General features: G+C 47.1%; 16 protein-coding genes and 1 long non-coding RNA gene across 48 annotated transcripts; 10 read left to right on the top strand and 7 right to left on the bottom strand.

The window, feature by feature from the left end:
- The first annotated feature begins 43377 nt into the window (after positions 1 to 43377).
- mus201 (rad2 superfamily protein mus201) lies at positions 43378 to 93674 on the top strand. 3 transcript variants are annotated; one of them, XM_075679722.1, is made up of 12 exons: positions 43378 to 43798; positions 44005 to 44180; positions 45406 to 45575; positions 49395 to 49563; positions 50701 to 50926; positions 69740 to 70647; positions 72145 to 72246; positions 74154 to 74367; positions 84806 to 84953; positions 87173 to 87361; positions 89193 to 89283; positions 92587 to 93674. In XM_075679722.1, the coding sequence occupies exons 1-12, from the start codon at positions 43711 to 43713 to the stop codon at positions 92740 to 92742; spliced, it is 2637 nt and encodes an 878-aa protein (XP_075535837.1). In that variant the 5' UTR covers positions 43378 to 43710; the 3' UTR covers positions 92743 to 93674. The 3 variants fall into 3 exon arrangements, with proteins under 3 accessions (XP_075535837.1, XP_075535838.1, XP_075535839.1); XM_075679723.1 differs by lacking the exon at positions 44005 to 44180 and having other exon boundaries at positions 43378 to 43794; XM_075679724.1 differs by lacking the exons at positions 43378 to 43798; positions 44005 to 44180; positions 45406 to 45575 and adding an exon at positions 48306 to 48372.
- A 521-nt stretch (positions 93675 to 94195) lies between these two features.
- Positions 94196 to 98782, bottom strand: MED11 (mediator complex subunit 11). The gene is made up of 4 exons (XM_075679727.1): positions 98629 to 98782; positions 98422 to 98503; positions 98201 to 98341; positions 94196 to 95000 (listed from the first exon to the last, which is right to left on the bottom strand). The coding sequence occupies exons 1-4, from the start codon at positions 98629 to 98631 to the stop codon at positions 94810 to 94812; spliced, it is 417 nt and encodes a 138-aa protein (XP_075535842.1). The 5' UTR covers positions 98632 to 98782; the 3' UTR covers positions 94196 to 94809.
- A 228-nt stretch (positions 98783 to 99010) lies between these two features.
- Positions 99011 to 169515, top strand: Cul4 (cullin 4). 2 transcript variants are annotated; one of them, XM_075679725.1, is made up of 12 exons: positions 99012 to 99383; positions 114762 to 114982; positions 115447 to 115515; positions 115596 to 115669; positions 118572 to 118734; positions 120238 to 120410; positions 125714 to 125894; positions 140833 to 141025; positions 141404 to 141508; positions 148085 to 148530; positions 162194 to 162595; positions 169314 to 169515. In XM_075679725.1, exons 1-12 carry the CDS (start codon positions 99131 to 99133, stop codon positions 169407 to 169409), a joined length of 2376 nt encoding a protein of 791 aa, XP_075535840.1. In that variant the 5' UTR covers positions 99012 to 99130; the 3' UTR covers positions 169410 to 169515. The 2 variants fall into 2 exon arrangements, with proteins under 2 accessions (XP_075535841.1, XP_075535840.1); XM_075679726.1 differs by lacking the exon at positions 162194 to 162595 and having other exon boundaries at positions 99011 to 99383.
- LOC142571403 (uncharacterized) lies at positions 142742 to 156050 on the bottom strand. The gene is made up of 2 exons (XR_012825872.1): positions 155983 to 156050; positions 142742 to 143858 (listed from the first exon to the last, which is right to left on the bottom strand). It is a non-coding gene; the product is annotated as an uncharacterized LOC142571403 (long non-coding RNA).
- A 2698-nt stretch (positions 169516 to 172213) lies between the features above and the next one.
- On the top strand, positions 172214 to 204492 carry IntS6 (integrator complex subunit 6). 2 transcript variants are annotated; one of them, XM_075679718.1, is made up of 11 exons: positions 172214 to 172475; positions 172559 to 172636; positions 172724 to 172963; positions 173408 to 173585; positions 173796 to 174058; positions 182933 to 183397; positions 184737 to 185097; positions 188420 to 188556; positions 189645 to 189849; positions 196422 to 196559; positions 201555 to 204492. In XM_075679718.1, exons 1-11 carry the CDS (start codon positions 172359 to 172361, stop codon positions 201728 to 201730), a joined length of 2358 nt encoding a protein of 785 aa, XP_075535833.1. In that variant the 5' UTR covers positions 172214 to 172358; the 3' UTR covers positions 201731 to 204492. The 2 variants fall into 2 exon arrangements, with proteins under 2 accessions (XP_075535833.1, XP_075535832.1); XM_075679717.1 differs by having other exon boundaries at positions 196419 to 196559.
- LOC142571398 (transmembrane protein 256 homolog) lies at positions 201753 to 210630 on the bottom strand. The gene is made up of 3 exons (XM_075679721.1): positions 210283 to 210630; positions 209628 to 209749; positions 201753 to 201921 (listed from the first exon to the last, which is right to left on the bottom strand). Exons 1-3 carry the CDS (start codon positions 210503 to 210505, stop codon positions 201778 to 201780), a joined length of 489 nt encoding a protein of 162 aa, XP_075535836.1. The 5' UTR covers positions 210506 to 210630; the 3' UTR covers positions 201753 to 201777.
- Positions 210631 to 210867: 237 nt separating this feature from the next.
- LOC142571397 (leucine carboxyl methyltransferase 1-like) lies at positions 210868 to 227426 on the top strand. Of its 2 annotated transcripts, XM_075679719.1 has the most exons (7): positions 210868 to 211543; positions 212597 to 212780; positions 213358 to 213414; positions 213503 to 213747; positions 215736 to 215845; positions 226241 to 226324; positions 226801 to 227426. In XM_075679719.1, exons 1-7 carry the CDS (start codon positions 211346 to 211348, stop codon positions 226937 to 226939), a joined length of 1017 nt encoding a protein of 338 aa, XP_075535834.1. In that variant the 5' UTR covers positions 210868 to 211345; the 3' UTR covers positions 226940 to 227426. The 2 variants fall into 2 exon arrangements, with proteins under 2 accessions (XP_075535834.1, XP_075535835.1); XM_075679720.1 differs by lacking the exon at positions 213358 to 213414 and having other exon boundaries at positions 210874 to 211543.
- A 12566-nt stretch (positions 227427 to 239992) lies between these two features.
- Positions 239993 to 259264, top strand: LOC142571394 (BPTF-associated chromatin complex component 1). 5 transcript variants are annotated; one of them, XM_075679713.1, is made up of 6 exons: positions 239993 to 240260; positions 240456 to 240550; positions 241345 to 241446; positions 243832 to 243977; positions 256915 to 256988; positions 259067 to 259264. In XM_075679713.1, the coding sequence occupies exons 1-6, from the start codon at positions 240237 to 240239 to the stop codon at positions 259121 to 259123; spliced, it is 498 nt and encodes a 165-aa protein (XP_075535828.1). In that variant the 5' UTR covers positions 239993 to 240236; the 3' UTR covers positions 259124 to 259264. The 5 variants fall into 5 exon arrangements, with proteins under 5 accessions (XP_075535828.1, XP_075535827.1, XP_075535829.1 ...); XM_075679714.1 differs by having other exon boundaries at positions 240000 to 240260; positions 259160 to 259213; XM_075679715.1 differs by lacking the exon at positions 259067 to 259264 and adding an exon at positions 257190 to 257234 and having other exon boundaries at positions 240003 to 240260.
- Positions 251469 to 262122, bottom strand: LOC142571393 (succinyl-CoA:glutarate CoA-transferase). Of its 2 annotated transcripts, XM_075679710.1 has the most exons (11): positions 261901 to 262120; positions 261752 to 261812; positions 261562 to 261635; positions 261362 to 261447; positions 261229 to 261279; positions 261050 to 261170; positions 257897 to 258132; positions 254919 to 255184; positions 254502 to 254604; positions 254004 to 254061; positions 251469 to 251722 (listed from the first exon to the last, which is right to left on the bottom strand). In XM_075679710.1, exons 1-11 carry the CDS (start codon positions 262001 to 262003, stop codon positions 251580 to 251582), a joined length of 1302 nt encoding a protein of 433 aa, XP_075535825.1. In that variant the 5' UTR covers positions 262004 to 262120; the 3' UTR covers positions 251469 to 251579. The 2 variants fall into 2 exon arrangements, with proteins under 2 accessions (XP_075535825.1, XP_075535826.1); XM_075679711.1 differs by lacking the exons at positions 261050 to 261170; positions 261229 to 261279 and having other exon boundaries at positions 257938 to 258132; positions 261901 to 262122.
- Positions 262123 to 262759: 637 nt separating this feature from the next.
- LOC142571390 (integrin alpha-PS1-like) lies at positions 262760 to 427959 on the top strand. 4 transcript variants are annotated; one of them, XM_075679695.1, is made up of 26 exons: positions 262762 to 263112; positions 372551 to 372681; positions 372879 to 372958; positions 384117 to 384299; positions 384812 to 384962; positions 387102 to 387306; positions 387957 to 388041; positions 388193 to 388298; positions 388585 to 388676; positions 389285 to 389433; positions 390769 to 390873; positions 392741 to 392987; positions 394325 to 394474; positions 396646 to 396725; positions 397187 to 397337; positions 399662 to 399739; positions 400027 to 400106; positions 400201 to 400281; positions 400498 to 400600; positions 402080 to 402199; positions 402692 to 402751; positions 403066 to 403182; positions 410093 to 410212; positions 415024 to 415125; positions 421308 to 421436; positions 422926 to 427959. In XM_075679695.1, the coding sequence occupies exons 1-26, from the start codon at positions 262952 to 262954 to the stop codon at positions 423004 to 423006; spliced, it is 3147 nt and encodes a 1048-aa protein (XP_075535810.1). In that variant the 5' UTR covers positions 262762 to 262951; the 3' UTR covers positions 423007 to 427959. The 4 variants fall into 4 exon arrangements, with proteins under 4 accessions (XP_075535813.1, XP_075535810.1, XP_075535811.1 ...); XM_075679696.1 differs by lacking the exon at positions 262762 to 263112 and adding an exon at positions 354145 to 354274; XM_075679697.1 differs by lacking the exon at positions 262762 to 263112 and adding an exon at positions 367671 to 367780.
- A 1641-nt stretch (positions 427960 to 429600) lies between these two features.
- LOC142571392 (putative polypeptide N-acetylgalactosaminyltransferase 9) lies at positions 429601 to 735569 on the bottom strand. Of its 8 annotated transcripts, XM_075679701.1 has the most exons (14): positions 735283 to 735568; positions 667829 to 667972; positions 593900 to 594020; positions 453811 to 454093; positions 452864 to 453210; positions 452377 to 452543; positions 451440 to 451604; positions 450872 to 451085; positions 450009 to 450126; positions 447939 to 448124; positions 441277 to 441405; positions 439049 to 439159; positions 437657 to 437785; positions 429601 to 431385 (listed from the first exon to the last, which is right to left on the bottom strand). In XM_075679701.1, the coding sequence occupies exons 4-14, from the start codon at positions 454039 to 454041 to the stop codon at positions 431224 to 431226; spliced, it is 1959 nt and encodes a 652-aa protein (XP_075535816.1). In that variant the 5' UTR covers positions 454042 to 454093; positions 593900 to 594020; positions 667829 to 667972; positions 735283 to 735568; the 3' UTR covers positions 429601 to 431223. The 8 variants fall into 8 exon arrangements, with proteins under 8 accessions (XP_075535816.1, XP_075535814.1, XP_075535817.1 ...); XM_075679699.1 differs by lacking the exon at positions 667829 to 667972; XM_075679702.1 differs by lacking the exons at positions 667829 to 667972; positions 735283 to 735568 and adding an exon at positions 617359 to 617484.
- A 69775-nt stretch (positions 735570 to 805344) lies between these two features.
- Nmt (N-myristoyl transferase) lies at positions 805345 to 889206 on the top strand. Its single transcript, XM_075679686.1, has 13 exons — positions 805345 to 805690; positions 808003 to 808066; positions 809778 to 809925; positions 819314 to 819447; positions 828625 to 828716; positions 833258 to 833374; positions 834219 to 834389; positions 839134 to 839242; positions 839423 to 839494; positions 847085 to 847183; positions 864850 to 865017; positions 875809 to 875946; positions 887818 to 889206. Exons 1-13 carry the CDS (start codon positions 805524 to 805526, stop codon positions 887836 to 887838), a joined length of 1500 nt encoding a protein of 499 aa, XP_075535801.1. The 5' UTR covers positions 805345 to 805523; the 3' UTR covers positions 887839 to 889206.
- A 10417-nt stretch (positions 889207 to 899623) lies between these two features.
- On the top strand, positions 899624 to 997817 carry LOC142571381 (uncharacterized). Of its 11 annotated transcripts, none has more exons than XM_075679677.1 (21): positions 899624 to 899809; positions 900241 to 900443; positions 902994 to 903073; positions 903163 to 903201; positions 909858 to 910051; positions 910349 to 910467; positions 910609 to 910685; positions 937880 to 938002; positions 948899 to 948983; positions 949054 to 949148; positions 949836 to 949873; positions 949980 to 950126; positions 953231 to 953302; positions 957763 to 957780; positions 960438 to 960557; positions 962405 to 962527; positions 966100 to 966229; positions 968995 to 969134; positions 973447 to 973600; positions 977392 to 977600; positions 995930 to 997817. In XM_075679677.1, the coding sequence occupies exons 3-21, from the start codon at positions 903026 to 903028 to the stop codon at positions 997407 to 997409; spliced, it is 3411 nt and encodes a 1136-aa protein (XP_075535792.1). In that variant the 5' UTR covers positions 899624 to 899809; positions 900241 to 900443; positions 902994 to 903025; the 3' UTR covers positions 997410 to 997817. The 11 variants fall into 11 exon arrangements, with proteins under 11 accessions (XP_075535792.1, XP_075535789.1, XP_075535791.1 ...); XM_075679674.1 differs by having other exon boundaries at positions 909855 to 910051; XM_075679676.1 differs by lacking the exon at positions 900241 to 900443 and having other exon boundaries at positions 909855 to 910051.
- A 16369-nt stretch (positions 997818 to 1014186) lies between these two features.
- Positions 1014187 to 1029398, bottom strand: SCCRO (defective in cullin neddylation 1 domain containing SCCRO). Its single transcript, XM_075679692.1, has 7 exons — positions 1029197 to 1029398; positions 1028882 to 1029095; positions 1028325 to 1028493; positions 1028103 to 1028233; positions 1026564 to 1026646; positions 1021951 to 1022047; positions 1014187 to 1014751 (listed from the first exon to the last, which is right to left on the bottom strand). The coding sequence occupies exons 1-7, from the start codon at positions 1029197 to 1029199 to the stop codon at positions 1014660 to 1014662; spliced, it is 789 nt and encodes a 262-aa protein (XP_075535807.1). The 5' UTR covers positions 1029200 to 1029398; the 3' UTR covers positions 1014187 to 1014659.
- Positions 1029399 to 1029474: 76 nt separating this feature from the next.
- On the top strand, positions 1029475 to 1103054 carry Mcm7 (minichromosome maintenance 7). Its single transcript, XM_075679687.1, has 15 exons — positions 1029475 to 1029631; positions 1029743 to 1029822; positions 1029907 to 1030071; positions 1030431 to 1030555; positions 1031164 to 1031344; positions 1048374 to 1048511; positions 1049378 to 1049560; positions 1077387 to 1077468; positions 1083195 to 1083326; positions 1083458 to 1083541; positions 1084388 to 1084599; positions 1085768 to 1085949; positions 1095122 to 1095377; positions 1099167 to 1099276; positions 1102344 to 1103054. Exons 1-15 carry the CDS (start codon positions 1029601 to 1029603, stop codon positions 1102549 to 1102551), a joined length of 2169 nt encoding a protein of 722 aa, XP_075535802.1. The 5' UTR covers positions 1029475 to 1029600; the 3' UTR covers positions 1102552 to 1103054.
- Positions 1103055 to 1103105: 51 nt separating this feature from the next.
- On the bottom strand, positions 1103106 to 1111276 carry LOC142571386 (replication factor C subunit 4). Of its 2 annotated transcripts, XM_075679690.1 has the most exons (12): positions 1111127 to 1111276; positions 1110786 to 1110913; positions 1110612 to 1110690; positions 1109956 to 1110035; positions 1109644 to 1109760; positions 1109504 to 1109573; positions 1108282 to 1108355; positions 1108079 to 1108199; positions 1107354 to 1107479; positions 1104965 to 1105045; positions 1103513 to 1103629; positions 1103106 to 1103253 (listed from the first exon to the last, which is right to left on the bottom strand). In XM_075679690.1, exons 2-12 carry the CDS (start codon positions 1110896 to 1110898, stop codon positions 1103155 to 1103157), a joined length of 1077 nt encoding a protein of 358 aa, XP_075535805.1. In that variant the 5' UTR covers positions 1110899 to 1110913; positions 1111127 to 1111276; the 3' UTR covers positions 1103106 to 1103154. The 2 variants fall into 2 exon arrangements, with proteins under 2 accessions (XP_075535805.1, XP_075535806.1); XM_075679691.1 differs by lacking the exons at positions 1104965 to 1105045; positions 1111127 to 1111276 and having other exon boundaries at positions 1110786 to 1111120.
- Positions 1111277 to 1111372: 96 nt separating this feature from the next.
- TfIIFbeta (transcription factor TFIIFbeta) lies at positions 1111373 to 1153077 on the top strand. The gene is made up of 8 exons (XM_075679693.1): positions 1111373 to 1111607; positions 1111691 to 1111764; positions 1129241 to 1129395; positions 1129973 to 1130002; positions 1144362 to 1144443; positions 1145610 to 1145706; positions 1147945 to 1148088; positions 1152873 to 1153077. Exons 1-8 carry the CDS (start codon positions 1111545 to 1111547, stop codon positions 1152990 to 1152992), a joined length of 765 nt encoding a protein of 254 aa, XP_075535808.1. The 5' UTR covers positions 1111373 to 1111544; the 3' UTR covers positions 1152993 to 1153077.
- Positions 1153078 to 1153433: the final 356 nt, after the last annotated feature.

Below are 1153433 nucleotides of genomic sequence, written 5' to 3'. Positions count from 1 at the left end.
GCCAACAAGTCTTAGTGCGCAGGCTATGCACAACCAACTACATATGCCTTCTGTTCGGACATTGCTCATTGTAACTAACAAGGATGGAGTGGACAAAAAAGAACAGCAGCTCCATTAATTTGGTTTCACTGGTATCAACAGTGTTTTGTAAGTGTACATTGCTATACTCCCCAATGCCTTCTTGGGTGACATCAGCAAGGACCAGCTTGAGGCAAGGGGTAATAGACGTCCTTACAAGCCAAAAATGCATGCATGCATGGAAAGCACACTGTGTCCAAAAAGCAGGCACTTCACAGGGGCACTGGAGAAGGAACAGGTTATTAACAGTGGGCAAAGACAAGCTACTAAACACCCAACACTGTTGCCATGTAACGACCTCTGAAACAATCCCTCCTAATGAGGAAATCATCTTTGTGTATCCATAAAGAGGGCAGATAGGCAAAGCCCCTTCAGTAATGCTGCCAGCTTCAAAAGCCCATTTTGCACATCTTGAATGCTTCCTTCTTAAGACTTTGCTGGGTGCAAGCATTCTACTGTCCAAAAGCTCTCATTGAGAGCACTGTTGGTTTGGTGGCAATAAAGTTCAGAAGCAATTGCAACAAACCTCCCGTCCTAGTTGGCCTGGATGCACACCGTGCTTATGAAGCAGCACCATGAGGCAAGCAAGGTGAACTGATGCCTCCAAGCCCTTGTTCGTTTATCACACTGTTCTGTTAGTAACAACCACGAGACTTGAAACCAACAAGCTCAAGTTCTCCACTCGCATGGTTACTGTGGAGGATCCATAAAAAGCACAAAAACAGAAAACTCAAGGGAAAGGATAAAGCACCATTTAACACTTAGTATTGCTACAGCCCACCCACTTCTTTTATTTTGTCTGGTCGTGCTACATCTTTTTACTATAGATAGGCATGAACCTAGGTGATGTTCCCAATCAGTGCCCAATTTTTATATACACTATGTGCTGGTTCAAAGAGGTTTGAAACACTGCAATGGAAGCTTCAAGTAGAAAAGGTGCCAGGAAGAAAAAAAGAAAGCTGTGCTGCAACCATCTCGGCGACATCTTGTCCCTTTAATAAAAATTGTGCTTCCATATTAACTTGAGCACTCCAGTTTAGAGTAAAGTACCAGTGCACTTATGAACAATGAATCAATTCTCAAAGAGCATGTGCAGTCCAGCCAAAAGTAGGGGCAAGAATCCGCATTGTGCTCCTGCATTGAAGGTGAATAACACGTACCATAATGGCGAATGTGCTTTAGTAAGCTTCCCTGCAATATGAATTTGTAATGTACAAAGAATTGTCAATGAAGCTTACCACGAGCACAGATGCACTTGCAAATTATATCACAATTGAAGATAATGAGCAAACCTATGTGCCCTTTCCACTCTTAGTATGCTTTACTGCACGATGCTTATTTACACCCCTGTATTGCGGTGTAGCAAGCTACAAAAGAAACTTTGCATAATTAGGCTTTTTAGGATTCTTTCTCTCAATACACTAATATTTCGCGGTGAAGCCTAAGCAATGTACTGCGGTGAAGCATACTAAAAGTGAAAAGGGGCAAGAGTTCTTTAATCATACACTCGCGAACCATCCGCCTCTCAGGTCGCCTAAGTGGACATACTATGCTGGCTGATAGCGGCCCCCTCCCACTTTTAGTATGCTTCACCGCGTAACTAAAATGTACTGCGGCGAAGAAGCCGTACATTTGTATTGAGTGAATAGATAAATGGTTTTTACAACAGTACAGAAATAAACGCGCACCATGCATCATTCTACCACACGAAAGAGCGTCGCAACATACGGTAGCTGATTCACACAGGCCGTGTAGCCCACTTATCAGTCGTAAAGGGTATTATGGTTAATTCAAAATTTCAGACACACGTGTTCATGTTTACGTTCGCACTCCTTGTGTAATAAGACTCCCAGAACTTCCACAATAGAAAGTAATTTACAACACACAAATGCAAATAACACAGACATATGTCTCGTTTTCAACTCGGCCGTCATGCAAATGACATATAGTGCGGAAAAACGTGAACATGCTGTGTGTTAGCGTCGTAAACCTTATACAAGGCAAGGAGCTAGCACACCACAGTCCCGCGACAGCCGCTAATGAGACCAAGACGGAAGCACATGTCTGTGAACGCGCAAACGGAGCCCTTAAGCCACTCTGCTCCTCAGCCACCCCCACTGCACGGCTGCACCACTTGTTTCAAGCACAGCACACCAAACACACATTGGTAACACTGAACTTAGTGTCACACATTACTTCCCCCCTCTCCTTTGGCTTCTGGATTGGATTGGCGCGGCTCGCTACGTGCTTACGCGCGCTTTTCTGAGCGCAGATTGATGTGCGCCTGGTTTCTGCACTAGGCTTTTATACAGTCGCTTTTTCGAGCGCAGATTGGTGTGCGTCTGGTTTGTGCACTGCGCTTTTATACGATCGCTTGTCGCTGCTTTCCTTTTCTCTGGCTTGATTCGGTGCGGCTAGGTGCAGGCGCGCATATTTGGTGTGCGCCTGCTTTCTCGCGCTGGTCTTTGAACACATCGCTCGCTGCTCGCGCTTATATATAAGAAAACGCTGCGCCGCTGGCGTACCGTGTACGTAAGCGCGCAGCAATGCCGGGAAACATTCATACAAAAGCAAAGGGTCAGAACACTGCGCTTTGTTTTTCATTACTTTCTCATGTACCTTCACACTGGGTAGCGCCGAGCGATCGCTTCTAACAAACGCAGAAATGAGTCTTTGCAGCGCGCGTGGCCATTAATTGACTACCCAACACAGCCATGTGAGGTGCGACTCCAGGCGGAGAGGAGGTGGCGCTTCACTTTCTGCATGCCAATAATTTTCCATTTTTTGCGTGTGAACGCCCGTGATCGGGTCCACTTCATGCCCAATTTCATGCTGTCTGGTTTAGTTTCCCATTGCAGATTGAGGCTCACTCCGTTAGCATCCGCTAAGTTCGGGATGCCGTTGTATGCGGCCCATTCATCACTGTGGATGGTGGCCCCCGGTTCAACGTTGGCTGCAATAATGGGGCCTAGCGTCGCCGCGTCTCGTCTGTCGACCTTGAATAGTCGGAACTGCCCGGTGGTTACGCAGGTCATGCCGAATACCCATGGTCCAAGGTCTGCAATGCCGCCGTGATTCTGCCGGCTCGGCGGAACCTTGTCGCCCTTCATCAGGCGGCCTCGATTGTGTTTTCGCTTGCCGCGAAGGAGGCACATCAATTTGCACAATCCTTCGGGGCCACCGAGTGGGTGTCACGCCAGCAGCTCGTCCCGCACGACCTCAAGAGCTATCACGGGCGTTCACACGCAAAAACTAGCAAGTTAATAAACTGAAGCGCCACCTCCTCTCCGCCGGCTGCAGGGTAACGGCACCGCTGCTGGAGTCGTACCTCACATGGCTGTGGTGGGAGTCAATTAATGGCCACACGCGCTGCAAAGACTCATTTCTGCGTTTGTTAGAAGCGACCGCTCGGTGCTACCCAGTGGTAAGGTACATGACAAAGTAATTGAAAACAAGGCGCAGTTTTCTGGCGCGCTTACATACACGGTACGCCCGCGGCGCAGCACTTCCTTATATATAAGCGTTAGCAGCGAGCGATGTGTTCGAAGACCAGCGCAAAAAAAAAAGCAGGCGCACACCAAGTATGCGCGCCTGCACCAAGCCGCACCGAATCAAGCCAGAGAAAAGGAAAACAGCGACAAGCGATCGTATAAAAGCGCAGTGCACAAACCAGACGCACACCAATCTGCGCTCGAAAAAGCGACTGTATAAAAGCCTAGTGCAAAAATCAGGCGCACATCAATCTGCGCTCAGAAAAGCGCGCGTAAGCACGTAGTGAGCCGCGCCAATCCAATCCAGAAGCCAAAGGAGAGGGGGGAAGTAATGTGTGACACTAAGTTCAGTGTTACCCACACATTCAGCGCTGAACAGTGAGCTGTCGACGCAGTTGCATTTACATGACTTGCAGCGAGCAGCACATTCCTCGATGTCCGTTAAGCAAAGTCGGACACGGCGACGCCGCATCGTGGTTCGCTGAACTTCGCTGCCGAGGCGCTAGGCCACTTCGATATTTCAATCGTCACCACCGCCGGGTTCTCTAGAAAGCACGGGTCACACAACGCAGATTCTTTACTGCCAGTACTGCCAGAGTTCACCGAGGCCAAAGCCGCACTGCCGCACCACCACTACTCACGTCTTTCCGCCAAGTAACACAGAACCTACAACCAACACACAAGCAACGCACTACAATCACATGAGCAACGTTGAACAACGCGCGGTCCAGAGAACGATCAGGCCGAGGACGAACACGCCACGGCGTCGCTCGGCGCCAGCATCGCGCCTTCTCAAAAATCCCTAAACAATGCTGTCCCTAGGCATCTAGGATCAGGTCACGTGAGGGATTTTTGTACGACAATTAGACGCACGCGGTCCAACGAGGGCTCTGCGCTGAGGCATTTTTTATTGAAAATCCAGAGGGCGCCACCAACGCCTTCTTCTGGAGGCCACGCCCCCGGCGCGGCGGAGGCCGAGGCGGCGCCGGTCGGAGTAACGTTGGGTCGGAGAGTGTGCCCCCCCCCTCCCCCCCCAAAAAAAAGCACGGCCAGGCACGGCCGCGGTCGAGCGCCAGTTGCGTTCGAGGATGACCGTGCCTGGATTAGCCGGAGCCACGAAGTCAGATGGATCGCGTTTTCAGTCTGCTTTCCTCTTTAAACCTTATGTGCGTGTTTCACTGTGTCAAGAGATAACGAAATGCAGAGCTCATATTCCGAAGGAACGGGGATCATGTGCAGTGGATGAGGTACAGGAATTAAAATGAACTGTGTGGCATAATTAGGGGTGAAATAAAAATTGGTAAACCTTTGTTTTCTTCCTTCTTCAGGCCGATATATTGTAAGCTAACAAGATTTCCCCGATTCCCTAATAACGGCACCAATTTGACATTTAGGGAGAATGTGGGTCACGTACATTATTCGTTACGTGCAGCACTTCTTTTTTTTTTTTTTGCGTCTGTAGGTTGACTGTGTGTTTGGAAAATATTTACGCAATAGCCATTTTTTCCGTATTTCTATGCCACCTGCGCCCGAGACGCACTTGCTTTTCGAGGTCCCCTCGGTAAATAATGCAAAACACATTGTTTATACTAGATTGAAATATCAAATGCGGTAAAAATAGGGGAACATTATGGCGGGTACGCATATGAAATTAGATGTGTCTCGGTGACGTGCGGCCTTAGCTAAATATTGCATAATCAAGGGCTTCAAGGCGTGTTCGAGAAGGCCACGTTTCAAAGGGTCAATCATACGGGCGATGTTTCAATTAAACTATCTGGTTTAAATGCAGGCAACTGATATTACTAATGCAACAGCTTGAAAGTAGCCGCTCTGATGAAAGCTGGGCTGTTTTTATGCAAGGTCGAGTAAGTTTGCTATTCCTTTTTTATTTCTGATCTTGTAGAGTAAGTCTGTTTTTCTTTTTGCATTTTTTTTTCTCTTCTTATTACGCGTCCTGCAACGCGCTCATTCTCGCCAGCAATCGTGCCACGCGGTGAGCATGATTTTTTCGCCAGCTAATACGGTTAATTATATATACAATTATTATATCAAAATATGCAGTTATCACTATTATAATTATTGACATGATTTTGGTATAAGAGGTTCTATAATAAGCCATGCAATTCGACCATTTCCTGGAAACACGAAAACGTTCTCACAGATTCAGCAGAAAGAGACAATGACAAAAGCGCTGAAATCTAAGACGAGGTATGATACTTTATTTACAAGTTCTGCTATTTACAAGGATGCACTAAAAACAATATTAAACTCTTTGAAAATTTAAAGCCTTCAGATAGCTTCGAAATCGTCCTTTAAAAATGTGCCGGGCATAAAACAAACTATAAGGCGAGAGTAGATTGATCTATATACGATCCGTCTATCGTGAAACAATAAAATCTGAAAGAAAGAACATGAACAGACGAGCATATTCCTCATGAGGAAAATCATTTGTCGAGTGGCCACGTCTTCGCGAGACACTGTACTTACAGATGCTTTATACACTGACGCACTGGAACCAGACTAAACAAATCTAACAGAACGCATAGGCGCATGTGCGGAAGCATGAGCCTCTATTTAATCCTGCTTAGCTTTAGGTGCTTCGCCCTCTCTCTCCTTGATGTGTTTTCACTGTTGATTCCCTTAACTAAAAAGTGAAGGCGAGTGAGCACGTAGAAAGAAACAAGCTTAATGCTTACTTCTTCTTTGTGGTCTGGACAGCCGACAGCATTCGAGTTCAGAAAACTTGTTTTTACCAGAGAGAGGATATCGGAGATGCTCTCTGTGTGCAGCTCTGAAAGGCTGAAACATTAGTAAACAAGTTTTCAAGGGCGGCAATGAACTTGTAGAGCTCCCGAGAGGGGTATAGAAGTCCACCCCAGTCGCACTCTTCTGTAAATTGTGAGGGTAGCCGCTCAGCTGTGGCGACAGATTTCTCAAAGAGAAGTACATCTTTGCATTCCGAGCATGCTAGCTTTAAGACACACTTCCTCGCCACATACCCTGCAGTGTAATAAATTAGCCTCAAGTCGCTTTTCTCCACAATCACACCAGCGTGCTCCACAGGTTCAGCTGGCATTGCGGCAATCGAGCTTTCAACCTCATCTAGCTTACCCTGGGAAAGAAGTGCGTCGATCCTCTTGGTCATTGAATCAGAACCTTGTTTGTCATGGACGGTCACAAGAGCGCTTAATATGTCAGGATTTGCATTGCAACTATCGACACTGCGGGCCAAGTTATAGAAGGACAGACAATTGACCGTGATTAGGAACTCATCTGGAGAAGGGTGGACGTTGCAGCCACTTGACTGGCGAACGATGCCGAACAAGTGCTCTACTGGATCGGTGCTAAGCCGTGAAGTCATTAAATATTTGAACCCAAGGCTCTGTGTGAGGTACTTCAACAATGAAAGGGTACTGGCTATCGTGACCCTTAAACCTGTTGCAGTGGATTCACTTAGAAAGTGCCGCTTGTTGGGATCACATGCTTCCCACGTACTTGTCGAGGTAGTCCAGAAATTCAGTCAAAAATGCAGCATCAGAGGAAGCTGGCCTGAGTGCTTCGAGGCGATATCTTGATGTCATCACGGTGATCAGTCTGTTGATCTTCCTGGTTAAGAAATTGAAGGAATGCACGTCAGAACTGTGCTCATGTGTTTTTTTTTAATTGCGTTATGTAAATGAAGTATGAATGGTCACTCACGCGAAAAACTCTTGCGTTGCTTCAATTCTGCCGCATCTTTTCTCAATTTCTTCCTTGTAAAAGGCCAGGCCCCTCAGGATATGCGATCCGAAAAGTTGGAAGGCGTACGTAACTCGCATCTTCTCAAACGAGTTTGGATCCAGGTGTGTCTCAGTCAACTTGGGCATTACTTTAAGTGTCCGTATGCTGCAGTCCCGTAGATATGCTTCCCGAACTGGCCGCACGGATACCTAGAAATATAAAATACGAACAATGCAATTATTTCATGAGTACAACCTTTTCTTTCGTCTGTGTGAAACGGGAGTCACGAACGTACCATTCCCTTTGGTGTTGTAAAGCCATTCTTGAGTAACCCGTTTCGCAGGCATTTAAGCAGATGGGGAAAATCGGAGATGAAGTGCAGTTTCCTCTTTTCGTTGACAGGGTGCTGTATAGCACATTTTATTTCTTTAGAAGACGCGGAAACTCCAGCTAGTCTCCACATCTTCCGGTTCCAAGAGGCCCCGTCACACGTGATGTGATCAACGAACAAGTCTGCCTGTTCAACTAGGATCACTGCTTCAAGCAGAATTTTCAGCAGCATATCTCCTTTAACATTTCCCTTGGTAGCAAAAACGCCAACAATCTGGCTCCATTTTCCTGCGAATGGAACAAACATAATGATCATCCCGTGGTCACACTGCTGGTACCGGTCCTCGGGCCTTGCGAATTCTCCGAGGTTAACAAAACCTTGAATTTGTCCAGAGGCCATCACACTGAAGTGCTCTGATAACTTCATTTCGTCTACCAACAATCCACCATGTTTCTCGAGGTCTGTCATGCTGCTGGCTTTTTTCTTTAGGATGTCCAATGCTTTGACATTAAAACCGAATGTCGACCGATATGACTTCATGTACCTTTTCAGAGTAGTCTTGCTGGGCATTACGAGGATCTCGTTCTTTCTGATGTGCTGATAAAGTCGAGGGCTTTTCAGTTTAATCAGGATACATTCAAGTACCCATTCCTGATTGTAGCACATGCCCTTCCGACTGGCTCTTTTTGAAGCTTGGAAGCATGCGCGAACACTGGGCTGCTGCTTTTTCGGTAACGATGAAATTCTTTCCTCCAGTAGTTCCTCCGCCACACTCGCATTCTTAGCCCTCATTTCTTTGAGACGACCTGCAATATCAAGTAGCCTTGCCGCCATTCGTTTGTTTTTCTGACTTAGGGACCGCACTTTTGTGGAGGCTTTGTTTCTTTGTTCGTTGCGTTTTACATAGCTTCTTCTCGTCAGTATGACCTTTCTCAGGTACTTGCATGACATGCACGCAGAACCTGGAAGTTAAAGAAAGACATTTAGAATCGCTTAACATGGGTGCATGGGCGCGTATATAGGTACTCATGCTCACTGGTACACATGCTCATATGTACTCATACTCACTGTCTAGAGGCAAGCCATGTTCTTTGGAAAAAGTTTTTTCTGAGAGAGTTGGTGCATGGCTGTGTTAGGAAGAGCTGCGTGTATGAAAGGACGAACACAGGATATGAACACACACACACACACACACACACACACACACACACACACACACACACACACACACACACACACACACATATATATATATATATATATATATATATATATATATATATATATATATATATATATATATATATATATATATATATACCACTTCGAAACCAATAACACCAGTTGATAACTGCGCCCTTTCCATCTACCTCGTTCCTTCCCTGTGTTCGTCCTCTTACACGCGCAACTGTCCCGAACATAGCCATGTACTGTTCGTGAATAGTCGCATTGAGGGTCATACGAATTCGTTTTTTGGCTAGATCTTGGCGACGATTAGCTAATTTCAAGATGTACGTGCAAGCAACACCTCAAACAACTTTTGTATATATTCACCTTCTTGATTTACTGCTCCTGTGCACTTGGTACTGAAGACAAGGTCATCTGAATGGGAGATTTGCTGCTAGAGTGTCTTCGTAAGGGCTACCTTTGTGAAATCGTTCGGTTTCCCTGCACCTCTACAAGGATGGAGGGAGTCTGCGGCGTACAGGACCTTCTTTGCATCATCAACATTGTCGCATATTGTTTCGGACACTTGTTTCTTCCGAACATATGTCCGACAAATGACCACACTTGGATCAGGCCCGTAATTCATGAGCACGGTCTTTTCAATGCTGACCACTTCAGTATCACGGCTGAGGGAGGCCAAAACATAAGCAATTCCATCGTAATTACAAAACTTGTGGATTGCCCAGTGCTCGGTTGGCGGGAGGACATCCCCGAGCTCAAATGCCTTGTCTTCGAGCTCGCGCAGCTTTCCATTTTCATATGACGTATCCAATGTACGTGACCGTAGTGACGGTTCAGCTCTTGGCTGGGGCGTTCTCTTTGGTGGTAGGCCTTCATCTATTGTTTGTGAGGCCGGTCTCTTTCGCGTGGCCTGTTTGTGTGGGGGCTGCTCGTTGTGACACTCTGAAAGAGACGGCAAGATTGTGGGTACGGCATCAGACCGCAGTGCAGGCTTTCCACGCTGCACAGATACTTCTTGGCCGTCAATGATATGCACATAATGTCTCAGTATGTACTCTGCCTCAAAGTGCCGCTCACAAATTGCGTCGGTAGCTTCCAAGGGCTGATCGGTGCGGTGAAGATTGCGCTCCCACACTCGGCGCCTTTCTTCATCTTTCGGGACGCTGAAGAGCGAGAGCTTGGCCTCACCTTTCAACTTACTGTATGCGGATTCACAACCCGCAACGCAACAGTAGTTCTCTCGCCGGGATGCACTAGGTGTGGTCATCCTCTCCTATTTCAAACACTCTGCCGAGTTACCAGACAAACCATAGACTTGCGCGCGGGCCGTCTGTACCGTCTGCGCGCGTGTACATCGTGCAGACGGCATTGGTTGACAGAAGCGACGAACCTCCAGTCATGGCAAAGCAGTAATTTTATTGTATTCTCTCTTTTTTTAACATACTAAGTACAAAAATCAATTATAGAGAAAATGCCGAAATAAACACAAGCACGACGGCGTGTTCAAGAGACGGCGGCACGTCGAGCAGACGACAACTGGGCGCCGCCGTAACCACCGTCGGTAGGCGTGGTTCCGCCGGGCCGCCGAGGCACCGGATTGGCCGGAACGTCAGAAGAAGGCGACTGCAGCGCCGCCGCAAATTTCAATGTTTTTTGCAATGCAAGGAGGCATTGGTTTTTTGCTTCACTCGCGCCGCTTGTCGGGGCCTCCATTGCATAGAGTTTCCTACAAAATTCTATGCTCCATTGGACCCACTCCCCTATTCTAGACGAGCACATCGAAATTGGATTTCACCGCTCTTTCTGCGCACGCGCGAGGAGCAGTGGTTGCGAGAGAGAAATGTGGGGACTTCAGGTGCTCAAAATTTCTCGTCATTTAGGTACTACGGGGAAGAAAACCGTTTGCTCCGTTTGTCCCTAGCCGAGCTTGCTGCAGAGAATCGACAGGATGCGTGACCGGCAAGGCGAAAAAGCCGCGTCCGAGGTGAGTTTGTTGCTATTTTGTTGCGACGGTAGCATATTAAATTTTGTAGTCGCAAGGGGATACGTTTGGAAGTGAGGTGTCTTCTCGGATGACTTTAGTGGCAAAGCATTACGTCGTGCCGATGCATTGTTCATTAGCGTCGTTGATCAAGGTCAGCATACCACACACTGCAGGGGAATTGCGGGAACGGAAACAGTTTATGAATTAACTGCCGTGCCGATGCATTAGTTCTTAATGTAACTGAGCATACAACACACTTGGAGATTCGTGGGAATAAAAATTTTGTACTCTGTATGTGTATGTGTGTACTTGCGTCGCCATGCAATCTGAGCCGTAGATCGTTGAATAATCCCGGCTGTTACGATGTCTAGCTCATATACGGGGCGCTCTGTGTGGACGAAACAAGGGCTCAGATCGCTACAACCGCATGCGAAATACTCTGAATGCCTGCCAGTACACTTGTTCGGCGTCTCCGTGCTTGTACTGCGGCAGGAGACGTGACGGCAAGTGGGCACGTATATCATAGTGGCCGCTTTCACTCTTGGTATACTTTGCCGCAATACAATGCGCATGCTTCATTGCTGGCTTCGAAGCTGGCTTTAGGCAAACGGTATTATGCAACGCTCGAGCCATGTTGTCCGTCACTGCGGATAGAAAACGCATACACGTTCAACCTATTTGAGCTGCATCATTTTTTCGATGTTTAACCCTCTGTACTAAATGAAGAGCATAACGTACGCCTGTGTGGGTGATTTAAAAGATTGATAAAAAGCCTGGTAACATGTGCAGTCAGTCAAAAAACACTATTTATGCAGGCGTCCACGCTCCTGTAAAAAAAATGCAATTCAGTGATGACCCTCTGCAGGTGGATCCGCACCTATATAAACACAGCCGGCTCATCAATCACAAAGTAGGAGCTGAAAAGAAATTTTTAATGCTCATTACACAGCAATTCATTTGTGGTCAGCCAGTGACAAACGCATTGCACGAAACAGTGAGACTTTGTTTAATCCGCAATGCTTATGTGGCGAACAGGAGAGCAATAACATTTCTAGCAGAAAATGCTTGCTCCTTGGCATCCGATCTCCTTATTCATTTGCTACTTTCTTCAAATTTTTCTTTTTATGTGATGCTCTTGCCTTCACACACTGTCAGACTTCTCCTTCATGCGTTTCCTTAATACTCCTTCTATCCGCTTCTTGCTCGACATACCGTGCATGCCTTCAGTCATGTCCAATTGATCGATGCAGTCTTGTCCTTTTGTCTCTCTCCTCCAGAACCTGCAACTTTCGACAACCACTCCCCAGCATTATTTTGCTTCTTTTTGTGATGGTGCCTGGCTATCTGTTGCTGATGCCACACATTCATTTTGCAATGGTTTATTCCACAAAATTCATGCAGAAGTGGAAACACAGATTACACTTCATTCTTCACCACAGCTTACTATGTCTGCATCAAAACTTGATATTACCTACACGTCTGCACTGTCTTTGTGTCTTCCTTTGCAGCTGTATGTCACTGCATGAGCAGAAAAAGATTTTGTTGCTTAATGTTCATGTGCTTAAGCAGGCAATGTAGTGTACTTGATTTTCACAATGCTTAACTCAATTGGTGGTATGCCTGCACTATAACATGCACAAACTGAACAGCATATCCAAACAAGAAAATTGCTAGCCTATCACAGTTAGGTTGAGTCATTTGAATGAAAGTTGGGACAGTTTTTGTATGGGATGGCTGATGGCATTCAGGCTCATCATGTCATCCTCAAAGTGGGAGCAAAAACGCAGTACATGTATAAAAGATGAGCAGTTTTATTGGATTGTGGTGCTTTACATGCACCTCACTTCAAGCACAATGATGTCTTTGCGTGTCACCTGTGTCGATATGAAGCCACTGCAGCTGGTGAGCAATGTGCTTGCAGATGGCACTGGCTACATTCCTTTGGAAAGGCATCATGTTGCACAATGTAGTGAAGATGAAGGCTTTTAAATTAATGTGTACTTTACTTTTTATTTACCTCTCACCTACTGTTGCCAACACAAATGATGCCTCCTGGTAAGCCGAATGCCTGTGAACATTGCAAGGCAAAGTGTCAGGCAACCGTTTATAATCTTCAGCATAATACTGTAGAAGGCGGCCTTCTGGTTTGTATACATGAAAGCACCAGGAAAGCAAGCTAGATAGGCTAAAGACTAGCTGACTTGACAGCTCTGTACAGCCTGTACTGCTTACAGAAAGCAAGTCACACTGGTCATGGGAGCTATAGCAGCGGCATGCAAATAGAGGTTTGTATTACCTGTAGTACATATACATAGCCTTTCTTTCATGAAAAATATGTTTGGTCACTTTCCATTAACTTTACCTAGTCAGGACATGCATTATCACTTAAACTGCTTAGTCTTCAAATAAAACAAGCATTTTCTGCATAGTAACTTTTACTTACATGAAATATGTGGTCGTGTTGACCTGCAGAAGTGTACAGAATACATAAAATCTTGAAGCACTTAAGCAGAATTTATAAACAATGCTAAAATTAGGTGGACTGACAAACTGGACTCTACAACACAGATAATATAGACACAGTGCTCACTTACGACTCAAGGTTTTTGTGTGTGTGTGTGTGTGTGTGTGTGTGTGTGTACAGTAATATATACAAGGTGGGTTCAAAAAGAAACCGAACTTTTGAAATAGCGTGTCAATCAGCAGAGGGAGCGCGCTGCGGCTACTGAGCGCATGTAGCGGCAGGTTTAGACAACAAACTGCCATTCGCTGCGTTTCGCTCTGGCTGTTATTTGGCGAGCTACAGCCGCTGAAGTGAGCACATGAACAAGCTGCTCTTCGGATTGGTGCCAAAGTGACAATGAAGGAATTGGAAGAACAGTGTGTGTGTGTGAAGTTCTGCTATAAACTTGGGAAAACTTTCACAGAGACATTTCAGTTGCTTAGCCAAGCATACGGGGAGGACTATATGAGTCGCACGCAGTGCTATGATTGGTTCAAGCGTTTTGAAGAGGGAAGAATGTTGGTCGGTAACGATCCCAAGCCTGGACAACCTTCCACATCCACAGATGATGACCACATCGAGAGAGTTCGAATTATGATTCGTGGAAATCGTTGTTTGACTGTTTGAAAAGCCGCTGATGACGTGGGTATCAGCGTAGGATCATGTCATGAAATTTTGAGTGACAAACTTGGGATGCGTCGTGTCAGTGCAAAATTTGTGCCACGTTTGTTGTCTGGTGCACAGAAGCAGACCCGTGTTGAAATAAGCCAGGAAATGCTTGCCGCTGCCAATGACGATGAAAACTTTCTTAAGAACATCATAACAGGCGATGAGACATGGGTTTATGCCTACAATGTTGAAACGAAAGTGCAGTCGTCGCAGTGGGTGGCCAAAGGTTCTGTTCGTCCAAAAAAAAGCACGCATGAGTCGGTCAAAAATGAAAGTGATGTTGGTTGTGTTTTTTGACTGCAAAGGCATTGCCCATCAGGAATTTGTGCCACATGGTTAGATGGTAAACAAAGAAGTTTGCCAGGGAACCCTAACATGTTTGAGAGATTGTGTGTGCAGTAGGAGGCCTGAATTGTGGGAAAATCAGGCTTGAATGTTGCATCATGACAATGCCCTGGCTCACATGTGGCCCCTTGTCTGCAGCTACTTAGCGAAACGCCACACTCCTTTTGTGCCCCACCCACCATATTCTCCGGACCTAGACCCTTTCCAAATCCTAGAGGAGATCCAGGACAATGCGAGAAGAGACCTGCATGCCATTCCAGAAATTGCATTCCAGGAGGCTTTCCAAAAAATGGAAGAAAAGATGGGAAGAGTGCATTGCCAGTAGAGGGGACTACTTTGAAGGGGACAGCACTGAAGATGTACCATAAGCAGCAAAGCTGTTATAGCAAAAGTTCGGTTTCTTTTTCAACACACCTCATATGCATGGAAAGGGTGGGGTTCAAGGCAGGTGCAACAACAACACCCAATGTGAGGTCGAATGTAGAGTTTAATGTCCAAACCACAGCAGTAAGCTGGTAACTTTTAAATGGTAAGCAGAACAGTAATGCTACGGGAACTGTCATCCCCTTCATAATTGTAACAACCGTCGGAATATTGAAGTGTCTTTTCAATGTGCCATTAATTTCCACTATTCTCATTCTAAATGGGCAAATGCACCTCCATTCATTTACCATAAGACATATCAAGAGATCAACCCCAATAATGCTAGTTCTTTCTAGGTAGCTGAAGCAAAATAGCATTTCGTTCAGTCAGTATTGATGCAAGTTTTCAAACACTCCTATCATGAAATAGCTCAGTTGTCCATCTTGAGCAAGGCAGTTATTAGCTGGTATAATGTCAGAATTTGTTTATCATTTACTGGTAGACCTGCTGATGATAATGTAAGCAGAATGCTGCTGAGACCAATGAGAAAGTGTGAAAAAGAAAATAATTATAACATTGTTCCAGCCATCATTCCCTAAGGTGTCCACCCTGCCCCATCGTAAGCAATCACTTCACATCCCAGCATGCATATCTTGCGCATTTCTTTATTTCACTTTTTCTCTATTGTGTAGGACTGGCCATATTAGCTTAAAGCACTAGAAATCAATAACAATGACATCAGCATTGCCGCTGAGGAAAGACTGAAGTTAAAGAAAACAGAACAAAATCGTACAAGGAAAGTAAGGAACACACACGAGCACCTATTCACAACTGGAAGTTTATTGGTGAAAAAACAGGTACAACACAAATTGATAAGGAAAAAAAATGTTCACGGAAAAACTGTACATGTGTAACAGAACCTTGTGGGTGCATAAAGAAAAAAAGACTAAATGTTAACCTCATCACCCAAAGGGTCCCTGAAACTATTTTAGTTGTGTGTTACCTACACGTACACAGTATCTCTCCTCGAATGGTTACTCAAAAAAGCTTCATGTCACCATGCTATATAAAGAGCTGCAAGTGGTTAAAAATTACCCTCCTCTAAAGCCTTTCCTCTCCAATGTCACTTTTATTCTATGTGGCCTTGGCTATGTCCTGCCTCATTGGACACAACATCGTACAATGACAGTAGTGTTGGCTACTTGCAGTTTACTTGAACCTAGTGTGTTCCTGTGTCACTTAGAGATGCAGCTTTTTTTTGTTATTGTGGTGATGAAGGCCTCAAAACGAAGTTTACATAGAGCGCTTATGTTTTGTACAGTGTGCAGTCGCGGTAACTTACTCTCTGCACTCACCTGCAGTACAAGAATATAAGTGCAATAGATACAGTGCAAGTTTCTGCCACCACATGTACCCCTCTGCTGCTTTGCTTTGGTTGCTGTTGTCACTGTGCTATTGTTAAACATTATTGCATTCTTTTTCACTTTTTGCCTGCACATCTACAGCCTGGCACATCTATAGCAAAGCCCTGATTTTTTGGGGAAACTTTCTAATTCATACCTTCCCTACCACACACATACAAATGTACTATCGACCCAAAAAGTTAACGAATGGAGGGATCTCACAAAAAGCTGAATATCTCCGCAGCCTCAAAACGAAGCCTGGTATTCCCATTTCCAGCCTCTACTAGTATATGCGAACATTGTGATGTACGGTTTTACTGGCTACTTTTAAAGGCTGCTCGGATATTTAGCGTTTTCTGAGATCCCGTGGTCCGTAAACTTTCTTAGTCAATAGTATGTGTGTAGACAACAGTGGCAGACAATCTGCTATCTCAGGCAAGTCTACCATTGGACTCAAGAAACATCTACATGTCTTACATTAGTGTGTTTACTTTTACAGGTACATCAATTACTGTGCCTTCATATCCTACTAAAAATAAGCTTAATGAGGAGGCTTGCTTTGCGTATTCTTAATGATGTCATGTGGGAAGCCAATACACTTCACTTGTTCGTTCTACTAGAGGTGGCTCAAAACCTGGGAAGTGGTGCCGCTGTGACATCTAGCAATGGTGATGTTTAATACCTAATAATTACACAACTTATGCAGAATACCTAAATTTTATTTCATCATTCATCATTAGTACAGATGGAGGTCCCAGAGTTACAAAAACTGTCAGTGGGACCTATTAGTAGTTAATATAGTAATGAATACATTATGGCAACATAGCAGTGATACACATCAGAATACACGAAGTTAATGAAGCAAGTAATCAAATACAAGGAAGGTGCTTACAAATGCAAGCAAATGAAATAGATGATGTGTATGAATAAATAAAAATGTAGTAATTGGCACGTTATGGAAACATAGGGATGACACATATCAAAGAACACAGGGTTAATGTACGAGATAATTAGAAACAAAAATATGCTTACAATATGCAAAGTACAAGTGAAATATATATTGTGCGACAAAAAACTTAAAATTTCTAAAAATAAGGAAGGAAAAAATAAAGACAATGGGATATAGAGAATAAAAGCGATACATTAGGCAAGTACAGAAGCACTGAAAGTGGTAAAATAAATTTGTATATAATATATGTTCGTAGTAATGAGTCTGTAGCCAGTAGTGTCGATAGTAAATATTTCTTCATATCTCTCTTGAATATTAATGTTGTGCGGCAGGCTTTAATAGGGGGTGGTTTAATTTAGTGTTTAATCACCATAAAAGAGCAGTAAACATTGACAATTAGTGTTTATTTGAGGAAGGAAAGAATTGTTAGAGGAATGTCTCGTATTGTTAGTGTTGGTAAGAGCAGATATATTAAATGCTGAACCCTTGATGATCACCAGAAGGTACGCTACTGACGGTGCACTTGCACAAAACTCAAAATAATTTCAGAGCCCTGAAAACGAAGCTTTCTTTTCCCTACTCGTCAGGTGTTTCACAATCTGCACTGATGGTGTTCTTCTCGAGTATGGCTTGTGCTGTGCGAATGTTCAAAATGTCAAATGTAAATCAAATAGTTGTTGACCATTTGGACTTGTATTCTATTGGAGAACACGCAATTAGAAGTTATCAAATCTTCCTTTCTGTCAATAATTACACACACTAGAATCTTTAGGGAGAAAATCAGGTGCATGTGGTGACCATTCTCAAAGGGAACTGCAGTTCCTGAGTGGACATATAGAGCAGGTACTTTTTTGCTTTGCTTAGTAATTTCTAGTCGCGCAGTAGGGATGCCTCGCCTTTAGGCAGCCAACAGATTTGTTTTCTCAATTCAGGCTGTAAAAATTATCATTTGGACAATGTGAACATGTTCCTGATGTCCTCTTGGTGCGGCAGATACTATTACCTTTCAGTCACTCTCATTTACAAACTTATCAGTTGACCAGAAGCCTGGTTGTGACTGGCATTACATGTGTCAAACAATTTAAAAAACATCTCTTCTAAAGCTTTCCGCGGTTTCTTTTCCACCTCTCGAGTTTCAAAACCCGCCATAATGCCTTTGGCATTGTGTGCTGCTAATCCCAAGGGCGCGGAATCAAATTCCGACTGCAGCAGCTGCATTTCCACGGGGAAGAAATGCAAGAACACCTGTTTACCATGCATTGAGTGCACATTGAAGAATTCCAGGTGGTCAAAATTAATCCGGAGTCCCCCACTATTGTGTGTCTCATAATCATGTCGTGGTTTTTGCACATAAAACCCCAGACTCACCTCTTGTGTCCCCTGTAAGTAGCATTGATTACACGCATTTAAGGCCATACTGCTCCACTCAAGGCCCATGTGTAGTAGGGGTTTTCATATTCTGATATTTCTGGATAGAATTAAATATGGATATTTGACGAAACTGACCTTTTGAATATTGAATAACAAATATGTTCACATTTCAGAGAAGTGTGGAATATTTTTGAAAAAAAAAAAGAAACTTTACATTGCAAGGGTGGACTTTTAACATTGTTGGTACAACATTTTTTTAGTGCTTAGCGCAGAAACCATACACAAAACAGACGAGAGAAGAGACCACACACAAGTGGTACTTTCAACGATTTATTGGAAGTTGGATCACGGGTTTATACATGCAAGCATTTGCTAGCATTCTTGATAAACCTGGCCAGATTGATGCTATATTCCTGTATTGCAGACAGAAAAGCATTTGAGCTTGTTTGACACTCAAAACTAATTGAGAAGCTCGAAATCACAAATCTTCTGCCATACTTAATTGGCTGAATCTCTGCATACTTAACTAAGCACAAACAATTTGTCAGCATAAGCGATTGCCCTTCCCATGAAGTGCTAGTTACTTCCAGTGTTCCTCAAAGCAGCATGCTTGGCCTCTTGTCATTTTTAATATATATTAATGATATAGAAGTAGTCAGTCACCCCTTTTAAGTAAAGTTTTGTTGATTTTTTATTTAATGAAATATGTTTCTGTTAGCCCAAACTTCTGTTATTTCAATCTCAAAATTGGCCTTCGTCAGATAATTCGAACCTCACTGGTCAGATTCGCCCAAATACAGCTGTGTTAAGCGCTGAAGCATATGCAACTTACTGTGGTGAAGCATACCAAGAATGGAAAAGGGCCACTGTCACAGGACATAGCACGTGTTCCTTGATTATACAGGCATGCAGTCTCCTGTCACAGTAGGAGCACCTAGCCACCTAATAAGCATACTGGCAGCCATTCAGAGCTGTTTCTTGCGTTTCAGTGGTGATTTGAGTCCTTTTTTCACCTTCCATGCATGTCTCGTATATGAGACCATTAATGAGGCCTAGTATGTGTTCTTTAAGTAAATGTGCCGTGCACAGAGAAGTGGAAAACAATCATGTGTTTTGGGAAAGCTAGCAAAAAGGAAGGCAGTAAGTTGAAAAAACTGCGATAAGCCGAGGAGATGTTAAAAGCCAACAAAAGAGTGTGAATATATCAAACTCTGAAGGCCTGCCCATACACCTATTAGGCGTCTTGGTGCTCATACTGTGACTGGAGACTGCACATGTGCATGTACGTAAACTAGGGAACACGTGCTGTCTTGCAACAATGGCATTTTCCCTGCTTGGTATGGTTCTATGCATAACATGGCTGTATTGCAGTGAAGCTAAAATTAAGAAAAATAGTAAACTGGGCGAGTTGGTAGCTGTTGATGGTTGCAGGTGTAGCGCTAAACTGAAACGCGGCCAAAGTTAATTTTAAAGGCAAATACTGTAAAGTGAAGCAATGGCATGTTTCAATGTTCTTTTATGCCTTTTGTTCAATTCAACCAGTCTCAATGGTCCCGTCAGGATCAATTAACGGGCATGCCTCATAATCAGAACTGGTTTTGGCAAGTAAAACCCCAGAGAGGTGATCAAATTAATGGAAGTCGACTGTATATATGGCTCATGAGTAGAGCCACCACTGTCTAAAACCGGTACAACAAGAAAACACCAAGAAACCTAAATGATCCATTGCAAATGCAGTCAACTTTCATGGCATGCGCAAATAATCTAACTTTCTCACGGACAATGATAGTGATAGTTCGCTGATACATTGGTCAGCGGCCGAGAGGATTTGCCCAGTTTCTACTATTAATTTTACACACTTGTGCTTATCCCTGTATATAACAGCGGTATCATTTAGAAGAGGGCGACATGGACATGTATTGCAATGCAAAGCAAGAAAATCATCACCTGATACACTATATTTCTGTGCTCTCTTAAGTGCTCATTAATGCATCTTCCGGTTTGGCCTATGTAGCATCTACCGCATGACAGTGGAATATGATAGACCACTCCTACAGCGCATCCGACGAACTCATCTTTGCGATTCTACCGCAAACCGGCTTTTTTGTCCTTATTGGGTTAGTGGTTTTACACAAGGTGCTTAGCTTATTTGGAGCTGAAAAAACACCCGCACGTTACCTTGGCTTCCTATCTTTTTCAGGCTATGTGATATCTGGTGTATATACGGAATCACAGCGGTTTTCACCTGGTCACGGCTGCTAGCTCTTGCATTTGCACGGAGGCATCGTCTCGAACGTTCCTGTTTCAGCAGCCTTTCTGCCATTGACACCAACACATGGTTAGGGTAACCAGCCTCCTTAAGACTTGCAGCCTGTTGCTGGAAACTGGTTTTCATCAGGATGTTTTTGAAACACATGTTAGTTACGAAGGGTTTAAGATTGGGCTTGTTGATAAATTATGCTTCAAACTCAGGTTAACAGCGCAAAGCCACCAGAAGGGATAGAAGAGAGAACGGAGTGCTGAACTTCCAACTGTTTATTTTCTTTTCAGAAAGCATCGCTATTTATAGTCACACAATAGCCCACCAACCATACTTAGAACGCCACGACAAAGCCACACAAAATTCAACGTGGTGATAGCCCGAGGTGTCTGATCTCCTCGTCAGTGAGAGCAATAGAGGGGTGCTGATTCAACCATTCTTTAAACGTAGAATTTTTCCCGCTTTGATTATCTCACGTGTAACACGGTCTCTGTGTTTTGCAACGATAAAACATGTTTTGAATTTCGGCCTACATCCACATGCGCAGCAGTGGGCAGAAAGCCATCCCTATTAGTTAGTTATGCCCCTATTCACCAAATTCAAATGGGCTGAACGAAATTGGAGAAGGGGTTTCTTAGCTCATGGACTGTAAGCCCAGCAAGTCCTACTATCAGTAGAGATGAACTGAAAGTCAAGAAACTGAAACGTATTGCACTTCAAGAGGTCTCAAACACTCGCAAAAAATCTTAGACATCAGGACATTTTTCTAGAAAACTATTACTAGGGAAATCCAGATACACTAAAAAATTGTTGACAAATCTAAAAGCTCGCTGAAAAACTGTTAGTCCCGTGAGGTGGTCATATATGTGCCTATCTAATTGTGCTAAATATAGGTTGCTAAAGACGGGAGCCAGACACAACCCTATGCAAATGCCTTTCTTCTGCAGATGCAGCCTATTGTTCCACTGTGCAAATGTTGACGACATGTAAAAACACCATAATTCTAAATACCCTTCTACTGAAACAACCTGCTTCCTGTGAAAGCCTTACGGCACCATATTTGTCAATACAATCCTCGACACATTGAATAAGGTCATTGAGCAGGATAGAATAATATAATTCTCTGACCTTAGCTGAGAAGGCCTTGAAGCCCTTTTTGCCGTGAAACCTAACAAAATCAAGGATTTGTCAGAACCTTTTACAAGAAACTGGTCATCAATCTAACGTTCAGCTTTGAAACCAGGTACAGGGCAGCTTGCTTCTGCCAGGTACTCCTTTCGAAAATTATGACCTGAAAAGGAACATCCTCCTTGTGCACTTACTAAAAATTACATCTCTGAACTTTTCCTTAGTTTATCGAGATTAAACTTTCTGTAAATTTCACTTGGTTTCGCTGCTGCTTTCATAAGTGATACATGCTTGCGCTCATTCAACACTGCAGAAATTGCTTGACTGGCTTTTTCCAAGAAACATTTAAAGGAAAAAACTGCAAAACCACCCTCTTTGTCAGCTGGTATAACACACAATGAATTATTCTTCAGGTAAGACTACACATTTTACAGGTAACTTAGAAGGTTGGCGCTTACATCGTAACAGGGCATCTAAACCTTCCGAGTTCATCCTCACACCATCTTCTTGCGGGGCTCTTCTGGACACTTTACTTATGATGGACAGGGAAGTTCCGGTTTAGTCCAGCTGGTAGCTTGGGCAAATTTTGGACCGAGGCCAAGAACTTTGCACACACTGTTGGGAAGGATGAAACCTTCAGAAACGTAGACATCACTTGTTGCTTTCTGTCAATTCTTGTCCACGTGAGCCCGTAGTAGTCTTATTTGAGGTTGCCAAAGGAACTTGGTGGCCTGATCAGCTAAGTGCAGGTGCCTCCACAGAAGATTCCTTGCGACGCACGGCTCATACTGATCAAACATCTGCACGCTGAGGTAATCTCTGTGGAGACATGCCTGCTGAAGTCGTTTAGCACATACAATCTTCAAAATTCTTTTTCCGTGACCGACATTCGAATGGTGCGAAACCAGTAAACAACGATTTTATATCCTGTGGAAGCTGCTTGTTATGAATACGGAACCTTAGGACACACGTGCTGCTAGCAGCCGTGGCAATGAGGGCAACAGTATGCCCAAAATCCCGAGGAACATATTAAAAAAGCCTGTTGTACTAGAAATGAAATTGACAAGGGTGTCAATATGGGCTTGTTGGTCGGTCATCATGGAATGGTATCTGGGTAGTGCAGCAAAACACGCACACAATAAAAGAAAGCTAGAACTACCTGTGAGCACATATATATGCACAAGTGTATGGTTGAATAAACTCACAGGTGTTTAATTTTTTTTCTTCTGTTGCTACTTTTTCTTGCATTTTGATTGCTACATATATTGGTAATTCCCGCAAAAAGCATCAGCTGGTAGTCACCACTGTATTTTGCTATGCAATTTGTATTTTGTTATGCAATTTTAGCATCTCAGCGCGCGCCTGAAGGCGAAATTGTTGCCTAGGCAAACTATCGCCGAAGTGGAACGTTTCAGAATACGTCCCCAAGTATGTGCACGAATACTTCACTGAAAAACATTTCAGGCGTATCTTCGCTTTATTACTAAAATTTCGCAGCAACACAGCATTTCTTTACTCTAAGTTATTTAGGAATCACTAGGTGTCATTATCTACGTCGTTCATACGTACTTTAGGCAGTAAAAACGGCACACCCACCTGCGAGCTTCTCCGATACCGACGTGTCTGTTATAAGGCGATGATATATATATTATTCTGGACAAATCGGGCGAAGCCAACATGCTAAGCATATAATGTACGATGAGTACCAACTAATGGGATTTTGTTTTGAAATCGAACTAGAACTGAAGCAAATGAAAACGCAGGTTAAGATTACGGTAGATTACGGTAGAGATTACGGTTACGGTAGTACCCATGTAGTGGTTTCAATACCACTTTTCATCAGGCCTATAAGAAAGTGGCGGTCAGATGCAGCCGTATACCGATAAAGCATGTATTAAATTACAAATATTGCCCTTGCAACGAAGGTCGGCGCAAGCTGGCTGAGAGGGTTTGCTTACCTCCAGAGATGGCGCGTATACAAAGACACACACGTATCGATGCAGGACTTTCTAGAGGCTCCACAAATACTCACAGCATCTATTCAATGAGATTGCGTTATGCATAACGGCACACGAAAGCTTCGAGACTCAGCCACACTCAGCTGCGTTAGTTACGCCAACTTCGAAAAGTAAACAGGAAGCTGCCATGGCACTTTTTTCAGGAAGCAGGTGGCGCTTCATGCATCAGAAACCGAAACAGAAACTAGCAAAGCCAATCTTTCTTTTTTTTTTTTTTTTTTGTAAGCGTAATCTTGTTCTCAGTGCTCGGAAGTTATAAGTTATTCTATTGGTTTGTTGCAGGGCGTCCGTGTCATTGAAGGATTCAGTCCCAGTTTAAATGGTTTAAATTCTTCAAACAGCTAGTATTTTTTGCACCGCCAGTACACAGAATCGTTTTATAACGATCTTTATTGATAAATCGATATGTGGCCATTGTTTATTGCGTTTTGAAGAGCACTCGCTTCGTCTTTCCAACAGGACGCGTAGGTTCGGCGCTCCGATTTGCATTTAAGGCGAGCTTTTGATAGCCTTACTTTATCCATTTACGCGCTGTAGATGCGTTGTGACGCCTTTCAGTAGTTTGCGACGACGCAGAGTATAACAGCGGAGTCCCGCTGTTTACCTTTAACATGTTAAACGAAGCAAAACCTCGGTAGTGCATCGTAAATTTTTTCTAAACATAATGCAGGCACCACTCGCACCGTTAAAGCATGACTGTTAAGAAGCATTTGCAGCAGCTCATTTGTCACTACGTTGGTGCGAGAATATTGCTCATCTGCCGCTTTACCTTTACTGCTCCGTATTTTTGTGTATCCGGATATTTTAATTTTATGCAAACCACCCCTTCCGTGTGAAAAAGAAAAGAATTTAAGGAAAGGAAGATGCAACAGTTGCAAGGAAGGTGCAACAGTTGTGTGAAATAAATAGTGCTTTACCAACATCTGTAGTGACCTGGTGATCGTGCGCCTTGGACGAATTCATTTTGTGTAAAAATGTGTTCCGGCTACTTAAAAAGTAAGCGTGACGTTATGGCATCAACTGCTATCTCTCATGTTGAATGAATTTTTGACAATACGTCATGGTCATGGTGCCGAGGCAAAACACAACTGAAAGTCACCTTGCAACCAAAACGCTGCCTTTCAACATACGACAGGAACACGTAAACAAAACATTACGCTTCAGTATACCTTACTTTTACAGCTATTCTGAGCTATAAAGCTTAGGTAGTTGTGAAAATGAGAGGCAGCTGTGATGGATATAGAAGAGCATAGTATGCTTGCAATACCTAGAAATATTTTAAGGATGAAATTTCAGTACTTGAAAACAGTGCATAAAAGTAGAGCACTGCATGGACACTTTTCCCTGGCCTGACCCGAGCCAGTGCCATGCACTGGTCCACCCTTGTCTAGCTCAGCTAGGTTTGTCCTGTTAGCCCTTCAGCCTCAGTGTAGCATGATCCACCTCTCTGTTGTTATGAAGATGCCAACTGCATACGTATTTGCTAGATACAAATCTTGCTAAGCAGTTTTCCACTTGCATTGCTGCCGACAAGTGGCAAAAAAAAATAATTTTTTTAAAATTTTTGGCAGCAGTGAATAATTTGCCACCTTGCATTACTTTAGCTGTGGTCATAGTAATGCAAGCACAAAAAAAATTAGAAAATTTCTCAGAGCAATGAAATTAATTGACATGGAAGGAAATAAATTATAGATATGCATTCACCAATTATGTTGCACGTTAAGGTGTAGTCCAAACGACTAATGATTTCCATTTAATTTCTTTATTCATTGTTCAAGCAAGTTGAATGAAGTTGTGTAATTCATTGCATAATTACATCAGCATGATTGAATTCTTGATTGAAAGTTTTCTTCAATAAATACTTGAAGGGGGGATGCTGCGAAATTTCTCATTGGTGAAGGGGATTTGAAAAACAGAAAAGAATGTAATGTCTCACCACAATGTCGATGGGATTGGTGGATGAACAGGCGACCAGAGTGTGGTGGCTCCGGTTTGAAGAGGGAAGGCAGGCGGCGGCAGATGGTGATGGCGTTCTGGCCAGGCAGCTGGGCGTAGAACTCGGGCCCATAGCCCGACTGCTCTCGTTCTGCTCATGGGCGCAGAAACTCGCCGGTTTCGAGCAGCCGTTCACGATCGGGTAGAGTGGTGAAGCCCAGGAACGGGTTGGCAGGAGGTCCCAGTTGGGTGAAGTCCTGGTGGCTCGGGTCCGCAACCTGCCGGTCGGTCTTGAACTCCCAGTCCGGTAACCGACCTTCTCTTGGCGTCGCTTCCTAGAACTCTCCCTTCTGCCAGCGCACCTCGCTTTTCTGCTGCTCTCGTCGATTTTTCGTTTCCTGATTGGCCCCTGGAAGCTCTGTGTTTTATTCTGATTGGATGCATTTTCATTTTTTTTTTTCTTGTGCTGCGTGCTCACGCGCCGGACGCTCTTCAACGTTGTCTTCCATCCAGTACGGAATTCGCCTCTGCGCGCACATTCTTTCTCGTCTGCTTATTGTCTCTCTCCATCTGCTGCACAGTGTCACACACTACACACCACACTATGTAGTACAGACATTCATATTATTACGATCTCATCGAGAGATGCTCAAGAGATGAGCCGCCGCGAGGAAGAGATGAAGTGTGTCTGGGCTCATGGCGTGAGCGAGTGTCGGCCTGGCTGTCTGGCTCCAGTGTAAATAGCATGTAAATAGCCTCTTTCATCTGTGTATTTCGTCTGTGTCTGTGCAACATTCTGGTGGAGGTTAGCGATCCCCGTCCTCGTCACGGCACTCCAAAGTGGTCGGTACATCGAGCTTGTCACCGTACCTCCCATTGACGAGACCGCATCTGCAATGGCTTCAGCTTGTCCGACTGCTCTTATCGTCATGGTTGCCCAACATCGTGACCCTGGTCTCTTCTGTGGCCTGGAGGGACAGGACGTTGATGATTGGCTCAAGCTCTATGAATGCGCCAGTGCTAATAACAGGTGAAATCCAACAATTATGCTTGCTAATGTAATCTTTTATCTCGGTGGCACCCCACGCATGCGACTCTGAACGCATGACGAGATAATAAGCTGGGACAGTTTCAAAGTAAAGCTACGAGAACTGTTTAGCGACCCCTTTGGGTGCAAGGTTGCCGCGAGAAAGGCTCTTGCGCCTCGTGACCAGACATCTACAGAGCCATACGTTTGATACATCCTAGACGTCTTGGCTCTTTGCCACAAAGCCCACCATACTATGTCTGAAGCAGATAAGGTGGCTAAAAGGCATCGCCTACGACGCTTTCAATTTTCTTGTTTTCGGCAACGTCTTTCCTATCGGCGCCATGACAAATTAATACCGTCGCCTTGAACAAGCTAAGAGCCGCCGTATCACACACCACATCACGCAGCTACCCAACACTGCTGCTACGTCGACATGTGAGGGTCGACCACATCAGGCGACCACCTGTGATGACCGAACCCGTATTGTTCGCCGCCAGCTCGAGGCCACCTGTTGGCCAGCCTTCTCTGCAACACCTCCCGACCCGCCAGCAACCACAATTGCCAGGATTCAGGCCGTCGTCAGACAGGAATTTGAGAACATGGGTCTGAACTCCGTGTGTTGCACGTCTCAACCCAGCGTTCCCCCGTTCTCTAGCGGCCCTCCTCGTCCCCGGCACTCTTTTTCTGCCACATATCGCAACCCGTCCAAATGGCGTACCCCTGATGACAAGCCTATCTGCTTCCACTGCTGTCGCATCGACCACGTCGCTTGTCACTGCCGCAACCAATGGCCACCACCTCCTCGGACATACGCCTGCGCTTATTCCTGCACCTTTGGACCTACTGTTCCCTATGCCACCCGCCTAGAACCCACTGCCGCTGATGCCCCACCTCCGAACCTTCGCTACAGCCACTCGCCCTCATCTCAATGCCATTAGTCTCGTACACCCAAGGCCCGTCGCTTCTCCTCGCCGCCTATTGCCTCCTGGATGCAGCCAAAAAACTAGGCACCACAGCTTCTGGAGGTGAAGCTGTGTTGTCGACCCTGCCCTCAAATTCTCTGCTCATGTTACCTACGAACCAAAACTTTCTTGACGTTGACGGGTATCCTGTGTTACGTTCGACCAGCAGGTGCTGGCGATCTTCGAGGAAGGGACCGACGGAAAGGCGCCACCAGGTCTGCTGTGACGACTCGCTTTGAAAGGACGACCAGACATCAGTCCCCAGCCCATCGGCGCTACCATGGCTGTGGCGGCGACTGGTTTTGTAAGGAGGACAATGCGCCTCGTTTCCAACGGAAGGGTGCCGAGATGGCTAGACACAGTGGACGGAGCAAGTATTGTTAGTGTGTTCACCGTCAAGGTCTGCTTGGAGCAGGGGAGCTCCTGGAAGATATTTTGCGGTGCCGTCTCAGGCAGCTTAGAACCCGTCTCACGCATCAATCAATGGACAGATGCGGCGGCCACTGACTGCAGGGTCAACTCTGGAATAAAGAGGCGCCTGCTCGGGTCAAGCACAGTGTCTGCGAAAACCCTCTCACCTTGGTGTGGTCAGTGCAACCTGTGCAGAAGTGAGTGCATAAACCCTCCCCCTCAAAGGCGGGTTGGTTACGATGACTTTGGACGCTCCGAATTAGTCGGCGGTGAACTGCCGTTTTCCCTCACCTAGGGATTTCGGGAGGACAGTGTATTTAAGGAGCCGTTGGCGGCTCCTCAGGGTGCATTCCTTTTTCAGTCATGTTAGACTGATGAACTGTCACATTCTCATGCAGATACTGTAAATAAATCCCAGATTCCTCATTCTTGATGAGAACAAGTCTCTCCCTTCAACAACGTCCTCAGCGTGGATAAGTTCGATGACCGCATGGGCCAGCTACCATCCATTTCATGCCCGACTCCAACCATTACACCTGTCACTGCACTCATCGATGCAGGAGCACATTTTTCTATTATGAGTGCTGCCTTCCGACGACGACTGAAAAAGCACTTCACCCCAGTGTCTGCACACGTTGGTTGCGTTGCGGATGGCGGTACTGTGCCTATCATCAGCATATGTACGGCATGTGTGAGCATCGCCGGCCGCCACACTCCTGTCCTCTTCACCGTGATTGCTCATTGCCCCATGGCCTAATTCTCGGACTCGATTTTCTCTCTGCGCATTCTGCTCTTATTGACTGCTCTGCCAGTACCCTTTGCCTTGAGTTGCCGATTCTCGTAGAACCTTCTAACGCACCCCAGTGTCGCTTACGCCTCACCTGCTTTATTCGCCTGCCACCGAAGTCAATAGCCTATATTAAACTGTTGTGTTGCCCACCTGTTCTTGATGGCGAGTACCTCGTCACTCCTCTGCCCAACATTCCACCACAGTATGACATCACCGTGCCTCACAGCATTCTGGCTGTTACTGCTAACCATACTCGCATGCCTATCTTTAACTTTTGATTGGGAAAGCAAATCCTACTGCAAGGTATTTGCCTTGTCAACGTTGATTGTCTCGGCGACTATCACATAGCAGCTTTATCAACCGATGGTTCTTCTGAGCTTAGCAAGCCCGTTGCACCAGCCTCGGGCACTGATGCCAACATAAAGAAAATGGTTGCGGTGGACCTGTTCTCTGCGCAGGCTGACAACCTTTGCCACGTATTATCCTCCTACCGAGATATTTTTTACTTCAAACGATCACCCTTTAGGCCAGACGCTCGCGGTCCAGCATCGGATTTCTACTGGCGATGCTACGCCTATTCACCGATGACCATATCAAGTTTCTGCATCGGAACGCCGAGTAATTCTAAGTGAAGTGAACAAAATGCTAGATAAAAACATCGTTAAGCTTTCTTCAAGTCCCTGGGCGTCACCTGTGGTTTTGGTTAAGAAGGACGCCACGTGGCGCTTCTGTGTAGACTACCGTCATCTGAACAAAATTACTAAGAAGGAAGTCTACCTGCTGCCAAATATAGACGATGTCCTTCACTGCCTCCATGGTTCCAGCTATTTCTCTTCTATTGATCTTCGTTCTGGATATTGGCAGATTTCTGTTGGCGATATGGACAGAAAAAATACGCTCAATCAGCTTGGTAAGTTTAAAAAAGTAGGGTACGCTGTTCACTCCATAGAGAAATGTTTTGCGTTCCTGGTTCATTGGCCTTGAAACGAAATTGCCCTCGCTGTGCAGCACTATAACATGGTTGAACTTCAAAAGTTCCTCTCATAAGAATGCAAAGAAGCTCCCCAGAAGGACGGGTGCAGTTGTCTAATGTGGCTATCACTAATATTACCCACAGTCAAGATTCTATGGCACATATGTTTCTTTGATTAACAAGGCCAACGTAAAAGCAAGATGTGTGTTTTTACACCATAGATCAGCAGCACATAACCTCCACCTTAAATGTGATTGTTCACCTAAATCTGCCTGCATTTGGAAAGTTAGTGCAAACATTAAAATTAAATTAAATTGTGGGGTTTTACGTGCCAAAACCACTTTCTGATTATGAGGCATGCCGTAGTGGAGGACTTTGGAAATTTCGACCACCTGGGGTTCTTTAACGTGCACCTAAATCTAAGTACACGGGTGTTTTCGCATTTCGCCCCCATCGAAATGCGGCCGCCGTGGCCGGGATTCGATCCCGCTACCTCGTGCTCAGCAGCTTAACACCATAGCCACTGAGCAACCACGGCGGGTAGTGCAACCTTCTGTGCTGTTGGCACCCAATTTCAAAGTGTTTGCCCAGCCCTGTGCACTGTAACTTGATGGTTCCAAATTGCTGGTTTTTAGGCCCTTGCCCAACTGGTTTGTTGAAATAGATGTTAAAACGAATGACAGCTACAATTTCCTGGACACTTATCAATGAGATTCCGCTGTAATTTCAGCGGTGCTCACAGCAACAACAGATTTGGTGAAGTAAGGGACAGGCAGAGTGTTAAAGAGAACTGTGAAATCCATCAAACGGATATGTTGAGCTATGTGGACTGATTGTATAAAGCGAGCAAGCTGCTGAGAATTGCTAAGCTTGATGTGCAGACCTCATTTCTTAGGCAAATAAACTGTGCAATGTCTTGTTTTATTATTGATGACTGCTCTGCCAGTCTGCCTGAGTTGTCATTTTTTTGTATCTATCATAAAGCAGGCACTTTCATGTTTTTGTAATTGTGTGACACAGAGTCATTTGTTTCTTACAGCTGTCATCTTCTCAGAAGCAGGTACTCATGCTTGGAGACCTGGAGAGCACAAGCTGCAGCATGTATGCCGAAATAAACAGCCTATTTCAAATAGAACCAATGTTAGGCAAAGCCCCTTTTTTGCTGTACTGTGCTTGCAAATTGCAAAGCAATGATAAGACACAATGTAGAAAGAAACATTTTCTTTTATTTGGCGGACATTAGAGTGGCATCAAAAAAAAAAAAAAATATTGAGCAGCCCCAAATCAGTCACTACACTAAGCAGCTCCACTACAATTCACATGACCTAGGAATCCCAGCCATAAAACCGAATGATTATTCGTATAAGTGACGATCAAGATCATTCTTCACTTGAATGCCACGGAGCGCTGTTCAGTAACAGCAGTCAGTTTGTGTCCCTGCAAGCAGGAATATTAATTCGTGTTTTGGTTAATGGTGACATAACGAAATTTATAGTTTTCTGGCCCATCAGATGTTTGAATCGGAAATAACTTCGCCAAAGATGTACACCTTGTCAGCGGTACATGCAGGATGATTTGCGTTGGCCAGAGACTTTTGAGTGGGACTTCGGTATCAATGGAGGTATAATGTGTGTGTGCATGCTTCAGTACAAGGGAGATTGGAGGCAGCATCAAGGCAACCTATAGGCACTGCGTGAAAAATCTTGAAAGCTATGCTATTTGCTAATGCCCTTCTGCCCTCTGCACTTGATAGAATACTTTCCAGGTTTAATTTCAATCAGAAAAGAAATTTAGTATTTTCTGATGCTACCTTGACATGCAAACAAGTTTTTGTCATGTAGGAGGGGTTAGGTTAAACTACAACACAATTTATCTAAAAGTTTTTCAGCGTCCTATTTCATGTGTGGTACACTTTCTTTAATTTGGCTTGCTGACCTGGCAGTCGCTTAGTCTTGGGCCAGGGATGACTGGATGGGAGAAGACAATGAGGTGTACTGTTCATTGTTTAATAGGCGCTTGTGTACTATAACATGTAAAAATAAAAAAAACGAGTGATATTTTTATGCTTTAAGCATTTTGCAGAGTGAAGTAAAGTTATAACGATTTTTTTTTTTCTCTAAGAGATGAGAGAAGATGGTGTTGCTTGCTCATGATGTTGCTGGGATACCCTAGTACCTAGCTCATAACTCTTTAGTGAAGTGAAGATCACCAGGTAGAAACCACATCAATTTGTAAGAGTTATGAATCTTCAGCATGAAAGTAAAATAGTGCTTTATTTTATTGGATACGTTCCCCTTTTGGAAAGTTCTGTGAACAAAATGAAAATTTGCAAAAGGAACAAATAAGAATTTGGAACAAGCATGCTATCAACACAACTAATGCAAAAGCAGAATTTAGTCACACTACATACCAATAAGGACAGTGTAGGTGTGAGAACGTTGCTGATACTTTACTTTTCCACCTATGACAAAGGAAAAAGTATACTCCAGTAATTCAAATGAGAACACAATTCTTGTTACACCAGGTGTGGCAAGCCCGGGAGACAGCAAGAGCCGCAGGAGTCCTGGACTAAGGGCGCCTCCCACACAAGCAGAAAGACACCTGCTTTTCCTTTCTTTCTTTTAATAAATGTTTTTCCTTCTCCTCCTCTTCCTTATAATATTCTTTAATACAATGGTTTACCTGACTTGGAGGCAGTTTTATCTTGGGAGCTCCTATCTGAATACATGGGAACAGAGAAATAGTTTTTCTCTGAAGCCAGCAGCAGAATTCGATGAGGTTGGTTACATGTAAAAAAAAAAAAAAGCTGAAATGTAGAGACTGTTTTAGGGGGCAATTTTTTGTGGCAGGAAATTTTGAAAATTGTGAAATTAAAAAGACTTACGTATGAAGTTTACAACTTGATACAAAAGCTATGAAATTGTAAACTTTGTGCTTATATTTGTAAGCTTACTGACTCTCAGCAATTTTTCCTAAATATTCAAGGTCCTAAATCAAAATTATGCAGCCTAGAATGACTAAAATTTAACTTTTTCTCTCAAATGCAACAAATTTCATTGAAATTATTCCAGTAGTCTCAAAAGCATTTCTGCATTTTACATGTATTTGAGTGAAGAGATTAGAGTTGGCACTGAACTAGAGCATCCTCCTCAAGGTAAGCACATCATTTCTGGCCGTAAGGCCAGTTATCAGTCGACACTCTACACTATAAAAGAGAATTGCCTTTTTTTACACTTTTCCAGCAATTCCAACTTAGTAGCATGCTTAACTGAATGCAGCTAGGAAGAAGGAAATTTGACAATTTTTAGTTTATGTGCAGAATTAATGCATTTGTATGTCACTGAATTTTGGCCTTCATGAGCATTCATATCCTTGAATTTTCTTTCAATGTTGAATCGAACATTTTGTACAATACCTGAAGCAGCCATCAGGCCACCAAGCAACGTAAGGGCAAATAAGAGCTTCATGTGGAAGCACTTAAAAGGTCTGCTCAATTCACCTGCACAACTGTGAACCAGTTAACGGAGGTTCACGAGAAGTTCAGAAATTGTGCAGCTTGTTTCTGCGGTGCAGGCACAGCGCAACACTCGAAACAAATGCCAAGGTGCAGATGCGGTGCAGGCGTTATGTTATGCCCGATTAATGTGCACAGAGTGCGTACATTTGAAAGATTGTGAACTACAAGAATTATCAGCTTGTGGGCCTAACTACAAACCACACTTGTAGACACATCAGACGTGTGTAAGCGGGCTTTTAATGGTGCTTGCACCCATGTGCTGGATTGTCTGCTGCACTGCTGCGTCGCACCTGTACGCCTGCACCAAGTCGGCACCGACAGCGGAGTAGGTGCAGCAAAATCATGAACCAGCCCTGCACCTTTTGAAACGAACGGAGTGGTTCAGCGGGTGCCATTGCTGCACCACTGGAACGAATGGCAGGGTGCAACACCTTGTGAACTGGTTCAGGCGGTGCAGGCGAATTGAACGCACCTAAAGTAAAGCACATTCAGGGGTGCTATAACATAAAATGATTTCAAACTGTTTTGATTCCAATCTCCTGACATCAAATTTATGTAACCACCGGCGCAAGCATCGGGCAGTGACTTGCAGCGTGGTCTGAGCAACCCAACCAAACACTCTCCTCGTTTATAGGAGGTCACCTTTGTTCACTTCCAAAACCAATAACATTGCCTACACTCAGCGGTTTTTCTTATCTAATTAGCTGACAAGAGGCGAGGTGTACGGTCTAGTGGAGAGGGTTTCGATGGGGCCGAGCCAGCACAGTGAAAATAGATAACCGCATGAAGAGGGTGGTGCTGGCTTCTCCGAATGGTCCGCTTCACCTTATTTAGCTTGCGGTGGCTGGTCGAAAATCGCGGCGGCTTGCAACAGAAGGATAAGAATGCCGCTAAAACAAATCCTCAGCAAGGAAGAGTTGGCAGAGCGATGCTGTATACATGCCGCAAGGGCTCGATAACGTTTTACTGCCGTGCAAAAAGGTTTATAATGTGCAAATAAATACATGCTGACCGGCAGGTGTGAGTAGCGAGGGCCTGAGCAATCGGCGGGCAGCCATCTTCTATTCCTTTCAGAACGGGGCAGTCTCTGGCTATTCATAAAAATTTTCAGTTTTGTTCAGCATATTAATGCATTTTTTTTCCACGTACACGTCACTTTGATGCAGTCAGTTTTTGCGGTTTTGTGAGGTCGCGTGACAGACAGGCGAGGTGGGTGTTACCCAAAAACATTGAACCAATAGCAGAGGGCCAATGGTGAAAAGGCGTTGAATCAGGAATAATTATTTTTCTTTTGTGCAGTTTAATCATTCATACTCAGTGTGTACATGTATAGCAGATGGAGAGCCATCACGGTTTTCATGACAGACGGGTGAAGTTTGGAGTGGCCTGAAAAAGTTTTGACCAATCGTGGTGGGCTGATTGCAGAATTGGAATAGAAAAGTTTGGAATCATTTTATGTTATAGCATCCCAGGATTCTACAGGGGGCCATAGAATGTAGGCTTCCATGCAAAGATGGCCAACCTCACAAGGTTCACACGGCTGACGTAATGAAGTCAACCTAAGCTGATCTCAACCTCCCTAAGTGATGCGACATTGGTTGGCTGTTAAAATTTTTTAGCTATGGCAGTGGCAACCTCATGGACAAATTTGAGGTTGACTGAGGTCGAATGCTCGGTGAGGTTATATTTCACAGCAGCTGATGTGCACATTTCCACCTCATGAATAAATATGTGGAAAGTTTTATGATTTTACTGATATGAAGGGGTAAATATTTATGATAATAATACAATAGCCCCAGGCAGGAATCTGGAAGTGGGCCTCACCCCAAGTCACCTGAGGCTTTGTTTTCAATTTGTATAGACAGCTCTCGTCACATATGAACCATAGGTGTACATTTCTTTTGCTTTACTTCAGATGTGTGACACCACCGCAGTTGGATATCTTACATCGGCCTGTATCCTCTGACCTTACTTTTAAAAGACAGTGAGTCACATGCCAAACTTCTTCCTCGTCTGCTCTGAACTAACAAATGACAGTTGTTGCCTCTCATTCAGTGTTGGCCAAAGACACCTAGCCAGAAACTTGGTACTGAATAATGAAACTACGCAAGACAAACATTCTTTTTTCTGGTATGTTGCCTGTAGGCAACAATTGTCAATAAAGGGTTAATGAGAAATAAATTAAAAACTGAAATACAGTAGAACCTCATTGATACGATCTTCACAGGAACTGGAAAATAAAGTGTACCATAGGAAAATCATATCATCCAACATATTATCCAACCAAATCGGATTTTCAAGAAAAAAAAAAAAACTTAACATTTCGAAAAACGTATTAAGCAGAATCGTATCGAGGTTCCACTGTATAAAAAAACGACACTGAAATTGGCTGTAGAAAAGTCAGTACTACTAATTACTAACTGCGCTCTGAAGCTTGTCACAATTTTTTCTAGAGTTTAGAAGTCTAGGACCTTGATTTAACGCAAGAAATGAATAGTCAAAAATATCATGTAAGTACCCCTTTAAAGTTCAACATCTTGAGACGTATTTCTGCACATTGAGATGTAATATTTACCAAAGCCATAAGACTCTTAACAAAGCATGTTTCACAGTCTTGCAGGCAAACCGAACATTTACAGTGGTGCACCTTCAAATGGTGCAGTCAATTCTATGGACCTAATGCTTGCATCTTGCACACCTGCTCAAGCCAGAGGCAGGAAATTAGGAAAACCTCCAAAACACTTCAATTATCTCTTTCTGAAAGAGAGAAGTATGTTTTATCCAGCAATTCTTGACATGGCCAGACTAGTCAAAAGGTAAATTGACAACTATGTTCCTCACAATGGCCTGATTCACACAGGTGTTATCGGCCCCATCACGGTACATGCGTCTGTCAGGACAGAGCATTTCCTTGCCGATTTCTCTGCAGAAACAAGACGCTATCGACATTTGCTGATGCTATAAACATCATCAGTATCCTGTGTTAGAGGAGAAAATGGTGTGAAAACCCTCTATTTTCACAGATACAGGTTCCGTAACATTTGGTGCCGAGACATGACAGGATGGGTCAAATGTGTGAACCAGAATTAACTTACAATGGCACTTGAACATAAGATAAGTTAGAGAAACATTGCTGTAAACAGATGGCAACACAGGTGAAAAGTTTTAGATAATGATGCCAAAGGACAGACACCATTGCTTGTAATGCTTCAATAGAAGCACAAGGTGAGATTTTCAAGATCATAAGCTGGAATCTAAACCATGCAAGGCAAGCAAAGCCCACCTGCCAACTGTGTTCACAGCAGCCTACACATATTGTCAACCCACGTGACGTTTCTGTGGCCAACATACCATGGCGGTTGTGCCAGGATGACTGTGGATGCAGATGGCAACGTGGCCAAAGCATTCTCGCCTTGAGCTAGCATTGCAGATGCAGCCAAGGAGCACCTGCTGCATAAATCAGTCTTGCGTCTGGAAGCGTCCGCAACCTCCATGAAAGTGTTACAGAGGAAAAGAGATGCACCAAATATATTTACTGAATATTTACAAAAACTGTAGCAGCTGACAAGATAGTAGTTAGCACGCAAAATCCAAAAGTGTTCCCCTTTTCATCAGCCTTTTAAAATATGCTCTCTAGATCACTAGACTTTATCTAAAGTAGGAACAATAGATCGATCCTCTTCAAAAAAAGACAATACAGCACTGACATGGGTACTCGCATGAACGAGCCCACTTCATGTGTCGACCACTCGAATCTGTTTTAAACACAGGCCTATTTCCAAAGCTCCAACTGCAGTGCACTTGCTTTTATGAGATATGTAAATTAATTTGGGCTAGTTGATGGGTCTTAAACGAATGCACAAATATAGGTGGAAGTGACAATGTGGACAGAACTGTCTTCCAACTGTTTCTATTAGAGCATAACCTCCCTATAGCAAAGCAACATATAGGGAACTGACAGTTACAGTGAAAAAGTGCCAGTCCTGATTACACTCCGTTAGGCATTCACATATTTTTCAATGATATCCCATTCATACACTGCGTGCACAAGAGACTATTTAAATATGACAAGCCTTTGGTGTAACTTAGAATGATCAGGGGTTCCCTGCAGTGCGATTAGGTGACAAGTTTGGTTCAGTACATATTGATTGGTTTCATTGCATGGTATTTATATAATTGTTACTTTTACAAAATATTTCGCCTACTGCCTAATGCGAAATTTGAGTGCAGCTCTATACAGGTTTCCATTTCGCAATATATTGGCTAGCATGGACAATCTATCTCGTGTGGCACTTCGCAAACAAAGCAAGGTGTGGTGCAACTGCGTTGCTAATTGGAAGACCACGAGAGCAGCACATGGGTGATGCGTGGGCGCAATTCACAGCAGCTGCCGCAGACAGACCTCTGCTCATGCAGTGCTTTGTTTCCTTACAGATGATGCGCACTAGTGTGGTATAATGGCTTCCAAGATTTTCCTTCCTAGGAAACATCTAATGAAGCAATAGCTCCTAAGAAGGCCACTATCCAAGATAATCAAGAAAGGAATAGAGAAAAATGTCACAGAAAATCACATCAAACTAGGTCAGAGCATCAAAAATTGACTAACATTCTAGGCCTTGCCCTTGGAAAAAGTCTTGCAGCAAGGTTAATTGAGCACAAATTATATGCAGGTATTCTATGGAGTGATGTCAAAGCTCAAACACTGAGCTCTGCTCTTCTGCAGGACCTTGGTGATGCACATTTTAAATACCATTCTTCTGGCTACTATGGTTTCCAGGAAAATTGGTCATCCTTAAGAGGACAGGACACCACCATAGTACATTTTCAGGCATATTACTTGCGCTAGCAGGCAAAACAATTAAGGTATACTGACAATGAACATTTGCAGCAGGACGCAATAGCAATGACAGTATTTGGCAGGATGTTTAGACAACAGACTAAAAAGAGTGGACTGGAGGTGAAAGCAGTTCTTTTGGTGAAGTATTTAGCTCGGCTTTAAACAGTGCATTGCTTGCATATAGGGTAACATACTTGTCATGTGCAAGTTTGTAACAGTGTACTTATGATGGAAAATTCTGATCAAAACCACACAGTGGCATGGTGAGGCCAGTGGACAACACAGTGGTTTTAAAGCATTGTTTCATGCTGAGTACTAAGTAGCAAGTTCGGTATTCCCACACAGCAGCCAGGTTAATGAGATCAAAAATGAGAATAAAATGTCAAACCAAGTGACAAAGCATGAAGCAAGACCTATAAAGTTTCAAAGTTCTTTGACTCGTGTGTGCACCTTGTTGGCAAATGTGTGAACTTTCGACGCAGAAAAAATGTTGTCATAGGAAACAACTTGTCAAAGATAATCACTTGTTTATCAACAAAGCGAGATTTTATCACACAAGAGTTCAAAAATCGCTGCTTAAAAAATTAGAAACACCAGTAATTTTGACCTTCTCTTACATTGAACACCCTGTGATTAAACTGTCTATGGCATCTCTAGCATGTTGTGCGGACCAACACCTAGGCAAGAGACAATGCCAGCAACTGCTGCAGAATAGGCAAAAGCAGAGAAAACAGTAATGGCACGAAACAGGCTGTAGCATTACAAAAAGAAAATGCACAAGTTTGATGACAAATGATAAAAAAAATACAATTCAGAGCCCTTCCACTATGTGAAGATGGAAGACCAGCTGAAGCTGTACTTGTTGACAAGTATATTGAGTTATATATGGTTAATTGCTATATTGATTAAATAAAGAAACATACACACAACTTCGTTATCTTTGATCTTCTATTTACTTTGTCACCATGGTAACCATTGCTTTGTGGTCACTGTGATATACTGCAAATTGGTCGCCGATGCTTTCGTGCCCACTCCCGCTTCTGTTTGCAAAGGTGATCCTCACGGGCACGCTGTTCTTCATCGGTCACAGAGCAGCTAGCCGACATTACGGATCTGCAGACAAGGCGGGTCTGGCTATAGCAACTGCCCGTTGCCTTCACGCTGTTGCTCACACCGGTGCTCTTAACATGCACATTGTTGTTCTTCAGTACGAACTAGACGCGTCCTGGCCATAGCAGGACCAAAGTAAAACTGCTGATAACGTCGCTAGAGCGATGTCGACTTCACAAGAAAACGAGGCACAGACATTGGTGGGTACACAATGACGTTTTATTATTCTGCCATGCACTCCGGAGCCACTGAGCACTGCTGGCGCACAGCAGGCTACTGTGGATTCAATTTTGTCGACGCAACTTTTTTCTACACACCCTGTCGATGTATGCACTATTGGTCATGGTCAGAACCTAGCCATATACAGCTTCTCTGTAAAAATAGCAGGGGAAACAGAAGCAGACACGTTCAATGCATCACAAAGGAATGCAGCAGGCAAAAAGATGCGGTTTCTGCAGCACAAGCCATGACCTTGTACAGCTTGTGGCAAAAAAATGCAGCACAAGCAGATAGCTCAATCACTTCGCAGTTGTTCTAGCCTTGTGAACTGGAGCAACTGGCTTTCCTGTCCAGGAAGCATGGGCAACGACACTGCACACATGTTGGTAATATCAAGCTTTGATGCAGACATAGTAACGTGTGGTGAGGAATTAAGTAATCTTTGTTTCCACTTCTGCATGAATTTTGTGGAAGTGCTGGAGGGTCAAGGTTTTATACAGCTATTAATTTATGTATGTGGTCTAATAAACCATTGCAAAGTGAATGTGTGGCATCAGCAACAGATAGCCAGGCACTATCACAAAAAGAAGCAAAATAATGCCAGGTTGTTGAAAGTTGCAGGTTCTGGAGGAGAGATAGAAAAGGACAAGACTGAAGGCATGCACGGTATGTTGAGCAAGAAGCGGACAGAAAGAGTACAAGGAAACGCATGAAGGAGAACAGTCTGACAGTGTGTGAAGGCAGGAGCATCACATTAAAAAAAATTGGAAGAAAGTAGCAAATGAACGGGGGATCAGATGCCAAGGAGCAAGCATTTTCTGCTAGAAATGTTATTGCTGTTGTGCCTTAGCCCTGGTGCTGCAAATGGAAGGTGGAAGAAACAAGTACAGTACAAGTTGAGAAAGCGTTGTGGCAAGAGTGAGTGGCATTAGATCGGTGCCTCATCAAAATGATAGAATTTGCAGTGCTCATCTGCACTCAACAAAGTGTGGTAACCTGTGTTGCTGGAAGTGTGTAAACTATCTCGAGATGAAACGTACAATCAGCAAGCTCTTCCAGATTCAGAAAAGACTTAAGACCAGAGGAAAATTTCAAAAATTACAAGACGGCAACCTGATTTGATAAATCATATTTTGGATGTTTCCAGTAGAAGCACTTGCACCAACGGAAACTAAGCTGCATTAAAGGTTGGACTTCAGAAAGTGCATCAACACTACACCAACGATAAATGCAATTCCACTACATGGATGACTTGCCTTGTATGAAAACATTGTTTTCACCTTTTGCTCTCCTGTTCGCCACGTAAGCATTGCGGATTAAGACGAAGTCTCACTGTTTGGTGCAATGCATTTGTCACTGGCTGACCACAAATAATCGCTGTCAATGTAGTCTAATGAGCATTAAAAAGTTCTCTTCAGCTCCTACTTTGTGACTAATGAGCCGGCTGTGCTTACATAGGTACGGATCCACCTCCAGAGGGTCACCACTGAATTGCATCTTTTTTTTTCTTTACAGGAGCGTGGAGACCTGCATTAATAGTGTTTTTTCACTGACAGCACATATGTTGCCGGGCTTTTTATTAATCTTTTAAATCACCCACACTGGCGTACGTTATCCTCTTCATTTAGTATAGAGGGGTAAACATCGACAAAATGATGCAGCTCAAATAGGTTGAACGTGTATGCGTTTTCTATCCGCAGTGACGGACAAGATGGCTCGAGCGTTGCATAATGCCGTTTGCCTAAAGCCAGCTTCGCTGCACGGCACCAGTGTCGCGCAATGAAGCATGCGCATTGTATTGCGGCAAAGTATACCAAGAGTGGAAAGCGGCCACTGTGATATACGTGCCCACTTGCCGTCACGTCTCCTGCCGCAGTACAAGCACGGAGACGCCGAACAAGTGTACTGGCAGGCATTCAGAGTATTTCGCATGCGGTTGTAGCGATCTGAGCCCTTGTTTCGTCCACATAGAGCGCCCCTTATATGAGCTAGACATTGTAACAGCCGGGATTATGTACTAGCCAATATCAGTGTTACTGTACAGCTTTCACAAAGGTCTACTGCTATGAAGTTGCATGACGACCATTTTTCTTTAGCATACATTTCTTCCGTATTCATCCGCAGGGCGTAGTGTTTTGCCAGTGTGGCTGTACAGCTCTCACAACGATCTACGGCTCGATCGCATGGCGACGCAAGTACACACATACACATACAGAGTACAAAATTTCCATTCCCACGAATCTCCAAGTGTGTTGTATGCTCAGTTACATTAAGAACTACTGCATCGGCACGGCAGTTAATTCATAAACTGTTTCCGTTCCCGCGATTCCCCTGAAGTGCGTGGTATGCTGACCTTGATCAACGACACTAATGAACAATGCATCGGCACGACGTAATACTTTGCCACTAAAGTCATTCGAGAAGACACCTCACTTCCAAACGTATCCCCTGCGACTACAAAATTTAATATGCTGCCGTTGCAACAAAATAGCAACAAACTCGCCTCGGACGCGGCTTTCTGGTCTTGCCGCCCACGCATCCTGTCGATTCCGTGCTGCAAGCTCGGCTAGGGACAAACGGAGCTAACAGCTTTCTTCCCCGTAGTACCTAGACGAAGAGAAATTTTGAGCACCAAAAGTCCTCACATTTCTCTCTCGCAACTACTGCTCCTCGCGCGTGCGCAGAAAGAGCGGTGAAATCCAATTTCGATGTGCTCGTCCTATTCTAGTACACTCTAGCATGGTTTACTATGGTTTGTCAGCAGGACACTCCAGGGTATGCATATTTGTGCGATTCTGTTCCCAATTTAACGCCAAAAAATAATTATTTATTCATTTTTGCAACATCAAAACAACCGTGCATGTACTTATATAAAAATACTTATTAAGTATTTCTGGAAATAAAAATCTTGTATTGTGACAGAGCATTGCGACCTTGAGCGGAATGCGACAAGTGTCGTCTGCTACGACGCCTGCTCGCTGCAAACGCGAGACTTCTCGCAGACGACAGGCACTTGCGAACTCTCTCACTCTTTCGAAAGGCTGCGTCGGCTGTCACGATTGCTGAATGTCTTCAAGTACTTTTAAGCAAATCTGATGCAGTGATAGCTAGGAAGTGGCCTCCTACGAGTATTTCGTCATCATATTTTACATTGACGTACCGCTTCCGAAGCGTTATGGTGTAGCTTTGCACTTACCCATATTGCGACACTAGACTACAGCCAGGAAGCAGCAACCTTTCCTACCACAAGTACGTTTGTGTTCTCAAAGTCCTAAAACACGCATTTTGATGAGCACATAAACGAGCAATGCATAATGAAGCTCTCAATAAAATTTGATTGTCAAGCCACTAGAAGTACAACCGTATATGTCTTGTATCAGTAGTGCCTTCTTTGTCCTATTCTGAAGTTTCATAAAGCACGTAACGCTACAGTGCCAGCCTAACGTACTTAACAAACCAAGGTCCAAACGCTCAAAACATGTTCTTTCAACGTTTACGATGCCGTTGCTTTCTCGTCAGGGCTTCGACGCCACACCGCGACACAGGAATCGTCCCAGTCGCTGGCCCAGCGCGCTATCGTCACTCCGAGCAACATAACAAAGGCAGAGTGCTTTGCGTTGCACTGTCCCACTGCAGGTTATAGCAATTGCGCTTGGAGCGAAACCAAAACTGCCAAAAAAAATACTTGCAGATTAGTTCGCCAGTCAATAGAATGCCAATCCGAAGCCTATACTTCCCATCATTCCCATGATGGTTGAACGATCGCAGCGCCAGATTTGCCTCTAGGTATACTAATATGAAACTCTATGTTATGCTTTTTCCATAGAGTTTCTCAGTTTCTCACTATATTGGCTTTTTCATTGGCTTTTTATCCAATGATTATGGCGCCCGCTGAGGCTGGTATTGCCTGATATTGCGATGGCACGATTCGCATCGGAGCATTGTTTCACACATCACCACTTTGAGAGCTTGTGGCTGTGTCGGCGCGTAACATACATGCATTCCAGCTGAACGTCGCCAAAGAAAATGGAGCTTCTGTTCCCTGTGTTTCATCCTCAAGCTTCATCTTAAGTTGCCTGTGTTTCTGTCGTGGTGCCGGCTCCCGTTTGGCATCAGCGCGTGGCAATGGGTGTTCACGGCCTATGGCAGGTGCTAGAACCTGCGGGGAGGCCGATTGCCCTCGAAACGCTCGAGAACAAAGTTCTCGCCGTTGGTATCCTTTTGTTTTCCGGGTAGCGCTTGCTTTGATTTCCGCATGCTTACGCCGAAGCAGCTTCTCAAAGCGTCTCAATTAAAGCATCAAAGCATTTAGATCAAAGCTTTCTTTTTTTTTTCTTTTATTTTGCTTCAACCATGGAACAAAGTTAATCGAAGCGATTCAGCGTGAGTGTACCTTGACGGTGTACATTTTCACTGTAGACGTCAGCTTGTGGCTTCATCAGGCCGTCAAAGGCTTCCGCGATGCCCAAGGCAGCCCCTTGGCCAACGCTCACCTGTTGGGTTTACTTCAACGAGTCTGCAAGCTTCTTTTTTATGGAGTCAAGCCTGTCTTCGTCTTCGATGGAGGCGTGCCACAGCTCAAGAAACAGACTCTGGTCATTATCTTTTAACTTCAAAACGTTATACAACCGCACCCGCCCTGACCAGGAGCTGATTTCTGAGAACGGAACCAGAGCATTCGAAAGTGGAAACAAATTGGGCACTGCAGAAGTCTCAGGGATAGCAAGGCTCCCAAAACTATTTGCTGTTGAGATACAACCTCATGCGGTTTTGTGAAAGCTTCCCTAAACAAGTTCTAAGGCGAAGCTTTCTTTGCCTCTTCCTTTGACTTTCCCACTTCTGTTGTTGCAGTCTGGCACACCACGTTGGAGGGGTGGGGTGTTCAGAGCTTGTGTATACATGACAGGAGCGTGGCAGAGAGAAAAGGCGAGTGCACGAGAAACTCGTTTGGACCTTTGCACCGTGTCGAGTGTGGACAATGCATGTAGCAGCAGAGCCGCATTAAAGCCCATCGTAGGGTCTATGTGACACTACGGAAACATTATGGTCAGATGTCAAATTAACATTTCTGTGCACGCCGTGGTAGCTTTGTGGCTATGGCATTGCTCGAAGTCATGGGTTTGATCCCGATTGCGGCAGCCACATTTCGACCGAGGCGAAGTAAAAAATTCTTGTGCACTTGGATTTAGGGACACGTTGAAGAACACCACGGTGTGAAAATTAATCCGGAGTTCGCCACTACGGCATGCCTCATAATTCGATTGTAATTTTGGCATGTACAGCCCCATAATTAAAGTTTAATACTTCTGCCATGTGAGGCAGTGAATGTGCTCAACCCTCTCAGAGGTTATGAAGTATGGCGCAGAACCACGCCTGAAGCAAACAGCTCCCCCTGTGTGTTCTGTGCACTGTGCAGACAAGCAGTAGCGGTGCACGCAAGGTAACGTTTAACATGAACTTGCCACTCTCATGTTAGACTAAACGTTGGAAGAAATTAAACATTTGCACTCAACATCACAGCTAATTATCGTCAATCAGAGCAAACGGCACAGAAAGCTTCGCTTACCCCAATTCCCACAGTGTGTGGGTTCCGTATTTCTTTTTGTTCTCTAGGCAGTAGGGTTTCATGCACTGCTTATATTTTTAAAATTTTTAATGTGCAATACCTATGATGCAGTGTTAATAACATTATTAAGTAGTATGTTGTGTGTGTTCTTGTTAATTTTCTCCATTTTCGCTCTGGAAAATAAGAACAAAAAAAGTGAGAGAGCTCACAGAGCAATGTGGAAAGGAAGTGCAAATTCAAACTTAATCCTGCAGGCTGCTCGTCAAGAAAGGCGTACTTCTGCACAAGAAAGTGCCCAACGTAAGGCACGATTACTGCTTCTAAAGGCCCGGCATAGAGGCTCAAAACGACCAGCGCCCAAGGCACCTGTGGATGACTTGTATGTTCTGCCACCTCTGCCAGAACACTGGAACAAATTGTACAAGTATGTACATAATTCTCATAGTGCATGGAGCTTTGTGAGGTCATTAGTGAATTCATATCAATGCACAGCATCTTTTTTCTTACCTGTGTCCATTTACTGTTGTTTTCCAATTTTCATTTAGTTGGCAGCATACAATTTGACTTGGAAATTATGTATGTCACATAAATGTCTTGAGGTGATGCCTAATGGTGTACGATGCATGTCTATCAACTTTGCCGCATCTACTAATTTGTGCTTTTTGGTGCTTCATCTGCGTCGTCATTGTTGGCTTTTTGAGCAAAGTATAACTGAACCAGCAGTAATTTACAGACTAAGCACATCTTTTTCTGAGAATGATCCATGTAAGCACGTCTCACTAACTCCTTTATTGTAGTATTAGGTATTTTCTGCACGACAGTACTCACTATTTCTGGTGCATCACTTGTGTTTGTTGGTTTGAGGTTTCATTAACTGTAATTCTCGAGGATGGGGATCATTTCATTGAATTGCTTGCTTAGCTAAGTCTAAGCAAGATAAAGGGGTCACAGGAAAATGGTCAATTCAATTGATTAACAGCGGGCAGGCAAGGGAAGTCTGTATGAAGCCAAATGTTTGGAATGGGGGACATGTCTTTATTAAGGAATTGTGACTTGACGCTGATGGTTTCCTTTTACATACTGTTAATTCCATTGACAGCATTAACAGTATGTAGAAGTAAACCATCAGCGTCAAGTCACAATTCCCCAACGAAGGCAAGTCTCCCATTCCAAACATTTGGCTTTGGACAGAGACTTCCCTTGATCACCCGCTGTTGGAAACAGATGGAAACTGACCCTGGCAACCTTTAACAGCCAAACTCTGTCGAGTGAGGCTAGCTTAGCAGGACTCTTAGAGGAACTATCAGATATTGTTTGGGATATCATTGGCTTTAGCGAGATTAGACAAACTGGTGAGGCTTATACAGTGCTGACTAACGGCCATGTCCTCTGCTATAGAGGTCCCCCAGATAATAAGTAATACAGGGTAGGATTCCTAATCCATAAGGACATAGCGGGCAGCATTGACAAATTATACAGCATTAAGGAGAGGGTAGCAGTAGTAATCAAACTTGATAAGAGATGTAGATTAAAAATAGTACAAGCCTAGGCTACAACATCCAGTCACGATGATGTTAAAGTAGATCAGCTTTATGAAGATGTTGAATTAGTGATGAGAAAAGTGCAAACTCAGTCATCATCATCATCAGCCTGTCTTATGTCCACTGCAAGACGAAGGCCTCTCCCTGCGATTTCCAATTACCTCTGTCCTGCGCCAGCTGATTTCAACTAGCGCCCGTGAATTTCCTAATTTCATCGCTCCACCTAGTCTTCTGCTGTCCTCGACTGTGTTTCCCTTCTCTTGGTACCCATTCTGTAACCCTAATGGTCCAATGGTAATCTAACGGGCGCATTACATGACCTGCCCAGCTCCATTTTTTTATCTTGATGTCAATTAGAATATCGTCTATACCCGTTTGCGCTCTGATCCAAACCGCTGTCTTTCTGTCTCTTGACGTTATGACTAGCAATCTTCATTCCATTGCTCTTTGCGTGGTCCTTAACTAGTTCTCAAGCTTCTTTGTCAGTCTCCAAGTTTCTTCCCCATATGTCAGCACTGGTAAAATGCACTGATCGTACACCTTCCTTTTCAATGATAATGGTAAGCTTCCAGTCAGGAACTGACAATGTCTGCTGTATTGCTGTATGCAATCCAACCCATTTTTATTCTTCTATGGATTTCCTTTTCTTGATCAGGGTTCCCTGTGATTAATTGACCTAGGTTAACGTACTCCTTCACCGACTCTAGAGGCTAACTGGTGATCCTGAACTCTGGTTCCTTTGCCCGGCTATTCATCATTATCTTTGTCTTCTGCATATTAATCTTCAACCTCACTCTTACACTCTCCCTGTTAAAGTCCTCAATCATTTGTTGTAACTCCTGTGCATTGTTGCTGAATAGAACAATGTCATCGGCAAACCGAATGTTGCTGAGATATTCACCGTCGATCCTTACTCCTAAGCCTTCCCAGTTTAATAAATTGAATACTTCTTCCAAGCATGCAGCAAATAGCATTTAAGAGATTGTGTCTCCCTGTCTGACCCCTTTCTTTATAAATATCTTCCTGCTTTTCTTGTGTAGAATTAAGGTAGCTGTAAAACCTCTGTAGATATTTTACAAGGTATTTACATAAGCATTCTGTACTCCTTGGTTACGTAATGCCTCTATGACTGCTGGTATCTCTACTGAATCAAATGCCTACTGAATCAAATGCCTTTTTGTAATCTATAAAAGCCATATAGAGAGACTTATTGTACTCTGCGGATTTCTCGATTACCTGATTAATGACATGGGTATGATCCATTGCAGAGTATCCCTTCCTGAAGATGGCTTGTTCCCTTGGTTGACTTAAGTCCAGTGTAGCCCCTATTCTGTTGGAGATTATTTTGGTAAATATTTTATATAATACTGGGAGTAAGCTAATGGGCTGATAATTGTTCAATTATTTAACGTCTCCCTTTTTGTGGATTAGTATAATGTTGGCATTCTTCCAGTTTTCTGAGACCCTTGCAGTCAATAAACACTTCGTATAAAGAGCCGCCAGTTTTCCAAGCAGTATGTCTCCTCCATCTTTGATTAAATCAACTGTTATTCCATCCTCTCCTGCTACTCTTCCTCGTTTCATGTCTTGCAAGGCCCTCCTGACCTCATCGCTAGCTATAGGAGAAGTTTCTGTGGAGGTTCTAATGGAGGTATCCTGACTCCTCTGGCTATTGTACAGGTCAGTATAGAATTATTCCACTTCTTTTACTCTATCTTCGAGATGGCTGATATTACCCTGCTTATCTTTCAGTGCATACATCTTGGCTTGTCCTATGCCAAGTTTCTTTCTCACTGATTTCAGGCTGCGTCCATGTTTTACGGCTTCTTCAATCTTTCTCACATTATAGTTTCGAATGTCACTTGTCGCCTTGTTGATCAGTTTTGACAGTTCCGCGAATTCTGTCTTATCTCTTGGAGTTGGACACTTTCATTCTTTGTCGTTCCTTTATTAGGTCCGTTGTTACTTGGGAGAGCTTGCCTACTGGTTGCTTTGGTGCCTTGCCTCTAACTTCGATTGCTGCCTCTGAAGCCAGACTAGTTACTGTTTCATTCATTAGGCTCTATGTCATCATCATCTCTCTGTTCTGAGGCTACATATTTGTTTGCAAGTACCAGCCTGAATTTGTCTGCTTTTACCTTTACTACTTCTAGGTTGACCTGTATCTTCTTGACCAATTTTGCTTTTTCTCTCTTCAAATCGAGGTGAATCCTAGCCGTCACTAACCTATGATCACTGCATTTTACCCTACCTATCATTTCTACATCCTGCACTATGCTGGGATCAGCAGAAAGTATGAAGTCAGTATTTCAGATCATTGCGCGGCATGTAGCGGTGTAGTACTTTGCAGACACGATCATTATCACGCAATGTATGCTCTGTGCTTGTCAGCTCAGTATGGCCAGACCTGGTGAGGGGCCCTTTAACAGCAATCGGTGGCCTGCTGGAGTAACAAATTTGTGCGCCATAGGAAGGGAAACATAGTCTAGGATGGCAATGAAGTAGAAGGTGGTGTGCTGAAATTAGGAAATTTGCAGGCATGGGATGGAGTTGGTGCATGCAAGAGAGGGGTAATTGGAAGATTGATGGGCAGGTTTTCTTCCTGCAGTGGGCATAAATTCAGGTGATGTTGATTATGATAAATTGCTTTAACAAAATGTTCGTTCACACACACACACGATTCTTCCACCATCGCTATTCAGAGTGGAGAATGACGATGAAGGCTGGCACTCCGGACATGCTCTCTGGGAGTTGTCCTCACTTGACTGTGACTCAGAAGAATTTGCAGCCCTGCCAGCAGAGATGCGTCACCGTGCATTGATTGCCATGCAGCATCACCATCGTTGGGGCCGTCCCAGGAAGGCACCTGAGGTAGGTCTTGAGGTCCTTGCACTGTTTCAGGATTTGCAGGCTATGAGACTAGACTTGCCTATCAGATCGTTCTTTTGCTTATTATAAGCACACTTGCACTAAGCTCTGTGTGCATGATATCGGATGACATCATGTGGAGAATGAACACCAGAAAAGCTCTAGTGCATGTGATCAGACTGGTGGAAAACAAAGCATTTGTAGGGTCGTTGAGTGGAAATACGCACGGGAAGAAACAGAGTAGACAGGACACACGCTCATTGAGCGCCTGTCATCTCCACTCCGTTTTTGCCTGCCCATGTTTCCACTCAATGATACTACATGACGCACCAACTGGCCCAACAGTCTATGCTTCTGAAAGCATTTGTAAATTATTGAATTGCCACGGCAGATCTATCTCTTACTTTTTACAACTGCACCTCCTATCAATACCATTACCAGCAAAGATAATTGTGCACTGCTGGTCATTGTCAGCCTGAAGAAAGGACATCGGTTGATTGAACACCATTCTGGTCAATTGATGTGGCATTGTGTTCCGCCACACTAGCAGGGGCACGAGCTCTTACAAAAAAGGTTGATTTTCATGTGCACTCACTCATTAAGTATAGAGGGAACATTTTGAAAGTTAAACCCCCTAAAAATACACAATTATGTTTGCAAAACGCCATTTTGTGTGTCGTGTCATTACCACGGTACTCTTTCTTGGTTGAAGAAAGCACTGACTGGAAGCATTCTCTGTTCTCAGAGGTGTGCTGGATGTTTTGATGCTAAAACAGCCACTTGTGGTAGCTGAATAGTAGATGACTTTATGGCGACAATGCACAATTCAAAATTTGCAGAGTCAGCATGTATCTAGCTTTCAGTAATGTATTTCTTGTCAAAATATACTAGTATAGATATGATTTAAAAAAAGCTTCCAGCTGGAAGTGTTACTGGGGGATCTTTGTTTGCATGTTATCAGACCTCTGCGCTGGCATGCATTTGTCAAATTTCCAATATTCCCTAGAAGAATGCTTTAGAAGCTAGACAGTTCAGTTTAGCAATCTTTTTATTTATTTCACAGGAAAGGTGGCAGCTTTAGTCGGAAAACAAAAGTAGGAATTGTTTACCACAGCTAACCTCATGGTGTGTTGTTCCCAGAAATCGGAAGATTTCTCTGCCTACCAGCTGCAGGGCCTCTTACGCAAGCGCATTCTGCAGCAGCGTACTGAGGAGGCTCGTCGTGAGATGAGGCCCGAGCCGTTATTATGGGGCGAAGAGGCCCATGTGAGTCGGGTTGCCTCTCTGGCCAACACTCACCAGGTCATTCTGAACACCAGCCCCACCAAACATGTCCTGCAACCAGAAAGTGAGGAAGGTGATGCAAGTATGTGTTAACTTTGTGGCATATAATTTGCCCAGTTGGTTATAGTTCACTGCTTCTACAGTGCAAAATACAAATATGTAGAGAGATTCAAGAAGTGACAAGGCTGCATTTTGATGAGCAATCAAATTTTCTGGTTGTTCTTGCTGTCATCTGCACAACAAAAACAGGGAGGCATGTTTTGCTACTCATTGCTTTTCAGTATGGAAAAGTAGCATGCTTGTGGTTCTGCACTGATTTGAGAGCAGACATATGTTGGGTACTACTAAGAGCCCTTCGATACTTTTCTCCTGATCACGAGACTCCCACATAACACTGCGAAATTGTTTCATATAGCACCCACTATGGATGCACCACAGTGCTGGCACAGATAGAAGGGCATCAGAGCAAAAGCTGTACGGACACCATACACATTCTCTGTGTAAGGTGTATACACATTCTCTGACTACTGTGTAAGGGCTCACTGCCATTGTTGTTGCTACATGTAATTTGCCGCTTCATTTCTGTACATTTATTGCCTTGTAATGGCAATGATGCTTCATGTTAATCACAATGCCTAACATTGGTTGTATGCCTGCCTGACGATCGAGTTGCAAGGAAGCTGACGAAAAAGTATCCTTGTTTTGTCCCCCAACTGGCGCAGACCTAGGAGACAATTGGAAGTGAGCCATTTATCGGTAAGAGAAATCTCGGCTTCAGTTTTGGCTGGAAACTTGTTCACATGTGTGGAAAGAAATTTCATGCTGAAGACGTTCATGCATACAGTGAACAAAAATGTCTCGCGGCAACATAAGTGATGTAAGCTCAAAGCAAATTCCATTTCAAGGATTTTTGAAGGCCTGCAGACTTACTTGTCTGAGCTGAAAGAACAACCTTCTCCAGTGACACGGTATTGTCCACTGGCACAATAGCTGTTTGCAGTTACTGTCTAATAAGTACTTCATGATGACAATCACTTCGCACTTTCATTAAGCCAACAGACTGACCTGCAAAATGCATACCTATAGCACCAGTGGCGTAGCCAGAAATTTCGCTCGGGGGGGGGGGGGGGGGCTCACGTTGTAGCTCGGCATCCTCCTTAATAGGAAGCTTTAGCTCGGGTGCTCCTACCTAAATACATGTAGAAGAGGAATTCGTTTTTCTCGGCAACCACTGCACCAAATTTGACGATGTTTGTTACATTTAAGAAAAACTTGAACTCTAATGACTGCTGGTTTCGAATTTTTCATTTAGGTTGTCGATTTTTTATTAAATATTTGCCAAAATTTCAAATCTTCAGAAAACGAAACTATCATGTTTACAACTCTGTGACTCAGCAAGGAAAAATGATATCAGAATTATGTGAATTCTTTCTGATAGTACATCTAAAACGGACAAAATTGATATGTTACACATGAATCTAAAAAAATAGTATTATGGGAATACGGCTTTTGCAGAGCCCTTGTACACATCGTAACCAATTCACGTAAGATACAATTTGACACACCAAATTTGTCCGCTTTGACTATTATAATAGATGCCGTTGACAGAACCACAATATCTGTTTTTGATGCAGAGCTATCAGATCGTAAAACGTCGTGCTTCTATTCTTTTCGAACTTTCGAATCTTTAGAAATATTTTAAACAAAATTCAGGCCCTAAATCGAAATTCCACTTCTAACAGACACTAGAATTTAACTTTCTCTCTCAAATGCAACAAATTTCATTAAAAGCGATCTAGAGGTTATCTCAGAAAAGCGTTTCTCTGTTTTACATGTATTTGAATAGGCCGCGTCGGAGTTGGGCTCGAGTTAAACATTGCTCTTAAATAGTTTGTCGAGGAATCAAATACAGGAGTAATAATTGCATTGCCATTGCCAATGGTGTTCCAAACGAATTCTAGAACGCTACTCACTGTCAAAATAAGTAGACTATGTCATTGTTAATAAAAGAATATACTCGTATGTGCCAAAAATTGTGCCCAAAATAACGGATATCAATGCTTCAACTTCTTTTGCTATTTAATACGTAAAGAAAATATCACACGAACTTTAGAACTATTCCAGTTCGAAACCAGCAAAGCAGTGCATGCCGCTGATATGAATAATGTAGAGGCCATGAAATGAACAAGTTAAGGACAACTTTGTCATTCAAGAACCGTGTTTACATTCATGTACATATGCAACGGCCAGTGAAAAATCTCGATGACATTGGCATTCATTCCAATGTATTACGCAGGAGCAGTTGTCACCGGCTGTGTATCATGAGTAATTTCACCGAAATTATAGTCGCAACAGAGAGCACATATAAAAAGCAGCAGTTCTGCAGAATATACGAGGGCGAGTCAAATGAAAGTGAGCCAATGCGAATATATGACAAACGGGGTATGTTATTTAAATGTAGCCTCCATGAGAACTTAGACATTTGTCCCATTGACTAAGGAGTCGTGTGATTTCGGTCTCATAAAATTCCTTGGGTTGCTGCTTTAAAAAGTCTGCAACTGACTCTTTCACGTCATCGTCTGACACGAATCTGGTTCCTTGAGCTGTTTTTTTCGACTGCCCCGAAATGTGTAAGTCGCAAAGCGACAGGTCTGAGCTGTATGGCGAACGTTGCAGCGTTTCCCATTTGAACTTTGACACTTTTGTATTAAACAGATCAGCGATGTAGGGACGGGCATTCTCGTGGAACAGGATGACCCCATTCGTCAATTTTCCATGTCGTTTGTTCTTGATTGCAACCCGCAGCTGTTCCGGCGTTTCACAGTATCGGAAACAATTGATAGTCTCTTAAAATTTAGCAAATTCTCTCCGCAATGGCCCCTGACGATCGAAAAAGAAAGTCAACAACACCTTTCCAGCAGAAATGACGGCCTTTGCTTTCTTTGGGCGTCGTGAAATCGAATGTTTCCACTGTAAGCTTTGCCGTCGTGTTTCAGGCTCGTGATAGTGGCACCATGGTTCATACCCGATCACAATTGCAGACAAGATGTCGCCACCATCATTGTGATACCGGATCAGATGAGCCAAGGCAGCGCCGAACCTCTCCGTCTTCTGGTGGTGGTTCAAAATCTTGGGCATCCATTGCGCACACAAAAACCGATAACAGAGATGTTCATAAATTATGGCGTGAACCGAACCTTGACTGATGTTAGCACGCACTGCCAGTTCATCTATGCTTATCCTCCGTTCTGGTCTCATCAGCTCTTCAACCTTTGCAATTTTGTTAAGGGTGATTTCACGATGGAATTTAGCCCCGTTTTGGATCGTCTGTGCAATTTTTACATCCTTCTTTGAACCGTGTGCTCCAAAGCTTCACAGTGGCCAATGAAATGCGATGTTCAACGTACACGGCAGCCATACGGTGTCTAATTTCTTTTTGGGAAATATCTTCCGCAGTCAAAAACTTCACGGCACCACGCTGTTCAACTTAAGGAGTTTCCATTATGTCACACAACCATGTTCAACCCATGTGTATGAGAGCATTACAGAACCTTGATCCTCACACCTGCGTGTCATTTTTGTAAATGAGACATCCCTCTCTTCTATGCAGATGCCTCGCAGATAATGAACTGAACTATTATTGCGCGGGGTGGGTAGGCTCACTTTCCTTTGACTCGCCCTGGTACATTAAATATGCGAAGATACAATGGGATACACAAATGCGAAGATAGAGCTTGATAAATGGCAAGAAAGTGTCACTGGAAAAAAAGTTCACTGCACGTATACACGAAACTTCGCAACAAGATATGTAAATATACGTATAAGTCTTCAATAAATCTACGTATCTAAGAAAAAGTCACGATATATAATGTGTCAAACAAGGCAAATAAACATGTTGCGCAATCACAGATTCACAGAATCCAAGATACCACCCCCATTCCACCCACTCCCGCCGATGTATCGCGCGCGACGGAAGATGGCTAGCTTGCTCTCCACTTTTTTCCTTTGTGCACACAAGACAGTCACCAGCGTCGACTCACCCATGTTGTGCCATTACCACCAGCCCGGATCCCGAATCTACAAGATGCAGAATTTATCCTGCGAGCGCCCTTTGGACAAACCCAGGGCTGCGCCGAAAGGCACAGCGCCCTAATTCTCCCTTGACAAGTCAAGATGCTGAGCCGTCAGGCAGCGGCGTCCTGAGAAGAAGCATCGGCAAGCGACATGTCCAAACGTGCAACAAAGTGCTAGACAGCCCGGCGCCGTATCTCCTTTTGCCTGGAGGTCACCGCGTGCGGCAACATTGAACCGGGTGGCCAGCGCGGTCGGACGACCATCGAGTGCTGGCTTTGTATTGGGCCGTTTGAGTGACAATGGTTTCTCGGGGCTTTATAAGCCCCGACGACGCCGCCTGGAAAACCGGATCGACCGACCCATCGGGAGCCGAGTGCCGCTCTCGAGTGGAGTGAGATGTGTCACCCGTTGGAGTCTCAACGGACGTCACCGAGCGGGAACAGTCGCGTGTGCTGTTAGCTCTCGGCCCCCATGCCGATCCGATCTTGTCCTGTATAATGACCTGTATATAGTGTATAAAATCCCTTTCGTTATTCTCACCGACGCCTGACTCGGAGTCTTCGCTACCAACGCTCTGTCACGAAACGGGTGACGAGCGCTACGGCACCACCTCAAAGTCGTAACAGTGGTGGCAGCGGTGGGATTGACCGGCATCGGCTACCTCGGCGCGGTGAGTGCCAGAAGTTTACCTCAAACACCAGACTTTCTCTGACACAGGTTATAGTAGCTCAGGGAAGGATTTGGTGTTGAATTGTGTTAACCTTGTGTGTTTCAAGCCTAGTGAGAGTGTTTTGAAAACCAGGGGATGCTAAGGGGGTAAACAGGGCAGTGTGTGAAATACTTGCAGATGTCTTACTAGTAGCGTTATAGTAGCGCACAGCAGGTATATTCAAAAAGGGTAAACAGCAGGATGACTGTGTGAACGATGGAGAAGTACAAGGTCAAGGAACTTCTCCAAATTTGTGAGGAGTTGGGGATTGAGTGAGTTGGGCTCAACCAAAAGAAAGAATGCGATCCTTGAGGTCATGAGGACTGGGGACGTAACGGCTAAGGAAGCCGAAGAGGCCTGGGCGAATATCAATGAACGTTGGGAAAGGGAGGAAAGGAGAGAAAAGGAACGTCGCGAGGAGGAAAAGGAGGAAAGGAGAGAGAGTCGTGAGCACGAGCTTAAAATGAAAGAGTTGGAGACCCGAAATGGCGCGCCGGCGCCTAGTCTCACTTCTAACGTTCCAAGAATATGCGATCAACTTCCACCCTTTGTCGTCGGAGAGGATATGGCCAAATACCTCGTGAAATTTGAGCACGTGTGCGAACGGAATGGCCTTGAGCGATCCCTCTGGGCACAGAATCTGTTAGCCTTGCTTCCTGGGGAGGCATCAGACGTAATAGCTTGCTTATCGAAAGAGGCGTTTGAGAGCTACAGTGATGTGAAGGAAGTGCTACTGCGGAAGTACAAATTGTCGCCCGAAGCTTTCCGACAGAGGTTCCGGTATGCAATAAAGGGCAGGGAGTCGAATGTTGACTTCGCGTTTCGTCTAAAAGCCGACCTGGTGGAATGGCTGAAGCGCGAAGAGGTTTACGACAACTGCGACAAAATTGTCGAATGCATCGCGTTGGAGCAGTTCTACCGGTGCGTTGATGAGGATGTCAGGCTCCGGCTGCAAGATAGGCTAAAGAAGGTTAAGCTAAACAAGGCAGCAGAGTTAGCGGAAGAGTATTACACCTGCCGCAGCTTGCACAGCAAGGCAGTGCACATAGAAAAAGCAGATAGGAGAGATGGGTTTTCCGGGAAGCCCGAAAAACGGAAGCCATTAACTTGTTACAATTGCAAAAAGCCAGGGCACATCGCTGCGAACTGCCCAGAGAAACTTGCTTTTGCAAGAAAACGGCGAAACTATACGACGCGTTCTTTTGAAAAACGGAAACCGTTAAGCTGCTACAATTGCAAAGGGCAAGGGCACATCGCTGCGAACTGCGAAGAGAAAATTGCTTTTGCAACCATACAGGAAACTCACAAGAACATGCGACTGTTGGAGCCATATGTGCAGGAAATTAAGGTAAACGGTAAGAAGTGCCGTGCACTTCGGGACTCTGCAGCAACTATAGACGTTGTCCACCCGTCTTTCGTCTCCTCGAGCGATTTTACGGGAGAGTGCGCGAGGATACGGCAAGTGGCCGAGGAGGAGAGTGTCTGTTTACCGATCGCAACGGTTATCATTGAAGGAGAGTTTGGGAAACTTAACACAGAAGCCGCTGTGTCTGCCGCCCTCCCGGAGCACTTTCCCTACCTCTTCTGAAATAGCTCGGAGCAGCTGCTGAAGGATCACAGCAAATCATTCTTTGCCGACGTGGCGTACGTGGCCCTCACGCGATCCAAAGCGCGCCCGCTGTCGTGGGAACTTGACTTTGCGTCGGTGAGCGAACAGCGGTGCGGCACATGGACCGATCAAGGTAACTTGAGGGGCGAGCAGGCACGGGAGAGGCAGAGCTCGGAGGCTGGCCTGGTCGAGCGTGTCCTGGAAGTGACTGGGAGTGACGCGTGCAGTGCTAGCTGCGATATGGACACGACGCTGCAGTTAGGCGACGCAGGCTCCACACTCGCTCCGGTTTCCGCCAGCTGGCAGGAGCGGGCTGCAGTTGAAAGGGAAAGTCTGATTCGCGAGCAACAGGAAGACTGTTCAATAGCCGATCAGAGGAAGAGCGTCAAACGGGGAGTGAAAAAAAAGAGGGTTTCATTTTACGAGGAATCTGGCTTATTGTACCGCCGCTACATGGATAAGCAGGGTCGGAAATATAAGCAGCTTCTGATTCCTCGAAAATATCACCGGGAAAAATGAATGACCTCACTTGCTTCCTCAGTAGTATGTTTTCGGTCCAAGTGATTTCAGGGGGACCATTCTATTTGTCATTATTATTGCTGATTATTAGTTGTTCCTGATATTTTGGTGTGTTGTTAATTTGAAAAATGGTTGTTTGAGCCTTGTGTACCAGATCGGACACCTGCCTCTTGTTGCAGCGGGAGCAAAAAGGGGGATAGCAATTTAGTTAGGTTGATTTGGATTATGGCCTTGTCTGGTGTTTGACGGGAGACAGAGGGCACTTGTTCGTGTTGGGTGTTGCCTTTTGCCGGTCGGTTTTGCAAGCTGCAGAACGACCAACCGGGACCAGTGGCGAGAAGCAGGGGCTTAGGAATGACCTGAGCGGAGCTGGTCGAGGTGCCTTGGCGACAACGCGGTGAGCAGAGCTCCTGTCCTGACGAGTGGGACCTGGGCACGTGAAGTTACCTGGCGTCCGGACACTGGACGTGAACTTGGACGAGCCTGACGAACGTGCGCGCCTGGCATCCGAGCCACGTGGAGGCAGCTCATCTTCCCGGCGCCTTATCTGATGGCGGGGATGCTGTTGTGCCATTACCACCAGCCCGGATTCCGAATCTACAAGATGCAGAATTTATCCTGCGAGCGCCCTTTGGACAAACCCGGGGCTGCGCCGATAGGCACAGCGCCCTAATTCTCCCTTGACAAGTCAAGATGCTGAGCCGTCAGGCAGCGGCGTCCTGAGAAGAAGCATCGGCAAGCGACATGTCCAAACGTGCAACAAAGTGCTAGACAGCCCGGCGCCGTATCTCCTTTTGCCTGGAGGTCACCGCGCGCAGCAACTTTGAACCGGGTGGCCAGCGCGATCGCTGATTGGACCTTTCGGACGACCGTCGAGAGCTGGCTTTGTATTGGGCCGTTTGAGTGACAATGGTTTCTCGGGGCTTTATAAGTCCCGACGCCGCCGCCTGGAAAACCGGATCCACCGACCCACCGGGAGCCGAGTGCCACTCTCGAGTGGAGTGAGATGTGTCACCCGTTGGAGTCTCAACGGACGTCGCCAAACGGGAACAGTCGCGTTTGCTGTTAACTCTCGGCCCCTGTGCCGATCCGATCTTGTCCTGTATAATGACCTGTATATAGTGTATAAAATCCCTTTCATTATTCTCACCAACGCCTGACTCGGAGTCTTCGCTACCAACGCTCTGTCACGAAACGGGTGACGAGCGCTACGGGACCACCTCAAAGTCGTAACACCCATTCCAGCCGCGCCCCCTCCCCCCCTCCTCCCCTTGCGCTTTCACTCGCACATACAGCATGCGGCGCTCGGTAACATTGTTATCGCTCTTGGTCTTTCTACGAAATATAAGGATGACGATGACGGCAGGATAGTGCCTAGAGTATCCATATAATTGCTATCACAATATTATAATAAGAGTATCCGGCAACTGAAGCGTCCCATGACCCATTACTTTCCGCAAAGGAAGAAGTAACAAAATCGAACTTTCACCATGCGACAATTCGCTGCACCGCAACAATGTATCTTTTATTTTTTATTTTCCTTTTAAGGGGCAGGGGTACCGAAATGAAAATAAGCAAAGGAAAATATGTTGACCGCAATCGAATGCCTATATTGTGCACTTAACGTGGCTATCGAAGAAATATCGAAAAAAAAAATGTGAGACGCGTGAGGCAAGACTTTCTGGAGAGGTTGCGCTCAAGCGAACGCAGTGCAATTCGTTGGGTCCCCACAGTGATGGCGGCGAGTGACCATTGTTTCTTTTTCTCGTGTGCTAGCCAGAAAGCGTCCAAAACTCTGCCAGGCAGAAATACACTCGGCCAGGGCAAACCAAACGCGCACCGAAGTGCGCCGCGCGGTGGTCAAGGCAACACGAGAAAAACGTATGCGCTCTGGTTGCCTCTGGCAGCCCGCGGATAGGGTAGCGAGAACAAAAAAATTGAAGACGCTCAATGTGTTCTCACAAATAAAAGTCAAAGTATAAAAAATATATAAGAACGTAGTTACCTTGGCTGGCTTTAGTGTCTTGACATGGATGCTTTGGCGTAGGTGTAAAAAAAAATTTGATATTTTTTTATGTGACATGAAGGCACAAATGAACCACCACAGCGCTTCGTCCCATCGGACCTCGCTGCGTGCTTTGTCAACTTGTCTAATAGTGTGCTGATTTGGCTTATCTTGTTGTATGTTCCAATATAAGACTTTAGAATAGTCAATGCACCTTTGGCGTCAAATATTTATAACAACATCCAACCCACAAAGTTCCGAAATTGAAAATCTAAAGCACAACTTTGGAAATGTCAACGCACCTTTCACATCAAAAGTTTATGAGATTTATACCTGCAATATTTCAGAATTGATATCCATGCGTTCTGTGAGATTCTGCGGCCTCCGCGAGTTGCCGCGGCGAGCCCGTTTGTCATCAAAACGCCCTTGAAACTTTGTGCTCGTATGGGGCTAATTGGCGTTATGTGACTCCCGGTACATGGGCGTTGCCGTGAAATCCAGCCCGAGTTCGCAATGCTCGCGGTCAAATGTATTTTAGAGCATGAAAAAGACATTCTAGACAAAATCCAAAATGATTTCTGGCGCTGGAGGTTGCTTTGGCCGGCGGTGCATGGACAGCGCGAAAAAATTTCGGGGGGGGGGGGGGCTGAAGCCCCATAAGTCCCCCCCCCTGGCTACGCCCCTGCATAGCACAGAACAAAACTCCTCCTACCCAAGGAGGTCCTAGAATAAATTTAACTATTGCACCCAAGTTGCCATCTAAAGAAAATGAGTCGGTTAAGGTTCATTCCCTTCTTCTAGCTGTCAGCTTCATCTGGTTTACTGCTACTAAGTTCTTTATCTGCCATGTGGCCTCAGTGGCTACACCGTTCTGTTGATAAGCACAAGGTCGCAAGTTCTGAAGCCCTCCTGTAGCCCTCCGAAGCCCTTCTCTTATAGTCCTATTTTAGGATGTTAAACACCATCAATGAAAGCACATGCAAAATTAATTCTTCTGATATGAAAACGAGAATTTCGATATGTAGGCCATGCATGCTGCTTAGAATGAGCATGCAAACTTTGCAAAGGTGGCTCAATGTATACTTGGCTTTCACCTCTATGGGAGGTCAGTGATGTGCTGTAGTAATTTGACAGTTAGGAGGATAGGCACGGCAAATTGCTCTCGTGTAGCAGAGCTGACTGGAACCTTTTGTGCAAGCAATGAGACTTGGAGGGCCAGGCCCATCACATAATGCTGTGGTGTATAATTAGGCACAAACACATTTCAGGCTAAGTTATTTTGCTTAAAGTTTCCATTGCATGTTCAATCTACAAACATGCTGAAATACACTTGAGAGCTGCCTTTCCTGGTGAAAAATTTGCATGATTGCTCACCCTGGGCCATACCAGTGTGGCAGATTGGTGCCCTTATGCCAACACCTCTGGTGTTACCATCTGTCCCTGTATGAAACTTTAAAGGAAGTTTCCTGACCTGAACAAAAGTATTTAACAATCTTACATTATATCTTACATCACACATTAGTATGATGAAAGAGAAAGATTATTGAGATGCAACACACATGTTAAAATCTATGTAAGTGAAGCTTTCGTAAAGCGGTTAATGAAATGCTTTAAATTTTCCCGTTTGGTTCCTGCGTCTTTGGGGCGAAGGAAACTGGTACGCTAGTGCGCTTTCCCACACCCGTGGTATGCAGTGTGACAAAGGTTATATTGGTTTGCATTTCTCCATTTCTTCTTTATTTTAAATGCACCGGCCACTTCTTGACCAATCATCTGTTGTGGACATGCACCATCAACGTTTATAGATACTTTTTCAGTTTCTGAACACCTCGCTTCGCCTGTGCGTTGCAAGCGGCCCGCTGCCATTCCTGCCACCGCAGCGCTGCCGTTGACCTTGGTGCCAAGCGGGCAAGCATCGTCTGCTGTAGCCTGGCACGGTTATGGTGGTTTGTCGCAGCGCTCGGCATTTACATGGTGCTCACTAAATAAAGCAGCCATCTTGCTCCACAAATTTTTATTCTCTTAATAGGAAGAACCTAACTGGGAGGATAGGTACACGAGCTGTCTCTTGTTGGAGTCTGGATAAAAGCGGTGTGTCCTGTAAGCATCCTCGTTTTAAGTAAAGTGAAACCTGTTTCCGGGAGGGATCTTCGACGCGCTATGCATAAATTGTGTGATGTGGATAAACATCTCATCTTGCCATGACATAAGGTAGTTAAAATTGGGCGCATTCTATAGTCGCTTAGTTACACACGACTGTCATTAATTGCCACATAATCAGCTGTGCACCAGAAGCGTTACATCATTGCTATCCATGGGCGGAAGGGCTTCAGTCCAGGGAGGGAGGCATGAGCATTTTCTTTCTTTCTCTCTTTGTGGTGTTGTTTGAGCTGAAGTATAATGTTCTAGGCACCATAGCTGAAGGCATAGATCCGAAGGAAGGGGTGACACTTGCAGATACTTTCCGGACAGGCCACAACATGGTTCTGCTACTTGTTCATGCGCAAGTTCCCTTTGTCTTGATGACCTTTGACATTTTCGGTGGGAGCAAAAGCAGACTGGAACGTTTAGAAACAAGCAAGGAACTGTGCATTCCCATGCATTGCACTCACTGGCATACATGCGGAGTGTAACGTGTCATGATTATGCCACAATCCTGAAACTGTACATCTTGTACAGTTTCAAACTGTATAAACTGTAGAAATTGTACCTTGCATGATTTCCCCAAACTGTTCTCCGTGCAGGAAATGGCTCATTGCCAATTCTAAGGTAACAATGCGGATCTGACGGCGGAGGGAATTATGTGCCGTTTGTAAGAGCTTTCCTGTACCTGTTAATGGAAACAGACATGAAACTCGTCGGCATGGTGTCGTGAAGTTCCATAACATGATGTAAAATATGGCACCAGGAGTAAGGTTTCTCTCAGAAGACGAAAAAAAGTGGGCCTACAAACCAAAGTGTGCGAACAGCATCAACACTCGGTGACTTGCATGTCGCAGGTACTCGTGTTTCCGTGAGCGCAGAACTTGGACCGGTCACAAAAGGCCTCAACAGACGGCCACATGCACGAGGGTAGTGGCAAGGCACACACAGCGAGAAAATAAAATTGGCTACCAGCATAAGAAGCAGCGCAAACAATCGCAATCAGCTTGCACATGTCAGCAGAGCAGTGCCGCTCACTTGGTGCAAAGCTCGACCGCAGTGCCCTCACAACCCCCTAGGAACAAGTCGCGCCTGGCTCGAGAAGAGGAGTTGCGACACTGAAAAAGCATCTATGAACGTTTTGCACCATAGTATGTAATTATGATCATCAGCACACGGCGATCATCTCGGAGAGATAGTTGACAATCTCACAGTATGTACCACCTACTTCTTAGCCAATCCTTAATGATGGGTATGTGCCATTGTGTGGAAATTATCATCATTATCAACCCATGGCAATCATATCAAAGAACTAGCTGGTGGCATGATGCATGATAATCAACGTGCGAACATACTTCTTGGCCAGTCCCCTGTTGTGGTTATGTGCAATGGCATGGAAATTATAATCACCATCAAAACACAGTGATCATCTGAGGGAGCTTGTTGGTGGCAAGATATGTACCCTCTGCTTCTTGGCCACTCCCTATCCCCCCCCCCCCCCCCCCACCTGGTGTGGGTATGTACTCATACCATAGAACATCATAATCAACATGTGGCGACCATCTGAAAGAGCTAGTTGGTGTTGGCATGAGAGAAGTATACGTGTGTTTATGACTTAACTGAAAAAAAAATTTTTCATGGTAGTTATTTCAGGCACACATGACTCCTGCAAGATAGAAACAGATGAACGAGATGTAGTTGCACGGCAATGAAGACACGTGCACAGAGCACCATAGAGTTCCTTTTTATTCTTGAAACACTTTGCTTAGGTCGCAGTCAATCTTCACAGGGAACACTAAAATAATGCTAAAAATAAACACCTTATCGATACGGAATTTGAATTTAGACAAAATCCGCTTTGTTCATATAGATCTTTCAGTTGGACGATCATTTCAATAAAATGAGTGGCTAATGACATTATAGGTTTGGTATTTCGATCCAACATGTGTGTTTTCCAATGGGTAGGTAGGAACATATCAAAGGGTACATCGTCACAACTAGTTGGCACCAGATATCGCATGGAAAGAGGATATTAATCGAAGTCTTTGTGAAGAGTTCGTTGCGCGACTCTCACGCCTCCCCTGAGATCTAGTTTTCCCGCATGGCTCGTCCCCTGCAGGGCGGCTTCGCCCGCCGCGTGGCCTGGCGCCCGCGGCGGTCGGAGTGGTACAAGCGCGGTGCAAGAGATGGCGTGAGCGTCGCGCCGCTGCGGGGTTACTCGGGCGCCGAGAGACAAGGAGCTTCCTCTTTGGGTTCGGGAAGCAAGCGGGATGGACGTGCTGTCCCGCGTGCCGCCGACCCATGCTTCTGCGAGACCACCTCGCGTGGCCGCCTTGGAATGCACCACCATTCGCGTGACAGTATGTGCGAACGACCAGGCGTTGGGATCCAGCATGGGGCGAACATATTCGCTCGTTTTCCGGTCGCGGTGAGTCGGACTTCTAGATTTGTCGCGTGCCCATCGGCATGTTTTGTGTATAGCAACTCGGCTAGCAGGCATTGATCTATGAAAGGTGCAATAAATGCCCTTGTGATTGTTTGCACTACTGCGTTGTCGTTCCTTTGTCCCAAGAGCACGGGTGTGAGAGACTCTACAAGGTACATCACATAAGAGACAATTAATGGACATCACGAACATGTCTCTTGAACGTAGCCAAGTCCTGACAGGCAAGGTTTCAAAATGTAACTTAAAAAGGAAAGTTTTTGTAGGTGGAGGCACAGGCATTTTATGCGCACAAGCTAGTACATCCCGTCGTGGCAAGCCAAAGTACGAGGGTTGATCCAGAAATAAGGTTCCCAAAGAGCTCCAGCCACACGGGAAGGTGCGAGGTGAAATCCGGCAACACTGTTGTGCACAGCTGTTCCCCTACACTCGATTCCCTCTGGCCACGCTTTGCTGCGCCGCTCATTCTTGGCTCAGCAGCCGTACGATATGGAGGTTCCCATTGTTGATCCCGCCAAGTGTAAGATTCATTCCATAATTCGCTTTTTGAAACTCCAAAGGGACTCCACTCGTGGATATTCATCGTCAGTTGACAGAGATGTATGGCGACAAGTGTATGCCCATTCAACACGTCCAAAAGTGGTGCAGGGAGTTTAGTGCCAATCTGAAGGAAGTCCACGATGAATAACAGAGTGGAAGACCGTCAATTTAGGAGGCGGTTATCGAGACGGTCCAACGTGAAGTGCTTCAAAACAGGAGGATCACCGTCCATGAACTTGTTGCTCAGATTCCTGGGGGTTCTTACGGCACGGTGGAAAGAGCTTTGACTGAAAAATTGAGCCATCACAAGTGTTGTGCTCGGTGGGTACCGTGGCTATTGACATCAGACCACAAGGAGAAACGCCTTGACTGTGCTCACCAGTTTCTTCAAAAGTGTCGAGAAGATAAGGAAGGATTGTTGGACTCCATTGTTATGGGACATGAAATGTGGGTGTTTCATTTCACTCCCGAAACGAAACAAAAATCCAAACAAGGGCATTACCCAGAGGCACCATTCGCAAAGAAGTTCAAACAAACTCCTTCTGCTGGCAAAGTCATGGCCAGTGTTTTTTGGGATCGCAAGGGGATACTGCTGATCGATCTGATGGAACAACAATCAACTCAGACAGTTATTGTGCAACACTAAAGAAACTCAGGCGAGCTATCCAGAACTGCCGGCAAGGACGACTGGCAGCCAGTGTAACGCTGCTTCACAACAATGCCCGACCTCACGTCTCCCGTCAAACCCAGGAACTCTTGACAAACTTTGGGTGGACTGTCATGCCCCACCCACCGTACAGTCCACACCTCACACCTAGTGATTATCACTTGTTCCCCAAGTTGAATGTTCCCCAAGGAACATTTGACTGGCCAACGACTCTGGAGTGACGATGAAGTCAAAGAAGAGGTGAAATGCTTCCTCAATGGGCTGGCAGCAGAGTTGTACGACATTGGGATACAGAAATTGGAGCACCGTCTACTAAAATGTATAGAAAAAGATGGCAATTATGTAGAAAAATAGAGCAAAGTTTCATCTTTCCAGTGATGTAAATTTTTATGAGAATAAACAATGTTGTCTATTTCTAAAAATGATGGGAACCATATCTCTAGATCAACCCTCGTATTTTGCGCAGTAAAGTCATGGCAGGAACACCATAGATAATAAATCTCTATAAAGGTTTCTTGTGATACGCAGTGCAAAAATTGATTTGAAACCTCACTGTTAGAAATCGAACTGAGAAATGCATTTCATGCATAAATGCCGAAAGACATGGTCGCAAAGAGACATTTGATGAAACCACTGGGTTAAGTAAAGCATTCCTCAGGCTGACCGGCAAGAAAGCTTGACCTATAGGGTGAGAACTGTCACGAAAAAAGAAGTGGCGAGATACCAATTGCCACACCCACAAACAGACACAATAAAAGAAATAGAAAATTTGTTTATGGCCTAATGTTTAGAGCAGAGGGCTGGCAACTGGTGGTTAGAGCTGGCGGGCCGAGGTTCGAATCCCGCGACAGAACACACTCCTTTTTTTTTCTCCTTGAGAATGAGATTGAATCTACTCGGTGAAAACCTGATCAGTAAACGACTGACAGATGGACGGATAGACTCAGACAGAAACTTGAGATGGTAGGCAAAAGTACCTTTGTTTTAAAAAGGTCCTACAGTTCTATGCAAATCCACACTACTGTCACAGTAATAGCTGAGGCACCCCTATCAGATCCTTGTGTATCCATGTGCATCCTTTAGTAAACCTGTGGTTACCTTTGATTTACCTGTATGCACTTGTGCTCCCTACTTGAAGCGGGCAATGCAATCGTGAAGAGCATGGCCTGAGAGATGCTTGTGCACCTCAGGATACCTCCTTAAAGGAGTACTGACATGACATCCCAACTCTTCATTTGTTACGTCAAATGAAGGTCCAGGACTTTCAAAGCCTAGAAAAAATACTGGCATGCCTCAGAGTGTCTCAAATAATTTAATATGATATCTTTTCTACAGCCAGTTTCGGGTTTGTTTCTGCTGTGTCATGATGCAGAAGGTAGTCATGTGGGAGCACAAGATGCATGACGTTTGACACTGTCTGGCTCGCTACCATCAGCATTCACAATAAATAAGCGCAGAAGATGACCAAGTGAGCTGGAGTGAGTGCCAAAACATCGCAATGTTCTGCTCCCATGTGACCACATTCTGCGTAATAACATCACAACACAATAACCTCCTGGAAAATGAAACCAAAGCTGTTTGTAGAAAAGCTATTATAATAAATTATTTAAGGCAAGTCAGCATTTTTTGTAGGGTTCAGAGGTTTAAGGCCTTCATTTAATGGGAACAAATATTAACAGTCGAAAATGTCATATCAGCATTCCTTTAAGAGGAAGCTTTAGCGCGGGAATTGAAATACATGGCAACGAAAAAACATTTTTGGTGGGAACCAATTGACTGTTTTTGATAAGGTTTGTTGCATTTGAGAGAAAATGTTAAAATCGAATGACTCGCGGCAGCAAATTTTTTATTTAGGCTGCCAGTATTTTAAGAAAATTGCTGAAAATTGCAATATAAAAAGAAAACAAGAGTCATGTATCAAGTTTACTATTTGGTAACTCAGCAATGAAAAATTATGTGAGAATCTGTAAGGTGCACCTAATAATACACCTAAAGCTGAGAAAATTAATATATGCTACACCATTCTGAAGTATAGCACTAATTTGTGAGGATAACTTTTGCCATAGCCTTGCAAATGTAACAGTTTCACATAAGCTGTACATTCACATACCAAATTTGTCTGCTTGAGATGCTTTAACAGATGCACTTTACAGAACTGTGACATCTGTTTTGGGGGCTGAGTTACAAATTTGTAAACTTTGTGCTGCACTCTTTTTTGACGTTACCAATTTTGGGGAAACCTTAGAAAAATTTCCAAGGCTATATCAAAATTCTGCTTCCTAAAGTCACTAGAATTTCACTTTCTCTCTCAAATGCTAGAAATTTCATTGAAATTGGTCAAGCAGTTGCCTCATGAAAGCATTTCTGCATTTTACATGTGTTTCAGCAGGCGGAATCGGAGTTGGCCTTGAGCTAAAGCTTTCTCATACCATTTTTTGTGGGAAGTTTGAATTGCAGAATCTTGCAGCCCCTTCAGTTACAATTTCCTTCGCAATTAGGTTACTTCTTGGCGTAAGAAAAAACAAACAAAGTCAGTGTTGCACTTTTACCAAAGTTTTAAAAGTTTTCAGCTGACTATACTCACTTCTATATAACTTCTATGTTCAAGTACACACCGTCTATCTAATATAGTTTTTCAGCCACTAATCTAGGAAATGTGGGAAAGCTAGCAAACACATGACATTCAGATGGTTGGCCTAACAGCCTTGCTTCTGTATAAGTTAGCTGTATCATTAGAAACTAGCCAGGTGGAAAAATTAATAGTTATGCATTTTCAAGGATCTTTCATCGCAAAGTGAAATCAGCAAACAGCCCTAGGACTTGTCCATACAGTTGAAGGACCATGGTTTCATCTCCAACACGTGCTATGCAACATTTTCTTGTAATCACCTGTATTCTTTACGAATATGTATGTTATCCACCCTTTATGGAATAATACCTCGTACGGAGATCTTTAAGGTAATAAAATGAAGTGAAGTGACTTCTGTGCCTGTACTGAGTACAGCTATTCTATGATTTTGCTGCACCATACCGTCACAAAACACTGTCTGTCTGAAACACTTCCACTGTTGTTAAGGTCATAGCCTTGACTTTATTTTTCCTTTGAGACTTCAGTTGTAATTAATGTCAAAAGTTTGAAGTGGCTAAATGGGAACAATGTATTTCCACGAATATCACTTGTGAAACATGCTAGCAACAGGAAAGCATGCTATTCTCTCAAGCAGAATTAAAAAATGAACATAAATTCACTTCCATTTTACTGTTAAAGTGTTTCTCTTGCAATATTTCATAAATCACCACTTGACAGTTGATTTGTTCAAACCAATGTCAGTGCATGCTAATATAAGGATGCAGTTTTCACAGACATGTACATGTATTGAGTATAGAGAACGTCATTTGTTTTAAAAACTTATATACGTTAATGTTTTGTCTATTAATTACCCTATTGCTCCAAATGAGCATTAACAATAGTAATGGGCTAAAATACTAAATGCAGCAGTTAAACAGGTAATTATGAATTCTAAGAGGTGGAACAGACTTTAGGATTTGATTTCAGTTTTTATATTCTCCTGGATTCAGGAGGTACAGATCAGACCACTGTTTTCAAATGAATACCTGGAAGAAAAAAAAAAAAAGGAGTGTCCACATTGGGACTGTAAGAACAAATTCAGGCATTGCTTTCATTTCGTCTTAAATGAATGGTTATGCATAAATGTAAGTAATCCCACTTCAGGGCATTTTTGTAGAAAAATTAAGGCCATGAAGTAGTAAGGTGCAGCATAGAAATATGTGGAAGTACCCTGTAGACTCATGTAAGGGCTGCACTTTCACATTTTTGACGAGATGCTGCCCTTGCACGAGACCGAACCTTTTTGTCAAAATGGTGCCAGCACAGCTGGTGACATGCGCACACCCCGAATCCCTGGATGTACCATTGCATCAGAGCTCAACGCACAGCTCTCGCCATCTAGTAGTGGCATGCGAACGTATGCAGCGCACAATCATTCGACAATGTGCGTGTGTGGCACTGGGGCACCGAATGCGATTGCTTCTGCATTGGAATTTTTCCCCCCAATATTTGGGCTGCAAAGTTGGGGCTGTTGCCCTTACACGAATCTAGGCAGTAGTTCTCTTATGTTCATAGTTTTTCCTTTTGTTTAGCTCTTGTTTTATTATTATCTTTGCAGAAGAAAGTCCAATAAAGGATTGGAAGACAGCCAGCCCGCAAGTAGAAGAGCACAGTGCTGGTTCAAGCCAGGCTGTTAACAAAAGCCCATCTTTATCAGCTCAAGACCCCGCTGTTTTAAAGTGGCTGTCTGAAGAGTGCTCTCCAAACAAGGCTATGCAAGAGAGTTCTGCAACAGACAAAAATTTTACATGTACCCAGACTAGTGAAGCACACTCCAGAACTATCCGGTCTCATTTTAGGAGGGTGGTGGACTTGACAGATGAACCAGACGAGTCAGAAAACAGGGACAGTAGTCAAAAAGATCACCTTGCAACTTATGCAAAGCAGGCTAGTAATTGTGCTCAGCCAAATGCAGTGGACACTCCAGCGGCAGGCAATCGAACATGCAGGCTACCTGAAAGGAGCGAAGACGGCGCAAGCATTGGTTCAGCACTGCCATCATTGGCCCAAGATTCGCCAGCTCCCGCAATGTCTGCAGCTAAGGGTGAAGGCCCTGTGGTAGCATCTATGGAGCCAGCAGGAGTACCAGGTGACGAGGACAAAAGTGAGAGCAAGCGAGAACTCTCAGCTGAACAAGAAGATAATGGTTCTGCCTCAAATTGGTTGGAGAGCAAGCAAGAACTCTTAGCTGAACAAGAAGATAATGGTTCTGCCTCAAATTTGTCGGAAACACAGGATGAGAAAATGAGCTCTTCCAATATCGCAAGGAAGTCTAAGTCATTGGAAGAGGCTAGTGACATTGTGCTCTCGGAAGAGGACGAGGAAGAAAAAGATGAAGAACTTCTAGCAGCTATTCAAGCCTCCTTGTCCGAGCAGCAAGAAAAGCACACCGGTGAACAACCTACAGGTAGTGGTGGTGGCAGTAGCAGCAGCAGCTTCTGGAAGCCTCCTAGAACTGAAGAAGAGGTGAGGAGGGCAGCTTCCTATCTGCTTGCACAAGTATTGGTTGTGATAACACCATTGTAAGCTCAACATGCTACAACTTCCTTGTGGCCCTGCCTCGTGAAAAATATTTTTAACTTTTGTTTTCATTTAAGGCAGGAACGTTCGGACATGGAAATGAACTGGACCTTGTACTGCATTATACTGCATGTGCCAAACAGCCAATCCGTTTTTAAGCAGATTTTGGGACAGATATCTTGGCGTTAGTATATATAATCTTGGAACTTCTTAGTGGATATGACTTCATTGTTGCCCGACCTCATTTCTGCACTTCAAATGTCTGCTTTAGTGTCAATAACTGAGTTTTAATTGAGTGAAACTTCTTTAATTATCTACCCTGACATTGTGATTTATCATGATAGGAATGTCCTCTTCCAGCAATCCACCTGGAGGGGTGGAATAACGCTATCTATTGCAAGGCAGATAGTGTGACTATCTTTTGCTGGCGATTTTTAAGAAATTTGATCGTATACATATAGTGGAACTAAAGCGCTGCATGGGTAGAGATGCTGGGCCAGATTATGAGTAGCAAACAAGTAAATAAATGGTGGAGAGGGGAGGTTGTTGCCTCTACATCTTGTATTTATATTTAGTGGTACCTTTAAACTGAAATGATATGTTTTAGTGTTTTAGATCTTAAGAGGAAGCTTTAGCTCGGGGCAAACTCCGATGCTGCCTATTCAAGTTCATGTATAACGCAGAAATGCTTTTGTGAGAAAACCGCTCAATGATTTTAATGAAATTTAGCGCAGTTGTGAACGAAAGTTAAGTTCTTGCGAATGTAGGAAGCAGAATTTGGATTTAAGGCCTAGAATTATTTACAATTCCCAAAAATTAGTAAGCTTAAAAAGAAATGAAGCATGCAGTTTACAGATCTGTAACTCTGCATCAAAAGCAAATATTGCAGTCCTGTAAGCTGCATATGTTTGAGCTTCTAAAGCAGACAAATTTGATATTCAATTTACAGTATACATGAAATTGTCATAATGTTTATGAGGGTTTTTCAGAAGTCCTACTAGCAAATTTGTAATATATTTCACAGCAGTGTATAATATGTCAATTTTGTATGCTTTAGATGTATTATTAGGTTCAGTTGTAACAGAGTTGCAGAGTTGTAAACTTGATAGCTGAGTTTTATTTATTTTTTTACGACGTTAAAGAATTAAAAAGAGAAAGAAACTGGCAGCTTATATGAAGTGTTTGCTTTCTACAGTCACTAGATTTAAGTTTTTCTTTTAGATGCGACAAATCTCATCACAAGCGGTGCAGTAGTTGCTGATAAAAATGATACCTCCATTCCCATGTATCTAGATAGGAGCTCCCAAGCTAAAGCTCCCTGTTAACGGCTATGTTCAGCAACCTCTGATGCTTTAAAGCGCATGATATTTCAGGGCTATGAGCCTTCAAAAGGCAAGTAACTGAGAGTTGCTCTTTATGTGTGTGTGTCATGTTTCAATGCAGAAACGTGAGCTGCACATGAGGGAACAGGAGCTGGAACAGGAAGCTGCCCGTCAGCAACGCCATGCTGCCAGCCTCAATGACCTGCTTGTGAAGGAGTGTCAGGTGTGCGTCCCACATGCATGCTTGCCCTTGCTTCCATAACAGTCTTTCGTATCTGATGTGTGCCATAGGTACTAAGTACTAAGTCCAAGTCTCATCAATCTAATCTCTTTCAAGTATACTAAGTCTCTTCAAGTCTTGGCTATTATAAAGGACTGCTGGAGCGACATAGGCATTGATGTCCACTGTGAATGAGGTGCCTTAACCCTTTGAGTGTCAATGATGTAAATATACGCCGCCGCAAAAAAGTCCAAAATAGTCTATGCCACATATTTACGGTGCCGTCTGTACGTTTAAAACGCACACCAATTTTCTCCGCGCAACCTTTTCTTTTCTGGCATGTGCTGCCACTACATGGGAATAAAGGGAATTTTTTTCTCGCGCCTCCCTTTCTCGGTTTTCGTTACACGGTTTGTTTTAGAGCTAGTTTGCTCCGACACGTCTATATACTATCGCTCGCGTATTGACGCGCGCGCGGGCGTGCGGTGGTTTGCGTTTTGTTCCGCGGGCGGTTTCGGTTTCTTGCGCTCGCAAAACTGATGGCTATCTCGTTACTAATCACTCAAAGGGTAACCGCCTGTTTCTCGCTCGTTTAATGCTCACAAGGGTGCACATAGGAAGGTTACCGCCGTGCATGCATTTCCTTTTGTTTTCTTTTTTTTGGAGACTCGCGAAAACTAATTGCCTCTGGTTGGTGATAAGATGAAGATTAGCGGAAGTTTGCCACACATTTTGCTTTTTTGACGGGCACACAACCACACAGTTTTCTTGAGTCTGCTCACCTGCGCAGTTCGATTACGCTATGGACGTAAATATTAGTCTAAGAGCAGGAACATTTGACACTTGCGAAATATTCTCATGTGCACATTTTCTAAGCCTTGTGTGTATAAGAATGCACCAAATTTGTAATTCTTATAAGTTTATTTCCTTTTTCATTGATGTTATTCATGAACAAACAGTACATATATACCAACGCAAAATATTTTTTTCTCACTTTAAGGTCACCCTAGAAAAATTACGGTAAATTTTTTTCGAAATAGGTCCCTCAGAAGAATTGGAATCTGCAATAGAAAGAATCGACCCTCAAAGGGTTAATCGGAGATGTGGTTGGTCGGGATCTTGGAACTTGAGTCGGAACACCAGGTATTCACAACAGGAGCCAAGAGGTTGGATTCGGCACCCCATTAGACACTCTGAAAATGTGCACCAGCTTGGGACATAGAGCGGCAGGCTCCAGGAGCAAGCCCCAGGCAGAGGCAAACTGAGCCCTGACCCTTAGTCTAACAGGCAGTAATTTTTGTTGTCGGGCTAGTTGGTTCATGGCTAGAGATGGTTTTAGGAGCAAAATAAGACAAGGACAGCGGTCTCTCTGTGTCTCGTTTCTTGTTGGTGTCTTATTTTTCGCCTAAGGCCATTTCGAGTCTAACAGGCAGCTTCTTTTGCTGCTGTCACATCTCTTCACCGGCTTCTTCACCACAATGGTGCCATAGCTCCACTCCAGAGTTTAGAGCAAGAGTACTCAGTGGATTTTGTTCTTTTCCTTTACATCTGCTGTGTTGTTGCACGAGCATGCTCCTGTTTTCATCATCGCCATCTCTTTTTTGTTATGTGATTCGTGATGGCACTATGTGCACCTAATGACACCATGCCTTTCATGCTTGAAATTTATTTCAGTAAAGCCCAGTTTTTTTATGCACTAAAGATCAAATGCAATCCGTTCCACTTGTATGAGGATAAGTGGCAACATCACAGTACACTAAGAGCATGGCCTTCAAGATTATGAGATGTGGTGTCGTTTCAGCAGCAAAACTCCACAGTCTACCTATTTGAGCATGAACACTTCCTTGCCCTTTTACAGTTATTCACAGCTCCTGTTGATTGACATGGCTCCGCTGCCTGTTTTGCTGCAGGAGCTCCTTGCACTGCTGGGCCAGCCGTACGTGGTGAGCCCTGGGGAGGCAGAAGCCCAATGCGCGTGGCTGGAACAGCATGGGCTCAGCCATGGGGTCGTGACGGATGACAGTGACGCCTGGCTGTTTGGGGCCCAATGCGTTTACCGGCACCTGTTCCGCCCTGATCGGCGTCCCATGCGCTTTCAGATGAGAGATCTTTCCTCACAGTTTGGTGTGTGCAGTTCTCGTTGCGCCTGCTTTTATAGCTAAGAGTTGTATTCTTGACTGGCTATTTTCAGGAATGTTCCCATTTTTGGTTTGTTTTCTGTCAGCTAAATTTGCAGAAGTGCATGTACGCTAAGAAACTCATAGAAGAGTGTAGGGCAGTCTGCTGTTAGCCTAACACATGCGTACTGTTAGTACTTGACTTGTGCTTTGCAGCATGCTAGCTGAATGTGCTGGAAGAAGCAATCTCAACCCACCATTATGAAACATTGATCCAGCGCACAATTGAACACGAACGAAAAGAGAAAGACAACACGAATGCCGGACTTGAACTGAATTTTATTCATGGAAAACAGGGCTTTATGTACACAGGAGGAGGGAGGGGGGCTGCTAGAGCGCAGGACCACCCAAAAATATTTCCTTGGTCTAGGCAACAGTCATCAGAAGTGTCAAACCAAAATAAGACAGGAATAAAAGCAAAAAGTGAGAAAAAGGTGGAAAAACCCTTTCGCTCTCTTTTTTACATCACTCAGTACAATCTTGCTCATCTCCCGCCCTACCTAGCTGATTTGACACACTCGTTTGCCCTGAGATAATCAAGTTCTTTTTTTCCCGAGTACAACAGAAGGAGCACTGACACAGTAATCGTTTTCATTGGAGATACAAAATGCTTCAAAAATTTCCTGGTTTTTCTGATTGCTATATTTGTGCAACACACGTGTTTGTTCGAAAAACGCCTTGCATGCTGGCTTGTGCGAGCAACGGCAAATGTGGTCGGCTAAATGACGAGTGCCACTTAGTGAAGTAGCATTCCTGCGATGCTCTAGCAAGCGTTCATTCAGACAGCGCCCGGTTTGGCCAATATAGCATTTCCCACAGGCGAGGGGAATACTATACACAACACTGACGCCACATTCAACGAGGGCTTTGGTGTACTTTATTTTGCAGGCTGGCTTCTTCTGGGATTCGTTTACTAGGCGACATATTCGTCCCAGCTTTTCCGGTGCTGAAAACACAACACGCACCCCGCACCTGTCACCAACCTTCTTGAGGCGGTGAGAAACCTGGTGCCAATAGGGCACTACGACAGGGCGCTTTACCGGGCGTGCGTCTTTTTTCAGCCTGTGCCTCCCACCAACCTTTACCTCGCGAATCTGCTCTCTACCACCGAGGCCACGATTTCTCCGGGGAACCCAGCCTTCTCCAGATGCCTTAGCTGGGCGTCGCCGCTGTCACGAACTTGATGTTTGCATGCTTCTCTAGAACAGAGCGGATGCAGTTCTTTGTTTTTTGCTGGGTTCCACGGAGAAATCGTGGCCTCGGTGGTAGAGAGCCAGATTCGCAAGGTAGGAGTTGGTGGTAGGCGCAGGCAGAGAAAAGATGCACGTCCGCTAAAACGCCCTGACGTAGAGCCCTATAAGCACACCAAAGCCCTCGAATGTGGCGTCGGTGTTGTGTATAGTATTCCCCTCGCCTGTGGGAAATGCTATATTGGCCAAACCGGGCGCTGTCTGAATGAACGCTTGCTAGAGCATCGGTCGCGGGATCGAATCCCGGCCACGGCAGCCGCATTCCGATGGGGGCTGTTTGGATCCGGACTGCTGGTACGATCTGTGGGGAACTCGGCGCTGACGCCCGTGGTTGTACCTGGGTCGCAAGCCCCAAGGGTAGCGTTGGCCTGGCGGCCTGGGGTACAACTCGAAGCATCCGAAGGTCCCGGCAAAGCATGAGTCGACTGGTAACAACGAAACAACTTGTTTATTTTAACATCGCAAAGAGTTGGCGGTCAGGTTTGACCGTAGTAGAGAGACGGGAGAGCACTTCACTCAACTGAAGAAATCGGAGCCCTCCTTTTGGCGTCCGGGGGCAGCTGTTTTTATACTCTCGCAGTTGAGGGCAAGAAGGAACCCCTCAAAAGACGAGCACGTGAATGTACAATGGGCTAATGGTGACGCACACTGTCGTGGCGCTGCGCACGATCTCGTAGCACCCTGTCGTGGCGCTGCGCACGATCTCGTAGCACCCTGTCGTGGCGCTGCCGGTCGGACACAATGACTGTAACGAGAAGATGGTCCCTGCTTTGGCATCGCCTGTTTCGGGCACAATGACTGGAACGAGATCCCTGCTTTGGCATCGCCTGTTTCGGGCCCAATAACTGGAATGCGAGGAGGATCCCTAGGCGGTCGCATCGCCGCAGACGCGCCTGGAAACACCTGGCGATGAGTGTTGCGGCGACGACGATCGGGCCAAAATGTCTGCCGCCCCGCCGCAGTCGCGCCGGCAAAATCACGTGTCGCAGGCGAAACGCAACAGACCGCCCCGCCGGGGGAAGGAGATCCCGATGGACAGGGGACTGCATCCGCTGTCCGGAGGGATGTCGCTCGATGATGCTCATAACCGAAGTCGGGCGTCCCTTGACGTTTCTTGAGCGCAGCGCACAGAGAAGGCCTCGTTCTCTCGTTCAGGTTCGCACGGGACACTGCAAAGTGACTTCGGGAGAGTTCACATTTTTGTTCTCGTTCCCGGCAAGCGTTAGAACTACGCTGAAAACTCAACCGCTCAGTCAGCAAGCACGGCACAACCCTCACTAAGCCCTGCCAGGCTCTTTCCCCTTTTTATACCACTGCCTAGTTCCTTACAGTAGTCTAGCATCACTCAGAACGTGTCCACAAATTGAAAAATTGCACTAGAAAGCATATCATCACTTTGAAACACTAAACAAAAGCAATATGTTAAAAAAAATCCTGCCTCAGGAAGAAAAACATCAGTAACAAACAATTTTGAGGCTGATTCCTACGTTAGGGGCTTCGACTTAAGCCATCGGCGTTACCGTTGAGACTCCCCTTTTTGTAACGCACCTCAAAGGAATATTGTTGTAAAGCGAGGCTCCAGCGCAGGAGGCGGCCATTTTTGGGAGAGATGGTCTGCAGCCATTGGAGAGGGCAGTGATCCGTCTCAATGATAAACCTCGAGCCGGCTAGATAGCATGACAATTTCTGAACGGCCCACACGAGACACGCACACTCTTTCTCGGTGGCGCTATACGCCTGCTCACGACTGGACAGCTTACGACTAGCATACAGGACGGGGTGTTCTACTTTTCCATTTTCCCGTTGGCACAGTACAACGCCCATGCCTCGCTCACTAGCATCGCACTGAACAATGAACCCTTTTGTATAGTCTGGCGATCGTAGCACAGGCTGGCTTGTTAGGGCACTCTTTAGGGCGCTAAAAGCTCTTTCCTTGGACTCGTCCCAGACGACTGTTTGAGGCTCTGTCTTTCTTAGAGCATCCGTCAGGGGAGCCGCGATATCAGAGTACCTAGGGATGTACCTCTGATAGTAGCCGGCGACACCCAAGAACGACCGAATATCGGTCTTGGTGCGCGGTTGCGGAAAGTCTCGCACAGCGGCCACTTTTATTTCAGAGGGGCGGCGACGACCCTGACCAATCACGTGACCGAGGTAGACAACCTCGGCCTGTGCTAACTGGCACTTAGGAGCCTTGACTGTCAAGCCCGCTTCGCGCAGGCGGGTTAGCACTGCCCGCAAGTGTGTCATATGCTCAGACCAGGATGCGGAGAATATCGCTACGTCGTCTAGATACGGTAAAGCGAATTCTTGCTGTCCCCGCAACACTTTATCCATGAGACTTGAAAAACAGTATGGCGCGTTCTTCAAACCAAAACTCAACACTTTAGGACGGAATGTTCCCATTGGTGAAATGAACGCCGCATACCTACTAGCCTCTTCTGTAAGTGGAACCTGCCAATAACCCCTGACAAGATCTAGGGTGGAAATAAACTGAGCGCTACTAACTTTCTCAAGGCGCTCCTCGATGTTAGGGATCGGATAAATTTGATCCTTAGTGATGGAATTAAGCCTGCGGTAGTCGACGCAAGGACGAGGTTCCTTGCCCGGTACCTCAACTAAAATCAAAGGGGAGGTATAATCACTCTCACCTGCCTCAATAACACCGAGCTGTAGCATTTTCTTTACCTCAGCCTCCATAATATCGCTCTGGCGGGGTGACACCCGATACGCCTTGGATCGTACTGGCTCTGGGGAGGTAAGTTCAATATCATGAGTAAGTACAGAAGTCCTACCAGGCCTCTCAGAGAACAGACCTTGAAACTCTTGTAATAGCTGGTGTAGTTCGGTTTTCTGCTCGGGCGACAGCGGTGCTTTACTGATAAGGTCACTAATGACTTGACCGGTGTCTTCCCTGTTCGTCACTGAGCCTAGTCCTGGAAGCTCGACCGGAAGCTCTTCAGGAACGTTTACCATCATGCACACCACTGCTTCCCTTTGTCTATAAGGTTTGAGCAGATTACAGTGGTAAACTTGCTGTGCTTTCCGCTTTCCTGGCAGACTTACCACGTAGTTAACGTCCGACAGTTTCTGAACAATTCGTGCTGGGCCCTCCCACTGCACGTCTAGTTTGTTGTTTAGCGATGTGCGCAATATCATGACCTCATCGCCAACCTCAAAACGACGGGCCCTGGCTGTCCGATCATAATAAACCTTGGCCCTCTGCTGGGCCTTTGTCATTGCTTCACCTGACAACTCCTGTGCCCTTCTTAAGCGTTCGAGGAGCTTAAGCACGTACTCCACCACGACTGGGTCGTCGCCCCTACCTTCCCATGATTCTCGAAGCATGCGAAGCGGAGATCGAAGCGAGCGACCGTACACCAGTTCAGCTGGCGAAAACCCCGTAGCCGCATGCGGCGCGGTCCTTAAAGCAAACATCACCCCAGGCAGACACAGCTCCCAGTCAGTTCGATGTTCAAAACACAACGCTCTCAACACGCGCTTCATGACGGAGTGGAGCTTCTCAACGGAATTCGACTGTGGGTGGTACACTGAGCTGTGTAACAGCTTTACCCCACACCTTTCGAGAAAAGTTGTCGTCAAAGCGCTAGTAAACACTGTGCCCTGATCTGATTGGATTTCCGCAGGAAAACCAACTCGCGCAAATATGGACAGTAGTGCATTAACTATCTCAACTGAGCTGAGTTCTTTAAGCGGCACTGCTTCAGGGAACTTTGTCGCTGGGCAGATCACAGTCAAAATGTGTCTGTACCCCGTGGCTGTTACCGGCAGAGGTCCCACAGTATCAATAACGAGCCGTCTAAAAGGCTCCGTAATGATAGGTACCAATTTCAACGGCGCCCTCGATTTGTCCCCTGGTTTGCCCACCCGTTGACAAGTGTCACATGTCCTCACGAAATGGTCTGCGTCCCGAAAACACCCTGGCCAATAGTACTCTTGCAAGAGACGGTCCTTAGTTTTCTTAACTCCTAGGTGTCCGGACCACGAACCCCCGTGTGACAAGCGCAACAGATCCTGACGATAGCATTGAGGCACGACCAGCTGATCGAACTCCACTCCTCTGCGGTCTAGATACTTCCGGTACAGGACTCCCCCTCTTTCCACAAAACGCGCAGTTTTCCTGGCGATACCTTCTTTGACATTGCAGCGCACGTTTTCCAGGCTGCCATCCTTTTTTTGCTCGGCTATCAAAGCCGACCGGCTGACTTTTAGCAACCTATCAAGTCCGTCTGACGTAGGCGCGATGAGCAAATCAGTAGATAGCTCTTCTAACTTTCCCGCATCGGGATTTTCCTCTCCAGTATCTGGCGCCTTTAACGTTACAGACTCAAGTTTATTCAGTTCGGGCGTGCTCGGAATATCAGCTTGCTGCGCCTCTGACCCTTTTTCGTTGTTTGATAACGTCGGCCCCGCAACTACCGCCTTTGCAGCGAGCTCCCGAACCTTCGATCTGGTTAAGGCCTGAACACTAGCTTCACCAAACAAAAGTCCCTTCTCGCGCAGGAGGTGATCGGACCTGTTTGAAAATAGGTACGGGTACTGGGGTGGCAGCATAGATGACACTGCCGCCTCTGTCTCAAGCGCTCCGAAAGGTCCTTCAATAAGCACCTTTGCTACGGGCAGACACACGCTATGAGCTTCCACGGCTTGCTTGATCCACGCGCACTCGCCCGTGAACATATGGGGTTCTACGTAAGACGGGTGAACTACATCCATCGTAGCTGCGGAATCGCGAAGCACTCGGCACTCTTTCCCGTTCACGAGGAGGTCTCGCATGTAAGGCTCGAGAAGCTTCATGTTCTCGTCAGTGCTGCCTATTGAAAAAAATACAACTTTTGGTGTTGTTTCCGGACACTGCGCCGAAAAGTGACCCGGCTTCTGGCACGTATAACAAACGCCCGCTCGCCTCATCTCGAACCGCTTTCTGCGTTTGGCTGCCGCCGTCTCTTTACGTCTGGTCGGACTGCTTTCACTCGCATCCGCACTACGCGTGTCCCCCTTTAATCTCATGGGCGTGAACTTCGGCCTCTCAAACTTCGAGCCAAATTCACCCTTTTGACCGTCCTTAGCTCCGCGAGCTCGACGCGTCACAAACTCCTCGGCTAGCTCAGCGGCTCTAGCCACCGTACTCACGTCTGGCCTATCCAAGACCCAGTATCGCACGTTCTCCGGTAACCGACTATAAAACTGTTCTAGCCCGAAACACTGCAGAACTTTATCGTGGTCACCAAACGCTTTCTCTTCTTTGAGCCACTCCTGCATGTTCGACATAAGCCTATACGCAAACTCTGTATATGACTCACTTTTGCCTTTCTCATTTTCCCGAAACTTCCGACGGAACGCCTCCGCAGACAGCCGGTACTTTTTTAGCAGACTCGATTTTACTTTGTCGAAATCCTCTGCCTCCTCTCTATCCAAGCGAGCGACTACGTCGGCCGCCTCGCCGGGTAACAAAGTGAGCAAGCGCTGTGGCCACGTTTCCCGAGAGAACCCCTGCTTCTCGCACGTTCGCTCAAAGTTAACCAGGAACAAACCAATGTCCTCTCCAAGCTTAAACGGCCGCATCAGGTCAGTCATTTTGAACAATACTCGTTCTCCTGCACCGTGTGCCTGACTTCCATTACGAGCGCGTTCCATCTCTACCTCAAGACGCTTCATTTCCAAAGCGTGTTGACGGTCACGCTCTTGTTGCTCTCGCTCTTTCTGTTCTTTACGTTCACGCTCTTCTTTTTCTTTTGCAGTCTCCCTCTCTTCAATAGTCTCAAGGCATTCCGACAGCTCGTCATCCTCAGCCTCTAACTCAAGAATAGCCTTTAGCAGTTCTGGTTTTCTGAGTTTGTCCGAGACATCCAGACCCAACTCTCTTGCAAGCTCCAACAATTTCGGTTTGCGCAACGACTTCAAATCCATGGCTGCTCTGAATGCTGCTTTCTCTACTGCTTACTATTGTCTTGCCGCAAACTAACCCGGCAGCAACGACAACCACAATTACCAGCTCTGTTTCTGACACTAACAAAAGCCTGGCAAAGCTCAGAAGAAGAAAGTCCCGCACTCACCAAACCTCGCAGGCAGGAATTCCGCGCAGTCGTTCCGCTGCAGGCAACCAGTCGTCACACAGGGCTCGTTGCACTGCTCCCGGATCGTCGTTGAGCTGCTCAGCATACCGTCAACTGCATCTCTTCGCTGCTGGCCTCCGTTGTCGCGATCCCACCGCTGGCAGACAGTTGTTTGAAGTCGTAGGCGATCTCACCGCTGCCAACCAGATGTTTCGGATCCGGACTGCTGGTACGATCTGTGGGGAACTCGGCGCTGACGCCCGTGGTTGTACCTGGGTCGCAAGCCCCAAGGGTAGCGTTGGCCTGGCGGCCTGGGGTACAACTCGAAGCATCCGAAGGTCCCGGCAAAGCATGAGTCGACTGGTAACAACGAAACAACTTGTTTATTTTAACATCGCAAAGAGTTGGCGGTCAGGTTTGACCGTAGTAGAGAGACGGGAGAGCACTTCACTCAACTGAAGAAATCGGAGCCCTCCTTTTGGCGTCCGGGGGCAGCTGTTTTTATACTCTCGCAGTTGAGGGCAAGAAGGAACCCCTCAAAAGACGAGCACGTGAATGTACAATGGGCTAATGGTGACGCACACTGTCGTGGCGCTGCGCACGATCTCGTAGCACCCTGTCGTGGCGCTGCGCACGATCTCGTAGCACCCTGTCGTGGCGCTGCCGGTCGGACACAATGACTGTAACGAGAAGATGGTCCCTGCTTTGGCATCGCCTGTTTCGGGCACAATGACTGGAACGAGATCCCTGCTTTGGCATCGCCTGTTTCGGGCCCAATAACTGGAATGCGAGGAGGATCCCTAGGCGGTCGCATCGCCGCAGACGCGCCTGGAAACACCTGGCGATGAGTGTTGCGGCGACGACGATCGGGCCAAAATGTCTGCCGCCCCGCCGCAGTCGCGCCGGCAAAATCACGTGTCGCAGGCGAAACGCAACAGGGCGAAATGCGAAAACACCCGTGTGCTTAGATTTAGGTGCACGTTAAAGAACCCCAGGTGGTCAAAATTTCCGGAGTCCTCCACTACGGCGTGCCTCATAATCAGAAGGTGGTTTTGGCACTTAAAACCCCAAATATTATTATTATTGCTAGAGCATAGTAGGAATGCTACTTCACTAAGTGGCGCTGGTCATTTAGCCGACCACATTCGCCGTTGCTCGCACAATGAAAACGATTACTGTGTCAGTGCTCCTTCTGTTGTACTCGGGAAAAATGAACTCGATTATCTCAGGGCAAACGAGTGTGTCAAATCAACTAGGTAGGGCGGGAGATGAGCAAGATTGTACTGAGTGATGTAAAAAAGAGAGCGAAAGGGTTTTTCCACCTTTTTCTCACTTTTTGCTTTTATTCCTTTCTTCTTTTGGTTTGACACTTCTGATAACTGTTGCCTAGACCAAGGAAATATTTTTGGGTGGTCCTGCACACTAGCAGCCCCCCCACCCTCCCCCTGTGTACATAAAGCCGTTTTCCATGAATAAAATTCAGTTGAAGTCCGGCGTTCGTGTTGTCTTTCTCTTCTCGTCCGTGTTCAATTGTGCGCTGGAACAATGTTTCATAATGCTAATCACAACCAACTAGCCCAGCTGTCCATACTTACCAGCCCACCATGCAAGCATGAAGAACAGCACTAACGGCATCTGCAAGGCATTGTACTCTACAGGGCCAAGCATTTTATGAGCGATTTTTTTGGGAAGAGTAATGTATGCATTAGTGGTAGCTCGGCATATAATTTTCTGGTCTGGAGAAAATGAGAAAATCTGGAAACTGGGGCTTTTAGTCAGTGTCTGGAAACTGATTCCCAGTTCAGTTCAGATCAGCTCAGTGGCCTCTGAGTGAATGCCTTTGCTTGTGCAATGTATACGCATTGTCTCTGTTGACACATAAAGATGGCGTACTGCAGGTTGTGGGTTGTGTGCTTGCACAATCGCACCACTGTGCATGTTTTTCTTCAGTGCTAGTTTCATGTTCCGTCATTGTTTAGTGCATAGACAGGATAGGGAGAATACACAGCTGGAAGTGATTGGTCAAGAATGCAGTTCATGGTCATTATTAGAGGGACATTTCCATGAGTAACACTTCTTTAAAAACTGTAGTTACAGTGAAGATTGTACTCCTTGTAACATTTACAAAGGTTTCACGCCTCCATACAGGATATTGTGAGCTAAATTTTGGAAATCCCACAGATGCATTTAGGATCAAATGAATTTTATTTTTCCACAAGTAGGAACAGTAATGAATAAATAAATGCAAGTGCTTGACTAACTGCCTTCTAATTTTAGAAGAATAGTTGAAAGCACCATTGTCTAAACATATAAGTTAGTATTACTGGCCCAGTCTACCTCGTTAGCCATATATATTGCTTGGAAAATGGGTGCTTTTATTAAATTATTGCTCAAAATGGAAGTGACAATAATCCATTCTTTAATTATTTGGCAGGAGCTAGTTCAGTTATGGCTAATCTTTTTTTTTAAGTAATTTGTAATAACGGTTGTTACCCAGACGGACAGGCTAGTAACATTTTTTGTTGAAACATGTTCATAAGCACATACTATTACCGCACTGTCAGTTTTCTATAAAACAAAGGAGGAAAAAGAAAAAAAGGTCCACTCAAAAGTAGTACAATGCTACAACGGAAGCCCATGCAGGTCGTGGTAGCATAGTTGATTGCGAGTGGACAAGTATCATGGGAATTCCATGTGCTGAAATATTCTAGACCTGCTGCAAATGACTCAAATTTAAATTAAGTTCGGGTGCTTTATGTGCCAGAACCAAAATCTGATTGTGAGACATGCCATATGTTGAACTGTAGATTAATTTTGACCACCTACGGTGAATTAACGTGCACCTAATGCACGGTACATACCAAAGTGGAAATGACTCAACATGTTTACCCTGGTGAAAACTTAAAAACTGCACCTGCAACAAAACAGATGTTTTGAGTCTACATATTGCAGGCACCTTTAAGGGGTACATCGGCTGTCAGTGTTTTTCGTTGATGTCATACCAAGTGTTTTTGTTCACTTCTGGACTTCACTTCAATTTTGGCACTCTTCTTGCCAGGCCTTGACCGTCAGAAGCTGGTGGCCTTTGCTCTGCTGTGTGGCAGCGACTACACTACGGGTGTTAATGGTGTGGGCCCTGTAACGGCCATGGAGGTGCTCAGCGAGTTTAAGGGAGCCGATGCCATTTCACTCCTAGAGGAGTTTCGGTTAGTCTTCCTTTTTTTTTTTCCACTCTGAATACATGGGAACGGTAACGATGCTGGGTTATCGTATATTTATGTTTTTAATTTTTTTATTCTACTCTGGTTACATGGGAATCCTAACCATGCTGGTTTCTCAATTACTTTCTATTGTAAGTACGGGTTGCCACATGAAAAACCTAACCCGAGTTATTTTGTTAATCGAGTTAAAAAAACTTTACATTTTCTCTACTAGTAAGTGCAATTGCTGTGGGCAGTAACTTAGGCCCAGTGTAACTTCACTAATGTAACTATGGTTCATGTGCTTATGTAACTACTATATTACTCTACTACTGTATTTGTATGTGCTGTTTTTTTTTTCATGTATCAGTGTTCCAATCTTTCTGTGCTGTGTCACTCCTTGACTAGGAATTCTTTATCAGCTGTCCTCACTCATGTATGATGTCACACACGTTAGCACTTATCAGCCAGTCAGTGCCTGTCTTATCTGTTCAGCAGTAATGCTCTTGCCATGATATCTTATGTGCAGCAAGCTTTTGCTGCAGAGAAATGGCTTTTCTTTCATTTAATTTCATCTTTTCTTTGTTGCATCACATGCCGAGGCAATATCCAAGTGTCGTGTAAGTTAATGCTTACTTAGTCCAGAGACAGCCCAGCAAGATCTTTATGGAGAGGTTCATTTTCCTATTGACACATATATACAGCTGACTACACTTAAACGGAACTAGAAGGGAGAGAAAATAGAGTTCCGCTTTTGAGAAGTTTCGTTAATATATGAAGGATGCATAAATGATAAAATATTGTTTTATTTCAAAAGTGTCGAATGTTTTAATTTGTCTGTGGTGAAAAAAAGATGTTATTGTACCCTTTTTGGACTATCACAGCTTTTGCACAAGGTATTTGTTCATGAATTTTTGGTTTTTGATTGACACCATCATCATTCACAGAAGAATGCGAAAACTAGGCAACCTGAGTGCTGCAGAGCAGCCACTGATGCCACGTCAGTGCTAATGACTAATGCATTGAATTTTCTTGGCTATTTGGCATCACCATTTGAAATTCTTTTCGACCTAATCCTCATTCATATGAAGTATGATAGCCGATGAAGTAGGTGCAGTTTCGGTTCCAGTTCCATTTAACCAGCGTTCATGACAAGCATCATTCAGTTTAAAAGAAGTTTGTTAACGTTGTTCCTATGTGTGGCCAACCAAAGCTGGTATCCTCGTGCTGTTTATCCTGCATTTTCGTTTAGGTGAGTTTCATTTATCCGGAGTACACTGTATTAACGGGACATCATAGTCATGCCAGCTGAGTTATGCCATTTACCAACTGAGCTTCATAGTGCAAATTGTTTGCTTAGCAGAGGCATACACAAAACTTTCACTCTATAGGTTTTTGTACATTCTATGCTTTCAATATGCACCCTAGCTATCCAAAGCTGCTTAAAAGTAGAACTTCCTGCTGTTATTTAAGGAAGGTAAATTGTTTAACATTTAAGCACATGTTGCAGCAATGCTAAATGCTCCCTGATTTGGTGCAAAAAAAAAAAAAAAGAAAAGATTAGAACTGCAGGACTTATTGAAAAAGAGTGTTTCCTACTGTATACATATTTGTGCTCACTTTTCCTTAACCTCTTAGTGGTAATTTTTCTTCCTCATTTTCTTTTTGCCGGAGGAAAAGAAAACACTTGAATGCACCTAAAGGTACTTGTATGGGAAGTTACAATATAAAAAATTAGCTTAATTTAGTCTTGTATCTCAAGACAAAATTTCTGTGCTTGTTACAAAAACCTAAACTGAACATCTATTGCAAGAGAATGCCTTTACTGTATCCATTCACATTTTGTCACAGTACGTCCCATGATTCAGAAGGAAAATGTTATGTCTTATAACAGCCTGTAATACATTTAGCACATAGTTGCAGAGATGTCAATTTGCGCACCTGTATGGATGCAATTTCATGAGCTCCCTAGTGTGTTCAGCCTCATTCAAAACAATGTGAGCAATGGATTGTTCTCTAAATGATAGATGGCAACATGCCGCCTAGTTGCACAACTACACATGGCGTGTGAAGCAAGCTTCCTCTTGCTTAAGCATCCTGCTCCAATTTAGGAGTTCAGAACTGATAACTAAGAACCAATACATTACCGAATCCCGACAACCTGATAGAAAAGTGTAAAGCACATCACCACGCACTCCTTTGACTGTTTTGCACATGCCTCACAGCGCTTGGCTTAATAAGGCCAAGGAAGAAAAAGTCCAGCCAGGCAGCAAGACACGATCTCACCTGGTGCGCCTCTCTCTGGAGCCTGGCTTCCCCAGCAGTCGGGTGGCGCAAGCATACCTTGAGCCCACCGTAGATGACTCACGCGAGACCTTTTCCTGGGGCACGCCGGACCTGGATGCTTTGCGAACATATCCTTTCAAGCTTGCGCGACCATCGCCTTTGTGATATGACTATATATATAGTCATATCATAAGAAGCCAACAAACACTGGCATCTAGGACAACATACGGAAATTACTTGTGCTTAATAAATGAAATAAAGCAACGATAAATTAATGGAAATGAAAGTGGATGAAAAAACAACTTGCCTCAGGTGGGGAACGATCCCACAACCATGCGAAGGTTGTGGGATTGTTCCCCACCTGCGGCAAGTTGTTTTTTCATCCACTTTCATTTCCATTCTTCTGATTATTTCAGTCTCATGATCCGGATCCGCGGTCACTATCTGCCCTAAGTAGATGTATTCCCTTACCACTTCCAGTGCCTCGCTATATATCGCTGCTGTTCTCTTCCGAGGCTGTTAAACATTACTTTAGTTTTCTGCAGATTAATTTTTAGACCGACCCTTCGGCTTTGCCTCTCCAGGTCAATGAGCATGCATTGCAATTGGTCCCCTGAGTTACTAAGCAAGGCAATATCAGCGAATCGCAAGTTACTAAGGTATTCTCCATTAACTCTTATCCCCAATTCTTCCCAATCCAGGTCTCTGAATACCTCCTGTAAACATGCTGTGAATAGCATTGGAGAGATCGTATCTCTCTGCCTGACGCCTTTCTTTATTGGGATTTTGTTTATTTCTTTATGGAGGACTACGGTGGCTGTGGAGCCGCTGTAGATATCTTTCAGTACTTTTACGAACGGCTCGTCTACACCTTGGTTCCGTAATGCCTGCATGACTGCTGAGGTTTCGAATGAATCAAACACTTTCTTGTAATCAATGAAAGCTATATATAAGGGTTGGTTATACAGTATTCCGCACATTTCTCTATCACCTGGTTGATAGTTATAATATGGTCTATTGTTGAGTAGCCTTTACGAAATCCTGCCTGGTCCTTTGGTTAACAGAAGTCTAAGGTATTCCTGATTTTATTTGCAATTACCTTAGTAAATACATTGTAGGCAACAGAAAGTAAGCTGATTGGTCTATAATTTTTCAAGTCTTTGGCGTCCCCTTTCTTATGAATTAAGATTATGTTGGCGTTCTTCCAAGATTCCAGTATGCTCGAGGTGATGAGGCATTGCGTATACAGGGTGGCCAGTTTTTCTAGAACAATCTGCCCATTATCCTTCAACAAATCTGCCATTACCGCATCCTGCCCAGCTGCCTTTGCCCTTTGCATAGCTCCCAAGGCATAGCCAAGAATGTGGCACCTCAGATTAGCCACAAAGCATAATAGTGTCACGTGGTGGTGACGTTGAAGAACACAGTAGCAATACTGTGAAGGACAAAACTAACTTTTATTGGGCGAACCTGTGCCCACAAAAACAGGCTACACTTCTAGCGCAACGATAGCGGTGAACACGGTCGGCGATCGTCGAATGTTCCAGGCTAATCGTTCGGACCCCCGTGCCTTCCACAAAGTTCTACACAATTCGCGTCACGCGATGAAATCAGATAACACAAGGTTCGGCGACAACAGACAGCCGGGTCAAAGCATCGATAACTTTCCAGAAACTTCGGATACATGCAGGCGCGTCCTGCGCTGTGCGATTACTTTTGTTAGGCGGCGAAACGTGGTCACCCGATAAAGATAAGTACACGTGTCAATAGGTATCGATGTTAGTGATGCAACTAGGATCTTTTTCATGAAGCAGAGGTTTCCAGCACAACCCATAACCTAGACATACGCATGTCAGGTGAGCTGAGAATACCTATCTGTATGGGTTTGGACTACAAAACTTCTCTATTGTCTCCAAGTCACAGATTGGTAAGAAATATCTTTAACTGCACATGATGCACGTATGCAAACCAGAAACTTGGCTGGAGCCGGGAAAAGCTGGATGACCTCTTACTGCCAGTGCTGAAGCGGATGGGTGCAAAGCAAAAGCAGGCAAGTTTCTTTCTTCACTTATACGTAGGTGAATGCCAAATCTTCTGGAGCACGATCACACAAGCTGCTCGCTTTTCCGAGCGTTCAGTTGCCCTCTCGTGATTTGCAGGGCACTGTGCTTTTGTCGGCAGCCACCATTGCAGCGGGGCAGGACCAAAGTATGTGCAAACGTCGCGTTCCTGTCAGTCCTCAAACTGAATGCACTGTCTTCTAAGAGTAGAACGGGTGGCAAAGCCATTTGCTTCGCTGTTTGCTTTGGAATGAAGGGCCCTTAATTTCACTCACAGCAGACAACGCACTTGGCATCTGCTTGTAATGGTCTGCTGGTCAGCTTGTCGCTCGGCCAACCTTGGTGACTGGCGTCGCGGGCTGAATTTTTCTACAGTTAAATGTCGATATAACGAAGTAGGCAAAATTTTAATGAGAAAATAATACATTTTGATGAATTTGGGAGTCGAGTCGGTGACTAACTATACGGTTCCATGCCATGTCGTTGATATTGTCCCATCGGCATAACGAATTAAGCAAAGCCAGCCAGGTTTTTGTGTGCACCCCGCTCCGCGGCTGATGGCGTTGCCCGCACTGGGATGACGCTATCATGAAAAGCGCTGGCAGCGAATGCTTCGTCTGCCTCTCGCTCCAACGGGTCACCGAAACTCGAGATTACGCAACCTCCAGTACTAAACGCGAGAGAAGACAGCTTACACGATGCCACGCAGTCTTGGCACACCCACTCTTTGCATATGCAAGATGCAAAGTGCATGGCTGCGTCTGCACTCAGCCGTGCTTACAGCCATGTGCAGCTACGGCCGAGACGCGCGCCAACTCACTGTCCCCTCTTTTCCTTTGCTCGTGTGGGAAAGCGGCACTTATGAAGCCACTATCTTTCTTCTCTCACCCTCGCACACTTTCACTCGCACCTAAATCGCAAAGTGCGCAGGGCGCAATAGGATCTTATTGCACCTGGACTTTATGCGGATCATGATGGATCTTGATGTGGCTCCACTTTGGCGGTCGCTCATGTCGTGCCAGGAGTCATTTAAGAGGTGCGTTTGCAAACAGCCGCTTGTAATTCAATCATTTGATCATATGCATCTGTGGAATTTTCCATTTATTGTCTCGGCATTCCTTTGTGGCAGAAGCAAAATTTTGTTATATTGAAATCGCACACAAATGCACTTCATTAAGTTGAGGTTCTAAATACATGTTCTGTGAACTAAAAGTTATGAAAAATTAAATACTTTGTTATGTTGAAGTTCATTATATCGAGGTTTAACTGTATATGAACATGCATTCCACTGCCACTTTGGAACCGCTTGGGGGGTATTTTTGGCAGCCAGTGAGCCAGTGCCCTTGGGACAAAGAAGGAAGTCCTTTGTGCTCTCCCATTTTTCAGAACCGAAAGTGTTTGAACTCCTTTAGGCAACGCATCATAGTTTTACTTTTTGCTGGTTTGTTTTCACCTTGTTATCACTCTTATGTAGTTGTCACTTGATGCAAGCCATGCTTACAGTATCCAAAGTTTTTTTAACGTTGTCGCCGTTCTACAGTGCAGTGCGAGTTTCATTCCTGTTCGCTATGCGGCATCACACATCTGCTTTCGCACAACAGTGTGCTCATGCTATCAAGTAACCCATAGTTCTTGAACGTAGCAGTACCATAGTTTTTCTGAAAGGCGGGCCCATTGTGTATCAATTTGTAGGCGTGCTAGTAGATGATTGTTAAAGTACTATAGCGCCAAACAGACGACATAAGAAGAAGAGACACGGAAAGCGCTCGTCCGTGTCTCTTCTTCTTGTGTTGTCTGTTTGGCGCTATAGTACTTCAGTAATATGCACCAACTAGCCCAACAAAAAGTTCTGCTAGATGATTGTGTTACATTCTAGAATTAACCTTGTCGCCAGGAGCACACCTGGAAGATTCGATGATGCACGAATGCATAAGTGAGCAGACTCCAGTGCTTTTCGTTCAATTCGATGACATGTTAATGCTAGTTGCTGTCATTGTGATCGAAGTGTTGTACGTCTTTCTGGGAATAAGTTCCACCTCCAACACAACCTGACATTATCAATGTGAAGGTCATTGGTTAGCGATGCCATACACGAAGTGGCCAAGCTGATATAACAGTGGTAGGCCAGTTGCAGCATTTTCACAACCAACAGCAAGGCCAGCAATAAGACAGCTTTTTCATGCCACTGCTGTATTCTGCGCGTGTGCTTGCCCTAAGGACTGAGCCCAGCCAAGCTCCGCTTTCACCAGATGTGGCTGTTATTTCATAAAAGGGACAAGCAGGCTGGTGTTGAGATGCGCAGAGGCCCAAGTGATTGTCCTTATGCGACGACATGAAAGAGCGGACAAAGTGTAAACATACATTAGCAGACGACCAATGACGATGTGCACATGTGGTACCACCTAGTGGCTAAAGAAAAACGAGTCTATTAAATTGTTTTAACTTTCATGCATAACTTATTCTGCACAGAATATATGTTGCAAAAGCAAAAGAGAGATTTCGTTATACAATTTTTAGTTTTTTAAGCTCCGGAAACATTCTGTTAATGTATCGTTCCCGGTTGACATTCCAGTCCAACAGGGCTGCACTCGTTTGTTAGTGCTCTCCCTCCCGTTCTTGCAAATTTTACAGGCAGCCTACTTTGTGATGTTGGAGCCACACCAAACGTTGAAAGCGAGCTGTTTGCATGATTGCACCCCTCTATATTAAGCAGAGGGAATGGTAATAGCTCCACAGTATCTGGAACATTTGGTGGCTTTTTTCAGTGTTTGCCTGATTAAAAAAGTTTTTTTTTAAATGTATTCGGCCTAGCGCCTTGTTACTCAAAATGTAAAGGACAGTGAAAAGGGGGTACATAATTTGTCACTGACATTTGAAGAGATCACTTTTTTTGCGTGCCTTGCATGTTGATCACATTCATAACTTACACATCTGTCAACACACGCATTCCCTGGTTAACATGGTGTGCCTATTGTTGTGTGTACTGATTGTCATGTCGGTAACACTCCTTGGTGTTAATTGAGATAATTATAGCCACAGGAACCATAGAGAAATGCCAAGCTATAGTTGGGAATGGCACTTAAAAGCATCAAGAACTACCTTTTCCATTAAACATTTATTGTCATAGGACACTTGCATGCATGTTTTGCCATTGCGGCTTCTTCAAAGAAGTTTGAGTGTTCCTCCCTTTCATGCTCGAGGGAGTGCATAATAGCAGGTTCATTTCGAAAAAAAATTTTTTTGTTAATTTTAGTGCCATTAACACTGCCACATCCTTTCTTGCACTGCTGTAGACTCGTATGGACCAATACCTGGAGGCTTGCCAGGCACCACCCAAACCCAAGCTGTTCCCGAGCAAACGGCTTACTAAGGCCATGGGCAAGCTGGCGCCAGTGAAAAGGGCAAAGATCGAAGGGCCACAGCTTTCCGAGGATAGCGATTCAAGCTAACAGGAACAGAAAGGATACATTCTTGTTCAAGCAAGACAATGGTGCAACATTGACTGGTGCACAGGGAATTCAACATGCCTCCTACATTACTAAAACTGAAAGAACAGCTCAGTACATTTTCATCTGACGCTGTAGTCGCATACCATTTGCTTTGTGTGGGATAAGTATTTGAAGGCAGTGCAGTGGAAATAATGAACTTTTTGGCAGCACAATGTTCACAGGAGTATATACACCAGTAAATTGTTTCTCACTAGTTAACTTAATTTGTCAATTAATGCTTCATTACGTTAGGGCACACATTGCAGTTGCAGAATACAAGCCGATCAGCCCTCAAGGCATGTGTACAATTACTGGGAATCCTGAAACCAACACTGGTTTCAAGATATTTCTCTTAAAGCTAACAAAGAGATGCCATTGGCATTTCAGTTTGTATTTTGCCCAAATGGTATATCCATCACACATTGTGGGAAAAAGTAGAGCACTGGTGCATTTTGTGTAGAGTTTGGGGACAAGTTGATGTGTTCTCAGCAAACAGGCTTCAATTCTGCAAAACTGAAAGAAAGTTTGCAGTTGTTCATTACTAGATTGCGATCACAGTCAAGTTAACAAACCAGTGCTGACTCACAACTCAATTTGTCTTTGGAAAACATGGTAGTACATATACATGCCAGCTAACTACCATGTTTGATTCTGTAACTGCAGCATGCGCCCTAAGGTGAGCATATCATGTTTAATTACTGAATAGGTGAATACCTCATTTACTGAAAGTAAGCCATTGCAAAAATAATGATAAATTAGTTTCAGAATACATTATCTTTAATGTGCTATCTTTATTTTCATTTGAAGCAAGTGATAGTAAGCATGTTTCCAAAATGAAGTGGTGAAAATGCATGTCTACATCAAGTGTTCAGTAATAAACAAGCAGAAACAGAGCCTGCTGAACTGTGATAAGACACTGTCCCATCCATGGAGCTTTGAAACAGCAATAGTGTGTATTACTGCTGCTCTGCCCAGTTGCGTAATCAGTTAGCACACAAACACTTTTTCAAAGACCCTGCTTTCAGTTCGATTCAACAGCTGCACCACATGCATATCATGTGTTTTAAGTTACATGCATTAAAAAAAAGTGTTGCCCAAAGGCTGCTTTGCACATTGATATACCTCAATTTGTCATGCACATCATTTGTATAGAATGGTGCCTTAACTTTTGTTGGCTGATCAGAACCACAGCTTGTAAGGCTTGTAATGAAAATTCTTTGCTCGAACTTACAAATGCTTTTATGATGAACTGTGCCGATTAAGATTTTGCATGTTACATGTGCTTCAAAACACAACGAACTTTTTTGGTGTGGTACATCAAGTGCCTCAGCAAGGCTTTCAAAATGGAATAGTATTGAGCCTTTGATTATCAAGCCCAATGGGCACAGATCAGATTTCTCACAGCAGACATATGTAAAGACACTGAATGCTTTTATTTTGATCATCTTCAATACTTTGGCACAGCGGGTAATTAATGACAATAAAGGCAGTTCTACGCAAACTTTTGTACATCTTAGTGTGCTTTCATACTGTACAATGAAGAACTTCTTCCAATCTGTGTGCAGCAGAAACTTCCCTCAGTTAATTGCGTTTCTTTCACTTCTTTCAAATAGGCTGTGAAGTATAATGAAACAAGCTTTGGACAGCATCTTATTGTGTGTGCTAAATTAACATGGATATTCGTGTCACGCAACTTCTTGTATTGTTTGGTTAAATAAAAGCTTAAATAAATGAGGGCTGAAGAGCCCTCACCAAAACACATATTAAGCTTCAAAAAGGAGTATGATGAACTGAATGCTGTATATAAGTGAGGCTTAAATATCAACTAGGTGGCCTGCATATCACGAGTGTTCGTTTTTCCATATGTACAAATCCTAATTGTAGAATGCTACTTTTCGCACTACCCCCATGTGTACAACAACATAGGTCACTTCTGCTGAAGCTTCATGCACATAAACACAACCTCTTCACAATGAAGGAAAGCCAGCACCACCACAAGGCACATATGCACGCACTTCCGCCTAGTTTTCAGGAATCTTGCTCCTGTTGAGGCTGTTGCATTTGTTGTTGAATCGGAGGCTGCTGTTGTGGCTGGTCCTGCTGTTGCTGGTGGCGCAGGCGTTCTAGTTCGTTCATGCGTGAACGGGCATGCTCGAGTCGATGAAGAGCCATGTGAAATACTTTCTGTGCTGCATAGCTTGAGCCTTCATGTGGCTGCACTGTAAAGGAAGACAGATGCAATTCATTGCAGGGTAACGTTCATGACAGTAACTACTTCACTGACCTTTCAGGTTAATTGAAACAGGTTAAAGCAGCCAGCAACGCCTATTATATTAAACGCAACATTGTTTAGGCATGCTAGCGTGAACGCATTACAGCCGACTACATGAGGCTACAGTGCCATAGCCCAAAATAAATATTAATGCCTCCTTACCACAACACATGGAATACAAAAAAGTTGGCTACGGCTTAGCTCAGATAACCCTGGATATGCAAAGTGAAAGCTTGGTTTAGCCTAGTTAAGCCTTGATTTCACTTTGATAACCTTTGATTTCGCTGTAATTATACTTAGGTATACAATCATCGTTAAGCCAGGTATGATGACTGCGCCTGGGCCTGTGGCTATGCATGACTGTGATTAGGCTTGGGTAGACAAGCATCATTCGACGGTGCGACACCTGTTGTGCCACAGAGAAAGCACAAGTGCTAGACATGCCAAGAGACGCCGGGAACTTGCACAGTGTCGAAACACAAAGGGACAGGGCGCCAACGCAGTCACTACATTGATCTTGACGGTGCGACGCCTGTTGCATTCCGGACCCTCTCCAGTGAAGCAGCTTGCCGGGCGATATCCGCGGGATGGTCAGACACTGCTTGGCGACGATGGCTCAAAGCCTCCCGCACAACGCTCACAGAAGACGGCCTGGCCTCGCTCTCATCCATGGCCAAGCTCGCACTGACTAGACGAGCATGGTGCTCCTCTTAGCCAGGTGGCGACCCAGCTGCGGAAAGCGCATGCGCCAAGCCGGCGGCGGCGGCAGAGCTCGCCGTGACGAGTCATGTGATGCATTGCCAAGGCTACGGTGCAGCTGCGGTTAAATTGCTGGCGACGGCAAAATTAGGCTTGTCGCGGTTAGTAAAGGAAAGTGCACTCACAGAGAGAGTAAAAGGTAAACATGCAGCAGATATCTGCCTGGTTGGGGACAACTGTATTAAAGAGAAGTAAAACTCCAACCAAATTTAATTTTTAAATACCTGACGTTTCAGAGCCCGACTGGCTCCTTCCTCAGGGGTGAAATGGCATGAGGCGTAGCAGTGTTTATATGAGTTTTTGGTGCTTTGGCAGGCGCGCAGACTTGTTTCGTAGACCTTGAGCATAAACGGCAGGAAGTGTTCCTGACGGAAGACTGATGTTACCAGGAGTTTTCTGGGTGCGGCAGGACTCCAAAAGGAACTGCCACCAGTGGTTTTCTCTCCAAGATGACAGCACCGTTGGGGCTAATCCGGTTATCACAAAACTTGTAGTGTTCTATCATAGCACTGCATTTTCTGTTTAGGTGTTGAAGGTCATTCTTGTGTTGACGAATTCTTTCAGTGAAGTTTTTAGTCATGCCAATATGCTAATTGGCGGATTCGGTGCAGGTAATCTTGTACACAATGCCCTGCACCTTTCCAACAGGAATGTGGTCTTTTGGACGAATGAAGAAGCTACCAATAGTAGAGAAGCTTGTGAGCGACGTCAACGCCTGCCCCCCGCAGCATGCGGGCTAATGTCTCGCTGACGCGTTGAACATATATTATCGAGGCATGGCGCTGTTGCATGGGTGGTGCCGGCAGCCTGCAGTCTTCCTTTTTTTCTCATTTCGTCAGTGGAGGGCGCGGTGAATAAGTGCCTTTGTGTAACTGTTCATCCCAAGGTCACAGTTTGCTGTGTTTTTTTCTCTTCCTTCTGGAGGTGCGGAGACGAGCAAATTCTTTTGACTCTCTTGATGAGGCTTCAGACTACAGGAAACTTGTCGCAGGTGGGGTGATTAGAATTTGAGTGAAGATATCGTTCTGTATGAGTTGGCTTCCTGAATATGGAAAAGGAAAAGTTCGGCCACTCTTTTCACGAGCAAGGATGTCCTTTCTTAGATGTCCTTGTGAACAGAGAGCGACGAAACCTTTCCTTTTCCGTATTCGGAAAACCAACACATACAATACGATATTTTCACTCTAATCACCCCACCTGCCACGAGTTTTCTGTGGTCTGAAACCTCATCAAGAATTTGCTCATCTCTGCAACTCCAGAAGGAAGAAAAAGCACGGTGATCCATGACCTTCAGATGAAGGGGTGTGCAAAGGCATCTATTCACCGCGCCCTCCGGCGGAACGAGAATCAGAAGACGGCAGCTGCCACACCACCTGGGCAACGGCGCAGTGTCTCGGTACCATATGTTCGAGGCATCAGCGAGACATTAGCCCGTGTGCTGCGAGGGGCATGGGTTGACGTCACTCATAAGCCTCTCTACAATCGGTAGCCTCTTCCCTAGTCTAAATGACAGCTTTCCTGTCGAAAAGGTACAAGGCGTTGTGTACAAGATTACCTGCACCAAATGCCCCACTTCGTATATTGGCATGATTAAAAATTCCATTGAAAGAATTCGTCAACACAAGAATGACCTTCACCACCTAAACAGAGAATGCAGTGCTGTGGCAGAACACTGCGAGATTTTACACGCAAGCATAACTGGCCAGCTCTTCAAATTGGAAGTGTTTGTCTGGAGCCGTGAAGCATTCTATCTGGCACTAAAGTTGCTCATACTTGCATTTTTACACAGTTATTCTTCGGAATTTTGAGAATGACAGCCCACAAACAAATGTCATGAAACAAAACGACAGCACGTGCGTTTTATGTTAAATCTTCTCAGACTGAAATATTAAAAGTGCGAAGCAATAACAAAAGATCGGCCCACGGAAGAGGCCGCGTTTCTACCAGAAAGCTCGCCTTCGGGCATATATCATTTTGCTTAGACGCCGCGGTGCTCGCTGTGCATGTTCACGGCGTCTATACGCTTGCGCGTAATCCGCGTTACCGAAGTCAAACGTCACTAATTTTTTTATCACCGGATGAGCCCTGACGGCGTTGTCGTTTTGAGAGAGCAACCATTGGTGGCGGTTCCTTTTGGAAGCTTGGCACATCCAGAAGACGCCGGGCAACATCAATCGTTCGTCAGGAACACTTCCCGCCGTTAACGCACAAGGTCTACGAAAAGTCTCTGCGCGCCTATCAAAGCGCCAAAAACGCATACGAACACTGCTACGCCTCACGCCATCTCGCCCCTGACGAAGGAGCCGGTTGGGTTTTTAAAAAATAACCTTTGATTGGCCCTTCTCTTTAATAGAGGGATTTTGAAGAAACGGGTGTTGCACCACATACCAGTGGAAACTTGCGTAAGGTAAAGTATATGTTTTGTCAGAGCAGCTTCGACATTCTGCAACGTAGTCAGGAAGCTCGACGTATTCGATTCCACTTGCTTCATGCTCGGTTTTTCCCGACTAAGCTCCAAGCACGCCTGACCTGCAATGCGATCGAGTAGACTACCGGTCACTATTAACTCGGTCGTAACTCGCAATTACAAAATTTTCAGGGCTAGTTACCTGCGCTCTGCAAGGCCGTAGCAACCTCCTTCTCGATCTCTTCAAGTTCCTTGAGTTTCATCTTCAGAGTTGTCATTGAGTTCTGCAAAGCGACAAACGCCGAATGTTACTCAACTCCTAAAGCGGCTACTTGTAAGCGTAAGGTTTCTAGCCATTGCGCTGAAGAGTTGTGACCGTTTAAAACACAAGCATGAATACAGCACTTACCATCGTCGATTTTTAGTGGTAAGTTCTACAGATACAGACGCCGGTGTATTCACTTTTACCATGCAGCTAGGAAAAGCATTCACGCCGCTTTGACACGGCTTTGATCATATGCTTTGACGCTAGCTTTGATCTTGAACACGGACCTGTCTCGGCTTCGTATATCTCGTTCTAGATGTTAACAACCATCAAACGACAGTCTTGCTTTATAATAACCCAATCAATCGTCAAACATGTCTGTGCCAATGTCGTCATTCGTGCACTAGAAGTATTTTTGAAGTGGTCCAATTTTATTTCTTATTTGGAACAGTTTATTTCTTTTTAGCCAAAAGGTGAGCAGACGGCTACACGGCGCAAGAAGCGTTACGCAGATTAACCATGTGCTCCCGTCTTCGGTCGGCCATCTTTAAATCTTCTATTTTGATGTGTGCAGTGGAATTTCGCGTGTGCCCGGCCGCCTGCAATAAATAAATGCAGCGCTGAAAACACGGAGCTATGTGCGCATATGTCAGCCACAAGCACGTTTATCACCAGTGACGAACCGAGCACAGGCGACCAGTCGGTTTTCAGGCGGAGAAAATTGTCGGGGAACCAGTCCGTCTCGGAGCGTCCGTGCAAAAGGGCATCTTCGATGACGGACACGACAAAAAGAGTCATGTACTCGGCATTAGCAGGCTCCAATGGCGTCAAGAAGACTGCTTCGCCAATGTCAAACAACAAGCCCAACTCAGCCAAAAAGCTGGTCATCAAAAACTTCGGTAAGCCCGAAAGTTGTCTGTCCGACAGGCGCCTCTCGGTTCCTGCGCGTCTGATTTCGCATCGGTGACTCGCACTTCTCAGAGACTTCTGCGTAGTGAAGAGGGACATTGTTACGTATAAAATGCATTATTTTAGTCGCCCTAACTTTGGGTGGCTGTTGCATGATACTGTCACCTCAGTGGGCGACGACCACAGTCACTCGTCAGAGTGGTTGCAGCGGGCTTACGGACTATCGCCATACAGCAGAAGTCCCTTCATGAGCGTAATCAAGGCTACCTTTGGAACGCAACCGTTCGTTTTAAAAGTTTACTGCAATATAGTGCGCGCTAAATGTCAGCTGGGAATCGTGGTGCGACGCCTATGTTGCGTCTTTTCAGTTGCGATTCCCCTTGGTGTACACAAAGGCACGGGGAGAACAAACGTAGGCAGGCGTTGAAATTTATTAACAACATGCTAGCAAGAACGTGCGTCTAACGTGAGCTGCAGTTTCAGGTATACTTTGCATATATTTGTGGATGGATAAATAGTGTGGCAGGAAGTGAAACTTCGTCGTAGCCTTCGCGATAGAACCCCGTCAGTGAGCTACGTTTGCATGTTCTTGCGATTCAAGTGAGCTTTGATGGCGCGGTGACCTGTCGTTTTACTTGCCTTGTGGTGTTGAAGGTAAATAAAAACAACGTGTATGCTTATCGCTTGTGTTGCAGATGCCGCATTGACAACTCCCTTTAAATAGTAAAAGGATATCTTTCGTTTATCGCACCACGTTGTGCGCGCTAACCAGCGCGTCGTGATACCTGCATGACACTTGCTGGTTTGCTTTTGATGTTGAGTACTTGACTTCCTTGTATATGTAACGTAAATAATATTCTGAAGGTTTCGTGTTGTCTGTCCACACATGGCCTGCTCAGATGGCTTTTGCTGACGCAATTACCGCACATTTGATTCCTGAACTAGTTTGGTAACTAGTAGGCTTCTGTGATATAATTTCTGGTACTGTGCGTTGCACTGGTATAGCGAAGTATCAGTGTGAGTACCTAGTTATTGCTGTACTTGCCTATTCGAAAGCCTTTTTTTTTTAATTACATATATAGCACTCGGGGGGGGGGGAAGGAGCTCAGGAACGTTCATTGGGGCTTACTTTGAGAAATCCATGATTGAGTGCAGAGACATCATATCACTAATTGAAAACTAGCCTTGTAGCAGTAGTAAACATGAAGCCCGACATTATCATAGCTGTTGATATGAATAGCACCCAAGAGTGCGAAGGACACTGACTAAGCATTGTGTGCTGTTCGTCCCCTTTGGGGTTGTCTAAATCAGTGTGTTCAATCCCAAGTTCTAATACTGTTGTAGTTATTTTTAGAGCTATATGAATGCAGCACATACAACTGTGTCTGCCTATGCTCCTGATAACATGTAGTTGCCACAGAAAAGTCACTGAGTCTTATCGCTCTTGTAGTAACCTCATGCAGAGCACAATAAAAAGTATAATAAACGATTTTGATCGTTTGATGCACTGTGAGCAGTGTTGATAATATAATATTTAGGAGTTTGGCTAGATCTGGGAGAAAATATGCAGCTTTTTTTTAGATTTGTGACAGAAAAACAAACAGACCATACATAAGCTTGTTGCACTGATTGAAAACTGTTGAGAGGTTTTAGCCATGAAAAATGTTTTATTTATAGATGTGATATCTAGGATTTTTCATAACAGTGATGCTTAAAAAATATATCACACTTGCGACTATATATTCAATTATATTTTTTTTATCTGACAGACTTACGATTTGTTCAAGAAAAATAACTGAGTTTGGACCACACACATTTCTGCACCAGCATTATTTGATCATTCAAAAAAATATGTTTTGATGATCCAAGCACCTCACATACTTGCCAAAAATGGTATTTGCACAAATCTTTATAACATAATGCTGAAAGAAAATGTCACATGGTGTCACTTGGTATGGATCTGACGAAAAATGGAAGTGTCTCCATTTTATGCCAACATTTTTGATGGCTAAACTGGCAAATCCACTTTCATGCAGCTGTCAGTATGTGCAAATCATTTTTTCAGATTTGTGATATTAAAGAAATTCTATATCACTTTGCATAGGATTACTCTACATTAACATATCACTCATTTTTATGAAGTGTATAATGTAAGAAGGCAGTACAAAAATTTACTGTTAACTGAGTTAGAGGGACACTTCTATAAAATGTGACGGCTATAGAGTCCTGGAACATGATCATCTATTAGTTGTATTGCATGATCATTTATGGCTGCATCGCAGCCACATCCTGCTTTGCATTTCGTATGCAGTAGCTGCAGCAACAGGAAGGTGAAGTAGTGCATTCTCATCTCTCATGTTTTGGTATAAATATAGATGTAGTGATTAGTTTTGGGTGTTACAGAAGTACCACATAATGCCCGGTCACACGGGGCACTTTTAGATTGTGGTCGAGCCCGATTGGGATAAAATTTCTCCATTTCAATTGGCTTCCTTCCACAGCTTGTGCAAGAGAACAACTTGCTGTCGAGAAATTAGATTCCAGTTGGGCTTAAGCACAATCGAAAGTGCCCACGGGACACCCATATTACTTTGCCAGCAGAATTTAACATTTAAAAAGTGTGAAATTATGGCTGGAAGTTAGACAGGTGTGCAGCTATGTATAATAGAGGGCAGCTCCTAAAGCAGAGCATTAAATGTGTGCACGCCAGGTTGTGAAAATACAAAAAGAATTCTTTCTTAGCTGATGATCACTAGAATTTGTAAGGAACGGCAAATAAGGTACAGGAAAGTAAGTATCTGAAGGAATTAAAGTACCTTATGACCTCACATATCGCACAGGTTCACATTTGAATTTCGGTAAAACATACTTTTCATACTATGTTCAATTCCTTAGAACTGAAAATTCAGCAAGGTGGTGTAGATTGTGAATAAAGGATAGTATGACCAATGAAGACAGAGAACTGCATGTTTCTATGCAACAGTGTTGGGTCTAACTTTTTTTATTCCTTTGCAACCCCAAAAATGTCCCACATATTCATCCTCACAATGTATGCCTAACATGGTAGATTCTTTAGCTAAAATGCAGTGGCAAACCATAGCATTAACTGTGAAATGTACCTAAGCTATATACAGCACACATATTTAATGTAATAACCATACCTTTTATGTATATATTATTATTCTTTTGCCAACATTTGGGCCAGAAGTACGGGTGCAGCTATTCCATGTATAAAAAGGCTGTTTCTTTTTTTATTTATTATTTTTGTTACTTAAAGATTTTAGCATGGAAGTTCACTTTTTTTTTTTTTCTCACTCAGTGAAACTGCCATATAGCCTGATATAGGTTGTGGTGATAGTGCTGACAAATGCAAAGTACACAAGCCTACAACTACGAAAATGTATTGACAAGCTTAGGCAGGCCTTGCTGCTTCCCTCACAGATAATGCGACTGTTTTCACTAAGTTTAAGGGTAATGCTTAAGCATAGCTGAAACCTAAAAATACTTTGTTGAGAATCTTGCACTGTAAGTTAGATGTGCTGCTGTTACATAGTGACAACCGCATGAAGCCAGCCTGAAATTAAGCTGTGGAAGTCACAGGGAAACTATAAATGTGAAAATAATAACGAAAAGGGAAATCGATGTGGACGAAAAAACAACTTTGATGAAAGATAATAACAGAATACATAAATCTACATAGTTCATGATCATCTACTCTCTTGTACTCAGTCCCTATCAGTTTATAGCAAAAGACTGGTGCAGGATTAGGGTTCTAAAGCAGACTGGTGCACGTGTGTTAATCTGCGAGCCCAACAGGTGGCTTCGGCAGATGTCTTGAGCTGTCGCATAGCCACTCTAGCTAGGCAAGGCCGCCTCTCTTGAAGCACCACAGAGTGCAGAACACCCTGAGTATTTGGTAGGGGAAACGGTACATGAGACGAGGACAAAAAAACATGGACAACACATGCGCAGACTCATCATCATCATCATCATCAGCCTATTCATGTCCACTGCAGGACGAAGGCCTCTCCCCGCAATCTCCAATTACCCCTGTCCTGCGCCAACCGATTCCAACTAGCACCTGCAAATTTCCTAATTTCGTCGCACCATGTAGTCTTCTGCCATCCTCTACTGCGCTTCCCTTCTCTTGGTACCCATTCTGTCACACGAATGGTTCAACGGTTATCTAGTCTGCACATTACATAACCTGCCCAGTGCCATTTTTTTTCTCTTAATGTCTATTAGAACATTGTCTATGCCCATTTGCTCTCTGATCCAAACTGCTCTCTTTCTGTCTCTTAAAGTTATGCCTAGCATTCTTCGTTCCATTGCTTTTTGCACTGTCCTTAGCTTGTTCTCAAGCTTCTTTGTCAGCCTCCAAGTCTCTGCGCCGTATGTCAGTGCAGAGACTTGATAACCTGCGCAGACTAACAATATCTTTATTGCAATATATACATGCAATATATAGAACCAGGGCAGCCCCTGCACGCGTCGAGCATATTGATACAAGGCAGAAACATTTAAACAACGCGCGCAGGTTCGTGCGCCCCCTCAAGACAACAACGGCGTATTGGAAGAAAAGATGACGAAATAATGGCACGTGTTTTCGCCGCATGCACTCGCATCGCAGGTGGCCGTTGTCGGCATCTACAAGAAGAAGACGAAGTGAAGCGTCGCTCGAGAGAGAAGAAGGGCTTCCTGATCTTCCGTTTAGAACGCGGCAGTGCTTTTTATTTACCGCCAGGGCACAAGTTCGCCCACAATAAATAGTTTTATCTGAATTCCCTTAACTGTCCGTTACAATTCTGGTGGAGGAGCTGGGTAATGATTTCCAGCCCAATTCGAGTTGGAGAAAGCAGCCCACGCCATCTCAGAACCAACGAGCTTATGCCTGTTCACCAGCGGACGAGCCGTCGCCTACGTGGTGAGCCGCCCGAGTTTCTTCTTTTGCCGGAGCAGACTATAATAGCAGCAGCAGACAACACAGAAATGACATCCCAGACAGCCTCAACCCGCATCGTTGTTGATCAGCCGCGAACGCCCGAGCCTTTTCACGGTGACACCTTCGAAGACGCCGAGGACTGGTTGGAAGGCTTCGAGCGCGTCGCTGACTACAATGGATGGGACGAAAACCGGAAGCTCCGCAACGTTTACTTCGCGTTGCAAGACTGTGCGCGAACGTGGTTTGAAAACCACGAAGCTGTCCTCCGGTCGTGGGATGACTTCCGACGGGAGCTGCTGGCCACGTATCCAAGCACAGACTGCCGGGAAAGAGCTGAAGCTGCTTTGCAAGCAAGAAGCCAGCGAAACAACGAAAGCGTGGCAATGTATCTCGAAGATATGTCCCGCTTATTCCGCCGGGCCGACCCGAGCATGAGCGACGACAAGAAGCTTCGGCACCTTATGCGCGGTGTAAAGCAGGAGCTTTTTGCTGGTTTGGTTCGCAGCCCTCCACGCACCGTCGCCGAATTCCGCTCTGAGGCAACAACTATGGAAAGGACTCTTCAACAGTGTGCGAGACTCTACAACCGCGATATGAACGTCACCTCTATGGATGCAATGTCGGCAATGTTCGGGAACAGCGTCGAGGTCTTACGAGAACTCATAAGGTCTGTGGTTCGAGAAGAGCTCCAGAGGCAACAGCTGAACAACGACCCCGCAGCGGTCTCTTCGTTAGCGGAAGTGGTTCGCGAAGAAGTGAGACAAGCAGTCCGCGAACAGCACCCGCCAGCACAGCCGCAAGCGTCGTCACCGGTACGGCCGACGGTATCGTACGCCGAGGTACTCAGAGGATCTCCAGGACGTACTTTCGTCACGGCAACTGCGCATGTACCCGAACCTCGGTTCTTGCCGTCTCCGCTGGAGACGAGATTCCGGAACGCTGACATATGGCGCACTCCTGATAGAATCCCGCTGTGCTACCACTGCGGCGAAGCTGGTCATCTCTACAGGATGTGCGAATACCGCAGAGCGGGACTTCAGGGGTTCTCCGTAAACGCTCCTTGCCCAAGAAACAGTGAACACCCTTTCGAGATCCAGGAGTATTTGTCAACGCGCCAAAGCCCGCAGACTTCACAGCAACACCAACCTCGATCAACAGTGCCGCTGAGGTATCGATCACCAAGCCCGCGTCCATCCTCCAGCTCCCCAAGGCGACGCCCCCAAAGCCCACGTCGGGAAAACTAATACCGGCGACCTGTGGAGGTGAGGCCGCTGTCGACGCAAGAACGGAGCCTCCAGCGCTGATTCTGAAATATAACGACGGATGCGAGAACAGTTGCGAAAAGAGTGACGTGGCTTCCGATTTATGTGTGTTTATAGATGGCTGTGAAATTACTGCTTTAGTAGACACAGGCGCAGACTATTCCGTTATGAGCATAGTACTTGCCAGAAGACTGAAAAAAGTGCTGACTCCTTGGAGAGGACCGCAAATTCGAACCGCCGGTGGACACCTTATCAACCCAGTGGGCAGGTGCACTTCAAGAATCAGAATACGCAGCTTTACATACGTCGCCAGTTTCATTGTCCTATCAGAGTGCTCAAGAGATTTAATTATTGGAATGGACTTTTTGCAGGCGAACGGTGCAGTTATCAACTTGCAGGAATCCTGTGTGTCGTTCTCAACGAAGCACGCCATCGCGACATTTGAGTGTTAAGAACAATTCGATGCGCTTCAGATTATAGACGACGACGTCACGATACCCCCAAGATCCAGCATAGCTGTCGCCGTAAGAAGCAGCGTATTCAGTGACTATGAAGGAATAGCAGACAGTAACACTGGACTCTTACTCGAAAAAGGGATCTGTATGGCAAGGGGTCTTGTTCAGTTGCGTGACGGGTGTTCAAATGTCTTCCTGACTAATTTTGGAAATGAAGTCCAGCATGTTGCGAAGGGAACCGTCATTGCCCGCCTCAACGATTATGAAGAGATTACGGATTTGAGCTCTTCCGATGCTGCACTACTGGAGTCTGACAACGTAGACTCCATATTTGCATACGTCAACATCGAAGCAGCACTATCACCGAGCCAGAAGCAGCAAATAGAGAACCTTGTACGAGAATTCGCCTCGTGTTTCTCAACGACATCGAAAGTCCAGAGAACATCCATCGCCAAACACCGTATCATTGTCGACGAAGCTGTGAGACCTAGTTGCCAGCATCCCTACCGAGTGTCACTGAAGGAGAGAGAGATCATCAGCAAACAAGTTGAAGAAATGCTTAAAGACGACGTAATTCAACCATCGACCAGCCCGTGGGCTTCGCCTGTGGTGCTGGTAAAGAAAAAGGATCAGACCTTGCGCTTCTGCGTTGATTATCGGAAGCTAAACGTCGTCACAAAGCGGGATGTCTATCCACTTCCGAGGATCGATGACACCCTCAATAGACTGCGGGATGCGAAATTCTTTCCCTCTCTCGACCTCAAAAGCGGATAATGGCAAATAGAAGTGGACGAACGGGATCGTGAGAAGACAGCATTCGTGACACCAGACGGACTATACGAATTCAAGGTACTTCCGTTCGGCCTCTGTTCCGCACCTGCCACCTTTTAGCGGATGATGGACACTGTGCTCTCCGGGTTAAAGTGGCAGTCCTGTCTGGTTTATCTTGACGATGTCGTGATTTTTTCTACCACCTTTGCTCAGCATGTGGAACAACTAAGGACTGTGCTCAAAGCAATTAGTTCAGCAGGGCTGATGATAAAGCCACAAAAATGTCACCTCGGCTTCCATGAGCTCCTTTTCCTCGGCCATGTGATTAGCTCTGAAGGCATCCGTCCTGACCCTGAGAAGACCGCAGCAGTAGAAAAGTTTCCTAGACCAACTGACAAAAAGGCCATTAGGCGATAGAGTCATTGATGAAATGTTTTATGTAGAAGGGCAAATCATCGAATTTAGAAAAGTGTTTTTCCCTCAGGAACGTTCTGTGGTGCACTTTCTAAGAATGTGATTTCTTTTTTGCTGTGCTCAGACATGCATTGCCTTTGAGAATTGCGTGTGCTTTGGCTATAAACTGCACGTAAACTTTTCGGTATCTGCCGATAACCTTACATGCGCGAAAGTCTGGTATGCATGCACAGTTGCCACAATGTAGTGCCAAGTGGCATCCTTGCTTCTGCCGAAGGTTCTTTTTAGAGCGCAGCTCTTTGGCGTCCGTTCCTGGGTTTCGCGTCGTCGTCGGCGTTGTCGTCGGCCTCGTAACCAGCTCCGCCCCCCTTTCATCCCCCCAGCGCTAGCAGCGACCGACTGATACCGCTGGATGCCGCTGACGCCGCTAGAGAGTCAAGATAACGTGACTGCATAGAACACCGTCGCCGCCATGCAGAAAGAGGAGGAAAGGGTCCCCCCCCCCCTCCCCTGTTCTTGTGTGGCGGATAGGGTGCTCTTCAGTTGCCGACGCGCCGGTTATTTCACGTAGGCCCCGGCACGTCGACGAATACGTGACCACCTTCCCACGGCTAGACCTGGTTCTTAGCGCTGCGGAAGCGAGGGTATCATATTGTTTGTGTCGGCATCGGCGGCGTTGTCCCTGAAACCAACTCCGCAGCTGGGGTTGACTCACTATCGGCGTCAGCGGCATCAGTCAGTCGCTGCTATCTCTTCCCTCCTCCCTTTATCGTGTTGTCCGCTTGCTGCGCGCGCTTCTGCCCCCATCGTTTGCCGCTGGGTGTACACGCCGCCCCCCTCCCCCCTCTTCCTGCGAGTCTCCGGTTGTCAAAGCGCCGGCTCGAACTTAATTCCTTTCTTCGCTCCTCCTCCAATGCAACCCCTGTGCGGTGGCAATCAGAGAGCCAGATCGGTGGCGGCGGATCTGTATATGTGCACCGCCCGAGCCGAAATTGCCGCTGCCGTTCGCCCTGTGCGGTGGCAATCAGAGAGCCAGATCGGTGGCGGCGGATCTGTATATGTGCACCGCCCGAGCCGAAATTGCCGCTGCCGTTCGCCACTGCGAAATTATCTGCCAGTTCTTTCTGAGCCATGAGCGAGACGACCGATGGAAGTCCTCCGTCTGCTGCTGCTGCTGCTGCTGCTGCTAAACGAGCTGCCAGAGCAGAGGCCCAGCGCCGTCGCCGTCAGAATCTAGAGGTGCGTGCCGCCGAAGCAGAAGCTTACCTAGTGGAGTCTTTGTTAAAGGAATACGTGTGAAAAATAAAAAAAAAATTCTGTGATAGCGCATACATGTGTTGCTCGATTTCTTTGCCTCAATCTATCGAAAAGGTGAAACAGCTTATTTGCTGCGCTCAAATTTCGCATTAGGAAGTAACGTAATCGTCAGTAATTTTTTTTGTTCTCTAAGGCGAAAATTGAGGCACCATCTGGTTTGGCATATGTACATCTTCTTGCAGGACAGTGGAATCTCATACACGACTATGATGGTACTATTCACATGCTGTCTCGTATGCCTGATAGTGCACTCATCCTTTTCGGGTCCTTCGTGGTTCACACATCTGCAGAGACAGCCTAACTCGTCTGGGGCTGAACAAAAACAACAGGAACTCCTACTCGCTGAGTGACTTTTTTGATCCTGTGAGATACAATGTGTACGTAAGGAATTACACTTGTTCCTGACCAGTCGCATTCATTCCGCCCATGTTGCATACTTTTGCGGAAGGATTTCAGGATCATTTCCGCTAGGTCTTGTATTAGTGGGACAGGAAATCCCATGTCAGTTAAACTTCTTTCTTGAGTTCTGAAGCTCTAGTCAACCTTGTGGAAACACAAACTTGAAAGGGCGCTTTTAAGTGCTGCAATTTCTTTTGCTCGCTTGACAAGTTTCGAGTGGGCTGAGTTAAAGGAAAGCAGGCCTTTTTCTGGGCATGGTGCATATTGCCAGCACACATGGTCATTGAGAAGAGGTCAGTTTGTGTCCAGAAACCCTAGGCTCTCGATCCTTCGGAAACTCACTTGTGAGGGTAAAATTGAACAGCACTCGGGCAGAGATGGCAGATATGGTCTTAACCTGGAAAGCAAGGTCACAAGCTGTTTTGTTGAACACTATTAAAAACTCATCTACATACCGGAAAAAACATGCATGTTGGACCCAGAATGTTCAGCTTCAAGGCACCTGTCCAGATTTCCCACAAGGAGGTCACTAAGCACAGGCACTAGACAAGAACCGATGCGTAGACCCTTTTTTTTTTTCACAAGCACTTCATTTTTGAAAATGGTCACGGTGGACTGCAGGTAGCACACCAATAACTCAATAAAGTTCTCAATGCTGATCCCAAATGAATTCTAGAACTTCACACTTCTGGCCACGTCAATGGCTTCCCTTCTGACAAGGCCACAACTTTGCTTGTGGCAAGGAGTCATACAACTCTTTTATGTTGATGTAAAAACCTGAAAGACTTCCTGCATTGCCCTCCTTAAAGTGACTGGTCAAGTTGCTAGCGCTGTGGATCAAAAAAGGCTCCTCAATGCTGAGCGTTCGGAGAGCCTTCATAAGGAAAGTTCCGAGCTACAACTACCAAGTGCCGCATTCAGAAAACAATGTAGAACTGAGGTTGAACAGTGCAAATAAAACAAGGACATGAGGAACAAATACCACAGACAAGCGCTGACTGCTAACTGGAAGAGTATTTGAAATTTTCCACCCATTTTATACATTTTCCAGCATAGGCATACATACAGCAGTCGCAAATACATCTGTATATATCATAATCTTTCATTTAAAAAAGCTATTAGGAAGCGCTTACACATTTATCTCCTTCCTTTCTAATGTAATAAGCCTCTATTATTTCCCTTGCCTGCGGACCTTTTAACGCGACAGCGTTAAGAAGCCCGTGCTGCAGAAAATCAGATGTCGGCATCCCACGTCAGACATCATTTAGGCAAAGAGATTTTCAAACCATGTATACCCAGGCCTTCCATGTGATGCAAGGAATTGACTGAACTAATTGAATTTCTCAAGCTAAAATGCATCAAAAAATTGTAAACTACTACTTGCAGCTCTCGGATTGTAATTTGACTATACGAGAAAACATAATTCTGTTACAAAAAAACTCAGAGAAACCGCTTCACACACACAAACCAGTCACGGTGTTCATAGACCGGCTGTGGCGTCCACCATTTTGTGCGCGCCAGCGTGATAGGTGTCTTGGGGCCCACGCAGCTGTGCGCCTGGTTCCTTGCAATAGCTCCAGCTGGCGCACGCCTCCGCCGCATCATGCTACACGCAAGAGGCCGTGGTTCCACCACTAAGCTCGCCTTCGTGCATAGCATTTGCAGCAAGTGTATCCCGGTAACCATTACGGTTACTTAAGCTCCAGTTTGCCGGTAAACGTGAGAAGCAGTCGGGGACCTTTGAATGCTACTCTGTTCCACTCTTAAAGGCGAAGCTTAAGCGTCCTCCAAATGTTTCCTTTCCCTATGAATTTCATTTTTTCAAGTATGGGAGTGCGTGGACACTTGTTACGATGTCATGCTAAATGACTCCCATAGCCATTCTTTAGGTTACTGTCGTGCTGATGAGCTCTGTCATTGAAGCACTGTCCCATTTGCCCTGTGCAAGTTTTTCTACAGCTCATCGGTATCTGATAGATAATGTTGTGCCTGCAATCAGTGAAACTAGATTTATGATTTGTGGTGCACAGGGGCCTTTCGAGCATTTTCATACGATTGCATATCGAGAAAAGCTTGTAAGGGGCGCTGAAAAGCAGATTAACGTTTTGTCTATAGGAAACTTTCTTTAGATTGTGTGACAACTTGTGCAGGTGTGGCACCACCTGCACTGGTCTCTTGTCTTTATTCTTTTCTTTGTGTGCTGGTTCGGAACTTATTCTTTTTTTCTTTCTGCGAGATGGCTTCGCATACTGAAGTCATGACAAAACAGGCAAAACCTGCGTTGTTTAAGCTTGCTATCTGATTTTAAAAACTTTGCTCGGACTCGTGCTCACACGACTTAGTGCTGCCTTAATGCACGTGGTTGCTATGCCCCTCTTAATCAATTTAGAGTGTGCGCTGTCATAGTGCAACAAAGTTTTCTTAGATCTTGGATGATATGCCAACCATACGTGCTCAAAGAAAAATAGAGATTAATATTGAGAAACTGAATGCTGTTGTTAATTGGCAATTCGTACGTGAACTTAAGTCCTCCCGAGGAGTTGATGAACATGTTCAAAATTTATTCGACGACCATGTCATGAAAATGCATACAGATATCTTTCTTCATAACAGTTAAGTAGTCGTCAGTGTACTTAAACACTTGCGTTACAGGTGTGCTCACCAACTTAGCAGAAATTACATTGTCAACCAATGATAAAAAAAAATGTCACACAAAGGGGGCTATGGCTGACCCTATACAGATGTTGGTACGTTGGATGTAGAACTGGCTATTATAATTAATGGCAATTGAATAAAGATAAAAATCTAAAATTGTCGCTGTTCACACCTACAAAATTCTGAAAATTCCATTCTCCCAGATCTTCTATCCTTTCATGCACAGCGCACATCAAACCATCATGCGGCACAGAATAAGATTAGTCCTCTACATCTATTGAAAATGTGGCTAGTGCAGTCCCTTGGTCTTCATTTATCACCAAGATAACTTCGGAACTTCTTACCAGAAAAGGGTCATTTATCTCCAACTTCTTCGGATGGTCTTGTAGAGCTTTTCCTATATGGTACTACCATGATGTCTTCTCGGACACAATAACCCTAAAAGGGTATTCAGGCTTGTGGGTTTTGCAAGTGAAGAAAACTTCAAGAAACTCTGTCTCAGCTTTGTTCACAAGCTGCCATAACGAGTTCAGATGCAAGTGTTTGAGTAGCTTCAGGGCGGCCCTCTTTTGCTTTTTCGGTTCGAAAGAAACAGCTTAGAAATGCTTCATTATAGCTTGCTTGGATTTCTTATTCATTAGGTTTGTAGGCGGAACAACAACACCGCCTTCTTTATCTGTCTATAGTACTTCAAGCACATAATTTTTCAGGTTTGTTACACTTTTCTTTATGGGTGGTGTACCTGATTTTCCACATTGTGCATGCTTTAGAATGCAGTCCTCAGCTCTGTCTCCTATGCTTCTACCCATGGTTAGGAGCTGTGGAGCAGTAAGCTTTGGCTCAAAACTGTATTTTGGGCCTTTTTCCAGGGTTCTCCTAAGTTGATCTGGAATTGTAGCCTTTCCAAGCATGGTGACTATGTTGGTATTGGTGATCCTAGTGCACGGCTTCGGTAAAGAGATCCTGGTGCATTGCCACAGGAACTCTGTAGATTGCCTGGCAAGTCTCTTGTATTCGTGCAGTGTTCGGTCCTTTTTGCAGGGGTCTTTTCTTTGGTCAACAAGTTTTTTTTTTTTCAGACTTCAGTCATTTACACATCCTTTTTGCGTGTCCCCAAGAAGGTTCTAGGAGACCAAAAAGGGCTATGACTTCAGGTGGCGTGATGCGTCTCCTCAGGTAGTTGCCCAAGGAATGCTACTGGCAAGTAGGTATGGCGATGAGGTTGACACATACGTGTGCTGGGTCTTGCAAGGCTGGTGACGAGAGGAAGGAATCTTGTTTCACTGACTGCAGGTGCAACATTAGCTATCAGATACCACTGAGCTGTGGAAAAACTTATGTAGGGCAAAGGGGACAGTGTTTCAATGACAGAGCTCATTAGCACAGCAGTAACCTAAAGAATGGCTATGGGAAGTCATTTAGCAGGACATTGTAACAAGTGTCCCTACACTCCCATATTTGAAAGAACAAAATTCATAGGAAAAGGAAAATGTAAGAGGGAAAGGGAAATAATAGAGGTTTATTACATGAGAAAGAAAGGAGATAAATGTGTAAGCACTCCATCTCTTGCTGTCGGAAAAAGAAATAGCTTTTTTGAAGGAAAGATTATGATATATAATTTTGCAGATGGTATTTGTGACTGCTGTGTGCATGCCTGTGCTGGAAAATGTATAAAATTGCTGGAAAAATCCAAACTTGCAGTTCACAGTCAGCACTTGTCTGTGGTATTTATTTCCTCGCGGCCTTGTTTTATTCGCGCTGTTCAGCCTCAGTTCTAAATACGAACCAACTAGCCCTCATTAAAAATAATGGTTCTGAGCCGGCAACTGCCCTCGTGGGTTTTTGCACTAAAAAAATACCTCTAAGCAAAGGCCCACACTTAATGGACTTCTTTAGGGCGCTCAAGTTTATCTTCTCACATGTCTTCCGCAATTTTTTTGATCCAGGAAAGTCTGTGTTCACGTACGTGGCAAAAAATATTTTTGAGTTTTGGTTTTGTTGTTACCTGATGAAATAATAATGGACCTTTTGGGGTGAAACTTTTTACGAGACTGTTTCAGAACAGAAAGACCCTGCTATAGATCTTTAGCAATTCTGCCGACTCTTCTTACAAGCATTGCTTGCTTACTAAATGACTGTGCTGCAATAGCTCAGCTGAGGCCTCATTGAAACCGCTTACGTACATTTCATGCGTGATCAATGTCAGTCACATTTTCCTAGTACTCTTCAGTAGTAGCTGTGTTTTATTTCTTTATTCTTTATGCACTCAAATCCCACTGTTCCAGCAGGTTGGCATTATTGCAATTGGTATAAAGCAGAGTAAAATGTGTCAGCAGAGTTGCAGCTCACAGTTTCCACAGGTAATACTATTTATTCCATAAGAGTTTTTGAAAAGAATGAAAATCTAAATAGATTTGTCTTTGGGAAGTATTCCTGAATGTTGAAATCTGGGTATCTGTAGGCATATTTGTGATGAGGTGTGGCCTTAACTACGATGAATTGCAGTTTATTATAAATCTTATATAGGAACTTTAAGTGGTTATTATGGCATAAGCCACTGTAATATGCAAGTTCCTAAGCAGAGAGTTTCTAAATAATATACGCTAAAAGGAAATGTAGCACTAGTGTCGTAAGTTTCTGTATTGCTCAGTCACCTTGGGAGTGATGAGAAGCACATTGATTAGCCTAACTTTGCTCTTCTGGCATCAAAAATTCTTGTGGATTATTATATTTTTATTGTGGTATCATCATATGGCAACACATGGTTTCAGTTAACCTCCAATTTCTGGCAAGTCAATGCTTTCCAGTACAGTTGAGAGCAATTTGCCCGAAATAGTAAAAAAGTCATTATACATAGCAAGTGGTTCTTGCAACTGGTTCTCGATTTGGCAATGTATAAATCTATAAGTGCCCCAGTTTATGCATTGGAAATCTTGTAACAAAATAATAGCAAATAGAACACTTAGCTGCTGTAAGGAAATGCGAAATTTAAAAAAGAGCAATAATAAAGGTTGCAACATGCATTTAAAATTATGGGCATATCCATGTACCATGCATAATTCGGACAGTGGCTGAATGAGTATGCGGCAGATTTCATTCTGGTAATGTTAGTGCGAAACTGTGGTGCTGAGTGTTTGCATTGTATGTGCACAGAGCGGCCACAGTTGCCTGAACGGTATGCCGATGAGGCGTGGGCGCAGCTGCGCGGTGCTGTGGTGGCTATCCAGCAGTCGCAGCCCATCTCGACATCCCAGGAGGAGCTGTACCAGGCGGTGGAGAATCTCTGCTCACACAAGATGGCCCCACAGCTATATGACAACCTGCGCTCTCTCTGCGAGCAGCATGTCCGCTCCGCCCTCAGCACCTTCTCTAGATATCCTTGACAATATCTATTTCTTTTCTGGGGCCACAGTATCGGTTACAGTGATGCGTACTAACTTTCACTCGGCATTGCAACTAAGGTACTTGCTGTTGTGGCTAACTGGCTGTGACATTCTAGCGCCAACCTCAAGGTTGCAGTTTGATTCCCAGCCACAGCAACCACATTCTATTGGAGTCAGATTGCAAAGGCACTTGTGTACTTAGATTCTGGCACACATTAATATATATCAGACGGTGAAAATTATTCCAGAGCCCTTCACTACAGCATCGCTAATAGCCCTTGTAGTGCTAAAAAAACTTTGTTGGAAAAGATTTGTGAAGTCGGGATGTTTAATACTGGAGACATTCCATAGCTTCAATGAAATGGGTTGCAGTGCCCCTTTAGCGCAAATATGCACTCACCAATGTCTGTAAAAGTTTCAGTGTTGTGTATCAGCTTCCTTGACTTCTTAGCACAGATTCTCTTGATAGTAATTTGTTTTTGAAGCTTATGAACACGTGCTGGCAGTCTCATTGCCAGCAAATGGTGAGCTACTCTTTCTCTTGCTTGATTCACTTGCAAAGCTCTGTTCTGAATGTTCCTGTTTTTCATTGTTACATTTACAGATTATGATTCGAAGCATATTTCTGTTTCTGGATCGAACATATGTGCTCCAAAATGCTGCAGTAGCTTCTATTTGGTGAGTAATAAGGTGTCACAAATGATAGCAGAGCATGCAATGTAAAGTACAAGTCAGACTTCTGTGTCAATCTCTTGCACATCATCTTTATATTTTCCGTGCCATTATGCTGAAAGTGAGCTGAACACAGCATGAGTGAGAAGACTCACGGGAACAAGGGTATTGATGAGTACGATTATATGAAGCCAACAGGCAGGGAAGCCTAGGAAAGCATAGGGTAAATTAACACATTTTTATTGTACCATAGAATTAATTAGTGAGGCATGAGATCAGTTATCTATTTTCGTGCAACAAAAGTATGGGCCTTCTTGCCTACACATGCACACATGCATGCAGATGTTGAATACTTGTCACATTTGAAGATTCTGTTTGGCATCCATGCATTTTTTTCTTTATCCCGTTCACTCCTCCCACTTACTGAAGTTGTATTCTTCCTTTGTCTTTATTCTGTCCTCGTCTTCTGCTAATTTAACCCTTTGAGGGTCAATTTTTCTCGCCATATACGACCGCCCAGGGTCGATTTTTTTTATTGCAGATTCCAATTCTTCTTAGGGACCTATTTCGAAAAAAATTTACCGTAATTTTTCTAGGGTGGCCTTAAAGTGAGAAAAAAATATTTTGCGTTGGTATATATGTACTGTTAGTTCATAAATAACAACAATAACAAAAGGAATCAAACTTTAAATTTAAATGAATTAAAAACTTGGTGAGTTCTTATACCCATAAGACTTAGAAAATGCGCACATGAGAATATTTCACAAGTGTCAAATGTTCCTGCTCTTAGACTAATATTTATGTCCATAGCATAATCGAACTGCTTAGGTGCACGCACTCAAGAAAACTGTGTAGTTGTGTGCCCGTCAAAAAAGCACAACGTGTGACAAACTTCCGCTAATCTTCATCTTATCGCCAACCAGAGGCAATTAGTTTTCGCGAGTGTCAAAAAAAAAAAATGAAAGAAAGAAGCAACGGAAACGCATGCATGGCGGCATCCTTCCTATGCGCACCCCCTGTGAGCACTAAACGAGCGAGAAAGAGGCGGTCACCCTTTGAGCGATTAGTAATGAGATAGCCATCAGTTTTGCAAGCGCAAGAAGCCGAAACTGCCCGCGGAACAAAACCCAAACTGCCGCCCGCGCATCAATGCGCCAGCAGTAGTATATAGACGCGCAGGAGCAAACTAGCTCTAAAACAAACCCTGCAACAAAAACCGAGAAAGGGAGGCGCGAGAAAAGAATTCCCTGTATTCCCACATAGTGGCAGCACATGATAGAAAAGTAAAAGTTTGGAAATTGGCGCGCTTTTTAAACGTACAGACGGCACCGTAAATATACGGCATCAACCATTTTTGGACTTGTTCGCGGCACCGTAACTTTACGTCGTTGACCCTCAAAGGGTTAAGCTGTCATTTTAGTGTTGACAAAATTTGACAAACTGGAGTTAGCTGTGCACGTCTTCAAAAGACACTTTCTTCAGTTATCCAACATATTTCTTAGGCAAGAAAGTCTTCACATTCCTTGCACTTTTAGAAGAACTGTCTTTAAGCTCCCCTCACCAGGTTTGGTCATTTTAAGTACAAAAGTGCAGCGTATATACCTCACGCTGATGATCACGTCTGCAAAGCATTATGGCGCTGTGTGCCATGAAAACTGCTGAAATCTCAAACTGCCGTGCGCCCTCCCTCTCAAGAAAGCTCTGATCTTAGCTAAAGAGTCAAGGTTACATGCACAAATGCCTCTACATATAATCATTCACTGTGATAAGGGATTTTGGTAACTCATCCAATGCAGAATTGCCAATGCCACCACTGAAAGTGTGCCACGCAGCAAAAAAAAAAAAAAAAAAAAGGAATGAAGGGAAAATGAAGGCAGGGCTCATGAACGTGATGCGGTCCCTCGGCTCCAGTACGAGAGATAGCAGGGAGGGAACGCTGCTTGCAGGTACTAGTTGAGAAGTATGTCTCTTTGAGCAGTTGCACTCGCCTTCTGGGGATATGGTAACAGGGCATTCAGTTTTTTATATCTCCTCCAATAATAAACCGAATAAAAAATTTGTTTTGGCAAAATAATCTCCACACGGCATTTTACTACTTCGAATGTATAACCAAAATTTACATTGGGGCCTGGTGAGGGACCCTTTAGGTGTGTTGTTGCTCTGTGTGTATGTAGACTGTCACTTCCTGAGTGAAAAAAGGGATCTTTCGATCTTTCTTTCTTTCTTTCTTTCTTTCTTTCTTTCTTTCTTTCTTTGTTCTTCTTTAGCCCTGAAGACTTGACATTGCTGTACACCCTTAAGCAATATGAAAGGGAACACCCAAATTGCTTTCAAGAGACCCTAGCTGCTAAACATCCATGTCCCATAAATATGTGTTCAATGAAACTAAAAGTTCTATGGAAAGCTAATCATTGCATATTGATATGTAGGATGTGAATCCACATGCCACAAGTAATTGCTGCTTGAAAACAAATTCGTTGTTCTCTGTCATAATGCTCACGACTGTACATAAATAGCGCACATCAAAGTGCTACTGGTGCAATTGCAGTCTAGGTAATCTTTGACACCTAAGTCATGAGTATCGGTCATAGTGAAGGCACGATTCAGAGCTGCCATATTTGTGAGCAGGGCATACTATCTATGTGCAACCCTCTGTAGAAGTTCAGAGCACACAACCAGAGCCATATGGCACCCCTCACACACCTGGCCTTCCAATGTTTGGCAAGCTATAGGTCATGGCAGAGGTTTCTCGGTCACATGCTTTTTAGCCTACAGACTTTCTAAAAAGGTTTTATGTCTGCAGCGGCTGAAGGTGAACTTACCTTCAGGTGTTTGTCCTGCCTTGAAACAGCTGCAATTAATGTGTTCCCACTTTTTCTCACTCGTCTTTGACCAATGCTCTTTGCAGGGATGTGGGCTTGGAACTGTTTCGCACCCACATAGCCAGCAATCCCGGTGTGCAGAGCCGTACCGTAGATGGCCTTCTCGAATTGATTGAACGCGAGAGGGGTGGTGATGCCGTCGACCGGTCCCTCCTAAAATCCCTTATTAGAATGCTTTCAGACTTGCAGGTGAGTCCTGCACACAATGTGAACACCTTTCTGGTGTAGACTCAAAACAAGATTTTTGTACGAATAATGAATGACCAGCCTTAAATTAAGGCATAGTTAGGTGCTGTAAGTTGGCTGTCATATGCCACCATAATTTTCCCTGCCATGCCACGCAGTAAAATGATTTCATGGTGTTTCACAGTGCATGGTTTCTTGACAATGCTTACAATCCTTACTGCCTTGCTGCTACATTTAGATGCAAGCTGGCACTGAATAAAACATTAAGTCACATTGAATAAAGCATTAGGGCACACTGAGGGGTTCACCCGTAGATTTTTTCTAGTGTACTGCCCAGAAAACACTTTTATCTTATTTTACTGGCTGTTTATTTTTTGCTCTTGCAAATTGGAAATGAGGAAGAGTAACGCCAGGAAATCTTGTTTAGCAGGCCAAGTGATCTTAGCCACAAATACATTCAGTTCAGTATGAAATATGTACAGCTACTAACAGCTTCTACAACTGCATTTTCGTGCTGAGAGATTATAGATTTTGGAGATTAATCGACGCATTGCTGTGCCCTGACGTTTGCTGCCCTTATGAAGACAAGTCCCCTTGTCGAAATCGTGTCTTAAGCGACATTCCTTGTTTGATCACACTTGATCATTCCGATCCTCCATCTTCCTGTGAAGCTCTCTTGTTTTACATTGCTGTGCATATCAGAAATGTAATGTTATGACTAGAGTTTTTTTTTGTGTAATTATGTCAGAGGACATCAAGGCGCCTACATTTGTGGCCCCTTGACTCAATTTACCTGGTAGTTAACAAGTCAGGTAATTTGTTTTCTGCACTTTGAGTGTTGTGCAATTCTAAAATGGCAGCAGTAAGGCAACAAGGGCAGCAGAATACCTTTAGCTGACAAAAGCCCTACTAAAAAACTAGTAACAATATGTCTGACCTTTAGCATTGGAGTGAGGGCTTCACACGAGGGTGAACATTACATGAGTAATACAGGTACTATATTTGTGAAAGAAAGCAAAATTGTTGTACTTTTGCATTCACAACTCAATGAGTCGGCACCCTGCCCTGTATTCCATCTCGAAAGAGTGCAGATTGCAGTAGGTCAGCTGTAAGTTAGCTTGCAAGCTTCTACAGCCAGTCAGGGGCCCAAGTTGAGGCAGCATTTCACCTGAAAGCAACATGTTATTGACTTGTACCTGTGCCCCCAGACAGCAATTATAGCTGGTGACATTATCTTTAAGGCATTGGGCGATCTAAGTCGTGATATTTAATTGGTTCCTTGAGTAGCTGACATTTTTGTGGGTGAAGCTTAAGGTTATGCCTCCCCAACCTGCTACAGTATGGCAGCATGAGTAGCTGACACTGGCTCCACTTGTGTAATGTTTCGCATTTAGCTAACATGTTAGCCCAAAGGTAAACATGGCATTTAGGCCATGTTTACCTTTGGGCTCCCAGAAACACTTAGCCAAGTTTGCAACATGCATTTGACCGAAAAACTGTTCGCAGATGTACGGAGAAGTGTTTGAAGGCCGCTTCCTGGAGGCGACAGAACGGCTTTACGGGGAAGAAGGCCAGCGGCTCCTTCAGGAGGCAGAGGTTCCTGCCTACCTGCAGCACGTCGAGCGCCGCCTGAATGAGGAGCAGGAGCGCCTGCTCTACTACCTGGATCACTCCACAAAGTGAGTAGTCCTATTGTCATTGCCAAAGATTCCCCTGCCTTTGGTGCTTTTGTATAAACCTTTTCATTGGGTGAGAAGGAAAGGGTGCGCGGCGAGCCTTTTCTCCTCTCTGGCTTGTGCGATCCGGTGTGGCGTTGCTTGAAAGTATTGCTGTCACATGCTGCAGAACCATTTAGAAATGTTCTAGCTTGCACTTTGTGAAAATTGCGCAATATCCGTTCCTGCAAGGTCGTTGGGGAACCAGTGTGTAGCCTTTCGGTGCATCAGTAACTACAATATGCGTAAATATCTCTTGGGGGTGCAAACGTGACGCACATCATCAGCCATCGTGTGCGTACATGTTGTGAACTATTTTCGGTGTATCGGTTTTAATTGAGTGAAGAGAACTGGCGTCTGTGTAATGCCAGGAAATGGAAAATCTCCTCACTATCTGATCGCTCAGCGTAGAAACTAAAACATAAGAGTACATGCTCATGTACAGCCAACCTAAGGCAACCTTGAAGCATCTAAGCGCCAGGTGCTATCAAATATTTGTGACACACCGGCATCATTCTCATGCATTTCAAGTCTAGTAGACTTGAAATCACTATGATATGTCTATGCTGGCCTCCTTTATGAGGCGGCTGATGGCACTGCCCAACACAGCAATCACTGCGGTTGGTGAAACAGCATGATACATATATAGGCAATGTGCTTTGGCATTGCTTTTTTTGCACTGTAAACCCTTAATATCCTTGGATCGCAAAAAAGAATGCAACAGCTCTATGCGAGGGCAAAATTTCTGTAATATGGGTGAGTGCGTCGTAGAGAACAGGACAAACAAAACTGGAAGAAAAAAAAATGTGGTTGTCATTCTCTTTCTCGAAAAAGAGAGAGAACAGGCTAACGCTACAGTAAGGCTTTGCATAGTCATGCGGCACAACGTTTACAGATCTATAAACGTTGATGTCACGTGCTTGGACCATGCAGTATATAAAATGAAGATATCTGTAATCCGGCATCTACCACTGCTTCGTATGCTCGTGCAGTTTGTAAGCGGTCACATTGCTGGACAGGTGTAATTCACACTGTAAGGTATGCAGTTATTACTAACCAAAACTATTTTTATTCATGGGTGTAAACCACGTCCACTGACCCAAGTAGTCATGCAATGTAATCTACAGCTAAGAGTTTGAACGCTTCTCAAACTATAACAGATCAGTAGCAGATCAGTACCCATGCTGTGACGATCGTCGCATATGTTTCATTGCTACTAAACCGCAGCTTAGAACTAAAGGAGGATACTAATGTAAAGTCACATTAGTGAACGGGATTTTCAGAAATACACAATGGAACTCCGAGGATGATTGTAGACTCCAGAGTGCACACATCACGCTGCGTGCTCCGTCCACTTCAACGCCAGCAGAAAGTCTGGCCATGCCAACTTAAATCACTTCAGTACATCTCACAGGATTGCTTTTCACGTAGGAGATGCCCCGTCACGCTGAACATACTGTGCGAGTGCGAAAACAAACACCAAAAACCAGCACCGAGCGTGTATCTGACATACAAGATTGAGCTCTCCCCCAAGCCAGCATGCCAACTGCCCATAGATGGCGCCACTGCATATGCATTGTGGTGGCGCCCATGAAAAGACAGTCTATGCAGGTACTACTTGCTGTTAGTGTTGCAGCACAAACTATCTTTAGAGCCACTGGTGAGTGATATTTTAGACATTTAAACCTTGCCTGCTTGGTTAATAGGTTGCCTTTTTATAACTGTGCTAACTTTTGTTTCAAAACAACAGAGCAGCTGTTTTGATTTATGGATAGAATAACGCTTGTATGTTTCTAAATTCTTGCGCAACAACTGCATCTTTGCTATGATATCCCAATTTGCATGGCTTACTTTGTGTTCAAAGCACAATGCATTGGTGGGCTAGTTGGTGCGAATCCATAATTACTTTGTGTGTTGGCAGGAATCATCAATGAGGCAATTTTTTTTTTAAGGAAAAGTAAGTGAAATCTACTAACTGAATTTGTTGTGCTCAATCTCACATCTTTTGGTTTTCCAACAGGTGCTATACCAAGTGTTTTACTTTTACATTAACAGAATTTTTAATTATCACCTTTGGCACTTATCACAAGTCTACTTATTGAGCCAAAATACTCCAAGAGGTTTACTTAGACTGCAAATCAATGCACATACTTGAACAATTCACAAAAGTTTAATAATTGTTTTCAGTGAAATAATTTAGCAAGCATATTGCAGTACATTTATTTATTTATTTATTTATAGATACTGCGATCTTTTACAAGATCTTAGCAGGGTGGGAACATACAAGTACATTCATAAAAACATACAGTTCAAGCAATCATGCCAACGCTTGAATTCAATATGGCAAAAGGACAAAATGCATGAAGAAAGGAGAAAATAAAGTATGTGCGGTTGATTCATGAATGCAGGTGCGCCTGAAAAACGGGATAAAGAATCTTGTGTAACGACTTTATCAGGAAGTTTATTCCAGTCAACTATTGTTCTTGTAAAATAAGAGTATTTGAAGCAGTTGTTGTGTGGTGTTAACGGGGTTACTGCTAGGAAGTGTTTATGACGAGTAGCATAACCAGTTAAAGGTGTTAAGATGTGTGAGGCATCAATATGGTAGTGGCTATTCATTAGTTGAAAAAAGAATTTTAATCGGGAAACACGATCTTGTTCTGTAATCGAAGAGAAGCCACTACGTTTAAGGAGATCTGTTATAGCAGTTCGATCGTAAGAATTGTAGATGAATCGGACAGCGTTCTTTTGAATTCTTTCTAATTTCTCAATATTTGTTCTTGTGTAGGGGTCCCAAATGATTATTGCATATTCTAAAGTAGGACGAACTATTGTATTATATGCCAGGAGGCGGACAGTTGGTGTGGAGAATTTCAGCGACCGTCTGAGGGTGAACAATTTGCGAAGACATGAATTGAAGCCAGTGATTTCAGAGAGCACATTCATTTGGAACAAGTTTTGAAACTAGCACCAGTTTTGAGATAAGCACAATCAAACTTGCAGTAACAAGGCACAGTTGTTCCACTTACTTTTCTAACAATATGCCTCTTGATGCGTTGAAGCTGAAAAGTTACTGGAATACCAATTAATTTCGTTGCAAACATTGGGAACATATATCTTGAAACTGGTGTTATCCTCAGAATTAGTTCCAATGGAATTTGACTTTAAAAGTCACCACTTACAATTTGTCAATTATAATATGTGGCTTAATGTAAATAGTTTAAAAGTTAATTAGGAAAATCTTTTTATTAGTCAATATTCACCCATTTCTTGTGCATGTGTCTGCCTCTGAGAGTAATTTGGCTCAAGAAGTTAAATTGTGCTACATGTCATGAGTGATTTTTAAGAATTCTGTTAATGATGAAATAAAATGCCCCGTATATTGCCTCCAGGGGTTCTGAACAATGCACAACCAAAAGCCACTGACTGGCCACTGTCAGTGCAAAATGACTCATTGAGCTAGTTGGTTCATAATCATAGTGCATTGATGAAGAACAATGAACTCTTTATTATACTCATTTCTGCCATGTTCATTTTTTAAATTGACTCTTATTGATCTTAATCAATACATATACAGGAGCTGGTACAGAGATTTGACAATGCTACCACCACCTCATATCTCACTTATGCTACCTTAAAGGGACACTAAAGGCAAATGTTAAGTGAAGCTAAAGTAATAGATTAGTTCGAGAGAATCTCTAAAGCGTCAATATTATCGTGAACGGAGCCTTAGTAATTGACAAATTGAGGTAAATACAGGACACGATTAGAGACTCCCCTGGGCCATTCAAGTATTTCCTGATGACGAAGGCACTCCTAATTTCATTTCTGTTACTAGTAGTCAACCACTCATTATAAAAACATAATTGTATTGCATTATAGGATGAAAGAAAACGCTACTTGTCCAGTTTTATTTCATTTTTAGAAAAAAGACCTGATTGACATTACCCTTCACAAAGATGCGGGCGGCCGAAAAGTTTCGCTCATGTCATTAGTTTAATTATCACATAGTGCTACGCTGGGGTTGCTGGCTCGCGAAGCTTGCTTAAACTGCAAGCAGTAGAGAAGTCCACTTCCATGTGATGTCACGGGATGCCCGTACAGTTCACGCCACTTGACCAAAAGCAACTGCAGCGGCAAATCCACTGCTCTGTCGTGGCTTGGTTTCTCCCCGGCCGGGTGTTTGCGTTTTGTGCAAAAAACTGTACCGCCATCTGTCGGGCACTGTTTTACTCATCGATGGCAGCAAAGGGCAATGATTGATGGGATATCCAACATCACCGCTCCCCGGTTGGGCGGCAGGAGATTTTAATTGCGATAAAGGTACTCGGACCCTGCAGATGCAATTTTCTCGTAAACTAAGTCTTTCCTTGGCACGAAACAAGCATTGTGAGGTTTCTGGAATGGTATTTAAACAGTCTACGTCAAGTTAGCATTTCCCTTTAGTGTCCCTTTAAATTAATTTCTGAAGAATGCCATGTCTGCAGTATTACAAGAGTACAGTCAAACCATAATGTGATATGCGTTATATGTGTTATCGAATCTATCGCTCTCTGTTATAGCAACCAGATTTCTATTTATACACTAGAACTTCAAAGCACTGCTTGTAGGAATTGTACCCACATATAAGTATCATTTTTTAAAGCATTGTACTGATGCAGCTGACGATTCAACCCTGCTTGACTGAAAGAAGAAAAAAAATAAGAGAGAGCAAGTATGCGTAAATTCATAAAAGTGTAGAAAACTTCCACAGGAGCTTTCAGAACACTCAAGCACCTGAAGGTGGTTACTCCACAAGGACACTTTCAAAGCTATGCGAAAGGTGATAGATTCATTGTGGTGTAATGGGTGCCAAACAGAATGCATGAGAGAAGGAGATGGACAATGATGCTACTGACAGCTATAATACACTATTACAACTGAAATAAATAGATAAAGCAATCAAAAGGGACAGGGAAGAGGGTAGAAAACAAATAAGGGACACCAAAAATTGTTCTCTCATGCCATCAGGATGTCACCACATCCCTCACATTGTCATTTAGCTCAATGTCAGTTCAGCTAATGCCTTGGCCATCTCTCAGCAAAGCAAGAAGAGAGATGCTGCACCTCCCATCACAACTGCGCTGGCTCCACACTAGTCTTTTCGCCATTTAGTGTGTGTTAACGGTAAATTTAGTTTTGCCTGTTTGAAACACTTCATTTACAACTACGTCGCACTGTTAAAGCAAGAGCATGTTACCAGCATAATATTTCTAATGTAAATGCAGGAAAGCGCTCATCGGCTGCGTGGAGAGGCAGCTATTGGGACAACACCTGGGTCCCATTCTTCAGAAGGGTCTCGACCAGCTGCTGGACGACAACCGAGATCTAGGCCTCATGTACAGCCTGTTTGCACGTGTCAAGGATGGACTTCCAATGCTGTGCACGCACTTCAATCACTATGTCAAGGTGCCTGCTTATGCCACTGGCAACTATGCTCTCAATTTATCCTTTTAAGCATGTCATTTTGAACATGCGCCAACTGGCTAAACAAGGTTGTGACATCAGAAAGCAGGAGTGCACACTTCCTGTCAATGTCATTGGCAGTGTCTAAAACACACGGCGATCATTGTGTCATGGTAAACAGACACCAGTGTTTTGGAGCTGGCCCTTGATCGACCACGCCTTTGACACTCTAACTTCACTGTAGCAGAAAAAACTATACTTTTGGCATGCATTTAACCTTGTGTGCAGGCCGGCCTCTGTGATTGCAGTGTGCTGCTGTGTTGAAGGCCATGCAAGACTGACGCACACACAGATCGTTGGTGCAGTGTTGTAAAATTGTACAGCACATAGTAAAAAAATTGGTAGTTTTGCCTGAAGGTGAAGCAATAAAAGCGATAGCAAGGTTTAGCGTTGTGCTCAGACTCCTCTGACGATGCACGAGTGCAATCTGGCGTGACACAGCACCCGAGACAATTATTGCTGTGCAGCGGGTGCCAGGTGTGTCACAACACTAGTGCTGTGAGGAGTGCTGGCAACAATTTTACCATTGGCATAAACTTATGCCATCTTTGACTGGTCGTTTCTGAGCGCTATGGAGTGCTCTCGAGAGCGGTGTTGTCTTCGGCTGGTCGAAAGAGGGTGCGCGCCATGCATTCGGCTGGTTCATCTTGATTGCTCTCCTCCATCTTCGAGCGCTCTGAGGCACTCCGAGCCCTGTCGTCAGAGCAGTCGTCGAGATTGAAATGTCGTCACAGCGCTGGTCGCTGCTGTTGGTGACGGCCCACTGTAACCTAGGCAACCTATGCCACTGCGTGCTGATGTCTCGACGAACGCTTGTCCCACCAGCGCTTCCGTCAGTTTATAGACGAAACATCGGACGTTGGCAGTAGTCACGTGGTTTCGCATCTGCCATTTCCTCCTCCGAGAGCGAGTCGCAAGTTCGGCTCGCACACTTGTCCTCTACCTATGAGCTCGGGGAACGCTAGATCTGCTCGACTGTGCTTTGGGGGATGGAGGCGACCAGTCGAAGATACCATTAGTGGTGCACAAGTTGAGGTCGAGGGAAAACCTTTGGGGTTTGTCAATGCCTAAAGAAAAGATAAAGAGATTTACTTTGACATTTACTGTCCAATCTGCTCAAATCAGTGTATGCACCATGGTGTGGCATGCACGCAGCTGCTCAGCAGGAGTGCTAATACAGTAAAACTTCGTTAATTTGTATTTCACGGGACCAGAAAGAAATATCTGAATTAACGGAATGTCCAATTATCGAGGGTATCAAGAGAACAATAAACAAATGGTTACTACATGAACACGCATTTATTTACTGAAAGAATGTGCAGATTCTGTTTTTATTTTGCACGAAAGCAATGTGGAAACTGTAATTCTCATCATATTATAACTGATTAGCATTTGCAGCAGCAAGGGCCTCGCAACATTTCTCGCACTGCGGCCGCAGCATGAGACCAGCATCTTTATCAGAGACAGGATTTTCACTACTGCGTACATATCCCAATTATTTTTTCATCACTGAGCTGGTTGGCAACATCCATCTTGTCCATCTTGATGCCTCCGGTGGGTTGATTGCCAGCATGTGGGCCACAGTAGGATCACTCTTCTTCTTTCATAGTTTTTGTCATCTTTGTGACATTGCACGCGCATTGCACCTACTCAAAACAAAACTGCTTTACTCGTCACAACCCCTGCGGACAAAACCATGGTCGCTGTCGTTTTGGTCATAGACTGTGATTATGCAGTTCTGAAGGTTTCGTGGCCAGTGCTGGGTCACACATAGCAGTAAATGCAAGAATAAGGCTATAAAGGAACAAATAGGCACAAAGCATTCTCGCATTCCCATACAGTTCCTGCTGATCATTATGACGATGCAAACTCCTCTGCATCGTTTCAGTTGGACGCTAGTGCTGCTTTTGATCTTTAGAGTAGTGCATATTTTGCTCTTTTTGACCTTTGAGTCATACACTTGTGGTGTTCTGCAAAGTTGCTAAAGGGGTATTCACATGAAGGATGCTTTTAGGGGGTATGGCTGGAGTCGAGTGATGTAGGCCACCACGAAAAGTTCCCCATTAACAAGTGCGAGGAAACCAGGGAGGGAGATAAGTGTTAGCAGACTGCATTACCTCTGGAAATAACAGCTTGGAATGAACTTCCAAGACACATTGTTGAAATTGTTGAATTGTTGAATCCTTTAGAGAAACATTTAAAAAGAAAATTGCATAGTCATGGGCGTATATTGTTTCATTTGTCCCATGTGACTTGGTACACATATTGTGTCATTTGTCTCATGTGATTTCGCTGTCATGATCCTTGTTTCTTGCCTGCTATTTATATTGCTGCGGGATAGTATTTCCAATGACGAAGAGCCGAGCAGTAAGAAGACGACGACGACGACGATTGGAAGCTAGCACAGGCTCTTGCCTCTTAGCCAACTGCGGCGTATCGCCTTGTAAATATACTTGTAAATAGCTTTTCGTCGGTGTCTTCCTACGTAACATATCTGGTGGAGGTGGACGTTCCCTGTACCTCGTCACGGAGCCTCGCAGTGGACGGTACGTCGAGCCTTCCTTCATGGCTCCCGGCGACGACAACTCGACTCCGCCGACTCCGACACCTGCTGCCACTTCGATGACCTACATCACTCTCTCCGCTCCCCGTGATCCTGGCGTATTCTTGGCAAAAGATGGGGAAGACGTCGAGGACTGGATCAGCCTGTGCAAACACGTCAGCCGCAATAACCGGTGGGACCCTACTATTATGCTCGCCAACGTAGTCTTTTACCTCGGTGGCACACCTCGAGTATGGTATCGGACGCACGAAGACGAGCTCACCAGTTGGGATTCGCTTAAGCAAAAGCTCCGAGACTTGTTCGGCAACCCCTACGGTCACCAACTTGCCGCGCAGAAGGCGCTTTCCGCTCGTGTGCAGACGTCAACAGAGCCCTACGTCACGTACATTCAGGACGTCTTGGCTCTGTGCCGCAAAGTTGACGCACACATGACTGAATCCGACAAGGTCTCCCACATCCTCAAAGGCATTGCCGATGACGCCTTCAACTTGCTTGTATTTAACAATGTGGCGACGATGGATGCAGTTATAAAAGAGTGCCGCCGCCTGGAACTCGCTAAAAGCTGACGTATCGACCAACAGTTTGCCCGTCTGCCCAACACCCCAGCGACATCTTCCTGTGCCGACGCTCCTCATCCCAACAACACTGGCGATGTTACCAGGATTGTCCGGCGTGAGATCGAGGCCGCCTATCCGGCTGCCTTCGACTCCAGCCCCTCCAATGCTCCTGCAGTCACTGTTTCCCTTATCCAGGCAGTTGTCTGCCAGGAGTTCGCCAACATGGGTATTCACACCATCTGCTCGGCCCATCGCCCTGATACCCACCCGGCTTCTTCGATTCCACCCCGTCCCGCACCTTCTTACCCACCACGTTTCCGCAACCCCTCTGAATGGCGCACTCCAGACGACAAGCCAATTTGTTTTCACTGCCATCGAATTGGGCACATTTCTCTGCACTGTCGCAGTCGCTGGAGTTCCCCCGAACCAGTCTACATATACTGCCTACTCTTGCCCCCCCAGGTGGCCTTTCTCGTCCCTATGCTGCCCACTCAGATAATGCCGCCACCGATTCTCCTGCGCCGAACCGCCCCTATTCTCGTTCGCCTTCGCCCCAACGACGACAATCTCACTCCCCCCAGCCCCGTCACTCCTATTCGCCGACTCCCTTCGGACGCTGCTCCCAGCCGGAAAACTAGACGATGCAGCGCCTCGAGGTGACGCTGCATTGCTCCCTATGCCGCCAAATCCTCTCCTGACGTTGCCCACTCATCTGAACCTTCTTCACGTGCAAGTCGACGGTGTTCCTGTATCTGCTGTCATAGACACTGGGGCGCATTTTTCGGTAATGAGCGCTGACCTTCGTAACCGGCTGAGGAAAATAATCGCGCCCGCCACGACGCCTGTTGTCCATGTTGATGGCGGAACAGCCCCTGTAATTGGTATGTGTGCCGCCCGCGTCTCCTTCGCCGATCGCTCCACTACCGTGCTATTCACAGTCATCGCTCACTGTCCCCATGACATCATCCTCGGCTTAGACTTCCTCTCCGCACATTCTGCTCTCATCGATTGCTCCGCCAGTACTCTCCGCCTCGACCTGCCTGTTCTGGATCCCGCTGAACAACACCCTCCTCGCCTCAGTTCCGTCGACTTTGTTCGCTTGCCACCTTCGACACTGACTTACGTTGACTTCGTGTCATCCCCACCAGTTCCCGACGGTCACTATATCGCGGCTCCTATGCAAGACGTCCTCTTTACACACGGGATCACAGTACCTCATACAGTTTTATCAATTAGGGCGAATCGCGTCTGCCTGCCAGTGGTCAATTTTGGCTTGACGACACAAGTGCTGCCACGCGGGATGTCTCTGGCCCAACTTTGCTCATTCGAGGATCACTCTGTAGCATCGATTTCAGTTGACAATTCAGCCAATCCTCCTCTACCATCGCAGTCGGCAACTTGTACCATCGCCAACTTACAGAAAATGATTGCACCCGACATGCCATCCAAGCACGCTCGTGCGCTCTACCACGTTCTGATTTCCTACCAAGATATTTTTTACTTTAACGATCGTCCTTTGGCCCAAACAACAGCTGTTAAACATCGCATTAATACCGGCGATGCCCTTCCTATTCATCGCCACCCGTATCGAGTATCACCGACTGAGCGTCAAGTTATTCACACCGAAGTTCGCAAAATGCTTGCCAAGAACATTATTGAACCGTCATGTAGTCCATGGGCGGCACCTGTCATGCTGGTAAAAAAGAAGGATGGCTCATGGCGCTTTTGCGTGGATTATCAGCACCTTAATAGAGTTACCAAAAAGGATGTGTATCCCCTACCTCGGATTGATGACGCCCTTGACTGCCTCCACGGTGCTCGCTATTTCTCCTCTATTGACCTTCGCTCCGGCTATTGGCAGATTGCCGTGGATGATCTCGACCGCGAGAAGACTGCCTTTGTAACACCGGACGGTCTTTATCAATTCAAAGTGATGCCGTTCGGTCTATGTAACGCTCCTGCCACATTTGAACCCATGATGGACTCCCTTCTTCACGGTTTCAAATGGTCCACGTGTCTGTGCTACTTGGACAACGTTATAGTATTCTCCCCCACATTCGCTACGCACCTCGAGCGCCTCTCAGCAGTCCTGGACGTTTTTCGGCGAGCCGGTCTGCAACTCAGTGCATCAAAGTGCCAATTCGGCCGTCGCCAGATTACCGTCCTTGGACATCTCGTTGACACGAACGGAGTGCAACCGGACCCAGGCAAGATCCATGCTGTTACGCACTTCCCTGTTCCAAAGTGTGTCAAGGATGTGCGCAGCTTCATCGGCCTTTGCTCGTACTTCTGCCGTTTCGTGAAAAATCTCGCGGCCATAGCACGACCACTAACCGAGCTTTTGAAAAAAGATGCCCCTTTCCAGTGGGGCGATAACGAGGCCTCTGCATTCTCGCTTCTAATCGACCTTCTCACAACGCCTCCCATTCTGGCCCATTTCGATCCTTCTGCGCCTACCGAAGTCCGTACTGATGCCAGCGGTCACGGAATTGGCGCAGTACTGGCACGCCAGCGTGGCCACAACCGTGTTACCGCTTACGCCAGCAGGCTCCTCTCGCCCGCGGAGCGCAACTATTCCATCACTGAGCGTGAGTGTCTGGCCCTAGTTTGGGCGGTTGCGAAGTTCCGCCCATACTTATATGGCCGACCATTTTCCGTTGTCACAGAGCATCACGTGCTTTGCTAGTTATGCTCATTGAAAAGGCCCTACAGGAAGACTTGGTCACTGGGCCTTACGCCTCCAAGAATATTCGTTCTGTGCCACCTACAAATCTGGCCGACTACACAAAGACGCTGACTGCCTGTCTCGCTACCCGGTAGACGAGCCTGACGCCGCCGACAGTAGTACCGCCGACGACATTTTCTCTGTGTCTGCCTTCGCTAACATCGCCGATGAGCAGTACCGAGACCTATCGCTGCGAGTACTCATCGAGCGTCTGCGCTCTACACCTACCGACGCATCCGTTCCTCGATATGTCCTCCAAAGCGGCATTCTGTACCGAAGGAACTTCCTCCCTGATGGCCCTGATCTTCTTCTTGTCGTGCCAAAACATCTACAACAGACTGTGCTCTTTGAGATGAATGACGCACCCACTGCAGGACATCTTTGGGTAACCCGCACGTACGACCGCGTCCGCCGCCGCTTCTATTGGCATGGTCTCGCTCGCTCCGTCCGACGCTATGTTGCTGCCTGTGATCCCTGCCAGCGTCGGAAAACACCTCAGGTGCTACCTTCCGGTCATCTCCAGCCGATCACCATCCCTGTGGAACCGTTCTTTCGTGTTGGATTGGACCTCCTCGGTCCCTTTCCCACGTCATCCTCTGGGAACAAATGGGTAGCTGTCGCAACTGATTACGCCACCCGATATGCTATCACGCGGGCTCTCCCTACCAGTTGCGCCACTGGCGTCGCAGACTTTCTCTTGTGTGACATTATCTTAGTGCATGGCGCCCCGCGACAGCTGCTTACTGACCGTGGTCGTAACTTCCTTTCGAAAGTTATTGCCGACATTGTGCGTTCCTGCTCTATTCAACACAAGCTGACTACCTCATACCATCCTCAAACCAATGGCCCGACAGAGCGGTTCAACTGTACTCTTACCGACATGCTGTCCAAGTACGTTTCAAAGGACCACCACGACTGGGACGTTGCCCTTCCTTACGTCACATTTGCTTATAATTCTTCCCGGCACGACACCGCCGGATTTTCTCCATTTTATCTACTCTACGGTCGCGAACCGACCTTGCCCCTTGACACGGTACTTCCTCCTGCTGCGACCTCAACAACCGAGTATGCGCGCGATGCCATCGCCCTCGCCGACCATGCACGCCAGCTTGCCCGTGCTCGACTGACGGACTCTCAAACCATGCAGCAGCGTCAGTACAACGCCCGCCACCGTGACGTACACTTTTCACCTGGTGCACTCGTGTTCCTGTGGTCGGCCTCTCGTGACGTCAGACTTTCAGAAAAGCTCCTTTCGCGATACCCAGGGCCCTACCGCGTGCTGCGCCAGGTGACGCCTGTGACGTACGAAATTGCTCCTGTGGGCTCAACCTCATCATCTACTTTGGCATCTAGTGATGTCGTGCACGTCAGTAGGCTCAAGACCTACCACACTGCTTCAGAGTCCGGACTTTAGTGTCTCCGGGATGGCGCTTTTGCCGCGGGGGGTGGTGCTACGGGATAGTATTTCCAATGACGAAGAGCCGAGCAGTAAGAAGACGACGACGACGATTGGTAGCTAGCGCAGGCTCTTGCCTCTTAGCCAGCTGCGGCATATCGCCTTGTAAATATACTTGTAAATAGCTTTTCGTCGGTGTCTTGCTACGTAACAATATGTATACTGTAAAAGCTCATTAATTCGAATTCCGTGGGGGTGCTATGAAAATTCAAATTATACAAAATTCGAACTAATGAAAGTCAGCGAAAAAAAAAAGCCTCGGTTAAGGCGCGTATATAGCGTGACGTGCCGTGAGCACGCGCGCACACACTACGTCAAGTTGGCGTGAACAACGTCTATACTTCGATGCACTGGCGCAGCCAACTTAACCGGACGCGGCCAGCGCGGTCCCACGCGCCCGACGTCGAGATGGCTCTTGCTCCATCCGTGCATTCGTCGCGCTGACTGGGGCGGAGAAAAAAAAAATCGCAGTCTCGCGCTGAAAGCGACGCATCGATTGCAAAGGAAATTAGTAGATAGCTATATGAAGTAAGGATAATAGCTTTATCGGCCGTATAAACTTGTAAGCATGAACGCATCTCGCTCGATGACCGCGGAAACTCACTGAAAAACGCTGAAGTGAGGACACGCAGCAGTAGCAGTGAGCGAATTGACGTTCGTACAGCTCTCGCTTCAACGCGAATGAAACGTAGAAAGCGCATCGCATATGAAGCTACTGGCACTACGCGCATTCTGCAAACATCGCAGATCGCTTTGAAGATGAGGCCCACGCGGGCGCGCACTTTGGCCACGTCCCAGATCGCTTTCAAGATGCGGCGCCCGCATGGCCGCGCATAGAATAAAGAACCAACTTAGAGAAGGGAAACTGTACCTTTCGCAGTGGGTCGAAAATAAGCAGCGGCAGCGCATGGAACTTACTTAGGTGGACGCCAGATGACGTTGCTCAATCTGGAAGCGGAAGTACACTTCTTTTTTTAGAACAAAATCCAATATGGCCGTTTTTCGCCGGTCGCGTACGCTGGTACACGCTGTGCTTGTCCTGCCGGCTATGTGGCATGCCTCAATGCCTTCGCTGCCGCATAGCTAGTGCGTTCTAATTGCCAAGAGCCTCTACTGACGCCCATACAAACAAGCCACAAGTGAGTGAACAGAACGTGCGACTTTATTGGCAGCAGACAAGCAGTTCGTGCAATAGCAGAAATAAAATTTGCATGTCGAGATGCGCTGAAATCATTGACACGAGCTCGTAAACGGCTCACCATCGTCGTCGCACGTGGTGGTCAGGTTAACGAGCGACAACCAGCAGCAGAAACAGATTGGACAGAGTGTCCCACCTGTTTGCAGCGACAGTCGTTGTTAAAGATGAGCAACTTGCAGTGCGAAGCAATCGGGTGACACAGGCATCTGCTGCTGCAGCCTACACAGCAACATGGACTACCCATCATTTTAGCATTGACTCCTTTCCGACCTGCATGTTTCTTTTCTTTCGGAGGCCGCTAATGTGTGGCTCACACTTGGTGTCCCACATTGTCTCAATATGGACAAGTCGCTTTCGTGGGCGTCACCTTTATCAGCCACTTTTGAGGGCCTTTCCACCCAATTTCATGCACGTCCGACCATGTAAGCACGTATTCTGGTCTCCGTTCGTGCTTAATCGCAGCCGAGAAAGGCCAGAGGCACAATTTGCCCATGGCTGCAGCAGGAAAGGGTGAACGAGGAGCACAAATCACAGTGTGTGTAAATTGGGAGTCTATGTCGCTGTGCAGGCTGCAGGAGCAAATGCTTACTTCGAGAGACTGCTTCCCAGTGCAACCGACCAGGCCGCAATATTCAAAAAAGATAACACTGCAACCGTAACCAAGTGACACAACAGCAAAATTAAACAGCAATCAGTCACCGCATGAGGTTCAGACAATACATTATACATTAGCTACGAACCATCTTACAGGCATAATGCTTGCCTTTGTTACATGTGGTGGTCTGGTAACGTGCAACAACCAGTGGTACAAACAGATTGGACAGAGCCTCGCACCTGTTTGAACCAACAGTTGCCATTGAAGATGAGCAACTTCCATTGCGAAGCAATCAGGTGACGCAGGCATCTGCTGCCACAACCAACACAGCAGAATGGACTACCTGGCATTTTAGCGTTAACTCCTTTCCAACCTGCAAATTTTTTTTTTCAAGGGCCGCTAATGTGTGGCTCACGCTTTGTGTCCCACCTTGTCTCAATGTGGACAAGTCGCTTTTGTGGGCATCACCTTCGGCAGCCATTTTTGCGGGCCTTTCCACCCATACGGCTATCAACTTCATACACTTCGAACCATGTAAGCACATATGCTGGTCTCCGTTTTGAGCAAATCATGGCCAAGGTAGGCCACAAGCACAATTTGCCCATGGCTGCAGCAGGCAAGAACGAACGGGGAGCACCAGTTACGGCATGTGTATAGTGGGAGTCTATGTCGCTTTGCGAACTGCAGGAGCAAATGCTTACCTCGAGGGACTGCTTACCAATGCAACTGACCAGGCACCCACATCCGAGAAACGTAACACAGTTACCACAACCAAGTGGGGCAGCAAAACCAGATTCTGCAATCAATCACTTCAGTGTAGCTTGCGCAAAGACCCAGGCTTTGAGGAAGAAGAGCAATCATCAACGAGACTAGGAATATGGAAAATGAGAAAGCTTGCATTCAACAGAGAAACCACTCTGCTCTGCAGGCATTGAAGGCTAAAAACATAAAGAAAAGTAAAATGGTGCATAGCACATGGTGCATAGGTTAATGCAAGACACATGCCGATGCTGCATCAGCTATTTCAGGAGAGGAATTGTGCATGACAACGTACACTAGAAGATACTGCTACAGATATGTTAAACTACTAGACAGTGACTGGTATTAAGTATCAGCGAAGAATCGGTTGACCTTTATGTTTGGATGAGGATGAATGATCTCTAACAAAAATGGGCAGTGAAAAAGCTTGCATTTATAGAAGAAAAATGACACTTGGCACAAACGGAATTGACATGGCTAGGAAGCTGATTAAGGGCAAACTGACGGAATTCGATCTTTTTGCCAGCGTCGTCCGTGCTTGGTCGGATGTTGCAGGTGCATCTGAAGACGAATTTCTAGGAAGTCCTTTTTGAGTTACCTGGATGACTCAGCCAAATGTCCGTGCTTGTGGAATGGTGGCTGAAGCTCTTTTCAGTCTTAACACAGTCCTCTGCAGACTTGATATCTCATCCATATTCTTCTGCATGCGCTTCTTTGTTCGTTGTGTAAAAGCCTTGCAAATTTGGGTCCAGCCCCTTCCTGTTGGTGCAGATAGGAGCTCCTGTGATGACCAAGATGTGCTTGGCATAGACTCTGTTGGTGCAGAACGGTGACACATGAGATACAGCACAGATTAGCCAAACTCATGTGCATTTTCTTTTATGTTCGAACCAATTATACTGAACCATAAATATGAACAAACATTCATATCAGCTGCAAACAGCAAGCCAATACAGCATATATCAAACATATTTATTTCTGAACTACGTGTTGTTTACCTTGTAATAGTAGCCAACGTCCACACGACGACCTTGTTGTAGCAGGCGGCAGCTTCTGTTTAGTGCGTGGAGTGTGTTGCTTTATACTGGTGCCGTCCTCATTACTGCATGTCTGGAACAGAAATTTTGACTGAATCAGAAATTGAAAAAGCAAAATTTTGCAATATGAAATGCAAAAAGGTGTGACATATATATTGTAATGGTTTGCGACTACAGAACACATGCAAATGTACACTGTCTGTTCTAGGGTACTTAAGCAGCATGTTAAATAAATATTGCTATTGTCCATAAAATTGATGTCTGCCTAACTACAATGCATGTCAACAGCTTCAGTATTATTAAGATCACAAATGAGAACATTTGTGCATTCATTTATACACTAGAAGAGATCACACTGCTGGTTCCACAAGCAAATGCATGAAAGTCATGAAGCTATTAGAACTGATGCATTATTTTTCTGCACGAACGTGATGCACTGTTTCACTACTGCAAAAATAAATGTCCTACGGTAAACCAAACTGAACAGCAAGAACATTTGGAACCAACAAGTACGAAATATGGGTGAATTATCATGCTTGCAACTGTTTAATACATTAAATTCTGTACTTTCACTTCATTTTACCAAAGGATTATTCGGTTTTGTGGACGAAAAACGTTGCCGGCGGACTCGAAAAAAAGTTTAATATGTATATTGATAAGGCTACTCAGTCACCTACGACCACGGCTACAATAAGATGAAAAATGAGACACGCGTTCCGATATCGCTCTTTCTTTCCTGCTTGTGTATAACGACAGCATCGCAAGTAAAGGTTTATTTAAGAAACAGCAACTGGAGATCCTGACTGCCCATATGTAATGCAGGATCTAGTTCGTTAACTTGTGCCCGTCTGGAAGGTAATGAGACGGATGTTATATAACAATTCAAGCGCGGTGTTAAACAACTCACCGTTATTGCCGTTGTCAGCCGCAGCAAAATCCAGCTCCCGTTTCGATGCAGATGTGTTCCGAATGGCTCACGACCGGAACCCAACTTCCGGGCTTACATGTCCGCTTGCAAACACGTAACTTCACCCCAAGTTAAATAACGCGAGACATCGAAGCGCAAGAAACTAGTTTTAGAAACAAAGAAGCAGCCAGTCTGAGTGTACGAACGAATGAATCCGTGCCACCGTGCACTCGAAAATACCGGTAACAATTTTAAATCCAGGCCAGAGGTCACGTGAAAGATCGATGATGCTGAGCGCTATTTGCGTTTATAATGACGAAGAAACAATAAACTTACTAACAAAGGGTACAATATCTAATTAGCAATGATAATTTTGCCCCATTTTTTATGTAACGAAAATGCTTCGATAATTGTAAGAGAAAGTTTGTTACATAAAATTGCGCTTATTACGACGCCTCTACCGGGAAATTTTGGAACTAACGTAAGCATCCCAAAGTGATGCTACTACGCTGGCTTTGTTAGCAGCGGCGCGTGGTCGATTTTTCGCCCTCTGTGGCCATTTCTTGAACTTGAGAGTGTGCTACCCGTGGCCGCGCCGTAAGCAGCAGCCACCGAAGATCGTCCCCCGTCCCTCCCTCGCCTCACCCCCCTGCCTCGCGCGCGACAAGAGAGGGCGTGCTCTGCCCCACCTTCCCCTCTCGTGCATGCGAGATTGAGCCGCGTTCGCCGGCCCGCGTTCGCACGCTCATACACGAAGAACACGGCGCGCGGCGACGCCAGCGTGCTCCCGCACACTAGCACTCTCCCCATCCACGATGATGCGGAGTTCCAATTATCGGTGGCGGTGTGGATTTCAGTGTGAATTAGCGGGATGTGTTACATATTGCTTTCAATACATTGTTGGACGGACCGTGGCGACTACATCGAATTATCCGAAATTTCGAATTAACGAGTAGTGAATTAACGAGCTTTTACTGTACATACGTTTGCAATTCATTGCTGAAAGTTTCATTGAGCCATGCACGTTTCTTATCGTCCAGAGTTTTGTTGTTGTTCCTCATTGCTTGATGTTAAATGGCATCTCTTGTTTTTCAGTTGTTTGATTTGTTGTTGGTTGTGTTCTCCTGTTTTCGCTACATGTTGTTTTTCTTAGCCCTCTCACACAATACTCCAGTTAGAGCCTGGGAGGTATGTGCAAAATAAATAATCAAATAAAATACTTCGGCAGCTTCTGCTCTCGACACCGCTCTTCATTTCTTCAAATTCACCTTGTTGTACGCTTCAGATATAGTGTCCCAAAGGCATGGGAATTGTTCGACCAGCAATAAATAAATAAATAAACAAATAAAAATAAAGTGACATTGTCGCTTAATTTGGCCATCGCTGTGGCACACGTGCAATGTGCCATCACAAATGTGACAGGCCTGTCAACCACAACAATGAAGCGATTGCAATAGTACAGTTGCCACCCTCAAGAGCATTAATTTGGTCAAGGTTCCCAGACACCAGCGCGAAATTCTGCTGCCTCTTCCGCCAAGCAGGGATTGTTCCGTTCGAACAGAAGGTCCCCTCTCCCCGGGGATGTGCGGACACGGTGGCACACCATCTCGCAAAACCGTGCTACTGTTGTCACTGATGTGCACTTCCACGCCGACAGCCAGGATTTCTCCCTTGTGTGAATACCCCTTAAGAGTCGGTGGTTACAGTTCGTCAGCTCTTCGTTCGCATCAACTGTCTCTTGTTGAACTCTTGTTGATAACGGTCCGCAGTGGCATTCTGCCTTTCAAGCTTTGCACTTTTTCTGACGAAGTGACATAAAAAATATGGTTTCACAGCTCTCGGTGCACGGGTGGCCTATGCTGCCACCATAACAGCAGTACCCTTGTAAAATGCCAGCACGCCGCAGTAGTTTTCGCTTTCAGTGAACTAGAACACTTTGCTGTCATATGCAGAATGCATTCATGTCCCTTTGATAGTAAAATATATCACAAGCTCTCGAAGAAAAAATGGCAGCGGATGCACTCGTACTTTCAAATTGCAGGTGATTGGTATTGGCCGGGCGCTGTTTCAAAAGAGCTATGATGCCACATTTCGTTCTTTAGATGACGTTTTTAACAGAAACTAGCAGTTATATGCAGACAAGTGCCAGGAACAAAAATGAAGGTGCTGAAAATTTTATTTTTGCACCAAAGTGGTGTCGAATTCTAACTGCCGAGTCCACATATAATGAGCTACTGATACAACCACTCCTCATGAAACTATTGAGTTCATTATAAACCGGTTTGACTATATCTTATTCCATGAAATAATAACTGCCAAAGCATGTTTCATCACCCGCCGTGGTTGCTCAGTGGCTATGGTGTTAGGCTGCTGAGCACGAGGTCGCGGGATCGAATCCCGGCCACGGTGGCCGCATTTCGACGGGGGCGAAATGCGAAAACACCCGTGTACTTAGATTTAGGTGCACGTTAAAGAACCCCAGGTGGTCTAAATTTCCGTAGTCCTCCACTACGGCGTGCTTCATAATCAGAAAGTGGTTTTGGCACGTAAAACCCCATAATTATTATTATTATTATAAAGCATGTTTCATCGATGAGCATTCTCACTTCTAGTGTTTATTGTGCTGTGTTTTGAAGTTCAGCAATGTAACTGCAAAACTTGCAACACCAAGTATGAGATTTGACAAAAGCATCAAATATTGTTCTCATTAGTTATACAAGAGCACCTGCAAATGAAGTTCATAGTTTGATATTAAATCCCTACACCTTGTAGCATAGATGGCGAAGTACCCCTGCAGGATGAAGAAATTGTAAAGAAGTCCCTGCGTTCAGGAGCGGGGTAACACTGGATGTTTCCTGACTTCTGTCATTGGCACGTGCAGTGCAATTGATTCTTTCTGAGCTAAAGCTGGGGTTGATGCCACTACTAGACATAACTTTACACTTGCTGCTACATAAATACCAGAAAAGAGAGCAGTCTTTTTCACGTAGGTCTCGTGCCACCAAAGTAGGCATTAGAAATTGTGAAAAGCACTGATGTGTGTTGATCACTGTATGCACCACCTCTTTGCTCGTTCTATTACAGAGGCGTGGTCGCGTAATAGTGAGCAACCCAGAGCGAGATCGGTCCATGGTCCAGGAGCTGCTAGACTTTAAAGACCAGATGGATCAGGTGGTGAACCAGTGCTTCCATCGCAACGAGAAGTTTGTCAACTCGCTCAAGGAAGCCTTCGAGTACTTCATTAACCAGAGGCCAAACAAGCCAGCTGAGCTTATTGGTATGGCTGTTATATAGAAGTCTTGGATAAATGTCGCTTGGCATGTTAGGCTTTTCAGACATTTCAGGCATCTTAGACATTTTCAGACTTTCAGCCGGAATTCATTTTGGAAGTCTACAATATATCTTCTTCAAATAAAAAATTTTTCATCCTGTGTATTTATTAAGTTCTACCAAGATGCCAGATATGTTTCTACCAGCTTCTTAAAACAAATAAAAAGAAATGTCACTCAAGTTACGCAGCCATTATATTATAGGCCTAAGTGCACCCTTTAGGGACAAGGCAATAGCTCCATGATGTAATTTGAGCTTATGTTTAGTGTTATGTACAGATCAGCATTTCCTAATTTTCTTGACCATTCTTCTTTTCTTAATATAGCCAAATTTGTGGACTCAAAGCTGAGGGCAGGAAACAAAGAGGCAACAGAAGAAGAATTGGAAAGGCTGCTGGACAAAATTATGGTGCTTTTCCGCTTCATCCACGGTGAGTGTGAAAGAAAAGAAATTGTGATAGCCTTGTAAAACTGTCTCATGTAGCCGTGCACAGCATGTGTGCATGATAACTGTGCTGTTGTCTAGTTAGATGACTTGCATGAACTGTCTTTGTCAACCTCTAATGCTTTGACCTAGGAAGCTAAACCTTCTAACGCTGCATATGTACTCTATAACATTACTGATGCAATGAAGCCTCGTTACTACGAGCATCACATTAGTGAACTTTTCAGATGAACAAACTTTTCAGAAATCCCCTGCTTACTTATAGTTTCAATGTAACCATATTTCAGTATTACGACCTTCAGGATACCGAACTTTTTCATAATAACGATCATTATTCAGTTTCCTTGTGGTGTTAACAACGCCTCAGCACTATGAGCTGATATTACGAAATCTGGGGATTCTTAGATTTCCGTGTATGCTTCACGGCAGCTGAAACAGTAGGCTAGCAGTTGACAAGGTGTGGAGAACTGACTTCACGGCGCATGGGTTCGGAAAACCTGAGACGGCGCCCGAGGAAAAAATGGAAGGTGAGCGGAGGCGATGACGCATCAGGTTTTGCGAGGGCATGCTCCGCCCAGAAGTGTTGCCTAGCAGTGGAGGTGCGTCTCTTCCTTCTTTCACCCTTCTTCTCCCTGGGCACGCCCCTTTCTTTTGTGCTTCATTCTGCGGCTGTACGAACTATGTGCACGGTAAAATATAACCTCTGTACTCGTGAGCAGTGTTGCGGATTGGGCGCCCCCATTTCGTTCCAATTCGATTCCGGGGAATTAGAACTTGTCGCAATTCCATTCCTTTCAATTTCTCAGAATTAAAAAACTTAGCCCATTCCCACTCCAGGAATGGCCGAGCAGTTCAATTCCGTTCCTGTAATTAACGTAGGAAAGGCATCCTGGTAGTTTTATCAAGTTGCCAATGAACGCACCATAAAGCTGATGTCATCAGATGCTTTACAAACTGTAAAAATATGCAAAACACGTTACCAAGGTCGTGGAATAGTAGCTTGGTCACATATCTCGTGCAATACAACCACCCTACTAATTTTCATAGGGGCAGTTCTCCCTTTACCTATAGTGTTTGTATGGTCAGCATATTTTAACGGCTTGTGATGTTTTGATGTTGTTTAAGCTTAAATCTGTTAATACTAAAGTGACGACACAGTATATTTTTGCTTAAGTGTTCTCGTGATTTTTAAATGCTGCAATAAAAGTTGCAAGATGTGCAAGGTGCAAAAAGCTTTATTTTGGTTTTATTCATCGAAATTTTGCAACAAAATATCGTGAGCTAAATGGGCACTTCGCTATTTAGTTTTGAAAACATGAAGTGTAAGTGACGGCTGCTTCAACGGTTAGTTCTAAAAACAAAACAAAAAATGAGATAAAACAATTATTTTCTACCTAACTATATGTTGCGCTTCGCAAACATGAGCTGCTCAAAAGAGGCACTTGACAGCCAATTTCACTTCGCTGTCATTATCAGGGATGCCATAGAAAATAGGCATTCCATGTCAGCTGACATTGCATTCACAGTGAAAACTGCCCTTGCAAGGAGGGAAAGCGGCTAGCGTTCACTTTACAATAGGTCAGGGTCTTAGCCGTGTCTACGCAAGTTCCCTTTGCTAGGTAAAGAGAAATTTCCCCTGCGATGGATCCAGGCATATTGTCTTTGTGAGCATCTTCATTTTGCCTGATGTTTTTAAACATCAGTCTGCTTGGCCCTGCTTCAGAGTCTGCATTCGCGACGGTCTGGCGCTGTCTTGCTCTAACAAAAGAGGCTCAGCACAGCAGAACCCATCTGCTCAGAAGTTGCAGCCGAACACCAAGAAAACTTAAACCGTGGGTCTAGGAGGGCACCCATAAAAAAAAAAAAAAAGTCAGTCCACGTGCTTGCAAACCACTTCTCTAGGCTATGCTGTAGGCCTTTAGCCGCCTCTTTGCAAAGAAGTGTGCCTTTGCTTAATATTTCCGCAAGGGAAACTTAGATACTTTGCAATGTGGGAAGCACAAGCCTGGCTGTCTCGTGCCTTTTCTGCAGCAACTCTGTGTGGCTTCCTCTACAGGGGAGAGAAGCTCAATCAAGTCTATTGCCAGCCTCAGTTCATATTTAGACAGTTTAGCTGTCTTGCACGCATGCAGAGCTTCTGTCAGGCCTGGATGTCTCCAAAAAGTGGTCACGGGCTATCTCATCATTTGCAGCTGCGAGTTCCACCTCGTCACATTGTGAGATTCCAAGTGCAGACCGGCCACATTAAACACTTCTTCCTTGTCGACAATGCTCTTGTGTAGAGATGAAATGATGGTGCTGCATTTTCGTACGACTTCCTCATCAGCCTGTGGGTCCTAAAATAAAGCGAGAACGGCAATTAGTGAATATTGCCACTGAAAGTACAGGTAGTGCAAACGCAACCATGCAATGCAATAGTTTCAGAAAGTGAATGATGACATATGTAATCTTACAATACTCCACTCGACGACACACTGACACTCTTCAAGAATGACGAAATAAAGTGGGGACGGACACAGCCATTTTCTCCAGCCCTACGATAAATTGATTAAACATTAATACGTAGGCTGCACCTTCCTGTTTTTTAGGAATACCGTATTTACACAATTGTAATTCGACCTATCTTTTTAAATTTGAAAATCTGAAGTTGGGGGTCGACTTACAATCGAAACCAAAACATGGCACTGCCAAAAAATGTGAGACCAACGAGATATCAGGGTAGCCACAAAGTAGTTACAAATTTATGTTTGCTCTGTGGCCCTACCTGTAGCTTTTCACTATCCCGTGCGTTTGTTCGCTTTTTGGAAGGGCTCTTCAACATTTTTAGAGTTTTACAGTAAACACTACACTGGGGGGGGGGGGGTCGACACTTGATGGAAGCGCCGCTGTTCCATTTGCGGCGGCACTCTCAGAACGGCGGCGCTTGTGGGAAGTATAGATAGTTCATGGGAGAGCAGCCACCACTTACGTGTTTCTCTTTTCCTGTAACTCTTAGCTTGAAGCGTTCGACTTGACTGCCGGCTACGTGCTACTTCCATGCTTCCTTGGTCGTCATGAGTGCTCCAGGCCAACTAAACATTTGGCCCTCATTCATAGCAGCATTCAAGAGGGCTGCCATCCTTTACACTGAAGAAACAAATAACTGCGCAGTGGGCCGCAAGTTTGATGTTTCTTAATGGGTGATTCGAGAGTGGTGACGGCAAGCGAAGCGGTTTCCGCGGGCCGAAGTTGCGATGCTTTCCGGAGCTGAAGGCTAAGCTTGCGACGTACGTCGCTTAAATGCATGATCAGTCCCTGCCAGTGACATGCGACATGGTCATGAGGCAAGCCTAGATCTTTGCCTTTTAAGGACCTATAGTATGCCGCCGCTGTAGTTCTGCACGACGGATAGCAATGGCATAGAGCCGCGGTTACACTAAGAATCAAGACAAACTTTGGAGCAACTCAGTTTATAAGGACAGAATTATAGTAGGCGCATTGCTTATAAACGTACTGTGCTTGTAATCGGCCAAGCCATTTTAAAAATACTGCTTTATTGTTAAATTCAAGGCTCTGCCTTACTAATGTTTGAACGTGGGCTGGTTGGTTCTTTGGCATATTTTTTTGGTGGCTATGGTGTTAGGCTGCTGAGCACAAGGTCGCGGGATCGAATCCCGGCCACGGTGGCCGCATTTCGATGGGGGCGAAATGCGAAAACACCCGTGTACTTAGATTTAGGTGCACGCTAAAGAACCCCAGGTGGTCGAAATTTTCGGAGTCCTCCACGACGGCATGCCTCATAATCATAAAGTGGTTTTGGCACGTAAAACCCCACAATTTAATTTTAATTTTCTTTGGCATATTTTGACCAACAAAAAAAATTGCGTAGACGAAAAAGTGCTCTATTTTCACTAAAAGCCCCAATTTCATTCCCATTCCATTCTGGGCAAAATGGGCTTGATTTCATTCCCATTCCGTTCCTCCAAGTGTTGTTACCATTCCATTCCGGTGTCATAAAAATGTGGAATGATTCCAGAGTCGACCCGATTCCAGAGTGGCAACTCCGTAACACTGCTCACAGGGATGCCACTGATTGCACTTTGCACTTTCCAGACTGTGTCGTTTATGCACACTTGCACTTTGTCGGAGTTCAGGTGTGTGCCTCGAGCGAGACAGTTGCAGTGTCCCCAGCAAGAAATGGGAAAAACATACAAAAAGCAAGAAACATTGCGCTTTGGAGGCGACATGGAGCTACCTTTTTGCCGGTAGTTTTCTCGGTGTTGGCGTCTGTTTTGCGCGCGTCACTCTTACTATACGGTGCTTCAGTGGTGTGTGGCAGTGGAATCGATGGAAAATAGCAACAGCGCATGCCGAGAGCCAACAGCGACATTTTCGTGGATAGCTGATATGGTGACAACGTATGAACTGGTAGGTTGATGGACGGAATGGTTAATTTTGGAGCTTTCACTTTAACAATCTTTACAGCAGTCCCCTGAAGCTCGTTATATTGAGATTTCACTTTATCGCTTCTATTTAAAGAAAAAATTACATTGTACTGATATAAATGTGCTAAATCCTTGAAAACATTTCTGTCATTGCAAACATTTATTTTGATGCTTGTTTCAGATTGCTAGTGAGAGGTTTATGGGTGTTTCCTCGCAATCATAGTGATGTTTTATCCTCATGGTGCATTCATTATGTTGGCAGTAAACATTTTATTTGCAAGGCATTTTCGGGATACAGTGAACTTCCATTAATTCGACTCCGGTTAATTCGATCCCGACCAAAGGTCCCGGCTGGTGCCCATGCATCATTATGGGGCCACACTTTCATTATTTTGACCCTGAAATTAACCTTCGCCAGATAATTCGAACTTGGCTGGTCATCATGCATGCGCCCAACCCTAGTGGTGACAACCGTAGCTATGGCTCCAATAGCGGTAGCATCCCTCTTGACGGCGCTTGGTTACAGTGAATGCATCGGGACGCACATCGTATTCCATGCCATTTTTCGGCCTGCCCCAGAAAGGTGGTAGCTCACAATGTTAAGTTTTTACTCAACTCTAACATGCACCTTTTTTACAAGCAAGTTCGTTCAGAAATTGCTTGGGCAGTACGATTCAATATGAAACCGAAACTGTGTTGGCGGCGCCTACCGTCAGACCCAACCTAACCAGCATCATTGCCATCACAAATGACGACCATGGATGGCAGAAAAGCAAGTTCTCGGATAGCATGATGGCAACTACAATGTGCCGCTTTCAGTCTGATTACAAAAGCACGCTCAAACTATGTTATTTTACATATTGAGCCAGTGGCAACAAGTCACGTCGCATGTTCTTGGCCTTTCGAAGAATTTCACGCTTTGCAAGACAAACTAGCAAAGTGTTTAGCCTAGACGTGGCCCACCATCCCGTTCGTAATTGTTGTTCAGTTTGATAATTGCAGAATAACAAACATGCTATGGACTGTATGGAGAAGAACTTGTGGTTCTTCATAGACAGCTATAAAGTGCTGTCCAATAGTTATGACAATGGACTTTAATAGATTTCTAGTTATAGATTGCTACGTTTTTGTTGCTAGAAAATTGGTTGCACGTTCAATTTATTCATTGTTTAGAAACTCTAATGTCATTTTTATGTTAGTTTTCTACTTTGAACCTATGGAAAGTGGGCGCGTGTTCACTTATTGGGGGGGGGGGGGGATGTGTTACTGCCAAATAAATCAGGAATGTGTTTTGATGTGTTTTTCTGCCAGTTTAGTTCAACTAGCCGTGTAATTTGACCAATTTCGTCAGTCCTGTCAGGGCTGAATCAACGTACGTCTACTGTATATACTGCTTGGTTTTCAATGTGCATTATGTGAAGAGAGCTTTTACTCTTCTTTTAAAGTCAATTTGTAAGCTTACAATTAGAGGCACGCTTGAATCATTCAAATAGCCTCAGTCACAGGGGCCAGATTTTGGTTGCTTGAAGCACTAGCTGATGCTTTGAAAGTGCTGGTTGTGTCAGCCCCGTGCTATGTGAAGCAGGGCACTTGCCCACTACTGAGTGAAGTGGAGAAAGCTTCTAAGGCTGGTGAGATAGTGCTGGATTATTACTGCAAAGGGATAAAGTGGTGCCGGAACTGACTGCTTTCAAATTTCACTTATGTTTAACAAAGCTGTATTTAACCATTGCTTATATAAAAAATTCATCTCATGTTTTTATTGTGTGTGTCAATTTATATATTGAATTTATTCTTGCAACTGTATTGAACTAACTTCTGGTTTTTTTTAATTTCTCAATGTTTGTTATTAAAATGTTTTATTGCACATGTATCAATAAAACCTGGTTTCACATGTAGTGATGCAAAATTTTAAGGAAACACTTTCATCACTTTATTTTTCAGCTTTCAGATACGTAGCCACTATTGCAAAAGGTATGACTTGTACATGGTGTGGCCACATGTGATGCGAACTGACGTTTTCTAAAAATGTGGTCTGAAGGTACAGGGTCTCATGGTCAATGGCATCAGGGGATTTTCTTGCCTGGGGGGGTTTAGGAACACCTGCCTCAACCCAACAATATGTGATGTCATTGCAGGCAAAGACGTGTTTGAGGCCTTCTACAAGAAGGACTTGGCCAAACGCTTGTTGGTGGGCAAGAGTGCTTCTGTGGATGCAGAGAAGTCAATGCTGTGCAAGCTGAAGCAGGAATGTGGTGCGGCATTCACCTCCAAGCTTGAGGGCATGTTCCGTGACATGGAACTGAGCAAGGAGCTGAACCTGGCCTTCCGGCAGCAGCAGCGCCGTGAGCGGCTCGAGCTGACGGTCAGCGTGCTGACCATGGGCTACTGGCCCAGCTACCCACCCCAGGAAGTGGCACTGCCCGCAGCTATGGTGCGCCACCAAGACCTCTTTCGTCGCTTCTACCTGGCCAAGCACTCTGGCCGCAAGCTCCAGTGGCAGCCCAGCCTGGGGCACTGTGTACTTAGGGCCACATTTCCCGGTGCAGGTGGTCTCAAGGAACTGCAGGTCTCACTCTTTCAGGTGAGTGCTGCCTCAGATAGTCAGAGGTAGGACTCCTGCGCCAGTTGTGCCATTTTGATACAAATGCAAATTCCTGCGCCAAACTGTGCTAAACACAAAAAAATTGACTGAAATTGCACCACACTACACCAGAACGGCTTCGGCATGTGTACTCTGGCAGTGACCGCAAACAGTGTGCAGATTTGTTCTCCGAAAGTGAGTACAGTCGTTCGCATTCCACACACTGCACGACGGCGCCTCCCGCACAGTTTCTTGTAATTTTCACCCTTATAACGCTGAACTTCTCGGCGATTCTGGAACGTAGCCAACACACGCACGCCTGCTCCTTGTTGTTGCTGCTGTATGAACAGCCAGGGCAGCTGTATTTAGAGTGTACTAGAATTAGAGCACTGTATGGGCCCGCTTTATGAAGCCTGAGCAAGTAAAAAAAAATATTTTTTTTTTTTTACTTGCAGACTACACTGTATGCGCCAGCCTCACCTTCTCGGGGTCTATTCAGTTGCAGTGTAGTATAAGCAATAAAAGACCAAAACCTTTGTTTCTCTCATGGGAACATCGGTGATCTGGCCCATTACCTGTGCTGTTATGTTTTTGCTAGTGCGCATGCCTGGTACCTGGTGTGCATGCCATGATCATACCTTGATCGTACGATTTGGTCCTATGAGGTCATTTAGCATGTCATTTAGAAGTCATACAGCATAAAGTAAATGCTCAAGTAGAAAGAGACATGCCTTGTGGTAACACTAAAATAATATAATTCTATTGAGACTTATAACAGTGCAACTGTAAAAGCGATAACAGGGAAATGGTTTGAAGAGTGGCTTTCTGTATTATTTATTTTTTCTTACGCAAAAACAATGTTCATTTTCATGGAACAGAAAAAAAAATCGTAACTTCATCTGCTTTTTTATTTTTGTTGCTAAGTTATACTAATAGCCAGCTTTTTGCACATGTCACTTCAGCTTGGCACAGAATACTTTGGACAAAGCACGCAATGCATAATGGTCACATGAGGCCGAAGGCAAGACTTTTACCCTTTAATGGGCGGACCCAAGCCAGGCCCGGTCCCGTGCAGTGCTCTAGCTAGATTATGGCTGAGTGGCTCAAGTGGTGCGGCGCTTCCTAACTGAAGTGCAAAACAACAAAAAGTAGCCTGAAGGCACTGCGAGTGAACTGGATACAGTCTACGCTCGTTACAATGTAGCCACATGCAGCAGACTTTCTGATATAACGGACCATATTTCAACCTTAGTTTGCTCTACCTGCTTTACTAATGCAATCAAGTTCGCTTTTAACAGATCGCGCCACAACGGACTATCGGCTACAGTGGACGAGATTAGCGGCAATTTTTCTCAAAATCAGGCGTATAAAACAGACTTTCGCCGTGTCGACATGGGCTGACAACTGACTTGTAAGGGTCAGCTGACGATTGCGGCTCAATATCGCCCGCGCGAGGGAGGAAAGCTGTGCGGAAGTGCACAAAAGAAGACTGTGCGCGAGGCATGGGGGGTAGGCAAGGCAGAGGAGGGGTTCCTACTCCAGTGGCTGCTGCTTACGGCGCGGCTGCGTGCGTGGGCTCCACATCTTGAAAGCTATCTGCGATGTGGACAAAGTGCGCCCAGTGCCGGTAGCTTCGTATGCGCTGTGATTTCAACGTTTAGTTCGCGTCGAAGAGAGAGACAGCACCAAGGTCAGTTCACTCGTTGCTGCTACTGCACTTCTTCACTCCAACGTTTTGACAGCGACTTTCCGCGGTCATTGAGTGAGACATGTTCATGTTTACCTGCGAGCGCGTGACACTGTGCTTGTTAACTTAATTAGTAAGCGAATGTTTACACCTTCATACAGCTGATACAACTACTGTCGTTACTTTATATAGCTGTCTACTAATTTGCTATCGCAATTTTGTTTTTACTTTGAATGTTTGTCACTCGCTGTTGGCAATAACATTATTACACATCGCAACCAAAGTTTCGGAAATGAGGGGTTTCGGATATTACGAACTTTGGATAAAACAAACATTTTTTGTAGAATTATCAGGGTCCATTGTAACGAGAGCCAACTTATTACGAAGGTGTGCTCTGCAGTAGGTCTAGTAGGCGGGCATCTCTGTCCCCAGGGCTAGTATAACGTAAAACTATTCCAATCTGTTTTTGCGTCCACATGGGCGAGGCCTGAGCCATTTTGACCTATCACGAGAGGCTAGTGGCAGATTTGGAATAAAAAGTTGCAGTTAAAGCAAGAGGCGAAGCATCGATTGTGATAGCAAATTAGTAGACAGCTAAACGAAGTAAGAATAGTAATTTTATCGGCCGTATAAACTTGTAGACATTCGCTTACTAACTAAGCTAATAAGCATGGGGTCATGCACACACAAGCAAACATGAAAACATCTCATTTGATGATTGCGCACATTCGCTTTTAAAATGCTGGAGTGAGAAGGTGCAGCAGCAGCAGCAAGCAAATTGACCTCTGTGCTGCCTCTCACTTCAACACAAACTAAGCGGCGAGAACACACCTGAAACAAAGCTATCGGCACTCGGCACACTCTGTAGCCATCGCAGATCACTTTCAAGATAGATGCGTTGCCGTCAAGCCAACATTGCAACCCTCGTGTTCAAGATGAGGCTCGTGCTGCTGTGCCATATGCAGTCGCCGCTGGAGTAGAACTCCTCTCTCCCTCCCACCAGAAAATGTCGCGCTTCCTCCCACTTTCTTCCCTTGCGCGCACGAGATTGAGCCGCTATTGTCAGCTCACGCTCGCATGTTTACTCACTCATACAGCATACGGTGTGCGATGACGATGTTATTATATCGGTTATTAAATCAGGCATTTGTATTGGCTCAAAGGTTGCCCTCTATTCTTAGCGATATTTACCTGAGTATGGTTGACAGCTGCTTAGACAAAGCCTTAGGTGATTGCGTTATCAAGATATTTTGTTACGTCGATGATTACCTGATTTTCTGCAATAGGGAAGAATTTGATTCCGCTGCTACCTCAGTAAGTGAGCAATTTAAACTTTATGGAGGAGGATTAAAGTTTGCCAAGGAATTTCGTCAGCGACGTGTAATTCAGTTTCTAGACATTTCCTTGGTCTTCGAATAAAATCACGTTTGTTGGCAGTGCTCCCCAAGATCTTCAAAGCCGTTGTTAAACAATCAATCCAAGCATTCTAAAGTGGTAAAAAACAGAATTGCCATGTCGTGCCTTAAGTCTTCTCTCACCAGATCCTGCATGCACAAAATGAGCGCCAGTTTTAATGCGCAGGCCCGGCGCCTATTAGAAGCACGCTATCCCAGCGTAGCAGAGGCCATTTTGGCTGAACGCCTAAAGAAGTCGGTTTCGAGGGGGACGGACGTGATTACAGAAAGCAGTAATAGCAAAAAGAGAGTAGTGGCTATTCCGTACATTCATTCAGTGTCGCACAGGCTTTAAAAAGTTGCAAGTAGATATGATGTTAATGTTGCTTTCACTGCTCCCAATAAGCTAGGTGTAAGATATGTGCTGCCGTGCAGAGGACAAAAGGAGCAGGTAAAAGGCAAAAAAAAACAAAAAGACAGATATTTGTCCAGTGAAGCACAATAAAAACAACAGTTTTACTGACTGCCGTATGGGTGTGGTTTATAATGTTCCCTTTAGCTGTGGCCCTTTCTACGTAGGCCAAACGGGGCGGTGTATCACTCAGAGGCTAATGGAACATAGAAGGTCGTTAACTGGTGGATCGCCTTCTAATCTTTCCCTACATTGCCAAGATTGTAGCTGCACGTCAGAGTTAGATGAATGAGAGATATTGTACAGGCATAAGATTGAAGATACGCGTCTTATGGTAGAGGTATGGCGTATCTATAATTGTGGAGTGCATGCGTGAGTCAGCCTTCGATTACTTTACATAAGGAAGAGATTAAGCGCCTTGACAGTTATCTCTCACGTAGACCGGCACATGTACCCAACTGACACGTGGTGATAACATTCCAGAGCTTGTGCAGATGAGTTTTGTGTCTTCTTTCTTTTTTTCTACTCTTGTGTCCTGTCTGCATGCCTCACCTCTTTTTTGCATAATGAATCCTTACCAACTAGTTCAGCTTTCTGTCGTTTTTTCTGTCGAGACATTAAAGAAAAAATGTATTTATAAAACATGTCTTGGGCTACTTTTCTAACGTTTAGACTCGCTATTTAAGAATGCACATTTTTTGTGATTGTTATCACTAATTAAAAATATTGTCAATATTACCAAATTTGTATGCACTGATGGTTTTAGTATCAGGGTAATCGGCTTCGAAATTCAGCTTAATACATTGCTTAAGACAGAGGCACAGCGCTCATGTTGGTTTATTCTGTGCTGTGTTTTGGTGTCTAAGCGCGCTGCCGTATTTCATATTCCATTATTCTACCAAAATTCAAATTGGCCGGGTCCAAACTTCTTCAAAGTGAAATTTCATCTGCTCCAAATTGCTCCGAAATTAAAATTGGTCTGCTCCAAGCTGCTCTAAAATGCAATTTTGTCTGCTTCAAACTGCTCCAAAATGCAATTTTACTTGCTTCAAAAATTGCTACAAAATTACTCTGACCAGTCCCAACCTGACTTGTGCCAGCTCATACCCACAAGTCGCCTCATCTTACTGCTCCTCTATTCTATTGCACATGTCTTGATTAGCCTACTTCATTCCCCCTGTGTTGCCCGTGGAAATACTGCTTGCCACCTCTACCATGCTCAGTATTTTCTGTTCCTTCTTGCATTACGACGGATGCGAGTCGTGAAGTCTTCTGAGAAATTGGAAGGCTAGTTTCCAGTCACCACAGTTATTTTTCTGTGCACTGGTGTCATACCACTTGTGGGCAAGCTGAAACTGCTGTCCAACATTTATGCCAAAAGCTTGCAAACATTTTAAATGCCTTGTGGGACACTACAGGTTTAAAAAGTCATGGGACCACTTGTATCCTTGATCGAAGCCTACACAAGGGACACACTGGTTTTTCATTTTATAACACTTTAAACACGCTTTATTAAAAAGCATGGCAACATGCAACATTGATCGTAACTTCATAGGTGCAGTAGGTAGAGAAAATTTCTTTATCCCTCTTTCAGAGGAATTGGTCATAACAAGAAAGCAAACATTTATTCTAAGAAGCAGTGGCAGCTTTGTTGCACATTCACAAATACAAGTCTATAATGCACATTCTTATAGTAATTACACTTTCACTCGAAGGGCGAAGCAGTGACAGCGAGATAGCAAGCATGCGAGGTCTGTGCTACTGCTGCACAGTATAGACAGCACCCCGGACACTACCATCGCGTGGCGTCATAAGTACTATAGCATCCAACGTGACGGCGAGTACGTACATAGCGAAACTGCATCGCTATAGCTCCGGCGACATCACGTGCACGCACCCATACAAATGTTCAAAGGCAAGCAGACGCGTGAAAATGATGCGAGCCAGCATAACGCTACTAAAGCAGTGACAGTTAGTGGAAATCACATTTAGAAATTCGCCCATAGATGCCGACTGATTTAGACTACAAGAAACTTCCAAGCACTACCATCTTTACTGCCCTTATAGGTGCCCAGGCTGCCAGCCATGTTTTCTACGGAATTACTGATAAAACGAAGGATACCTAAATATCCTCATTGCAACAAATATATGTGGTCAAGAGCACATTACCTTTAATGAAGCTTTATGGCAACTTTTCTAACCAAACCCGCCGTGGTTGCTCAGTGGCTATGGTGTTGGGCTGCTGAGCACGAGGTCGCGGGATCGAATCCCGGCCACGGCGGCCGCATTTCGATGGGGGCGAAATGCGAAAACACCCGTGTGCTTAGATTTAGGTGCACGTTAAAGAACCCCAGGTGGTCGAAATTTCCGGAGTCCTCCACTACGGCGTGCCTCATAATCAGAAAGTGGTTTTGGCACGTAAAACCCCAAATATTATTATTATTATTTTCTAACCAATAAGTAAGCATAATGTGGCTAAGTATTGCCATCTCAGGGATTTGCGCGATGACGATTGTATGATTATGTGCATGGGATAAAATGTCGCTGCATCCCATCAGGAAACACTTTTGTGTTATAACTTTTAAGAAAAGTTTGTCATAACTCGTGAAAATTGCAGAAATTCAAGTGTGAAGTTTACAACTCTAATTCAGCAATAAAAAACATGTTTTATTCACTGCACCTAATAATACATATAAAGCAGGCAAAATTGATTCATTAATATCTATTGCTTTGAATTTAGCTGCTAATTTATAATTAGGACTTCTGCCTAACTTTTATAAACGTCCCCGCAGGGGCGTCTGCGTCAGCAGGTGTTTGGTGTGTTGCGACACCACGTACCCGAGCACACGAGGGTTGGGCCCTCCCGCGTGTAGCCGTGCACGGCTTAGCCGTGTCTGGGGAAAGGGGGATCCTTGAGGTTGAGCCGATGCTGGGTGTTTGGACCTTTAAGGCCCCCCGGCGGAGGCAACACACCTCTTTGGCCTCTGCTTCACATAGACGGCACCCCTGGACTGACCCACCCAGGGGAAATCGGTAGCTGCCTTTTCCTGTCTCTCTCTCCCTACAACCTTCGTCTTTTCCTTACTTTCCACCTTTCCTGTCTTCTTCTAGCTTCCTTTTATTCTAATTTTTCCAGGCAGCAAGGGTTAACCTTGTGTGAGTAGCCAACCTTGGTTATGTCATATTTGGTTATAGTGGCGATGTACAGCTGGCGTTTGCAGGCCTTGTTTTTCAGGCCCTGCAACGTCCCCTTGTTGGACTCCATGGTGGGTGGCTAGCGTTGCTGCCGAAAACTACACGTCTACACATGGCTACTTCCTTCCCTCCACTACCTGATCGCCCTCAGAAAAGAGGGCGCACCGAAGATGTTTTCCAATTTTTCGGACGCCAAGTCCACACCTTCCCCCGTTTTCATGTAGTACACTCTGAAAACCCAGGCAAGCTAGTTTGAACCGTCTCACCATTTCTTGTTTCGAAGTCGTTCACTGAAATTTTTGGTCCAGGATATAAGGCGTCGAAGATGGCAAGCGGTGATCTCCCCTTGGAGCTCCGCGATCAGAAGCAGTATGAGAAACTGCCAAAACTAGTGTCATTTGGGGAAACCCAAGTAATCGTAACCCCCACCGTACTATGAATACCACCTGTGGCGTAGTCTCAGATGATGATCTTTCGGAGTTAACTGAAGCGGAACTCTTGGAGGGCTTCAGTGAACAGAATGTGATCAATGTTAAAAGAATTAAGATGAGGCGAGATGACAAAGAAATCCAAACGAAGCACTTGATAATTACCTTCGGTTCAAGTATCCTGCCCGAGTCAATCGAGGCAGGGTATATTAAGTTCCGCGTTAGGCCATATGTGCCAAACCCCCTGAGATGTTTCAAATGCCAATGTTTCGGCCACAGCTCGCAGAGCTGCCGAGGCCGCCAAACCTGTGTGAAATGCAGTGCCCACGAACACACCTCTGAAGCTTGTGAGAACTCTCTCCACTGCGTGAACTGTGATGGGGAGCACGCCGCGTACTCGCGGTCCTGTCGATCATGGAAAAAAGAAAAAGAAATAGTCACAATCAAAGTTAAGGAAAACATATCGTTCAAAGAGGCACGCAGGCAGGTAGCATACCTGCCAAAGAAAAGCTTTGCCGAAGTGGCACGTCAAGGGGCAGCGTCACAACGGCCTCCGGCGGCTGTCCGACCCACAAACCGTGAGTCGGCAGTTAAGCCGTCTGCCCCCACGGTAGTTGCAGCTAGCGCTGCTCCGCCAACTGAGCAGAAGGGACCATCGATCCCGAATGTGGGCGCAGCTGAGGCTGCCCCAACCTGCCCGGCCCCTTCCAGCGCTGGCAACAGCCGGCGCAGCCAAATCCCTCAGGGAGCCCCATCGACCTCCAGGCTGGTGGGCGCAGGGGTCTTGCCCTCCAAGGCGAGACTCTCTCTGAAAACTTCTCGCTCGCAAGAGCACTTGTCCAGAGCTTCACTAGAGGCAATGGACACTACACCTGTCCTCAAGGCGCACCAAACGCCTAAGGAGAGGCGAGGCTCCCTCGAACGCTTCAGAAAGGGCAAAACCCCGGTTACAGGGCCTCGAAAGAGCTCTGTAATCTAAGGCATCACTTCCGTTTCCGTACACGCAGCACCAATTTACTTTTAAAATGGATACACAAATTATTCAATGGAATGTCAGAGGTCTTCTTAGGAACCTCGATGATGTGCAAGAACTCATCCACATACACAATCCAAAAGTGCTGTGTCTACAGGAAACACACCTAAAATCACAATACACGAACTTTCTCCGACAGTATGATACTTTTCGCAAAGATCGCGATGATGCAATCGCATCATCGGGCGGTGTTGCAATTATAATTCAAAAGAACATAGCGTGTCAACATTTACAGCTACAAACGGCCCTTGAAGCAGTAGCGGTTCGAGTTGTTTTGCTAACCACTATTTGCTCGCTTTATATACCCCCCCATTACAAACTTAGCAAACATGAATTTCAGTCCTTTATAGATGAATTGCCAGAACCTTATATTGTTCTTGGCGATGTCAATGCACACAACTACCTGTGGGGCGACCCTCGTATAGATGCGCGAGGACGACTTGTTGAACAATTCCTTTTCTCTTCTGGTACGTGCATTCTGAATAAGAAAGAACCCACATATTACTGTCTTGCCAACAAAACCTTTTCTTCAATCGATCTCAGCCAAGTTTCTCCTTCTATTCTGCCTGAACTCGAGTGGGAAGTTACAAACAATCCTTACGGAAGCGACCACTTCCCCATACTGCTACGAACACCTAAAGAAAACGAATATCCACCACAGGCTCCTAAGTGGAAGATTGATACAGCTGACTGGGAGAAATTCTGAACTCTCAGTAGTATTTCATGGGACGACATGTCCTCGTTAGGAATTGATGCTGCTGTGGAATATTTGACAGCCTTCATAATAGATGCCGCAACTAAATGTATATCACAAGTAAATGGCTTGGCATGCAAACGGCGTGTCCCATGGTGGAACGACGACTGTAGGATCACTCGTAAGAAACAGAATAAAGCGTGGGGGTTGCTACGCGCCTCTCCCACTGCGGAGAATCTGTTAAACTTTAAGAAAGTGAAATCGCAAGGCAGGCAAACACGCCGACAGGCTAGAAGAGAGAGTTGGCAGAAGTTTTTATCCGGTATCAACTCGTATACAGATGAGGCCAAAGTCTGGAACAGGGTTAATAGGATAAAAGGGTGACAAACATATTCACTTCCTTTGGTAAACACACAAGGTGAAACACTGAAAGATCAGGCAGACTCACTTGGGGAACACTTTGAGAGCGTGTCGAGTTCCAATCATTATTCGCAATGCTTTTTGAAATACAAACAAATAGAGGAATGTAAGCCAATAACACGAAAATCCAGACAGAATGAACCTTATAACCGGCCTTTCAGTATTGCTGAGTTGAAAGCTGCCTTGAACACATGCAAAAGCACTGCACCGGTACCTGATAGAGTCATGTATGACATGATCAGAAACTTACATACTGACACCAAACTTACCCTGCTCACACTTTTCAACGCTATTTGGGCTACGGGATACCTTCCATCCACATGGAAAGAAGCGATTGTGGTCCCTGTTCTTAAGCAGGGTAAAGACCCTTCCTTGGCGGCAAGTTACCGTCCGATAGCTCTTACAAATTGTCTTTGTAAGCTTTTTGAAAAAATGGTTAACCGCAGACTTGTACATTTCCTTGAACTCAACAACATGCTCGATCCCTTTCAGTGTGGCTTCAGAGAAGGCGTACGACACAACGTGGTTTTATGGAATCTTGAGACACTTGTCGGGAAGTGGCATCCGTGGCAATATGCTCGTCCTAATAGAAAGCTATTTGTCCAACCGTACATTCAGCGTGAAAGTCGGCAATGTATTGTCGCGACCTTTTATACAGGAAACGTGTACCTCAAGGAGGTGTACTTAGCTGCACACTCTTCATCGTGAAAATGAACACCCTTCGTGCTTCGTTACCGCCAGCCATTTTTTATTTAAGTAGACGACATACAGATAGGTTTCAAATCCTGCAACCTTGCAGTATGTGAGAGGCAAGTACAACAGGGCTTGAACAAAGTGTCCAAATGGGCAGAAGAAAACGGATTTAAAGTGAACCCCAACAAAAGTTCTTGCATGCTTTTCACGAGAAACAAAGGGCTCATTGCAGAACCCAGTATCGAAACGTATGGTCAGCAAATTCCTGTGAACAAAGAACACAAGTTCTTAGGCATCATACTTGATTCTAAATTAACTTTTACTCCACACATAAAATACCTCAAGGTCAAATGCTTAAAAGCAATGAATTTACTTAAAGTGTTATACCACACAACATGGGGCAGCGACAGGAAATGTTTAATGAATCTTTACGAGAGCCTCATTCAATCACGGTTGGACTACGGTGCCGTGATCTATCATTCTGCAGCCCCGAGCGCGCTAAAGATGCTAGATCCGGTCCACCATCTAGGAATCCGACTGGCCACTGGAGCTTTCAGAACAAGTCCCATTGAAAGTTTATATGCAGAATCAAATGAGTGGTCACTTCATCTGCAGAGAACATACATCAGCCAAACATATTTTCTGAAACTCCACTCTAATCCTCAACATTCGTGCTTTAATACCATTAACGATATGACATATGCTACACTCTTTCATAATCGTCCCTCCGTAAGACAGCCTTTCTCGCTGCATATGAGGGAGCTTAGTGATGAAATGCATGTCCCACTCCTCGAGCTCCACCTAATGCATCCAGCCAAGCTGCTACCTCCTTGGGAGTGGCAGCTGATACAATGTGATATATCTTTCGTGCAGGTCACAAAGCATGCTCCAGAGATTGAAATCCAAGTGCATTTCCGGGAACTCTAATACAAATACACGTGCACGCAGTTCTACACAGATGCATCGAAGTCACGCGACGGGGTGTCCTATGCAGCCGTCGGTCCATCCTTCTCGGAATCCGACGTACTGCATCCGGAAACTAGTTATCTTTACGGCTGAGGGTTACGCACTGTTGTCAGCTGTAAAACATATAAATAAATCAAAACTCCAGAAATCAGTTATATATACGGACTCCCTTAGTGTTGTGAAGGCCTTGATGTCATTCTGTAACCACAAAAATCCGGTAAATAATGAACTCTACTCTGTCCTGTGCAAAGCATATATATCTAACCAACATGTGATTATATGCTGGGTGCCTGGACATAGGGGCATCGAGGGTAACGTTCTAGCGGACCAGATGGCCGCATCAATTTCATTGCATGTAGGTAATCCTACTTCTTCGGTCCCTGTCACAGACCTGAAGCCTTTCTTAAGAAGGAAACTGCGAAACTACTGGCAACGCTTGTGGGACCTGGCAACAAATAATAAGCTGCGTGTAATAAAGCCACAATTAGGTTTCTGGCCTCCTGTAACAAAATCACGCCGGACAGATGTCCTATTCTGTCGTCTAAGTATAGGACACACATTTGTCACACATAATTTTTTACTTATAGGAAACGAGCCTCCAATCTGTGGTAGATGCAGTGAGAGGCTGACCATCCTCCACGTCCTCCTGGAGTGTCGGGCAGCCGAATCTGAGAGAAGGAAACATTTTTCTCTAGCATACCGGCACCACGTCCCCCTACATCCCGTAATGCTACTCGGCCCAGAACCTTTATTTGACACCAACGCAGTCCTAAGTTTTCTGAAAGATGTTGTCTTGCATGTTGTTAGCCCCACATGTTCGTAGCGGGTCCTTTCTTCAGAGGATGCCGCTGTGATAGCTTTTTCGTATAGCACATGCCTCTAGCCCTTGTGTTTCAAGGGCTCTGACGAGGCAGCAGTGCTCCAAGCAATTTTACCATCTTGTATATTTCCTATTTTGCATCATTCTTCTACGATGGATTTTAATGTTCATAGTATTCGTCATTAGTCATTGCCATAATTTTATAGCACGTAGATTTTACGCACTTTACAGCGACTATTTTTAGGCCCCTTTACAGCCAAGTCTCATCTTCTTCACAGAAATCATCATTCCACCGTGAAATCACTAACACTGTCTTGGCGCTCTTTGGCCATATCTGGCCCTTGCACCACTAAACCACACATATTCATTCATTCATTTATAAACCTAACAGGTTCATGTAAGATATGCATTCCTGTATCACATTTGTCGCTCGAGAGGCTCCAACAGATGCTGTTTACATAATGGTGATATCTGTTTTAGAGCACAGCTCTTAGGTGGCCGTTCCTGCGTAGATCATTCACGTTGTCTCTCACAATTGAGTAAATGAGCACAGTGAAGGATGAAAGTGAATGCGGAGCACAGTGGGAGATGAAAACCTGCGATGGTGAAGAGCGCGTGAGGAGGAAAGCGGAGGAGGAGGGTATGGCAAAAGCATGAGAAGAAAGGCACAGTGCCCCGCCAGACTTGCTTTGTGGTGACGATGACTACAACATGGCACCAGGGTAGTGCGCGTCGTCTGTATGGAAACAAAGCGCTGCATGAGCAGAGATCTGTCTGCGGCGGCGGCTGTAAATCGCGCCCATGCATCACACATGTGCCGCCTCTCGTGATGTCCTGATTAGCGAGACAGTCGCGCCACACATCGCTTCATTTGCAACATGCCGCATGAGATAGACTGTCCACGCCAGCCAATATATCACAAAATGAAAACGCATATGCAGCTGTGCTCAAACGTCACATTAGGGAGTATTGTAATCATTGGTGGAGTTTTTTTGGTGCAGAGTTATAAATTAGTAAACTTTTAGTACATTTTTTTAATACTAAACAATTCTTTGCAATGCAAAAAAAATATTTAATGTCTGAAATAAAAATTCTTTACAGTGCTAGAACTTGGCTTCAGCTCTCAAATGCAACAAACTTTATTCAAATTGGTTATCTAATGAACGCATTTCTTCATTTTACTTGCATTTTACGTACGCTGTAGCAGCAGACGGTGCGCTCAGCAGAAACTAAGACACGGCCTCAGCACTGCTACTTCACACAAGCACCGCTTGGGCCTTCCACATGGGAGCTGCGAAACTGAGTTTGGTTCCAGTAACGTTGAGTAATGCAGTATACCTCTCCTTTGCATCTGCTCCTTTTTCCACGCAGAAAGGCACATTTATGTAGGTGATGTGTAATGACTAAAACTCTGTCTTAATATAAATGTGTTTTTTCCTATTGTAGAATGTAGTAATAAATTGATCTGCCCTTCTCACTTGCGTTTCCTCTTTCCCTTCTTCATTCACCTACATGTGCCATATGCTTTAGTAGCTGCAGTAAGTATGTGCTTGCACTGATGAACTTGTCACAGTTGTGAGGTAGGCGGAGGGGTCAGCGCTATCAGTGGCACCCATGACCCAAGTTGACCTGCCTTGATGAATTAACGGGTAAAGATGGGGGAATGAATTTAGGCACCCTGTGTGATGGCAGAAATCCTGGTGCGGCCACTGGTCCAGAATATACATCTTTCTTTTTTTCTTCGCTACCTGAGGATCAGTGACGTACAATATATTGAGATACTCACCAGACTTTTCAAGGGCTTAGCTAATAGATTATTAACGCTGCTTGCAGGAATTAGCATTTTATGCTTAAAAGTGCAGCTTCCAGGGACCATAGGTTGCCCCGAACTCCAGGGTATAATGCTAGCATTGCCATGCAGGCCCTGGTACTGCTGTGCTTCAACAAAGTGGACGGCCCCATCGGGCTGGCAGAGCTGAGCGAACAGACTCGGATCGAGGACGGCGAGCTTAGGCGCACGTTGCAGTCACTGGCGTGTGGCAAGGCACGCGTGCTGCAGAAGGAGCCCCGGGGCCGTGAGGTGCAGGACGGTGACCAGTTTGTGTTCAATGCTGAGTTCCGCAACCGGCTTTTTCGCATCAAGATCAACCAAGTGCAGATGCGTGAGACACCTGAAGAGCAGAGCTCGACACAGGAGCGAGTCTTCCAGGACCGGCAGTACCAGATTGATGCTGCTGTGGTGCGCATCATGAAGATGCGCAAGAGCCTCACACACAACTTGCTCATCACTGAGCTCTACGACCAGCTCAAATTCCCCGTGAAGGTGGGCCAGAGCACTTTATCTTATGCTACCATCCTCCTCCTCCTGTACGTATTATTATTTCATGTCCGGTGCAAAACAAAGGTATCTTACTCCCTGCAGTTTTCTGTCTTTCATCAGCTGACTCAGTCCTATACCCTCAAATCTCCTACTCTCGTCACATCACCTAGTCCTTAGCTGTCAACAACTGTGTTTCCCGTCTCTTGGCATGCATTCTGTTACTCCTATAGGCCAGCACTTATTTGCTCTATGCATTACACGACTTGGCCAACTCCAATTATCTCTCAATCTGAACTGTATCAGCAGCGATGGAAGTGCTGTGCCAATTGTGCCAAACTGTGCCGCGAAGGAAATTCTGCTACATGCTGCGCCAAGTTGTCATTTGTCGCAGGTACTGCGCCAGGCCTTTGCCGACGCGCACCTGCTCCGAGTTGGAAATATTTTGCACGCATGAGAAGGCACCACGCATCAAGCAACCACCCTTTGCAACTCACCCTCGCACTTTCCATCACAGCTACGGCGTATGCAGTGTGCGGCCGCCATCTTATTGCATTTGGACATTATAAGGAACCTCACAGCGACGCTGGCACTGACGACAACCACAGACATTTGCCTGGAGTGTCCATGTAATTGCTGTCGCAATAGTAATGTTATGTAATATGGTGACGCACCATTGTGAGGGCACAGCTGCTCAACGTGCCTTTCTCACGATCGCTTAGTGGTATATCGAAAAGTGCATAAGGCACATTTTATTATGACTAGGAAGCCTCGACATGGCAACAAAATCCGAAAACTGTACAAGGAAGTAGTCACGTACACACAAATCACAACACAGACACTATTCAACCTATACGGTAGAACATTGTTGATATAATCCTGCTATGTACGATTTCCCGGTGCCAATGTTCACAATTGAGAACACAAAAAAATTACCAATTGGGTTACTCATATTTTTTACCGGTTCATGCATTCCCGGAAAACACGATCTTTCGGCACCAACATTCAGTACATTGCCAAACTGCGATCACATGACATGTTTTCTGGCTACTAGATCGCATGTAAAGAAAATGCATGGAGTGCGCGCGATCAAGAACAGTAGCTGCCCGCCGCACTGTCTTCACCGTAATACGTGCCGGCCCATCTTGCGTGAAAACGCTGGTGCACACTCAGCTTCTTGTTCTGGTACCAGAAAATCTCCTCCAGGGTTGTTGCATGGCGCATTCCCAGCTATCCCCACCAACTTTATTGCCATAAGTATGTCAACCTATGTCATAGTTGAATTCCTTTCTCTACGTCTATCTGTTTCACAGCATGTGGTGCCACCGGAAGCATACTGCACGCTTTTAATTGGTGATAACCTAAATGCACCGCCATTCCCTGCTCCGAACTTCTATCTTATGGCAAGCTTTCCGGCCGCTAGATCCCGCGTAAACAAGAAAAAGCAGGAGGCGCACGCGATTGAGAACAGCAGCCGCCCGCCCATCTGGCGTAAAAATGCCAGTGCATAGTCAGTTTGTAATTCCGGTACCAACAAATTTTCTCCTGGGTCATCGCACTCTGCATTCACAGCTATTACTGTCAACCCTGTTCTGATAAGCATTTTCAGCTAACTACTTTACAGCATGTTTAGCATAGTGCCGTTGGAAGCATACTGCACGCTTTGAGTAGGCGATAGCGCAAATGCGCTACCGTTCCTTGCTGTAGGCGGCGTGATGTGAGTGTCGCCTTTCGCTTCGGCGGCATCAGGCGCTAATGCCCTGATGCTGTTGCCCACCAGCTCAATTTCGTTTCGATTTTCCATCGCCATCATAAACACTACGTAATAGATAAACACTACGTAAAGAACAAAACACGTCTCTGGCCACGGGAGCCCCACCAGCTCGACACATGTCGGCGTCTTGTGCTGCAATTATTTGTGCAACGCCTCGCCTTACGTAGATGTCTGCTACAGTTGAGTCTGTCCAATGTTTTAGTTACTTTGAGTCGCACGTTTTCCCAGTTAGTACGTTCTTTCTCGCTTTTGTTTTTCCCAACACGTTTGAACAAGGTTCTACTTAGTCATGCTTCTGATCAACTACCAACTTGCTCAGCTAGTAATTTCAATTGTAAGGATATATAGTGTCGGTATAGTACAGCCACCCAATTCTTTCTTAAAGGGTCCCTGAAACAGTTCGGACAAGTTTTGTAGACACGTAGGGTACTGCTACAGTAAAGCATTCACGCCACAATTGAAGAGAAGCATCTCATATTAAGAAAGCTACGGACGATTACAAGTTACCCTCCTCCACAGCCATTCTTTTTCTTCTCAATTTGTTCACCGAGTCGGCTCTGCCTTCACTCCGCCTTCACTGGCTCAGCATCATGCTGTGACGTCGTGTTGTCTACTTCTGGTTGTTTTGAAGCCAGCATGTGAAGCCTCTCCAACCTCTTTGCCAGCAGCCTGGCTGTTGATCTGAAGCGAGAACTATTGCGCTGAGTATGTCTGGTATTCCGGTAAGCACAGCTGGGCATTTTGACGGATGGTCAGAGGTGTAAACTAATGCCCTTCCATACTACTACCGCTGTGACGAAAGAGCTTTAGCGTAGACATATGTGAGCGACCTGGTCGGTCTGCACGGTCCAGCCACCTGGTGGTGCAGAGCTTAGCCAGCCAAACACAGAGCTAATATTGCTGTAACCAAGTTCAAAACATTTTAAACATTTGGAAAAACTATGTTAACGATTACGCTCCTGCCAAAAGTTCACACCAGCAGCAAAGTAGAATACACTTGGGTACTGCTATATTACATCTGTGTTTGGTTGAGCTCTGTGCCAAAAGGTGGTTGCACCACGCAGGCCATTCACGTTTGCACCTCCGCTCAGCCATGTCCGCTTGTGCTTACGTTCACCCGAATACCAGAGATGCTAAACTCTATTGTGCTAATAATCCTTCGGTGTAAAGTGACGACTGCAAACACCTAAATGCTGGTGCCGATCAGATACCGACAACTAGCGCTGGAGTCACTGCGCTCGCATGTTGCCTTGCCAAGGGACACGATGCCCCAGCTTGACATGTTTCCGATCACTATGTTTGCAACTCACAATGTAAGGGCAAACCATGGTGCTCGTGAAAAGACAGATCGAGACGAACAGAGACCGCATAGCTTGCGTCAACACGAAGCATGTTGTAACACAAGCAGATAACACTTGCTGTGTGCCACAAGTGCTTCAGTGTAGTGAGAAATTGTCCTTGTGCGTACTCTTTCTGTTACTTTCTTTTTCATAGAAAAAAAATTAACATTCCAACTATTACAAACCGCATTTGTTCACTATAAAGTTGTAAAAATTATCGATGACGCCCCCTGGGCAGCCAGTAGGATAGCTCGCCTTACTGACGTCATATGGCCATAACGTGCCACTTGGCCTGGGGCAGCAGAAAGCTTGGGGGAGCGGTGCCACTAAGAGCGGTAGCTATGTAAATTTCTAAAACATTATAACCTATTACACACTTCATGCAGAGCGCTTAAACGTGTCAATTAATGATCAGAAGGACCAACCCTAACAATTCAGTATGTTTCTACAAATTTGCCAAAATCGTTTCAGGGTCCCTGAACAGATAACAGCACTGAACAGATAACACACCAGTGCGTTGCTTGGAGAAACCTAGAAGACCATAAGCTGCGACTAGCATGAGCTTATCCTTATGCATTATTATTAAGCTGCGAGGATACAGTGCTCACGTCATATTAATGAAGAATTGTGTGGCTGTGCTTATTCAACTTATTTAGCAGATTAAACACCGTAGCGGATAAAATGTTTAGCAGATGAAATGTATAACAAAGCCAAGGGCAGCTTGGGGGGGAAGGGTTAACTCTTTATTGAAATGTAAAATTAGCTGTGACTTAGAGTTAAGTTTGCACTTATCTTCATCTTCTTATATAATAACAATAAAATGGAACAGCTAGCTAAAAAAAAATGCTTGCATCTTAGTATAATACTTATTGAATGCAATACGATGAGGAAAACGAGACAAGGTAAAAGTCCGAGAGCCAGCGTTTCGACAAGTGGACTTGTCTTTTTCAAGGCGATATATAATTATTGAATGCAATGTTTCAGAAAATACTAACTTATACAGAGCTTCCTCTTTGCACCACAGTTGTAAGTTACTGCTCCAAAGCATTCTTTTCTTGCTCTGAACAGCAAGTTTTTCTGTTCCAAACTGCAATTTTTCCATCTGTATCAGCTACATCAATTTGGTATTTTACCCATATTCTTGTCTACCTCTCCCTTAAAGTTGCACTGATCATTTTTCGTTCCATCATGTACAGTGTGGCTCCTAGTTTTTTCTCAAGTATCTGTGTTATCCTCAAAGTTTCAGCCCCATGTGCTAGTACTGGTAGAATACTCTGACAGTACACTTTTTTTTTTCCGGGCGGTTATAAGCTGCCACACATGACTTGAGAATGTTTATGCTTTTATGTGATGCTTAAACTCCTTCTGGACAGTTATCCAAATTTTTCAGCATACGAATTCTGAATTCCTGAATCAGAATGGGACAATTGAAGACTAACACACATCTTCAATGTTGTGAAAATTCTATTGCATGCTTCTTGCATCTAAAAAATGATGCTTAGAAAGTATAGAAGGTTGGGAAATATTTATAGGATATTTTAATTTCATATTAAGGTTGGTCTTGCAACGATGGACCAGGTTTATAGGCATCATCATGACTTCATTACACAGTAAAATTAAATGTGTCGTGCAGCGAAAACAGTGCAGAAAAATTTATTCTATTGATCTGTGCACACGTGCAGTTTGTGTATTTAAATCTCAACAAGAAGTCTTAAAAATACATGCTAATATAGACATGCTAATACACTCTTCGAAATGAAGCAAATGCTTGTGATCACAACTTCAACTGTGGCAAAGCTAGTGACTTTTAATAGTATCACAAAAGAATTCACAAGTTTGAACACAAGCAGGTCTTGTTATAGTATGCGACAAAATTTTATGATACAGAATCCACGATGTTATTAACAGTGCCATAACTGTGAATGCTAGAATTAATACAAAAAGTGTGAGCATATCTAAGCAGAAATAACTTGTTGCATGATGTCCAGTGAGGCTACATGCCAAGTTTAAAAGGACGTAAAAATGGAATATCAAGTCAACCTTTGCTAGCCAATCATGCATTAAAATAACAAAGCAACCACTCAGGGGAAGCTTGGAAATCTAGAAAAAACAGAAATGAAAGGTAGGTGGCACTGTCACTCCAGAATACATGCACCAGCTTGCCATGACACTGATTTCCATGTCTACTCAGGTCTAATTGTTTATTCGTAAATGAAGACTACATTTTGTTCTACATGAGCCAGAGACTAACCCCCATATTGTAGGATGTTCTTGCACTCAACACTCCAGCTTGACAGAAGTGGTCACTGCACTTCATGAACACATCGTGGCAGTTCTTTGTGGTAGTAGTTCTTTTTAAGACATTTGTTCAAGACATCTACACCCTCTGTACATCTCTTGGTATATAAAACACTGATTCGCCCGGTTTTGGAATGTGCAATGGAGTCGTAGCTAGTGAGTGTCTGTGTCTGGTAGCACAGCCTGTCAAACAGGTGAAAAGTCTAGATGTACCAATATTTCAGCAGCAGTTTATTAGTTGATAAAGAAATTTAAACTGAATATTTGATTTCTATTAGTTACAGAAGGCAATACACTTTGAGAAATGAGGTTAGCCACAGAGGTACGCCCATAAATATTGTAGATAAACCTGTCTTTTCTTCTAAATTCTAATTTCCCTGTTCACTAAAAGATATATATGGAAATTAGAATACATACAAAGAAAACTAATAGAACTAATAGTAACTAATAGAAACTAATAATAAATAATATAATAATAATAATAATAATAATAATAATAAAGTAACTAATAGAAATCACATATGTTGTTTAAATTTCTTTATCAACTAATAAACTGCTGCTGAAATATTGGTACATCTAGACTTTTCACCTGTTTGACAGGCTATGCTACCAGACAGACACTCACTAGCTACGACTCCATTTGCTACGTTTGGGCTGTTTTAAAGATTCATATTTTCCCAGAACTGTAATTGAGCGGAATAAGCTGTTTTACAGCCCAGGATTCATTGTTGACTTTCAGAACATATCTTCAGTGACAAAACTTTGTTTTGGCTGAAGTTGTGTGTTTTTTAAATTATTTTCTTTCTTTATCATCATACCTTGTTTGTACTCAGAAGAAGCTATGTCACTTCAAACACATCTATGTGAGGACAGCTGGAGACAGCTGTATTCACTAATCTATAGCCTTATTCACAGTTCATGCCTCCAAAATCAGAGACTTGTCGAAATTTTTAAATATGTGGTTTAATGTTCCAAAACTGCACAGTGGGTTATGAGGGACTAGCAGAGAGCTCTCAATTAATTATGGCCTCTGGGTGTTCTTTAATGTGCACCTAAATCTAAACCAGCATTTTTGCATTTCGGCCCCATTGAAATGCAGTCACCACGGCTGGGAATTGAAGCCGCGACCTCAGGTTTAGCAGTGCAGTGCTATAGCCAGTAATCACTTTATGCCCATTGCTGTTTGGAATCCAGTGATAGCAAAGTATATTTTTTTGCCTTGTTTTTGTTTGGTGCAATGGCATTGCATTATGACATGTTTGTACCAGCTTCAACCAAGATTCATGAATGAAATTCACCTGTACCACTGCAGCCCACAGACCTGAAGAAGAGGATCGAAAGTCTGATAGACCGAGACTACCTGGAGAGGGACAAGGACAACCCAAACCAGTATCACTATGTGGCCTGAAGATTTGCCACCACACCCCCTGTAATATAGCCCGTTCTCTTTGTTTGATAAGTGTCACCTGTCTGGCACATCTGCAAACTTGTCAAATAAAAGCTGTACTAGCTCATTGTGCTACTTTGACTACTTGATCGCCAAAATTCAATAATCAGGGAGAGACATGAACTCCCATGTGTTAGGGCATACTGTAAAATTGGTTACATGAAGTTACAGTAATGTTGAGAAATGAACACTGCCTGAAGGAAAGGTTTTAACTACATAAATGCTTCTTCGGTGACACTGTATGCTAAGGTGGCTAGTAAAGGTTGTTGTAATTACACTGGTGTAAACGACTATTTTGGTGTTATGGTTTATTGATACTAGTACCCCAAAGGTTTATGAGGGTAACTTGAATGTAAATGTGCAAGGAGCACCGTATGTGCCACTTACTGGCAATGCTTTCAACCAAAAAATGAACAATAGCCATTCACATATAGATTGTGAACTGCACAAGTACAGGAAATATTACAAACTAAAAAGTATAATTGTGGAATATGCGCATTCCATACTGTGTTCAGAGGAGCTCAAACATACCCAGAGCATGCATGCCTGTTAAGAAACAAGGCAGCTTATTTTGCCTGCTCAGTTAAGATCTGATGAGGTCAACCTCGTCCATCGCACCTATCTCGGGTCAAGTGGGCCAGCAGCTGTTTGAAACAACACAAGTGCTTGTTAAAAATTTCAAACTTGACCTCAAGCAAGTTCTAAGAGAAGTAAAGGTGAAAGTGAAAGGCTTTTTGTTGCTTCCACCACTTGTGCCAGGTACAGTGCAACCTGCTATTGTTTTTAGCCATTTGCGAAAAGGTGGGCAGCATAGTTAAGTGCTGGTTTTCCAGACTGTGTAGTACTAGCAACCATGCCTCAGATAGTGAAGACATTGAAAAGTTTTGTGTGTCAGGTTCCGGTTTTGTTTCTAAGCGTACAAGAAATATGTTGCTCTGCCAACATATTAGCAAATGACAGCTTTGTTAAGGTGAAGTTAATCTCCACTTTCAGTAATAATTGGATAGCCTTTTCATTAATACACTGAGCAACGGTCATATTGCATATTGATGACATGTCGCATTTGTGTTCTTGCTTTCCCAGCAGCATATGCTTGACACAAAGCTAGGCTGTAAATTCCTTAAGCTTATGCTCAAGAAACGCAGCCTCTGTGTATACTAGACTGTCCTGCATTTTCTGCACTTATTTGGCAACATTTTTTTATCTGCCACACGATAAATTGGATGAAACGATTTTTACAGCGAGCCAGAATTATACCTGTAGCTTTGTCATCCTCAAGCCAGCAGAATTTAGCACTAGCAATTTTATGGTGCTTGATGAGCACGCAGTGCCTGCCAGGTAATAACAGTGGCAAACACTACACAGACAATGCTACTGACTAAACTGTTGTATAGATGCATCAAAAGCACAGATGGTGATTGGAGCCAGAGGAGGAAGCTAACTTGGCAGATTAGGAGATCACGGGACCAAAACCTGTTGTGCCAACATCAAGGGAGAGAATTATGATGTTGAACACATGCGCTCCTAAAATGAAATGCTTGCTGTTACCTTTATTTATCCTTAAATTTTTTTTCTATGCCAACTACACAGTTTTTTTTTATGTTTTCGTTTTCCTACCACCACCCAATTCTTGGTCTTTGTCCCCTCCGCTGGGTTCAGCTTATTTTTGGAAGGCATCGTGGTTTGTATCATCAAAGAAAATATAAGATGTTTAGTGGTAGTGAGAAAAGCAAAGACTGCTGAAGGAAACTGGAGGAGCAATATGTGAACAGCTGGAACTCCGTTGCACTGGTGTTGGTGTAATGAGGAAGCTTTAGCTCAGGGCCAACTCCGATTTTCCTGTTCAAATACATGTAAAACTAGTTCCACCAAATAACGTAGAACAAAGTACGGGCAAAACGTTTCTTTGTAGATAAAAGCCAGCAACGGCAGGTCAGGCGCTAATCCCGTTACATGTACATAAATATGAAATATCGCGGCTTCATTGTGTCTTAACATCCACAAATATTTCAATAGAGTAAATACGTTGGGAAGCATTTGCAAAACTGTCTTTTCATCAATACACTGTCGAGGGCTGTTGCGTGCATCACACTGAGTTTAGGTGAAGGCATGGTCAAGCTCCGCATCATCACCATAACTAGACACATGGCCGCGGATAAATTTCGGGTTTACACTTACAGCCTTCAAAATTACAAGCTTGTTGGTGTATTGTGGTTCAAAGTTAACTGAGCAGTTTAACTTATTAACAAGTTTGACATGCTACAACAGGTGAAATATTAGTAAAATGTTTTCAAACAAGCGCTTGACGAGCGCCTTTCACGTTTCCGCATGTTAACGGCTACCAGTCTTCGAACGCCCGCGCCGGCGCGCGGGTCTAATGTTTCAGCTTTTTAACGAAATATCCTGAAAGAACTGCGCTGCCACGAGAAAAACAAAAATACGGTTTCCTTCAACAGTTCATTCACACCCGACCAGCCACCTTAACACCCAGCCTCATCGGTTTAATTCGTGTACCAGGCAAAACAGTACGTATAGGATAGGTCAGGATAGGCGTTCCGTGGAGGCATGTGTGGAGTGGTGGCGTATGGCGGTGAAGCCAAGCGTTTTGTTGCCACCATTTCTTGGATCTAAAAGGAATATTAACTGAGAGGATGCGTATAATTTATGTTTTTTTAACGTATCAGGTACATTTGCAAGCAACAAGACTTGCGAATATGAGGACCCACTTTTTGAAGTAAATAAAAATGAGGTCACGTGGCCTAGTCCCTGGCGTTGGCCCGGCTGCCGCCGCCAGTAAAGTTTGTAACGCGGAGCGGGGCGGTCGCTTTGTCGGCGGCGTCTGCTAAGTGTGCTCCGCGTCTCTCTTCCGTCAGCGGAGTGCCCGAAGTAAAGCTCGGGGCGGCCAGCAGCATGACCATCATTGTATTCCTAGTGGACACGAGCGCTTCGATGAACCAGCGCACTTACCTGGGCGCCAGGCTGTCCGTGCTGGACGTTGCGAAGGACGCGGTCGAGCGCTTCATCAAGGTAAGGAAGACCGACCGCGCGCCGTCGCGATCGGACGCACGCTCACCGCCGCGCCCTGGATTTCTTTTTACGGGTGCCACTAGATCCGCCAGAGGGACTCGGCCAGTCGTGGTGATCGCTACATGCTGCTCACTTTCGAGGAACCACCGGCCAACATCAAGGTAAGTGAAATGACGCACGCTGACAGAGCTTTGAGCGTACGCCACTGTGTTGCCCGATGAATCCCAATACACGAACTGGCGCTGCAGGCTGGTTGGAAGGAGAACCACGCGACATTTATGGCCGAGCTGAAGAACCTCCAAGCTTCTGGACTGACGACGTTGGGTCCCGCGCTGAAGAACGCCTTCGATTTGCTCAACATAAACCGCATGCAGACGGGCATTGACACGTACGGCCAGGGCCGATGCCCCTTCTACCTTGAACCGTCCGTGCTGGTGGTCATCACGGACGGCAACCGACTCACGTCTTCTGCCGGTGTCCACGAAGAAGTGAGTTCACTTGCTGTCTTGCCATGTTCTTTCGGAAACCTGACTGCACCCTTCGAACCGAAGCATTAATTGTAGTGATACCAACAGTCATACTCGGGATGCCGAAATCTCCTTGCGCTTAATGCTGCGGCAGTGGCCAATGTGTGGCTGGTTAAACTCTGATTTTCTGATTCGTTCCGTTCTTTTTCGTTTCTTCGTACCCAAGACACAATTATAAAGACGTTTGAAAGGGATACTAACGCGGGCACGTACCAAATGTCGTCGGCCGATTTGTGCAATAAATAGATTTAACAGCCATGACAAGTTGCTAAAAATAGGCACGAGTTAACCATTTTGTGGTTGTCGTTTGTGATGCTAGGGAGGATAGCAGAAGTGTTCATCACAAAGGTATTAAGTATGTACACTGTGAAAGTACTGTTTAAGTTTGTACCTTGCACTTTGCAGCTGACACTACCGATGCACTCAGCTGTTCCTGGGTCTGAGCTTACGAAAGAGCCGTTTCGATGGGACCAGCGCATGTTTGCACTTGTACTAAGAATGGCTGGGACACAGGCACCCTCACAGGATGTGCCGCTGACATCTGATGCATCACCAATTGATGACATGTGTGAAGTAACAGGAGGTTAGTGCAGATCAGTTGACATTCTTTGGACTCACTGCATGCTTCACCTAGTGGTCCTTTTTCCTCAGTCAGATGAGCTCGAGGTACGGCTACAGTAGTTGCATGTGACATCAAAGCACTTTTGGTGTCAACACGTACCCAGAGTGCTTCGTTTCATTGTTATTACTTTTGCTCATGAATAACAATCTGCTCCTCTTGCTTTCCTCACAGGCCGTTCCTTCTGCGTGAGCTCACATCGTCTGTTAGTGCAGAGCTTGGAAGCCCTAGTGGCCAAGGTGCAAGGGGGTGTTGTCATCAACTTTGAACGTGCGGCTGAGGACGCCTGGGAGCCCAGTTGGCAGAGTTGTCGCCGACTCATCTATGTGCAACGCTCAGCCCAGAAGGGCTACTCAGTAGGCCACTGGCCTCTGCCAGAGGCCTTTTGGCCAGACTTGAACTCACCTTCACTCCCTCCACGCAGTGCGCACCCACAGGTGAGTTCGCCAGCAGCATAAATAGTTTTCCATATGACAAAGGTCAGGAAAAGCAGCACACAGTAATCAGCATTTTATTCCATAAACCTTGTTTTCAACAATTATCTCTGTGAAAACGCATCAAGGAATCAGGTAGTCATATTATGCTGCGGATATGATCACAGTCTGCTGAGTGCAATATTTGTGGGCAATGTGTATGTGTTGCTTATATCAAGGGGACATGACACATGACAATAAATTATTTGCAGAAAAGTATGAGTACGCATACAAAGCACACCTAATTTATTATTAACATCATCCTTACTGAGCACAGTATGCTGTTCCATTGAATGGTTCATTTAGTCCTGATCCTACAAGAAGAAAAATAAATAAATATTGAAGGGCAGGCCAGTGTAAACATGCTGCATTTCGAAATGGTCTGCGCGGAATTTCAAAATCTTGAACCTTTGATGTTTTGTTCTACATGGAAAAACATAGCGATTAATGCAATACCCAAGTGTGTCTGTACTGCTCCATTTCTTATTCGTGAATATGTAAATGGTTGTAATTGTAAATCTTACTGTCAAAAAATCAAGTACAAGTGGAAAGTATTTTATATGTTCATCAGTGATGCCTTTCTTTTTAAACATTGGTGAAGTTTGAAGTTATTAGTAGTGAAGTTACGTGTGTAACATGTCTGCCGGCTAGTATGTTCTGTTCCTGCGCTCCCATCATAAACATATTGATACATGCATGTTGTGTGTTTCTTGTGGCCGATGCACGCGGGTGCCCCGACAAAGACGACGAACACTCTCTGGCTTTCGAGCTGTCGGCTGAACTGGCCAGCACTGCAGTTACCCTTTGTAAATATAATTTGTAACTAGTCTCCAGCCTTAATCCTTCGTTCGCGTAACATTTTGGTGGAGGGTGCCGTTCCCCATCCTCACCACGGAGCTCCACAGCGGCAGCACCGTCCTGATTTCCGCCAGGACTCCCAGTGACGACACCTCGTCTCCTTCTACTCCTGCAACCCCCGCCAACAGCGTACGTTATGGTTACCAGTCCCCGCAATGCTGGCATATTCTCCGGCCAAGATAATGTCGACATTGAGGACTGGCTCAGCCTGCATGAGTGTGTTAGCCGAAACAACCGCTGGGACCCTACCATTATGCTAGAGAACGTTGCATTCTACTTGGGCGGAACTCCTCTTGTCTGGTTCCGGGCACATGAGGACGAGATCTCTAGCTGGGATGCTGTCAAGGAAAAGCTCAGCAACCTCTTTGGAAATCCCGCCGGTTGGCAGCTGGCTGCTAGAAAATAGTTTGCTCACCGAGTTCAGTCTTCTACTGAATCGTATGTTTCGTACATACAAGACGTGCTTGCTATTTGCCGGAAAGTCGACGAGAAAATGGCCGAGGTTTACAAAGTCGGCCACGTATCCTGTTCTCCAAGAACTTCATGATTTACCAACGGCAGGTCACCTTGGCGTCTCCCGCACATACGACCGGATTCACCGACGCTTCTTTCGGCCAGGCCTTGCCCGATTCGTCTGGAAATACATTGCAGCGTGTGAAAAATGCCAGTACCAAGAAATGCTATCGACACGCCCTGTCGGTTGCCTTCAGTCGCTCGGCATTCCTTCGAAGCCGTTCTTTCGTGTTGGCTTGGACTTACTTAGCCCTTTCCCTCTATCCACGTCTGGCAACAAGTGGGTCGCTGTGGCGACAGATTGCGTCACGGGTTACACCATCACCAGAGCGCTTCCAACAAGCTGTGCCACAGATGTCGCTGATCTTCTTTTACGCGACGTGATTCTACAGCATAGTGCTCCACGTCAACTGCTCACAGACCGTGGTCTGATATTTCTTTCTCAAGTCATCGCCGACATCCTGCAGTCCTGCTCTACCAAGCACAAGCTGACTATGTCTTACCATCCACAGACCAATAGTCCCACTGAGCATCTGAATCGAACCCTAACAGACATGCTTGCAAAGGATGTCTCGTCCGACCATACTGATTGGGACCTTGCCCTACCCTATGTCACTTTTGCCTATAATTCCTTGCATCACAACACTGCCGGTTATTCCCCGTTCTTTCTGCTGTTCAGCCGAGAACCCACATTGCCACTGGCCACTTCCCTTCCATCTGCCGCAGCAGAGTATGCACTTGACGCCATCACCAGGGCAGTCCAAGCACGCGAAATTGCCTGCGCTCGCCTCCTGACCTCTCAAGGGAAGCAACTGTGCTTGTACAATTGCCAACATAGAGACTTTCACTTTTTGCCTCGATCTCTGGTACTTCTGTGGTCCCCGACTCATCATGTTGGCATGTCAGGAAAACTCCTGTCTCAGTACACAGGCCTATATAGAGTGCTGCGGGCCGTGACTCCAGTTACCTATGAAATAGCCCCAGTCAGTACCAGTGCCTCATCTGCCCCAAATTCCTTTGACGTTGTGCATGTCGCACGCCTCAAGCCATATTACTCTCCTGTTATCACCAATATTTAGACACCCCAGGACGGTGCTTCTTCCGCTGGGGGCAAACATACATGCATATTGCGTGCTTCTTGTGGCCGATGCACGCGGGCGCCCCGACGAAGACGACGAACGCTCTCTGGCTCTCGAGCTGTCGGCTGAACTGGCCAGCGCTGAAGTTACCCCTTGTAAATATATTTTGTAAATAGTCTCCAGTCTTAATCCTTTGTTCGCATAACAATATTAATCGTATTAGAAATGTTTTACTGTACTTTTATTGCTCTTATTGACTCACGCTTCTGCGTGGCTTGGCTGTATTTGACACTGCATATTGGTGTTACAATTTTCCTCCACACATGAAATGGAGGCATATGGCTTGTTGCTTCCAGCAGCAAGGATTGTGTCGAGCATGCCCAGAAATTCTGTTTCCAGCTTTTGCATTTTAAGTTACACAACATTAGGAAGAAAGCTAGTGCTACTTGTAAAGCTTGGTGTGCATTGAAGTCAAATTGTTTTACATGCAGTGCCAACAGTTTCAAAAGGGTGTTCCACGTCCACCACCAATAGTGGCACTGGCTAACATTATGAAGCTTAGCTTATGTATGCATACATAAGAACAATAGTAGTGTGGAGGACAGCTGTCACTATAGCCCAATTGGAAGGCATCGCTTACAGCATACAAATTTGGTGTGCCATCTTGCCTTCTACTTTCTTTCACTTTGTTTCCAATCTTAAAATGGAAAAGTTTTTGAATGGAAATGTTTTTGATTAAAGGGGCCCTGAACTACTTTTTATTGAAGTCAAGAAGTGCATTTGAAGCTAAAATAGGCTATTTCATAGGTGCTCTATTGCAAAAAATACTTCAATGCATTCAGCAGAAGCAGAGTTATTGGCAATCAAACATCCCATTTACTTTGCTTCCGCTCCTTTTTCGATGCCTTGCACTGTGAAGGCTACGGCTGAGTAGGGCATGGCCACAATGCTCCGTCTGCTAAACTTCACTGTGGCAAGCAGTTCAAATTTGAATTTGGTTGTTTGCGTAGACCCACTATTTACGATTTGGTGTCTACGACATGCCAAATGCGTTTGTCCTCATTGAGCTACAGTGCGCTCAGCCAGCGCCTCTTCTATTTTTTTTCGATGCCAGCCTGATGCGGCCGATCTGACCGTTCACCACCTCTCTTGTCGTCCTTTCCTACTGTCCCCCATCGACTAGTGTTTGTGCCTGCTCTACTGTCGTGAGGGAGAGTACCATCTGGGTGGCACCTCACAGTGGAAGTCGGAAGAAGACTGACAGACGCATAATAACCTGACAGGCGCAGGGACTACCGCTACTCCAGCGGTACAGCAGCGCTGCAAGCTCAAGCGCACTTGTGACGCAAGCAGCCGTACCATCTGGGTAGCATGACATCGCAGCAACTCACTGAGCTAAGGCTCACCAACGGCTCCCATTGGGGAGCGAGTGATTGCACTAGCATTGAAAAAATAGAGGAGGCATTGGCTCAGCCAGTGGGCTCATCGTGGCACCTCGCGGCCACAGCGGTGGCTGCAGTATCCGCGCTACGTAGCAGACCACAGCGACATGAAAATGCAGCTTTTGCTTTCTGTTTGACAGGGCTAGAGTGCGCGCTTGCACTCATATGCTCCAGTCTGGCCGTGCTACGTGGTGCGGACCGACTTTGTCCTGCATCAGCTCGACCGATGCATAATAGCCACATCCAACTTGTGCATTGTGCTATTAATAACTCAACACGAAGCGAGTCCGCCAAGACGTCTAACCAGGAGCGGCCAGAAATGAGCACGCACTGGCAAGCGTGCGTGTAGTTTGACCTTAAGTTTCGAGTGGTTCGAGGCTAGTTTAGTGTTCAAAACTAGTCGAAGTTAGTGAGACTTAGCAGCTACTGCACCAATAAGCAGGTTGGCCAAGGTTTAATTCCATGGCTGAGCATGAGCAGACAATAGCCGGCTGATTCCATAAGTACATAATTACTATTGAAATTTGAAAACAAATTTATGCTTACTTCAGCTTGTTTATTAAACTGTGTCAATAAATATACACAGTAACAGCAGGAAGAAGAGAACTGATCCAAACATACTTCTTGATAGTGTGGGGTCCTTGCACCCGTGCTCTTGGGACAAAGGAACGACAACACAGTAGTGCAAACAATCACAAGGGCATTTATTGCACCTTCCACAGATCAATGCCTGCTAGCCGAGTTGCTATCCGCAAAACATGCCGATGGGCGCGCGACAAATCTAGAAGTCTGACTCACCGCGACCGGAAGCGAGCGAATATGTTCGCCCCATGCTGGATCCCAAGGCCTGGTCGTTCGCGTGTATGGTCACGCGAATCGTGGCGCGTTCGAGGGCGGCCACGCGAGGCGGTCTCGCAGAAGCATGGGTCGGCGCGCACGCGGGATACGTCCCCGCCGCGCGCCGACCCGCCGGGGAAGAGGGTCGCTGCACGTGCGGCACGACCGTCCCGCTTGGTGTCTCGAACCCAACAACCTGAGCGCCTTGTCTCCCGACGCCCGAGTAACCCCGCAGCGGCGCGACGCTCGCGCCATCTCTCGCACCGCGCTTGTACCACCCGACCGCCGCGGGCGCCAGGCCACGCGGGGGGCGAAGCCGCCCTGCAGGAGACGAGCCATGCGGGAAAACTAGATCTCAGGGGAGGCGTGAGAGTCACGCATCCCCACATCCCCCCAACCTTAAATCACTACATATTCCGGCGAGACATGTGACACGGTCTAACATCAAACTGTGCTTCGCAAACAAGGTAGAACATTAAACAGTGGTCGCGCCGAAGAAATGTCCGCACGCTGTCCATAACATGCGAGCCGACATTGTCCTTGGGTGCACCGCTGGCGTCCGCCGGTCACAGCGGCAGCTTTGCAGACTCGACGGCACGATGCCAGGCCAGGACTCCGGAGACGACGACGCAGTAGTCGGTACGAACAAGCGTCGCTCGCGCCGACGCGCCCTGCTGGGAAGAGCCGCCGTAGCTGTCGGTGACCGCCGGCTCTTTTGTCCGCCACCGAGGGTTGTGAGCTGGATGCAGGAGGCCGCCGAAGTCGCCGCGCCGAACTGGCCACAGCATCACCATCGCCCGGGGTGGCTCGATCGTAGTCCGGGGCAGCAGCAGACGATGTGCAGGTGACGGCAAACCAGGGGTGACTCCAATCACGCTGCGTAAACTCAACACACTCGGCAAACACTAAAGTAGTGCAAGGGAGAGGAATTATGCATGCGCATCGCCCACGTGGTACGATGTTCAACTCGGCTAGCAAAGATCGGGCAGCTACTCAGATGCTAAGTTCACGTGAACGAAGCTCGCTTTCTTGAGTCGAACGAGTAATTTCAGTTCGTGCGAGGCTAAATAGAATGAGGGAAGCGAATTGCAACACCTCAACGCCACGGTCCACCAGGTTGTGTCCCTCCACGTGCGACAGGCAGCTTCGTAAAGCCTTAGGCCTAAAGCGTCGCTACCCTGACAACAACCGGCATCCAAAAACAAAACCCAAAATGGGCGCAAAACAGGCAGCCGCGAGGAGACGTTAGCTCTGTGAGGTGGTCCTACTCCGCTCGGTGCACAAAGCATCCGAGTTGACGGCGCCCACCGTCCCAGACGGTGTCGGAGCGCCCGGTGCCAGGCCGCAATACCAGTCAGCCCGTAGTGGCACCCGTGGCCCGCGGCCACCCGGCTCCCAGAGCCGCGACTTCATCCGAGTCAAAGAGATAGAAGAAGCTATTTACATAAGAAATTCGGATCACCCACGAGGCTTCCGTACTCACTCGCTTCAGGCTTGCCACTGCTCTGCGGGCGCTCAGCCTCGCTCTCCCAGGATGCAGACCACGTGGCTCTCGTACCGACGAATGCCATTAAGAAAAAACACTTGCGAAAAGGCTTAGCATGTTGACATGTTCAAACACACTACCGCCACCATCACCTCGCTCAAGAAAGCACGCCGCCGACGCTAGCGATCAAAATTCACGCTAGGCCTACGCTTCGGTTCAAACAAAGGTCTCGAACGAAGCAAACTGTTAAAACTATCGTCCGATGCCCCAAGAGCCCCACATTGGGCGCCAGATGTGGGGTCCTTGCACCCGTGCTCTTGGGACAAAGGAACGACAACACAGTAGTGCAAACAATCACAAGGGCATTTATTGCACCTTCCACAGATCAATGCCTGCTAGCCGAGTTGCTATCCGCAAAACATGCCGATGGGCGCGCGACAAATCTAGAAGTCTGACTCACCGCGACCGGAAGCGAGCGAATATGTTCGCCCCATGCTGGATCCCAAGGCCTGGTCGTTCGCGTGTATGGTCACGCGAATCGTGGCGCGTCGCATCCCCACAATAGATGTCAGCTATTGGCCAATAGCAGCCCTGTATGGGAATCTGCTATATTACAAAATAAAGCATCCAGAAAAGAGTGGAGAGCATGCTTCCATTGAAAAGAGAGCTTTTGAGAAAAAGGTGACTTCGCTCTTCACTTACAAGCTCCACGCACCGCGCACAACAGCAAAACTTGGCTGACACACTCTCAGCAGTACCTGCAATCTACGGACTCTTTTACTCACCAAGCCCGAGGGGTTGTTTAGGACCCCTTTAAAACGTGTTTTATTGAAGTATTTACGGAAGGCAGAGAGAGATTGTTCATATACATATTTATCATTCGGCACATGGTGTTCTTTATGATGGGCATCACAATCAAGTGCAAGTTTCTTTTTTTTTTTCCTAAGGTGAATTGATGAAAACAAGAATTGTGATGGGGCATCATATAATATTGCATTGATATATATATATATATATGTTTATATCACATTGTAATGATATCCCTTCGCATTGGGGAAACATTGCTTGTTTGGTCTTAACTGAAAAAAAAAAATCTTGTGCACTGATGTGCACATACACACACACACACACAGACAAAAAAAAAGGGGCAACACAAAGAAGGCTTTCTGCACTGTTCAACATGTTGACATGTACTGTAGTGCATTGTTTACATGACCTCATGTCACCTGCACAATTATAATAGTGTTGTCCACAGAAATGGATGTAGCTCCGGGCTGTGCTTGCTATTGCCGTCTCATTTTTGTTTAATTAAATAGAGAACATCCTGCAGTATTATTGCAGAAGTAAATTAGCTACAGCTGAAAGCCATAACTAAGTAAGCTGGGAACACCAATTGTTAAATAAACACAAAACAAGGATATCTTCAGAAAATGTTCCACTATGCATTGGAGAAATCAACAGGTGCTACCTGTAGATGCATTACTGGCGACTTATTACCGCACCAAAATCATTTTCAGGATAAACGACTGCTTCGTATAGTCTGTGTTAGTCAGTTATATTCCGTTAAACTCATGCACAAAAACAGTGTCGCCTACTTCAGACGTGAGATGATACTTTGCGGTATTCAGGTGTTACAGTTAGCGTTAAGCTACTATAAATTGAGTAAACATAATAAAGGTTTGGAATTTAAAAGGCAGGCTGATTGGTGTGGATTCATTATTGAAATAAGCGAAAAGCTTAGCATCACTGTCAGTTAGTGCAAGTACTTTTGAAATGAGCAACGCTGTGTGGTCAGAATAAGAGAACAGCAACATGGGGATAACCCTTGCCACCAAACCTAGGGCAGCCTAGCATGCAGGCAGTCCCTTGTAAGCTTTCGTATCTGTAGGCGTGTTTCAAATGTCATCATAGACTTTGCCACCTTTTGCAGACAGCTGTTATTGCAGGTCATATTGCAATTCTGACAAACAGCAAATACAGTTTGAAGGAGGCAGCATTGAGCAGCCTAGCATGCAATGGTGCATGCTTCTTTGCTGCCTGTCAAGCAGATGGACGAGTGATACAACGGGAAATTTGGTAGTGAAGTTGAGTCAGCTCAGCATTGTTAAACAGGCTTACAACTATGTTGAAGCACTGGCGATGTGGCGAAAGTGTTAAGTGTAAGTGCTGTTTAGGCAAGAGTTGTCAGTCTTGGAGAAAATACAGGTTTCCCATAGCACTGTGTGCCAAGTGAAACTGCGGTGTGACTCAATTTAAGCAACCCTATTGCCTAAAGCAACATGTGAGAGAAATTTATTATTCATTACTTCTACAAGTTTTTCAAGGAAATTAGTTACAATTTGGTTTATCTTGGTGCCAAAAATTGCATGCCATGGGTGGGGGGGCTCAAGCAGTGTAAGCAGTGTCAAGGTGCATTAGTGTTTCAATACACTGAAAGAGGTGCTGTCTTCTCAAACATCAAGTTAAAAATTTTTTCTCTCTAGAATCATCTTATATTATGCTATCTTTCTGTTTCTTGTTTTCTTTTTTCCTTGTCATGTTGCGTTGCTTTTTTTGCTTGAGCCCGTGCTTCTGCCCCTTCACGTGTGTGTGTTCTAGCCAGATGAGAATTTCTCTTGTACAGGTGCGTGTGAGTGCTTCACCAAGTGAACCCCTCTTGCTGGACAACTTGCCATTTGACAAATATGAGCTGGAACCGTCGCCGCTGACCCAGGCCATCCTGGGGCGCAAGCAGCCTACGGTAGCCTTTGCCGTCTCGGTGGCCGGAGCAGCACCTCAGAGGGGTGGAAGTGCCTTTGGCTACCTGAAGGCCAGCTCGAGCCTGGCATGTGTGAACTTGTTTGTGCTTCCCTACAATTACCCTGTGCTACTGCCACTGCTGGACGAGCTTTTCCGTGTCCATCGGTGCAAGCCACCGCGCGAGTGGAAGGTGCAGTTTGATACTTACCTCAAGGGCATGCCACTGTACTATGCGGGACCCCTGAAGCGTGCTCTGCAGCGTATGGGTGCTCCCAACCTGGTGCCAGACTCTATGGAGAACTGCCTCAGCTACACCGTGCTTAACTACCTCAAGCGCCTCAAAAACCAGGTGAGCAGTTTTCAGGTGGAAATGGGGAAGGTGGCATGTGAAGCAAGAATCACGGTTTGCACTGGGACATGCTTAGGCAAATTTCACCATAAAGGCTGTGATAATGGGCAGTCTCAGTTAATGTAAAACAAGCCGTTTAATGTGATTATCATTCTTTGGGAACTTCACCCAGTTTGTGGTATCTATGTCCCGCCAACTTGGTCATGGTAGTCCGTGTGAACTGGGTTCAGAAGCAACCGTCGGAGCAACTTGGGTCACTGGGTGTGTAAAACTAGATATGTGCTGCTCTGCAATGAACCTCTTTGATGCCAACTTGAGTTACTGGGTATATATGTGCCACTGAATATGCACCACTCATCGGTGAACCTCTTTGGTGCCAACTTGGGTCACTGAGTATGTGTCACTCGCTTTGTGCCGCTTTTTATAACAATGATCATATTGTTACGGCGCAACCAAGAGTGGCACCAGTTGGAAGAAGACGATTTGACGTATAGAGGTGGAATCAGTTTTGATAGCCATCTCGTTTATGCATCATTGTTTCCCTTGTGAATATTGTAAATACATCTTTATATGTGACTTGTGCAATGTAGCAATATATGTTTATCAGTGAAGCATAGAATCACAGGATCCAGCACAGAAATATTTCAAGGAATAGAAGCATGTAGGAAAAATAACATGACTTTACTGATGTTTCTGCTGGGGTCCGGCCTTCATCAAGAGAGAATTCTTGATAAAGGCCGGACCCCGGCCAAAACGTCAGTATTGTCATGTTATTTTTCCTACGTGCTTCTATTCCTTGAACAATATATATATATATATATATATATATATATATATATTGTTATAAATATAGATTTATTGTTATAAATATAGATTTATTGTTACGTTGCAGAAGTCACGTATAAAGAAGATAGATACCAACAATTATGCACCACAGCACTGGTCCTGTGCTCTTGCTTGTCTTTGTGTGTTTTGGCACAGTTTAACATGAATGACCCATACCAACTAGCTCGCACCCAAACCCTTCTATGCACAAATCATAAGATAGATTGCGAATCGCATTGAAGTTGCAATCATCACTAAAGGATGAATGCACCGCCAATTTTTTTTTTTTTTTTTTCACATTGATTAAAGCAATAAGATATTCATCATTTTGTGACTATATTGACCTCAACATGGGCGTAGATAGCATCTTCACACAAAGCATGCACCTACATGTGATCTGGCTGTTTAATTATTTAACCTGTACAGCATAAGACCCCTCTTTTGTGTGTGCCTTCCTAAAGAGAAGATGTGCCAGGAATACTAATGTGCGCCTTTGGTCATCTCCATGATACAGGCAAAGGCTGAGTACGAGAAGGTGGTAAGTGCAGTCGGTGGGCCCAAGACAGGCCTGGGTGCCGAAGGCGTGCGGGTGAGCCCTGGAGTTCCACGGCCATCAACGGGTGAGGTGACAAAGCTTTCTGAGCTGGCACTCAGCTGGAATCCTGCCCTACGTGAGCGCCTGCAAGGCTTGCGCCAGGAGCTGAATGACTTCCCAGGCTTCGCACTGGCGCCAGCGCCACCACGGCCCCCTGACACGGCTGAGGCGCCCCCAAGAAACCCTTTTGATATCGGTCGTGCCTCTCTCCTCCATCAGGTGGCACGGATGCGGGCACGCTACCTACACCCGGGCACTATCACACGGTTGCAGGATGCTGGTAAGACATGTTGATCACTTACTCAAGACAAGTCAATTGTCTGTCTCGAGTAAGTCTTGACCGGTCAAGACTTGCCAAGACTTGCTCACTCATTCAGTCAATCAGAGAATGTATAGCTTTTTTGTAAATAATGCACAATAAGGCAAAGATAGGTGGCTGGAGTAAAGTGCTGTTACACACTTTCACTATGCTCCAGCCACCTTTTCAATAGTAGTAACGCAATGTACAGCCTCAGCAAAATCTAGGTCGTCACACTTCTTTCAAATTAAGAAAAATACAAGGATATATTCCCCGGTAATTGGAACCTGAGACTGACAAACTTCATCGAATTATCCTGCAGGTAGAAAGAGCGGCAGAAAAAATGACGAGACATATTGGTTTTTATTTGGCAGTATTCGCTAGAGACTAACATGGCCCTGAATCAAAAGCCTGCACATTTTTTTGGGGTTCGAACTAAAAAACTAACTGTAGATGACATTCGAGCTCCTAAACAACATAAAAATCTTGTTCAAACCTAATTTTTTAATGAAATAAATGTAGCATGCCTCTGATTCTGGCAATCAGAAAAGGATGAAACTAGCGAACCTTACCTTCACGGAATGGACATTTATTTACTTTTAATGTCCATTTTCATCACTGTTTGACAGCTCTTTATCAGTGTCTATGGACCATAACATGTCACCTTCCATATTGTCCATTGCATATTTGATATTGTGCATTTATCAAACGACTACACAGCAGTCACAAACGGGATGGTGGCTCATGCAATTCTGTGAGATGCCAAAAACACATGACACGGCTTATTGCCACTGGCTTAGCATGTGAGATACCTTATCCCTAGGGTTGTGCGAATATTCTAACAGTTCAAATATTATCGAATATTATATTTTAATATTGTATTCGATTCGAAAAATACATATTTGAAAATGTTCGAATATTTGCCTGGGCACGAATATTCAAATCAAATTGCATTTATTTCTGCCTATGCTGGAGTAAACATGGTTGTTTGCATTTGTTTCTATGTAATCTATTGGGGCGATATTGGGGCGATATTGTGCTGGACTATTGGGACTGGACTGGACTGGACTGGACTGGACTATTGGGGCGATATTGTGCTGAATTTTGCTGCTAACAGAATTTCACCTGTAAAGCAAGCTTAGCCAATAAACGCATAATCTTTGCGGTAAAGCCAGCCTCTCAGTAGCAAAGGGCATGAGTTTGCAACACTTTTTGTGAACTTAAACTGTGTTAGGGACAAGACTTTAGGGACCAAATAGCCTCCCAGCACACTCTCCACAAGTTTTTTTTCAGTGCCACCCCCAATTTCGAGCTTATTGCTTGACAGCAAGTGCGATGAGTGACAACTGGCACAAGGTCAAATGCCTTCGAGTTTACAGGGATTTGATGCGGTATAGTAAGGTACAGGCTGGCGAGGACACCTAGTGGGAATTACTAAATTATCCAAGTTATCAGGAGCCAAATACATAATGCTTTAGTATAGCGGTTTACTAGTACACATATTTAACATTGACATTGCAATTGCAATGTTCTAACATAACAGATTAACCCAACTTGCTAATAAGTGCATGTGCGTATCGTTATTCGATATTCGAAGTTAAGTATTCAGTTCATATTATAAAATTTTGATATTCACACACCCCTACTTAGCCTTTGAGAAAGCTTTCATAATCAAAGACTGAAAGTGACGCGTTGTCATAGGACATGGGAGCTTGTTCTGAAGCCATCTTGTGATGGTGGCCTGTTGCAAGCACTGTGAACTTGGTTTCGTATCCAGTTTCACCATGCAGGCAATTTTTAGAGTGCAGTGCTTAGGAACCCGTTCCTGCGTTGAGCGTCAGGGTAACCGGCAGAACGAGCAGAGGATGAAAGACTGATAGAGAAGAAAGTGCAAGAAGGAAAGAAGCGTGCCACACGAGATGTGTTCCACGGCGGTGACCCGCTACGAGATGGCGCCCCAAGTGTGTGCGCCATCACCCAGTCGCCAGTGATGTCATTACTAAGGCATGCAGTCCTCCAATACCACATATGGAAACAAAGCGCTGGCGTGGGCTTCGGACCCACTGCACATGCACTACTTCGTGTGGCATTCGAGATGCCTGAAGACCTGTGCTCAAATTTTGCATTAGGCAGTATTGTGATCATTGGTGAATTTTGGACCAGTTTTTCTTGAAAGAAATGTGTACATTAGAAAAGGGTAAATACCGTAGTCATTCGTTGTGAGCTGTTCTTCTTAGGGCAGGTTGAAAATCAGTGTTTTTAGCGGGAGATGACGCATGTTTGACGCATTCGCTGTGCCTTGTCAAGTCAGACACTGCAGCTATTGGAATCGCCAGTGAGGTCACCATTGAGGTGAGGTGCATTTGTGCTGACCAGTGAACTTCAATTAATTCAGTGAGGACCAGTTTCACGATAGAATTAACAAAAGTTTTGGCCCATAGAAATGTATTAGTGCCTGGCTGGACTTTGGTTGGGATAGAACTGACTAAAAAATCAGATTAGCCAAGTCAAATTGACAAAAGTCTACTGTACTATATGGGTAAGAACAATGCATGCATGTGTATTTATGCAAGTATACCTAAGATGCTAATATCAAGTTGGTCTTTCTTCCCAGTATGAGGCGAGGGTTTTTTGTTGCCGACGCGGAGTGCATGGCTCTGAAAGGGATACTAAAGATGAACACTAATACTCCCTTGAAAACCTCCCTGTTCTTGTTCAGTAGAAGAAAGTTAACCAGTAACAGAAAATAGCTGTTAAAGGTTGCAGTTTCAGGAAGTCTTCCAAGAAAAGCATCAGCTGAGTCCTTCTTTGCACTTATTGTTTTGTATTTCTCATAATTGGTTGTGCTTCATACTGGCCTGCACGTAGTAGCAAGAATTATGTATTCAGTCTAGCTTGACCCGTGCGTCATGCAACATTATGCACTTCTGATTCCACAAGATCTTTTAGGTGAAAGGTGTGTGACTTTCCGCTGCCTGTCACATTATTATGGCCTTGTAGTTGCATTGGTATTGAATAGTTCTTACGTCTGTTGATTTGTTTGCTTTATATATATACCACTTTTATGCCCTGATGGCAGTAGCTCAGTTATGGATACTTGTTGAAGGTTTGGAAAAAGTGTTGTATTAATGGTTATTGGTTCGAAAAGTGTAAGAAACTTGCATGAATTTCCCTTTTTCTTGTTTTGTACATATCTGTGTGTTTTGTAAGGGCCATTTTTTCCGTAGTCCCTTAGAGCTTCAGTGCTTGTGCCTAGGTACTAATGTGTCTTTATGCTCTGTGTGCTGCTGTGTCATTTATGCAGAACAATTGCACAACCTTCCTGTTAGTCAAATGGGTAACTACCAGGAATACCTTAAGCGGATGCCCACACCACTGCGAGAAATTGAATCTACACCTGTACGGCAGCACATGTTTGGAAACCCATTCAAGATTGAAAAGGTTAGTTTTTTGTGGTTTCATTCCAGAAATGTTGGTCACATCCATATTCTAGGCAGTTAATATGCATATCTAGAAACCAAGCATGAAAACAAGACAGGACAGATGCTCAGACAGGTGAGCAGCTGTCCAGTCATGTCTCTGTCCTGTGTTGTTTTCATGCTCAGTTTTTAGCTATGAACATTTATCAGCTAGCCCAGCAGTCCATATTATTTAGTTAGTTACATAATTGGGCTGTCTGGTAGATGAATGTGTTCAAAATATTACTGTAATAGAAATAATGTGAGCCTGTGCATACAAGCATCAAGAATGGCAGCTTTGATGTAAATTGTTGTCATACTGACACCACTGCGGAACAAGAGACTCTTTCAGAACTCCTGGAGATGTAGATAGCACGGTATCATGTTGCAGGAAAGTGTGTAGGCATGCAGGGTCTTATGTGGATGATAGAGTCTGTCTTTTGCTGCATCCAGAATGCTTGAAAGCTCCATGGAAGGAAGCAAATTCTCAACCTCGTCTTCAAAAATATTTAGCACAGGGATTTCCATGTGTGTGACATGATGCAGGCAGAGCTCACTGCTCACATTTCTATTGGCTTTGAAATTGCTTCTTTTGACAACGGCTGTGGACAGCAAATGTTGCTTCAATTTAAATATGTTGAGCATGCGGATCTTCTTATCCTTTATCTTGTGCCATCTTAGCTGAATGAACCTTGTAAAGTAGAGGAGAGCTTAATTGCTTCTTATACCGTACTTGCCAGTCATGTAACCCTCATGTTCATATTCATGCTCTGTGCCTTAAACCCTTTCATTCAGCAAGGCTGACCGTATGTACAAATAATCAATATGTGTTTGAGGAGAAGTGCCAACAGTCTGCCAAATTTCTTAACAATTCTGCTGTCACACATACAGCCACTTCACTTGTGTGTGCACCAAACAGCCTGTATGGGTCAGTATGGGTCATTTGGTGTGGTTAGAGCTACTATTTGCTACTGGCTATTCCCACTTGTATGAAACTTGTGCTGGCCTGGGATCTGTGAAAGCCATGAGATGTCCTTCTTTGTATGATGCACAAAACTCTGCTCATTGCAGCGCATGATGGTGGATGAAGCGGACTTGGACCCAGCAGCCAGCCAGGCACGGGGGCACAAGCGACCCGCAGCCGAGGCTCCTGGAGGACCCAGGGCCAAGCGGCGGCCAGGACCTCTGCCCCGAAACTTCACCCGCAGCCGGAGCCCAATACCAAGCCCTCCTTCTACTCCCGAGCCTCCTACTGCCAAGCGGAGTCCACCCAGGGGTGAGTTAATGACCTTAAAGAAAGCTGTGACAAGGAGACTGACCACCTTAATGGCAGTTAGATCACCTAGCAGTACCATGAACATTCCAACATTTAAAGCTAGCCATGTTCTCCCGTGTCAACCAACACCTCTTTTTGTTGTCATCAGCCAACCACCGAAAATTTTTTAAAGAGGGCTCCTTTACTTGAAAAGTTTGGCCGCATGTTACACTCCTGTAACGCAGGAAGGCGAAAGCCTGCTGCACACTTGTTAATGCATTAAGTTATACGATAAGAGGGTTTACACTTCTTGCAAGACATAACGAGCTGCAGTGTGAAGAACAAGTGTGACAAATTGTTTTCTGCGAGCTTCGGCCTCCTCTCTACGTTGCGGTATCACATTGCTGCTTTCGCAGTGCGGCTTCTTTGGCTCGTTTTTGACGCTTAGCTGTGGCTTTGCACGATCATGTAGCGGTGTCAGGCTCACGCCAACGACGTGTTTCTTCGACTTTGCATTGCTTCTCCTCAGCAGGGGAAAGCAGCATTTGCAGTCGAACTCCTTGCTTCCGCCGCGTCTCACGTTGCACCTTGTTTCTCATTTGGCGAGCGTCCTTAGCCGTAGCGTACTTCCGAGGGGGGGGGGTATGCAATGCTTGTTTTGAGCTTGCTCGTTATTGAATTGTATACCGTTGTGTGTGTTGTATGGGTGATTTCAATGAATGTATGAGCCATTGCATTTTTGCTTGCTCATGGGGTTATGAGCCATTGCTGATGATGATAATTTTTTTACCACTCGGCTAGACACTGCCTTAAGGGGGTATGAGCCATTGCAACGAACCACTTAAGGCTTTTGCCTTAATAAGAGGTTTGCCCTGCTGCCACACTATTATGTCATAAATATGTAATTGCTTCATGCATCGTTGTATACAGTTGCTGGTGAAAGTTGTGGAGATGGGTTTACACAAGGCTCACCCTACAAGCAACGGGTCAAGATGGGGCACGACGCTGCTCCCCTCCGCAACACACAGACATGCTACGGCAGGGTTAGTCTACTTTCCGACATGGCATAGAGAAGGCTCCGGAGTCAGATCGCCAACAGACACTGGTTTATTAACCCAAGATAAAGCATAGTGTGACAGTGGCGACACTTACAGGCAAAGGCTCACCACAAGACCAATCGAGTATGCGCACCTGCTACACCCAGACTAACTGGGTAGCAGTCCACCAAGTGAAAGATTGAGAAGCTGAAGAAGCAAAGGTACCACGTAACTAACTTGTTGCAGGCCTGTTAGCATCTGCCACAGCGATGAAGTGCTCAGCGGAAAAGAGCTTGGTTGGAGAGGGCGCCCGGGGGCCGCCACTTGAAAAGCCAACCGGGGCGTGTCCCAGTGACGTTTGCTTGCGCAGTGACTCAACCCCAGAAGAGAGAAGCGCAGTTTACGCGAGAAATTAGATCTGCCACGCTAGCCATGTTCACTAAGTTACCATTGTGGCGGCAGTTCCCTGATATCAAACTAAGCACAACGAGCCAGCTGGGGTATGTGGCACAGGAAGGCACCTTAATCTCCGCAAGGTAAATGTTTCATGAGTGGAAGGCCTAATGTGCTAAATAGATGTGAAACTGCAGAAGGAAAACCTTTATCTAGTAGAGAGCTGTGTGATGTCATGCACCACTAATCTGAGTGGGAATTTCAAGAATACTGAGTTGTTTTCATCAATAACTTGTCAGATAAAGCTTTCATACCGTGCTTCTTTGGTCAGCCTAGCTTCAGTCACAGCTGCCTTTCATGTAATGTCACATTTTTCCATGTTTAAAATTGATGGACACTGCAAAGTGCTTCTTAGTGCACACCACCTAGTCAATATGGTCTTGTTCATGCTATTGTCAAGGAAGCATGTCAGCACATATTTATATCAGGTGTAAAAAATATAGTGTAACTATTGGCACAGTCTATTGACAGAAGCAGATTAAAAGGTAAATGCTTACTAAGATATACTTTGTCAACTCAGTATCTTTATCAATTCTTGCAGAAATGTTCATATAAATCTAGCAAAGGAAGACATTGACAGTGCAGGTTTTGCAAGATGGCATTGTGAAGCTATGCAATGATATGCCCAACACCAACGAACTGCATGTGTGGTCATATGACCACCGCATGAAGTATCATTCACATGACTGCGTTGTAAGTGGAATGACCGCTAGCATGCATTCTTCAGAGAGAAGCAAGATATTGGGAGCTGTTAAGCTCAGCGTGGTGCCTGTGTTTTTCTTCAACTGTGAAGGTTTCTTTCTGAGAAAGCTGTAGGGATTTCCTTTATAGCTTTTTTCTACAGTGGGGTAGGTGACAATGTTTCCTTTTCATGGGTTCACTAAACATGGTCAATCACTTTGGGCATACTTTTACTGGTGTGTGTGTTTGTGTGTGTGTGTGTGTGTGTGAAAACATTTATTGTAATGAGGTCTGGAGGCTCGACTTCTTAAGCCAAGGCGGGCCGCTCCCATGTTGGCACTGTCAGGCCAAGCCTTTCAGCGACATCATGGGCCCTCTGGATGGCCCTTAGTTGGTCCTGAAACAATGGGCTTTGTATCCTTTTCTCCCACTGTGTCCATTCTTCAACGAGGTTGGGGAGAGTCATGGGACAACCCGCCAGCATATGTCTAATTCCAATGATTCCATTACAATCGTTGCAGTCCATCTTAATCTCCCTCTCTGGATATATTTTTTAAATGGTGTACGGTGTGGGATATGTACCTGTTTGCAATAAGCGCAGTGAGACTGCCTGAGCCCTGTTCAGTTTTGAATGTGGCAATGAGAATTGCCTGCGTCCTAAATAGTAGTGTTTGATAATGTCATTGTATGTTATCAAATGAGCTCTAGATTCCCTGGCTTCATGGTGAACGGCTCGGTTATGACTGTCACCGTTAGCAAGTCCTCGTGCCAAGTCATGAGCAACCTCATTGAGGCTTATCCGAGTCTCGTCCACTTTCCCCATATGCGCAGGAAACCATCGGATTTCAGTTCTCCTAATCCCAATGTTTTCAAACAGTTTAGCTGCAACACCAGCTACGTAGCACACTTTATAGCGGATTTCGAATCACTGTAAATGCAGGCCCTCTTATTACTCCTGATGGCTAGAGCAATTGCCACTTGTTCCACCACCATGGGGTATATGGTCGTATGCGTCTTTACCTTTCACCCAGGCTGCACCAACTATAGCTGCCAATTGGTTCTGATGTTCTATTTCCTGCAAGAGTGCTTTAGCTCTTGCCTTTCTCTTTTCGACATTATATTGTGGATACATATTTCTGGGGAGAGGGTTGGTTCTGATCTTGTTCCTAAGGTCAGTCCTTAATTCTACTTCAGCCTCTATTACGCTCCTTGATGTATTCAGTTCTGCACCTATTGCCTGTAATATGTTCCTGCCAGCTCATGATTTTGTCAATCTTTCGTGTTGCGCTAGCTGTTGGGCCTCCGCGATTTCTTCCATTGTGTTGTGCACCCCTAGACTCATGAGTTTGTCAGTTGCAGCGTTACTGGGTATCCCTAGGGCTACTTTAATGAGCTTCCTGAGCATCACATTAAGTTTGTTAAGTTCTGCCTGCTTCCATTTGAATAATCCAGCCACATAAGTGAAGTGACAGAGAGCAAAGGCGTGTATTAGCCTCAAAGCGCTGTCTTCTCCTAAGCATCTGTGTCTATTGGTAATTCTCCTTAGTAACCTAATGACTTCATCTGTTTTATTCGAGATATGTTGTATTGTTCTATAGTTAGCATTGTTTCCGTCTATGTAATACCCAAGAACCTTGATTGTTTCAACTAGCCTGACTGCGGATCCTTCATGAGTGTATAAGCACACTCTTGGCTCATCTTCCGGAATGTAACCTCTTGGTTTGCGACCTTTTCTCCGATGTTTAATGACCAAGAATTCTGATTTGGCTGCCGAGCATTTCAACCCCATGTCTTTCAGTGTGTTCTCTACAACATATAAACTTTCCTGTAATCTGGTCTCTGTCTGTCCTACATTACCCTTGGCACTCCATATGGTTATGTCGTCAGCATATACCACATAATGTATACCCTCAGTTTTCTCCAGATTTCTTGCAACCTTGGACATTGCTAAATTAAATAGCATGGGTGAGAGCACAGTCCCTTGTGGAGTGCCCCTATTTCCCAAATTCTTAGCTTCTGATTTAAGCTCACCCAGCATGAGTTGTGCAGTTCTATTTCTAAGAAAGTCCTTAATCATGTTAAAAAGTCTCTTACCTAACCCCATCTTCGAGAGGACGCCAGGTATTGCCTTATGCTTTATACGATCAAAAGCTTTTTCCACATCCAATCCCAAAAGAGCTTTTGTATGCGCTGGGCTGGCCTGTATAAGTTGGTGTTTGATCAGCACCATAGCATCCTGAGTTGACAGCCCGGGACGAAAGCCGATCAAGTTGTGTGGGAGGATGTCGTTCTGCGCAACGTATTTAGTGAGTCGATTTAGGAGACATGACGTTAAGGAAATAGGACGGAGGTTGTCCAGAGTGAGTTGTTTTCCTGGCTTTGGTATAAGGATAGTATTGGCCACCCTCCATTCCTCTGAGTATACCCCTTTTCTCCAACATTCATTGAAATGTTCAGTTAGATAAGAAATTGATTCGTCATCCAGATTTCTTAATATCTTGTTAGTTATTCCATCAGGCCCAGCCGCCGATCTACTATTAAGACTGTGAAGAGCCGCCCTCACTTCACTCTCAGTGAAGTCCCGGTCAAGTTCTTCACATATGCCTCCCGTATATTCGGGGCTCTCGTCTTCTTCGTTTGGTTGTTTAAGTGGGAGATATTTGGCTGCGAGACTATCCATGATATCCTTCTGTGTTTTATCTTGGCTTTCCTGATGAACCAACTTAGATATAGCTGTTCTCTTGCTTGTCCTTGTTTCATTCTCGTTGAGCATGTGCTTGAGGAGGTTCCAGCTACCTCCATGTTTGAGTCTACCATCAGCCGAATTACAGATCTCATCCCACTGTTGCTTCACGAGGGTCTTCGAGTGATCATCAATTTCTCTGTTTAATTGCGCTATTTTTTTCCTTATCCTTCTGTTAAGTCTCTGCGTTTTCCATCTCTGTAATATAGACTGTTTGGCCTCAATCAGATGCGCCAGCCTGCTGTCCATAGCCTCAATACTTTCCTCTGTCCTGATTACTTTAGTGGCCTCTTTGACGTCCTCTCTGAGCTGGATGACCCACGTCTGAAGGGGATCCTGCTCGGCATCTAGGGGCCCCACTTTCCTTCTGTTCACCCTGATTTTTCTGAACTGATCCCAACCAGTGAATTTGAAGATTCTAGTTTCCTGTCTCGGTATGCATATGGTTATGTGTATGATATAATGATCGCTCCCGAGATCCATGTTTGAATTGTCCCAATTGGCTCCTCTTGAGTTGTTTACAAAAGTAAGATCTGGTGTGGAGTCCCTGCTTGTGGACGTGCCACAACGGGTGCGATAGGCCGGATCAGTAATCAAACATAACCCCAGATCCATGGCAAGACTCCATAGCTCCTCTCCCTTCTTTGTGTTCCAAGTGTATCCCCATGTGTGATAGGGAGCATTAAAGTCCCCTCCAATAATGAGCGGGGAGTTTTTGGCAACCGAAAGCACCTTGTTGAAGAGTGCTCTAAACCTCTGTCTCATGTTGTTAGGACTGCTGTAAATATTTAAACAGAAAATGCTTTGCATCTTACCTCTGTTCCTTTTAAGTATTATCTCAACTAGAATAAATTCAAACCTGGAATGTCTAAGATGAATATCATGCTCAATATATGGCAACTTTTTGTCAATGAGGGTCGCCAACTCCCTCCCCGTTTTTTTGTCTCTACATATAACTTTGTACCCAGTAAGCATAATTTCGTCCGCTAAGGTTTCCTGCAGCATAATTACTTTTGGCCTGGCCTCAGATGACCTGATCACCTGTTGCAGTGCTGCTTTTTTGTGTTCGAACCCGCGACAATTCCATTGCCACACGTTAAATCCATGATTACTGTCCATTGTTATTAGGTGAGGCTGCCTTTCTATTACCCGCTACTTTCCTCATTGTGATGGCCCCCGACAATCCAGGAATGGACTTTATACTATCCGCCTCCGATGGCAGATACTCATCGTCGTCATTCCCTCACGTCTCAATTTTCCTAAATCTTTTCTCCGCCGTCAGCCTCCATTTCCACAATTTGTCCACTTTAAAGTTGGTCGTTTCCACTGTCTCTCTTATCGCTTTAATTGCATCTTTTATTTTACTGAGTGCTGAGAAGACTGACTCATCCTCGGAACTCACCGCCCTCTATTTTATTGGACATCCAGTCCAATACCTCAACGGAACAATGGGCAACTGGGCATTGTGTGTGCTCATTTGTCCGATGAATGCACATTATCAGTGATATTTCGGAAAGTGATCAACTCTTATTGCAAAGGAGGACGTGAAGTTTCAGTACGCGTTCAGTTGAACTTGGCAACTGTAAAATAGTTTTGTGCTTTTTGCAGTACTGCAGCAGCGTTTCACAGCAACAGGTCCCATAAATTGTTTTAACCATTGCATCTGTCTTGCACAGCAGAAGAGGAGGCAAGCAATGGCTGGGCACCTAACGAACCAGTCGCCTGGGAAGAGAGAAATGGTCAAGTGGCTCCACCATGGCGCGACAATGGTCTTATCAGGGGCTGCCTGCTCAAGGAAGTCAGGAAACCTGGCAGAAGTGAGTCTTGTGGTCTGGTGTGTGCCAGCTAGTTTTTATCAGTTCAGCTGTGGGCATGCATTGAGCACTGTGCCTGCATTGCTCCACTGTTCCCACAACAGTTCATTATATATTATAGTTTGAAGTACATCGGAACTATTTGGTGATCCCCTTCAAGGTTAGCTATAACCTGGATTGACTGCATAAAAAAAATATTGGTTTATCCTTTTTCAAAGAATTGGTCATAACACAAAACGGAAATGTGTATTCTAAAAACCAGTGGTGGCTTCGTTGCTCATTCACAGGTATAAATCCCATAAATGTGCAGTCTTATATCAATTACAGTTTCACTCAAGAGGCAAAGCAATAACAGTAATAGCAAGCATGCGAGGCCTGTGGTGCTGCCCAGCATAAACAGTACCTTGGAGGCTACCGTCATATGTATATCAGGCGCGATCAATCAGTCCGTAAGTGGCAAGAGTCGGCATTGTGCACTCACCCATACACTTGTTCAAAGTTCAGCCCTGCGCCACCAGTGGTGAAGGTTGTCACCTACCATAAAGGCTGACTGAATTTGTCAGCAAGACACTTCCAAGCACTGCCATCTTTACTACCCTACTAGGTGTCGACGGTGCTGGGCATGTTGTCCATGAAATTACACTCAGTGACAAAATAAATTATAGGTAAGTATCCTTATTGCAACAAATACATCTGTTGAAGAGAACAATACGTTTAATAAACCAATCCTTTCTAATCTTTCTATGCCTACTATCTTAACCATTAGATAGGCTCACAGATTTGCGTGATGTGCGTGCACTGGACAGTTTTTTGGTGGGGCCTGGTATAAAATACTTTTGTGTTACCGTATAGACTCACGTAAGGGCTGGTGCAGTCCTTACACAGGACCAAACCTATTGATCAAAATGGTGTCGGCGCAGCCGGTGGCTGCTGCACAACCTGGATATACCATTGCATCGGAAGTCGACATGCAGCTCTCGCCATCTAGTAGTGGCACGTGCAAGTATGCAGTGCGCAAAAATTCATCGATGCACTCACATAGTATCGGGGCACCGAACATGATTGCTTCTCCAATAGAATGATTTTCTTTGTTTCTTTCTCTTTTTTCTCAAAATTTTGGAATGCCAAGTTCGAGGTGTGGCCTTGACAGGTGTCTACACGGTATTATTGTGCATAAACCATTAACGATGATTTTCAATATTGTCAGTGTAAGTGGATGGCCTGTGTAAAGACAAAGGCCTTTGTACTAAAAGAGCATGCTCCATGGTAGAGCATGGACAAGGCCCTGAGACAAGAGAGACAGCAGATCTCCCAGGCATTTATTTAGAAGAAGCCTTGTCCGTCCCCTATGACAAAGCGTGCTCATGTAATAGGAAGACCTTCGCTTTTACAGCCTGAATGAATTAACAAGCAAGAACTTATAGACAACAGTCCCTCCCTCCTCCCACTAGCACCTCCCTGCAGCTCGGTTGCGTGCACAAGAGCTCACGCATAACAGTACAGTCAAACCCACTTATAACGATATTCAAGTGCCACAAAAATTCCATTGTTATAATCGATAATTGTTGTAAGCGGGCTTCATGAAAAATATCAAAATGGGGGAAGGCACAACTGTTATGCGAAAACTATAATGGCAGGGAGGCCAGTGCCTCTCCCCACCACCTTCCTCCATCCGGCTGCTGATTGCGTTGACTTGTTTAACTGGTTAACTCTGCTTTCTGCAAGCTCTGATCGCATGTAACAAGCCACAGCTGTTGACGTTCAACAATGGCACTGCTATTACTGCAAATCGGGGTCACAGGTGGCAAGCGACATGTGAGCTCCACCGAGGCATCACTTTGGTGGTCTCAAAAGGGGCCTTTTAAAACGAGAAAATTGCTGCGGCAGCCTCTCAGCTTGAGAAATCCGGGAGAAACGCTGGGGCAAGATCACTGGCTTGTACGAGTCAGCTTTGCTTGCTTTACGCGAAGCTTTCCGACATCCTTCTCCAAGGCACCCAGGTGCTCCACATAGTGCAGCGGAAGGTCCCTCGCGATAGTGAAGCCCTGGGGGTACTGAATTATCCGCAGGGTTTTCTGCGAGGACGACATTGAGGCAGCTTGCCCTACTGCTCATCGCTGCCGTCATCGCTGTCACTGTCGCTATCCTATGTAAGCACGTTTGCAACATCGCCTCATCGGTTAGAAGCACTTCGCTTCCAAAACTATAGCAGCACTTTCTTTTCACCAGCAACATTGTGCATTGCTGATGATCAGTGGGCGAATCAAACAAGGCTGAGAAACCATGTGGCCAGGAATGACTTTGATGCAACCAACAAAGATTAATCCGTTAGCGGAACTGCGCAGCACAAGGGGCCAGTGAGCAATATGGGAGCAATGCCCAGCTCTGTCAGCGAAGTTGGCGCGGTCCATTCGTGTTTCGGAGGGTGACGCAGCATAGAGCTATGGGCACAGCCCATTCATGCTCGGAGGGGTGGAACAGCGATTGAAGAGGAGCGCTTGAGGCTGGAAAACAGTGTGTGGTGGCATGCAACGGCTAGAATTCCCCCTTTTCTTTTTCATTTCATTTATTTTTCCCTTAAAGGCCCGAAGGCATTACATAAGGGGGGAGCAAAATCAAGGTCAAAGAGAAAGAATAACAAAAAAAAAAAGAGTATGTAACAGCTAAATGTTCTTGTCACACGTATACAATGCAAAGTAAAATTCACGGGATTGAAACACGAGAGAAAAAAAAATATAGATATATATATGAAACACTCATTTAATATGTACACGAGAAAAATACAGTGAAAAAGGCATCACACGGAAAACAAAAATAAAGAATAATCAGCAGTTCAGAGTGCCGAATTGAATATGACAGGAACCTTTTGCCCTCATGAAAAATGGTCATTTAGTTTATCCCGAAATGATTTGCGGTTAGTGCATGATGCGATGGTATTTGGCAGGCCATGCCATAGTGCTATCGTGTCCAGAAAAAATGATGACTTTAGAGCTAAGGTGCGACAGTTGATGTGTGCGATGCTATGGTCATGGCTTAGGCGGCTAGACATCCTGTGCGGGGGTTGCAGCTTTTCGTGTCTCGTGCATGGGTGATAGTAGAAATGATGAAGAAGACAGAGGCGAGATATAATGCGGCGTGACTCGAGTGATGGGAAGGAGTGTTTCAGCGCGGTGATACTGGTTTTTCTTGAATAGAATGATGATATAAATCGGACGGCACGATTCTGCACGGCTTCAAGGTCAGCGGCGAGGTACGCTTGTGATGGGTGCCAAATGGATGAGGCATATTCTAGTTTTGGGCGAATGAATGTTATATATGCTAGTTTTCACAAAGGATTTCACATTCCCTTACCTTTCGGAACAAACACCCTGTAGTCAGACTTCATGGTTATGACCTATAATGCGGCATTGTAGTAAGCGGGTTATTTCATCATAGAAAACATACAGAAGTTGATGGTGCAGCAGCTTCTCATTGTTATTACAGATATATTGTGGAAACTGGTTGTAAGTGGGTTCGACTGTACCCCCTTCTCCTAGCTTCTGCCCCTCAACTCGGTTGTGCCCTTTCCCTCTGTGCTGTTGTATTGCACAGCAAGTGCACATGAAGACTGACTGACATGAACTGGTTGTAAGTGGGTTCGACTGTACCCCCTTCTCCTAGCTCCTGCCCCTCAACTCGGTTGTGCCCTTTCCCTCTGTGCTGTTGTATCGCACAGCAAGTGCACATGAAGACCCCCAAGGTCGTCTTAGGATCTGAAAAAAAAGAATCAAAGCCCCTTTCTTAAAGAAAAATGGTTGAATGCCACGCTACCCAGACAAACTGTATATATCTGCATTGCATTATGTGTGTCGCGCAGTGCATTCCTGGCCGTCACCGTGGGTAGGCCGCAGGTGTAGCGCACAGCAGAAGAAGCTGCCATATGCGAACATAAGCGTGAGCGCGATCATGCCCGTAAGGCCGATCCCGCGTATTGGCAACAGCATGCAGAAGCCATGTGGGCGACGCTTCTGCAGTCGAGATGCCTACTGGCCTGTACATCAGACTGAACACATCTCGTGACACGGAAACGTCCCTGGCAGAAACACTGGAGACCTTAAAGCCACATAGTATGCTGATCCTCGTGTGCGGTGACTTTAACATCAATGTTGCGAAAGAGCACGGCAAATGTATCGAGAGTTTCATGCTAGATCGCTACTCGTTGAAACTGAAGAAGCTACAGAGACCCATGACATCACACCGTTGCTGCATTGATCTCACGTTTACAAGCAGGCTGTGTCACGTTATGATGGCAGAGCCTCTGACCGTCTACCTCAGCGGTCACAAGGCAATACTGGGCTACATGACCTAAAATAAAGGCTATGCAAATTGATAAAATTTGTCTTATTCAACTTCAACATTAAAAAAAATACAATCCTAAACAAGCAATCAAATCACAATGCATAGCATCGAGTCGCTCAAAATTTTTTGGGGTCGTTGCATGGTCATTGGCTTTGGACTTTGATTTGGTTGGCATTGGGGGAAAGCTTCGCATTCAACTATCTTTTTTTAAGATAGGGGTTATTTTTATCTTGCCATAAGTCTTGCAGTAAATTTAGGTACAGTCATCTCCACACTTCTGCCTATAGCATTGGAGCACTAGGAGATAAGAAAACTTAACATACTAACATAGCACCTGCTAGGTTCACAGCACTGTGTTGCATGGGCATCCTTGTGACTTCCGTTGGTCACAAACATTTGTCTCTCTAACTGGTGAGCAATGCACACATAAATTTCTCTATATTGCAGTACACCGTTTCAAATCTCTAGACACATGTGTGGAAGACTGTAAACAAGTGTGCAACAACATGCAGCCTCCATGGCAGGGAATCAAACCCACAATGTTGCTTTAGCAGCAGACTGTCACAGCCACTGCACTGGTTATGGTATTGAAATCATTTCTGTGCTAACAGAAGCACACCTATTGATGAGTGTGTGTGTGATTTGCTTTCCTCGTTGCAGACTTTGAGCGTCTCTTTGAGCTACTGGGCCTAGTGCAGGGGGGCCTGGAAACACAAGTGTGCATGGTGCGCCATGTCATCCACGAAGCAGGACGCTTCAAACGCCGCCTGCTCATGCAGATGCTCCAGGACTTTGAGCAGCGGCTGGTCGATGCCGCTGCCTTTCCATCAGCTTAGTAGAGTGTGTGTCACATAGTAGTCCGTTTCGTGCACTTTTATTTTGATCACAAGAGGATGCACAGCCAGGCCAGGATGAGCACAGTGCCACCGAAAGGGGCGCCATACTTGACGGAAGGATTGCCTGTCAGGGCATAAGCGTAACACGAGCCACAAAAAAGGCCCATGCCCAACAAGAGGAGGCTGCCCACCTGCAAATGAAAAGCAAGTTGGTGTGTTTGCTGACTGACAATGGGGTCGAGGCAGTTTGGGAAACCTATGCTTTCGTTATTCTTTCAAGGACCAGTTTCGTTATGCGTGCCGGTGTTCACTTTTACAAGCACTGCAAAACCAATCCTGAAATGGGGTCAATTCAGGATGTGACAGAAGGGACTCGTTGGCTCAGTTAGTACTTGAAGGACACAGCTGCAAACTTGCCAGTGTCATCACTAATGTTTTTCTGTCTATCTGTGTGTCTTTACAGTGGCAATTGTGCCCTTCAGTTGAAGCTTTTTAGTTTATTTTGAAACTTTGTCTGCCCAGCCCTTCCACAAGCTCCAATCCTTTTTGTGAAGGTGACAACACAATGCATGGTGGCTGGGCACAATATACCGACCACACAATAGGCTGAGCTTTCATATTTGCAACATTTATTCCTTCCATTCATGCTTACCTTGGTTTCTTTGTCTGTCACCTGTTCAGTGCCAGTAAAATTAGTCTTTTTTTTTTTTTTTTCATCATAATTTCTTTTCATGGCTCATCACTAAATAAACTCACTTCAGGGCCCACATTTGTCAGCAATAATAAACACAGAGTTTGCTTCACTCAGTACTAGACATCAGTTTGGTTCTGGTATGACAGATTTTATCAGCAATAGCTCTTGTAGAGCTACACTGAAAGTCGTTCCTCAGTGCATTTGTAGCACTTTATGTTAAAGACAGCAAACAATGCTTTCAAAGAGGAGAGGGTGACACTTCTGTCTTGTTGAGTTTAACTGTGGTGTCCCTCTGGCCTTAAGAACAATTTCGTTTAATGAAAGTGAAGACTACAATTATACTTTTGATCAGTTTATTTGGATCTGAAATATGCATATGCAGTTGACACAGAGTGGTGGAGATCTTACATTTGCCCTGAGCTGCAATGACAGGTTTAGGAAAATAGGAATGAAATATGAAAGCCTTAATACAAGAAAAAGGGTGTCTTTTAAAAAAAATATATTGCACTGTAACTTTTCTCTGGCAAGTTACTGCATGTCCCGAGTCTTTTGTGTCTCGTAAGACTCGTCACATTCACTCTTCCTTTCTTTAATAGTATGTCTGGTGTGCATGTTTTTTTGCTACTGTTTAAGAAGAACGTCCAGGTGAAGAAGCAATCTCAATCTGCCCATCTTTAAGTGCCGTGTTATGTGAACATTGTATATCTCCCAGCTCTTTTTCCATGTGCAGCCGCATTATCACTAGTATCCCATTTTTATGGGAAATGAAGGAAGTTGCACCTGTCCACTTGCTGGTTGAATGAACTTCAGCCAGGCATACATTGATGCTTTCTTTGCCACGTGTACAGCGCACATGCACTGCCTTTCATGGGGGCACTCTCATTGCCATCTGTACAGTACTTATTGGGCTGATGACCGGTTACCTTGTGTACATAGCAGCTTCATTGGGTTTGGGTTTACAACAGTCTCATGCATTTTTGTTTCACCACTCAATGTACCTGTACATAGGAGACTACTAACAATCATTGAGTCTTCAGCAGTGAAGACGAGAATGAAGCGTGTCATGTACAAAGTATGAACTGCAATGTGTGCCTATGTGTCATTTCATCAAAGATTTAAGTGTGAATAGGGACTTGTATACGCAAAGTTCTGTGTGCCCTGTCTTGTCTATAGTTCTTCACCATTCCTTTCATCCTGAGCTTTGTTCTATGGCTGCATGGAACAGTAAAAACTAATACCAAGGTAACACCACATTTTCTATTCAGTGCCATGGGTCTTTCAGATTACTGTGTTTAAAGCAGCCCAAGCCATATCTTCAGCGTCTTTTTTATTAAAAAGTACAATTAGGGAGTGTGGAGATTCGGCGACACTTAAACCATGCAAATTTGTCGTTGCTAACGTAAGCTCGCTTCAAGAGCTTGATCGAGACAAATTTAAGTGCACCCATGCTCACATCTTATCCTCGCGAATGTCTGCCTTTCATCTTGATCAGATTATCTCGAATTATCTTTCAGGCTTTGTTTCTTTTCTTTATAAATGTTGCAAGCAGCAGCATCCCTACAGGGCATATTACTTTTTACGTAGACATTTTGGTTGGAAAACAATAAATGTTTTGCTACAAAATGCTGTTAGGAGCACATGCCATCATTGGAGACATTTCTGAATAGAAACAGTGTCTTCCACCTAACATCCATAAATCAGCATTGTGCATATAGATTATACATGTTCAAAATGTGGAATGTGCTGCTTACTTCGACACCACACAACTGTCATGACTGCCAGAACAGTGGTGCAGCTGCATGGTGGTCATTATGCCATTTTGTAGAAAAATGCCTGAATATCTTGTGTATGTGCTAAGAATTTGGACCGAAAAATTTTACAGGCTGTACGTCTGCGCAGCCTCACAACACAGCCTTCCCTAGTTTATGTGAGCAACACTGTGATGTTTGGTTTTGCTGACTACTCTTACAGGCTGCTCAGAAATTGGAACATTTTCTGAGATCCCGTGGTCCGTAAACTTTTGTGGTTGACTGTATATAAAGATGTAAAATTTTTCTTGCGCACAGTGTGCTGGCTTATGGGCTTTTCTGTCTAAGTTTGAGAAGAAAAAAAATATGGCATTCAGTTTCTGCATTACTTTCTACTATAACATAAGACAACAACCAGGATATACTGACTGTAATCATGTTAAAGAAGCTTTTTATACTATTTTCACCGCCCTCCCATGGGTGCTGCCATGTTTGGTCATGTGGTGACGGCGGGCCTATTGTATGCCTCTGCTGTCTCTGCTTACAACAGCTGCGCACGACGCCGGTGGGGCACAGCAAGCCATTGTTGTGGAATTAGTTGCTGACAATGTTTATGAATGGCACAAAACTTTTGCCAAAGCTTCAGAAGACATGTAAATGTTGCATATCTGTGCTTTCGAGCTCATTACGCCTTGTCCAAATGGTGAAGGCGTTGCCATACAGTGGTCGGCTAGAAATTGTTTTCCATAGACATAGTGGTATGTATTTCCTTAAAAATAATTTATAGCCCTTTGAAGCCACAGGTTGCCATGTGTTTGGTTCAATATCACCTTCGGTGCAATTTCATCACCTTATTTACTTTCTACATCATCGCATGTGAATGTGCCAATTGTGCTAGATTTCGTCATGCCATGCTCCAAACTTAAAACATTTACGTTTTCAAATTTTCTAGTAGCTTACTGAAAATATGCAATATTATTCGTCACTTCTTTACGCTGTGGCTTGTGACAAAATGTTCAGCTTCTAACACTCCTGCCTAACATTTGTAACCCCCATTAATTTGTCGACATGATCTCTAACTAATGCACTTATATCTAATACTGTGAGTCTCATTCAGTTTCAGTGAATGGGGTCCGATGTTGCTGGAGACCAGAAAATAAATATTTACAAGCGCGAGCAAGTGTATACTAAATTTTCAGTGCTATCCGGCCATCGTATCTTTAAGGGAAATTTGCCTTTGATAAAAATAATTGCAAAATTGTTTAGCCACTGCAATATCATTTTGCCACACCAATACCTTGATTTGAGTGAGATGATAGATCGACATTTTATTCCGGTGTTGCGGTGCAAAGAAACGTCCAGGGAGGACAGTAGCTACAACAAAGCAGAGTTGACCAAACATCATCAACAAGTGGTACATCTTTTTTTGGTGCTTCTCTATGGTGAATATGAAACACTGCGAGCTGATTAGATTTTAGTACAAAGATCCATTTGAGAATGCCAGTTGTCAGTCCACTGATTATGAAGTAGTCTTACTCAAATGCGTATGCATGCAGCATATTTAACAGATCTTTAAAAATAATTGTGCTTTAGCATCCTCAAACTTCACAGTGGATTATGAGGGATGCAGTAGTGCTGGGGCTCCAGGTTTGTTTCGACCATCTGGTGTTCATTAACGTGCACCTAAAGCTAAGTACAGGAGCGTTTTTGTATTCCACCCCTCTCGAAACACGACTGGGAATCGAACTGTGGCAAAGGCTACATGGAACTTCTTGAGGCAGCGCATGGCAAGGTGCTGTGCAAGCGCCATCTGTTTATAGTGAGCGAACAAACCGATGGAAAGGGTCCGCAGGCTCCTAAATGAATCCCAATGCATTGCATCTCTGGAGAAAAAGGAATGTGAAGAGAAGATGGACTGAGGCTTAAAAATTATACAAGGATGTCTCAGACTGCTTTAATTAGTGACTGTGCAAACAGGTGTCCGTGGTCATTATAAGCGCTATGTGCAGCTGATACACCAAGCCTGTGTCACATGCTTCCTACAGTGTGCAGTGTTCCTTAAGACAATTTACACAAACTGTCCTATATGTCTAGTCTCTGCAACATTTCAGTACTATTTGAGCAGCTGTAAGCTTTTGTATAAGAATGCTGAATTTTTTAATATACATTACCATTTACTTAGCAGAATAAATCAGATTAAAGTCATTGTTCACACCCATCAGGCTGTGCCACAGTCACAGAAAAATTTTGAGCCAACTGTCACAGCTTTATGCCACTTACGTTGTTCGATATACTGTTTATACATTTTCAAATGATTACTGCTCTTATTATTGCTCAAAAGAAATTATGAAGTAGTGCTTCCACGCCAACTGCGCGCTGAACTCTTTGCAAGCTCGACTAGGACTGCCTGAAAGGGGCGAGCCATTTGCTGCCCAATGGCTTCACACTAAGAGGAAAAGCTGATTTGTTCACCTCACAACAGTAGTGCGGCACAGAAAGGAGCACCTTTAGTGATATGCCCAGTCTTGGATGCAACAAAATTTAGCATTCATATGCATGTCGTAGGGAATTGTCGATTATTTCTAGTAGTCGACGAGTAAAAACAACTGGTTTATGGGAATAACCAAATGGTGTTGCTTTCAGTATACTAGGAACATTTAAACCTAAATAGGGTCTCGGTCTGTGGTTTTATTAATAGATATCAATGTTTTCTACCTGTCACCGAGACACTTACCGCTGTGAGAAATCACTTGACCAGGCCACTAAACACAATGGGAGGACGAGCAGGGCTTCACTGTATTTGTGCAGGTAAGCACACACACAAGTACCACTCCAGAACTTGCTCTGATAACTACCAACCAGGGGCAAATGTTGGCATGTCTTTAATCACTGCCCTCGCTTGATTCTTAAAACTTTATGCTTGCATTTTACCATGACAAACAGAGGTGATAGCCGCTGCATATCAACCACACAAAGTCGTCTCACAAGGCTTATTATACCATGGCTAAGGTTCTGTGTTTTCTGAAGTTATTTGGGGGCAGAACAGGAGGGCGCTCTTCGGAGTTTATCCTTTAAATAATCAGAGTTTATTGTTGCCTGCTTTTACAGCGCAATGAAATGTGGAGTTTTTGCCCTTTGTAGCATTATCCACCTTTTCTTTGGCCCACACACAAAAAACAGCCTGCAGTGTTGCAGAAAAGAAGAAAAAAAAGGGGAGGGGGGGAGGGTCAGTATAGCCAGAAATATTTTTCTTACAGCCAATATTTACAAAAGCAGAAGGGTTTTGTTTTACTGAAAGGCAAGGGTGCAAACACCGACACAAGGAACGGAGTTGTAGAAATGTGGAAAGGTAGGCGTCTCCTCGTCTACATTATCAAGCATACAGTCCAGGTCCGTCCAAAGGTTTTTGCAGATGAGTCATTTCATCGACTTAGCAGCAGCTGCAGGTGCACAGTAGAAAATGGTACACACCATGCAAGAGAGTGCTCAGCTTCTAGTTCCTTAATTTAAGAGCAGTTCATTTCAATTATTCATCAGGAAATTTTTGATGGCCAGGTTGTTGTGCATTTATTGCCATGACAAATACCTTGACATTCTCACCTTTTTCTGTGAAAGTAGACCCACCATATTCACGTGATCATAACTGAGGATGCCTAAATTCCAACTTTTCATATAAATCTACTTTTACCGGAGGGTGTTTTTTAAAATTTTATTGGATTAATCAGAAAGCACAGAACCCTAACTATAACCTCATGCTAGGTTTCATAGCAGCACTGCTTTCGATGCTGCTGCACAGTCCATGTAGGTGGTGTCAAGCTCAAAGCTCACATTTTGCTGCAGTCTCTTCCAATTTGCACCCATGGCATGCACATCCCTTTTGTACTTTTTCATCGCAATTGCTGTACACTCTACTCTCAGTTGCCAAGTGCTCGGAGCAGTGCAAAAGCACTGCTCTGTGCCTCTCTCCTAACTGCTTTGCATTAACTTATTCCTCGGGGCAATGGATGCAGCAGCTGCTGAAAAGAAGTCGCCATATACAGAGATGTGCATATTTCACTTGCACTGTTCTAAAAAATATTTTGCTCTTGCTGCTGCACTGTTCTTGTTCAAATTTTGCAGAAAGAAAGATTGAATTTTGTAGTCTAAGTCGTTCTGTGCAACACTTGGCACAATTAATTGCCTGGTTTTTAAGAAAAATTATGCAAGGTTTCCTTTGTTATGTGAATGTAAGCCACTGCTGTGACGGTGTTAGCATAAACTTGTGTCGCTGCCTGCCAGTAGCTGCAGCTAGTAGCTGCTCAGGGTTGGTTGCCACATGTTGCCCCTCTGAACATGCAAGCCTGAAACGCCTTAGCAGGTTGGAAAATGGGTTTCGTCTTTGCTGTGCCAGTGAAACAAACTTTGCCAAGACCGACAATATGATTGCTCTGCTGCTCTTATCTGAACGGCAGACTGTATATCTCCGACTATCTCCCGCTTATCTTGTTTTCACATGGTGCTGACTTGAAGCAGTCACGCGGTCCACTAGAGAGTTGTACAATTGATTTGCGGATGACGAAACAAATGTGTGAAGTGCATTTTAATAGCCAGTTATTCTAGACACTAGCGTGACCAGAAATAATTTTTGACACACAAATTGCTGCACAGTCTCGGTGCTTACAATTTGCTTGTTTTTTGCCATTGCCAATTGAATGTATCATTTGTGACAAATTTCAGCAGTGAATGAGCTAAGCATGCACAAGGGACGGAAATGGCAATTTATGTTAACACAGTCTCACTTCTGGAACCACACTTCTCATGTGAGCAAAAAATACTTCAAGACTGACAAATTTGCCACATGCTTAAGGCAACAGCACTTCTTTACACTGTAACCCACATTAGGAAGGTTTGGCATTTACTGTCCAAGGAACTTGTGTGTTAATTTGTGTATTGACAGGCACCATTTCATGAACTTGTTCATTTCAGTGTGCAGTGTAGAATCCTGTTGTAGCACCATCTTGCAGTGAAAGTACAATTATCTGGCTCTTTCACTAAGAAATTCTAAAGACTCAATTTCAAGAAGCAAGCTCTAAACTTGGGCTCTTTGCAAATTTGTTTCCCAGTCAGCATAGGCCTTTCGTCACAAATAGCATGCGTAGAGAATTCCTGGAAACAGTGACATGTTTCCCATGTTAGCATATATTGTGTGCTTAATTTGCCCCTTTCTTAAATTGCCCCCCCCCCTTTTGTTTTTGAGTATCAATGACCCTAACATCTTGCAATTGTCACGACTGGTTATTGCGTTCAAAAGTACTGAAACTATAATTTAACAACTCGCCGTACTTTATCATGGCAGCAAGTTCACACATGCTACGTGATTGGACAAGACTGGAGCTGACAAAGGTCTACAGCACGTGTGCGTGACAATGACACTGTGCTCATTAATACTCTTGTTGTATGCAGCAACTGCACTAACCAGTGCTGGACGTCTTGTTAGCGGGACACCCAGCAGTGCCAGCGTGTGCAGGAAGTGGTAGTGGTTGGCACGGTCATATGCCTCCTTCAGCTCTTCTGGTACGTCGTCGCGCTTGAACAGGGCTGCACGACGGATGAATTGTGAATCAGATTGCTTTAGCGAGAAGCTGCCACGCTAATTTCGCGCGATTGTCCACACCCGTTGCGACTCGCAACGCCGAACATCGGCGGCTCGTTAGTTTTAAAAAATGCGCGTCCGTTCTATATATATATATATATATATATATATATATATATATATATACACACGTGTCTGTACTATTTTCTATTCTCGTTTGCTACGCAATGCGAAGGAAGCAAGCCTTGTACGATCTGTTCTTTCAGTTACTGAAGCAGAGCGACAGATGAATATGTATAATCACACGAAAGTAATTTGGTTTGAACAACCGCTGAACGGAAAAGGGGGGCATGGCTGCCCGAAGAGCACTACGACGGTAATTTTCAGTATGCATTCACTGCTCGGCAGCTGAGCCCGAAGTGCAACATTACGTCATATAAATTGCACGAGGTGCACTGCTCGGCTCCCCTCTCGTGGAGCTGCCGGTCGGGATCGAAGGTTATAACGTACCAAAGTGCGTCGTTCGCACGCTGCCTACCGTGTGCGCCGTATGCACCAAGGGCGACGGCTAGTGCGCCTGAAAGTCCCGCAAGCCGCACGAAGCCACCGCCACTCTTGACGAGCTGACACGCCCACGAGGGCGGCTTCGAGAGTTCGTGCGGAGAGCTTGCAGGGGACAGCGGTCCGTGCGCGTAGCCGCGCACATACCTCGTAACGAAGTTGTCTGTCACTGCGTCCGACACGTACTTTATGAAATTCATCGTGGGCGATGCGGTGATTTGCTTTAGTTATTCTGCACGTTCTGCACACCACCCGTACACTGTTCACACAAGCTCCTCACATTCAACTCGCACCAGCTGTTTCCGGACACTGTTCGGATTCACATTTCTCCCTTATCCCATGTAATCCGTTTGTGGTGATTGCGAATCCAATTATTTTGTTCCTAAAAATCACGATGTGTTTCATTTAAAGTTACTTTTCTTTTTTTTACATAAATGTTGAACAATTGGCAATTTTTACGTTGTTTGAACAAATTGGATAATGTGAGCTGACGTAGCGTGAATTGGTGGCTTCAAGGTTTTATCTCTGTACATCGATCCAGAAGCAAGGGAGCAGTTGCATAAAAGTTCTAAGCTCTATAGGTCGTCAATATTTGAAGAAAGCTATTGACGTTTGATGCCACAGTATTGTATTTACTGAAGCTAAGTAATCCCGCTACGTGTCCGCGAGCCCTATCAACGGCGGTACCTGGCGGCATAGAGTTTCCTACAAACTCTATGCCTGGCGGTACATAAGAACTCCATGCTTTTTGATTCAGGAAGTTGGCTAAATCATTTGTCCGCGAAATGATGTAGTGCAGATGATGATAGCGATGCTACTTGGTTGTTTTTGAGGATTCGATCTGTTTTCCACGCCTATGCGGGTTTGCGGCGCGGGTGGTGATCATTTAATCACTGCTGTGTAGCGTTAGCATTGCTGCATGGAGGTTACGGGTTATGGTTCTGCGACAATGCTGCGGCGCTCCCAGTAACTGCTGGTGAGACGAGCTCCTGAAGAAGCGGTGCCGCCGAAGCTGGAAACGAGGTTGACAGCAGTGCGCTATGAGTGAAGAGGACCCTGTGATACAAACCAACATTGATGCCACTTCGAGCAAAAGGGATGCGGTTACAAAGGGCTACTGGCACGATCCTTACATACAGTACTTTGTCAAGGCAACGGAACGCAAGACACCTGAGATCAGCCGCGGCTACTATGCCAGAGTTCAGGGTGTCAAAATGCTCTTGGACAAGTTCCTCAAGGTGAGCGCAGCAACCAACTTGATTTAAAGGGAGAGAAATGCGCAGATCCAATGCACATGTTGGAAGCTATGTTAAGTGAAGCTTTAGTAAAATGGTTTATTAACTGCTCTACAATTAACGGTGCGGCGTGCAATTTTGTTTACTTTTATCCCAAGCAGCATTTATTCTCATGGAAGTTCTTTTTATCCACCATAAAGATCACAGCTCTAGTGTCATGCAATCTTTTCATATTTATGCACGGTATAGTTTACAAGCTATGCTGGAATGCAGACCAATTCAAGCAAATGCACAGTGTGAGGCGTACACGTAGCGTTGTCACAAGGACGAAAACGATGTATGATGCTTGTCGAGAGAAGAATGGCGATGGCAGATGTATGCACAGAAAATTACGACACGCATCGAACTACCCTTAGGGATTCATCTCTTGTGTGACAGTCGGATATACCCATTCTGAAGGCTTGACCAAAAACGGGAACATCCCCAGTGGCACATGCTGAATGGCTAAATCAAACGAAGTAAATCAAAGAATTCGTGAAATTCCCCATTCTATTAACATATAGGTGTGCTTTAGAGGTGTCTGTGAGGTGACATTATATGTACAGGTTTTATTTTGGAAGCTATTTCTTTGTTACACTGAACAGTGGTGCACATACTTGGTCAGCATACAAGGGTTTAAAAAGTCAGTTCACTTGTACTTTCATTCGGCGCACATATAACTTTTGCATATATATTCATAAATATATTTGCCAAGATATAGCGACCGACTGATATAACAGCAGCCGGGTAGCCATGGGACAACTGGGAAAGTAGACAAAGAAAGCTACACTTGAAATGGGACGTCTGCTTTATATGTATTTATTATTAATTGATTCTGCCAGTGTCAAATGTGCTCATTATTGATGATGTGCTGTCACACTTTTCTGTCAAGTTGTCAAAGCAACATTGGCAATTTAGCTTGCTAAACAAGTGTGATCAGCTTTCTCTCTCTCTATCAAGGATAAATGTAGTTTTCGTTTTGAGCATGTATATCAGTTATGATGTTTTTGCCCGTAGGTCTGCGGTCCTGAGTGCCAAATCGTCAATTTGGGTGCGGGCTTTGACACCTTGTTTTGGCGGCTCATGGACGAGAAAGCGCAGTTTAAGAGCCTCGTAGAAGTAGACCTACCTGCTGTCACCACACGCAAGTGCTACTACATCAGACTGCGCAAACAGCTCCTCAAAGGCATAGCCACTGAAGGTCTGTTTTGTCTTCATCACTTGTACTTGTTTTCTTGATGTTTCCAGGTGATACTTCTACAAATGACTTTCTATGTGTTGTGTATCCATGGTCTTGTGATATTTCTGTTATGTGTTTCTGATGTGTCGGCAGCTTTCTTTTCTGTCACCAGTTTTGTGATTGTTTAAGCAAGGCTAGCTATTATACTTTGTGTTGGTGTAAATTATAGAGTTGAGCCTCAAGGGAGTGTTTTCTATTGTCACTTTTCGCCGGAACAACGATATATACATATTGGGGAAAAAAAAGTTATGTTTACATGTCCTAGGGTCACTGTCCATGTATTATAAATCTGGCTGCACTTTTGACTATGCAGCACTATACAAACTTGTTTTTAGAACCTATTAGTTCTCCTTCAATGCTTCAACCCTTGAGTGCTGGCCTGTCTGGTCTGCTGTTTTACAATAAGATGCATCCTTGCCAATGCCCATCAAGTGCTATGATGCTGGGACCTCTTTCGTTCTTTCCCAGCATGCTAGTTACTTTTTCTGTATGTTTCACTGTCTACTTGCACGTCACTGTCTCCTTTTGCCCTTTCTAGATGCGTTTAACCAGCTGCTGATCCATCGTGCATCAGGTGTTAGCACACCAACCTTGGGTTAAGTACAAAATGTGCCGCTGCTTCTTTGCAGTTTTCACGAGGTGATGCTGCCTTTATAATAGTGCAACTGCTTGCATGTATGCAGATGATGATGTCCGGGTCAGCGCTTCAGACTTGCATGCTGGCCACTACCACCTGGTGGGCTGTGACCTGCGCGAGCTTGATGTGTTCGAAGCCAAGGTGGTGCACGAGTCTGGACTAGACCTTAAGCTGCCTACAATGTTCATCGCAGAGTGTGTTCTTGTCTACATGAGTTGCGACGAGTCATCGGCACTCCTGTCCTGGATCACACGCAACTTCCCGAATGCGGTGCTCGTCTCCTATGACCCCGTGAGTTGGTGCACTGATACAACAATATTGATAGTAGTTACATTGTCTGGGCCATTTTAACAGCCCTGAGCTATGTGCGAGCTATGAAGAATGATATAATGCAGGGCAATCACTGTAGTAAAATAGACCTTACTACTCTGTAGTTTGATTCTCCATGCTGCACATCTGGGCCAGGATAATGCAAAGATTTTCCGATTCCAATTCCTTTCCTTTTTGTCTGTAATCCAAATGGCACACTCCGCCTACATTATCACCAGGATTGCCAACTCATCAGCAGTGACTGATAAAAAAGAAGTAGAACCAAGCGAAAAGAATCGTTATGTTATACCGGCCCTCTTCTATTGGCATCTGAGGTCCCTTTTCACATGAGATCAGACTGGCAAGTTCAGTTGACATTGTTAGTTTCATTGACAAAAATGTGTAGTACTCACTTTATTACCTATATATCACATACAAACTCACTCTGTCAAAAAAAGTTTTTTATTTTCCTGTAAATGAAGTTCCACAATTTGATTAACACAGTGGAGTTTTTCAGATTTTGCAATACTCACACTTCATACCACTATAGACTGTTTCTGCAGAGTAGTAGGCTCTAGAAGAACAAGATGGCGCTTTCGGCAGCACACCACGCATTGCGTCAAGCAAATGCAAAACCACTACCGCTACTACCTGTGTGATCAGCTGCTGAAAATGTAACTGGGTGATTGCTAATGCACTGCACTCCATCCTTGCTGCAAAATGTGGAATGGTAGAAGGAAGACGCGTACTGTAGTTGGCTGCAAAAATAGTGACAGGCATATTAAGAAATAAAATGAATCTGGTGTGGCCAAATTCACAGATGGCTGCTACACAAGGACTGTCTGTATTGCCAGCCCTTCGAGATGCATGGCTTTCTTCAAGGATAAAAAAATTCACGCATCCGTCGGTGTCGGATCACTAAGCTTTAAAAAAAAGAAAGGACTTCAACCCCGGAACATCGCCAAGAGCGAGTACCGCTCGTCACACAATGGCAAAGTGCGTAGCAGCATTCATTGGCATAGTAAGTTTCTCTCGCCCATCTAGACACATCCACCCCAACTCAATGCCCACTCTATTGCCCACATGTCAAGAATAAGTGAATAGGCGCACTCTTGAATTAATGTGCCCAAGCATGGATGATGGACTATACTGACAGCACAATTGTTCGAAGCTGAATGTTTCGTGACGATCCATAGAGTAAGTGAGTGACTAGCGATAAATACGTCCTTGCTACAAGCTATTAGAACATACAGAACATCTATTTTCTAAGCCTGGTGTTCCGCAAGAACAAATTTGCCACAGCTGAGCAAACCTGCGAGCGATTTAGCAGGAAAGAAAGAATCAGATAGGGACTGCATCGAGGAACGTTACTGAGCCAGAAACATGAAAAACCACTGCTTCAAAGCATTTGGCAAATAAAGAACTAAGAGCAATAGACACTGATGCTGATTTAATTCAGAAGCGTACAGTTTATATGGCTTAAAATATATCTTAGCCCCGCTTCTAGTACAGGCATCATATACACTGCTCACACCATTAAGACAAGGCATAAAGACCTTTGGAAGTGCTTGCACGTTCTATCAAGCTGTGGCCAAATCTTTGTGTCATTCACCCTGTCACTGTCGACAATATCTGCTGAAACAGTTTTGCTGAGCTGCACCGGGCGTCATGCACACCCATTGTAAATACGGAGGCAGCTTAGGCAAAGAATTGCATCACCGTGTGATCAAACATAGCGGTACCCATGGGATCACCGTGAAAAGGGTCAGTCTTAAAATTTTTCTGCACACTTGTGCATGTAGATTGTGCACTGCTTTATTTCTTTGTTTTTTACCTTATTAAGCATATAGATACAGAAGTGTTGAAACGTTGGCTCTGCACTGAGGCTTTTCTTGTTTGTCCACTGTTAATCAGTACAAGTTTCCTAACTCCTTTGAACTCCTTTGTCTTGTTTGGTTACACCTGTGCAGGTCAACATGGCTGACAAGTTTGCCGAGGTGATGGTGGAGAACCTAAAGCAGCGCAATTGCCTTCTAGCAGGGCTGCAGGCATGTACTACCATCAAAGCCCAGGAGGAAAGGCTAGTGGATTGTATTTTCCTTTATTAATGTTACATTGATGTCTATGTTTCCACTTCACTGTAAATGGCGACCAATATGAAAAAAGCAGCAAAATAATTATATCTTTGGGCATTGGCACTTGAAGATACAAGGGAAGGGTCAATACTACCCTTTCCAGTCTACTGAATGACTGCCCCTGAGGACGAATGTCTTCTGCATTTTAGCCATTACATAACTACACTATATTTCACAGTAAGTTCACCAGCCATGAAAGCTATTGGCAGAGCAAACCACTAGAATGGCAATGGTTTTGCTGACACAGTAGCTGCACTTGACAATATAGACCAATATGGGTAGTGTTATTTGCCCCTCTAGACTGCCCTCAAGCATTTGGGAAATCGCCTCCTCATCAAGGAAGGTATAATTGTTAGTGATGAAAGGAAGGTATAATTGTTAGCGATGAATATCTTTTCACTGATCAAAACCAGACATAAGTTGGTGTTATTACAATTCGTCAAATGTGACAATCACAGAGCTTTGTGAACAATGAAATATTGTTGTCCCCAGCACACTGTATCATTTGCTCAAGCTTAAACTGATTTGATTATTTATCTCTGGACCATGAGAGACAGAGCCACAGTCTTACTTGCTGGAACAATTGTTGGCTTGATGTTATTTTGACATTTTCCACATTTATGGACGTCTATGTAGTCACATTGTACAGGGAATTGCTCCATAACCAGAAGGAAATTTTGTCTAAACTCACTGCAGTTCAGGACAAGCAAGACTCGTTTGAAACAAGAATCCTAGACATGCAGAACCAGCTTCTTGTTATCGAGACTAAGGTACAAAGCTTAGACGAGACTCGGAACAGGCTCGCATCTCTTGAGGGAATTGTAGCTGACCACAGCGTTGAGACATCCAGTCTGGTCAAACATCTGGATGATCTGGATAACCGTTCATGATTAAATAATCTTGTCATTAGAGAAACTAAAGAAGACGAACATGAAAATGAAGAGACCCTATTAAGCAAAGTAAAAGACGGAATCTTCAGTGCTACTCTGAAAGTGAATGTATCTTCTATCGAAAGAATTCATAGGTTAGGCAAGAAAATTTCTGGTAGAACTCGACCAATCATCCTGAGGATGGCAGACTATAGGGATGAAATGAAAGTTTTGCAAAACTGCACAAAACTGAAAGACACGGATTACAGCGTAAGTGAAGATTTCTCTAAAAGAGTACACGGAATAAGAAAAAAAGCTATGGGACTCTGCAGGTGAGGAAAAGAAAGCAGGAAAGAAAGCAAAGCTTCTTTTTGATAAATTAAAGGTAAACAATATGCTGTACAGCTGGAATGAAGGACGTGAGGAAAGGTGCAAACTGCAAACTTATTCAGGAGCAAGTGATAATTGATGCATGCCAGGCCAACATGCTGGCTTCAAAATAATCAACGTAAATGCAAGAAGCCTGATAAACAAAGCACATGCGCTTGAAGCTCTAGTTATTGATCACGCACCTGACATTGCTGCAATTACTGAAACCTGGTTGCATAAAAATATACTCAATAGCGAAATCGCGCCACCCGGATATTCGCTGGTTAGGAGGGATCGAGATGGAAGAGGCAGAGGCGTGGCCCTTCTGGTGAAATGAAATATCACATTTTTCACTTTAGAAGTACCAGGAAATATTTAGGCTGTATGGATTACTACAAAATTGAATAATCGTACTGTATTCATTGGAGTGGTATACAGGCCTCCAAACTCGCCAGTAGAACACATTTTGCTGTTAAGAGAATTCATGGAAACGTATGCGAAAGAGCAAGACAGCATACTGTTACTAGGTGATTTTAATCTCCCGACCGTTGATTGGGATTCATATGTAGCCGGAGACATAGACGTTACATCTTCTGAGATGTTTTTGGCAGGCGCGCTTTAGCCCACGGGATTTGAGCAGCCGCCGCCACCAGCGCAGCAGCCAATGGCAGGCGCGCTTTAGCTTGCGAGATTTGAACGCACTGCTCCGGCCAATCAGCGCTCCGCATCACACCGCGGGAAAAAGCCAATAGCGCCTCAACCGCGCCGGCGATGCCATTTTGCAAGGCAGCAAAACAGAGACAAAGAATTCACGGTCAAAACGACACCAAGATGGCGCAGGCAGGCCGCATGGGCCGGGAATGGTGCGCGCGCGAAGTTTGACTTCATTTCAGCATTTGCGCGTGTTTTATGGGCCACGGTGGCCTCAAAAGTAGAGTTGTTTGTTTTTGTACTTTACGGTTGAATGGGGTGCTGATAATTACAGAACAGGTAGTTTATGAGACATACAACCCAAAAATATGGTTTTTCAAAAATCGACTCTTTCGCAATTTTTCGGTTTTCGAGGGCCGCATCCCCCCTTAATATATTCTTACAATTTAACCCAGCTTGTTACCCAATATACTAGGGTGTTTGCAACAACGTCATCTGTACTTGATCTTATATTAATCTCAAATGCTTTGCCACCGCATGTGATTGACTGTCTTGTTGATGAAGGGTTATCTGACCGCAGAATGGTTATTCTGTCCTTGAACATGTCATCGTACCCCTTGCACCAGGATTCAAGCATCCAATATCTAAACTTTCAAGCTGCTGATGATGTTAGTGTCTTTAATTACCTTTAAAGGTCGTTTGATAACCTTATATCTGTTTATGAATCCAATGGTAGCACTGACGATCTCTGGGACTTTTTTTCCAAGGTTACGATGCATTGCATTCCGTGGTTTATCCCTATAGGTGTAAAAAATGCAAACGAAATAACCCATGGATTACAAGGGAAATAATCCATGTCAAACAGAAGATAAAAAGGAAACGAAAAGCTTGTTCTCGAGATCCTAGCGCCCAAAACAAGACTTTGCTTCATAACATAAGGCTCGACTTAAACGGTCTTATCAAGGAATCCAAGGAGAGATTCTTTAATGTAACACTGGAAAATTTCCTTCATAAAGCACCTAGTAAATTTTGGAGATATGTAAACCCTTCTAAAAAAACAATATAAAGATGAGGATGAAATGATTACCCAAGAACGTACAGAAAATTTCAATTCCTTTTTTTCCTCCATGTTCACCAATGACAATGACACGCTTCCGTACTTTCATGACACCTCTGACTGCCCTTCAGCATCTGACCTTCTCATCAACGAGGAAGGAGTCCTCAACCTTCTTCTGCGCATTAACATTAAGGAATCCCCCAGCCCTCATAGCATCCCGAATGAGTTCCTATATAGGTATGCTCCGTGGGTTGCTAAATATCTTACCGTAGTCTTTCAGTCTTTGCTCACCCAGGGAACATTTCCTACAGCCTGGAAGCAAGCTAAAATAATTTCAGTTCACAAAAGTGGGAGCACATCTGAGGTAGGAAACTACAGGCCTATTTCTCTTACAAGTACCTGCTCCAAACTGCTTGAGCATATAGTTTGTAAACATCTGTCAAATTACCTAGAAGCGTACAATTTATTATCACCAGCACAACATGGTTTTTGCAAGAGGTTGTCTACAATAACACAGCTTGTCCAAACCGTTCACGATCTTTCACAAACATTAAATTGCCGAGGACAGGTCGACCTCATTTTTTTAGACTTTGCCAAAGCGTTGGATAAGGTATCGCATCCTAAACTCCTGCCAAAAATGGATGAAATATTTAGAAATCAAAATATTACTAAGTGGTTTACATCCTACCTTCAGTCTCGTGAGCAGTACATCGAAATAAATAAAATTAAATCCATGTCGAAACCGGTTTTGTCTGGAGTACCCCAAGGCAGTATCTTGGGCCCTGTTTTATTTCTTACATTTATTAATGATTTGCTTTCTGATATAACTGTTCCACTAAGGTTGTTTGCAGACGACTGCATTATTTACAATATGATCGAATGTTTAAGTTACCAGTTAGACCTTAACAACAATTTACAAAGAATATTAAAATGGTGTAATGAATGGCAAATGTCACTGAACCCAGTAAAATCAGTTTGTATGACCATAACAAGAAAGAAGGTGACTTTGCGGTACAAATACAGCATCGGTCCAAACGAACTAAAAAGAGGAACAGGATATAAATATCTAAGACTAATATTTACTCAAGATTTGAGGTGGAATATGCATATCAATCAGGTGTGTAGCAGGGCAAGTAAAGTCTTATGAAGGGAAAAGCTTGGCATATAAGATAAGGCCAATTATTGAATGCGCTAAGATTGTATGGGACCCACACACTGTAACCATTAAAACTTCTTTCTGGGCAAGTTGGTGCATACTTGACATGAAAATTGTAACAGCGCAAACACATGCAACCACAAAGTAACAAGGACGAAACACAAGCTCTGTGTCTCGTCCTTGATACTTTGTGGTTGCATGTGTTTGCGCTGTTACAATTTTTATGTCAAACACTGTGACCAACCGTCATAAATTAGACAGAGTTCAACGACTTGCCTCCAGATTCATATTTATTAAGTATCAGCGTGTGCACTCTCCTACTGAACTATGCAGACATGCAAACCTCTCCGCTTTAGAACTAAGGACTAAGTTTGACCGACTGAAATTTTAATACTTAATTATTCATAACCAGGTTAGAATTAATTTAGCTGATTTCTGTGTAATTTCACCAGATCAACGCTCCAGACACAAGTACAGTTTATACGCACAGCCACCAGTTACACGGAATGATATATTCAAGTATAGTTTTTTTCCGAGGGCGATCAAAGAATGGAATGAATTACCCAATCCACTTGTCACATATTCTTTTGTCAGTGCTTTTACTGCTGGTGTGGAGAATCTTATTTTCCCGGATATGGATGTGTCATAGCAACTGTTTCTATTTCTGATGCGCATACTGCGAGTGTTTTGTCTTTGATCACCGCATGTCACTTTTTACAAAAACTGCTATTGTATTGTTTTTTTATCTACATGTACCGATATTTTGTATCTTGTTGTTGTATTTCTATCCACTCCTGTAATGGTCCATTTTTGGACTGACAGTATAAATAAACAAACAAACAACAAACATTGATAACAACTTCAAGGTGCAAGAAAACATATTCACATACATGCACACAGTCACACACTCAAGAACAACCCCTTCTGTGTGTGCGTGTATACAAGTGCGTGTTCTTGCACCCTGAAGTTGTTAACAAGATGGATTACAAATTAAGTGAACTACAATTTCTTCTAGGTATGTGATCGTTTATGCTTTGATTTATCATTTTCTAACCATAGATATGACTGAGTAAAGGTTCAAATATATTTGCTATGTGTGTTAGTGTTCTCCATTAAAGTGTTTCCTTCTCACCTCTGCAGCGGTAATATCAGTCGAGTGAGCTTCTGATCTTGCCTGATATTAGCAGGTTAAATAGACACCCAAAGGAAAGTAAATGCACATTCAGCACAACTTGGAACTTCTGATACAGCGGATATACCATATTTACTCGCATAATCCTCACACTTTCGTTTTGTGGAAAATGATGTGGAGTTTGGGGGTGCGATAATTTTGTGAGGAAAATTTACTGCAAGAACATACAAAGTGCTAAAAAAAAAAAGAAATGAACGAAACTGCTGCAAATCGGGGTTCTCACGCCATCCACTACAAGCTCATAGAAATACTTCCAAACAGGACTTAGCAGTAAAACCACAGGTTTAACACAAAGCAAGATTTATTTGCAGACACTAAACCTGGAATCACTACGCAGATAAATAATATGTCTCTTGGCCGACCTTTGGACTAGGGCTGTGTGCTAGGGACTAAGACAAAGGCTGCACTCGTTGATAATGTGCATCATGCTTAATAAGACATGGCGCTCGGCTGGCATACGCTATCATCATCAGTGGTCAGAACAAGCAGATGAAATCTGCCGCTGCGATGTTTGGGGGTGTAATATTATTTTTGATGGGCCACGAGGGGCGTGTGTGCATTATGTGAGTGCGAGAATTACTTGAGTAGATACGGCGTCACTAAGTGAAAGCAACATTTGTAGCATATTGGTTTACCAAAAAGGGCATGAAACTACCAGTAAAAGGCACATGGCAATGCCACTTTCAAATTCCTTGAGAAGCTTCACCTGCCATTACAAATTTTAACCATGATACACTAGGGCTAGGCAAGTTTTAATAAAAAGAAAGAATTGAATTAGATTTAGAAATATAAATTTTAACCCGACTACTATCATATGCTTAACCGGCAAAATCGACCTAAATGTTATTTGTCACTATGTGACATTAGGATGATGACCAAGATGAGAACAAGGTGAAGGCAGGAGCCAAAATTTCGACAAGTGGACTTGTCTTCTTCAAGGCAGCATATGCTTTCCTCGCCACAGTATCTATAGGTGGGGTTCTTATAAAGAGGAGAGGTTGTAAGGTGGGTGGGTGCGGCAACGAGCGAAGGTGTGTCAGTGTGTCGAATTGAGAATAAAGGAGCGCTGTGCACAAGGCCAGTGACCCAGCCATCTATGAAGCACGTGTCAACGCCTGCATGTTAGCCAGCATGGCAACGGCATCTGACACGCTGGCTGGAAAAAAAAAAAGCAAAGAAAGAAAGGGGGAAAATGAAAAAAAAGAAAGCTAAGAAACCAAACTAAGTGTTTGTTGTCTATAGCTTGAAATTTAGCATAGCGAATAGATTCTAAAGCTCCCTTTGAAATGTTTATGCCTATTGGTTGCAATGTCTTGAACTTATAGATAAGGTATGATTCTCTTTATTTTCCTTCTCGTTCAGAACGGAAATTTTACTGTAAGATGTAGAGTTTAAGTTCATCAAAGTTATGACCTGGTTGGTTGAAATGCTCGGCGACGGCTTTGGGAAGCTGTTTAGCTGTGTCCGCACAATGTCCGTTTAATCTGACGTTCATTGATTGTCTTGTTTCACCGATATATTGTTTCTTACAGAAGGAACATTCAAGCATATAAATCATATCCGAACTTGTACAAGTGAAGCTAGATTTGACTTCGTGTGTATAACTATTTGCGGTGCTTTTAATTTTAATGTCACTTTGAAGGTGCCTGCAGGTTTTGCACCTGGGGCGACAACATGCTTCTATTACGGGGGAATGCTGTTCACTGACTTTTGCATGCACTAACATGTCTTTAAGGTTCCTGTTGCAGCGATAGGTAACCCTAGGTACATCCAGGAACGCTTTTCTCAGACGCTCGTTACTTGATATATTGGGTGGTATTTTTGTAGGATGTTGTTTATGTTTGGGAGTGCATTAGAATATTTTGTTATTAAGGCCGGCGGTCTGTCAGATTCTGGTGTGGGCTGTTTCTTCACCAATTCTGACTGTCTCCCCAATCTTGATGCAGGACCATAAGCTCTATCGAGAGTAACTTGGGGATAGTTCCTTTCTGCTAGCGTTGCTTTAAGGTAATTTAGGTGGTAGATATAATCGTGGTCTTCGCTGCAGATTCTTCTTATTCGTTTTGCTTGTCCAGCAAAAATTCTTTGCTTGCAGTGTCGCAGGTGATGACTGTTGTAGTTTAAATATTGCTGGCTATCCGTAGGCTTCCGGTAAAGTGCCGTTCTCAGTTTTCCGTTTTCTGTGTAGACCGTCATGTCCAGGAAGTTGATCTGACTAGGCGAGTGGTGAGCAGTAAATTTAATACTCGGGTGAAAGCGATTGAAATGGCTAAATAAGTCGCTTAAGGCGCTTTTGCCGTGTTCCCATATTATAAATATGTCGTCAATGTAACGAAGATAGGTGTGGGATTTTAAAGGGTAGGATTTCAGCAGGTCTGCTTCAAGCTGTCCCATGAAAATGTTCGCGTACGTGGGAGCGAATGGTGTACCCGTGCTAGTGCCGAAAGTTTGCAGGTAGTGAATAGAATCGAATTCGAAATAGTTTAGCATGAGAACTAACCTAAGGAGTGACAGGTAAACTTCAGGAGCGTGCGCTTGGGGATTGATTGCGAGGGATTTAGACTAAACTGCTTCAATTCCTTCACTCATGGGTATGTTGGTTTAAAGGGCAGAAACATCCAAAGTGACTAGAATATGTAGCGCCCTCGGAAAGGATTTGGTTCGCGTTGATGCCGTCAGTTATTCGAAGGAAGTGGGGCATGTCTTGAACGAAAGATGGGAGGGTGGTTGGGATGTTTGACAGAAGGCGATTTAAGAATTTAGATAGTGACTCAGTAGGTGTGTTGTTATTAGACACAATAGGCCGACCTGGGATTTCTGCTGTAAATATTTCGAACTTTGCAGAAAGCGAGTTTTAGTATAGCGTGATAGCGTAGCTTCCATGTGGGACGCTGTTCGAATGGCACTTTAGATGTTGTATATATAATTCACATAAGTGATTTTATGTATTGTATAAGCTGTGCATGTACATCTGAAAAGTGGGACAGGCAGCGCATTATAGTTGTACTTTCCACGTATGCTGATCCGGGGCGAAATCAGTACAAGCCTGTTGTCCATGGCCTTCAAGATCGGGAGATCATGATGGTCATGTGCCGTCACACCTATGTCTCGACCTCACCATTGGGTGGTACTGCCATCGCAGAAGTTTCTTTCATTAGACCTCAATGCATTCAAACCAAGAAGTGATCTCAAAAACTCCACAAGGTTATCCATAATACCCTGTTGTTGAAGCAGCCTTTTACACAGTCAAAGCCATGTACACAGTCTGCTACGAATTAAGTGAATTCTATAAAAGCAACAGCAAATTCAGTACGAAACAGGCGGCTGGGACCGCCGCCATGTTTTACATAAACCACACACAAACTAACATTAAATCTGAGAAATAGCATCTGTATGCTTAACACTATGGGTCGTTTAGTGATCTGCACATGTACATTTTGTTCCTGCTTTTATGCTAAATTAAAACTCTCTAATTAAGCCTTTTTTTTCTTCTTCTTTTAAGTATTCTCTAATAAAGTCTACACTCATTACAACAGACCCATGTACAATAGACTTTCTAATATAACAGAGCATATTTCAACCTTAGTTTCCTTGACCTATTGTATTAATGCAATGAAATTTGCTTTTAACGGACCACGCTACAACCCACTATCGGCTACAGCGGACGAAATTAGCAGCAATTTTTGTCAACATTGAGCATATAAAATGAACTTTCGCCGTGTAGACAGGTGCTGACAACTCACTTGCGAGGGTCAGCCGACGATCGTGGCTCATTATCGTGCACGTGAGGGAGCAAGGTGGGGCAGGGCGGAAGCGTGCCTTCTTTCGTGCGCGAGGCATGGGGGGAGGCGAGGGAGAGATATACTCCAGGGCTGCTGCTTACAGTGCGGCTGCCATATCGTTAAAGTGATCTGCAATGTGGACGAAATGTGCACCCGCCCGGGCGCCGTATATTAAAAGCGATCTGCGATGTGGAAAAAGTGCCGCAGGGCCGGTAGCTTGGTATGCGCTTTGCCTCCCACGTTTAGTTCACATTGAAGCGAGAGACAGCACGAAGGTCACTTCACTCGCTGCTGCTGCTGCGCTTCCTCAATCCAACATTTTGACTGCAAATTTTCGCAGTCATCGAGCAAGATGTATTCATGTTTACTTGTGCGAGCATGACACCATATGGCAATCGATGCCTCGCCTCTCAGGTGAAACTGCAACTTTTTAACGCAAGAGCCCAGTGTAAAAAAAAGTCCAGCGTCGACGTCCTGCGTCGGCCGCCGTTTCAGCAAAAATAATTTTGAACCGCAGATACCCAACCATGTAGGCCCTCCATGTAGCGCTAGGAAGTTACTGAACTAATTCAATTTCTCAATGTGAGATATGTTAGAAAAATCATAAAGTACGACTTGCACACAACCTAAAGACGTGATAGCATCGGATTGTAATTTGAATATACGAGAAAACATTATTATTCTGTTACGCAGAAACTGAAAACTTAAACCCGTTTCGCAAATCTCAAAGGCCATAAAGCCACTTGGTTTCTTGTAACAGCTCCAGATGGCGTTCGCCTCTGCCGCATCGTGGCCCACGCAAGAGGCTGCGTTTCTACCACGACGCTCGCCTTCGGGCATAGAGTTTGCCGCCAGCGTTTCTTGGTAAACATTACGGTTACATAAGCAACAGGTGCGGGGAAGCTTGAGAAGCAGTCAGGGATCTTTGAATGCTATCGCGTTGCACTCATAAAGGCGAAACTTAAGCATCCTCCAAACTTTTTGGTTTGTTTTGTTATTTTGGATGTTCGTCACTCACTCTTTGCTATAACGTTACACATCGTGACCAAAATTTCGGAAGTGAGGGGTGTTTCGGATATCACGGACTTCGAATAAAACTGACATTTTTTGCCAGATTATCAAGGTCCGTTGTAATGCGAGCCAACTGTAGTAATAAATATATTGTCTGTTGAGTGATGCCTTTTGATGGCACTTTTGCTGAGTAGAAATTAATACATGGCATTCCTTTTGTTTCAACAAGCTGCTTGCATTGTCAACAATGCAGGATTCGCCAGTCAGGCTGGGAAGTGTGCAAAGTCTGGACTATGAACCAGGTCTACCAGTCATTCCCTGCCCTGGAATTACACAGGTTAGTCATGCAAGCACAGGTGGTTGCAGTCAATTTCTGCACTGTATTATAACTTTGTACCAATGAAAGGCTTGAACTTTCTAGCAATTAACTGTCAGTTAAACATATCAACGGTGTGTACCTCTCTCCACCACCTGTTTTTTGTCACGTCTACCCAACACACCCAAACAGCCAGATTATTGAGTTAAGATTACCTTATTATTAGTGTGTTTCATATGCAACATTTTCTTTTCCCCCATATTTAATGCTACATTTATTACCTCTTAATTTCTCATTTTATGCCTCCAGTTTGGAGCCTTCTTTTTGTGCTTTTAAAACCCTATTTCTTCATAATTAAATGCCTTGCAGGCAAACTTAAATATATGAAATACAATAAATCTTGCACATAAAAAGAAAGAAAAGAAAAAGGAAAAGCCAGTGAAAAATATCTCACTGTTGAGTTCAAACATGGTATTTCTCATTTATTTGCCTTCCAGGGTGGAGAAATTGGAGATGCTGGACGAACGGGAGCTATTGGATCAACTGCTGTCCCACTACTGCCTCTGCGTAGCGTACAAGGGTGGAGGTGTACCCTCTAAGTTTGAGCAGCTATGTTTCCCACTTGACAGCCACTGATGTGCCAACTGTTGTGAACAGTTTTGAACAAAAACTGTCACACTTGGTTTGGTGCCTATCCTGTCTGGGCAGCACATGTGGACATCTCATGTGGCATATGTGTTGCTTAGGGAATTGGAAGTAGCACTGAAAACCTTTTGGGGGCGGGGATAAGAATGTGGAAGGAAATGAAGTGCATTACATTACTGTGCGCTCATAAATGCAGTATGCAGTATCCCAGTGATAAATTTTTTGGTTACCGCACATTCGTTTCATTACAGCATTCCCATTTTTGTTGCTAACAAAGCAGGTTTCCTGTGCTTTGCTGGGGCGTGCTTGTTGGTGTATGAGTTTCGCCTGCTGTATAGTTTTATGAACCTACCGCAGCACAGCCTGCTTAATATTCGGCCTACCTTGGTTTCTATGCCATTCAAGTTACATGGTACAACATTGTGTTCCTGTGAAAGTTGATGTCAGAAGCATTATTAAAGCATGTGCAAACAACCAAGTGTGAGTTCCATTGCACAGCTGTCATATTACACACATCTATACAAAGTGTATGAATGACCTGACAAAGCTTAGGCCATTGTCTCTATGTGCATAGCTTAAAGTGAAGCCACTATGCCATTCATGCTGTTAGGAGGGAGAAAAAAAAAGCTATTAGTTTCCCACAATCTAGCACATTCACAACAATAGCTGCAGCCTTAGAAGCAGACATGTTTGTTTTGCTGTTTCTATTTAATTTTATTTCAATTCACAGAATACACTGGAAACCAAGGAAGGTTGCGCTGAAGGCGTTTTACAACACCTGATGAAGGCCCAGCCTTCCTTTAGTAATTCAAGCACCTTCTATTGCAGCATTGCATATGTGAAGTGATTTACACAATGATGTTTACAAAGACATTAAAACTTGAATTCGCATTCCAAATTTTGTGTTTCTATGCAGGGAACAGCTTGGCGATAAAGTGAGGCCATAAACACTTTAGTGGTCAAACAAAAAACAAAATGTGTAATGTTTGTGTGCATTGCATCACACAAAAAGGTAGGGCAGAACAGCATCATTGCTCAGTTCACATGTTTTGCATTTGGTAAACTAAGGTGCACATTATCCTTGTAAATGCAGTGCAGAAGAGACGGACTGCAGTGCTGGTGTCTGTGTCTTCTACCTTATTGCGTGTACCTTACACACTCTGTTTAAATGTATGAAACTGTAGCAACTAGCTCAACTATGAGTTCTAATTCAGCACAAGATACTGCCAGTACTTTCCACGATGCATATGTGGATGTTTGCATCTGATGTTATTGTGGTCATCAAACATATTCCATTGTTAATATTATATGGTTATAATATACCAACCGTGTTGAGTGGTAGTTAATAGCTAATGTTCAAGTTGCCAACCAGAATGCCAGGCAGAGTCTGATCGCCTGCATATTCCAACACAATGGTAATGTACTGAACGAATTCTCTGAAGTCATCTAAAGGGGTGTGGTATCCCTATACATAAATGCCAACAGATGTCTACAACATTTTACAGAAATATACTTGTAGTGGTCAGCAATGCATGAAGATTCAGACAGTACCTAATAAGAAATTTCATCTTTCAAATAAAGTAAAACAGCTTCACTTCATTGGTGTTTAACATAAACACCTTCACATCTATAACCATCAAAAGAAATATCTGCAGCATGTCTCAGTAAAAGCAAAATATAAAATGTGTGTCCTAGAAACATTTAAATAAAATATAGACGGCTTCTAGTTTACTTAGAAAACTCCTAGGACGGTTACGAATGTGTAACATGAATGTTTAAGCCTTAGCTTTGGTATGGGCTAGCCGTTTTCGCTCTGTATCCTGAGCTTGCCAAAGTTCTTGGGGCTCTGAGGGTTCCGCTTCTTCCATGACATTTCAGTGTATAGGATGTTTTATAGCATTCTTGTTTAAACTACTGTACTCTTCTCCGACGCTTGAGTGCTCACTGGCTTTCTAAGCATACACGGGTGCAGCCGAAGGTGCTATGATGATTGCATGAGGACAATGATATGACTGTCCTTAAATTATGAATATAGCATAGAGACGACAACGTCACAATGACAATGGAATGTCCACGAAGGCATCAAAACTACAGCACAACAAGAAATGCGTGACGACGATGGCATGACAACGGCATCATAAACACAATTGAATGACGAAGGAATGGTGTTGATTGAAGAATGAAGGCGGTTTGACAATGGGATGACGATGAGTGTATAATGACGGCTGTATGATGATGATGGCGTGACAACTATATGACAACAAATTTGTTATTTAAAGAGACACTAAAGTGAAAAACGATTTTTTCTGCATCAGTAAATTGCCGCTCTACAACACTAAATACACCACTCTTACAAAAACAAGACGTTTCATAAGCCAGAAAAAGCGCAAGAACGAAATACAGGTGGCAACGCCTACTTAAGTTCCCACACCTGGGGGCTGTGACGTCATGGATTTTGATGGCATCTTCTAGGGCCTACTAATTACATACAGCGGTACAGATTGGCTACATTGTGTTCTAAAGGAACCAAATATTAAACATGGCAAGTTTCGGGAACCCTTACTTAGGCAATGCGGCCCAAATGCGAAAACATTCTTTGGTGTCCCTGACGTTACGCTGACGTACCAGCGCGAAGTTCAAATACTGATACTTGGACCTTCATTTTCTCATATAATAATCAGGCTATTTTTTTTAAATGACTGCCTGCAGGGTTCTCAAACAATGCTTCATTAGTCTAAACTGATTTATTGTTTCGCTTTAGTGTCCATTTAACACTGTAAACTTAAGCAACAGCCATGTTTCTTACCAAGTATTCATTGCAGGGTACACAGCGTTCCATGTTGAACCTTTGCTTTTGTTGTGATAGCAATCCAAAGAATAAATTATGGGGTTTTATTTGTCAAAACCACGATCTGATTATTTGATTTTGACCACGTGGGGTTCTTTGACATGAAGCTAAATCTAAGTACACGGGTGTCGCCGCCGTGGCCGCGATTTGATCCTGCGACCTCATGTTTAGTGACACAACAACAAAGCCACTAAGCAACCACGGTGGGTTTGTGATAGCATTCCAAGGCTAGGAGGATGTAGATGTGTAGAGTGACCTTGTTCAACTGTCCCCCCCCCCCCCCCCCCCCCGCCCCAAGTGCAGAAACCACACAAATTCATAACACTGATTGAATAAATATGTTTCATCTTTTGCCCCTGTGATGAGCAGTGGTTAAACAAGGGATGTAGTTGGAGCCGGCATTTTATCACAGGCGCTTGTCTTCGTCAGGGTCAGTCGCCTTGTCAAAACGTTGGCTGCAGCAACATCCCTTGTTTGACCATAGTTTATCACTTTAAGCCTCCACCTTACTTTGACCTCCTTGTGTGTTTCACCTGTCATTTAGACAAAGTCCTTCGAAAAAGAAGACACTGAGTTATCCACACTACCACAGCACCGACAGGATATGACTGTGCCACAGTCATTCCAATTGATATGGTAGACTGTATATACTAACGCAGCTCCTGTTTCATTCTGCAATCTGCAAGGAAATATTGATTCTATTTACCAGCAACCAAGAAATAGAGAGCTGTGCACTGGCAGAGTGCATGAGATAAAGAATCGTTTCGAACAGGCTCATTGCAGAAAAGAAAATCTCGGATTATCATCATTGAACATGGATAAGAGAGGGGAGCAGCGGAGGTTGGAAAAAGTGGTTTCGTGGTGTCAGGGCATGATTTCGCTTTAATACAGCAGTGTTAATTAAATCCTATTGGTGGGGGAGCACACATGCTCCTGCTTTGAACCACGTCAGGTGTGTGCACATAACAGTTTCAATTCGGCATTAGTTCTGTGTGTCACCTTGTCAGAACAGCAACCACAGAGAATCCAGTGAAGCAAGTTTCACTTGTCAAGTCTCGTCTACTTGAGTGAACAAATATCGCAACGTAAACGGAGGAGTCTCCCAAAGTCAAATTAACATCAAATGCACAATTTTAAAAACTTTGAGTGTGCCGCCTATGAGAGGTAAACAAGGTCTGGCATTTGATCCAGCACTCGCAGGACTATCAAAAGGGTTTAATGTTTTGACAAATATTGCCTTGGTAAATGCTCCATCCATATATGACAACAAATGAGCGCAACCTTGTGACCGTTGCCATGAAATATTCCTGAAGCTGTGTCTCTTTTGCAGGCATTTGAGGAGAGCGGCATAGAGCTACAGTGTACTAGAATCTAGTACACTGTAATAGAGCGGTCAGCGGTCTCAGTCGGAACAATGCACTCCGTCCGTAGTCCGGCCGAGTGTTTTAGATCTGCCATTGGAATTCAACATAAGAGGAACGCCGCGCGCGCCTAATCAGTGCGAGCTTGGCCATGGATGAGAGCGAGGCCGGGCCGTCTTATCTGAACGTTGCGCGGGAGCAGGACACTTTGAGCAGTCATCGCCAAGCAGCGTCTGCTGCTTCACTGGAGAGGTTCCGGAATGCAAGAGGCGTCGCACCGTCGAGATCGATGTAGCGACCGCGTTGGCGCCTTGTTCCTTTGTGCTTCGACACTGCGCATGTTCGCGGCGTCTCTTGGCATGTCTAGCACTACCCAAGCCTAATCACAGTCATGTCTAGGCCACGACCTACTGGAACTCCAGACCTGCACAGATATCCGGCTTCTATGGGAGCAGCTTGCGCCCACTTTCGTTCAACCGACGGCCGTAGGTGGCGCTATTATAACCTGTTCGTTTTGAATTCTTGGTAAGAGTAGCAAACGTACCGGCTTTGTCTAGGTCTGGCGGCTCCCCCGTTAGGCCTAGTTGGTAGGAGGGACATATCGATAGGCTTAGTTAATTCTTTCAGCTAGCTCCTCGGATTCTTACATAGGGTAGGGACTGATAATTCTTTATTTTAGTTTGGGATAGCGGTCGAGGTCGGCTTTGCTTGAGTGATTTGGCGAACTTCCTCGTTGGGCCTAGGGACGTAGGCCTAGCGATGAAATCGAAGAACGTGAAGGCCGCTGGGGACAGGGAGCAAGTACAGTGCGACGAGTGCCTGCGATGGTGCTTCCTCGACGAAACTAAGTTCCAGAATTTAGCAGACGCGGAGGGGTCTAGCTTCACGTGCAGGTCGTGCGAGGGCGTCAGGGAAGCCGTCCAAAACTGGAAGGGAATTGGGCGGCTAAGTTCGACGAGCTTAAGGCAGACCTGAGGGAGGAACAGGAGAAGCGGGTAGCACTGCAGGCGAAAGCTGACAATTTCGTCAAGGTGGAGGCGGCCCAGGCCGCGCAGTTAGTAAGGACCGTGGCCGAGCTTGAGGAAGAAAAAGAAAGGAGCGCCGAACTGGAAAGGCGGCTCGACGCGCTGGAGACGCGGGCAGCGGAGAAGGTCGGGTCAGGACAACAAAGTGCTGGCAAAAACTCAGAAAGTAGGGTAGAACCTACAGGCGAAGTGGGAGGCAGGGAGCCAGAGCAAGCCGTCCTCAGCTCGCAACCAGTGAAACGGCGTAGTTATAGTGAAGCTGCACAACGCGCCCCGATGTGAGGCGACGCTGCAGCCACAGGGGCGCCAGCGGGCGCAAAGGGAGGGGCAGCGGACACAGGCTGCAGTCAAACGGTTTGCACGTAGAAGAATCCTGGTGATAGGGGACTCCAATGTGGGGAGGGCCAAACAGGGCGTGATGGCGAGAGTGAAGGCGGACGGGCGAGTACAGGTGGAGGTGCAAGCGGGCAAGGGCATGGCGGAAGCAATGATCAAGGCGCGGGAAGTAGTTGGGCTCAGCACGGAGAGCGACAGCTTGGTCATTATGCATTCTGGGCTCAATGACGTGCTTAAGGGGAGATGCCAGGACCTTGAGAGGCACATTGAGACTGGGCTGAGTAAGCTTAGAGAGGCCTCCGGGAGGGTGCATGTGAGCATATGCACTGTCCCAGAGGTCCAGGGCCAGGCTTACCAGGTAGAAAGGAGGGTGGTTGAGGCCAATCGGGTCATTAGGAGTCTGAGCGGACGACTCGGGTACAGCGTAATGGAGGTCAGCAGGGACGTGTACGGAACCGGCTTCCGGCCTTTTGTGCAGGATGGCATTCACTACAGTGGTGCCACTGGCAAAAGGATAGGGGGCAGGATGGGTCGCCAGGCAACAGCTTTTTTAGGGGGACCCAGAGCCCTGAAAGAAGCAGTGTAGGCGTGGACGATTCGAGGCAGGAGCCACAAACACGCAAACATCGGTACTGTAGGAGAGGTGACAGGAATAAGCGCAAGAGCCAAATTAAGTCAGACATAGGGTTCATTAACATGCAAGGTGACAGAAATAGGCTAAAATGGGAGGAAATCGAAGAACAACTAAGACAGGAGAACTTAATGGTTTATGGGTTTGTAGAGACACATCTTAGGGACATATATGGAACAACCGCCCTGTAACCCTGATTATGCATGGGAATACTGCAACAGAGTGCAGGGTAGCAGAAGGGGTGGGGGAATTGGAGCACTCATTCATAAAAATACAAATTGGCAAAGGGTCAAACAGGAATGCAAGGAGCATTTATGGCTAAAAGGAAAAGTAGCATGGGCGAAAACACTTCTAGGCTTTGTATACCTTTGGACAGGATCAAATGCTAAAGAGGAAAACAAAAAAACTTTGACTGTATAGCAGCGGACATCAATGAGCTAGGAAAAGGATGTGAAGTAATTGTATTAGGAGACGTGAATGCGCATTTTGAAGATATGGATGGGTACACAGACTTCACAGGTAACATGCTGCTGGATATGTGTGAGAGGCTTAACTTAGTTGTCTGTAACTCTACTGAAAAGTGTGACGGGATCAGAACATGGGAGGTAGGGGGTCGACACTCGACAATAGATTATGCATTAATGTCACATGGGATGTACGATAGATTAGGAGCCATGATTATAGATGAACAGGGCTCCAGAAGTATAGGTAGTGACCACAAACGTATCAAGTTGAGTTTTAAGAGGGAAACTAAAGCATGAACGATACGTGAGGAAATGCCAAATGTGATTTTTTACTCAGAAGACCAAATGGAAATAGCGGCCAAACAAATTGAAGAGGAAATATCAGAGGGTACTGAAACTGATTGGACTTACCCAAAATTAATGGGACTATTTGAGCGTGAGCTAGGTAAGGCGCGAGTCAGGAAAACAAGGCAAGGTATACGGAAACTCAAGAGCTGGTGGGATGAAGAGGTTAAGAAGGCCATAAAGAAACGTCGGGAAGCCTCCAGGGAACATAGGTATTCCAAAATTAAGGGAGAGCCTGAAGAAGAGGTAGAGAGGAAATGGGCAAACTACATAAAATGCAGAAGGGAAGCATCCTATTTGATCAACAAGAAAATCAAGACAAAAGGGTCCCTATGGCTGTCAGAAATAAGCAATAAAAACAATAAACAGGCAGCTAGGAAATTCTGGCAACATCTGAACTCCTTGGGTAATAGGACAAACCTAGAGCAGAGGTATATAGTAACAGCTCAAGGTACTCGGTTAGAAGGAGCAGGCAATGAAGCATATATAGGAACCATGATGAAAAATTTACAGAACAGAGAAATGGTACTTGCAGTATGTCGGAGAGGGATAGCCCGGTTAACCCACTGCTTTCGCTTGGACAAAAAGAGTGGGAAAGGGCTGAGAAGAGGGTACTAAGTAGCACATTGGCAGGCCCCGATGGTATTCCAATTACGTTAACAAAGAAATTGGGCCCGAAATCTAAGAAAGCATTGAGGGAGGCGGTGAGCAAAATGCTAGTGGATGGTAAAGTACCTGACGAATGGAGGCTAAGTAGGATGAGAATGATATATAAGGGAAAGGGGGACAAAGCTGACATAAATAACTACCGGCCTATAACAGTGACGTCAGTGGTTTACAGGGTGGTTTATGCAGATTATAAAGGACAGACTGCAGGCATGGGTAGAGAACGAGGGGGTACTTGGAGAGCTACAAAATGGGTTCCGGAAGCATAGGAGGCTAGAAGACAATCTGTTCTCGCTAACACAGTGCATTGAAATAGCTGAAAAGGAACACAGACCCCTATGGCTGGCTTTTTTGGACATCAAGGGAGCCTATGACAGTGTACTTCAAGAGGGCTTGTGGGGCATTCTGGAAACTTTAGGAGTGCAAGATGGAGTAACCAATTTCTTAAAAGATATCTATAAAGGTAACCGGGTGATTATACAATGGGAAAAGCAGGTTTCGGAGCCTGCAATGATTCGGCGGGGACTTAGGCAGGGGTGCCCATTGTCACCTCTGATGTTTATGCTGTACCTACAAGGTTAATTTAGAGGCCAAAATACAGCAAAGCGGGCTCGGCGTCAACCTATCATTTTTCAAACAAGGAAAATTGATTGAACAGTCATTACCAGGACTAATGTACGCGGATGATATTGTATTAATGGCTGACAATGCAGATCTGCAGGAATCACTGGACATATGTGGTACAGAAGGAGACAGATTAGGCTTGAAGTTTAGCAAAGAAAAATCAGCAGTCATGATTTTTAATGATAACATTTGCGGCGAGCATAAGATACAGGAGGCCACGCTGGAGATAGTCGATAAATACAAGTACCTTGGGGTGTGGATAAATAATGGCATTGAGTATCTGACAGAGTACGAAAAATATCTAACGACTAAAGGTAACAGAAGTACAGCGATTATGAAGAGTAGGGCACTGTGGAACTACAATAGGTACGAGGTAGTACGAGGGATATGGAAGGGGGTAATGGTACCAGGCCTGACTTTTGCCAATGCAGTTCTATGTATTAGAACAGAGACCCGACAACAGTTGGAAATTAGGCAACGTGGTGTGGGTAGGCTCGCTCTGGGAGCACATATGGCAAGACACCAAATCTTGGAGTGCAGGGGGATCTGGGATGGTCTTCTTTCGAGGGCAGAGAGGCTAGCTAGTAGCAAGATAGCATTTGAGGAGCGATTAAGAAAAATGGGGGAAATTCGGTGGGCTAGGAAGGTTTTCAGTTACTAGTACACGAGCAATGTTGACACGAGGTGGAAGAAGCGAACTAGAAAATTGACAAGCAAATACTTGGGCAGTAGCGGGGGGACAAGTAAGGAATCATCTGTCAAGAAAAAGGTTAAGGAGACAGAGAGGGGTATGTGGAGTACAGAGATGCAAACCAAATCGGCATTGGAGACATACAGGGCGTTTAAGCAAGAAATAGCCAAAGAAAATATTTACGATAACTCTAAGGGAAGCTCATTGTTGTTTGAAGCCAGGACAGGTGTACTGCGGACTAAAACGTGCCGAGCCAGATACCAGGAGATAGATTTGGTGTGCGAGGCGTGTGGAGAGGAGGAGGAAACGGCTGAACACCTGATACTTGCTTGTAAACAACTTCACCCTGCAGTTGAATCTAACGGGGAACTATTCAAAGCTTTGGGTTTTAAAGACAATGAAAGTAGAATAGACTTTGAACAGGTAGAAATAACCAAACGGAGACTATCTGATTGGTGGATAATACCAACGCAAAAATAAAGGAGTAAATACATAGGTATGCATGCATATAGAACCATTAAAGGCTAGGTGGCGCGCGCCGCCGCCGCCCGATTCAAAGGGTTGAGCCTCAATCATCCATCCATCCATCCATCCATCCATCGTTTTTTTTTTCTTTTTTCATTGGTTAACCTAGGTACACTCTAAGAACAGTTTACACCCTTTGGCTTGCCCCTTCTGCCACACAAAAATAATCGTCATCTGCCTTGATGCGTTTCCTTTCTTTATCGCTGCGAGCCTAGAACTTTCCAGTAACGAATGGCACGCGCGTTATCAGCATAGAACAGTTTACACCCTTTGGAGTGCCCCTTCTGATAATGCGCGTGCCGTTCGTCACTGGAAAGTTCCGGGCTTGCAGCGATAAAGAAAGGAAACGCATCAAGGCAGATGACGATTATTTTTGTGTGGCAGAAGGGGCTAACCAAAGGGTGTAAACTGTTCTTACACTCTTAGGCAAAGTTACACCCTTTGGATTGCCCCTTCTGCCACACAACAATAAATTGGAGGACGCTTAAGGTTCGCCTTCAAGAGTGGAACGCGACAGCGTTCCCGTCGACCCGCCAAGGGGTGTAAGACAATGGGCTACGGCGCAGCGACTACGCGCCCCGCATTGGACGCAGTGAGCGTCAAGCAACGCAGCGTTCGGCGCGACAACGAAATGTGCGCCTGAGCAAGCGACGCACGCCTGAGCCTTAGAAACAGCTCGTTTCTAAGGCAACACCGCGTTCACTAGAGGCGCTTTTGTACCGCTTTGAAGCATCCAAGCTGGAAATAAAGAAAAAAAAAATCGAACTCGTGGCTCAGTGGTAACGTCTCCGTCTCACACTCCGGAGACCCTGGTTCGATTCCCACCCAGCCCATCTTGCAAGTTGTTTTTTATTCATGAAGTGCCTGCTGGGATTTATCGCTCACGGCCAACGCCGCGGACGCCGACACCGGCTTTTCTGCGACACGAGCTTCTTAACGCTATCGCGTTAATAATCGTTATCTGCCTTGATGCGTTTCCTTTCTTTAACGCTGCGAGCCCGGTACTTTCCAGTAACGAACGGCACGCGCGTTATCAGCATAGAACAGTTTACACCCTTTCGAGTGCCCCTTCTGATAACGCGCGTGCCGTTCGTTACTGGAAAGTTCCGGGCTCGCAGCGTTAAAGAAAGGAAACGCATCAAGGCAGATAATGATTATCGTTGTGTGGCAGAAGGGGCAAGCCGAAGGGTGTAACTTTGCCTAAGAGTGTAGAGTGTAGGATATTAGGCAGCATTTTCTTCGATGCATGACGTGGGCACAACGCAAACAAAATGGCGCTGGTGGCCCCGTTTTGCTTACGTAACGGGACGCCAACTTGACGTTTCGCCTAAGAAACTGAAAGGAAGGCACTCAATGTAGCGTTATCGATAAAGCAAAATAGTTTTCCTCCGCAGTAAAAATAAAGCAGCTATCTCAAAGCGTATGATTATTCCGTCAAAAACGCTTCTCGCTTCCGTCGTCTGCTGCGTACAAGCCATCGTCTGTTTCAATAGCTGGGATGCGTGTCCCCGGAAAATGGACTGAGTCATCGCATGTTGGCGCCAACGCGCTTGTTTTCTTGCTTGAGACAACATACGCGACCTACCAGTGGTGATGCGCGCACGTTCTAGGCCACGTTATCGCTATCTCGTGAAACGCAAGTGACTCAGCCCGACTCGGCTGGCTGAGAAACGGCCGAATATCACCGATAGCGTTGCGCGCGCCAGAGATATCCACTAGAGCGACGCAAGCGCCGACGCTGCCATCTCTTGTTCATTTCGCTGGTTACTCGCACCGAGGGAGGAAACTTCAAGGCGCCGTCTTGGGTACATTTCTTTTTTATAAATTAGAAAGAGGCCGTTGTCATAACTTTTGATTGTGCGAAAAGGCATTAATCTTGATTACGATACAAATTCAGCAGTGAAAAGTGGACAACATTGCCGAAAGTTTGCTATGTTCAACCAATATTATTTCGTTTAAACGCGTTCTTTTAAGAAATGATGGCCCCAAACACAAATGCCAACACCACCCGAGAGTGATGCAAATACTATGAGCACGCGTTATGAACAAAAGATTTTCGTGGTGCCAAACGACAGGAAAAATGTGGCGATACGCATTCCTCTCGGCTGTCATTGCATATGGCTGTTCATTAGCATAATTCGTGCGGTTCGTCGCATAGAGTTTCCTACAAAATTTTGTAGGAAACTCTATGGTTCGTCGCAGCAAGAATTATGGCGGAAAATATCAGCAATGGTGGCCAAGCGCAACGTCACGCATCGTCAAAATGACGTTTACGAAACAGCCCTTCCTGTGACGCTCCTCATGAGATATTCCTTCAGCCAATCAGCAAGCTGGCATGGCGCATATCTTGGATCGCCACCACACACGGAGGAAGGAAACTAAGGAGAGGCCCTACCCCCTCCGCGCGCTAGGAGAAAAGTGTGGCGGAAATGACGTAGTAGGTTCTCAATTTTTTGCTGCTTTTTTATTTTTTTTGTTGTATGGCCACGCCTTTTGGGCCACAATGGCGGCGTTGTTCTGATTTTGAGCGCTCACACGTGTTGCTCTGGTAGGTTTCGTGCCGTGGCAAAGGCGCTGTGTGGGCGGGTTTGCGTTAGTCACCTTGTCTTGTTGCGCTGTGTTACCTGCACCGTGCTCTGCCGGATGTTGCGCGAGCGTGCGCGAAACCACGCGCAGCGCGGCGTGGTTTCGCGAAAGATGTAAACAAGAGAGGAGGGTGGCACAAAAGGCGGAGCATCGCGATGAGCAACGCCAACTTCCGGCTTCACTTTTGCTTCACAAAGAGTGACGTCAGGGCCTCTCCTTAGTTTCCTTCCTCCGTGCCACCACATATTCGCGCAATTGCAGATGCATTGCACTGGCTTCTGCTCGCTACCGCTCACATTCTTTTTGAAGCGCTAACATCACAATATATCTGCCAAAGACCAAAAAAATTTATTAGTCCATAAAATTTACAGCTCCACGTCACGTTTCGTCATCTTGATGAAAACGCAAAATGACATTTCGCAAAACTGCAAAATTTCAAGGCACGTGTGTTCTCCACAGTGGTTCTCCACAACCAATCAGAGAGTAAACATGGCGGATAATGGCGGCCGTGCAGCCGCCATGCGTTTTGAATGTTGCTTCCATTTGCTTCCATAGATGGTTGCTTCGTATGGAGGGCGTTATCACAAAGGGATCGACGTTCCGGTTCCGCTCTGCGCCCGGCCTACTTGAATAATATTGTCATCGCTCAGGCTCGGAATGGCGGTAATGTTGTTTTCCCATCCTGTAGGAGGAAAAGTGGCCATTTGCGAAGAATTTGCCATGCTAGCTGTAGCCAGGCTAAGTCACTCTGGCAATAAGTCCCACAAGATTTAATCATTTAATTATGGCGGCACACCGTGCACAACAGGATCGCCTTGGCTTGTCTTCATAAACTTTTTTTTGTTTATGCATTGCGGCCATAACGTCGTTTTCGGTAGCTGCAGTCTGCTGCAATCGTACGTACATGTACAACTAGCCATAGAGTTTCCTAAAGAGTTTTTGTAGGAAACTCTATGCAACTAGCCATAGAGTTTCTTTATGCCACAGTGGTACTAGAATTCCTTCTAGTTCGCTGTATCTATGTAACCAGCACCTCCTCCGTAGTGAGCACATAACAAGCCGTAGACCATGCCGTAGGCAAATCCGGTTATAAGATGGCGGCGCTTACAATGGCGTTAAATGTTGAACTGTAGCACTCGTTAAGAACTTGCAAGGCGTTTGACACGCACTGCTTTTGGCGGTAAAAATGAGTCATGGGAGCGCAAGCAAGGTAAGTTTCTATGCGCGGCGAATCGTTGCTTCTCTGGATTGTTTCTCTTCCTTCATAAAGAGCGAAATAATCTGCCGAGACAAGCAAAATTTGCCGCAGAAGTTTGAAGCATGACAATTGCAGACGCGGCTGTAAGCGTTTCGCGCTGCAGCTGTAAGACAAAGTGGCCGCGCCGTTTTTTGTTGTGTTCCGCAGGTGGGGGAAATTTTCACAGCCGCGGGAGCTGCGTTCACCAAGCTCGGTGAACTGGCTGTGCAGCTGTACTCTGCTTCCGAGCCATCGCCAGCCGGGTGAGCATTACCATCAGCGCCTTCTGCTTCGACTCTGCGTGCGGAATTGCGATGACTGGTCTGATACGAGCCTTGACCGTGCCTGCATCGAAAAATTCATTTGGTGCACAGTCAACAGCACAATGAGACAATACCCAAACGTGTCTGGTGCCAGGTATAGTAAAATAACGCTTATATTGGAGTATCGTTGCGCAACAATGTGCAGCGATGGGCTGAACAACGTAGCTTCGGAGGAGTGAAAAGGGTAAATCGGCGCATATAACTGAGACAGTGCTGTTGTTAAACCATTTTAATATGTTACTAAGTGAACTTAAAGGCGAGCCATACCCGCTGCGGTAGCTCAGTGGCTATAACGTTGCGCTGCTGAGATCGAGGTCGCGTGTTCGATTCTGGCCACGGCGGCCGCACTCCGATGGGCGAAAACGTTCGTGTACCGTGCATTGGGCGCACGTTAAAGAACCCCAGGTGGTCAGAATATGGGGCCTCCCACTACAGCGTTCTTCATAATCAGATTGTGGCTTTGACACATAAAGCTCCGGGATTTAAGTAATGTTAATCTGTGATCTATTTAGGATCAGCATCATTGCACGTCTGAGTTTCGCAGCTGTTTGCTAGCCACGAAAATGGCCACTCAAACAATACTTCTCCACTACCAACTGTTGAAATTGTTGCATGCGCTAAGCGTGTAAAACTAGCAAGGTTTGACCACGCTTTATGCAAGTCTCGTATCATGCCCTCGCGCGTCGTTTGCAAGCAGAGCCAGAAGTGGTGCTGAGTTGGTAATGCCCACGCAGGGGCAAGTGGACTGACGACGAGGTCGAGATGCTGCGCAGTGCAGTGAAGCGCTTTGGAGACGACCTGAATAAACTTAGCGATCACATAAAGAATCGCACCATGTAAGTTCGCGGCCCTACAAGCAATGCTGTTTGTAATTTACTGTGACATTGTCTGTCCTAAGCACAGATGTACCGAAATAGATAGCCTTATTGTTGCTTTTGTATAGTTGATGCCTAATGTATCTTTGTACCTAGCTGCAGTGCTCAACTATTATGTTGAAAATGAACACTGATGCTAAATGTAGCACTTTCGCAAAATTGCAATTGTCCGCCTTTCTGCTGCTCAGTGGTTACATTTAAGGAGATAGATACTAAAGCACAATACTAAGTTGTGCAGCATTAGTATATCATGCTTCTGCAATAGTGAAGTGGCCACTCTTACCACGAGAAGACGCTTGGTAACACAGAAAAGATGCAAAACTTAAAGACGAGTAGCAAAGCAGTCTTGACGCTCCTGTACTTGCTCACCATGACATTGTGAATTTTCATTACGTCTGCTCAGGCCGAGTAATTTTTTTCTTGGCAAGAAGGCTGTACTGGAATTCTAGAAAAGCCAAAGAGTCATCCAGCAAGTTTCTAGGATGTTTCCTGCACTAAGAATGGCCAAAGTGGGCAAATGTACTTTAAGGTCCATAGTGTTAGACTGATGTACTGGCACCGAGATTAAATGTGAAAATAAAGAAAGGAAGTTTGCCCTTTGTATTGTCCCCTAGTATTAAACCCTCTCCTGCGAAATGTGTGAAAAGAGAGCTCTGAACAAATACTTCACCAGTTTAACCGATAGAGTATTATACTACAGTTTCCATTTCATAGTATGCCATACTGCAGTGTGAGTTAGCTTGTACTGTCTGAGAGTATAAAAAGCTAGTATCTAAGTACTGCCTTGATCCCTGTTAGCAGAAATATGGGAGCACAGCCATACATTGAAGCAAAGTTGCACAGGTGTGGCTTCATGTTGTCTGCTACATTATTTTGACCCACAAGCCTATGATGCAGTGAAGCGAAGTGCAGCTTACGGCAGGAAGCCATGACTAATCATCACTGGGCCTGTGCAGGTTTGCTTTGATGTGCAGTCGTGAGCTGTTGTGTTCACACTCACAGGGATCAAGATAGCACACAAAAGGTTATAAATAGCCATGATCTTTCTTTACACTGCTGCATTTGCTTGCATTTAATAGTGCCATGCTTAATGAGCCGTGATTCTAATTTCAGCGCACCTTGCAGTGAAATGAAGCTCACAATGAGCTTCACCTGTTTTGTAGAAGTCTGCCATTTTAGAGTTGTTGGCAGCTATGGCCATATTTGATTGAGGTTGTGTTTTGATGCAGTACTTTCTAGCAATATGACACATGTATTGCAAGTGTCTTCATGATAACCACAGCATTCACATACACTTTTGCTCAGTGGTGTATGGTGTGTCATGTGAGCACACCTTGCAGTAGTAACCAGGTGCTCCGTGTTAGCGAACAAGCTGAAGCAACATTTTGACTTTACCTGCACTGATTTAAATATTTCTATGCAGTATGCATGTCATGGTAATGATGTTGTCTGGCGTGCTTGTGTCAAATTCCGGTTTCTGTAGACAAAAACCACTTTGAGCACCACTACAAATTTGCTGGCCAATCCCTCTCATTCCAAAATTAGGCAGAACACATCCTTTGGCAATTATCTGCATTAATGCGTTTGGCATTCAAGTGGTGGCGGATATTATCTGTAATTTGGCCATAGGAAATTCATTATTAGTGGAGACTTTAATGTTATGTAATTATGGAGTGGGAGTTTTTTATTCAGGAACATACCAGATAACCCAAGTTGTCTACTAGGTCAGACAGCAGCCAGTTGTCTATCTGCACATATTCCCAGTGGCCCATGTTGTGTTCTTGGCAAGAAAGCAGCCAGCATATAGCTAGTCACCCAAGCGAGCAGACAACTTGGGTCACTGGGACAAGCAGTGTAAAGAGATAAATAGATGGGTACAAAGTTTCTGAGGTAGGCAGAAAATGCTAATCTCATAAAAAGTCCTCCCACGAATGGCTTGATTTCTCACCAACTTCTGGTCAGATTCTAGAATTCAACTATGTCATCACTAGCACACAGGTCATTATTACATCTTAGCCTGGCATACTCACCAATTTCCTCTAAATTTTCAGAGAAATCTTTCAGACATGCCGCTTCTTCATTCACATGCTTTGGTTCTTGAATAAAGCATTCCTAAACATTTCTTCTCATCTTTAATAATGACACATTCACCTTTTATGCATGCACTATCACAACATGGTTTTCTTGTGCAGTCATTGTTGGTTAAGTGTTGTGTCGAGTCATCAGTAAGCAAGTTTGGCAATGTTTCGTTAATTCACTTGCCAAATAGCATTGTGCTGTATTTACTAGTTAGGTCCTGTGGTCTTTGGTGCAAGTTTTGTGTGCACACGTTATGGTTCCCTGCAGCAGTCAGATCAAGAACAGCATGAAGCGTAAGGCATATGAGGAGGCAGGCATCCCCATCAAAAAGGCACCGCCCAAGGCAGAAGCAGCACCACCACCTCCACAACCAACTTTAGCCGCTGGCCTGCAAGCTGCTACAAAGTCTGCTGGTGAGTTATGAAGCCAAAAGGGTGAATGCAGATCTTTGCAGAGGCTCACAGAAATCGATTTAAAAAAATTGAGTCTTATCTTTTTTTTCTTCTTCTTGTATCTTTGCTTTGTTGTTTGCTGAATTGAGTAACAATAATACTCTGTGTAATTAGTCCTTACAGACATTTGTAACAAGTGCTCACTTTGTTTCACAAAAAAAATCACTTTTCTTGAATTACTCTTAAGCCATCTGGCAAGATGTAATTGAAATTTGGATTTAGTGGCTCAAAGTTTTTCTTAAATCTGCAGCTCCTTCTGTATTTCATTGGGATCACTAATGTGTGTCATATTTTCATTCTCCTTTTTCCTTAAGCCTTAAAAGTGTCAAAATGCCTATGAAGTTTCTCATCTAAGCAGTGTTTGATTAGGCTTCCTTGTGTGTTCTGTGCAGACATAACGCTGAACATGCTCAACGCAACCGAGACTGAAGTAGATGTTGAAGGCTTGGGAGGAACTGGCAAACTTGACTACGACAGCTCCTCCTAAAGTTGTCAATCACCGGAACATCATCCACAAATTCTTGTACAAACCATGCCTCAATGCAAATGAATTGCATCATTGATCAAATATGCACCCCGTGTTTGTCTGAAAGTGAAGAACCAGCATTTGCTTGGCAGGTCATGGATATGTGTCTTAGGGACACATCATCAGCTTATCACTTTATGGTTCTGTCACTGTTAAAGTCGGTAAAGAAAACCGTGTGTTGTACTCATTCCCAGCAAAGCATGGAAAGCCGCATTACCGCAAAACAAGAAAGCCCTTTATTTCTGTTCTAATCAAGTTCTTCTGTGCAGTCTTCCTTTATAGACATTTCACTTTCATCACCTTGGTGGAAACCCACCCTTAAAATTTTGAGCTGACCAGGCATGGGTGTGTCCAAGTCAAAAAGATTCTTGTTAATTGTCATGTAGGACGCTGCTGCTACAGCTTTTTGAACAGAGTCGCAGACATCCATTGTGGTCACACACTAACAAAAACTAAGGAATGCTTTAGAAGTATCATTGTCTGAGCATTGTGTTAAATACCAAATGCAGCTGTGTTCTTGGTGGCCAATGCCATCTAAGTAGACAGTTCATGGTTCATCCTGCATTCATAATACCTATGGAGAAGTCATGCAGTCGGCTGTCAAACCCTATTAGCATTGTGCCAAGTTTATCTTGGATAAGCCAGTCACAGCTTTAGAGAGAGTAAAACGTCTTTATTAATAATATTTGAATGGCGAGAGCAGTGTGGGAGGAACCCTCAGTCCAGGGTTCCTAAGATGATTCCGGCGATGTTTCGAGCCCGTTGTATCACAGCTCGGAGGACCTCGGGAGGTCCGTCGCGGAGGGCATCGTCCCACAGCTCTTTGTTGCGTAGGGGGTAAAGGAGAGTTGGCAAGGGAGGAAAGAGGTTTGCAGTGCACTCAATCGTGACGTGGAAGATTGTGGGCGAGCTGCCACAGCCGGGGCAACGATCTGCATAACAGTGTGGGTAGAATTTATTGAGAGAGACAAGATTTGGAAAAGTTGCGGTTTGTAACTGGCGTAATGCCACTGCTTCCTCTCGCGAGAAGGATGGCGTGGGTGCGGCGAATGCGTGTATAATGACGGAGTATGTCTTTGTAACGGAGCAAGGTATCCCCCCACTCTGAACTAGTCGCCTCACCACGCCAAGTCGCCCGGAGGGAAATTTCTCGGGCAACCGCATGTGCGCGTTCGTTACCCGGCAGCGAGGTATGACCAGGGGTCCAGAGTAAGTGGATGCGGCGAGGTGTGGTTGGTGTATTTTGCGGGATCTGTTTGAGAATTTGGTGCGCCGCTCTCGGGATACCATGTCCTGATAGGAACGCCCGGCATGCCTGTTGCGAGTCAGTCAATATATACGCTTCCTCAGGAACACGGATGGCGTATCGAATTGCAAGAGCAACACCGAGAATTTCTCCATAAGCGGCATTTGTTCTGCGCATTGCAGCAGAGTCTCTCAGGGATTCGATGCCATCCAAAACAACCGAGGTATAGCCCTCTTGAGTGCGTGATGTGTCCGTGTATAAAGTATGTGTTTCCGGGATGTTTGCAAGCATGCGGCCAATGTATCGTACACAGGCTTTGCGCCGCCCTTTCTCGTGCTCGGGGTGCATATTACGTGGCAATGGATGAATACTTAGTGCTTGGCGTATCGCTGACGACAAGATCGTTGGACGGGTTTCAGACTCAAGGGGTGGGACAGAGTATCCTAGCCATGTGAGAAGATGGCGGCCAGTAGGAGTGAGTAGGAGGCGCTGGTGATGGCTGACCCAATGTGCCTCTAGCAGCTCGCCTAGTGTGTTATGTGTCCCTAAGTTAAGGAGACGGCATGTGGAAGTATAATTCGGGAGGCCATTGGCCAGCTTCGTCGCTTTGCGAATCATTGCGTCTATGCGAAGTTGTTGCGCTTGGGTCAACCGCTGAAATGGGAGATGGTATGTAAGGCGGCTGATCACGCATGCCTCCACCAAGCGCAGCAGGTCCTCTTCTCGAAGGCCCGAGCGCCTGTTGGAGACCCTCCGGATCATGGCCAGAATTTGCTCAATCTGTCTGGATAGAAGGGAAACAGTGTAGTTTGACCTGCCATCCGCTTGGACGTGTAGGCCGAGGATACGAGCACGATTAACCTGTGGTATCGGTGTGCCATCCACGTGCACAGTGATAGGGGGAGTAGAGGAACGGCTCCGGGGGCGAATGATTATGAGCTCCGACTTTTCCGGAGCACATCTTAAGCCGCATTTTCTAGCGTACTCGGAAACTGTATCGACTGCTTATTGCAGTCGGTCCTGGATGGCTCCGTCGGAACCCCGTGTCGGCCAGGTAGTAATGTCGTCCGCATAAATAGCGTGGGCGACATCAAGGATCTGGTCGAGTAGCCGAGGGAGCCCTGCGAGCGCGATATTGAATAGAGTAGGGGAAAGAACTGAGCCCTGGAGTGTCCCACGTCCTACAAGGCGAATCGTACCGGACCGATGCGGTCCCATTCCTACGGTGGCTGCGCGATCTTGAAGAAATGCGCGGATATAGTTGTACATACGAATTCCACAGTGTGAATGTGCAACATTGCGAAGGATGAAGTCATGTTCAACATTATCGAATGCCCCTTTTAGGTCTAAGGCGATGAGTGCTCTCGTTTGGGCGGACGACGGAGGTCCTATGATTTTCTCCCGCAATTGTAAAAGCACATCTTTGGCAGACAGATGAGCCCGATATCCGAATTGAGAGTTAGAAAAGAATGATTTTTCTTCGAGGAAGGGCTGCAGACGCCGCAAGAGTACACGCTCCATGAGCTTACCAATGCAGGATGTTAGGGAGATGGGTCGTAAGTTTTCAACCTTAACAGGCTTGCCCAGTTTGGGGATCAGTGTGATGTCGGCGTGTCGCCATCCTTGGCGAAGCATGCCCTTGCGCCAGCAATCATTGAAGATATGGGTGAGGTGGCTAATATCCGTGTCACTGAGGTTACGAAGGGTGGCGAATCGGATGTGGTCGGCTCCCGGTGCCGTGTTACAGTGTAGGTCTTGTAGGACCACCCGCACCTCGTCAGGTGTGATGTCTGCATCGAGCAATTCGTTTGCCTCGCCTACATAAGGATAGTCAGGGTACTGCGGCGGCGGGCCTGTAGGTATGAAATGCTTCTCTAGCTCTCTGAGGAGTGTCGAGACATCGCCCCTGTGCTCGTGCATTAGGATGTGCAGCTGTTGAAATGTTTTTCCCTTTGTTGTGGTTGGATCTGTGAGTGAGCGAAGAATCGACCACGTTTTTGCTGTGCTCAATGTGCCTGAGAGGCGATCGCAAAATCCTCGCCAGTTATTCCTCGTAAGGATCTCTGCATACTCCTGAGATTCCCGTGTGATTTGATCTATACGTTTCCTAAGTTTGCGGTTGAGGCGTTGTCGTTTCCATCGTCGTGTCAACCCTCTGCGGGCATTCCAAAGATGAAGTAAATGCGGGTCTATGTCTGGTGTCTCGGTTGTGGTGCGCAGTGTGCTCATGGTGGCCTCTAGATCTTGTGCGAGAGAGTCAAGCCAGCGTTCGTACCCTTGGCGTTCAGGTGGGTTCTCTTGACGTTCCCTGAATTTCGCCCAATCCGTTGTACGTACATTTCGCTCGGGCCTGCGCGCACCCCGCAATGACAAGGTGGTCGCTACAATGTAGTGGTCACTACGAAGGTGCTCCTCTAAAGGCCCGTGCGCAACGACTGGGCCAGTATTGCGCATGAAGGTAAGGTCAGGGCAGGTGTCACGAGATACGCTGTTGCCCATCCGAGTGGGGTGCTCTGGGTCGGTAAGCAGTGTGTATCTCATGTTACAGATGGCATTCCATAAGCGGGTCCCTTTAGCCTGTGATTTAACGTAACCCCGTAACCCCATGCAGTATGCAGAGCGTTAAAGTCGCCGGCCACCACACAAACCCGTCCAAACCTACCAAATTCTGTTAGTAGGTGCTGAAAACAGTGCGTTTGCGAACGGGGGGAACTGTACGCATTGAGTATGAACAGACTCTCGCTGCATTTACCTTGTGTAATTATTTCCAATATTTGGTGAGGAATGTCAATGTTAGTGGTATGCATGCGACATTTAACATGTTTTGAAACTAAGGCTCCCACAAGAGGAGAGACACCCGAGAGCGTGCTGTAGCCGGATAAAGAAGGGGTGCAATTGACTTCCTGTAAGAGGATGACATCGGGAGGGTTCGTGGATGTGGCGATATACTGCTGTAGGGAACCTCATTTTCGGTGGAATCCCTTACAATTCCACTGCCACACCACTAGTTGCTCCGTGTTACGCGGCGCCATCATCATCGCGAGAGGAAGCAGGCGGTCGTGCATAGGGATGCGGGCGCCGGGTGCCCACATTTGAAGGTTGCGGCCGAGAGCCTTAGTCGGAAAGCGCGCTTTCGTTGTTACCGCTATGCTCAGGAACTTGCATGCGTGCGAAAGTGCACTCTATACACGATTTCACTTGCTCCGTAATCCCTATTTGAAAAGCCGCCATTTGGCGTTCTATCCTGTCCAGAGCCGCCTGCATACTACTGCTCATGTCTGGATCCAGCGCGTCCATTTGTTTTTGCAGGCGCTCACAGCGCGCCTCCACGTCACGACGTAGGCGGGCTATTTCTATTAGAGGATCGGGATCTGGTAACGAATTGGTAATAGGGGAAGGGGTAGGGAGAGATTTACGGGGCGGAGCGAGCTGTGGGGGACCCTCCGCCCGACCTACCTTCCGAGGCGCCTCCATTGCTGTTTTCTTCTCCGGGGTCCGCTGCACCCCTGAAGGGACCAGGGTCACCTTGGCTGGGGCGTTGGTCTGCAGGGCCTTCTTGTAGGGTTGTTGGGAAGATGGGGAAGGAGGGCGCTTCTCTGGGAGGCGCACCGATGCCTCGCGGAATTGAGACCGAGACTTGAACTTGCGATGGGATCTCGAACGGGTCTCCGACCGGACTTTTCTGGTCTCCTTCGTTGGGGCGTGCGACGTTCGGGTCTCCGCCATATCTGTGGTAGTGGTCGGGTCGCTGGAGGGTTGGAGTTAACGCTGCTCTTTCTCGAGAGCTTTCTGCACCCAAGCTTTGTTCAGTGTCTGCCTAGTACACCGCGGGCAGTTTGGATCCGCTGTAGGGTGGGTCCCATCACAGGATCTGCAGTGTGGGGTGCACAGATATGATGGGGTGGGGTTGTCAGTCCAGCACGTCGTGCATATGACCACGTGCGGCGTAGGACAGTAATCAGCCTAATGGCCGAGCTTGTGACATATCTTGCAAACCAGTAGGCGGGGTCGATGGGGGTAGCAGCGGAGTTCTGCACCATAGAAACGCACGTAGCGAGGCACTTTAAGTCCTTCAAGTGTTACCAAAGCAACGTTGGTTTGACCCATCATTCGTGCTTGAAGTATTTGAGTTCCAGGAGCCACAAGCTCATCCACTAGCTTGGAAGACGGTTTACCGGGCAAAAGGCGAAGAACAATTCCTTTGCATGAGTTGTCTGGGGACGCAAAATGTGTCGTGATGGGATAGACCCGCTGACCAAGGTTCAGCTCCCTCACCTTGTACAATGCGTCGGCTACGTGTGACTGGGGTGTGCTGATGATTGCCAAGTTCTGCTGAGGTTGCAGTCGGAATATGATGTCCTGACGATCGTCGGTGGTCAAGCCGGCTGCACTCCATAGAGCATTGGCGAGTTCTGGGCGATTCCACTTATTGAGACAAAGTCCTCCGTGAGGCCGCAGAATTATCTTTTCATCGTGCAAAGGAAGTTGAGGCAGGTTCTGATTCCGAATGCGCTTGCGTACGGTAGGCTGGGAGGCGTCCGGAATGCCCAAGATGTTCACGGAGGGTTGCGTCTTAGCATGGTTTGACGGATGCATCGCTTACGTATGACTGTCTTCCAACAGCCACCTGTGTCGTCGTAAATGTTCGGGGCAGCATCTTCCTCCATCCTTTCCCCGGTCGGAGTGTCCACCTCTCGCTGTTGGGAGGGAAAATTGGCAACGATTGGATCGGCGGCCACTCCCGCGGTATCCACCTCGGGCGTCTTCGTTGTTGTTGAGGAACGCACGGCGGCGTTCTCCGTCGCCGATTGCGTCTTCTGCTCGTTGGAAAATGACGTTGCGGTAGATAAATGCTCCATCGAAACAGAGCGGTGAATTGGCCGAAGGCCCTTTGCACGCCCGTTTAGAACATGGGCCTCGGAAGAGCTGGTTGCTTGGCGCTTTTGGTTCATGGTATAGAAAACACGCCAAGGCAGCTATGGCCCCGGCAGGGGCAGCCACGTTGGAACTGCTTCAGAGCTGTAGAGGCACGGGGAGCGGCAACAAAGTCCCGGGAAGAAAAGGCGGTCGGTGGGAAACGGCGAGAAAGCCGCTTCCCGTATGACTCCTGGCGAAAGCGGCCCGGGCAAGGGCAGTCAAGGGCGGTCGGTGAAGGTTGCGTAGTCTCGGTGGTTGCAGAGCGCGCCTACGACACGTCCGTTCACTTCGGCCGACCGATTGGAACTCCACAGCTTTAGAGCACTTGTTCAGTTTGTTCTAAAGTTCATAAATAGGATTCTATAATTCTGTATGTGCTATGTTGCACACACTCCCATGGAAATTACACTAATACCCAACCACATACGACACATGGTGTGATGTTTGATTTCTTTTTTATTAAGAAACTGCAAGGAATCATGAGTCGCTTAATGTTTATGATGTTGAGATTCCCTGGTTGCCATATTTTCACTCATGCTAGTGGCAGTCTTATTTACAGTATCAAATTTTAGTTGGTGGCAATTTCAAAAGGTCTTATTTATATTGCTTTGAAGGGCATGCATAATTGCTTACTGAACTTAACTTCTAGGAGTGCACTTATGCAAGTATTGCGTTTCAGTATGCTCAAAAGGTTGTCCAAAATCATACCTGTCATATCTGAGTGTATAGTAGCATGCTGTGCAGTCAGGAAGCGGGACACGGATTAAAAATACAAGCCTTTATACAAAAAGAATTATTTTTCTGTCAGGTGGTACTTATAAGAAAAAGTGTATTTGTGCAAAACTGCACAATTTTCAACATTTTCAAGTGCTTGTCACGCAATGACCTTCTTTGCTCGAAGTCGGGCGATCTCATCTGCAGTAAGGTACTCTGACAGCACTTCATCTGTGTGCTCTCCAAGTAGAGGTGGGGGTGATCGAACTTGGTTCATGCCATCACTGAACTCCACAGCAGGGCCTGCATCATTCACAGTTAGAACGCCACCATGCAGGTTCCGCATTGTTAGCAGTAATGTCCAAATTATTAGCTTTCTAGAACAATGCTTCTGCAACATATAACCATTTTCATATCTATTAACCATTCCCTTGAACTGTGGTTTCTTTTGTTCTTTTCTGAATTAGCATAGCTGTTGCTCATTTGCTCAGGTACTATTTTGAACTGGCATTCCAATATCGGCAACGAATAACTAGCACTATGAGGTGGTGCACAAATGATTTGAATGCAGAGTGTTTGTCCAGCTTTGCAAGGTGGAGTTTTATTTGAAACCAATAGTTATATTTGGCTGCACGTGTGAAGTGTTGCCTTTCTGAGGCCCACCAAGCTCTTCCCAGGTCAAAAATCTTGGTAATATTTCACTTGCTCATTGTGTAGTGATTATAAACATGTACTCTCCCTTTTTTTTCTACTCTTGCAGTGTTACTGCCTGTTAAAACACGTTGGCGAGCTAGTTGGTTAAAATCCATGATAGAGTGTATAGGCGCGATTGAACGAGGACGTAGAAAGAAACATACACAGAGACAGCGCTTCACTTTCAACTATAGATTTTAATTTCGGTTTAGGTTTTTGTGCAGAACGTATATTGGTCAAACCGGCAAATGCATCAATGAGAGATTAAAAGAGCATCAATATAACGTCACTAAGGTAATCTCAGGTCATTTCGATATTCATTGCCGAGATTGTTCCTGCAAACCCACGTTTGAAAGTACTTCCATTCTGTATAGGGCTCAAAGCAGGATGACAAGGGAGATTGTGGAAGCCTACGAAATTGCAAAATTACAGGAAAGGTATGTGAGCAAGCCATCAGTGTTGCTATCTGAAAAGGAGATACGATTCCTCGGTTTATCTTTGTAACCATTGCAGTATATGTTCTCACCATGCCCTGCACACGCGTACAGTTCATCGATATGCACCACTGAACGTTTTTTTTCCTGTCACGTTCGTGCGTGCGTGCGTGTGTGTGTGTGTGTGTGTGTGTGTGTGTGTGTGTGTGTGTGTGTGTGTGTGTGTGTGTGTGTGTGTGTGTGTATGTATATGCATGCAAAAATGAAATCTATAGTTGAAAGTGTAGCGCTGTCTCTGTGTATATGTTTCCTTCGACGTCCTCGTTCAGTCGCGCTTATACACTCTATCATGGTTACTGTTTGTGATTTTATTGCTTTGAACTGCCGTTCTTTCTTTCCTTTCTTTTTAAATCCTTCTTTTCCCTGCTTCGATTTCCACGTGTCATAACACCAGATACTGTTATTCCTACCCCTGGCTGCAAGGTCATGCTTACACTGTACCAACTGCCATATTTAATCGTGCTAATGAGGAGCTGTGCATACAATGTGACTTTTCAGGCATGAATACCAGAACTGCACACACGTGTTGATCACATTGTTGCACCTTGGTATGTGGCCACTGCTGGTTCTGGATCATTTATGGCTAGTGATAAATGGCAGCTTTTGTTTCCTTCAGTCATGATATCAAATACATTGATTCTTTTGTACCTTCTTTATAATGCATCTGTTAAATTCAGATCTTCAATTTCTATGAAGGCTGGTCTGTATCTGCAATATCAGAAATTAGGCTTTCTAAGTGGTCCAATATTTTGCTGCAGTTGGCCTTTTAGCTGTATAGAAACAACCTTTTGTTGACTTGTGTGTGCTGACTAAGTCTATGAGCACCTTTACACCTTTGGTAATGTGAAGATGAGCTCTCCATTTTGTGAAAGCACATTTGCCATGCTTTAGTTTAATTATGACTGCTGATTGCTTGGATTGTGCATTGATCGCTTTTTTATGCAACACTTTGAAAAATTAACATTCCACAGCTTTATCACATGAGACGTGCAGAAGACAAGGACAATGCTTGGTTGCACCTTCTGCTCAATACACACATGCATGTTCTCTCTCTCTTTTAATTCTAGTGGTTGCAGTGAGGCCCTACAATTAATTAATTTTAAGTATTTATACACATATGTACAGCACCTGCTAAGGTCATTGTACTGGGGCACAATCACAAATGTGCATTGGTAAGATCACACAACATACCATGCACAATTACAGTACATTTTACAGAGCATAACATAACAAAAACCACAAAATACATAGGCAGGACTATTGCCTTCCACGCCGTGACAGTGGTGGAAACAGCTGCGGAAATATGTTAAAGGAGTACCAGGTAAAACTTTGTTCACCTTTGCGCAGTCTTTTACAGGCTTTGTTTCATTGGACAGGATCAAGGAAGAGGAGCTCACCGACTAAGGACACTGTGCCAGCAGTCTTGTGCGGAAGCTTTACCACCATTTCCTTGCCCTGCATACGTACAGCTCGCTCTGATAATTGCTACATGGGCATGCTTAATGCACAGAAACACACATACACTCACAAAAAAGCCACATATATGCACAGTTTGTGTAAACTGTAACAAAATAGTAAAAATATATTAGAATTTAGCATGCATTTGTGTTTTGTGCTCTAGTGTTGCACCACATTGTGACCCAGTATGCAGCAATGCCTAATTGTGCTCTCAGATAATCAAGCATAAAAGGCATTCCCACTCATCCCTTCACAAATTTCAGTTACCTACTGCTGGTAGCACGTATGCAGAAGTAATCATTAAAAGCATAAATGTATTTCTGATCTATGCTGGCCACAATGAAGAGAGGCAGGACACCAACTGTGTGCCTCCCAAAGTTGCACTCAATTTGGTTGGTTGCTAATGTTTGCTGATGCACTGCTGTTTGCGCACCCACCTGAGGATCTTGAAAAACTTGCTGAATGGTGTTGATGGGCCCATACGGTATGCCAGAGCCTTCAAAAAGCTGCAGCCACTCCTTTGTTGTCTTGAGCTTAAACCTACAAAATGTTTTGGCAGTTTTAGGGAGGTTTCCAAAGTCACTTCCTGCATGTTGTCAGCTCTGGTGTTGGCCTGTGAATGTGTAAGTCAAAAAGCTGCCCGTAGTCAAATTCCTTTTGTTACATTCTCCTCATGGAAAGAGTACAGCTACAATTGTAATGTTTCCTTTCTTTTTTCTTTTTGAATTGACCAATTTCGTATCACTAAACAACAGCTGCTTACAGAAAGAAAATGCTTGGCCCATTTTACGAAATTACAATTTTATGCACTTTTATTTATCTTGTTGTGTCACATTTCCTACACTGCTACTCACCTTTTATTCAAAATTTCAACTAGGGCATCCCTGTTTTGAACACGGCTTGGATTGTCTTTGAAACGAGGATCAGACAAGAGCTCATTAACATCAAGGACCCTGCAGAAGACCTTGAACTGGCCTTCACTTGCAGCTCCCACTGTGATGTAGCCGTCCAGCGTTTCAAATGCAGCATATGGCACAATGCTTTCGTGGCTTGTCCCATGGCGGCTGGCCTCAAGGTTAGCATTGAGGTAGTTGGAAGCTATGTTGGCCAGCACAGATACCTTGTCAAGAAAGAAGCACCATCACACCACATGTCTTATCATTTGTTCATGCTCACACTTGCTCAAATGCCATATTTCTTTACCTGTTCAAACTCTTCCAGTAGAGGCTTGTTATGAAAATGAGGCATGCAATGTTTACCACTTGAGTGCACACTATGCTTGCGATGCCTTTATATCCTTTCAGTTCATCTGCAATTTCTGTACTAGTTTAGGAGATCGAGAACTTTGCTCTTGGTCTAACCGGTGCAGCGTGGCAGCGTGTATTTGCACATTGCCATTTGCTTCACTCTGTTCAGGCTTCTAGCAAAATTAGTTTATAGAATTCCCAGCAATGTCAGGAAAAGTTGAGCAGGCTTTGTGTAACAAGTGCCAGGCTCCCTGCAAAAACTCGTTATCAACTAGTTCTCAACTGTGATGACCTTGTTCAAGGTGTGCAGAATGATTTGAACAGACCTTATTTGTAAAAACAGAAGTGGCCTCTTGTGCATACCTGCCTAATTTTGTTTAATCAAGCTGTTTCTCTGCACAGTCGTCATTATTTTGGAGTTTCATTAAAGCTCCAGCTATAAGTGTGAGGATGACATGTACATTGCATGTAGTGAAACCTCTATGTAATGAACTTCAATATAACGAAGTCTAACTTTTCATAACCTCTTGTCCATAGAAGACCATGTATTTAGAATCTCAATATAACGAAGTGTGTTTGTACATGATTTCAGTATAACGAAATTTCGCTTCCACGGACGTAGATGGTCAAATGATTGAATTTCAAGTGGCTGCTTGCCAAACGCACCCTCAAATCGCGCGCGACGCGACAAGAGCGACCGTCGAAGTAGATCCTCATCATGTTCCGTATTGGCAGCGAGGACTTATGGAGTCGCTATCTGTCGGAAGCGCCTCGCTTGCGTAGTAGTAGGTATATGAGGGATAACGCGATGCACTCATCATAAGTTTGGCTGTCGGCACTCTATAAAAATGCCATGCGGGAGCCCTCCTGGACATTTCTGTAAGTACTTTCGAAACAACAGAAGTTCTTTACTGTCGAAATAATAATCTTAGGCAAACAGAAAACATAGAATAGTTTACAGATGCTATCTCTTTACGAAATATGTACAGTGAACGCCCACTGCGTGTGGACCACGCGCAGTGGGGTCTTCCGAACCGGTTTCTTGTGTGAACGATAGGCAGTTGCTGAGAGCAAACTATGTGGAATACACTCTTATAGCGGGCTGTCTGTATAACCAAATGGTGCACAACGGAATAAAGACACAATGCAGTGATCACACGAGTTTGCAGCGACCGACTACGCACCTGCATGCATGTCCATGAACAATGTTTCGCTTTCTCTGCAAACATGTTTTCGCACCCTGCCGTGAGCTTTAGGCCGTGGCTTATGAGCATTTGAGAGTACACAAGCAACCATTGTTGCGTGCATGTTATCAAAGCTGTTCAAAAACTAAAACAAAGAGACTTCGACGCTTACGGCGACTTGTAATGTGCCGTTGCGGCAATTCAATCACCTCTTTTTTTGTTGTTATAAATTCTTGGACATGTCAATATAATTTTTTATCAAGTTGTATCGCACTGTATGTTTATCTGTCTTCTCAGCAAGCAATTTCTCATTACTTCTTTTTCTTAACCCAGTATACATTCATTGTTTGGAGCTGACAGAAATAGCATATGCCATGCCCTTTTTTGGTGTGCTTCTTACCGTTTCCTTTCCATTCCAGCGAACTTGCCAGTACCTAGCATCAACAAGTTCATACATCAAAACCTCATGACATTAGCCGGGCAGCACGCGTGGGTGAGTGTCTCAGTGTGCACTTTCTGCTACTCACTGAACAAGGCAGCACCGACACCGTAGCAGAAACCTTCCTCTCGGAAGTGCTTGCTGCACACCCGACTTGTAGCTGATGGCTGCTTGCCGGTTCTAAGTTTTGCGATCCAACATGTACCTTCTTGTCCTGCGGGTACGTGTGAAAGCTGACACCGGGCTTCGTTGCAGTACGTCCGGCACTGCGGCACCGAGCAATAGCCTACCATGTTGGACGCCTTCAAAGCCAGCCACTACCTATTATAGTACTTTCAAATGTCAAATGGACATCCGAAGTGGGAGAACCTCCCTTCTTAATCAGAACCACAATGCAGGTGGGACTTTCATTTTCAGCTCGCTTCAGCGCTTTCAAAGCAGCCGATGACCCCGGTACTGTCAGTGTGGAATTGCCAAGTACATGTCTCTAGCTAGGCAATAAAATAGTTATTGCCATCTATTACAGCAGGGTGACAAGATTATAAACAGTATGAAAGTATCAAATTTATTTCAAGCTTCTTCCTCCCTCTATTGCATAGTACAAGCCAGCACTAATTCTCTTGGGCTGTTCATTGTTATTGAACTATGTACAGCACAAATCTGTGTGGTTGGAAAGCAGAGTGAACAGAATGAAAAATGCAAATGAACTCAAAGAAGTGCATTATCTTTGCTCCATGCCCATTCATATTTTCCTTTCTGCTAGGTCTTTCTGTTCCAGTTGGTTCATGTGGTACATAGTACACAAACAATGAACATCCACCAACTAGCCCAATTCACTGCTCTATCAGGCTGGGTTGGCTGGAGACCTTGTCTGCTACACATAGGGTGACGCTGACCCAGGAAGATTGCCCAAGCATTTAACACTACTGCCTACACCTTATCAGCAGTGCTGACATACATACTTGGGTTGAGAACAAATTGCAGTTGACCCATTGTCCCTTGCCTGTGCGATTTCGCTGCAAAAGTGCAGCCATGACAGCGCCGTGGGCATACAAGCCAGTTGCCAAGTCTGTGATAGCAACACCGACTTTGCACGGTTCACCTCCATGGGGTCCTGTGATGTGTAGAAGACCTCCCATAGAGGCAGCGATGACATCATAGCCTGCACGCTCCCTGTATGGTCCCTTCTGTCCATAACCTGCAGTCGGGCAGATATAAACATCTTTGCAATGAAAGCATCTGCAGCAATTTATTCAAACAAAAGTGACCTAGAGCCACACTCTCGCAGCTTACACTACACTAAACGCTATGGTATAAATACGGGCATACATATATATCTAAGAAAGTGAGCAGATGGACAGATGTTGCTATGTCGTGCTCACATTATAGGGCACCACATACATCTTGCAAAGGTTGTAAGTGCAGCTTCTATTCCATGTTTGTTTCCCTGTTTCTTTATTTAGACTATGAAGTTTAGGACAAAATTGAACCCTAACCAGCAATTCATTTGTTTTTTGTTCTTTTAATCTTCTTTTTAAGTTTATTTCCCTTATGCTTTCCTTGACTTTATTGTCTGTTGGTTTCATGTAGTTCTTGCTAAGCGACTGAGCCCCTCATTTCCCCTGATACCTACACCTGTGCTTGTGTGAATAGCGAGCATTTGAACAAGTAATCTTAATTAATACTGCAATGTCACAAGGGACATTCCTGTACGTGATAGGCTCCTGGAGTGCGCAGTAGTGCCTCGGACTATTGGAAGAACTGGCAACAGTATATACTGCTATAAACTACTTGTGTATCTATATCATTATACTTCTTACTATCATACTGTTGGTGCAGTAGTGCCTTTAGAAACATTTTCTGATGGTCTTTCTTTGGATCCTGAGGAATAGAGGCTATCAAGTGATGTCGTCATTCATGTCTAAAAGATGGCTTGCATGTGGCACACAGCATTCTCTCCAAAGGTAGCACGTTGGATTGAGGGGCCTCTTTTGGCCATGCTTATGGTCCTGCGACAGGGCAGCCATGACAACAGCACAAGCCATCCTAGATATTTACTCAGGAAAGCCCTAGTGTACTGGTCTGCTAAACCATATTGATACAAGGCAGAAACATTTAAATAACGCTCGCAGGTTCGTTCGCCCCCTCAAGACGACAACGGCGTATTGGAGGAAAAGACAAAGAAATAATGGCACGTGTTTTCGCCGCACGCACTCGCATCGCAGGTGGCCGTTGTCGGCGTCTACAAGAAGAAGACGAGGTGAAGCGACGCTCGAGAGAGAAGAAGAAGGCCTTCCTGATCTTCCGTTTAGAACGCGGCAGTGCTTTTTATTTACCGCCAGGGCACAAGTTCGCCCACAATAAATAGTTTTATCTCAATTCCATTAACTATCCGTTACAATATATATTTGGATTACTCAAGTCATTTTGGTTGAAGCCTCAACATAAGCATTGTTGTAGTGGGTGTTCAATGAAGAAGTACATGTTCACTGATGCTAGGTGCCAAGTATAGGATTACTGTATACGGGTGGCACACTTGCGCATAGCGGATTACATGTGATGAATTACTTGTGATCAATTACATTTTATAACAATATTGTAACTGAACAATTACATGGTTTACTCGGTAGCAATCACTATAATTCAAATACCTTATTTTAGTAATCAATTACATGTAACCAGTTACATTATTCGGCTTTGAACATTTACGCTTGGTGAGAAATATACAATGTTCAAAGGAATGAAAACATGTACATGGGTTACCTCCTTCCTGCAATTAGTGTCCTGCAGTTACGCCTCGATCACCTAAGCTTTTCAAGCAATGTTAATGTTTGCTTGGATCCATTATAATTAGTTGTTTAAGTCTAAATGGCTAACAATTGAAAGGTGCCGCTAGAAGGTCCACCAGATGTTGGCCGACAAATTGAAACACCGCTTCTACGGCTCAATAACAACAGCCTCTTCAGACATCGCTGTCAGAGAATTACCCATGGACGGCATTTCAGTTTTTCACTGGCCCTTTTGGGAGCGACTTTCTCTAGCCTCAGCAACGATGAAGTGCTGCGCTTCATAGGGGACCCAGACCACGAGAATCACATCATTGAGTAACCACAATGTTGTGGTGGCATTGGTGGCGGTGGGCTTTAGGAAATGGCAAGTTTAGCCTGTCGATCAGGTGAATGTTTCCAGCTGAGCGTCTCTTACAACATTACTGCAGTAGATCACCACATGTCCATCAAACCAGTCTCTCTTAGGAATGCAACATGAAGACTTGAAGCTTTCTTGCGGGCTATAGCTACCCCTTCTGGGGACACAGGTGATGCTGAAAGTAATTTTTCGGAAGTTTCTTATGCAGAGCGTTCTTTTCACCTCGGTATTTTGGACAAACCACAGAAAGTGTTCAATGTCTCCTGCCTGTTTGCATGCAGTGCAGTTGGGAGAGCAGACATGCCCCGTCTTAAATAACCGTGCTGATGTATTAGCAGATCCTAGATGGCGAGCATGGTGTTAGTGCATTACAACAGAACCCTTCTCTCTAGCGCACAAAGTGCGAGTTTTCAGTGTCGTTGCGATATACCTTCACAAGAAAATGAGGGAAGATTACGGAAGAAAATTTCGAAAAGTAATTATTAGTGAGAATAATGTGTGAAGGGCTGCAGAGGACGCATTGAAAGAACTAGTGCAGCTTGTTTTATTTACTGTATCTGTGCAATATTATAAATGTAAGGTGGAAAGTAACATAAAGTAATCAAATGTTTACAGTAATTGCTCATTTACTTTCTTGGGGCTGTAATTAGTAGCAGTAACAAATTACATTTTTTAAAGTAATTGTAATCGGTTACTTTTTTTGTGTAACATGTAGAAGTCTGATAGGTGACCTCACTGCTCTGTTTTGCGCTGCCTCTGGCTTATTTACAATGTACCTATGTTGTATCACTTTGGCTAGGTGCCTGCTACCATTATGCAATAGCTACAACACCACATAATTCCTTTGGGAGATAAAACTTGTTATTCTTTGAATAAATTGTAGCCTAGCTTTTGGAAAATTGCACGACTGATATTGGAAGACAATCTCTTACACCTATGCGTACGCTACAAGCTTTGTCTGCATATACCTGTTATGGAACAATATACAATTTGAGGTGCAACAGCCCTGATATCTTCGTATCCAAGACCAAGGGAGTCTAGCTTTCCGGGAAGATAGTTTTCCAGTAGCACATCAGATGTCCCAGCGATCTGTTTCAACAAATTTAAACAGTAAATTTTGTGCTCGTTGACCAGATAAAATGCTTACCTTCTTTATCAGACTAACGCCTTCAGCGCTTTTCAAGTCAACGGCTACGCTCTTTAAAGAGAAAGGAGGGAGCGGAGGGAATACTGTTGATTCACAATGATGAGACAAAGGAAGGGGATAGTGTATGTAGCACCTTTTTGTTTCTGTTTACTGATAGAAAATAGCAGCTTTGATTTCCTAGAAAAGGCGGTCCCCAGTTCCGTGTTTCGTCTCCGACACCTGCGATGCAGAAAACGAACCAACTGCAGATCAGACTTGCCGATGGCGGTGTTTATAGCTTGTACAATATTCGAAACTGGCGCCGTACATTAAGACGAAAGCTCCAATCCTTACCCGGTCTTTCGATTTTTATTATCTCTGCACCTAGGTCACCAAGAATCATGGAACAATAAGGGCCCGCCAGTATCCTGAAAACAGTCGAACAGTGATCTTATATGCCTGAATTCAGTATGACTATTAATGCATACTGTGACAGGAGCAGCCAATTTTTACTTAGGCTCACTAAGCATTTTTTTCACCTCACCGAGTCAGGTCGAGTACCCGAACTCCCTTCAACGGATCCTCGGGACGGCCCGTCGAAGAGGCTGCGTAAAGTTCTACTGTCAATAACATCCGTGTTTGCACTGACACACACACATTTTTCTTGAGTTCTGTAGGTATATGGCGTTTTACCTCGTATTGAAGTGTAGGTGAGCGCCGCATGAACATCGTGGAAAGTTTTCCATAATGTACGTACGACAGCGTTCGACCAGCATTTCGTTGCTCTGAGCGACATTGGCGATTTATGTAAGCACCGTTGCAGATACAGATTTATTGCTAAAGTACAAAAAAAAAAATGTCTAACAGCTGTTGTGCTCGCCCACGCTTGACTGATAGGAGACTAGAGTGCAGACGCAAATTGTCGCCGTGATGCATGTCGCGATGGGACCGATGGTAGACACGACACGGACAAGATTACCGTGCAAGGCAAAGACGACAAATAAAGGATAGGCAACACCTTTAATACGTTACTTTTTATGGTATACAGGTTGTAACTTGTCGTAGGTTGTAATATGTGTAACATTGCTTTACTAAATGCAATATTTAGACTAAAATGCCGCTGATCTGTAGAGGTCGCTAACTAACCTACAAACGCTTGTAACGTTAGAACGAAGAACGATTGATTAAAACTTTTATTAGAAACGATGGCCCGTGGCCTAAGATGGGGTAAATGATCAGGTGAAAGGAAGGATGTCTGTCTCCTTAGCAAAGGACAGCAAAGCGTTAATTCTTCTGGTGGCATCTGATTGCGGTGCGACCCAGTCCTCGTGCGATTTAGTGGTGAGGCGTGCTTGTCCCTGAGGCTGGCTGTGGCAGGAGGCAGGACAGCATAGAGTTGCAGGACAGGACCGGATCAGACAGTATAGTAACTCTATGGATCAGACGAACGAAGGCGCTTCGTGAATTAGTTCCCAATTTTACCGCAAATGGCGCGGTGAATTGTGTGGGAGAGGAGAATGCAACGCGTAGAGTGAGAGGGCGGTTGAGACGAGAGCGAGCGAGAGCAGCCGGATCGGGCATCGCGGCTGCTGCTTACATGCGGGCGGGCCGGAGAAACTGTGCCGCGAGTGCATTTGAAACTACTAAAGGCCTTCGGGGTTTGTGGGTGTGGGGCAGTGAATGTGCTTTGCGTAGAACGGACACGTTTTCGGACGCTGCTGCATGCCCTTAGACTGATCAGACAATGTATTTACTCATAACAGTGGCGGGCTTGTTAGCCAGCGTGCGTGCTTTCAATTTGGAACCGAGGCTACCTCTTCTGAAGCAGGGGACGAAGGGCAGCTACTTTGGATACTCCGTCTCCGAACATCAGACCGTCGAGAACGGCGTGACCATCGAAAGCCTGTGAGTTGAGCGTGTTCCTTGCACTTTATTTCTGGGCTTGTCTTCTAATATCTGGCCTTCCGAAGAAAAGCAGCGCGCTAACATTAGTCCCTCCGAGCATTCCGAAAGTTCGTTGCGGGACGTTTCGCGGTTCGATGCGGGATGTCTTCGCCGATCGATGACCGAAACTCCAGAGTCCGGAACTTCTCACGCACCTGCGCCTAGAGTTATACCTGGTGGTAGAGGCTCAAGGTGCGTCGCATGCGTGCACAGCGCGCGTCGGCACGCTTGCCCATTACATGTTTCTATTCGCCCCAAAGTGTGTTGCCGCTCTCCTTGGCGTTGCAGCTAGGGTCACGCTCGCTTTGCCGTTTCTGGAGTGCCAGTGCTATTTGGAAAGCTCCCGCTGCTGGGGTCGGGTATGGTGGGCCCTGTCTAAAAGCATTCGCTCCTCGGTGTACCGGAGAAGTGCGAGCTTGCGTTACGTGCCTCATGCTCGCGTGTGGGCTGAGAGAAGCGCTCAGCCCGCATCTCCGCTGCAAGAGGATCGTGTGGGCGCGAGCGCGCGCCGATCTGCGCGCGTTTCTTTTCCTCCTGCTGCCCAAACTTGGAGCTCGCCGAATAAGATCAACAAAGTGCGCTTCACCACCGGAGGCGGTACGCGGCTGCCAACGGAGTCGCCGTCGTCGTTGCTGCCAGAGCATTCGTTCGGGCTCCTTCGCAAGCCGCGCGTGCTGCCGCCCATCTCCCTCTCACAACAGCTGTGACTGAAGCAAACCAACGAGTGCGTTGCTCAGGCCATAGCAAAAAAAAAATAAAAAAAAAAATAAAGAACGAACGAACTGTTGAACAGACCAGCCGATGGTGGTGTTTACAGCTTGTAAATTATTCGAAATTGGCCGCGAGCTTTTCTTACGAGCTCTGAACTTAGCACACGCACGTGCTATGTTACCCAGATGTTTTATGTTACACGCGTACGGCTGCATGTTCCCATGAGACGTCTGTGTCAATCTGCGCGAGGTTGCGGCGGCCACCTGTGGAGCGCCGGGCTGGCGCTGGGATGGAAACCTCGGCACGACAGAGAGAAGTGATTCTTGAAGGGATAAGGAAAGGTTGACGCTGTTTCCTGCAGCCCTTGCGGGAGCACGGCTCAGCGTCAACACGACAGGCCGGCCAGTCGCGTTGAAGAAAAACCGAAGAAATGTTGCGGTTCGGCCACTCCCTTCAGCACGTTATTGTGCACGTAGCTGGGTTTGCTGCGCGATAAAGGGCGTCGTCTTTCCACTCCTCGAGAGGCGAACGAGGGCCCCGCTTCTCCACGGGGGTGCTCCCCTCGTTCCTACCTTGTTTGCCCGCCGCAACAAGTGCCGCTGACCTTGGGAGTGCGCCATCCGTGTGGTGGCTGCTGCGCTCTCCTTGCAATCAAGGCACCGGCTTTCTCGAGAAACGGCGCGAGAGCGGGACAAGAAAGGGAGAAAAACGCTCGGAAACTGCAAGAACTTGGAAAAAAAGAAAATGCGTGTTATTGCATTACCATGTTCGCAGTCATCAACAAGTGCACTAGCGTTCGGGGAGAATATATTGAATCAGCTTCACACTGGCTTTGTCCGAAAAGAAGCCTTGCTCGTGTCCTGATCGAGGTCAGCTCGCCGCGGATGCGCGTAAACTCTCTCTCTTTTTTAAGATTTTTCTTTTATAAACCTCACTCCGCATCTGAATACCCGAGTGGAATTCGCACGTCGAGGCTATACGCAACGACTTTATAATGACCACGAAAATGCAGCGCCCGTGACACAGCGCGCTACGGTAGTGGGTCCGTTGTCATAAGTGGAAAGGAAACGAATGGTATCTTGCCGTTTTCCCGGCTCGTATTCCCGCTAGCCGTGATTAGCGTATGCAGCTCGATCGCCTCGCGTTTTCTTGGCGAACGCCGAGATGTAAGATGCCATGTCTGCAGACCGTCTGGTTCGCCTTTACAGCTTTTTGGCCATGGTCTGACAGAACATCGCTTGCGACCATCACGCCATTCTTTGTGGTTATTATTCACTCGCGCTGGAAGCGCCGGTGCTTCTTTCGTAAAGCAGAAGGGTGCCCCGACCGCAAGGCAGTATACCATAGAGAAATAAATTTCTTTCTCTATGAGTATACTGTCGTGCCTCTTCCGATGCACTTATGCCATGGTATCACTTGACCTGCTGACGAAGAAATAATGACGGAGCACTACCAATTGGAGGCGCTCACGGCAGCAGTGTGATCGATTAGTATTTGTTCTCGCTCAATCCGAACGGTAAGGACAATTAAAGCTTCTTGTTCTATTATCTCATAAAAAAGTTAAGCGAAGAGACTCGATCCCTGCCCGAAAACAAGACGACATGGCTGTACTCGTGCATTTTTGAGTTCCAGATAAACACATAATTTGAGAGTGTTTGCAAGGTACAAAAATAACTGGTAGGCTGTTTTAGTAACCTTATTCGTGGCGCGTGTGGGAAAAAAATCGTCAATCACTCATCGCAACGCTGAGACCCGGTATCCCGGTGGGCAGCTCACTTGAGACTCGGGTATCGCCGTGGATAGATGTTGCAGCTACTCCGTAACTGTAGTGGAGAGCCATAAAACAGTCGCGAACGGTGCCGACTACGTGTTTTTCGATTTTCTTTCCTTTCTTTTTTTTATCTTGTCTAGGACACTAATATTAAGTCCGCCCGTTACAAAGGGTTCATTAGTCACAAACTATCATAATCTTTACCGTGCAATATAACGCGACGTATTTCCGTCCTTCAATGTGCGTCCTTAGGAGTCCGTGTTACCGCAATGTACTGGGGCTCCACAAAGTGTAATGTATCCTCAAGGTAGGGATGAAAAAATGCAAGGACACCTAAGTACTTATGAGTATGAATTCGAAAGCATCAGTGCTCAATTGAACGATGCTGTGTGGTCCTTATGAACTACTCGCGGTCAAGCGAGCGTGTTGAGGCGCTTGGCCTGGTCTAGCCCAGTGGTGTCGAGCGTGGAGTCGTAGGTTTGAAACGCACTACCGCGAACGGTCTTTCATTCGAATTTATTGTTTTTTTTATACACCAAGTTCTTTATAGCGAGGCGCAGTTAGAACGCAGGCGAGAGCTTGCGCGGAAAAGGAACGCGCGGATAACACAGGGTTGAAAGGTTGACGTGGCGTCGCGGTGATTCCCTTTCCCGTTACGCGGCAGCAGCGTTCCCTTTCTCCGGCTTTGCTCCGTCGAGCTGCGCGTGACGTGGCGTCGCAGCCAGTGGGAATCTAAGAGCCTTTTCGATGCATTACGCGTGCCATGCTTTTACCAGTTGCCCGATTGGTAACAGTATCGCACGCGTGATGCGAAGACGTGGGTTCCCGTCCCCCCTGTGGCCAGTTGTTTTTTCATCCCGTTTCATTTCCACTAATTTATGATTTCTTTAATTCAGTTTGTAAGTACAAGTAATTTCCCCTATGTTGGCCTTGGTGCCATTGTTTGTTGGATTCTTATGATATGATTAATAAAAGATCAGGCCCCTCAGTTCCATTTCTTATATATATATATATATATATATATATATATATATATATATATATATATATATATATATATATATATATATACACATACACAATTGTAAACTGCCCAATTTTTAGAACTTGTTTATGACTGTTGTATTCACAATAGTAGGTTTACTATTCCTTATTTGGGTCCAGATTTTGGGTAAAACTTGTTAAGGAAGTCGCAGTTTCATCCGAAAGACGAAACATTGCTTGTGATAGCAAATTACTACACAGCTATATGAAGTAAAGATAATAGTTTAATAGTAGTATAAACTTGCAAACATTCGCTTACTAACTAAACAAGCATAGTAACGCGCTCCAAGCAAACATGAACACATCTCACTCGATGACCGCGTACACTCATGTCAAAACGCTGGAGTGAGAAAGCGCAGCAGCATTAGCGAGCGAATTAACCTTCGTGCTGCCTCTCGGCTTCAACGCGAACTAAGCAGCTAAAACAGCGCACACGATGTGATTAGCACTCAGCGCACTCTATCCCCATCGCAGATCGCTTAGTCGAACGCCCTCCCTCCCTTGCCTTGCGCGCAGCGGAAGACGGCGCGCTTCCTCCCCGCTTTCCTCCCTTGCGCGCGCGATATTGAGCCACCATCGTCGGCTTACCCTCGCACGCTTTCACTCGTGCATACAACATACGGCGAGAGGCGACGATGTTATCACCCTTGGATTTTATACGGAACATCACGCCGACGCCGACGGCAGAAATGCGCCTGGAGTGTCTATATAATTTCTATAACAATAAAAAAAGAAGAACAATGTCCCCGAGCGATCTTCAGCCCGACTTTTCGGATCTGCTAGACTAATTGAGCCTACCCGCCGTCCACTTATTCATGTAATGGAAAACAATATATCGGCCGACGTTACGTGAATGCTTCATGAATGAGCTTAACAATATCGTTTGTCTCCGGCGCAGATATTTTTTGCGGCGCCTCTGTTGAGCAGAATGGCAATTCACGGCGTCGGTATACATACACACTTTCTGAATTTCTTGAACAGTCAATATCTCTAGCAATCAAACAGTTCTGAGTGCTTTTCACGAAACGTTCGTATTTTTTAGGTTCAACCGCAGTATTTTTCAGCTGCGATGGTTAGCAGGTCTGCGTTAAACTGACCGCATGAAAAGGTGACGTAACAAATTATTTGTTGCGCTGTCTGGGAATTGAGGCCCCATTGCGCAATTACTGGGTCGACGGCCATCCAACAAACCTATAAGAACGAAACGTTTTTTTTTTTTTTTTTCGGTCAATGTCAGTGGCGCCTCGTTCTGAGAAGGCAGGCGGCACTTCGGGAAGGGCGCGGCGTACGCCTTCGCCCCTCAGCACAGACGTTGGATTCTGTTGGGTGGAAAGCGTAAACCACTTTGCATTATTATCAATTCTCTGTTTTTAGTGGCGTTGTTCACGCAGCAATAACCTGATCTCCGGGAAGTTAAATGCTAACATTGTTCTTTTATTGCACACAAAATGGCGTTAAACATTATCATTATGACGCACTTAAATGCAACCCCTTAGCGGAGAGAGGTGCTCCGAGCGCTCTCTTCGTTCCTGCCTCTGCCATCTCATAAGCTAGCCGCACGCCCAGCAGGAAATGCTTCGAACACATGGGCCCATGGCGCGGGCTTTGTAGCTTCAGGAAGTGACGAATGTAATAAAGGCGCAACGAAAAGGGTGAATTTCGTGCCGTGGGAAAGCGCGCGCTCATAAGCGAGCAGCACACGCATGCAGACGACGGCGACGAAGCAGACGGCACTACATTCACTTGGTTCGTCCCGCCGCCATGCAAGTTGGCGGAAGCAGGCGCTGCTGATGTGGCTCCGTTGGCCGCCGGGCTGAATTGACACCCACGGACTCTGCCGACCGTTTCGCGCATCTTCATTCGCGCAGAGCCAAGGTCGTACGCTCTCAATGCGGCGTGCTCGCATAAGTCAAGAAGCGGGCCGACATGGGCTTAAATGCAGTCGATTTGCTTGCGTTTAATAGATTCATTCGTTCAATAATTAGACGGGGGTTTTCAATGCGAAGCATCCTTGGCTAGTTCAACCCAGTTTTCTGTAACGACCAAGTCGCGACTACCTGTCCGTTTTCCTTTGCCGATCACGAAGATATTGCATTCTAAGAGTGTGGGCCATACGTGCCACGTATATGTGCCGCCATTGAACGACCTTGTGTGACGCCAGCTTGGGTCACAGGTTACGACAACCACCAACAACACTCAAATTGCGCATTAGTTCGCAACGCGTCGCAATAGCATTAACCGTTCGCTGCACTCCCAATCCGTCAGTGTTTCTCATTACGTAGATGATGATGATGATGATGATGATGTCCTTGATGAGTTTGGCGACAACTGGAGTTGGAGTCTTCTTTCTCTGTCTCTCTTCGTTTTGTCACGAGGACTACTGAAACAAAAAAGCTTCAAAGCATGAATTAAACGACCAGCAGACTCTTTGCACCATCGACATCGAATCATTTACTGCGATGAGCAGTTAACATGGAGAAAGTTGCTTTCGCTCGTGCTGCGTCTCTTCATATCATTTGCGCGCGAACGCGCTGGCTCGGTCCCTCGTGGATTATACGATAGCTTCTTGTCCTTCGCCCGGCCTTCATTACTCAGTTCCTGGCGCTTGATGACGCCAGTTGTCTCGCGTCCGTGAAACGTTGCATGTTGCAGCACTGCGCTGCGAAGCACATAATAACGTGTAGAGCACCTTCCCTGCGGCTCCTTTCTGCACACCGATCTTCAGATGTTCGTCTCTGTCCATTTGAAATATTAGCTACGTTCTTTTCCCGTTCGTGCTATATAATCACCACTCAAGGTTCGCGAAACGAGAATGACGTTACGTACGTTTTCGGACAAATGTTGTTTTGTAGACTTGCCTGCCTATCGCACTAAAACGATCGATTTGATGAGTTTCAAAACAAACTACCTGATTTTCTGGTGCCGAGGATTAAAGAGAAAGCCGGCTTGTAGGACATAAGTATATAGCTATGACGTGATTAGACGATGATACACATTGTGTTTCCTTCGTCCACAGAATGGTTATGTGCATGTTCGCTTCTAAAAATGGGCGTTGACCGTTGCTGTTGTGCATGTGGAACGCGCACTTAGTTGCACCATTCTTGCGGGGGCTCTCGGCTCCTGTACGTGTACAACAGGCAGAGGTCTTCCGGACGCCATGAAGTATTTTGCTTGGCCTCAAGAAATGTTTGTGCTGCCCCGGCCAGCTACTTAACAAAACGCGTTTTGTGAAGAGGAAAATCTGGGCCATATTGAGCAGAAGTGGCATTCTACTATACATAAACGTGACTGAATAACAGCTTTAAAAGCTATACTAGCTTCGGGTAACACACGTACGTTAATTCGGTGCGAGTTGCGAATCGCCCTCTCAAGTTCGGAGCCACCGCCATTGTCTGCCGAAGGTTGCGGGTGCGACGCCCGGTGGGGCGCCGGTTGCACGCTAGCAACAATGGGTACACGTGCCTCCCCCTGGAACTTGCCTTTCCACAGAGAGGGGAACTTTCGTGGTCGAAAGGATGGAGAGGTCGGCCTGAGTGAAGTGCCCCCGACCCTCTACTCCACGCTGGAGTCTCTGTACGCCTGGCTGTGAAGCCTGCGAAGCTGCTGTCGAAACATGAGACCGGCACACCTCGGAAAAAAGAACAGGGTCAACTCGACTCCAGCGCAACAATTTTTCACGTTGCACCTCAAATGCACCGCCGTAGCACATCGCCGGACATTCTCTAGACGATTGCACTTTTGGTTCGTTGGATGGGGGGAGTTATCTGGGGCTGTTATAAGATACGAACGATCCCTCAATGTCTAGCGCAGTGGAGTCGAGTTAACATGGTCTTGAAACACCGAACGCATCTATTTCATGCGTTCGAATCGAACAGCATACTTCTGTGCTTTGGTTGTTGCTTTTAGAAGGAGCGAGATCGACATTTCTTTCAAGCGGGCTCTTGGTCCGAGCTGTCGGCGCTGGTGACACGTTGTCTTTAGAAAACGCGCGTGTTAACCGCATATGTGACGGTAACCTGGCAACGTATGCTTCTAAATTGGATTGCACGTTCTGCATTGCGCAGTCCTGGGTTCCCAGTTGCAAGAAGTGCCGCGAAAATGGGCGTACAGTGCAAGGAAGACGCTGCGGTGATTTGCGTCGGTCTTCGTTTTCACCTCGTGAAGAGCGCGGCCGAGGTGCGCCGACTGTGGACGTGGGGTGAACGATCGGGCCGCGAGCTTTGTTCGTCTTGCGAGGCGGGAAACGGGGCGTTGGAAAATAAGTTCACGCTGCCGCATCCAGCGAGCGAGCGAAATGCGACTCTCGGTCGAAGGGTGCCCGCTGTCGATGTTGCGGTGCGCGCCTCCGCGTGGGGTCGGCTCGGCGCGCTCTCGCCTCGCGCGGTTCCGCCCTGCCATCTCGCCGTCGCTCATCGCCTCATTGAGACGTTGTGACCCGTGCACACCCCTCGTTGTTCTCCGCGGGTTGTTCCTTTCTTTTCGTAACTCTCTCTCTCTCCCTCTATGGAAGAGCAGAAAATCTGGCGTAAAATCGCGGCGCGCGAGGCGAGTACGTGTTGACTAGGACACTGCCTGTTGGCAGGTTACCAAGTGCTGTCGCGACCGTGCGTCTCTTGTTTTGCAAAAGCGTTTTTTTTTGTTTGTTTTTTTTACTGGTTACGAAAAGGTGATGCAATGTGCGTAGGTGGAGGGCGGTAGTACCACAAGAAAACAAATTAACGGGCCCGAAACTACGTTACGTGCTAAATTGATATTCGTTACTCCTTCTGTTTGCGGGTCTTTTTCTTTCGCATTTTGATTCCACACTGAGCCACCCCATGTTTCAGGTGCAGAGCTCCAGAGGACAGCATTGGCTGCTGGCGAGAGCCGTAAAGTGATGCTTGCGGTTTTACGCGGTGGCGAGTTGTGACGAACGCTGCATGCAAGAACCGCGCTGTAGTTTGCTGAGTGAAACAAGACGTTTCGTAAAAATGTTTGGCTAAACGTGAATTCTCCACGTTAAGGCCGCGGCCTTCCATGAATGGACTCGAGCTGGCAAGCGCCTGCGTCTTCAAATAAGGATCGTAGTCAAGGATACGCATGCCTCTCTCGCGCTTTGGTAACGATCATCCAGTATATTGAATGTCTGTTACGTTGAGGAAAGCCGTTGTGGAAACTACCATCAACTGAACCATTTATGGATGTACAGCGTTTGTCAAAAATAATACGCATGTGTCGTGTTGCTGTTGCTTGCGGTTCACGTGGCGCTCTTGACGCACCGGATTGTGAGCACGAGATTTACTTTCGGCTCCCAGCGCGTTGGTGCTTGTGACGTAAAGCAGGAACTCCCTTAATTAACCTGTAGTCAGTCTGGCGGTCGCAGCAAACGTAACCCGTATACTTCCAATCGACATGTAGTGCTTAGCGTTTAACGTTTAGCGTTTATAACGTTTAGCGTGTAGCTTATTAGCAGCCAGGTGCTTCGCTTAATTACTACGGGGTCGGTTCCCGCTGATCGCAGGGTTGGGTTGCATGCCATCACGTCTCCGCCGTCTCGTCATGAGACACTCAAGTGTGACTAAAGCTACGTATACTGCGGATGTACTTTTATACAACTTCTAGTGCCACCGTTGGGCTCAGATCTTTGAACGAATGTGTTTTGTTCGGGCCATTAGCAACAGTCCCAGTGTCGCGCGTACCTCTTGCAGGCGCAGCGGTCCGTAGTGGCAGGAGGGACGTGCGAGCGAGCCGGTGTGCGCACCTCTGACCGATCAAGCCGCGGCTGATGTCAGCAGCTGTGGCGCTCCGGGAGCGCAGGGTCGTTTTCCGGCCGTTGTTGAAGAACGAGCAGCACGCGAACGGTGATTCTCTCTCGCATAGCCTCGGGATATCCGAGCACTCACTCATATCCAATCGGTTAACCTGTACGCGAATCAGTCGAGCAGTTCCTGTAGCGTAGTCATAGTGTAAATGTACGACATGCAACTTCACGGCAGCCTAACCTAGCTGCTGCTCGGAAGTGTGCGCGCCGTGAAGAGCGTCACGAAGGAGGGATGCGGCGCGCGCGTTAGCGCGTCCGCGCGCCGTGTGCCCTATCGGAGAGCGCAGGTCGCGGGGCGCAAACGCGGCGTGGGCCCGCGTGTTGCACTTGGCCTGCGCCCAGGGCTGGCGGCGGCACCGCTCGTCTCGTTCGGCGTTTCCGGACTCCCGAAACTCGCCCTTCTGCCAAACCAAAAACTGCGCGACTCCTCTGCCGCGCGGGAAACCGCCAGAAAACCTGCGTATGCGGATCTTGTGACTGCGTTCCTACTCCGGGAGCGTGCTAACGCCTGTCTGCGAGCGGCATGAGAAGTTTTTCTTGATAGCGGGCCCAGAGTTATATTATGGGGTTTAAAGTATCTAAGAAACCTGCAGGCTTGCGAGACGTCACACAACGGGGGGCTCCGGATCTGCCGTCTATAGACTTGCGTTCGCCTCAGTGCACGGCCCGCGAATCGAACGCGCAACGTGAACTGTGCACGCAACCTGCGCGCACTCACCTTTTGCGCTGACCTTTGAAAGCAAGAGGATCGAACAGTGGATCGCCTATTCTGTTCAACGTGTGATGGATGGATGTTGAATTCGTGACATGCTCAGTCTATAAAGTGCGGATCGGGTGCTGTCACATCAGCGTGGTAGCCACCACGCCTACTATAACCAAAAGTAATAAAGGGCAAAGGAAAGAAACATAATTAATCCTGTGGTTTTACGGGGCTAAAAACCACGATGTGGCCCACGCCGTGGAAGGAGACTCCAGATTCAGCTTGCCCACCGGTTTCTCCAACGTGCACCTAAATCTAAGAACACGAGCCCGTTTGCGTTTCGCCCTCATCGGAGTGCGCCCGCCGCCATGGTGAGGATCGCACTCGAGTCCGCGGCAGCGCTACCTCCTCGTAGAATGCACTGCGCTGCTATAACACGGCAGGTCACGCGTAATCGCGTGGTCTGTTTGAGTAGCGGGGCATTTTACGCACATGCACGTTGTATCAACGCAAAGCTCTATAGCATATAGTATATACTTGTTAGTACACTGGTGGGAACTAGTGCCGATGTCGGTGGGCCTGTGCTGTCTTTTGCCTGTTTAATAAAGAGAGGCAATATACATTTGTTTCGGATCGACCATGAATATTTTCTATGAAATCCATTCTGTTCGTTTAGGACAAGGGACGTGTTTGATTCTCTAGTGGCGCTTTGGCTTATCGCTTTTGCGATTTGTTGTTGGCCGACCGGTGGTAAGTCTCTCGTAGCTTCTTATGTCTATGGAAACCTGATGCACTCTCAGAAAAAAAGAAAAGAGGGGGGGGGGCGGACTATTTCATGGCATGAATATTTAAGCAGTTTTGCCTGATACTCATTTTTTTCTAAAGCTTGGTTTGCCCCGTGGCATAACGTGATAATGGAGCTAAATATAAGCGTGCAGGCCCGTTTCGTGGAGATACTGCTACAATGACTTGTGAAATGCGTTGTCCATAGCCCATCTTTCATAGCCCTCAGCTAGAGCCCTGCTCAATTTTACACCTTTGAGCACACCTTGGCGTGTTGTCTTTGTCCCAGGGTACGTTCAAAGTAGATGGCGCGCATCCACTGCACACGCAGGAGCGGAGGACTTCGGACACTGGACAGTTCTTCATACTGTTGACCACACGCACAAGTGATGGGTGGTGTAATGGTCTCCCCGGCCCGAAGTCTCCGGAGAGAGACTTCCTCCACCCGACAAAGATTGTGGGGAAGGGAGCAGACGCCGGTAGATGGATCTTCGGGCAATTAAAACGAAGCGGGGTTCAGAGGGAAGTGATAGAGGAGGACTTGCGGCTGTCGAGAAAGAGCGATCAGTGCGGTCCACAAGGTCATTATTGTGGTCACTATCATATGTGCCTGCACCCTGTTTACACAGTAATGTTCACATGTGTAGAATTGTGAGTTTTGTGTATCTGCTCACAAATACGCAACGTTTTCGTTACTTACTTGAGATTTTGCCTCGTTGTTGCATGAAAGGAACTGAAAGCTTCGCTGAAAACACTTGGGCGAGTTGTCGGACAACTCCGGATACGGAAAGGCATACGCCCTTCAGAAGCGCTGACAGCGATCGGCATGTCGGAATCATTCTGTATGGGCGCTTTGCGTGACTTCTGGTGCAGAATTCATTTAGCAAAGGAATATGCTTTAATTCCACTTTTTCGGTCTGTCCTCATATAGCCGCCACTGCTTGGAACAAGTTGCGTATCCACCTAATAGTCACCGCGACTGAAGCGTATGCAAGCAGCGCGGGCGTTTGCCGAAACACCGTCACACTCCTTCCGCGAAGGAGGGATGTGTCGTCAGACCGCCTGTTTGCGTCGTGCTAGTGCTTGCATAAACAGTGTCCTCCTGCATTGCCTATAGATCCTTTTGCTATCGTCAGTGGCGTAGGGCTGTTACACCGCCGGCACGTGCCGATCCCCCTCCCCCCCACACCCGAAATGCCTGTGTTGGACCTGCCTAACCCCCTCACCCGCCTCCCGGTTCCCATTCAAGAACGCCCCCCACCCCCCCACCTCATTAAAACAAAAGATCATTTTGACTAGGCCACTGGCTATCGTGCGTCTACTACGGTGCACTTCAATCGCTACTGTAACGTAGGACTTGTTTAAGTGAACTCTTTCTACAGCGGGTACACGTTGACCTCTACGAGGTGGGCGAGTGTAAACCGTCTCGACGTTGAGAACGATTTTTCTATGTTGATAACTGAGCGATGGGACGGAGAAATGAGTAAGGATTTGTCGAGCCACACAGTCAGAAAAATAGTTCGTAAAAGTGTAGTAACCGGTGCAAATCCGAACAGTCACTACTACTTTTATACAAGCTGTTTAGCACCAACACATCTGAACTGAAAATCTCTCTCTCATATATATATATATATATATATATATATATATATATATATATATATGGGAGCGGCGGCCCGATAATAGCGGCATCGGGGCCAGCGGTGTTGGAGAAGGCGAACGCGCGAGCCGGCGGCTGGACGTTCATGGGCTCTGCTGGCCAGGACTGGGAATCTGCTGGCCGCGCCGTTCCCACAATATGTCAAGTTTGCGCAGCATCATTGTTATGGAAACAAGAGACTGTAACATGCGTCAGTGACTTTTAAAATTAACAAATCTCATTATCGAGCGTGGAGGGTGAACAGTTAGGGACTGGTAAATTATAATACATTATCTTGACCCGTCCACAGCCCTCCGGGTAAAAATATCAGCACTACTTTTGTGTTTAGGAATATGGCTAGATAGTCCCAAGAAACTCGGAATGATGCAAACGGCGCAAACAGAGAAAGCCATTTTCGCGGGAACCGCTCATCGGCAGCCTCCTCGGTAATGCAGGCGTGCAAGGCGCGTCGTGGTGAGGCACCAAAGAGCACATTTACCAACCCTCCTGAAATTTTCGTGATGTTTACGAACTTGGGCTTGACTTAGGATTTAACAAATATTGCGTCAAGTTTTGCGAAAAATACAGTTTGCGGGAAAGTTTCGCGAGTCCGTCTCGGAACTTTCCGTTAAAGGTACTTTGATGATGAAACGAATAAAGCGGTGTTGCGTTTCGCCTGCGACACGTGGTTTTGCCGGCGCGACTGCGGCGGGGCGGCAGACATTTTGGCCCGATCGTCGTCGCCGCAACGCTCCCCGCCAGGTGTTTCCAGGCGCGACTGCGGCGATGCGACCGCAAAGGATCACCCTCTCCTTCCAGTCATTGTGCCCGAACCAGGCGATGCGAAAGCAGGGATCATCCTCTCATTACAGTCATTGTGCCCGACCGGCAGCGCTACGACAGTGTGCTACGACATTGTGCTACGACAGTGTGCTACGACATTGTGCTACGACATTGTGCTACGACAGCGCTACGACATTGTACGTTCACGTGCTCGTCTATTGAGGGGTTCCTTCTTGCCCTCAACTGCGAGAGTATAAAAACAGCTGCCCCCGGACGCCAAAAGGAGGGCTCCGAGTTCTTCTGTTGAGTAAAGTGCTCTCCCGTCTCTCTACTTCGGTCAACCTGACCGCCAACTCTTTGCAATGTTAAAATAAACAAGTTGTTTTGTTGTTACCAGTCGACTCATGCTTTGCCGGGACCTTCGGATGCTTCCAGTTGTACCCCAGGCCGCCAGGCCAACGCTACCCTTGGGGCTTGCGACCCAGGTACAGCCACGGGCGTCAGCGCCGAGTTCCCAACAGGTCGTACCAGCGGTGAGATCGCCTCCGACTTCAAACAACTGTCTGCCAGCGGTGAGATCGCGACAACGGAGGCCAGCAGCGAAGAGATGCAGTTGACTGTATGCTGAGCAGCTCAACGACGATCCGGGAGCAGTGCAACGAGCCCTGTGTGACGACTGGTTGCCTGCAGCGGAACGACTGCGCGGAATTCCTCCCTGCGAGGTTTGGTGAGTGCGGGACTTTCTTCTTCTGAGCTTTGCCAGGCTTTTGTTAGTGTCAGAAACAGAGCTGGTAATTGTGGTTGTCGTTGCTGCCGGGTTAGTTTGCGGCAAGACAATAGTAAGCAGTAGAGAAAGCAGCATTCAGAGCAGCCATGGATTTGAAGTCGTTGCGCAAACCGAAATTGTTGGAGCTTGCAAGAGAGTTGGGTCTGGATGTCTCGGACAAACTCAGAAAACCAGAACTGCTAAAGGCTATTCTTGAGTTAGAGGCTGAGGATGACGAGCTGTCGGAATGCCTTGAGACTATTGAGGAGAGGTCAAAAAGACAGGAGCGCGAACTTAAAGAGCAAAAAGAGAGACAGGAGCGCGAACTTAAAGAACAGAAAGAAAAAGAAGAGCGTGAACGTAAAGAACAGAAAGAGCGAGAGCAACAAGAGAAAAAAGAAGAGCGCGAACACGCTTTGGAAATGAAGCGTCTCGAGGTAGAGATGGAACGCGCTCGTAATGGAAGTCAGGCACACGGTGCAGGAGAACGAGTATTGTTCAAAATGACTGACCTGATGCGGCCGTTTAAGCTTGGAGAGGACATTGGTTTGTTCCTGGTTAACTTTGAGCGAACGTGCGAGAAGCAGGGGTTCTCTCGGGAAACGTGGCCACAGCGCTTGCTCACTTTGTTACCCGGCGAGGCGGCCGACGTAGTCGCTCGCTTGGATAGAGAGGAGGCAGAGGATTTCGACAAAGTAAAATCGAGTCTGCTAAAGAAGTACCGGCTGTCTGCGGAGGCGTTCCGTCGGAAGTTTCGGGAAAATGAGAAAGGCAGAAGTGAGTCATATACAGAGTTTGCGTATAGGCTTATGTCGAACATGCAGGAGTGGCTCAAAGAAGAGAAAGCGTTTGGTGACCACGATAAAGTTCTGCAGTGCTTCGGGCTAGAACAGTTTTATAGTCGGTTACCGGAGAACGTGCGATACTGGGTCTTGGATAGGCCAGACGTTTGTACGGTGGCTAAAGCCGCTGAGCTAGCCGAGGAGTTTGTGACGCGTCGGGCTCGCGGAGCTAAGGACGGTCAAAAGGGTGAATTTGGCTCGAAGTTTGAGAGGCCGAGGTTCACGCCCATGAGATTAAAGGGGGACACGCGTAGGGAGGATGCGAGTGAAAGCAGTCCGACCAAACGTAAAGAGACGGCGGCAGCCAAACGCAGAAAGCGGTTCGAGATGAGGCGAGCGCGCGTTTGTTATACGTGCCAGAAGCCGGGTCACTTTTCGGCGCAGTGTCCGGAAACAACACCAAAGGTTGTGTTTTTTTCAATAGGCAGCACTGACGAGAACATGAAGCTTCTCGAGCCTTACATGCGAGACCTCCTCGTGAACGGGAAAGAGTGCCGAGTGCTTCGCGATTCCGCAGCTACGATGGATGTAGTTCACCCGTCTTACGTAGAACCCCATATGTTCACGGGCGAGTGCGCATGGATCAAGCAAGCCGTGGAAGCTCATAGCGTGTGTCTGCCAGTAGCAAAGGTGCTTATTGAAGGACCTTTCGGAGCGCTTGAGACAGAGGCGGCAGTGTCATCTATGCTGCCACCCCAGTACCCGTACCTATTTTCAAACAGGTCCGATCACCTCCTGCGCGAGAAGGGGCTTTTGTTTGGTGAAGCTAGTGTTCAGGCCTTAACCAGATCGAAGGTTCGGGAGCTCGCTGCAAAGGCGGTAGTTGCGGGGCCGACGTTATCAAACAACGAAAAAGGGTCAGAGGCGCAGCAAGCTGATACTCAGAGCACGCCCGAACTGAATAAACTTGAGTCTGTAACGTTAAAGGCGCCAGATACTGGAGAGGAAACGCCCGACACGGGAAAGTTAGAAGAGCTATCTACTGATTTGCTCATCGCGCCTACGTCAGACGGACTTGATAGGTTGCTAAAAGTCAGCCGGTCGGCTTTGATAGCCGAGCAAAAGAAGGATGGTAGCCTAGAAAACATACGCTGCAATGTCAAAGAAGGTATCGCCAGGAAAACTGCGCGTTTTGTGGAAAGAGGTGGAGTCCTGTACCGGAAGTATCTAGACCGCAGAGGAGTGGAGTTCGATCAGCTGATCGTGCCTCAATGCTATCGTCAGGATCTGTTGCGCTTGTCACACGGGGGTTCGTGGTCCGGACACCTAGGAGTTAAGAAAACTAAGGACCGTCTCTTGCAAGAGTACTATTGGCCAGGGTGTTTTCGGGACGCAGACCACTTCGTGAGGTCATGTGACACCTGTCAGCGGGTGGGCAAACCAGGGGACAAATCGAGGGCGCCGTTGAAATTGGTACCTATCATAACGGAGCCTTTTAGACGGCTCGTTATTGATACAGTGGGACCTCTGCCGGTAACAGCCACGGGGTACAGACACATTTTGACTGTGATCTGCCCAGCGACAAAGTTCCCTGAAGCAGTGCCGCTTAAAGAACTCAGCTCAGTTGAGATAGTTAATGCACTACTGTCCATATTTGCGCGAGTTGGTTTTCCTGCGGAAATCCAATCAGATCAGGGCACAGTGTTTACTAGCGCTTTGACGACAACTTTTCTCGAAAGGTGTGGGGTAAAGCTGTTACACAGCTCAGTGTACCACCCACAGTCGAATTCCGTTGAGAAGCTCCACTCCGTCATGAAGCGCGTGTTGAGAGCGTTGTGTTTTGAACATCGAACTGACTGGGAGCTGTGTCTGCCTGGGGTGATGTTTGCTTTAAGGACCGCGCCGCATGCAGCTACGGGGTTTTCGCCAGCTGAACTGGTGTACGGTCGCTCGCTTCGGTCTCCGCTTCGCATGCTTCGAGAATCATGGGAAGGCAGGGGCGACGACCCAGTCGTGGTGGAGTACGTACTTAAGCTCCTCGAACGCTTAAGAAGGGCACAGGAGTTGTCAGGTGAAGCAATGACAAAGGCCCAGCAGAGGGCCAAGGTTTATTATGATCGGACAGCCAGGGCCCGTCGTTTTGAGGTGGGCGATGAGGTCATGATATTGCGCACATCGCTAAACAACAAACTAGACGTGCAGTGGGAGGGCCCAGCACGAATTGTTCAGAAACTGTCGGACGTTAACTACGTGGTAAGTCTGCCAGGAAAGCGGAAAGCACAGCAAGTTTACCACTGTAATCTGCTCAAACCTTATAGACAAAGGGAAGCAGTGGTGTGCATGATGGTAAACGTTCCTGAAGAGCTTCCGGTCGAGCTTCCGGGACTAGGCTTAGTGACGAACAGGGAAGACACCGGTCAAGTCATTAGTGACCTTATCAGTAAAGCACCGCTGTCGTCCGAGCAGAAAACCGAACTACACCAGCTATTACAAGAGTTTCAAGGTCTGTTCTCTGAGAGGCCTGGTAGGACTTCTGTCCTTACTCATGACATAGAACTTACCTCCCCAGAGCCAGTACGATCCAAGGCGTATCGGGTGTCACCCCGCCAGAGCGATATTATGGAGGCTGAGGTAAAGAAAATGCTACAGCTCGGTGTTATTGAGGCAGGTGAGAGTGATTATACCTCTCCTTTGATTTTAGTTGAGGTACCGGGCAAGGAACCTCGTCCTTGCGTCGACTACCGCAGGCTTAATTCCATCACTAAGGATCAAATTTATCCGATCCCTAACATCGAGGAGCGCCTTGAGAAAGTTAGTAGCGCTCAGTTTATTTCCACCCTAGATCTTGTCAGGGGTTATTGGCAGGTTCCACTTACAGAAGAGGCTAGTAGGTATGCGGCGTTCATTTCACCAATGGGAACATTCCGTCCTAAAGTGTTGAGTTTTGGTTTGAAGAACGCGCCATACTGTTTTTCAAGCCTCATGGATAAAGTGTTGCGAGGACAGCAAGAATTCGCTTTACCGTATCTAGACGACGTAGCGATATTCTCCGCATCCTGGTCTGAGCATATGGCACACTTGCGGGCAGTGCTAACCCGCCTGCGCGAAGCGGGCTTGACAGTAAAGGCTCCTAAGTGCCAGTTAGCACAGGCCGAGGTTGTCTACCTCGGTCACGTGATTGGTCAGGGTCGTCGCCGCCCCTCTGAAATAAAAGTGGCCGCTGTGCGAGACTTTCCGCAACCGCGCACAAAGACCGATATTCGGTCGTTCTTAGGTGTCGCCGGCTACTATCAGAGGTACATCCCTAGGTACTCTGATATCGCGGCTCCCCTGACGGATGCTCTAAGAAAGACAGAGCCTCAAACAGTCGTCTGGGACGAGACAAAGGAAAGAGCTTTTAGCGCCCTAAAGAGTGCCCTAACAAACCAGCCTGTGCTACGATCGCCAGACTATACAAAAGGGTTCGTTGTTCAGTGCGATGCTAGTGAGCGAGGCATGGGCGTTGTACTGTGCCAACGGGAAAAGGGAGAAGTAGAACACCCCGTCCTGTATGCTAGTCGTAAGCTGACCAGTCGTGAGCAGGCGTATAGCGCCACCGAGAAAGAGTGTGCATGTCTCGTGTGGGCCGTTCAGAAATTGTCATGCTATCTAGCCGGCTCGAGGTTTATCATTGAGACGGATCACTGCCCTCTCCAATGGCTGCAGACCATCTCTCCCAATAATGGCCGCCTCCTGCGCTGGAGCCTCGCTTTACAACAATATTCCTTTGAGGTGCGTTACAAAAAGGGGAGTCTCAACGGTAACGCCGATGGCTTAAGTCGAAGCCCCTAACGTAGGAATCAGCCTCAAAATTGTTGGTTACTGATGTTTTTCTTCCTGAGGCAGGATTTTTTTTAACATATTGCTTTTGTTTAGTGTTTCAAAGTGATGATATGCTTTCTAGTGCAATTTTTCAATTTGTGGACGCGTTCTGAGTGATGCTAGACTACTGTAAGGAACTAGGCAGTGGTATAAAAAGGGGAAAGAGCCTGGCAGGGCTTAGTGAGGGTTGTGCCGTGCTTGCTGACTGAGCGGTTGAGTTTCAGCGTAGTTCTAACGCTTGCCGGGAACGAGAACAAAAATGTGAACTCTCCCGAAGTCACTTTGCAGTGTCCCGTGCGAACCTGAACGAGAGAACGAGGCCTTCTCTGTGCGCTGCGCTCAAGAAACGTCGAGGGACGCCCGACTTCGGTTATGAGCATCATCGAGCGACATCCCTCCGGACAGCGGATGCAGTCCCCTGTCCATCGGGATCTCCTTTCCCCGGCGGGGCGGTCTGTTGCGTTTCGCCTGCGACACGTGGTTTTGCCGGCGCGACTGCGGCGGGGCGGCAGACATTTTGGCCCGATCGTCGTCGCCGCAACGCTCCCCGCCAGGTGTTTCCAGGCGCGACTGCGGCGATGCGACCGCAAAGGATCACCCTCTCCTTCCAGTCATTGTGCCCGAACCAGGCGATGCGAAAGCAGGGATCATCCTCTCATTACAGTCATTGTGCCCGACTGGCAGCGCTACGACAGTGTGCTACGACATTGTGCTACGACAGTGTGCTACGACATTGTGCTACGACATTGTGCTACGACAGCGCTACGACATTGTACGTTCACGTGCTCGTCTATTGAGGGGTTCCTTCTTGCCCTCAACTGCGAGAGTATAAAAACAGCTGCCCCCGGACGCCAAAAGGAGGGCTCCGAGTTCTTCTGTTGAGTAAAGTGCTCTCCCGTCTCTCTACTTCGGTCAACCTGACCGCCAACTCTTTGCAATGTTAAAATAAACAAGTTGTTTTGTTGTTACCAGTCGACTCATGCTTTGCCGGGACCTTCGGATGCTTCCAGTTGTACCCCAGGCCGCCAGGCCAACGCTACCCTTGGGGCTTGCGACCCAGGTACAGCCACGGGCGTCAGCGCCGAGTTCCCAACAGGTCGTACCAGCGGTGAGATCGCCTCCGACTTCAAACAGCGGGGTGCTTGCTTCGAGTAAGCTTATTCGTACAATTTCCCGAAGCAGGCGAAATTGCCGCCGAGCTTTCCAAATGGCGTAGCCGGACACCCTGGGGGCGGCCTGCTGTACCGAGGGCTTCGGAGTCTCCCGCGGTGTCAAACAGGTGGAAGGGGCGAGCTTCGCTTGGCACCGCTGCCCACGTTGCCCAATGGGACGACGCGCCATTCACCGCCGGTTGGCAACCAAACCACACGCGCTCACGCAAAGGCGGCGACGAAGTCTCTGGCTGCCGCGTCTCGCAAGCTCGTTCGCGGCTGCCGTGGTCGTCTCGGGACAGTGACTGATGGCGGCAGCCTGGCGCTCGCTCTTGTAGTCTCTCTCTCTCTTTTTACTCGCGCGCTGTTCCCATGCTTTTGCTTCGTGTTCCTCGTCGAAGAGCCGGCCACGCGCCATCCTCCCCGGTTCGCTCCCCTCTCCGAACCTGGACGGAAGCCGCGCAGTGAAAGGGAACGAGCCGATCTTGTCGCACGCGTTGGCCGGCGTGGGAAGACGCGCACTGCCCGCTTCGGCTGAGTTTTCGCTGCTGAACGCCGGCTTCTTTGCCGCGCTTAAAAATAGGCGGCCCGGTAAACAGGACTGATACCGACGATGAGGCGACGGCATTGACCGTGGCACCGGTTCCGCGGCAGGCGCCTCCTAATGACAGGTTTGGCCGGCTGCAACAGTGCGCTGCGACCCTGCAGCGGCGTGCGCTTCGCGGCCGGCGCGTCTCGGGGCCACACCCTTGCGGCGTGTCTCTCGCTCGTCATTGGTGCTGAACCCAACCGCCTGTGGCGCGCTCCGCCACGCACGAATTTAGCGAATTTAACTACTCCGCTACCCACCTTGCTCCTGCAGTTACAGGTTACAGATAATTGGAACAGGAACAGCGGCGTTGAGACGTCACTTTAGCGTCGGGTCTGCTGTAGACCCGACGCTGGTGATACAAGTCGGAAAATCTGTTTCTCGCCACGGACAGGGTGCGTTGGATCCCGTCACATTAATTCTGCGCCTTTGTAGATAGCTCTCCATATGCATTTCGTCGGTGGTCGGAGCTATATATTCGTATATCACGCAGTGTAAATCCTTTACGCTTACTGATTCGCGTCTTGAATGTCCACGCCGTGCCCATGGATTGAGAAAACGCGACTGTATAAGCCTCTTGGTGTCCGCAAGCTTACGCGTCTGCTGCACGATTTGGCTCCTCCCAGAAGTTGCCGCCGCAATCTCTGCGCTCTCGAACGTGCCCGTCCGGTTGGGGACTCCCCCCCGGCCGGACTCCACCCATGTCGGCCGGGCTCAGAATAACCAGTTTCAGCGCTTGAGACCAGATTACTAGCCGTAGCTTACGGAGCAGGAGCGTTGAAAGCCGAGCTAATCGTCGTCGTGTGCCTTTGTGTCTGCACTCGACGGAGCTTTCAGTTAAGCCTGTTCCTGAGGAAGAAAAACGCCCGAGTGTGAATACCGAATGCCTACCTTGCGAAGCGGTCAATACCAGCCATAAAACTGTAGTCGACACCGGTTTTTGCGTTTTTGTCAGGCGTATGCATAAATTTAGCACTCTGTGCAGCTCTCCGTACTGCACGGCCTATCATTCTCGACCGGGACAGCTGCGTTCTTGCCGCACCCGTTTATCGCCCTTCATCTCCACCCCACCACGCGCGCACTATAACAAAAGGAGCGCATTGCGCGGTTAACCCGGAAAGAGACAAAGCTGCAAATCGAGGAGACCGCGCTATTTCCGTTTTTCACATTCGTCAGTCTTCGTTTTGAAGTCAGCTCGGTCAGCTTCTCAGCTGAGCGCTCATCACGTCACGTTTCAGTGGAACTCGAGCCGCCGTGGCAACGAGCGACCCGCCGCCTGCGACGACCGTTGTCGATTGAACGCGAGGCGACGGGAGCTCCCGCGCAGCTGCCGTCTTTTGCGTTGCTGGCGCCTGGGTGACGGCCTTTGGGGTAACAACGGCCCGCCAGGCAACACCTGAATGCGCGAGCAGTTTGCGCCGACATTTCTGCCGTAAGCTGTCAGCTTTGGGAAGGAGGGGCCAAGGGCTGCTTACCCGACTCGTTGCTTCTCTCCGTGCGCGATAACCGACGCGTTGAGCCTCGCGTCCGCTGAGCCGCGCTTTCTTGACGCGAAGCCTGACAGACGTCGCCGCGTTCGCTCTTATCGGCCTGCACCCACGTTACGTGCATTTCGCATTCTGTATCGACATGGAAAATATCCTTGCAGTGTCCTTTCAAGTCGTGGGCATGGTGATCAAGGAAAAATAAAAGAGGGAAACTTCTATAAAAGGAAGAAGAATGAGTAAACAAGGCGTTAGAGCGAGAGAGATGACATTTTATATTGAGGGCTTTTCAGTATGCTGAAGCCTTCATGTGCGCTCTCATTTAAAGGTGAGGGACCGGACTTGTTTTCCTCAGCGGCGTCTATCGAGGCCAGAAACAACTGGTGCGGCCGCAAGCCCTCAGGCCGGCCTGCCGCAGCAACTACCGTACAGCGGCGCTTTCTGCAGCACCGAGACCAACCGCTTAGCGTATACGATACGCGCCCATTCATGCGGCCAGCGATGTGGCGCCGGTGGAAATCGGTTCCGCCCTCAATCGCGACGCCCACTCGCCGCGCCTGGCCGCGAGAAGCGCCGACACATCGCCGGGGCCCGGACGGCCGGCGCTGCTGCGACCGCAGGAGGCGCCCACGCACTTCGCCAGTGCCGAGCGGCGAGGCTCGCTTGACCCGCGATGCTTATCGCCGCAGCGATCTTTCGTTACGGACGCGCTTGCGGCCTCGAGAGCACGCCGCCGACTTCTTTCGCAGCCCCTCCTTGCCTCTCTCCCCGTCGGCTCATTTTCGGTAATTTCAGCAGGAAGGACACTGATGTGTTCACTGCGCGTGTCAGTTGTGTACATGCTTCTCTCCTGCCTGAACAATCTTGAAGACAAAGGCCGCAAGTAGGTCAAGAGGGACATTCATCGAACGGACACCATGCGTGAGCTGCATCTGCGGTGGCCTTTTGTGCACTTGACCGCCTGAGTGTGCCGTTTTCCTCGCACTGTTCGAAAAACAGCCACTCGCTCATAGCTTCACTGACTGATCGTGCTCGGAGACGTCACCGCAAACCTTTGCGGACCCGACAGTGCGCGGGCTTCTTTCACGCTCCGAAAAACAATCTTGTGTAGCACGTATTGAGCAACAGAAAGCTGCATCGGGAGCTTTTCATGTCGCTCTACAATTTTCTCATTGATACTTTTTATCTAACTATCACACCTGAGAAGTTGATTAATTAAGGGTCGTCATATAATTAGTCGAATGAAAAATAATGTATCTCCAAGCGACGGCAAACAACATTACCATATGCGAATGCAGCTACGCGGCATTCGCACATCTTGAGACCCTGGCTAAAGTTAGCTGGCGCACCCTGTATGCACCCGTCATGTCGACACGCGTCTCTTCGCGGAGCCGCGTCGGTTTGCGGAAGTGTTTCCCGCCCACGGTCTGCCGAAATCGGGGCGACCACGCAGCTCTGCGTGCGCGATCACTCCGCGCCGTCGCATCATCTGGAAGGAGGCGCGCCGTCCCCAAAAAGGAGAAGGGCGGCGGGCGTCCGCCACTTGGGGCTGTCGGTCTGCACGGTTTGAGCGGTGCGAGTCGGCGTTCACGAGAGCGAGACTACGTGTCACGCCTCTCCCGGCGCGGTGCGTACGGCCCCGTACCAACCACGGGTGCGTGGGAAGAGCTCCGCGCACGTGCTGTCAGCTTCGTGCTGTCAACCTGAATCGTCCTACGTCTGTGTTGCTGAGCACGTTTGCATAAGGAACCCCGTTGCGCATTTTTACTCGCTGCAGAGCATGTTGGAGCCCACACACCTTGCGGACAGTGGTGTATAGCCAGGGGGTGGCACACCGGGCACGTGCCTCCCCCGCCCCGAAATTTCTGCGTTTATCCGGGGCCGGCCCAGCCCCGCTCCCCCCCCCCCTCCCCATAGAAAAGAAAAAAAAAGAAAAAAAGAAATTGGCTACGCCACTTCTTACGGACCTGCATGTGGCGGCGATGGGCAAACTATCAGCGGCCGTGGCGCCAACGTTACGCGTTCTGTTCTCAGTCCCCGAAATAAGCTACTATAGTCTTCCGAGAAATAGTAGACTCTTGTTTCTTTCTCATGATGTCCCAGCAGCTACATCTCTCGGCGGGGTCTCCAACTCTTAGAACTTCAATGTTCTCCATTTGTTTTATTATTGAATGTCGCTATGGTGAGGTCACCGCTACGGATGAAAGAGCGGCAACAAGAGATGCCGTAGTTTAACGTAAACTATACGAGGTGCTAGCGTCGTGCGGTGCAGCGCAGAGTATCCGTCGTTCCCTTCTTTTTCCACGTTTGTCTCCTCCCACGGAAACTCAGCCCGGTCGTGCGCCCCCTTCGTCTTATCTAGGAGGTAATCTGCAGCGGGTTCGAGATGGCTGGTGGCCGTGGGCGCCGTCATCGCGCGCGCCTACTTCTGAAGATCGCGTAATCTCAAATTTCGGAGGCGCATTGGAGGGAGAGGAAGGAAGAGCGTTCGCTCCCCTCTGTTTGTGCTCTTCATCACGCCAGCGTTGCGACAGTGTGTCGGTGGTAATGGAGTGAGATCTGTTCATGTTTGCCTGTGTTGGGCGTGACACCATGCTTGCTAATTAATAAGAGAATGTTTACTGCACTTTATACGGCTGACAAAAACTACGAACCTTCCTTTGTGTAGTTGTGTAATGCTTTGCTATCGCTATAGGTGCTTCGCCTTCAGGGCGAAGCTACGACTTCTTCAATTATATACATACGCCGCGCCGCGGTAGCTCAATTGGTAAGAGCATCGCACGCGTATTGCGAAAACGTGGTTTCATATCTCACCTGCGGCCAGTTGTTTATTAATCCACTTTCATTTCCATTTATTTGTCATTTCTTTAATTGGGGGGGGGGGGGCGAGTTAAGAACTGCGGATAATTTCCCCTTTGCTGTTCTCGGTGTCATTGTTTGTTGGCTTATGATATGACAAATAAGAATCGGGCTCCTCGGTTTCCTTTCTTCTCGTTCATTACATAGCGAGGGTCTCGAATCCGGCAGCTTTGATGCCTTCGATAAGCATGTGTGTGGTTATTGAGAAGTTGCCTTTGCCCGAAAAAGTTCACGTAGACGTGACGCGTGCGGCAAAAGGATGCATCCGCGGCCAAGGCTGTGGGTGGTGGCGCTGGCTAACACTCCCGTGGTTAGTTCTAGTAGAGAAACATAACTACCCCAGAAAGTGGGTGGGAAAGAGAGTAAACTTTATACAAAAGAGCACGCGAGCTTAGGTAGCTCCTGCGCTCTGCAGTGGGTGGTGTGCTCAGCCCAGGAGCCCAGCGGCCTTTTCGCTCGGTTGACAAGGTCTGTGGACTCGGAGCTGGACTGCGCTGCCTCCCATCGCCGTGTGGTCGGGTGTGTTGTGGGTGTGAGCTGTGGTGTGCTTGCGCAAGCCCATACCGTGTGGTACCATACCATTGATCGCAGTGTGGGCGTTTATAAGAATACAGCGCAGTTTGTATGGCAGGGCAGATTCTCAAGTACATGTTTGTTTGGAGTTTCCACCGTACTACGGCTTGCTCTCGCGTGAGAGCATTTTGAGGCGGTGGTAGTGTTATTCGTGAAAGGTGACAGTGTCGTAGCATGTGCGTGTGTAGGTTAATGGCATCGGCTCGAGATGGAACTGCTCGGCGTCGTCCCTCTCGCGACTTCCGCAGTGCACGCGCTCGGGCGTAGGCGCGTGCCTGCTGACTGCCGCGCAAGGATGGATGGATGGAAAAACTTTATTTTCGTCAGAACGCATGTGCGGACGATTCCGTGCTAGATGGCCATCAGCTCATGGCTGACGGCGACCTGGGTGGCCCACTCCACGGCCCTGGTCTGGACGACCGGGTCTGAGCTGGCCAACACGGCCTCCCACTGCTCGAGAGAAGGATCACGCATAATATCCGCCGGTGGCGGCGCTATGCTACAGCTCCATAATATGTGGTCATAGGTGGCCAGTTCCTGGCACCATTTGCATTCCGGCTGAACGTCCGGGTAAATTTTGTTTAACACGTATGGGCTATAGAAAGATCTCGTCTGCAATCTTCGCCAGACGCTTTCCTGCGCCTTCACCAATAGCTTGTCCGGTGGAGGGTAAATTCTCCGCTCAAGTTTGTAATGGTTAGTGATGTCGTGAAAGGACACCAGCCCATCTCTCGTGGACCTCCCTGGAACGTCCGGCTCACCTGCTCGGCTGACGAAACCTCGAGCATTCATGTGAGCCGCCTCGTTCCCAGGGTTCCCAGAGTGGGCCGGTACCCAGACAATTTCTACCTCCGTAGTCCCTCGCCCCGTGGCCCGATTTAGTAATCCTGCCGCTGTGGCAGAGATTCTGCCCCTCGCCAAATTTCGGATGGCTGTTTTAGAGTCGCTGAAAATCAGGTCAGCTTCAGTATTACCTATAGCTAGCGCTATCGCCGCCTCCTCTGCAGTTTCTGAGGAGCGGGTTTTGACTGATCCAGAGGTGAGTAAGCGTCCCCGGCCGTCCACCACCGCAACTGCAAATGCGTCCTTGTTCTCATACTCGGCGACATCTACGTAGACTGCCCCGTTGTACTTCCCGTACTTAGCATGTAAAGCTCTGGCTCTTGCCCTCCTACGGTTCTCGTGATGTATCGGATGCATATTTTTAGGTAAAGGTTTTATGTACAAGCCCTTGTGCATTTCTCGCTTCACCTGAATTTTCATGTCCCCAGCTGGAGGATCAACTCCAATGCCGATCCCTTCCAATATATCCCTCCCTACTTTCGTTTTGGAAAGTCTACTGAGTTGCATCGCCAAGTGTGCCTCCCGCAGTTCTTCCAAGGTGTTGTGCACCCCTAATCCCAGCAGCCTTTCGGTAGAAGTATTGTTAGGCAACCCAAGGGCCGCCTTATACGCCTGTCTAATCATAGCCTCCACCTTGCCTTTCTCCGTCGCGTCCATCTTCATATAAGGCGTCGCATACACTATTCTACTGAGCACAAACGCCTGTACCAGCTTACACAAGTCCTTTTCCTTGACGCCTTGTTTACGATTGGCGACTCTCCTGATAAGTCTCACGGTAGCATTGACAGTATTTTTGAGCCTTTCCAAGGCCTCCCTATTCTTCCTGTTAGTCTGCAGATACAGCCCCAGGATCCTGATCGTTTGGACCTCAGCGACCGGTGCACCCCCCACTTTCACCTTCAGCGGTGGTGGCGGCACATAGTGCCTCGCATGTATCCCTCTTGGTTTATGCCTAAGCACAAAAAGCTCGGACTTGGGCTGAGAACACGAGAGTCCTGCCTCCCCCGCTAGCTCCTCCACAATATCCACTGCCTGTTGTAAAGTTTCCTCCAATTGTGCGTCGCTTCCCCTTGTTACCCACAGAGTAATGTCATCCGCATAAAATGTATGTTTAAGTCCCGATATCATTGCCAGCCTGGGCGGTATCTTGATCAAGGCGAAATTAAACAAGAACGGCGATAAAACCGACCCTTGTGGTGTCCCCCTGCCCCCCAACGGGAAAGGATCCGATTTAAATTCTCCGACTACAATCTCCGCAGTCCTATCCTCCAGAAATGATCTGATGTATCGGAAGGTTCTACCCCCCGGTCCTATGTCCGATAGGTTCCTTAATATTGCCTCATGGGTGACATTGTCAAAGGCCTTTGTAAGGTCGAGCCCCAAGATAGCCTTGGTGCCCGTGCCGTACCCAGGATCAACCACGTCCTTTTTGAGCTGTATCATGACGTCCTGCGTTGATAAATTAGCCCTAAAGCCAATCATCGTTTTAGGTATCAACTCCTTGTCCTCCACATAACCCTGAAGCCTGTTGAGGACCACATGCTCCATCAATTTGGCCAAGCAGGACGTCAGCGAGATGGGTCGAAGATTCTCAATACAGATCTTCTTCCCTGGTTTAGGAATAAATGTAATCCTAGCATGCTTCCACTCTGCGGGGATCTCCCCGGCCGCCCAATATTTGTTCATCAAGTCCGTGAGCGCCCCCACTGACTTGAAATCCAGGTTCCTCAGCATTTTATTAGTGACCCCGTCCGGACCCGCTGCCGACGTAGTACGAAGCTGCCCCATTGCAAACTCCACCTCCGCCACCGTAAAGTCCGCATCTAATTCGAGGTTTTCCTCTCCCGAGTAATCCGGCAAGAAACCGCCCGCCTCGCCGTTTATGTAACGACTTCGGAGTTCTTGAATGAACTCCCCAGTCGTGCCTTGATACTGATGAACTAACCTAGCCATTTGACCCTTCTGCGCCGATTTGGTTGCCGCCGGATCTAAAAGGTGCCTCAACAACTGCCATGTTTTTTTGCATCCGAATTGCCCATTCATCCTGTCACAAATCTGCCCCCATTGTTTGCACTGCAAGTCCAACGTGTAGGTTTCGATTTCTCGTTCTAGCTTGGCCACCTTCCTACGGAGGACCCCATTATGCTTTTGTTTCTTCCACCTCCGAAGGAGACTCGCATGCGCTTCCCACATGTGTAACAGTCTAGAGTCCGCCGTAAAACCTTCCTCCACCGTCGGAACCTCTTCTGTGGTACCCTTCACGTCCTGCTTGAGCGCCTCAACCCAGGCTCCCAAGTCCTCGATTTCCCCGCTCACTGTGTCTTTCCTGACTTTCCGAAATCTGTCCCAATCCGTCACTCTAGTTCCTTTTACCCTGTCTTTGTGCTTAGCAGTACGAAATACCGTGGAAAGGATATAATGATCACTGCCCAGTGGCTGTCCCGTGTTTACCCACTTTGCATCCCTAATACCTTTAACAAATGTGAGGTCCGGAGATGTGTCTGTGCTAACGCTGTTGCCTATCCTCGTATGATCGAGCGGGTTATTCAAAGTTGTCCATTGTAGGTCCTGAGCTACCCGCCAAAGCCTATTTCCCTTTGGAGTGGCTCGGATGTAGCCCCACTCCGGATGAGGCGCGTTGAAATCTCCAACCACGATGAGTTGAGCCCTAGCCGCTAGCCGTTGCGTCTTTATCAATAGGTCTGGCAAGCCCAGCCCTTTATCTTTAGGAGAAGAATATACATTAAGTACAAAGAGACTCTTATCGTCCTTTCTTTTGGGCAGAACCTCTAGCAGGACGTAGTCCTCTCTGCTGCTATCTATGGTATGCTGAATCGCCGTGGCGTTGCGATGGACTAGCACGGCCGTGAAGACGCTCGATACACCCCCCCGATCAATCTCTGGCGGTGTAAATGCCTTAAATCCCGGTAATTTCACCCAGCCACTAGCCTCTTGCAAAGCTATAATGTCAGGCTTACTGTCCAGATTTTGTATGTGCAATTGCAGGTTCCCCCGCTTGCGACGGAAGCCCCTGCAGTTCCACTGCCAAACCTCAATTTGCTGGCGAGGGGCCATGATTAGGCACTAGGTTCACTAACATCGGCGCTTGGCCGACTACGGGAGGCAATCTAGCCTGTAGCGTAGCATTGAGCTGTTGAAACATGCCCATAACCTGTGTTTGGAAAGCCCGCATATCATTGGTGAAGGCGTCAAGACGCTCCTCAATCTTGTCTAGTCTGGCTTCGATCCTGTCGACCCGAGCTTCCAACCTATCCTGTCTTTCCTCCTGTTTTCCTATTCTGTCCGCAAGGGCAGACATTTCCCCCCTAAGACTAGTGACTTTAACGACTGGCTGCGGCGTGTCCGCCGTTGAAGTTTCTGCCACTCTTTTTGCATTAGCTCCATCATCCGCCGATGGCGGCCTCTTAAGCTTCCCCCGATTCTCCACCTCCATAGCTGTGCTCTCGCTCTCGCGAGAAGCAGTCGCCTGTGCCGCTTTCAGTGGGGCCTGGACCACCGGCGTCTGTACCCTTTGTCCTTTGTCGCTTTTAAGCGCGCGTTCCATCTCTGCTATCCTGACTTCCATCTTTTTAATCGTCTCAGCCTGCTGCTGCACCTGCCTTTGTAGCTCCTTCTCTCGAGCGGTCTCACTCTGGGAGGCCACGTAGGGCCAGCTCACCTTTTTTCTCGTGGCACTGGGACTTCTTCCATGACTGGAACCCTGTTCTCCTTTGCCACGCTCGGGTCCGGGCAGTGGTGGGAAGGAAGTGGACCGGTCCCTGCTCTTGTTATCGTCTCTCGCACCGCTGGATGACCGCTTCCTGGGCCTCGAGCGACGCTCCTCCTTGTCAGTTTGGCCGTTGTCCTCACTGGCCTGCTGCAGGCCCGTCGGCTGCTTACGGGCTAGACGAAACTTGCAGTTCCGGCTCCCCGTGTTGTGCGCCCCATGGCACACGATGCAGTCCGGAGTGCAGGTCAGCGGCTCTCCTTCCGGTGGCGCAGGATGATCCTTTCCGCAACGGCGACACAGATTAGTCTTCGGACGATAACAAACGTCCGCCCGATGTCCCACTCGTCTGCAGTTATAGCAGGTCTCGACTAACTCTCTGTACGGAATCACCGCGTACAAACAGTTCCAGTAAATAACCTGCCAGGGAACATGCTTCCCCCCGAACGTTATCTGAATCGCCTTCGACTTTCCCAAAGGTCTGGCATCCAAAATTTCTATGCCGTCATTCCTCTTCAAGAATCTCGCCCGAACTTCTGCCAGTGGGCATCCGTTGTACGCGTTGTAAATGACTCCGCGCACAGAGTTCTCCGGCGCCGCCACGTACGCCGAAATCTCAAGGTCATGACCGCTCAGCTTGAGCGTCTTTACATTCGCATATGCCCCACAGCGATGCATACACGGCGTGCTCACCGTCATCGTGTTATTTGTCTCGTTGACCCGCACCAGGTCTTCCTCCGCCGCAGTCGCATTCGTCAGCTCCGCTGCCGCTCTCAAGGCATATCCGAGTTCCCTCGACGTCACCATACTCAAGTCCCAATTCTTGGGTCGGCACACAACCTTGAAGTCCTTGGCTGGCATCTTCAGAAACGGTCCCCGTTTCTTCCACACCGGCGCTTTTCCGCGCTTGACTTGTTCTGCTCCGTGCGTCTGGCGCCCGTCGCTGCCCGCCTGCTTCTCGCTAGGCCTACTCTCGGGATTGTTCCCGTATACAGATTTCTTGAATCTATCTTGAGCCCGCAAAACCCAGGCCCATTCTCCCGCCTCGAACTCTTCGGGCGTTATAGTCTCTCCCTCAACGGAGTACTCCATTGTCTTCAGCCTCACAGAGGCCCACAACCACAAGTCACCGTCCCGGAGCCCGGTGCCGTCGGCGGCGGCTCGGCCTAATGATGAGGCCTAACTTTGCCGCGCGGTGGTTGAGCACGAAAAGCGTGGAAAAACCCCTAAAAAGGGGGCAAACTTGCCGAAATTAGGTGTCCGCAGGGAGAGGGCAACTTCCTGTGGACAACCCCACAAAAAGCAAGTCCACAGCACAGGGAGTTCCACCGAAAAACGGTCTCAAAGCGGGAGCCCATGCGAAGCACGTCCGCAATCTTCGACTTCGTCGTCTTCTCCCCGCCGCGCAAGGAGGAATCATGTCCCGGAGTCCACACGATTTTTTTATGTGGCGCGAGCTGGGGCGTTCCACTCAGAATTCGATGTGCTGCCCTCGAAATTTGGGCCCTGGAAAAATTTCTGCATGCCGTCTGAGAGCCCGTCAGAACTATGACGCACTGCTAGTGCGGTCTCGTCGTGATGGCCGACGCTATCGCTGGCTCCTCTGCATGCGTCCGCAGCGCTCCCGACGACGCACCATTTCGGTGGACGGGAAAACTGTGGTGAGAGCACCGCACGCGTAATGCGAAGGCGTGGGTTCGTGCTCCACCTGCTGCGGCTAGTTGTTTTTTCATCCACTTTCATTTGAATTTATTTATCATTTCTTTATTTCAGTTAAGCGGCCACCGCGGCCGTATTCGATGGGGGCGAAATGCGAAAACACCCGTGTACTTAGATTTAGGTGCACGTTAAAGAACCCCGGGTGGTCGAAATTTCCGGAGTCCTCCACTACGGCGTGCCTCATAATCAGAAAGTGGTTTTGGCACGTAAAACCCCATAATTTTTTTAAAAATTCAGTTAAGAACTTATTCAAGTGAGTGTCTCCAAAACACAGATTATTTGTTTCGACAATCCCTTGAAGAAAGTTAGCTTAAACCTCCCACTACTGGCGCACCGTTCATCTTGTTCTCCTTGTACCTGTATACGCCCGCTCCATTCCTTTCATTTGTTAAATACCTGAGTGTCTTACTTGACAGTGACTTAGCCTGTAATTCCCACCTCGCTTACGTATGCTCAAGGCTTCGTGCAGTTTCAGGTACATTATACGACATTAGATATTATATGCTATTATCCGTTCGTAAAATGATTCTACAAGCACTGGGTTATTGTTGTATACTTCGTTATGGGATTGCGGTGTCTGGTCTCTGCACGATGCGACGGAAAAATAGAATAAATTATATCCTTCTGTCTATTCTGAAAGTTGTTAGCTACGATTGATTAGCCTCAGACACTGACCTTTTCAAAGCCTCAAGGTGCTCAAATTATATAAAAAGCCCTTCTCATATATAAACGGCCATACTGAGGCATTTTTAGTCGCACAAAATGAAGCCGAATATCTTCGTGCGCGTTGTCTCCGACCGAAATAGCGCTTTCAGGCGATTCACTGCTCTGCCAGATGCGGTCAGCGCAGTCGTAATTACTTCATACCTTCCTGTCTCAATCGACTACCAGCAAACGCCTATCGCCTGAAAACAAAATATACACTAAAGCAAATTCTTCGTCGCGTTATTCTTCAATATTCTAGCCCTTCACCTTTCCTTCCAGGTTCATTCCAACCATACATAACTGTCTGGTATGAGAGCCTTAAGAGGACGGCCTATTATTATGGCCACTTCACTGTGCAAGTGCTGACATGTAGAACAGACCGTGAATAGAAGAACATTTTATTTCGTTTTTATTTTGGCGTTCTGTACCATGCTGCTATCGTATGTATTTTTCTATCCCGTTTTCCTTTTCCAGATTTTTTTTTCTTCAAATGTTATGGCTGGTTTTGAGCACGCATAAGCGGCCCTGTCGCGTGCCTTCGTTACGATACACCCTTACAGTGAAATCACTCCGCGGCGCCATGGGGCGAACATTGCAATGGCTGCTCCTTCGCGAGCGTCCGTGCAAGCGGCGCGCGAGGAGACGTGTTCGTGATCGCACAGGTGTGTGAAATCGACCGGTGGAGATGGATTTCCCGGTGAGTCGTGCGTCGGTAGCGGTCGGTCAGCGAGCACGCGCCCCGCTGGGCGTGCCGGCGCGTCTCTTCCATCCCGCGGCTTGAGGAGCGATCGGCCTCCGCCGGATGAACCCGTTTTCGTCGCCGCCGCCGCTGTAGCAGCAGCAGCAGCAGCAGCAGCAGCAGAGCCTACAGGTTGCGAGGTGGCCCGTGGGGCGCACCGCGAGCAGCAACCGCCCGTCGCTCACTCGTTTCTTTTTCCCGCTCTCCGCCTCGGCGCCCCTCCCGGGACGTCCCGGCCGCGCGGTCGGCTCGCTCGGTGGTGGGCGCGCGAGGCTGGTGCCGGCGTCGCACCTGCTCGCCTTTTTCGTTCGCCCGCGGCCCGCACGCTGTGTCCGGGCCCGGCCGAGGTTGGGCGCGCGTCGCCAAGGTCGTAATGGATCGTTACCACCGCTTTGTCTCCGCATCGGGCCCTTGGCGTTGGCCCTGGAGCTCCGAGAGCGACCATCTGCTCCTCGGTCCGGCCGGAAGGGCGCGAAGCCGTCGAACTTTTTTCCTCCTCCCGGATGGCGCTCTCTTTGGGGCCGCGCTGGTCGTCCGTGGGACGACGTGACCCTTTCGGTGCTGCGCTGCTGCCGGACAGCGCCATGGCACCCGCTGTTGCCCCGTGCGCCTTCGGGCAACGCGGGTCACTGCACCCTGTGCGCAGAGTCTGAGACGAGGGTTCCGACGACCGTCTCGTCTGTCGCTCGTACGCGGCGGCGGCTTCGGGAGCGCGGCCGATCCGCAGATGTGCGAATCGGGGCCGCTCGCAAACGCGCGCGGGGGCGGTTGGGGGCGGCTGCACCCTCAGCTGTTTCTTATCCTCGCTCAACCGTGTCCCGTTAGCCTGGGCGCTTAGTTGCCGTGACCCGAGGCGCCGTTTCTTCGTTTGGCCACGTGTCTCAGCGTCTACGCTGTTCTGCTGCCGAATGCCAGGTCACGGGTTCGCTTGCCGGCCACGTTCCGATCAAGCGAAACGCGAAAGCGATCGTGTGATCAGAATGCATACGTATATTATGATAAAGAATCCCCACGGAACCAAAATTAATCGGGAGAGCCGGGGCATTCAACGCAATGTTTTCAGAGTTCATAACATATATATAGCCTTGTGGGTGGCATGCATAATGGGTGCCGGCTTTCTTGTATTCTCTGTAGTTATTGTGTCTGCTGACCCGATTTTACTTTCAAGTGGCCGCCTTGTGATAGACATAGTAGCTTTCGCTGCCAGAGGACGGCTAACTCTGTCGCTCAAGACCGCGGTCGCAAAGTGATCGATGTGCCCGCGCTAGATGGCGGACGTGAAAAAGCTCTCAAGTTGAATTAACCAGGACGAAGGTTAGTTGTAATTGCACGCGCTCGTTGACGAAACACATGGAAGGCAATCCTTGAGTATTGCACGTGTCTCGAACTGCTTTTACGATATTAAAGCAATCAGTCTTACTGAGTAACAAGTATAGAATGCTGCATGATTAATTGAGTGAGTGAGTGAGTGAGTGAGTAAACGTTTATTGATGCGGATATTGCATTAGTTCTGGCCGCCGTCCTCAGTCCAGGAAGCCGGGATCGTCTTGAGTATACAAATGAAGGAAATAAAGAAAACTTCATGGCTCTCCCGTAATCGAGAGCAACTGGCAAACTGGAGTAAGCATGAAATGGCAACTGGCAAAGCAGATTGGTTTGAGATGATACTAGCCACAACCTTAAAATAGGTGTGGTGCGTGTTCGCAACGCCCCACCACACCGTACCACTCCATACAGTGCACTGGCCCATATGGACGCTGCCCAGCTCGAAGAAGACCGGCCGAAGGCCGCACGACAGGCACCGAAAGACGCCAGGGAGACAGGCGCACTACCCAGCTGGAAGAATGAACTGAATTGTGTGGTTTTACGGTGCCGAAATGTGCCCCCCCAATGCACGGGACACGGGCGGTTATTGCGTTCCATCGAAATGCGGCCGCCGCGGACGGGATTTGATCCCGCGATCTCGTGCTTAGCAGCGCAACACCATAACCGCTAAGCCACCGCGGCGGGCAGAAGCGCTTGGAGGAGGCGCCACGCGCGTGGCGCCATCTCTCGAGGCGGCGCAATACCCGCGCCGCAGAACTCGCGGAGCGCTGACGTTCCGCGCTCAGCTCCAAAAGGTGACAATGAAGTGTGTGGTGCCCTATCTGCCTTTTGAATGTCGCTATTGGAAATGACAAATAAAACGTATGCATACCAGAAGTTACAGCTTGAGTGATATTGTGAACAACCATTAGGAAGAACTCAGAAGCAATATTTTTTGTTACTTGTTTGGGCCGTAACTAGCGTATGTAATGCGCTCCTGTACAAAGGGTTGGGAGCCAGAGACCGCATTTTATTAAGTTTTTACTGGTTGCCCGGATGATCTCGTTTTGTTCTCGCAACTTATTGCCCGGATGGCGGCTCTGGATTTTGACTCAAGATCACTCGAAGGTTGCCGGTAACGGGAGCTAAATGCATTTCATGCTTTAAGAACTTGAGGGTGACGTGCTGACAGGATGACGCTGAATACAGCTGAATAGGGCATCAGTCTACAGACTCAAACTGATGCCTTTAATACAGAAATCTCTTAGTTTGATCGAAGCTGTCGCGAACACGAAAGGTTACTCACAATAGCCGAGGCGCAAAAAGAGTGTGTGTAGACGTCAACACGAAGATCTGCTTTAGCGACGCCGCAAGAGCCATGTGTCGTAGTCGGCGTTTTTGCCACATATATATACACACGGATATATATGACCGCAGCGGGGCGCGGGCCTCATTATTAACTCTCGAGCGTTGACGGATTGGCACGTCTGCGGCGGCAGGTGTTCTCGTACGTCGCAACGGCGACCCGCAGCCGATCGTCGCGCCCTGTAATCTCGCTTCAGGCACTCCACTTGCCGCGATGCACCACAGGCGGGCATGGCAGTCGCTCGCGCGCATGCGCGGCACCTCCTTGCGTTATTTCGAGAACTAAAAAGAAGGCGATGGTCGTTTGCATAGGAAGATATGCACCTCTCTTTGACACCGATCACGGCACATTACCCGCCGTTTTTGCTCGGTGGATATGGTGTTGGTGGGCTGCTGAGTACGGAGGTCGCGGGATCGAGTCCCGGCCACGGCGGCCGCATTTCGAAGGGGGCGGTATGCGAAAACACCCGTGTACTTAGATTTAGGTGCATGTTAAAGAACACAGCTGGTCGAAATTTCCGTAGTCCTTCACTACCGAAATTTCCGAAGTCCTCCACTACGGCGTGCCTCATAATCAGAAAGTGGTTTTGGCTCGTAAAACCCCATAATTTAATTTCTAACCTATTACTGCACAGTTCCTTCATCGCATATCCGCCCATCTCAAATCTTTGCTGCCTGCTTCGCTGCATGCTGTGCCTTCGGTGGTCGTGCACGGAGACGTGTAGAAACGTCGACGCGCTATTTCCGTCTGCCCACTGCGGATAATGCTCAGATTATGAGGCGCCCAAATTTTGTTCATATCAGAATGCTGGTTTTGGGAATTCAAGGGGTCAGGCAGTTGCGATGCGTCCTACAGACCAAAGTTCTTTTGAAGTTTGAAGTTGATATGCCCGTTGAGTACATGGGGAGAGGAGTTACCAAGAAAAAAAAAAACAAATGCACGAGCAGCGTTCTTTTTCTTGCAAAAAATGCAAGAAAAATGAAGGAGCAAAGGGGAAAAAATAAAACCGATGTAGGGTTATGGCTGGCGTGAATGAATGGGGAATACGGATGGTCTACGTTTATCGTTGACGTTTTGATTATTTTTATAATGCGTTAACTGTCATCATCACATCATCATCATCAGCCTAGTTACGCCCACTGTAGGGCAAAGGCATCTCCCATACTTCTCCAATTACCCCGGTCATGTACTAATTGTGGCCATGTTGTCCCTGCAAACTTCTTAATTTCATCCGCCCGCCTAACTTTCTGCCGCCCCCTTCTACACTTCCCTTCCCTTGGAATCCAGTCCGTAACCCTTAATGACCATCGGTTATCTTCCCTCCTCATTACATGTCCTGCACATGCCCATTTCTTTTTCTTGATTTCAACTAGGATGTCATTAACTCGCGTTTGTTCCCTCACCCAATCTGCTCTTTTCTTATCCCTTAACGTTACACCCATCATTCTTCTTTCCATGGCTCGTTGCGTCGTCCTCAGTTTTTAAGTAGAACCCTCTTAGTAAGCCTCCAGGTCTCTGCCCCGTACGTGAGTACTGGTAACACACAGCTGTTATACACTTTTCTCTTGAGGGATAGTGGCAACCTGCTGTTCATGATCTGAGAATGCCTACCAAACGAACCCCAGCCCATTCTTATTCTTCTGATTAGTTCAGGCTCATGATCCGGATCCGCGGTCACTACCTGTCCTAAGTAGATGTATTCCTTTACCACATCCAGTGCCTCGCTACCTATCGTAAACTGCTGTTCTCTTCCGAGACTGTTAAACATTACTTTAGTTTTCTGCAGATTAATTTTTAGGCCCACCCTTCTGCTTTGCCTCTCCAGTTCAGTGAGCATGCATTGCACTTGGTCCCCTGAGTTACTAAGCAAGGCAATATCATCAGCGAATCGCAAGTTACTAAGGTATCTGTTAAATGAAATAGGTCCCGCGAATAAAGGCCGCTGCTGCAGCTCGAGTGGATTGTCGCCGCCCTGCGAAGCGGTGTGTGTGTGTGTGTGTGTGCGTGTGCGTGTGCGTGTGCGTGCGTGTGTGCGTGTGTGTGTGTGTGTGTGTAGACGACGCGGAGGCAATGGGGGGGGGGCGGCAATGAGAAGAGATACGCCACGTTGATAAATAGTCCGGGGCACGGGTGCACAATTGGGCGCGATGGGGTAGTGCCCCCTTTCACTGGATCGCCGGGAACGGGTCACGCCGCATAAAACCAATCATTTTCGCAAACAGCCACGCCACTAGCCTCCGTTCATGCTGCCGCTGCTGCCTTCAACGTCGTCTGGCCTGACCCAAGGTCATTCGAGCCAATAAAGTGCTGCCCTTCTGCCCCTAACGGCCCCGCCTGCTCTATACGATGGCAGAAAAGGCAGCAAGCCACAAAGCAGGGAACAAAAATAGGAATAAAAGCTGTTAGAGGACGCAAGGGCCTTAATAGTGTGTGCTTTATACTGGCAGCGAAGTGGATCTGCAGACGACAGTGCAGCTTGCGGATCGTCTGGGGCGCACGCTTGCCCTCTGTCATATGCAAATCGCTGTTTATAGCACAAAATCCGAAACGAGTGCATGGTAGCGGCGGCAGGGTTAAGGCAGCTCGTGCGGGTTTATCATTTTTAAGTTATCCGGAAATTTTAAGCGCCTGTGGAAGATATAGTATAATTATTGTCATTGACCTTTATTACTATAACAGGCGCACATTACTGGCACGAGAAATCAAAACACATATTCAACTAGTTGACATAAATTTAGTAATTAACTTCATTACGGCACATGTTTCAGTTTAGGAACTGTAGGCGGTCAGCTCTCAAGACGTATCCACTTGAACTGAATCGCCAGGATGACGCCAGTGTCGACATCATTTCCAAAAGTGTGGGACGAAATGCATGGGCGTCCCAGTTACTTTGGTGCTTCAATGCATGAAACAATTGCAATAATACTTTCTTGAGGGCTAGCTGGCTCTTACTTGAAATATAAACGTGCGGCGCAAGGTGCACAAGGAAAGAAAATAATGAGGACAGAGCGCAGAGCTCTGTCCTGTCCTCTTTTTTTCTTTCTTTTCTTGCGCATCTTGCCTAGCACGTCTATAATTCAAGCCTAAGACAGCGTATTGCTAAATAAAGTAAGTTGAACAACAGTGCATCCTTAAGGCGAGTTTTGATGGCGCATGTCTCTAAACTTTTAATTTAAGTAATCTGTAAAGAATTTAATCAGCTTTTTTTTATTAGTTGATGTGTTTCGATTTCTCACGAAAGCAGTGTCCGCCTCTCTGAATAATCCAGCGTAAGGACTAAAACTATGTTATCTGCGACAGTCGATGTTTAAAAATTCCGAAGAGTTTAAAAAATTACCACCCTGGATATATAACATTTGCGACTCTCTCTCTTTCATAAGATACATCATCTTCCCATACGACGAAACGAGCTTCTTTCGGCACCACATTACATATCGTCTCGGCTTGATCACCAGCGCAAAGTTGGTATTCCATCTTGTAAGTCCTCCTCCTTCTTACACTCATTTCTCCCGCAGGCAGCTGATGAGTGGAATCACCTTCCTGTAACTGTTGCCTCCATAAGTGATGCTAACCGTTGTAAAGAAACCTTTCGCGACATTTCGTTTTGAGTATTCTTGTTTTCCCTGTGTTTATAACTATGGTGCACTCTGCTTGTCAACGTCCTTTATGCACTTTGTTTATGTAATCTATGCAGGTTGAAATATGTAGTTTGAGTAATCAGAAATAATATTTGCTTACTTTGGTTTGTTATCAGGTAATATTGTATAATTATGCTAGTATATTTTCGTTGTTTGCTGATGGTGTTGTGCATAGTTTATGTTGAACTTAATGCCCACTCGCCTCTATAATGTCATTGGTCCTGAGAGTATAATATATATATATATATATATATATATATATATATATATATATATATATATATATATATATATATATATATATATATGTAAAGAGAGAGAGAGAAACGTTGGCTCATGCGCGTGGCGTGATCTACAGTAACGAGACTGCAGCGCTCGTAGGCAATTCCGGAAACACTTCGTTTACTTAAATTGAGAAGTCTCGGTAACAAACATAATTTGCATACCCTAATATCTGCTGAAATATCTTGATTAATCTATGGTGATCATTGTGCATAACACGATCTTAAAACATAAGCATTATTTAGCTGAACAGTCGCATCAGCGCCTGTTCTATACGTACCAGTAAAAGCTGTGTCACGACAAGAATAGTCTGTGGGAAACGTAAGCGACATCTCACGCATGGTTAATTGGAATGGCGTTCGGGAGGCAGTTTCGGGGATCCTTCCAGATCCCAAGCTGTCGAACTCGGCAGACTCGACCACGCGGACCGGATCGCGTGCCCGTGTTCTCCTCCCGTTTTGTTTTCGTGTCGCCCGGGGTGCATTTCGTTCCCAGCCGCCTTCGCTCGCCGGTGTCGTCTTGCACAGGTGCGCCATCCAACACCGCAGCCGACGCGGGGCGATGCAGGCAGGCCGGCGGGCACGCCGACCACCGCGCGTCTACGTCACCGCGGCAGCCTTTTCGCCTCTTTGTGCTAGTTTCTTGTATTCCTTTTTTTTCTTCTTTACGTTCTTTCGTCGGAGAGGCCATTCTTCCGTGCTCTGCGTACCGGCCGCGCAACGCCAATCATAAAACGACGAGACGGCAGAGGGGGAGGAGTGAAGGCCCGTGTGGACTTTCTTTTTTATGGCCGCCGGAAGCTGGCGCATTGTGCCCGTGGCCATTTCCGGTGCGCCCTGCGTGTCGCCGTCGCGTGCCTAACGTCGCGTCGTCTGCTTGGCTAACGGGGCCGTGCCAGCAGGCTCCACCGTCGTCTGCTGCCGCTCCGTCGACGTAGGTTTCGGGTCACCATCGGCCGCGGTTGACGCCACACTGACGGACCGGCGCACTCTGCGCTTCCACAACGTGGCTGTGCGACTCGCCAGAAAGCTGTGGGCACGCACACTTTCTCTGATCCGGATCATGAGACGGAAATAATCAGAAGAATAAGAATGGGCTGGAGTGCGTTTGGCAGGCATTCCCAAATCATGAACAGCAGGTTGCCGTTATCCCTCAAGAGAAAAGTATATAATAGCTGTGTCTTACGAGTACTCACCTACGGGGCAGAAACCTGGAGGCTTACGAAAAGGGTTCTACTCAAATTGAGGACGACACAACGAGCTATGGAAAGAAGAATGATAGGTGTAACGTTAAGGGATAAGAAAAGAGCAGATTGGGTGAGGGAACAAACGCGAGTTAATGACATCTTAGTTGAAATCAAGAAAAAGAAATGGGCAGGACATGTAATGAGGAGGGAAGATAACCGATGGTCATTAAGGGTTACGGACTGGATCCCAAGGGAAGGGAAGCGTAGCAGGGGGCGGCCGAAAGTTAGGTGGGCGGATGAGATTAAGAAGTTTGCAGGGACGGCATGGCCACAATTAGTACATGACCGGGGTTGTTGGAGAAGTATGGGGGAGGCCTTTGCCCTGCAGTGGGCGTAACCAGGCTGATGATGATGATGACACTTTCTCTCACTCCGCGCTGTATGATACCGTCGGGCTTCTGTCGCACCGCCTTCAAAGTAGCCGCCTTTCTCTATTTTTCTCTTTCTCTTTCCGCGTCTCGGTGAGAAACATGGTAGAATAATATATATATATATATATATATATATATATATATATATATATATATATATATATATGCAAGTGACATTTTGTTGTAGCGAAGACATGGGATATTTAGGAGAGATGTGCTTCGACTCCTCGTAAGATTCCTCCCTGATACAGGGTTGGAGAGCGAGTGGCAAATCGTGGGGGTCGTCGTGTAGTTCGGAAAACGCGCAACGTATTGTGATCCGCGTCAACTCGTTTTTGGTACTCGGTGTCGTTGTTAGCTAGGCTGCCGACTCTTTCAGACCGCACCGCGTTTGATAGGCGGCGTTCAGGGGGAGCAGTTGCCGGCAACTTTTGCTAGGCTAGACCCGCCTGGTGGGGGTGGGGGTGAAAAACTTTATTGCTCTCACAAGAGAAGCACATGGAGGTACGCATATGGGCCGGTCCTTAAGCGCCCGGCCCTTAGGTGGAATCTGTAGTACGGAGCCCCAGTGGCGTCGGCCGCTGCCCGGGCGTGCCCGACCAAGGCCCTTTGGGCCTGCAGGTCATAGCAGCCGAGCAGGGTCGCCTCCCAGTCCTCCCGAGTGGGGTTGGGGTGAAGGGCAATAGCCAGGTTAGATGGGCAGGCCCACACCATGTGGTAGATGTCCGAAGACTACTCCGCACAGTGCGGACAACTGCCCGTGAAAGAACGATCAAAATGTTTGAGTGCTGCCTGCGCCAAGCAACACGCATCCTCTTCCTTCATTAAACAAATTACATTTCGCAAACTTAAAGGAAAACTGTAAACTATATATGTTTTGCATAGTCCTAGACGAGATTTGTCACAATGATCAAGGGACGCGAAAGCATAGCAAACGCGAGCACCAACGACAGTATTCTTTCGCGTCTTTTGCTGGCGTACGCATTTGTCGTTGCAATTTATTTGTCTTGGACATAACTTCTCAGATAGGAGTGCGCGCGTGGAACAGCAGCGTTCGCTTGCGACTTCGTAGTGGCCGTAGAAGCGTCTCTTTGCCATGGATCTTGCGTAGTGTATGTATACTTGCGGCATGGATGAGAGCAACCGGAAGGAAGAAAGGTGAAAGAAAGAAAGCATGCACATGCGAGCACCCATGCAAACGAACTTAGACCCTGTGTCCATCGGCGGCTGCAACGCTTTCTTTTCGTTCTGCGGTGACACACCTTCGGTGTCGCGTAGCTCGCGGAGTGTGGTGTCGTCCCTCGGTTATTATATTTCCTTCTCCAGAGCTGAGAAATGTGCGGCGCCAAGATTTAACATTTCTCGTTCGATATCGTGGATGTACGCCGCTTGTCGCTCGCAGAAATGTGACCTGACATTCCGGGTACAACGATCTATACACAACGCTGCAGAACATCGGTAGTGACTCCTTGTTTGTCACGGTCTCTATACTACTACCAGGAATTGTCCGTCCGCGTCGTCAGAGAGCCAAGCCTTGGTGGCTACACAACGGTCTGTGGAAATTGCTTCCGCATATTGCGCGCTCGTTTCGCCCAGTGGCTAAACCACAACTTTGTCCGTGCCTCCTCCGTTTATATATATTGTCCTTGCCCATTGGAAGTGACTCAACGCGACGCAGCGCTTAACGTCGCTGCCGTAGACAGACCGAAAAAACAAAAGAAAACAAACAAACCTGGACTATACGTCGCTTATTTGCGCGCTTTTTTTTTTTTTCGTGGCTAACACGCCAAACAAGCGCTGTAAAAGCTTTATAAATGGAGGCACGCCTATTTGTGTTCAGTGTACATAGCATACGATTCAAAAGGCCGCGCTAGTCACGAACACGAGAAATTAGTGCTTACAAGAGGAACAAAAGGAGGAATAACGTTATTGGAACTCAGGTTAGCGCTTTCGGACATTTATTTCTCTTTCTGCTTATATCTCTTTCAGTTGTCTATTTGTTTTCTCCGGCAAATATTTACGTACTGTCTCTGCCTGTCTTGCTCATTTGTTAGTTATTAGTTTGTTTGACCTGGCGTATCGATTTGCTAGAGGTACTGTTTGCGAAAGGGAGAAGTAGTAACGGGCATCACCTATGATCCCAACCGCTAATTCACATACATTCTAAAGAAGAAAAAAAAAGGGGGGGGGGGTAGTGGCATATACTATAGTGCAAAAGTTGCGACCAGTGCTTTTCTTTCTTTTTCCCTCTAACACCCCGCATAGCGCTAGTAAACGGTGTACATAGTTTCGTTCCTTCCTCGTAAAACCGCGCATCAAACGGGCGCACGCGTGAGCTGCAGGCTTTTCCGTGCTGTCTGCCGCTCGAGAACGCCAGCCAACGGGGCGCGCGAACGCGTGTGCTTGCGCATCGGCTTTTGCCAACGTCGTCGCGCTTGCCGGGGAGTCGCGCAACTGCGGCGGCGGTGTCGCGGCGACGCTAGCACCGCGTATGTCTGCGACGCGCCGGCGGACGCCAAATGAAGCGCGAGGCCGCCATTTCGCCACGGGCCGCTGCGGTTGGCGTCCCGTCGGCGCCGCGGACCACCGTGCTGCGGGCCGGCCGCAACGAACCTGGCTGCCGTCACTGCCGCGTTTGCGTGGCACGATAGGTAATCACGGGAAACTGCCATTGTTATGCGAAATTGACCCACAATTTGAATTCAACATAGCAGCAAATCTTCCGCGACACCTAGATACATAAATTCGCAGGCTGCGACTGCAAGTGGCGTATGCAAATGGTTTTCTGCACAGTATATACTCAGCTCTATACTCTCCCCTAGTGCTGCTGTGTTCATGTAATTGAGAGTGTTGGCCGCGTTCCACTTGAGTGTTGAAAATGCGGCGCAGAAAGAAGAACGTCAGCGAAAGGACGGGGAAGTTGGGACCTTCGCCCCTTGACAATGCAAAAATTGATTCGACTGTGGCCAGCAAGCCATCTGCAGGAAAAGTCAAACATAGCTATAAACTACTTTTTATTGGGCAGAGAGTTAGAAAGGCGTTTATGATAGGTCGCTAGCTGTTCAGGCGCGTATGAATTATCGACGCGCTATATGCTCTGCATGCACACTGTGGTCGAGACTGCGGGAACATAGCGCAGGGTGCACGGCGTGGCACGTATAGAGTCCCAAGCGCGGGTGTGTGTTTGTTCGTAGTTTCCGCCCCATTATAGCGTTCCTCTCGCGTCGGAGCGTTATGAGGTGATGGTATACGCGAGTGGCACGGAGGCGTGTGTTCAGACCTGCCATCCATTTTGAAGGACTCCGGCACCAGTGTATAAGGACTACAAAGGGCATATGTGATTCCAGTAGCGGCACAGACAGACGTCGGAGAACTCTCTATTGCGATGTTGTAATTATCTCTTCCATTTCATTTTATATTCATTTGTTTATTTTAGCATTATCATGTATTACTTCATTTCTTGCTGCATATACCTCAGAGAAATGGAGTAGCCGAGGCACTCTTGACTTGCATCTCTCCGCGGCTCTGACAACAGGGTAAGCCGCGGGGGTTGCGAGGCGAAGGCCGGGGTTACCTCTCGCTCCATGCTGCTCGTCAATCGCGGTGTCTATGGTGGCATGTTCCATCCAGCTGCGCCTACACATGTGTGTGTGCACCTCGCGACTCGAGTCGACAGTCCCCCTCGTGGTTGTGTCCGATTCGGCTGTGTACGAGAGGTCGTCGGTTCGAATCTGGTAAGACGAAACGTGCCCACCCTTCTCACTGCGCGGTATAGCCAGGCAGCTATTCTTGCAACCATCGGTACCTGCCGTGGTCAGGCTGTGGCGTTCCGCTGCTAAGCACGAGGTCGCGGTATCGGATTCCGGCCACATTTCGATTCCCCTGCATTGGGGACACGTTATATATATATATATATATATATATTACTGTTGGGATTGCGCAAACAATCCGAAGAGTAAAAAGGACCGACGGCTTCACGTTCTCAGCGACAGCGGTGGTCCGCCACTGAGCACGAGGCCGCGGGTTTGATTCCAGCCGTGACAAACGCATTCCTACACATGATGACGGGATATGAAAGCACTGCTGAAGGAAGCCTTCACTCAATCAATCAATCAATCAATCTGGCAGTACTACGCATATTCATTGTAGCGCACTCACCACATGTGCCGTAACGCTGTCGTCCTCGCTTTATTGTAGGAACCAGGCACAGATAATCGTTCGTCTAAATGGCGCTTACGGCTTCACTTTGTCACTGACAGGTTTGCAGACGTGTATTACATAGCAGGAAGTTTGTGTACTTTGCCTGTCGACGCAGCAGGCTTCTTGTCGCTCTATATAAACATTTCGTCACCGTTGCACCTGGCGGGGGCATAATTCAGGGTACAGTATATCTCCAGTGTATACACTGGATATTTCCTGTACACCCGCGGCGAGCCGTTGAGTGCCGGATGGTCGCGGTCGTTCGGTTCCCGCAAACATCGGCGTCTGCTGCTCGCTGGTGGCGACCTCGTGCGGTGGGGCGATGACAGCGCCGCGAGCACGCGAGCTGGGTGCTGCCACCCGGCGACCGGACCCGTGCATTGTGTCTTGATGAATGTCGTGCCAGGATTGCAGCGGCAGCCGCTGTTGGCGATGGGGGGATCAACGCGCTACGCGTCTGCAGACCATCACGGCTGCAGAGCGCAGAGCGGAGCCGACACCCGCCGTTGGGCTGCCAGCGCGAAGACGCGCCGGGCTGCTGCCTTCGCAAAGAGGTCTGGGAAGGCGCAAGCGTAGAGTTCTTGCGACCACGTGGCTTGATGGAGGAAAAATAATCTTACCGCGCTCTTAAAGAACACATTTTGTTCGCATTTTTGACGTTCCGCGGCATTGGCGTTACACCCGCGTCGGATGCATGGGAAAACCGTTGTGTTACCCCAGCTCCTTTCTCTGCCTGGCTTCCTGCGGACCTCCACATTGACTTGACGTTGCACTTACTGGCACCGTGCCGTGAGCCCGACTGCCTCGCAATGGGGAACCAGCTCTGGCCGGAAAGCTCTGCGGCAATTTGAACGTGCAATATGCTGCCCCGCCGTCCGAAAGAAGCCACGAAAATGGCGCGGCATTTTGAACGATACGCGCGCCCGTAACAACGTTTACTTTAGCCCAACGCGTCCGCCGGACCTGTCCAAGGTGTCCCACGGACTTTGCGCTCCTTGCGACAGTGCCCAGTCAGGCCAGAAGCTAGACGCATGTGCCTCAAGGTGAGCGCTGAATTTTCTGACGCGAAATCGCTGCATTTGAAATGACTGAAAACTGTTATGTCCGCCTGCGTTACGGCACTGCTGTTAATGGCGCGCGAAGTTTCAGCGCTGGTAGCAACACTTGCAAATTTTCGGATGCACCAAGCGCGCCTTGGAAGCCGAGCGATAACACGATGATAACGATAACTTGGTGAAAGCAGTAACCGAAAGAATGAAGTATAACGCCGCACGGCGTGGCAGTGTGCGACGCGCCATCGTGGTGCGTGCGTCACGCTGCAAAGGACCAGCTCTGGCAGAAAATGGCGTTTCGTTCGACGACGCGTCGCACGGCGTGTCTGTTCGACGGTGGTCGATCTCCAGACAGGAGGAGGCAGTGGCGCTATCCGGGGTTTCGACGCTCCTTCCGGAAGTGAACGTGCTTTCGAGCTGATTGATCCAGGCCTGCAGGCTCTTGAGTGGTTTCCGCTCGCAGTGAAAGAGCCCTCGATTAGCAGCTTCGTTCGTTAGTCCCCTTTCACGTCTCACTGGCGAGCGGAAAGACCGAGAAGACGCGGCAGGAAGGAGCAGCAGCATCACGACGGCGCTCGGGAATTTACGAGCGTCAACAGAAAAAGGGCCCGCGGCGGGTTGCAGCCTGGCTGCCCCCCCCCCTCCCCCTTTTCTTCTCGAGGACCGGCGCCACTTTGCTCACTGGGGCGCGCGTTGTCCTCCCGTGCGAGAAGGGGAGGGGCGGCCGTCGAGTCTCTGGTGCGTCGCGCGCTTAGCATACGCAGCGGATTTCTGTGCAGCGACAGAGCGGCAAGTAATGTCATTGCCACGCTTACCTAACCTAGCAAACAAACAAAAAAGCCCCGCTTTCTGGGTGCTGGAGCTGCCTTCATAGAAAGCCACGGCCTCGGCTTCACCGAAGTGTTTGCAACTGAGGTGGACAGGAATTCGTTGGCTGCCGCCCCGTGTCGCGGCAACTCTGGGGATTGCCGACATGCAGTGGAGTCCCTAGCCCCGTTTACATGAATGCGACAGTGGCGCATCGCATTTCCAAGCGCATTTGGGAAAGGCGATGCGACACCGTTTACATGTAGCGCCTTAACTCTCGCAAAAACGTAGCGCCATATGGTGTCGTATAAGTGAAGTGCAATCGACTTCCGGTGTAACTGGTTTCCGGTAGTGGGCCGAGTGCTCGTTGGTGGTTGAGGGCCGAGAAATAGACAGCTTTAGTTTAGCGTACGCAACTTATAGCGTACGCTAGACGCTATAAGACGCTATAAGACGCTAGACGCTATAGCGATAGGTAGCGCTGACATCTCGAATGTTTCTTTCGTTAGGCTTCGCCTCGTTCGAAACGAGAAGCGATCTCGAAAACACCACGAGGTTATCCATAATACCAAGTCGTCGAAGCGGCCTGAGACTAAGCGAAAGCCGTTTACACAATCATTTGCTGCGAACGAAGTGCATTTTACAAAAGCAACGCCAAATTCAATTCGAAACGGGCAGCCGGGACCGCCGCCATGTTGGTGGCTAATTCCTTCCCATCATTCCTAATGCGACGATCCTGCGTTTACATGCTCCGCGAGAGTCGACTCGCGCCCGTAAATCTACCCTCGCCTGACGCATTAATGCGATGCGCATTCCTAGCGCATTACTGCTGTTTACATGAATGTGATGCGCTAGAAATGCGATGCGATGCGACACTGTCGCATTCATGTAAACGCGGCTCCTGTAACGTATTTTTCCTGGAAGCTGAAAAAGTAAATTGTTTTAATAAGCGGGAGACGTACTACCTGAACGTGCTGGTGGATTCACGCGACCGTGTTACGCAGTTCGAGAAACCAGCCAGAATTTCAAGTCGATACAGTAAGCTCATTTGGCCGTACTTCTTGAAGAATGATTTCGCTAGATGGTATCGCATGCACCCTCTCAGTCTCTGAGTCTCAGCGGCACAACCGCCATGCGCGTTGAAAGACGGGAAAGAGCAATACTTTTCACAGCATAAGCTGTTATGGGCTCATTCCAATACCCGTTTCGGTTGGCGATATTGTCCGCCGTCGCAGCTATCGCTAGGAATGAGAGAAAGAAAAAATGAAAACCCAGTCGCCGCCGGGATCGAACCCGGACCCGCTGCGGTGGCGTCCGCTACTCTACCACCGCAAGCGAGGCCAGCGATCGCTTGCTTGCAGCGGATCCTGCGCGTCCTAGCGCGCGAGGAGACGCTAGCTTAATTAAGGTGCCTCGAGGGGGGTGGGGCGCGCATCGAGGCACTCCACACGCGACTGCAGCCCATGCGACGTGACATGCGCGCCGCGTGGCGTCGATACTTTGCATTGCAATTGCATATCGCTGCACCAGGTGGCACGCCATGAAGCAGTTGCATAGGTAGCGGTACAAGATAGAGGTTCGAGGAAGAAAAAGAAGATTAAGGAGACGTGTACAAAGATGCTAGAATAAAATAGAAACTTGTATACCTCGTTAAATCAAGCTGGCTTCTCGGTTTCTATGTCACCGCCCCGTTTCAAAGGGGACGTAAATAAGTCATCACCGCAGGGCCGTGCACAGATTCCGTCTCGCCGTCTTCCCTCGCGACCGCAGCGATCATTTCCCGTGACACGCACCAGTCCGCGACACGTAACACAATGCGTAGAAAGAAAGCAGCGGAGGTGGTCTCACAGCTGGCGGTGTCCACTTTGCTTATCTGATCAATAATTTGTAATTCATAGCATTTGTAACACTTTGTAATTGATAGAGCTATTCTTGCACTGCGCTGTTCTTATGACTTGTATAGCATATTCTGAAATTGCGAATGCCTCGTTTTTCAGCATATTCAAATGTGTGTCTGTTTGCTTACTTCTATTGATTTTATTATTTGTATCCACTATTCTGGTGCAATGCTTCGGCGCTGCAGGATACGTTGTAAATAAATAAAGAAAGAAACTCCGGTATTCTTTTAAAAGATGGCTGTCCGGGTGCACAGTATGCAGTCAAAACTCGATCAAACGAAATTCGATTTTACGACGTTCCCGATCTAACGAAGCAATTTACATTAATTCCCCGGCAGGTACGTATAGAGAGAGAGAGAGAGAGACAGAAGGATAGCCAGTGTAAGTACTGTCTGGCTACCCTGTGCTCAATGTACCCTGTGCTCAGAAGAGACCCAAAAATTGAGAAAAAATGCACACCCATACCCGTAGGGTTCAGTGTTATCATCAACCTGAATTAACGAAACAAACTTGGCCGAATTCGATTTAACAAAGTTTTTCCTGAAATGAATGAGTAAAAAAAAAAAAAAAGGCGGTGACTTCTTTGTAATTTTGACACAAACAGGAGTTCTTCTTCGAGCGTGCGCTATGAAGCTACTGCGTTCAAACAGCTAGGCGTCATGGTCACATCCCTTAAGCTTTATTTCTACGATGCTGCACGCCACGCCCATGCACGGAACAGGCGACTCAACACCGCCTCGGTGTAGGGGCGGCGGTGGTTGCTTTCGGTATTTCATAGTTTATGCGACAGATGGCTGCATTTCCGAACGTCCCGACTTACCGAAATAATTCGACCGTGGTCATCACTTCGTTAAATCGAGTTTACACTATATATATATATATATATATATATATATATATATATATATATATATATATATATATATATATATATATATATATATATATATATATATATACAGCTTTCTCATTGACATTTTTTTATGTAATTATAACGTTGGAGAAGTTCAGTAAATATTTAAGACTAATTATGTAATTAGGTAGACTGAAAAACTTATATGAGCGACTTATCTTATTCAAGCGACTGCAAACAACACTACCTTGGTTCTGTCCAGCTACGTGGTGTTTGCGTATTTTTACACATTGGTGCATATTGGGACACCCTGTATTTGTATGTGCACCGGGTGATCACTTGTAAGTTTTACAGAATTTAAAAAAGATCGCCTGCGGCAAATAGCATACTTCTAGTCCTCGAACTTGGAGTATTCAAAGTGGCTGACATTACTTGCACGAGCAGTCGAAACACATAATTAACTCATTAACAAAATTGACTAATTAGCTTCCCAATTAATTATTTGACGGCACATATGTCAACTTACGAATTGTAGCGGGGGAGTTGGCAAGGTATATTCATTTAGAATGAATTTTAAGGATGGCACAAGTTTCGAAGTATTCGTTGCCAAAGTGCGCGACAAAAAACACGGGCGTTCCGGTTACTTTTGTGCAGAGAATAAAAGAGTGTTTTATTTAAAAAAAAAAAGAAAGGTAAGTGGAACAACGTTGGGTTTTTACCGCTGTCTTGATGGCGCATATCTGGAAATCCGTGCCATCCCCCGAATTCACGCCCACAGGCGCACGTATGCGCACCATAGTGACATGCAAATAATTGCTCGGTGTCGTTCTCGGATCAGCAGCTGCAAACCAAGTCGGCAGAATCACGTGACCTTTCGGCTCGCTGTGCCTCGCGTGTTGCTGCACTGCGTCTGCGTCGGCTTCTTTCAGCCGCGTTTCGTCATCGGCGCCGATCACGTGGTGACGGCACTTTCCCGCTGTTTCCGTGCGCGTAATCCGCGTAGCCGTTCTGGTGACCGCACTCGCGTTCGAGGTTGTCTGCAACACTGCGGCCGCGGCTTGCAACAGTGGAGGTTGTCTGCAACACTGCGGCCGCGGCTTGCAACAGTACAGCTGCACGTCTGGGGGGGGGGGGGGGGCGCAGTCGACAGTGACGCGCGCGCGTTTGTGCGCGCACACGTGTCTGTTCGCGTTCTTGACGCAGCATTCTGGCGCGCCGAGTTTGGTGAGGGCGTCGTGGCTCTTGCGAACGCGACTAACGACGGTCAGTTTGTTTTAGCGAACGCTGTTTGTGTATAGTCAATGAGCAGGCACGCGGCCGTGCGCGTCAGCAGCTTTCTGTGGCACGTATACGGTGTCTGTTCGTGGGCTCGCTCTTCTTTTTTTTTTCTTGACTTGTGCTGCTGCGAGGCGAGGTTATGAGTCACCTGTTTCCAGGCTATTCACTCGTTCGGCCTGGCATTCTCGGCGAGCTCTGGCGAGCAATTTATTTGTTCTTTTTTTTTTTCTTAACGCGAACAGTCAGTGGCAGTTGAATCCTACTGAGATCTTCAGCTTTGCATTTTGGAAAGGTGCAGACTGTAGTTTTGCTCGAAGCTGAGAATTTTCCGTCTCGCGTTTCCAGACGGAATAAAACCCTTAACATAGGAAGTGAGCCCATCTATGCTCGACTTCTGCGCTTCGTACGCCAGCCTTGTCCTGTACTCGTCCGTGTACTTTAGTCACGATTCCCGGTTTCAACGAGAGCGACCGCAAACGAATATGCAAAGAAAACTAGCCCGATTGCTTTCGCCGTGTTGCGCGTAAATCTCTTGGGTCGTTTCACGTGGTTTTCCCACTGGGCAGCCAACTTGACGCAACACGAGAGCTGCGAAACCGCGCGAGGCATTTATTTCCCTTTCTTTATAGCTCTTTCGACTCTTCCATCGTATGATCGAAGGTGGCTGCGCAAATCGATTTCGAACACTTTGTCAATGCGCTGTCCGGTGGCCGGAAAAAGCGCATTTCTCCGCGAAGAAGCTGCCGCCGCCGCACGGTGAGTGACGGATTCGACGCGCTGCCGCCCGCTGGCCTCGGCAGCTGGCAAAGGCGGTCCCGCACCGCGCGCGTGTCTGTGTGCGCGCGCGCCTAATTCGCCCCCCCCCCTCCTCCTCCTCTTGTCAGAATGCAGGACGTCGCTCTAGACCCCCGTTATCTAATTACTCGCCCATTCCGCCGCCGGTTTCCGCGCTGCTGTCGCTGCGTTCTGCTAACCCGTGCAGCAGTGCTTAAGCGGGAACTCTACTATAGCTCGATCGGTGGCAGAATGTTCGATGCGCCTGCTTGCTCGGGTTCTTGGTTGCAACAGCGCCGCCGTGCACATCGTCAGGGCGTGCCGCGTCCCCGCGGTTGCCGGTGTCCTGCGTCAACCGAACTCGCATGTCCGCACGTTGGCGCCCAACGCTCCCAACACGGCGCACCGTCGTTCTCAGACTGTGCTTCGCTTTCCTTGGCCACCCAGGTCTTGTTAATATATGCCACCGCATCTGCACGAACTTGCCCTTCCTCGTAACCTTGAATAGTCCTTGACGCCTAATCCGTACTGCTGCACTTCCGCCCATATTGATCACACTGGTCATCATTCGTTGCGTTAGTGCTGTTTCCACAGCGAAGGGCACCGACCTAGAGTGTGTGGCATTCTGCTGCGTACGAGGTCGCAGGTTCGATTGCCGGCCGCGGCGACCGCTCTTTGATTCGAGCAGTGCGCGAACGCGTGCGAGATACCTGAACCTAGCATGCACGTTATAAAACTCCTCGTGGTTAAGATAAACGCTGAGCCCGTTGCTACGGTGTCCGCCGCGTACGCCAGCTGTCGCTGTAGGACGTTAAACTCCGTCGATGAATCAACCGAACATCGCCAATCACGTATCGTCAGCATAAGTCGAAATGCGACTCGAACAACTTTTACGCGTAATTACACGGGAGAGCGATGTGCATTCAGTGCACATTCATTTTCTAACCGTGGTGAAGTGCCAGAAGTACGTTTTGAAGCATAAATTAACCACGATTATTTATTTATTTATTTATTTATTTATTTATTTATTTATTTATTTATTTATTTATTTATTTATTTATTAACACTACAATCCCCCTCTTTGGGGATTTTAGCCCCAGCGTGGCTTACAATATGCAATAATCAACAAAATTTGCACGAACAGCCAAACCATACAGGTTTTACGTAAACCTGATAACGCGACAAAATATATGCAATGCAGTCACTGTAAACTGGGTATAAACGATGTTGGCGTTTGCGACAGCACAGCGTGATTCGTTGGTTAATTCCACTCGGTAACAGTTCTCGGAAAGAAGGAATATTTAAAACAATTACTTCTAGTAGTGAATGGTGTTATTGATAGATTATGACGATGTCTAGTGGCATATCCAGATGAGAAATTAATTTTTTCGTGTCGATGTTAAAATGTCCTTTAATTGATAATGAAACTTCAAACGTGAGCAGCGGTTTCTCTGGCCTAAGGTTTGCAGATTGGCTTTCGACGCTAGACCAGTCATGGATGTGCGGCCGAAACTCAAAAACAAAACCAACAATTTTTGTTTTTGCCAATACTTTCCAGTTTATCAGTATTTGTTTTTGTGTATAGGTCCAAAATAATTACAGCATAGTCAGGTTTCGGTAGCATAATTGTCTTGTATGCTAGCAGACGGACTTGAGGTGTTTGGAGCTTAAAGGGACACTAAAGGTTACTATTAAGTCAACGTGAACAGTTGAAATACCATCACAGAAACCTCGAAACGCTTGTTTCGTGCCAAGGAGAGACTTATTTTAAGAGAAAATGCGTTCTGAAGCGTCCGCGTACCTCTAGCGCAGTTCAAATCGCCCGCCCTTCGATCGAGGAGTACTGACATCATGGTCTCATAGTGACGTTGCGCCATCGGTGAGTAGAACGGCGTCCGGAGACGGCGCTACAGCTTTTCTGCGCAAAACGCGAACGCGCGGCCAGAAACAGAGCCAAGACAGAGCCGACAGCAGAGCGGAAGCGGGAGTATGGTGGCTAGCGGAAGGAGAAACGAATTACGTCGCATATTACGTCCCACGGCACAGGGAGAGTCCGTTTTCGTTAAACTATAGGCTGCGGCGAGCTCGCAGCGTGGTCAGCGTGGTCTATGAGAAGCGACGAGCCTTTTCGCACTCGCAACAGGGCATAAAAATGTGCGAATCGACGCAATACTCGGCCTAGAAACGTGCTTCGCCACAGCCAGGGCTCAATACGACCCAAGCTGGCACGACCCAGATGTCGTTTCCCGCACCGCCACCAGGCGCCGCTACTATACCTCAAACTCCAGCGCAAGACGCCCATAAGCTGGTACTTCATTCTGTGACGCTAACTTCGACGCTCGTCGCAATGGACCCTGACACCGACAGATTGGCTCGCGATGGTGGGCGCAACTTCAGCGATTTGAGCACCGACGAGCGCGACCTGCTGCTGAGGGCTCGCACTGCCGGCATCGTTGCGTACTACGACGGCGGCCTCGACACCGGCTCTCCGGAGCGGGAAAGCAACGAGGGCTTCCCACGACATCACATGGACGTGGCATTCTCGCTGCTTGTTACAAATGAAAGTTTCGCGAGCCAGCAGAACCCTCACAGCACGACGCGATAACGAAACTACTGAAACTCCAAAGCGTGCGCGGCGCAGAGTCGAGCGCGCAGAGTCGAGCGAAAACGAAACCTTTCGAACACCCATATTACTGAAGGGTAACGTCAAAATGTTATTTTTTCTTAGAATCGAATAGACGTAGACAAGTAGCATTTTTTTCCGTCTTATAATCGAATGAAATTATATTTTTAATACGAGTAGTTGAGTATTAGTAACACAAATTATGAGGAGTCCTTTCGTCATCGGGCTAGTACCGGAATGTCGCTGGGGGGTCTCAAATCATGTCATGCATTTACCTCAATTTCTCGGTTACTAAAGCTCTGTTCGCGATTATATTGACGCCTTAGACGTTCTAGAACATTGCTCTACCACTTTAACTTGAGTTTCTGGTAACCTTTAGTGTCCCTTTAAGAGCTCTTCGGAGGATGTACAGCCTACGGCGTGCATTGCCGGCTACAAGATTGGTGTGTTTAGTGCAATGGCGGTTATTGCTAATCAAAACGCCTAAATACTTATGGTCAGTAACCTCAGAGTGGTACGCATTATTAGCAGTATAGACGTACGTTACAGAATTCTTCTTTTTTCGCAATTTTCATAAGGACTGTTTTCTTAAAGTTAATGTACATTTGCCAGGCTTCACAGCATGCACAAATTTTCCGAAAGGCCTCGTTTAGTATTAGTTGATCGGCAGGATTTTTGACAGTGGTGCACAGCACACAGTCATCGGCGAACAGTTTTGTGTTAACCGGGATATTGTGTACAATGTCATTAATAAATTTTAAGAAAAGTAATGGCCCAAGCACCGAGCCTCGTGGCACGCCAGAGTCAACTGGAAGTCGGCTTGACGGGTGATCTTGGAAAACTACATATTGCTCCCTACTGCTAAGATAAGCGTTCAGCGAAGTTACAAGTTGTCTGTTATGTAGTGTTTTTCGAAATTAAAAACAAATTTTATGCGAAATCTTGTCGAATGCCTTTTCAAAGTTCATAAAAATTGCGCAAATTTGGTGTCTGTTATTTATTGAGTTGACAAAGTCATGCATTGTTTGCACAAGCTGCGTGAAAGTTGAAAACCTTCTTCTGAATCCATGCTGGTATTCAGTTAGTATTTTACGTTTGGCAAGAAACTCTGGTATATGATTATGAATGATGTGCTCGAGTAACTTACAAGCCGTGGACTTTATTGAGATTGGATGGTAGTGAGTAATGCAATTCTTATTTCCACTTTTATTAAGGTATCTTAAACTGGCAATCCCTCAGTCACTCGGTACTTGGCCTTCTAGCAATGACTTGGAAAATAAAACATGCAAGTACTTAGCGACCTATTCGGTACACTTTTTCAAAAAGCGAATTTGGAATGTTGTCTGGCCCACGCGATTTGTTAACATCAAGATTCGGAAGCATACTGAAGATACCCTGTTCACTAATGACTACATCTTCTATAGGTGACACAGACAGATCAAAACTACGCGTAACGTTATTGCCGTGCGTAAGTACAGATTTAAAATGTCCATTAAATTCATTAGCAATTTTATTTTCATCATCTACTAGCGCGGCGTCTATATCAAATGCTTCACAGTCTTCATATTTAGGGGAGATTGGCCTCCAAAAGTTATCTGGTGACGCCGAAATAAAGTTGGGCAGTGATGTTCCGTAATAACGCTGTTTGTCTAGGTCAATATCTGTGTTAAGTTGAGAAGAAATAGCAGAAATCCTTTCGTCCTGTAATAATTGGTCTGAGAACGACTGTCTTCTCTTTGTTAATCTTTCTAATCTAAAAAAAAAGATTAAAAAGATTAAACTCCGTTTTAGTTGCAGCATCCCCCGAGAATTTCAGGGGTTATTTCGTTTCCTCCTTCTAGTTCTCGACTGTGCTTCCATTTCCTTGGCCTCCCAGGTCTTGTTAACACACCACCGCATTTACACGAATGCATTACAAACGCATTCGAACTTGCAAACGCAACAGTACACTCTGTGGTCTTTTTCTGCTTGTTCGCGTTTGAATTTATGCTGCAGTGTTTTTACGCGCAATCAGGATCGTGAGTTCTGCTACCGATGCTGCGCCATCCAGGTCTGGCTTCCAGTATACTGCACGCTTTTAACAGAACAGAATGTGTACCGCGCGCACGCACGGCTGCCAGGAAGCCGGGAGGTGTCGCGGCCCGGAGCACTTTCTCCCGCATCGAAGGACGCCCAGTCGCCGCCGTCGGGGACGTACTACTACGCGCGCCACAGTCGCCGCGGCGTCACGTTGGTTACATCACCGCCGGCACACTGCGGCCGTGGAGCATCGTAGGCGGTGCGTGCGCTGCGAGAACGAAGGGAAATCGCGATGCACGACCGTCTGTGTGGGCAACGCAGTCGACGCGCCGTTTCCGTATTTGTCCGCTGCTCTCTCCGAAAGGTGGCTCCGAAGGCTCTCTTCACGCAAGGTCGTTTCTGGCTTTTGACACAACACTCGAGTGGTCGCGTTGGGCGGCCGCCTTCTAGGAGAGCGTGCACGAGCGAAGGCTTCGGTTGTCCATGCCTTCTTTTCTTTTTTCGCGAACACAGCGTTCAGTTTTAATCAGAACCGTCCGTGTGGGGCCTTACCACAAACACTTTGCGAAGTTCAAATACACGCGCACTATAAACGATAAATGATTTACCTACAGACGTAGTGATTCTCCACAATTAAACCCTTCTGTCCCTCGACTCCTTCTGGCCACCGTTCAGGTCTGAGATGATAGTGATCTATAGGAGGAAAGAGGCGCACGACGCATCGTCGTCGAGGTAGAGGGAGTGGGAAGTGAAATTGGATAGAGGAAGAAGCCATGCTCAGAAGCGGACAGGCGGCAGTCTTCGGCAAAGGGGCTAGCGTTGTAAAGGTGTAAGCCACTACATTTGGATAGGTAAAGTGTGGCTAGTAGGAATGTCCTTAGCTCTTTCCTCCTTCTTTTAGTTAATAAATATCCAACTATACCATTATACTACTACTGTGTACAGTATACTACACCCGCCGCGTAGTTTAGTGGCTATGACGCTCTGCTACTAAGCACGAAGTTGCGGCTTCAATTCCCGGCCGTGGTGGCCGCACTTCGAGGCGACGATATGCTTTAACGCTCGTGCACTTCTGTTTATATACAGGTGGTCAAAATTAATCCGGAGTACCTCCCCTCTCAACTACCTCGGTCAAAGCCCCATAGTTGCTGTGAGACCCTGAAACCCTGTTGATCAGTTACTACTATTGCTACTGCCACTACTACTGCTGCTGCTGCTATTACTATAGGCCAGCGCCTCACACTATTCTTGGAAACACTCGCAGGTGCTTTGTTAGCTTAGCACATTTGCACGTGGGCTTGCACGAGTCATCAAAGGCGATCAACCGCACCGCTTTGCGCTGTTCTGAACAGAGCTGCAACAGCCGCCTCGCGTTTCCGGCGCGCTAATACCTTATCAACCATATTCTTGAGACCTGTCTGAAAAAGAAAAAAAAAAGAAGTAAGGAATTGAAAAAATAATAGCTGAGGCGCCCCCACCTGCAAAAAGCGGTACGTATGCAACAATAACAGCGCAAGGTGAGCGTCGTGCGTGGGGCATAAGCAGCACCTGTTGCTCGCGTCGCGATAAGCCACGCGTCGAGTGCACACCTCGGGACGTGACGGGAGCGCAATTCACGGCGCGCCCACGAGGCTGCCTGTGTAAGAAGCGACAGATGTGCGATCGACGTGCAGGAGCTAGCTCCTTATTGTTTCCGGCTTGTCAGTCGCCTTCGCGTATTCCCCAAAACAATAGCGCCCTCGATACATCGCCACTTGTGGCGCATTGTTTATGAAGGTTAGTGTTAATGCACCCTCCTTGCTTTATAAAGCACGAAAGCTTTGTGAATGCATTTGCCCTTCTAATTGTTACGCTTGTGCGAGAACACGGCATTGAAGGCTGTATAGCCTACAGCGGATGACGCACTATATATAGCCTTCATGGACGTATATATACGTAGCTCCCTGCCTCGTCCTCTCAGAAAGGTTTATGTACTTCCGAGAGACATCGTCTGGTCATGTGGTCTGTATAGACTTTATTTTGCAAATAGATGCACACTTCTTTGTGCGCACCTCTTTAGCTTTTACTCACCGCTGCAGGCTGCAGATATGGCTCGAGAACGCGACCAGGCTTGCCCAGGGCCGACTTTAAAGGGGGGCGACGGGGGTTGACCGACCCCCCAATATTGCTCCCTGCTCGCCTCCCTCCTAATATCATGCGTGGACTGCCAAGAGATATAGTGGTCTATAGGCTGCCTCAATACTAGATCTCGCTGCCATCGAAGCCCTCCTGCACCTCCAGCAATTATGGAGGATCATGAAATAGCGTCGGCAGCAGTGCCTTATGCACAGAGTCCAACATCCTTTGTAAAATGCTGGACCGATAGCGTCCTGACTTTTGCTTCGCTGTATCCAAGGCTCCCTCGTCTTCGGTGTAAAGTGCGAATGTTATTCTAGCTACAGACTTAATTGGCATGCGGTAAATGGTCTGCGCTCAGGGTGGGATAGATAAAAGGGACTGATGCCGCATTGTAATTTAAAGGCATCGCCTATGGCCTCAATTCGTAGGCCGTAGAAGTGCTTTTATATGCGTGTATAGAGATGCTGACTCAGAGGTTTTGCACAGGGTCTGTACGTCTTCGCAAATAGTGCTGAAAGGGCACTGACGTTTGACAACGTGATCGTACCAACTCGGCCCGGTAACGCGTCCACTCTTGTTGGTATTTACACAGCCGCTAAACTGATGGCGCCTTCGTTGGGTATACAGCCGATGTTGGAAAGGACTCTGCCAGCTGGTGCCTGCGTGCCTGTCTCAACCGGCCGACATGTGCAACAGAAAGCGTGCTCGGTTAAGCCGCTCGCCGGCGCCAACTGCAGAGGCGCTCGAGTGCCCACGTACGACGCGTCGGCTACGACCGTGACACGAACGTCCACATGGCCTCGCAAAAGCGAGACAAAAAGAAGAAAAGCGTGTAGGGCCTCGTGGGCAGCGTCACGTCATGTAAAGAAAGAGGGCAGAACAGAAAGAGAGAGGAAAACACCGAGAAACAAAAGCACGAGAGCGGATTATGGGTGGGCGGAGGCAGCAGCCGGCGCGGTGGCAGATCGGCCTACACGCACCTCCGCGTTTCGCCGGCTTTGGGCATTAGGCGAGGCGCCGTGATTAAACTTGCGCCCACGGAGGCGCGCGCAAGCCAGTAGCCGAGCCGCGGCTGGCAACCGGAGGCTGTGCGGCGCTTCCTTCTCTCGTGGCAGCCAGTCGCTTCCACAGGCGATGATCTGACTCACGAGCGCGCAAGGGGGAAGCCTGCAGGGAGCGCATCGCCATTTGGCCGCGTGGTGCGCGAGCGGCGTGTCCTCCACCCCATCGGAGAACAGACCCCGGATCGGACCAGTCCCCGATAGGAACGCGGGCTCCCGTGACCACCTGGGGTGGTCGGCGGGCTCCCGCCCCGATAGGCACTCATCGATCGTGACTCATCGCGAGGGATCCTCAGGACGTCCCGTCGGAAAACCGCGTGGCGCCAACGCACATTCACAGCTGTGACGTCGGCTGTGATATACTGCTGCTGGGAAAATGGCCACCCCTCCTCCCCCGCACCCTGCGCACCCGTCTCTTGCTCGATTATCCCGCCTGCCGGCGAGGGTGAGACGCCGTGCATCACCGTGCGGACGTCCGCGAGGCAAAACACGCGGGTCGATAGGGCTTGTCTGGATCGTCCTCTTCTGGCTCTCGGTTCAGTGGAGCGCACGAGCCGTCTTCGTGTCCCGCCGCGGTGGCTCGTCCGATACGGCATCCTGTTGTCGAGGGTGCGGGGTTCGAATACTGGTCGCGTTTTTACGGGATCGGAATGCGAAATATGTCCTTGGTATACTGATCAGGTTCCTCTCAGTATACGGATTAATTATTTGTAGCCATTCACTACCCTTTAACTCACAGACCAAGTCTAGCCCTGGGGCGGTAAGCGCCGTTATTTACGTATTAATGAAGTAGGTTGGGGAGACATTGATAATACGCTCGTCCGCAACTGAAAATTCTTGGCACTCGCTTCACTTGTACCTTGCCTGTATACTACTAGGAGGTCGTATTACGTTTGTACTATATTCCAGTTCTTTCAGTTAACAAAACAGAAATCGCAGTTTCGCCCGAAAGGTGAAGTATCGATTGGGATAGCAAATTAGTAGACAGCTATACGAATTAAGGATAGTGGCTTTATCGGCTGTATAAACTTGCACTCGCTTATTAACTAAATTAAAAAGCATGGTGTCACGCGCGCACAAGCAAACATGAACGCATCTCACCCGATGACCGCGGAAACTCACTGCCAAACACTTGACTGAGGAAGCACGGCAGCAGCGGCGAACAAATTGACCTTCGTGCTGCCTCTCGCTTCAACGCGAACTACGCGATGGAAGAGGGCGCGCTTCTTCCCCGCTTTCCTCTGTTGCGCGCACGAAATTTAGCTGTGTTGCGTTTCGCCTGCGACACGTGGTTTTGCCGGCGCGACTGCGGCGGGGCGGCAGACATTTTGGCCCGATCGTCGTCGCCGCAACGCTCATCGGCAGGTGTTTCCAGGCGCGACTGCGGCGATGCGACCGCAAAGGATCACCCTCTCATTCCAGTCATTGTGCCCGAACCAGGCGAAGCGAAAGCAGGGATCATCCTCTCATTACAGTCATTGTGCCCGACCGGCAGCGCTACGACAGGGTGCTACGAGATCGTGCTCGACATGGTGCTACGGCAGCGCTACGACAGGGTGCTACGAGATCGTGCTCGACATGGTGCTACGGCAGCGCTTCGACAGTGTGCGTCACCATTAGCCCATTGTACATTCACGTGCTCGTCTTTTGAGGGGTTCCTTCTTGCCCTCAACTGCGAGAGTATAAAAACAGCTGCCCCCGGACGCCAAAAGGAGGGCTCCGATTTCTTCTGTTGAGTGAAGTGCTCTCCCGTCTCTCTACTTCGGTCAAACCTGACCGCCAACTCTTTGCGATGTTAAAATAAACAAGTTGTTTCGTTGTTACCAGTCGACTCATGCTCTGCCGGGACCTTCGGATGCTTCCAGTTGTACCCCAGGCCGCCAGGCCAACGCTACCCTTGGGGCTTGCGACCCAGGTACAACCACGGGCGTCAGCGCCGAGTTCCCAACAGATCGTACCAGCGGTGCGATCAAAACATCTGGTGGCAGCGGTGGGATCCAAACAACTGTCTGCCAGCGGTGAGATCGCGACAACGGAGGCCAGCAGCGAAGAGATGCAGTTGACTGTATGCTGAGCAGCTCATCGACGATCCGGGAGCAGTGCAACGAGCCCTGTGTGATGACTGGTTGCCTGCAGCGGAACGACTGCGCTGGACTCTTGGCTGCGAGGTTTGGTGAGTGCGGGACTTTCTTCTTCTGAGCTTTGCCAGGCTTTTTGTTAGTGTCAGAAACAGAGCTGGTAATTGTGGTTGTCGTTGCTGCCGGGTTAGTTTGCGGCAAGACAATAGTAAGCAGTAGAGAAAGCAGCATTCAGAGCAGCCATGGATTTGAAGTCGTTGCGCAAACCGAAATTGTTGGAGCTTGCAAGAGAGTTGGGTCTGGATGTCTCAGACAAACTAAGAAAACCTGAACTGCTAAAGGCTATTCTTGAGTTAGAGGCTGAGGATGACGAGCTGTCGGAATGCCTTGAGACTATTGAGGAGAGGTCAAAAAGACAGGAGCGGGAACTTAAAGAACAGAAAGAAAAAGAAGAGCGTGAACGTAAAGAACAGAAAGAGCGAGAGCAACAAGAGAAAAAAGAAGAGCGCGAACACGCTTTGGAAATGAAGCGTCTCGAGGTAGAGATGGAACGCGCTCGTAATGGAAGTCAGGCACACGGTGCAGGAGAACGAGTATTGTTCAAAATGACTGACCTGATGCGGCCGTTTAAGCTTGGAGAGGACATTGGTTTGTTCCTGGTTAACTTTGAGCGAACGTGCGAGAAGCAGGGGTTCTCTCGGGAAACGTGGCCACAGCGCTTGCTCACTTTGTTACCCGGCGAGGCGGCCGACGTAGTCGCTCGCTTGGATAGAGAGGAAGCAGAGGATTTCGACAAAGTAAAATCGAGTCTGCTAAAAAAGTACCGGCTGTCTGCGGAGGCGTTCCGTCGGAAGTTTCGGGAAAATGAGAAAGTTAGTAGCGCTCAGTTTATTTCCACCCTAGATCTTGTCAGGGGTTATTGGCAGGTTCCACTTACAGAAGAGGCTAGTAGGTATGCGGCGTTCATTTCACCAATGGGAACATTCCGTCCTAAAGTGTTGAGTTTTGGTTTGAAGAACGCGCCATACTGTTTTTCAAGTCTCATGGATAAAGTGTTGCGGGGACAGCAAGAATTCGCTTTACCGTATCTAGACGACGTAGCGATATTCTCCGCATCCTGGTCTGAGCATATGGCACACTTGCGGGCAGTGCTAACCCGCCTGCGCGAAGCGGGCTTGACAGTCAAGGCTCCTAAGTGCCAGTTAGCACAGGCCGAGGTTGTCTACCTCGGTCACGTGATTGGTCAGGGTCGTCGCCGCCCCTCTGAAATAAAAGTGGCCGCTGTGCGAGACTTTCCGCAACCGCGCACCAAGACCGATATTCGGTCGTTCTTGGGTGTCGCCGGCTACTATCAGAGGTACATCCCTAGGTACTCTGATATCGCGGCTCCCCTGACGGATGCTCTAAGAAAGACAGAGCCTCAAACAGTCGTCTGGGACGAGACAAAGGAAAGAGCTTTTAGCGCCCTAAAGAGTGCCCTAACAAGCCAGCCTGTGCTACGATCGCCAGACTATACAAAAGGGTTCATTGTTCAGTGCGATGCTAGTGAGCGAGGCATGGGCGTTGTACTGTGCCAACGGGAAAAGGGAGAAGTAGAACACCCCGTCCTGTATGCTAGTCGTAAGCTGACCAGTCGTGAGCAGGCGTATAGCGCCACCGAGAAAGAGTGTGCGTGTCTCGTGTGGGCCGTTCAGAAATTGTCATGCTATCTAGCCGGCTCGAGGTTTATCATTGAGACGGATCACTGCCCTCTCCAATGGCTGCAGACCATCTCTCCCAAAAATGGCCGCCTCCTGCGCTGGAGCCTCGCTTTACAACAATATTCCTTTGAGGTGCGTTACAAAAAGGGGAGTCTCAACGGTAACGCCGATGGCTTAAGTCGAAGCCCCTAACGTAGGAATCAGCCTCAAAATTGTTTGTTACTGATGTTTTTCTTCCTGAGGCAGGATTTTTTTTAACATATTGCTTTTGTTTAGTGTTTCAAAGTGATGATATGCTTTCTAGTGCAATTTTTCAATTTGTGGACGCGTTCTGAGTGATGCTAGACTACTGTAAGGAACTAGGCAGTGGTATAAAAAGGGGAAAGAGCCTGGCAGGGCTTAGTGAGGGTTGTGCCGTGCTTGCTGACTGAGCGGTTGAGTTTCAGCGTAGTTCTAACGCTTGCCGGGAACGAGAACAAAAATGTGAACTCTCCCGAAGTCACTTTGCAGTGTCCCGTGCGAACCTGAACGAGAGAACGAGGCCTTCTCTGTGCGCTGCGCTCAAGAAACGTCGAGGGACGCCCGACTTCGGTTATGAGCATCATCGAGCGACATCCCTCCGGACAGCGGATGCAGTCCCCTGTCCATCGGGATCTCCTTCCCCCGGCGGGGCGGTCTGTTGCGTTTCGCCTGCGACACGTGGTTTTGCCGGCGCGACTGCGGCGGGGCGGCAGACATTTTGGCCCGATCGTCGTCGCCGCAACGCTCATCGGCAGGTGTTTCCAGGCGCGACTGCGGCGATGCGACCGCAAAGGATCACCCTCTCATTCCAGTCATTGTGCCCGAACCAGGCGAAGCGAAAGCAGGGATCATCCTCTCATTACAGTCATTGTGCCCGACCGGCAGCGCTACGACAGGGTGCTACGAGATCGTGCTCGACATGGTGCTACGACAGCGCTACGACAGGGTGCTACGAGATCGTGCTCGACATGGTGCTACGGCAGCGCTTCGACAGTGTGCGTCACCATTAGCCCATTGTACATTCACGTGCTCGTCTTTTGAGGGGTTCCTTCTTGCCCTCAACTGCGAGAGTATAAAAACAGCTGCCCCCGGACGCCAAAAGGAGGGCTCCGATTTCTTCTGTTGAGTGAAGTGCTCTCCCGTCTCTCTACTTCGGTCAAACCTGACCGCCAACTCTTTGCGATGTTAAAATAAACAAGTTGTTTCGTTGTTACCAGTCGACTCATGCTTTGCCGGGACCTTCGGATGCTTCCAGTTGTACCCCAGGCCGCCAGGCCAACGCTACCCTTGGGGCTTGCGACCCAGGTACAACCACGGGCGTCAGCGCCGAGTTCCCAACAGATCGTACCAGCGGTCCGATCCAAACAGCTGCCATCGTCGGCTCTTCCTTGCACGCTTTCGTTCGCACATGCAGCTTATGGCGCGCGGTGACGATGTTGCCCTTCGACTTCGTACGAAACATCATGGGCGCCAACGCCGACGAGGACTACAAAAACGCGCTGGAGTGTCCATATAATTGTTAACATAAAAAAAGAAGAAAAAAAAAACAAACAAACATATGCGCGCACATTGCTGACGAAAGTTTGTGCGGCTCGTGTCATTTTTATTGGTCTCCTGCACTTACCGGACTTCTCGCTGAGTCGTCTCGCCTGTTTTTGATAGGTCGCATACTCAGCGTTGTGAATTAAGCCGGTGTCTACTACAGTTCGTCAATGGTGGCCGAGAATACCGATGAATTAACCTAAGAGAACAGCTACAAGTTCGCTCAATGTACATTGCGGGAGTGTTTTCTTTTTGCCAGTTTTTCATCTTCTTCATGGAGTCTGCATCGCTGCACTGAAACTTTGGCAAGACCGAGCTGTCCTACTTTGTGCCGAGCTGGGTACAGGCACATTAAATGACACTAAAGAGAAACGTAAATTCTGCTGCATCAGTACATTACACTCGTTTGCTTTTTCCTTTTCTGACAATTTCCCCGCGATACCCCAGTGTAGGGTAGCAAACCAGGCGCAACCGAGTTGAATTCCCTACCGTTCCTTTAATTATCTCTCTAGTATAGCGCTATTTTAGCGATCGGCCCCGTATGGGGAGAGATTCTCGATATACATGGCTCGATTTATGCGCGCGTATTTTTTGTCCAGAACCTAGCCATATACACTTTGGCTGTGCAAAAACAAGAAAATAAACTCCGGTTTTTTGACGTCACAATTACGTGCGGGCGCTGGGATTTCGGCGCGATATTCAACAAATGGAACTTCGACTTTCATTTTTTTCTTCTGCTAACTAGCCTCTTGACGCGAAATTGACTAAAATAGGGCTTTTCAAGAATACTTTTATCAGTCTGAGGTAGTTTAGCCTGTCTCTCTTTGTGTTCCTTTAAAACGTCACAGCTCGAGCTCAAAGTGGCACTCGTTCCGTGCGAGTGAGTCAGCCGGCCGCATCAATGTCTCCTCCCCCTCTCCACTGTCTGTGCCCGCATAGCCAGCGCTTTTCTCAGAACCAGAGCAACAAAGCCCAACGTAACGGGAATGAATGGCCGGGCATTCACGGGGCGTCCAACCGCAGCGGCGATTCGCACTTCGCCACACACGGCGGGCTGCTGTGTGTCGAGTCAGTCAGCGCAAATAGAGGAACCAGGGGCGGGGATGAAGAACGCGAGGTGGGTTCAGTTCTAGGGTGTCGGAGGGTGCAAACACGAACGCCGCCCACTTTCCGCCACGGGCGCGCGGTTCTCTGAAACGTCCCGGCGGCAACAGGGGCCGCGGGGTCCCGCATGGTTCGCGCAGTCAGGCAATGCCCCGCGGGGCTGTCATCCAACGGAATGGATCGGATCCTATCAAGCGGCCCTCTCCCCGACCACCGCCTCCCTGGTCTTTCGCGTATAGGCGAAAGGAACTCTGCAGGAACTCCCGGGACTGCGTTATGCAGCTGGGATGCGATCGAGGTTCGTTATCGGGCCAATATCGGAGGGCAGTGCGTAACTCTACGTAGCTTTGACAGGTTGCTCCTAGGAGACGTCTTCATGAGTTCGGAGTAAGGTGGTATAGCGTAATAACTGGAGCCAAAAGTGGGAGGGAGCTAGGTTTCTTCTTTATTATTTATTTGGTTTGTACTGGATTTTTGTCCCGATCTATTGGCCTTTCTCGATTAAACACGTGTTTCAATTTATCAATCCTGCTTTTTTATTTGCGTACTTGCAGAATGATAAAGCCATTTAAAATTGTAAAACTAAGTCAATGGGGCTGGAAGGGGCGGGAGTGGTACCTGCCGACGCTCTCTGGATCGATGGCTCAGGGCCTGGCAAGTCACTAGCCTTCTCGTCTCTCCCCCACCGACCATGGACTCGCGACAGCCCTGGCATAATGCGCCTGCTGATTCTTAGCCTTGTCAGCCTTCTGCGGTCAATAGACGCCCGGTGCAGCAGTGTATTAGCAATAATTATGTAGCCGTTATGTCGTTACAAAGTGTTGCGCATCAGAACCAAATGATGTGCTGCCGTTACCGACCGACCGCCCATCTATATCCGCAAAAATGTATTCGTTGACAGCGCTCTTCTTTTTATGTTCTGTTTATTGTGCGAGGGTGTCGTTGCTAAATCCTGCGCCTTGTTATGTCACCTTGAACCGCATACATATCTCGCTTATGATTTCGGCCTGTATGTCTTCTGTGTTCTTTCTTTTATTCTGCTGAACGGAGCGTGTGTTTCTTGTTATAAGCACGACGTGCGTGTACACCACCGCAGAGGGGATCTGGTTTCTGAGACGAGTTAGCGCGACGCGTCTTAACACACAGCACACGATTGTGCTCCCCTCTCTTTCTTTAACGGGCGGCTACGTGACGACCCAAGTCTGGAGCGCATGCCTTTTGCATGGACACGGCGTGTCGTGTTCGCACTGTCACCCCCCTTATTATTCTTCTAATGCCATCTGTTCGACAAACCAGTGGTCGTCTTCACGGCGGTTTTAGCCGCGCACTTTGTCTTACTGCAGCTAAGCATATCACTATATGCTTTCGAGTGGCAAGCGGCGTCACTGTTTTTTATCTATAGACTAATTATCAGTGCAAGTCCCTTTTTTTCTTCTTCTAACATACGACTGCCGAAATGCTTGGACTCCTCTTCCAAGCAGGGACAAGGAGTCCCTGCTTGGACTCCTTGTCCGCAGTATAGTATAAACAAAATAAAAAGTGCGCCGCACTATCATCATCACACTGATTCTGTCAAGCCCTCCGCAGTGAGAACAACGGCGTGCGAATCAGATAGGGCGCGGTTAACATGCTTTGGATAACTTAAAATTAGATTTCTGTCTAGTAAGATGTGAAATTATTTCCCTTTTAATTAGGCGGCTCAGGCCAGGCGGGCGTGTAACCGCCGACACGGAGCGCGGATGTTCGACCGCCCTCGTTTTCTGTACGCCTGGTGGTGCCGGCGTTGTTAGGGCCGCTCGCCTCGGCGTCTGCAAATGCTCTTCTCTATGGAACGGCAAACGTAGAAACCGACGTCAGCACCGAACATGGGAGGGCGTGTTCGTATACGTACGTCGTGCGTCTCGTATACGCATGCACGGCCAGCCTTCCTTTTCATTCACTTAATTACCATCGGCTGGACCTCGTTTCTTCGTTGCCGTCTTTTCCTCGCTTTTAATTTTTAAGCGCTCTATGGAGTATCTACCCTGCCGTTACGCTTACGCTCTCTCCGCTTTGGCATCCTCGCCTGAAAAGGCCGTGTTTTCATTCATGCTTATTGCTCGCTAGTGACCGAAACACGCCGAGCCTCGAAGGTTTTTTGCGAGGCGCGCCTCGCGTATTTCTATATTACGCCGTGAGATGCGTTGGCGAAAGCAGAGTGTGTGTGTGTGTGTCGTAGTACACGCGTGCCAGCGAGCGCAGGTGGGTGCTGCAGGCGCCCACCTGCGCCTTCCCCAACAACTCAGCAGCGCATACACGACGAGCAGTGCCGGGACGCGACGCCGGCAGCCCACCCCTGTCACCACCGTCGTCCGCAGATCAGTGCGCGTCCTCCAGCGGGGCTGGCGATCACAGCGGGGACGACGTCGCTGATGGCTTCGCGTGCCCTCCCCCCTTGTGTCTCTGTGCCGATGTGACGGCAGCTGTCGAGGCCATCGGGCTGCGCGCGCCTTTTGTCTCGTCTGCGCGCTTGACGGCGGCCGACTGCTCGTCGTTTCCCGAGGAAAACTCGGGTCGTGGCGTTTCGTGTTCGCTTCTTGTTCGCCTTCCGTGTGCGACTTCGACAGCTCGTGTGCAGCTGGCTGCCACGCGCGTCTACGACGAGGCTGCGGGCCTGTCGTACGCCGCGGGTGGTCAAGCTTCCGTGCGCGACCTCGTTTACATGTCTCCGTCTTTCGTTGGGACGACGCTTTATTCGACGTGCTTCCAACGCCAGTGCGCTGTCACGAAACGCGCCTGTTGCGTTGATGCGACGGGCGGCTGACAAGCAACTCTCTTATTAACTTCTTGAATAAAATGTTTCTACTACCACCACCACCACCGCATGATTGGAGCAGTTGTATTTGCTTTGGACATGCAACTGACACCCCCTCCTCCCCGCTCAAAAAAAAAAAAAAAGAACTTTCGGAACACGGAACTCTTGAAGAAATTTAATTTGCTTGCGGACTTTGCAGTGATGTGGTGGTCGTACTATAGAATGCTTGTACTCTTCTAGTCCGCTCTAATTGCACCAGTTTCAGGTCACGTTAGAGAACCACAGGTGGTCAAAATTAATCCGGAAACCTCCACTATATATGGCGTCTCTCATTTGTAAGACCCATTTTACACTTTCTGGACGATAAACTCCGAAATTTAATTTTAGTCGTATCGGGAAGTATGCATTGTGCATTTCAATATGCCCGCTGCATTAACTTATGCGTAATGCACCTCCCTTCCCCCACGAATCCCGTGCTCTGGAAGCTTTTGCGGTCGGGGGCAAGTTACCACTGTTAGGGTTGGCGTCTGACACCACGTGGCGACAGGTCATTCACCCTAACTCCTGAGCCGGAGCCCACGTGCACCGGAGCCCACGTGCGCCGGAGGGGTCGTTCACCCGACCGGATTCGTCGATGAGAGGATCGACTTCTCCTTCCCGTGCAGGAGGAGGGGCCCTCTCTCCGTGCCTGTCACGTGTCATCGATGGCAGCAAGATCCCGCCCACACTTGTAGAGAGCTATTTAAGGGGCTCCGAAATGTACTTTGATATACTTCTTACTTGAGACTTTACTTCATGCTTTTCTTATTTTCTTTCAACTACCTTTGAATAAACAGTGCAAGTTTCGCACTAGCAAGTCGTCTCGCCCCTGCTTGGTCGCCATGATCTACCGGATGCCTGCAGCCCGCCGACAACGCCACGCTACCCAATAAGTAATGTCGGTCGAGCTTCGTTAGGCAGGCGCCGCTACTTCTCGGCAGCAGTACGGTACGCTACCCTGGAGTACGCAACACCACGCGCCCGCATAACCGAGCGAAGCCGTCTGCTTCCGTACAGACCGTGTTGCTTTTCGAGCAAGATTTGTCTTGTGAGTGGCATTGATATTTCGAGGGATGACTAAGTAACGATCATACCTGCGCTTTAAAACGTAGCTTGAAACACTGGAGGCATCCACGTGCCAGAAAGTTATTTGTGAGCACGTGCAGTTTGTTCTGGCCCCGCAGTGATGGTCGTCCAATTCTCACAAACCCGCACCGTGCGTTGCGGCGGCTTAGTAGCATTAGCGTTCTGCTGCTGCTGCGCGGGAGGTTGTGGGTTCGATTTCTACTCGCTTCGGATGCATTGCGAAGGGGGCGGAATACCAAGATGTTGTTTTACCGAGCATTGGCTGCACATTGAAAAACCCCTGGCTGTTGAAATGAAGTCGCAGCCCTCCACTACACGGCGCATCTCATAGAGCCTAGCCGCTCGTGTAAGCGTAAAAAAAAAAAAAAAAGAAAGAAAGAAAAAAGCAACACATGACTATACGCTCTCGCGAACATCTACCGATACTTGGGAAGATTGGATGAGCTTTGTAGACGATCACAAGGAAGAAGACGGGACAGGCGCAAACTAACCACAGCTTGTCCCGTCTTCTTCCTTGTGATCGTCTGCAAAGCGCATCCAATATTTCCAAATACAATGAACCAACTTGCCCAACAACGCATTCTGCTAATCTACCGATACGATCACTACACTAGCCTCTTTACGCCTATGCGCACTGAAAAGAGCAAGCTGATTGTCACAGGCCCGTTTGTGCGCAGACACGTTCACTCAAAGGCAATGTGCATGACGCTGCCGAGAAACAAAATAATAATAAACGACACGAACGCTACATAATATACGTAATTTCCAGAGTGTCCTTATAATTTTCGAACCATAGCGATCGTACCGCGACCCGGCGGGTGTCCAAAGCGGGACGTCAGCGTTGCTGCCCGCTGAGAACTGGGGCAACGCACGCTTGGGCAAGGCCGGCGAAGCACCGAGGTTATAGTGCGCACAAAAAGATAAAGAAGAGTTAGGAAGTCGACGAAAAAAGAAAAAGCTTGGCCAGGCGCTAGCTGAAAGCGGGATGAATGGCGCTGCCTCCAAAATGGCTCCTGCGGGCGCGCTGCCCGATCGACCCCGAAACCACGCCGGTGTCTTCCTCCTCCGGCCAGAAAAGAATTTCTTGGAGTGCGTCCAGCGCACAGGGCTAGCCGGCGCCGCGCTTTCTTGGAGCGGCGCGAAAGCGCGTGACACTCGTGCCGCGGGCGGGGCTGACTGCCCCGGAGGAAGAAGAAGAGTGTCGAGTCGTGGGTCGCAAGACAGCTAGAGCGACGGGCAGGACGCGAAAACTAGGCCGACGCGGAGCAAGAAGACGGCGGCTTAGCGCGCGTCATGTATATACGTATATGAACGAGCCGCTTTGCTCGCTTTCGGCTCCATCGGCGCGGCTGTTTTTAATGCGTCCGTGCGTGTGGCGCGCTCTCGCTTCCGGACCGTCGTCGCGAGGAATGCGCGGCTCTGGGCGACGCGACGAGGCCGGTGCGTGGCCCGGAGACTGTCGCAGGCGCCGCGGCCCCTGCACCTCTGCTCTGGAGAGGGGAAATACGGGCTTTTCAGCCAACACCGTGGCCCGACTGACGTCTGCAAGTTGGTCTCGCAGGTGGCGCGTCCTATGACCCAAAGCTATATAAGTTATGACTATACATGTGTTGCGCGCATGTAGCGAGCGAGCGAGCGAGAGAGAGAGAGAGAGAGAGAGAGAGAGATAATATGAGGGAAAAGCGGGGAGGTTATCAAAGCAGACGGTCCTGCACTGGAGAAGGGGAGAAATAGACGTCGGAAGGAGAGAAGATCTTCGTACACACACCCAATGAAGTGTTCATTGTTCTGTACAGCGCTTTTGCGGCTTTGCACATCGTAAATAGACGCACGAGGACACGAACCCAAGAATCTTCTTTTCTGTAAAACCTAAGTGGCCGCAAACTACCCGAAGGGCGCACGTCTGATCTTCGTGGGATCGGTGGGCAGTGGAAACAACGCAGTCATCATTGGGCATATTTTGTTGGCGTGTCGCAGTATCCGTACTGAGGTAATTGAGGACGTATTTGTGCCCTGATCGAGGCTTTCGCCTTTAAAGATGACGGAGAAAATGTTACTTGAATCTGTGAATAGTACTAAAAAGACAGGGAACGCGCAGAATGATAAGACAGTGCTATTTTAGGACAATAATATATATATATATATATATATATATATATATATATATATATATATATATATATATATATATATATATATATATATATTGAGGCTCCAAGTCATTTTGTTAACAAACCACTGCTTTAGATCGGGATGCTTTAGATGGGGAGTTCTTGTCTAAATACATGGAAACCAAAAAAATAATCTTTCTCGGCAACTACCGCTCGCGAGCGCCACTTATCAGGCGACTCCGAGTTTGGTCTCTCTCTCTCTCTCTCTCTTGCTCTCGCTCTCCATAGATCGTCACGAAAACCACTACGACCGTGCTTTCTCGAGCACATGTCGCTGCAATTTGTGTTAAAAATAAATTGAACACCCTTGCGAATGGCGTTCCCTTCGCCGTAGGTTATTCTGCCAAAAAGTTTGGAGGACTACAAACAACGTTGCTGGCGGCTCCATTTCAATACAAATACACGTGTAGCAAGTTTAGAGCCATCTCTACTACGGTATACTCACTAGTCCATACATGTGTCGTGTGCTGCGCTGGCTTTGTCCCGTAATGATCAGGAATGATGTTCTGCGCAATTATCGGAGAGGATACGGGGCAGGAAAAGAAAGCGAGAGAATGGAAATCGGGGAAGCCAAGTATGCTTAGCCAAAGTCATATTGCCCGCGTGCAGAAGAGGCGTTTTCCAGTGTCAACGGTTGTGTGTCTAGTTGGGTTCCACTGCTGTAGTGAAGAAACGGGGTACTTGCTGCAACGTTTCCTGCAGGAAGTCCTCCGCAGCATCACGACAATCTTGCAAGGGCACGCACAAGAAACTCCCTGATAAGGGGGTTCCGCTTCTGAACAACGTGTCCTGTACAGAGGTCTGACAGATTCCACTAACCTTCGTTGGATTTCAACAACGCGGGCGCGACATCGCTGTCGGCATGAGCTTACCTCGTCTTTTTGCACAGGTGCTTTTCGGAGCCCTACTGATTCCGTGGCCCGGCGGTGGTTTCTTCGATGTGGCTTGGAACCTGCCACCGCCTTCAGTTTCTACGTGGCAAACGGACGCGTGCTTCGCCGCACAATCATCGCCTTTCCCGGATGTCAACGAGCAGCCGCCCACTTTGGATACATTCACTCATCTGGCCTGGCAACCGCATATGTCAACTGATACAAGAGGGGCGGAGGCACTACTTAAGCTACACTTCGACGGACTACTGCCGGGGCGCGACATCGCTGTCGGCATGAGCTTACCTCGTCTTTTTGCACAGGTTAGTTACCGAACCCCTGCATCTTGTTACCGGTGTTCTGACCGATGTGTAATTGCGGTGTCGTGCCCCGACAGCCTATTGGAGTACGTGAGAAAATGTATCAGTTTACGTGCTTTTGCCTACCGTGCTTTCTCTGGATTACATTTACTTCTCTCCGGGGATGTCGAACTAAACCCTGGCCCTGGTACAGATGCTAGTGGTGCTGAGGGAAGTGCTAGTATTGAAGGCATTTATGCTATTGTCCGCCGGCTTGAGCAAGGGCAAACTCGTTTTTTCACCGAGCTAGAAGTTGTCAAGAAGGAACAGTCTGCTCTCGCTCTTTCGCTACAAGAACTACAGAACACAGTCGCTGTTCTTCAAAGTGACCTACTTTCAGCCAAAGAAGACTCCTCAGAAAATCTGCGAAAAATGGTCGAAATTAAAACGTCCCTTGAGGATACAAACAACAGGTCGCGCAGAAATAACTTGATAGTTTTTGGCCTATGTGATTGCGAAAATGAAAGTTGGAGAGACTCTGAGAAAAAAGCCATCGCGTTTTTTCAAACTGAGCTCGAACAGACTATTACAACGGAAGATATTGAACGTGCTCATAGGCTGGGAAAGTTTCGCGAGGGAAAGAACCGGCCAATTGTTGTTAATTTCTGTAGATTTAAAGTTAAGGAACAACTTTTGTCGTGCGGATCCAGGCTGAAAGATAAGGAATACGCACTTCGAGAGGATTTCAGTCCTGCTATCAGATATGCACGATCAAAACTGGTTGAATATGCTTTAGCCACAAACCTCTCATTTAAACTACGTTTCGATAAACTGCACATGGGCAACAAAATCTTTGGCTATGATAGCGGAAAAAAGGTGGTAACCGAAATAAGATAGCTAAAGGTCAAGCATCGTGCAGAACCTAAAACCTTGCGTACTGGCGCGGAACATAACACTTCTTGTTATCTTACACTTAATCTTCTGTTAGTTAACTGCCGAAGCTTGAAAAATAAGGCCGATGAGTTTGCAGCTTTACTTTCCGCTGTTCAACCACACATAGTGATCGGCACTGAATCCTGGCTTCATGAATCCATCGCCAATAACGAGGTATTTCCGTGTGGTTATGATGTCTACCGGTGTGACAGAAACACACATGGTGGCGGCGTTTTTCTTCTCATTAATGAGTGCCTTCACAGTACTGAACTCCCTACTTCTTTCAATCACTCTGAATCCATATGGTGCAGGGTTAGAATGAGCAATGGCAATTACCTTGCTGTTGGGTCTTTTTACCGGTCTCCTAGTTCTTGTAATCCGGAATCATTTACCGAGCTATCAAACTTTTTAACTACCGTAAATACTGAGTATATACTTGGGGGCGACTTTAACATGCCTGCTGTTGACTGGGAAGATGGCAAACCTGTGTTCTCAGACTCGACTGCCCTATCTCTTGCCTTTTCAGAGTTCATTATAACTAATGACCTAACCCAATTCGTCTCCGAATGCACGCGAAGAGACCATTTTTCTGCCAGCACTTTAGATTTGTTTTTTGCTAGCTCTGAGTCGCTGATCCAAAATGTAGCTGTCATCCCTGGTATCAGTGATCACGATTGCGTTGTTGCCACGTCTAGTGCCGCTTCAGTTAGACCAACCCATAAATATCCTAGAAAGGTTTTTTTCTACGACCGAGGGGATTACGTCTCTTTATCACGAGAGCTTTCAAATTTCTTCCCTATTTTTCATGAGGTCAGCCAGACAGTGGACATAGATGAAGCTTGGATTCTTTTTAGAGATAAATTAAAGGCTTTAATTGAACAATACATACCTTCCAAACTTTTGACAACTAGACGCCGGAAAGATAAACCGTGGGTAGATAAGAAAATTCGCTCGCTTATTAACAAAAAACGCCGCCTGTATGCTTCGTATTTGAAGACTCACAATCAATCGGTTTTCCATGAAATGCGTCATGTGAACTACAATATTAAGCAAGAAATAAAGGTGAATAAACAAAGTTATATTTCATCGCTTGACGCAAAGTTAAGGGATAATCCTAAAGAATTTTGGAAATTTGTTAAAATAAATGGTAAAGTGGACACAACTGTCCCCATTTTATCAGTCGGCGAGAAAAGTGCTTGATGATTATGAGAAGGCTTGCTGTCTGAATTCCTATTTTAAAAGTGTTTTTTCTGAGACATACACTGGTGAACCGCCTGAAATACAAGAAATAGTCTATGAGAATATGCCTATGGTCACTGTCACATATAACGGTGTTCTGAAACTTATTTCCAATCTGAACAACAAATCAGCTGGCGGTCCCGATGGTATTCCGTCGCAGGTATTGAAATCCTGCTCTCAAGAAATTGCGCATTTTTTAGTCGCTCTGTTTAATAAATCATTAAATACCATTTCATTACCTGCAGAGTGGAAGGTAGCCCACGTCGTTCCCATACATAAGAACGGTCCCAAAAATGTACTAGAAAACTACAGGCCTATTTCTCTAACATGTGTATGTTGCAAAACAATAGAACACATCATATACAGTGCTGTGATGAAACACCTTCAAAGCAATAAATTTTTTTCGGATTTTCAACATGGATTTAGGCCTGGCTTGTCATGTACGACTCAACTGGTAGAGTTCGCTCACGATCTCTTTTACTCTTTTGACCTTGGATTTCAGGTAGACTGTATATTTTTAGATTTCCGGAAAGCTTTCGACACAGTTTCTCATGCATTGCTTTTACATAAATTATCTTGTCTCGGTATACACCCTGCAATAGTACATTGGATTGGAAATTACCTGTCTGGACGAACACAGCATGTTTTAATAAACGGAACCAAATCAACACCTGTCACCGTAACCTCTGGCGTGCCCCAAGGGTCTGTTTTGGGGCCTTTGTTATTTTTAGTCTTTATAAATGACATTGTGCACAATCTAGAATGCAAAGTGAGGTTATATGCTGATGATTGTGCCATATACAAGAACGTAGAAAATGTTTGTGATGTTAGTAGTTTGCAGAATGATCTAAACAAAATTCATGCTTGGTGCATTAAGTGGGGCATGTCTTTGAACAATGCTAAATGCCAACTTGTGTCATTCACCCGTAAACGCTTTCCTGTGAGATCAGTGTACAAATTGGACGGACTACTTCTTGAAAAGGTCGAACACTACAAATACCTCGGGGTCTATTTTTCAGAAAATTTAACATGGAACAGACATATTGAATACTTAACCTTAAAATCATCTCGTATACTAAACCTTGTTAGACGTAATTTTTATAACGCCCCCCAGAAAGTAAAAGAACAGCTTTACATAACATATGTTCGTCCGGTACTCGAATACGCTTGCCAGGTATGGGACCCTCAAAGCTCTAAACTTATAGAAAAGCTCGAACGCGTCCAAAACCGCGCTGCAAGATTTGTTTCTGGTAATTATAATTTCCGTAGCAGTATTACATTGCTTAAAGAGGACCTTGGTTGGAAATCACTAGCACACCGCCGATTAACTGCAAAATTAGAACTTTTTTTCCGAATCTACTTTGATCTCACAGGAATAAACAAGAACTTGTACATTTTCCCTCCCCACTTCATCTCTAAACGATGTGATCACGAGCTGAAAGTCCTTGAAATGCGCTGTCGTACTGATGTCTACCGTAATTCATTTTTCCCGCATGTTTCCGCACACTGGAATAGGCTTCCCAGGAGCATTGGTGAATGTAAAACGTGTTCAGAGTTTCTGTCTTTATTGTCACGCAGTCTGTCGTAGTATATTATCCCGTTTTCTTTATATCATTTGGCTGGCATTGCACTTCATGCGATAGTGTACCCTTTCCATTTCTGTCTTGCAAATTTGCACCGCATTTCACAAGACCGTTTTGCCGTCGAGATGACTCATCTATGTTACGTATTTTGTTACTCTTACCACCTGTGCTCTGCTGTATCAAGTTTTTGCCACATGTTCACTTTTCTTCAATTTGTCCCCCCCTGCAATAATGCCCTTGTGGCGCTGCAGGTACTTGTATAAATAAAATAAAAAACAGGCTTTGTTTAGATACCACTTGTATCTCGTTGTGCCAGGAAGAGTGGGCTAACTTCGCTCCCAGGAGGTGAGGCAACGAGAGAGAGGCACGTCCCGTGTTGATGACGAAATGTTGAACCTCGGGGAAGGAACTGGCGGCTTCCCCATTGGCGATATCGACGAGGGAATCACGTGATGCAGGTGGCCTCGAGAACTCTCCCGGGAAGCGTGTGCGGCGACAGACAGCGCTCATCCTGCGCAAGAACAACAACGAAAGCACTCTGCGAGTCTTCCCTGGGGCGCCTATATAGCTGCGCGCTCGAACGTCGTAAACTTTATGGTCTTTTGTACGCGCATACACAGTTCGCTTATTATCTGCCTCGCGTGTTCCGCCAAACCTGGCGCAGATGTTGTGTGATTTGGACGCTACAATAGACTGTGCTGGCCGCTTCGATCACGTGAACACTGGAGAAGCGGCGCGCCGTTCACGCTTGCAACGGAAGCTGCGAGTGGTCGCTGTTGGCGTGTTCACCTCGGTCGGGGGGATATGCCCATCTGTGAATGCTGCCTCACGCGTCTCTATTACCGAATATTTAATGACCTGATCACACACGATAGCGCCTCCTGGTCATCGTCGAATGAGACGAGGAATAGCAAAGTATAAGAAAATATATATACGCTATAAATATGCCTTCGACATTCTACTGGGACTAAATAGCACTGATCGCGCAGCTGGTCAGTATCCACGCGTCCAAAGCGGCGGCCCCTGTCGCCTGTCTGGCCCTGACACACTTTCGCGGAGATCTTGGCAGAGCCCGGCCCTTACGTAAGCCTCGTGTCGCGTGCCCCTTCCGTCGCTCGTCGTCGTTCGTTTCCTTCCGTCCGATGGCCCCGCGGCGGCGTGATCGGTGATTCGCGTCCGTGCGTCTCCCGATGCCGTTGCCGGTGCTGGCTGTTGTGGATGCCGGGAGCCGCTGTGTTTCGCGATATTGCGAGGCCCGTCGGCCGCAACGAATCTCAGACCTTTTCATCGGGCGAGGAGGATAGGGCGCGCGGAGAGCCTTTCCTCCTCTCTGGCTTGGGCCATCCGGCGCGGCGCTGCTTGAAAGTATTGCTGTCGCGTGCTGCGGCACGATCTCGAGATGTTTTAGATGGTACTTTGTGAAATTTACGCCATGTCCGTTCATATAAGGTCGTCAGGGAAGCTTTTCGGTGCATCGGAAACTACAGTAGGCTGTAGTAGGTAACTACAGTAGGTAACTACAGCATAAATATCTCTTGGGGGCGCAAAAATGTGACGTGCTTTATCAGCCGCAGTGTATGTATGTGTTGTGAACTATTTTGCTTATATCGGTTTTAATTCAATACAGAAAACCAGTGTCTCTGTATTAACAACATGAAATGGTAAATCTGCTCATATCTGATCGCTTGGCGTAGGGAGTAACACATAAAGCATAAGAGCGCATGCTCGTGCACGGCCAACCTAAGACAACCACGAAACATTAACCGGCAGGCGCTATCAAATATTTGTGATGCACCGACATCGTTCTCGCGCATTTCAAGTCTAGTAGGCTTCAAATTACCATATGTCTACGCTAGCCTTCCTGCATGAGGCCGATGGCGCTGCTCAGCACAGAAATCACTGCGGTTGGTGAACCAGCACGATACATATGTAAGCTGTGCGCTTCGGCATTGCCTTTTTGACCTGTATACAGCCATATTATATGAGAGGGATCGCGTAAAAAGAATGCCATGCCTATTTTTGAGGACAAAATTTTCGTAATGCGTGTGAGTGCGTCGTAGAGAACGGAACGAACACAACCGAAAAAAAAATTTCGGTTATTATCCTCTTTCTCGAAAAAGCAAGAGAAAATGGGCTAACGCCGCGCAATACGACCTAGCATAGTCACGCCGCACAACGTTTATAAGTATATAACCGCTGATGCCGTATGCTTGGACCATGCGATATATAGAACAAAGATATCTGTAATCCAGCACCTAACACTGCTTAGGACGCTCGCGCAGTTCGTAAAGAGTCGTCCTTTGCTGGACAAGCTTAATTCAGACTGTAAGGTATGCTATTATTGCTTGGCAAAACTGTTTTATTCAGGGGCGGAAACCTCATCCATCGAATCAAGTAGTCACGCAATGTAACCTGCAGCGAACAGTTTGAACGCTTGTCAAAGTATAACATCACAGCTCCTATCGTAGCAGAACGGTATCCACTCTGTTACGATCGTCGCGTATGTTTCATGGCTCCTAAACCGCAGCTTAGAAATAGAGGATAATACTGCAATAAGGTCACATTAGTGATTGGAACATTCAGAAATACACAATTGATCTCCGAGGCTGATTGTACGCTCAAATATGCGCGCACACATCGCGCTGTGTTCCGTCCACCTCAATGCCAGCAGAAATTCCGGCCATGACGCCTTAAACCACTCCAGCACGTCTCACAGAGCCGTTTACCGCGTAGAAGACGCACGTCATACTAAACTGACCGCACGACCGCGAGAACAAACGCCAGAACCTACCGCCGAGCGCATACCTGCCATGCAAAAGACCGCTTTCACCCAAGCCACTGCGTTCACAATATGGCGGCGCCTACGAAAAAACGGTCTATACGGCGCGCGATATGCGCTGCTCCGCTGGCCCGCCTCTCCCCTTCTCCGACGCTGCGAGAAGGACGCATGCAAATTGCCTTCTGCGCCGTGCAATTCCGAGTATCGAGTGAATCGAGACGCGCCGTCTCACTCGCTCATCCGGCGGACACGACTGTGTCATCGGCACGCCTCGATCCGAGCACGTCACAGCGCGTGTTGCAGACCCCCTCGATTCGGTGAGCGGGCGCCCTGTCATGCACGCCTCGCACCGCTGCGGTTCGCACTTTCCGTTTCGAGAACAGCCAGTGCGCTTGAGAGATCGCACAACGGTTGGGTAATCGGCAGCTGACAGATTTGTGCTTGTTCTCTCGTCCGCTTCTGCAGCTTTCATCCTGTAGGCGGGAAAAGAGTGCAACGCGTTTTTAGCTTTCCGCTGCGAAAAAAAGAAGAATGCGTTGGAGGCTAACGTACAAGTCGATGATAAGCTGCTCCCGTCTCGTTCGCTGTTCTTTGTGTGTCGTGATGTAAGAGACGCAGTATCGCCACCTCTTCGTAGGCCTCGCCAGTGCGAGGCTGCAGCCACCTCAGCCCCTGGTTTGGTAGAACAAAACAGAGAGGGTATTGTAACACACAATGGCGTTAGCACAAGCGGCTATCTTAAGCCTCAGGACCGGGCTAGAAGTACACGCATTTTTCACGTATGTCATCAGCAGCGGGCTGCAAAGCGCTGCATCGCTGACGGTTGGCTGTGATGGCCTGGAACGTGCGCGAGTCGTCGGCTGGAGGGTAACGTTACGAACAACGTTTTTAGAACGTTTGCTGTTCTGAAGCTATCCACCAGCTTCGTACGTCCCGAGGAGGGAGGAAGGTAGACAGGGGGGTGGCGTGGATGAAACTGTAATAGTTCTCTACTGAGCTCTGGTTTACTGTGAGAGTTCTGGAAGTGTTGCGCAGTACTGCTGATATCTGAGGACATCAGCGGTTAGTAATTCAGTACACAGAATAGAAGACAGATAATAGAGTTCTAGCCGTGCCGTACTGCCACGCGGAAACACATCTGGCCGTACGGTAATACGGTATAGTCCACCGCAGGTTCGCAGCCGCCCCATTTTTCCCGACGAAAATATTTGCCGTGCGGCTGCATATATTTCCTTACGATATTTTACGACATGGAGGCAACGTTATGCGCCTCCTGCGTCGCGATTCTAATGCTTGCACGTTGACGCGCGGATACATGACGGCGTTGCGCATTTTCCTCCTCGCCGTCGTATTCATGTCGCGTATCGCTACCGTTTAATGACCGCCAGGACGCGGGGTTTTCCTGCGGTGCTTTCGTGCCGTGCGGGGCAAGCATCATCGCACGCGGCGTGGGAGAAGGGAGACCAGGGCGTGCCTCCGCGGAATGCGGCGGTAATGGTGCGCGGGAAGGAGGAAAAAAAAAAAACGAAATCAACAGAGCATGGTTTTTCTGCTGCCGTTAGCGTTGACGAGACGTGCGCGCGGCACGCCCATCGCTCGCGACCCGGGCAGGAGAAGAAGGGAACGATGGCTGTGCCCCGACTGCGGCCGATGCGTCCCGAAGCCCTGATGCGTGTCGGCCGCGAGCCTATAGGCATCGAAGTGAGAAGTGTGCGAATTCGATGCGTGTTTTCACGATTCAGATGTGCCATCGACGCAACGGGGCCGCCAGGGAGAACAGAAAACGGGCAGCGCGTGGACTGTACTCATAATTCAGCAGTTGAATAAAACTATCGATGTACATTTCCGTTCCCTCTTTCGCTTCCGTTTAATGACTGACGAAAGGTATGCAGCGTGGAGAGAGAGAGAGAGATGGGTGGTGGTATATAAATGTAAATTTACAAACTAGACAACGATACATAAAGGAAGATGGCTGCCAAAACTAGTTGCAAGCTCTTCCAGCCAAGTCGCCTTCAAAATCAAATTCAAAGATCGATTTCGTCTTTGGTGCCACTCGTGATTGCTTCGTAACATCACCCCCTAGCTGTCGTAAATTTATTTTATTTTATCATTACATAACTGCCTCGCCCTAACGGGCCGTTAGCAAAGGGGGGGGGGGGGTACATAACAAGAAGTACAAAGCCAATAACATCAAATTTTGTATAAAGCGTGGTTAAAATAAGAACTATTTTCAATACTGACAATATCAGGCGAAAAGCATTCCATTCAGTTATGGGTCGCACAAAAAATGAATATTGAAATACGTCACACCTAAACGGCAACTCACGGACCTTTAATGCATGTCCATATCTCTTCGAGATACAGAATGATGACTTACGCGTAATGTGCTTTTCTCTGTCGATCCCTGTTTTAGAATAATGAACCTTGTGAAAATATTTCAGTCTAAGACATTGTCGGCAGTCTTTTAATGGTTGCCCCGATAATTTATTTTTACGTTCTGTCACTCACAACTTCCCGCTATATTTATTAAGCATGAACTTCGCTGTCTTATTTTGCACTTGTTCAAGCTTATCCGCGAGGTCGTCCGTGTGTGGATCATCTCAACATCCGTGTTCAAGGGAACTGCGCACACGAGTGAAATACAGTTGTTCTTTTAATGTACATCACGTAATATTTAGTGACTGAAATTGAGACGTAGGAACCCAACGAACTCATTGCCTTATTTCTGATGTGCTTAATGTGCCTATTCCACCTTAAGTAAGACTTCATTAAAATTTCCAGATGTTTATATTCGTCGGACTTCTTTAAGGCCATATTACTTAATATATCAGTACATGTCTGAAATGCGCGCTTCCTTGAGCAAGTGGCGTGTACAAATTTTTTAACATTCAGTGCCATTTTCCACTTATGGCACCGAATTCCTACTACGTCTAAATCCGACTGCAGCGATCTAATATCACACTCATTATTTTTGATCCTACAAATCACACGAACATCCGCGAACATTCTGAACGAAGGCGTAACATCAGCTTCAATATAATCAATAAAGAGTAAGGACAATAGACAGCGTCTCGGCGTTATAGCTATGACGAAGGCTGACTTGCAGCAAGGTGTAATGAGGAAGCTTTAATTACCTCGGCGGCTCCCATCTAAATACACGGCAAAGCAGAAATTGATTTTCTCAGCAACCACTGGACCAAATTAGGTGAGGTTTGTTGTATTCGAAGAAAAAATTAAAATCTCGTGACTGTTGTAAGCGGATATTTGATTTAGGCTGTCGGTACTCTTATACAAATGTCAAAAAATCGCGTTTGCCGAAAGCGAAACTATCAAGTTTACAACTCTGTGACTCAGCAATAAGAATTGACATCACAATTCTGTCAACTGCATCTGATAGTGCGTCTAAAGGTGACAAAATGAATGTACTACACACCGCTATGCAGTATACCGTTCTTATGTGAGTATGACTCGCAATACTCTCGTAAATATTGTAACAAATTACTTGCGCTGTAAATAAATATATCCAATTTGTCCGCTTTAGATACTCTAACGGATGCAGTTTAGAGAACGCCAACATCTTTTGATGCAGAGGGACAAATATGGAAACTCCGGGCTACCATTTTTTAAACGTATACAATTGTTAAAAATTCTTTGTAAAGAAATTCAGGCCCTAAATCAATATTTTCCTTCCAACAGGCTCCAGAATTTAACTTTCTCTCTAAAATGCAACAAATCTCGTTAAAGTCGGCCCAGTGGTTATTATCTCAGAAAAGCGTTCTTGCGTTTTGCGTGTATGTGAATAGGCGGCATCGGAGTTGCGCCCGAGCTAGGCTGCAGGCAGCTAATACAGCATCAGTGGGCACAGTGGCCGACAAAGAGCTCCCGATTGCTCCGAATAATACGAATAGTCGGATCGGCCAACATCTCGTTCTAAGGTCTATCCTGACCGCATCAGAGTAAGAGCTGTCGCACCAGATGCCCGCCGAAGCCGACGTCAGCGACACACGTGGTACATTCGATTCGCGTTGCGCTTGGTGAACGAGTTCCCGTCATTCCTTCTTGCTCGGGCAGAACCGGCACTGCACGACCTGGGCGAAGTCTGCGCTGCGTGCAACGAATGTGCGACGTGCAGGCGCCGCCGTGTTGCGCTGGTGAAATGAAGAGCGAAGTGCGGGCGAATTAGATGGACGTGTTTCTTTCACGAGGTGGGGGCGAAACGTGCGCCTTCTGCAACTGTCCCGGCGGAAAGGCAGCGCATCCGTCTCCCTCTGGCGGCATCTTTCGGCGCGGCCTTGACCACGGTGTCGACGAAAGAGTAGCTTGACGCGTGCCGCGCTTCCTTTGCATGGGACACGAAAATAGTCCTCTCCTTGGCTTCTCGTTCTATTCCTTGCGGGGGCTGCGTCTGCGCGTGCGCCCGTCTTAATTCTCGTGGGCTCCGGGAGTGCTGCTGATGCGTCAGACGCGTCATGAGCTGCGGCGCTAACCACGCTCGCCTTGAGAGGCAGGATGCGGTAACGTGCGCTGGGTCACAGCTATACAGAGTATTCCGGTTAGGCTGGGTTAAAAGCGTCTCGGTCGGCTATTGCCCCACTGCGTCTTCTGCGACTTATGTACTGTCGCGAGCAGACGTCGGGAGACCGGCCATCAGAGCATTGGCGAGAAATTAACATTTATTCGAGCACAGCCTTGCGACCTGTAATTGTCTCAGTGGAGCGAATTGGTCGAACCAAGTGCGGGTATGCTGTTAGCGCTTCATTTCAGCCATTTCAGCCTACGTGCCTATGGGCTGCGACGAACAACTGTTTTTTTTTAACGCGACAGCGTTAAGGAGCTCGTGTCGCAGAAAAGCCGGTGTCGTCGGCGTCGGTGTCGGCGGCGTTGGCCGTGAGCGATAAATCCCGGCAGGCACTTCATGAATAAAAAACAACTTGCAAGATGGGCTGGGTGAGAATCGAACCAGGGTCTCCGGAGTGTGAGACGGAGACGCTACCACTCAGCCACGAGTTTTTTTTTTATTACCTTGATTTCAACACCACTCAAACGCGTACAAAGTAGGTCATTTGGTGCAGAAAAATAATGTTACATCACTTCGAGAGACTGTTCGATGCTTCAAAGCGGTACAAAAGCGCCTCTAGTGAATGCGGTGTTGCCTTAGAAACGAGCTCTCAGGCGTGCGCCGCTTGCTCAGGCGCACGTTTCGTTGCCGCGCCGAACGCTGTGTTGCTCGACGCTCACCGCGTCCGATGCGGGGCGCCTCGTAAGTGATCGCTGCGCCGTAGCCCATTGTCTTACACCCCTTGGCGGGTCGACGGGAACGCTGTCGCGTTCCACTCTTGAAGGCGAAGCTTAAGAGGAAGCTTTAGCTCGGGTGCTCCTATCTAAATACATGTAAACGGAGAATTCGTTTTTCTCGGCAACCACTGCACCAAATTTGACAGGGTTTGCTGCATTTAAAAGAAAAACTTAAAATCTAGTGACTGTTGGTTTCGAATTTTAGATTTAGGTCGTCAATTTTTTATAAAAACTTGGCAAAAATCGCAAATTTTCAGAAAACGAAACTATCAAGTTTACAACTCCGTAACTCAGCAAGAAAAAATGATATCGCAATTCTGTGAATTGTACCTGATAGCACATCTAAGGCGGACAAAATTGATATGTTACACATGAACCTCAAAAAATGGCGTAATGTGTAATTGCAACTTTTGCAGAACCCTCGTAAACAACGTAACAAATTCACGTAAGATGTAAACTGACATATCAAATTTGTCCGCTTTGAATCGTCTAATGGATACCGTTTACAGAATCGCGATATCTGTTTTTGATGCAGAGCTATTAGTTTGTAAACTTCGTGCTTCTATTTTTTTCGAACGCCTGAATTTTTGAAAATTCTTTTTACACAATTCAAGCCCTAAATCAAAATTCCGCTTCCAACAGGCACTAGAAATTAACTTTCTCTCTCAAATGCAACAATTTCATTAAAATCGGTCCAGGGGTTATCTCAGAAAAACGTTTTTGCGTTTTTACATGTATTTGAATAGGCCGCGTCGGAGTTCGGCCCGAGCTAAAGCTTCCTCCAATTTTTTTTTCTTGTGGCAGCTATATATATGTCCGTACACGTGACCTGCAATTTCATTCCCGCAACTATAAAAGATTTAGCGCATATATAGTTGCTTGGTTTTCGCTCAAATTCCGCGACAAGATCGAGTTTTTTTTTTTCCCCTTTATCCTTCAGCAAAACACTTGTCATTGTTCGCCTATACAGTTCGTATCCAATCTTATGCCGACAGCCGAGTGAGATCACGTCTCTGAGAACGAGGTTGCCGGTTTAATCACCGGCATTGTTGAACGCAAAATCGTTTAGGGTTGTTAAATAATCTAGTTCGGTGCAGTATTTGGTATCCGTGCACTTCGCAAAGCACTTCGTAGGCTTTAGTGGTTTGTCAGAAACACGCCGGCCAATCGTGGCTCGTGCGGACAAGTTATTGCATTCGCCGAGAGAAACAGCTAAATGTGCGTGTCGGCTCAGATGCATGGCTTCTCCGTAGGTCGCTGCGTTGTCTCCTGCCATACGATATACCAAAATATATAATTTTCGCGGTGGCCTTCAGAAATCTTAAAATATACGCTTACGTCTATGGGCACTTCACCCGTAGGTCCTCGTATGTATGCAGATTATTTTTCGCGCACTTCTGACTTGGTTTTACTGGTTCTCTGCTGTTCCATCGTGCGGTGACTAAATGGCAACAGGCATGCCTGGCTGTTCACCACTACATGGATGTTTTCTTTTTGCTTTTTCAGGAAGAAGCATTTAATTGTTTTCATATCAGAAAAACAGGTAAACAAATACTTGTCGGACCTATAACTTTCCTGTAGGTCCTTACGTTGTTTCACATGTTTTTTATTTATAGAAATACTGCATACCACATGGCCCAAGCGGGGCAAAATACACAGAGCACGATACAATACACTACCATATGATACCTCCTCCCATATACGATACCAAAAGAAATTCGTTCAAGGGAAACGTAAATACGGGAGCTTGCAATGACGCGAAGGTTGTGCTCATTCTGGAGGAAGCTCCAACTTCTCTTGGACTGTTTCGTTTTTCTTATAATAATAATAATAATAATAATAATAATAATAATAATAATAATAATCAGAAGAAGCTGCGTTGTGCAATTTTTTGGAACATTTCGAGTATTTTCTCTCGATCGAGAGCTCCACATAATTCAAAACCAATTGTATCACAGTGTGTTCGAGAGCTATATACCGGCGCTGCGGATGTCCGCCTTTGATGGAGGTGCCGGTTCGCCGTCTGAGTGCGCTAGCGATGTGTCTGGGTCTCTGGACTTTGTAAGCCAAGGATGGACCGCTGTCCATGCACGCGCGCATGCAACGCGTCGCTGGTGCAGCTTGTAACGCGCCTAGAAAATGCCTATTTTGGGAGGGAGCGGAACGCCGTGCCCTGGCGGGGGCGTCGTTGGGCCTCCTATCGGCCGCTGCCTGTTTCGTTCGAACAGGAGCAGACGATGCTCGAGCGATCCCGGCTCCTACCGTCTGCTTCTTGGCCGCATCTTACCGCCGTGCTCCACTCAAAGGCGCCAGCTACGCGTTCTGGGGTCGATGCGGCTTATCTCAAGATCACCTCTGGCTTCCAGTAGGATCGCTAACTGGTCGAGATGGTACGTACTCAGTGAATATTTAACAATGTGCAGACCACAAGGCACGCTGAAAGAAGATGCAGCTAGCTCTGACACACCACTAAATGATGGTGACGATGATGATGATTATGATAGTGACTCCTGGGCTATATAAAATATATACTGCGGGCTTACCATGATACCCTGCTTTAATCCCCCTTTCCCTGGGACCCTTCATATTAGAAGCAGTAACAATAATGAACTGCTGCATAATGCCCACGGTCAGTGATCGGCAAAGTATATAGAGCGTGCTACAGATGTTGATGATAATGACGTGGAAGATCGACTAAGAATAGCGAAGCCTGTACAAAGAGAACTTGCGGTGCCTTAAAATGTTGGGTAAATTTACCAAACCTTGACAGCAAAGAAGAAATATATAACATTCAAAATACACTGGCATGAGGTATATACCTCATTTTGGAAGAAAAGCTACTGTATACGAATAACGTCATCATCTTGCCCAGTCCGCGTAGTGGTATGCGGTGCTCACTTTTCTGTGAAGGCCTGTCAACTCGCCCACATGTGACGAGGGATATTCTGCGGTCTGTATACATTCATTTCTTTCTTTACAGCCCTTCGTGATTTTCCTAATTTATGTGGTCGCTGTTCTTTTTAAATAAAATTCCCTTTCTAGCCAGCACATGTGGCGTCTTCTTTACTCTTCCTTGTGGTTACCGCTGTTCAGACCTATCGTCTTGAGTTTTACGAAACTCTCGCAGGAAAGAACACGAAAGGGCGTGCATGTCGAGAAGGCATGATGCATCAGTGCCCTAACAACATCCCTTACTAGCTTTCTTTTATTGCGATAGCAATTATATGGACACTTCAGACGCATTTCTGCCGTCGGCGTGATGTTCCGTATAAAGTCCAAGAGTGATAACATCGTCGCCTTATATGCTGTACGTGCGAGTGAAAGCGTGCGAGGGTAAGCCGACGACGGTGGCTCACTATCCGCGCGCAAGGGAGGAAAGCGGGGAGGAAGTGCGCCGTCTTTCGTTGCGTGCAAGGCACGGGGGGAAGGGGGGTAAGGGCGTTTGACTCTGGCGGCAGCTGCGTATGGCGCGGCCGCGAGGGCCCTATATTGAAAGCGATCTGCGATGGGAACAGAGTTCACCGGGTGTTGATAGCTTCGTGTGCGCTGTGTTTTAGCCGCTTAGTTCGCATCGAAGCCGAGAGGCAGCACGAAGGTCAATTCCCTCGCTAATGCTGCCGCGCTTTCTCATACCAGCGTTCTGACATCGAGTGAGATGTTTGCTTGTGAGCGCGTAACACTATGCTTGTTAATTTAGTTAGTAAGCGAACGTTTACATTGCAAGGTTATACTTATATTAAATACTATCTTTGCTTCGTATAACTGTGTACTAATTTGCTATCACAATCGATGCTTCGTCTTTCGGGTGAAACTGCGACTTTTTAGCAAACGTGTTCGCTTGAAACTATCTTCTAAGGCTGGCGCCCTTTACTACCATTCCAGTAATAAATAAATACACCGAGCGAAGCGGGAGTTCGAATTTTTTGTCAGCCATTTTCAGATTCGAACACTATACACTTCACTGTTGAGGCTTGAGTATATTGAGAAAAAAGAACTGTCTCTGCATTACGGCAGTGCAAGTAATAATGATTTGTCTGCGGTTTTTTCGCGCTATACCTAGAAACGCCGGCGGATGTTTATTTTGTGTAGCTATAAGGAAACAGCAGGTGGCGCTGTAGTTCTGAACCTGCGCATCACGTGTGCAGGTTCAAAACTGGAGCGCCGTTTTCACGGTTAGTGTACATATGCGACAAAGGGTCGTGCACGGCGATAACGTTTTTCCCAACTCTTCAGTCATGCTGAGCGCCAAGACGCCCCGCACTGCCACCCTCCCCACTATTAAGCATTTCAAAAACAAAAAAAAAACAGAGGACGTCGGGCAATTTGAAGGTGGGCATGTTGCCTTTCAGCTGACGTGGCAAGGTATTAACCTGCTCCGTTCCATGGACGAGCTGAGTTCATCCGCGCGTGTCTGGTTAATCAAAAAGCAAAAAAAAGAATGGGTTGCAGTATCGTTAATAAGCTCCTAAAATGTTGCCTACATTGTTCATTTTTAAGAAGTTGCAGTACAGAGTTCGGCCATTTTGACAACACTTCAGGATAATAGCCATGGCAATTAAAGCGTACGGCAGGTCTCCTCCATCAGTGTCCGGCGCGCACGCACTCGACGAGAGAACAATGAAGACTCGCAGAATGGCTTTTCTCTTCCTGGCCTCCGATTGTTGTTTTTTTTCGGTCGCCACTTTGTGGAAACGAAGGAAAATAAAAATAGAAAAGAGCTAAATGTGGGTGGAGGAGGCTCCTTCTTCTGGCTGGGAAGTTGAGTCCCGCGGACGACATACGGGATAAAAGAGAGAGAGGGAGAGAGCTGTGGGTCCAGGGTCTGTTTTCAGCGAGAGCCAGCTGCCACCACCCTGCTTACTTTTTCACTCGAAATAGCCCGCACTTTCGGCTTCGCGCAAAGAAGCCCTATTTGAGAACGGAGAGCGCCGGGCGATGCGGAGGTGGAAGGGCTTGCAAAAAGATTGGGGAAAGAAAACGAGAGAGAGAGAGAGAGAGAGAGAGTACATCGTCGAACAGCGAGCGATGTCCACGTCGTCAATGAAAAGAACAAAAACAAACTGCGAGTGCCTGTCGGCCGCCTTTCCTTGGGATGTCTGACGGAAAGTGTTCTTGGTCTTCGCAGCGCGCTCACCCGCTTTGCGCCCCCCCCCCCCCCCTCTTCACCCTTGCGCCTCCGCCTTCTTCATACACCGTGTGGCTTGTCGAGCCCGTCAGGTACTACGCAATAAGAAAAGCTACAGGGCCTCTAGGGATGGCCCATGTTTACCTAGCGGCTTTCCAGGTCTTTGCCTATACATGGAGCTCTTCCGACAAAGGAAGGAAATTGGCGACGAAAGCTTTTGCTTTGTTCTGCATCTCCCTCGCTCGGCGACGTGAACAACGCGTGATCGATTGATTGCGCGTTGCTCGCTCGTTAGCGAGTCTCGCGCGTGGAAGCCCGGCTCTGCGCTCGTTGCGGAGCTCGTGTAACGTGACTACAGCGCTGCGACGCCAAGTTGCAACGGTGCGTAATCCGCGTCTGTCTGCTTTTCCTTTCCACTTGTGATAGGCCACCAGCACACAGCTGGTGGCCTGTCAGGTTGCGAATTTTGGATACAGAGGCGGTATATAGTAAACATTTCCTACATGCAGTGTGTGTTCGGGTGTCATCGCCGTGTACCGCAGAACTGTAAGTATTATAAGACGCAGTGGTTATTCTCGGGCAACTTGGTTACAGTCGCAGCGTCTATCTCACTCTCTCTGTCGTTTACACTTCTACTTGGAAATGTTGAGTGTAATGTCAGTGAATAACTTGGTGTGTGGATCTGCTTAAATGAGCGGCTTTGACGTCTTTCAGCCGGGCCGGGCGTGGTCGCATGTTCGAGTGGCAGAAGCAGCGGTCGCGCTTCGACGGCAAGGAAAGGCGAAAACTCCCGTATGTTGAGGTTTCTCAAGCAATAAAAGTATACACTCAGAGTCGTCCCTCATAGCATATATATGCAGTATTTTCTGTAACGTAGGAACAAATGAGTGGAAGAATGAAGGAATTAATCAATTAGTTGCCCGCCTGCATGGGTGTAGCTTTTAGGCGTCAAGCCCAGTGAGTCGACGGTCTCGTGTCAAACGCGACACGGACACGCATTCAAATGTCCTAACCGGTGGCGCTTCTTTTACCGTTTATTCGGCGGTGTCACCACCCTGGTGTCAGTTAACTTTTTTGGCTCGTTTTCCCGCAGAGGTCTCAGTCAGTGTGAAATTTCCCCAAATCGCCGTGATAAGCTTAGCGGCCGCGCCCCTAACATTTAGAGCTAGATTTACGTGCAGCTCGCGCCCTTTCAACGTGCATCGCCGCCGATATTGATGCGAAATCGTCAATTGATCCATCGAGCGAAAAAGCCGGCATCTGTAGCAGCGAAACGGAACACCTGCTGCTGCTGGGTGTGCACGGTTGTGAACCATGCGTGCGATTTTTGAATTTTTAAGCAACACGCTAAACAGGTCCCCCGGACACGTACATATGAGGGCGAATCAGAAAGTCCTTGCCCCTATTTTTTATTAACCAAGATAAGGCACATACAGGTAATTACAAATATACATACTACATACTTTACACTATTTATCCACATCGTCCCCACACCGGTTCAGACGTTTGTCCCATCGCAGCACTAAATTTACGACGCCCCTGTGGTACAATTCGCACGCCCGCGACCTCCCCGAACGCTCATTATCGCGCGAGTCTTCACGGCCTTTTGCGAACTCACGCCACCACCACCTCACACTTCTCAAAGTGAGTCACCTTTCCCCATACGTGGGCTGTACTTGTGGATTTCGATGGACGTTCGTCGCTTGCTCCAAAGAAAATGAATTGCACTTCGTTGCTCGTGCGCCGTGGACGTGTGAAGCACAACCGCCATCTTCAGAAACTGACAGCAGCGCCGTGCCGGTCCAAGAAAGGTCCACCGCTGGGAATGGATATACAGCTGTAATATGGCTCAAGAAAAAAAAAAGGCTGGGGGGGGGGGGGTGCAAATACTTTGATTCGCGCTCGTGCTGTACTGCCTGTGCTCATCGTCAAGGTCTTAGAATATATAGACTCGCTGGAGCACTTTTAGCTCTGGTCGACCTCTGTGTACCTTTCCTCGAATAACATCTGTCTACATCTCTCCTAAAGCCTTCTGTTATGTTCACGTAAGCAGCCTCGCATATGTGCGCCGACGACGAGTGGAGTACCCTTATGATTCGGTTATCGCTCGCCCGCGATAGCTGCTGAGTGCTGCCCTGCCTGTGAAATCGCGATGAGTGTAGTGTCAGTGATGTAATTTAAATCGTGCGGTTAAACGTCCTAAAGCATGGGTGTGTGGTCGGCGCCATACAGTGGAAGTCTTCTGAACAATTTGAACCACGTGATGTATTGGGCGAGGCCGCCGCCGGTGATCGAACCCACGGCCTCACGCCCAGCAGCTGAGCCGAGCCAGGTGGAGTGGGAGCGATGCAAGTGGGCGGCCGAGGAAGGGCGCTGCCCGCGTACGCGCGCTCCAATGGCCGCTTGTGGGCCCCGCAAAACCCAGGGCGACCTGCGCGCGCCCGGACTGCCGCCACGACGCTCTCGAAGAGGCGCGTGTACCCGGAGCTCTTGCTTTGCAGAACGCCCTGCGCGTACTTGTATCCGAGATGGGCGATGTCCCTTATCTCGCGCGTCTTATCGCGTTCCTCGCCAAGGGGCCGAAGTAAACGGCTGCGGACAGCGCGCGATCTCCCGTTGCGAAATGTTTTGCAAGGTCGCTCGCATAAGCGCTCGTGCCTTTACAGCGTTTGTTCTCTTTTATATGCGTTTCTTGCCGGTTTCTTGTAGTTTTTGTATAGTGTACTCTTGCATGCTGAACTTCGGTTTCCTACTACTTGCTGGTAGATCAGCTTTATTGCCACACACGTTGAATGAGCAGGTCCTCCCGACGGTTCTTCAACGTTGGGACCTCCGACTGTAATACTAATATTGCAATTAGTTACCGAATAAGCTTGAACTGCCTGAAGAGCGAACGGACGCCGTAAGGGAGTTCTTTCCTTTGTGCCAGCCAGAATCTGATCCGGCTAACCTCCCGGCCTTTCCCATCCCGTTTATCTCTCTCTCTCTCTCTCTCTCTCTCTCTCTCTCTCTCTCTCTGCCAGCGCATCACAGGTATATCGTTGCCGTCTGCTGAAGCGTTTGCATCCTGTTGTTCGAATAAAAGTGTGTCGTCTCGCCTGATGTTCGTCAGCTCGCTGTGCAGAAGCTGCCGTGCGCCACACCAAAGATGTGTCAGTCTGCGGGTGCAATGGCGCTGCTTTCGCATAGGCGACATAGTTTCTTGTGTCGTAAAAGGAAATACGTGGGGAATATTGCCATTTACGGCGTGTTATCCAGAAAGTATGTTCTGTTTGCAGACGTTACGGCAAGGATGCCGCGCCATGTAAAATGCGCTTGCGTGCAAGTTTTCTCACTCAGCAGCGAGTCACAAACTCCATGCTATTAACACGCGGCGAAATTGTGTTGAAGCAACAGTAATATAAGAAGCATAGTGTTGACGATAATCGTCACCTCATAATTCGCGGCTTATATTTACTGTTGGTGATTTACCAAGTATGGAAGAGCGCAAGCGTAGAAAACTTGAGGAGCCTTCAAATTAAGCGACATCTGTGAAAGTTCGAAAGACAAGAAAAAAAAAAAAAAACGTGAGTCTGAGAGCAGTCAGTCAAACACGATCAGTCCACGGAGATCCAAAACAAAGTTCGAGGGACTGACGATTGATTCATTGCGTCATGTGACGAATTTACCTTGTGTTGAGTCTCTGTGAAAAACGATAACGTTAAGGACGCTGTGCACACATTGCATTCGTCGCATGTCGGCGGTATCGTGGGTCAATCTCAGTATGCAAGAACTTGCGTTCCGCTACGACAGGCAGAATGTTATCAAACTGTATTGGTAAATTGTAATTCTGAAGTACGTCAGCAATAACCGTGGACATATAGTCTTGGTAAGCCAGGAAAGACGCGCGAACGAAATAATAGTGTGGACGCCACGTTGAGTAAAGCGTCTGCTGGGGACTACAGTTAATATTTTATCGACAAACAAAATTTACATTGCGTTCTAACGGAACCAAGGGCTCAACGTAGTGGGCTTTGCGAACTCCTTTTTTTTTTTCAGAACAAAAACGGCCGCAAACCATGGGGGAACACGTTTAAAACCATGACGTCACACTAACGTAACGGCAGCATTCTAGTTCTGGCACGAAAAAAAAAAAAATGTGGTGGGCGACCCTAATCATTGACTTGGGTGCCTCTTAGTGGCACTCGCACCTTGGCGCTGGTGTTCTTTAGGTTAACTTTAGGCGAACGCTACGCATGAACCGAACTCGGAGGTAACTGTTTCCATTAATTAGCCGGTTCAATATCATGCCACCTTTTCTTGTTTCTCTCTCTCTCTCTCTCTCTCTCTCTCTCTCTCTCTCTCTCTCTCTCCGTGTGTGTGGGTGCGGGTGTGTGACGTCAATAGTGACGTCATTACTTACGGGAAACCCTCAATTAGAAAGCGGAATTTCGCCAAAGTCGTGCCCACATGGCGGGTCTGTAAAGTCTACGATTCTGTGCTTTGGTTTGCGGTAATCAGTGATTTATAATTATTTCTAATTATTTCAGACACTTCAATAATTCAACCAGTAACTAAACTTATGCTATGATATCATATCTACAATGAAACACACGAGTATTGTACTTTACTATTTTTTAAATATTTTTTTCTGATTTATTTTGAGTTTCCTCCGCGATCGTCTCGGGAGGTGAAACGGAAGTGCTGCCAAGAAACAAGAGTGTCACTCGATGCTCGTCCCACTAAAAAAGAAAACTGACAATTAACCAACCTTTTTTCGCCGAACAAATGAAAAGGGAGTCTTTTAAGATTGATTCACAAAACCACGTTAATTTAATGTTGTTCGGCGTTTGTCCCCTTTCGGAAGTTATTTTGTGAGCAGCCTTTACATCATTTAGACGTGTACACACGTGCAGCCCGCTGCGTTCACGATGAATGGAACGAATATAAGTATTCTCATGGGGTACCTCACATATTTCTTTATTTTTTCATTAGATGTTTTTATTTAGTTGTTTGTCATTATTTTTAACACTTGTGCTTTCTTAGACAACAGCCGTCAAAACGGCAGAGCTCGTTTGACTTTTGCATGGTCGAACTGGTTAGTATTTTGTCTGGATGCGTAGTTCGATGGCGTTTTTTTTTTTTTTTCTGTTCTTCTTCTACGAACATTTAGGAGCACGTAAGCCTTCCTTCCTTCGCGCGTGACCGCGAAACGGCCTGCGGAACTCGAGCTTTTCGCATTTTCCGGCTGTCGCTGACCCGCTTCCTTGCGTTGCCTTCCGTTGCCCTGCGGTCGCTTGTCGGGTGACAAGCGTGCGCAATCTTTCTGGCATTGCGTGCATAACGCGCATGGCAGCGGTATGTTATACAGGCTGGCTCCTTGGTTGGTATTAGGCCCTATACACTGTGCCGCGTTTCGAGAGGGCGATACGTAAGAAAGCGTTTAGGCCGAGTTCTTCAGTCGCAACTAAAGCCAGCCCCTGATCATACAATAAGCGTGAGGACCTCGCAACAGATTCTCCCAGGTCGCGCCTCTGTTCTGAGATACCTCGATGCTCTGCGCGCTCCATCATTGCTCGTTGAAGATTTAAATAGAAAAAGAAAAAGCAGTTAGGTGGCTCGAAGTAATTCTCATTTCCTTTTTTTTTTCCTTTCTCATTTCAATTCCTTTCTCACCCGACAAACGACCGTCGCCGGCTGTGCAGACATTCGCAAGGCAACCGGTCCGCAACAGCCGGAAAGTGTCAAACACTCGAGTTCCGCAGGCCGTTTCGCGGTCACACGCCAAGGAAGGAAGGCTTCTGTGCTCCCAAATGTTCGTAAAAAACAAAGAACCGAAAAAAAAAATCTGCTTCTGGTTAACCTCCCTGCCTTTCTATGCGTCCTTTTCTCTATTTCCTTTTTTAAGCTGGTTGGATCTGTTCTGTAATATCATCCCAGGGAAACGTTGTTCTGTACCGGTGCTTTGCAGTCGCGCAGGTTGCCGAGGTTCGTGTTACCTATGTATGACTAAACGGAACTATATTGCTCTGCGATCGCTCTGCTATGCATGGAAATTGTGGGTAGTATAAAGATGGGTTTGTCGAATATTTTCGTAATGTAGATTCAGGCTTTCCTGTGGCCTTATACGGATTACGCTTCATATTTATAAATTTCGAAGCAATCAAACACGGTGAGGTAATAAAGTCTCAGCGCTCTGCATGAGTTTCGTTGTTGCATTTATAGCCCAATATTTTGTTGAAAACGATTGTTTGCAAAGTCACAAAGCCGTTTGAAGCAACGACGAGGCTTGTGCAAATCCGCGTGCTGCTAATCACTCATTGCCATGCTGACTGAACCACCATGCTCTCGCATACCGTAGACGCTATAGGGCCACATTTCCCACTTGTAATTTTTGTAGGAAACTACGCCGAGGGAGGATGTGTCCTACGGCACAACGTTGACCGGGTGTCGGCACGCGGAGTGGTGCTCGAACGCGCTCCGCTGTCTCGCACCGGCTCGCGCACTTCGCCCCTGTGGGGTGAAAGGCAGGGCGTGTCCTTATCTGGGCCGCCTCCTTTCCCCTGAGGTGCACAAACACCACTCGTGGAACGGCCGTCGATAAGACGGCCGCAGAATTGTCGAGAGACCCCGATATCCGTCGACATTGCTCAACCCTAAAGAAATACATTCAGACAGCTAGTCCATAAATTTTTTTGCTATTAGAATGTCTGTATAGGCCGCCTATATATGGACTTGAGGCTTCACAGTTTTTGTTGACTGATATGTATAGATCTGCTACAAACGACCTGTTTTGTTTCGAGAGAGCGAGCGGGAGCTAAAGGAATTAAGGGAAAGGTAGGGAGGCTAACCACATCGCCATATCCGATTTGCCACACTGCACCGGGGGAGGAGAAAAAAAGAAGACAGAGAGAGTACAACACCATCAGCGAGAGCACGAGAGATGCGCCGAGTAAAAAAAAATTGGAGGACGCTTAAGCTGCTTACAAAAGTGGAACACGATAGCATTAAAAGATCCCTGGCTGCTTCTCGAGCTTCCCGGCAACTGCAGCGTATGCCACCGTTGCGTTTACCGGGAAACGCCGGCGGCGAACGCTATGCGCGAAGGTGAGCTTTCTGGCTGAAACGCAGTTTCTTGCGTGGGTCGATCCCGGAGATAGTGCACAGCCGCGCCATAAAATTACATCGTTTCCAGGTTTCTGTTGTTTCGCACTTTTAATATTTCAGCCTGACAAGATTTAACATAAAAAGCATGTGCTGTCGGTGTTTTGTCTGTTTCATGACATTTGTTTGTAAGCTGTCATTTTCAAAATTCTGAGGAATAACTTTGTCAAGAATGTAAGACAAGGTATGAGCTACTTAAGTGATATAATGGTGTGGCAATACAACCTGCATATACCGCATGTCATGTATCAAGGCGTGGTATATACATACCTAAATATATACCGCAATTTTCGCTCACAGGACGTAAACGCCGGCTACAGCGCCGACGCCGATAGCATATTTTCTGCAACACGGGGGGCCCTTAACGCTCTCACGTTAAAACACGCTCAAGTGTTTATAGGCGCTCGCCCAGGTTGTCCCAAAGACGTGCAAGATCTTTGGTGCTGGCAATCGGTGAGGCCACTTTCGAATTTTCTCTGCACGAAAAGACGGTCGCTTGAATGGGGAGCATTCTACTCGAGGAATGTCAGCACTGCACTCGGGAATCCAGCATACATACATCGCACTTTGAGCAGCTGTAGTGTGCTGGTTGCTTAAGAGTACACGGGTGACGTCCATAAGTGACTGTAGCACCAATATGACTTGTCCGTCTACTGGTAACCCATCAGCAGGCGTAGTGCCCCACAATAAAGTCGCAGTTTCGCCTGAAAGGCGAAGCATCGATTGTGATATCGAATTAGTGGACAGCTATACGAAATAAGGACGGTGGTTTTATCGGCAGTATATATAACGGTGTAAACATAGGCACACTAAATAAATTAACAAGCGTGGTGTCACGCGCGCACAAGCAAACTCGGAACACATCTCACTCGATGACTGCGGAAACTCGCTGTCAGAACGCTGGAGTGAGGAAGCGCGGCAGCAGCAGCGAGCGAATTCACCTTCGTGCTGCCTCTCGCATCAGCGCGAACTAAGCCGCGTAAACACAGCGCATGACATACTTTCTCCATCGTAGATGCCTTTCGAGATACAGTGGCCCGGGCGCGTCATTACAACTGCTAGCAATTACAGCGGCATGTGGCATTTCCCGAGGCGTTTGTGCGCCGGCACAAGTAAGAGCGGGTGCGAGAGAGAAAATCTGGGGGCTTTCGCTCCTGAAATATCTGGCTTTGCCTAGGCACTACGGAGGCGTAGTTTCTTTGCTCGTGTTGTATGCGTTTGTCCCTAGACGTGCCGGCATTGTGGAGTGGGGTCGAGTTTGTTTACCCTCCGACCCCTGCTGCCGGCGCTGTGAAGCAGATGAAGCAGTAGGCACGGGCGCCCCGTTTGGTGATCGGAACGCATTGAACGCACTGAAGAACGTTTTGCGGCAATTAAAGTATTTCTGAAATAGCCTAACTTCGAATGCGTTTCTCAACTTCGATGAAAAGGGGTTCAGGGACCTTTAAACAACTAGTCATAATCATAAGAATATATATGGCAGTCAAGGCAGTCTACTTAAAGGGACACTAAAGTGAAAAATGATTTCTTCTGCATCAGTAAATTACCGTTCTACAACACCAAAAACGCCACTCTTACAACGACAAGACGTTTGGTAAGCCAGAAAAAGCGCAAGAACGAAATACGGGTGGCGACGCCTACTTAAGCTCCCGCACCTGGGGGCTGTGACGTCTTGCATTTTGATGGCACCTTCTAGGGCCCACTAATTATATATAGCGGTACAGATTGACTACATTGTGATCTAAAGGAACCAAATATTAAACATGGCAAGTTTCGGGAACCTTTATTCAGGCAACGCGGTCCAAATGCGAAAACATACTTTGGAATCCCTGACGTCACGCTGACGTACCGGCGCTGAGGTTTCGGCGCGAAATTCAAATACTGATACTTGGGCCTTCATTTTCTCATCGAATAATCAAACTAAGTTTTTGAAATGACTGCCTGAAGGGTTCTCAAACAATGCTTCATTAGTCTAAACTGATTTATTGTTTCGCTTATGTGTCCCTTTAAATGTCAACGGTTGAATGCTCCTTTATTATTCTCAATTCTACACCCTCGCCGCTAACACACCTTCGGGCGTTGCCGCACCCACCCGCCTTAGCCCCTCTCCCCTTTAGAATACTGCGCCACTTGCCGAAACTGTGGCTCCCGCTTTTACCTTGTTCTCGTTTTGCTCATCGTCTTGAATTTCCGCGTGTGCTCACTCAAAAGGCAGACACGCGGAACAGCTCGCAGACGACACGAGCATCTTTCGTCGCAAGCTTGGAAGCCCTTCCTCCAATCGACAAGACCAGTCGTCGGGTCCTGGCGGCGGGGCTCGCGTGTGCAGCGCGCTCCGAAGCTTGCAAGGGCGACGAACACCGCTGCTTTCAGTCTGCGGCTTTGGGGCAACGAAGACGAGAGAGGAAAGGCAGACAGGGTGGCCAGATGTATAGTTCACGGTTTCCTACCCTGCATGGGGGTGGAGAAATATGGGGCTTGAGGTAAGGGAGGAGTAGAAACAGAGAAGCGGACAAAGGAGTCTGGTCGGCTGCAAAAAGCACAATATTATTTTCACGGGCAGCGGAAGCTCTCCGTATACCTTCCGTATGCATGTGCCGCGACGATAGGCCCGGTGACGCGCAGCCATTTTGAGTCTTTTGATAAAGAAAGTGTGTGCATCCGTGCAGTTGGAACTTGATACAGCGAGCTATATGCATAAAGCATGTTTAGCCGCTATTTATTCTTCAACTATTGTGGGGCTGCAGTTTCCCATGTACGGCGTCGACCATCTTTTAAACATTTAGGCGAGTATACTGCGGAAATAACGAGCTCATTTGCTTCCGAGGCTCTACATTGCTGTAACGAGTCTCGACTGTGTGCACAATATAAAAATTCAAAGCTGTTCAACTGCTACCTTGCGCAAAACATTCTGGTCGGTCAGCGGCGCAGGCCGTTCAGGATGCGTTGTGCGACGAATTGCGCAACTTACTTTGGCGCATGGCGGCGGTAAAGCCCCTCCATACACGTTTCCGCCGACCAGGTTAAGTACCGCCAACCTGCCCTCCTCCTCCACGCTCCTCTCCCACTCACCCCCTTAGCTTCCGGCGTCAAGCGGAACTTACGTAGCTGCAGCTTCCTGTTCCGAGTGTAAGTGACACTTTGTTTTTTAGCGTTGTTTAGTTTCGCGCCGCTGGAGAGGCTTTACTTGCACGAGTTGCGGTTGAAACTGTGAATGCGATTCCATCCAAGAACCACCGCCTACTGTAACCAGCGATCTGCTCGTGTTCGCTGCTTCGCGTCAACCTGTGACGGGTTGTGGCACGAGCGACAACATACAGTGGAATGTAGTGCCTGGGCGCTTGGAGACCACTGCCGTTTTTCGTGCATTTGGACAACAGTGACCGCGAACTACTACTTCAGCGGAATACAACAGCTTGTCCCCTTTGCATTCTTCTTATGGTGACTGCCACAGCTCTGCTAAGCATGCGCGGGCGTCTCACCATCGTCTAACAGCAGTCAAAGCGGAAATTCCCGCAGCGCAACTCCAGGAAGCGGAAACGCCGGAACCGGAAATTTTTAAACCGGAAATGCCGGAACCGGAAATACCGGAACCGGATTTGGTGTGAGGGAAAAAGGCGGCGCACAACAAAGGTTGTCACTACTTAAGAAAGCGGCGGTGGCGCGTAGATGCAGGGGCTTTAGGCGGCGGCGGCTCGTGGAGAAAGCGATGGCGAGAGGCTGTGTTGCGAGTCCAGTTGTGCGCGAACGTGTGGAGGGCGCACGTATACAGCGACGTCACTTCCACCCGCCACGATTTCTGGCCGTCCCCCGTCCGGCACCACGGTCAGTTTGTCGAGGATCTTTTCTCGAAGAGCGATTCGCGTGACTGCTTCGCGCACTGCCTTATTGCGGGCTCGTCAGATAGAAAAAAAGCAGGCAATTCTTTTATATATATATATATATATATATATATATATATATATATATATATATATATATATATATATATATATGGACGAACGACTGCTGAGAGGAAGTAGGACGGCGGGTAGAATTGGAAGGTCGCACGTTTTTCTCCTGTACTGCATGTGGGAGCCTATATTTACCGAAGAAGAAAGTATGTGAGGCACAATATTCGCGAATTGATATCATCTCACTTTAATACGGTCGGCTTTAAAAATTGGGTGCAGTTAAAGAAATTAAAAAATAAGTAAACGCCCTATAAAATTCATCATCATAGAGTTCGGAGAATAATGCTTCGTTATTATCATTATTCATTAATGTACTATTATGAATATCTTTTTGTATAATTTTAAAAAATTCCTTCCCAGTTCTTTTTCTTTTCTTTTTTTTACTAGTCACCAATTCGTGCCGTATGCCCGTGGTTGCGCCATATCCCGTAGGATCAGCCAACCAAGTTTACGAGTCTGTGACAGTCGTCGCATTGCTAACTATCCAGCAGCTATGCTTAATCATCTTTTGAGTGCTTATTTTGCAGTCATGTCGGTACTTAATTTGAATGAGCTTCTCTTAAGCTGTGTTTAGCTAAGCACCTGTTCGTCACATTCAGTGTTCCTGATCGATAAATGGCTGTAAATTGAGGCATACAATCATAGAATATGCGTGTGACAAAGTGTCATCTCCGTTTGGTGTAGTATTCTTGGGATATCGTGGCCTTCGTATTGTTAGGGTTGGCGTCTGACACCACGTGGCAACAGGAATTTCGCCCTACCTTCTACTAGGCCGGAGCTCACGGGCGACAGGTCGTTCCCCCTACCTTCTACTTGGTCGAACACCACGGGCGATACGTCATCCCCCTACCTTCTACTTGGCCTGACCCCTCGGCGCCGAAGAGGTCATTCACCCGACCTTCTCCCTGGATTCGTCGAAAAGAGGATCGACTTCTCCTACCCGTGCTCGGTAATGCAGGAGGGGCGCCCTCTCTCTGTGCCGGTCACGGGTCCTCGACGGAAGCAAGATCCCGCCCACACTTGTAGGGAGCCTATTTAAGGGGCTCCGAAATGTACTTGAGAGACTTCATACTTCATGCTTTTTTTATTTTCTTTCAACTACCTTTGAATAAACCGTGCAAGTTTCGCACTAGCAAATCGTCTCGCCCTGCTTGGTCGCCATGATCTACCGGATGCCTGCAGCCCGCCGACAACGCCACGCTACCCAATAAGTAATGGCGGTCGAGCTTCGATAGGCAGGCGCCGCTACTTCTCGGCAGCAGTACGGTACGCTACCGTGGAGTACGCAACAGTATCCCATAAGAGATAACAGGCGTATTAAAACAGGACAAAAATGAAAAGCCCGTACTACGGAACAAGCGCTGGTCCATCGATGCTCATTTCATTCTTTCTTAATTTCTTTCTTTCTTTATATATTTCTTTCGCCGTATCTTCTATAATCAAGCGCGCAACATTCTAAACGTGCGTGCTAACTAGTGAATCCAGCGAACCCTTCGACGCAAGGAGAGTAAGGCTTCTTACGTACCTCTTGAGTTGCGTTGTTCTAACTTGGTTATCTTTGTTGAGAATATCCAAGTTGCGAACAGCTCTGTGAAACAAACATGCATAGGAGAGCCACTGGTGTGACAAGCATTGATTGTTTGGGGGACGCACGGCCTGAGGAAAAATTTAATATTTCAACCTGAGCGCACAGCCTGAGACTCAGATTACACCTGTGATGCGCGTTTTACAAAAAATTGGACTGAAATTTCGGCTTTTTCGCGGAGCGCGCATGCTTCCGACGCCGACTGTGTGTGCGTCCGGCGCCAATGCCGTCCGCGGGGCCGACACGTACACCGCCCGGGCGAGCCGGAACGGCGCAAAGGGATGTATGTCCGACGCGGTGACCTGCTGGTCATCCTTGCGGGAGGGGGCCATTGGCGAGTGCGTGTCTGTCCCGAATCAGCCAGCGCGCGGAATTCCGGCCCTAGCTGGTGCCGCTCCCGGGTCCAAAATAAACGCCGCCGTCGCCCATGCGGCTATTCTGTTTATCGCGGCCGCCACAGTTTAAGCCGGCGCTTCTGTGGGCCAGGGCCGATCGCTTGGACAAACTTCGCTTCCCTCTCCCGTTCTGCTTCTTCTAGCTTGGGTACACCCCACATAGTACAGCGTGCACGTATATTCGAGCGCCTCTACAACGAAATGACTTCTGTAACGAATGAATCATTCTGCCCCGGTTCTGTTACGAGCCATGCGTTGCGCGACCTTTACGACTAAGTGAGCTGCATATAAACGAATGATTTCGGAGGCCCCAAGCACTTCGTCATAAAGGCGTTCAACATAATTGGCCTGCGTAGTTCTTTCTAGCGCATTTGACAGCAAACGTTCACGACGAACCGCGCGGGCAGTTTAAGAAGTGATCTTTTCGTTATCCTTCAAGGCAACACGATAATGAGAGGTGTGTTGTGCACAGCTGTTATTATGATTGTGCCTCATTGTAATATATTCATCGATTTTGCGGGCCGAATGTGCTAGAAAAATTTACTAGCTTTTGTTTTCCATGTCACTCACGTAACGTAAAACATTAGCAGCGGTGGCACAGATTCCCCCCCCCCCCCCCCCATTTTCTCTTGTCGTTCCTGAATTCGCTAGCTTTCCGCCATGGCGCGCGTGCACTTGCATGAAGAGGCCGGAGAACGTATATTCGCCAGCTCCGTGTCTAACTTAAATAAATTCGTGGACTCGGATTACTGGCGCCGAGCTTATTTTACCGTGGCGTGAATACGAATGTGAGCATCATCACGAGCTGTTATTCTTGGTTGCAGGTCCCGTTTCTCTCTCTCTACGTCTTGGGGAAAGGCATATCCCGGCAGACTGCACAGGTGGCAATGACCTGCATCTCCACGTCTTTCGAATGAGACAAATGATTCGACGTATGCGAACGGCTCTAGCGAGATACTTCCTTCGCGATAAGGCGGTGCGTATTCACATATTGACGTGCATATATTCAGTTTACAATTTTCCGTGAAGCTCGTATAGGGAAGTCTGACTCTTCCGGGGCAATTGACTGAAGCACCTTCAGCAATTTCCATGGGGCAGTGTGATGGTCTCTTCAAGTATTCAGCAGTGATGCTACCGCTCTGCCAGTTGTGCCGAACTGCGCCGATAGGCGAACTCTGCTACATTTCAGCAAAACGTGAGAAAGCTGCGCCCACTCTGCGCCGAGAGGGTTGCGCTCGCGCCTGCAGAAAGCGGGACCACGCGTGCTCTCAAGCGCCGTTTTACCGCACCATCTAAGGGGGCATGGCGTGGACTGCAGCGGCTGCATTATCTCCGCGGCGGACCGAGTCAAGGGATCGTTTTGCTTGTTTCATCCGTGGGTTGCTGTCTGTATTGAATACCTTCCATCCCGACGTGTGCGGGTTGCTTTTGGCAACGGGACAGCCTCGATTTTCGGCTGACAGCGAGCGATCGTGCTGGCGCCGAAGCACACCCCCGTATGATCAGCGTGAAAACGGTGGCCGAAGTTTTGGACGCTGTATGGTGTCTCGCACGCTCACGTTGGCGCAGACAAGGCGGCGGTGAAAAACTTTCCCGCCGTTCAATTTGTCGCCTATCCCCCGCTTTTCGCCGCTAGATACTGCCGAAGTGCCGCCGGTTACACCTCGCTGTGTTGTGTACGGCCGTGGCAAAAATTCGCTGCCAGCTGGTGGCGGGCAGGTCGTCGCGACGAGATGGCCGGCAATATGTTGTTCGGGCAACCGCTTCGTTGATTGGGCTGGAGATCACGGGCTTGACTGGTGGCGGCCGAAACCCGAGATCGGGTCCACGGGTGACATGACGACAACGACCGCTAACTCTTTCGTTTGTTTTTGTGCTTACTGGGCGGAATGGCGAAAGCTCGCGTGTAGTCAGAAAGCTCCAAACTTAATTCGGTGATCGCAGCCTCATCCGACAGCGTTCGTGCGCGGCGCACACCGAGCCGCGTGACGAGCGAACGCCAACCGCTCCGGCGGCGCCGTCGACCGCGGGTCGGCGGGTCGCGGCGCGGGGAAAAATGGGCGAACATTTCGTACCGCTGGCGCTACCTTTTCTTTAGATCAGTGCTCCATCTTAAAGGAAACTTTTACAGGAGCAAGATCGCGCTGACGGTTTTCAAAACGCTTCTGAATTCTGCTCGTAGCACGTCTAAGCGCTTCCGTGTTTTTTTAAGCACATCTTAGGACACCACTGCTTCGCCGCAGTCCACAGTAATGACTGCGATAAAAAAAAAAAGGAGGGGGGAGGGGGGTCATTTTTAGTGTTTGAATTTATGAACCACTGACCACTTGCTGCTTTCACATGCATTGTCCACCGTAAAAGCCCCATAAGTATATTTTGCAATCGCTTTCATAAACCTGCTCCGAAAGTCCATTCTATTGCACCGAAATGCACTTTTGGCTTCTCCAAAAGCTGCTTCGAAATGGGTTGGGCATCACTGGACCAGTCATCCGTGAGCAATGTCACTGACACAAAAAGGAGAAAGCACATGCTCCTCCTATAAGCTCACGTGCATATGAGCGGCGTGCAATGATAGCTTGAAGGAAGCAAGGCGAGCCATTCTCTTTCGCCCTTATTGTCTCGTTTGCTGGGTAGATTGACCGAGTACGTTGCACGTGTGGGCTACAACCTTCTTGCAAAATCTTCTCTCGAACACCGTATTCGGACATGCGGACAGCGCGGCTGGCTTCCAACTTGCCGCACCTCTTCAATATATATATATATATATATATATATATATATATATATATATATATATATATATATATATATATATATATATATACACACACACACGCGCGAGGGCGGAAACTCCGCGGCAGATGGTCTGCGTGTTGTTCTGACGCACGGTATAGGCGCGTCAGAGCGGAAGGCTGAGCTAGCATTTTTGGTCGGGGAACAACGGCACAGCTCAGCGCTTCCTGTTTTGACTGCGGGAGCGATTGTTCCTTTAAAGAGAGCCATCGATCTTTGAGTCTTATAGTGACGTTGTAGACACGGGCTCCGCAGCGTGCACTGTGCTCGACTCGCTAGACGGCATTGACCGCTCTGGTGCATGCTCTGCGGTTGTTAGGTTCAGAGCGAGGGGTTGCGTGGCCGCGGTTCGCGAAAAAGGAACGCGCCGACTTAAGTCGTTAGTTAACGGGTCAATGAATTAGTTAGCTTAGGTCAAGTTCGTGCGTGAGTTGAAATCACTTTATAGTTTGAACGATGGAGCACTTAGCCTTTACCGCGTACAGCGCCACGAGCCTGGCGTATTTGCTGTGCGCGTGACTTTATAAACAAATGTGACAGTGCAGTTTTGTGTCTTTTAGGTTGGTAAATTTTCCTAGCATGAGGCGTGCATTCGAAAGTGCACGCCACAAAAGTTCACGGGACACGGGATTTGCGAGAGCAGGGAAAGTAAACGTCCAGATTAATAAGAGGCGATTACTAAGAGGCGAGAGCAGGGGAAAAGTAAACATGTCCGTTATAGAGATTTGTAAGAGGCGATTGGAAGATTGGTGGAAGAAAACTAGGGAAGCGACTAACAACGGAGCCGTACAAAATTGGAGGACGCTTAAGCTTCGCCTTCAAGAGTGGAACGCGACAGCGTTCCCGTCCACCCGCCAAGGGGTGTAAGACAATGGGCTACGGCGCAGCGACTACGCGCCCCGCATCGGACGCGGTGAGCGTCGAGCAACGCAGCGTTCGGCGCGACAACGAAATGTGCGCCTGAGCAAGCGACGCACGCCTGAGCCTTAGAAACAGCTCGTTTCTAAGGCAACACCGCGTTCACTAGAGGCGCTTTTGTACCGCTTTGAAGCATCGAACTCGTGGCTCAGTGGTAACGTCTCCGTCTCGCACTCCGGAGACCCTGGTTCGATTCCCACCCAGCCCATCTTGGAAGTTGCTTTTTATTTATGAAGTGCCTGCCGTGATTTATCGCTCACGGCCAACGCCGCGGACGCCGACACCGACACCGACGCCGACGACACCGGCTTTTCTGCGACACGAGCTCCTTAACGCTATCGCGTTAAAAACAAAGTTCAAAACAAGGTCGGCTCCCCGCGGTTGACGACAAAAATGCATGCTGCTGGCCGAGCGCTACCGACGAGATAAAGAACGCCCTGCCGCTTCCTCGTCGCCAGTCACGATGCAAGTTCACCGAACGCACGCTTGAGAGCAGCACGATACCACTGCGCAAACGCTCCGTCACGTGGCTTCTTTCATATTCCGCGGCCTTTCTTTGCGACCCGGAAAAAGGGACTACGTGAGACGTATCGTAAAGCAAACAACTCGATCGGTGGTTTCTGAAGGCGCTCTACAAATCTGCGTATCATACTTTGGGTCCTCAGCCAATAATTAAATATTTGGCTAATTAAATTTAATGAATTAGTGAGTTATGGAGAAAACACCCCAGATTGTCTGAGTTACTGCAGGCTATTGCAAATAGTATGCGTTCGGTTCAATTCGCTTCCGACGCGCCTTTCATAAATTCCTGGCTCAAGTTATGTGGGGCACCCTGTATATATATATATATATATATATATATATATATATATATATATATATATATATATAATGTCAATTTGTGATTTGCACCCCCCGCCTCTCGGGAAATAGTTTCTACTCCGCTGTCCCCTGTACACTCTTGCACAAAAGTACACCCTTTGGGGCGTATATCTGCCACACAACGATAATCGTCATCTGCCTTGCTTGCGTTTCCTTTCTTGAAAACGCCGCCGCGCCCGCTACTTTCCTGTCGGGAATGCTATGTCATGCTTTCCGGCGGCTGCTGCTCACGGCGCGGCCGTGCGGGAGCTGTATCATGAAAGCGGTCTGCGACGGGGCCAAAGTGCGCCCCTGCGCGGGCCTCGAGCATCTTTAAGGCAATCTGCGATGTTTGCAGAGTGCGCGTAGTGCTGGTAGCTTCGTATGTGCTGTGCTTTCGACGTTTCGTTCGCGTTGAAGCGAGACATGCACCAAGGTCAATTCGCTTGCTGCTGCTGCCGCGATTCCTCACTCCAGTGTTTTGACAGCGTGTTTCCGCAGTCATCGCGCGAGATGTTTACCTGCGCGCGCGTGGCACCGTGCTCGTTAATTTAGTTAGTAAGCGAATGTTTACAAGTTTGTACGGCTGATAAGACTACTATCCTTACTTCGTATCTGCTAATTTGCTATCTCAATCGGTGCTTCGCCTTTCGGGCGAAACTGCAACTTTCTTTTCTTCGTGGTTCGTTGTTGCCATGCTTTACAGCTTCCGAAGATAAACCTCGGTCAGTTATTTCGACCCCCGGCACTGAAAATGGTGGTGGTGTTACAATCAATTCGCTAGAAGCGGCTGCCTGAACAGCAGTTGCACGATAACTTTGTTCTGTGTGATGCACTTCTCCTCGCGCATTGCGTGTATGCGGAAAAGCATACTTTGGCGGAGCGATTTTGCAGTTTTGATGTCTTGCTGAGGGGGGCGGGGGGAGAGAAAGAAACGCTGAAGCACTTTTCTTTTCCCCCTAAGTGTTTCCGCCTATGACGTTTTTGATCATGTTGTTTATTAACTGTCCTTCTGTCAGTTCTTTACTGGAAATGGCGTTCGAATGTAAGCTTTATCAGTATGTATGGGATTCTTGTTGCGTAGTTGTGCAAACGGTGCTAAGATATGCTGTGTGTGTTTTTTTTCTGTTCTTTTTTCTTGCTAATTTGTGTGGCGCTTCCCTTCTTTATGCAGGATGCTGGTAGGAGCGCCTCGAGCTCAGACTAGCCAACCAGGCACAAACCGGTCCGGTGCTGTTTACACCTGCCCCATGACCACTCGCTACGACGACTGCACGCAACTTCCTGTAGATAATGATACCAATGGTAGGTGTAAATATACTGTCATAAGCAGTGCGACACAAAAGAGGGCAATGCACACAGTTTTTTGCAAGTGTACATGAGTGGGTGGGTGTGCATATTTCTGTTACACATTGCTGTTTACTTGTTATTTGCTTGTTGCTCATAGATGTACTGTACGAAACAGCAAGTCTGCTGTCGTCTACTTTGCCTTTTGCTTTCAGCGCCTGACAAAGAAGTGCTGAAAGACGATCAGTGGTTGGGTGTCACTGTCCACAGCCAGCGTCCTGGAGGTTCTGTTCTGGTGAGTTGTTTTACTCTCTGTGGAAGTCTTCTTTCATTTTCATACCTTTGTTCTCATAGCTGGTGCGGTCATTTCGAACCTGTGACAACTCCTTTCTCCTTTTTATTTGTAATATGTGCACCCTTCCATGCATTAAGTAGTGTTCTTGTGGTTACTTTTCTTGACAGGGCTCTTTTCAACTTATATTATGTAAACTGAGTATAGAAGAACTATGCTACAGAATTTTCAACACTAGTGCTCATATTTCAGCAGAAGCTGTAGTAGCATGTGCTATGATGAAAATGTATGGTGCTGAAACAAAGGCATTTAAATAAGGATGCTTAAGAGTAGTTGCGAGTAACAGAGAAAGAGAAAATGGCTAATTATTAGAAATGGCTGCCACTGATGTTAGAGCTGCAATCCATAATGAAAGAAGGTGATAACTCAGCCATACAATGAAAAGGAAGAAGAGCTACATCTGTTTGAAAATCATGGCAAGCAAGATGAGGCTGGAATACAGAAAGATATGTGGCAGGACAAGATTAAGGAAGTCCTTAACAAGAAGTTGAGGAAAGGGTATGTAACTGAATTAGTAACATTGGAGAAACTCTCCAACATAGCAAACCAATGTAGAAATGGAAGGAAGGAAGGAAGGAAAAAGTAGAGAAGGAAAGGCAGGGAGGTTAACCAGTTTAGCGTAACCGGCTTGCTACCCTACACATGGGAGAGGGATGGGTGCGATGAAAGATGGGGAAGGGGGAGAGAGAGAGAGAGCACATAGCACAGCACACAAACATCGTCCGGTAGAGTCTATCAATCTGGCATTGTACGTGATAACACTGTCAGAGCCGCTTGTCCAATCCCGTCTCTTTCAAAAACTGAAGTAGTCCCTTTGTCGCCTTCACCTGCGATGTCTTAAGTCGGCGGCATGTGAAAATCGTGTCGAGGGACAATGGTCTAGTGTCAAGGTGCGCGAGAACGGATGCCAGGGACTGTCGCTGAACATTATATTCAGGACAGTCGCACAGAATGTGTTGCAGCGTCTCCTCGCAAAGACAGGCATTGCAGAGAGCGTTGTCGGCCATTCCAATGCGGAATGAGTAAGATTTCGTGAAAGCCACCCCTAACCATAAGCGATAAAGCAGAGTCGCCTCGCTGCGGCGGAGTCCAGTTGGCATATAGAGATGCATCAAAGACGGCAGGTGGTATTGACGGTTGCTCTGGTTGGTCTGGCTGTTTGGTGTGCACCATGAAGACAGCGTCATCTCCTGTGCAAGCACTCGAAGTCTGCTAGCTGCGTCGGATCGTGAAAGCGGTATGGCCTCTTCTTGTGCGTCTTCAAGAGCCGCCCGAGCTGCATTATCGGCGTCTTCGTTTCCAGTGACGCCGCAGTGACTTGGCAGCCACTGAAACGTCACGTGGTGTCCTTTCTCCTGTGATGTATGGAGTAGGCATCTAATATCGAATACGAGCTGTTCGAATGGCCCGCGACGCAGAGCTGATAGTACAGATTGTAGGGCTGCCTTTGAGTCGCTGAAGATGGACCATTGTCGAGGTGGCTCCCGACTGACGAAACGGAGTGCAGCGCGAAGAGCAGCTAGTTCAGCAGATGTCGATGTTGTCGGGTGGTCAGTCCTGAAGCTGATGGTAATAGCTTTTGCTGGGACAACCACAGCACCGGACGAACACTGGATGTTTGTGGAACCATCAGTATAAATGTGTTCACTGTCCGCGTACCTCTCGTGCAAAAGAAGCAGAGACAGTTGTTTGAGGACAGGCGACGACAGGTCAGACTTTTTTCCGATTCCTGGTACACTGAGATGTACTGTGGGGCTGATAAGACACCAAGGGGGTATCGATGGTTTAGATGCAGCGGTGAAGCCCGAGGGAAGTTTGTCGTTGTACTTGTTGATAGTTTTAGAGAATGATGATTGGTGCCTGTCTGAAGGTAGTGCTGCAAGGTGGTGATAGGGGGCACGTGCAAAATGTCTGATGTGCGTTCTCAGGGCTTCCACCGTAATGTGAGTTCGCATTGGATGGTCCCGAGCAATCGCAAGAGTCGCCTCTGTTGACGTACATCTGGGCAAACCAAGGCAGACTCTGAGTGCTTGAGCTTGTACTGCCTGCAGAACACGAATGTTTGTCTTGCAGGTGTTGTTCAGTACAGGTAGACTGTATCTTAAAAAACCGAGAAAGAGAGCTCTGTAGAGTTTAAGCATTGCGTCTACTGACATCCCCCACGTCTTCCCTGTCAAGTATTTGAACAACTGGGAAGTAGCTGTCAGGCGCCGTTTCATGTAGGCCACGTGTGGGCTCCAACAGAGGTCTCGGTCAATAATGACGCCAAGGAATCTGTGGTTTCGGACATAGGAAATGGTCCGCCCATTGATTGAGATGATATAAGGCGTCATCGGTTTCCGAGTAAATGCGACTAGTGCGCATTTTTCAGGTGAAATGCTGAGACCCTGTTTACACAAGTAGTTCGCTGTCAAAGTGGCCGCTCTTTGAAGTCGCGCACGTATCTGAGGACGTGTGACTGCCGAAGCCCAGACACAGATGTCGTCAGCGTATGTTGAAATCTTGATGGTAGTTGGCAAGCATTCAGCAAGTCCAACAAGAGCGAGGTTGAATAGCGTCGGGCTGAGAGCACCGCCTTGAGGAACGCCCTTGCTGGTATAGCGTCGCGTAGTTGGCCCATCGTCAGTTAATACATAGAATGATCTTGCAGATAGGTAACTTGCAATCCATAAAAATACTCGACCACCTAAGCCAACCGTCACAAGAGCGTCGAGAATAGCCTCATGTAATACGTTATCGTATGCCCCTTTCACATCTAGGAATAAAGCTGCAGATAAACGTTTACGGGACCTTTCGTGCTGGACATATGAAACGAGATCAACTACATTGTCGATGGAAGAGCGGTCACGTCGGAAGCCAGCCATGGAACTCGGATAAATCTTGTAGTGTTCAAGGTACCATTCCAGGCGGCCAAGGATCATCCGTTCCATTATCTTTCCTACACAGCTGGCCAACGCTATCGGGCGGTAAGAGGTGAGCTCTAGCGGGGATTTGCCCTGCTTCAAGATTGGCACCAGGCGGCTCACTTTCCATTCGTCAGGAACATTTCCCTCCTGCCATGAGGTGTTGTAGAGACTCAATAGTGCTATCCGTGCGGATTCTCCGAGATAGCACAAGGCTCGGTAAGATATACCATCTGGACCCGGAGATGATGAGCGCCTGCAGAGAGCTAGTGCCGCCTCGAGCTCCTCCATTGTAAAAGGAAGGTCCATGCGGCAATCACGGGAATGGGGGACGTCAGCTCGGGCTGGAGGATCTGGACGAGCCGCTTGGTCTGCGACCCGCGCACAAAAGTCTTCTGCGACATCGATGTCTTGCCGCCCTTGGAAAAGCGCTAGCGCCTTGAATGGAAAACGCCGTTCCGGAAGGCAACGGAGACCTTGCACCGTTTTCCAAATGTGAGACAGTGGCTTGCGGGGGTCGAGTGTCTGGCAAAACGTTGCCCACCGTTCCGACGCTAATCTATCCATACGACGCTGAATCTTCTTTTGCATCCTCCTGGCTGCCCTAAGGTCATGGATTGATTTTGTATGTCGATATCGACGTTCCGCCCGGCGACGAAGCGCTCGAAGTCGCTCTAATTCTATGTCGAAGTCATTTCGCGTGGAAGAGATCGTCATCATGCGAGTGGCGTTTTGCATCGTCATTTTAATCGTTTGCTCTAACCCAGAGGGTAGGCCCTCGCGGCAGGCATCTTCCATCTCAGATTTGAAGTTGGCCCATTGAATCGTCCGAATGGTATTCCGTGAGCCTGATGTAGACGACAAGCCTTTGATGTTCAGATAGGTGGGAATGTGGTCACTCCCATGTGTCTCAATGTCTGGAAACCACTTCACACATCTGGCGAGAGAGTTGGAGACGAAAGCAAGGTCGAGGCAGCTGCCGTATGTCACGCCTCGAAGAAAGGTGGGGCTACCATCGTTCAGGAGAATAAGGCCATAGTTGTGGGCGATACTTGCTAATATTCGTCCTCTTGCATTTGTCCTTGTACTGCCCCATGCTGGATGGTGTGCATTGAAATCTCCTATGATGACCCATGGGGCGGGACAAACACTCAAGATATCCGCAAATCTTTTGGTATCGAAATTGCTGGAAGGCGATATATACACGCCTATGAGAGTAAACAAGAGTTTGTTCTTTTTAACTGTGATGCATATATATTGATTGTCGTCGTGGGGCGCAATTGGTTGCAAAACATAGGTGAGTTCACGACGAACAAAAACGACGATTTTGCTGCATGCACCGTTTGTTGGTGAGGTAATAAACTCGTATCCTGACAGTCTTATTGGTTTCGACAAGTTGGGCTCACAAATGACGATGAGTGGAAACCCATTGGTGTAGACAAACTGACGAAAATCTGAAATTCGTGATTTTAGCCCTCTGGCGTTCCACTGGATGACGGACGCTGCTTTGACTTCTTTCCGGAAGGATGGGGTAGGAGTTGCCATCTTTCTAGTTGAGGGATGCAAGCACTGGGCTTAAGGCGTCCAACACTTTAAGTGCGCTTCGAGCAGATGGTGTCCTCATGTCCACTAAAAGCGCTCGAATGGCCTCCATGAGAGAACGTAGCACCGAGATGACTTGACGGTCTGTTTTAGGTGAATCATCCATGGCCGGAGAAGGATCAGGTGGGGCCCCGACCTTCTGAGGTTCTTTCGCAAGGGAGCGGCTCGGTAGCGTAGGCCATTCCTCTAAAGATAGAGTCTTCTCTGCTTCCTTCGTGGAAGTGGTGGGCCCTTTCGCGGCGCGGCTAACTGGCACCGCAGAGGAGTGGGTACTGTCACTTCGCGCATGCGTCTTCTTCGAAGACGTACGATGGTGCCGACGTCGACGCCGACGCCGGACTACTTTGGCTGCCTCCCTGTGGGCCGAATTGTCTCTGGCCATTTGCTTGAGAACCGCGCGTTCCCTCTTGATGCGGGGACAGTCTTTCGACGAGGCCGCATGAGGGCCGCTACAGTTAGCACACTTCAGGACCGTGGCACCGCAGGTCTGTTCTGCATGAGGTTCAGCGCAACGGGGACACAGTGGCGAGTTGGGACACACGCCCTTGACGTGTCCTAGCCGGAAACACTGATGGCATTGAAGCGGCTTCTGGATGAATGGTCGGACCGGATGTCGAAAATGTCCGACTTTAACGTGGGATGGGATACAATCCCCCTTGAATATTAATTTTACGCAGCGCGTATTCCCAAGGCGGCGCACTTGCGTAATGATCGTGCCTTCGTATGCCGGCTTGATGAGGCTAGGTAAGTCATCATTAGGAATGGCTATGTCGATGTCGTAAATCACACCGGCTATGGATGTGTCGTCGATCGGGATAAAGGGGCGCATTTTGATTCCGCCTAGCTCCGTGAGCGCTTGAAGTTGTCCAAGCGCACTCGCGTTGTACACGTCTATGGCGAGTATATTCTTGCGTGGATTTATTCTTATATCTTTAATTTGATCCGGCACCGCACGTTCCAGAAAAATGGATAGGGCTTGCCTGTTCAGCAATCGTAGGTTGCTTGATGGCTCTTCCGGCATATAAATGATGACGTGTGGCCAGCGCGCAGGCCTTGACTTCATAGTCGTTGTGCTCGCAGGAGTTGACGGCGCTGTGTTGACGATTTTTCTTCTCGCCCTCTTACTCCGGACGGGTATGAAGCCGTCGTCGGATGAGTCGTCCGACATGGAGTACAGCTCGGTGTCTTCGGTGTCACTGGGGGAGCCAACTCGCTTCCTTGCGGTTGACGGCTGTGATGACGTCTGGCCAGGCGGGCCTCTAGCATGCTCCGCGTCCATGGCTGCAAGACGGGGAGGCGAGGCACCTCGAAAGCCGAAGATTTTACCAAAAATTCACAGAGCACAGAAACAAGTGTTCTGCCAAGAAGACACTTCGTCGTCTTCCGTAGAAATGGAAGTAGCTGACAGAACAAGTGCCATTGTGATTTATTTTATTTATTTATTTATTTTCAATACCCTAAAGGCCCCGAGAGGTATTACATAGGGGGGGATACAATTCACACATGATATTGTAATAAAAATGACTGAAGGCAACAAGCACAAATTTCGGTAGAAGAAACACTTTGTAAAAAAAATGAAAAAAGAGAAAAAAAAACGAAAAGTAATTTGGGTGAGAGTACATAATACAATTCATATTTGCTGTACATGGTACTTTTCAACAAGGCACAAGTGGCAGGTGGGTGCGGGTAAATGGACATTTAGAAATTATACATATATGTAACACAGGCCAGTCAAGAAGTGGCAGCTGAACATTTTATACATTTAAAAATGTTCGTAGGGCTGATTGGAAGGCAGGCGGGTCAGTGATTGTTACAATATCTAGACGTAGGGCGTTCCATTCGTTCACTGATAATACCAAAGGGGAATTTTGGAATTTTTTGGTCCTAGCAAATATGGGAGACACTTTGCATACATGGTCATTGCGGGTGGACAGATAATGGGTGGGTAAGATGGGAGCAGATGAAAAAGATGAACCACAATAGTAAAGGGAGTGAAAAAAAGACAGACGGAAATATTTCCGTCGTGTGTCAAGATCCGGGAGATTAAGGGTCTGCTTTAATGCCAACACACTTTGATATGGAGAGTAGGAGCGCAAAATAAAGCGGGCAGCCTTATTTTTAATTGATTCGATGCAATCAGAAAGGTTAGCTGTGTGAGGGTTCCAAATAATTGAGGCGTAATCGAGGGTTGTTCTGATAAGGGAGATGTATGCACGAAGTCTTGTGTCACTGTTTGCAAGGTACGGACGGTGTTTTAAAAAGCCAAGTTTTTTTATTGCCTTGTTAGTAACATGCTCAACATGCATGGCCCAGCTTAAATCAGACGTAAGAATAACGCCCAGATATTTAAAGGAAGAGGTTCGTTCGAGCATGCAATTGCGTAGAGTGTATACGTTAGATGGAAAGGTTAGCTTGGAAGAAAATGTCATGACCTTAGTTTTATCTGCATTAATTTCCATCTTCCGTACGTGACACCATTCAGCTAATGTGGTTAAATCTTTTTGTAATATGGCAACGTCATCAGGGCTGGTTATCTGTCCATAAATTACACAATCATCGGCAAACAGCCGTATTGTTGAAGTTATATTCGTAGCTATGTCATTAATATATATTAGGAATAATAAGGGGCCTAACACTGACCCTTGAGGCACCCCTGACCTAACGCGGCAGAAAGTAGACTGGTTGTTATTAATAGTTACCGATTGAGAACGACCAGATAAAAACTCGTTAATCCACTGGGTAGTTTTCTCATCTAACCTAAGGCTGTTTATTATCATGATTAGCCGTTTATGGGGAACACGATCGAAGGCTTTCGAGAAGTCAATAAATATTGCGTCAGTATAAAGCAAATTGCGCAAAGAGTCATGTAAGTCAGTGGTTAGTTCGAACAACTGTGTTTGGCAAGACCGGTTGTATCTGAAGCCATGCTGATTTTTGAACAACAGATTATTTGCATTAAGATGACTCGTAATGTGGGAGTAAATTATGTGCTCAAGGAGTTTACAACAAACAGATGTCAGTGAAATCGGGCAGTAATTGCTTGGACATGAGGGGTCACCAGATTTGAATATAGGTATGATATGGCCAGACTTCCAATCATCTGGAACACAGCCGGTATCCAGTGATTGTTGGAAAATTAAACACAGTATAAATGATGATATGTGGGAAGTTAGTTTTAGTAGTTTAGAGTTGATGTCATCCGGTCCAGGACTGGAGCTAAGCGGGAGCCTGTCAATAGCCCGTGATACACCTGTTGCAGTAACGGTGATGGGCCCGCTTGGATGAGTTATTGTAGAAAGAGAGACGGTACAAAAGTGGTCGAGTGGCGGTTCGTCGGTAAAAGCTTGGCTGAAAGTGTTGTTCAAGAGGTCACCACATGCTTCATTGGGCACCATGCAGCCATCTGTGTCCTTTAGGGTTATTACAGTGTCCGTATCTTTAGGGTTAATTACACGCCAAAATTTTTTGGATCAGACTTTAACAAAGTGGGCAGGGTATAATTGAAATAATGATCCTTAGCTTCTTCAATTGTTTTTTGTGATTCACGAGCTAATTCTTTATATTTTTTCCACGCATAATCAGTTTTGGTTCACGAGGCCTTATTATGCGCTCTTTTCTTTTTATTCAGGCAATGTTTGACTTTTTTTGTAAACCAGGGAGCATTTGTTCTTGACGTGTATGAAATCTCAGGGATGCACATATTTTCGGTTTCCTTAAGGAAGTCACGGAACACTATCCAATTGTCATTAGTTGTACGATTAATGAATTCGTTTGAAAAGGAGCTTGCAAACTCGGTTAGCATGCTATTCATCTTTCCAAAATCTGCTTTTTTGTAATTAAGTATGCGTTTTAGCTTTGTTGGTTTATTAGGAAGTGGGAGTGGGTGCGAACAATGTACTACTCTATGGTCACTAATTTCATCAAGGACGTGAACTACAGCATTAGTTGGATTGTTTGTTAGGACTAAATCGAGGGTGTGTTTGCCTCGTGTCGGCTCCTTTACCAACTGAGTTAAATGAAACAAGTTTAATGTTTGAAGGAAGCGAGACACCTCGAGCCGGGCGGGTGTTAATGGCGATGATGGCATTGACCAGTTAATAGCAGGGTAGTTAAAGTCGCCGCCAAGCAACAAAATACACTGTGGATATTTATTATATATAAATTCAAGCACACTGGTCATGTGGTCAACGAAATCGGGTTTGCTGTCAGGAGGCCGATAACATACGCCGATGATGCATGTGCGGCCTTCAAGTCAGGTTTTTACAAAGATCAGCTCAAGAAGGGTATCAACAACTACAAGAGAAGGTTGATACACAGTCCTTATTGCTATCAAGACACCACCTCCTCTAGACAAAGTTCTATCTTTACGAAATATTGAAAAGTAGTCAGGAAGTGATAACTCGCTATTGCATGTGTCACCCCGGAGCCAAGTTTCTGTGCCTAGTATAATATCAGCAGAGCACGTGTGAACTATTGAAAGTAATGAATCAACCTTATTTATAATGCTGCGAAAGTTAGCCAGAAGAATAGATAAGTTATTTGCCTTTCCTCTGACAGGCTCGATTCGTACAGTTTGTCATTCTGAGGCACGTGGTTGTGGTGTGTCTGCCTGAATTACACGGGCGGAAATCGCATCATAGCAGTAGATGTGCCCTTTAAGCTTCAGTTTGTTGTGCCGTATCGTGTAGCGGTCATCCTTCCCTTTATTTTGTTTAGCGAAGTCACGCAGCATTTTCCTTGCAAACTGTATTTTTGGGGAAAAATCTTCCTCAAGCCAGATCTTAGGTTCAACATCTCTGAGTTTAGGAACTCGATAATTAACGGACGCGTAACATCAGGTCGAGGCTGCCCGATTCGATGCACGCGTTCAATGTCTTCAGTGTGCAAGGTTATATTTAGGTGAGTGGAACAGAAATCTCTTACTAACTTCTCGCTAGCGTCATAGTCTTCCTTCGCAACTTCAGCTAAACCTCTGATAATTAGATTGTTTCTTCGTGAACGATTATTCAGGTCATCTACAACATCTTCTAAGTCGCAATTCATACGTGACAAAGTCATTTTTACTTCTTCAAGTGAGTCATTAACAGCTTTAACACCAGTGCCGATTTCGGGTACAATAGGTAGATTTTTTTCAACTGCGCAGACTCGGGACCTAATATCGGCAACATCTCGCTGGATTTCTTTCAGAATAGTTGCAGTGGTGCCAGAATTCTTTTTGTTAGCATCCATGAATTCTTTGAGTAGCGCATATACATGATCTACTTTGGGGCCAGGGTTGGCTTCAATTTCCCCAGCGCAGAGCAACAGCAGCGCTAAGCAAATTGACAGGGCCAGCGAGGGCTTCGGGCAGACGACACAGATTAAGCTGACTACGGCTCAGTTAAATCAATCTTATTCCGGTGACAGGTACTGAAGGCACCGATACGAACCCTGTAAGTAACTATGTCAACTCCCGTCACTCAAAGAGGTACAGGAATGTTGGGCAAAAAACAGCAATATGGGGATAAGCAGCCACGGTACTTATTAAAGAAGAAAAAAATAAGGGGTGAGGGGTGTTAAGTGCTACTACATACCTAGAACACAGCAGTGAAATGTTACAACGATGTCGTGCGTGACCACATATCCTGGAGGGCCAGAGCGAAGCAGTGCCTTTTATGCGGTGTGGTGGCGCTGGACCGAGGAGTCGCAGCGCAGGCACAGTAGCTTGCCCTACCAGGACAGCGACGTCAGATGGTCGACACGGGGGCCAGGCCGTATCTTCAAAGTCTGGTAGGTCGACGCACGAGCAGCAGGCGGTGGCGACGGCAGAAATCTAGAACACAGCAGTGAAATGTTACAACGATGTTGTGCGTGACTGCATATCCCCACTAGCTAAGATCTGATGCCCACTAGTGCATCAGATCTTAGCTGTTCTGCTTGTTATGATGTCATTAAAATCATACTGCATCCGCCTAAGCACAAGCAACGTTTTTCGATTTAGCTTCACATGTCTTGATTGAAAGTGTTTCTTTTTCCATCTCATTTGCTTTGTCAATTGACTTGTGCTAGTGATGGTTTACTTAAGTTTAGAACCTGTATTTGTTTGCCTCTTGCAACTTGCAGCATGCAGCAAAGAGAGTTCTTTTATCTTCATTTAACCTTGTGGTTCCTAACAGGTTCACAACAGGTTGGTTGAGCATCGCACGCACTTTGCGAAGACGTGGGCTCATATCCCACCTGCACACCTGCAGTCAGTTGTTTTTTCATCCGCTTTTACTTTAGTTTATTTATTATTTCTAGATTTCAATCAAATAAACAAGTAATTTCTCCTGTGCTTTCTTTGTTGTCATCTGTTGGCTTTATAGGGTTGTGACTTACGATAACCGGGCCCCTCTATTCCCTTTATTCTTTTATTCTCATTAAGGCATGGTAATAAAGCTCAGTTGCTAGTTATTGCTTGTCCTGTCCACTTCTTCGTCTTATGTCCCATCTGAAGTCGTGGTTCCTTTCCCCTTTAAACCCTTTATTCTTGTTCACAACAGGCCCTAACACTTAAGCTGACAAATTTAACATTGATACATTCTGATTGCATCATGCTGATATTTTTTGCTGTGCAGGCATGCGCCCATAGGTATGTGAACAAGGGTGATAGCTACCGGTGGGGCCGAGGTATCTGCTACACACTTAGCCAATTCCTAGACCTGCACCGGGCTTGGGAACCTTGTGAAAACCGGCCTGTTGACAAGGCACATGAGCAGTTTGGTTTTTGCCAGGCTGGAACCAGTGGTGTAATCTCAGAGGTGAGAACACTTTTTTTTTTCCCATAACAATGTCTTCTGTTATATTAACATGATCCATCAGACTCTGTGGCTTCTCTTCAAATGCAGCATAAGTATAAGATATTTTCCGTGCCCATTCTTGTGGCAACAGTTTTCTCCCAGTATCTGCTTTTCCCTTTCGTCATGCATTAGAGAGCCAATTAGAGAGCCATTAGAAGAACGGTTCCTGTAGCCAATATGTAACCAAAGCTCATTTTTATTGGCTCCACAACCGATGTGCCAATTTTGAAAAGTGAATAAAGAAGGTCAAGTCACTAACGCGTAGCTCAAGTGATCACAGCCAAGTCACCTATCAACTACATGTAACAACCTACAAGGAATTGCATAAAGGCCTTGTAATGAGTCAATATATATCAGTAATATGATTAATGACACTTCAGTGTGACCAACCTGCTCCCCCTCTCTTTCACAGTTCTTATATGGACTACCCACTAAACAAAATCTGCAAAGCTGCTCTGATTGTGTTGTTGCAGGACTCGACCATTGTGTTAGGTGCCCCTGGTCCCTACACGTGGAAGGGAACCGTCTTTACCATAACAGTGCAGCGAACACTGCGTGACTGGGCTTGGTCTGTCAGTCCCTTCCTCGACGAAGAGGCACCTGTCGAGAAATACAGCTACCTTGGTCAGTGCTTTCTCTCATTAGCTTGATGCAAGAAAGTTCATACTAATACTTGTCATTCTGAAGGCAGCAGGCTTGAATGTTAATGCCATGTTACGACACACTCTCACATTGCAGTTTCTTTTGGTTGTGTGTGAGAGGTGCTCTGCTTTGATTTTTTTCCCATTCAAATTTAATTCTGGCATGATAGTGCAGTTAGTTTGCAATAATTTGAACATCATTTTTCATAATCTTGTTTAGTGATCTCTAAAGAACTCCTCGTACAGACCTTGCAAGCACCTACTGCACAATGGCTTGGCCAATCAGTCACACATTGATAAGCTGGCATGCATCTCAACTTGAGGCACATATATGCAGGAAGTAATAATATCCTTGAACAGTTTCGGACTGCACTTGACCCTTTCCTCCTAAAGGGACCATGTTGTGTGAGAGAAGGAGTTGTTGCGGCACTTTGAGGATTTATAAAGTGTTCTTGAACAGGTGCAAGGGAATGATCAGTATATCATTCCGCAATGAAACATGAACCCTTGGAAAGAGTGCATGCTTCCCTTTTCACATTTTCCAGTGGTCTGTTTGACACGGGTGTGATTCATTCACATATGCAATAGTTTCAGGCTAGAGTGTTAATGCCATGTTGGTGACACAATCTCGCATCGCAATTGCTCGTGGTTATGCGTGGCAGGTGTTCTGCTTTGATTTTTGTCCCATCCACATTTAATTCTGACAAGACCGCAAGTTGGGCAAGTTGATTTACGTACATGGTGAAAAGCAGCACAAATTGAACATATACAGAAGAAACACACGGACGAGCACTCATCCGTGCATTTCTTTTTTGTGTCTCTGTTAAATTTACAGTGCTTTTTACCACGAAAATTTAATTCTGGTGTGATAGTACAGTTAGCTTGCATTAATTCGGACATAATTTTTCATAATCTTCCTTAATTCAAACTGTTATCAAAATTTTGGATCTATTGCCATGGTTTCGAAACATATTAAAGACAGCTGACTGACTGAACTTTTGGTTAATTCCAACTTTTTCGCTACCACGTCCAAGTAGTGCCAGTTATGCCACTTCAGTGGCCGTAATGGGCTGAAAAGGCATATGTATGTAGAGTTCTGTATTATCAACTGACTTGCGCTTGCATTGCCTTGAAGCCTTTTTGCATTATGTACCTATTAGAAGCTTTATTGAAGCTCATGATGCCTGCTTTGACACACCTGTTTCGGAAGGTTTTGATAATCTTTCTAAGTCTTTGCCCTTTCTTTTTATTTTGAAGTATTTGTTTTTGTTGAAGGAGGTGCACAAAGATGCATTGCTGGCTTGTTTCCTCATATATTAAATTATCGTTTATAGTGTATGTGGTGGACTCTCATTAAATGGAACCTCAAGTGACCAGGGAAATTGGTTCTGTTTATCAGGAGTTCCATTTACTGAGAGACAAAGCTGAACACAATTGCATGAATACAAAACCAACCAACCATGAGGATGGTGTTCCGTTTAAGAGGTAGTTCCATATAAGCAATTTCCGTTTATCGAGATTCCACTGTAGTTCTGTCCTGTATTGTATCTGACCTCCTTGATTATACACATTTGATTGAGACAGTTAACAATTCTTATTCTGTGAGCAAGAATTTGTGGTCTCGCAAAGCTCAAATTAATATGAATGGACTGTATCTGAAATGTCCCGGGATTTCTCAAAGCTATGGCTATTGTAAAGCTTTTAGTTATTGTTTTCAAACATTGAGGAGGTACCTTGCTCTGTCATGTAACCCTCTGAATGGACATTTGATTTCATGATTAGTGTCACTGTAACATATACTGGTTCTTGTTTTTATTGTGTTGGTAAATTTGATAAGGCCTGACATGTGTTGCCCTAAAAAAAACAAAAAAAAACATTCAGTTAGACTGATTTCGTGCCATCATATCACCAGGCATCCAGCTTTTTTATGTGGGTATGTTTGTGCCTTTTATCTGTGAATGAGTTGATCCCAGTAGCTTGGCAAAATGATATGAGAGCACATCAGTCTAAACCAGCAGAAAAAGAAATTGGGTTCAGGTGTCAAATTATCCCTCTGACAAATGATATAGCAGAAGTATAGATAATTGAAAGCAGTTCTCAACAAGTGGGTCATCTTTTGCAGGCATGTCAGTAACATCGGGCAAGTTCTTCAAGAACAGTATGCAATATGTGGCTGGTGCACCTCGGTCAAATGGAACAGGAAAGGTGGTGTTCTTTGGCAAGGAGAAGGGACTTTCAAACCTACGCACACTGCTTATTCTGAATGGAGAGCAATTTGCTTCATCCTTTGGCTACTCACTCACATCACTGGATCTCAACAAAGATGGGTGCGTAAACATCAAGTTTTTCACACAGAAGCTGTTTGGTTTCCTGTCTCCTCTCTTCTTTGTTTCTTTCTTTTTTAAATATGATTCACCCAAGCCTTTGGTCATTCATTTTATTTCTTCATGGGCAAGTGATTGTTTATTAACTGACCCTGCCTTTTTGACAAGGAACTAGCTCTCCTTGTCACACTGTATAAATTTACTGTTGAAAGAAATGCAGTGGCTTCAACATTTCTTTTGGGATGAAAGCCGTGGTACCATATGAGTGAATAATTATTTATTAGAAGAAAGAGTAAAAGAAAAGAGAGACATTGTCTCTTCTCAGTGTTTTCACTCATTCATGCTGTATTCCTTAAGTATTTGCAGTTCTGCTCGTTAGTTGAAGTTGAGAAACTTCACAGCTACACATGTCTTCTTTTGTTTATTGTTTACTCATGAACGAGAAGATGGGAAACGAGGGGCGCAATTTTTGCTAATCAGAACCATGTGAAGCCAACAAATAATGAGGTTAAGGAAAGCATAGGGGAACTTACCTGTAAATGTTAATTGAAGTATGGGAATGATAAGCTAAAGTGAAATGAAAGTGGAAGGAAAGACAACTTGCTACCGGTTGTTTAATTATGTATTTCCTGGAATGTGTTCTTTTCTTGCAGACTAATTGACCTTGTGGTGGGTGCTCCGTTCTATCACGGCAAAGGTGAAGGAGGTGCCATCTACATCTACCTCAATTCGAAAAAGGTACCAGAGCCTCTGACCTTTTTCACGTTTTGTAAGAAACTATCAATGAATTTGAGATTTTATTTTTCAAATGTCACCAAATATTCACATTAAAATTTGGCACCTCTGGCTTATGTTGAAGTATTCCCACTTCTATCTTGCATCACATTAGGGCATATCCAGGGACACAAAGCCCATCAAGCTTATTGGGAAAGATGAGTCCAGATTTGGATTTGCTCTGTCATCAGCTGGTGACATCAATCGTGATGGATATCCAGGTAACTGACTGCAATAGTCGTGCATGCAATTAGTGAACACTGAATAGGCTGCCCTAAATATTAAAGCCAGATAGTTATGATGTGTGATGAGAATGTACCTTGCATATTTTTCAGTGTTCATCTTCCTGTATGACCTCCCTTAGTGGTCTTGTAGATTAACAAATGAAGTGATTAAATTTAAACTTTTGTACTATCATCTGACAACTGCTGATGTCACATATTCCTCTTGGTACACATTCGTTGCATGTAATGAAGCCGCACAATTACATTTAAACTTCACTTTCAGATCTTGCTGTTGGTGCACCATATGAAAGTGGGGGTGGCGCCATCTACATATACTTGGGGTCAGCAGATGGCATAGTCAAGGAACCTTCTCAGGTATGGATATTACCCCACTTGAACCAGTGTATTGTGGCCAAGAGAAAATGCTAGAAATGAATGAATTGGCATAATTGTGTTTTATGAATTAGGGCTGTCATTAGCCATTCTCTGGGAGCTTACAAAGACAAATATGATTAACAGAGATCCCTTTTTCCTTTTCTCTAGCTGATGCAATATAAACAAAATGAACACATGTTCTATTTTAAGAAAGCAGTCCCCAAAGTCATATGTAGCCTTTTGACTTGGTAATGTTGCTTGATTCCTGAACGCGTCTCCTTATAACTTAGCATGCCTGATCGCTAAAATGGCTGATCCATGAGCTGATATTTTATGCTCACTATTACCACTTGCTGATTAGCAGGCTGTTAACACTGTTGCCAAACAGACCATCCACCAGTACAAGCTGGGCTAGGTTGTCAAGCACGCCTTATGTTTGTTCCACACTTTGGGTCCTGAATTATTTTTAATCAGGCTCTCTTTACTAAGCCAACTGGCTCACAATCCCTGTTCAAGTTCAGAAATATTTTTATTGCAATATTCTCAGTCATCTGGGTATTTCTTGCAACACCTTGCAAATTGTACTTAATATACTTGTGTTTGTTCAGGTTATACGTCCACAGGACCTTCCGAATGAAATAAAGGAAAGGGTTAGCACTCTGGGCTATTCCCTGTATGGAGGCATGGACTTGGATTCCAACGGCTATCCTGACCTTCTTTCTGGCAATTATGAGACAGATAGCATAGTCCTGTTCAGGTGAGTTTGGGAGCAAATGCTGTGTCCTTAATCAAGTTTTGTATTGACGAAAGGAAAATGCACATTATTCAGTGGCATGAACATATAGCAGACTTCTTTTAACATAGCTTTTCTAAGCAGAATTTCCATGACAAATACAACCACTGTTGTTTAGTTTCCCACAGATTCAGTGCAAAAGTAGTTTACGACTCTCTTGCAGTACCATTTGATATACTTTATAAATGCATAGCACACATTGCAACTGCTTGCACATATGTTGTTGTGAGGCACAGACCAGCTGACTACGAACCGAATCCCTTTCCTGGTCCCTGGATCAGTCTAAACAAAGAAGGTTGACCTAACAAAGCAACAGCAATGCGCATGATCGTCGAATAGATGGTGACAACTGAATGCATCTCGAGTTAATTGTGCAGGCACTGAGTCGAGTAAACTGACCTTCACACCCCAGGAGATGCCGATAACTACCGTCATCCAAGGAGTGAAAAAGGCAGCGAAAACCACCGAATGGCTGTCAAGTCTCAAGATTGATTTGGCAGCGCTTTGGGAACGTGTGTGAGGAGTGGTAGCGTGGGTGTGAAGGTGAGGGGGGAAGGGGTAGGCCGCTTCATTTCTTGGGGGCGCACCCCCACTCCCCTTGGGTACGTGCCTGATTGTTGCACATATTATCACAGCTGCTGAGCGTAAGCTGGTGATAAAACTTCTTGTTTGTACGACGTGGCATGTCTAACGCATACCTTCGTTTGCTTGCACAAATGGAGAACCTGACACTTTTCCTGATGCCATCCCTGCCCATTTTTTCTCTACAGCATACAAAGGCAGATTCTTTTTTTCTACACACCTTCTCCTCTCAATTGTGTATGCCAACTTCTTATCCATTATGCTGCCTCAATACCATCTGCTGTGCCTACGCTCTCATTTGTGCAAGCCGTTGGGGAAAAAAATGCACACACCTACCAACTCTTTTGACTTGCGCAGAGCAATCCCCATGAGCAGGCAACATGAATTCTTTAGCAAGAATTTTAGTGGTGCTGTAGATACTAGTGTTATCCTTGAGTACTAAATGGCTGAATGTATTGTGTTGTTTCTCTTAAAGTGAGAGATCACAACTAGGAGACGAACACAAGGAATACAAAAGCACAATTATGTTAGTCTGCACCAATAGGTGATCCTTGAAGTTGACAGCAGCAATGGTGCATTGCATAGGCGGAGGTGTTTGCATGTGACACATAGGGACGCACATGCTAAAAAGCTTAGCAATGACTAGCTTTAGATTTATGAAGTTCAAGTTTTAGATGTTGTTCTTGTGAATAACTGTTCCCTTATTTTTGCATGCAGGGCTCGTCCAATCATTGACATTAGCACCAGAGTCAAGGGAAAGCTGCAGAACATAGACCCTGCTGTGCAAGGCTGCCCAGATGACCTCGACAGCCGTTATGTGTGGTTAGTACTCATTACTTTAGCAAATCCTGGATTCTTGTCAGGTTATTGTGCTAACTTCATTTAACAAGACCTCTGCAAATAAGGAAGCAGCTGTGCAAGCATAAAATCTGTGCAACAAGACATGCAGTATTAAGTTTGTGCAAAATAGGAAATCGCATTAACCTTGGAAAATGGCTATCATAAGCTTTTATTTATTAGTGGTATGCAAATGTTCTAAATTTCGAATACAAATGAAATAGTCTTTGTTATTCAATTTGTATTCAATTTGAACCCGCCGTGGTTGCTTAGTGGCTGTGGTATTGGGCTGCTAAGCATGAGGTCGCGGGATCGCATCCCTGCCGCGGCAGCTGCATTTCGGTGGGGACGAAATTCGAGAACATCCGATTACTTAGATTTAGGTGCACGTTAAAGAACCTCAGGTGGTCCAAATTTCCGGGGTACTATGGCGTGCCTCATAGTCAGAAAGTGGTTTTGACACATAAAACCACATAATTTAATTTTATTTTTTTTGCCTTCAATTTGAGAATGCACTACTTGAAATTGTCGAATATTCATTTCTTTTAAATGTGTAAGGGATAGCAAGGCTTATTGGAGGCTAAAAAGAGAGAAAATTATGGAAGTGTGGACCATTGTGAATGATGTCGCAAAGATGCACTTGCTGTGCAGAAGCACCAGTTCTCGAGTGAATGCAAGGGTCAGATAACTATTGCTCAATCATTTTCAGTCATCCACTATCAGTGCCCTACTATTTGACAGCCTGTATGCGAATTTGTCACTAATTAGACAGATTAATATATTATTTGACCATTTCCACAATGTCTCCATCCCTTTAAAACAGTGTGCAGTGCTGTAATATCTTCCTTTTTAAAACTTGCACCAAAATCTAAGTGCACAGGGTGAAATGCAAGAACACCCTTGTACTTAGATTTAGGTGCATGTTGAAGAACCCTGGGTGGTCGAAATTTCCAGAGTCCCCCACTACGGCGTGCCTCATAATCAAAGTGGTTGTGGCATGTAAAACCCCATTATTTAATTTTAAATTTTGCTTTTTAAAACTGACTGAACACACTACACATCCACCTGGTGACACGCTGTTTGCTTTTTTCATTACTGTCATTGTCATGGTACACAAGATGATTGAAAGAAGTTGTTTCTCATTTACAACCTGCTCAATTGACCTGACAATAATTTGCTAATGGCGTTACATGCATATATATATACCTGTAAACAATCCATGTAAATAATGTCAATACACTTGTTTTTTATCAGTCGGACTCCACACCAACTTGATTATGTCACTTGGTTTCGAGATAAAATATGCTATGTTTAATTTGATATTTAGAGGTCATTTTTCTCTAGTATTCATATTTGATTCGATTCAGAAAATACACTATTCGAACACCCTTAGATTTTGTGGTACAGACAGCATTCTGAGAACATGTTGTCAACGTATCTTTTTTTGGCAAAGCAAAAGCAAAGCAGGCTATCTGTAGTTTCTTCTTCTTGCTTCTTCTTTTTGGCCCTTCTTGATTGATTTGAAATAATCTTTAAAAGACATTTTTAAGATCTGAATGCACCAAACAAAGCTGCTTCATATCAAGTTTCACTCCGCTTTTCGCAATTCCTCTCGTATTTCGCTTTGGGAGAGGCAGTGGAGGTATGGGCCAATATGTCTGGCATCTTTTTGGCTCAGCACACCATGCAATAATGGATTAAATGGAGGAATGGTGCACTTGGAAGACTATGCTGAAACGTCTTGTTATAATGCTACAAGAGTTGGCCTAATGGCAGCTCTTGTAGCATTATAAACAATATAATGGCAGCTTCACTGGTGCATAATATTTGCTTTTCCCCATCTTTTCTTTAGCTTCTCCTTTGAAGCCTGCTTTCAGTTTCTACACAGCACCATGCCTAAGCTGCGCAATGGCACCGAGGCAGCACTGCTGCTCAACTACCGCATTGAGGCTGAGACATTCACAGGCAAGAAGTACTATCGCGTCCGCTTTAATGCATCTGCCAACTCGGAACATCCCAACATTGTCGAGCGGGAGCTGGAGGTTCCATGGTATGCTGCAGGCAGGGAACATTGTTCCAGGGAGCTGGTCTACCTCAAGGTTTGTCTTTCTTAAACAAGCACAAACACATATTCTTGTTCAGAGAAATGCATAGATTAGGCAATGAGTGTGATTGGACGGTTGAAACACTGGAGGCTGAATCTTTGCATGACCTCAGCTTATGCTTTGCCCATGACTTTGCACCTGTGTATTATACAGAAACCGAAAATCAGGCGTTGTAGTACACAATAAACACTGAAACAAGGAATAACATGTGAACACTTTGACAATGTAAGTCGTTCTTGTTATTAAATATTTACACACCTGAAGCACTAAATTTGAACTCTGCCAATCAGGATAGCAGAAACAAAGTTTTCAGTGATGAAGCTTTAAGTGTGTGTAAGTTCTACTTCATGTGCAGTAGTGCTTTTATTGCATTACTAACTGCAGAAATGAAAGAAGGAGATACTAATTGAATTGACATATAGAGATTGAAAAGATCTGATCTGAACACTGTAATGCTAAATTTTAAATATGTACATTGCACAAAACCACACTACACTTTCAGCAGCTTCTGGCAAGTGCTTTTTTTTTTTAGGTGTTCACCATTCTTCCTGTGTGACTTGTGTTTCTATCTTTTTCGTGTTAATAGTAAGCTAACAGTACTGATGCACTCAGCTGTTATTGCACAGACACTGTGGACAATGCAACAATGTGTCTATATTTATGATGCACTTAAACCAATGGGAAGAGCCAAAAGTCAAACTAAGGAAGAAAGGCCAGGATGCAGGGCTAAATAATAACGATGTGCTTTATTAAGGTGACAGCTTTAGACGGCTTATGGGATGAAAAATTCGATGTCCGGCATTAGGGCACCAAAATTCTTAGGGATTTGAACCCTCGACCTTTGGTGGGAGTAGAACCCATTACTTATGGTGTTACTTAAGATTAATTTAATTTAAGACCCACGACCTTTGGTGGGAGTCAAACCGGCTGGTTCTACTGAAATGTTTTAGCTGGTACATCTCATGTGCTTGTCCTTTACAGTAGGAGTTGATCACAACATGATGATAAAAGAATCCAAGTATTTTGTCTTTTTAACACTTGATGACAAGATTGCTGTGAAGGGATGTGGATTGGCATGCTGCTTTTGATTATAGTATCTTAAGTTTTTGCACATTTTTATACGCTGCTACTGAAAACAATGTTTATGGAACAGTATCTTCTTGAATAATACACTGACAAGATGACCCCATTTTTTTCTGTATGTGTGCTCGGCATGTACCAACATTGAGTATACTAACTTGCATTAAACTAGTGACCACAGGCTGGTCTAGCCACACATGTTTCTTCAGTGAAGGATGATATGTAACATATAATGCAAATTCATTTTTCAGGACAAATCTGACATTCAGAGTGCAATAAAGATGAAACTGAGCTACTCACTGGTTCAGAGGGTGCCCCGTCTCCCAATTCCCGGAGCTTCCCTACCAGACATTGATCGCTTCCCAATACTGAACCAGAAGGAGGCTTCTAGGGTCTTTGAGGTAAGAATGTCTTGTGCAAATAAGAGCCTTGTATGTTCAACTGCTGTTTGCATCCCAATAATGTTCGAGTTTATTAGCAAAATCGTATGCAATTTTCAGTTTGCTTATTCATTGTTCAAAACAAGTGGTCAAAGAAAGGTCTAGTCAACATTACTTGGTTTGTCGTGTTTGTCTTCTTGTTAGGTTAAACTGTGTAATCAGCTGCATTAGAGATGTGCAGTTTAACTCCAACTCGTTTTGAACAAAGTGGCATGAACTGGTTAAAGGTACTGGCAACTAAAACTTAAAGAAAGCTTTTTTCATAGCCATTGAAAGCTCATTCTAAATTTATTTTATCTCACGATTCCGTTGAAGATGCTCGAAGAATTATCTAAGCACACCTTTTCACTGTGCAAGTCCTCTTCATTCTCATTTGAAGATCTACGATGCTGCATGGGATGGCTAAACCAAGCCTTCTCATTATAACTCGTGAGCCACATAACCATCGCTTGATGGCCATGTTTCACACCAGTGCACAATTTCTGAGGAGCAAGAAGGACACTTAAGTGATTGTAAGTGCAAGGGCTATAAAGAAATTGTATACATTGAAACCAGGCACTCTTCACTTTTCATATAGTGGCTTTTTGTCATCACACTGTGCATGTACTCAAATGCTTCCAAATTATCACCATAAAGCATCATTTTCCTTTAATTTTGTGCAACCTCTTTTCACAGTTTGAAAATATAATGTTTGTTCAACTTCGAATGTCATGGTGAAATCTCTTAGTACACCATCAGAATAAAATTTTCTACATAGTAACTTTCTGAGGTGTTTAGTCTGTTATTGGCCCCTATAAAAGTAGTGTCAAAGAAAGAAAAAAAAATGAGCATTTCAAATGCACCGATCATCTGAGAAAAATTTCATCGTAAGTTACCGTTCTTACGCAAAAATATCTCAAGCATGACTATAGGTCGACCCCTATATTTTACACTCGCTGATAAACAAATAAAATATCTTTTGTATATAAGTTGACCCATATCATTTTAGAAAACCGAAGAATTTTAAACATGACACACCTTTAATTACAATAAGCTCAGCTGCTAAATTTCGCTAGTCAATGCCACAAACTTCATCGTAGTCGGGAACTGCCAGAGAAGTCCTCGCATTTCCTCGACACCCTAAACAACGTCTTCCTCCGAGGTGCTGTCATGTGTGTTGGATATGCAGCATTTCAACACTCCAACCTGGATTTAGTCTGGACTGGCACGGTGGGCACAACAGAGGAGCTCCGTTAGCCCGGTACTTTTGTTAGTCTTGTGCACGTATATAAGTCTAGAATCATTGTTGGAGTATAGGTCAATAGCTCTTTTTGGGTAACGTTCCTAAAAAAAAAAACTATATTTGAATAAATACGATACTTGTAATGTTATTTCATATGTTATTACCTTCACCAGAACAAGCTATTATTTTTATAATTATATGTAGGCCATTTCATTGTGTGACTTAACTGCACTGTTCTTGAGTGCCTATTTCATGCTGTATTTCTTAAACCTGGGAAGTGATTAAAATTCTTTATCCTGTTTGGTTCACACTTATGAAAGCCAGTGCATGACATAGAGTGTTGATAGAACTGACACATTTTGGTAAGTAATGCATTATGCCTACATGGGGTCAAAGTGTCTCTGAGTGGTATTCTTCAGATCACTGTGGTATGTATTTGATAACCAAAAGGATGAAAAACTAGTTGAGTTGGAACAGGTCCATGGTTTACAGCATGAAAAGATGAAGACGAGCATAAGAATGGATGACATGAGTGCGGTCTTGCAACTGAAAGTTTATTGGAAACTGGAGACAAATATACAACAAAACAAACAAGAAAGAAGTGAAGTGACAAATTCATCTGTAACAAGCACGACGTAGTGTTATATATTATCTAAAAAAATGAACTCTTGATTAGTTAAAGTGACAGATGCTGGCTGACACACGACTGCACATTTTTACTAATCTGGAAAGCTTTGGTGATTTCACGGATGCACTGGCCACTGTAGTCTGATTTCTCTTGGGTGTACATTAGCATAAGAGTGATGATCTCATCACAGAAAATGTGTTATACACTGTAATCTCATTTGGGCACTCATAATGGCTTGTACAATCTCAGAATGGTTATTTTTGTTCTCCTTTCATGCTCTAGGCTCGCTTCCTCAAGAACTGTGGAAGCAACGACATTTGTGAAAGTGACCTCCACGTTCAAGCTAAACTGCTTCTGCCCACGTAAGTACATGAGCAAAACTGAATCACCTGCATGCTATTCGCACCGTTTGCCACTTCATCTGCTCTTGTCCAGTCATTGTCTTAGACACACAAAAACTCTTGGGCCCATGTTGTGGGACACGCTTTGGCCACCTCATTTTCTTTCCACCACACATTTTTCCCAGAACCACTGCTGTGATAGGACATGTGCAAGAAGGTATTTGTTTTAAGATTATTGTATTGAGTCTTTAAATTGGGTGAAAACTTAGAATATTAATTTTTGATGGTCAGTGCACATACTGAGGCCTGGGAAGCTCTGTTGAACTAAGTTATCCAGGACAGTTATGCATATTTTAGTGCATTTAAACTGTTTGTTTTTAGCTGTTGCACAGATATTTTAATTTCACATAAGCTTATGGGAGCAGTAAAGGAAGATTTCAGCTCATTGGAAACACACAGCTGCCACTTTGAATTTTTTTCAGGGAGGAAGGTGTTCCTGTGCTGTTCCTTGGTGAAGAACATGTCAACATGTCAGTAGAAGTGCACAACCGGGGTGAACCAGCCTACGATGCTGCTCTGTACATCTACCACTCACCTGCATTAAGCTATGTTGGCCGCAAGGTTGTGTCCACAGTGAGTTAAGAAATATTCAACTTGAAAGGTTATTCTTCAGGACTAGTATACTACGTAAGATGACTTTGACAGGTCTGGATACGTACCATTGTTGTTGAACTTTTATTTTACATTGCAAACGCCCTAGTGAAGCGTAACTATATAGGATGTCTCAGCTAACATTAGCCACGCTGTTCAACAACAACAAAAAAAAAAAGATGAAAAAGACATGGTGCCAAAATACGGTCTTAAGACCTACCGTGTTTAGTCGTCAGAGCTCTGGCAACAAAACACTGTAAGCTTTATAATTGTATCTTGCACCGTATTTCTTAAATGTTTCTTTTTTTTTTTTGTTGTTGTTGTTGTCGAACAGCTTGGCTAACATTAGCAGGGAAACACTGTATAGGCACTTGAAATCCAGTTTACTGTAGTAGGACTACTACATCATTATGTAATGGTGCTCTTACATAGAACATACCTTGTAGATGTAGCATATATCTGATGAAGGGTAGAGGCATCATTTTTGAAGACAGGTGCATTATGAAGTATCCAGATGCAGTGCATATTATATTAATACAGTAATCTTGTATGTGTGGGCGTACACAACAACTTGAAGCTGTAAGTGGTAAAGTAGGCCTCTGCTAAATCTACAACTGGTGCTTTTCTTGAAGGAGTCAGTATAAGTGATAACATTTTAATTTGTACTTTTTAAAAATACTTTTATATAAGATTCTTCACTCCTGCTTCTTTTTACAGAATATTTCTATGCACTTTTATCATCTGTGTATGCTTTTATTGTGAACTTCTTTACAGCAACTCTTATGTTAAGTATACTACTAAATTGTACAAAGTCCATTTTGTCTATTCCTCCATGACCGTTATGCATACCAAACTTTTCTACAAACAAGGATTCTTGCTCCATGGTATGCATCCTTATATAATCAAAATATTTGCAAGATTATTGAGGTAGCACTTGCTGCACAATTATTCCATTATGAAATCAGTCATTCTACCAGATTTTGTGCATTTTAATAATATAGAAGCAACTGACACTAATTGAAGGTACCTCTTGCTTAATATATTCTGCAACTATTTTAACTCATGCACATTTTAGGGCGTTGATGTGGTTACCGCATGATAATTTCATTATCTGTGTGTGAGTCCTAAGGTCTCGCAAGAGTACCATTCACCATGGGTTCAAGCTTAGCGAGCCACAGGGCCACCTCAGCCATCGCCTCTCGTACGTGTAGCGTGCCGCTATGCGCGCTCAGCCCTCCAAAGCAGCTACCAAGTGCTACACGTGCAAAAGACACAGTATTGCCCTGAGTTAGCGGAAACCGTTTATTGTCTCCGGCGGCACCCAACGTTGCACAAACACACAGCCTCGAGGGTTTGCGGGAACCGGAGGGCTTCCTCGTCAGGGGCGAAAATACAGACAGGGGCACCGATAGCACATCGCTACGAGTGCAAAGGCTCCCCACAACACAATGCTGGGAAAAGTCCCCATGGCTATGCTGCTTGCTCTCACGATAACCAATGGGCCAACTTGCGTTGGCTCGGGCAATCTCCTTTGGCTTGGGCCTCCGATATGTGCGGCTTGGCACAGTTCGACCACACGCAAGCACTAGGCAGCATTCTTTGGCTTAGCGTCCAAAAGAGGATCAACACAATGTACGCACTTGCGGTATGGGCAAAGGCACCATACGCGAGCTCAAGTCCGAGACACAAAAGGTCCATTGGACGAGAGGAAAGCATGTACGTTCCCAGTGCAATCCCGGAGAGAACTCCTGTGCCTGCGAGCCGGGCAGCCGCCAGCGGCCGCCAGTGACATGAGCGCTCCCACCCCGAACCACCACGAGCATAGTGCAACCACCAACAACCATTGCGAGTGAATAGGGAATAGGTGTAGAGGCAGCGGGGCATACCTCACAACTGTCATGCTACCACGATTCAGTGTGCTTTGGCAATTTAGCAGTCTCGCTAAAATTCTGGGTTAGTCGGTGCTGGTTAGGAATAAACCTTGCACTACATAGTAGACCAAGGAGAGGACAACAAAACACACAGATGTTCTCATCCTCTCCTTGCTTGTCCATTTCTTTCTCCACTAGAACAATGTTTAATCTCACCATGATGCAAATCAAACTTTTCTTACTTTAGATGATCTGTGACTACTTCAACCTTTACGTACCTCTTAGGGTCTGAATGTAGTTGGTGAATGATTTTATTAAGTAAGCTGTCACGCCACAGACTTGGTGCGCTTTTGTGATGTAACATTCGCTGGCACAAACTAAAGACGTCCCTTTCCTTGGATACCCTACAACTGTAAACTGTTGTGCACCTTCTAGGGCCTGGATGTGGTTGACTGTGTTCCTCATGCCACACATGTTAAATGTGAACTTGGAAATCCACTAAACCAGGGCAAGGTGAGTGATCATTTTTACTGTAGACATAACTTCAAAACATATCCATTTAAGATGAACATTATATAAACATAGAAAATGCATGGTTCGCCTTAATGAATTAAGCACAGGTCTTTCTTTCTCTTTCATTGGTATTCTAGTCGCCTATATATTGCAATGCACAAGAATATCTAAACATCCTTGAAAAAATCAGCACCAGACATTCACCAGAACTAAACTTTTGTTTGTGTTTATGTTAGTCCCAATGATGCTGGCATTTCTTGTATACAGCTAGTTAATGTTTCTTACAGATGGAAATACTCCTTCGGTTTAATACTCGTAGTGAGGCTGATGCCGAAACTAGCCTGAAATTTTCCATCAAGGCTAATACGTGAGTTTCACTATATTATTCTCATTGAGAAAAGCTGGTTAGCAAGGGCGCATCAAGTGCTCACTTGAAATGTTCTTTTTATCTCCCTCATTAGTACAAGCCAAGAACTTAGCCCTGAGGAAGACCTGGCCATACACGTCAATGTTGTGCGTGTTGCAGAACTTGAACTCAGAGGGTAATTACATTTTCTTCTTAGTATGTACTACCTTTTTTCTTCTTGTATACTTGGGTGGGAGCTCTCACAGAAATTCATTGCATGCTGGCTAATATTTCTTTTTCCATTTTTCCATGATTAAGTCTGTGTGGATGATTTTGTAAGTGAAACGACAGTGAATCTTGTACAGTTTTTCACACTCAGAAGCACTAAAGTTGAGACCTTCGTGCTTTTCAGAGCCACACAGCCAGAACAGGTTTGGTACGGAGGTGCTGTTGTTGGAGCACATGCCATGAAACATTTTGATGAAATCGGCAGCAAGATTACCCACACTTACCAGGTAGGATTCTCTGTTTTGTACTTTAGCACATAATTTCTTGCTTTTGTTTTGGTATGTTGAAACTGTCGAGCAGTGCAGCATAAAGATACATAAGTGCCTGAGCTTGTAAATGCACATTGAAACCTGGAAGCAACATCACATTATTTTCCTCTGATTGATCTTGTTGCTATTTACTGCTTGGTCAGCAGGCTATCCAGCTGCAGTAATAACCTGGGTTCGGTTTTCTTTGAATCGTGCTTTGATTATAAGGATTCTTACATATTATGATATCACACCCAAGTAAAAGAGAGAATTTATGTGGACAAGATGCAAATTTTTGTTATTTTTATTCTAAAAGAGTGCAGTACGCGTGTGTTTGCCACTCATGTGAAAATAAATGTGAGAACTGTATCACTCATTGGTATCACTCATAATACCATGATTATTGCATCCAAACTAGACTGAAGTTTCGCAGAAAAATTGAGGCTTGAAAAAATCAGCAGTCTTTGAACAAAGAATTCCTTGTTCAACCAATGTTGAATGCTTATGGCATATTGTGTATCCCTACTGCCTCAATGTTTCAGCACTCTTTTTGAGGAGCAACGTGCAGAGCTTCATTTCGTGTACAAATATTGATACACAAATAAAACACAAGCTGTGGCTATTTAAGCCATGCCTGTAGCACTATTTCTGTGATGTCCTTGTAAATGAAAAAAATATTTAAAAATTACCGACGATTACGATACTCCCTAATGCAAAATTTGAGCGCAGCTCTATATGTGTTTTCATTTCGCGACATATTGGATGGCGCAGACAATCTGTTCTGTGCTGCACGTTGCAAAGGCAGTGAAGTGTGGCGCCACGGCCTCACTGATCAGGAGATCGTGAGAGGCAGTGTGTGAGCGACGCGGGGGCATGATTCACAGCAGCCGCCGCATACAGACCTCTGATGATGCAGCGCTTCGTTCCCATATGTGATATCAGTGGGCGCGCTCGCTGCATGCCTTATTGACGGCATCATCAGTAAACAGATGATGTTCACTAGTCTGGCGCCATCTCGTTGTAACCGCAGAACATATTTTTTCCAATGCTTTTCTTCTAATGCTTTCGCCATACCCTCCTCCTCATGCTGTCGTCTCTGTTGCCATATTTCATCCCCCGCTGCGCTCTGCGTTCACTCTTTCACACTTCGCTGTGCTCGTTCGCTTGGTTACGCCAGGGTACGTTGAGGGATGCCGACTCCCAATGCAGGAACGGGTGCCCAAGAGGTGCGCTCTAAAATGCGTGCAATTACTTCCTATTTATAGAGATGATGACGGCAAACTGTGTCACGCATGAGGATATGCAAATAAAATTTGATTAATCGTGTAGCTGCTATGCTACTGAACTCACAGTGAGGAATTCAGCATAGGAGAAAAGAGATGTTGCATCTCCAATAATTTGAGTTCATGTTTATACCAAAGTAAGTTATCATTTTGTGGGGTCAACAACTTTTTACAGGTGTTCAACCATGGTCCTTGGGCTGTGCCTTCCCTTGATGTTGTTGTTTCCTGGCCATTTGAAGCTGAAAACCAGCAGCAGCATGGAAAATACCTTCTGTATATGACTCAAGTTCCTCAGGTTCGTTATCAGGCTGCACATGTGTTGTAATGCACAGGTCTTGGGCTGTCACTAAAAGCTCACTACCCGCCGTGGTTGCTTAGTGGCTTTGGTGTTGTGCTGCTAAGCATGGAGGTCACATGATCAAATCTCGGCTTTGGCAGCCGTGTTTCAATGGGGGCAAAATGTAAGAACATCTGTGTACTTAGATTTAGGTGCATGTTACAGAACCCCAGGTAGTCAAAATTAACCCAGAGTCCCCCACTACTGCGAGCCTCATAATCAGATCGGGGTTTTGGTGCATAAAACCCTATAATATATATTTTATAAAAGCTCACTAAATTCAGTGGGTAAACTGTCAATAAATAGATGTAAGAGGCTGTATCATATTGCACTAATTAGTGATGTCTTGTTGCCAAACAGACTTGCAAGCATTCAACATCTATCACCTAATGCTTTGTACTTGGAGGCTGGTGGCGAGATCTGAGTGCATTGGTTTCTGATTCTTTTTAGGTGGCTGGAGATGGCGAATGCTTCATGGAAGAAAGTCAGGTTAATCCACTTGGACTGAAGGTAAATTACTCATCCTATGTTCTATTGTTAGGGTAGGATAGGGTATTACATTCCACTGTTAGAATCGTGTAGGATACTATGTTTAATGAAACTGCTTAAATTTGCTGCATGGAAAGTTCTAGCCCATCATTTCTTGTTCATTTACATAATAAAGAAAATTCCTGAATGCAAGAATCACAAACATAAAAAAATATTGCTCAAGAGGTCGTTTTACTACCTACAATGATGATGGTTGCCCTTGGTAATTGTGCATGAGCTACAGAACTGCTAGCCTGTGTTCATACCGTAACTCACCTCTGTTCCATTTTCTGTAGGACCGACCCAGTGCCATCACTGCTGCTAGTCGCACCAAGAAGCGGGAAAAGAGGGAGATAGTTATCTCTCCAGAAGAGGTGCGCCTGGAGGGGAAGACTGTTAGGCTAGTCACAATGGTGGGTTTCCGAAACACATCCTGTGTCGCATGAGTAGACTTGTGCCTAATCCTCTAACATAGAATGCGGTTGACATGCAGCTACATGGTTAAATTTTGTGACATTAAAATTTAATATTGTTAGCAGTGCACTTTGTTCTGATGTGTTGCTATGCTATCAAATGCATGCTCATTCCTGATGTTAGTGTTTAGCATGTTTAGGTGACTGAAAACAAGTAGGTAATGTTTTGTGCCTATTTGTTGGAGGAAATATCTTTTCACACAATTGAAATAATCAGGGTTGCTATAATTTGCAGTTAGACACCCTTAAAGTAACAGGTGGAATTTCTCTTTCAGGATTTAACCAGAGTGGTTGACAAGCACACGCTGACACAATAACAATGCTTTCGCAAACAGAAACTCACCTTAGCATAAGCCTAATAAATTAATACTTTTTAACAACACTGCTCAGACATTTAGCCAATGCATAATATTAAATTTTTAAAATTGTTTTTCCGTGGTAATTCTGCATTTACATCAGGTATTGATGTTTGTGACATGATGTTTATGCTGCCCATATGCTGCACTGGTTGCCAAGCAGGTGTTTCCCCAGGAGTTGAACTTAGAGGGTTGTCTAAATGTCTAGGGAGGGGTTGAGGGTAGAGGAGAAGTGGTAGTCATTTTTAATTTTTTGTGTCGATGTGTCACGTAGGACTAGCAACATTTGTGACTCTAACACTCATGAGAAAGATTGGAAAAAATTAGTAATGCACTTTACACAAGAATAAAATTGTGTTTATGATCAGACAAAACAAAAGATCATGAGACGACCTATGTGTTCGAATATAATGAATTTGCAGCTGCTACATACAACAATTACTTTGTTTAGTGCAAAACAACAGACACAAGAAAGACGACAGGACAAGGCGCCTTGCCCTGTCGTCTTTCTTGTGTCTGTTGTTTTGCGCTACACAAAGTATTCATGGATTCGCACCAACTAGCTCGCCAACGCATTGTGCTGAACTATACAAGTAGTTGGATATGTACTAGCACAGGTAGGTGTTCGAATTTAATGAATTTGTGGCTGCTACATATAACCATTAGTTGAATATGCACTAGCACAAGTACATCGCACATCCCAGCTTACTCAATAACTAAACTAGTAAAACAAATATAAACCAACATGTGAGCATCTATGAGCTCCTGCAAAAAAAAAGAAAAAAAAAAAGCTTCACAAATGGATGTGCCATTCTCAACCATATTCCAAACAGTTACATTCGCCTGGATTTCTTGTTATACCATTTCACCACTCACGATAAAATCTGTAAAAACAATTACCAGTGGTTACAATACTCCCTAATGTGAAATTTCAGTGCAGCTTTATAAGTGTTTTCATTTCGCGATATATTGAGGCATTGCACCGATTACCACACTGGCTGGCAGAGCTTCGGTGCGCGGTGTTTTATATGGACTGGTCACACAGTTGCCGCTTCCCGGCAACTGCAGCTTCCCTGCAACTGCAGCTTATGCAACCATAATCTTTACTGGGAAATGCTTGCGGCGAATTCTGCGTGTGAAAGAGAGCTTTTTGGTTCTTTTTTTTTTCTTTCCCCTGCGCAGCCAGTGCTGCCGCTGATGCAGATGCGTGGGCGTGAGCGCCATGTGGTGGTGCTTCAAGGTGGCTTCTTCAACTTTCCTTCTCATGCTTCTGCACCCTCCTCCTCTAATTTCCTCCTCGCACTCTCTTTGCTCTTGCCATCTTTCATCCGCCGCTGTGCTTGTTCACTTAGTTACGACAAGGTACGATGCCGAGGCATGCCGACTCTCAATGCAGGAACAGGTGCTCGAGAGCTGCACTCTAAAACACGTCGGTCATTGTCACGGCATCTGGGGCGTCTGGTAGTTCAGGACCTTTACTGGTGATATTCAGTAGCCCATTCACATGGTTAGGGAGAAGGCAGCTTCTTTCTGAAGACAAAACCCAGTTGAGGGCCGAAAAATAGTGCTCAACCATGGCTGTGGTGATTGGTAGCAACAAAAGATGACCAACAACATCTTTCAAATGGGGAACATAGCGATGAAAGGGGTAACAACGAGGAGCAAAGATAGAAATGCTGTGGATGTCACATCGTCCTTCAGTCATCGGGAGATGTTCCATCTTGCATCTAAGTTTTTTCAGTGTTCTTCGTTTTATGGCAAACTGACTGCTGGAAGGACTTCCCTCCTGTTTACTGTCTCTTGTTTTTGCGACAGGCACACATAGAAAGTTCACAAAGTGCTGGTGTGGTCAACAGGTCACTGCCGGAGGTTTTCAAGAATCAAGTATTTGTCGTTGTTTAACTGACGCATGAGGCTGTCCTTGTTCCTGCCACTCAATTAAAGTGCAATTTTCAATAAGCTTCTCTGCCGACACGTGTACTTCTTTGAGTACTGCTTCCACAGAAAGCTCCGCAATTGCCTCCGTGGTTGCCTCAATCAAAGGGCAAAGATCCACTGCTGTCATTGTAGTTGGCTGAATGGCATTGTCTAGAGATGACAATGGTCTCGGGAAACGATCCACAAGTGTAATAAAAGCAATCATATTTTCTGTAGCTGTAGTCCAGCTGCACTGCTCATGTCAGTACCATCTTGGTAAATGCTTTCCAAAGTGAGTAGCAGTGGCACCAGTACTTCCACGATCACAGCCAACGATCGCTCATGACTGAGCTACTGAGTTTTGCCTGGCTGGACTAGTTCCAGCTTCAACTCGAGGGCACCTTCTATGTTTTTGAGGACACTCGGGCATTCAGGAATCTTACTGAAGAAAGAGTAGATTGAGGAGACTGATTAATGGTCCTCTCAATTTCCTTCAACGACTCTGCAGCACACACTAGGGCAAGCTGGAGTAAGTGACCTCTTTGGTGGCGGTAACAGAGGTAAGAGTTGCATTTTTGCTTGAGCCTGTACCCTTCTGTGCCAACCAGAGCCATCTTGGTCGAGTCGAGTTCAGATGTGCTGACTCATTCAGGATATGCGTGGTCGCAAAAGAAGCCAATGCGTCACAAATAATTTCGACATCGAGGAATGCACCTGTTGGTTATCCATTGACATCAAGATAGCATATGGAGTGACTCAGGATTTGCTGTCCATTGATGTTGGTGCACACATTGGCCATGTAAGAAAACTTCTTAAAGGAGCACTGACACAAAATTTTGAAGCGGAGATAACGCGCGAGATCGATTTATGCTGGCACACACAGATTGTCTGCAAAATATCAGCGGCAAATATAGCTTAGAACATATTTAAAATCAATTTTAAAGTGTGTGCGTGCAGCCAACCGCAAAACGTAGCACCTCACGACGTCGACATCAAGAAAGGATTGTAAACAACTGAGAAAATGCTACATCACGAATTTTTGTTGGCTACCATGCTGCTTGCATGTGCTCTTCTCCTCAGTTGTTGCTTGTAGTGGGACGTTCTCCGTGTCACTGCAACTTCAGAATTAAGCAGCAAATTTTGTCCTGTTTGCAAATTTCCCGCACTACCAGCTTGACTGCGCTGCACTGACCCCTGAACGTGGCCGATGTGAGTGTCTTGAGGTTCGTCTTCACTGTTGCTGGCTGCAATATCCGAGTCGCTGCTTTCTAGTGGGTTGAATCGAAAGTGATAGGCCACGTCTAACTTGGTGGTGGCTGCCACCCGCAGGAAATTGTCGCCACTGGATGACGAAAACAAGGATGATGATGAAAGTGACGATGACGATGGTGGTGAGGGCATCACAAAGCATGTGCAGGCATAGCAGACGAACTAGCAACACGAAAATCATGCACCTGCGCGCATGCTGGCGTGCATGTCGGAGCATACATCAGAGGTTTTTGCCATCACATGCCCAGCTGTGTTTACATTCCTTCTCTGGCCCATCTCGTCGCTCTCTGAAGCTGAAATTTGGTCTGGTCGCTACAAACAAGACTCCAAATAATTGCCTGTCGCGCTTTGAAGTAAATGAGGTTTCATGCCATGATTACTTGGTCATTAGCTACTCATTAAAACAGAGAAACCAGATCAAAATTTTTTGTGTCGGGGAAATAGAGGTTTGCACCTTTTCAAGAGTTAATTTCTTCGCCGTCGCCCCGCATGCTTCCAACCAATCAGTTGAATTCCTCTCAGAAAGGTAATGCGCATTTGTGGGTCTTTTCATGAACTACTGCTCAATTTCAGGATTCATAATGGAAAACGTACTTAACAAGGAAAGGATCCCAATTTTGTAGTGTGGATTATTTCCTGCTTGAAAAGGAAGCACCCACATTCTTTCTCATACACTTGCTTTGATCATCAGGACTTTTTGCAGCCTCATTTATTTCTGTCTGCGACTGGTTTATAAATGCTTTCAGCGTATTTGTGTTGTCTCGAGGTGTCGTGCTTTGTGGCCTTTTCGCCAAGCTTGAATGCATTGGACTTGCTGATCGGCCTGATGATACATGCATTGCCTGCTTTTTCGCTCCTGCTGTGGAGGAAGTCCTACACTTTTTCACTTTGCTTGGGGCTGCTCAAAACAGCCCCCACACCTGAAAGGCACATATTTGGCAGCACAACACACATTGGAGCAGTGGGAGGTGCGACTGTCCAGCTCTGACCTGGCCAACTAGCAATCGCTGACCGTCCAAGGTGGTAGGGCGGCTAAGACCAGTGGGGCTCTCGACTAGGGCTCCCCCATAAGAATAATCTATTTTCATCATTGAATAAAAGTTTCTTCTATCTCTGTCTCCATCAGTAGTAAGCTTCCCTTCATTATATGCCCGTCTGCAAATTTTGCACCAGTAGCCCTCTTTGGTAACATCGATGAAAGTGAATCTCTTCGCCAATGCACAATGAGAATGTCCTTTCAACTGAGTGCACTCTTCGGTGGTCGGTTCCACTTCCGGGTCTTCTGAAGGGAGGCCCCCAGGTACAGTAGTGGAAGCGTCCAACGGTGTCGCATTTTGATCTTGCTTTCACATTTTCAGTGGAAGAAAGACGCTCTGGACAGGTTGTTGCTGCTTCATTTCCAGCATAACCTACTACAACAAAAAAATTAAGTAAAACAAGCACGATTACATCTTCATTGCGCTCACAGGCACATATGGTTAGGCCCTTATACTACATACTTAATTTATGTGATACAAGCATTTCTGCTTATATCGCATCCCAATGCTCCTGCTGGTCTTGGAAGCATTGCTGTGTTGAGAAATGCTAGAATTTCATACCTGGAGGACACTTTGCGTATCTGAGCCTCCAACGATGCAGCAATTCATGCAAGGCATTGCAATACCCTTACTATTGCAATTAAGCACAAGGCTCTATTTACTGCAGCCTGACATCAGTCTTCTGTTGGGCGTGCACCAAGGTGGTTCAGTGATAGAGAACAAATCGCCCCATGCGTATGCAGAGCCCTATTTCGCGTTGTGTGGGACGTGCATACGGTGCATCCATGCTTACGGTCTGGCCCTGGCACTTTGAAGCCCATGCGGTCACCATATTTGCTGTGCTTTCTTTCGTGCAAAGGTCATGGTTTTTTCCGCCACAAATCGGCCATGGACAATGTGTCCTTTTGTGTACAGGCCCTTCTTCCAGCTCAGCAAAATAAAATTCCCCATTGCAAGTAAAAAAACAATTGCTACAGATTAAGGGGCTGCCTCCAGGGAAACAAGGGGGTGTAGGCAAATCTCTGTTATGAAGTTAATGAGACTAAGGAGCCCATGGCCATCGAATGTTGTAAACCTTGCCTCTATGGCACTGGTATTAGTAATAGCTACGAATGTCCACTAAATGGCAGTGGTAAAACATGCTACCCCATGGCTTTCGCATGCTGGCCAACTACGGAGACTGTTAAAACACATTAATAATAACGGGCGACATTTCAATTTCATGGCCCCAATTGTTCGTGAATTAGCGGCTTTGAGCTGGAGCAACAAGGTCACATGCAACAATAGACTTCCCAGTTTTCAGGACATTTGCCACTCTCAAAACTACTGGTGCACGATTGACACAATGATCTGTTATATAGAGAATATGATCATCCCATACATGAAGCAGCAACGCAAAAAATTCAGGCTGCTCTCTGATGCCAAGGCCTTGTGCTTGTTTGCTGATTTTGTGGTTCACCAAGCAGGCACTGTTCTCTGAAAACTGAGACGCGATAACATGGTTTACATGTTCACACCTGCTGGATGTACAAGCCACCTGCAGCCCATAGATGTGCACTATAACAGCATGTTCAAGTCCAAACTGAAAGCCATATTCATTTATTAGTACGCTAGCCCAATCGCAATGCAGCTTAAACAGGGCAGAGATGACCAAATGCCTCTAACGGCCTCTCCGATGAAGCCACTGCACACCACCTGGCTCATTGAAGTGTGGCGCTTCCTCTCTGTGATGCTGGGTATTCCCGATTTAGCATTTGACAGGAATGGCGTAGTGCAAGCTTGCGCACCCGAGTAAATCAAATGTGCCACATTTTATTGGTATAGCCAGCTGAACTAGAAGCAAGATAATGTTTTCATTTTTAGCATTACCCATAGTTCTTGCGTGAAAATTGCGTTTAAATATAGCAAATTTTTCATTTGCAAAATTCCGTAAGTTGAGGGTGCACAGGAATAAAAGGCTTACAATATTCTGTTTTGCTGATTTTTAGCATTTACAAATGTGCGAAATCGCAGGATCTTATCACAAACTTTTGCAGTGAATGAGATATGCAGTAAGCAATTGATTCTGAACTGTTGCTAAACACTTGAAGAGATGTATCATATTATGAAAATTTTGAAAATTCTGAAATGAGAGAATGTGTATAATCACAACTGATTAGGTCGTCTTTTGCTAAACAGGCAGAAATCTGAGTGTGTCATGAAAATGTTTGGATCCCACTGTAAGACGTATACTACCTCCAAATAGAATAAAGCACTTTGTTTTCAAAACAGAACTGCCATCGAGGCAGTGCCAAGTGCTTCAAGTTCCGGTGCAGTGTTCGCAACCTCAAGAAGCAGTCATCTGCCACAGTCACCATCTCAGCTAGGCTGTGGAATGCTACCCTTGTGGAGGTGAGTGGACTCAACTTTTCTCAGCAGTGCAACATGAAGCCATGAATGGCAATGTGTATATGCAGCAGTTTGCTGCCATTACTTTTCTGTGAGCTTATTCCCTCTCTGCTGTTATATGTACGTGCATTTGTGCTTTGAAGCTGTTGGTATTAGGATGGTTGAAGGGCATCAGCTTCAGTGAAGGATACCTGTCACAGTTACTTAGCGGCTGTGACGTGCTGAACACAGGGTTGCAGCTTCAATTCACAGACGCTGTACCAGTGACATTCTCATCAAGGCCAAATGAAAAAGAAAAAAGAAAAAGAATCACTTGCCTACGGAACCTCGGGTGCATGTTAAGGAACACCAAGTGGTCATAATTAAACCGGAGCACTTCAATATTGAAGTTTATTGACATATTTACAAAGAGGTGACAGATTTTTATCTAATCCATAGCCATAGAGGCCAGTACAGGTTTAAGGATATAAACAAACAATATGTATACAAGTATATGATATGTGGCACTGTCTTATCACAACAAAAGCAACACAAATGAAATATGACAAAATTACAAACACTCATTAATGTTAGATCGTTTTATCTGTTATATAGTTTCAAAAACTATGGTGTCAGTCATAGCCCATGTGTTGATTTGGGATGTAAACCCAATCAATAAATGAAGGATAAAGATATGGGCATTGACGCCATGGAATTTTACACTCAGTATCGTCATTCTTAACACATTTGACATCTGCCGCCTCCCTTAGAAGTGGCAGCAAGCAAGAGTGACGAAGAATTGGTGCACCGTTCCTCAGCAATGATGATCATGATCAGCTCCAACAAAAGGTGGACGAAAAAAATTGCCGATTTATCGTCTCTCTCAGCCACCGAGCTGAAGCTGTGGACGATTGCAACGACGCTATACGACAGGGACTCATCGACATCAGCCGAGACGTACACGTTCGTCGACGTCACTGTTGTCAACAAACTGCTTTGCAACACTGTGTGCCGGTAGTGTGGAGGTATTGTTTCAATCTCTAGAGGTGCAAGTGATTATGGAATCGTGGTGCAGCTGAGCCTAGAATGCAACTTTTGGGACTGTTTGGAAATGAAATTGAGCTCACGGCGCATGTCGAAAACGGCAAAATCCAACCAGTTTGAGATAAACATCCTCATGGCCCGTGCAAAGTACCGGAAACAGGCAAACAGCGCTTGACTTATGTTCTGCTATAGGGGTATAAACCTCATGAGGCCTGTAAAGACATTTTAAACAAACAAACAAACAAATAAACAAATATCTTCAACTGATCAGTACCCAGATGACACCCATGGCCCAAGTGGTGCCAACTCGTAGTGAAAACAGAGTGCTGCTAACAGAATGCTGCTACTACTAGAGGAGAACCACTTCCAAAGCACCGGAGCTTGCCAGAGCATGTTAGTAAGGCTCTCGTGCCTGTCTATAGATGAACGACTTGCTGACAAAAACTCTTGCAGTGCTGCCCCAGAGGCAAGACACAAAGTGCAAACGAGTCACTGCATTATGTCTGTGATCTGGTCGCTCACATCAAAGACCCAACATGCCTCCCTTCTTGCACTGTAGTTTCTACTGCAGTTGCAGAAGCAGTAATGTGGTACAGTGCAGGGATGGAAGAAGCCTCGCCTTGTACTCTGTGAAAAATACAAATACAGCAAAGCAGCAAGGGCACACAAAGAGAAGATGAAAAAGACTGTCACCATCCCACTAGTGCAGAGTGAAGGCGGGCAGATTCAGCTGCCTTCCTTCATGCAGAAAAGCAGCGACACCAAGCAAAACCATGCACCGATAATTCACCTGGGGCATATTAATGTGCCAACTATTGAATAAACTCTTTTTGTTGGTTGCACAACTTCTGAATATAGTGCTTTACGTTTTGTGTGATTTTCGTTGTTTCTTTTTTTTAAGCCAGTGCGCAATCTGCTGATCAAGTTTTCTCAGCTTCCACAAGTCCAATTTTAATAATTCTTCCTTCATTTAGAACTTTAGTGTTTGGCAAGTGCCATAAGACTACCAAATAATGCAAGATGAAGCTATGAATTAAAACAAATGACAATTTTTATTGTAGTAATTATGCCTGTACTGCAAATATAGAGTTCAAATGCTTACAACGTTTGTTCTGGACAAGCTAGAGTGACAAAACTCATCTTACAGCTCTCCCTGATTAGTTTAGATTATAATGGTAAAGAGCATAAAAAAAAACTATGCAGTATATTTTTTTAGAAACATGCCAATGCATTTTTACGAATAAGTTTCTGTTAAGAAAGAATGGTATGACATACTTTCAAATAAGCTTTACATTTAAGGCCAACACATAAAACTACATAAACCTGAAAATTTTCATGATTCTATCTCAATAACTATTAAAGAAAATAATCTTAAAGCCCACATGTCCCCTTAACTAAAAAAAAAGAAAAAGACACTTGCTTTGAATTTTTATATATTTCAGCTGTGTGTAAGTGTACAGTGTGGTCCTTTATGAAACGAAACTCACAAGTGCATGGCCTGTGCTCTGTGGATGCTGGTTAGAGCGCCAGCAAGTGGCAGCAGGGAGAAGCACGTCCGCTTGTGGCGTCATCTATTGGCGCCCAGAATAACCAGGCATAGCTGAGAGGCAAGCGCCTGCTAGAATTAGCTGGAACCCCCCTCGCATGACTGCTGTGCAAGGAGCAGGGCCTGCAGCGCAACGTCTGCTGCTAGCAAACCGCGTTGGGTACGCAAGCGCACTGGACATGTGGAAGCGCCAACATACGCCTGGAACTCTGTCCGTCTGTCGCTCCGTTTTCTGTCTGTAACGCATGGCATGATGCACGGCATGCATATTATGTTTACATGAGGTCCTATAGAGGTGTATATGAGAATGCCTTATGACTACGCATGACTAATAAGATTCATGATTATGTATATATATTGTCAGTACTGAGAGGTATGCGTGTAAGTGAAGTTAATCAGTTAATAAAGACTAATGAGATTAGTTATGATAAAATTAGTCAAGCATAATGACAATGAATTGAGGGTAACTAGGAATAGTGAGGATAATTAACATCAACTTATGTTAAATTATTAAGTAATCAAGAGTTACTAAGGTTAAATCAACAAAACTTAGTCATATAATTAATAATATATTATTAATAATGATAATTAAGGTTAACTTGAGATTAGTCAGACCTAATTAAGTAATCTTACTTAATTACAAACTTTTCAAAATTACAAACGTTTCTGTCACAACTTTAACTAAGGCTAATATTAAGTGATTAAGCCAATGTTGTCATTATGTTTATTTACCTAAGCTAAAGTTTCACCTGAGTGCACTTCTCTCCTAAACCGCTCCGAATCAGGTGAGGTTTATTCAAGTGATGGGGGTGTGGGGAGTCAGAACTCCGTACTGCAAAAAAGTATGCAGAAACTCTACTGGAGTTGTCAAAGTGTGCATAAGCCTACCCCCAAATTTTAACTTGGGCCGCTACCAAATTTAAGTTGGCCCACCCCCAAATTCATGTTGGCCTACACCCAAAGTTCAAGTTGGCCCACCACCAAACTTCAAGTTGGCCCATGCCTACTATAGGCTTCACCATGCATTTTCTGTGGACCTTATGTATGTCTTTGGTTAGGCTCTCTAATCAATTTCTTTTTTCAATCGTCCCTTATCGCTTATAAAGCTACCAATCATCTACATTTACGGCATTACAACAATTAAATGTCATAACTTCGCACATTACACATGTTTGTGCAGATACAAGGTATCATACTTTTCGCGTGTTGGACAGATCTTGCTGCAGTATTCGCCAAAGAATGCTTATGCATTAAAATATGCTGGGAGTGCCTGCTAAGTGGCGGGCATATGTTGACACTTCCACATTTCCAGTGTGCTAGCGTACAGAGTGTGGTTTGCTAGCAGCAGACGCTGCATTGCGCATCCACCTGGCGTAGGTGACAGTCCAGCAGCCGCTTACCTATCAGCTGCGTCTGCTTATTCTGGCCACCAATAGATGATGCTACAAGCGGATGTGCTTCCCCTTGCTGCCTGTTGCTAGCGCTATAAGCAGCCTTCACAGAGCACAGGCCATGCGCTCGTGTGTTCCCTTTCATAAAGGGCCACGCTGTACAAGCAGGCATCCTTGCACTTCCGTGCAGTAAGAAGGCAGAATAATTATAACTTGAGATGCCAGATGTCAGATAACTTGAATGAAAGAAAATAGGTGGCAGCCAGCACACAAAATGGCAGCACCATGTGTGTGCACAGTCAAAGCTAGCTTTCCAACATGGAAAGCAAGAGCGGCTCGGTGGTGCATGGAGCATACTCGCTACACAATTCGATACAATCTATAAAGTACCAGTTGCAATGACAACATAAGTGTGCATGCTTTGGCAGCCATGCCCTTATACGTCCTTTCTCACTCTTTCTCTTTTGTCTTGACTGAGGTTCTTGAACCTCGTTTGTTGCTCCTCACCTGTGTTGTATCATTAGCTATGGTAAATGGAAAACAGTGGGCCATCGTGGAATGCCATCATGGAATGTCTGTTTCCAGTGCATAAGAAAGCATTTCAGTCTTGCAATGTTGCTTGTACAGCATCTATTTTTCAAGCGTAAACCATTTCCAAGCATGATGGTGTGTGCTCACACGAGTTACTACCGCTAGGTATATTATGTAAATGAAGGTTTTGTTGGACATTGATTCCAGAAGTGCCTTTCAGTTTGCTCCTGGCAGCCGACTCTCGCAGAAATTGTAGTTACTGAAACATATTTTTATTTGACAGCATACTAATGGTTTAACTCCTGCTCATCATTTCTTTGCAGGACTATGCAACAGTTGACCAGGTCAGCATATTCTCCTCAGCTGAAATTGTTCTTGATTCATCCCTGGAGATTCGGCAGAAGGAAGAGGATGACTATGCTGAGGTATGGATTAAATGTGCTGAACATGTTTAATTTTACTTAAGAGAAAGCTTTAGCTCGGGCCCAACTCTGACGCCGTCTATTCAAATACTTATAAAATGCAAAAACGTTTTTCTGAGACAACCTTTGGACTGATATTAATGAAATTTGTTGCATTTGAGAGAGAAAGTTAAATTCTAGTGAATGTTGGAAGCGTAATTTTGATTTAGGTCCTGAATTTTGTTACAAAGATTTTCCAAAATTCGTAAGTTTGAAAAGTATAGAAGCACAAAGTTTACGAATTAATAGCTCTGCATCAGGAACAGATATCGCGGTTCTGTAAACGGCATCCATTAGACCATTGAAAGTGGACAAATTCGGCATGTCATTTTATGTCTTACATGAATTTGTTACGTTGTTTACAAGGGTTCTGCAAAAGCTGTATTCCCATATTACAAAACTTTTTTAGATTCATGAGTAACATGTCAATTTCGTCCGCTTTAGATGTACTATTAGATGTAATTTACAGAATTGTATTATCATTTTTCGTTGCTGAGTTACAGAGATGTAAACTTCATAGTTTTGTTTTTCTTTTATTTTCGGTTTTTGCCATTTTTTAATTAAAAAATGAGGACCTAAATCGAAAAGTCGAAACCAACAGTCACTAGATTTTAAGTTTTTCTTTTAAATCCAACAAACCTCGTCAAATTCGGTGCAGTGGTTGCCGAGAAAAACGAATTCTACTTTTGCGTTTATTTAGATAGGAGCACCCGAGCTAAAGCTTCCTCTTAAATGATTTCTACCAACACATTTACACATACAGCCGAACCTCGTTACAACAAAGTTGTATCGTACATGATGATACCTTTGTTATGTCCAATATTTGTTTAAGCATACACACAGATATTTGCGGAGGGAAAAAGATTGCCATCAGATCTGTGTGGAAGCAACATAAGCAGGGTTCCCTCCAATGGGCCAGCATATGGTCTCCTGCGGATTTTGATGACCCATTGGCATCTTGCTGTGCTGATACAATGCACGGAACAACAACAATAAATTGCTTAGACATGCTTTGCACAGCCATGAATACAGTTACTCAATCATGCGATTGATGCTATCATGTGGCATTGGCACGTGGGCTTGCAGACTGTGGTCCAGCCAGCCAAGTTTCCGGCCAAAATGTGTGTGCGCGTGCTCCAACAGACTTATCGGATGTGGAGAGGATCGCACATGGATCCATACTCAACTACGACAACTGTCCGTCTAACTCATGCATTTGAACTCACCCTCGATTGCCAATAATGTCTACGAGTGCTAACATATTGGTGGCGAGCTTACCGCGACACCATGCCCCCTAATGCACTACTCAGACCACTAGGCCTCACCAATGCTGCTTCGTTGGAAGTCTGCAGTCAGAGTTGCGGTTCATGGCAGTATACATGACGGCTACTCCATTGAAACAAAGCATGACCAACCAAATTTTATATTTACTTTGCTATATCCAGTAACCTGCTATATTCATGACGTCCATTATATCGAGGTGCGATTTATTAAAACAACTGTTTGTTATCTCAGGGAAGCAGTGTACAGTATGTTCCATTCTTAAACTGTTCAGTTACTCTTTTACCAAAGCTACAGCTGAGGTATACCTATCAGGGGCCAATTAAGTCAATTAAAAGGTTATTTTCATCACATTTCTTCCCTGTTCAAAATTGTGGAAAGGATACCACTGCACAAGAGTTATTCAGCGATATTTGACAAGTTTGCGAAATGTTGGCTCCTAACGAGAACTCTCTACAGGGACGTAATATATGAAAACGTAACTATTTCATGTCTAGCATACTTGGAAATGGCCTATCCAACTACTTTAAGACTACGCCTGATGTAAAACACTGTGAAAAAGGAACAGGCCTGCGCGGCGCACGCAGCACAGTCGCAGCATAAGCTGGAGGAGCAGCTTCATAGGAGCTGCATCTTCAGCAGCACACACCAGAGGGTCTTTGTGGCGTAGTCGCTTCATGTTGTTTTCACGAGAATGATCTGAACTGTCCGTTCGGCGTCGACGACGAGCTGCGGCTTGTGGTGTTTTCTGCACAGTGGTCTGCTGAGCCCAACATTGCCTGGTTACAGCTGCACACATAGCTCTACAATTTGCTTCTTCAGCAGTGGTTCGTACCTTGCTAGGAGGCGCCATAATGTACACCAAAGAGTAAACTAGGGGATTAAGACTACGCGGCACACATGTCACATCCCTTGACCCGTGGCACAACAAGATGCTGTTGACTATAATGATTATGATTTATTGGCATCCCATCTGAAACTGGGTGGTGACAAATATTCGCCTAGCCTGCTTGAGTTAACCAGGTCCATCTACATGCACCATGGAACTGCCACATGCAACTGCTACATGTCGGGACACCTGGTGGAATACAACGCAACTGTAATGCAAAGGGCGCACGACTAGATGCTATGTGGCACACATGTCACATTGCTTGACAAATTACATGATGCAATGCTAATGGTAATCATGATTATTTATTTGAATTCCCTTTGAAATGGGACGATAACAAACATCACCTAGGCTGCTTGATTCAATCAGGTACACAAGACATGTCTTTTTCATTCTAGCATTTTAGTATATGTCTCCTTAACCTTCCTTTTCTTCCTCCAACCTTCTCTATCTACCTTGTACCGCTACCTATTCAACTGCTACATGGCATACCACCTGGTGTAACAACATGCAACTGCAATGAAAAGTGCGCACATGTCGACGCCTACACGGCGCGCATGTCACATCGCGTGTTTTCTCGTGTGCTAGGATGCGTTTATATGGCATGTTTCCATCGCAAACTAGCAAGCACTGGTGTGGCATAGTGGTAGAGTAGCCGACTCCCGCACAGTGGGCCCAGGTTCAATCCCGGTGTGAGCTGGGCATATTTTTTTCTCATTCCCGGCGATAGCTGCGACAGACACCAGCGGCGGCGGCAGTGGTGGACAACATTGCGAATCGAAACGGCTATTGGAATAAGCCAATAACAGCTTACACTGCAAAACAGTAGAAGAAGTGAAGCTTCTACATGATGGCATACTGACACTCTAAGAAAACGCCCACCCGTCTACCTTCCAACATGTTTTACAAAACACCTTATACATATTATTGAAACTTGCAGCACAAGTCCAATCAGAAGTGTTCCAAATATGCTTTCCTCGCACAGTATATGTAAGTGGGGTTCTTCTAAAAAAGAGAGGGTGTAAGGCGGGTGGGTGCGGCAACGAGCGAAGGTGTGTCAGCATGTCGAGTTGAGAATAAAGAAGTGCTGTGCACAAGGCCAGTGACCCGGCCGTCTGTCAAGCACGTGTCAACGCCCACGTGTTAGCCGGTGGGTCAACGGCGTCTGACACGCCGGCTGGAAAAAAAAAAAAAAAAAAGAGAAGGAGCAAATATTTAAAAAAATAAAAAAGCTAAGAAACCAAACTAAGTGTTGTTGTCTATAGCTTGAAATTTAGCATAGCGAATAGATTCTAAAGCTCCCATTGAAACGTTTACGCCTATTGGTTGCAATGTCTTGAACTTATGGATAAGGTTTGATTCCCTGTATTTTCCAGGGTGTCTACCAACCGGGAAAACTGGGAAAACCGGGAATTCTCAGGGAATTTGAATAGTCTGGAAATACTCAGGGAAAACTCATGGAATTTGTGCTTTTATCAGGGAAAATTAGCTGTAACATTATTGAAAGGGTACGAAAGTCGTGTTTATGCTGGCTCCAGTAACAGAGGAATTGCAATGAGTCGTCATTGACGCCGTATCGTCAGCACGAGGTATTGCCAGAGTAATTAACAACCGATTTTCCAGACGCCCGGTTTTTCGAAGATGCCCAATAATTCACACGGCTTTGCGGCACCGCCACGTACTACATATAGTCAACATATATTGCCTTGACTGCAGGTCTGAAATGGCATTAATGAAAGACACCACCACCACCACTTTGATTATCTTGTCGCCTCGAACCCGCACTCTCACACACAGATCCGCTGGCAGCCGTAGCCACCACCACGGCAACGTTAGGCCTAGCTGCTTCTATGTTCGCTATTAAGCTTCTTGCCGTGTGGTGCTGTGTTTTTCACTGATATAATTCGCCGCTGTTAGCAATGGCACCAACTCCGCCTTTGTAATCCTCGCGATTGGCTTCGAAGCTACTTAATTAGCCATTTCAATCACTTTCACCCGAGTATTAAACTGCTCATCATTCTCATAGTCAGATCAACTTCCTGCACACGACGGTCTACATAGAAAACGGAAAACTGAGAACGACACTTTACCGGAAGCCTACGGATAGCCAGCAATATTTAGACTACAACAGTCATGACCCGCGACACTGCAAGCAAGGAATTTTTGTCGGACAAGCGAAACGAATAAGAAGAATCTGCAGTGAAGACCACGATTATATCCACTACCTAAATGACCTTAAAACAACGCTAGCAGAAAAGAACTATCCCGAAGTTGCTCTCGATAGAGCTTATGATGCCACGTCAAGATTGGAGAGACAATCGAAATTGGCGAAGAAACAGCCCACACCAGAATCTCACAGACCACTGGCCTTTATAACAAAATATTCTAATGCACTCCCAAACATAAACAACATCCTACGAAAATACCCACCAATATTATCAAGTAATGAGCGTCTGAGAAAAGCGTTCCCGGATGTACCTAGGGTTACCTATCACCGCAGCAGGAACTTTAAAGACACGTTAGTGCACGCAAAAGTCAGCCAACAGCATTCCCCGAAATAAAAGCATGTTGTCGCCCCAAGTGGGAAACCTGCAGCCACCTTCAAAGTGACATTAAAACTAAGAGCACCGCAAATAGTTATACACACGAAGTCATATCTAGCTTCACTTGTACAAGTTCAAATGTGATTTATGTCCTTGAATGTTCCTTCTGTAAGAAACAATATATCGGTGAAATAGGACAATCAATGAACGTCAGATTAAATGTACATCATGCAGACACAGCTAAAAAGCTTCCCAAAGCTGTCGCCGAGCATTTCAACCAAACAGGTCATAACTTTGATGAACTTAAGCTCTACTTCTTACAGTCAAATTTCTGCTCTGAACGAAAAAGAAAATACAGAGAATCATAACTTATCCATAAGTTCAAGACACTGCAACCAAAAGGCATAAATGTTTCAAAGGGAGCTTTAGAATCTATTTGCTATGCTAAATTTCAAGCTATAGACAAAAACACTTAGTTTGGTTTCTTAGCTTTTTCTTACTGCTTAAAATTTTTTCCCCTTTTCTTTTTTTTTCCAGCCGGCGCGTCAGACGCCGTTGACACGCTGGCTAACACACGGGTGTTGATACATGCTTGACAGACGTCCGGGTCACTGGCCTTGTGCACAGTGCTCCTTTATTCTCAATTCGACACGCTGACACACCTTCGCTCATTGCCGCACCCACCCGCCTTACACCCTCTCCCCTTTAGAAGAACCCCACCTATATATACTGTGGCGAGGAAAGCATATGTCGCCTTGAAGAAGACATGTCCACATGTCGAAACGTTGGCTCCTGCTTTCACCTTGTTCTCGTTTTACTCATATCAACAGCAGACAATCTGTCACAACAAATTCTTCTATCAAACTGTGCAGTGCACAACCTAGGCTTACAAAATAGGCTTTCGCACATAGGAGATACATAACTTTATACATGTATTAAAGTTGATGGTTATATGTGCTATAATGTGCACCATGGCTGTGGTTCATGGGTTACGGCATTCCTAAGTTGAACCAAGACATTAACTGCTCTTCTGATTTTTATTGGTAATCAACCATTTTCTTGAGCAAGAAGAGTAACTGTGCCAATCATTCTGCACCTGTTGCATGGCCTCACATGGAGAGCAAATTTTATGGAAGGCAATGTGCAAGCTTGAACCAGTGGGAACCAAAAATACATAGTTGAAATGGCATGATACTGCTTCATGTTGTTTTTTGGTGTTCAATTGTGTCAACAGCTAGGATAATTAATTACATGAGCTAGTCATGCCTTCCTGGAGTCATCGCACAGTAAGAGCTTCTGCACAATGCCATTGCATAAAACAATCCACATCGCAATGTTTTCCACTGTTTCTTGCTTTGACAAGAATAGCTTGTCATAGCTCCGAAACTCCTGATGGAGCAAAGACAAATGCAGAGATTTGCTTCCTCATGCAGGCGGAAACAAGAGCTTATCCCGATGCAAGCCTTTACCAGAAGACAGAAGGTGTGGCTCTCTGGATCATCATCCTTGCCATTGTTGCAGGCATCCTGCTACTACTATTGGTCATCTTCATCCTCTACAAGGTGAGCACTCTAATGCACTATTCAAGCAGTACCGTTGAAGCTCTGGGTTATGCTGCTGTGTGACTGTAGTAACTCAGTGTAAGAATATACACTAACCAAGAGCTGCAAAAAATATTTGTAGCAGTGTAAATGAAAGAAGGGTGGGAATTCTAGTGACACTACAGTTCTCGTCCACTGGTATGTAATAAAATCATGCTGGTGTGTTTTTACTTGAGTAAAGATTTTTTTCTCGCATAATTGAAGCCATGCCTAACATAAAACAAACAGCCTGTTGTATTACCTATGATCTAATATAAACATTTTTTTCATGATGGGAGGCACTGAGAGTAAACACATCTGTGATGCAGATGAGCTACACACAGCGACTTCATACATTGGTTGCACTCGCATAAAAAGAACTTGATTACGCTTGCTGATGTAACCACCATGCTGCTAAATTATGCTTAACAGTGTTGCATAAATAAATGTGCCATTGCTAGATGAGTAATGGCCAAGCACATTTAATCACTCTTTTAGAATCACAGAATGTCTGAGTTTCATGAGAGTGCTTGACTTCTTGTGTATTATATAAGGAAGCCATTGTAACTTGGTCTAAGCCTTATATAAAATTAGAGTATCTGATAATGTGTCCTGGTTAATAATCTAAACTTCCTTAATCCAACTTTGATCGAACGCACAAGTATGGTTAGGATAATCCAGTGCTAGAACTAAAAGAACATGTTTACAGTTATGGTTCCCTTCTGTAACTCTTGAGCAGCATTTGTTTAAGGTTTATGCATTTAATCAACATAAAATTAATTAATTTTAACTGCAGGGATTGTAACTGGCTTTTTTATGGACACAGGGTCAATGGCCAGCAGCGTGTGGCTTTCATGTGTGAAATATGCGAGCTCGACACTTACATTGTCTGCTCAACATTGCAATCTCAATTTTAGTGCATAAAAAACAATTATGATATGGTTGTATTCAATGTTTCTTTCTCTTAAGGTTTCAGATTTTTATTCCTCTATTATTGTTAAAAAGTCTGTTAATGTTGACAAATCATTTTAGTAAAAAGAAAAGAACAAGGCTATCACTTCTTTGGGTATTGTATCAATTGTCTTCTTTCCCCCTTTGATCAGGTTGCTTATGGCTGCTTGTATGTCATAACATAAAGCAAATAAGGCAAGCAACCTACGGTATCTCTATTTTTCGTAGTCTGGATAACTTGAACCAAGTCTCACATGTGCAAGTGGGACTTCCGTCACTGTCATAAAATTTGTTTTATGTTATACTGTAGCTTCTATGTGGGGCCTTTGTTAGTGCAACAGTACAGCAGCTGTGATGAATTCTTAACAAGTAATGTACGGCATGTACCTAATTTTTAATTAGTATAATTTGATTTTTTTATAAAATGCATCATAGCTGTCATTGATGAGACAGATTAAGAGCACTGGCTGTGAAACATGATGACAGAGCCTGTTTACAATAACACCATTTGTCCGTGCAGTTGGGCTTCTTCAAGAGGAAGCGTCCAGCTGATGGCTACTCACCAGCACCTACATCGGACAAGGATTTTAATGGCACGTAATGGAGAGATGATGTGCGCAAACAACATCCGAGCCAAGCGGAATGAGTGTGACATCCGTCCGGGCGTGCTATCCAAGTGCACCTTCCTAGCCGATCTCAGGTCGAGGTCTGCAGATAGCTGCGTGCCCAGCGGTGCCTGTGTTAAGCGTTAACCTTACTCTACATTCATTTCTTGCTCTTTTCACCGCCTTCATCTTCAGTAATTTACACCCACTGGGGAGCCATCTTGCTCTAGCGTTTTCTTCCGCAGCTTGTGACTTTGAGCCAGTTATATGGACAATGATGTTGTTTCGTGTATGAGATGTATTGCTGGTCTTACACAATGCCTTTGCCTTTGACGATGTTCACACCTATGCACAATGGTAAACAAAGTGCAGGATGGTGTTCCATCACTATAGGTGCACAAACCATGCAAACATCAGGTGGCATGACTGCGACTTATGTGAACACTCTGAAGGTTTCTTTTATTAAGCCTAAACTTAACTAGAGAGCCACTCCTATGCACTGTCTACCTTTGTATCTTGATGTACAGTCCCAAGCGAAAGTCTGGAGCCCACAGCTGCCACAAAATATTGTTTTTCTTCTTAGCAGCTTACTCTCTAAGAACAGTTTACACCCTTTGGCTTGCCCCTTCTGCCACACAAAAATAATCGTCATCTGCCTTGAGGCGTTTCCTTTCTTTATCGCTGCGAGCCCAGAACTTTCCAGTAACGAATGGCACGCGCGTTATCAGCATAGAACAGTTTACACCCTTTGGAGTGGCCCTTCTGATAACGCGCGTGCCGTTCGTCACTGGAAAGTTCCGGGCTTGCAGCGATAAAGAAAGGAAAGAAAGGCAGATGACGATTATTTTTGTGTGGCAGAAGGGGCAAGCCAAAGGGTGTAAACTGTTCTTAGAGTGTAGGTATGCCAGCTGAAATCATGTAGTACAGTCTATGTGTGCCTGTTCGACCAAGATATTGCATTGACACAATTCCATGTTGCACAGCAGTGCTAGAAGAAATTTTGCCGTGGCTGCTAGACTTTCACTGCTGACTGTACATGGTGCACAAATATGAAAGAAAACACCAGATTTGCAACCAACGCCCATACTGTTCCTCATTCTTGAATTTCAGTACAAGATGTTCTACACGGCATAGTTTTCATCGTGAGAACTATGTTGTAGATAACAGTAAGTGAGGCTTAAATTTGCATGTATGCAGCAATCATCAACTGAAAACAGATCGGTTGTTCATATTGGTGCACTCTTGTGCCATCTCTTCTGAAAATGTGCAGCCCACTGGTACTGCAGCCAGAGTAAACAGAAAACCTTAAGGAACTGCTCGACTTTCTGGCATTAGCATGGGTTGAGAATATTATGGCCTCTGCAGCCTGTAATCTTTTGAATATGTGAAAGCAAAGCCGGTGCTGGTCCTATAAGACCTTGCGCACACTGGTGCCATGGTAGCATTGGCCTACACATTTTTCTGGAATGAATGGTGCATGCTGAGCAATGCTGCGACACTGCTTAGTAGTCACACCACAGACTGTGCACCATAGATGGCTAGCTTTTGATGTATTCCACAAGGCAATGGCACCATTCTAGATTTACAAGCTGTAAAAATCACATTTCATTCAGTTCTTGAAGTTTCATTGAGCATGGCTCTTAACAACAAGCTGCGTTCATGCTAAGCAACAAGATGTAACCACCTTCTTGCATTCTGTGAGTTTATTTCTTCCCCACTATTTAAATTTATGTTGCTATAATTTCTCCGTTCCTTGGGGCACATGTTGTAGTGATAACATAGATTCACACTGACTTCAAGGCCATAAGCCAACGATTTTTCAAAGTAATACTTTGAGTTGCTGGAAACAGCAGAACTCAAGTGGTGCTGTTGTCAGGGTTTCTCATGTCTTGTTCTCTCTATCATTTTTTTTTTTGTGTTGTCCTGTACAGAAAGAAATCTATGTTTATTTATTTCAATGCTAGGCTTTCTAATCGTGGAGATGCGCATATGAATGTGTCGTTTACAACACATGTATTGTGAGCAATGCACTTAGTGCTGCCCTAAAATTTCTTCACGACGAGGGCTGGAGCCTGGTGATTTGCACACAGGGAGGACATCTGGCATCCTCCCAACATAGTTCACTGCCATGGTGTTTCCAGAAACAGTGCCGAAATGCAAGTCCCGTGATGAGGGCCTCATATGATGAGTAAATACAAACAGGCAGCTCCGATGCATTCGCCATCCATGACCAGACTGCTGTTAAACGAAGTTCAGCACCACACTGCCGCTCTTGTAGATGTAGGTGACGTTGGCATGGGTGCAGCCATTAGGAAATGGCATTGTGCGCTTACAGGTAGATGGGGGGAGAAAAATCAAAGTAAGCTTCTTAATGAACTCTGGAAGATGATGATATAGTGGTCGTGCACTCAAGATCGTTTACGTTTCATTTTTCAATTATGTATGAACGAGTATTGGACAGTCCACATTTCGTGCAGTGCCTTGAGAAGGTTGTTGTTAGCAGTTCCAGATTTTATTCTTGTAGAGGGTCCAGCAAACAATGGAGAGAAAAAGATGCACACTGGTACACGAGGCATGACTATGTGGAAGAGCAAGGCTCATGTTGAACAAAATTTGTTTAGTTTCATATTCTGCTCTAATTTTTAAAGATATGGTTAGGAGAGTCCTTTCTGTTCCACTTTCAAGATGGAGGTGGGACTGTCTGTGTGCCTAACAAAGCACACTTTGCATAGGTCTGTCAAACAGATGCTACACTCTGCAAGGAATTGGATTTCAGCCTTTAGGAGCAATCACTGTTTTCCTGCAGGAACCATGTTGCAAACATTTTTTGTTTCCACTTTGGACATCGAATTTTCTTATGTAAGTACTCTTAAGTTGTGACATAGGCCAGTGTTGTACAGTGTTGATTTTAGCCTATTATACTGGTTAAGGGTATGTTACTCTATGTTCTGGAAATATGAGCAAATTCTTGGAACAAAATATATTATCTTTTAGCCAAGCTGAATGTCATCAAAAGCGTGACCCCATAAACACTCCTACAATAGTAAGTGCTGTTGCCAACCGATGCTGGCACAGTCTTCCGTTTATTTCTGCCAGCAAACCAGATGAGTGAATTTACATCAGCTATGTAGACTCCTGAACAGCAACCATATTTTGACCAATTCAAGCTTCCAGGAGGGCAACAGCACATGGTGTTGCTATAACTGAAGTCCAAATGCTACACTCTTCTTGGCCAATGGCAACAGCCTTTGACGCTACACTAGTTAGTTAACTTCTGAAGTAGCTCATATGATGTAATGCCACAGTTAAAGGATGCTGATGCCAAATATTATTAGTGCTGCCTTGCACATCACAGGACTTTCTTTCTTAAAATTATTTTTGCTGCACAGGTGCTACCTTTATTATCGTGTCATTGTGACATTTTGCTGTAACTAGCTTCATTGTAATAGGAGGATGAATGGAAATTTAAGGGCGAACAATGAATGCACATTTTGCTTATCTTCCTTTCATGTGGAAATGTACATAGGGTCATTGCTTTGCAGGTTTTGTAAGTTCTCGTCTTTTGTTGTTGTTGTTGTTTACATATAACCACAACTATTTATTTACCAAGTTGCCAGTTGTCACAGTATAGAAGGCTGCAAATGAATTTATATCTAAATCAAAGCCATTGGATTTGTGCACCAGACAATAAAAAATGGTTTTCCCAGCTCTGCTTAACACAGCATGATGCATCATTAAACTGTTATGCAAAGCGAAGCTTGCAGAATTAAAATGTGTGTGTCAGCAAGTCTTCTTTTGTACTAGTGCAATTCTACTGCACATAGGCTTTCAGGCAAGGTATGGAGATAAGCTGTCATTGCCTATGTAATGAGGAAAGCATCAGCGGTAATGCAGTGTATGTTCTTCCAGTTCCTGTCCATTGCAAGATGTGCACAGTGCAGTGCTGTTTTACATTTAACTGTGATTTAATAGGCTGCACAGTTGTTCTGCAAGTTTTGGGATGTACAAGAGGAATTCCACTTTTTGAATACTTGACAAATAAATTAGTGCATAAGTGTGTCTCACGGGAACTGCTTTTCATAAGGTTTTACAACAGTTCATGAAAAAAAAAAATGCCAAAGTGAGCAGTGTTCCTGCCTACTGTAGTCTTCCTAGCTCCCCTACAGTTTTGACATTGGACTTTGCGTTGCATTGTTTTAAAGCTGGTCTGCTACCATGCCAAGAAGCAAAATATTCATAAAGACTGTATAAATTTCCCAGTCCAAGTAACTTAATCTGGAAGAAGACCGTTTCATAAGATTGCCTCATATTGGATATATATGTAGTACCCAGGCCAGCTACAACTTTATTTGCATTGAAAGTGTACGTTTGGTACGATTTCTTTTTCTCTATTAATTCAGGCTTGTGCTAAACCTACCAGTGCTGCCTAAATACATGCTGCAATGAAAGCGGAAAGTTTTTCCAGACTTGAGCAAAGCATTAAGAACTGATTTCCTGAGTAACAAGTCATATGCTAAAGCACTATTCTTAAATATTACCATGTGATTTAGCAATAAACATGCAAGATAAAGACTTTAGGTATGTTAATTGGCTGCTGTGCGTTCAGGTGGTTTTCATAAGAGTCTTGTGTAAAAACTGCTGGGCACATTTTCAGTATAACAGTACTAACTCTCCTTTTGTTTTTATTGTTGGAATGCCGTTGGAATGCTGAGAAAAAAGAAGCACAAGATGATGTGTTGCACATGCCTTGGAACATATGAAATGATGAGTGCAGCAGCTGGTAACAAACTCATGGTGTCTATCAAACTGCCTGTTCACCTGCAAACATGACACAGTTGTTTGAATGTCCCTCCTTTCATTTGTTGGTTTTGGGCTTGACGGTTATATAGTGGCTGAATGAAGTGCAGTCATGTGTACATCTCTGTGAAATAAACCTTTTATCTTTTAAATTGCACTGTGTTGCGTGCATATATACCTGCATGGCCTGGCACAGGGTGCTGCATCAGATTTGCGATGATTGAGTGATGGGGTTTAATGAAAGTGACGCAAGGGCTCTAAGAGTTTTCGTAGTATAGGACTTCGGATTGATTATGGCTACCTGGCATTCTTTAATGTATGAATAGTTTCCTACAATAATTAATAGAGGGAACTGTGGCACTGTAATTGTTCAGCCATCATGGGAATGATGGTTAGTACATGGATTCTTCTGAGCTTAGTGCTTGTGGCTTCAGACATTCTTGTGGCCTTGCTTACTACACTTTGCCTGCCTTTATTGGCCTAAATTTCAAAGCAATGTATAATTTTTCTAAGTACAGTATGCAATAAGACTGAGAACATGCATAATCGCTGCTAATTGTAGTGGTTCCGCTTGTTGAGGTGGCCAAATCAATACACGCCAAGCGTCTCAATGCACTGGTTTCCTCGTGACAAATTCTTAAACATGCTCTATGCTGCTTGTCGACACATGCGTTTGTGGTGTAATGGTTTCAATATCGGGCTTCTGTGGTAGAGGTCCTCCATTCTAATCAGGCCCTCAGGCAATTGCAATTGTTTATTTATAGCACACTACTCTTTTGAAAATGAGCAGCTTACATAGTCACGAAGTCGTTTACAGACGGAAGGACGAAGTCTAGGAAGCCCCATGTACTAGCCATCATCCCCATGCTGGCTGATGTGCCTTGCTTACAGCTCCTGTAGACAATGGCGGCACAATTCCCTCTAATAATTAGTGCATTAAACTTTATGCGTTAATGACCACTCAGAGCTTGGTGCACAAATTATTTACGACAGCAGTTGCAAGGCTGAAAACTAAGTTTGCCATGTCTGTCCAGCCATCCAGCCTTTCCCTTATACTGATGACAAATGACTGCAGTCATCATTGTCAAATCATTGCCATTCCTCATTCATAGATGCCATATTTGTGCCAACCACTTCAGCAGTGCCATTCTTATTTGCCATCTGGACAGTGGTTCTTGTTATTATGCAAGGCCCCACACTGCTGTATCAGACCATGGCTATCTGGCCAAACACCCATATTCCTGTTTTGCATCCCCCATATTTACACCACCTGCCACCATTTAATTTCGTTTTGTTTCTTCATGTGAGATTGCCATTGAAAGGGAAGCTTCATAAAGGTATGGTAGAAAACAAAACTACTCTAATATGATAGAGAGCATCCAGGGCTGCCGGGGCAGAGCGCCACCTTGACCACTCATGAATGCAAAAAGCACCAAAAAACATTAGCATTGGGAAAAGGCATCGCTGCAATATCGCAGCCCAGGCCTTCTCTGCTTGCTTCCATGACCTCCGGAAATGGTGGCAGCTGTGCGCAGATAGCAAAGGGGAATACTCTGACGAGACCTGGAGTAATTCGTTTGCAAGTTCATTAAATTTTACAAGCTCAGTCCTGGAATTGTTCCACAAAGTTCATATTTTTTGCACTAATGAGCGATAGAATAGACAAGAGGTAACACCCACCATCTGAGGTCCATGCACACGCTTAGTACTTTTGACTAGGACATTTTGCAACAGCAGACATAGGCTTTCAAGTTGAATGTAATTTTCACGACATAAGCCTTTGTAACATAGTGTGAATGTTTGAACAGAATTTTATTCATTAAAAGAACTTGTTTGTTGCAAACATTACTTTTGATAAGGCACAATTCTCAAATCTTTGAGTGCAAGGTAAACACACGCACACATAAGTCCTTTCCCTTAAATTTCAGTCACCGCTTTGTACACAGATGTATGCAGGGCCAAAAAGGAAAACAGAAAAAACTGGAATGCACAAACTGACTAGAAAAGATGGAATGCTACAAATTTTAACAGAAGAGAACCAAAGCACATGCGACACAGCAGCTGCTATATTTAATTTTAAAGAGTAGACGAAAGCGATCTCCCAGAGCCCACACCACCTTCAAGAAAAAACAAAGAAAAAAAAGCCTAGAGGAGCACCTCCAAGAACTCTACATATAAAAACCCACAGAAACGTTCTCTCCCCAAACACCCTGATGGAATAAACTCTCTCTCTAGGTTTTCTGGCCATTTTAGTGGGACGACAACCAAAAGCAAGCAGTTCATGTGCAGCAATTTAAACAAAAATACTTATGGCTATAAACTCTGGCAGCACAACTTGCAAATGGCTCACGTGGTAAAAAAACATGTGCTTTTCATTTGTCTGTGTATGTGTGCTGAAACCAGAGGGCCACTTGTAGCGCACAGCTAAGCTGCTGGCAGCCCACTGCACATAGTACATATTTTTCTTTTTTTGCAAAAATACACCAACGAAGTGGTAAATTTGTTACACAGTCTTTGCGGGATGCCTTGGCAATAACAATGTGCTTCAGTCTTTGCAGTTTGCAAGGGCATCTGTGCAAACAATAACAGCAGCAACAATGACACAAAAAGTCGATTGAATAATAATAAAAAAAAAACACTCAGCAAAAATAACACTCAGCACTCATCAAAACATGGATGAAAAAATTCACAGATGAGGCACTGTTGGCGAAACGCTTGCAGCCAGTCAGTTGGGAAGCACCTCGAACTTCCAACATTTTTGATTCTTGGCACTTCGTAAGGGTGCTCGGCAAAATCTTCTCTCAATCTGCCAACTGTAGAGGATGGAGGCCTGTGGTGCATACCAAATGACATCCTTATAAACGCGGTGGCCACCAGAATTTTCTTTTGCCTCCGTTGGCAGGAACCTTGTGATGATATCGAAATGACAGCTGATCCAGCAACAAAGCAAACATCAAAGCGCGAGTCCACTGCAACTGAAGGCCTGGGCCACTATCTTGCATGCATTCGAAAAGCCACCATTCAGTTTCGTCGCACACAATTGTCCTACGCCGTGCCGATATTGCGGCCTAGGCCAATATAGGCCGTGTGAGGTGAAACTGCGCGTCGGCTTTTCGAACGCGCACAAGATAGCGGCCTTGAATTCAGCTGTAACTGAGCTGAGGAGGCAGATGAATGGAAAGGCAGCCGGGGCACCCTCCCGAGGTCTGGCCGAGGTGATGTGACCGATGAGCTGATGCACTCACGACAATTGCGACACCGTCAGTTCACTGCTAGCACGCACCTTTAAATTGTCTACATTCCCTTTTTTGTTTTGTTTCTTATGTTTGTCTTGACTTTCACTTCATGCACAGATATTATGAGGTCCTGTCAAGTGAGAAATCCCTTGCAGCAGCAGCTGGGTTGTTCACGGCAACCTAGTGGCCCCGACTGGGAATCTTGATGGCCTTGGTCTTGTTGTAGTTCTGGAAGATCCAGCTCTGCCTGAGACTCCCAGAGCAGATCTCCATGCTGACCTTTTGGCGGTCCTCTGACATCTCCAGGCACTTCCGACTGCTACCATGCTGAACTGTGCCACTCTGTATAATGCAAGAGAGCATGGTATTTGGAGTAAGTGATTTCCAGCTAAAATCACTCATAAAAAGAAAAAGAAATCCATGCCTTTTGCATTAATTCATGACCACATGGTCCTGATGTGATAGCAGTTCGCTAAGTAAAACTGCTGTTAATTTACTATCAGCGAGATATTTAGTGACCAACATTTAGTACAACTTTTCAAATTACCTTCATAACTTGGAAAGTACACAAAGCATCATCAAGCATATTTTTTGCTTTATATAGTACCATTAACTAAATGTAAGTGACAACTTTGTTTAAAGGAGACACTAAAGGCAACTACTAACTCGACGTGGACTGTTTAAATACCATCCCAGAAACCTCGCAACACTTGTTTCGTGCCAAGAAAAGACTTAGTTTGCAAGAAAATTGCATCTGCAGGGTCCAAATACCTCTATCGCAATTCAAATCTCCCGCCACCAAACTGAGGAGTGGTGACGTTGCATATGCCATCACTGCACTTTGCAGGCTTTTACGGCCGTTGGTGAGTAAACGGCACCTGAAGGAGAGCAGTATGGTGTATTGCACAAACCGCAAATGCCCGGCTATGGAGAAACTAAGCCACGACACAGCGGTGGATTCGCCGCTGCAGCTCCTGCAGGTCAAGTAGCGTGGACTGTTCGGGCATCCCGCGACATTACATGGAAGTGGAATTCTTTGCTATTTGCAGTTTGTGAGAGATTCGCAAGCCAGCAGAACCAGCACAGCACAGTATCCTTATCGCGTAATAAGGATACTGAAACACCAAAGTGCGGGTGGCACAGCGTCGAGTGAAAACGAATCCTTTCGACCGCCCGCGCTGTTGTCAAGAGTAATGTCAATAAGTTTTTTTTTCTAAAAATTATATATAACTGGACAAGTATAACTTTTCTTTGTCCTATAATGCAATAGAATAACGTTTTTATAATGAGTGGTCGACTACTAGTGACAGAAGTTAAATGAGGAGTGCCTTAAAAAAAGAAAGCGTGGGGTTTTACGTGCCAGACACCATCTGACTATGAGGCACGCCATAGCGGGGGACTCTAGATTAATTTTGACCACCTGAGGTTCCTTAACATGTACCTAAATGCAAGCATTTCGCTCCCATTGAAATGCTACCGCAGTGGCCGGGATTTGAGAGGAGTGAATTCGTCATTGGGAAAGTACTTGAATGTCCAGGAGGAGTCTAATCATGTCCTACATTTACCTCAACTTCTCGATTACTGAGGCTCTGTTCGAGATAATATTAACGCCTTAAAGATTCTCAAGCACTAATCTATTACTTTAGCTTAATATTTGCCTTTAGTGTCCCTTTAGCTGTAAGGCAAGAATATATCTATGCCAGATAGAGCTCTTCCAGTTTTGATTACAAATGTTCAGAGTTTTTTAAAATTCTATATTACCTTCCGCAGTGACTGATCCCACAAATACAATGTGCAGCAGCACGTGTATGGATGTGTATGATTGCGCTGAGATGACAATATTGATAAAAACTGGTAAGTGTTGACGTGTACGAGGCAGTGAAGAGATAGAGAATAATGACTCATAAAAGGAGCTATCAGAAAATATGGCTCTTTTTGTTTTTACTAAATTGCTGTAGAGCTAAAAAAGAACAAAAGGGACATGCACACCAGACTCCAATTACAAATCTTTGATCCTTGAACTCAATTTTGATCCTTTAACTCAATTAGGTACCGTGAACAATTATGGGTCCTCACAACACATTGTATATTCTATAAGTCGCTTTTCCAGTATGTGTACGAAACAAGCCTACATGCTTATATTTAATTTCATTCTGAGATTATGCTGTGTGGCAATTCAAACAAATGAATAAATAAAAGAATCACCGCCCAAGCACTCTGCACAGATAGTTAACCAGCAAAGCTAAACGTGCGGCCCTGGTGTTTCTCACTGAGTTAATCCTGACGGTTCATTATACAACAGCTTGGTAGGCTGCCGGATCCTGGGTACACAGTTGCTGCTCGCACTCGGCTGCACGAGACTGCTCTTATGCCTGGGCTGCAGCATTGGCACGGCATACATGAGCTCGTTCCCGGTTCTGCTCGCGGCATTGCCGATCGAAATCTGCCTGCTTCTCAGGAGTACGTATGATGCGTGGCCTACCCATTTCAGAGCCGGAAAGAAACTGCTGCGTGCTCAATCAGTTGCGACGGAGAGCAACGACGTCACTACTGGAGTAGCTAATCCAACACCACCTAGATAGCACAAGGCCTTTTCACTCTGATCCATGATGTCACATTAGCTGACTCGACTGCCATAGAATCTCATGGGGATGCTCCCAAGTAGGCAACAGCGATTTTGACATCACCGCTTTCATCACGCCAGCCTTTTCAATGGAAATTTCGGGCCAGGTAGCGTGACGTTATGGATTGGAGTAAACAGGCCTTGTGCTACCTAGGTGGTGTTGGCTAATCACGCGGCTCTCTTTCTTTCTCTCTCTTTTTTTTTCACACATGCACATGGGGTTGCGCCAGAGGAGTTTTCAGCATACAGGTGACCGACAGATGGACGGACGGACGAACCAGCTAGCCCCGCCCCCCCCCCCCCCCATATATACAGCTTCGCTGTAAAAACTAAGTATGCATGTAGCTTGCGTGCAGCAACAGACGTGCTAATCACAGCATCATCTATATACAGTCAAACCTTGATATATCGAACACAGACATATTGAATTATTGCGTATGTCGGAGACTTTCTATATAACCTGGAAAATCGCATGCATTTCCAATTTTCAATTTTGAACGGAGTCGGACGTAAAATGGATATATCGAACTCCGCCATCCCAGACCACATGCGCTCTGTTGACAGGCGGTGAGCTTTCCCGCAATACCCTCGAAGATAGCGGTGGCGCGATGCGCGTTCCCGACGCCGAGGGCCGCATTTGAACGTCGACGACTTGCACACGCGGCGGCTTGGCTAGTTCGACAACGTCAACGACGCATTGCATTTATCGCACTGACTCCTCGGTATCGCGCTCGGTGCCGCGTTCTACGCCTCGCAAGAACTGGCGGTTTGCATCCACAACGATGCGCGACGATGCACGCTCACTGGGCTCACTCATAGATGCCTTGGCAGATGCCACTTAATACTTTGTTATGGACAGTGTTTCGAAATGCTTCATTCGATTGAGGGACGCGGGGATTGCAGCGGTAGTTGTGGCCAAATGAAGACGTTGCCGAGGTTGATCCCGCAAGCGCTGATGTTGAACCGCTCCCGACTTCAAACTGAGGCTGTAGCTGCTTTGGCCCTTCTACGCCGCTACTGTGCCGCAATAGAGGGCACTGGCCTATCGCTTGTGGATGGTTTAGATTATGTTGAGGACTCCGTGTTTAAAGGGGCCCTGGACCACCCCTCGGGCTTGGTGAAATAACGTAATCTGCGGGTAGCATACGCTGTTGTGAACATCTCAGCCAAGTTCTGCTGTCGTACGCGGTCCGTGGAGCTCGCAAGGGGAGCGCGAAGTCACCTTTGTCTCAAACGCTCTCGTTTCAAAAACCCCATGCTCCTCACGCTTTTCTGTGTGCTTTATTTCGTCATAAGGCACACTCCAATATACGGCTGCTATTATCGCTACGCTCGGCTACACCGCGGACGCCGCGAGGTGCTGCCACGAGTCCAGTGGCTAAGCGCACTGAGGCTCTCTGAGGACAGCCGCGTTTGGCTTACGTTTAGCGCGACGTAGGCATCAAATCGGAAATTTGAACTGCGCGCCACGGTGACGTCTCCGCCGTAGCCTTCGTAGTGCAAGGCATTGGAGGAGGAAGGGGAGCACAGCTGAGGCCGTGTTTGACTGCCGATAACTCCGCTTCTGCTGAACGCACTGAAGGACTTTTTGCGGCGAAGTGGTTCTGAAAGAGCCTATCTTCACTTGACATGTATTTCTCCACTTCGATAAAAAGTGGTTCAGGGCCCCTTTAAGCACACGGCTGCCAATAAGAAGCAGGATACACTGCTGCAGTACTTTTAGCCAAATGAATAAATACTTTGTGTGAAGCTTCAAGTGAGTATTTACTGCGCCACGATTGGGGCGCAATCGGGGATCGTTGTTCGGAGCGCGCGATTGTCCTAGACTGCCCCGACTTCGCGTGGCGGACATAGTCGGCGTGGCCTACGCTAATTGCGCGCGGCGCAACTGAACGCGCGCTCCGAACAACGATACCCGATCGTGCCCTTGGTTCATTGACTGATGTGCAGAAATTTCTGAGGCATTCTTTACGTGATTTTATATATCGAATTCTGGCTATATCGAACTACTTCAAGTTCACCGCGGTGTTCGATATATCGAGGTTCAACTGCATGTATTTGCAAACAGGATACGTAAGATGTATGGTTAGTGGGCCCTCCAAAATGTGGCCTTTACCACGCTTGCATTAACTTTTGGTGCTTTGTTTTTTAACCTTTGTTATACAATCCTGCCAAGTTTGCAGAAAGCACATACAGTTCATAGGTTCTGAAAAAAAAAGGGGGGGAAAAGAAGGCCTGGAAGAAACGTACCGACCGGGTAAATGTGTGATCCCAAGTCGTGAAACAATCTGGCAGACTCCCCCCCCCAACTGTAGTTGACATCTACATAAAGCAAAGTGTTGCGCAAATCGTTACACAAGATGCCAACGCATGCCGAGCTAGTGGGGCCCAAGCAGCTCGAGATGCGCATTGTCGTTCTTGCGGCTTCAGCACGCCTAAGTTTTGCGCTGCTGGCCTGGATCAGCAGCTCCTTTGAATGGGAAATTTTGGCGGAAGTTTTGACATGCCCACTTCATGTGTATCACTGTGGCACGAGATGCTGACGCGTGTCGAGCTTGTGGGATCCAAGACGCACATTGTTGTTTTTCTATTGCGTAGTCTTTAAGACAGGGATGGAAAATTGAAGCGAAATCGAGCTGGTGGGCAACGCCAGAAGAGACAAGAGATACCTACAATGCCGTCAGAGCAAAACATGATGCCTGCCTTTGCGCTACCTGCAGCAGGGAACGGCAGCACATTTGTGTTATCGCCTATTAAAAACGTGCAGCATGTTTCGAACGCCACTACACCCCACGTGCTGTGAAATGGATAGGTGAAAATGCTTATTGCAATAGTTCTTTTTTTTTTAATTCTGAGTTTTACATGCCAGAACCACAATCTGATTATGAGCACATCGTAGTGGGGAACTCCGGATTAATTTTGACCACCTGGGGTTCTATAACGGGCACCCAGTGCACAGTATACGGGTGTGTTTGCATTTCGTTCCGATCAAGGTGCGGCCGCTGTGATCGGGATTTGATGCCGTGACCTTCGCTATCTGGTTGGTGGCGATAGCTGTGAAGGCGACAACCGAGGAGGAGTTTTGCTGGTAATGGAATAGGAAACTAGCCAAATGCGCACCGGCGTTTTTATGTGCCACGGGCGAGTGAGTATTGGGGGGAAGCTGTTGTGGCGGGCAGCTGCTGTTCTCTATCTCGCATGCCTCGTGCCTTTTCTTGTTTACATGATAGTTAGTGGCCGTAAAACGTATCACAGAATCGCAGTTTGGCAATGTACTGAACGTTGGTTCCGAAAGATTGTGTTTTCCAGAAACATATTAACTGGTAAAAAAGAAGTGTAACCTTATTGAGTAATTTTTTTTCACTCTCGATTGCGGACATTGGTGCCGGGAAATCATACATAATGGGATCGTATCAACAAGGTTCTACTGTATTATCTGTTCACGTGCCAAAGAGGCATTTTGTAATAAAGATAGCAAAAGAGGCCATCCATCATATGGTGGTTCGAATGCTCAATTTGAAAAGGCACAGTCATTGATAGGATTCCAGGTGGAATATCTCTTTTTATGCCACATCACTGTGTGTATAAACCAAAAGAGTCGGTTTTCTCGAGAGAAGGCCCAAATGGTATCAGAGAGAAGCTGCAACAGATTGAATTTATTTTTATGCCTATGCTAAATGCTGGAAGTACAATAAAAAATGCCAGAAACAATCAATATATATATATTAGCAAAATTTAATGCATCTGCCCCTAAAATATCATATTGGTATTGGACTTAAAAGCAATGATGATGGCTGGACTTTTGCTATGCTATGTTGTAGTTACTCTGTTCATCCCCAGGAAAAAATATGGTTGTTTGCCAGTCGTAGCTGCTGATATAATCAAACATTACGGGGAAAGTTTTAATTCTAAAGCACAGCTTGTGCAAAAGGAAAAGGAAGAGCAAAAGAAGAGTGAATACACTGAGAAGCACAGGATCAAAAAACATACCGCATCATCATAGATCCAGAGCTGGTTACCCTTGGATCCATGGCATGGGTAGAGGATAACATCAGACCCAGCATAATCAAGGCATGCCTCATCTCTCCGGATCTCACCCTCCTTGCTGAGCATCCAGTACTGCAATGAAACAGAAAATAATAAAAAAAAAAACTAGTCAGGAGGGCTGGCTCCCCTCCCGTAAAACTTCAGGGGGGCTCAGGCTTTGGAGCCCCTCATAGTTGGCACCTAAGCCTGTATCGATACCAGATATGCAAGGTATTTCAGAAACATGGTTTCAAATCACTATGGAGAGCAACAGTCTCATTCTATTTCTCTAGCTGCTAAACTTTGTTTTTGCCAATGCCTCTGTCACCCATACAGCACATTTATTTGAGGGTATCAGGTTCCGATCTGACACAGGAGATGACAGGCTCTCCTAGTCCCCTTACATGCAGAACAAAGCGACTTTGAGATCGCCACTTTCTTGAATGTCACGAAATCCTTTCTTTTCAGGATGAGACAAAAGTTCATGGCCAATTATCACCTGTGAAAAAGAAATAAGCGCTGCCAGTGATCAGGCATCATTCAGGCAGTTGAGTTTCTCCAGCAGATAGAGGCCATGGCGAGTAAGAATCTTGAAATGTCATTGCGGCCATTGCAGAGCAGCATCAAGTGGCAGATTCTGCAGTTAGGCTTTTCATGCATGATTTCATTAAGCACTGATCCTAGGTAATGAATTTACTCACTCCCTCAAGGCCTGTGCAAGTCACGAGTGGCTGGCTGTGAACTTCTGCAGGCATGTCACCCTCAACGTATCACCCTGGTTCCCTGCTATGCTGCTATGTATACGGGTAGTATCAGAGAGAAAGAAAGGGAGACTAACAAGTAGCCACATCAGGATAGAGACTCACTAAAGACTGTTATTGTGAAATGGCTAGCCAACATCAACGTGTACTGTCTGATCCTAGCATACAGCCATTATTGAATTAGAATTCAGTCAATAATTGAGGATGAAGAGGGTGTTATTTAGCAGTCGTAGAAAACAGTGGTGAAATAGGTGTAAAGATTTTTGAACAAATATTTTGATTCTGTTCTAAAATATTGTTGCTATTGATGAAGTTGTCATTAGTCCTCAAATACCTTGTGCACCTGGTATATTTGGTAAGACATATATCAGTGTCTGTGACCAAGATGGTGTAGCAATTCTATTCTAATGCTATTTATGTTCATGCTTTGTCCGAGGTCAGAGTGCCACTCCACCCAAGTTATCACTGTGATCGGCTGAAACTAAGAGAAAATAAATACAAATAGAAAGAAACAGGGTTGGGCAAGAAATATTTGCACTGTACCGGCCTCAATCCCTGATATAGCAGATAAGGTATGATATATAATGATACCCACCTGGTTGCCTCCCTGTCCATGGCATGGGTACATGCCGACAGGCTTGTGCATGTTATCCCGACCCGAAGGACTGTCCAGGCAGCTGCTGCCACCCTGTCCTTTGTTGCGAACCTGAAAAGAGAAGGACAGGTTGAGTCAGATGGCGGCCACAGTAGCATGCACCAATGGGTACAACAAGTTATCACCCTCCCATTTTCAATCACTCAAATTCAAATAGGAGTGATCCGAAGCTAGGGCAAGGCTGTTGTATGCACAAGATCAGTAAAATATACAGCATAATGGATAAACATTCTTCAAAATGAACCATTTCTATAGAGAAATGGTTCATCTGCGTGCAACATCTTAAGCAATAAAATACAATCCCACAATGTTCCATCCACAGCAGTGCTATGCTGTATGCCAGAGTCATCTTAAAGAGACATTTAAGAGCAACGCAAACATAGTTTTCTAGGTGGAGCATTCTTTCAAGATTGTATACTTTCAGTTGCTTGGCAGAAAAATGGTGAAGAAAGGAAAAGCTCTTCGTGATGAAATTACAAGGCAGATGATGATACAAGACAGAAACCATTTTTGAACAGCATGCGCAGGCTCGTGCGCCCTCCAAGAGGACAACGGCGTATTGGTGAAAAAACAAAGACGAAGACATAATGGCATGTGCATTCGCCGCACACACTTGCATCGTATGTCAGCATAGTTGGGGAATACTAGAAGAGGTGGAGTGCAGCGCAAAAGAAAAAAGAGAAGAATGCGTACCTATCTCCTGTTTGGAATGCAGCAGTCATCTTTTTATTTACTCCCTGGGCACAAGTTAGCCCACAATAAATAGTTGTATCTGAACTCCTTTAAATGTTCATTACAATACAAACCACAGCACCAATATGTCAGTGTGAGTTAGCCGAGTTCATTTTAGTCATCTTTGTTCAAAAATGTTATCAAAATTCACTACATTGAGTCTTTGGTATTCTTTGCAATGCAATCCAATCCTTGTTCATTTAATAAGCTAGTTGACTAGTTTAGACAGTTTGAACATCCTGACAACACAACTACTTAGTGTGAGATTTACAACCGAAGTGACCTTATAGCCAATTTTTCATTTTTACAGCTTTTGTGGATTATGATTGAGGTGGAACCAATATGTTTCTGGTATTCAAGAAGCAAAGTTCACCAATCCAGTTTAACTTGGCATTTCTCTCTAGATTAAAATGTCCAAGTGCCCAGAAAAACGACACCTGCCACAAGGTTTATTTTCATAAGAGTTTGGGTGCGAGCTAGTTGGTACGGATCATTCATATTTAAAACAGTGCCAAAAAACACGAACAAGGGAGGACACAGGATGAGCGCTGTCCTGTGTCCTCCCTTGTCCGTGTTTTTCGGCGCTGTTTTAAACATGAATGGTTTATTTTCATGCGAGGCCAGTGGGTACATCACATACAAATATTCACGCAAGCACTGCTTTTGCCAATAAAACATGCACAATGGTAAGCTAGCTCTCCAGCATCACTGTAGGCCAGCATAATAGTGTAGCTATGGCAAGTAAACTCCTAAGCAGCAGTTAAGTGTGTCGCCTGATAAAAGGAGTGCCAATGAAGTTCCCACAAAAGCATACTACACAGCTGTCATATGCACAAACGTTACCTTATACGTTCAAATGCACGTGAAAATTAGAAATCTTCACGCTCCAACCTTAACTGAATAAGTTCTACTTGCATTTATAAGAACTGCCTGTTCAGACACCTGAAGCTAACAAAAACTACATGGGGTGATAGTTTCTAAGGGTTCCGGAATTTTAAAAATAGCCTGTTGCACATAACACAATTCCAGTCCTTGAGCTAGATTATTTAGAGAGGCAGACATTACTTGCATGAGAAATGGAAACACTTATTAAACTAATTAACAAAAAATCACTAATTACCATCTGATTTAATTATTTTACGGCACACATTGGAATTTACAAACTGTAGCCGATGACTTTGCAAGGTGTGAACGAATTTCCAGAATGATGCCAATAGCAGCCACAAAACCTTTAGATTCCTGTCATTTTTATGCCTAATACAACAACAGAACAAAAGGCAGATGTGTGCTGAAAGACCCAGCTTTGTTGCAGACTCATGGCTCAGAGAGGATCAAAGTTGCAGAATGAATCATTCCTACAGGAAATATTTATCAGCGCTGATTAAAATTCTTATATATCTTGAAAGAAGCAAATAGGCAGTTGTGCTGGTACTGACCTCTCCAGAGGCAACTGCATCTCCAGGTACAAAGAGCTCCGGGTAGATGGTGCGCACGTACCAGTCAAATGAGCGGCACTTGAGGTTGTCCCTAAGCTGCTTCCTGGCGCTTACGTCACCAAAGTCACCCTGCAAAATGAAGGTTGGCGATGCTGCTGGCATGATTGCTATTGTGTCTGCAACCATGACTGCCAATAGCGTAAAAATGCTTCTCGGCAGGGAACAAATAGCGAGTTAGCACTTGGGAACGGAGCAGCAGATATTTAATTGGTATGTTCCCTTCACCTCACAGATGATGATTACAAGAAGACAACGAAGTAGAGGACAGTCTTTCCAAATGCAGTTCTTTTTTTTTTTTCCGAACAATCCTCTGTACATGCTGAAGAAAAACGGACAAACAGGAAGAAAAAAGCATTGAAGAAGTTGTGGTCATGTCTTTGGCATTGCGGTGGGAGAAGCAGTAGTGGCTCATTGTGGAGAACTGGAGGAAGTTTGAAAATAAGTGCTGCTGCCTCATTTTCTCCTGACTGGAACGAGCAACAAAACTTGGTTACAGAAGCATGTTCCGAAAGTGCTCTGCTATTTGATAAGGCACGTGAAGCAATGCTCAACACTGGGCATGTGCTGGAGGAGGCATAGAGGATAGAATGTAGGTCAAAATGAGAAATGGACAACAACCAGAAAAACTGCAGCAACTGCAAGCAAAACATGACGCAATAAGGGAGCACAAAAATTGCCTGCAAGCCTCTGTCAAGGAAGGTTCTTCCACTGATGAAGCTGTTCAAATGAAATGCAATTCCATGGTTTCAAATCCTTGAAGAAGAAAAAACCTGACCTTGCATGTTTCTTTTCGTGTAAATGATTGAATTTATACTGAACATTATTTCTTGTTGCATCATTTTCAACCATAATGCTAGAGAGCATGATCCATTAAAGAATGCCACTGTACATATTTTTTAAAGTAAGACTAAGGAATTCAGTGGTACATATTGTCACCTACTATGTATGCCACCTTTGTTATATTTCGGAGCATGTGTACATTGTAAAAGATCTCTTCTGGAGATATATATATATATATCAGTGAGTAGGCACATCCGGCTGTGCAAGTAAATTGGTAAAACTGTATTAGCAATGGGTTGATGTCATGCAGTAACAATGGTAACAAATGGTAATGTAACAAATGGTAATGGTCATTTGGCATGTCAAGCTCCTTCTAAACAAAAGCTGTATGCATTGAGATACAGCTGCTCGTTGAGAGTTGCCGTAATGATGAGGCAGTTTTTGCCAACGTGAGCACATAGTGGCTCAATATCGCCCTGCTGGACAATCTAGTAAACCTACAGGCACAGTTGTATTTTCACTCCATATCAAGAAAGTATGAAGCGCACATTTCATACCATCAAAATACAAACGCGGAGTATTCAGACATAGCTACCGGACCACTCTGTGCACGCCTGTCTCTGAAATGTGGAACCATGGCGGTAGCATTGAAAACTAGGCACCTCACGCTGCCTCTACGTAACGTAACAGGCTACGCTCTGATACTTTTGTTTTTGTTGAGCAACTTGGCTAAAATGAGGGATGCCACAGCACAGATCAAAAGTGAACACCCTAGCTGCACTCTTGCTAGCCTGTCCTCTTGCTTGCCTTTCCCATGACCACGTTTTGAAGAGTTGCAGGAGCCAACATGTCTATGCAACAGAGTCTGCTCCTCATTTTGCACTTCACAAACGTGCATGCCTTTGAGATGTGTAGCATTGTGATGTGTTAAAATTGTTACGGATGGGATGGGTTTATTTACAAGATGACAGATGGTTAGCGTAGAGCAAGGGACAGGACAGTCATGCAAGGCCAACAGGCAGCCGGCCAGCTCCTCACGCACACCTCTACTTTTTCTTCCTTTGGCTGTGTCGTGCCGCGTGACAGCTTCTCCGGGGGTAGACGAAGCTCTCCGAGCGAGTTATGTAGCCCGATGGTGGTACAGTTTGAGTCAGGCGGCGTGCATGACTTGCGTTTTACGTGACCGCCGGTTGTGCAAAGTCACTCTTGCGATTACGTATGTCACGTCACTCAAGTGTTTCAGTGTGACGTGTGGGCCGGTGTATCGTGATAAAAATGTCATGTACAGCCCCTTTTTCCATACCGGTGTCCAAAGCCAAACAAAGTCCCCAGGAGCAAATGTGATAAGCATATGTCGAGCATCATAACGAGCCTTCACACGATCTTGAGAGGAGAAAGTCCGGAGGCGGGCCAGTTGACGAGCTTCTTCGGCACGACATAAAGTCTGGCCTATGGAACCTCCTATGAACACAACAAATAGTACATGACCGGGGTTGTTGGAGAAGTATGGGAGAGGCCTTTGCCCTGCAGTGGGCGTAACCAAGCTGATGATGATGGAAGAGTTATCATGTGGAGACCAGGGGAGGATGGTGTTGATGAAGCTTTGGGGGTTGCGAGCATACAGAAGAAAGAAAGGCGCATAACCTGTGGCTTCATGCTTGGCAGTATTGTAAGCGTTTGTAAGAAATGGTAAGATAGAATCCCCATTCTAGTGATTTGTGGAGACATACATGGCAAGCATGTTGGTCAGGGTACGATTCGTGCGCTCAGTGAGGCCGTTCATTTGCGGGTGGTAAAGGGTCGAGTGCCGGTAATCACATCTGCAATGACATAGTAGTTCAACAACGTCCACAGTAAACTGCCGTCACGATCACTAATCACAATGCGTGGAGCACCGTCACGGAGAACCACGGAGTACAGCAGGAAAAATGAAATGTCAGATGCTGTAGCCAAAGCAAGTGCCGCTGTCTCAGTATACCGGGTCAAATAGTCCACACACACAAAAATCCAGCGACATTTACTAGTACACTTGGGGAAGGGACCCAGCAAGTTGACACCAACTTTTTCAAATGGCAAGGTCGGCGGCTTCGCTGGCTGCAGGGTACCCACAGAAGGCGTCATTAACTGCTTATGTCGTTGGCAGTCTCACAAGCGAACAGCAATTTACAATAAGCAGCGAGGCACTGCATGTGGTAAGGGAATACATTTACTTAGGGCAGGTAGTGACGGCAGATCCGGACCATGAGACGGAAATAATCAGAAGAATAAGAATGGGCTGGGGTGCGTTTGGCAGGCATTCTCAGATCATGAACAGCAGGTTGCCATTATACCTCAAGAGAAAAGTGTATAATAGCTGTGTCTTACCAGTACTCACCTACGGGGCAGAAACCTGGAGGCTTACGAAAAGGGTTCTACTTAAATTGAGGACGACGCAACGAGCTATGGAAAGAAGAATGAAGGGTGTAACGTTAAGGGGTAAGAAAAGAGCAGATTGGGTGAGGGAACAAACGAGAGTTAATGACATCTTAGTTGAAATCAAGAAAAAGAAATGGGGCATGGGCAGGCCATGTAATGAGGAGGGAAGATAACCGATGGTCATTAAGGGTTATGGACTGGATTCCAAGGGAAGGGAAGCGTAGAAGGGGGCGGCAGAAAGTTAGGTGGGCGGATGAGATTAAGAAGTTTGCGGGGACGACATGGCCACAATTAGTACATGACCGGGGTTGTTGGAGAAGTATGGGAGAGGCCTTTGCCCTGCAGTGGGCGTAACCAGGCTGATGATGATGCTGATGCTGCTGCTGATGATGATGATGATGTCATTGGCAAATTGCACCTGGAAACGTACTGCTTTGCTGTCTTCCAGAGCTTGGGCCAATAGAAATGGCGCAGTCGGTGAAGCGTCTGAGCAAAGCCAAGGTGGCCTGACGTGATGTCATCATGCATGGCCTGAAAGATCATAGGTCTCAATGTTTGTGGAACCACGAGAAGAAGTGGAGCACCGTCAGCAGAATAATTAATCTTATACAATAAACTGTCAGCAATAATGAAAGGTGAGCCCCGTGCTGGTGACCGAGCGGCGTCAAGAATAGGTCTAATGGAAAGGTCATGCTTTTGCTCACACTTGAACGCGGTCGCATCAGGTAACTGTTCAGAAATGGCAAGGAAGTATTCATCTAAGTCATCGTCCATATCTCACATGCTTGCTGATGGAAGGCGAGATAAACAGTCAGCATCGGTGTGACAGCGACCACTCTTGTATGAGATGGCAAAGTCACATTCTTGAAGCCGTAATGACCACCGAGCTAATGGGCTAGATGGATCACGTAGTCCAACCAACCAACAAAGACAATGGTGGTCTGTCACTATCGTGAAGTGGCAGCTGTACAAGTATGGTCGAAACTTGTGGGTGGTGAAGACTACCACGAGGCATTTCAATTCATTTACAGTATAATTCCGCTCAGCCTTGGTAAGGGTACGGCTTGCATAGGCGACGACTTGTTGGCGTCCGCCATGTATCTCTACAAGTACTGCTCCGACGCCCAGAGCACTAGCGTCGGTGTGAAGCTCACTTGGGGCCTCAGGATCAAAGTGGGGCAAAATTGGAGCTGAGGTGAGCAGAAATTTTAGTTGATGTAATGCAGACTCACACTCAGTAGTCCATGTAAAGGGTGTGTCCTTGTGAAGGAGTGCCATGAGCAGCTCAACTAGGCGTGCAAAGTCCTTAATAAAACTGCGAAAGTATGAACATAATCCCAAGAAACTACGGAGGTCTTTCGCCGTCTTCGGCTGGTGGAAGTCACGAACGGCTGCAAGCTTCTGCGGGTTGGGGTGGATGCCTTCTTTTTTGATGAGGAAACCCAAAACAAGTGTTTGACGCTCACCAAAATGGCACTTCTTGGAGTTTAATATCAGTCCAGCTTGCCGTATGCAGTCAAGGACAACTTCCAGTCGTTGGTTGTGCTCGTGAAATGTCTTGCCGTAAATGATGTCATTGTTCCGGTAACACATGCATATTTCCTATCGAAGTCTGCGCAGAATCGTGTCCATAAATTGTTCGAATGTTGCCGGAGCATTACACAAACCAAAGGGCATTACGTTAAACTCGAAGAGTCCATCCGGCACTATGAAGGCAGTCTTCTCCTTGTCTGGGGGGTGCATAGTATTACGATCGGCCTGCAGAGGCACAGAACTGCAAACCTTTCACGGCCTGCTGCAGTTGTTTCAATCGATCTGCGGTGTTAGCGATTTTCAGAGAAGCGACCTTCGAACCTTTCCTGGCCCGCAGCGATGACTCGCTTTGTAAAGCAGACAATGAACCTCCTGCGGACAGCCAGCGGCGCAAGCGAGTCTAGCCAGTTCGGGGAACCGAGTATTGTTAGTTGATTCGCTGTCGCCTTCACGTCTACTTGGAGCAAAATAACTCCTGGAAAAGGGTGTTTTAAGGTGCTTTCTCACGGGCCCCAGAAGTGGTCACAGTCAATGGACAGACTCGGCGGCTAGCTGCGGGGTCAGCTCTGGGATCAAGAGGTGCCTGCTTGGGTCAAGCGTATCAACCCGTCTATGATGACCCACTCTCCTCGGTGTGTTGAGTGAAACCAAAGTGCGGAAGTGAGTGTGTGAATCCTCCCCCTCAAAGGTGGGTCGACTACAATGACTTTGGACGCTCCCATTGGACGAAGGTTGAACGGCAGTTTTCCCTCACCTAGGGATCTAGGGAGGACAGAGGGTTTTTAAGCAGCCGTTGTCGGCTGTTCAGTGTGCTTTCCCTTTCAGTCATGCTAGACTGATGAAATGTAACGTTCTCCACCCTTCATGTAGATATCGGAAATAAATCCCATATTCCTCATTCTTGATAAGAACAAGTCCCTCCCTTCAACAACGTTCTCAGCGTGGATGAGTCGGACGACGGCATGGGCTAGCTACCACTTATTTCATGCCCGACCCCAACTCTTACAAGAGGTATCTGCCAGAAGCCTAAGCGCAGATCGACAGAGGAGAAGTGCGAGGTAGAATGCAAACAGTCAATGGCATCATCTATACGTGGGAGAGGATACACATCCTTCTTTGTCACTGCGTTTAGGCACCTCTGGGCGACGCAGAATTCGCATGAGTCATCTTTCTTCTTGACAAATAAAACTGGAGCCACCCACGGACTATTGGACTCCTGGATGACACCTTTCTATAGCATGCCTGTAACTTGCTCAGTGATCACCTTGCGCTCAGCTGAGGAAACGTGGTACGGCCTCTGTCGTATTGGTAACGCTGTTCCAGTATTGATGCGGTGGTGTACGCGGGAGTGCGGTGGTGAATGTAGACGCTCTTGCAAAGTCAAACCCTGAAGCATAGCAGACAAGGAGCTCCTGGAGCGCTTGTTGGTGGGAAGAAGGAAGTGGTTCACTAATCATGCTCCTAAATTTTGAAGAGCGGTCGCTGAGCGACAAGCTTGCGTCCGTGGAAGTAGCAACTGCACGAATGCTCACAACACTATCTTCCTTGAAGCGCGCTACTTTCAGTCCTGCAAGCAAAATAACTGACCAAAGTGCCTGTAGTGAGGGGTGGAGCTAGGCCAGAGCTCTAGAAGCTATCAATTTCTAAATGAACAAGCTTGTGTAGTCGGTCAATGGAGAGATCGGTCAATATGTAGTATTGTGCAGATGTGTCTGCATGGCCAGAATTGAGCTTCCATATTGACATAAAATGGAAGACCCAAATTGAGACCTTCCAAATAAACCTAGGGCTGAGTTATTAAGCATGAGCATAAAAGCATCTGTGCTCTTACATTGTAAAAACTGGATCATGAGACCAAAGCAGCTTGCACGTACCAGGTCATCACCGATACGCTGGTAGTAGTACTGCTTGTATTCATCAAGCCAGACTTCTGCCAAGCGCACGGAGTTCCGCCGCAGTACATTGACACCTGATCGCCACTTGTAGGGACTACGCTTGCGGAAGATGTGGCCCACATGTGAGCATGGCACAATTTCCAATGTTCCTCCACACATCCATGTCTGAAAAGTGTACAAAAAACAGAATGCAACAGTTTGACAGTCAACATCCACAGGGCAGAGACAAATTGTACAGTTTCACCAAATCTGAAGCAAGAAAAGAGTGTCACCTAAACTGAGACGCAGTGATAGCAATAGCTAATGCACTATTATACGCACAATGAGACTTTCTGTCTCACATAGTACTACTTGCAGCATATTCTGCAGAGGTGTGTAAGCAATCTGTGCATGCCTTTCAGGCTGAAGTCGGGGTTCAAATGCAGCTGGCCAGAAAATACAAAGTAGAGTTGGATGGTTCAAGGACATGTCCAAGGCTGGGACAGATGTGGCTACATGTATCTCTACTGTCTTAAGACCTGGCAGACGTGTGCACTGGCAGCACTACAATTCGTTTCATACGTGGTACGCAACACTACAAAAGTTAGAGAGACATGTCTCACTGCTGGCAATCTGAACTAAAATATAATGTGTCATATACATAAGAAAGATATATGCATTATGTATTTCGATGTAAGATTAAGTCTCATACTTTTATGTCACAATATATGACAATTACTGCATGAAAGGTGTTGCACACCGGAACCAATTTACCACAAGCGAAAGGAATGACAAATTTCCACAAGCAGTGATCACAATGCACTACTTGTGCTCGCAATCAATACATGGAATGTCGCATGCTGCAAGCATAAAGGTGTACAAATAATGTGCTTCGGCATAGCCTCACGTCCACAAGTTGTAATTTGTGAAGCAGGTCTGCAGGAAGTGACACATTTCAAAAACAACTGCACTGCGAGGCACACAAATTAAGACGCCTATGATGGCACTAGTGCTTGCATGTCTTCTGCAATATCGCCAGCTAAATATGAAATGGAGTACAAGCATGGAATTTTTATATTTTGTTTTAAGGGCTATATCAATAAATTAGTCATCAAGAAGTGTATCAGCATTTCCCCTGTGCCAATTTTTATGTCACTTTGTTGGGTAGTAAAATTGCCGCTGAAGGTCCCGCTGCTGATCCTCAGCTTGAACCGCTTGTGCCAAAGCAAATGAGTTGACGTAATCGCCACATGGCCTCCCTCTATGGCGCTCTTTGTGAACCTGCCAGTACTGACATAACAGGGGAGGCACCATAGACCACAAGAGATGATGCCACTCCAGTTTTCCATTTTTGTCATTTTCTTATTAATAATTAGAGAAGCCTAATCATTTAATGTAGCTCGACAATACTTTCCTTCAGAGACCTTTTAAGAATGGAAATGCTCATGCAGAACCATGTAGTACTTAAGATAGTCTTTTTGTAGCTGCATATATAGTACTCGATGCAACTGCTGATCAATGTGTTTTGATGCTTGAATGCTATAGCTACACTAAATTTGCAGTACCACAAGTATTGCTGTCCAAATTACTGTCGAAGACACTGGTATGCAGGACCAAGTCACCATCTGTGAAATTATAATAATTTGTATGTGGTCAATAACTTAAAACAAGAAGTATGTAAGAGTACCATACTTGGTAATCATATATGTATCAGTGAAGAACAGTGCCTGCATGATTTGAATAGTATAACAGTGAGTCAAGTAACACGTGCCTAAATTACAACATCCATATCTTGCACTAATATGATATTTATGCACAACTTCTGCATAAGAGGTCATGTGTTCTAATGTGGCATGATGTCATAATGTCTAACTGCTGTCTTAACCGTTGCATTAATGGAGGCAACTCAACATATAAATGTGAAGATTAGACCACCATACAAACAGGCAATGGGATGAAAGAATGAAAATTGAACGGAATATAATGGAAAGAATATACAGCAAAAACTGGCAAATTACATGGATCACAAAGAACTAACAACAAGCTAAATACTAGAGAGTACAAAGGCACCTTGAAGGACAGCTCCAGATTTTCTCCACCCCAGATGTCGAAGCCACTGTCATAAGTGCCTAACTTCTCAAAGAAAGCTTTATCTATGGAGAACAGACCTCCAGCCATGGTAGGAGACCTGCAAAAGGACAACATTTTAACCAAGAATTTTCACCAGATAGAATAACGCTTGTCTGCTATCCTAAGGCAGAAGAAATAACTAAACAATTATATCTGTCTTCCAATTCAACACTAATTTACCAGCTATGATCATCAGCAAAAAAAGAAAGGAAGTGATACTGCTTGCCTACAAGTAGGCAAAGAGGTCACCTCCCTTCGGTGCAGATTTTGCAGTAATACACGATCACAGTTGGTCAAAATGTTATAGTAAATACCAGGCATACCTTCAAATTTCTTATTTAGTGTGGTATGCCTCCGCAACTTTTCATTCACTAATTATCTGCTTTACTACTGCACACTTCCACATTAATCATAAGCAGCACCTCATAGCTTTTCTGCTTCAAAATGTGACTGGGGCCTTAAGTTTTTCAACACATCCATGGAGAAGAAATGTTACAAAGTAGAAAGTATACGAAATGCTATACCAAATACCATGGTGTTTTACTTTTCAGTGATTTGTTAGACAGTTTATAAGTGATTATTTTTATTTATTTCTGCACTTGACTCTGGTGTTGGGTTGACTTCTGCCTGTTATACGTATACAAGTCGAGAGACCAAAAAAAGGTTAAACAAAGTGCATGTTTAATATCATGAAAGTTGAAAGTCTAGTTTGCTTAAAAACGGTGCCTGCAAGCTGTGGAACACAACAATGCACAAGAACATTTATAATTGCCATGCAAGTGTCCAATGAACAATCCGCCCACCAGACAGGATCCCAAGAGTGGTTCCTACGCTGACGTTCTCGCTCAGGAACAGCATGCCAACTGAACTGCAGGTTCCAGTCAAAGCCACCAACGTTCACACCTCCAGAGTCCCTGTAGTGATACTCGAACGTGCTGTCGCTGATCACATCAATCACAGGGCAGACAACAGTGGTAGAGTTCCGAGCTATCCTGTCCAGCAGGGGCTCCAACCAGCCTAAAAGTAAGAATTAAGTTATAAAAGACTGCATCACTGAATCACACATATATGAGTGTGAGCTAAACCACAAGTACAACTGCATAGAGTCAGCACTGTTTGGGGCAGTGACGTCAAGCAATTGAATTGATAGCATGTGCAATCTCATGACCGACTGAAATCAGCTTGGGCAGGCAACATATCACAAGTCGCTCTAGTGGTAAATATGTCTTTCAATCGAAACAACAAACAGGTCAACAAGTTCATCTGAACCACAGCTACAGGACGGAAACAAGCACAATCTCCAGGTGCTTGTCAATGCTCCTGGCTACTTCTGTCTGTGCGATTGCTCCATCTGGTGACTGCACTTCTCACCTTCAGTGCACTCGCAATGAGAGTCCAAGTAGGTAAGCACGGGAGCTGTGGCCGCAGCAGCACCCAGGAGCCGAGCCCGAATTAGACCTTCCCGCTTCTGAGCACGCACTATTTTGACTTTTGGGAAGTGAGCAACGTAGTCCTCCAGCTTTTGCTTCAGGTGCGCTGCATCAGAGAAGCAGAAGCAGACAAGGTGCATCAGAATCCATCGCCCTGAGCAGATGGCTGTGTACAACTTGTTTTGCAAGCAATGAACATGCTCCTTGTTAGAGTGAAGCAATGAGATAGTTTCTATGAAAAATCATTAGCTTTCCCATATTTTTAAACTCATTTGATGTAAACGACATAGTGCCATCAGAATACCTTTCATATCAAGCAGCAACCATCCACAGCTTGTTGTTATATTGTCTTTCAAGCCTACTTTTAGTTTCTCACCTCTTGCATTTTCAGAAAACTGGAAATGCCTTGCCAAATAACTGTCCCTATTTCTACCAGTTATTTCATAATGTAATCAATGACTATTGTGCACTATCACAAAAAAGGGCACTATTTCCTTTTGTTTTTGTGTGTAGCTGCCCTTAAGGAAACCGTGCCCCGAAGCTCAGTTGATGCAATGGCATTGTAAGGAGCAGCAATGAGTAGAGGTTTCATGTCCTGCTTGTAAGGTCGTGGGGTGCTCTCATAAATGTCATGCAAGAAACAGGCATCCCATGCATACCATGTATAAAGCCACACATGGTTTACAATATGGAATGCATACTAAAAGGAAGGAAACAGTGCAAAAAGAAACACACAGAACAAATACGCTATGCGTGTGCCCGTACTGTGCATGCACTATGCAAAGTAGCCCTAACCAGTGCTTTAATTACTAAAGGATTGTAAATAAATGGTACCCCTTAATGACACCTGTGTCTGACTGAGCCAAGAAATTACTCACGCATGTCCGAATAGTCGTCCACCAGGATGATCTCATGTAGAAGCTTGGGGGGTGATCGGTCAATGATGCTGTGTACAGTCCTCAGCAGTACACTCCAGGCCTCATTGTGGAAGCATACAATCACACTTGTTGAGGGAAGGTTTTTAAGGTAGCGTTCATCCTTGCACCTGCACATGGCAGAAGTTCAAAGACAAAGCTTTGTAAGCATCCCAGAAATGCCTACATGCATTCAATGTCTTCCCTCCAGAGTTATACAAGGCATCTTCAAGATAAGATAGGACTTTGAACAGTACATGAACTGGTAGAAATAGTAGTAGAGCTGGGCAACAGATGGAATCCTGCGACTGTAAGTACTCAAAATCATGCCAGTTACATGGAATACTGTGCCAGTATGTCAATTTGTTATGCTGGTAGTTCAGTAAGCTAATGCCCAATAACAATAGGAATGACTGACCACACCACCCCAAGTTAGATGTGTGCCACTTACTCGCTGTCTCGAACATCTGGCAGAGACCGATGAAGAGAGATCATGTCACTGATGTACTGGTTGAAGGCATTGCGGTCCCAGCCCAACTTGACCTTCGCTTCTTGTTCCTTGGTCAGGTCCTTCAGCACGACAGGCCGACCCATTTCGCCAGGGCCATCAGGGTTCTGAGGTGGAGCCAGCACTCCCACAGGTGCTGGAGCATGGTCCACTTCATTTTTCTGTTCTTCATTAGAGAGCGCCTTTTCCCGGTTGGCACGTTTACGTGCCAGGGGCGCTACATGCTCGTCTTCATGAGCACCTTGTTTCTCAGGCAGGAGATCCTGGCTCTCTTTTGCAGACTCGTCACCCTGCATAGCGCCACATGCAAACTTTTAGGCTCTAGAGCCAACCTTTCATTTTCATAGAAGTGTTTCACTGACCAAAGGCTAGCGCTGCCGGTATATTGTATGTCTCCTAGCTTGCTTCAGCTATGACTATGCACAAAACTATGTAAACATTGCATGGGCCCTGAAACTTTATTCACTTGCAGCAGCTGCACTAATGCGCCACATCAAAGACAACAAGATGGTATGCATGGCTTTGAAGAGGAAGCAAGTAAAGCAGCAGCCTCTAGATTTCTGGGGCAAAGAAGGGTTGTTTAAACTTGCACCACAGCCTCTGTTTTCCTATAAAACAAAAAGATAACTAGGAAAGACAAAATATGGACAGTGCACACAACACGTAATAAACGCAACAAATAGTAAGTACAAGCATAGTAACCCCCCTTTTTCAATGAAGTGGTTTCATTTGGTAGTTTTTCTGATGGCCTGGCAGCTCATTGCTGCAGACAAAAACAAGGAGGGGAAGTTGTGAGGTTTGGTACCACCTTGTACAATATTGTCACAATAAACAATGTAAGCGTGTCAATATACCTATTGATGGTGGATGCAGTCATCACACTTTCCTACCTGAGGCTGAGGCCTGTGTTGCTGGTCTTGCTGTTGCTTTGGCGGTGGTTGCTGCTGCTGTAACTGCTGACCCTGGTGTTGCTGGACGGCACCTGGCTCAAATGCCACCCTACTTTGAGGTGTCTGGACCCTGTCCGTGTAGGTCAGCAGGAGCGTGATGACAAGCCAGGTGACTGGCACAACCAGCAGGACCTTGACCACAAGGCCGCGCCGCCTCGGAAGCAGCCACATGACAGCGACTGCACCTGGGGCCCGCTACCACCTCTCTCCTCGGGCCACCTGCCTGCCAAAGACAACAAAAACAGGCACTTTCAGAAAAGTTAGCACACTCCCAGGAATACACATGCGTTCAGGTTTTGGACCTATTTTTTGTTTTCTTGCAAATTGCAATTACTATTTGGTCCTGCTCCCATTTCACAACACCAACACCACAAGCAGGATTATGCATACAGGACAAAAGGCTCCTAGAGCTCTTTAGGCTGCAACGAGCACCCACACTCTAGCTGTAACTGCCAATTTCTTAATATCATCCCTCCATCTTATCCTATCTGTTGCGACTATACATACAAAAACAAAGGGTGGCGACAAAACTTCATGCCACCGTTGCTGGAAAGTAGACATGCCACATCACGCATCTACGGAGAGTCCTGGGGTGTCCATTAGGGCCTAAGAGAAAACTACCATACTGCACAACCTCTCATTCACTGCACAATTTCGCTCCCTGGATAGAAGTTTACAGGCTCTCTCTGTGATGGAAGAGCGCTGCCAGGCAGCGGCGTGGCCAGAAATTTCCTTTATGCGTCCCTGTGTGTGCATGAGGAAAGAGGTGAGGGGGGGCGACGCATTTGACCGATGGAGGAGGGTAGGGCAAGCGTGCGTTACTGTCACACGTCGTTTTACTAACCTCGTTATTATCCTCGGTACAGAGAAATTTCGAAGGGGGGGGGGGGGCGTCGTGCATTTGTGCCGCTCCTTGGCTACGCCTCTGGCGTCGCTGTAGGCGCGCTTGCTATAGTGCGGCAAAAAGCCCACGCCAACAGGCAATGTGTCGCGGATGATCCAGTGCAGCGACATTACTCCTGAAATGCCCAAGAAATGCGTCGCTTGCTCCGAGGGGTTGGGGAACACGTTGCCTTCCGTACGAAAGAGCCACGTTAGGCTGCCTACGTGTCCTAATTTCTAGCTCGCAACGCGGCGGGCAAAGCTAAATGGTGTAACAAAAATCAGGGCGCGAAGGTAAACTTGGCCACCAAACGGTGCGAGTGGCGACGCGCGCGGTTCCACAGCCAGGTGAACCGAGCCTGCCTATGCTGTGCACACTTTGTTGTTCCGCGCCCATTACGCGCCCTGGCAGAGGGCGCGGTAGGCCGTCGGGGTGCCCGCCCGCCACGCGTCTCCGGCGGGAGGCGGCACTGCCATACCGATAGAGCAGCGCGTCTCTCATCAAGACAGCCGTCCTTGGCATATCTGCAGTGCACTGTAGCATATCCAACAGGCGGCAACGCAAGAGCCCACAGCGCGATAAAGCCGTGGTTCAGATTGGCCGCCGACCCGTGAGGTACCCGAGGGAGCGGGAACCCCACGCGACGCCCATGCGACGTTCCGGCAAAACGCGGACACCACTCAGCGACGGCGCGATATATATTAGAAGCGAGGTGGATCGGCTGGTTCGTTTATCCCGTGCTTCCTGCTGGGGTTACTACATATATGCTAATTATCTATAATGTGCTAGGCAAATTACTGGGGTCTGCGACTCGAATAGAATATAAATAAGGAAAGTTTTATCTCGAACTTCGTCTCAGTGGTGCTCGCTCGAGTGGTGTTTAATTGAGAAATAGCTCTCAACTGACATGCAACACTCTAAACTCGCCGCGGTAGATTAGGCTATGGCGCTGCTGAAGTCGAGGTCGCGGGTTCGAACCTGGCCGCGCTCCGATGGAGGCGAAATGCAAAAAGCGCGTTCGTGAACTTACATTTTAGGCGTACGTCATTAAGAACCACAGGTGGCCGAAATCAATCCAGAGGCCTTCACTACGCATGCACCATAATCAGATTGTGGCGTCAGCACGTAAAACGCCATTTCTTTTTTATCACTCTAGAAAATGAAAACCAAACTTTCCCCTTTTGAATATCACGCTGGAACTTATGCGTCGTCATGTGGCGCCATGGAGTTGATAGAACCGGAGCCGTCACAGGCATAGATAACTGTACACTATAGATATAGAGGTTTTGATCAAGAAAGAAAAGTTAAAGGATATGTCTAGGCAATATGCTACAGACTGCGATAGATGTAGCAAAACCTGATTAGATCAAGCACAAGGTCATGCCGGTCATGCCTTTCGGTCTGCGTAACGTGCCCCAACCACATTCGAGCGATTATGATGGACTCTCTGCTTCACGGGTTCAAGTGGTGTACACGTGCTTGTGCTATTTAGGTGACGAAATGACTTTGTCGCGGGCCCGTTTCAATGGGGTTGGCAATAAACATCATCGTCATCGAAAGTACTTCCGGGCATTCTGGCCGTTTTAGGGAAGAAAAAGCTACCTAAACTTGCTAGGTTGAGCCTTCGGCTCCTTTAGGAAGCAGTATAGTTATTCTTTACCAATCAACATTCAAATGGATCCACGTAGACGATGTCCAAATCTATGACGTCACCGCGAGCTGGTGGCCTCGAACGGTAAAAATAATTTCTTTATTGCAAAGGCGTAATTTATTAATGCCCATACTACTCTTCAGTGCCCTTTTTAGTGAAAAGGTAGGGCGACAGACCCGGGCAGTAACATTAGTAAAATTAAAAGAGCGCGAAAAAGGACGCAGACAAGACTGAATACCACTAAAGCCCCTCCATACACGTTTCCGCTGACCAGGTCCGTGCCATTTCCAGCGCTCTTTTAATTTTACTCTATACCATGAACTAACTGGTCCAGTAACAAGTAGTGTTAAAATAACGTTTGTCCTGTCATTTCTCGTAATTCAACGGGCTTGTGTCAACATCTTATGTAATCGCATCGGCATAAATTAAAAGAAGTCCGAAGACCTCAAGTACATGCACGGCCCACGTTCATACACGCCTGTCCTACAAGTTTCGCACAACACCCGCTGCGCGGTGGTACGGACAACACGCGTATAACTCGCGTCACGCCTGTGCCGCGTCAGTGACTGCTCACGACGCTGAAATCCCTTCGGCACAGCGAAGGTGCTACGAGTCAACAATGTTCTCGGGCCGATGCGCACCCGATCACTGAATTCGGACATAGTCTGGCCAAGCTGCCGACCGATTTCGCGGTGCGCAGTCGTACATACCCGAGGACAGGCCCACTCGCAAATCCGACGAGCGCGGCTTTATGTGTGCGGTATGGTGGGATATCTTTTGCGACTGCGCACTTCGCAGCCGTACACACCGTTCCCGAGGTGAAAAAAAAAAATGGCGCAGCAGGGAACGAGTAGAGGCTGACAAGCAGCGCGAGCGCGACGCCGAAACACCAGCTACCTTTTTCTGGCAGTGCCACTTCACGTGCTGTACACCGCATAGTACGTCGATTACATTCGGTAATTTCTCCCACGGAATGTGTTGCCCACGTCTCTAATGTGTCCAAAGGAACCGCTCAGGCCGACGACAGCGAATCACGGGCGGTGCGCGATGGGCTGCGATGGCATATACGCACGCAGCAGCGGTCAACGCAGACGGAGGCCAGCTCGGCGTTCTACGAATACGGACTCGCACGAACTTGCATCTCTCGCGTCTGTCTGTTTCGGAAAGATATCAATCAACCACGCTGACGGCTCCGGCGAACACATCACGAGTAGCAACAAACCAGCGCGTGCGGCTCCGAGCGCCGCGACCCACAATGATTCGGCAGTCGCTGCTGCATATGCGAGGCGAGGCTCGCTCTCGGAGCGCGTTACGAAAGGAGACGGGAACCTCGAGCCGTGCCTACCTTTCTTGAACCGAAACGAGACGCGGGACGTAGTGGCCGTCGTGATGACCTCTTGTGGGGGGCCTTTCGTCCGGACAGCTCTACCGTAGACAAAAAACTCGCCGAAAACGTGGCCTTGCACTTCGTCGTCTTTCACGCGAACGGCAGCGCTATACTGCTTCGGCGCCACGTGGACGACAGCGAGAAGAGGAGAAAAAAGAATGTTGCAGAAACCAAAGAAGATTGTTGCAAAAATAAAAGTCAATAACCTCATCCGCAGATCGATCGCAAGAATCAAATAGACACTATAACAATTAATACTTTCCAAGTATACTGCCGAAGTCGATAACGGTGTTTGATGATGGCGGCACAAATTACCGTCGGCATGTTTTGGCAGATGGCATAAAAGCGTGACGATGATAGCGTGATAACAGCTGCTCTTTCCTCTCCGTTTACTCAGCGGAGGCCGTTAAAGTCAGGCAGAGCCCACGCACTTCGGAAGTCTGTGGTGAGCCGGCAAGACGACATGGGGTGTCTCGACCAGAGACGTGCATCGTACTATGGCGTCGCGTTTTTCCAACCCAGCCGACCAAACACGGCTGGTGGCTCCGAGTATCGCCGAGGGCCAGAGACTCCCGGCCACCCTAAGCGCCCCTCAAGCACAATAAATGTTTACCACCGTCGCCTTCTTCGCCGCCCAGGCGGCTGCAGAGAAACGCGACACAGCGCCACCACCAACCACAGCGTCCAAGTTGTCTAAACCTTCAGACACCAAAAAAACTTTAGCGTCACAGCATGCGTACTTAATGTGCCCTGCAAGCCTGCTGATAGCTTTCGCGTGAAACTGCCCTTTCCCTTTAGGCCCAGCCAGCGTCCGACCATGCACGGTATAGCCAACGAGAGCTATTCACGTTCGCAAATCCGGCGACTTCAGAGAGGCCGCCGCTGCCGCATGTTACTATATACGGTGAAGCGCAATAGGTGGGACAAAGGCAGGCGAGACAGACGGGACATCTATCTGTCCAGTCTATCGCGCTTCACCGTACTATAATGTGCATCACCAACGGGCCCAAAATTGTACTCTTCTAAAGTGTGAATGGAACTTCGGGTCACCAATTCATGCCGTCATGCACCTTCAAATATGCCCCATTAACTTTTAGGCGTAGGAGAATCATTGGACTGTATGAGATTACGCGTTAATCACGTTTCGTCAATGCCTATTTACGACTCATGTAGAAATAGCTCAGCTTCCAGAAAACAGTGAAGGAGCGAATTGTGTGTCCGTGTCACACAACAGTGTGCGCTTGAGTGTTGTGTGCTTACAAGTTTTGCTATTTTATAAGCTTTCCTTTTGACTTAGCTTGCTGGCTTGCTGTTCACTGTGTACGACTCTATGAGCAGTACTGCGGCCGCTGGATTTAAAAAAAAAAAAGAAGAAAAGAAGCACGGCTTGCCGCGTGCACCGAACACAGTGTCATCCGCCGCGGCGCCACCAGTCGCGGAACGCCGTTGCCCGTGGGAATCGATGTTATGCAAAGCAGTGAGCCGCGAGCCTACCAAGTTAACGAAAATTAACGACCATGTGAGCATGAAAACATAGGCGGCTGTTTCATGACCTACTTGACACGCATGTCGTTATATTCATGTCATGACCGATCATTTATGTTCGCCATATATAGACTCTTGTCGTATTACGCCAATTTTGGTACATACCGAGACGTAGGCGGCTGTTTCATGAGCTACATGACACGCACGCCATGACATTCATGTCGTGACCTATCATTTATGTTCGTTATACACTCTTGTCATACTATACCGATTGTGGTACATACCAAGTTAACGAAACGGCCATGAGAGTGCCAAGACGTAGGCGGCTAGGTAGATACTCTCAAATTGGCAAATGTTCGCCAAGAAATGCTTCGCATTTAATATGAACGGACGTCGGAATTACCATCGGGCAAGCCAAAGCTTGCGTGCCTGACGTGTCGGAATGGTAAAGAAACCGGAAATGTGAGGACAGTATTACGCCAGATGCAATGTGGCTCTGCACCCGTCGCAGCCACCGCTGCACACGGGACCAACGCGCGCCGCTAGCAGCCGTGTTGATGGGAGCTGTGTGCGAGGTTACAAGTTCCCTCCCGTGACAGCGTACAAAAAAAATCCGTTCAGCCATACGTTCAGCAGCACGATGGCAGCGCTACCCACAGATGTGACATCACGTTGCCACGACCGTCTCGAACGCACGCCCTTCACACTGACGCGCTGGCAGAAGGCGACATCGAGCGCGCGAGCAGAACGACCGCCGTTCCAGAAGGCAGCAACCGCACAGCGTCTCCGCACGGTACGCCTGTTTATATATCTGGAACGTCATTTGGTCACGATGTAAAATTTCAAAAGCCAGAGGCACCAGCTCCGAGCACACGGCACTGAGTCAGCGGGTCTCCAGCTTCCTGTCGCCGCATCCTCCTACAGACAGCTCCGGAGACAAAGATAATCCGCCCCACAAAGGCGCGCGCTACAAGTGTGCCTTCAGCCGCAACTAGAAGGCCGCCGCTCCCAATCTGCCATCGAGACAAGCACGTACGAAGATCGCCGCCCCGCGCGGCTCGTGCGTCGAGACAAACGGCCGCCCTCCTCAGTAGCGAAGACGCGCCGTGCGTGTCTGCTGCAGGTCCGGAAGCGATGACGCACCCGCCCCGATGGCTCGTGCTCGCACGCGGCGACGGCGCAGAAGTCGTGACGCTGGGCCGGCACGCTGGCGGTCGCAACGTGCGTACGACCAGCTGCAGTTCACTGACGCCTACGCCTATACACGTATAGCGTGCAGCGCCATTGCTACAACCTATAGTTTGATGATGGCAAATCTTTATTGCAGCAAAGGGCTGGCTCGAAGCGCTTGTCCATATCGTTTAACCTTCGCGCTGTAAACTCGCGATAATGGTTCACCAACTAGCCCATTCAGCATGCAACCTGCTAAGCTGTACGGGGGATGTACGGGAAAAGATCGCAAACGGAGGTCAGCGTGCATGGCGCGCTGTTGTGCCACAGTGCGTGCCTATCATCGAGGCAACGGGCGCCCCCCCCCCCCTTTCTTCTGAAGTGGTTGCCCTGGTGACGAACTGCAAAGTTCCAGGGAACTGTCACAACCATTTCTGTGGGTCGAACTGAGCAGTCCGGGTCACAGAGCACCACGACGAATCCACTGGCATGCAGACTCCAGAATTCCACAGACCCCTTGCCGTGGAGACTGGTGGTATGCAGCTTGGACTCCTCCCGCGACGGAAGAGGAAAGCGACACGGTTGACGTCAGCACCGATCCTGCCTCGTTCCTGCCAAAGGGATTTGAGGCAGAACCGGCTCATTGTGAGAGATACAGTCGCCACCAGCCGCCACGTCGGCGCGGTGCGCTCTTCGGCTCCGCTACTCTTATGATATTACCCGCTACATGTGCATATTGTATAAAGCTTTTCGTCTTCATCTTCACCTGCTCCAGAGTCCGCCTCTCGCCTTCGACCCAAGTCGCAATAGCGGGCTTTTTGTTGAGCCAGTCTTTTAAACTCTGCATTAAGGTGCGGCTATATTTCTGCCCGATGCTTTCGTAGACGGGACACTCCGTCCACAAGATATGTTTAATCGTCTGTCAAGCGCCACTGTGGCCCATAGAGCAGGTGAGCACGAATGTAAACGGATGGTGGCATTATGTCGTACGAGTGGTTTGGCTGCATCGCTAGCGTGCCTGCTGGAGTTGTCTGCTTCCTCGCTATTGCTGCAGTCGAAAGCGTCATGGCGCTGGCCTTCCTTCCGATGACGTCACCTAGTCAACACGTCCTCTGCAGGCCAAAAGCCACGCGCGCACACCTTATGAAAATACTTGGGCGCCGTGTGGTAGGTTTGACAGCAATACGGGTGGTCGTTCGTCGGAGGCATTTCTTTGGCCACGCTAATGCCTTCGGCCGGGTCTTGGCACTGGATCGTTCGGTGAGGGTAGGACCATGGAGAAAGAAGGAAAAAGATAGGAGGGAGCATATCGCAATGCCACTGAAGCCAACCTGGTGGCCCAACACGTGATCTCATGTCAAAGTGCGCGGTAGGTTTTAGTGTTCCTGCTCTGCAGGCAGAGCCTCGGCAGGGCAGCCGAACAAACGCGCATCGAATGAAAACTACTGGCATAGCTAATAGGAACCAAACGCATCAGAAATCTCGATTGTTTCTCCGTGATCTCGACGCAAGAGGCCACGTGTTGGGCCACCACTGTGGCTTCACAGAACGTTCGCTCGCCAAGGCTGGCTGCGTGACGTAATGCTCCCTCCTATATTTTTCCTTCCTCCATAGCTAGGGCAGTGCATGCGCAGCCTCGTTGCCGACGCTGCCTGCGTGTACCGGTGGCCAGTCCACCTGCACTTCCAAGTCATGGTCCCTGCGGAGCCTGCCGTTCCAGATCTGTGTTCCCGAGAATGGTTACGATTCTCAGCGGGCCCGCGAGTCGCTTCAATGCGCCCTTGCTATCAGTGAAACAGATCACTTCGCCCACCGGTGCAAACGGGCCCTCAATCCTCGCGGATATATTGATATATCGGCAGGGGGCGGAAGTTGGCCGAACCAGGACGTGCGCATGGCCGCGGTCCCAATCTGGTGCGCGATTTTCTTGTCGCCTTTCGGCGTCACCACCGTCACCTTGGCTTGTGGTATGCCGTCAAGGCCACATAGTAAACACCGCGTGCGGTTAGTACGTGAGGCTGGCGCTCTCGGTTCATCCGCATGCCTTTGCTGGCGACACTTGCGCGTCAGGGGCTTAAGTATTCTGAGCAGGAGATCCTTCCCCGGCTCAAGGAGTCTGGGAATTGACTGCTGATTAGGTGGTGCCTGGGCCCGGTGATTGTCGTGGGCCGAAGCGCACGTGCGGGGACGCAAGGCGAAAAACCTTCGACTGGCCTCCTCGTTTTGTCTCCGCACGCCATGCATGGTTCTTGTTGCGCGACTCAATGATAACCTTGAGTTATGGTAGTCCCACATACCTGCAGAGCATGGCGTTCCGCCAGCGTCGCGGCAGATCCGTATATTGGCGCGTATAGTGTTAAGCACGGCCAGCTGCAGTGCAAGTTTGCCAGCCAGTTACGCCAGCGGTCGTAACCTCATCTTGGAATGCCGCCGGCAACCTCTAGCCTCGTCGCCGTTGCGAGTGAAGGAGTTCGACGAAGCAGGCTTTGTGCTGAAACCGCCAACCTCTAGCCTCGTCGCCGTTGCGAGTGAAGGAGTTCTACGAAGCCCCTCTGACGTCGGCTCCGAACCTTTACACCTGTGTGTGCGTGCGGCACGTGTATGACAGCCCTCATTCTCCAAAAGGGCGGGTCATCTTGAATGACGTCGAACTATGACGTCGAGCAGAGAGCTTATAAGCAGCGGTTGTCGGCTGCTGGGGGTGCTCCTTGTGTGCTCGTCGTGGTGAGCTGAGTGCTCGTCGTCATGCTCGAAATGTACTAGTGAGCTGTGTGCTCGTAAGCTGTTTGCTGCATGTTAGTCTTGCGGGCTCCATATGGGAGTCACGCTAGACTGTCGGTGTATGTCTTGTCTAAGATGTGAATAATGCAAATAAATCCTGTTCACCGAGTTCCTCTCTACGACCTTCAACTCTTTCAAATGGTGGCAGCGGCGAGATCGTCCGACGAATCTAATAATAGGGGCTAGAGATGGAGGACTTCCAGTTGCTTCAAGCCCACGCGTATATGCCGTTGAGATGGAAACACGCACAGCTCCACATATAGCAAGCCTTGAAAGTCACAGTTGCCAACGTTCAAAATGTGCGGGTTCCAGCAATGCCGATGTGGCTACCGATTTGCCGGATCAGGCGGAGCTGCAGCGATTACTTCGGTCAGCCAGTCTCGCACACCAGGACACCCAGGATACGCATGCTAGACTACTGAGTAAGATACTATTTTTACCTTACGATGGGCTGGACGCACTGTAGGTCGATCGGCAGGAAATCAAGGTTTAGGGAGATCCTAACCCAACCTGTCGCATGGCAGATCACTAAGAAAAACGTTTTCTACGAGGACGACTGCACGCATGTATATAGTGTTAGGTTTGGGGGCTCAATCCCATCGCTCGTAACCAGTTGCCAAGATTGGAGTCGGGCATGAATTAGAAGGTAGCTGGCCCATGCCGTCGTTCAACTTATCCACGCTGAGGACGTTGCTGAAGCGAAGGACTGCTTATCATTGAGAACGACGAATATGGGTTTATTTACAGTATCTACATAAGGACATTGCAGTTCATCAGTCTAGCATGACTGCGAGAGAAAGTGCACTGAGCAGCCGCACAACAGTGGTTTAGAAACACTCGGTCCTCCCTCGATCCCAAGGTGAGGGAAACGTTCGACCAGTCATCGTAAGCGAGTCGCCTCTCCGCGGGCGGGACACACACACTCGCACACTTCTTTGCGCGAGGTTCACGGTCCCCAACCGAGGCCAGACGGGCTTCGTAGAACTCGGGGCTTACGTCAGGAGAGGTGCCTCTTATTCCCCGAGCTGAGCCCCGCAGCGCGGCCGGTTGCCCATTGTCTTGCGTTTTGAACGGCGCGTGGGAAGTGGCCTCCGCAGACGTTCCCTCGGCAACTCCCCCGCTCATAGCAGGTCGGGTCGGTCGTGGCGGGTTCAGGCACAAAGCCTGCTTCGTCGAACTCATCTTGGCTCCAGCGACGGAGAGTCGAGGGCGCGCGCATTGTTCTCCACACACAGTCGACTTAGTGACGCCGTGGCTAGAGGTTTGCGGTGGCGTTCCAGGAAAGTTGACGCCGCTGTCGCAACTGGCTGGCAAAACTTGCACGTCAGCTGGGCCGTTCTTAACAATAGGCACACATCAATTATGTCGAGCTGCAGTGTCGCGGACTTCTTCGCCAGCAAGGCTGGTGTCTTTTTTATCCACTCATATTGCGATGTCATCGGCGTAGAACGTCAAGCCAAGGTTACAGAGATTCGACGAAGCTCCGCTGCCTGGCTTCGTGCCAAGTTCAACAGAACTGGCCTCCGTGTGGTACGCCTCTGGCGTTAGCGAATAAGGTTTGACTGGTTTGATATCTCCGCTCTCGCTGCCCGGTCTGGCTAAAATAAACGCCGAGTTGGCAGTGTTGCTGCAATCGCGAACAGCGGCGGAGCGGCCCATGAGCGCAGCACACGGTGGGTGTGCGTCTGCCGGCAGGATTTCTACACATTCGAACTGTAGAGACACGTTATTGCATAAATTAAATCGAGTGGTTCTTGTTAAGTGATGCAGCGCGAAGCAGGACACAGGAAAGACGAGCGTCCCTCTGTCTTGCATGCTTCGCGCTGCACCACTAAAGAATAATGGAAAACCAACTACCCAAACCTTCTCTGTTGTTGCGCTGCACGAAAAGATAGCGTCACGGTGTAGTGACGGTTAAGAATATACATCACGAAGTGCGAATATGATTCTTTATCGGACAAAGAAAGAAAAACAAGACTTAAACGACAATGACAACGGCGAACACGGTCACCATGGGTCATATACATGAAACAAGTGGCGCACTCCATACAGCAATCGCGGGTGCTAGGTCCGACTAACGTATGTACCTGGCAATGTGTCCACTGGCACTTTCAAAGGGGATATTCGTAAACTTGGTCCATCCAGAAAGCAGGCAGAGCACCGGCAGAGCGACTTAAACACTAAACACACTTTCCCTTGAGGCCGCCCTGGATCCACTCCCGAGTAAGGCAGAGTCGAGGAATCGATTTACTTAAGTGCGGCCGAGAACGTCTTGGCGTCAATGCAATCTCGAACGTGTCATCGCTGCAGCCTACGGCGTGAGGTGTCGCAGAGATGGCTGTTGAAATTCGCGCAGGTCTCCCCTGTATTTTCAACAACCTTGGAACTTGAGCAGTGCGCAGCAGCCTCGCGGCAATGCGGCTTGGCCTCTCCTCGACGCGGGCTACACGCCGGCGTGGTGCACCCGCGCGCAAGCTTGCACGCAAAACGCTCGGCCCCTCTGCGCGCACGCGGCGACCTTGAGCCGTCGCGGCCCAAAAGGGGGCGAGAGAAGAGGCGCAATATGCATAACAACTGGGGCGCAGGCTGTCCGCTAACGAGACGTGACCGGGTGAACCGGCCATACGCGCGACGACATCTCGGGACGGCCGATAGGCAGCGACGATGGCAGCGCGGCGAATAAGCTTCGTGGAACGCATCCGATCACCCGTTCGATTTCCCATATAGCCCGCGTGCGCAGGTGGTTTTCAAAGCGGCATCACGACGGTGAGAGACAGACACGGAGTTTTGCGACGCGTGCTGAAGGACACTTTCGCCAGCGCGCTTTCAGCGAGGCTTCTTTTGCGCCCATGAACGCACCCCGGAAAGGCTACACTTCTCCAACAGCTCCTCTGTGTGTCTTCCTCGGTATTCACCGTGCATATGTTAGGCCAAATCGGGGTCTCAAACGCAACTCAAGCACCGGACTGCACAGACAGCACGCCGCTGTCCTGTCGCGTTTTGCCAAAGCATTATACGTATAACTCTGAAAGCAGGGAGAAAAAATACAGAAAAGTCAAGGAGGCCGCGGGTTCTATCTAGACCCACTACTGGCGTATCATCCGGCCCGGTCTCTCTCCATCCTTTGATGAGAGGCATCCATGCGGATTCGCCCCTGATGTGCCCGCTAGCATACACTCGTGAGCAGTAGTAACGGACTCCCCATCCAGTTTTTGCTTCAATTTGTGCATCAGCTATACCAACATGTCGTCGTTTGTTTTTACATAGAGGGTGCTGGGCTTACCAAGAATTAACGGTTTTCTTGCAAGTGATACCGGTTCGACAAATGCTGGGGAGTTCCGTTACTTTGCTCGCGACTCCACAATACACGATGTCATCGCCGGCTTACCGTTACTGCGTCTCTGTTCTCGGCAGACGAGGCGGTATCCGGTGCGCGTCGGAGCGAAACCGCGGGGAGGCAGCAACGCGAACGCTCAAGGCTCGCCGCAGGGAAGGCCACGTGTGTGCAGTGCTTGAGCGCGGAACGGGGTCGAGGCGACGGGTGCGTCTGACAACGCCAACCTGAATCGTGCGTTAACGAAGCTCGATCCCTTAACCCCAATCCCACGTAGCACATACGTATGTAGTGCATAGCTGCATCTCGCCGTTCACGCAAAACGTGGCATTTTAGAGCGCAGCTCCTAGGCGCCCGTTCCTGCGGCGAGCGTCGGCGTTGTCCCTCGTAACCGAGCGAACGAGCACGGCGAAAGTTGAAAGTGAACGCGGAGCGCAGCGGGGGATGAAAGAAGAGAGCGCGAGGAGGAAATCGGAGGAGGCGGCTATACAGTGAAAGCATGAGACGGAAAGCCGAGGAGGAGAGTATGGTGAACGGAGGAAAGCAGAGTGCCTCACGAGACTACAAGATGGCGCCATAACACTTGTAATCTCACTGTATGCGCGACGCGAATGGTGTAGTACTTTCTGGAAAGCACGCGGTCACCAGCGATTGCAGTGGAACCTTCGACGTGTAATGTATAAACAGCCGACGCGTTTGACCCGCAGATCAGACGATCGCCGGCTCTGCTATAGCCGGTATGGTTGTGCTTGAATGTTACCTGTTTTGGATGCAATGTCGCTCCATTTGCAACGTGCCGCACGAGACAGATTGTCAGCACCAGCCATCATATCGCGAAATGAAAACTTAGAGCTGCGCTCAAATTTCGCACTAAGGAGTCTCGTAATCGTCGGCGAATTTCAATTAGTAAGCGAATGTTTAATGCAATTTATATGGCCGAAAAAACTACGAACCTTATTTCGTGTAGTTGTCTAGTATACTTTATTATCGTTATAACTCCTTCGCCTTTCGGGTGAAATTTTTCGTCCACTTCAATAAACGCTATAACAGAGTCAACTTAACATGCTATATATATACGCTGCAGGGCTTGCTGGTTTTTCATTACGCGATACCAGCGCTCGGTACCAGCGATACCAGCATGTGCCAGAGTTGCGTTGTGCCGCCTTGGTCTCGCGTCTAGTCCCCTATAGCGCTGGTATCCGCATAAGAAAAAAAAACAATTTATAAGATTGCGGCTTCGCTTTTAATGCGAGAGCGTTAAGGGCCCCGTATATCGCAGAAAATCAGGTGTTGGCATCGGCAGAGTTGTCCGTGAGCGAAAAATTCTGTATATAGCATTTAGGTATATATGTATATGCCACATGCGGGTTATATCGCCACGCCATTGTATCACTAAAGTTGCTCATACCTTTTCTTACATTCTCGACAAAGTTATTCCTCGGAATTTTGAGAATGACAGCCCACTGTTACATCTGAACACGGCCAAGGGTACTAATTAGACGTTTGCCACGAGGCAACCCCACCAATTCATCAGCGCCTATCCATAAGTCAACACAACGTTGACGCAGACTATACCGACGGTTCAACAAACGACTCCTCTATCTGCACCTGACAACCTGAACTAATTGATGAAAAGGGCCAACATCGAATTCTACCTTGGGAACGGCTTCGACCTCGGTTTCCCAGGTTGCTAAATATGTGGGGGCGAAGGTGCAACATCGGAGGCAGAGTTCGACTGAACAGTGCTATACAGTGTAAAATATTTACACCTTTAAAAGTGGAAAGGGTGCAAGTGTGTCTATAACTCACACCCTTATGGTTTCAGTTATATATATCACATCCTAAGGGTGTGAGTTATAAACATATTTACACCTTTTTTCACTTTTAAGGATGTAAATTATTTTACAGTGTACGGGATACTGCGACCGATTCTACGATTGTGATTGGCCTCTAGTCTAGTCACCTAGGGAAGACGACGGTACTAAAAGCTGAGACCTTTCGTGCAGTGCGGAGGATGCTGACGTGTCCTGATGTGAACTAAGACGTTGCATATGCTCCTGCATAGAGTGGTCTTCCGTATCTGGAGCCAGTGTAAATAATGTAAAACAAAACCCTCTTCCCTTCATTCCTATACCACCGGACGTACTCGTCGATGGGCTTGGCAGATTCCTGGCCCAAACGTCCCCCACCTCAAACCGCAACACTACAAATGGCACGAAACAAAACATCGACAGCACATGCCTTTTGTGTTGAATCTTTTCAGATTCAAATATTAAAAGTGCGAAACAATAATAGAAACACAAAAATGATGTAAATTCTTTGGCGCGGCTGCGCACAACCTCCGGCATTGGCCAACGCAAGAAGCCGCGTTTCACCAGAAAGCTTGCCTTCGTGCTTGGCGTTCGCCACAAGCGTTTCCCGGTATTACGGTTACATAAGCTGCAGTTGCCGAGAAGCGTGAGTAGTCCGGGATGCTTGAACGCCATCGCGTACCGCTTTGAACAAGCGTCCCCCCCCCCCTTTTTTTTTTTTGCAGTGCTCAAATCACGAGTCTGAAGCTTGAATTTTCCACCCAAATTTTCCGGTTTTCGTCTATACTTACGCAAATCGTCAAGAATCAGCTCCAAGCAGTCAATATACTAAACTTGAAGGCGTTTCCGCAAGATGCATTCACCGCAACGATGTCACATTCGTTCGCAACACCCTCCAAGAACCACACCGTGCGTTCATTTTGCACCGTCATTCCTTTGCAGCGAGACGGAGGAGATGGGACACGGAAAAAAAAAAAAAAAATCACCGATGATTACGATACTCCCTAATGCGAAAGTTGAGCGCAGCTCTATACGTGTTTTCAGTTCGCGATATATTGAGGCAAAGAATGCAAGAGAAGAGTCGGTCATTGCCGAAAATCTGATCTACGGGTCAAACGCGCCGGCTTCTACACGACTCGTCGAAGGTTACAGTGTAATCGTTGGTGCCCGCGTGGTTTCCACAAAGTAGAACACAATTCGCGTCGCGCATACAATTCAAAAAGATTAGATGACAACAGCCAACGGATAGAACTATCGATAACATTCGATAAACTTCTGATTCATGCAGGCGCGTCGTGCGCCGAGGGATATGGTTTAACATTTTTTAGCCGGTGAAAAGCAGTGACCGAAGAAAGAAAATTGGCTTCGGCTTAGCTCAGCTAACCCCGCATATGCAAAGCGAAAGCTTGGTTTAGCCTGGTTAAGTCTTGGTATCACTTGATTAACCTTTGATTTAGCTGTAATTATTATACTTAGGTATACAATCATCGTTAAGATAGGTAGGACGGCTGTGCCTAGGCCGGTGGCTAGACATGACCGTGATTAGGCTTGGCCAGACACGCATCGTTCGACGGTGCGACGCCTGTTGTGCCACAGGGAAAGCGCGAGTGCTAGACATGCAAAGAGACGCAGCGAACATGCGCAGCGTCGAAGCACAAACGCACAGGGAGCGAACGCGGTCGCTACATTGATCTCGGCGGTGCGACGCCTGTTGCATTCCGGACCCTCTCCAGTGAAGCAGTTCGCCGGGCAATATCCGCGGGATGGTCAGACGCCGCTTGGCGGCGACTCTCAAAGCCTCCCGTTCCCGCGCAACGCTCAGAGAAGACAGCCTGGCCTCGCTCTCATACATGGCCACGCTCGCACTGACTAGGCGAGCTCGACGAGTCACGTGGTGAGACGGCGATCCAGCTGCGGAGAGCGCATGCGCCAAGCCGGTGGCGGCGGAGCTCGGCGAGTCACTTGATGCGTTGCCAATGCTACGGCGCAGCTGAGGTCAAATGAAGATCAAATTGCTGGCGACAGCGAAACTCGCCTCGACTAGGTTAGTACAGCTTTCGCTTTAATAAAGAAGCCATCGTTGAAAAGACAACGGCGCGCTATTCTGGCACCATCTTGTAGCGGTCGTCGCCGCAAAGCGTCTTGAGCGGGACCACGCCTTTCTTCTCACGCTTTCGCCATACCCTATTCCTCCGCTTTTCCCTCACCCTCCTCCACCGCTTTTCTCCTCGCGCTCTCTTCGCTCGCGCCCCCTTTTTTATTCTCCGCTGCACTACGCGTTCGCTCTTTCATCCGCTGCGCTCGGTTACGCCGGGAACGCCGACGCTCGGCGCAGGAACGGGCGCCTAATGCCCCAACCACTGGCACGCGCCGGAAAGCTTCGGCACGCGCTGAAGCGTCAAAAGCGTCGGTCGGGAATACGGCGAAGCGTGACGACGCGCAGCGATTATGTCTACTGCCGATGCCAGAAGTTTGCCGACGCGAGGCGACGCTGCGCCGGCGTGCACCAATGAGAGGCTGCGACGTGTCGCAAGCGTCAACCAATCGGAGGCTGCGAATCCTCCGGCTGCTATGCCTATGATGGCCGACCGTGCGAAGGCGCCGGCACCAACGATCGTCCGAGTTCTTTGGACGCACGACGCGCGCGACAGTGTTCCTGAAAGACAGTGTTGTATTAGTAGGCCGACAACGACACGACCGACCGACCGACGACCGTGGATTGTGGCAGCGCGACGTGGATCCGAAGCGACTTCGAACGACGCCGACTAATCGAATCTGCCCACTGGGTTCCGCCGGGGCTCGGTACGATCGTCGAATGGAGACATGTTTACGAGCTCCGGAGTCTGGACAACCAGCACTCGCCTATCGCCGATGTTTGCGTTACGCGCAGGCCTAGTGCGTCCATCGCGTTCGTAACTGGGGAGTGAAGGAACCCAGCTGAGAAACTCTGTCGAAGGAAATTAACTTTCAGGTCCGTTTGGTGCTGCAGTGATTTAAAATATGGCACTCCTGACGTCGTGTGATGCGTGATGTGGTGAATGAACCGTGTGGAACTTGGGGTGGTCAACCGCGGCGTGTTTCGTGTGCTGTCGGGTGACTCAAGTTTAACGGGCAAGCTCTGCGCTGTTTCCAGTGGCAAAGATAACTTCCGAAAGCGAAAGACACTAGCAGCCGAACTATGGGAAGTACTTACATTATCAGCCGTGCCGCCCGTTTCAGCCGACACTGCGCTCGTCTATTCGGCATGTGAATCCAGTTCAGTAGGAGTTCACTGTGCTCCTTCACTCACTTCTTTGAAGTGCATCCGTCTTTTGGGCTAATTGGAGATAAATCGCTCGTGTAGCAATCAAGAACACTGGCGCACTGAAGCACACGTGACAACGCAGTCATGTTTGACTCAGTGTGTCCTTATACTTGAGCACTGCAAAAAGAAACCTGTTTGCAACGTGTGCCCCGTGTGCAGTGCATAGCAGGACCTGCATCATGCAAGACCTATGCATGTAGCAGCGTATACCATGATTGCTTCGATGCCTGCTTCAGAAGCAGCAAGTACTGAGTCAGTGAAAGCGTAATTGATTTTTTATCTCACTTTTTGTTCATGGAAAGTGTAGCTGATGTGAGTGGATTGTGTGGGTGCAGTCAATATGCTTAAACTGCTGGAATCCCTTCAGCTTCTACTAAAATGTTTCTTGCTGCGATACTATAAATTGTAGTCAGGACAAAGATCTACTCAAAACTAAGTTACTGATGCATCTACGCAGAATGTGTTTGATTAACGAGTTAACACTTCCACAACAACAATATGCCGATGCACAGCATATGTGCTTGCAATAAATACATTCCGTAAAGGTGAACGACTGGGCATACAATAACAAACTTTGTAGTAGCACTGCGAAAAGTGCTTCCATGCGTATCAGCCACAACAAAACTGCTGCACGTCCAACCTACTTCCATGGAGGCACCTCTATGAAGACTGTTCGGGCCCTTCCCATTCTGGGTAGAACATTTAGCTCTTCTCTCAACTTTTTCGCATATGTCACCAGCACTGTATCTAAGCATCGGCCCATTCTTGGGTTTGTGTCCCGTGTCTCCCTTCCCTGATGACGTAAGGTTTTCCGAGCACTCTACGCTTCTATCATTCTGTCACGACTCGAGTGCTGCTCATCAGTATAGTTCCCGTACCAAACTCGCCATGCTAACAAACCTAAGCTTGTTCAGCGCCGGACAACACGCACCCTCTACTCTAGTCTTTTCGGTTGTTGCAAGCTCATGCCAGCCTACGAGGATCGCCTCAAACCCCTCAAGTAGCACACCCTGCAATACCAGCGCAACATTGCACTAGTCTATACTGCAGGGTGCTTGACGGCTCTCTGAACAGCACTAATCTTTCTTCAGTTCGTCTGAACAAGTGGTCAGCACAGCCCGAGCCCTCATCACGCCTCTATGGCCCGACACCACAACTCCGTGATTATATCTGGCATACAGAGCTTTCTCTTCACCCCACTTGGCCATTTGGATTCTCCTTCCTTGGAACCAGACTGAATTGGCACTCCTGTGTGTTGTGCACCCGTTGAATGTGTGTGTGTGTGCTGTGCTGTGTTATTGAGCAAGTGTGTGTGTGTGCGTGTGTGTGCACGTGGAGGGGAAGGAGGTGTCGTCTGCATCCTACAAATTCCTGCTCTAGATGGCTGGTTATCAGACGCTCTAACCTACAGGCATCAGCCTTTTTTTTTTAGTCTAGAGTGCCAAGTTACCACTAATATTATTATTATTATTATTATTATTATTATTATTACTATTATTAGAATCATCACTACGACCACATTGATTGTGCTGACGCCAGCGTGACACATAATTCAAAATATTTCTGGAGCTTTGTGCGCTTTCACTCTTCTAAAAAGAGTGCCAAAGATGTACGTCTTCTTCATGAAAATGGTGGTGTTGTCTCGAACACTGCTGATGCCTTTGCAGAACATTTCTGTTTGCTATATGGTGTGAAATATGCTTCAAGTAACCTTCCTTCTCAGTTTGGCACAGTGTGTACGCTATCAGTCAATGAAAACCTTGTTTTCAAGTGTATGAAGTGCCTTAAACCTTCGCTTTCCTGTGGTGTTGATGGTATTTCTTCTGCAGAGCTTAATTAACCCTTTGAGACGCTGTCTACACAATTGTGCACAGCAGGAGAGTGCATCAATAGCAAAAACACTGATGAAAGTAATGGTATTTCAAATGTGTTTCATACATCTTGAAACATTTATTATTGGAACTGTGCTGCAATTTTGAAAAACGTGCAGAATGTTTTAGCGAAATGAGTGGGAAGGTAGACGGCTGGGTGTTTTTACTCTCTGTCAGTATGTTGTATGTAGCGGGTTCACTTCTTTCATTGTTTTTTACAATGTCATCCACCAGGCATAATTTTCAAGTGGCTGGATAAGTGCTCTTCAAGCTTTTCAAAACACGAAATAGTACATGTTCTCATATGTTGTGTTCCTGTAGTGAGTTTTCGCATGGAGTTGAAATTTTGTAAACTTGACAAAATTCGCTAAACAATTGAAAATCCTGTACATTTTCTACGATTCTGAAAATGCAAAAGATTGGGTGAAAGCAACTTTTCAATCAACTGGATAAAGTGGCATCTGAAAGGGTTAAGACGTATGGAAGATGTGGGGATGCGCGACTCTCGCGAGTCCCCTGATATGCTTTTCCCGCATGGCGCGCCTCTTGTAATCCGGCTTCGGCGCGTGGCCTGCGTGATGCCCGCGGCGGTTGTGTGGTTGGGGCGCAGTGCGAGAGATGGCGCGAGTGTTGCGCTGCTAACGCCGCCTCACGGCAGGGTTACTTGGGGGCGCAGGGCAGAACGGGGTGGGTCTTCCCCGGCGGGTCGGCGCGCGGCGTGGACATTCCGTGCGCGCGGCGACCGATGCTTCTGCGAGACCGCCTCGCGTGGCCGCCTTCGAACGCGCCACGATTCGCGTGACCATACACGCGAAGGACCAGGCGTTGGGATCCAGCATGGGGCGAACATATTCGCTCGCTTCCGGTCGCGGTGAGTCAGACTTCTAGATTTGTCGCGCGCCCATCGGCATGTTTTGTGGATAGCAACTCGGCTAGCAGGCACTGATCTATGAAAGGTGCAATAAATGCCCTTGTGATTGTTTGCACTACTGTGTTGTCGTTCCTTTGTTCCAAGAGCACGGTGGAGAGACCCCACAAAGCATACTTGTTCCCTGTTCTCACAAACATTTTCAATAGTTCCCTAAAGTCTAGTACCTTTTCTAGCACTCGGAAGGTAGCATGGACATTGCCTATGCACAAATCAGGTGCTAGATGTGCAGTTACTAACTGCCAACCTATATCTATCCTCTGCAGGGCGTCAAAAGTGTTTGAATCAATAATGGATTCCTTGCTTTCTGTTAGTGCTAAGAGCATTTTAATAAATGAACAGCATGACTTTGTGTGCCAACAACTTAAGACTATTTGAGACTGTCAACAGTGTTCACCACTGCATCGACTTCCAAAAAAATATTTTTTCACTCTCAAACTGGTGCATAAACATTAAGTACTCCTAAATGCTTCCAATACTATGACATTAAGTTATACGCAGAAAACGCACTATGTGAAATTTTGATACACCCTATGTGATGCTCCACTCCTTATGGTCATGAAATGAAAGATCTTGGTGTGTACTTCGACAAATGCTAAGCTTCTCTTCAATAGATAATTACACAACATGCCCTTCACGCACTTGGAATTGCATGCCATATATTGCATGATTTTCACTCGCCTATTGTGTTTCTAAGATTCTGCTGTGTGCCGCCAACTACTAGAGTATGCCTCTGTAGGAGGGGGTGCAACGGGCAAATCTAATTCTGACCTCATTGAACGCATCCAGAATAAATTGATATCTATCTTAAAGCACCACTTTTGCCATTCTGGCGACCACAGTTGAGCCTTCTCAAGTATACTTCAACTCGCACCTCTAGATTCAAGACTTAATTAATCACGCTTTTTGTTCCTGTATAAGGTGGTCCATGACATTATGCATTCCCTAAAGCTTCTTGATCATATGCATTTGTTCGTGCCGCAACAGTATACCAGGCAGCATTCCACATTCGTTGCCTGGCCTTGTTGCAAGATTGTGCTGTATAAGACTCGACTCCAAAACATACTTCAGAGTTCGTTTCCTGTGTTTTGTGTATCTGTAGATAATCACGCCGGATTAACTCCCATTTACTTTTCCTCTTTTCCTTTTTTCGTTATTTGTTTCTCTATCTTGCATTTTTTTGTCTACCACATTCATGTTTCCTGTACATTTTGTCTTGCATAGTGCTCGTTAAGTGCACCAGTACAAAGGCTTTCTAGCTGTTCCTGGGCACTACAATAAACATTTGAATGATTATTATTATCGTAGTATAAAATCGTGCTTTTGAAGTATGTACTAGTATACTATTTCAGTGCAGTAGCTTTTGTGCAATTAAAAAAAGGGCATGCATTAAAAAAGCGCAATAATAATATGCTATGTGCCTGATCATATGCATTGTGCTATTCATTTCGTCTGAGTAATAATAATGGTTAGCTACTGTATCCAGTGTTGTGCAATAAAATATGCCACAACAATTATTGCATGCCTCGCAGAACAAATTGAATATATCTTTCTCAGTCAAAACATCATAGCAGGCTGAAAACAATAAAACAATTTCTTTTTGTGGTGACGAAGTGTATAAATTGTGAAAATAACCTGTTTATATATTTCTTATACTATGCAAATGAGCTGCTCCCATACATTCGAATAAGCGCTTCAATAGTACGACTTGGCAAAGGGCAACGAAAGACCCCTATTAGAACCGTCCAATTCTCAAACTTGTATTATCTGACCGTATGCCACTTCAGTAATGTAAACAAAGACAAACTTGACATGTGGAAACCAGTTACAATAGAACATGGCCCTTACACTGTGAAAATGTTTTGTAGCAACACACTCAATGTGAAGGCCTCGGGATGCGGTGTTGATGCATCAAAACAACCCAGAATAATAGAGGTGATCCATGGGCTTGAATTAACAGAATCAAGGATCAGGGGGAGAGAACCTACGAATTACAAAAATTTTAGCTATTCTAGATTTTTTTTTTTTTTGTGAGTGCTATAGGTGCTTCAATTCTTTTTTGCTGACTTTCTCAGAACCCACTTTTTCACGTTGCTTTCATGCACCAACAAGCATAATTATATTGACACGGATGCTTTATCTGTATCCGGTTACCGTATTTCACCGGCTAAAAAATGTTAAACGTTATCGCTCGGTGCAGGACGCGCCTGAACGTATAGGAAGTTTCGCGAATGTTATCGATGGTTCTGTCTGTTGTCGACGAACCCTGTTAATCTGATTGCATACGCGAAACGAAATGTATAGTAGTTTCTGGAAGGCGCGCGGGCACCAGCGAATAGGCTATATCTTTCGACGACTGATGTATGCAAACCGACGCGCGTGACCCGCAGACGAGATTTTCGACGATTGTCGAGATTGCTCGCCGCTATCATTGCGATTGAGTCTGCACTATTTATTTACCGTCACTACTACGTGACAATATTTCCAATATAGATTTTTTCAGTGATACTTTGCACGCCTGATTCTTACATAGTCGGCTGTGCAATGAGCTACCAAAAAATGAAATGGTACAACAGTTTTTGATGATATGGCATCGTCGTGCAAGTATTTGCAAAGCGATCTTGCAGACGACTCGTGAGCGCTGATGTCGATATTTTGTGCACTATTCTTACTTCAAAAATAAAAACAAACTGTTGCGGCAGGCGTATATTCATTATTCAAACGTGTTTTTTATATCTAAAAGCGCATACAGATCACTAACTTATTGTTTCAAGCTTAGTTTACAGCAGGCTGTTTTAGGCCGGGCTTTGACGGATGAAGAGAAAATAGTCCAGCAACAGTGCGCCGCAGCCGAGGAGCGAGCTTCGGCGCGCGTCGGAGCTACCATAGCTTCGCTCCATCGCTTGTCGGCGCGCGCCGAAGCTTGCCGACGCGTGCCAGTGGTTGGGGCATAAGAGCTGCGCTCTAAAACGCACAGATAAGAAGCGTGCTGGGAACAATTGTCCACACGCGCACGTCCTTTTTGCGGGTTTCCTGAGTCACGCCACGCACTCGTTAGCCTGCGCGCTGGTAGCCCGTGATGCGCCATAAATTACACGATCGACTCGTGACGTGTTGTTCACATTAGCACAACTCAAAGCGAGTTAACGTAAAGTGGAAGACAGGCTTAGAGAGCAGACACTGGCACGCTAAACTTAAAACTGTTTGTTTCGTGTCACCTATGATTTGACTTTACACTCAGTGAACAGCCACACAAATAATAATAATAATAATAATAATAATAATAATAATAATAATAATAATAATAATCAAACCGCCACCCTTGTGAACAACACAACGCAGCTTTGATGTCTGATCGCGCCAGGCACACTAGGCTGTATGTTTACCGGCCGGCCACACAAGGATCTTCGTACGCGGCGTCGCTTACGCACGCGAAAACCTCCGAATCCGGCCTCAGGTGCGAAACTGCTCGTCGACGAGACCGCCTCGATCTAAGCCGTCCGTTCACAGAGACATCACATAGGCAATACACGAGAGGCGCGCTCCACTGCAAAGCGCGAGCCAGAAAGAAGAGGGGCAAGGGGAAGACGAAACGCTTATTCAAAGAAGTGCCGTCCTCGAAATACCGTATGCACAAGAAGTGTTAAAATTGTCTCGAGCAACAGTGCGCCCTGGTAGAATCGAACTACCCCCCCCCCCCTTTTCTTTTACTCACTTTATTCGGCATAGGACAGGTCTGAATATCCTGCACATATCCTCGAGGGCTCACATTCGCGCCACATAGGAACCACGAACAAAATGTGTCGTGTGAAGGTTCTCCGGTGTATCCCTTGAGCCGACGAAGGCGCTTGCGAGCACAGTCCGAGGGATACACGGAACGTCGCAGCTTTACAAGAAGGGGTAAAATAAGCAGCAATGCTGCTGCAGCGCACGGACGAGATGTGTCATCACGAAAGCACGAGCGATGCATCGCTTTCCTTATTATATTTTTCCCTGTCACACACACACGCGCGCGCGCTCCACGCGGCGCGCACCAGTTCACATCAACTGCGTTCCGCAACGCGCTAAATACGCTACAAGAAAAGAGGTGCGGCTTTGCCGCATTACCCCGCGGGAAGCAGGGGAAGCCAGCTTTGGGTTCGCGACGCGCGCGCTCCGCTTCCGGAGCGAGGAAGGAAGGAAAGCGTGTGGCGTAGCACATCTTCCGGAGGCGAGCGCTACCTCAGCGGCTCGACGGCGCAGCCTGGCCCCGCGCTCGGCGAGACAAAAAGAATCTCGCCCAACGGCTCCATTATCGCGAAGCGAGGGCCACTATCCCAAACCCCTCTTTTTCCACGAGCTCACACACACGCACACAGGAACCGCTGCCAACAGTGGCTAAAGAAATCGCAGTTTCGCCCCAATAGCATAGCATCAATTGCGACAGCAAATTAGTAGACAGCTATGCGAAGTAAGGACAGTAGTTTTGTCGGCCGTATAAAGTTGGAAACACTCGCTTACTAACCGGATTAACAAGCATGGTGTCAGTGCGCACCAGCAAACATGAAAACATCACACTAGGTGAGCGCGGACACATCCTGCAAAACGCTGGACGCTGGTGAGAGCAAGCGCGGCAGCAGCAGCGAGCGAAGTGACCTTCGTGCAGTCTATCGCTTCAACGCAAGAGCGGCGAGAACACGGCGCGCACAGAGACACGAGCCGTCTGCTCATCCTTTTCAAGGCATACGGCGCGCGCGGCCGTGCAAAGTACGCACGTTTTAACTAATTACCTTCGGCACACATTGCAATTAGAAATTGTAGCCGGTGAGACAGCAGCGTATATGTACTTGAGGATAATTCTGTGGATGACATAATTTTCGAGATATGCGCCATCAAACTTGCGGTAAAAATGCACTGTCATTCCACTTATATTTTTAACGAAACGCCGTTTTATGCAAAGAAGCCCAAAAGTAACTGGACCGTCACCGTATTTATTCGCAAAGTTTTGGAATCATTATATAAAAACTGGTGTCATTCTGAAAATTTGTTCCAAGTGGAACCGCCCTGCGAACTCCCTGCCTACAACTGCAACATTTGCAGTAAGATAATTAGTTAAACACTTAATGGGCGATTTTTTGTTAATTAGTCATTTATGCATTTCGATTTCTCGTGAAAATAAGGTCTGCATGTTTGAGCAGTCCAGCTCAAGGATTTGAATTGAGCTATCTGCCACAGGTGATTTTTTCAAAGACTAGTTAAATGTCTTCGCAGAAACAGTGGGTATATACGCATGCCTGGCAAGTTCGCGCATTCAGTGCCGTTAGTTTCGTGCTGAAGGCAAGTAACAAGCCAGCCGACAAATGGCGTGCCGTTTATAGGGGATTATGCTAACAAAGGGATCACGCTTTCAAATCATGCTATATAGGCTCGCTTGAAAGTATGATCCCTCTGCTAGTCTAGCCCCATATAAATAAATTCTCATTTGTCTTTATAGCACGAGCCTTCCGCACAAAGCAGCAGCGGTATGAGGGCCAAAAAGGGGGAAGAACGACATCAATAGAGGCGCGTGTCGTTAGTTTTTCTTTAAATCGTTATAGTTCTCGTACGTGTCGTTTCATTTCGAGGAGACGTCCGTTAGATATTCCGTTCTGCTTGACTTTCCTTAATTATGTATATGGTGACTGCTCGAGTTCTACCGCAGGCTCTTTGCGGGATATTCTCGCAATTTTTTAACATAATACAGAAATGACTGCGCCAAGCATGTCAGACAAATATTTTTCACGTGTAATGGACTCCCTTCACATTCTGTTACTATTTAAAAAATTGTCAACGTTATGTTGTGTCGAGGCTGGCGATGAAAATTTCATCTATCAGCATCTGCATTCATGGTGGATCCCGTATGTAATCTACGAAGGTGCGCTGCAACAATCCCAAGCAGATGCGCGTTGTCATGTGGGAAAAGCGTGTGCACGTTCTCCCATAGCTACTTCGTCAATGCGGTGCCGTAAAATGATTAATGCGTATAGCCAATGCATATATCGCACGCCGTTCGCACCGCCCACTCATTCGCTCAGCATGCTCTTGAGTCACACAAAGACGAAACGTGCGCCTGAGCAAGCGGAACGAACCAAAGAACTCGGTGTCTCGGAGGGAGAAACGATCCACGCGAGCCAAACGTCGTGATCGGCACGGACAGCCGGGCCGGCCGCAACGCGCCATGAAGGCGGACGCGACCATGGGGCTGCCGCCTCTATGGGATCGTCCTCTACCAGGCTTGGGAGCATCACGCAGACGCATGACTCCTCGCCAACAGCACGGCACACATCGCAGGAGACGCTTTCCCACCAGACGCGCTACGGCGCAGCGATCACGTCAGAGGCGTCCCGCATCGGACTCTGCACCTAGGAATCGCGCTGCAAGCGGAAAGAGGAGTCGCGTCGCCTAAACACGAGGGTTCGAGTGACGCACGCTGGAAGTTGGAAGGGGAGAGAGCGGGAAGACTTATTAAACGCAAGGGTATTGGGGCATCCTCGCACCGGTCCCCGCACGGCCCCAATGCGCTCAAACGAGACGAAGGGGAGAAGCGGGCGAGTGGCGCGCCAACTGTCGGGGCAGCGCTGTACATAGCGAGGAGGGGGTCTTCTGTGTTTGCCGCAAGATGGCTCTGCGCGTGCGCCAAGCGCAGAAGAAATGTAGCGGAAACGCACTTCGCTACGCGTTTAACTGCGACTTCTGTAATTTACATGCTCATAATTACCGACATACACCGCACTATAACTTTCTACGGCACGTTTTTAAGGCAACGCTGCATTCACTAGAGGTGCTTTTGTCCCGCTTTGAACCGTCGAACTCATGGCTGAGTGGTAGCGTCTCCGTCTCACACTCCGGACACCCTGGATTCCCACCCAGCCCATCTTGCAAGCTGTTTTTATTTATGAATTGTCTTCCGCCATTTTTCGCTCACGGCCAGCGTCTCCGACGCCGACGACACCGGCTTTTCTGCGACACGAGCTCCTTAACGCCGTCGCGTACAAATGGTCCAATACAGCAAGGCGTCAGTATATAGCGTCGCATGTGCGGGAAGTCAGAATTATCACAAAGAAGCCCCTGCGCAGCCTACTCTTCGAGGCTCCTTCAATCGTGCTCTCTCTTCAATAGTACTCGCCGGCGATTTATCACTAATTCTGAGCCATATGACGTCACCTGAGTACACCTCGGACACTACACGTTGCGGCACCACAATGGAAGTCGCGAGCTTGATTTTAACCTACGGCGGCTACATTCCTATGGAGGAGGAATGCGAAAACGCTCGTGCAACTGTCTTTCGGCCCACAGCAAAAATCAATCCGGATTTCCCTCCTCGAGCCTCACGTGCTGACAAATTTCTTCTACCACATGAACCAACTGCATAAGGCATATAGCTAACCTCCCTGCGTTTCCATCCCCCTTCGGGACCCAGGTAGTTCAATTGACTCTGACCGAAGATACGCGCGCGCTACCTCTTGTCCGCTCCAGACTGTCACCGATTTCTACGCCGATGCTGGCATCGACTCGCCTTGTATCTTTTCCCAGAAGAGCGTCGCGTCATTATGCATTTCCTGCCAACGACATGCGCGGCCCGAATGAATCTACACACGGCGAACGCGCATGCGCGCACACGTGCGACTTGCAGATTCGCTCGGCATCGTGTCACTGCCAAGGGAGGCGCCGTCGACGCATCGCGTTTGTTCAGCGGCGAACGAACTAATGTCACGACGGATATGGGCGCGCGAAAAGTCAGACGTGAAGTCGACGAAACGCCGAGACGGCGAAGGAATGCGTGACGATTTCGGTGGCCGTCCGAAATGACATCGCTGCCGCCACCAGCCCGGTATACACCACGGCACTGCTTGCTTGAACGCGTGTGCGTACACAGGCATGCCGCGCGCGTTGCGACATGCGCTAAGCGCTCTTAGTCAAGTTTTGGTTACCGCGCGATAGGGATGAGAGAGAGAGAGAGAGAGAGAGAGAGAGAGAGAGAGAGAGAGAGAGAGAGAGAGAGAGATGCCTGGGAAACCGCGTAAGCTCTCTGCCGGCGCGGTTCTCGCAAGGACCAACACAAAACGCGGCGGCCGCGTACATCACGACTGTGGGCTGCGCCACCGTGACAGCGCGCACGCGTATTAGTCAGTGTATATAGTAGCTGCGCACAAGGGCATCTGGCAAGGTTACGCGTAAACAGCGAGCTTCTGCGAATCCTTCCACAGAGGGTCGGCTAGACAGTAAGGCTCGCTGGCTTAGCGTGATCACGCTCAACAGTAGCGAGGAAAGAACAGCAAGAGCGACGAGCTTGTCGCCGGGTCAACACACGAGATTTTTTCGTGCACGCGTAAGGTGTGGCCTTGAGAGCAGTTTTCATTCGAATCGGTCATCGTTACGGGATGCACGCAGAAATAAATGAAGCGTACGGGCGATTAATTTTGACCGAGGCGCAACTCACCAAAAGAGAAATATACAATATCTGCGGCTGCTCACACAATTGAGCATCGCTGTTTACGGATCGTGCAGCCAGTTATCGCACGACACTGAGAAGGCCTCTCCGCGGTGCCTTCCTCAACCACACGCTTACAGGCGAGGTGCAGGGGCTTCAATTGTCGTTATTGCACAATGTTAGGCAAGGCTGGTGTGCAAGGTGGCATCGCAGACGTTATTACCGAGAATACAGAACGCACTGGCGGATTCAGCTCCACGCGCCCAGCGGATATATCAGCATCCAGCGTGATGAAATCAACATCCTATCGGCTTATCCGTACGAAGGACTCTCCCTATCAAGGTGTTAATGTGGTGGCTCGACACGGGAATGCATCCTTGGGGCAGGTATACTCAGGCGTGTTGCATGCCAGAGCAAAAAGAGGAGTGTATACCGCGACAGCCACGCACAAGTCCCAAGAATCCCTATTCCCGCTCCCAGCGAGAATTTGATATCTTACCGACGACGTACCACGCGCAAGCAGCTGAGCATTGTACGTCAGTTACATGGCAGCGATTCAGTTACAGAGCCAAATCGTCGCCATACGTCATCCATGGTGCGAAACAAATGCAAGCAGCGCAGCTCCTCCGGGCTTTTCTACACACAACCGTCGGCGTCAGCTCTTGGCCGCGCGACATTATCTGTTGTTTGCGTATAAGTGGCAAGACCCCCCCCCCCCCATTTTTCTCTTTCTTTTTTTTTGGGGGGGGGTGATATATTAGTTGCATCAGTCTAGAGTACAATGCTCTTTGTGTACCAAGCTGTTACTGGAAACCCCTTTCGAAAAGCGGAGTTGCCTGTTCTAGCAGCAAACACCAGACGCTCGTATTTGTATACGAGCGTTTGTAACACATTCGACGAGTGGCGTCTACCGAGAAAGTGGGGCCGACCAACAATGTAAGGCTCTCTTCTCGGACTCGTCAAGAAAAAGGATTAAGGAGAACCAGAGATGCAGCTCCTTCTCCGACGGATGACAAGAAGTCGACAGCAGAGGCCGCAGTCGGTGGTAATTATGAACACATAAGTCAGCCGGGGGCAACCTATATATGCACGTGAACCTACACCTCGCAAGCTTTCCAGAGCGCGCAGCAAAGTTATACGGCTCAAAGGGTACACATCGACGACGACCGAGCTTTGCGTTACTGCGCTTTTCGGCTGTACGCGTTTTCGTCACGGAGAACGAGACCCTCCTCTCTGTACTGAGGCGCGGGAGTATACAGTGGATCGCGCGACTGCGTCTGCAGTGTTCTTGCGCGGGGGTTCGCGCGCAGCCAGAGAGCGGTATGGGGACGCCCAGGGCACTCCCATTGAATATGTTTATAGCTGCTGGTTTATGTTTGCAGGTGGTGCCGCCGCAAACCCTAGGATCAGGATGGATGGATGGATGGATGCTATGAGCGTCCCCATTGAAACGTACGTGGGTTGCGCCACCAAGCTGGTTCTTAGTTTGCCTAAAGTCCTACCACCTATTGCACACACAAGCACACACACACACAAACACACACACACACACACACACACACACACACACACACACACACACACACACACACACACACACACACACACACACACACACACACACACACACACACACACACACACACACAGAATTTCCAGCATCAAACTCGCTGGACCATTATTGGCAACTTTGTTTTGTTTTGTACGCCTCCGTTGTCTGTAGTCTCCTTACATTTATGCCACCGCACCTCCAATCACATTTTACTAATGTCTACAGGGTACATGATTACTTTACTCGTGCTATCCCAGAACCCAAGGGCTTCAAGGAGGCCATCGGAGCTTAAATCGACAGCTGGGTTCACATTTTCGCATTCCATTAAAACATGTTCAAACGTCTCGCTAGCTTTACCGCAGCAAGCACATGCTGCTTCTTCCACGGTGTACCTCGCTTTATAACTACGCGTTATAAGGCATCCTGATGTCGCTTCTAGAAATAACGAGCTTCCTTTTGAGCTATCATAAATCGTTTCTTTCCTGATTTCGTCAATCCTAAATTCTCACCTTCCTGCCCACAGATATTACCCAGAGGTTGCATATTACTGTGTTTGTGAGCTAGCAATACAATGTCGTCCGCATAAAACAAACCTGCAAGCTGCTGCTCTACTACTGCACCCGCCTGCTTGTATGAGAGACCAAATCCGACATTACCTCTTTCTAGCGCCCTTTCCATCCTTACCATTGGGGATAAAGGGCACCCCTGCGTCAGTCCCTTGTTGATATCAACTTTCTCCTCGCTCCTCATCTTTCCCCATCCCTTCTCAGCCCTGCAACAAAAAGCGCCCTCTTCTGAGCACTCATAACTGCGCCCGTTCGCCCACCATAAAGTGGCATTACATATATAGCTGTGAAAACACAGTTGAAAGTTCACCGCTCAGCTTCCCCGTTAACGGAGCACACTGACTGCTTAGCTTTCATTTCCACAAACGAGAAATATAGGAGGGTGGGCGGGACACGTTTGGAAAGAAAGGCTACAGCTGGCAGCTTCACGGGTACTGCATGGGCCGTTCCTTCTTCATCGCGGAGCTCTCGCCTGTTCAAAAACGAGGACCTCGACCGAGGCACGAAGAAAGGGCCTGCGACTGAGACTTGCATGTATATATATCTACATAATGCATGCAGCCACCTGTTGCACCACTATGCACGCACGGGCCACAACTATGGCAGAGACGCAGGTCGCGACAGTGCGACCGGATCCAAGTGCCAGAGCTGGTGAAAGTGTGATGCAGATTTCGGACGTGCAGACGCGACTGCATGGAGCAAGCCCTCCGCAGCAGCACCAGCGGTACAAAGCGCGTCGCCTCCAGCCACGTTCAAACGGCGAAGCAAAATAAAGCGAGCAAGAAATGGTCGAGAAGAGAGCGACAGCCAAGGCCGCAGACGGCGGCACGCGCATAAGTTATGCGAACGCGTGGCTTCCATCTGCATGCGCGCGAGCGCCATTTACTTCGACAGCTGCTGCGCTGTATGCGGCAGCGCTCTGCACGCACGATCCGCAGACGTCGATCTCGACACGGGGAGTGCGTCAGGACAGCGCCCACACTTGGCTTCGCCAAGAGCGCGCAAGAGCGGGGAGCGCAACAGAACTGACCAAAGGTTGAATGCGCACAGCCCAGTCGAACACAATCGGGGCTCCGTGATTGCTCGGCGGGTCGGCCGTGACCTACTGTGTACAGTCACAGCCTACTGTGACTGTACAGCGCACTGGCACTGGGTCAGGCCGGAAACACCAAATTCGCAATATGTTCCTACGTACAAAACGGCTTCCAGAATATTCGGCCCTTCGACGGTATTTTTTCCGTTAGAACGTTTCTTCTGTGGTCGGAGACATCTGAATTCGCTATGACGACTGGCCGCACAGCTTGTTTCGGAATGAAAACGCTCCAAGCCCCAACCACACGCATCACGTGGTCCTGCGTCGGCTCAGGGCAGTTCACGGCCTCAGAGTGTTCGGTGGTCCAGCCACGGTATATCCACAGTGTTGTTCTACAGACTGTCGAACGATGTCGTGTTATTGAATTATTTTGTTTGAACCGATGAGAGAGGATGCGACAACCCTTTCGCCGTCCACAGCGGACAGGACGGCGAATAGCACGCGTACCATCAGGCTATTTGGTCGTTTGAGTCGGCATCCAGCAACAGCGCATGCATACGACAAGGGGTATAAACCAGGCGGCAGGACAGCGCCCGTGTAGTTCGCCTCGTTGTCCCGTCGGCTGCACCGCTCCTGGAGCGCCCCGAATAACGCTGCGGTGCGACATAGACGAACCAAGTTGACTCTGGCCAACGCGACGAAGCCATCTTGGCGCCCGAAAATCGATGCATACATGTGGCGTGTGCGCGAACAATAAACGCAACCCAGAGGCTCAGTGCTTATATAGCCAAGTACGGCAACCACGCACACGACACCAACAGTCGATGCGGCCAAAAAACAACGAACTCAACAACACCTCTAAAATCATGCTAAGTATTCGAAGATATAACTAATGCTCGACAAACGAACTAATGAACTAGCTAAGAAAAAGTAGAAATGAAAGTGGAATAAATGACAACTCCGCTGGTAGGAGCCGAACCCACGGCCTCTGCATGACACGTATGCGCGCGGTGCGCTCCTATTTGAGCTACGACGACTGTCCCTCGATCCATCCACTATAGCCTGGATATTAATGCGCATGCGTGTTTTCAATTCAACGGACAGCCAGACGATCTTGACTGCAGGGCTTACTGCTTTATTACCCGCCGTGGTTGCTCAGTGGCTATGGTGTTGGGCTGCTGAGCACGAGGTCGCGGGATCGAATCCCGGCCACGGCGGCCGCATTTCGATGGGGGCGAAATGCGAAAACACCTGTGTGCTTAGATTTAGGTGCACGTTAAAGAACCCCAGGTGGTCAAAATTTCCGGAGTCCTCCACTACGGCGTGCCTCATAATCAGAAAGTGGTTTTGGCACGTAAAACCCCAAATATTATTATTATTATTACTGCTTTATTCGACGCATCGACTGCAGCGTCTCGGCACAAGGCACATCATCACATCAGATACTGCCGGCTTTATAAGACGGTTTCGCTCGCGCGATAACAGCAGCTAGAGTGCGGCCCCAAAAAACTTCTTCTCACGGGCCTTATTAGTCTACTGCGTTGGAACACAAAGCTGGTTTTTAAGACGTTTCACTGTGCGGAAAATCTATTTTTAGGTTTTGAGACAACAGACATGCGCATTACGCCTCAAGACTATCATAAAATTTTTTGTATAACTTACGGCAACCTTGACTTGTAAAATTGTCTTTATGTACAGAGGACAAGTGTTGGAAATCTGCGGGCTTAGATTTCAACGCGCTCTTGCTACTCGATGGGTGTGTTCCAATTGAGGCCAGCATCAGAGACAGTCTACGTAGACAGCCAAGGAGACAGCTTCGAGGCCATGTAATGGAACGCGTTTCTAGCCGTCTGGAAGACGCTTCTGCGACGTGACGCCACCTGGCGGCGGCAAGAACAAGTTGGAAAAAGCACACAATATTTCTGTATTTTAAGTCTTCAAGTCTGCGAACATGACGTAGCATACAATAAGAGCGTAGGATAGCGTGCCTGTCTTGTGCGCAGACAACCTTTCTGTCGGCTTTACAAACATCCTGCTCAGCCGCCATTTTGTTTGCGCAAAAAAGTAGCTTGCATCGTTTTTGACTTCGATGCTGCCTTCGCGAAGCTGTCGACTTTGACGTGTTCATGAGAATTGGAACGAGACTTGAGGTGGCCGCTCTCCGCTTAGCCGTCTACTTTGCCGTCTACGGTTAGTATTGGAACACAGCCTATATATCACCGCCAATGCCTTTCTTGCTCGGTACATTTAGCGGGCTACGTCAGTGAGCAAAACCGGAAGCCGTCCAGGGTCTATGTTTGTAAACAGCGAAAAGGTCTAGTGCAACATCACCGACGGGCAGATAGGCGCGCAGACAGGCGGCACGGTCGCCCGCACCGATCTCAAGCATCGAGCCCGCGTAATGCCGAAAGGCCGCATACGCCGGAGTATTCGGATGTCATCTTGGCTACTGTCTCTTGGCTAATCGTGACCAACTCGCCCAACAAGACGTCATTTTAAGTCATCATCATCAGCGTGGTTACGCCCACTGCAGGGCAAAGGCCTCTCCCATACTTCTCCAACAACCCCGGTCATGTACTAATTGTGGCCATGCCGTCCCTGCAAACTTCTTAATCTCATCCGCCCACCTAACTTTCTGCCGCCCCCTGCTACGCTTCCCTTCACTTGGAATCCAGTCCGTAACCCTTAATGACCATCGGTTATCTTCCCTCCTCATTATATGTCCTGCCCATGCCCATTTCCTGGAAGTATGCCCATTTCATTTTAAGTATAACATGTTTAACCTATAGCACTGCAAGTGATGGATACCGACGCTCGTGGCCATGGACGCGGAACGGGTATACTGCCGTCGTCGTGCAGTACGTGATATCCCAGCTGAGCCCTCGAACCAATAAGCCTTCGTACATCCAACCTCAAGGCTGGAAAAGTTGGGACCTTTGCTACGCGTTGTTCGAGAGGGAATAAGCGGGACGGGTCGATATTTAGTCGAGTAGCACACGAAGACAACAAAGCAACATCTGTTGGCTGGGCTTCGCGAACGGTTCTGAGGCATATATTATATATATATATATATATATATATATATATATATATATATATATATATATATATATATATATATATATATATATATATATATATATATATATATATATATATATAGAGAGAGAGAGAGAGAGAGAGAGAGAGAGAGAGAGAGAGAGAGAGAGAGTGCTGACGTCAGTCTTCCCACTTCGTTGGGCCGTTTAGGAATAAGGCAGCTCAACTGCGTAAAAGACGAATAATAAATAAAGAAGATCCTGGCGCAAAGGCGAATTACGCGCTCGGCCGTTGTATACGACGCGCGCGCCGCCACGCACGAGGCCTCGCCGTGTGTCAATCAGGGCGCGCCGAAATAGCACCACGAAGCGAACCCAATCAGCGACCGCCGATGACGAGAAATCAGTGCGGCCTCGCGAAGACGACTGCGAGCGCGGAGTAATCAACCGCGCCAGCACGAACTATATTTGTGCCGGTGGTTGTGTATGTATAGCGCACGTCTGCACGCGTGCCGAGCAGCGCAGGCGAAGGACGTCTCTCTCCGGGAATGGCGGCGGCCCGCGCGACAGAAGCACAAGCAGAGCGCGCGCTCGTATAATAAAGGAGGAGGAAACCAGCCGCAGAAACCTAAACAAGGCGGAAGCGCTTTTGTGTGGAATTGGCGTGTGGGTACGCGAGACGTGGGGTCGCTGCCGAATTTGCACCGCAGTGGATGCAATTAACCGGCCCGATTCCGCGCTGGTAGTACCGCACCTCTTCGGTGAATGCTGATGCCGCTTCGGAAACGCCGAGGGGGCACCAAACATATCGACCGTTGCTTATACGTATGGGGGCGCGGTCATTCAACGGCGATAACTGCGTTCGGCTCTTTCCGTTGGTCAAACTAATTTACGGAGTTCAATGCAACCGAATACGCGCCTCAGAAGTATTTAAAGAAAGAAATACCCTTTGTGATGATTCGTAACGTGGGTCCGATGGGCGTCGGCAGAGCGCGCGAACCGTGAGATCACGTAACCAACATATATTGCGGTTATTTGAATCGGACTGCTGGTACGATCTGTTGGGAACTCGGCGATGACGCCCGTGGTTGTACCTGGGTCGCAAGCCCCAAGGGTAGCGTTGGCCTGGCGGCCTGGGGTACAACTGGAAGCATCCGAAGGTCCCGGCAAAGCATGAGTCGACTGGTAACAACAAAACAACTTGTTTATTTTAACATCGCAAAGAGTTGGCGGTCAGGTTGACCGAAGTAGAGAGACGGGAGAGCACTTCACTCAACAGAAGAAATCGGAGCCCTCCCTTTTGCGTCCGGGGGCAGCTGTTTTTATACTCTCGCAGTTGAGGGCAAGAAGGAACCCCTCAAAAGACGAGCACGTGAATGTACAATGGGCTAATGGTGACGCACACTGTCGTAGCGATGCCGTAGCACCATGACGAGCACGATCTCGTAGCACCCTGTTGTAGCGCTGCCGGTCGGGCACAATGACTGTAATGAGAGGATGGTCCCTGCTTTGGCATCGCCTGTTTCGGGCACAATGACTGGAATGAGAGGATGGTCCCTGCTTTGGCATCGCCTGTTTCGGGCACAATGACTGGAATGAGAGGATGGTCCCTGCTTTGGCATCGCCTGTTTCGGGCACAATGACTGGAATGAGAGGGTGATCTTTTGCGGTCGCATCGCCGCAGTCGCGCCTGGAAACACCTGCCGATGAGTGTTGCGGCGACGACGATCGGGCCAAAATGTCTGCCGCCCCGCCGCAGTCGCGCCGGCAAAACCACGTGTCGCAGGCGAAACGCAACAGACCGCCCCGCCGGGGGAAGGAGATCCCGATGGACAGGGGACTGCATCCGCTGTCCGGAGGGATGTCGCTCGATGATGCTCATAACCGAAGTCGGGCGTCCCTCGACGTTTCTTGAGCGCAGCGCACAGAGAAGGCCTCGTTCTCTTGTTCAGGTTCGCACGGGACACTGCAAAGTGACTTCGGGAGAGTTCACATTTTTGTTCTCGTTCCCGGTAAGCGTTAGAACTACGCTGAAACTCAACCGCTCAGTCAGCAAGCACGGCACAACCCTCACTAAGCCCTGCCAGGCTCTTTCCCCTTTTATACCACTGCCTAGTTCCTTACAGTAGTCTAGCATCACTCAGAACGCGTCCACAAATTGGAAAATTGCACTAGAAAGCATATCATCACTTTGAAACACTAAACAAAAGCAATATGTTAAAAAAAATCCTGCCTCAGGAAGAAAAACATCAGTAACAAACAATTTTGAGGCTGATTCCTACGTTAGGGGCTTCGACTTAAGCCATCGGCGTTACCGTTGAGACTCCCCTTTTTGTAACGCACCTCAAAGGAATATTGTTGTAAAGCGAGGCTCCAGCGCAGGAGGCGGCCATTTTTGGGAGAGATGGTCTGCAGCCATTGGAGAGGGCAGTGATCCGTCTCAATGATAAACCTCGAGCCGGCTAGATAGCATGACAATTTCTGAACGGCCCACACGAGACACGCACACTCTTTCTCGGTGGCGCTATACGCCTGCTCACGACTGGTCAGCTTACGACTAGCATACAGGACGGGGTGTTCTACTTCTCCATTTTCCCGTTGGCACAGTACAACGCCCATGCCTCGCTCACTAGCATCGCACTGAACAATGAACCCTTTTGTATAGTCTGGCGATCGTAGCACAGGCTGGCTTGTTAGGGCACTCTTTAGGGCGCTAAAAGCTCTTTCCTTTGTCTCGTCCCAGACGACTGTTTGAGGCTCTGTCTTTCTTAGAGCATCCGTCAGGGGAGCCGCGATATCAGAGTACCTAGGGATGTACCTCTGATAGTAGCCGGCGACACCTAAGAACGACCGAATATCGGTCTTTGTGCGCGGTTGCGGAAAGTCTCGCACAGCGGCCACTTTTATTTCAGAGGGGCGGCGACGACCCTGACCAATCACGTGACCGAGGTAGACAACCTCGGCCTGTGCTAACTGGCACTTAGGAGCCTTTACTGTCAAGCCTGCTTCGCGCAGGCGGGTTAGCACTGCCCGCAAGTGTGTCATATGCTCAGACCAGGATGCGGAGAATATCGCTACGTCGTCTAGATACGGTAAAGCGAATTCTTGCTGTCCCCGCAACACTTTATCCATGAGACTTGAAAAACAGTATGGCGCGTTCTTCAAACCAAAACTCAACACTTTAGGACGGAATGTTCCCATTGGTGAAATGAACGCCGCATACCTACTAGCCTCTTCTGTAAGTGGAACCTGCCAATAACCCCTGACAAGATCTAGGGTGGAAATAAACTGAGCGCTACTAACTTTCTCAAGGCGCTCCTCGATGTTAGGGATCGGATAAATTTGATCCTTAGTGATGGAATTAAGCCTGCGGTAGTCGACGCAAGGACGAGGTTCCTTGCCCGGTACCTCAACTAAAATCAAAGGGGAGGTATAATCACTCTCACCTGCCTCAATAACACCGAGCTGTAGCATTTTCTTTACCTCAGCCTCCATAATATCGCTCTGGCGGGGTGACACCCGATACGCCTTGGATCGTACTGGCTCTGGGGAGGTAAGTTCTATATCATGAGTAAGTACCGAAGTCCTACCAGGCCTCTCAGAGAACAGACCTTGAAACTCTTGTAATAGCTGGTGTAGTTCGGTTTTCTGCTCAGGCGACAGCGGTGCTTTACTGATAAGGTCACTAATGACTGGACCGGTGTCTTCCCTGTTCGTCACTGAGCCTAGTCCCGGAAGCTCGACCGGAAGCTCTTCAGGAACGTTTACCATCATGCACACCACTGCTTCCCTTTGTCTATAAGGTTTGAGCAGATTACAGTGGTAAACTTGCTGTGCTTTCCGCTTTCCTGGCAGACTTACCACGTAGTTAACGTCCGACAGTTTCTGAACAATTCGCGCTGGGCCCTCCCACTGCACGTCTAGTTTGTTGTTTAGCGATGTGCGCAATATCATGACCTCATCGCCAACCTCAAAACGACGGGCCCTGGCTGTCCGATCATAATAAACCTTGGCCCTCTGCTGGGCCTTTGTCATTGCTTCACCTGACAACTCCTGTGCCCTTCTTAAGCGTTCGAAAAGCTTAAGCACGTACTCCACCACGACTGGGTCGTCGCCCCTACCTTCCCACGATTCTCGAAGCATGCGAAGCGGAGATCGAAGCGAGCGACCGTACACCAGTTCAGCTGGCGAAAACCCCGTAGCCGCATGCGGCGCGGTCCTTAAAGCAAACATCACCCCAGGCAGACACAGCTCCCAGTCAGTTCGATGTTCAAAACACAACGCTCTCAACACGCGCTTCATGACGGAGTGGAGCTTCTCAACGGAATTCGACTGTGGGTGGTACACTGAGCTGTGTAACAGCTTTACCCCACACCTTTCGAGAAAAGTTGTCGTCAAAGCGCTAGTAAACACTGTGCCCTGATCTGATTGGATTTCCGCAGGAAAACCAACTCGCGCAAATATGGACAGTAGTGCATTAACTATCTCAACTGAGCTGAGTTCTTTAAGCGGCACTGCTTCAGGGAACTTTGTCGCTGGGCAGATCACAGTCAAAATGTGTCTGTACCCCGTGGCTGTTACCGGCAGAGGTCCCACAGTATCAATAACGAGCCGTCTAAAAGGCTCCGTAATGATAGGTACCAATTTCAACGGCGCCCTCGATTTGTCCCCTGGTTTGCCCACCCGCTGACAAGTGTCACATGTCCTCACGAAATGGTCTGCGTCCCGAAAACACCCTGGCCAATAGTACTCTTGCAAGAGACGGTCCTTAGTTTTCTTAACTCCTAGGTGTCCGGACCACGAACCCCCATGCGACAAGCGCAACAGATCCTGACGATAGCATTGAGGCACGATCAACTCCACTCCTCTTCGGTCTAGATACTTCCGGTACAGGACTCCACCTCTTTCCACAAAACGCGCAGTTTTCCTGGCGATACCTTCTTTGACATTGCAGCGCACGTTTTCCAGGCTGCCATCCTTTTTTTGCTCGGCTATCAAAGCCGACCGGCTGACTTTGAGCAACCTATCAAGTCCGTCTGACGTAGGCGCGATGAGCAAATCAGTAGATAGCTCTTCTAACTTTCCCGAATCGGGATTTTCCTCTCCAGTATCTGGCGCCTTCAACGCTACAGACTCAATTTTATTCAGTTCGGGCGTGCTCTGAATATCAGCTTGCTGCGCCTCTGACCCTTTTTCGTTGTTTGATAACGTCGGCCCCGCAACTACCGCCTTTGCAGCGAGCTCCCGAACCTTCGATCTGGTTAAGGCCTGAACACTAGCTTCACCAAACAAAAGCCCCTTCTCGCGCAGGAGGTGATCGGACCTGTTTGAAAATAGGTACGGGTACTGGGGGGGCAGCATAGATGACACTGCCGCCTCCGTCTCAAGCGCTCCGAAAGGTCCTTCAATAAGCACTTTTGCTACCGGCAGACACACGCTATGAGCTTCCACGGCTTGCTTGATCCATGCGCACTCGCCCGTGAACATATGGGGTTCTACGTAAGACGGGTGAACTACATCCATCGTTGCTGCGGAATCGCGAAGCACTCGGCACTCTTTCCCGTTCACGAGGAGGTCTCGCATGTAAGGCTCGAGAAGCTTCATGTTCTCGTCAGTGCTGCCTATTGAAAAAAACACAACTTTTGGTGTTGTTTCCGGACACTGCGCCGAAAAGTGACCCGGCTTCTGGCACGTATAACAAACGCCCGCTCGCCTCATCTCGAACCGCTTTCTGCGTTTGGCTGCCGCCGTCTCTTTACGTCTGGTCGGACTGCTTTCACTCGCATCCGCACTACGCGTGTCCCCCTTTAATCTCATGGGCGTGAACTTCGGCCTCTCAAACTTCGAGCCAAATTCACCCTTTTGACCGTCCTTAGCTCCGCGAGCCCGACGCGTCACAAACTCCTCGGCTAGCTCAGCGGCTTTAGCCACCGTACAAACGTCTGGCCTATCCAAGACCCAGTATCGCACGTTCTCCGGTAACCGACTATAAAACTGTTCTAGCCCGAAACACTGCAGAACTTTATCGTGGTCACCAAACGCTTTCTCTTCTTTGAGCCACTCCTGCATGTTCGACATAAGCCTATACGCAAACTCTGTATATGACTCACTTTTGCCTTTCTCATTTTCCCGAAACTTCCGACGGAACGCCTCCGCAGACAGCCGGTACTTTTTTAGCAGACTCGATTTTACTTTGTCGAAATCCTCTGCTTCCTCTCTATCCAAGCGAGCGACTACGTCGGCCGCCTCGCCGGGTAACAAAGTGAGCAAGCGCTGTGGCCACGTTTCCCGAGAGAACCCCTGCTTCTCGCACGTTCGCTCAAAGTTAACCAGGAACAAACCAATGTCCTCTCCAAGCTTAAACGGCCGCATCAGGTCAGTCATTTTGAACAATACTCGTTCTCCTGCACCGTGTGCCTGACTTCCATTACGAGCGCGTTCCATCTCTATCTCGAGACGCTTCATTTCCAAAGCGTGTTGACGGTCACGCTCTTCTTTTTTCTCTTGTTGCTCTCGCTCTTTCTGTTCTTTACGTTCGCGCTCTTCTTTTTCTTTTTGCTCTTTAAGTTCGCGCTCCTGTCTTTTTGCAGTCTCTCTCTCTTCAATGGTCTCAAGGCATTCCGACAGCTCGTCATCCTCAGCCTCTAACTCAAGAATAGCCTTTATCAGTTCTGGTTTTCTTAGTTTGTCTGAGACATCCAGACCCAACTCTCTTGCAAGCTCCAACAATTTCGGTTTGCGCAACGACTTCAAATCCATGGCTGCTCTGAATGCTGCTTTCTCTACTGCTTACTATTGTCTTGCCGCAAACTAACCCGGCAGCAACGACAACCACAATTACCAGCTCTGTTTCTGACACTAACAAAAGCCTGGCAAAGCTCAGAAGAAGAAAGTCCCGCACTCACCAAACCTCGCAGCCAAGAGTCCAGCGCAGTCGTTCCGCTGCAGGCAACCAGTCATCACACAGGGCTCGTTGCACTGCTCCCGGATCGTCGTTGAGCTGCTCAGCATACAGTCAACTGCATCTCTTCGCTGCTGGCCTCCGTTGTCGCGATCTCACCGCTGGCAGACAGTTGTTTGAAGTCGGAGGCGATCCCACCGCTGCCAACCAGATGTTTGGATCGGACTGCTGGTACGATCTGTTGGGAACTCGGCGCTGACGCCCGTGGTTGTACCTGGGTCGCAAGCCCCAAGGGTAGCGTTGGCCTGGCGGCCTGGGGTACAACTGGAAGCATCCGAAGGTCCCGGCAAAGCATGAGTCGACTGGTAACAACAAAACAACTTGTTTATTTTAACATCGCAAAGAGTTGGCGGTCAGGTTGACCGAAGTAGAGAGACGGGAGAGCACTTCACTCAACAGAAGAAATCGGAGCCCTCCCTTTTGCGTCCGGGGGCAGCTGTTTTTATACTCTCGCAGTTGAGGGCAAGAAGGAACCCCTCAAAAGACGAGCACGTGAATGTACAATGGGCTAATGGTGACGCACACTGTCGTAGCGATGCCGTAGCACCATGACGAGCACGATCTCGTAGCACCCTGTTGTAGCGCTGCCGGTCGGGCACAATGACTGTAATGAGAGGATGGTCCCTGCTTTGGCATCGCCTGTTTCGGGCACAATGACTGGAATGAGAGGATGGTCCCTGCTTTGGCATCGCCTGTTTCGGGCACAATGACTGGAATGAGAGGATGGTCCCTGCTTTGGCATCGCCTGTTTCGGGCACAATGACTGGAATGAGAGGGTGATCTTTTGCGGTCGCATCGCCGCAGTCGCGCCTGGAAACACCTGCCGATGAGTGTTGCGGCGACGACGATCGGGCCAAAATGTCTGCCGCCCCGCCGCAGTCGCGCCGGCAAAACCACGTGTCGCAGGCGAAACGCAACACGGTACACGGTTCATAAAACACGTAACCAGTAATAAAACCGATATACTTATAGAACGTTCCTTGGTCTTAATTTGCCGGAACGAAGTGGCCGACGTAACGAATTGGCTGCAAAATTACACACACAAAAAAATCAGCCTGTGGGCTTTTACGCCATTTCTCAGCAATGGTCGATGGCGAAATACTAACTGCAGCTTTCCGTTAACATTACAGGTGCAAGTCGTACAATAAAACTTGCGGCCAGTACATGCCTCGTAAAACCCTCCGCGGTAGCTTAGTCAATATGGCGCTGAGCTCGAGGTCGCCGGTGCGATCCTACCGCGGCGGCCACGTTTCGATAGGGGCAAGACCGCTCGTGTGTACTTGGGTTCAGGCGCACGTTAAGGGATCCCAGGCGCGGTCAAAGTTACTAAGGAGTCACCCACCGAAGCGTCCCTCGTAATGAGAAAGTGGTTAAGGAACCCAAGAACTTGTTAACTAATTCCTTGTCATATGTCACGATCACCACGACCGAGCACATTTTTTTGCGAAGACGCGTACATCCCGACTGGACTGTCATCAAGCCACGGGGAGAAGATCGGACGACGCCAGCGATTCCTTGCGGCTATAAACTCGCCCACTGCCCGACAGCAGTCACTCGCATGAGCCTAATTTTGGTGGAGGCATAAAGTATATTCGGTGCGGCCTCGCCGAACTGTTTGCAGCGTTGCGGCCAGAGATAGATAATTCAATGTCCAACGAAACATTTTTAGCATGTGATTTAGATCAATTACATGTATAATGAAAACTGCACGTTTCGAGTGGACCGGTTTAGGCGAAGCCGCCACAAACATACGTATCAACTTGTGCCTCTATAGAGTGGCCTGCAAACTGCACGCACGTGCTGCTGCATACAAGGAGAGACGCACTTCTGGAGAGCACGCGCACGTATGACGTGCTCAGCGCCGCAGCTACTGCACACAACAGGCGGCGCTGATACAGACTGCGCCGAGCGTGTGTGCACGCATGCGCGGACGCGTGCTCGAAAGAAGATGACGCGCGCTTACGCCGGCGGGGGGCTCCACCAACACGCGCGCTGCGCGGCCTCGGCGGCGTTCCCGTGCACGGTGCGTGACACGCCGGGTGCCCCACGTAACTCGAGTCGAACAATAGAAAGATGTGCAAACGCCACGTAGCTGGACAGAACAAAGATAACGTTGTTTGCCGTCGCTCGGAGATACCCAGATCACTTCTTGCATTGCGCCTAATTACGTAATTACTCGCAATTGATTGCCTACGCAAAATTGCCGCGCGACTGATCGCTCGAGGCACCCTTCGCGCACTGCAGGGTTTCTTTCATGCTTGGGAAAACACTTTCATGCAGCGTGTACTGAGCAACAGAAAGCTGTATCGGGAGCTTTTCATTTTGTTCTACAATTTTCTCACCGAGACTTTTTCATCGAATTATTCAATTTGAGAAGATAATTAAGATTAATTATGTATTTAGGCCGAATGCAAAATATGCGTATCTCCGAGCGACGGTAAGCAACGTTATCTTGGTTCTGTCCAGCTACGTGGCGTTTGCATATTTTTTTATTGTTTGACTCAAGCTACGTGGGGCACTTTTACATATCATGTACGCGTGCACACGGACGCCACCTCGAGTGCTCGGCTTCTTTCTTTGAGCTGTGGTGGCGTGCGCGTATCGGATATTTATTTATTTATTTATTTATCGCAACTTGAAAGCTATGAAAGCAGAGGCAAAAGAAGAAAGAACAGCGGTAAATTCATTTGATTTGCCCTCGAGTGCGAAGGGCAATGAAATGCGTACAACCTAAATGTTTCACTTCCTCAACCGCCAAAAATGAACACGTTTCGGTCCTCGCTGACGCATTTCAGACCCCCTCCCCCGCCTTTTTTTTCCCCCGCCGCGTTTAGTGGGAGAGAGAGAGAGAGAGAGAGAGAGAGAGAGAGAGATAACTTGTCCGCAGGAAAGAGTGAGTACGCCGCGTGCCGAGCCCCAGCGTCTCCCCGCTTGCTGCACTTCTTTCAGCTCGGGGAACGTGAGGGACCAACAGAACACGACAACCGCGAGGACCGAAGAAAGAGCAAAGAGCGTCAATTACGCGACACGTCAATGGCGCCGTGCGCAATCCTGCTAGCAGAGACGAGTATACCGCGTCAGAAAGTGAAACCTGGCCCAACGCTGCCGACGGTGAGACGCGAAAATTATTATTATTAATAATAATAATAATAATAATGAAAACGAAACCAATCTGTTCATTAATTAAACTATGGGATTCGAAATCCTGACGCCGTAGAGGAGGGCTATCCGGATTAATTTTGACCAACTGGCCGGAGTTTTTCAACGTGCACCCAAGCACGCGTTATACACGAATGTTTTTATATTTCCGGCTCCATCGGAATGCGATCACCGCGGCACGAGAATCGAACCCGCAACGTATATTGCTCAGCAGCGCAACCCCGTATCCTCTGAGCCACTGGTAAGTGATCAGTCAATTCGATGACGCCGACTAGATTCGCACGTTTTCATTTACTGCCTTTCCCGAATCAGTAGTTTGTCGCATACAAAGCACAGCGAAGCAAAGCAACGAAAGAAAGAAAGGCGAACGCACAGATGCGAGGCCACGAATGGGTTGTGAGTGAGGCGACTGCTCGTTAGCCGCGACGTACACAGCTGCGCCAACGAGGTCAATTTGGCGCGCCAAGCCGAGCACGCCCGTGCCTGACTGGCCTCGCGGTTACGACGGCGGACGCGCCGAGTACACGTATTCACAGACGACGCCGGGTCTCAGGCACGGCGACACGCGAGGGCGGCATTCTGGCTTGGCGGCACACGCGCAACAAGGTGCTGGAAGTGACGTCAGCGAGATGCGCCAACGCTGTCGTTAGTGCTCACATATGTGTTGCCCAGTACATAGAAGCCGTGACTGCGATAGCTTGCGTATATAATTATTATCAATTAGTGAGACTATAGGTTCCTGTATTAGTTTAGGAAAGAATCTGCAGCTGGAAAGACCAGCTGGAAGGCACCGGACTGAGATGTTGGCCGAGCAAATCGGAGCTTCTCATACTCCCACGTACCAAAAACAGCAGAGGCAAGACCAGACAACGCCAATACGAAGAAATGAGAATCGTAACCAAATCCGGCAACGTGATCCCCGAGGTCGGCAAAATTAGGATCCTAGGCATGGTCATCGAAAAGCACGGAAGAAACGGCGAAACCATCACCCGTCTCGCGGCAAAAGCAGACAACGCGATTCGACTCCTCAAATGAGTCACTTCCCGGAAGGCTGGCATGAGAGAGGTGAGCCTAATTTTAGGCTTGTCCAATCCTTCATAATCAGCCACGTCGCGTACGTTGCAGCTTACCACAGATGGCTGCAACACGAACGTAACAAAATCAACGTGATCATCAGAAGAGCGTACAAGACGGCGCTGGGCCTGTTCGAGTCCACGAGCACGACCCGCTTTTTAGAACTCGGGATACACAATATGCTCGAAGAAATAGCCGAAGCGCAACGGACCTCTCAACTGGAGCGGCTGTCCATGACCAAAGCCGGGAGGAAGATACTGGACGACCTGGGAATAGGACGCTCGAACGCGGTGGTGATGAAGCTCCCCGTCCCCGAAGAGGTCCGACGCCAGACCAGAATCGACCCCATACCGAAGAACAGGAATCCCGAGTTCAACAAGGGAAGAGCGGCGAGGGCCAAGGCTCTCATCGACCAGCACGCCAACGACGAGCACGCGCGGTACGTGGACGCGGCCGAATACCAACGGAACGCCTTCGCAGCGGTCGTCATAGAGCCGTCAACCGGCGCCACGAGGACGGCAGCGAGCGTAAGGAACGCCGGAGCGGGACAAGCGGAGCAGGTAGCCATCGCCCTGGCCATTGCCGACGCAGACTGCCACACGGTGCTGAGGGATTCGAGACAGATGCTGCGAAACTTCGCCAAAGGCCAAATCTGCAGGGAGGCCGAGCGCGTATTGCGAGCGGCGAAACTACAAGACAGAAAATAATAATAATAATATTTGGGGTTTTACGTGCCAAAACCACTTTCTGATTATGAGGCACGCCGTAGTGGAGGACTCCGGAAATTTTGACCACCTGGGGTTCTTTAACGTGCACCTAAATCTAAGCACACGGGTGTTTTCGCATTTCGCCCCCATCGAAATGCGGCCGCCGTGGCCGGGATTCGATCCCGCGACCTCGTGCTCAGCAGCCTAACACCATAGCCACTGAGCAACCACGGCGGGTACAAGACAGAAAAGCAAGACTCAAGTGGTTCCCGGCGCACGCGGGCGACGCGTCGGAACGCAATGAGAACCACAATGAGACGGCACCCGCAGAGGTGCGAGCGCTAACCAACCGCGCCCCGGCGACAGTCCGTCGTGGTTCGGAACCAAGGACCGCATGACAGACTACAACGAAATCACGAAGGCCTACCGCCTGGCTCGCAGGACTCTCCCACCCCTGCACCCGAGGCTGAATCGAGCGGAGGCGGTACTACTGGGACAGCTCCAGACCGGATCGCTACCGAGCCCGGGACTGATGCATCGCATGGACCCCGAGGCATATCCGACCGATAAGTGCAGAGTCTGCCGGAGGAGGAAGGCAGATCACACGCACATCTTGCGGGACTGCGTTAAAACTCCAGAAGAAGCAAAATCAAGAACGATCCCACCACGGCTCGAGGCAGCCGCGAGGAGCTACGACCAAGACGAACAGCTCTGGGCCGTCCAGCAGGTCCTCGGGGCGTTCGAAAAGCAGGGACCCAGCGAGCCGGCAACGGCGAGCGGAGACCCGCGCCAAGTAACGGCGACATTGTAGATGACGTAGGCCCTCGTCGGGGCGCGCTAGCGACCAACAGCAGGCACAAATAAAGCTGGCTCCAATCCAATCCAATCTCGACGGAACCGCAGCTCTCGTTTCCTCCTCTTTGCGTGTGTTACGATTCGCTTCGTGGACGCCGTCGGGGCTATGTGACACGATACGAGACCGACGACTATGCGCGACGCGAAAATAACGCTGACGGGAAATGCGCGTAGTCACATTTTACAGCGAAGTCCCTGTATATGACTCAGATCCCGGGATTCCTTCATCCCCGTCAACAGAACAGTCGATAGACAACCATCCCACGAATTGAAGCGAAAAGGGCCTATCTCCATTGGAATTACGCACGAAAGACACCCACCCAAGTATTTGTTTCAATAAAGAAAAACACAAAACAAGTGTCAACACCACATCATAGATGATGAGGCGCGTTCGAACAACGCGAAGCACATTGCGTTCACCGTATGCGTTTCGCGGTACGGTTGAGTAAGCTGCAGTTGCCGGGAAGCGGAAACAGCAGCACATGAAGCAGTGAGTGACGTCACCACACTTTCATATGTAAAATAACCTGCCTAGCAACTGATTTCATTCGTATTGTGATAGCGCTATGGGAACATTGGTCACACATAATTAGGACTCCCGAACAGCAGCGTTGTTTTGCTGTCAATCGTTTCTTGTAGTGCAATGCTCAATCGTTCAAGGTCACGTCACATTGGCCTATCGGATCAGGTGATACCACAGCTTCGCTCGCCAGCCACCTCCACAGCGTGGATTGGAGAGAGAGAGAGAGAGACGAATTTTATTGAAAACGGCAAGTGTCAAAGGAGTTTATCTCCCCTCCTTTAGATGGCGGCTATATAGGAACCCTTGGCTCCTATATAGCGGCACCTTCGGCTTGCCTGATGACTTGTAGCTGGACCTGGCTGTTTCAGCTGAGAATCGCGGTCTCCCACTGCTCCGCGTTCGTGTACGTGTTGTTTGGGCCCTGCAATACATGCTGTTGCAAGCCCAGATTACGTGTCTGAGGTCCGCCGGCTGATTACAGTCTTTGCATCCATCCAATCAGTGTTCTGGGTAGCAATGATTATATGCGATCGGGTTTGGGAAGACGTAAGTTTGTAGTAGGCGCCATATTGTCGCCTGCTGTTTAGTTAATGAGGATCGTGGTGGGGGGTAATACTGCCTCCCTAATCTGTAGTGCTTGGTGATTTCATTATACCTGACCGAGCGGTCTCTCACCGCACTCGGGCGCCACGTCGTTCCTGCCCCTGCTCGGCTCGCTAACTCTCGAGCTAGGGCGTGTGCGGTTTCGTTGCCCGGGAGGGAGGAGTGGATTTTCCTTCGTCACTTCCTTCTGCTCACCCGTTTAGCATATACGGAATGTGGCACGTGACCAGCGCAGCTTATCACAGCTTTACGCACGTTGACCAACAGCAATACAACACTACTTAAAGAAAGTTGTCCTTACTACCCAGTTGTACTAACTCAACCTTTACTAATACCAAGATAGTAAATAGTGTGCATTAGTACCGAAACAGGTACCCACTTCTACTAAAGAGCCTCAGCTACGAATTGCAGCTAGCATCAACAGGTACAAATGTGACACGTATATCGGAACCCTATCTGGAATACGCCAGAGATGGTCCCACATAAGCGCTATGGGCTAGAAACTTTGTATCCGCGGTGGGCTAACTGTGTTTGGAATTGGTAGTGGAAACCCCCTAGAAACAGCGACTAGCTTGTTCAGTCAGTAATGTTACTTCTCTCAACCGTATTAACTGCAGTAATACCGCGACAGTAAATAGTGTGATAACTGGACAGTAAGGACCACCTTTCCTTTTTTTTTTTTTTTTTTTTGCAGGCGCAGAATTAATTTCTTTCTCGAAAAAGCACACAGAGACGCTTTTCCTACGTTCTATTCTGCTTTCCACTGGACACGAATGAAACGTACTAGCTGCGTTTACACGGGTATACGACGGCGCAACGCACTGCGTGCACACCAGCGGATTAATGCGGCGCGCACGCTACGTCGCAGGCAGCACCTCGCGTCACGTGCGAGTATTCGACACGCAGAATCCATCCACGCAAGCAGCTGCGTCGAGCGGCTGGGAGGACACGTGGGCAGCCTCCTCGCTTCCATCCAATGCGCCAGAGAATTTGACGAAGTCGACTGCTCCGTCTCGTCGCCGCGCCTAGCTGTTGCATTAATGCGACGCGCACATACCGGGTGCATGCGCACGCTGCATGCATACATGAATATACGAGGATACGGAGAGATGATGTCATGCGCCACTGTTTATGCAGGTACGTCTATGCTGATAATGACAGAGCGGTACGCACCCGCTAACCTGCGTCAGTTCTTACTTTATTTTCTTTCTTCAATCTCCGAGCATCTATTACGGGCGGTTTTGGTACACAAAAATATTTTTTAAAAACCTCCGTCGTATTGTCGCTACAGCTCTGGACGTCACTGTGGAACGGATAGCGCGGGAAATAACACGAGACGAGATAAGAAAATCGGCACAACGAACGTTAACTTTCAGTTACTACGTTAGCTCGCACTCTCTCACGTGGCAGTAGCCCATGCTCACTCTGGAGAGATTGCCGAAGAATCGGGTAGCACGAATGCAATGAGAAATCAGACTGCACTTAAACGTATAAGAAACGAAGCGTGCAAATGCGTGAAGATAAACGTCTTCCTTTTCGTCTCTTTAACGACAAACATCTTTGTTAGACGTTGTAAGGGTTGGGGTCGGGCACGAAATAAATGGTAGCTGGCCCATGCCGTCATCAAACTCATCCACGCTGATGACGTTGTTGAGGTAGGGACTTGTTCTCATCGAGAACGACTAATATGAGATTTATTTACAATATCTACATGAAGGGTGGAGAACGTTACAGTTCATCAGTCTAGCATGACTGAAAGAGAATGCACACTGAGCAGCCGCGCAACGGCTGCTTAAAACCACTCTGTCCTCCCTAGATCCCTAGATGAGGGAAAACGGCCGTTCAACCTTCGACCAAGGGAGCGTCCAAAGTCATCGTCGCCCACCCGCCTTTGAGGGGGAGGGTTTAGACACTCACTTCCGCACAGGTTTCACTCAACACACCGAGGTGAGAGGGTTCTCGCAGGCAGAGGTCTTGCCCCTCGCATTGTGGTGTCGTCTCCCTTCCGTCTTTGTTTGCTGGCGCTAAATATGATTTCAGTATTGCCCCGGGCAGGCGCCTCTTGATCACAGAGCTGACCCCGCAGTCAGTGGCCGCCGCGTTTGTCCATTGACTGTGACGACTTCTGGGGCCCGCGTGAAAGCACCGCAAAATACCCCCTTGCAGGAGTTGTCTTGCTCCAAGCAAACCGTGAAGGTGGCAGCGAATCAACTAACAATACTCGGCCCGCCGAACGTGACTAGACATGGCAGCGCCGTCCGGCTGTTGACGCGGCGCATTGTTGTCTTCACAAAACAAGTCGTCGCAGCGGGCCGGGCAGGGTTTGACGGTCGCTCCTCCGAAGATCGCTACTCCCGGATGTCGCTCGAAACAACTGCAGCGGGCGGTGAAGGGTTCGGAGGTCACTTCCATGAAGATCGCTAGCACCCGCAGGCCGACCGTAACAACGTGTTCCGGCCATCTAACGTAAAAAAAAACAAATCTGAGCCGTTCCCGTGGATATGCGAGTGCCGGTGCTCCTCGGCGAACCTCAACGGCAACTCGGGTGCCCGGGTGCACGTAGTTACGTTCGACCTGCGGGGGGCTGGCGATCTTCGGGGAAGCGACCACCGAAACCTGCCCGGCCCGCTCCGGCGACTCGCTTTGTAAGGACGACAACGCGCCTCGTCAACAACCCGTTGGCGCTTTGTGTTTAGCGGGTTGTGACGACGATTTTGTGTTTAGCGGGTCGGCTAGGATGACTTCGGACGACCCCATCGAGCGATGGTTGAACGGCCATTTTCCCTCATCTAGGGAGGACAGAGTGTTTATAAGCAGCCGTTGTCGGCTCTTCCGTATGCATTCTCTTTCAGTCATGCTAGACTGATCAACTGTAACGTTTTCCAAGTAGATACTGTAAGTAAATCCCATATTCCTCGTTCTCGATGAGAACAAGTCTCTCCCTTCAACAACGTCCTCAGCGTGTATGAGTTGGATGACGGCATGGGCCAGCTACCATCTATTTCATGCCCGACCCCAATCCTTAGAGCGCGCAGACCAAACGGCAGCGGCGCCAGACGGAGCAGCCCGCTCACAGGGAGAGGAGCCCGGCCGCGCAGATACGCGTCTTAGACATGGCGCGTTTCGTCTATTCGCTAACTTGGATACTCATCGTAGATGACTATATAGGCTATTCCTACAGTTTTTAAAATGCCAATTAGTGACTTTGTGTTTAAGCGTGATCCTTTGTCACTGGTACGTAGTTATAGCTGACCATTTTGTACTAGTCAGCAGAGTCGTAATACCTAATTATACATAAATATTCTTGCTGTGAATACGTACATGCGTCCGCGTTTCGTTATTCGATATCCAATGCATTCGTTTTCGATTCGTATCGGAAAAAATTTGATATTCGCCCACCTCTAGTACTATCTCCATTTTCGTTTACTGCCAAGAAAGGACGGAGTGATGGCGGCGAGCGAGTTTCAAGCTCGCGGAGGACGAATGCGCACGGATATTCGTAAAAATAAATAAATAAATAAATAAATAAATAAATGCTCGGCAGCACAGCGTTTCAGCACGAAGAACTACAGGGACGTCACAGTAAATGTAACAGCTGCAAGTTGGTGCCTGTACAGTTGGGAAATGCATGTCTTTCGCGTATAATTTAGCGCTGCCCGCTCAATAACGTTTTACCAACTGAAGTGGCAGTCAGCTCTGCAGGGCATCACGCGCACAAAAACGGCGGCGTACGCCTGACGCCAGAGAGCCGCTAAGCGCAAACACCAAGCTTGGCCAGCCTTTCATGGTTATTTGCAACCACCGAAGTAGGAATGGTCGATTAATTTTTTATACGATTAACGATTAATCATTCATTGCTTTAGCCCTTAATCGATTAATCGCTTTCGATGCAGGGTTTATCACACAATATAGAAGAGTTGATTGTTGGGCTAGTTGGTTTCACATAATTGAAGTAGTAACAGCGCGATCACAGAGACAAGAAAGGTGGACAAAGACAAGCATGGTGGTTTTCGCATGTAAGACCCCAGTATTACAAGATTCATTTGTCCTCCTAATGCTGTCATTTATAGAACTGAAATTACAAAAATAAAGCACAGACAGTAAGTGGAGAGCGCCGTGCTACGCGAGACGGGATCAGAGCGCGAGGAGACGCATGAGTAGTAGTCTCCCCCCCCCCCCTGAGGAGACAAGAGTAGTCTACCCCCCCCCCCTGCTTACGTCGTCGAAGCGCCGTTCGCAGCGTCACCATTGGTGACGCACGAGTTTGATAAAGAATAATATTTAACTTGTTAAAGACTAAATAGAGTTGGCACTAGTGGCCTTTGAAAAGATAAACACTATCTGTTATAGAACGACAACTACAGCAGATTTAAAAAGTTACATGACATTAGTGAATCTCTGTACTGCACAGTTAAACAAGAAATAAGAAAAATGGCAAAAGTGAGAGTTGAAGTTCAAATAAAATATGCAAGAAATTGCAGCATGCCCGGGGGAAAAGAAAATTACTGGTTTAGAATTTTAAACCACGTGCTCTTTGTCAATGTCATCCCATGTCAATTGGCTGGGATGTTTGGGTGAAACCGACATCATCTTTGAATGGACACACAACCAGCATGCACGAACGCTATAGATTTGCTGGAGCGTACACGAACTCCATGGCCACGCCAAAATACGCGCTCCAAACCGGCGCGCATGCTGTGCCACGCCTTCAGTGGAGTGGCACGACGACTGGGTCGCTGTGCGGCACACGCCTGGAGTCGCGAGACCACTCCAAGCGCCCGGCTTCGGGCGGCGCGCGGAGGCAGAGCGCGCGCGGTCGGCGTCGCCGCTCTCCCGCAGCCGCACAGTCGCTGCCCGTGCTCCGCCATTCCAGCGCGATTTCAAAATCCGCGCGCCACTGCTGTCAAAGTCTAGAAAACGATTAATCGAACGCGTCTAACTGATTAGGTCGATTAAATGAAAGGTGGACTTCAATGACGATCAATCGTTTATATCTTTAATCGATTTATCGTCCATCGATATTACCAACCCAACGTCAAAGCCGAGGAACGTCTCGCACCCGCACGATCCGAACGTTTGTGTATTCAATGTAAACTCAAAGCACACGCGTACACGAACGTGCACACAAGTGATGATGATTTATTTTCATCGCCTTTGAAACGGGGCGGTAACAAATCGTCACCTAGCCTGCTTCATATAACCACGTATACTGTACACGTTTTTCATTCTAGCACTGTTGTATATATATACATCTCTTTTACATTTTTTCTTTTCCTGAAAGCTTCTAGCTTGTATCGCTATAACTATACGCTTGTAACGGATCCGGTCGCAACAATATCTGCCCTGCTTTTTTCCACCAGTATTCTAAACGTATCTTGCTTATTTCGACTGCTGAACGGTTCATGCTTCCGTCCACTTCAAACACAAGCGCTTCTGGAAGATGTACATTACCTACGTGTCTCACTGAGTGGATCCCTCCACATTCCATTGGGATGTGCTGAATGGAATGGAATGGTTTTTGCTGCAGCATACACATCCCTCATCTTGTTGCGAATATTTGCTCCGGTATGTCTTTGTCTTTCGGCAACCAGCTCGAGCCTCAAATAGGAAGGCACTTCCCCTCGTATTATCGTACAGATTTTCCCTTCTAATTTCCTTCTTCTCATTCTTGTAAATATTCGTGGTGTCCTTTGTTTCCATTCTTTGCATCCAATTCACTTTCTCTGTTTCTCTCACTTCCTTTCTGATAACTACCGGTTGTCCATCTCCACTTTCAATTACTGTATACCTGGTTGCCAACTTTCTTGACCTCTTGCTCCATTTTGTGTCCACGCTTTTAAGGTACAGATGTTTGTGCACGTTAGCCGCCCATCTATTTTAATCCATGTTCCCGAATCTTTCTTCAAAACTAATACTGCTGTGCACTTCTGCTACTTCATACGAGGCCCAACCCATGTCACCCTGCGCTGCCTCATTTGTGGTTTAACCGTGGGCTTCCAAAGCCAACCGGCCAAACGATTTTTGGTTAAAGGGAGACTAAAGCGAAACGATAAATCAGTTTAGACTAATAAAGCATTGTTTGAGAACCCTGCAGGCAGTCATTTCAAAATAATAGTTTGATTATTAGATGAGGAAATGAAGGTCGAAGCATCAGTATTTGAATTTTGAGCCGAAACCCCGACGCCAGTACGTCAGTGTGACTTCAGGGGTTTAAAAGCATCTTTTCGTATTTGGCCGCGTTGGCTGAGTAAAGGTTTCCGAAACGTGCTATGTTTAATATCTGGTTCCTTTAGAACACAGTGTAGTCCAATCTGTACCGCTGTATAAATAAGTGGGCCCTAGAAGATGACATCACAATCCATGACTTCACAGCAACCAGGTGCGGGAACTTCAAGGAGGCGTCGCCACCCGTCTTTCGTTCTTGCGCTTTTTCTGGCTTACCAAGCGTCTTATTCTGGTAAGATTGGCGTTTTTAGTGTCGTAGAAAGGTAACTTACTGATGCAGAAGAAATCACTTTTCTCTTTAGTGCTCCTTTGACTTCCAACCCCGACAAGATATCCGGTTTAAAGCACACAATGACATTCGCAAGCGTTAGCGCTGGTACCATTGCTCCTTTGCAGATTCCACGCACCACCTCGCATACTTATAGTGCAACAGAGCACAGCACGCTGTCTGGCGGGCAAGCCCACATGTTTGCACATAGCCTACGAAATGCGAAAAACATTTCATGAGCATATTCCATAAAAGAAAAGAGCTTAACAGAGTCACAGAATACGCATTACGCATACTTTCGTGTAGTTTAGACTTCAGAGGAGCGAATTAATTTCCTTTGCTTAGTATAACCCCGAAGTACCGTCCACTGGGGACTAATCTGAATACTAACGTCAAGTCTACGTGTGTTCTGAAACATAATAAAATACCCTAATTTACTGCAATTAGGCCTCAAATCCCGCGGTTTCTTGTGCTCCATGGTATTTTTATTATGTTTAAATTATTTCTGTGTTATGTTGCTCTCATTAGCTTCGAATGGCAAAAGCTGTTCTTAAATTATAGTTACTGAGTCCTGAGAATGGTGTGTGTGTGTGTGTGTGTGTGTGTGTGTGTGTGTGTGTGTGTGTGTGTGTGTGTGTGTGTGTGTGTGTGTGTGTGTGTGTGTGTGTGTGTGTGTGTGTGTGTGTGTGTGTGTGTGTGTGTGTGTGTGTGTGTGTGTGTGTGTGTGTGAGTGAGTGAGTGAGTGAGTGAGTGAGTGAGTGAGTGAGTGAGTGAGTGAGTGAGTGAGTGAGTGAGTGAGTGAGTGAGTGAGTGAGTGAGTGAGTGAGTGAGTGAGTGAGTGAGTGAGTGAGTGAGTGTGTGTGTGTGTGTGTGTGTGTGTGTGTGTGTGTGTGTGTGTGTGTGTGTGTGTGTGTGTGAGTGAGTGAGTGAGTGAGTGAGTGAGTGAGTGAGTGAGTGAGTGAGTGAGTGAGTGAGTGAGTGAGTGAGTGTGTGTGTGTGTGTGTGTGTGTGTGTGTGTGTGTGTGTGTGTGTGTGTGTGTGTGTGTGTGTGTGTGTGTGAGTGAGTGAGTGAGTGAGTGAGTGAGTGAGTGAGTGAGTGAGTGAGTGAGTGAGTGAGTGAGTGAGTGAGTGGAGAGAGAGAGGGAGATCTCGCCAACGAGCACTTTTGTCAATTCTGGTGCACGGCCATCAACGCCCAGAACCGCTCTCTTCTCTTCGAAGGAAATGCAGCCTACAATATATCCCACTTCATGTAACATTACGCAAGAGCACTCGAAGCCATGGCAGGCGCTATTGTTTTCTCGTCCGCGTTTGATACGAGAGTAAAAACGAGGCAGCGCGAAACGTGCGTGCCACGTGTTCCGCAGGAGCTGCGCGGCGAAACGCGTCACCCGCCGCGGACGCCGTTTATTCAAACGGCAAACAGAGAAGAAGCGACGACAATCGCGCGCCCATCGCGACGCGTTTTTCTCTCCGCAGCGGCACTCCGCTCAATGGGGGCCCAATCGGATTTCATTCCACGAACGAGCCCGTGCCGCAGCAGCACGCATGCGCGGCAGCGAAGCGCGCCGCTTTATTTGAATCGAAAAGATGGCATCGCTCACAACTGCCAATGGGCAGCGGCAACAACAACAAAGAAAGAAAGAAAGAAAGAAAGAAAGAGAAACGGCCCGCAGTCACCGCATCTGAGATTGCGGGAAGCGAGGATATACGTGCGCTTCGTGTGGAAGAGAAATCGCGCAGTCCTGCGAGCGCTTTACTTCGAGGCTCGAGCCGATGGCGTTATACCGCACTACGTCACCAGCCGCGGCAAGGTCACGCGCTGGCTTCTCGGAATGGGGATTGCGGCCTTTATAGTTTCCTACAAAAGTTACTGGAGTAAATTCTGGCGATATATTGTCTATGGGGAGGTGCAAGTATACGACGGAACTCAGTAAGCACGTTAACTACAGGTTATAATATATATATATATATATATATATATATATATATATATATATATATATATATATATATATATATATATATATATATATATATATAATGTGTGTGTGTGTGTGTGTGTGTAATTTGCCGATAAACTTGGTCCTTCTGGCTTCAAACAGCTTTACGACTTTGCAATACCGATGATCAAAAAAAAAATATCACACTGTAAACTCATTATTTCACAATAATTATGATCGTGCAGATACTTGTTGCCTCCATGCGCTAATATATAAAATGAATGTTGCCTGAAAGGAGGCGTATGGCGTACAAATTTCCCGGGTACTGATATGATCGATCAATCAATCAATCAATTAATTAATTAATTAATTAATTAATTAATTATTTAATTAATCAATAAATTAATTAATTAATCGTGTACAGTTCCGTGGCAAGAAAAAGAGAGAAAGGGGTCACCGATATAGTCGGGAGCCATATACGTTGCCGTGAGCGTGTAGCAGCAAAACGAAAGATTATCCTAATTTTCTTTTATTTCCTTTGACGACTAAAGTGGGGTAAGTGGTAGGCAGGAATTTCATAGAAAATCTTGCTTTCTTCGCCACGGAACGAAAGTCATGTGTGCAGATCTCGACTAACGCGTAGCGGCTGCCGTTGAAAGACGCTCGAAGCCGCTTTTGCCCACAACGAGGGAGGTGAGACCGAAGCCAGAGAAGACGCAAGAACGATGGCGATGCCGCGTTGAAGTCGCCGCTCCAGCTCGCCGAGACGTCGTGGACGGCTTCTTTTCAGGTTCGCGCTTATTAGTAAACGTTAACTACATCGTCTTCTAAAAAAGCCAGCAACTGTACTTAACAAGTTTCGAGAACCTTCGCAGCGCCAGAAAGGGCCCAACACAAAAGAAACAGAAATAAATAAAAGAATACAGTGAGATTCGTGACGCGTCAAGCCTTCGCTGAAGTTTCGATGCCAAATTAAAAAAAAAAAAACTGGAGTTTAATTGAGGCGATTTTTTTCACGGTGGAGTTCGATCCCTTCAACGCGGCTGCGACAAACGATCGGCAGCACAGCGGCAACGGCGAAGCGAAATGTGCCGGCACCGCAGCACTGCACGCACGTCGTATGGGCGATGGCGACGAGCGGCGGCACCAGGGTGAGGCGCTGGGCAGGCGAAGTTACGCTATGGGTCACACAATATGATGGATAGTTGAGCTAGTTGGTGCTTCATCATTGGGGAAACTTGAACGCCGAGACGACGAAACACGAAGAAAGAGGACACGTGCCTACGTCATCCAGCGCTTTAGCTATGTACTGACAGATACGGTATGCGTGTTGGGCTAGGTCAGCCAGCGCGTCCTCGTGATCGCGCCGAGTGTTTCCACTCGCTGCTCTGCGGCAGGCAAGCAGGTAGCGATAACGACGTTACAGCCATCGATGGATTCACTACGAAACACGGTAGGCGCTAAGATCGCGCACGAATCCTATGCGAATCTCACAGGGCTGCAGGGAGTGTAAGCACCATTTATCGCTGCTGAGAGTGTAAAAGACAAATAAGCGCTTGGTGATATCTTTTACCGGATAACTCACGGAATGCTTGGGGGAAAGTAAGAACCGACGAATATTAGCACGCGCAGCATCACTCATGTCAAAAAAGAAAAAGAAGGCTGGAACACAATGCGATACGCGATTAATATAGAACCAGGTCGGTTTCAACATATTTTCTTCTAAGAAAAAAAAAGTTGCAATAATAATCTTTCACCGCCTGATTCGTGGCCGATCCCTCAGAATGGGTCGCGCCATTTCCCTAAAGGACAGCCACAACATCCACGTTGATGCGAATCATTTGAAACGCTTCAAGGCAACCAAACACGTTCCGTGCTACAAACAGCGGTTCAGCGTCACGGATCTCCTGCCTTGTTTTCCCAATAGCGACGGGCTAATCATCTCCGAGACCTGCTGCGGCGACCACAGCGCAGCACTCAGAGCAGCCCGCCCGAGCAGCTGTTGGTTGCACACGCACGGAACGGCTCAGTGACGACGAATTCCACTTCCCAGTCTTGTTGATTGTGGTTTTCACAACCACCAGACACCTGTTCCGCGCGTGGCAAGTAAGAGCGTGGCCGAGTGTAACGATTCCCACGAAGACAAAGCGGCACTTGGTCTCGGGGTCTCGGACTGCGGGCGCGGGATGAGAAGACGACGAGGCAGAGAAAAGCAGGCGACCGCAGGGACGGTCTCTCTAAATATAATCACATCATAAGAAGTCAACACACAAAGACACCAAGGACAACATAAGCTAAATTACTTCGACTTACCAATTGAGTTAAAGAAATGATACATTCGTGGAAATGAAAGTGGAAGAAAAACTCAGTGCCCTTCCACTCTGTGAAGAAGGATGACCAGCGAAGTTGTCTACGTGGGGCCCTTAACGGCGAACTGTGCCTACGCCGCGGGTCGGTCCGGCATGGCACTAACTTCGGGATCGGCCCGCCTCACACGTATGTTTAACGCCTGCTTCACCTCCGCCGCGGTTCGGCCCCGTATTGCACCAACTTCGGGATCGGGCCAAGTGCGGGAAGTGCTTAACGCCTGGTTCACCTCCGCCGCGGTTCGGCCCCGCATCGCACTATCTTCGGGATCGGCCCAAGTGCGGGGAGTGCGCCTGCTTCACCTCCGCCGCGGATCGGCCCCTTATTGCACTAACTTCGGGATCGGCCCACGTGCGGGGAGTGCTTAACGCCTGCTTCACCTCCGCCGCGGTTCGGCCCCGTATTGCACTATCTTCGGTGTCCGCCCAAGTGCGGGGAGTGCTTAACGCCTGCTTCACCTCCGCCGCGGTTCGGCCCCGTATTGCACTAACTTCGGCATCGGCCCACGTGCGGGGAGTGCTTAACGCCTGCTTCACCTCCGCCGCGGTTCGGCCCCGTATTGCACTATCTTCGGTATCCGCCCAAGTGCGGGGAGTGCTTAACGCCTGCTTCAACGCCTGCTTCGCCTCCGCCGCGGTTCGGCCCCTTATTGCACTAACTTCGGGATCGGCCCACGTGCGGGGAGTGCTTAACGCCTGCTTCACCTCCGCCGCGGTTCGGCCCCGTATTGCACTATCTTCGGTGTCCGCCCAAGTGCGGGGAGTGCTTAACGCCTGCTTCACCTCCGCCGCGGTTCGGCCCCGTATTGCACTAACTTCGGCATCGGCCCACGTGCGGGGAGTGCTTAACGCCTGCTTCACCTCCGCCGCGGTTCGGCCCCGTATTGCACTAACTTCGGCATCGGCCCACGTGCGGGGAGTGCTTAACGCCTGCTTCACCTCCGCCGCGGTTCGGCCCCGTATTGCACTATCTTCGGTATCCGCCCAAGTGCGGGGAGTGCTTAACGCCTGCTTCAACGCCTGCTTCGCCTCCGCCGCGGTTCGGCCCCGTATTGCACTAACTTCGGGATCGGCCCAAGTGCGGGGAGTGCTTAACGCCTGCTTCGCCTCCGCCGCGGTTCGGCCCCGTATTGCACTAACTTCGGGATCGGCCCACGTGCGGGGAGTGCTTAACGCCTGCTTCACCTCCGCCGCGGTTCGGCCCCGTATTGCACTATCTTCGGGATCGGCCCAAGTGCGGGGAGTGCTTAACGCCTGCTTCACCTCCGCCGCGGTTCGGCCCCGTATTGCACTATCTTCGGGATCGGCCCAAGTGCGGGGAGTGCTTAACGCCTGCTTCACCTCCGCCGCGGTTCGGCCCCTTATTGCACTAACTTCGGGATCGGCCCACGTGCGGGGAGTGCTTAACGCCTGCTTCACCTCCGCCGCGGTTCGGCCCCGTATTGCACTATCTTCGGGATCGGCCCAAGTGCGGGGAGTGCTTAACGCCTGCTTCACCTCCGCCGCGGTTCGGCCCCGTATTGCACTATCTTCGGGATCGGCCCAAGTGCGGGGAGTGCTTAACGCCTGCTTCACCTCCGCCGCGGATCGGCCCCTTATTGCACTATCTTCGGGATCGGCCCAAGTGCGGGGAGTGCTTAACGCCTGCTTCACCTCCGCCGCGGTTCGGCCCCGTATTGCACTATCTTCGGGATCGGCCCAAGTGCGGGGAGTGCTTAACGCCTGCTTCACCTCCGCCGCGGTTCGGCCCCGTATTGCACTATCTTCGGGATCGGCCCAAGTGCGGGGAGTGCTTAACGCCTGCTTCACCTCCGCCGCGGTTCGGCCCCTTATTGCACTAACTTCGGGATCGGCCCACGTGCGGGGAGTGCTTAACGCCTGCTTCACCTCCGCCGCGGTTCGGCCCCGTATTGCACTATCTTCGGGATCGGCCCAAGTGCGGGGAGTGCTTAACGCCTGCTTCACCTCCGCCGCGGTTCGGCCCCGTATTGCACTATCTTCGGGATCGGCCCAAGTGCGGGGAGTGCTTAACGCCTGCTTCACCTCCGCCGCGGATCGGCCCCTTATTGCACTAACTTCGGGATCGGCCCACGTGCGGGGAGTGCTTAACGCCTGCTTCACCTCCGCCGCGGTTCGGCCCCGTATTGCACTAACTTCGGGATCGGCCCACGTGCGGGGAGTGCTTAACGCCTGCTTCAACGCCTGCTTCGCCTCCGCCGCGGTTCGGCCCCGTATTGCACTAACTTCGGGATCGGCCCAAGTGCGGGGAGTGCTTAACGCCTGCTTCGCCTCCGCCGCGGTTCGGCCCCGTATTGCACTAACTTCGGGATCGGCCCACGTGCGGGGAGTGCTTAACGCCTGCTTCAACGCCTGCTTCGCCTCCGCCGCGGTTCGGCCCCGTATTGCACTATCTTCGGGATCGGCCCAAGTGCGGGGAGTGCTTAACGCCTGCTTCACCTCCGCCGCGGTTCGGCCCCTTATTGCACTAACTTCGGGATCGGCCCACGTGCGGGGAGTGCTTAACGCCTGCTTCACCTCCGCCGCGGTTCGGCCCCGTATTGCACTATCTTCGGGATCGGCCCAAGTGCGGGGAGTGCTTAACGCCTGCTTCACCTCCGCCGCGGATCGGCCCCTTATTGCACTAACTTCGGTATCGGCCCACGTGCGGGGAGTGCTTAACGCCTGCTTCACCTCCGCCGCGGTTCGGCCCCGTATTGCACTAACTTCGGGATCGGCCCAAGTGCGGGGAGTGCTTAACGCCTGCTTCACCTCCGCCGCGGTTCGGCCCCTTATTGCACTAACTTCGGGATCGGCCCACGTGCGGGGAGTGCTTAACGCCTGCTTCACCTCCGCCGCGGTTCGGCCCCGTATTGCACTATCTTCGGGATCGGCCCAAGTGCGGGGAGTGCTTAACGCCTGCTTCACCTCCGCCGCGGATCGGCCCCTTATTGCACTAACTTCGGTATCGGCCCACGTGCGGGGAGTGCTTAACGCCTGCTTCACCTCCGCCGCGGATCGGCCCCTTATTGCACTAACTTCGGGATCGGCCCACGTGCGGGGAGTGCTTAACGCCTGCTTCACCTCCGCCGCGGATCGGCCCCTTATTGCACTAACTTCGGTATCGGCCCACGTGCGGGGAGTGCTTAACGCCTGCTTCACCTCCGCCGCGGATCGGCCCCTTATTGCACTAACTTCGGGATCGGCCCACGTGCGGGGAGTGCTTAACGCCTGCTTCACCTCCGCCGCGGATCGGCCCCTTATTGCACTAACTTCGGGATCGGCCCACGTGCGGGGAGTGCTTAACGCCTGCTTCACCTCCGCCGCGGATCGGCCCCTTATTGCACTAACTTCGGGATCGGCCCACGTGCGGGGAGTGCTTAACGCCTGCTTCACCTCCGCCGCGGATCGGCCCCTTATTGCACTAACTTCGGGATCGGCCCACGTGCGGGGAGTGCTTAACGCCTGCTTCACCTCCGCCGCGGATCGGCCCCTTATTGCACTAACTTCGGGATCGGCCCACGTGCGGGGAGTGCTTAACGCCTGCTTCACCTCCGCCGCGGATCGGCCCCTTATTGCACTAACTTCGGGATCGGCCCACGTGCGGGGAGTGCTTAACGCCTGCTTCACCTCCGCCGCGGATCGGCCCCTTATTGCACTAACTTCGGGATCGGCCCACGTGCGGGGAGTGCTTAACGCCTGCTTCACCTCCGCCGCGGATCGGCCCCTTATTGCACTAACTTCGGGATCGGCCCACGTGCGGGGAGTGCTTAACGCCTGCTTCACCTCCGCCGCGGATCGGCCCCTTATTGCACTAACTTCGGGATCGGCCCACGTGCGGGGAGTGCTTAACGCCTGCTTCACCTCCGCCGCGGATCGGCCCCTTATTGCACTAACTTCGGGATCGGCCCACGTGCGGGGAGTGCTTAACGCCTGCTTCACCTCCGCCGCGGATCGGCCCCTTATTGCACTAACTTCGGGATCGGCCCACGTGCGGGGAGTGCTTAACGCCTGCTTCACCTCCGCCGCGGATCGGCCCCTTATTGCACTAACTTCGGGATCGGCCCACGTGCGGGGAGTGCTTAACGCCTGCTTCACCTCCGCCGCGGATCGGCCCCTTATTGCACTAACTTCGGTATCGGCCCACGTGCGGGGAGTGCTTAACGCCTGCTTCACCTCCGCCGCGGATCGGCCCCTTATTGCACTAACTTCGGGATCGGCCCACGTGCGGGGAGTGCTTAACGCCTGCTTCACCTCCGCCGCGGATCGGCCCCTTATTGCACTAACTTCGGGATCGGCCCACGTGCGGGGAGTGCTTAACGCCTGCTTCACCTCCGCCGCGGATCGGCCCCTTATTGCACTAACTTCGGGATCGGCCCACGTGCGGGGAGTTTTGTGTCTACACACGGACACGATCCTGGGAGAAATAGCCTTTAACAGCTCCGCTGTAAAAACAACTGGCCGCAGGTGGGATACAAACCCACGTCTTCGCATTGCGCCTGCGAAGACGATTTATCATTTTTTAACTCAATTAGCAACTACAAGTCATTTCACCTATGTTGTACTTGGTGTCTCTGTTGGTTTCTTATGATATGATTAATAAAAGATCGGGCTCTTCGGTTCCCTTTCTTTTTGTTCAGACACACACACACACACATCATTTCGCATATATTTGTCAAAAACTTCGCGCAGTGTCTTGTGTTCTGTATAATATTAAATTTTACATGCCATTGTCTGTCCGAAAGCTTGTAGTACATGCCTTATGCTACAGTGTAATCCGGTATGGGATATGTATATGTATGGTCATGGCGCTCAACATTTGGTAAACCGGGTCAACTCCGTCCTTCGTGGCATTCTGAAGCATGTTGCTTATGATGTCCCCCCCCCCCCCAAATTTGATGTGTTCAAAACTTTGTCTTTACCTGATTTCAATTCCTTGCTGCTATAAAATGTTGTCTTAAAGCTTTTTTGGATAAGCCAGTATAAAATTCCTTATGTGCCTGTTCGTTGCCTGAGACCAAAGAATCCGTATGTTGCACCCCGCTGTAAGACGAGATATGGTCGAAGACTCCGTAACTATTATGTCCCAGCAATGTTTAATTTACTTCCCCAAAGCATACAAGATGTGAAGACGAAATATGGTCTCAGAAAGGCTCTTAGACACATTAATGCGTGATCGGAAGCCTGTCATGTGTGTGTGTTTTTTTCTCACTGTTGTCTACAATCTAATAACCTGTTACTGATGGCTCTGTCGCTGTCTGCCAGTCACTGCCGTTCAAGCCCACTGCGGCTTTGGCAGGCCCGATTCTTCCATTGTATGATTCTCGTCATCAATAAAGTATTATTATTATTATTATTATTATTATTATTATTATTATTATTATTATTATTATTATTATTATATACAGAGAGAGAGAATACGAGGGAGAGAGAGAGACCTAATCTACCGCGGGGTCGTGCGTACAGCTCATACGAACAAAACACCTGCATTGCAGCAAAGGACGTATAATCATCACCTTCTTCCAGCGTGGCAAGGCTCCACGCGTATTACGGGTTTCGAGTCACGAACTCGTAACGCTACGAGACAACCTTCTACGCTATACACACAGTCATGTAGTAAATGTGGTGCCAGTCGCATATCCTGCGTGCGACCTCCCACGAGGACGTGCAGGAGGCGTATGAAACCGTGATCACGCCAAGCTAAACTCCAGCGTGAACTTTGGACAGGCAGGCGGAGAACGGCCGGTAATATACTTCCTGCGCACGATAGCAAGCGTGCACTCCGACACCCCGAAGGCGCTTCAAGAAACGCAAAACGACTTGTGCATGCTTGAAATTGCGGGTGCCCGCAAAGCACTGTGAGGAAGAAAGAAGGAACGGAAGGTGCGGGCATTGTAGTTCGTGAGTCTGTTGCGTAACGTGTATATGCGTGGTGCAATGTGGGAGGTATACGACGCGATGAAAGAGAACAGCGGGTTCTTATAACGTGCGGAGTGATGCACGTATGCGCGAATACACCGTGCCTGAGAAGAAGATGGAGAATGAGAAGTGCTCTGTATCGCATTATGAGCGCCGCCGCATGCATAAGCAATATGTGTTTCACGGTGCGAATTAATCAGACTCTACAGCAGCCCATCGCTCACAGCCAGCTGACAGGGGAAGTGCCCCTGTCGTCACGGTCTTTGTCCTTCACTCTCTCCATTCTTCTTCTCTCGAGATACTTGGGCGCCAGAAGACGACAGCTTGCCCCAGGAGAAGTCCAGGCGAGTATGACGGACAGCCGGCGCACGAGGCAACGTTGTTGAGAAGGGAAGCACGTGACCACCGCCGAGGCAAGCGATGGCAGAGGCCAAAAATGCTTCTCCCTTCATCCGTGCGGGAAGTAGTAATCGTGCCCGAGGTATACGAACGAGGTAGCGGTCGTGGCTCCAAAGTTCCAAGAATTGAAGACCAAAATTAAATTATATTCTGGGATTTTATACGTGTCAGAACCATGCTCTGATTATGAGGCACGCCGTAGTGGGGGACTCCGGATTATAATCTTGACCACCTGGCGTTCTTTGTAACGTGCACCTCAATCCAACTAAGCACACGGGCGTTCTTGTACTTCGACCCCATCGGACTGCCGTCGGGAAGCGAACCCGAGACTTCGTGTTTAGCAGAGCAGCGCCATAGCCATTAAGCCACCGGGGCAAGTAATCGAAGACCGAGATGGATTTATAAAAAGAGAGGACAATTAAACGTGTAAGGAAAGAAGAAAAAATGGGGAACGGGGGCAAACCGAAGTCCAGAAAACAAAGTGGACCTATAAAGGCGGTAGCACACTATCTAAGATCAGCCGCAGGAATGAGAAAATGTCCCGGCGAAGTAGAACTGGGCCTGCAAGGACAGGGTCGTCTGCGAAGGCGAAGACGTCTGAGACGCGTCTTGAAGAGTTTACGTGGTGTTGACACCTTCCGTTGCCGCTTTGGGAGAATAACGAGAAAGGGACGGTTAAGGCGCGCTCACACTAGCGGGAGACTTCCCGCAGCGGCACAGCGTCAACGCCAACGCCGCGTCGCAGCTCCTCCGAATGACGCTCACACTGCGCGCGTTTTCTCACTGCGGTTGTCTTGGAATGTAGAGAGAGGAGGCGTTGAGGGAGGACCCTACGAGCAGAGAGAGAAGGGGATAGTCACGTGACACCAGAGAAGACTGGAAAGCGCGCTCTTTTCCCGCGTCGTCGTCTTGATCGGCTGCTAGCTCTCCTCCCGTCGCCCTTTTTGTCACGAGGATGGCTGGTTCGAACGATGAGCTGTTGGCTACGGTAAACGTACTCATACTTGCTTGTTCGCTGCTTCTGCAACGTCGCCTCAAGTTGCATGTTCATGCTGGCAAAGCAACCGCCGAGTGTCCCGCAGCACGCGCGCAGCCTCCGCCGACGGGGTCACTGAACTGGGACCGACGTCACGGTTCACGGTCGGCCCCCATTGGCTGTTCTCGTCAGCGGCGCGGGAAAAATAGCTACCGGACCCATCGCTTTGCGGGACGGCACAGCAGCCTGTCTGCGGGAGAAAAACCGGTTTGTGCGCGAAGCGGCGTGCGGAAAACGTTCTGCGTTGCTCGTTTTCCCGCCACTGTGAACACGCCTTTAGTGGGTTGGGAGTCACTGGTGGAGGCAACTGGACATGCAACACAAGCGACGTACGCGAAGAGGCGAAACACGGGGTCAGGCCAGGCGCGCTTTGGTGCATCACGGCATCGCAGAGAGTCGAACCCGACTAATCATCAACCACACGTCAAGCGAGAGAGGTGGTGCTTTTTGGTAAGCACGTCATATCTACAAGTGCCTTCCGTGGAAAAGACTGGCAGCGAAAACGTCCACACTACATTTCTGGTGAACAATCCGAAGAACAGGCTGTGTACATACATACTTCAGAATATACAACGAAAGGAACAAAACATATACGCGCCAAGTTCTGCATAAACACCAGCTGGCTCTGCACAGCTTCGTGAGAGACGCTGACACAGCAACTTTTCCGTATATAACTTCGCCTCGTCTGCCCTGAATGGGCGTTCCGATGACACCCATCGAGATACAACAGCCCGTAGAAAAGCAAATTTCGTCGTGGTGAAGAGACGGCAAGCGCGAGCATTCGGGGAGACGTCACGCTAAGTTGACAACGCAACTTTATAAGGCGCAGGTGCGTCGCACACGCCGGCGCGCGAGAAGCACTCAATCAAGTAAAGGGTGACAGCTAGCGCGGCGTGGCCCACTGTCTGAGCGCAGACTCCGCTCTCTTTGTCGCGGAGCAGAGCGCCGCGCGCTCGTAAAAGCGCTCGCTACATCTTCGCCGCTCGAGAGGCGCGCCAACGGCCCGAACAATTAACGGCGCGAAACGTGTCCTTCGGAGCGCGAGCGCGCCGCAAACCTACAATGGCGGCGGGAGGGACGGGGCAACACAAGCGATCCCCTTAAAATTGAATTAACTCATCTTTGGCCCCGAATGCTGCGCCCGCAAGGGTTATATGCGGACGGAGTTCGTAATGCGTTACGCCGAGCGTGCGAAGGGAGCCAGTTGTAGCGCTATACAGATTCAGCGCTCGTTTACCATGCGAGTAACATTCGGCCATCTACGTTACCGTTTCTTTACCGCATCACCATAAAAGAGCCCGACTTTATGACTCTTCGCTCGCACACGACGCGGACGGCTTAGCCCTGGATTCGAGAAAGCTAGGTTGAAATGTATTGCAAATAACAAATCCCGACTTAGATGAAACTTACATGCATGCCCTCGAAGAACGGCGGAACGCCGTCGCGGATCATTTCGTGCACACAACCATTAACGCGCAAGGATTTGCCTCGGTCGAAAGCATTGGGTTGAGTAAAATGCATTGAATATTATTGGCCGGCGATTAATTGGCTGATCTAGGCGATAATGGCATACGCCCGGAAGCACCTTTAATGCACAACGCAAGCGTACCACCCTTAATTCGACCACCACAGTGTTTGTCGATAGAGCGCAGTCATAATTTATCTCGGTCCTACATAAAAGGAGTCCAAATAAACGCGAGTTCATCTGCTGCTATCTCTTAGTTATGAACGGTGCCAGGGATGGTGCGGGGCCACCGGTGAAAGAACAATAGCACCTTTGCTTTCAGAACTCGAGTCTATATAGCTGTGCAAAGGAAAAACACGTATGCCCGCGAATGGCGCACGCAGATAGAGGCGTAGATTTCGTCCGCAAAACTACGTACATCAATCAATGCGCGGCAACGAACAGTATGCACGCCGCTGTGACCTCAACACACGAAATCCAATGGCACCGCTATACGCATACAGGCAGCCTGGCGACAACGATGGACGATGCCACGCGCTGTTCGTTTATAACACCGCGCACGGTGGAAGCGGGCGCGCCGTGTCGCGCACTGGGGCGCTGTGTGCGCTCGGTGTGTCCGCAATTAGACAGGCGGCGCGCGCGGCTCCTTGTCCCCGTTCCGAAGGGCGTCGATCCGTCCCGCGACGCGCAGGTTTCCGAAGATGTACACAAAAAAAGATTATTTCTCCTCTCCACAGATGCGTACGCGAGGAAGCTCCTCACATGCATACTGTGCCGGATGCGTGCACGGTCGCAATCAAGAGAAGCTGCACGCAGCCGGGACGTAATTTAGCGCGTGCCTCAGCTGCAGCACACTGTACGCGTACGCGCGAGCGCCGTCATACGGCGGGAAGGTAAACGAGGTGCCGCGATGCGAATGTCGTGCGCGCCTGTGACCCCATTATTCCCCACTCAACATCGGTCTTTCCTTTTTCTCGTATTTCTTTCCCTTTCTTTATCTCGGCAGTGTCTCGCGCTGGTAATTCAATAACGCCATACGGATATATGCGCGACACTGGTGCGAAACTAAGCGGACAGCGCCTAGCTCACCCCCCCGCCCCCCCACCTCCGCGGAGCGTGAGTGCCGAGTCGACCACCAATAAGCGAAATGCCTCAAAGATCCAAGTCCCGCCACCACGCTATTCGGCTGCCGCGAGCCACACATCCAAAGGGCAGCGCCGCGGTGTCAACGTGGCGCGACTGTCCTTCGCGTATTATTCTTTGCCAGTGTTGACAGAACGAGCAATATATTACAGTAATCCGGGAAATGAGCAAGCGAATCGAAAATCTAAAACATATCGTGCAGCAACAAACCAGAAAGCTAGCAGACTACGAAAACCGAAGTCGGCGCAGTAGTATTTTGGTTTTTGGCGTTCCTGAAGCTTGAACCAATTGAGCTACCGCGGTGCTGCTTCCACCGTCCACTTTCTGGGGCATTTGTGTATTGCTACAGGTTACGGACTGGATTCCAAGAGAAGGAAAGCGTAGCAGGGGGCGGCAGAAAGTTAGGTGGGCGGATGAGATTAAGACGTTTGCAGGGACAACATAGCCACAATTAGCACATGACCGGGGCAGTTGGAGAAGTATGGGAGATGCCTTTGCCCTGCAGTGGGCGTAGCCAGGCTGCTGCTGATGATGATGACTAGAACTAACCTTGGAAGTGTTGGTTAGAGCATCGCACGCGTAACGTAGGATCGTTCCCGACCTGCGGCAAGCTGTTTTTTCATCCACTTTCATTTCCACTCATTTATAATTTCTTTATTTCAATTACTAAGTGCAAGTATTTTCCCCTGTGATGTCCTTGGTGTCTTTGTTTGTTGGCTTCTTATGATATGATTAATAAAAATCGGGCCCGTCGGTTAACCCCCTTTCTTCTCGTTGCTGCTCTTGAGACGTTTATACGACCGATACTTGAATATGCCAGTGAAGAAAACTGGTGGCGTCATTCGGACCCGCCCGACCCCGTGATGCCGATTGACCTCGAGCTCCACCACTGGAAAATCTGGCGCCACCGTCGGCGTGACGTGCCATTAGGGATCACGTGGACACAGCGGCCGCGTCGGCTGCTTCGGGAGCGCCGAAGCGAGCCGAAAACGAAAGTTTAAATTCCCTCGTACGCTGCGGTCCTCATTTAGTGGCGAGATTTTCCCGCTTCGAGTGTCTCCTTTACAACGCTTGAAAGCACTACAATAGGTAGTGGCTGCTTTTGAAGGCGCGCAACATGCTAGGCTACTGCTCGGTGCCGCAATGCCGGACGTATGCAACGGAGCCCGGTGTCAGCCTTATTCACACGTAGCCGGAGGTCAAGCTGCGTGAAGCTTGGCTCGCGAAACATAAAACCGGCAAACAGTCATCGGCTACAACTCGGGTATGCAGCAAGCACAGACGCGAGGAAGATTTCTGCTACGGCGCCCGGTCTGCGATGTTCTGAAAACGCGCACTGAGACGCTCGATCCAGTCCGCTGCCCGACTAATGTCATGACGGTTTGGTCGATGAATTTGTCGATGCTATAGATACTGGCAAGTTCACTGGAGTGGAAAGGGAGCGTAAGAAGCACATTATAAATAAAGTATGACATAAGGTCATGTTTGTGTTATGAATTAATGCACTGGATTACAAAGAAGAAGAAGCGGGAAATCGCACGCTGAGAACACCGATAAACATACAGTGCGACGCAACTCGAGAAATAATATTGAAATGTCCAAGAATTTAGAACAACAAAAAAAAAGGATTGAATCGTCGCGACGGCACATCCCCGTAGGCGTCAAAGTTTGTAAAATGAAACTATTTTTGAACAGCTCTGATAGCGCCCACGCAAGAATGGTTGCTTGTATACTGTCAAATGCTCATATTCTGCGGCCTAAAGCTCATGGCACGGTGCGAAAACGCACACGCGGCGAAAGTGAAACAGTGCGCGGACAAGCATGCAGATGATGATGATGAAGCAACATTTACTGGGCCCGAAATAAATCGGTGGTGCACGCAGGCACCAGATGGGGTGGTTCCCTAGTTACGGGACCCATATGTTTCCAGCAGCTCCTGGCCCCTGATCGTCAGTGCGAGCTGAATCGGTGGGGCGGGGCTGGATAACAAGGTCTTGAGTTCTGTGCACTCTGCCAAGACGTGCGGCCACCCAGGATGCCCTTTTCTCTTCTGCAAAAAGGACAGAGCATATCGTATTCCGCAGGGTACATGCGGTTCATCAGTACGGGATGCGCAAGCGATCCCGCCTGCGCTCGACGCAGGATCGTCTGTTGTTGCCTGGTGAGTTTGGGGTGCGGTTCTGGCAGTCTGCATCTTTCCTCTCGGTACATCCGGGTAATGTCCCGAAAGCTGGTAACCGGGTGCGGTAGCTCTTCCGGCTCGTGCTCGGCCCGGATTGACATTTCTCGGGCATGGTAGCCGGCGATGGTGTTGCCTGCCACCTGCGAGTGAGCCGGGACCCACACGAGCCCTATGGCTCTTCCCGGAGGCTTGTGCTTGGCTAGAATGGCTCGGGTCGCGGAGGCACGCTCGGCTGTGCGAGTGCGAGGGCCACGGCCACTTCTTCGGCAACTGCGGGGTCTGTTGTCTTCAGGGACGCGCTGACGATCAGCCTGTATTTTGATGTAACCACCACCGCTGCACGGTCACTGTGTTTTCGGAGCGAGGCGTCCGCGTAGAGGACCCTGGGGTTCTCTTCCAGCTTCCGGGCTAGGGCTTTGGCTTGCGCGGTGCGCCTCTCGTCGTCCTTGCTCGGCGTCATGTTCTGGTGAAGGGGTTTTGTCTGAATGATCGTTCTCCAGTCTTCCGGAAGGGCCGTCTTGATGGGTACTGGCTCGGTCTGCCATCCTATTTTGCGTAGGTCGGCTCGTCGGTATTCCGTGTGACTGAGCCGGATTCTCTGATTAGAGAGGTGGGCTTCGATGAGCTCCTCAACAGTGTTGTGGGCGCCCATTTCTAGCAGTTTTTGCGTGGACGAGTATATGGGCATGCCCAATGCTTGTTTCGTTGCCTTACGAAGCATCGTGTTTAGGGTGTCCCTATTCGCCTTCGTCAGCTGGAGATACGGGGCGGAGTAGGTAACCCGCGACACGACGAACGCGCGTACCAGGCGCATGGCATCGTCCTCTTTAAGGCCTCAGTTTTTGTTGGATACCCTCCGAATCATATCAAGTATCTGTTCGGTTGTAGTCTTGTTCTTTGTGATGGCGGCCTGTGCCTTTCCGTCGCTCTGGAGTAGTAGGCCGAGAATCCTAATCTGCTGTGTTGGCTTGATGGTCGTTCCGGCGATCGTGATAATCACGTTCGGCGGCAGCTCCTTCTTGGATTTTCCCAGTTGGATCATGAGCAGCTCTGATTTCTGGGGAGCGCAGCTCAGTCCGCACGACTTTGCATACTCGTGCACGGTTGTTGCCGCCCGCTGCAAGACTTCCTCCATCCATGGCATCGGATCCGGCTCGGGCCGTCCACACTGTAATATCGTCGGCGTAGAACGCGTGGTCCACGCCTTCGATTTGCTTGAGTAGATCGGGCAGGGGCAGCAGGGCCAGATTGAAGAGCAGGGGCGACAAGACCGATCCCTGAAGGGTGCCCATATCGCCGAGCTCGACAGGGTCCGACTTCTCCTCCCCTATCCTGATGGTCGCCGTTCGGTTTGACAGAAAATCTTTTATGTAGCCGAATGTCTTTCGGCCACACCGGGTTTTGTTTAGATTCTGCAACACGCTCGCGTGGGACACGTTATCGAACGCTCCCTTCAGGTCGAGGGCGAGTATCCCGCTCGGCGCGTGCCTCGTTGCCGGCTTGACGACCAGTTCGTGGAGTTGGATCATCACGTCTTGGGTGCTGAGATGTTGCCTGAAGCCATGCATCGTCTCTGGCATCTGATCCGTTTCTTCGATTATGCAGACGCGCAGTCGGTCGATGCGAATCTGTGCGATCGCTGCATTGAGGCTTCATTCTATTACGCTCCGTTGAGTTATACAAACACTATAAGGACATATTTCACATAGTTTGCTTTCAGCGTTTACCTACATTTCACGCAAGAAGCCGGTTCGGGAGACTCCATCGCGGCGACCGCGCGCAGTGGCGTTCACTGTACGTACTCGGTAAAGAGATAGCGTCTGCAAATGATTCTGTGCTTTCAGTTTGCCCAAGATTATTATTTAGACAGCAAAAAACTTCTCTCGTTTCGAAAGTACTTACATAAATGTCCGGGAGAGCTAGCGCGTGGTGTTTTCTGTGAGCGCTGACAGCAAAACCTATGTGGAGCGCGCCGCGTGATCCCTCATACTACGCCAGCGAGGCGTTTCCGATAGATGACGACTCCGTAACTCCTCGCCGCCAATACTCGTATCTGGTCTCAGTCGGACTGCTCGTTTCGTACTATCGTCTGCTCACGTAAGCTCTCGCTCGCGCTTATTTAGTTAACTTGGTTTGGTCTCGTTCCCGCTTATTGTTTCTATTGTCATGGTTTGCGACTGTTTTGTAATCTGATTGTATGCGCGACGCGAATTGTGTAGTACTTTCTGGAAGCCACGCGGCACCAGCGATTACACTGGAACCTTCGACGAGTCATGCATGAAAGCGGACGCGCTTGACCGGCAGACCCGATTTTCGACGATCGCCGACTCTGCTACATGCATCTCTCAAATTCTGTGGCTCAATATATCGCGAAATGAAACCACGTATAGAGCTGCGCTCAAATTTCGCATTAGGGAGTATCGTAAGCCGCTTTTGATTAGACGCGTTCATAGGATAAAGAATTGAAGTGGAGAAGGTATCATAAGAAAACATATTTTCGTGCAGTTTAACATTTAGCGTCGTCGTCGTCCATGTCAGAGCCTAAAAACTGGCCAGTTTGGCAGCTAAGTGCTGGTAAACCATGCGGTATGTATTGGCAAAAAAAATAAAAAATGAAGGCTTTCCTGCTCGGGATAGCACACACGAAACGCAAACTGGACGGAAGAAATGCACGGAATAGTGGCGCCAAACGGATGCCTCCAATGTCGAAAACGAACAGACAGCGCTGTTATGCTGCCGTCTGCCTGTGAACTTGCCAAGTTCCATGCCCACGAGAGCAAGTTTAACGCCGTTCGGCGCGCCTGTCGAGTCGAGTGTGCACCTCTAGTGCATCTGCGTGAGAATATAAATGTGTACGAAAGCGACCGCGCGAGGCACAATCGGTTCCCACCTGAGAGTGCACGTCACACCATGAACGAGCAGGCAATGCTTTTTGTTCACGTGCACAGGAGAGAGAAAAAAAAAGTGCGAGTGAAAGGAAGCGTGTGCGAATGAGCAGATGCGACGGCGCGCATCCAAGCTCGCCACAAAAGCACGGGCCGGCATAAAAACCGAAAGCGGGACAGAGAACGGTCCTTCATACGCCGCAACCCGAAGGCGATAGAAGGCCGGTCGAGCATGTCCAAAGAATAAAATCGAACTTCTCCGCCAGCCGGCCGTACACAGCGAATGTGCATCGGCTTCCTTATCGAAACAACACAGAACTTCGATTAGAGCTGTCATCGTCGCAAAAGTACACGCGCAGATCCTTTCTCCGACTAGTCGTGAGTTCAGTCTCCATGCACGGCGCTATAGTGCATGGTGGTGGTAAGTACATCAATCCAACCACGAAGAGGAGTGACGGCGAGGAAATGCGCGTGCAGCACGGACAGGGACAGAAGTGGGATCGAAAGCTAAACCGACAGAACGGGTGTGTGCGTGCGTTTTTCAAGCAGCGCTTGCAAGCAGTTGAGGAGGACGCGGTGCCAGCCAGAAAACTCCGTCGTGGAGTCACGCCCCTCAGATTAAAACGGCAATGTGGGTCAGAACAAGCGCACTGTTGTTGCGCGAGGCTGCGCGCCGGCACCGTCATCTCGCACGGTGCGCTGCGGAGGCGCAACGCCGACGCCGGATCGCAGCGGGCGGAAGCGCTAGCGCGCATAGCGAGCTGCAATTCGGTGTCAAGGGTCACACGCGCGCTCGTTTTCGCACGCGTGGCCGTTTTTGGTGCTCAGTCTACCGCGCCGAGTGAGCGAGACGGCTCTTCGACCGCTGCTCCCAAGCGCGCGGAACACACTGCGCACGTCGCGGACTCTCCCTTTTCTTTCGAGACGCGCACAATTGGCGCGCTCAATATGGGCCACGTCAGCGAAAGACGGCGGTTCGAACCGGCACTGTTCGAACTGGCACAGTGCGTACGGAAGGGCGACGTGCCCACACCGGCTCTCTTCTCAACGATCTCGTCGAGATGGCCGAGTTGTAGGGGCGCTCTTCCGAAGCTGCAGCTTCCCGCATGGTGAGCGAGCCAGCGCTGTCGCGTCTACGCTCCTCTCACTTCGCAGCCTCCCTGGTGCAATACGAGCCAGCCAAGCGGATTCCTCTTCTGGGTGACCACGCACCAAGCACACTCCCCCGTTTTCTTGGCCGCCGCGACTTGTTCAGCTGTTTGTCGCTGACAGGGCGGCTTGTGCGTTGGCAGGAACTCAAAAGTATCATAAATCCAGTTGTAACCAAAACCAGAGCATACACGAGGCTGCATGCGTTCGTTTTGTTGCGTTCATATGGACATTCCAGGCGCATTTTTGCCTTCGGTGTCGCCGCGAGGTTCCGTATAGAGTCCAAGGGCAATAAAATCGTATATAGCCGCGCGCCGCATGCTGCATGTGCGAATGAAAGCGTGGGAGGGTGAGCCGGCGATCGCCGGCTCAATAATCTCGCGCACGCAACTTAGGAAAGCGGGGACGAATTGCGCCGCCTTCCGTCGCGCGCAAGGCTTCGAGGGGGTGGGTAGGGACGGGGGGGAGCGGGGGGGGGGGGTGCGTTTTACACCGGCCGGCCCGGGCGACCGCGCACGTCCGGTCGGGCCATTGTATCTTGAAAGACATCTGCGACGAGTGCAGATTCCGTGCTGCGCTGTTTTCGCGGCTTAGTTGGCGTTGACGCGAGCGGAATCACTGAGGTGAATTCGCTCGCTGCCGCTGCCGCGTTTCCTCACTGCAGCGTTTTGAGAGCGAGTTTTCGTGGTCATCTAGTGCGATTTGTTCATGTTTGCTTGTGCGCGCGTGACACCATGCTTGTTAATTTAGTTCGTGTGCCTATGTTTACAAGTTCATACGGCCGACAAAGCTACTGTCCTTACTTAGTGTAGCTGTCGATCCACTAACTTGTTATCGCAATCGATTCTTCCTTTCGGCAGAAACTGCGACTTTTTTGTTTCTCGGGACTTTCGTCACCGTAGCGGGTCCAGCCCTTCTCGCGGGCGGGCAGAGCGCTTGCACGAATTCCCTCGTGCGAGCCGCGTGCTGGCTCCTCGTCGAGAACGAACGCGGCATGGACGACGCACGTGATATAGAACTGGTTTGAAAACATCAGAAAGACTTAACTGACATGGCACATGATGCCGTTATTTTCTGGAGTCGGCTGAGCAACCCTTAACTATTTTGCCTGCGCAAAGGTGATCATCGCAGATCCCTGGGCACAGTGAGCGCGAGAAAAAGACGTCCAATCCCGCACTGTGTATGCGCACGGCGTTCTTACTATAGACAAGCTCACGTGGCACTGCTTTCCGTAGATGCCCTGAGCTTTCCGAAAACGGAGATGAGTATGTGCACCGAAATGGTCAACGTGATTTTAAAGCTTCACTCAGCGAGTCGTCTCTCCCCCGTACTCAGAAAGGTGCCCTAACTTGAAACCCAGGCTTGTCTTCATCTAGATGACGCCTGCATGGCGTGAACATACGCCCAAGAAACTCAATGCGTTTCCTCCGGCTTACCTGAGGTCAAGGGTTATTTTGACCAGCTCGAGCATGGCCGTCAAGGCGCATTTCTGAATACGGGCGTCTGTGTTGCGAAACTAGGCAAGCTGTATATGGCTAGCCGGTCCGTCCGTCCATCCGTATGTCGTCTGTACGCCGAAAACTCCTCCAGCACCACCCTATGCGCATGCGCGAAAAAGAAAGAAAGAGAAAGGGCGCGCGATTGGCTGCGCCAGCAGTGACGTCTTTGCTCTCCTTCGCAGCCGAGCGCGCGCGCAGCAGTTTCTCTCCGGCTCCAAAATGGGTATACGCCACGCGTCATACGTACTACTGAGGAGCAGGCAGCTTTCGAACAGCAATGCCGCGAGCAGAACCAGGAACAAGCTCGTCTACGCCGTGCCAATACCGCAGCCCGGGCACAAGAACAGGCTCGTGCAGCCGAACGCAACCAGCAACTGCGTACCGAGGATCCGGCAGCCTACCAAGCCGTCATTTAATGAACCGTCGGGATTAACTCAGTGATAAACACGGGGCCGCACGTTTCAGCTTCGCTAGTTAACCATCTGTACGGGGCTTGGGCGGTGACTTTAACGCGACAGTGTTAAGGGCCCCGCGTCGCAGAAAATCCGGCGTTAGCGCCCCTCGTCCAGCGGGACGCCGAATTCGAACCACGCATGCAAGAATTTCGAACCACGCAAGCTCAACAACGCAGGCCCTCCATGCGGCGCAAGGAAGTTACTGAACGTACTGAATTTCTGAAGGTAATATACGTAGAAAGATCGTAAAGTACGACTTACACACAACGTATACAGACATAATAGTGTCGGATTGTAATTTGAATATATGAGAAAACATAATTCTTTACGCGGAAACTCAAACGCAAACCCCTTTTAACGCGATAGCCTTTTCCAACTGTCGTTTGAGGTCTGCCTCATAGTAGGAGCGGCACGGCCCCCTCGGTTCCTTGTACACCATCAAAAAAAGAAAAAAAAGAAAGAAAGGAAGAACCACGAAGCTCGCCTTGGTGCATAGCGTTTGCCGCCAGGGTTTCCCGGTGAAAATTACGGTTACATAAGCTGCAGTTTCCGGGAAGCGTGAGAAGCACCCAGGGATCTTTGAATGCTATCGGTGTTACACTAAGATGCAGTGACGTGTTTGTTGCAGTACAAGTTCATAAATGTGCCCATGCAGTCTTTTACTAATTACAGTTTCGCTCGAAGATCGAATCAACGATGGCGATAACAAGCACGCGGGAGCGTAAACAGCACCCCGACGGTGACGGCGATGGTATCGCGCGCGTGCGCCAAGACCCGCATGTTCAATGGTACGCAGGCGCGCGAAAACGAGCGAGCCGCCGCGGCTGCTGCTGCACCAAGCGGCGACTGCCTCGAAAAAAGCGCCAGGAACGCCGTCGACCATATGGACGTCGACTGAGTGAGATCGGAAGAGACGCTTCCAAGCACCACCTCGTACTGTCTCCATGAGGTGTCCGTGCAGGCTGCCGGCCTTGTCTTCTACGCAATTACTCAGTGATAAAACAAATGGCACCTAAATATCCTCATTGCAACAAATACGCCACCAAGAACGAGAGTCCTTAAATAAACAAATCGTTTCTAACCTTTTTATGCGTACTTTCCTATACAAAACGGTAAAGTATGGCCACCTCACGGAGTTTGCGTGATGTGCGTATATATACGAGACCAACTTTCGCTGGAGTGAGATCGGAAAAGACACTTCCAAATCCGGCCGAGAGCAATATCGCATTGGAGCGCAGTCCTCCGGTCTCGTCCAGGCAGGGCCGCACACCGGGCCGGGGACGAGACCACACAGCGTCGGTGAACGCTTATTCGCGGAAGACATGGCCTCTAGGGCGGTCTAACGTCTAAAGCCGCGCATAAAGCGTATACAGCAACGTCTCCTGCACATGAAGCCGACAGTTTTGTACACGTCATATTATATACCTGCTTCGTACACTCGTTCGTATAATACCTGCTTCGAAGTATACCGACAACTCTCGTCATTCCGTGTCGTTAAAACCACACGGCAATCATGAAAATATATGAATGTCATCCGACGTTTTTGTTAAAAGCATCGTTATTATCGACCAGAAAGAGAGCGCAGCGTTCGCGAATGCGCACGTGACTTGTGTAGATTGAACGCGGATGGGCATCGCAAATTTTAGATTGCATTTATGCTGTACATTAAAAAAAAAGAAAAAAATGAGACAGCCACGTCTTCACCCATATTCTTTTAGTTAAAGAAGAAAAGCCCCGTCACGAAAATTCACAGCGCCAACACTACACAACGAAACGCGATCGCAGGCGGATAAAAAATACACGACATAACCATTTCATGCGCCGTCTGAACGACCATCGTGCATACGCATTACACCGCGCAACAGCCGCGCAAGCTTTTCCAGCAGTCTGACAGAGGGCGGACGCACTGCATCCTATAATCATTAGGTACACATCCCATTTACATCCTATACAGAGTGATGAAAAACAAAGGGCACATACGTATGTATTCGCGTTTATTCTCATTTGTATATATATATATATATATATATATATATATATATATATATATATATATATATATATATATATATATATAAACGCGACGTCGTCTATAAGCGAGGCGTTCTGCGAAACGACGTCTACGCGAGCTCGCCCAATCACAGGATCGTGCATGGCGGTCGCGTACTATACCGTACAGAAGACGTGACACCCGCATACCGCCGACGCAATAAAACGAAATTGGCCGCTCGTATAGCTAAACTCGCACGCGCGCACGCACGCAGCAGAGAGAGGTTTGCAAGAAAAATAAAGAATGCGCAGCGAGAGTTCCTTTGGGAAACTTTCTGCCAACCTTTGTGTCGCGTGCGTGCAACAAGCTGCAAAATAAGCAAGCGTATTGAAAATCGAGCCTCTCTTCACGAGAAGCAGAGGCCCGCGAAAGAGGCGCGCGAGAGACGAAGGGAAGAAAGGACCCTTCGCTCGGTGAATGCATCCGTCGGCGTCACTTCGTTACACGCACGCCCCCTTTTACGAGGACGCCCGGAAAAATTTTCTTCTCGCGCAGGTGCCAGCGTTCGCGAAAGAAAGCTTATGCTGCTGTCATTTAAGAAAAAAAGAGAAATCCTCCAACGTCGTGCGGTTTTTCGTATATACGGCCCCGAAAAGACGGCAAACTGAGAGAAATTAGATCCACCCGAGCCGGCGTGACGGTGGCAAAAAAGTTTCCATATTCTTTATATTTTTTTCTCACGCAGCCTACCTACATCTCTTTATTTTTTTTTTTTTTTTCGTGGCGCGCCGGGAAATCAATGAGAGCAATCCGGCGTCCATCGACGCTCTGCGCAGAAAGGCAGGGAGTGGCCGTCCCATCGCTTCCGGCATCCCGCGCTGTGTGATTCACGGCGTCGGTGCAGTGCAACAGCGGGCGCCTGTCGAGCGCAAAAAGCCCGAGGTTCGTACAACACGTTGCCAGTGGTCATCGTCGTGAGGGAAGGGGGGGGGGAGGAGAGGTGTCACTTTCCTTTCCGTTGTAAACAACAACCACCGCGAAGTCGGAGCCGCCGTTGGTTGTGCACAGCCGTGGAGTCTGTTTCCGTATTACACAAAATAAATCGAAGTGAGAAGGGAGCGAGGATGAACAAAAGCGCAAGTACATCGGCGAAGAGCAGCGAGGCACTCGTCTTGGCGCGTCCGCAATAGAGTACCGCTCTCTTGCCGGCGACAAAGAAGAATCGAGAAGAGTCTCTCAGAGAGTTGGACAAGGGCGGAACCACGGCGGAGGAGAGAGTGCGCCTCCTACGGGACGTGTTAAATATACGTATTCCTTTCACTTTTATTTTTGCCTATCGGAAGAAGTTCGGCAAGACCTCGCTCAGAGAGTCGGCAAAATGTCCTTACAGTCCTCCGACTTTTGAGACATTTCGATTGAGGCCTTTACCTCCACCAACGCCCCAGTACCGGAGATTGTCTCGGCGAATTACGAGGCCACATGCTCGGTTGCCTCTCGTGCGAGGCGCGCGATCCGTCACTCGGATGTCGCACATGCTGTCCACGCACGGCCGTCTACACGGGGACATCGGCCGCCAGAAAGCGCCTCGTGTAGCGCGCATTCTTCGTTGCCACGCCCCTCGCACGTATGCCTGCCTACCAAGGGAGAGAGTCGAAACAGTTCAACTGACGTCGTTTACTCGCTTTCGTAAAGTTCTCCTTCACACGGCATCTTGCACCCCCAGATACGACAGTGACGGGACGTCTCACGAACGAGCACGAGTGTACGTTACGTGGATGGGAGGGAAGTAGTCCGCGGACGCTCGCTGCAACGAACGCGCGAGTGTCGCACGCGGGTTCGTTAGATCCGGGCCACCAGTGGATTCCGGCCGGCTAATAACGGGTGAGCAAGCAGCGCGGCCGGAAAAGCTGCAGCCGCCTTCCGCGTTGCGACCCGGATCGGTCGAGGCGACGGGGATAATCCTGCGCGCCGCGGCGGAGCAAAGCCGATCACCGCCGCGGAGACGTAGTGCGGCCCGTCGTTCGGCCGCACGGAAGCCCCGCCGCCTCCGGCATCCCTCGGCCGGAAGCGCGGTTCCTGCAGCGCCTGCGTCTCGTCGGGAGACACGAGCGCGACGTCGGCAGCACCCCGTCCGGCGCACTGCACTCGCCCCGCAGGAGGTGGCAGCAGTGCCTCGTAACGTTATGTCGATAACGCCACAACGGAACAACACACAGTGGCAACACTCCCGGTAATGCGCTAAAATGTTCTGGAGGAAGAGCGCGGCAGAGAAGGCGGCGTTGTAGGCAGAAAGCCACGCGACAGCTATAGGCGAGAGAAATGGCCCTCGTTTCTGTCTTTCCATTCGTCACTCACGTGCGCGTAAAGAGTGGCTCCTTTCCGCAGAGCTGCTTCTCGCACAACGCGGCGGCAAAACTTGGAGCGAATGTGCCGAGCGAAGAAATGAAGGCGAAAGATACTCCGCGAAAGCGAGATTCGCGCAACCGCTCGCACCGCGTTTGGTCTACACGCATTCCGCCGGCGAATTCAGAACGCCCTCTCCAACCTCCCCCGCCCTAAATTTTCCTTTCTATTTTTCTCTGAGACGAAGATGCATGGATACGAGTTCGCCTTCATCGCATTTGCTTCTGCAAAAAGTCTGCAAGCACGTGATCGACAAGAACAAGAGGAAAGGAAACCTTCCATTTATGATTACCATTCTTGTCGGATTTTTCTTGCGTACCGATGTACTGTTGCTCGCTTAGGGCGCTTTTATTACGGCAATGTTTTCCTATAAGACGACCGAGTAGAGCGCTGTGCTCCCTTTCTTGAGAAAACTTAGGCTCAACATCCGCTGACTTCGAATGGAAGCGTAATGAATGTCGCCTCTCCTTTTGCCGGCTACGTACACGGTGTCCCCCGTAAACTGAGCCAAACATCAAACAATATACAAATGCCACGCAGCTGGACAGAACCAAGGAAATCTTGCTTGCCATCGCTTCGAGATACTCAGATTATTATTTTTTCATTCCGCCTAATTAGATAATTAGTCTTAAATACTTAATCAGCTTTTCAAATATTATAGTTAGATGAAAGATGTCAATGAGAAAATTGTAGAGCAACATGAAGCACTCCCGGCACAGCTTTGTGTTGCTCAATACGGGCTACATAAGTGTGTTTTTCCGAGCGTGAAAGAAGCCCGCAAATACACGCAAAATTGCCGCGCGACTGGTCGCTAGACGCATTTTGCGTGCATTCAATCCCCATGACTCAACCGCGCAGCGACCGCCCACAGCATGCAGCTCCTGCAGATGCCGTCGCGAACCCCAAACGGAACGAGACAGACAGACAGACAGACAGACAGACAGACAGACAGACAGACAGACAGACAGACAGACAGACAGACAGAGAGAGAGAGAGAGAGAGAGAGAGAGAGAGAGAGAGAGAGAGAGAGAGGGGGGGCATCAGAGCTCGAAGAAGGAATACTGCTGTGTAGGGCACTGTTCTGTGTCACGCTGTCCAGGATAAGGAGCTCATTAAATTAGGTTTAAACTTTGAATTTAACGTTCCGAAAGCGTACAGTCGATTACGAGACGGAATCGGAGAGATAAATTTCGACCGCCTGGGGTTCTCTGACATGCACTTACACCTAAGCGCACGAGCGCTTTCGCATTGTGCCCCCATCGGAATGCGGCTGCCGCGGTCGGGAATCAAACCCGCGACCTCATGCCCAGCAGCATGATCACCATAGCCAGTGAGGGGCACTGCGGTGAGTGGGCTAGTACATTAAAACGACACAAAAGAGCAGTAACTGCATTGGTAAATTACAGACCTAAAATTTAGCGAAACAACAAATGTAAGCGTAAGAGATATAAAAAAATGGCAAATAAAAATACGAGTGGCCACTTCATACTTAAGAAAAGACGCGAAACAATGTGCATAAACAAACGAACAGAAAGGAGCAAAAGGACAGGAAAGACGCTCTTTCCTCACCGGTTGTTTATTCGCCTCAATGGTTTGGCTTCTTTTCCTACCTTGATAATTAAGTCTGAACAGAGTATAGCCCAGCAGCAAATATAGTGGAACTATATACCGCACCAGCTCGTCGTGACGTCACAACACTACTCGGGTCTCTATAGTTAATTAGCTACCGATAAATAGGAAGTACATTCATTTCTAATTAAAGCACCGAAACACTCGACGTAATAATTTTCCTGAACTTCAGATGCGCCAAAACAGACCAAATATGAGGCAAATACTTTGTGACGTCACACTGACGTATGGGCGCTGAGGTTCCGGGATATATATATATATATATATATATATATATATATATATATATATATATATATATATATTTATATATATATATATATATATATATATATGGGTGGGAGAATATTCGAAGTTTCGAATACGGATAGAAAACTACAGTATATGGAGCGGCAACTTTGGCTAGTTGGTGGGTGTTCGTGTTGTAAAATGACAGAAATAGAAGTGGACAAGACGCACGCCGACTCACATTAAAATTTTACTGGGTGAAATGACATATATAAAATGAACAAAAATGCGTCATCATTCTCAGAGACCATCCAGAAACGCTGCCGTCACATGTAGTCTTGCGTCCAGGAATTGCACTTCACAATCGGCAAGCATAACGGAAGGATCGCTAACACACACACGTTTTCCTTTATCGCGATACAATAATATGGACACTCCAGGCTGATTTTTTCCGTCGCCATCGGAGGTGACAACACCGTCGCCGCGCGCCGTGCACGTGCTAGTCAAAGCACGCGAGAGGAACAGACGATCGGCGGCTCAATCTGGCGCGCGAAAGGTCGTGACGGTATGAAAGCCCGGTTGAAAAAACCAGCAGGTGCGGGACACTGATCCACGAAAGCGGCCTTAAGCGTTTCTTCAGGACACTCAAAAAAAGTTACAAAAAATGCGGCATTGTTCAGTCAGTGCTGCCCTGCGGAAATCTTGTGTCCACACTGGCGGAGAGTGTCGAACATCAAGCGATTAGATTGAATACAGCTGGTTATCCGAGCTCTGTGGTGGCAGAAGCTTGCAAAAGAATTCATTAAGGAGGTTTAGTGTGGCGTCACTGCTTCTTCTCAAGACAAGTAGGAGCGTAAGATATATGCTGTGATCCCTACCAATTGACACACGGTGTCAGATATTTTTAAAGAATGTGGCACAACGTTATGGAGTAAACGAGGTGTTTTCTTCTCCTTTAAACATGGCCCGTTTGTGGGAACAGTTGCTGAGAAAGATTGAAAAGACGCATAGCCATATCCCTTCTGTTTGCCATCTAAACCACAGTTCGTTCTCTATACGCACGCGCTGTGGCTTACGAATTTTCATTCGCCTGAGGCTGAATTTATATCGGTCATCTGACGAGTATTCCACCGTAGTAAAACATTGGAAAGCTTGCGATAAAGAGACAAAGAAGGTGCGCCTTCCACTTCTAGAAAAAGAAAAAAGATTTTATACCGCCAAATGGACCGTCGTACACGGGATCTGTTGGAGGCGTGTATACTATAAAAAAAAGAAAACACGTGCATGTGTTGGCGATCCTTCCGTTGTACTTGATGATTGTGAGGTGCAAATCCTGGACTCAAGACTGTGACGACACCGTTTCTGGATGGCCTCTGGGCATGATGACGCCTTCTTGTGCATCGTATATATGCCATCTTTAACCCAACAAAATTCATTTGTGAGTCTGCGCGCGTCCTGTTCACTTCTGCTTCTATTGTCTGTGTTTTCAGCGATCGAAATATCCCGTTTTTACAAGAAAACTATACACTGACTATTCGTATTCCAAAATGAAATATTCGGTATTGTCGAATATTCTAAACTAATCAAACGTTTCACAAGAGCCAAACGCTAAATTCTGGTTACTCTTCTCCGCCTGCTGAACATCCCAAATTATCGGGAGTGAAACAACGACAAAAGTTTTTGGAACAACTAAAATAAAAATAAATCAGTAATGTAATTCAAGCTTTGTTTTCGGTTTCGCGGCGGAAGCCACATGACAACCTCTGACTTATGCTCGCATCATTTATAAATGGTGCACCACAAGCATGTAGCAGTTTTATCTTAAGCTACAACCTGTGATGTTTTCCTTGCAACCGGCACTTTTACATGTGTTTACTGCACACAAGACTTTCCACCCCTTTTTTTCTTTTCCCCCAGCTTCTGATCTCTTTTCGACAACCGTTTACTTATTTTTGGAAAGTTATTCGTACCGCAGCCATTCTTTCTTAAAAAGCTTGTTTGAAACCAGGCTCTAAAGTTGTTAAAAGGCTATTTGAGCAGCTTTTTAGTTTAAGTTGGTGATCTTATGTCTAAAGCCCCGATAGCAGTTTATTTATTTTTTTTGCACCAGTCATTACAGGAGTGGTACACAATTAAACTGTAGTAAACATTCATTCTGTAAATATACACGCGGCTGCGCTTGAATATTCAATTCGATATTCCACGCTTACTATTCGCGTAGTCAATTCGTATCCGAAAAAGTTGATATTCGCAAAAAAAAAAGGAGAAAGAGAAAGATGCCCTGTAATTCTACCGAATCTATATCCGACATAAATGTCGCCAGCCAGAGTGCGCACGTGTCGCATTGGTGGCGGACAGCACCGATAGCGGAGCTGCACAGCTGTCGTACCTGGCACGACTCACTGTGGCTTCGATGTCGCCGAGTTCCTGCTGCGCGCTCAAAATTTCTATAGAAAGGCACGTCAAGAGTGGAAGGCGGAAAGAGAGAGAGTACACGTCACAACTACATGTCAGTGAATGGCAGGGTGTCTATACAGACCAGCGAAAGCAGCATGCAGTATGTATTAGTGGCCGTTTGAACGCTGCCACGTTACGAGGATATTGTTACGTCTCAACACCACAACGGCGTTAATTTGACGTTTTCCACGAGGCAAACCCCCGCCCATCCATCAGCGCCTATCAGGACGTCAACGCAGCGTGGACGCCGACTGTTGGCGGGTCCATAAAAGGCCACAACCCCGACCACTACCTGACAGCCCGAACTAATGATTTAAGGGGGCCAACATCAAATGCTACCGAAGGACGGCCACCTCGGATTCGCAGGTTGCTATCCCGCCACAAATTCCGTACCATCGGGCTTCGGAGGCGGAGCGTTGCGACAGCCCGGACGTGGTATCGCAACGGATTCGACGATGGTGATTTGCTGCTAGACAGTCTTCAGATTCCCTAGTCGACTCGCCTAGCGAAGACGACGGTATTAAAAGCGGAGACTTTTCGTGCGGTACGGGAGAGGGTCCTGATATGAACCCGGACGTTTAACTTGCTCCTTCCTGCATGGAGTGGGCTTCCGTAACTGGAGCCGTGTAACTGAGCCAATAAACCCTTTTTTTTTCTTCCTACTACTGGACGTAAGAGTTTGGAGGACAATCCCACCGCTGGCAACCAGTTGTAAGAGTTAGGAGGACAATGCCACCGCTGCCAGCCAGTTGTGATGGTTGGGGTCGGGCATGAAATAGACGGTAGCTGGCCCATGCCGTCGTCCAACTTATTCACGCTGAGGACGTCGTTGAAGGGAGACACTTGTTCTCATCGAGAACGAGGAATATGGGATTTATTTACAGTATCTACACAAGAACGTTACAGTTCATCAGTCTAGCATGACTGAAAGAGAATGCACACTGAACAGCCGACGACGGCTGCTTAAAATATACACTCTGTCCCCTAGGTGAGGGAAAGCGGCCGTTCAACCATCGACTGATGGAAGCGTCCAAAGTCATCGTCGCCGACCCGCCTTTGAGGGGGAGGGTTTACACACTCACTTCCGCGCAGGTTTCACTGAACACACCGTGGTGAGAGGGTTTCTTACAGACAGGGGTCTTGACCCGAGCAGGCACCTCTTCATCCAAGAACTGACCCCGTAGTCAGTGGCCGCCGCGTCTGTCCGTTAACCGGCGACTTCTGGCACCCGTAAGGCCACAGCTGCAACAAATCTTTCCAGGAATTTCTCCGCTCCAAGCAACCCGTGGCAGCGACGGCGAATCCACTAACAATACTTTAGTCCGCCGAACGCGTTTAGTCATAACGGCGCCGCAGTGGAGGGCTCCGGATTATTCTTGACTACCCTGCATGGGGTTCTTTAGCATTACCCTAAATTTAAGCACACGAGCATTTTTGGATTGCACCCCCACCGATATGGGGCGGGCCGCGATACTGCGTAAAGATATGGCTCTAGAAGAAAGATATTCATGACCCTTTAAGATTCGGGTATGCGAAAGGTTTAAATGATGCATCACACCGCATCATTGCATGCTTTGATTGCGCCCTCGCAGCCGTTGCATATGGTTCGACTGCACGGTTTGATTGTGTCTTGCCAACCGTTGTTTCTAATTTCAGCTCGGAGCGCCAGCGCTCTCGAATATGCAAATACGCTCATTATAGTAAGCAAATGTGTTTTTTTTCCGGATCTTTGGATGAACAGACTGTTCCCACAGGAGACTATAATTATTAATTTCGTAGCTATGGCGACAGTAAAAGCTATAGCAAATCGTGTGCTAGTGCTGACAATTTTTTATTTCTCAGTATTTTTAAGGCGCGCTTTTGGTGTCGTGTAAACAGAATGATGAAGTGCAATGTGTATAACATGAAAGTACGGGCTCCACATACAAGCATTCGTGCTTTTGTGGGCTGGTGGAATTAAGCGCTATACTCTTGTGTGCCGAATAAAAGAACAACGATCTAGTTGCAGTCACTGCGCCGCTGCAAAAGAAGGATGACTTGAGTGAGACGACAGGGAAGACGACGACGAAAATAAAGGTGGGGAGGGGGGGGAGGAGGTAAATGGAGGCGGCGAAAAGCGAGACTGGCATTATTGCGGTCCGAAACGCTGTTTTTCGCCCGGCGACCGAAACGCGCAAAACGTTTGGCACAACGTCAAAAAGCTGCTAACCGTTGCCACGAGATGCAGACGCTCGAGCTTCGAAGAAGCCCGCCTACACTATTTCGACCTTGGGAGCCCGCTTTGTCTGTTAGTACACAGAAATAGATGGATGTCATCTCGGAGTGCACGGCCGAGTGGCGCGCTAGCGTCAGCCCACGAACGCAGGACAAAGCGCAACATGCGCCTGCAGTCCCTAGACATGCTTTACTCAAAAATCTAAGCAGCGACATGCTCTGCCGTCTGCCACGCTCTTATTCATATAGCAGTCTGTGTCTTGCCTCGCCAAGGGAGGAGCGCAAGAATTTGCAACGCACAGCTGTTTAATACTCATCCTTCGTTTCACTGAAATAAGTTTCGGTATCACCGACATGAAACGTGATTTGGCAGCCGAAATGAGGCATAGCGCAGTCGCTGTTATCCGGGGAGGAAACGCCTGCATATACTTTCCACCATTCGGCGACAGCGCCAACCAGGGACTTTACAAGCGCTCTGCAGAGGCGAGCAAAGTGTTGCCCTTTGGTGTCCGTTCAAACAACGTTCGGCGCAAGAAAGCCCGCTACACGACCGCTGTGCACTGTAGTCCGCGAAACTGGCCTTCATCTGCATCGGCAGCGAAGACGCCTCTCCGAGCTCGGCCACGCGAGCAGCAAGCCTTCCAACCACGGAGTGAGTGTGTATAACCTTCCGTCCGCGCGATAAGGGAAACATTACGCGACGCTTCACGGCTCCCCGAGTCGGCAATTCGTGGAGTTTCCGAGCTCCCAGGATGCGGCGTGTAGCACAGCGCGCAGCAGACGGCAGCATCGTCGGCGGCTGCATCGTGACGCGTGGGAGCCCAGGAACGCGCGACGCAAGGCGACGAGAGACGGATTCGAGGTGAAGGCGCAGTGCCGGAGGGGGGGCAGCAGAAGGGGGCGCTACCCTCACCGCCAGCGGGAGTGCAGTGGCCCCTGGCACATCGCGAACCGGCTGACGTCGGTGGGGGCGAGAGGAGCGCGTACAGGTCCGGACCGGTCGCCGCCGGGCGCGCAGGTCACCACCGACGCCGCTGCCGCCGGCATCCAGGTGCCGCGCGGGCGAGCCCGCCCTGCGGAGCGCGTACGGCCCCGGATTTCACACGCGCGCGCCTCCGGCGTACGCGAGGAACGCAAATGGCGAGTCACGGCAGTGCTGCCAACAAACGCAGCATTGTGGCCTTCTTACATTCCACCTAAACATTTTTTTTTTTGCATTTTGCTATAATTTGCCCCCTCTTTATCGGGGACAGCGTCATCCTATTTATTTCATGCACATTGACTTTATTTACACGTACGCTACAGTAGGCATTGCCAAGTCGTGACCGGAAGCTTACCGCTATACTTGAAAAGCGTGCAAGCATTGCATCTTACCGGTACTAACATATGGGGCAGAAGTTTGGAGGTTGGCAGTTAAAGAAGCTTGAGAAGAAGTTAAAGGCCGTGCAGCGAGCGATGGAACGAAAAATTATGGTCGTGTAAGAGAAAGGAAGACAGCGGCGGTGGATTGCAAATAGCAAACGGGGGTGGCCGGTATTCTATAGTTTACATCAAGAGAGAGAAATGGAGTTGGGCGGGAGACGCAATGCGTACAGTAAAACAACGGGTGGTCTAATTATAGTTACGGAATGGGTGTCAATAGAAAGGAAACGCAGTCGACGACGGCAGACAGTGATGGAATGAAATGAGTAAATTTGGTGGCATGAGATGGGGTCAGCTGGCGCAAGACGAGGATTATTGGAGAACGCTGAGATCGTCCTGCTGCGGACGTTGACGACTTTCTTTAACCTATTCTCCCTGCAACTGAGCCGGAATAATCGCTGAAGTATGCCGATAGCATTCCGGTTGCATCTGAACGCGTCCGCCAGGGTCGGCAATATAAAGCGGCGACCCCAGCGGTACATCCTCCACCGTTCTTCTTGTTTTCAGGTGCTTTTGTTATTTCACGTCTTGGGACTCTCGCTGCCGAACCGCTGATTATCCACGTTAGCTCCCTGCCAGCTTGTCTACAGTGAGTTGTATGACAAGAAAAAGATAAAAGAGCTACGGTTTCTAGCGCCAAGACGCCACGCGGCACAAACGTTCATTTAAAGAAGAGGAAGAAAAAGGGCGGCTCGATAAAATACCGATGCTTCTGCTTCGCTCTCATTTGCTACGAGAGTCGTGCGCATGATGCATTGCATACACGGAGAGCCAAGCGAAACAAAGGACGGTGGGCGACGGAAAGGCCGCAGGAAATGACCACGCATCAACGCTCCGGTGGCTGCGTCCGTGTAGCGATACGCCCGCGTCGCTTTATACTCAAAAAACACAAAAAAGGCAATCCCGGCGCCATAAAGGCGCGAGCAGCGAGTGCCCCGACAGCTGCGGGCGAAACTGCCCGCCACACAATGGCCCACATCGTCAGTCCCGAGAGCGCGGTCGTCAGAGGCGCGCGGTGTGTCAGCTGCAAACACTCGAAGTGCGCGCGCGCTCTGCCGGCCCGTTTTCTTGCGCCTTGATTGCGGTCTACGCGAAGAGGCTTTGAACACTGTGTCTAACACGAGAGCGTGTCAGTCGACAGGCGCTGAGAGTCGCTTTCTCGCTACACGCGTCGTCTGCTGCTTAAAGACACTGGAAGTTCCACGGCTGTCTTTACATCGATCTGCGCGCGAGCGAAACTTATGCCGCCCCTACTTACGAAGACGGGCGCGTTCGGCGGAAGACAAAGGCGGGCAAATGAAGCGCGCTCCGCTGAACGCATTCAAATAAGCATAGTCTCGTAAGCACGTCCACACTTTATCCCACCTCGCTTCTTTCTTCTTCGGCTTCCCAATATTCACTTACGCAAATGCGCAAGGAAGGCGAAAGAGGCTTTCACTTTTACTCTTTTCTTCGAGCGCCTTTTGCGAGGACATTTTTTTTTATCTGCATAAACGGCTGTTCAAAGAAAAGGTGCTTCTCTGTCAATTCCGCCAAGCCTGCTTTGTTTCTTTGTCCATGCAGTGCCCCTTTTCTTTTAAGGTCACTCCTCAACTCACCTCAACGAAATGACCGCCTCCGACAGGAGACCAAGCGAGGTGCACACAAGCGGCCGACAAGTGGGGGGAAATATGCATCACAATTTTGTCGTCTTCTCTTCAAAAGGGAACGTAGCCGAATAATACTAGAGAGGACAATATGCAAGTCCGATTGCACACCAGCTCCCTTCCGCTCAGGTTTTCGTATAGCAGACGCGCATTCAGGCACCCCGAGGGCGCTTCAAGAAACGCAAAACGACTTGTTGCTTGAAATTGCATGTGCGCGCAAAGCAATGCGAGGAACAAAGAAGGAACGGATAGTAAGAGCATTGTAGTTCGTGAACCTGCTGTATAACGTTGTAATGTGGGAGGTGTACGATGCAATGAAAGAGAACTGCGGGTCCTTATGTGCGGAGTGACGCACCTATGCGCGAATGCATCGTGCCTGAGAAGAAGAGGGAGAATGAGAAGTGCTCTGGTACCGCATTAAGCGCCGCCGCATGCATAAGCATGTGTGTTTCACGGTGCGAATTACTCATACTCTACAGCAGTCCATCGCTCACAGCTAGCAGACAGCGGAAGCCAAATGACGATGATGATTTACTGGCATCCCCTTTGAAACGGGGCGGTGACAAATAGTCACATCATCATCATCATCATCATCATCATCATCATCCTATTTTATGTCCAGCACCCACAAATTTCCTAATTTAGTCGCACCACTGTTACGATTGGCGTGTAACACCCCGGGCAAACAGGATGCTCAAAGACCATGCCTAATCGAAACGGAGGATGGATCTCTAATTTGCTATGGTTGTCTCGAGTGGTTGCCTGTCTGGCAGGCGCCCCGCAAGGGTGACAGGTCCCTTTGTGTGTGCGACTCTAGGGGAGAACCCTTTTCACAAACTGTGCGACTCCAGGGGAGCACCCTTTCCGCAAACTGCCCGACTCTAGGGGAGACCCATTCCGCGAACCAAACAGGAGCCGCGAGTTGCCGCCAGAGGAGGCAAGCTCGTGCAACGTCACCTGGGAGAAAGGATCAGCCGCCCGTCCCCGACCAGACTCCGTGGGTTGCCGCCAGAGGAGGCAAGCACGCGCAAACGTCACCTGGGAGAAAGGATCAGCCGCCCATCCCCGACCAGACTCACGTGACGTTGACGTGAGCAAGATCCCACTTACTATTTTAGTGAGCCTATTTAAGGGGCCCCGCAATGTACTTTTTCAATTCATTCATTCTCTTATTCTATACCCTTCACCAACCATTGAATAAACAGTGCAATTTTCGCACTAGAAATCCTCTCGTCCCTGCCAGGTCGCCATGATCTACCGGACGCCTGCAGCCTGCCGACAACGCCACGCTACCCAACAGTAACGCCGGTCGAGGTTTGAGAAACAGGCGTCGCTACAATATACAGGCAACGGGGTCAAAGCGTTGCGATGGTCAGCACGGCACCACCGCCGACATAAGCGGTGGCAGAGCCATATGGGCTTCTTGCTTTGCGTATGGGCGCAATAACTAAGAGTTTACAGTCACTTTAGCATACGCTAAAGAGGCTGAAGACCAAAGAAAGCTTGCGCGCTCACGTGACATTCATTACATTACCTCACATTTTCATTCTGGTGCGTTGCTACTTCCTAATACTTGTTCTCTCCCACCAAAGGTCGTGGGTTCGAGCGCCTTATTTAACTCTACTTGAATTATATGTTCCCTAATTAACTTCGCTTTAAATAACACCAACGGTCGAGGGTTCAACTCTCGATCTTCGCGATGTCAATAAGAACCCAACTTGTAGACGTGGCCGGTTCGCGCATATCTCCAAGTGGGCTCGACTCCCACAAGAGGTCGTCGGTTCGAGTGCCCTAATTCTTTATTACCGTTACCTTAATTAGCATCACAGGTCGTGCTGACGCTTCTTCTTCGCCTTGACTTCACGCTTTCTTCTAAACAAATTCATGGCCTAATTCGCCTTACATAACACCGCAGGTAGTGGGTTCGCCTCCCACCAAAGGTGCAGGGTTCGACTCTTTATTAATTTTGGTGCCATAACACAGGACGTAGGATTTTTCGTGCCACAAACCGTATGAGGCTTTAGCCTTCGTGCCCGAGGTACGAGCGAGGCCGAGGTTCCCAAGTTCCAAGAAATGAAGACTGAAATTATGTTCCGGGGTTTTACGTGCCAAAGCCACGATATTATTATGAGGCACATTGAAGTTGGGGACTCCAGATTATAAGCTTGACCACCCGGGGCTCTGTAACGAGCACGTAAATCTATAAGCACACGAACGTGGCAGAAGCAATTGATTAGCAATAGAAAGAGTATGCGGAGCGAGAAAGCAGGCAGGACTCGCTGAAGTAACGAACAGGATGGCGAAGTAACGGGCGATCGCCCGGGGCACAAGCGATCGCCAGGCCGGGGCAGAAGACAAAAGGGCGCTAAATAAAGCAAAGCAATACGGGAGCAGCGGGGATCGACGGAGACGCTGACCAGATACGGCCGCGCCAGAGGAAAAACCCCGGACGATCGAGGTGGGGACGGTAACATAATCACCGGTTCCCTCGTGCAAAGCCAGACAGTGACGCCTACCAGGCAACGACCACATCGAACACCAAAGAAGACGGGACGGGGCTCGAAGGAGGGCAAGCGCGAGCGATCACCGCGCAATGTCTGTACGCAGTATCGTTCCAGGTGGGCAATTGCCACCGGCCCTCTCAGAACTCTCGGTTCAAGGGCGCGGGCCACGCTGAGATGTCGCGTATGGTATACCCTCGAGCACGCGAACGAGGGTGCGACGAGGGCACGGGCATACACACCGCGCGCACAATGAGCCGCAGAGCTACGAAACGAGAGCGCCGTTAATAACGACTGCGAACCTCGACTGCTGGGCAGCTTCTGCGATCACGGAGCGAATCGCCTGCGCTCTGCACAAGCTGGACCTCGAAAAACTGTTGGCACGTGTATTTCTGAAAGACGTTCTCCGGCTTGCTGTTCACGGTTTATGCGTTTTATGCACGCGCGATCGGAAAGCCTATACTAACAAAGCGTGCCGTATACCGAGCTGCATGTGCACACGTGAGAGGTGCAGATAGATAATTGTAAGAGTTGGGGTCGGGGGGCATGAAATAAGTGGTAGCTGGCCCATGCCGTCGTCCGACTCATCCATGCTAAGGATGCTGTTGAAGGGAGGGACTTGTTCTCATCGAGAACGAGGAATATGGCATTTACTTACAATATCTACATGAAGAGTGGAGAACGTTACATTTCATCAGTCTAGCATGACTGAAAACGAAAGCACAATGAACAGCCGACGACGGCTGCTTAAAAACCCTCAGTCCTCCCCAGATCCCTAGGTGGGGGAAAACTGCCGCTCAACCTCCATCCAATGGGAGCGTCCAAAGTCATCGTAGTCGACCCGCCTTTGAGGGGGAGGGTTCACACACTCCCTTCCGCACTTTGGTTTCACTGAACACACCAAGGGGAGTGGGTCGTCGTAGACAGGTGTTGATACGCTTGACCCAAGCAGGCGCCTCTTGATCCCAGAGCTGACTCCACAGCTAGGCGCCGCGTCTGTCCATTGACTGTGACCACTTCTGGGGCCCGTGAGAAAGCCCCGCAAAACACCCTTCTCCAGGAGTTCTCTTGCTCCAAGTAGACCGTGAAGGAGACAGTCAATCAACTAACAATACTCGGTCCGCCGGACGTGGCTATAGACTCGCTGGCGCCACTGGCTGTCCAAAACGACTCGTCGCATCGGGGTGGTAAAGGTCCGAAGGTCGCTTCTCCGAAGATCGCTACTCCCGCAGGTCGATCGAAACAACGGCAGCGGGCTGTGAAAGGTTTACAGTTCAGTACCCTTGTAGGCCGATCATAACGATCGACCTATGACGCAGCAGAGGGTGTTAAGAATATCTGGGTCCGAACAGGCCGCCATTGGAAAATGAACCTGGTAACGTTTAACGCTAGAACGTTATCTAGTGAGGCGAGTCTAGCAGTGCGATTGGGGGAATTAGAGGGCAGTAAATGGGATATAATTGGGCTCAGTGAAGTTAGGAGGACAAAAGAAGCATATACAGTGCTAAAAAGCGGGAACGTCGTGTGCTACCGGGGCTTAGCGGAGAGACGAGAACTAGGAGTCGGATTCCTGATTAATAAGGATACAGCTGGTAACATACAGGAATTCTATAGCATTAACGAGAGGGTGGCATGTCTTGTTGTGAAACTTAATAAGAGGTACTAATTGAAGGTCGTACAGGTCTACGCCCCTACATCCAGTCATCATGACGAGGAAGTCGAAAGCTTCTATGAAGACGTCGAATCGGCGATGGATAAAGTCAAAACAAAATAGACTGTACTGATGGGCGACTTCAATGCCAGGGTAGGCAAGAAGCAGGCTGAAGACAAGTCAGTGGGGGAACATGGCATAGGCTCTAGAAATAGAAGGGGACACTTATTAGTAGAGTTTGCAGAACAGAATAATATACGGATAATGAATACCTTCTTCCGCAAGCGGGATAGCCGAAAGTGGACGTGGAGGAGCCTGAACGGCGAGACTAGAAATGAAATAGACTTCATACTCTGCGCTAACCCTGGCATCATACAAGATGTGGACGTGCTCAGAAAGGTGCACCGCAGTGACCATAGGATGGTAAGAACTCGAATCAGCCTAGACTTGAGGAGGGAAAGGAAGAAACTGGTACATAAGAAGCCGATCAATGAGTTAGCGGTAAGAGGGAAAATAGAGGAATTCCGGATCAAGCTACAGGACAGGTATTCGGCTTTAACTCAGGAAGAGGACCTTAGTGTTGACGCAACGAACGACAATCTTATGGGAGTGTGCAATAGAAGTCGGTGGTAACTCCGTTAGACAGGACACCAGTAAGCTATCGCAGGAGACTAAAGATCTGATCAAGAAACGAAAATGTATGAAAGCCTCTAACCCTACAGCTGGAATAGAACTGGCAGAACTGTCCAAGTTAATCAACAAGCGTGAGACAGCTGACATAAGGAAACAGGATGCGTTCAGCATCCCTCAACCCTCTCACTGTTTTGTAATGAGGCTACGAAACGTACAAAATACGAAAAGGGAAACTTACACGTCAACATTTATGTAAGCATAAAAATACACAAGAGGCACGTTGTATGGCCGCGTTTCATTATTTCATTTTATTCCTCACAGGTAAAAATATTGCACAGGCTGGGAGCTCGGGCGAGCGAACAAAGTAACCACACAAAGAAGCGCGCGCACTGATAGAAAGGTTACGGCCTTCTCCGGACGATTCTACACAATTCCTGTGAAAAACGTAGATATTCGAGCGTCCATGGCTTGAAAACAAAAGACTGCTGTAGATGAACAGACAGTTTTTTAATATCCATAAATGGTGCTTCAATATCCGTTCACTCTAAAGAATAAAGGGAAAGAAAGAAAGAAAAATGGGAGGGGGAAAGGCATCTCGTTCCCACCCATTTAACATAATCATCATCTGTCTTGGCCTGCCCCTCTTATAAACCCTGCGCTCGCATCTTTTTTGGCAAGAATGCCGTGTGACCATGATAATGCGCATGCCGTTCGGTCCCTGCGCTGGTTCACTGTTGACGCATAGAACGACAGGAAGAGAGAAAACTTCGCCGACTGGGACAGCGGTTCGCGCCGACACGAGCAGAGAAGGTTAGAGGTGCTTCCACCGTGCACGCTCTGTGTATCGCCCGGGGCCTCTCGACGTCCGAACACGGGTACCACCGACGACCGGGGGCGGGAGCTCGACGGCTCCTTCTGCGAACGTCCTCCGCCTGCAGGACGAGCGGCCGGTTCGTCGCCGGCGCCGCAACGGCAGCGGCTGGTGGGACGGCCGATGAAAGAGAGAGAGAGAGAAAAAAAAAAGAACACTGCCGTTTTGGCACGGACGCCAAGAAACGGCAGCTTGGGGCGAAAGAAAGCGGGCGCGTGTCTGCCTCTCCGGCGGCGGCAGAGAAAGAACCCAATTTGGACGCCACCGGGAGAAGGCGTCGCTAATGGTTCCATGGGCCGAACGCTCCCTTCTGCTCGCTTTTTTCGAGACTCCTCACGCTGTGTCTGCACTCTGTGCGGCTAAAACGGTGTAGCACCGCGGCAGGAAGCGCTGGCGTCGGCTAATCAGCGGCACAAAATATTTCGTCCCCTGCCAACGATCCGTACCTCACTAAACTTACTTTGGCAGTTCATGTCTATAGACACTTATCTTCAAAATGTATAGAGTGCTCATCTGCAATCTCTGTATGTTGTCTATAGCCACTAGGCTGCTCGTAAACAGTCTATACGGACAATTGATGCAGAACCACCTAGCGTACATACGTAGGCTCTAAATAGATGGTTAGTCTGTCCATGAATTATTGTCCGTACGTCATAACAAAAGAGAAGATCTACGCACAGGCAGAAATGGTCACCGAAAAAAAGAAAACTTACATGCGGCGATTTTCAACAAGGTGTTTGTAAAGGCACTGCCCAGAACTCCCTATAATAAGGGGTGAGCAGTGCGGAGCTATGAAGTGGCCACTAGGGGTAGCCTAACTAGACGATGCCAAATGCAGCGGTTCATCGATTCAATAAACGCCGGGGAATAAGTCCCAAGATTATACATACGACGCACACATACTCACCTGTGCAAAGCCGACGTTACAACTCGCGGCCTCTCATGTGTTTCAAAAGAAGCAACGAGGCGAGCGCACGTTAAGCTCTCTTCTCGGGTGGCACCCAGAACAGTCCCAAATCCTGTGCGTCACGTGCAGCGAGGTCTTCGCGTCCAAGAATAAATTGTAAAAAACATCTTCCACAATTCAGAAGCCGGCTTATCTGCAGCGCTAGTGTGCCTTCAGCACGGCGCGTCGTTTCGACGCGATGGCTGCAACAATGACGTATTTTCCGCGTACTGCAGTCGTACGATCTTCGCCTCTGTGAGCACCTTGGCGCCTGTCGGCTTCTGCATGAATCGAGCTTTAGCTGAAGAACGCTTGGTCTCCATCGCAAATGTGAACGATGAGTTGCAGTGCAGGGAAGCTGTCTTCTCAGTTCTTGAGGAGTTGAGCTTCCAGAACCGCTGCATGGTTTTCAAGCTGCGGCTCCTCCTCTCTAGATCGAGGAGAGGCACGCTCGGGGCCATTCCGGCGCCGATTGTTGACGGCACATTGTCGTTTCGGGCGCCGAGAGTAGAGAGACGGGCGGAGGGGGGAGGAGGCGCGCTGTTCGACGACCTCCCGGCACCCGTTCTGGGAACGCCGGCGCTGAGGACGCGTCGCCGCACCTGGCTGCGAAGCGCGGGCCCCTCTGTCCGAGGCGGCTCACGAGGACGCCGAGACGAGCGACCGCGCTGGCACACGTCCAGCCAGGACGGGCGGCGAGCCGCCGCCGGTGGTTCGGCAGAGCCATCGGAGCTGCGCGTGGAAAAAGAAACTATTTCTGCGCTGGCAAGCGTGTGCGAAAGTTTCTAGCTTCTTCCGGCTGTTTAGCTAAGCAGTTTTCAACACTGCGTTTCATTTAACCATCCTTATAACGCTTCGCTTTGAGTGGACGATCATAACGATAACGGCGGCGTTTGAGGGAATGGAGAAGGACGAAAACAGTGCAAAATTAAGTGGATCGTTAGAGAATGCGACTTACCTGATGAGGCTCGGGAGAGTGAGCGAAGAATAAAGAGGGGAATGGAAGTTACCGAAATTCCCGCGCTCGTCGTCCGCCTACAGCAGCAGCAGCCCAGACGGCGCAGGTGATAAGAGAGGCAAAGTGCCGCGGCAACGAGCGGACATCTCGAACCCTATCAGTCAAGTCAGGGCACCTTGACCCGTCTCCTTGTCTCGACCTGGGACTTCCGCATTAGAAACCGGCGAGGGACGTACCGCTGCAGACGGAAGACGGCGTATCGCCATCAGAGAGGGCGATGCGTTCACCAAGGAGGAGAAGGGGCTCTTTTATACGAGGCAGGTCGGTCCCACGACAGAACCGCCGGGCTAGCACAGCAACTGGCCGAGCGACGCGCGGCTCCGTGCACAGTGCAGAAGCTACGGAGCGAGAAGAGGGCGTGCGCGAGGGGAGATACCTTTTATCGGACAAACGCCAACTGGTTCCCGGGCGAACCCAGTGCCCGCAACGTAACACGCTCCGAAAAGCGGTGCGCGCGAATGGCGACAGCTCCGCGCGAGCAAGACGCAACAGGTTCGCAGAGGCCCGTGCGCGACTCGAGAGACCGGGGGGATCGCGGGACGCGGCGCGCTCGGAAAAGGAAGCGCAATTTGTCATGCAAGAGAGCGCCGCGAATTAGGGCGACCCCCCGTACAGCACGCCGGTCGCGAACGGGCGCTGCATGCATCGCGCACCTCCTGATGTTACGGAAGGTTCTCGCAGCCTCGTGCGCCCCACTCGAACGCGTCTCGCGCTGAAGGTCAACGGCTTCTTACGCATGGTCGAAGGTCCCGCAGTCTCTGACCTTGAACAGTCTTGACACGCCAGCATCTAAAAGCGTTGGGCTTCTGACGGGACACGCCGATTGACGATTCCTGCACTGCCCACCGCGCGACACTGATGCGCTTCACGGTCTTTCTTTGGAGAGCGTGCCGAGATGCAGACAGCACATCAACGAGGCTGTCCTGCATCCCCATCCAGCATCCAGCCCCCGGTGTTGGGAAAGTATGCACTTGGGAAATCTTATTCGCGATGTGCCGCATGCGTATGTCGCACGGCGGCACTGTCTCACTCGCACTCCACGCACGTTGTTCTGCCGAGATTTAACTCTGCAGCCGCAGTCAAAGTGATCCCATGTCGAACTATACCCATAATTTCCAGGCCTAGTTCATCGTGCGGCCAAATATGCACACCGCACACAGACGCGAACTGCAGGTGCACGTAGTCACGGTTTCACCGGTAGTCGGTTTGCAATATACACCACAAACGGTTCGAACCCACCACCTCCCAGCTTCGAAGGTGCGTACGTCGCACGGCGGCACTGTCTCACTCGCACTGCCTCGACTCGCCAGCACACGCGCCTTGGCTAATGACCCGCGCGCAGACATCGACTGCCTCGCAGAGCACGTTTCCAGTGCATTTCACGCCGACACCAGGCGCCTCGCGGGAGGTCCAGGCAACGGATCCTCCGTACGCCACACGAATGCGCTGCTGTAACAACGTGGCGCGTGAAACAGCGCCACGCGTGAACGGGCTAGCGCTCTGCGCGATTCCTTCAAGGTACCGAGTTATTCTTTCTTATTATTTTTTTTTTGGCGCTCTCTCTTCCTTTCCTTCTTTAGATTGTCTATGCTGCGGAAGGTGCGCTGCCGGAGAAATAGCGCACACGCACGAACACACACGCGCGCGCGTTGAGCTTTTGCGTCAGTACACATAAGATGTGCGTACGTACTTGGCTCTGCAAGCCCGTGGCATATTTCTGAATGAATCACGCGTAACGACTCGGAGCGGTCTCCATTATTGCGCGCGCGCCGACGGTGCATTATTCAGCTGGCGCCGCACGTTCCATGCCGCGCCGCTCTTCGCGCGCAGCCGCCATGCGTGAATGCGCGCGTTCGTCTTTACCCGCCAAGGGGGGCGAAACGACGAGCTCACTTCGAATGGGCACGCGGCCCAGAGAAGAGAGAACGGACGACACACACCGTTCCTTGCGGTGGGCACCCACGGTGCGGAAAGAGAATGGGCGGCACGTATGGTGCACACGAGAGACGGCGAGCATGCCCCGCATCACCACGGCGTTAAAGAGAAGCGTGACCTCGGAGCACAACGAGCATGCACTGTCTACCGATGGGACTGGCGTGTCACCATCAGCGCTGGAATGCGGTTATCGCGGCCACGTCGAAGAATACAGAGGTGGGGCGAGTAGCACAGCTTCAGGCATTATCGTCATCAGCAGCAACATCAGCAGCAGCCTGTTTGATGTACTTGCTAAATGAAGGCCTCTTCCAGCGATCTCCAATCACCCCTGTCTTGCGCCAGCTGACCCCCAGATTAAGAAGATGTATACAAAAATGCTAGATATAAAACAGGTATAGGAGACCTGATTAAACCAAACAGGCTAGGTGACTATTTTTCACCGCCCCGTTTCAAAGGGGATGCCATTAACTCAATCATCATCATCATCTGCATTGCAAAGGTCTAAACGAGTTTCTCGCGTCGTCGTACCTCTCTGCCGCGCTCCTGTCATGTATACGCACGCTCTGAATCCCCCTGCTCACCCCCCCCCCCCCAACGCCCCCGACGCGGTGCGCCAGACAGCAGCAGTGGGAAAGTCGAATAGGCAAAAAAAGGCTTCGCTTTGAAAGCCTTCGGGCTAGCGATTTCTGCGCGAGCAGCTCCGTAAGGGTAGCACAGGTTGGATATTTATGATGCATCGAGGAGTGCAACAGCGTTACTAAGGTGCCCCCCTCCCCACGTACCGATCGCGTGCAACCACGACGTTGTTCGCCGGCGCCCTTTCCATTCGCCGCTTATCGCCTCCCACGTTCAAGGCAGCCAGTTTCTGGAATGCCACCTAAGATGGCCGAAATCCGATATCCGGGTTCCAGTTTTCCCGCAACTATGCCACCGCCGTAGGCAATCTGAGAAGCCGTAAGCCGAGCAGTTAAAGCTGACACGATAACGAAATCGGGACAAAAATAAGGAGATTGCAAGTGTCTTTTAAAATATTCTTATTTTTAACGAGCCGAAAAGAAGGGTCATTACCAGAGCGTCCCGCGATCGATCTTGCGTTCAATAGCGACGTAAACTGAGCGTGCACTGCAGCAAAGCCAACAAACAAACCGGAAAGGGTAAACAGAGACCTCGCGCGCGCTCAAGAACGACACGCGCAGGCGCGTGCGCTTGGCGGCACAATTCGAGAGCGAGGGCTTCGGAGAATTAATCCGCTCGGCCCGACTTGGAATCAGCCGCGCAGATCAGAGAAAAAAGCGGCAGCCGCTGCTCCCATGGCACGCGCGCATGCGCCACACTTTAAGCGGCAACGCGATCTGTCGGAGTCGTAGCAAAGTGTCGCGTCGCTACGAGGCTCTTATCTGCGACAACCGCGCACGACCTTCGTCCCCGCAAAAGCGTGCAGCGCCGAAGAACGCTCCGCTAAGACGGAGCTCCGTTTATCACAGGTTTCGCTTATGCGAACGATGCAAAAATTACAAAAAACAAAAGCAATAGTTTATTTCAAAAGCGTCGAGTGTTCTTAATTTCACTGCGGTGAAAAAGAAATGGCTGTGGCTTAGCTAAGGTTAAGCCCAGGATGCGAAGCATACTAGCCTTTATTTTAGTTGTTGAACCACTGTTTAGCCTGGTGAACTGCTGTTGCTTGGCTATATTTGGTTCGGCTAGACGAAGAAACAACTCATGCAGGCGAGCGCACGAGCTGAGACCCGGCTATGTAGCTACGCGGCCGCAAGCGAGCGCACGAGTTGAGCCTCCGCTTTTGCAGCTGTTATGACGTCATATGGTAGCTACGCGGCCGCGCGCGGCGCAGCAAGGAAGAGCGTGGTTCTCCGCCTAGTATGCTTCGCATAAGAAGAAACGTTATTGTACTATGCTTGGAGTACCCCAGCTTCCTTCCCACAAGGTTCATGTCACCTGTCGCCATAACGGTGCACAAAAGAATGCGAAAGCAGCAGGCAACGTGAATGCTGCAGAGCAGCCACCGATGACACGATAGCGCATATGACCGATAGATTGAATTTTCTTGGCTATTCGGCATCACCATTTGAAATTCTTGTGGGCCTAACCTTGTTTCACGTTAAGTACGACAACCGATGAGGGGCAGTTGTGTGGCGCCCAACAGGAGTTCACAGAAAAAAGCATTCCGTTACAACGAACTTTGTTAACATTGTTCCTATATGTAGCCAACCAAGGTTGTCGGTATACCTTCGTCCCACTCTCACGCACTACCTCAGTGTATACTATAAGTACTACTCGTCTAGGTCGTACGCCTTCATTTCCCTGTTAGTTCCCATGAGAGAGGCCCAAACCTCCTTTCTTTTTCTCTTTTCTCTCTTTTGTTTTTGTGCTCACGAGGGTTTCGATGGGAATTGAAGGCGCAGGCTCCTTTCCCAAACTTACCAACCCTGACAAAAGCCGAACGCCAGGCCTGGGTGCAGTTGTAAACCAGCGGGTGCCCGGCGGCGGCGGGAATCGTCTCAGCCTCCCGCAGCCGAGGCGGGCGCTGTATACAACTAGGCCACGGCTGCGGTCCTTACGCGAAAATCTGGGATATTAGCACTTCGGTTATTCTGTAACGCCTAGAATGCCTCCATGAAATTCTATTCTTGCGAATTGCAGTTGAGCGTTCGGCGTTCGTGTTGTCCACTTCTCTACTCTTGTGTCCTGTCTGCACGCCTCACTTCTATTTTGCATAATGAATCCTTACCAACTAGCTCAGCTTTCTGTCGTTCTGAGCGTGAACACCTCGAGTGGAGCAAGAAGGTTGTAGAGTTATAGTCTATGTCTATAACCTCCTTGGAGTGGATGGAGGGCTTACGGCACAAAATGGCAGCGGCACTCGGACCCCGTATATACGCACGCGTGTAAGTTGTCAAAGCAGCGCTCACACGCACGACCCAGCGACGTTCGTAATTAGCTGATCTTATATATGATCCCAGTAACTTGTATGGCCGCTTCCAATCTATCGCCACAATTTTCTATAGGATGTAGACATGCTCTTGATCTTCTAGGGGGAAAAAAAATATGCTCTGACGTGAAAACATTCTCTCCTTCACGAGCCCTTTCGTCTAAATGGCTACACCGCCCCCCCCCCCCCATGATCCGCCAATGACGCGCTTATTCTAACGCCTATCTTCAGTCGAAAACGCGAAATAAAGTTCCAATTGCCCGTCATTTTCCAAAGAATGTTCAGAATGCTCCATGTTCAATGTACATCCTGAAGTGAGAACCTAGTCGGGTTTCTTAAGACATATTTTAGGCAATTCGCTGTCTTTATTACTCCTTAACCTGTATACTGTGGCCTATTGAAAACGCCGTATACAGTCGAGAGCTCTGAATCACTATGAACGAAAGCTGGAGATCCTCATAACGTGCATTCGGAGTGCGCGGCTATCGCACGACGAGCCTTGTTTTACACTTATAATAACCTTCACGGAAATGCGGCGGCCGAGGCCAGGAATAGAACCCGCGAACGCGCGTGTTCAGCAGTCTGCACTTACCCCGCAATTACCTTATCGGCTTTAATCAAAATTATCCCTTCGATTGGCCCAGCTATACCTATACGACCAAGCGATCCCTCAACAGACATCAATATACACGAGACGAAAAGCTTTGCGACGCAGTCTGCCCTATCCCGCATGGCATACGGAATCGGCTGGTCCCTGCACGCGTCCACTGGAACCGTGGGCACAGCAGCAAAGCAACCTCAAACGACCGTCGAACATCGTCCGGACGCGCTGCGTCGAGGAGCGCGATTGGCGAACATTCCTTCCGGCCAAGGGCGCACGGAGGAGCCAGCCACGCAGTCCAAGCCGGAGGAGCGAGACGCGAGGAGTCACGTGCCCGTCGCGAAGGCTTCGCCCGCGAAATAGGCAAAGCGGAAGACGGCGAGAAAGCTTCAGTGGCGGAGGTTGAAGATCGCCAAGAAGGAAAGGACGCGCGGCGTTGCTTTCCTTTTTTCCTCGTCTCGGGCGTTTCCTTTCCTCGCTTCAGAATTGCAAGACAGCGGCTTTTTGACTCAAAGGCAGCTTCCGTTGAAACGAGAAACCAAGGAGTACGATCAACGCAAAGAGTTGCGAGCAATAAAAACAGCGCTAAACGACAGGACGAGTGAAGGGACACAGACAACAGCGCTGACTAACAACCAAAGTGCTTTATTCTTTCAGTCAGCATATATATGCTCCGCCGCTATCTGAAACCACAGAATCAACAGAATCGGGCATGCGCAGGGGGATTGCAATTAATGCGATAGGAAGGCAATCTCCTTCGGAAGGAGAGAAATGAGCAAAGAGTTACCTTGGAAGTCATCAGGTATATAGGTCAAGCTGACGTTCACGTCTCACCCAAGGGACACGCGAAGCGCGTCTAATCGGTGACAAATTAGCCTAAGAATCCATTACGAGGTGCATAACCAAACTGTGCACAACTGCTGTCTGCGCTTCTGTCCTCCGAAACATACAGTCTGTTAAAGAAGCCGGTATCGAAAGCCGCCGTGACGGCACGCGAATGAGCCGACGACAGAAGCCATTGTGATCGGAGTACACGCCCCCGCAGCTAGCATGCGGCGAAGGTATAGAATCTCGTTTGCGTTTGTTCGTTTTATCGAGCTGGCCCGTCTTGTAAGCTCGTTCCTTTGTTTACCTGAGCCAGCCTATCTTTGCTATGTACTGTTTCCTCGAGGGAGTAGCATTAGTGTAGAGTAGGGAATAGGATTAGATAAAAACGAATTGGCCAGCGCCATCCGTGCAAGATTTTCTTAGAACTGGATGATGGTGTCTTCGCCACTGCATCTTTAGGTTGCCGCCGACTACAGCCGCGCCACGAGCAGCGTCGAGGGACAGCGCCGTCAGGCAGACGCATCAAAACGCGGGCTAATGTATATATACAGTCGCCGCGAAACTTATCACGAACACGCCTCTTCGTTTCCCCAGCGGGTGGTGATGAAGATTTCTGCTTGGTGCACCCTGCCATGCTTAATGCGTCGTCCTTCCAAAGCCTTCGATGTTTCCTTTTTACACAGTGAGTGCCCTAGAACTAAGCCACTGGAGATGTGTGACAATTGTTCGGGTTAAGTCTGGATGCCGCGGGGAATTCACAACGACGCCATTAGTGCAGAGTATATATGTGGAGCTCGCGAACCCGCCCTCTTCACATTTCTAGACAGCTCGCAGTTTAGGCAGGTGCTATAGCGATGCAGATGACTGCAGCGACATTTCGACCTGGACGAGGCGTAGCGAGAAAAGGCCTTCCGTCGTTTCCCAGCCAACGCCGCAGCGAGGATCGAACAACGCCGCCAAACACGGCACGCCCAGCACGCGGCGTCAGACTAAACGTCGCGGTATACTGCGACACCTTCCAGAACGAAGAGAGAGAGAAGGGACTGGGGACGGAATGCGGCGGGGCTGCCTCGGCGGCCGACGCGTGCCCGCTAATGAAGCCGCCTCGTCGCATACAGCTCGAAAGGCAGTCGCGATACACACGCAACGCGCGGTCTAGGCGCAGGAGAAAGGAGCGCCGGATTCAGCCGGCCCGCGGTTCACGCGCGGACGGGCATTCGGGAGCCTATACTGGATGCAACACAATGGCGATGGCGCTCAATACAGAGTCCGCGAATGTAAGCGCCGCGCGCCGACGACAGAGGCCATTGTGAGCGGAGCACATCAAGAAGCAGCATATCGGCCCCTGCGGCTAGCAGGCTGCGAACGTGACGAGACCAATGGGAAACAGCTGGGCACATTGGGCGCCGGATCACACATCACTGGTGGTATTCGCGACGCACTTGTCCTGTTTGCCTCGTCGACGCGCATAGCAATGTGCCTACTAAGCTTTCATGGACGCGGCCTCCGATATCGACGAGCTAGAGTGCGAACGCGCGAGCCGCAGGAGAAGGAAGCAGAAGCGCACCGTCTGCCACACTCGCGGTACACAAAACTAAAGCTGGCGTACTTCCTATTATCGAGACAACCCCTTCCCCGCACGAACCCGCTCTAGCCCACTACCTTTTGCTCTCGTGTGTCCACGGCCCACAATCGAGGAATGACCACTTTTCCTCCACGCGAACTAACAATGCACGCGCAGTAGAGGGGGCCTCTCCGCTGACAACTTGTAGCCTCCTGTCGACCGCCCCCGTCCAAGGGTGGGTGACTTGCGAAGCGCGCTGTGCACCCCCTTCACCACACCGCTTCCATTCAGACTGCGCGCGCTGTTGCGTTTCGCCTGCGACACGTGGTTTTGCCGGCGCGACGGCGGCGGGGCGGCGGACATTTTGGCCCGATCGTCGTCACCGCAACACTCATCGCCAGGTGTTTCCAGGCGCGTCTGCGGCGATGCGACCGCCTAGGGATTTCGTTCCAGTCATTGTGCCCGAAACAGGCGAGGCCAAAGCAGGGATCTCCTTCCAGTTATTGTGCCCGAAACAGGCGATGCCAAAGCAGGGACCATCTTCTCGTTACAGTCATTGTGTCCGACCGGCAGCGCCACGACAGTGTGCTGCGCAGCGCCACGACCAGGTGCTACGAGATCGTGCGCAGCGCCACGACATGGTGCTACGGCATCGCTACGACAGTGTGCGTCACCATTAGCCCATTGTACATTCACGTGCTCGTCTTTTGAGGGGTTCCTTCTTGCCCTCAACTGCGAGAGTATAAAAACAGCTGCCCCCGGACGCCAGAGGAGGGCTCCGATTTCTTCAGTTGAGTGAAGTGCTCTCCCGTCTCTCTACTTCGGTCAAACCTGACCGCCAACTCTTTGCGATGTTAAAATAAACAAGTTGTTTCGTTGTTACCAGTCGACTCATGCTTTGCCGGGACCTTCGGATGCTTCGAGTTGTACCCCAGGCCGCCAGGCCAACGCTACCCTTGGGGCTTGCGACCCAGGTACAACCACGGGCGTCAGCGCCGAGTTCCCAACAGATCGTACCAGCAGTCGGATCCAAATATCTGGTTGCCAGCGGTGGGATCGCCTACGACTTCAAACAACGGTCTGCCAGCGGCGAGATCGCGACAACGGAGGCCAGCAGCAAAGAGATGCAGTTGACAGTATGCTGAGCAGCTCAACGACGATCCGGGAGCAGTGCAACGAGCCCTGTGTGACGACTGGTTGCCTGCAGCGGAACGACTGCGCGGAATTCCTGCCTGCGAGGTTTGGTGAGTGCGGGACTTTCTTCTTCTGAGCTTTGCCAGGCTTTTGTTAGTGTCAGAAACAGAGCTGGTAATTGTGGTTGTCGTTGCTGCCGGGTTAGTTTGCGGCAAGACAATAGTAAGCAGTAGAGAAAGCAGCATTCAGAGCAGCCATGGATTTGAAGTCGTTGCGCAAACCGAAATTGTTGGAGCTTGCAAGAGAGTTGGGTCTGGATGTCTCAGACAAACTAAGAAAACCGGAACTGATAACGGCTATTCTTGAGTTAGAGGCTGAGGATGACGAGCTGTCGGAATGCCTTGAGACTATTGAGGAGAGGTCAAAAAGACAGGAGCGCGAACTTAAAGAGCAGAAAGAAAAAGAAGAGCGCGAACACGCTTTGGAAATGAAGCGTCTCGAGGTAGAGATGGAACGCGCTCGTAATGGAAGTCAGGCACACGGTGCAGGAGAACGCGTATTGTTCAAAATGACTGACCTGATGCGGCCGTTTAAGCTTGGAGAGGACATTGGTTTGTTCCTGGTTAACTTTGAGCGAACGTGCGAGAAGCAGGGGTTCTCTCGGGAAACGTGGCCACAGCGCTTGCTCACTTTGTTACCCGGCGAGGCGGCCGACGTAGTCGCTCGCTTGGATAGAGAGGAAGCAGAGGATTTCGACAAAGTAAAATCGAGTCTGCTAAAAAAGTACCGGCTGTCTGCGGAGGCGTTCCGTCGGAAGTTTCGGGAAAATGAGAAAGGCAAAAGTGAGTCATATACAGAGTTTGCGTATAGGCTTATGTCGAACATGCAGGAGTGGCTCAAAGAAGAGAAAGCGTTTGGTGACCACGATAAAGTTCTGCAGTGTTTCGGGCTAGAACAGTTTTATAGTCGGTTACCGGAGAACGTGCGATACTGGGTCTTGGATAGGCCAGACGTGAGTACGGTGGCTAGAGCCGCTGAGCTAGCCGAGGAGTTTGTGACGCGTCGAGCTCGCGGAGCTAAGGACGGTCAAAAGGGTGAATTTGGCTCCAAGTCTGAGAGGCCAAGGTTCACGCCCATGAGATTTAAGGGGGACACGCGTAGTGAGGATGCGAGTGAAAGCAATCCGACCAAACGTAAAGAGACGGCAGCCGAAGCCGAACGCAGAAAGCGGTTCGAGATGAGGCGAGCGGGCGTTTGTTATACGTGCCAGAAGCCGGGTCACTTTTCGGCGCAGTGTCCGGAAACAACACCAAAAGTTGTGTTTTTTTCAATAGGCAGCACTGACGAGAACATGAAGCTTCTTGAGCCTTACATGCGAGACCTCCTCGTAAACGGGAAAGAGTGCCGAGTGCTTCGCGATTCCGCAGCTACGATGGATGTAGTTCACCCGTCTTACGTAGAACCCCATATGTTCACGGGCGAGTGCGCGTGGATCAAGCAAGCCGTGGAAGCTCATAGCGTGTGTCTGCCGGTAGCAAAAGTGCTTATTGAAGGACCTTTCGGAGAGCTTGAGACGGAGGCCGCAGTGTCATCTATGCTGCCACCCCAGTACCCGTACCTATTTTCAAACAGGTCCGATCACCTCCTGCGCGAGAAGGGGCTTTTGTTTGGTGAAGCTAGTGTTCAGGCCTTAACCAGATCGAAGGTTCGGGAGCTCGCTGCAAAGGCGGTAGTTGCGGGGCCGACGTTATCAAACAACGAAAAAGGGTCAGAGGCGCAGCAAGCTGATATTCAGAGCACGCCCGAACTGAATAGAATTGAGTCTGTAGCGTTGAAGGCGCCAGATACTGGAGAGGAAAATCCCGACGCGGGAAAGTTAGAAGAGCTATCTACTGATTTGCTCATCGCGCCTACGTCAGACGGACTTGATAGGTTGCTAAAAGTCAGCCGGACGGCTTTGATAGCCGAGCAAAAAAAGGATGGCAGCCTGGAAAACGTGCGCTGCAATGTCAAAGAAGGTATCGCCAGGAAAACTGCGCGTTTTGTGGAAAGAGGTGGAGTCCTGTACCGGAAGTATCTAGACCGCCGAGGAGTGGAGTTCGATCAGCTGGTCGTGCCTCAATGCTATCGTCAGGATCTGTTGCGCTTGTCACATGGGGGTTCGTGGTCCGGACACCTAGGAGTTAAGAAAACTAAGGACCGTCTCTTGCAAGAGTACTATTGGCCAGGGTGTTTTCGGGACGCAGACCATTTCGTGAGGACATGTGACACTTGTCAGCGGGTGGGCAAACCAGGGGACAAATCGAGGGCGCCGTTGAAATTGGTACCTATCATTACGGAGCCTTTTAGACGGCTCGTTATTGATACAGTGGGACCTCTGCCGGTAACAGCCACGGGGTACAGACACATTTTGACTGTGATCTGCCCAGCGACAAAGTTCCCTGAAGCAGTGCCGCTTAAAGAACTCAGCTCAGTTGAGATAGTTAATGCACTACTGTCCATATTTGCGCGAGTTGGTTTTCCTGCAGAAATTCAATCAGATCAGGGCACAGTGTTTACTAGCGCTTTGACGACAACTTTTCTCGAAAGGTGTGGGGTAAAGCTGCTACACAGCTCAGTGTACCACCCACAGTCGAATTCCGTTGAGAAGCTCCACTCCGTCATGAAGCGCGTGTTGAGAGCCTTGTGTTTTGAACATCAAACTGACTGGGAGCTGTGTCTGCCTGGGGTGATGTTTGCTTTAAGGACCGCGCCGCATGCGGCTACGGGGTTTTCGCCAGCTGAACTGGTGTACGGTCGCTCGCTTCGATCTCCGCTTCGCATGCTTCGAGAATCATGGGAAGGTAGGGGCGACGACCCAGTCGTGGTGGAGTACGTGCTTAAGCTCCTCGAACGCTTAAGAAGGGCACAGGAGTTGTCAGGTGAAGCAATGACAAAGGCCCAGCAGAGGGCCAAGGTTTATTATGATCGGACAGCCAGGGCCCGTCGTTTTGAGGTTGGCGATGAGGTCATGATATTGCGCACATCGCTAAACAACAAACTAGACGTGCAGTGGGAGGGCCCAGCGCGAATTGTTCAGAAACTGTCGGACGTTAACTACGTGGTAAGTCTGCCAGGAAAGCGGAAAGCACAGCAAGTTTACCACTGTAATCTGCTCAAACCTTATAGACAAAGGGAAGCAGTGGTGTGCATGATGGTAAACGTTCCTGAAGAGCTTCCGGTCGAGCTTCCGGGACTAGGCTCAGTGACGAACAGGGAAGACACCGGTCAAGTCATTAGTGACCTTATCAGTAAAGCACCGCTGTCGCCTGAGCAGAAAACCGAACTACACCAGCTATTACAAGAGTTTCAAGGTCTGTTCTCTGAGAGGCCTGGTAGGACTTCTGTACTTACTCATGATATAGAACTTACCTCCACAGAGCCAGTACGATCCAAGGCGTATCGGGTGTCACCCCGCCAGAGCGATATTATGGAGGCTGAGGTAAAGAAAATGCTACAGCTCGGTGTTATTGAGGCAGGTGAGAGTGATTATACCTCCCCTTTGATTTTAGTTGAGGTACCGGGCAAGGAACCTCGTCCTTGCGTCGACTACCGCAGGCTTAATTCCATCACTAAGGATCAAATTTATCCGATCCCTAACATCGAGGAGCGCCTTGAGAAAGTTAGTAGCGCTCAGTTTATTTCCACCCTAGATCTTGTCAGGGGTTATTGGCAGGTTCCACTTACAGAAGAGGCTAGTAGGTGTGCGGCGTTCATTTCACCAATGGGAACATTCCGTCCTAAAGTGTTGAGTTTTGGTTTGAAGAACGCGCCATACTGTTTTTCAAGTCTCATGGATAAAGTGTTGCGGGGACAGCAAGAATTCGCTTTACCGTATCTAGACGACGTAGCGATATTCTCCGCATCCTGGTCTGGGCATATGACACACTTGCGGGCAGTGCTAACCCGCCTGCGCGAAGCAGGCTTGACAGTAAAGGCTCCTAAGTGCCAGTTAGCACAGGCCGAGGTTGTCTACCTCGGTCACGTGATTGGTCAGGGTCGTCGCCGCCCCTCTGAAATAAAAATGGCCGCCTCCTGCGCTGGAGCCTCGCTTTACAACAATATTCCTTTGAGGTGCGTTACAAAAAGGGGAGTCTCAACGGTAACGCCGATGGCTTAAGTCGAAGCCCCTAACGTAGGAATCAGCCTCAAAATTGTTTGTTACTGATGTTTTTCTTCCTGAGGCAGGATTTTTTTTAACATATTGCTTTTGTTTAGTGTTTCAAAGTGATGATATGCTTTCTAGTGCAATTTTTCAATTTGTGGACGCGTTCTGAGTGATGCTAGACTACTGTAAGGAACTAGGCAGTGGTATAAAAAGGGGAAAGAGCCTGGTAGGGCTTAGTGAGGGTTGTGCCGTGCTTGCTGACTGAGCGGTTGAGTTTTCAGCGTAGTTCTAACGCTTGCCGGGAACGAGAACAAAAATGTGAACTCTCCCGAAGTCACTTTGCAGTGTCCCGTGCGAACCTGAACGAGAGAACGAGGCCTTCTCTGTGCGCTGCGCTCAAGAAACGTCAGGGGACGCCCGACTTCGGTTATGCGCATCATCGAGCGACATCCCTCCGGACAGCGGATGCAGTCCCCTGTCCATCGGGATCTCCTTTCCCCGGCGGGGCGGTCTGTTGCGTTTCGCCTGCGACACGTGGTTTTGCCGGCGCGACGGCGGCGGGGCGGCGGACATTTTGGCCCGATCGTCGTCACCGCAACACTCATCGCCAGGTGTTTCCAGGCGCGTCTGCGGCGATGCGACCGCCTAGGGATTTCGTTCCAGTCATTGTGCCCGAAACAGGCGAGGCCAAAGCAGGGATCTCCTTCCAGTTATTGTGCCCGAAACAGGCGATGCCAAAGCAGGGACCATCTTCTCGTTACAGTCATTGTGTCCGACCGGCAGCGCCACGACAGTGTGCTGCGCAGCGCCACGACAGTATGCTGCGCAGCGCCACGACAGTGTGCTGCGCAGCGCCACGACCAGGTGCTACGAGATCGTGCGCAGCGCCACGACATGGTGCTACGGCATCGCTACGACAGTGTGCGTCACCATTAGCCCATTGTACATTCACGTGCTCGTCTTTTGAGGGGTTCCTTCTTGCCCTCAACTGCGAGAGTATAAAAACAGCTGCCCCCGGACGCCAGAGGAGGGCTCCGATTTCTTCAGTTGAGTGAAGTGCTCTCCCGTCTCTCTACTTCGGTCAAACCTGACCGCCAACTCTTTGCGATGTTAAAATAAACAAGTTGTTTCGTTGTTACCAGTCGACTCATGCTTTGCCGGGACCTTCGGATGCTTCGAGTTGTACCCCAGGCCGCCAGGCCAACGCTACCCTTGGGGCTTGCGACCCAGGTACAACCACGGGCGTCAGCGCCGAGTTCCCAACAGATCGTACCAGCAGTCGGATCCAAATAGCGCAAATAAAAAACGTGCAGCCTTGTTAGGCGCTACAGCGGACGTTAGCCATGACCACGAAAGCGACCGCCTCCCTCGGAGCGTCTGCTGTCAAGAATAGCGAGCAGACGACATTGCCGAAAGCACGGCTCAACTTTTGTCCGCGCAACCAAAGACCACGTGCCTCGTTTCGACGAGCGAATGTGTGATGCCATTTTCTGGTTCGTGCAGCATCTACTGTACGATCTGGAGCGACCGCTTTGAACGTTCCGCGGTATCGCTGCACGTTCGACACCGAGATTCCACGACGAGTGCGCCTGTCGACCACTACGCACGCATCTCGCTGAACGTCGGCCACCGTCGCCCGGTGTCGCGAAAGCAGCGGGATCCCGGCACGCGCGCACAAGGAGGAAGAAAACGACAACGTCATCTTGCGGGCTTGCGCGTCCGCAGACGTGGCGTGGAAGACCTCGGTGCGCTTTGCTTGCAAGCCGCGGCAGCAGCAGCACAGCCGTTCTTCCGTGAAAAAAAAAAAAAAAAAAAAAGCACAAGGGGAAACCGACGGAAGATCACGGCGGCAGGCGCGCGCGCTGCTGACGTTTTACGAGCTGGAAAAAGTCACGGCGGCCGCGATGTCCGCAGGAGTGCCTCCTTTTCTCGCGGGCGCCTCGCAGGCACGACTGGCTCTTTCGAGGGGCCGACCGCTTTCTGGGAGCCCGATGGTCCCGCGACCGTTTCCTCCTGTTCGCCGGCGAACGAACGGGCCGGGAAGGAGGCGGTGCGACGCGGCCCTGGCAGAGAAAGTGGCCTCGGGTGACTCCGAACGGGTTGTTCGTTGCACGCGACCGCGCGCAGCCATCTTGCCGCATGTCAGGCCGCCGTTCGTCTGTCGCGCTCGAAGCGGCCGTGCTCCGTGAAAGCGGTCGGCGGCACTCGCTTCGGCTCGTAAATCGACCCGTCGGTTGCAAACGTCTCAGAGGGCGGCTTCCGAGACAGCACCGCGACGCTTGGTTTGCGTCCACCCCGACGTTTCTCGTGGCAACGTTAGAGAGCTATAACTCCCCTCTGCACACTGAAGAATTATCTATTATTTTCTATACAGGCTAGCTCTCCAAGTCATTTGCCCCGCAGTAAGGACGCCGTGCCTCATTTTGTTTTGAATGCAAGCAAACTGCTGACTTCTGCTGACAGCTGCCAGCGGCAAGTCTCGACACGTGAACAGTTATTTCGTAAATCGGTGGAAGCGCCACTCCTCGCTAAGCGTGCACGTACGAGCCTCGATAAACCTTGCCGGGGCGAGCAGCTCTCCAGCGTGCTTTTGGCGGTGCAACTACTGCACTGCACGTGGCCAACTACAAAATACGATACAACCATGCGGATACACCCCGGCCAGTTGTTGCGACTTCCAAGACGCTGCGCGCAAACTAATTTCGCGGTCCCGCTGCAAAACCCTTGTACACTATACCACACACTGTGTCGCTCTTATGCATGTCGCATTGGGGCCTTTCAGATAATGACGTAAAAAGTAATCTCACGCAAGGCAAACATGCAATTTGCAAACATGTTGTATCCAATGGGCGAACTGGTCGTATCGCGGTCGCCTCCGCAAACTATCGGCCAAAAGTAAGTTGAACTGCGAAACCTATAATTGCAATATCTGAAGGCAATAAAAATTGAATGCTGCGGTTTGACGCGCCATAACCACTACCTAATCATGAGGCACGCCGTATACAGTAAGCGATTACTTATAGCTGTAGGGTCAAGCTCGATAGAGCATTTCCATCGCCGCCCCCCCCCTCCCCCCCCATTTGAGAAGGCGGCCATCGAAACCGCGAGTTGAGTAGCGCAAACGCCACAGCCACTGCATCGCGGCGGCTCAACTGCAATCCTCGCAATCGTCTCTCTAAGCTAGAACCCCAAATCGCGTGACTATCAGTAACGATAAAGTTCATAGCATCGCGCAACCACACTTTCGTTACCGTTAGCGTTCCAACCACCTGCCATATACAGCCTGTATTATGTGGTATCCGCATTGTAATTTTCTGTTATTATGCTCGATCACCTTTTGCCAAGCGCATGCGCGGTGAGGATTAGTTACAGCGCCCACTGGCGGCTAGCTGACTAAGGGGTTTACAGGGCGTCTCAGCTAAATTTTAGCCAGAGTTTAAAAATATGCGAGCGCCGCGTAGCTGGGCAGAACCAGGATAACGTTGTTTGCCCTCGCTTGGTCAGATTATTCTAGCGCGATATATCGCCAGGGGCCCCGTGTCGCAAAAGATCCGTCGTCGGCGTTCGTGTCGGACGTCGCTTCGACGAAAAGGAGTTTCCTTCCCATTTCCGAACCACGCGTGCCCAACCACTCTTCCACGAACAAAGTTGCTCACGTCTTGTTTCTCATTCATTACAATGTTATTCCTCGGTATGTTGAGAACGGCAGCCCACGAACAAATGTAATGACAAAAAATATACAGAAAACACAGACAGCTCGTATCTCTTATGTTGACCTTTTCTCAGACTGAAATATTAAAAGTGCGAAACAATAACAGGAGATCGACCCACGCAATTGAGGCTGCGTTTCTACCAGAAAGCTCTCCTTCGTGCATGGCGTTCGCCGCCAGCGTTTCCCGGTAAACGTTACGGTTACATAAACTGCAGTTGCCGGGAAGCATGAAAACCAGTCGGGGGCCGTTGAATGCTATCGCGCTCCACTCTCAAAGGCGAAGCTTAAGCATCCTCCAATTTTTTTTTTCGTTCTGCTTAATTCGATAATCAGTCTCAATTAATTCACCAACTTCTCAAATATTATAATTAGATAAAAAGTGCCAATGAGAAAATTGTAGAGCAACATGAAAAACTCCCGACACAGTTTTCTGTTGTTCAATACGTGTTACACACAAAGTGCCCCGAGCGGCCAGTCGCGCGGCAATTGTGCGTGCATTTGCGGGCTTCTTTCACGCTCGAAAAGACGCTTTATGTAGCACGTATTGAGCAACAGAAAGCTGCATCGGGAGTTTTTCATGTTTCTCCACAACTCTCTCATTGACACTTTTCATCTAATTATAATATTTGCGAAGTTGATGAATAAGGACTAATTACGTAATTACGTAGAAAGAAAAAGTAATGCGAGTGCCTCCAAGCGACGGCAAACATTACCTTCATTCTGTTCACCTACGTGGCATTCCCATATATTTATATTCTGGCTAAAAGTTAGCTGGGGCACCCTGATATAGCGGTAAACCTGCAACCTACAACTTCTCCGAGCTAACTCCGATAACGTCGATCCTGCTGAATACGCGGAATGAACCATTTTCACGTTAAAACTGCACTGCTCTCAATAATGCGTGTTTTCCCGGACGCGACACTTTCCCGGCTTTCTGCCGGCTCGTGAGAAACGCATCGATGTGGTTCCCAAGCGTATCCGGTCCCAGGGCGTGTCGCCATATATCCGCCGCCCATTCACCTCCCCCCCCGGACAGTTGTATACGACGCCGCGGTTCTTGGGGAGACGGGAAAGTAGGCAGATTGAAGGAGAGAGAAAGGAAACGCAGTGAGTGGAAGAAACATTGCCGTCGATTCACGGGCGCTGCTTAGACACAAACCAGCAAAGCAAGCAGAGAAACGCGGGAGTGTAACTGAAAGAGAAGGACGCACGCAGCCCGGCAAGCGCCATTGAGGACGCGACCGCCCTGGCAACAACAGGCAGGCTCATTAGACTATATAGCGCACGTGTGACGGAGCCGGCTTTGAAAGCCGACCCCCTCCGACAGTTGTTTCGGTAGCTGGCCTTGCACGCGGCACCTTAATAATGTGCGACGCGGTGTCCGGAAGCCAAGGGTCGGATATGGCTGCTTCGACTGGTGTAAAGCTGAACGTCACTTGTTGAATGCTGTTGGTCTGCAACAGGTCGTACGGGTGGTACGGCACAGTGGGCGCCAGCCTGGCGCCTCCAGAGCTCGAGGCTGCCGCGCTTCCTCATTTATTACGCACGGGTAACACTGCAGCATGTACACGTCGTATACGTAGACGCTGCATTTGGCTTGACAGACTGCACGGCCTGATGATTTTTCGTACGGCACTAAGCTGTGGCAGAGACGCTAAAACATACCGCGTGGCACGTGATTAATTAATACGGAAAATCGTGCGGCATTTTAAAATACGGAAAGATTTGTCGTACAACCAAGTGCGCTCCCACGTACAGTGATGCACCCACCGTCGCCACGGTGTGGTCGTGGCTAATAGCGGGGTCACAAGACCCCTTTCGAAGGTTTCGATCTCGATCAAGCCCGACGGCGATCGAGCCCGATTCAAATCGAAATTCTCGACTGCTATTGGATCCCTCCCGCAGATTGTGCGAACAAGGCAACCGGCACCGAGAGTGCGCCGTGTGACACCCGCATAAGGAAGGCACTCTGTGCACTCAAATGTCAAATGACGGGTTATTTATCGTTACATATCGTGCGCCGTTCGAACGTCAAGCGTAGTACATGAACCCCCGTCGCGAGAGCTGTGTTGAACGTGTCTGCCCCGTCTGCTCATTTCCTGCGCTAAGCCTGTTCTTGCCCTACGTGCGAGGCTCGCACGATGTGCCGCAGGCAGTGAGGATTACAAGCGTGCACAGCTGCGGCGGCGCGGGCGCCGTGAGAAATTAAGAAAGCAGGCAGACTCAGCTCGGAACAAAGAGGACCGGGGGAGGAAAGGAAGAAGAAACAACGCCACCGCGCGAAACAAAGACAGACGCACCGAGAGCCGTGACTCGGAACAGTTGCCCCACTGTGACCCGCGGCACGCCCGAGGCTGACGGGAACAAGACGGTCACGAGAAGTGCGCATGCGCGCGCACGCACATACGCGAACGAGTTGGGGCGAAGGGGTCCTGCTACGGTGACGCATACGTGCCGACTAGGTGAGCAGGGAGAAGTGCGCATCCCAATGGCAGTTATCATTAGCACCGTTTCCTATTAAAACACACGCGCGCATATATACAACGGACAGGGAGGAAAATGGGGAACGCGAAGGCGGGGAGGGGAGCATTTCCTACAAACATTACAAGTAAATGTGGCGCCGGTGTGCATATACGGGAGGAGGTACAAGCATATATGACGGTTCAGCCAGCATATATAGGAATGGCCGGGAATGGCGGGACGCGTACACGCGGATTTGCCCCAAGACGTAGCCCTTCTGGCATCGAAAGACTTTGCAAATCGGTCATAGTCAACAAAAGATTGCGTTATAATTGCAACAATTCGCGACGATTACGTATGTGCACTTAGTCTTACTGGTTTGATGCGTTTGGAAAAATGTGATTGCTTGGGCAGTAAGACCAAGGCAGATAGAGCGTAATGAATGAAGCCACAAGAACGTCCGAAGCCGCAAGCATATATGTATGCACTATAGCCCATCACTACCACGGTAACAGCTATTTATTTATTTCCAATACTGCTGTCACAGCTGTCGCAGCGCCCACAGTTCTCCCCTCCAGCAATATTATCAGAAATATGTGGGGTACCAGTGATGTGCGATGAGCAAATAGTGGGCGTTGTTGTATGCAGGAGACCAGAGTGCTGGGAAGTCCATAACAGTTTAACTTGGTCGGTTTAATTTCGTGCGCCAACAGTACTTTTTACAAAAATGTATTCGTGAAGAGTATGCTGTCCATGATGTCATGACCGTACATAAAGTTTGTATCGCAGGAAATGTGTACCAAAGCTCGCATACTCTGTAGCGCGCAGTGCTTCGTTGAGAGTAAGCAATACACATCGCTGCAGGGCTCCTCCACCCAAACACGCCGGGCAATATGGTACGTGGCACCCATCGAGACAACTCCGATAGTGGGGGGATTATGTTGATGTTACGGACCAGTGGGAGCAAACTTAAGACCGTCAAGTCTGGTTTGCTTGTTTTTTGGTTGAGTTTGTATGTTTGTTTGTTAACAAAATGCATCGCTAAGTTTGCAGAGAAAGAAAGACTACAAATTGCAGTTTACAGCTCCACAATTCAGCAATAAAAATGCATTATCATATTTATGTAACCGGCGTCTATTGGAACAGCTAATTCCTAAAGCGAGCAACAACGATAAACATTACAAGGTGCTCTGCATTACAGAGATAAGCTGTGCATAGGAGATTTGCACTATACTCGCTTAAACAATGTCAGGTATACTTTGGGCTGTAAACTGGTACACCCTGCTTTTCCACTTTAGACGATGTGTTTACGGAACTAGGATACAAATATGTTCCTGGTGGTTCAGGGTTACGGAGTTGTACGTGAGCTTTGTGTTTCAACAATTTCCAGCAGCATATATTAATAAATAAATAAATAAAACGATGGTATAAGTAAACAGTCCAGCTGCCGACAGATAGTAGAACTTAGCTTCCTGTTTCTATGACATGTCTTTGAATCGGGAAGCCGTAGTTTCCCCCGGGCTTAAAGCTGAATTCCTCTTAAGCACGGAGCTTAGGAACTATCAGCGGTTTATTGAACTTGTCCGACATTAATGGTTCACGCGGGCGAGCCCATGTGCAGTCTAAATCGGTGCACTGCATTTACTCTGCGCATGCATTTCTAAATCATGCACGTCGACTAAAGGTCCAATGTGGCACGCACCCGTCAAGTATACATTGTGTTAATCGGATTGATTGATTGATTGATTGATTGATTGATTGATTGATTGATTGATTGATTGATTGATTGATTGACTGAATTGATTGATTGATTGATTGATTGATTGATTGATTGATTGATGTCCCGCGGCAACATTTGTACTGTAAGAAACGCCACCAGTAGGGGGGGGGGGAGGCTCCAGATTAAATTTTGCCACTCACGTGTTCACTCAGCATGCACTTAGATGTAACTATGGATCCCTCTTGTCTTGCTATACACACGTGGCAACCATAATGACTGAGAGCAACACTAAACGATAGAGAGAGAGAAAAAGGAAGAAGAAAAGGCCGGACGAACCCACTGTGGGTATGTGCCACGGCCACTCCATGACAACAACAACAACTCAGTTGGCGAGCGAGCATTGTGCGGCAAATGCTACGCGCAAGCCTGTCAAAACAAGGGCACCGGGTGCAGGTGGAACCTCTGCCTCCGGGAGGTTTTTGCGCCCGAGCTACGCAGGCCAAGGCAGCGTGCATACGAGCGGCGAAGCGAACGCGATGCACCTGTCATGCGCACCTTTACGCCGATGCCGACGGCACAAAGCGAGCGAAAAATAGTCGAGGAGAGCGAGGTCGGCCTCCAGCGAGTTGCGCGGCCTTCTTGGGTGCTAAAGGTTTTCTTTATTCGTTTGGCTTCCTTCTTTTCTTTCTTTCTGGTTAGTTGGGTTGGGATGAACATCGTAAAGCACAGATGTCGAAACGAAAACACGGCGGTTCTTTCTATTTCTTCTTCTTCTTGCTTGCTTTTTTTTAACGGATAAACCAGAGAACGCGGCTACAGTAAAGAAAAAAAAAGTTTTCGGAATTTTGGGAGAACAAATCGGCTCTCGCTCACTGAGAACGTCATATAGTTGAAACGTCGAAACCTGGTCAAGAAACCAGAGCAAGAACGATATTAGCTTTAGCTTGCAATAAAGCTTGGGGAGTGCTTTAGATTATACCGTTGCCATACAGTCCTGCTTTCTTTTTCTACGCATTACGCTTCTTTTTCTTCGCGATAAGAGACATTTAACACATTGAGGATTCTTATAAGACGCCGTGATAGAAGGCGGCGTCACAAGAAGCGTCGTTATACCAGCGCTGCTAACATACCGTCTACCATAATTTGCTCAGTCGGGCCCAGTTGGTAAGTACTTTAATTAACTTAAGTATATTCCGGGGTCTTACGTGCCATACCTACGCCGTTACATAGAAGGCACGCCGTAGTGGTGGACTCCAGATAAAAACCTGACCACCCGAGGATCTTTAACGTGCTCTCGATGCACGATACACCATGCGTTTCTTGCATTTCGCCCCCATCGAAATGCGGCCGCCACGGCCGCGGGCTTTGATCTCCCGACCTCGTGCTTAGCAGCGTAACGCCATACAGCCGCTAAGTTACCACGGCGGGTTGTCGCAAGTACATCTTCGTTGAGAGCACATTTTTGACAGACAGCGCGGCAGAAGGTATAGCGTTCTTTTGGTTCCTTCTGTGTCGCGATGTTAAATCTGCCGTGTGCCGTAGACGCCTCGGTCGGTATCGCAGCAGCAGTAACGACGTCGAGTTAAATCCAGCACCGTTAATTCCTCACGTTTGAGACAGGACTCTAGTTCAAATGTGTAATGAACCGACACATGGACAGAAGGTACGAACTACGTAGAGTTCATTAAAAGTGACACCCCACCGTCGCTTCCGTTTAGACTCCCACAGCAAAACAAAAAGGAAACAAGAAAATTAAATTTAAAAAAAAAGCAAGAGACCGGGCGGCAACGTCAAACGCATAAATTAAGGCGCGAATTATGGACCGAAAGGACAACGAGAAGTCTAACGGCACGAGTCACCAAACACCGCGAAGTAACCTAAAAACGGTGGCACCCAAGGCTCGCCTTACCTTAAAAGAAAGAAGGAAAAAAAGAGAAAAAAAAATACAATAACGAAAATTAGAAAGAAAGGGGGAGGGGGGGGGGGGTAAGAGCGGCAGCTGAAAGTAGCGGCAGTCGTTTATCAAGCGCTGCACATGATATAGCGCTGTCAACCAGTCGCCAGCTGAAAAATAAATAAAAAATAAGAACTTCGGTTAACCGCTGTCAAACCACCGGGCTTTACAGCGCTGTGAAACCGCGGTTTTGCTCGCACGAGCAGCAGAAAGGAGAGAGCTGAGGCCACAAAAGCTTAAAAAGAAAAACAAACACAAACGTAAGCGGTCGTATTTCGCAGATTGGGAGACGGGCGAGGGCGAGAAAAGAAAAAGTTCTACGCCGCAAGAAAAGAGAAACCGTGTACGGTGAAATTCGGAACGGCGGCTGCGCCAATAAGGGCAAAAATTTCGCGCAGCAAAACGTGGCACCAGAAAAACAAACCAACTCGACAGAGGAGCAGCGGAATGCCAAAAGCACGGAGCGCGTGCGTGCGCGAGGCAGCAAGGGTTGCCCCCGCTCTCTTTCCGTTCCTGGGCTCGGATGTCGAGCGCAATGCCGAAGCCACTCGACACCGCACGGATCGCCAACGCGCTCAAGACGACGTGCGCCAACCCGGCGTTCGAGGACGACGCGAAACGCGCTCCGAACGCGGCGGTGCGGCGCCGACGGCGGGGCGAGGGTTCGCCGACTGCTTCGGGAAAGCGCTGCTTGCTGCTGCACGCGTGCGCACTATTTGCACGTCGTGTGCGACGTGCCTCGTGAAAACCGAGCAAAACCGTTAGACCCGAGTCCTGGAGCAGTCGCTACAGTGATCGGCAAGATATGGCATACCGTGTTTCGAATGGCTGTTCCAGCGTCGTGTGCTTAAATTTTTCTCGGGAGCGTACGGCTTCATTGGCGCGGATGTATAGTAGAACGCGGATGGACACGTGTATACACGCTTCGCTACTTTGATTGGTTGAAATTCAGCGCGCGAGTTATCACGCTGCACGGCTGCTTGCGCGTGGGAGATCTAAGGTCGCGTGTAAACGAGCACAGATCTGTAGGCACGCGGGCTATATAGTGCGTGGCTTTAGGGCCAGATATAGAACGCTGCGCCGTTGATGACATTAATCAACGCGGCTGCGCGGTCTCACAATAAAAGCAACACGTACCTTCAAACAGCTTTCGGAGGGCCTTGTTTGAACGAGAATTAACGCAGGCGCGCTCACGAGTTCCGAGTAACTAATGCGCCAGATTCTCCGAGATCGTAACCTGGCCGCCTGACCAGTTGGATCACGTCTGCATCAGCTAAGCTTTTAGAGCGAATGTAATGCGCGGTGGCAATTTAGTCCGTATGTGTGACAAGAAAACAAGAAAATGTAGTGAGCGCGGACGGCTCGACAAATAAAAAGGGACTACGCGACATTACACTCGTCGGTGTGCACTCGACGCAGGACCCCGTTGCCTGAAGTTTGACCTTCAGCTGAAAGATGCCCTTTGATTGTGATATTATTGTTATCCCCTCTTTCACACGGTGGCCTTTAGCTGGAAACACCACGCGTATAGCTCTCATCTCGGAATGGAACCTGCGAAAGCCAGTCTTCTCAGTTACTTTTCTGCTCGTGTACTGCACGTTCTGTCAGCTGTGCGGTGACCGCAGCGGACGACGGGAGAAGTCCGCCTGCACGCCATCCCAGGCAGCGCGACATTTCTCTAATGTCGTCGGATAAGTCGTCAGAGCGCAGCTGCCCGTCGTTCCGAGCGCACTCTGCTCAACACAACGTCGAAGAAATTCGTCGGTCGCTCCTGAAGCGGCGCGTGCACGAAGCGCCATTGGCTCGACACGCCGTTGACAATTTTCGAACGAAACAACCTGGCCGTACTTATGCGGCAGAGTTGATTTCCCCACAGAACAGTCGGAGATGAGAAGGAAACGGTGGGGAGAAAGGATGGAGGCACTGCTGAGGTCGGCGCCGGTGTGAGCACAAATTACACCCGGCGCTGTGGGAAATAAGGGTCGGAAAGGTTTGAACCCCCCCCCCCCCTCCTCATTTTTTCCCTGCTCCCGTTCGGTGATGCAAACAAAATAGCTATAGAAAGTATGACGCGAGAAATATATACAGAAAATCCCTCGGTCCTGAACGGAAGCAAGCCATCAGAATGCACGAGCATGCACAGTTTGTGTGCAGCTGTAGCTCTCGGTAGACGTCGCTGGCAGCGCGTAATACGCTGACGTCACGGGTCAAAAAGCTTTCGTGCGCCCGGAAATGAGCGGCTTACTTCGCCAGAGGTGTTCGACTGCGATGCCTTAGCACAAGGGGACGACTCAGAAAGAGTGTGCGGCAGCACATATATCCTCGATCAGCCACTATCGTCTTTCGGCGCCTTGTCGAGCACATGTAGCCTCATGTTCACTGCACACAATCTATTAATATAGCTGAAAAGCTTGAAAGCACTCGTAAGTGCAGCTCTATAACGACTCGTTAGTACAACACACATCTAGCACAATAATAGTACAACAGCTACTGTAGCACAAATACTACAGACACTAGAAAATGAAAGCTCTCATCATTGATCCCTCAGCGCTACTGGAAGGTGTACCGTTCCTTACGAGGCGAAACAGCACAGTCTTTCCTGAAACACTGGCGCTGCATTACCTCCAAAAACACTCCTCGCTGATAACAGAGTGCCTAATCTGTCGCGTTATCAGCTTCGATAGCCTTTTAGAGCAAGCTGGTGCACATGGGTGTTTACTGCTTGTTTACAAACGCGCAAGCACGTATACAAATTTGCAGTATACCTCACGCCTCCTTTTTTTTTTTTTTTTTAAGCAAACAAGGTTGTTCGTCAACGTTCGTCCTGTCTGTTCCTCTGCGTTGTACAGTTCGCGCTTCTTTTTTTGTACCGTGCACTGCATACGTTACAGTTAACAGGCGAGAATTTAGCAGCTAGACCTCTGGTAAAAACCTCACCGGCGTGCTAGCGGGAGAGAGCGTTGTGGTGAAATGGCAGGAACCTTCGCACCAAGGATTTCCCCACAGTGCACGAGGGCGCACGTGACAGCGTCGTCACTAAGAAGCTTTGATTCCTTCACCTTTTGAGCGACTCGGGCCAACTGACGAGGCCGAAAAAAAAATCATAAATAGGCAAACCATATTTCTTATCAGCTGGACCCCCGGACGACAAAGGCAAGCTGCTGCACGTTCGTCAACATAGATGGCGCGGCGGCGCCTACCCATCGCGGTAGCTTAGTGGCTGTGGCGTTGAGCTCGAGGGTTCGATTCCGGCCACGGTATGGGGGATAAATGAAAAAAAAAAACGTTCATGTGTTATGCATCGCATTAAAGAACTCCAGGTGCCCAAAATTAATCCGGAGTCCACACTACGGCAGCGTGCCTCAGTATCAGATCCTGGTTCTGGCCCGTAAAAGCCTGGACTTCATTTTTCGCGACGCCAGCTGTAGCAAAAAGAGAAGCACGTCAGCGTTTCGCTTCTTCCCTACTCGCCACTGTAACAAAATAACAAAAGAGAGAGAGAGAGAGTAATGTCTGATAAATAACGTTGAAAACTGCTGACAACCAAAAGTTTCCTCACCGAAACTGGCGGCGACGGCGGTGCGTATGCATGACGTCACGACTAGCAGCTTGGCTGCGCGATCTCTGCACGCCACGAAGCCGGCAAACGAGTTGGGCGAGCGACGAAGTGCAAAACCGCTCACGCGAACCGGCGTCTGTCGTGTCAGCAGCGCGCGTCGTTTATACGTGCTTTGCTTTTTCGCAGCAGTGCGCAATGAAATTCGTGACTGCACGTATAGCTTTGGTCGCCATCGGGAGCTGAAAACGCTGCCTGCCTGCCTGCGATGCACAACCCCAGAGAAATCGCGAAGCTGTATGCCAGAGAGATTTGTAAAAATTAGCTGACAGAACTGTGGCCCTGCGAGTGTTCAGCAACCATGGGAATGGTGGTAATTAGTTTTGTCTGACCTTCGTACTTGTGGCTTAAAGCGTGCTTGTGGCTTTATCACGCATTATCGGCGTTCGCTCATCCTTGTCGACCAAGCAAGTCACATACACCAAACGAACGGAGAAAACAAAATGCGCACGTGCAGCATTGCGAATCGTATTTATGACGCAATATTTTATTGAATATAATACATTTCCAAGGTCCCAACTGTGGTGGGAAGGACGAAGTTTAGGCAAATCCACGCAGTATATATACACCCATCATTCCGACGATGGCTCGGAACCGTCGTGCTTGCAGCTTCCAGCAGATATATACAAGCGCCAGATTACCTTCTTGTGTATATTTTTTTTGTACATAGAAAACTATAATATATATGGAACTTGCGTTCAGACAAACCAACGCCATGGAAACGCGAATTCCGTACTCGCATCTCACGCTTAATAAGACAATTGTTCTTTTTTTTTTTTTTACTTTTTACCACGAGAAAAACTGCGCACCCGCTATTCGCCTGGCACGTTTTTCTTTCTTGTTTTTTTCACGTTTCTTTCTTAATTTTTTATTTCTTAATCCGCGAAGCGCCTCTGAAAAATGATCGCCGCCGCTTCCGTCTATCCAACTTTCGTTTAAAACAAGACAGCGCGTTCGGAGAAGCTTGCAGCCCATTAAATCGCGCTGCCATGATAAACGCCGCGGACGTCACATTAGCGTTCCGTGAAGCTTACGGAGCATTAAATCATGTTGCTTGATAGATGTTGCGGCCGTTCACTTAAGACCAGACGGCCGGACCTGCGCGCCTTTTATTTTGAGGAAGCACAGAAAGGAGAGAAGAAACAATGCAAGTTCTGGAAAAGAAAGCTGATAAGGAAAGCTGATATGCGGCAATCGAGACTGATCGAGCTTATCTCGACACCTCACTCAACTCGCCAGACGGCGGCCAGCACTAAATATGCGGCGACGCTTAAGCGGCCTTCAGTGCGAGATAGGGGACCGCCGCTGCAAATTTTTCAAATGTGCTCGCGTGTGCCCGACTAAATAGTTTAGCATCCACGCAAATAAGTCCAAAATAAAAAAAAATAAACAGAAGGGGAAACGGGGGGGGGGGGGGGGGGCGAGGATTTACCACACATCATGCATGCACACGGAGAAAAAAATATTACATGCTTAAGCAACGTCATTGCATGGCCTGAGCGCATTGTTGGCGAAGCCATTTTCGCCCGTTATTTCAACTGCATGGGTCAACGAGGCGGTGCTTCTGTAAATGAGCTTACTTTTAACTCGTGTTTTATATATCTGACACAGCCGACCTTGTGGGTCGAAGTCGTGAGAAGATCGTATGGGCGGGCGAACATGACGTACGTTACACTTTTCTCTCTATTTCCCTAGCTGTTTCGCTTTACATCGGTTTGACCAACGTTTGACACAAAATAATTAAAGCCAACTGCATCGCTGTCCGTCAGTCGGCAGCCCCATATGTCGCTCAACGACGCATCGAGCAACACGTAGAGCCGGCATTCGCATAAGCATGCACGGGCTCTCAATCTCAAGCTCGTTGCATGTCATAAGACGGTGCAGAGGTCTGATTCAACGACCTGTAAATGGACGGGTCTTTGTACGAAACACTCCGCGTTCACGCACCGATCACGTTTTATAACGTAAATAAAGCGAAGAAAAATTAACACGATAATGCCAGGCGCACGCACGCTAACAATATCATCATTCGCTTGGACCTCTGTATACTCGTTTGGTCGATGCGATGCATACAACTTTGTGATGATTTTGTCCCTTAAAGTTGACATCTTGTTAGACGTGTGACATTTCGAGTACAACTTGCTTTGAGCGCACAATACTTCTTTTCGCGGAAAGGCCGCCAGGATACAGGCTCTCGCAATGATTCAATTCTGACCAGAATTTGAAAAGAGCAACGTGTTTACAAAAGGGCTTCGTAGACACGCTTCGCGCGCGAGTCTCAGACCGCACCAGTAAAAACTGATCAGGCATACATGACAGCGCTCTCTCAGACCAAAGGCAGAAAGAAAAAGAAAAGCCTGTCGCGCGCTTAACGTTATAGGTTTATTAAGCAAGGGTTGTTGCGATAAGTATCAGTGACGTCCGCTATTTTTCCGCCTTCTAGAAATCAACCTGTAACAGTCTGAGCTCGAACTGGCGCAATAGCACGCCGCATGCAGTCCGCAAATTCTTGGCCGTATAGACACAGACTGCCGTAAGCACTTCGACCCAAGCTACACACAGTCGCGGGCGCCTTTACAACGAATGCCTAAGCAACAGAGTGACCTGCACAGCGGAGGAATAATTCTGTCCCGGTTCTATTGCGAGCTGCGCGACCTGCACATGCAGCGAAATGACCCGAACACAACGAATTATTTCGGAGGCCCCGAGCGCTTCGTGCGCACTCGTCCTGCTCGCTGCACGCCGACAACGCGTCGACGGGGACACACGACGAACCATCGCCCGGGAATCGATAGGAATACGCCTGAGATACGTATTGGGCTGGTTGGTGTGCATTCCCTTTTCTTGCCCTAAGCACTGTAAGACGCAACGGGACGAAACAGATAGCGGAAATGAAGCGGACACCAAGTGACACAGGGGAGCGCAAGCTACAGACTGGTTTGTGGTCAGATCATAACCGTATAGCTTATATAAGGACGCATTGTGACTGCGCGAACTACGCTTATAAAGCAGACCCTCCCAGATCGCGTTCTCGCGTATCTGGTTGTTATTGCTCGATTCCAGTGTCCGTTTGGTCCGCGTTGCGTCTTACAGTAGTCAGCATACCTCGCACGTGAGAAGGAATTCGCTTCGCCTATACCGTATATACTGCATGGCCGCGCCCTGCGGAGACAGTGAAGCGGCATGCGCTCGCCCGCACGTCGCGACTGCGAACAACGAGACGTGAAGCGGGACGTGTCCGTGCATTGTCCGCGCTGCGCCGTTTATTTTTCCCCTTAAGTATGGCACTCACCGACTATCCTCAGCTCAAACCACTATTCTGCTGGAGCAGTGCAACATCGTTATAAAGCTTGCCGCCCACAAACAAAGGGGCTGACTAACTAAACGACCAAACACGACTATCGCGCATATACTTGTCAGCGCACGTTGCCACTGACGACGAAAAATCGGAACAATGTCCTTCCTTGCGCAACTCTGACGTGCAGCAACACTGCGATTCAAGAAAGTCCAAGTATCAGCCCTTCTCCCTATAACTCCATGGCCGAGAGACAATGCCCGAGGACGTTTCGCTTCCCGACGGTCCCGGAGATGCTGTCACATTCGCCCACAGTGCTCGTGGAGACCCGCCAGCTCGCCAAACCTCGCACGGTCACGCACGATCGATGGCGTGTGGCTTCGGACACACATCCGAGAGCGCGGCCGCTGGGATAAAGCCGAGCGCGTCGCTATACGGGGGTGTCCCAGCTAACTTTTGGCCAGAGTTTAGAAGTATGCGAATGCCACGTAGCTGCACAGAACCGAGGTAGCGTTGTTTGCCGTCGCTTGGCGATACTCAAATTATTTTTTTAATTGCGCCTAATTAGATAATTAGTCTGAATTAATTCTCAAATAATACAGTTAGATGAAAAGTGTCAAGGACAAAATCGTAGAGAGACATGGCAAACTTCTGATACTGCTTTCTGTTGCCCAATGCGTGCTACATAAAAGTGTTTTCCGAGCGTGAAAGAAGCCCACCAATACACGCAAAATTGCCTCGCGAATGGCAGTTCGAGGCACTTACACACACACACACACGTGTGTATATATATATATATATATATATATATATATATATATATATATATATATATATATAACCGCACAACACTCGTTTCTTCGCCCCAGCCAGAACGCGAGCCACACCGAAACGTGACCACTTCAGATTACGACAAAAGCCCGGCGGCGGGCAATCTTGAGACAGGAGATGCTTGTCGAGCAACACCACGGCTGCATTCCTTCACTCAGCCGCGGTGCGTCTTACGCATTTCAATCGCGCAGCTCCAACAACCCGACTACGACAAAGCCGGCACGAAAAAGATCCACTCTCGTTTGGGTAACGACCGACACGAGACGCGCATGCAGGCCATATATACGCACACAGCATGTGTACACAGCAAACACGACATTTCGCGCGCCCTACGGATATATCTCGTACACTCGTCCCCAAGCATACAACACAGGGGCATACCGAAAACATGAAAATCGATCAAAGCAGCGAGAAACCACGGCGATGGAGCTTCAGCTCTATGTATCGGGGCGCGTATACGCAAGCAACCCGCGCGCTAAGAGAGCCCCGAGCGGCCGATTTATACACTATACTGTATATGTTGACCGCGCTCTTAGATCGGCTTGAGCCAGAAGGCTACGAGGTCTCCAGGAAGGAAAGAAACGTCGTTATATATATAGCGACGCGTCGGGAAAGGACGGTCACACGGACGATTAAAAGGATGAAAAAGACCGAGATGTATGCACACAGCACAGCGCATTCAAAAGCAAGGTATTTGGTCCGGCGTCTTTTCGACGAATATCATTCGCCGCGTGCAGAAAAAGCGTAAACACACGCCGAACACTGCTGACCTTTCGCCACGACGTGTGGCCGAAGGCAGTCGGGGTGGGCGTCTCGCGCATACACGGGGCGCAGTGACCAGCTTTTGTGAGAGAAGAGGAAGAGAATAAACGTATGCGAAAGAGTAACGTCCACGGAGGATGCCCTTTGAACCGGGTGCAAAGTAGCAACACGAAATCCACGAACTATGTAGTAAACGAAAAATAACGGGAGATGCTCCTGTGCCCGTCCTTCCGGCGGCCTTAATTATGTTTTTTCCCCTCCCCGCTTCCTTTGTCCCGACTTCCTGTCGTGGCCAAGGTTCTTTCGTGCGCCCCATACCAGCGACCCATTGAGCGACAGTAGTGTATACAACTGTATCCGTGCGCCTAGAGACGCCCCCGTGCGCATGCACCGGCAGCCGTTATATTCTAACCCGCAGTAACAGCGGCATATAGTATAGAAAATGCACTAATATGAGCACTGTAGGGACATTTAAAAAAAAAGAAGGCGACTGCAAATGCACAGTGCGCGTCGCCCTTCTGTAGAGCGCGCTAAAGGTGGCCGCCGGGCCACCGTTCAGAACAGAGTGTATACTACACTTACAGAACACCCCTCTCGCCACACTATAGCACTCGCTCAGCAGCGCCTCTAATGTTTACAAAACACACACAAAAAAAGAACACACGCATCCCCCCTCCCCGCGGAGAAAAAAACAAGCAGCCCACACGCAGTCTACTTTCCGGTCGAGCGTGCACAGAGGTGAAATTAAAACAAGCAAATGCCGAGAATCCCCGCTGATAGCGAAACGCGATACGGAGAAACGACGGAAACAGCCAAATCACCGTGCTTCCCCCTGTGTGCATGCAGTAAATCAGGGAAGTGTAGAACAGCTACTTTAAAAAAAAACAATAATAAAGAGGGAAACAAACAAACCAACAAAGGAAGAATTAGAAAGAGGAAGAACCACCTGTACTTTTCAGGTAACGAAATTCCACTGAAATGCTCGAGCGCGCCTGCATCCTGTGCTGATGACCATTTAAACAACCAGTGCGGGCACGCAACATCGTTCAATTTTCCCATGGTCGTCATCCTCGCGCTGTTCTTGGCAGAAAATCGGGACATGGGGGAGCGGAGGCTATGTGTTATTCTCTGCCTCCGTTCCGCGATACTTCTTGGTGATAGCGGAATTCATCCCAATTCAAGTGTAAGTTATCCTTCAGCGATAACGCATTCCACTCGCACTATGCAATTTGTATCGCCTCCCGAAAGGTCCTTTACTACAACGAATTCTCTCTTCGCTGGAACAGCAATCACTTCAAAGCTCAGGATTGTTTGGCACACACCAGCCACACGTTCCTGAATGTGCTTGTGGCGCTCCCACGCGTTTGAGGCGACACTAAACTCTCGAGTATCATCAAGTCTGAATGCGCAACAAATATATGTAGCGACGGTCCCGCAGAAACCAGTACGGGTGGTGTAAGAGTTAGGGTCGGGCCTGCCAAAAGGGGAAGCTGTCCCGTGCCGTCCTCCGACTCATTCACGCTAAGGACGCTGCTGATGAAGGGAGTAACATGTTCTCATCGAGAACGAGAAGTGCGGGATTTACTTACAATATCTATATGAAGGCTGGAGAGCGTTACATTTAATCAGCCCAGACTGAAACGAAGCAAACCGAGGAGCGGAAAACGTCGGCTCGAAACCCCCTCCGTCCACCCTATAGATCCCCAGTCCAGGGAAATCTGCCGCCCCACCTTCGTGCAATCGGAGCGCCCAAGTCATCGTGTTTGAGGGCGAGGGTTCATACACTCACTCCCGCGCTTTTGTTTCACTGAACGCACCGAAAGGGGTGGGGCCTCGTAGACAGGGGTTGTCACGCTTGACTCAAGCTGGCTGCGGCTTGATTCATGAGCTGATTCCGCAGTTAGCTGTCGCGTCTGTCAAACGACCGTGGCGGTTACCGGGGTCCGTGGGTGAACGCCGTAGAACACTCTTTTCCAGGAGTTTTCTTGCTCCAATTGGTCCGGCACACCCCACCCCACCACATCACGTCATACTGTGCACTGGTCCATATGGACGCTGCCCAGCTAGGAGAAAACCGGATGAAAGCGGCACGACTGACAGCGAAAGACGCTAGGGAGACAGAGCGCAATGCTCAGCTAGAAGTGCCTGAAGGAGCCGCCACGCAGCGTGGTGCCATCTCTCGAGGCGACGCAAAACCCGCGCCGCGGAACTCGCGGACCACTAGCATTCAAGAGAGCACAGTCAACCCTGTCTAAGCGCCATAAGATGACAATGAAGTGTGTGCTAAACTGTATGCGCCTTTTGAACGTCGCTAATGGAAGTGGCAAATAAAGCTTCAGCGTACTAGACGTTACAGCTTGAGTGATATTGTGAACAAACATTACGAAGAACTCGGCAGCAATTTCTTTTTACTTGTTTGGGCAGTAACTAGCGTACGTAATGCGGTCCTGTGCAAATTGTTGGGGGCCAAGAACCACATTTTTTAAAAAACGTTTTGACCGGTTGTCCGGATGATCTCATTTTGTACTCGCAAGTTGAGCTGATGCTCTCGTTTGAGTGCCCAGATAACGGCTATGGCTTTTGGCTCAAGGTCACTTGAATGTCGCCGACAACGGTAGCTGAAAGCATTTCATGCTTAAAAGAAAACACTGCCGCTGCGCCACGAGGGTGTTTTAACAACCGGAAGTTTCCGTCGCGCATGTGTGCAGAAAGTGTGCACGCGCGACTGAGCGGCAGCGCACACTTCGCCGAGCGCAGCAGCTCGCCGCAAACACCCAAGCTATCGAGCGAGTGCACTGCGGGAGAGCCCGACGGTTAATCTCCGAGGCACCCACGGACGGCGTCTATGCCACGTCACGCGCACGATGCATGCACCGCAGAGGTGTGCGTAATTCGGCAACGCCGGTACTGCCGTGGCAGCGCGGGGCTCAAATTGAGGGGGGGGGGGGGGGGGGGGGGGGAGCCCAATTAATCACATCGCTTTACGTGCAGCTGTACGCGAGAAAGCCCGCGCATAATCACCGACGAGAACAGAAAGGCACCCGTCTGCCCAATCAGTGCACGCCTCTCCCCTCGATCGCGCGCACACCAAGCGTGTCACGGAGCTAATTGACGGCCACGCGCGCTATTCGGCGGCACGCGGCCCGGAATTTTTAAGGCGGAAGAAATTAAGAGGTCAGTCGCAAGCTTCGTAATTAAACCCGTAGTTAACAATGACTATATGTCGTCACACTTGGACGGTATACCATAGGCGGTCCTTTGTATATATAGTTTGGGCCTGCACAAATTGCAGGTTACACACATATCGTCATGTATACTTAGCTATGCGCGTTTCCCTCGCACGCAATCCTGACGTCAAAGTTTCCGCTCGAGCGATTTGCATATTAACAATGGCGCACACAAGTTTACGTTTGCGCACTCACCGATGTAAGCGAGTCGTGTTATCGATCACGGAGAACGACAGGGAGAGAGGGTACACGCATGCATGACACGAGCATCGCACACACAGGAAAAAAGGAGCAGCGAGGTCGACTTTCACTACGTCATCATATTGACGCGGTCAAAAGCGCCCCTGCATGTGACAGGAAACCTAACTATATCGGAGTTTATTACAGCGAAGCTGTTAGCCTCTAGTTGGTCCTGTGAGACTAACCCAGAGGCAGTGTAAAGAAGCGGAAAGCGCACAGTGTGCTGCTTCTCCAAGAGGCATCAGATGTCGTCATCATGTGACATCACCACTTGGCAATGACGTCATCGCGCGAACTCACGTTTGACGTGATGGCGCCATAAACGTCATGATGATGTCATTATTGATGTCATCAGGTGATATCGTGATGATGCCGTTATCACGTAACTTAACGTTTGACGTGATGTCATCACCTGACCTTTGTTGTGATGACGTCATCACGCGACGTTTCAGGCGATGGCGCAATCATAAATCCTCACTCAAACGTGACGTCACCACTTGGTCACATGGGTTGTGGTACCATCGGATGTTAACCTCAGTTTTTTTCACTTCATGGGCCATAAAATTTCACATTCAAAGAATACTTCCCTTAGCAGTTGCCGAGGCGGTTTTCCACAGCTTCGCTGGACATCTTTTTCAAGGCCGGGATGGCGAGTCATATACAGAATCATCGACAACAAAGCATGTATACACAATGCGCTTTCAGCGAGTGCGCATCGATGTCACCTCACGTATCCATGCAGTGAAATGAAATACTGATTTGTTTATTAATTAGTTTGATTGCACAAAAGCTTCCAAAACAGGTTGTGAGGAAGGCAACAAAGTAAGCTCACCGATTATTCTGGAACACCACCGAATTAGTTAGAGAGTAAAGAACGAAGCTGAATCAATATATATATATATATATATATATATATATATATATATATATATATATATATATATATATATATATATATATATATATATATATATATATATATATATAATGAGGTATCCCTTAAAAACTCTATCTCTACATTAATTAATCTGGTGCAATAAGGTTGATTGCTATAGAGGAGAAAATGAAAGCGAAACATCCTTTTTTCTAGTTTCGCACCATAACCTGGACGCCGTCGCGTCAATGCGGTGTCACAATTTCAGAATATTTTCTAATACTTATAAGCTTCCCCAGCACAGCAAATGTTCTAAGAAACTTCCAGGTTGAGTCTTTGGCTTGTTTAGAGTTCAATATAATCCTTATTTACCGATGAATAATTGCACAGAGCAGGCGAAGTCAAAATCCATGACGTCAAACGTGGCGTGGCCAGCCGTCTTTGTTGCCCAGCGTGTTTTCTGGCGTTTTCTGCCTTATAGTGTCGCCCATCAGAACAACGACGGCCTTCCCGCCTTTGGAGGAAAACAATGTATTAACATAGTTTAACTGTGTGTTGTTTCCTATTTAGTGTTCGAACAGCCACAAGTACGCGTCACGATTCCGGGAATCACGAAGAAGACCTGTCATTCAACAGTGGCTCTACGTCAGTTCACAACTTCATTACTGAATGAGGCATATGAACAAAGATCGCACATTTACATTGATGGATCTGTCTCAGCCACCAGCTCCACAGGCGCTGTTATCATCCCGTCCTTACAAGTTACAATTACGTTCGACGTATCCGACATAACGACCTCTACGGCAACAGAACTTGCTGCTTTACGTGCCGCTGTTAATTACATCGCACAAGCCAAACCTGGAAAGTGGGTCGTTTTTCGAGACTCCAAGGCAGCCCTACAGAGTCTGCAGTCAGCCTTCCGACGCAAGACCCATGAACAACTGGTCTTTGAGGCCAGAGAGGTTCTCCATCAAGCCCTCATAAACGGACATGGCATCATCTTCCAATGGCTTCCGGGGCACTGTGGCATCGTCGGAAACGACCTTGCTGATTATGCCGCCTGTTCAGCCCCGACACTTTCTATACGCTTATCAAGGATAGAAGCTGCGAGGGGTCTTCGTTTACTTGCTCAAACCAGGACTGAAACTTTGTGGTATACCCCGATTTTCTCCAAATGCCGTCTCGACCGGCTGGATCCTACACTGAAGCTGCAGATTCTATCAAACTTCTCCCGCCATGATGCAACATTACTGTGCCGCCTCTGATTAGTGGTGGCTTTTACGAAAGCCTACTCATTCCTTGTTGGAATGTCCGACACACCGATCTACGACTCGTGCAACTGTGAAGAGACGATTGAGCACGTGTTGTGCCTTTGTGATTTCTATGACAACGAACGTGACGTTCTTCGGAGGGTGTTAAAGCGATTAGATAACAGACCATTTTCACGGAGTAAGATTCTCGCACCATGGCCCCACGTGTCGCAGGCTTGCAAAGCGACGAGGGCACTGCTACGTTTCATGAAAGCGACTGGCCTCAGTGGCCGATTATAGGTCTGAAGTTATGGACATCCGCACGTAATTACACCGACAGTACCTTCTTCCCTCCCTCTCCTTTCGTTTCTTCTCTTAAACCCCTTCTTCTGTGTAGGGTAGCAAACCGGGAGTGCGTCTGGTTGACCTCCCAACCTTTCCTTCCTCCCTCCTCCGGTACGCAGCTGGCTCTCGGCAAACGGGCGTTTCAGCGTCCAGTTTCGCACCAGACCACGGCTGACGTACCGTCGGAAATCGAAACCGCCGCTTCTCCTCTGAGGAGCATAATGTCGTTATATGATTTAGGTAGAGAATATCGCAGCAAACAAAGCGTGGAAGCAAACGTGCACGCATTGTTTCACACGTTACCGCCTCCACAGCATAGAGCTAGACTGGGTACGTTTTGCTTCAGCCAAACCATCAAGGTTTCCTTCAAGTATATAAGCTGGCGGATTAGTCAATTTGGCACGCTTACGAGAGTTGTACGCCTTCGGTATTAATGAAGGCTCGCTTTTCAATTACCCGTCTTACAAAGCCGCAAGAGATTCGTCGTGTTCGTTCGGGTCACGTGCAAGGACGATTGTATACACCAGCTGCTCGCACATCGCATGTTTGGCGCCAACATTCTTCCATGTATACGTGCATAGCATCAGGAACTAAAGACGCCTGGTGTTAGATACGGGACCTTTTCCTGAGCCTCCTTCGAGTTCACCAGACCACATCGAATCGCGCCACAGCTAATTAAGGAGCGCACAAGCAGATCTACCCCGTTCCCGAGGCGCGGCACGTGCAAACGAGTTGGCGTCCCCCTCCTCGTGCGCCGCAGGTGGAGCTATTCACTGCTTGACTCTTCCCGAAAGTGTAGCGAGAGCCTGGCACGGTTCTAGGTAACGTGGGTACCGAGCAAAGCTGCTTTGCAGCACTGAAACGTCGCCCCCATCTGCCTTTGTGACGGAGCTTGCAAGTCAGGATGGCAATACCGCGGAGAGAAGTAAGCCTTCGGACAATTGGGGCCCAAGGAGCGACCCTGTGCGCCGGGTGTGACACAATCGCACGGGCGCCTACCATTGGCCGAAAATGGCGTCACCTGAGCGGGCTCGCCGATTGGCCGAACGTGACGAGACTTCGAGACACAGAAGGGCTTAAAAGCCAGAGACCGGGTGCAGCAAGGAGAGCATTCCTTCATTCATCTCTTTCGAGCTTCTTGCCACGAGCCGCAGCGTCCGAGTTGCTGCCGGCCCGTAATGACTTTATGACTGTTAATTTCTTTGTACTCTCACGGTAAATAATGTAAATAAAACTCCAGCTTTCATCTCAAAGTCCTCCTCAACCTCGGCCAACTCCCGCACCCAACGGCAAGATCCAAATATCTGGGGGACAGCAATTGGGATTGTCCTCCAGATCCAACACTGGTCATTCCACAAACTTTTCAAAACACGATCTCGCCCTAATGCGCTAACGCGAGCTAAACAGCAGTGAAAGCGGTCGCAATGCGGGCAAGGACCACGTCTTTATTTTTTCTACACGCAGAAATAGCATGCAGCGAGTGAGTGACCAGATGAGCTCGATCTTATCAAGAGTTATTGCAACTGCTTTGCCTGCGCACGAAGTGTTGCAAGGCAGCGTTCGACTGGGAAAATTGAATACGCGAACACTTTCGCACAGTCACGCAAATTGGCCGCTCCGTTTCGGTTCAGCACGAAAAACTGCGACTCGTTTTTTTTTTCTTTTTTTGCACAAAGCTAAGTGCCCAGAAGGTGGCCCTGATCAAAAGGGAACTTCGACTACTAAAAAGAAAGAAAGAAAGGTGAGGAGAGAGAAACAGCGCCGCAGCGAGGATAACGTCGGGAAACTCCCATCAAGGCGGCTCACTGTGCCTCGAAAACGAGCCGGATGGGCGCCGCCTTGGGCAGAAGTGTATACTTCACTGTAAAGCGCACTGCAAAAGTGTGCACCACAACGAAAGCTCGCAGAGAAACAGGGAGCCGCATTGCGAAAGCCGTTGGACGAAGCCTTCCCTCCCGCATCGCTGGCTATTTTGATTGGCTAAGCAAACAACTTCGAAGGTCGACCACTTGGTTGGCTGGCTTACTGGCTGTCGTATCACTGCGTCTATATCGTATACGCGGTTAGCCAGCGCGCACCAGTGTCATTTCAGTAATTCAGTTATAGGGATATCGGCGCCAATGTCCTGGCTCTCATATCGCTAGCAGTTTTGATTTGTTATATAGCAGAGCTTTTTAAGCAGGTGATCACTTTGTTCAGATTATTTTTACTGGAGGTCGTATCACATGTTGAGGCCATCGTGACTGGCCAGAACCCAGCACCTACAATACGGGTCATGGCTCGTTATTGGCCGAAACATTTGTCTCTCGTATCGCACGCTATTCTGATTGCCGAGAACTAGTATGCGAGTAATCATCGCTTTTTTTAGCTGATTGTACTGGGCTGTCATATCTCTGGCCATCGTGGCTGGCTGGTCAACTAATGAAACTGTGCCCATTTTACACGTTTAAGATCCAGCTCTATAGATAAGGCGATGGCTGCTCCGCGGTCACCGCACAACGTGCTGCACGTTTCTTCGGGGAATGGCGGGCGCACCCCGTGCACACACGAGCGCGCACCGAAGAGCACCGTCCATGCCTAAAACTGAGCGCGGCCGCTTTTGCGATGCGCAGGCGGGCTGGCACGACCGGAAGAAAGCACGCTCCCTTCTCTCCTCCTCCGTGAGCCTGAGTGCCGCCCGAGCTCCTGTGGGCACGAAACAGCAGCGCTTAATTGTGGAGAACACGGGAGAGCGATCCGCGCGAGCGCGGCACCCATTTACGCACTTTCCAGGGGTCGTCTTCTTCCTCCTCCTTATACGAGCGTGCGCCTTTCTCAAGGGCAAACAACACACAAGAGCGCGGCCTCTCTATAGCATGGCCGGCGAAAGGAGCAGCGCGCGCGAGGCTGGCGCAATCGTCGAGGCGCGCACTGCGGTCTCACCGAAGCGGTCGGGGCAGCATCCGCTGGCGAAGTCTCTGTGTGGCGCAAACAGTGTCGTTCGGATGAGCGGGTTCCTCCACGTGGTGCGTCCTGGTACTTTGAACGTCCGTCTAAAGACAACCTAGAAGAGAAAAGAACGGAGAAATAAGGCGGGGTACGTGACAGCTGCCTCTTATTCGCAAATCAACGAGAATATCAACGTTCTTAAGGTATAGAACTCGCGAGAGGCAAGAGCATATGTCAGCCAATCGCGGTGTCCGACATACCGGCAAAAGCGGCCGGACAATGGCGAACAGCACTAACGAACGAAAAGCGTCGTGGACTCGATCCTCAGCCGCCTTATACACATGGCTCTCAAACGCTGGCGCTAGCAAACGAACAGAGCAGCGCACTCTTTAAGCGTTTAGTCCATGCGCCCGGAAGAGTACCAACGGGAGAACGGGAAGGAGAGTATTGTTCCCTTGTTTACGCACGTAGTTTCGCAATGACGCCCGCCATTTTATAACCGTGGCAAGATAAGAGCGTTCTACGCATTCGGCGCGCTAAGTGCTCGTCTCTTCTCACCGGGGCGAAATGCAGCGGCAAACAACAAAGCGTGTTGTGTCTATACGTGCTGGTTACACGCCGGAAGTTCCCCACACAGACACCTACAATCTGCGGTGGAGGTTCCCCGCAACCATCAGTGACGCGGCCCAGACGGCCTTGCACGCGTTCACGTTGTGTGAACGTAAACGCAGCAACGCAGCCAGAAGAGAGTAAAAATAATGCTTGCCACTTGGTGACAGAAATGATATATAAAGGACACGAAAAAAAAAAAAAAAACAGGGATGACGACAGCCTGCCAGAACCTTAACTCGTGTACACGGTCGATCATCCAGTCTGCTCGTTGCACACGAGTGAGTCCGGCGTTCGACGAAGCGGAAGCTAAAGTTGCAGAGTGCTGGTGACCTCGGTCACCAGTATTTCCGGCCCTATCCCACTCCCCCGCTGTGTTGTAGGTGGTGCTTGCCCGTCGCGACTCTGATACAAAAAATTAAGCACGGCGAAACGAACCGAGGCTGGTAGTCAAGAAAAAACGCTCTTACGCGAATATTGTTCGTAAAAGCACGAGACAGCCAATGGCGATGACGGACAAATTATTAGCGAAACTGCTTGGCTAATAGCAAGAAACACCTACGATGGAAAAGCGTCGTGGATTACACCTCCCGAGGTACTTGCTTCGACGACCGCTGTACGCATACGTAAAAACCACAACGTCGCGGCGATACTACGGAGACCAGGCAAACTTATATTACTCGCACTACGTCACTGTATACCCACACAGAAGAGACGTGAAATGGTTGTACCTCTGGGCGTGCGCGACTTCCTCGCTATTCGAGGTTACGTATACGTGAGCTCCTATGCACGCTTGCTGGTCGCCACGTATCGGTGCCTGCTCTTCCTCAGTCCGAGCCCACCACTTGCGGCTCAACTAAAGCGCCCTTGCGAGGACGTACACGTACCCCCCCGTGCTGGTGCCCACATTGGGTTCCTTGGGCGCACGTAAGCGATCGCTTTCACGTGTGATACATATGGGTGCGTATCGGCTGCAGTCGTTGCTGCCCGTCGAGGATGAGGGTCGGCAGCAGGCCGACTGCACAGTGCACAAAGCAAATCGCTCATAGGCGTGCTCGGAAAAAGAGGGGGGGGGGTGCACCGATCAATAAAAAAGGAGCCCGCAGAGGCAGGCGCGACCCTCGACCGGCCGACGTGGCGACCCGGCAGTCAACCGCGGAGGAGGACGCGCCTCGTTCGAACTCGCGCGTGAGGCACGCGATTCGTGCGCGCAAAGCATCACGCGCGGTGCGGGAAGCGTTGTGCGACTTCGACCGGGGCGGTGTCTCGGCACCTGCGCACTTCTCTTGCGCAGATGCCGGTGATTGGGACGAGAGGGAAACAAGCTGCGCTAAATGCGCGCCCTGCAGCCATTCGTTCATGCCGCCGAATATTGCTAACTATAGAGAAAGGATTCGCGGCTTTGGGAAAATAATCTGGAAAAATAGAAAGCAATACAGATGCTAAATTATGATGAAGATAGATAAATTTCCTTCACGCAACGCTCTGTTGGGAGTCAGGACCATTAAACAGTATGTCCGATCGTTTCAGGTGCTTTATGCCTGTATATACACGCGGCATGTTGCTATGTATACGATAAACCAAAGCAGGTATCCGCATTATACTCCATGGAATATGCAACATTCCAACATATCCTTACAGGTGACCAGGTACATATACAAATAAACGTTTGCTATCAAGTATACAAAGTACAAGAAAAGAAAAACACCGCTTTGAAGCGTGCCTAGAGATTCCTACTTAAAACGACGCCCGCCTGTTTTCGCAATGGGAGGCAGGCAGTTTTACTCACAAACGTTGCACGATGGCAATTTCGACCGCAAAAGAGACCGTTTCGCAGCTTCCAAGAGGTGCACGACCGATTCGTCACAGGAGCACATATCACCTGTAGTGTGCGTGCATGGGTGCGTGTGCTTCCGGCGAAATGCGCGAGGAAAAAAACGTTTCCGACGGCCAAGGAGCAGGAGAAGAACTTCAACGTCGACCTACGCGCACAGAGTGTCCGTGACATTCCGCGCGTCGAGCTGGACGTCGAGAGCGCATCTCTCGACGCCGTCGTCGCCTTCGAGAGATAAGGAGCGCGCGGGAATAAAAAAAAAAAAAAGAAAAGAAAACGTGCGCCGTCCGCACTGAGCGGGCGTGCGTAGACGCGTGCCGCGAGGGACACCGGTGATCACAGAGAAGGCAGCGCGAGCTGGTGGTGCGCACTGCATTGGCTTCAACACGTCGCTGCGAAACCATACGCCCGCGCTAAAACAGTGCAGTGGACCACAAGGTGCAACGGCTGCAGTCGCACGGCGTTCGCGTACACACACGTTTGCACGCACTGAACGCATCGCTGGCTATCTATGTTCTCATCTTTTATCTTTGTTTACGCTTTAGGTCTGCGTAGTATACAGGGCGTTTCAGGTGACTTAACGAAGGGTTAAAAAAAGAAAGGTGGTTAACCGCAGCTGAAGGAAACCAACGACGTACGATTTCCCGTCATGTTGCGCTCATTAAGGTATTCTTTATATTCCGCTGAATTGGTTCCAACTAAGATCAATTATGCAATTTTCTTAAATATTTACTTAAGGGCTAGGACCGTTTTGTTACGTTGTAGAGGACATTCGAAAACGACCGATCGAATTTGTTGTGGTAACATACACGTTGCGTGGTGATTTTTTTTTTTCGCTGTTTAAACAAAGCCCGCGCAATGTGAAATAAAACCACGTGACTACGCTCACGCGCCATCTTATTGCAGCGCTTTCAACCGTGCTTCGAGCGAAAGAACCGTGTGCGCGGACAGTGGCGAAGTGAGCCGCCGCGGCTCTAGGCATCGGCTTCACAATGCGTCAGCACCTTTGACGGCGGCACACGGAAAGGAAACGCCGTCTTCCCTGCTAAGCGATATGCTCGAAGCACGGTTGAGAGGACTCCAACACGATAGCGCATGCGCTCAGTTTTCCTTTTTATTTTGTTTTTGTTATTTTTTCTCCGTCTTTCAATCAAATTTTGCGTTTCTTTCATAACGTTTAACTCCCATTGTGCATGGACAAACTTATCAGAATTTCTTTTTCTTTATTTTAAACCCGGATTTACCAAACACTATCTAGTATAGGGACCCCTTCGATCCACAACCAACTCCGAGTTCTGGGGTCCTAATTGTATAACTCGCATGTCCTGTACTTTTATTCCGAACAATAAAGTGTTCTGTCCTGTTGTGTTCTTTGTGCTTGTGGCTTTTCTTATTATAAATTTATCTGCCTTCATCGGCTTGAATTCCAACGCAATTTGTGCTCTCTCTCTCTCTTTCTCTCTCTCATATATATATATATATATATATATATATATATATATATATATATATAAAGGCAAAATGACTTTGCGAAGATGCGTAATATCGCTGCCAATTGCAGTGGTTCAGTTTGCCCATGCGTCCGTGGCGCAATGGTTTCAATATCGGGCTTCCGTGCTAGAGGTCGCGTATTCGAATCTTGCCGTCGGACAATTTTAATAATGTTTATCTGATTATTTATAATGCAGTAATTTCACGAACACGATCAGTTTGCGGCATGTCAACAAGCCGTCTAAAGACAGAAGGACGAAGTTCAGGCCAACCCACGTACCGAATAACCACCGTTCCTATGCTGGCTGCACCGTCCCGCGCCACAATTCCCTCCACAGAATTGCACGAAACCCTGTATGGTGTTAGCCACCTTCTCGTTAGACGATGCGTCCCACATACCTCGCTGACTGACGGAGGCACACCGACGGCTTTCAGCGCGAGCTTTCAAATATATACAGCCTCGCTCGTATAGCGGCACACAATTTAGAAGACGCGTCCTTTAAGAGGGTTATTGCGAACGACGGATAATCGTCTTTCTGTCCCCGCTCCTCGAGCCATTCGTCACGCGGCCGTCGTCGGAAGAGTCGCGCAACATCTGCCGGAGTCAATTAACGTGAGCGCCCCCCTCCCCCCCCCCATCCCCGCGACCTTTGAACGGCCGCCCATCGCCTCATTTGCACGGCCACGCTGGCGGCGCACGGTCAAAGGAGCTCAGGCCCTAAACACTTTCTTTAAATAATGCCCGCGAAAAAAAAAAAAAAAAGAAAGAGTACGCGGGCTCGACTCGAAGCCCGGCCTCGTCCTTTTGGCGAACCGGTGAATGCCGCCCAGTCAACGGCGATGCGCGCCTCGTGGCCGCGCAGCTGTCGGCGCCTTTCGCGGACCTCGCCGCCTTTGAAGGCCCCCGGAGAATGGGGATAATGCCGCAACAGCGCGAAACGGCCGGGCCGAAGCCACGCATCCCGCCCGGGCGAGGATTAGCGGAGGCACGCGCGCGTAAAGAGCGCCGATGCTGCCCGTCGTGTTCGCGGAGGCGGCTCAAAGCAGGCGCGAAATTGTTATTTGCATCATCGCTGCCGTAAGTGCGGCGATTTTTCCATGCGCTTCGTGCACTGCGCGCGTGACTGCCGTTGACTTGGGAGCAGGACTCGCCGCGAGCCTCCAGACTGAAGAGAAACCGCGTCTTCCCTCTCGGGAGCCTCGAAGGCCATTTCTACCCACCAGCCCCTTTCCTCTTGTTTTTCGTTGGCCCCTTCGCCTGCTTTAGTGTGTTTATTCGCTCGCTTTCGATGTATCAGAAATGACCGTTGTTTCTTTTTCCTTTTCTTTTAACGGAAATGCACTTTTGTTTATGCACGCTATCCACTCCTGTAATATCGCGCAAGGGCTGGAAGTGTGAATAAAGAAATGAAATAAAACATCGATAACGTCAGGCCTTCGCGTTCTCAGCCGTGACGTCACACAAGTGCCCCTCCCCCTCCCCCCCCTGCAGCCAGAACACACGTGAAATGGGGACGGCAAGCCGCGGCCGGCGCTTGTCGCTTCGTGCTTTCGTCATGCTACGCTAATCAGAAGCGACGGCAGGGAGTCCTGCCGATGGTCAAAATATCTTCGATTCGTCAACAGTACCTTGACGTACAATGGATGCATACTTTCGTCGGATTCACACCGTATTCGTGTTCGATTATGGATTCTCCTTGGCTTACAGTGTGAGAGATTGTCGGAGGTGACGCAGGAGATCGTCGACTGCCAATATCCTGCGTAAAAACATAAATTCGCTAATGGACAAGTATGACGTTATGGTGACATCCGCTAACTTCTTTCTTCCGAAAAAGAAGCGATAGATCGTTCTTCAGGTTCTATAAGACAGAAAGTTCATAACGACAGATGGCCAGATACAACTCGTATAATAGACTTCCTGTGTATGGTCAGTGTCCGTAACATAGGGCGCCTACTATCACTAGAAAACATTCTGTATCCTACTATCACTATCACAATCCCGATACGGGGTTGTCGCAAGAGAATGCAGTTGGCGTACTTCGCAACGACGACGTAAACGCTTCGCCATGGCCACTAGTACGCATCCATCACGAGGGTGTCGGGCCTTCAAAGGGCCGCAAAGCACACAAGTGCGACTAATAATCGACGTTCGCGAGCTTCGGCAGCGCCCATCGTGGATCCGCCGGCAATACCAAGAAACACGATAGCTCCCCAAAAGATACCTGCGATTTCGTCGACACACAAACGGGCTGCGTGCCATCGATCTTTATTTAAGTTTGTTTAAACGTCAACACCTACACACAGTGATGCTGCGGACAGCGGACAAAATGCCTCAAGGTAGGGCTTGACTGCGTCCGCGAGGCTAGGCCGATCTCGGAGGCCACGGCGCCGTCGTTCCGCGCGACGGTTTCCACTGGCGGTGGCCCGGCAGGAGCCCGAAGAGCCTCCCTCGGCCGCCCTGCCAGCGGCAGAGAGACTCTGCACGTGCCGGAACCGGACCGCACGTTCCCGAACGCAAATGACGCGTGCCGGTCGCACTCGGAGGGGAGGCTGGGAACGAAACGTGCCACCGCGGGTGCTGCTACACACGGCGTCACCATCGACGTATGCGGTTGTGGCACGGAAGCAGTGCGGCGTGAAATAATCGAGTGGTGCGAAAAAAAAGAAAAGAACCGGGCGGCAGGCGCGCCGTCGCGCACTACACCAGACGGGCGACAGGACGAAGCGAGCGGCGGCGGCGGAAGCTGGCTGGCGCGCGCCGACCTCGATGTCCACACAACGGCGCCGCGAGCCGTGCCGCGCTGCCGAACCGCGGCACGGCGCAGTTCCGGGAAACGGGCGCTCGGTGCACGGCGGCGAAAGTGCCTGGCTGCAAGAGCGCGGGCCGCAGCGCCATCCGCGACGGCGGCGGCGCGGGTCACCGGGACGAGGACGGCACCGCCGCGCGATCCATGGCGGCAAGGACGCCGCCGCCTCCTCGTTCTGACCGAACGCGCGGGAAAACCAGCGCGGCCGCCCTGACCTCTCGGCACCCCGCGCAACCTTACGAGCGTATGCAAAGTTGTGGGCACGCGCGCGCGGCTAGTCACGAGCCGAGCGGACGAACCCGTTCCGACGCGCGCCGCGCGCAAAAGAAGCGCGTCCTCGGCCGCCGCTAGGAAGGTCGCCCCCGCGTGCGCATCCACGGTCGGGCCGGTGATCATTTTTCGTCGTGTACGGCCGCTCTAGAAATCAATGCGGCAAGCCGGGCAGCGCTCCCTCACTGACGATGCGTGGTTGCCTCGACGCGCAGACGACGCCCTTCGTATTTGCGCGCCCCGGCGTCGTTTGGCGAGTTAGTCCCCTAGCACATAAGTTTTGCTACTTTAAGCACATACGACTTGGCTTTCGCAAACAAGTTACCTCACCGCATAAATATTATCCTAGGCACTGCCATTCGTGCCAGGGCAGCCTAGGCCACGACTTCGAGCAATTCCCCCCCTGTCCCGCATAGGAGAAAATTAGCATTGCCACTCAAGGTTGCAACTCTAATGGCCGCCATTTTCTACGTTGGGACGGCGACAGTGGCTGCTATCGCGGAGGTTCCTGCTTTCCTGCTTCCCCACAAGCCCTCCACGGCAAGCAGGCAACGCATCGCAGCGCCAGCGGCGGAATGCGACGCCCAGAGGCGACTACCCTAGCGCGGCTGCATCAGGGGCGCCATCCACAGAGACGCTTTCCTCGGCTTGTCCGGGATGCATCCCCTCCGAGGCGATTATCTTCGTGGACGGCGGTGAAACCACCGGCCAAGTCCATTAGTGGGTCAGCTGACGCTCGCCTCTCGGAGGAATGCCTTTCACCGGGGCACGACCTCCCGCCCGAAGCGCCTCCTCAACCACCAGAGGAGCACGCACGTCTTGGCCGCGCGAGTTCGTCAAGAGCGGCATTGTTCAGAAGGCTCCGTTCGGCCAGGGCTGCTGCGCTGTGGCACGCCTATTGATACGGCGAGCCGGTCCTACTGGTTCGAAAGGTCCTTTTGTTCTTCGACTGCAGACACTTATCACATGGCAACGTATCCGGTGGCAAGCAGGGTTGTTGTACGGAACATTCTTCTGTGGAAGAGGCTCGTTGCTGGTGCATAGGATGAAACGCCGCATCAACAGAGCTCGTGTGAAATGGCTGGTTTGATTACTGCCGTAACGCGCATGCCGTAAGACAAAAACACTACGCAGAGTCAGTGGCATACCAACTATTCCTAGAGATATTTCTATATATATAGTTCATCCTGACGAAGGCCGTGCCACGGCCGAAATGTTAAACCATTAAACATGCAAGTTTCGTAAGTGTGCCCCTTCGTTTCTTCAACTACCTATGCATCAGACCTACGAAATAGCCTGGAAAGGCTTCTGTCCGTTATATCTATATTTAACCGACAGGGACCTATCTATCAATCGCAGATGGTGAACCATGGACGTCTGAAAAATGATCTGAATTGGCATTTACCTCATGCAACTATACAATATCTAAATATGACGCAGAGACAAGAGGCAATCAGTGCCCCACAGTGGTCCCGGATCCCGCCCAGTAGCAGCAGTACAGCACACATAAAAATGCACATTTGCTACAAAGAATTTGAATAATTCAACAAAGAATTGTACTTGCTGTTTAAGCCTACAGTATAAATGTATCGCTAGTTTAGGTAATAGCATCGACGAGGTTATACGCAACGACGTACAATCAACATAACTTACTTGCAATATTCACACACACACACACACACACACACACACACACACACACACACACACACACACACACACACACACACACACACACACACACACACACACACACACACACACACACACACACACACAAAATTGAATCGCCATCCCGGCCCTGCTACAGAGGATGTCCAGCGAATCTGTTGAGAACCACAATGCTAAGGGGGCTACTCAATGATTTATTGCTTTTATTACACACCCTCCCTTCAATTTAATTTCCGCTAAGTCTGATATCTGTTGAGTTCTTCCAGGGCCGCGGGATAAATTCTTTGTTCGCAAAACACATTTGTAAAGCTGCAGATAGCTTACATGCATAATTTACTACAAATGCCCCCCTATCTTTGAAGTCTACCTACATATTGCCCATTAAGTGCCCTTTCTTTTCGCCAAATATGAACAAAATGTCTTGTTTAGTTCACCGAGGACATCGCTGAATATAAGACTGAACGTGTTATGATGCCTGAAGATAGGGAACGAAAAATGACAGCTCATTAATTATTTGCAACGCGCCTAAATGGACCAGGAGCGACTTGCACGAGCATTTAATAATGAAAATAATGACGAATTTAAGAACACATTTTTAATGTTCCATAGAAACTGCCTAGTCTGCACAAGAACGCATTCCTAAATCCGTTATTATTTTCATTATTAAATGTTCGTGTAAGCCACCCCAGGAACGTAAAATTTTTGTCTCGCATTGCAGTTACCATGTCTCCCTCCCCTTTCCATAAAATATAAACCTGTTGTAAACTGCAGCTATATCGGGACACTAAGAAGCATAGCTGGTAGCGGCCATATCACGCGCTCTAACACTTTAATACTAAATTTTCTTTACAAATACTGTGTTTGATCCAACCGCATTTAACTTCGCACAGAGAGTTTCCATAGTGTACCACCAATTTTCATTAAATTTGGTCTTGGTGGCTTTTATAGTTCTGCCAGGGCGGCAGGCTCAATTCTTGCGCGCTCGCTAGACACGCTCAAAGGCTCTGGAGTGCTTGCACACGTAATTTATTACCCAATTACCCATCTGTTTCGAACTTCACCTCCCCATCACCCATTAACATGTCCTTACAGTCACCAAACATGACAAAGCCGCCTTTATAGTTCAGTGAGGACACCAGGCGTGAAATAATATATCACGCATGAAAAAGTGAGAAGAAGAAGATGGGGGGTTCAGTAATTATTCATAATGCTTCTAAATAAGGCAGAAAGGTTAAAAATACGCGACACATTGCACTTACAATGCTGCCTAATCCTTCAAAGTATAAAATATCTGAAACACAGAGTTCTCTTGGGACATCGGGAAACTTAGCTAATAGCAATAGCGGAATACTTTCTAAAACTAGCTTGCAAATTTTTTTTTAACGCTGTATTTGATCAACACGTCTTTATTATCGCATACAAACTTGGCGTATTGTTCCCCTCATGTTCGCAAAATTTCGCCTCGTAATTATGCCGGCGCAGCCGTGTAAGTCTTACACCACTCGTAAAACAGACTAATAACGCTATGGACCACTCGCTCACGTATTCCACTGCAAAATGCGCATTTCACCCGGCCATTTGTAATATTGCTTACACCTTGTGCCTACCATGCCCCTAATTTTCTCTAGATATAAACAAGATGCCTTGTTTAGCTCGCTGAGGACACCGGGGGAGCAAACTATATATACGAATCTTGTAGTATCCCCTTCAGTGACGACGTACACGTTTGTGAACGCGACTTATTTTTGCCATTATTGTGCAGTGGTTGCAAGGAATAGAGAATGAACATTAAGCTTTGAGTAAATTGAACATTCTGCTCTCTTAAAGTGCACCCATTTCACTTCTGAGTGAAATGCATCGCGACCGCTTTCGTGAAGGCGCTACCGCCTTTGACGGGACGTTTGAAGTGGGGCGTTTCGGTGCTGATCGCGAAGCATTGTTTCTTCCCTTGTAATGCTTGTGCCTAATAATTAACCTGTACATGCAATTCGAGTGGGTGATTCAATATATTTAATGACGAAACGTAGCATGACTGACTGCACAGCAAATGGACATTTAATCAGTATGTAATTATGGTGGGTAACTATAAAATGCACAGAGTCATTCTCACACCTTGACTTGCTTTCTATATGGAGTCTCCAGCACCTTGGGATAAAATTATGTAGACTTCACACATTTATCGACAGTCGATCATAATTTGGATAAAGCGACCAGTCAGTTACTGTTTTCCGAGTACAATAGAAACTTACACAGTGCAAATTTTCAGTACAGATCACCAAAGAGTGGCCCTCATTTTTTCAAAATACGAAATATCTGCTGTATTTGCTCCTTTCGGGAAACAATAGTGTAGCTCTTATCTAGAATCATCCTGAAAATGAAATCGTCAGACGGAAGTGACACATACATTAGAAAAAATTCAAGTCGGTGTTCTATTGGTATTGAAATGGATTGCGAGTTCGACCAAGGTCATCTTCACGAGCATATGCACGATAAGTTGTCATTGCACAATGAAATTCGACAGTTATACCTGTTAGAGGTTTGATTAGATTTCTGATGGTGATAAGATGCTGAGACTGCAACACTGCAATAGAAAGAGATTAAATAGTTCCAGCATTTGATAATCCAATAATTTCAGGCAGTAAGGCACACCAGTTGTTGGGCGCGGCTAATTGTAATACTTTATCTGGATCTCGCGGTCACTATATAGCGCATTAAATGTAACAAGGTGATAGTGTTTTAGAATACGGATATCGCGGTACCAAAAAACTGGGCATGATGCAAGTTGCGCAAGCTGGCAGTTCCTTCGTGCGGGAACTGCCCAGCGCCAGGGTCCGCCACGCGAGCGTGTGTGGGGAATCCTGTGCGTCGTCCTCTACTGGGCGCCCCGAGAAGGCACAAAAGACAATCGTCGTTGTCCAAGCAGGGATATGCGTAGAAAAGGAAAGCCTTACTTATGTGGTCACTCTACCAAGAAAAAAAGAATTAGCTTCAGCTGTAGTTTTAACGGACTTTCCAGCGTGCAGCCGAACGTGCCTGTGCCCGCTTTCAAGAATGCGTGTGCAAGGGGGGTGGGGGGAGCAAATGACATACGTTGACCCCCCCCCACTTTTGATTGCTCCCCCCACGCGGTAGATACGCCTATGCACAGAGTCGTGTTTCTTGTATACTCGTATGTCTCTTGTCCTGGACTGCACAGTGAACGAACTACATCGCTCTTCGTGCATGTTTCTTCCATGGGAAGAAAACCTTCCGCGGCCTAAGTGGCCATATCAGTTCAATTTTATATTAGTGAGACTCTCTCTCTTGCAAGATTTATTTCGATTTTTATCTTGCTTCTCTGGATATGTAACCCTATTTATATACGCCGCTGTTATCGTTTTGACATACGCGGCCAAGAAATTCACACAAATTACTGCTCTTCACATAACGTTCTCTAACTCGTTTCAGAACATGAAATATGTTTAACCTGCTGCGTCGGGTCAACCAGGTCGCGCTCCCCCAACAAGAATATTGATTAGACCCACTTCATGTGATTCCCAATGAAGAAACTGCACGCAAATGAAAGTGGTTATGCCGTATACCGGGAGTCCCAGTTAACTTGGACGAAGATTTTAAGGAAACCCAAGAGCGCTTGCTAAATTGTGCTGACTGCATAGTAGCCGTAGTCGTGTGTACTTAGAGCCAGTATTCTTTTCATCACGAAGTATTAATTAATCAATTGATATCAACAGCATTTCATCATCACGAAGTATTAATTAATTTTATTTACTGACCTTATTAATTATTGCTTGAATCGCAAACATATCAATCACAACATTGTACGGCACCTCAAATAACCTCCGAATCAAGCATTTGCGTCGTGCTCGGCTTTGCCTCGTTCGTTTTCCCGAGAAAAAAAAAAAGCGCGCGGAACATCAAAAATGCGAAATAGATACGAGCTCGAGCTCCCCTACTCGAGCGCTGCCAAGCGAATAGCCACGGACACACGGCTTTACTAGCGGCGGCAGCTCCGTATGGGGCTTGTTGCGTACTCCAGGGTAGCGTAGCGTACTGCTGCCGAGAAGTAGCGACGCCTGCCTATTGAAGCTCGACCGACATTACTTATTGGGTAGCGTGGCGTTGTCGGCAGGCTGCAGGCATCCGGTAGATCATGGCGACCAAGCAGGGGCGAGACGATTTGCTAGTGCGAAACTTGCACTGTTTATTCAAAGGCAGTTGAAAGAAAATAAGAAAAGCATGAAGTATGAAGTCTCAGATAAGAAGTATATCAAAGTACATTTCGGAGCCCCTTAAATAACTCTCTACAAGTGTGGGCGGGATCTTTCTACCATCGATGACACGTGACAGCCACGGAGAGAGGGTCCCTCCTCCTGCAATACCAAACACGATAAGGAGAGGTCGGTCCTCTCAGCGACGAATCCGGTCGGGTGAACGACCCCTCCGGTGCACGTGGGCTCCGGTGCAGGGAAGGTCGGGTGAATGACCCCTCAGGTGCACGTGGGCTCTTGTTCAGGGAAGGTCGGGTGAATGACCTGTCGCCACGTGGTGTCAGACGCCAACCTTAACAGGCTTCACGAACGGTCGCAGCATCATGAGAGCACGACGCTGGCTCACTGATTAACGTACAGCGGAGACGGAAGGGGGCGGGGGGATTTCTAAGCCGAGAAACCGTGACGGCGCACATGGGACTAATTTTGCGCACCCATTATGCTCTGTGGATAGGCGCGCTCGGAACGTGTGTCCCTTTTGTTCCCTTCAGCAACAGAAACAAACCATGTGCAGGCTATGTCCATCTAATCCGTTTTGACGGATCTGCACGGCCAGCATATGTTGTTGATTACCTAAATAATTTTTGCTTGACGTGTCAGTGCGTAGATAATAACGGGAGATCTCAAGTGTACCACGCCAGTGACCTGCTCTTCAAGAAAGCAGCCATGCCCTTCACGAATGATTAGCAGGCTAAATTGACCCCGGCTCTGGGGGCGGCGCACGGCGACAAGGGGAAGGCAGCCAAGCTATTCCGGATGTGGCATTGTGGAGGACGCGCTAGTCCGTCCAAAATACTTAGATCGTACAAAGTCCGTTGCGAGACGGGTAGCTTCACAAGAAAGCGACACAGGGCTGCGACGGCAGTTCAAGAAGCGGAAACGCATGTTTTGACATTCTTTGCTGCTAGCCCTCACAGTAGTGTGTGCGATGCCAGTGCGGAGGCCGGAACCTCAAGGTTATCAGTGTGGAGGATTTCAAAGAACGGTCGCATGCACCCGTGTACCACATACATCTTCATCAAAAACTAGATCGAGATTTTGAAAACAGACTTGACTTTGCCAATTAGATTTTCGCGAAATGTGAAGAAGAAACGGACTTTCTGACTCGCGCGCTTTCGACGGATGAGACTGATTTCTCCAGAAACGCACAAGTTAACCTTCACAACGCGCACTACTGGAGTGATAGCAATCCCCATTGGCTGGCACAAACACGACACCAATACCAGTGGTCGTTCAATGTGTGGTGCGGTATTTTGATGGCAACTTCATCGGACCCATCTTGTTTGACAACACACTAACGACGCAACGCTACGTCAACGACATCCTCGAGGGCCCCGTGAACGACGTCTGTCGCAACGTTCCACATGCGCACCTTCGCAACATCTGATTTCAACACGACGGTGCTCCTGCGCATAGCAGTAGTCAACCTCGAGCGTGGTTCGACAAGCTTTTTCTTGAACAGCGAATTGGTCGGCACGGACCTGTATCCTGACCTGCAAGGTCGCCGGACATGACACCGCTGGACTTTTTGTGGGGCTACGTGAAAGATCGCGTGTATAGCAGCGAAACTATCACACTGGACGCCCTATAAAGGCAAAAATAAGCAGAGTCTGGCGCGAGATTCAAACGTCGTTGGCCAAAACTGCAACACCACAGGTGTTGGAAAGAAGCAAGTACTGTATTGCTTCAGACGGTGACGTGTCTGAACACGTGCTATAAGTGACAGTGGAAAATAACCACTCAAGACCGTAAAACGTGACTGTTTAACGCACCTTCATGATGTCACCCTCTCCTTACATAAAAAAAAAAAGCTTGCGACAAAGATAGAAATAGGTAAAAAAACTGCTTTGTTTTGCCTCTTTTCCGGAGTTAAAGAGACAAAGGGTAAATGGCTAAACCAGTTGTACCTCTGGATGTTTCTTTTGTGGGCGGCTGAGACGCCTTAGGTGCATTTGGTTTATTTTTTATTAATATAAACTCCTGAGTAGCTTTTTTCTGTCCTTCTGAGACCTGCCTTTCTATTTTCGTGCTCTTTTGCGCACTGTATATTTTTTTTTTTACATTGGTTGAATTCCTTTTGCAGCTTTGTTTCATGATACGCGAAGGCTAAAACTATCCCGAGTGCCTCATGACCGAGCACAACATTCTTCCGTCCGCAGATGCTGACGCTTATCGCACCACGCTAGTTAGGTCGCGAAACCTCTCGAGCCATCTTACATGACGATACCTTGTGCGATGCGGCGATAAACAAACGCAGTCGTATATCATTCAAGAATTGCTTGCTTGGAGGCGCTCGAGTAGCGGCGTGCGCGCGCGCATCTATTTCATATTTCGCGTACTTCGCGGGCTCTTGTTTTTCTTCTTGGAAAAAAACAGCCAGGCACACTTCAGCACGAAATAAATGCTTGATTCGGAGGTTATTTAAGGTGCCCTACAATTTCGTAATTGACATGTTTGCGATTAAATAAATAATTAAAAGGTTCACTAAATAAAAAAGCAATTAATTAATACTTCGCGATAAAAAATACTGGCTGTAAGTACACACGACTGCTGCTACTATGAAGTCGGTACGATTTCTCTAGAGCTCGTCGTTTTTTTTTGTTTTTTTTTTAAATCTTGGTCTGTGGGGATGCGCGACTCTCACGCATCCCCTGATATGTTGTTTTCCCGCACGGCTCGCGTGGCCTGGCGCCCGCGGCGGTCGGAGTGGTAGAAGCGCGGTGCGAGAGATGGCGCGAGTGTCGCGCCGCTGCGCGGTTACTTGGGTTCGGGGAAGACAAGGCGCCCTCTCTTTGGGACGGGACAGCAAGCGGGACGGACGTGCCGTGCCGCGCGTGCGCCGACCCATGCTTCTGCGAGACCGTGTCGCGTGGCCGCCTTCGAACGCGCCACCGTTGGCGTGACCGTACACGCGAACGACCAGGCGTTGGGATCCAGCATGGGGCGAACATATTCGCTCGCTATGCGGTCGCGGTGAGTCGGACTTCTAGATTTGTCGCGCGCCCATCGGTATGTTTTGTGGATAGCAACTCGGCTAGCAGGCATTGATCTATGAAAGGTGCAATAAATGCCCTTGTGATTGTTTGCACTACTGTGTTGTCGTTCCTTTGTCCCAAGAGTACGGAGGAGAATCCCACAGGTCCAAGTTAACTGGGACACCCGGTATACCTTGAATGGCTGTTTCGTTACTCAACCAAGAGCCCAGAGTATCCGACATTACGCGGTGGCCGAACCTACGAGACACCATGTTAATACTGCAAGTCTCATATATATATATATATATATATATATATATATATATATGCTATCCGCCACAGGCATCTTATAAGCATTTGGTGCATATAGAAGTATATGCGCCCTGGATACTAGAACGAGCGTACACGTAGGAAGTTTGATAGCCGATTTCCACGCACTCACGCTATCTCGCCCCAGCAGCCACCTCGGCATGCTAGGAAACTACAAAAAATACAAGAGGGAAATGTGGCGGTATTGTCTACAGGAGCTGGAAGTAGTCAGCATGGGATATGATGGGTACAGTAGTACATGTATTTGCCAGTCAACTTCGTACTTCTGGCTTCAAATGGCTTCGTGATTTTGCAATGTGATCATCCTTCAACAAAATATTGTGTTACAGATGCAACAGCTTGCAATCATTATGCAGGTGCGCAAAAATCACGCTGCCTACGTACGTAAAGAGGAATATTGTTCGGAGGATAAAGCACAATAAATTACGCCACAGGAGGTCTGAAGCCACAGACACGACAATTATAGCCAAGTCCGCGTGTACTACCCATCACTGTCATGGTAGCAGAAAGATAGCTGCGCAAAGGCTTCCTCCAGTTATTTCTGTAGGAAACTACGGCGTCAAGTGTACGGCTTCTAGCAAAGCGCACGGTGCAGCGGACAGCTGCGCCGGATAAATGTATCAACGGTTAAGATACACCGTGCGCATGCGCGGCAACATGGGCGCGATCTTCCCACGCTTGAAACGCCGTCGTACAAGAAGCCGGCAGCAACGTGACGCGGCACAAAAACCAGAACGTCATGCCGAAAGAGCTTTTAATAGTCGCTGGTCTAGAGAGCTATACGAGGAAGAGATAACGGCTCTCGGAGATCAGTGCATGAGCGGCGTTGCATGCACTTTCCTCGAACGGAGGAGCTTCACGAATACGGGTACACTCGACGAGGCGGACTGCCGCCGTTTGCGTCCACACGTTAACCGGTACGGGAGAAAAAGGAATAAAGAAAGCATTGTCAGGAGTGGAAGCGCTTTCATTCCCGAGAAGTGCTGGCAGGAGGCCGCATCTTCAGCGCACTCTCTCGTCTCGGGCGTCGAGTCTTTTACGCGTAACGAATGGCCGCATTCACCACGTGGTATATATACTGCGCAAGAGTAACGACGCCCCGCAAAAAGAAAGAAAGAAACGGGCGCATCAAGAGCGTGCTGTAGTATAGCGCACGCAGGGCGCGTGCAACCCACCCCGCAAAAGCAAGAAATGAAAACATGCAAGCAGCACGTCGGCGCGGCCGTTCTTTCTCGGCGTTTGTGCCGCGTTGTTGTTCGCAGTGACGCAGCTTCGCGTGGAACTCGCAACAAGCGCGGTGAACAGACGGCAGAAAGAAGGAAGGCGCGTTGGAAAAGACGAGCTCCCAAGAACAAAGGGCTTCGCGAAAAGCGCAGAAAGCTAAGACAAACAAAAAACGTATACGGAGGGAAGAAGAGGAACACTTCCGAGCACAGGGAACACGCGGGCAAAAAAAAAAAAAAAATGTTGAAAAGGTGGGTGCACGAGAAGGCACCGCCAGTGCGAAACAACGCTGGGCGAACGGGTGCGCGACAGAATGTGGCAGAAAGGAGACGGCTTTCGAAGCTATCCAGCGACATATCGAACGAGGGGAACGACACAAGAACAACACTTCGTGTGGAGTCCCTAGGGAGCCCTGTTTCGTGACAGACAAATTGTCGGTTTAACCCACTTTTCTTCCTTCTCATCGTTTCTTTCCGCGCTCGTTCCGGCCGACAAGGCTGTCTCATCGCCGGAGCACGAGCGAACGTGTCCCGTTCCCGCGCGCCGAAGCCATTCTCTCTGCGGCGATGCGCGCGTCACTGTCACCACCATCCGACCGCATGACTCGGTGTTCGGCGCGTACACAGCGCGGGTAATAGGAAGGACTTTCACTTCTTTCTTTCTTTCTTTCTTTCTTTCTTTCTTTCTTTTCTTTCTTTTCATCGTCGGCTTCGCGAACGATCGAGACGTCTACGTCGACGAGGATGGCGGACTCAAGGAGCATGTTTCCGAGGGAGAAAGCTGCTGGCACTACGCGGTCGACTAACGCCACGACAGCTGAATAGCGACCACACCGCATGACGGATAAAGCGACGAAACGACGCGAGCGTCCGGGGAATTCTCTGCGGGCAGCCTCGTAGGTGCTGCACGGCAGAAGCATCCTGGTATTGCATCGCGCCGACAACACACCGTCTTTCCCGTCCACCGCTCTTCCGCTCCCTGTCACGGCTGGCAATCGTGTCTGACAACACACACGACTTGTAGAGTATGGATGCGTGGCTCTTCTGCTTGCGATTCCCGCAAGCGAATCTCGAGACTGCGTGTATATATTGCCGTATAATACGGCACGCTGCCAAGAATCCCGTCTGCCGCGACTGCAATGAGGCATGTAAGCACGAGGGTGTGACACCGTCCTCTGTTGTTGTTGTTCTTTTTTCTCTCTTTTTTATTACTGTTATTGCACACGAGATAGGCGAAGTAGCCACAGAGCTGATTTGTGCTAGCGACGAAGTAAACTGTGCCTGCAGGTCAACATCCGTGGCCTGCCCACTTTGGTCTGCAATAACCGCCGAGTGGTTTTCGAAGAAAAGGGCGGCTTTTCTTTTTTCTTTCTGCTCATAAGGCGAGAACATGGAGAATTAAGAGTATACGTGAACGACGTGTTCTAATACTCTGCTAAGGTCAAGCGTGAGAACACAATTATAACATCGTCACGCTATATCAAGCACATGACGTCACAATCTAGTGATTGCGACGTCATAGTCTGCCAACTTCACTCGAAGGGGGAAAGCTTCGCGCTTTCTCTCGTCTCTCTCTCGTCTGCACCATGCAGCAGATGGTCAAGCCCTCCTGACCCGCCTACGGTCCCGGCCAGAGTCACACATGGGACGGCTGTGTGGCCTCTATGAGGAAGTCATAGGGGGCACGACAGCAAACGCCGTACAGCCTCGCCCACCACAGCGACCACCAGTCCCTATCTCGACGGAGCTGTCCAAATGTCTCGAAGAACCGTTCCCCAACATGTGCCTATACAGCAGACGGCAGCCTCTCTCCTCCAAGAGAGACTTGGCGACCACCTACACATCTTCGTCGATGGATCCGTGATGCCGGAGACGGGCTCATCCACTGCAGCCTGCGTTGCACCGGCCCTACAAAAGAGCAAGCTGTGCCGTCTCCCGGGACATGCAAGCTCTACCGCAGCAGAGCTAGCAGGACTCCACCTTGCTGTGAACCTACTGGCAGAGGAGCTGCCAGCGACTCCGGCAGCCATCTTCTGCGACTCCAAGGCGGCACTGCCCTGCCTGCAGAGCCCTGACAGGGCTAGCCTTGGGGTTGCGCTGCTCTCTTCAAGACTGACGGCCCTTCAGGACGCAGGATGCTCGCTACCCCTGCACTGGCTACAGGCGCACGTGGGGATGCCGGGCAATGAAGAGGCAGACATTCTCGCAAAGAGTGCCCACCACTCAAGCGTTTCCCTCAGCCCTGCTGTAACGGCCATAGACTTATCAAGACACAGGCTGCGCCAGCACGTCATCGCCTGTCACGTTGGAGCTCGGCCTCCTACTTAAGAGGTAACTTTATCTCAGGTGATCCTATCTAAATACATGTAGAAAGAGAATTCGTTTGTCTTGGCAACCACTGCACCAAATTTGACGAGATTTGTTGCATTTAAAAGAAAAACATAAATTCTAGTGGCTGTTGGTTTCGATTTTTCATTTAGGATCTCACTTCTTTATTAAAGATTGACCAAAATCGCAAATTTTCAGAAAACGATACTATCAAGTTTAAAACTCGGTAACTCAACAACGATAAATTATATCACAATTCTGTGAATTGCATATCACAGTACATCTACATCGGGCAAAATTGATATGTTACACATGAACCTAAAAAAAAGTATTATGGAAATACGGCTTTTGCACAACCCTTGTACATAATGTAACCAATTCACGTAAGATACAAATTGACATATCGAATTCTTCCGCTTTGAATGGTCTATAAATGGATGCCGTTTACAGAACCGCAATATCTATTCTTGATGCAGAGCTACTAATTTGTAAACTTCGTGCTTCTATTTTTACGAACTTTCGAATTTTTCAAAATATTTAAAACAAAGTTCTGACCCTAAATCAAAATTCCGCGTCCAACAGGCACTATAACTTAACTTCCTCTCTCAAATGCAACGGATTTCATTAAAGCGATCCAGGGGTTATCTCAGTAAAGCGTTTCTGCGTTTTACATGTATTTGAATAGGCGCATCGGAGTTGGGCCCGAGCTAAAGCTTCCTCTTAAATAATTTGTCTAGGGATCAAATGCATGAATAATAACTGCATTGCCATTGCCAAAGATGCTGCAAACGAATTCTTGAACGCTACGCAATGTCAATACAGGTAAAATATTTATTTTTTCATAAAAGAATATACTCGTCTGTGCCAAAAATTGTGCCCAAAATAACTGATATCAATGCCTCCATATTTTTGTCTATTTAATAGCTAAAGAAAATATCATATGAACTTTAGAACTATATCAGTTCGAAATCAGCAAAGCAGTGCATGCCGCTGATATGAAAAATGTAACGGCCATGAAATGAACAAGTTGAAGACGAATATGTTAATGAAACTTTGTCATTCAAGATCCTTAGTTACATTCTTGTACATTTGCAACGGCCCGTGAAAAATCTCAATGACGCTGTCATTTGTTCCAATGTATTACGCAGGAGCAGCTGTCAGCGGTCATGTATCGTAATTGCACCGAAAGTATAGTCGCAGCAGAGAGCACGTATAAAAAGCATGAGTTCTGCAAAATATACGAGGGCAAGTCAAATGAAAATGGGCCAATGCGAATATATGACAAACGGGGTACTTTATTTAAAAGTAGCCTTGATAAGTATTTAGACATTTGTCCCATTGACTAACGAGTCGCGTGATTCCCGTCTCACAAAGCTCCTTGGGCTGCCGCTCCAAAAAGTCTGCAACCGACTCTTTCACGTCATCGTCTGACACGAATCTGGTTCCCTTGAGCTGTTTTTTCGGTTGCCGCAAGATGTCGAAGTCGCAAGGCGACAGGTCTGAGATGTATGGTGAATGTTGCAGTGTTTCCGCTTGAACTTTACCAGTTTTCTATTAACCACATCAGCGACGTGGGGACGGGCATTGTCGTGGAACAAGATGACCCCATTCGTCAATTTTCCACGTAGTTTGTTCTTGATTGCGACACGCAGCTGGTACAGCGTTTCGCAATATCGGAAACAACTGATAGTCTCTCTAGATTTAGCAAATTCTATCAGTAATGGCTCCTGACGAGCGAAAAAAAAAAGTCAACGACACCATTCCGGCGGAAATGACAGCCTTTGCTTCCTTTGGCGGTGGTGAATTCAAATGCTTCCACTAAACTCTGCCGTCGTGTTTCAGGCTCGTAGTAGTGACATGATGGTTCGTCCCCGATCACAATTGTATATAAGAAATCGTCACCCTCATTGTGATACCGGATCGGACGAGTAAAGGCAGCGCCGAACTTCTCCCTCTTCTGGCGGTGGTTCAAAATCTTGGGCATCCCATTGCGCACACAAGAGCCGATAATCGAGAGGTTCATGAATTATGGCGTGAACCGAACCGTGACTGATGTTCACACGCTCTGCCAGTTCATCGATGCTTGTCCCCCGTTCTTGCCTCATCAGCTCATCAACCTTCGCAATTTTGTTAGCGGTGATTGCACGATGGCTTTGGCCCGGTCTCGGATCGTCTTTGCAACTTTCACGTCCTTCTTTGAACCGTTTGAGCGCTTCACATTGGCCAATGAAATGCAATGTTCAATGTACACGGCAGCCATACGGCGACTAATTTCTTTTTGGGAAGCACCTTCAGCTGTCAAAAACCTCACGGCGTCACGCTGCTCCACTTCTATAGCATCCATTACGTCACGCAACTATGTTCAACCAAGTGTATGGGAGCATTAAAGAACATTCATCCTCACCTCTGCATGTCAGTTTTGTAAATGAGAGATGCCTGTGTGCTACGCGCGTGCCTGGCAGATAATGGACCTAGCCATTATTGCGCGGGGTGGGTAGGCTCACTTTCATTTGACTCGCCCTCATACATCAGAAATGCGAAGATACAATAGAATATACAGATGCGAAGATACAGCTTGATAAAGGGCAGTAAAGTGTCTCTGGAAACAAAGTTCACTGCACGTATACACAAAATCTCGCAACAAGATATTTAAATATATGTATAAGTCTCCAATAAATCTACGTATCTAAGAATAAAGTCACTGTATATAATGTGTCAAACAAGGCAAATAAACATGTGAAATCACAGATTCACAGAATCCTAGATCCCGCCCCCATTCTATCCACTACCCCCCCCTATGTATCCCGCAAGACGGAAGGCGGCGCGCTTGCTCCTTCTTTTCTCCCTTGCGCAAACAAGACTGAGCCACCATCGTCGGCTCATCCCCCCCCCCCCCCCCACGCTTTCACTCGCACATACAGCCGCAATGTTATCGCCCTTGGACTTTATACGAAACATGAGGGCCACGACGACGACAGGAATGCGCCTGAGTGTCCATATAATTTCTATCGAAATAATATAATAAGAGTATCCGGCAACTGAAGCGTCCCATGGCCCATTACTCTGCGCAAAAGAAGTAACAATATCGAACTTTCACCGTGCGACAATTCGCTGCGCCGCAACAATGTTTCTCTTTTTTTTTTTCCTTCTGTGGGGCGGGGGCACCGAAATAAAAAACGCAAAGGAAAGTATGTTGGCCACAATCGAATGCCTACTTTGGGCAACTATTGTGGCTACCAAAGGAATATCGAAGAAAACGCGAGACGCTTGGAACACCGAAAAACATGTGCATACTGCTCGGTATCCTAAACCGGCGAGACAAGACTTTCTGGAGTGGTTGCACTCAAGCCAACGCGGTGCAATCCGTCGAGTCCCCACAGTGATGGCGGCGAGCGACCATTGTTTCTTTTTCTCGTCTGCTAGCCAGAAAGCATCCAAAACTCTGCTAGGCAAAAATGCATTCGGCCAGAGAAAACCGAACGCGCACCGAAGTGCGCCGCGCAGTGGTCAAGGCAATACGTGAAAAATGCATGCGCTCTGGCTGGCTCTGGCAGCCTGTGAGTAGCGAGTACAAAAAAATTGAAGAGGCTCAATGTGTCCTCTCAAATAAAAGTCAAAGTTGAAGAAATAAATAAGAACGTAGTTACCTTCGCTGGCTTTAGTGTCTTGACATGGATGCTTTGGCGCAGGTGAAAAAAAAGAAATGTTGGTATTTTTTTATGTGACATGACGGCGCGAATAAACCACCACAACGCTTGGTCTCATGGGACCTCGCTGCGTGCATTGTCAACTTGTCTGATAGTGTGTTGATTTGGCTTGTCTCGTATGTTCCGATGGAAGACTTTAGAAAAGTCAATGCACCTTTGGCGTCAAATATTTACAGGAACATTCAACCCACAAAGTTCAGCAGTTGAAAATCGAAAGCACACGTTTGGAAATGCCAGTGCACCTTTCGAATCAAAAGTTTATGAGAACTTTATACCCATAAAGTTTGGGAATTGACATCCACGTGCTCCGTAGATTCCGCGGCCTCCGCGAGATGCCGCGGCGAGCCCGTTCGCTATCAAAACGCCCTTGAAACTTTGTGCTCGGATGGGGCTGCTTGCGTTATGTGACTCCCGGTGCATGGGCGTTGCCACGAAACCAAGCCCGAGTTCGCAATTTTAGCGCTGAGATGTCTTTTCGAGCGTGAAAAAAAAAAAAAACATTCTAGAGAAAATCCAGAATGATTTCCGGCGCCGGGGGCTGCTTTGGTCGGCGGTGCATGGACAGCAGGAAAGAATTAAGGGGGGGGGGGAGCGCTGAAGCCCCATAAGCCCCCCCGGCTACGCCCCTGCTCGAGCCCCCTGTACCGCCACAACCTAGCTTCTGCCGGGCCACCTGCCGTGGTCTACCACCAGCTCACCCCTTCGGTCGAAGCCACTGTGCCCTCTCGGCCGGTCTGCTATGTAGCTGCCACGGCGACACCTGTACATTTCCCCTTCCTACCTTCCATCTCCTTTACTCCCATCGCGCCATCCCCGCTGGTGCTGAGCCGTGCTCTCGCAAGGGTTGCAGAAGATAGTGCCAGCTTTCCTCCTTTCCCCCCGCAAGAACCACATCTCAATGGCTATCGGGTGACTATGCACTGGGTTGTGCAATGTGGATCGAAAGCTCACGCAAGCGGGCCTTTCTCGGCACTTAGTAAGTACATACGAAGCGTGTTCGCAGAGAACGATCGGTGTTGCCGCAGACAAACTGGCAGACCCTGCTAGAGCAGCCAACCCCCGCCTTCGCGGCAGTGTGCTCGATGAGTACACACGCGCGCCCCTATACAACGACGACTGACACATGCAAACTGAATCAAGGATCACGAACTCGCCGCAACGTACTCTGCTATAAAATGAGGAAAAGCTCCTGTTTATATATACATGTATTTTCGCGCCAACATAGTGGCGGCTGGCCTGTCGCATATGCTTGCGGGTTTGACGCGAGTGAAAGCGCGAGCTGGAGTCCGCACGTCCGTAGCATTGTCGAAAGCACGCGTCCCGACTCGGTTGTGTACGCGCACACGAAAAGGTGCGCGTACGTGGGCGAACAAGCCCGCGCACAAGAGGCACGGCCACACCTGGGCCGAACGCACTGGCGCGGTCATGAGAAACAAGTGTCGACATTAGGCTGTTTCACATGGCGCGATTGGGGGCGAAAAAAATCGTTCTGCCGCGCACGTCGCAGAGCGATTTTCGCTCACAGCTTTCACATGCGTTTGCGGCAGCGCCATATCCGTCGCAGCGATGCGCAAGGTTGCCTCCTGCTCACAAAGTATTCAAGCCTGCATCGTTAAATAAGAACAACATGGAAATTAGTCAAATATTCGAATTTTCCTATTTTTATTCGATAATAGAATAGGTACACCATTTTTAACGTTTAAAAGCGTTGAGACTTTACGACAGCTTGCAGATACGGTCAGTGAGGCGCTGCACAACATCGCAAGTATGAGCGTGCGGCCTGCGCGGCGTCGGTGGGGTGGTTCCGTTTAGAACACTCTAGTTTCGTTGTTACTACGGAAGCCGCAACTTTTTTTTCCTGGATGAGTGTTTGCTTTTGCAGAAGAACAAACTACTGTTGAGTGTGCATGTATATAAGCAGCTGGCGCGATTTGTAAGGATGAAGAGGTTGACGACGGCGGCGATCAAGTGGGTACGTGCCTTATGTTGAAGCGGCGTCCTTCTCCCGATCTGGATAGCGTGCAGCTTCTCCTTTCAGTAAGCGAAAGAAACAAAAATTTATGAAGCTACTAAGCCGCAAATGGTGGCGGGTACACCCTAAACACAGCTAGAACTGACGCGCGACATTACTCCACAGAGCTACCAACGCGCGGTGAAACACACATTGCCCCTCCAACATCGCGCCGATCGCTGCGACTGAGCGACATGGCATCCCGAGAGCGGCGCACCAAATTCTCAAACAGATCCCGCAAAATACATCAAACACACCTCCCCGTACCCACTTACTCTGGACCCCTGGTCATACCTCGTTGCCGGGCAACGAACGCGCACATGCGGTTGCCCGAGAAATTTCCCTCCGGGCGGCTCGGCATGGTGAGGCGAATAGTTCAGAGTGGGGGGATCCCTTGCTCCGTTACAAAGACATACTCCGTCATTATACACGCATTCGTCGCACCCACGCCGCATCACCGCCGTCCTTCTCGCGGGAGGAAACAATGGCATTACGCCAGTTACAAACCGCAACTTTTCCAAATCTTGTCTTTCTCAATAAATTCTACCCACACTGTTATGCAGATCGTTACCCTGGCTGTGGCAGCTCGCCCACAATCTTCCACGTCACGATTGAGTGCACTGCAAACCTCTTTCCTCCCTTGCCAACTCTTCTTTACCCCCTACGCAACAAAGAGCTGTGGGACGATGCCTTCCGCGACGGACCTCCCCAGGTCCTCCGAGCTGTGATACAACGGGCTCGAAACATCGCCGGAATCATCTTAGGGACCCTGGACTGAGGGTTCCTCCCATACTGCTGTCGCCGTTCAAATATTAATAATAAAGATGTTTTGCTCTCTCTCTCTCTCTGCAGCCGGTACAGTCACCGGGAGGCAGCCCGGTCGTGTAGCGCGGACAACGAGAAGCGACAAATCGCCGTCCCCAGCCAGCAGCGGCGGCGCCACGAGAGGTGCGCGGTCGGAGCCCGCGTCGGCGCGGATCGCGCCTCGAAAACGACGGCGGGGACGCTCCAGCGCCGACCAGGAGGAAGGCATCGAAGGCGCAGGCTGGGTACAGCGCTCGAGCGCGTACCCTTCGACGACGTGCTCCAGTTGGAATATTCGCAGAAATATGATCACAAGGAGAGGTACAGGTGTACGGAAGAAAGAGATACGAGGGACCGTACGTCTCAAAAGAGATTCTGACAGATCGCATGCGTAAGAAACGCAACGCAAAACTTCGAACAGGCTTCGAATGAATTCAGACGCCCACAGCGAGCGCTCGGAGAAGAAGCGACCATCGAGATAAAAGAAGAAACAAAGCGGCTGCTGCTGCGCCAGACCAAGTTCTCAAAAGTGACACTGCGCGGGTTTTGATTTATCAGCATCGAGTTGGAGACGACGTCCAATCGAAAGGCGCCGGGAGTCCTGCAGGTGCGTCGAGCAAGCAGGCAGCAGCGAGTGTTCCGCGCACGCAGGCTGCGAGAGGCGCCGCGCTGTTGGCCATCCCCGCGTTCGCAGGCGCGTGACAGATTAATCGCCCGGCAATCAAACTGCGCGACACGCCGGGACCGTCGAGTGCCGGCGGCTGCCGCTGCAACGCGCGTGTATATGTACCTGCACGCACGCACACCGACATGTGCTTTATGGGCGGATGCGGGGACTGCGGCGCGTCACCGACGTTTATGAGGAACGCCGCCCTTCCAACCTGCCCTGCTCTCCAACAAGTACGCGCATCCCCCTCTTGGGCTTTCGTCCGTATACTTCCTTCGACATATCGTCGTTTGCCCCCCTTGTACTTCTCGTTCTTTCTTTTTGTGTTTCTTCTTACCTCCACCTCATTTTATATATGGCATAACTCAATCTCGAACACGGCAGCTCCTGAACGAGCTCCAGTGCGGGTTTTGCCTAACTTTATACCGTACGTACAGGCGCCGATAAAAGTGGTATACTCCACGCAGTCCACGCAGCGGGAGCCGGAGCAACGGCAAACTGCATCGCAACGCCATCTACAGGCAGCATCTGGGATCATGTATGCCGATAATAAAGGGCGCCCATTGGCTGTCTCGATCCCAGATGCCGCCTGTAGATGACGTCACAATGCAGTGTGCCGTTAATGTGCCGCTGCTCCGGCTCCCGCTGCGTGGACTGCGTGGAGTATACCACTTTTGTCGGGGCCTGTACGTACGGTAAAGCCTTAATTATAGGCATAACATGGAGCGTTTCCTTTTCTTTACTTCAGACTTTCGCTCGTGCCTTTCTTTGAATGTTGTCTGCTTTTCATTCAAGAACACCGCAGGAAGAACAAACAGAATTAAAATCTTAGTCGCCGATATCTCAGCGATCGACGAGCCCTGGATTTCGCGACGAAAACATGATTATGGGGTTTTACGTGCCAAAACTACGATCTCATTATGAGGCGCCCCGGAGCGCGGGACTGCGGATTAATTTTGACCAGCTGGGGTTTTTTATACTTGTGTACACACGGGTGTTCTTGTATTTCGCCCCCATCGAAATTCGTCCGCCGTGGCCGGGCTTTCATCTCACTACCTCGCGCTTAGCAGCGCAACACCAAAGACGCGACGAAAACAGAACCAAACCGGTCGCTCCCTGAAGCTGTCCAGTTGAAAGCATACACAGTGACGCTCAACGTGCTCCGCGCGCATATATCCCGATCGGTAAACGCAAGGAGGGAGGAGACGTGCTTTCTGTAATCAGGAGCTGTTGTGCGTGTTCTCCAAATGGCTGCTGTATTGTTTCCCATTTTGGTGCTAACAGTGCAGTAAGACGGGGACACGAGACGAGAAGACGACAGCACGAGCTCGAGTGACGAACCATGCCCCATATTCGAGAAGCCTTCGAGCAAGGCGGTGTCCAGCGCCTCTCTCGAGTCCCTTCACAGCTCTGTGTACACGATTTCAATAGTGCCGTGCACAGTACCGTAACACAATACATGCAGTCGTTTGTCGATACGACAAAACTTGGCTATCGTGAATTAAGTCGCGTTTCAACGGCGCACGAATCTTTACTGCGGACATACAGCCGCGTAGACCGGCTCGCTGCAACCAATTTGTGCGCAGCTAGGAGTCGGAAAGAATTGGTCGGGTTTCACGCTGGTGCATTGATCTTGCAATGCCGCGTGCAACAACGGAAAATTACGCATATTGCGATATCCTATACACTGGCAAAGTCATAATAAGTACGAAAGATCACTACAAACACGCACGTCTTTCTTTCTTTTCGTTTTTCTTTACAGCATGCCGCACGGCAAGCACAGTAATTAATCTTCAAGAGGGGCCTTCGTCCTGATAGGATTTGATAGTGATGATGACTATGATGGTGGTGGTGTGATTATATGATGAGCCGCTGCAGCAGGAGGACGACGGCAATGAAGAAGACGACAATGATGCTGCTGCTGATGATGATGCCCCTCCTTCCCCCCCCCCCCCCCTCCTACAGACTCGAGCGAGGCCGAGCGCGTCACACGAAAATCTTTCGCTCACATTGTCGTGCACTGCAGATTGGCCGAGCAGGCCTGACGACTCGGACGTCTGTATTAACCGAAAGCGGGGATTGCATTGACAGCACAAGACGGCTATGCGCCTAACAAAACACTATCAGAAACAACTAAGAAAGGAAGAAGGAAAAAAAATAGAAACGTTGCGATTCAAGCTCCGACGCGCGGGTTAGCAACGAAAATCGCGGGCCCGAGTGATGCACTATACAGCTTCGCCCGAAGGCGCGCTAAACGCGCGGGAAGACAACGATGCAAAGAAAGTCAGCCCGCACACAAGCGGCAGGCAACAGACCGTCGCGCGAACCACAGCCGCGCGCTCTCTCGAAGCGATCGAAACGCGCAAAACACGTTCCCACGGAGGGCAGGCCGCGGCCGGCGCAGCATTGGTCATTCATGGAAGATTCGGACAAGAAGAGCCGCAGCGCGATGAGAGAGGGAGGCACGCCTACGTTTCGCAGGGACCACGAACGCCTCGGAGACCCAAGCGATATACGCTAAATACGCTGTACCGCGAACGACACTGCGTTCACAGCTGCAGAGCTGCTGCTAAATGAAGCGCGAATCGATAAACCGCTCTTCAGGACGACGAGAAACTCGCGCCTGCACTAAAAGCGCGCTCCACCCGATCGTGGCTGTGCAACACAGAAAGGACGGCAGAGGGAGGGGATGAAAGAAGGAAACGCTCGGAGCACAACGGGAATATCTGCGAGGAGCCGCCTATCCTGCGTCGATCCAAGTTTCCTTTCCCCGAACGATATCGCACGCGCCGCGCGGACGTTCCTGGAGTTTAAAAGCCGCTTGATGGGAGACATCGATCACGCTGCGCGCATCCATCATTCCCGTCGAAGGCGCCACCGAGCGAGCGGACTTAATAAAACCGACGTATATACGCCCACAAAAGAAAAACGTAAAGAAAAAAAAAGGGGGGGGGGGGCGGGGGAATGAATTTCACAAGCACGCCGTATCCGTTTCTGTCATGTGCGAAGGACAAAAAATGGGGAAAGTGCAGCTGACGAGGGAAAGATTGAATTCACGCACAAACAATGTAGGTCATATTGATTTTCTTTTTCTTTGTTATTTTTATTGCTGATATTTTTTTAACAGCTAGTGACAAGCGCTTTTCGCGGAGAGAGTCGGGAAATTGTGTTTCGAGGGTTCTCAAATGTTTGCACGTACTTGAAATGTCCTCTGAGCAGGCAATGATTGGCTTTTTACTATTTTCTTTTTGCTTCTTTTATCGGTATAGTTGAACTGAACTTGTCGCTGCTTCGGCCAGCGAAGCAAACTCGCACGTTCGTTCCTGCATAGTATAAGGCAATAGAGGCAAGTCGGCCTCGTCGTGCATCAAATCCCGTTCAGTTTAACGCTCGGCAGCGTGTGCACAAATTTTAGCCCGAGCCGAAACTCCTCGAAGAGATGACGTACGTACGCAACCAAGATTGATAGTCCGCCACTCTCGCTGGGCTCGGTGCCAAACCGGAAATAAAACGGGGAGGGCCCAACAGCGCAGCGGCTGAGACGTACACGCTTGCGCCTGCAGCGCGAGAATACGCGCACACACTGACACATGCAGGCACGCACACACGCCGTTTTTGATGTGGACGCAGGGATGGATATAGGTGCGCGTGCGACACAGTATCCGCTGCGAAGGCTCTGCTGGCGTCAAGAAAGAGCTCTAAAAGAGAGAGTGAACGCGTCTCCAGCAGGGTGCATAGACAGATGCGATTCGCTTCGGTACAGCTCCTTCAGTTGTTTGAGTGGCAGTGCTCACAAACACACCACAGCACACGCACGTGAGCACTGCATCGACAAGAGACGGTCGGAGGATTCAGACTTCTGAATCACCTCCCACTCCTTCCCGAACTCGTAAGTATAAGCCTGTGCCTTATTTTCCTCCTCACTCTTCAAAGCACGCAACGCAAGTTACGCAATCGCAACACAACCACATATTGGCACCCGCAATACCGTAGGCCGTGCGCTGGCGCAAAGCTCGCCTCGAAGAAAGGCCGCCGCCGAGAGATTGGATCTGGCGGCAAGCGATTTTCGTCACGGTGTTATTAAGCCCGCTAAACAAGCTTTGATTGGCCGCCGCCACTCGTCCATCATCAAGAACTCGGGCCGCGCAGCGCACGGCTGGCGAAATACGCGACCGCTTTCTTCTTGGCGGGTCGCCGAGGCCGCACGGCGACGCGTATACCTGACTGTGCGCCATCGCAAGCGATTCCCGGGTTTCCGCGGAAAATGCGGCAAGCGCTGCATCAGCGTTTACACCGCCGATCGATCGAGACCGAGGAGCGCCCGCTGCGAATTGAGAAGCCAGCGGAGGACACGCATTTCGATGAACGCAATTGCGCTGGGCGAAGCATTTCCCTCGTCTCTATTATTTCCCCCGTGGATCGCGACCCGCTGCTACCGCGTCGCGGTTCGTTGTGGCTCTTCCTCCGATAGCCCTCGTCTTCCTCGCTGCAGAGCTGACGTCGCGCTGTGACAGCACGAGGCGAGCGTAGCGAGGCGAACGCGCGTCACGTTAAACGAGAACTCGATGAAGCGCGTGCTCAATCGGAAAGAATTGCCCAAGGCCTCGGAAATTGGCGAACGCTACTTCATCGTTCACCGTATTCACGCAACACAAACATACGAGGTATACGAAGTCCCGCCTAGCATATATACATGGCGGCCGGAATTATAGTCGTGTCGTAGCTTGAAAGCTTTGAAATCCGACGTGTGAGATTCATAAAATCGAGTATATAGGTTGCATCGGGAACGCCATTTGTACATGCAGCCCATGGCACGATCGAGTAATGGCTTCTTTCCTATACACAACGATGCCAACGTAATCTCGTTGCAAAAATATAAGAAATAATAGTATTATAGCAGATGTTTTCGTTGCAAGGAATTTTAGCAAGAGACACCAAATGCTGACCAAACTGGGAAATGTATCACATAAAAAATAGAATAAAATAGATAACACTACTGATAAAACGAAATGGCAAATGGGCGGGAACGTGTACAGCGCTGAGCACGGAAACGAAGATTGTTATCATTGCAAGCATACACCGTGTGTCCCAGCTGAAGTTCGAGAAGCTGTTTAAAGAAAAAAAAAAGATTTAGAGATTATGATGCCAGATACGATTATACGACTTAAGTATCCCCATGCAAGCGATCTTGCTCGCGAAAGCGACAAGCGACACGATCGGGATGGCTGTCGCGTTCGCTCGTCGCCTACAAGTCGTGCCCCGTGCGAGCGACGGCTTTGAGCGAAGTCTCCCCGGTGTCGCCGTTATGAGCGCAGCAATATACGCGCCAAAACTGGCGTTACGCGTGCTTTGTTTAAATTTATGTTTTGCTGTAAGGAGCAGCGTAAAATATTTCTGAAGGTCTTGCAGTAGGTTCTTATCCTTGCACGTATCGAAATTTAGTCGTTTGCTCGTTCCGTGCGACACTCGGTAGTACTTGACTGATGTAACATCCCGTTCCAGCTTCGCGCTATTGGCTAGTCGCTCCCAGCACTTTCGGGCCAAGAGCGACGAATTCTAGATTTCCAGGAGCGAGCACTCGAGCGACAAGACCGAGCGATCTGTTCGAGCGACAGCGCGTTTCGTCGCTCGTCGCCGTCGCGCGCAAAATCACTCTCATAGGGTTTGGGCTTTACGGTGTTCAATCTTCAGACGCCTAACGCCCGAACACCGTAGATCCTAAAACCGCATCTTCCATCATGTGTTTGAATATCTCAGAGCGCAACTCTTATAGGCGCCCGTTCCTGCGGCAAGCGTCCGCAGTACCCAACGAACGACCACAGCATGAACGAGCGAACGCGAAGTGAGGATGAAATGCGGCGATAGCGAAGAGAGCGCGAGGAGGCAAGCGGAGGACGACGGTACGGCGAAAGCCGAGACCACACGTACGCTTGCGGACGCGCGCAAGCTCGCGTCCGCGCGCTTAGCGCCTGGCGCGCCTCGCGAGGAATGGCGGTTTTCATTCACCATAGAATTTCTCACTATAACACCTAGAGGGAAATCTGGCGCCACCGTCTATGGGAGTTTCCATAGAGGGAACTCTGGCGCTAGTGTCTACGTGAGCTACAATGGGAGCGGTTGTCCCAGCATGGGAATTATGGGAAGTACATGGATTTGCCTAAACTTCGTCCTTTTTGGCTTCAAACGGCTTTGTGACTAAGTAAACTCGTCATTTTCAACAGTTTATGGCGTAATAAATAATTAAATAAACATCATTAAAATTGCCCGACTGCAGGATTCGAACACAGGGACTCTAGTACAGAAGCCTGATATTGAAACCATTAAGCCACGGATGCATGTATCGACAAGCGAATGAAACGCACTTATGAATTTATCGCGGGCATGCCAGTGCTTTGAGACGCTTGGTGCGTTTCGATTTGGGCACATGAACAAGCTCAATCATTGCAATTAATAGCAATTGTACGCGTTCCCCGGCGTCTTCTACACTTCGAAGAATATAGATTGCGCTGAAATATACGACAATAAGATTTATATAGCGTAATATACAAAGCCACAAGAACGTCTGAATCCACAAGCACGAAGATCAGACAAATCCATGTACTTCCCATCATTCCCATGGTAGGACAACGACTGCAGCGCCAGAGTTCCCTCTAGTAATTTTGTAGGAAACTCTATGGGAGTTTCTTAAGGGGCGCCGTGCCGTCATGGGAATGACGGTATATGTGTCTGCGAGGCTTGTGTTGGCTGGTGTTGTAAGAGGCTTCGTCTAAAACGTGGATAGGGCTACACAAATAACGCGTTCTTGAAGTAACATCGTCTTAAAATGTTTTCATTCACGCAAATTGCCTCTTTACTCACCTACAATGCATGACGAAGGGAAGAAAGGCAAGAACAGACGACAAACTGTTTCAAAGTGAGCGCGATTCTTGTCGTCTGTCCTCCAAATTTAGCGGCCCGCACATACTTTTTACATATAGTTGTACATGCAATAAGAAGTTCTCATAGTTAAACAAAACATGTTTTTGTGTAATAAAGCTAAAACAGCTTTTTACTTGCTGTTTTAGTAGAATATGAATCATTGTGACAGAGGGCCCGGTGCTTACCTGGCTGTCCGAGAACGATGCCAATCCGAAGTCACAATATACCGGCATTCCCATGCATACCACAGCGCAGCAGCCTATGGCGTCCACAAAGACGCTTTGGCAGACGCCGCTTCGTACTTTGTTAGTGACAGTGACAGATATCTATAAACGTAATTATTACATTTTTATAGCTGTTAGATCAGCACAAGAAGGAAAGAAGAAGCACTTTCTTGCATGATATAAATCTGTTTCACTGAGAGTTTAATGTACCGCGCCGTAGCTGCGTAGCCAGGAGCGCCGACGCGAGGCAGCTCTAGCGTGCAATAACAGAGAAGCGCTGTTCCCCGAAATCACGCCGCGTTTCGAAGCGTACGAACCATGCCGCACCGTCTGCGCATGCGCGGGCGCGAGCTTGCGCGCGTCCGCAAGTGTATGTGTGGTCTGGGCGTAAGAAGAAAAGCGCAGTGCCGCGCATGACGGGCATTGCGGCGACGATAGCTACAAAATGGCACCAGAGTAGCGAGCGTTGCCTATGGAAACAAGGCGTTGCGTAAGCGGAAGTCTGTCTGCGGCGGATGCAGTGAATCGCGCCCACGCGCCACGATTAGTGAGGCAGCCGCGCCACACTTCGGTCCGTTTGCAACATGCCGCGCGAGACACTGTCCGCGCCAGCCAACATTTCGCGAAGTGAAAACACGCATACAGCTGCGCTCAAATTTCGCTTTAGGGAGTATCGTAATCGCAGGCGACTTTTATTACTTATTTTGACAGTTTGGCTAACGTTTGATGGGACACCCTATTATATTTTCGTGTCTGGCTGCTGGTACTGTTGCTTGCTCTTGCCTTAGCGCCTGACACTGTAATACTAGTGTCGGCGACGCTTAGTAGGAAATATGAGTGTTCAGTTAAAAATTTTCCGTGGTTCACTTCTATATCGATCACGCGGGACGCTGAAACTGCGCATGTGTAAATATATACTCTGAGGCTACGTGCCTATTGTCAACTCTGAACTGATAGGGGCTTATCGTTCACAGGTGCTGAAGTGGTGCGAAGTGTGGTAATAGACCCAATGGAATACAGAGAAGCCATCAAGTTCATTTACTTGGAAGGTCACACACCGAGGGAGAAGTTCGATAAGATGAAAGAGGTTTATGGGGAGGATTCATCATCATATCATGCACACCAGGCGACAATTTTCTGTGGCGGCACAGCCAAAGCATTGTGGGCGGTGATAGCATGGTTGGGTTACTACGCCAAGTAGTCCTAACGTTCTGCTGGCTGTTTCAGTTTCGTGTTTTGTTATAGTGATCATCAACGTTATCATCATCATCATCATCATCATCATCATCATCATCATCATCATTTGTCGAGCTTTTCTCGGGGACATATTAGTTTAACGTCTCCTCTGATCTTACAGGTGCGCTACTGAAGTACGTGTGCAAACGAACACAGTGCACTGCAATAATGTCCTATGAGAAGCGATATTTTGCATATCGAAAGAGAGTAGGAAGTACTCTGATAGAAGCAAGCATTCTTTTTTTTTTTTGAAAACCACGGAGCACACAGGAACGGCGCAATTAGAAGTCAAACGTAATGGAACAAGCTATTTCATAAATTCCATGGCATTCAAGGTCGGCATTTTCGGTTGTCTATTTTCGGGGAATTAATAAATGAATGCATTAAGCAACGAGGGGACCGAAGGTCACTGTTGCCTTTCGGGACACTTTTAGTGCGGCGGGCATGAGACGCCGTCAGCGTCTACGGGCAGCAGCAGCATTCCTGGCACGCTGTTTTCGCGCAGTGAAGCGAACGTCGTGGATCCTGCTGCCGCGGTGGAACGCAAGTGGACGCAACTTGCACTGCTAGCGCTCTAGCGCGACCCTCGACGGGTCTCGGTGCTGGAGGCGAAAAAAAAAATAATAAGGTGACTGCATTAGCGATGTGTAGGAGGCTGTCAACGCAAAGCGCCAGGAGCACTGTCGGCCGTACACGCGGACGCTTGGAGTGCTACACGTGAAATCTTGCCAAAATGATTACATCTGTGGCAGTGAACCGAGAATACCGAGCCTGTAAGCCACGCAATTACGAAATGGGCAGTTTCTTTTACCTACAACTCGTAATCGAAGTTGGGCTTGCACAGCTGGAGGACCCGCGGAAGACGGCCAGGGTGGCGGCGTTGAGGCGGCTGGCCATAGCGACCAGCTACGCGCTTGAGCATCGATTGCACGCTACACAGCGCCTTTTCCCGTTATCGTAGGCAGCAAACGAAAACATTCCGGAAGACACCGCTTTCATGATATGCTTCTGATCAATGAATTCAGATGAGCTTCCGAGGAGCCGTTCATGCTTGCATGCTGCCGAGCCATCTTTGTTTAAAGGAGCAGCATAACCAGATGTGAACATGTGTGATAAAAAACGATAGACAACAGAAAGCGGAAACTCTTGACGCAGCAAGTTTCTTATTTATTACAAAAAGAAATTTTTATTAAGAAAAGAAAGAATAGATTATATGTTTTGTGTTATGCTGCGAAGTCTACAGATGCTCACACTTGGAAATACATGCCGGCGCATACTAACAAAAGTGCGCTTCAGCTGCGTAGCTTTGGCTATGCTGCCACAGAAAGTTGTCGCCCGGTGTAGTCAATAACTGGCATCTTCAATACAAATGTTGTCGGACTTCGGTGGAAACAAGTAAAATTGCAGGGCAACCTCACATCGCTATCGACGAACACACCATGCAGCCAGTAGAGGCCGTTATTTTTTAAAATCGCTGCGTAATCATTCGAGGCCTGGAAAGAAATGTCAAGGTTAGTGTAGGGTCCGTGAAAAAAAAAAAAGACTCAAGACTACTTCCAAATGCGCAAGGTATCCGCTCGCTGGGTTACCCAGTTGCTCACACTTTTCCAGAAGCAGGAAAGAGTCGAATACTCGAAGGCTCTTTCGATGATGTTCCATGGGAAACGGGAGGCTTTCTTTCGACAGATTGATCACACAGGACTAAAGCAGGGCCCATCAGTATAATCCAGACACTAAAGCCCAGTCGATGCCATTCGGACTCGCCGCCTCCACAAAGGACGTGCACTCGCCCAGCCTTCGGCAGGCAAGGTCACGTTCAGAGTCTTTCTGCGCATGAGCAGGGAGTACGGTATAGAATTAGGGCGAACCACATCCGCCTTCGAATGAAGGATACGGCGCGATTGCATAGGCGTCTATTGCAGGCGTGAAATTCTAGTTCAGTGCCAGCTAGTAAAGCGGGCGTTCGCGTGAACTCGCACCAACGAGTCGGCTCACCGACACGCTCGAAGATTGTGGACCGAGCGGTAGGCGTCGGAGCCCCTGGTCACCTGCATTGCCCAGCACTACCGCCATACGCCTACACCCACCCCCTCACGGCAGCCTTCCCAAGCGAGATCCCCTGGGGTCGCCTCCAGACCCGCACCTCTCCGTGCCCCCTCGCGTATTCGCGCATCCACCCAGGTGCCACACGTTGCCTGTCTAGAGCCACATTCCTTTTTAAGTTCAAAATTACTCGCAGTTTTTCTATGGTGCATGTTTTGCACGCAGTGATTCATTTCTAGGCTCCTAATATGTGGTGTGTTGGCTAGTGTTGCACGTTTCTCGCAAATGCATGATGCAATAAATACCATTTAAGAAAAAAATTGGAGGACGCTTAAGCTTCGCCTTCAAGAGTGGAACGCGACAGCGTTCCCGTCGACCCGCCAAGGGGTGTAAGACAATGGGCTACGGCGCAGCGACTACGCGCCCCGCATCGGACGCGGTGAGCGTCGAGCAACGCAGCGTTCGGCGCGACAACGAAATGTGCGCCTGAGCAAGCGACGCACGCCTGAGCCTTAGAAACAGCTCGTTTCTAAGGCAACACCGCGTTCACTAGAGGCTCTTTTGTACCGCTTTGAAGCATCGAACTCGTGGCTCAGTGGTAACGTCTCCGTCTCACACTCCGGAGACCCTGGTTCGATTCCCACCCAGCCCATCTTGGAAGTTGCTTTTTAACGCGATAGCGTTAAGGAGCTCGTGTCGCAGAAAAGCCGGTGTCGTCGGTGTCCGCGGCGTTGGCCGTGAGCGATAAATCACGGCAGGCACCTCATAAATAAAAATCAACTTCCAATATGGGCTGGGTGGGAATCCGTCTGGGTGGGTCTTCGTCTCACACTCCGGAGTGTGAGACGGAGACGTTACCAGTGAGCCACGAGTTCGATGCTTCAAAGCTGTTGCCTTAGAAACGAGCTGTTTCTAAGGCTCAGGCGTGCGTCGCTTGCTCAGGCGCACATTTCGTTGTCGCGCCGAACGCTGCGTTGCTCGACGCTCACCGCGTCCGATGCGGGGCGCGTAGTCGCTGCGCCGTAGCCCATTGTCTTACACCCCTTGGCGGGTCGACGGGAACGCTGTCGCGTTCCACTCTTGAAGGCGAAGCTTAAGCGTCCTCCAATTTTTATTTATGAAGTGCCTGCCGTGATTTATCGCACACGGCCAACGCCGCGGACGCCGACACCGACGCCGACGACACCGGCTTTTCTGCGACACGAGCTCATTAACGCTATCGCGTTAAAAAGAAATACGCGGCGCATCGCGCTAGAGCGTCAGCTTGCTGTGGTCGAAGAAACCGCGTAACGCGATTTCGATTGCGCCCAGCACCAAAAGTATTTTAAAGCCCTCTCTTTCTTTTTTATCTGAAGCTCGGGTAAAACAATTAGGGAGAAACATGACGAGAAGAAAATTGGCGAAGTAATCCTAAGAATCGCGATGAAATGATTTCTGAGCAAAAGTGCCGCGCTTTTTCTCTTTGTCTTCTGCGCCCACGGGAACGCAGCGAGTTATCGTGTCATGACGTCACGGCGTGTTCACATCCTGGTAACCAAAACTGGTTCGTAGGCAAAAGTATTACGGTAAATTATTTGGGGTCCTCACACGCTCGCTAGTATTCCTTTTTTGCTGGATTTAAATGGTTTTGGCCTTCAATTGACGCAAGAATCATAAGTGGAAGACAAAAAGGACGTAATGCCAGCACTCGTTTAAGTATAAACTTCCTTGTCTACAGTGTCCTTTTCTGCGAAGCATCATTTCCGTTTCGAGTGCAAAAGTAGTTCCTTCATTGAGCTGCACACTTTTAGCCATTTAAGTTAATCCCAGGATGCATGCAAGGCTAAAGCTTTTCAAAGCTGTCATTAAAGCGCTCGGCCCTCCTTAACAAGCGAAGCATCAAATTTGCGCAAGAAAGTAGCGAAAGGAGTAGGCACATCTAGCGAGCATTTAGTCGACGTAGGAAACGAAAAACAGCAGCGAAGTGAAGAAATGGCAAAGGGCTCGTTTCCTCGCTGCGAGGCTCTGCTAAGGAACCCACGTGAGTCGGCAACAAAAAAAAAAAAAAGGCAGACGCGACAGAGCCAACGCGCTCGCACGAGCAGGCACGAAAATATGAACGACAGAAAGCTCGGGGACACTAATCGTCAGAAACGGTCAGGGTGGCGCAGCAGTTTGTGATTACACGACCTCGAGGCGAGGAAGAAAGCTCGTCGCCGTGACTGCCGCGCGCACTCATCCCTAGCTCCGGCCTCGCGTAGGCGCGCTACGAGCGGAAACCATGTACGGGAAAAGTGGCACGCGGGGCGACCCGTGCCGAGTTTGGCCAAGCTGTTTCTAAAGAAGCAGATATCTTAAAATACGGCGCAAGTTGCGGTTACATAAGACTGACGATGTTCGGTCGTCAGATCTCGTGACCGAAACCGATGGCTCTTATAATCGTATCTTGCACCGTGACTTTGCAATCTTATTTTATTTTGAGCACCTTACCTAACCTTAGCTGGAGCACACGGTTTACCTATGCCCGGATGTTTTTCTTCTTTCCTAGCTGCACCAATCTTTTGAAAGGTTACCTATTGCAGATAGCACAATTCTAACCCTTCATCTAAATTACTCTATGAGGCGGCCATTCAAATCAAAATGTACAATTGAATGATTAATGAAATTGCGTTAATTAACATTTCAATTAATTATCTTACGCCACATATCTAAATCTACGAAATATAGCCGCTCAGTTCGCACGGCGTGGCCGCTTGGAACGAATTCTCTGGACAGCACCAGTTCCGAGATATTAATTTTCAGATTGACCCTCGAAATGCATTGATGTTCCAGTTACTTTTGTGCTTCAATGCATAAAAACGGCGGTTTCACAAGAAAGTAACTTGAACGTCAATGCATTTCGCCGGACATGGAGAGACCATTCAGGCACCCTATAGAGCGGTGACGAAATGCACGGCTATTGACGCTATGGGCTCTCTCTCTCTCCGCCTCATTTTCGCTTTCAAAGAAATATCTGCATTCGCTCAGATACAGATGATGCCGAGAACGGGCTCCAATCTGTCTTTGACATCTATCGTGAATACTTAATGAATAAGTTAAGCGAACTTCGTTAATTACGTACATAACTGCGCAAATTACTCCTCATCTAGAGTCTGCTGTGAATCTGGACACTCAAACGGTGGCAACAAAGTGCCCCACGAATTGCGCAGCTTCAATTTTAAAAAATTGGTACAGCTTATAAAAAAACAAAGAAGCACCCAGTATAATGTGCAACGTATTCTGCAACGTCGGTGCGCATATTTCGCGTCTCGTTGTGCTCGTCTTCCCGTTAAGACGAACTAGAGGAGACCGCCAAAATCAGTTCGCCTTATACGAAAGGTACGTGGTACACAAAACAAAAACTTTATTACTAATATGTTAATAATTGCACAATAAAGGTATACACGAAACATCATAAAAACAAAGAGGCGAATGTTAGTATACACATTCATTCGACTGGCATGATGCAAAGCATTGTTTTATGCACTCTTAAGCTATTCATTATTTGTTGCTTTTCGGTATATTTTGCAAACATGTCACGCTGTCACAAAAGCCCTGATTTCACCTATATATATATTGCATGCTAAAAATCCTTCGCCATCTTTATTGTTGTTGAAAAAAAAATGCAGTAAAGTACTCAGGATGTTATCACCTGCATTATCGTGCGTTAACACCGCTGGTTATTGTGATCTCTGCAGGTCCTAAGCATAAATTTATCAGCCTGCACGTAGAAGCATTCCGAGGACCTTCGCAATCGCTATTTCAATCGTGTCAGTCCTGCAGATTTCATTGCCATCGTCGCAAAAATCGCCGTCTATACATCAAAGCCGCCTCCTCAAAGTCGGCTAGCGCGGGTCTCCTGCATGCCGGTCCGAATAGGAAGCGTGATTAACAGCCTTCGACTTAACCGAATTAGTGGTTCCATGTTGAGCGCATTCATCTTGCACCACGGGCCTGTGGGAAACAAACCACGCGCTGTTCCTCGTACATCCAAGGCCTCGGATTACAACAGCGTTCGCCTTGACGGGGGTCCACACTGCGCTGCGCACGCAACGCCGTGCAGCGGCAGCTGCGGCAACGTTGCCGCGATCACCGTGCGCGCGTCACGCGGCGCGACGGCGAAAGAACGCCGGAAATACGCCCCGTGTGGGTGCGGCTTAAGCTGGCCGAGCCATGTGGCAGACGCCGAAAGAACACGCACACACGCGGTAATCGTGTAAGACGCGAATACCAACAACGAGCGAATGGGTGACGGCAACATACGCAGGGCGAACGAACAGTGCTGCATCGAACGAGCAGAGGAGGTGACCCCGCGCCCCCCCTCCGCATATCCGCAAACGTTATTATGGGCTGTACATCGGGTTTCCAGCGCTTAAATCAGTTTTTAGGCATCGAATACAGCTTATGTGCGGATATACGAAACAAAGCTAGACATTTTGCGGAGATTATTTAATTTGAAGCGTTGGGAGCCCATAAGCTGCACGCAAATACTGCACATAGAAAATGATTTTTTTTCATTTTTATCATTTATTTTTTACTCGAGAGGGAACTGATTCTGCAAAGCGAATGGCTAATTCCATTTTATCGATGCTAACGAATAAAACGTACGAAGCAAAAATTAAGAAAATCTCATATCGCACTATATATTACAGCAAAAAAGCTTTCCCCATATACCGTATTTTCCTGTCTATAATAAGCATTTACCCCCAAAATTTTTCTCGGTGCGTCTTACAATACGGTGCGCCTTATATATGCACATAAAGCCAAGCGCGCTGGCGCGACCAATGTGCCCGTCTCTCTCTCTCTCTCTCTCTCTCTCTCTCTCTCTCTCTCTCTTATTTTTCTTTCTTTTTTTTTTTTAACAGGCGTACAAGAAACCGTGCGCGGTGGTATTCAGAGGCCGCGGCGGCAGCCCTGTACTCTCAGCGCGTGTGTTCCCGCCATGCCCGGAGACGCTGCCGGCAAAAGTGGTTGAACTTTTTTTTATTTTGACAGTGCGTCGGAGGACAAGGCCTTCCATTACTTCGAATGAAGTGCAAGAAATGACGATTTCCTGCGCCTAAAAGGAGCCTTGGTTAAAGTTTTATTCTGCTAGAATTTTCACCTCGTAAAAATGCCACTTATGGAAATTTAGTGCCCTAGAAATGGGTGAGCACGACATTCCGCGACGAATGTATTATACAAGCAAGCGTAATCAAGTTTGATCATGCCGTATTAGATAAAATAGGTGCGTCTTATACAAAGGCGCGTCTTATATAGAATTTTATATTCTTCAAAAGTCGCGAGAAGTATAGGGGGTCTTACACAAATATGCGACTATACACATACATCACAAAATACGGCACGTATATAGCGCTATGCTGCAAACAGGAGAAGAAGGTAGCGTCTATCGCCAATATATGATCATGATTGTCATTGGGCTTGATTAAAGGAGATTTCGGCAGGCACAACGCCGGTCTCGGTTGTTTGCATTTGGTGCCGTGGACACCGGGGCTGCATGGTACGGAACTGTGAGCGATACTGCTATAGGCCACGGATCGAAGCGGGACTGCATATGCAGGCGTCTGGACGTTCTTCCAGACAATCACGCCTGCAGTCGCGTCACTCCACGGCACCGGTCTCGGCTATTTGCAGTGGTACGAGACGCGCACACTGTTTAGTTGCATAAGCACCAAGTATGCGTGCCTATAATTTACCTGCCGCAGTAACTTAGTGGCTGTGGTATATTGCGCCGATATAAACAGCTGGAGGTCCTAACGATATATATATATATATATATATATATATAGAGAGAGAGAGAGAGAGAGAGAGAGAGCAGCTTTACTGAAAAGTCCCTGCTGGATTCGAAAGGGGGGACGGAGAGGCCGGGAGGCTAACCCCACAAAGCTCTCAGACGCAGGCCAGACCTTGAACCGTAGCGGCGTCCTCCGCCAGGCGAACAGCCCAGATCTGGCATTGTGGGCATTCGCTGAGCAATATAGCCTCCCACTGCTCAGGGGTCTTTATTTTAGCATCGTGGTTTATGCCGTGTCTGATATTGTTTGGAGCTGATGGGCATGCCCATACAATGTGATGGAAATTTGCACGTGTTGTATAGCACGTCTTACATAGTGATGAATATGGTTCTCGGTGTATTCGGCGGATGAGTAGTGGGGTATATAATACTTATAGAAGCAAGCACTTTCCCTATAGGGAAAGTGCTTGTTTGTATAAGTATCCACGTAATTGCTTGGTGTTTGTTTAATGATTTGTCAGTAGGGCGGTATTTATAACGAGCATTTCGGTAGTGTTCGAGGATTTCTCCGTAAGTAGTCATTTGTTCGTATTGGGAAACTGTTCTTTCTTGATCAGGTTCTGGGGGGCGTAGTTCTGTTTGTGGATTTGTTATCTGGGGAGAGATGGGCGACGCAAGTGACTCTATGGCGGTTGATACTTGCCCGGGCAGCGTCGTGCGCTGCGTTCTTCCCAATTACCCCCGCATGGAGGTCGCAGGCACACGACCAACGCCGCCGTGCCAGTTGAGTGGGGGGGGGGGGATGCAACGACGCTCGATCGTGCCCCCCACTGCGGCGTGCACGTGCCTCATAATCAGGTCTTGACTCTGGCATGCGTGAAACCACAGAATCCCAAGTGCACGCCTGTGCACGCATCTTACCAGCGCATCCAGAATGTAAGATACAAGTGCTCCTATAACACCAATGCCTCAGCCACCCTCGCACTCTCCCTGCTTATTAGCGTAAATGTGACCAAGTCAAACGCCACCAGTACTGGGAGAAATCAGTGAGGCTAACTACTTTTTTATTGGTTAGGTTATTTCTTGCTGGCGCCACGTACAAGCTCGAGGCTCTGTGCACGTAGTCGGCTCAAAGCCAGGACTCTGACCACGTGGTTTCGCAGAAGCGCGAGGGTATAAGTATGTATGAGCCATGCAGCTGAAGCGAACGTGCATGGGATCGATGGGGCGCGCTTATACCGCAGTAAATAACGCATGCGCGCGTCACCCACCGTTTCCCCGTCGTTGCCTTTTTGACCTCTCCGACGAAATTTGGGGCCGCGGGCCGAAACTTCGGCGATCCAATCAACCGGCCATGCGCACACGCTTTCTCACAGCGCTCTGTTCGCGCGGACGCCTCGCGACTATACACCAAAGCTAACGTAACCTTGCTACGATAATGCGTGCTACCCGCACGTTACGCACGATCGGGCCGACGCCAACCGTGCGCAAAGCACTCGCTCGCTGTATATAGAACAGCCAGGCACCGTGCGTGCACAGCAAACTGAACAGAACGACGCACTGGCCCACGAGAAGGCACCGTGCCACGCGTGTACACATGACGCCCACGGACACGAAACAGTGAGCAGAGGTCTCTCTCACTCCTGAATCTTGAGCAAGAAAAAAGGTAAGCACCCACGCAGTGCACTGGAGAACAGGGCGGCCATAATGCGCCAATTGGCTACCCTGCGTCACGATGCGCCATCGTGCACGGCGGCCTAGAAATGAAAGACGCCGTCCACGTCCGAGCGCGCGTCACTGCTCGGGGGCCGCTTGGCCGCACTGCGGGTGCGTTCACGTAAGCGGCGCACTACGGGCGAAAGCTCGGGAATACGCGGGCGCTGGCACGATCGGCACACTTTCGCGAGGGCCGCGCCGGCAGTGTGGCGCGTATTACGTACGAGTCCGATGAGGACAAAAGGGCGCAGGAGCCCGTGCCGTATGCGGAATAGCCGCTGAAATACACGAGGCGTGCATATCGCTCGTCGGTGACTACACGGCGAGTCAGGCAAGCGGCGATTACAACTGCCGCTGTTGAAGTTAAGAAGGCGTAGACGATATACCACCGCCGCAAGGAATGCGTGCATGTTGGCATTCGCAGTGCTCTCAGTTTCGCTGCGATCTGCGTTCCCTATACGTGTGACATGTCTGTATTTCCACAGATGTGTTAGCGCCCCACGATGACAAGGTTAACAGTGTCGAGCAAAGAAGACCAAGTTGGATGATGAACACGTACCGCATAACTATACCACTCCCGTTTGCAAGGACGGTTGCACGCGGAATCAAATTAGAGCAATATGCCATTTGGAAGCGAACTCGTCCGCCATTCACATCGTGCACATATTTGTTACTGTGCCCCAACGATCAAGTCTTCGGTGGTCGTTCCATACACATGTCATGCGATGAGGTATGCAGGAGGAGGAGCACCGGCCGAAGCGATTCCGCAATGCATTTCTGCTCGGCGCGCATAATGGCACAATGTGCGCATGCCGCACTGCCTTCTCCCGTGTTCCGTCTCTGCGCCCGTATACTTTTACGCGCGACATATATCTGGCCTTTCGGTCGAGCGGAAAGCGTAACTCAGATATCGCGTTTCACGAATGCCGCTTGGGTTGCAAACAGCGCTGTGGAGGGTCAGTAAAGGACGATCCACACGACGGACCAAATTGCTCTTTTGGACCGCGGTCCGCGCATCACGTGATAGGACGTCACCAGTTCGTGCGTACCGCCGTTGGCCCGCGCAAGACCGCGGCCCTCGCGGTCCAACAAATTGCCGAGGCTTTTCCCGCTTCCGTTTTGGCGGCGGACCGCATGCAAACCGCAGCGATTTTGGCTTAGCCAACGAATGTTGTCCGGCAACAGAGTGTCTTCAGCCAAATCCAATCTAGTTTTCGGCTCAGCAAAAGCCAGACGTTTCATGTTCGCTGTTGCGCCTACACGTTCGTGCAGCAGATATATTTTTTAAACACCGTGGCCTCTTGGAGTGACGAGGAGGTTTTTTCATTTTGTATACCTCGTTGAGCAGTTCCCGGCTTTGTGGGACTCGAGCCGGTATGATAACAATGATAACACTCTGGCCGAGAGTGTAGCTGGTTGGTCTGCTCTGCCGTCTGCTATGGCGGTCCGCCGTGTGGATGTGCTCTGCGCCGGACCGGACCGCGGCGGGCCGTGACGTCGCATCACGTGACCGAGCGGCCCGCAGACTTGGTCCGTCGTGTGGATCGGCCTTAACCATCCGCACCTTATCAACGACACGCTTCTGTGCAAGGCCAATGTTGATAACGATCAGAGAAAGAAAGGATAAGCTACGAGGGAACTGAGAACAATTCATTTATTTATTTATTCGGTTAACCCAGCTGAACTAGGTTAGCTACCCTATGCCGGGGAATGAAAAAAAATTACGATAGGAGAGAATACTTAGGCGTGGGAGGCCGCTTAGGTGTAACTTAGATCAGAGGGAAGTTGCACGTACAAGTATGCCATGTAATACATTGAGCACCCCGCCGATTTCTAGCGCAGCCTCCCATCCTCTCGGTAGCCGTACTGCAGAAGCACGCCTAACAAGCATACCCGCGCTTCGATTCCAAGCGGAATTTAGAAGGGAACAATCGATACGGTAACGATTTGTGTGTGGGGGGGGGGGGGAGGGATACGTAAATGGGCGGGTGGGTGGGCACTATATGAGCCTACACAAGCGAACCTTGCATGTGTCCCTGAAGCAGTAAATAGCCAGAGCAAGAAATTTGAGGTGTCGATGTCACCTGTTTAGCGTCACCTTCGTGACGCCAAACTGCGTGATTACTACAAACACCAAAGATAAGATTCAAAAGGATCTGCGAAGCAGGTATATGTTTCGAATGCTGTGGGTTCTGTAAATAAGAGAGAGAGAGAGAGAGAGACAGACAGACAGAAATGCGAGAACATCGAAGTCTCCTCGCGTGCGTTGAGTGGGAGTCCGTGTACGCAACAGCAACTGAAGAGCAAAACTAAATATGTTACAGTGAGCGTCCCCTTCGTGCACGCGGGTCACACCAACACCACCTAGACAGCACAAGGCCTTTTCACTCCGATCCTTGATAGTGGCCCGACTGCCATAGAGTCTAATGGGGCTGCTCCCGAGTAGGCAACAGTGATTTTGACGTCGCCGCTTTCGTCAGGCCAGCCTTGGCAATGAAAATTCTGGGCCAGTAGCATGACGTAGTGAACATGCCTTGTGCTATCTATGGGCGGTGGTGGTTACACGCAAGCGCACGGCGCCGCGAACATTCACAGCGAGCACCGCGGCGTCGAAGCACAAACGGAAAGGAGCCAAACGCGGCGATTCCCCTCTCCACCTGCAGGCGCCTTCGTCCCCCGGCGATCGCTTCCCTCGCGGCGACAAGCATGATTTCACAGACGGCCAGTGGCGTAGCCAGAAATTTCGTTCGGGGTGGAGGGGGTGGGGGTTGGGCTCACTTTGCAGCTCTGCCTACTCCTTATAGATATTATCGAGGGATAAAATACATTAAGCATTAATAATAGCTGCGTTGCCATTGCCAAAGATACTGCAAAAGAATTCTTGAACGCTACGCTTTGTCAATACAAGTAAAATATGATTTTTTTTCATAAAGGAATATACCCGTAAGTCTCAAAAATTGTGCCCGAAATAACTGATATCAATGCTTCTATGTTTTCTGTATATTTAAGAAGTAAAGCAAATATCACACGAAGTTTAGAACTATATCAGTTTGAAACCAGCAAAGCAGTGCATGGCGCTGATCTGAAACATCTAAAGGCCATGAAGTGAACAAGTTGAGGACAAATATTTTAAAACAACTTTGTTAGCCTCCCTACCTTTCTCTCATTTGCATCTCTCTCTCTCTCTCTGTCATTCAAGAACCTTGTTTACATGTTTGTACGTATGCAACGACCAGGGAAAAACCTCACTGACACTGTCCTTTGCTAGAACGTATTGCGCAGAAGCAGCTATCACCGGTCGTGTATTGCGAGTAATTGCTCCGAAATTGTAGTCGCAACCGAGAGCACGTATAAAAAGCCGTAGTTCTGCAAAATATGCGAGGTCGACTCGAATGAAAGCGAGCCAATGCGAATATAGACAAACTGGGTACTTTATTCAAAAGTAGCCTCCATGAGTATTTAGACATTTGTCCCACTGACTAACGAGTTGCGTGATTCCCGTCTGATAAAACTCCTTGGGTTGTTATTTTTAAAAAAAGTGTGTAACGGACTTTTTCACGTCATGGTCTGACACGAATTTAATTCCCTTAAGGTGTTTTTTCAAATGCTCCAAAATGTGCAAGTTGCAAGGCGACATGTCTGGGATGTATGGCGGATGTTGAAGCGTTTCCCACTTGAATTTTGCCAGTTTTGTATTAACCACATCAGCGACGTGGGGACGGGCATTGCCGTGGAGCAAGATGACTCCATTCCTCAATTTTCCACGTCGTTTGTTCTTGATTGCGACAAGCAGCCGATCCAACGTTTCACAATATCGGAAACGATCAATAGCCTCTCTAGGTTTAGCAAATTCGATCAACAATGGCCCCTGACGATCAAAAAAAGTCAACTACACCTTTCCGGGCAGAAATAAAGACATTCGCTTTTCTTGGTGGCGATGAATTCAAATGTTTCCACTGTAAGCTTTGCCGTCGTGTTTCAGGCTCGCAATTGGCACCATGATTCGTCCTCGGTCACAATTGCAGTCAAAAAGTCCTCACCCTCATCGTGATACCGTATTGGATGAGTCAAGAGCGCCGAACCTCTCCGTCTTCTGGCGGCGGTTCAAAATCTTGGGCATCCATTGCGCACACGAGAGCCGATAACCGAAATGTTCATGAATTATGGTGTGACCCGAACCGTGACTGATGTTCATATGCCCTGCTAATTCATCGATGCTCAACCTCCGTTATTGTCTAGCCAGGCTTTGTAATTGTGTTGGGGGTGGTTGCACGGTGGCTTTGGCCCGGTCTTGGATCGTCTATGCAACTTTCACGTCCTTCTCTGAACCGCTTGCTCTAACGCTTTACAGTGGCCAATTAAATGAAATGTTCAAAGTACACTGCAGCCACACGGGGACTATTTTCCTTTTCTGAAACATCTTCATCTTTCAAAAACCTCACGACACCACGGTGTTCAACTTTTGGAATGTCCATTATGTTACACAACCATGTTCAACCCAGTGTATGGGAGCATTAAAGAACCTTGATCCTCACACCTGTGGGCCACTTTTGTAAATAAGAGATGCCTATAGGCCTGTGCCACGTGCATGCCTCGCAGATAATGAACCAAGCCATTATTGCGCAGGGTGGGTTGGCTCACTATCATTTGACTCGCCTTTGTAGATTAGAAATGCGAAGATACAATGGAACATACAAATGCGAAGATACAGCTTGATAAAGGGCAAGAAAGTCACTGGAATTAAAGCTCACTGCACATATACACAAATCTTCTCAACAAGATATTTAAATATACGTATAAGTCTCCAATAAATATACGTATCTAAGAAAAATTCACTATATATGATGCGTCTAACAAGGCAAATGAACATGTTGGCGGTGGTCGGGGTAACACGAGAAAAACGCATGCGCTCTAGCTAGCTCTGGCTGCCCGCGCGTAGCGAGAACAAGAAAATTGAAGAGGCTCAATGTGGTCCACGCGAATAAAAGTCCAAGTAGAAAAGTAAGCACGAACGTAGTTTTACCTTTGCTGGCTTTAGTGTCTTGACATAGATGCTTTGGCGCAGATGAAAATAAATGTTGATATTCTTTTCTGTTACATGACGGCACAAATGAACTACCGCAACGCTTCGTCTCATCGGACCTCACCGCGTGCTTTGTCAACTTGTCTGATAGTGTGTTGATTTGGCTTGTCTCGTCGTATGGTCCGATATACTACTTTAGAAAAGTCAATGCACCTTTGGCGTCAAATGTTTATAACGAGGGCCCTATAACGTAAAAGTATTCCACTATGTTTTTATTCCAATCTCCTGGCGTCAAATTTGCGTAACCGTCGGCGCAAGCATCGCGCGGTCAACCACAGGGCTGTCTGACCAATCAAACGCTCTCCTCGTTCATAGGAGGTCAGTTTTTTTGTTTGAAAAACGAATAACATTGACTACACTGAGCGGCTTGTCTTATCTAATTGGCTGACAAGCGGCGAGCAGCACGCTCAAGTGGAGAGGAATTCGATGGGGCCGAGCCACTGCACTGAAAATTGATAACCGGATGAAGAGGGTGGTGCCGGCGTCTGCGATTGGTCTCTCTCCATTACTTAGCTTGCGGTGGCTCGTCGACAATAGCGGCGGCATGCGACGGAAGCTTAAGAATGACGCTAAAACGGATCCTCAGCAAAGAATAGTTGGCAGAACGAGGTCGTAAACGTGCCGAAAGTGCTCGAAAACGTTACACGGATACGCAAAATCCTTTATTACACGCAAATAAACCAGTCCGCTCCGGCAGGTGCGAGTCCAGTGCCTGAGCGATCGGCGGCAGCCATATTTTATTCCTTTCGGAGCGGGGCAGCCTGCGGGTATTCAGAAGAAAATTAAGTTTCTTTTTTCCGGCTCATTAATGCACCTTTAACGCGTACACGTCACTTTGACGCGGGGAGTTTTTGCGGTTTTGTGACGTCGCGTGAGAGACAGGTGAAGTGGGTGCAGCCCGAAAACTTTTGACCAGTAGCCGAGGGGTAATGGCGAAAAGGCGTCAAATCAGAAATAACTATTTTTCTTTTGTTCGGTCAAATCACGCATAATCATTGTGTACACGTCATATCAGATGGGGAGCTATTGCGCTTTTCGTGACGTCGCGAAAAAAGTACTTGATCAATCGCGGAGGGCTGATTGCTGAATTGGAATAGAAATGTTTGGAATAGTTTTACGTTATAGCGCCCCAAATTTAAACCCACATAGTTCCGGGATAGAAAATCTAAAGCACTACTTTGGAGATGTCAATACACCTGTCGCATCAAAAGTTTATGAAACCTTTATACCCATAAAGTTTCAGAATTTAAATCCAAGCGCTCCCTACAGATTCCGCGGCCTCCGCGAAATGCCGCAACGAGCCCGCTCCAAACACCTCTGAAACTTTGTGCTCGGATGGAGCTTCTTGGCGTTACGACATGGGACTCCCTGTGCACGGGCGTCGCCGCGAAATCCAGCCCGATTGCGCAATGTTCGCGCTAAATTGTCTTTTCGAGAGTGAAAAGGACATTCTAGACAAAATCGAGCATGATTTCTGGCGCCGGGGGTTGTTTTGATCGGCGGCGCGTGACAGTACGAAAAACTTCCGGGGGGGGGGGCTGAAGCGCCATAAGCCCCCCCCCCCCTGGCTACGCCCCTGCAGATGGGACATCTACGTTTGCGCGTAAGCAAATCGCAGTTTCGCCAGGAAAGCGAAGCATCGATTGCGATAGCGAATTATAGTAGAAAGCTATACGAAGTGAAGATATTAGTTTATTGGCCGTGTAACCTTCGAAACATTCGCTTAGTAACCGAATTAACAAGCATGGTGTCAGCGCGCACACGCAAACAAGAACACATCACACTCGATGACCGCGGACACTCGCTGCCAAAAGGCTGGCGCGAGCAAGCGCGGCAACAGCAGCGGGCGAAATGAGTTACGTGTGGTCTATCGCGCAAACGCAAGAACGGCGAGAACACAGCGCGCACAAAGGTATGAGCCGTCTGCAGAACTCGGCGCAGTCGAAGCCGCCACTGCTCCCTCTTGCGCAGCCTTCCCGCTTTCCTCCCAGAAGATCGAGCCGCGATCGTCAGTTCCCCTTGCGCCCGGTTGTGAAGTGCGCAGTTGCTTCGGGAGCGCAATGCCGCCCCCCTCCTTCCCATTCCCCCACGGCATTTCGCGCGACGGAAGACGGCGCGATGTGTTCGCTCTCCGCTTCCTTCCTTCGCGCGTGCCATATCAGCTCCCCTCGCGTGCTTTCACTCGCACACACAGCGTACGACGCGCGCCAACGGTGTTGTCGCCCTTAGACTTTCTACGGAACATCACGGCGACGGTAAGAATGAGCCTGGAGTACTGGCCTGGAGTGTCCATATAACTGCCATCGCAATAAAAACACGAAGTGCAGGTCGAGAGAGAGAGAGACTGCGCATAACACAACGGCGCACCGTTACGCGCACGTGCCACTTCCAGCTGCACCGCAATTTTTCTCACGCAATCCGCGGCGTATATACGCGAAGCCTCGCTATTCTCCGTGCGCTGAAGCGTCTCCAGTGGAGACTACGACGACGCGCGCCCCGATTATCTCGACTGTTTATCGTCTCTCCGCCAGAACGGAGACGTGCACCCACACAACGCGCTTTTCACGCGTCGGCACGCAGCTGGGTCACGTGCATCGCAGCCACGCATCGGCGCCTCGAGCGCGAGAGGAAAGCACGCGCGGAAGGACGAGCGCGTCGCAAAGACTTTCCATGCGTAGAAAAAGCACGCGCGCATGATACTGAAGCGTGTATATATATATACATATATATATAAAGGACACGCTAGTTACAACCCAGACAGACGGTGATAACACTATTCGCCTTCGTCGCTTATGCGTGCAGTCCTCTTCCTGAGCAGCAACGCAGAAAGCGAACCGCAACAGATTAGCTACAACATACACCTCATACGGTTTTCAAGCAACGTTCTCTAGACGCCATACGCGACTATAGTGTAGTTGTGGGGGATTGCGTTTGTCCATTTCGTTGCGGCGCCATAGTGCATCACGTTTTGGGCATAATGGCCGTATCGCTTCCCAAGTCGCTTTCGACGCTCTCCCTCTCTCTTTCCTCCGAAGGCGCCGGGTGCAGCAGCGGGGGCGTAACACACTTGCTGCCGTCTGCTTCCAAACGGACCAGGGGCTCAGCGAATTTCCCCTCGAGCCCGACCGGGGAGCGGGTGCGTGGGGAGAAACGGCGGCGAAACGGGCCACGCCTTTGGCTAGCCGGTTCCCGACCGAGAGATAGAGATTCTTATTTGAGGAAGGAAGAATTGGGGTAAAGTGCAGCACAGTAACTGCCTCTCAGATGAGGACACCTCAGCCGTGCTGCACAGGGGGATAGAGAAGAGTGGTGGAAGAAAGAGGGAAGGAGCAGTAGGCGAGTGCACGCCCATTCGCCGTTCTGGAGACGACGACGCGGCTCACTTCACGTGCGCGGTTCGCCCTCGGAGGCTATACCGAACTGAAGGAACGCTGCCCTGGTAGCACGGTCGTTGGGAGCCATCCTCCCGCATAGCGGCGAGTTGTATACAGCGTTCCCTGTTGCGCCACCGTTGATATGCGGCAGCTTCGGCTCATGCGCACCGCGCCGATAGGCTGGAACAGTCAACGCCAATTAAGGCAATAAACGCCTCCCTCGTCGTACTCTGGGCCGTCACCTCGCGGCGCTCTGTCTCGCTCCCAGTGGAGACCGGACGGGCACACGCAACACGCGCAGCTGAGCTCCACAGAGAGCTTCTCGCACTTCCCGGCAGACCGTAAGCACGGGTATTCGTTCCTATATCTGACGCGGGGTGGCACCGCTGTTCTGTATAGTGGCGGACTCGGGCAGTGCGAAAAGGCGTTTTAACTTTCGCTGCGTTAAATTCTGGAGTTTCACGTACCAAACCAGCGCTATGACTATGGGCTATAGACGAGGCAACCTAAAGTTTGCCCGCGCGAAACCAGCGCCGAATGCTCCCCTAGCGGACCGATGGAAGTTTCGAGGGTCGTCGCTGCGCTAGCGCGCGCCCGTGTTCTGTACGGCGGGAGCGCTCGTGCGCGTGGTTTTTCCGATGCCGAGTGCGACCTCATCAGCCAGGAAAGGTGGCACGCAATACTGATGTGTTGTTGATTGCCACAGCAGCATCGAAAACACGAAAGGTCGTATGCCGCCCGTGAAGTTCTACAGATTTCCTGGGAAGTGGTACGAGAAGGACAGACAAATGTGGATAACTGCAGCGCGCCGAGTCAAGTAAGTCTCATACTTTCGCATTCGCGTGTAATATCTTGAAAGCGGAATAGTCATATGCCTGTTTTTAGTGCTCGACCGTTTGTTTAGTCGTGTCGCGTTGTTGAATTGTGGTGGCATGTGCCGTTTGTTAGCGGTAAATTCATACGTGTTGCACCGCTAAGCTCTACGACGCGTGCTCGATTCCCAGCCACGGAGGCCGCATTTCGATAGGGGCAAAATGCAAGAACACGCTTGTTACCCTGTGCTTTGATTTTTGTGCACATTAAAGAACCCCCAGAGGTTAAAATTATTCCTGAGACTCCTCATTACAACGGGTCTCATAATGATTTCGTGGTTTTGGCATGGTTTTGGCACTTAGAACCCCCGAATTTATTTGACTGCACTGTGCCTTCCCTCGCGATCGGCATGGACGAGCTGAACAGAATTATTTCCCTTTTCCAAACACTGCAACTTAAATTACAAGTTGTGCAGGTAACGAAAGGGGCCGCGCGCTACTTTTGTGTAGTAGCAGACCGTATTTAATGCCGGCCGCATTTAAGCAGCCGCTTAATGCAGACCGTATTTAAGCAGCCGCTCGAGACGTGCGCGTTATGTTTGTTGTTTGGCCATGCTTTCTAAGTATCTAAGTGTGCAAGTATCATAACTTGTAGTGGTACCACTCTTGTAGAAAAATATATGCACACAATCACAGGAACGTTACCTTCGCAAACATATTGGGAGTAATTTAATCCCCACAACAAATAGGCACACATACTGTTTCATTTATTTGCGATGCAGATGGAAGCGGCGCCAAACAGACCAATGGCAATCACAACAGTCTTCTCAGTAGTCAGCACCACCGGGACATGTTCTTTCGTACTGCAGCGACACAGCTCTTGAGCAGCAACAAGACACGTGTGAAACAGACTCCAGAACATGCCTTTATGAAGTGACGGAACCGTCAAGAAGCAGCCCAATGGATCTGCAGTCATCGAGTAATATGACAACAGAAGTTCCTGCTGCCAGTGTGACTTATGTTGTAATTGAAATAAATGTGGCTAAATTTCTGAACATGGTGCGTACCTCTAACTCGACGTCGTCTACGATCTTGTCGGACACCTGTGACACGCACTTGGCTTTCACTCTCACATCACCGTCCACAATTTGTTCAACGCCGAACACGTTCAGAAGCAGACGCTCCCCTATCGTGAGGTTGCCGCCACGAAAAAAAGCTGTCGGCGTCGGCAACCTTCTTGAAACCGCACGGCAATCCTTGCATCGCTGTTGCGCAAGCATGCGATCTGCCGTCGTCGAAAACGGAGCGCCGTGAGAACGAGCAGCGAAGAAAAGCGCGGACGGCACAATGCAAACAAAGCGGAGACTACGCCACGACGCGACCGCGCTGCTTGGCGTTTCCACATTGAGGCGCTGTCAGGAGAGGCGCAGTAGCGCCGCCTGGCCATGGTTTTCTCGTCTATACGCCGTGGTGGGGGACTCCGGATTGATTTTGACCACCCTGAGTTCTTCGAAGTGCACAGAGTGCACGGTATACACGGGCGTTTTCGCAGCATTTCGGCCCCATATTTGATCCCGCACCGTCGGGCTAACTTTCACTGCGTTGTCTGTTCATTAAAAAACGGAGCATTTAGTAGTAGTAGAAGAAAAGCAACAGCAAAGACCTCTTGCAGCAGCCTCCATGCATTTACTGTCCTGTGTAAGCCGACTATATCGTATATAACTGCAAATTTCATAACCACACCATTTTCCTTCCTTCGACTCTATTACTGTTTGCACTGTACTAATAACTCTCATACTCTCTCTCTCTCGCTCTCTCTGTGCGTGTGTGTGGGGGTGTTCTCACACAACCATATGAAGACAAGTTGACTATGGCGTTTCATGCGGGAGCTCGGAGGAGTCCGTTTCTCACGCAGATCTGCTGCAGATCCCAAGGTGCTGGGCTCCATTCCCAGGAGCGTGCAGAAATGACCGAGTACAGAAAATGGGCGTGCGCTGAATGAACACCGCGCGTGCACAAAATTAAGCCCGACCTCACTGACATTGGGCGCGCCCTCATGAAGACAAATCAAATCTTGGGGAATTAAAATCCCATGAATCATGACCATAGTTACTGCATCATCAATGCACACAGACTGTCACGGAGAAGGGGCGGGCCGCACATCATCGAGGCAGACTGACTCTCGCGAGCCGCGATCAGCGCCTGCGCCGAGACAGTCAGGGCGCCGAGAGAGAGAGTGACGCAAGTGGGCGGTCATTAACCAAATGGGCCCCGAACAACGGCACGAGCGGAGATAACGGGCAGCGCAGTTTTGCCTGCGACGACGTGAATTCATTAGCGTGAACCCCGAAAATGAGCGACGAGGGACTTCCGCCTCGTTTGGTTGCGACACGCGCGTCGGCAATGCGGACACTGCAACAATGCGGACACGTTCGCTGCGCACAACAATCACCGCCGACAGGGTACAGGTCGGGCGACCTGCATCGGCGATTTATAACCGGTGAAGAGAGACGCGGTCACTTCTTGCAGTGAAAACGTATCACCGCGATGTTGCCTACACGGATAGCGTTTAGCGCCAGCGGTAAAGAGGCTTCATGTACGACTGCTGACGCAACAGTTCAAGCCGATTGTTTCATGGCGTTTAACGCGCCATAGTAACACCTGAAATACAATAAATGTCGCAGTGGAGGACTCGGCTTTAAGATGCACCCCCCCCCCCCGCTTACCTAATCTATATACACGTCCGATTGTAGCAACGGCGCCCGGAAATCGAACCCGCGACCTCGTGTTCAACAGGAAGATGTCAATATAGCGGTGGGCGTTTGAATAGGGGTTATAAGACAAACGCCAACGTCGTTGAAAGGTGCATTATTTGCACCTGCAGCACGAGAAAACAGAGGAACGCTCGTGCGTGTCAACGGCGCGTGTTTTAAAAAAAATGAAAAAAGATATTAACTTGCACTGACGACGCATAGCGACACGTCTTTGCCAAGAACGACCGCAAAAGCTCCGTCGTTGAGGGGAAAAAAAAAGAAGGGAGGAAAGAAGTATGTAGGAGGAGGAGGGAATTCGATAAATGGCTATAATTTGGCGCAGCTATAGTAGATGAACTGACGAAAAACTCGGCCGTGACCACAGGCACGCGTGCGCACCAAACGCGTAGCCACACGCCGCCGAAGTGGACGATGCCACCGTTTCCACGCGGCGACTACGCACACAGTTATTAATAAGCGCGGGGACACGCGGCAATCAATGTCCCCCGGCAGCGGTTCGTTCCCTCGGGGACGAGGCGTTCGTATTACTCCTCTCCCGAAAGAGCAGCGGCAATCGGCGCACGCGCGGGCGATGCGCCTCGAGAGAGCGTCAGAAAGGAGCACATCGTGAGGGAAGAGGCTATAAACAAAGCAGGAAAGGGGCGAACGGGTTCTGGAAGATAACCTTATATTATATATAAACATGAACACGAAGCTATACAGAATGCAAAGCGCGGACAGGAAGGGTCCGACGCGCAGAGAAAACACACGGGAATTTTGTCCTATCGGCGCAGCCGGTTTTAACCACATCCGCTTAGCGGTACGTACACGCGTATGCTATATGTATGCACACTCGTACGCGGCGCTCCCGTCGGTTTGCCTGCACGCACGCAAGAAGCGCAGGAAAGAGAGAGAGAGAGCAGCAAATGGATTGAGGAAGCGCCGAGCAGCAGCAGCAGCAGCAGCAGCACCGTTGTGGAAAGAACTCTCGTTGGAGCCCGAAGGAGCAGAACTAAAAAAAAAAAAAAAAAAAAAACAGAAACGAGGAAGGGAGTAAGGTGGGACACGACGAAGACACTGTATACGCGAAGGGAAGAGCTGCAGCCAAGCGGAAGCGCTGCGTCTTCCAAGCCCAGCGAAGGGAACAATGTGGGAGAGCGTCTGCCGGCCTCTTGGGCGAGCGAGCACCGCCCGACGGAAGCGGTGTTTGTTTATACGCGCTACAGGCCCGCGCGCGAGAGGGAGAGAAGCGACGAAGAAGAATTGGCACGGTCGATCGCACACACTCCGCCGGCCAAAGCCAAGCGAAGCGACCAAGAAAAGAGAGAGAAGGAAAATAATGATAAATAATCGAATAAATAAAGTGATCGCAACACAATAGCAATAAAGGAAACAAACGTAGAGGGAAGATAAATACGGCGAGCGCAGCGACGGCGCGCGAGGCCAGACTAATTTGCAACGAAGAAAGCAGCCTCGTTTGTCTCGCGCGCGAGCCCCCTCGGCATTGGGTTGGAGGGAGGGGAGGTGGAGGGGAGGGAGGGAACGCGCGCGCGCACACACACACACCCACACGCTCTCGAAGATTTCGCTTTCGGCCCCACTGAGCGCTGATTTCCATTCAAATTTTCCGGAAGCACTCCGCGCCGTATATACCGGCGCGTCTATTATTCATCATCGGCGCCGCTGCCCCCTCCCCCGGCGAAGAGCCGCCGCGGGATGGAGGAGACAAATTGCGCGCTCCCTGAGTACGTGGGTCGCAATGCGCGCTCGAAACGCCAATGATGAGACTAAGTAGCTGCGGCTCCAACGGCTCCCTGCGGCTCCAACGCAGCGTGTGAACAAGAGGGAAAAGAAAAGTGTCACGATTACGACACCCTCTAATGCGAAATTTGAGCGCAGCTGTGTACGTGTTTTCATTTCGCGATATACAGAGGCAAAGAATTTCACACTGAAACCACCGCACCGACGGTTCCTGGAGGGCGCAGTTAAGCTTCCACACAAGCTGCGCAAACGCATTGCGTGTTTGGGGCGAACACGCGGAGGAAGCGGCCATTGTTGCCGGCCTCCAAGCGATATAGACCCCGGCGCCAGCAAAGGAAATGAAGACACGGTACACGCTCCTTGCAAAATAATCGACGCAGTTGCGGTTGTGTCCATTTCAGAACTCACCGTACATGGGAATGTACGAAACAGCTCAGGTCCGTTTTATAAGTATTGACAGCCTGCATTCTCTCCTGTTATGTCCGTTAACATAAATGGGCAAGTATTTCTATGCTTACTCAAAAAGGAAAACCGTCCGTCCGTCCGTCCGTCCGTCACGTAAGACGACCGCTTTCAAGATAGGGTCGCTTTCATCTGTCTTGCTCACCGCAGCGAGTGAATTCACCTTCCGGCTGCCTCTCGCTTCAACGAGAACTATGCTCCGTTTCATACATAGTAGTCCGTGCTGTGGAGACTTGAAAGACTTTTTGCGGTGGCTTTGTTCGCACTTGGATATAGTTCGACGTTTTTACAACGAAGCTGTATACCTCTACCGTCCAAGGAAATTTTCCTGTCGTTGGCGTGGTAAGCAAAAAACGCCCCCTACGTGGGCGGATCCCGGAGATAGTGCAATGCCGGCCCGACCAGCGGCGGAGGTGAAGCTAAGCACTCCCCATTCGCGGGCCTATCCCGAAGATAATGCAATGCCGGGCCGATCGACCCGCGGCGGAGGTGCAGTTCACCATTGAGGGGCCCACATACACAGCTTCACTGGCCATCCTTCTTTACAGAGTGGAAGGGCACCGAGCTTTTTTTTATTTTTGACCGCAACTGTGCGCAAATTGGTTTTATATAGGCTCAGTATTGAATGAAACAAGTTTTGATCCCTTAGAAACAAACACAATGTTGCATGAGGCTGCTAATACGTTGTATTAGATCATATTTATTTTTGTTGTTCTTTCCGGGTTTTTTATTTGCAACCCGTCGCGAGGAGCCTCACGTGCATGCTCGCGCGACCGAGCGCTGCCGGCGCGCAGCGAAGCATGGACCGATCGCGCGCCACAGCGTTGACTGCTATGAATGGAACGGAGCATAGGCGGCGAGAAAAGAGCGCTCACGAAGCTATCAGCATTCGCCGCACTCAGTCCAGATCGCAGATTGCTTTCAAGGACCGCACGGCCACGCCATACGCATCCGCCATTGGATTGAAGCATCATGTGCACCCTTCCCTCCACCCGAAGCCTTGAAAGCGATGGAGGAAGACGGCGCGCTACCTCCCCGCTTTCCTCCCTCGCGCGACCGCGCCACTCGCAGCCGTCGCCGAAGTACGATTCATCGCGGTTGGTAATAGTTCGACGCGAATGGGCAAGGCGCTAAAGAGCGATAAAGGCCAATCATGATAAGAACGTCATCAGCGCACCTGGCGCCGCCATCTGCACTAGTTTGCTTGCGTCATCAATTCACCTTTCACCGCCGTCCGCAACAGTTCGTGTCGCCGCAGAGCTGTCGGTTATACTGCACGCTTTAAAACGTTTACGCTATTTGGGTCGTATCTTGTCCCACAACAATAATCGTCATCTGTCTTGCCTGCATTTCCTTTCTTTAACGCTGCGAGCCCGGTACTTCAATGTCACAAACGGCTTGCGCGTTATTGGCGTGACACAGCATTTTCGACAGGAAACTACAGAGCGCTGAGTTTTCAAGAAAGAAAACGCAATCAAAGGGGACGACGATTACTGTTGCGAGACAAGAGCTCCAAAGGGTGTACACTTTTTTAAGAGTGTGGTCGGTTCATGATTCGTAATATAGATAATGGCTCAGGGCAGCACGGAGATGAACAAGTGGCACAATGCTTACGCATACGTGGACAACTCCTAGAGAGTTTCTACGAAAAATTTTTCCCCGGAATCCCTTCCTATTGTTTCTCTCGGGACGCGAAATAGTTCAAGTGCCCACAACAAGGTGGCACAGTTACGTTTAAGTCTACCTATACGTAACTATACGGTCTACCTATATGGTGGTCTAAGTATATAGGTCTACCAATACATAGTCCGGAGACCGCTGAGCACATCCTAATGGAATGCGAGGGGATACACCCAGTGAGACCAGTACGCGACGTACTGTACACGTTCCAGAAGGGATTTAAAGGAAGCATCAACCAGTCAGCAGTCGAGATAAGCAAGAGACGTTTAGAGTATTGGTGGAAGAAAAGCAGGGAAGAGACTGATACGACCGGATCATGTACTGGCATAGGCAGCGGTATACAGGGTTGAGAGAAGTTTTGCGAAAAAAAAAAAAAGATTAATTATGGGAGATGTATACAGAAATGTTCGGATGAAATATATGCATAGTATACCTGATTAAATCAGCCAGGTTTGGTGACTATTTGTCACCGCCCAGTTTCAATAAGGACGCCAATAAATCATCATCGTCATCATCTACCCGTAACATGGGAAAATTGCGTAATAACTTGAATATTTTGCTGGAGAGCGGAGACAAAGCCACCGTCGCGTTTAAACAGTGAATTGATCACCATTATCACCTGAACAGTAATATGAACAAACGAATATCAAAAAAGCACAAAATGATCCAATTTGTTTATTTCTTTACGCGCTTAACTGTGTCATAGAAATGCGTTTTTCGACTTTGCATCCTCTATTACCTCTTTTTATTATTCATGTATCCTCAAACATCCCATAATGAAGGTGTGTGCAAGAACATCACAATGTATTGTAGGCGATTAGTTGTTTTCGCACTTCTCCCGTTATAACTTCCCGATTCCTTCTGTGTTTAGTCAGCCCTTCGGGTCTTTTTTCAGCTAGTACCGTCATCCCGTCAGTAGTACTGTCAGCTAGTACTGTCATTCATTTTGAAACGCTACCAGACGCAAACTTCTAGCGATCGTGCCACTGCATAGCGCTGCTCGCGTTATTATTACGCGGACCTTATCCTGGCAATCTTACCAGATGCACAAGAAGGACAAATGGCGAACCAAAAACAACGTTTCTGATCAAGATAATTAAGCTCACGCATTCGAGAGAAAGCTCGCGTCGATTTCCCCGTGTTCTGCGGGGTCCCTTCGCAACGGCCATTCTGTTCGTCAAGAGACGTACAACTTCGGACCACCCGGCTGAATTTCACGATGTGTCAGAAAGCTGGCCTGGGCAGGGATAACGCAACGATTGCGCTCCAACGCTTTTTTCCGCTAACGTTAGCAAAGGGATCAGCAGGCCGTGAGAGTTGGATAAAAAAAAGCATGAAACGTAGCAAAAAAAAAAAAAGAACTATCGCTACGATATTCCGGCTCTGATACTGCGCAAGGTGTTGTAAGTGATGTGACGGGCGTTTCTCAAAGCAAGAGGTGGCGGACCATCTTCAATACCGATACCGGATGTTCGTCCCGCATCAGCGGCACATACGCCTCCGCGGATGCCTCCGACAAAGCTCCGGGCGGCCAGCTGAGCCTGCGAAAGACAACGCCAGCCGGACGTCCTGCCCAGCGCCCGCCTCGGCACCACCGCCCTCACTCGGCGAGCGCAGATCGGGCACGACGCTCCTCGAGCAGTCACCCGGTGTGCGCACAGGCGTTGCGCAACCACCCGGCAATCGGAAGGAGGCGGCACATTACACGCCTCGACGAAGCCTATAACCGGCGCCTCGGGGCGGCCGTGTGCAGCGGCGCTTCTGAACTCGCCGGCGTGCGTACGCAGACGGCTGACTCACCCGTGGCCACGGTGTAAGAATGCGCTGTTCGTACACCGTGCTCGGCCGCCAACTCGACAGAGAGGGAGGGAGAGGGGGAATTTGCCGCGTGAGCATGCGTACACCGGCGCGCACGAGGAAGTGTGGCGGCGCCTCGAGGCCGCTGACGTAGCACGTCCCGTTAGCGGCACGCGCTGACGCCGGCAGGCATTGCGTTAGGCCCACACTCGTAGTTTCTGGCGATGATGCGCTCCGCCGCGAGCGGGCCAAGGAAGAGGAAAGGGACGAAAAGGTCGCCCACCGCGCGGCAGCAGCAGCACGTGCGTGGGGGTCCTCCACGACGACGCCTGCTCTATGGATGCGCTGCGCCGCACAGTTCGGGCGCGAGTCGGGAAGCAGAAGCGTAGTGTACAGCGAGCAGCCAACTCCCGCACCGTGGGCTTATGATTTGTGTGCGCTCTTTCCACGTTTGTCCTACGCGGCACGTATGTACGTACATCGCTTCCGGAGCGGGCGCACTCTCTCGCGTTCACGCTCACGAACGTGGTACAGTAAAAAAAAAAAAAAAAAAAAAAAAAAAGAAGAAGAAGGAAGAACGTAAAAAAAAAAACGAAATAAATGAAGGGGGGGGGGGTAGAGGAAGGCGAATCGCACTGCGAGTGCGCACTGACATGAGCCACGGCAGCGCGAAACGACGAGACGACAAACAAAGTACCGTTCTTATCTTTTCATTTGTATTCGGACTCTCACCGCAGATACAAAAGCCGCCGATGCAAACATGAATCGGCTTGCGAGTGTGCATAGGTACCTATACAATGCAGCCGCTACAGATGCGATACTTTAGTATACTTGTTGTTTTTGTCTCCCTCTCTCCCCTCCCTTCTTTCAAATCCTCTCTCCCCTTAACCAACGTGCAGGGTAGCAAACCGGAGATCTGCTTCTGGTAAACCTCCCTGCCATTCCTCTCTCTTTCTCCCTCTCTAGTTAACGGCTCTGTTCTCTAAGGAATTACACAATGAAACAACACACACTACCTAAATATCCTCGCTGTCACAAACATACGCCACCAAGCATTCATACCTTTAATAAGGCGACCAGCTTTCTAGAAACGTTCGGATATCCGTTTACATAAAGAATCATCGACGATCTTTTTCTGCACACGTTTTCCTTCCGTTCCCCGCTCTGCGCTCTTCTCGGAGAGAACGCCTCGCGTATTTCATACAGCTTCGCGAGACCGAGGCGCGGAATTCCGACGCAGTGTGTGTACGCAATGGACGCGCAGGCGAAGCCGACAGCGCGCAGAGAACACCAAACCATGTGACCAAACCGCGAACGAGAGCAAAAGGTGCCAGCCTGGAGCAAACACGCGCGGCGCTCTCTGCGCGTATCCGTTTCCATGCACCCAGCCCACCTGCCCCGGCCCGCGTTTCCCGTCAGGCTCCGATTTCACGCCCGTTTCATCTCGAGGCTTCCGGAAGCGCATTGAACGCTCGAGAGAGCAGCGCGGCTCGAAACGAGAACGTTCGAAGAGAGGCAAACAGCGTGCGCCGCATTTTTAAGCCTCTGTGCAAGGTAAACAGCATGCTGAATATGGGCGAGCTTTTTGCAAACTTCGCGGCAGTGTAATCCCGCGTGGTGGTGGTGGTGGCGAGTTGTAGCAACAGGCGCGTTTAGCCAGGCGATCAAGGCTGGCAATTGCTCCGCCCCAGCGTGCCTTATAGAATCACTGTGGTGTTTGACCACATGTCCATCAGACCAGTCTCTCTTAAGAAAGCGCTAAGCAGACGAAGTTTTTTTGCTGCCTATAACTGGTCCTTCGGAAAATACAAGGTGTTGCAGGCACGTATGCGAAAAGTCCTTTTGTTGCAGTTTTCCAGGAGAGCGTTCCTTCTTTCATCTTGGAATTTCGGGCACGACCACAGAAAGTTTTCAATGTTTCCTGTCTCGTCGCATGTCGTGCAGTTCGGAGAATTGATAAGCCCTGTCCTAAATAACCATGCTGGTGTACTAACAGATCCTACCCTTATTCTATATAGAAGTGAGGCTTTCTCTCGACGAAATCTCTTGGTTACGCATGGCATATGTGGTGGAAAACAAAGTGACCCAATGTGATTTCGCATGCCAGATCTCTTAACTTGACTTTGACCCTTTTGGGAGTGTGATGGAGCGCTGCGTATGCAAGAATATCAGCTTTTTCGTTGCCAGCAATGCGAATGTGGGAGGGAATCCACTGAAACTTTACTGTGAAGCTTTCGTTGCCGAGTTCTTTCAGGAGAGCTAGTGATTTGAGCGGGAACTTAATGACAGGTAGACCAAGGTATTGTTGTTGCAACGCGGCCTTTGAGTCCGTAAGGACGACCACATTCTGTAGAGGCAATGTGTTTAGTTTGCGCAGAGCAGCAGCTATTGCCACGCCTTCTACAGTTGTCGACGAAGCAATACAGTCCAGACGGCCAGACCACGTATGTCTCAGAGAGGGAATATAGAATGCAGCTGCGCAGAGATCTTCGTCTACTTCGACAGAGCCATCTGTGTACACTGTTAGGAATGGCCTGCCGAGGGGCCAACATGCAAAGTTTCTCAGCCAGCTGCAGCAGCAGGGTTGGCGTTTTCTGGGAAGCCACCGTCATTCTCTAGCCAAACGGTACCACTAAGTCTACTGTGTGCGGAGGACAATAGGCCGAGTCCGCGACTCTTCGTCGCGGGATTGCCGAGATGAGTTCGACGAACCAGGGTTTTTTACGGAACACGCCACCGCCGATCTGGTCTGCCGTTAGCGAGGGAGTTCCCGAGGGAATGTATCTGGCGGCAACGTCCCACGTGCCTTTCAGGACGCAAGACAATAGAGAACCGGCGGCCACGTTGCGGGGGTCAGCTTGGGGAATAAGAGCCGCCTCCTTTGGTCAAGACGTAAGCCCCGAGTTCTGCAAAGCCCGTCTTACCTCGGTGGGGGCAGTGAAACCAGTGCGTACGTGTGTGTGTGTAAGTCCTCCCGCTCAAAGGCGGCTCGGCTACGATGACTGGTCGAACGTTTCCCTCACCTAGGGATCTAAGGAGCACGGAGTGTTTATAAGCAGCTGTTTGTCGCTGCTAGGGTGTGCTCGTGATCGTGGTCGTGCTCTTTGATGCGTGTTTGGAGCTTCGTGCTCGTATGCTGTATGCATCGTCTTGCGTGCTCCATTTGGGAGCCACGCTAGACTGTCGAATGTATATCTTGTCCTAATGCAAAAATATGTAAATAAACCCTGTTCGCCTAGTTCCTCCCAAGTTCCTCCCTACGACCTCAACTCATACAACTGGTGGCAGCGGCGAGATCGTCCGACAACTCTTACAACACTTGGAGGTGATTCGGGTAAGTCGTGTTCAAATGTTCCAGAATTAGTGACTTGGCTTCTGCAGCTGGAATGCAGCTCTTTGACTGCAGTCGTGGTACAGTTAAGTTGCATGTGATATCCTCAGATGTCCAGGGTGGCCTTTTCCCTCTGTCTCGAGCAGCGTAATATTATGACTCGAAGTATGTTCAATGCTGCATAAAAATGTGGGCGCGGCCTGCTACCTACACGTAAAGCCCCTGCATCTACGCGCCACCGCCGCTTTCTTAAGTAGCGACAACCTTTGTTGTGCGCCGCCTTTTACCCTCACACCAAATCCGGTTCCGGCATTTCCGGTTCCGGCGTTTCCGCTTCCTGGAGTTGCGCTGCGGGAATTTCCGCTTTGACTTCTGTTAGACGATGGCTGTGGACGATGGTGAGACGCCCGCGCGTGCTTAGCAGAGCTGTGGCAGTCACCATAAGAAAAATGCAAAGGGGACAAGCTGTTGTATTCCGCTGAAGTATAGTTCGCGGTCGCCGTTGTCCAAATGCACGAAAAACGGCAGTGGTCTCCAAGCGCCCAGGCACTACATTCCACGGTACGTTGTCGCTCGTGCCACAACCCGTCGGAGGTTGACGCGAAGCAGCGAACACGAGCAGATCGCTGGTTACAGTAGGCTGTGGTTCTTGGAATCGCATTCAGTTTCAACCGCAGCTCGTGCAATTAAAGCCTCTCCAGCGGCGGGAAAGTAAACAACGCTAAAAAACAAAGTGTCACTTCCACTCGGAACAGGAAGCTGCAGCTACGTAAGTTCCGCTTGACGCCGGAAGCTAAGGGGGTGAGTGGGAGAGGAACGTGGAGGAGGTGGGCAGGTTGGCGGTACTTAACCTGGTCGGCGGAAACGTGTATGGAGGGGCTTTACCTACACGTTTCAAGATGGCTTTGCCAGGCGAGGACTCACTCAAACGTAGTAGCTGAGTCATGAGAATCTGGTGTTACGATCGGCCAGCGGGGGTAGTGACCTTCTATAGCCTCTCGTAACCCGCTACAACGAATCGCGTCGTGAAGCCAACAATGAGTCTCCCTCGCACAGACTACCGGCACCGCAAGGGGAGACACGTTTGGCGGGCCGAGTATTGTTAGTTCGTTCGCTGTCGCCTTCACGGACCAATTGGAACAAGAGAACTCCTGGAAAAGGCCGTTCTACGGCGTTCCCCCCCGGACTCTGGTAATCATAACAGTTGTTTGACAGACGCGGCAGCTAACTGCGGAGTCAGCTCAGGAACCAAGACGTGCCAGCTTGAGTCAAGCGTGACAACCCCTTTCTACGTCGCCCCACTCCTTTTGGTGTGTTCAGTGACACAAAAGTGTGGGAGTGAGTGTGTGAACTCTCGCCCTCAAAGGCGACTTTGACGACTTGGACACTCCGATTGGACGAAGGTTGAACAGGCGTTTTCCCTGGCCTAGGGATCTAGGGAGGACAAAGGGGGTTTAAGCAGACGTTTTTGGCTCGTCGGTGTGCTTTGTTTCAGCCATGCTAGATATGAAAAGTAACGTTCTCCACCCTTCATGTAGATATTGTAAATAAATACCGTACTCCTCGTTCTCGATGAGAACAAGTTCCTTCCATCAATAACGTCCTTATAGCTCGGATGAGTCGGACGAAGGCATGAGAAAGCTACCCCTTTTCACATGCCCGGCCCCAACTCTAACACTGGGAAGCCTGAAGTCGCAGAGGGCGTGACTCAACTTCGTAGAGCACATTTTTTGTTCGATGCCGGCTTAGGGACTCCCAAGCGCAGCCAAAGACCTTTTCTCTGTATGGTTTCTAAGCGTTCGTATCGGCTATCTGAGGGTCACATCAGAGGTAGCTGGCATAGGATCCGACTTGTAACCAAAGCGAAGCATCGACTTCGGGTGGTTGTCCCAGCGTATGCCAGCGATTCGCTTGAGCACATGAAGCCTCTGTGATGATGACACCACAACGTGTTCAACAGCGCGAGGCCAGAGTAGCTTGTGGCCCAAGGTAATACCAAGAAATCGGACGTTGGTGACTTGTCGAATCTGGTACCCGTTAAGATACGGCTTCAAGCATGTAGATTTTCTTTTAATTCCAGGAAATAGTATGAATAATGATTTCTCTGGTGATAGGGATAAGCCAAGCGCTGTCAAGTGTCTCCGAATGGCATTTACTGCTCCCTGGGCTATTCATGCGAGGCGACGATTCTGGTAGCCGGAGACCCATATGCAGATATTATCGGCATACGGGTGTTCGATGGTTTAGTAGTCTTGGGAGTGTCGCCATGGCGATATTAAATAATAAGGGAGATGTTGTTATACGCCACGAAATATACCAATTTCATGGCTCAAAGTGTCGCCAAGAAGTACTCTGATGCGGCGATAACTGAGAAATGTATGTATGAAGTGCAGGAGATGATCCGTGACGCCTGTAGAACCGTGACGCCTATAGCTGATGATGGCTGTTTGAGAAACGTAGTCATAAGCTTCGGAGATATTCATAAAAACAGCAAGGGTCGGCAGGCCGTCTGTATTGTAATGTTCTATGTGACTTAGCAGGTCCAGCACCTGGTCGTGAGCACTTAGGCGCTGCCGAAACCCAGTCATGCACGACGGAAGTTTCCGACTCTGCTCTACGTACTGAGTCTTGTGCACGCCATCTTCGCTGTTAGCTTCGCCGCACAGAAGGTCAGCGATACCGGTCTGTATGAGGCCAGAGCGCCGGATTTTGTCTATAGCTTGAGAAGTGGTACCACCAATACTACCTTCCATAAATGTGGGGTATCTCCTCTGGCCCACACTTCGTTAAGAAGTTTCAGCTGATCACATCGTATCTCAACCGGTATGTTAGTAAGAATCTGATTGCTGATAAGGTCAAGTCCCACAGCACAGCGACGTCGGAGGCTGCTCATAGCTAATTCCGACTCTCTCAGTGTGAAAGGAGCATCCATCAGAGACGACGATAGCGGCGGATCGAGGCAGGTTGGTTGTGCCTGCTGACCTGCCGGAAGAGTATACTTGAGCAAAGGAATTCGCAAGACAAGCGAGCGATTTGCCTAACTTCAATGCTAGGGCTTCAATGCTTCGATGCTAGGGCTTCAAATAGCTGAATTGGTCGAACCTTTCCAGCACGGTTATGAACGACCTACCATATCCTTATAGTGGCGTGAAGACCGAGAGGATTGCACAAAATGCTGCCCATTGATCTCTTCTCAGTTTCCTTGTGTAACGGAGAATCACTGCATTAATTCTGTTACGGTATACAGTCTTCATTGGTGGGTAGCCCTTCATCCTCATCAGCTTACGTTCGGCTCTCCTACAGGCAGCGCATAGATTTTTCAGCTCTAAGTCCGGAGCGGGGAAGTTGTCGGGTCGCGTCAGCTCAGCGGTAGTTAATCTTTTGCTACGTAGCGTATCCACGGCCGCCCTGCTTCCAGCTTTGATGCCCCCGCTACCGCTTGGGTGACCCGGAGATCCTGCGCCGCCTGCTTTAATATAACCTCAGGTGCTCTCCTGAGGTCTCCGTTGGCCGGTAACATGTGTCCTCCTGGAGCAGTGCTTGTACAAAATCCGATCTATCATCGCGACGAAAAAAGCGACCCGCGACTTATACAACGCCATTCAGAACATTGCCCCTTCAGACACAGCGATCACCAAGCGGCGTCCGCGCCCACTGCCTCACTGCGCGGGCAGCCAGCGGCGGAGCCTAAACTCGGCCGCACTCCGCAATGCCGGCATGTCTAGGGGACAAACGAATACAACGCTCGCTAAGAAGCCTCCTCCATAGTGCCTAGGCTGAGTCATATATTCAAGGAGCAAAAACCCCCAGATTTTGTCTCGCGCGCCCGCTCTTACTCGCGCCTGCGCAGAAACGTCGAGCGCCGTAAAAAGCGCCACGCCCCGTTGTACCTACTAGCAATTGTAAAACGCATCCGGGAACAGGTCTCCAGATGATTCGCTTAGGCCGTCCCTGTACGTATCCCAATGTGTAAAAGGATAGGATCTTCGGCCGTTGGTTCTATAGTCAGCAATGTTAACAAAGACAGGAGAATTGTCGCTGCCCATTCTATCTTTATTCTTCGTTGACGATGCGAGAATGTCCGCTGAGTGTACTGTCTGATCAATGACACTGTAAGAGGCCGGTGGTCGGAAAAACGTTGGTTGTCTGTTATTCGCCACACACAGTCCCTCAGTATCTAAAGCACTGACAATTTGTTTCCTACGAACATCAATCACCTTGTCATCCCAGAGAGTATCGTACGCGTTAAAGTTCCCGCATATAATCCTCAGAGCACGGCAGCGGCTGCAGAGGTGTCTTGTGGTTTCTCCCATCGAGACCTTCTAACGAGAGCTCACATATACAGACGCCACGCTGAGGCTTCGGTTTCCCAACCACACTTGCACAGCAGTGACCCGTAAAGCATCGCTTCAAAGGTCTTGAACTGGTAGGACGAAATGTGGTATTGCACGTCTGACATATGGCATGGCGCGTCCGTTCGGCATACTTTGGTTTCCATGTGCGACACGACCAGCAATTGATCTGGAACTTGGAAGAACAGCCTCGGACAGGACCAATATTGGCACAGGCATGTTGCTTAAGAAAAACGACACCCGTGTGCTTAAATTTAGGTGCACGCTAAAGAACCCCAGGTGGTCAAAATTTCCGGAGTCCTCCACTACGGCGTGCCTCATAATCAGAAAGTGGTTTTGGCACGTAAAACCGCAAATATTATTATTAAGAAAAACGACAGTTCAGGTAAATCACACGCAAGACACGCACAGTTCCGTTGCATAATAAGCGACCCCTTTGGACGAGACGGTGAACATTTTGTCCTGACCGCGACCAAGAATGAACGACTCAAGAGCCAGGACTACTAGCGTGTCCTTCCTGGAGCTCGCCGGCATCTTCTCTATGTGCCATTGCAGGGCTCTGGAGAGAGCACGTAGCACCTGTTTACAGTCCTCCTGTGGTGTTGTTTCACAGCAACGCGAATGGGGTCGCTGCAGTGCAGACACATCAGCAGTCTTCTCGTATGCAGGGCCTCCGTTCAATGATTTGACAGCTCTACACTCTAAGAAGTAAAGGAGGAAATGGGGTATTGAGGTTACTCCTTTAGGGGAGCAACTGATCTGCCACAACCATTCCTCCCTTTAGGGGGTAAGTGCGAGGGGATGAACTGTTACTCCCCGTGCAGTTACTCTTCCGAGGACTAACAGTTGCTCTTTTCCGATGCTCCTCAAGGGAGTAACGGTCATTATTTCCGATGCTCCGCAAAGGTGGAATTAATAAAATTAGGCATTTATACATTAATAAAAAAGATTACTGAGCTGAAAAAAAAAGAAAAAAAAAGGTGCCCGAAAGGAGGATTCGAACTCACGTCCTCGCGCCCACAAGTCAGCTACTCTACCCACTGCGCCACGGCAGATTGCTTGTCGAGGTTGGAAATTGAGACAAGTTAAGCATTGGCATGCAGGTGCGGCATTGGCATGCAGGTGCGGCAATGTAAAAGCGACTCGGCATTTTGTGTATGCTGTGCGGGGAGAGTGTAACGTTGAGTGTACCTGCAATCATAAGCGAGTGCGAAAAAAAATCTGCCCGAGTATTCTTAGAGTGCTTTAAACTTAAGCACTACGCGATGTAAACGTGTATATGCGAGCTCAAACGGGGCACCTAAGACGACAGAGACAGACAATTGCTCTGTCGCTAAGTGTGTCCCGTTTGAGCTACACACCACTTCAGTTAAGTTCGTAATCTCCTTGGAACGGAATGAACTTAGGTACTATTGACCAGCACAATCTCGCAGTCTATCAATGACTTGCGCGTTTAATGTGTATCGCTCACTTATGGTGTGCCCACGAAGGGCATGACTCTTCACATTCCAACTTTAAATTTCACGCAATTTTCTCACGAAGAGGCAAAGTGCTGCTTTGCATGTAGTTCAATAGACAGCGCACTAACTTCGAACTATTCACGATTTATAGACAATACAGTTTTTGCCGCATCACTCCACGACACGGACGAAAACAGCGGAGCGCATGGGGAGTAACTGTTGCCGTTCGTCCTCCCGTTGCTCTCTTTCTGACCAGGGACTAAACACTTCATCTCCAAAATTTGCACACGACACGCACATCCATGCAGTTACTCCCTTGAGGGACGAAAGCGCCCTTTTTAGGACGAACTGCCCAGTTACCCCCGTTTTCCCCGGAATTCTTCTTAGAGTGTAGCCGGTCCGCTGTGCGATGTCACCACTGTGCCTTGGGTTTCTGATGTAGGCTTCAGGCTTGGGAATTCAGTATCTCTCTTTGAGCTTCCTGCGATGTTTTATTATTCTCATCCTTTGCCTTTGGCCCCACGATAAGTGTTTTTTTTTCTCGCTTTATTGCCACTTCCCGCGTAGGACACTTGCTATAACTATAGCTGGGTGGGCACCGCTACGATTTGCAGAAAGTTCTCACTGCGCGTGCATGTTTTGAAATCATGCGATCCTCCGCCTCTCTTACATCGTTAGTCACCAGGGCAGTACTTGGTCACATGTCTATAGCGCTGACACTTGCAGCATCGAGGTGCTGTCTCAACGTAGTCAATTGTCTCATGTCGTGTGAAGCCCAAGTTGATCTTCGGACGGTCCGTGTTTGGAGCGAAGGTGAGAACCACGGTGTTGGTTCGCCTGGACTCCCATTCGGACTCAGAAATTTGGACGCATCGTGTGACTCCCCTTGCATGATAAACCCCATGTGGTTTTAGGTAGTCCAACAGTTCCTCGTCAGTGTACCACTTCGGCACTCTAATAATACAAGTGTTTTGCAGGACAATGAGCAAAACGAGAACAAGGTGAAAGCGGGAGCCGACGTTTTGACAAGTGGATTTATCTTTTTTGCACTTTTCGAAACGTTGGCTCCCGCTTCCACCTTGTTCTCGTTTTGCTCATCGTCTGGATTTTCCATCTCTCACCTTCCCCCTGCTTTCCCAAGTGTTGTGCAGGGTAAGAGTTGGGCACTCGGGCTGATACCGCAATCCCTGCGACTGACTTGCAACTGAGACGGGCGTTCACATGCTTTTCTGTCTGGACATACAAAAAGCAGCGCCCCTTGAGCAGTAATTTAAGGTAATCCCGCGTGTGTATATATATATATATATATATATATATATATATATATATATATCCGAACGCTTTCTGTGTGTATCGGAGCGGCGACAGATAGCCTACATGGGTGGAGGGAACGAGCGCGACAGGTATTTCCTTTTCATCCTCACAGGCATTACGTCATCCTTCTCCATCAATTATTCGCGGCCTCCTCTCACTCATCTCTGATGTGTATTGAAGGAACAGTAACACGATATTTTTTACCTGTCATTGTTTAAAAGTTAGATCAAGATCAAAACCCTCTAATTAAACCTTAGAAAAGAGTACTGCAATCGACAAAGAGCCCTACATAATTCACTATGATACGTGCTTCTACAAAGTTTCGGTAGCCAGTCCAGAAGGCGTCATGACGTCACGGTAGACCGGCTCGCTCCGTTCCGGTGACCACTGCAGCTTCGACACGCAAGCGCAACCTGAAGAAACGCGCGCAGCATGCTGACCACTCTAGTATCGAATTAAAATACAAGTGTTTCTCAACGTTCATCATTGATAAAATGCGATCATTTTACGTGCGAGAAGGTCTGCGGCAATGCCTACCACCTGGAAAAAAAATTATGTCAGTACTCTGTTAACGTCCCTGTGGCCAGCTTTTAAAGCTTAGTGCTTCCTGAGCTTGCCTCCTAGCACTTTGCGAGCTTCGTTGGCCTGCATTTGGCAGCGGAAAATATCGCCTACACTGTCAAACCGCGAGCATCTCCTGTCCTCAGAGCCACTTTCAGGCCCTCTAGCGGCCACATGCGACGGCTACGTGATAACGGGAGCGACTGCACTGCAATCGCAGCGGCGCTGCGGGAGAGACGGAATAACCACACCGAAGGGGGCGAACGCAATGGCGAAACGAGTCTCGCGCGAATACATACCCGCTCACAAATGGAAGCATGTAACGGCGGAACCGCCCGAGCGCTGATCTATGCGGTGGTCTCGTAGACAATGGAAGGCCGCGCGACGAGTCTCAATGGACCACATAATGCACGCCGCGGACTGAAGAGAGAGGGAGGGAGCAGCTGCAAGAGAATGCACCGCCTGCGTGTACCCGCATACCGCCATGCTATACACACAACTATATAGACACAAGCGCGCTGAACAATGGCGCCCTCTCGACAGCGACGAAGAGCGACGACAAAAAATTCACGCAGAAACTCAAGATCAAAACCAAGATCAAACTCTTTGTATCTACTGAGATTTGTCAAAATATGCGTAAGCATTGCGCCACTCGCTCATTTCCATGCAGCCCAGTAATATCAATGTTATGAAACTTGACCGACCAGTATAAACCCTTATCAACCCTTATCAGTCGTTATCAACATTATCCGACTAGATCCGACCCTCATCAACCCTTATCGGACTCGATAAGAGCCTTATGAACAATTATCGGTCGGTGTCTACCTTATCACAATCGATCCGACCCTCATCAACCCTTATCGGACTCGATAAGAGCCTTATGAACAATTATCGGTCGGTGTCTACCTTATCACAATCGATCCGACCCTTATCAACCCTTATCGGTGCTCATTAACCTTATCAGAATTACTCCGACCATTATAAGTCCTTATCGCTCTTTAGCACCTTATCCAACCGCGTCGAACCATTGTCAACCGTGATGAGACCCATATAATACCTCATCACTCTTTATCAATTCATTGACTGCTTATGTCTGTGCTGCGCGACGTGAAGAACATGAACCCTTAGACATCGGTGGCATCGGCGTCATGAAATGCCAGCCTTAAGTCCTTTTCAATATTGAGTCGGAAGCGATTACGTAAAATATTTATCCAACATGTAAAGCCGGGTGCACGCTTTCGCAATCGTACGCAAGTGAGTTCATCATATTCTTGCAGTCAGCTTTCACAAAAATTGATAGTTTATAAGTTGTTCTAGAATTGCTGTGTCGTCACATTTGACGAAAAGTATCATTGAAGCGCGTTTTGAGTGTCGTTAGTTGACTTGGAAATCCGCAAACGTACATGCGCCAACCTATACGTCGCACGATGTTACACTTGCATCTCGGTGCTTTTATATAGGCAAAGAAAAGGGGATTTTACAACGAGAAGTATACGAGCAGACAGTTACTTTTTCAAGCACGTGGTGACGCTGCCTTACGCATCTAAAGGTGAGTTCAATACCGCTCTCTCCACATTCTTTTTCTCCCTCATGGCTTACTTGGAATATGGATCTACCTCATATACTGAACTGCTCGATAAATATGCATTCTCTCTCTCTTCTCGAGAAGAGATATGGAAACGGGCAGGGTGCTAAGGTAAACCGCCGATTTTGGTGAGGTAAGCGGCCCGCGATGATTGTCTCCGAGCCCCAACACTGAGTTAGGGCACGCAAGCAAGTGCTCTCGCAACAGAGAGCCCGATCGGCGTCGAGGGCGGGAACACACAACGGCGGCTGGCAATTTCGTGGCCGGCCGGCTGCCAACAGCGGCTCACACGGCCGATCGGCAAGCAAGGCCGCCACGGGTCAGTCCCGCGGCGCGCGCGTGCGTGCGGCACCCGTTAGAGCCGAGGATGGCAGAATCGTACACGTGACAAAAGAAAGAAGACAAGGGCCGCGGAACGGCGAGTCTGCCGGTCGCCTCGATCGCGTTGCCGTATACAGGCTGCGCCGGGATATCGGTCTCACGCCGTGCGAGGATGCCGCGTACGCAACAAGCCGGAGCAGAGAGAGGCGCGGCGATGTAATTTTACGGCGAGGGGCGTTATCGAGTTCCGGTTCCCGTTGCTGCAGTTAGGGTCGTCGGCAGAACAGCCGCCGCCGCATCGTGCGTCGTCGCAGGAGCGCCGGCCACACGCAGGGCGCAACCCTTTGTCGGCGTCTGCGACGAGGAATAGAATTGAGGCGGTTGGAACAGTGAGGATCCAAGTCCTTCGCGAATGATATTTCGCTCCGCAAGCCGCCGCACTGTTGAACACTGTCACTTACCAAAACACAATTTCACAAAAATAAATGATAACTAAGGAAAATAAACCTCATGAAACAACCGAATACCTCCGACCGTCGGGCCCGTGCACACCTGAACGCCTGCCAACACGATACACCATTTAGAGCCAGGTCATGATTGCTGTCGCCAGTTGAATCGCTATGAAACGCCTTTCCTTCACAGATGCAACTACAGTTACAACCATAACTCTAGGAGAACCTACACATAAGCGGCGCGAGGGAAAGTGAATCAATTAGCCGAGAATGTGGTTCGTACACGCGTGACCAACGTACCTCAGATACGCGCGGATACTAGAAATACAATAGCGCGCACACAGTTCACAGCCCCGGTTCCAGTAAAACACGGAAGCTTGCGCCTACAAGAGATGCCTGTAAGAGCTTTGAGAAGTCGCACAAGCGAAAGCCCGGGATCGGAGGCAATGGGACGCAGTTGTGGAGCATCGCATCGGCTCTGCGTGCGAACACGCCTAGTGCACACGCAGCACAAATAGTGCCGCAGGGAAAGCTGCAGAAAGGGGAAGCTCGCTGGTGCAGCAGCGTATATGAAAGAACGAATGACGGGAGCAAACCACCGGCAGCTCGCGGAGACGCGGAACCGCGGCCGCAGGGGAGCGTACGCATAGTACACGACGGCAGTTCCGCGTCGGTCATCGCCAGTGGGCCAGTCGAGTCTCCCATCGCGCATCCGTCATCGGCGCCGAACCAGTCCGACGGGCTGTGCGGGCGCTTTTAGGGCCCGTACATGGTCGCTCCGCCCGTCCGTTCCGCCCTCGTCCGCCCGCGTGCGGACGCCCAAAAGGCGGAAGGTGTCGCAAAATTCGATGCACGCTCAATCCGCACGAGCGGAACGCACGCGCACTCCTATTGGGCGACGCGGCCTGTTGACAGCTGGCAACCGTTCGGCGGAGCAAAGGTGTTCAAGGTTGGCAACGACCTTTGACAGCAGACGACACTGGCATATTTTTGCAGATGTGATTTCAAGTTTACGCGTTCCGGTGAAAATGCGACTCTAGGCTGCCACATTCTGTTCTGCAGCCGTATGTGTTGCATTGGCACCGTCATCCTTTTTCGAAACATTGCACAGTCGTCTGATCTGCGCCACCGTTTACAGATGTATTGCAATCGCATCACGTCGCAGCGCGCGACGTATTCTCGGATAATTACTTTCAGTGCGCGCTGCCTTGGCTGGTTGAACAAAACCTCTCTAATTATCCAACGTGCTGCGTTCTGCGTCACGCGAAACTGATAGTGTCGCCGGAAGCGCGGTGGCGCGGTTTCTGTAGTGCTAGTGACAGCTTGCAAGAATACGGAACACACGCACATCTGTCGCGGAATGCATTTGCGTAGGTCGCCAAGACGCACCTTTTTACCACTGAGCACGCGAGTGAGGCTCCGAGTACAGCTTGCCGATACGCTTGCTCGTGCTTTTTTTTTTCTTCACTCTGCCAATTTTAAGTGAGTGCTTAAGGCAGTTGGATGCATGGAATGCCTTTTCCTTAAATGATGTGCTCAGCGATGACAAGTTCTCACCGTGTGAAAAAAAAAGTTGTGCGTAAGTGGTTAACTTCATGCAGCAAGGAATTGAAGGTTAAGCAGTGAGTGTACAATTCCTTATGAATGGCTTAAAGCAATATGTATGTATAGTGGTGACCTTATGCAGATATATGCATGCTCATGAGATATGTTTCCAAGGGGAGTATTTATTTGAAAGCATATAATTTACATTGCTGATAAGAAAACTTATTTTGAGTGAAATCAAACAATTGCATTCTTTCTTGCCAGCCTGGGTGGCCAATATGTTGCCACCTTACTACTTAACATACCTAATTTAACATTTCAACAATGTACAAACATTACCAAAGCACACAAAATTAAGCAGTACCTTGACAGGCATGCTCCCTCTCTCACCCATGGCACCAAACAAGGATGTTCGACTTGAGACTGTTTGATACTGTCGGCATCATACGTGCGTGTTCTATTTTGATTGCTCTACATATAAAAAATAAGCTCTACTCAGGTTATATGAGTTAGTTGGGCATGGGCTGCATGTTGTTTATGTATTTATGTAGTAACAACCTTGCTAGCTCATACACAGCCATATTTTAGGAAAATGAAAAATGCATAGCATAACACAAACAGCTGGACAGTGCCTGTATTTATTCGAAAGCAAACCGATATTATCAAGTGTAGCTTAGCAGTGAGTTCAGTGACCTCTTGTGGTGTGAAAATGTTGATGTAGTTAGTAGTTTTGTGTTTGTCTGTCTTACTTAGTCGCTGCTTTAACATGCACATGACAATGAAATGAAGGCACGTAGGGCAGAAGACAGGGCCACACCAAAAGCGAGGGAACATTCATTGCCATCTTTTTTATTTCCATAACAAACCAGCGAATAGTTCCTTAGGTTCAGTTTTGTGAATAATGCACAAGGTGTTCTGCGTAAAACTGAAAGATTGTAGTGCTCTATTACCTATTCACTATTCGGTTAGCCAAATGAACGATACTCCCATTAGCACTGTGAGAGCACAGAAATTTGCAGTCAAGAGGCCGTAGTGGCTCAGCCTCTGTGCCAAATGTAAGATTGTTCCAAAAGAAAACATGCATACTGGTGAATTGGGTATGCATTTACATCTACTATTCAAATCCACACATCACAAGTAATCTTTCATTCCTTGGCACATTTCTCACCATTGTACAGACTTTGTTTCAGCACTGTGTGTGTGCAGTAATATAACTTGGTAAATCAAAGCTGTGGTTATTCAGTACACTGAAAGCAACTTTGCGTGTGGGTTAGATAATATAATGCTCCTACATATGGGTCAGCTTAGTATTATCAGCCGCTTTGTTTACTAGTTCACTGTTACGCCTGAACTATACGGTGCCACTGGACAATGCTGTATCCCTGCAGGCATGCTAGAACAGCTTGGCTATGCACAAACAACCCTTTACATCGCACTTAAATTAAGGTGGTGTAGATTTGCTGTCACAATGTTCTTGTAAGCATAACTGCCGAGCATTCAAAAAAGTGTTTGAAATGTAAGGGTGTATGCTCAGGTTTGCAGGTGCGACGTTTTACATTTATAGTGCAAGGACACACTGATAAACAGGAAGGATACCACACAAATCCTCGTGTTGTGACCTCACAGTCACAATGCAAGTAGTTTTCTGTGGTTTTTAGCTATAAACATGTGAAGCAATCTGTAACTTCAAAACTGTATTAAGTAAACTGAGACACCATGAAAAGCAACATAACACTAAGGTGTACACATATTTTTGTGACATCAGCTCTTTGTGGTGCAGGTCAAATATGTATACACACTATTTGTAGGAAGTAGGAAGCCTATCCAATATAAACAAGAAACTTGCAGGCGAGGTAATCATGACAAACCAGCTGAGACGGTGGTACTATTCTACTTGTTTTCGTTTGTGATAGCACAAGTGTTCCCACTTGTGCTGCTGGATGGTTGTGACTGATATGCTCGCGAAGGTTTGGGTCATTCACATTTCAAGGGATGAGTAACTGTTACATACGTGAATCATCTTCCCCTTCCTATATCAATGACTTAACTATATGTGGCAGGTTTAGCTGTGTGATTATTGGTGTAGCTGAAGTGATGTATCACACATAGTTTCCATGCACTACCCAATTGGCGAAAAGCATGCAGGAATTGGTCTTTGAGCTATTGGTTCACTGGTGGCTTTCCACTAAACTGACTGTTGAAGAGGCAGATTTCACTTCATCGAAAGGCCCATGTGAAAATTAGCTTAGAACTCGTGACGCCAAATACTGTCACCATGTGTGACTGAAGAACAACACGTTACAGAACCATGAGCAGTGGAATTAATCTCACTAGTATACAAAGAATTGCAGCTGCATTCAGTATTTCACTGCTGGTATACTAAACACAAACCTTTATATGAGTTGTTTGGATGGCATAATCAAAAAGATCCCTCTAATGAGCTGTGGAAAAAGCTAACTAAAAAGCTGCTACCCCAGGTACTGCATTGGCCCAAAATATGGATTCTCACATGCAGTGAATACAGTTCTTAAATTCGTTTACATACAGGTATGAAATGTAACTGCACCATGTGATAAAATTTCAATAAGATCAGCTGAATACCACATAGAACATCTTTAATGGGTATAGTTGGTGCAATGTGCCTTGATATTAGAAGTTGTGCTGTTTTATTCACACACACATGCACATAAATGCAAGGTACACATACATTTGTGTTCACGTGTTACTGTGTGCATCAAATGAACAGCACCACTTATACTACAAGCCATAAAGATAAATAATTTTTTCATACCAGTCTAATTCCTATTAGCTACGCAGTGATTTTTTTTCTCACATGCAGCAACTCAACTCCGTGCATAAGTTAAGCCATGGGTGTCATGCCCAGAATATCATAAAATAAAGAAGTGACCATGTGTACGGGCCTAAAATTGATGGTTTGGCAATATCTTGTCTTGCTGGCTGGTAAATTTCTGTCAAAAAAGAACATTTCAGCACACTGACAAAGCAGTGTGGCTAACATAATATAGGGAGCAGACACTCTACCTGCAGCCACTTGAAAATTCTGCCAGCAGTTCGTGCTCATTGGCTGGCTTCAGTCACATAACTAATGCTTACAGAAATGTGAAAATTCGTGTTCAGGATAAACTCATAGCAGCCAATAGGCACGTTTTATATTGTGATAGCAGCTGACTTCTCAGGGACAACGCACTGTGGCCATGAACATGCTAAAGAATGACAAGAGGCGAGGTGCCCCTTTCTATAGTCTGGCAGCGCAGCTGAAAACGGTTCAGTTAATGAGTGGAACCGTGGCCTATTCAAAATAAAGATCAGTCAGATAGCCACTTATAGCGTCCATCCCACACCCATGAATGATAGGTAGCAGTAAACTTACTGGCAGATGAAAGTGCACTAGAAAGACATTTAATGGACATACTTTACAGGCCCAAGTCAGTTTAATGCACATTATTTGCTAATGACTGTTGGCAGAATGAACACGAGAAAAGAAAATAAAGCACTCATCAGGCATATAATGCTAGTAATTGTGCTATTGTTCGCTTTAAACTGAAGGCTCGTGACAAAACAGGCGACACAAACCAGATAATCAAATAGGGTGGATAAACAAAGTAACCACGAACTTTCGCTTACCCAATTCTGCCTGCATTAGTAACGTGACCATGGCTGGCCAGTGAGGAAGAAAGCACTCTGGGCAAAATTTCTTTCACGCAGTTCTGCTGGCTGCTAGCAGAATATTATATAACACCATACCTGTGACACTTACTTACTTGTTACTACTCATCCTACGTGTTCATTTTTACATTCATATTGCTTTTTGTCAGCAAATGTAAAATTTTTAGTTAATAAGAAGGAAATATCCAGTTCTTACCTATAACATATTCATCTACCACGCCACTGGTGTTTTCACAAACAGACTCTGTGCTTAGTCACTAGTCAAAAACAAGCAGCTCAGATTTTTGGCTACGTAAGCCGCTTGCATCACAAAATATAAAGCAATTTACTTCATCAAATCTAGAAATTCTTTATCTTCACACTAGTGTCCACATTATGAAAATCAAGGCTGCCAGAAATTTGCATTCATGACATTAGTGCTCTTTGGCGCGTCCACATTTCACGACAGCGCTCAACGTCTTGACGTATGCAATTATTATGATGTTCCCTAATTTCCCCCCACCGATAGAAGCATCTTCAACCATGCAGTAACAACTTTTGAAAGAAACGATAGATGTACGAAGCAGAAAAGGCCGGTGTGATAGGGCTTATCTGTAAGGGTACTAAATATGAAAACGCGATCGGCAACACTTCTGCACAGTTCACTTCTGAGCAAACGCGCATCGCGTAGAACGAGCACTTCTACACCCAGCAACGCTGCGACACATCGCACATACATATCACGGTTTGTAGCTTGCGAACACACTTCATGACCGCAAGAACACAGCTCGAACGTCGCGGTCACCTCGTCGCGTCGCAGCCGGCAAAACGGCTCACACGCAGTATAGCACACGCAGAATGGCAGCGATAACGAGGCGATAAAAACTTATCGCTACTGATCATATCATTACTTCTGAAAGTTTGGAAGGGCTGGCGTTCACCACTTCGCGGCAACGATCCGAATACACAGAACCACGACCTACTGTATGCACAGAACAGAAACCAATCGTGTACGCTACTACTGAACATGTGTCCTGCTGCTCAGAATGCACGTGTATGTGATGGACTTCTCGTTTGCGACACGCACGCGAAGCATGGAACAAAAAATCACGAAGTCGACGGCTTCAAATATTTCTTCAGACGCTATCGTAAACACAACACACTTCCTGCGCTCCGTCTGTTTCTTTCGGCGATCGCACGCACTGACGATGCCTGGAAGGGTGCACCGGCTTGCTGCCTTCGGCGACTATCTCCGTGGGTGTCAGATAACTCTAGTAAAAATCATAAGAAGAAAAATAGACTGTTTCTGACGCGGCTGTAGCTCACGCCTCGCGTCCCCCGCTTCGCTTCGTTTCGAGCAAGCGCCATATTTGCTGTGACGACACCCGACACCGTCCGCCCGCCTCGGACCAGCCATGCTCGATCCGCACGAGCGGGTTGCAGGCGCACTCCTATTGGACGACGCGGTCTATTGACAGCTGGCAACCATTCGGCGGAGCAAACGTGTTCAAGGTTGGCAACAAATTTTGACAGCAGACGACACTGGCATATTTTTGTGGATGCAAGATCAAGTTTGACGTAATCGTTCTGCGTAATTTCCCCCCTTTATTAAGTTCAAGTTCAATCTATAATTAATTTCTCTATGCATCTATTTATGTATTTAGAGAACGAAATACGAATAGCCGTGGCTGAGACATCAATGCGTGTCTTCTGCTACGAATCCGAACATACACTGCCTAGCTGCACCGAGCATTTGCGCTACAATCCAATGCGACGCGCAACTATGAGGCATAACAGAATCCTGATTTAATCGTGCATAATTAACATCGACCACAAAGCTTTTTCAAGCATATGTATTTAGGAACGAAATAGCTTTTTTCGAAACAGTAACAAAACTTCTCCGTAGTCAGGGAACGCCACAGCCTCAAATCGAAAGGTGCTGTGACTATTTCTTCATACAGCTGCCGCATTAATCGCTTGCAATGCGCTGCTTGGCTCTTCGCATATTGCGGGCTCCGAAAAATTTTTCGGTCTGCTGTAGGCAGGCTTTGAGCCTGCCCAGCAAATTATGAATTATGTACACTTGCGTAAGTAGCGAAGTTTCTGAAAGGCACCGATTACGAATACCAAATATTTTCTCATTTCCAAGCACATAAATACAAAGTTAAAATTATGTGTTTTGGTGTTAAGAAGCCAGTAATTATTTGCAGATATTAAATACTCGTGCTTGCAGTGCCAATCACAACTGAAGAGCATTAGAATAAGAAATCGGAGCGTTTTGCATTTAGTCATTTCTATTCATTTATTTATTTCCTGAAAGGTCCCTTTTGAGACATTACATGAGGTAGTGGGTGTTTACTGGCAAACAAAAATAATACAAGTTTCGATGGGATGTTTCCGAGGAGCCGCTTGAACTCACCTTATGTTCCGTGTAAATGACAGTAGAATGAAACAAGGTACAGCATGTCACCACATATAATTAGGAGGAGCCAATAAGTGTAGTATTGCACCACTAAAATATTGCTTTGATTGTGATGCAGACAGAGTGATCACTCGTAAAATAACTTCCTTTGCTAATTGTGACAACACACTTGCACAACACAACCAAACCCAGGATATTGAGAGCCACCACAGCTACTGTGCATGACTTGTGTTTAGGTGGGCCCTATAGTGCATATAAGAGCTCTGTTCTGCTCTGTATGCTAATAAAACATCCCAAGTCCTTTGGACATCAGGCCTTTCTGGATTTTGCATTGCAGGAGGTTTTGCATTACATTTTTGAGCTCGCCTAATGCATGTGACATGCTTACCTTTGCATTGGTAACACATGTGAACTTTACTTTATTCAGTACGCTACAAAGAACTGCTATTGCACTATTACTTCAAAATGCAGTGTTAAGGCACATTTATAAATTGCTTTCTTGTGGTATGGGTGCAGTAAACTGACATGTTTATGAAGCAAAAAGAAAATGCAGACTAAACCACCAATGTACCAATATACTTCCTTCCTGTCAGACACTATAATTTCTTTCTCACAAATAATGAGTGCTCCAAGAAAAAGATTAAATTAGGGGGTTTTATGTGCGAAAACTAGGATATGAATATGAGGTACACCATAGTGGGGGACTGAAAATTGGGGCCACCTGGGGTTTAACATGCCCCTAAATGTAAGTACGCGGGTGTTTTCGCATTTCGCCCCCATCAAAATGCAGCCGCTGTGGCTGGCAGTCGATCCCGTAGCCTCATGCTTAGCAGCCCAACACCACAATCACTAAGCAATCACAGCGGGTAACTGCTCCTCAGGTTGTGCAATCTGTGTGGCTGTATCAAAGCACCGATGTAACACATGTGTTTCAGTGGGGTCTAACTACCGCACAGAAGTTGTGGTGCAGCACTTCCTAATGGCAACATGTGTTGCAGCTTGGATACAAAGAGTTGAGCCTTTGTATCCGATGAGCATATGGTAAGTGGAAACTTTGTTTTCACTTGTAAAAATTTTTGAGTATGTTCTAAATGACATGAGCCAATGTTGTAATGCTATTTTAATTTTTAAAATAGCTGTACAAGTTTGTGTACATCAAGTACACCATGAAATAACAGTCATCGGGGTATGCTTGAAAGGCACCTTTAGCATCTGCACTTCAAACCGCAGCCATGTTGTAGCCATTGTAGGTGAAACAGCAGTAGTCAACGCGAAATTGACCGCGTCTTTAGCAGTTTGCATGCAAACACACATTCATGTGGTGGCATTGTTTATTTTGGTTACCTGGCCGAGGCAAGTAATGTGAATAAGAGAACAATTATCAAACATCATTAGCTTAGTGACGCCCAAAATACTCATTCGGGTAACTATTAATAGCAGTAGTCGAGGGCACGCTTGAAAGGCACCATTAGCAGTCTGCACGTCAAAGCGCAGTCAAGTCATCGCCACTGTTGGTGAAACGGCAGCAGTCAACGCGAAAATGACAGCCACTGTCGGCAGCTTGCATGCAAACACACATTCATGTGGTGGCATTGTTTATTTTTGTTACCTGGCCCAGGCAAGTAATGCGAATAGGAGAACAATTATCAAACATCATTAGCTTAGTTAGGCCCAAAATACTCAGTCAGGTAACTATTAATAGCAGTAGTCGAGGGCACGCTTGAAAGGCACTATTAGCAGTCTGCACGTCAAATCACAGTCATGTCATAGCCATTGTTGTATTTGTTTCTCTGACTGGGCAAGTAACACTAATGTAAGCACAATTATTCACCCTGAATAGGTTTGCTAGCATTGTTTGTACTAAAAAATGCTGAGTGAAGTTGAATGTGTTTTATTGAGGCAATTATTTAATTCACAAGCCATCGGCATAGCGATCGACGGCCAGGTGCAGACAATGACATTTGTGAAGTAATAAATGGTGAAAGTTGCAAAAGCTATCAGTGCACTGCTTTTCTGGGCTCCGTTCACTGAAAAATGTCTTTGCAACGACAAAAGCATAAGACAGGAAATGACACCCGACTGCACAATGTTATTCGTGTTGAAATTTTTTGCCATCATATGTGATCGGCAGCGAAACCATCCGTTTACTAAGACTGATTGCATGAAAAATGCAACAGCATAGGAAGGTGTAGTTTCACAATATGGCACCCTCTCATGTGCACTTCTGGCGAACTGCCACATGCACTGATGCATAAACATGAACAGAGGTAAGGGGCAAAGTTGCTGTGCAACCCACATGACGCTTTTAAGAAAATGTATCTCTAAACCTTTGTTTTCATGGGCGATCAAAATCTGTTTTGAGCAAGTTGGTTAATCACATTGCAGCAACAACACAAGAAGCAAGGACAGAAAACACAGCGAGTAGGCAGATTGAGAAGACGAGGTAGACCAGTGAGAAAGGTTTTAATGAGATGGAAGAGGCCAGCCCTGCCGTGTACATGAGTTAGTGCTTTGAATAAGATTGGTTAATGAAAATGTGTAATGACTTTGCTGAAAGAAAACTAGCAAAAGCAAATTCTTATATTATATAAATGGACAGAAATACGGGTAAGGGCAAACACGCATGGAAGCAGGCACGTATTCACACACAAACGCGAAAACTATAAAAAACTCCAATATAAAGAAATGTGGGTAATAGAAAAAACGTTGACAAACGCAAGAAAACATACATTTACAAACAGACGCGGGTAGAGGTATTATAGGTGCGGGTTCACAAGCTGCTGTGCCTACCTTCTCATATGTTTTCTTTTTTAACCGTTCTCTTAACACTGTCTTGGGAATTTTTAATCGCATTCACGAGATTAGTGCTCTCAGGCGCGTCCACATTTCACGACAGCGCTGAACGTCTTCACGTATGCAATTATAATGTTCCCTAATTTCCCCCCACCGATAGAAGCATCTTTAACCGTGCAGTAACAACTTTTGAAACAAACGATAGATGTACGAAGCAGAAAAGGCCGCTGCGATAGGGCTTCTCTATCGGGCTACTACATAAGAAAACTCAATCGGCAACACTTATGCTCAGTTCACTTCCGAGCACACGAACATCGCGTAGTACGACGACTCCTACACCCAGTAACGCTGCAACACATCGCACATACATATCACGATTTGTAGCTTGCAAACGCACTTCATAACAGCAAGAGCACAGCTCGAACGTCGCGGTCACCACGGCTCAGCGCGGCCGGCAAAACGGCTCACACGCAGTATAGCACACGCAGAATGGCAGCGATAACGAGGCGATAAAAACTTATCGCTACTGATCGTATCATTACTTCTGAAAGTTGCGAAAGGCTGGCGTTCACCACTCCGCGGCAACGATCCGCATACACAGAGCAGAAACCAAACGTGTACGCTGGGTGCGCCGATCGGACGCTACTTATTTCGCTACGCCTTGAACGTGTGTGCTGCTCAGAATGCACGTGTATGTGATGGAGTTCTCGTCTGCGACGCACACGCGAAGCATGGCACAAGAAATCACGAAGTCGACGGCTTCAAATATTTCTTCCGACGCTCTCGTAAACACAACACACACTTCTTGCGCTCCGTCTGTTTCTGTTGGCGATCGCACGCACTGATGAGGCCTGGAAGGGTACACCGGCTTGCTGCTTTCGATGACTATCTCCATGGGTGCCAGATAACTCTAGTAAAAATCACAACAAGGAGAAAAATAGACTGTTTCTGACGCGGCTGTAGCTTAGGCCTTACGTCCCCGCTTCGCCTCGCTTCGAGCACGCGCCATGTTTGCTGTGACGACAGCCGAACCATCCGGCTCGGACCAGCCAATGGGAGACGAGCAGGCGTGCGGACGTGAAAGTTGCGACCGCTCCTCGCTCACCAGTAGAGAGCAGTCCGCACGCGGCCGGACGAGGGCGGAACGGACGGGCGGATCGACCATGTACGGGCCCTTACCTCCTCGGCGGCCGCGAGGTTCGCTACTCCGTGGTGCGGCCTCGGGGGACAACAAATCACGGCGACGACGACGAACGCCAGAGAAAGGCCCTCCGCAGGGAGCAACTCGCGACGAGTGTCGTTGAGGGTTGGCGCACGAGAGGAGCGAGCGCTGCAGCCGGAGTCATACAGGGCGCGGGGATCTGCTGTTCCCTCCGCGGTCCTAGGGCTTCCGCTGACCGCGAGCGAGAGAGAACGCGAATGGCCCGTGGTAGCGAGTGCGGCAACGCTGGCGAGGCAGGCCAGCGGGGAATCTCGACGACCGAGGCAGGCCACTGCGCGCCCTTCCCGATCGCGCCCTCGCGAAAGCGAATCTCGGCGAGCGGCAGCGGCATTCTTGAGTTACGGCGCGAGCGACGCTTCGCTGACGACGGTAGCCGCCTCGGACCGGCACAGCCGTGGCTTCTGCACGTCGCCAAATAGTAGAAAGCAGAGGCGCAGACAGAACCTAATGCCTGAGGGTGTCTTCTAGCCCGGTTTTGAATTCGGATCACGTCTCCGAGCCAGCTCGAAACCTGGTTCATGCTGTTCTCTCCGAACCTCGCCGCTCCCACCGCTGGTGCCGCCGCCGCCGCTCGAAACAGATTTCTGCGGCGCGGCGGCAGGATTCGCGAGCATTTTCGCTTGCATGTGAAACAGGCTTTACGGAAAAGAGTGCGGATACTGCTCTGACACCGAATCATTCGCCCCGTGGCTTAGACAGCACCGCCGCGCTGAATCCGAGCAGCGCCTTGCCGCATTGAGCGCACAAGCCTAGCAGATGAGGTGAGCCGGTGGTCGGCGCAGCGGCGGCAACAACCAGCCTTCTCGCACCGGCGTCGCTTCCTCCGTCGGTGCCTCAACGCGCGGTGGGCGCGTGAGTGACGCAAGCGACTTGCCGGGAGCCCTCCTTTCCCACAGGCGAGGGTGGAGGATGCATGTAGCCGACTTCCTCGTGGAGTTCGCCCGAGCGCTGGCTGGCGTCGAGTTCAAGGACGACCTCTCGATCGCGCACCGGCTGACGCCACTGCACCAGCTCGCGGCGGTCTGCGGATCGCCGCTTCAAGATCGGCTCCTCGAAGGAGCGCTGACACGTTTTCCCAGTCCCGCACAGAAACCCTAAATCGCACGCTTCTAGGAGGATGGCGGCAAACATGAAGGCTGGGAAACGTCTTTCAATTTCATACTCAAGGCGGTCTCAAAAGGTCGACCTAGCGTCCCTGGCATTATATCACGAGTCGTTGCACAGCAAGATTTGCAGCTGTCATGCGGCAACAAACGCAGGTATAATAACGTTGCTCGCGAAATTGAACGAGCGTGCACGCTGCGCGCGTGTTTATTCTGCATGCGCGCCCCCGTGCGTCAGGCGCAGCGAACGCAGGAACGGAGCGGGTCAGCATGTCGTGACGTCACGACGCATCCGCCTACGGAGCACAGAAATGGAAAGTGGCCAGTACAAACAATTATTGTAAATACTTAAGGCACGCTCACCAGCGTTTTTTCTTTCCCCTGGGATTAAGAAGGTATGGGCCTTCATTTACCGCAAGGGAACGATAATTTGAAGATGAGACGTCGGTACTCCTTTAACCTTATAATACACACGGTTCGCTGAAGAAGTCCACGGACGAGCACGGCTTGCCACAGCGCCGCCGAATCTCGCCGCGGACACGGATGCGGGACACGAGCTGCTGGCGGCGCGATTCGTTGGAGCTCAGCCCCGCCACGCTCGCCTGCGGACTAGTGAACCAGCGACCCGTACCGCCTCGTGAGAATACAGGCTACGTGTATGCTTGGCGAACGTCGTTAACCTGCGGGTGAGAACGCTTGCAAACACCTGCAGCCGACTGCGCCAGTCGGGCCTCGTCGGCCGGCTGCTCTCGCGTCATGCAGTTCTATATACTCTGCTTATGCACAACCCTCGTGAACAAATTTGCATGTTATACTCTCCCTGAACACCTCTGCTAGCCAATGTCATACATCATGCCAGACGCTGCATGCCGCAAGCGGAATTTCATTCTTTTGAACCTTACTTGCCAAACAATAACAATAAAACAAACACACACACATACAAGTGGTTGATTTGTCGCGTTTAACTGCGATATCAATTATATGGACACTCCAGGCATACTTCTGCCGTCGGCGCTGGAGTGAGGCTCCGTACAAAGTCCAGGGGCGATAAAATCGTCGCCGCGCCGCATGCTGCACGTGCGGGTGAAAGCGGGCGAGAGTGAGCCGGAGACCGCCGCTCAACCTCGCGCACGCAACGCAGGGAAGCGGGGAGGAAGCGCGCCGTCTTCCGTCAACCGCAAGTCTCCGCGGGGAGGGTTGGAGTGGGGGGAGGGGATCTACACCGGACGGCGCAGGCAGCCGCGCCCACCCGTTCGGGCCGCTGTTTCTTTCTTTTCTTTTTTTGAAAGCCATCTGTGACGGGGACAAAGACCGCTGCGCGCTGTGTTTTCGCGGCTTAGTTCGCGTTGGATACGAGACGCAGCAATAAGGTCAATTCTCTCGCTGCTATAGTACTGCGCTTCCTCGCTCCAGCGTTTCGACAGAGAGTTTCCGCGATCATCGAGTGAGTGTGTTCATCTTTGCGTGTGTGCGCGTGATACCGTGCTTGTTAATCTAGTTAGTATGCCTACGTTTAGAAGGTTATACGTCCGATAAAACTACTATCCTTACTTCGTATAGCTGTCCACTAATTTACTATCGCAATCGACGCTTCGCTTTTCGGGCGAAACTGCGACCTTGGGCGCTATAACGTAAAGCTATTCCAAACTTTTCTATTCCAATTCTGCAATGAGCCCTCCGCCATTGGTCAAAACCTTTTTTGAACCACCCCCACTTTGCCTGTCTGCCACGCCACGTCACGAAAACCGCGATAGCTCCCCATCTCATATGACGTGAACACACCGATTATGCATGACTGGAAAGAACAAAAGTAAAATTGATGTTTATGATTCGACGCCTCTTCGCCATTAGCGCTCGGCTATTGGTGAAAAGTTTTCGGGCGACACCCACTTCACCTGCCTGTCACGCGACGTCACAAAACCGCGAGAACTCACCACGTCAAAGTGACCTGTACGCGTTAAAGATGCATTAATATGCCGAACAAAACTGCTGAGTTGTCTTCTGAATAGGAACAGGCTGCCCCGTTCCGAAAGGAATAAAAGACGGCTGCCACCGATGGCTCAGGCAATGGCTACTCGCACCAGCTGGAGTGCATGGGTTTATTTGCATACAATAAAGCTTTTTGTGTGGCGGTGTAACGTTTTCGAGCACTTTCGGCATGTTTACAACCTCGTTATGCCAACTATTCTTTGCTGAGGATCCGTTTTAGCGGCATTATTAACCTTCCGCTGCATTCCGTCGCGATTTTCGACCAGCCACCGCAAGATAAGTAAGGGAAAGCGAATCAATCACAGACGCCGGTACCACCGTTTTCATCCGATTATCGATTTTCAGTGCACTGGCTCGGCCCCATCGAATCCCTCTCCACTTGAGCGTGCTGCTCGCATTTTGTCAGCCAATTAGATAAGACCAGCCGCTCCGTGTAGGAAATGCCATTCGTTTTTAAAGAAAACAAAAGTGACCTCCTATAAACGAGAAGAGCTTTTTATTGGTTTACTCAGACAACCCTGCGGGTGACCGCCCGATGCTTGCGGGTGCGGTTATGCAAATTTGACGTCAGGAGATTGGAATAAAAACATATTGGAATAGTTTTACGTTATAGGGCCCCTTTTCTCATTAACACGTCAAGGGGTTTTCGAACATTCTAAACTTGCGAATAAGGAATAGAATAGTTACATTGTTGTGACTCTGCTCGAGTCTCGAGCGGTTCAACCTGATACGGGGGCCAGGATAGCCTTAAATAACCCTTCGCGTACAGCCGTTAAAGTCGGTGAGGGGTCCCCACCGAAAGGGTCATTCACTCCTCGTGCTCTTGTGGTGATCGATGTCTGCTTGGGAAACTTGTGGAACTTCGGCAAATGACGTGTTCAGCACAGTCGCGTATCCCTCTGGCAGGTTGTGAAGTCGACGACCTCTTCCCTGTCTTCTCCTTCGCTCCTTCGTCTCCGCCACATAGGTGAAACTTTCTCTGGGAAATCACCTCGAAACGAGAAAGCATGTTGGAATGTTTCCTACAGTTGAGAGATCGAATTCCAGGTCGATCATAAGACCGAATCGAATACGAATCGAATAATGCCAGAAGCGAACCGAACCGAATGTCGAATATATTTCCAATAGCTTTAGAATAGTGAATAGCAGTTATCACAATATACATAAAACGATGTTTACATCCCAGTATTCTTAAACTTAGCAAGTTTCTGTCATTATACATAGTACGTTATGAAGCGTTGTTTATGAAAAGCACAAATGGAGCATCACAAGCGACAAGTTCTTTCTTATCATGCACAGCACTCTTGAGAGAGTGCGAATGATCACTGTGAAGCCTTCGTTAAAGTAAGGCTACCTAAGTGACGTAGCTTGTTCCACTACGCAAATTCTCACGTGCTACGTGTATACTATACCAGCGGGGTTGAAAACTTACCGTACTTTTGCTGCAATCTTATGTATGTCTGTCTTTTTTTTTGTACAGTTGACGTTCTGAAATATCCAAAAAGTATTCGAAAAATATTCACATTTACGGATACTGATTATTCGATTCGTTACTCCACAGTTTCCAATATTCGCGCAGCCCGGCCTATTCATTCGCACTCTATGAAGAGGCCTATGTATGCGCAGGAACTGCTTGTTTGTTCACCACACTCCATTTGTGCGTTTAATAAACAACGCTTCATATCGTTCTACGCGATGACAGAATCTTGCTAATGTTAGGAATACTAGGATGTGAACATCGTCTTGTGATAATTTCGAAAACGGCTCTTCATTATTCAAAAAATATTCGAAAAGTATTAGGTGTTCAATTCGATTCTATCCTGACAAGTACAACTCGTTTCGGTCGGTCTCAAAGTTAGCTATTTGTACACGCCGTCGCAAGCCTTCCTTCGTCCACAGCTCCGCTCACGTTTTCAAACCGACGATCGACGGTCGTAGCGTACACGTTTCCGACAGGTACTATACTGTAAACGCATATGGTACAACCTCCGGCAGCAAACTGTCGGTTACGACAGGCAAAACTCACTCCAAGAACGACACAAACGGCGAAATAGGCCACCGCGGTACCTGCGAACAAAGGTTAACGTTGAATTGCGCGGTTTAACACCGTGAAGTTGGACAGTGTGCTATAAGGGGCGCCATACAGTGGATGTATCCGGGATTAGTTCTGAACATGTGGGGTTGTTATTTCCTTTCTCTCTCTCTCTCTCTTTCTGGCATTTTGTTTCCATCGGAAGTTCCGCCTTTATATGCAGCGGCTTGTCCGTCTTCCTTTCTTGTACCGACAGAAGGCGCTGTGCTTTCGTTATGAATAAAGTCTATAGGCTCCCTGCCCAAAGGGAGCCTGTCAGTAACTCTACTTCCAAAAATGCATCTACCACGTTTGTCCTACACGTATTCCTTCCCACGGTGGCGCTCTTCCCGACCAAAGGTTATGCCGCGCTAGACCAGTTCTTCAACGGTTTGATCGATGCGTTAATCTCGCAAGTTGCGCGAGACCGCGCATCCCTACCGCGCCGGCCCGCCAAATTCGTTATCGAGCACACTAATTGCTCCGACGCACAAGCGACGTCGAACACGAAGGAAGAGCTACCAGCAGCCAGGTAACGAATCCCACCACTCGCGCTGTAGTGCGAGGGCTGCGGCGGCGGACATAACAAGCGCAGAGTGATGCGTGGGCGGCACGGGGCAGGCGGAAGACGCCGCTCATCGAAGCGCGAGTCCACCGTGAGGGGGGCCCTTCTCGGCGCGGGCGACAACCGCGAGGTCCTCGTGCGGCGGCGCGCACTGGCGACGCACAGCGCGTGCCGCTGTCTGCCCCCTCGTCCACCTCTTTATTAAAAGGAGGAGGACACAGGCGCGAAGGTCCGCGCGCCACGTGACCGCTACAGCAGTTCCCGCCGGCAAGACGGACGGCCAGCTCAAGCGACCGTCGACCGAACAGCCATGCCGATCGAATCACTGGACGTTCTTTTTTAGTTAACCGCGCACGCATACCTATAGGCAACCGAAGCGTCAACTGAAGCGTGTTACGTTTCACCTCCGACGTGCGGTATAGCCGGCGCGGATACAACGGACGCCGGAGCTTCGTTCACAGCGGCGGACATTTTCGCCAGTTCAGCGCTGTCGCAACGCCTCCTGCTGAGCGCGTCCAGGCATGTTTGAATGCCACGTGTCTTCGTGTGTGTGTGTGTGTGTGTGTGTGTGTGTGTGTGTTGGTGCCCACGCTTGTCAAAGCGCGGCAGCTGGGGAGAGGAGCTCCCCAACTGTGAAGCGAGGAGGTCAGACCAGCACCGGCCCGGCGGATACGTCACTTCTTGTCACAACGTGTCCGTGCGCCGCCGTCACGTGCGCCTCTTGCGAGCCGTTCCTTCTTGCCCTCGCCTCCGAGAGTATAAAAGCAGCTGCCCCCGGACGCCAAGAGAGAAGCTTCGATTTCTTCCGTCGAGTAACGTGGTCTCCCGTTTCTCCACTTCGGTCGACCTGACCGGTCGCTCTTTTGCAATGCTAGAAAAACAAGTTGTTCTGTTAGCAGTCGACTCATCCTTTGCCAGGATCTCCGGATGCTTTCAGCTGTGCCCCAAGCCGCCAGGCCGACGCTACCCTTTGGACTTGCGACCCATTTGCAACAACTGTTTGCCAGCGGTGAGATCGCGACAACGGAGGCCAGCAGCGAAGATATGCGGTCGACTGTATGCTGAGCAGCACAACGACCATCCGGGAGCAGTGCAACGAGCCCTGTGTGATGACTGGTTGCCTGCAGCGGAACGACTGCGCTGAATTCTTGGCTGCGAGGTTTGGTGAGTGCGGGACTTTCTTCTTCCGAGTTTTGCCAGGCTTTTGTTAGTGTCAGAAACAGAGCTGGTAATTGTGGTTGTCGTTGCTGCCGGGTTAGTTTGCGGCAAGACAATAGTAGGCAGTAGAGAAAGCAGCATTCAGAGCAGCCATGGATTAGAAGTCGTTGCGCAAACCGAAATTGCTGGAGCTTGCAAGAGAGTTGGGTCTGGATGTCTCAGACAAACTCAGAAAACCAGAACTGCTAAGGGCTATTCTTGAGTTAGAAGCTGAGGATGACGAGCTGTCGGAATGCCTTGAGACCATTGAGGAGAGGGAGACGGCAAAAAGACAGGAGCGCGAACGTAAAGAGCAAAAAAAAAAAAGGAGGAGCGCGAACGTAAAGAGCAAAAAGAGAAAGAGAGAGAGAGAGCAACAAGAGAAAGAGGAGCGCGACCGTCAACACGCTTTGGAAATGAAGCGTCTCGATGTAGAGATGGAACGCGCTTGTAATAGAAGTCAGGCACACGGTGCAGGAGAACGCGTATCGTTCAAAATGACTGACCTGATGCGGCCGTTTAAGCTTGGAGAGGACATTGGTTTGTTCCTGGTTAACTTTGAGCGAACGTGCGAGAAGCAGGGGTTCTCTCGGGAAACGTGGCCACAGCGCTTGCTCACTTTGTTACCCGGCGAGGCGGCCGACGTAGCCGCTCGCATGAAGAGAGAGGAGGCAGAGGATTTCGACCAAGTGAAATCGAGTCTGCTAAAGAAGTACAGGCTGTCAGCGGAGGCGTTCCGTTGTAAGTTTCGGGAAAATGAGAAAGGCAGAAGTGAGTCATATACTGAGTTTGCCTACAGGCTTATGTCAAACATGCAGGAGTGGCTCAAAGAAGAGAAAGCGTTTGGTGACCACGAGAAAGTTCTGCAGTGTTTCGGGCTGGAACAGCTTTATAGTCTGTTACCTGAGAACGTGCGGTACTGGGTCTTGGATAGGCCAGACGTTAGTACGGTGGCTAAAGCCGCCGAGCTAGCCGAGGAGTTTGTAACGCGTCGGGCTCGCAGAGCTAAGGACGGTCAAAAGGGTGAATTTGGCTCCAAGTTTGAGAGGCCGAAGTTCACACCCATGAGAGCAAGGGGGGACACACGTAGTGCGGATGCGAGTGAAAGCAGTCCGACCGAACGTAAGCAGACGGCGGCAGCCGAAGCCGAACGCAGAAAGCGGTTCGAGACGAGGCAAGCGCGCGTGTGTTATACGTGCCAGAAGCCGGGTCACTTTTCGGCGCAGTGTCCAGAAACAAAAACAAAAGTCGTGTTTTTGTCATTATGAAGCGCTGACGAGAACATGAAGCTTCTCGAGCCTTACATGCGAGACCTCCTCGTGAACGGGAAAGAGTGCCGAGTGCTTCGTGATTCCGCAGCTACAATGGATGTAGTTCACCCCTCTTACGTAGAAACCGATATGTTCACGGGCGAGTGCGCATGGATCAAGCAAGCCGTGGAAGCTCATAGCGTGTGTCTGCCCTGTTGGTGCTCCAGGGTAGCGTACCGTACTGCTGCCGAGAAGTAGCGGCGCCTGCCTATCGAAGCTCGACCGACATTACTTATTGGGTAGCGTGGCGTTGTCGGCGGGCTGCAGGCATCCGGTAGATCATGGCGACCAAGCAGGGGCGAGACGATTTGCTAGTGCGAAACTTGCACTGTTTATTGGAAGGTAGTTGAAAGAAAATAAGAAAAGCATGAAGTATGAAGTATCTAGTATGAAGTCTCCAAAAGTACATTTCGGAGCCCCTTAAATAGGCTCTCTACAAGTGTGGGCGGGATCTTGCTTCCGTCGATGACACGTGACAGGCACGGAGAGAGGGCCCCTCCTCCTGCAATACCGAGCACGGGTAGGAGAAGTCGATCCCCTTTTCGACGAATCCGGGGAGAAGGTCGGGTGAATGAGCTCTCCGGCGCCGTGGGGTCCGGCCAAGAGAAGGTGGAGGGGATGAGGTAGCACACACGATGCCACGACCAAGAGAAGGTGGAGGGGATGAGGTCGCCCGTGGGCTCCGGCTCAGGTGGTAGGGTGAATGACCTCTCCGGCGCCGTGGGGTCCGGCCAAGAGAAGGTGAAGGGGATGAGGTCGCCCGTGGGCTCCGGCTCAGAGGGTAGGGTGAATGACCTGTCGCCACGTGGTGTCAGACGCCAACCCTAACAGCCCGTAGCAAAAGAGCTTATTGAAGGACCTTTCGGAGCACTTGAGACGGAGGCCGCAGTGTCATCTATGCTGCCCCCCCCCGCCCCATTACCCGTACCTATTTTCGAACAGGTCCGATCACCTCCTGCGCGAGAAGTGGCTTTTGTTTGGTGAGGCTAGCGTTCAGGCCTTAACCAGATCGAGAGTTCGGGAGCTCGCTGCAAAGGTGGTAGTGGCGGGGCCGACGTTGTCGAACAACGAGAAAGGGTCGGGGGCGCAGCAAGCTGATATTCAGAGCACGTCCGAACTGAATAAAATTGAGCCTGTAGCGTTGAAGGCACCAGATACTGGAGAGGAAATGCCCGACACGGGAAAGTTAGAAGAGCTATCTGCAGATTTGCTCATCGCGCCTACGTCAGATGGACTTAATAGGTTGCTAAAAGTCAGCCGGTCGGCTTTGATAGCCGAGCAAAAAAAGGATGGCAGCCTAGAAAACATGCGCTGCAATGTCAGGGAAGGTATCGCCAAGAAAAATGCTCGTTTTGTGGAAAGAAGTGGGGTCCTCTACCGGAAGTATCTAGACCGCAGGGGAGTGGAGTTCGATCAGCTGATCGTGCCTCAGTGCTACCGTCAGGATCTGTTGCGCTTGTCGCATGGAGGTTCGTGGTCCGGACACCTAGGAGTTAAAAAGACTAAGGACCGTCTCTTGCAAGAGTACTATTGGCCAGGGTGTTTTCGTGACGCAGAACACTTTGTGAGGACATGTGACACCTGTCAGCGGGTGGGCAAACCAGGGGACAAATCGAGGGCGCCGTTGAAGTTGGTGCCTATAATTACGAAGCCTTTTAGACGGCTCGTTATTGATACAGTGGGACCTCTGCCGGTAACAACCACGGGGTACAGACACATTTTGACTGTGATCTGCCCAGCGACAAAGTTCCCTGAAGCAGTGCCGCTTAAAGAACTCAGCTCAGTTGAGATAGTCAATGCACTACTGTCCATATTTGCGCGAGTTGGTTTTCCTGCGGAAATCCAATCAGATCAGGGCACAGTGTTTACTAGCGCTCTGACGATAGCCCTTCTCGAAAGGTGCGGGGTAAAGCTGTTACACAGCTCAGTGTACCACCCACAGTCGAATTCCGTTGAGAAGCTCCACTCCGTCATGAAGCGCGTGTTGAGAGCATTGTGTTTTGAACAATAAACTGACTGGGAGCTGTGTCTGCCTGGGGTGATGTTTGCATTAAGGACCGCGTCGCATGCGGCTACGGGGTTTTCTCCAGCTGAGCTGGTGTACGGTCGCTCGCTGCGGTCTCCGCTTCGCATGATTCGAGAATCGTGGGAAGGCAGGGGCGACGACCCAGTCGTGGTGGAGTACGTGCTTAGGCTCCTCGAACGCTTAAAAAGGGCACAGGAGTTGTCAGGTGAAGCAAGGGCAAAGGCCCAGCAGAGGGCCAAGGTTTATTATGATCGGACAGCCAGGGTCCGTCGTTTTGAGGTGGGCGATGAGGTAATGATATTGCGCACATCGCTAAAAAACAAACTCGACGTGCAGTGGGAAGGCCCAGCACGGATTGTTCAAAAACTGTCGGACGTCAACTACGTGGTGAGTCTGCCAGGAAAACGGAAAGCACAGTCTTCGTGTGTGTGTGTGTGTGTGTGTTGGTGCCCACGCTTGTCAAAGCGCGGCAGCTGGGGAGAGGAGCTCCCCAACTGTGAAGCGAGGAGGTCTGAGCGGCGCCGGCCCGGCGGATACGTCACTTCTTGTCACAACGTGACCGTGCGCCGCCGTCACGTGCGCCTCTTGCGAGCCGTTCCTCCTCGCCCTCGCCTCCGAGAGTATAAAAGCAGCTGCCCCCGGACGCCAAGAGAGAAGCTTCGATTTCTTTCGTCGAGTAACGTGGTCTCCCGTTTCTCCACTTTGGTCGACCTGACCGGCCGGTCTTTTGCGATGCTAGAATAAACAAGTTGTTCTGTTAGCAGTCGACTCATCCTTTGCCAGGATTTTCGGATGCTTCCAGCTGTGCCCCAGGCCGCCAGGCCAACGCTACCCTTGGGGCTTGCGACCCATTTGCAACAAGCGCTATGTTTCCCGGTGACTCAATAACAAGTAATTCGCATCCAAACTTTCCCTTAAAGGGCCCCTGAAGAGAAACGCTAGATCAGTTTAGACTGATAAAGTATTGTTCCAAAATTACATTTTCCTCGAGTTGGAAGTAACAGCAAATGAAGGCGTGAAGCTTCCATTTCTTGAATTTCGCTCCGAATTACACCCCAGCGCCGATGCGTCAGCGTGACGTATCATAGCTGTGTGAGTGCCCTGGAAGCTCGTTAAGTTACATCTTTGCCTCGTTTAGAATATAATCTATCTTTATCGATCAAAAAAAAAAAAACTAGGCCGGAGAAGGCGGCGTGAAAATTCAAGGCGACCGGGAACACAAAGGCGACATCACCGCCCTTTTTTGTTTCTCGGTATTTTGTGGCATATTGCGCCCACTGTATAGCGGTAAGAGTGGTTTTTCCGATATTGACACCTACATATGCGCGACAAGATAAGGCATGTGCCTGCTGCAGCAAAGATCTGCACGGAGCTCAGCTTATCCTAATGCAATTCGAAGGCATTCACCAAGCGAGACCCGCACGCAACGTACGCCTTCCAGAGGCGCTGGGATTTAAAGCTGATGGGAGCAGTAACCGGTCGGTAGTCTAGACAGGCACGACAACTTTACAGTATTGGTCGGGAAAAAAAGCAGGGAAGAGATTAATAGGACCGGATCTGTTAGAGGCAAAGGTTATTGTAAAGGTAGACACTCAAGTTTTAAGGAAGAGAAAAAGTATAAAGGAGATGTGGGCAAAATGCCAGAACGATAAGCGTGCATGGCGTATACCTTATCAGCTCAAGCAGGCTAGTAGACTATTTGTCACCGCCCCGTTTCAAAGAGGATGCCAACAAATTAGCATCATTGATCATCATAATACCAGACCATATTGTGAAATAGTACGAGAACCATTGGTGAAGTTTCTCAAGATTGTCGCCGCATTCATCCAGAGTAAATTGCAGAGTGTTGGCGCAAGCCTGACGCCGTAAGATTTAAGGGCAGCAATAGGATAAATGCAAATGGATCTGAAGTTCGAGAGTAATAATGTACGGTTGAAAACACCTATGACATAAAAGCTACAAAGAAATGCGCATTGGAGGGGACGGTAAGCTATATTTAGCTTAGACCAGAAAAATGTTTAAAGATTCCAGAACTTGTTATATCGGCGGAATTTTGTGGGGTCAACTACCTCGCCAAGCTACTTAGTGTAATACATCTTTTGCTAATGTTCATTTATTTCACCCTAAATAAAAATTAAGCCTTAAATTGAATTGAATCTAAAGGACTGAGACAAGAGATCGAGGTTCGTGGCACCACGACTCCTGCTCGCTCCCAGCATCAGAGGGAAGCTTCTATTAGAAATGTAGTATCGTCAAAAAGGTGAAGTATCGATTGCGATAGCAAATTAGTAGACAGCTGGACGAAGTAACGATAGTGGTTTTATCCGCTGTATACACTTGCGAACATTTCCCTTACTGACTAAATTTACAAGCATGGTGTCAGCGCGCACAAGCAAACACGAACACTCGATGACCGCCGACAGTCGCTGTCAAAACGCTGGCACGGGTGAAGCGCGGCAGCAACAGCGCACGAAGTGGCCTTCGTGCTGCCTATCTCTTCAACGCAAACTGAGCGGCGAGAACGCAGCACGCGCACAAGGCATGAGCCGTCGGCGCACCTAGACATGCCTAGATTCTGCCCCCCAACGCAGATCGCTTTCAAGATAGGGGGCGCGCAGTTGCTGCCGGAGTACAACGCCCCTGTCCCACCCCTCCCGCCGGTGGCTTGCGCACGACGGAAGACCGGCGCACTTCGTTCCCGCTTTCCCCCCTAGCGCGCCCGAGATTAAGCCGCGATCGTCGGCTCCCCTCGCCCGCTTTCACTCGCACGTACAGCATACGGTGACGGTGTTATCGCCCTTATATAGACTTTATACGGAACATCGCGGCGACGGCGACACAACGCCGACGGCAAGAATGCGCCTGCAGTGGCCACATAATTGCAACAATAATCCGTCCATCTATAGAAGCTTATGCCCATGTATGACCGTATATACGTCAATCGGGTGTCAGAAAAATTTTGTACCGGCCTTAGTAAACGACAGACGGGGGAGTAGGGACAACGGACGAGTACACTGCCGTTTGGGACTTCATACCCGTCGCTTTTTTATACTGTAATCTTCGAGGAGCTTCTTTTAAAAACCTGCCTCAAATGGGTCACCTTCCGCATTTTGAGAAAAAATTGTGCCATCAGTGTCGCCTGAATTCAGTGTCTTTACAAATGAAACAGAGGAAGGCGTCGTCGCTGCATATCCCCGATTTTGATCGCACGGGGTCCCTTAACCTGCACCCAGAGACCGATGCACGAGCAGCTTTGCATTCCGTCCCCACGGGAATGCGGCCCCCGCAGGGAAACGAACCGGCGACGTAGCAGCAGAAGAACGCGACCTCCATCTCTCCATTTCGCCTCCGCTGCATGGATGCCAGTGCCAGCGGGCACATTCCAGCGTCCGGCAGAGGCGCGCATCGTGGAGGCCTCGCGAAATCTCGACGACCTTGGCGGCCCGCCATCCGGCCAAAAGATGCAAGGCTTCCCTGCGAAACCGGAGAGAGGGCCACTCGGGGGGCAGCGACAGGCTGCGATTACGCGCGCGCGACAAGCAGCTGCAGCCGTTCATCAGGCCCCGTGCTTGTCGCCCGCGACAAGCCGACACTCGCGCACACGGCAAGCACGGGGGGCGCTCGCTCTCCGCGTCCAATGGGAACGACAAGGCGCGGACGCGTGGCCCATACGAGGGCGGACAATTGTTTCGCCGGTCGTGCGTGCGTGTGCGCTACGCCAGTGGACAGGCAGCGCGCAGGCCGACGACAATGGAAGCACCGGCGCAGAGAAATGACTTCCGCGCACGCGTTTACGCGTCCCGCGTGTACACGGCGCCCCCCCCCCCCCCTCTCTCTCTCGCCGTGTTATCGCCGCGCGCAGGCAGCGAGCGCTACGCCACGACAACGCACGTGTTCAATGCGCCGTTTTGCGACAGCAGCGCTTATCGGTGTCGCCGTTTTGCATCGTGGTTATGCGCAATAACATTCACTCGAGAGCAGTGCTTAAGGTCGGGGGGCCCCGTGGGGCCCGGCCTACGCTCCATTTTTTAGGGAGGGGCTCGGCCCCCCTCCGCAGGTTAACTGTAGCACTGCGGCACCCGTTCGACAATCGCTGGAGGTGATTTTATTGTGCGGGACAATTCTAACTCTCGAATTTTTCGATTAATGATTTAATCGCGATTAAGCGGTTGAAGCTCCACCTTGGTTTCTTTAGGTTGCCAGTTAATTTTCATTTAATTGTGCGCCATGGATGCTGTGTGATACGAAAGACGCATGCATTCTGCCCACTTTTGTAGGTAAATAGGTAAAATACGCATATTAAAGCGAAAGCCTTAAGTGCCTCATGGGTCGAAAAATTCCATGTCTGGCGTTATTGAAAAGTTGACCGCACGGCGTTATTGCCCCAAAATTCAATGGCACGAAAATTAATGGGAGTCGAACCCACGACTATTGGTGTTAAGGTGAAGTTAAGTAAAATACAGATAATTAAGATAGAGTTAATTAAGGCATTCGAGCCCACGACCTTTGGTGTTAATTAAGGCAAAGTTAATTAAGGCACTCGAACCCACGACCATTGGCGGGAGAGTCAAACCATCGACCTTTGGTGGGACGAATATTCAATGGCACCAAAACTGATGGTGCCACCATTGGTGGTGGAACCCACGACCACTGGTGGGAGTTGAACCCACGACCACTGGTGGGAGTTGAACCCACGACCGTTGGCGCTAATTAAGGTACAGTTAAATAAGATAGTTAATTAAGGCACTAGAACCCACGACCTTTGGCAGGAGGAAAGTAACAGCAAGTAAGAACGCATTCGAATGAAAATGTTAACTAAGACAATGAATGTCTCGTGAGCGCGCAGGCTTTCGCCTTCGTCCTCTTTAGCGAATGCTGAAGTGACAATATAAAATATATTGTTGTAGTGCCTGAGGTTGTCAATGAATCAAGGCAACTAATGTTCTGCGTTGCAGCTATACTTACTTGCGTTGATTTCACATATCTTTAACTATTTACCACGCGAGTTATTTCTTGAAGAAACGTTTCCAAAATGCAAATCCTTTCTGCCAAAATGGAAACAATTTTGTTGTTTCTCCTACGTGTTCCTATCCTTTGACCTGTTTCACTGCCGGGCCCTGTGCGTTTCAACGCTTCACTGACAGAGAGAGGCATGGAACGTGCGTGAGCGTGCGCGCTACACTGGTCGCCGCCCTCCCGACGGAGGCGCGACAGCGGCGGCGCTGCATGCAGTGGCCGAGCGCGCCTCGGCGCCGCGACTACGCAACGTCCCCGCTCTCTCGACAGCGTCGGGCCGCTAAATTTTTGAGCGCATTTAGAGCGCTTATAAAGGCAAGCCCAAACTGCCGGAAGATAGTAAGTGGTACGGCTGTTGGAGCCAAATATCACGAACCGCTTTACGTAATCGGGCAAAGCGCTATTTTAAAAAAAGAGCACGCGTAAACCAATCAGCATTAAGTGTAACCCGCCGCTGCGGCGCAATGGCTAGGGCGTTCGGTCTGGTACCGAGCCTGAGGTCGCGGGTTCGAGTCCCGACCACGGAGGCCACATTCCGATGAAGACGAAATGCAAGAGCGTTCGTGTACCTTTGGGCGCACGTTAAGGAACCCCAGATGGTCAAAATCAATCCGGAGTCTTCCACTACGTACGGTGCTCATTTTAACCAACCGTGCCGGTCTGGAGATGCTTTACCCTACAAGTCAATCTCTTTCAGCGCGTCTTTCAGTTGACAACACCAGGACGAGTACGCGATAAAGCTCTAGGCATTACAGATTTAGCAGCAAAGTGTCGCATTGCCGCAGATATGCGAGACAAGCGCAGAGTTTCCCCCTTCGCTGACGAGTTCGATGACAGCGAGTAGTCGCCGCTCCGCTACGTCAGCGAGCGGCTGCACATCAATCGAGCAAGTATAGCGCGACAGCTCTTTTGATGGACGAGCAGGGCACGTTTGCGAGGGAAAAGAAAAGCGGCCGCCGAAACACGCCGTGCGCGTGCCGCGAAGCCGGCAGATGAGAACAGCGTGAGAAAGTTACAGCGTCCCGTGGTCATTCGCCTCGACCTTTTCTTGATGACCAGCTGTCATTCTCACTGCGCTTCTTACCACAGTTCGTGAAAGGAACAAAAAGAGAAATAGCAGAGAGAGAAACCTAAAGTTGTTCACGAAGAAGCGTTTCCTGCGAAAAGAGCACACGAATTCTTCGAAAGTCGCAACATCAGTAGGCTAAAAGCGAAAAGCTGAAGCAGGCAACGTTCATCCAACAAAACTTGACGTCAACCACTCGGATGAGAAAGAAAAAATAGAATCGGCTGGAAGCGACCGTTGCAAGCGTTTCTTCCGATTTCTCCCAACCGTGAAACATTTAGAGCATTTCTCATATTTACTACCGCGAACACTATTCTTTGTCTAAATTTCTTTTCACAGTAGGACTTCCACATTTCCGGTGACAGCATACCTCCCTTGATTCGCCCGTTCCATTTTTCCAAGAACGAATTTCATTTACTTATTTATTTAGCCATTTACGAAATGATCGACAGTTTCTTTTTAACCTATGAGCTATAAAAGGCGAAGCTGCGCTCCTCTTGGTAGTTTGCAGCCGTATCTCACGATGAGTAATTCTCGTTGAGGTCGCAGTTTCTGTTGCAGTCTTACGCTCTACGAAAACAAAGGAAGCACTGGAAACTTCTTTTCCTAATCTAGCTACTCAGTTGTGTCACATTTGACTACTACTAATTGGAAGTCAAACTGATTTCAAGTAAATTTCGAGAGCTATAGCAGCACTGACGGTGGAATTACATATAAGGTCCCTTTCCTTCGACACACGCACAGTGAACACATCGAGGCAGGAGTACGGGAACTTCGGAGCTGCTGCTAACTCGAGCAGCCTATTCCCGCATAAGAGGTTTCTGCAGCACCTCGCCAGATGCCATGCCCACGTGCACACACACCGGCGCGCGGATCTGAGCCCCGGGCGCTCACGCACACCTCCAAGGAGCGCTGACGCGCGACATATTAATTCCTGGCTTAAATGCGCATCGTTATCGCGTGCCCGCATTCAACGGCGATTACCGCTATCTAGAGCGTTGCGGGAAAGCCTGTTGTTGGAAGTCGCAAACGACCACCATACATTGTTGCACCTGTGGTTGGGGGACCGACGACACAAGAGAGAGAGAGAGAGGGAGCCGGCGAACGGACGAGAGGCACCCCACTGCACCACGTCCCGGCCGGCGCAACTGCCTGATCCGTTCCACCGGCTTTTCGGCGCTACTCAGTGCGAGGCGCGGGCGCCCCCGACAAGGACGAAGGCCTCGGTGCGGCCAAAAGAGAACGTGGACTTTGTCTTTCTTCCCTCTTTCCTTTCTCCTTTCATCGATCTATCTTTTGTAAATAAACCAGTCTCGAAACGCATCCCAACGGGTGAAGTTCTTTCCTTCGAGGCTACGCGCAGCAAAAGTTAGCGGAGTCGTCCAAGAGCGACAGCAATCAGAGTCTGCCCAGCGGCGCGAGCATTCATTTACACCTGTCTTACAAAAAAAAAAAAAGTGCTTCAATATACTTCGTTTGAAGATGGACGATCAACAGTGCACTAGCATTTTTACTTCCCAGCTGCGTATAAAGGGCCCTTTCGAGAAATATCAAGTGAAATGGTTCGGCAGCCTCTAACGCAGCAGCCCTCGCCTTCAGACGTACCGCCGACGAAGACCGCGAACGGCCGTCGCGGGCCGACGTTCGACCGTCGTCGTCTGCAGACGTGCATGGCCGTTGCCGCTCCGCCACCTCGTGCACACCTGTGGTCACCGGCGACTGACTTCGTCGTCGGCGCAGCCTAAGGGCTATGCCGCTACATTTTTGATAAAACAGCTGTCTTTTGCGTTCGGTTTGCGGCTGTATAGGTTCAAGCAGGATGCAGGCGTATAGGGCGCGACGCGGCTTCCGACACGACCGCAAGGATGGCTGCTCCATACGTGTGAGAACACGACGTAAACTTGATGGGTGTTGTTATTACGACGGGTACAAAATATGTCGGACAGAGTACTACCCTGTGAGTTCCCTGATGCACATCGTCAAAAGCAAACAATGTACCATTGATTTCTTTTTCTCTTTTTCTTTCTTTTCAAGTCCTCAAACCGACGATCCACTTTCGTTAATACATACACCCTACTTGCGAACCCGCTCCGTTCCCTCAGCTGGCGGGTATTCCCGTACGGCGGCGTCCGTTTAATTAAGCAATGTCTGAATTGGCGTGTGTAACGACAACGAAGGCAACATCCCGTTCCGGTTGTTTACCACTCTGTTCACACGGCGTTTACGGCTGGGCGTGACACCTCCGGCCGACACTGCCGCAGCGGCTGTAAAACACGAGCGATGCGAGGCACGCGGGAACGCCAGCCTCGTGACGTGTCCCCCGCAGAAAAAAAAAATCGGCGGCGCCGGGACGCGTCCCGGACTTTGCCGCACCCCGTTCAGCCAAGAGCATGAAGCGTGTTGCTGTCAAAGCTGCGCACACAATCGGCTTAAATCGGTGGTCGAAGGTGGTGTTCTGTGTATGTGACTTGCTTGTTCTCGGTGCAGTCTATTCGCGTTAAATATATACATCACCTGAATTCACGAATGAGTGCAGCGTGCACATACATAGGCCAGTTTTTCTCTTTAGCCTTGTCCTCCCCCCAACGTCTTGCCGAGCGGCAACTAAGTAAAAAAATAATTCCCGTGTGTACATCTGCGAAGAGGCGTAGTGTTGTAATCGCACCGCTGGTACGAGTCGTTGGGAACTCGGCGCTGACGCCCGTTGTTGCACCTGGGTCGCAAGCCCCAAGGGTAGCGTTGGCCTGGCGGCCTGGGGTACAACTGGAAGCATCCGAAGGTCCCGGCAAAGCATGAGTCGACTGGTAACAACAAAACAACTTGTTTATTCTAACATCGCAAAGAGTTGGCGGTCAGGTCGACCGAAGTAGAGAGACGGGAGAGCACGTTACTCAACAGAAGAAATCGGAGCCTCTTTTGGCGTCCGGGGGCAGCTGCTTTTATACTCTCGCAGTTGAGGGCAAGAAGGAACCCCTCTATAGACGAGCACGTGACGGTGCCGCTCGGGCACAATGGGAGGAGAAGGTGGCTCATACTGTCGTGTCGGCGCCGGTCGGGCACAATGGGGAGGAGAAGGTGGCTCATACTGTCGTGTCGGCGCCTGTCAGACCCCCTCGCTTCACAGTTGTTGGGAGCTCCTCTCCCCGGCTGCCGCGCTTCGACAAGCGTGGGCACCAATATGCACATACACTCACACACGCACATCAAGACACGTGGCATCGGAACATGCCTGGACGCGCTTGGCGGGGAGGCGTAGCGGCGGCGCCGAACGGGCCAAAATGTCTGCCGCTTTGAACGAAGCCCCGGCGTCCGTTGCATCCGCGCCGGCTAAACCGCGCGTCGTAGGCAAAACGTAACAGACCGCCCCGCCGGGGGAAGGAGATCCCGATGGTCAGGGGACTGCATCCGCTGTCCGGAGGGATGTCGCTCGATGATGCTCATAACCGAAGTCGGGCGTCCCTCGACGTTTCTTGAGCGCAGCGCACAGAGAAGGCCTCGTTCTCTCGTTCAGGTTCGCACAGGACACTGCAAAGTGACTTCGGGAGAGTTCACACTTTTGTTCTCGTTCCCGGCCAGCGTTAGAACTACGCTGAAACTCAACCGCTCAGTCAGTAAGCACGGCACAACCCTCACTAAGCCCTGCCAGGCTCTTTCCCCTTTTATACCACTGCCTAGTTCCTTACAGTAGTCTAGCAGCACTCAGAACGCGTCCACAAATTGGAAAATTGCACTAGAAAGCATGTCATCACTTTGAAACACTAAACAAAAGCAATATGTTAAAAATCCTGCCTCAGGAAGAAACAACGCCGCGGACGCCGACGCCGACACCGACGCCGACGACACCGGCTTTTCTGCGACACGAGCTCCTTAACGCTATCGCGTTAAAACATCAGTAACAAACAATTTTGAGGCTGATTCCTACGTTAGGGGCTTCGACTTAAGCCATCGGCGTTACCGTTGAGACTCCCCTTTTTGAAACGCACCTCAAAGGAATATTGTTGCAAAGCGAGGCTCCAGCGCAGGAGGCGGCCATTTTTAGGAGAGATGGTCTGCAGCCATTGGAGAGGGCAGTGATCCGTCTCAATGATAAACCTCGAGCCGGCTAGATAGCATGACAATTTCTGAACGGCCCACACGAGACATGCACACTCTTTCTCGGTGGCGCTATACGCCTGCTCACGACTGGTGAGCCTACGACTAGCATACAGGACGGGGTGTTCTACTTCTCCATTTTCCCGTTGGCACAGTACAACGCCCATGCCTCGCTCACTAGCATCGCACTGAACAACGAACCCTTTTGTATAGTCTGGCGATCGTAGCACCGGCTGGCTTGTTAGGGCACTCTTTAGGGCGCTAAAAGCTCTTTCCTTTGTCTCGTCCCAGACGACTGTTTGGAGCTCTGTTTTTCTTAGAGCATCCGTCAGGGGAGCCGCGATATCAGAGTACCTGGGGATGTACCTCTGATAGTAGCCGGCGACACCTAAGAACGACCGAATATCGGTCTTCGTGCGCGGTTGCGGGAAGTCTCGCACAGCGGCCACCTTTATTTCAGAGGGGCGGCGACGACCCTGACCAATCACGTGACCGAGGTAGACAACCTCGGCCTGTGCTAACTGGCACTTGGGAGCCTTGACTGTCAAGCCCGCTTCGCGCAGGCGGGTTAGCACTGCCCGCAAGTGTGCCATATGCTCAGACCAGGATGCGGAGAATATCGCTACGTCGTCTAGATACGGTAAAGCGAATTCTTGCTGTCCCCGCAACACTTTATCCATGAGGCTTGAAAAACAGAATGGCGCGTTCTTCAAACCAAAACTCAACACTTTAGGACGGAATGTTCCCATTGGTGAAATGAACGCCGCATACCTACTAGCCTCTTCTGTAAGTGGAACCTGCCAATAACCCCTGACAAGATCTAGGGTGGAAATAAACTGAGCGCTACTAACTTTCTCAAGGCGCTCCTCGATGTTAGGGATCGGATAAATTTGATCCTTAGTGATGGAATTAAGCATGCGGTAGTCGACGCAAGGACGAGGTTCCTTGCCCGGTACCTCAACTAAAATCAAAGGGGAGGTATAATCACTCTCACCTGCCTCAATAACACCGAGCTGTAGCATTTTCTTTACCTCAGCCTCCATAATATCGCTCTGGCGGGGTGACACCCGATACGCCTTGGATCGTACTGGCTCTGGGGAGGTAAGTTCTATATCATGAGTAAGTACAGAAGTCCTACCAGGCCTCTCAGAGAACAGACCTTGAAACTCTTGTAAGAGCTGGTGTAGTTCGGTTTTCTGCTCAGGCGACAGCGATGCTCCACTGACTAAGTCACTAATGACCTGATCGGTGTCTTTCCTGTTCGTCACTGAGCTTAGTCCCGGAAGCTCGACCGGAAGCTCTTCAGGAACGTTTACCATCATGCACACCACTGCTTCCCTTTGTCTATAAGGTTTGAGCAGATTACAGTGGTAAACTTGCTGTGCTTTCCGCTTCCCTGGCAGACTCACCACGTAGTTAACGTCCGACAGTTTCTGAACAATTCGTGCTGGGCCCTCCCACTGCACGTCTAGTTTGTTGTTTAGCGATGTGCGCAATATCATGACCTCATCGCCCACCTCAAAACGACGGGCCCTGGCGGTCCGATCATAATAAACCTTCGCCCTCTGCTGGGCCTTTGCCATTGCTTCACCTGACAACTCCTGTGCCCTTCTTAAGCGTTCGAGGAGCTTAAGCACGTACTCCACCACGACTGGGTCGTCGCCCCTGCCTTCCCACGATTCTCGAAGCATGCGAAGCGGAGATCGAAGCGAGCGACCGTACACCAGCTCAGCTGGCGAAAACCCCGTAGCCGCATGCGGCGCGGTCCGTAATGCAAACATCACCCCAGGCAGACACAGCTCCCAGTCAGTTTGATGTTCAAAACACAATGCTCTCAACACGCGCTTCATGACGGAGTGGAGCTTCTCAACGGAATTCGACTGTGGGTGGTACACTGAGCTGTGTAAGAGCTTTACCCCACACCTTTCGAGAAAAGTTGTCGTCAAAGCGCTAGTAAACACTGTGCCCTGATCTGATTGGATTTCCGCAGGAAAACCAACTCGCGCAAATATGGACAGTAGTGCATTGACTATCTCAACTGAGCTGAGTTCTTTAAGCGGCACTGCTTCAGGGAACTTTGTCGCTGGGCAGATCACAGTCAAAATGTGTCTGTACCCCGTGGCTGTTACCGGCAGAGGTCCCACTGTATCAATAACGAGCCGTCTAAAAGGCTCCGTAATGATAGGTACCAATCTCAACGGCGCCCTCGATTTGTCCCCTGGTTTACCCACCCGCTGACAGGTGCCACATGTCCTCACGAAATGGTCTGCGTCCCGAAAACACCCTGGCCAATAGTACTCTTGCAAGAGACGGTCCTTAGTTTTCTTAACTCCTAGGTGTCCGGACCACGAACCCCCGTGCGACAAGCGCAACAGATCCTGACGATAGCATTGAGGCACGATCAGCTGATCGAACTCCACTCCCCTGCGGTCTAGATACTTCCGGTACAGGACTCCACCTCTTTCCACAAAACGCGCATTTTTCCTGGCGATACCTTCCTTGACATTGCAGCGCACGTTTTCTAGGCTGCCATCCTTCTTTTGCTCGGCTATCAAAGCCGACCGGCTGACTTTTAACAACCTATCAAGTCCGTCTGACGTAGGCGCGATGAGCAAATCTGCAGATAGCTCTTCTAACTTTCCCGCATCGGGATTTTCCTCTCCAGTATCTGGTGCCTTTAACGTTACAGACTCAATTTTATTCAGTTCGGGCGTGCTCTGAATATCGGCTTGCTGCGCCTCTGACCCTTTTTTATTGTTTGATAACGTCGGCCCCGCAACTACCGCCTTTGCAGCGAGCTCCCGAACCTTCGATCTGGTTAATGCCTGAACGCTAGCCTCACCAAACAAAAGCCCCTTCTCGCGCAGGAGGTGATCGGACCTGTTCGAAAATAGGTACGGGTACTGGGGAGGCAGCATAGATGACACTGCGGCCCCCGTCTCAAGCGCTCCGAATGGTCCTTCAATAAGCACTTTTGCTACAGGCAGACACACGCTATGAGCTTCCACGGCTTGCTTGATACATGCGCACTCGCCCGTGAACATATGGGGTACTACGTAAGAGGGGTGAACTACATCCATTGTAGCTGCGGAATCGCGAAGCACTCGGCACTCTTTCCCGTTCACGAGGAGGTCTCGCATGTAAGGCTCGAGAAGCTTCATGTTCTCGTCAGTGCTGCATATTGACAAAAACACAACTTTTGGTTTTGTTTCCGGACACTGCGCCGAAAAGTGACCCGGCTTCTGGCACGTATAACAAACGCGCGCTTGCCTCGTCTCGAACCGCTTTCTGCGTTCGGCTTCGGCTGCCGCCGTCTCCTTAGGTTCGGTCGCACTGCTTTCACTCGCATCCGCACTACGTGTGTCCCCCCTTGCTCTCATGGGTGTGAACTTCGGCCTCTCAAACTTCGAGCCAAATTCACCCTTTTGACCGTCCTTAGCTCCGCGAGCCCGACGCGTCACAAACTCCTCGGCTAGCTCAGCGGCTTTAGCCACCGTACAAACGTCTGGCCTATCCAAGACCCAGTACCGCACGTTCTCCGGTAACCGACTATAAAACTGTTCTAGCCCGAAACACTGCAGAACTTTCTCGTGGTCACCAAACGCTTTCTCTTCTTTGAGCCACTCCTGCATGTTCGACATAAGCCTATACGCAAACTCTGTATATGACTCACTTTTGCCTTTCTCATTTTCCCGAAACTTCCGACGGAACGCCTCCGCAGACAGCCGGTACTTTTTTAGAAGACTCGATTTCACTGTGTCGAAATCCTCTGCCTCCTCTCTATCCAAGCGAGCGACTACGTCGGCCGCCTCGCCGGGTAACAAAGTGAGCAAGCGCTGTGGCCACGTTTCCCGAGAGAACCCCTGCTTCTCGCACGTTCGCTCAAAGTTAACCAGGAACAAACCAATGTCCTCTCCAAGCTTAAACGGCCGCATCAGGTCAGTCATTTTGAACAATACGCGTTCTCCTGCACCGTGTGCCTGACTTCCATTACGAGCGCGTTCCATCTCTACCTCGAGACGCTTCATTTCCAAAGCGTGTTCGCGCTCTTCTTTTTCTTTCTGTTCTTTAAGTTCGCGCTCCTGTTTCTCTGACCTCTCCTCAATAGTCTCAAGGCATTCCGACAGCTCGTCATCCTCAGCCTCTAACTCAAGAATAGCCTTTAGCAGTTCTGGTTTTCTGAGTTTGTCTGAGACATCCAGACCCAACTCTCTTGCAAGCTCCAGCAATTTCGGTTTGCGCAACGACTTCAAATCCATGGCTGCTCTGAATGCTGCTTTCTCTACTGCCTATTATTGTCTTGCCGCAAACTAACCCGGCAGCAACGACAACCACAATTACCAGCTCTGTTTCTGACACTAACAAAAGCCTGGCAAAGCTCAGAAGAAGAAAGTCCCGCACTCACCAAACCTCGTAGCCAAGAATCCAGCGCAGTCGTTCCGCTGCAGGCAACCAGTCATCACACAGGGCTCGTTGCACTGCTCCCGGATGGTCGTTGAGCTGCTCAGCATACAGTCAACTGCATATCTTCGCTGCTGGCCTCCGTTGTCGCGATCTCACCGCTGCCAGACAGTTGTTGTAATCGCACCGCTGGTACGAGTCGTTGGGAACTCAGCGCTGACGCCCGTTGTTGCACCTGGGTCGCAAGCCCCAAGGGTAGCGTTGGCCTGGCGGCCTGGGGTACAACTGGAAGCATCCGAAGGTCCCGGCAAAGCATGAGTCGACTGGTAACAACAAAACAACTTGTTTATTCTAACATCGCAAAGAGTTGGCGGTCAGGTAGACCGAAGTAGAGAGACGGGAGAGCACGTTACTCAACAGAAGAAATCGGAGCCTCTTTTGGCGTCCGGGGGCAGCTGCTTTTATACTCTCGCAGTTGAGGGCAAGAAGGAACCCCTCTATAGACGAGCACGTGACGGTGCCGCTCGGGCACAATGGGAGGAGAAGGTGGCTCATACTGTCGTGTCGGCGCCGGTCGGGCACAATGGGGAGGAGAAGGTGGCTCATACTGTCGTGTCGGCGCCTGTCAGACCCCCTCGCTTCACAGTTGTTGGGAGCTCCTCTCCCCGGCTGCCGCGCTTCGACAAGCGTGGGCACCAATATGCACATACACTCACACACGCACATCAAGACACGTGGCATCGGAACATGCCTGGACGCGCTTGGCGGGGAGGCGTAGCGGCGGCGCCGAACGGGCCAAAATGTCTGCCGCTTTGAACGAAGCCCCGGCGTCCGTTGCATCCGCGCCGGCTAAACCGCGCGTCGTAGGCGAAACGTAACAGTAGCTAGTCGCCGACGCGTGCATTTCTTCTTGTGTTGCGCGATGAGATTATAAGACCACGGCACACACACACACACACACACACACACACACACACACACACACACACACACACACACACACACACACAAAAGCAGTGGCGATGCCCACCTCGGAGTTCCCCCCTCCAGAAACTGCACGCATGAAGTCATGGATCCTGACAACGCTTGCGTGAGATAATTGTTTCTTGTGTGACAATGCTTATATTGTATTCTAAAGTACTGAAGCCAGCGAGACATGGAAACGTTTCGAGAAAAAATAAAGTAGGAAAGAAAGGGCCAAAACGCAAAAGCACCTTTTCGGAGCTTCCAACAAAAATTTGATAATCGACTTTGGGCCGTCCAGCGAGCCAAGGAAGCCGCACGGGAGCAGCAGCTCCCAGTGGCCATCTAGGCGGCCCCAGGCCCGGGCCTCCCGATCGCCGGATTCCAAATAAAGTTATCACACACACACACACACATAATTGCCACGTGGGAGCAGCCCGCTTCGTGGAGACTCACGATCTGCAGGACTTCATTAAAGTTTTACCATACCATACCATTGCAGCTTTTTAGATTACGCTAAAGCCTTCGACACTGTATCACACAAACTGCCCCTTCTAAATATGAGGAAGCTCAATATAGATTCTAATATCCTAGACTGGACTCAATGTTTTCTGACTATAGCCGCTTACAGGACGTTCACGCTAATGATTACGACTCTCCTACTGTTCTTGTTACTTCGGGTGTACCACAGGGATCGGTTTTTGGACCATTACTAGTTCTTATTTATATTAATGACCTACCTGTCGGTGTTAACTCCAGCATTAAACTCTTTGCAGGTGATTGCGTGCTTTATCGTGTAATTAATAGCTCTCAGGACGTTACTATTTTGCAATCCGACATTTAGCTCTATTTCTAACTGGTGCGACAAGTGACTAATGAAGCTAAGTATTTCAAAATGTAAAGTCATGCAAGTTATGCATCGCAATAAATCTAACGACAACTTTGCTTATACCTTTAACTTCGATTTAACGCCCGTTACTAGTTACCGCTATCTTGGCGTGCATGTAACTCAAACCTCTCATGGAATATACAAGTTGAACATGGTATAATTAACAACGCTAATCGCATGCTTGGTTTTCTACGTCGAAATTTTTCATCTGGTCTCTCCGATTTAAAGATTAAATTGTTCGCAACTCCAGTTAGATCATATTTATAAATTAGAATATGCTTGTTCTATTTGTAACCCATCCAGCTCCGCATTAATCACCGCCCTTGAATCCGTTCAGAACCGCGCTGCCCGATATTTCTTCTCTAATTACTCTCGCTAAACCAGCATTTCTTCAATGAAAGCTAATTTAGGTAAACCGACACTTAGGCCACGCCGCAAGTGTTTCCGCTTAAACCTCTATCACAACACTGTTTACACTAACGTACGCAACACTTAAAAACGACCTTTTCCTCCCGCCAGATTACGTGTCCTCACGGAGTGATCATAAACTCAAGGTTAAAATTCCGTTATGCCGCACGAACACTTAGCCATGCCTCTTCTTTTGCCGCAAACAAGCAGTGACTGGAACCACCTTCCCGCCTCCGTCGCTGCAATCGAAGACCCTGCCACCTCCAAAGTTGCGATTAACAATCTATTATTTGAACACTCCACTCTGTTACACCCTCGGGTCCTGAGAGTATGAAAATGAATAAACAGATAGAGAATAACGGTCGAACAAGGCACGTCGCTGGAGTTAATACGTCAACATCCGGGGTCGTCAAAACCTTTTAGCTCCGGCGACGTATCCCTTGCTCGACCGCGCACTCACCAACAAGACATGGGCACGTATTCTCGGACGTATCGCTTTCGGTGTTCGCAAGTACCGTAGACTGTCACGTCACCCCGTGGCCATCGGATAATTTTTTTTTTTTCCAAACAGTATCGGAGTAACCGCAGGCGGCAGCCCATTTGCCTGCTTTCATCGTGGCGGCCAGTAGGCTTGATTACGTGCCTTTACGCATCGTTCGTGCAAGATGAAATTCAAAACCAATCGCGTGTGCTGCGTGCCGCCATGCACCGACAGAGCTGTGGCAAGTGACGTGAGCCTCCACTCATTCCCCAAAGATGCGCAATACAGAAGAAAGAATGGGTTGTCAAGCTGCGAATTCGCAAGCCGGTCATACCACAGATGTAATTGAACAGTGCGCATTTCGTCGGCAGTGGCTTCTTCTGGAGCCACGCATTTAAGAAAACGAAAGTTCTTTGCCGATGTGCAGTCTTTGTTTTTCTGCAGATAATCGATGCGTTAGTTGGAGAAATAGAGCTCGCGATAGCGTATTGGAGCAGCGCGAACAACGGCGTTGCTTTGATCCGGAGTATATGTAGTATATACGCGTGCGAGGGTCAAAAGCATTTGCCCAGGTTTCACCTGCATTAGCTCGTAGTGTGTGGTTGCCGCAGTGCCTCGTTTCGCCAGAAACGCACGTTTTCGTTCTCGTTGCATCCCGTGGTCCTCCGCGCGCGCCCATGCCCGAGCTGTGCACTTGTGGCCAGCGCAACGAGAACACACGAGCATTTAAGGTAAAAATTGACATGTTTGTAGCACTTTATCGCAGCTCTAGAGAAATGCTACAGCAGGTCTATGTGAGCGGGCGTAGTAGGTATTTGACCGTTGTATCGTTCCGCCAGAAACGTACGTCCTGGGCTGCCCCCCGTGCACCAACGCGCGGCCAAGCTTTGCGGACACACACAGTAGCCCCGAAAACAAGGTTGGTAGAGTATAAAACACGGGCACCGAATTCGCGACGTGGGCGCAACAAGCTTTTGTCGTGACTTCTCGTCACTCGAACGATAATACAATTGTACCAGCGGAAAGTAAAACTACCGGCATGAATTTCTTTAGATGTGCATGCGCTAGCATAGCGACGCACAAGAAAGACGTCCGAAAAATCGCAGTTGGGATAACCTTAGCGATATTCTTCATTTAATTATCGAATATAAATATCTCCTCATAACAACTCAATCCGTGAAAGGAAGTCGAGAACATCACAAAGCAATAAAATTCCTCTTTGTCGCGAAACGGCTATGCGCGAAAGGCAGGCTCTGCGGGCCGTCTCGATTAGTACGAAGAAAAAGATAAAATACGAGCCAACGTCCCTCGACATAACCTATCCCGGTCATAAATTTCTGCTCGGGCGGCTTCTGCCGGGCATGTGACGCCTGCAGGCAAAGCCCTTCCCCACGGAGACAGATGATGCGCTGCAGGCCTTCGCGTCGCAACAAATAAAGTTCTTGGCGCTCGTGACCCCTTCAATGAGGAACCGCATCCGCATTTCTTAGGCGTCTATATGCGGCGCATGATGTCACTTAGCGACAGTGATTGCGAAAAAGGTAGAACCATCTCGAAGCGCTAAGCCAAATATGAGCTGACGTGAAGGACGCACGTGTGCTCGGGGGTTCCTACACTCTCAGTGGGCGCCATATTCAGTCGCCTTGCGCGCCACCTACAGGCGACGGAACTTGCGAAATTAGAGCAAAACCGGACGAGCTGTTCGGTTAGTTGAGCACAGCATCACGCGAAGGCGACGGTATCATCGAAAGTGATCGCCCCAAAGCCGCGTGCACCGCCTATAGAGGCGCCACTGATGGCCACCTAGCGTACGCTTCCAACAATACGCGCGGGAGCAGTAGCAGACGACAACGCTTTGCAGCAAGGGTGACTGAAGTTCGCGGCTGCGATTTGTCCTTTGTTCGGGCGCCAGACTGCTTCTTCTGCAGTGACAGCTGTAGGGAAGACGCAGACCTCTGTGGGAGCGGGTATGAACAAGATGTTACCGGTGTTTGGGGCAACATGGTCCACATACGCGCCAGGTGCGTCCCGCAGACAAACGCTATGAAGACCATTTACATGAAGTGGAGCTCATGTAAACTAGCCGACAAATTTTGTTGACTAATGCGATGTCTCGACCGTGTTTTTTTTTTTAAATTCTACCTTTGCCGTAATGCTGCTTCTGCACCTCAATAATAAGCACCCGTCGTTAGTGCATACTTAGATAACAAATCCGCACGGTGCGATGTCTGCATATGCCATTGTGATTTTGCTGCCGATGAATACATGTGACGCCGCCGAATAAGTGTAGTGAAAGTCGCCTGAAGAAGAATAATTGCGAATTTATTGATAGAAACGCGTACACTATAGTCAACGAAGCCACCAAACGCACGGGTTAATAAAAGCGCGTGTTAGCGCTGTACCGCCGATAAACTGCCGTTCGCGCTGCAGTTTTTGCAATTTTAAATTCCCTAAGGGAGCTGCTTGGAAACGTACAAAGCTATAGTCTGACTAACTTTGCAGTACTTTTTTTAAATCTTACTAGAGAGAGGTGCCACATGATATATTTAAAGGCAGAGCAGCGCCAGTCACATTAGATCCAGCGCTGGCGGCAAGGCCGGGTTTAGTCCTATGCGGCGTAAGCATAATAAGAAATAATTCAGTGAGTACAAAATTCACTTGCAAGAAGCGACTACGTTGTGAAACAAACAAATCACTCGGCGTGTTAAGTCTGCTCAGACAGCATCAAGGTGTGATGACTTACCAAACGTGACGCGAACTATTCAGCGAAAAATGGATCAGCGAAAATTGGAACAAAAATACCATATGCCGCAACTATTAGCAATTCTCACCCTGAGCTACCTATTCTTTAAACACATTTCCCAAAAAACCACAATATCTAAGATGCCCTCGGGCGAAATGAATAAAGCTGTTAAAGAAGCACTTGCTTGGTGTCATTCCGATAAGACACAGCGTGATTTATACCCTTTACAAACGAGGCAGGGTGAAAACCTCGCAGCTCAAAAGAATAAAGAGTTATGCATGAAGCAACTAGCAACAGTTAAACATGTGCGAAACCACACATAAAATAGATGTAAAAAAATGAAGTGCGCGACAGCTGGTGCGAGGATTTACCGGGCCACATAAAACTAACAATTTCAGTTCTTGCAAACTTCTGTAGCTTTAACATACAACACAATGCGCTCATGCAGTCGTGCTGCCTAGCTAGCCGAACGCGGTAAAGAAGCGGAAAACAATATAAGCGGCAAACGGCATTCCGAACTTTAGCGAAATGCCTTTAAACCGCATGTTGCACTGCAGCCGAACTTCGTCGCTTACGCGTCTAACTACAATCGAGTAAATAAATAATAATAAAAAAGAAAAAAACACCGAAACGACAAAGGAAAGGATGAGAACAAGAAATTTCGCGCCGAAGCGACGATCCATTGCCACCGTTGCTCCTGTTGATGAGGCTTTGCGGGGAATAATTAGAACCGTACGCCGGCACGTTTTCGCCGGTATTTGAGCCCCCCACCCTGCAACAATTCTTCTTCGACATTCTTCGGAAACTTTGGCCATCCCACACATGCGAAGGGTGTTGCCTATTTTGCTCTGAAAACACAAATAAGACGGAGAAGCACTATCAGCGACGCAACAAACTACGGCGTGCTACGGCGCGCGGCTCGCTCCTCTCCCGTGCGTTCTGCGCAAGGCCGCCACCAGTGGCGCGGCCATCGGCGTGCACGCCGCGTATACTGACATCCCTGGCGCATAACACCAGCGCTCCGGTTACGACGCGAAATTAAAGGTGTTAGACTTTCGACCTTTCGTTTTCTGTCCTACAGTAACGTCTTCGTCCACGACAAATAAATGCAGTGTCTCGAAAGAACTGCTTCGATAGTCGCTGGCGTTCGTCTCCCTGCGGCGTCCCCTTAAGGTCACACTCGCCAGTGCCTCGCCATTTCATCTACAGCGATCACAATCGGCAGCCGACGCAATCATATAGTTACAACAGAGTCGGGCTAGAACAAGGCTGAACAGCACCGTGGCGCAACCGTGTCGTCGGCTCAAGCTTCCGCAATACAACACATACACGCACAGTACTGAGTGGCAAACACATTGCCGGTCATATATGGGCACGCACGTCGGCGCTGACCGTCACGGTGGGACGCTCTCACATGAAAACGGTCCCGCGTGTATCGACCGTCACGACGGAACGGCACGGCGGTGGAAAAAAAAAAAAAAGCGAAGACAGCGAAATCGGGCAGAAAGAGAGAGCAAGAAACTACCGAGCAAGGACAAACGGCGCGGAGGCGAAGGTGAAAGACGCAAAGCCTAACACCACTGCCTACGCTACGCTCTTCCTCGTTTGCACCGGTCGCCTAGTTTGCACCTGAGTACACACATACACACACTGTATATACGCGCTACCGCCATACATATATACAGATGCGAACTCGCTCACGTGTTTCCACCCGGTGGAGTATCGAGCGGAGAACGAAAACAGCTGCGCATTTCAGCTTCGTTCTGCTTCTGGCTCTATAAAACAAGCTCATCACCCGCGACTTCTGACAGAAGAGCTACCGTTGCGTTCACTCTCGCCACGTTAGCTCTTCGCATGCGGGCGCGGACGTGTCACGCAGAGCGCCGTGTGCTGCGCCTGCGCCCTGCAGAAAGAGCGACCAAAGTCGATTCAAATAGGTCGCGAAGCTTCGGGCGAAAAGCGGTTCAGTACAGATTGTCACCGACATCAGCATGGGGGGTTATGGGAGCAGCGATTGAAGCGCGACTATGTTTGGAGGGAACAAACACTGGGAAAGAAAAACGTGTTTTTTTTTTTTTTAATTCAATAGAGACACAGTTAGATTCGTTCAACGAAAATAAAATTCGTAGTCAATTTTATATATTCGTGAAGAGTTCAGAAAATAAGTTTAATTTTATTATTATTAATAAATGCATTTCTTTTCAGCGCCCATCGCTACAGGGGGCGTTGACGCCACTATCACTCGCCGTGCAATGCACGCCTTGAAATGGGCAGAAAGGCGCACTCGTATCCCCTGTTGAAATACGCCCACCTCACAAGTTGTGCTTTCTTGCTTGTCGAAGTTTGTCTGAATTTGATGACGCGGGTAGCTTCATTGCTTCTTAATCTGTTCAGTCAAAAGTAGTGAGTTACGACCGCCAGATAATTGTGTAGTTGTTTTCGTGCGACTGCGCTGGCCGGGCTTGGGCGGGTGCGACGGGCTTGGCATCCAACAATAGGATCAGCACTCTACACCTAAAGCTTTCGTCGGCCTCCAAAGAAAGTGTGTTCCGTGCAGGGATGCGATTTCGACAACCGTACGGCTGGCCTTTTCCTGCATCGCTTTCCACGCTGAAAGCTCGAAACGCCCATCAAGTCGAATGGCGGAGCATTTGAATATATAGCTCCAAAAGAAGAACAACAAAACAAATTTCGCGCCTTCGAAAACAAAATGACGTCACTTCTGCTTTTAACGGACATGACGTCACATTATTTTTTCTTCCGCCGGAAGTGTTCCCACCACATACAGATGGCGCTAAGCCCCATGGACCGCTAGTGTTCCTGTATGGACCGCCGATGGACCGCCATGTTTTGAACGTATGGGCTCCTATGGAAGCTTCGCTACCAGGTATATTTACCTTGGAGCGACGGTGAGCAGGGAAGCACGTCGAGTCGGCCCGAAGCGTTGAAGTTTCCCTGTTGAGGTGACAGGGGAACCAGCGACGGTTTGAGTGCGCAATACGCTGCCGCCGCCGTCTGGCAGAGAAAAGTCACGAAAATGGCGCGACATCTCGAACGATAACACAGGCGCGCCTGTATCCACGTTTGCGTTTTAAGCGTAGAATATGCTGCCGCCCGGTGTGTCTGCAGCTAAGCTCTGTCTGCGGCGTGTATCGAGGAGCGCATGCCCTCTAACACGCGTGGGTGATCGCTAACAAGCCTGGCGCAACCACGTGTCGAGGCTCCACAAACCAGTGCAGAGAGGCGAATTGCCGGCTCTGAAAGTTGTTTTCATCATGTTCCGGTGCTTCATGCTGTTGGCACGCCAAGTTTCAGCACAGCGGTTGCCGATAGCGGGTTGTCCCATATACGCTGATGTCTCAGTCTGTTCACTGAGTTCTTTCAAAGATGTAAATACATGTATAAAGTTTTTCTTCCCTCCCTGAACTTGTCCTGATGACTGCCCCGGCACGACACCAACTCGACAACACATCGGCCACGAACCCTCAGTCCCAACACCGGTTAGACAGATCTTTAACTAGTGAAAAGAACAATGGCTAACCTGTGTTCTGACAATGCGCTCCGGAAATCATGCCCCCATAAAATGTCTAGAAGCCATGACATAAAAAAAAAGCGTCGATCGGACGCAGGTTACCCTGACCACGTACTTGTTTCAGTAGCAGAGAGTGCGTTGAATTTAAAGAAGTAGAATGGCACGCCCATGAGCAGTTGTGACAATATGATAAAGGTGGTTGTGTCGCATTTGCATAACGTAGCACACGCACTAAAGGAACTTGGACGAAAGTAGGTGTGGCATTTTCCGCTCCGCAGAAGTTGCTCAGGCTATAGACAGTGCTACAGATCCGTTTGTCAAAAAACACGCAGCTTGTAAAATGAATCATCGGCCCCCTCTAGTGTCATGCGTAAATAATATTACCTGTCGCCTTCCGTTATCGTGCGGAAATGTTTACATTGGGCAGTCCGGGAGATGCCTGAATGATGTGTTATGAGAACACAACCAAAAACTGAACCGATACCGGGATCGTCATGTGTCTGTGCATTGCGGTGATTGAGGGTGCAAACCCTTGTTTAAGAAGTTCTCTATTTTGTGTAGAAACGTAGATAAAGTTGCGCGAGAAGTTGTTGAAGCTGCTTTGATAGCGAGGGCGTCGCTGATAGCTGCATCAGTTCCCCTTCAGTTGCTCTGACTACAAGTGAATTTGCGTTCCTGGAAGCGGCCAGTTTTCATGTGCGGTGATTGGGGCCTTTTCGGTGTGCGGGTCTACAAATACGGTGGTTTTCTGGAAATTAAAAAAAAATTATGGGGTTTTACGTGCCAATACCACTTTCTGATTATGAGGCACGCCGTAGTGGGAGACTCCGGAAATTTGGACCACCTGGGGTTCTTTAACGTGCACCTAAATCTAAGTACACGGGCGGTTTTCTGGAAATAAACACTCAGTTGAAAGTTAGCGTTCACTCCTCTTGGCTCGCTTTCGTGCGTGTCTTCCAGCGCTATGACTCCCTTTGATGCCTTGAAAAGTTGCGAGACTTCGTGTCTCAGTAACAAGCTGTGCCAGAGGAAATACACAAGAACATCCAGACAGCTTTGTTACTTCGCGCGCTTTAAGAGCACCAGTGCAAATTATTATTTTTTTTTTCAAAATGAGATAGGTAGCAACGTAACTGTTATGCACTTCGTATATATAGATGTGCAAAACTCCATAAATTGCAATTCACGCTTTTGACACGATATCTGCATGCTGTGTTCTAGTGAATATTCAGTTCAGTGAACTTTCAGCTAAGTGAACTATTTCCTTGGATTCCTTGAAGTTCGCTCAAGTGAAAGTTCACTGTAGTACAGCGCTAAAGCAGGCCACGTCGGCCTTTTCGTCCTAATCTCGCTGCCGTCTGTGCATTGTATACGTCCGCAGCGCAAGTATATGCCACTATCTGTAAACGTATACCGGGTGTCCCACGTATACCTTGAGCCAAACCTTTAAATATGAAAATGCCACGTAGCTGGACAGAACCTTGCAAGGTAGTGTTGTTTGCCGTCGCTAGGAAGTACTCAGAATATTTTTGCATTCCGTCTAAATACATAATTAGTCATAATTAAGCAACTTCTCAAATATTATAATTAAATTAAAAATGTCAATGAGAAAATTGTAATGCTGCATGAAAAACTCCCGATACAGCTTTCCATTGCTCAATACGTGCTACGCAAGGGTGTTTTTCCGACAAGCGTTATACTCCCACCTCGGAGTTATTTCCGTTTACAGTGTAGCTTAACACCATAACGCGGAACGCTCGCACGACGGATCCAACGCTCTCGAAATGGTCACGCGCTCGATTAGAACCAAGATGGCAGCGCTGGTAGTCATCATCATCACCAGCGTATGTCAAGTATTAAACTGGGCGGCAAACTGCGTGTTCGGTACGCATCCCACATCGGCAAAGAACAGCATTCGCGGCGCGGTGCGCGAAATAGCTTTTCCTTGCAAACTGGATCAAGCAGTTGAAACTCTTGCCGTGCATTTTGCTGGATCGTCGGCTCCCACAGAGCTATCGGTTGCAGACGACGCGGCTGCGGCTCCGATACAGGTCGCGGAGGAATACACAGCCACCAATTACGCTCTCTTGTCTGACTGGTTCACGCCAGCTTCACGCTACAGGAAAACAATGCGCATCCTTCCTCCACGCCGCAGAAAAACTCAGCAAGACGGAACGAAGAGCGCTCGCAGTCTCTGCACCAGCGTGCCGCACAACAGGAATACGTACTCAATCGCGAAGCTCCGTTCTCGAAAAAGCGCTCTTCGATTTGTCTTCCCATGAGCGTCGTGTATGTGCGCGGAAAGAAAGAGTATCCGGAAATTTGTTTGCCGTCATACCCGCGCCTCCGCCCGCACGACAGGAAAACGGATTGAAGCGTTCGAGAAAAGTTGAACTCTTCCGCAGACGCGCGAACATAAAAAGCCATGCGCGCTGAAGCACTCGCATGAGGAGCCCTGCCTAGACAGAAAACGGTACCCTGTTGTAGTCGACTGGAAAACAGAACGTGACGGCTACGCTACTTTGCGCACAGCGGGAGGCCACGGTCGATGTGAAGATTAATTAAAAAAATTATCACACACACACACACACACACACACACACACACACACACACACACACACACACACACACACACACACACACACACACACACACACACACACACACACACACACACACACACACACACACACACACACACACACACACACACATTCTGCAGGCACCACAACCCAAGCACGCGAATGCGTTTGCAGGAACCAGTCAGCCTATATACGTGTGGATTCTTTCGAGCCAGGAGTTGAAGTAGCAAGTAAAACGCGTCCCAGTAATCAGAGCAGAACTACAAAAATTTCCCATCGCAAGGTGGAACGCTAGAGCCAAAGCACGCGATACTCGAAATAGCCGCGCGAATTGCATTCTTTTTTTCTTTTTATTTTCAGTATTCATAACGCGTAGCCTCGCGAGCCACACATTACTGCTCGCATATACGACGAAAGGCCTTGAGGGAATAAAATGTGCGTCTCCATCCCAAATAGAAACAAACGGGATTAGCACAATAAAATTTTTCAGATTACAGTTTGAATTGGTCTGTAGAGCCTAAAGTGTGTCATATGTCGTTCTAAGATAAGTGCTCAAGGGTGTAAGCAAGCTATACCTTCTCCCAACACTGTGTTACGACGTCTCAATGCGGCGGTGAGCAATCCTTGGACGTTTCCCACGAGGCAGTCCTTTTATCAGCGCGCGCCCAGACAACGCCGGGGCCCGACACAGACTGTGACGTACAAACAAAGGATCTCTTCGAGGTGACAACCGCCGTTCTCCGTGGAAGCGGTAATTACCGCGAAGACCCTCTACCTGAACCTCACAAGCTGAACTAACTGCTGAAAGGGGCGCATGTCGAGGAATACCGTGGAAACAGCGTCGACTTGAGTTTCCCGATTGTGTCGTGGTTGCCTCATATGCGGGGGCGAGGGTTTAACATAGGAGGGAGAGTCCGGCAGAACGGTGCGTCAACATGGGAGGGATACTGTGACCGATTCGAGTATTTTTATTGGCCGAGATACAGTAATGAGATTCCCTATATAGTCTAGGGAAAACAACAGTTCTAAAAGCGAAGACCTTTTGGTGAAGTGAAGAGTGTGCTGAAGCGTCCTGATGTGAACTCGGACATACAATATGGCCCTACGTGGGGTGGGCTTCCGTATATGGAGCCAGTGTTAAGAATGTAAAATAAACCCCTTTCCTCCAATCCTACTACCGGACGTACTCATCCCTGTCCTGGGTGGATTCCTAGCCTAAGCGCTACGCCGAGCCGCAACAACTGCCTCGCGCGCTTTTGTCTGAAGCCTCTCACGTGTTATGTGTCTAATCCTCACAAAAACCAAGCAAAGGCGGTAGACTCGCAAAGACGCATCAAAAAGGGCCCACAGCCGTCATTCCTCGAGTGCGCGCTAGATGGCGCCACAATGGCGCGTTAGCGCCGCCTAGCGCCGCCGCGGACAAAGCGCGTTCCAACTAACGATTGGGGAACAAGAGGACGTACACTCACGAGCAATACGAGAGGAAACACCGAAATTGATTTTAAGCAGTGATTATCCGTGTTATGTCAATTCCAATCTGACATCCTAATATAACTTGTAGCCTTTCTGCCGAACATTGCATTGGGCACTTCTGCACGGGAAACGTGTGCTTAGCCACTACAGCATCTGGAAGGCAATTTATGTGTTCCCTTTCACGTTGGTCTAAGTGTGGTACGCCAGCGGCGCCAGAGAGACCTGAACTCGCAAACGCGAGCTAGGCGAGCCATCGCTCCAGGCCAGATGTACGAAAAGCTCGGCAAAACTGGAGTGCAGGCGCATTATAGCTCCTCGCTTTGCGTTAAACAAACGAGGCAACGGACTCGGGGAAAGAAAGGGCTCTGCTCCGGCGCTCCGAAATCGAGCTCTCTGAGCAAGCAAGCGCCGAGCACACCGCGAGGCACCCGCACGTGGCCATAGCCGGACGACCGGGCGCTGTAATTCACCGTAATGGCCGCCATAAATCTGCCCGGCGCACTGCACAGGTCCGCCGTGTGTGCGCGGAAACACGGGCTGGCCCCCCAACACACGGCTCGGCGTGCCCACGTTACGAGCCGGCCCTGCGGCGGCCTTCGGTCGAGCCACGGAAAATCCCGGAAGCCGTCCGGCCTTGCCCAATGGCGCCACTGCAGCGCCGCTTGCGGCAAAGTTGGAGCGTTTCCGGTCCGCTGCAAGAATGACCCTCCGGAGAAGCTTCGACTATTCTGGCAGATTGGAAGCTTGGTGGAGGAAGTAGGGAAACGACAGAAAACGGAGACGTACTAAAGCAAAGTTCGCAATAGGTGGTCAGAAAATTTGGTTGTGGGAGTTCGTATTGGTTCTTTCTTTATTTCTTTTTTAACCTAGGTAGGACATTAGGCAGTATAATAGCAAGAGATTGGTGGCACAACCCACTGCCCCGTTCCAAAGGGGACGCTCATAACATCCATCCATCCATCCAGACCGCGATGGGATGCGGAGCCCAAATATACACACGCTACATTTCGTACATTTCGTAACCATTACTTCCGGCGCCAGCTGTCTCGTATCGACGCCTTCGCAAGATGTACACAGATTCCTGTGTTCATGCAAACTGACGTGGGAGCAAAACAATAAAGAAACAACAAAAAAAAGGCGGGGGAGGGGTGTCATGCCATATAGGGGTAATGCCAACGGGACTGTTGGATTTAGCTCATGACTAACGCCGCCTGAATTCTGTAGAACAAGCTCTCGGCTTCTTTCGTGCATTTAAGCGCCCCACATCACCTGGTAATTGCATGTGTAAAGCATCGTGGAGAGTGGCAAGGATGAAGGGGAAACTGTACGGACCATGCAGATTGTCGAAAAAGGAAACGACAGGCGTTCCGCTAAGTGTAGAAACATAAGTGCGAAGCAAGACTGAGCTGATTTAAGTAGTATAACCGAAATTATAAGCGGAATTACGAAGTGGTGGTGGTCAGCACACGAATAAAGCAAAACCAATGTGGCCAGTGATCTGTTCTACACGCGTACAGAACGTACTGCTCCCTTCGAGAAATGCTGCAGCACTGTGCTCAAGACGACCCAATAAGCGCGGCTATAGCAGGAGAAAAGCGGTCACGCGCTCTCGGCGAGTCGAGACCGCGGGACGCTCCGTCAAGGGACAACGTCATCCGCTTTATTCTCGGCTTCAATTAAATATCTGCTCACGCTAGAATGCATGCAAGACCCGACGCGTGCTCTGGTCCTCTGTGCTCTAGGCAAAACGAACGGGCAACGCAGAGAGAGCAGACGACGCTCTCACCCAGAAGGACACGTGAATTCGCACGATCGCGATGCTGATTGGCTGATACGAAGTCCATACACACCATTTCAGTGCGGAGCATATTAATTCGCAAAAGAAGATGGAAAAAGAAAGACAGGCTGGCCCCAAGTTCAGGATTAACGACGGGTCCAGTTCGTGCTTGCCGTTTCGCCGTTTCGAACGAAGTCACGCAACGAAAAAAAAAAAAAAAAGGTGGAAACACATTTCTTTGGGGCACTTGGGAAAGACGGCTGGCATGCAGCAGCGAAAAGTGTTCCGCAGGTGTGATCGCGACGCCGACGCGTGGAGAGCGTCGCTGTGAGCTTCTAAATTGAAATGTCCACATATGTATGTATGTATGTATGTATGTATGTATGTATGTATGTATGTATGTATGTATGTATGTATGTATGTATGTATGTATGTGTGTGTGTGTGTGTGTGTGTGTGTGTGTGTGTGTGTGTGTGTGTGTGTGTGTGTGTGTGTGTGTGTGTGTGTGTGTGTGTGTGTGTGTGTGTGTGTGTGTGTGTGTGTATGTATGTATGTATGTATGTATGTATGTATGTATGTATGTATGTATGTATGTATGTATGTATGTATGTATGTCGGAGAAGTTACTTTCTATATACAAGCTTTATGCTCCGTCTCCATCGAGACCTGCGGGAGGAGCACATTAATTTTCATACGCATGGCCGCAGTCAGGCGAGCAGAAGTAAACAGGCAAAAATTTCCAGACGTACTTCGAGAGCCTCCAGCAATATGCACATCTACTTTCAGACACGTCTCTCTATATGTAAGATCCATGTAGTTCCACGTATAGATCTCAGCCATGCAGAGAAGTAAAAAGGAAAGTCAATCGAAGAGCTATAGTTGCAGTGTCGGCGCTATCAATCACCAAGCTAGCACGGGAACCTCCAAGCTGCATATACGAGAGCGTGGAGGAGGCGAGAGCGCGCGATCGAAATCATCACAAATGAAATAATGAAACGGCGTGTAAGAGGTCCAGCAGGGCCAGGTACAGGCGCACCGGAACCGTTAAAGTGTGTAAAAAGTTAGGTTAATTAGTATACAGATATAAATGTTAAGCCGGCACGTACACGGGTACAGCTCAAAAGCCTCGTACACTCGTACAACCGCGTCTGTCAGCCAGAGTCCCAGCGGTGTGATTGAAGGGCTTTCGGATTAAAGGTTGCAAGCGACTCGCGCACGCAAGAACCCAAACTTTGCCTCGATCTTGCTATGGGACCTAAGCGGTATGAGGCGGAACGCATGCAAGCCGCTCGCGTCCCCTCGTCTCCGACGGACACCAACGTGCACCGATGTTTACCGCAATGGACCCTCATTTAAACAGCGCTTTGTTCCAAGAACTTCGCAGGGCCGGCAGGAATCCGCAAGAAACGTTGCCCACACGGAAGGCTCACCGTTACAATGCTGCGCTGAAACACGTATACACTGTCACCGCAGCAGGGTTACAACCGCTGGTACACATCGCCGCCGCCACAATCTAACAGTTTAACAATCGAAACACGAAAGTCAGCGTGACTCTCAAGGTGAAGAGAATACGCAGTACAGCAGCTGCGGCAAGTGCAGACATCCAAGCTGATGCGAGCGCATATACGTGCGCACTCTCCTTCGTCAGGCGGCGAGATGGCACGAACTTCCACACGGGAAGGAGGAGGGACCCACTCGTCCGATAGGGGCGAGCAAAGCTATCGAGTGGGTTTAAATAAACTCTGCCTCTGGTGGCCCCATTCATGGCCTCAGAAAACGTGCATGGAGGTTCTTGTGGACAAAACAAGGTCAATCCCTCAACCCATGTCGCCGAAACTGATAGCCGTTTTTTCACCGCCCTATTCATGGCCGATCCCCCAGACTGGGTTGCGCCGTTTCACTAGGGAACACGAACCGGCGTCCACTGAGAGAACGCATCGCGGATTACGCGAACGTCGGCGCCAGGCGCCCGACAGTTCTTCCGACGAGTCATCACCGGCCACGGAGCCACCGGCGCAATGCGCATGGGGGCGAGCTCCACCACTGGAAAAGGTGGCGCCACCGTCGGCGTGACGTGCAATGAGGGATCACGTGGAGACAGCGGCCGCGTCGGCTGCTTCGGAAGCACCGAAGTGAGCTGAAAACGAAGGTTTAAATGTCCCACCTGCGCCGCGGTTCTGATTAAAGGGACCCTGAAACGATTTTGACGATTTTCTACAAACGTACCGAGTCGTTAGAGTAGGTCTTTCTGATCATTAATTGACACATCTAAGTGCTGTAAATTGTAATTGTAAGGCGTGTAATTTAATGTAAGGTTTTAAAAATGCACATCGCTGCCGATCGCCGCACACTGCTCGGCCACCCCTACCCATATGACGGAAATCACCCATATGACGTCAGTGGGGCGAGCTATCCGATTGGTTGACCAGGGCGCGTGATCGATAATTTTTCCAACTTTATGGTAAACAAACGGTGTTCGTAGTAGTTGTAATGTTAGTTAATTTGTTTTTATAGAAAGAAAGTAACATAAAGAGAACGCACAAGAACAATTTTTCAGTACACTTAAGCACTTCCGGCACACAGCAGGTGTCGTCTGCTTGTGTTACAACGTGCTCCGTCTTTGACGAGAGCTCCGCCGTCAGTGTCGGTTTGTCTTTTCGCGAGCACTATGATTCGACTTTGTTGCGTTGTGGACTGCAAACGTAGCGACTGGTAATATCAAGCTGCGACATCGTGTCCCTCTGCAAGCCAGTAGACGAGCGGACTGGCTGCAGCGCATCGGACTGCCGCTATCCGATCGGCGCCAGGATTTGTGCGATTGCGGCCGTCACTTTACACCGGAAGATTACTAACGCAATAGCGCTTCGCTAGTCCGGTATTAGGGTAAACGCAAGCGCAAGGGGACAGGGCCTGGCCGTATCCCCTTGCGTGTCGTTTCAGGGGATGAACAGAAGCGCAAATGTGAATGGTCTGCGCGGTGCAGCCACCTGGTGGCATAGAACTCAACCACACACAGTAGCAGTAACAAAATGTATTCTTCTTTGCTGCTGGTGTAACTCTTTCGAAGGAGTGTAATCGTTAACACGTTGTTTTTGTAAATATTTAAAATGTTTTAAACTTGATTAGAGTAATATTAGCTCTTTCTTTGGCTGGTTAAGATGTGCGCCAACGAGTGGCCGGACCGTGGAGACCGATCAGGCAGCTCACGTACGTCTACGCTAAAGTTCCTTGATCAGCTTGAGTTTATGCCTCCACCGTTCCATCGAAATGTTCAGCTAGTGTGCGATTACCGGAATACCAGACATGTTTGGCGCTACGACAGAATGCTCGCAACGCACGCTGCTTCGATAGCTCTCGTTTGGGGTCGACGGCCAAGCGTCTAGAGGAGAGGTTTCGCGCGGGCAGGGGCAGGCTCCAAAACAATCGGAAGTGGACGATGTCACGTCGCATCGTGACGCAGAACCAGTGAAGGCGGGCTTAGCCCCGATCGCTCGGCGAACGAGTTGAGGGGGAAAAGCATGCCTAGGGAGGAGGGTAACTTGTAATCGCTTGTAGCTCCATTAATACGTAACGCTTCACTTAAATTGTGGTGCGAATGTTCTACTTAAGCTGTACCCTACGCGTCTACAAAATTTGTCCGAACCGTTTCAGGGGCCCTCTAAGTGGTGAGGATTTACCGCCTTGGGTGTCTGCTTGACAACATTTCAAAGTACTACAATAGGTAGTGGCTGCCGTTGAAGGTGTCCAACATTGGTAGGCTACTGCTCGGTGCCGCAGTGCCGGACGAACGCAACGGAGCCCGCGGTGTCAGCCTTATTCACACGTAGCCGCAGGGCAAGGAGCTGCGTGAAGCTTGGCTGGCGAAACTTAGAACCAGCAAACAGTCATCGGCTACAACTTGGGTATGGCACAGACGCGAGGAAGATTTCTGCTACGGCGCCGGGACTGCGCGATGTTCGGTGAGTAGCAGAAAACGTGCACTGAGACGCTCGCCCTCGCCCGCGCCCGCTACCCGGCTAATGTCATGACGGTTTGATCTATGAACTTCTTGATGCTAGATACTGGCAAGTTCACTGGAACGGAAAGGGAGCGGTAAGACGCACATTAAAGAAAAGGCATGGTATATGGTTATGTTTGCATTATGAATTAATGCACTGGATTACAAAAGAGAAGCAGAGGGAAATCGCACGCTGAGAAGACCGATAAACATACAGTGCGACGCAACTTGAGAAATAATATTGAAATTTCCAAGAATTTAGTAGACAAAAAAGATTGAATCGTCGCGACGGCACATCACAGTCGCCGTAGGCGTCGAAGTCTCTACAACGAAATTATTTTTGAACAGTTCTGATAGCGTCCACGCAACAACGGTTGCTAGTGTGCATTCAAATGCTCATATGCTGCGGCCTAAAGCTCACGGCACGGTGCGAAAACGCGTTCACAGCGAAAGCCAAACATTGTGCGCGGACATGCATGCAGACGCGCAGGCGCTCGCTGCGAACTCGTGCGGTCGCTGCATTGAGGCTTCATTCTGTTATGCCCCATTTGGTTATACAGACAGCCCACTATAAGAACATATTTTACATGTTTTACTCTCAGCATTTGCCTACCTTGCATGCAAGAAGCCGGTTCGGTAGACTCCATCGCGGCGACCACGCGCAGTAGCGTTCATTGTACGTATTCGGTAATGGCGGCGAGGAGTTACGGAGTCGCCATCTATCGGAAGCGCCTCGCTGACGTAGTATGAGGGATCACGCGGCGCGCTCCTCCGGTTTTGCTGTCAGCGCTCATTGAAAACACCACGTGCGAGCTCTCCCGGACATTTCTGTAAGTACTTTCGAAACGACAGAAGTTCTTTACTGCCTAAATAATCTTGGGCAAACTGAAAGCACAGAATCGTTTACAGACGCTATCTCTTTACCGAATACTAAGTGAACGCCACTGCGCGAGGTCGCCGCGATGGAGTCTCCCGAATCGGCTTCTTGCGTGAAAGGTAGCCAAACGCTGAGAGTAAACTATGTGAAATATGTTGTTAGAGTGGGCTGTCTGTATAACCAAATGGCGCATAACAGAATGAAGCCTCAATGCAGCGATCGCACGGGTTCGCAGCGACCGACTGCGTGTCTGCATGCATGTCCGCGCACAATGTTTTGCTTTCGCTGTGAGCGCGTTTTCGCACCGTGCCGTGAGCTTTAGGCCGCAGAATATGAGCATTTGACAGTATACAAGCAACCATTGTTGCGTGGACGCTATCAGAGCTGTTCAAAATAATTTCATTGTAGAGACTTCGACGCATACGGGGATGTGATGTGCCGTCACGACGATTCAATCTTTTTTTTTCTTCTAAATTCTTGGACGTTTCCATATTATTTCTCGAGTTGCGTCGCACTGTATGTTTATCGGTGTTCTCAGCGTGCGATTCCCGCTGCTTCTTTTTTGTAATCCAGTGCATTAATTCATAACACGTACAAACATGACCATATGCCATGCCTTTTTTTAATGTGCGTCTTACCGCTCCCTTTTCATTCCAGTGAACTTGCAAGTATCTATAGCATCGACAAGTTCATAGACCAAACCGTCATGACAGTAGTCGGGCAGCGGACTCGGGCGAGGGTCTCAGCGCGCGTTTTCCGAACATCGCAGACCCGGCGTCGTAGCAGAAATCTTCCTCGCGTCTGTGCTTGCTGCATACCCGAGTTGTAGCCGATGACTGTTTGCCGGTTTTATGTTTCGCGAGCCAAGCTTCACGCAGCTTCTTGTCCTGCGGCTACGTGTGAATAAGGCTGACACCGGGCTCCGTTGCATACGTCCGGCACTGCGGCACCGAACAGTAGCCTACCATGTTGCGCGTCTTCAAAGGCAGCCACTACCTATTGTAGTGCTTTCAAGCGTTGTAGACACTCGAAGCGGGAAAATATCGCCACTAAATGAGGACCGCAGCGTACGAGGGAATTTAAACTCTCGTTTTCAGCTCGCTTAGGCGCTCTCGAAGCAGCCGACGCGGCCGCAATGTCCACGTGATCCCTAATAGCACGTTACGCCGACGGTGGCGCCAGCTTTTCCAGTGGTGGAGCTCGAGGCCAAAAGAGATAGCGTCTGTAAACGATTCTGTGCTTTCAGTTTGCCCAAGATTATTATATCGACAGTCAAAAACTTCCCTCGTTTTGAGAGTATCTACGTAAATGTCCAGGAGGGCTGCCGCCTGGCGTTTTTATTGAGCGCCGTGAGCGAAACCTAATGAGGAGCGCGCCGCGTGACCCCTCATACTACGCAAGGGAAGTGCTTCCGACAGACGGCGACTCCTCGCCCCCAATAGCTCTCGCCGTACCGATGGGCTACAGAGGCGACGCGACGCGTCACTGTAAATACTTGGTTTTATTTTGGTTTATGGGGAAAGAAATGCTCCAGTCGGGGCAGCTGGACACCGGGAAGCGGAGGGAAAGGAGGCGCTTGTGGACAGAAAGAATCGGCGAGGGGAAACAAGTGCGCTCGACCCTTCCTCTCACGCAATACCTTCTCCGCCCTTGCATATTAATGCGCGTGAACGACTGCGGCTATTTTTTTTTTTCGTTCCTGTATGTCAGCTGCGTAACTAATGGTATCTTCGACTGGCCGCCTCCGTCTCGGCAGATCCAGCGTTTCCCGAACTCAGAGGTACAGAGGCACGGAGGAAGGCAAAATATAGGAAGGAGCATTACGTCACGCAGCCAGCCTTGGCAAGCGAACGCTTCGTGAAGCCGCAGTGGCGGTCCAAGACGTGACCTCTTGCGACGAGAGCACGGAGCAAGAATCGATATTTGGTGAGATGTTTGGTTGCGCTTCTTCAGCTGTTTTGCCGTGGCTCTGCCTGCCGAGCGGGAACAGTAAAACGAACCGCGCACTTTAACGTGAGATCACTTGTTGGGCCACCACTGGCTCAGCACATTTAGGCTTCAATCGCGTTGCGGTATGCTCCGTCCTCTTGTTTCCTTCCTCCATGTATAGAGGACAAGCGCGTAAGCCTAACGTGCGACTCGCCCTCGGAGGAGGAAATATGGCAGATGCATAACCACGGGACTACTGCCAACGTCCGATGTTTCGCCTATCCGAAGAACCGGTGGACGCGCCGGTGGGACGAGCTTTCGTCGAGACGCCAGCATGCAGTGGCCTATATAGGTTGCCTGGGTTATACGATGGACCGTTGCCAACAACGGCGACGCTGTGCTATGACGACGTTGCGGGAAACTGTTCAATCCCGACGACCGCTCCCTACGACAGGGCTCGGAGCGCCTCAGAGCGCTCGAAGATGGAGGAGAGCAATCGAAAAGGTCCAGCCGAACGCATGGCGCGCACCCTCTTTCAACCAGCCGAAGACAACGCCGCTCGCGAAAGTGGTCTAGAGCGCTCCGAAACGGCCAGCCGATGATGCCATCAATTAAGTTTCAGAGCATATAGAGGCATGGAATTCTTTAGCTTGCGAGGCTACCACATGGGACGCATTTCCGGTGGATTTTAGGGATGGCGGTCCCCCGGCGCCAGCTCTTCCATTTCGTTCTGCGCAAGCGTTTAAGGAGGCCCAAATAGACATCACTGGATCAAGGAGATCTAACCTCGTGGCATACAACATAGCGGCTGAAATATTACGTAGACGCCGGACGATGCGAGATAGAAATGTTCCACGCACTTCTGGATTCGGCCGTTGTTGTGCTGCACGCGAGTCACATTCCACTTGCGTTGCTTATTTCGATGCATATCCAGCAGTGTGTCAAGAGGCGTGCGCTGGACGTCACTGTTAATTCTTTTTGGCAGTTCTATCTCTTTCTTTAACCTGTTGTCCGAATAAAAGTCAATCCAATTCAATGTGGTTGCCAATTAAGCCACTCAATACGAAACTCAACAAGCCTCTTTAAGAATGCAATGTACCTTTTTACGTAAACTAGGAAATCTTCGCCACGATTTCGTCACAACGAGGCTGGCGCACGCGTGTGCACGCCAGCAGTTACGAGTGGCGTTAAATCCCATTTGCAAAATGTTCCGTTCCACCTTTTTTTAAAGCTGATAACCGTTTTTTCACCGCCCTATTCATGGCCGATCCCCCAGACTGGGTTGCGCCGTTTCACTAGGGAACACGAACAAGAGCCGGCGTTCACTGAGAGAACGCCCAGGAGAAACAAGGCGCGCGCTTTGAATGGAACCGCGGGGCCGGTGGGTGTCAAGACTCCGATCGGCCAGAGCGACTGCGGTGGGGTTCACGCCCATCTTTATTTGACAAATGCGATCTACTGGGGGATCGAGCTATGCTGCCACCTCATCCCTTATCCGCACAGCCACAAGGAACCGTTGTGTAAGAGGCGTTTCATCAATCTAGACTGCCACGACGCTCAGCGAACCCTCACCATCAGCATGAGCCAAGAGAACGGGCACAGAAAGTCCGATAAGCGGGCGGGCTTCCACCAGAGTGGCTACCGGAGGTCTGATATAAGGGACCGCTGTTGAGGTTGACATGTACGGGTGGCACCGTACAGTACCGGAAACAAAAAACATGCAGGGGGCGCAGCACAGAGCCTATAAGAAGGTCTGAAGCCTTCATAACTTCTCTGGCAGCGCCAGCGCGTCGGTGATGCACGCCTCCCTCCTGCAAAGCACATCCAACGGGAACAGAGTTCCTGGGAAAGGAACGAATACATCGGGGATAGCCGAAGGCGGAGGAATTTGCCGGCGTCCTTGTCCAGCAGTGGGCGCGATATGCAGCTGTAGACAATGACGACACTTCATTTCAGTTTATTAACGCGATAGCGTTGAGAGCCATGTGTCGCAGAAAATCCGGCGTCCCGCGTTTTAGAAAAAGTTTATTTCAACAAAAGACGATACGAACACTGAGTCACAATGACGGCACGATTCCACCAGGCCGATAACTTACACAAAGTACGAAGCGTTGTATACTAAAGAAGTGTCCGACTACGCACTCACTAACAAGTAACCACACAGATCCACCGAAACGTACAGTTACACATAAATTAACTGTCACACGTCCAGCATCGGACGTCGCTCCGGCAAAAAGAATTTCGAACCAAATTCCGAACCTAACAAATCCAACCACTCTTTTGCTACCAAGGTTACTCACATCGTGTATTTCATTCTTTACAAATTTATTCTCCGAAACGTTGAGAACGGCAGTCCACAAACAGATCTAACGGAGAAAAACACCGACACCGCACGTCTTTTATGTTAGCTCTACTCAGACTGAGATATTAAAAGTGGGAAACAATATCAGATCGACCCACGCAAGAAGCCGCGTTTCCACCAGAGAGAGAGAGAGAGAGAATAACTTTATTGAATTGGGGAAATGGGGATAGGGGATAAGGAGCTTGATGGGTGGTGCCCCAAGTCCAGGGCTCCACTGGCTTCTGCCGCAAGCCGAACGTGACCAAGAAGAGCCTTCTGCACCTTCGGGTCAGAGCTGACGAGTTGTGCCTCCCATTGCTCCAGTGTGTTGGTTAGATTATACCTAACTAAGCAGGCATTTAAATTTGGCGGTCTATTTTGGCATCCCCATGAGATGTGGTATAAAGACGGTGGTGAGTCGTTACACCACGGACAGGCACGCTCGTACATCGTTGGGAAAATTTTGCTCAATCTTAATAAACTTGGGTGGCGTCTGAGAGCAGTGAGTACCAGATCGCGTTTCCACCAGAAAGCTTGCCCTTCGTGCATAGTGTTCGCCGCCAGCGTTTCCCGGTAAACATTATACATAAGCTGCAGCTGCCGGGAAGCATGAAAAGCAATCAAGGGTTTTTAATGCTATCGCGTTCCACTCTTAAAGGCGAAGCTTAAGCGTCCTTCAAATTTTATCTAGCGCGTATATTGAGCGACAGCAAGCCGTATCCGGAAGTTTTCATGTCGCTCTACAATTTTCTCATTGACACTTTTCATCTAATTATAATATTTGAGAAGTTGATTACTTATTTAAGACTAATTATCTAATTATGTGGAATGAAAAAAATAGTTTTGGTATTACATAGCCTTTCTTTATGTATTTTTTGCAGGTATGTGGCCAGTGTCGTTTGCTGCACCGTCGTAACTTAGTGCAGTCACTATCGGAAGCCTGTCATCCCGGAGCGATCGTCAAACAGCCCACTTGGGCAAGAAACTATATAGATTACGTGGTGAGCTGCACCGCAAGGCTGCAATCGGCAGTAAAAAAAAACGAAGAGAGAGAGAGAGAGAGAGAGAGAGAGAGAGAGAGAGAGAGAGAGAGAGAGAGAGAGAGAGAGAGTATACATACGTATAAGAAGAAGAGACAAACAAACGGAAAACAAAGAAAGAAGCAAATGATTCAATAAATTTTACAACTGAAAGCTCATCGTTCTCTACACATCTTTTCGCCACTTATGCAAAGAAACAGCTGGAACTGTCAGCCGGTCACGGTTGCATAAGCTCCGTTTTGAAGTCGCCTCATTCAGCTGACAATACGGCGAACGCCTTGACAGAAGGAAACTACGGAGACGAGATTGAGCAGGTTTCAGCAGAGCATCAATTAGGCATCCACCTGAACAACATTGGGCGTGGAGCGGCTACGTTAAGAAAGAAATATGATTAATGGTTTTCCCGCCGCTTGAGAATTGCGCCTAAGCCACTGGATACGAAAGGCAGCTTTCGTTGTATATAGCAATTAGACGTGGCCTGGTTCCTTGAAGATCATAAACGGTTCGAATCAGAGTTTCCGGTACGCACGCATACCACTGCTGTGAAGCAGAGTCCCCACATTTAGTAACGATTCATTTCCCATTCTTTCATTGTGGTCCTTCGCGCCGAATGGCTGATCCCGTGCGGCGATAACGGCGGCGACCGCCCCAATGACAATGGGCAAAGAGAATTACAAATAAAATTTACAATTACAAGACGTGGCCCATGACTTCATGCAAGCAGTTTCCTTGCCTCCTAATTCACGCTAACTAACGAGACATTAATAAAAAGGTAACGGATTGAAAGAGAAAACGAAGCAATGCGACAGATAAGTAGATGCAGCCGATTCTGAACAAGTAATCGGAGCGCGTAAAAAAAAAGGAAGAAAGAAAGAAAGGGAGAAGAAAGGAAAAAGGAACAATTAAAAACGACAATAAATAGACAACGAGATAAAGAGATAACGCTGACGCTGAATATGGCGCTCACGTCGCCTATAGAAGAAACGAGGAACATGTAGGAACCACGCTGCCTCTGCCAGCGATAACTATCGTTCGCGAAGTCCGCTAAGTCCACTAAACTACTCCAAGAGATTCGGTTGATAAGTGACAAAGAAAGGAAGGTAACGAATGTCTACGGTCTGGGAGCATTCAGGTCGGTGGGTATTTCATATGCCTGCTACCGAAGGCAAAACCGTGGCTGGCCTGTTAATCTATAGCGGTGACACCCATGGTCCCAATGTCGCGCATGGTCTCGCCGCGCACCCCCCCCCCCCCTTTTTTTTTTTCACCATGTAATAAATTGAATTGTCGCTGCGTAGTTTTTATAGCCACTGCTATTGCTTTATTATTGCACGTGGGGGTTGTTACAAGGCAAGTGAATGCAGCTTTCGGTGCTTCTCGATTCTTTATCCCTCTGCCGTCCCAATGATGTCGCGTCTGAATAAAAAAAAAAAAAAAAAACCGCAACCACGCACGGTCGATGAGGAAACGAGGGGGGCAGAAACGTATCGACCTATACGGGGGTGCATAAATATGCAGCGCGTCGCCGGGGTCGATTAACGCGAAAGCAGCTCCGCTCGTCGATCAATGAGCCGTTATTCCAGCGGTGATACACCGCGGCCGAGCAGGGCGGCGATATGACATGCCGCACACGCACGGACGAGAGCTCCTTCTGGAAAGCTCACTCGAAGCACGGGGTGGACAGCGACGCCGTACGCGCATACATGCATGCACTGCAACAGAGGGAGGGGGGGGGGGGGCGCCCAGACAATAGTCGCGAACCGCATTACGTCCGCCGCTCAAATGCGACTATAGCCGCACAATTTCGCCGTTCAACAACTGTCGGTCCGCCGGAGGTTACACGCGCGCGACCCTTGAGGATTATACGGGCCGCAACACACACATACGCGCGCGCGCACGCGCAAGATAGCCCTTGCCAGTATGTCTAGCGAGCCAACGATACAAACATTTAGTGCACGCTGCTCTTCTGCACTCAGACATGCAACGTCGATTAAATCAAGCGGCGTAAATCTCTCCTCTCAAAAATCCTGCGTAAAGGGCCCCGAATTACGGCCCAACGTCACCTTTCCTGGTTTGACCTTTCTCATCGGCGGCGTCGATACTTCTTGTGAACGCCCAATCCAACGAGATATGTGCTCAGACAATTCGATACGCTTCTTTCGCATCCATGTAAACAAGGCTATAGAAGCATCTCACGGTCACATCGAATGCGAACAGGTTTAAGTTCGGAAGGCGCAAATCGGATTAGGGAACACAACTTTTTTAGGATTACAATCGTACTTATGCAAGACGTGGACGTTTGCTCGAGAGGTTTCTGCACGGAACTGCAAAGCGGGAAAGTTGGACAAGTTGTTCGAAGGCTTAAATACTCTCATATACTAGCTTGGCTTGAATAACTAACTGCGCTAATCATCAATCATGAGCCGTTCGCGCGGCTTCAGTTTTGAAAGTCAGTTCAAGGCACCGCGCTCCATTAGCGACGCAAAGACCGATTATTACTTTTTTTTTTTTTTTGTCAGCGTCTAGGCCAAAATGAAATAACATGAGGCAAGATGCACATACAGTTCGTCTGTGCGCGACCTCAATGGGTCTAGTTTCTGGAAGTTTTTCCATTCGGTGCATACGCCTATACGTCTCCATGAGCACCCCCCAATCCACAGGTCTGGCATCTTCTCTAAAAGCATGATGGTGGTGGTTGGTGGTGGTGAAAAACTTTTATTGCTCTCACAAGAGAAGCACATGGAGGTTCGCATATGGGCCGGTCCTTAAGGGCCCGGCCCTTAAAATTCTAGGTGGAATCCCTAGTATGGGACCCCAGTGGCGTCGGCCGCTGCCCGGGCGCACTCGACCAAGGCCCTTAGGGCGTGCAGGTCATAGCAGCCGAGCAGGGTCGCCTCCCAGTCCTCCCGAGTGGGGTTGGGCATGAGCCGCGTCTGTAAGTCGAACACCAGGCAAAGTTACGCCCGAGACTCCGAAATCGAAATGCGATTCTCAAGTTGCTACCGCCGCAAGACTTGTGTCCGAACTCCAAGTCGGAACGCGCTCAAGTTGGGACCGCGAATTCATCAAGTTTAACAAATATGATGTCCTCGGAACTCAGATCAACGACCAGCAACGCTTTACTCATACGTGAAACACAGTCGAGTGTAGTACGACACAACCGTGTGTGCAGCCGCAAACTGGAGGAAACGTTGAAAGCGTAGGAACGCAAAGGCAAAACAATAAAAAAATACGCAGCACTTGTTGAAATGGGAGGAGGACCGAAACGGCCGACTTCCCGTCCGTCCTGATCCACTATCTCGAGAAATCTAGCCGGCCTCAGCAACAAGAAAAGCAACCGAACAGGCGGAACAGCGTCGCGAAGTGGAACGGGCCGCGTGACGCGCACAAGACACGCCGCCGCAGCGTCGAAGCAACGCAGTTCAAGCAGACAACGCGTCAGAAATCAATCATGCCTCGAGTGGATCAATGAGTGTTAACGACGCTCAAGCTCGACTATTCGGCCAAATTCGTGCGGTTCGCACGCTCTGTCCGACAGGCAGCGGGCGCCTGCACGCTGTAATGCTCGCCGATCATCGGACAACCGGCGACCCGATCAGCTGCCGCTCACTCCAGTGGCGATTTTGGGCGCAGGCCGGTTGCACCATCGCGTTGACCGCGGGTTTCATTCTCCTCGTCGCGCAGCAGAGGAACAACACTCACACTTGCCGAGAAGTCGGTGGGTTTGTCACGTGTGATAAGGGGTGGAACTCGCGACTGCATAAAGGCATTTCGCCGAAAAGGCGGCGAACGACAGAGCATCAGTGAGGGGCGGCGACTGGCATGACGGCTCAGAAGTTCATTCGGGAGCAAAGCCAGCAGAGAAGATGTCGCTTACCTGGTTATGTAAATCTCCGAGCGATAGCCATAGCTTATGTCCGTGGGTCCTGTGGAGGTGTATGCATGTAGAAGTCTTTTCGGGCAGACGAACGATCACCGGCGGCAGCACCCAATCCGATTCGCAGGGCTCCGCACGACTGCGACACACAACGGAGTACCACTGCACGCACCTCACCGAGCCTTATCCAGAATGCAGAGGAGCCCACAGGAGAACCGGAGAGCAACCAACGTTGAGCAAGAGGAGAACACATATATGTATAAAAAAAAGAAAAAAGCGAGGAGCGCGACCAAAACCTAAAGCAGAAACTCCGCATCAAACTGCCAGTTCACTCAAACTTGACCGAACGTGTGGCGCCATCTGAGTGGGACTCGACACACCCTAAACACAGCGTCGCCATCTGTTACGCTCAAGAAGCATCTGTTCCCCGCTTAAATACTGTACTGAAAGTTAATCAATTTTTGCTTTCAATAATAAGTGTTTCTATACAAAAATAAATTATTTTAATAATAATTTATTTTGTTTTGATGGTAATTAACTTTTCTTTATCCATGCATGCAGTAGCAGACGATAAGTGGGCAGCTAGCAGACGACACCTGTGCTTGAATATCAAGCGCTGTTGCTCTTTTATTTTAACCACCAGTGGTGAACGCCGTGCGATAGTAGTTTTTTTTTCTTCTACACTTCTTGCAGGCTCGTGCGGACGAGTGTAGTAGCGGGCAGGGGCTATGAGATCGTATGCTGCACTTGGCTGACTGGACTATAACCAATCAGAGCAGAGACTGCGCTTCGTCTTTTGCATCAGTAGACGAGAAGCGCCTGACATTGCACTCACCTTGACTTCCCACCCACCAGCTACGTATATGTCCTTGCCTGTGCAATAGACGCCGATGTACTAGTTTTCTTTCAGTAACAAGTTTAGTCAAACTGCAGCTAAATACACAGCAAATGCGCAGAGAACAAATACAAATTATGTTTGCGTAATACAGCGCAGAGTCTAAAACAGCCGTGATTAATATTGCTACACGCGTGTGATAATTGCTTGTTTGAACAAGGCGCGTGGGCGCCATCACTCGAGAAAAGAGGATCCTCCTCGAGGAAGAACAAACTGGACTCGCGCTGTGAATCTAACCGGTCAGCGCTGCAACCGCTGTTGTAAATATAACCTGCAAATTGTTGCTTGTCTTACTGACTCGTCCTTCGAGTAACAATATAATATTATATTCTTAAAAGATTGCCTCACCTTCCTCTGTGACACACGGTCGCTCCACCCGCCGTGGTTGCTCAGTGGCTATGGTGTTGGGCTGATGAGCACGAGGTCGCGGGATCGAATCCCGGTCGCGGCGGCCGCATTTCGATGGGGGCGAAATGCGAAAACACCCGTGTGCTTAGATTTAGGCGCACGTTGAAGAACCCCAGGTGGTCGAAATTTCCGGAGTCCTCCATTACGGCGTGCCTCATAATCAGAAAGTGGTTTTGGCACGTAAAACCCCGTAATTTAATTTTAACGGTCGCTCCAGCGCTTCGCTACTATGCATGCAGTGAACATTCACTATCGTCGCTACACATTATGTGTGCCACAGAGTTTCTCGCTATGTTACCTAGAGGACAGTCTGGCGACCTTCTATGGAAGCTTTGTAAAGAGCGCTGTGCCGTCATCGGAATGACAGGTACATGCATGAGAGAGAAATTTATTTACAGAAAGGCAGAGAGGTCGTCCTGAGCTATAACTTGCTCTGGCCTGCTGGAGGAAGGAAAAAGATAAAGGGAGCATACCGCAACGCGATTGATGGCAATCCTGGTGGCGCAACACGTGATCGCACATCAAAGTGCGCGGTTGGTTTTAGTGTTCCCGCTCTACAGGCAGAGCCACGGCAGGGCAGCTGAACAAGCGCGCACTGAATAAAAACTACTGGCATAGCTACGGGGAACCAAACGTCTTAGCAAATTTCCATTCTTGCTCCGTGGTCTCGACGAAAGAGGTCACGTGTTGGGACACCACTGTGGCTTCACGAAGCTTTCGCTTGCCAAGGCTGACTGCGTGAAGTAATGCTCCCTCCAATATTTTTCCTTCCTCCATGGGCATTCCCACGCATACTCTCCGAAGAAATAGAAGCCATTTGTCTAGAATTGGGTGGCTGAAATTCAAAGCTGTTCTGACAAGAGCCAATGGTGACACTGTCCAGGGATTAATGATCCTGCGGATTACCTTACACGTGGAATTCAGTTGCAAATTCTCAAGACAAACGCAGTGTGGTAGGAAGGACCATCATGGTTGGCAGAAGTGGAAGATGCATGGCCCATGCACACCCCTGAGGCAGATTTATATCGTAATGATATAGAGTTCTCTGAAGTAAAAGTCGTCGTACAAGTCCTATATGTGAGGAACTTGTTGCCTATTTTGGACCTTGAACGTCACTTAAGCCTCATTAGAGTATTACAAATAACAGCGTGGGTAATTAGTTTTGCCAAAAGCTGCAAAAATATACGCATCAGCGGCAAACCACAGCTCAGAGCCGAAGACATTGGTGGAGCTGAAGACAAGAGGATGTTTATTAAGGAGCAATCACAATTCAGACCTGAGAATGAGTCATCCTTTTCTTGACATGGAAGGACAGTTGCGTGTAAGTGGACGGCTGCAATTCTCACAAGAAGCAGAATAAGTTAAACACCCTATTTTATTGCCCCTGATTCACCAACTTACAAAAGTTGTCATAAGGGACTGACATAATCGTACATTCTGCGATGGTCTGCAAGATACCCTTACCGAGCTTAGGGAGAAATTTTGGGTACTGTAAAGAAAGTAATCAGAGGATGCATCACTTGCATCAAGACACGCTTAAAGCCAAGCAGCGCACCTATTGCACCATTACTAAGTGAACAAGTACGCCGATCTGATGATCCCTTTAAAGCGGTTGGAATCGATTTTGCTGGACCGCACTATGTGAAAGACGGTTCGTCAAAGAGCTTCGTTGTGTTATTTACTCGTTCCGTCACAAGAGCAGTACATCTTGAATTGGCAACCCGTCTGTCAGCAGACAGTTTTCTGCTCACATTTCGGCAATTTATATCACGTCATAGATTGCCTGACGTAATATACACAGACAACGCACAGGCCAAGAAAGCATAAAAGGAAATCACCTCTTTGGCAAGAGTATTATTGTTCAGTGGAGAGCTCCAGGACTATTGCTCTCAAAGAAGAACAGAGTGGAAGTTTATCGCAGAAAGGGCTGCATGGAGGGGCGGCCTCTGGGAGAGATTGATAAGAACTGTCAAAACCAGCCTCCGGAAGATCCTAGGCAAAGCACATGCTCACGCCTGAAGAATTAACGACGGTATTGTATGAGGTAGAGGCAGTAGTTAACTGCAGGCCTCTCACTTACCTGTCAACGTCACCAGATGAAATGGAAATACTTACGCCGGCTCATTTCTTAGCCGATGAACGATTAGCAAACGTTCCCTAGCACACCAAATATGTCGACACTTCAAGGCCAAGAACTACAGTCACAAGGAAGCGGTTTCATCGTAAGCAGTTAATGGCCCACTTTTGGAAAAGATGGAGGAGAGAGCATCTAATGAGCCTGCGCTAAGCAGTGTCAGCACACTGTGTAAATGTTCGTGCTTCGAGCGATCTAAAAGCAGGTGTTCTCATGCTTCTTTATGAAGAAAATGCCCCACGAAAGCTATGCAAGAATGGACAAATCCAAGAAGTACATCAATGACGTGATCAAGATATTAGAACCTGTTCGGTGAAGCTTCCAAACGGCTCTGTAATACACCGACCCATCCAGCTTCTGTACCCAGTTGAACTTTCTTTACTGCAATGACTCGAAGTGCGCGCGTTTCCGGGGTGCGGAGGATAATGGATATTTCCGTTTATCCAAAGAGCTAGAGAAGAAGTCAACTGCCAGCACGCGAGGGCGTGGACTCCCGGAGAAGTAAAAAAGAGACAGCGTCTGCCATGGACTGCATTGGACTTAATTACTGTAAATAATGTAATTACAGTTGTGTTTCATCCTAGGCCGTGACCATTTATTCTATACATAACACAGCTCAGCAGCGCCACGTATCCCTCTGGGTAATATAGTGAGAAACGCTATGATCTTTACTCTCCTTATATGTTCTTCCCTTTCCCCCTCCCCAAGTGTGCGGTAGCCAACCGGGCACTTCCTTGGTTAACCTCTCCACCTTTCCCTTTTCGTTTCTCTCTCTCTCTCTCTCTGATGTGTGCAGACGGCGCCGCGAGTCGTAGACAAAATGTTGCCACTCGTTTGCTACGGGAGACATTGTTTTCACCACTCACCCGTCTAGGGCGGGGCTTCTGCGTCGCCATCTCAGCGACGTCACACGTCACGTGCGCGGCAGCATATCTTTTTATTTGCTGTTCATTGTTTGTGTAAGTTCCCCTTGGTGGCGTTGTTCAAAGCCCCTGTCTAGAGTCACTGGAAAAAAAATGTTTTCCAGTGAATCCACCCTTGTCACCGCTGTCCACCGGGCGCGGTCTGAGTTTACACCGATGGTGCCTTCATACGGCGGCGCCGCAAGTGCGATCGCACGTGACGGCCGAGCCGGGCGCAGCAAGCACTGCCACCAGCTCCGTTGGTTGAATGTGTTCCGTCGTTTCTTCTGTTTTGCGCTGCCGGAATACCACCATCATCAGCAGCAGCATCATCAGCCTATCTTATGTCCGCTGCAGGACGAAGGCCTCTCCCTGCGATCTTCATTTACTCCTTTCCTGCAACAGCCGATTCCAACTAGCGCCTACGAATTTCCTCATTTCATCGCGCCACCTATACTCGACTGCGCTTCCCTTCTCTTGGCACCAATTCTGTAACCATAACGGCCCAACGGGTATCTAACTTACGCCTTACATGGCCTGCCCAGCTCCATTTTCCCCTCTTATTGTCAATTAAAATGTCGACTACCCCCGTTTGTTTTCTGATCCACACAGCTCTCTTTCTGTCTCTTAACGTTACGCCTAACATTCTTCGTTCAATCGCTCTTTGCGCGCTCCTTAACTTGTTATCAAGCTTATTTGTAATCTTCAAATTTCCGCTCCAAGCACCGGTAAAATGCACTGATTGTGCACCTTTCTTTTCAAAGATAACGGTAAGCTTCCAGTCAGGATCTGAAAATGTCAGCCGTATGCGCCCCAACCCATTTTTATTCTGTAAATTTCCCTCTCGTGATCAGGGTCCCCTGTGTGCAATTGACTCAAGTAAACGTACTCCTTCACATGCTCTAGAGGCTGACTGGCGATCCCGAACTCTTGCTCCCTTGCCCTGCTATTGATCATTATCTTTGTCTTCTGCATATTAATCTTCAACCCCACTCTTGCGGTCCTCAATCATTTGTTGTAACTCGCCCTAGTGTTGCTGAACAGGACACTGTCATCTGCAGCAAACCGAAGGTTGCTGAGATATTCCCCGTTGATTCTCCCTCCTAAGCCTTCCCAGTTTACTTCTTCCCAAATACCACGTGGAATCAAATCCAAATAAACATGTTGCATTTTATTTCGATCCATAGCAATCTTATGCACTCCCCAAGCGCATTTCTACCGTTGGCGTCGCCGTGAGGTTCCGTATAGGCTCCAGGGGCGATAAGATCGTCGCCGCACGCTGTATGCTGTACAGTACATGTGCGACTAAAAGCTTGCGAGGGTTAGCCTGCGATCGCGGCTCAGTCTCGCGCACGAAAGGGAGGAAAGCGGGGAGGATGCACGCCGTCTTCCGTCTCTCGCAAGGCTCCGGGGGAGCATTTGACAGCGAGTTTCCGCCGTCATCGAGTGAGATGTGTTCATGTTCGCTTGTGCGCGCCTGACACATGCTTGTTAATTAGTAAGCGAATGTTTACAAGTGTTTACAAGTTTAACGGCCTATAAGCCTACTATCCTTACTTCGTATAACTGTCCACTAATTTCCTATCGCAATCGATGCTTCGCCTTTCGGCCGAAACTGCGACTCTCTTGGGCGCATGAACAGTTATTGAAGCATGAATGAAGCTGGTGAGACGATTCAGTACCAACCAATCTGCTTTGCCGGTAGCCATTTCATGCTTACATCTTCCCTCGATTACGGGAGAGCCAGCAATTTTAATTTATTTTAGGGTATATTTTCCTTCCTCGCGCTTTCCAACTCTGGTTGCGTCTGGTGCATGATTGTTTGGTGTGCCTCGACGGCGAACGCAACGCAGCGGCGTGTTCACAGTTAGCGTCAACGCCGGCCTTGCGCGTGCACCAGCCGCCACCGACGGCTCTTGTCGCGCTAAGCTGTGCAGAATATACCAAGACTGAATATTTGGCTAGTAAAAGAGATCGACGAAGCATCGCAAAGAAAAAATACGATATTCCCTAATGCGAAATTTGAGCGCTACTGTAAACGTGTTTTCATTCCGCGATATATTGGCTGGCGCGGACAGCATGTCTCGTGCGGCACGTTCCAAACACAGCGAGGTGTGGCGCGTTTGCCTCGCTAATCGGAAGACAGCAAGAGGCAGCGCGTGGATGACGCGTGGGTGCGATTCACAGCAGCCGCCGAAACAGATCTCCACTCAGGCAGCGCTCCGTTTCCATACAGTGTTAGGGTTGTTAGGGCTGGCGTCTGGCACCACGTGCAGAAAGGGATTTCACCCGACCTTCTCTCACCATGCCTCGTCGAAATGAGGCGTGACTGCTCCTGCTACGGTTGGCGTCCCGTACCACGTGCAGAAAGAAATTTCTCTCACCCTACCTTCAAATACATTGCCTCGTCGAAATGAAGCGTGACTTGCTAATTCGCCATATGACCATTCCGAGTGTCTGCCGGACTGGCGGAAGCTCCGATGTGCTTACAGGCCTCTTCTTTTGTGTGTGTGTGTGTGTGTGTGTGACTTTAGAGGGACCCTTTCCTAGAACGGCCAAAGTCTACAGGAGAACTTCCACGAAACAGCAAAGCGCAAAAAAGACGGACAAGCGTCTACAATTCCAGGAGACGGGACGGCCTCCTCCTTGCAGCAGGCTTTCTTTGCCGGTCACGTGACGTCGACGGAAGCAAGATCCCTCCCACAATTGTAGAGAGCCTATTTAAGGGGCCCCGAAATGTACTTTTGATCACTTCATTCTCTTCTCATCATCTTTCATCTACCTTTGAATAAATCGTGCAAGTTCCGCACTAGAAATCGTCTCGCCCTTGCTTGGTCGCCATGGTCTACCGGATGCCTGCAGCCCGCCGACAACGCCACGCTACCCAATAAGTAACGTCGGTCGAGCTTCAATGGGCAGGCGTCGCTACAACTCGGCAGCAGTACGATACGCTACCCTGGAGTACGCAACAAACTGATTGGCAGCGATTGGGATACGGAACTCTGGAGACCCCAACTTGGACGACAACTACGAGATCGTAGCCTCTTCGTCCTTGTGACAACGTTCCGATGGAAGGTGTCTGGATTCATGACTGCATATGGTGAGTGCACGGCTTTTCTTCACTAAGATATCACGCGGCTTTACGTATTTTTTTTTTGAAAGTACAGTGCATTGATTTTTCTTTAACCGTTGACGGAAGTTTTTGAGTACGTCAAGGTTGTTATAGAGTGAAGAGTTAGCAGCACTAAGGGCAGCCATGAACTTGAAGGCACTAAAGAAGCCGGAATTGTTGAGCTTGGCCAAAGAGTTGGGCCTCCAAATTGCCGTATCAAAGAGAAAGCCGGAGACCATTGAGACGATCGAAGCGATCGGGGCAGACGAAGATGAACTGAAGAAATGCCTAGAGAGCATTGCAGAGAAAGAGGAAGAGAGTAAGCACTTAGAAGAAAAAGAAGAGCGCGACCGTGTTGCACGCGACTCACTCGAAATGAAGCGCCTAGAGATTGAGCTCCGGAAAGCTCAAAATTCTGAAAGACCTAGCCCAGAGGCACGTGAAAGCGAGCGCAGAATGACAGACTTGATGGCACCCTACGCAGTAGGAGGGGACATAGGTCTTTTTCTGGTACAGTTTGAGCGCACGTGTGAAAAGGCGAAATTCGTGAGAAACACGTGGCCGCAACGCTTGCTTACGTTACTGCCACGTGAGGTAGCTGATATCATTGCCCGCATGGGGAAAGAAGAAGCAGAGGACTTCGATGAAGTCAAAGCGAATCTGCTTAAAAAGTACAGATTGTCAGCGGGAGAATTTAGGTGAAAATTCAGGGAAGTCGAGAAGACCAAAAGTGAGTCATACTCAGATTTTGCATACACCTTGGAGGTAAACCTGAAGGAATGGCTCAGAGAAGAGGGTGCACTCGGCGACGCCGAAAAGACAATGCAGTGCGTTGCTTTAGAACAGTTCTAGCGCCGGCTGCCAGTAAACATCAAGCATTGGGTTCAGGACAGGCCAGGCGTAGACACTATCACGAGACCGGCAAACCTCGCTGAGGAGTACGTGACCCGCCGTGCGTTCGAAGCTTAAGAGGAATCTTTAGCTCGGGCCCAACTCCGACGCGGCCTATTCAAATACATGTAAAACGCAAAAACGTTTTTATGAGATAACACCTGGACCGATTTTGATGAAATTTGTCGCATTTGAAAGAGAAAGTTAAATTCTAGTGACCGTTGGAAGCGGAATTTCGATTTAGGGCTTGAATTTTCTTAAAACGATTTTCAAATATTTGACCGTTTGAAAAAAATACAAGAACGAAGTTTATAAATTCATAGCTCCGCATCAAGAACCGATATCGCGGTTCTGTAAACGGCATCCATTAGATCATTCATAGCGGACAAATTCAATATGTCATTTTACATCTTACGTGAATTTGTTACGTTGGTTACAACGGTTTTGCAAAAGTTGTATTTCTCTATTATTAAATTTTTTTTATATTCATGTGTAACATATCAATTTTGTCCGCTTTAGATGTACTATTAGATGCAATTCACAGAATTGTATTATCATTTTTAGTGGTTAAGTTACAGAGTTGTAAACTTGATAGTTTCGTTTTTTGAAAATTTTCGATTTTTGCCAATTTTTAATAAAAAATTGACAATCTAACTCAAAAATTCGAAACCAACAGTCACTAGATTTTAAGTTTGTCTTTTAAATGCAACAAACCTCGTCAAATTTGGCGCAGTGGTTGCCGAGAAAAACGAATTCTCCTTTTACATGTATTTAGATAGGAGCACTTGAGGAGCACTTGAGCTAAAGCTAAAGGAAGCTTTAGCTCGGGCCCAACTCCGACGCGGCCTATTCAAATACATGTAAAAACGCAAAAACGTTTTTATGAGATAACCCCTGGACCGATTTTGATGAAATTTGTTGCATTTGAAAGAGAAAGTTAAATTCTAGTGACTGTTGGAAGCGGAATTTCGATTTAGGGCTTGAATTTTCTTAAAACGATTTGCAAATATTTGACCGTTTGAAAAAAATAGAAGCACGAAGTTTGCAAATTCATAGCTCTGCATCGAGAATTGATATCGCGGTTCTGTAAACGGCATCCATTAGATCATTCAAAGCGGACAAATGCAATATGTCATTTTACATCTTACGTGAATTAGTTACGTTGGTTACAACGGTTTTGCAAAAGTTGTATTTCCCTATGATTGAATTTTTTTTATATTCATGTGTAACATATCAATTTTGTCCGCTTTAGATGTACTATTAGATTCAATTCACAGAATTGTATTATAATTTTTAGTGGTTGAGTTACAGAGCTGTAAGCTTCATAGTTTCGTTCTTTGAAAATTTTCAATTTTTGCCAATTTTCAATAAAAAATTGACGGCCTAACTCAAAAATTCGAACCCAACAGTCACTAGATTTTAAGTTTTTCTTTTAAATGCAGCAAACCCCGTCAAATTTGGTGCAGTGGTTGCCGAGAAGAACGTATTTAGATAGGAGCACCCGAGCTAAAGCTTCCTCTTAAGGCAACGAGGCTCCTAAGAAGGAGGTGACTAAATACAGACCCGAAGAGCCAGAGCGATGGTCAAAGTTGAATCAGTATAAATCAAAGGAAAAGTCAGGTTCAGTGAAAAGCAGGGACGAGAACAGCAAGGGAAGGAAGCAGTCACCCGAACAGAGGGCAGAAAGGCAAAAGAAAAAAAGCTTTCGATGCCAAGAAACCAATAGTTTGCTACAACTGCCAGCAAACGGGGCATATCTCCGTGGGATGCAAAAATACCAAACTAGTGTTGATGTCACTAACTAGTAACGAGGAAAATCTGAAATTGCTAGAACCGTACATTCGAGACCTCATGGTAAACGGCAAACCGTGTAGAGTGCTTCGCGACTCGGCAGCCACAATGGACGTGGTGCATCCGTCGTACGTAAAGGAAGGCCAATTCACAGGAGTATGTGCTTCGATAAGGCAAGCCGTAGAGGCCTCCAGTGTTTGTCTCCCTGTGGCCAAGATTCGTATCGAAGGCCCTTTTGGAGTACTGCACACTGAAGCCGCCGTCTCGGCACATCTCCCGCCGCAGTATCCGTATTTGTTTTCTAACAAATCAGGATTTGCTATGACGCAAGGGAATCGGGTTTAGTGAGGGAACAGTGCAAGCCCTGACTCGTTCCAAGGCAAGGGAGCTCGCGGCCAAGGCAGCGTACGAATGTCCAGTGGTGGAGGAAACAGGTTTGACAGAGGATTCGTCAACCAGCACCAAACAGGACAGCCCTATAGGGGATAATGCGGAAAGTACACCATCTAATGAGGAGGTCAGGCAAGAGCCGGAGCCTGAAATGTCGACTTTCCAGAGTTAACAGCAGTGACGGAGGCAAAAGACATTCATGAGACCATTGACAAGTTAGTAGAACAGGCGGAGTTGAATCCCACTCAAAGGGCCGAACTGAGGGAACTCGTGTTTGAATTTAAAGACGTACATTCAGACACACAGGGCAGGACCACCGCGATCGTTCACGATATCGAGTTAACCTCATCTGACCCAGTTCGTTCGAAAGCTTATCGCGTTTCAGCTCGTCGGCGTGAAGTCATGGCCGCTGAAATAAACAAGATGTTAGAGCTAGGTGTAATAGAGCCAGGAGAGAGTGATTATACCTCGCCTCTTACCTTAGTTGAGGTCCCAGGAAAGGAGCCGCGACCATTGATCGACTACCGCAGGCTAAATTTAATCACGAAGGACCAGACTTATCCAATACCGCACATCGAGGAAAGGCTTGAGAAAGTGAGCAGTGCTAATTTGATCTCTACGCTCGATTTAGTCAAAGGGTACTGGCAAGTTCTGTTGACCGAGATGGCAAGCAGGCTTGTGGCGTTTATTTCCCCGATGGGAACCTTTCGCCCGAAAGTCGTGAGCTTTGGATTGAAGAATGCGCCATATGGCTTCTCTAGCCTTATGGACCATGTGCTACGAGGAATGGAGGACTTTGCACTTCCGTATCTCGATGGCATAGGAATCTTTTCTTCATCATGGGCGGACCATATGCAACACCTGCGAACCGTGCTGTGTCGTCTACGAGAGGCCAACTTAACTGTTAAGACTCCGAAATGCCAATTAGGGCGCGCGGAGGCAGCTTATCACTTAATAGGGCCAGGCCATCGTCCGCCTTCCGAGGCTAAACTGACCGCAATTGACAACTTCCCGCAACCACGCACCAAGCGGGACATCAGATCATTCCTTGGCTTGGCAGGTTATTACCAAAGATATATTGCGCGGTATTCCGAGATTGCGAGTTCTTTAACGGATTCTCTCGTAAAAACAGAACCACAAACGGTAAAATGGGATGACGCAAAAGAAAAGGTATTTAGTATGCTGAAGAACGCACAAACGAGTCAGCCAGTGTTGAACGCGCCCGACTACTCTAAGCCATTCATTCTTCAGTGTGATGCCAGCGACAGGGGTATGGGGGTGGTGCTCTGTCAAAAGAGAGATGACGAGAACGAACACCCTGAACACCCTGTACCAGTAGAAAGCTTTCAGTTCGCGAGAAAGCATACAGTGCACCAGAAAAGGAATACGCCTGCGTAGTATGGGCGGTGCAGAAGCTAGCTTGCTATATCGCTGGTTCAAGGTTCACCATAGAGACTGACCACTGTCCCCTCACATGGCTGCAGTCCATGTCTACGAAAAACGGTCGTCTTTTGCGCTGGAGCTTGGCTCTTCAACAGCACACCTTCGGTATTCGCTACAAGAAGGGTAAGCTTAACGGCTTTGCCGACGGTTTGAACCGTTGCCCCTAGAGTAACAAAAGACTCATGCTAACCCGGGTTTCCGTGGCATTTTTACGTTCGTTCATACGTTTTTTTCCGAAGTGTAGTCGATTGTTAGCTGATTTTAATAACCACGTCTTAACGCTTTTACGAAATGGCTGTTTTTAGTGTTCAGGGGGGGAGGACGCGCGTAAGGAATGGGAAAGGTGTAGCAGGTTTTCTTTTTTCTTTTTAAGCCGGGTGTGTCTTGGAGGAGGGTGGCCTTGTGCTCGCTGCTTTGCGGTTGTCGGTCCGGCACAGTTCTGGGGGGATTGCTTGCCCACGCAGGAGACGAAAAGTTGCGAGACCTGCTTGCAAGACCAATTTCACCGGACCGGACCAGGGAGAAAACTCACAAGAGCGGCCACGGGGACTGATGACAACTCCCAGGGATCTACCAGCTACGAACTAACGGTTCGTCACCTCTAAGGGGAATTCTGCGACTGAAACGCCGATTCCTCACACAGCGGCTGTTGGCCCCTTCGAGTCGGGATCTTCCTCCCCCGCCGGAGATGCTGTTAGGGTTGGCGTCTGGCACCACGTGCAGAAAGGGATTTCACCCGACCTTCTCTCACCATGCCTCGTCGAAATAAGGCGTCACTGCTCCTGCTACGGTTGGCGTCCCGCACCACGTGCAGAAAGAAATTTCTTTCACCCGACTTTACACACATTGCCTCGTCGAAATGAAGTGCGACTTCCTAATTCGCCATGACCATTTCGAGTGTCTGCCGGTCTGGCGGAAGCCCCGCAGTGTTTACAGACCTCTTTTGTGTGTGTGTGTGTGTGTGTGCGACTTTAGAGGGACCCTCTCCTCGAACGGCCAAAGTGTACAGGAGAACTTCCATGAACCAGCAACGCGCGAAAGAGACGGACAAGCGTCTACAATTCCCGGAGGTGGGACGGCCTCCTCCTTGCAGCAGACTTTCTGTGCCGGTCACGTGACGTCGACGGAAGCAAGAGCCCTTTTCCTTGCAGCAGACTTTCTGTGCCGGTCACGTGACGTCGACGGAAGCAAGATCCCTCCCACGATTGTAGAGAGCCTATTTAGGGGCTCCGAAATGTACTTTTGATCACTTCATTCTCTTCTTCTCATCATCTTTCATCTACCTTTGAATAAACCGTGAAAGTTTCGCACTAGAAATCGTCTCGCCCTTGCTTGTTCACCATGGTCTACCGGATGCCTGCAGCCCGCCGACAACGCCACGCTACCCAATAAGTAACGTCGGTCGAGCTTCGATAGGCAGGCGTCGCTACAACTCGGCAGCAGTACGGTACGCTACACTGGAGTACGCAACAACAGACGGCGCGCGCTACTCGCGCGCCATATCGTCACAAGAAGGGATGGCGACGAGTGGTGCCTTGTCGAGTGAAGGATGGCGACGCCAGGCATGTATGCGCAGAGGTGCGACACGTGCCTAGTTACATTTTGAGGATTCTGTACTTGTGTCATGCGTCTCAGTAACACATATTCTGGAGGATTGGCCAAGGATGGGCTGTAATAATTGGGGTCGGGCATGAAATAGATGGTAGCTGGCACATGCCGTCGTCCAACTTATCCACGCTGAGGACGTTGTTGAAGGGAGGAGGTTGTTCTCATCGAGAACGAGGAATATAGGATTTATTTACGGTATCTACATGAGAACGTTACAGTTCATCAGTCTAGCATGACTGAGAGAGAATGCACACCCAGCAGCCGCGCCACGGCTCCTTATAAACACTCTGTCCTCCCTAGATCGCTAGGTGAGGGAAAACGGCTGTTCAACCGTCCACCAATTCGGAGCGTCTAAAGCCATCGTAACCGACCCGCCTTTGAGGGGAGAATTTACACACTCACTTCCGCACAGGTTTCACTAACCAAACCGAGGTGAGAGGGTTCTCGCTGACACAGGTCTTGCCCTGAACAAGCGCCTCTTAGTGCCAGAGTTGACCCCGCAGACAGTGTCCGCCGCGTCTGTCCATTGACTGACGACTTCTAAGACCCGTGAGACGGCGCCGCAACACGCCTTCTTCCAGGAGTTCCACCGCTTCAAACAAACCGTGATGGTGACGGCGAATCCACTAACAATACATGGTCAGCCGACCGCGCCTAGACATGGTGGCGCCGACGGGTTGGGAACTGTCGTATTTATTTATTTATTTTCAAATACTGCATCCCTATTCGGGGCTATTGCAGGAGTGGAGTACAGTAAACATAAGTGACAGAAACAAAGGCAGTTGAACATAATAAATAATTGAAAAAACAACAAGGGGAAGCAATTTTATGCCACTAGTGCTTCTACAAGATCACGTAGTGTCAATTCACGAACAGAACCGGGTAATTCATTCCAGCACTCGACAACTCTGGGGAAGTAACTGTGTTGGAACATGTCAGTTCGTGCCTTTAGGTTGAGTTAGTGGCAACGTCTGGTTGGAAGAGCACTGGCATGACTGATGTAATCATCAGCAGATAGTTGACAGCATGAGTGAATGATCGAATGTAACAGCTTCATGCAATCTATATGTCGCCTTGTGCATAGAAGAGATAAATGAAAGGAATTCATTGCAGATGAGGGCGAAAAATTGCGATCATAGCGATGACAAATGAAGCTAATAGCCTTCCGTTGTACCCATCCGACTTTGTTGATGTCGCACACTTTATACGGGTTCCAGACGCATGAAGCGTACTCTAATACAGGACGAATGAGCATTTTATACATCTGTAATTTCGTGTCTTTTGGCGATTTAGATAATTTTCGTCTCAAGTAACCTAATTTTCTTAGTGCTGTAGATGTGATGTGATCAATATGCTGGGACCACTGCACGTTGTGCGTGAAAATAACTCCAAGGTATTTGTACACCCGTGCACGTGGAACTATTCTGGTATTGAAAGCGTACACATGCTGTGATGGAAAATGGCTGTTTGTGAATGATACTACCACGGTTTTTTGAAGGTTGATGCGCATCTGCCAGTCCGTACACCAAGTGCAAAATCTGTTGAAGGAATCTTGAAGTAAGGCTTGATCATTCGGAGAAGAAATTACCTGGTATAGGACACAGTCGTCGGCATAAAGACGGATTTTGACTTAATATTGTTCGGAAGGTCATTTATAAAGATTAAAAATAACAAAGGTCCCAGAACAGAGCCTTCGAACACCTGATGTTACATTTACAGTGGAGGACGAAGTGGAATTAAATTAAACGAATTGAGAGCGAGAGTTAGGAAAGCTAGCTATCCAGTCGATCAGTTGAGGATTATTTAAAATTAGTTTTAGCTTACTTAGTAGCTTGTGTATAACCGTGTCAAAAGCTTTGGAAAAGTCTACAAATAACGCATCAATTTGATTGCCAATATCAATATTTTTAGTAATGTCATGTGAAAATTCCACCAGTTGTGCTGAAACCACGACGAAATACATGTTATATGTTAGAGAGAATTTTATTTGATTCAAGGTATTCTGTTATATGCTTGTGTATGACATGTTCTAGTAGCTTTCCGGAATCGGAGGTAAGCGATATAGATCTATAGTTAGAAAAAAAATTTCTTTTCATCAGATTTATGTAGAGGCAGGACCTTGGCTAGCTTCCAAGAATGGGGGACAATGCCTGAATTCAAGGATTTGTGAAAGATAACCGCCAAATAACGGGAATACCAGAGAGAGTATCTTACTAGAAAGCTGTTTGGAATGTTGTCGGGACCAGTGCACTTCTTTGTGCCTAAATTGAGAATCAAGTTTAGGATGCCGTTCTCACTGATTACCACATCACCGATAGAAATTGTCGTCCTATTGTCGTACTTAGAAAGCGAGTCACCACAGTAGACATGGAGGCGCCGTTCGGTTGGAGACTTTCGCTTCCCCGAAGATCGCCAGCCCCTGCAGGTCGAACGCAACAGGGCACACACCCATGACTAAGAAAAAGAAAAGATCTGTCGAAAATAATGCCCTATTTCGTAAAAAAGTATGTGTGCTTTAGAGATACCCATGAAACGACATTATGTATTGTTGCGATTAAGGTTGGACAGTGTTTATTTACAGGACAAGCTTCATGGTCCGGGAAAGATGGCGTCAATAGGCTGCGCCAGCTAACGCCAGCTAACAAGCCCGGCTCGTGCCGTTGCAATCGCTGGTTTCCAGGCGAAGCCCGCTGCGAAAGTACAGATCACTGGGAAAGTGTATGGTGAAACCGTTTAAGACGCGCAACATGTACCAACTGGGTCCAGCTAGACCGACGACCAGCTGACGTCAAGTGTGCTACCACGTACGTAAAGTCGCTCAAGTGATCCAGTATGACGCATGGGCCCGTGTACTGAGGTAGCAACTTTTCGAATAAGCCACGTTCACGTTGCTGAGTCCACACACAACCAAAACCACAATGCCGGACGCACCAGTACTTGAATTCCTTCGTCCCAAAAACTGCTTCGAAGTGGAATCAGCTAACCTCCGTCGTCACCATCAGCGATCCTGCGAAATTTAAAGATGCTGTTCATGATTATCTGCTGTAACCTTTCCTGTTCTTGTTTGTTTCTTATTGTATTTTCCCCACTCGTCTCTGTAACGCCTGACCGGGCTCTAGAAATAAAAAAAAGAATATGAAAATGAAAAAAAGTTTCCTTTAGCATACGAAGCAGACTGATGTCGCCTGCCATAGCGCTCTTTCGGTTGGTGTTGCGATGTCACAGTACGAAGACGAGCAATACGCCGGGTTTCGTCGGAAACACAGCGTCTTGGTAGCAGAGTTCTTGCTGTGAGAGTCGAACGGTAGTATAGTGTCAATGAAGCTTAGCGGTGGACGCGCGTAAAAGAGGTAAAAAGGACTGTAATCAGTCGTCCCTGCTTTAAGCATAGGTGATGAAGCATAGGTGATGAAGCATTATAAGCATAGGTGATGAAGGGGAGAACATCATCCCAGTTTTTGTGATCGGAAGATCATATGGCCAGCACGTTAGAGTTCTGTTCGCACGTTCTACGTGCTCATTTGTCTGAGGGTGATAAGGTGTGGAATAGCGGAACTGCGAATTGCAGAGACAAAGCAGTTCTGTGGTGTTGGTGTTGGTGGTGTTGGTGGTGGTGGTAGAATCATATTATTCAAGAAGTTAACAAGAGAGTTGCTTACTGTGCACCTGAGTGGCAGCCCCCAGTCTGGTACGCCATTGGAGATGGCAGCTGCCCGGGCGCTCTCCACCAAGGAACGTTGAGCTTCCAAGGTAGAGCAGCCGAGCAGGTACTCCTCCCAAGCCTCTCTAGTAGGGATGGGGAAAGGAGATGAGAAAGAGAGTGGAGTAGCGGGGCACGAAATGTGTCGGCGAGGACCTGACAAGTCGGGCACGTGCCAGAGATTTCCGGCATGAAGTGCCGGGCGACCGCCGGACTAAGGAAAGTATTGGTCTGAAGGCGGCGTTGTACTCGTTTGTCCGCTTTCGCCAAACTGCGTGCAGGGTCAGGGTAAAGTCGGCGCGAAGTGCGGTAATAATCCAGAATATCGCTGTAGCGTGTGAAGCTCGAGTTGACAGGATCCGACTCGGGACATGGAGGGACAGCAGCCCAGAGGAGAGAAGCGCAGGCAGCGGCATTCGCCGCCTCGTTGCAGGAAAGACTTGTGTAGACTGGGGTCCAGTCTATTCTGATGGAGTGAGGGTTGAAGCACCAGGAGGCGGCCCGAAGCCGCCAGCAGGGCGATGGAACCCTGGATGTAACTAGAACAGGTTGAGCGCGAATCTAAGTTAGTGTGAGTGGTGGGGTGAAAGGCGGCCAAAGCAATGGTAACCTCCTCTGCATGAGTTACAGCGTCGGCTCTAAAGGAGGGGTCATCGAGGTGTGGACGCTCTGTGATCACAGCGGCCGTGAAGTGACCTGAGGGGGAAGAGCCCGAGACGTCTACGTAGAATACGCCAGGCGATCGGACTGGCGCGCCTGAAGGGCCGGGGCAAGGGTGTAGCCAGGGGGGGGGCGCTTATGGGGCTTCAGCCCCCCCCGAAATTTTTTTCGGGCTGTCATTACTCCAGGATGGACAGACACGATAAACAGCTATTGGTCTGGCAGTGGAACTGCACAGGTCTAGCCGGGAAAAAAACCGGTCCTACAACAATACGTAAGAAATACCCAACCCAAACCCAATGTAATGCTACAAGAAACCGTGTGCGCGTCGGCCAACATCCCGGGCTACCACGCCCTCATCCCTAAATTCCAAAACGATAGGGGCATCTCCACACTAATCAGAAAGGGCCTAGTACCCATGGAACATGAGATTAAAGCCCGTAATCCGAGCATATAATGATAGAGATTATTCCTCATAGAACGCAAAAGAATAGCATCTTTATATTGAGCATATACAGTAACCCATCCAAAAAACAGCAGCGTTTTCTCTCCCTGCTCAAAAAGGCGACCGAGCTCACCGGCCTGAACCCGCTAATAGCGGGTGGGGACTTCAACGCTCCGTGCCATACCTGGGAATACGGCCACACCACAACCAAGGGCAAGCAGTTATGGCAGGACTCGCAAGACTTGGAATACACGCTCATCACGGATTCCAGCGCCCCAACGCGAATGGGCAATTCGGTTGCAAGAGATACCACACAGGACTTAACAATGATTAAAAACATCGAGAGGGCTACCTGGAGAAACATCCTAGATGATCTAGGTAGCGACCACATGATCATCGAGATCACGATCCCCCGAGCGGGAACCACGCCCACCCCCGGTCAAAAGCTTCAAATGGACAGACTGGGACAAGTTTCGCAAGCACCGGGATATCAGGCTAGACGACTAGCCGATCGGTGACATTGACACATGGATCGCGGACCTGACCAGGGATGTCATGGAGGCCATGCAAACCATCACTCCCGAAATCCTGACGGAGAAGATGGACAGTCGCCACGCACACCTCTGGGAAGTCAAGAAATCAATACAAACCCGATGGCAAGGCCAGCGGCTCAATCGAAAGCTGAGGAAAAAGATAGCCGAACTAAACAAACAAATCGGAGAGCACTGCAAAACCTTGAGCAAGCAACAGCGGGACGAAGTCTACAACGCCACGGATGGCCAAACTCACAACGGAAGTACGTGGCGACTGCTGAGGCACAGCTGCTGGGCGAAACCCAAAGCAAATCCAAGCAATGAGCCGACATGCAGAGACTTCTGCACAAGGAGAAAGGGGTGGCGAGCGACAAGCAAATCGTCATGAAACTCTGCTACAAGTACCTTCCGCAACGACCGATGGTCGAGCACGCCGGTACACTGGCAGTCCCAGTCCCAAGTTAGATTAAGACTTTAATGAGGCAGAAATCAGAACGGCACTCCAAGGACTAAACGGCAAGTCAGCCCCAGGACCGGACAGGGTTAACAACAAAACGCTCAGAAACCTGGACGACAAATATGTCACCAAACTTACGGGCTATATGAACAAGTGCTGGAGAGAAGGCTGCATCCCGGAGCAGTGGAAGAAGTCCAAGGCTATCCTCATACCCAAGCCCGGAAAGCCGTTGAGCTTGGAGAACGTACGCCCAATCTCTCTCACGTCGTGCGTGGGCAAGGTCTTGGAACAAGCCTTCCTGAACCGTATCAACAGCCATCTAGAAGAGACCGAAGCCTACTCCCACACCATGATATGCTTCCGATCCCGCCTGTCCACGCAGGACGTCATGTTGCCACTGAAGAACCAGATCCTTGACGACAAAAAACACCAGAGCCATCCTAGGACTAGACCTGGAGAAAGAATTCGGCAACGTCGCTCACGAGTCGATCCTGAAACAAATGTCTAATCTGAACCTGGGGGAAAGGGCCTACATCTACGTGAGGGACTCTCTGAACGATCGCAAAGCCATCCTGACGGTTGGCGACCTCCGGTCCGAAGAACGGACCCAGGGAAGTGCAGGTACCCCCCCCCCCCCCCCATGGCTCAGTTATATCTTCGCTCCTTTTCAACTTACTCATGCTGGGTCTCCCCAGGAAACTACGGCAAATCGCAGGAATCCACCACGCTATGTACGCAGACGATATAACGATTTGGGCGGACCGCGGCAGTGATGGCCAAATTGAGAATGCATTACAAACGGCCATTCACAAAGTCGAAGAGTACCTCCAAGGAACGGGTCTCAAATCCTCCCCGAGCAAGTCCGAACTACTCTTTTACCGGCCCACGCGCAGAGGCATGCCACCAAAGAGCTACACGGGACCCCGGGAGTACGAGGAAATCGGCCTGTACACCCAAGACGGAAACGAAATCCCCGAAGTAAACAAGATCACAATCCTCGGAATGATCATTGAGGCCAACGGAGCTAACGGCGAAACCGTGAGGAAGATCGAAGGCAATGTCACCAGCGCCGCGAAACTCATAAAGAGAATAACCAACAGACACGCGGGCATGAAGGAAGCAAACGTCATTCGACTGATCCACTCCTTTGTTGACAGCCACATCGCCTACGTAGCCGCCTAACACAACTGGCACGTTCAGTCTTCCAAAGAGCCTCCACACTTGATGCTCCCATCGAAGCCCGCTTCTGTTGGTGAGGCTTCAACAGTCGACTGCCAAATGATTCCGGTGCTGCGATCCATTGTGAATGTCATCAGGGCCATGCTGACAAGCATTGACACTCCATCTGCTCGAAGTGGGCTACAAGTGCTCGACGCGCTGAGCCCCGTCCTAGCAAGTCTTGAGTGAAGCCGTGACTGACAATCACCAGTCATTTCGCAAGGAGGTCAGAGAAGCGTCGATCCTTCAGTGGAACGCGAGAGGTCTAAGATCTCGCATCGCCGATTTTCGTCAATTTGTTCTCACTAACCAGTTTCCAATCATTGTCATCTGTGAACCAAGATTATCCCATCCAATAAGACTATCCAGCTACGAGACAATATTCTCATCAAGCGACATCAAAAGTAGCAAGGTCGTCGTGTTCATTCGCCGTGAACTCACTTACGTCGTCCAAACGGTGCAACTTCATGACGACAATCAGTATGTGTGCATGACTGTTAAAAATAGGAAAGTCACCTTTGCACTCTTGGGGGTGTATCTGTCTCCATCAAGTCGATTTGACACCAAAAGACTAGAAGACATCTTAAAAACACAACCTGGTCCATGGATTATGCACCGGGTACTTCAACGCACCATACCATTTGGGGAAGCTCAAAGGTTAACGCGACGGGACGACGACTAGCTTCATTAGTTTCCAACAATGGTCTCTACCTGCTGAATGACGCGAGTCCAACATTTCTGCGGGGAATAACGTTCAGCAGCTGCCTCGATTTGACTTTTGTCTCCCACCGCCGCGCCACACATGTTAAGTGGTTTTTGGACATTGAAACGCACGGAAGTGACCACAGCCCCACTTACCTCAAGATCAAGGGAATGTCTAACACGTTTACGTCCACCGCGATACGAAGAATAGATTGGACTGTCTTTAAATCCCAGATTGAAGACATTTGTCACAAAGGCCTCTCTCGTGGACTTCAACAAGCTGTCAAGAAAACGGCACAGACAGCCACACGCACACTCACACGTTCTCCAAGGTATTCTGAATTCGACCTGGACTTGGAGCGGCTTCGTGCGATTCGCCGTCGTGCTGAAAGAAGATATCGACGCACTAAGTCAATTCAGGATCTAAGAACAGCCCGGCGATAGCAAAAGAAGATACAACGCCGCATGGATAAACTGTAGAGGCTCAGCGGTGGTCGAAATTTTGTGCGTCGCTAGATCCCCGCAAACCGCTATCTCAAATATGGAGAACTGTGCGAGGTCTACGTTCTGTTCCGGAACAGTGTTTCCCGTTTAAGGCCCTGGCACTATTCCGGCGCCGACAAGACATTTATGTGGCGTAAGACTTCTGTGCTATGATTGCGGGCCAGCCAACTCGCACAGGTTCGCTTACATTGAACCGTATTCCAGATTCACGAGATTCGCGCATGGATCTTCCTTTCACGACGCAAGAGCTTGACGCGGCGCTCGCCCTATGTAATCGGTTGTCGTCGCCTGGTCCGGGTGACATATCTTATCGTATATGCTATGTCACCTTGGTGAACGGGCACGAAGTGCGCTCCTTAATGTCTATAACGAGTCCTAGCAGGACGGCAAAGTTCATCAAGATTGGAAGATCAGCCGCCTGGTACCGCTTCTTAAGCCTGGCAAGTCTCCCTTATATATTACTTCATGCCGACCAACTGCGCTGCCAAGTTGCGTTGGGAAGGCAATGGACGAATGATCCTTGCCAGACTTGAGTGGTGCCTTGAACATTACGAAATCTACCCGGACGCCATGGCTGGTTTAAGACGTCACCGATGTTCTATCGACAACGTTATCGATCTGGTAACCTATGTTCAACACCAAAATACGTGTAAGAGGTTATCTGTCGCAATGTTCTTAGATATAAAGGGAGCCTACGACAACGTTCTTCATGACGCCATACTTGAAGCATTGGAATCGGTGGGCGTAGGCGGTCCATTATATAGTTGGACACGCAGTTATTTACATAGGCGGCCTCTATTTCTTAACACTGAAGCTGGCCCAACCTCGCAATATTATACGCACCATGGAGTTTCACAAGGCGGTGTCTTGAGTTCCACACTTTTCAACCTTGTACGCATTGGTCTCGTGGAACGACTTCCGAACACAGTTATAGTATCAATGTATGCCGACGACATCTGCGTTTGGGCATCTGGTGTGACACGGCCGCAAGTTCGCGCCAGGCTTCAAAAAGCTGCCACGTCAACATCGGCGTACTTAAATGAACAAGGCCTCAAGATCTCGCCAGAAAAATCCGCATTGGTCGCGTTTAGCCGAAAGCCAATGAGGTCATACGATGTCTCTATCGACGGACAAAGCATACCTTATGTCAGGACGCACCGATTCTTAGGCGTAATCATTGATCGTGACCTCTGCTGGAGTTCTCATGTGGCCTACCTAAAGAAGCGCCTGACGGATATCTCTAATGTGTTTAAGTTTCTTGGAGGAAAAGTCTGGGGTAATTCAGTACATGCAATGATGCAACTGTACAGGACGCTATTTCTTGGGTATTTGCGATACAGCTTGCCTGTGCTGACCAATACCTGCAGAAGTAATATCCGTACACGCGAAAGCGTCCAGGCCCAGGCGCTTAGAGTGTGTCTTGGATTGCCGCGGTGCTCTTCAACGGCTGAAACAATTGCCATTGCACTCGATTTCCAAGCCAAGACCCATATAGTCATGGAAGCGCTCAGAGCACACGTAAGACACCTTGCTCGAGCCCCTGCCCATCATCTAGCCTCACTGCCAGAGGATCGACCACGTGCTTCCTTTTGTGAAACAGTCCTGCCCTATCGTGCATACCGTCCATCAGGTTATGCAGCTCCAGCGAAAGTTCCGTTTCCACCAGGGTGCTTGGCTCAAGCAAAGGTTCGACTAACGGTACAGGAATACGAACAGAAGCCCAACTCTCGTCTCCAGCACTCAAGCAGATTTCACTGCTCTTGCTGTACGAGACGTACAACGAGCATCATCATCTGTATACTGACGCTTCAACCACGGTGAATGGCTCTGAAGCATCGGTGATCTTTCCTGCAAAACTTTCCACTATAAAGATTCGACTATCTCACCAGACTACATCGACTGCCGCGGAGCTTGCTGCTATTCGTTGTGCACTTCGTGTAATTTCTGAAGAACTACCCAAGAAATGGAGCGTGTTCACTGACTCCAAGGCTGCTCTTCATAGTTTTGTTTCTGCCTTACGCCGAGGACCCCACGAAGAACTAGTTTTAGAAGTCAGACTGCTGCTTCACCACCTCGTCGAGCAAGGACACGACATCACGTTACAGTGGATTCCAAATCACTGTTGCATAATGGGCAATGAACATGCCGACGCAGCAGCACGACCTGCACATGAGAATGGCTTGCAAGACTCCATTCCATTCTCAAGAACAGACGCTGCAATGAAAATTCGTGTGCTTGCAAATGAAGCCATCAAAACTTTATGGAACACACCAAGCTTGAAGCATACACGTCTACACCGACTGGACCCATCCCTTCGACTCCATCCCTTCGACCTCCATCTGGACTCTCTCGACTCGAAACAGAAGTACTTCGCCGACTATGGCTTGGTGTCGCCTACACAAGATCTTTCGCCTTCCAAGTCGGTATGGACGACAGCGCAGCTTGCAGTCACTGCGGCGGCGAGGAGACTATCGAACACGTACTTTGCCACTGTACTCAATACAGCGCGCACCGGCTGTCACTAGCGACCACGTTGGCACGTCTTGACGACAGACCTCTTTCAGAACAGTCAGTTGTGGAATACTGACATAAACTGTCGTCGCAGCGAAAGTCGGTCAAGGCTTTGTTGACCTTTTTACATCACAGCGGTTTATTAGAAAGACTATAATCATCCCCCATTCCGTCCCTTTTCATATATTTTTCTCACGCTTTTATTTTTGTCACGCTCTTCTTTCCGTCTTTACTTCCCCTTTCTCTTCCCCTAGTGCAGGGTAGCAAACCGGAGGTTTTAACTCTGGTTAATCTCCCGGCCTGTCTCTCATTTGCATCTCTCTCTCTCTCGCGAAAAAGAACAACATCAACACGCTCATAAGGACAGCGTACAAAATAGCCTTGGGCCTCCCGGAATGACGAGCACCGAGCTCCTGGCCCTGCTGAGCATATACACCTTGGGAGAAATAGCCGAAGCACAACGCACCTCGCAGCTCGAACGCCTGTCGATCACCACGATGGGAAGGTACATTATGAACAAGCTCGGCATAACGTACCACAACCAGCACGGCCAGAAAATGCAGATCCCCAACAAAATCAGAGACACCGTTACGGTGGCAAACATCCCAAGAAACGTCCACCCCGATTACAACTGAGGTAGAAGAAAGGCAAGAGCCGAGGCTCTGCTCCGTTCATTCGGCAGGGAAAGAAATGCGCGCTTTGTCGACGCAGCCGAATATCCGAACGGCCAAAAATACACCGCCGTAGTGATAGACACAAACTCCAAAATCAGAACCACATGCAGTGTATACACCAAACACTCGAAAATAGCGGAGGAAGTAGCGATCGCGCTGGCCCTCACAGAACAGGAATGCGAAGTCGTACTAAGCGACTCGCAAACGGCAGTAAAGAATTACGCCAAAGGTAGAATTTCCAAGGAAGCCCTGTCCATTCTGGCCGAAGCGGGCAGATCCAAAACCGTGAGCTTGAGAATGATATATCGTTCCCCGCGCACGTCACCACGGAAGGCGACGCGCTCCAGAACATAAACAAGACGGCGCACCGGACGGCGTGAGACATGACCCGCCGCGCTGAACAGGGCAACGCCTCTCGCACGATAGCGAACACTCCTCGCGCAGAACAGGACAGGCTCACCAAATTCAACGATGATAACCAGTGCATATCTAAACGCCAGAATGATATACCCACCGCCGAGTCTCAAATTGAGCAGGAGGCAGGCCGTCGCCTGGAGACAATTCCAGACGAACACCTTCCCTAATCCGTTCCGTCTGAAGCGTATCTTCCCATATAAGCATCAGGACGACACGTGCAAATTGTGCCAGGAAGGACCAGCAACACTCAAACACATGCTGTGGGAGTGCAGTGTAGTTATAGGAAGGTTGGCAGTTGCTCCGGAGGTGGGCCGCCCGGCCGCTTCTCTGCGCAGCTCAGACCTCGGAATCTAGACGTGGGCAGTCCAGCAAGCCCGTGAGGCGGCGTTGAGGCAGCGCCTTGACGTTCCCCGGCCCGTAGGAGACCTGAGCCCGGGTCGCGTTAAACCTTGCCGGACGTACAAGCAAGTTGTATCCATCCATCCATCCATCCATCCATCCATCCATCCATCCATCCATCCATCCATCATGCACTGTCGACCAAAACAACCCCCGGCGCCGGAAATCGTTCTGAATTTTGTCTAGAATGTCTATTTCATGCTCGAAAAGACATTTCAGAGCGAACATTGTGAAACAAGGGCAGAATTTCGCGGCAACGCCCATGCACCGGGAGTCACATGTGTTGGAACCTCAGCGCTGACGCCCGTTGTTGCAGCTGGGTCGCAAGCCCCAAGGGTAGCGTTGGCCTGGCAGCCTGGGGCACAACTGGAAGCATCCGAAGGTCCCAGCAAAGCATGAGTCGACTCGTAACAGAACAACTTGTTTATTCTAGCATCGCAAAGAGTGGGCGGTCAGGTCGACCGAAGTAGAGCGACGGGAGAGCACGTTACTCAACAGAAGAAATCGGAGCCTTCTCGGCGTCCGGGGGCAGCTGCTTCTATACTCTCGCAGTTGAGGGCAAGAAGGAACGCCTCTATAGACGCGCACGTGACTGTGCCGCTCGGACACGTTGGGATGAGTAGGTGGCGCATCCACCGGGCCGGCGCCGCTCGGGAACGTTGGGATGAGTAGGTGATGCATCCGCCGGGCCGGCGCCGCTCGGGAACGTTGGGATGAGTAGGTGACGCATCCGCCGGACCGGTGCCGCTCGGGCACGTTGGGATGAGTAGGTGACGCATCCGCCGGACCGGTGCCGCTCGGACCTCCTCGCTTCACAGTTGGGGGAGCTCCTCTCCCCGGCTGCCGCGCTTCGACAAGCGTGGGCACCAACATGCACACACACACACACACGCACACGAAGACACGTGGCATTGGAACATGCCTGGGCGCGCTTGGCGGGGAGGCGAGGCAGCGGCGCCGAACGGGCCAAAATGTCCGCCGCTTTGAACGAAGCCCCAGCGTCCGTTGCATCCGCGCCGGCTAACCGCGCGTCGTAGGCGAAACGTAACAGACCGCCACGCCGGGGGAAGGAGATCCCGATGGTCAGGGGACTGCATCCGCTGTCCGGAGGGATGTCGCTCGATGATGCTCATAACCGAAGTCGGGCGTCCCTCGACGTTTCTTGAGCGCAGCGCACAGAGAAGCCCTCGTTCTCTCGTTCAGGTTCACACAGGACACTGCAAAGTGACTTCGGGAGAGTTCACATTTTTGTTCTCGTTCCCGGCAAGCGGTAGAACTACGCCGAAACTCAACCGCTCAGTCAGCAAGCACGGCACAACCCTCACTAAGCCCTGCCAGGCTCTTTCCCCTTCTATACCACTGCCTAGTTCCTTACAGTAGTCTAGCAGCACTCAGAACGCGTCCACAAATCGGAAAATTGCACTAGAAAGCACATCATCACTTTGAAACACTACACAAAAGCAATATGTTAAAAATCCTGCCTCAGGAAGAAAAACATCAGTAACAAACAATTTTGAGGCTGATTCCTACGTTAGGGGCTTCGACTTAAGCCATCGGCGTTACCGTTGAGACTCCCCTTTTTGTAACGCACCTCAAAGGAATATTGTTGCAAAGCGAGGCTCCAGCGCAGGAGGCGGCCATTTTTGGGAGAGATGGTCTGCAGCTATTGGAGAGGGCAGTGATCCGTCTCAATGATAAACCTCGAGCCGGCTAGATAGCATGACAATTTCTGAACGGCCCACACGAGACACGCACACTCTTTCTCGGTGGCGCTATACGCCTGCTCACGACTGGTCAGCTTACGACTAGCATACAGGACGGGGTGTTCCACTTCTCCATTTTCCCGTTGGCACAGTACAACGCCCATGCCTCGCTCACTAGCATTGCACTGAACAACGAACCCTTTTGTGTAGTCGGGCGATCGTAGCACAGGCTGGCTTGTTAGGGCACTCTTTAGGGCGCTAAAAGCTCTTTCCTTTGTCTCGTCCCAGACGACTGTTTGCGGCTCTGTCTTTCTTAGAGCATCCGTCAGGGGAGCCGCGATATCAGAGTACCTGGGGATGTACCTCTGATAGTAGCCGGCGACACCTAAGAACGACCGAATATCGGTCTTCGTGCGCGGTTGCGGGAAGTCTCGCACAGCGGCCACCTTTATTTCAGAGGGGCGGCGACGACCCCGACCAATCACGTGACCGAGGTAGACAGCCTCGGCCTGTGCTAACTGGCACTTAGGAGCCTTGACTGTCAAGCCCGCTTCGCGCAGGCGGGTTAGCACTGCCCGCAAGTGTGCCATATGCTCAGACCAGGATGCGGAGAATATCGCTACGTCGTCTAAATACGGTAAAGCGAATTCTTGCTGTCCCCGCAACACTTTATCCATGAGGCTTGAAAAACAGTATGGCGCGTTCTTCAAACCAAAACTCAACACTTTAGGACGGAATGTTCCCATTGGTGAAATGAACGCCGCATACCTACTAGCCTCTTCTGTAAGTGGAACCTGCCAATAACCCCTGACAAGATCTAGGGTGGAAATAAACTGAGCGCTACTAACTTTCTCAAGGCGCTCCTCGATGTTAGGGATCGGATAAATTTGATCCTTAGTGATGGAATTAAGCCTGCGGTAGTCGACGCAAGGACGAGGTTCCTTGCCCGGTACCTCAACTAATATCAAAGGGGAGGTATAATCACTCTCACCTGCCTCAATAACACCGAGCTGTAGCATTTTCTTTACCTCAGCCTCCATAATATCGCTCTGGCGGGGTGACACCCGGTACGCCTTGGATCGTACTGGCTCTGGGGAGGTAAGTTCTATATCATGAGTAAGGACAGAAGTCCTACCAGGCCTTTCAGAGAACAGACCTTGAAACTCTTGTAAGAGCTGGTGTAGTTCGGTTTTCTGCTCAGGCGACAGCGATGCTCTACTGATTAAGTCAATAATGACTTGATCGGTGTCTTCCCTGTTCGTCACTGAGCCTAGTCCCGGAAGCTCGACCGGAAGCTCTTCGGGAACGTTTACCATCATGCACACCACTGCTTCCCTTTGTCTATAAGGTTTGAGCAGATTACAGTGGTAAACTTGCTGTGCTTTCCGCTTTCCTGGCAGACTCACCACGTAGTTGACGTCCGACAGTTTTTGAACAATTCGTGCTGGGCCCTCCCACTGCACGTCTAGTTTGTTTTGTAGCGATGTGCGCAATATCATGACCTCATCGCCCACCTCAAAACGACGGGCCCTGGCTGTCCGATCATAATAAACCTTGGCCCTCTGCTGGGCCTTTGCCATTGCTTCACCTGACAACTCCTGTGCCCTTCTTAAGCGTTCGAGGAGCTTAAGCACGTACTCCACCACGACTGGGTCGTCGCCCCTGCCTTCCCACGATTCTCGAAGCATGCGAAGCGGAGATCGCAGCGAGCGACCGTACACCAGCTCAGCTGGCGAAAACCCCGTAGCCGCATGCGGCGCGGTCCTTAATGCAAACATCACCCCAGGCAGACACAGCTCCCAGTCAGTTCGATGTTCAAAACACAATGCTCTCAACACGCGCTTCATGACGGAGTGGAGCTTCTCAACGGAATTCGACTGTGGGTGGTACACTGAGCTGTGTAGCAGCTTTACCCCACACCTTTCGAGAAAAGTTGTCGTCAAAGCGCTAGTAAACACTGTGCCCTGATCTGATTGGATTTCCGCAGGAAAACCAACTCGCGCAAATATGGACAGTAGTGCATTGACTATCTCAACTGAGCTGAGTTCTTTAAGCGGCACTGCTTCAGGGAACTTTGTCGCTGGGCAGATCACAGTCAAAATGTGTCTGTACCCCGTGGCTGTTACCGGCAGAGGTCCCACTGTATTAATAACGAGCCGTCTAAAAGGCTCCGTAATGATAGGTACCAATCTCAACGGCGCCCTTGATTTGTCCCCTGGTTTGCCCACCCGCTGACAGGTGTCACATGTCCTCACAAAGTGGTCTGCGTCCCGAAAACACCCTGGCCAATAGTACTCTTGCAAGAGACGGTCCTTAGTTTTCTTAACTCCTAGGTGTCCGGACCACGAACCCCCGTGCGACAAGCGCAACAGATCCTGACGATAGCATTGAGGCACGATCAGCTGATCGAACTCCCCTCCCCTGCGGTCTAGATACTTCCGGTACAGGACCCCACCTCTTTCCACAAAGCGAGCATTTTTTTTGGCGATGCCTTCCTTGACAATGCAGCGTATGTTTTCTAGGCTGCCATCCTTCTTTTGCTCGGCTATCAAAGCCGACCGGCTGACTTTTAGCAACCTATTAAGTCCGTCTGACGTAGGCGCGATGAGCAAATCTGCAGATAGCTCTTCTAACTTTCCCGCATCGGGAATTTCCTCTCCAGTATCTGGTGCCTTTAACGTTACAGACTCAAGTTTATTCAGTTCGGGCGTGCTCTGAATATCAGTTTGCTGCGCCTCTGACCCTTTTTGATTGTTCGACAACGTCGGCGCCGCAACTACCGCCTTTGCAGCGAGCTCCCGAACCTTCGATCTGGTTAAGGCCTGAACGCTAGCCTCACCAAACAAAAGCCCCTTCTCGCGCAGGAGGTGATCGGACCTGTTCGAAAATAGGTACGGGTACAGGGGGGGGCAGCATAGATGACACTGCCGCCTCCGTCTCAAGCGCTCCGAAAGGTCCTTCAATAAGCACTTTTGCTACGGGCAGACACACGCTATGAGCTTCCACGGCTTGCTTGATCCATGCGCACTCGCCCGTGAACATATGGGGTTCTACGTACGTAAGAGGGGTGAACTACATCCATTGTAGCTGCGGAATCGCGAAGCACTCGGCACTCTTTCCCGTTCACGAGGAGGTCTCGCATGTAAGGCTCGAGAAGCTTCATGTTCTCGTCAGTGCTGCATAATGACAAAAACACAACTTTTGGTTTTGTTTCCGGACACTGCGCCGAAAAGTGACCCGGCTTCTGGCACGTATAACAAACGCGCGCTTGCCTCGTCTCGAACCGCTTTCTGCGTTCGGCTTCGGCTGCCGCCGTCTCCTTAGGTTCGGTCGCACTGCTTTCACTCGCATCCGCACTACGTGTGTTCCCCTTTGCTCTCATGGGTGTGAACTTCGGCCTCTCAAACTTCGAGCCAAATTCACCCTTTTGACCGTCCTTAGCTCCGCGAGCCCGACGCGTCACAAACTCCTCGGCTAGCTCAGCGGCTTTAGCCACCGTACAAACGTCTGGCCTATCCAAGACCCAGTACCGCACGTTCTCAGGCAACCGACTATAAAACTGTTCCAGCCCGAAGCACTGCAGAACTTTATCGTGGTCACCAAACGCTTTCTCTTCTTTGAGCCACTCCTGCATGTTTGACATAAGCCTGTAGGCAAACTCTGTATATGACTCACTTTTGCCTTTCTCATTTTCCCGAAACTTCCGACGGAACGCCTCTGCTGACAGCCTGTACTTTTTTAGCAGACTCGATTTCACTTTGTCGAAATCCTCTGCCTCCTCTCTATTCAAGCGAGCGACTACGTCGGCCGCCTCGCCGGGTAACAAAGTGAGCAAGCGCTGTGGCCACGTTTCCCGAGAGAACCCCTGCTTCTCGCACGTTCGCTCAAAGTTAACCAGGAACAAACCAATGTCCTCTCCAAGCTTAAACGGCCGCATCAGGTCAGTCATTTTGAACAATACGCGTTCTCCTGCACCGTGTGCCTGACTTCCACTACGAGCGCGTTCCATCTCTAACTCGAGACGCTTCATTTCCAGAGCGTGTTGACGGTCGCGCTCTTGTTGCTCTCGCTCTTTCTGTTCTTTACGTTCACGCTCTTCTCTTTTTGCCGTCTCCCTCTCCTCAATGGTCTCAAGGCATTCCGACAGCTCGTCGTCCTCAGCCTCTAACTCAAGAATAGCCCTTAGCAGTTCTGGTTTTCTGAGTTTGTCTGAGACATCCAGACCCAACTCTCTTGCAAGCTCCAGCAATTTCGGTTTGCGCAACGACTTCAAATCCATGGCTGCTCTGAATGCTGCTCACTCCCACCGCGGCTCGAGGCAGCCGCGAAGAGCTACGACCGAGACGATCAGCTCTGGGCCGTCCAGCAGGTCCTCGAGGCGCTCGAAAGGCACGGACCCAGCGAGCCGGCAACGGCGAGCGGAGACCCGCGCCGAGTAACGGCACCTTCGAGGATGACGTAGGCCCTCGTCGGGGCGCGCGAGCGCCCAACTGCAGGCATAAATAAAGTTTCTCCAATCCAATCCAATTCTCTACTGCCTATTATTGTCTTGCCGCAAACTAACCCGGCAGCAACGACAACCACAATTACCAGCTCTGTTTCTGACACTAACAAAAGCCTGGCAAAGCTCAGAAGAAGAAAGTCCCGCACTCACCAAACCTCGCAGCCAAGAATTCAGCGCAGTCGTTCCGCTGCAGGCAACCAGTCATCACACAGGGCTCGTTGCACTGCTCCCGGATGGTCGTTGTGCTGCTCAGCATACAGTCAACTGCATATCTTTGCTGCTGGCCTCCGTTGTCGCGATCTCACCGCTGGCAGACAGTTGTTGGGAACCTCAGCGCTGACGCCCGTTGTTGCAGCTGGGTCGCAAGCCCCAAGGGTAGCGTTGGCCTGGCGGCCTGGGGCACAACTGGAAGCATCCGAAGGTCCCAGCAAAGCATGAGTCGACTCGTAACAGAACAACTTGTTTATTCTAGCATCGCAAAGAGTGGGCGGTCAGGTCGACCGAAGTAGAGCGACGGGAGAGCACGTTACTCAACAGAAGAAATCGGAGCCTTCTCGGCGTCCGGGGGCAGCTGCTTTTATACTCTCGCAGTTGAGGGCAAGAAGGAACGCCTCTATAGACGCGCACGTGACTGTGCCGCTCGGGCACGTTGGGATGAGTAGGTGGCGCATCCGCCGGGCCGGCGCCGCTCGGGGACGTTGGGATGAGTAGGTGATGCATCCGCCGGGCCGGCGCCGCTCGGGCACGTTGGGATGAGTAGGTGACGCATCCACCGGGCCGGCGCCGCTCGGGCACGTTGGGATGAGTAGGTGACGCATCCGCCGGACCGGTGCCGCTCGGGCACGTTGGGATGAGTAGGTGACGCATCCGCCGGGCCGGTGCCGCTCGGACCTCCTCGCTTCACAGTTGGGGGAGCTCCTCTCCCCGGCTGCCGCGCTTCGACAAGCGTGGGCACCAACATGCACACACACACACACACACGCACACGAAGACACGTGGCATTGGAACATGCCTGGACGCGCTTGGCGGGGAGGCGTAGCAGCGGCGCCGAACGGGCCAAAATGTCCGCCGCTTTGAACGAAGCCCCAGCGTCCGTTGCATCCGCGCCGGCTAACCGCGCGTCGTAGGCGAAACGTAACACATGACTCAAGGAGCCCCATCCGAGCACAATGTTTCAAGGGTGTTTTGATGGCGAGCGGGCTTGTCGCGGCATTTCGCGGAGGCCGCGGAATCTACGGAGCGCATGCATTTCAATTCCGAAACTTTGTAGGTATAAAGTTCTCATAAACTTTTGGTGCGAAAGGTGGAGCGACATTTCCAAAGTCATGCTTGGTATTTTTGATTCCAGGACTTTGTGGTTTTAATGTTGTTATAAACATTTGACGCCAAAGGCGCACTGACTTCTCTAAAGTCGTAGATCGAACCATACAACGAGAAAAGCCAAATCAACGCACTATCAGACACGTTGCCAAAACACGCGGCGAGGTCCGATGAGACGAAGCGTTGTGGGGGTTCATTTGTGCAGTCATGGCACAGAAAAGAATATCAACATGTTTTTTTTTACCTGCGCCAAAGCATCCATGTCAAGACACTAACGCCAGCAAAGGTAACTACGGTCTTGTTTATTTTTCTACTTTGACTTTTATTCGCAAGGACACGTTGAGCGTCTTCAATTTTTTTGTTCTTGCTACCCGCGGGCTGCCAGAGCCAGACAAAGCGCATGCGTTTTTCTCGTGTTGCCCCGACCACCGCGCGGCGCACTTCGGTGCGCGTTTATTTTTCTCTGGCCGACTTGATTTTCGCCTGGCAGAGTTCTGGACGCTTTCCGGCTAGCAGACGAGAAAAAGAAACAATGGTCGCTCGTGTTAAGAACGGCCAGCTGCAGTGCAAGTTTTGCCAACCAGTTGCGACTGTGGAGGCAACATTCCGGGAGCGTCGCCGCCAACCTCTAGCCGCGGCGTGGCTAAGTCGACTTTGTGTCGTAACAATACGCGCATCCTCTACTCTCCGTCGCTTCAGCTAGGATGCGTTGTGACTGAAGGAGTTCGACGAAGCAGGCTTCGTGCGCAACACGACAACGCGGACCTGATCTCCTACGGGCGGGGGAGTTGCCGCGGGAACGCCGACGGAGGTTCCTTCCCACGCACCGACCAAGACGCAAGACAACGCGCTACCCGGAACGGCTCCGAGTTCTTTGAAATTCGTGTGGTGTCGGTTTCGGACCGTGAACACGTGTGTGTGTTTGTGTGCATGTGTGTGTAAACCATCCTGCGGAGAGGCGGCTAGTTTGCGATGACTAAACGAACGTTCGCGTCACCTTGTATCGCGGGAGGACCGAGTGTTTAAAACTGCTGTTGTGCGGATGCTCGACACACTTTTCTTAAGCAGTCATGTTGGACTGAGACACTCTCTCTCAAGCAGTCATGTTAGACTGATGTACTTCCTCAAACAGTCATGTTAGACTGATATAAATACTGTAAATAAACCCATATTCCTCGTTCTCGATGAGAAGCAGTACTTCCCTTCATCAACGTCCTCAGCGTGGAGAAGTTGGACGACGGCATGGGCCAGCTACCTTCGAATTCATGCCGGTCTCCAATCTTGACAACGGATCACGAGCGATGGGATTGAGCGCCCAATCCTGACACTCGCCGGCATCAATATGGGGAATCGACGGATTGCAAAGCGTTCGCTTGAGCGCAGTGGTGTAGCCAGAAATTTCGTTCGGGAGTGGGGGCTCCCGTGCAGTTCGGCCTCAAGCTTTAGCTCTCGCGCTCCTATCTAAATACGTGTAGAAGGAGAATTCGTTTTTCTCGGCGACTACTGCACCGAATTTGACGAGGTTTGTTGCATTTAAAAGAAAAACACTCTAGTGACTGTTTGCTTCGAATTATTATTTTGGTTGTCAATTCTTTATTAGAAATTGGCAAAAATTGCAAATTTTCAGAACACGAAACTGTCACGTTTAAAACTCTAACCCAACAATAAAAAGTGATATCAATATTCTGTGAATTGCACGTAATAGTGCATCTACAGCGGACAAAATTGATATGTTACACATGAGCCTCAAAAAATTTAGTATTATGGAAATACGGCTTTTGCAGAACCCTTGTAATCAACGTAACCAATTCACATAAGATACAAACTGACATATCAAATTTGTCCGCTTTGACTGTTATAGTAGATTCCGTTTACAGAACGGCGATATCTGTTCTTGATTCAGACCTATTAGTTTGTAAACATCGTGCTTCTATTTCTTCAAACTTTCGATTTTTTTCAAAATATTTTGAACAAAATTCAGGCCCTAAATCGAAATTCCGCTTCCAACAGACATTAGAATTCAACTTTCTCTCTCAAATGCAACAAATTTCATTATAATCGATCCAGGGGTTTTCTCAGGATAGCGTTTCTGCGTTTTAGATGTATCTGAATAGATCAAATCGAAGTTGGGCCCGAACTAGAGCTTCCTCTTAAAGAATTTGTCGTGGGATCAAATACATGAATAATAACTGCACTGCAGGTGCCAAATATCTTCTTCTTTGGTAACGAATTCTTGAACGCTACGCACTGTCAAAACAAGTAAAATAATTCGTTTTTTTATAAAAGAATATATACTCTTATAGGCCAAAAATTGTGCCCAAATAACTGATATCAATACTTGCATGTTTTTGTCTATTCAATAAGTAAAGAAAATACCACACGAACTTTAGCACTATATCAGTTCGAAACCAGCAAAGCATTGCATGCCGCTGATATCAAAAATGGAATGGCCAAAAAATAACAAGTTGAGGATAAATATGTTGATGAAACTTTGTCATTCAAGAACATGTTTACATTCTTGCACACATGGAACGGCCAGTGAAAAATCTCAATGACGCTGTCATTTGCTCCAATGTATTACGCAGAAGCAGCTGTCACCGGTCCTGTATCATAAGTAATTGCACCGAAATTATAGTCGCAACAGAGAGCACGTATAAAAAGCAGGAGTTCTGCTATATATACCAGGGCGAGTCAAATGAAAGTGATTCAATGCGAATATATGACAAACGGAGTACTTTATTTAAAAGTAGTCTCCATGAGCAATCAGACATTTGTCCCTTCGACTAACGAGTCGCGTGATTCCCGTCTCATAAAACTCCTTGGGTTGCTGCTCCAAAAAGTCTGCAACCGACTCTTCCACGTCATCGTCCGACAAGAATCTGGTTGCCTGGGGCTGTTTCTTTCAGTTGCCCCAAAATGTGGAAGTCGCAAGGCGACAGACCTGGGCTGTATGGCGGATATTGCAGCGTCTCCCACTTGAACTTCGCCAGTTATATTAACCACATCAGCGACGTGGGGACGGGCATTGTCGTGGAACAAGTTGACCCCATTCGTCAATTTTCCAAGTCGTTTTTCTTGATTAAGACACGTAGCCGATCCCGCGTTTCACAATATCGGAAAGAATTGATAGTCTATCAAGATTTGGCAAATTCTGTCAGCACTGGCCCCTGACGATCGAAAAAAGAAGTCAGCAACACCTTTCCGGCGGACGGCCTTTGCTTTCTTGGGGGTGGTGAATTCGAATGTTTCCACTGTAAGCTTTGCCGTCGTGTTTCAGGCTCGTAGTAGTGGCACCATGGTTCGTCCCCGATCACAAGTGCAGACAAGTCGTCACCCTCATTGTGATACCGGATCAGATGAGTCAAGGTAGTGGCGAACTTCTCCGTCTTTTGGCGGTGGTTCAAACTTTTAAGCAACCATTGCGCGCACAAGAGCTGATAACCGAGATGTTCATGAATTATGGCGTGATCGGAACCGTCACTGATGTTCACACACTCGGCCGGTTCATCGATGCTTATCCTCCGTTCTTGTCTCATCAGCTCATCAACCGTTGCAATTTTGTTGTGGTTGATTGCACGGTGGCTTTGGCCCGGTCTTGGATCTTCTTTGAAACTTTCACGTCCTTCTTTGAACCATTTGCTCCAACTCTTCACAGTGGCCAATGAAATGCAATGTTCGAGGTACACGGCATTCATACGGCGACTAATTTCTTCTTAGGAAGCACCTTCAGCAGTCAAAAACCTCACGGCACCACGCTGCTCAACTTCTGGAGCGTCCATTAAGTCACGCAACCATGTTCAACCTAGTGTATGAGAGCATTAAAGAACATTTATCCTCACCTCTGCATGTCAATTTTGTAAATGAGAGATGCCTGTGTGATACGCGCATGCCTCGCAGATAATGAACCGAACCATTATTGCGCGGGGTGGATTGGCTCACTTTCATTTGACTCGCCCTCGTATATTAGAAATGCGAAGATACAGCTTGATAAAGGGCATAAAAGTGTCACTGGAAAGAAAGTTCACTGAACTTTTACACAAAACGTCGCAACAAGATATTTAAATATACGTATAAGTCTCCAATTAATCTACGTGTCTAAGAAAATGTCCCTCTATATAATGCATCAAATAAGGCAAATAAACATGCTGCGCAATCACAGAATCACGGAATCGTAGATCCCGCCCCCATTCCATACACTCCCCCCGACGTATCGCGCGCGACGGAAGGCGACGCGCTTCCTCCCCGCTTTTCTCCTTTGCGCACACAAGACTGAGCCACTATCGTCCGCCCACCCATGCCACTGCCCCTCCTAAGCTTTCACTCGCACATACAGTATGCGGCGCGCGGTCCCGATGTTATCGCCCTTGGACTTTATACGGAACATGAGGGCGACGGCAGGAATGCATCGGTAGTGTCCGTATAATTGCTATCGTAATAATATAATAAGAGTATCCTGCAAGTGAAGCGTCCCGTGGCCCATTGCTTTCCTTTTCTCAAAACAAGAAGTAACAAAATCGAACTTTCACCATGCGACAATTCGCTGCGCTACAACAATGTCTTTTTCTTCCTTTTATGGGGCGGGGACAGCGAAATGAAAAAAAAAAAACGCAAAGGAAAGTATCTCCACAATCGAATGCCTACTTTGGGCCACTAATGTGGCTACCGAAGGAATATCGAAGAAAACGTGAGACGTTTGGTCCACCGAGAAACATATATGCATACTGCTCGGTATCGTACACCGGCTAGACAAGACTTTCCCGAGATGCTGCTCTCAAGCGAACGCGGTGCAATCCGTCGAGTCCCCACATTGTTGGCGGCGAGCGACCATTGTTCCTTTTTCTCGTCTGCTAGCAGGAAAGAGGCTAAAACTCTTCCAGGCGAAAATCCCCTCGGCCAGAGAAAATCGAACGCGCACCGAACTGCGCCGCGCGGTGGTCGTGGCAACACGAAAAAAAACGCATGCGCTCTGGCTGGCTCTGGCAGCCCGCAGGTAGTGTAGCGAGAACAGAAAAATTAGAGGCTCAATGTGTACTCGTGAATAAAAGTTAAAGTTGAAAAAATAAATATGAACGTAGCTACCTTTGCTGGCTTTAGTGTCTTGACATGGATGCTTTAGAGTAGGTGAAAAAAAATGTTGAATTTTTTTTTTGTCTTAGATGGCGGGCACAAATAAATCAACACAACGCTTCGTCTCATCGGACCTCGCTGCGTGCTTTGTCAACTTGTGTTGATTTGGTTGCCTTGTTGTATGTTCCGATGTACGACTTTAGAAAAAATTAATACACCTTTGGCGTCAAATGTTTATAAAAGCATTAAACCAACAAAGTTCCGCAATTGAAAATCGGAAGCACAACTTTGTAAATCCCAATGCACGTTTCACATCAAAAGTTTATAAGAAATTTATACCCATAACATTTCGAAATTGACATCCACGCGCTCCGTAGATTTCGCAACTTCCGCGAGATGCCACGGCGAGCCTGTCCGCCATCAAGACGCCCTTGAAACTTTGTGCTCGGATGGGGCTGCTTGCGTTATGTAACTCCCGGTGCAGGGACGCTGTCGTGAAATCACTTCCGAGATCGCAATGCTCGCGGTGAAATGTTTTTTCGAGCGGGAAAAAGACCCATTCTAGACAAAATCCAGAATGATTTCCGGAGCCGGGGGTTGCTTTGGTCAACGGTGCATGAACAGCACGAAAAAATTTCGGGGGGGGGGGGGGGGTTCGTAAATCGCGAGGGAATCTGGCCAAGCTGGGATGAGTTCTGCCGCCAGTTCCTCCAACGTTCGGGAGCACCGAAAGGCGAGACCACGCGCAGTGTCTTCTCGAATGACGGATTCAATAGTCGAATGAAACAGTTGCCATGTTCACTAAGGACATGGCTCATCTTTGTCGTCGCGCAGATCCCGATATGCCTGAGGCAATAAAACTCGGCCACCTCATGCGCGGCGTAAATGAGTAGCTGCTTGCCGGCCTTATGCGGAACCCGCCGACAAGTCTCTATGAATTTATTGAAGAATCGACGGCCATAGAGCGCGTGTTACACCTACCTAGCCGCCAGTATGATCACCTGACCAGCACTGGACCGGCAAGCGTCGCAGCAGTGACGGTCACAGACGAGGGTTTCTTGCGCCGGCGCGAAATTATTCAGGAAGAAATTAAGAAGCTGAATGTCACGCCAAATGAATGCATAGCTGCATGCGTCGGTGGCTGAATTTGTGCGCCAATAAATAAAGCAAGCGTTTGCGGCTCCCGAGCCAAATTCCCAGACGTGGCAGCCCAGCTACGCCGATGTTGTCCGTCGACTGCCACCTCCGATGCCGACGCCGCAGTATCACCAGCAGTCAGCACCGGCTTCACCTTGGTGCCGTAGGGAACAACCGACGCGACCACCGCTTCGCAGAACCGACATTTTGTGCACAGCTGACTACAGGCCCTTGTGCTTCCACTGTGGGAAGCGGGCCACATCTGCCGTCATTGCCCTTATCACGTCGAAGGGTGCCAAGCGTTTCCATCCACTGCTTCTCGTCGTGCAGACGAGCGAACATCGATGCGAATTCGACGAGCTGGCAAGCCGTTTCCCCGGTTACCGGTCGCGCTCCCCTTCTCCGGGACATCGTTTTCCAGCTGCAAGACGCACTTCCACCGACGTGGCCAGAAGGCGATCTCCCAGCCCACGCCGGGGAAATTGAAGGCCGCGACCTCAGGGGGGAAGGCTGCCGCACGTCGAAGTGCCGAAAATCCCCCATTTCCGTAGAACGAGAAGCCGATACAGCCGGATGATTTGACGACAGACGAGATTGTTAGCGCTGATGTTACTGTATCAATTGACGGCCACGACATGACGGCGCTAGTAGACACTGGCGCGGACTTTTCGATCGCAACTGAAAAACTCTCGGACAGACTTCGCAAAGTAAAAATGGAATGGTCAGGGCCGCACATTAAATGTGCTGGAGGCCAGCTACTGGCACCGACCGGCAAGTACGTGTACTGCAAGGGTCAACATAGGGAATTCGTCATTCGTCGCAAATTTTGTTATTCTCCCCGACTGCTGCAAAGATGTAATCTTCGGTATGGACTTCATACGCGAGTACGGCGCCGTCATCAACATACCAGAACGTATACTTATTTTTTCTGGGGGCGAAAGTGCACAACTACAACGCAAGTCTTTGTGCAACATAGACGACGTGACCGTACCACCGTTATCTTGCCGTCTTCTTTCCGTCAGGTGCGACACAGAGTACGATGGGGAAGGTATGCCGAACAGATAATTACGCTTTTGCTCACGCAAGTTATTGCCACGCCCAGAAGTCTTGTCAAAGTAATGCATGGGCAAACAGAACTACGGCTGACGAACTTCAGCAAGCAACGACGACCCACGGCAAAAGGCGCAGCAGTTGCTTACCTCGACGAGATTGCGGAATTCGGCGAATGCTTTGCATTACAACAAGGAGAGCAAGACGCTTCTGCACCGTTACCGTTTCTTGACGTGAGCGCGAGCTTATCACCAGCGGAAAAGCAGCGCCTTGTGGATCTGCTTCGCCAGTTTCGCGATTGCTATCGTTGACATCCAGAGTTGGTCAGACGCCACTGATGAAGCACCGGATTATCACGGAGGAGACAGCCAGACCAATCCGACAAAACCCGTACCGTGTAGCACCAAAAGAACGCGAAACGATCCGAGAGCAAGTGAGCTCGACGGCGACGTTATTCAACCGTCAAAAAGCCCGTGCATCGCCGGTAGTGATGGTCAAAAAGAAAGACGGCAGTCTACGTTTTTGTGTCGACTACCGTAAGCTGAACCGGGTGACAAAGAAAGAGGTATACCCATTACCGCGTATCGACGATTCTCTCGACAGGCTGAGACATGCCCGCTACTTCTCGTCGACGGACCTCAAAAGTGGCTATTGGCAAATCGAAGTTGACGAGAGAGACAGAGAAAAGGCTGCTATCGTAACGCCTGATGGGCTTTACGAATTCAAGGTCCCGCAGGCCTTTCGGTTTATGCTCAGTTCCAACAACTTTTCAGCGACTCATGGATATGGTTCTGTCAGGCCTGAAGTGGCAGACATGCCTAGATGACGTCGATGACGTCACAGTTTTTTTTTCGGAAACGTTCGAGGAACACTCGAGATGGCTGCTGGCGGATCTACAAACGATCCGGCCCGCGGGCTTAACACTGAAAGCAGAAAAGTGCCCCTTTGGTTTCGAGGAACTCCAGTTCTTAGGTCATGTTGTGAGTCATCAAGGCGTTCGCCCTGACCCCGACAAGATCACGGCCGTCGCAAAGTTTCCAGCGCTAACGGATAAGAAGGCAGTGAGGCGTCTCCTAAAGTCTCTGCTCGTATTACCGAAGATTTATAGCCAATTTTTCACATATAGCTTCACCCTTAACCCGCCTTACAAGAGAAGATGTTGCCTTCGTATGGGACGAAGGAGAACAAGCAGCGCTTAATTATCTCCGACAGCGCCTGACACGTCCTGTACTGGCTCACTTTGACGAGGACGCTCCTACCATGATTCATACAGACGCTAGCAACTTAGGCCTAGGCGCTGTGCCCGTGCAGTGGCAAGACTCAGCCGAGAGAGTCATTGCACACGCAAGCAGGATATGCTCTCACGTGTTGATTCTAATTACTCAACCACAGAAAAGGAATGCCTTGCGGTGGTATGGGCAGTTATGAAGTTTCGCCCGTATCTCTATGGCCGTTCCTTCAATGTTGCCAACCCGCCGTGGTTGCTCAGTGGCTATGGTGTTGGGCTGCTGAGCACGAGGTCGCGGGATCGAATCCCGGCCACGGCGGCCGCATTTCGATGGGGGCGAAATGCGAAAACACCCGTGTGCTTAGATTTAGGTGCACGTTAAAGAACCCCAGGTGGTCAAAATTTCCGGAGTCCTCCACTACGGCGTGCCTCATAATCAGAAAGTGGTTTTGGCACGTAAAACCCCAAATATTATTATTATATTCAATGTTGCCAGCGATCATCACTCACTTTGCTGGCTGACGAACTTTAAGAATCCGTCCGGTCGACTAGCGCGTTGGAGCCTAAGGATTCAAGAATTCGATGTGACAGTGGTGTACAAGTCCGTACGAAAGCACTCCGACGCCGACTGCCTTTCAAGGTCACCGATTGAGCAGGAAGTCACCGAATATGACGAAGACATTGCTTTTATATAGGTGTTCTAGACACGGCCACGATTGCTCGCCAGCAGCGGGAAGACGGCGAACTGATTCCGCTTATTGAATTTTTAGAAGGCCGGAATACAAGCGCGCCCAAAACATTTGCAAGAAGCTTGCCATCATTCTGCTTCCGTAATGATGTTCTTTACAAGAACTTCTCTGCAAGCGGAAGCAGCCGCCTACTTGCCACGTGCCTCCGTCATGAGGTCTTGCGAGCCTGCCACGATGAACCGACATCTGGCCACCTCGGCTACACGCGAACACTGGCCCGAGTCAAAGAGAAATATTACTGGCCAAGGATTGCCACCTTTGTGAAACATTACATGCGCACGTGCCTCGATTGCCAGCGACGCAAACCACCATATATGAAATCAGCTGGGCTACTACAACCAGTTCAAGTGCCCGCGACCCCATTTGCCCAAATTGGGATGCACCTTCTCGTACCATTCCCGACTTCCAATACTAGTAATAAGTGGGTAATAGTTGCCACCGATTACCTGACACGCTATGCAGAAACCACGGCCCTTCCAAGTGGCACCGCGGTCGAAGCAGCACGATTCTTTATTGAAAATGTGGTTCTGAGGTACGGTGCACCAGCGGTGATAACGGACAGAGGGACTCCCTTTACGGCTACATTTCTAAAGAGAGTGCTTAACCTCAGCGGCACGGTCACCGAAAGACCACAGCCTATGACCCACAAACAAACAGCTGTTACGTTTCGCCTACGACGCGCGGTTTAGCCGGCGCGACTGCAACAAAGCGGCAGACATTTTGGCCCGTTCGGCGTCGTCGCTACGGTCCCCGCCAAGCGCGTCCAGGCATGTTCCGATGCCACGTGTCTTCATGTGCGTGTGTGAGTGTATGTGCCATTGTGCCCGACCGGAGGCGATACGACAGTAGAAGTCACCTTCTCCTCCCAGCCATTGTGCCCGACCGGAGGCGCTACGACAGTAGGAGTTACCTTCTCCTCCCAGTCTTTGTGCCCGACCGGCGGCGCTACGACAGTATGCGTCACCTTATCCCATTGTACAATCACGTGCTCGTCTATTGAGGGGTTCCTTCTTGCCCTCAACTGCGAGAGTATAAAAACAGCTGCCCCCGGACGCCAAAAGGGGAGGGCTCCGATTTCTTCTGTTGAGTAAAGTGCTCTCCCGTCTCTCTACTTCGGTCAACCTGACCGCCAACTCTTTGCGATGTTAAAATAAACAAGTTGTTTTGTTGTTACCAGTCGACTCATGCTTTGCCGGGACCTTCGGATGCTTCCAGTTGTACCCCAGGCCGCCAGGCCAACGCTACCCTTGGGGCTTGCGACCCAGGTGCAACCACGGGCGTCAGCGCCGAGTTCCCAACAGGTCGTACCATCGGTGCGACCACAACAACCGTTGCCATCGGTGGGATTCAAACAACTGTCTGCCAGCGGTGAGATCGCGACAACGGAGGCCAGCAGCGAAGAGATGCAGTTGACTGTATGCTGAGCAGCTCATCGACGATCCGGGAGCAGTGCAACGAGCCCTGTGTGATGACTGGTTGCCTGCAGCGGAACGACTGCGCTGAACTCTTGACTGCGAGGTTTGGTGAGTGCGGGACTTTCTTCTTCTGAGCTTTGCCAGGCTTTTGTTAGTGTCAGAAACAGAGCTGGTAATTGTGGTTGTCGTTGCTGCCGGGTTAGTTTGCGGCAAGACAATAGTAAGCAGTAGAGAAAGCAGCATTCAGAGCAGCCATGGATTTGAAGTCGTTGCGCAAACCGAAATTGTTGGAGCTTGCAAGAGAGTTGGGTCTGGATGTCTCGGAAAAACTCAGAAAACCAGAACTGCTAAAGGCTATTCTTGAGTTAGAGGCTGAGGATGACGAGCTGCGGAATGCCTTGAGACTATTGAGGAGAGGTCAAAAAGACAGGAGCGCGAACTTAAAGAGCAAAAAGAGAGACAGGAGCGCGAACTTAAAGAACAGAAAGAAAAAGAAGAGCGTGAACGTAAAGAACAGAAAGAAAAAGAAGAGCGCGAACACGCTTTGGAAATGAAGCGTCTCGAGGTAGAGATGGAACGCGCTCGTAATGGAAGTCAGGCACACGGTGCAGGAGAACGCGTATTGTTCAAAATGACTGACCTGATGCGGCTGTTTAAGCTTGGAGAGGAGATTGGTTTGTTCCTGGTTAACTTTGAGCGAACGTGCGAGAAGCAGGGGTTCTCTCGGGAAACGTGGCCACAGCGCTTGCTCACTTTGTTACCCGGCGAGGCGGCCGACGTAGTCGCTCGCTTGGATAGAGAGGAGGCAGAGGATTTCGACAAAGTGAAATCGAGTCTGCTAAAAAAGTACCGGCTGTCTGCGGAGGCGTTCCGTCGGAAATTTCGGGAAAGTGAGAAAGGCAAGAATGAGTCATATACAGAGTTTGCCTACAAGCTTATGTCAAACATGCAAGAGTGGCTCAAAGAAGAGAAAGCGTTCGGTGACCACGATAAAGTTCTGCAGTGCTTCGGGCTGGAACAGTTTTATAGTCGGTTACCTGAGAACGTGCGGTACTGGGTCTTGGATAGGCCAGACGTTTGTACGGTGGCTAAAGCCGCTGAGCTAGCCGAGGAGTTTGTGACGCGTCGGGCTCGCGGAGCTAAGGACGGTCAAAAGGGTGAATTTGGCTCGAAGTTTGAGAGGCCGAAGTTCACACCCATGAGATTAAAGGGGGACACGCGTAGTGCGGATGCGAGTGAAAGCAGTCCGACCAAACGTAAGGAGACGGCGGCAGCCGAAGCCGAACGCAGAAAGCGGTTCGAGATGAGGCAAGCGCGCGTGTGTTATACGTGCCAGAAGCCGGGTCACTTTTCGGCGCAGTGTCCGGAAACAACACCAAAAGTTGTGTTTTTTTCATTATGCAGCACTGACGAGAACATGAAGCTTCTCGAGCCTTACATGCGAAACCTCCTCGTGAACGGGAAAGAGTGCCGAGTGCTTCGCGATTCCGCAGCTACGATGGATGTAGTTCACCCCTCTTACGTACGTAGAACCCCATATGTTCACGGGCGAGTGCGCATGGATCAAGCAAGCCGTGGAAGCTCATAGCGTGTGTCTGCCGGTAGCAAAAGTGCTTATTGAAGGACCTTTCGGAGCGCTTGAGACGGAGGCCGCAGTGTCTTCTATGCTGCCCCCCCAGTACCCGTACCTATTTTCGAACAGGTCCGATCACCTCCTGCGCGAGAAGGGGCTTTTGTTTGGTGAGGCTAGCGTTCAGGCCTTAACCAGGTCGAAGGTTCGGGAGCTCGCTGCAAAGGCGGTAGTTGCGGGGCCGACGTTATCGAACAATGAAAAAGGGTCAGAGGCGCAGCAAGCTGATATTCAGAGCACGCCCGAACTGAATAAACTTGAGTCTGTAACGTTAAAGGCACCAGATACCGGAGAGGAAAATCCCGATGCGGGAAAGTTAGAAGAGCTATCTGCAGATTTGCTCATCGCGCCTACGTCAGACGGACTTGAGAGGTTGCTAAAAGTCAGCCGGTCGGCTTTGATAGCCGAGCAAAAGAAGGATGGTAGCCTAGAAAACATACGCTGCAATGTCAAGGAAGGTATCGCCAGGAAAAATGCGCGTTTTGTGGAAAGAGGTGGAGTCCTGTACCGGAAGTATCTAGACCGCAGAGGAGTGGAGTTCGATCAGCTGATCGTTCCTCAATGCTATCGTCAGGATCTGTTGCGCTTGACGCATGGGGGTTCGTGGTCCGGACACCTAGGAGTTAAGAAAACTAAGGACCGTCTCTTGCAAGAGTACTATTGGCCAGGGTGTTTTCGGGACGCAGACCATTTCGTGAGGACATGTGACACCTGTCAGCGGGTGGGCAAACCAGGGGACAAATCGAGGGCGCCGTTGAGATTGGTACCTATCATTACGGAGCCTTTTAGACGGCTCGTTATTGATACAATGGGACCTCTGCCGGTAACAGCCACGGGGTACAGACACATTTTGACTGTGATCTGCCCAGCGACAAAGTTCCCTGAAGCAGTGCCGCTTAAAGAACTCAGCTCAGTTGAGATAGTCAATGCACTACTGTCCATATTTGCGCGAGTTGGTTTTCCTGCGGAAATCCAATCAGATCAGGGCACAGTGTTTACTAGCGCTTTGACGACAACTTTTCTCGAAAGGTGTGGGGTAAAGCTGCTACACAGCTCAGTGTACCACCCACAGTCGAATTCCGTTGAGAAGCTCCACTCCGTCATGAAGCGCGTGTTGAGAGCATTGTGTTTTGAACATCGAACTGACTGGGAGCTGTGTCTGCCTGGGGTGATGTTTGCATTAAGGACCGCGCCGCATGCGGCTACGGGGTTTTCGCCAGCTGAGCTGGTGTACGGTCGCTCGCTTCGGTCTCCGCTTCGCATGCTTTGAGAATCGTGGGAAGGCAGGGGCGACGACCCAGTCGTGGTGGAGTACGTGCTTAAGCTCCTCGAACGCTTAAGAAGGGCACAGGAGTTGTCAGGTGAAGCAATGGCAAAGGCCCAGCAGAGGGCCAAGGTTTATTATGATCGGACAGCCAGGGCCCGTCGTTTTGAGGTGGGCGATGAGGTCATGATATTGCGCACATCGCTACAAAACAAACTAGACGTGCAGTGGGAGGGCCCAGCACGAATTGTTCAGAAACTGTCGGACGTTAACTACGTGGTAAGTCTGCCAGGAAAGCGGAAAGCACAGCAAGTTTACCACTGTAATCAGCTCAAACCTTATAGACAAAGGGAAGCAGTGGTGTGCATGATGGTAAACGTTCCTGAAGAGCTTCCGGTCGAGCTTCCGGGACTAGGCTCAGTGACGAACAGGGAAGACACCGGTCAAGTCATTAGTGACCTTATCAGTAAAGCACCGCTGTCGCCTGAGCAGAAAACCGAACTACACCAGCTCTTACAAGAGTTTCAAGGTCTATTCTCTGAGAGGCCTGGTAGGACTTCTGTCCTTACTCATGACATAGAACTTACCTCCCGAGAGCCAGTACGATCCAAGGCGTATCGGGTGTCACCCCGCCAGAGCGATATTATGGAGGCTGAGGTAAAGAAAATGCTACAGCTCGGTGTTATTGAGGCAGGTGAGAGTGATTATACCTCCCCTTTGATTTTAGTTGAGGTACCGGGCAAGGAACCTCGTCCTTGCGTCGACTACCGCAGGCTTAATTCCATCACTAAGGATCAAATTTATCCGATCCCTAACATCGAGGAGCGCCTTGAGAAAGTTAGTAGCGCTCAGTTTATTTCCACCCTAGATCTTGTCAGGGGTTATTGGCAGGTTCCACTTACAGAAGAGGCTAGTAGGTATTCGGCGTTCATTTCCCCAATGGGAACATTCCGTCCTAAAGTGTTGAGTTTTGGTTTGAAGAACGCGCCATACTGTTTTTCAAGCCTCATGGATAAAGTGTTGCGGGGACAGCAAGAATTCGCTTTACCGTATCTAGACGACGTAGCGATATTCTCCGCATCCTGGTCTGAGCATATGGCACACTTGCGGGCAGTGCTAACCCGCCTGCGCGAAGCGGGCTTGACAGTCAAGGCTCCTAAGTGCCAGTTAGCACAGGCCGAGGTTGTCTACCTCGGTCACGAGATTGGTCAGGGTCGTCGCCGCCCCTCTGAAATAAAGGTGGCCGCTGTGCGAGACTTCCCGCAACCGCGCACGAAGACCGATATTCGGTCGTTCTTAGGTGTCGCCGGCTACTATCAGAGGTACATCCCCAGGTACTCTGATATCGCGGCTCCCGTGACGGATGCTCTAAGAAAGACAGAGCCGCAAACAGTCGTCTGGGACGAGACAAAGGAAAGAGCTTTTAGCGCCCTAAAGAGTGCCCTAACAAGCCAGCCTGTGCTACGATCGCCAGACTATACAAAAGGGTTCGTTGTTCAGTGCGATGCTAGTGAGCGAGGCATGGGCGTTGTACTGTGCCAACGGGAAAATGGAGAAGTAGAACACCCCGTCCTGTATGCTAGTCGTAAGCTGACCAGTCGTGAGCAGGCGTATAGCGCCACCGAGAAAGAGTGTGCATGTCTCGTGTGGGCCGTTCAGAAATTGTCATGCTATCTAGCCGGCTCGAGGTTTATCATTGAGACGGATCACTGCCCTCTCCAATGGCTGCAGACCATCTCTCCCAAAAATGGCCGCCTCCTGCGCTGGAGCCTCGCTTTGCAACAATATTCCTTTGAGGTGCGTTACAAAAAGGGGAGTCTCAACGGTAACGCCGATGGCTTAAGTCGAAGCCCCTAACGTAGGAATCAGCCTCAAAATTGTTTGTTACTGATGTTTTTCTTCCTGAGGCAGGATTTTTTTTTAACATATTGCTTTTGTTTAGTGTTTCAAAGTGATGATATGCTTTCTAGTGCAATTTTCCAATTTGTGGACGCGTTCTGAGTGATGCTAGACTACTGTAAGGAACTAGGCAGTGGTATAAAAGGGGAAAGAGCCTGGCAGGGCTTAGTGAGGGTTGTGCCGTGCTTGCTGACTGAGCGGTTGAGTTTCAGCGTAGTTCTAACGCTTGTCGGGAACGAGAACAAGAATCTGAACTCTCCCGAAGTCACTTTGCAGTGTCCTGTGCGAACCTGAACGAGAGAACGAGGCCTTCTCTGTGCGCTGCGCTCAAGAAACGTCGAGGGACGCCCGACTTCGGTTATGAGCATCATCGAGCGACATCCCTCCGGACAGCGGATGCAGTCCCCTGTCCATCGGGATCTCCTTCCCCCGGCGGGGCGGTCTGTTACGTTTCGCCTACGACGCGCGGTTTAGCCGTGTTGCGTTTCGCCTGCGACACGTGGTTTTGCCGGCGCGACTGCGGCGGGGAGGCAGACATTTTGGCCCGATCGTCGTCGCCGCAACACTCATCGCCAGGTGTTTCCAGGCGCGACTGCGGCGATGCGACCGCCTAGGGATCATCCTCGCATTCCAGTTATTGTGCCAGAACCAGGCGATGCGAAAGCAGGGATTATCCTCGCATTCCAGTCATTGTGCCCGAAACAGGCGATGCCAAAGCAGGGATCTCGTTCCAGTCATTGTGCCCGAAACAGGCGATGCCAAAGCAGGGACCATCCTCTCATTACAGTCATTGTGTCCGACCGGCAGCGCCACGACAGGGTGCTACGAGATCGTGCTCGACATGGTGCTACGGCATCGCTACGACAGTGTGCGTCACCATTAGCCCATTGTACATTCACGTGCTCGTCTTTTGAGGGGTTCCTTCTTGCCCTCAACTGCGAGAGTATAAAAACAGCTGCCCCCGGACGCCAAAACGAGGGCTCCGATTTCTTCTGTTGAGTGAAGTGCTCTCCCGTCTCTCTACTACGGTCAAACCTGACCGCCAACTCTTTGCGATGTTAAAATAAACAAGTTGTTTCGTTGTTACCAGTCGTCTCATGCTTTGCCGGGACCTTCGGATGCTTCCAGTTGTACCCCAGGCCGCCAGGCCAACGCTACCCTTGGGGCTTGCGACCCAGGTACAACCACGGGCGTCAGCGCCGAGTTCCCAACAGATCGTACCAGCAGTCCGGATCCAAACATCTGGTTGGCAGCGGTGAGATCGCCTCCTCCGACTTCAAACATCTGGTTGCCAGCGGTGAGATCGCCTACGACTTCAAACAACTGTCTGCCAGCGGTGAGATCGCGACAACGGAGGCCAGCAGCGAAGAGATGCAGTTGACTGTATGCTGAGCAGCTCAACGACGATCCGGGAGCAGTGCAACGAGCCCTGTGTGACGACTGGTTGCCTGCAGCGGAACGACTGCGCGGAATTCCTGCCTGCGAGGTTTGGTGAGTGCGGGACTTTCTTCTTCTGAGCTTTGCCAGGCTTTTGTTAGTGTCAGAAACAGAGCTGGTAATTGTGGTTGTCGTTGCTGCCGGGTTAGTTTGCGGCAAGACAATAGTAAGCAGTAGAGAAAGCAGCATTCAGAGCAGCCATGGATTTGAAGTCGTTGCGCAAACCGAAATTGTTGGAGCTTGCAAGAGAGTTGGGTCTGGATGTCTCAGACAAACTAAGAAAACCTGAACTGCTAAAGGCTATTCTTGAGTTAGAGGCTGAGGATGACGAGCTGTCGGAATGCCTTGAGACTATTGAGGAGAGGTCAAAAAGACAGGAGCGCGAACTTAAAGAGCAAAAAGAGAAACAGGAGCGCGAACTTAAAGAACAGAAAGAAAAAGAAGAGCGTGAACGTAAAGAACAGAAAGAGCGAGAGCAACAAGAGAAAAAAGAAGAGCGTCAACACGCTTTGGAAATGAAGCGTCTTGAGGTAGAGATGGAACGCGCTCGTAATGGAAGTCAGGCACACGGTGCAGGAGAACGCGTATTGTTCAAAATGACGGACCTGATGCGGCCGTTTAAGCTTGGAGAGGACATTGGTTTGTTCCTGGTTAACTTTGAGCGAACGTGCGAGAAGCAGGGGTTCTCTCGGGAAACGTGGCCACAGCGCTTGCTCACTTTGTTACCCGGCGAGGCGGCCGACGTAGTCGCTCGCTTGGATAGAGAGGAGGCAGAGGATTTCGACAAAGTAAAATCGAGTCTGCTAAAAAAGTACCGGCTGTCTGCGGAGGCGTTCCGTCGGAAGTTTCGGGAAAATGAGAAAGGCAAAAGTGAGTCTTATACAGAGTTTGCGTATAGGCTTATGTCGAACATGCAGGAGTGGCTCAAAGAAGAGAAAGCGTTTGGTGACCACGATAAAGTTCTGCAGTGCTTCGGGCTAGAACAGTTTTATAGTCGGTTACCGGAGAACGTGCGATACTGGGTCTTGGATAGGCCAGACGTTTGTACGGTGGCTAGAGCCGCTGAGCTAGCCGAGGAGTTTGTGACGCGTCGAGCTCGCGGAGCTAAGGACGGTCAAAAGGGTGAATTTGGCTCCAAGTCTGAGAGGCCAAGGTTCACGCCCATGAGATTTAAGGGGGACACGCGTAGTGAGGATGCGAGTGAAAGCAATCCGACCAAACGTAAAGAGACGGCAGCCGAAGCCGAACGCAGAAAGCGGTTCGAGATGAGGCGAGCGGGCGTTTGTTATACGTGCCAGAAGCCGGGTCACTTTTCGGCGCAGTGTCCGGAAACAACACCAAAAGTTGTGTTTTTTTCAATAGGCAGCACGGACGAGAACATGAAGCTTCTCGAGCCTTACATGCGAGACCTCCTCGTGAACGGGAAAGAGTGCCGAGTGCTTCGCGATTCCGCAGCTACGATGGATGTAGTTCACCCATCTTACGTAGAACCCCATATGTTCACGGGCGAGTGCGCGTGGATCAAGCAAGCCGTGGAAGCTCATAGCGTGTGTCTGCCGGTAGCAAAAGTGCTTATTGAAGGACCTTTCGGAGCGCTTGAGACGGAGGCGGCAGTGTCATCTATGCTGCCACCCCAGTACCCGTACCTATTTTCAAACAGGTCCGATCACCTCCTGCGCGAGAAGGGGCTTTTGTTTGGTGAAGTTAGTGTTCAGGCCTTAACCAGATCGAAGGTTCGGGAGCTCGCTGCAAAGGCGGTAGTTGCGGGGCCGACGTTATCAAACAACGAAAAAGGGTCAGAGGCGCAGCAAGCTGATATTCAGAGCACGCCCGAACTGAATAAAATTGAGTCTGTAGCGTTGAAGGCGCCAGATACTGGAGAGGAAAATCCCGATTCGGGAAAGTTAGAAGAGCTATCTACTGATTTGCTCATCGCGCCTACGTCAGACGGACTTGATAGGTTGCTAAAAGTCAGCCGGACGGCTTTGATAGCCGAGCAAAAAAAGGATGGCAGCCGGGAAAACGTGCGCTGCAATGTCAAAGAAGGTATCGCCAGGAAAACTGCGCGTTTTGTGGAAAGAGGTGGAGTCCTGTACCGGAAGTATCTAGACCGCAGAGGAGTGGAGTTCGATCAGCTGATCGTGCCTCAATGCTATCGTCAGGATCTGTTGCGCTTGACGCATGGGGGTTCGTGGTCCGGACACCTAGGAGTTAAGAAAACTAAGGACCGTCTCTTGCAAGAGTACTATTGGCCAGGGTGTTTTCGGGACGCAGACCATTTCGTGAGGACATGTGACACTTGTCAGCGGGTGGGCAAACCAGGGGACAAATCGAGGGCGCCGTTGAAATTGGTACCTATCATTACGGAGCCTTTTAGACGGCTCGTTATTGATACTGTGGGACCTCTGCCGGTAACAGCCACGGGGTACAGACACATTTTGACTGTGATCTGCCCAGCGACAAAGTTCCCTGAAGCAGTGCCGCTTAAAGAACTCAGCTCAGTTGAGATAGTTAATGCACTACTGTCCATATTTGCGCGAGTTGGTTTCCCTGCGGAAATCCAATCAGATCAGGGCACAGTGTTTACTAGCGCTTTGACGACAACTTTTCTCGAAAGGTGTGGGGTAAAGCTGTTACACAGCTCAGTGTACCACCCACAGTCGAATTCCGTTGAGAAGCTCCACTCCGTCATGAAGCGCGTGTTGAGAGCGTTGTGTTTTGAACATCGAACTGACTGGGAGCTGTGTCTGCCTGGGGTGATGTTTGCTTTAAGGACCGCGCCGCATGCGGCTACGGGGTTTTCGCCAGCTGAACTGGTGTACGGTCGCTCGCTTCGATCTCCGCTTCGCATGCTTCGAGAATCGTGGGAAGGTAGGGGCGACGACCCAGTCGTGGTGGAGTACGTGCTTAAGCTCCTCGAACGCTTAAGAAGGGCACAGGAGTTGTCAGGTGAAGCAATGACAAAGGCCCAGCAGAGGGCCAAGGTTTATTATGATCGGACAGCCAGGGCCCGTCGTTTTGAGGTTGGCGATGAGGTCATGATATTGCGCACATCGCTAAACAACAAACTAGACGTGCAGTGGGAGGGCCCAGCACGAATTGTTCAGAAACTGTCGGACGTTAACTACGTGGTAAGTCTGCCAGGAAAGCGGAAAGCACAGCAAGTTTACCACTGTAATCTGCTCAAACCTTATAGACAAAGGGAAGCAGTGGTGTGCATGATGGTAAACGTTCCTGAAGAGCTTCCGGTCGAGCTTCCGGGACTAGGCTCAGTGACGAACAGGGAAGACACCGGTCAAGTCATTAGTGACCTTATCAGTAAAGCACCGCTGTCGCCCGAGCAGAAAACCGAACTACACCAGCTATTACAAGAGTTTCAAGGTCTCTTCTCTGAGAGGCCTGGTAGGACTTCTGTACTTACTCATGATATAGAACTTACCTCCACAGAGCCAGTACGATCCAAGGCGTATCGGGTGTCACCCCGCCAGAGCGATATTATGGAGGCTGAGGTAAAGAAAATGCTACAGCTCGGTGTTATTGAGGCAGGTGAGAGTGATTATACCTCCCCTTTGATTTTAGTTGAGGTACCGGGCAAGGAACCTCGTCCTTGCGTCGACTACCGCAGGCTTAATTCCATCACTAAGGATCAAATTTATCCGATCCCTAACATCGAGGAGCGCCTTGAGAAAGTTAGTAGCGCTCAGTTTATTTCCACCCTAGATCTTGTCAGGGGTTATTGGCAGGTTCCACTTACAGAAGAGGCTAGTAGGTATGCGGCGTTCATTTCACCAATGGGAACATTCCGTCCTAAAGTGTTGAGTTTTGGTTTGAAGAACGCGCCATACTGTTTTTCAAGTCTCATGGATAAAGTGTTGCGGGGACAGCAAGAATTCGCTTTACCGTATCTAGACGACGTAGCGATATTCTCCGCATCCTGGTCTGAGCATATGGCACACTTGCGGGCAGTGCTAACCCGCCTGCGCGAAGCGGGCTTGACAGTCAAGGCTCCTAAGTGCCAGTTAGCACAGGCCGAGGTTGTCTACCTCGGTCACGTGATTGGTCAGGGTCGTCGCCGCCCCTCTGAAATAAAAGTGGCCGCTGTGCGAGACTTTCCGCAACCGCGCACCAAGACCGATATTCGGTCGTTCTTGGGTGTCGCCGACTACTATCAGAGGTACATCCCTAGGTACTCTGATATCGCGGCTCCCCTGACGGATGCTCTAAGAAAGTCAGAGCCTCAAACAGTCGTCTGGGACGAGACAAAGGAAAGAGCTTTTAGCGCCCTAAAGAGTGCCCTAACAAGCCAGCCTGTGCTACGATCGCCAGACTATACAAAAGGGTTCGTTGTTCAGTGCGATGCTAGTGAGCGAGGCATGGGCGTTGTACTGTGCCAACGGGAAAATGGAGAAGTAGAACACCCCGTCCTGTATGCTAGTCGTAAGCTGACCAGTCGTGAGCAGGCGTATAGCGCCACCGAGAAAGAGTGTGCATGTCTCGTGTGGGCCGTTCAGAAATTGTCATGCTATCTAGCCGGCTCGAGGTTTATCATTGAGACGGATCACTGCCCTCTCCAATGGCTGCAGACCATCTCTCCCAAAAATGGCCGCCTCCTGCGCTGGAGCCTCGCTTTACAACAATATTCCTTTGAGGTGCGTTACAAAAAGGGGAGTCTCAACGGTAACGCCGATGGCTTAAGTCGAAGCCCCTAACGTAGGAATCAGCCTCAAAATTGTTTGTTACTGATGTTTTTCTTCCTGAGGCAGGATTTTTTTTTAACATATTGCTTTTGTTTAGTGTTTCAAAGTGATGATATGCTTTCTAGTGCAAGTTTTCAATTTGTGGACGCGTTCTGAGTGATGCTAGACTACTGTAAGGAACTAGGCAGTGGTATAAAAAGGGGAAAGAGCCTGGCAGGGCTTAGTGAGGGTTGTGCCGTGCTTGCTGACTGAGCGGTTGAGTTTCAGCGTAGTTCTAACGCTTGCCGGGAACGAGAACAAAAATGTGAACTCTCCCGAAGTCACTTTGCAGTGTCCCGTGCGAACCTGAACAAGAGAACGAGGCCTTCTCTGTGCGCTGCGCTCAAGAAACGTCGAGGGACGCCCGACTTCGGTTATGAGCATCATCGAGCGACATCCCTCCGGACAGCGGATGCAGTCCCCTGTCCATCGGGATCTCCTTCCCCCGGCGGGGCGGTCTGTTGCGTTTCGCCTGCGACACGTGGTTTTGCCGGCGCGACTGCGGCGGGGCGGCAGACATTTTGGCCCGATCGTCGTCGCCGCAACACTCATCGCCAGGTGTTTCCAGGCGCGACTGCGGCGATGCGACCGCCTAGGGATCATCCTCGCATTCCAGTTATTGTGCCAGAACCAGGCGATGCGAAAGCAGGGATTATCCTCGCATTCCAGTCATTGTGCCCGAAACAGGCGATGCCAAAGCAGGGATCTCGTTCCAGTCATTGTGCCCGAAACAGGCGATGCCAAAGCAGGGACCATCCTCTCATTACAGTCATTGTGTCCGACCGGCAGCGCCACGACAGGGTGCTACGAGATCGTGCTCGACATGGTGCTACGGCATCGCTACGACAGTGTGCGTCACCATTAGCCCATTGTACATTCACGTGCTCGTCTTTTGAGGGGTTCCTTCTTGCCCTCAACTGCGAGAGTATAAAAACAGCTGCCCCCGGACGCCAAAACGAGGGCTCCGATTTCTTCTGTTGAGTGAAGTGCTCTCCCGTCTCTCTACTACGGTCAAACCTGACCGCCAACTCTTTGCGATGTTAAAATAAACAAGTTGTTTCGTTGTTACCAGTCGTCTCATGCTTTGCCGGGACCTTCGGATGCTTCCAGTTGTACCCCAGGCCGCCAGGCCAACGCTACCCTTGGGGCTTGCGACCCAGGTACAACCACGGGCGTCAGCGCCGAGTTCCCAACAGATCGTACCAGCAGTCCGGATCCAAACAGCCGGCGCGACTGCAACAAAGCGGCAGACATTTTGGCCCGTTCGGCGTCGTCGCTACGGTCCCCGCCAAGCGCGTCCAGGCATGTTCCGATGCCACGTGTCTTCATGTGCGTGTGTGAGTGTATGTGCCATTGTGCCCGACCGGAGGCGATACGACAGTAGAAGTCACCTTCTCCTCCCAGCCATTGTGCCCGACCGGAGGCGCTACGACAGTAGGAGTTACCTTCTCCTCCCAGCCATTGTGCCCGACCGGAGGCGATACGACAGTAGGAGTTACCTTCTCCTCCCAGTCTTTGTGCCCGACCGGCGGCGCTACGACAGTATGCGTCACCTTATCCCATTGTACAATCACGTGCTCGTCTATTGAGGGGTTCCTTCTTGCCCTCAACTGCGAGAGTATAAAAACAGCTGCCCCCGGACGCCAAAAGGGGAGGGCTCCGATTTCTTCTGTTGAGTAAAGTGCTCTCCCGTCTCTCTACTTCGGTCAACCTGACCGCCAACTCTTTGCGATGTTAAAATAAACAAGTTGTTTTGTTGTTACCAGTCGACTCATGCTTTGCCGGGACCTTCGGATGCTTCCAGTTGTACCCCAGGCCGCCAGGCCAAAGCTACCCTTGGGGCTTGCGACCCAGGTGCAACCACGGGCGTCAGCGCCGAGTTCCCAACAGGTCGTACCATCGGTGCGACCACAACAACCGTTGCCATCGGTGGGATTCAAACACAGCCTAACAGAACTCTTGAACAAGACTATCGCCGACATACTGAGTATATATACGTAAACGTGGAGCACAAAAAAAAAATGGAATGACATTCTACCGTACATTACATTCGCTTACAACACTGCTCAACAGGAAACAAAGCGAAGGACACCATTTAGCCTTCTTTATGGCCCTGAAGTGACGACGATGCTCGATGCGATGATGCCACATGACTACGGTGATACAGGCACGGACGCTGAAGCTTTCGCTCAACGTGCTGAAGAAGCGTAACAACTCGTCCGCGTCAGAATCGTCCGACAACAGGACTACGACGCTCGACGCTACAATCTACGGCTGCGCTACATCACATATCAGCCAGGCGACAAAGTGCGGGCTTGGAGTCCCATGCATCCGTCGGGGAGGGCCTTCAGAGAAGCTACTCCGGTAATTTGGCCCGTACAAGGTTTTACGGCGCCTCAGCGACCTGAACAATGAGGCTATCCCTGACAGACCTGCTTCTTCCAGGGTGTTGCGTACTCCAGGGTAGCGTATCCTACTGCTGCCGAGTTGTAGCGGCGCCTGCCTATCGAAGCTCGACCGACGTTACTTATTGGGTAGCGTGGCGTTGTCGGTGGGCTGCAGGCATCCGGTAGACCATGGCAACCAAGCGAGGACAAGACGATTTCTAGTGCGAAACTTGCACGGTTTATTCAAAAGTTGCTGAAAGATGAAGAGAAGAGAATGAAGTGATCTAAAAAGTACATTTCGGAGCCCCTTAAATAGGCTCTCTACAATCGTGGGAGGGACCTTGCTTCCGTCGACGTCACGTGACCGGCACAGAAAGACTGCTGCAAGGAGGAGGGCGTCCCGCCTCCTGGAATTGTAGACGCTTGTCCGTCTCTTTTGCGCGTTGCTGGTTCGTGGAAGTTCTCCTGTAGAGTTTGACCGTTCGAGGAAAGGGTCCCTCTAAAGTCGCACACGCACACAAAAGAGGCAAGTAAACACTGCGGGGCTTCCGCCAGACCGGCAGACACTCGAAATGGTCATGGCGAATTAGGAAGCCACGCTGCATTTCGACGAGGCAAGGTGTGTGAAGGTCGGGTGAGAGAAATTCCTTTCTGCACGTGGTGCTGGATGCCAACCGTAACAGGAGCAGTCACGCCTCATTTAGACGAGGCATGGCGAGAGAATTAAGGTCGGGTGAAATTCCTTTCTGCACGTGGTGCCAGACGCCAAAGGTAACAAGGGCGAGGCAGCGTCCACCAGAAGTTGTGCACATTGTGCGCATGAAGCTCCATTGTTCGGAATGAAGTGCCCACACCTCGTGTGACGCATCTTCCTTCCTGCCGATGGCTGGCTAGCCATCAGGACGCTGCTCTCGCTGGAGGGTGGCAAATGTCATATCCAGTACGCGGCACGTAGAAGAAGACGAACATATCGCGCATGGCGGAAGAGAAGAAGAACTCCATGCACGATCGTTTTTCAGTAAGCCTGCAATTAAAGTGTCCTGCCCTTTTTTTATCAGTTCCTGCTGCTTGTGAATCGTGACAATATTATTAACATGGCCGGTGGGAGGAAAATATTCCACGCCAACTTGCTCAAAAGATACGAAGAGAGAGACTGCCGTCCTGCGTGTACAACGCGACATTCGGTTTCACGGAATCGGGCGACGATGGGAGCATTCCTATCCCTGAACTACAGAAATCATAAGGGGAGAAGGACGTGAAACTCTCCGACAAGCTAAATGCCGAACAGACCAGACAGGTCCAACGTGTTATTCGGAAACATGCACCCATCTTTCCTGACGTCCCGGGCACAACCGACTGGGTTTACCGCAATCTGGAGCTCGCCACGAACCACTCCGTCCACGAGAAGCAGTACCCCCTTCCTTTCGCGACACACGAGGGCGTAGAAAGGGGAAGTGCGAGAGGTGGAGAGGCTTGGCATTGTCGAGACATCAGAGTCTCCTTACAATTCACTGGTAATTTTGGTGAAGAAACCAGATGGTACAAACAGGCTGTGCATTGATTTTAGGCGCCTGAACAACGTCCTGGTGGCCGACTCCGAACCCATGACTACGGCCGACGCGGTCTTCGTAACGGTCGGGGAGAAGAGGTATTTCTCCAAGCTCGACTTTGCGAAGGGCTACTGGCAAATCCCGTTGTCGGAAGAAACCAGGGCAAAGACGGCCTTCTCAACGGACTGTATCAGTTCCGCTTTACGCCTTTTGGCATAAAGGCGGCCCCTGCGGTGCTTGCAAAATTGATGCGCAATGTTGCGGAAGGTTTACCCGGTGTGGAACACTACTACGACGATGTTCTGGTGGCCACCGAAACGTGGGAAGAACATCTGAGGTCCCTGGAGCTGCTTTTCAAGAGCATCGAGGCGGCCGAGCTGACAGTGCAGCCCCGTAAGTGTGAGTTTGGGATGTAGGAGCTAGATCGACTTCCTGGGTCATGGAGTTGGACGAGACAAATTGCAGCCATTGGGGAAGACTCTGGACAAGATTGAAGCTGCACCACGCCCATCAACAAAATGGCAGGTACGCGCCTTCCTCGGATTGACAGGTGTTGCGACGCCTGTTTCTCGAACCTCGACCGACGTTACTATTGGGCAGCGTGGCGTTGTCGGCGGGCTGCAGGCGTCCGGTAGACCATGGCGACCATGCAACGACGAGTCGATTTCTAGTGCGAAACTTGCACTGTTTATTCAGTGGTTGGTGAAGGATAAGAAGAACAGAATGAATGAATTGAAGAAGTACCATTGCGGGGCCCCTTAAATAGGCCCACTAAAATTGTAGGCGGGATCTTGCTCACGTCAACGTTATGTGACATGCACTGAGTCTGGTCGGGGATAGACGGCTGATCCCTTCTCCCAGGTGAGTTGGAACGGGCTTGACTCCTCTGGCGGCAACCCGCGGGTCCTGTTTGGTTCGCGGAAAGCGTTCTCCCCTAGAGTTCGACAGTTCGTGGAAAGGGTTCTCCCCTTGGTCGCACACACAGAGGGGCCTGTCATCACTGCGGGATGCCTGCCAGACCGGCAACCACTCTAGACAACCATAGAAAATTAGGAATCCATCCTCCGTTTCAGTTGAGCAGGGTCTTTCGAGCATCCTTTGTTCCCGGGGTGTTACACGCCAACCGTACGCGTAACACGCTATCGGGAATTCGTCCCGAACTACGCCGAAATCAGCGCTCCGCTCACGGAATTAACCGGAACGGAGAGAGCAACTCTGTCAAATGGACACCAGCATGCGAAGAAGCGTTTCGGGCACTCAAACGGCAGATCTCCACAGACCCGATATTGCGACTCCCGAATTTAAACCAACCCTTCGTCCTCGGTACAGACGCATCAAACACGAGTCTGGGAGCGGTGCTCATGCAAACCCACGAGAACAAACTCCACCCCATAGCTTATGGCAGTCGAAAGCTACTTCCTCGGGAGGCCGCCTACAACCACAGTGGAGCGCGAGTGTCTGGCGTTGGTCTGGGGGTACGAAAATTCTCCACGTACTTGTATGGCGTACATTTTTTTCGTCCAAATCGACCACCAACCGATCAGCTACATCCGACAGGCGAAACAACTGAACACTGGCGTAGCCAGAAATTTCGTTAAGGGGGGGGGGGGGGGGGGGGCTCACGTTGGAGCTCCGCCTCCTCACAGAATTTGTCGACGGATCAAATACATGAATAATAGCTGCATTGCCATTGCCAAAGATGCTGCAAACGAATTCTTGGACGCTACGCAATGTCAAGGCTAGGGAAATATGTATATTTTTATAAACGAATTTATTCTTGTGTTCCAAAAACTGTGCCAGAAATAACTGATATCAATGCTTCCATGCTTTTTGTCTATTTAGTAATAAAGAAAATATAACACGAACTTTAGAAGTACTTCAGTACGAAACCAGCAAAGCAGTTCATGCCGCTGACATGATAAATGTAATGGCCGTGAAATGAACAAGTTCAGGGCAAATATTTTAATGAAACTTTGTCATTCAAGAACCTTGTTTACATTTTTGTACACATGCAACTGCCAGGGAAAATTCTCTGTGACGCTGTCCTTCGTTCCACTGCACTGCACAGGAGCAGCTGTCAGCGGTCGTGTATTGTGATCGCACCGAAATCGCAGTCGGAACACAGATCACATATAAAAAGCAGCAGTTCTGCAAAATATACGTTAGAAATTCGAAGTGTATACAATGGCATACACAAATGCGAAGATAAATCTCGATAAAAACCAAAACGTGTCTCTGGAAACAAAGTTCACTGCATGTATCTACAAAACCTCACAAGATATTTAAATATACGTATAAGTATCCAATAAATCTACGCATCTAAGCAATAGTCTCTGTATACAAGGTGCATCAGCTAACTTTAGCCAGAGTTTAAAAATATTCCGATGCACTCCAAGACGACGCGACCAAGTGCATGTTGCTCACTTTTGTACGTAGTGTGTCACGCCATTTTTTGTATTTTTGCTTAACTAGGTTTTTAGTCAAGATTAATAAACGAACTTCTGAAGTAAAGGAGCTAGGAAAAAATTTCATTTAGAAAATTGCAGGACGGTTCGCAAAACATCCGAATAAACCGTTTCTGTCTTTGCATACATAAAAATAAGCATTAGTGTATTTCAGCTTACTGATGATGCCCGCGGAAATACAAAACACCAAGTGGCATGCCCGTTTCGCGTCGTGATTGCACTGCTCCCCTGCGTTCCGCGCACAAGTAAGCGCGCTGCCGCTTGAAAGGCGACGTGGCAGCCACGCAGGCGTTGGCCATTTACAGCGGTGATGTGCTGCGCCCCTCGCGAAAGTTCCTTACAGCGGTAAGCAGACGCAGCGGTTCTCGCTTGTGCTGCTGGAAGCAACAGGTCTGTCATTTCGCGATAGCTGTAAGCAAATTGAACATCCCTAAACTGTTTTCAGAAGGCTGCAAATGGTAGAATAACAGTATCCTAAATGAGCAGACGCTGTCTTTTACTGAATTTACGTTTATTTTTCATGCACTTTCACAGCAAGCGCTCGAAAAGGTCACCTTCTGCAGCGATACAAGACTAGGATCTTCTGAGAACGCTTGCTGTCGCTGCCTTGAGCATCGTCGGTGAAACGCCGTGGAAGACTTCAGTTATATTCTCCTGTAACGCTTCTGGAGTTGTCGTTTCCTTCGTGTATACGTCATCTTTAATATAACCCCACAAGAAAAAGTCAAGAGGGTTGAGGTCGGGTGACCTTGCCATCCACAGGACAGGCCCATTTCTCCCTATCCGTTGCCCTGAGAAGGTAACATCAAGCCAAGCTCGTGCTTGACTGCAGCTGTGGGCTGGGGCCCCGTCGTGTTCATACCAATTTGCGTCAAGCTTGGCTAGTGGCATGTTACAGCAGAAGTCTTCAACCGGCCCTTTGAAGAACTCACATACCTCTTGCCGGTCAGAGTGTTGTTAAAAAACACTGGGCCAACGACTGTGCTGTCATATATTCCGCACCAAACGTTAAAAGACCACTGATATTGGTGGCGGGATTTTCCCAGCCAGTGGGGATTTTGCTCACTCCAATAGTATGCGTTGTGGATATTTACTTGGCAATTTCGTGAAAAGTTCTCCTCGTCAGTCCGGATACCTTGGTGAGAAAGTCATAATCCTGCTCCTCCTGAATCAAAATCCAATTCGCAAAATCGAATCTCTTTTGAAGATACCTTGACACCAGGCATCACGACGCGCAAGCGGGCATGTCACGTTGTGTTTTTTGTATTTAGTGGGCATCCGCAGTGACCTGAAAAACACTAATACTTAATAGGTAGATAGACAAAAACTGGTTATTCGGACGTTTTGCAAACCGCGCTGCAGCTTTCTAATTGGAAATTTTTTCCTAGCTTCGTTGCTTCAAAGTTAGTTAATTCTGACTAATTATCTAATTAACCAAAATACAAAAATAGCGTGACACACTGTATACAAAAGTGAGCAACATGCATTTAGTCGCGTCGTCTTAGAGTCCATGGAATATTTTTTAACTCCGGTTAAAGTTAGCTAAAACGCCCTGTATAATGCGTCAAACAAGGCAAATAAACATGTTACGCAATCACAGATTCACAGATGACAGAATCCTAAGGCACGCCCCCCCCCCTCCCTCCCTCCCTCCCTCCGCTCCCCCGAAGCATCGCGCGCGATGGAAGGCGGCGCGCTTCCTTCACGCTTTTCTCCGTTGCGCGTATGGGGAACCAGCGCTGGAGTTTTCACGGCGCCTGCAGCGCCGCCCTGGCGGTATGAACGTGCACAATGCAGCCTCCCCCGCGGACGAAAATTGCGTTGCGTGCCCTTAAAGTCGAAGGAAAACAAAAGGGCGCCGACGATACTGTTGCGTATACAAGTGCCACAACTAAGTCGGGATGAGGGAGGATGTATCCTTCTGCGTCTTTCCATCTAAACCCTACGAACAAGAACGGAGGCGGCGTTGGATCCAAGCAGTCAGGCGAGCGGAGTAAGCTCCCGTCTTGTCGCCCTGTCAAGCGGTGTCGGGCTGGTTTCTAAATCAAATTTTGTGTGTATCCTTGGTTTATTCGATAGTGAAGACGGTCAGCCATGGCAGACAGTACCAAACAGCAGAATCTGCTGTCGGTATTTCGTCGGAAACAAAATGAGCAATAGCATGCACCATCCGGCATATGTACCATTTTTCCTTCGCAATGCCACCGCCAAGCCCCTTCCAACGCCACCGCACCAAGTGAACGATACGAAAGGTAAAAATTATCCATTCATTGCCAAGAATTATGTAGGAGGGAAGCTGCCTTGTAATACGAGTTGTATGCGCATAGTGCCGGCGCACGCGCGACTAAGCCACCTATGTGTTTATAAATATGCGCATGCGGATGAGGACTCGGCGCTGAGATGCATCCGGCAAATTAATGTAATTAGTGCTAAATGTAGCCAGAATTGTTACGGATCAAGCAGCCGAGCACTCAAACCTTTGCTTGCGCGAGTCAGCTGATGCGATAAAGCTTTCTTCTCCATTGACTGCTGTGGCGAAGTAACATCAGAATTTTTTATGTCTAGCCAGAGAAATATGGAATATCTTCAGGCCAACTAATACTTCCGAAACCATAGCGCAGCACGACCGGAGCCATAACTGCTAGATTTGCGAGGCAGGCAGCCACGCAAGCATGGCATCGATACACGACGCAACCGTTAAAGAAACACACGTGCTCGCCGCGACGCACTGTGAAAAATGTATAAAGCTTAAAAAGCTTCTTTCGTCATTTCTTCACTTGATGGCGCTAGCTTCTTTACAAAAACTCCACTTGAAGCGGCGCGAAAACGGAAACATACGAACTATAATACGGCTGCGTATGCGTGTGTCGTCTGGTTGTGTGGCTGGAATATGCCGCGTTTCGTCGCCAGGGCGGCGTGCAACGCACTCTTTTCGACGCGCCGCCTATCCAGCGCTGGTTCCCCATATGACCCACCATCGTCGGCTCCCCCTCCCCCCCCCCCCCCCCTCTACGCTTTCACTCGCACATACAGCATGCGGCGCGCGCTGACGATGTTAACGCACTTGGACTTCATACGGAACATGACAACGACGACAGGAATGGGCCTTGAGTGTCCATATAATTGCTATCGCAGTAATATAATAAGAGTATTCGGCAAGTGAAGAGTGCCGTGGCCCATTACTTTTCGCAAAAGTAGTAACAAAATTGAACTTTAAGCATGCGACAATTCACTGCGCCGTAACGATGTCTACTAGCGTGAGTATGGGGGTGGGGGGGGGGGGGGTAAAGAAATGAAGAAACGCAAAGGAAAGCACGTTGGACACAATCGGACACTTGGGGCACCTAATGTAGCTACCTAAGGAAATCGAAGAAAACGTTAGACGCTTGCTCCACAAAGAACCATATGCATGCTGCTTTTTATCCTACACTGGCGAGATAAAATACTTTCCGTAGACGTCTGCTAGCCAGAAAGCGTCAAAAACTCTCTGACGCCAAGACAAAAAGAGGCCAAGAGAAAAACGAACGCGCACCTCAATGCGGCGCGTGGTTGTCAGGGCAACACGTGAAAAAACGCATGACCTCTGGCTGGCTCTGGCAGCCCGCGAGTAGCGAGAACAAGAAAATTGAAGAGGCTCAATGCGTTCTCGCGAATAAAAATCAAAGTAGAAAAAATAAATAAAACGCAGTTATCTTTGCTGGCTTTGGTGCCTTGACATGGATGCTTTGGCGCGCAGTTGAAAAAATGTTGATATTCTTTTCTTTGACATGACCGCACAAATGAACCATCACGACGCTTAGTCTCATCGGACCTCGCTGCGTGCTCTGTCAACTTGTGTGGATAGTGTGTTGATTTGGCTTATTTCGTTGTATGGTCCGATGTACGACTTTAGAAAAGTCAATGCAGCTTTGGCGTCAAATGTTTATAAGAACATTAAACCCACAAATATCCGGAATTGAAAATGTAAAACACGAGTTTGGAAATGTCAATGCACCTTTCGCATCAAAACATTATGTGATATTTATGCCCATAAAGTTTCGGAATTGAAATCCATGCGCTCCGTACATTCCGCGGCCTCTGCGAAATACCGCGACGAGCTAGCTCGCCATCAAAGCGTCCTTGAAACTTTGTGCTCGGATGGGGTTTTTTGCGTCATGTGACTCAAGGTGCATGGGCGCTGCCACGAAATTCAGCCTGAGATTACAATATTCGCGCCGAAATGTCTTTTCTAGCGTAAAAAAATATTCTAGAGAAAATCCAGTATGATTTCCGGCGCCGGGGGTTGTTTTGGTCGGCGCTGCATCCCAGCACGAAAAAATTTCGGGGGGGGGGGCTGAAGCCCCATAGCCCCCCCCCCCCCGGGCCCCCCTGGCTACGCACCTGCAACTGAACGGTCGGGTACTTCGATGGAGTTTACACTTCAGGAGTATCACTTCACGGCCATCCACATTAAGGGAAGCGATAAAGTGGGAGCCGGTTATTTGAGCCGAACAAAGGGTTATTCTGCAGATGGAGATCTTTGTGTTGTATACATAGTCGTGTAGTTTTCTGTTCGAATAATTTTTTTGTATAGTACACATTGCATATTGTGTGTATAGTGTTTTGTATACATGGAACGCTGTTCCTCCTTTCTTTCTCGAAAATGCCACTCGAGAAAGCGAATATTATTTTATAATAGTTGTCATGGTGCAGCATTATTAGATTCGGCGAAGCACCGATAAATGGGCGCCAAAAGGTTGTAGGAATAGGAACCGGCGAGCAAGACGGTTATTGCAGGCCCCTCGAGCAAGCAACCGAAAGTAGTCGAAGGCAGGTTTAGAGATTATTGTCTTCTTGTCGACGGCGCGACCGTGGCGCCTCGACGGCTTTTTGTAGGAACCCCTGAGTATTCTCTGCCCCACGCGTGCATCGAGAAGCTTGCTAAGAAGGCAGGGATGCGAATACTCCGAAATATGTGGTGTCTCTGTGCAATCCTGTGTCCACTAATTGCTGACAGTGTATGTGTGCCGGCAGCGCCGTATGGCCGGCTGCCGTTGTTTCTCCTGTGTTTGTGAACGGACAATAGAGGCACGCCATGGACTCAAGGGTGTGCGTGTGTGTTGCAATACAAGTGCGCGACCTTAACAGCAGGGGGGAATCACCCGTTCCCTCACCCCGAATTAAAAGGGGTGCGGCCATGACCTTAGGAGCAGCCGGGATACAATTGGGTGAACTTGACTGGACCGTCGACAATATCTGCCGTTCCCCAACACAGGGAACTAGGGAAAGGAGAAGTTATTTAAACGCAGGTTTTAGACCGAGCTAAGCAGTCTAGAAGTTGAGCCTACAATCTGCTGAGAAGCGCCAAGGAGCTGGTGCCGTTGTAAGAGTTGGAGAACAATCCCACCGCTGCCATCCAGTCGTACGGGTTGTGGCCGGGCATGAAATATGTGGTAGCTGGCCCCTGCCGTCGTCCAACTCGCTTGGGACGTCGTTGTGGGGAGGAACTTACTCTCATCGAGAACTAGGAGTACGGGATTTAATTACAATATTTACATTAAGACAGGAGATACATTTCAACAGTCCAGCATGACTCCCAAATGGAGCACGAAAGACGAAGCACACAGCACAAGCTTAAAAACCATCTGTACTCCCTAGGTGAGGGAAAACTGCCGTCCAACCTTCGTCCAATCGGACCGTCCACGGTCGTTGGAGGCGTAGTCGACCCGCCTTTGAAGAGGAGGGTTCACACTCACATTTGCACTTTGGATTCACAGAACCCACCGAGTGGAGCGGGTCCTCGTAGACAGGTTGTCACGCTTGACCCCAGCGGGCGCCTCTTGATTCCAGAGCTGACTTCTCGGGTAGCAGCCGCGACTGTCAGCAGACTGTGACGAATTCTGGGGTCCGCGAAAACCCACCGCAAAACCTTTTTTCCAGGAGTTCTCTTGCTACAAGTAGACCGTGAAGGCGATAACGAACCAACTAACAATACTCGGTTCGCCAAACGCGGCTTTCCTTGCTGGCGTTTGGTTCTCCGAAGGAGGCGAATTGTTAGCCTTCTAAAGCGACTCGTCGCAGCGGGCCGGGAAGCCGTCCCTTCTCCGAAGGAGGCGCATTGTTGGCTTTCCAGAGAGACTCGTCCTAGCGGGCCGGAAGGGTTCGAAGGTCGCTACCCCCCAGGACGATCGAAACAGCTGCAGCGGGCTGGGAAAGGCTCGCAGGTTAGTATCCCTGCAGGCTGATCGTAACACCGTCCAGTATCTCCTGGGCCGCCTAGCCGCGTTTGAACTGCGAATTACTAGTTGACGTAAGAGACGACAAACCAACGTCTACAACGAAACTCACGGTAGTTCCCTTCAAGTTAGCTCAACCTGCTCGAGGGAATACGTCAGACTCCCGGGAAACCCAGCCCAGCAACCGCATACACCGCAACGAGATCGGCTTGCCTGCGTTCTTCGGTAAAGCTCTGCCGTCGACTCCACGCTTTATGGACTTGTTGCTTCCGCCCGGCCATGCGTATGCCATCATTTGTTTTCTTTTGAACTCTGTTTAGTTGACCACCGATTAAGTGTGTTTTGTGTAGTGTTAATTTCTATTTTACTGTTAACTCTATTTTTTTTTCTTCATCATTGATCTAGATTAAGTGCATGTGTGCTTGTGTCTTTCGTGTTTCGTTTAAATTATGCGTCGTTGTCAGTCTATAAATATGTTTTTCTCTCTATTTCCCACGGAGGAAGGAAACTCAGGAGAGGCCCTGACGTCACTCTTTGTGAAGCGAAAGTGAAGCCGGAAGTTGGCGTTGCTCATGGCGTTGCATCGCCTATCGGGCCTGCTCTCCTCTCGTTTACATTTCTCGCAAAACCACGCCGCGCTGCGCGCAACCGTCCTGCTCGGACTCGCGCGCTCCGCAGCAATACTAAACAATCGTTAGCAAGTTAGCATGATTCCGCCAAAGAGAGTAACATTTCCCGCGGATATTCCTTCGTCCGTAGCCATTGCCGTGGCGCGCTACATTGCGTACAGCGTTGCATGCGCGTTCATTTCACGAACTTTAGTTCCTCCTGTCCCACCTGGCCACAGCAACATCCGGTAGCGCACGGTCCAGATAACGCAGCGCAACAAAACACGGAGACCAACGCAAACCTGCCCGCACGGCGCCTTTGCCACAGTACGAAACCTACGGAGCAACACGTGTGAGCGCACAGAACAATAACAAAGCCGCCATTGTGGCCCGAAAGGCGGGGCCACTACGGCAAAGAAATAAAAAGAAAAACAGCAAAACAAAGGAGAACCTACTACGTCATTTCCTTCACACTTTCCTCCTAGCGCGCGGAGGGGGTAGGGCCTCTCCGGCCTCTCCTTAGTTTCCTTCTTCCATGCTATTTCCCGACTCTTTCGCTATGTTCGTTTGAGTAGGGAACGGCCAAACGGCTACGACGACGACTTCGCGCAGACGGCGAACGGGTGACAAGCCGTGACAACTACAATCCCAAAGAAAGTCAATCCCGAGAATCACATCGCGAGTGCACCGCGGTATTCTAGTACACTGTAACCGCTGTAGTTCGAGAAATTCTGTTTTAATATCTTCACCTCCGCATAGAACACTTGCAACACAAATTCCAAGGGGAATAAGGCACTCTCCACTGGCACCACAAAATGTACGTCACACCATCATTCCAGGGTAACATAACTTTCCGACCCAGCCTTTCTTTGAAGGTCACACTCATGACTTAAACGGTAGCACCAATATCTACTAGTATACTCTCAATTAACACACGCACTTTGTTCTCCACCATCATAATAACCAGGAGTATTAACAGAGACGCGGACTGTCCGGCTACCTTATCTCCATCGGCTGCTCCGGCTAGTTTCCCGACAGCAGTGACAACGCTTGCAACCGTTGTCACATTCGCTCACCTCCCGAACTTTGGCGTGATACGGCGCAGCTTCAAGGCCTCAAATGTGCGGCAATGCTAGGTGAGGTCGGAGACCGAGGCGGCAATCTTCTTTCCGACATATCCTCGGCAATACCTGACAAGCCATATGCTGTTCTTCATGGTATTTTTACAAGTGCGCTAGCTATTTACGGCAATTGGACAGTCTACTCTGTGCAGTATTTGGAGAATGCTGCCTATAGATATCGCCAATAAGTTACCCACGCTATTGAAATCTGCTCAACATTAAGACGACTGGTATATTCTGTTACCTAACCCTCTAGGCTATTGATTTAATTGTGAGATTGCAGGTTGGTCGTTCAGCATACCAAGTTCATTGAAGGGAAGGAGAGCATAAGTACCAAAGTCCATGATGCCAAAAGCAGCCCAAAGCGTCAACTTCTGTACGTAAATGTCGAAGAGGAATTGGAGGGGACTGTAACCTACCGTAAATTTAAAGATTTCAATTTATATTTGTGCTTCACCCACGCGAAATCTGTATGAAATGTCTGTGCTCAACGTAACCTATATATTTATGTTAGATTGCATTTGGATTAAGAATGTTTGCTAACAGCACAGAAAGGGCGTGGAAACAGTATCAGGAATAATCGGGAAGTACCTTCTGAACAGCGGTCGCCCGTTAAACGAAACCACATTTTTACAGCAAAAATATAGCACGTTTGATATAATTAAAATTTGAAAAGCTGCATCTATAATACAATACCTAGGTATAAAGTGAATAGATTGCTTTTTTTATGTTTCTATTGAGTGAACCTTGTACGAAACCGAGGTTAGTGGCGCAATTCTCCGGCTTTTTGCGCTTGCCCTTCCATGTTTAATCGCTATCGATAGTCTGTGTTTTTTTTCTGCGCCCGTTTCCACAAGGTGCATTGCAGGCTACCTTCTTGAGGCCTGAGATCTACGATGTGAGAAAGTTGCCACCGTTGGCGAGACAGCAGCCTCATAGTTTTGAACGCACCAGACGCTCGCATGTTGTCTCATCCGAGCGAGGACCGGGGTGGAGCTCGCAACGGGGAGGCCATGGAGAACACGAGCCGAGACGACGAGTCATGCGAGGGCGAGCAACCCCCGAGTCCGCCGACCAACGGGGAAGTGGCCAAAGAGGAAGTCGGTGAAGACGCCGAGCACATTAACAGGTGGGCTTGTGCAGAGCCAGGCTTGATTTCGACGAACTTTGGGCGCCAAATCGCCAGCGGCAAATAGTCGGCAGCACTACGGCATCGCACGCTGCGACTGATCATCTCTTGGCGGCGTGGTCGCGCGCGTTTCGGGGTTTGCGCACCTTGGCTTCTGGTTGGACCATGTGTATGCTCGTCGTGGTATTAGGGATGAGACAGCGCCTTTTTAAGTGCGCAAGACCGTTGGCCGTAATACTGTTGCTTGTCGTCCGAGGCCGTAATTAGGTTATACCGTCCGCGACACTGTTCGCTGGATCATGTACACATAGCTGAAATCGCCTTCCGAGCGACTGCTCTTTACCTCGTTTCAAACAGAATTTTGCGGTTAACCGTTGGATTGGAAAGCTTTATTCTCTTGCGTGTGAGCTGGTTGGCGAGCAGCATTGCTACGTCAAAATATGAGCTCATTGTAATACTGAATCGCGAAGCTTTCGTGGCCTCCTCGGGAGCTCGGGTCTTCGGTTGTTTGCATCGTTATCTGGCTTTACGATTCTTGCAGATGCGCATGACTACCGCCCCTAGTCTTGTGTCGGGGTTTGTCCGCACAGCGCATGAGCTTATACGCTCTGAGGTATGTCATTGGTTGGGGGCGTGTTTCGTGTGTATTATGAATTTTGTAAAGGTTTAGTTCTGGTAGACAGCTCCTGAATGTAAATAATGAGCGTATTATTCCATCTCTAGAGCACAAATGGTGTATAACCTAACCAGCAAGAGCTCTGTCAAAGGAATAGCAGTAATATTTGCATCACCTGCTGGTAGAGCTTGCACTAGGACATTGATGCTATCTTGTTGGGGATGTTATCAAGCCGCACTGAGAGCTTGATGCCCGCATACATGGCAAAAATGCATCTGTCTTTTATATGCATAGTTAATATAGCTTTCACTGGCTTAATCATTTCAGTGCATGCCTTGTGCTTCAAAGTATGTGCTTGAAATATGAACAGTGTGCAAACAACAAACATAGATGGTGTAGTGCACTACGTCAGTGGAACAGAAATGTTTGCAACACATTCGAGTAGGGGTAGGGTACTCAACGCTGTAGTGTAACTCTCATGAGGGCTAGGTGTTCTGAGCAGTTGTTTTTCATTGCAACTTTCTTCAGAGGAGGTTTTTAGTTCCTCCCATATTGCTCATTACTTGCTGTTAGGTCCCGTATTGTTATAACTGGTGCATGTTTCATTGCATCCTGTGTGTATGTTGCTACTGAGAATGAAAGAGGTCCTGCGATGGCCGCATTTCAATGGGAATGGCAGGCAAAACCACTTGCATACCATGCGTTGGGTGCAGGTTAAAGAACCCCAGGGGGTCAAAATTAATTCATGGACCTTTGCTACAATGTGCCCCAATATCAGATTGTGTTTTTGGCATGTAAAAACCCAGATTTTAATTAATTTGATAAAAAGATCAAGTTCTTCTGTTTATTTCTGATGTACAGATGCAATAATCTTGAGCATTTACTTCTGGTAATCTCCATTTCATGCAATTTATTGCGTAAATGTCTCTGTGCTTGTGGGGTGTGCTTGTGGAGATCTGTTGCACAGGTGTAGTAAATATTCGGTGCATTTTCTGCATTGCATCTAGCATCTCTCCACTCTTCATCATTGCTTTTCACAGCTGCACATGCCATTCCTCAAGACTATCACTGGATAGACTAACAGTTATTACTGTCGCCTGCAGTTTGGCCTCATTCCACTTTTGACCTAAATATCTGAGAAAAATCTCCTGATTTTATTACTCCAACTTTACTCTGCAACACATCTTTTAGTCTCTGCAGAACTTAACCTTGCTTACATTTGTTCTTGCTTTCTCTTTGGCTATTGCTCCTTTTGCTTATGTCTGCTCCTTACTTATTTTGCATGTTAAAACACCACTGCTTTTGTGTAAGATATAGGAGCAACACAGGGTTTACATTTATTGCACAAGCTTTTATGTTCAAAATGGGCTGTGCATTCACGATAGCATACACTTTTGAATAGTATTGCTGATTTAAAGCAAATCTTTGTAACATAAGTGTTAGTAATTTGGGAAGCTTCGGAAATAGTTAACTCAAAGTTGGTGAATGCGTTACTTCCTGTGTGCACAAGGACCCAAATGTAGCTTGAGTTCTAGACTTGTACAGTGCCACAAGGTTTCTTCAGCATATGCAAGGTGCTTGCCAATTGCTATTCCTGAACCCTCTTACAGAAGATCTTTGTGCACATTTCATGAAGTGACGTGACTGAAAGGCTTATGTGCCTTCATTATTTCTTCTGTGGATATTTTTTTCGCAGTGAATTAGATGAAACCAGCAAAGAGAAAAGAGGCCAAGACGCAGAAGGGGACAACGACTTAAAAGTGAGTACCTTTCTAGTCTTGAGCACATTTCAGCACTGGCATTTGGCATTGCATGGCCACCATTAGTTAAACAGCCTTGACCCACTGAGGTGACTTGGCGGCTATGGTGTTGCGCTGCTAAGCACGAGGCCACAGGGTCAAATCATGGCTGCTGGGGGCAAAGTGCAAAAATGCTTGTGCAAATGTATTGGGGGCATATTAAAGATCCCCAGATTGTTAAAATTAATTTATCTGGAACACCTAACTACAGCATGCCTCATAATCAAATCACGGTTGTGGCATGTTCTGGCAACACCAGAATTTCATTTTGAACATTGATGGCAGAGAAATAAATACCTGGGCTATTTATTTATTGTTCATTTTCTGGGATGGGCACAGGCACTGAAATAGTGCCCTGTTTGGATAACATTGTTTCAGTGGTTTCGAGAACATGCCTCAAAGTTGCTTATGCAGTGTGCAAGGTCCTCACGAGCATTCTGACACCTTACTGTGAGAGTCGTAAAGGGTTCGGGCATTGATATAGAAAAGTGCAGTGTGCATGGTGGTGATCATGTCTGCAAACCTTTGCAATATTATACTGCACTAGAACAGCTGAAGGTTGAAATGATTGTTTGGAATTTGGAGGAACCGCCCTCCCTGCCAAAAGAGATGTCACAGTTGTCACCTCTGCATGAAAATCTCACAGCCACACAAACCATTGCCGGATTCCCACAAAATGCGCAATGTGCAAAGCTGCCACAGGAAACGCTGCCTGCAGCTATAAAAGCAAAGATAGGAGGGAGAATTAGGCGAGCATTATGACACATGTGCGCCCTCGGCTTCAGCCGGGGGAGAGCCTCTGCTGCAGAAAGGGCAGGTTGCCTCCTCATACTATCGGACTCGCAGTATTTCATTTGCACTTCTATCCCTACTGTTATTAAACCAGTTTTACAGATTTCGCACGCAACATGACGTATGATTGCTCATACAGTACCAACAATTGCATCCAACAAGTTTTCCAGCAGTCAAAGCAGCCATCTTCCAAATTCATCATACATCATATTGGAGATTCTGTTGTACCACGTGCCTTCTGCTTAATCTTTGTTTTTTAAATGTGTATTTATACCATGCATTCTGTGGCTCTCAGGGGCAATGCCATGTGAGAAATCAACTTACTGCACTTACTCAGGCTTAATTCGTTGACCCTTTATTAATGAAAATGAAGTCTCAATTAAAGTTTAGCAAAAGTTAAAAAGTAATTGAGCATTTTAGCTCTGATAGCATGGCTGCTATTTGTGCTGTGAAGTGAGTGGTCTACAATATAACTACAATTGGCATGTTCAATGTTTATTGCACAGTCTTGAATCATAGGCCAGTTATACGTTTTCCTGTGACTTCATGATAATCTGGATTTTTCTTATGGGCCCAAGTGAACTAGCCCATAAAGATGTGTTGTTATCCACACTGCACTGATAATCATATGCCCCATTCATTGCTCACCTGCTTCCGTGGCTTAGCAGCTATGGTATTGCACTGTTAAGAACGAGGTCGCGGGTTTGAGTCTCAGCTGCAGCAGCCGCATTTCGATTGGGTAAAATGCAAAAGCGATTGTACTGCAAAAGCTCAGATTGTGTTTACTTATCTAGATCATTCACTCTATGTGAAGCACATGGTAGACTATGCTTTTGATCTTCAAAAATTAACTGTGGAGTGTATGTCTCTGGCCCTGCAGGGCCTTTCCATGTCAAAGCTTCAGGACATCAAGAAAGCAATGGAAATGCTTAACCTGAATGTTCTACATGATGGCCCCGCAAAGACTCCTGAAGAAGCCCTGCATAAGCACTACCAGTTCTGGAGCACCCAGCCTGTGCCCAGGATAGGTGAGAGTTGCCCTTGGGCAAGTGGTCTTTGTAGCAATCAGCCAGCTGTTCCTGTGGTTTCATTTATGCATGTTCACACATGTACTTGGTTATCTTTCTCTGGTGACCGCTTCTTGCTGGCCAACAAATGTTAAATGTTATTGCTCAGCGCAAGATGTGCCTGCATGATTTAGAAGGCTTACGGTAATGTTATCATTGATTCTATCAATTGTGTATGTCCTTGCTGAACTTTGTATAATCGGATAGCGTGTATGGCGAAAATTGTGTATTAGTTTCTGGAAAACACGCAGGCACCTGGGATTACACTGGAACTGTTGACAACTGATATATACAAGCCGACGCACTTGACCCGCAGATTAGGTTTTCGCCGATTCCTGACTGTGCTCGCCACTATTACTGTGATTGAGTGTTGCTTGTTTTGCTGGGCACAAGTTCGCCCAAAAATTTGAATTTATAGCTCACAGTTTTGACATTGTTTCGTTCTTCACAGTCACTACAACGTGGCTCTATGCCTTGCCACGTCTACAGTTAGTGCAACTCTATTTGTTAGTGACAGTATGTGATAGGCTTCATTAATTTTTATTTGTTTAAAAGAGTCCACAAGTTTCTTACTATTCTATATATATAATGTGTTGTGTTTATTGCAGTTGGTGCACAAGAGACAACTTTAATATTGTCCTAAACAATCTGCTTGGTTCTGAGTAACTTGTACGGTATAGTGAGCAACTTGTTTAACCTCATGTGGCGCTATGTATAATTTCTGATGTGCTCAATTTGGTGCTTTCAAACTCATATTTAAGCACAAGAAGGTAAATCAGAGTCCATAGTAGGATTGTTTTTATAGGCTGGGCGTAGGTTTTCAGTGTTGGGTAGTTCAGAAAACTTATTAATAATTAATTACAATATCAGTTGATTATGTACTTCATTGTGTTCTGTTTGACAGTACTCGCCATGGCCAGAAATAAAGGTGAACAAGCTATTTTAAATTTCTCTTACGTGCCATGGTGTTCAGGGACACTAAAGAGACACATTATATCAGATTAGGTACTAGGCCACATAGAAAATTTTGGTTATGTCCTGGAAGTTGTTGCGAGCCCTCTAAGGAGCGTTATACTGCAATAATTATTCAAATTGGTTCATTACTAGTAGTTGAGATAGAAATATATCAGTGCTGCGAACCCATGATTTCAGGAGGCAAGCATCGCCGCTAATATAAGCACTATGCCTGAGCAGATAAATTTGCTATAATATATACATTTACTAGGCCTGAGCAGATGTCAAAATCGGTGCCATGGTGAGGTGAATGCGGGAACTTGAAGATGGCGTGGCCAACCACTCTTCATTCTTGCATTTTGTTTTTTACTTACCAAGGCTTGCTTCATGGTAAGAGTGGCTTTTTAGTACTATTGCAGAAAGGTAATTTGTTAATACAGATAAACTTAATTTTGCCTTTGGTGTCCTTTTAAAATTCATGTTTGCATAAGTGGTACTTTAGCAGAAGAATTAATTGTGGATGAGACATTTGGAGCAGACTTGGGCATACTGTAGTGCTCAATTGCTCAGCCTCATTAGAGCAACAGCATGTTTATGTCCTGTTTCTTTAATATGGCTAGCTCTGGCTGTGTGGCCAATAAGTTTACTGCCATGCCATACAACTTAGTTATTAATATTGTGGCTTTTTATTTCAGTTTGTAAACACACATAGAAGTTGGGAATTAGATATGGCACTCCATGGCTGTAAAAGAACAACAAAAAAGCAGTGGCCTAACTCGGAAATAGGCTTAATTTATCCATTCACATAGTTGCTCACGTTGTGCAGAGTGTAGCTATAATATTAGAGTTTGGTTAGACGTCACAAGGGCCCCACCTACCTTACTTAAGGCTAAGAGATCCATCCATATAGCTAACCACTATTGTTTTATAGGACACAGGATTTTCAAAAACGCCGATCTCTCCTGAGAGAGAGAGAAGGAAAGAAGGAAAGGCAGGGAGGTTAACCAGACAGTCCAGTTTGCTACCCTACACGTGGAGAGGGGAATGGGGATTGAAAGAGAGAGAGAGAACTTAGGTGTAGGATGTCTATACAGGGTGTCTACCAACCGGGAAAACCGGGAATACTCAGGGAAAACTCGGGTAATTTGGGCTTCTATCAGGGAAAATTAGCTGTAATTTTATTGAAAGGGAACGGAAGTCGTGTTAACGCTGGCTCCAGTAACAGAGGAATCGCAACGAATCGTCATTGACGCCGTGTCATCGGCACGAGGTATTTCCAGAGCAGTTAACGACCGGTTTTTCAGACGCCAGGTTTTTCGGACATGCCCGATAATTCGCACGGCTTCGCGGCACCACCACGTACTCCATATAGTCAATGCATATTGCCCTGACTGCAGTTCTGAAATGGCATTAATCAAAGCCACCACCGCCGCCTCGAACCGGCACACTCACACGCAGATCCGCTGGCAGCCGTAGCCACCACCGCGGCAGCGTTTGGCCTAGCTGCTTCTACGTTCGCTATTAAGCTTCTTGCCATGTGTTGCCGCGTTTTTGATTGAAAGAATTTGCCGCTGTCAGCAATGGCACCGACTCCGCCTTTGTAATCCTCGCGATTGGCTTCGAAGCTCATAAAGCACTGCGCGTTGCGTAATGCCAGTCTCCGAAAGTTAGCTTCGCCGCAGTACAGCAGTGTTACGCGGTGAAGCTTAACAAGCGTAGGAAGGGCAATTGTCACGGGACACAGTATGTATTCCTTAATTATACACGCGTGCACCCCAGTCTCCTGTCACAGTACGAACACCGATATGCCTAATAAGTGTACTGCCAGGCCTTAAGAGCTTTTTCGGATGTGCCTGTGGCAATTTCAGCCCTTAAGGGCAGTTAAAAACATTAGTTTCTTTCGGACTGCCCAATTTTTCGGATGTTTTTGCGGCCCCTAGGGAGTCCGGAAAATCGGACATCGACTGTACAGCTGACAAAGAGGATGCTTCAAATGATCCATGGGGGAATGCGTGGCAGAAGGAGGATGAGAACAGAGAGGACCGACGCACTGAGGAAGTAACGGGAAAGGAAGCGCACCGCCGCCTCTTTGAAGGGGCTTGAGCTCAAAAAATAAAGTGTTGGCTGACGCCAAGATGCAGGTGTCCCTCATCCAAACCAAAATAAACTCTTTAAAGCAGTGAAAGCCAACACTGAGGTATTGTGTATGGGCTGAGAGTATGTCAGGACAGTTTACGTTGACTTCCCAGCTGCTGAGAGAGAATCTTAGTTGTGACAAAGATCAGGCCTCATACCGATGAGCTTGCTATCAGTTGATAGAAATAGCTCATATTCGAAAATATTTACTTCTGTATGCACCTCCTTTTCATTCGTATTTGAATATGTTCGACTCAATTTGGAATGCGTTTTACCATTTTTTTCACTGTGCATTTTACTAATACCTTCTTTCTGTTTTCTTTTTAAATAACATAGGTATTACTCCTTACTATTCAAACTGGATTAAGTCATTTCTTTTGTTTCAACATGTCTACTAGAGAGTGACAGCATCGGGCAGCATAGTGTCAGCCTGTCTTGACATAAAACAAAGTTCTGGCTCATTCAGGGAATTTTGCAAAGGTGCTCAGGGAAAACCTGGAAAACTCAGGGAATTTGGAAATGTCAACTTGGTAGACACCCTGCTATAGTCAGGCACTCAAGTCTGTTGCCTTCAGGTAGTGAAAAAGCGCTCGAACTGCTTTCTGTGTTAATGAACTGTGAGGCCAGGCTCCCAAGATCTTCACTTCCGTAAATGGCCTGTCATCCAGTCTTCAGGCAGTATTCAGTATCCAGTATTCAAAGCACACTGGAGAGTCTCACATTGATTATCGAAGCGAGAAGAGTGGCACAGAAGGTGACTGATGGTCTCTTCACACTTGCGCTTAGCGCACATTGGTGAATGCTACTCCTACCCACAGCCGACACAGCAGTGTTGCGTCACGTCGTGGAAGATTCGCTGGTAATTTAAGTTTCAGTGATGGGTCGAGGCTGTATAAATGACACTTAGAGTTTTGTGGTGTATGCCAGTAACTTAACGTGATGGTACGAGCGAGACTACGTAGCTCTCTTGTAGCGTCGACTCTTGATAAGGGTATAAGGAGTGTCGGTGAGCCAGCCTGGGCACGTCGGGCAGCGTCATCGGCGAGGTGATTACCAACGATGTCACAATGTCCCGGCAGCCACTGAAATATGATATCATGTCCTCGTTGAGAAGCGCACTGGCAGGTTTCATTGATTTGTGACACCAGCTGTTCATAATGGCCACGTCGTAAACTTCGCAAGCTCTGGAGGGCTGCTTTTGAGTCACAAAATATTGCCCATTTGTTGGGCGGTTCTTTTTCAATATATTCGACAGCAGCACGAAAAGCGGCCAGTTCGGAACCTGTAGATGTCATTACGTGTGATGTCTTAAACTTGATGACGACCGATTGAGATGGTAGAACAACGGTGCCCGTAGAATTTTCCAAGACTGAACCATCCGTGGATACATGGATTCGGTTAGCGTATGAATGATGCAAAAGTTCCAATGTGATCTGCTTGAGAGCCGCGGTGGTCAGGCTAGCTTTCTTCACTATTCCTGGAGCAGCAAGGTACACAGGAGGCTTTTTCAAGCACCACATAGGGGATGGCGTTCTTGTTGCGGGTGAGTGCCTCAAAGACAAAGAAAGCCGGTTAGCCGCAATTGATCTGGAGAACACTGCCTTGGGTCTTTTCTCAGGCAAGCGAGCGAGATGGTGGTCACGCACTCTGGATATATGGCGAACATGCACCCGGAGTGCATCAATAGCTATATAGGTCAATATTGGGTGGTCTGCCGCGGTGGCAATTGTTGCCACAGTTGAAGCATTTCGAGGTAGCCCCAGACATGATCGAAGGGCTTGGCCTTGAATGCTCTGTAGGACATGGATGTTAGTTTTGTTAGCATTGGACAGCACTGGTGTGCTGTATCGCAAGTATCCTAGGAAGCGCGTCCTGTGTAGTTGAAGCATAGATGCCATGGATGTGCCCCACGTTTTACCGGCAAGAAACCTTAGTATATGGGAGATAGAAGTAAGCCTCTTCTTCAAGTATGAGATGTGGGGGCTCCATGAAAGGTCTCTGTCTATAATAACGCCTAGGAATCGGTGAGTTTTTGTGTAGGAAATTGGTTGGTGGTCAATAGAAATGGGGTACCAGGTCATGGGCTTGTGGGTAAAAGCGACTAAGGCGCACTTCTCGGTTGAAATGCTGAGGCCTTGAGCACGCAGGTACGATGATGTTAGGGTCACTGCTTTTTGGTGCCGTGCACGCACCTGGAGACGCGTAACTGCCAAGGCCCATATGCATATATCGTCAGCATATATGGAACAGTTTACTGTATGTCGTAGGACGTCGGCAAGTCCGAGGATTGCAAGGTTGAACAAAGTGGGGCTAAGAACCTCACCCTGAGGGACGCCACGGCAAGTGTAATGGTCAGCGGTTCGGCCATCTGCACTGTGCATAAAGAAGGATTTTTGGAATAGATAGCTCCGAATCCACTGAAACATGCGTCCACCACTTCCATTATTTTCCAGGGCATCTATGATGGCTTCATGCGTTACATTATCATAGGCGCTTTTCACGTCGAGGAATAGTGCAACCGATATGCGCTTGTGGTCTTTTTCTTGTTGTACAGGCGTGACGAGGTCGATGACGTTGTCAATAGAGGAACGGCCTCTTCTAAAACCAGCCATGGCCTCAGGGTATCCGTTGTGGCGCTCAAGATACCACTCTAGGCGGGTGAGAATCATTCTTTCCATGACCTTCCCAACACAGCTGGACAGCGCAATGGGTCGGTAGGACGCTAGGTCAAGTGGCGACTTTCCCGGCTTCAGGAGTGGTATCAAGCAGCTGGACTTCCACCGCTCAGGAACGGCGCCATCATTCCATGACTGGTTACAACATTCCAGAAGTCTGCTTCGGCCATCTTCACCTAGGTGGCATAAAGCAGCGTAGGTGATGCCGTCTGGTCGTGGCGACGATGAGCGCCTGCATGTGGCCAGAGCAGCGTCCAATTCCTCAAGTGAGAAGGACACATTCAATTCTGGGAAGCGGGTCGTAGGAACCTCACCCAGAATTTCGCTATTGATGGTGACCACACTGCCTGCAATCTTCACACAGAAATCTTCGGCTATATCGACCTGTGAGCGGCCTTGATGGAGGGCTAGGGCTGAGAACGGGTGTCGCTGTGGAGACGAGCCAAGGCCGCGCACCATCCTCCATATGATACAGTGGCTTGCGGGGGTCAATTGATTCGCAGAACGTCTTCCACCGTTGTTCCTCCAGCCTGTCCATGCGACGTTGCATTTTCTTGTGTATACGTCGAGCGACTCTAAGGACATGAATTGACTTCGTGCACCTGTATCGCCTCTCGGCCTTTCTGCGAATCGTTTGAAGTCGCTCAAGTTCCATGTCGAAATCTGTACATTTTTTAGCGGATGTAAATGTGTACTTAGAAGATTCCAGTACACTTGTAATAAGGTTCTCAATGGTGCCAGTAAATCCTTCTTTGCATGCCTCTTCCACCTTTGTCTTATACGTTGACCACCTTAGATATACTTGTCGGGAAGTAGAAAAAGAGAAGCTTCGAAATCCAGTGATACTTAAGTAGGTGGGAATATGGTCACTGCCATGAGTCTCGATGTCAGAGAACCATCGAACCATCGAACATTGTGACCAAGTTGCCGTGACACCAAAGTTAAATCTAAGCAACTGCTATAGTTCGAACCACGCAAGTACGTCGGACTGCCATCGTTCATAATGCTGAGTTCATGGTCGGAAGCAAATTCCACAAGTTTCCGGCCCCTGGAATCTATTCTGGAGCTTCCCCAAGCCAAGTGATGAGCACTAAAGTCTCCCGTGATAATCCAGTGTCCAGAAGTCGCCGTCAGGATGTCTCGCAGTCGGTCGCCGTCGAACCGACTATATGGGGAGATGTAGGCGCCGATAAGGGTGAAGGCCACTTTATTCTTTGTAATGCGGAGACACACGTATTGGTTTCCATCATGAGGCTGCACCAAGTGGTGAATGTAAGTCAGTTCTGTACGGATGTGAACAATTACTTTGCTGGCTTGCCCGCACGTCGACGCCATAAAAACTTCGTATCCAGAGAGTCTTAGCGCTTTTGACACGTTCGGTTCACATATCACTACAGGAAATCGGTTCGTAAAAACGTATTGGCAGAAACATGAAATCCGGGATTTAAGTCCTCTGGCATTCCACTGGAAAATCATCGCGCTACGCACTTCATCACGGAGTGAATGCAGTGGAATAGCCATTGTGCTTACGCAAGATTTGCAAGCACTGGGCTCAGGGCATCCAACCCTTGCACTGTGTTTCGAGCTGTTGGGGTATTCGAGTTGCCCACAAGCGTGCGAATCGCATTTATGAAAGACTTCAGCATTGTTACAATTCGGCGGTCATGCTCTGTCAGCTCATCTGGGTGAGGGGTGGAGCATTGTGGTGCCTCTCCTTGTTGTGGTTTTTCCACAGGGCTTATCCTTGGCAGTGGTGGCCATTCTTCATCCACTGCATTCTTTTCAGCTGCTCCGTTATCTATACGCGGTTTGGACACATTCTGAACTGGGGTTGGAGCAGATTCAACAGCAAGAGGCTTTGCGCCATGCGTATTCTTTGTGCGGAGAGCAGAATTCCTTGATGAGTGTCTGCGACGAGAACGACATTGCCTCACGTCAGCAGCTGCTTCACAATGAGTCGACCAATCCCTCACCATTTTCTTCAACATGGAGAGTTCTCGCTTAACTCTAGGACATTCCTTTGATGAGGCATCGTGGGGCCCTCGACAGTTCGGACACTTATAAGTTTTTGCCTGGCAGTTGCCTGCAGAGTGTTGTGCTGCACAGCGGAAACATATAGCAGACTTTCCACAGATGGCGCTCATGTGACCGAATTTCTGGCAGTTTCTGCACTGAAGCGGCTTGGGAACAAAGGGCCGAACAGCATGTCGAAAATGACTTACCTTCACATGCGATGGAAGGCAGTCACCTTTAAAGACAATTTTTACGCATCTGGAAGTTCCGAGACGGGCCACCTGCAGTATGTGGGTCCCATGATTGGCAGGCTTTATCAAAAGCGGTAAATCCTCGCCTGAGATGGCCGCATCAATCTCATATGTCATGCCTGTAGTAGCCTCTTTTCCCATCGGGATGATGGTACGGACGTTCATGCCACCGAGAACAGTGACAGCTCACAGAGAATCTAACGCCCACATACCCACCTACCTTGCTTAAGGCTAAGAGATCCATCCATATAGCTAGCCACTATCGTTTTGTAGGACAGGATATTCAAAAGAGCTGATCTCTCATGAAGCCTTGGCACATAGCCTCAGATTTGTAATTTCAGTCTGGAGTACCATTTGAAACCTACACAGTGATCAATTAAATTAGATGAACCAAGCCATAACAGCGCCAAAATTGATGTTTGTCAAGGATATGTCCCTTAAGCTTTTGTGGCCGACTGTGCACCCTTTTGCTAAGCAGTAAAAGTGAGTTGCCCATTACTGGCAATGGCAACAGGCCTTTACCTTTTTGCGATAGGCTGCACATATTCATCGAATATCACCCACTCTGTGGATGACTGTGGTAGACTGAAATAGTCACTGGTTGTTGATATGGCACATAGAATATTTGAACAGCCGATTAACTGGCACAGCTTGCTTGTAGTATAATTGCAGGATGACATTTTTCGTAGTGTAAAAATTTTCAACCTTATGGATGAGAATGTGAAAAGAAGGAATAATTTTTTAAGATTATTTTATTTCTATTCTTCGTGCTTTGACATATTACAGTGGGACGGTGAACTGTTGGCATGAGCCAAATTATACAGTGCAGTGGACTCTTCTTAAATGAAACCTTAAGAGACCGAGGAAATCGGTTATGTTGGTATTTAGGTTTCATTGGTAATCTGTTGTTAAATTGGCATGAGCCGTTACATTTACTGATAGACAAACCTGAATACAATTGCCTGAATACAAAACCGACCAACCATGACAATGGTGTTCTGTTTAAGAGGCAGTTCTGTTTAAGCAATTTCCGTTTATCGAGATTCCACTATAATTGTGAAAATTTATAATAACTACATGCTGCATCAAGATTGGTACACAAGCATAGAACTGGTTGGTTGAGATCACTGCCCACTACTTTAAAATTAGCCATTTGCAATTTAGGAACTGTAAGATACGAATGCAAGGGCTTGCATAGTTCACGAAAAATTCTTTTCAACTCAGTTGTGAAGATATAGTGGGCTGCATTTTGTGACTCATTGCCCCAGCAGTAGTACTGGTCTAGGAAGGTGCAACAAACTTTTTATTCTCATGCTGCAGATGAAAAGTTAAGTGCCAATGATGTCAATGAGCCAATTGAGGCCAGTAAACCGCTTGAAGAGATACGAGAACAACCATACTCCTTGCCAGCTGACTTCACCTGGGACACTCTGGACATCAACAACCCAGCCATAGTGAGGATCACAGTTCATTTTATATTGTGCTGCTGTATTAGAACCAACCATATGAAGCCAACTGATAATGAAGCCAAGAAAAGCACAGGGAAAGTTATTTGTAGTTTTAATTGAATTGTAGAAATGGTGAATTGGCTTCATTATCTGTTGGCTTCATATGGTTGTAGTTAATGGAAATTGGGCCCCTTGATTCCCCTTCTTCTTCTAGTTCATTTTATTAGAACCAGCAGTTCCTAGCATGTGTTTGTTAAGCATGAAACATTTTATTTCCTATTGTGATTGTTGTTTCAACCTTGAAGTTTATTAGCATAAATATTCACAATACTTAGATCAAAAACAATTCATCTTTAGAAGGCCCATCAGCAAAAACTGTGAGAAAGCCTCCCATCTGCATTAGACAAAGCAAATTTTTACTGTGCACGTCAAAGAACTGAGATTAGCAAAATAATCTGTTAAGTACATCTGGTTAAAAATTACACAGGCAAGAACATCAAGTGGAACTCATGCGTTTCAAGAAGCTAATATTTATACTTGATAGAGCAATGAAAGCAAGTATGTTTTAAAACTCATTTAAAACTGCCTAACTGCAGCATTTTAAGTGGGACTTTTGATTGTTTCAGACGGAGATGGCACTGATACAGTTTTTTTTGTTTTCCGTAATTTGTGGTGATGTTTGGCAGGAGAAAGTTATTTGGTTGAGCAAACCTTCTGCAGTACAACTCCATTGACATGTTTTTCAAGGTTCCACGGGAAAAAAAAGCTCAACAGTGAGGAATGCACTAAATCACCACAGCAACACCAGAAACAGCTCTGAATGACTCCTGGTAAAGTCTAGGACACCTTGGTGCTCGTATTGTGACCGCAGATGGTGTGGGCACGCATGCATAATTAAGGGACACATATATACTATGTTCTGCAACAGTGGCCCTCGTCTGCTCGTTATTTGCTTCACCAGCAAAGCTAACATTAAGGAATTGACAAAATCTACAATTACGCCGAGACACGTTTATTGGGACTAGTGATCACATACTTCCAGCATTTTGAGGCAGGGTCATGGGCAAGGGCTTGACAGGCTTAACTGTGGGCATACATTTATTGTCTTTGTAGCAGCGTGCAAGAGTGATTTTGCCTCTGCAGCACTAAATTTACGTGACAGACACATTCAGATGCAAGATGCGGGAACATTGCAGAATGGCGACACATCAAATGGAAACATAATACATAAGAGTCAGTGGGCTTTAGGTTGAGATTGTGAAGCGGCAGTGCAGCAGCTGTAGCAGCTGGGAAAACGCAACAGTGAGGAATGTATTGACAGGGCTCCACTGTATTATTATTAGTGAATTGATGAATAGGAAAAGCATTGAATGAAACTTGAAGGTGGTTGACTTTGGACAGCAGGATCATCAGACTAAATTTTTATATGCAAATGACAGGAAGTATACCCAGTTAGAGGAATAGGAGCTCAGATGATGAAAGGGCACGTAAAGGTTACAATTCTTAATGCATATTTTTGAATGCTAAGCGAGGTATTTGGGTATAATAAGCGCTTCCTCAGGCAGTAATACAAGTCTTGTGCGTATGAATGACTGTGTGGTAAAGTGAGAGAAGTGTACCAATGATACATTTTGAACAGGGTTTAATTAGGACTCTTATGTCGTAACCGCTCTTAGTCATTATTGAAGCAATATGAACATTGAACTTTAGATTGAAATCTACTATGACTTCTAAGAACTTAGCAGGATCTACTTGCTTAATTTTAATGTTGCTTATCAGTTATATTAATTCAGGTGTCACAGATCTTTAAAGAGAATAGAAAGCTACTAATTGAGGTTTTTCTGGGTTTATGCTTAGAGTTTATCAGGCACCATTCTTGGAACGGACATATGACATAGCTTAATTTATGTAAAAGTGTGGCTTTCGACTTATGCTGCGATTGTTGTGTCATTTGTGTAAATATTTGTGTAAATTTGTGTAAATATTATATCATTAATAGGGAGATCATTAGTGAAAGTCGAGAAAAGGTGAACCAAAAATGGGTTCCTTTGGTGGGAGAAGATACCCTCAATGCAAGGGTTTTCTATCTCTCTGAAATGTAATTATTAATAAGTTTCAAAGATGGACTGGTAATCCTATAACTTTCCAGCCTAGAAGAAATATTTTGATGGTTAAGGCTGTCAAAGGCTCGTGTAAAACCAATGAAGACTGAAACTGTTAACACCTGCCAGGGTGGCTATGGTGTGTCACTGCTGAACACTTGTGTACTATGCCTTGTGTGCTTGTTAAAAAACCCTTGGCAGTCAAACTTAATCTGAACCTCTCCACCACAGCGCTTCTCATAGCCCAAAGTGCACCTTTGGGAGGTTAGATTCCCCATTTCTTCCTTGAACTGTTTATTGAATTAGCCTTGCAGCTTAACATTCAGCGCCACAACAGTAGTATTGTGTGAAAATGTAGCCCATCATTGTTTAAAAGCAGTGCTAAAAGCATGACGTACTTGACTTGTTGGGCACATTTGATGTCTTGACTGAACCTCTGGTCAGGGGCGGATCCAGGTGCCTACATTGGGTGGGGGGGTCGCGCAACTAACCACATGTCTGTAGCCAAATGGTTATCATGTGTTCTCAATTGAATCCCTTAGTGCTTTTTCATCGACACCTTGCAGACAACCACATGACCCACTTGAAAACAATTTATTGACACCGTTGGGTATGATTAAACCTTGTAATAGCACTAAAAGCTAAAAACTGTAATGAGACAGAAAAGAGAGGTACGAACTCACACTTAACCTCTTCACTACCGAAAAAAAATGTGCGGAAGAAAACAAACATTTTCAACATTTCATTTGCAATTTTTTCAGAAGTGCAGAGAAAAAAAAAATCTGTGAGGATATTTTCATTTTCAAACGATACAAATGAGTGTCCACAAATGTGGACATTAGTTGGAAGCATGGTAAAAATAAAAGAAACAATTTTACCCTTGCAGGCACAAGAAAACATTGCATTTCATGCACGACACTTTCAACATTGCTTTACATCTTTTTCCCTGCATTGCATTGCATATTCAATTTTACAAAATTCTGGGAAGTGTTCAAAACCATTTTCTCGTGTTGCCGTCAGGCAGCTAGGCTCGTCTGGTGCCTTTAGCTGCTGGTTTATTTTCAAACCTTTATTCCCTGGTACCATTTTGATTTGGACTGTTTTGGCTACATCCTGCTTGAAACACAAGAGAGACCGCACCTCTTTTTGTTGTAGGTGCAAAGCTGTCGCATCATGACGGTATTCAATGCCCGCATTGCAGACAGCAATGTCGAGAAAATGTGTGAGCATCCTAATGGACCTTTTCCTAGAGTTGACCTTTGCCCTAGCATATGAAATATACCTGTCAATGAGGTCCAGTCCCCTCAATTGGTTATATTCCAGTACACTTCCCAGGTGCAGCAAATTTTTTTTTTCATTTCATCCTTCAACCAACACTTGCATGAAGACCAAGGGGCTATTCCAACTGCACTGGAAAAAGAATTCCTTTGTTATATTTCCATTTGACCAGACTCAAATTTCTGTTCTCACACACTAGAGCGGTCAATGCTGTTGATTGGGAAGGTTTACAGCAGCGCCCTCAGTGGGGTTTGGATTTACTCTTCCAGGCATGAACTTTTTTCTCTTGAAGTAAGCAATCTTAAATGCAGTAAAATATCGATTTGTGAACATATGTGACTGCTGCGCAGTTGTGTTCGCAAGCTGTATTAACACTGCTCTGCCTTGGCCACTGGCTTTCATATCATCAGCGAGGACTGTACCTTTCCCAGTGTATATAAAAAAAGATCAAGCACTAACCCATCTGGGGAGGTTGAAACAAAATCCGTGAGATAATGTGCTGGAAAACACAGAAAAAGACACACCGAATCTACAACTTATGTCCACAAACGGGGAACTGAGTGCTCTTCATTCACAACTTCTGTCCACAAATGTGGACATGCTTTGAACACGTCTGATAAATGGGGATTTTGGCTTTCAGTGCATTGGAACTTTAAGTTATTCACAAAGAAGAGTGCCATAAATTTTACCTGCTGTATTCTACATACAAGAAATATTAATTGCAAAAATTGGAAAAGCTTACATGTTGGTCACTGCACGAGTTGGTCGCCGCCAATTTGTTTGTTTTATATCAGCCGCTGAAGCTGACTTGTGCTGCTCTCTTTTGGAGCATGAGTAAAGCACACTCTGTGCAACAAAAGGCACAAGTTTGAATGACGCTGAATGGTTTCCAGATCTATTGATACTGAAAGGTAACTCGTATCAGTATGGATGCCTAATATAGCAGTGCGGTGTGAGGGAGCATGTGTCTTTGAGTAAAGGAAGGAGAAGCGAATGCTCCCTCCTTGCTGCCGCGCTGATGGCCCTGCTTATTTAAGCAACCTTCTACTCCCTGAAGGGACAAAATTGGAGGTGGGGAGAAAGTGATTAGCTCACTTCCACAAAGGCAGCGGTTGCGTTAACCAGTTTCACGCCTAACAAAAGGTAGAAGTGAGGGGTGCTTTGCTCTCCACTCACAGCGATTCACTGCTGGTCGCCGCAGTGACCTCAAAAATTCCATGTGCCAAATAAAAAAAAAAAACTCAATGTATGCCGTGGTAATGCGTCAGAACATACTGAAAGTCAAAAGTATTTATTTGATGCAATACACAGTAACACACTGAAAATTGCACAGATGTTGTTTCATCGTAACAAAAGCTTTCATGAATAATAGTCTCTCTTTGTGTGGTAGATTTCGAAGCATGGTGTCACACAAAGCCCGACTTGGCGATTAGGTCAATGATGTCCCAGTCGAAAAATGCATGAAACCAGCCGAGAATGTCATTCTTGTCATAGGGCTGCCACAAGATTCCGAGCACTGAAGAGAAGCGAAACCGCGGCAGCGCAGGTAGCGGGTTATCGGTGTTCATGCGCTGCCACACATGTGAATTGGCCAGTACGTCACCGTCATTGTCATCACCGTCGCTCTTGTCATGTAAAACAATATCCTGGATAAAGACAACGTCCGAAGTCACTGTCGGACACAAATTCCATGTCGTCACTAATGCTGCTTTCTATACCACTCCAAGAAGCACCTCTTTTTCTTCGAGCATCGCCGCCACTGGCATTCTTCTTGCGAAGTGCCATTATGAAATGACTTTTGCCAGGCTTAAAACATGCGCAAAAGGCACGAAATGCGGTTTTTCATAGATGACTAATGCCACGTAGGCTTGAAAATTGTAAGCAAAACAATTGACGACTGTGATGCGTCTTTGGCGGTGGAAAGAGCGGAAAATCGGGCCGGACGAGTGTGACTCGTCGTTGGCGATGTTGGTACAAACACGTGTGACGAGTACAGCTCGGGGTTGGCGGCTAAAGGGTTAAGCAAGATTTGCTTGCTGGCATGCTACCAATGACGCTGCCATTGTTATGGACATGTCTGCCTGTATGCCTCGTGCAATCTTTGTGTCAGCTACATTATGTTATGACAGGTTTTTTGTTTCTCAGATAATTGTGCAGTGTTATAAACTGTAATTAGGACAAAGGCCTGAAAGCAGATTTGAACGATGACAGAAAGGATGAAAATGTAATAGCGATTGGTAAATTCTAGTATAAGTTACTCTCTTAAACTGTGGAAAACACGGGGAAGGCGGGCAATGGAAATTCAAGATGATGAGCAACACGAGAACAAGGTAAAAGCAAGAGCCACTGTTTTGACAAGTAGACTTTTCTTTTTCAAGGCCTTGAAAAAGACAAGTCCACTTGTCAAAACAGTGGCTCCCACTTATACCTTCTTCTCATTTTACTAATTGCCTCTTAAACTGTGTGGCATGTAGCCCTAGGGAGCCTTTTTAGCAATGCATTTATATATTTTCTCATTTATCAGTACCATAGGCCTCATCAGGCCTATACAGGATATGACACACAGGAATAACTGTTTTATGCTTACCACTGTGAACTTTCCTTTACTGTCTTTTTTCGGTTCCTTGTTGTTTAGCTGAATTTGGATGAAAGCACCATCCTTTGGAAAATATAGTTTATTCAGTATTCATCTGATTTGTTATTGATTATTCATTGTAATATACCTTACAGGCACCAGGAGGTATTGCATCAGAGGTATGAACAGTAAGACTAGATCGCCCTACCATTAAAGAAGAGAAACGCTGGTTCTGTGAGTAATGTTGTGATACACCAGAAAAGGGCAAATGAACTACATGTTGGAGGCTAGCAGAAAGAATAAAGGATTAGAAAGAAATATTACAATGAAACTGGTATAATAGAATCTTGTTAATTCGAACTCCGAGAGGACCAGAAAATTATTTTAATGAAACAAAGTTCACACTAAGGAGGGCCGCTTTAAATAAATCGCCTAATCATTTGTGTGGTACAGTGCCTAAAACCAAAACCATTGCGGGGCTTACATGGAAAGACTTATTTTTCCTTCATCGGCGTGCGACAACATGGGCCGATAGAAGCCTAGGTTCTCTATAAAGCCCAAGTGCGGTAAGATTGCGCCTGGCGCACTGTTTGCTGTGGGTGCGAGGGTGAGCCAAGAAGGATGGTGGCTTGATGCACGCTGTCCTCTCGCATGCCCTATGGTGGAGCTGATGTGATTGAGCACTCTCTAGGAGAGAGGGGCAGAGGGCAGGAGAGCGCGCGCGATAACACTTGGGTCTCTTCACTGTTCCTTTAAGCCGGATTGGAATGGCGGGTGCACACCGGTTCAGTCTTGGCTTCCGGCACATCTTTCCTCGTCATTTTTACTGCATGCGACATTACAGTAGCAATCCAGAGAAAAGACTGGGAATGCGGGAGATGGAAATTCAAGACGATGAGCAAAACGTGAACAAGGTGAATGCAGGAGCCAACGTTTCGACAAGTGGACTTGTCTTCTTCAAGGCGACATATGCTTTCCTCGCCACAGTATATAATTAGTGCTACGTGTGAAAAAGAAAGCACAGGGCGCTCACCTTGTTCCTTCATCTTCCGTCGATAGAAATCCAGAGAAAAGACGGGAAATGCGGGAGATGGAAATTCAAGACGATGAGCAAAATGTGAACAAGGTGAATGCAGGAGCCAACGTTTCGACAAGTGGACTTGTCTTCTTCAAGGCGACATATGCTTTCCTCGCCACAGTATATTCAATATACTGTGGCGAGGAAAGCATATTGCATTACAGTAGGAAAGCATGTTGCATTACGAGGAAAGCATGTTGCATTACAGTAGCAAGTGACCCATAGAACCTTTGCCTTTGGCTCAGGTTTGTCCGAAGAGCTCTCCATGAGAGTGAGAAATATTCCTCAAGATAACCAGTGCACGGTTATTGGAGTTCAAATATGGGGTTGTTTTTCTCTATTGAAATAAATAGGACTTTGCCAGGACCAACAGAGCAGGTTGAATTATCCGTCAGTTCAAATTAAGAGAATTCGTCTTATTGACATTTAACTGTATGTATGCTACATGTAGTGGTGCAAGAACAACTGTAGGAATAATTTTGCATAGTAAGCATAGTTGCATATCTTACAAGCGACAATTTGGATTGGACAAAATTTAATAAAGGTCCTGTAGGGCGCATGTCAGCGCGCAGTGGGCGTATCCCACGCAGGAACCGACAGGGAGTACCTGGCAGCCGCTGCGCGAGCCTGCTGGATGGCCCATTGCTGGTCTTGTAGTAGCAGGCTTTGTAGGGTCTTCTCCCACTTTTCTGAGGTAGAGTTGGACGGAGCGGTTCTACACTCCCAGAACACGTGTGCGAGTGTCGCCATGACCCAGCACGGGGGCACGCATCGTTGGGGTAGACGTCCGAGTAGGTGATGTGTAACATGGCGGGGTTGGGATAGGTATGTGTTTGTAACAAGTGTAGCGTTAGCACTTGCGGCCTGTTTAGTTCGGGGTGTGGGGGTGTAAATACACATTGTCCCAAGTAAAAGTGTTTAGTGATTTCTTTGTACGTTACTGGGGTGTCCCTGTTCGGCTCCAACTCATCGAGACACAGTTGCCCGGGGGTGACGGCGTGATCTGTAAGCACAATCAACAAGCAACAATTTCCCCAGAAATTTAATATCCCTAAAATAAAAAAAAAATCTTGTGGCACCTGTGGTCACACACACTGATCATGGTGCACACGCTCCAATCTCACGGCAAACAACCACTGTGGGTTCAAGCACTACGAGCCTCCGTGCATACAGGGTGCCGCATCCGCATCTGCTCCGGCCACTCTGTGTGCCGATGCGCTGCTACGCGTGCATGCCGAGCTGGTCCCAGCAAGGGAAAGGCAGGACCACATGCGCAGCAAAGGAGATTCTAGGCAAAGCTCTCTCCACAGAAAAGAGGACATTTATTTGACTGAGTTTCGATACAACACATTTAACAATACAACTCTATAGGAACCTAATTGCTATATAAAACATGGCCAAATAGTCGCCAATGGCCGCTAATTGAGCACTGTGACAGAGAAAAACAAACAGCCCAGTTTAGAGAGGCTGCCTATCCTTCAGCCAATGCTTGCCATCGTGCACCTTCACAACAGAGAAAATAGAGAAACAAGCAGGAACAGATGGGTGTACGATGACAAGGCGCCGCCTCGGGACATTGAGATGATGGAAGAGTGTGCACACCCACCAAGGCCTGTACCCCGACGAGCTGAGGTAACCACTAGCCGGTGGTGGACAAAGCGGCTCCTGCCGGCAGAGAGGAGTCACGTACGTCGTGCACCTTTTAGCGTCTGGATGGTAAGGGACATGGAGTTATCGGAAACACAAGGCAATGGTGCTTCACAACTATTGCGAGCGCTGAAACCCCCTCCCCCCCCCAATACACCGAATGAACATTTGCACAGTTTGATTTGCTTTTTGTTAACATATGTACAATTGTTTAGTTGTATTCGAGGGCCCCTCTGCTGTTTTGTTTGGTTACCAAAACTTATTCATGCTGGCAGGTCGCTGGCAGTTTGCTCCAGTTGCAAAAGTTTTGTTTGCACCATCATTGATTTGCATGCTGCCATTGTTGCAGGTCTGCTTGCTGTTGGTTGGGATTATGTGATCCGTGTTATTTTTAACCTAATTCGTGTTGTTCTCTGTGACTCACCTGCTTCCTCCTCTTGCTTTATTGAATTGATGAATTCACTCACTGTCTCATCTTGTTTATTTTGCTTTCCTTGCCATAGCTCAAAGAACTGTACCAGCTACTCAATGAGAACTATGTAGAAGATGATGACAACATGTTCCGCTTTGACTATGCCCCTGAATTTCTCAAATGGTAAGCCACTGCACCTAGGCACTAGGTTGACTGCCAAATAGTCTGTCTGTCTCTGTTTTTACTGTGAAAGCAATTGAGAGCTCAAAACTAGGTTTCCTTTGTTCTGCTACACCACGGTATGCTATGCTGCCATCATGTCATGATTGTGTCACCTCCGTAGCAAAAATTTTCCCAATGCCAACACTTAGGTGTCAGTGCTACTATGAATAGGAAACTTGCCATTACAGTGACATGCAAGTAGGAGCCATATATGTTAATCACTGAGCTGTCAAGCGACTTGGAGCAAATAACAGATCTTGGAGTTTCTGTAGCATGCACTATGCTGACTTGCAGTATAGAGGGTTCTAAGCACATGCTATTTCAGAGGCAACAGCAAGCAATAGTATGCTCTCAAAGGATAGGCTGTGCAGTCAAAATATTTCAAAATATCTGAGTCACTGGCACATGATACAACAGTGATTCATAGTGTGGTTTTCTGTGCGGCAGTAATTCTCAGTGTTCCTCTTGCAAAGAAAGCTATGCAACGCCTTTGCAAAGACGGTGCATTATTCTGCCACCATTGTCACAAATGGTTGGGTACCATATTTACCTGTTTCTAACGTGTCCCCGAATCTAATGCCCACCGAGTTCTCGTGAGCTTAAAGTAAGAAAATAAAAGTGCACCTGAATGTAACATGCAGCTGAATGTAACACACACACAATTTATAAAGTAAAAATATAGCATGTCCCCACATTCGCACTCAGAAAAGACGAGACGAGCAGAATTTACTTTCCCAGAAGGGTAAATTTAAAAAAAAATTTGCTTTCATAATGAAAGCGGCACGTCATAGTCACCATTTGCACCTCATTCGCCACAGATACCAAGCCCACAGGTGCAGTATTCTCTATCAATCACTTTTTGTTCTGCTACTATCACTTTTGCGAGACTCGGCATCGTACTTGTCGAAGTACCGTATTTATTCGACTATAAGGCGAGGTTTTTTCTCAGAATGTTTAACCTCGTAGTTACTCCCCCGCCACATACACAAATTTTGCCTTTAGGTGTGGCTTCACGGCAGTGCACGCCGCGATGCCTTTTAGACACACTATAAAGTGATATTTTATGGTCTTCCAACTGGCACCCTCACCTTATAATCGTGACCGCCTTACAAACAAATAAGTACGGTGTGCATTCGACAGCGTTCCTGGCACTGTGCGTTGTTGGGAATCGGGGTAGCGTTTAGGCAAGGAATCCTTCGGACACACGGATGAGTAGGTCCGGGAGTAGGAGTGAGAAGGGTTTATTTTTTACATATTGAAACAAGTAGTCCGATTGTAGTCAGGACACACATGTCTGCAGACGTCAGGACACGTCAGCACACCAAAGCTCCACTTTTAAAACGCTCTTCTTCCTTAGTTTCCTGCACAAGGGAATTCGATGATCTTGTTTTGGCCAATCAGAGGGGCCGTACAGTTCACAGAACTCCACCTCTGATATCCAACTTTCGAAGCAAGGACGAGGCAATCTGGAAACAGATTTCGTTCGCACTCCTTCCATGAAACAGTTCATGCTCCCCCATGAAAGTTGTCGACTGGGTTCCTTGCTCTCCATGGCGGTCATCTTGTCAGGGTCAGGAGATTACTCTTCGCACTCATTACCGCTTCCATGGAAGGCGGCAGATGATGTCTGTCACAATCCGCCTGGGTTTGTGAACAAGGGAGGGCTTGAGGCACCCTTCGTTAGACAGACGCTCCACAGCGTGGTGGTGACAAACGATGACTGACCGCCGAACAGCTGTGCTCGTCGCTGTTTAGTGGTGCGGTGACCAATGGGGGGTTGCCTAACTAAGCCTGGCAGGCCAATGAAGATTATGCCGAAGGGGCGCCACATGCTTGTTGCAGTGTCGCTTCCAAGTGAACCGCTTGTTTTCCCGTCACAGTCGGTACCGGCCCCCGTTGCCAGGTAGGTAGGCACTGATGAAGAGGGCTGCCTTGGTGGAACCACCGAAAGAATGCGCACTGCCAATTTGGGGCGCAACAGTGCAGATAGCGAGCTTGGCATAGCGCCACAAACGCTGGCAGCCGATTACGCCAGCACATTTGGAGGCGAGTCGCACGAAATCTCACGAAAGAGATAGTATCTCCAAAAGTTATTAGTCGAAAATACTGTTCACGATCTAGTCTAGCGCAATATGAATCAATAGCAACTTTCACAATATCGTGCTCTGTCACCACTTTGTGATGGTGATGACACTGAGTCTGACGGCTCTAATGGTAGGCTGTTGTCAATGCTATGAACGTGGTTCTGGTTCCATATCCTATCGTAATGTGCAGGCACTTTTCGAATTCCCCCCCCCCTTTTTTTAAAAAGAAGGTGCACATTAGAATCGGGTAAATAATTTCCTTAGTTTTGTAGGAGTTCGGCACAATTAGGGGAGAAAGAATGGAGTAACTGCTCTCACAGTAAGATGAATTCAGATCCAGAGGAAATGCTGTTTTGCAGTGTTGCCCGAAAGGTGAAGCATTGATTGCCATAGCAATCAATGCTTGCCATAGCAATCAAGATAAGCACCACAGCAGCAGCAAGCGAATTGACCTTCGTGCGGTCTCTTGCTTCAATGCTAACTAAACGTCGAAAGCACAGCGCATACGAAGCTACCGGCACTGGGCACACTTTGTCCATATCACAGATCACTTTGAAGATGAGGCCCGTGCGGGCGCACATTTTGTTCATATCGCAGATCGCTTTCAAGATACGGTGGCTGTGCCCTAAGCAGCAGCCATTGGAGTTGAACCCCCTCTCTCTCTCACCTCCCTGTGCCTCACGCGCGCGAGAGAAGATAGCACATGTACGCCTTGCCTTCCTCCCTCACATGTGCAATACTGAGCTGCAATCATCGGCTGACCCTCGCCAGTCAGCCTCTGTCGGCATGGCAAACGTGCATTTTATACACTCGATTTTGAATTGCCGCTAATTTCGTCCGCTGTAGAGTAGTAGTCCATTGCAGCACGTTCAGTTAAAAGAGAACTTCATCGCATTAATAGGTAGAACAAACCAAGGCTGAAATATAGTCCGTCATATCCGAAAGTCTGTTGTATGCGGGTTTGTTGCAACGAGCGTTGACTGTATTAAATATATAATATTTGAAAATTTCAAATATTCTGACATCCCTTTTTATAAGCCCTTGTTGCAGTCTGACAGTGTTCAAAACCATGCCTTATCAACCTTGCTAGTAGTATGTCAACATTGCACTGGGCAAACTGCTGCAAGCTTTGTTGTCGTGATTACACTCATGTCTCGTGGGATGAGCTTGCCAAGCCGAGCGTGTGTATGCTTTGTGCACATTGGTAGTGTAGATGCTAAGCAGCTCTCATAAAAGTTAATGTGAACTAGATGCAGAAGGAAAAAGACACGTATGGCACACATGGACATCACCTTTTCCAAATAGTTTGTGGCTACAAGACTTTCTATACCAGACCTATGAAGGCGAATCAGAAAGTCTTTGCCCCTGTTTTTTTCTTTCTTCTTTCTTTCTTCTTACTTTCTTCTTGTTTTTTTTTTAAGCCATATTATGGCTGTAAATGTGAAGTCAACATATTTATTCCCATCGGTGGACCTTTCTTGGACCCGCCCGGGCTTATCTGCCAGTAGCTCCATGGCACGGCGCTGCGGTCAGTTGTTGAAGATGGCAGTTGTGCTTCACACGTCCACGGTGCATGAGCAATGAAGTGTGATTCGTTTTCTATGTAGCAAGGGACGAATGCCCATAAGAATCCACAGGGAAGTGCAGCCCACATTTGAGGAAAGGTGTCTTGCTTTGAGAAGTGGGAGGAGGTGGAGTTGTGAGTTCGCAGATGGCCATGAAGACTTGTATGACAACGAGCATTTGGGGAGGCCACATGCGTTGCTGACTGACAACAGGGGCATCTCAAATTTCGTGTTGCGATGAGACATATGTCTGAAGCTGTGCGAGGACTATGTGGCAAAATAGTGTAAAGTATGTAGAATATAGTATGCGTATTTGTATTTACCCGTATGTCCCTTACTTCGGTTAATAAAAGATAGGACCAAATACTTTCTGATTCACCCTCACACAATGGCACTGTTAGAGGTAGTGCATCACATTGAAAAGAAAGACCAGATTCTACAAAACCAAAATCAACAGGTTCATCTGCATCAACACACACAACACAGATTTGCTTTTGATTTGACATTATTTGTGCCTTGCACTGTGGTTTGTTATCCCTGGCGGTGCCACTAAGAGCTTGGCTTTTGCGTAAGCATACTTTTCCCGCGCCTCCATTTAGTTTATGCTAAGGCTTACAGTAACATGGATTACCTACCCACCGAAACTGCAACCTTTTGAAGCAGAAGACAGTGGTTACGGAGACCTTCTATGTAGGAACAACTTTGCCCTCGGCACTTTCTCTCGATATTGGAAGCTGTGTGGTATGCTCTTTATTAAATACTAATAAGAAACTTTCATTACCTTGAAATTCTGTAATCATTGTTCTAGCTGCTTGAACAAGCTTATCTGACAGTTTGTTCTTGACATTCATAGGGCCCTACAGCCTCCTGGCTGGACTGCTGACTGGCATTGTGGTGTACGCGTTGTCAAGAGCAACAAGCTCGTGGGTTTCATCAGTGCTGTACCAGCTACGATACGTATCTACAACCAGTGAGTGGTACCAGCACGCAGCTATTTGGTTTCCTGACGCATTAGGCTCTTTGATAAACTTATTGGTGTCAGTTTTTTATAAGGATATGCAAATCGCATTGAGCAAACTGGCATGCTGCTGTGTTTTTGGACCTCTCCATTTCTTTACAGTGTATCAAAGGCTATTAACTTCGAAATTAATGACTAAAAAATGCTAATGACAGTGTTGTAAACTTTCATTAAATTGATATGAGTTTAATTGTGCATGAAAGTATCAGCGTCCCCAATGTATCTTAAAAAGTGTTTCTGTTTGAACATTAGATCATTTGAACTTTGCACATCATGCTGAGCTTGCATAATCAAACTGAAATGTATGAATGAAGGCACACAACTTTTACACGAAGTATTTGTTCTTAGACCAGTGTGCGGGCAGAGTAGGCAACTCACTTGCTCTTGTTTTATCACAGGCTTTCATTTTGAGTAAATAAAGTTGGATATTATTACTGTTGACTTCCATTAATTTAACATTGCTTAATTTTACTCTGTTCAACTCTTTCCCTTTTCTCAAATATAAAGGCTGTTAATTTCTGCCCTAGATAATTTCAACCAATTTTGCATGTCTTGTCGGAGGTAAAGTGATGGAAGGTATTGCTAGTTTCATTATATTTAAAGACTATTGTTCAAGGGTGCCTGTTGCTAGCTGAGTTCCTTCTGCCTGATTACAAGCCTTTTGTAGATAGCAAGCGACGTTGAATTTGGAGGATAATCAACTGATGTCACTTTGTCTGTCGGAAAGTTTAGCTGTTCAGCCTGACTGTGGTTGTACTTTGTTCATCGTATGGATGTCTGCTTGCAATGCTTGCAGCACACAGCGCATGGCTGAGGTGAATTTCCTGTGTGTGCACAAAAAGCTGCGGTCCAAGCGGGTGGCCCCCGTGCTGATCCGAGAGATCACCAGGCGCGTCAACCGATGCGGTATCTTCCAGGCTGTCTACACAGCTGGTGTGGTTTTGCCAAAACCAATTGGAACTTGCAGGTGAGCTGGCTTGCTGCTCTGAGAAAAATTGGCTGAGCTGTATCAGCAAATTAGCTTCCTACACTACCAATAAAGCCACTCTTACCTTAGGAGGAAGCTCGTTAAGGCTGAAAAGATGCAAAAGCAAAAGACTGGTGGTGACAGTGGTTTGATGTTCCCACACCAGCTCTCCTTGACTTCATAAATTTTGATGGCGTCTGCGTGGACCTAGTCAGTTTGTTATTGGCGAAGATAAACTGCATTGTTCTAAAGAAGCCAAAGACTGAATTGAACATGTTTAGAGAACATTTACTACACCACAACGGCCTAAATATGAGGAAATACTTGGAAGTTTGTGTCATTCCACTGATGTACCGGTACTGTGGTTCTAGCTTAAGATACGTGAAACGGAAGTCTAGCCTTGATTTTCTGTTCTAGTAAACAACCAGTTACTGTGAAATTAATGAAAAGAGACTTTTGAAAGAACATTTTCTTTCACTAGATTAAAGGCACGAGAAAAGCCCAAGCCATTTTCCCTCTACAGTGGAATCTTGATAAACGGAAATCACTTAAAAGGGGCCATGAACCACTTTTTTATCGAATTGGAGAAAGGCATTTGAAGTGAAAATAGGCTATCTCAGAAATACTTCGCCACAAAAAGTACTTTAATGTGTTCAGCACAAGCGGAGTTATTGGCAGTCAAACATGGCCTCCACTGTGCTCCCGTTCCTTCTTCAATGCCTTGCACTGCAAAGGCTACGGTGCAGTGGGGCATGCCTACAATGCTCCGCCTTCTAAACGTCACCGTGGCACTCAGTTCAAATTTCATTTTGGATGTTAACGTAGACATCATGACGTGTGCCTTTGGTGCCTGGGATGTGCTAAACATAAGTCAAACACGGTTGTCCTCAACGAGCCGCAGTGCGTTTATCCAGTGGACTCGTGGCGGCACCCCACAGCGGCCGCGGTATCTACGCCATGTAGCCGACCACAGCTTGATGTCAGCTAGCAGCCGTCTAAGGGAATGACAAAATAGTGTGTCTAGGAGAGAGTGAGGACAGAGCCTTATGTTGAAAAAGAGAGCAGTTGAGAAAAAGGCGACCGCGATCCACTCGCATGACAGCAAAACTTGGCTGAGATGTTCAAAGCAGCATATGCTACCTGCAGACTATGTTATTTCATCAAGCCCGAGGAGTGGTTCAGGGCCCCTTTAAATGGAACACCATCCTCATGGTTGGTTGGTTGGTTTTGTATTCATGCAATTGTATTCAGCTTTTTCTCTCGGTAAATGGAACTGCTGATAAACGGAACCAATTTCCCTGGTTCCTTGATGTTCGGTTTAAGAGAGTCCACATCATATTCTTTCATTGAAAATGTACTTGATGATATTGATATGTGTATTTGTTCATCTTCCACCAGTGGCCGCTTTTCACCGGCCAACAAATATTAAATTTTATCGCTCACCGCAGAACGCTCCTGCAGGTATCAGAAGTTTCTCTGGCGTTATCGATGGTTCTATCCAGTGTCTGTTGTCACTTTAGCTTATGTAGTCTGAGTGTACGAGCGATGCAAATTGTGTAGTACTTTCTGGAGGACATGTGGGCACCAGCAATTACTCTGGAAATTTCAATGACTCATGTATAAAAACCGACGCACTTGACCTGCAGATAAGATTTTCGACGATCGCCAACTGTGTTCGCCACTATCGTTGTGCTTTGTATAGCCTGTTTTTCTGGGCACAGGTTCGCCCAATAAAGAGTTAGTTTCGCCATTTACAGTTTTGCTACTTTGTTCATGACTGTCACTACCATGTGACATCTGGTGGAGGTGCTTTGCATTCATGTACTGGACACCCCTGGCAAGCTGTGATTCAAGCTCAGACCGCAAAGACACCACCAATGTTGTCTTGGACCATCAAGCAAGCCGTAGGCTACAACACGTGCCCCCAGAACACGGCCTTCTACCTGAGACAACCAAGAAGATTGTGGACAAATCAACAACTCCAGTGGCAGCCCCAGCGTTCCCCATCGTGCTGCAACATGCCAGGGAGCCACCGACCATCTGTGGACCATCGTTTGAAGACCCGGATAACTGGTTGGAAACATACGAAAGAGTTGACCAATTCAACAATTGGAACTCTGACGACAAGCTGTGGCATGTGTACTTCGCCTTAGAAGACTCAGCCAGGACCTGGTTTGAGAACTGGGAATCGACCCTGACTACATGGAACCTGTTCTGCAACCGCTTCCTACAGAGATTCATGAGTGTCCTGCACAAACAGAGAGCCCAAGCTCTACTGGAAACATGCATGCAGCTGCCGAATGAGAACATAGCGATTGTTATGGAGATGACTCGCCTCTTCTGCCACACGGATCCTGACAAGCCTGAAGAAAATTCTTGATGTGGGGTGTGAAAGAACAACTATTTGCCTGATTGATACGCAACCTGCCCAAGACTGTCACAGAATTTCTTTTCGAGGCCACAACACTATTGAAAAGACGCTCGATATGTGAACAAGGCAATATAACTGCCGAACACTGACAGCAAACCATACTGATGTTCAAGCACTCGGCAGCGACGACTTGTGAGAGACCATCAGAGCGATCATTCGCGAGGAACTGCGTAAGCTCCTTACAAAGTGACAACCTCAAGTGACCTCAATCGCCAACATCATCAAAGAAGAGCTTCAGCGATCACTTGGAGTTCCTGAGGTACAACTGCAATCCTTGCAGCCCCAGTCTAAAGCGATGACCTATGCCGCCGTCGCCCGCTGTCAAGGTCCCTCTCCATGACCGCGCCAGGGCCCCGTAATGCCGCAGTTCCGTCGTTCACTGCCGCCACTGCCAGCTCGCCCACCTGTCGCCCAGCACAACTACCCAAGCAAGACGGACTTTTGCCGCACTCCTGACCACTGCCCGCTCTGCTGCTTATGTGGAGAAGTGGGTCACATCTATTGGCGATGCTTTACTGGGAGATGGGACAGTGAGGATTCGCCATTAATGCGCCTCACCCACAGCAAGGGGAAATGCCGCATGAGATGGTAGCAAAATCTCGGTGATTTTCGGTGATTTCCCTGCGAAATCATTGATAGAAGATGAAGCCGCCATGAAGTGCGTCTGCTTCCTTCGGCCACCTCTTTTTTTTCCTCAGGTCCGCTGACACAAACTTCACCATGAGCCTAGATAGGCTTTCGCCTTAAAGAAACATGCACATTTAGCTTGTATTGTGCACTGGTGTACTTAAGCTGCTTCTGATCTCTTTGCAGGCAGCCATGACAAGGTAGAAGCGGGCAACTAGGATACTTAATGCCCTCCTTAGGAAAAATGACCTAGGTGGATAGTGGGATATATACATCCGTCTTTTCCTCCCACGCAGTGTGACTTTTCATAGAAAATGTGTGATCATGAACACACTTTTCATGCTTTAGGCACAAAGCGATCCAATCTCTTGTTGTCCAACAAAGGGTTTATCCAACTGCTTCGGTCTCCTCTTTGCCATATGTGGACTTGCAGACTGGAAGACACCTGCTCTCTCTGCCTTTCCTCTAGATTAAATGTCTCGCTTTGCCCTCTTACTGTTTCATTTCCTTTTTAATGTCATTGTACAGTTAAACCTGAATATAAAGAAATTCATTATAGCGAAATTCTCTGTGACAAAGTGTTTATCTTTCTATAACCTCTTGTTTATGGAAAACCATGTATTTAGAACGTCTATGTAATGAAGTTTGCTTGTACATAATTTAAATGTAATGAAATTTCACTGCCATAAAGAATACCGAGCCAATAGATAGGAACTTCTGTAGATGCGAATAGTCAAATGGCTGAATTACAAGCGACTGCTTGCGAATGCACCTCTCAAATCATGCTCTGTGCAACCAAGAGCGACTGTTGAAGTGGAACAGCATCATGCTCCGTGTAAAGTCTAAATAAGTGCAGTAAGATCCCGTAGCGGCCACTGCACTGTATACTTTGGGTTTGAGTGCAAGCATAGGAGGGTGAGCCGAGAGATGAATGGTGGCTTAATGAGCGCTGTCTACTCGCACGAGCAAGAGCAAATGGGGGGAGCTTGCTGATAATAATGCGATCGAGTGCATGCGAAGGGGGATGGGGAGTGGAGGGCAGGCTGTCGCACGTCGCCTTTTCTAGTGCAACTGGATGTGCATGGCTGTCGGCACAGCTGAGCACATATGCAGTCCATGCGCCCTGTTTTAGAGATAATCTGCTGCATGTGCAAAGAGTGGGCATGCCGATATGGTTTGTCATCATGTGTGCTGTCTTCTTGCGCATTTATCACTGTATTTTGCGTTATCTTGAGTTTCAGAGGCTTGTGAAATGAGAAGCAGACAAAGGATCCACTCCCTGCTGCCAGTGCTTTTCATGATAGCGTTGTCCCACTGCGGGCGAGCTGCAGGGAGTGGACGCAAAAGCATGGCTGGCTTCGCTTTGTACTGTCGATGTGAAGATATCAATGCATCATGAAAACGCATCTTTTGTTGCCAACTCTCAAATTCAACGAAATGAATTCTTTCTTGTTCAAATTTGCTTTTTCCGATCGCACACTAATTAGGAAATTGTTGCGGCCCCTTCTATTTAAGAAATATTCATCAGCGACTGTACTTATTTGTGTAAAAGGCAGAATATCAATATAACAAAGCAAATTGCCAATTTTACTTTGTTATATCAAGGTTTAACTGTACTTCCAAAGCACCACGTTTGTAGTGGCCTGTAGCAAATTGATGATGAAATTCAGACTTCTGTTTCCCCAGGTACTGGCACAGATCACTCAACCCACGCAAGCTAATAGAAGTCCGTTTCTCTCACCTGAGCCGCAACATGACAATGCAGCGTACGCTGAAGCTCTACCGGCTGCCTGAAGTAAGACGTTTGATGCTAATCCATTCAGAGCATTTCGTCCGCCACTATTAGTGGGCACGCCAACACTGACCTTGCTTTAAGTCTTTTACGGTTGCCTGTGGAAACTTGCGTGCTGTGTTTATGTTTCGAATTTGGTATGCTGTGCAATTTATTTCAAATTTCTTTTTTCTGCTTTTGCAGAAGCCGAAGACACCCGGATTTAGACAGTTCCGAAAATCTGACACCGCACAAGCACATGCCCTGCTGGAAAAGGTAGGGGAATTGTGGAGTGCTTGCGGAACATAGCAGTAGTAAGGCTTGAGTCTGTGAGAGAGAGATACAAGCTTTGATGATATGCCAGAGATGTTAGCCTGACTGATTGCCTGGCATGCTACTCCAGGTGCTGGGTGCTGAAATTGATTGATTCATAATAGATTGCAGATTATAAAGAACAATAATATACAGAAGGAGGTCCTATAGTCGATGATTGTATCAGGACCTCCAATATTATAAGTATGCTTTTTCTAAAGCAACGTGGAGCACCACATTAAAATCATATACACAAGGAAGCATGGAAGAAAGTAAGTTATGGAGAATATAAAACAAGATATGCTTGTGCAATTGGGATTTACAATAAATCTAACAAAGGAAATTATACAAATGCAAGGAGCAAGGAGCAAAAAATTTCATGTAAACATGCAACAATACAAACTACAAAAGAACCTTCAAAATATGCATGACCATTATTGCAACAATACAAACAACAAAAGAAAACCTTCAAAATATCTATGACCATTAATAAAAAAGAAAGGTTCGAGAACAGTGGAATATTTGAATAGGAGTTAAAAAAGAAAAAAGTTAACGCTAAATATTCTCTGTTAGAAAAAAATTCTTCAAATGTTTTTTAAATATGGATGTTGAATGCGATGTCTTGACGCAAAGTGGTATGAAATTCCATAATGAAAAAGCTGAAAAATGAACTGGTTGTTTGCCATAGATGGGGGTGCACCTGAGGTAAAATGAGATTATGGTTTAAAGCAAATCTAGTGACATTACCATTTATCAGGCATGTTTTAAAAATTACACATGCAGGAACTTGATTATTCAATAACTTGAAAATAAATATACCCAATTTATACAACACAGTTTCGTTGGCAGAGAGAATGTTATGAAAGTGTAGCAATGGGAGAGCGCTAGTACTATAGGGGCTAGAGGTGACTATTCTAATTGCTTGGTTTTGCAAAGTTTGAAGTGAACTGAGGTGAGTATTATATGTATTCACCCAGCGCATTAACAAGTAGTTAATGTGTTAGTGTATGAAAGCGTAATATAGAGAGACAAGTGCAACACGGTTAAAAAATTTGCGGGCTCTGATCGGTAACCGAATGCCATAAGCAATTTTCTTTTTAATATGGAGGGCATGACAATGAAACTTGAGGTTAGTCTAGTTCTACTCCCAAGAATGAGCAATGAGTGCTAACAGGAAATAAAAAAAAATGGGAACCAAAATTCAGCAATGGAACTGAACATGATGGTTTCCGGGGGAATTAAATACAATAAACTTGGTTTGGTGGGAATAATAAGATTATTATTGATACACCAGTTTGCAACTTTAGCCAAGTCAAGATTGAGTTTAGTAACCAAGGACGAAATATTTTTATCGTAGTTAATAATGGTTGTGTTATCGGCGTACAGTACAGTGTGAGGATGTTAGGCAGTCAGGCAAATCATTAATGTAAATTCAAAACAATAAAGGTCCAAGAATAGAACTCTGCAGTACCCCTAGGTTAGTAACCTTAGCTTCAGAAAAAACATTCTAAATGTTGACTTTGTTATGTCTATCCTGCAGTTAGGTTCATTGTAACATTAGTGCTGCCCCAGTTATGTCTATAGCTTCCAATTTTAAAAACAAAATGTGATGGTTAATAGTGTCAAATGCTTTCATAAGATCAATAAGAACTGAACGGGCAAAATACCCTTTATCAATAGGTTCCCTTAAACGATCCGTTAGGGAGATGAGAGCAGGGTCAGTCGAATAGCCAGGACGAAAACCATACTGAGAATTGGACAGAATATTAAATTTAGTCGGACAGTTTGTTAATCAAGCAGTAATCAACTTTTCAATCACTTTACTAAAAAATGGCAGTATACATATTGGGCAGGAATTTGTTAGTAAAGAACGATCACCTCTCTTAAAAACTGGAATTACCTTTGCTCGTTTCAGCTCAGATGGAAAAATGACGGTCCTGACTGAGTAGGAAGGGAAGGAAAATAAGTTTTTGTCGTCATTGCAGAGCCAAGTCTCAGTAAAGCTTATGATGGAATATCTGAAAGATAGCATAGGCAGAAGGGAATTAATGTCGTCATAGTATTTGCGCAAGCTTCGTGCGTTAAAATGAACGGCCAAGCATGATCTATTATATTTTAGTTTATTTAACCGGCTAGTTGAAAAATACGCAGACGTTTTTGTTTTTAGCGCAAGTTTCTGAAAAGTTTCCTAAGCTACCATGCTGTATTAAGTAAATACAGCCAAGTCAGACTCGTCAGCAATGTGAAACACCTTACTGCTGATGCTCTTGCCAGCTTTAATCTGGAAGTTAACTGTCCAGAGGCACTTCCATTTCTAAGCCTTCTTTAATGACAGGGACTTACTTAGATAATAGTGCTCTGTTTTGCAGTGTCAAGTGATAGTTGACATACAATTTAGTGTCCTCAACTGGTCGAGAGAAGCCGATGTCACTGAGGCAAAGCTTCGCCTTTCGTGCCTTGCCGGCGAAGTCTGCTTTCTTTGTTCGAGAGTAAAACTGGGCGATGATGTTTTTGTTGTTTTCATCATTGTTTGGAACGCGGTGAACGATTTCCAGATCGATGGGCGAAACAGGACAGCCAATTTTAACTCTTGACTGTCTGTATGATTAGGCTGCAATCTTCACCTTGGGTACATGGAATGCCTTTAATCTCGATATTGTTTGCCCTTGAATACTGCTCTAGATCAGACAGCTTGCGAGAGAGAGTATTGTTTTCAAACTTTATTTCTTGGCATTCAGTAGTGAGTGAGGTGTTTTGCAGTTGCAGCTCTTTGTTTTCATTAGCAAGTGAGGCGTTTTCTGAGCGCAGTTTTTCAACCATGTCGTTGAGAAATTCAACACTCGACACAAGGTTACCGATCTGCTCTTTCTTTCCACCAAAATCTATGTCAGTAGTATTAAATTTTACCATTAGCCTGTCAAAAATGTCTTCTTTAAATTTATCGATCTCATTTCCTAATTTTTATTGAAGTTCATCTATTCTTTTCGCGAGCTCAGCACAAGTGGGCATAAAATACCTGCCAACTCTTCCTAATTTTTCGTAAAATGTACACATTTCGAGCAGTCTTACAATTTTTCGAATCTTGCTTGAAATTTTCAAGGAAACATTTTTCGTGAAAAAAAAAAAAACCTGTGAAAATGTAGTAAAACTACACCCGCACCGCCACGAGAGGGCAATACGCATGCGTGGTATTATAATCAGCTGCTGCAAGGTTGTAATGACTTCTGTTGTCTACTAGGGGGTGCACGAATCCATATCTAAAGCTCGATAGTGCCGATAGCACCTCTAGCGCCTCCACAAACCTGTTGGCATGCTGTTGCCTTTGGTCGCGCGGGCGCACAGGTTTGGACTTCAGTCAGCTTCAGTCACTGCAGTGTTGGCCTTGCCTTTTGTGTGACTAACTGTCACGTCGGATGCGGTGCGACTCTGGCCTGTTGTGGCTTGGCAGTGCAATGGCGGGCTCGAAGCCCCGACAGTACTTCCAAGTGTTTTTGAAATTGTAAACGCAGAATTTCTGTGCTTTGTGCAGTCGAAGAAAGGGGAGAAGTTCGGATTCTGCACCACACGTGCCTGTGATGTGAACATCTCGCGTGGCGGCAAGTCTGACATGAAGGTCCACATCACTTCGAAAAAGCATCAGGGATGCGTGCGAGCCGCAGACAGCCAGCCGAGCCTAGCAAGTTTTATACACAGCAACAACTACCTCGGTGTGATTCCTGCAGAATGCCTCTTCACGGCGTTTTTAGTTGAACACAATATCCCGCTGAGTGTCGGTGATCATGCCGGAGCACCTTTCCGGAAGATGTTCCCCATGCGAAGAACCTACTAATCCATTAAGTTAGTTTTCTTAATATTGACCCACTAGTACTGGACTGTATTAAAAACTTTCTTGCTAATAGAACACAATACGTAATCACAAACAATTCATCCTCTGTGCCCCTCGCGGTAACGTCAGGCATGCCGCAAGAGTCAGTTCTAGGTCCTCTACTTTTTCTAATCTCTATCAATGATCTTGCTTCCTGTGTGAAATTTTCAACTATTAGGCTTTTTGCTGATGACTGTGTTCTATATTATATTACTGACCTAAATGATTCTCGTAAACTTCAAGATGAGATGAATAGCATTTTGTTATGGTGTAACAAGTGGCCTATGAAGCTTAACTGGAGCAAATGTAAATGCATGCAGATATCACAGAATACTGTGATAGGTGCATGCATTTCGTGCCTGAATAACCCCGCCATCTCTCGTAATGTGCTGCAACCACACCGATCGTTGCGCAAAGCCACGCGGCGAAGCCGCATTACAGGAGACTGGAGCCATCTGGGGAAAACTACACCAGGGGATGTGTGAGAGTTGAGTATCCCCACAACTCCCCAAATCACTACATACTCCACCAAAACATGTCACACGGTCTAACATTAAAGCGTGCTTCATGATCAAAAGGTAGTGCATGCAGCAGTGGTCGTGCCAAGGAAATCTCCACGCACTGTCCGTAAACCTGCATGTGGACAACGTCTCTGGGGTACACCGCGGGCGTCTGTTGGTTACAGCAGCAGCTCTGCCAACTCAACTCCAGGCCAGGATGCTGGCAACGGCAACTAGTCTGTACAAGCAAGCATCGCTTGCACTGATGTGGCCTGCTGGTGAGAGCTGTAGTAGCCGTTGGTGACTGCCGGCTCTTTTCCCCGCCACCGAGCGTTGCGAGCCAGACACAGGTGGCTGCTGAAGTCGCTGCACCGAACTCTCCACAGGAATCTCCATTGTTGGGCTGGTTCGATTATACTCTGGGGCAGCAGCGAAGACTATGTGCAATTCACAACCAACCAAGGGTGACTCCACCCTTGGTTGGTGACTTCATCCACATACGCTCAACGCACTCAACAAACACTAAAGTAGTGCAAGGGAGAAATTCTGCACGCGCATCACCCACTTGGTGCGATGTCCAATTCGGCTAGCAAAAGATCAGGCAACTACTCAGATGCTGAATTAACATGAACTTAGCTCGTTTTCTTGAGCCAAATGAGTAATTTCAATTCATGCGAGGCTAACTAGAATGAGGGAAGCAAAGTACAACACCCCAACACCATAGTTCATCAGGTCGTGCCATTCCATGTGCGACAGGCAGCTTCATAAAGCCTTAGGCCTAAGGAGTCACTACCCTGACAGCAACCGGCATCCAAAAACAACACCCAAAATGGGCACTAAACAGGCAGCCTCAAGGAGACGTCATCTCTGTGAGGTAGTTTTATCCTGCTCGTTGCACCCAGCATCCGAGTTGACGATGTCAGTCGTCTCAGATGGTGCCGGAGCATTCGGTGCCAGACCGCAATACCAGACAGTACGTAGCGGAGCCCGTGGCTTGCAGCTACCTGGCTCCCAGAGCTGCGACTTCCAGAGTCAAAGAGATATAAGAAGCTAGTTACGTAAGAAATTTGGACCACCCTCAAGGTTTCCATACTCGCTTGCTTCAGGCTTGCCAATGTTCCATGTGCACTAGCACCTGAGTAACCCCGCCGTTAGGCGGCATTAGCACCACAACACTAGCACCATCTCCCATAATGTGCGGCGGCAAGCACACCGTCCGCCGTCGGTAAAAAGCCACATGGCGAAGCCAGAATACAGGAGACTGGTGCCATGCGGGGAAAACATCCCCACACAGTGCAGCATCCAGTCAAGCATCCCCACACAGTGTATACGAGGGGGGTCCCAAAAATAACCAGAATCGTACTCCTGCACATCGTGTACCTGTAGTACAAGGTTACGCCGCTAGGGCGCTGTACGAGGAACTCTGCTGAGTGAGTTTGTCAATTGGCATCACTATGAATTCGTCACTGTGCGGTGTAATTATGGCGACAATTATGTGTGCGGTTTCTCTGGCAGTTCTGTAGGTGTCTGTACTGCACTCATGACACGAAGAAATGGCAGTCTCCCGAACAATGTTTAGTTTTTTACTCTACAAGAAAACTGTTGTGATGATGCAAATAGTTCACAAAGAACATGCTGTCAGCAAAACACATGTATAAATGGTGTGCTCGGTTTCAAAGGGGGAAATGATCATTGAAGATCAGCCTTGTTACGGTCATCCTTCAAGTATGTGAACTGAGGACCAACATCGCCAAAATCCATAATCTCATCAGGGAAGTTTGACACGGAACAACCAACTAACTCGAAGACTTATCCGGGTTATCCTGGAGCTCCATTCAGCGCATTTTGTATGATGATTTGTGAGTGCAACAAGTGGCTACTTTTTTTGTGCTCAGACTTCTCACCAAAGAGCAAAGAGATCGCCACATGGAAGTCTGGCATGCAATGAATGGAGGACGCAGTCACAGACGATCCAGAATTTTGTCATCACAGGCAACGAGTCATGGTGCTGTGGGTACGATCCTGAAAGTAAGCAGACAAATCAGTGGAAGTCACCTGGCTCACCTCGTCTAAAAAGAGCATCTCAGGTTAAATCGAACTTGAAGACAATGCTGATGTGTGCGCTTTTTTTTTTTTTTTTTTTTTACATCAAATGGATCGTACGCTCAGAATTTGCCCCTCAAAACCAGACCGTCAACCAACAATTCTATTTGGAGGTGCTGGAATGGCTCCGCAGATGTATTCTGCGAAAACGTTCGGCCTTGTAGAATTCCAGCGAGTGGCTCCTGAATCATGATAATGCTCCCTGCGCACATGGCTCTTTATTTGCTGGTTCCTGGCCCCAACACAGACGACTGCTTTGACCTTTGCGCCCTATTCGCCAGATTGGGTTCCCATGGACTTCTTGTTTCGTTGTGTGAAAAGGGGCTTGAAACGCAAGCGTCTTTCCGATTTCGACAAAGTCAAATGCAACTTCACAACAGCGCTGGCAGGTATAAAAGAGGACGTATTTGCAAAGTGCTTCTAAACATCAAACAAAGGTTTGGGCAAGTGAATTAGCGCTAATGAAGAGTACTTTGAGGGTGATTAAAGTTTTATTTGAAAGAAAAAAAGGTTGTATTCAATTAAAAAAAGAAATGATGTCTATGCTTTTTATCAGCCATGAGGAAGTTTAGTTTTGTCATGGCTTCTTTGTGGCTGAATAATTTTTAGGTTAGCTGTGTAAGGCGGTTATTTCATTACATTGAGATTTCAGTGGCACAGCAGCCAACAGGGCTATAATGCACCTAATTTTTGAAGCGTTGCATTACAGAACCAACTCTGTTGCACTAGGCTGAAGCAGCACTTTTTTCTCATTACAAAAAAAAAAGTAATAATGTTGTTCTTTTATTTGTTGTAATATTAACTGAACAGTAGCTTTTGATTTTGGGAATGGGAACAGTGTGGTTTAAGAATGCAGTGCTGTGATTTTTTTTTCCCTCAGTCGGTAATGTCAGAGGAAGCTAGTGTAGGTTATTATGGCAGCATTACCAGCTGTCATTTTCTGATGGTGCTGTTCACTCTCATCAGCGGTCATTTATTTGCCATTTCTGGAGTTCAGTGGCCCAGCTTTGATTATGGTTTTTCTTGACCCTTGCTTTGAGTCTGAAATTGTTTTTAATGAAAGTGTTTTTATTTTGTCTCTGCCAGTACCTGGAGAAGTTTGACCTGGCTCCTGTGTTCTCTAAGGAGGAATTCAGGCACTGGTTCTTGCCACGCCCAGACATTGTGGACAGCTATGTCGTAGAGGTGCGTATTGTGAGCCATCTTGTTTGCAGGTATCTGTCGCATTGCACCAATTGCTGCTGAGACTGTGAATAGCCATTTGATTTAACTTTGCACTCCTGCTTACACTGTGTTTCTTGCTTTGTTCTTTGGCAATGGATACACTGAAATAGCGTTTGTGCTGGTATTCTGCATGTCTCTTTTGTAATCTGTTGAACCATAGACTCCTGTATTTTTTCAATGCCTGCCCAGTGACTCCAAAGCTGGGGTCACTGAGAGGGCACAGTAGCCTTCAGTGACACATACTAGATAAGTTCAACGCAACAAAGAACGTCAGTTTATTCAGCGCTGCCTTTTGTACTTTCTGGAAGCGAAAGAGGAGAAGGGCAAAACTACCCTGCGCAGAGAGGGTGCGCAGTGATAACACTGTGGTGGCACATGTATATCGACAGCTGCTGCTTTATCAAACACGATACATCCTCCATTCCTTATAATGAAAATAACAACCAAAAATGCATCATTCAAAGTACAACCAAATCTTGGTAAGCTGCTTAGGGCACTTGAACAAAGTTGCCCTCGTAACCCAGTCTCTGCGGTGGTCTTCGGTTTTAGCTAGACCATCGGGGGCCAGGACTTTTGGTCTCTGATGCTGCACAAGCCATGGTTCATTGAATGCGGTTGGGGCGTTCCTCACTGCAGCTCTCTTCATCTGAAGAGTCTTCAGTGTTGTCGAATGCCTGCATGTTTTCAAGAGGTGTTGACGGTTTCGCTGCAGAACGTTGCCCTTCTCTGTAACAACCGAATATAATTTTGGTTGCGGCGTGTTCAGAACTTTAGCTTTTGTTTTTCACATGTTCCCCCGAACTCGCACCACTTGCCCTGTGGTCAAAGTCAGAAGACACCGACGCTTTGACTTTGCCTGCTTATGTTTCAGCACTGCTCTTTGTGGCACCTCGTTGAAGTCAGGTAGGGGCATCCTCAATGGCCGACCTTGAACTAACTCCCCTGGGGACCTTCTGTCTTCCAGCGGGCTGGACATGTAGCTGAGGAGACCCATTCAAGTCATATTTTCCTTCCGTCTTTTTTTTTTTTATGAATTCTTTGAACTATTTGCACACCTTTTTCGTCTAGCCATTAGACTGTAGAAACTTTGGTTTGAGATTGTGTGCTTGAAGTCATACTCTTTTGCAAAACTAGAGAACTCTCAGCTTGTAAATTGTGAGCCATTGTCGATGCATACTTCTAGCAGTATGCCATACCTAGAAAAGATTGCACATAGCCTTTCGATTGTTGTAACGGAAGATGTGTCATGCAGTAGTCCCACTTCCAGAAAGTTGGAATGCGCGTTGTACGCGCACAAGTACGATTTTCTGGCAAACTGGAAAATATTACGCCGACACGATTCCATGGCTGAGTGGGTGTCGGTTGTATTATGAGAGGCTCATGCTATTGTTTGTAAGCATGCATCTGGCAGACTTCGCATCTTGTGATTACACTATCAATACCTGAATATGAACCTGGCCATAAAACTAGATGACGCGCTCGTGCCTTTTGTTTGTTTATTCCTGTGTGGCCGTCATGGATCCTGCTCAGCATTTCGTGTCACCTACTGAACGGTATCATTATTTTGTTGGCTTTAAACACCACCCCATTTATGACAGATAGCTCAGCTGTGAAGGGTCTTAGCTCTTCTTCCACTGGTTCGTTTCTTGCCAGATGTTCCATAACATTCTTCAAGTTACAGTCGTTCCTGGCTTCATTTGCTAATTTTTCTTGCATTCCTTCACTTACTAATGAAGAAACCACACTTACTGCATGTACTTCAATGTCCTTGTATGCTCTGTCCTTCTCTGGCTGGTCGACAGAAGCCTGTGAAAGCATATCTGCGAGGACCAGCTTTCTCCTGAAAGGAACTGCTGTCGAAACTCATATTTCATTAAACATAGAAAAAAACACTGTAGTCTAGGTGGCATTTCACCAACAGCTTTCTTTGAGATTGCCACTAATGGACGATGATCAGTTTCAAGGATAACATGACATCCATACGCAAAGTGGTGAAACTTTTCACATCCAACCACAACAGCCATTGCTTCTTTTTCAATCTGTGAATACCTTTTTTGAGCGTCTGTCAATACGTGTGAAGAATCTGACCGGTTCAGTGGCATACCAACTATTTCTAGAGTAAGAGGGGCAAACTGCAGACGGTCTATATATATATTTTATTCTGACGAAGGCCGTGCCACGCCAAAACGTTGAACCATTAAACATGCAATTTTCATAAGAGTGCCCCTTCATTTCTTCAACTACCTATGCACTGGACCTACAGAGCTTTTCCTTGTGTGTGTGTGTGTATTGTGAATTACTATTACAATAATTGAAATAGCCTTTAAAGGCTATTGTTAGTTATGTTTATATTTAACAGAAAGGGACCTATCTATCAGTCGCAGATGGTGAACTATGGACGTCAAAAAAATGATCTGAATTGGCATTTATCTCTTGCAACTATACAAAATCTAAAGATGATGCAGAGGCAAAAGGCAATCAGTGCCCCACAGTACTTTCGGACCTCGCCCAGTAGCAGCAGTACAGCGCACATAAAAAATGCACATTTGCTACAAAAAAAAAAAATTATTTATTGATACTGCAATACCACTTTGGGGATTTTGGCAGGAGGGTACAAATGTTCAAAACATTACAAAAAAAACAACCGACAAATACATAGATACATAAGAGTAAATAAACTAATATAAACTAAAATAGGAGGCATACGGTAAGTACTGAGTTAGACACGATGTAAGCAAGTAATTTGAATAATTCAACAAAGAATTGTACTTCCTGTTTAAGCCTACAGCACAAATGTATCACTAGTTTAGGTAATAGTATTGTCAAGGTTATATGCAACGACCTACAATCAACGTACTGCAACTTACTTGCTTACCCAAAATTTACCCCAAAAAATTGAATTGCCATCCCAGCCCTTCTACAGACGTTGTCCAGCGAATCTGTTGAGAACCACTTCCAAATGCTAAGGGGGTTATTCAATGCTTTATTGCTTTTATTACACTCCCTCCCCACCCTCCCTACAACTTAATTTCCGCTAGGTCTGATATCTGTTGAGTTCACAGTTCTTCCAGGGCAGTGGGATAAATTTTGTTCGCAAAACACATTTGTAAAGCTGCAGATAGCTTACATGCATAATTTACTACAAATGCCATAATTGGTCCCCTATCTTTGAAGTCTACCTACATATTGCCCATTAAGTGCCCTTTATTTTTGCCAGATATGAACAAAATGTCTTGTTTAGTTCACTGAGGACATCGCTGAATATAAGACTGAACGCGTTATGATGCCTGAGGATAGGGAACGAAAAATGACAGCTCATTAATTATTTGCAACGCGCCTAAATGGACCAGGAGCGACTTGCACGAGCATTTAATAATGAAAATAATGACGAATTTAAGAACACATTTTTAATGTTCCATAGACACTGCCTAGTCTGCACAAGAACGCATTCTTAAATCCGTTATTATTTTCATTATTAAATGTTCGTGTAAGCCACCCCAGGAACGTAAAATTTTTGTCTCGCATTGCAGTTACCATGTCTCCCTCCCCTTTCCATAAAATATAAACCTGTTGTAAACTGCAGCTATATCGGGACACTAAGAAGCATAGCTGGTAGCGGCCATATCACGCGCTCTAACACTTTAATACGAAATTTTCTTTACAAATACTGTGTTTGATCCAACCGCATTTAACTTCGCACAGAGTTTCCATAGTGTACCACCAATTTTCATTAAATTTGGTCTTGGTGGCTTTTATAGTTCTGCCAGGGCGGCAGGCTCAATTCTTGCGCGCTCGCTAGACACGCTCAAAGGCTCTGGAGTGCTTGCACACGTAATTTATTACCCAATTACCCATCTGTTTCGAACTTCACCTCCCCATCACCCATTAACATGTCCTTACAGTCACCAAACATGACAAAGCCGCCTTTATAGTTCAGTGAGGACACCAGGCGTGAAATAATATATCACGCATGAAAAAGTGAGAAGAAGAAGATGGGGGGTTCAGTAATTATTCATAATGCTTCTAAATAAGGCAGAAAGGTTAAAAATACGCGACACATTGCACTTACAATGCTGCCTAATCCTTCAAAGTATAAAATATCTGAAACACAGAGCTCTCTTGGGACATCGGGAAACTTAGCTAATAGCAATAGCGGGATACTTTCTAAAACTTGCTTGCAAATTTTTTTTTTACGCTGTATTTGATCAACACCTGTTTATCATCGCATATGAACTTGACATATTCTTCTCCTTATGTTCGCAAAATTTGGCCTCAGTGTTTGTAATTATGCCAGCGCAACTGTATAAGTCTTACACCACTTGTAAAACAGACTACCGTATTTACACGATTGTAAGTCGACCCCCCATATCGCGTGACAGGAACAAACAAAAAAAAAAAGCATTCCCAAGGGTGCATTCCATAAAGAAAATTTATTAGTAGCTGGCATGGTCACTGCACTACTCGTCTTCACTTGGGCCATCGTCCTCACTAATGCTGCCATCGTCATCGCTGCTACGGTCCCACTGCGCATCGTCGTCCAGCGAAATTCCACATTTGGCAAACGACTGCACTACGACATCTTGTGGAACAGCAGCCCACGCTCAGTGCACCCAACCTCACGCAGCCATCAGGGAGGCTCTTTTGACAGGTCCAATTGGCGTAAGTTCATGGTCTTCTGCAGCCAGCCACTTGTTGTACTCACAGCCGAACAGGTCCTTAAAAGGCAAATATCCGGGCTTGTTTCATGACCATGTCGCACTTCACTGGCAGGGACCGATCACACATTTCAGCGACGTACCTCGCAAGCTTAGCCTACAGCTCCGGAAAGCGTCCCAACTTTGCACCGTGGGAACTTCTTCGCTTGCTGTCACAGGTGAAAATTTTGCTTCACTGCAGTCGCCACTCTCGCACAACCCGTTCAGAAACATCAAACTTGCGGCCCGCTGCGCAGTGATTTGTTTCTTTGGCGTAAAGGATGGCAGCCCTCTTGAACGCTGCTGTGAACGAGGGCGGAATGTTTAGTGGGCCTGGAGCACTCATGACGACTGCGGAAGCATGGAAGTAGCACATAGCCGGCAGTCGAGTTTAACGCATCAAACTAAGAGCTACAGGGAACTAAAAACATGTGAACAGTGGCTGCTCTTCCATGAACTATCGATACTCCCTGCAAGCGCCGCCGTTCTAGGGTGCCGCCGCGAATGGAACAGCGGCACTTCTATCAACTATCGACGCCCCCCATGAGTGTTGTGTGATGGTTGTGTGCACTGTAAAACTCTAAAAAATGTTGAAAAACTCTTCCGAAAGCGATCCAACGCGCGGGATAGCGAAAACTACGGGTAGGGCCATAGAGAAAACATAAAATTCTAACTACGTTGTAGCTCCCCTGATATCTCGTCGGTCTCGCTTTTTTTGGCAGTGCCATGTTTTGGTTTCGATTGTAAGTCGACCCCCCCCCACTTCCGATTTTAATATTTAAAGGGACACTAAAGTGAAAAATGATTTCTTCTGCATCAGTAAATTACCGTTCTACAACACCAAAAACACCACTCTTACAACGATAAGACGTTTGGTAAGCCAGAAAAAGCGCAAGAACAAAATACAGGTGGCGACGCCTGTAAGGGGGGACATGGGGATCAAAGCTAACTTTTTTATTTACCAGCCGATTTTGATGAAATTTTGCACAGGTGTTAATAATATCACATAAACAAAACTGTGAAAATATGGCTGCAATATCTGAAGTACTTTTCTGTTTACAAAATTTTTCTGCTTTCATTTTTGCAAAATGCCTGCACACCTGTATGTTGATGCTAGGACAATTGGCTAGGAGTTCAAGCAAACATTGATAGCACTCCTATATGTATCCTCCACACAGTGACATTCCTGTAAATTCTTTAGCCTGACAGAATTTTTTTATATTCTCATCTTTGGTAGCTACTTCAGTTGCATGAAAATCTCGACTGTGAAAACAAAAGATAACAAATTATTGAAGCAACTATTTTGAAAACAAAACATGTCACTGTGTGCAGTGGTGCACAATGAGTGTAACAAAACAAACGGTGTAAAAATATTCATAACGGTGGCTGAGATATTGGCTTTGCAAGTTGACCTTGGTGGTAGAAAAAAGTTTTGAAAAAAAGGTGTTCGAAGTTTTGGGCCATGTTTATTCGAGTAGAAACCACCGACCTTGTAGGTGCAGGTGTCAGGTTGATCACTTGGCTTCTTGGGTCTTTTATGCTTGCTTTCATGTGCTTTTTGTGCTCTCTTCTTGCTCAAGGCATCTTTCTCAGCCGCTCGACTCGCTTGAGTCCGTCGCCAACGAGCATGCCCCTCCCGCCGTAAACCCTACCTTCCGTTCGGTTGCCGGCACAGAACCAAGTGATGCACGGACAGTGGTGGCGGTCATATTCAACACCTCTGACAAGATGAATTGTGACTCAAGATGCTACTGTATGGTGCGACCGTTGCTGATGCACGGTTCGTCTTCACGGCCAGCAGACGCACGCGCTTGGACCGCACTTTCGTCGTTCATCTCGGTGACGGCGGTGGCACAATCGGGGTACGTCGTGGAGTATTTACGGGACGTCGCAGGCCCGGATCCATCGGAAAAGGCCGTTATTAGTTCGGTATCATCACCACTGGAGCTCAAGGCTGCAACAGCCTGCAAACTGCCCGGCAATGCGTCGACAGTCTCTCTTGCAAGCTAGCGCGCGGACACATCTCTGCTAGGACTACTTAGCCTTCGAATGTTCGGCGGCTTACGCTTGCAGCTGTCGAAGCGGTGCTTGGTCGCGTATTTCATCGTCCACGTCCGCCCAGTCATGCTCGAAACCACAAAATGAAATATGTAGTATAGTGTCGCCCCCTGCCAGATCTCTGTGTTATCATACATATATGTTTTGTAGTAGTTTAGCTAGATGGCGCACCCCCCTTCTGTCATGTGACGAGCTGGGACCAATCAGGAGGTGTCATCTGGCGTGTGCAGTCCTATTTAGTAATTAACGGCCGCAAGCCGGCTGAGTCTTCGTTCCGGTTTTCATCAGGAGCAGTTAGCTCAGAGTCTCCCTCACTGCGTCGGCGCTCGCTGCGCGTTCGTTGGCCGGGGCACTTGCCTGCCGCTGCCGACACATCTTTTGGTGACGAAGATGGGATTCCCGCTGCGGTTCCGACCGAAGCCCCGGGAAACCCACGAGCTTCGTAAGTGAAGCGTCTCTTCCTGTGTCTGCACGGCACGCAAACGCCGCCGACGCACTTGGCGCTGCGAGGCTTCCGAGCCTAGGCCTTCTCGCCCCCTTTGTTCCGCCGTGCTTCATTCTACTCGAGCTCCGGCTTGTCTTCTGCACTGTCCCCCGCACGCTACCGGGCATGGCTTCCTTTACGGCAAACCTTCCCGTTTTTCTTGAATTGCCCGGGCCACCGTTAATTCCATGGTATCGATGGAAAAAAATTTTTCAGGCCCACCTCGAAGCGGCCGGCGGTGGCGACTGGACGGACGCGCGACAAGCGTCCGCGCTCGTCAGCGCTCTCGGGCGTGAGGGCCAACGAAAGTACTTTGCAGACGAGGAGCAGGAAGCAGCAAGGCAGTTAACCGGCGCAGCGTCAGCGTCGAGCGAAGCAGCAAGGCAGTCGACCGGCGCAGCGTCAACGTCAAGTGATGCGGTCCCGCCAGCGTCAGAGTTCCAGAAACTCTTGCAGCGGCTTGACCGGCTGTTCGCCGCGTCAACAAATGTTCTAGTGGAGAGGCACGAATTCACCAGTCGAAGGCAGTTCGAGGGAGAAGGATTCCTGGAATTCGTGACCGCATTGAAGGAGAAGGTGGTACAGTGCAACTTCGGCACAGCCTACAACGAGCGCGTCCGAGTCCAAATAATACATGGGGTAGCGAATGTCAGCGTTCGCGAAAAGTTATGGTGAAACCCTGTCTCTGGAAAAGGCAGAAGAAATTGGACGCTCTTTAGAAGCCTTGCATCGAGCGAACCGCGCGTTAGGCTCCGAAAATGTTCGAAGAATCGAGGCATCTCAACTTGGCGTTCCGTCGACGGGCCAAGATGACAGACTTCTTCCGGGAAGCTGCCAAAATGGCCGACTTAGTCCGGCAGGCCATGAAGATGGCCGACTTCTTCCGAGAAGCCGCCAAGATGTCTGACTTCTTCAGAGAAGCCGCCAAGATGTCAGACTTCTTCCGAGAAGCCGCCAAGATGTCCAACTTCTTCCGAGAAGCTGCCAAGAGGGCCGACATTTCGCACATGGCTCCTCCGGGAACCGTGGTGCATGCGATCGGTGTGGCAGCATGAAACATATTGCAACGTACAAGAATTGTCCAGCAAGGTACCAGCAGTGCAACGCCTGCCACACGTTGGGCCATTTTGCATCAGTATGCCGGAAAACCCGTACTGTTCAACACGTCTCTTCCACAAAGACGCTGTCTTCAACTTCCGCAAAGCAGCCGTCCGCGTCTGTCTTGACGGTAAGCGCTTTTGAAACTAAAAAAGATTTGGAAGTTCCGGTCGTAGTTAACGGCGTCTCCATGCGACTGCTGGTGGATACGGGAGTGTCTGTGTCATTGATGACGGCCGAAGATTTTAGAAATAACTTTGGTCGACAGCACCGGCTGTCACAAGCAACAGTGCACTTGAGAAACATCTCCAATCAACGCATCGACATTCAAGGCCTGTTTCAAGCCACTGTCCAGTTTTTCCAAAGGTCATGCTCCGTCACGTTCCACGTAACGACTACAGGAACATCACTGCTGGGTTTAGACGCCATCCAACGTTTGGGCATACAGATCGACGGTACGTCGCTGACGTATCGTCTACCATCGCTTCCTTCAGTACAGAGCCCCACAGGTGTGCCTCCGGGTTTTGATCACCTCTTCAGTGGCGAGTTGGGACTCGTCAAAAACTTTGGGCACCGAATTCATCGGCAGCAAGATGCGAAACCAGTATCTTCAAAGTTGCGCCGACTACCCCTGGCTCTCCGTGACCAGGTCACAAATGAATTGCGACGTCTGGAGGACTGCGACGTCATCGAGCACGTCGAGGCTTCTGAGTGGGTGTCTCCACTCGTGGTGGTGCGCAAGAAGGATGGAACCATGCGGCTCTGTGTAGATCTACGGGAACAGGACAATCTTGTCTCAAGTTCAAGAAAGGGTCTTTGGCAGACTAAACAGTACATAGACAAACGTAGAGGTGCTCAGGCAACTCGTGTCAAGGTGGGAGACACCGTCAGACACCGTCAGATTTAACAGGAAAGGATTTTTTAAGTACAGTAAACCTCGTACAGTTAAGGCCCAGATAGGACCGTCTACTTTTCTACTCAGTGATGGGAAGACGTGGCATGTGTCTAAGTTAACCTTAGTGATAAAGGATTCAGGAGATAGTACATTGTGTACAAGTGATAGAGTCCTTTCATAGGCATCAGCTAAGTAGTGCGTCTGACTGTATCACTTCCGAGTCTACACAGTCAGCAATCGTTTCCGATTCCGTGGGGGAATCGGTAGCATCCCAGGACGTCGAGAGGAGCTTCCTGGGCAACCCTCTCCAGCTTTCAGCGACAACCACATTCAATTGTCCAACCAGGGGGAGGGAAATAGTAGTGGGACGACTAGGTCTTTAAAGTCGACCAATACGCGTCGCAACCCCCAAAGTTCTTCTGAGGTACGCACACGTCCTCATCGCGACAGAAAACGGCCTCCGTGGCTCGATGATTATGTTTCTTGAATGTAGAGCGTTTTGCCGTCTTCGAAATGCCACGGCTAGGGGCCTCGCTGTGACATTTAGGAGACAATTCACATGTTTCGTTCGCACAGGTATAAAATGTGTTCCTTGTTGCGGTGCAGTGAGTCTTGTGCCGTGTTCCTTGTCAGATTTTGTTTTGACTGACTGCCTGTGTTTTGGTGCCCAAGACTGGTGCGCGTGTATTTGAACTTGGGCGGGGACGGACTGAATCGTTGTGGACTTAAGTGCATGCCTTGTGTGCATCTGGTGCGAGTGTGTGTGAACGTGGGGGGGAACGAACGGAAATTGCCTTTGGACTTAAGTGCGCGTCTTGTGTGCGCGTTTCACTGTATGCTTGCTTTGTTTCCGGGGGGGGGGGGGGATGATGTAGTATAGTGTCGCCCCCTGCCAGATCTCTGTGTTATCATACATATATGTTTTGTAGTAGTTTAGCTAGATGGCGCACCCCCCTTCTGTCATGTGACGAGCTGGGACTAATCAGGAGGTGTCATCTGGCGTGTGCAGTCCTATTTAGTAATTAACGGCCGCAAGCCGGCTGAGTCTTCGTTCCGGTTTTCATCAAGAGCAGTTAGCTCAGAGTCTCCCTCACTGCGTCGGCGCTCGCCGCGCGTTCGCTGGCCGGGGGCCCCCACTTGCCTGCCGCTGCCGACACAACAAAATAGAAAACTCAAATCCGAATAAAGTGATGAAGCGGCGGCATACCTCAAATATCCAACACGTAAAGAAACGGGCAGCAGCCAGCGCGCGAAGAAACGGGAGAAGCAGACACCGCAGCAGCTCGCTTCCAGACCCGGCCAATGGGGCGGCTCATAGAACGCACGTGACGGAGCAAGCCAATCGGCGGCCGTAACAAGCAGCTCCGCGACCTTGACTTTTTGTTTTTATGCTTGCTCTTCTCTCTATCGGGAAATGAAAGAGCGGCGTCAAAAGGCGAAGAGGCGCACTTTTCAACGGTACCAGCATGGCCGCGCCGCGTACTGCCGTTCCGGAGCTAGGGGCGCTCGAAAACCGCGACTTTTGAAATTTTCGCTGTATTGCCTGATGTATATATTTATTTATGGTACTTAGCAGTCGTTTTCAGCGGAAATACTTAGAAAACTTATAGAAACGGGGTCAAAGATTCGAAATCTGCAACTTTCTAAAAAGTGATTTTTGGGTCGTTTTTTCATAGTTGATCCCCGCGTCCCCCCGCACCTGCGGGCTGTGATTTTGATGGCATGTTCTAGGGCCTACTAATTATATATAGCGGTACAGATTGATTACATTGTGTTCTAAATGAACCAAATACTATTAAACATGGCAAGTTTCGGGAACCTTTATTCAGCAAACGCGGCCCAAATGCGAAAACATACTTTGGAATCCCTGACGTCACGCTGACGTACCGGTGCTGGGGTTTCGGTGCGAAATTCAAATACTGATACTTGGTCCTTCATTTTCTCATCTAATAATCAAACTATTTTTTTTAAAATGACTGCCTGCAGGGTTCTCAAACAATGCTTCATTAGTCTAAACTGATTTATTATTTCGCTTTAGTGACCCTTTAAAAAAATAGGTCAGCTTGCAATCGTGTAAATATGGTAATAACGCTATGGACCACTTGCATACATATTTCACCGCAGAATTCGCATTTAACCCACCCATTTGGAACATTGACTACACCTTATCCATACCGTGCCCCTAATTTTCCCTAGATATAAACAAGACACCTTGTTTAGCTCGCTGAGGACACCGGAGAAGCAAACTATGAGTCTCTTAATACATGTATCCCCTTCAGTCACGGCTTACACGTTTGTCAATATGACCTATTTTTGTCATTATTGGTGCAGTGGTTGCAAGTAATAGACAAGGAACATTAAGCTTTGAGTAAATTTAACATTCTGCTTTCTTAAAGTGCACTCATTTAACTTCTGAGTGAAATGCATCAATTTACGTGACTGCTTTCATGAAGGCACTACCGTCTTTGATGGGTCGGTTGAAGCTGGGCATTTTGGTAGTGATCGCGAAAGATTATTTCTTCCCTTGGTTGTAATGCTTGTGCCTATGTTAACCTGCGCATGCACTTCGAGTGGGTGATTCAATATAGTTAAGGAAGAAACGTAGCATGACTATCTGTACAATAAATTAATATTAAGTTACTATATAATTATGGTGGGTCACTGTAAAATGCACAGAGTCATTCTCCCACCTTGACTTGCTTTCTATATGGAGTCTCCATCACCTTGGGTTAAAATTATGTAAATTTGACACATTTATCGACAGTCGATCATAATTCGGATAAAGCGACCAGTTAGTTACTGTTTCCAGAGTACATAAGCAACTTACAAAGTGCAAATTTTTGGTACACATCACCAAAAAGTGGCCTTCATTTTTTCAAAATACAAAATACCTGCTGTATTTGCTCCTTTTGGGAAACAGTAATGTAGCTCTTATTAAGAAACAGCCTAAAAATGAAATCGTCAGTCGGAAGTGACACATGTATTTAGAAAAAATTCAAGTCAGTGTTCTATTAGTATCGAAATGGCTTTGCAAATTTTACCAAGGCCATTTTCACGTGCATATGTACGATAAGTCGTTATCAAACAATGAAATTCGACAGTTATACCTGTTAGAGGTTTGATTAGATTTCTGATGGTGATAAGATACTGTGACTGCAACACTGCAATAGAGAAAGATTAAATAGTTCCAGCATTTGATAATCCAATAATTTCAGGCCGTAAGGCACACCAGTCGTCGGGCGCGGCTAATTGTAATACTTTATCTGGATCTCGCCGTCACCAGCACATTAAATGTAACAAGCTGATAGTGTTTTAGAATACAGATATAGCGGTCCCAAAAAACTGTTAGTGCGGGAACTGCCCAGCGCCAAGTTTATCCGCAACGCGAGCGTGTATGGGGAATCCCGCACGTTGTCCGCTATAGGGAGTCTCAAGAAAGCACAAAAGACAATCAACATCGTCTAAGCAGGGGTATGAGTAGTAAAGAAAAGCATTACTTATTTGGTCACTCTAAGAAAGAAAATTTAGCTTCAGCTGTAGCTTTAATGGACTTTCCAGCGTGCAGCCGAACGTGCCTGTGCCAACTTTCCAGGGGAGGGGGGGGGTCAGGTGACATACTTTGCCCCCCCACTTTGACGGTGGGGGGGGAGTGCCCCCCTCATCAACATGACACCATATCAGCATGTCGTCCATGTACATTTGCACACCTGGAATACCGTCGAAAATCTCGTTCAACATCTTCTGAAAGACCTCAGGGGCTGACACAATTCCGAACGGCAGTCTAAGGAAACGATAACAACCGAAGGGTGTGGCAAATGTACATAGTCTTGACGTTTCCTCGTGGAGCGGAATCTGGTGGAAACGAGAGTTTGCGCCTAAACGTGAAACAAATTTTACGACTGCAAGCTCTGCCTCGATATCTTTTTGCTGCGGTGTCTCATAATGCTCGCGCTCCAGGCGCTCATTAATTATTGGGGGTCCATGCAGATCCTTGGCAATATATTTTTAGGATTATAACCAAAGGACTTACCCAGTCTGTGGGCTCCTCTACTTTGGTGATGATGCCTGCCTTCAGCATTCTTTCTAGCTCCTCTTTAAGGGGCTTTTGGAGCGCGAGAGGCACGCGTCTCGACATTTCCACACTTGGAATTGCACCCTCTCGTAATACCATCCAGTATGCACACTTGACACAACCAGCACCCTGAACACATTGTACCAGTTGCTTGCTGCTGTTGGTCGTTACCGCACTCACAGAGTGTGTGAACAGTCCCAGATGCTCGCTGGCGTGCAGCCCCAGGATGGCTTGACGCCCTTTTTTCACAATGAAAAGGTCTTCGTCACCTACTCTGGTTTTCAGCGTCGCAATTCCTAGGTGTTTGATGACTGCTCCATTGTAGAAGCGAAGCACCAAGTTGTAGGCCTTTTGCTGTGCTTTTGGTTGTAGTCTTTGCATAAGGCAGCAGGTTTACTTGGGCACCGGTATCCACCTTGAGGTAAACTGGCGTGTTACCAACTTGCACAGGAGCCATCCAGTCACGCTTGTACATTTCGTTTGACACGTTGAGAATCTGAAAATTATCGTCATCATGTTCATCGCTTCTGACAGAAACTTGCTTGGCACTCTTGCAGCGCACCACAAACTGGTTTTCGCCACCACACTATCTGCAAATGCTTCCCATTGTGAGGCAGCTCCGTGGGGCGTGTATGTGTCCACGTCAGCTGCACCGGAATTCTGTCTTGACGTTCACGGATGGCCCAGCTCGCTTTTACTGGGTCGACCTGTCTTTATTGTGTCCAGACCTCTCTCTGTGCAACGGCTAGTTTTGCTGCCTTGCAGACTTGTTCGGCTGTGGCAAGCTCAATCCTTTGTCCTGAAGCAGCTTCTCCCGGACCTTTTCATCGCTTGCGCCGTACACAATCTGGTCTTGAATCATAGATTCTAATATTGTCCCATAGTTGCATTACTGAGCAAGTCTTCTCAAATCTCGCATGAACTGTTCGGCTGATTCACCCTCGGCTTGGATGCGTTCATAGAACACGAAGTGCTCATGGACTTCATTTAGCTGGGACTCGCAGTACTCATCAAATTTTCCAACCACCGTCTTGAAGTCATCCTTGGACTCACCCCCAGTGAAACTGAAGCTGTTTTAAACCTTAAAGCTTTGTCACCAGCCAAGCTGAGTAGCAATGCAACTTTCGTCGACTCTGTCCGAGGCTTCCCGCCGGTCTCTGAAGCTGTAAGGAACAGTTGTAATTTGTGTTTAAAAAGTTGCCATCTTTTGCTGATGTCGCCCTCCAGGCGAAGGCGTTCTGGTGGTTTAAAGAAGTCCGTGCCTTGGCTAATGAATGGTCGGTGTTTCCTTGTGGCTCAGACGTGAGCACGTACTTCTGACACCATGTTTTGTGCAGTGGCCTTCAGGGACACATACTAGACGCCTTCAGTGCAACAAAGAATGTCACAGTTTATTCAGCGCTGCCTTTTGTACTTTCTAGAAGGGAAAGAGAAGGGCAAAACTACCCAGCACAGAGGGGGTGCACAGTGATAACACTGTGCGTTATGTATATCGACAACTGCTGCTTTACCAAACACGATACAAGCACCACTCTCCCAGTAGTTGGTCACAGTTTATGAAGCATGGTTAGGATTACGTCAGCTATTTTTCATTGCATGCCATGAACGAGCCAGAGAGTGGGCTTGCAGAGGCAGCAGTACCCAGCTAAAGTTATCTATGCTCTAGCAGCAACAGGTATAAAATTAGTGGGAATGTGGTGCTGCCACAGTGGAACATTTGCTCCCATGCTCTTGGCCGACATTAAAGATATAGGAGGCTATGGTTGAGCTCATAGTATTGGTATGTACAGTCTTTGTCAAAAGTTTACGGGCTTCTCCGCACTTTCACCATATTATCTCTTCGCTGTGTGGTGTGGATCCCATGGCGCCTTGACACTCCAGAACTCTGGTTGGTGAGTACGAGTGTTATTTTCATTTCCCAAGGTATAGAACTTACGGCATACCATAGAAACTTTCCTAAACAGCTGGTAGTCAGCCTCGCTGTTGCAGGCAATGTAGCCTATATATGTTTGATAAAGACTGTACTTCTCGTAAGTCTTGCACAGTCTACTGAAATAAGACCTCTGCTTTGCAGGAAGCGTAGTTGTGGATGGCTCGATTAAATGTTTTCCACAGGGGCTCACTCTCTGAACATGGTCGCATGTTGTGCTCTATCAATGCTGTGCTGAATGGGCTGTAAAGGGCCACAACCCTGAGACTGTTGTTCTCAAAAGAAACTGTCTAGTGATGGGCCATGTGACCAGGCATGCTGGCCATTCCTCCATAGAAAGGCAATTCAGAGTGACTATTGTCACTCTGTCACTCAGTGATTTTTTTTCTTGGCAAACTGTTTAGTGGTCACTTTCCACCATTTCCCTAAATACCCCTGTTTCCATGCAGAAGTTTCTGCATTTCTGTCCAAAGGTAGTGTGCTGGAAGACAAAACAAAAATAAAAAAAATATTTCACAGGATGTATTTCACAAAAAAAAAAGATGTCCCAAGAGCACTTCTGTAATAGAAATAATCAGCATGCAACTGTTATTTGGCTACTAAATGCCAAAACAGCCTTTTTGATGCTCCGGCCATGCAGTGAAGCTGTTCTTCGACTTCACCAGGCAAACATAAACTCTCCCTCTGTGGCAGCAAATGTTCATTCTTTGTTTTTTTTCCCTGGACTTTATGCTCAACATAGCATAGCTTCCAGTTTCACCACTTTTGCATCCTCCTGTGTTGTTGCGGCGAACTTCTGGTACACAATCCCGAGTAAGGTCTTCCTTACTGTCGAGCCCTAGCAGCTGCTGGAAGAGCTCAATTCTGAACAACTGGCTGAAACTGTTGTTTTCTGATCATAATGAGAACACACAGCCTTGCATGGTGGACGTGTGACAGACCTTTTGAAGTGGGCTTGAAAGGAATAAAGCTGCTCGCAGCAGAAACCTGAATTTACTGGCATAAAACCACCTACTTTTAATTTATTTTGTTTATTTATTTTATTATTTATCCCTTTAACCTACAGAAATATAGGGCATTCTTCCAATTGTAACCCTTCAATGTTGTGAACTAATAAGTCTGATACTGTAATGACATCCTTTGACTTACTGCTGATGCTGTAATCACAAAAGTCTATTGCTGATGCACTGTAATCACGAGCAGCATACCTGAGCTTCTCTGTATGTTACTGCTGTCTTATACCATAAATGTATAGTTGCACTTATATAGCATTGTGACACGTGTAGTTGTTTGTCTTTATCAGGCGACACGTTTCACCGCCTAACAAATGTTATTGCACAGCGCAGGACACGCCTGCATGTATCAGAAGTTTCTGGAACATTATCGATGCTTCTGTCCGTTGTCTGTGACCGAACCTTGTGTAATCTGATTGCATGTGTGCGCGACCCGAATAATGTAGAACTTTGTGGAAGGCACGTGGGTCCCAGCAATTACTCTGGAACATTCGACGACTTATATATAAAAGCCAACGCGCTTGACTCGCTGATCAGATTTTCGCCGATCGCCGAGTGTGTTCGCTGCTATCGTTCTTTGAGTGTAGCCTCCTTTTGAGGGCATAAGTTCGCCCAATAAAACGCTAGTTTCTATAATCACAGTTTGGCTGCCTTCTTCACCATCACTACTACGTGACAATTGTGCCATTTCAATGTGTGAAAATGTGGCAAAGCTGTCTTTCTGGACTAGAACCAAGGTGCTAAATATACCTGGTAGCGAAGCTTCCATTGAAGCCCACACGTTCAAAACATGGTGGTTCGTCGGCGGCTCATGGGGCTTAGGGCCATCTGACTGACGAGCGAACAGTTCCGGCGGAAGACAAATAATGTGACCCCATATCTGTTAAGAACAGAAGCGATGTCATTTTTGTTTTCAAAGGCGTAAAATTTGTTTTGGCGGCCTGCCATTAGGGCTGTATTTCCAAATACCCTGCAATTTGACTGTACGGCCATTTTGAGCTTTCACCGTAGAAAGCAATGCAGGCTAAGGTCAGTCATATGAGCGTCACAATTGCACCCCTGCACAAAACATACTTTCTTTGGAGGCTGACCAAAGCTTTGGGCATACAGTGCTGGTGCCATCGTCGTACGCCAAGCCTGTCAGCCAGCGCAGCTGCACAAAAACAGCTAGAGTAAACAATTATCTGGCGGTCATAACTCACTACTTTTGACTGGACAAGTTAAAGAATGAAACTACCAGCACCACCAAATTTATACAAATGTTGACAAGCAAAACAAAACAATGAAGAGTGTAGAAGGGGCGTATTGTAACAGGTGAACTTTAAGGTGACTGTCCAAGCTGTAGGTATGAAGTGTGGTGCCTGGACTTCACATGTGTTACAGGGGGAGAACCAGATGTTGACGGACTTTGTGAGTTTCTACTCGCTACCATCCACAGTGATGCACCACGCGGTACACAAGGTGCTGCGGGCAGCCTACGCTTTCTACAGTGTGGCCACCTCTGTCCCCCTGGTAGACCTCATGCAGGATGCCCTCGTCATCACCAAGACTGTGAGTAGTGTTGCTTATTTATTTTCAATACTGCTGCTCTCACTTTAAAGCATAGCAGCTGGGTATTACAAACACATAAAAAAATATATAAAATAAATGGGTCACAAATGGGTAAATGTATAACCAAGTCCATTCAACGAAAGTAGGGGGACGGGTGTAGAAATGCTTAAAATTGTCACACATGCCTTTCAAAGATTATTAAATGCATCTGACATCCCTTTTGTTTGAGTAGGTGGTGTTATACAGGCAGCCTTGATGGCCATTGGGGTAATGACTGATCTTTCCATGCTAATAGTCATTGCATGAGTTCCTTGGGCACTCTGCTGTCTTCTCAGCTTTTCGCTGTCCTTAGTTTTGAGCCAACACCTTAATTGAAGTTCTGAGGCCTGCCACACTTATGGTTCTACTGGTAAATTATTCAGTTGAAAGCCTTTCTAGGCTCATGGTGAAGTTTGTGTCAGCAGACCTGACCACCAGAAGCGTCACCGGAAGCGTCACCGAAAGCGCTGAGCGTCTTCATGCCATATGAAGACAGATTAAAGAATGAAAAATGATTGATAGTGACAGTTAAGTGAATGATAATGTTATAATAGAGATTGGTAGAGGTTAATGACTAGTAATGACTAATAATGACTACTAATGACTCTGAAATTACCTATATGTCTAATGATGGCTTGTAATGACCACAATTGATTAGAAATGTCTAGTAATGAGTAGTAATGACTAAAATGACTACTAATGACTTGTAATCACTGCTAATGACTACAAAATGACCAACATGTCTAACGATGGCTTGTAATGACCACAATTAATTACAGATGACTAAAAATACTACTAGTGAGCAGTAAGGACTAACAATGACTGAAATTATTTGTAATGACTACGAAATAACCAGTATGTCTAACGACAACTTGTAACGACTGCAATTGATTAGAAATTATTAGAAATGCTTAGTAATGACGAGTAATGCCTAATAATGACTGAAATGACTTTTGTAATGATGAACACGTCTAGTGATGAATTGTAACGACCACAATTGATTAGAAATGACTAAAAATGCTTAGTAATGATCAGTTATGACAAATAATGACTGAAATGACTACGTAATGACCAATATGACAAATTGTATTTGAGTAGGCTTTCGCCGTTCACCTCTTCAGAGAGATCTTAAGAGACCCTGCAATTATTTCGGAATGGTTTCACCGTGTGTAGTAGTTACAAGCTGTAAATGGGTTGATCGCGTGCGATTCTTGTGGCTTGTTTCAGGCATAGCATGGCTAATGCGAAGAATGAGAACAATAACAGACACATGCCCTGGAAGAGTAGGGGAAGACAAGCGCTACTTACAACTGCTCAATACTGTAGTAGGAAGGGTATTAAATACACTGTTAAACCTCAATATAATGAAGTAGGTAAAATCTGCAATTTGCGTCATAATATTGAAATTTTGTTGGATAGAACTTCAACCTTTTATGTAAATAAGTACAGTTGCCGATCGACTTTTCTTATGCAGAATGGGGCCGCAGAAGTTTCTAAATTATCAGGAAGTCGAAAAAAGTAAATTTGAATACGAAAACAGTTCATTTTGATGAATTTAGAAGTCGGCGATGAATGATATGGTTTTATGCCACGTCGACGATATCCTCACATTGGCAGTAACAATTAAGCGAAGCCAGTCACGTTTTCATGTGCACTCTGCCCCCACGGCTGATAGCGTCACTGGCCAGCAGCGGGGAGCGCATGCTTTGTCTGCCTCTCACTCCAGCGGGTCGCCAAAACTCTAGATTATGCAACCTCCAATACTAAACTCACGGTAAGACAGCTTACATGATGCCATGCCATCCCGGCACACCCACTCTTTGCATACGAGGCAGATTATGTCTAAAGCAGGGTGTGCAGCTGCGTATGTACTCAGCCGTGCTTACAGCCACGGCCAAGATACGTGCCAGAAATCGCGACCATCTACGTCTGCAGAAGTTTCCATTTGTTGTCTCGGCATTCCTTTGCGGCAGAAGTGAAATTTCGTTAAATTGAGGTTCTAAATACATGGTGTTCTATAGACAAGAGGTTATGAAAAGTTAAATAGTACTTCATTATATCAAAAATATTGTTATATTAAGGTTTCACTGTATAAGTGGAACATCGTTAATTTGAACCTGCTTAATTAAAACTGGTGGCTTATTTGAACTGAGACTGTGTTACTGTCACAATTAATTTGTCGGGAATAACTCATACTGGAGAATCAAAATTTTAACCACCGTTACATGTGAATTTGGCCTTGAGGTGCAGCTTCACAGCAGTAAAAATTTTACTCAGAAGTGTGGCTTCACAGCAGCATGTGTCGCACTACCGTGTAGACACATTTCCAGAACTTGTCATTTGTGTTAGCACAGTGAACATTTGCAGTGTGTTGTGTGTGCTTCCTGTGAAATTTCTGGGTTCGTGAAGTTAATGGACAGAGAAAGAAGAAAGAAAGTGCCAGGAGTAAAGGCAGCTCAGTAAAGGCCACCTTGCTGAAGGCTTGCTAATTGGACTTGCCCTCCATGCACTGAGTGCCAGTCTATGGGGATACAGGAAGCACGCGCATGCTGCTGCATATAGTCTGAACACTTCAGATTGCAGGGAAGCCTCTTAGCATTATCCAAGAGTTTCAATACTCAAGATTCTGAACAATTCTTCTGACTCAAGGTAGGGGGATTGATGCAAGTGATGACTGTTCTGAATGAGCCTTCTGGAGGAGGGCCAATGTTGTTACTGAGAGGTGTCAGTTCCTTTGCCATTGTACAGAGAAGAAAACTCCTGCTGACTAATCTGCACTTGTTCATTGAAGATGTATGTGAATTTGTTGTTTTGATTTCGGTAAAACATTTTACTTGGCTAGTTCTACCATGTTTGTGTACCACTGAAACAATCTGAAGTGCAGTAGTATCAGACTTCTTTTGTTTACTGAACACGACAGTCTATCTGCATCTGGGAACGGTCTGTTCCCTTGTTTGATCACTTTCATTATCATGGTGCTCCAGATAGTTGAAGCCAGTTTTCTCATTCACAAGCCCCTTATGTATAGTTTGCTGGGTGTGTAGGTGCAAATGTAATACATGCATATATAAAATAATTTAACATCTATCTCTTCGTTTACTTTTTTTCCACAGACTCTACGCACACATTATATTTCACTTTGTTACTTTGTTTAGAAATAAGAAAATATTCTGTATTTAATTTTATATTCGGAGTTAGTTTTTCTCAGATGCAGTCAGCGACCAATTTTTTGCACTTGCCCAATAATTCGGACGGCTTTGAGGCACCACCACGTACCCCAAAGAGTCATGTACAAGAATGTCTGAAATTTCGGATGCAAGAACCCTTCGCCGTCCTATTTTCCGGACTTTTTGCAGTGATCGCAGGCCCGAAGCGGCATTAATCAAAGCCACCGCCGCCACCATTTTCATTATCTTGCTGCCTCGAACCGGTGCTCTCGTACGCACGTATGCTGGTAGCCATAGCCATTACTGCGGCAATGCTAAACATGCCTTCTTCAACATTCGGTATTAACCTTCTTGCCATTCGATGCCATGTTTTTCATTGAAAGAATTCACCACTGTCAGCAATGGTACCGACTTCGCCTTTGTAATTCTCCCCATTGGCTTCGAAGCACAGTTCTGGTCCCCGGAAGTCAGCTGTGGCAATTTGAGCCAAGGCATGTGTTAATTTTTTCAGACTGCCCGTTATTTCGGACATTGACTGTATTCGTATTCAATTAGAAAATTTCGGTGTTCGAACACCCCGCCGCATGCCACAGACTATAGAATTACATTAATGCAAACACTGAAAGGGAAGTGCCCTCGGTGCTACAGGCGTTAAATTATATTAGTTTGGCCACATCGAAGTGAAATGTAGTCACAGTCAACACAGCTTCTTGGGTATGTCAATACATTTGAAGGAGCACTAGCAGTGGTTTAAGTTATCAATTTATGTAACACATGTGAAGCTGCTAGACAGTCAGGGCATTAAGCCAGGATAGCTTGGGAAAATCTTGAAAAATAATTATAAAGTGGTTGAACAAACGAAGTCGCTGCATTCATTGTTTTGACAAGGAGACTTGTCTTCATCAAAGGAGCAACTGCTTGCCTTGGCAGTGTTTGACAGCTTACTCTCCCCTGCCTTCAATGGGAAAGCAGAATTAAGTGGCCATGTAAAGTCAGAGAAGTCTAGATGTTCAAGAAAAAGGGTGCTTAGTAATGACAGCAAGGGATGTGGACGAAGGATGTGTATTGTTGCCTGTTCCTTCAAGAAGTGTGGGTGACAAAAATGGAAAAGTACCTTCATGTGTGTGTAACCAGGTGTTGTCAATATTGTGAGCCCAGTTTTCCAGAAAAGAAGCGATGATCTTTTGTTCGACTGCTGTTGATCACTTCAAGTTTTACAGTGGAGATGTATTTGGCTAGAGTACCATAGAATTTTCATGTCTGCACACAAACTATCATCGTCAATGGCTCATACACCCGTAAGCAAGCAAAAAATGCAAGGGCTCATATCCCTGTAAGGCAAAGGCTACAAGCACTCAGCAAAGTGAAGCAAATAGTTCTTACATTTTTTCTAATCACGCATAGAACATAGAGAACAGAATGTCGAAAACGGTCATCATCAGTGGCTCATACCACCGTAAGCAATGGCTCATACTCCTGTAAGCAAGCAAAAAATGCAATACTCATAGCCCCGTAAGGTTCATGGCTACTCGCTTTGCGTAGGCTAGTTGCGATGACACTACCCCTGTGGTTGCCAGTGATTTCAACATGTATATGTCAGGACTCAAAAGGGAGCGGTTTACACATTTCATGTTGCAGACATATCCGTTGTGATGCCACACCGATCTGCCCCAACCGACCACTTAGCGGCATACGTACATCGATTTGTAGTTGCGAGTATGCCGATCAGTGTATATCATAGCGACCACAAAGCCATTGTGATTGTCTTTACTAAGTGACAATGAGTGATGCTAATAAAGTCTTTACCTCAAGTTTTCTTACCACAATGTTTACAACTCCACTGGTCACCCACCTTTTCAGGGCAGAATGGCCTTAATTTTTTTATCAGACCTTGTTGTCTTGTTTGCATTGAAAAAAAAAAATCAGTGGTAAGTTAGTGGTAAGTGCGAGAGAAATGTGTTAGCGTTATGTCACACTTCTTTGAGGTCCTGGATCCATGATCTAAACTGTGTTTGCCACATTGCAAAGTGTTCAGAAGCTCACTTGACACACGTCCTGCAATTGACGATAGACCAGAACAGACTATGTCAGTTCTACTACACATAAACACACATGCATGGACGTCCCCATCTCCCACTTTTCAGTTCTCCCATCACCTGTCTACCTCTACCACCTGACCGGCTTCCCACATTTCACACATATACACTTTTTTTCCACTTTGACACTCCTACTGCTAATGCATTAATAGTGGAACTCTCTAAAATATGTATGTGGTTGGCGTGATGCCTATGTATTGTGGGGTTCTCACACCGTGCTCTTGGGATAAAGAAATGACAACACAGTAGTGCAAACAATCGCAAGGGCATTTATTGCACCTTTCATTGATCAATGCCTGCTAGCCGAGTTGCTATCCACAAAACATGCCGATGGGCACGCGTCAAATCTCAGAAGTCCGACTCACCACGACTGGATAGCAAGCAAATATGTTCGCCTCATGCTGGATCCCAACGCCTGGTCGTTCGCGCGTACGGTCATGCTAACGGTGGCGCGTTCGATGGATGCCATGCGAGACGGTCTCGCAGAAGCATGGATCAGTGCACGCGCGGGACGTCCGCGTCGTACCCGACCCGCAGCCAAAGAGGAAAAGTGTTCCCCCCTGTGCCCCCAAGTAACTCTGCCGTGAGGCAGCATAAGCAGCGCAACACTCGCGCCATCTCTCGCACTGCGCTTCAACCACACGGACCGTCGCAGGCCCCAGGCCACGCAGCGAAGCCGCACTGCAGGAGACGGAAGCTTTGCGGAAAAAACAACATATCAGGGGACGCGTGAGAGTCGCGCATCCCCACAGTATCTAAGGGTGTATACAGTCTCTGCTTCTGTTTGTTGCCCTAGTTGGGAAACACAAAATTAGTTGAAATGCACAATATTTGTGTGAAATTATCAGTTAGAAATTGTCACTGGTGTGGACTACCTGGAGATATTCAGCAATATTGTAGTTAACGGTTGTGATTGAAAGCAAGCAACCTATAGACGACTTCAAGCATTCATATAGTCAGTCCAATTTTTCTCACTGCCTAGGGACTGCGAAAATGTCCAAAATATCGGGCAGTTCGAAAAAACTCATGCATGCCTTTTACTTTCCTCAAGGGCTAAAATCGTCACAGCCACCTCCAAAATAGCTCTGAAGGCCTGCTCATTCTATGACAGGAGACGATGGGTGTGCACATGTATAATTAAGCAACAGATTCCATGTCCCATGACAGTGTCTTCTTAAAGCTTTTTGTGCGCAAACAAACAGGGACGAAGAATAGGGGCAACACAAGGATGAGCACTTTCTAACAGACAGACAGACAGACAGACAGACAGACAGACAGACAACGAACTTTATTTAATCCTGAGGAGCTACCAGGACCTCCTAACGGGAGGCCATTGTAGCCGCTGGCCGCGCCCATGTAAAGGACAGAACAACTGCTTTTATTTTTGAAGAACCACCTGCTTAAATACCCGCAGATCTGCGCGATCTAGTCAACAGAGCACGCCTATAGCGCATATAATACCCACAGATCTGCGCGATCAAGTCAAGAGAGCACGTCAATAGTACATGTAACGCTTGTGATAAAAAAAACACTTGTGATAAAAAGACGTGGACAAAAGCCACCCGGTCAACATAAAAACAGCAAGGTGCATAAAACAACCACTTAGAATAAAATGCGTTAAAGATGTGATGATAAAAGCAAATTTTCTTTATCCAACAATGAAACAGAAGGATGGCTGATGCATTTTTCTTTTTGTTTTTCAATCCAGTGTGCTTCCACAATTTCCCTAGCAGTTTGATTCCTATGCCTATACAAGATGTCTGTGCTACTAAGACAAGGTGAGCAATCATGTTCTTGGCAATGCATTGCCAAATGCGTACCAGGGCGACCTTTCAGACTAGACAAGTGCTCCCTTAACCTCGTGTTAATGCATCTCGCAGTCTGCCCTACGTACACATGACCACACGTCACAGGAATCTGGTAAACAATGTTCTTCGCGCAATCAACAAATCTGTTCTTGCGCGGATGTTTAACACTAGATTCTTTCTTTACATCATCCTTACTTTCGAACTTCTTTTTAACCTTAGAACACACACTGCCTATTTTGTTTTTTGCCGGAAATACCACTTTTACTGCATAACTACCAGCCACCTTTTTAAGTCTGTGTGAAAGGCCGTGCACATACGGAATCACTGAAACCTTGGAAGCTGCATCCTTCTGCCTTTGATTCTTTTTGCATTGTCCTTTATCCTTTTTAAGTTCCTTCATTAGTCTAGCGTGCGACGCCAGCATCACAGCGAGTGGGTACCCAGCCTTTCTCAAACTATCAACTTGCTCAAAAAAATGCAATCTTTACAGTGTGGTGACATGACTTCAACAATGCTGACCAGAAACACGAAATGACTATTCCATTCTTCACAAGCCTGGAATGGTTTGAGGCATAGTTCATTAGCGGTTTTCCAGCTCGGGGTGAGAATGACCAACACACATGTTCCGGTAGGAATTTTAACTTGACATCAAGAAACTGTAGCTTGTTATCTACCAGTACTTCCGAAGCAAATGTTAAGCCCTTGCCCAGAGAATTGAAGGCTTCTACAACCCTATTCCTGAAAGCACCCTTGTCTACATGACACCCTAAAATCAAGTAGTCATCGACATATCTGCATACCTTAGCGAATACACATGTAGGATTCTGTGGTGAAGCGTATATACAGGCAAGGGGTGTGTGCATCGGGTCAAAAGTAGCTCCCATCCTAAGTAGCATTTTTTGGGGAAGCATAGACAGAGAGTTGGCCAAAGATTTAGAAGGTGTAGTAAGTAAGGTATACAGATATGTCGATGACTACTTGATTTTAGGCTGTCATGTAGACAAAGGTGCTTTCAGGAATAGGGTTGTAGAAGCCTTCAATTCTCTGGGCAAGGGCTTAACATTTGCTTCGGAAGTACCGGTAGATAACAAGCCGCAGTTTCTTGATGTCAGGTTAAAATTCCTACCGGAACATGTGTGTTGGTCATTCTCACCCCGAGCTGGAAAACCACTAATGAATTATGCCTCAAACCATTCCAGGCTTGTGAAGAATGGGATAGTCATTTCGTGTTTCCGGTCAGCATTGTTGAAGTCATGTCACCACACTGTAAAGATTGCATTTTTTGAGCAAGTTGATAGGTTGATAAAGGCTGGGTACCCGCTCGCTGTGATGCTGGCATCGCACGCTAGACTAATGAATGAACTTAAAAATGATAAAGGACAATGCAAAAAGAATCAAAGGCAGAAGGATGCAGCTTCCAAGGTTTCAGTGATTCCGTATGTGCACGGCCTTTCACACAGACTTAAAAAGGTGGCTGGTAGTTATGCAGTAAAAGTGGTATTTCCGGCAAAAAACAAAATAGGCAGTGTGTGTTCTAAGGTTAAAAAGAAGTTCGAAAGTAAGGATGATGTAAAGAAAGAATCTAGTGTTAAACATCCGCGCAAGAACAGATTTGTTGATTGCGCGAAGAACATTGTTTACCAGATTCCTGTGACGTGTGGTCATGTGTACGTAGGGCAGACTGCGAGATGCATTAACACGAGGTTAAGGGAGCACTTGTCTAGTCTGAAAGGTCGCCCTGGTACGCATTTGGCAATGCATTGCCAAGAACATGATTGCTCACCTTGTCTTAGTAGCACAGACATCTTGTATAGGCATAGAAATCAAACTGCTAGGGAAATTGTGGAAGCACACTGGATTGAAAAACAAAAAGAAAAATGCATCAGCCATCCTTCTGTTTCATTGTTGGATAAAGAAAATTTGCTTTTATCATCACATCTTTAACGCATTTTATTGTAAGTGGTTGTTTTATGCACCTTGCTGTTTTTATGTTGACCGGGTGGCTTTTGTCCACGTCTTTTTATCACAAGCATTATATGTACTATAGGCGTGCTCTGTTGACTAGATCGCGCAGATCTGCGGGTATTTAAGCAGGTGGTTCTTCAAAAATAAAACCAGTTGTTAGAAAGCGCTCGTCCTTCTGTTGCCCCTATTCTTCGTCCCTGTTTGTTTGCGCACAAAAAGTTTTAAGATGAATCTGTTCCAACTAGGCTGACTCGCAGTTATGCTTCAGTGTCTTCTGCTCACTCTTTGTATGGCCTACCGCAATACATTGCTTAGCTTTACAGCTTATATGCGGAGAAGCTTGACTTTTGAGAATCAGCATTTTGCAATGTATTTTAAATCCTTGCCATGCTTTTCACAGTTTGAAGCTATTGGTGAGTGTGACGAAGCAAGAGTTGGTGCCATTGCTGACAGCTGCAAATCCTTTCATTGAAAAACAGCACTGAGCAGCAGGAAGGCGTAGTGTTGCAGAGTGCAGAACAGTGTAAAATGACCTCATGGCCACATACCAAACACTAATTACTACAGTGGGAGTGGTGGCTACGGCTGCCAGATTACTTCCAGATACAGCCGTGAAGAAAGTGTCAGTGCGATTAAATCATATCTAGGACTCAAACCATTGGTGTTGCGTCGGAAAATTGCGAAACTGTGCCTTTTCCAGCGACTTTATTATAACTTCCCCGAACTGCATGGAACGCTTCTAATCCCACCAACCCGTACATCTCGTTGCCTTTTTAACTCTTGCAGCATCCAGCGTTTGCATGGTTCAACACTTTCCTTTAATCAATCGTTTTTGCCTAGCGCCATTACAGATTGGAACAATTTACCAGATAGAGTTGTCAATGAGCGCAACCCCATTATCTTCAAGCAGCTGCTTACTGATCACCTTAAACCCTAACCTTATAATGACCGTACTGTGCCTTCATTCTTTTGCGATTGCCGTCTCACATTGTGACTGTTCTGCTGATTTGCTTTTGCATTCTATTCAGTGTGCCTCTTGGCTTTTTTTGTTGTTGTTGTTGTTTGTTTTTTTAATACGAATCCACAGGCTGAGTCTTGTAAGAAATTGTAACCATATCTTTGTTTCTATCCTTATCTTCTGTAACCCCCCCTTATGTAATTCCCCGACAGGGGTCCTTAAGGAAAAATAAATGATGATAAATGATGATGATGATTATTGGTGTACAAGTGTGCTGGTTAGAGGTTGCAAGGTAACCAAAACGGCAGTGGTGGTGGCTTCGAGTGCCATTTCAGACTTGTATTCACGGCAAAAAGTCTGAAAAATCAGATGACAAAGGGTTTTAGCATCCAAAATTTCATACGTCTTTATGCATTGGCTCTATGCTGTACATGGCAGTGTCGCATAGGTGTCCAAATTATCGGGCATGCAAAAAATTGGTCGTTTACTGTTCATCCACTATAATTCATGAACAGTTTTGTCTTTCTAGTAAGAAAACTATTCTGCCAGCTTTTACAAGTCCAACTCTGTCCATGGTGATCATATTGCTGCTACTGTCAGATCAGAGGAATTGACTGTACAATGAAAAGCAAGTTACTACCTACTTAAGATTTTTGGAAGGAAGAAATGTGGAGCTTCCTTAGATGAGCTATGGCACTGCAGTTGTCTTTAAAAAATTGTAACATAATGTTTCTTCATGAATGCTGCGGCCTTTACAGAATGGCTATGATGTCTTCAATGCCCTGGACCTGATGGATAACAGAGAGTTCCTGGAGAAGCTCAAGTTTGGCATTGGAGATGGGAACCTCCAGTACTACCTCTACAACTGGAGGTGCCCCGAGATGGCTCCCAACAAGGTGGGGTTAACACAGATATGCTCAGAAATTTAGATCTCTTCTCCACATACGTTACCATACCGAATTTACTAATTGCATTTAAGGGGGGGGGGGGATATTGCTATTGAAATAATGTTTACCAGCCTTACAAAGACTTCTGTGCTGATTTCACATGTGCAATTAGTTTTGCTGTAGGTAAATTAGTTCCTAAGGTATTAACATTTCACTTGCATTGTTTAACCCTTAGAGGTTCAAAATTTTTAACCACTCTCCGACATTAAATCTGATATTCATGATTGAAATGTTACAAAATCACTCACGTCCTCGACCCGAACAGAATGGACGTAAAACCAAGTTCAACTCGCCATTCAAGATAAGCATGAAAATGCAACAGCGCCCATGGCTGTTTCAAGCGTTTGATCGATCAGGGTAAAAATAATTTTAAATGACTGCCTATGCTCTTATTTCGTGGTCATTCATCAAGGCGACCCTCACAGGCTCTAGAAATAGCAGCGTGGGTGATACCTTGTGATGAAAGTACACAGAGACTGAGTGCAGCCGTTCCTGCGAATGGAGAATTGTTTTCCAAATGCTTTCCAAACCACTCGCATATATCGTATATATCAGTGAGAAAGAAGTAAGGGGTCTAACCGAGGGGCCCGATTTTTATTAGTCATATCATAAGAAGCCAACAAACACTGACACCAAGGACAACATAGGGGAAATTGCTTGTGCTTAATAAATGAAAGGAAATGAAATCATTTTCATTTGTTTCATGTGTTTGTTGGCTTGTTATGATATGACTAATAAAAATCAGGCTTCACACTAACCCCCTTACTTCTCGTTTATTACATAACGAGGGTCTCGAATCCAGCAGCATTCGTGCCTTTAGGTAGCATGTGTGGGTGTATTGAGCGGTTGCCTTCACCCAAAAAAGATCATGTTCTCTTGACGCCTGCGGCAGGAAAGATGTTCCATATCCGCCACCAAGGTTTGTGAGTGGTGGCGCTGGCTAACACTTCCAGGGTTCTACTAGGAAATATAAATAACCAAGAAATTGAATGGGGAAATGGCGCTGCAGTAGCTCAATTGGTAGAGCATCGCACGCGTAATGCGAAGATTATGGGATCGTTTCCCACCTGCGGCAAGTTGTTTTTTCAACCACTTTCATTTCCATTAATTTATCATTTCTTCATTTCATTTATTAAGCACAAGTAATTCTCCTATGTTTTCCTTTGTGTCAGTGTTTGTTGGCTTCTTATGATATAACTGTGTGTGTGTGTGTGTGTGTGTGTGTGTAACCTTTAACAACAGTTGCACTTGAAGAAACTTCGAGTGACCTGGAAGAATTGTTCACTGGAGTGACGCCCTTATATGAGTATCTACAAGACTGAATTTACAGATTCGGCATAATTGATCAGGGTGTCTACTGACGGGGAAAACTGGGAATTCTCAGGGATATTGACTAGTCTGGAAATACTCAGGGAAAACTCAGGGAATTTCTGCTTCTATCAGGGAAAACGAGCAGTAATTTTATTGAAACGGAACGAAAGTCACGGTAATGCTGGCTCGAGTAACAGACAAGAATCGTAATGAATCCTCTTTGACGTCATGTCGTCTGCTGGAGGAGTTGCCAGTGTACCGTCAACGACTGACTTTCCAGACGCCTGATAGTTCGGACAGCTTTGCAGCACCACCACGTCCCCGATAGAGTCAATGTATAAGAACATCTGAAATTTCGGACGCGAGAACCCTTCGCCGTCCCATTTTCCAGACTTTCTGCTGTGACCACTGGTCCAAAAGGGCAATAATCAAAGCCACCATCATCGCCGCCACTTTGATTACCTTGCCGCCTCAAACCGGCGCTCTCGTACACGGATCTGCTGGCAACTGTAGCCACTACTGCGGCAACGCTAGGCCTAGCTGCTTCGACGCTTGCTGTTAAGCTTCTTGCCGTTCTGCGCTGCTTTTTTCATTGAAATAATTCGCCGCTGTCAGCAGTGGCACCGACTCCGCTTTGTGGCCCTTGCGATTTGCTTCGAATCACGGAAAGCACGCCGCATTGCGTAATGCCGGTTCCTGAAAGTCGACTTTGCCTCAGTACAGCAATGTTACATGGTGAAGCATACGCGAAAGTATTGCTGTGACTCGTAGCAAGAGTGAGAAGGGGCAATTGTCATAGGACACAGAATGTATACCTTAATTATACACGAGTGCATCCGCCACCTCCTGTCGCAGTATGAGCTCCGATATGCCTAATAAGCGTACTGGCAGGCCTTCTGAGCTTTTTTTGAGTGTGCCTGTGGCGATTGGAGCCCCTAAAGGGCCCCTCACCAATTTTATCCATTTTGAGCTGACAAGTGCCGTGCATACTATGCTCGCTAACGACTGCATCTGCTAAGTATTACATCGCATGCACCGGGGAAAAAGCAGAAATTTCAAACCGAACGCCGCCTGCCCTCCTCCTCGTGGGCACCGCGCTCCCAGCTGGATAGTCGACGTATATCGCACAAGTACGCCTATGTACATTGCTCTGCTGTGATGTTGCTTGTAGTGACACGTGACTTAGAGAATTATTCAAAGCAACATCTGTTATTTGTGTAATCTGTTGCTTCAATAGACGAATTAAAATTTAGAGAAATAATAAAACACACAAACCAAATTCCTGCATGTTCTTGTTTTACTTCGCACCGTAGCAAGGGAGATGTCATTCCGTTTTGTCTGCTTCTTCTCACGTCGTGCAGTCACGACTGCTGACAACGAAAGTGTGTCATTTTCTACCATGTTCCATCACGTGATCATGCTCTATGAACTGCTCGTGTCTGCGTCAGAGAGTGCCTCGGTATTCGCATAGCGCTGGCTTATACCGCTAGTCAGGTGTTCTCGTGTGCAGCTTGCGAAATAGTGTGCTGTCCTTGAAATCTGGTATGGGAGAACTCGGGGAAGGAATTTCGCTTGCAGAGGCTAAACGGGGAAAGTGGAGAAAGTGTCTCTCTTGGCACTGGCCCTCGCCTCCTGAAATAATGGGTTCGCGGCACTTAAATATTTCTATCTCGGCTAATAATGAACCAACTTGAAAAATTCTTCCGGCAGAGCATTGCCTAGAGGGCACGTAACAACTTCCAGCGTATACGCCTCGTGCACCGCCTATAGAGGCGCCACTGATGGCCACCTAGCAGGCGCTTCCAACAGTACGTGCGGGAGCAGTAGCAGACGACAACCCTTTTGCAGCAAAGGATGGCTGAAGTTCGCTGCTCCGATTTCTCTTTTGATCCGGTGCCAGACTGCTTTTTCTGCGACAACAGCTGTAGGGAGGACGCTGACCTCTGTGGGAGCAGGTATGAACACGAGTTAGCGGTGTTTGGGACAACATGGTCCACATATGTGCCACGTGCGTCCGGCAGGCAAACACCATGAACTACATTTACATGAAGTGGAGCTCATGTTAACTAGCCAATAAATTCCGTTGAGTAATGCGATGTCTGGACCATTTTTTTCTTAATTCTACCCTTGCCGTAATGCTACTTCTGTACCTCAATAATAAGCACCCGTCGTTAGTGCAGACTTATATCAAACAAATCCGCACGGTGCGACGTCTGCATATGCCGTTGTGATTTTTCTGCCAATGGATACATGTGACATCGCCGAATAAGTGGAGTCAAAATCACCTCAAGAAGAGTAATTGCGAATTTATTGATGGAAACGCGTACACTAGTTATCGAAGTCACTAAACACACAGGTTATTAAAAGCACGTGTTAGCACTGTACCGCCGATGCAATTCTGTTGCATACGCCGATGAACAGCATACGCTGCTGTTTTTGCACTTTTAAATTCCCCAAGGGCGCTGCTTGGAAGCGTACAAAGATAAAGTCTGACTAACTTCTCAGTATTTTTTTTCTTTTTTTTTTTTTTTTTTTGTTACGGCAGAGGTGCCACATTTAAAGGTAGAACAGCGCTAGTCAAAGTAGATGAGTGCTGTCGGCATAGCCGGGTTTAGTCCTCTGCGGTGTAAGCATAATAAGAAAGAATTCAATTGAGTACAAAATTCACATGCAAGATGGGACTACGTTGTGAAACAAACAAATCACTCGGCGTGTTAAGTCTAATCGGACAGCATCGAAAGGTGGTGACTTCCCAAACGTGATGCGAACTTTTCAACGAAAAATGGAACAAAAATACCATATGCAGCAACTATTCGCAATTCTCGCCCTGAACTAACTATTTTCTAAACACATTTCCCAAAAAACCACAACATCTAAGATGCCCTCATACGAAAAGATTAAAGCTGTTGCATTATTATAAAGAATAAAGCACTTGCTTGGTATCATTTCGATAAGACACAGCGTGATTTACACCTTTTACAAACGAGGCAGGGTGAAAACCTCGCACCTCAAAAGAATCAGCGAAAGTTATGCATGAAGCAATCACCAACAGTTAAACATGTGCGAAGCCACACATAAAATAGATGTAAAAACATGAAGTGCGTGACAGCTGGTGCGAGGATTTACCGGGCCACATAAAACCAACAATTTCAGTTCTTGCAAACTTCAGTAGCTTTAACATACAACACAGTGCCCTCGTGCGGTCGTGCTGCCTAACTAGCACAACGCGGTAAAGAAGCGGAAAACAGTTAAGCGGCAAACGGCATTCCGAACTTTAGCGAAATGCCTTCAAACCGCATGCTGCACTGCAGACGAACTTCGTCGCTTACGCATCTAACTATGATCGAGTGGAAAAAAACGCCGACGCGAAAAAGGAAAGGATGAGAAGAAGAAATTTCCCGCCGGAGCGACGATCCATTGCTACCGTTGCTCCCGCTGATGAGGCTTTGCGGGGAATGATTAATACTGTATCGCCGGCCCGTTTTCGCCGATATTTGACCCCTCCCCCCCCCCCCCCAGCCAGCAACAATTCTTTGACATTCCTTGAAGCTTTGGCCACCCCACACATGCGAAGGTTGTTGCCTATTTTGCTCTGAAAACGTGGATAAGATAGAGAAGCACTATCAGCGACACAACAAACTACGGCGCGCCGCTGGCTCATCTCCCGTGTGTTCTGCGCAAGGCCGCCACCAGTGGTGCGTCCATTGGCGCGTACTACACGTATAATCGAAATATGCTGTGTGGCCTGGTGAGGGGCCCTTTAAGGGCAGCTAGTAAAAGCAGGGTGTCTACCAACCGGGAAAACCGGGAATTCTCAGGGATTTTAAAGGGTCGAAAGTCGCGGTAATGCTGGCTCGAGCAACAGACAGGAATCTTCTTTGACGCGCTGTCGTCGGCTGGAGGAGTTGCCAATGTGCAATCAACGACCGACTTTCCGGATTCCCGATAATTCGGACGGCTTCGCGGCACCGCCACGTAACGCATAGAGTCAACGTATCAGAACGTGTGAAATTTCGGACGCAAGAACTCTTCGCCGTCCGATTTTCCGGACGTTTCGCCGTGACCGCGGGTCCAAAACGGCAATAATCAAAGGTACCACCGCTGCCGTTTTGATTACTTCGCCACCTCGAACCGGCACTCTTGCACGTAGATCCGCTGGCAGCCGTTGCCACCACTGCGGCAATGCTAGGCCTAGCTGCTTTGACGTTCGCTATGAAGCATCTTGCCGTTGGGTGCCGAGTTTTTTATTGAAAGAATTAGTTGCTGTCAGCAATGGCACGGACTCCGAATTTGTGGTCCTCGTGATTGGCTTAGGAACTTAGAAAACACGGTGCGTTGCATAATGCCGGTTCCTGAAAGTCAGCTTCGCCTCTGTACAGAAATGTTACATGGTGAAGCATACGCAAAAGTATTGCAGTGAAGCATAACAAGCGTGGGAAGGGGCTATTGGCACGGAACACAGTATGCATTCCTTAATTATACACGCCTGCACCCTGTATTTCCTGTCACAGTACGAGCGCCGATATGCCTAATATGTGTACCGACAGGCCTTCAGAGCGTTTTCGAACGTGCCTGCCGCGGTTTGAGCCCCTAAGGGCAGTAAATGACACGCATTTAGTTTTTTCCAACTGGCCAATTTTTCGAACGTTTTCCCGACCCCTAGGGAGTTCTAAAAATCGGTCGTGGACTGTGCAACTGGTCAAGATGCTTCAAATGGTCCTTGGGGTGAACGAGTGGCAGAAGGAGGACAAGAACAGAAATGATGTATGCATTGAGGAATAAACGGGAAATGAAGCATGCTGCCGCCGTTTTGAAGAAGTTTGAGCTCAAAAAACAAAATTTTGGCTGATGCCGAGATGCAGGTGTCCCTCATCCAAACCAAAATAAACTCTTCGAAGCAGTGAAACACAACACTCAGGCGTCGTGCACGGGCTGAGAGTATGTCAGGACAGCTGAGGTTGACTTACGAGCGGTTGAGACGGTTGAGAAAGAATCTCAATTCTGACAGAGTTCAGGCCTCATACCACTGCATGAGCTTGCTATCAGTTGATAGAAATAGCTCATATTCGAATATATTTGCTCCTATGTGCATCTCCTTTTTATTCGTATTTGTGAATGTCCCACTACGTTTGCAATTTTTTTCGAAGACACTTCATTTGCTGTGCATTTTACTAACCCCTGCCTTCTATTCTCTTTTTGAATAACATAAACACTACTCCTTAGTATTCAAATTGGATTAAGTCGCTTCTTTATTTTTTTCATGTGCTTACTAGAGAGTGACAGCATCAGGCGATATGGTTTCAGCCCGTCTTGACATAAAACAGTTCTGCATCACTCAGGGAAGTGCAACGGCACTCAGGGAAAACCTGGAAAACTCAGGGAATTTGGAAATGTCAACTTGGTAGACACCTTGAAAAGACATGCATTCATTTATTCTTTTTCGAACTGCCCGATTTTTTGGACATTTGCGCGGCCCCTAGTGAGTCTGAAAAATCAGACGTTGACTGTACAACTGACCAAGAAGATGCTTCAAATGGTCCGTGGGGCGAATGCGCAGCGGAAGTACGACGAGAACAGAAAGGACCTACGCATTGAGGAATAAACAGGAAAGGAAGCGTGCCGCTGCTTCCGGGAAGGAGCTTGAGCTCAAAAAACGAAGTGTTGGCTGACGCCGAGATGCAGGTGTCCCTCATCCAAACCAAAATAAACTCTTTAAAGCAGTGAAGCACAACACTGAGATGTGCGCAGGTTGAGAGTATGTCAGGACAGTTGAGGTTTACTTACCAATGGTTTTATTTATTTATTTGTTTATTTATTTATTTAAATCTGCTCTTCACAGATTGTGGGATGTTTTTGTAAAACTGCTCTAGACACATGCATTCAGTAATCATGTCTCTGCTCTCGTACGCTTCCATGCTATTCAACCACTCAACTAGGTTAGTCTTTAAGCCATATGCAAACTTCACATACACCTCGCTATCCTTCTTGCCCATGCTTCTAAACCTTTGCGGAAAAGCCTCAGCTGAAAGGTGGTACTTTTTCAAAAGACTAGCCTTAACCTTCATATAATCATGTGCATCTTGCGCACTGAGTCTGGCGATTACTTCCGCCGCCTCACACGGCAACATAGACAGCAACTGCTGTGGCCATGTACTCGGGCCGAAGTTCATCTTTTCGCAAGTCCTTTCAAAATTGCTTAGGAACAAGCCTATGTCATTACTGACCTCAAATAGCTTTAACAGCCTGTCCATGTGAAGGGAGGAACTTGTTCTTATCGAGAACGAGGAATATGGGATTTACAGTAATCTACATGAAGGGTGGAGAATGTTACAGTTCATCAGTCTCGCATGACTCAAAGAGAATGTACACTCAGCAGCCGCAAAACGGCTGCTTAAAAACACTCTGTCCTCCCTAGAAACCTAGGTGAGGTAAAACGGCCGTTCAACCTTCGACCAATGGGAGCTTCCAAAGTCATCATTGTCGACTCGCCTTTGAAGGGGAGGGTTCACACACTCACTTCCGCACTTTGGTTTCACTGACCACACCGAGGTGAGAGGGTTCTTGTAGACAGGGGTCTTGACCCGAGCAGGCGCCTGTTGATCCCAGAGCTGACCCCGCAGACAGTGGCCGCCACGTCTGTCCATTGACTGTGACGACTTCTGGGGCCCGTGAGATCGCACCGCAAAACATCCCCTTCCAGGAGTTCCCCCACTCCAAGCAAGCTGTGAAGGCGACAACGAATCGACTAACAATACTCGGTCCGCCAAACGTGGCTAGACATGTTGCTAGACAGAGGCGCATTGTTGTCCTTACAAAGTGAGTCGTCGCAGCGGGCTGGGAATGGTTCGGAGGTCGCTTTTCTGAAGATCGCCAGCCCCCGCAGGCCAATCGTAACAGCGCCTGTGGTTTATCCTTTTTTTCAGGTGGCAGACTGCTTCTTCTACGGTAACAGCTGCAGGGTAGATGGGAGAGGGCATGAACACAATGTCATCATTATTGGGGACAACCCACTCGACATAGGTGCCAGGTCCATCCCGCAGACAAACGCAATGAGCCCCATTTACACAAAGTGGAGCTCATGTTAGCTAGCCTCTAGGTTTTGTTTAGTAATGGAATGTCTTGATCTGTTCTTTTTTTTTTTTCAATTCTAGCCTTGCCATAATACTCCTTCTGTACCTAAATAATTGGCACACGTCGTTAGTGCAGACTTATATCTCAAAGAAATCTGCATGGAGCAATGTCTGCACAAGTCATTGTGATCTTTCTGCCAATGAATACACAGTGTCGCTGAATAAGTGCCGTCAAAGTCTCCTCAAGAAGAGCAATTGTGAATTTATTGATGGAAACGCGTACACTAGTCCACAAAGTCGCCAAACGCACGGGTTAACAAGAGCAAGTTAGCGTTGTATCACCGATGCAATTCTGCTGCATACGCCGATGAACTGCCATTCCCGCTGCAATTTTCACAATTTTAAATTCACAACGGAGCTGCTTGCAAACTTACAAAGCTAAAGTCTGACCAACTTTTCAGTAGTTTATTTTTTTTCCCTCAAACGTTACTAGAGAGAGATGTCGGATTATATATTTAAAGGCAAAGCAGTGCCAGCCAAAGTAGATGGGCACTGGTGACAAGGCTGGGTTTAGTCGTCTGGGGTGTAAGCATAATAAGAAAGAATTCAATTGAGTACAAAATTCATATGAAAAGAGGGACTACTTTGTGAGACAAACAAATCACTCGGCGTGGTAAGTCTGCTCAGACAGCATCGAAGTGTGACGACTTTCCAAATGGGACATGAACTTTTCATTGAAAATGAAACAGAAGTACCATGTGACGTAACAGTTCGGCGGAAACCCGCAAGGTGGAGAAAAGTAATTGACTTTGCTTCGAGTTGTTGACAAATTCACCCTGACACTTCACCCTGCCATCTGCTAGACAGCTGGTTAGCTCAGGTGGTAGAGAGGCTGCCCCGGAAAGGCGGTGGTTCCAGGTTCGAGTCACGGACAAGGACGATTTTTTTTTCAACTGCGAGACTTTTCTTTTGAGGAAACCATATGGGTTTCCTTTGTAGCAGTTGCTACGAACGGGTGGATGTCTGATTTTCCCTTTATTAGAAATATCATATGCAGCAACTATTAGCAATTCTCACCCTCAGCTACCTATTTTCTTAACGCATTTCCCAAGAAACCACAATATCTAAGATGCCCTCGGATGAAAAGAATAAAGCTTTTAAACAAGCACTTGCCTGGTATCATTCCAATAAGACACAGCGTGATTTAGACCCTTTACATACGAGGCAGAGTGAAAATCTCCACACCTCATAAAAATAAAAACACAGTTCTGCATGAAGCAACTAGCAACAGTTCAACGTGCATGAAACCACACATAAAATAGATGCAAAAGCATAAGGTGCGTGACAGCTGGTGCCAAGATTTCCCGGGCGGCATAAAACCAACAATTTCAGTTCTCGCAATTTTCAGTAGCTTTAACATACAACACGATGCAGTCGTGCAGTCATGCTGCCTAGCAAGCAAAATGCCTTTAAACTGCATGCTGCACTGCAGACGATCTTCATCGCTTACACGTTGAAATATGATCGAGCGGAAAAAAGACCGACACGACAAAATAAAGGATGAGAACAAAAAATTTCCCGCCGAACAATGGCGATTCATTGCTACCGTCGCTCCCGCTGATGAGGCTTTGCAGGGAATGATTAGAACCATATCACTGGCACATTTTTGCCGGTATTTCAACAGCCACAAATGCGAAGGGCGTTGCTTATGTTGCTCTGAGAGTGTGAATAAGACGGGGAAGCACGATGAACGATGCAGAAAGCTACTGCATGCAGCTGGCTCCTTTCCCAAGTGCACTGCACAAGGCCGTCACTAGTGGCGCATATAGCTGCGCATGGCTGTCCATATGCAGGCAAGCACCATATTTTGGAGGTAATCTTGGCAAGTGCAAAGGCTGAGCAAAGATGGTTGGTGCCTTCATGCTCATTTTGTTCCCACGCATCTAGTGTTGGCAGTCGCGCAATGTCAAGTTTCTGAGGTGCGATGCGAAATGTTCGCTCGCGTTGCGACGAGTGTTCTTGGTCATCGAGTAATCTTTGCCTGAGCATGCGAGACACCGATAAAACTATGAACTTTACTCCGTGTGGTTGTCTCTTTGCTGTCACCATCAACGCTCCGCATTTCTGGGAAAACAGCAACTTTCTTTTTTTCTTTTCAGGATCAATATCCATATCCTTTTGCACTTTTGTTTTTAATTTGAGGACGCCATCTTATGGCGGCTGCAAGCACTAAGCGCAGTAAGCCATGGTTTCCCAAGATTTACAGCATTGTGCGATGCCGAATGAATATCAAGTTCGGTGAATTTTAGGGTCGAAATAACAAAAGTTTCGGCCCGTAGAAATGCATGGGCGCTGGCTGGTACCTTTAATTGGAATTGAATTAGCTGGAGTCTAATTAACAGAAGTTGACTCTACTTCTGTTAATTTAACTCGGGTGATTTGATGCCGACTAAAGGTACCGGTCAGCGCCCATGCTATGGGGCCAAACTTTCGTTATTCTAATCTCAGTATTGGCGTTCGCCGGATAATTCGAACTTGACCAGTCAGCACACATGTGCCTTACCCCTATGGTGACCCCAGTAACGGTCCCTTTAGTAGTAGCATCTGTCTCGCTGAAGCTTAGGGGACAGTGAGTGCGTTCATCACACATCATCTTCTGTCAAAAACGCCTATTTTTGGCCTGCCCTACGAAGATTTTCAAGCAATGACTGCCGCTCAGAATGTCGGATTACGGTATTTACCCGATTCTAACATGTCTTTTGAGAAAATTGGGTCAGAAATTGCCTTCGCGGTATGTATTGTGGCAAAGCTGACTTTAGCACCCCTGCCGCTATTGTGCAGCACATATGAAACCCTTGCTTATTTTTCTTGCTAAAGAATTGGTTGCATGTTAGATTTATACTTTGTTTAGGAGTGTTCATGTCATTTCTACCTAGTTTTCTACTTGCACCTGTAGAAAGTGGGTGTGCGTTTGGTTCAGGGACATGTTAGAATCGGGCAAATACTGCAAATGAATTGCTGGTATGTGATGACATTTTTTCCTCATCTTGTTTAATTCGACCTGCCAGATAATTCGATTGATTTTAAGAGGGAAGGTAGTTGGGGTGTGTTTATTATGCAAATGCTTTCATTATGCAGGTAAATATGGCATTCTTGAAGAGCATTTCTTTATTCTTGTACAGTCGGACCCACATGAATGCATAAATATTCTTGAAGATAATTTTTAATGTATTGACTTGTATATTCTAGCCCACTTGTAATGGCCTCACTTAGAAAGCACTCATTTAGTACAAACAGTAGTCTTCATTCTGAAAATTGTGCACTAAGCCTGTGGTAAGGCGTCCATTTAAATGTAGTTTATTGACTTCCTATCTCCACTCATGTAATGCACACTCATTCATGGGACTGTCTCTTTTTTTTCTTGCAACATGTTTTTCAGATCGGACTTGTTCTGCAATGACCGTGTGGAGGCTAGCGCCGAGGGCATGGCAAATGCAAAAACTTAAGCGCGTGCACCGACTGCTGTGATAGCCACACCATGTCTTGTAGCAACTGTCTCATTTGGCTAACACCTGACTCAGTTGCCTTATCACAGCCTTCGCTTCTTCCTCGTCGGAACTGTGTCCAAGGACTGCGGCTGGAAGTGACACCGAAAGGAACATGGTTGCCTGCATGTGACGAGCTCTCAAGTGAAGCCCTCCTCCTTTCTTTCTGCACTTTGTTTAGTCATCACTTGTGAAATGGCTTATGTGAATTATCTCCTTGTGCTGGTATTGGCTTGTTGGTGCTTTTTTCTTTTGCACTTACTCATATAACTAATTCTGATGACATTTGGACCACTTTCCTGTTCAGTTTCAGCTGCTTTGGAAAAATGCAATCGTCCATGTCGTGAATGACTACGACCATGATTCCTCATGTTGTGGTGCCAGCTGTGAGAACATTGAAGGACACTGCTGACACTGGCAGCATGCTCTGTTGTAATGCCACCCCGATTTCATATGTTTTCTGTGGGACATCGAGCTCACGAGTGTAACAGACACTGGGACTGGCTCTGAGCCCAGGTGGCTCTATCTTTTACAGATGCAAGCCTCGAACAAGACTTTGAAAGGGGCGCTCTGGCTTTGTGAGACTTTCACTGTCGTCTTGCAATAGTGGTCACTGCTTTCACTGCAAAACATTGATCATCGCTTGACGAGCAGGTTGAGCAATTTGGGTATGTACCATGTTACGGTTGTAGGCTGCACATTCTTGTTCATAGTATTTCTTTTTAATCAGGTTGCATGGAAGCAAAAAAATCAGTTTTTTAAGCCACACTAAATTGTAATTCCTGTAAAACATTGTCTTTTGCTATTCCTTCATTGGCACCATTCTGTGTTTGAAACTATGTAACCCTTTATTTTGGCATCCCAGATGTCATTACAGCCAGTCCTTTGTACTTTCTTCTTAGTTGACATGTTGAATGGCATTTTTCTTGCTGGTGGGTTGTACATTTGTTGAAAGTAAGCATGTGCTGATGTGGCTGAACTTATCACTTGTTAGTTTAAAAGGCACTGTGTTACTGTCGCCTTGTTTCTTTTTTGCATGCCTGAGTGATAGCACCCAGTGCAAAAATGTGCTACCATATGGTTGCCGATGGAAACACTGTCTATAATATATTGATATTGTACGGGGTCGTGAAAGTGAAGAACTTTTTATCTTGAAGAGCACTTGCTGCATCTTCCAACTGTACGTGTTTGCAACAATGTATACACTACTTTGGTACTGAATGCAACGCCTAATTGGAGACGACAATTAAGCAGACATCAATAAAACCACCTGTCAACTTGCAGTTGTGTTTACTTCACAGAGTTTTCAGTGGCCATGTACAGTGAACATTTCAATGATCACCATGTAAGTAAACTGACGCAAAAATGTTGTCTTACTTTTTGCTTTCCTTTATTAGTTGGGTATCGACTACATGATGCTTGCATGTCATTTTGATTCCTAAGATATACAAACAACAGATATATTGTTTTAATGTGACAGGTTTATGACACATGCATCATGAAAATCAGATGTAGTGGTCATGTGGTATCAGAAACTGCTGATATTCACACCAGTCGGCCCTGTGCAGTGGTTGCAGGCCATAATGTGTTGCCTAAAGTTCAGGATGTGTAGCAACATTTGTCTTCCTTGACTCGGCGCTTCTCAGCATTCGACACAGGACGTGCTTGGTCCTTTGCTGTCGCTTCTCTGTAAACAAGGAGCACCCTGTTCTCTCCTGCGTACCATCTCTCCTGTTATTCTGTTGAGTGCCTAATATGCCAGATGTTTACGGTGTGTGGTCTGTGACCATGCTGCCACACCAGGCTAACACCTGGTGTCATTGGTTTGTGATGCCACATAATGAGTGCTCGTTAATGCTATAGAATTCCTGTATGTTACCAGCTATATCCTTATTAATCAGGAATCTGACTCCTAGTTCTCGTCTCTCCGCTAAGCCCCAGTAGCACAGTACGTGCCCACTTTTTAGCACTGTATATGCTTCTTTTGTCCTCCTAACCTCACTGAGCCCTATTATATCCCATTTACTGCCCTCTAATTCCTCCAATAACACTGCTAGACTCGCCTCACTAGATAATGTTCTAACGTTAAACGTTGCCAGGTTCAAATTCCAATGGCGGCCTGTCCGTAGCCAGGGATTCTTAGCACCCTCTGCTGCGTCCCAGATAAGACCGCCGCCGGTGTCAGTTGCTTCGCGGCTGCTGGGGACTGAAGGCCAGGGTTTGATTGTTGTATTCATATAGGAGGTTGTGGCCAATCCTGCTCTGGTGAGGGAGTGCGTTACTGGTTTTGGTCACCGGGGTCAGGCCGCACTCCAGGCCTGTTTATGCAATTTTCTCAACGCACGTTTTTTTTTTTTTTTTTTTTCGGTGAAAAATTGCACGGCACCGGGATTCGAACCACGGTCCTCTTGCACGCGAGGCAGATACTCTACCACCAACGCAGGAGTTGTACGCCTCATTTAACCTACAGTGGGGCCTTCTTTGATCAGTCAAGGTGGACCAATCTGAGCTCGTTTGAACCGCACAGATGGCACTTAACTTGAGAAACCTGGTATTTATGACCTGTATGTGTGGCCATGCATAATAGAGGAGATATTTTTTTTTTTTTAGGGATCCCGTACAGTCATAAACTAAAAGAAAAGAAATATTAAAAAGAGGAGGAAGAGAAAAAAAGGAAAAGAAAAGGGGATTTGAACTCGTGAGCCTTGGATGTTGCCTGGAGAGAGAGCTCAATCGGTTGGTCCGTCAGGCCCCAGCTTACATTGAAGTGCGATAGCTCCTGTCCAGAGCCTCGTACTTACGTGGAAAGAGGCTGATCTTGGTCCGCGATGGTCGATTGGCATATGCACACGAAAAACTTCCTTAATAAATTTAGAGACTCGAGAAAAAGTTTCGTTAACAACTGATAACATGGCAATCAGCACTCGAATACGGCAAGAGGAATTATTGAGACATGGAAAATTTCCTTGAACTAAGCCTGGTTTGCGAGAGAAATGCTTCTAAGTATGGAACATTTTAAAAGATGAGGGAATATAAGATATTCTCCGCTCTCACCGAGAGGATGGCGTCCGCACGAGACTACACCAGGCACCTTACTGAGTCATGGAGCTCTGTGGCTGGAACAAAGCCCCCCTTTTCAGCCAGCCAGGCGCAGATCACGTGCGTTCTGATCGCCCAAGGATGTGCGGACATAGTGTAGTTTGAATCGAGCGGACTCGAGTGGCTCTGGAGTCTAGGAAAAGTTTAAGCAGTTGTGTGGCGAGTGCGGCACGCTTAGCGTGGGAAGCTAGCCCGAGTAACTATCTCAAGGATTCCTGCGCACGAGAGCGAATTACCTTTACCTAACTATAGGAACTCTAATATGACTACTTTCGAAACGGCGCAGGGCGCTGTGCTACGAGTGCTATGACTGATAATTTCTGTACATATATATATATATATTCCATCTCATCTACGGGATCGAATGCGAGCACTGTTGCTTTGTTTCTGCGTGTACTAGTTAAGAGAACGAGTATAAAGGAGGAGAAAAAAAAAAGGAAAGGAAAATTTCTGAAGTATAATTTCAGCGCTGCGGTTTTAAAGCACACCCGCGGTAGAGAAACGCAAGGAGATATAAACATGCATGGCCATGTTACGCACTAGAAAAACATCCTTAATAAATTTAGAGACCAGAAAAAGTTTCGTTAACAACCGATAACATGGCAATCAGCACTCGAATACGGCAAGAATTATTGAAACGTGGAAAATTTCCTTGAACTAAGTCTGGTTTGCGAGAGAAATGCTTCTAAGTATGAAGGGTGGCGGGTCTTGTTGTGAAAATAAGAGGTACAAATTGAATATAGTACAGGTCTACGCCCTTACATCCAGTCATGATGACCAGGAAGTCGAAAGCTTTTATGAAGACATGAAATTGGCGATGGGTAGAGTCAAAGCAAAATACTACACTATACTGATGGGGGACTTCAATGCCAAGGTAGCAAGAAGCAGGCTGGAGACAAGTCAGTGGTGGGAAATGGCATAGGCTCTAGGGATAGCAGGGGAGAGTTATTAGTAGAATTTGCAGAACAGAATAATATGCGGATAATGAATACCTTCTTCCACAAGCAGATTAGTCGAAAGTGGATGTGGAGGAGCCCAAATGGCAAGACTAGAAATGAAATAGACTTCATACTCTGCGCTAACCCTGGCATCATACAAGAGGTGGACGTGCTCGGCAAGGTGCGCTGCAGTGACCATAGGATGGTAAGAACTCGAATTAGCCTAGACTTAAGGAGGGAACAGAAGAAACTGGTACATTAGAAGCTAATCAATGAGTTAGCGGTAAGAGGGAAAATAGAGGGATTCCGGGTCAAGCTACAGAACAGGTATTCGGCTTTAATTCAGGAAGAGGACCTTAGTGTTGAAGCAATGAACGACAATCTTGTGGGCATCATTAAGAAGTGTGCAATAGAAGTCGATGGTAACTCCGTTAGACAGGATACCAGCAAACTATCGCAGGAGACTAAAGATCTGATCAAGAAACGACAATGTATGAAAGCATCTAACCCTGCAGCTAGAATAGAACTGGCAGAACTTTCGAAATTAATGAACAAGCGTAAGACAGCCGACATGAGGAAGTATAATGTGGATCGAATGGAACATGCTCTCAGGAATGTAGGAAGCCTAAAAGCAGTGAAGAAGAAATTAGGAATAGGCAAGAATTAGATGTGTTACGAGACAAAGCCGGCAATATCGTTACTAATATGGATGAGATAGTTCAAGTGGCTGAGGAGTTCTATATAGATTTATACAGTACCAGTGGCACCCACAACGATAATGGAAGAGATAATAGTCTAGAGGAATTCGAAATCCCACAGGTAACGCCGGAAGAAGTAAAGAAAGCCTTGGAAGCTATGCAAAAGGGGAAGGCAGCTGGGGAGGATCAGGTAACAGCAGATTTTTTGAAGGATGGTGGGCAGATTGTTCTAGAGAAACTGGCCACCCTGCATATGCAATGCCTCATGACTTCAAGTGTACCGGAATCTTAGAAAAACGCTAACATAATCCCAATCCATAAGAAAAGGGACGCCAAAGACTTGAAAAATTATAGACCGATCAGCTTACTGTCCATTGCCTACAAAGTATTTACTAAGGTAATCGCAAATAGAATCGGGAACACCTTAGACTTCTATCAACCAAAGGACCAGGCAGGATTCCGTCAAGGCTACTCAACAATAGACCGTATTCACACTATCAATCAGGTGATAGAAAAATGTGCGGAATATAACCAACCCTTATATATAGCTTTCATTGATTACGAAAAAGCGTTTCAGTCGAAACCTCGGCAGTCATGGATGCATTACAGAATCGGTGTAGATGAGCCATATATAAACATACTGAAAGGTATCTATAGCGGCTCCACAGCCACCGTAGTCCTCAATAAAGAAAGCTACAAAATCCCAATACAGAAAGGCGTCAGACAGGGAGATACAATCTCTCCTATCCTATTCACAGCGTGTTTACAGGAGGTATTCAGAGACTTGGAGTTGGAAGAATCGGGGATAAAAGTTATGGAGAATACCTTAGCAACTTGAGATTCGCTGATGATATTGCCTTGCTTAGTAACTCGGGAGACCAATTGCAATGCATGCCCACTGACCTGGAGAGGCAAAGCAGAAGGGTGGGTCTGAAAATTAATCTGCAGAAAACTAAAGTAATGGTTAACAGTCTCGGAAGAAAACAGCAGTTTATGATAGGTAGCGAGGCACTGGAAGTGGTAAGGGAATACATCTACTTAGGGCAGGTAGTGACCATGGATCCGGATCATGAGACTGAAATAATCAGAAGAATAAGGATGGGCTGGGGTGCGTTTGGCAGGCATTCTCAGATCATGAACTGCAGGTTGCCATTATCCCTCAAGAGAAGTGTGTACTATAACATCTGTGTCTTACCAGTATTCACGTACGGGGCAGAAACCTGGAGGCTTACGAAAAGGGTTCTACTTAAATTGAGGACGACGCAACGAGCTATGGAAAGAAGAATGATGGGTGTAACTTTAAGGGATAAGAAAAGAGCAGATTGGGTGAGGGAACAAACGTGGGTTAATGATATCTTAGTTGAAATCAAGAAAAAGAAATGGGGGCATGGGCAGGACATGTAATGAGGAGGGAAGATAACCAATGGTCATTAAGGGTTACGGACTGGATTCCAAGGGAAGGGAAGCGTAGCAGGGGACGGCAGAAAGTTAGGTGGGTGGATGACATTAAGAAGTTTGCAGGGACAACATGGCCAGAATCAGTACATGACTGGGGTAGTTGGAGAAGTATGAGAGAAGCCTTTGCCCTGCAGTGGGCGTAACTAGGCTGATGATGATGATAATCAGTGCTGCTGGTTTCTGCAATCTAACAAGGAGCCCTCTACTTCGGGCTTGAAGCCATGCTGCACTCTGGAATGTGTGCAAATGTGTGAACCCTTGTTTGGCAAGAGTCGGTCTTATCTGGTGTTAGGCAGGAGTCAGATGTGCAGATAGACCAATAATAGCACATAATTTGCAATACCATCTTGTGTTGAGCGATAGTGGTGGCTCTTCAGTTTCCGAAAATTGTGGTGGTCTCATACCTCGCAGGTGTACTGACCACCACAAGCACCACAAGGCGGGTTCAAGCTTAGCGAGCCGCAGTGCTGTGTCAGCCATCACCTCGTGTACTCTAGTGTGTGTGCTCGGGCCACAAAAGGGGGCCTACTGAGCGCTACGCATGCAAGAGAATGCAGTATTGCCCTTAGCAGAAACAGTTTATTGCCGCGTACGAATGATCTCATTGGTGTCCCTCAGCAGAAACGCGCTCGTGCCTCTGCACTCGCGTTTGTCGTCATTGTCTCCTTCCACAGTTGGCTCCGTTGCCACTAATTTCTTAAGGGGTATGAGGCATGCATTGGCAAGAGGAAACTATCGTCGTCATCAGCATCTATCATCATCATCAATTCCTCGAGCATCGTCTTCTCCTTCCACAGCTGGCTCCGTTACCGCTTATCATTCCAGCGTAGAATTTCATTTCTCTTCTCTCATCATGTAGTTTCTCACTATATTACTTAGAGGGAAAGCTGGTGCTGCTGCATTGTGGTATGCATGGGAATGCCGGTATATTGTGACTTTGGATTGGCATCCTTCTCGGAGAGCCAGGATGCCTTGAAGACGCACCTTGCTTGCACTGTTACGTTTGCAATAATGATTCATTTGCTCCTGAAGCAGCACATAAAATGCTATTTTTGCTTTGTTATTGCACAAATACATGCTTTGTTTAATTGTGCAGACTTGTTATTGGATGTATAATTAAAGCAAATGTAAAAAGTATCAGCGGGCTGCTAAAGTTTGAGGACAAACAACAAGATTCACATTCGCTTTAACAGTTTGTCGTCTGTTCTTGCTTTTCTTGGCTTGGTTATGCATTGTAGGTGAGCAAACATCATTAGAAGATGTAATGTGGGTGAATGAATATCTTTTATGAAGACTTAAGAATGCATAATTTGTGTAGCCATATCCACATTTTAGACGAAGCCTCTTACAACACCAGCCATCACAAGCCTCGCAGACGCATACTGCTGGTATTCCCATGACAACACAGCGTCCCTTGGGAAACTCCCATAGACGGTTGCACCAGATTTTCCTCAATTGTAATGGTGAGAAACTCTGTGTCATTGTAATGGGGCGGCTGCATTAAAATTTTCTTTATTTACGGCGGTATGAACCATCGCTTAAGGCGGTATGAGCCATTCATTGTCTTATGTGAGGGATGCACCTAATAACAGTGGTGACATGAGAATGTGTGTGTATACCTATTGTCACAATGACCACCGATCAGGACAGTAAATATGTTTGTACCTTTGTTCGAAGTTCTATGTCACCTCTGTGTTGTGTGCCATACAGCTTCGCTGGTCGTCCACCTTCACAGAGTGGAACGACTCGTAATGACTCCAGCGGCACCCAACACTGCACAAATGCCCATTTGCGAGCCACTGTGGCGCCAACGCAAAGGGCGAAAATATAAACAGGTGCTACTAGCATGTCCCTGTGAGAGGATGGCTGCCCGTGACACGCCACTAGGAAAAGTCCCCACGGCTATGCTGCTTGATTTCTCGTTAACCAATGGGCCTACTCGCGGGAGCTCGTGCAATCTTCGCCAGCTTAGGCCTCCAGTAAGTGTGGCTGGGCGCAGTATGACCATGCGCGAGCACTAGGCACCACTCTTCGGCTTAGCGTCCAAAAAGGATCAACACGAGGTATGCGCTTGCCGTACGTGCAGTGGTACCGCAGGCGAGCTCAAGTCCGAGATACAAAGGGGCTGGCGGATGAGAGGAAAATGTGTATGTGCCAGTGCTGTCCTGGAAAACTCCCACGCTCGCTTTGCAAATAGTGGCGAGCCGCTGCCGACAACGCGAGCGCCCCACCACGAGTGGAGCGTCATATGGGTGAATGTACTATAACTTATCATGACGTTATCACGTGTTAGGTCAACACTTTTGGTTCACTTGGACAACACTCCTAGTTCCATAACGTATTTAGGGGTGGGGCAGGGGCAGAGGGGACACTTGCACTCCCTCACCCCACACTTGAAAGTTGGTAATACGGCGCCTGGACTTGCTCCCTCTTCACGAATATTTTAACGGCCGAGATTCCATCGGAGCCTTGTACTTTAGAGCACAGCATATATGCGGCGAGCGTCAGTGTTGTCCCTCATCACCCAGCCAACGAGCGCAGTGAAGTATGAAAGCGAACGCTAAGTGCAGCGAGAGATGAAAGACTGAGATAGTGAAGAGAGTGCGAGGAATAAGGTATGGCGAAAGTCTGAGAATAAAAGCATAGTGCCGTGCAAGACGGGCTTTACGGCAATGATAGCTACGAGATGGCGCCATAGTAGCGCGCGTCGTCTGTATGGAAACAAAGTGCTGCATGAGTGGAGGTTTGTCTGCGGCAGTTGCTGTGAATCGCGCCTACGTATCAGCCACGTGCTGCCTTTCGTGATTTCCCGATTAGCGAGGCAGTCATGCCATACTTTGCTCCGTTTGCAATGTAACAAATATATCGCGAAATGAAAACATGTATAGAGCATATGCTAGCTCAAATTTTGCATTAGAGGTTGTAATTGTCGGTGAATTTTTGTTTGTCGGAATTTTCTTTGATATGCACAGGTAGCACTGAAGGAACAGTGTCACTTATTAGCCGTACATACACCATCGGAATCTGCACAATCTTCCTGCCGAGCATACGCTTGATGAAATGCTCCTTTTAGTGTAACTGGCACATGATTAATGCGGTTGAAACATTTTGTCAGCACGGTGAAAAGCATGTTCATTTTTCTCGTACAGTTCTGGGACTTAGCGCATTGAAACCAATGATATTTTCGCTTGTGGCTTGCATGCTTGTAGCTGAACTTGCAACTCGGCGCAAAGCAAGTGGTGCCCCTCTGGCTTTTCTTTTTTTCTTTTTCTGTGCAGGAACACTTTCACTCTCTCCCGGAGTTCCATGAGCTTGGTAGTCTGCGTACAATCATCACCTGCAGTATTCACTTTGCTCCTTAAACAACTAAGGAAATTACGGGAACTCGGAGAATTATTGCAACTGCTAGCGCAGCGCACCATGCTATCTCCGTGTGAACTGACGACATAAATGGCCGTTTTTCAATATGACTCGTTGCAGCAAGGAATATCACTTTTATACACTCTCTCACCATAAATTTACCACTTTCTCAAGTGTTAGCGTGAAAATATTACCGCCCCTTCCGGTCCGTGAAGATGGTCGAACAGTGAAACTGTGTTAGTTACACCGTGTGTTACACCATGCAAAGCGAAAAGCGCTCTACATTGTAGATCTCTTTTTTCACCATTCATTCACCACATTTTTGCTTTTGTGTGCTTAATTCACGTGGTGACCATGCTTTAAGACTTGCTTTTGCGTTTCTCCCAGTATGTGCGTTCTTTTTTTTTTCATGTGTGGTTTCTGTTGGTGTTATGCCGTGCCTTTTTTTTTGTTCACACTCAAGTTACTTCGCCCCTTTCTTGCGCTGACGCTCGCGGTAAGCTGTTTCTTCCTGAGGAGTATGCACTACTCGTGGTTGCCCCTTAGTTGTAGCTGGGATGGAATGTGCAAAGCCACTAATTCAAAGCTACGCGTATATTCGGCGCAAGGCCCACCACTGAATATGTGGGCGCTGCAATCGTTTTGAGGATTGGTTGGAGTGGTTTGACGTTTTGTGCCAGCAAGTGCCGGCAGCCACGTGCACTTAGTCATCATCATCAGCCTATTGTCTTCGCCACAATACGTTCATTTGAGGGATCACCAGCTGTTTGTGCGCAGGCGCGAGAGAGAAAATCTGGGGACTTTTGCTCCTTGATATATGACTCTACCTAGCTGCCTAGGCACTACGGAGGAGATTTCTAGCGTGTGTTGTATTCTTTTGTCCCCAGACATGCCGGCATTGCGGAGTGCGGTCGAGGCTGCCCGCACGGTGAGGCAATGGGCGCGCACGCCCCATTTGGTGATCGCTGTGTCTGAAGGGCCAATGTTCTGACTGGTGTTCTATAAGTATAGCGGGTGGCTTTTTTCGTCGCGACGATAGACTGCATTCTTTACAAGCACTGCTCCAGGAGGGCACATGTAAGCGGCAAACGGAGGCCTCAGGGGTGCACCTGAGGTTAAATGAAGCAGGCGACGCAGGATATCCAGCACCCAAGGGGTAGCGGGTGGTCAAAGCTGGAAGCGACCGTGGGTTGGGGCCGCGGAGGCCGAAGCCTGTGGCTGTCCGCGACATCTTATACAACCCTGGCCCGCGCAGGCCTCGGCGAGCCAACACCGACAGAAAAGTCGGTTCTAGCTTTGGTGTCCTGGAGTCGCCGCCAATAATACGAAATAATGACACGTTGATAGTTACAATTAGAAAAAAAAACACGATTGAATAAATATAAGTACGTCCAGCCGCCAGCTTGTGACGCTAAGTTCAGCACTACCGCGCCCCGCGTCTTCTGCAACACCAGTCAAAACTTTGCCTCTGAAGGTAGTACGTCGGACAGGCTTTCTCGCGCCTGCGGCGCCGGTGCTGAGTGAGTCATCGTCACCAGCGGCCTTTCAGCCACTTGCGTTCAAACGCGGTTGTTAAGGCGCGAGATTATAGATCTGCCTTATAGATTTTCAATATATGCGGCCCGGGCTCTACTACGGTCGCTACTGCTCCCACACAAACATCTGTGATGTTATTTACAAGGTACTTCGCCGTAATGCGCGAGAAAGCTATGATCCGCCACGACTGACTTAGCACGAGCGCCGCAGGTGCGAGACAGTCTGTCCGATACAGCTGTCGCGTCCAGTGCCCGCTGCTTCACCTATTTTACCGCGCCAGCAGCCAGCGTCCGAGCGTAAACAAACTCTCCACTCCTCAATGCCGGCGTGCCTAGGGACAAACGCCTACAACACGCGCTAAAACCTTCTCCGTAGTGCCTAGGCAGACTCATTCAAGGAGCAAAATCCCCGACAGTTTCTCTCTCGCGCCCGCTCTTACTCGCGCTTGCGCACAAACGGCTGGCGACTCCTCAAATGAACGTTTCGTGGCATACTGTGGCTGCTGTGGCTTCACGAAGCGTTCGCCTGCCAAGGCTGGCTGCGTTTTGGCAACACTGTCAAAATGAAGAAATGGAAAACGGAAAACCAATGAAAGAATATGACGAAACATTTCCGGTCTTCCCACAAGCCACTGCGAAACTGATGACTGAGTTTTCGTTGAGCATTTAGGGTTCCGCAGTTATTTGTTATTAAACGTTCGTACGTTGCCGAGAAATACAAGCCTTTGCCGAATGAGCCAGCGTCGTATTTCACCTTTCTTGGGAGGATTCATACCGTGCACTTCGGCGCCGGCTTAGGTAATGTACTGCGTACGACGGAGCATCGCTTAAGCCTAATTTTCTCCAGCAGGATGCCCAAATCCAAATATTTTCTTGTCCTGTATGTTGCGTTTAGGTACTAGTGAGCCCACTCGGTTGTAATCTATGCACTTCGCTTCAGGTTTTGGTTGTGTCGGTTAGCCGAAGTTGAAGCACCTTTAACTTCGTCTACGTATAATTGGGTGTGACGCTGCGTCGGAACCACCCGCTACTAGAGTCGCCTTTCCAATCGGACGTTGTTTTTGCGCTGTTAAGACTTGCAGCACTTACCAAGTTTAATTGCTTGTTGTGCATTCGACCACTTGCGACTGTGTGCATGCATTCTTACTGTTTTTATTTTCTTTAGACGAGAACTGCGCTGCTTGGGGAGAATGCTTCGTTTTCTGCAATGTTATTTTGACCTGTTTCAGATTCAGCGGTATTTCGAATATGATTGTAGGCAAATACTGTGCAAGTGGGTGTCCCTTGTTTGACTGCCAAAGGCAAAGAAAAATGGAGTGGCCACTTAATGAGCGCTTAGGTGTTACGTGACTGAACGAGTGGTGGTAGGCACACCACGCTGTGTGGTGCATGATTTGCTTTGTTGGTCTTTTAAGTGGAAAATAGATCCCAGGTATGTTGACGCCTCTGTTTTTGGTATAAATTGTTTGAACACCTGGTGTTTTCTCCTAATCGTGTCTTTAATCATTGTAAGGGCACAGTAGTGCCTTGGAACTGTGTTCTGTGTGATTTGTGACTTTGCTAACGACACGAAGCTTCTAAATGCACCATTTAGTTCGGTAGCTTCATAGCACCCTGCATGCATGATTAGCATACAATATTGTTTAGGTATTGGTTGGTTGCTACAGTATCTACTTGTAAAAAAAGAAAAAGCTTGTAGTCAGGCTCATTGATTGGTCATATTAAAATTTTTATCATAAAACACTTTTTAGTGACATTTATATTGTTTATGTAATAAATCTGACATGTTTGTTCAGAAATATATGTGAAGCGCAGTCACCATGACCTGCTTTGGGCATTATCTGCTCCCTTTCAGTAGTTGAAATTTACTGTATTAATAGATGACCCAGCAGAATTAAGGTGGTGCAAGGCTTGTGTTGCTACTCTGTGAACTGGTGACATAGCCACATAAATGTCTTATTTTAAATGTCAAATGTTTTGGGTTTACTGTTGTGATTAGTGCCTAGTGATTGCATGCTGTGCAGTATTCACACATAAATTTTAGTCAATACTAATAAGGTGCTACATGGACAGCAAATAAAGTTTTGATTGGAATAGAAAAAATACCTCATGCTGTGTTATCTACTGCCAGTGTGCGCTGCTGCCATGCAAAATGTCTACTGGATTACTAAACCTGTGGCATGGTTGCTGCGTAGTACCTTTGCGACATTACTCTTAAAGGGACCCTGAAACGATTTTGACGATTTTGTACAAGCGTGCCGAGTCTTTAGAGTAGGTCCTTCTGATCATTAACTAATGCATCTAAGTGCTCTGCGTAAAGCATGTAATTTATTATAAGGTTTTAAAAATGTGCGTCGCTGCCGATTGCAGCATACTGCTCGGTGGAATTTTCAGCCGCCCCTACCCATATGGCATAAACCACCCAATTGTCTCAGTAGGGCAAGCTATCCGATTGGCTGCCCAGGTTGCGTCATCGATAATTTTTCCACTTTTATATAAAGGTGAACAAATTATGTTCATAATAGTTAGAATGTTAGTTAATTTGTTTCTATAGAAAGAAAGTAACAGAAAGAGAATGCACAAGAACGATTTCTCACTGCACTTAAGCACTTCCGGCACACAGCAAGCGTCGTCTGCTTGTGTTACAACATGCTCCATTTTGATCAGAGCTCCGTGGTCAGAGTCGGTCTGTCTTTTCGCAAGCACTATGATTCGATTTCGTTGCATTGTGGACTGCAAGCGTAGAGACTGGCAATATGTCAAGCTGCGACGTCGTGTCCCTCTGCAAGGCAGCAAACGAGTGGACTGGCGGCAGTGCATCGGACTGCTGCTATCCAATCAGCGCCACGATTTGCATGTTTACGGCCATCGCTTTACACTGGAAGATTACTATCCCAATACTGTTTCGCAAGTCTAGTATTAGGGCAAGCGCAAGGGAACAGGGCCTGGCCGTTTGACCGTGTCGTTCACGGGATGAGCAGAAACACAAATGTGAATGGTTTGCATGGTGCAGCCACCTAGTGGCACCGAGCTCAACCCCACACAGTAACGTTAACGAAATGTATTCTCCTTTGCTGCTGGTGTAAATTTTTCGCAGTAGTGTAATCGTTACCACATTGTTTTTGTAAAGGTTTAAAATGTTTTACATTTGGTTGGAGCAATATTAGCGCTTTGTTTGGCTGGTTAAGCTCTGTGCCAACAGGTCGCTGCATGGACCAATCAGGCTTAGATCAGTCCGCTCACATACGTCTACGCTAAAGTTCCTTTGTCAGCTTGAGTTTATGCCTCCACCGTTCCGTCGAAATGCCCAGCTCGCCCGTGGTTACCAGAATACTACACACGTTCGGCTCTGCGACAGAATGCTCGCAATGCACACTTTTTCGATAGCTCTCGCTTGGAGTCGACTGCCGAGCAGCTAGCGAAGAGTTTGGAGTGGCTTAGCATGCGTGCTCGTAGAGAACTGGAAGTTGACACGGTGTGCCATTAAGACGCAGAGCCAGTGAAGGTGGAGCTTAGCCCCAATCACTCGGCGAACGAGTTGAGGAAATGCAGGACTATGGAGGAGGGTAACTTGTAATCGTCTGTAACTCTTTTAATATGACACATTTCACACAAATTGTGGTGCGAACTATTAACTTTAGCTGTACCCTACACGTCTACAAAATTTGTCCGGACCGTTTAAGGGACCCTTTAAATTGCGATATATATTTTGTTGAAATAAAAAAAAATATTGAAATGTATATTCTCACATTAGCTGTTGAGGGGCCAGAGATCTGCTAAATCAGAAAAAAAAAGTTTGACAGTTTCTCCTAAGAAGCAGTTTTTAGATTCATGACTCAGTGTTCCACAACAAGCATCTTTAATGTAGTGAAACGCTTGCTTGAATCCTTGTCAGAAGCAGTTTCACAGCAGTGCTAGGCTGTTTTAGTGCTGAGCTTTTCTTGAGCTATAATTTCAGTTGTGCTTCCTTTTTCACTTGCAGCACAGAGGAATCGATGTGTGGACAAAAAGAGAATGCAATCACCATGTCAAACTTCGTACATTCAAGAAAGCTTGATATCTGTAATAAATATTTGCCTCTTGACAGGCAGCTGGTACTGAAAGACAACATATTTTTCATGTGCAATGTTGTTCTTGTTTCTTGAAAACAGGGTCTTGAGAAACAAGGCATCATACCACAAACTTGTCAGGTGCGTGTCTTTTGTGGATGCATGCTTTCTTCCTTCCGTTGCTGTGCATAGGCTGAAAGTGTGCTTAAGTCAGAAGAGTGAGAGCCGGTGAGGGCCTTGAGTAGTTGCGCTAAATAATACACCTTCATTCTATTCTAGTGTTATTCCCTGCAGAGAATGAAAAAATACAAGGGAATTGCAAAAAATCGGTAGTATTTCGAGCGTCTAAGAGTCTGGCTGTCATAGTATCTGCAATCTAAGGTGTTGAGGCTTTGACATACTTCATTGCAACACTTGGGGCACGCATTAGCTGGATGATGCAGACTTCGGAAATGAAGCGAGTCTTGTAATTGTTCACCAGGATGACACATCACCTTTTGTCTTTTTCTTTTTTGGTAGTCTATACAGATGTTCGTGCTTGCCCATTTTATGTTTGTGAACTTGTGAGTAGGTATGTTGTCTTGCATAAGGTTCCTAATCAGGCTGCCTTCTGTGTAGTGTTGCTCATTAAGGTGCCTTCATTCTGTGTTTCCATACCAGCCCAAGGCTCATCATCATCATCATCATCAGCCTGGTTCCACCCACTGCAGGGCAAAGGCCTCCCCCATACTTCAACTACCCCGGTCATGTACTAATTGTGGCCATGTTGTCCCTGCAAACTTCTTAATGTCATCCACCCACCTAACTTTCCGCCATCCCCTGCTACGCTTCCCTTCCCTTAGAATCCAGTCCGTAACCCTTAATGACCACTGGTTATCTTCCCTCCTCATTACATGTCCTGCCCATGCCCCCATTTCTTTTTCTTGATTTCAACTAAGATATCATTAACCCGCGTCTGTTCCCTCACCCAATCTGCTCTCTTCTTATCCCTTAAAGTTACACCCATCATTCTTCTTTCCATAGCTCGTTGCGTCGTCCTCAATTTAAGTAGAACCCTTTTCGTAAGCCTCCAGGTTTCTGCCCCGTACATGAGTACTGGTAAGACACAGCTGGGATTATAAACTTTTCTCTTGAGGGATAATGGCAACCTGCTGTTCATGATCTGAGAATGCCTGCCAAATGCACCCCAGCCCATTCTTATTCTCCGTATCCGTATCCGCAGTCACTACCTGCCCCAAGTAGATGTATTCCCTTACCACTTCCAGTGCCTCGCTACCTATCATAAACTGCTGTTTTCTTCCGAGACTGTTAACCATTACTTTAGTTTTCTGCAGATTAATTTTCAGACCCACCCTTCTGCTTTGCCTCTCCAGGTCAGTGGGCATGCATTGCAATTGGTCTCCCGAGTTACTAAGCAAGGCAATATCATCAGCGAATCTCAAGTTGCTAAGGTATTCTCCATAACTTTTATCCCCGATTCTTCCAACTCCAAGTCTCTGAATACCTCCTGTAAACACGCTGTGAATAGGATAGGCGAGATTGTATCTCCCTGTCTGACGCCTTTCTGTATTGGGATTTTGTAGCTTTCTTTATTGAGGACTACGGTGGCTGTGGAGCCGCTATAGATACCTTTCAGTATGTTTATATATGGCTCATCTACACCGATTCTGTAATGCATCCATGACTGCCGAGGTTTCGACTGAAACGCTTTTTCGTAATCAATGAAAGCTATATATAAGGGTTGGTTATATTCCGCACATTTTTCTATCACCTGATTGATAGTGTGAATACGGTCTATTGTTGAGTAGCCTTGACGGAATCCTGCCTGGTCCTTTGGTTGATAGAAGTCTAAGGTGTTCCCGATTCTATTTGCGATTACCTTAGTAAATACTTTGTAGGCAATGGACAGTAAGCTGATCGGTCTATAATTTTTCAAGTCTTTGGCGTCCCTTTTCTTATGGATTGGGATTATGTTAGCGTTTTTCTAAGATTCCGGTACACTTGAAGTCATGAGGCATTGCATATGCAGGGTGGCCAGTTTCTCTAGAACAATCTGCCCACCATCCTTCAAAAAATCTGCTGTTACCTGATCCTCCCCAGCTGCCTTCCCCTTTTGCATAGCTTCCAAGGCTTTCTTTACTTCTTCCGGCGTTACCTGTGGGATTTCGAATTCCTCTAGACTATTATCTCTTCCATTATCGTTGTGGGTGCCACTGGTACTGTATAAATCTATATAGAACTCCTCAGCCACTTGAACTATCTCATCCATATTAGTAACGATATTGCCGGCTTTGTCTCGTAACACATCTAATTCTTGCCTATTCCTAATTTCTTCTTCACTGCTTTTAGGCTTCCTACATTCCTGAGAGCATGTTCAATTCGATTCACATTATACTTCCTCATGTCGGCTGTCTTACGCTTGTTGATTAACTTCGAAAGTTCTGCCACTTCTATTCTAGCTGTAGTGTTAGAGGCTTTCGTACATTGGCGTTTCTTGATCAGATCTTTCGTCTCCTGTGATAGCTTGCTGGTATCCTGTCTAACGGAGTTACCACCGACTTCTATTGCACACTCCTTAAGTTACTTCCTCTAAAACATTGCATTTGGTGCTTTATGAATAGGTTTGAATGAAGGGCAGTTTTGAATTTTTCCAAATTTTGTCTAGTCTTTATTTTTGCTTGTTTCAGTGCAAAAGATCAAATTTTGTCTGTGTACCTGCATGCATGTGTTTAGGTGTCTGTGCGTGAATATTGCGGTTACCACCTTTTGTTCAGTGAATATTTGATTCACACATTTTTTTGGGACTGAAAATTCTGTGTAACTGCCAATTCTGCTCTTCAACACTGTAGTTGTGTGCAGTGCGTGGAATACGTTCTTGAGAACTGGTCTAGCAAGTGCTCAGTGCCAGATGGTGTAGCTATGCAGGATTTACGAGGGCATTTGATATTTTGATGCCTGTAAAATGCGACTGTTCATAACATTGCACAGCACGGAGCTGTGATGATCAATACTGAAAAATAACTAGGTTGCTGAAGCTAGCTTTTGCCGGTTCAGAAAAATAACCAAACTGAGCATTAACCCTTTCAGTGCAGAGTCGTTCTTTTTTTTTGAGATGACACATGTCCAGTGTCCAGTATTTTTCTCTAATATTATAAAAGGACCATAGCAGTTTATTTTTGGTTATGCAGAAGGCAGAAAAATGACACGGTTAATGAAGAAGGCACTCTTGGTATCGAGGGTGGAGAACATACAGGTAAATAAGTGGCACTGAAAGGGTTCACTGGTACGAGGAAAACCAAACCTTCAAAGCTGCTCCATATCATGCTGTCCTTGCATCAGAGATCATGTTGGCTTATAGTTGCAGGCCCAGTACCATCCTGGCTGTCTGGTAAATTTGTTTTCACCAAGTCTCTTCAATTGAATTCCAAAATTGAAATGAAGTATACTTCTCAATTTTACTTTCTGAGGTTTGAGCTCAAAACATTGAAGTCTGTTTGTGAAGCATGTAATTCTACAAATTTTTGGACATATAGCTGTGTAGGCTCTTGGGCACTCGTGGGCGAGAGATGACAGCTACTTAATTCTTTGCCTATAGGTGTTCAGCTTAGTGTCGTCAGAGTGCCATTGTACCAGTGGCACACTCGGCGATTCACGTTCTTTAGAACTGGGCATTTACCCATCTGCCATTGCAATTCAGAATAAGATGGCTGGAATCATCTTGGTAGCTGTTTTCATATGTGGTGAACGGTTTTGGCCCATCATCACAAAGTGCTGCAAAAACATTACACAAGCATGCATATGGGCATGAACATGAACGTAAGCACATGCTTTTGTATTAAACCTCAGTAAGGTAAAATTCGAAACTGTCCAAATTTAATCTGGTTTATTCTCGCGCACACTTTTACTCGTTTTGACTCACACTTACGGCCATTCAGTAAAAGCTAGTCTTATATCTTAGAGGCCTGGACTGTTCCCAAGTGTAAGATGTGAATTTAATGCCTCACTGAAAAGTACTGGGTTGTGTCCCAGAGCTTTGGCAATGGCTTTGAATGTGGTCACATTGTAGTGATGGTAAAGAACTAAAAACACTGACTCAAGTGCGATTTAACAACCCCTTCCTGTGTGGTGTGTCATATATGATACACATAACTTCTGAGATAATCGAAATAATGACAAGAAAACCCTACCTGTTTATCTGGAATGTAGCCTCTCTAGCATTGAAATACATAGTGGTTGTAGCACTGAAAATAAATTTCTTGTTCTTTTATGAAATGTACGTTGGCAGCTCATCACGCAACATGCACAAAGTTTAAATAGATTATTTTCACAATTTTTACTCTGAATTGACACACGTTAAATACCAGGGTGCTTTTTTACTGTTTATGAGAGTACTGTGATGTTTTAATCAAAAAAAGGCATTCTAGTGGTACTGTGTGGCTGAAAATGATTACTGTGTAATTAGATGCAGCATGCAGTTGTGGGTTGTTTTGTGGAGAAGAGTAGAGACTTATTTCCTCGTGAAAGAACAAATTTGGTTTCTCTTTGCGCTATATGATTTCATAGCACCATTATTGGTGATGAATTGATCATTTAAAAAGGCATTTGAGACGATCTTGCCCAAACATACCCATCTAAAATTCTATATATTTCCTGGCTGTGAAAAATAAACGAAGACAAATTGTTGGTACAGGAGCACATAACTGCTGTAGACTTGCCACGTCAATGCAGTTGTGTGAGGCATAATGAAGTCGTCATTGATGGCTGAAGCATTGTGTCAATGTGCAAGTGGCCTTTGTGCAGAAGCACTTGAGGCACAGCTGGCGTTGTTCGACCTTTGTACTAAAAGAGCGCTCAAAGAAAGAAAAGCTGCAGCAGAGTAGCAGGCTGCTAGGCCTTTAATTTCTGGAAACCTTATCAAGTTTCTTAATGTATTTGGGCTCCATTTAATACCTGTTTGGATTTTCTCTTGGAGTCATCAGCAGTGCCATCTGTGTGCTAGGCAGGACCGGTTCACTGCTCTCCAAGAGGCTGCTGTTCTGACTAGTGCTGAACATTCTGCATTCGTGGCACAAACTAGACAGGCTTATTATGTTAGGGTGCCTGGATTTGGAGTTTCCGCATGTCTCAGAGGTGGGATTTTTTGGTGCTTTTGGCTCCTGTTGTTTCCATGTTGAACACTTGGCCTCGTTCGCTATTCTGTGCCAGTTTTCTTTTGTGTGTAAAGAAACTGCTGTTGCAGCCAGGTTCTGATGTGGACGGATAGTATTGTCCATTGTGTCAGAATGTGGGATATGCAGCTTGCGCTGTTACTTGTACCACTGTAGGTGCGTCAGACTCGGTTTATTTTCAAATTGACAGTATGCATGCTGGCTTTGATGGGTCAAATACTCAGTGGTCACTCGGTGTTTAGACAGTTTTTTGGAAAATTACATTATCTTTTTTCCTTTGTTTTCTCTAAAGCACAAAGGCTGTGCTGAGGGTTAAGCCTAGGAGGACTGTTTCGTCGTGTCAATACTTTTTTTTTTACTCAATCTTCCTTCCATGTTGTTGAATGGGTATGGATGAGTCTAAGTTAATTTTAATGTTACTATACTTTTTTCTATTGAAAGAAGGCAGTTTGACAAAATAATTATTTCCATTTCAGAGGCATCAATTCTGATAAATGGAAATAAGCTGTGTTGTAGAAACACTCCTATTAGGCACACATTTCAAAGCCTTGGTTGCATTCCACCAGGCTGCTGCATTCCCCTCTCAGAATATGAACTCGCTGCGACACTGACTGGGCTGCAACCATACTTTTGCGAATAAAAAAAATAGTTCTAAGTAGAAGCATCGCTGCACTGAGCTTTATTTTTCAATAAAACAACACTGCTTTCTTTGGTTACATCTTGATTTCAGTGCTCAGAAGGATTTTGTTGTAATTAGGCATCACTTACAGCACTGGTAAAACCCGACGTGATTAAGGTTAACTCGTAGCTAGGGTTGACATGCTGACAGCATCAAATTTCAAAATAAATTAGTGGGTAAAAGTTTGTTCCATATCTGCCTGCTGTCCTGAATGTACTGTAAAGTTTGATTTGGACGGGAAATTTGGGAATGTTGCATCAAGTTTTACGTAAATTCTGTTCAAGAAAAAGTTGTGCTCGTCTGGAAAATCTTATGATGGTGAAAGGACTCCAGAGTAATACTTGCTTCGAGCAAGTTTATGCAGACAAGTTCCTGAAGCAGGTGAAATTAGCAAGACTGAAGTTGCTGTGATCTAAAGCCAATGTATTGGTTGTCAGTATTTGCTGTGCATGGTCTGTTGCTGCTTATATGCTGTGTGTAAAGCTAAATCATATTTTATAAAGTGTCTATGTACCTCTGAAAAGGTACATTCTGAGGGCAAGCTTTTAAAAAGTGCCATCATTCGCACACCTCCCTCTTGTTAATGTTTAATGCTCACAGGTTTACAGGTATTTTTCTTGCTCATTTCTCATCACTTCATAACTTGCTACAATGCAAATGGCTCAGGCATTCAATGATAGCTACTCTCATTTAATACACAGAATATTTAGTGTGTTACGTCGAAAATCTGCTGTTCCAGGCTATTAATAGGGGACTCGTGTTTCCAGTGTGACAGTTTGTATGTGATACGAAAAAGACATTGCTCTTTTTGTTGGCACAAATAGTGCTTTTGCATGTAACATTGCTTAATTTTCAAGCCAAGGACAAATGGATGCGGCTCTCTGGAAGGTGGTAATGGTGGAAGGTCAAGTTTTCACAGTGTGTCCCGGATTTATCTCCCTCTCCAGCAGCAGGATCCCAGCGGCGACGACTCTGAGGCCAGGATGGAGCCTCAGCTGTTGAAGCAGCCGCTGCTCAACTATGGCCAGGAGTTGCTGACTGCCCTCAAGGAAGAGCAGGGCATCGAGCGTGTAGGCTTTGCCCTTCAGGGGATCAGCCGTGCTGATCTGCAGGCCAGCAAACAACGTGATGCCAAGGATCCACTGTGAGCTTTCAATTCGGGCTATCACCGTGTCTGCTTTTGCTGTTTGCCAGCTGTTTGATCATTGACTTGCAACATGAAATGAAGACAACTGCCCAGGGAACATGTTACTGTTTCTTGCATAGGTTGTCTGTTCTGGTAGTTATAAGTCAGTGGTGCACCTTGAACTGTTCCTACAGTACATCTTGTATCAAAAGTATCCTATAATGTGTACCTGAAGCTGCTTCTCAGAAGTACATGGAAATACTCGTGTATGTTGAGACAAGCTATTGCTGATTTATTTTGTTGTGCTCGACTCAGGCTTCAGGATCCAGCCAAACGGTCAAAGTTCATCCGTTTTCTGGCACACAAGGCGGACATGCTGTACAAGACCTGGGACTCTGTGCCCGTATGCTCCACAACAGATGGCGAAAATGAAGGTGATGGTCACTGCATACTCTTTCAGGCTTTCTTCTGCTTTTTTTTAAAAAATTTTTACTTGTGTTCTGCATAGTTCGTTGTTTGGCTCAACCGATACAAGCACTTACCTGGTTCCACTCTTTTTTTTTTTTACTTTTCAGAGCTTTGTGCTGTCATGCCTCCTTTGGAGAGCTTCATGAGTGTGCCTGCCAGTGAACGGAAGAAACATTTTTTCGAGGTACCGATCAAGAGCAATGCTGGAATGCTTTGTATTCATATTGTCTACTGCAGTACCAGATGGTAATGTCTTGTGTCTACCTTTCACTGAGGATGGTCAATTGAGCACGTATCTATGAAGTGCCATTCTTGGAAGATTTCTGATATTAGATCTGCAAGATTTTACAGCATTCACAGAGTTAAAATATTTAGTAGACTTTATGCAACCTAGAAGTACATAATGGTGCTCGATTTGTTATTCAATATATTTGCATTATCAGCAGCACTTGAAGGTGCTAAAGGTGTTATGTAAGGAGTCAAACTGGCTTTTGTCCATGAAGCATCATGTTTGAAAATTGCTGACTGTGTGTAAGATGGAGCATTGTAGGTTTCATGGAGCTATTGAAAATTGTGTGTTATGGAAATCTTGTATCTTAATCAGAAGCACAGCTATCTTAAAGTAGCTTTGGCACCAAAATGTTTTGCATTTATGTTGTTTACATTTCCTAGCGGCTGCAGTAAACATCTTAGTTACGAAATGCTTGGAGCAGTCATCGCTTCTCAATGGTGCATTCATGAAAATTTTTGACACTATTTTTTTTCAAGAAGTGCTGAAGGGTTTTTGGAGCAGCTGAAGGATTTGTGAAACTGCTTGTGAGCACTTAAATATGCAGTACAGTCAAACCCGGCCATATCGAACTCGCAAAAAAACGCCTATCAGTTCGATATAGAGCATAATTCGATATAAGCCTGCTAAATAATTGGATGCCCTAAAAGCACATACCATTTATAAAATCACTTTATTGAAGAAACTAGCTTAGTTTCGCATAAATTAGTCCTGCATTTTCTTCTGCTTGGGCAATTTCACTGCCTGCGACGCACGCACTTCCCCACGTTGTCTAAGGAGTCGGAGCAGCTGAGGCCGCAACCTTCTGCATTCGCGCAGAAGCACCGGACTAATGTGAGTGCACCAATCACTTCAGAGGATGTGGGCAAAGGACCGTAGTTGCTTTCCTCAATGTGCCTACTTGCATTTGTGCTTGGTACGATGTCGGCGATGTAGTCTTCGTTTCCGGGCTTTCCCGTGGTTGCGACACCATCATCTGCACTCACAAACTCGTCCACCGTTGATTCGAATGTCCCGGAAATTTTGACAGCTCGCTCCAAACTTCGGCAACACTGGCAACGGCTTCGTTGCATTCATCAGAATTTAGTCATCACCGAGCACGCGGAAACTGGCATGTATGAAAAACCCCTCGTACACGGCCGTGCGTACGCGTCGGGCGCCACGGCCACCGGGTTGCGAGTCTGGCCACTTTAGCCCTAATGTGCCGAGAGTGCTCCTCGGAATCTTGCACACTGCGGGTACATCCAACTTCTCATCGCGTTCAACTCGATTTATCATTTCAAGCTTCACGAATAAAGGCAAATTCTGCCGCTTCATCACAGCAACACTGTGGGAGAAGGCCCACAAGGCACAAACATGATAAACCAGAAAAGCAGCCAGACAACTCGCACTTTCACCATCTTGCACAAAGAAAGCGCAAGAGCATTGGCTGTCTGAGCAAGCGCTGTAGGCGGGCCAGGATCATTTTTTGCTGGGGAGTGTCGATAGATAGTGATCTAAAGAAAGGAAGGACGCTTGATTCTGCAACCCGTGAGTGAGCACGGCGAAGCGTAGGCAGGGGAGAGGGAGTGGGAAGTGAAAGATGATAGAGAAAGAGGGAGGCTGTGGCTTAATAGACTCCACTATGCGTGGCAGGGGGAGTGTCGACGGCTCGCCCGAACAGCCCGAGGCAGCGCGGTCACGGTAGGGAGTCGGAAGGGTTTGGGTGCGAGCTAGTTGGTACGGATCATTCATATTCAAAACAGTGCCAATAAAGACGGACAAGGGAGGACACAGGACGAGCGCCGACTGCCAACAACACCTTTATTGGTTGGATGGAGCCGCGCCGCCGGGTTTTCCCGCTACTGCTAGGGAAAGCCAACTTCTGGGGGCACTTTTCTGCCGTTTGACGTTTGATATATCGGGAGTCACTGCAATATTTGTTCGATGTAAGCATAATTTTTGCTATATATACTCATTGTAACTATACCGTGACCAGAAATTGTTTGATATATAGAGAAATTCGATGTAAACGGGTTCGATATAGTCTGGTTTGACTGTACTGTAACATACCGAGGGTTTGCAAATGTGAGTGTAAAATTGGCAGACTTGTAGGTACAGTCGAAACCCGCGATAACAAAATCCCGAGACGAAATTCTCACAACAAAATATTTTCGTATCCCCAGTGAACACCCATAGGATTCAATGCATTTCGTACTTCTTGACGAAATGTCGCCGTACTACAATCCTGCATCAAAAAAATTTGCCAGAACATAACCTCGCATATCACCTACTCGCGCAAGGCTAGCAGGGTCCAATATGTGCTCAAATGCGATTGCTTAGCACTAAAATTGGGTAATATACCACCAAATTACACTTGCATGTGCCGCCATTTTTGTTTATGAAACAACCAAGCGCTGGAAGTGATCACGCCGGAACACGTTATGGCCGCCATCTTGTTTGTTGGTCACCCGTTTGAAGCAGCAGCATGTTGCTACCAACATGTGATGTTTTCTGCACACCTAGTGCAGTGCGTAATGTGCGCAATGATGAGAAAAATTCTGCAAAAACAAGGAAATCCACATCCCACCGACTTGGAATTGTTTATGGCACTTGAGATGGTGGTTGCAGCATGGAGTGCCGCGCACTGCGCAGTGATTGAGCGGTCACCTAGAAAGAGGCATTCCTTGCTTCAAGAACGCTGGTTTTAGTGCAATCTGACAGGCATCATGTGCGGATTTGGTGCTGTATGTAAATTTGTGCGAAGGGGCCGTAATCTTGATCGACGGCCTTCGGGTATACGCGAAGGCAGTCTTGATCACTTGCGCACTCCGCACTGGACGCGTCGGTGCCTACGGGCGACAACATGAGCTAGAGAAATGCTGCCGCATGCTTGGAGTGCTGTTGCTCTGCGTCCAGTGCCGGGTTACGCAAAATCTTGCAAAAGTGATCATATCTTTGGAAGCAATTGACTGAGAATACTGCTGCACAGCAGTGGTGCCACTGATGATCAACGCATGCGGCATACTTTTTGTACTGTCAGCAATGCGTTTCTATATTCTCGAGCTAGCTTGCCAAACTAAGCTAACGGAATTTCGACAGTAAAGTTTTGTTCTGCAACATATTAGTATCTGTCTGTGCTGTCTCATTTCACAACATCAAAATTCTAGTGAAAGTGAATTTTTTCGCGTTTACACCGATTTCGTTATTGTGAAGTTCAACTGTAAATTACTGCATGCACAAGCCTGGAGAACTTTTTACCTTTAGTGTTGCTAGGTATAGGTGCGTGTGATAACAATGGCGGTTCACCATTTGTGGAGGTTCCACTCTGCCTCCTGGTCGCGCTGTTTTGTACCTTTTTACCTGGGCGATGGGAATGTCCTCCTCACCCGTCAGCTACCTGCCCGCGAGTCGGGGAGGAAGGGCGTGTGTGCGTTGCGAGAGCGAGGGAGAATTGGGAGAGGGCATAGTGCGCCTCTTACCTGTTTATGCCGGCTCTCGATGCGACGGCGCGGGGGAAGATGGGCGCGTGTGCTCCCCACACATTATACTTGAGAAGTATAGTCTTTGCATTCCGCTAGTACTAACCAAACGTAGCATAACAGAGATTAAACAAGAACCTAAAACCATGTGACAAGCCAGCACCTCCTCTTACTAGATGCCTGGAGCATCATTTGCTTTCCCAAAGAAGCCTCCCTGCCGTGTGTTGTGAAGAGGACCCGTGGAATAATGCTCGCCGCCGCCATGCCCAGAGTCGTGGAACTACCGCTGGCACAGTGGCAGGCATGGTCTTTGAAATTGCGTCCGCCGGCACGCAGAGCAGGAAGGGAAAATGCAGTCATGAAGGTTGATAAGACTGGCTGAGGCAGAGCAGAGGTTTTTTGGTTTGGGAGGCTTTCATTGGGGGGGTGCAGCAGGCATTTGTGGATTAGATTATTAGATGGCTATTCCAACAGAACCTCCTTGATGTCTTGCTTTATGCGCCAACAGCGAGCACTTAAAATGCCTTGTTTGGATTTCACATTTTCTTGCATGATAGGTTTTCTCATGCTTTCATGCCTTCAGCTTTTTTATTTTAAAGACAAGCCAATAAGATTCATCGAATTGGCATGTATATTCTGGATACCATGTATTCTCGTGTAGGGAGCACACTTATTTTTCATAAATTTGCGCCCGAATTTGTTGTTCGTGGCTAATGCACACAAAAGTAACATTTTACAAGCCTTGAAAAAGCAGGCCATACTTGTTTTCGTATTCAAGTCATGAGGAGTCTTATTTTAGCCTTGTTTGCTACCTCATTTTTTATCGCTGTCTTCTTAACTGTGATTATGGAGTAGCTGAAGTTCAGAAAATTGCTCTTTTCTAGCGTGCTGTTTGTAAAAAATGGTGTTTCCAGAGGGGCTGTGCCACCGCAAATTGCAGGGCTTTTTGTTAACTCTTTCATTATCGCGAGAAAATGGCCGTTTTTCATAGGTCTCTGAAGAAATTTTTTTGCCAGTACAAATAATACTCCAGCACCCGTTGCAGCATGCCAAATTGCATATAATAGAATGCTCTTTCGAAAAACATAAGTTACAAAGCAAACAGTTTATTAGGGAACGCAAAAAAATTCGGAAAATTGACATTTTCGGGCAATTTGATAAAAACGAACGAAAAGGCACAATATGTACATATGCATTATTAACAAAGAAAGTTTAGAATACACATTTTCAAAATCAGTGACTCAGAAACACTGTATAAAAAATAACTTCTCTGTCCCACGCCGTTCTTCAGCTACATAAAAAAAACTAGATCGGGAACAGCTTCATCGCTCGTGCATGCGGTGAAGCAGTTCCTCGTTTTCGTGAGGCACAGGTGCACTCTGCAGTTTTCGCAGAAAACATTCGTCTTTTCTTCGATTTTTCGTTCCTGGTAGCACATCCTACAGTTTCGCCTTTTTGGCATCTTCTGTGGATGGTGCGGCACTTCTTTTGGGCCAGGCAACCTCTTCATCATCAAGCTCGAGCAGCTGTTAGGTGAGCTCCATCCGAAAGGAAAGTTGGTCGAAGTGGGCGCTCATTCGGTGTCAAGAGGTGTTGCTGGCAGTGCTCTTGAAAAATAATGAGGCTACAGTGAAACCTCGTTAAACCGTAGTTGGCCGGAGCTCGGAAAAGTACGTACTAAACAGTAGTACTGTTTAACCGAAATAGCGTGAGATCGCTCACTTACCTGTCGAAAATGGAACTCTGAGGAAGTGCGATGAAAGGGGAAAAAACATGCAGTATTTATTCACTTCGCGAGACAAAAGTGTTGTTTTCGTTTGATGCCGCGGCGGCCTAGCACGACGACAGCGGCCTCAAACTTGAAGCTGCGTGCCAGCTTCTCAGCCAGCCCCCTCCTCTCGGCGAACACGCGCACGGCAGATTCCCCGTTGGCGTTACGTATTCTCCGTGCATGCGTGCAGTAGTGCTGCAGAAGTCCCGGGGCGCCTTTTTCATTGCCGGGTGCTGGAGTTCGGAATACATTTAGTTTGGAATAGTTACGTTATCGCGCCCCTGTTCTCGTCGCGACGATTGTATTCGTGAGGCTGACGTAACGCCCAGCTTCTGCCACTGTCTGGTCTGAATCGCCCGTGCTGTAGCTTTCCGTGTCGTCCTCATCACTATCGCTAGTCGACACTTCGGCAACAACAGAGGCAACGATGGCAAAAAGTCGAATCTCGTAGCCGACATCTCTTCGCAGTCGCAGCAGCGCTGCCGAGCAATCCAAATCTTTGCATTCCGAATGCCACACACTGTAGTCAACAGCAGATCCATGTCGCGGGCCAGCGCCGACTTTGTGTCACTTTCAATAGCGCGGACGATGTCTAATTTTCTATGCTGAGCAGCCGGTGTCTTTTTTATCCGTGCTTCGGCATGACGCGAGTCCTCGCTTGCAAGACGCCACAACGCTCTCTGGCACAGCGCTGAAATGATGTTGATGTTGATGTGGCTTCGCGTACAAACGCACAGGGCGCTTGGAGGCCGTTGTACCAATCTCTGAGGCTTGTTGTTCTGCCGGGCCCCCTGATGAAGACGACGCACCGTCGTGTTTGCGCAACGAACAGTGGAAACGCTATGTTTTAACCTATGTGTACGCAGTAAGCTGGTACGGTTTATGCGGATACAAAATACATTATGTTCAATGGCCGCTGAGTCGGGGAATTGACTTTACTACTTTTAAACCGAAACTACTGTTTAAGCGGGTACGGTTTAACGAGGTTTTACTGTATTCACAACAGCAATGTCAATACAATGAAAGAAGAGTGTTTTCCACCACCTCACGCACTTCATCAAAACGTGATAATATGCAATCATATGATCCGACTTATCGACACCAAGCATCCCAGAATTATAGTCAATCAGCAGCGGCTTCTCGATTGGGATGATATTCCACATGCCCCCCTTCTCTCTTGTTGCTGTAACATGCCTGTTAGTGTGCGCTGTAGACATCATGTGGGCAACCTTCCTGTCCTTCCATTTCAAATAGAGAGGATGTTGTTCCGTTGGAGCCACCGAACATCACCTCTTTCTGCCTTCTCCCACGATACGTCCTTCAGTTCAGATGCGAACCACCGACGATCTTTATGTGTCATGCCACAAGCGAGGGTTTTGTGATTTAGCAGGTGAGCAAAGAGACACAGATGTGTAAAAGTTATCCATGTAGATAACGTATCCTTTCATTGAGGTAGTTATTGCACAGTTGCGTCTCCACATCAAATGCTAGTCCACTTGCACTAGATGTTTCCCATTTGTCTGCGTACACATAAAATTGAACCGAATAGCCAATCTGCGAATCGGCAAGCACCCACAATTTATATCCCCACTTTACAATTTTGTCCCGCATGTATTGCCGAATACCCGATCTTCCTTTCGATTTGACAATTCTTTCATCCACAGAGAGGTTCCACGCAGGTTGAAAAAGTTCGCCTGAAGTAGTATTCACGTGTTGCAGAAGCCACAATATGCGGTGCAGCTTGCCGTGCAAAGCTACAGTAGTTGCCTCCGGATCAGTGACACTTAGGAAGCACAGAAGTGCAGAAAACCACCTCCTTGGCATAACGTTCTGTGGAAGAAGCCCTGGAAAAGGCCTACTGGTATTCCAGTTAAGGTGAATGCGTGGCACGTTAACAATGTCCATATAAATGAGCAGTCCAGTGAACTTCACTAGTTCGTCGGGAGTCGCTTCTTTCCATGACCCATCTCTTTCAGCATAGCTTGGAAGCTCCAAAATATGCATCCAAGCATATTTGTTCGTGTTCTTGCAGATAGTATGTATCACTTCTGAGGTGAAGAATAGTAGGAAAAAATTGCGCGCCATTGTAAAACGTCTTGCGCTGCTCCGAAGTGCTGGGCCGAGGTGCTCCGGGTGGCCTTGTTGGTGTGAACTGAAGTTTCTTCAGAGCCAGTGGCAGCACATCCTGGCCTAGCGACACACGGACCCTGCAGATAACAAGAATAGCTCTAAGCTTGTGCACGAAGGTCGGCAGATAAGCGCGCGCGACGCCGCTGACTGCTCAAGGCCGTAAAGGTAACTCACCGGTGAGCAGCTGCGGATGTCTCGGGCTGACTTGAAACATTGTCGCCATCAGAGCTTGAAGCAGAAGTACTGTCATCTTCGGACTCGTAGCTCGAATCCTCGTCACTAAAATCAGGTGCGGGTGCAGAATACTTTCGAGCAGAAAGCTTTCCGTGCGGCGCAGTCGCAAGGGATGATGACGCCATGGCAGCGACTGGAGCGACTGGCGTTGTAGTGATATAGCAACACCAGATGCGGCCCTCTGGCAGATTTAACAAGAGAAGCGAAAACAAAACTGCTGCAAACTGGCTGTAAAGGCCAGCTATACATGTTGGACATGCGGCAGACCTTCAGGAATGCGTTTTCGTGGAATAAAACCACCCGGACTCTAAGTCAAAGCTCACTAGTGAATAGCTGACGTCGTTTTCGGGTAATGATCACCACTCAACACCGTCAGATAACAAAGCCAACAATATGATTCAATATTTGACTTACTGGGAGTCACTTGATCACAATAATTTGATGTTAATGCTGCATTACCACGAGTGGCAGTTTTTCTTTTTTCTCAAGCGCGGCCGCCACACCCCTTTTCGCTACAACACATGCACAATGGTTCTCAAAAAAGTGCATGAAAAAGCGGAACGTCGCCAGTGCGGGAAAATTTAAACTGGTTCTACAAGTGCACTGCCTAGACTAACCACTGGATGGCGCTAGGTGCACGAGAAATGATTACAACATGTCGAAATCGGCGATCTAAAGCATTGATCACTGGTGATCGATTTGATTAGGCGTGGTAACGAAAGAGTGAAGCGCACTGCCACTATCTCTGCACTGCAGTAGTGATGTGATATCGGAGCTTCAGATAGCTGCAGGGCAATTTCTTCGTGTAAAAAAAAAGTGACAGAAAAAAAGGACAAGCTTGGGATTTGTGACTGCCGTCACATACTGAACAGGGTGCGCTCCTGTTGTCTGCCACAGATTTCAATCACTGGCAGCCCTTTTTCGAGCACAGGCTGCACATTTCTTTGTCCAGGCGACATTTGGCGATTGCAGTAGGCTTCAAGGTCTGCATGACTGACTGCCTTGCCTTTTTTAAGTGCCCTTGCTGCTGCTGAATAGTTAAGAAATAATTGGGAAATTGGTTTGCTTTCTCTTCCTTTCTTTCTCTCTCTTTTTTTTCAGCGAAGCTACTTTGTATTTTAAGAGATTTCTTTGGGCTGAAGCTTATCAAAATGCATCTAAGAAACCACCAGAAAGAAAAATCGCTAGAAAAATTGGGTAAATGTCAGCATATATGCTGTTAAGGGACGTCGGATTTGGGCAGGAGTTAGTTTGCAGAAGTCTGAGGATGACCACCTGCGGCCTGCTTAGCTTGGAATGAGAGGGCTGGAAAACCCTTCTGCCTAAGTAAAAGAATTTAGTAATTTCATTGTGCGTGATAGGAGCGTCTCCGTGTACGGGGGGAGAGTCGCCCGATCCTTGTCTTGTCCTTATTTTGCCTTGCCTTGTCCTTACAGAATAAGAAGGACTTGACATCAAGAAGTACCTATTCGACATGGTAGAAAAGCCAGCTAAAGTTAGCAACAGGGGGCTTAAACTGTAAGCTGTGGTTACAGAATTAAATGTAGGTGTTTCTATGTCTCAACAATACAATACTATTGTTGAAAGTACTGTTCAGAATGGCAGTAAGTTGAATTGAAAAAAAAAAAAGGAAAAGTTCTTTAAAGCGAAACCCTTCCCCCTTCTTTTGCAAGGGGTCTACCGCTCAGAAATTTAGGAATACCTCGGCCCCGGCAATAAATCACTCCTTTCATGCAAGAATAACTGACAATCTCCAGAGAAACGAATGAAAATAAAGCCTTGTAATAAAAAGTGACAAGAGTCTGCCAAAGTATTTGAAAACTTAGACATTATTGGATAAGATAAATATTTTTATGAAGGTACGTGATAATTTCTTTCTTTATTTCAAATAATTCATGGGTATTAAAAAACAAAGAAAGCAGTTACAATTCACTGTATTGCTTGGACGATGGCACCAGAAAGTGTATTTCAACAATCCACAGATTGTTGCTGTAAGAAATGAGTTTCACGCAGCCTTTGTCTCAAAGCAGAACAGAGGTGCACTTCTAATGCCATATATTGAGATCACTCTTGTATTGTGCATTTGTGACTTATGTGCGTTTGGTACATATGTCAAACTTATTTCAATATAAAGATCGCACTTAAAAAGCAATGGCTCCTTTTTCGGGGTGGAGCAGCAGAACATTGATGTCCTTCATTGCATGGTGGGGCGCATAGGTACCCTTGTATGCTTCCAATCTTGAGGAGTCCCAAATGCTTCACAGTTTCTCTTTGAGATACAAGATGCCATCGACTGTTTACAGCCAATAGACTTGTATGGGTGCTGTCAGACTGCTACTAGCATGACTTGGCTCAGCTTGGAAATGACGTGCCTAAGACAGAAAAGAAAGACCAAGAAATGCGTACTCATAAAAATTTCTCACCCCGTTTAGGATTTATATTGTCTTCGGGCAATAATTGTATCAATATCTTTGGCACATTATTTAGCACTCAGTGCTTACTACTTTCCAGTTTGGAACGTTATGTCGCACTGGTTTGTGCATCCTGTTTGTTACCTGGGAATATAGCCAACCACAAAGTTGAATATCCGCACAGCCTCATAATGCAGCCTACTATTCATTTACAGCCTCTACCAGTATATGTAAACAGTGTTCGGATGTTCAGTTTTATTGACTGCTGTTACAGGCTGCTTGGAAATTGAATGTTTCTTGAGATACCGTGGTCCGTAAACTTTTGTGGTTGACTGTACTAGACGTGCAGTGTTAAGGGTGGACACGGGTCTTGAAATCCGAAACTCTAATATATACTTTCAGCATTTGCAATGCCTAATCTACACTTAAACATATCGATTTGCCAAAAAATGCATCCTAAGTGTCAGATAAATATTTTGTCAGTGGAGCCCGAAAGTGTGCAGAAGCGCCGGAGTTCACGGAGCTCTCGTTTTCCTCACTGCCAAGCGCAGCTATCTATCTATTTATTTATTTATTCGTACCTCAAATACCCTATTTGGGGTTTTACGTGAGGGGTCTGCATATTTAGATAATATTTTCAATAAACGCTTTGAACGATGAATGACTGGAGTGGTGAACCGCTTCAGCAGGTAGACGATTCCAGTCTTTCACTGTTTGAACGAAGAAAGAGTTAAGACGAGCGGTGGTGGGAGCTGGAGGGGGATAAACAGCTTTTAAATGGCTATGACGGGATGAAGTGCAATGTGCAGCCGTGATGTCGGTCTGGTGAAGCAGCCAGTGATAAAATTTGTAAAGGAGGTGCAGTCTTGCTGTTTCGCAGCGGTGCTCGAGGGTTGGAAGGTTCAGAGACGACTTAAGTTTAGTAACGCTAGTGTGGTAAGAGTAGTCAGAATGAATGAACCTTGCTGCACAATTCTGTATAGATTCCAGTGCTGTTGCCAGGTTAGATTGGTATGGGTCCCACACTGAGCATGCTTATTCCAATTTGGGTCGAATGAGTGTTAAAAATCTTAGTATCATTTGAAAGCTCAAAGTTCAGCTTTTGAATTCCTTGCCAACGATGGCCATACAGGGAAAGTGCAAACGTGAAGTAATCGGAGGCTGGTCTGACGAAGCTCACAGCCCTCCTATTGGCTCAGTGCGCCAGCACACTGAGAGGCACCTTCAGATTGGCTGTTGCTATGTCAACTTTCCCTAATGCAGCCAGCACAGCGCTAGTCTGCTAGGTCTGCCAGTGGGCATGCTTTAAAAACCGCAGTTTCTTTGTTAATCACTTTGCGAACGTAAAGGGCAAATTGACCCACTCTAAAAGAAAAGTTTGAAATCGGACATGTCTATGTAAGGCAAAACGCAAGCCATCTCTGCTCCCCATGGCAAGAAAGAGGATTCGGTTGTTGCAGATGAGCTGACGATATGACCGCACCGGAGATAAGTAATTTCATTGGGCAATCTCGTATTGCATTGGCAAGAACGCAACAGCTAAGCTAACTATTGCCCTTTGTCCTCGTGTGTAGTTTTACTTCGGGGACTGCAGACTATGTGCCGAGGCTTATTGTCGCGCGTATGCGGGTTCGTGTTGGTGCATTCCAGATTCCGTTATGAGCCCATGCATTGCTCCTAATGTCAACATTGGCGGAAGCATATTTGTGTTTTTATTATTTTGTGTATTATTATTTCCCGGTTTTGAAGATAGAAATTTATATTTTCCCAGTTTGTTTGGTAACTTGTTTTTCTAAAATACAGTAGAACCCCGCTGTTACGTTCCTCACTGCTGCGTTTTCCCGGCTGCTACGTCGTTTTCATCCGGTCCCGGCATAGCTTCCATAGGATCCAATGTATAAGAAACCCCGCTGTTACGTCGCAGCTGTGAAAACGTTCCCGCATGATACGTCGCAACTTAGCACTCCGAGCCCGCCTGGGCTGAAGTAGGCAACTCGCTCCAGCCGCCATTTTGGCTTTTGACAAGTTTTGGCCGGGCTTGGCTATGGAACTGGCTGCAAGAAGCCGCACGCCAGTTCGAGAGGCCGCCACCATAGAGTTTCCTACAAGAATTACTGTAGGAAACTCTATGGCTGCCACTAAGTGGCCATTCGTGAAAAATGCTCTCACTATCATCACTGTGATTAGGGTCACCGCATGGTTGTTGGACGGGTCGACTCACGGAGGAAGGAAACTCGGGAGAGGCCCTCACGTCACTCTTTGTGAAGCAAAAGTGAAACCGGAAGTTGGCGTTGCTCGTGGCGTTGCTCCGCCTATCGGGCCAGCTCTCCTCTCTTGTTTACATTTCTCCCACGGCGCGCCGCGCGCAACCGGGCTGCTCGGACGCGCGCGCTCCGCAGCAATACTAAACAATCGTTAGCAGGTTGGCATGATTACGCCAGAGAGGGCAAAATTTCCCGCGGATATTCCTTTGTCCTTTGCCATTGCCGTGGCGCGGTGACGACGAGGAGCACGAGCCGCATGATGCCGGGGAGTGGCCAAATCCTAGCTTTGGAGAAGCCGTCGCGGCTCTAGACCTCCTCCGCAGGTACGTCGCACCTCACAGCGACGCTGACAGCGATGCGGCCTTCCAGGCTATTGAGAAACGTGTGGCGATTTCTAGCGAGCGAAAGAAACGGCAAGCCATCATTCTAGACTTTTTTAAGTCCTAAGCGCACTCTGTGGAAATAAATTGTCTATAGTTGAAGCTGCCCTTTTTTTCATTCATTTTCGGAGCTTTCCTCACTGTTGCGTTTTCCCGGCTGTTACGTTTTTTTTCCCCGGTCCGGTGAAAAACGTATGAACGGGGTTCCACTGTATAGCACTGTGTCCCTTCTACTCGTTCAACTCTTGTCATTCTTTTTTTACCTGAATGCTGGTGAGTCAGAGGGTGTACAAAAACTATGATACATATAGTGTCTTAGAACACTGCAATATATTGAAATCCTGTAGAAATCTCCAAGAATTCACATTTGTAAAGTTGCAACAGTAGAATTTCATAACTTCGGCTAAAGTACAGATACTGAGACCAAAATGCTAACTTGCAGTTTTTGAACATCCAGCAACACACACCTGCTTACTTTTAAGTATCTTGTCGGAGTTCATTTTTTGCAAGTCACATCCCAAATTTTGTAATACAAGAATAGTAACTTCCTCTTCTTATTAGAAAGAAAATTGCATTTTTCTAATCAGCACACAAGGTGGAATGCATCTTGATAGTTTCAAGTGTCTGGAGCGAATAGCAAAAATTTTTGTTCTGGATGCCACATTGTCCCTCCATATCTACCCCCACATTCAGAAATGCATCTTAACTGGAAGCCCATGCTTCAATTGATATGACTCTTGGCGTGAATGTGCCCAGGATGCTCATCACGTTCCTTTGGCGCATTCACGACAGGTGTCGTTTAAGTCAAGTTAGGATGCATTTCTGAATGCAGGGGTTAGTGCTGTTTGTTTTTTGTACTTGCCTTAAATGCAAATTCCGGGCTCCATCCAATAGACCGTTTTTTCATAAGCGCCACCATATTGCTACGCAGTGGCGCCATCTATTGGCAGTCCGCATGCTGGCTTCGGCGAGCGCTTTGCATATCAGGTATATGCTCGGCAGTAGTTTCTGGCGATTGTTTTCGCGCTCTTGCGGTCTATTTAGTATGACGTGGCGTCTTCTGCATGGAAAACGGTTCGGTGAGGCATACTCAAGTGGTTTAAGTTGGTATGGCCGTACTTTCTGCTGGCATTGAGGCGGACAGAGCACGCAGCACATGTTTGCCCGCATGTTTGATTCTGCAATCAGCCTTGGAGATGAATTGTGAATTTCTGACATTCCATTCACTAATGTGACCTTATTGCAGTATTATCCTCTAGTTCTAAGCTGCGGGTTAGGAGCAATGAAACATACGTGACGATCGTAACAACATGGGTACCGTTCTGCTACGATAGCCCTGAGCTGTGCTGTTATACTTTGACAAGCTGCATGCAGATTACATTGCGTGACTACTTGGTTCTGTGGATGAGGTTTCCACCCACAAATAAAATAGTTTTGGTTAATAATAACAGCATACCTTACAGTGTGAACTATACGTGTCCAGCAAAGCAACTGCTTACGAACTGTGTGAGCATCCTAAGCAGTGGTAGGTGCTGGATTACAGATATCTTTGTTCTATGTAGCGCATGGTCCAAGCAGGCGGCATCAACATTTACAGATCTATAGATGTTGTGCGGCGTGCTTATGTGAGGTCGTACGATGGCGTTAGCCTGTTTTTCTTTCTTTTTCGAGTAAGAAGATAACCAAAAACTTTTTTTTCGGTTGTGTTCGTTCCGTTCTCTACGACGCACTCATACGTATTACGGAAATTTTGTCGTCAAAAGTAGCCATCACTTTATGCGATCCATCTCGGATATTAAGGCTTTTCAGGGCAAAAAGGCAATACTGAAGCACATAGCTTATATTATATGTTACGTGCTGCTTCACCAACCGCAGTGATCGCTATGTTGAGCAGCACCATCGGCCTTATGCAGGAGGCTAGCACAGAAATATAGTTATTTCAAGCCTACTAAACTTGAAATGCGTCAGAAGGATGCCAGTGCATCACAAATATTTGATAGCGCCTGCCGCTTACATGTTTCATGGTTGCCTTAGGTTGGCCATACACGAGCATGCGCCCTTATGTTTTATGTTTTACTCCCTATGCCAAGCGATCAGATAGTGAGCAGATTTACCATTTCATGCTGGTAATACAGACGCACCAGTTTTCTTCGTTGAATTAAAACCGATATACGCAAAATAGTTCACAACACGCACGCACACACTTCGGCTGATAATGCGCGTCACGTGTTTTCGCCCCTAAGAGATATTTCCGCGTACTGTGGTTACCGATGCAACGAAAGGCTTCCTTGACGACCTTATATGAAGGACATTGCGTAAATTTCACAAAGTATGAGCTAAAACATCTCAATCGTTCTGCAGCATGTGACTGCAATACTTTCAAGCAGCACCGCACCGGATTGCACAAGCCATAGAGGAGGAAAGGCTCGCCACGCACCCTTTCCTCCTCGCCCAATGAAGAGGTCTGTATTCAGGCCTCAATATCTCAGCACCAAGAACAAATACAACAAAAATTTTGTTAGCAGAACGGAGCCTAATGTGTACTCTTAAGTATAGCAAGCGGAATTTGTTGCTTTTATGTTGGAAATTATTTTGCTACATTTTCTGCCGCATGGTTGCCTCATTTTGTGCTCTTGTCTTCAGTGGGCAGTAAAATATATATTAGTTGTTCGATAAAAAAAGTGCTTGCTATGCTTCATTCTTTACTCTTCCTGCTATCTAACCATGCCTTACAAATAATTTTTTGTGCCATTTATTTTTCTTTTTAGCCTTAACCAATGGAAGTGAAATATTATCTTATGATAGTTGACCTACAGTAAAGCTAATTATGTATTTAAATCCGTGCGATAATCCTAGTAAGACTATAAAGTTTCATTAATATTGATGAAAAATGATTAATATATGAAAAAATGGTGAACATTACTTCAATAGAAGTGTCCCCCTTAAGCGGAAGCTTTAACTCGAGCCGAACTCTGACGCGGCTTTTTCAAATACATGTAAAATGCAAAAACTTCAATGAATTTTGTTGCATTTGAGAAAGTTAAATTCTAGTGGCTGTTGGAAGTGGGATTTCGATTTAGACCTGAATTTTATTAAAAAGATTTTCAAAAATTCGAAAGTTTGAAAAAGATAGAAGCACGAATTTTACAAATTAATAGCTCTGCATCCAGAACAGGTATCGCGATTTTGTAAGTGGCACCCGTTAGATCATTGAAAGCAGAAAAAGTCAATATGCCATTTTGTATCTTATGTGAATTTGTTGTGTACAAGGGTTCTACAAAAGCTGTATTTTCGTATTGCTGAATTTTTTTAGATTCATGTGTAACATACCAACTTTGTCTGCTTTAGCTGTACTATTAGATGCAAGTCACAGTATTGTGACATCGTTTTTCATTGCTGAGTTAAAGTTGTAAACATGTTTCGTTTCCTGAAAATTTTAGATTTTTGCCAATTTTTATTAAAAAATTACCTAAATGAAAAATTTGAAACCAACAGTCACTAGATCTTAATTTTTTCTATTAAATGCAACAAACCTCGCCAAATTTGGTGCAGTGGTTGCAGAGAAAAACGAATTCTGCTTTTACTTGTATTTAGATGGGAGCGCCTGAGCTAAATCTTCCTCTTAAATATAAGGTTCGTAAGATTATCTTTGTTTGGAGACAAGATGAGTGCCTTAGTTTTCATAGTGTAATATCATAAGAAGCCAACACAGACACCAAGTAAAACATAGGGGAAATTACTTGTGTTTACTAATTGAATCGAAGAAATGATAAATTAATGGAAACGAAAGTGGATGAAAAAACAACTTGCCACATGTGTGGAATGATCCCACATGTTACTGCGCATGCGATGCTTTACCAATTGAGCTAGCGCAGCGCTGTTTCACCCATCCACTTTCTTGGGCATTTTTTTGCTAGTGGAACTAATCCTGGGAGTGTTAGCCAGCGCCACCACTCACAAACCTTGGCGGCAAATGTGGAACATCCTTTCTTCCACAGGTGTCACGAGTACATGATCTTTTTGGGTGAAGGCAACTGATCAATAAACCCACACATGCCACCTGAAGAAATCAATGTTCACGGATTCGAGGCCTTCGTTATGTAATGGACGAGAAGAAAGGGGGCTAACTGAGGTGCCTGATATTTATTAATCATATCATAAGAATCCAACAAACAAGGACAACGTAGGGGAAATTACTTGTACTTCCTAATTGCACTAAAGGGATGATAAATTAATGGAAATGAAAGTGGATGAAAAAACAACTTGCTGCAGGTGGGGAACAATCATGGAGGAGTAAGAGCATTGCGAAGACATAGGATGAAAAATATAGCCAGTGCTTTCTGCATGAGGAAACCTTTCCCTGCATTGGTCTGCAAAAAAAAACGATATGCAGAATGCACATACATTTCTTTTCGGAGTGATGACTTAAAATAGGAAAATGAGGGTTAGGTTACATCGGCCGACTTTTTTTATTATTCGACATGCGACTGTACTTAGGCGTCTTTCAGACTTGTACACAATAGCTAAGCACAGGAGGGAATGTTGATAATAAAGCTAGAAATAAGGTTTCATTTCTGGACAAAATAAAATGCATATGACCTTAAGTTTTCTCACGCAATCAAGGATTGTTGAATTCTGTGAAGCATTCTGACTTGCGAAATCCTTGCTTTCTTCAGTGCTAACACAGTTGTATAGCTATATAGGGAACCTAATTTAGTAAGATATGCCGTATAACATTTTTTTCTTTGTTTTATTGAACACCATGTATTTTTTTTCTGCAATGCAGTTAGCTTTGTTCTACAGATACAATTTTACAAACTTTAGATGCATCGTGTGTATGTACCTGGAGATTAATTCATCAATAATTTCATCATTTGCTGCATGCTTTCTAGTTCAAACATTGCTGCCAAGCTGTGAAAATTGCTAGCTGTCGGGCAGAGGGACAGACATATTCGGCTTCTGTTGTGCATGTACAAAGACCACATTGCATGCGAGTCATTTATGCTTATACTCATGCAGATATGCTCCCAAAAGAACCATTGGCCATTTGGAATGGGACAATGCTAACCATAAGTGATCTTTCATGCACCTCGATGATGACAAAAACATGTCTCGAATGTCAGTGCTGCATCATTAAAGCAAATAATTATAGATATTGCAGGGTGGTGAGCAAATGACAAGACGCTGTGCAGAGGATATGGCATAGGTTGCATATTGAGAGGGGTGCTTTCCCCTGTTGTTGACTAAGGAGGCTACAAGGTACTACTCGTAAAGATAATGAGATGCCCCACTGTTGTATTCATGTGAACTCTTGTGTTATAGAGAATCAATACATTTTTTGCATCAACGCAACCGCTGATTTGGGAAGCACAGGTTGACAGAATGGCAAGCGGACTGCTAGCAGATCGCTCGGTGTGGATGTGCAAGTCTTCAAGGGCTTTCACCCCTTCTATTGGCAAAAAATTCCGCAGCTTCCACATTGCTGCAAGGAACTGCTGACACAGATATTAGGGAGCATGCAGTAGCTGCAAGGCGCTTGGCGGCAGTGTTACCAGTGGGCGCACCGATGTTGCCCGTTGTGGAGCATTATCTTGTTCAGCATTTCGCATACATTTTCGTGTGGTAGCCCACTTGAGCCCACATTCGATGTCATACACTGCCATTAAGAACAGCTGGATTTTTGCATGTGTACACCGAAGAGTTCTTCAGGGTCTTAAATGTCAACAAAGAGAGTAAAACTGCAAAGGGGGTAAAATGGCGGTGATGGTGGCTAATTTTTGAATATGCAAGAGGGATGTGAGAGGCAGCAGTCGAGTGTCCCGAAGGAAAGGTGCTTGCTACATATTGCCGACAAGAAAGTGTACACTGACATAACAGTTTCTGAATCGCCCTCGCCACTCTATAATTAAGGTGAACAATGAATAATGTTGGATTATTTGTGCCGTCAGGATTTGCTATCCCATAAAGTAAAGATATTAATATGCTTTCATGTGCTATTGAACTAGTGCACAGCTGTTATGCCTAACACAGTCTGCCACATGTATGAGCATCTGTGCTCATCCCGTTACCTCATGGAGGAAAGAAACAAAATGAGAGAGGCCCTGACGTCACGTTTTTGAAGCCAGAAATGCAGCCATTTTGGTGTGCCATCACCCTTTGCGCCCCCACTCAGCTTGCTGGAGCAGATAGGTGCAAATTTTGAACTTGCATTGCTACGAGCTGCCGAAAGCTACAAAACTACGAAGCTTTAGTGAAGCAGACGTGCTCATGTGCTTTTCTGTGGCACGTTGAAGAAGATGAAGACCCACGCCGAGATTACTTGAGTAACTCTGTTGCTGGCTGACACTCACACTCGTAGACCCTAAATACAACTTTCAAGCTTACACGTCATGCTCCAAAGTCATCTTGTCTTGCGAACAGTTTGGGCTGCAAGAAAGACACGGGCTGAAAAAAACTTATTTCACTTTTCGGCAGCCTAGAGCAGCAGCAAGAACTTAAGGGGCACGGTTGCCATGGCAACAATGACGTTTGGGGTACCAGTCCCAGTGCCCCTTTTCGAAAAAGAGCAGGTGACTTCCTCCACACTTCTCCAACACGTCCGTGCTGGCCGGGGCCTCTTCTATGTTTTCCTTCCTCCATGCCATTACCTTGTCTGCATGTGTCAGAAGGTTCACTGAATTGTTTACTTTTCATTTGTCCCAAACACTTTCAATACCATCCCTTCTTTTATATTTTAAAAAAATATTTTTGAAATTCATTGGGCAAGTTCTTTAAACAAGATAGAAATAGCGAGCATCAAACACAAAAGACATGAGCGGAGGTATAGCAAGGTTAAGGTCAATTGAGGAATCGATTATGGTGAGAACCAGGAGACAAGCACAGTTGGCAACAATTTATTGAAGAGGGGACAAATTGAGCTAAATAGAATAAAATTGAGGCAGTTTGCGATTACTCTGGGTGCAAAGTGCACAATGCAGACGCTACAATGTTAACATGTTAACGGAGCCATTTCCCACAGTGCACACTGTGTATCCACCACTCAAGGTCAACAAAGGAGTACCTCTGTGTTGGCAAATGCAATTTTTCATCCCCGGTAGACAGTAAAAATAATCGCTTGAGCTTTCCAGCTGCGCAATTACGCAGTTTGTGCATGATATTATGAAGGTATGATGTAAATGTGCACACTGTTTCACCAGACGTAGGCAGCAACATTCATGACTGATGCTTTCCTTCGCTCCATGTGGCAGCGCCATCATTGTACCACATGCACTCTCTGATGTCAAGTTTCTTTCTTGACACCAGTGCTCCATTTCACCCCTAGTGGTACTATTCTGCTTCACGTGGGTGCGTGTTTCTCCCAATCCCCTGCAAGATCTGGTTTGAACAGTACAGTCGAACCCACTTATAATGATACCGGTTTTAACAATGAGAAGCTGCTGCATCGTCGACTTTTCTATGTTTTCCAGGGTGAAATAACCCGGTCACTGCGATGCCCTGATGCCGCATTATTGGTTATAACGATGAAGTCTGGCTGCTGGGTGTCCGAGCCGAAAGGTAGTGAAATGCAAAATCCTTGGAAAGAAAAAAAAAAAGAAAATGAGGCATTCTAGTCGCTTCATGATGGGCCGCTGCTCCAACAGCTGCCGCGCACTCATTTTCCAGCCATCTTTGCGTGGCTCTCTCCCGTCAACCTTCCACCCCTCTGCACATGAATGGGCTGCGCCCATAGCTCTATGCCACCCCACCCTCCGAAACACAAATGGACTGCGCTGCAAGCAGAGTGCTCGCGTGTTGCTCGCTGGCTCCTCATTCACTGCAATGCTGCGAACAGCTTAGTCGCTCGTGTTCTTTTTTGTTGGTTGTGTCAAAGTATTTCCTGGCCACGCAGTTTATCAACTTTGCTTGACTTGCTGCCGAAACGGAAGATGGCTGATCCGCCTGCTGACCATCGGCAATGCACAACATTTGCCAGTGAAAAGGAAGCGCACGGCTATAGATTTGGAAATGCTTCTAACCGATGAGACGATCCATCGCGAAATGCTTTCATTGGATAGCGACGGCGGCAATGGCAGCGATGACGTGGTAGGGCAGCTGCTTCAACGTTGTCTTCACAGGAGGCCCGGCATGATTCAGTCTCTCCGGGGCTTCGTTATCGCGAGGAACCTTCCCCTGCACTACATGGAGCGCTTGGATGCCTTGAAAAAGGATGCCAGCAAACTTTGCGTAAAGCATGTGTGGCTGATGGACATAGGCTTTTCTCGTGCAAGCAAGTGAGGTGTACATGGTGAGATGCTTGTGGCGATCTCTCCTCAGCGTTTCTTCTGGATTTCTCAACCTGACAGGCTGCCACGGCAGCCTTCTCGCAATTTTTAAACGGCCCCTTTTGGGGGCCACCAATGCAGTGCTCGACAGTGCTTGCATATCGCTTGCCATCTGTGACACCTCTCTTCAGTTGTTAAGGCAGCGCCATTCTTTAACGCTGACAGCCGCAGCTTGTTGCACTTGATCAGAGCGCCCAGGAAGCAGTTAAACAAGTGAACACAATTATCAGCCGGGCGGAGGAAGGTGATGAGGAGGGGCACTGGCCTCCCTGCCCATATAGTTTTCTCATGTCAGCTCTGCCATCCCCTTATTTAAATTTTTTCATGCAACCCGGTTATAACAATTATCGGTTATAACAGTGGAATTTTCATGGCACTTATAAGTGGGTTCGACTTTACATGGAAGGTGTTGTTTGCTATGGCTGCAGCTTTGCCAGTGCCAAAAAGTAGCTCTGCACTTTCTGTGTCAATAACTCATTACAGCGATGAAAACACAAATGGGCTGACACTGCCTGTTAAAATGTACCGCTTCTCAAAGAAATGGTACAATAAAGCAGACAAAGCAGGCGACGCTTAAGCTCTACTATTGTTTTCCAGAGCCATGGCCACGCGGGAACGTGAGAACAGTACTTGCATTCCAAAGTGGCAGTGCCATGCCTGCCAAATTTTCCGAATTTTCTGTAAAATGCGTGAATTTGGATCTGACTTACGATTTTACGAATATAGACTCAAAATAGGTTTCATTTGAAAAAAAAATTCCTAATAAAACCACATCGTTGCTGGTGGACGGGGACGCCACTTACATAGGGAGCGCGTATAGACAGGGATGTGCGCCGTAACCTTCATAGTTTGCAGAGTAAGCGCAACCTTTCTCGCTCTGACATTGCTCGTGCACATCGTCGGGTGGTCCAATGTGGACACTGGTTGTCGTTACTCTCAATGTAGCGATTCCCGCAATACGTGTCAACCGCAGAGACTACGGCGATTTCGGGCCGATTCGGCAGGTACATTTTCTGTATAGGAGGCTGTAGCCTGTAGTCATGTCTGTCGCCTTCGCTATGCCTTTTTTCACAGGTATGCCCTATTGTGTTGGCCTTGCTCTCTTTATTTTTGTGTCTGACCGGCTGCTGCATCTAAAGGCCCTCCATCCACACACCACCACAGCTTTTGCTAAGTAGTGCCAACCTTTGATGTGAGCTGCTGTTCCCTTATTTGTCACTCATACCAGTTCTGATTCCACAATTTCCGCTTTTAGGGTTTCCATTTCCTGTTGTTCCGCTTCCGGGATTTCTGGTTCCTAAATTTTCGTTTGTTGTACTCGCACCTCCATGCCGAAGTGACGTCACTTCCAGCTTAAACCAGAAGTTGTTACTACGTAAGTTCTGCTTGACGCCAGAGCTGAGGGGATGGGCGAGGGAGGAGCATGAAGGGGGAGGGTAGGTTGGTGGTACTTAACCTGGCCGGCGAAAATATGTAAGGAAGGGCTTTAGCTGCATCTGGACCCGTGCGACTCCAGCACTCTGGTGTTTCATAGATGTAGCGGCTGCAAAATGTGATGGCGTACTCGAAGCCTCGTCGGTACTTCCAAGCGTTTTCGAAGTCATTCTCGACAGAATTCCCGTACTTGGTGCCGTAGAAGAAAGGGGACACGTTCGTTTTTTTGCATCACGTGTTCTTGTGGTGTGAACATTATCATGATGGCAAGGCTGACATCAATGTCCACATCGCTTCAAAAAAAGCAGCAGGGATGTGTGCGAGCTGCAGACAACCAGACAAGCCTGGCAAGTTTTGTACGAAGTGACAGACTTTGGTGTGATTCGCTCCGAATGCCTCGCCACAGCATATTTAGTTGAACACAAGCGAAAAAGCTGAAACTTCAGACTCTATAATTTGAAACCAGCCACGTGTCCCATGAGGAGAGCCTGTTTGTTATCATCATGAGAGCTGAGCAGGGTGTGCGGTCTTTTCTTGTGAAGTATAAGGCCGCTTGTTTTTTAGAAGATGAACTCCCTTCTTCAGGAACAGGCTATTCCTCATGAACCAGCTTCTTGAGGCCCTCCTTACTAGATTTGTATGCAGAGATGTTCTCAAGGGAACAGACTCTGAGTTGTCTATGGCACTACATAGAACCAAAAAGATGATATAGACATAGTCATTGGCAGTACAACCTGCTCTGTTGTAATGCTGAGTGCTATTGACAGTTCTTTTCTGCTCCACGTCTCAAAAGTGCTGCAGAAGTCGTGGCTCAGTGGTTGTGAAAGCACAAATAAAACTAGATCTTGAAACTTAAAAAAAAAAGTGTGCTGTTGAAATATTGAGCGCTATTGAGAGACAGCAATTCATTTCTCCTGTATGTCTCTACTTCACAATGGCATGTGATTATATTCATCACAAGTTTCCACTAGAAGACCTCGAGCTTAAGATGGCTGAAGTTGTTCAAGTGCAGTCCTCCCACATTCAGCAGTGTACCTCATTTTATTGATTTGTTCCCTGCAATTCTGCCCTGACAGAGCGATGAATTAAAGAAAAAAGAGCTAGGGACACACTCAAAGTTGAGTTTTCCACCTTACAAGCGTACAATGGGCACAAGTTTTAAACACTCGAGGTGGTGACGGAACGCTCAGGTTCCACAGAGTTTCAGTGGTTATCGTGGAGATCCTGCCAATTCCCCACAGTAAGGCTACTTTCACACTTGGTCTTGGAGCAGGCAGAAGCATACAAAATCCGCCTGCCTAGGCGGCGAAATGGGCGGAAAACCAGGCGGCGAGCCCGATCGGTCTCAGACCAATTTTTTTCGCCACGGTGAAGTGAAAAGCGGTTTCGCTGTAAACAGCCGATGGTAAAATTTAATGTTTTCTCTTGTTCATTGTCCATTTTTAGGAAGAACAACTAGCTAAAAGTATAAGAACTATGTCTTCTTCCTCATCCATGGCACACGAAGGTGAAGACTGCACGCACAGTTGCATGAAATCACAGCTTTCGCCTGTATGTATCCGAAAAGCTGACGTTCAGTTTCGTCTCGAAACGATTGTCCTAGGCCGCGCCGATATCACGGCCTAGGCCTCTCAAGGCCAATTGCGTGAAGCGAAACTGAATGTCTGCTTTTCAAACACATACAAGATAGTAGCCCGGAGTGGAACTTGCTTTGAAAAAAGCTTACATGGAAAAGTTTCTGAAACAAGCAGAGCTGGCAACACCAAAATTGCTGCAGTAATAGTAACTCAATGGAGTTTTTATCCTCAGTCTCTAACAAGACTGCTAAATTGCACATATGGTTGTGAAAGCGCAAATAAATATACATCTTGAAACTTGAGTGCTGGCTAGGTAGCCGGCTAGTGTGGATAACGCTGCAAATGCACTGGAATGCTCTGCACTTTCACTCGTGACCATCGAGCTTAACAGCACGAGCTACTGCTCGCAGCACAGGCACACTTACACAGGCAGAGCTTTTGTAGGAGTGTATATTTGCAGCATTATGTGACTAGTGGTGCAGCATATATAAGGTACCTTTGTAGTGAACAGAATAGATAGGTAGCTGTTTGTCAACAAAATTAGTGCCAAAAGAAGAAAAACTGGGTTGACGGCAGCTGAGAATTAGGTGGTGCAGAAGTCCTGGGCACGGGCCTTATTGGCTGATTATATTGGTGTGATGTTACAGGGAAGCCTGGTGTAGCTGGGATGTCATACACAGTAGTCGAACATTAGTAGTGAATGAGCCATTATGCAATTCTAGCTTCGTAACCCATTGCTTGTATCACTTTTCTTTGCACTTTTACTTCCCTTGACTGCTATTTCTCAAAAGCAAATGGATCATTCGATCGTGGTGCAGTTCCATTTGCATGGCACTTTTGACAGACGTGCAGGACACTGTTAAGAGTTAACTCAAGTGAAGGAAAGGACATTTCAAATTCCAGTATGCTCTTTCATTCAGCCTATGATAATCGAACACCCGTTGTGTGGTGTCTTAGTGACTACAGTGTTCTGCTTTTGAGCATAGGCTTGCAAAATTGATTCCTGGCCTTAGTGGACTCGTTTCAGTCGGAATAGAAAGAAATAATGTATCTGCTTTAAAGAGACACTAAAAGAAAAAAAGGAATTTCAGCTATATTAGTCTACAAATTAAAAAAGGCCGCTCTTACCTAAAGCTCCATACCATACACGTTTCTACCAGCCAACCTACCCTCCTCCTCTGCACTCCTCTCTCACTCATTCCCACAGCTTCCAGCATCAAAGTAATTTGCTTAGTCCCAGCTTCTGGTTCCAAGCGGATGGGGATGTCACTGCCATCTGCTACTGCTGCGTAGTGGTACGATCATGCAACAAGCGTACATATTGGAACCAGAAATCCTGGAAGCAGAACTACCGGGAATGAAAACCTTGGGGGTGGAAATTGCAGAAACGGAACTGGTGTGAGTGACAAATTGGGGAAAGCAGCGCACATCAGAAGTTGGCACTATTTAGCAAAAGCAGCAGTGGCAGGTGAATGGAGGGACTTTACTCTAGCAACGAGAAGAGGCTCGGAAAGCCAAAGAACGTTCAAAAGACTTAATCGTACCAGCTTGCCATGATGTCATGGATTGTCACAACGTCTGCTTGGGCCTACACCTGTGAAGATGGATTGCATTTTATTCTAAAAGAGCCAATGACTGAGTTCATAAAGGTTCAAGAACTGCCACAACGGCGAAAATATTAAAAAAGTATACCTTTAAATCAGCGTCGTCACAGACGTAGGCTTGGGCTTCAGCATGAAACTTAAAATGAAACATTTATCTTGATTTTCTCTTCTAATCACCAACCTTTTTCCACGAAATTTATGAAAACAGTGTTGTATCAGTTGAAACTCAATTGAATAAATTGATGACCATGCTCGAATTATTTCGTTAAGTTGGAAAGTTTGTAAAATCTAGAAAATATTTTCGGTCCTTCGAAATCTAAACTTGTAATGTAGCGACACGCAAAAGTTACTGCAGCATCATATTTGCCGCTAATCCAGTCATCTGTTGCATAAACCATGAAATAATGAAAGCAACCACCATCGCCCCTACCGAGGAGTCCTGAGTTCCATGCATGGGCGCAGCGTGCAGCCTTGTGAAAATAAAGCTAAGGCCGTGACTAGAGCGCCTAGATGTTTTATTGCATCAGCTTTAGAGCGCACGCTCAAAGAAAAACCTGTGTGCCAAAATTACAAAGAAATCACTGCTTTTTTACTCATTTCAGGAAAGACTTTGTTAAATAGAGTTCGGCCAAGTTAGTTTTGTTAATTTGGGTTGATGACAATATAGAACCCTATGGGTACCTGCCAGGGAATGGAAATATACTATGGCTACTTGCCTCAAGGTGGTAATACTGTAGCTATTATGACTCGGAGGAAAATTTGTGCTGTTTTTTTTTTTTTCCATTCGTGGTGCACAGCACGGATAATGGCTGAATTCCACTTTGTGGACTCCCTTACGATAGAGGGACAAAAGGAATTAATGTGGTGCTGTTGCTTCTTGGGTATTGGTGATCGACCTGCCTGGCAGCTAATAATACTATTGCTGCGGTAAACTTCGGGCACTGCAAATGAAAAAGTTGCAATCAACTGATGTTGTGCATGAGTAGGTGTTCGAGGTGTAGAAATTTCTAGCAGCCATTTTGTATTAGTTTTATAGGTTCGCAATATAGCACTTGCATCAGCTGATTTCATCTTTATATTTGTGAAGCGTTACATGTATGGAGTTCATAAGCTTGGCATGTTGTTACTTCACCAATCTTTCTGATGTAGGTGTTCTGCGTAAAATTTATTGATTGGATAACAATGCCCGTATTTTTTTTAAAGTTTGTGTGAAAGTAATATTCACCTGTTTAATTCTTGTTTCAGTGCACTTGAAATTCTTATATTCTTGAATGTGAAATTGAGAATGTTATGAAAACCTTGGCATGATATTTGTTTGTATGGAATACTAATATGGAATGGACCTTATGCTGCTATAAGTTATAAAAATGCAAGATACTTGTACATCTGAGCCATTTGCTTAAGTCAAGGGCGTAAGTGTGCCAGACGAGAAGTCCCCGCATCCCCCTTTCTCATGTGCGAAGTAAGTGAAACTGTGTGGCCTGGCGACTGCTTATTTGCAGTGCCTGAAGAAGGGCGACACAGTGATTGGCCAAGTGAGCGGCAAGCAGGAGAATGGCCTCTTTGTCACCTTGGTCTGCATGGATGGGGGTCTGCGCCGTGAGATTCACGACCTTGCCATTAAGGTGAGTTTGCTTCACTCAGGAACTCCTTAGGGGTCCTCTTGTTTGCTCTGGTGTACTGTCCACATGAAGGTGCATTTTCTATCTCTAGAAGCAGCTGGAATGAACCTGACCACATATACAAAAGACACTTGATAGTTGATTGGACATCTTGAAATGGGAGAACACTAAAGACCCACTCCTGAATTCTAGAATGTTCACCTCGACTCTTCCCCGACTTATGAATGGCAGCGTGCCTCCATCTTGGCTGATGGTCACGCCTTTTCAATGCGGCTATTCCCGAGTGAAAAATTTTTAACAAGCTACTCTCGGTGTCTACCTAAGTGCACTGGTGTGAAGGAGCATTTGTCAAGCAACACCTCCTCCTCATTGAAATTGCTGAGGAGTTTTACGGCAGTGTGGTGTGTCTAGCGGATGCGCGATGCTATGCTTCACTTGGCAAACCTGAGGAAGAGTGTCGAGTTGAAGCCCATGTGGGAATACAAGGCAGAGTTGGTGAAGACCCACGCAGAAAGACTAGGTGTTGTGTTGACTCGCAACCGCTTTATTCATGCACGCATAATGCATAATACACGCATGAGAATTGTGAGATGAAACAAAACTGGTACACTACAGCCAACAGACGGATATTCACTGTAAGCACTATGGCTGCCGCTCAGAATTTGATGTGTGCTGTAGTGTAAAAAGAATGGTAACCCATTTACCTCAGTAATCATTAAACGCTGCCCAATAACAAAAACAGAATGTCACTGTTTACTACTCCATAGGTTTGCTAAGAAACAAATCGCACCTATCTATACTGAACCCCTGACCATGTGCATTTCGCATGCTCATTTATAGCCCAACGTTGACTGCAGTGTGCCCATTTTATTCCATAAACATTTGGGGGTACTCTTCTGTATGTATGTAATATGTTTGTCCATCACAAGAATGAAGCAGTTGTAGGCCGACGGAGCTGAGTCAGGCTGGTAGATTCATTAACTGCAGTTCAACAGAAAGAAAACAATGTGCTCTGTGTTCATTTCATTTGTCTGTTATCTTGTTGTTTTGTAGTCTACATCTTTAGTGCATCTATGTCTTTAGAATTGCCCTTCTTTAAGATATACTAGAAACCCCCGCAGTCTACAAGTATGATTTTTGTGCTCAAGTGAAACCAAATGTGAGTACAAAACCAGGTACATGCAGCCTTTCCTGTAGATTGTCCTTTTTTGAGTTGCATAGTTTGGTTATCAGTGTTCTGTCACAGTACTAGCTTTTCACACTTAATTTTCCGTTGCATTCATGAGAATTTTGACAACTACGACAGCAGCCTTCGTGGTTTCTTTTTTTTTTCTTTTTTTTTTTCGTAAGGCACTCATGACTATAAGATTCACCTAATTCACATTGTCAGAAAAAGAGGAAAATGACTTCCTCACTGTGCACTCGACTCTCAAAATCCTTTTCTGCTTATGCCACTTGTGCACGAAAAAGTCTTCCAAACTGCAAAGGTATGTAGTGTGTTTCAACTTTTCTCATTTCGAAAAACAAGTGGCAAGCACTTTCTACTAGCAGGATTATTTTTCTTTTGAACCCATCGTTATGGTAGACACGGCATGTTAGCAGCACAGCCATTATCCTGTTTCCTTTATATGCTTGCATCAGAGTTTTGCGTGCCCTATATTGAGTTTGCCAAGCTGTTTTAAATGCAAAGGAGAAGCTCTCAGCGCATGTGGTGCATATTGATCTCATTGCATATAACACAAGCAGAAAACGAACAGTCCAGCCATGCACAAAGTGACATTGAGCTGCCATTTTGTAATGCACAAGTGCATCCTAATGCCCTTTTTCTGGGTGGGCAAGGAGCTTGTGTTCAATATAATAAATGCTGAGTGGTGCTTCCTAAATACTGTACAGCTTCTTGGGAAGAGATGTCCGAAAGTGTGCCCATCTAATGGGCACATGCATGGTGTTTGATGCAAGAAGTAAAAACTTTCAGTAGTAATTAAATTGGGGTTATGCTGCTAGAAGCTTCATGCAGATACTGCTGATAATTTTCCACTCAGCTGTTTGAAATTTGGTAATTTTTCTGAAGTGGCGTTCCGTACGAGTTATTTAAACTGGAATGTGCAAAGCCAGGATGACTTAGACTTCTGGTTGGTCGTTGGCTGTCTGTGATATAGGAGAGCAGTTTCAGGCAAATTAATATGGAAATGTGCAGCTGTTAAAAATATAATATGTTTATCTGATACAGCAAGCGTTCATTGTATGCAACCAATTGAAGTGCCACGCTGAACTTTTATGCACTGTAGCATCTGAGAAATCTATTTCTTAGCTCAGTGAAGCACTTGCAAATTATGCTTGAATTCCACATTTGAGTAAGCAAACAGCACAAAGACCAGCAAGGACATAAACGAGACAAAGGCGAGTGCTAATCCTTGTCATACTATGCACTGTTTCTTATGAAGCTGAATCACGAGCTAGCTCAGTAGGCCAGCCTGCTAAGTGATATTTGCATTTCTCATGCAATGTTTGCAACCAAAGCATCTTGGTCGTTCGAAGTGCAATATTGCTGAATTTTGTCCTTCCTGGTAGCTCCTATGGGCACTATGCTTAAACTTTTCCTTACCATGGGAGATAAAAGGGGGGTATAATGTCATTTCTGTTAGTCTTTGCCCGGTAAAGTACATTCCTGATCACCGGTTTCCTTCAGTGCTCTAAATTTGTTCAGATAATGTCAAGTACCATACACTCAAAAGCTCTCCTTAGAGTGATACCAGAGAGGAAGAATATGCAAAATCACTGTCTTCTGTGCTAATTAATGTAATGTAGTTGGAGAAAATTGGTACAGGAAAGGCACTAGTGACTACACGAGCTAAAGCGACTTGCGGTACGGAATTTGTTACGCATTTAAGTCGTCAAATAAACACGTGTTGTGTCAAGCAGAAACAGTGACTAGGAAACGTATACAAAAGTACATGCATAAAATGGATGATTGAAAGACATCCTGGCATTAAATTAACTTGGTCTGATTGTCATTGGTCATATGCTGTTGCATGCACTGCTAGATGCCTCCCCCCGTCCCAAAGAACATTGTAAACTTATGAGAGCAATAAAACTCAGGGAAGTGAGATTGAGATAAATGTGTGAACGAAACCATAAAGCTATTTGCACACATTCAGAGGAATCGATGTGGTCGCTTTGTTCTTGTTCTGTGCATTCTGTTTTAGCCTGATGTGTGTGTTCACTGGCAGATAGTGACCAATAAGTGCAGTCGAATCCGTTTATAACGAACTCGATAGTTCCGCGAAAAGTGGTCGTTATATCAGTAGGTTGTTATACAGTTAAACCTCGATATAATGAACTTGAATGTAATGAAATGCTCGGTATAACAATTTAACTTTTCATAACCTCTTGTCCATAGAACACCACGTATTTAGAACCTCAGTTTAACGAAGTGTGTTTGTAAGTGATAACAATACAGTCGACTCCCGTTAATACGAAGTTCACGGGGACCGCAAAAAACTTCGAATTAAACGAACTTCCAATTAAGCACAAAACACAAAAAACAGCACTTTATTTGTGGCGAAATCGAGTATTTTCTCTAAGAAAAATAGTCTGTCATCTTGCTTTGCTTCTTCTTGCCGAATCGCGCTACTGTAAGCAAGTTCTGCAGGCTGTAGATGTGGCGGAACGCTTCTTCCGCGTTACCTTCAGCGGCAAAGAAGCGCTCCGCAAGAGCAAGGCCCGCAGCTACATCGGCAGCCTTAGGTTGCGGCTCGCCTTCAACGTCATCGTCGCTTTCCTGGGTCGCTTCCTGGGGCCGAATAATCTCTACAATTTCGCTATCCGTCAGCGCACCGCACGTTTCGACCGCCTTGTCTACGGCGACGTAATCTTCAAAATTGACGTCCCAGAGAGCATCACCAAAATCAGTGCCGTCAAGCTCGCTTGTTGACGCTTCCTCCGCTGAAATTTCAGAGGCATCCTCCGAAGAAGCTGCCACAAAACCGCAAGCCCTGAAGCAGTTTGAGATTGTTTCTTGCTTCACACGATCCCATGCTCGCGCCAACATGTGGATGGCACTAAGCAGGCTCACCTCGTACTTTGTGGAGCTATCCATACACAAAATCATGCGCTCGAGGAGGTGCCGCCTGTACAGGACTTTAACATTCTTGATGATGCCTTGGTCCATTGGCTGCAAAACAGCCGTTGTTTGCAGGCAAAAATGCGAGGCGTACTGCACTCAAGGCTGGCACATTCACTTGAGCACTGCAGTGATCGACAAGGAACAACACCTTGCGGTTCGAAGCAGCAAACTTGCGGTCCAATTTGCTTATCCAGCTCTTGAAGATTTCGGCCGTCATCCACGCTTTTTTGTTCGCTTCATAGTCCACAGGCAGCGTCTTCACGCCTTTAAAACATCTCGGCTTCGTGGCTTTCCCGATCACAAGTAACAGACATCGTTCCGTGCCAGTCATGTTTGCCGCGATCAGCACCGACACTCTCTCCTTGCTGCGTTTGCCCCCAGCACAGTCGTCGTCCTTGAATGTCAGGGTCTTCTCTGGTAGAAGCCGATAGAAGAGTGCAGTCTCATCTGCATTCAAGATGTCTTCCGGTCTGTATTCGGCGAGATATTCACGCAGCTTTCCGTCCTTCCACGTGGCGCATGTTTCCTGGTTAACGGACGCCTTTTCACCACACACGCTCTTGAAAACCAGGTCATGGCGATCTTTAAAGCACGTCAGCCATCCATCTGACGAAACGAAGTCATCGATCCCCAACATTGCTGCAAGCGTTCGGGCTTTCATCGCAACGATGTCTCCGCTGAGAGGAAGTTTGTTGCTCCTGGCCTCCCTAATCCAAACCAGCAGTGCCTTCTCCAACTCTGAGTAAGCGCCGGTGCGCATTCGCTTCCGAGAAGTCTTGAACTTGTCGTTCTCAAATGCATCCATTATTGTGCGCTTGTTCTTGATGTATTTAGAGAGCGTGTTCGGCTTGATCCCGTACTTCCGCGCTATGTCTTGTTTGGCGGCACCTCCCTTCTCAATTTCCTTCAAAACCTCGACTTTCGTTGCCAGGTCGAGCGTGCGATAAGAGCCACGGTTTGCCATGGCTATAAACTGCGTGACTAGGTACAGTCAATTCCGAATCGCTTGTGGAACAACGTAGCCTACGAGCTTCCCGCACAATGGCGCTCGACCAACACACGCTCGCGCACGCTGCAAGATTAATCTCGCCACTGCCAGTATGCAGCGCTGCGTGCACCTATGGCACCCGCGTGGCCTCCGCGATCAGCTCCGGCGGGAGCCGCTTTGCCTCCCGCCGGAGTTGATCGCGGAGGCCACGGCAGCCGTAGCAGTGAATAATCGCGCCGCTCCAAGAAGGATGGCGTTGCGGGCGGCTGCGGTGGCGATGACACCAACGCGGAGCACGGAACTGTTGCAACACTTGAAAAATTGCACAAGAATGACGGTCACCTCGAGGATCCCGGCTGAAAATTAACTTCCAATTAAACAATATTACTGGATGAGGACTTCGAATTATTGAGCGATTTCTTCTATAGGATTACATGCAAAACTGACGGGACCAGCACTTCACTTCTAATTAACCGAAAATTCCAATTAAGCGGCTTCGAATTATTGTGAGTCGACTGTATAAAGAAATTTCGCTTCCGCTGCAAAGGAATGCTGAGACAATAAAATGGAAACTTCCGTGGACGCAGATGGTCAGATGGTTTAATTATAAGCAACTGCTTGCAAACGTGTCTCTCAAGTTGTATGTGGGCGACAAGAGCAACCGCTGAAGTGGAGCTGCAACATGTTCTCTATAAAGTCCAAGTGCGATAAGATCCTATCACACCCTTTGCACTTTGTGCTTTAGGTGCGAATGAAAGTGCGAGGGTGAGACAAGAAATATGGTGGTTTCTCGAGTGCCTTGTTGCATGACGACAGCGTTCTCACCAACTTGGACCGCATCGACAGGAACGCTTGAGCGGCCGTTGTTCCCATGGTGGAAAGACATGGATGGTCGTTCCAAATTATTGAAACATGCAAAATGCAACAATTGCGACAATTGTGCAAAAGACAAGAGTGACGCTGTCACGGCGCCCAATATCGTGCCGGCACACGCCCCGTGCCATGCTGTTTATCCTGTGCAGGGCACGCCTCCTTGCCTTGAAAACGCATGACCTTCTTTGTGGCTTCCTAAATCGGTGCAAGGCAGTAACTCGCTCATCTTGCCAGCCGTATCATCGCTGTTAGACTGGAGCAGTGTGCACACTGCCGTGCGCCCGGCCATGCTTTCGTGCTTTGGCAATTCGTATATGCCTTCTTTTTACAGTGACCGGGTTCGAAGCATTCGTTGTAGCAGTATGGCAATTCAGAAAATATTCATTATATCCGGAAACGGTTTATATGGGAGGGTCGGAAAATTGTAAATGCCCTGAAGTGTGGTTGTTATAACTGATAGGTTGTTATGTCTGGGATCGTTGTTAGTGGGTTCGACTGTATTCTCAAATAGCAGGTGACCATTAAGTTTTGTGCACTTCACATTACACAATATTGAACAGCGGGACTTAATTTCTATGCTTGAGCTATGCATTCTTTGTTTAGCTGGGTCCCAGTTACATTGACATTTTAAGACAGAGGTTCCCAAATTGTGTTCCAAGAACTGCAGTTTAGTTTCTGCAAGTGGAACCCTCAAATGCAAAACAGGAAAAAACAATGTTTTGGTTATGTATTTTCACAATTTTTGATTTAAAGAAGAAATTTTGCATTGCATTTTCGATTTAATGCAGCATCTGCATGCCAAATCTGCCCTTTATAAGTCCTTGCGAGAAACCTGCGCAGCAGTGAAGTGCAAAACATCTGTGCTATTTTAGGGCCCAAGGTGTTCGCACTTGGCATTTGTCATTTGTGGTCATGAGGGTGGTTTGTAAAATCAACTTGGAAATTTTGCATCTGAGGGCCACTTAGAGTGAAATATTATTGCCGAGTGATGATGACATTGGTAACTAACACGCAGGGCATCAGTTTCATACTTTCACCGGAAGAAAAATGCGCAACTAGTCTAAAGAGCATGGCTGCATGCTACTGTAGCTTCAGGCTGGCGCGGCTGGCTTTATTGGCTTAGTGTTGTAATCAATATTTCGAAGACCATTCCACAGCGTGTGAACTTGTGACATCTATTTGCAAAAAAAAAAAAGGAAGGAAAAAAAGAAAGAAACAAACATTCAGTGGTGCATATCGATGAACCATACACGTGTGGAAGGCATGGTGGAAACATGTTTTCACCATGCCTTGCATAAGTGTACGGTGCGTGCACAACGTGGGAAGAAGCAGACGAAACGGAAGTACAGTTGCCATCATAAATACGCGACCCACAGCTCTGGGGCTACACCGCGGCGCTGCTATCTCCATAGGGCGCTCGCTATGAGAATGCACAGAGTGACGCCAATCTTCGCCCTCACTCTCGTGCGGCCAAGGCTTGATAACTTTCAAGTGCGGGGTTCGTCAGTGCGCATGCTAGCCTTCCTCCCTGCGCCAGCTTGCGTTCGGCTACGTGCACAGAAGATATGCCTGGCAGTGTCCGATTTGGTTTCACGTTTCATGTTTACGTGCACCTCACGCCCTGATGTGCTGCGCTTCAGTGCTTGGCATTTGAACGGATGGCGCACGTACATGCAGGCTCTCAACGAAAGACGTCATTGCAAAGCATTGGTGCATAGGAGTAGCAAGCAAAGAGCCACCACTTTGTTGGTGTCAACGCCCATCGTGACTAATGTTCCATTCTCGTTTAAGGTGAAAGTGTTACTAGGCTTACATTGTAGAAACCGTACGAACCTGCCATCCATACCTGGAAGCCGTCCGCTGCCGCCGTGCCAAGAACTACAGCAGCAGGGCAAACTAAGCAAAATGGAAACGCTCTCCTGTGCACTTATCATCAGCTGCGAAACAGCCGAATGCTGCACTTCAATTTATCAAGTGCGTGACTTGGCCGCACGAAAGTGAGGGCGAAGATTGGCTTCACTTGGTGAACCCTCAAAGCAGGTGCCAGATGGAGATAGCAGCGCTGCGGTGTGGCCCTGTAGCTGCTCCTGCGCCCGGAGCCGTGGGCTGTGTATTTTTGATTGCCACTGTAAATCTCTCTTGCTGCGTGTGAAGCAAAACAAAAACATGCAGACATTCGGTTTGTGTGTTTTATTTCTCTTAGCTCTAATGCGTCTATTCAAGCATGTTGCACAAATAACAGATGTTGCCTTGAATAATTCTCGAAGTTGCATGTTACAATGAGCGACGTCACAGCGCGAACACGTGTATGTAGGCGCACTGGCACGTCACGTCATCCTTTGGCTTGGAGTGCGGCAGGCGCGAGCAGAAGGGAAAACGGTGTTGAGTTTGAAATTTCAGATCTTTCCGTGGCGCCTAGCAATGTAATACTTTGCAGACAAGATCCTTATCACGTATTGTACGCTCAATATGGCCAGACCTGGTGGGGGGCCCTTTAAGCTAGTGGCAACAAGTCACGTCACATGTTCTTGGCGTTCTAAAGAATTGCATGCATCGCAGGACGAAGTGGTTAGTCTTGGGGTACGAGGGCGACCATCCCATTCGCGATTGTTGCGGAATCGTTTGATAAATGCAGAATATCATTCACGCTATGAACCACTCAGAGAACATGTTGTGATTCATCATTGACTGTGGGAAAGTGCTATCCTATAGTGTTGACGGTGAATATTGAGTGAACAATTTTTGATTCTGTGAAGATAAAGTTAGCTGATTTGGCCCTTTTTTTTCCCCAATCGGAGGCATGCTACAATTTTCTTCCTGAAAGATTGGGTGTGTATTCAATTTGGGGACATGCTTGAGTCGGGGCAAATACTGCCAAATTAATTAGCGGTGGGTTACAATGTTTTTTCCGGCTCTTGTTCAACTCGCTGGTTATTTTGACAAATTTCATTGGCCCCATAAGGTCGTATAAACGGAAGTCAACTGTATGCTGTGTGTAGCCATTTGGTCAGTTAATTGGACACTTATAGCGATTACATGTATAATCACATTGGTGAAAAGAAGGAAAGTGGAGGGGTTTCAGGTAACTCTGAGAAGGCTGGTGGGGTTCCCCAAGGCCAGAAAGCTTGAGAACCCCTTCTTTATGGCAAACACATGTATTCTATTAATGCCAGTATGCAAGCGCATCACCTATAGTACCATCTGCACAGCCTACTGGCTGACCGTATGAATGTGTGCTACAAAAGCCTGGTGCTGGTCGTTGGGCTCCATCCATCCTAAGAAGCGCATTAATAGCAGCGTTCGCATGCAGCGGTGCCATTTCAGTGCACTTGAATTGTAGCCAATATGGCTAGATAGTGCAGACAGCTCACGAGTGCTCTGCCATCCGAACAGAAGCTGCTACTCGCGTCCTTCCTAAGATGGGCACGAGCCAACAAAAAAGAAAATGCACTCCTTACTGGCGGTGCAATTTTGTACTACAACTGATGTCACCAGGAGTTACTGGCTGACATCACAGACGTTGTGCACTCAGCTTTGCTGTTAACATGTCTGAGGTCTGTGCTGAATTACCAAGCATTTTCTTTCGCATACCAGAGAGCCTAGTGGTTGACAAGAATATGGAGACTTGACCTAATTAACAGTGGTTGAAACAAATGTCTCGAGTTGGAGCCAACATACGGCGAGTGGCCCTTTTCAGAATGTTGGCTCCAGTTCGAGCTATCTCTTGTTTGAGCTCGCTTGATCACATCAGTGCTTAGCGCTAGCTAAGATGTTGTAGTACTGCGACTGTTGGCATACTTTCATTCAGTGTCCTTGCTTTTCTTCGTTTCTTTCTGCAGTCTTCCTTTTATTAATAATTATGCTTTTCTCATCTAGGGAGGGGAGGACTTTCACCATAGGTAATCACCACACCAAGAGAGTGGTAGATGTCACATGCGAGATTTGAATGCCTGTAAAAAGGACCCATTCTGGTATTCCTCCTCATGACACAAAAAAACTGATGGCAATGTGAAAGAAAAAAAAAAGCGCACATGTGTACTTCCAGGGTGTTTGTCAAAGTTTCTGTGCAGTGTGTGCGTGTGCTGACAGCACATGTGAGTATTTTCTACCCCCCACCCAGCGTTCAATGCCCACTTGTTGATGATTGTTGCCATTGTCTCCAGTGTGTGTCCTCTTGACACTGTTTCTAGGGCACAGCAGCAAGACTGGCTATGTGAGCGAGCGAAAAAAACAGAATGCTCTCCCTTCGAGTTCTTGTGTTGGTTAAAGAGAGTGCGAGAGAAAAAAGTGGAAGGACTGTCATGTTATGCCACATCTGCATCCCAACAACTCGAATGTGTGTCTACTTCCGGCCAACGTCTTCCTCCTCCTCCTTCTGCAAGACAACTGCCCTAAGGGTTTGAGAAGAGTGTACTAGCACTACGGCGCCTCCCTCCTTGCCCATGAAAATGTGCACCTGAGGGCAGGAGAAGATCCTTGCCGAGGGTGAAGACTCCTGCTTGATTCACATTTATTATCTTCTTTCCCCTGCTGTTTATGTGTGGTGGATGGTCATGCCATTTGTGCACGGCCATCAGCTGTTTAGATTGTGTGGCACATAATTGCACGGAGCATTGTAATTGGCCATTTATGTCCCCTATCTCCAGGAACAGTTCCTGCTGTATTTTAATTGTTAGCCTTGGTATAAGTGCTGCCTTAGCTTTAAAAAAAAAGAAGATAAACACCTATTCAAACTTATGCAGACTTGTCAGACTCTTGCAGTGTTTACTGCATCTTCTAAAGTGTTCTAGTGTTCAGAAAAAAATGAATAAAAATGGTTACTCCCCTTGAGATTTAACAAGTAATTGTATACAGCCAGCTTTTGTCAGAGTGGAGTTGTCTAATGGGAAACGTTCCCTTTTTGTTCTCCTAGGCCTTCTGCCCTCTCAATCAGGTGCCCACGTTCTCAGCTCATGAGAGCCCGTTTGACGTGTTTCAAACCAAGGACCTTGTTAGAGGTGAGGCATGTTACTAGAGCACTGTTCTGGAAATGAACTTGCACTGACGGCTCAACTGCTTTGCTTTCAGCTGTCGTGATCAGCTGCTCTTCTGAGTCTGAGCGCATCATTCTGTCCATGAAGCCAGATGCACTTCCAGCAGACCAGCAACACTTGTTAAAGCTGGTAAGAGCACTCATATGTTGTGTGGTCTGCATGAAAACTAGATTATGCTTCTGTCAAAGAAATTGGACATGACTCGACATATAAAAAGCCTATTTGCTAAAAATAGTGGCGCAGCTGTTTGTCAGTCATGTATATGAGCCTGGGCAAATCGATCGATAGTATTGGGACTGGTAATGGTTGCTGTTTTGTTGCTTGCAAGTGAGGCTCCTAGAGCTTGTAAAGCTTTTTTGTCTCTATACCTTGCTGTGCCAATATCGCACGATTAATCTTGTTTTCCTGGCGCTAATTCTTGTCCCCCCCCCCCTTTCCCCCATTTTTTTCATTCAGTAGTGTCATAGCTGTCTAGCACCTCTATCTACAACTAGCGAATTCAGTTAATCACTTTCTCTTCTTTATTTCTTTAATAAAGTATCATGATTAATCATCAGTTACTCATTTTACCGCTTGTTTCTAAATGGCTGGCGAGTGGTTAGTAATCTAGCAGATTTCAAGGAGCTGTTGAGCTTGCAGATCTTGGCTTGAAACGTTTGAAAAGAGAATCATGTTGTAGTGAAGCTTAGTATTATATGACGATGTGCAAAAGCTTTTCTTTTTTCTTTAGGCTTTCTCATTCTAATTGTTTAGAGTGATTGAACAACATTCTAGTGTATTCTAGTTCTAAGTTTTAATCTCTTCAACATTTCCTAGGGCTTGGTTACTGAGGAAGAGATCCCTTCCCACCACAAGTAAGTTAGAGCTACACTTTGGTCAGCTCTTCTCCTGTTAGCACAGCATTCACGTTGCGGTGCCTGTGTGTGCACTTTGTGATGCACTTTATTTTCTTGCATGTAGGCGACTGATAAGCACTCATGGCCGCTCATATCAAGAAGTCCTTGAAAGAACCATCGGTTTCAACAACCCAACCACTGCTAGCCATCTCTGTTCAGCATTGGGCATCCCATCTTGGAGGCAGGCATCTCTTACCAAGGCTTTGCATATGTGAGTAGTGGTTCAGCAATGCTGTTTAGCTACAGAAGGCTGTCTAGCTCATTATTTACTTCTTGAGGAGGGGTATTGACAGAAAATTCCAGAAATTTGATGTTTGTGGCGATGGTCAGCTCTTTGTCTGCATGACTACTTTTTGGCCAAGGGTTGCTGGCAAATATTGCATACATAAGACTGGCTGACTGCTAACTGCAGCACCCTGGGACGACGACGCTACATAATGTGTTTTGTCTCTCAAGTCTTAGTGAGTGGATGCGATGTCAGCCAGGAATGCTGACGTCGCTGAATGATGTGCAGGAGCATTCATGGCTGTTATCTCAATTTGACTGCTTGCTCCTGACCTTCTGCTTGTAATACAGTTAAATCTTGGTATAAAGAAGTTCAATATAACGAAATTCCCTATATAAAGATGTATTTAAGAACACCATGTATTTGGCACCTCAACATAGCAAAGTAGGTTCATACACAATTTCTATATACAGTAGAACCGCGTTGTTACGTTCCTCACTGCTGCGTTTTCCCGGCTGCTACGTCGTTTTCATCCGGTCCCGGCATAGCTTCCATAGGATCCAATGTATAAGGAACCCCGCTGTTACGTAGTAGCTGTGAAAAAGTTCCCGCATGATACGTCGCAACTTAGCACCCCAAACCTGCCTGGACTAAAGTAGGCAACGCGCTCCAACCGCCATTTTGGCTTTTGACGAGTTTTGGCCGGGCTTGGCCGGGCTTGGCTATAGAACTGGCTGCAAGAAGCCGCACACCAGTTCGAGAGGCCGCCACTAAGTGGCCATTCGTGAAAAATGCTCTCACTATCATCATTGTGATTACGGTCACCGCATGGTTTTTGGACGGGTCGACTCATGGAGGAAGGAAACTCGGGAGAGGCCCTGACGTCACTGTTTGTGAAGCTAAAGTGAAGCCGGAAGTTGGCGTTGTTCATGGCGTTGCTCTGCCTATCGGGCTAGCTCTCCTCTCTTGCTTACATTTCTCGCGAAACCAAGCCGTGCCGCGCGCAACCGGGCTGCTCGGATGCGCGCACTCCGCAGCAATACTAAACAATCGTTAGCACGCTAGCATGATTACGCCAAAGACGGCAAAATTTCCCGTGGATATTCCTTCGTCCGTTGCCATTGCCGTGGCGCGGTGACGGCAAGGAGCACGAGCCGCATGATGCCGGGGAGTTGACAAATCCTAGCTTTGGAGAAGCCGTCGCGGCTCTGGACCTCCTCCGCAGGTACGTCGCACCTCACGGCGACGCTGACAGCAATGCGGCCTTCCAGGCTATTGTGAAACGTGTGGTGATTTCTAGCGAGCGAAAGAAACGGCAAGCCACCATTCTAGACTTTTTTAAGTCCTAAGCGCACTCTGTGGAAATACATTGTCTATAGGTGAAGCTGCACTTTTTTCATTCATTTTTGGAGCTTTCTTCACTGTTGCGTTTTCCCGGCTGTTACGTTTTTTTTTCCCCAGTCCGGCGAAAAACGTATGAACGGGGTTCCACTGTACATGTAACTAAGTTTCACCGCTGCTGCAAAGGAATATTGAGGCAATAAGGAAAACTTCCGTGGATGCTCGTTCATATGTTTGAATTACAAGTGGCTCCTTGCAAACCCAGCTTTCAAATCACACATTGTGTGACTAAGAGCGACTGCCAGAGCAGCGTCATGTTAGTGTAAACTCCGACAGGATCCTATCGAGCTCTGTAGGCTGCATGCTTTCGGTGCTCCAAGAAGTATGGTGGCTTGATGGACGCCGCCTTCCCGTGCGAGCCAGGGGAAAAGGGGGAGGGAGTGAGCTCGCGCACGCGAGAGGAGAGGTGAGAAAGTCGGGGGGGGAGGGGGAGGGGGGCACTTATCTCCACTTTTTAACGTGGCCATAGCTGCACATGGCCGTCAGCACGGCTCAGCCACATACACAGCCTGCATGTCCTGTTTGAGAGGCAATTTGCTGCGTTTGCAAAGCCTGGGCATGGCATGGCATGGCAAGATGCCATGGCATCATGTGTGCTGTCTCCGCTATGTTTAGTACTGGAGTTTGCATACTCTTGAATTTCAGAGGCGCATAGAACAGAGAGGCAGATGAAGCATTCGCTCCCTGCTCCCGGCGCTTTTCATGACAGGGTTGACCCCACTGTGGGCGGCACTATCAGCCACAGGGGCAGAGTGGACATAAAAGTGTAACTGGCTTTGCTTGATACCGCGGATGTGAAGATAAGGTTGACACCGCATGATACTGTCTCTTTCGTTCACAATTCTAAAATTCAACAAAATGATCACCTTTTTCTAAGCAAATTTGCTTTTTCCGGTTGCCTAGTCATTCAGAAAATTTTGCCTCTTCTGTTTAAGAAAAAGCCATCAGCTACTGTACTTAGTTGTACCGAAAGTGGAGTTTCCTTATAACAAAATTTTGATATAATGAAGCAGATTGTTGGTACTGTATTAGAGACTTAACAGTATCGAGTTAACTTTATGGTGCTCTCTGATACTTTCTAGTCACGTGCATAATCAGTTAATATCAACAAAAAGCATAGGCCATGAAGCAATGAAATGTTTGCATGGCTTAATTACTAAATGGCACACACCACAAAGACAGTCAATTTAGTGTAGGCAAACTCTGAAGGACAGCAGCAGTACCAGTGTAGCAACTTTTGGTAGGGTCATAAACTGTTTGTTTAAAACAGCCTTGGAAGCTGTATTACTTGTCTTATTTTTTTCTTTAGTAGGAGAGGTACTGGAATACACTGGTAATAATTGTCTTTGCTATCGGCAAGATTGTAGAAAAGGGGATGCTGTTTGTCATTGCAGCAAAAATATGTCTGTGCTTTGGTTGAACACAGAATGACAAGAAGTTGGCACTGCTGCAGCTGTTAGTTTAAATTTGTGACTCTTCTACTAGTCTTAGATTAGTACTTTTATAGGAGAGAGAGTGCTGTTTCTTTTGACCAGGTTTGGTGATGATAGCTTGACTTCTGCCATTAGAATGTTGCTGTAATCAGGCATTCTGCACTATTCGCAGGCCTGCTCCTTTGAGATGCCCCATTTTTAGAATATAATCTTGGTTGGCTGTTCCTAATGCATACATTGCTGGTGCTCTTGCAGGAAAGAATACCCCAAAGAAGATTATGCAACAGCTCTGCGGAAGGCCCAGTCGTCCAAGTGGGCCTACAAGAGGTGTGTGTACGCCTTGTATGGCAGCTCATTTTTTCTGTGCACTGTAGCAAAAGCCCACATATAACAGTAGCAATAACATTACAACACTTCTCAGGACCTTGCTACGAGACACTGGTGTGACACAATGCACAGTTTGGTTCAGCAAGCATATTACCAGATCTTTAATTTCCTTAATTTATTCTTTATACTGTTGAACTGGAATCATGTTGTCACTCCTGCAATTGACTTACGAGCAGGTGTTGGAAATTCTGTTGTCTTTGTGTGTCTAGTGCGGCATTTTAAGTTTTACATCAAAGCTGTTAGCCTCTTGGTGGTCGGCATTTTTTGTGTCCGTCCGTGAACAAAAATTGTCATCAGCAATGGCTCGTGCCCCCCTAAGCAAGCAAAAATGCAATGGCTCATCCCCCTCATAATGCAGAGGCTACAAGCACTCGGCAAAGTGAAGCGAACAGTGCATACATTCATTGAAATCAGCCATACAACACACAGAGAACAGCATACGTTTCAATAAAGAACAAGCTCAAAACAAGCATCCGTACCATCAGTAAAGCATTGCCTACCCCCTCAGCAGTTGTAGTGATCGTTTTGCGCTGGACATCCACTTTCGTATGGCCGTAATGGCAATTCAATTTTTAATTCAAAATTCTGCAAGGTGTCAGCTTGGCTGTCCATCAATTATTCTGGAGTGATACTCTAGGCTGATCACCTTCAGGAATATTGTTTTCAGCGGATGTGAACTGGTTCAGCTAGCGGGCACAATGCACGTCTCTCCAGTGAGATGTCAGGCCAGATGCCATGTCATGCAGAAAAATTATCCCAGAATGTGATAAACCCCAGGAATACAGCCCCTGTAGTGATCCTGCAGCAATATAGTGCATGCCTACATTATTGCCATAGAGCGGCCTGTGCTTCTGTAGCCCTCATTCCTTAGAGTAAAACGTACACTTTGCTTGTACAGTCGAACCCGACTATATCGAACCCATTTACATCAAATTATTCCACATATCGAACAATTTCTGGACACGGTAAAGTTACAATGAGTATATATAGCAAAAATTACGCTTACATCGAACAAAACTAGTAGCGACTCCCGATATATCGAACGTCAAGCGGCGGAAAGTGCCCCCGGAAGTTTGCTTTCCCTCGCGGTGACGGGAAAACCCGGCGGCGCGGCTCCATTCAACCGCTCTCCCTACGTGACCGCGCTACCTCGGAGCCGCCGACACCCCCCTACAAAAAATGATCCTGGCCCACCCGCCGCAGCGCTTGCTCAGACAGCCAATCAGAGGCTCTTGTGCCCTCGTCGTGCAAGATGGCGGAAGTGCGAGTTGTCTCGCTGCTTATCTGATTCATTGTGTGCGCCTTCTCTCGTAGTGATGCCGTGATGAAGCGGCAGAATTCGCCTTTCGTTGTGAAGCTTGAAATCATAAATCGGGTCGAACCCGGTGACAAGTCGGATGTCCCCGCAACGTACAAGATTCCGAGGTGCACTCTCGGCACAATCTTGAAGGGGGAAATTAGGGCTAAAGCAGCCTAACTCGCGACCCGGTGCCCGTGGCCTCCGATGCGTACGCACGGCCGTGTACGATTGGTTCATCCAAAATAGCTTCAGCCGTACCTACTTCCGCGTGCTCGGTGATGACTGTAAATTCTGATTAATGCGACGAAGCCGTTGCCGTTGTTGCCGAAGTTTGGAGCGAGCTGTCAGAATTTCCGGAAGCTGTTGACAAATCAACGGTGGACGAGTTTGTGAGCGCAAATGATGGTGTCGCGACCACGGGAGAGCCCGGAAACGAAGACTACATTGCCGACATCGTGAGCACAAGTGAAAATGGGCACAAGGAGGAAGGCAACGACCGTCTTTGGCCCACATCCTCCGAAGTGATTGGTGCGCTCGCACTAGTCCGGTGCTTCTGCGCGAATGCGGAATGTTGCGGCCTCAGCTGCTCAGACTCCTTAAACAAAGTGGAAAAGTGCATGCCTCGCACGCAGCGAAATTGCCCAAGCAGAAGAAAATGCAGGACTATTTCGTGCGAAACTAAGCTAGTTTCAACAATAAAGTGATTTTATAAATGGTATGTGCTTTTATGACATCCAATTATTTAGCAGGCCTATATCGAATTATGCTCTATATCGAACTGACAGGCGTTTTTTGGCGAGTTCAATATATCCGGGTTGGACTGTACTTTAGTGTCCATCTTCTTTTGATATTTATCTGTCTAACTTGCTGGCATTAATCTGCAAAAGAAGAAAGGAAAAAATAGAATAAAACAAAAGTATAGCAACAATGCAGAATCTTGGCACAGGTGGCTCTAAAAGGCTACATAATTTCAAGAACATCTCTGGACAGCTCCCACTGCTTGTTTGAGGTCCTTGCACATTTGGCATGCTGATGTTTAAGTTGTTAGGTGGAGCTACTGTCCCACTGCAATATCTAAGTTTCATCCTTAACATTTAGTATTTTGTCTGGGAAGGATCTGCTTTCGCAAGAGCTCTGCATAGGGAAAATGTGCACACACAAACTCTCACACCATTGTTTCTATCTGAACAAACAACAGTCTAGGTTGAGTGGCAGACATTTAGAATGTTATTGAGCTTTACAAGTGCATAGACCAGCTGTGAAAGCTCAATTTACCGCAGTGCAACTCAAAATATTGATTGATCAAAGGCTCACTTGTTGAGCACTGTGAAGTCATGTCTGCAGGAAGTGCCCGCGCTCTCATAGAAATGTATGTCATGTGACATGGAGCATTACGTTTTTGATTATGATGTGCTGACGCAGAGCACGGACAAAAGTCATACACTCTAACCTCGTTATAACGAAGTTAAAGGGGAGCTGAAATTATTTCGTTGTATCTTACTTTGTTATACGTATCTATTATAGCCCTTTACTGTAATATATGCCCAATGGGGTGGGCACAATTGTAAACACGGAATAAGAAGACTGCTTTGCTGCCCTTGGAAGCGCTAGGCTTGTGGCCTCTGCAATTGCACTGGTGCCAATGTGACCTCCAAGGCCACACCTAGCTGCCAGCCGGCACGGCACGCCGCAGCTACAGGGAGAAGCGAATGCGTAAATCTTTTGCACCACCCCACATAGCGACGCGGCTCGTGCAGGCAGGCGTAGGCATGGCCTGGGCGTGACCCCAAGATTATTTGGGTAGATATTGGAGGCCAGGCTTAGCTGCAGCTGCCTGCACCCCACGCCGCAGAAAGAGAAGGGAATGCATTAATTTTTTGCACTGTCACACGTAGCCACGCAGGCTTGTGACATACGAAATTACGCTGGGAAGATCTCGGGAGGCCACCCCCAGGTGCGCCTGCCTGCGTGGTGCGCCACGCAGGATAAGTGAATGCACTTACCTTTCGCACTGCTGCACATAGCCGCGCAGCGCAGTGAAGCTTGCGCAGCCAGAAATATGCTAGGGAGAGGTCAGTGGAGAGGAGCGATAGTGAGCCACTCCTTGTGCGCAGCAACACGCAGCATTGAGAAAGACAAGTGTTACTCGATGGCGTATTTCAAGTGGGGAGGCGGGAGTGTTGAACTGCCGCGGTGAATGAGTGCTGAACCCTGTGAAGTGCAATGTACTTGGTGCACAACAGCTGGGTATTTTTGGGGGTTTTGGAGACGAACCTAGTTGTTGTATCCACTGGGAGTACAATTTCATTTCTTTAAAACCAGGTTTTAAATATGTGGTTCTTTATGGGAATTTCAAGGGGAGTTTTATTTACTTCGTTATATCAGTTTCATTGTAATGAGGTTTGAGTGTATTTTGAGGAATGTGAGCAATTCTTAGGGCCCTGCGACATGTGTTGGCTGGGACATTGCTTAGTCATGTCTTCTGAGCAGCAATCTTGGATTTATGGGATGAGGAGGAGGAACAAAGCTTCCACTGTGAGGCAAGAATCTCTCCCTGGGCAAATAGTTCCTTGTGGCCAGTAATAATAATCTAAAAAATGAAACTTGACGGTTAAGACTTGGCAAGTGCATGTATGGGGCCCACAAGCTCTGTGCTTTTCTGTGTTAAACAGGAGATGGAGCTGCCATTCTGCATGGCAAGGTGTGGTGGGAATAGCTTTACACTTCCTGTATTATCAGTCTACAGCAGGCACTGATTATTGGCAGCCTTATTATGCAGTTGTGTGAGGCTAATTGCTGCATTTGAATAATGCTGTTTCTGTGGATGTCTACTAGTTATCCAAAGCAGAGACTGATTCTTGTATTACTTGGAATAATTGATCGGATGGCCAGCCATGTGCTTGGCATTACCACTCTGCACATGTGCATGTCATTTGTCATATTTAGGAACTGCTCAAGCAGTTGTCATGTTATGTGTGGGCTTCACTGCAGTTTTATAAGGGTTCAAGTGGCGGCGGGGTGTTTTTCCTTTCTTGTTGGTAATGGAATATGTCTCAAGCCTACAAGCATTAATTTTGCTTTTCTTTTTTAACTTCCACAGATGTGACGTAAACAGCTTGTAAGTTTCACTCTTTTTGCTGGTAGGGTCCTCATGCCCTGCAAAATTCTGGCCAGGTAATGCCTTGGCACTGTTACCTTTGGTCGCTGCTTAATCTCTGCACCCGACTTGTGTGCATCTGTGTTACTGGTTCCCCGTGGTTGATGCTTGGGTGACTGGCTGGGTTTTGTCCCCTCCTCTTTCTTGTCAGCCTGTTCCTCCTCCTCCTCCTTTACACTTTGTAATCAGTCAAGCACCCTTTCTGCAGCAGCTCGGTGCTATTCTAAAAGCTCATAGGGGATGGGCTGCAAAAATTATATGTATTGGTATAAGTGCCAAACTGATAAGAAAACTAGGACAAGTTATTTTTGCACACCCATAAATCTCTGTGCATCTTTGTTTATTCTGAGAGGATAAGTCTGAAACACGGTAAATGCAAGTTCCAACAGGATCGCCAGTCTAACCTTTTGAAAAACGTTTACTGATGCCATAGGACTATGGTCAGCCTGCATTGACCGAAGCATTTGCATAGTACATATTTTGTTTTATGCACCCTTCTACACTTCCTACAATTTCAACAGTCAATAGTACATGTAGCTATTTACGAAATTGGAGAATGATTGTCAAGTGCTTTTTTCCAAAGTACTCCGGGGGTCTCGTATCACGCAGGAGTACCAACCACCCCTAGTTTGGGCTTAGTGAGCCACACAAGGCTGTGTCGGGTGTCACCTCACGCAATTTGGCGTGCGCGCTCAGGCCGCAAAAGTGCGAGGGCACTGAGCACTGCGCATGTATGAGGACACGGTATTGCCCTTAGTTGGCGGAAACCATTTGTTTCTGGCAACACACAAGACTGCACAAACGCCTGATCCCGAGCCAGCGTTGGAATCTAAGGGCTCCCGTGCCAAGGGCAAAAGATACAGGAAGGGGTGCTGCTAGCATGTTGCTGCTAGATGATGACTCCCACTGACACGCCGCTAGGAAAAATCCCTGCAGCTATGCTGCTTACTCTCGCAATAACCATTGGGCCCACTCGCAAGAGCTCGGGCAATCTCCGTTGGCTTGGGCCTCTGATAAGTGCAGCTCAGAGCAGTATGGCCATGCGCGAGCACTAGACACTGCTCTTTGGCTTAGCGCCTGGAAAGGATCAACACAATGTTCACCGTACGTGCAAAGGCACCTACTCAAGTCCGAGACACAAAGGGGCTGGTGAACGAGAGGAAAATATGTACGTATCCAGTGCTGTCCCGGAGAGATTTCCCTTGGGCTTGCTTTCCCGACAGCCACTGCTGACAACCGTTGCAAGTGGGAGGGGAGAGGCATAGGGATGACAGAACAGGTGAATGCCCGCACTTGGGCACCAGGGCATGCCTCAATCTCCACAGTGCTTACTTCCGTGAAAAACTTGAGTACTTCTGTAACCAACATATTGGGCTGTTAAAAGAAAAGCCGACCTTGAGCCAAAGCGCATCATCAGCACGAAAGATACAAAAAGGCTACAGCTACAAACCCTCAACCTTTGGTGGGAGCCGAACCATGACCATTTGTGGTAGTTGAACTGATGACCTTTGGTGTTAATGAAGGCGAAGTTAATTCAGGCACAGGTAATACAGATAGTTAAGGCACTCGAACCCATGACCTTGTATGGGATTCCAACCTTTGGAATTAGGACGGATGACTAAGCAAATTAAGAGGATGAGTAAATGAACTAAGAGGGATGACTAAGCGAAGTAGACTTAAGTGAATCAAGGGGGATGTGTACAATTAAGTGGGATGTGTGCATCATGTGCGAGTCTTCAATGCATCTGCACTTGGGCTTTCGCCTTCAAGTCGTCTTGGGGATAACATAACAGACCCTGCATTTATTTTTTCCAGGTGATCTTAACATTTCTGAAAAAAAGTATCACTGCTAGAATTCATCTTTACCCGATGCAGCAGTGATTCAACTGAAAAAAAAAAAATGCATACTTCAGGATGCACTTCTGACATTTTAAGTGCAGCGTAGAGTGGCCTGCATATCTCCCCATTGTTATTTGCACAGTGGTTGAAATGTTGAGGATTAATAATCTGTTCAAAGTGGCTTGTTGGCATATTGCCATCTCCACAGGCAGTTTAAAAATGTTTCAGTTGTGTTTGGAGGCAGATTAAGCTAAAATTGACGTGGCTCATTTGGCTGTGCTGTATAACTTCTGGTATGCACAAAGAATTATGAAAAGCTACTGGGAGAGAGCACTAAATTGAGGAGTCTTCGATATTTGTGAATTAAAGCAAGCGAAGCCCATCACTCTTGAGTTTGGGTCAGATTACTTGTGGAACGCTGTTTTTTTTTTAAAGTGTAATGTTATGTACATATGGGGTGACATAGTACACTGCATTAAATAAAGGAAAAGATCCTGTGTAAAGACATTGATGGTAGACTTGTAGTTTGTACACAAAAGATCAGTGTAGTCACACACATACACTTATCATAGATATGTAATGAAAATGATGATGACACATATGCCAGAAGGGAATATGCAGATGCAGTGGAAGAGAGGGCCTTAGTAAATAAACTATGGTCGCCTTAGCCAGTGGGGTGTGCTTTACTGGTTTACGTTGCAATATTGCTACCACTACCTGTTCCTTCCTGGGTCACTGCTTGCTCATTGTTGCATGTCCTTGCCTTCTGCCAACTACAGCTTGAAAGACGGAGTGATGCACTTCAAGGCTGGCAACCACAGTGAGGCATTTGCTTGCCTCAACAAGGCCCTCCAGATTGACCCCGAGAACGTGGAGGCCCTGGTGGCACGGGGCGCTTTGTGAGTGTTCTTCCCAGTGACTTTATATGAGCAGCCACATTTTGCGATTGCTGTGTTTACCCGGTTCCAGTATCCACCTAACCTTGTTTTCTTATAAATGGGTTTGAATATTACCTCCACATTAAAACTGCGTGCAAAAGGAAAACGTATTTGCAGTTTTAGCACCTGCCTAGTGTCAAAACCAGTATCACCACCAACACCACGTTGCGACAGAACACATTCTCATTTAGTTTCCTGTTCGCGACTGTGCTCAACTCTTCGTTTTGGACTTCCTTTTCCTAACTAGCTAATGGCTAGAACATGCCACTTTCATTGCGAAAGCAACAAACTAAAGTGAATATAACTGGAAAAATTGGCAGTGTTTATTAGGTCTGTAGGCCACCATACTGTTCACAAAGGTTGTGAAGTCAGCAAGAAATGATGAATGTTAAATGCAGTTAATGGCATAGTGAACACCAACAAAATGCTGCTAAACAGTGGTGAAGCTGTAAAATGAGATTTTATATATTTTATTTTTCTGTTTCCATTGTGTGATGTCTGCTTTTGTTAACAGTTGGTAACCACTGAAGGCACTGTCTCTGAATGATTGATTGTATGCAAAGTCAGCCTCATTTGTCATCGTTGAAAGGAGATGACTGGTTTAGTGGCTGTTCCAACTAAAAGTCTGGCTTTACTCACTACTGCTAATAGCAGGTCGCATGGTCTATACTATTCAACAGATGCTACTCGGGAAAAAAAAGTGTACTAAAGATTTGAAGATACTGCCATTCTTAGAGCTTTTCATGTAAATTTTAAATTTGCCGTTAGTTTTTCTGTAACTGCTATATTTCTTTAGTTATCTCCTACACAACTGCAAAATGTGGTGATCTTTGGAGGCACTTCCTTGTGAATAAAATCACAAGAAGCATCCTGCCGTACCCTATTTAACTTATTTATGTGCCGATATCTATTCTAACAGTTTGTACAATTACTAGAACTATGCAAAAAAAATTAGGACACTTTAACAAATTTTTTCACAATTCCACGAAATATAACCTTGCACTTTTGCAGCTACTGCCAAGAGATATTGCTATTTCGAGGAGATATCAGCATTCTACTTATCTTGAAGCATATGTATGCCAATTCTTGTTAGTATAGGACAATTATAAGTGCACAAGGTTATTCTCATGGGATTGCGAAAAAAATTGGTTTACTAATTTTTTTCTTGCATAGTTTCACTAATTATATGTGCAGTTTGGAGAGATATCTGCACTTTGCAGTCTACAAAGAGCTAAATAAGCTACGGCATCATGCTTCTTATGAAAATTTAACGCACAAGGAAGTGCCTCCAAAGATCACTATATTTTGCAGTTGTGTAGGACATAACTAAAGAAATATAGTAGCTACACAAGAACTCACATGTTTGAAGTCTGCATAAAGAAACTCCATGAATGCCAGTATTTTCAACTCTCTAGTACCTCTTTATTTATTTTTTTTTTTTTTTTAAGTAGCATCTCCTCTTCATTATGCAGAAGTTGCTAACTTCTGTGGCTTTGAGCTTCAGGGAATGGTTCTCATATAACCACCTTGTATACTTACATGGCACTGTGTGCTGTTCAAAACTAAGATCCTATTGACAGTACCTGCTCTGAAACAGTCACTAGAGTGCTGGGAATTCAACTAATGACCAAGCACTGTTTCAGATGTTATGAATTACTAACAGAAATGTTTTTGCATGTGGATACTGAAGCATAAATTTAGAAAAATTTCAATAAAAAGCCCGTCCAATTCAAGCATGCTCATGGAGTGGCTGTTGTGCTGTGCTCCACACTAACGCATTGTTTTCTTTGTGGTGGTTGGTTCCCCAGGTTTGCGAATAACAGTAACTTGCGACGTGCCCTAGAAGACTTCGAGCAGGCACTGACTTTGAATCCAAACCATCCCAATGCCCGCAAGTACATGTCCGAGACCCTGGTTGCCCTCGGACGCTAGTGAGTACAGCCTTTCATGCCCATTTTGCCGAAGTGCTTGTGTGTCCTTTGAAGTTGTGATATTGGTTAGGTCCGCCTCTCAGTTGGCTGCTGCTACACTTAAAAATATGCCCTTCAGGTTATCATAAATGGCTCTTCACTAGCTTTTTAAGCCAAATGTGCATTGACTGTGCTGTACTAATCAGTCTCAGTTCGTGTCATTGTTGGCATAGTATTCTTACCATATTTACTTGATCGTAATGTGCACCTTATTTTCATACTTCGAGAACTTATGCAGTGCAATGCATAAGTTAGCAATGCCTATCATTCTTCATCGTAACAGTAAGGGTGATCCACTCTCAACTGCACATAGAGAATTTATTGTATCCAATCTAAGGTGAAATGAACATCACTCTTCATTGCATTCAGAGGTGGCCTTATCACTACCAACAGCCCAGAAAATGTCACCTTCAGTGGCATTCGAGAAACAGTATTTCTAAAATTGCTTGCAGACGACAGCAGCCTGACAAATTTCAGGAGCAGGCAAAATGCTACAGTTCCCGCAGCTATCACAATGTGTGGACTAGATTCTACTGCAGAAATTTCTAATGCTGAAGATGATAGCTTGTCACTATAGTAGTTTTGCTTTCAAACTCTCACCTAATGTGCATGTCCTCTCATGTATATTCTTCTGGGCAGTAAAGGTCTTCCAGAATTGAGTAAACAGGGTAGGTTCATTATTAGCTCAGGCCTTCGAAAGTTCCATCAGTAAAAATATAGTATGAAAACTAAATTCATGTGCAGTTAATGTTAGTCTGCATTAGTTGGCAACACACCTTTCACTTTATAACAGATTTAGGGCTGTGTTGTGACTATTTCTAAACATGCAGAATCTCATGTTTACAATCGTGGAGTATTATAGAAGCATGGCATAAAATTGTTTTAATGACCACAAGCTTTCATGTGTAGCAGTGGTACATCTTCGATTTTATAGCTCCCAATAATTGGCTCATTAGCTACTAGGCTGGCGTTAATTGTTGCCCAGTATCTTTACCATTTATTTGTAACTACCATTGGGTTTTCCTTTTTAGTAATATTCCAGCTATGGTATTCAGCTTGTACTACTACCATATGATTACACATCAATGGATTTAACAGTCATGCTTGATAAGCTTAACACAGCTGTTGGTTAGAAGTTCTTGCTTAATTCACTTCAGAATTTCATTATCGTTATTTATACAATACTGCAGACCTTGCACAGGTCCAAGCAGCGTGTGTACGAAAGCATTTGAATAGACACATGAAAAAAAAAAAAAAAAAACATATGTCAACCAGTAGTAGGTACGATGGGGATGGCATTGAGTTCCAGTTGGCATTGAGGTGCAGTTTCTGGAATAAAGGAATTCTTGAACACTTAATTACGTGCAAAATGTGGGGTTAAAGTGTGAGTTTGTTGGTGCCGGGTGTGTCTAGTTGTTAAGGGTTTAATATATATTGATGGCTCAATGATAAATTTATTACTAAAAAGTGCTGAAAGAAAGTGGAGGCAAAATTTTTTTCTTCGTAAAGCTAGTAACTGTATACCATTTGTTACCATATGTTCCGTGGGAGAATCATACAGCGAAAATTTAGAAAAATAAATCGAACTGCTTTTGTCTGTATTCTTTCAGGCTTTTTAATGTTAACTTCAGTATAGAGATCCCGGACTATACATGCATACTGAAGTATCGGCCGAATAAAGGGTGTGTAGCAGAGAAGTTTTACACTAGCCAAGGCGTTTCTTAATTTGTGTAGGAGTAGACAGAGTTTATGAAAGGCTGATGTGCATACGTTGTCACTGTGAATGCTCCACGATACATTGCTAGTAATGTTGACTCCCAAGTATTTGTAGTTAGTAACCTCTTGTAGGTCTGACGAACCTAACTGATAAGCGTGCATTAGTGGATAAGCGTGCATTAGTGGGTTTATTTTACGTGTAATTCGTAAATAACTTTCTCAGTGTTCAGGAGCATTCCCCATATGTTGCACCAATCCAAAATCTTGAAGTTCAAGTTGATCATTATGGGAAGTTGTATTTCTGTACAAAACACAATCGGCAGCGAATAGTCTGATGTTTGAGTCAACTGCATTTACAAGATCATTAAGGGGAGACACTCCTCGAAAAACATTATTTTAAATATTTGTACTAGAGATTTGAAAATCAATCCACACTTATAATGCATTACAAGCGCATTTCGAATATGTCATTAGTTTCTTTGTAGCTGTTATAGTTCTTGATCAAGGGTCCTACACAGTGGCAAAATAGAGTAATTTTGTGGGCACTTTTTTGTGTAATAAATTTTTGCAAAAAGCTTTGTGCTGTAGCTTATTTAGCTCTTTGTAGACTGCTAAGTGCCAATATATTTTCAAACAGCATCTACAATTACTGGAAATATGAAAAAATAAAGAAGTTAGGACACTTCTACTAATTTATACTAATAAAATTTGGCACACATACTCTTGAAGATATGTACAGTGCTAATACCTACTTGAAAATGCAATATCTCGCTGCAGTAGTTGCAAAAGTACAAGGTTATATTTCAGGGAATCGACAAAAAAAATATAGTTGAAATGCTGTAATCTTTTTGCATAGTTCCATTAATTGCACATGCTGTTTGGCTAGATATCGGCACTTTGAGATCTACAAAGCATTAAACAAGCTACAGCATGATGCTTTTTTGTTAAAATTTAGGACATAAAAAAGTGCCCACAAAGATTACTATATTTTGCCATTGTGCATCACATACCTAAAGAACTAACATCTACAGAAAAAGTAATGGCATATTTGAAATCTGCATAGAAAACTCTACCATTTTCTGAATTTTGAAGCCTTTAGTACAATTAATAATAAAAAGTTGTCTCAAGGAGTGTCTCCCCTTAATGTACAAAAGGAAAAGCAACGGTCCAAGTATGCTTCCTTGCGGTACTCCTGATGTTACCGGTAGATAGTCCCAACTGTTGCCTGTCGATCACAACATACTGTTTACGATTGCTTATGTAATCAGTAATCCAATGTATAATAATAGGTGGAAACATGACATTTAATTTTGTTATGAGTGAATCATGAGGTGAGGTACACGGTCCACATCTATAATAACAAATGAAAGCATGGAATTTTTTAATTTTGTGAGTGAATCATGAGGTACAAATGTCCATTCCCTGTTCCAAAATACTGGAATTCTACCAAGCAGAAAAGGTTTATGAATGCCCACCTTAGTCGCTTAGTGACCATGGCAGTTTTCTGCCAAGCTTGAGGTTGCGCTTTGGCTTCCCTGCTGCCGCTGCAGCATTCTGATGGAGGTTGGATGCAAAATATAGTGAAACGCCTGTGTGCTAAGCTTTAGGTGGACATTATTTGTGATCCATAATGAAATAAAGGGTACCCCTCTCCACTACAGTCACAGCCTATGTGTTGTTTTGGAATGTTATACGTGAGTCAGTCAAACGATTGGCCTATAAAAAAAAAGGGGGGGGGGAAGCTTTGGTTGATTGGGTATGTGGGGAGACCCACTGCTGCTGCATGCATGCTGAAGAGGGGCTCCTGGTGTGTGCAGCTACGAGGAGAGGGGTGACTTGGAAGGTGCAGTCAAGACATACAAGAAGGCAGTGAAAGTGAACCTGAGCAACACGGATGCTCGAGAAGCCCTCATTGCCATGGAAGTCAAGGAACGCAAGAAGGAGGCTGTACGTATTACACATCCTCTCTAGGTCAGCTACAATGTCTGTAGCATTAGACTGCTGATTATTAAGAAGATTTAGCAAGATACTAAAGAGAACTGGTAAAGCAGTGTAGACTACAGTCAATCCTGGATATATAGAACTAGGAGAATCAAATTGTCTGTACTGAACAGTGGTGGTCCAGTACTACGTGTACATTATCATCATCATCCACAACAACAACAACCTATTTCAAAGGGGCCCTGAACCACTTTCTATCAATGTGGAGAAAGACACTTGAAGTGAAGATAGACTATTTCAGAACCACTTTGCCGCAAAAAGTACTTCAATGTGTTCAGCAGAAGTGGAGTTATCGGCAATCAAATACGGCCTCAGCTATGCTCCCCTTCCTCCTCCAATGCCTTGCACTGTGAAGGCTACGGTGGAGACGTCACTGTGGCGCGCAGTTCAAATTTCCGATTTGGTGCCTACGTTGTGCTAAACGTAGGCTAAACGCGGCTGTCCTCGGAGAGCCGCAGTGCGCTTAGCCACCGGACTCGCGGCGGCCGCGGTGTAGCTGAGCGCAGCATCCAATAGCAGCCGCGCATTGGAGTGTGCTTTATGACGAAATAGAGCACACAAAAAGCGAGGAGCATGGGGTTTTTGAAAGGAGAGCGTTGGAGAAAAAGATGGCTTCGCGCTCCGCTTGCGAGCTTCACAGACCGCGTACAACAGCAGAACTTGGCTGAGATGTTCACAACAGCGCATGCTACCCGCAGACTACATTATTTCACCAAGCCCGAGGGGTGGTTCAGGGCCCCTTTAGGTCCACTGCAGGATGAAGGCCTCTCCCTCTGATCTCCATTTACCCCTGTGCTGTGCCAACCGATTCCAACTTGTGCCTGCAGATTTCCTAATTTCATCACTCCACCTAGTCTTTTGCCATCCCCGACTGCGTTTCCCTTCTCTCTGCACCCAATCTGTAACCCTAATGGTCCTCCTGTTATCTAACCTATGCGTTGCATACCTGCCCAGCTCTATATCGAACTCCTATTCACTACCACATCCGATATATTGTACGCTGTGCCACGTGGCGCCCCTTGCAAGTGCATTTCCCCTAACGGAGATCTGATCACTTTCGTCGCTGGAAACGTTTAATGCCAACAAAATTGAAATGGCACATTTTTGGCAGATTCTGCCGAACAAGAGATTGAAACCGATCAGAGATGGAAAAAAAAATGAGCAAGGTGCTTTCAGTTTTTCTCGCATATAAATGACTCGTGTAAACTGCGGCTGTTGGTTATCGGCAAGAGCAGATCGCCACTCTGCATCAAGAACGCAAAATGCTTCCTGGCTTGGTACACATTCCACAAAATAACATCGGTTGTTTAATCTCAATAACCCGCCGTAGTTGCTCCGTGGCTATGGTGTTGGGCTGCTGAGCACAAGGTCACGGGATCAAATTCCTGCTACGGCGGCCGCACTTCGATGAAGGCGAAATGCAAAAACACCTGTGTACTTAGATTTAGGTGCACGTTAAAAAGAACCCCAGGTGGTCGAAATTTCTGGAGTCCTCCACTACAGCGTGCCTCATAATCAGAAAGTGGTTTTGGCACGTAAAACCCCATAATTTAATCTCAATGATTCCAGGCATGGGATGCCGAACTGAGGTGCTGCGCCGTTGGGTTTGTCTTGTATACAAAGGCTTTCTGCAAATGGCATTTCAGGATTCCGCGAGCTGCCAAAACGAATCCAACCCTAACGTCCACTTGGACAGGTCTTTATATTGCAGTTTCAATATAACAAAACCACTGCACACTACATCTGCAATTTGTAGAAGCACCACCCCCTGCCAATGCAGCAGCGGCATGCAACACTTGTCGCTGTGCGATTCACGGGTCCGCGCTGCACGCATTTCATTCGTGCTCGTACAGTTACATGTGAGTGGGAATGGACTGAGATGTTCTGCAAGCTGACAGCCGTACATTAAAAACTAACATCATGTATGTGGTGTTGACAGTCACCGACATAAGGGCTGAAAGGGAAGGGCTGCCGACGAAGGGACGTATTGGCCGCGAGGTGTTAGAACGCTTAGTACCACGTAAGAAGATGCACTGACTTTTTTTAGGGCAGCCGAGAAGTGAGGACGACTGGTTTGAACAGGAACACGATTGTAGAACCTGACACCACAGTCCGCCTGACTTGTTATCCACGTATGACAATTGACCGTTCAAGGTGTGTTGTAATGACCATGCTGCCAGGCACATCATGCGGTATTCACAGTACAAGTGTGCTGATGGCGACACAGCGCGTATCCATAGAGGCTAGTTTGCTTCCACAATGTCCATTTCTACCTTATCTTGAATAAAAACGGCCAACAGGCACTTCGACAAGTGCACAGCACACCGTGGTCTTGCGTCTGGGCGACGCAGCCTTAAGGCTTAGCGTTGTGAAGCGCGAGCGATTTGCAATGTTCATAAGAAAAAAAATCAACTTTTGTGTGTGCAAAGCAACCTTGTAAAAGCAAATCGGTTAAGTTCCCGCTTTTTGCAGTCTCTGAAACTGCCTGAGATGTGCACAGATCTCGGATAACCGTAAGATGGGCATATTTTATATTTCGAATTATCGATATATCAAACTATTTAGCAGTCCCCTTCGAGGTCTATAGATCCGGGATCGACTGTATGTGCATTTAGTATGTGCACCTAACTGCAGGCAAGGCTGGAGTTGGTTGAGTAGTGCAGCCTCCACACTGCACTGTTTTAGAGACGGCATCGTCCTTGTCTACACAGGAGCCTTTGGTGCCCCAAGACACCCGGTCACTTTCAAGCCAGGCATCGCTGCTTGCCGAACTTCAAGGGGAGATGAGTAAGCCCACAAAGGACACCCGGGAGAAGCTGCGTCTTCTGCTTAAGGATGAAGTGGAAAAAAAGTAGGTGCTCTTACAAACCCTATGCTATGCGGCAGAACTGCATAGCAATAATACTTTCTTATCGACTAGTTGGTTCATACTTGAATTATCGATGTGCTGTGCAAAATGCACAAGGACAGAAGAGGACAGGACGCTGTGCTCTTTTTCCTCTTTTTCCAGTGCATCTTTCGCAGCACAATAATTCATGTGGAGCAAGTGTTGCCCAAACTGCATCAAATGGTAAAAAAAGAGAGAAACAGACAACTTACAAAAGGACACTTTCTTTTTTCCTCATGTGCAAATGATCCTGTTCATCACATAACCGAGTGAAAAATTTTGTAAAAGGGATAATTTATTAGAAAAACATTTACAGCTGTCAGATCAGCTTTCTTTATTAACCACATTTCAGCTCAACACACTGTATTTCAAAGTAATTCTCACTCGAACGGAGCTCTCCAATTTGCCATGCTTTCCGTTCTGTTGAACATGACTTTAAGCCTTCACTCGTCCCACAGTTGAAATAGATGGCTGACCACGCAACAGAACAAAAATATTTTTGCAACTTTACTTTTCAGCAGTCTTCTTGCGCCAACTCGTATGGTTGGCGCAACATAGCCGACGAAGAGCTCAAATTGTTCTGAGGGCTGCAGGAAAAATACAACTGCACTGGACGAGGTTTGCTGATACCAAATTTACTCGGTTCTAATGTGCCCTCGATTTTAACACGCACCCTTTTCTGTGACGAAAAAAAGAAGACGCTGCCCTCAACTGCAACCCGCACCCATTTGCCGTGACCTAAAGAAAGAAAAAACCTTTGTAGTGCTGCACACGTCATGCTTTCATACAGAAGTACAACTTTCTCTCATTTGGAAAGACAATGATTTACTCCCAATAAATTAAGGTTGCGATAAATTAAAAAAAGCCACAGTTTCGCCTGAAACGCGAAGAAGCATCAATTACGGTAGATCCGATGGGCTGCCCATGTAGTAGGGGGTGCTGTGGAAACGCCGGTCAACAGAGCCCTCTATGCCGCGCATTTAGGGTTAGGTCATATAAAATGTGATGCCCTGCTGGTGACTGCATGGCTCCGCGGTATACCTGGTCGTCTCAGCTGTGCTGCGGGGGAAATTTTTGAGAATTTCGTGCATGGGAAGCTTTGTAGCATGCCTTCCGTCGCCAGGGAAGCAAAAGCGCTGTGCCAAATATATGCATTGTGCACGAGAAGGCAGACGCCGGTTCAATGCGCTGCTCAAGTTGCGCTATGCCAAGCTGCAACGGCAGACTGCTGCAATATGTGTGTATTCGCTTAAGGGGGGACGCGGGTTTTACATCGCGAAAAATGGCCAAAAAATCGATTTTTTGAAAATCACATTTTCAGTTTCTCTAACCCTTTTTCTATCTGATAACCAAATATCATCCCTGTAAACCACCAAGAAGTGCTCAAAAAAATTCGTTTTATTAGCCAAGGTGGCGAAAAATCTTGCGGAAATCAAGAAAGAACAGCGTTTTTCATGCCACAATATCTCCGGAACGGCGCGACCGAGCGCCGCCATCTTGGTCTCGTTGGAAAGCGCATTTCTCCGTCTTCGAATTTGCCGCTTCAGTGATCTCTTCCATACAGAAACAAGCACACAAAAAGCAAATGATTGAAGGTCGTGCCGGAGTCTGCGATTGGCCGCGCCCGCCACGTGACTCCAGCCCGGTTCGCCATTGGTCCGGCGCTCGCGTCGTCTGCTCGGCTCTTTTCACCTTGCGAGTTTGATGTCTCCACTCTCGGTAATCTCGACGTGTCAAAACGGGCGCTACGCGGACGTCGCAGTAGCGTGGCCGATCCCTATGCTTGTGGGCGTTTCAGACTCGCGGCTAAGCATTCCGAGCATCGGCGACGCGGACTTCGCGACCAAGATTCACGCGCGGAATCCTTGGACATGCGGCTAAGCCTTTCAGCACTCGGTGTTTCGAATTCGTGACAAATTCGTATCGCGCACGCAATCCTCGGAAATGCGGCTAAACATTTCGCGCATAGGGAGTCTCCGACTCGGCGATCATGCACATCTCGCGCGGACTTCTCGGACCGTCACCTAATGATGTTGTGCATCGGCGCCTCCGACTGCGCGAACAAGCGCATCGAGGGTCGACTCCTCGAGCCCGCGGCTAGGAATTTCTCGCGTCGGTACGTAGGACTGCGGGAATGAGCGTGTCGAGTGTCGACTCCCCGAGCCCGCGGCTAGGCATTTCACGCGTCGGCACCTCGGACTGCGCGAATAAGCGCATCGAGGGTCCGCTCCTTGTATCTGCAGCTATGCATTTCGCACATCGGCACTTCGGACTCGCAACCAAGCACATTGCGCGTTCACTCTATTATCATAATGTCACGATAGCTCGTAACAATATCTATCATACCACCCCTTCATAAAGAGAACCTCATCATGAGCTCTGTGCACTAGGCCCCTTGGGCTGGCACACACCTGGCTGCAGAAGTGATCGAGGCATCATACAAAAGTAAAATTCTGGAAAGCACCTAGCAGCTGCATATCTATCACTGGCTCTCTGATCCTAAGCTCCACAGCCACTGTCAGGTGAAGATGACTTGGAAGGCTACTTACACTCAGAGCCTTCATTCAGTAACATGGTCAATTCTACCAAATGAAAAAAAAAAAAAAAAAAAAAGCCTCACTGATTATAATGGAGACTGCTATCAATCAGGCAGCCTGCATGTACAACACTGGAACTATATTCATGCCCACACAGAGTTCTACACTTCGGTTTGAAACCCAGGCACCATGCTCTTTGTAGACATGGTGCCTAATAAAGTTTCTTGGGCTAGTTCAGTGGCCAGTGTGCCATTATTTTGAGAGTGTGCAGTCGAACATTTATTATGGCCATTCTTACAAAACATAGAGCTTCAAAATGGTGCCATTTGTATTGCTGTAGATTCACTTCAGCAAAAGCTGCATTTGTTTGAAACTTTAAATGCGTTTATTTCAGTTCGATGTTTTTGCACACTGTACTCTGCCTTACGGGTGTTTTTTCTGGGTTGTTCTTGGCCAAAAATGACAAGGGTGGTATCATCTTATTCGTATTGAAATGATCTGGGGGGTGATGCTATTTTTATTACTCTTGCACAGTCATGAAAATTACATTCAGGTATAGTAATCGCTGCTAATTAGAAAAAAATGTTTATAATAAATGCAAGATTATTTTCTTGTCCGCAAAATGCTTCCAAATGAATAAAAATAGCATCACCCCCTACAGTAGGTCTTTAGCAATGGTGTCATGCATTTAGTTTTTGGTTTAGCAAGACGAATCATCAAAAAAATTTTTAGGACCCACTTCCTTAAGGACACTTGTCTTGAGGCTAAAAAATCGCGAAATAAATCGATTTTTTGAAAATAACATTTTCAATACCTACAGCTACTGTTCCTTTAACTCACCAAGTTTCAAATCTCACGGAGGAGTATTTTGCCTGCAATATCAATTCATGGCATGACTGAGGTGGATTCCACGCTCACGATCGCAGCCATCTTGGTCTTTTGGAAAGAGGAGTCTTCCTTCAATTTCCCACCAAAAGTGACTCCGCCGGCTCGCCAGTGACGTTCAAATCCGGGAAGAAAAAAGTCCAAATGCGCAATCCCATTTGTTGACTAGGGTGCGTGACCTCGTAGGTTTGTGACATGTGTGCAGTGATGTCCGATCCACCGAGGAAGTTCGCCACGAGGCACAACTTCGGCGAAAAAGAAAGAAGTGATCAGCTTATAACTTTCAAAAGCATTCCATTCCTTTGGAGAGCATTGAGAATAGTCCACCACGAACCACAAGTGCTGCTGAAGCCACAGACGATGCCGAAGCAGGCTTAGCCAGCTCACCAACAAGTGAAAGTGTTCCCGACAGCGGCCGCGTTCGGCGTGGCACTGCAATGTTGCAGCGTGCGAATTTGCTGCAGAGGGAGATTAATGCTAAAAAAAACTTCGAGTTCTTGCTTCAACGCCAGCAACACAGCAGAAGTTGGATTTCCTCACTCACGCCGACGGCGTTGCGGCTGCACCCATTGCAATGTGGTAACGCAGATTTATGGTTGTACTCAATTCTAATGCGCACACAATTTTCGGGCCCGTTTTATTGGGAAAAAAGTATGCGTTAGATTCAAGTAAATACAGTAATTCGTGTTTGCTTGATGCGCTCAGCTTGCATTCCGTATGCAAGGCAAGCTCTGCATGTCTTGAAAGTACAATGCTGGTGCACCTCCTTTTTGCCTGGCTGCTTCTGTGTTTAAAAAAGTGTTAGTTTAATGGAAATGCTTCCGTTATAGGCATAAATCTATTTTCTCACGCAGGCACAAGAAACGGCGGCGCCATCGTAGTTCCTCTTCGTCGTCCTGGTCATCATCTTCCTCATCAGGAGCATCATCACGTTCCTCATCATCCAGCGGTTACAAGCGCCACAGTCGCAGGCACCACCGCTCGAGAAGATCTCGCAAGGACCGCAAGGTTTGTATTGAAGCTCTTCTTGTGTCAAACTTGTGTACTGGTCTTGCTTGAGATCATCTTGTAACACTGTGTTGAGATCCTGTTGTATCCCATTTCCAGGCTCTGGTCTCATTGTTTGATTTTTTTTACTTAGCTTTGCCCTGTTATTTACCTTTACCCTTAGGTTGACCTTGTCCCATTTGCTTCAAGCCTGAATACTTTTTGCGTTCATGCCAGTGCAGTTCTTATTGTGGCCGTACCACCTGCCTTTGTTTGTTACTTTGATTTGAGAAGCATCTTTTCTTTGTTTTGTTTTTTTTCCAAATAATATTGCATTGAATGTATGTGCATTGGTTGAAATGATTTTACTGTATTTACTCGCGTAATGAGTGCACCCCCAACTTTGCTACTGTGCAGTCCCACAATTAAACGGCCATGCTGTAGTTTTTCGGAGAGACTATAATCTTTTAACTCTCGCGCATGTGTCTAAAGCAAGTGCACTTAATTCTTAACGCATCCTTTCCGCCATTGTCGGCGCAAAGGCATCTCGGAGATTCGAGAAAGAAAAAAACGCAACTGGCTCTCTGCAACATACGCAGCTTACGTACTTTACGCTGACTTAACAGAGCGCGCGGCTGGGCGCGGCGCACAGGAGAGGGCAGCTGGCATTTGATTGGCATAGAGGTCATAGATGGGAGTAGTGTCGAACTCGTGTGGCTGTGGCTTGCTTTGGGTGTCTATGCAGCCTTGGATTTCAGTGTGTGTGATGGGCCTTAAGTCAAGTTATGCACCTGCTGCAGGACATAGTTTATCTGCTCACAAAATGGAAATGCTGAGCAGACACCAATAAACTTTGACATGCCGAGGAGCAGGACAGTCAAAGAAAGAGAGACACACAGCGTGCTTGTCAAATCAGCTGTGCGCTTCAGTGTGGTGCTTGCGCTAATGGCATACGGCCGGAAGCAGCTGGGGTGCGATTTGAGATAGCTGTTTAGACCGCACATTCAGTTTCACCACACGCAATTAGCCTAGGCCGTACCGACTATGCGCGGCTGACATGTTGGTTCTTCATTCTATGGTAGATGTACGATGCGGATGAAGCGGCCAGCGACCTGAACGGCAGGTCTGGTGGTTCCGATGCGGAGTGAAGTTGTGGTTTGCAAATGGTATACAGTGAAACCTCGTTAAACCGTAGTTGGCCGGAGCTTGGGAAAGGTACGTACTAAACGGTAGTACTGTTTAACCGAATAGCATGAGATCGCCCACTTACCTGTCGAAAACGGAACTCAGAGAGAGTGCAATGAAAGGGGAAAAAACATGCAGTATTTATTCACTCCGCACGACAAAAGCGTTATTTTCGTTTGATGCCGCGGCGGCCTAGCACGCCGACGACAGCGGCCTCAAACTTACTGAAGCTGCGTGCCAGCTTTTCAGCCAGCCCCCTCTTCTCGGCAAACACTCGCATGGCAGATTCCTCGTTGGCGTTACGTATTCACCGTGCACGTGCGCAATAGTGCTGCAGAAGTCCCGGGGGCGCCTTTTTCATTACGGGTGCCGGAGTTTGGAATAATTTTCATTTGGAATAGAGTTACGTTATCGCGACCCTATTGTCGTCGCGACGATTGCATTCATGAGGCTGACGCAACGCGCAGCTTATGCCACTGTCGGGCCTGAATCGCCCGTGCTATCGCTTTCCGTGTCGTCCTCGTCACTGTCGCTAGTCGACACTTTGGCAACAACAGAGGCAACGATGGCGAAAAGTCGAACCTCGTAGCCGACATATCTTCGCGGTCGCAGCAGCGCTGCCGAGCAACTTCTTCGCATTCCAAATGCCACACACTGTAGTCAAGAGCAGATCCCTGCTGCGTGTCAGCGCCGACTTCTTCGTGTCACATTCGATAGCACGGACGATGTCTAATTTTTCTTCTATGCTGAGCACCCGGCGTCTTTTTTATCCAAGCTTCGGAACGACGCGAGTCCTCGCTTGCACGACGCCATAACGCTCTCTGGCACCGCGTCGAAATGATGTTGATGTGGCTTCACGCGCAAACGCACAGGGCGCTTGGAGGCCGTTCCGATCTCTGAGGCGTGTTGTTCTACCGGGCCGCCCGATGGAGACGGCGCAGCGCCGTGTTTGCGTGACGAAAAGTTCAAACGCTACGTTTTAACCGATGCGTACGCAGTAAGCTGGTACGGTTTATGCGGATACGAAACACATTATGTTCAATGGCCGCTGAGCCGGGGATTTGACTTTACTACTTTTAAAACGAAACTACTGTTTAAGCGGGTACGGTTTAACGAGGTTTTACTGTACATGTATTTTTACTGCAAAGATAAGTTATCTTATGCATGTTCCACATCATTACCGTCTTGATTTTCAGTTTTTGCTGTTTCGAAATTGTCCTTAAAATTTACCCCGCACAATGAACGCACCCCCAACTTTGCTTTGGTATATTGGGGAAAAAAAGGGCATGCACTATGTGGCTATATACGCTATATACAGTAATACAGTCGAATCCGGCTATATCGAACTCACAAAAGAAGACTCCTATCAGTTCAATATAGAGCATAATTCTATATAAGCCTGCGAAATAATTGGATTTCATAAAAGCACATACCATTTATATAATCACTTTATTGATGGAACTAGCTTAGTTTTGCACGAAATAGTCGTGTATTTTCTTCTGCTTGGGCAATTTCACTGCCTGTGACGTGCGCACTTTTTCACATTGTCTATGGAGTTGGAGCAGCTGAGGCAACAACTTCCTGCATTCGTGCAGAAGTATCCGACTAGTGCGAGCACACCAATCACTTCGGAGGATGTAGGCCAAGGACCGTCGTTGCTTTCCTCATTGTGCCCGCTTTCACTTGTGCTCGGTTCGATGTTGGCAACGTAGTCTTGTTTTCGGGCTCTCCCGTGGTCATGACACCATCATTAGCGCTCACAAACTCGTCCACCATTGATTCATCAACAGCTTCCGGAAATTCTGACAGCTTGCTCCAAACTTCGGCAACACCGACAATGGCTTTGTCGCATTCATCAGAATTTACAATCATCAACGAGCACGCGGAAGTCGGCATGGCTGAAGCTTTTTCGGATGAACCACTCGTACACGGCCGTGCGTACGCGTCAGGCGCCGCGGGCACCGGGTCTCGAGTTTGGCCGTTTTAGCCCTAATCTCCCCTTTATTCTTCAAGATCGTGCTGAGGGTGCTTCTCGGAATCTTGTACGCTGTGGGACCATCAAACTTCTCACCGCTTTCGACCCGATTTATGATTTCCAGCTTCACGACGAAAGGCCAATTGTGCCGCTTCATCACGGCAGCACTGCGGGTGAAGGCCCACAAGGCACACACACAATGAACCAGAAAAGCAGCGAGACAACTTGCACTTTCGCCATCTTGCACGACGAGGGCACAAGAGCCTCTGATTGGCTGTCTGAGCCTCTGATTGGCTGTCTGAGCAAGCGCTGCGGGCGGGCCAGGATAATTTTTTACAGGAGGGTGTCGACGGCTCATCTGAGCCAGCGTGGTCATGGTAGGGAGAACGGTTTACTGGAGCCGTGCCGCCGGATTTTCCCGCCACCGCGAGGGAAAGCCAACTTCCGGGGGCACTTCCCGCCACTTGACGTTCGATATATTGGGAGTCGCTGCTATTTTTGTTCGATGTAAGCGTAATTTTTGCAATATACACTTATTGTAACTATACCGTGTCCAGAAATTGTTCGATATAGTATCCAATAATTTGATATAAACGGGTTCGATATAGTCAGGTTCGACTGTACTTTGAATTTGGGTGCTGTACCATTGCAGGAAAGCAAAGCTGAGCGGCACCGTGGCTCCAAGAAAAAGCGCAAGTCACGCGATGGCCACCGTGCCAACACCAGCCCTCCTCCCGAAGAAGTTGCTCCAGCCGCCACTGGCAGCACTGCTCCTGGTGGCACAGCTTCAGAAAGCTACTGGAAGGACGAGCCTGCTGTGGTGCTTTCCTCGCCCCCTCCAGAGGTGACAAAGGCTGCCGCGTAAGTTCAACTGCACTCATTTTCACTCTTAACACTCTTAGCAACTTTTCTGCTCATTGTGAAAGCCTGCTTCTCATTTGAAAGGTGACCAATACATTTGTTGTTCGGCACTCACACAGACTAGATAGGTAGGACAGTCGAACCCGCTTATAACTATTCCAGATATAACGATCTATCTGTTATAACCGCCACATTTCAGTCCATTTATGATTTTCCAACCCTCCCCAATGGAAACTGTTTCCGGATATAATGAACATCTTCTAAATTGCCATACTGGTACAACAAACGCTTCGAACATGGTCGCAGTAGAAAGAAGGCACACACAAATTGCCGAAGCACGGACGCACAACCAAATTGGGTGCACGGCAGTGCACAGGAGTGTGCACGCTGCTCTAGTCCAGCAGCGATGATGATACTGCCTGCGAGATGAGCGAGCTACCGCCTCGCACCATTTCGGAAGCTGCAAAGAAGGCCATGTGTTTTCAAGGCATCGAGCGGGTGCCGCGACAGCATCACTCTCGTCTTTTGCACAATTCTTGGTGTGTCACTGTGTGCATTATGCCTGTCTCGACAATTTGGAATGACCATCCATCTTTCCACTATGGGAACAATGGCCGCTCAAGCGTTCCTCTCGATGTGGCCCAAGTCGGCGAGAATGATGCTGCCACGCAATGCTGCAAAGGATCGGCGGTTACTATGCCATTATCAGGAGATCACGGTTCGGTGGCACATCATTTATGCGTTGCTGATTGCTGATGAATGTTGGTGGTGACCTTCTACCTTTCGAACATCGCTTTCTTTTTTTTTTTTTTCCGCCCGAAGTGACATAGATAATGTAATTTTACGGCTCTTATGTGCCTGACACACAGTCATAATGCTGACATCCTTCACAGAATGGTAGCGTGCTGCAGTAATTTCCAAAGTTTACGTTTCCAACCAACTAGAATGCTTTGCTCTCATGTGCAGAATAGTCTAGTCCCACTGGTTGTGCAGAATAGTCTAGTCCCACTGGTAGTAAAATATATCACAAGCTCTCGAATAGAAACTGGTGGCTACGCTTGCAGTTTTGAAGTGACAAGTGATCGGAACCTGGCGCTGTTTTGAAAGAGCTACAGGAATGCCATATTTCATTCTATAAAGGGACACTAAAGGCGAATATCAAGTCAAGCTAAAGTGATAGATTAGTGCTCAAGAATCTCTAAGGCGTGAGTATTATCGCGAATAGAGCCTTAGTATTCAAGAAATTGAGGTAAATGCAGGCTTAGAGGCTGCTCCGGGACATTCAAGTACTGTATTTACACGATTGTAAGTCTACTTACTTTTTTAAATTTGAAAATCTGAAGTGGAGGGGGTCGACTTACAGCCAAAACTAAAACATGGCACCGCCAAAAAAGCGAGACCAGTGAGATATCGGGAGCTACAACGTAATTACAATTTTATGTTTTCTCTATGGCCCTACCTTTAGTTTTTGCTATCCCGCGTGTTTGTTTGCTTTTTGGAAGGGTTTTTCAACATTTTTTAGTTTTACAGCACGCACAACTCATGGGGGGTGTCGATAGTTGATGGAAGTGCTTCTTTTCCATTTGCGGCGGCACCCCCAGAATGGCGGCGCTTGCAGGGAGTATCGATAGTTCATGGAAGAGCAGACACCGTTCACGTGTTTCTCTTTCCCTGTAGCTCTTGGAATGCTCTTAGTTTTACGCGTTCGACTCGACTGCCGGCTACACGCTACTTCCATGCTTCCTCAGTCGTCATGTGTGCTCCAGGCCCACTAAACATTTGGTGTTCATTCACAGCAGCGTTCAAGAGGGCTGCCATCCTTTACTCCTAAGAAACAAATCACTGAGCAGCGGGCCACAAGTTCGATGTTTCTTAACGAGTGGTGCGAGAGTGGCAACTGCAGCGAAGCAAAATTTTCATCTGTGACAGCAAGCAAAGAATTTTTCATGGGTTGAAGTCGAGACGCTTTCTGGAGCTCTAAGCCAAGCTTGCGGCATACGTCGCTGAAATGCTTGATCAGTCCCTGCCAGTGAAGTGCGACATGGTCATGAAACAAGCCCGGATCTTCGCCAGTTAAGGGGGCACACCCCTCTTTGAAAAATTTTTTTTATTTGTGGATTGATTCCAATGAAACTTTCATGTTTCATTAAGTTTTATGCACTGATTCTAAATCTGCATTTATTTTTTCCATACAACAAACAGTTTTCAAAATATTTACAATATTATGTTTTTCATTTGGAGTTTGATAATTTCCCAAACAATTGATGCAGTGATAAAATTTAGCATACCAAATTAATGTTTAACATCTAAGGAATGTAGTAAAACAAAAATGAGTCTCCTAGGCCAATTAGGTCTAAAGCTAGGGGTTGCCAAACCCATTGCAGTAAAAGTTCCCTCACCTGCTTTATACAAAGTAACTTTAAAAAAAATGTTACTGACCAATATGCGCAGTGAAATTAGCCTTACTACAGAGAGTAAGAGTTTCTGTTTTCAGGGAAAAAAAAATTACTGTGCTAGCACAAATACAAACAGAAATATGTTCACTCCAAAACTGCTAGTGTGTCAAAATTGTAGTTTTGAGAAAATGAAGAAAAACGGTTTCAAGCACCTTTATGAGAACGAAAGCACCTCAAATTACGAAAATGCACCTGGGGAATAATCTGGATGCATCCCAGATTGGTGCTTCTTTTTTGCCATCGTCTGGAGGCCTAGTGACAATGCCCGTTTTTTCCTGGAAGCAGTGGTGCGACGCAAGTCTTTTTCTTTGGCTCTTTTTGAGCCGGAGTCTGTCACATTCATATTCATTTCTTGAAGAATGGCTGTTGCTGCATATTCATTTCCAGTATTGAAGCGTAGCACTGCTTCTGCAACGGCTGCCTCCACAGCAAAAAGGGAGAAATGCTGCTCTTTGGAAATCATACTCCAGATGACTGAGTGGAACGATTCATTGGAGTTTTGGGTTCTCCCTCGCTTGCACCTATTCAGCAGCTTTACATCTGCCAAGCGCTCATACACAGGCAAAAGGGCCTTTGCCACGTCCGCTGGCAAGTTATACTTGTGCCTTGGTTGTGGCTCACCTTTTGCTGTTGCCGCATTATGACGGCACCAAGAATCCTTGCCACTTGGGCACAGGCTGTGGTTAGAGCAGCTGTCAGTTGACGTGACATGGTGGTACGTTGCCATTACCGCTCTCTGCATGGCGTCAACATCACCACAATGAGACTTGAGTGCTCGACCATAATAGGCACTCAGCCTGTTGATGAGGTCAGCTGTGAGCCTCCCCTTGCCACCAAGTCCCCGCATGCCTTCACTTTTGTGCTTCTGGAGCAGGTTTCGAAGCGCTGCACCCATACGTTTTTGTACATGATTGATGCAGTCTTCTTTCTGAACATCTACAAAGCCGTACACCTTTGCATCCTTGATAGCATTAAAAGTGCGGCTGTCACCGTCGCACAGCATGGTTGTGTACTTTACTTTGTTGCGTTCTAAAGAACGCTGGAACAAGATTAATCCAGCCTCAACTTCCATTTGGCCAGATTTACAATCGGTGTTCTTCTGGCACTGATGGGATTTCCTCCACCCAGCATACTCTTCAGAGTCAGGTGTGGGTCCAATTTCACAGCCCAAACAAAAGTTTGAAAGCACGACGTAGTCCAGGATGTAGCCGGTAAATAGCTCCGCCACTGCGCCTACTCCTATATGCGAAGAATGGCCCCGCGTCATCCAGGTGCCATCAAAGCACACAGCAATGTTTCCTTTGTGTCCAAAACACAAGTTTTCGTAAAGTGCAACCGCTTTTTCTGCGCACTGCACCATAACAGCCTCAGCTGCACGCGTCGCACCGGGGTTCAGAGTTTTTTTCAAATGCTGCTGAAACGTCTTGTTGTGGAGACCTCGGCCAGACAGGCCCATCGCTGCGAAAATGTCATTCATGGCTGCCTGGCCGTTACCTGTTGCGAGCATCGCACGCCCGGCAAGGATATTAATTTCAAACGGGTTGCATTTCTTTTCACCCTGTACCCGTCGCGAACTCCACTCAGTCGCTACCTCACCGCACCTCTCGCAGATCAGCATCAGTTTCACGGCGAGGCCGTACTCGCGATCTCCTGTCACCATCTCCGCGCGTCCTTGACAAGTCTGGCAGCGCAAAAAGCCAAGGAGGGAGTTTATCGCACGCATGTCGACGGCAGTAAACGCTGCCTTACGTTCGTCTGTTACCGACGCTGCCGCGCCGCCGAGGTCCGTGAATGGCTCCATCTTTCGCGTCGTTGCTGCCGTCGACGCAAGCCGCTCGAGCGTAGCCTTTTCACGAGCGCTTGCCTCCCTTACGTCGCTGTCTGTGACAGTTTTAGAGTCAATTCTCACTCGGGCGGACACTTCAGACGCGTCGGGTGCGCTGTCCACCGATGCAACTTCCAGCGAGGCATTGTTTGGTTCTCCGCGGCAGGGCGGTTGCCCGTCCGTGCGTCGGTCGGCGAGTCTGGCGTCCGCAGGCGTGTTGGCTGCACTGTCCAGCGAAGCATCGTCCAGCGAAGTATTTTCTGCTTCTCCACGACAATCGGGCGGCTGACGATCCGCAGAAGTGATGGGTGCACGGTTCAGCGATGCGTCGTCCAGCGATGCATTGTTTGCTTCTCCGCGGCTATCATGCGGCTGCTCGTCGGCACTTGCTCCTCGTCGGTCGCTGGCATCAGACGGAAAAGAAGACGATTCCCCTACTTTCTTTTTCGTTTTCCTTCGTCTCCGGCCGAACATATACACCGAATGGTGCTTCTTCGGTCCCCCTGGCATAGTTCCGTGCAGTACCGAGGACTCGCTCAAAATGGCGGCATGTGCAGTGCTCATGCCAGGGCAACCGGCGTAAGCCTATCAGATGGTGCCATTCGGGTCACGTGCTTTTCCCGACCAATAAGAACGCGCGTTGAAGAAAACTTTGCGCTTGTTTTATTTTACTGCGGCTGGCACATGGTGGCTGGCCGAGAGAGGAAGGGAAGCCAGACGCGCGAGCTTTCAAACAAGACCAAGATGGCATAGGTGCGGCTTTTCGTTTTTGCGCGGCGCGCGGTCGTAACTAGCGCTGTTTGTCCACAATTTAAAGGGCGCTTTTAGAAACTACACTATTTTAAATCGACATTACGGCGCAATTACGCATAAGATTTAAATGGAAATTTGCTCAAAGGTGCAGAATTATGCCATGAATCCAAAAATGAAAAGATTGAAAATCGGGCTTTTTGACCGATTTTCGGTCCTAAAGAGCCGTGTCTCCCCTTAAGGACCTGCTCCGCCAAGAGTACAAGTGGCTGGCGGCAGACTGCGAACTTACGACAACCGGAGCTGTCAAAAGAGCCTCCTTGACGGCTGCGTGTGGTTGGGTGCATTCAGCATGGGCTGCTGTTCCACAAGATGTGGTGGTGTGGTAGTTTGCCAAATGTGGAATTTCGCTGGGCGATGACGTGCTGTGGGACAGTAGCAGCGATGACTATGGCGTCACTAGTGAGGACAATGGCACAAGTGAAGACGAGTAGTCCAGTGACCATGCCAGCTACTAATGAATTTTCGCTATGAAATGCGCCATCAGGTATGCTCTATTTTTTTTTACCCTTCCACATGCGATACAGTTGACTCCCGTTAGTAAGAAGTTCACGGGGACCGCAAAAAACTTCGAATTAAACGAACTTCCAATTAAGCACAAAACCCAAAAAACAGCACTTTATTTGTGGCAAAATTGAGTATTTTCTCTAAGAAAAATAGTCTGTCATCTTGCTTTGCTTCTTCTTGCCGAATCGCGCTGCTGAAAGCAAGTTCTGCAGGCTGTAGATGTGGCGGAACGCTTCTTCCGCGTTACCTTCAGCGGCAAAGAAGCGCTCCGCAAGAGCAAGGCCCGCAGCTACATCGGCAGCCTTAGGTTGCGGCTCGCCTTCAACGTCATCGTCGCCTTCCTCGGTCGCTTCCTGGGGCCGAATAATCTCTACAATTTCGCTATCCGTCAGCGCATCGCACGTTTCGACCGCCTTGTCTACGGCGACGTAATCTTCAAAATTGACGTCCCCGAGAGCATCACCAAAATCAGTGCCGTCAAGCTCGCTTGTTGACGCTTCCTCCGCTGAAATTTCAGAGGCATCCTCCGAAGAAGCTGCCACAAAACCGCAAGCCCTGAAGCAGTTTGCGATTGTTTCTTGCTTCACACGATCTCATGCTCGCGCCAACATGTGGATGGCACTAAGCAGGCTCACCTCGTACTTTGTGGAGCTATCCATACACAAAATCATGCGCTCGAGGAGGTGCTGCTTGTACAGGACTTTAACATTCTTGATGATGCCTTCGTCCATTGGCTGCAAAACAGCTGTTGTGTTGGCAGGCAAAAATGCGAGGCGTATTGCACTCAAGGCTGGCACATTCACGTGAGCACTGCAGTGATCGACAAGGAACAACACCTTGCGGTTCGAAGCAGCAAACTTGCGGTCCAATTTGCTTATCCAGCTCTTGAAGATTTCGGCCGTCATCCACGCTTTTTGTTCGCCTCATAGTCCACAGGCAGCGTCTTCACGCCTTTAAAACATCTCGGCTTCGCGGCTTTCCCGATCACAAGTAACCGACATCGTTCCGTGCCAGTCGTGTTTGCCGCGATCAGCACCAACACTCTCTCCTTGCTGCGTTTGCCCCCAGCACAGTCGTTGTCCTTGAATGTCAGGGTCTTCTCTGGTAGAAGCCGATAGAAGAGTGCAGTCTCATCTGCATTCAAGATGTCTTTCGGTCTGTATTCGGCGAGATATTCACGCAGCTTTTCGTCCTTCCACGTGGCGCATGTTTCCTGGTTAACGGACGCCTTTTCACCACACACGCTCTTGAAAACCAGGTCATGGCGATCTTTAAAGCGCATCAGCCATCCATCTGACGAAACGAAGTCATCGATCCCCAACATTGCTGCAAGCGTTCGGGCTTTCATCGCAACGATATCTCCGCTGAGAGGAAGTTTGTTGCTCCTGGCCTCCCTAATCCAAATCAGCAGAGCCTTCTCCAACTCTGGGTAAGCGCCGGTGCGCATTCGCTTCCGAGAAGTCTTGAACTTGTCGTTCTCAAATGCATCCATTATTTTGCGCTTGTTCTTGATGTAGTTAGAGAGCGTGTTCGGCTTGATCCCGTACTTCCGGGCTATGTCTTGTTTGACGGCACCTCCCTTCTCAACTTCCTTCAAAACCTCTACTTTCGTTGCCAGGTCGAGCGTGCGATAAGAGCCACGGTTTACCATGGCTATAAACTGCGCGACTAGGTACAGTCAATTCCGAATCACTCGTGGAACAACGTAGCCTACGAGCTTCCCGCACAATGGCGCTCGACCAACACACGCCTTGCGCACGCTGCAAGACTAATCTCGCACAATCTCGCCACTGCCAGTATGCAGCGCTGCGTGCACCTATGGCACCCGCTGTTGCGTTTCGCCTGCGACACGTGGTTTTGCCGGCGCGACTGCGGCGGGGCGGCAGACATTTTGGCCCGATCGTCGTCGCCGCAACGCTCATCGGCAGGTGTTTCCAGGCGCGACTGCGGCGATGCGACCGCAAAGGATCACCCTCTCATTCCAGTCATTGTGCCCGAACCAGGCGATGCGAAAGCAGGGATCATCATCTCATTACAGTCATTGTGCCCGACCGGCAGCGTTACGACAGGGTGCTACGAGATCGTGCTCGACATGGTGCTACGGCAGCGCTACGACAGGGTGCTACGAGATCGTGCTCGACATGGTGCTACGGCAGCGCTACGACAGTGTGCGTCACCATTAGCCCATTGTACATTCACGTGCTCGTCTTTTGAGGGGTTCCTTCTTGCCCTCAACTGCGAGAGTATAAAAACAGCTGCCCCCGGACGCCAAAAGGAGGGCTCCGATTTCTTCTGTTGAGTAAAGTGCTCTCCCATCCCTCTACTTCGGTCAACCTGACCGCCAACTCTTTGCGATGTTAAAATAAACAAGTTGTTTTGTTGTTACCAGTCGACTCATGCTTTGCCGGGACCTTCGGATGCTTCCAGTTGTACCCCAGGCCGCCAGGCCAACGCTACCCTTGGGGCTTGCGACCCAGGTACAACCACGGGCGTCAGCGCCGAGTTCCCAACAGATCGTACCAGCGGTGCGATCCCAAACATCTGGTTGGCAGCGGTGAGATCGCCTCCGACTCCAAACAACTGTCTGCCAGCGGTGAGATCGCGACAACGGAGGCCAGCAGCGAAGAGATGCAGTTGACTGTATGCTGAGCAGCTCATCGACGATCCGGGAGCAGTGCAACGAGCCCTGTGTGATGACTGGTTGCCTGCAGCGGAACGACTGCGCTGGACTCTTGGCTGCGAGGCTTGGTGAGTGCGGGACTTTCTTCTTCTGAGCTTTGCCAGGCTTTTGTTAGTGTCAGAAACAGAGCTGGTAATTGTGGTTGTCGTTGCTGCCGGGTTAGTTTGCGGCAAGACAATAGTAAGCAGTAGAGAAAGCAGCATTCAGAGCAGCCATGGATTTGAAGTCGTTGCGCAAACCGAAATTGTTGGAGCTTGCAAGAGAGTTGGGTCTGGATGTCTCAGACAAACTCAGAAAACCAGAACTGCTAAAGGCTATTCTTGAGTTAGAGGCTGAGGATGACGAGCTGTCGGAATGCCTTGAGACCATTGAAGAGAGGGAGACTGCAAAAGAAAAAGAAGAGCGTGAACGTAAAGAACAGAAAGAGCGAGAGCAACAAGAGCGTGACCGTCAACACGCTTTGGAAATGAAGCGTCTTGAGGTAGAGATGGAACGCGCTCGTAATGGAAGTCAGGCACACGGTGCAGGAGAACGCGTATTGTTCAAAATGACTGACCTAATGCGGCCGTTTAAGCTTGGAGAGGACATTGGTTTGTTCCTGGTTAAGTTTGAGCGAACGTGCGAGAAGCAGGGGTTCTCTCGGGAAACGTGGCCACAGCGCTTGCTCACTTTGTTACCCGGCGAGGCGGCCGACGTAGTCGCTCGCTTGGATAGAGAGGAAGCAGAGGATTTCGACAAAGTAAAATCGAGTCTACTAAAAAAGTACCGGCTGTCTGCGGAAGCGTTCCGTCGGAAGTTTCGGGAAAATGAGAAAGGCAAAAGTGAGTCATATACAGAGTTTGCGTATAGGCTTATGTCAAACATGCAGGAGTGGCTCAAAGAAGAAAAAGCGTTTGGTGACCACGATAAAGTTCTGCAGTGTTTCGGGCTAGAACAGTTTTATAGTCGGTTACCGGAGAACGTGCGATACTGGGTCTTGGATAGGCCAGACGTTTGTACGGTGGCTAAAGCCGCTGAGCTAGCCGAGGAGTTTGTGACGCGTCGGGCTCGCGGAGCTAAGGACGGTCAAAAGGGTGAATTTGGCTCGAAGTTTGAGAGGCCGAAGTTCACACCCATGAGAGCAAAGGGGAACACGCGTAGTGCGGATGCGAGTGGAAGCAGTGCGACCGAACCTAAGGAGACGGCAGCAGCCGAAGCCGAACGCAGAAAGCGGTTCGAGATGAGGCAAGCGCGCGTTTGTTATACGTGCCAGAAGCCGGGTCACTTTTCGGCGCAGTGTCCGGAAACAACACCAAAAGTTGTGTTTTTTTCAATAGGCAGCACTGACGAGAACATGAAGCTTCTCGAGCCTTACATGCGAGACCTCCTCGTGAACGGGAAAGAGTGCCGAGTGCTTCGCGATTCCGCAGCTACGATGGATGTAGTTCACCCGTCTTACGTAGAACCCCATATGTTCACGGGCGAGTGCGCATGGATCAAGCAAGCCGTGGAAGCTCATAGCGTGTGTCTGCCGGTAGCAAAAGTGCTTATTGAAGGACCTTTCGGAGCGCTTGAGACGGAGGCGGCAGTGTCATCTATGCTGCCCCCCCAGTACCCGTACCTATTTTCAAACAGGTCCGATCACCTCCTGCGCGAGAAGGGGCTTTTGTTTGGTGAAGCTAGTGTTCAGGCCTTAACCAGATCGAAGGTTCGGGAGCTCGCTGCAAAGGCGGTAGTTGCGGGGCCGACGTTATCAAACAACGAAAAAGGGTCAGAGGCGCAGCAAGCTGATATTCCGAGCACGCCCGAACTGAATAAACTTGAGTCTGTAACGTTAAAGGCGCCAGATACTGGAGAGGAAACGCCCGACGCGGGAAAGTTAGAAGAGCTATCTACTGATTTGCTCATCGCGCCTACGTCAGACGGACTTGATAGGTTGCTAAAAGTCAGCCGGACGGCTTTGATAGCCGAGCAAAAAAAGGATGGCAGCCTGGAAAACGTGCGCTGCAATGTCAAAGAAGGTATCGCCAGGAAAACTGCGCGTTTTGTGGAAAGAGGTGGAGTCCTGTACCGGAAGTATCTAGACCGCAGAGGAGTGGAGTTCGATCAGCTGATCGTGCCTCAATGCTATCGTCAGGATCTGTTGCGCTTGTCACACGGGGGTTCGTGGTCCGGACACCTTGGAGTTAAGAAAACTAAGGACCGTCTCTTGCAAGAGTACTATTGGCCAGGGTGTTTTCGGGACGCAGACCATTTCGTGAGGACATGTGACACTTGTCAGCGGGTGGGCAAACCAGGGGACAAATCGAGGGCGCCGTTGAAATTGGTACCTATCATTACGGAGCCTTTTAGACGGCTCGTTATTGATACTGTGGGACCTCTGCCGGTAACAGCCACGGGGTACAGACACATTTTGACTGTGATCTGCCCAGCGACAAAGTTCCCTGAAGCAGTGCCGCTTAAAGAACTCAGCTCAGTTGAGATAGTTAATGCACTACTGTCCATATTTGCGCGAGTTGGTTTCCCTGCGGAAATCCAATCAGATCAGGGCACAGTGTTTACTAGCGCTTTGACGACAACTTTTCTCGAAAGGTGTGGGGTAAAGCTGTTACACAGCTCAGTGTACCACCCACAGTCGAATTCCGTTGAGAAGCTCCACTCCGTCATGAAGCGCGTGTTGAGAGCGTTGTGTTTTGAACATCGAACTGACTGGGAGCTGTGTCTGCCTGGGGTGATGTTTGCTTTAAGGACCGCGCCGCATGCGGCTACGGGGTTTTCGCCAGCTGAACTGGTGTACGGTCGCTCGCTTCGATCTCCGCTTCGCATGCTTCGAGAATCGTGGGAAGGTAGGGGCGACGACCCAGTCGTGGTGGAGTACGTGCTTAAGCTCCTCGAACGCTTAAGAAGGGCACAGGAGTTGTCAGGTGAAGCAATGACAAAGGCCCAGCAGAGGGCCAAGGTTTATTATGATCGGACAGCCAGGGCCCGTCGTTTTGAGGTTGGCGATGAGGTCATGATATTGCGCACATCGCTAAACAACAAACTAGACGTGCAGTGGGAGGGCCCAGCACGAATTGTTCAGAAACTGTCGGACGTTAACTACGTGGTAAGTCTGCCAGGAAAGCGGAAAGCACAGCAAGTTTACCACTGTAATCTGCTCAAACCTTATAGACAAAGGGAAGCAGTGGTGTGCATGATGGTAAACGTTCCTGAAGAGCTTCCGGTCGAGCTTCCGGGACTAGGCTCAGTGACGAACAGGGAAGACACCGGTCAAGTCATTAGTGACCTTATCCGTAAAGCACCGCTGTCGCCCGAGCAGAAAACCGAACTACACCAGCTATTACAAGAGTTTCAAGGTCTGTTCTCTGAGAGGCCTGGTAGGACTTCTGTACTTACTCATGATATAGAACTTACCTCCACAGAGCCAGTACGATCCAAGGCGTATCGGGTGTCACCCCGCCAGAGCGATATTATGGAGGCTGAGGTAAAGAAAATGCTACAGCTCGGTGTTATTGAGGCAGGTGAGAGTGATTATACCTCCCCTTTGATTTTAGTTGAGGTACCGGGCAAGGAACCTCGTCCTTGCGTCGACTACCGCAGGCTTAATTCCATCACTAAGGATCAAATTTATCCGATCCCTAACATCGAGGAGCGCCTTGAGAAAGTTAGTAGCGCTCAGTTTATTTCCACCCTAGATCTTGTCAGGGGTTATTGGCAGGTTCCACTTACAGAAGAGGCTAGTAGGTATGCGGCGTTCATTTCACCAATGGGAACATTCCGTCCTAAAGTGTTGAGTTTTGGTTTGAAGAACGCGCCATACTGTTTTTCAAGTCTCATGGATAAAGTGTTGCGGGGACAGCAAGAATTCGCTTTACCGTATCTAGACGACGTAGCGATATTCTCCGCATCCTGGTCTGAGCATATGGCACACTTGCGGGCAGTGCTAACCCGCCTGCGCGAAGCGGGCTTGACAGTCAAGGCTCCTAAGTGCCAGTTAGCACAGGCCGAGGTTGTCTACCTCGGTCACGTGATTGGTCAGGGTCGTCGCCGCCCCTCTGAAATAAAAGTGGCCGCTGTGCGAGACTTTCCGCAACCGCGCACCAAGACCGATATTCGGTCGTTCTTGGGTGTCGCCGACTACTATCAGAGGTACATCCCTAGGTACTCTGATATCGCGGCTCCCCTGACGGATGCTCTAAGAAAGTCAGAGCCTCAAACAGTCGTCTGGGACGAGACAAAGGAAAGAGCTTTTAGCGCCCTAAAGAGTGCCCTAACAAGCCAGCCTGTGCTACGATCGCCAGACTATACAAAAGGGTTCGTTGTTCAGTGCGATGCTAGTGAGCGAGGCATGGGCGTTGTACTGTGCCAACGGGAAAATGGAGAAGTAGAACACCCCGTCCTGTATGCTAGTCGTAAGCTGACCAGTCGTGAGCAGGCGTATAGCGCCACCGAGAAAGAGTGTGCATGTCTCGTGTGGGCCGTTCAGAAATTGTCATGCTATCTAGCCGGCTCGAGGTTTATCATTGAGACGGATCACTGCCCTCTCCAATGGCTGCAGACCATCTCTCCCAAAAATGGCCGCCTCCTGCGCTGGAGCCTCGCTTTACAACAATATTCCTTTGAGGTGCGTTACAAAAAGGGGAGTCTCAACGGTAACGCCGATGGCTTAAGTCGAAGCCCCTAACGTAGGAATCAGCCTCAAAATTGTTTGTTACTGATGTTTTTCTTCCTGAGGCAGGATTTTTTTTTAACATATTGCTTTTGTTTAGTGTTTCAAAGTGATGATATGCTTTCTAGTGCAATTTTTCAATTTGTGGACGCGTTCTGAGTGATGCTAGACTACTGTAAGGAACTAGGCAGTGGTATAAAAAGGGGAAAGAGCCTGGCAGGGCTTAGTGAGGGTTGTGCCGTGCTTGCTGACTGAGCGGTTGAGTTTCAGCGTAGTTCTAACGCTTGCCGGGAACGAGAACAAAAATGTGAACTCTCCCGAAGTCACTTTGCAGTGTCCCGTGCGAACCTGAACGAGAGAACGAGGCCTTCTCTGTGCGCTGCGCTCAAGAAACGTCGAGGGACGCCCGACTTCGGTTATGAGCATCATCGAGCGACATCCCTCCGGACAGCGGATGCAGTCCCCTGTCCATCGGGATCTCCTTCCCCCGGCGGGGCGGTCTGTTGCGTTTCGCCTGCGACACGTGGTTTTGCCGGCGCGACTGCGGCGGGGCGGCAGACATTTTGGCCCGATCGTCGTCGCCGCAACGCTCATCGGCAGGTGTTTCCAGGCGCGACTGCGGCGATGCGACCGCAAAGGATCACCCTCTCATTCCAGTCATTGTGCCCGAACCAGGCGATGCGAAAGCAGGGATCATCATCTCATTACAGTCATTGTGCCCGACCGGCAGCGCTACGACAGGGTGCTACGAGATCGTGCTCGACATGGTGCTACGGCAGCGCTACGACAGGGTGCTACGAGATCGTGCTCGACATGGTGCTACGGCAGCGCTACGACAGTGTGCGTCACCATTAGCCCATTGTACATTCACGTGCTCGTCTTTTGAGGGGTTCCTTCTTGCCCTCAACTGCGAGAGTATAAAAACAGCTGCCCCCGGACGCCAAAAGGAGGGCTCCGATTTCTTCTGTTGAGTAAAGTGCTCTCCCGTCCCTCTACTTCGGTCAACCTGACCGCCAACTCTTTGCGATGTTAAAATAAACAAGTTGTTTTGTTGTTGCCAGTCGACTCATGCTTTGCCGGGACCTTCGGATGCTTCCAGTTGTACCCCAGGCCGCCAGGCCAACGCTACCCTTGGGGCTTGCGACCCAGGTACAACCACGGGCGTCAGCGCCGAGTTCCCAACAGATCGTACCAGCGGTGCGATCCCAAACACCGCGTGGCCTCCGCGATCAGCTCCGGCCACGCGCGGCAGCCGCACGTGGCCTTCGGCGGGAGCCGCTTCGCCTCCCGCCGGAGTTGATCGCGGAGGCCACGGCAGCCGTAGCAATGAATAATCGCGCCGCTCCAAGAAGGATGGCGTTGCGGGCGGCTGCGGTGGCGATGACACCAACGCGGAGCACGGAACTGTTGCAACACTTGAAAAATTGCACATTCTACCAAAGAATGACGGTCACCTCGAGGATCCCGGCCGAAAATTAACTTCCTATTAAACAATATTACTGTATGAGGATTTCGAATTATCGAGCGATTTCTTCTATAGGATTACATGCAAAACTGACGGGACCAGCACTTCACTTCTAATTAACCGAAAATTCCAATTAAGCGGCTTCGAATTATCGGGAGTCGACTGTATGGGGGAGTCAACTTACATTCAAGCCAACTTACAATTGTGTAAATACGGTACTTGCCCGATGATGGAAGCACTTCTCAGTCAAGTTCTGTCACTAGTACTCAACCACTCGATGCACAAATCATACTTGTATTATAAAACAAAATAAAATGCTGCTTGTCCAGTTCTATTTCACTTTTAGAAGAAAGAACTTGTTTAAATAACCCGGACAACGACGCGGGTGGTCGAAAGGTTTCGTTTTCGTTCGACTCTGCGCCGTCCATGCTTTCACGTTTCAGTAGTTATGGTGTAGTGCCGCGCTGCTTTTGCTCTGGCCGCATCATGGGTGTTCGGAGTTCCCAAAACTTGCGTGCAGGACTGGCGCAACTCCAGCGGCTGCTGCATACGGGGTGGCCCCTCTCTTGAAAGCGATCTGCGATGGAGGTAGAGTTTACGCATCTAGGCATACCGCGCTATGTTCCTGTCACTTAGTTCCCATTGAATCGAGAGGCTGCTCAAAGGTCAATTCGCTTGCTCCTGCTACCACACTTCCTCCTTTCAGCATTTTGATAAGTTTCCGCAGTCATTAAGTGAGATGTGTTCATGTTCGCTGGTGCGTGCATGACACCATGCCTGTTTATTTAGTTAGTAAGCGAATGTTTAAAAGTTTCTACGGCCGATAAAGCTACTATCTTTACTTTTCGTATAGCTGCCTACTAATTTGCTACAACGATCAATGCTTCTTCGCCTTTCAAGTGAAACTGTGACTTACTTTATTGATTGCAACTTTAGTTTCTTTGGAGTAAATCATTGTCTTTCCAAATGAGAGGAAGTTGTATTTCTCTATGAAATCATAAGGTGTGCGGTACAGCAAAGGGTACTTGTTTTAGGTCAAATTAAATGGTTGCGCATTACAATCGAGGGTATGTTAGAACAAAGTAAATATGGTAATGTGCTGAAATGTTGGCTTAAGATGTATAAGTGCAGAGCCATGCATAAATGCAGCCTGCTGCTGCTTCCTATCTCTGCAGGAGCATGGAACAGCAGGTTATTGATGGAACAGAGTAGCATACTTGCAAACTTGTTAATCTTATGGTATTGGGTTTGTTCTACAATTTTGCAAATGTCGCTTCAAATTTTACACGCACGAAAGTTATTCTGTTTGGTAAAATATTTTAAAGGCATTAAAAGACGTGGCAAAGCTATATTGCAGAAAATGCAAACAAAAAAATTGTGGTGCCCTGTGCCTGCCCTGTTTTGACATCATGAGAAGCCATATAAGAGAGGGGTAGTACTTGCTTCAAGCAAGTTTATTTAGACAAGTTCCCAAAGCAGGCGAAATCGGCAACAGCTAAGTCACTGAATAAGTCATTGTAGTCGAAAACAAGGTCATTGTAACAAAAGAACATTGCATTGCTTGTCAGCCTATGGTGTTCCAAGTTTTCTGCTGCATCTATAGGTAAGTCACAGTATAAAGTGTGTATGTATCTCGCAAGAGGTGCGTGATACATATGCTGTTTATGGCTTCAAAGCAAGAAAATGACACTCCTAAATTAACTTGAAATCGAATGTGCACCTGATTTTTTAGGAAGGAAAAAAATTCCGAGTTTTACCGTTTACTGTCTATGAATAATGAAAACATCTTGTCCTCCGCACGGTCCACAGCACATCTGATATTTTGCATTTATGCAAACTGCAGCAATCGCAAACAGGATGCTTGCCTATCCCTAAATTGCTACCGTCATTGTCCGGTTTTTTGGACTCCATAGAGACCACGGAAATGTTAGAAATAAATGAATGCATGCCTTTTACTTCTGTAAGGGCTCAAATTGCCACAGGCACATCCGAAATAGCTCTGAATGCCTGCCAGTACATCTAATTAGGCATGTTGGTGGTCCTACTGTGACGGGAGACAGCGGATGCATGCGTGTGTGTATAACTAAGGAATAGATAGTGTGTCCTGTGACAGTGGGCCCTTTCCACTCTTGGCATGCTTCAACGCAATACGTTGCATTTGCTTGATTGCATAACACTGCTGTATTGTAGCAAAGCTCACTTTTGAAAAACTTTTTGAGAGCGCTTGACCAAGGCAAGGGAGCTCGCGGCCAAGGCAGTGTACGAATGTCCAGTGGTGGAGGAAACAGGTTTGACGGAGGCTTCATCAACCAGCACCAAATAGGACAGCCCTATAGGGGATATTACGGAAAGTACACTAACTAATGAAGAGGTCTTGACCCTTGAGAGAAAAACGGTGATTTTAGGGAGGAAGAGGCACTCTTTTCTGCAGCCCTTAAGGGTGAAGCATGTCTCGGCACCTATGACCTTTGGCGTGGATCGGTGAGCATGGCAATAGCGGAGTCACTGCTATTACTGACAGTGGCAAATCCTTTCAGTGAAAAACATGGCATCGAACAGCAGGGAGCTTGGTAGTGAACGCCAAAGCAGCTAGGCCTAGCGTTGCTGTGGTGACTACAGTTGCAAGCGAGATAATATAAATGTTGCTGGTGGTCACTTCGATTATTGCCGTTTCAGACCTGCGGTGCAGCACAGAGTTAGGGAAATCTGATGGCGAGGGGTTTCAGTGCCCGAAGTTCCAAGCGACCTTATACAGTGGCTCTCTATGAGGGGTACATGGCGGTGCCATAAAGGCGTTGGAATTATTGGGCATGTCCGCAAAACCAGTCATGGACTGTACTTTATCCTGCAACACATGCAAACACTTCATGTGACTTGTTGCCACTAGCTTAACATGTAGCTTATCGTTTGAATGTGCTTTCATAATCGGGCTGAAAGCAGAGTATTGTCGTCATGCCGCTATGCATGAACTTGCTCTGTCGGTATCCATGGTCACCATCTTGTGATTGCAATGGCGATGACACTGGCTACAACTGTAGGCTGTTGCAAACATTATTTCGGTTTTGTTAGTCTCTAGGTTTCATATCAGCTAAAACCGTCGAAGCATTTCTCTGAGAAATTATCTCTGGTAAAGGCGCCCATTGGTATTGGGTAATCGCTGTAGTAGTTCATTGTGAGCTACCGTTTTCGCTTCAAGTTATTCCTGGGGCAAGCCACAAATAGGCATCTTGGTCGGGAGATGATGCATTTCCTGTGCCCCAAGCGCCGCCATGACAGGTGCTGCTGCAATTATTGCAGTCCCCACTGCGGATCACCATTGGAGACGGGCGCTTGCGTGATGACCCGTCAAGTTCAAATTATCTAGCCGAGGTTAATTTCAGGATTGAAATAAATTCCTATGAAAATGTATGAGCTCTGGTCAGGATCGAATTAACGGACTTGTGTATTGCAGCTCCTTTATTCTTCCATGATAATATAGTGTTTTGATTATGTGCTGGCACTATGGTGATCAATTTGATTGCTCTAGAGGAGCGCTACACTTAGTGGCTTGAACGTATATAGATATGACTTCAAAATTAAAGCTTGTGTATAGCCGTTTAACAATATTAAAAGCTTATAAATAATGAATTTAATAGTCGAAGTGCCATTTACTCTATCCTAATGTGCACTGTTTTGCCAGATAATTCACTAAAATTTGATGTGCACTTTCTAAGCCTTGAACCATGGGTTAAATTTTCTTATATGTCAATTTGATAGCAGTTTTTTTTTTTTTGCTTGATTTGAAACACCCCTACTTGCAACCGTTGTGAAGATACTAAGGATGTGAAAGTTGGTTCGATCTGGCGCAATATTGAATTCGTATTGGTTGTTGTCTCAAGCAACTATTCGCAACCCCGCCCATTCCGTAACGTCGTTTCATTTGAGTCTTCTATGTGCAGGCAACGCAACTCCCTGTCGCCGTTGTCGAAGAAACTGGCGCACCTCTACGAGGACGAGGACGAAGCGGAGATACTGAAGGCGAGCCGCGTCGATGACCACAGCGAGCTGTCGCCCAAGGTGACCTTCCTGATGAAGTCCAACCAGGAGATGCAGGCGCCGCGCCTGTTCAACGTCGACGCCAAGTCGGCCGCTGCGAGCACGGCCTACTACGAGCGCAAGGACCGCTCGTCGGAGTCGGCGCGAGCACCGTCGGCCGAGCCGGCGCCGCGCATCGAGTCGGTGGTGAAGCGCACCGAGCCGCAGCCGGCACCCGAGCGCAAGGGCATCGAGTTCAAGTGGAAGGCCGTGAAGAAGCCGTTGGCGCACGCGGGCGACAGCCACGAGGAAGGCTCGGTGAGCTCAGTCGAGCACCGCGAGGACGCACCGCAGCAGCCGTCGCGGGCCGCCGACGACAAGGCGGCGGCGTCCAGCCACGAGGAAGGCTCCATCCACTCCGACTCCGAGCCGGCCAAGCGCAAGAAGGACCGGTCGAGCAGCCGCGAGAGCAGCCCCAAGGACGACGACGACGACGCGGGCAAGGGCAAGCGCAAGCTGCGCCGCCGCTCGCGCGCCGACTCCGAGAGCTACTCGTCCTCGGGCCGCTCCAAGTCGCCCGTGCGGAGGCGCCGCAGTAGCCGGCGCAGCGCCGACCACTCGGACGACTACTCGACGGACCGTTCGAGCGTGGCGTCCCGGGGCCGCCGCCGCCGCAGCAGCCGCGGCGGCCGGAGCTCGGACAGCTCGCGCGACGACTCGCGCCGCCGCCGGTACTCGTCGGAGGACTCGCGCGATGGCCGCCGCCGCAGCCGCAGTTACAGCTCGGACACGGACGGCTCGCACCGACGCCACTCTCCCATGCGGCGCGGTGGTTACCGGCCCTACTACTACAACAACAACCGGGGCGGCTACTACAAGGGCAACTTCAACAACCGCCGCTACAACAACTACCGCGGCGGCTACCAGAACAACCGGTACTTCCGGGGCGGCCGCGGAGGGCGCCGTCCGTTCCGGCCCTACTACAACAACCGGACATCGCCGCGCTCCTACTACAACAGCGGGGGCGGCAGCTACCAGCGCAGCGGCTACAGTCGCGACCGGCGCTCCGACTCTGAGACGCCGCAGGATCGATCCTTCTGCCCGCCGTGGAAGCGCCGCAACCCCATCGTGAGCCGCGCGCCCGACGCCGAGGAGCTGAAGAAGCTGCGCGAGGCGGCGGCGCAGCGGGCGCAGGAGAAGCAGGAGCTAGCGGCGGCCGAGGGCGGCAGCGCGGCGAGCACGCAGCGCATCAACAAGGCGACCATCATCCGCAACTGGCTGGACGACGGCGACTCGCGGTCCCCCCCGCGGGCTAGCAGCCCGCCGTCGCGCAAGAGGGACGACGCCCCGCCGCTGCCGCCGCCGCTGCCGACGGACGCCCCTCCGCTGCCGGAAGGCGACTGAGGGCCTCCCTTCTTGTTCTCATTACCCTCGGCAGGTTTATTCATTGTGTCATCCTTCATTTGCCCTGTGGAAGGCCGAAGCACCGTGTGTCACGTCGAACACCTGCTGCGCAGAAAAATAGCGGTGCGTCGAGAAAATAAAATTATCAGGCATTCCCATTGAAGCAAAAAGAAAGGGTGGGGGGAGAGGGGTCGCTAGCTGGGTTGGAGACAACAGATGGGGCATTTCGCATTGGGCTGTGTTTGGCTAGCTACGGCCAGCTCCAATATTGCTTTTGTCTAGGAAATCCCAGAGGAAGCTCATTTTTACTTATCTCCCGCACGCAAATGAAGGCTCTATTCGAGACATCGATTTTTTTTTCCTGCTTTGTCCTTGTACATAGAACAATAAAATGTTTACCTGCAAACATTTGTGCGCTGTGTCGAACATTTCGGGCGCTGCCCCCGCTTTTCTCAGTCTTTGCCGTAGTCTCCTTGATTACTTTTAGAAATGGTTTCAAGCGCAAAAAAAAAAAAAAAAAGACGGACCACAGAATAAGACACGCACAGGCTCACGGACTTGCGCGATGGCCGTCGCCGCAGTTAAAGCTCGGACAAGGACGGCTCACGCCGACGCCACTTGCCGATGCGGCGCGGAGGTTACCGGCCCTACTACTACAAGGGCAACTTGAACAACGGCCGCTACAACTACCGCTCCAATTTTCTGCCACATGACTAGATGCTTTACTTAGTGCGCCTGATCTAGTATTGCTTGGGGCACATCCCTCTGTGTGTGTGGCTTATTGAGCGAAAGCCTTAATCTCTGTTCCAAGGTCGCTTTGTGAGCTACGGAAAATATCACGTGACCGAAGGAAGGCTGGAAGCGAAGCAGAGCATGTGCAGCCGTGTATAAGATAATTACTTCAAGTAATGATTGATTAGTGATTGGATTAGGAGTAAGGATGATTAAGATAGATTAAAGTTGATGGAGGTGGATTAGTGAAGGTGGATAAAGGTGCATTAGAGAGGATTGGGGGGATTAGTGAGTGAAGGGTTAGGGTGGATAAATGAGGATTAGAGTGAATTAAGGATAATTATCGTTAAGGTGGATGAAAGAGGATTAGGGTGGGTTAAGTATTCAAGTACATTAAGGCTTATCAGGGTGGATTCAAGTGGAAGGTGCACTAAGAATTGTGGATTAAGGTGAATGCAGGATTAAGGCGCATTAAGGAGGATGAACGTCGATGAAGGTGGATTAAGATGGGGTAAGGTACATTGAGAATTCATGCCCATTAAGGTGGGTTAAGATGGGGTAAGGTACATTGAGAATTCATGCCCATTAATGTGGATGACGGATTCGCTGGATTAAGGTTTATTACAGTAGGCTTTGCAACCTTAACCCTCCATCACCCGCCGTGGTTGCTCAGTGGCTATGGCGTTGGGCTGCTGAGCACGAGGTCGCGGGATCGAATCCCGACCACGGTGGCCGCATTCCGATAGGGGCGAAATGCGAAAACACCCGCGTATTATATTTAGGTGCACGTTAAAGAACCCCAGGTGGTCGAAATTTCCGGAGTCCTCCACTACGGCGTGCATCATAAAGTGGTTTTGGCACGTAAAACCACACAATTTTAAACCCTCCATCAACCTTAATCGACCCAAATTCTTGTTCATGCACCTTAGTCCTTAATGCACTCTAATCCACCCTAGTCGGCTTAACACTCCTTCATCAAGCCTAATTCAACGTAATCCACCCTAATGCTCGCTCATCCACCTTAATCCTTATTCATGCACCTTAATTCTGCTTAATCCACCTTAATATATTTAGTCCACCTTCATCAACTCTAATCCACCTTAACCGGTCTTAATCCTTTCTTATCAACCCTAGTTTACCTTAATCTACCCTAATCCTCCATATTCATTGTTTGTGTACCGTAATCGGGCTTAATCTCCATCAACCCTAATTCACCATAATCCTCCTTCATCCACCTTAATCGTTATTCATGCACTTTAATCCTTCTTAATACATTCTAACCACGGAGCAAGAAATATTAGAGACTTTTAGCTTGTACGCTATTCCGGTAAACGGGAGCGGTTTGGGCGGATGGTGTTGTAGAGCTCAACCAGACAAGCGCATAGCTATAACTGCAGTAACTCACCATATCCTGCTTCGCCACTCGTGCAAATTTTTGGCAGCGGCGTAATTGTGAACACAATTACGCCACTGTCGAAAATTTACGCCAGCAGCTAAGCAGAATATAGTAATTAGCTCTGTGTTTGTGTGGTTGAACTTTGCGCCACCAATCTGGCCGCTCATGTTGACACCCCCGCTAAACCGGAAAACCGCCCGCGCTTGCCCGAATACCGGACACGCTAAAAGTCTATTTAGGAGTGGAAACTCCGCTGTTTGCGGCGACCAGAAAAAGTCACATGCCCGCGGAGCCGTTATCGTGCTGGCGGCCTGGAAAGAAATTACCGCCGTTGAGAGCGCGCGCGCCGGAGCCGCCTGGGCGCTGCATTTTTTTTTTTTTCTTTTTCGCTGCGGCTTTTACGACGCACCGCATGGCGCCGCCACTGTATACGGTCCCGCAGGCGCATACAACAATTGTGACCTTATCTGGTCGCCCGCGCTCGCTCGCGCTGACGGGAATTTCACCTCCTAAATGTCTTACTCCGTGATTCTAACCCACCTTAATTCAATCACTAATAAATTATTAGTTAATTTGGCTAATCATTCTCTTATACAGGAGAGGACATGCTTTGGGTCATCTCTGGCCTTCGTCAGGTTACGTGATATTTTCTGTTCACAACGCCACCTTGAAGCATAGAGATCTGAAGACTTTCGCCTTAAAGCTTAAAAGGAAAAACGCAATGTGGGCTAGCTAGCGTTCATCACCTGCAATACCATGGGTATACTTGCCAGTAATTTTTTCAGGGCTTGCATTCATTGTATCTGACTGACGCACAGATCGACGTAAGCTAGAAATAATAGCTCCACTACAAGCCGCTATTTCAATTTTCAGTAAAACAAGCAGTTGATCCTAACAATCGCAAAAAGTGTGATCGAGAGGCTGTATCTTCGCACATATTTGTTCACAGCAGAAAGCAGAATTTATAGTGCTGCGTTTCCGACAGAGTAACAACAGTTGACGACCTGCGAGCTGATGGAGCCGCCGCAGAATATTAAGCATACTGAGGACAACCGCATTTTTATGCAACGTACAAATTGCCGCAACGAAAACGCTGGTGAGCAGGCCGGAAGCAGGCGCAAGGAGGAGGCGAGGAGGTCGCGCGGCGGCGGCAGAGTTCAAAGTTAATGTTAATGCGTCGGCAGAGTTAATGTGTCGCTACTCTCACATTATCAAGGGATTTTAATGCCGCCGTGTACGCGTTTTTCTTTCTTTCTTCTGTGGGGGGGGGGGGGGGGGAGGGAGACTCGCGATATCTAATTGCATCTAGTTGGCGATAAGATGAAGATTAGCGGAAGTTTGTCACGTTTTGTTTTTTCACGGGCACACAATCAGTTTTCTTAAAGGGACACTAAAAGTTACTATGAAGTCAAGTTAAAGTGATAAAGCAATGCTCTAAGGCGTCAATAAAATCGCGAACAGAGCTTTAGTAACCGAGAAATTCAGGTAAATGCATGACACGATTTGAGACCCCCCAGCGACATTCCGGTACTAGCCCGATGACGAAGGCACTCCTCATCATAATTTATGTCACTAGTACTCAACTACTCGTATTAAAAGATCGTTTCATTATGTTATAAGACGGAAGAAAATGCTGCTTTTCTACTTCTGTTCGAGTCTAAGAAAAAAAAAACATTTTGATATTTCCCTTTAGCATGGCTGGTCGAAAGGTTTCGTTTTCGCTCGACTCTGCGCTGCGCGCGCTTTGGAGTTTCAGTTGTTTCGTTATCGCCTCGTGCTGCGCTGGTTCTGCTGGATCGCGAAACTTGCATTTGGAACAAGCAGCGAGAGTGCCACGTCCATGTGGGGTCGTGGGATGCGCGAACGGTCCGCGGAACTTGGCCAAGGGCAGTTGCAGCGGCGAATCCAACGTTACCTATCGCTGTGTGCCAACGAGTCAACCTCTCCGTTCGAAGTGGTTAAGTGCCGTACCTTTGCCACACTGCAGCGCGTTGGCAAAGAGCCGAAAAATCGCATAGTGTGCTCGCTGCACTTTCGTCCAGAGGATTACGAGTTCAACGCCGACTTACTGAAGTCGTGTGGAGTGCCTTTCAAAGCAATGCTTTCCCGTAGCGCTGTTCCGTCGGTCTTGCCTGCATTTTCCGAAGCGCAAGAACAACTGCAGGTCGAAGACGGGGCGGTGAGTGCGGCATTTGGTTTTCACGAAGGAAAAGCTACAAATGTGCGAATATGTATAGCCATGGCATCAGTTGCCGTCGTAGTAGTACGCAACGACGCCGGCAGCGCGAGCCCTCAGCAGCAGGTCACGTTCAGCAGTGCTTAAATCGCTGAAGTCGAGCCCAGCATCGCGAGCCAATGTGTCGTTGTCAGGGTCGTCCATGGACGACCGCACGCCAAGTTTCATCCTAGACGCTAGCGCTCGCTTCTCCCCTGGCGGAACGATTTCATCTCCAACGGGTGCAGGTTTCCGCCGCCGCTACCCTTCGGTCGCGCCCGCGTTCACTTCCCGCTGCGCGCGAAACGTCTCTTGTTTTCGACGGCGCCTCTTCGGATGACCGGAAATTATTATTGTGTTGTTAACTGTCACGACAGCAATGCAAACACGAAAGGGTTGATGCCACCAGTGAAATTCTGCCGATTCACAAGAAAATGGTACCAAAAAAGCAGACGACAAACATGGATTACTGCGGTGCGCCGAGCAAAGTAAGCAACTGGAAAACGAGGCGAGCTCGGTACATAATCCTTTTATTCATATAAAAACTTTAATTTGTTCGACGAGCGCTTGTCCTGTCTTCTTTCTCGTGTTTCATTTGTGTGTGCACTGCCCAAGAATGGAAACCACTTCTGTTGTATGCGCTAGCAATGGCCGAAGTTCACGCGTGCCGAGAAATTGAATATGTGCACGATGCATTGAACATGACCGGAGTTCATTCCCGCTTCACCCACTGCACCGATCGATCGAGTTACTAGACGATACACGCCCGCGTCTTGGTCGCGCCGGCATTGATGAAGCAGGAATGATTACTAATACTTTCAACTTCCGACTCTTGAGCACTGTTAAAAAATGGCCAAGCTGTCTACATTGCTGCCTCTATTCTATATTGTAGGGGACGTACTAGATAAAGTTGTGTGCGCATATCGTACTTGTGCTATGCAGCGAAATATTTTGTTTATTCCCGCACAATGTCGATGGAAGTCCGTTGTCGCCATCAGAGACAACACGGATTTGTAGCAAACATACTGTGAGAAACTGCAAAAATGACTTTACCTCGTATGTACCGTATGTATGTGCCGCATCGTATGTGCTGACGATTTTTCCGGCGGCACACACGATGTCGTTTCCAATTACCTGCTAAGCGTCACTTACATGGTTAAGCAGACGCTGCCCTTTCGCCGCATTGCAGCCATAAAAAATTGGAGGACGCTTAAGCTTCGCCCACAAGAGTGGAACGCGACAGCGTTCCCGTCGAGGCAATGCGCTACGGCGCAGCGATCACTTACGAGGCGCCCGCATCGGACTTTGCACCCACCAATCACGCGGTGAGCGTCAGGCAACGCAGCGTTCGGCGCGGCAACGAAACGTGCGCCTGAGCAAGCGGAATGAACCAAAGACCTCGGTGTCTCGGAACGTCGTGATCGGCACGGACAACCGGGCGGCGACGCGCCTCGCACCGGTCCCCGCACAGCCCCGATGGATGGATGGATGTTATGAGCGTCCCCTTTGGAACGGGGCGGTGGGTTGCGCCACCAAGCTCTTGCTACTATGCTGCCTAATATCCTACCTGGGTTAACAAATGAAAAAACAAAAAAAAACCACTATGAACTACCACGTCCAAATTTTCTGATCCCCTGTTGCGAACTGTGCTTTTGTACGTCTCCGTCTTTTGTCGTTTCCCTACTTTTCTTCCACCAGTCCTCCAATCGCCTCTTACTAATGTCTATTGCGGACCTGTTTGCTTTACCACTGCTCCCGCTGAACGAAAGGGCTTCAATGAGGCCATTGGTGCCTAAATCGACCGCTGGGTAGACGTCTTCACATTCTAATAAAATATGCTCCGTCGTTTCCCTAGCTTTAGCGCAGCAAGCACATGCTTCTTCCTTCTTATATCTCGCTTTATAGGTGCGTGTTCTAAGACGTCCCGATTTCGCTTCGAAAAGTAATGAGCTTCCCTTTGAGTCCCAATGCGCGCGTGGCGCGCCACCTGTCGGGGCAGCGCTGTACATTGCGAGGAGGGTCTTCTGTGTTTGCCGCAAGATGGCTCTGCGTGTGGTGAAAGCGCAGAAGAAATGTAGCGGAAACGTACTTCGCTACGAGTTTAACTTCGACTTCTGTAATTTACATGCTCATAATTACCGATATACACAGCAGTATAACTTTCTACGGCACGTTTGTAAGTCACTACCGCATTCACTGGAGGCGTTTTTGTCCCACTTCGACCGATCGAATATTCACATTGTACTTTCTTTTGCCAAGCTGGTAATAAAAAAAAAACTCATGGTTGAGTGGTAGCGTCTCCGCCTCACACTCCGGAGACCCGAGTTCGATTCCCATCCAGCCCATCTTGCAAGTTTTTTTATTTATGAATTTCCTTCCAGGATTTATCGCTCACGGCCAACGCCGCCGACACCGGCTTCTCTGCGACACGAGCTCCTTAACGCTATCGCGTTAAAATATTCGTCAAGCATACCGATCTTCTTAAAGGCAAATAGAAGCGTGTACAGTCTGTTTCGCACTTAGCGGAAAACTCAGAACGTTATGCATCGCGATGGGGCAAGCAATGGAGTCGTGCGGCGGCAGCAGATCAAGCAGGCGCAGACGCTCGAGGGGCGGAGTCGTGATCTGCGTGGTCTGCTACGGCTGCGCGCGCTGGCCGCATTGTCGGGAAGCGTGCTACTGTCAGAGGCAGTGCACCGATTTCATCGGTACTGCGGGAACTGAGCTGATATTCTTTACTAAACGTTGTGCGTCGCCAAACTCTAAGCCTTCATTGGCGATAATGAAGCTCCACAAACTTCTGTTGACAGCATGCTTCGTTTGTTCTTTCGAAAGGCCGGGGTACTGAGCGCTTGCACGTATATTTCTTCACTGTGTGTGCTACCGTAATAAGCAGCGACAAGACGCACCAAGATGTGCGCGCAACGTGCTCAGTCTTTGTTTGACTCGAAAGGAAAACAAAGCACTCAACAATTATAACTATGGGGGTCGAACACGATGAAACAAACGGATACGATTAAAGGAATGTTTTAGGTTAAGACAATGAGCTGGAAGTGATTTTTCTCGACAATCATTCGCTACACTAGACAGGCCCTGCCCGCCGGCGGGGAATTGGACAGGTCATGCTCGGAACTTCAGTTAGTATCTCGTCATGTCCCCAGCGGCAGCGATGACAGCGCTCATCCTGGAAGGCAGTGAAATGTAGAATTAGTTGATCAGGGATGTGTTCATTCGCAGCACGCCTCAGTCGCTGACGATGGTGGACCGAAGCCTATCCTCGGGCGACTAATAGAGGGGATGGTGCGGCAGCGATACTTTCAACGAGTCCCAGACATTTTAAATGATGTTGACGCCCGGGAATTGAGGCGGTCACTCCAAGAGCGCAGTCACCCTCCAAAAGAGTGACTGCGCGCTCTTCCAGCGGTTCTTGCACAACACGAGCAGTGTGGATCGGCGACCTATCGCGTTAGAATGTATGGTCGCCTTCCAGAAACTGGCCGTCAAGAATGTATGTAAGCAGTACGTCGTCTATGACTGCCCTGCAGCGATTAACTTACTTTCGAAACGTATCAGTGGGCGTCGCACAGCGCTTAGTAAAGAATACCGGCCCATTTCACGCAGTAACGATGAGATCGGCGCCCTGCAACTGACAGTAGAACATTTCCCGACAATGCGACCAGTGCGCCCCGCCGAAGCAGACGACGCCGTTCAAGATCCCGCCCCTCGAGCACCTGCGCGAGCTGCTGACGCTCGCCGCATCGCGATGCAATGCGCGATGCGCTCCGAGTTTTCCCCTAAATATGAAACAGACTGTACATCACCCTTCGAATGAAATGTCCACGCGCACACACGTAGGCACACACCGCGCGCGGCACGAAACGTGCCCAAACACGCGCAGTGCAGGAGGCAATCAGGCAGTGCGAACGAAAGGTGGGAGAGGGGTACCACCCGCTAAATTTTGCTTCGCATGCAACGCTCTCAACGCCGGCGCAGCAGCGCCGCTCTCGGTGCCGTTCTTGTCCATTGCAACGAGCGTCAAAGTTGGTGTTATAAAATAAAGAACCAGATTATCGTCGCGCGCTTTTCCTTCCGCTAGCCACCGTAGTTCCGCTTTCGCGCTGCTGTGGGCTCTGTTTCTGCCCGCGCGTTTGCGTTTTGCGCAGCAAAGCCGTAGCGCCGTTTGAGGGCGCCGTTTTACTCACCGACGGCGTAGCGTCACAATGAGACCATGACGTCACCACTCCTCGATCGGAGGGCGGGCGATTTGAACGGCGCTAGAGGTACGCGGATGCTCCAGAACGCATTTTCTCTTAAAATAAAAGAGGGAGCCGCAAGGGGGCGCCGAGCAGCGCATTACTGCTTGCTTGCATCGCGCTCTGCGTTTCGATGTGTTTTTGGTAGACTAGTGCTTCCAGCCATGGCACCGAGATACCAGTCGACTCGTGAGGATACAAGGAACACGGGTGTGCTACCCACGTGACCCTTGGTGAAGCTCGTGGAGCCCAGCGATTCTACAAACCCGGACTACGGGGCAGCGTCGATAACCCCGGCGCCAGCTCGGCGCAGCAGCCGGTGCTGCTCCGACGCGTCAGGAACGCGAACGGCAGCAACCGTTCTGCCTGGGCATGGCTACGGGAACGCTTAGCGAACTTCAGACGACGACGGCATGCAAAGTGAGACCACACCAGCAGAGAACATGGATCTAACAAATGTAGACAGAACAGAAGACGGAATAACAAGCTCCGTTCGCCACAACGCCGGGGGACGCCAGCGGACGGACGACGACTGGCAGACAGTCCTGACACTACGGCAAAAGAAGCAGCAGGCTCGAGAGCGCAAGCGAGAAACGGACTCAACGGGCAGCACTAACCCAGCGAAACTAAGGAAACGACAAAGAGGCATACCCAAACTTCCTCCTGTTCCTAAGGATGACTTCAAGACAGACCACACCAGGGACTGCCTTTGAAGACTATCAGCACGCCGGCCCTCGCCGAAGCGATCGTCACAGCCTGCGACTACCACATAAGAAGTGAGCAATTTTTGCTCCATATAAAGCCCGGCTCCAATATCGCCACACTTTCGACATCGAGTCAGGAGGTCGCGGAGCAAGCATGCCGAGTCATGCGAACGTACGTTCGCATGACGTTAATGTATACGCTACCACCGGAGAGGAAGCTATCCGAGGAGTTATACACGGACTTCTACCCCGAACCACCGGAGACCATCATAGCAAACATACGTATACGTACTCAAGGCGTCGAACTTACCCAAGCAAGAATGATCGGAGAAACAAAAAGTGCCGCCCTTACTTTCTGCGGCCCGTCACTACCTCGGGTGGTGTACAACAACGGAGGCGAACTCCTGTGTCATCCTTACCGTGCTACTGTTCAGGTGTGCAAAACATGCTATGTAAAAGGGCATCGGACAGACGTCTGTCCACAGCCAGACCTGCGAGTGTGCCGAATTTGTGGACTCAGAAACCCAGTGGACGGACACCTGTGTGAGCCAAAGTGTGCCTCGTGTGAGGGGGCCCACGTCACCGGGGACCGCAGCTGCCAACGACGCCTCAAGCAACCGAAAAAAACCTCAAGTCAGAAAGAGCACTGACAAGCGCAGTGAAGGGCAGAAAAAACCTCGCTGGTTCGCCTCAGAGGATGAGGAATCGGACTACACAAACGGCCATAAGAGCGACCAACGCGACCGACAGGGAAGAACGAGATCGCCATCTCCACACCGCCACACCGACTGAACGCTCGGTCCAGATCAGCGCCACCTCGCCCGAGCAGATCCCGCTCTCGAGCACGAGAGCGCGTCCAGGGAGGAGAAGCAAGGCAAACGCAACGATCATCCAGAGAAGCACTGAAGGCGACCTCCGTTCTGACAAATCCACAGGTAAGCTGGGCAGCGGTCGCGTCCTCCACAACCACACCTATCACACAAAACGAGGAATACAAGAAAATAGTTGCCAAAAACAGACAACTTAAGGCAAGCTTGGACAGCATGAAAAATGAACTCGAAACACTTAAACGACAAATGGCCAGCATGATGACGCACGGAGGAACCCATAAAACAAACGCACCCGCACAACTGTCCAACACACAGACGAACCCAACACAGACCAAACCACTATCACAAACGCAGCCTATAGCACAGATGCCTACACCCATCACTCATCTGGAAGGGAAATTAGACAATATGTGCGCACAAATGCAATTATTTTTTGCAGAGCTTCACAATCTTAAGCGGTACGTCGACGACTCTCTCAAAGGAGTAAAAAAAAAAAAAAACGCGAAAACGTCGTAGCAGCCTTAGCCCGGAGAACCGAGATCCAAAGGTCACCGTAACCACAGACACAGAACATTTCGAGAGTCCATACTCTGGCTAACTACACACCTACACACCAAGAGAATCTCGTAATTTGGCAGTGGAACTGCCGATCACTACATAACAAACATGCAATATATCAAGGCGGTGCTCGTCCCACCCGACATTATTTGTCTTCAGGAAGTGGGAAAAATGCGGATACCTATTGGGGGATACCGTTTCTACAGCGATTCGAACTACCCTGAAGTGCCAGCGTTGGCCCGCGAGGACCTGACAATCACTGTCGCCATAGCACCTGACGTAGAAATGCACCACCAAATACTCACCATTTGACCAGTTAAGAAGGGTCTTCCCAAGTGCTTGATAACCAACTTATATAGCCCCCCTAGGGATAAGGGGGCCGATTTTTCATTAGCTTTAAGTCACGTATCTACCTTGCTCTCAACGAAAGACCGACTAATCTTTCTCGGAGACTTTAACGCTTGGCACTCCGCATGCATGGGGTTACCAACGCGACACCGCCAAGGGCTTCAATCTACTACGAGAAACTCAGTCCCACGAATTTGTACTGATTACGCAGCCAGGCACTCCTACAAGGATAGGAAACAGCGTTGCCCGGGACACCACGCCGGACCTTACGTTTGTCAACAATGAGACGGGGGTCACCTGGTGTAACCTAGACGAAACGCTAGGTAGGGATCACTATCTATTGTGTGTCAATGTTAACACAGCTAAAGTTCGACAGCCCCTAGGGGTGGCCAGGCTCACTGATTGGAAAGGTATAGAGAACGACAACAGGCTGCTTCCTCATTTCCAGCCACGGCCACAGGTTGGACAACTTTCCTCAAGGAGGCCCATGCTGCCACCGCCAGAGAGATCAAGACCACAACGGAAGCACCAGCAGTAGACAGCCATCTCGCCCACCTCTGGGAGGCCCCCAGAAGCCTCACCAAACGCTGGAAGCGGCAGCGGCGTAATCGCAAACTTAGGCGCCGAATAGCCCTGCTTGCAAACGAAGCTAACACCTATGCAGAGGAGCTGAATAATCAACGCCTCTTTCAGAGGCACCCTGAGCACCAAGAAGACCTGGGCCATTCTTCGGTACATGTTAGACCCAACTAGAACGCGCACCGAGACGTCTAACGTCATGCGACGGCTCTTGGGAGAATACAAGGGCTCAGAACAAGAACTACTCGAGCACCTAAAACGCACCTACACCGGCGCTGCCCAGACATCTTCACGCGTTATGAGAGAATACCAAGGACAGGACAACTCGAGCTTGGACGCCCCCATTACCTTCTCAGAGCTCTACGCAGCGGCACAAACCTTCAAGAAGAACACGGCTCCTGGAACCGACCAAATCACCAACGCAATGCTGCGCAACCTTAGTGACGTAGCCCTACAGCACTTAGTCGACTTCTTCAATGAACAGGTCTGGCGACTGGACGGAAGACTACCGCGAGAATGGAAGGAGGCAAACATCGTGCTTATACCAAAACCGGGCAAGCCGCGCGAGCTCAACCATATCAGGCCCATATCGCTCACGTCTTGCATGGGCAAGCTCGAGTAATTCTAACCCGACTCGAGGCCCACATCGAACGAAACTCACTCTTCCCTGAATCCATGTTCGGTTTCCGCAGGGGAATCTGTGCACAGGACGTCTTTCTTCTATTAAGAGATGAGGTGCTCGATCCTCCTCCGGGCAGTATGGACAGAATCCTGCTAGCACTCGACGTCCATAAGCCATTTGATAACATCTCACACACTACAATACTAGACGGAATACGAGATGTCGGGTGCGGAGAAAGAGTATTTCATTACGTTCAAGACTTCCTGAGCAGCCGCTCCGCGAAAATAGGACTGGGTTCAGCACGTTCTGCCCTGTATCGCCTACCAGATAAGAGCACTCCTCAAGGATCCATATTGTCACCACTTCTTTTTAACATCGGCTTACGTAGAATGGCCCTGGACTTACAGAAGAACCGGGACCTTGGCTGCGCCATATATGCAGACGACATCACACTCTGGGCCTGCAAAGCGTCCTACGGAAACCGACAGGACGCGCTTCAAGAGGCCATCAACACCATTGAAAGCTATATGAGGCTAGCAGGCATGAGGTGCGCTCCAGCGAAATCGGAGTATATTCATATTAGACCTAGACATACCCTAGCGACCAGGGCTCCGGATCTGCAGCTCACCTTGGAGGGAGAGCCCATCAGGAGGGCATCCCACCTGCGCGTACTGGGAATGTGCATTCAAGAAACGGGCAGCGTTAGCATAGCGCTCTCCAATCTCAAACGCACTGTTCGGAGCATAAGTGGGCTTATTAGCAGAGTTGCACGCAGCCGAGAAGGCATGACCGAAGCAGACACCATGCAACTAGTAAACGCCTTCGTCATTAGTCGTCTAACGTACGCTCTGCCTTTCCAAACCACGCGGCGTAACGACATCGAACATGTGGATAAGCTCATAAGAATCGCCTGTAAAGCAGCACTCGCCCTGCCTGAAAGCACAAGCACGATCCGACTGAACGAATTAGGAATGAACACTTTCGAGGAATATGCAGCGGCCACTCTAATGACGCAGCGTGAACGGCTCAACACGATACCTCAGGGACGCTCGGTTTTACAAAGACTTCACTATCCACTGACACCACAATATTGCGGCGACGAAGCAATACTACTGCCATATGAAATCCGGGAGCGGATCCACGTGGCGCCAATCCCCCGTCACATGCACCCAGTCCATCATGTGGCACGGAGACGCGCGCGGGCAGAAGCGATCCGGATACTTAGTTTACAGACGCGAGTTCGTATCACAAGAATACAGGCACCCTCAATACATTTGCAACAGTCGTGGCCAGCCAAGGACGAACAACCGTAGCAGCATCTATACACACGAAATCGGTTGCAACGGCCGAAGCTGTGGCCATACGCGCCGCGGAAGCTAAGGGCCAATCGGCCTACGTGCTGACAGACTCGCAGGACACCTGCCGCCTCTTCCTTGGGGGCGCTTTACCGGGCTGCGTCTTCCGCATCCTAGGAACGGAACTCACCATGGATCATTGCGTGACCTGGTGCCCGGCGCACACAGGGATAGCGGGGAACGAACGGGCGGACCGCTTGGCTCGAGGCATGACAGGCCGAGCCGCGGGCCACACCGCCCGAGAGAACACCTCGACACCCGGTGCGCCAAGCGAAATCCTCGAATTACAACGGCTAAGTAGGCGAACCAAAGCCCTTCCTCTCCCAGACCTAGACAGGAGGCAAGCACGGGACTGGCTCCGCCTGCAAACATTCCCACATTTATACAGGCGACACAAAATGTACCCAGACAAATACAGCAACAAATGCCCGTGGTGCGAAGGAACACCAACATTGGAACACATAACATTCCAGTGCGCGTTACGTCCGGCGGCAGCCACCTCGCCGCTGTTAGACAGCACTCTCCATAACTGATCGTGGGAGGCGCGACTCGCGGAAGTGGAATTGGGAAGCGAACTGGCGACCCTTGACCAGGCCCGGCGAGCCGCTGTAACCAGTGGGGCCCTGGAGGAGGGGCTCCACCCACCATAACCAAACAACCTCTATTACAATAAACGTTTACTCTCTCGCTCTCTCTTAAAACAAATCTCTCCTTCGCATGAAACAAGCGTTTCGAGGTTTCTGGGATGGTATTTCAACAGTTCAAGTTGACTCAATATTAACCTTTAGTGTCCTTTAAGTGCTCTCACCTAAGCAGTTCCATTACGCTATGGACGTAAATATTAGTGTAAGAGCAGGAACATTTGAGACTTGCGAAATATTCTCGTGTGCGCGTATTCTAAGCCTTGAACTATAACAATGGATCAAATTTTTAATTCTAAGTTTATTTCTTTTTATTATTCATGAATAAAGAGTACATATATACCAACGCAAAATATTTTTTTCTCACTTTACGGTCACTCTAGGAAAATTACGGTAATTTTTTTTTCGATATAGGTGCCTCGGAATAATTGGAATCTGCAATGAAAAATAAATCGACCCTGGGCGGTCGCTTATGGCGAAATAATTCGGATGGCTTCGCGGCACGTGCCACCACGTACTTTATAGAGTCGGTGTATAAGAACGTCTGGAATTTCGGACGCAAGAACCCTTCGCCGTGCGATTTTCCGGACTTCTTGCCGTGACTGCAGGTCCGAAACGGCATTAATCAAAGCCACTACCGCCGCCACTTTATCTGGCCACTTCGAACCGACACGCACGGCAACGTTAGGCCTAACTGCTTCGACGTTCGCTATTAAGGTTCCTGCTGTTCGGTGCTGTGTTTTTCATTAAATTCGCCGCCGTCAGCAGTGGCACCGACTCCGCCTTCGCGATTGCCTTCAAAGCTCTGAAAGCACGGCGCGTTGTATGATGCCGGTTTCCGAAAGTCAACTTCGCCTCAATACAGAAATGTTGCGCGGTGAAGCATACGCGAAGTATTGCGATGAAACAAGCGTGTGAAGGGGCAATAGTCACAGGACACATAACGTATTTCTTAATTATATACGCGTGCTCCCGCCATATCCTGTCACAGCACGAGCAACGATATGCCAAATAAGTGTACTGGCAGGCCTTCAGAGCTTTTTCGGATGTGCCTGTGGCTATTTGAGGCGGCAGTAAAAGACATGCGTTCATTTTTCGAACTGCCCGATTTTACGGATGTTTTCGCGGCTCCTAGGGAGTCCGAAAAATCGTACGTTGACTGTACAAGTGAAGAAGAGGATGCTTCGAGTGGTCCGTGGGGCGAACGCGCGATGGAAGGAGGACGAGAACAGAAAGGACCTACGCATTGAGGAATGAACAGGAAAGGAAGCATGCCGCCACTTCTTTCAAGGAGCTTCAGCTCAAAAAAAAAGTGTTGGCTGACGCCCAAATGCAGGTGACTCTCATCGAAACCAAAATAAGCTCTTTAAAGCAGTGAAATGCAACTCTGATGCGTTGTACGCGAGCTGAGAGTATGTCAGGACAGTTGAGGTTGACTTTCCAGCTGCTGAGAGAGAATCTCACAGGTGATAAAGTTTGGACCTCATACCAATAAGCTTGCTATCAGTTGATAGAAATAGCTAATTTTCGAAAATATTTGCTTTTGTATGCATATCTTTACTTGTATTTGATAATGTTTGACTCGAGTTGCAATGGGCTTTACCATTTTATTCGAAGATATCTTATTCGTTGTGCATTTTAGTAACCAATCCCTTCAGTTTTCTTTTTGATTAAACACTACTCCTTAGTATTCAGACTGGATTAAACCAGACCAGTGTTGCCCGGGGGCACAACACCAATACCTAGAAGGATCTATGGCATGTGCCGTGGCTCTTCGGCGAAAAAGTACCTGGAAACATGGTACGTGCAGGCGGTACAGCGGTCGCACACTGGGCTTGGGCGTAAATAGAAGCATGCTTCCCCCGAACGGCGTGGAAACTTGAAATTAGCAGTGAAATTGGGAGGGGTACGCAGTTTATGGTATGCGGTTTTCTATTGCCGATTTAATGCAGAAGTTGATGTTTCTGAAGTGGCTAATTGCTATAAGCAATTTGTCCTGATTCATGGAGAACACTGCTGCTAGTACTACATTTAGTGCTACATTCCCACTGGAAGTTTCACTTTTGCTTTACCGAGAGCATGTACGATGCCCCACCACAGGAGCTGACATTTTTAGTCGCCGCTGATTTCAGCCCACAAAGCGCTCAATACGCATGCAGAAGTGGTAGTGGTGAGCATCATCTCCATACATATACTTTAATTAAGGACACTAAAAAGCATTAGGACACTAAACTGCATCAGTTCTTACAGGTTTTGTCAGTTGGAGCACAATGGTGGTCATAAACCGAGACCACAGCCTGGTGGTGTCATAGTTACTATAACTGCCATTGCAGCACACTTGCAGGCAAGATTAGTGGTGGGAAAATGACCACTCACCTTCTCCATGATGCTGATATAACTCCTGCAAGCACCATAAACCTAAGAAAGGAGCATGTTGTTTGCAAGCATTACCCCACCTCCAAATTATGCAGTAACTGCAGAAATTGTGGACATTCTCCTACAGCCGTAGTATTCAATTTCTGAATAGCCAGACATCTCACAGAATGTGCTTGAATGATTTATTTTCATTAAAATCATTTGTAAAATTGGAGTCCTAAGTAAAGAGGAAACAAAACTGCAACAACGCCTATCACTTTTGACTGGCAGACAGGAAAAAAAAAGCGTGTGGAAATGTTCACCACAACATTTGTTTCTGTGTATGTGTGTAAGACCACTTCGAACAAAACCTAGTTGCATTTCTTGTCAAGAGAAGATAGGCTGTTCCACCTGTGACGCCACAATGTGCAACCCCGCGCAGAGATGAAAGGGTGCGCGGAAGCGGGAGAAATTCAAATAGCGATCACCTAGGCAAGGACATCTCATACACACTCCATTAAATTAGTCTTTGTACAACCTGGAGTTATCGGAAGGGGTGCTGGCATTCTGTGCTGTGACGGCTGAGAATGCGGGCACCTGACAGATGTTCAATGGTCTATTTACAAGTGTGTACACGATTGAACGAAACAGGTGGAACACTTTCACTGGAGCAGCTTGTTGTTGTTGTTGTTTGAGCCTTGGACGATTGGCCTTGCCCACTCCACAAAGTCATCAATAAGCACTGGCCAGGCACCTGCATTTGAGAAACCAGCAGATGCCATAAGAACTGATGTTATCCTGAAAATTCATTCCAAGTCGTTGTGCCTTGCGAACTCACCAGCTACAATTCGTAAATTGTAATATGTGCCACAAAGTAATTAAGAAGTTAATTAGTAACTTCTTTAATTAGTTGACTATGTGTTTCACTTTTTCATTCAAATATTGTCTGCTTTGAATAATCCAGCTCAAGAACTACAATTATGTTACCTATCACAGGCGATCTTTAAGAATTCTGAACTTAAAGATGATCACACCATATAAAGGCTTTGCCTCTTCTTTGTGAAATATTGTTCGACTTACTCCCAGCACTTTGTGGTAGGTAGGCTCCCGTCTTGCCTCGTTTCAATAAAAAATGTGTTACCAATGATGGGATCAAAATTCCGTCTTCCAGCACAGTAGCTAGATGCTCGAATTATTAGGCCATGATCGCACACATACTGCATTTGTTTGAACATAGGTCAACCTTTCTTTTTCATTTTTTTTCAGAAGTGAGCTAAAACCCTGAAGGGGCTATCAAGCTATATTCTTGACTAAAGAATTTGCCAACATTCGTGAAAAAAACTAGCAAAAGTAATGAGCTAACGAGGTTCCTCCATAGCGCCTGCTGGAAAGACAGTTGGGAGATTAGACTGGCTTTAAAGGGCCTCTCACCTGGTCTGGCCATTTTGAGCTGACAAGAGCAGAGCATATAATGTGCGATAACGATTGTGTCTGCAAAGTATTACATCGCTACGCACCATGGAAAGAACTGAAATTTCAAACTGAACGCCATTTTCTCTCCTCGCGGCCACTGCGCTCCAAGCCAGAAAATGACGTACATGTGCGCCTATGTACACGTGTTCACGCTGTGATGTCGCTCGTGGTGACGCGCGACTTCGAGAATTATTCAAGCCAACATCTGTTATTTGTGTAATATGTTGCTAGAATAGATGAATTAAAGGTTAGAAAAATAATAAAACACACAAACCAAATGTCTGCATGTTCTTGTTTTACTTCGCACCACAGCAAGAACGATGTACTTCCGTTTCGTCTGCTTGTTCCCACATAGTGCTATATGGTTTCGGTGCACGCAGACACCAAAACCATATAATTTTGCAACGTTACCTTGAGTTGGGCGAGTTGGTTCATCTTGACGGTTTTCATAAAAAGCGCTAAAGCGTCTTCGTCTTTAGCGTATATGAAAAAAAAAAAGAAACATTTTCTACCGCGTTCCAGTGCAGGATCATGCTCTGTGATGCGCTTGTGTCTGCCTAAGTATTCGTGTAGCACAGACTTATACCACTAGTCAGGTGTCCTTCTGCACAGAGCGCAAAATCGTGTGCTGCGCAAAACAAGACAATCGCAACAGCTTGCACGCAACACCATCAGTGGAAGTGCGCCACACCACAAAAAAGCGAGGAGAAAAAAAAAAAAAAAGAAGGTGGGGCCTGTGACAAACACGTCACGTGATCCTTGAGGTCCGGTATGGGTGAATGCAGGGAAGGACTTTCACTTACGGACGCTAGATGGGGCAAGTGGAGAAAGTGCCTATGCTTGCGGTGAAGCTCGCCTCCTGATATCATGGGTTTGCAACACTGCAATATTTATACCTTGGCTATTAATGAGCTGAAATGAAAAATTTTTGCGACAAAACGCTCCCTAGCGGACACGTAACAACATCTAGCGTATAACGAAAATTTGCTATGGGGCCTGGTGAGGGGCTCTCTAAGAAACCCTGAGGATTCAACCTACTCAACAACGAGAACATCACTGTTTGGGGTGCCAAGGATGTCTGCAGAGCAGCCAACAAGGATGACTTCCCTGGCAGTGCTAATGGGGATGCAGCTCGTGGCATCGACTAGTGAGATTTAGTAGCTAAGCTTACGGTAAATTAGGGTGCTTCCTGTTCAAAGTGTTTCATTATACTAAAAAAAAAAAAAAAAAAAGAAAGCTGGATGACCTATATTTGCGTTTGACCTATTCAAGCAAATGCGGTACTTTTGTTGGGCCAAGGTCGACTAGCTCTTGGAGACTGCTGGCGTACGAGTCACCATGCCAGCTTATCCTATTCTTCCCTCGTAGCAGCTGTGTTAGAAACCTTCGCGATCAGCTCACATTTCCCAGTCCTTTCCCAGTAGCAGCTAACATTACATAGAAGCTGTGCAACATTGTACTTATTCATGATCGGCGCACATCCGAACAGGTTCTAACGTTTCTTCAATGAAGTAAAAGTTTTGTTGTCATTTGAATGTAGGCCGCTTTACATAGACATTGGGACAAGATTGTATAACACTTAGTTGCAGATGACGTCACAATCTGTCACTCGCTTACAGGCGTGGGAATGCCCAGTCATTTTGTAGCAATATTTGCAGCAGATAAACTGAAACCAAGATTCTGCAAGTGAGTGATTTCGCTTTTCCCCTCACTAGAGGCACCTAGACATCTGAAGTTCTCATTGAAGGATTACTTGTAAGCCCCCTGAATAAGGTAAAGGGAGCGACATTCCTCCTCTCCTTTTTAGAGTCCCCTCATCAAATGTGCTTTCCCTTGCCGCACTCCCTCTCAGTTCGCAATTTATGATGGCGGCAATTACACTGCGCGGCAATGCGACCATGTGTGATATCAGGATTCGCGTTCACCACGACTGCAGGGCTGCACACCACGATCAAGAGCAACTGTCAAGCAACCAGCGCAACTGAAACCAGAAACCAAGATAACAAAAGGCGCTGCCATAAGCATGCAGATGCTCATGCATGTTCCTGCGGAAGCGGCACCAGCACAACCATGTGACCCTGCTCTACCAACAGAGAGCGCAGATATGCCCCAGACGTCCTCACCTCTTATCGCTCACAGTTCAGGTGGCAAGATAAAGAATGTTGCTACTTTTAGTTTTATTCAGGAGGCTTACTTGGGTGCGGCTGTTTGAATCCACTGGCAGCCAGAATACAAAAACTTTACACAAGCTCCGAGAATAACGATACGACACCCTGCACTGCAACGGCAATCTTTCCCTGATGCCTTCCAAAACCAAGTCTGCCAATCTGGTGCAGCGCGGCACACTTTCGGTCATTTTTCCACTTTCTGAGCAATTTGGCGCAGCAATTCGCTTGGATATCATAACGGTGCAATTGCCACAGAATTCCTGTCCCTGCACTTACAGCTGTCCAGTACGTTAGCTGAATACAGCAATTGGGATGTTATCAAATCGCATCAAAAACGGCCGGAGTAGATATCATGCCATTATCATACAATCATCACTGTTGTCAAATGCACAGTAGAAAATACTAAAAATGTAAACTTGCAGCAATGACGCGCAGCAAAGTGCCATCTGCCATCTTGTCTAGGGCACGGAAAAATGAAGCTGCTCACTCGACAGCATAGCTACACACATAGCTGCTGCTTCCACTAGTGCTCTATGACGTCCTTCCACTGCTGTTCGCTGCTGCTCCACAACACCTAGCGCTACCTTCAGGGCATGGTGTGCATATCCAGTTACAACCTGATGTGCTACCAGCACAGCCTCATCAGTGCGCGATTCTAGAAGCCACACAATGCGAAGCAATGCACTGTTGTTCAGATTTCGGTCAACCGAAACATTGCAAATTTCGATCTCGCACTGTGCCAAGCACTGAAGCACTGTCTGCTGTTGGCAATGTTCGAGACGTGCAAAAAAACAATCAGTTCAGCAGTTGAGGCAGTGTCGCCTGTTACTGTGCACATCAACCACTTATTTTATTATTCCTTTCACACTGTCTAGGCAGCCAGCAATGTTATGCTTCTAGTGACTAATGCTGTTCTGCAAGTTTTGCAAATATGGTGATTTGGGCCAGCTATATTTTGGAGGTCTGTATACTATGTTTGCGAATGACGTGCCCTGCTTTCTTTTGTTTACCTCAGGGCACCGAAAGTTTCTTCAGTAAATGATTCAAGTGTGATGATGCCTGAAACTTTTTCAATGTAACACATCATTTGTTATCATCTGTTATCGCAAATGGACGGGCAAGGTATCCTGCCGTTTTGGTTGGTTGATTGCGGTGATAGTGCAGCTTATTTTACCGTTTTCACGGGCCAATATTGGTGACAGCGCAGTCTAAAATTATGTGCCGCAGGTAGGGTTGCCAGCCGTCCCAAATTTAGCAGGACTGTTCCTACTTTTGAGTAAATGTCCCATGCCCAGACATGAATCAGGTGGCACAGCTGATGACCCAACCTTTGCTTCATTTTTATACTGGACAATAACAAATAGGCTAGATTTCTTTTTACTGTGATTGAAATTATAGGGACACACCAAGCAAGCTTTCGCCGTCGTCGTCGCCGAGAGGTTCTGTGTATATTTAGGTATATGTATGCTGTATGCCGTGCTACATGACATGCGGTAATGCGGGTTATATTGCCACACCATTCTATCACTAAGGTTGCTCGCACCAGGTCTTACATTCTTGACAAAAGTATTACTGAGAATTTTGATAATGGCAGCCCCCAAATAAATGTCATGAAACAAAACAGCAATAGCGCATGCCTTTTATCTTAAATTTTCTCAGACTTAAATACTAAAAGAACTTTAACCTGACAATGCCGTTCTTTTATTGGCGCGGCTCTGCACTACCTCCTAAATCTGCCCAGCAAAGAGGTTTGAAATGTACTCGATACGAAAAAATGGCAGTAAAGTCGCTGGAGAACACGTTAGGTTTAATTAACAAATATAAATGAAATTGTCCAATGGTTATATTCAAGAGGAGCCCTAGCACAACAGCTCGTTTGTACTTAGCTTACATTTACTTCAGTTCATACTACCACTACAGCCAAGAGTCTCACAATTTGTGTAATATTATAACTAGTTGCTATCGCATTGATTGCTTCACCCTAATGGTGAAACTATGATTTTTTCTATGATGACTGACAGTTCATTTGCGCATTATGCTTTCTTGTGTTCCGTTGTACTGTCATAAACATAAAGGTGGTTTCATTTTTGTCATGGTTGTAGTTTTGTTGTAGGCTTTATAACTTTTCACAGTCCTATGTGTACTGGCAGCCATGATAGTCAGGCAACTGTACTGCATTTTTCTTGCTGGAAACCGTGGCACGGTAGGACTAAAAAGCATTTATTTAACTTCGTTGCGCACACTGAAGGGTGGCTCCAGGCAACTGACGTGGTCGGTTGTTTGCAGCTGCCGCCCTGTCCCAACTTCGTCCACTCGAGAGTGGGCAACCCTAGGAACTGGCACGACTGGGCACATGCCCCTGGGACCACTTGGTATGTGCCACTAGGTTGTAGTTTGCGTTTAATCTTATAATTTGCCATTTTGCATTTACTACACAACAGTTGCATCATTGATACAGCCATTCTCTACAAAGCATGAATGCTTTGCATTACATAGACATCAACCACCGTTGAATCTGTGAAATGTTTTATTAGTTATTTTAGATGTAGAAAAAAAATCAGCATGGTAATCAGGAAGAACTTGCGTAATGAAACTGTTTCACGGACTTTGTGTTATGCTAAGTTTTTCAGGTTGCATGCAATCAACTAGCTAGTGGGAAGGGAAGCCACATTTCTGTGAATGTTTTCAGCACAGTTCTTCAAGTACAGTTTAGCCTGCCGTTGTTGCCGAGCTTATAAATGACATTTTTGCTGTCTTCGTCCGATTTTAATTCACAATGATTAATTTTTCTGCAGCAAGGTTTCCACAAATAGCGATGCCAGGTGCAGGAGGTGTAATATATCAGTTTTATATAAGCAGAAAATGTGTACCAACGTGTGGAAAAGCATCTTATGATAGGTGATGTGGTGATCAGAAATGGGAGGAATCTATTTTTACATAGTTGTCAGCTAAGCTGTATATCCACGGCTAAGCACTGAATATATCTTGACAGTATCAGCAGTGCAGCCTCCATAGAAGCCACATATGATAACACGATAATTCACGGAACTGCACATACTTAACCATTTCTCAAAAATCTATAAATGAAAGGCAAACATGGGCTCATTATTTTTAATCCTTGTGAAAGCATAGCAACAGCACGAGTATTGTTTTTCTTTACTACGTACGTCGTGCTGTGCAAGCCTGTTACTCCATGTCTGACTTTCAACTTGCAGAATCATGTTTGCCCTCTGTCTTCACAGGACATGCATGTGTGACCTGGCTCGCACAACTTCAGTTCACATGCCTGAGGAGAAACTTAAAATGGATTAATGAAAGCGCTCATTAGTTGCCTGCATAAAGCTTTATCAGCTTTAATGAACAGCACTAGTACTGTTATAATCAATTTTTCACACGTGACGCCATTTTCTTGCGGACGCAACAAATTTGGGGGATCGCAATACAATGCAAGTTTGTTTTAGAGGCTTCAGTCGAAAATTTGAGTGTGAGAGCAATGGTGTAAAGTACCTAGCACAGGTTTGAAGTGCACATTGCCGTGAAAAGAGGTTCCGCGAAGGTTTCAGTTTCAAAGCAGTATGCATCTTAGATATGGCGTTCAGACGGATATACAAAGGTGCAAAAACTAGCGCGTATGGTTTCGTTGATATGCAGGGGGCACCATGAAATGGGCTCTTCATTAATTGCTGGATGATGAAGGCGACTGTTGCATTTTAGAGTTTTGAATAGACATCGTGCCAATCTGCACAATATACAGGTGCTTCGCAACTACACACCAAAGATGGCGGATGCGGCCAGTGTTGCCAGATCACTATGCATACTGAATATCCTTTATCGCTTGCCCTACGCAAACATATCAGTCCACCTGGCAACAGTTTGCGCAACTCCGAATGTTGCTGGCTAGTCACCTAGGCACTTGCAAAACGTTTCACATAACATTCTCAAAGTGCATGGGATCTGCATTATTATTATTTTCTAATATGTACTACTCTTGTTTTTAGCCCTTCTAAGCAGTTTTGCAGAGTTTTTCTTCACAGTGGTGGAACAAACACACATTCCAATGCTGCTGTACTTCCTGGAAATGTTCAACTCTCTTCATCCTCTATACGCAAGAGTGGTCTGACCCAATGTGGCTCGGGACACTAAATTTTAACACTACCTAACAAGCATACTTCACCATATTCAAAGATACACTGCGATGTGGTTTTGCTGTGTGACAAAATCATAATATATATAGCAGTGACTATGTACCCAGAACAGGCAGCACAGAATGCACACTAACAACTGTGCCACCCAGGACCCAATGCAAACTTGCCTTCCTCATCATAGTTGCTCATGTCATCAGCAATCATGCCACTGAAGTCCAACAGCAAATTCCATGTGTCCTTAGGTATTGACCTCTTGTGGTGTTCCTAAAAACAGATATGCAAAGACCCTCAGATATTTCACAAGCATAAACAGTACAGAGGTTACAAAAGACTAGCTATCCTGGACCTAACTGCAAGTTCAACCCTTGTCGCTGAGATTAAAACGAATTTCAACATTCTGCTCTGTGTAATTTGTGATCCAAATGTAGCATTTCACATGAGGATAGAGGCCCGCAAGTGGGTTTTCTATCCACAGGCTACTGCTTGTTAATGACGAAGCCAACTTAACTGAAACATCAGATGTGTTCCAGTAATGAGTAAAATCTACAAAACAATGCCTCAGATGTTTGTTGGAGTAAAAAAGAAGCTTATGGTCATGAACACATATAATTTGCACTCTACATTAAGGGGGGACACAGGCTCTAGAATGGTAAAAAAATGTCGAAAAAATTGATTTTGAAAAAAAAACGCATTTTAGGAATGTTAGTGACTTCAAGCTTATTAGTGCTGATTTCGATTGGTAAATAGGAAAAAATTGGCTTTCAAAACGCCATGGGAGCCACAAAATGCCCTGTGCTAGGCAAAATTTGTTCAAGCTTCTCATGCGCGCCGCAGCTGCAGCCAACTACTACCATCTTGGGCTTGTTTTGAAGCTGTTTTCTTGGCATATTTTATGCCGGCTCAAAAGAGTGCAGCTCAAACAAAACGACCGCTCTCGCCGCTTTTCTGAAGAGTAATTTCTGGCCTCTGATTGGGCAGAGTGCACATGCGCAAGCCGAGCCCTCCGTCTTGTGCCTCCCACTGGCTGGCACGACCGAAGCGGACATTTTGTTATTTTATTTATTTTTTACATGTGCCACCAAGTTTGCTGTTGCTGCCGGTTTGCGTGGGTCGTCTGCTTTTGCTTGCTTTCATGCCGCTGATGCACAGTCTTTCCTTTTTGTGGTGTGTCAGAAGACGCTCGTGTAAAGAAGACATGCCAAGCTTACGGGAGGGCAGGGGAGGGGGGGGGGGGGGTGAACGGACCCTGGAAGCGTCAATGGAACGAGAGGCTGAAGACTGTGGACGACGGAGCACTGCCTGAACAGCCAGCATAAACGGAACGGCTGGAACCACCTGTTGCGTCCAAAGTGGCATTCTACCAATGCCGTTGAATCTGCTGGGCCTAGCTGCAGGTTGAGGTCATTGGATCGTCAGACGGCCAGTAGCATTCTAGACTGTATTGATATGGCATACTAATTCAGTGGGCGAGTTGGCTGAGTGCGAGATAAGTGCAGCGATGTTGTTTGAAGGAGTGCCTGGCATGTCAGTGTGCAACAGGTGAAAATTCAAGCTGCTCGTCGCAAAAGCTTCGGAAGTCGCAAAGGGAGCATCTAGACAGTAGTGCTACCAAAGCCAGACTTTCAAAACGGCACAAGCCAGCAGAGGGCCTTGCATAGAGCACTGGCATGCTGTAGAGAGAAGTGTTGTTGCATGACAATAATTAGTTTAGGCCTTTTAAAAAATTTTCCATGCGTGTTTTTGACTTTAACATTGTGTAAGTTTATTTGGCTATGGAAAGGCTACTTTATTATACAATTTTGTATTCATTAAGCTTGCAAGCCATTGGAACAGGCACATGAAGTGGTAAATGTAGTTTCTCATGCTTGTTTAGGCACAGTACATGGCTTTATAACAAGCTTTTGCCTGTTTTCCGGGAGGGTACAGTCATATCTTTAGTATGGCCATTCTTGTGAAGAATAGAGCTACAAAATGATGTCATTAATATTGCTGTAGCTGCATTATAGCAGAAGTTAGAGCTGGGGCCATATTCTGTAGCGGTTCGCTTTGGAACCGGTTCGGTCTGGCTGTTGCCATTTGTCGGTGCTTCGTTGCCATCATCCCCGGTGGGCGGGACGACAAATTTTGTTGATGTCACACAGGTTGTCAATCATCTGGAAAGTAACCGGTTCCCTGCTACGAGAGGAACCGCAAAGAAGTGGCTTGCTTGAGGGTCGCGCGCGGTGGCGAGCATGATGTCGAGGGTTGCTAGGGCAATCGTGGCTGCCGGCTAGTCTCGTGCCAGCTGACGAGCCGGCACCTAGACGAAGAGACGGCAATGGTGGCTCCTTTGGTTGTGCTGCTGGCGAGCGCCGAAAGACAATGACGCGACGCGTTCGGCATGGCTGAAGAAGAGTTTCGAAGGCATTTTAGGATCTCCAAAGACAAAGTGCGACGTTTTTGCGATGAGCTGGAAGAACATCTCGGACCTCAAAGATTTCGTAGTGTCGACACTGCGATGAAAATGCTATGGGTGCTGCGGTTTTTTGCCACCGGGAGCTTTCAACAGTGCATCGGGAATGAAGAAGCGATTGCACTGTCGCAGCCTTCGGTCGGCCGGATCATTACAGCCGTCGCCAAGGCCATTACGGTTGTGGGCAAAGAAAAAGGATGGGTTAGATTCCCATCCACGGCGCAACAGAAAGCCGCCGTCGCTGCTGGCCCAACACACATGACGCCTTTGCTAGGTAGGGGTGCTCCTCGACAAATGAAACGAGTATTTCGCGCTGCCTCGCTGAAACATGAGGACCCAGCTGCCTGTCCTTGCGCGACAAGATCGTTTCGGTTTCGGCGCGTGAACAAGTCCAAAACGTAAACAAAGCGAGGCAAGTTGTTTGCATAACGTATGGCACGCCACCTAGCGACCAATTAAGAAAACAACACAAATAAAATTACAACTCCCAGTAGCCGTCTGCGCCGCAAGCTCACATTTATTACTGAAAATTATATTTGCAAGTGTTCTATACAAACCAATGTTTTTTTATCAAACCAGCAACATCCTTCAATTGCTATGTCGTCCCCCAAGTACAAACAAAAATGATGACGTGATCTTCCGGCAGACCTCCGCTCGTTGATTCGTTCCCCTCATGCCGCCCCGTTCCACTCTTTCTCCGATGACGTAATCCAGACGTAACAGCCAGACCGAACCGGTTCCAAAGCGAACCGCTACAGAATACGGCCCCTGTATAAACTTCAAATGCGTTTTTCCCAGTTCAATATTTTTACATACCGCACTCAGTCTCACAGGGCATTTCTCAATGATGATGTTGAGAGACAATAATAAGTTTGGCATCAGTGCATTCATGTTGAAATTATCTCGGGGGTGATGCTATTTCTGTTACACTAGCATCGTTTTGTAAATTACAATCAAAAATAATAATGAGTGAAAATAAGAAAAAAATATTTACAATAAATGTTAATCTGCTCTTTTACCTTTATGGCTCATTCACACCGGCGACTTGAGTAGGTCTCGCGACCATTTGCGACTCGTGACCAAAAAGCGAGCGAAGGCAACTGATGTTCACACCGGCAAGCCACTGACTGAGCGTGACCTGCAAGTCGCAATCCCGGAGATTATCGTTCTCAGTGAGAACTCTCGGAATCTACACGGAATTCGCCACGACGTGGGAGCAGGTCGGATGCAAACACATGAAACATCACTTCCGGTGCGCCGCTGATTGGTTTATCAGTTTTGCGACCACGGTTGCGCGACTGAAAAATCGAGCAGCGAGCGACTAGACCAATATGGTCCCTTTTCGAGAAAAGCGACCATTTGCGACTGGTCGCTTTGCGATCAACTTGGTAGCACGACCACTGTCAGTCACCGGTGTGAATTAAGACTTTAGGGTGCTTTCAAACAAATAAAAATAGAATCACCCCCTAGAGCAAGGCTTTGGCATTGGTGCCATACACTTATCTTTTGTGTTTAGCAATGTGAAATTGCCAAAAAGCCCCACAAGTACCCACTAAGTTTATTTTCAGACTTTAATACTTTCTGAACAAGAGCAACTATCGAAAAACTAATTATTGGTTTGAACTCAGCATGAAAATCTGATTGAAACAGTGAAGTTTAGTTCAGATTGAACCAAAAGTAAAGAAACAAAATTTAGAACTCGCGTCCCCATTTAAGTAGAATGCAGTCGAGGACTAAGGTGCATACATTGCCAACCTCACATGGCACACAAACGTACACAGTGTGTCCCAACAATCTTGCACCAAGATTTAAAGATATACCAAGCGCCACGTTGCTGGACAGAACCAAGGTAATGTTTGCCGTCACTTAGAGATACTCAGACTTTTTTTATTCTGCCTAATTGCATAATTAGCCTTCATTAATTAACTTCTCAAATGTTATAGTTAGATAACAAGTGTAAATGTGAAAATTGTAGAGCAACAATAAAAACTCCTGATACAGCTTTCTGTAACTCAACAGGTGCTATATAAAAGTGCTTTTTGAGAATGAAAGAAGCCTGCCTCAAGCAACTATTCCTTGAGCATTACCATGGCTCTGTCCAGCTACATGGCATTTGCATATTTTTCAATCTTCGTGCATGATAGTTGGGACACCCTGTATAATGACAATGATTAATTGCAGTGCGTTAACTTGTGCCATCTCCTGCGATTTTATGTTGCTATTAAATACATGGTTGACTACTAAAGGGGAAACAGGCTTATTTTCAGCAACAGGCAGCATGGTCTAATTATAACAGACTGAAATGTGTTAAAGAGAAATGACCCTCACTTGCAAGAACTGGCACCAAAGATTTAGAAACTTGAACCTCCCGGGAAACACGATGTTCCAGTAGGTTATTGCCATTTCCAGATCTGAAAAATCAGGAACATCCTTTCGTCACAACCTTGTTTGGTAGTGCTTTAACTAATGAGCATGACAAACACTCACAAGACTTCTGCAGTGGGTGAAGTTTTGTGTTGCTCAGTTTAGGTGGGAAAATGCTGACAGTATGCTGCTTTTAAGGAGCACTGATATTTTTTACTACTGTTTTTTTTTGTTCCTAAACTCTACGACATATAGTGACAGGCTTCAGAGCACTGTAAATGCTTTAATAAATTAGATTTTCTGCAGCCAGTTTCGTTTCCCAGGAGGATACTGTGTTGAGACATCACGACCCAGTATGCAGTCATGTGGGAGCAAGATGCTGCAACCTTTTGACAATCATTCTCGCTCCCTTAGTCAGCTCATATGCCACTACTCATTCTGAGGGCCGATGTAGCAGCATAGTGGAGACCAAGCACAAGTCAAAACTTCGCAATGTCCTGCTGCCACATGACCATATACTGTGTCTTGACATCGCAACACTGTACAAACGAACCTGAAACTGGCTGTAGAAAAGTTAAGTTATTTAGGGCACTGTAATGCTCAGCAGTATTTTTTCTGGGTTTGAGAGGTACTAGATCTCTATTTAAAAAAACACAGTAAAAGAAAAGAAGACAAATATATAAAGTGTCAGGGCCACTTAAAAAGCTGGCCACGTAGTACAAGCCTGTGTGCTCGTCAGTTATTGCAGTAAATCCTCGCTAGTAAAAAACAAAACAGCAAACTGCTGTTATGTGATCAAAAATCTTTGAACATAGTAAGTTTTAAATTGTTCACATTATGATTGGGCTGCAACAGTTGCCCTCAGTTATAACAAAACAGCCCTTCGTCTTTTGTCATTTTATGCTTGTGCCCAAGTTGAGATGTGCAGGCTTCAGGAATAACCATTAAGACAGGCTTGCCTCTATGAAGACCAGGGTAGAATTTAACTGAAATTTTCAGATCAGTCAAACAATTCTAATTTCCAACTAGATGCACAGATATTGCCAAGAAAGATGAAAAAAGTTCTCAGTCAACACAATATAACAAATACTTCTGGCTATTCTAAAATTCTCTCTACATGTAAGTACATGTAGAGAGAATCGGGTATCAATATGAAATACAGTTATATGCTTGCTTGCTGGTATGAGTTGCTGTGAGCTTCTGTGTTTTCAGAAGTGAAAGCACGGAAGCAGTACCAAATTCATAATATACAACTGACTGCTAAATTTCAATACGAATTTTTTTTATGTATATACAGGATTCATACAGGTAACACAGCAGTACGAGGAACACAAAAAACTATGAGAAAACATTAGATGAGTCTGGATAGTATCAATTCCGCCTTCCTTGTCTTTTCAAGAGTTGTGGTCCAATGGCTAGAGTGTCTATAGCTCACCAAACAACATTTAATACGCCATAACTTAGCTAAATGCGCTGACAATAGCACTATCAAGAGGTGCTTACCAAGGCCCTTTTGACCTGGGTTTTTCGCATAATTAAAGGTGAAGTTGTAGAAGTCTTTGAACTTCAGTGGTTCCTTGAGCTCAGGCTCAAGGGTTGAAAGCTTTCCTTTTAACTTCTCGACGCTGTCACAGCTGTAAATGGGGTAGGAATACAAGTTAACCCAAGCAACGTCGAGCACTTCATAACATCTGTAAATGCAGAGAAAACGTAATTTGCTCTTACCCCAACTCTGACATGCCGTTCATGAATTCGTCCCGTGTAAATTCGCACTGGGCGACGGCTTTGAACTTCCACGCGATTATGAGCACTAGTTTGCTCTCGGGACTCAAGCCGAGGTCGTCAAGGAACCGCACGATGCCATCAACCGTCATCTTGTCTGGCTCGTGAGGATCTGCGGACAACGGTGACACACAATATGATGTTGAGCACGTTTGGTTTGTTCAGAACTACATAGATAGTTTGGAACTGCAGGCGCAGCGCACGAACAATATGAAACTGCGTTTTAGACTGCGTAGTACATTGCGAAAGGCAGCGCCTACACGCTGCGTCAGTTTAAGTAAAGCGGCAGGCTCAATCAAGTCAAACACACCAGCGTGAACTTGAATGTAACATCCAAAGAAAACACGTTTCTTTCTTTCTTATATAGACATTTTCCAGTGATACTTTGCGATTTCTAAGAGCAGAAACCGAAGCATTAAGCCTAACCGGCTGATCACTACCGAGGTTCGCCTGCGAGCGATCGCCGTCAACTCGGCACACGTAAGGCCCATTGTCATTACCTTTATATTTGTTGAACAAGTGCTCCAATTTCTTCCTGTCGACTGATCCTTTGGGCTCCCTGTAGTACATGTCTGGGTTTTGAAAAAAATTGTCCGACGCCACATCGAGTTTCCAATCGTGCTGTGTGAGGCAGTAGATGGCCGTCTTCTCTCCGGTCTGTGTGAAGGCGATGAACTGTTTAACTTTCTCCTTTTGTGATGATTTCAATTTATGCTGCAAAGAACAAAAGCATTGGATGTTAACGCGACATTATTAATGTTCTAGCTACTGCCAGTTAAACTCATGAAAAAAGAAAAAACTATTAGCTTTCCTACCATTTTCGGCCATTCAGACTCCGTCGCCTGCGGTGCGCATGCGTCGCGGAACTCTGGCCCAGCTGATGGCTTTCGGTTCAGTCCGATGACTGTAACGCGAAAAGTTACTGCTCAAGCACTGCCATCATAATTGATATGTTCCGCGAAAAAGAAATTCTGGCGCCTATGCCGCAGCTGTTGCCTTTCGCTGAGCGGTCGACAATTTGCGCTTTCTCTCCTTCTTCCGGAAGAGAGGAAGCGGCGTGAACGTCACATGGTACGACAAATCCGGAGGTATCACGTGATCACACTTTCCCGCGTTTTCTCAACTCCGGCGGCCCTACTTTTCCGTTTTGTGTCGGGATCTTTTGTGGCTGTGGGAAAGCGGACTATTTCGCGGCCTCGAAAATTGCCCATTGAGGATCATGTCTGGAAAAGATTATGTCGCTGACAGAGGTAAGTTGAGTTTACAGTTGCTTGCCAGTTATCTTTTCTCTCTTTAATAAACGAGCTCGCGCTTTTGGCCAAGCCGCGAACATTTAACAATGGTGTAACGGTCCTTTGCAGAGAAGATCAAGTCGTTTCTCACAGACTTCTACGCGACCGGTGACCGGGGCAAAAAGGAATTCGTTTATTCGAAGCAACTAGTAAGGCTATTACTTTTCATTTGGGTTCATGCTCGATCCGCCTGCCGATGTCTAGTGATTAGCAGCTCATGCTCGTGTTCGCAGGTAAACTTGGCGCATCGGGAGCAGGTAGCGCTCACCATCGACATGGATGATGTCGAGGACTACGACAGCGGCCTGGCAGAAGCCATCATGCAGAACGCACGTCGGTACTGCAACCTGTTCGCTGATGTTGTGTATGAAATGCTGCCGGACTACAAGCAGAAAGAGGTGCGCAGAATTTGCTTTTTCCAACGTGTCCCGCCTCACGGGTGCGAAAACGAAGTGCATGTGACCTTTTTACTTTTCTGTACGCAAAAAAGTTGCTCTCTTCGTATATATATATAGTGTAGAACGGCCCCAGACCGTGATACTCATGCATACATAAATTGTCTGCTCATTCTGGCATGAGTCACAAGCGTTGTGTTGTGATATAATGCAATGCAGAATACACCGCAGACGATCCTGAAAAGTCAAGTATATATATATATATATATATATATATATATATAATAGCTCGAATGCGGCGATGCTGTTTGGTATCAAAGAATCAATCAAGAGATGCTTTTTTCATTTATATTTTATGGCAGGTTGTGGCGAAGGACGCCTTGGATGTGTACATTGAGCACCGTATGCTCATGGAAAACAGAAACCGCCAGCCTGGGGATGCCCGAGATCCACGCAACAAGTACCCATCAGAGCTGATGAGGAGATAGTGAGTAAAAAGTCTGCTTGCAAAATTGCTGTGTCAGTTGCATGCATACATATTCAGATGCCCGACAAAAAAACTACCTTTAGTGCATTTCAAGCAAACTGTAGATCTTTAAGCATGCAACATTCGAAAGCACACCAGTCTGGAGGACTGTATAAATATTCGAAGATTTTTCTCAATGAATCAAATGTACCATCATTGTAAGCAATCCTTCAGTCAGGTAGTTCGAAATGTCTGCAGACAAAGGCATGACTGAAAAGGAAATTTAATGACAGCATTTACTTTCCTGCAAAATAGTATTCCAGAGCAAGTATGAAACTATCCAATAGCTTTGCATTGTATTTGAAAAAAATGTTTGTTTTGGTGCCATCATTACACCCTTATTAAACTAAATCATATGCTCTCTGAAAAAAACATGAAATTCCATGTTCAAATTGAAACTCAAGCGATTTGTTTCTTTATACAAGCCCTGTCTGCAGAATTTCCTTTCTTGAACTGGTCGTGCATATGCTTCAGAATGCCCTGCATATTTATATTTGTCACTGCTAAAATTTTATAGAAAACAATTTTCATACATGGAACTTCTTCTGCCTCCTCTTTCTGTGCTGCAGTGAGGTGTACTTCAAGATGCCATCAGCCACCAAGCCTCTGTCTGTACGAGATGTGAAGGCAGGCTGCATTGGGAAACTCGTTACCGTGAAGGGCATTGTCACACGGTGTACTGAAGTGAAGCCTATTATGTGCGTTGCAACATACACTTGTGACCAGTGTGGTGCAGAAACATACCAACCTGTAAGTTACTTTTCAATTTCAAGCACAGTCTCTAAAAGTCTACTTACACGAAAATTTTGTCTTGCTCTTTATTCTTTATTAGCTGTCTGCCGTCTAATCGCATTATGGAACCTAAATTGCTTGAGTGTGAAACAAATCGTTATAATACCATGTGTACAAGGTATTCTACGACACATTCAAACATCTTAGGCATTAAGGGGGGATGAGGGGATCGGAACAAACTTTTTCATTTTTTAACTTAGAGTGATGAAATTTGGCAGACAGGTTTAAAATAGCATCAAACAGACAGCTACAAAGTTTCACAATAATATTCTTACGCCCACAAAAGGCGTTACTTTGAAGCCGGGCAGAGTTAGATGCGATGGCCTTGATCAGCTGAGCGCCTGTCGATATTCAGCTAGCCAGCCACACGTCGTCTTCTTCGTTCACCCCTCTTCGGTGCCCCCGCATACTGTTTGTTGAGGCTTGAACCCACTATGCACGTAAGAGCATCACATTTCCCTCCGTGCAGACGAAGCCCGCCGGGCAAGTCAAACAGGCTGTCGAGAAATAAATGGCTTTAAATGGGCGACATGTGAAAGTTCGGTCTTTGCTGACCGTTGGCCACTTGATGTGAGACGTGCTATGCGGTAGGTTAATTCGCTGATACGCTCAGTAATAACATAGGGTCCATCATAGCGCAAAGCCCTAGGAAACTGCGTAGCTCTCTTACATGGCGAGGTTGCTTGAAGGCTTCCACCGTAGCAGTTTTCGCTGGATCAGGTCGTATACCGTCCTTATCCACTAGGTGTCCCAGAACGAGTGTTTGGCGCTCTCCAAAATGACGCTTCTTCGAGTTGAGCACCAAACCCGCTTTGTCCAAGCAATCTAGCACAAGATCGAGACGTGCGTTGTGCTCACTGAATGTGCGCCCGAAAATCACTACATCGTCTAGATAGCACATGCATGCTTCCCACTTCAAACCACGCAGGATGTTGTCCATGAAGTGCTTGAAAGTTGCAGACGCATTACAGAGCCCGAACGGCATCACAATAAATTCAAAAAGTCCATCTGGTGTTACAAATGTCGTTTTCTCCTTGTCTGCCTTGTGCATAGGAATCTGCCAGTACCCCGACCTCAAGTTAACAGACGAAAAGTAAGACGCTGATGAGAGGCAGTCGATAGCATCATCAATATGCGGAAGAGGATGTACGTCCTTTTTAGTGATGGTGTTGAGGCGGCGCTAGTCAACACAAAATCGCCATGTACCATCTTTCTTTCTAACCAGAATCACTGGCGCTGCCCACGGACTACAGGATTCTTGGATTACATTCTTATTTAGCATTTCGTGGACTTGGTCATTGATCACCTTGCGTTCCGATGGTGAGACTCTGTATGGTTTCTGTCGCAACGGTTGGGCAGATCCCGTATCTATGCAATGGTGTATACGAGAAGGAGGAAACAATGGTGGCCCATCTTGCTGGAAAAAGTCAAACAGTCGGGCATGTTTTAGCAGAATATTCGCCACTTCGTGACGCTGCTTAGTGCTGAGTGACTTGTTTACCATAGTCAAAAATGAGGAGTGCGCCGCAGGGCAGGCATTAACGAAATGGCGCTCATCCGCAGAATCAAGGGCCTCTGTATGAATGGCGAGCGATAGCACTTGATCTTCATGGTAGGCAGCAAGTTTCAGACCATGATGAGTTCATGATGAGGTTCTCTTTATGAAGGGGTGGTATGATAGATATTGCTACGAGCTATCGTGACAATATGATAATAGAGTGAACGCGCAATGTGCTTGGTTGCGAGTCCGAAGTGCCGATGTGCGATATGCATAGCTGCAGATACAAGGAGCCGACGCGCGATGTGCTTTGTCGCGTAGTTCAAGGTGCCGACGCGCGAAATGCGTAGTCGCGGGCTCGGGGAGTCGACACTCGACGCGCTCATTCGCGCAGTCCTACGTGCCGACGCGCGAAATTCCTAGCCGCGGGCTCGAGGAGTCGACCCTCGATGCGCTTGTTTGCGCAGTCGGAGGCGCCGATGCACAATATGATTAGGTGACGGTCCGAGAAGTCCGCGCGCGGTGTGCATGATCGCCGAGTCGGAGACTCCCTATGCGCGAAATGTTTAGCCGCGTTTCCGAGGATTGCGTGCGCGATACGAATTTGTCACGAATTTGTCACGAATTCGAAACACCGAATGCTGAAAGGCTTAGCCGCATGTCCGAGGATTCTGCGCTTGAATCTTGTTCGCGAAGTCCGTGTCGCCGATGCTTGGACTGAAACGTCCACAAGCATAGGGATCGGCCACGCTACTACGATAGACCTCAGACTCTGCCCAGGCGGCGCTGCGGAAAAACCCGTCACCAGCGCCCCCATCGCAGCCTTGGCGCTAACTGAGTAGTGCAAGGAGAGCTGTCCGCAAGCGAAGGTGCATAGGCTACAGTGGACTTTCATTTGTGTTGAGGCACGGTTTCCTAAAAATCAAGGACCTGGAAAGCTTCTTCCGCCATCCACGCTTCGGAAAGGAAGCTCAGCAAGGCGAAGTACGTGTACAATATAAAATAAAGTCTCAAGTGTTATTTCGGCGTGCTGCAAATCGCAAGTACAGAGAGCATCAGGTTTGTTTATAGGCATATCAGCATAAAAATCTAAGCATTTCAAATTGGTTTATATTGAATATGTCTTGAACACAACACTTAAGTATCTCTTATATTTTTATGCATCTTATCGTAATGTTTTTTCTCGCAATTATTTACAGAGAGCAAATGCTTCCATAGCCTTTTCAGGGCAGCAAACAGAAAATGTTTTCCAAGGCAGCAAGCAGCGTGCGAACATAACGAAAGTAAGCTTCCTATGGTGCCTACGCGCTGCATCTTTCTTTCTCGCAGGAGCTACAGCATGGCTCAATACCTTAATTTGAACTTTTCGCAGACGCTTCGAGCAACAAGCGCGTACAAATAAATGTAAATAAACGCGACATTTTTCTTTCTTTGCACACGTGCGTTACTTCGCAATTACTCATCCAGTGCTCCTACAGCAACTTTATTGCTCACATTTGAAAAACGCAGTCGAGCAGGCTCAGCACGTGGCGAAGCGTGCTTGTTGTATCGGCGCAGAACATACAAAATACCGAAAGTAGAAATGAGCTCGCGATTACAACGATGCTCTAGAGCAGGATCTCGAATTCATAAACGAACCAAAATGTTTGGTTAAGCTGACCTGCCAAATCTCTCCGTTCCACTTGTTGAGTCAAGCGGAGGCGGACATCTGTTAAAACTGTTCTGTGGTTAAAAGGTGGAGATATCGATGGCACATAAGCAGGATGGTTCGCAACGTTGCTTTTTCTGTTACGAACAAAGTGGCGGCTGCAGATTCATGAGTTTTGTTTACCACGGTCCTCCGTCAGGGCTACGCAACACAATTACAGAACAAAATTGTCGCACTTTCTCATGCAAGCCGCTGTGTTGCGAGGAATGCAAGTAATCCGATTACACAACAGGTTGAACGGCGCGTATCCAGCGCTCTCGCCTTTCCCCTTCATACGATCGCGATGGAAATCGGTAAAACTGAACGTTGTTATTCCGTCCTTCACGTTCACGGCAATTTACAACACAACAGTAGCGTCGATTGCGGCGTTCATTCGTAGCGCGCGGAGCTATCGCGGTTGCCGTCGTTTCCGCCATCAGTCTGAAGAGTGAGCCAGCAACCGTTTTATGGCAATTCGGCGGCGCGCCCGACTAGCGCAGAAATTCATAGCTCTCTGTCTGGGTGTTATATGCGCAGAACACTCGCAATATGGACCAAAATTGAGTTAAATCGTTGTTTCGCAGTCGCTAGCTGCATAGGCACCTTAGCAAGGGAGTCGGGCTTCGCACTACCCATTTACTGCCTCTTCGCAACGGCAGGTGGCGCTACGCGTCTTGCAAAACTCCAGAGTCTGACGTCCATGTCCGCGTAGCGCCCGTTTTGACACGTTGAGATTACGGAGAGTGGAGACATCAAACTCGCGAGGTGAAAAGGGCCGAGCAGACGACTCGAGCGTCGGACCAATGGCGAACCGCGCTGGAGTCACGTGGCGGGCGCGGCCAATCGCAGACTCCGGCACGACCTTCAATCATTTGCTTTTTGTGCGCTTGTTTCTGTATGGAGGAGATCGCTGAAGCGGCAAATTTGAAGACGGATAAATGTGCTTTCCAACGAGACCAATATGGCGGCGCTCGGTCGCGCCGTTCCGGAGATATTGTCGCGTGAAAAACGCTGTTCTTTCTTGATTTCCGCGAGATTTTTCGCCACCCTCGCTAATAAAACGAATTTTTAGAGCACTTCTTGGTGGTTTACAGGGATGATATTTGGGTATCAGATAGAAAAAGGGTTATAGAAACTGAAAATGTTATTTTCAAAAAATCGATGTTTTGGCCATTTTTCGCGATGTAAAACCCGCGTCCCCCCTTAAATTATTCTGCATGGCTAAGACGTCATTCCCCCCACTTTCCGATCGTCCTCTTTCAGAAAGAGGGCGCCCAGAGAAACCTTTCAGCTATTCAGTCAGCGCAAGGAAACTTTCCCACACTTTCATGTAATACACAGTCAAGATTCCAAAAGGACAGTCAGAACTATCTCACCTTTCATTGTAGCTAAATGCCTTACCAAAACACTAGGTGCTGGCTACAAAATGACAAAAATGAGCAGTGGCGACCTTCTTCTTGAGGTCTGCGACACTCAACAGCATGGCAAACTCTCCACTCTCCTAGCATTCCGTAATGTGGCAATCACCGTTACTCCCCACCGATCATTGAACATGTGCAAAGGAGTCATCTCTGATGAAGATCTATTGAGCCTAAGCGAGGAAGAGCTCCTGGAGGGCTGGAAAGAACACAATGTTATTCAAGTGCAAAGAATAAAGATCAAGCGAGACAACAAAGACATTCCAACTAAGCATCTCATCCTTACCTTTGCATCGAGCGTGCTACCAGAAACCCTAGAAACGGGATGCACCAAAATTAGAGTCAGGCCTTACATCCCAAACCCCCGAAGATGCTTTAAGTGTCAAGAGATATGGCCATGGTTCGCAAAGCTGCCGTGGCCGACTTACCTGTGCAAAGTGTAGCGAACACGAATTCAACAACTGTAATGGCACACTCCACTGCCCCAACTGTGACGGTGGACATGCAGCATACTCTCGAACCTGCCCCACATGGAAAAAAGAAAAATACATAATCACAATGAAAATCAAAGAAAACATTTCATTTCAAGATGCGCGGAAACGTGTTTCCTTTTTCCATACCTCAGGGTATGCTGGTGCGGCGCGCAAGGGGGCAACGTCGCAGCAGACTCCGGCTCCGGCCCAGCCCACAATGAGCGTGGTTGCGGCCTTGCCACCAGCCCCCCTGGTGGCAGCAGCCAGCGCTGCTGCGCCGTCCCCGAAGGAGGGCCCATCGACCTCTGGGTTGGTGGCCTCCAAGGCCCTGCTTTTCGAGGCAAGGCCTAAGGTGAAAACACCCCGCTCGTGTGAGCGGAAGTCCAGTGGCTCCCGAGAGTCGATGGACACAATCCCGAGCCAGATGGCGCATCTAGCGCCTCAGGAGCAGCGCAAGTCTCGCGACCGCTCGAAAAAAGACAAAACTCGTACCATAATCACGGGGCCTGAAAAGGCTCCGTAAGTCATTTCTCTGACTTGACTCCTCTTGACACACAGCATAAAAACACAAACAATATGGCTACACAAATAATACACTGGAACGTTAGAGGTCTTATCCACAACCTCGATGACATTAAAGAACTCTTACACAAACGTAACCCAAAGGTGCTGTGTGTTCAGGAAACACATCTTAAATGCACACAAACAAACTTTCTTTGTCAGTACGCCATCTACCATAAAGACCGCAACGAGGCGAATACCTCGTCTGGCGGTGTAGCAATAGTTGTAGACAAGTCCGTAGCTTGTCACCAGGTCGCCCTTCAGACGCCCCTTGAGGCAGTGTCAATTCGGGCAATTCTTTTTAAGAAATTGATCACTGTATGTTGCTTACACATACCCCCTAATTTTCGTCTGGAAAAAAAGTGATTTTTTATAACCTAATTGACCAGCTTCCGGACCCTTACATACTCGCAGGCGATTTAATGCCCACCACACCATGTGGGGAGACTCGCGATGTGACGCGAGAGGCTGTTTCATTGAAAATTTTCTTGTGAACTCCGGTGCATGCCTCTTCAACAAGAAGGAGCCAACTTATTATAATGTCCATAATAATTCATATTCATCAATAGACCTGTCTATTGGCTCGGCTTCAATTTTTCCAGACTTGCAATGACATGTAATAAAAAATCCCAATGGAAGTGACCACTTTCCTGTAATGTTAAATTCAATGCCTCAACATGAATGCCCCCTACATACACCCCGGTGGAAACTAGCCTCCGCCGAATGGAATGATTTTAAGGAAGCAACTTACTTATCATGAGATCTTATCACTGATTTTAATAGACAGTGCAGTAGCATATTTTACTTGTTTTATAATCGACGCAGCTGAAAAGTTCATTCCCCAAACACAAGGTCTCTCTTGTAAAAGACGGGTACCCTGGTGGAATGAACAGTGCAGACTGGCACGAAAGAAACAAAACAAAGCGTGGGGTTTGCTGCGTCGCTCCCCGACTGTAGAAAACCTAATTGAATTTAAACTGGCAAAGTCACAAGGGAGGCGCACGTGGAGACAGGCAAGGAGAGCTAGCTGGGAGAGGTTTCTCTCGGGCATCACATCCTACACTCAAGAATCTAAAGTTTGGAATGGTGTAAGAAATATAAAGGGGCAACAAATCCACCCTCTGCCCGTAGTGGACGACCAAGGGGGACTACCTTGGAGGACCAGGCGAACGTTCTGGGCGAACACTTCGAACATGTATCAAGCTCCACACATTACACAAAATCATTCCTCAAATATAAACACTTAGCTGAACTTAAGACACTTGATCGTAAATGCCGTCCGGATGAACCATATACCCGTCCTTTTAATATTGCCGAGCTTAAAGCTGCATTGAGCACATGTAGAAGCTCTGCACCGGGAGCTGATAGAATCATCTATGACATGATTAAGAACTTACACGAAGACTCACAAATGACACTTCTGGCACTTTTTAACTCTATCTGGGCTGCCGGATACCTCCCATCCTCATGGAAGAAAGCTATTGTTATTCCCGTCTTGAAGCTGGGTAAAGACCATTCCTTGGCGGCAAGTTATCGCCCGATAGCTCTTACAAGTTGTCTTTGTAAGCTATGATTAATCGTAGACTAATACATTTCCTTGAACTGAACAATATGCTTGATCCCTATCAGTGTGGCTTCAGAGAAGGGAGGTCCACAACTGAACATCTTGTACGCATTGAAGCAAATATCCGCGATGCATTTGTGCATAAACAGTTCTTCTTATAGATATATCTCGATATGGAGAAGGCGTACGACACGACGTGGCGATGCGGGATCTTGCGAGACTTGTCGGCGATGGGCATCCGTGGAAATATGCTAAACATAATAGAAAGCTATCTGTCCGAACGTACATTCCGCGTGAAAATTGGCAATGTATTGTCGCGACCTTTTATACAAGAAAAAGGTGTACCTCAAGGAGGTGTGCTTAGCTGCACACTCTTTATCGTGAAAATGAACACCCTTCGTGCTTCATTACAGCCAGCCATTTTTATTCTGTTTACGTAGAACGTAGATGATATACAAATAGGCTTCAAATCCTGCAACCTTGCAGTGTGTGAAAGGCAAGTACAACAGGGCTTGAACAAAGTATCTAAATGGGCAGACGAAAATGGATTTAAAGTGAACCCGAACAATAGTTCTTGTTTGCTTTTCACAAGAAAGAGAGGCCTCGTTGCAGATCCCAATATTGAAATGTATGGCCAGCAAATCCCTGTGAACAAAGAGCACAAGTTCTTAGGTATTATACTTGACTCTAAACCAACATTTATTCCACACATAAAGTATCTCAAGGTGAAATTCTTAAAAACAATGAACTCACTGAAAGTTTTATCCCATACAACATGGGGCAGCGACAGAAAATGTTTGATGAATCTTCACATTCGATCACGATTGGACTACAGTGCCGTGATTTACCATTCTGAAGCCCCGAGTGTCCTAAAGATGCTAGATCCGGTTCACCATCTAGGAATCTGACTGGCCACGGGCGCTTTCAGAACAAGTCCCATTGAAAGTCTATATGTAGAATCAAATGAGTGGCCACTCAATCTGCAGAGAACATACATCAGCCAAACATACTTTCTAAAAGTCCTCTCTAATCCTCAACATCCGTGCTTTAATACCGTTAACGATATAACAGATGCTACACTCTTTCGCAATCGTCCCACTGTAAGACAGCCCTTTTCGCTGCGTGTGAGGGAGCTTAGCGCTGAAATGGATGTCCCACTCCTCAGACATTGCCTAATACCTCCAGCTAAGCTGCTACCTCCTTGGGAGTGGCAGATGATACAATGCGATATATCTTTCATGCAAGTTGCAAAGCACGCTCCAGAGATTGAAATCCGAATGTATTTCCTGGAACTCCAGCATAAGCATTCCTGCACGGAATTCTACACAGACGCATCAAAGTCGCACGACGGGGTGTCCTATGCAGCCGTCGGTCCATCCTTCTCAGAATCCGATGTACTGCATCCGGAAACTAGTATCTTCACGGCTGAGGCCTACGCAATATTGTCGACTGTGAAGCATATAAGGAAATCAAAACTCAAAAAATCAGTTATATATACGGACTCCGTAAGTGTTGTGAAGTCTTTGATATCGTTCTGTAAGCACAAAAATCCTAGAATAATTGAACTCTATTCCGTCTTATGTAAAGCATATGTATCTAACCAGCATGTGATTATGTGCTGGGTGCCTGGCCATAGGGGCATCCATGGTAACATTCTAGCGGACCAGATGGCCACATCAATTGCATCACACACTGTTAATTCTACCGCTTCAGTCCCTGTCACAGACCTGAAGCCTTTCTTAAGAAGGAAACTGCGAAACTACTGGCAACACTTGTGGGACCTGGAAATAAATAATAAGCTGCATGTAATAAAGCCACAATTAGGTTTCTGGCCTCCTGTAACAAAATCACACCGGCCAGATGTCCTATTGTGTCGTCTAAGAATAGGACACACATTTGGCACGCATAGCTTTTTACTCGCTGGAAATGAGCCTCCAACCTGTGGTAGATGCGGGAGAGGCTGACCGTCCTCCACGTCCTCCTGGAGTGTCGGGAAGCCGAATATGAAAGAAAGAAACATTTTCCCTTAGCATACCGGCAGCACATCCCCCTACATCCTGTTATGTTACTCGGTGCAGAACCGTTCTTTGATACCAGCGCAGTCCTAGGTTTCCTGAAAGATGTTGTATTACATGTAATTAGCCCATACGTTCGTAGCGCCTCCTCTCTATAGAGGATAGCGCTGTGATAGTTGTTTCGTATAGCACATGCCTCTCGTCCCTTGGGTTCAAGGGCTCTGGCGAGGCAGTAGTGCTCTTAGAAAATTTTAGCATCTCACATATTTTGTACGTTGCGTCATTTTTCCCAATGCAATCTAGTGTTCATAGTACACGTCATTAATCATTGCCATAATTTTATTACGCGTAGATTTTATGCCATGTGCAGCAACGTCTTTTAGGCCTCTTTACAGCCACATCACACTAGCTTCACAGATCCCATTAGACCACTACAAACTCATTAACACTAGATTGGCGCTCTTTGGCCATACCTGGCCCTTGCGCCATTAAACATCAAACATTCATTCATTCATTCATTGGATGTTGTGAAATTCTTTGTTTTCAGGGTGAGGCAAGTGTTATCTGCCAATTATCATCCGTGGTAAGGATAAACAAGCACTGCCAGTGGTCAAATGCCATTCAGGCAGTTGAGTTTTTCCAGCAGTTAGAGGCCTTCATAAGTGAGAACAACCCTGAAAAGTATTTTACGGCCATTGCAGAGCAGCTTCAAGTGCAATGGTATAGATAGGTGGCCTAGTGGGTATTGCATGGCAGTATCAAAACTTAGTCCAGAGCAAAAGACGAAGAAAGAGACACGCTACTTGAGGTGGTCAACAGCTGGCCGTTCTATGCAGAATATCATTAGCTGCCACTCCTAAGTAATTTAGTTGCTCATTCACACTGGATATGCACAGTCTGAGAGTGGCCGGCTGTAAACTTTGTGGCCATGACACCTTCAATGTGGCAGGCATCTAGTTCCCAATACAGTAGACGTCCGTTAATTCGACCACGATAGGACTGACAAAATTGATAGAATTATCTGGTGGGTTTAATTAAAGGGGCACTAGAGGCAAATACTAAGTTGCTGGGGACTGTTTAAATACCATTACAGAAACCTTGCAACGCTTGTTCCAAGAAAAGACTTAGTTTACGAGAAAATTGCATCTGAAGGGTCTGAATACCTTTATCACAATTCAAATCTCTCGCCACCCTACCGGGGAGTGGTGATATTGCATATGCCATCAATCACCACCCTTTGCTGCCATAGGTTAGTAAAACGGCGCCCGACAGATGGTGGTATAGTTTCTTGCACAAAAAGCAAACACAGGCGGCCATGCAGAAACTGAGCCATGGCAGAGTGGTGGATTCGCCACTGCAGCTGCTTTTGGTCCAGTCGTATGGACCGCTTAGGCATCCTGGGACATTACATGGAAGTAGAATTCTCTGCTACTTGCACTTTGTGAGAGTTTTGTGAGCCAGCAAAACCAGTGCAGCGCTATGATAACAAAACTACTGAAATGCGAAAGTGCGGATATTGCAGAGTCGAGCAAGAATTAAACCCTTCAACCACCTGCGTCGTCAAGGGTAATGTCAATGAGTTCTTTTTTTTTTCTAAAAATGATATAGAACTGGAAAAGTAGCATTTTCTTCCGTCTTATAGTGCAACGCAGTGATGTTTTTTATAACAAGTGGTTGAGTACTAGTGACATAATTTAAATAAGAAGTGCCTTTGTCACTGGCCAAGTACTTGAATGTACTGAGGAGTCTTAACTGTCCTGCAATTACCGAAATTGCTCCATTACTAAGGCTCTGTTTACGATAATATTGATGCCTTAGAGATTCCTGAGCACAGATTTATCACTTCAGCTTGACTAATATTTTCATTTAGTGATCCTTTAAACAAGATGGAGATGCACTGCTGATTAATTTGGCTGTATTTGCCGAATTCTAACAAGCCCCCGAATCGAACGCATGCCCGTATTCTATGTGCCCAAAGTAGAACACTAACGTAGAAATAACATTAAAGCTCTTAAACAAAGTAGGAATGTAATGTGCACCCAATTTTTCAACAAAAAAAATGGCCAAGGGTTTAATTTTAATATGCATTGCACAATGGCAGCCAGTTTCCTGAAGTCAGCTTTTTCGCATGGTATTTTTAGTCAGTTTGCCGCAATACATCCGTGTTGTGCGGTAAAGCAACGAATGCTGCAAAAAAAGGTTTTGGTTTCATATCAAATTGCACTGCACAGGCAATTTACGGAAGAATATTCTGGAAAAAATAGGAAAGGCCAGGGTGTCTGCCAACTTGGAATTATCAGGGATGTTGAGTAGTCAGGAAAAACTCGGGGAAAACTCTGTGAATTTGTGTCTTTATCAGGGAAAATTAGCTTTTATTGAAAGGGTCGAAAGTCGCGGTAATGCTGGCTCAAGTAACAGACAGGAGTCGTAATGAATTGTCTTTGATGCCCTATCTTCGGCTGGATGAGTTGCCAGTGTACAGTCAACGACCGACTTTCCAGATGCCGCATAATTTGGGTGGATTCGAGGCACCACTACATGAAAGGGTAAAAAAACATGCAGTATTTATTCATTTCGCGCAACAAAAATGTTATTTTCGTTTGGTGCCGCGGCGGCCTAGCAGCGACGACAGCGGCCTCAAACTTACTGAAGCTGCATTGCCAGCTTTTCAGCCATCCCCCTCTTCTCGGCAAACACTCGCATGGTAGATTCCTCATTGGCGTTGCATGTTCTCCATGCAAGCGGGCGGTAGTGTTGCAGAAGTCGCGGGGCGCCTTTTTTATTGCGGGGTGCTGTTCTCGTCGCGACGATTGCATTCATGAGGCTGACGTAACGTGCAGCTTCTGGCACTGTCGGGCCTGAATTTCCTGTGCTGTCACTTTCCGTGTCCTCATCACTGTTGCTAGTGCACACTTCAACAACAACAAAGGCAACGATGGCAAAAAGTAGAATTTCGTAGCCATCTCTTTGCAGTTGCTGCAGCGCTGCTGAGCAGCTTCTTCGCATTCCAAACGCCACACACCGTAGTCAACAGCAGATCCCTGTCTAGTGCCAGCGCTGACTTTTTCGTGTCACATTCAACAGCACAAACATTGTCTAATTTTTCTTCTATGCTGAGCACCCGGCACCTTTTTTATCCGAGCTTTGGCATGACGCGAGTCCTCGCTTGCACAACGCCACAACGCTCCATAGAATAAAGAACCAACTTGATGCTCTCTGGCACGGCGTCGAAATGATGATGTTTCACGATTGATGATGATGATCGATGATGATTGATGATGTTTGATGATTCACGCACAAATGCACGGGGGGCTTGGAGGCCATTGTTCTGCTCTCTGAGGCTTGTTCTGCAGGGCCACCTGATGGAGACGACGCACCGCCGTGTTTGCGTGGCGAAAAGTGGAAACACTACGTGTTAACTGACACGTACGCAATAAGCTGGTTCAGTTTATGCGGATATAAAACACATGTTCAATGGCCGCTGAGTCGGGGATTTGACTTTACCACTTTTAAAAAGAAACTACTGTTTAAGCGGATACAATTTAAAGAGGTTTTACTGTATCTCTCACCACTTCGTACCTGTTGTAAGTCCACAGTGCCCTATTCTCCATCAGAACTGCATTTCTGCTACATTTAGTTAGATAATTTTCATGTTCCATCAGGTAATTGGCCCCATTGTTTATCCACACGCCAAGATATTTCCTGTATCCCGTGCTCACCACCCTGATTTTCATTAAGAGACTCACTGACAATTACGATACTCCCTAATGCGAAATATGAGCGCAGCTGTATACGTGTTTTCATTTCGCGATATATTGAGGCATCGCACCCACCACACAGTTGCCGCTTCCCTGCAAAAGACTAAAAAATATATATATGGGATTTTATGTGCGAAAACCAGGGTCTTATTATGAGGCACGCCATAGTGGGAGATTCTGGAATAATTTCGACCACCTGGGGTTCTTTTAACGTGCATCTAAATCTAAGTACAATATGTGCAATGTCTCACATAATTATTTTTTTTCGTGTTGTAAAGAAAATGCGAGAAATATGAAAATAGCCGCATGATTACGCAAGCGTCTGGGTATGCCAACACCAGCATTCTCGGGTATTACTAAGAATGAACTCTGCTTAATGCCTGGCTCGGCGGACACATGAAAGTGGCAAGGCATTGGTGTTGGTCACCACGAACTACGAGCATTGACTTCGCGTGAAGTGCGAAGCCAGTGCAGTGCACAGCGGCATTGCAGAGGAAGACAAAGGCATCGAATAGAGTTTATTTTTACGAGTAACGCTTGGGATCGCTGTTGTCATGGAGTGCGGACGTGTAATCGTGCAGCTATTTTCATATTCCATGCGTTTTCTTTATAATGCGAAAAGAAGCGTAGCACACTAAAAACAACCAAATTGGGTGTTTTAAGACACAGTTATTACTTTTCTATCAAATTTTTATTTGTTGTGCATATTGCAGCCCTATTGGGCTATTGCAGGAGTGCATGTGAAAAGCAGAACAATGACAAATAACGGGGCACCATAAACAATACAGACAAAATGAAAATAGTAACTGCCTATTCAATAGCTGCAATAGTTTAAATGAAGAGAACGAGTAGGACCGAATAATTCTGATGTTGAATTGCACGGGGAAAGAAACTACTCAAAAGTGTGCCCGTATTGGCAAAATAAGGCGTGATGTTTAGCTGATGGTGACTTCTAATATTAGATGGCTTAGCAGGAGTTTGGTAATGATGAAGTCCGGCAAGAGGAGTTAATAACTCAATGCAGAAACTTTAGTGATTCTGTGCATTGGCGATCTGAGAGTGGCTGCAAGCCTAGTGATGGAAGCGCTGTAGAAGGTGAAAAATCCCTATCGAACCTGCGGCATATGAAGCGAATCAGTTTCTTTTGGATGGCCTTGATTTGATTAATGTCGTATTCGTGCAGAATCCAGACAGGAGAAGCATATTATAGTAAAGGCTGGATTAGAGATTTATACATCAGTATTAAAGAAGTTTGTTGAGTACTTTAATAAGTGTTATTTAATCTTATCTAATTATTGATAGTTCAATTATGGAAAAAGAATCCTGCTGCAGTACGCAGGGTGTCTACCAACCAGGAAAACTGGGAATTCTCAGGGATTTTGAATAGTCTGGGGGAAATACTCGGGGAAAACTCGGGGAATTTGTGCTTCTATCAGGGAAAATTAGCTGTAATTTTATTAAAATGGAACGAAAGTCGCAGTAATGCTGGCTCGCGTAACAGAGAGGGATCGTAATGAATCATCTTTTGACACTGAGTCATCGGCTGGAGGAGCTTACAGTTAATGGCCGACTTTCCGGACACCCGACGGCTCCGCGGCACTATCACGTGCTCCATAGAATCAATGTCTAAGAACGTCTGAAGTTTCGACCGCAAGAGCCTGTCGTCATCCGATTTTGCAGACTATTTTGCTGTGGCCGCAGGTCCGAAACGGCGTTAATCAAGGCCACCACTGCTGCCGTTTCGATTACCTCGCCATCGTGATAAACGCTAGGCCTAGCTGCTTCAACATTCATTATAAAGCTTCTTGTGTCCAGCACCGTGTTTTTCATTGAAAGGATTCGCCGCTGTAAGCAGTGGCACTGACTGTCTTTGTCGTCCTCGCGACTGGCTTCGAAGCTCGGAAAGTACGGCGCGTTGCATAATGCCGGTTGCCAAAAGTCACCTTTGCCTCAATACAAAAATGTTAATAGTTTCCGCAGAACTACTATGTCAAAAATGTAACGTGGTAAAGCATAACAAGCGTGGGAAGGGGCACTTGTCACGGGACACAGTATCTGTTCCTTAATTATACACGTGTCCATCCACCATTTCCTGTCACAGTACGGGCACCGATATGCCTACTAAGCATGCTGGTAGGTCTTTTCGGATGTGCTTGTGGCAATTTGAGCCTTTAATAGCAGTAAAAGATGTGCATTCATTTTTACGGACTGCCCGATTTTATGGACGTTTTCGCAGCCCTTAGTGAGTCCGAAAAATCGCACGTTGACTGTACAGCTGACGAAGAGAATGCTTTGAATTGTCTGTGGGGTGAACGCGCGGTAGAGAGAGGACGGGAACAAAGGACCTACGCATTGAGGAATGAACGGAAAAGGAAGCCTGCCGCCGCTTTTTTCAAGGAGCGTGAGCGCAAAAAACAAAGTGTTGGCTGATGCTGGAATGCAGGCATTCCTCATCCAAACCGAAATAAACTCGCTAAAGCAGTGAAATGCAACACTGAGGTGTTGTGCGCGGGCTGAGAGTATGTCAGGAGAGTTGAGGTTGACACACCAGCTGTTGAGAATCTCATTTGCGACAAAGTTCGGGCCTCACACCAATGAGCTTGCTATAAATTGATAAAAGTAGCTCATATTGCCTTCAGTCATGGCATTTGTAGACGTGACATATTTTTGCCATTTCTGTGCAGCGGTAGCAAAGAATAGAGCATGAACATTAAGCTTAAGGCAAATTGAACGTTCTGGTAATCTAAATTACTTCCATTTTGCTTCTGAGTGATATGTATCGTTACAGAGTATCGCTTTGGTGAAGTCACTACCATGTTTCGCGTGATGCTTGATGTGGGGCATGTCGATAGCAACCTTGAAATATGCACATTTTTTTCTTTCTTGAAATGCTTGAGGCTAATGAATAATTTGTGCATGTAATTTGAGCGGGGGATTTAATCCTTTTTTTGAAGCGTAGCATGACTAACTTTACAATATTCAAATATTTAGTTACTGTGTAATTATAATGACTCATCATAAGATGCTCAGTCATTCTATCACCTTGATTTGCTTTCAGTGGAGTCTCAAGCACCACCTATGTTTCACACATATGTATTAACAGTCGATCATAATTCGTGACTGAAGTAGATATTCGAAAACATTTTATTTATGCATCTCGTTTCCTATTTTTCATATTTGAGAATGTTCCACTCGATTTGCAATGAGTTTCACGATTTTATTCAATGTTATTTTATTCGCTGTGCATTTTACTAATCCCTCCCTTTTATTTTCTTTTTGAATAAAATAAACACTGCCCCTTACTATTCAAACTGGATTAAGTTGTTTTTTTATTTTTTAACATGCTTACAGAGAGTGACAGCATCAGGCGACATAGCGTCAGCCTGTCTTGACGTAAAACAAAGTTCTGTGTCACTCAGGGAATTTCGCAATGGCACTCAGGAAAAACCTGGAAAACTCAGGGAATTTGTAAATGTCAACTTGGTAGACACCCTGTGTACGTCACTGTTGACAGAATACCATTGGTTGCATCGTCATATATCCCATATTTTAGCTTTAAAAGCTTGGGCAACGTTAGCTGGGACACCCTGTATAGTACTAGGATTGTAGGTAAAGATTACTTGTACCCGCTGTGGTTGCTCAGTGGCTATGGTGTTGGGCTGCTGAGCACGAGGTTGCGGGATCCCGGCCACGATGGCCGCATTTCGATGGGGGCGAAATGTAAAAACACCCATGTACTTAGATTTAGGTGCACGTTAAAGAACCCCAGGTGATCGAAATTTCCAGAGCCCTCCACTACGGCATGCCTCATAATCAGAAAGTGGTTTTCGCACGTAAAACCCTATAATTTTTAGAGATTACTTGTGTTTCTTTTAGTTCTGTTCTTTGAAATGCACCTAATGACAAAAACCATACTACTGCCTCTGCTTCATGTTTGGTCGAGCTGAGTGGTTGTTTGGATGAAGATTCCTTGTGAGGAAGGCCCATTGTAATCACGTGTGTTCTACCTGTAGATCAGTGGCCCCAGCTTCATGCCTCTCGTGACTTGCCCAAGTGATGACTGCCGTGTCAACCGATCAGGAGGTCGGCTCTACCTTCAGACTAGGGGTTCCAAGTTTGTCAAGTTCCAAGAGCTGAAGATACAAGAACACGTAAGAAGACAAGCTGCTGTGCATTTGATGCCATCACTTCCCTCTTGGTAGTGATGGTGCTGCATGCTGAACTTTGCTTCCTAATTGAATTTTAGTTCTCAGTGGATTTTACTTAAAAGTGTCATAGGTTTGATGGCATGCAGATAATTGCTGTTGAAAAACTGTGCGGTGCCAGGGCTGAACTTGACGTGTGAAGCTTGGGAGGCACTTATACAATACCTGAGTACTAATGTAGGTCTCCAAATACTGCCCTGGTGCCATGGTATCACAAACAGCTGAATTTGCTAATGTGTAGCAGTAAATTTAGGTATGATGACGTTGCGCATACAATAAAATAGACAAGAGTGTTGTACATGTGGCTGTGGTCACATGTGGCAGCTGTGGCGAATGCAGGATCAGAGCAAGGCAATGTGTTGCGACTTCGTGACACATCTTGGGTACCAAAACTGGTTTATATGAACGAGTATTTCGGTCATTTTGATTCTTGCGGTATTTTTTTATGGGATTTAGCTAGTCTGGACCTCCATTTAGTGTAAGTAAAGAAATTTCAAGTCCAGGATATGTCAGTACTCCTTCAGGTTATTTGCCTGATTTGTTGAGATCTTTAAAGAGATAAAGAACCGCGACTTCAGGCAGGACCTAAGACGAAGGAGTGGAGAGGACCGCTCGTTCTGTCGACTCCTTCATCTTGCGTCCCATCTGAAGTCGCAGTTATTTTCCTCTTTAAACATGTCGGACCAACTGGCCCAAAGTTCCCACCTCTTGAGATCTTTAGTTGCTGACAAACTGCTTCCAACACTGGAAGCAGTTTATCTTGCCTCTCTAATGGCGATCTTCATTTTCTGTTCCCACTCTTTTTCTTCCAGAGTGACCAAGTGCCCGTGGGGAACATCCCACGAAGCATGACTGTATATGTGCGTGGAGAGCTGACTCGTACTGCATTGCCAGGTGACCACGTCTCCGTGACGGGCATTTTCCTGCCACTGCTGCGCACAGGATTCCGTCAAATGCAGGGCGGCCTCCTTTCAGACACTTTCCTGGAGGCACACGTGAGTTGACCAACTGTATCTACTTGGAACTCACTGCAGTGATTGAGTCGCTGTGACATCCTGCTGCTGAATTTGTGGGTTGAATTTTGCATATTTTGTTTGAGTCGTAAGTCTACGAGAATGTTGCCCCTCCCATCTTTCTTTTAGATAGAAAATATTTGGTGCTTTATTCAATTAGAGTATTTCACTATTTGCATGCATATCACCTGTGCAAATTACTGTAGGAAACGTGCTACACAGATCTTCCTGGGGTGGGTTTCTGTTTGCTTTTTTGAAGCTTTTTGAACTTTGAGATGTATTGTGTGTGGGTTCGCATGGTGATTGTCATCTTGAAATTACCTTTGTAAAGCTACAGCTTTACTGCAGTGCTTATCAAACTTAGAAAAACACTCTTTTCAATATTCAGGGCGTCTATCAACCAGGAAAACCGGGAATTCTCAGGGATTTTGAGTAGTCTGGGGCGGAAAACTCAGGGAATTTGTGCTTCTATCAGGGAAAATTAGCGGTAAATTTATTGAAGGGGAACCCAAAGTCACGGTAATGCTGGCCCGAGTAACAGAGGAATCGTAACGAATTGTCTTTGACGCCGCGTCGTCTGCTGGAGGAGTTGCCGGAGTACAGTCAACGAGCGACTTTCTGGACGCCAGATAATTAGGACGGCTTCGCGGCACCAGTATGTACCCCATAGGGTCAGTGTATACCGTATTTACTCGCGTAATGAACCCACCTTTTTTCCAGATAAGTTGACATAAATTTGGGGGGAGGGTTCATTACGCGGGGAAAAAAAATTTAGATATTTTTTAGGTCGAAATTTCATGTCACAATGAAGATAGGAAAATCGCAATCCCAACCTTACCTTTATAGTAAAAACACGTACGCGATGAATGTGAATTAAAAATTCATTTTTATTTTCATGCTGCTGGCTGCTTATGGTCTGTCTCACTCGGGCTCGCTATCTGAATCCACGCTTCCACTCATATCGCTTGCGACTTCGTCGGCGTCGTCGTCTTCCCACAGCGCGTCGTCTTCACTGCCGTCGAGGCTGTTGGAGATGCCAGTCTTTTTGAAGCTGCGGACGACCATCTCGCTGGGAATCACACTCCATGCTTCTAGAATCCATCGACAGAGCATGTCGATGGTGGGCCTTCTAATCTTACCTGCGGGAGTCAGGTCGTGGTTTCCCGCGGCCATCCACTCTGTATAGAGCCGGCGCACGTTGTCCTTAAAGGGCTTATTAATGGAAACATCAAGGGGCTGCAGCACTGATGTCAAGCCACCTGGGATGATAGCGAGGTCCGTGCGTAAATCGCTCATTCGGCAGCGGACATTTTTTTCCAGATGGCCGCGGAAGCTGTCCATAACAAGCAGCGATGGCAGGAGAAGAGCCCCGGGCCGCCGTCCCCAGACTGTTTTCAGCCAGTCGGACACCAGCTCGGCCGACATCCACCCTTTCTCCTGGGCGCGAATGTGGATACCGGCAGGAAGAGTTCCCTTTGGCAGAGTCTTTCTTTTGAAGACGACGAACGGCGGCAGCTTCCTGCCGTCCGCTGTTACAGCTAACATCACGGTGCACCGCTGCTTCTCGGCGCCCGTCGTCTTAACCTGCACACTTTTCGCACCTTTCATATCGACAGTGCTGTTTCTTGGCATGTCAAAGTTTATAGGCGTCTGGTCCGCGTTCCCGATTTGCGACAGCAGGAACTTTTTGTCCTCACGGATCCGAATGACAAAGCGGTGGAAATCACGCACTTTGTCCCCACAGTCTGCCGGCAGCCGCTGGCATAACGTAGTACGCCTTCTGAGGCACAACACGTTCCGGCGCATGAAACGAGTCGTCCAACCACTGCTCGCCTTAAATTCACTCGCGGCAATGCCGTGACTTCTTGCAGTGGCCCGCGCGTGATTCTGTATCAGCTCGTGGGATACGGCACATCCTTCGTTGCGGAGCCTCTTCACATAGCTCAGAACTTCTTCCTCGACGCGAGGAAACTTGCCCTGCTTCGGCCCGCGAAAGGCCCGGCGATCTTTCTTCGTCGCTCTGAGTTCCTCTTGTTGATTCCTCCAGTAGCGCACACGCACGGGGTCTACACTAAAATGCCGTCCAGCCGCGCGATTGCCATGCTCCAAAGCATGCTCCACGACTTTGAGCTTAAAACCGGCCGTGTAGCTAGCGTAACGCCCCATCGCACAACGCGCAGAAAATGCACAGCACGCACGAAATAATGCAAAGGTCGTAGCGAAGCACTTAAACAGCAACAAAATAGGACTGCGCATGCATGGCGCTATAAGCAGAGGTTTGCTTTGCATTTAATAGATGGCACTCGGCAACCTGCATCATCATCATCATCATTGTAAAAAAAAAGAATCTAGAGAAGTTTGACAAATTGGTTCGAGAAATACAAAGAAAATAGCCGAGCGTGGTGGAAACTGCCGTCACCCCATTTCAAAGAGGACGCCCCAGTAAAGCCCTTTGCGCATCCACCAACGAATCATGCAAGGTCAATGAACGATCAACGAAAGCGTGCAGTCGACGCCCGCGTCACCCGCGTTCGCGTCGCCGGTGTTCAGCATCGTTGGCTTCAAATGATGTTTATTTTATCACTGCGCGATCAGACAATTTTATGATCGTCGACAGTCGACAGCGCCGGCCAATTGAGCCGAGATAACGCGAACATGCTGAACACCGACCCTGCGGGCGGGTGCGCGTTATTTACGCGACGTAAAAAAAAAAAAAAAAATTCAATTTTCGACGACAAAAGTGGGGGGTGGGTTCATTACGCGAGTGGGTTCATTACGCGAGTAAATACGGTAAGAACATCTCTCAATGTATAAGAATGTCTGAAATTTCGGACGAAAGAACCCTTCGCCATCCAATTTTCCGGACTTTTTGCCATGAACGCAGGACCGAAACGGCATTAATAAAAGCCACAACCGCCGCCATTTTGATAGCCTCGCTGCCTCGAATCGGCACACTCACATGCAGATCCGCTGGCAGCCGTAGCCACCACCGCGGCAATGCTGGGCCTAGCTTAAGGGGGGACGCGGGGATCAACTTTGGAAAAACGACCCAAAAATCACTTTTTAAAAAGTTGCAGTTTTCGAATCTTTGACCCCTTTTCTATAAGTTTTCCAAGTATTTCTGCTGAAAATGACTGCTAAGTACCATAAATAAATATATACATAAGGCAATACAGTGAAAATTTCGTGAAAATCGGTGGAAAAGTCGTGGTTTTCGAGTGTCCCTAGCTCCCGAACGGCAGCACGCGGCGCGGCCATGCTGGTACCGTTGAAGAGCGCGCCTCTGTACGCCGCCGCTTCATCACTTTATTCGGATTTGAGTTTTGTATTTCATTTCGTGGTTTTGAGCATGACTGGGCGGACGTGGATGACGAAATATGCGACCAAGCACTGCTTCGGCAGCCGCAAGGGCAAGCCGCCGAACATACGAAGGATAAGTAGCACTAGCAGAGATGCGTCCGCGCGCGAGCTTGCAAGAGAGACTGTCGACGCATTGCCGGGCAGTTCACAGGCTGTTGCAGCTTTGAGTTCCAGTGGTGATGATACTGAACTAATAATGGCCTGCTTCCGGGCCTGCAACGTCCCGTAAATGCTCTGCAACGTACCCCGATTGTGCCACCGCCGTCACCGAGATGAACGACGAAAGTGCGGTCCTAGCGCATGCGTCTGCCGGCCGTGAAGACGAACTATGCATCAGCAATGGTCGTACCATACAGTCGCATCTTGAGTCACAATTCATCTTATCAGAGGTGTTGAATATGACCGCCACCACTGTCCGCGCGTCACTTGGTTCTGTGCGGGCAACCGAACGGAAGATAGGGTTTACAGTCGCCGACTGTTTATTCGGACCTCACGGGGACTGCGAAAATGTCCGAATAAACAGGTGTCTGAAAAAGCAGATTAAGAAAAAAAAAATGAAATCCTTTATTTCCACGCACTTATTCGGGCTCGGCAGTAGGCTTGGAAGAAATCGTGAATGCGCCGTTGCACGCTGTTCCCTTTACGCGCAATCAGATAAGCCTGAATCTCGGAGAGGGTCGTACGGTCACTATTGGCGGCTGAAAGCACAGTCACTGCTTGTACACGCTCCGCATGCGACGGCAGCATAGCACATGGTGCGTCATCTTCCGACTCAGAGTCATCGTCCGGCGGTGCAGCAGAAACCTGACGAATGATCTTGCCATCGTCGAGTTCTGCGCATGTCAATACAGCAGTGTCAGCACTTATGAAACTGTCAAATGAGACGGTGTCCGGAATCGCAATGCCACCACTGCGCAGGTCTCGGCAGAACATTTTCCGCGTCAGTAGGGAACACATCGGAAGGCGACTAATCTTAGGCCTCCCAGCACCCGCTTGCCGGCATTCCCCAGCGCAGTCTGCGCGGGCACTGTTGCCGCCCTAGACCCTTGACGCTATGTTTACGTATGCCGCGTTGGATCACCGAAACCTCGACACAGCACACAAAGCAAACACCACCGTGCCGACACCAGTCGCACAAACGAAAAACGCGGCCTGCTCGCAGCATCTTGCGCGAAGAAACAAATCAGCTGCTGGATTATCTTGACATGGCTTACTAAGCTGAAACCGAAACTGCTGCAGAGCCGCTCTATCTAACCAGGCAGAAACGATGATGATGAGCGGGGATTTCCAGTAGCGCCACTTCGTGGGGCAGCAAGGAAGCTCCGTTCAAAACAAAAATGGCGTTCAGCAAGTCGAACCATGCACCGGTCAGAGTCGGTGCATGGTGCTCTCGACCGAGTTGGCTAAAGGAGTGTCCGAAAAATCAGACGAGAGGTTGCAAGGTGTCCGAACTTTCGGCAGTTGTTATACATTATGGTCTATGGGGAGAATGGCGGTGCTGCGAAGCTGACCGAATAATCGGGCATGTCCGAATTTTTGGAGTCCGGAAAATCGGTCAGCGACTGTACAGCTGCAGGAGCATGCTCGGTGGCGACGGACTCAAGCGAGTCGAGTAGCTGAGAAAGATGCCTTGCGCAAGAAGAGGGCACAAAAAGCACATGAAAGCAAGCATAAAAGATCCAAGAAACCAAGAGATTAACCTGACACCTGCACCTACAAGGCCGGTGGTTTCTAGTCGAATAAACATGGCCCAAAGCTTCGAACACATTTTTCTCAAATTTTTTTTTCTACCACCAAGGTCAACTTGCAAAGCCAATATCTCAGCCATCGTTATGAATATTTTTACATAGTTTGTTTTGTTACACTCATTGTGCACCATTGCACACAGTGACATGTTTTGTTTTCACAGTCGAGATTTTCATGCAACTGAAGTAGCTGCCAAAGAATGAAAATTCTGTTAGGCTAAACAAATTACAGGAGTGTCACTGTGTGGAGGATACATAAGGAGTGCTATCTATGTTTGCTTGAACTCCTAGCATCAATATACAGGTGTGCAGGCATTTTGCAAAAATGAAAGCAGAAAAAATTTGTAAACAATAAAGTACTTCAGATATTGCAGCCATATTTTCACAGTTTTGTTTATGTGATATTATTAACGCCTGTGAAAATTTCATCAACATCGGCTGGTAAATAAAAATGTTAGCTTTGATCCCCATGTCCCCCCTTAAGCTTCTTGCCGTTCTGTACCGTGTTTTTCATTGAGAGAATTCGCCGCTGCCAACAATGGCACCGACACTGCCTTTGTGGTCATCGTGATTGGCTTCGAAGTTTGGAAAGCACGGCGCGTTGCATAATGCTGGTTCCCGAAATTCAGCATCACCTCGTTGTAGCAATGTTACGCTGTGAAACGTAAGTGTGGGAAGGGGCAACTGTCACGGGACACAGTATGTATTCCTTAATTATCAGGGTGTCTACCAACCGGGAAAACCGGGAATTCTTAGGGATTTTGAGTGGTCTGAAAAAACTCAGGGAATTTGTGCGTCTATCAGGGAAAATTAGCTGTTGTTTTATTGAAAGGGTCGAAATTCGAGGTAATGCTGGCTGGAGTAACAGACATGAGTCGAAATGAATCGTCTTTGACGCCCTGTCGTCGGCTGGAGGAGTTGCGAGTGTACAGTCAATGACCGACTTTCCGTATTCCCGGAAATTTGGTCGGCTTCGTGGCACCACCACGTACCCCATAGAGTCAGTGTATTTCGGATGCAAGAACTCTTTGCCGTCCGATTCCCCGAACGTGTTGCCGTCACCACAAGTCCGAAACGGCATTAATCAAAGCCACCGTCACTGCCGTTTTGATTACCTTGCCGCCTCGAACGCAGATCCGCTGGCAGCCGTAGCCACCACTGTGGCAGCGCTAGGCCTAGCTGCTTGGACGTTCGCTGTGAAGCTTCTTGCCGTTGGGTGCCGTGTTTTTTATTGAAAGAATTCCCTACTGTAAGCAATGGCATGGACTCTGCCTTTGTGGTCAGCGTGATTGGCTTAGAAGCTTGGAAAGCATGGTGTGTTGCATAATGCCGGTTCCCGAAAGTCAGCTTCGCTTCCATACAGAAATGTTCCTTGGTGAAGGATACACAAAAGTATTACAGTGAAGCATTACAAGCGTGGGAAGGGCTATTGCCACGGGACACTGTATGTATTCCTCAATTATACACGCGTGCACCCGGTATTTCCTGTAACAGTATGAGCACCAATATGCCTAATACGTGTACCGGCAGGCCTTCAGAGCGTTTTTGAATGGGCCTGTGGCGGTTTGAGCCCTTAAGGGCAGTAAATGAAATGCATTAATCTTTTCCAACTGGCCGATTTTTCGGATGTTTTCGTGGCGCATAGGGAGTTATGAAAATCGGACTTGGACTGTGCAACTGACCTAGAAGATGCTTCAAATGGTCCGTGGGGCGAACGAGTGGCGGAACGAGGACAAGATCAGAAAGGACCTACGCATTGAGGAATGAACGGGAAAGGAAGCGTGCTGCCGCCATTTTGAAGGAGCTTGAGCTTAAAAAACAAAGTGTTGGCTGATGCCGAGATGCAGGTGTCCCTCATCCCAACCAAAATAAGCTCTTCAAAGCAGTGAAACACAACACTGAGGCGTCGTGTACGGGTTGAGAGTATGGCAGGACAGATATGGCAGATATTTGCTGTGCATTTTACTAACCCCTCCCTTCTACAGTGAACTCTCACTTGAGTGAACTTCAAGGGACCGAAGGAAATAGTTCACTTAACTGAAAGTTCACTAAACGGAATATTCACTACACCAACATAAGACATGGCATAAAGAGTCAAAAGTTTTTAAGTACAATTCATGGAGCAAAAGACATGGCATCCATAGTGTTAGAAATGTGTGAAATGGAATTTGTACATATCAATGAAAAATTTAAGTGAAACATTTTTGCATAAAATCTATAAGAAAACTTCCGGGGATTTTTAAAAAGTTCGTTATTATGAAATATTCGATAAACTGACGTTCGTACAACTGAGAGTTTACTGTATTCTCTTTTTGAATAACATAAACACTACTCCTTAGTATTCAAATTAGATTAAGTGCTTATTTTTTCATGTGCTTACTAGAGTGTGACAGCATCAGGCAATATGGTTTCAGCCAGTGTTGATATAAAACATAGTTCTGTATCACTCAGGGAATTTTGCAATGGCACTCAGGGAAAGCCTGGAAAACTCAAGGAATTTGGAAATGTCAGCTTGGTAGACGCCCTGATTATACACGTGTGCACCCACCGTCTTCTGTCACACTACGAGCACTGATATGCCTAATAAGTGTACTGGCAGGCCTTCAAAAGTTTTTTGGGCGTGCCTGTGGTAACTTGAGCCCTTAAGGGTTGTAAAATACATGCATTAAATTTTTCAGACGCTTTCGCGGCGCCTAGGGAGTCTGAAAAATCGTACGCTGACTGTACAACTGTCCAAGAGGATGCTTCAAATAGTCCACGTGGAGAACGTGCAGTCGAAGGAGAACAAGAAGACAAAGGACCTAGGCATTCAGAAATGAACGGGAAAGGAAGCATGCCGCTGCTTTTTTGGAGGAGCTTGCACTCTAAAAGCAAAGCATTGGCTAACACCGATATGCAGGTGTTTCTAATCCAAGCAATAAAAACTCTTTAGAACAGTGGAATGCAACACTGAGGTCGTGTGCGCAGGCTGAGAGTATGCCAGGACAGTTGAGGTTGACTTACCAGCTGTTGTGAGAGAATCTCACTTGTGATAAAGTTCGGGCGTCATACCAATTAGCTTGCTATCAGTTGATAGTAGTAGCTCATATTCGAAAATATTCTGTATGCATCTCTTTATTCGTACTTGAGAATGTTCGACTCAATTTGCAATAGGTTTTACTATTTCTGTCGAAGAGATTTTGTTCGCTGTGCATTTTACAATTCCCTCCCTTCTGTTTTCTTTTTGAATAAAATAGACACTACCCCTTACTGTTCAAACTGGATTAAGTTGTTTATTATTTTTTAACATGCTTACAGAGAGTGACACTATTGGGCGACATGATGTAGGGAGCCCACCTTGACATAAAACAAAGTTCTGTGTCACTCAGGAAATATTGCAAAGGCACTCGGAGAAAACTTGGGAAACTCAGGGAATTTGGAAATGTCAACTTGGTAGACACCCTGACTACAAAACTTTACGGCAGATGGATTATGATAAGGCCAATCTGTGCGAACAGGTGAAAGTACTGTGCACCATGTGACTTGATCATCGTTTTGTGCGTAGCCGGCACTGACGGTAAAACGCAGGCGCCGTCCATGCTGTTTCATTGTGAGGTTCGGCATTAGTTGCCGCTGGTCAAATTATGAAATCTAAAAGTTCACAGGAAGCTCGCATGACCCCATACCCGCCCTCGTTCATCCATTGTCCCTGTAGATGCATGCAATCAGCCATGATGCTTTCGTATCCGCCTTGTAAATCCAAAGCTATAGTCTTGCAAGGTGTTGCTTGAAGTTACAAAAAGATATTGATGTGCGGAAATGAATGGCGTCTGTAACGAGAGGGTGCCGTACACGTATCATCATCATCATCATCATCAGCCTAGTTACGCCCACTGCAGGGCAAAGGCCTCTCCCATACTTCTCCAACTACCCCGGTCATGTACTAATTGTGGCCATGTTGTCCCTGCAAACGTCTTAATTTCATCCGCCCACCTAACTTTCTGCCGCCCCCTGCTACGCTTCCCTTCCCTTGGAATCCAGTCCGTAACCCTTAATGACCATCGGTTATCTTCCCTCCTAATTACATGTCCTGCCCATGCCCATTCTTTTTCTTGATTTCAACTAAGATGTCGTTTACCCGCGTTTGTTGCCTCACCCAATCTGCTCTTTTCTTATCCCTTAACGTTACACCCATCATTCTTCTTTCCATAGCTCGTTGCGTCGTCCTCAATTTCAGCAGAACCCTTTTCGTAAGCCTCCAGGTTTCTGCCCCATATGTGAGTACTGGTAACACACAGCTGTTATACACTTTCCTTTTGAGGGATAGTGGCAACCTGCTGTTCATGATTTGAGAATGCCTGCCAAACGCACCCCAGCCCATTCTTATTCTTCTGGTTATTTCAGTCTCATGATCCGGATCCGTGGTCACTACCTGCCCTAAGTAGATGTATTCCCTTACCACTTCCAGTGCTTCGCTACCTATCGTAAACTGCTGTTCTCTTCCAAGACTGTTAAACAATACTTTAGTTTTCTGCAGATTAATTTTCAGACCCACCCTTCTGCTTTGCCTCTCCAGGTCAGTGAGCATGCATTGCAATTGGTCTCCTGAGTTACTAAGCAAGGCAATATCATCAGCGAATCACAAGTTGCTAAGGTATTCTCCATCAACTTTTATCCCCAATTCTTCCCACTCCAGGCTTCTGAATACCTCCTGTAAACATGCTGTGAATAGCATTGGAGATATCGTATCTCCCTGTCTGACGCCTTTCTTTATAGGGATTTTGTTGCTTTGTGGAGGACTACGGTGGCTGTGGAGCCGCTATAGATATCTTCCAGTATTTTTAAATATGGCTCATCTACACCCTGATTCCGTAATGCCTCCATGACTGCTGAGGTTTCGACTGAATCAAACGCTTTCTCGTAATCAATGAAAGCTATATATAAGGGTTGGTTATATTCTGCACATTTCTCTATCACTTGATTGACAGTGTGAATATGGTCTATTGTTGAGTAGCCTTTACGGAATCCTGCCTGGTCCTTTGGTTGACAGAAGTCTAAGGTGTTCCTGATTCTATTTGCGATTACCTTAGTAAATACTTTGTAGGCAACGGACAGTAAGCTGATCGGTCTATAATTTTTCAAGTCTTTGGTGTCCCCTTTCTTATGGATTAGGATTATGTTAGCGTTCTTCCAAGATTCCGGTACGCTCGAGGTTATGAGGCATTGCGTATACAGGGTGGCCAGTTTCTCTAGAACAATCTGACCACCATCCTTCAACAAATCTACTGTTACCTGATCCTCCCCAGCTGCCTTCCCCCTTTGCATAGCTCCTAAGGCTTTCTTTACTTCTTCTGGCGTTACCTGTGGGATTTCGAATTCCTCTAGGCTATTCTCTCTTCCACTATCGTCGTGGGTGCCACTGGTACTGTATAAATCTCTATAGAACTCCTCAGCCACTTGAACTATCTCATCCATATTAGTAACGATATTGCCGGCTTTGTCTCTTAACGCACACATCTGATTCTTGCCTATTCCTAGTTTCTTCTTCACTGTTTTTAGGCTTCCTCCGTTCCTGAGAGCCTGTTCAATTCTATCCATATTATAGTTTCTGATGTCCGCTGTCTTACGCTTGTTGATTAGCTTAGAAAGTTCTGCCAGTTCTATTCTAGCTGTAGGGTTAGAGGCTTTCATACATTGGCGTTTCTTGATCAGATCTTTCGTCTCCTGCGATAGCTTACTATTTTCCTGTATAACGGCGTTACCACCGACTTCTATTGCGCACTCCTTAATGATGCCCATGAGATTGTCGCTCATTGCTGCAACACTAAGGTCCTCTTCTTGAGTTAAAGCCGAGTACCTGTTCTGTAGCTTGATCCGGAATTCCTCTAGTTTCCCTCTTACCTCTAACTCATTGATTGGCTTCTTGTGTACCAGTTTCTTCCGTTCCCTCCTCAAGTCTAGGCTAATTCGAGTTCTTACCATCCTATGGTCACTGCAGCGTACCTTGCCGAGCACGTCTACATCTTGTATGATGCCAGGGTTCGCGCAGAGTGTGAAGTCGATTTCATTTCTAGTCTCACCATTCGGGCTCCTCCACGTCCACTTTCGACTAACCCGCTTGCGGAAAAAGGTGTTCATTATCCGCATATTATTCTGTTCTGCAAACTCTACTAATAATTCTCCTCTGCTATTCCTAGAGCCTATTCCATATTCCCCCACTGACTTGTCTCCAGCCTGCTTCTTGCCTACCCTGGCATTGAAGTCGCCCATCAGTATAGTGTATTTTGTTTTGACTTTACCCATCGCCGATTCCACGTCTTCGTAAAAGCTTTCGACTTCCTGGTCATCATGACTGCATGTAGGGGCATAGACTTGTACCACCTTCAATTTGTACCTCTTATTAAGTTTCACAACAAGACCTGCCACCCTCTCGTTAATGCTATAGAATTCCTGTATGTTACCAGCTATTTCCTTATTAATCAGGAATCCGACTCCTAGTTCTCGTCTCTCCGCTAAGCCCCGGTAACACAGTACATGCCCGCTTTTTAGCACTGTATATGCTTCTTTTGTCCTCCTAACCTCACTGAGCCCTATTATATCCCATTTACTACCCTCTAATTCCTCCAATAACACTGCTAGACTCGCCTCACTAGATAGCGTTCTAACGTTAAACGTTGCCAGGTTCAGATTCCAATGGCGGCCTGCACGTACACGTATAGTGCGTCTCAAAGGTGGCCACTGGGAACAACTTTGTTGCTATCCTATGCATTTGCTTTCATTTGCGAGGTGGTTTGGCGGCTTTCCGAGTGTCGCATGGCTTCTGTGAATACGTCCGTGCTGATTTGGCACCAAATCCTAACTCTAGTCGGTGACGCCCGATGAAGCAGTGCTGATTAAGCCTGATGGCCTAGGCAGTGTGGCCGTTGTGATAATGAGCCGCAAGCTTCCATGAAATGCTTGCTGCTAATATGTCTGTACGGGTGGTTCATCAGTGATTGGTCCCAAGATCATGCGTGTGGGTTTGAGTGATGGCTGTTGAAGCAGCCTGAAGTATGTTGCCACATATTCAACACGATCCGCGTGCTTATTGGTGGCTAATTGGGCCGATCTTTACGCATGCTTTCGTATTTAAAGGGGCCCTGAACCACTTTTTTTAGAAGTTGAGAAATGCATTTGAAGTTCAATTAGACTATTTCAGAAATACTTTGTTGCAAAAAGTTCTTCAATGCATTTCAGCAGAAGTGGAGTTAGGGGCAATCAAACATAGTGTTCGTGGTGTTTCCGTTCCTTCTTCATTGAATTGCACTGCGAAGGCTACAATGGAGCTGGGTGTGCCCACAACCCTCTGCCTACTGAACATCGCTGTGGCGCCCAGTTCAAATTTGATTTTGAATGTTCACTTAGACGGCACCATTTTTGTTTTTCGTGCCTCTGATGCCCCAATCGTGCCAAACATAGCTGTCCTCAGCGAACTGTAGTGCTCTCAGCCATTGGACTTATTGCGATGGTCGCGGTATCAACGCTATTGTCACATGTATTTCTTTATCTTCTTTGGGTGATGGCTGAAGCTCTTTTTAACTACCGTATTTACTCGCATAATGATCGATCGCACTTTTTTGACAAAAATTGACACAAATTCAGGAGTGCGATCATTACACAAATATAAATTTCCCGCAAAAAAAATTTTTTTTCATCCCACGTTTGCTGCGGGATGACAACAGGTCAACAAATATGCGGTTGCTGCTGTATGTAGTGTGGGGCACCAAAACAAAAATGGCGGCCGGCGGAGCAAGCCGAACGCGCCGAACGCGATTTTTTTTTCGTCTCGTGAGTACATTACGTGCATTGAAACAGTTTCTTCAGTATCAGTAATAAATAATATCGTTAATATCAGCAAGTTTGTGGCAATAATGTAGCCAAGTCCACTTTGAGGGGACAGAAACAGATGGGCACGCTTAGCTGCCAGTGACAGAAACACATGGCGGGCATGCTGCGGAAACTGCGGCATTTGTCTTCACTACTGTCCTAATACGGCACGTTTCTGCTAAGGGTGGGCGAATATCTTAGCTGTGTTACAAGCGTCGGCGTATGAATAGGGTACACTTCCAACATATCAGTGTAAATGTGGCTGCTATCATTGTCGCTTGCGGTTTGTTGCGTGCGCACGAGTGCAGACGAGAATCGAAAGGCACCTTTTTTGTTGTTGACCACAACCATTATAAAGCCTACACATAATAAAGGCAAGTTTGGTTGCAGCTTTTTGTCATGGAAGTACAGAAAGTGATGAAAAGAGTGAAATGGTGCATCTGCTTAAGAATGTTTGGTGTGTGCAGACCGCTTGGTTTGTCTTGAGTCGTTCGCCTAGCATTCGACAGATGGTAAGCGTTATCATTATTAGCTAGACTTGGTGGCACACGATATATCGCTGCGGTAAGTTCGGGGTGCGATCATTACACTGGAAATAAAAAAATCGAATTTTGACGACAAAATTTATGGGTGCAATCATTACGCGAGTGCGATCATTATGTGAGTAAATACGGTATGTCAGCAATCGAGGCCACCTGGGGCTGTGACCTTGGGTACCGTACGACTGCTCTTATCGTCTCGCGCAGGTCACCGGCCTGTAGCGCTTGAGCTTCGGTGGAGTTTGTTGTCAGTGGAGGGTGGTTATATTGCCTGGTGGGCATTTCAAACGTCTTCTCGATCGCTGTGGCCTTCGAAACGAAATCAGCGACAGTCTTAAGCAGGTTGTGTATTAATTCAGCAAAAAGTTGTTCTTCCACACCCCGCATCAAGAACCAAACTTCCTTTTCTTCTGACATGTCGGGGTCGGCGTGGCAGAAGAGGCGAGTCATTTCCTCAGCGAAGATTGCGATGTTCTCGTTTGGCAGCTGCATGTGGGTTTCTAGTAGAGCTTGGGCTCACCCTTGTGCACGACACTCATAAAGGTTCGCAGCAAGCCACTACCGAACAGGTCCCATGTTGTCAGGTTTGACTCCCGGTTTTCAAACCACATTCTGGTGGCAATCTTGTCATCGGAGTGCCAGTTGTTGAAACTCGCAGTTTGTTCGTAGGTCTCCAGCCAGGTTTCTGGGTCTTCAGCTGATGATCCACAAAATGTTGGTGGCTCCCTGAGCCTTGGCAGCACGATTGGGGATCCAGAAGAGGGTTCAAGCGCCGAAAAAAACACAACACACAGTAAGCGAGACGGAACAGGCGCAACTTCCAACTGTTTATTCACCGCGTATGCGAATGAATATAAGGACAAATAAAGATGGATAGCAAGAACCACACATGCGCACGAGGTTTTTACAAAAAGCGGATAAAGATAGGTGAGGTACACACGTATCTCATGCCCGTGTATCTAAAGAAGTAGTTTCATTCTTATAAATGGAGATAGATGGGGTGCTAACACAATCGCTACAGTTTCTTTCAATATAGAAGGCCTCCAAAAGTTCACAGGCTGTCTGGTCCTTACTTCTGTTTAAAACCTTTGCTTCTTTCAGCCTTGCCACACACTTAACCCTTTGAAGGCTTTCGCCGTACATGTACGGCGGCGGTTTTCTGTCCTGCAAGGTCTTTGCCGTACGGGTACGGTTCCGACCCTCCGTTTGAAATTTCGCGCCATAATGACGATGCGGGCTCACCGAGAGGTGCTGCTACCTCTTAGCACTTACAAGAAGCGTTTGAAATTTGCGCTATCTTCTTGGAGAGATAAACAGAACTGATTGCTAGCTTCAGCGCGTCGCTCAGACTGCGGCAACGCCCCTTTGGCGGTTTCGGTTTTGCCATGTGATCGCAACGGAGGCATGCGAAACGTCATTTTCTTTGTCGGCACTCTCTTGCAGGGCGGTGGAAGTTGATTTCTATCTTTATTGGCGCTGCTCTTAGCTTGTTTATCAGCGACGTTCGTGATCGCGAGGTAGTCTCGCTCTCAGTGGCAACGCGGTTTCGGTTCCGCCGCGTGATCGCAACGGAGGCGCGCGAAACGTGGTTTTTCTCTTTGTCGGCACGCTCTCGCAGGGGCGGCGGAAGTTGATTTCTATCTTGATTGGCACTTCTCTTAGCTTGTTTATCACCACCGCTCACGAGGTATTCTCCCTCTCCGCGGCAAGGCGCTTACGCGAGAGGGTGTGTCAAACCTCTGCCCAAGGCAGCCGCACGCAGAGATGTCATGTGTGCGCCGACACAACTCCTCGCTCCAAGAGAACAGACACGCATTTTAGGTGTGCGGACTGCGATAAGGCGCTGTGCGTAGATCCGTGTTTCAAGGAGTACCACGTTCGGAAGTACTATTGACCATTTTGCAGTTATGAGTGATGCCGACACCAAAATACTGTTCCTAATTATTTTTTAGTATTTATTCCCGACTTTATACATTTTGTACATTCAAGATCCGCAATAAAGTAATTTGACCACCTGGGAAAGTTTTTTTCAAAATAATTCGACCCTCAAAGGGTTAATCTTCCTTTCTTCTCCGCAGGCTTTACAATGATGCGGCAGATGAGAACCAGTGCCATGTTTTAAATCCCGATTATGTTCCGCTAATCGGTCGTTAATACAACGGCCGGTTTGTCCGATGTACTTCTTTCCGCATGTGAGAGGTATCTGATATACGACTCCCACGGCACATTTAACAAGCGGAGCTGCATGTCTCTTTTTACAGTCAGTTTTGTTTACCTTGTTGGGATCAGTTTTTACGCACAGGCCAGCCAGTTTCTTTGGGGCGGAAAAAACCACAGGAACCTTATATTTTGTCGCTACATGCTTCAAATCGTGCGCTACCTTATGGGTGTACGGGATGACAACCGGTGTACTTTTGCTTTTGGGGACGTCATCTGGGTCGCCCTTCTTTGTACTTTCTTTTTTCAATTTTCGCAGCAAGGCTTCAGCTACTCTGGTTAAGATCGAGGTTGGAAAGCCTGCTTTTTCCAACTTCCGAATCTGGGTGTTAAAGCTTTCCTCTGCCTTATGGCAACAAGATTTCTTCAGCGACGCCTCCAGGCACATCTGAGCAATGGCGCGCTTTACTGTCTTTGAATGGGAGGAATCATAGGGCATTAGTTCTTTTTGTGCGCGAGGGCGATACATCCAGCAAAAGCTTTGGTCATTAAGGGTGATGTCAATATCTAAAAACTGCAATCTGTTGCCTTGGGCAAGCTCATGAGTGAAGTCCAAACCTTTTCCAAGTAGCTTAAAACCAGATAAGACTTCTTCCACTATTTGTGGGTAAGATGAGGAAACCTGTTTCTTGAAAATAATTAAAAAATTGTCAACATATCTAAAAGTTTTCAGCACTTTGGCTTCGTCGAAAGTATCCGCCAGTGCCCTGTCCATCTGCGCGAGAAAGATGTTAGCACTGGAGCGACGCAGGAACCAATGCAGATTCCTTTTTTTCTGGACAAACAGCTGGTCTTCAAATAATACCACCGTGCAAGACAAGTAGTACTCTAACAATGCCAAGAAATTCGCAACAGAAAGACCGGCAGAGTTCTGGAAGGAAATCGGTCCATTCTTTTCAATGCACGACTGTACAGCGGCTAACAACTCAGTTTGTGGGATAGAATAGAACAGATCAACAACGTCAATGGAAAACATATAACCTGAAGACTTATTGTCATTCAAAAATTTAACATCAAGAGAGTTTCTGGAAGAAAATGGGTCTTCGACATCTAACCCATGAAGTTGCCTTAGCAGGAAACCACTAACATGGCTCTGCCAAGCTCCTCTTTCACTCACGATACATCTGAACGGTATTCCTTCCTTATGTGTTTTCGCCGTGAAAAACACGTGTACAGTCGAACCCGACTATATCGAACAATTTTTGGACATGGTATTGTTACAATAAGTATATATAGCAAAAATTACGCTTACATCGAACAAGAAAAGCAGCGACTCCCGATATATCGAACGTCAAGCGGCAGAAAGTGCCCCCGGAAGTTGGCTTTCCCCCCCGGTGGCGGGAAAACCCGGTGGCGCGGCTCCATCCAACCGCTCTCCCTACCGTGACCGCCCTGCCTCGGACGAGCCGTCGACACCCCCCTGTAAAAAATGATCCTGGCCCGCCTGCAGCGCTTGCTCAGACAGCCAATCATATGCTCTTGTGCCCTCGTTGTGCAGGATGGCGGAAGTGCGAGTTGTCTCGCTGCTTTTCTGGTTCATTGTGTGTGCGCCTTGTAGGCCGTCTCCCGCAGTGTTGCCGTGATGAAGCGGCGAAATTCGCCTTTTGTCGTGAATCTCGAAATCATGAATAGGATCGAACGCGATGAGAAGTCAGATGTCCCCGCAGCGTACAAGATTCCGAGGAGCACTCTCAGCACGATCTTGAAGGGGGAGATTACGGCTAAAGCGGCCAAACTCGCGACCCGGTGCCCGTGGCGCCCGACGCGTACGCAGGGCCGTGTGCGAGTGGTTCATACGAAATTGCTTCAGCCGTGCCGACTTTCGCGTGCTCGGTGATGACTAAATCCTGATGAATGCGAAGAAGCCGTTGGCGATGTTCCCGAAGTTTGGAGCGAGCTGTCAGAATTTCCGGAAGCTGTTGACGAATCAACGGTGGACGAGTTTGTGAGCGCAAATGATGGTGTCGCGACCACAGGAGAGCCCGAAAACGAAGACTACATTGCCGACATCGTACCGAGCACAACTGAAAGTGGGCACAATGAGGAAAGCAACGCCGGTCCTTGGCCCACATCCTCCGAAGTGATTGGTGCGCTCGCGCTAGTCGGTGCTTCTGCGCGAATGCGGAAGGTTGCGGCCTCAGCTGCTCCGACGCTGACCATGTGGAAAAGTGCGTGCGTCGCAGGCAGCGAAATTGCCCAAGCAGAAGAAAATGCAGGACTACTTCGTGCGAAACTGAGCTAGTTTCACCAATAAAATGATTTTATAAATGGTACGTGCTTTTATTACATCCAATTATTTAGCAGGCTTATATCGAATTATGCTCTATATCGAACTGATAGGCGTTTTCTTGCGAGTTTGATATAGCTGGGTTTGACTGTAAGCTATTTCCTTTACAAAGCCGAATACCTTTAGCAATTCTGTCCAAGCCAATACTTTCACACAGAGAAACCGCATTAGATTTCAGCTTTCCCAGATTAACCACAGTCTTCCGTAAATTCCTGTGCACAGCTTCATGAGCCTTCTCGTTGAACATACCAGACGGAATGATGACGAATCCGCCTTGCTTGTCCGCTTGAGTGAGTCGCAGCTTCTGGTCAGCGAAGAACTTGACGACTCTTTTGGTGGTCGACTCACATCTAGCTCCGTTGATGGGCGCGGTCCTGTTGAGGCTGTCCATGCCGTCTAGCACGCACCTTTCCTGGTCTTCTGGGTCAGCTTTACTGGCAATCCTCCGATTCAAGGAAAGTAGCTCATGCCCTGGAATCCTAGGCTCGATGCTGTACTTCGGGCCCTTCCTAAGGACAGCAACTACATCATCCCGGATACTAGTACCCCCCAGAACACTGAGCGCCATGCTGCTGTCTTGGTTTCTTCTTTCGACACATTCTGATAATACCGGCAATGTCTTTTTCCACAGGAATTCACTAGTTTGAGCAGCGAGCCGCCTTAAGGACTGAAGTTTCTATATTGAAAGAAAACTGTAGCGATTGTGTTAGCGCCCCATCTATCTCAATTTATAAGAATGAAACTGCTTTTTTAGATACACGGGCATGAGATACGTGTGTACGTCACCTATCTTTATCTGCTTTTTGTAAAAACCTTGTGCGCATGTGTGGTTCTTGCTACCCATCTTTATTTGTCCTTATATTCATTCGCATACGCGGTGAATAAACAGTTGGAAGTTGCGCCCGTCCCGTCATGCTTGCTGTGTGTTGTGTTTTTTTCGGCGCTTTAACCCTCTTCTGGAAACATGCACCAACTAGCCCCCCAACAAGTATTACACAATTGGGGATGCTGGGGCTGCCATCGGGGTTGTAGACTTGGCCACAATCTTCTTCGTTGTCTCAGGTAGAAGTCCAAGCTCTGTGGGCAGGTGTTTTAGCCTGCTCAATGGTCCGGGACGACGGTCTGGGACTACGGCCGATCGATCCTCCTTGCCGACCATTTCAACAGATCGGGATGGATTTTTTGGGGCCCTTTCCGACGTCAACATCTGGAAATAAGTGTATCATCGTGGCGACGGACTACATCACCCGCTTCGCTGAAACGAAAGGTCTGCCAAAAGGTAGCGCAGCTGAAGTGGTGAAATCCTTCGTTGAGAACATCCTGCTGCAACATGGTGCCCCAGAAGTCCTCATCACCGACACAGGAATGGCATTTACAGCAGAGCTCACCCAATCCTTTTGGCAGTATAGTCAGACAAGCCAGGGGAAGACAACTGCTTACCACCTACAGACGAATGGGCTTACGGGGAGCGCCTGAACAAAACCCTCGCCAACATGCTAGCAATGTACATTGATGTCGAGCACAAGATGTGGGATACAGTCCTGCCATATGTAACCTTCGCTTATAACACGGCAGTGCAAGAAACAACTCAAGTGACGCTGTTCAAGCTAATTTACGGAAGGAACCCGACGACGACTCTCGGCGCCATGTTGCCGCAAGTCACCGACAAACAGAATCTCGACGTCGCCGCCTTTCTCTGGCACGCAGAAGAAGACACAGCTTGTCCGCCGGCACTACAATATTCGACGATAATACGTGGAATACAAGCGTGGCGACCATGTTAGGCTCTGGACCCCGATACACCAATGAGGACTTAGAAGCTATCATGCTGCTAATTCGGCCTTTACAAGATCATCCAATGCATTGGCGCACTCGACTATGAGGTCGCGCCAGACGGCATTTCGCTATCACTGTGGCGCCGCTCATGACCTGAACTAGTCCATGTTGTGGCACTTAAAGGAGTACTGATACAAAATTTCAAACTTGAGTTAACGTGTGATATCGATTTATGTGGGGCACACACACATCGTCTGCCTAATATAAACGGCGAATGTAGCTTAAAATATATTTAAAATCAATTTCAAAGTATGTGTGAAGCCAACTGCAAGACGAAGCACCTCGGGACATCTACATCAAGGAAGGATTGTAAACAACTGAGAAAACGCTGCGTCATGAGTTTGCACTGTCGTCGGGGCGGGCCCGGCGAGCAAGTTTCTCGCTGCTTCGATCGTCCCGATCTCTATGGTCCCGGTGTTCTCCCTGGTCGTGATGCGTAACGCTGACATCTTTCGCCGCTGACGTCGGCATAAAAATCAGCTAAAATTCGTTTCCGACACGAAATAACTCAGAGTAAGGTGACCTTGAAAGGGTGCATTTTATAAAACGTTGCGCGATATAGTAAATTGTTGGTGTGATTTTGACTCGCAAGCGGTAAGTACAGCCGCCGCAGCAATTGTCTCTGCGACGCGGCTTGCCTGGCTAATGTATTTTCTCATCGCTACCTGCGGCGTCGGGCAAACTAATCGTATTGTCACCTATGAGCGACATAAATGTGCAGACGTTCATTGTGTTGACGAATATAAGTGCTTTATTACAAGCTGCGAACAAATCGCAAGGGCTATTGGCCTTGGATCAGATAGCCAGCGAGCTAGGCCTATACCATTTCCCAGCGATCGCCAGGTCGCCTAGCTTGATCGCTCGCTATGGTCGGCGTCGATAAGTGGCATAAGTGGTCCGAATTCATGAGTGCCACTGGACGCCTAAAATGGACCCTGTTAAAGAGCAGCCAGATTTGCTCGTTTCATTTCGAGCGTTCCTGATATAAACAAAACATGCTGAGCTGAGAGCAGTTCGATGATCTTTCACCAAGACTACGTACCCCCAAGCCTGTAGCTGTGCTGACCTTTACCCCATCTTGTATCCTGCTCCAGAATATGCTTCATTCCCAAAGCACCCTCGACAAATTTCGTACTACAAGTAGTGGTGCGTACGCAATTGATAGCTGTCGCTAGCCTGCTTTCCGTGTCGCTGCTTTGTAGTGGATCCAGTCAAAAGTGGTTGGCCAAGTCTAATACGGCAGCGACTTCCGCCTGCAGGAAATGGTCACCGCTGGACGACGAAAATGAGGACGACGATAATGGCAAGGACGTAGAAAAGCACATGCAGGCATAGCAGATGAACTAGTGACACGATGCTTGCACGCCGGTGAGCGCTTTGGCATCCACACATCACAGTTTTGTGCTATCATGTGCCCAGCTGTGTTTACATTGCTTCTTTGGCTGATCTCGCTCCCTGAAATCGATACTTGGACTGGTTGCTACAAACAAGCTCCAAATAATTGCCTGTCGCTCTCTGAAGCTACTGATGTTTCCTGCCACGATTACTGGGTCATTAGCTCCTTATTGCAGCAGAAAAACAAGATCGCAAATTTTTGTTTCAGTACTCCTTTAAGCCGTTCTACCAGCGCTAACGTACTTTGGGGCTTTGCATAGCTGAACTTTAGACTTATTTTTTTAACTTTGTTTCTTTGTTGTTTTGTTACTTTTGTTTTTTGCTGTCCTGTTTGTAGCATCGGGACGGTGCTTTCTGAGAGGGGGCATTGACACGTGTGCCTGTTTATCTTATTTGGGTGACCGCTTTTCACTGTCTAACAAATGTTATTGCTCAGCGCAGGATGCGCCCGCATGTATCGGAAGTTTCTTGAATGTTATTTATGGTTCTATCTGCTGTGTGTAGTGGCTGAAGCTTGTGTAATCAGGTTGCATGTGCGACATGAATTGTGTAGAACTTTCTGGAAGACACGTGGGCACCAGTGATTACTCTGGAACCTTCGATTACTCCTGTATATAAGCTGACGCGCTTGACCAGCAGATCAGATTTTCGCCGATCACTGACTGTGTTTGACGCTTTGTTCTTCAAGTGTAGCCTGTTTTTGAGGGCACAGGTTCGCCCAATAATACGCTAGTTTTGTCACTCACAGTTTTGCTGCTTTCGTCACCGTCACTACGGTGTGACACTATGTATCCAGGGTGTCTACCAACCGGGAAAACCGGGAATTCTCAGGGATTTTCAATAGTCTGGAAAAACTCAGGGAAAACTCAGGGAATTTGTGCTTCTATCAGGGAAAATTAGCTGTAATTTTATTGAAAGGGAAAGAAAGTCGCGGTAAAGCTGGCTCGAGTAGGAGGAGTTGCCAGTGTTTAGTCAACGACCGACTTTCCGGACTCCCGATAATTCGGACGTCTTCGCGTCACCACCACGTACCCCATAGAGCCTATGTATAATAACGTCTGAAATTTCGGATGCAAGAACCCTTCACCATCCGATTTTCCGGACTTTTTGCCGTCATGGCAGGTCCGAAACGGCATTAATAAAACCACCACCACCACCATTTTGATTACCTCGCCGCTCCTCGCACGCTCTCGCACGCATATACGCTGGCAGCCGTAGCCACCACCGCAGCAACGCTAGGCTTAGCTGCTTTTGCGTTCGCTATTAAGCTTCTTGCCGTTCTGTCCCGTGTTTTTAATTGAAAGAATTCGCCGCTATCAGCAATGGTACCGACTCCGCTTTTGTGGTCCTCGCAATTGGCTTCGAAGCTCGGAAAGCGCTACGCGTTGCATAATGCCGGTTGCCGAAAGTCAGCTTCGCCTCACTATAGCAGTATTACGCGGTGAAGCGTGCGCAAATTATTGCGGTGAAGCTCAACAAGCGTGGGAAGGGGCAATTGTCACGGGACACGCGTGCACCCGCTGCCTTTTGTCACAGGATGAGCACCGATGTGCCTAATAAGTGTACTGGCAGGCCCTCAGAGCTTTTTCTGATGTTGTGCGGCAGTAAAAGACATGCAGTGGCGTACCAACTATTTCTAGAGTGTGTGCGTGCGGGCACGTGTGTGTGTGTGTGTGTGTGTGTGTGTGTGTGTGTGTATATATATATATATATATACATGCGCTTTGCCCCCCCCCCCATATATATATTTTCTCAATTAATATTGCACTAAGTGAAATATCCTGGAAATACTTCTGTTTTAAGTATATTTAACTGACAGGGACCTATTTATCAATCACACATGCTGAACCATGGGGGCCCGAAAAATGAGCTCAATTTGAATTTATCTCCTGCAACTACATAACATCTCAAGATGATACAGGGGCAAAAGGCAATGAGTGCATCCACAGTGGTCTCGGATCACACCCAGTAGTAGCAGTACAGCATACATAAAAAGGCACATATGCTGCAAAAAATTTAAATAATTCAACAAAGAATTGTACTTGCTGTTTATGTCTACAAGATAAATGTATCGCTAGCTTAGGTAATAGTAGTTGAGTGAGGTTTTAGTTCATGGTGGACATCGCTGAAACAACGACGCAAGGTGTTATGACCCATGAAAAACATGAAAATAAGGAAAGAAAAACGACGGCTCATTATTATTTTCGCTTTTAACCGGACCAGGAACATAAAAATTTTGTCACACATTGCGGTTACAGTGGCCCCCTCCACTTTCCACAAAATATGAGCCTGTTGTGAACTACAGCTGTGTCAGGACACCAGGAAGCATAGTTGATCGTAGCCATATCAGACACACTAATGCTTGAATAATAAAATTTTACAAAAGCTGTATTTGATCCAACCACTTCGCACAGGAAGTTTCCATCGGGCACCACCAATTTTCGCTAAATTTGGTTTTGGCGGCTTTTATAGTGCTGCCAGAGCAGCGGGCTCAATTCTTCCGCTCTCATTAGAGACGCTCAAACACACTGTAGTGCTTGCATACGTAATTTATTACAAAAGCCATCTATTTTGAACTTCACCTCCACATCACCCATTAGTTTGTCCTTACAGTAACCAAACCTAACGGAAGCTGCCTTCTTTAGTTCAGTGAGGATACCAGCCGAAACTAATATATCACGCATGACAAAGTAAGTACAAAAAAATGAGGGTTCAATGATTATTCATAACGCTTCTCAATAACCCAGAAATATTAAAACTATGCAACACATTCTACTTAAAATGCTGCCTATTCCTTCAAAGTATGAAGTATCTTAAACTCTCTTGGGACAATAGCAGTAGCGTGATAATTTTGAACACTTGTTCACAATTTTTGATGCTGTATTTGATCAACATGCATTTACCATCGCACCTAAACTTGGCGTATAGCTCCTCTTGTGTTCGCCCAATTTTATCTCAGTTGTTATTGTAATTATGCAAGCGCAGCAGTCTAATACCCCTGTCACACGGCAAATCTAATGTCATTTACAACGAGTGACATTCGCTGATAATGCCATTTGTTTGATGTCACACGGTAAAACGTAAGGACATTTTCGAAAATGACATTTACAAACGAATGAGTTCGCCAAACTCATTCGCATTCGTTTGGAACTGAATGTGTATCCTCGACACCGCGAGTTTACCAGTGTTTCGCAAACAGTACATGCTTCTTTTTTGTTTTAACAAAAAATCTCTATTATTCTATCGATTTTATTAATTATTGCTTTAACGACATTGTATTCCATCACGTGCGTAAATACAGAAAAGTACTCTCAGTCTAGTGACCAGACAGCCGTCTTCAGCTTTCGCTGCAGCAGTCGTGTTGGTTCGCACCGGAGCATCGGCCGCGGCCGCTTCAATTGACTTGGCGTAAAAGCTTGCGCGTGTTTTCCTGTGGCACGCGCCAAGAATGAGGATATTAGAAGCCCGCATGCACATCAGAACGGCGATGACATGCAACTGCCCTTCTCGTACCACTTTAGCAGATGTAGCGGACGCGCCTATCATTCTCTTCGCCCTGTTGCATGCCTTAGTTTTGGCTTGGCTTGGCTCGACTTCGTTGGCAATGTCGACAAGTTAGTGATCGAACGATACGGTTTGAAAGCAACGATCACATATTCTAGTGGAATTTAGCATATTGGAAAATAATAATTGGACTAAAGTGGGTTTGAGGCGTCTTTTTTTTTTACTATCGTCATTGTCATCATGTTCAAATGACATTAGTTTTCGCCGTGTGACAGCGCGCTATGATAATGACATTAATCGCAACAAATGTCATTTGTTGGAAATGACATTAGATTTGCCGTGTGACAGGGGTATAAGTCTTATGCTCTGTTCATACTGAGACATTCGGCGTCTGGAGCAGCGCCCAGTTCGGCGGCGGCGAGATCCGCCGGAATAGCCCCTTCCGCGCTGATCGCTCCCGTACCGATTTTTGCGGCAGCTGCCGCCGGATTGCCTTGCCGCCGCACGGCGCTGAACAATCGGGGAGCGCGAAACAGAACTTCAAAAGATGGCGGCCGAGTCTCACGTCATGTCGCAGTCGTCGCAGTCATCAAAGTCTGCCGCGACATCCACATCCGAAATGCTCATCGAACTGGTGCGCAACCACCCAGTCCTCTACGATAAGCGCCACTTGAAGCACAAAATGCTGAAGGACAACTTGTGGCACAAGATCGGTCGCGAGCTTCTGCGCATGCTTCTGCGCGTCATGCATCGCCAGAAAGGTGCTTGCCAACAGGCCGAGCAGTACTGCCTCTTCTTGCTCGGGGTTCATCATTGTCTTTCCAAGTAATGGTGGAGACGCGCAACATAAACACGAACTCGACGCGAGCGGAGACAACTGCACAATTTCGAGCCGCGCGAACATCCGGGATATCCCGCACTTGATTGGAGGTTAGCACTTTATGGGGCAGATGGCACTGTATGTCTTTCCGGTGGCGCGGTCCACAAGCAGTGTGAACTACACGATTTTCGGCGGCAGGAGAATTCCATTCGCTGTAGACGCCGGATTCCTCAGTGTGAACGTACCATTACACCGCTCGTAAAACAGACTAATAAGGCTATGGACCACTTGCATACCCAGCCTACATGAAAATGTGCATTTAACCCACCCATTTGGAGCATTGCCTACACCTTATCCATACCATGCCCCTAATTTCCCCTAGAAATAAATAAGATGCCTTGTTTAGCTCATCAAGAACACCGGAGAAACAAACTGCGAATCTCGTAATATCCCCTTCGTTCACGGCATAACATTTGCGAACGCAACTTATTTTTGCCATTACTGTGTAGTGGTTACAAGGTATAGACAGTGAACATTAGGCTTTGAGTAAATTGCACATTCTGCTTTCTTAAGGTACACCCTTTCCACTTCTCAGTGAAATGTATCCCTTCAAACGACCGCTTTCACGAAGGCATTGCCCTCTTTGACGTCCCTTCGAAGAGGGTAATGCCTTAGTGAAAGCGAAGTGGGGGGTTTCGGTAGTAATCGCAAAAGATTATTTCTTCCCTTGTTGTAATGCTTGGGTCCAATAATTAACCTGCAAATAGTTTGAGGGGGTGATTCAATATATTTATTGAAGAAACGTAGAACGACTCACTTTACAATTAATGAGTATTAATTGCTATATATTTACGATGGGTCACTATAATATTCAGAGGCATTCTCCCGCCTTGACTTGCCTTCTATATGGAGTCTCCAGCAAATACCTAAGCTTTGAAAATGTTTGCTTCTGTATGCATCTCGTTTTTATTTGTTTTTGAGAATGTCTCACAATGAGTTTTACACATTTTTTGCAATATATCTTTTTTTTTTGCTGTGCATTTTACTAACTCCTCCCTTCTGTTTTCTTTTTGAATGAAGTAAACACTACCCCTTACTATTCAAGCTGGATTAAGTCTTTCTTTTTAATTTTGTAGCATGCTTACTAGAGAGTGACACCATCGGTCGACATGGTGTCAGCCCGCCTCTTGACATAAAACAAAGTTGTTGCTCAGGGAATTTGGCAAAGGCATTCAGGGAAAATCTGGAAAACTCAGGGAATTTGGAAATGTCAACTTGGTAGACACCCTGGTATCACACTGCAGCTATATGCAACTGCAGGGTTTGTTTTGTGCATGACGAGGTTAGAGTGTGTGCTCATGCTCCTGCCTGGCAGTGCTAGGTGGTGCGAACCGGCTTTGTACTGCACCAGCTTGACCGACAGATAGTAGTCACATCCAACTTGCACATTTTGAAATGCTATCAATAGCTCAACCGTTACGAAGTGAAGTCTGCCAAGACGTCTTACCAGGAGCAGCCAGGAGTGAGCGCATGCTGGTAAGCTAGCGTGTAGTCTGGCTTCAAGTTCCGCGTGGCTCGAGGCTAGTTGAGTGCATGTCCGAAACTACACGAAATTAGCTAGACCCAACGGCTGTGATTTGCAGGGTGCCCAAAGTTGAATTCCTACGCAGGTGGTCGTGACCAAGCATGAGCAAACAATCGTCGGCTTATTCTGGAAGTACGTAATTAGAAATTCAAAAGCAGATTCTTGTTTCTTTCAGCCTGTTTATTAAACTGCGTCGATAAATATATGCAGTAATATTAGGAAGAAGCACACTGATCCAAACACCCTTTTTGATTGATGTCAGCTACTGCCCAATAGCAGCCGCGTGTGGAAATGATATTACGAAATAAACTGTCCAGAAAAGAGTGAGGAGCAGGCTCTTGTTGAAAAGAGAGCATTTGAGAGCAAGGCAGCCTTGTGCTCCGCTTGCGAGATTGGTGGCTGAAATGGTCGCAGCACCGTATGCTATCCACGTGCTCTGTTTTCCTGGGTCCTGAACCAACCCTCAGGCTTGGTGAAAAAACACTGCAATTATAATTAGTTTCTTCAGTAGATATCGTTGCAAAATTTTGTTTGACATTTTCTCTTCATTGTCTTTTTTGTTCATTATGCTGTTTATATATATATTAACTGCTAGAAGGAGAGTTACTTTGTTTGGGCTGCATTCTTTTGGTGAAGCTTACTTGTTTTAATTCTTTTGTTTTCACAAAAATTCAGAGGATTGTCAAGATGAATAAGATGGAAGATGATGAACTGGACGACAGCATGATGATGCCTGAGGAGCTGGAGGCACTCTCAGGTGTGAAATGATGCCTGCATAGTCAAGAGTAAACCACCAAGAAAATTTTCCAAGCCTTGCTGTTCTGCTTTATTAAAAATGCGTGGCATTAAGTCATGGGTTATTTTTTGTTGACTTCTGTTAAAGGCCAACTGCTGTGAAATGTTGCTTTGTGTAAAAAAAAAAAAAAAATTGCGCTGATAGCTACAGAGAAGGCTCAACACAAAACTGTTTGTAAAACACAGATTGGTACATTAGAAAGTCGGAAAAATCCGTGTGTTCTTTATTAAAACTGGAAAATGGACTGCCATTACAGCTCACCAAAAGTGACAAAAAACCAACTTGCTTAAACCGGTGTGTCTCTTTGCTGCTTAAAACTCATTGTATGCTTCTTGTAGATGCACTTACAAGGTTTTGCCATGTGTCTTAAAGGCCAACTACAACGAAATTTTCAACTGCGTAAAAAGCCTAGTTTCTAGACATGCAGTAGCCTCTGTGCAAAATCGTACGCTTGAAATACAGGTCAGTGCGTCACAAAGAGCTAGCAAAAATCAATGTTTTGCATACTGAAACTGAAAAGAATGGCACCATTATTGCCCGGTGGAAGTAACATACATTGAAGAATGGAGAACCAGTGCCTGTGCTGTCCTGTGTCTGCCTTCCCTGCTTGTATTCCGTTTCCGTTCCATTGTATCAACGAATGGGTCCCACAGGTCTTCCAGACACAGAGTTCGTATACTTTGTTAGCTGCTTCGTGCGCTGTGACAACACTGTTGCGCGCCCGCAATGTTCTTTTAATTTGAAGTATTCCGCGAGTCCAGCTGCTTTTCTTTATCTGGTTATCTACGTTCAACAGCCGGGCATTAATGTGTTCTGCCTCTGCTCGAAGAACAGCTCATTGGGGTGGCTAAAATAAAGGTGCGATATAGTGTGGCAATATAGTCCGCACGCGTTCCTTGCATAGCGTCTCCGGCAGGATGTATCCGACTTCACCAGCCACTGCTTGGCACGCTGGAAGTGCCAGACTCATCAACTGATCAGACTAATATCGCCATCTGTAGTATAAAGGATAAGTAGCTGAGGCTTGGCATGGCTGGGCTAGAGGGGCTCTGTGCTAAGTGTGCGTGAACTCACGGCCAGACAGGCGAGACTGCAGCCGTGATAAAACTTTGCCCATTTTGCTATGGCGGCATTGCATTGCTGTATGGCTTGCCACCATATCTACACCATGGCCGCCACGTCGCGTTCTCCTTTGTGACAAATGCAGCATGCAGTTGCTGCTCATTTTTGGCCCTGCATCAGAAAGGATTTCGTTCGTCTACAGTGAAATCTTGTTACTACGAACACCAGATTAACCAACTTTTCAGAAATCCCCAGCTGACTTCGTATGCCTTTAACATAAAAATATTTCATTACCATGAGAATAATGATTGTTGTTCAGTCTTCTTGTCATGTTAACAACGCCTCAGTACTATGAACTGATAGTCCAAAATCTAGGGATTGTTAGATTTCCACATATCTTTCATGGTAACTGAAACAGTAGGCTAGAAGACGACAAGGCGCGGGAAGTGGATGCCGCGGTGCACGGGTTTAGGAAACCTGAGACAGTGCTCAATGAAAAAATGTGGGACAGAATTTTTTTTAATCAATTCCAGAGGCGACAACGCATCAGGTTTTGTGAGTGCATGGGCTGCACAGGCAAGCATCGCCTAGCATCACAGGCACGTCTCTTCCTTTTTTCGCCCTTCTTCCTGCGCACGCCTCTTTCTTTTGCGCTTCTTTCTGCGGCCACACTAGCTACGCGTAGGGAGAAATGTAACCTACATACTCGCTGGGATGCCACACGGTCGCACTTTGCACTTTCCAGACGGTGTCGTCTATGCACGCTTGCGCTTTGGGGATAGTACAGGCGTCCGCCTCGAGTGAGACAGTTGCGGTGTCCACGGCAAGGAATGTGGAAACAAACAAGTAACATTGCGCTTTCGATGCAGCATAGAGCTTCCTTTTTGTCAGTAGTTTCCTCAGCGTCAGCATCTTCTTTGTGCCGCTTCACTCTTACGATAAGTTTCTTCAATGTGCGTGGCGACAGAATCTATGGAAAACAGCAACAGCGAGGGCAAAGAGCCAACGGCAACGTTTTCATGGATAGCTCAAATGTTCAGGCCTTATGAACTGATGGGCGGAATGGTCAATTTTGGGGCCTTCACTCTAACGACCTTTCAGAATAACGGAAAGATTTTCGGTGGTCCCACGTGATTTGTTATATCAGGATTTGACTGTACTTCGACGCGTCTGATGTAGAGACACATGAAATATCTTGACGATGATGCACTACTGGAAATGATAGCTCAATAATATCGCCCCTGAACAGAGCTTACCTTTGAATGCTACCTTTGGTTTTCGTGCACGACATATAGTACTTATAGTCACCCTGAGAAAGTGTTTGCCAAGCAAATCTTGATGAGTAAGTGATTGTGCGGTTGAAATCTAGCTTGTGCAACTTCGTCAACTGCAGTTTATATGCTTTGTGTGTGTTGGCTGGTCCACGTTGCACTTGTCTGCTGTGTCGCTGTGCATGCTTTCCCTCTGATAGCTAAAACAGGAAAGGTATGTTTGGCCTACCTCTACTCAGTGTTGTGTGCTGCACAGCCATTTCTCGTGCACTAGTACGTATTCGAGCAGCCGATGGCCACGCACACGTTGGCATTCTTGCAACAACTCAAATCACATCGCAACAGGGAGAACGCACATCGAGAGAGACGCCCATCAACTCGTAAATTATGAGCAAGCAGTGTGCCTGGCTCCCTTGGCGCAAAATGGCGCAACTGAGAGATCAACAGTTGCGTATGGTTCTTCAATATTTGCCATATCCGAACTGCAACCGCTTTGCTGCCTGCCGGATACATGTGTCGTCCGCATAGGCGCTATTTAATAGCTGATAATAACAAAATTAGGCAATTACCAGACCTGTGGCTTTGCCAAGATTACTTTGAGAGTATACGCTAGGCATTTATAGTCAATTTAGCCCAAGTGAAATTTTGTTGCAGTTGGCATTTAAAGACAAATACCATTAAGATAGCTTCCAATGTGCTGCATGCGAGTCTGAGATTGATGTCATATGCACCCTATTGGTAGCTGTGTGGCGAGCCTTTATGTGCAGCTAAGTTAAATTTGTTCAATGGTTGCTAGACTTCTGGCTTTGCTGCAGTCACTTTGGTAATGTCTGCTATCCATTTAAAACAAATTGAGCTCAAGTGAGATTTCGTTGCAGTTGGCTTTTAATACCCGTTTACTGATTGTAAAGTCAGTTGTTCCAAAAGGCCAGAAGAGGCGGCCAAGCTAATGGCAGCGCAGTGTCTCACAGTCAGAATGTATGTGCACAGTCTCCGCACCTTGTTTACATAAGATCGAAAATGCAGACTGGCTCTGCTCTTGTGATACAACTGTGTGCACCAAATTTGGTTTGGTTTGGTGCCTATGAGTGTGGCTCAACCCACTATGGGGGATCAGCCATGAATCGGGTGGCAGTAGGTCGGGTGGCACTCCGGTGGCTGCTGCTTGCGGCGTGGCTGTGCGGGCCTCATATCTTGAAAGTGATCTGCGATATGGACAAAGTGTGCTGAGTGCCGCTAGCTTTGTATGTGCTGTGCTTTCGACGTTTAGTTTGCATTGAAGTGAGAGACAGCACAAAGGTCGGTGTGCTCGCTGCTGCTACCACGCTTCTTCACTCCAACGTTTTGACAGCAACTTTCCGCGGTCATCGAGCGAGATGTGTTCATGTTTACCTGTGCATGCGTGACACCATGCTTGTTAATTTAGTTAGTAAGCAAATGTTTACAAGTTTATATGGCTGATAAAACTACTATCCTTACTTAGCATAGCTGTCTACTAATTTGCTATTGCAATCGATGCTTTGCCTCTCAAGTAAAACTGCGACTTTTTTTAATTATTACTTTGGACTTTTTGTCTCTCACTCTTTGCATAACATTGTTACACATTGCGACCAATGTTTAGGAGTGGGGCGTTTCGGATAAAATGGACATATTTTGTCGGATTATCAGGGTCCGTTGTAACGAGTCTACTGTATATAATATTGGTTTCAATTCGAATTTCAGTATTCATAGTTTTGAAAGTATTTAAAGGAAACAAATGTAACTTTAAAAGCATGTATAATCAACAGTTTCAGTGAGCAAGTCGCATTGCCATAGCATGGCTCATAGCCAAGACAAGCCAAAAATAACACATTTTTTAAACGGACTGTCTACTTAACCCTTTAAGGGTCGAATTATTTTGAAAAAAAACTTTCCCAGGTGGTCAAATTACTTTATTGCGGATCTTGAATGTACAAAATGTATAAAGTCGGGAATAAATAGTAAAAAATAATTAGGAACAGTATTTTGGTGTCGGCATCACTCAGAACTGCCAAATGTTCAATAGTATTTCTGAGCGTGGCACTCCTTGAAACACGGGTCTACGCACAGCGCCTTATCGCAATCTGCACACCTACAATGCAGGTCTGTTCTCTTGGAGCGAGGAGTTGTGTTGGCGCACACGACATCTCTGCGTGCGGCTGCCTTGGGCAGAGGTCTGAGGCACCCTCTCGCGTAAGCGCGTTGCAGCAGAGAGCGAGAATACCTCGTGAGTGGTAGTGATAAACAAGCTAAGAGCAGCGACAATGAAGATATAAATCAACTTCTACCGCCCTGCAAGAGGGTGCCGACAAAGAAAAAACGTTTCGCGCACCTCCGTTGCGATCATGCGGCGAAACCGAAACCGCCAAAGGGGCGTTGCCGCAGTCTGAGCGATGCGCTGATGCTAGCAATCAGTTCTGTTTATCTCCCCAAAAGGTAGCACCAATTTCAAACGCATCTTGTAAGCGCTAAGAGGTGGCAGCACCTCTCGGTGAGCACGCATCGTCATTATGGCGCGAAATTTCAAACGGAGGGTCGGAACCGTACTCGTACGGCAAAGACCTTGCGGGACAGAAAACCGCCGCCGTACATGTACAGCAAAAACCTTCGAAGGGTTAAGTATTTTGTAGCGCAATAGAAAGCCTACCATTTGAAGCGTTTAAATCTGCAGTGGTTTCTCTGGAAAGCAAATAGAAATATTTAGAAAAATTTTTTTATCTCTGTAGTCTCTTCTTAAAATTGTATGGGCACCGACGACAGTGATACAACCTGATGTCTATGACGTGCTTCCGGCTCGCAAAATTGCTTCTGCTGTCATTCAGCCAACAAGAGCATAGCCTTTAAGATCCACAATCAAAACGCAGAGGGCACCACCCTATAAAGCGTGGATTTGGACACCACCTATTACTGGACGCTGTGGCAATCTTGGAGGCCATGCATCAATGCACAGCTCGGCTATCAGGCGAAGGAGATATGCGAGAAATACCATAGAAGGAAGGCACCTGATTGTGTCAGTGGTACCTCAGTTTAGCTGCACAACAGTGAGATGAGGTTCATAGGTTTATTGAAGAGCTTAATTAGGCTGCATGTTGCCTGAACAGAAAGTTATTTTTTGCCTTTTTGGTTTTGCCACACATATGCAATTGTGTATTTCTGGACTGTACTTACTTGTGGTCTTTGTGTAATAAAGGTTAGTTGCAAGTCTGTATCTGTCCTTGTGTCATGCTCTCTCTGTGGTCGTTGGTTCCTACAGTTTAAATTTTTGCTAAATTGAAGAGTTTTTGAATTACGAGATTTGAAGGTTAGCTTTTTGCTTTTGTTTTTCCATTTAATCAGAGCCTGACTTCTATGCCAAGCTGGCTGGCAGCATAGCACCTGAAATATATGGACACGAAGATGTCAAGAAAGCACTGCTGCTTCTGCTTGTAGGAGGCATCGACCGAAACCCAAATGGCATGAAGATTAGAGGTGAGTTCAGTTTTTTCATTTGATACTTCAGATCTCTTGCTTGTGTGCATGCTACTTTTGGTGAAATCAGCAAAGGGATATCGGTGCCTGTCTGGTTTGCAGAGTGTTTTTTCATTTCCCCTCTCCTCTAGGCAACATCAACATTTGTTTAATGGGCGACCCTGGCGTGGCGAAGTCACAGTTGCTGTCTTACATTGATCGGCTTGCACCAAGAAGTAAGTTCAGGTCATGTTGATTACTTCTTAATAAGTGCCCTGCATGCCACTGCATTCAGTGGCATTAGGCCACATCTCCACATTTCCACAAATCCATGAGGATTTCAAAGCAATGCTGGGAAAAAACAACTTTAAATTCTTGGGAGTGCTAGTGTAAAGCTTCTGACGTCATAGGTGGAAACACACGATATAGCCAATTGCTTTGTGATCTTTCTAAGTGCTTGTTTCACGCCAGGTTAGAACCAAATGTGACTACTAGATACCTAACATCTTCAGCAGGTGCATTTTCTACAGACTTCAAATGTGGCAGTTGAAATGTATAAATTTTTACTGAACCAGGGGAGGTATTCCGTAAGAATATTCATCTGCTTCTCAAGTGCCAATTGGCTGGGGTTGGCTGCGTGTGCACAGCAGCCAGGTGCCACAGCCAATCAGCACTTCAGCAGCAGACGAAATGGACGTGTCCACAAGGTGGACTCTTACATAATACGTCCCCTGGTGTAGTTATTATGTAGCAGAACTATGAAAAAGGTTGGCTCTGTAAATTTATTGCACAGTTAAACGCACCAAGCAGCAGCAGAATGTGTTGGACAAGTGTGCTGACATATGCTTTCAGATCTGTTTGATTTGTGCAAGCGGTGTTGCAGTTTTCAACTAAATTGTATCATGGAGTGTGTCATTCAGGCAAACTACGTGAAAGGCGTGCTTGAAAATTGCCGTCTCATTTCTCGTGATACTTGGAAAAGGTCATATGGTCCTTCTGCACCATGGATTTATTGATTACACTGTTCATTAATACAAATGCATCTGATGACAATTGCACACTTGACTGTTTTTGTTTTTCAGGCCAGTATACAACAGGTCGTGGCTCATCTGGTGTTGGTCTGACTGCGTCCGTCATGAAGGACCCACTGACAGGCGAAATGACACTTGAAGGAGGTGCACTTGTGCTGGCCGACCGGGGCGTTTGTTGCATTGACGAGTTTGACAAAATGATGGACAGTGATCGTACTGCAATACATGAGGTCATGGAGCAGCAGACCATCTCTATTGCTAAGGTGCAGCCATCTACTTGCCACCTTTGAAGCTGTTCTGTTTCCTTTCTTTATTACTGCTATGCTACCTTTAAATTGTTCTCTCAGCACTATTACTTGTGACGCTGGGTGAAATGTTTAGTTCTCTGATGCTCTTGTGCACCTTTTAATAGCTTTAGCATGAATGAATGCTTAAATTTAGGTGCACATTAAAGAACCCCAGATTTCCAAAGCTATTCTAGACTCCTCTGCCACAACATGCCTCATAATCATATTGTGGTTCTGGCACATAAAACCCTAGAATTTAATTTAACTTTTAGCATGAGATAATTTTGTGTTCTGGATAGAACTTGGTGTTTTCTGAGCACGCAAGTGTTCAGTAACCAAACAAGGCTCAACTTAGGCTGTCAACTTTCCTTGCATTAGGGCTGTTGTACAGTCGAAACCTGCGATAACGAAATCCTGTGACTACGAAATTCTTCCGATAATGTGCGCCTCGGCTAGAAAAAATGCAGCAATAACAAGGGAATCCATGTCCTACTTACATGGAATTGTTTATAGCGGTTGCAGCTTAAAGTGCCATGCATTGGGCCGTGATTGAGCGGTCGCCCAAGAATATGCATTCCTTGCTTCAAGACCGCTAGTTTTGTTGCCACCCTTGAGGCATTGTGTGCGGATTCAGCGCCATACGTGAATTTGTGCGAAGGGCTGTAATCTCGATCGACTACCTTCGGGTATACGAGATACGATCACTTTCGCACTTGGCCCTGGTGCATCGGTGCCTATGGGCGACAGCATGCGCTGGAGAAAAGCTGCTGCATGATTGGAGTGCTGTTGCTCTGCGACCGCGGCCAAGTTACACAAAACCTCTCAAAAGTGATCGTATTTCCGAAAGCAATTGACCGAGAATACTGCTCCACGGCAGTGCTGCCACTGCTGATCGGTGCATGCGGCTCTATATCCTCAGACAAGCTTGCCAAAGTAGGCTAACGGAATTTTGACTGTAAAGCTTTGGTCTGCAATGCATTGCGTATCTGTGCTGTCTCATTTCGCAACAACGAAATTTTTGCAAAAGAGATTTTTTTTTCGTTCCCGCTGATTTCGTTATTGCGAGGCTCAACTGTAGTATAAGGAAAGCTGTCGTTGCAGCAATAGTGTTTGATGCTTCGTACCTTTTTATTGCTTGCTGCAGGCTGGCATTATGACAACTCTGAATGCACGAACGTCCATTCTGGCAGCAGCCAATCCTGCATACGGTCGCTACAACCCAAAACGCACCATTGAGCAGAATGTTCAACTGCCAGCTGCGCTTCTGTCGCGTTTTGACCTATTGTGGCTCATCCAGGACAAACCTGACCGAGAAAACGACCTCAGGTGTGTCTAGCCTGCCTATTGTTTGTAACAAATACCAAAGCAATTTTCTTATACTACCGTATTTACTCAAATCTAGGCCGGCCCCGATTCTAAGCAGACTTCTGAGTGCCCAAAGCCAGAAAAAAGATAAAAGGAACTTGCCTCGTATGTAGGCCAATAAAGAAAGTGAGGACAGTGTTCACAAAATGAAAACAGCATTTCTTTAATAAGAACATGCTGAGCTCACTCTACATCATCGCTGCTAGCCTCGTATGCCTGCATATGTGCGCGCCACACATGCACAGACAGTGCGGCACGGCTCGTACGCTTCGAAACGTAGCACGATCTTGGTGAACAGCTCCTCTCTGTTATCATGCAGTTATCTTCATTATCGCTGTCATCTCATTGTGGCACATGCAAAAAGCGTCTCCCGTTGCCCCCTCCAACGACGGACGTTTTTTTCATCGATGCTGAAGGCCCAGCCGTCTTGAATGTTTGACAATGCCTTTGCAGCTAGCACAACGTTTCGTTTGAAAGTGGCACTGTAGTGGCATCGCCTGGTTGGTGCCATTACGATAATGCCACGCCACACGCCGATATGACATAGGTCAAAATGGTGACATCGCTCGTGTGCTTCATTTGGCTTCTGGCGTGGCTAGTAGCAGCTGCGATACTGACTATTCTAGATGGCGCTAGCTATGTACCATATTAATCATTTTCGATTACAAACTGCCGTGTTTTTTAAAATCCTCGAATCTAAGCCGACCCTAGAGTTTGCTATATGATTATTTGAAAAAAAAAAGGCCTATATTCTAATAAATACGGTATATTTTTCTTGAATTGTGGCACACTATGCAGCAATGAATGGGGCCTTATTAAAAGTTTTTACATACAATAGACTTCCGTTTATTCGACTCCAGTTAATTAGATTTTTTGCGCCTGACTCTATGGGGACCCAAATAGCGACCCCTTGGTGGCAGCGTGCATCGCGGTGAAGCTTAGGGGACAGTGAATGCGTTGAACACAAGCCATTTCCTATTGAAAATGCCTATTTTTAGCCCGTCCTAGGAAGATCTTCAAACAATAACAGTAGTTCACAATGTCTGATTGCAGTACTTATCCAATTCTAACGCAGACTTATTTTTTGCCCCAAGAACATCGGGCCGAAACTAACAGTTGCGACGTTCGTATGCTTAGCCGCTCTCATTGGCCTCCTCTGTCCATGGCACACAGCAAGTCATAAAGAAGCAGTCCAGCACCGATACTTTCCAGGGCACAAAAAATCTGCCTTGCGACAGCCTTTTCAGCGCACATTTTTTCTCTAGTGTGGTTGGGTTATATGGCTGTATTGCAGCGAAGCTGACTTCAGGAAACCAGCCGCCACTGTGCAACACATGTTAGACCGTAGGCCCCCCCTCCCCCCTACCTTTTTTTGATAAAAGATAGGGTGCGATAGATTTCTACTTTGTTTAGGAGTTTCGATGTTATCTCTGTGTCAGTTGTGTGCTTTGGATACATGGAAAGCAGGCACATCTTTGATTTGAGCAAGTATTGCCAAATGAGTCAGCTCTGTGTTCTGATATTTTTTCTGGATCTTGCTTAATTCAGGGTGTCTACCAACCGGAAAAACCGGGAATTCTCATGGAATTTGAACAGTCTGGAAAAACTCAGGGAAAACTCAGGGAATTTGTGCTTCTATCAGGGAAAATGAGCTGTAACTTTATTGAAAGGGAACGAAAGTCGTGTTAATGCTGGCTCCAGTAACAGAGGAATCGCAACGAATCGTCATTGACGCCGTGTCATCGGCACGATGTATTGCCAGAGTAGTTAACGACCGATTTTCTAGATGCCCGATTTTTCGGACATGCCCGATAATTTGCACGGCTTTGCGGCACCACCACGTACTCCATATAGTCAATGTATATTGGCCTGACTGCAGGTCTGAAATGGCATTAATCAAAGCCGCAACCGCCGCTATTTTGATTATCACGCCGCCTCGAACCGGCACTCTCGCACGCAGATCCGCTGGCAGCCGTAACCACCACCGCGGCAACGTTAGGCCTAGCTGCTTCTACGTTCGCTATTAAGCTTCTTGCCGTGTGGTGCCGTGTTTTTCATTGAAAGAATTCGCCGCTATCACCAATGGCACCGACTCCGCCTTTGTAATCCTCGTGATTGGCTTTGAAGCTCGCAGAGCACAGCGCGTTGTGTAATGTCAGTCTCCGAAAGTTAGCTTCGCCTCAGTACATTAGTGTTAGGCGGTAAAACATAACAAGCATGGGAAGGGGCAATTGTCACGGGACACAGTGTGTATTCCTTAATTATACACACGTGCACCCCCATCTCCTGTCACAGTACGAGCACCGATATGCCTAGTAAGTGTACTGGCAGGCCTTAAGAGCTTTTTCGGGCGATTCAAAGGCGGCCTTACAATGCCTTCTGTCATCTCTTCGTCGCGTGGGAAGGGGGCAATTTTCACGGGACACAGTATGTATTCCGTAATTATACACACGTGCACCCCCATCTCCTGTCACAGTACGAGCACAGATATGCCTAGTAAGTGTAGTGGCAGGCCTTAAGAGCTTTTTCGGGCGATTCAAAGGCGGCCTTACAATGTCTTCTGTCATCTCTTCGTCGCGGGTCATGTGAACAACTCGTGTCGGAGATACAAGAAATGCACCCTCACATGATACGAAAGGACATGACGTCGTGTTTCAGTGGCTGCCTGGTCATTGCGGTATCTCCGGCAACTACCTCGCTGACGAAGCTGCTAGGAAAGCACTCGAAGGAGCAACCCTTGTTTCTATACCTTTATCGCGGACCGATGCAGCCCAACACTTAGGCAAGCTAGCGCACTCTTTGACATTGGAGAAGTGGCACACACCTGAATTCACTCAACATCGATTGCAGTCCCATGATCCCTTTATGCAACTGTGGCTGTTACCAGGTCTTCCGCGAAATGAGGAAACAGTGCTGTGCCGCTTACGTTTGAGCGTCGCATTCACCAATGCATATGCATTTTTGATTGGAATGGCTGATAGCGCCGAGTGCAATGCCTGCGGTGTCAAGGAAACCATAGAACACCTACTGTGCTACTGCCCAACTTTTGAAGAGGAAAGGCAAGGCCTCTGCACAGCTTTCAATCAGCTAGATGGAAAGCCGTTCACCTTGAACAAGATCTTGGGACCGTGGCCTTGCATATCGCAGCTACAAAAGGCCACAAAAGCGCTGCTGCGATATTTGAAAGATACCGGATTGAGTTAGCGTCTGTGATCCGGACTGAGTGACCGACTGATATCCCCAGTGGACTTTCTCTTTTAATCTTTCCGTCCCCCTTTCCCTTTCCCCAGTGTAGGGTAGCCAACCGGGCTCAGTCCTGGTTAACCTCCCTACCTTTCATTTATCATTTTCTCTCTCTCTTTTTTTTCTGGCGTGCCTGTGGCAATTAAGCCTTTAAGGGCAGTTAAAGACAGGCATTCATTATTTTTGGACTGCCCGATTTTCGGATGTTTTTGCGGCCCCTAGGGAATCCGAAAAATCGGGCGTTGACTGTACAACTGACCAAGAGGATGCTTCAGATGATCCATGTGGTGAAAGCGTGGTAGAAGGAGGATGAGAACAGAAAGGACCGACACACTGAGGAATTAACGAGAAGGGAAGGGTGCCGCCGCCTTTCTGAAGGAGCTTGAGCTAAAAAAACTAAGTGTTGGCTGACGCTGAGATACAGGTGTCCCTCATCCAAACCAAAATAAACTGTTTTAAGCAGTGAAACCCAACACTGAGATGTTGTGTACGGGCTGAGAGTATGTCAGGACAGTTGAGCTTGACTTCCCAGCTGTTGAGAGAGAACCTTAGTTGTGACATAGTTCAGGGCCTCATACAGATGAGTTTGCTATCAGTTGATAGAAATAGCTCATACAGTCGACTCCCGTTAATACGAAGTTCACGGGGACCGCAAAAAACTTCGAATTAAACTAACTTCCAATTAAGCACAAAACACAAAAAACAGCACTTTATTTGTGGCGAAATCGAGTATTTTCTCTAAGAAAAATAGTCGGTCATCTTGCTTTGCTTCTTCTTGTCGAATCGCGCTGCTGAAAGCAAGTTCTGCAGGCTGTAGATGTGGCGGTACGCTTCTTCCGCGTTACCTTCAGCGGCAAAGAAGCGCTCCGCAAGAGCAAGGCCCGCAGCTACATCAGCAGCCTTAGGTTGCGGCTCGCCTTCAACGTCATCGTCGCTTTCCTGGGTCGCTTCCTGGGGCCGAATAATCTCTCCAATTTCGCTATCCATCAGCGCACCACACGTTTCGACCGCCTTGTCTACGGCGACGTAATCTTCAAAATTGACGTCCCCGAGAGCATCACCAAAATCAGTGCCGTCAAGCTCGCTTGTTGACGCTTCCTCCGCTGAAATTTCAGAGGCATCCTCCGAAGAAGCTGCCACAAAACCGCAAGCCCTGAAGCAGTTTGCGATTGTTTCTTGCTTCACACGATCCCATGCTCGCGCCAACATGTGGATGGCACTAAGCAGGCTCACCTCGTACTTTGTGGAGCTATCCATACACAAAATCATGCGCTCGAGGAGGTGCCGCCTGTACAGGACTTTAACATTCTTGATGATGCCTTGGTCCATTGGCTGCAAAACAGCCGTTGTGTTTGCAGGCAAAAATGCGAGGCGTATTGCACTCAAGGCTGGCACATTCACGTGGGCACTGCAGTGATCGACAAGGAACGACACCTTGCGGTTCGAAGCAGCAAACTTGCGGTCCAATCTGCTTGTCCAGCTCTTGAAGATTTCGGCCGTCATCCACGCTTTTTTGTTCGCCTCATAGTCCACAGGCAGCGTCTTCACGCCTTTAAAACATCTTGGCTTCGCGGCTTTCCCGATCACAAGTAACCGACATCGTTCCGTGCCAGTCATGTTTGCCGCGATCAGCACCGACACTCTCTCCTTGCTGCGTTTGCCCCCAGCACAGTCGTCGTCCTTGAATGTCAGGGTCTTCTCTGGTAGAAGCCGATAGAAGAGTGCAGTCTCATCTGCATTGAAGATGTCTTCCGGTATGTATTTGGCGAGATATTGACGCAGCTTTCCGTCCTTCCACGTGGCGCATGTTTCCTGGTTAACGGACGCCTTTTCACCACACACGCTCTTGAAAACCAGGTCATGGCGATCTTTAAAGCGCGTCAGCCATCCATCTGACGAAACGAAGTCCTCGATCCCCAACATTGCTGCAAGCGTTCGGGCTTTCATCGCAACGATGTCTCCACTGAGAGGAAGTTTGTTGCTCCTGGCCTCCCTAATCCAAACCAGCAGAGCCTTCTCCAACTCTGGGTAAGCGCCGGTGCGCATTCGCTTCCGAGAAGTCTTGAACTTGTCGTTCTCAAATGCATCCATTATTGTGCGCTTGTTCTTGATGTAGTTAGAGAGCGTGTTCGGCTTGATCCCGTACTTCCGGGCTATGTCTTGTTTGGCGGCACCTCCCTTCTCAACTTCCTTCAAAACCTCGACTTTCGTTGCCAGGTCGAGCGTGCGATAAGAGCCACGGTTTACCATGGCTATAAACTGCGCGACTAGGTACAGTCAATTCCGAATCACTCGTGGAACAACGTAGCCTACGAGCTTCCCGCACAATGGCGCTCGACCAACACACGCCTTGCGCACGCTGCAAGACTAATCTCGCACAATCTCGCCACTGCCAGTATGCAGCGCTGCGTGCACCTATGGCACCCGCGTGGCCTCCGCGATCAGCTCCGGCGGGAGCCGCTTCGCCTCCCGCCGGAGTTGATCGCGGAGGCCACGGCAGGCGTAGCAATGAATAATCGCGCCGCTCCAAGAAGGATGGCGTTGCGGGCGGCTGCGGTGGCGATGACACCAACGTGGAGCATGGAACTGTTGCAACACTTGAAAAATTGCACATTCTACCAAAGAATGACGGTCACCTCGAGGATCCCGGCTGAAAATTAACTTCCAATTAAACAATATTACTGGATGAGGACTTCGAATTATCGAGCGATTTCTTCTATAGGATTACATGGAAAACTGACGGGACCAGCACTTCACTTCTAATTAACCGAAAATTCCAATTAAGCGGCTTCGAATTATCGGGAATCGACTGTATTAAAAGATATTTACTTATGTATGCATCTCCTTTTCATTCGTATTTGAAGATGTTCGACTCAATTTGGAATGGGCTTTACCATTTCTGTCGCTGTGCATTTTACTAACACCTTCCATTCTGTTTTCTTTTTAAATAAAATAGATATTAATCCATACTATTCGAACTGGATTAAGTTTTTTTTTTTTTTGTTTCAGCATGCTTACTAGAGAGTGACAGCATCGGGCATCGTGGTGTCAGCCTGTCTTGACATAAAACAAAGTTCTGGCTCATTCAGGGAATTTTTCAAAGGTGCTCAGGGAAAACCTGTAAAACTCAGGGAATTTAGAAATGTCGACTTGGTAGACACCCTGTTAATTCGACTTGCTGGATCATTGTGTCAGCTTTGCCAGTTCTGTCAGGGTCAAATTAACGGAAATCGTCTTTATTTTTGTGACATTTAGAGGCTTAAATGTTCTGTTTGTGCAGGTACTTGATACTAGAGAACCCTGGTAATTTTCTCAATTGTTGCATTTGTGCAGCCACAGCCTATATGCTCCCTTGTGCTGCGAATCAACTCCGTGGGAATCCACAAGGTGGAGGGCTTTCATAAAGGTGAAGCACATTAAAGAACCCAGGTAGACAAAATTAACTGGAAGACCCCCACTGCAGCTTGCCTCATAACCATATCTTGGTTTTGGCATGTAAAACCACAGAATTTAATTTTTAATAAAAGTGAAAATTCCCATCCGCCTGACAGTAGCGTGAAGCTAAAAACAAAACCCGTACTTTGGAGCTTCATGCTACTGTCAAGTGATAATAACTTCCCCTTTCATGAAACTACCCACACCTTGTGAATTCCCACAGAACTGATTTGCCATTTCCAGTGTCCCTGTGCTTCAAGTTGCTGATTTAAGTTGGCCTCGCGCTACATCCTTCTAGCCTCCTGGTTAGGTCAGGTCAGGTGGGCTGCCTTGGAAAGGCATTGGTCTTCACTTGGATCCTTGGACAAATTTGTCTTGCACTGCAAAGTTTTCTTTCTAAGAAACCATAGTGTTTTTCTTTTCTTTTGTAAATTGTGCCACTGCCAAGTGAATTACAATGTTCTCTTACATTGACAATATTATACGGTAAAACCCTCATTATAACGAAGTTAAAGGAAGAGCCAAAATGACTTGTGCTTTTCTTTAATATATGCCCCATGGGGTACAGAACTCTAGACACGCATAGAAGAAGGCGGGTTTGAAGCCCATGGAACGCTTGCATGGCCACTTGCCACTTGGCTCGTCCATAGCGTTATGAAACTGGCGAAGTGGTTGAAGCAAATAGCTTGCACGTTGTGACGCGACCAAAGTCTGTCATGTTCAAGCAGCACACGGCGCACTGACAACACAGATAATCCAGACTGATCCACCACTCACACGTGGCTCCGCTGTGTGACTGAGGAGGCTAACGAACCTCACCAGCTTGGTTTGGCTTGGCTGACTCTGGCGTCCAAGATTGCATTGGTGCTGATGTGATCTTGGAGGCCACGCCTAGCTGCACCAGCCTGTGCGGTGTGCCACATTTAGAGAAGTGGATGCACTGGTTTTTTGCACTGCATTACACAAGCAGTAGTTCACCATTGCCATTGTGCTTCTCTTTCTAATGTGCGTCGCGTAGGCTAATGCAGGTTGGGAACAGCTAGGCTTGGCCTCCAAGATTTGCATTGGTGCAATCTCTGAGGCCATGCCTAGCTACACCAGCCTATGCGGCGCCACAATGAGAGACAGAAGTGGGATGGGAATAATGAGCAGCTGCTTATGTGTAGCTACACAAACTGAAGTATGCATGTAAGTTTTGCCTAAAACATTCTAGTGTGCAGCTCTTGTCATCAATTTCACCATACCATCCTGCTTCCTTTTCACATCCCATCTGCATTGGTTCCCTCAAACCCTTTTCCCAGGCTAGAAGCACTTCACTCAGGCTGACCTCTCCACATTTCTGCCATTAAGGAGCGCTCTCTCTCGGCAGTGAAAAACTCCAGTGTTGCTCAATGGCGTATTCAATGGGATTTTTTAACATCTGCTCCGAATGTGTGCTTACACGCGTGGCAAGAAATATATTTTGTGCAGAAGGGTGGGGTATTCTTTAGTTTTGGAGACAAATCTAGTTCGTTATATTCATAGGCAGGACTATTTTCCTTGGTTAAACTTCGTTATATTGTAACGTAGGTTGAAGATGGAGGCTAGCAAAATAGAGGCGGTGTCTATACTGGCGGACCAGAAGAGAATTTGCAGCTGACGCGCTTCGTCTTCATGGTGCCAGCCTTTGCGCTTGCGTTCCTGCAGTGTAGAAAACCCTCATCCTTGTGTCAATATCCCATTTCATTATAACGAGGTCCAAATGTATTCCTGGCTCTTATAATTTTCTTGCTCTTTTTTATGTCCCGTGAGAAATTTATCATTGTGGTTCTATTGTATTTAACAGCATCACTTCAGGGCACCTTTAGCAAACATAATTTTATTTGTGATGAACCCTTTCAAACCAGAATGGAAGCTCCACCACATGGTTTAACTTGCTGTTGATTGTTGAAAGCAATGAGCACTGAAGCAAATTTGTCTTGTGGTGTCTACATTGTCTACATTGTCATTGAACATGTACTGATAGCAACTTAAGAATCTTAAGTGCACCTGGCAGCAGCATAATTGAGTCAAGCATTAGCAGTATTGAGCAGCTCTATGGTTGAAAATGGCCAAGTTGAGGCTTCAGCAGCAGCTGTTGGCTCTCCTCACCTTCCGAGATGCTTTCACTGACAAATGTTAAAGAAAAGCAATCAGTTTGAGGTGTGAGGCTCACAAGTTGTATAAGTGCTGGCTGTTTTCAAATTGCACCGCAGTTATACAGCAGTAAAAATGACATGTACTGGCACTGTTTCTGCGTTGACAGAATGAAGGTGGTGGTTTGATATGTCAAACTTCCATTGATTAAAAGTCGCATGGCCGTCCATTTTATCATGTCATTTGAGTACTGTGGCAGAGATATTGCTTATTGTGCCTGAGTCCTTAATTATGTTACAGTGTTTCAATGCTATGCGCTTCTTTGCATCCCTCTTCTCAGATTGGCAAACCACATCACTTTTGTGCACAAGAACTGCTCAGAGCCACCACAGGGCACCCATAAACCACTGGACATGCGTCTCATGCGGCGTTACATTGCGCTGTGTAAAAGCAAGCAGCCTGTGGTTCCTGAGGAACTGACAGACTACATTGTTAGTGCATATGTTGAGATGCGCAAGGAAGCACGTAACAGCAAAGATGCTACCTTCATGTCACCCAGAACATTGCTTGCCATTCTACGTCTTGCCACTGCTCTGGTATGCACTTTCTCATGGTTTTTTTCAAATGTGTGTCTGTCATGTATGTTGGCTTCTGAATAATTACCTTGAGCATCCTATGACAAGTTTACTGTTATGTAATGAATAGTGTCTCCTGGCCAAAGTGATAATTTATTACACCTGCTTTCTCGGAGACAAGTGAGCTCCCCTCTCAGTAATTAGTGATGGATTGCGTGCAGCAGAATTTTCGTAATGGAGAAAACTTAGGGCAGACCTTGTTTTGTCATCATCTGAGAGTTGTGACTGTGATACACTTTGGTCTGCAGCCAACTATCGTTGTGCTTTCTGTGCCAGTGATGGAGAACAGTGTTCAGGAAATTGGTGTTGTTCAGCACATTTCGTACAAATTAAAACTCCAGAAAAGGCCATTTTCACAAGTTGGTCTTTAGCTGTCTCAGTCAAGAGTGCTCCAAAATATTGGATGTAATAAATTACAACTATGATTGAAGACATCGTTCACTTTGAAGTTAATGCAACCTGTTGCAGTGCTGTTGAAATTTTAGCTTTTAAGCCTCTACTAAATCTTTTCAGCAAATTTAATACAATGGTATGGAGGACATATTTTGCTCAAAAGTTACGTTCTAATTTGTTTAACAGGCTGGGTTTTTTTCGTAGTCTTTCAGTTTTCCTGGCTGTAGCCAGCCTTCTTTTAGAGTGAGAAGCGTGCTTGCCTGAATTCTTTTACATGTGGTGCATGTTGGTTGCTTTTGTAGAGAAAATCTGGCATAATGTAACATATAAGCTCGAACTTTTGGAAAATGTGCATGTTTGAAGCAACATGATACTTAGGTACTACATCCTGTTACTTTAGGTGTCTGCTTTTACCAGCTGTTACCTGCTGTTAGTTTTTGTACTCTGACCACAAAAGAAAGAAATCTGCTTACTTAAAAAGTCTCCTAGGTTAACCACTGCGAATTTCTATTAGTACAATTAAACCTCGATATAACAAACTTCAACATAACAAAATTCTCAATATAACAAAGTATTTAAGTTTTCATAACCTCTTATTCATAGGACACCATGTATTCAGAACCTCAATATATAGAGTGTGTTTCTGCAATTTCAATATAACGAAATTTCACTTCCACAGCACAGAAATGCTGAGACAATAAAGGGAAACTTCCGCGCAGATGGCCAAACGATTGAATTACAAGTGGCTGCTTGAAAACGCACCTCTCAAATCGCGTGACGCGACAAGAGCGACCGCCGAAGTCAGGCCGCATAATGTTTCGTATAAAGTTCAAGAGCAATAAGATCATATTGCGCCCCACATACTTTGTGCTTTAGGTGCGATTGAAAGTCTGCGAGGGTGAGAAAGAAAGATGCTGACTTCACACACGAGTGCTGTCTCCCCAGAGAAAGAGAGGGAGGGGAGCAGGCTCGCGGTAATGCGATTTCTGGCGCATGTTTCAGCTGTGCCTGCACATGGCTGTAAGCATGGCTGAGTGCATACACAGCTGTGCACCATGCTTTATAGGTAATCTGCCGCATGTGCAAAAAGTGGCCATGCCAAGACAGTGTAACAGCATGTAAGCTGTCTTTCCGCATGCTTAGTATTGAAGGTTGCTCAAGTTGCTAGAGTTTCGGTGACCCGTTGAAGCGAGAGGCAGACGAAGCATACACTCCCTTCCTGTTGCTGGCGCTTTTTATGGTAGCGTCATCCCAGTACGGGTGACGCTATCAGCCTTGGGGCCAAAGTGAATGCGAAAGTGTAGCTGGCTTCGCTTAATTCGTACCGCCTATGTGAAGATATCGTCAACGCAGCATGAAACCATATCATTTGTCGCTGACTCTCATATTCACCAAAATTAATTATTTTCTCATTCAAATTTCATTTTTTCAATTGCCCGATTATTCAGAACATTCTGCAGCCCCTTTCCGTGCAAGAAAATTCAATTGGTGAATACTTACTTGCACAAGAGTTCAAATTTCAATACAATGAATTTCAACATAACGAAGTAAATTGCCAATTTTACCTTCTTCGTTATATTGAAGTGTAACTGTATTTGGATGGCTCTATAGGTAAATCTTGCAGAAATAAACTTGTGCAGGTACATAGACTGAAAATTTCATTTGGCGCATTCACTGTACCCCATACTGCCATTGTTGGAGTTATCACTGGGGTCACCTTTAGGGTTAGGTGTGTACATGCTGATCAGCCAAGTTGGGATTATCTGGCAAATACCAATTTTAGGATCGGAATTTGGGCCCATGGAAATGTATCGGCGCCGGCCAGGACTTTCAGTTAAGATTGAATTGATTGAAGAATATACCTAGCATTCCAGCAACGTTGTCAATATTGCTGGAACACTAGTTACAGGAAGGCACTGCAAGGGCTGTCCGTAGCACGGGGCTCGCTCGCGATAACGGCACGGTCCTTCGTCTTCCTCTTCAGTCGGCACATACACAGGGGCGTGTCTGTTTCATTACAATTGTTATAAGTGGGTTCCACTGTACTTAAAATTTTTCCAGCTGCCAGTGTATGCTTGACTCATTCCGTACCACGCCCATTGGGCATCGTTAGCCTGCTAACAATGATTTCAAATGCTGCTTTCGATGCCTTCTGCACTGCTCACGGACACATCGCGCTATTGGACATGAAAGAGGAGAACTATATTTTTGTTTGCTAAGAGTTCGCTTTTCCCCCCAGGCGGCGATTTTTGAACATCCCCGAAGTCTTCGCGATCGTCAAAGTAGAAAGCAAAAATGGCCACGTCCGGGAGTGTGCGCTCGCTTCAAGAGATTGCAGATCTCGCGGTTCCGCTGCGTCTGTGGCTGATTTTATCGATGGATCGAGCAGCAGCGAGTCTGAGGATGCTGTCTTTGTCAGACTTTGACTCTGAGAGCGACGATGACGCAAGCCAGCCCAGAACATTGGCGGCCGCAGCCCGACACACCAAACTGTAGTGCTTGGACTTAAATTTTTGTAGTGAACTATCTGTTCAGTGAAAATTTTTGATTTTTTTGGAGCTAGTGCCTATGGGACAGCAATACATATTGTATACCTCATATATTTTTCTACATATTTTTCTTAGTAACAAGCGTGTCTCTGCAAACTTCATTCAGTTTTGTCCCACAATCTGACATATGAAATACATCTCGTTAATAAAACTTTTATGCATAAAAAGTGCATTCATTGTGTTTTTTGTTCATGTATGCCATAAAATATTGAGTGCAGTAGTTCCTTTAGAAAAAGAAAAGTCTGGCGTAACCTACAAAAAACACCTATTTTCCCCATGGCAGGGAAAGAGTTAATATTTCCCCCAAGCTTTGCTTCTGCTGTATTGCCCAATGCTTTAGATGTTGCAAAAAAAAAAAAAAAAAAGGAAAAAATGGTTGCTGTCTTTCAACGTTTTATTTTTTAATTATTATTCATAGCATTTGTACTATGAAACCCATGAATAACCTGGAAAAGTCGGGGAATTTGAAAAACGAATTTGCTAAACAACCTTGGTTTTAGTAATTCTAAGCCAATGGCATCATTTAGCTGCACACCTTCACAGTAGCATGACAACATATTTGCTCAGATACAAGGTATTGTGCATTTTGCAGTATAGTTGCTGAAGAAAGCCTGCACGTTCTCTAAATATCTCAAGAAATTTTGTGATGTCGTGTTTGCACACATTTAAAACGTGCTTTTACCTGTGTTGTTACACATTTGCAGCATACATTTTGAATGTGAAACAGTTAAATACCGTCATTTTACTTTTCTTAAGTGTACTGCTCTTGTTTCTAAACAGTCGTTGGTTCTATTTCCTTATGCTGCAGGCAAGGCTTCGATTGGTTGAGGTGGTTGAAAAAGACGATGTTAACGAAGCTATGCGTCTCATGGAAATGTCAAGAGACTCGCTCGTACAGCACACAGAGTCTGGTGGCAGGTAAGCATCGTCACTTTGTGATAACTGTGGCACACATTGAAAAGATGGTCCTTTGGTACCACTAGAAATGTGTCCATTTTCCCGTGCTTTAAGATTGAAACATTTTATTTAAAGACAATAAGATCGCAACATATTATTCAAGTCGCCTCACAGGCTCCAAGCATCGGAGCATGAAGTAACATGATTATACAATGCTTATTGACTGTTAGTACCGATCACTAAAACGCAAGAACATCTTTATACAATAGTTAGTGACGCATTAGCAACTAAAAAATATGGCGGTTACTTCGGCCCTAAAGCGAGCAGAATCAAGAATGTTGATGTGTTTCGGAAGACCTTTTCAGTGGATGATAGCCTGCGCAAGGTGGATGAATTATATGCTACGGTTCGACCAGAAATGCGTTGGAAGCTTAAATGGTTGAGAATGCAGGGACTCTAAAGGCTAATACTAAGTCGACGTGGGCTGTTTAAATACCATTCCAGAAACCTCACAACGCTTGTTTTGTGCCAAGAAAAAGACTTCGTTTATGAGAAAATTGCATCTGAAGGGTCCGAATACCTTTCTCGAAATTCAGATCTCCCGCCACCCAACCGGGGGAGTGGTGACGTTGCATATGCCATCACTGCCCTTTGCTGCCATCGGTGAGCAAAACGGCGTCTGGCAGACGGCGGTACCGAGCCAAAACAGATAAATTCAGAGCCGCGGATTCTCCGCTGCAGCTGCTTTTTTGCCAAGTGGTGTAGACCGTTCGGGCATCTCGTGACATCACATGGAAGTTGAATTCTCTGCTACTGGTAGCTTGTGCGAGTTTTGCAAACCAGCAAAACCAGCGCAGCACTACAGGATAACTACTGAAACGCGAAAGCGTGGGCAGCGCGGAGTCTAGAGAAAACGAAAGTGTTCGACCACCCTCGTCGTTGTCAAGGGGTAATTTCAATTAGTCCTTTTGTCTAAACATGAAATAGAACTGGACAAGTAACATTTTACTTCGTTTAATACAATACGAGGATGTTTTTTGCAACGAGTGGTTGAGTACTAGTGACAGAATATACCTAGGAGTGCTTTCGTCATTGGGCACGTATTTGAATTTCCTGGGAGTCTCTCTAATCTTGTCGTGCATTCACCTCAATTTCTCGATTATTAAGACTGTTCGCGATAATATTGATGCCTGAGAGATTGTCGAGCACTAATCTATCACTTTAGCTTAACTTAATATTTGCCTTTAGTGTCCCTTTAAAAAGCTTCAATACTGTGATACATAAAATTAAAAGCCTGATCACTGGTGTTTTGAATGATTGTACAGCAGTAATAAATACGTTGAAAAATTTTGAGAATTCATATATGAAACTTTAAAAAAGCATCTCAAGGAGTACAAATAAAAATAATAATTTGCAATTTTTAGTATAAACACCAAGTGAAAAAAATCTGAAGTATACAACACATGTACCTACTTCCTAGTTACCAACTTTTCTGTCCGATCATACAAAAATATGAAAATATATTCGTGTGAATGCTAGCCATAGTGATGCTTATGCTATGCAGGAAAGCAGTAGCTTCGGAAATGCATAACTTCATATTGCACAAGAAGCACTTTTTACTCCATGCAGCAGGCACCTGGTTCGTTCGTTATTGTATTCTCTTGGGTCACAAAGCAATGGTGGTCAGGTCGGGGAGCGTGCAGTAGCCTCATCATACTTGATTATTTCGTTCTGTCAGACTTTCTATGTAAGCAAGCTAGTGTGCATTGAACTGGCACTGGAGCCTCCACGTGCCTTGTTCAGTTCCTGTACAGTGCCTTACAGTAATGTGGAGCGTTGCACAATATTCTACAGCAATGAATAAGGACAAATAAGCACATCTACAGAAGCAGTGTTCAAAATGTAGAGATTAGATAGGTAGCCAAGCTTCGATTGAAGGTTGGTCGGAAATTGACTGCATGCTCTGGTGTGAGTGAAAGGCCAACACAACAGGCAAGATTGCTCGTAATAACTTGTACATATGCTGCCGAAGTGCTGATGGATAAAACCAACCCTTGATGGGGAAAATAAAGTTGCACTTGATATTAATCTAATACAATTATCAAAATAACACACACTCATGAGCATCTACCGTTGTTTGATACATTAAAAACAGCCTATATGTTGGATTGAAAAACTCACAATTCGACTGAAGATTTTGTGTCTCCACTGCTGCTGTAAATTAAAATTACGTTGCAGAGTCAACCAAGGTGCAAATCTTGCATCTTTTTATTGAAGTGCTACAAGCACTGGAGGCTAGTTTTGATGACATCTCCAGTTGAAGTTTCATTTTAGAGCGCAGCTCTTAGGTGCCCGTTTCTGGGTGGAGGATCTGCATTGGCTATAGCAGTGCTTGCTGCTACTTGCGCGTTCAGCGGCGTCTTCTACCACAGCTGGCTCCGATGCTGCTCATCGTGCCAGCGATTCCCACACTGTTCCTCCCACTGCGAAGGCGCCGACGGCACTAGCCCACCGCCAGTCTGTGCGGTGGATTTCGGTCTCAAATTCTTTGGCTCAATATATTGCGAAATGAAAACACATATTAAGCAGCACTCAAATTTCGCATTAGGGAGTATCGTAATCACCTTGACCGTTTTTTTTTGTCCCGACTCCCCAATCTGCCTAAAATTGTCATATCTGACAAATAATCAAAGTTCAGTTATTATTTAAAATGATGTTGATAGTAAAATTCCAATGGACATGTTTAAAAACACGTAGAAAAACTCTGCCTAATACGTACATGTTTATTGTTTAGCCAAAAGTTCAACTCGCATCAGCTCTACTAAACATGAAAGATCTTTAAAATAAAATGCTTATCTTGCTTTTTTGTCTTTGGCAAATGCCACAGCATTGTAGCAGTTGCTGCCAACAGTGTTGCAACAATTAAGGTGATTGCTTCAGTAAAGCAATCATCTTAATTGTAGGTTTTATGGTGAAGCATCACCTAATTAAGAAATATCTGGAATACCTTTCATTGTTATACCTAGGAAAACACACCTGTTCAGAACATTCAGTATTGTAATCATACAAATGGCGTTCATGCTTTCAGGGTCCAGACAGTGACTGATAAGATCTTCGCGCTCATCCGAGACATGGTCACAGAGTCTGGAGGCAAGACAGTGAAAATGGCTGATGCTGTTGAGCGTTGTACGTCACGTGGGTTCCGGCCAAACCAGATTGAGGAGGCCATTGAAGAATACGAGGAACTCAACGTCTGGCAGGTTAACCAGGCCAGAACGAAGATCACCTTTGTTTGATGCACAAGTTCTTCACTAGCAACAATCTTTGCACTGATTAAGTTTTTCTACCAAGGACTGTAAATATTGTACGAAGATATTGCAGCATTTAATATAGTTAGTGCACCATGCAATGTGTAATCTATTTCGCACTAGTTTTGACCTGGTAAATCTTCCTGATATTCTTTGCAATCTACATATTTTCGCCTGTTTACTATATGCCACATTGTGAATTGACTTGCTTACAAGACTGCTATGCAGCTAAGGCTATTGATTGTCTACGAATACCTTTTCTCCCACCCACTATTTTTTGGATGTGTGCCCAATGTGGGTCAGCATCATATTGAGTTTTTATCTTATGCCTGTGGCAATGCACTGCATAGCCAGCACAAGCCAGCACACTTCACTGCCATATTCCATATCATACATAACTTTATTATTTTTTTCCTTTTTTTTTTGCTCCATACCTAGTTTGTGTTGCGTTATATGTACCTTCATACATGTAAATAAAGTTTGAACTTTGATATGTGTTGACTTCAAGATTCATACTGAAGTGTTGTTTAAAACAATTCAAACATTTTTTTAAAAAGGACTTTATTTTATGTGAAAACTACACATGAATAACTAATGCTGGACACTGCAAATTTGGTTCATGATTGTGACACACAGGTCCATTATTTGGAGGTACTCGTCAGCACCTTCAAGCAGTCTGTGGTCGCATATCTGTTCCAAAAGAATGGTGCACGTTTAATCACACCGTCAAATTCATAAGCAAAAACATGTACGCAGTCTTTATGAAGGCATGAAGCTTAAGCATATGCATTTTATAACTGGACAACATACAGGACATCTGAAAAATTAATACAGAGCTTGCTGCTGTTATTGTAATCCAGCCCCCCCCCCCCTCCAAAAAAAAAAAACGCTTTCTGTATTATCACAAGGATAAACTGCATTTGCTAGAAATGAAGCGAAAGCTACTTACGGCAAGTTTCTCGGCCATTGCTGACTTTTGTTTGTCATTGTATTTGTTGTTCAACACAATAGCATCGTGCAGCTGGCTGAAAAGTTGCGACGCTGCAAAACCTTCAAGCACGAGGCCCTTCAAAAAAAAGAAAAAGTAATTTTCAAATGAACAAGTGCACTTGCGCATTTCTGCGCTGCATAATTGTTCAATAAACACAGCAAGGCCACCGTATATGTAAGCAATACTGCACAGGGCTGCTGATTACAACAGCAACAAATAATTAAAATAAATTCTAGGGGTCTTCCGCGCTGAGGTTACAATTTGTTTGTGAGGCATGCTGTAGCGAGGGGCTCCGAATTAATTTTGACTGCCTGGGGTTCGTGCACACAGGCGTTTTTGCATTTCACCTCCATTGAAATGCCCCTCGGGCTTGGTAGCACATGCCATAGCTACTATGGACCATGGCAGGTCAACAAATCCTTGTGTGGAGTAAAAAAGTGGCTTGATATGGCAGAAAATTAAAACATGTGCACTAAGGTCTAAATTCAAGCTGGCTGGTAACGCAACATCTTTGAAGGCAAGAGTGTAGAAGACTGCACAAGGCGATTGGCAGCATTCTCCATGTATTTGCCACTCGCTTGTCCAGTGTTTTGTGCTATTCTCTTCAAAGATCAAGCAAGAAGTTCAGCTAAAGTGATATGTCAGAGCTCCAGAATGTTTGCCAAGCACAGAGCCTTTGGAAGTGGGAAGATAATGCAAATATTGGGCAGGATTGAAGCTGCTGTTGAGAAAGTAATGAACTAGCTCTTTCTGTTGTGTTCAGCCAACTTATGTTTCCAATAGTACAAATAACCTATCCTCGAAGTATAAGCTACTACTGCTTGAAGTCGTAGCACTGGAACAACCTATGAAATCAAAGGTGCCATGCAAAATTTTGTTGCACTTAGAAGCAAATGATTTGCTTTCAAGTGTAGCCGCCAGTTAAATGGCCACTTATATGGTGCTCATAGCACTTTTAATAAATCTGTGCCAAAAGCTACAGAAATGAACAGCAGCACCAGGAAATGTGTTTCAGTTGTACGGGGTCATTCACTCTACATCTGTTAACTTGAGCCATACAGCAGAATTGAGTTCATGCTTTTCGCTCCGAGTAGTGTTTATGTTGAATGGTAGTTACTTTGATAGTTTCAGCTGAAGTAATGTCGATGTTTTTGCGCATACCCAGGGAACTGTGCCATATTGCAAAGCAGGCACTGGTTTTAGTAAAGCAAGTTTGCATCGAATTTCAAAGTGCCGCAAATTACCACAGCTATTCCTTCAAGTCTATGGTAGGTTGCATTTTTATGAGTGACAGGAAAGTGTTTTCTGGCATGTGACCACACAATTTGCATTTTTCCTTTAGTGCCCTCTTATGTCATCAGTGCAAATACTTTTTTTTTCTCTACAAATGACCATTGCCCAGCTCCTTACCTCAACTGTTGTGCTGAGCTTCTCATATGAATTCGATGCACAACAGGTAAGCAGGCCATCGACGCACTGCTTTGGTATAATCTGGATGGAAACATCACACAAGTTTATTGTTGTGATAAACAATGCTTCAGGAGCACAATAAGCCACTTGAGGTTTTTGCAATAGGCATTGGAAGCGAAAGGGCTCTATAAATTTGCTGAGAACAAGAACCTTGCATTCAGAGATCAACTTTTGAAATGTTGGCTTTTAATGACATTTTAATCCTTTAAAGGTCAACCGAAACAAAATTTAAATTCTAAATTTGTTATAACTGAGTAGTGCTATATACCACCAAACCAATCTTGGTGAAGCCGCAAGGCTGATAATCGTAGTTTACTTGTTTAGCAGCCTTTGAACAGCACGTAAGCAGACAGGTGCACCTGGCGGTTGTCGCCAATAATGCGAGTCCCAGCATGCCACCTGTGAGATTTTTCGGTGTGTCGTGGGCAGCCACAAGCGCCGGGCTAGCTTGCATTGCCACGCTTGGAAAACCAGAGACCAATCGGAGCACATGGTTGTCCAAGCGTCTTAATGGCGAGAGGGCTCGTTGCAGCGCCTCACTGCGGCCATGGTATCTATGACATCTGCAGCAGATGCAGCTACACGCAACTGTGCACAACTAGACTGGAGTAGGTACTCAGTCTGGCCATGCTGCGTGGTGCACAGACTGGCTTTGTCTTGCGCTAGTTTGACTGACGTATAGTAGCCAAATCCAAACTGCGCATTTTGAAGCGCTATCAATAGCAAGCATCATGCCAAGGAGCAATGTCAGGTCATATGTTGCTACCAGTGAGCAGTAATGGCACCTATTTCAGTTTCAGCATTAAAAACAGCTATTTTTGCAAGCTTTTTGCAACACTTCTGCTCGTATTTCAAACATCAAACTTTCCACAGAGGCTCCTTTATAGCCATACTATAAACCATACTACTGGGCATTTTACACAATCCAAAATGTTGCAGTTGCCCTTGCAAGGGGTCTTTTTAAATAATGATACTAAATTGGCTGATTATTTACATGACGCGAACTGCTTCAATAAATGTTTATAAAACGAAAAAATAACTCTGTAAGCATTGTACGGCAACAAATTCATGGGACTCTGTGACCATCTCGTTCATACTTCATATTCAGAAACAACGTTGTCTACAGTGTCGTTACTGTATTCTTTGCTTGAAGAATGAAACATAAAGTTAACATTCTTGTCACTATTGCTATGGTCGTTTGGCAGATAGCAATTTACCGCACTAAAATGCTGCACAAATGATGGCATGTTTGCTTGAAAGCGAGAAAAAATCTCATGCAAACAAGGAAACGTCGGTACACAAGGAACACCTGCCATGTAGTGTGTAAAATCCTATTTAATAACAATGTCGAAACCAAAATGGGTACTGTGGTCTTTGTTGTGAATAGAAATACAGCTTTTGATGACCTCTGTTCGTCAAAGGCAGTTCAGAAAGTGGCGAAATGCCCGATTGACGATTATGAAAATGACATTATTTATGAATGAACTGAAGTCATCAGGATCCCTTAAGGAGTTGGCAATGTCGAACTTTAATGGCTATTATGCATATCATAGGCTGATATAGGCAAATAGGCTGATGATGACGAAAAGGCTTAGAAGATAAGTTATTTCCTTGGTTCAATGCCTTGAATATTTTAACACGAAGGGCGCTGGATAATTTAGAACTGCTACGAGAAGTATTGCACATCACCCCTAGAACTATCTTGATGAAGCACTGTGAGCACTTGGCAGTCTCCAATTTTCTTATTGGCAGCCATTAAATAGCACCAAAGCAGATGACACGTGTGCCTGGTGGTTCGTGGACATTAGTCCCAGTTGGTTGCCTCCGTGATTGTTTAGCGTGCTGCCTCAACTCGGAGGTCATGTAAAAGAGTCGTGCTGGTTCGCAACAATCCGAGTCGTGGGTCACTTCTGGCAAGCTGCAGTAATTCATTTTTTTTTGCTTTTTTTTTCTGTTTCAGTATCAAAAATGTCTTACTTCAGCGAAGTTTTCATGACGCATCCACTCATATTTCGAAGGTTAACATTTGCCTGCAGGTCCCTCTATATTTACGCTATCTGAAACAAGGCTCCTTACACGGTTAAAAATCTCGTTGCAGTTGGCCTTTGATTTCAACAATCTGGAGTCCTTATTATGTAGAATCTTTGTTTTACACTCCTTTGTTATTGGCAACTACAAGCAGAAATCAGACCTGAAATGTGCTCAGCAGCAGAGCACCTTTTTCTCAAAGTGGCCAACCTTAGTCATCAGGTTTTACTGGCTACAGCTACCTCTGCTATTTACAAGCAGCTTAACATTGTGAAGATGCAGCACACAAATGGTAACTCACCCCAGCAACTTCAGCCACATCATGGGACGTTACAGGCTCATCACATTTAAGCCGAGAAACACTTTGGAAAAGGGTGATTGCTCTTCGCATGTCTCCTTCACAAGCATCCATAAGGAAATCCAGTACCTAGACATTTGATACAGAAGTGTTTATGAATGTGAAAATTGATCTCATTGAATTTCTGCGACAGTGAAGATCAGTCAAGTACTACTTACGCCTCATGTTCAAGTGTGACATGTTCAAGTGTGACATATATTGCATGCAGATTTTATAGAAATCTATGTAATAGGTGCAAAAAACATGACACACACAAGGCGCTTTTTGTGTCAGTCTATATGTGCTGCCATTTTCACACCTATTACGTACACAGATATGCCAAACCAGCCTACCCAAATTTCCATCCCAATGATTTTATAGAAGCTTTGCTTTTAATTGAAATGTTACACTATGGGAAAAGAACAAAACTCAATTAGCTCACTTGTCTGCTCCAAACACACACTCTCCAAAAGCATATAATACACAGCCTTGAAACACACAATGTACTACAAAATTAGTTGCAATGATGAAAAGCCAAGTGACAGCTGTTATCTACAAGTAAGATAACAGCTGTCAGTCACCACTAATGCAGAAATTTCACACAGCATTGCACTCGTATAGCACCAATGTGCCACCATTATTAAAATTCACATCTAATAAAACTGAAAAAGCAATCAAGGGTCTCAAACCTGATCATCGCATTGAACCCCTTCAGCTGTGCATATGCTGCGAAGGCGTTCTATTAGAACTTCCTTAGGCAAAGGCTTGAATCGAAACTTTGAGCAACGAGACGTCAGTGGATCTATGATTCTGAGAAAAGACAAAGGCAAGTAAGTACAGCTCTATAATAATAGTTACACTCAGCTAAATAAAATGGGCAAAGTGCATTTACCTGCTTATGTAGTTACAGATGAGGCAAAAACGAGTTGTCTTGGTTTCCTTTTCCATGGTACGACGCAAGGCTGCCTAATATTTAAAAAAAATGCAACATGTTTTTATATACAAATTGAAGCCAACAGGAAGCATACTATTGGTGTATGATACATTATAAAACAGTATAATTTTTTAAAGAACCTTGAGAGCATAAATTGAAAATCCACTTTTAGTCATGCGATGTTAACTTTTACTTTTAGATACAACAAACGTAATCTAAATTGGTCTGCGCAGCTGTTGCTGAGAAAAACGATTTCTCCATTCTCGTATATTTAGATAAAAGCTCCCAACATAAAGCTCCCTTTTTCAGCAAACTGTACCATTCACTTCTGAGCTTAATAGAAGCTATCAGGTGTTATGAAGGCTTTATGCTTGCATTAAAGGCCAACTGCAATGCAATTTCACTTTGGTTAAATTAGTTATAAATGAGTAGTATATATCAGTGGAGCAATTTTGGCAAAGTCACAGGGCTGGTAATTGTATAGTTTTCCTGTTAGAAGCCTTTAAACAGCATCTAAGAAGATGAGATGTTCACCTGGTGGTTGTCGCTATGATGTAAATCCCAGCACAGCGCCTCAAAAACGTTTTAGTGTGCCACAGGTGCTGCTTTATCTTTGAGGTCATGCCGAGGAACCATGTATACCAGGTCAGGCATCAGTTCCGACGTGAGGTAATGGAGGCATTCTTTTTTTTTCAGTGATGGTACTGAAAACGGTTATGTTTGCAAGCTTTTTGTGACGCTATTTCAAGTGCATGCTTCATGTACTGCTACAAATGTAAAATTTTGCATAGAGGCTCCCCTACATCTGTACTATATTAAACTAGGCTCTTTTTATGCAGTCAAAAATTTCATTACAGTTCGCCTATAATGTGAGCATAAAGTTTTCATAAAACTTCATAACTTCTATTAAACTCAGAAATGATCAATACAGCTTGCTAAACATTTGCTCAGAATTATCAATCTGCTAAGTGAACTAAGCAGAAGCCAGAAGGTAGTACAGTGAGGCTAATGTGGTCAAGTGGGAACTATCATTACTATAAATGTAGTTATTATGTGCCAGAGTAACCTTTAACACACATTTCTTTTTGCAGAAGAAAACAATGACACTTTTGCTAATGCACCAATGTGCTCAAATTTAACACATGCATTGAGAGTAAAAAAAGTTTTCTGGGCCAAGTACCTGAGCACTTGCTGTCATGGAATCTGCTTCATCTAGAATTATAATCTTGAATGGTGGGCATGGTTTCCCACTGCAAGTGAAGCACATTGTAATCATATCAGATGGAAACACTGCAACATTCCTCAAAAATGCACACATACTCGGGAGCTGTAGCACTTGCTGTAAGCTGTGAAAAGGTTTTGATTTTCTCACGGACAACCTGGATGCCACGTTCGTCAGAAGCATTTAGTTCCAAAATGCGGCTTTTGTACATGTCTCTGAAAAATAATGTTATTGCCAGTAAGTCATCAATGCGTACAGCACAAATCTGAAATGACATCACAATCAGCAGAATAGTTATTTGCATTCTTCAGATGTTTGCACAATTTATTTGTTTCAGCCTATACAAATTCACCAAACAGAGGAGTGTGCGGGAACTACAAGAAGCAAACCATACAGCTCGATTAGCATACCCAAAGAGTTCTCTGGCCAGGGCAAGTATAGTAGACGTCTTTCCTGTTCCTGGAGGCCCATAGAACAGAAGATTTGGGAGCTGCAAGTATCAGACCCGTACAATCACATGAACATATGCTTTATGGCAGAACACTCGTTTTTGTACAAATTGCAAAATGCAAGCACTTCAATTTACAACTCTATCAAATTATTTATGAACACATCCAACCGTTTGCTCTACAGTGAAATAAGTGCACCAAAACTTTTGTTTCCCTACCCTCAATGAGGATTATAATTTCTGTGGCTTATGTCCTTGCTATTTGCTTATTTGGTTTCTTGCCTCCTTCTTGCTTACTTTTTATTTTCTCTGTGCTGGAGTGTGGTGTTCTCTTATTTTTGTTATGTCTATTAGATATTCCTTTACTTTTTCTGTTAATGGGCGAGCTGCTGTATATGTAATTAATCGAGCTGCAGTAGACTTCTATGTAACATATTACTGTTTATAAGCCACTGTATAGGGTCAAGGGCTCTGTAAAGCTGCCTAGATCAGCTTTTATTCATCAAAGCCTTTCAGTGCTTCTGCTGGAGAAATAAAGTTGACTTGACATAGACAACTGCGGTACAATATAGTAGAGCACAAGACACGAGGATGCACTGCTTGACTTTCTACACTTACATCGGCTCCTTGAAGTGACTTTTTTAGGACGGAGACCACTTCATCTTGGTGGGCCACATCGTCTACAGTTTTGGGCCGGCTGAATGAGGCGGAAAACGAAAACAAGCATAAGTCGCATAATGACATACACGATACTTGATGCTAAAAGGGGCAATTAGCGCTGCAAAGGCTTACTATTTTTCCACCCATGGGATGTGCACTGGTTTCTTGGGTGCCGATTTCGGCTCCTTGGTTTTCTCCTTGGGAAGGATTAAGTTTGGGTTGGCTGTTTTCAAAAAAGCGTGCATGTTTGGTTCCGATACCTGTGCAGAACAACGTGCAACACTTAATTAACGTCCGGCGTTACAAATGAACGACCTCCTCGCACACAGCCCTACAGCTGCGTCACGAGAGTTAATTCGGCACAGCATCGTCAGCCTTGTCTTAGTCGCATGTGTTTAGCGCGCAGTCACCCCTCATTGATAAAATTGTGGACAAAAGACGGCGCGAAGCGATTGCGCAATACGTCAACTCACCACGAGTAATGAGCCTAAGCCCGCGCAATTTTTCGCGCGCACTGGCGGCGGGCATGAGGTACAGGGAAACGAAACACCGCAGAGCGCGAATAAATACCATTTACCAGCACACTAACATTTATCAGTACAGATTTAGTGTGCAACTCAATAAAGTATTTATTAAGCTTTAGAAAAACGTTAATTGGTTCTGGTCGCTATCTTATGGTTTTGATGGTTCTGACTGTTTTTAGTTATCAGCTGTCATTGTCAGGTGGCGCAGATTTCAAAGATGGTTGCGCTCAAGCCGTGAGAAGTCGCAGCGCAGAGACTACGCTCATGCTAGTTCCTTGTTAAACGGTTACGCTTGAGTGTTGATGTTTATCGATGATTGAAAGTATTTACACCATACTGCAGAACACAAGTCGCTCACTCTTCTAATATGGGTGATCAAGAGAGAGACGTTGACTGTACCAACGCAGCCCGTGGCGTATGGCTCGTAAAGGTATGTTGGTTTACGCGTTCCTCACCTGATTAAAATTTGACTGATTCTGTTTCTTATTTTCTATTCCTTCTCTTGTACATTAGGTGCCGAAATACATCGCTTCTAGATGGAGCAAAGCGCCACCCATGTCGGAGGCTGGGCGACTGAGAATCGCGAAGTAAGTCAATGCGCGTGCGCCTAGTCAAGGGCTTTGCTGAAGTTCACCTGGTCAGCATTGCGCTGGTAAAGTAAAACTATGCAAACATTCTCACCACAATCGCTGCGCGATATGTCTAGCATTTGAACTAACATTGTATTGCCGCGATTCCCTTCGAGACGTCATTGGTCACACCTTGTCGGATCTGACCAAACAAGGTATCAACAGTGCTCGGGCAAAGGATGTTTAAGGCTGGATACATCCCTGACAAAGACTACATGTCGAAGCATTGACTCCAGTGACCTTATTCGACCACACACATGTGCACACACATACGCATGTATTAATGGAATTGTTAGCGTGTTTCACTGCTAATAGAATTACATTGTGAGAAAAACAGTATTATCATGCTCAGAAAGGTTTCGCAAGGTTGTCCTCTATCACCGCTGCTGTTCATGCTTTATATGATAAGTATGGAAAGAAGGCTACAAGGAAGCAATCTAGGGTATAATCTGTCATGCGTATGTGACACACACATACGCATGTATTAATGGAATTGTTAGCGTGTTTCACTGCTAATAGAATTACTTTGTGAGAAAAACAGTATTATCATGCTCAGAAAGGTTTCGCAAGGTTGTCCTCTATCACTGCTGCTGTTCATGCTTTATATGATAAGTATGGAAAGAAGGCTACAAGGAAGCAATCTAGGGTATAATCTGTCGTACAGATTAGGCGGAAAGATTGTTGAGCAACGACTACCGGGTTTAATGTATGCGGACGATATTGTACTGTTCGCAGATAGCCAGGAAGATTTGCAAACTCTGGTTAATTACTGTGGAGACGAAGGACACAGTTTAGGTTACAGTTTTAGGGCAGCTAAGTCCGGTGGGATGTTTTTCAACGATACAACTGATCAGGAGCTTACAATACAAGGCCATGAAATACCCCGAGGGGCCGAATACAAATATCTCGGGGTATGGATAAAAAAGGGCCGATGTACATGGAAAAGCACGAACAGTCTTTCATAGCAAAAGGGCGAAGAGATGCTGGGATAATGAAACATAGGGCATTGTGGGGGTACAACAGGTATGAGGTACTGAGAGGTATTTGGAAGGGAGTAATGGTGCTGGCACTTACTTTCGGGAATGCGGTCCTGTGCTTAAAGGGCCCCTGAAACGGTTCGGACAAATTTTGTAGACGCGTAGGGTACAGCTTAAGTAGAACATTCGCACCACAATTTAAGTGAAGCGTTACGTATTAATGGAGCTACAAGCGATTAGAAGTTACCCTCCTCCCCAGCCATGCTTTTCCTCCTCAACTCGTTCGCCGAGCGAGCGGGGCTAAGCTCCGCCTTCACTGGTCCTGCGTCACGATGCGACGTCACATCGTCCACTTCCGGTTGTTTTGGATCCCGCCCCCGCCCGCGCGGAACCTCTCCGCTAGCCGCTTGGCTGTCGACCCCAAGCGAGAGCTATCGAAGCAGCCTGCGTTGCGAGCATTCTGTCGTAGCGCCGAACGTGTCTGGTATTCCGTTAACCACAGGCAAGCTGGTCATTTCGGCAAATGACTGGAGGCATAAACTCAAGCTGATGAAGGAACTTTGGCGTAGACGTACGTGAGCGCCCTGATCGGTCTGCACGGTCCAGACACTTGTTGGCGCAGCGCTTAACCAGCCAAACAAAGCGCTAATATTGCTGTAAGCAAGTGTAAAACATTTTAAACATTTATAAAAACAACGTGTTGATGATTACACTCCTGCGAAAAATACGCACCAGCAGCAAAAAAGAATACGCTTCGTTGCTGCTACTGTGTATGGTTGAGCTCTATGCCACCAGGTGGCTGCACCGTGCAGACCATTCACATTTGCCCTTCTGCTCATCTCGGCTCATCCCGTTACGGCACAGTCAAGCGGCCAGACCCTGTCCCCTTGCGCTTACGTTTGCCCTAATACGGGACTCGCGAAACGCTTTTCCGTTAGTAATCTTCCGGTGTAAAGTGACGGCCACAAACGCGCAAATCCTGGCGCCGATCGGATAGCGGCAGTCCGATGCGCAGCAGCCAGTTCGCTCGTACGCTGCCTTGCAGTGAAGCCAAATTGCCAGTCGCTACGTTTGCAGTCCACAAGGTAACAAAGTCGAATCATAGTGCTCGCGAAAAGACTGAGACCAACTCTGACCGCGGAGCTCTCGTCAAAATGGAGTACGTTGTAACACAAGCAGACGACACTTGCTGTGTGCCGGAAGTGCTTAAGTGTACTGAAAAATTTTTCTTGTGCATTCTCTTTATGCTACTTTCTTTTTATAAAAACAAATTAACTAACATTCCAACTATTACGAAGATCATTTGTTTACCATAAAGTTGGAAAAATTATCGATCACGCGCCCTGGTCAGCCAATCGGACAGCTCGCCCCACTGACGTCATATGGGTGATTTCGGTCATATGGGTAGGGGCGGCTTAAAATTCCGCCGAGCAGTGCGTTGCGATCGGCAGCGATGTGCATTTTTAAAACCTTATAATAAATTACACGCTTTACGCAGAGCACTTAGATGTGTCAATTAATGATCAGAAGGACCTACTCTAACGACTCAGTACGTTTGTAGAAAATCGTCAAAAGCGTTTCAGGGTCCCTTTAAGGGCAAAAGTTCAGTCTAGACTAGAAGTCAATCAGAGAGCTGTTGGAAGATTAGCACTAGTTGCCCACGGGAAAACCACAAACGAAGCAGTACAGGGGGATATGGGCTGGGCATCGTTCGAAGCACAGGAAGCTCAGAGCAAGAATCCTATACGAAAAACGCCTGAGGAAATTGGATGATAACAGGTGGGCAGCTAAGGTATTTAAATACCTATACAGAAAGAGCGTTGACTCACAATGGCGGAAAAGAACTAGGAAGCTAACCAGTAAGTATGCCAGATACGAGGACGGAGAAAAACAGAGCATTAAATGACAGGTTAAAAACACGGAAGGTAAAAATTGAATAAAATCAATGGAAAAGAAGCAAAGTGTTGAACTATATCGATACTGGAAACAGCAGATCAGAAAGGAAGCATTTTATGATAACTCAAGAGGCAGTACCCTACTTTTTGAAGCTAGGTCAGGATGTCTTAGAACGTGCAACTATAAAAAGAAATTTAATGAAGAAGAAGACAGATTCACTGTGTGTCATAAATCTGTAGAAACAATAGAACACCTCATACTAAAATGTGATGGTATCCATCCCGATGTTGATGCAGGCACAGTCACGCTTCCTGAAGCCCTAGGGTTCAGAGATAACAATAGTCATGTAAATAAATATGTGGCAGAAATTAGCAAAAGGCAGTTGGAGGATTGGTGGCTCAAAAGCAGAGAGGTGACATAAGGTTAAAAGTGTAGGAAGACGTGTTTAAAGAAAATGGCGAATTTTAATAACATACAACACAGTTAAACAAAAACAATAAGCTGAGCATGGTGGCAACTGCCATCACCTTGTTTCAAAGGGGATGTTCCTACCTTCAATTCCTTCCATCCATCCATCAACAAAGCCCTCCATGCCGCGCTCTCAGGTTTCGGGTAGCACATAACACGATACTCTGCTCGTGAAAGCGTGGCTCCACTGTATATATGCTCGTGTCAGCTGCGCCGTGGTGGGAATTTTGGAGAATTTTGTGCCTGGGAGGCTTTGTAGCCTGTCTTCTGTCACCAAAGAAGCGAAGCACAGTGCCGAATGCATGCACTGCGCGCGAGAAGTCGCAGACGCCGTTTCGGTGCACTGCCGTTATCATGTGTCTGCTGCTCAAGTCATGCGATGCCAAGTTGCAGCGGCAGACTGCTGCAGTATATGTCTATTCACTTAAGCACGTGCATCAACTCAGAATAGTTGCCCAATAACAATGAATTAGTTAACTAATGAAACTAATAATCTGCTGGCGTTAGCCCCGTAACTCAGGTTGAGTGGCTCTGGTATGTGTTGACGCCGAGACTGCCGGCCACATGCATGTTTATGCCGCAAAAGCTAATTTCCAGACATGGCAATCAGTAAATACTGTGATTGAATGTCTAGCCTTAGCGCTGACGTGCAGATACTTTCTTTTTTTGATGAAGAACGATGATGCAGCAACAGTTTTGTTTCTTGTCATTCATTTCTTTACAGTAACATATAATGTAACTGTTTAAACACCACTTTTTATATACGGTTTCCTATCTTATTGCCACAACTGACTGCCACATCAGTCAATCGATTTTCTTTCGCTTGTTCTTTCAGCAATGCATTCTGAAACAGTTTCAACCACTCGATATCAGCTTTCGCTTGATTAGGTGGGCCGCTTCACCATAAGAAATTGCTTTAGGTCCTGTAAATTCCTGTGCATGTCAGTTTTCTAATGAAAAGAAATCATCCGCATGTACCTTTAGAGGCTACTGCATTTCTGATGATTAAGCCAAAATAGGGTGCACTCCCAAGATGATCCACAGTCTACTCAGCGAATGCAAGTGCCTTTTCCAATAGCTGAACACCAAAATAAAACGGGAAATAAACCCTGAACACACACACACACACACACACATAAAGCAGGCGAGACCGGCTGTATACAGCCCAGTGACAGTGTTACTTAATGCCTGTAGCTGCGACTTGTATACTACCCAGCCAAGTTTGTCACACTCCACCAAGTCGTCACACAGTATGTTGAAAATTCCAGCGTGTCAAGCCCTTGACCCTCATGACAACTCGCCATGCATCAACAACAGGGGTGACAGTGCTTGGGGGCGGTGCGCTGCTCTGCATGGTCTGGTGTGTTATTCTAGAGTTTGCTATCAACTCACCAGGTCCGCTCCCCTTCAGCACTGTTTGTCGGACAAAAAGCACCCGCACTCCATGACCTGTGCTGCATTCAGTAGCGCACAGTGCCCTATGTACATGTTGAACACTTTTGCAGTGCGAGAACTATGCACAGAACTCAAAATAAAGCACAACATGAGCGAGACCCGTGATACTCTATGGGATGACGTATTTTTCATACTACCTAGCCAACTTCGTTGACCGCTGCCAGGGGTGCTATAACGTAAAACTATTCTAAACTTTTCTATTCCATTTCTGCAATCAGCCCTCCGCTATTGGTTAAGAACTTTTTTAGACCACCCCCACTTCACCTGTCTGTCACTCGACGTCACGAAAACCGCGATAGCTCCCCATCTCATATGACGTGTACACACTGATTATGCATGATTTGACCGAACAAAAGAAGAATAGTTATTTCTGATTCGGTGCCTTTTCGCCGTTAGCCCTCTGCAATTAGTCAAAAGTTTTCGGGCTTCACCCACTTCACCTGCCTGTTGCGCGACGTGAAAAAACCGCAATAACTCACCGCGTCAAAGTGACGTGTACGCGTGAAAAATGCCTTAATATGCCGAACAAAACTGAATTTTCTTCTGAATAGCTGCAGGCTGCCCCGTTCTGAAAGGAATAAAAGATGGCTGCCGCCGATCGCTCAGGCACTGGCTACTCGCACCTGCTGGAGAGCATGGGTTTATTAGCATGTAATAAGACTTTTTGCGTGGCCCTGTAACATTTTCGAGCACTTTCGGCACGTTTATGACCTCGTGCCAAGTCTTCTTCGTTGAGGATCCGTTGTAGTGTCATTCTTAAAGGGACACTAAAGCGAAACAATAAATCAGTTTAGACTAATAAAGCATTGTTTCAGAACCCTGCAGGCAGTAATTTCAAAAAGATAGTTTGATTATTAGATGAGAAAATGAAGGTCCAAGTATCAGTATTTGAATTTCGCACCGAAACCCCAGCGCCGGTACGTCAGCGTGACGTCAGGGATGCCAAAGTATGTTTTGACATTTGGGCAGCATTGGCTGAGTAAAGGTTCCCGAAACTTGCTATGTTTAATATTTGGTTCCTTTAGAACACAATGTAGTCAATCTCTACCGCTATATATAATTAGTAGGCCCTAGGAGATGCCATAAAGATCCATGACATCACAGCCACCAGGTGCGGGAACTTAAGTAGGCATCGCCACCCGTATTTTGTTCTTGCGCTTTTTCTGGCTTAACAAACGTCTTATTGTTGCAAGAGGGGTGTTTTTGGTGTTGTAGAAAGGTAATTTACTGATGCAGAAGAAATCATTTTTCACTTTAGTGTCCCTTTAAGCTTCCGTTGCAAGCCGCCGCGATTTTCAACAAGCCACCGCAAGCTAGTGAGGGAAAGTGGACCAATCGCAGACGCCGGTACCACCCTCTTCATAGGGTTATCGATTTTCAGTGCACTGGCTTGGCCCCATCGAATGCCTCTCCACCTGAGCGTGCTCTTCGCCTCTTGTCAGCCAATTAGATAAGACAAGCCGCTCAGTGTAGGCAGTGTTATTCGTCTTTAAAGCAAACAAAAGTGACCTCCTATAAATGAGGAGATCATTTGATTGATCTTTTCAGACAACCCTGCGAGTAACGGCCCGGCGTTTGAGTCGGCGCTTACGCAAATTTGACGTCAGGAGATTGGAATAAAAATATATTGGAATAGTTTTACGTTATACGGCCCCAGGTCGCGCCAAGGTGCATTTTAAACTCCAGCGCATCAGCCCCATCTTGCTCTGTAATAACTTTGTCTGGTTACTTTTTGAATTACAATAAAGCGAAGCCTTCTTTGTCTCTTCCCTCCCCCCCCCACATGCACACACTTTTTGATTGCTTACTGGTGGCTGCTGTCTCACACATTTGATCGGTACCAGACATAGCGCAAATAAGCAGCTGCTTTATTGCAAATCAAAGTGGGCATAGGGCAGCAGGTGATGCACGTAAGCATGGACGTGAGCTCCAGCATACACACTGTCATCATCATGCCGCCGTTGCCATTACATCATTGTTTATCAGTGTAGAAATTGAGGCTTGTTGGTATGTCATCTTGAGGGTTTATTATTATTATTATTTTTTTGGTTTAGTGCAACCAGCACAAGGGCACAGAGAAGGAACAAGGCAGTGCTGTCTGTGATTTTTGCTCTTCCTCTGTGTCCTTGTACTGGTTGGGTTACACTGTAAAATAAAAAAAAACATTGTCATTTCATTGCCTTCATTCCATTGGGATCATTCCTTTATTTTCATGTCATCACTCTATTGTTGCGGTGCATTATTAATGTGAAGGGACTTACCAGAAAGTCAAGTTAAAGTGATAAAGCAGTGCTCTAGAACGTCTAAGGCGTCAATATAATCGCGAACAGAGCTTTAGTAACCGAGAAATTGAGGTAAATGCATGACACAATTTGAGACCCCCCGGCGACATTCCGGTACTAGCCCGATGACGAAAGCACTCCTCATCATAATTTATGTCACTAGTACTGAACTACTAATATTAAAAAGATCATTTCATTAGATTATAAGACAGAAGAAAATGCTACTTGTCTACTTCTATTCGATTCTAAGAAAAAATGACATTTTGACGTTACCCTTGAGTAGTATGGGTGATCGAAAGGTTTCGTTTTCGCTTGACTCTGCGCGCTTGACTTTGCGCCGCGCGCGCTTTGGAGTTTCAGTTGTTTCTTTATCGTGTCGTGCTGCGGTTGTCCTGCTGGCTCGCGAAACTTGCATTTGGAACAAGCAGCGAAAATGCCACGTCCATGTGATGTCGTGGGATGCGCGAACGGTCCGCGGAACTTGGCCAAGGGCAATTGCAGCGGCGAATCCAACATTACTTATCGCTGTGTGCCAACAAGTGAACCTCTCCATTCGAAGCGGTTAAGTGCCGTACCTCTGCCACAGCGCGCTGACAAGGAGCCGAAAAATCACGTAGTGTGCTCGCTGCACTTTCGTCCAGAGTATTCAGAGCTCAACGCCGACTTAGTGAAGTCGCGTGATCAAAGCAGGCCGTCGTCGTAGTAGTACACAACGACGCCGGCAGCGCGAGCCCTCAACAGCAGGTCACGTTCATCAGTGCTTAAATCGCTGAACTCGAGCTCAACATCGCGAGCTAATGTGTCGTTGTCAGGGTCATCCATTGCAGCGACCGTTGAAGTTGGCGTCGTAAAATAAAGAACCAGCTTATCGTCGTGCGCTTTCGCTTCTGCTAGCCGCCATAGTTCCGCTTTCACGCTGCTGTCGGCTCTGTCTTGGCTCTGTTTCTGGCCGCGCGTTTGCATTTTGTGCAGAAAAGCCACAGCGCCGTCTGCGGGAGCCATTTTACTCACCGACGGCGCAACGTCACTATGAGACCATGACGTCAATACTCCTCGATTGGAGGGCGGGTTTTTTGAACTGCGCTAGAGGTAGCGGACGCTTCAGAACACAGTTTCTCTTAAAATAAGTCTCTTTTTCGCACGAAACAAGCGTTTCGAGGTTTCTGGGATGGTATTTCAACAGTCCACGTTGACTTAAGGGGGGACACGGGTCTTTGGCACTAAAAAATCGCGAAAAAATCGAATTTTGGAAAATGCTATATTCGGAATCTACGTTCATTATTCTACTAATCTGCAAAGTTTCATATCTGAAACATATCTATTTCAACCGCAATATAATTTTTTTGCATTAAAGGTAGCTCAATTTGTTTAGATGTAGAACCGAAAACGGTGCAATTTCAACGACGCGCAGCTTCCGCGCTATAGCTCCGCTCGCGGCCATGTTGGTATCATTTGAAAGAGCAGTTTTTCGTCTTCAATTTTCGCGCGCCAGCGCTTCTCTCCAGTCACTGGTAACAGTAGAGAAACGCCGCGAAAAAATGATGAAATGCCAGTCGCTATTGGCTGCTCAGGGCACGTGATGAAAAGCGGCTACGCGATTGGCTTAGAGCATCGTCTGCAGCTCGTCTAGAGCGCTTACACGGACGCCATCTTGTCCTGTCGTCGGACGCGAAAGCAACTTACCGCGATGTCAACGAGAAAGTTTGTGTGCCGACATAAGTACGGCAAGAAAAGAAGGTCGTCACTAATTCAGAACATCAGAAGAGTGGCTGAAAGATCGAGAGGCACCGAGGGCGAACTGCAAATCGAAGATGAGCGACTGCAGGCATCGAGCGACGGAGCCGCCGAGCTGCGTACACCAGGATTAGGCTTAGCGGTCCCGTCAACGAGTGACCCTGACGTCGGCCGCGTTCGTCGTGATACAGTGCTCCGGACGCCTTCAGATATTGATGAAGGTAGGAAAAGAGCAGATGCCAAAGTTCGAGAGCTTGCATCGACTGCAGCAACGCAAAGAAAATCGGACTTGTTGGCCCCGAGCGATTCCGGTGGCTGCCCGGCTGACGAGACCAGTTTCACCGTGGTGTGTTTGGAATTGGTGAACACGCTTCTTGAACACCTACAGTGCAAGATATGTGGCGGAAACGCGAAAATATGCCAAGAGGAGCGAGAATACGGCCTTGCCGTGAAACTGTTACTTGTTTGCTCCAACTGCGGTGACAAAGCTACGGTTTGGAGCTCGCCGCGCGTGAACGGTGATAAAAAAGTGAATCCGTTTACAATAAACATTCTGGCTGCGCGTGCCATGCAAGCTACTGGCAACAGACAAACGGCCCTCAACGATATTTTCGCCATCATGAATATTTCTCACCGCGGACTGCACACGAAAACATGGCAAGCCTACCAAAAGACAAAGTTGACGCCCGCCGCGGCTCGTGCAGCCGAGCGACAAGAAAAGGAGAGCGCAGAAGCCGTACGGAAATTGTACAGCGAGCTTAGGCTGGACAATCCCGGGAACATCGCCGTGTCCTACGACGGGTCTTGGATGACCCGCGGGCATTCGTCCCACATCGGAGTCGGCGCGGTTATTGAACTTTTTTCGGGGCTCGTTTTGGACCACGTCGTACTGAGCAACTTTTGTGCTGGTTGCGAACGCGGACCACAAGCTCATGACCCTCTCTATGAAGAATGGAAGGCCAGTCACGTATGCCAAAAAAATACGGACAAGAAATCTGGCGAAATGGAGGTTGAGGCTGGCCTTATTCTATTCAAAAGGTCTTGGGAGAAGCACCAGCTCAGATATACGACTGTTTTGTCAGATGGGGACAGCAGGACGTTCCTTGCCCTAAAGGAGGCTGAAGTCTATGGGTATATAGATATCCAAAAAGAGGAATGTGTCAACCATGTACAGAAGCGCATGGGGACAGCCCTCCGCAATCTGCTGGCAAAACACAAGGGCTCGAAACCACTAGGTGGAAAAGGGAGGTTGACTGGTGACCTTGTGAACAAACTCAGCTCGTACTATGGCTGGGCAATCAAGTCGCACAGTGATGACATCGAGGCTATGCAAAAGGCTGTGATGGCGACATATCACCACGTAACATCAAATGATAGTCTCGCCAATCACAGCCTTTGCCCCACTGGTCCCAATTCTTGGTGCCGGCAAAATGCTGCGAAAGCTAAAGAAGAGCCAGCACCAAAACATCGTTATAGCCTTCCCGATCATGTGGCCAAAGCTCTACTGCCTATCTACGAGCGGCTATCTGATAAGAAGCTTCTTGAGCGGTGTGTGCGTGGCAAAACGCAGAATAGTAATGAGAGCCTGCACTCACTAATATGGGCACTCGCCCCAAAAGAGAAGCATGCATCTTTATTCGCCATTGAAGCAGCTGTGGCAGAAGCTGTAATGAACTTTAATGCAGGCCGTGAAAGAACCTCAGCTGGAATTTTACATGAGCTTAGCATGAATCCTGGCCAGCGAAGCACTAAACGCATGAGAGAAAAGGATCGGCAGCGATCAGTCTCATCTGCACACAAACGTGCATCTGCAGACACTGTGCAACAAACACTGAAGAAGCGCCATAAAGGTGGCAGTGATCAAAGTGATTATGCCCCGGGAGCATATTAGTGCTTTGAGAGTGCAAATGTGTTTACATTTCTCCATTTTTTCTAAATAAAGCTTTTTTGTTTGTTTCTTTCACTTTACTCAAAATGCAAATTTTGGCCTCTCAGTGCATCCATAAATGCGATATCTCAGCTCCAATTGCAGATATCGTAATAATTCTTTTTGAAGTGCATAGCTGAATCAATGGAGCACACATTGATGCAAACCATTTTTTTAATTTCCTTTTGACAAATATTTTATATGGTGCATTTTCTCAGTGGGTAATTATCTGTTATGAGACACTCATATTCAATGGGCTTTAATATGGGACATAATTTCACAAACTAAAATCTGCTTTTATTATTGTGTCCCTTATGGTTTACTGAGTCCACAGACACGTATATAGAAAATTTTTAACGAGTGATTATTTTTTAATTACTTTCACGCATAATGCCAACTGATTTTTAATTATCTGACGAACTAAGCAAGCTAGAAGGAATGTAATTGCATTTTTGGAATCTGCAAAAGAAACTGAACAAGTTTGCCAAGTTTAACCAAGTTTCATAAAGAAATAAGTGAGTTGTATTTTGATGCAGCATCCCCCCTTAATATTAACCTTTGAGTTCCTTTAATGTGGGAGCATTGCTTGGCTCATTGTGTCACCCCACCATTATCAGAAAGCTGTGGCAGAAAAGCGGCACACAAAGTACATCATTTTCATCAAACTAAACATAGAAGTGACCACTGTTAGAATTTGATCTTTCGCCCCGCTGCCACTGCTACCGCTCCGTTGCTGAGCACGCTAACCGCTGCGCCAATGTTGCAACAGGTGACAGTGATGAACATGTTCGAGCCTGTGCACATGGTTCGGCTCTGCCTGGTAGGTGATGCACTAGATGGCAGAGCGAGTGGCTGCGAAGTGAGCAGGGCGAGCTGCAGCTGCTTGCTCTTGCTTTCACATTGTTGGGCACCTGCAAATGCCATCATGCCATTGCCAAAGCCCATGGATGACGATGACAAATAAGATGCAACATGCTTCAGGTACCTGCCAGATGACGACTATGACTTTAGATTAAAAAACAGAACGAGCCGATGACCCTTTCCTTATCCGGAAGCCACACAAAGTGCCTGCTTTCTTGCAAAGGGAGTGCCCACCACGTTCCTGCGCCTTTTACATTGATTTCAAAAATTTTTATTATTCATTACCAAGTAACCTGATTTTAGAGGAAGTTGGTGATTGCATCAATAAGCACGGGGTAGTTAGGTTTCAAAATGCTATAGAACAAGTGTCGGCAGCTTCATGGAGATGCTCACCTGTCATGGTGATGTCAATGTCATGACACATTCATGTGTCATGACAATAAGCTTTTAATTCAAAAGCAGGGAGTGTGTATAGGTTCATGTTTGGCACCTGTACTTAGCGACATTTTGTTGGGACGCTATGACAGCGGCTTACTTGCTCGCCTACAGCTGACAACCGTAAGAATATTTCGCTTTCTTAACAATGTTTTTTTGTATTTTATCCAGTTGACCCCTGTGACACTGAGTTAACCTCCAAGACAATTATTCGCGCCTTCAGTGAGATAATGAGAGATTTTGCATTAACAATGAAAAATCCCACCAATGATCGTTGAAGGTTTCTAAACACTGAAATTGTTTTTAAACCTCATCATGGGTGCTGGAGCTATTCGCCTTGCTCAAAGAAAGGGCTTCTCCCGTTTTCGTCTGCACACTCCAAACTTGTAAAACAAGGCAACGCTAAGGCATGTTTGCGAGCTGCTCTCAACCATTCATGTGAGCACTCTGTTGAACAGAGCTTGCCAACACAAAGTGACAGACTAACATCAGCAGGCTACCCGACCAGCGTGGTGTGCAGTGTTGCTGGTGACCTTGTAAAAGAGTTAAAAATGCCACAAAACAAACTATGCAGTCACCGCCTTCGAGATGTAGGCTCGCTATCATTCCTTATGTACACCATGTTTCCCATAACATTATGAAAGTTGCGGCCAAGGCAGGAGTGAAGGTTATGTGCGACGCCCCTAATAAACTGAGCGAGTTGTGCAAAATAGTCAGCAGGGTGGATACTGTCGCACGTAAAAGTTGCTATAAGAATCATGTTCGCGGCTTCATTGACTGTAGAACACAGGTCGTCTATATAAAATCCCACTGGATCGTAAACGTTGCTATATCAGTCAAACGGGGAGGTATAATAATGATCGCCTGCATGAGCATGCTGCTTCACTAAAAGAAAACCCGCACAGTCATCTGGCTGCCCACTGTAACATGTGTGGTTGCACCCCAATCTTTAAGAAGTGAGAAATAATCGGAAGATATAGTGAAAAGCGTGTGTGGGAAATCTTTGGGGCATTTTGCATATTCACAAGTGGTAACGCGTGCATCAGTTCTGCGTCCCTCACGCTGTCAACAAAAGAACTGGATTATCTTCGTGGCTGACGCTTATGCTATTTTTCTTACAATATGTTTATGTGCAAAATCATTGACACAAGGTACAGCAAAGCCTCGAATAATTATGTTTCAGTTAATTACAGCTGTGGCGCTCAGTGCATTTCGTAACAGTCTATTGCAGGCAGATTGGAGCGACATAAGAAAAATCTCTAGATGCGAACAATGCTTATGATAAATCTATTGCCATTTTGAAGCGATTATATTTGAATTTTCCGCTAAGAGAGCACAGATTAAATTGTAAAACACGAAAACCATGGATAACGCCCGAGATGCGTCATCGAATGAAAACAGGAGATAAACTTTACCAAACATTCCTACATACTCGTTTACCGGAGGACTGGCTGGTCTTCAAGTGTTATCGCAACAAACATACAAAACACTTGCGATCCGCGAGAGCTCACTATCAATCCACATATATTGAAAGTTCCTGGCAATCGTTCTAACGTACTGTGGTCTAGATTAAACACACTCCTTGATCGCGGCCACTTTACTGCCCCTGTTTCAAAACTAGAAGTAAACGGTATAGGTGTGGATGGATCAGAATTGGCTGACGCATATAATAATTTTTTCACTGATATGATAATGACCGTAACCTCGGCTGATGCGTGTGGATACGTAAGTATTCACAACGCTCAATCATTGTACTTGTGTCATGTCACCACCCACGAAGTCTTATCAACAATAAAAAGTGTAAAAAATAGCGCCAGTTGTGATATTGACGGAATTCAAATACATCCTGTCAAGGATGTGTCTGATGTTATCGCGCAGATTTTAGCAGCTATCGTTAACATTTGTTTAACTCTGTCTTTCCTTTAAACATGCAAATATCAAAAGTTACCGTGCTTTACAAAAAAGGTGACCGAAATAACTTTGGCAATTATAGACCGGTGTCTATCTTGCCTTTGTTCTCAAAGGCATTCGAAAAAATTCTACACACTTGATTTTCAAGTTTCATTGACAAATATAATTTATTTACACCTGATCAATTTGGTTTTTGGAAAAATAAATCAGTTGAACTGGTGCTGCTGAAGCAAAAAGAGTATATTGAATGATTTGAATATAAGGCACTTGTTCTTGGAATTTTTATTAATTTTTCAAAGGCCTTTGATTTAGTAAACCATAAAATATTGTTAAAGAAATTGCATTGTTATGGTATTCTTGGACAAGCCTTAACGCTTATTGGCTCTTATTTATTAAACAGACAGCAGGTCGTTCAGATAAGCGACTATTTCCGGAGTGAAACCTTTGCTGTGTGGAGTGCCACAGGGCAGTATTCTAGGCCCACTATTATTTAACATCTATCTTAATGACATTGGAAATATTAATTGCGAGGCCAAATACATAATATGTGCTGATGATACCAGCATACTTTTTTTCAGGGCATGATATTCACGAGCTTATGAGAACTTGTAATCACACAATGAAAACGCTAGAGAGATGGTCAGCAGCAAATGCTATGCATATTAACGAAAATAAAACAAAAGCTGTTATATTCCGACTAAAAAAATAAAATTATTCCACCTCATGAAGACATAGTACTGAGTACTCACACTATTGAAATAGTTGACCATTTTAAATGTCTGGGCATATTTTTTTCCGCGAATCTGAGCTGGGATTACCACGTTAGACATGTCCTGCAAAAATTAGCTCAGGTGACAGGTGTAATTGGTTGGCTTCGATACTTACTTCCAAAAGAAATCAGGCTTCTGCTCTATCACTCGCTCTTTAGCTCTCATTTAAATTATTGCCATCTAGTATGGGCTACAATGATGGTCACTAATCTTAATCAAATATACTTGGTTCAGAAAAAATGTATTAGGCATATTTTCAATGTGCATTTTGCGGCATCTACTAATGTTTTATTCTGCAGTTCAGGAATAGTTAAAGTACACGAGACATACAATTATACGTTAAGCAGAAAATTCAAATTAGAAACTCGTAAGAGCATAACAAATTTGTGTGTTCTGGCCAATTTAAGAATTAGGCATTTAAATTATCCCACACGTCATGGAGAAAATTGGGATCTAGACAAAGTACGATTGCACTCCGGAAAAGAGCGCTTGTCTTACACTCTTCCCTCCCTTCTGAATCACTATGACCTTGAGAGTTTTGAAATGTTTGATTGTTCATATCAGGATATCTGCAAGTTATATACAGTGATGTATAGCGCAGAGATTTCTACTAAACACTTGTTTTATTACAAACCTTGTCTCATTTATCAAATCGATAACCGTATCGAATTGTTTCATCTGGTTGTATGTAACTGTTTGTAACAAGTTGATTTCTATATTGTTTCTTCCTGTATATTCAGTGTACTTATTGTAGATGTTTGTAATTTGATAACATTTCAGATATTCATTTTTTCGAAGAAACTGTTTTGTATTTATTTTTATGACGATTGTAAGAACTGCTTAAACTTTTCTGTATTAACTGTATGTTTCCATTACTTAGTGTGTGCCCTATAATACTAAGCTGTCTGTGAAGTTTCATTTTTTATTTATTTTATGGTAGTGCTGCTACTGCTCTGAAATTTTTCTATTGATTGATTGATTGATTGATTGATTGATTGATTGATTCTGTTCTTTATGTAACATTCAATGGTGTCTTTATATGCTGCTTCTGCAAATGAAGCATTTGGTTGCTAGTCGGTGCTCTGTCCTGGGCTCTTTACTCACTCACATTGTGTCGCGCTGTTTATGCTTTTTATTCTAAAGATTAACCAACCAGCCCCTTTAAACACATTGCTGACGGCTATGACATCCTCCCCCTAGAGTATGAGATGGAGTTTGTCTTTGAACCTGATAAAGAAATGTAGTGTCAACACCATAGTGCCACTTGGAAAAGTACTGTGGTCACTTGGCAAAGTGGTGTCATCGAGAAAGGAAACTCAGCGCAATGTGCGTGAAACACTACTTAGTGAGAACTCTGCAAATAAAACTCAGCTGAGAGATCGCAATATCGCCTGTTTGTTTTCTTGTGTCATTGCAACTTCATAAACAGCAACATTACACTCGGAAACATAACGCAGCAGCACTGGACTGAGCAACATTTCATCGTAACACTAAAGTCGGCGACACACTCAGCGACAAGTAATGCTCTCGCATTTACCGATCATAAGAATTGCTTAGGTGCCCTGATAATTCTTTTTTTGTTGTTGTTGTCATCACGCCATCGCCATGCATTTTTGGTCATACCATTGTTGTCATTGCAACTTTGTCAAGCCATTGTCATCATTAGAGCTTTGTCATCAGATTTTTGTCACGCTGTCACAGTCATTGTACCAGGGTTGTCATTCAATTGGTGTCACTCCACCTTTGTTATGCTGTCGTCATCACTTCCATGTTGCCATCAAGCCATTACTTTGTTGTCAAGCAGTTGTTTTCAAACCATCGTTGTCATTTCGTTGTGGTCATACAGTTGCCATTGTGCTACTGTGTTCATTCCATTACTACCATTAATTTTTTTTTTTAGCTTGTCTGGTGTTCTGGTAAACACAGGCAGACTGCATTTTACCGTATGGGCAGGAGGTGCAAACATCAAACGTAAAACGTCTACCCCACAAGGTGCTGTCACCTCGTAGGGCACAGCTGAACCACACGAACACAGAGCTGACATTGCATCAACCAAGTATATTCTTTTTCGTTGCCGGACAAAATTTTTGGCAGAGGCAAATCGCGACACTATTACAGCTCTGCGAAAATTTAGTCCAGCAACAAAAAAGAATACATTTGGCTACTGCAATATTAACTCTTGTGTTTGTCTGGTTGATCTCTGCGCCACCAGGTGGCTGCACTCGTACAGCCGCTCCCATTTGCACCTACGCCCCTCCAGTGAAACACCCAGTCCACCTGCGTTAACCGGAGTACTGAGCACCGGACAAGCTAAAACTTTATTATGTTGTTGTCAAGCTGTCGTTGTTGTTCCATTGCTGTCATTGTGTTGTCATTCCAGTGTTGCTATGCCACCACCGTCCTTTCTTCGCCGTCATGCAATCATGATCATTTCTTGGTGGTCATTTGTGAGATCCACGTGGTCAAACGGTCACAAGTTTATGTTGAGCAGGTCATTTTCTGGTGAAAATGTGTCCAGCTTGGTTGTGTGCTCTATACTTACAGTAATTGGTCACTGAGCAAGAACAGCGTTCTTCACTAACACCATTGAAAGCTTTAACCAATTCCCAGAATGCGCGGTATCTACGTATTTTTTTACACTTTGATATGGGGATATGCTTAACTGATACGAAAATGTATGTGTATATATGAAAACTTTAAATTTGTTTTCCTTTTCAGGGGAGTGAATGGCAAATCCGATATACGGTTTACACTGAGTGATGAATGTGTCAATATGAAAGACCCAGCTGACAAGTCAGCCATACCAAAAGAACACCGTTTTGTTATCTCCAACATAGCCAACCAGAACTTGGCCGTTTTCTCACAGAACAAAGGTTTGTTTTAAGCATCGAAGTCTCTGTGAATAAGCAAGCAATTTTGATAAACACATGAGTTGTATTTCTATCAGTTGATGTTAAGCGACAAACGTAAACTTGAAGGGCAGCTGACAAGTTAACCATTCCAAAAACAAAGAAAATAAACAGTTTTGTCACCTTTGCTAAGCCCTCTATGACTTGGCTGTCCTTTCGAAAAGATGCACATGTAAAAGGATGAATTTTCCATAAATAAACATATAAGGGGCTTTATTCTATATAAGTCACTTTTTAGGAGATCACTTTTGGTCTGCATGGATTGATTTAGCCAGTGGGTTGAATGCGTATTGCCCATTCGAAGTGTTGAATCACATTTCGCAAGAAAGAAGTATCTTTGAATCGGATCAAGAGACAATATAGCCCTTGATTTTGATAAGCACCTGTATTCTATTGATATCTAGTCATACACGTTCATGGTATGCGCACTCCTTTCTCATCTTTTTTCTGGTGGTCAGATCAAATGCTCACAATGTGTGTGTTACTCTATTGGCTGTCGAAAGACCACATAAAAAAGCGAAAATTTTACTTTTTGTTACAGTGGTAGAAGACGGTACAGAGCATTCCTCTCGTAAGTATCTACAATTCTAGCTGTTACAACCTCAGCTTTCAGTGCCAGATAACTTCTGTAGTTTACGTAAATGTTTTGTAGCTTTTTGTATATTTCAGTTTAGTAAGTATGGTTCTGTCTATTGCACATTTCATAAGTCAGCTGCATGTGCTTTGTAATAACTCTATTAACTTATACCTTTGTATAGCAATATAAAAGATAATATACAATGTATTATAATTTTTTTTGTATGTCGTCAGACAGTGTAACCATTGAGCATGAAGTGTTACAAGGTGCCACAGGAAGCAAACTTAAGTTTGACCAGTTAAGCTTTTATGTGCAGCGCCTTGAAACCGTAGTCGGAAAAGTTAATATAGACTCGCAACAGTTTTGTGTTAATGTAACAATGCCCTCTTCCCCGTCTCTAACCATCCTACTCTAATAGGTGCTATAGGTACATAACCAATAAATAATAGTAAGCACTTACACATCAAGTTGGCATTGTGATGTCACTTCCGTGCAATGTGTGTCACATGATAAGTTCGCTAGGGTTGAGGATGGGCGAGTTAATATTGCATTCTAAAACTGGTACAGAGCAACATAGAAAGGAAGAAACAAGCCGAGCTGGCCAGATAAAAGAACAGGGTGCTGACTTCTAACTGGTTTATTGGCAAGTTGCACAAAATATATAGCTACAAGAAAGCATCAGGACATGTCGTCACAACACTTCACAAAACGTCACACCCATAGAAGGCTACACCACCATGAGTCACAGAACGCGCAATTCTGTCATGCACGGTTAAACTGATCAAGAAATCTTACTCCCTGTGAAAATAGGCACAATGATGGCATGTTAACAAATATGCTGCCAGCCCTTGCTATGAGATCAGCTTCAGTAATCTTCCGCCTAAGTTGTGATCGGTGCTTTTTTAACAATTCACACCGATAAAAATTCGGCTTACATCCACAGTTGCGACATTGAATTCTAAGTGTCCCTGTATAGCTTGGCGCACATTGTAATCATGTTCTTTTAGCCTTTCATTAAGGCAGCAACCAGTTTGGCCTATATATCTCTTCCCACATGATAGTGGAATTGAATAAACAACCCTAACAATGCAAGACCCAAAACGCTTCTTATGCATGGTCGAACAGACAGTAGTGCGTGGATGGAGCGGATTCACGACCGTACAGAGCCTGCATGGCATATCAGGTGCGGAAAACACTGCTTCCACGTTATCCTTGCAGCCAATCTTTTTTAATCTGTGAGAGACGTTATGAAAATATAGTATGACTATCGGCCTCTTTCGTTCATTTCTTTTTTGCGCTTCTGAGTCACTGTTCTTCTTTAGCTGCTTTAATAGCGTTTCAGCTATGGCCAACAGTAGTGTGTGGCCGGGTACCTGGCAGTCAAAAGTCGATCGAGTTGACCTGCAAAACTGCGTTGCACGGCATGGTGACAGGATTTCCTCAGGGCAATAGTAAGACAAAGATTAGTGATACTTCGCTTAACCAGTTTAGAATGGGCTGAGTCAATTGATAAAATAGGTTTCCCGCTTCTTGGTTAGTACATCCAGCATACATGGTCATGTGAAAGGAGCAAATTGGAGTCTAAAAATGGTAAGCTGTTGTCAGTAGGCATCTCATGAATGAACACAAGCGGATGAAAGCAATTGTTAAAAGTTCTCACGATTTCGTCTGATGTGAGCTGGAAAGCAGCGTTGTCGCAATCTACAAGGACCAAACAATCATCTACGAAATGGCATACTTTGACGACACTTCGTTTATTTAGCATGCTCAATAGCAGCTGGTCATGATGAGCAAGGTAGATGTTACTTAGCACCGGGGCCAGGCATGAGCCATTGCACACACCACTGTTTTGAATGTAGGTCCAGTTATTAAAAGATACAAAAGTCGATTTTAGGTAAAACGATAAAAGTTCAGTGAAGCTGCTGTTAAGAACACCAGTGCGATTTTGGAAAGCTATCACACCGAATGAATCGTTGGTGTCCTCAACACACTGCAACAATTTGTTGTGCGGTAAAGAATAATATAAATCTTTTACGTCTACTGAAAAAGCTTGTAAACCTGAGCTATACAGGGACACTTAGGAATTCACTCTCGCGACTGTGGATGTAAGCCAAATTTTTATCGGTGTAAAGTGCTAAAAAAGCACCGATCACAACTTACGCGGGAGATTATTGAAGCTGATCTCATATCAAGGGCTGGCAGCACGTGTGTTAGCATGCCATCTTTGTGCCTATCTTCAAAGGAAATAAGATTTCTTGACCAGTTAAACCATGCATGACAGAATTGCACGTTCTGTGACTCATGATGGTGTAGCCTTCTATGGGTGTGACGTTTTGTGAAGTGTTGTGACGACATGTCCTGATGCTTTCTTGTAGCTATATATTTTGTGCAACTTTCCAATAAACCAGTTGGAAGTCAGCACTCTGTTCCTTCATCTGGCCGGCTTGTTTCTTCCTTTCTACGTTGCGCTGTACCAGTTTTAGATCACATGATAAGCCCATCCACCATGGTGTTTCTGTTGCCGTGGTACTGCGCTGCTAAGCACGAGATCATGGGTTTCATGTTTGGAATTGGCGGCCGTATTTCAATAGGGGCGAAATACAAAAACATTCCTATTCTGCGCTGCAGGTGGATGTCAAGAAACCTCAAGTATTCAAAATAATGCATGGTTGGCTTGACAGTGCTAGTAAAGCACTAACAGAAACAAGAGGAGAACTGGACTAGTGATGGCTTCAGAATATTGTTTATTCCAGAAGAAAAGCCACAATTTAACCACCATGAGAAAGCAAAATATAAAACCAAAACAAGCCACAGCACATGTGCCTGCACCCTCTACCAGTTCTCCTCTCATCTTTATTTATGTCTCACTTGCACTGTTACTAGGGTTGCCACCTGGCCGGTCTTTTTACTTCTTGTGCTGGCTGCCATTTCGACCCCATACCGGCACCCCAGTTGCTGGTTTTCCATTTCTCCAAAATTGCACATGCGTGCACGCCTTTCAACTGATGTCATCACAGCCAACATTACTATAACTAAGGTCGCTTTGTAAACTCCTCTTTGGAATGCCGCTGAAATGTGGCTCCTTCCCATTGCCTGCCGTGCCATCAGCTCATGGATGGATGGTGGATGGATGTTATGAGCATCCCCTTTGGAATGGGGCGGTGGGTTAGGCCACCAAACTCTTGCTATTATACTGCCTAATGTCCTACCTAGGTTAAACAATAAAAAAGAAAAAAAAAGAAACACTATGAACTACATCACCCAAATTTCCTGATCCCCTATTTTGAACTGTGCTTTTGTACGTCTCCGTTTTTTGTCGTTTCCCTACTTTTCTTCCACCAATCCTCCAATTGCCTCTTACTAATGCCTATTGTTGACATGTTTACTTTTCCACTGCTCTCGCTGAACTCAAGTGCTTCAAGGAGGCCAGTGGCACCTAAATCGACCGCTGGGTAGACATCTTCACATTCCAATAAAACATGCTCCATAGTCTCCCTAGCTTTACCGCAGCAAGCACATGTTTCTTCTTCCATCTTATATATTGCTTTATAGGTGCGTGTTCTAATGTTGAATTCTAATGGCGGAGTCGGAGCAAGTTTTTCTGCTCGTTTCGGAGCAAGTTTGTTCCAATGGCAGAGTGAGGGTGGGAGTAAGGTGTTCCAATGAGAGAGTCGGAGGGGATTCAGAGCGGGAGTCAGTCCGTGGAGCAGAAAAAGATGCTCCGCCAAAATCGGCGGAGTGGACCGGAACTCTGCGTGACGTATTTCCTTTGCCACGTTTGTCTGCTGGGAGGCACCACCGGTCACGACTCGCGAGGAAGCAAAAGCTGCTGCACGCTTGGCGAGATATCCATTCCGCACTTTTACAAAAACAACAGGTGAACGGCGCTGAAGAGACAGGTGAACGGCGCTGAAGAGACAGGTGACCGGTGCGGCGGTGCTGGGAGCAAACAGCGGAAGGAAATGACAACACGCAAGGTATCCTGGGTAACTCGGTGATAGAACTTCCGCTTCCGCGTTGCTCCGGTGGCGCAGGTTGTGTTCCACTCCCGGATCTGGAGGCGTTGCTCTGTGCCAGAGTCAAGCGCTTGCTCGTGGAGTCCGTCGGCTGCTCCGGCTCCGCCATTGGAATTCAACATAAGGCGTCCCGATCTCGCTTCGAAAAGTAATGAGCTTACCTTTGAGTTATCATAAATTGTTTCTTTCCTGATTTCTTTTTTTCCTCTTAAGTAGTTACTCATGGCAGGTTTCTTTTCCATTGCCACCACCCATGAGATCATTTCGGCCTCTCTGACTTTCCGCTTGACGTTCTTTGTTGCTGTGTTGCCCACCCTGCAAGCCGCATACTTGCTGGTAAGCTTCCTAGTCCTTTTCCTCCACTGTGAATCAATGTTTTTCCTGTACAGATACCTAAACACTCTCCCAGCCCATTTACTTTCTTCCATTTTCCTCAGCCATTCTTCATACTCAATTTTACTGCAAGCTTCCCTCACTTCGAAACTAGTCCAGCCCATATCACCCTGCACAACTTCATTTGTAGTCTTCTCGTGAGCGCCCAATGCGAGGCGACCCACTGACCTTTGGTACCCATCGAGTCCTGATTGTACCCCTGATTTAAAGCAAACAATTGCATTTCCAAAAGTGAGTCCTGGAACCGTTACACCTTTCCACATACCTCGGAGCACCTCGTAGCTATTGTATCCCCATAGCGCTCTGTGCTTCATTATGGCAGAATTTCTCTTCCCTTTCACTGTTATTGTTTATTCCTGTGTTTCCAAATATCTATTGCCTACGTTTATCCATATACCAAGGTATTTATATTCTGTTACCCGAGGTATTTCCTGGCCCTGTATCTCCGCTGTCTGTTCACTGTTTTCATTGAATACCATAACACCTGATCTTCTAACACTAAATTTCAAACCTAAATTGTTGCCTTCCTGCCCACAGATATTAATCAGACATTGCAAATCACTTTGCTTGTTAGCTGATGAGCAAAACGTGAACAAGGTGAATGCAGGAGCCAAAATTTCGACAAGTGGACTTGTCTTCTTCAAGGCGACATATGCTTTCCTCGCCACAGTATATATAGGGGGGGTTCTTCTAAAGGGGAGAGGGTGTGAGGCAGGAGGACGCAGAAACGAGGGAAAATGTGTTAGTGTGTCGAATTGAGAGTAAAGGAACGCTGTGTACAAGGTCAAAGCCAGCCCCCCCCCCCCCTCACCTAGGTCTGTCAACACAGGCACGTTAGCCGGCCTGTCAAGGGCCTCTGACACGGTGGCTGACAAAAAAGAGAAAAAGAAAGAAAGGAAAGGGGGAAAAAAAGGGGGGGATACGTCAACAAATCAAACTAAGTGTTGTTGCCTATAGTTTGAAGTTTAGCATAGTGAATAGATTCTAAAGCTCCCTTTGAAATGTTTATGCCTATTGGTTGCAATGTATTGGTTGACAGACCGGGGTGGGGGTGGGCTGGCTTTGACCTTGTACACAGCGTTCCTTTACTCTCAATTCGACATGCTAACACATTTTCCCTCGTTTCCGCGTCCTCCCGCCTCACACCCTCTCCCCTTTAGAAGAACCCCACCTATATATACTGTGGCGAGGAAAGCATATGTCACCTTAAAGAAAAGTCCACTTTTCGAAACGTTGGCTCCTGCATTCACCTTGTTCACGTTTTGCTCACATCTTGAATTTCCATCTCCCGCATTCCCCGTCTTTTCTCTGGATTTCTACCGACGGAAGATGAAGGAACAAGGTGAGCGCCCTCTGCTTTCCTTTTCACACGTAGCACTAATTGGAGACAGTCACTACAAGTACATGCACGAACACTTCCCATCAGGCCAACACTCACTGTACATTAGCTTTAAGAGCGGCACCACAACACACACCATCCGAGACCTCATTGCTGCAGCACCACAGCACATCACACATTTCTTCATTCACTGCGGGACTAATGACCTTAACCACGACACCGGTGACAACACAGTTGAGGCCATGAAAGTGCTCATAAACGATTTGCACACCAACAGACCAAACGCAGAAATCACCTTGACAACAGTACTTCCCAGGATCGCAAACAAACACAGGCCACTTATTCAACAATCAGCGACACTCCTAGCTCACGCACTAGGGACACGTAAGCTCAATGATTTTCTTCTTGACATTGGAAACCAACACGAAAACGTCGATGTCATCCACCACGCTGAAATACACTAGGACCCCAACATTCTGCTAGCCCGGGATGGACTTCACCCCAATTTTTTTGGCGTCAAGGTAATGGCTAACAACATCAAGTACAGGCTCAGGAACTCTTTTAAATCGACGCAACCTACAACACCAATAAATCCTGCGTCCCAGTTAGCTTCAACACAGGAACACACGCCTGAAATTTTCAACACCAGCTCGCACGCACGTTCCACCGAAGCTAGAACCCCAGAAGCATCTACACAAATGGTGGACGCGGAACCAACACCACCTTTACAACATCCGCGCATACGGAAGCCCACAACCACCCGCGAAGCCTTCACGCAAACAGCTACATACACTAACAAGCAAACCGATACACAGACAGACATCGGTGCAGGCCTGGACAAGAAAATTAAGCGTAAAAAGACACCACCTGAAGATTTTTCGGCCCGAAGGTCTGCCCGAACCAAACAGAAATGACTACCACGCACTAGGGATAGCACATGCAACAGCAAATCTCACCCTTTCCTCCAATCCCGCAAAGCCAAACAAACAAATTACAGATTTCACCTAAAAACTTACACTAGCTGCATTAAACAGAGGAAAATCCCAAAAGGTCTCAGAATTAAGGTTAAATGTGCCCTTGGTTCTTTACCCTCCAGGCTATTAAAGTGGAATGCTGTCCTAGAAAATGCATTGCTCTCCCTTATCGACATTCTCAAAGAACACTGCAAAGAACAACTTAGGATAATCTCCGATCAACTCGACAGCATAATGTTAACTGAAACGGGAAGAAGAGAACTTAAACAATTCGTCCAAACTAAGGAGGAGAAATTACTAGATAAATACCAGCGCAGAAATATTAGAGCTGCAGACCCACCCAAAGAAACTAATGTAACCCCTGCAGCACGTAGCTCCACCGACAGTCCTACAGGCGAGCATCCGGAGCACTGCAGCAATGTAGTAGACATATCCCAGAGTCCAAGCCCCGAAGAAGTTGATCTCCTGAAACGTGGTCTAACGTTTTGTCCGACGAACAACGCAGTAAACGAATACAAACTCCACAAAGATATAACAGAGTTTTCACGACGCATGCGCATCAAGGAGTTCTTTTTCAGTAGACCAGATGTAGGAAAAGAAGATAGAGACTCTCTTAGACCACCTAGCACGTGGACACCGGAAACCGAAAAGTGCCCAGACCTCGATTGATACTTAAAACTGATATCAAAGGAAATTCTAGAGTCAATGCGGCATTGCCGGAAACACAAAAATTTGACCCTCGCTCAACACCAAATCCTTAAAGAACTTGCGAAAAGGAATGATATTGTAATAAAACCGGCAGACAAAGGCGGCAGTATCGTAATCTGGCCTATAGAAAAGTGCAAGAATAAGGCCTCTAAACAACTGAGCAACCACACCCATTACAGAAAGCTTGACTCTAACCCAACTTCAGATTACAGCAATATTGTGTTGAGCACAATAGCAAAGCTCCGGTCCAGGGAACTAATCACGCAATCTGAATATCGCTTCATGATGCCCAAGAACAAAACAGCTGGCCGCTTTTATCTTCTTCCTAGAATACATGAGGTTCCGGTTGAAGAAATATTTGCAGCAGAAATTCCAGGTCAGCCTATTGTGTCTAATAACAACACACCTACTGAGTCACTATCTAAATTCTTAAATAACCACCTGTCACACATACCTACCACCCTCCCATCTTTCATTCAAGACACGCCGCACTTCCTTCGAATTATCGACGGCATCAACGCCAACCAAATCCTTTCCGACCGCGCTATTCTAGTCACTTTGGATGTTTCTGCCCTTTACACCAACATTCCCATGAGTGAAGGAATTGAAGCCGTTTCTAGATCCCTCGCAATCAATCCCCAAGCGCACGCTCCTGAAGTTTACTTATCGCTCCTTAGGTTAGTTCTCACGCTCAACTATTACGAATTCGATTCTATACACTACCTGCAAATTTTCGGCACTAGCATGGGTACGCCATTCGCTCCCACGTATGCGAACATTTTCATGGGACAGCTTGAAGCAGACCTGCTGAAATCCTACCCTTTAAAACCCCACACCTATCTTCGTTACATTGACGACATATTTATAATATGAGAACACGGCACAAGCGCTTAACCGACTTAATTAGCCATTTCAATCGCTTTCACCCGAGTATTAAATTTACTGTTCACCACTCTCCTAGTCAGATCAACTTCCTGGACATGACGGTCTACATAAAAAACGGAAAACTGAGAACGACACTTTACTGGAAGCCTACAGATAGCCAGCAATATTTAGACTACAACAGTAATCACCCGCGACATTGCCAGCAAGGAATTTTCGTCAGACAAGCGAAACGTATAAGAAGAATCTGCAGCGAAGACCACGATTATATCCACCACCTAAATGAACTTAAATCAACGCTAGCAGAAAGGAACTATCCCCAAGTTAGTCTCGATAGAGCTTATGATGCCGCGTCAAGATTGGAGAGACAGTCGGAATTGGCGAAGAGACAGCCCACATTAGAATCTGACAGACCGCCAGCCTTTATAACAAAATATTCTAATGCACTCCCAAACATAAACAACATCCTAAGAAAATACCACCAGTGTTATCAAGTAACGAGCGTCTGCGAAAAGTGTTCCCGGATATACCCAGGGTTACCTCTTGCGGAAACAAGAACTTTAAAGGCATGTTAGTGCATGCAAAAGTCAGCCAGCAGCACTCCCCCGCAATAAAAGCATGTTGTCGCCCTAGGGGCAAAACCTGCAGGCACCTTCAAAGTGACATTAAAATTAAAAGCACCGCAAATAGTTAGACACATGAAGTCAAATCTAGCTTCACTTGCACAAGTTCGGATGTGATATATGCTTGAATGTTCCTTCTGTAAGAAACAATATATCGGTGAAACAGGACAATCAATGAACATCAGATTAAACGGACATCGCGCGGACACAGCTAAAAAGCTTCCCAAAGCCGTCGCCGAGCATTTCAACCAACCAGGTCATAACTTTGATGAACTTAAACTCTACATCTTACAGTCAAATTTCCGTTCTGAATGAGAAAGAAAATACAGAGAATCATACCTTATCCATAACTTCAAGACATTGCAACCAATAGGCATAAACTTTTCAAAGGGAGCTTTAGAATCGATTCGCTATGCTAAACTTCAAGCTATAGGCAACAACACTTAGTTTGATTTCTGGGCGTATCCTCCCCTCTTTTTTTCCCTTTCCTTTCTTTCTTTTTCCTTTTTTTTTTTTGTCAGCCGCCGTGTCAGACGCCCTTGACGTGCCAGCTAACGCGCGTGTGTTGGCAGACTGGGGGGGGGGAGGGGTTGTGCTGGCTTCGACCTTGTACACAGCGTTCCTTTACTCTCAATTCGACACACTAACACATTTTCCCTCGTTTCCGTGTCCTCCAGCCTCACACCCTCTCCCCTTTAGAAGAACCCCACCTATATATACTGTGGCGAAGAAAGCATATGGTTGCCTTGAAGAAGACAAGTCCACTTGTCGAAACGTTGGCTCCTGCATTCACCTTGTTCACGTTTTGCTCATCGTCTTGAATTACCATCTCCCGCATTCCCCGTCTTTTTGCTTGTTAGCTAGCAACACAATGTCGTCCGCATAAAATAAACCTGGGAGCTGCTGCTCTATTTCTGTACCCGCCTGTTTGTATGAGAGATTAAACCCGATATTACTTCCTTCTAGCGCCCTCTCCATCATCACCATGTACATCATAAACAGCAGCGGGGATAAAGGGCACCCCTGCCTCAGTCCCTTGTTGATATGAACTTTCTCCTCGCTCCTCATCTTTTCCCATTCAACGCGAACAGTATTTTCTAGGTGAATCTCTCTTAAAAGCTATAGACGATCATTACCTAAGCCTTCCCGTTCCAGAATATCCCACAAAATGTTGCGGTCTACGTTGTCATAGGCTCCTGTATTGTCTAAAAAGGCCACATATAATGGTCTGCTTTCTACTTTTGATATTTCAATACACTGAATAAGCACAAATAAGTTATCATCTAAATGCCTAACTATTCTGAAGCCATTCTGAAGTTCTCCCAAGATGCCATTATTCTCTGCCCATGCTTGAAGCTTTAATTTGATTGCCTGCATTGCTACCCTGTATATTACCGATGTAATGGTCAACGGTCTATACGAGTGAATACTATCTTCCTCCCCCTTACCTTTATAAATTAAATTCATTTTACTTTGTCACCAACTGTCTAGCATTCGTCTATCTTTTAAAGTTTTTTTCCACTGCTTTCACCAGAGCTTCCTTACTTTTTGGTCCTAGTTCATTAATCAGCCTAACGCGAACCTCGTCTAGCCCCGTGGCTGTTCGCTTAGGAATTTTCTCTTCCGCTTTCTTCCAGTTGAAATTTGTCAGCATCAGCTCCTTTTCCACTTGGGTCTCTTTCATGCTCTTTTTTTCTTCAAATACAACCTCGTCATTGGCTTGGAAAAATTCGGCTGTTATTTTTCGGATGTAATTTATTGCCGCTTCTCCTTCCAGTCTGTTTTCATCTTTATCTAGGATATGTTGTATTGTTGTTGACTTCCTGTGGTTCCAAAATATTCTAGGTGCGGCCTTCTTTTTCTCACGTATTTCTGACAACCAATGTTCACTTTCACCTTTTAATTTTGCTTGCACCAGTATTTGAACCATAGACTTTTTCTCCCGGTATATTTCTCATTTACTGGTTACTTCATTCTGCGGCGGCTGCACCTTCTTTGCCTGCCTGTGCTCTCGAGATGCTTTCTGTCATTCACCGATCGCTTCTCATATCTCCCTGTTCCACCAGCTTTTCGGTTTCTTTCTTCCTTTCCAACAAACATGTTGTTTCTCTTTCCATATTTCTGTCATTATTACACATTTCCACTCTTTACTTGCCCATTTGCCAAGTTCTTCCTCTACTCTAGTGACTATATTTGCTATTTGTTCAGCGTTCAAATTTGGACTGGCCATTTTGTGCCCCTTGCTCTCTTTCCCAACTACATATCCCATTTTCAAAATGATGCATTTATGGTCACTCTCTATGCTGCTATGCCCTTCCTCATTAATGACCATTTTTTTCAACTTATCATGAATTCCTTCTGTCATCAGACAGTAATCAATGGTCGATTGCCGGTTTCCTACTTCCCACGGGATCTGCCCTTCACACTTAGGCCCTGTGTTCACGATAACGAGGTTATGTTGCTCACAAAGGTGTAGCATTGACTTCCCGTTGTCGGTATAGCCATCTAAATCCTGTATGTGGGCATTTATGTCACCTAATAGGACAATTTCAGCACCGTTCCCGAAACCCTTAATATCAGCGCTTATGCATTCCACTAACTCTTTATTCTTCTCGGTGAAATTATTTTTGGTCTACAAATATGTAACGCCCAGCCAAGTTTCTTTCCCACTCATTGTACCTGATGGCCAAAGATGCTCTTGACATTTTGAATTTACTCTTTTCCATTTGGCTCCCTGATGGATGAGCATTCCGACTCCCCCTTCCTTTCTTTTCGGCTTAGTTCTGTTGCACCCTTCCCAAACATAATTCTCAATAACTGGCGGCTCTTCTGAGTCTCTAAGGTGCGTTTCTGTAACCGCATACACCCCTATTTGTTCTCTATGTAACTGCTCCTCAATCTCTGCTTACTCTTCCTTTCTTTTGCTGCCCTGCATGTTTATGTAGCCTATTGCACGGCGAGCTCTCTTGCTTTCCTCCTTTTTCTGTTATCGGTGGCGATGCTCTTCTGAGGTTCCCCTAGGGGACCTTCTTCATTACTACCTACTCTGGCCTCCTGAGCACCATTGGGCCCCCTAAAAAAAGCAACAGTGCGACCAACAAGTTGCCAGCCCACTTCTCGTGCCAGCGTGTAATGAAGTAGATCCCGTCTCGTTTAAAACCACCACAACTTCTCACTTCCCTGTTTACTTCGACAACCTCGAAACCTTTCTCTCGGCTCATTTTCCATATTGCCTCATTAGCAGTCACTGTGGCTGTTTGTACGTGACTGTCAAGTACAGACACCTCCGGCACCGTGCACGCCACGATCTGCACCTGAGGGGATAGCTCACGCAAGTCGTCCACCCCCTTCACCAAGTGCTGGGCTAGTCCAGTCCCTTTCCTGTTTAGGACGTCATTTAGCCCACCTGCTACTATAACAAGGTTGCGCACGTGGGCATTTTCTGCGAGCTTTTGTTTTTCTCGCTCCATGACAGAACTCATTGTCCGCCCTGGAAATGTCCCTACCGCCACTTTTTTGTTGCCTTTCACCCTCTCCACAATTGCTTTTGAGCACCCAGCCATGTTTGAGTCGCCGGCGATAATCACCCTTTGACTCTTACCTCACCCTGCTTCCCTTTGTCCTTTTCCGCGTGATTCAGACTCGACAAGGGGCATTGTTACCTGGGCTCTTGCTTTTTCCGCGTGGCGGCCTCAAGGTAGGTGCCGCTCTTTCCAGCTAACCCTTCATCACGCTGCATGCATTCCACATACTTCACTGACACTCCCTCGCCTGTCGCGTCGGGGGTCTGCGTTCCATTGTCACGCACATTCTCGTTTACAATGGCAGCCCTGTTCAGCATTTCCTCGGCTGCTTCAAGTCTCTTTTCAACTACCTTCCGTGCATCACGCTCCCTGTTTAGCTCATTTCTGAGCTCTTGCACCTGTTCAAGAAGCTCTTCCTGGAAAGCCTCCATTTTCTGCAGCCTAGTATCGACATCACATTGTGTGCCGGTTGATTCGACGCCCTCTCCATTGTCATCCGTCTCCTCATCTGCCTTGAGGGACCCCCCACGCACTGCTTGCTTTCCTGTCTTTCTCGCCCTGTATTGCACGGCTTTTTGCAACACTACAATACTATAATAATGCTACTACTGATGCAAATACTATAATACTACAATACTATATCAATGCAGAGCACGTGCCTTTTAACAAACACCGATACGCACAGGATCCAAATCCTCAAAATGTCGCAAAGCAACTCTCACCACTGTTTCAAAAGCAATCAATGCCGCGGAGACCGAAGGTATGACACGCTCTCGCACGCGCTCAACCACACGGCCACGCTCTCACTTTCCTACCAAAACACGCACAGTAAAACCACTAATAGCTATTTGTCTTGCCACTTCCAAGCTACCATTTAAAGACTGCAAACACTCAACCTCCCACTTGGCTGCACGTGTTGGAGCACATGGCATGAATGGATGCTCTAACCATCCTGCAAAACCAAACGTACACGAAGCACACCTGCGCACCCGTAATACAAGACAAAAAAAAAGGAAAGAAAAAGAAAACCACCCAATTACTATTTAAGAGCAAGAAATCGGCAAATAAAAATGGAAGCAAGCCCAAAGCATGCACAAAAACTTATGATTTCGTCGCCACCACGGAGCCCCGAAAAGCACGTCCATTCGCCACAAAATCCAAAACAAGGTCTCGTGAAACCGTTGTGTGCACCACCCCCAATGGGGGAGCAAGGGGCAACAGATGCCTTTTGTCTGTGCCGTGTGTCATGCCTTCTCCCCTGTATTTTACAACAAGAAAGAAAGAAGGCAGCATAACACTGAAGAAACCTTAACAAGCGTGGCACAGTCACACAAGAATAGATGAATTACTCGAAGTTTTTAAGGAAACAGATGGGCATATAATGCATGGTGGCGACAAAACCAAATAAACAAGAGGAAAGAGCTAAGCTACTGCAACTGGTCCCCTTCCCCATCACTGGCTGCCGACCTACTAAATTCAGCCGTAGACACAAAAAAATTGCAAGATTTACGATGCTTCAGTGTGGGAACACTCACACAAGACACTTGCGGGGGTGACCATTTTTGTTTTTAAACTCTCATATCTTCCGAGACCGTTTGAAACTGCCTTTCAACCCCCTGCTGAATTGGTGCCATTTTTCTTTTTCCTCGAGAAAGGTAACAACCCTTGCTGTTAGGTTAACCATGCATTTGTACAAACGTGCGCAGATTTCTTTTCTTTTCTTCAAAATCTGGAGCCTCCCACAGTGGCATTTCTGATGATGCATGTGCTGCTTTGGAAAGTTAAACCTTATTATTTATGTGATACGAACATACTGGGCTTTAAGCAGTACATTCCAGCTGTCAGTGCTTGCTGCCCTGTGACAGTGCTATGTGTATTCGTGCAAATGTTACAGGTAAGGTTTACCTGGAAGGCCATGTTGTGCAGAAAGGTGAATGCAGGCCCCTGGGAGATGACCGCTACATGCAACTGAAGAGGTGCATCTCACCCTTTTGTACTTCAGTACAATTATGTCTCTCAATTACTTGACAACATATATTGCTGTTGTTACTTCATTTAATGTCTCATGTGGCATTGTGATCGCTGCATACATATTAAATTTACTGTGCAGATCAGCCTGAAGGCTCTGCAGCCATAGCATCACAAAGGCAACAATGGCTTGTTTGGTTAACGAATGTTCTAATGCTTCAAGTTGTAGATTAATTCACTTTTGAACTGTTGGAATAGCCGACAATGCTATGGTGTGACGACTATCATCACACGGAGACCCTTGAACATGGTCTGTATGAGTGTCCTTGATAGGGTACAGTTGATCACTTGCACTGATTGCTGATCATTGTAAGAGCAAAACATTTTCTAATATCGATCTCATATGCCATCGCAGCAGAGGGTGTCGAAAACACCGCTGCAACTGTTAAAGGGCCCCACACCAGGCCCCATAGTATATTTTGCTTATACGCTGAAAGTTGTTACATGTGCTCTAGGTAGCATTCTGCTGCAAAAATTTTTTCAAATCGGCTCGTTAATAGCCAAGATAAAAATATTTCAGTGCCTAGAACTCATGATTACATTTTGTTTGTGTAATCTATTATTTCTCCAAACTTTCATTCATCAATTCAAGCAATAGATAGCGCAAATAACAGATGGTGCTTTCAATAATTCTTGAAGTCACGTCTCACCACGAGCGACATCACTCTGCAGACCCGAGTACGTAGGTGCAGGGATATGAGTACGTCATCGTCCGGGTTGGAGCGCAGCGGCCGCGAGGAAAAGGGAAAACGGCGTTCAGATCGAAATTTCAGACCTTTCCACGGCGTGTAGCGATGTAATTTGCAAACACAATCGTTGGTGCGCATTGTATACTCTGTGCTTGTCAGCTCAAAATAGCCAGACCTGGTGAGGAGCCTTTAAGAACAAAGAAATCTGCACAAACTGATTTAAGCTTTATCCTTAATTGGTTTTCATTGTGCTGCACATTATCTCGTGCATGTGCCCTGTGTCCCTTCTCCTTCTTTCTTTTTTCATCGCTCTTCTGTTCTGGCTAGCTTTCTGCCTTTCTTTCGTCTCTCTCTGTTTGCCTTGTGTGTTTCAGATGCATACCATTATATACATAGTCTATAAGAGGTCTTTCACACATCCTCAGGCAAACTATCCTGAAGGCTAGCCAACCTGTGCGTCAAGTGAAGCAGCTAGATCGAATTGTGCAGAACTACAAGCCAGTGGCCGACCACAAGCACAATGTGAGTTTCATTTTACCAATGGTACTCTCTTGGCTAGCAAAACCTGTGTTGCCCATCCAGTGCCCGCGTTCATGTAGAGGAGATGACAGATGTACTGAGGCAGGCTCAGTTCTTGCAGAACAGTGAATTGTAAATTTGATAAATGCTTTTTTTTTCCATTGATGAAATGGCTCCTCACTGAGGAGTCATTGTTTTGCTACTTCTGCTGGCATAAACCGCCATCAGTTTACATAAGTACTCAAGTTATGTTCAAATTATTAATAGTACACAAAAATGCAAAAGAGAATACATGTTCGAACATCTTAATGAAAAATTAGATACACTAATTTGTATTGATTTAGAAATATATGTCGACGTTGCCAGCAAATATGTTGCTCTATAGCAGGAGTTGCAACATACTTGCTCACACATGTTTACTTAAAGTAAAGTAAAATGAATAAATAATCAAAAACAGCAGTTCAACTGGTCACCCTGAGTGGTGGAACATGGAAGACTGGTTCTTATAGCACAACAGAATTTCTTATGTGACATCGTCGCATGGTAGTGATTGTGACAAACACAGTAGCAAAACTGTAAATGGCTAAACTAAACCTTTATTGGGCGAACTTGTGCCCTCAAAAACAGGCTGCACTCAAAGAATGGCGACAGTGGCAAACACAGTCGGTGATCGTCGAAAATCTGATCAGCGGGTTAAAAGCGTCGGCTTTTATCCATCAGTCATCGAAGGTTCCAGAGTAACCGCTGGTGCCCGCGTGACTTCCAGAAAGTTCTACACCATTCACGTCGTGCATACATGAAATCAGATTACACAAGGTTCGGTGACAACAGACAGCCGACAGAACCATTGATAACTTTCTAGAAACTTCCGATACATGCAGGCACGCCCTGCGCTTTGCGATAACATTTGTTAGGCGCGGTGAAACGTGGTCACCCAATAAAAATAAACGAGTACACATGTCAATATCACAAACTATGATTTGAAGCAATTGTTACCACAGCTTTGTTAAGGATCTGGTTAATCCGCCTAGGCAGTTGTGAAACAGTCTCGGAAGAAAATTAAAGCTAGGAAATCTATTTGTTCACAGTAGCACAGTACAGTTTACTTCATCTGCTGCATGAAGACACTTTGGATAAAGATTACACAAACAAGAAAAAGAGAACCTCCAATCTGGGCATTGTGCAGCATTGCCTTTAAGTAGGCCTTATGGTAGCCTCGTTTGCCATTGAAAGCAGTTGATTTCAGTGTAAGAAAGTTGACTATTTATGAATTTAGCCATTTAGGAACGTACATTCTGTACATACTTGAACGGCATGTAAATCAGGTAGACTGCCCACAAGAGTTTTTCAAATGCAATATAAGCTACAGTTCTTAGCAGACTGAGTGCCTAGAGATGCACTGTTGAGCTCCCATGTTTGAATAAGAAATCACTTTTATAAAGGCAGCATGCTTGGGCCTTGAAGTAATCGAGTTCCTTCACAACATTTCAAAAATATTTGTAGGCAAGTGTGCATTATCAGAGGTGTAAAGTGGTCATTGCCCTTCAATTTTCAAACAATAAAGAAGACTATTGCGCCAGACAATATTGGCTGATGTTTCATATTATATATGCGGATAAAGTAGTTGTTTGCATTTATTGAGAGAATGTGTTTGATAGAACAAAAAGATGTGAAATATCGAATGTGGCCCTGCCTTCTTACTCTTGAGCCACTTTCCTGTAACATCACAAATTTTGGCAGTGACTTAAAGAAGCTACTTAACATTGACAACAGAAGTGGTGAACTGCATTGTATCTGAGACACTGAACTTGGCAGTTTCTATCAGCATTTTTCTTTGAAGAAGATTGTCCACGAGTTTATTGAATGTGAAAAATGTTCCATGTCACAGGAGCAATGTCATCACCATCTCTGTTAGTGTGTAAGGGAAATCGATGAATGACAATTCAACCTTTAGCTTTAATTTTGTTTCTGCTTGTTAGTCAACTTTTGCGCACGTCAGAAAACAAAATCCGAGAGAATGCACCTATCTATCCATTCCATGCTTTGCCCTGATCTGTCTTTTGGTTAACTTATTTAAATCATACAACTGTTCACCTAATTTAGAGATTGCATTTAGCGCTTCTTCAAGAAAGCAGTTAAATTTTCTTCACTTGTCAGAGGACCATAAAGTTGGCAGGTGATGTGCTGTGCCTTGGTGGTGATCTGGTGAAAAAAATCGCATTAATTCCTTTCTCAATACAGCTGGAATTTGAACAGAAGAAGAAGGCAGAGGGAAAGAAGGCACGTGAGGACAAAGATAAAGTGCTGGACATGCTTTTCTCAGCCTTTGAGAAACACCAGTATTACAATATCAAGGACTTGGAGAAAATCACACGGCAGCCAGTGGTAAGGACAATATCTCTAAAGCACTGTGTAGTGTCCACAAGAATGCTGACGCAAGTGTTCTGTAAACTGTAAAGGCATCAAAGGAGTACTGGCACATGTTTAGTAGAAAAACTGTAACACAGGCTTCTTGCGTATAAAAGAATAAAACTTTGAGAGAAACACTTATAGGATATTTAATTTGACAGTAAAGGTGCCTTGAAATTCTGGATCTGGCATCATCAATGTTGTCATGACTTGGTTAAAATTTCATAACAGCCGTGACACAGAAGAATTTTCTCCTGCTGTGCAGCAATGAGGCTAAGTGTAAGGGTGTTGCTCATATAATAATAATAATAATAATAATAATAATAATAATAATAATAATAATAATAATAATAATAATAATAATTAAAAGAACTAGAATGCTGTACATGTTTCTTGAATAGCAGTCAGTTGGGTATGACGTAGTAGTTCTGCGGAAATCTGCAAGGTGGAGAGAAGTAATGAATAAAGGGAAAATCAGACATCCACCCGTTCTTAGCAATTGCTACAAAGGAAACCCATACGGGTTCCTCGAAAGAAAAGCCTCATAGTTGAAGAAAAATTCATCCTGGTCCGGGACTCGAACCCGGGACCACCGCCTTTCCGGGGCAGCCGCTCTACCATCTGAGCTAACCAGGCGGCTAGCAGATGGCAGGGCGAAGTCGAATTTGTTGACAACACGAAGCAAAGGCAAGTGTATAATGTAGTAGTTCTGCGGAAATTGTTGTCATGAATGGCTTGAAAATCATGAATGAAGTGATAACTTTGAAAAACACGCACTTATCAGCACATTCTGCCGGTGGGGTAGAAACTTGGAAAAGATTGAAGTGCGTGAAAGGAAGCTCATGATTGTACAGTGAACAATCTAATGGAAAACAACAGGCATAATTTCAGGCAACAGGAAAACTGTAGTATGAATCGTAGAACAAATGCACGTAACTGACATTCTAGTTGAGATGAACCCCCTTACCGCATGGCGTATGATACGCATAGAACTTCTAGCATGATAGAATTAAAAAGAAAACTCTACATATTTACCCAGAATATATGTCCTCTCTAGCATTGAAATGCTAATACATAGCTACTGTAGCGCTGAAAATATATTTTTTTATTATTATTTTTATATTTTTAGCATTATTATTAGGTACTCTTTGCACACAACGAGCAAAGAGTACCTAAATAAATAAGTTCTTTACACAGTTTCTACTCTCCATATCAGTGCATGGGATTCCAGAGTGTTTGATAACTGTTAATTACCCTACCTACTATGATGTTTTCATCAAAAAATCTTCTGGTGCTGCTATGAGGCAAGCATTCATGCTTGCCTTTATGATGCTTCGTGCAGTTATGGGATGTGTTGTGAAGAGGAGCAGAGTTTTGTTGCCTCATGAAAGAATGAATGTAGTGGCAAAATATGATATTTATACAGGCTATATGGCTTCTTAGCATTATCATTGGTGTTGAATACGCCAGGAAATAAAATTTTCAACAGTGTTTATGATAAAGATAGCATAAGGCCTACCTTTTTCCATGCTCTAACTCTCGAGGAAAAAAAAAAGGATTTCTTTTGGCTTGCATCAAGCCGCCAAAGACTATGCAGAGCAAAAATTGACATAGAACCAAGTTTTATAAATGATCCAACCTAGATATCGAAGCTATTAGTGAAGCTTCACATCATCAAAATTAAAGAAACTTGTACTACCTGCAACTGAAAGAACCATACACTGTTTTTCAAGTTGTGTTTAACTTCTTTAAGTAGTTTGCGTATATTTGGCAAGTCTTCCGCAATTCAAATTTCTTTCTGAATGGTCATAAAATATGCTTGCGACTGCGTGGTGTACCATATATCATGTCCGACAACCTTGGCTCATAAAGTTGCAACCATACATTTCTTCGAAAAATTGAAGTTTGTTTAGGCTTATCTGGTCTAAACAAAGGCTCATCTAATTTTTTCACCATAAAAATTTATTCAGTAAGGGGTTAAGAGGATGAGTGCATAATCATGGCTGTGCAGAGTGTTTGCTACAAACCAACTGCATTTAATTTTAAACTAATGGCTACAAACCAATCTATAGCAATAGTGACCCATAGCTGTATTGACCTTAATTTCCCCTCATCACATGCCATTTCCTCTGCCTGCACTGTTTATAGCCAGGCTGTCAAGTGGAAACTAGAATAGCAGCTTCGGCTTGTTGGTTTTCTATCCTGGTGTTAACAGTGCAAAACGTATACAGGACACGAGAAGACGAGACCACAGTGCTTGTAGTGTCACCTTCTCGTCTCGTGTCCCTTCTACGTCTTGCGCTGTAAACACCAGGCAGGTGGAAACTCTTTTTATGCCAGTCCAGTGAAAACAGTCGATTTGGCTTAGTTCAGGAGTAAAAAGAATAATGGTTCACTATGGTAGAATTAATTCACTCCTGTGAGTTAAAATGGAAAGAAAATTATTAAAAGCGGGCAAATCATCAGATATCAAATTTTTCCAACACGCATTATAGCATCGAATAGGAATGTTTATTTCGGTATAATTGGGCACCACTCTTGTACAGACTAGTGAAAAAGAAACAGCCAACAATCAAACACAATTAGGATCACTTTTAACACGATAGCATTAAGTGTCCCATGTTGCAGAAAATCCGGTTTTGGTGTCTGGCGTCCAGCGTTGAACGTCGCTTCGGCAAAAAAAATGTTGAACTACGCATACCCAACCATGCAGGCCCTCTATGTGGTGCAAGGAAATCACTGAACTAATTTAATTTCTCAAGGTAAAATATGTAGAAAGATCGTAAAGTACAACTTACACACAAGCTAAAGACATGATAGCGTCGGAGTGTAGTTTGAATATATGAGAAAACATAATTATATTACACGAAAACTAAGAAAAAAAACACAAAACCCTTTTCCAGCACTTCTACTATTCATAGAGCGGCCATGGCCTCCCAGGTTTGCGCTAGTAAATCTCAAAGGCCATAAAGCAGCGCGCTGGATTCCTTGCAAGATCTCCAGGTGGTGCTCACCTTTGCCGCATTACAGCCCATGCAAGAGGCCCTGTTTCTACCAGAAAGCTGGCCTTCATGCACAGATTGCGCCGCCAGCGTTTCCTGGTAAACATTATGGTTACATAGGCTGCAGTTGCTGGGAAGTGTAAGAAGCATTCAGGGATCTTTGGGTGCTATCGTGTACCAATCTTAAAGGCGAAGCTTAAGCGCCCTCCAAATTTTTAAACACAAAATCACTAATTCTCAATAAAAGGACTCCACGAATAACCTCTCAGCATCTTTATAGAGGCCAGTTGTGAACAAGCTTTCCAAGAATAAACGGCTACTGTGTGACTAGCTTTTTAGAAATTATGAATATATGGTGGTTGGAAAAAGATAAGTTGCTGGAAATATTCTGTGCCATAGACACATGTAAAATGGCCCATTCGTACAAAAACATCATTAGTTCTAGTATAAAAGATAAAACTGCTACATGACTAGAATGCAAGAAACACTAAATTACGGAGTACAAGCAGTACTATCAGATTTTCATGTAGATTTCCACTGCGAAACCACACACACAGCTTGCATTACCCATTTTGTTTGTGCAGTGCTCCGAAAACATGTCATTGTTTCAATTTTGATATTTTTGATATTTTGCTTAACAGACAAAGCACAGTAACTTGAGTGTAACAGCCGGTTGTTGCGAAAGATTTGGTTAGTTTCAATATTCGAATATGCCAAAATAGTTCATTTTCGAATATTAATAGTTGGTGTGTAACATTGGCTTTGTATTCGAATATTCACTAACTCCTAAAAATTATGAAAGCAAAATTATAAACAGTGAATCTCATCATCAACAGTCATATCTGACATGAAAACACCTCTATTATGTCCAATATTCATTAAAGCATATATCTTTACCTGGTGGTATTAATAAAAGGCATATTAGGTTATTTCATTATACCCATTAAGTTGTTACAACCATGTTTGTTATATTGAGGTTTGATAGTACAGTCTTTTGATGAAGTGTTCAAAATAATGGGAATCATATAGACAGTTTTCTAGAAGTGCTACCTGAATAAAAGCTGTGAAGACAATTGGATATGCTTACCCTAGTGTGTGTGGCATACACTTGTCTTAGCATGTCCAGAGAAAGTTACAAAGGATCCATTCAGTTCCAGAGAAATAAATTATTGCACGGTGCTTATTATAGCATGCACACAAGGGAACGTCTATGCTGAGTTTTTTTAAAGCGTACACATATAAATATAAATATATATGTGTGTGTGTGTGTGTGTGTGTGCGTGCGTGCGTGCGTGCGTGCGTGTGTGTGTGTGTGTGTGTGAAGAAAGGAAACATAGTGGGCCGATCTTATTAATCATAGCATAAGAAGCCAGCATAGGGGAAATTATCTGCAGATTTTAATTGAATTAAAGAAATCGTAACTAAATGGAAATGAAAGAGGATGAAAAAACAACTAGCCGCAGGTCGAACGCAGATACGAACCCACATCTTCACATAATGTGTGTTATGCTCTTAGCAGTTGAGCTATCGCTGCGCCATTTTTCCATCCAGTTTCTGGGGTATTTATGTTTGTCTACTAGAATTAACCCTGGGAGTGTTAGCCAATGCCAACACTCACAGTATGTGTGTGTGTGTGTGTGTGCACATAATTTGTGAAATGCTCTTTAGAGTGATGATTTCTGCGAAATGCATTAGGCTTATGCATTACACTTTTTCTAGCATATGAGTCCCACTAAGGCCATGCAATCTCATTTCCAGCCCTACCTGAAGGAGATCCTGAAGGAAATCTGCAATTACAATGCCAAGAATCCTCACAAGAATATGTGGGAGCTGAAGCCAGAGTACCGTCATTACAAGGATCAGGAGGCCAAGCAGTGATTGCTTGGTGAATTGCTTGTTGTGTGTTTCACCTTGAAGAGTTATGTGTTCGAATACACAAAAATATGTGTACTGCCTACTTTGACATTGCGTTTTGATCTCACAGAATTTCTAAGACACAGCAAATTCTATCATGTGGTCTCCCCTTTCTACTCATGTTCAAGAAAGCACGGAAGCAAGAATTTGCGTTGACAAGCATATAAACAAAAATAAAGAACTGGCCCTTCCTCCACATTTATATTTATACTACTGAAGTTGTCATTTAGTTTTTCCGTCGATTGTGATTGAGTGAATGAATACAGGAGGATGAATCTTAATTAAGTTGATATTAAATTTGTACAAATACTTAATGTTAGTAAAATTTAAACAAAAATACTCAAATTATGATCTTGAACATTTCAAAGCTACACAGAGAACGAACTAGAGGGGTGCTGCTGGCGC

Source organism: Dermacentor variabilis, chromosome 2 (assembly GCF_050947875.1).
Source record: "Dermacentor variabilis isolate Ectoservices chromosome 2, ASM5094787v1, whole genome shotgun sequence".
Classification (NCBI taxonomy): Eukaryota; Metazoa; Arthropoda; class Arachnida; order Ixodida; family Ixodidae; genus Dermacentor; species Dermacentor variabilis.
The sequence above is the reverse complement of the archived record's forward strand: the minus strand, read 5'-3'. Positions and strand labels throughout refer to the sequence as shown.

Excerpts from the sequence above, each read along its gene's own strand:
- MED11 (XM_075679727.1), bottom strand. Across the intron at positions 98,342-98,421 it reads TACGGCCTTGCAGAGCGCAG|GTCAGGCGTGCTTGGAGCTT; the intron begins GTAACTAGCCCT and ends ATCGCATTGCAG. Across the intron at positions 95,001-98,200 it reads CCTTACGCAAGTTTCCACTG|TGCAGCCACATGAAGGCTCA; the intron begins GTATGTGGTGCA and ends CTTCCTTTACAG.
- LOC142571386 (XM_075679690.1), bottom strand. The coding sequence starts at position 1,110,898 with ATGCACGCTTTTTTGAAAACAGCCAACCCAAACTTAATCCTTCCCAAG. Across the intron at positions 1,107,480-1,108,078 it reads GGGTTCAATGCGATGATCAG|GTACTGGATTTCCTTATGGA; the intron begins GTTTGAGACCCT and ends TCAAATGTCTAG. Across the intron at positions 1,103,254-1,103,512 it reads CAATGGCCGAGAAACTTGCC|ATATGCGACCACAGACTGCT; the intron begins GTAAGTAGCTTT and ends CTTTTGGAACAG.
- TfIIFbeta (XM_075679693.1), top strand. The coding sequence starts at position 1,111,545 with ATGGGTGATCAAGAGAGAGACGTTGACTGTACCAACGCAGCCCGTGGC. Across the intron at positions 1,129,396-1,129,972 it reads CGTTTTCTCACAGAACAAAG|TGGTAGAAGACGGTACAGAG; the intron begins GTTTGTTTTAAG and ends TTTTTGTTACAG. Across the intron at positions 1,145,707-1,147,944 it reads TGGCCGACCACAAGCACAAT|CTGGAATTTGAACAGAAGAA; the intron begins GTGAGTTTCATT and ends TTCTCAATACAG.
- LOC142571398 (XM_075679721.1), bottom strand. The coding sequence starts at position 210,505 with ATGAATTTCATAAAGTACGTGTCGGACGCAGTGACAGACAACTTCGTT. Across the intron at positions 209,750-210,282 it reads TGGTGCATACGGCGCACACG|CCCTGTTCAAGCGCGACGAC; the intron begins GTAGGCAGCGTG and ends TCCGTCGTGCAG. Across the intron at positions 201,922-209,627 it reads TAACAAGACGTCCAGCACTG|GTGGGCAGCCTCCTCTTGTT; the intron begins GTTAGTGCAGTT and ends TTTCATTTGCAG.
- Cul4 (XM_075679725.1), top strand. The coding sequence starts at position 99,131 with ATGTCAGCCACAAGCACGTTTATCACCAGTGACGAACCGAGCACAGGC. Across the intron at positions 141,026-141,403 it reads CAAGCCAGCTGAGCTTATTG|CCAAATTTGTGGACTCAAAG; the intron begins GTATGGCTGTTA and ends TTCTTAATATAG. Across the intron at positions 148,531-162,193 it reads TGCAGGTCTCACTCTTTCAG|GCCCTGGTACTGCTGTGCTT; the intron begins GTGAGTGCTGCC and ends ATTGCCATGCAG.
- mus201 (XM_075679722.1), top strand. The coding sequence starts at position 43,711 with ATGGGTGTTCACGGCCTATGGCAGGTGCTAGAACCTGCGGGGAGGCCG. Across the intron at positions 50,927-69,739 it reads AAGTGAGGAAGGTGATGCAA|AAGAAAGTCCAATAAAGGAT; the intron begins GTATGTGTTAAC and ends TTATCTTTGCAG. Across the intron at positions 74,368-84,805 it reads AGATCTTTCCTCACAGTTTG|GCCTTGACCGTCAGAAGCTG; the intron begins GTGTGTGCAGTT and ends TCTTCTTGCCAG.
- Nmt (XM_075679686.1), top strand. The coding sequence starts at position 805,524 with ATGTTGTCTCATCCGAGCGAGGACCGGGGTGGAGCTCGCAACGGGGAG. Across the intron at positions 847,184-864,849 it reads TGGACAGCTATGTCGTAGAG|GGGGAGAACCAGATGTTGAC; the intron begins GTGCGTATTGTG and ends CATGTGTTACAG. Across the intron at positions 865,018-875,808 it reads CCCTCGTCATCACCAAGACT|AATGGCTATGATGTCTTCAA; the intron begins GTGAGTAGTGTT and ends CGGCCTTTACAG.
- LOC142571397 (XM_075679719.1), top strand. The coding sequence starts at position 211,346 with ATGAGTGAAGAGGACCCTGTGATACAAACCAACATTGATGCCACTTCG. Across the intron at positions 213,415-213,502 it reads TGTTAGCACACCAACCTTGG|ATGATGATGTCCGGGTCAGC; the intron begins GTTAAGTACAAA and ends GCATGTATGCAG. Across the intron at positions 215,846-226,240 it reads ATCAAAGCCCAGGAGGAAAG|GATTCGCCAGTCAGGCTGGG; the intron begins GCTAGTGGATTG and ends TCAACAATGCAG.
- LOC142571392 (XM_075679706.1), bottom strand. The coding sequence starts at position 454,041 with ATGTGGCTGCTTCCGAGGCGGCGCGGCCTTGTGGTCAAGGTCCTGCTG. Across the intron at positions 451,605-452,376 it reads GGACGACTATTCGGACATGC|CGCACCTGAAGCAAAAGCTG; the intron begins GTGAGTAATTTC and ends TCTCTGATGCAG. Across the intron at positions 451,086-451,439 it reads TCATTGCGAGTGCACTGAAG|GCTGGTTGGAGCCCCTGCTG; the intron begins GTGAGAAGTGCA and ends TCTTACTTTTAG.
- LOC142571390 (XM_075679695.1), top strand. The coding sequence starts at position 262,952 with ATGTATTTACTCATAACAGTGGCGGGCTTGTTAGCCAGCGTGCGTGCT. Across the intron at positions 263,113-372,550 it reads GGCGTGACCATCGAAAGCCT|GATGCTGGTAGGAGCGCCTC; the intron begins GTGAGTTGAGCG and ends TTCTTTATGCAG. Across the intron at positions 399,740-400,026 it reads ATCCACTAAACCAGGGCAAG|ATGGAAATACTCCTTCGGTT; the intron begins GTGAGTGATCAT and ends TGTTTCTTACAG.
- Mcm7 (XM_075679687.1), top strand. The coding sequence starts at position 1,029,601 with ATGTCTGGAAAAGATTATGTCGCTGACAGAG. Across the intron at positions 1,029,823-1,029,906 it reads TCGTTTATTCGAAGCAACTA|GTAAACTTGGCGCATCGGGA; the intron begins GTAAGGCTATTA and ends TCGTGTTCGCAG. Across the intron at positions 1,099,277-1,102,343 it reads CACACAGAGTCTGGTGGCAG|GGTCCAGACAGTGACTGATA; the intron begins GTAAGCATCGTC and ends TCATGCTTTCAG.
- LOC142571393 (XM_075679710.1), bottom strand. The coding sequence starts at position 262,003 with ATGTCGCTCAGAGCAACGAAATGCTGGTCGAACGCTGTCGTACGTACA. Across the intron at positions 261,171-261,228 it reads GCGTTAGTCTGATAAAGAAG|ATCGCTGGGACATCTGATGT; the intron begins GTAAGCATTTTA and ends TTGTTGAAACAG. Across the intron at positions 254,605-254,918 it reads GTTGAAATTTTGAATAAAAG|GTTTAAGCTCAAGACAACAA; the intron begins GTGAGTAGCAGT and ends AACATTTTGTAG.
- SCCRO (XM_075679692.1), bottom strand. Across the intron at positions 1,026,647-1,028,102 it reads CCCAGGTCAAAAGGGCCTTG|ATCTGGAAATGGCAATAACC; the intron begins GTAAGCACCTCT and ends CTGATTTTTCAG. Across the intron at positions 1,014,752-1,021,950 it reads GAGCAACTATGATGAGGAAG|GTGCCTGGCCAGTGCTTATT; the intron begins GCAAGTTTGCAT and ends TCTCAAATGCAG.
- LOC142571381 (XM_075679676.1), top strand. The coding sequence starts at position 903,026 with ATGCAATCACCATGTCAAACTTCGTACATTCAAGAAAGCTTGATATCT. Across the intron at positions 973,601-977,391 it reads GATCTCGCAAGGACCGCAAG|GAAAGCAAAGCTGAGCGGCA; the intron begins GTTTGTATTGAA and ends GTACCATTGCAG. Across the intron at positions 977,601-995,929 it reads GAGGTGACAAAGGCTGCCGC|GCAACGCAACTCCCTGTCGC; the intron begins GTAAGTTCAACT and ends TTCTATGTGCAG.
- IntS6 (XM_075679717.1), top strand. The coding sequence starts at position 172,359 with ATGACCATCATTGTATTCCTAGTGGACACGAGCGCTTCGATGAACCAG. Across the intron at positions 183,398-184,736 it reads TCAAGCGCCTCAAAAACCAG|GCAAAGGCTGAGTACGAGAA; the intron begins GTGAGCAGTTTT and ends TCCATGATACAG. Across the intron at positions 188,557-189,644 it reads ACCCATTCAAGATTGAAAAG|CGCATGATGGTGGATGAAGC; the intron begins GTTAGTTTTTTG and ends TGCTCATTGCAG.
- LOC142571394 (XM_075679712.1), top strand. The coding sequence starts at position 240,237 with ATGAGTCATGGGAGCGCAAGCAAG. Across the intron at positions 241,447-243,831 it reads CACATAAAGAATCGCACCAT|CAGTCAGATCAAGAACAGCA; the intron begins GTAAGTTCGCGG and ends GGTTCCCTGCAG. Across the intron at positions 243,978-256,914 it reads AGCTGCTACAAAGTCTGCTG|CGAACTTGCCAGTACCTAGC; the intron begins GTGAGTTATGAA and ends TTTCCATTCCAG.